This window comes from Bombus vosnesenskii, unplaced genomic scaffold, assembly GCF_011952255.1.
Source record: "Bombus vosnesenskii isolate JDL3184/JDL3185 unplaced genomic scaffold, Bvos_JDL3184-5_v1.1 scf7180000013294, whole genome shotgun sequence".
NCBI classification, from domain to species: Eukaryota; Metazoa; Arthropoda; class Insecta; order Hymenoptera; family Apidae; genus Bombus; species Bombus vosnesenskii.
Genome location: NW_022882945.1, coordinates 916,463 through 2,068,422, shown reverse-complemented (window position 1 = coordinate 2,068,422; position 1,151,960 = coordinate 916,463). Strand labels below are relative to the sequence as shown.

The window sequence follows — 1,151,960 nt, the reverse complement described above, 5'->3', positions numbered from 1 at the left end:
TTACATGGGAAAATACGAATCCGTGAATCTTTTACATGTCATATGTAGGCATTTGGAATTTTCAGTCGGTGAATTCGTAGAACTCGATCCGAATTTAGACTATTTCCGATAGAGAAGGTGCGAATCTGTAACACGAATCGGAGGTTATTTTTCCTAAACCGAATATCTTTCGACTGAATAATCGCGTGTAAGCCCTGAGACCGAGGTAATCCCTTCGTGTTTAGGCCGATTTCACTGACCAGAATCGAAAACTTGTTCCCGTATTGAAACGTCAAATGCTCGCATGATCGAGTGACAAGAATGACACGGTACCTGTTCGATTTGTTCGACAACAGTGATTTGTCAAATCCATTATATTATATATTCGCATGCAAGTGTACACAGACGACGTATAACGTGACAGAGAGAACAAAATTTTTTTTTTAGATTTCGACAAAAAGAAGATGGAAAGAATGCGACGAGTTGTGGACAAACACATTTCAAGGAACAGCTCGAGATATATTGCCTGTCATAAATTTCACGCTGACTGAACGGATACTTTATATTAAATGGGATAAATGAATTATTACGATGTATGTAAGATGAAATAAAAAAATATATGAGTACAGCTAGTTAGTTACAAGGTATGATGAAAAATAATATTTTAGCGGTGGACTCGAATAAGAATTATTATAAGATTAATTTATCATCGACCGAACAAATCAATTATATTATAATCTTTTATATCGGACAACTTGATTAAGGATCATTGTGTACACAAGATTAGTCAAGATAGCGTATCGTCGGTACATCAAACGAATTGTCCGAATGCGTTTATAAAAATAAAACTATAGTTTCTTACAAGATATCATGAAAGAAACTTTTATCGAAGATCTCGAGCGAAATTTATCGTAGTTTCAAAACCAATCCATCGGTGATTCCCTGAGAGCTTTCCCCGGTTTTCGGTAGAGGGGTGGAAACCGCAGAGAACAATAAAGCCAGAGGAATATTTCAACGATTCCGGGTGTTGAAAAACTCGGTCAAACAACACGGAATATCGATAAATCGGCAATCCATCTTTTGTAAGAAGCTGTAACAGTCGGCGACACGGAGAGAGTTCTGTTCAGATCGAATCTACGTCACCTCGCTTAGGAGCAGCTCCTCGTGCTGTTAAAGTGGAACAGATAGCATCGAATTTGTCCAAACAGTGGGGGTTGCAGTCAAAGACGCAGGGGTTGCTTAACGTACGAACAAGAAGTAAAAGAACGCGGATAAGCAGTTCCTAGGAAGAAAAGGTACGTTCCATAGGGTTTTATTGTCGAGAATGTTGTTCGTTGACGCGAGGAAATTGATCATGAGTTTGTAACAGAACGAATTTCATTGATGGAAGCCATCTGAGCTAATAATAATTTATGATCTTCAACTTGTATGACCGATGGGAAAAAATTTACGTACATTACAGGCTATAAATACAATAGAACCTTCGCTATATGAATTAACTGACGGATATAACCGTTTAAATAAGAAAATTGTAGACATAATAATACAACAAGCGAATTTCAACAAATTATAGAATTGAGGATAAATTAATGAAATCGCAAGAGGAAATTGTAAGAGAAAGGCTCCTATTGAACGAAACTAGACTTTTCGACTCTTTCTATCTACGAATACCCTAATTTTTTCGACACACACCCCAGATGGGTTGTTGAACAAAAATTCCAAGTGTACTTGCAGCGGATACTCGAGCGCAGTTTTGGGGAGTCGAGCAAAGTTATTGTAGCGGTCTGTATATTCGCATACTGGGAGGAAAGTGTGTTAAAGAGCACTTGACATCATTCGTAAGCTTGGGAAAGTCGATCGTTCTAAACGGTGAAATTCTCACCATAAACTTCCACTCTTTAAAATATCGAATAATGTGTTGCTCGATAAAAATCGGCCAAGGCAACGTGCAGCGTATGATTCGTTGTTCCAACAAAAAAAATTCCGCAAATAGACAGGTAACGCGTAAGCACATATACACGGTTCTTTGCCGAAGGTTCATGCATCGTTCAATGAAAGCGCAATAAAGGAAGCCCGGTTTGGGCATTTGCACCCGATAAACCTGGATGCGTTATACGAATAATTCACGGCAATTTGATTCATCTTTCGAGCATAATCACTTAACGACCAGTTTGCGGCTCCCTTTAAGTCCAAGAATCCTTAATAACAGACTAGCGCGCCTCTCTCCTTCTCTCTTAACACGGTCCGGGATTAAGACCTCCAGCTAGCAGAAAACGAGCAGCTCTCGTTGCACGTCAAATATTTTCTCAAGGATCTCCGTGCAAAGCGGAAAAACGAGAGAAAGGAAACGCGGCGAACAGGATGAAAGAAAATATCGAAAGATCGGATGACACGAAACAGAGAAAGGGAAAATGAGCGGGGCAGGATGACGAGGGAAAAGAGAAGAAAAAGCGGACAAGCAGGCTGAGTTCGTCGACACGAGTGCTTCAGGCAGATTCGGTAGCTATTATAATAAAGTCCGTAGAAACTGTCGCCTCGATAGTAACGCGGTCGCCACCTTCGAACGCATCCTGATCCAAAGAGGATCGATCGTCTGATTAAAGTCATGGAGGGAAGGAACACTGGCCGCGGGCGTGCCCGGTTTCTTAAGTGTAGGTCAGTTATACCAGACCGACTGGTCCGATCGGCTGCCAATTAAATGGAAACTGGCAACCTGTTATTTCCCGACACGCTTCTGATCTGTACGAAGAGAAGGTCGACGTCGTTTTCGCCTGCTCGCTTCGTACACCGCTTTTTATACCCGACCATCGCATCGAGCTTAAACTTCGATAGAGATCTCAACGAGCACGCGGTATCTTTGACATGGCGCGTCGGATTCCGCGTCTTTGCCACGCGCAGACGCTTGCTGATCCAACATTACCCACGAATCACCTCGACTTTTCGCCATCTGACCACCTAATGTTCACACGTTTTCAACGCTTTCATCGCGCAGTAAAGCAAAGAATTTATTACTATATTATTTTGTTCGTATTTTTATATTTACTTACACTTACGTTTAAATGTCTCCGAGCAACTTCAATTTGTATTAAAAATAGACACGTATTTTGACAAAATTTTTATATGTTGTTATATAACTATTGAGAGTTGATCGCGATGAAATATTCAAGTATTGAATTATTGAGAAATAGATAACTACTACAAAACAACTGTTTTTATAAGCTATCATAATTAATTTTCTGGTTTCTTGTTCGAATAAGAATCTATCGAATTGATGAAATACATACGGATAAGTCTTCGAACGAATCGACCGACAGTTTAATAGCATGATCAATTTCTTGCGGATCTTTGTTCATGGTGACAAGTACCATAAATCTGCGAATCGGTTCTGACTGAAGACGGTCGACAAATTAAAGGTATACGCAAAAAAGGAATTCACTTGAAAATTTTATGATCAGTAACAAAAACAGTAGAATCGAAGTCCTTGGATGCGGTCGTCCGTTTATGTTGCAATGCTTTTTTAAATTGCTCGATTCGTCGGCGACGATCACCGAGATAAAGTGGCGCGCTTATAAAATATCTTCGTGAATTATTTACAACGACATTGCCACGTGACACTGAATTGTGCGAATCTGATCTTAGTCCGGATGTTCAAGCTGGCAAAAAAAAATTTCTAACCTTTTTATAACTTCTTCGCCGACATTCGAACGTTTTATATTTCATAGTTCTTAAATAAACTTTTGTTGACTAATTTTCTCCAGATTTTACGTCGTGGTATTTGCATGATAGTTCCTTATTTCTATTTTATCAAGGATTTAATTGCAACGAGGGAATCGTCGATAGAAGCTAGTAAAATTTGAATTCCTCGTACAACCCGAAAATTATGCGATTCTCATAAAACACGATTTCGATGAATTACTAGTCTTCGTAAATCACGGAAATGTAAATTTTTCAAGGTATTGCATAAGATTTTCAACAAATTAAATCGCGGATGAGAAGAAAAAATCAAATGAAGACAAATGGAGAAAATTCGAGGTCGTTCGCTGTCCTTGGGCTAGGTGTATTGTCCAGTTGGTAACGGGAGAGCCGGACTCGAAAAATTTGTTCGACGTGTGTCGCGTGACAGCGGTTTGCAGCTGCTAGATTTTTTCCGCGAATTTTTCGCGATTCCGAGGCCCGAGGCGAGCAGATGCGTCCTCGACGCGAGATGCACCATTCCTCTCGCGTACTCTTTCTTCGTATTCCCTCTGTACTCCGTATTCTGCTCAGTCGAATTAAATCGCTGCCTTCCGATCGACAGATTGCGACCCCTCAGCCACGATATTTCATCGGGGCGACCTTTCACCCCGTGGGCCAGTTTGCGCGCGATTATCCTGGCACCATAATTTTTACACCTTCGCACTCGTTTCGTCCTCCTCGGTTCTGGCAAATTCGTCGACTCGCAGTAATATATACGCGGCAAATAATCGTTCGAGGTCTTGGTTGCCAATAATTATTAACATTACGAGACATTTATTTGGGAATTTTTATAGCAATTTTTATTCCACATTTGGAGATAACGAAGGATAGAAATTACACGCTTTCGCTGCTCCAGGTAATTTTACACAAAGTTTGGCGAACGCTGGAATTATTTGTATCTCGGAAGGATTAACTTCAAAATTATAAAAATAATTAAAATAATCAATCCGTAATTTTTCATACGAATTTTATAGATTTTCAAAAGTGTATTTTTAAGTGTTTGAATGATTTTCTGTAAAGTATATGGATAATAGCTTCCACAGAAATTTTATACAGTCATAATGTACTTTGGGGGATTTGATTATTTTTTTTACAAGCTTGCCCTTTCCCTTACATTGTATATCTCTTATTTTGATTTCTTTGGTACAGATGTAATACTTTACTCGTCGATATTTCTAGACCCTCTTAATAAATGATATAAAAAAATGGAAGATTTCAGAGGATCAAAGTCCTAGTAAAATGTTTGCTCGTTTAGAGGCACGTAAAGGGAGAAACAGAGATTAGGCTCTACTTAGCGACAGATAGTTTGGGGTTGCAATAATTAAGTGTCGAAGAGAACCCTTGATCGTTAAGGACGGTCTTTATCGTGACTTAAGAGGGGATTAACCGTGAAGAATGAAAAGCTATTGGCTGACCCTGAGGATCATCGGTTGTTCGATAAGAGGTGAACGGTCGCTGATAAACTTGCAAGACTTTCGGTTGCCCTTCGCGACATTACTATAATGAAACCTCAGAATCTTCGCGTGTTACAAATGCATTAAATAAGAAAGAAACCATCCAAGGACGTACACATGGTCACTTAATCATCAGATTCTACAATATGATTGCTCAATTCACAGCCTCGATGCAAGTATACTTATACGGTTCCACTATGAAACAAGTCAGTTTGTAGCAGATGGACATGAACGTTTGCAGCTTACCTTGTTTGCTACATTTTGTTTACAGAAACGCAGAATGTTCCCAACAATTCTCTACTATATCTTTTTGTAGTGTTACATTCTATATATTATACCTTCTGCTTCAACAATAAATTTAACTATACACATTAATTACGAATATTAAATATCGTTACTTTTAGTGCCTCATTTATATAATGGAATAAAATTATTCAATCTCGGGCAAACAATATAAACGGTCACCAAGCATCCCTCGACTGTTCTACAACCAGAACCTACGCTGAAAAGAAATCGAATCGCATCCGTAGGACAGCAACTCAATATAAATCAGTTCAACGAGTGTCTGTCAAATCGTAGAGGCGTGATCCTTTCTGTTTGTTGGTTTTTCAAGAGCATTCTACGGGACTTATTGTTCGTAAACATATGTTCCTGTGGGCGTGCAGGAAGAGTGGTTTCCTCGCGGAAGACAGAGAGAGAGAAAGTCGACAACGACGAAGGAAAATGGATGGACGAACAGCAGACAGTCTGGCATCACCTGGACGAGGAGCACGCGCCTTTCGCGCGCCTGCAACTCATGCAGAGAAGGACACGCGTGAATATCGATGCGCAACGACTGCATTGTATAATACACCGTCGATTGGTGATCGTTGCAATAATGCGATCGTGTAACGTCGCCACGTAACCATGGTACAATGGTCTATACCCTATGCCCTATGGTTTCACTACTTGCCATACGAGAAATCCTTTCGCAAGCAATGAAAATCCTTTTAGGGGAATCCGTTTGAATACCGAAGTCAGGGGCTAGATTTGCGGACAAAAGCTATTTTTCGAGAGTTGCGGCATTTCCGATCGCAATTAAGAATCAAGGGAACGATCTGCGGTTTGAGGGATCTGACCCGGTGACTGAGGCTTAGGTTTAGGTTTGGTCGTTGGTATTTTGATGAATTTTGGAATATGTGTTTGGTAGATTTACGTATATCCCTGTTCACAACATGTAGGATGTTTATTATATTAAATTCACAGAAAATGCAATAAGCTTGAGAAATGTACAAAATGACATTAACGACCAGAAGCAATAAAACTTCTCGTAACAAGGTTTAATTTAAACTTCAATTACAACTTCAATTCACCGGATGGGGTATTATTAAATGCAAATTATGCATAATATTTCAATATTAAGACATTTGACATGCTGTACAAAGCAATGAATAACTGACGTTAACTTGGATGGTCGCTAAAGGAATCACAAACCAAAGGTTAATAATATCAAAAACAAAGATGCGGTCATTATAAAACACTAGTTGTTGATATGAATTTAACTTGACGATTCTAAATTCACTGCCATTTGTAATAAAAATGAATATAGTAAATAGTATTTGAGAAATACTTGTAGGAAGTAACCGTCGACTGTCGATCGAGCGAGACGCGACAGTGCAGTTTCCGTGTGGTGGAAACCAAACTACGTTAATCCGATTTGAGCCACATTTATGCTCATTATCCGGATCCTCGAGGAGTAAACGTAATGAAATATAACTCGCGTCTATCTGGGGGAAATGTCCTTTCCAGCGGCCAAAAAGATATCCAAATCGGTTGAATAGTTTCTGAGATTACTTCGGATACACACATATACCTCTGTACATTATAATAATAGTATAGATTATGTTGCAGCACATGGTGTTTTACCTTTGTCGTCGAAAAATAGGAAGGCGGGGATTTTCTGGAAATCGGAAACCTGCACATTGACGCGTTATTCCGCAGTTAGAACCATCAACAAATTACGAAAGAAAATAATCACGAGTTTCTTTTTTCCACTCATAACACAAGTTTCTCCTACTCTATCGTTTTCGACAAGTGTTTGACGAGCACGCGGCTCATGTCTCGCTGAGATATTCAATTGTGGATACTCGTGACCCCATAAAAAGTCCAGGTGAAACAGCGCACAGATATTAAACTGACATTTAATTTTGCAGGGAACAATTAGACTTATGCTTGGTTTTTAAAAAACAAGTACTTCATTTTCCTCTTCTATTTTTCCTCGTTTCGTACGGTTCTTAATTATGAAAGTTATGTCCCAGGTATTGAATCATTCTGATCCGTTATAGTTAGGTATATATTTGATCCGGTAGTTATTATCTTTAACATTCATTTACATTTGACAACATTTCTTTAGAATGTTGCATTTTCATGTATTATAACAGAATACAGAAAAGAGGAGGCGGATTGTAATGGAATCCCGCGTAAGATGTGCAAAGAAACACGAACGACGAAAGAGAAGCAAAAGGATAGCATTAAATATGCGCCGGTTAGCCTTCGGAAAGTGCACAGGGTTTTTATGACATCCTTGACTATTTTTATCATACGAAACATAGCTCAGTATGCGTACGAGATCGTACATGAGGTTAATTAACCCTCAATAAAATTTTAATCCAAGGTGTTGCCAATCCGAGCGGTTGCGGATGGCATTCGATCACCTCATAATATATATTCGCCTGTAAAACTGACATCCAGCCAATTATCATCAATCGCGAAGGCGTAGAAATTACGTCGAGTGGAAGATCTCAGAGTAACCTCATTAACGGTTGTGCTTGAACTTTACGCATTCTCAGTCAAGGAAATTCTATTGTGGTAGATCTCGAATGTTGAATTCGTTCATTGCGATTGAAAAATCAAAATAGTAAATGATATGCAGTTACTCATAAAGGTATTCGCACATTTGTAGCCACCCTTTATAATTATGTTATGTATGTTGTACAGAATACTTTAAAATTTCATTAGCACTGTAACGCTAATGATCGAATGTAAGTAATGTCTTATTGCTTCTCGTTTGAAGACTGTAAAGTGCAAAGAACGCGTAAAAGATAAATAGATACGTCACGGCGAGAAGTTGCCGTCCTCGAGAATTTATGAGGGAGTTCGAAGAGAAAAGAGCGCAGAGTAATAATTACGTTAGTCGGAGGCACATTAATGAGGAATATGATCGACAGGATCGTGACAGGACGTGGCACCGTATACGTCATTATTGCACAAACAATTGTAATAATAAACGCGTTCAAGAGCACAACGAGTTAGTTTATGCGACTTGCTTCATTGTTTATTCGTACGTCAATGAAGTTTAAGATCTTATTACCAAATTCGTTTATTAGTGCAGGCTATTCGTAATAAGAATGACAATTTGAAGAATACTTAATTATATTCAGAGTTAATGTCGCTTCTATTCGAACATTTTAGCATCGAAATATTCAAATTCGTCCAAATTCGAACTGAAACTCATTCCAAAGCTACAAATTTCCAATCTGCGTCACTCTATCTCGTTCTACGAGGAAACTGGGCCAAACGAACAGTAGCACTTGTCGCGAAAGTCGTCCCGAAAACGCACCTTGCAACGAGCCTCCTCGAATAGCAGCCACCAGCAGGGACTGGTCTAGGTTCAAAGAAAGAAAAGAAATGGAGAAAAAAGGTCAAGGTGTGAGAAAACAGAATTAGAACGGATGAAAAGAAGACGGGGAAGAAGGAAAAGACCTGGCCCGAACGGTGGGCCATCCGAACCACGTAAATAAAACGTTTTGTAGCCGGTTTCGTGAGTGCGGTCGTGCTGGCCCACCTACCGAAGAAAAAGGGCTACCTGCCTTCCTTCAGCTCCCCACGCCAGACCCCACCACGAAACTTTGAGATCTTCATTCAAGCTGGATTCCTTCCTGGGACTCGTTCCTCACATCGGAGACCATTGACTTTTATCCACGCAAAGAAGAGACAGGAGGGGTAGCTCTCTCGATAAAGAAGCCAGAGACTTGTGTCGATATAGGGTACGACCGGACAATGAAGATGACGTTCGTGGCAGAGGTTCAACTCTTCGTACAGATGTAATCGCCTGGGAATCCGCGAGCTAGCGATCATTGAATCATTCTTCTGTGACTCTTTATATCGGATAGGGTGGACGGAGCCGCGACCGATGAACGACGAGGGCGCACAATAAAAAGGTCTACCACCTCCGCGTGCGTGCCAGCACCCATATTAGCGATCCATCATATGACTCCGTAAAATAGGAGGACTCTAACAAGTTCGTCGGGTCCGATCTCACATTAATCTGCCTCGGATCACGCTGGATCAGATAAGACAAGTGCATCGTATCTCGCGGACACGAATAGGGTCCAAAGTATCCAGATAACTCGTCTGTTACAGGTTATTTATGATTGATCGTTCAGTGTTAATTGCTTTGCATAATCAACACGGACATCGGTAGTACTGCCTTACCAGGCTCGGCCAGAGTTGCGCATAAGTTTTCTGTCTTTCTCTGATCGCATAAGCTTTTGCAGCTGCGATATTTTTCTAGTCACGTTAGTGTCCCCTGTCTGAGTGTTTGCGCGGTTTCAGGTACAGCGCGCACGCGTACGCTCGAGCAGACTGCGTGGATTTTTTCACTGTCGCAGAATTCACCTGGCGCTAATAATTGCGTTTGAAAACCGCAAAATAATCAAGTGGCTCGCGTCAAGGTGCGTTTCTCCTTGCTGTTTATTAATCGTTCTAGCTACGTTATAATCAAATTTTATAGAAAAATCCGGAAAATATGATCGAGAAGAAACAGGTGGAACAAGCAGTTCTATCTTACGCGATCCAGAAAATTATACGAGACAGGACACTTTAATGATTAATGGATTTTTGCGAATCATTCTCGAACATGATATTTGAGAAATTTGCAAGTGTCCCATAATTTATGAACAAGAGTATGATTAAATGGTCGCGATGCATCTGTGTTTGCTTCTCCCCGCCCCCAAAAAAAGAAAAGTTGGAAGAAAAATGTAAGTAAAACAGATACGACGATTGTAATTTTATTGAATCAGCTACTGCGAGAGAACGTAGGATCCAAAAACGGATTACGTGTATACGTGTATTCGTGTGTGAGAGAAAAATATTTCCCGAGACTCGCAAACTGTCCGAATAGGCGGACAAATTATTATCCAGAGTCACAACAGAGCGTGCCCTTTTCTTCTCGCAGCTCCACCTTCCTTTTCTTTGTCGCACCATGAGAATTTCCACCTTGCATGTTTGATTTATCGCAATCTCAACGTGTTAGTCTCTCCCGATGTCTCCACGGGACTCCCACGTGGGTCGCACTATCCTCTTTCTCCTCTTTGTCGCACCAATAGACATATTCGAGGTCCATACAGCTCTTCGTCGTCTACCTTTCCCCTTCGAATATCCTGTTTGACCTCAGTCGAATTTCTTGGTGGTCGTACGTACAAAACAGATCTATCTGAGATCGATTATTCAGAAGACTCTAGACTCTCGAGGAGACGGTTAGATCTTTTTCACTAGATTGCTTATGACAAGAAAATCCCCTTAAATATAGCCATTTCTAAGCGAGCTTCGTGTCCGAGGCAGCTCTATTAGCAGCTTCCAAAAGAGTCGTTATTGAATCCTTATAAAAATGATCGAGATGAAGGTACGTATGATCAACGACCTGGAGAATTTGATGAATTGAGAAATGATAGGTATTTTAGATGACTTTTTATGAGACTTTGCACCTCTGCCGTATAGCGATTGAACCTTAGCAATTTTAATGATGGCTACGTGGTAAACATTTACGGACGACATACGCTTGTGATTGATCGAACATGTCTAACAGGTAAAGAATATAAGTAGATACAAGTAATACAAATAAAATGTTAAACGACTAACATAACGAATATTTCTTATGAATAAGATCAGAATGCTACAATGAGAATCATACTTGAGCTTAAATCAATTAACTCTTTCCCTGACAAATAGGGATGTAGAATTAAATAGTTCGTTCGAGCGTTTTCCGCTATATAAATTATATATCGAAACTTCATGATGTAAGTGAAGTACTAACCGGTCGACTGATAGAAACGTATGAAAGAAGCAGGCACGAAGAATACTACTTTCGTAGAGAGGCAGATGTTGAAGAACTGGTAATACGTCTACAGATCGAACCGATGATTACGTATTATTTATATTTTAAGGGGTTGCGATTGGACGCTGCCAAAGAAGCCGTGGTGTCCACCCCCTGCAGATATACCTGATCAGATAGAGGAACAGACCACCTTTTGCCTTCAACCGTGTGGAACACCATGACGAATATACATTACAATGCCCGTTTCATCTATATTGTCAGACAGCCATCGATTTTCGTCCTTTCGCCCTTTTACGACCATTAAACCCTTTTTCTCACTTTCAAGCGGTTGAATCATTTGTCAATGTTTGCTTTGGACCAATTATTATCTAAAAATGCAAAAAAATTCTTTTTTATGTCACGTTTACATGCCAAGGTTTCAAAACCGAAGCACAGCATTCGCTAAAATTACATTTTAGAAAATGAAAATTCAGAAAGTGTTCTTCACGGGCAAGACATGGACGCCGTTTTCATAGCGAGGTAAAGCAGCTCGCGAGGAACGGTCGCCATCGAGAGAGAGAATAAGAGGGGGTTGCGGCACGCGACCGCCACGGACGCATGCGTCGGGACGCACGCACAGGGCCTCCCGATAAATGTGCGAAAGGAGCCGCGACGCGGGTAGGGAATGGGGCGAAACGTGCTGGTCGAGACGGAACAGCCAAAGAGAGGAAAAGGAGCAGCAAGAACGCCGGATCGAGAGGAACGAGTCTCCGCGACCTTGGGATCCCTAACCCACATCTAATTCGCGAGAGGCTGTTTCCTGTGAGCACGTGTGCGGCTCGCGAGTATCGTCACTTTTCCCTAGCCTTCGTAGCGATGGCCTCTGGAATAGCGCTATTAATTGGGATATACTGTAGCTCACAAAATTATTAGAACAATTATCATAGAGAAGTTTTATGTACACTGTGCGTGTATTTTTTATGTACATTGTATATATTGTGCGTGTTACGTAAAATATTTCGAAATTTCATTAGTACCGTAATTAGACACGATTGTCACGATAATATAGGTGAAATTTGAAACGAATTTGAAAGTTACCTATATATAGAAATTACAAGATATATATTTACTTTGGTAAAAAATTAGTATACAGCATAAATTGTGATGTTACATATATGCACATATGTATAGGAGTTAAAGATGGTCTTACTGAATATCGTGGATAAGTCCAATGACTGCAAGCAACAACAGCATTCGCTTGCCTCACATCAAATTACAGTAAATCACACTGAACTTACGGCAAGACAAGTTTCATCGTAATGTAGAATATAGATCGAGTATTCTGTGGACAGCGTAATTGGTTTCTGCCGGAGGATCGACGTACTTACATACGTGATCGCATACTCTTCGTGATTCTCACGGACAAGTCTCATTACAGATGCGTGACGCTCGATTACCAAGTTTCCAGCCGTTTCAGTGGCTTGTCGACCCGATGAAATGGATGGAATACCAATACCAATGTTTTTAAAGGAACAATCTGTCGTATTCTTCGGTTTACACGTCCATTATTTCTCGTGAAAATTGTTAAATAACATCAGTGTAGTTGCTGTTGTTACTTTCTTTCAGACGTTATTGTCGAAAACCTTAGGCTTTCATGATCTCAGTTTGTAGAGTAGTTATAATCTTAAACGCTTCCAGGCGTAAACATTTACGTTCTGACAGCAGTAGCTAGCAATTAATTTTACAGTTAATTCCTTCGTGGGATGTTCTCGCTAGTATTCGCGGAAAGTTACTTGTCTTATTTTTTTTTTTTATCTATTTCCATCCAATTTATGAACATTCTTATAAAAAATAATTCTTAGAAACATTTACACAAAAGTTCTTGCGAACACAATGTTGTAGGTATATAATAAGTATAATAAGTACTTATACAAAATATGTTTATAGGTTTCGAAAATTGTTCATGGATCTATTAGGAGCCATTTTTACGAGGAAATCGTAGAGAAGTCGTAAAATGCACCTAAGACGCTATAGGTCTGAAAGATGCAAATTTTCGATAGAATCTAAGTTACCAAACTATGGAAATCAACGTGTAATTTTTAAATTACTACATATATTTCTTCAATATACTGGATTGTGATCTTGCACGAAGCTATCCTTCGCCTCCTATCGGAGCATGGCAATGGCGGGGTCTTTACAGCGCGGTTCACCGCGAACTAGAATCGCGTTTCAGCTGTCAGAATCGTGGTGAGCCGGCGAGAGGACAGATTCTACACGATATCCCTGGCCTTTCTGTTCGTTCGTTTCAATTTTACGATCCCGATATTTTTATCGGTTCGCGAGGCTGCCAATGACAAGGTGGGCAGGTGGCAGGCCCCGTGTGGTAGTCTATTTGCGTTGTCTGCCGAGACCGTTTGTAAGTCCACGCTTACGTGACCGTCTCTGCGCGCCTATATAAAGCACTCGTGTGGCCGTTTGTGTATTTGAAACACGTCGGTAGGGTAGCGATGCGGGCTCATTACTGGCACGAGCCAAAGCGCGCGACCGTTCGCCAACCTATCGCCACCGTGACCGTTCACGGAATCGTTTCGTATGCCGTTCGATCAGCTATGTATAGTAGGTGGAAATGATACGACAAGACCGTAAAATAATGCGCTAAGTAGGTTTACCGATAGTCTACATTCTGTACGCATTTCGTACGCAAGTGGCAACATGCGTCAGTTTATTGAAATCAATTTCTATCACTATTGATTGATCAACAATGAGTCATAAAATTGGAACTTCCAGAATGTAGTGTGCCTCTGCAATCGTTGTACAACCAAGAAAGGAATCATTTCTTGACTAGTAGTTACGCTACGATTGCACGAGTTATGACCATTCCTCTTCACAAAGAAATGCAAAGGAAAAATCGATCCTGAGTTGACATCGTACGGTCCTGAACGAGACTCTAGGTCCTCGTGACGATTTAATTGTTGCGATCTTTGCAAATTTGTTCCCAAGTAAGTACGACCCTGCCGTCAAGTAGTAGAAAAGCTTCCACAGCTAAAAGTTGGATGTTGAAATCGCCGGAAACCGGATAGATCGTGGTATAAAAATTACTTCTCGAACAAGTTATCAGGGCCATTTTTAAAATATTACCATTTGTCTGCAGCTCGATATAAGCTAATGTAACCAACATGCACGACAAAAGCGTATACAGACACAGTGAACTTGTCGAAAAGGATAGAAGAAAATTTTCCATTTTTTCCTAGATACGGCAGATGCACGTCGTGTACTTGTCTGTGTACTCGCACCTGCCTTACGCCGTAACTGCATATACACACGCTTAAATATTGCGCATCGAAAGAACGTTCGACGCTCGAATGTGCACGATATTATCATGATTCTTTGACTGTTAAATTTCCTTCAAGGATATCTACATTGATAGCGAATTCGTCGATTGCTATTAGTGTTTCTATCACGCCAGGTGTGTAGTAAATCGAACGATTTAAATAATCGATTTTACGTTGCGCCATCAACGCGACCTTATTTTTCTTGTACCTCAATCAGGCATACATGATGCGACGCGCCGCGATGTCTAATTTCAAGCTGGAAATTAACTCGTAACGGTGGTCAATAAAGTTTGATGATATGCCTTGCATCCTGCTGCGCAAGGGACCATGGTATTTGCATGTTGGTTCTGGTTAAACTTGTATTTAAGGATCTTACAAACGCGCTATTAATGCTACAGAAACTGCTTGTGTCATTTACAGTGGTTAAAAAAATATATTTGCACATCACTGCTTACTCTAGCATTTACATATTAATTGATCATATAACGCTTTAGCTTTTGAATTTTATTTTCATGCTCGTTCGAAGGCATTTCATAAATTTATTTCATTAATTAAAGAGTCATTGCTATAGAACTTTTTTCCCCATATGTGTTTGTTTATTCTCATAATATCGAAGAGCTAAAACAAGAAGTTCATCGTGTACCATCGGTGGTCCACACGACAGGGGATGCGTTAAAGGATCACGGAGGACGACCTGGAAACAGGAGGGTTTAGGACTAGTCGTTCGTAGAATCGCGTGCAGGCGAAACGAAGCATGCAGGCTCGTCCCTTTTAGCGCGTATTTAGCGCTGGTATTCAGTTTCGCACAATAAAGCGCTTTGTGGGGTATCCGCTTACCCGGGGGCACGTCGTGCGCGTGCCAAAATGAAAAAACCGCAAAACGGCGCCCCGGCATACCTTTTGTACGGCCTTGGCCACCGTCCCGACGCGTTCGCGTTTTATCGTTCCGCCTCTGTTCTACGTACGCACCTCTCTCTTATCATCGCGAATTTATATTCCAACGAGATTGCTCACGAGGACACAATAAGGAAAACGCTTCGCGAGGTATTTTCTCCACATCCACTCTCCTTTCATCCTCTTTGTCGCAGTAGCCATTTCATAAATCAATCCGGGCCAACGGTGCGGACACGTTCAGAGAAACACGGAGTCGCCATTCATACTCTTCGTTCATTGAATTTTTGTACTCGTTGAATTTTGTAATAATTTGTGAATGAATTCCTTCGATAACCAAAATCGATAGAGTAATAATTATATCTTTTTTAAGAGAAGAAATTATTTCCAATATAACATATGAAAATAGAAGTATATTCTCCTTGCTCTCTTATTTTTGTACTTTTAACATTTCATTAGTGTTATTATGTGAATCGAATCTGTATTTGTGGAAATAAGAGGATGAAGAGTCCTAAGACATATAAAGTGAACAAAATTATTGAAGTGAGTAGATAATAGATGCATGTACAATAGACAAGTTGCTTTTTTAATACCCTGAACTGGTCTGGTGTTTCGAGAAAATACCTTGTCAGAGGGGCATTTAAATGAATATTTCAACTCCATAGCAGCGGGCAGCTGTCCTACTCGGGAAAAGTTATTTAAGGGGGTATTTTCGTGTCAAACGTGTCTTTTTAGAACTTTGTTATCATCTTTTTTACCTCAGTATTTTACATGTGCATTTATCCACATCTCCGTTACATTTACAAATTTTGTTAAACGACAAGTAAAAATCGTATCGAATAGAATACTTCTTAATTCTATGGAAGGTACGAAATGACGAATAAAAGATTAGAAATTTCGCATCAAGACGCTTAATAAGATTTCTCTGTAAAACATTAGTCTATAAAACATCTCAAGATACTTGAATCTCATCCTAAATTCATAAGTAATTTACGAGTAATATTGTTGAAACAATTAAACAAGTCAATGGCTCACATTCAGAAATTGAACTTTCGAGTCACGTTCATCATCCCCCAATTTGTGCACCATGAAACGAACGTAACACGAATGACACGGACCTCGTGACTTTCACAGTTAATTTCTACTATTCCCTAAATAAAATTCAATTAATCGATCCACCACCTCGGATGCGAACAGCACGGAGGTATATCGAATCATTTCAATAACATCAGGTTAATTCCATCACAGATGGCTGAGTCTGGACCAAGAATGATTCTGCAGAAGCAGAACGAATCGCATTTCGAAACATATTGCGACGGCATGCAGGTATAGCACGAGCCAAGTGCCACCCTCTAATGAAGCAGGGGGTGAATATATCGAAACAGAAGCGCTTATTACATTTACGAATGTAAATGATGCTTCGATGACGTGGTAAATGCTTCGGACAGAGGTAATCATCGTATGAAGTCATTAGTCAACGAAGTAGTCATGTGCTGCAATTGTTCAGTTCATTGAAAACATTTTCAAATATCGCTGTATGGTTAATCGTTTAGAAAAACTGAAAATTAACGCGAAAGTAATGCAATATTATTACCATTCGGTAAAATAAAAATTTTCTATTTGTATTTGTTAATTCATAACCAGAAAATTTTGCAATAGCGGAGTGTTACTGTTACAATTACCTGGAATTATGTTTTTTAAATATTACATGGTATTCTTTTTCATAGCTTAATGGAACATAAGGAACCAAAATCTACGTCATTTCATCGTCTAATTACGATAATTTTAACTTGGAAGTAAGCTTACGCCGAGTAATTTCTTACAAATTAAAAGAGCAATAAATTCGAAATCTTTTATTTTGAGAAGTTTGGTATAATTCTAATGCCAATTTGACGAACCTATATTTTGAATTTTTTACAGTAGGACTAATAAATTTTATGCTATGATCAGTAGCTAAATGTTGGCAAAGAGAAACCAAGCTTTCGTGATAATAGAGAAACTGTTTTACAATTGTATACAGTTAGGAACTGTTCGAAAGTTGTATTCTGTCGCAAATTACATCAGATTCTCCGCAAAAATCGTACGCACACGTGTTTCCTCGATAACGATAATTTATGGATAAATATTTTCCGGGACCATGAGCACGCTTATCCGACCAATAAAAGCGGTGATGTTGCTCATTACCAGGAATGACGATTGTCGAACGCGCTCACGCGTTTCTACTTTGGACGAGCAGGTGAAGCAGCAGATAGATAATGGGTGAAACAAATACAGGATGATTATAACATACGGGCTGATTATCTCTTCTTCGGACTTTCCACATCGGCTTTTACCGCTCGCGTTTCCTGTGACTTGCACGACCTATCGACGCCACTCCACCGTCGAATTCTGCCATTGAACAATAATGGCGGAGCGGCGCGCGCGCCTGATACGTGATTGCAATTTTAGCCTGACGTTTAACCCATTAAACCGCTGTGTTTCTACTCGAGGACACGCGAATGAAGGTTTTTGTCATTTCAAAGACAAAACATTCTAAAAACCGTACTTTTGGGTGGATTGACACTTTGCCTATGTAACGATAATGATGAAGAATGTAGAACGAACGACTTGGAAAATATTGCGTTATGTGGAAAATTCGTAGCAAAATTGAGATGTAACTAAAGGTAGATGGATCTTTATTGTTAATAAAAATAAATTTAATAAACTGTTTCAAAAGCGACTAAACGGAGGAAGAGTCGAGACCGGTCGCAAGACCGAACAAAGTGATTCATCGAGTGGAATTCATAGCCGCTTTCCGTGGTGATTTTTCGAGAACGGAAGAGAAGTAAGGTACGCCGTGAAAGCTATGAATCGCGTATTTGCCTATGAAAAGGATCGAAGACACTGAGGTGCCACACACAGCGACGGTAACCCAAAACCCCCAACCCCAGACTCGCAGCATCGCGACAGACATGTCTTGGCACAAAGGATCTCTCGAAGAGAGGAGGCCCTTTTCAGGCCGCGGCCTGAGATCATCTTTCTATTGATGCACTGTTCCGTGCCGCGTGTAAAATTGCGACGATAATGAAGTGCGTCTCGCGAAAATCTCTGCCGTAATTCCGATCGCGCATTATTTCTAAGCGCGGGCCATGTTACCTCGAATAGAGATAACCCTTAACATCGGCGATGAATTGATAAATAGTCATTATAATGATCATTAAATCATATGTATTGGCTCATTAGGCTTGCATAGCAGTCGCAATTCTTCTTCGCCTTATGTTATTAATATTCTGATACCCTATAGTTTCCATTTTGTTCTTGTACCTTGTATCTATTAATATAGTTTTAAGCGCATGAAATTTGCTTGCACGAAGCAGCATCTTCATATTACACAAAATTATTTGGCGCATCTTGTACAGAATACTAATGGATTAAGACATTGTAACATGAAAATTTAGAGTAAATGCCTCCCCAGACGTTTGCAGCAAGTTCTAAAACTAAGGTGACGTACGAATGTGTTTACAAATCTTCAGGGAGATGGATGCTAGTGAAGACCGGTTAGCGCACATCGAACCGTGACCAACGACGTGAAAAACAGGGATATTGTCGAAAATGGTTGGATGAATCAGGAATTTCCATACGTAATTGCAGCGATTATAGCGTTGCGCAACTGGTGTCGTCGCAGCCTGGGCCGATGGTGGTTCTACCCTTAACGCGGCGCGATCAGAAAACTACCGGCTACACATGCTAAAACTTTTTTCCTACACCGATCAAGCGATCAGGGTGTCGAGCGTTTAAAACAGCATAAATTAGAGAGGTATTTTGCGACAGATGCGGGGGTGGCACGTGTCAGGGCAATATGGTCGTCAAATTTCGCCCTCGTGTCAGATCTGATCGCGAAACTCTGTCGAACTATGTCTTTATCGGTGCAATGCAACTCTGTCAACATAATTCTAACATTTTTTAAACATATTTTTCACTTGAGTGTTCGATAGTAAATATGAGTTTATTGTTTATTTATTAGTAACACGATACTGAAATAGTAAAAACGCACTAGATAAAACAAAATAGTACAAAATGCAATAGGTATATACGATATGTAATAAATGTCTTTAGTCTCCGAAGCACTAAAGATACCAGTGTTTCACTTGGTTATAACATTAAGCAGATATATCTCTTTTGTACTTGAACAAAAAAAAAAACATCACTGGTAGAATTCTTTACATTGAAGATAATTTATTATAATCTTAAAAAGCATGCTTATATTTCTTTGAAGTCCAAATATTGCAAATTCTATTTATTCATATCATTTACTGATTATTGTCAATATTTTTTAAATAGATCACAATATTAACATTTAACTTGATTGTGTGCTAAATTTCATCTCTAATAACAATTGCATCATGAAACCAAACCTCGAGATAACCCGTGGCTTCTTCTTCGTAGCAATCCCGACCACTTGGTCGAGCGTCATCCGCGAGACGCATTAGCGACGGCAGCGTAATTGAATTCCCGAAAACGAGGCGCGGGAAGCGATTCCCGTGGCGGTGGCGTGAAAACGTTTCACGCGAGGTAAAAAAAGGCTGCAATTATACAGTCATTACTTCCACAAATTACGTCGCGAGGCGAACCTATCGCACGGAATCTACCCTTCCTGGTACTCCCCGCCACCCTCGGCGCCCATTGATCGTCAGTGCAATTATTTCAGGACTTAGGAGAGGGAGGTGAGCGAGGGAGAGGACTGAGAGAACGTGGTCCCCGTTCCTGTTAACCTATGATTCACCTCTTAATGCGGCTCGTCTTGCTCGATTATTACGGCCACGAATTAAATGAATATGTACACGAAACTCCGGCTAACTCGATTTATACTCGTTTACGACGCTGTTTCGAGTATTTTTGTCTACCGACGACTCGCAGACGATCTACAGACGTGTAACGTTTATAAGTAAATAGGTAACTCGACGCAGACACGAACGTATCCTATCGATGATTCACGAGAACCTTTTTTTTTTACAAAATGATTTAACCTTTTAATCCTATTGAAATTGATAGAAGGAAACGATCCAAGGTAATTTAAGAAAAGACGTTGGGTTACTGTAATTGTTTCTGTCACCATTGAGATCAATTAAGACTTGATTCCATTGAAGATGAAATTACCGACAAAAATCTCCGTACATCTTATAGAAAGACGATTTTTATTTCAGTGAAACATATGCGAAGCAAGAATAAAACATTTTTAGTTTTCATAGCATAAAATATTTTGCCGGGATTGGCCATATATCCCATTTCGAAAATTACGATTTTTATTCAACGGGCGAAGATTCCAAATTTTTTTCCTTCTTTTTTTACGTAGTATAAATACAGAGGAAGAAGAAACTTTGAAAAATCCATAATAGTAGAACATTGTAATCCTGAAGAGGTATACGTTCGGAAGTTACAAATTGCGTTCATCAAAAAGAGAATGCTTCGCTAGAATAGCTTAATTAAGACCGGCTGCATCGTCGCCGAGAGAAAGAGAAGCGAGCGTTCTTCGAAATTTTTGAGTGCACTCGAGACGACACGGTTAGAAAAGGGCAAGACAAAGGCTTGGTGCCAAGCATTCACCAACATTGTTTGCGGTACTCGTGCAATCCTGAAGACCGGGCAGGAAGTGGTCTTCGCGTGGCGTGAAATAATGGCTAAGACGAAGGAGAAGATTTCGATAGACGGTACCTTAAAATGGTACACGAAAGAGCGCCCGGTCATAGTGGTTAGGCAAATTAGCAAGCAGAGAACATAAATTCTTCACGGTGGTCGAGGACCGTGCCGCTTCACAGGGGGTAGATTCATCGACATATGGCGGCCGAAATTCCAAAGCTGTTGTTCTCCTTTTTTTTGCGCTGGTGCAAACCGTATTTGCGTAAATATTTATCAAACGTGTGTGTGTAGTAACGAATAAAATATGAGGGGCTAAGAACCGTAATAGCGTGAGTCAGTTCATTACTAGTTTTCAAAAGATAAAAACACTGCGAATTTTTATAAAAACTCTTTCTTTTATTGATATAGAATTAAAGAGATGGAACCTAATTAGAGATTTACAACGCTCGTAAACAATGATGTAACATACAAACACATCTAAAGAACAAAAAAGTGAGATTCCAAAGGTAGAGTAACGTAATTGATATTCAAAAAACTAGGACTAGAACTTCCAACACGATTTACTGGATTTGCTATTCTGTCTTATGAGTTCTTTGTCCAGAAAACTTCTCAGTGATATCACAGTGAATAAGTAGTAACGAATTCACGTATAGAGGGAAGACCAAGTGAAATCAAACGTTCATAAAGCATAAAACCAACGACACAATCGACATAACATCGAGTGAGCCAGGAAGAATTCCGATTCCCGCGCGTCGGCGCATCTAACAAGAGTAATAAACGAATTAAAGGAGGGTGTCCGCCACGCCACTTTACGGGCCTTGCTCCTGCTATACGGTAGTCCTTTTTAACTGGTTCAATTAAACGCCGTCCATCGCTAGGTGGGGATCTTAGGTGGATTCATGGGCGCGTATCAAATGCCACGGGAATGTTCACGAGTGTGTAGAGAAATGCTCGCTTTGTCCTGCAAGCCGCAAGATAAACATCTTGAGGCTTCCTGCGTTGCTCTCTCCCTCGAGCAACTAGCGACTTCGTGCAATTTCTGGCTGCAATCATGTCGGTGATCCAAATGCATGCAAGCTCGTACACCAACATCAAGCCTGGACACGCTTTGTGGCTTTACGTCGGACCACCGAAGACAATGGAAGGAACAACGATTCTACCTAGTCGACGAAGGCGTGTTGATGACACTCGCCAGATAAGCGGACAACCCCTCGATTATTTTGTCCTGAATGAATCCTTGATGATATGTTCGAGAGAGAAAGTTGCTTGAAATTCTGGATGAATTCATTTTAAAAAGACATTTGAGAAATTAAAATGACAAATGGTACATATTACAACTAAGTATAATACCTGCTCATTAACTATCGTTAATGTTAAAATTAAATACTATTAACCAGTCGATTCAGCAAAATATTAACCAGTTTTAAATACGATTGCTAAGGCCAATGATGAGAGTGTTTATTTGTGAAAACTTTCTCTACATTATTCATATTCATTTGTTTACCATATCAGCTTCTCATTTACAGATGAGAACTTAAATTTCGCTGAAATTAGGGTCGTTTTACAAAATAGTAAGCTTGTTCAGAATTAAATTTTAAATATTAGGGCTTATTGACGAAGTGTATAGATGAAGATACTCAGTGAAATTCGTGTATATTAGTAAGGTATCTTTTTCCTAGAATCGATAAGTAGGTGTTAGGTCAAGAAATTCCCTAGCAGAAGCAGTCACAAACAGAGCTTAACTGCTGGTGAATCTTCCCACACCAATCAAAGAGCACCCCTCGAACGCTTCCTCTTTCGCCGTTTCTCCTCTCACCCCCTCGTAATTCTCTCGGGAGTTATCTACCCCTGATGTGTGCCGGTCGCCTCTGCCTGTGTATATACGCTTCTAAAAGCCCCTTAATTCCGTTCATTTGTACCACTGGCATCCGTATCGAAGAGCAGAGGGTTTGAACTGTCGTCGTTGTACCAGTCGATGTGTTTCCTCGTGTACGTACAAACCAATCGATCACTATACTCCTTCCACATTCTTATACTTCCATTTGAATGTTGTTGACAACGTTTCATTCGAGACATCTCATTCTTCCGTATCATACTTCATTTTTAAACTAAGGTCTCCTTTCAAGGCTTCTAAGCAAACAATGATACAAAGTTTCAACGTTCGTTATTGGTAAGCTATTGCTTAGGATATCTTATTTTTTGAAAATGAAAGTCTTTTTCGTCAGAGTGCAATTGAAATGTTTACTTTCGGAGCTTTCAAAGGAACAGTGCTACAAAATTTCAACTTTTCGTTGATGATAAGCCAAACGTTGAAAAATTTTGTTTGGAAGTGCAGAAAAAGAGGAAAAGATATTTCCTTTTGAAACTGCTGGTTTCAACTGGTTTGATGCTGCAAGGTTTCAACTTCTCGAAATATTGGAAGTTGGCGAATGGCATTGTCGTTTCTCAATCGACATCAGAAAAAAGAAACTTCTGTATAGCTAGAGGCTGGTTCAACGTCCGAAAGATTAAAATTTCAATAAGGCAGGCTTTCAACGCAGGAACGCGCTGACTGTTAACAGTCTGTTAAAGCAGTAACGATTCGATTCGCGAGATACTCGAGAATCGTATTCACACGAGCGCACTCAAAGTCCGAGTAACGCGAACACGGGATGTTTATGGGGCCGTATTCGGACTGGTAGCGTATTGCTGCGCTCAGCATGGGGCATGTACGAGGAGCACCCGTACCCCCATGCTGTCAGTGAAGTGCCCCCTCGTCCAACGAATCGCTTATGTATATCCATGGGAAAAATATTGGTTTATTTGGACGCTACAAGACGCATTCGGCTAGAATATTAGACGTTTTGCGGTAAGTCAACTCTACGATCCTAATTACGTAGAAAATTTCAGAAGAAACGCCAATTACGGTTATTTCGCACCGAATTATATTCTTTGTACTTGTCAGAAAATTGTTTAATTTCGAGGGAAATCAGAAAGAATTGTTATTTATCCATCTAAATTTTGAGCTAATGATTTGCTTAATATAGTGAAAATCCCTTTGGCAGTTGAAACGAAATCGAAATAGAAAAGCAAAGAATTCGAGGATCACAGTGGAAATTATTATCAATTATTTTGTGATAACATCCTACGGATAATGATAATAGTTACGGAAAAACAGGGATGAGTGATACTATGAGTGATACTTGGACGTAAATATGCGAAAGTCACGAGTACCGTTTTCCGAGGGAATGTGCCATGGTGGACACGTGACCACCACGTTCGACACGTGGTTTCAAACGCCAGGTGGTCCTCCTAGCGTCACGCATCGCGTCGTTAAACGGCGATACCGTGATAAGAGGACACGTGGGGCTTAATGCACCCCGCGAAGAGTCGTTTTTCCGCAACCGTCTTATCACGCTCATCTATAGACCCTTCTGACCTGCTTGAACTTTTTTGACAAATGGAAAGTGTGCCATGGAAAATATGGAAGCCGGTCCATTTCTCTTCTGACTGAAGTGAAACCGCATGATGCAACTGATTTTTAGAAAATTCGATAAACTTTTAAATTTATTATTGACAGGTTCAATAAGTTGATAATTTTTGTAAATAGCTCTTAGAATATTGCAAGTGGCTACATACTGTATATAGCCATACTGCAGCAAGAGTATACATGTTGTATTGAAAATATATCTATTTTCCCAAACACAGCTTTATAAACAACCCTAAGATCGACACAAATTTATCAAACGATCCAAGGATAAGTAGACCCTTCGGTTAAGTATATTCTTACGTATACAACTCCACGAGATTTTTATTGAGAAATGTATTGAAAAGAATTGCATAATTCAGCGTGAAGCCGGACATTCAAGCGGAATCGTGGGAGGCACGAAAGAGTCAATCGCACACGGAAATGAATACCTTAATTGTATACTCGATGTGGGCGATCTGACTTGCCAGTAAGCCGTGACATGACCGATCAGTTTACTTCTCTTCCTCTCTTCAAGAGCATTATTTCCCGGTGTCGAGATTTTCGCTATCTTCCTATCTTTTCCGACGAGTTCACACGAGTCATGGCTACGTAACAAGAAGGGGGATGACGTTACATAATGGAGGATGATTGCCGTTTGACAAGCATTCATTTTCTCCTTAATTCTCTTCCACAAACGATAGGGTTTGCTCGTTTCCTCATTTCTTCGTATTAACGATCAACATTGAGCTTTGCATTATAAAGGAATTTCCTTTTGAATAAATTATTCATAAAGTACGCTCTAATACAGATGTTGTCTTCTTACTCTAACATATTTTCATTAGTCCTATCTTGTATTAAAAAAAATTATTTATTACCTTTTTACAAAATCCAAAATGAAAAATATGATTTTTGGTATCTCAAGAACTTAATAACGAATCTCTTAACGAACTTTTCTGATATTTTACATACAGTCTATACTCCCGACAATTGATCAGAAGAATGCATCAAGAAGAATTTATCCAGGTTCCTTTTAAATCATTCAGGATCACTCGGACGAGCAATAGAGAATCAGGATCAAATCCCAATGTCTGAGTCCCATTATGAACTTATTAGGATGTCTAGGTAACCACCCCATATGCTGTTCCAGAACCCGTACAGGCTCCCATATAGAATTACCAGAGAGCATCGTCTCCCTCTTCACTGTCGAATTCTCAGTCTGTCAGTGCGCCGGATAATCATTTTACTTTAATAGACTCTGATCGGTCATTGAACAGCAGAGGCGCTCTGTTTGCTTGTAGGGGCGCGTGCCAAGCAACAATCGAAAGGAAGCTCCCTCGACAGTAGTTTCCCGTGACTTCGCGAAAATCCTCGGACCATTCGCCGCGTTTTTCATCCTCGATGATGTACGAGTCGCCTCTCTAAACATTCGATCCTCGGTGACTATGGTTTCATACAAAGTGACCGCTTTCGCGCGATAGAGAATTCGAGATGGCTGACGCGTGGGTGAAACGCGTCGCTTCCGGATCGATCTTGACCGATGTCAAGAGGATTTCAAGCGTTTCGCAGAATCTTTGTGATGCCTTTTGTGGAATACAGACACGCGTGCGGATAGCAGAAAGAAGAATCGCTGATCCATCATAGGAAAGCTTGTTAGGGGCTATTGTCGTCAATCCGGAAGCTGTGCTCCATTTTTTCCGACGTTGCTGTATCTTCCTCTTTTTTTGCGGGGAATATTTAAATTCCATGGAAAATCTTATTAAATTAGAAATTGTTATTAAATCAGAATAACCAAACTGTTCCTTTGTATTTGTTGAGCTTATTAGATGTATAAACAGAAAAACGCGTGAATAAATTGTAAGGTAGAAAATATAATTTAATACAGAAGTTTAAGTACAAGTAGGAATATAATTTGAGCTGGTACAGTTCCGCACGCTAGCAGTGTTACCCTATAACTGAAATCCCCGAAGCCAACGTCTACTGTTTATAGTCTGCGTTCGTCTCAGTCTTTTGTCTATACGCTGTCGATGGCTTCAGTGCTTGAGAAAACTAAAAAGACCAGATGTAGAGTTTTCTTAGAATTGGTGACCACTTCAACAACTATTTGATATTAATTAAATTCTGCGATATTTTACATTTTTTAATCACGGTAAAAAGTGTGTGCGAACTCAACGATTTCAGAAATTTTCAAAGATGTTAAGAATTTGTACGAATTTCCTGATTGATTGTCAGTAAATTGGCAATTTTAAAACGTAACGCGTAAAGCGATTTTAAAGTTTATTATACTTGAAAAAATCATGCACCTAGTGATTAGTAAAAAATAATTTGGCCATCTAAAGAGAATTTGCTATTTACGACAATGTCGTAGTTAAACAAGTAAAATTTCTGCATATGGTCCTAATTCGACGATCAGGAGCTATTGTTATGAATTTTTCGTCAAATTGTCGTTAAAGAGACTTCAATTTCTCTCATGATTCATAAGTGAGCTTAACAAACTTTTTCTATTTTTCAGGAGTGGAATCTTATAATGTGAATTAAGAAGTCATTTCCGCAGCCATTCTCAACGGTCATAAGCGCATCAGAAGGATCCCTCGTGCCGAAAGGATTACAGGGTTGATTATTGACACAAGGGGTAAGTCTGGTCTTAGGCTGGGCCCCTTTCCACGTCTGGTGACACCCTATATGTTTGAACACATTTGTTGATAACCCCTTCACGATACCTGGCGTATTGAGTTACAGGGATTTATGGAGTACAAATAAAAGATGCGACGAAACATTTAGGGCGCGACATTGATTCCCATACCACAAGATCTCATTGAAAACCTTTATTCGCTTTAATTCGAGGAAAATTTCGGGAAATCATCATTTCACATTAAGATAAAGCGCTATCTCTAAACGCTAGCATTTCTAAACGATGGTCGATGACTAATTAAAATTCGTATTTGCATGTGTTTAGATTGATCCAATCTCCAGCGTCCGAGGGTCAACGTACGTTGAAGATAAACGAATCCATTAGAGCAGAGGGACTAGGGTCAGTTTTTAAAAATTGCAAAATTTATATCGTGCACGCGTGCCAACCATCGAAGTCAGAGGATCTTCACGACGGGATGTCGAGCGGTCTAAATGGCCAGCAAATTTAATTTATGCAGACGCCAGCGGATCATATCCTAAACGGCTACTCGCCCCTACTCGCTGCCGGTCAAAAAAATGGTCGCGTGTGTTCGAACAAAACAACGGAAGCAACGAAACTTTAATGAGAGAGAATAAATGAACGAATGTCCTTTTGTCCTGCGATGACGATATTTCTGGCCGATGGCCCTCGATGATAAAGTTTCAAAAAAAATATGAGTGACGTATATAGATAAAGGGTTAATTAATTACATGATCCTTCGGTAAATTCTATGGATATGTTATTACTGAAATTGTACTTCCGCCGTAAATTTCTTCCGATAAATTCAATTTTTAATTGCCGAGTTGATAGAAAAGCTATCAAACTCTTTCTCGAGCCCAAAGAGTTAAGGAATCTCTAAAGTCTCTTGAAACAGTCTTAACAAGAATACAACGCCCTACGTAAACCATTAAATTAAGACAAATTCCTGCTAACCCAAACTATACCGTGTATAGAAAACGATTAAATGGAAACCTCAAAAACTGTTATTTCCAAGAATTCAACAGGAGAATACAAATTCTTTCTTCATGGTCGAATCCCCGACGATCAGACACTTCCTCCATAGAAACTAATAAGCCAACAAGAAATCGTTCGATCACGTTGTCCCTAAGGTGACATCCAGAAACGTCCCGATCTACAGGCAGGACAAACGAGCCGAAAACGGGGATAAAAGGCGCAACATATAAAAAGTATGGTGGATAGATGAAAAAGAGAAAAAAAAAGGATTCAACTGGAAATGTCGATCTCGGACCGTGATAAGTCATAAATGGACGTATAGGTGCAACAACTTGTACACGCCTATCTGGTGAATTCGCAGCTGAGAGCATACGGGTGCCCTAATGGGACGCCACGAAATTCATCGAAAAAATTTATAATAGTGACACACGGAGGAGAGAAGCGAAGTCAGGTAAGGAGAGTATAAATGCTCCCGTATCGTGGAAAGATTCCACACGGCGATAGAAAGAACATATTTTTCCCCTCTCTCTTTTTGTCCATCTACTGCGGCCAAGCCAATTTAAATCAATTTAGCTGCCACCCCCCGCTTAAACGAGCTTCAATTGGCGCACAATGAAAGTTTCGGGGGTCCTTCGAGGAGGGAGGCACCCAAAGAAAGACGTGAACCACTTAAATCTTCGTGGATGGAGCAAGGATGTTTGGTCTTAAGGGACGCTCGAATCGAAAGCTAGGATATAATCAGGAGTTTAATGCACTCTGAATTGTCCCTATAATGTTTTATCAATTTATCGCATGTATGATTAATCTTATATTATAATATTCTGGTGAAATACTGCTTGATCTAATCACATTGCTTTATCTATTTCTAGAGGCAAGTATTCATTGGCGAATATGTTCGCATACATGTATTTCAAAATCTTAAAAGATACTGTACGAGATGAATGGATTTCAGAAGTTCATGGATTTATAGGGAATTTAAAGATTATACGTAATGTGCAAAAATATATAAAATATTGAAAACATAGTAAGTGAACGAAACGTATTTTCGTTCAGATTCTGCTTGTTATATATGCTTTATGTAAGTTATTATAAAATTTCTTTCGCGATTTCGCTTTTCTTTGCATCTCAGATTCAAATCAGTGTCACACGCATATTCTAAAAATACATGTCATACGTAATGAACGTGTTAAGATTTATGATAGGTGAAACATAAAGAATACAAATATTCTCGAGTTAGGGGTGTGATGGGGATGAGAAGGAAAAATTGAAGCATTTAATTCGACAGACATAGTAGATGGGTGGAAACCCCACGAAAATGATTCGACACGTGATCAGGCAGACGATATTAATCGACTACCATCGATTGTTCCCCCGTTTTCCTACCTCGTTACAAAGTTGCCTGGACGCTCTTGATGGGATGAGAGAGTCGTGTTGCTGTCGATAACAGATAAGATGCCGACTGGCAGTTTAATGAATGTGAGAGAATCGGAAAGAGCAACGCAGGTACAAACCGTGTGAACCGAAGAAAATTACCCGATTTTATTACGTGGCGATCGTAATTACGCGATTAAATCAAACTATCGATGCTGAAAATATCTTTAATAACATAAATGAAGATCCTCATTCAACGATTTATGTGAGAATCGCCGATGTATTCTTTTTATATTACGTTTTGAGGCGTCTTACACGATCGAAGTAACTTATTATTAGTGAAATTTGACAAGTTAAGCGTTATCACCTTACTTGGATATAATAGTTTCTCTATTTATGTCTATATTTAACTCTGTTTAGTTTAGAAATTCTTGGTTAACCGATATTCCTGGATTGATTGATTATACGGTATAAATAAATGATATCATTTTTGTCTAACTTCCTACTTGATTCTTTTTTCACCTCCAACCTCGAAACGATAGGCTGTTGCACTCCACGCAGAAAATCCCATCGTCATAAGCTGCCTAGAAGCATATGTCACAACACCCCAGGGATATATCTCGAAGGGTGGTTTTTTTCTGCGAGCGAACCCTTCATTTAGAGGGCGTGTTTTCTGGGGTAAATTCGGTTAAACGCGAAGTACAATGGCTTCCGCTCGCAAGAAAACAACCTGATCGATATGATCGTCAAAGGATTGACAAATGATTAACAAATTAATATTAAATAAAAATATCTAATTTCAAAGATGCGATGTTACTTTTAAAATATATAAAGATTGATAAAAGAATTTTTAAGAATTAGCATACAAAGCATTCGACAAAGATTCCAGCAGAATACAATACTCAAATGCGATGCAGTTTTTTTTTGAAGGTTGCGGTTAATGATCGTATTTCGGGAAACATCGGTGGATCATTCGAGATGTTACGATACGGAAACAAAGCGAATCTTTTGTACGTGTTTTCGTCCCTCGATAATCTGTAAGGATGACGCGACTCGCGCTGAGTGAATTACAAAGTTCACATCAGATCGAATCTCCGTTCCAGAAGGCAGAACCGCTTTGAAAAACCGGAAGCAGCCGGCACGAGCCTAGAGATGCGAGTGGGTTACCAATGTTCCAACACGCTCTTGCCTCATCTGCCTTCTATCCAGGTAAGGGTTTTCCCGATACGAAAGCTGTGTTACTGTAGATAGATATCGTATTTGCCGTTTTCATCCCGCGAAATTAAAGATCAGTTTATTCGTTTGTTGGAATTCGCTGCAAATTCGTTTAAATGAATGCATATTATGGTAAAACTTCATTTATCTAAACTCAGTCTTTCTCAAAGACAAATAGCTCATACAGTCAATTGCGAAAGTCTTCGTACAGCTTTCATTCGTTTTATTTATTTATTCGTTATGTTCGTCTATTGACATGTCCGCATAAATTGAATTCGTATAATAAGAATTCACTGAAATACAATTCAAGAAAGTATAATTCTTTAGTCGCGTAATAGTAATTCACGTTCGGATAATTGAATTTGGTCATTGGACGATTCGCTTAATCAGACGCTAACTAAAATTTCTAATAAACGCTCTAAAAACGTCTTGCCATATTCACGAACACAGAAAGTTAACTGCGGCATGAATGAACACCTAAGAGCAGTTCCATCGTATTCGAGGCTATGCACGTGGGTGACAGGTGATGGAATATTTAAGCATGATGAGCCACCACAAGCATGCTACTGTTAAAGCCACGCGACGTGCATTCTATGCAAATGTCCCTGGCAGATGCACAGATAATACAGAAAATTTCTACTCGAATGGTACAATTCCGCGTCTTGTGAACGTGGCTAGCGAAACAAATGAATTACTTCATACGTATACGTTGAAACGTAGCCTCAAAACGATCGTTCTCGCAGATTAATCCCGTACGCGGTGTTTTATCAAGTACGGATATCAGGAACAGGGTGCAAAAAATATAATCGCGAGGCAAACGGGGAATCTGGTCATAAAAATCGCGACAAAACTCGTTCATCGGGAAGTCATAAAAATACGGAACACCTCGGCCGAGACAATAGGGAACGATGAAGGGAGAAAGATTCAGAAAAAATGGGAAAAAATCGGGGCGAGAATGGGGGTAGGCGTAATTTTTTCGCAATATTTCCACAATAATTGTCGCTTAAAGCGCGGTATCGAAGTTCGCCAGTTTGGAAACGGAATGGCGACCAGCAAAGAGATAGTGTCACAGACAGAAACGTACTTCCAACCGTGCCCTGCTACCTGTGTGCAAGTACCGAGCCTGTACCGACACGGGAACAAGTACAATAGGCCAGTGTCGAGGACAATAGCCGTGGCCAACAATCAAATCAGAGCGCTATCAGCCGACCACCCACCCCATTCGCGTTTATCCTTTGATCCGCTCGCTTGCTCGCTTACTCGCTCGCTCGTGTCCCAGCAAACACTCCTGATTGCACACCCTCTGTGTTTAAACAGACCCGAACTCTGTCTTCACTACCCCACCCCAACTATTCATCCTTTTCTGCTGCACTCTGTCTTTCTTCAGCTGACTGTTTCTCTTTCAGTTTCTCCCTTTTTGCGATTCCTCCTTTTATCTTCCTTGATACGAATTCTTTTCCGCTGGTTCATAAGCAACTGGCATTTCTCAACTGCGATAATCCTGAGGAAATCGTTGTTTTGTGAATCGCGATATATACTACGTTTTATCGAATTTCTTCGAGACACGTTCAGAAATATAATATCTGCGTTAGTAGCATTACATACTTGGAATTAGAATCAGAAGTAAGGTAACAGAATCAACACAATGTATAGGTCAGCTAATGCGTTAAACGTAATCGGTTATGAGATGTTACTTTTCATGTTTTTCCTTTCACAGCAGTCTATCTACAGTTGTATGTTTTTATGTTCGATCTGTTCTGTTCGACCCTTTGACACCATCGACCCCTCTCTATGGCGGTATTTAAAGTTCTTCTGAAGAAGGGAAGGGGTGAGAGAGCCATCAGCCGGTACAACGAAGTCTCTACCCTTTGACCGACTGTTTCTTTGCCTTCTTTTGGAACTTTATTTCTCAGAAGCGTATTGATTCGACCGAGGAAGTTACCGTAGATGAAAGCGTCTCCATGTCTAATTAAAGACCGTGTTAGGTACACCTGTGAACACGTGGTAGGAAGTGGTGTTATCGCGTACACACGTGCCGACGACTCCGAATCGCACGTGCAGTTACGCTGCGGATACGCGTCGTTACGCAGAGGTGACAAGAATGTTCTTTGAATTAAAGAACGGACACTTTTGTAGATACTATCAGAATTAACGGACTAATAGTCGGTACTGAAACCAGTTACAATAATATCTGCAACTGCGAAGATTGTGAATCATATGTTCATATTAATTTCCTCTATGAAAAGAATCCTATGTCAAGTTAAAAATATAATACAAAAAGAATTACGAGCCATATACTTCTTTATATTTTACAAAGAAATTCTAATACCGAGCCATAAATATCAACAAGTCCGTACATTGAAATTACTTCATTCCTTTAACGATCCACTGACAATTTCATCAGTTTACCAAAAGTTACAAATATAGAACCAATAATATAAAAAAGCCACAATTTTCTTTTCAAATGAGTTACATACTTAATTGCAATTGGGTCGCGAAACGAGCTAGGGATTATTAAGCGATCCAACAGCGTCCTTCTGTACTTAAGGGGGAATCGCGGCAACTCTTCAATTCCGAGGACACGCTCACCTCGGCAGATATGTTTGCGTCGTGGGTTCAGGTTCGATCGAAGCGTAACGGGCCGTTGTCTTGGATGCGGGTACCTGGGGTTGGAGGCAAAGGGATGGAGAAGGTAGGAAGTAGGAGGATTCTACGAGGGACACCCCCTTAAAGCGCCGCGGAACCAGCTGATTGCGAGCTCGTTGCGACCTATGATCCCGTGCAATCACATTCTAAGCCCAGTGTCTCATCTTCTCTAGCTTGATAATTCTAGTTGTCGTATTTTACTCACAGACACATTGTCTACATTCGTTTGCAATTGGACTCCGTTTACCTGAACATATTCAGGGATTCATACTTATATAATATATATATGTTACACTTACGTAATAGATAAGTTCACCAATGCTTCTCGTTATCTATTATTTCTCGTTGACATAACAAAACTCTACGTTCAAACAAGTGGATTCAATCAACGGGAATTTGTTTAATGAAATAGCAACCAAAATTTCGTTGCAGTAAATAATATCTGGATAAACGAAATGGCACTGTAACAATAATATTTGGATAAATGACAGAATAGACTACAGAATACAGGACAGAACAGTATGTAAAACAGTATATAACAGTATGTAAAAATGGGCTATCTGTACAGTCCCTATCGAAAATTAAAATATCAAGTATTTTCAAATTTATTTCACTATCATTATATCATTATCAAATACTTTTTTTCTCCACTCTTTCGCTAGCCACACGGAAGTTGAACCGATCAATTCCATTCTTTGAAAACTCCTTAATATTAACACTAAAAAATATCAAATAATTATCCCCAATAAATTAGATCAGTTTGCTTCCTCTACGATTCGCGTGTCAGGCGACGAAAGCTGAGAAAAATCCCTTAAATGGAGCAGAAAATCGCAAGGGACCTCGTCTCAAGCTGCGCTCTGCAATTCGTTCTGATAAAATCCCGATGAAGCGGTTGACGACAAACGCGCTGGCAACCTCAAATAAAACGGCTATCGAACGATCTGTGGCCGCTTGTTCCATCGGAGTCGGGTACCGGAAAAGCTTCACAGTCCGCGTCGCGTCGAAACCATCGAGTAAAACATCAATAGCCCGAAATCGAGGGGGCCCCAATTCCGGAGCACGAGCAATAAAGCCTGTGTTACGGGCGAGAGAGTGGTGGTTGCACAGTGATCGATCCTTCGGCAGGTCGAGAGGGGTTGCTGTCTACAATTAGGCACCCTGTGGCACACGGTTAAGCCAACAGAGCCGATTGGTCGAGAATGGCCACTCCTCTAGGCGTTTCCTGATGCCGACCAGGACTAACCACGACGTGCACACCATCCACCAGCGGCAACGTGCTGACTCCAGCTAGTACGCACCCGAGTAGAGGCGCCTCAGTTCACGTAGCGACACCGTGTCGCACGCATCGACACGTACAATCTCACGCGTACCAATAAAAAATCGCCTACACCTTCTCCAAACTCGTGTATAATCATTCGACTATTATTTATATATGATCTCTCCCGTTGGAAAAATTTGCGGCTAAGGTTGCAATTGTTGGAGTATCAGTGAATCTGTTCCGATGCTCTCTGTGCATTTATCTGAATTTAGACGATGACGAAGGGACGAAGTTAGTTTCGGGTGATAGGTTGATGAGAAACCTTGGTTAGGAAAAGTGAAGTGTCCTAGACAGACGAAGATCGGGGACTGTTGTGAATATAGAAGTTCTGCCACCGGTGCGACGTCATCTAGGAAGCAGCTACGACTATGGTGGTACTGTAAGTATTTCAAGTGCTTTCTTATTCTTTTACTGTAAAGGGTAGATAGTACTAGGTAAATAAAGGGACAAGTTATTGGCTTTTGACGCCAGGCTTTCGATAGTAATGATAGAGAAAAATAGGGATGATAGAGGATCCGTGTTATCAATATTGTATTGCGAAGGATCTATCATTTTCATCGCTCAACAACAGTCTGATATTCGATGTTCCTGAAGTATAGGAGGTCTCTAAAACTTCTTCCTGTTGCAAATTGAAAGAATCTAGCGCCTAGCTGAAATTTAGGAAGGACTAACGAAAGTCAGGCTAAACTTGTAGTGATAATTCAAAAGCTCTGAGCAGGTGGCGACCATTTCAGCATCGATTTCTCTTCCTGGACGAGCAGCGAGATTTCCCTAGTATCTAATCAGTGGGCGTTCTGCGGGTTTCTCATTGGTGTGTGGGCGTTATCACGAGTTCCGATTGGCCGATGGGTATTCTAGAGTTCTCTGGCGCACATACATGCGCACTTCGTAACGCCGTAAACCGAGTCCTGAAATCGTGCAAACCTAATAACGGTTGCCATTTGCCAATATTACAATGAGCGCTATTTTGCAGTTTCATAAATATACCAGTTTAAATTTGCAACTTTCAATTTTCCACCATTTTACGAACTTATCTTTCCGATGTTTCTATCGCTTAAAATACGCAAGATACGCTCCGATATTTTGTACTACATTTAATATCCAACAGATACGTTAAGCTAAGCACATTCTTCATCCAAAATTATTTAAGTAAGACGATTACGCGATCAAATATAAAATTATTCGATCTTTGAAAGGGATGATCGAATCTTCGAACGTGTATCTTCTATTTGTGAAAGCCCGATTACAGATGCAGCTGTGGCTCGCTATTGATCACGGCCCAACACCTCGAAGACAGATTAAACGAATGTCCGCGAGTAAAACGATCTGCCTTTATCTCGAATCTGAAGAACGTCCTCTCCCTGTCCGCCGCGGTGAAGAACTCTTTGAACCCACTCCCTGTCTCCACTCTCTTCTCTCATCCACGCTCAGCCAGCATCCTTTTATACGGTGGCAACCGAATGGAAGCTGACAGTTTACCAGGTATTAATTATGCTCGTCTGTCGAGGATAACACTCTCTCTCGGGACCCCTTTTCACTTAACTCGAATTTTAAATCTAAATCACTTTTTGACTATTTTCCTCTCGGTAGCCTCGATAAGAGACTTAATTTCGATGATAAAACTTAGAAAGTAGCTTTAAAAATTCAACTTTAAGATCTTTTTAAAACAAACATTTTCAAAATAAAGAGCGTAAACATAACGCAGTATGAGCGAGAAACGTGAGTCACTAACTTAACAAGAATTACACGCACGTAGGTCGAACCTTTCGATTTTATTATATCGGAAGTATTATAGAAAGGCAAACTACGCTGTCATAATGACGGATACAAATTGCTCAGTGATTCGTGACAACTGCATCATCGTGATTTATTTTTTGCTCCATTTTTCTTTTTCTTTTTTCACTTTTATTTCTTTCACGGACAACCGCGAAGCGTCTGTCACGACGACGGGGCGCGAGAAATCGGGAAGAATGAAATAGCGGCCAGGGGGCGAAGAAAAGGAAGGTGGCTCGATAAAACTCGATGAACCTCAATGAAACGCGATAGAACCAAACAAAACCGGTCCAGCTGGATTTTTGTAAGTCAGGTTTTTTGCCGATTCCCCCGTGCTCTCTTCCAGAGTAAATCGAGAGGAAGAAGATACGAAATAAAAGGAGGAAAAGGTAGAGACGAAACGACGCGAGGGAATTCGAGCGTTTAGATACTCCAAAAGAGGAACGCGTGGGGGACTGGCATTGTGCTCCTGAAAAACTATTCCATGCCAATTATCCGACGCGTGATTAATCTCCCTTTATTTATCAATCAGCTTGCCGCCGCTTCAAATTCGGTATTCTTTTGAGAATCTTATAAAGCCTTCGTATCACGTTTTAACCGCGCTACGATGAGTCAATTAGGATAAATGAAAAGTCCAGAAGAAAAGTAATAGCGTAATCAGAAACGAGATGCTACATATTTTGAAAAATTTATACTCCGTTTGAGCTTCGTAAGAAAACATTTTTTCAGATAGATACAGTTAGTAGAACATCTTGAGAGATTGTTTCTATCGAAACAAATTAAAGTTCCAATATATAGGTATCATCCTTAAAAGATTGGAATTACAAATGTGTTTTTCAAAGAGAACACTGGAAGTGTACCATTATTTATCTCGTTATTGGCAAAAATACACTTGTGCCACTTCTCCATTGAGATCCTCAATTTCATCTACATTTTAACTTCATTCGCTGATTCTCTATTTACTCGAACTGAAACGTAGGCAAATTCTGACATAGAAGATGTAAAGAAAGGAAATTTATGAGCATACGAATTTCAAGCGTGCGGTGCAGGAGTTAAACTTTTCCCGTTAGTAACGGAATACGCGCGTAGTATGTACTTCTCTACTATGTAATAATCTGAGTAAATATTCTACGCTCTACCTACGCGATGTCTTCGCAAATGTAACTGCGCGAACTGAAGGAAAGATCGAAGCTTCTTAGGTCGTTGCCTATCGTGTCGTCTATTTTCGAACTTACAAGCAATCAGAGTTCAAAGTCCTCATAAGCTATACACATAGCGCAACGATTCATTTAAATGAATATATCTATAACATATTTAATACACATTTGATATCTTCAAATAAGTGCATACCTAACGTCAGTAAACTTTTTAAAGAAATTCGCACTCTATAATCTATCCACTTTTCTCGTAAACTACCTTACGCGTCTCGTAAACCTAAAACCACAATGAAGAAAGAAACTTCACAGTTCGCTACACGGGTTTGCGGCAAGGCCGGAATCGAAGTCGGCGAAGAAGCCGCGAGAGAATTAACTCGTTTAGACGTAATCTCGGGGGACGATCCCCAGCGAGGCGCGAGACTAGTCTCGCGGTCCATCGAGGGGAAGAGAAATCTCGGCTTTCGTCGCGGTGAGACTCGCGTGATATTTTAGTGGACTCGCGGTATCAGTCTTAATATCTGAAATTCTGAAGGCGCCCATACCGACCGGAACGAGGATATAGTCTCTTCTCTTTCTCTTCTTTCTTTTTTTTTCTTTTATTTTCTCGTCTTCTGTGGAAGAAAGAAAGAAAGGGTGAGGAGAGAAGGACCCGCGGCGGCCGCGAGTGTATGCGTCGCTGACACCAGCTCGAGGCCTCTTCGAACCGCGGGACAATCTCCTCGCAGCATCGTCCGCCGATGTATCATCTTACGCCGGTGCTAAAGGCGATGACTTTATCACCGATCCGGGCAATCATTCACCTAAGCCGGCTCACTCTTCGTTTCTCCCTCGAGCGTTCTCCTTCTCCTCTGCCTCTTGTCTCGTGTCCCTTCTCGCTTTTCTCACAGGACACGAGGCGCGTCCACGTAACGTACTGGCGAACGCTTTGCGTGCCGGGCCTGCCTTCCTCGACTTCTCTTTGCCCAAGCTTGGATAACGGATCGGCCGGTCAGGCGAAATGCTCGCGTGAAATTATCGCCTCGAATTCGCGCCCGTTCGAATCCGACGGTGCAACGAGGTAGCCGTTTGCTCCGCGAATTAAACTCTCCACTGCCGTACAGATTTTTCGTTGTTGCCTTCGATCTTTCTTGTTTTGGCGAGGAGAATCTCGCGATCGGTCGCGGTTTTACGCTTCGATGTTGTGGTCTGTCCTGGTGCCTCCGTGACCACTGCGGGGTGGTTTTTGTCGAGACAAAGCAGCATTATTTGGCGAACATATCGAGGATAGAGAGACTTTGTTGCTAGCGATGGAGTGGAATTATTATATCTGTGGTGGATCTTCGATTCGAGAGATGGAAGACGATATTGGTTCTTTTACGCCAATAGTGCGGACGTGCGAGTCGGTACATTGCAGAAATTGAACGTAAAGCAAGTACATGATTGTAGAAGTATCGTGTCAAGATTCTAGTACAGCCACTATACAGCGGATCTTTATGAATTATTGAGGAATTTAAACGTGTAAAAATATCCAGAATGTATATAATATGCAAAACACATACAAATTACGTTATAGGTAACATAATGCCCGAACAATTAGAGAATCGCTTTCGTGCTACCTTTTTAAATCTCGGTTTTTATTTTTCTACAGCTTTCTAATGGTAAGGTCAAGGATTGAAAATACTAAGAAATTGTCGACAAGATGATTTTACAGCAGAATGATTACTAAAATCGATCAGAGAAAATGTGCATGTAACGGCGAGTTTGCTGCAGTTTAAAATTGAAATTTGATCGAGATCCATCGTAGAGCTTTCACGATGCTTTGAAGCGTGGACCCACGTGAGGCGCGAGCAAACTTCGTCGAGAGTAGGTGTTCGAAGATCGTAAACGTCCGCGTACGAACTCGACTCGATAAAACCCACGGAAACTGTGTGCACGCAGCTAACGCGTAACCTGTACGCTGTACAAATATCGTAGGAGGCGTGCGAGGACCTTCTCTAGTGGCCCCTTGAACTCGATCATACGAGATCGAGAGTCGAGGAATATAGATTTTCATTACTCCATATATCTTCGAGAACTCTATAATTCAACGAGCTTTCCAGATTCCAATTGATAACTATAAGATTTACAACTACAAACCGCGACATATATGTAGTATGCATATAATGTCCATGTGAACGGTTTAGATTTTCCACATTTATCGTAGCAGGAAGTACATCATTTGGTCGCAACATATAATTTCTATGAAAGGATAAAGATTGTTCGTTGGATATTTTCCAGTATTCTTCAACCAAAGAGCTGAAATCGAGCGTGAAAATTTGGTATACGTATTGCCTCCATCGACTTCTAAGCTTTCACAAGCTTGTAAATTTAATGAATTTTCTTAACTTTTGCTGAACTGGCGCTTAGTCAATGTGAGAGACACGTTGAAGTACGTTGAAGTCACATCTCAATAAAGCGAGGCGCACCGGCTTGTTCACAGTTCCGTTTGTAACTTTAGATAGCAGGTTATCCTGGTAGAACGTAGGCGAGCAAAGCGTCTTCTATGGTTGTCTTCATGGTCAATGACACCTGACCGCCGATATTTATAACATTGTTGTACGAGCAACGCCTATTTCGCGTCAAACCGAAACCTTCTGCTTTCCCTTGAAACGCACGATAATTTACGCTCGTGCATCCCCGAACCAACCTGTGCGGATATACCACGCGATAAACCGATCGGGTCCAATAAGCGTTACCTGCGACATTCTTCGTCTTTGAAAAGGCACAAGTACGAAGACGAAGGGACACGAACGAATGCTGAAAAGAAATTCCTGAATTCCCTTGTAAATTGAATAAAAATCATCCAAAACACGTGTAAAGTGTTTAGTTGGCATCGTTCAATCGTAGAAAAGCAAATCTGCTCAAATTACGTGATTTCTGATTTTATAAATATTCTGAATATTATATGTAATACAAGTTTCGAGACACTCTGGGAATGTTAGAAATCGCTCGAGCGTAGAGAAACGCTTGAAGTATCCTTCGTAAAGAATTGATACTTTATATAACTAACTTGAAGCCAGAAAAGAGAGCACGAGGAACATAAGCTTATCGCGTGACCTATCGTGACAAGTGACGGCTTGCAGATCGTTTTCGTGCAGCTTAATGTCGAAGCAGATCATAACCGTGCACTTTAATGTCAACGAGAGAAAGGCAGAAGCTGTTGTTGCGTGACGTGACACCAGCTAATACTTATGCGAGAATTTATGCAGAAACGTTGATCGCTTTCTTCGCTAGTTAGGTTTCTACGCTAACGATTACGGAGAACGTTCCGATAGCTCTTTAATTTCGTAACAGTATCGCGAATCTAGAAAAACAATCATTCGCTGGGGAAAGTATAAAAAATGTGAAACACTATCGATTTACAAAAGATCCTCAACCTGTCTCCTATTCGACGTAATTCACTTCTCAATTCCGTTCACGATCAATCGTGATTATTCGATGCAACTAATGGCTGAACATCTTAGCCCTCAGCGATTTATCACAATTTATACAATTTTCAAAAATATGAACAAAGTATGTAAAAAAGGTGGACACGATCGTGAACGTCTGTTTAACCGAGATTCACTGATCATAAAGATGAGAGGGTTGAAGAAAATGGCTAGTTAAAGGAACGAAGAATTCGTACGTATGCGCAATGCGACGAGGATCGATCTTTTTCTTCGCGATCGAGAATCGCTCGCGACGAATATAAGGATTCCGGAAAGCCAGTGAACGTGCTCCTTGTCAAGCCACCCACGAGCTCCCATAAGTATGGCGCGAGCTACGGCCAGCTACGTGCCATAAATCGGGATTTTATCTCGAAGCTGCCGGTCTCTTGCTACGCCGGCGATTGCGTAATCCTAAATTGGAACTCGAGTTCGATGCAACGAAATTTGGGTTCCAAAGGACCTCAAGGTCGACCTCGTTTCTACGAAGGGAGATCATTTTCTCGTGCTCGAGACATCGATTCTTTCAATAGTACTATGCCAGTATCATAACTACGATAATCTATACTAATCTATGCAATATGGAATTGCATTTGTTGTGTAGGAGTCGCGTTGGGTCGCCGACGATGTCAGCGACTGTTGCCGGCAACCAGCAACAGCAACATCCTCATCAGGAGTGGGACATCAACGACTCGAATGTACCAAAGGTAACTATTTTGTATCTTTAATTATCGAAACTCATTATTCTGTTAAGGATATTTAAAAGTTTTACCACACGCAATACATTATTCATTCGGGTAATTCCCTTTCAGTGTCTCGGGAATGTCCAAAGGCTTGGGAATTTCGATGATCATATCTCTCAATTTCCCCAATTTCGTAATAAATACAGCCACTAAACGTTAGATGATATATCTGGTATACAATACGATATGGCATACAGTAGGATTCAGTCTTCCAGAGAATCGATGCAAAACAAATGAATAATTAAAACTATAAATATAAATTATAAATGTTTTTTGTTTCATATTAGTTCATTAAATTATGCACGAACGTAATAATAGAAATATAACGAAATGGATCATACCTAATTCAACAAAATAATATAAAGCAGAAATTGTTGTTCTATTATTACCTTATGAAACGAAAGAAATTTTTTGGACAACCTAATATCTTTAGCCTGTTGAAATAATATTTCGATATGTTTCGAATTAATTGCAGGTAGTAGAATACGATCCCTGGTGCGAATGGGCTGATGGTCACGTAAGAAGGGTCTATGGACCTGAATGTGAAGAAGCGAGAAGACACGCGTCTGGATGGGCGATGAGAAATACGAACAATCACAACGTGAGCATCTTGAAAAAATCCTGCCTTGGTGTTTTGATCTGTTCGCAAGAATGCATACTACCTGGCGGCGGAAGGGTTCACCTTCGACCGGCGATTTGTGACAAGGTAAGGAAACCGAAATTATTGGAAAGCAATCTTTGGAAGAGAAATATCCTTCTCCTAATGATTCACGATATATATTTCTTCCTCTTTCATTAATCGCTTAACCTGCCTAATTACTAAACCGTTAAGGAATAACTTAGAAATATTTAATATTCAGTATCAAATTCAAAATAATTTATACTCGTTCGATACTCTAGGATAAACGATTACATCGTGAAAATCATTGAGAAGATGTATTACGAAACCCTTAAAAGACCAAAACACCCGGTCAACAGATTTAATATAATTTACATTAAAGAAACAAAGTACTTAATATCATCAAGCTTAGGTTAGTTTATATTCATATGTCGGAGATTGAAAGACAGCGGGTTTCCCGTCCAGAATGTTGGGAAACCCCCCAATACACTAGTCCAGACTTTTACTATAGCCGCCCTTAAGTAATAAAAATAAGAAATAGTCTTAATGTTCCAATCTGACTTTATGACGATGGGTTTGGGCTCGAAGTGACATAGTAGGTCATCGGACGTAGCCACGGTCACGGGAGGGACATGTACCTGACAGAGGTATGAAATGATTATATGGCTCTCCTTAAAAACAAAGATTAACCCGAGAAGCGGGGACAGGAGTATATAAGGGCAGCCTCTTTTGTATGAGGAGAGTTAGAGTTAGAGTGTTAGAGTCGTTAGACGAATTGCCGATTGAGTGATCCGAATCGAGTAGTACGTTGATATTTGTCCTCCCGTGGATCGTGGATTCGTTATCGAACCTGAATTCGTTGTTACCATCATCTCGACCATCCTATTACCATTACTCATAGCCTCTTGTAGTGTCCACATTCGTACTGATAAATATTGGCTACATTCGCGACGGTAAAATAAGTAAAGGTTCATCGAACGCCCCAAAATGCCAACTTGCCTCCGACACATGCAATATTTGAGAATAAATGACTAAAATAGCGAAGATCAGTGAGAAGATTTACATATTACAAAATCCTTAAGTAACCAAGATATTTAACCAATTTTAAACTATTTTAGATTCATTTGATATTAAAGGGTGAATGCTTTACAATACGCGAAAATAAAAATAAATTTTTAGGCGAGAAAAAAGCAACAAGGAAAGCCATGCCCGAACAGACAATGCACGGGTCGGTTGGAGATACTTTCGTGCCGTGGCCATTGCGGTTATCCAGTGACGCATTTCTGGCGGCATACCGAGCACGCGATATTTTTTCAAGCCAAAGGACAACACGATCATCCGCGGCCGGAAGCGAAATCTACGTCCGAAGCGAGGCGAAGCGTGGGTGCTGGCAGAAGGGTGCGCGGTTTGGCGGTTCTTCTGGCGAACGAGGCTGCTTTAGGGTCTAAAGTATATTTACGAATAATTTATTTACCAATTCGCAAATACCATTTTATTATGAATATATTTTATGTATCAAAATTCCTCGATATTTCAAATACCGAGCCTAATCGTGACACTTAAATGAAATATTAAGTGGTATAAATAAATAGTAGAATCATTATATGCTTGAAGAAGTATAATGCTCCAATTCATGGAAACGATACTTGTCATTCCAAAAAACTTGAATTGTAAATTTGATTCGGGTCAGGGAAAACCTTTCTTTCGAATGCGCATCGACCATTGCGCAAATTTTATCGGAACAATTCACGTTGTGCAATGTACGACATAATAATAGAAAATATTCTGTGAGAATTTCTAGTAATCGAAACTTGGAAGACTTCTTGATGTTTCTAACGGATATGTAGGAAATATATAAAAGCGGTATAATGTTTCTTAAGAGTATCTCTAATTCACGTCTTAACTTTTCCCAGTCGTAATTTCTCTAATTTCCGGGACCTTTGGTCTTTCAATTACAATACCGGGTAATACCCAGACTTTGACCGGAAAGAGTTAATATTTCACACTATTCCGATCTCTATCGTATTCAAATCGACGCCATTTTTATCAACGAACGACAATCTGTACGTTAGTATACACATATACATACATATATATATATCATTGCACTAATGCAATACATTAAAATCGATGTTTTCTGCGATTCGTCACTGAATTTCATATTTTCACATAAATAAGAAGTACTTCTCTCAAATATCGTGACCATAATAAACTCTACTCGGAACATAGATACCAATATATATCGATAAAAACACGTTCGGAATATTCGAACGCTCAAACGAATGAATGGTTAGTTATATATAACAGACTTACCGAGACAGGTAGCTGGGACAAATAACAGATTAGAATAATGTAAAGATAGGCTGATCCTCTCCTTCTTTCGACTTCTTTGATGCGAGTAACGTATAAATTCTTGTGTTTTTTCAGTTAATGTCACTGCGGGGTACGAAGAGACCAAACTCGGAAGCGATCGAACCGCCAAGAACAACACAACCACCACCACTGATACCGGATAAAGGTTAACAATCGTATTATTTCAAAATACTGTTATCACACTCGTTCCGCGTTACGTTAGACACTTCGTTAATGGATTTGCGTAACTCTTTCGAGGAGATCCGATCAAAAAATTCACCTTCGAAACCAATTTCGTGAAGCAGCGTGGAACGTTTGCCGCAATCGCTTTCGCGCCAATAGTAGCTTCTTTTTCCGCTAGGCGACGCCACGTCCCATAATATTGCGCTCGTAAATTTAAATTGCAAACTCGGAAACTATTCTTTAAACATCAGGATACGTTTGTTATTTTTATAACAAGAGGAACATTTCGGATACTTTTCATTTATAAGCAGATACAATTATAATATCAATATTATTGTTCGAGGAGAGAAAGATCCATAACACGAGCATTCTCTAAATATGTTAATTATATATTTATGAAATCAGAATTATTTTTCCACTGTTCTGCTTTTTCTCAGTGAGTACAATGTATCTCTTTCTAGAAAAACATTGTTTCTCGATACGATTTCAAATATCACTACTTAACAAATAAGAATTAAAAAGTTTTGGATAATTTTATAGTTATAAGTCGCAGCGTACATTTACCATAGACCTATAAACCCTTTTTTTATTTTTAATATCTACATTTTTATTCCTGCGAAACGATAATATTCTCTTCTCTTTCAGGATATTCCTGTTCCTGTCCTCCATTTGAATGTATGTGTGGTCTACAGACCAACGCCTCGGCTTATCAACATTCTCATCATCATCAGACAACTATGTATCCTCAACAAACAGCCTCGAACGACACCCCCTACTGGCTCCAAGACACCGTGCCAGCCCAAGAGAACGCTCTCGGGTACAATCTTTCTAATCAGATACCCCAAGAAGCCACCTACCCCGACTTTCCTCCGTTTACCGGAGAACTGCTCCAACCAGAAGAGATCTTCCAGCTGGATCAGCCCCTAAGACCAGAATTCAACATGAATTCTCAAGAAGTAGCCAGATCACCACCCACTTTACTAGATCTTGGAAGTGGTACCATTAAATACGAGGTGAAACAGCATCAGGATCAAGCTTATTGGAATCAGTTTCTCAGCGAAGATTCCAGTAGTAGTCATTTGAGCATGCCTCAAGACGACAGACTTCAATTTCCTGGTTTTGAGACAGATAAAGACTCCAATGGTTTCTGCGTCAAGAGACCCGTAAACCATTTCATCTCCAACAAGGAAATGAGTCAGAATCATCACCTGAGCAATCCATTAAACTTTCAAGATTACCAACGACAGCATAATCACAAGAATTTCGTGGATGGAACGGTGAAGAACGATCAAGAGAGCAATTATTGGACTCAAAACCACCAGGATGACCGTCTCACCTTTCCTGGATTCGATCCTCAGAAAGAAGAGGATTTGTTGCCCTCTAGAAGAAACCTGAACTGTTTTCCCAAAGAAAATTGTCAACCAGGACTAATGGACAGGGGGAATTATAACGTTTACCCAAAAAAGGAAAATGGAATGGTTGATCCTGTTCGTCCTAGTCGCAGCCCCATGGAGAATAAACATTACTCTTACGATGGTTATAATCATATGTTCGAGCAATCAGATGCGAAGAATCAATTAACCAGTCGACCAAATCAAAACGCGAATCGAATGGTCCTCGATGAAAGACTGCAGAACAATTACGGTCGTGAGACGAATCCAGATTCGACTGAAAGATTATTTCCGGATTCAAATGGTATGGAGGCAGCTATGCCAACGCAAAACAGTCCAGAACCTTTCTTTTATCCCAGTAATGATCGTTGCCATTACACTTGCGAGGTACTTGACACGCGGCTACCTCAAATGACCATGAATCCCACAGTTACACAATCGAGTATAAATAACTATGGTGATGTTAGTGAATTGGATTTACCTCCCTTCGTCGATTACACGCTCGTAGGAATGCTGTGCTCTACGGAAGAAGACACGTCGAACTTACTACCTGGCTGCCCCCAGAACTCACAGAGCTACGTTCCCCATCATTAGATCCCGACCACCATCTTCATTTGTATTATAAATACGAAGTATATGATAGTTACAGCTTGAACACGCGAGTGTCGTGCAGTTTTGTTTTCCATCCCTCGTCGAGTTTTTCATCCTGTCGTATTATAAAGTTGATTTTGCGATTCTGAGAGATCAGACTCGACACAAACATTGTAACTCTAACGGACAAAGATCTTCTTACGTTGAACTAGAATTTCGAATTGTTATTTAACTGAAGGAAATAAAGAAATTTTTGTTAACAGGAGACTCTTGGTTTAGAAAAGGACACACCTTGCCGTCCCCTTTTCGATTCATCTTTCCACGTAAAGTTGTCCCATTACCGATTCTTCCGTGTTTGTTGGGACACCATGTATAATTACTAACTCTACTGTCGTTTTAAATGATTTTGAAAGGTTGTAGGGTTCAAAGCACTCGAGTCGAAGTAGCTTGGAAAAAAATCACGTGATTTATTCGTAATTTATTTTATTCGTAACAGTTACTCTCACGATCACAATTGTATGTATATTATGTAATATTATCATATACCTATTTTGCGTTACACTTTCTCGATTACATGCGCGATATTCGTTTTTCTTTTTGCTATCCACTTTTTTTTTCATCCCTTTTGAAACAAATGCTGATACCATCTGCTCGATGTTCGAATTGTCTAATCTGTTTATTTCCTATTTCGCGTTGCTTTTCCACAAGCGGCGAGCACAAGGGAGACGAGAAACGAAACGGGTGCGAATCCGGTCACGTGCATCGTCGAACGATCAACGAAATCGATCGCCTATTCTATCTTTCGTCTATCTCCCATTTCTTGTTCGTTTCACTCTCGCCGAACTTAACTATCGAAGAAAAGAGTGTTGCAGCGAGTAATCTAAACGGATCGCTTACGTTCATGTTTGTAAAGCGTACTACCGTGGCTCAGCATTGACGAAGATTTGAGAAGAAAACGCAGATAACAAACAAGAAGGCTCGTTTGATCGTTCGATCGCGAAATTCACGCTCGCGGATCTCGTTGATTGGTTCATCTGATATAGTGGTTCGGTGATCGCGCGAATTATGCCACAACTCAGATCTAAGTGATTAAACGCTACGAATGATGTGCTATTATCTCCCGGAAAAATCGCTAAATCTCGCAAGAAAGTATATTGAATCGTCAAGATGTAATTTACTTTTACAAAGAGCGTCGAATAATGGTTTACGTATCGTTCTCGCGCAAATGAAACATTTCTTCGTATATTCTAAAAAAAAAAAAAGAAAAGAAAAAAAGACAGAAGAAAGGACGATGCCGTCGAAAGAAGCAAAACCTACAACAAATCACGTCACACGACATAGTCTAAAGCTCGTCTTTCTTCGTCGTCTCTACGTGTTTCATAATTTTAGTTTTTATTTTTTTGTCCTTTCTCTTTTTTCGTATTTTTTTCATCTTTTTTTCTCGTAATCATTCCTTTTTGTACGTGAATTACGATTATCTCTCACACAGAGTGTAAAAACGTTTCTAAGCGTATAAATTTTGGTCAGTAAAAAAAAGAATATTCTATAATATCGAATTACATTTTTTCCTATACACATCACACGTAAAACAAACTCTATCGATACTACGTTTACATAATTTTTCTTATTAATTCTTTTTTTGTCGTTCTTTTTTTACTTTTTTCTCTCGCTCACACAGACACGCTCACTCATTCTTCTTTTTTAGGCGTCTAGGTAAAAAAAGGGGAGGTTGTCGTCAAACAACGTTCGTTTCGCACGTCAGAGAATCGCTAGAAAAATAAAAACGCGACTCTATCCCTCATGAGTAATCCTTTCTCTCTCCTCTCCAAATATCTGTCGACATTTTTTTCTGCTTCCAATCTACCCTCTCTCCATCCCAGTTCGACCTCTTTCTCATCGATTTAATTTTAAATCTCGCATCATTACAAAATTCTTCTGAGATGTGGCTCCAACAAGTTCTTCGCACCCATCGTGGAACGCGGTTTTGCACGCACGGGGTTCTTTAGAAAATACTTTCACGCGTTCGTTTCATCTCTTCTCGCGTCTGGATCCTCGTGCGTCCGCTCGCGAGAGACCAGATCCAGTTCCTCAGGTTTTCTCCGCCGATCTCGTCAAAATGGACAATAAAAAAGGAAAGCAAAGGCTCTCTCAAACACGAAAAACGTGAAAATTCTTGCTCTGTTCTCTACTGTGTTCGTTCGTATAATATACATTCGTAATTTTTCGATTTTTCCGCTATCGTAGAAAAACCATTTGACGAACAACACAAGTAGAACGTTGCAGGCACGTCGATTTGGTATTCGTGTAAGTGTACGTCACCCTGGTTGAACGAGCATATTGGAAAACCCGATTTATACACGAAGTTTCGATCGTGATTAGTTTTCTTGAGTTGACGAGATCTTTGAAAACCACGCGTCGAAACAACAGTTAGTGATCTCTTTAACTACTAAAAGCTGTCGTTTACGAGGTAATTACGTTTTCGAATCGTTGAGAAGCATCTGAAATTGTTCCTTGTCGTTCAATGAAAACGAAAACGAAAACTAACCGTGTCATTCGTATTTAGAATGTTCGGTTTCGATTTTTATTCGCATCTAATCGCGCAGACCAACTCTCAACGCACAAGCTGCCCGATCACCACGTAGATTCGAGCGTTTCCAAAGCAAGGAAGGAAAAGAAACACCGCTTGCCGCAATTCCAAAGTAAATCAGGGTAAAGGTTCATCCGAACAGAAAGGGATTTACGTTGTTTGATAATGTAATCCCGCAAAGAGTCTCCTATCACGATTGCTTCATCATCTTTTAGCGTGCTTTAAGATGTATGTACTAAACGACTCGAGACAAAATTCTATTCTTTTGTCTCTCAGTGATATAGAAGAAAACTTCGCGATCGTCGAATCGATAAGAAAATTAAAAATAGAAGCTGAACGATTGCAAAGTTTTCTATAATCGTCAGAGACGCCTTAATTAATTAAGAATTTTATAAAAAATGCAATTCTTTGTTACTTCCTTAAGTATATAAATCGGAGCATTCTTCGTTTCACATCTTTTTTGGTCAATAAACCAAACATCGACATCTTAAAATTAACCTTCGAGATCTGTATAAGCGCTTCATAAATACGAGTCAATCTCTAAATTCTTAATCCTCTTCCACTGTAAGTCGAGTCGCTTAATAATCCAAAATGTAGAAGCAAATCGTGAATACAATCGTCGCGTTATTCTACGATAAAAACTAACTCAAAGCATCATGTCGTGGAGCATAAGCTGGCGCGTCGCGTGACCGTCCCACAACGTTACAGCTAAATGCTCGTCTAACACTGCTCGAGCTTTCAAAGTGCAACGTGCAAGCAAACGTTACGTTTAAAGTCGATCGATTATGTGTGCTCTTTACGAGACAGTGCTTTCTCGTCGTCTTACCGTGAGTTTACCTTCGCGGAGGTGTAACGGAAACAGGGACTGTGCGGAGAGCGTGCTCTACGTGTGCTCTTTGACTTCTCTTCGAGGCTCTTCGATCGAGAAGAGAACTGGACGAATAGAAACCGTGGACATGTAAACTTTCGTGCTGCACGAGGAAAAAGAATTTCATGGTTTTTACGAATATTTTTACAAGTCTCGAATATCGTTCACTTCACAACGTATCAACTCCAATAATCTACCGTTCGCTAAAATTATTGGATCTAATTAGATAAAATTATTGAATTATTCTATCGAAGCGTTTCTCTACTACGACCTAAGCATTTACACAGAACGTCCGTTTAATCTATACATCTAGTGATCTACATTTTGATTCGAAGATTCGAAGAAATCTTGGTAACAAATTAGGAACACATGTCCCAGAATATAAGAACGACATGGAGACTTAATATCGTTTCTAGGCACAGAGTGCTAGTTATGAGAACTAGAAACCCGAGATCGCGCCAGAAATTCAAATTTTCTCGTGCACGATGTGTCTGCTCGCGAATTGATACGACAATGGAATGTCGATCGCCATGGAAGCAGGACGATCGCGCGGTTTCCGCAGAGAAAGTGTACCTACGAATAACAAAGGGAATGGAAAGAACCGGCGAGGCCAGGTTCCGTGTTGAATTCGTGCTAAATCTGTGCATGCGTGCGCGCGCGCATGTGTATGCGAATTCCTCTTTCCGTATTTCTTTTATTCTTCTCTTTTCTTTTTTGTTTTGCGTTTTCCTTGATTTTCGATCGACGAGAAGAAAGAGGAATCGTTCGAAACGAGCTACATCAGCTACACGTCAGAAGCGGGGTGCGTGGTTCTCTCGACAAGCTCGAGCTACACAACTTAACGAACGAATTTTTGTTCTACCTCGTCTTCGTTTATCTTACTTATCAGCATCGTGTGTGTCGGCGGGCCACCTCGTACGCCGGTGGCTTCGCTCGAACACGAAAAAATTAAGGCCGACGAGCGAACAAGCACGTCGCTGAATTCCGCCTGACGAATCAGGTACGCTGTGTGCATGTGTGCCTACGTATACGGTTTCTCAGTTCGTGATTTCGGCAGAGGAAAAATATACAGAAAAAGAGAGGAAGAGAGAAATGAAAATAAAAATAGATACGGAGAAACAAAAGAGAGGCGTAAAAAAGTGTACTTACATGGACCGTCTCTTTTTGTTTTTTGGAAGTGGACGACGTCGTTCGAACTTATAGTTACCGTCCGCCCCGAGGGATTTTAAGATTTCATTATCAACTATAGGTAGAAGTGTAAACGTCGAGCTTAACGATCACAGCTATTGTACGATACTATGAGTGTCTAGAAATTGTCGCGGAGGAAAAAACGATAGTATTAATATTAATAATAATAATCAATAATGATAATAATAGTAGAAGTTAGATAAACGATACACAATAGATACTTAAAGGATCCTACGAGCAATTTATCATAAGGAAGCTAAATGTCGGTTTCTCTCGTAGTACGCCCTTTTTCTCTCGATCGTAATTCGATTGAACCTCGAACTTTTGCACATTGAACAATAGAAAAAAATATATATATATACTATATATGTTTCGTGTATGTATATATGTAACGTGTATGTACGTGTTTATGCGATTCACGTATGCATATATATGCACACATATATACATATATATATATATGTATATATATGTGCGTTTAGATATATATATTTATATAATCTATAAAATTCATCCTACGAAGAGTTTTGCCTCGCACCGGTTTTATCCACGGAGCTAGAAAAAATCTAATCTTCTTTCATCGGTAAACTTCCGTCGTTACCTTCAAAGTAAAGATACATATATATCTGTGAGTATCATGTGGTTTCCACTCCTATGCTTCACACAGCGAATTTTCTGCCGCTGGTGGGAACATTTAAACTGGTGATTCGGAGAAAGATAAATCGACCACGAGGCACCTAAAACGAAATTCATTTCAGAAAGAAACGCTGTGGTCGACGAGAGGAGAGAGCCTCGCCTACAGCGTCTGCTCCGCCTCTCTCTATAATATACTTTGTTCTAAATTAAACAGACTTTCTAATATGTTAAAGACGTGTCTCGATAATTGAACGACACACGATTATTTCACTTCACAAAATCTTAGACTTCAGCTTAGGACCTACGCGCGCGCGTGTGTGTGTATGTGTATGTGTGTATTTTATGTGAGTGCGTTATACTTCTCATACACGAATATTGCACGCTTCGATACACGATAAACTGTGTACACGCGTTTATGTATATTATATATTATATATCATATATATAATATATAGTAGTTTGCATATACAAAGCATTCGTAATTTTTCGTTATACCCCCTTCTCTTGCCTCTATCTTAATTATATTTTTTTTCTTTGTTTTCGCTTGTTTCTTTGCAAAACTTATTCTACTACGACTTTTTTTGTTCACCGCCTCGTCATTTTGCTGTCACTCAGTGCAAAGATAAGAATAGTAGTAGTAGCAGTAGTAGTAGTAATAGTAGTAGTAATAGTAATAGTAGTAAGTAGCAGTAATAGTAATAGTAGTAGTGATAGTAATAATAGCTTAAATTGTTTGAATCGCAGAACGAAGAAATTTCGTTTCTACATCCAAAATTAAGAAGAAAACAATACAAGAAATTCTCTCTTTTGCACTTGCGCATATGTAACTTTTAACAGTTACACTTATCGAATTACAAGTAAAAGATCGTTTCATAGCGTTTAGTTATTCGTAATAATAATTATATATCTGCGTTTGCTCGTGATTTTCTCTTACGTTCTCTCTCTCACACATACATACACTCCCTCTCACTTCATTCTCACGCCAGGTCTCATGTGAAAAAAAGAAACGAGAGAGGAATACAATCATTACGTTTCACAGCTAACCACAGCATTCGGCAATTTGTTTCACTCGTTTAAAAATTATTTGTATCACAATGAAACGCCAGCGCATCCTTTTGTCTCTGATCCCTATTTGTAAGTGATACCCAATTCTAAGTATCCATACCCCTCTTTCGATCATCCAAACCTTTCTCCCAGCTAGTGAACTTTCAAGGATGAGTGTCGTAAAGTTCTGGCAGGTTTTGGCCTTGATCCGAGGATTTCCGGATGGTTGCGAACGTGTATACTAAGGATCCGCGTGTCGGATGAACTGCACGTGCAAGGCCACAAGTGTTCATCCCCGCGACACGGATCCGCGGTCACAGGGCTTATCAAATTGGTGAAGAATCGATGGATTCCTCTCAACTCGTCGCTCGATTACTCTTCTTGAACGCTCGCTAACATAGCTGCACTATCACCCACAGGCTTCACAGCTCTTACTCGATAGAACTTGGTGCCACGTGGAACGCGATACCGGTTATCGATCTGAAACATTGACAACATTAATCCTGGGTACACATCATCAATTATAAGATATCTTATATTTAAACAACAAACGAGAAAAATAATCTCACCTTTATAGCATGACAGTACTCCTTGGAGGCAACTTCGACGATGCTCTGAGTATTTTTCAACGACTCGTCAGGATTCCAGACCAAATCCAAGGCAGCGGTGGATTTTGGGTCGAGGAAATGAAGCGTCGTCGATTCCTGGTAAAACGTATACGTTCTGTGCGTCTCATCCCAGAACACCAATACATTATCCCCTGGATCGCAGCTGGTCACGGTGATATGGCCCAGTTCTGCCAGCTTCGCGGCGGTTGTGTCTATTTTCTTTTTAATGTGCGTGAAGCACGTGATGCAGCCACACGAACGTTGTGGTTTCGGACTGGTCGTTGCGTCCTGAGACGAGCTTGAATCGGAAACGACCGCCACAGAATCGTTCATGTCTTTCTCGCGACTTCCTGACGAAGGCAACGTATCTGGGGCAGTGAAGCTTCTAGATCGTTCCTTCACCAACTCGATCTCCAGCCGAACCTTATCTGCTTCCAAGGTCTCGACTTTCGTCTCGGCCGTCTCTTTGCTCTCACGAAGTGTCTGCAGCTCTGCGTTCATTCTCTTGTTCTCGTTTTCGAGGATCTCGAGCCTTCTGGATAGACAACTTGGATCGTCGCTCGCTTCCAACCGTACCTTTTTCGATTCAGATACTTCCACCTCGTCTTTCTCCGTTTCCAAGCTCTTCGTTTCCTCCTCTAGACTACTCTGGCTCATTTCCAGTTGTTCTTCGCTATGTTCTTTATGTAAGCCAGCCTCGATGAGAACGTTCTTGAAGCTCTCCGAATCTTTCAAACGCCTAATCGTGCTCTTGTAACGTTTGCACTCCTCCGTTAATGCAATTTCTCGTCTCCTATACATCTCCATTGTTCTATCTTTCTCCTCTATCGCTTGCGTCGCCAATCGTAGGTCGTGAACCAGCTTCACCATCCTCTCATCCTCAATACTTCGTATCGTCGCAGAATTCTCTGGCTTCATGTCTTTCGTCGATTGAGCTAACGCGTGACTAGTGAGCTCGATGAAATCTGGTCTCTGAAAAGAAAGTAACAAAATATTGTAGATTTTTGGGAATTTATGGAAAAATTTGAAATTGAATTTAAAAGTGCGAAAATGCACACAATGCGTATAAGCAAAAATATTATAGAAATATTTTTCCATAAAAATATGTATTTGCATAAACATTCACAATTTATTTAAAATCGACTACACATACCTCGATCTTCTCGAGGCTGCTATCACTCGGACTGCTTTCCATGGTTGATGCAGTCATTAGCTTGAAACGGCTTCTGATGGATTGTAGTTCGTTCTTATATTCCATTTGCAGCTTTTCGGTTGTTTCTTTCACCATCCTTTGCTGTTCGTTGCGCGCGTGTTTCAAACTTTCCTCCAGCTCTTGAATTCGTTTCTGGCTTTGCGCTACCGAATTCGTCAAGGACGCTATTTCTATAAACCTTTCATCGTTCGCCTTCTTAACGGCCGCCTCTTTGTCGGCGCGAGCCTGCTCCAAGGTTTCTTCGAGCTGTTGATGCAGATGCGTTTGCAGATTTCTCATTTCTGTTTGTTCATTCTCCAGTTTCTGACGCATGGTGGATATTAGATGCTCGTGTTCAGCCAACTCGGTTTCTTTTTCCACGAGATTTCGTTTTAACGTGCATATCTCTTCCTCCCGATTCTGCATTAGCTTCTTCACGTCTGCCATCTCGAGCTCGTGATCTACGGTGAGCTCTTGCTCGCGTTCTCGAAGACGACGATCACACTCGCGCGAATACAACGATAAAGTCTCGCGAACCTGTTCGGTCATCTTCGAGAAACCAGCTTGCTCCTCGTTAGTTCGATCCCTCAGAACAGCCAGCTCCTGGCGAACAGTCCTCAATGCCTCGTACACCACCGCCTTCATCGTCTTCAAGATCGAACTAAGCCTTTCCACTTCCTCGCGCGTGTTGCCAAGATTCTCCTGAAATGTCGACCGTCAGATACATATCGATAAGTATCGGTGAAGGATCGTTTCCTTCCGTGCTAAACTCGACTAAAGACGTCGAAAACAACTATTCATGACCAAATCGTAAAATCGCAGGCGTGATAATAGAATTAATGTTGTTAGCAGAGGAAAAAACAGAAGGGAAAAAGTAGTTTGATAAATAAGAAATCCCAAAGGTGTCGAGTATGTAACGATGATGAGAGCGACAGTAGCATGGGTATAGTCGGTCCGGTCGAAACGATCTCGAACGAAGTCGTCGGGGTGTATTCTGAAAAGCGAACTCATGACTTGAGTAACATCTCAAGGAACGTACTTCGAGGGTCATAGGATCGGGAGAATCGAGTGCGACGGCAGCTAATCCTGTAAAAAAATTAAAACACACGCACTCACACGATAACGACACGCGGCTGGCTAATAAGTACGGAAAAAGTAACATGAACACGCAAGCACTTAGAAAAGAGCAGATAGTACGACTTGTCAAAAAATGACGACAAGCAAAAAACACATACCTACACGATTTTGAAAATTACTTTGCATTATAGTCAGCGCTAATAGCTTACTGGACAGCGAATATAAAGACAATGACAACGAAAGTACCTAGAAATCACAGAAAGGGAAAAGTAAGTGGATATAAAAATTTAGATAAGCGACCAACGTCGAATAGAGGGTTCTCAAATGTACGAAAAGAGGTGTTACAGATACGAGGAGATGGCGTAGAAAATGATACACATAGACACAGAGAACCAATAAAACAAGAAACACACGAATCAGAATAGAGATACTAAATGTCGTGTATGTATATAAGCAAACAAGTATACCATATATTCATAAACTGTGGAAAAGGAAGAGGACTTGGAACGGAAAAGATACGTATTAGCGGTAATGGAACGTTTACGGCTACGACTACAAGGTCCGTTAGCGAGCTGTAAGTCGTCCAGTACCTGGAGAAGGGAAACGATAGCCTGATGCTGGCCGTCGATGGGATGCTCGCTGAGACTGCTCGGCAGAGATTCGTCCATGTAAAATTCAGTACCCATGAAGTCAGTAGCGCATACTCCAATGGAGGGGCTGCTACCACCACTACCGGATAGCTGCTGGCATTGCTGCTGCTGACCGTCGCACATCACGGACCGTGACAAGGAAGAAGGAGGATTTGGACTGAGGGAGTTCGGCTCCTCGGCCATCGTCGTCGATGGCGTTTCGTGATATTTAGGAAGACCGTTCGCAGTAGCGCAATGAAGCAGACAGCTGCTCGATTCGCCGTTCTCGGCACACTCGGTTAACGGACTCAGCTGAGCTGGACGCTCGCTGACGGACAGACTGGGAAAATGGAAGGATCCAGGCTCGCTCGAGGAAGATGACCGGTTCGTCAGGTCCGCGACTTTCGAATTAAGCGGGGATACGTTAGTTGAGGTCGAGGAAGCGGGGGACACGCTTCGCGAGGCACCAACCTCCAATTGCTTCTGACGCATTTGTTTCGCGCCATCGTACGACTCCGGCTTAGAGTCCGTGGCACCCTGGCCGATCTTCTCGAACTCCTCCGTGTCCGTCTCCGATTCGAAACCACCCCTAAAATCGTATAAATACACAGTTACTCTATAATGTTTTAAAAATTCTCTACTTTTGATAGGAATGATGGTTACCTGTCGAACAACATCGGAGCTCTCGTTCGTTCCTGTTCCTTGGTAGCTACATCGACGCGCATGGAGGTGCTGTCTTTTTCTTTGTTGCCATCGGTGCTTGCCTCGGTGAGACTCTTCGACAAGAAGAACTGCGTGATACTGTTCAGATCTGGCGACGAGATAGTGAGCGCCAGTTCGGGTAGCTGCGATCTAAGAGATTCCATATCCTCTGCTGTCAACTGCAACGCGTACAATCGTGTTAGAACTGTTTGCCTTTGCTCAATATTAAACACGAGCAATAGATATCCTAAATAAATACCTTGGGCAGTCCGTTATCAAAAACAGACGGAGCTTGCGTGGCGAAAGGTGGCGGCGTATCCTCAAGGCCAGGGAATAGGGTATTCAAGAAGTGACCATCGAATTTGCTTTGGAATTCTCTTCTACGAGCCAGTTCCTCGCTATGAACAGTCAACAACTGGCACGCCAGGTTACTAGCCCAAACAAGGAAAGCTTGCGAGAAGGTTCGTCTTCGAACTACTTCGGCCACAGCGTTCATGTACATATGTGGCGCTAGATGGATTTGCTGAAGCACCTCGAGATGCCTTCTCAAACGTTTCAGGCTTTCGTGGTACATTACCAGCTTGCCATCCACCTCCATCATCTTATTCTCCACGTACATGATCCACTTGAGCCGATGATAGATGTTCACCGACAGTTCTTCCTTCGCTTTAGTGCACCTACGCCTAATGTCGCGCAATTTGTTGTGATTTTGCAGCATCACAAGCAATTGGCGCCTGTGCGAAGTGCAGAGATCAGGAAGTACACTGGCATCCCCCAAGTTGTTCGCTCGGCTCTGATTTTGAAGAAAACCTTGAGCAAGTTCTCCCTGCTCGTGGACCAGTTTCTTGGTTTGCGCCATCAGTTGTTCCAACGCAAACAGTCTTTCGCCAAGACCCTTGATTTCCTTCATATCCTGCTTGTTCGCGTTGTCAATGGCCGCGTTCACTTCAGTCTTCAACGCCTCCATCACTCTCTCGTCGAACTGTTCCAAACCCCTCGAACACTGTTCCGCCACCTGCTCCAGACTACTTTGATTGTCTTTCGCCGAGATCCATCTAAGCAAGCTGAGAACCTCCTCTCTGCCATCTGAGTCCTTCTCCGATTGATTTGGCTGATCGTCCGGACTCAACAGACCTTCGGCCTGAGCTCTTAACGCTGGTAGGATCGGAATCTGCGCCAGTGTGCCCAGGTCAGCGTTGAAGCTGCAAGAAAAAAATTTAAGTTTGCGAAGATAAATTTATGAAGTTTAGAGAATGGACACGTTCAATGACAGCAAATGATAACTAGAATTATCGATATAAGGTATTAAAAAATGTTATACCGCGAAATTCACTTTCCTTCCTATCTGTAACAACGCGATGTTACGAGCCTAAAATCATGTATCAGTCACTGCTTTTCTTAGCCCTATTCGCCTTCTTTTACACGCAAGTTAAGTCTCTTTAAAGACTGAACGACTTTTGAATATGTAATAAATATAATAATGGCCCCTTGGCCGTTTAAAGACAGTTACAACGTGTAACGAAATAAAAGAGGTCTTTAAACTTGTCAAAAATTTATGTTTTTAGCCACTTTTGTGGTAATTTCTCCAAACTCATGATCAAAATATACGACACTAACGTTCTGATTTCGGACGAGTCCAATAATCAGATTGTTATATTTGTCTTATAACTCGGTACAACATGGTATATACGTGATTTGCAACGAGTCTCTCCATCTTTAATATGATTTGATAGTTAACGATGGAACAACTTTAATGGTTAGTAATGACCTATTAAATTCGAAGTTTGATATGTACCCATTTAATACATAGTATGCAGACGGCAAATACGAATGACCGATTTAACAATTACTTAATTGCTAGTGTTTATAGTATTGCTAGGACTGTTACGTTTCGTTGATCACGTTGACTGTTATTTTACTACCAGTATCCCAATTATGTTCGTTTCCTTGAAACTCACGTCTTCCTTAATGTCACGCGACACTACACGCTCTCCACACACGATTCCTTGGAACGTAACAATGTATCGAGCGTGTGATTAACGTCATTATAAAAAAAAAAAAAAACTAACCAACTATCACGTTTGCAATTTGAACGTGAACCATAAATATACACGTATGTGTGTGTATATATATATATATATATATACATATTTTACGGGAAGCGAAGCGAACCCGGGACCTCAACAACTTATGTCACGACGTGATTACAGTCACGACGTGATTATGCAAATTGGATGATATCGTTAACTCTAATTGAACGTTGCGCTTGATCTTAATTATTTATTGCCCCAAAACTTAAATGCTATGCACATGAAACTTCAACTTATCCATCTTTTAATAGAAAAATACTTAAATATGTATCACTTCCAAATCTTGTTGTAAATTAAGTTCTAAACTTGCTTACACCACCGTATAACCAGACATCTGCTTACTTCTTAAGATGTAATTTAATTACACAATTACAGATAAAAGAAACTGCAATGATTTTATTCTCATATTATATAGAAATATATATATAATTTATATACATATACAGGGTGGTTGGTAACTGGTGGTACAAGCGGAAAGGGGGTGATTCTACGCGAAAAAAGAAGTCGAAAATATAGAATAACAATTTTTCGTTTGAGGCTTTGTTTTCGAGAAAATCGACTTTGAATTTTCGCTCGGTACGCGTGCACTTTATCACATCTCGTTATAACGGATCTCACTGTAGATTTTTAAAAAAATTTAAAAAAAATTTTTATTCTACATTTTCGACTTCTTTTTTCGCGTAGAATCACCCCCTTTTCGCTTGTACCACCAGTTACCAACCACCCTGTATATTTCTATACAATATGAGAATAAAATTATTGCAGTTCCTTTTATCCGTAATTATATATATAGAAGTCTACGAAATATAAAAAGCATTTATGGCCGGTAATATTCATATAACCTAAACTCTCATAAAAAGAAGACTAAAAAGAAAACACCCCACTGACCACACTGAAGAAATAAAATAGACAAACTCGAAGATGGCATCCCGCTGGGGGTAGCCATCCACATGTTAATTAGCAATAAAGTTAGAAAAATTTCCGAGTGTCCAGCTGGACAAACTGTGAAATGCAAATTAAATAAAAAAAAATATATATATATGCATATATGGATAGGAATGTTTGTTTTCTGTATTACTCACTTTTGAAGTAGTTCCATGTGTTGTTGCCTCTCCGACAGATAGACGGTGAAACTCTGTTGTAAAACATCGGCCCGTGACTGGAACATTTGCGTGATGTCCTCGAGATTCGCGACCACGGCAGCCCAGCCCTGTTGCTGAAGGTGTTGATCGTGGACCAGCCTCTCGCAGATCCTGGTTTGCTCCCGCGCCAATCCACAGCATTGCTGAGCCAATTGGGCACGGGCAATGAGGGTCTGATAAGTGGCCGGCATCGCCAACGACGCATCGATTTGGTTCTGAAGATCGACATCTGCAATGCAAAGGGCGATCGATCGTATCAAGCTCTTAATCGCGGGATATTTGTCCAAATGAACTGTCCCGCTTTTATTGATCGAAATACCACCAATCGTCGAACTCTAACCAGTTAAACGGGAAAGGCGAGTTAATCCTTTCGAGAAGACTTTTTTCTTTTATCAATGGAAGAAGTAACTATTACAGAAACAATCGGTAAATTAAGAAACGAATTGTAATAATTAATAAAAACACACATATATATTTTGCATGAAGCATATTCTAGTCGTGCTTCTATATTTATGGATGAAGCCAAAATTCTGAATATCACTGCACCAATCTATGCTGCTACTTGATGCTTTTGTTTAGAACTTAGCTATATATATCGTGAAGGCTATTATACCTCCAATGGCAAGGGATTGAACGAGCGACCAACCGACACAGTGTCCGCAAGTCGCTTGTATAATTGATCGAGCTTCACCGATGTAATGTTGGCACTTTGGCACGCGACGAAAGCTCAAGGTCGCGTAACAGCTCGGATCATCTCAATACCTTGCGTCATACCCTGGATTTGTAGTGATAATTTGCACCTAATCGTCCAGGTTTCGTTCAAACCGATGGTTCGAAACAATTCTGCTAAGGATTTACATTTTTCTACTTCTACTTTGATTTGATGATAGATACGATAGAGATTATGATATCGATTCAATGCTTAACTAATTAACGAACAAATTATCTCTTCCATGTTATCGTGTTATCAATGCATAATCATTGGTTTCAGCCTTATCTGATTTGAAAATCGTTTAAAATTCAGGTGCAAGATATATTTACGAAAAGTACAATTCTTTTTACACCGATTTGTTTTTCATGAAAATTATCGTAAAGAAACGCGAAGCTTCGAACACTCGGAGCGGCTGCCTGGGTTTCGTCATTCTCGATTCGAGGAAGAGATAACAAAGTCACTCGGGAGTGCAGTAAGTTGTAAATTATGCCCTCTCCCTTGCCGTGTCACGGGGCTAGCGGTCCTCAACGGTGTCGCGACTGCGTGTCGAATAATCTTCGTAGGATCATCATCACGGAAGAATGAAACGAACTATCCACACGCGTATTCTGCGATCCCGAGCAAACGTGGGGTTTCGAATAAATCGGGACGCGTTTATATAAATAACAGATTATATCCCTTTGTATTTTACTTACATTACGACATCCAATCGAGGTCCAACCGATATTAAAGGAATGAAATTCTCTTCTAAACCTACCCAACCGTTTTCTAACTTCAAATTCTTCTAGATGTGTAACAAAATCGCGACTTATCTATTTTTACATCACAAAAAAATATGATGTTCTAGCAAACTACGTTCCCTAGCGATGATACGAGACGATGAGTGTCTCCTTACGAGTCTTGTTCAACGTTACGTGGTCAGTTTCGAGACGAGTGTCCAATGTGGCAGTTGGAAGTTGATGGAAGGGAACTGCTTACATACTGCGATACGTTCTGACAGCAAGGAAAATCGCTGCTGGCCGGAGTTAATTTTATTTAAAGTTTAGAGGCTGTTTCCACCGATTACCTCGCGTATAAACAGCACGTTAGGTTCTCTCATGAATGCTTGGTAAGATTACGTCAAGCACACTTTGAAACTCGAGGAATTTTGTCACGATGATCGTACACTTTATTACTAGCAATGTGTGTTCATAGGTTTGAGCGAGAGAGTAGAAACTGATTGATGAACGTTGCCTAATATCATTCAACGTGCTATTTTTCCTCGGCAAATATTGACCGTAACGTAGATGGTAGTCATCGAGGAAGAAATCTATCAAGACCTTTCAATCGATGAAATAACCATCCTACAAACTTCATTCTTCCGTAAGTTTTATCTGTATAAATCGATTCGTTCTTCCGTACAACAAATAATACTTCTCGTAAATGAAAGTTTCGCAAGTTGAACAAATTACGAAAATTTGAAAATTAAAAGTCGATACACGAGTCGATACAAGTCGATACAAAATAATTTCCATAGGTTCGAGTATACCTTTGTCTTCTGTTAGCTTTTCCGATGAATAGAAAAATAAGACCCGATACGATTAGGTGAATCTGTGATTCTTAGAATTTCAAATAATTGTTAGCCGATTGACCGAAATTCACGCGGCAAAAAGAGCTGCCGCATTGAAAAAGAAAGGAAAGTCCAGTAAAGATGAACCAGAAGAGTAAATCGAAGCTAAACATGTATATGTTGCACAACTGTTGGATATCGGATCGATATTATAGCGCGCTGCTGCATGGGACGCTGTCCTTTCTCTCGCTGCCCCTTGTTCCGGTGTTTCATTTTAGAAAAAAGAAAGGACGATCAGAGGGAAAATTCGTTAAAGGGTAAAAATGTCAGAAGGTGGAAATCGAACGATGAATTCATGAGGTCATAAAAATCGAAGAGCGAGGACAAAAGAACCGTAGAACGTGACTTTTCTCTTTCTCACTTTTAATTTCAATCATTAATTCAGTTATGACCGATTTCCATTCGCAACAATAGACTGCGTTGTAGACGAAGAAGAATACGAAATAAATCAGAGATCGAGACCGAGTGACCCCGACGATTTGCAAATCCAAAACCGATTTGATCGTCGTCATCAGCGAATTGAACGCAGAATGCCGTTTAAGGGGAAAATAACTGCGATGATTTGCGATGCGTGATCTCACCTGGAACTGCGACGCAGAACATGGACAATCGGTAATTAGCATCTGCGATAAAACTTCCATCACGAATGCTTATGGTCAACTTGCGTTTTGATTCGTGTTTCGAATAGCTCGATCATTGTTTAGAGTTTAAAGTGTGGATAGAAGAAAGTTTAACGCATACGTTGTTACTGACGCGCACGTTACGTCGCTTTAATTAACCTGAAACGTATAATTAGTTGCTAGAGCTTTTCTGATAACTAGCCTGCGAATTTCTAGGCATTTATGAGAATTGTAAAAATGGAAAAATGCACAGAACGCGCATAATGCGCAAAGATAAACAAAATATCCAAAAAGGAATTATTGAATAGATAAGTTTTTACCTATTTAATAGATTAATTCGCCACTAAATAGGTGAAAGTAATTTCTACTTAGAGGTTCTACTTTTTGTATAGTGAAATTCTAGGAAGAACATAGTTATGCACCTATATACAATAAAAGCTCCATCGTCTATCGAACCACTCAGGTTACACAACGACGAGGTAGAGGCAAAGCGGGCAAAAATGTTGAAGATTCGCTCGCGTTTCGTCTACCGCATATAACGACGGTAACCTCATTTTAATCGTGTAATTGCGTAAGCTTCCGGCGCAGGTTGAACCTGGCAAACAGGGGCCAAGAATTTCACGGCACGACACTGAATTCCCAGAATATCTTAACTTGGACTAATGCTCTCCTTTTCTAATTATACATACTACGCACCGCAAACACACGCCTACGCGTTCGAGAATGTAACCCTCGTTGCCAGAACAATCGCAGTACGTACGTACATTAATCTAAAAGGGAAAAAAAAACGCATTTTCTTCAATTTCCGTATTCAACCAAAATTATAAAAATTTACTTAAATCGGCATCGATCAGACTCGACAGTTAATCCCCGTCTTCTGTATTTCTACCAATCACGCTATCAACCAACTATCCGGATAATTGAATATTGGGTTATTCGTCGGAAGCGGTTAAGCAAGCCGCCACGATGAATGTCGTGCAATCTATCGTAACTTATTAAAGGGTTAATAGGTCGCGGGCCACGCTTCGCGGAGCGCCGTGCCAGACATTTGCGAACGCTGTTTCATTCGGATCAGTACTCGTACGGTTGATAGTCCAGCGGCCTGCATTAAAGCCGCTGCCAAGCATCCCGATGGGACTGCGTGGACGCATGAATGAAGAACCATAGCGGCTCGATGGGCCGCGATCTTATCTGCGGTGAAAACTCGGTCAGCCGTAGGCTATCTGGGGAAAAAGGGGGAAAGAAATCGCTGGTTTAGCGGTCGATCTATTGGTCGATCGCCAGAAACCGATTGCTGAACGAAAACGCGTTCCTCGTTGGTAAATATCACTCGATTTCTCTCTCCTTTGTTCGAATTTGATTCTTTTCCCTCCTTTTTTTTCTTTCTTTCTTTTCTTTCCATTTTCCCCTTTACATCGTTCGCGTTAGTCTATCGATGACTGCATAAACGTGGGACGTGACTATCAAGACTCCTCTTTTTCTCTTTTTATCTGGACACGATTCACTTTGTACGAACACCAGATAACATCTTCGCGTCGCGAATTAAGAATTCACGGAAAAGTCTGATTACTGATTTTTAAAAGAGAAAGGAGAGCCAGGTTTAAGGTCTGTGTTTTTACGTCGTTTAACGCTGCAGCGAATCGCATCGATTTACTTTCATTGCCATGAAAGTCACGCGACTTTCGGTGGAAATATGAAGTAACAACGAACGTACTTATGCATCGGCGCATTCAGGAGTGAAAAGAGTCGATTTGAGATTGTAAGCCGGGAATTAACGAATAGGCAACGTAGGTTTGTTTCGTTCCTCTCGTTTTTCTTTTAATATAACGGCCAGACTCAGATACGCAGATCGTTAAAGCGGTACAAATTAACCATTTTCTCTGGTTACCAGTGAAACTCCGTACTTTTACCACAAATGCGAAACATGTGTTTTCTCAATTAGAACGAATTTCTTGCAGACATGGCTCATAATCGTTGAAATCCCGCCGTTTTGCTTCAAACAAACTGCAAAACATTCCCACGCCAGCACAAATCTGATTTTTTGCTATGTAAGACGATGTTACATTACCATTTTTCTAACAGTAGTAGAAAAGAAAGGATAAAACAGTTTGGTATTAGCAAACTTGTATACTGTAATTAGTTTCTTTCATTAATTACGGAGTATGATTTTCTATCTACTGCTCTAGTAATTATATCAAAGTGGGAGAAACGTTTTAATGGAGAAACAGTTGGAAATAGCAATTTCGAACAGGCAACGAATCAAGTTTCCACGCAATCCTCAAAAGTGCACAATCCACTGCGGTTCTCGCCACCTGACACGCACTCCTTCGACGTATCCTATAGCTTTCTCTCGCTATGTATCAAGCCTCTGCTATCGGCGACGAAGCGCAAAACCAATAAAATACAAGATTTCGATATGAAGTAACCTGCGTGCGCTCGGATATATTTGCACGTTCGTTCATAAATATTAAGTCACATGCTGGTCTCGTGCAAAATCTGATAATTAATCTAGATTTTTTTTTGTTATTTGGAAGAGTTTTACAATCAATTCTCATTGAGAATTATAAGAAAATTATTCTGACGTGGTACTATAATTTGAATAATAAGTGTTTATCGTATGTTTGAGTCTAGTTGAATCTAATGTTTAAATCTAATTAATCTAGATTTGTAAAGGAATAGAAAATTGGTTAGAGTTTTGTATTCTTACAAGAATATTTCAAAATATTCAAAATATTTCAGAGAAAAGAGTCAATTATATTTTTCCATATAATTATACTATTTTAATTATTAATTATTTAATAGTTGTACTATTATTAATTATCAATTTAAATCTTCTACGTAATTGTCTCAGATTGTTCCAAAAGTTTCTTTCGTTTATATAATAATAATAATAGGTGCACAACATTTTTTGTTTTCTATTATTTTATTAAATTACGTATAATGATGTTCTATTGGAACAAAATGGATCATACATAATTCAATAAAATAAAACAAAAAATGTTATGCACCTATTATTTCCTTATATAATGATGACAACGATAATGTTCTATTGGAACAAAATGGATCATACATAATTCAATAAAATCATATAAAACAAAAAATGTTGTGCACTTATTATTTCCTTGTATGATGATGACAATGATGTTCTATTGGAAATGTAGCAGCACTCGATAGCAAATCTGTTTTTTTTATTTGGAAATAGTTTACAATCGATTCTCATTGAGAACTATAAGTAAATTACTCTGGCGTGATACTATAACGTGAATAATAAATGATTATCGTATGTTTGGTTCTAGCTGAATCGAATGTTTAAATCTAGAGACTAATGTCTTTTTAGTCTGCGGATCTGATCCGTCGTGTCAAGTAATTGAGTAACTGGCGATTGTTAATTCTTATTGGAACAGTTAGACGAAGAAGAACATACGCTCGGCAACGAAATATCCGAGCAATATGATAAGTTAGCGAATATGCGATCATCTCTTGCGACAAACATCGATCTCGAGATCGGCAAATTGCGAAGCAGGTATTGGTTGCGAGCCGACACCGATTAAACTTCCTGAAATTCATTTGCCTACTTTCGATGGCACCATCGAGAATTTTTTTTTTTTATTTATTTATTTACATTCACAATTTGTCCGATTTGGACATTTGGTAGAATTTCATCGAGAATTGGTATTCATTTTACGACGCCTTCTCGTCCATTATAGATCGTAACGAACGACTTACACCCGTGCAAAAATTTAATTATCTCCGATCAGCCGTGACTGGGAAGGCAGCGAGAAGTATCCAATCGTTAGACGGTACAGAGGCCAATTATTCTATGGCTATTGACATTCTGAAGGAGAAATTCGATTGCCACCGTAAGATCTGTATGCGCCACTGGGCATTGATCTACAACTATCTTCAGATAACGACGGAAACACCCGAAACCGTAGAAGACTTTCTCGAAACGGTCAAGATGAATCTCCGGGCGCCAGAAAAATTAGGCGAACCTGTCACATCAAATGTCGTCCACCATTCGCGACTAGCAATGCACCTTACCCAACAAAAAAATGCCCTCTTATACACATCTGATAGACTTTCTTACAACACGGGCGAACGGCGATCAAATCAATTCCACATCAAAGCAGACAAGGGGACGTTCTACCAACGTCCCCGTCGACAGCAACACGCGCTACAAGAACTTCGTGATCTATTACAATCGGATGACCACAAGAAAAAAGTAAACGCATTCCTATCCGATAAGCAAATCGAATGGCGTTTCATCAATAAACCTTTAGAAAACGATTATTCCCAATGCGAGAATTGATTGTAAATTTTAATAAATAAAAAAAAACGATTGGGTAAAGAGATGTTTGTTCGGTCTGAAGGAACTTAGCTACAAAATTCCTGAGATTTATGATAGATGCTTAAGAGTATTGACGCAATAAGGATGTGCGGACATCTGGTTGCCAGCCTGCCCGCAGTGTGTGGCCTGGTCTAGGTAAAGTGTCGCCAGACCTGACACTTATGTTATATTTATTACTGAAATTGGATATTTCTTCTTTAACTGTAGGTATCTTAAGGTCGCAATGTATTGTTTCGTTGGTAACATACCAAAGTGCATCTGTTAAGGATCTTAGAGTAACAGCAAATCTTCCAATGGTTTCTGTCTCATGGCTTGCTACACCCTATAAGACCCTATCCTTCGGACAAGATGATTTCCAGATGTCGAAACATTTTCATAGTATACTATCAATTATCCTAAGGACCCCCAGTAAGTTTTTTTTTATTTAATTAAATTTTACAATTTGTCTAGTAGGACATTTGGTAAAATATCATAGCTTAGTGGTATAATAGTATAATATATGGGTGGTTACCCCCAGCGGGGTACCATCTTCGTGTTTATTAGGTTATGTCCTTTGTGAGATCTGTTGGGTGTTTCCTTTTTAGCCTTCTTTCTATGCTTGATGTGTTGACCATTTCCGCTGCCAGTCGGTTCGGGTGCGTTGCTATTCTTTCTCTGTATCTTCTTGCACATCTGCTAATTTCCTCCTTGACCGTTGGTATTCCCAGGTCTTTCCGAATGTCCTGGTTTCTAACGTACCATGGTGCTGTTCTAAAAATTTTAGCTATACTCAGAACAATAGTAAACGCGCCATGATACGTTAGAAACGAGGACATTCGGAAAGACCTGGGAATACCAACGGTCAAGGAGGAGATTAACACAAGTGCAAGAAGGTACAAAGAAAGAATAGCAAAGCACCCAAACTGGCTGGCAGCGGAAACGGTCCACACATCAAGCATAAAAAGAAGATTAAAAAGGAAACACCCAACAGATCTCACAAAGGACATAACCTAACAAACACGATGATGGTACCCCGCTGGGGGTAGCCACCCACATGCTATATTAGTATACCGCTATAATATTTTACCAAATGTCCTACTGAACAAATTGTAAAATTTGAATAAATAAATAAAAAAAAAAAGAATTTTAGCTTGCATTGCCTCTATTTTGGTTATATGGTTCATTGCTGCTGTTCCCATTGTCACGTAATTTTTGGGTTGGTCGGTGAAAATAAAATATAGTTGAGTCGTAACACAACTATTTACTTGGTTTTAATCAACCTTTATTATGAATTCAGCAATCACAATGTATCACGCACGGAATTAACAGAAATCACAATTCACTCCAACCACGTTATGTAAGACTTAGTTACAACAATACATTAAGTACGCGACTTATAAGAGTAGAGACCGACATAGATATGTTGACTATTCTAAGGATACAGAATAAGTGCAGTTTTACTGACGATACTGTGTCTGAGGAAAGCTAGGGGTGGGTGTGTCTAAGGACACGGGACTATCGGATTTGTTGATGACAATTTTGGTTAAGGAAGTGAGGGCAGTAGACACCATCTCCGATTGGATAATAGGACGGTTGGTGGACCAGGAAGGGTTTTAGCCGCCCTCGCGAGAAAGTTGCCAACGGAACATACCAGATGTGGAGGAAACCAACTTTCTAAGCTAACACGTGGTAGACAATAAACGTAAAGGGAAATTTAAGACAGGAAATACTCGCTTGGTCCGAAGGACCTTAACTATAAAAATGCCAAGGCCCCCTGGTGGGCACTTAAGACTATTGAGGGTGCGCGCCAAGGATATGCAGACATCTGGGTGCCATCCTGTCCGTAGTGTGTGGCCTGGTCTCTGATATGAATTAACGTTACACCATAGTGGTATTCCGTACGTCCAGATTGGTTTTATGATCATCCCCGCAGTAAGTGTTAGGATTTCTCTAGCTAAGGTCCTTCAAACGAACAAATAGTTTTTGTCTTAGTATTCCCTAAATTTATTATCTACTACGAAAGATACGGGATATCTAGTTTTTCTCATGTACAATGCTTCCCGCTAGCAACTTTTTCTCGAGGACGGTTAGCACCTTTCCTCAACCACCAAACTAGAGATTAATCAACTAACAGCAACGCCCATTTCCCTTACTTTCCTAACGAAAGTTTTCATCGACGAATTCGATGATCTCGTATCCTTAGACGTAGCCCGTCATAGCTTTCCTCCGCAGCATCATTTTTTTTTTATTTGAAAGAATTTTGCCATCTATTGTCATTGAGAATTATAAGTAAATTATTCTGGCGTGGTACTTTAACTTGAATAATATGTGTTTATCGTATGTTTGATTCTAGGCGCAGCATCATCGTGACGGAAGGTCAGTTGACTAGAGTTCCTTGACGCATCTTGAGCAATCATCATCCGAATTCAATAAAACAATATAAAACAAAAAATTTTGTGCACCTATTATTTCCTTATATGATGATGACAATGATGATGTTCTACTGGAACAAAATGGATCATACATAATTCAATAAAATAATATAAAACAAAAAAAAGATCGTGTATCCATTATTTCCTTATAAAATGAAAGAAACTTTTGGGACAACCCAATACAATTGTGCTGTTCTATTCTTTATCCAATTTATCTTGTCTCTTTAAAAATATCCTAACGTTTGTGAACGAAAGTGGAGGTGAAATTCCTGACGAAAGATAAGGGTCGGAACGAAGACGACGTGAAAAGATCAGCCACGCGGAATGAAGGGATCGGATAAGGAGAACGTAGATGTGTGTATACGCGAGTGACAAGCTTCATAAATCTATCTCCGCCCTTTGGGAGTCTCCATTCTCCTCCACATCGTTCTGGCATTATGCAAGACAAATGCAGTGATTGCAGCGCGCGAGATCTGAAAAGGAAAGCCTCGCGTTACTAGAATAAACCCTCAAGGCTGGGATCTGGTCCAAGTATCTGATATATCGCGCCTATACATCACGCACTGTGTATACAATGTATCCACGGACCGCTGTCAATAAATGATCATCATAATTTACGATGCAGCTCCTGGTTCACGCGCACGAAAATCCCTCCAGCGCTCTCCACCGTCTATTTTTTCACAAATTTCAAATTAGGTAGGTGTCAAACGAACAAAGATTTGTGTTCGTGGCATAATTCGCGTGGTTACGAATTGAAAAACCGAGAAATATTGTACATTAATCTTCGCCGTAACTTATTATCTGCAAGAAATTTGTAAACGTTACAATAAATCTGTATCGTATTATGCTACACGTAGCGTATACGTATATTATGTAGCTATGTGCACATATGGCACATTATCTCGAGCGTTACAAAATGAGTGCAAAGAAAAGCGTATCGACAGCGATAAATTCGCGTGCAGTTAATTGGCCCGATAAAAGCTTGCCCCCGGTCAAATCTTAACCCGATCGAAGATAACCCTAAGCGCCCGTTGTTCTTCTCCAACTTCCGCTCAATGTTCTATTTCTCTGATCGTTGTTTTTCTTTTCTATTTTTCTTCTTTGTTTATTCTCGTTAATTTACTTGATAGATAAATCTCGAAGAAATATCTTCCTTCGCGATATATTTCTTTTATTGCAATGTTGCAGGGAATTATAAATAGACTGCCAACATTTACGTAAGTTCATATTTTTGTAAATATATTTTTAAAAAATTGAACCTAGGTAGAAAATTATTTTGTCTATTAGCTAAGTATCGTAACGAGTACTGTACTTGGAATATTTCATATATTTTCGGATATTAACTCGATATGATTTCTAACTGGAAAATCTTAGTTTTTATTTTGAGCTAAAAAGCATGTGTTTCTGCGTAGCGAAAAGGTGACGTGTTTAATTTATTTTCATTTATTTGAACCTGTAGTAGTAACTAATGCGTGGGTATTCAATATCCATGAACTTGATCCAGTCGTATCATTCAAGATCAGATACGTGTCTGATCAATGTAAGTATGAGCATGCAAGATGTTCGGGAGTAAAAATACGAAATTGTAGAAACAAACACACTGGACATTCTATAGACGTTTGAGTTTTTAAGTTTGCGATCACACCGTTTCGCGAAAGCGCCATGTGCTGTCAGCTTTACGGTGGAAAACGAAAAGAGAACGACACCGCGATAATCGTCACAGGACAGATTACTCCTTCGTAACAATGAGCATCGTTGTGTGAGGAAAAGCGAGGAGAAATGGTATCGGGGTCTAAATAAAACCCAGCCGATTGGTTATCGACAGCTAAATAAAGAATATCGGCCCGGCTCGATGCCGAGTGCCAACGTGGAGGCTTTTGTTACGTGTTCCTCATTGGCTTCCCTCGCTCTTTCACACCTACCCGATCGACACCCTCTGATTTCCTTTCGTTTTCGACTCGACTTGTTCATTCAACGAACTCGCTTTCGTCGATGCGTTTACTCCGCCACCGATTTGTCTCTTCGGTGTTCATTGATACTCGTTCGTCAAAGACGAAAACGAAGACGAAGACACGAGATTTCAATTTCCTGAAAGGTATAGAGTAAAGTAACCAGTCTCTTGCTATTGAATTAGGTGCATTCAAATTTTTTTTTCTTATTATCTAATTTGTACTTTACAATGTATCCAGCTGGGCATTCGGTAAATTTTTCTAGCTTAATTGTTAAATCGCCACGCCAGAAAAATTACTGAAAATTCTCAACGCGAGAATTGATTGTAATTTCAACAAATAAATAAAAAAAAAAAATTGTTAAATAACACGTGGATGGCTATCCTCAGCGGGATACCATCTTTGAGTTTCACTATTTTATTTCTTTAATGAAGTCAGGTCAGTGGGGTTTTCTTTTTAGTCTTCTTTCTATAAGAGTTTTGCTCGCTTTAGCAGCTAGCTGGTTTGAATGTGTTGCCATTCTTTCTTGTATTTTTCTGCATACCTGCCGATTTCTTTTTTGACCATTGGTATTTTTAAGTCTCTGCGTATATCCTCGTTTCTGATATACTATGGGGCGTTGACTATTGTCCTCAGTGTCTTCAATTGTAGCAACTCTAGGTTATTTATGGGGCTCATTGCTGCTGTCCCCCATAGTGGTATTCCGTACGCCCAACTTGGTTTTCTTATTCTTTTGTAGATTTTTAGTTTATTTTCTATGCTGAGTTTGGAGTTAGTTATTGGCCAGTATATCTGTCTTCTTTTTATCCGTACTTTGACTATAATTTATTTAGTATGTTGTTTCCATGTAAATTGTGTGTCTAAGTGGAGGAGTTCTAGATATTTAACTTACTTTGTTTGTGTTATGTGCGTGACATTCAATTGGATATTTGCTAGTTTCTGTGTTCTTATTGTAAATGTAATATGGTTGCATTTACAGGGGTTTGCTTTTATTTATCTTGTAGCCATTTTTCTATAACATTCAAATTTACGCGCGTTCTTTTATTTTTTTCTTTGCAAAATTAAATAGCGTTGTAGCGAATCCTTCATATACGCGATCATTTATAAGTATTAGCACATCTACTGTTCTCGTACAGAATACGGTAATTACCTTAGATTATTAAAGAGATAATTAATCATATAATATGCTATATTATAATAGATATATATGTCGGGTTTACATTAGAATTAGGGTTAGGGGCGTGAAACGAATCTTCGTTTGGGTTACACGTTGTCGTTATGCAATAGAGAAGACATTGACTAGTGCAAATACGATTATTATAGAACCGAACAAGTAACCGTGGTAGTTAGGTACTCGAGAAACTAATGACAATGATCCTAGGTTCAATAACGAATCCGTGGTCGACGGGATGATAGATGAACGTACTCACAAAATCTAAGTCGGGCGCGTAATATTCACTGGTCGTCAAGGGTTACTCTTTTCATCGATGAGATCGCGAGCGAGAATGACTTTCCCGTGCCGATGATGCCACAGAGGAAAACTATAATGGGGTGTGTCTAAGGATACGAGATCATCGGATTCGTCGAGAAAAGCCTTCGTTCAGAAAGTAAGGGAAATTGGCGTTGCTGCTAATTGGTCAATCTCCATATCGATGGTTAGAAAAAGATGCTAGCCGCCCTCGAGGGAAAGTTGCTAGTGGGAGACGCTGCTCGTTCAAAAATAGGTCTCCCCTATTTTCCCGTAGTTAAGACAAAGACTGTTTGTCTGTTTGAAGGACTTTAGTTGACTAAATCTTAGGATTTATAACGGGCCCTCGAGCTAGCTGAACATGTACTGCGGAGACGCATCGACATCTGGCAATCATCTTACTCGAAGAATAGGGTCTGCGTGTGGCGAGCTACGGGACAGAGACCGTTGGAATGTTTACTGTCGAGTGTTACAACTATTTCCTTTTTAAGGAGAGCTATAGAATTATTCCATGCCTTTGTTAGACAAAGCGTTCATCCCGTGACCGCGGCTACGTTCGGCGATTGACTGTCGCCTCGAGCCCAAGCTCACTATCGCAACTCTCGAACAATTACAATTGGATTGAATAACTACAATTGTTCAATTACAGCTACAGTAGACTCTAGGTTACAATGTTGCGGGATTATCAAAAATTCCAAAGGCTCCGGTGTTCTTTCATCTCCGACATATATATAAATAATAGAATTGTGCATTTGTATAACGATCCTAAATACATGGTGAGAAATTATAAAAACTATGAGCAAGAATTTTAGAGGAAAATAATAATTATATATTGGAGCGTATAAAATTCTCTACGCTACTAAATAATGATATATAAAAAACGACAAAATGGGTATCCAATATAAATATGAAAAACCATAAATTTTTGTTTATTTGGAAGAATTTCAGAATGAATTCTCATTGAGAATTATAAGTGTTGAGGTTATTCGGTGTGTAAACAGAGAAAACACGTGGATAAATTGTAAGGTAGAAAAATATGTTTAAATAGAAGTGAAATAAGTAAAATACAATTTGAGCTGGTCCAGATCCGCACGCTAGCTGTGTTACCTAATAACTGAAAAACCCCGAAGCCAACGTCGCCTGTCTACTGTTTATGGCCTGACTTCGTCGCAGTCTTTTGTCTACGCGCTGTCGATGGCTTCAGTGCTTGAGAAAACTAAAAAAGACCAGATGTAGAGTTTTCTTAGAAGTGGTAACCACTTCAACACCCTCCCTAAAACTCTACATCCCTACAAACAATTATCTCAAATTTACAAATTTTTTATTTTTTTTTTTATTTATTTGTTGAAATTACAATCAATTCTCGCGTTGAGAATTTTCAGTAATTTTTCTGGCGTGGCGCAGTGACATGGCTGTTTATTTACAATAAGTTAATACTTATTATAGATAGGTATAATTTATAAGTATTATAAGTAAGTGCATATGCTTAATTTGGATAATTAAATGAATCTAACATTTAGATCTAGCGGGTAAAATTTACAAATTATCTCTTAATATTTTCTAACTCTTGTCATAAATATCTGAAAATTAATTTGTCAATGCCTTCTCAAGTACATTTGCCAGCCTTTCTCTTTTCCATACAAATTAATTTATTACACAAAAAAACTAGAAGACTAAACAGATCATGTAGAGTTTTTCCTCTTTTCTTTTTGAGAAGTAATAATCACTTCGACACCCTCCCTAAAAACTCTACATGTTTACAAACAATTACCTCTTAATATCTTTTTTACTTTTCAAACCTAACTTTTTCCTTAAATATTCAAATCTCGGTTTTGGCAACGCCTTTGTACATATATCTGCCAATTGCTCTTCGCTTGTTACATACGTTATATCAATTTCGCCTCTATTGTATAAATCTCGCAAGAAATGATATCTTACGTCAATATGCTTACTTCTTTGATGGAATTCTGGATTCTTAATTAATTTCACGGCACTAGTATTGTCTACACATAGCATATACTTAAGGATCTCTAATTTACATTCAAGAAATATTTTCTTTAGCCACATAATTTCTTTCGCTCCTGAGGCTGCACTGACATATTCAGCTTCGGTCGTAGATAGAGCTATACATTGTTGTCGCTTACATTGCCATGTGATGGCCGCATTCGCATACTTACATACAACGCCTGATGTCGACTTTCTTGTTTCTTTGTCGCCTGCATAGTCAGCGTCGCTAAAGGTTTCGAGACTGCCTGCTTTTGTATATAAGAGTCCCATGTCTGCGGTCCCTTTTATGTAGCGCAAAATTCGTTTGACTAATTTCCATTGATACTGGTTTGGATTCTCTAAGTGTCTCGCCGCTATATTTATTGCAAAACTAATATCTGGCCTACTTACGGTTTGTAAAAACATTAAGTTCCCTACGGCTTCTCTGTATGGTGCGTTACAATCATTATCGCCTATGTTACTTTCGTTCCAATTAGTCTCGATAGGTGTAGAAACACTGTTTGCCTCATTCATATTAAATTTTTCCAATATGTTTTCGATATACCTACTCTGATGAATGAATATTGAACCATCTTCTAATCTATTAATTTCAAGTCCAAGAAAACTCTTTACTTCTTTCGAACTCGTAATTTTGAATTCTTTATTCAAATCATCGAAGAATTTATCAATTAAAGATTCGTCTGAAGCTGCTACCAGTCCATTGTCACGACCGGCATACTTCAAATCCGACGGACTGACGATAGAGATAAAGATATGGCGGCACTCGGCGACAATGTATATCGCTGAAGTGCCTAATGAACCATCAACATCCCAACGGTCCTTCCACCGAAGGTTCTAGAAGAAAGAGCACGTGGCAACGATCGCGGACGCCTAGCAAATGCATGGACGGTGGGGATATTGAGGGATGACAAAAGAAAGTAATCGGATCCGATCGAAAGTAAAATCATAAGAGTCAGTCTTAGAAAGTCACGCCTAGAGTTCGGAAGTAGATTGTAAAGTGTATTGATGTTAGAAAAAAATAAAGTTTTCTTTTTTTATTTTTTACCTCAAATTCCTTTTTTTATTTTGTTATTTTACGTGACACCATCGTCTACGTATATGGTCATCAACATTAATTTGTCGTCTTCTGTATAAATATAAAAACAAGGATCTGCGTTACTCTGATAAAATTTTAAGTTCGAGATAAATTTTGTGAAACGTTCCGTCCAACATCTTGGAGACTGCTTTAAGCCATATAAGCTTTTTAGTAATTTACAAACCCGATTTGTACCATCATCATAACCTTTAGGTTGTTTCATATAAATATCTTCTTTCAGACTTCCATATAAGAATGCGGTTTTAATGTCGAACTGTCCGAGGTGTAAATTATTTTTGGCTGCAATGCTGAGCATTAATCTAATTGTGTCAAACCGAGCAACGGGACTATATGTTTCCTTATAATCTATGCCTTCTTTCTGTGAACACCCTTTTATTACAAGTCGCGCTTTGTATCGTTCCGAGTTGTCCGGATTTAGCTTTATCGTTAAAACCCACCTATTGCTAAGTACCTTCTGATCTTTAGGTTTTTCTACAAGTATCCACGTCTTATTTTCATGGTGCGATTTCATTTCATCATTCATAGCTGTTTCCCATAACTCTTTCTTTTCGGATCTCATCGCTTCGTTAAAATCCACCGGTAATTTTTCCGCTACGTACGTTACTGGGTTACCATAAAAATCGGTTCGTTTGATCTTATCTCTATCTCTCAATTGTCTCACATTGTCGCTAGTTCCATGAGGTTGTTTTTCATGTTCACTCTCTGCACTTTCATACGTACATGCTCTATCGCTCTGCGCACTCACATCTTCGCGCTCGACAATTTTCGGTAAACTTAATTTTACGAATTTCGCATTTTCTAGTTCAGGCTTAAATATTACGTCACGGCTTAATATTACATTTTTTACTGTTGGCACGTACACTCGATACCCTCATCCGTCATCTAAATAGCCTACCAAATATCCTTTGTTAGCCTTTTTGTCAAGTTTTGTCCTTTTCTCCGCAGGTATGCGAGCAAAGCACTCAGTACCGAAAACCCTAAACTTTTCTAGATTCGGCGGTTTCCCGTACGCGCAACCTTCACAGAAAAAGTTATTATCCTCTACAACTTTCATATTTGAATTCTTTAAGAATTCTTTAACATGTCTGATGTTCTGATGACATAGCCGTTCGTGCCATAACTGCAATGTGTCCGCGTTTGACTCCGCTCTATTGCTAAAATTACAAACTGACGGTATGATAACTCGCATATCTACTTTATACAAATTTCCGATAACAGAACCTCTTGCTATTATTTTCTGATTTTGTAAAAATATGCAATTGGTCCCTTCCTTTGAAATACAAAAATCTATGCCCCTTCTTGCGACAGATCTAATCGAAAACAGATTTCTTTTCATACCTGGTACGTATAGAACATCGTTCATTGTACATGTTACCCATTTGCCGTCCACAAAAGTCTCTACTCTGATTTTTCCTTTGCCGCACGCATCCATGAACGGACCATCGCCGATCTCTATCTTCACCGTGTTATCGAATTCTTCGAAAACGCTGAACCATTCCCGTCGTCCTGTCATGTGATCCGTAGCTCCTGAGTCGATTATCCAAACATCAGCGTTTGCCGTTTGTATCGCTGAGGTACTTCCTAATAGACCAATTCTGCTGTGATCCCGATTTTGGTTTCTAGGTTCCTGGTTGTCTCTACTGTTGCTTCTTTTGTTATTTTTAAAACAGTTTTTGCTGGTGTGGCCTTTCCTTTTGCATATAAAGCATCTAAAGCAATCCTTCTTTAGATGGCCAACTTTTCCACAGTTAAAGCAACTTGGTCCTTGTTTCTCGTATTCACGTTTACTTGACTGCTTCTGCTGTTCCCTTTTATAATTATTACCTTTTGTTACCAGTGCCACCGATGTTTCCTGGTCGTCTTTCTTCCATCTAATTTCTTCCGTCATCAGCCTGGTACTAAGCCTGTCTAAGGTCTTCTTTTCTTCTTCCACGGAATCCCACGCACTGTGAAAATGATCGAATTTGTTTGGTAACACCGATAAAATGCGTGTTATCAGCATTTTCTCGCCAATTTCACTCCCAAGGACTTTCATCTTCGCCGCTATGAGTTCCAACTTTGATAGGTTGTAAGAGACATTTTCAGATTCTTCCCATTTAAAATCGAAGAACTGCTTCTGGACCATATTTAAATTCTCATCCGACTTCATGTCATATACTGTATTCAGCTTTTTCCACATTTCATGTGCTGTCGTGCAACATAAAAGAAGATCCAACGGTTTCTTTCCTACTGAGGTCACGATTAATTTTCTCGCTAATCGATCTGCTTTCAAAAATCTTCCACGAGCGATTTCTTTCTCCGCGCTGTTACCTGGATGACACAAATTCCCTTCACACACGTTGATCAGGTCGTCATCTTCCTCCAAAAGTGTACGCATAACAAAACGCCACTGGAGCCAATTTTCTTCGCCGCGTAACATCTCGACCTTCGCACTTGCTGATTCCATTTTAGCACTATCCCTTATTTTACTAAGCACAACACTTTAACAATTTTATTCACTTCACGTTGCTACCTTGCAATTTACAGCCCTGGGCCCATAACCTGTTGAGGTTATTCGGTGTGTAAACAGAGAAAACACGTGGATAAAGGTAGAAAAATATATTTAAATAGAAGTGAAATAAGTAAAATACAATTTGAGCTGGTACAGATCCGCACGCTAGCTGTGTTACCTAATAACTGAAAAACCCCGAAGCCAACGTCTCCTGTCTACTGTTTATGGCCTGACTTCGTCGCAGTCTTTTGTCTACGCGCTGTCGATGGCTTCAGTGCTTGAGAAAACTAAAAAAGACCAGATGTAGAGTTTTCTTAGAAGTGGTAACCACTTCAACAATAAGTAAATTATTCTGGCGTGGTACTATATCATGTATAATAGGTGATTATCGTATGTTTGGTTCTAGCTGAATTTAATGTTTAAATCTAGAGCGTAATGTCTTTTTAGTCTGCGGATCTGATCCGTCGTGTCAACTAATTGGGTAACTAATGGGTTTTAGTGGTTGTTAACTCTTATATTATATCTGTTTCTGAACTTTAATATTTCTTCTTTAACTGTAGGTATCTTAAGGTCGCAATGTATTGTTTCGTTGATAATATACCAAGGTGCATCTATTAAGGATCTCAAAGTTTTTGATTGGAATCGTTGAGGAACTTTTATGTTGGAATTACTCGCTGTTCCCTATAATTGGATCCCATAGGTCCAAACAGGTTTTAATATGGCTTTATATAGCATTATTTTACTCTGCACGCTTATGTTGAAACGTCTGCCAATGAGCCAGTAGAATTTTTTAAATTTTGATCCATAAATGACATTTTTTTTTTATTTATTTATTAAAATTACAATCAATTCTCGCGAAATATGAAAATTGACTAAAATACTGGTCGAAAAATATGAAAAACGAAAACCAGCGCTGTTTGAAGTTAAAGGAAACTACCGATCGAAGACTGAGGGTCTAAGAGGCCTATATTTATCCTTCATTGGACGAAGAGAAAAAATACTGTTAATGTGAGTGAGGAGCGTAATTTCGGTACGTTTGATGAAACGAACGGTCACATCGGTAGAAATCCCTCTTTTCTTTGGAGAAAACGAATGGTAGGTAAGGTTTCTTTCTGGGAAAACTAATCCGGACCATGTTCGTTAAACCAACGTTGGAGAAAAAGGGATGTTCAGGTATTCTTGACCCACCAGAAACTTATCCCTTTCGTGAAACGAGTCAAAGAAGGCAGGTATAGAAAAGAAGACCAGAAAGTGAGAGTTATGGATCTTAGGAAACGTGGAAAATATCCAGAAATTAACTAAGAAATATGAAGATGCAGGTCAATAGTACGAGACAAAGTCCCTCAGTCATCCATAAAATAATAAGTCCAAAGTCATCCATAAAAAAGCTAACAAAAAAGCAATTAAAAAGCGACCTTTATTGTTAACTTGAAGGCTTTGGGATTCATTTACATTTTTCAAGGATTTCAATCACGCAATAGAGAAAGAACGATTGAAATGAAAACTACAGGGTTTGAAAATTAGATTAGCAGTTATTTTTTATTGGCATTCTTGAATAAACTGGCGTTAATCAAAAGATTCAACAAAACAAATAATAAAAGTAGTAAAAAACTGATTTCAAGTTTTAGTTATCTATCAAATATCCAACTGGACAAATTGTAAGGTACAAATTAAATAATAATAAAAAAAAAAGTTTTAGTTGATTTCAAACTTTATCAAGATTTCCGTCATCCAATCGGAAAACGACAGACACAAAAGAGAAGCGACCTAAAAGTCGGGTAGCAGATGTTTTCCATTTTCTAAATGACCCGAGTCACTCTCGATCTCCCAGATCCAGTGAAACGCTCCCTAGCTCGAAATTAATATTCTTTCTTCGCAGCAGCGCGGACACACCTTTTCTCTTTCTCTTTTTCTCGCGGAGCATGCTTTTTTGCCGAGCATATCAGTGCCGTGAAAGTTCGCGTTTAAAGTGGATCGCGGACTTGAGATTCAGAGGTCGTGGAAAATGGCCGGCGGCCGTTCTGAACGCTGAACATCTCCCGCGGGTGTGAACGTCATCGGCGATTCGTTTTCGACCTCGTTTGCCAATGGGAAAAGGAATCGTGCCATCAAGAAATAGTAAAATGAGAACAAAACGATATGTCCATTGGCAGAAACCACATCGACAGAAAAGTTTTATATGTATTGGATTATATAGTGAACCACTCATTATCACTTCGAATCTTTTGCCAGCCTTTGAACGTCCTTTGCTGGCTCCTGCAACTCAAAATTCTGTCGAAGCGCCAGGTTGCTTTTTCATCAAGCATTTTCGACCAAGTTTTTTGACCAACGAATAGGAAGATTTAGGTTAATGTTCGAGTTTTTACGTTATACTTGCTATTCAGTAGCGACATTTGAATATACAAACAGGGAAACTAAAGATAAGTAATCTTGCTACGTTCTTTGAAAATCATCTTTGGCCCAGTCATGTTCTTGTAATGTAAAGAAATCTGTTACGTGCGACATTGCGAACAACATGTTATGTTCTTCATATTCATAAACGACAGTCGCGCTTTTCCTCGTCTTCTCTAATCTCGATTCTCATTCAATCGCGCGATGAGGTTAAGCAATAAACGGTAACAGCGCCGCACATTCCCACGTACATACACACTGCACTTTCCTTTCTGTTTTCCCAAGCAACGTCCTACTAGTTGTTACATAAAAGGACTTAACAGGCTGATGGATTGAATACAGCCGTCTATCGATATCCATTTGGATCTGGTCGAGATGTTGTGAAAGAAGTACGTTTTCAACGAAATACTCAATGTTTTCCATTTCAATTTTCACGCGTTGCAGCTTCCGACGAAGATCCAGAAAAAAATACCGAAGATTAGTCGAATCGCTGACATTTCATATTGCAATTGCGATTCAATGATTTCAGAGATTCTAAGTGGAATTAGTAAGAACTTCCTTCTTAAATTTTGGAAAAATGTCGAAAGTTGAGCAAAGTTTGGAAATAATATTCATATGAAACCTATTTACTACTAGATTGCAGATATTTATGCAAATTCATATGTTTATAAATATGGTAAAAAATGGAATCTAGATTTCAGATGGTTTGATCTACTAAACATTATAATAGCAGTCAGTACTACACTTTGCATATTTTATGCGGGGTGCTCCAAGCTTTTCTTGCCGTATACTTTTCCATATTATGCACATTCTGCGTATTATCTGTATCTTCAAGTTTTCCATAAATGCATAACAATCAACAGACCGTTTGTTATAGAATTATTATAGGAGAAAAGTATAGAACGTTAAGTGTAACGTTTAAATCGACAAAATTTAAGAAATTTTTTAGAATGAAAGTTTCAAGACTTAGACGTTAACTGTAATGATATAGTTTTCTAGAATTCCTGTAGAATGGATTCTAGAAATTGGTCGCAACTTGCGAATACAGAACGTTTCCTCGCACATTATCGACACTTAACGCTGCCTGGAACGCAAATAATTATTCAGAATTGTTCGAAGATGCTTTAGAAACGCTATTTAAACGCGTTACTGCTCGTACGTAGCTCTAATATTATGTATTCGTTGATTAGACCCGTTCGCTTATTTTATTCGCGTATATATTTTTGCATTGCATAATACAACTAACAATGTTATATAGCAACTCATGTGTCAGAGTTTATTTATGTGCTGTTCAAGTTCATTCTGGTACATCCAGATGCTGCGTAACATTGTTTCTTAAAATGCAATCATACAATCCGTGACGAATATCCTGCTGTCAAAACGTGTTTATATTTAATCTCTTAAGAGATAATAATATAAACGTATAGCATATATTATTTTAAATAAACTTGGACACGTATATAAATCCTTTATGAATGTATTGTTTGTTACGCAAAAAATGTTGTACTTTTTTCAGAAAAATAAAAACTAATAATCTTTGTCTGCAATTAATAAATTATGATGAGCTGATAAGGGGATTTATCCAAACCAAAAGTCCTATTAGTATGAGTATAATAAACCGTCAATTACGCTAACACCAAACTACACTACACTAATTTCGTGCCTGTCCAGTCAACGAAATAAAGAAGCATCTATGTCTGCAGGTGACACGGAACTCTTTGGCGTTCACAAACGCTGAAACAAAACTGCAGACATGATTCGACCTCGTTCACACGACAAGCATAATGCACGAAATAATTGCGCGGTGGGAGTGATACACGGAAAATCGCCGCCTCGCGTCGCGTTTCGAGCTGAGTAAAAAAGCCAGCTCCGTGGAGAACAATATCGCCGGCGTGTGCTCGCACTTACATCACCTTCGCCAAGGCAATTACCATCCTGTACGTGCTGCTGTACATGTATGCGTTTGTGGCTAAATACGGTATCGTTACTGCGTTTGTTGTAACGTGTCATTCATGATCTGGAACGTTGCTTCCGCGAAATATTGCTTATTACCATTATTACAGTAGACATTGTAACGGAATTCGAATAAAATGTGCATATAATAATTTCAACTTGAATTAACATCGTTGTTAATTTATCTACAAAAAGGCAGTTTCATAAATATGTATTTACTGAGGAAAATTTATGGACGACACTGCTTTCTTTGCTTATGAATGAAAATACTGTTAGCTCGTAGCTCGCAGCTTGTAACTTCCTGCTGACGCTGAAACTAGAGCATCCTGTCACTTCGTCACAATACTCGGCTGTTACTAAATTATTGTATTGATTACACTCTTGACGTTTGTCCTCTATACCATTTTCCATATTACCAGAGCGATTTTTTCCTCCCGAGAAAAATTGCTTTTTCCATAGAAAATATCTCTTCGACGTTGCAACCAACGAAATACGTAGGTCGATTCGTCTCGTTTCGAGCGACCAACGAAATGGTTCTTTTGAAGAAAAAAACATTTCTTTCGCCCGTCGATCAAACGAAACAAACGTTTCGTATGTCGCAACTAAATACATACGATGTAATCGTAGCAATTTCCATCGTGTAAAATCGTTTAATGAGCGTGGTTCGCCTTTGATTTCGATTAATGTAATTCGCATCAATTACGAGCCATTACCACGTCAACTTTCTAATCGGCACATGTAATTCGTTTCATCCTTTCTACGAGTTCTTGATCGTTCAAAGACAGGAGAAATAATATGTGAACCACTGTGTTTGTGAGTTCGGACCAATTTTCTTTATTGACGCGTATATTCAAGATGGTGGTGGTGAAAAAAAACGCGTGCAAAAAAGAAAATGAATATGATTTAGCTAGAAGGCAAGTACCTACGTTTATTAAAGCGTTGCACATCGACCACTTTTGTACATGTGTATGCATGTGTATATATATACGGAGGAAAGATCATGAAACGAGCCTCAACGATGCTAAGAAAATCGCATGACCGCGTTGCCATGTTCTGTTGCAACAGTCAGAAAATAAAAGCCGCCGGGGGAACGGAAGAATATGGACACGTGTACGTGCCGTTCCCACACATCGAAACCGCGCAAATAACACGATGAATAACGAAGCATATTGCTTATTCATTGCGGTAATGCGGAATTTTCACCGCGCTAGCAATTTCTTTTCATCATCAAAACGGTGCACTGTAGTATTTAACCTAAAAAGCTGGCCAAAAATGAAATAAAAGTTCATTTAAAAATAAAAAGTACTCTAATTTTAACTGGCTTCTTTAACCAAGTTACTCCACTGTGCGTTCTACGTATTTCGAATGTGAAATATTTTTCTTCCTCTTTCGTATATATCCGTTTGACGTCTCGTCGCAACATTTAACGACGTCTTTTGCCAAGCGACATGATTTTAACATGGATGGATGCGGAAACAGCTACTTCCACGATAAAATCGCTCTTCGAAAGTGGAAATTCGAAGAAAATTGCTTCGCGAGTAGCAGGGCTTTTTTCGAGATTGAAAGCTGCAAACGAGTTTCGAACTTGGATTGAAACTACCTACTTTTGGAATTGTCGATAGAAAGTCGTCGAGGAAAAATCGTGTTTGAAAACGTGTTAACTGTTGAATAAAAATGCTGTAACGTTATATACAGCATTGTTTATCCATTATCTAACAGTCTCGGACGACGCGGTTAAGTATTAGTAGCGTGCGAATCGGAGAAAAATAGTAGAAGTCATTCAGGTCCAAGGATATCCAACGTATCTGTAGATGAACAAGAAAATCGAGTAAAAAATCACGAAGATCATAAAGCAATAAATCGAATGAGCTCACCGAGAAAGTGGTCTCAGTGGATTTCCTAAATACGAAATAAATACTTATAGCATGATACGAAATTACGTAAATGATACGTAAAATCTATATTTATCGAAAAATCTTCGTCATGAACTTTCAGACCGTTGTAAATACACGCAACAATGTATATCGTTAATTTTTGTCATTTATCTTAAAAAAATTTGTGAAGTTGAAATATATATAAATATATTTACGAAACAACGAGACAAAAAATTATATAGTCCTTTTTATATTAAAAAACAACAACAAAATTTATCATATTGGAACGCTTTCTTAAGTTTTAGAATGTCATTTACCTCAAGTTTTCTTAGGCGGAAAAGTTCATCACTTAATACCATTTTCCATTAAGTTGTTCGATTATAAATGCGTCTCAATTTCTATTATATCAGCTGATCTGGTTGTACCGGACGATAACGTAATTGATGTAGTTATTATTTCCGCGAATTATACGGAGCAAGGAAATCTCAGAACGACAATTCGTATTTAACGACGCGAACGTCTCTCATTCTAATGATGTCGTTAGATATTAAAAACCATTAATATCTCTGGAATTCGTTAGAAGATTCAGCAGCGCGGTACTCCTTGACACAGTCTGGCTATGTCTTAAATTATTAATCGCGAGCTACAACGTCGAAAGAGGAGCGCGAGACAGATCGAAATGTACCGGGTGGCCTGTTTAGATTGAGCAATGAAAACGTCATGACTCACTACCAGGAATAGAACGAATAACGAATTAGACGTGGATTTATGAGACTCAACGTAGAGCGATCGATAGATGTCAAGGTCACTTTGAGGTTATTGTATTTCTCTCTCTTGCTTTCTCCCTCATTCTCTTTCTTCCTCTGTCTTTCTCTCTCTTTCTCTCTCTTTCTCTCTAAATACTACTTAGTTTAGTTAACGTCTTATCATTATAGAACCAGCTAAGAGATTTTTATATGTCTGGTTTATTTTTCTAAAAAAAACAATGTTTGTCGGTATAATTTTAGACACAACGCACTTCGTTCCTTATCATATTAATTACGACGTATAAAAATTGACGTTTTTTAGCTGGTTCTACGACGATAAGACATTAACCAAACAAATAGTATTCAGATAATATTCACTGGAAGAAAGAAAAACGATAAAAAATAGTTTATTCTCGTTTCGTTTCAGCTAAGATATACATCTGATTAGATAGAAATAACGCGAATTCAGAAAAACAAATTACTGTCTGATACAAAGTTGAAGAATACACGGTATACTGCATAAATAAAATGGAGCAGATGAAGTAAATCTCCAAGTCAAATTCCTTTAGCCTTATTTATAAAAATCAGAGTCTGCATAAATATCCGCGGTCCACCGATGACAAAGTTCTATAATGAAAAAAAGGAATATTTTTAGCGTTTCCTCCATCGATATTTTTCCCTCGCGTACCTCCACTATTGCTAATTCAATATACACCTCCGGGAACATATCCGTTCATTGATTGACCAGATATACCCATCGCACCATTTACGTCATTTCTGCTCAACGAAGTTCGCGTCACGCAGAACGCACGTTATACCATCTAGGAAACTTATAATCCGGTGAAAGGGCACGAGAGATAAGGTGAAATCGCAGACTTTCCTACTGTCTTTTGATTTTTCCAGGCCAAACGCAGTAATAGCGTACGTGCACGTGTAACCTGCAAAAGTGTCCGTGCGACACGTGCACTACCGGATAGTGAACGGTTACGCGGCCGACTCACGCGCGGTGCCAGCTTGTCTGCTTTAAATTAAAGTCGCGTCATTCGTCGTCACACGTCGAACCACACGTATACGTATTCCGGCCGCGCGTGCAAACGTGGTAAACATCGATGGGAGAAAGAGGATAGCTGATGGAAAATGGCCGCGACGAAATCTACGCGTACGTGATTATCGATCGGCTGCTAATCGCCTGGGAAAGTGATTTTGGGGTGAAAGTTAAGTATCTGAAAATCTTTCTCAAATATCTTGATATTTCTCATATTTTCAGCATCTCTGCTATTTTTAATATGTGTTTCTGATAGTCTTCGAGTAAAATTTATAGCATCTCTGACGTTTTTTCGGATAAAGCTTCGTCGTATCTTTTTACTTTGACTTTGAATCGAGAAAAAAATTCATTTCCAAACAAAATTTTAATACATCTATATATTTTTGCCACTTTTTGAATAAATTCTTCATCTCATCCGGGATATCATAAAAATTTCCTAATTTGGCTTCTAAATGACAAGGATAAAGATTAATTTTTAAATAAAACTTCGTGTAGTCAATTAAGGAATTCTGCATACTATACGAATGGAATATCAGGTAGAAACAGCGTGGGTCAATTGTGAACAGAGCCATATCAGAAAATTGCCGCGCTTCGCGTTGCTACAATAACGCGAACAGATTTACAGAATGGAACGACCTCGACGAGTTCAAGGGTTGAAAGTCTCAAAGGTCTACGAAGAATCGTGCTAACACGGTGAAAATAATGCTCGGACGTATGCCTGCGAATTGTAAATTGCACCGAATATTTTGCGAAGTAATATTCCTGATAACTATTACATTTTATTGCAACAAGCCATTATTTCAAGTAATCGTTCTAATTATTCGCTCGACTTTCGTCATTCTTGACGTATCGTCACAATACACAATTTACATAATTATTTTGATAATTATGATAATGATTTGCGTAAAAAATTGAATTTATCAGTTAGTTTATCACGAATATTTAAAATTGCTGGAAATAGTAAAACTTGAAACTTTTGTCTACAAAAAAAGGAGGAAATTACTGTCTACTGACAGAAATTACGACCAAACAATGTTGACTGTTATGTTTGTTATCAACTTGCTTTTCGTAAAAAAATTTTATTATAAATGCTCTGTTGCTATTTTTATCTAGGATATATCACTAATTCCGAAAATGCTGCAGGTTTTCATTATAGAGTTCAAAACAAACACAATTCCAAGCTAACAATCAGCAGTTTATATACTTATAAACGATATGCAAACTTTTATTCAAAAAATTTGTCAACTTTTAATTACGAAAAAGGGTGTATGTAACATTCTGTGAAATATTGAGTTACATAACGAGCAAATACATACTAGCCAATAAAAAGTAAAACTTTAAATATCTTCAAACAGAGAACATAATCATTTAGACCACTTTCATAATCACCGTTATAGCCACCTATATTTATGGTAGCGAGTATAAATTCACCTCGATCGTTAATCGGATTTGACGTGATAGAAAATCACGTGAAACGATCCTAAAACGATATTCCGTATTGCATGGGATACTTCATAGCCGAAAATAGCGTACGTAGCGAACCGCGTGCTAAAAGGAAACATGGTTTGCTTACAGCTGGTTTGCGTACGAAGAATCTATGAAGCACGATAAGTAGACTGTGCAAATAGTCACGGCAGCGTGGACGTAATATGTAATTGCAATTGACTTTGCTTCAGCCCAAGGACTGTAAAACAAAAACTAACACACAAGCCTGAACACGGAAACGATTTTTTGTTACGTGAGTGTAACACAACAGTTGCAACAGAAAAAAGACAACGAACAAAAGAATCTAATGAATCAATGTTCTTTTTCAAACGAATTCTCCTTGTGCTAAATTTGCAAATGAGATTTTTTCGCTTTCTAATGGACAAATTTTTCGACTTCAAAACGACATACCCTTTGTACGTGCATCGATAACCAATCGTTTCTCCAAGGAAGCTCTAACTACATGGCTGAGTGATGATTTTATGTTTATTTTATTCCAACAATCGAAGAGAGAAGACGTTCGTTATTCATATACAGGGGTTGAACCTTCTTCACATATGATGTATAAAAGATGTTTCCAAACATCTGTGTATGAACAACAGACATCTTCTCGCTTCGATTGTTAAAATAAAGTAAACAGAAAGCTACCATTTATTAGGACATGTAGTCGTAGTTTCCTTGGAAGAACGATTAGTTACCATATACATATATGATATATAAAAACTGTTTTCATAATTTTGTCCAATTCCTATACATACACCGTTACATGTTAAATAAATATAAGGAAGATTGTACTACAAAAATATTTATCAACAATATTTATAAAAGGCATTAATTAGTTGAATCACAGAATGAAATTAACGATGTATAGATATATGGGAGATAAATAAAGATAGTAGAAACTACTATCGTATTTTTATTACGTAAATCTACAGAACTTCTACACCTTTAAATAATACTTTATCTATATGCTTCCTTCGTATTACAACTTTCATATAAAATCAAAAGAATATTTAAGTACACACTTATCGCTGTCATATATGTAGATATATGTATCTTGGTTCATTTGCCACTGGGACCAATTCCGAGTAATACATGATTTCATTTAACACAGGAAAACATTTCTACGAACACATTCGTATGTAAGTAAGGACCTACTTCGAATCGTAATACATTCTCTCTTTCTCCCTTCTCATCGTACTTACGCAAGCTTCAACGAAAAGAACATAAATTCCGACGATAAAACACTGGAGTCGTTGAACGAAGAGATTTATTAAAACACCACACGAACAATCTTTTTTTATCCAAGCTTTTACGAGCAGATATCAGCTTCCTATCGTGAAGCTCGTTCCGCGAAACACGCAGATACGAAAGAAGTAATACTTCGAATAATATCTGTTTCGTGCAAATGTCCACGTACCACTGTTTACGAACTTGTACCATATTTACACGAAGGCAAGACCCATGCGTACCCGTAGATAGCTGTGCGTATACACGAACATCAGATCCATCGAAACTTCGAGTTGCATTTAAGGAAAACGACCGAATCGATCAGACGACCAATGGAGGATATACACTGCCGACCATAAATCCAATCTTTGTCAATTAAGATCACCTACTTACAAAAATTTCACTTTTCTATTAGGTTGATACATGCGAAATATCATGTCTTCAAGGTTTTAATTTGGTGGCTCAATATTACCCACTCAATTTTATCGCATCGTTAACCAACCATATTAAATTGTATTGCGTCCGTGCTTAATTTGTTCGTAGATTATACCCGACAACGTGGAACATTGCCGCACAACGACGCATTGTTGTTGGTGAAAATAGAATGAAATTAAAATAAAATTGTATCGACATTTTCATTCGGTTCGCACAATCGTTCACGGTCAAGGGGAAAATAGCTGAATAGTAGCACCGATATGCAAATCAAATCGGATTAAGGCGTCGTTGTCGGTGCTCTCGAGGAATTTCGCGATTGCCACGCGATCGAAGAGACGGGAAAGGAGTCATGGGATAATGGATTCGCATCAGTTTGAATAATGCGATCCGCGTGGACCAAACTGGGGAGGAAGAATGCACGAGTTCGTTTAGAAAAGCGAACGGTATCGAGGAAATATCGCGTGTACTTGACCGGAGTAACTGGAATACCGCAATTTCTATGGCCTTACCTTACAATGTTACCTACTCTTTGTTTCAAACGAATTGCGGACACAAAGGTAACTTCAAAGGTGAAGTTTAGGAATTAAAGTGCCATTAGAAGTAATCCTTCAAAGTAAATCAAATAACTTGACATCTTTTTTCGTCGAGTGAAGAAGTGTACGATCGTGTTTATCGATTATTATTTCTTCGACTTCAACGCTATGTATACTGAATAATAGTAATTCTTTGTGTGTTGCGGACGGTATAAGTTATTTGGAGAGATTGTAAAAGTACATCTTCGCTAATGTTTGAGAATAGTTAATAGCGTGTTTGTTATCTGTTTGTATACTGTCCGTGCACGTATTCGCGAAACATACGCTATATGATTCATTCAAAAGCCAAATTGACCAATTTCACATTTGAAGACTACACAAGAAGAAAGAATGTAATATACGACTTTAAATAAGTCTACAAGGCTAAAACACAATCAATGATCCCCCCTCCTCACTCCGAGATTTCTAATTTACGAAACTATCATATCTTTGCTTATATACCACATCATAAAAATAGAAATACTGAAATGACGCAAAAATCTTACTTCCAACGATATCTACACTTTCGTTTTATTCCACTCCAAAAACCCTTCACATCAAATATTGTTCGTCTGAAACCTATCTGACTTCTCCAAAATTTTTTCTTCTTAATCATCTCTACCTGGCCGAAGGACTCCGAAAATGTTAAGTCCCACATAGTATTTACTCAGAATGTTCAGGTCAATGACTCAGTCACGGACCTGTCCGAACAAGTATTGTTGGTATAAATTAATTCAAGGCCAGCCAGAAGAAAAAGACCAGGGGGCCGTAAATAAGGAGCGAAAACGGCCTGACTGGCTGGCTGGCTGGTTATATTCTCCCGAGCGTTATCGAGATCGAGCTAAAAACAGAGGTCAAAGGTGGCCGGTCGTCATTTCAGCCGAGACGAAATCCAATTTCGCACGCACCTCGAGGCGAACGAGAATCAGCTGACGGACACCGGTCGAGCCAATTGAATTCAATGGTTGGGAAAAGATATCGGCGATGGTGGACACAAAATCTGTCGACTGGTTGCCAGAGGAAAATCCTTGTAATGCTTTCTGCTCTACAGGAAAACGAACCTTTTTCCTTTGATTCGTCCGCTTCATGAAAAATAGCCAGCGGACGAATCGAATAGAGCCTTCGGCATCGACGTTTATTTGTATATTCCATGATGGATCTTCAGGTTGAAAATTCACGGTATAAATTATGGCATTGTAGAAATTTCCGTCGCTTTTTGCAAAAGAATCGGTGTTTGATAGTTGGATAATTTTTATAAATATCGAATAATGATAGTCGTTAGGAATGTGCATTAAATCGTATTCTGAAGAAATTATATATGGTTGGATTTCTACTTGAAAGAACATTTCCTATACAACCTAACACCCATGTATATTTTATAAGATGTATACTTGTTGAATCATCGTCGAATCTTTAAATAAAGAGGATTTGTTCCTATTTGTATAGTCGACGTTGAGAGGAGGTCTATGACTTTTTCCACGATCCTCAAACAGTTACTACCATTAAAATTTGTATTTACATAGGAATCTCTGGGGCGCGGAGCGACTGTTGGAAACTTAGATATCGAATTTGAGCATCTGTTAAAATAGTAACAGGGACGATAAGGCAGGATTAAAATATGTAAACTGGTGACTTTAATATCGAATATGATATTTCGTATTTGCATTGAGATTTGGTTAGGTTTATTAAAAGACCGACTGTCAAATATAGATACGAATAAAGGATCTCCTAAATATGCTAATTCCTCGTTTTTCGATTATTAAAAATTCAGTCGAAAAACAGTCTTCGATTTATATTACCATATACCATATGTTATAGAACGTTCGCAGAAATAAGATTTCTACTGTTAAATTCCATATTCTGTCTCAATTCGCACATCCTCGCGACTCGATTCAATCATCGCAGCTGTTCCATGTGCCGCCTACGGTCTACGGAACCGTGTTTCCGCGAACGCAATCGTAATTTTTGCCAGTCCAGTAGCAAAGATTCGAATGCCTTCTAGTATTGATACAGCGTGAGACAAGTCGTTCGTCTATTTAAACACATGTAGATTATACATACGCGTTGTGTGTTATACAGACACATAACGTAGCTGTTTCTTCTCTTAGACTACGTTCATGACGAGTTTCCTGCGTGATCTAACGCACGATGTCGATTGTCGACTGACAACGTGTATCTTTATAAATCGTAAATTTGCTTCCTGATAGAAAATGCGACTTATCGTGTCCTCCCCCTTCACTTGCGTGTGCGACGCATTTAAGCGCACTAGTTGCGTGACATGTTACGTTATTTTCTGATTACAAGAGAAATAATCACTGAAAATAATTCTGAGTAATCGAGTGGAACAAATTCATTATACATGTATATATATATATATATATATATATATATATATATATATATATATATATTCGATGTAATTAACTTTTTATTCGTTCGTCATTCTTCATACTATTAAGTTTTAATTGGCAGAATGATTGCTAAACTCGCGTCATACATAGCTGAACCAAGTATTCCACCTGTTCGTTTGTTCCGAGTATAGATTGATCTTCATGGGTTATGTAATGCACGTGCCGCGGCCTCTCCATTGAGAGTCAAACGTGAAACATTAAAATGCACTTGTTTCAACAATTCTAAGAAGCTTTTCCGGCTAATAAGACTCAATTGCTACATAATAATGATCGCGAAAAACATTAATACACTATTATATTATTACACTGTCACACTGTCGTCTATAAATATTTCAATTTCCAGAGCAATCTGATCTAAGGATATATATTTTTATTATATTTCAGTTAGTTTTGGTATGGTTGCTTAAAAGACAAGATCGTTAAAGTTAATAGAGAGCATTATTTGAGAATTCTACAGGTACCTTTTATATATTTGCAATAATGTGAAAATGTCCAAATACTTGTTAACAATAGTGAATAAAGACACGCAGGTAAAAATCGCGAGTAACAAAATGAAAAATTCGGCCCCGACTATTCGTTATCAGCTCTGTTACTCTCTCGTAACTGTTATGTCATTGCCGCTGATATTGTTATCATTCTGTTTATAATAAGCCGAGAACAATTAAAAATTCAAGGAAAAAGCACGTGTATCTTTCCGCGATTTATCACGTTCATCCGACATAGTATTATTTTATAAATAATCGCTCCTTCGAATTCATCATGCAACGAAGCGGATACCAACGTTGCACAGCACCACCGAAATCGTTCGCGTGACTCTAGTGCATTTCATTTGACTCTCGTGTTTATCCTCTGTATGCTTATCGTTCTCCAACATTCTGCAATTGCCATACTTTCTCGCGAACTTCACGTGAAAAACTCGCTCAAGTTTATAAGATACGTTAAATGTATTATAATACATATGTTGAATTATTTAAAATATGAAAAATATCGAATGAAAGATTGTGTTCGAGGACAACTACGGCTAGCTTTCGAAATATCGGCTTTAGGTTCGGAACAGTGACGTTGGAACGAAGAAAAGAAATATGGCACGCGGTCATGTCTGGTTATAGCGAACAACGAAAAACCTACGAGTTCGGGGATATCACAGGCGAGTCGACTTTTTCCCCTGCTGACTCATCGACCATATTGCGATTGACCTCTTAATGGCACCGCTCCTAGGCCATCGAAACGGCGAATGCGTATTAAAGTTTTTTCCCTGAGCCGAATGAAAGGTAAATTTGTTCCGCGTTAATGAACACAACCGCGAATAAAAACAAGGTAACAAAGAGAGAAAATTAAATTTTTATCTCGTACTATCTGCTTCTAAGATATGAAAACGAGGATGTTTTTGACAGTTTGAAAAAGTAATGCAATGCTGACTCTTTTTCTCCTATACTTACTTTTAATGCCGTTGTTAAAACTTCTAGAACAAATGCATACCAACTTTTATCTATTCTCGAGTATGACACATTAAGAATGGATTCTTATTGTGATTCAATGGATCGATTTTGTCTAGGAATCGACTATCACCGTTTCGAGGAAGACATTTAAAAACCAGTGGCGAGCTAACTCTGCTCTTCGTTGATACCTTTAATTCCCACCCTTTTTGAAAAATTCGTGCAGCTGTTAACGGATAGCCACCACCGCAACTAACGAACAGTTCTATGCATTAAACCGTCTCAATTTTATCTTATCTTTATCTCAAATCTTGCGAGTGATTGTAGATTGAGAATATAGATTATACAAAAAGAAATCGATTCTTTTAAAATTCTAAACTAAATTATCCTTTCAAATTAATTTAACTTCATCTTCGAGCTAGCAACGTTGAAGTTTAATTAATTGGCCAACTGGTACTGCAATTTTGTAACCATCGGGGTTTAGACTTCAAACTAATAGCATTGGTACGTGCAATTGAAAAAACTACCGACACATTTCGATATTTGCTTCATGTCATATTAATCAACGTAATCATTATTCACATACTGTACATATATGTAACCAACTCTACATAAAAGATACTATACCGAGCCGACCCACTTCCTTCGACTAAAAATCGACACTTTACTTGATAGTAAAGTTGATCTTGTAAGCATCTTAATCATTAGCTATTGCAAAATTTCCTATTGCAACCGACAAAATACATATTACGTAACGACGTAATACTCGATCGCGTTTGTTCAATGGGATGTTAAAAACTGGTCCTCTATCCGCTTACTTTCACTTCAACCCGACAATGATAAGATGCAATGCAGTAAAATATTAAATAAGGAAGAAATTCATCAAATCTTAACTTACACCGTTATGATTTTCAATCAGCCGCTTATGCGTCAGTGATATGTATTGACATTTGCGGTTACAGAGTAGAGAGACAAAATACGATTACAAGAAATCATTTAAACATTTACGTTGCAACAAAAAGTGAGTAAATACCAAAAAACCTAATTACCGGGAAACGTTCTTAATTTACAACCGGTATAACACGGATTTATATAACACAAAACTGCGCGTTATATACAATATGTAAAACGAGGGTCTACCGAACACGAAAGCAGAATCTCAGTTTGCCATTTGCTCGCTTTCTCTACTCTAGCTGTTGCTCTTTCGGCCGTGTTTCTGTCAGTAGCCTCCAGCTTCACGACGATTAACTAATTTTCCTCAGAAAACGATGCTCGAACACCGACCCAGTTTCGGTTTCGATTCGTCAACACGAAGACACCAATTCCGTGCTCGGTGCACGTTTGCAATGAGAGCCAACGGCAGATCGTTATCCGTTGTATAAAAGAATCAGGTCAAAGTTGCTCGCGAGGCTCATTGACACGGGTCAAAGTCTTGTTGCGTCTACAAACGAGCCATATATATTCGTTGTAAGCTAGCCAAGGCTCCCTTCTTCAGGAACAGGAAGCAAAAGGGAAGACTCGATGAGAAAAACGGGACATTACGGGATTAGCTGTAGCCTCTTTCTGGCGATCCGCTAAATTGCCGCTGGAAAAAGGGGTCTGTCTCCTCGCGGTTCATGACGCTTTACGGCCCTGTTAACGCAGCCACGGATACGATAAAACGATCTCCAAGACTAGGCAAGAAAGGCTATAAGCTTGTTCATGACTGCTGTTTAATCGTCCATCGTTGGTATAAATATTCGTACAGACGTAGATTAATTTCATCGCGTCGATAAGCGATTCTCCCAGTTTTCTTTGAGATGCTTCAAGAAGTTACTTGGAAATTGGCTATTTAGAGATTAATGGAAGAATAAATCTTAAGGCAGTTCTGACTGAAGTTGCTGGAGGTTTATAATCGCAGGAATGTTTTTTGCACTGTATTGAGATTTTAGAAGTTTGCTAAGAAATACTCGTCGAGTTTTTTGTAGAAAATAATGTAAATCCCGTACGACGAGTAAAGTTATAGTTGTAGCTCCGATATAATTTAATCTATTCTAGCTCGTGGCGCTATATTGTAATAAAATAAATTACAGCTATACTAAAGATATAATATACACGAATAAACGAATTGAAATAATTCCAAAATAATTAAATTTAATCAAGTATGTGCTATTTATTCTCCTTTTAAGTGTGCACAGATGCTAAACGTTAAAAATCCATTAAGTCAAACACATTTTTCGCCTCTAGTGAATGTGTTTTATTTATATACGTTATTTTACATATCAACTTATCAATTAATTATATTCTCATTAAATAACGACCTGAAGCATTCAAGAACTACTGAATGAATGTCAAAGCATTCGTTGGAGGAAAGGAAAAAATCGACGAGTTGAATAACGCTGAGAGGCGCATAACCGATGCGTTTCGTTGCGAAAATCGAAAGTGCGACCGATAAGAGTGAACTTGATCGTTACTTCATCAGCGACTAGTGGAAACGGTCAATGCGAGGTGCATCGGAAACGGGTACGAGTGGTTTGCGGTCGCATTACCGGTACGCGCCTCGAGGAACGTGAATTACCGCATGAAACCCGAGGCTAGCTGTATAAGACGGACAAATAGGAAAGAAGCTCCGCTGGGAAAAAATCGATTTCACAGCGCCTGAAAGAGGCAGAGATGTTAATGGACGAAATATAACCTTCCTAACCAGCTATTCTTTAACTTACGCCTACACAATATCATTTTCTTCATTCAATATTCTTTATCTTCAATTATTGGCTAATCTTAAAATGTCCAAAAGTTTGCTCATATCAAATTATCTCCTCTTTCAATGAACTACGGTAATTGTTTCATTAAGCAGAAAAATTCTTACTTTGTAATCACGATTATGAAGACTTACGAATATTTGAAGATCAAAAATTCCTATCATCCCTACATTTTTGTTTAATATATTTCGTGTCATAAATTTTGCGTGATTTATTATGTATATTGGACTTGTATAATGTGGTTTATTACGTTTGTGGAGACTTAAAGATTTCTTGTTTTTTTTAAAGACGTAGTTCGTCGATTCTTCGATCCACATCGTTGTTATTCCCCTGAATCGAGCGCGTCGATATTCTCACTAGTCGGCCGTCTAGACGCGCGACGTTCTTGGAATCGGACCACCGTTGTTTTTCTCCAGCTGGATCTCGCGTCTAGACGCCTCTGTTCCGCGTTTTCAACGCGTCGCATCGCGTTGACGCGCGTTTCAACGTCCGTTCGTTCACCAGCTAAGCGATGTGTAAGCGCTAACCGTGCAATCTCCGTACCGTTACGTCGTTAAACTCGTATCGTGCATTCGCTTCATTATTACGCCTCTGGATCGTATGTTTCGTCAATCACGAGGTCAGACTATGATTCTATTATATCTGAGTTCCCATCAAACGGATATAGCACAAAATACATTTTCTCAAAACCGACCTTCGAACGTCACGCAATCCTCTATCTGCTTTTACTACAACTCTTGGAATTGTACCACTCTCTGATAGAGTCTTTCTCCGCTAACTTTTCATGGAAAGACTTTTAGTGGTCAACCTTTCAGCGATTTGAGTATCGACTATAAAGTGTATCCTATCGGAACAGTGTTGTTCCAAAGATATCTTAAGATCGTCGAAAGTTTGCTAAGAAAGTTATTTTCTCTTTCAACTAATCTCATTGTGTTTTTTTAACCCATTAAGAATCAACATCGTATCGACCGCAACATTTTATTTTCAAATTTTTGAGTCCTCGTTTCACTTATTTCAATCGTTATTCGTTATTATAACGATATGATAAAGCTTCACACCATCGGATCCCGGTTAAACATTACCGTTCATCAGATGAGGTAGCCCTGATCAACATCCACGTTTCAATCACGCTCCGCTGCATTCGGTAAACGCTCACCATCAACGGACCGTAGTCATATCGTGGTCGTGATTAGACCGCGACTACAAGTCGAATGCATTGCTGCGATATATCAAAATACGTCCATAAGGTACAACTGTACTTACATGTAAGTACAGTTGATAGAGAAGATATAGTGAGACCAAGAATCGAAGCACTTAAGTGATACCGAGTGATCTAGCGACATCTAATTGAAAGATCATATGCGACCTGGATCTTAGATCGCACGAAGATATTTGAACGCGCAACGAAGGTGATGAAAAATAGTCAAACGAGTTACTGACGTTCTCCATTGTGTTTCTATACGGTACTGCAAGGCTGGCTCGTACAAAGAATCGAGGTTGCCTGGGTGTCGCGCGAGTATCGCTATCTTTACGCTGATATCATCTGACTCATTTTTTCTCTCTGTACTCGCGAACACTCGCCGATAAGGATCATTTATTAGCCGCGTCCTTCCGGCACGATTCTCGTTTAACGAAGCCAGCCCACTCTCTTTTTTGCCACGTTTTCTTCGTGAGACATTTCTTTTCGGTCACGCGAGTAACATTAACTTTCAGCTACGTATCAAATACTCTTAGAAGTTGAAATTTTCTCGAATTAAACGCGACAATAGTTTGTTGAAAAGTCTCTGATCACTTTGTGATGGTAATAAAATTATGAAGGTAAAGGCAAGAAAAATCTTTATCTTACAACTGGTTTGTAAAGTAAGTTTTTATCAAACGGACGGACAATTTTAGACAGGAAATGAAAAAAGCTGAGCGGATAGCGGTGAGTTAAGAAAATTCACAGGTGAAGAAGCTCGTCACTCACCGGAACCGTAGTCTATGCTTGGCGTGGGTGGATGGTGGCTCTCAATAGCGGCCTTGCTGAACAAATAGATCGGATTCGTGTCGGTTCCGGCCGAGTAGGAACACACACGCGCGTTTGGTTCCAGGCTTTCGCCTCCACTCATCAGGAGCACCTGGTGCGCAGAGACCACGCCGCATTCTCTTTCGATCGCTTCCTTCAGCTGGGAGACACTGCGCAAAAAAAAGCAGAAAAGTCAAATAATTATGGTGATTGTAGGCCTAGGAATTATAGCCTCTTTCGGGAAAGTGCAAAATAAGAACAAATAGAATTGCTGAATTCATAGCAAAATGAGATTCAGCAATTCTAGCAGAGCAAATTTTAAAATTTTAAATGGCAGAAATTTCTTATTTTAAAAATGCTAAAATTAAATAATTTGACGATCTCAATTAAAAAATTTTGAAATATCTAAGTTTTGAATATTTTCATTTTTCCAAGTTTGAAATGTACAATTTTTGAAATCTTAAAAGCTTGTGAAATTTCAATCTTTGGAAAATTGAAGTCTCAACCCTCTGGAAATTTTTAAAGTTTTAAAACATTTAATTTTCCTGACAGTTCAAATTTTAAAAAGTCAATATTCGGAAGAACCTAAAAATTCTTAATAAAAATCATCGAACTCCGGAAATATCGAAAGCTCAGAGGTTCGATAGCACAGAAATCCAAACGTTTTAATATTTAAACGATGCGTTTATACCGATATGATCAAGCATAATTCTGAGAATGCTTAAACATTTAACATCTAAAAGGTGATCTCGGTACACGATAAGTTTTATGATAAACCGGAGCAGTTGTATAGCTTCAGTGTCGTCGATGCCGTGATTAAGGTCAAGATTATCTTGTACCCGTATCAGGGAGGCGAGCTACTCTTAGGAGAGCTAACAAAAGTCAGTGTAATTGGGGAAACTTGGAAGACTTCTGCGTAGCCGAACTGATATCTAGCACGAGATCACGCCTTCGGTCTAGGAAACGTTGGAAGACACTATTAGCCTCCTGTCGGCTCTTGCACGACCTGGTTCTCGCAAGGCGTTCACACAGCGTGGTAGTAATTGCCGGATGATGCGTTTCTGTAATTCACGTGGAAAGCGACTAGAGTAAGGAGCTTGATTGAAGAAGAAAAAGAAACCAGCTCTTATGGACAGTTAATCGAGCCCCTACTTTCGATCTCAAAGATAACCACTCTCTTTGCTATCAGTTTTTATTCGAACGCAAACAACGACGAATAAACGATTAATTTGCGATGCTCAAGACGAAAGGCTCGTGCGTAATCCGATTGGCCTAAAGAGGATAAAAGTGCAAGCTACGACCGTGGCAATTATGTCAAGGCAATATTCATCGAGACAACCGATAAAATATCCAGTAGATTTTCAAACATAGAAAAAAAGGAACCAAGAACGAAATTAAAGTCACTCTATCATTATTCACGTGTGGTCATTAATTGTAAATAGCGGAGGATGAGTTCGAAGATAAAAATTTCACGAGTCCCTCGATTTAAATTCTGTATCATTTAAATATTACATGAGACCAGCTTTTATAATTAATATGACGCGATGCGCCTCACGTCGTCCCCGCCTTGGACAAAGAGTTCTCCTTATCCGTTATTTAACCTTGCCAAGGGTGTTAATGACGACTCGCCTGTGCTCACGACCACCGTTCCAATTCCTTTTACGCGCAATTTATGGCCACCGCGTGTTGTTCAAGACGAGTCAGTCGCTTGAGAATCTTTCAAGAATAGTCTGATAAAATACGCGCCGTCTACCACGACAACGTGCCTCTGTCGCGACAACGATGCAATTTCAAACCAGATAAAACGGACCTTGAACCGCGCAAATAACACAAACACGCGGGCATTACAAAGGTTACGTCGAATTTCGTAATCGTCGAATTATCGAATGCTACGTATTCCACAACCTGTCACGATCCGAAGATTCTGGATTGAATAAATGCAGCAAAGATGTAAAAATGCTTGTAAAAAATAATGTACTTATAATGTTTTGTAGAAAATTTATAAAAATTCAGCCTTGTCCATAACGCCTCAGTTCACCCACCGGGGATGAAATTAACTATAAATAAAGTTGATCGCGACACGAAAATTGAACGATAAACGTCTGGGCGACCGCGAATGAAACTAATTAAAAAGACTCGATTATCCGTCGACGAGACACGGCTGATAAATTTGTTTGCACATTCCTGGCAATCGCGGTGGCCCTAGACGCGCGATATTTATCATGGTTCCGGGGGACGGATTTTTGCCGAACCGTTTAATGATCCATCGTCTAAACCGGGAATAAATCGCAATTACGTCGCACCGTATTTACTCTTTGGGGCTTTAGCGGTACACTTTGTAATTACGCGCGGGCGAGAATAAAAGTTACGGAGCAAAGGCGCCACGCTGAATCGACACACAACGTTAATTGCCTCGACAAATGGGGTCACTGACCGCCGCAACCGCGTTATCTTATACACAAATATTAGAGGTACTTATTTGCGAGGCGGGCACCTTTTCGCGCGTTGACTCGTTAAAGCTATTCCTTTCTGTGTAACGCTAGAAGAGAGCTAGGCTGACAATGAGTTGGTCGTACGAAAGCATGTTACATATACATACATAGAATGCTATAGTTTCAACTATATGTTTCAACTTCTATTGTAAAGCGATTCGAAGGTATTTTAATTTCAATTATTTCGAACGTGATTCGACGATTTTCGTATTTACATTCTATTTACTATCTTTACTAGCGTACTAGGTACAATAAATAATATTAAAAAAAAAAAGGAATTCACTCGATTCTTGCGTATTTAGCTGTCAGATGTATCGCTATGTTACTATCCACTTTCAGAAGTAACTGTATATTCGAAACGATTAAAATGTTTCATAACGCATCACTACACATGCGGCACATATATGTATCTAGACGTATATTTGTGTGTGTCGATATGTGCGTGCACTAATTGCGAAGGGAGATCTGAAAAAGTGGTTCGAGAGCTTCGGGGAACGCACAAGTTGCGGAAGTGGGCGAGAAAGGGTTGATGGGACCGCGTATAAGCGCTGACAGAGGGTCACGATTCTGCCTGACTCACGATGTACTAAATTCCACGATATGTATTTACTATTTACTCTGTTTGAAAACCAAATAATTACAAGCAAAACATACAGACGTCTAAATGAATTCAACGATTTGCTCGATTTCTAAAAATCGATCGCTAGCGTTAAGCAATAGGTAAATAAAGGATCGCGTGCAAACTTGGAAGAGATCGGATTGAATAGTCATCTTAAGACCTGAATTCGTCGGACTTTCTTTTCACCATGGTTAGATAAAATGCGCTTAGCTTACTCATCCGAGGGTACGTGAAGCGTAACGCGGTTTAATCAAAATAATGGATGTTGTATAGGCCGTGTGTAGCATTGGAAAACTGCATGTTCCTCATCGGTGATAGGCCTGAGCGCACGCTTACCAGTTTTATTTTCCTAATTCACGTTAACCTCGTTCCGCTACCAACTTTTCCTCGATGTTCGTGCTGTTAACACTGTTTCCGTTCTAGGGAACAAACCTCCCGTTAAATCAAGTCGAAACGAAAGTTCTGCTCATTTGCCTGTTAATGTTCAGCGAGACGGATTTGTGTAAAGGAAAAGCAAGCGATCAACGATTGTAACCTCCCTATTTACGCTTCATCTCTTTCCACTCCCACATTTCGAGCTACCTCTCTGTTTATATTGTTCTCTGGTTCGTATTTTTAACTCTTTGAAACTGGATTTTTCTTCATATATACAAAGAAGCAGATGTTATTGGTTGCTGTTTTTCATTTGGATAAAAAGAGTAAGGAGTAGTAACTGAAATGTAATTTCAAAATTTAGAGAATTTATAAAATAGTTCTTGTAACATATACACCACAAACATGTAGGTTATATAACTTCCGAATCACATGATAGTATAGAGTGTTAACTGATACTCAGATCTAGCAGATTTCTACAAAAGCAAATACAGCGACTAATTAAGCGAACAAGGAACAATTAAATACTTAGATAATATATTAGATTACATTTCATACGCATTCCGTTCGTAACAATGTACTTGAATCGGTATCGCTGTTGATAAAATTACGAGTAACGTTACTCGAACAGGTCAGAACGGTCTATGATAGTATCCTACTTTTTTATCGAAAAAGGTGAGGTTCGACTCGAAACGCTTTACGGCCTAACCCAACTGTATAACGTTCATCGATAATCCTTTGCATCGTTTGGCAAATGTTTACGAGACGTTCTCGGGGAAACTCGTAATAAAATACAGATACGACATTGCTACCGAACATTGCAATTCACGTTGAAACACGCATTACATTCACCGTTCTCCCGATCGAACGGCCAATCGAATCAATGGGATTAACCCCCTTTACACTTTGTGACTGCCATATTTCAACTAGCTCTAACTTCCTGTAACCCTTATTCTCCATATTAAATCAATAAAAAAAATAATTTCGATATAACAAAAAAAAAAAAAAAAAGAAAGGAGATAATAGGTTTATAATTTGCTCTCGATCTTGTTACAGCCTTCGAATTTGTATATTTCAATTCTTTCTCGTGTCAAAATAAAAGACCAATTTGCTTCTCAAACAAAATATTAAATAGCAGTGAAAAGCAAACTTTATTCTCGACACAGTGATTTATAACTGTCGAAAATTCATAAAAGAAGCTCTCGTAACTGCTCACTAGAGATTCAGAAAAGCTGGTAGACGACACGAAGCGCAAACAACGACTGGCAAATGTTCCAAACGAAGTTTCGCAAGAGTCACAGTCGTAGCGTGGACCGCAAAAGTAGACCGAGCCTCGAGAAGCGTTTGAAGCTGATTCGTTCCAAGGGATGCACCAAGCGTTCGCATTAAAGACTTGGCCGAGTTTACCCGTGGGTCAGACTCGTGTGTGACACGAGCCAATGGTCGCCCACGCTCGACACGCCGATTTCATTACTATTTTCGTAGCCACCTGCACTTGTCCGCGCATCGCAGATCTCACGTTCCTGCTCGCTCAAGTCAAAGAAAAGCCTTTCGAGCACGGCCTCTATGTGCCCACGTTTGTCCGCGATAGACAAACGGTTTTGCAATTTGTTCACCTTCGAGGGATCCTTGACACTTCTCCATAGCGTGGCGTGGCGTGTTCGCGATACTCGCGCTTGCTACGAGTTGCTAAACGACAAACGACGAGCAATCGCGTGGACGACCATCGATAAACAAAAGGCTTGTGTTGAAACCTTTTGTTGCTGACTCTTCACGTTATTTGCTTTTTTCTTTTTATTCGATTCTTTTTTTCACGCGTAGACATTATTTAGATAAATGTCGCAATATATTAATGAAGCAAAGATATCGATCTAGAACTGATTTCGAAAAGAAGAATAGATACGTCAAATAAATAATAATATTTATTATAAATTGATACGAAAGTCTGATTGATTCATTCAGATAAAATAAAATCATAATAAACCTTCTAGAATAATGAATTTAATCTATAAAAAGATGTGAGTCTATCTCCTGAGTGCATAGATCTATTATCGGAAATGCTAAACATCTTGAAATATAGTATTAACATATTGATTATTCAGCTATTCTTGTTTTATGACGTAACAACCACTTTAAATCCATTATTATTGCGTTAATATCTCGCATTTTTGTCATAATATCTTAAAATAAGATCTGCAGTAATTTAATAAAATATTCTGACAAAGTTTAACTGGAAATGTCCTTGAACATTATATAATTTGCGTGTAGCGACTTTCGATAGGCAACTAAAGTTGAAATGGAAATTAAACTTTGTTAAAAATACGATACGACGTTTGTGATGGAAGGAAATATATAAAAGGAAAAAGGCTTCAAGTGAAGAAGACGAAGAGGCGAAAACGGAACGCTTCAACGCGTCAATGTGTATTTATTTGATATAGGAGGTAGTCAAGGAAGCAGATCCGTTTAGAAGGCAGCCGTTTATTGCAAAAACCGACTCATGTGAACCGGCCACGAAAGGATGTGGATATACAGAAGACTTTTGCGCGCGAAGAAATGAGTTTCCGCAGCATTCAAGTCAAGCCGGACTAGGCTCAATCCGATAACCATCGCCGAGAGTTTAACGAGAGAGTTTAAACTGAGAATAATATCGAACGTTCCTTTATGATACCATAAGTGATATGAATAGACACCATTCGAGAAGTGAAAGGGAAATTGAGAAACGTGAATTTGATTATTTATGGAAACAAAGAAAAAAGAACAGGGAAGGCTAGAACCTTTTTTATTCGAAAAATTCAATCAGATAAAACCTTCGAAACTCACAGATTTTTATCTTCCCCTTGAGATTCGATTGTATAAACATGAAAACGTGTTTCAGATCATGGTGATTTCCTTCCGTGAAAAATAACGACGATATCTTGACCGAGTCTTTAATTTAAATAAGCGTAACGCACAGTGTAACCGCGTTGCTTGGCCTATATTCGACGAAACTTGAAAAATAAACTCGTTGATGATTTATCGGAGCAAGTTTTAATGGTTCATCATTTTTGTTCGGCAAGAATAACCGGCTGGCAAGAACTGCTGCTATTCTTTTATATGAAAAACGAATCTACCGAGTAATTATTCGGTTTGCGTTCGATTAAGTGAAGAAAATACGAGTGGATGAAGCACTATGAAGTACAATAGAGAAATAAATGATGGAACGGTGGAATGTTTATCTCAATCTATCTTACGAAATAAATGTGATATTAAAAGATAATAGATGACTAAAATTTAAGAATCAAAGAGATAGTTACACACAAAACTGTAATAGCAAAATCAAGCATAAGCACAAAGGACATGTCTTTTTAATGGACCTCGTATTGTTGAATTAATTTGTAATGTGCTATTTCTTCATAATAACGTTGACATTGAAGAAATTACAATTAACAATCTTATTTCCAATTCCTATTTAACAAAATTACTAGTTAATCCCATAGATAAATGGCTGATGATATATTTCTAATAGTTATTTACATGTAGCAAAGAAAATATACATCGTGATTCTTGATACATTACGGGCTAAAAATCTTTAAAATTGAATTTCTAGAGATCAATGACCGTATTCCTCAAATAGAACCTCTTATACTCTACCGCGTTCCAGTGTCACGCGCCACAAGCATGAATAACACATACATATAAATTGATCGATAAATTAGCACGTTTATCTAAGTACTACAGAACATAGTAAATCGCATACCCAAATCGATTAAAACTCCTCCAAATTAAATTTCTTTTACAAATTCACCGACGAACTAGCACATATAACCATGTACGTAACCAAGTACTCTAAGTACGCGTGACGTGACTAGTAAACAAATAAGGTAGGAATCTATCGGATCCACGAAAGGCGCATGACGCAAGATTCTAACCTATTGCAAAAGTAAATAGCAACAGGGACTAAACAAACGGAAACATTAAGGGGACAAATGAATACTTACGTCTGCAACGCCAACTTGATGTCGAAGGTGATAGTAGTGCCGGTGTCCACATGGAATATGTAGAGCATTTTCGGGCCGGTCAAACTTCTTCCAGTCGGACGATAAGAGGGAAACGGCCACTAGCCCGCCTGAAAAACTCCACTGGCATTCGGTGGTGCTTGGCGTCCGATAATCGCGACGCCCGACCGACAGAAGATATGTCACCTCAGGCTGACTCCTGCAGTCAGCTTGATCGGGGCCGTACCCCTCGTTTCACAGCGCTCGCGAGTACGGCCCCCTCGGGTTTATGCCGCATCGATCACCAATCCGTTCGTCATCGTCGATTCACGCAAACTCGGAGTAGGGTTCGACCAGCTCACCGTATTTCCTTCTCGATTATTTCGCGCGTATATTGTTTCTTTGTTATTATTCTCCGTCGTGATCGGTAGGTATCGGTATCGAAGTTAAGTTGCGTTGAATGGCGCGCAAACCGACGAAAATACGAGCAACACCGAAAAAGCTCGAGAAACTCGACGATATATACCTTGCTATAGGTGTATGACGCGTATGTATGTATAAATATAACGTGTATGTATATACGTAGATTGGTTCGAAGGAAAGCAGCGATGCTGTATACCTAGGTCCGACTGCTTTCGAGTACACTCCTTCGCGAGATTCGTTGAAATACTTGGAATATAACAAAAGCAAGAGTAAAGAGAAATATATTACGAGATCATCGGTAACTAAGAAAAAAGTCCCGCACAGCCTTCAGAAGGGAAGCTATTGTTACAGTCTGTAAAATGGTCCAGCTGCAGCAAGTAAACGACAGGCGGACCGAATTAGGTACTATTCAGTTTGCAACCCACGATCGTTATTTACAGAACGGTTCTGAATGAATTTCGTTCCGACCGGGGTTCGGTGACGAGAACAAACGAAAACGTAGAGTTCCTTGGAAACCGGGAGCTTAACCAACACACGTAAAAAAGTCTTAAATATTTGACCACTTTTCAACCGTAGGATAATCACATAATAACAATTCTTGATCTTATCGTTCGTCCGCCTGTCATCGATGAAAACTATGTCTCGTATAGGTTGTGTAGGTACTGTTGCTCCTCGAAGTATCGGTCGATCGCGTCCTCCGGTTTTTGTGATGTAACGGAGCACTGTTAGTACGAGCCGACGATCCCTTTAAACACAAGTTCACGAGCCGTACGATAATTTCGTGTACGTAGACGAAAAACAAGTTAAAAATCGGTGAAAAAGAATCACCGTTGCAGCGATGGAGGACTAATCGACGCGATTAACGAGTAGCCCCGGATCAGCTGCTCGTCAAAACAAAGCACTCGCGCGTACACGAAGGGCCAGCGATTCTTACTTTGATTTGCTGTAATGCTGTCCAAGCTCAAGACTCGGCACAATACAAGCAAACGCGTATTCTATGGTTGTACGTGGATGAAAAGACTCGAAGCGAGATCAAGCAGGACGCTAGGACCTCGTCTTATATCGTGATAGGCCCGTGTACACGCCGAGAGTGACGTACCGACCACACAAACAATGCTGCGCCACTCGCACGGGAACGTATGCGCAGAGATCGGAGCACGAAACAAAGAAACTCCACTTTCGCCACGGATTTTCTCGTTTATGCTTTTATTCCCCGTATTCTCTGTTCAGGTACTGATTACTGACACTTGTGTACTTCACGTCGCTGTCGAATTTTCACCGCGAATGCGCCGAACGCTTGCCCGAGAACGACCAGTTTTATGAAGCTCTTGCACCGTGCCAGAGAGAGAGATGGTAGGGGGGCAACTAGCTTGGCGCAGTCCCGTTCGACATTTTGCTCTGACGCATCGCGTCGCCAGCTGTTTACTGCCGAGTCCAGGTCTGGTCGAGCACGGAGGACAGAACGTCTGATTGCTGTGTGCTCAGCTTACGCAGATATTCCACTCGCCACTCAGCTGTTTGTCCGCGATTAACGCGCCATCTTCGCTTTGCCAAGATGGCGTGATTGACGCGTGCGGTAGTTTGAACGATCTGATATTGAAACTTTAAAAATTACAAATTGAACGTTTCCTTCTAATCGTTCTGTATCTTCAATAATATTATTGAGGCGCGTGCAAGTACTTCCTGATAAATTCAATAAAGTACTCTGCGTGTGTTTGTGTGTATCGTGCGTGAATGTTGATACCTTGTTCTTGAGTGACCATATCGTTTGAATCGCGTCATGCGCAGCGATTCATCATCGACGAGATGGAAACCGCTGTTATTCTTTCTTGGTTGATGTATACAGCACTTGAAGCAAGCTAGTTTTTCAGGAGGCAGGCACGTGAGTGACGAACAACTTTCTTTCAATATAATTTAGGAAATGAGAAAACAAACTTGGACTTCATACCACAAAAAGCTACAGACATATGTATCATAAACATCAGCTAATATAGATATTAAAGTGATAGAAATTTGTTTCTCTGAACATCAACAATTTTTTAAATGACCGAATATACTTGTACGGTATTAATTCCGTGGAAACGTAAGTCATAAAAGTATATTTGTGTATATAGTGGTTTTAAAAGAAGTTGCAAAAGTAATAGCGCTGTCATCGACCGAGAGCATGAACGCGCATGCGCAGAGCTATAAATGGCCCACCGCCATTATCGCTTCCGTGTGGAGACTCTTTATGCTAAATCGACTGTGAAAGGGGAAAACGATGCAAATTTCGTACTGACAGAGCGTGGGGTTGCAACTGCACGTGCCGTATTTGTTTATATGCCATAACATTATCGCAGCCAGGGAACTGTTAGAAATTCAGGCTAAAGTTTCATTGCTTTGTAAACGCTTCATGAATATGTGCCTTAATTTTCGAAAAAAGTAATGAACTCTCACAGAAATAATTTAGTTGACCAAATATAACTATTGCCATTTGTAAAGCTATAAAAATTATTGCGCAGTTTACAGATAGCTGCGCATTTCCGCTTAATGCGTTGTTAGTTTATGAAATGAATATTAAATATGCTCTAGGCATTAGTGTTATTATATATGCATGATTTACAATGTCACAGAATAATATAATAAATAATCACGTAATTGCATCACCGAGTGGAAACTCAAACTCGGGTCGACTCTCCGCGAAAAAGTAATAATATTTACATCGACGGAGAATCGTTCACCTTTCGCTCGAGGCCATGAGAGCCATAAATGCGAATCGTTCCCGCCTATATTGTAAGCATTGTCTCACGCGTAATTCCAAATCGATACACGACGAAATCGCAACACAGTTAGGATAGCAACATGCTACGCGGCTTCTCGGTGAATTTTAATTCAGTCGCGGTTCATCCGACAACGGCACGGTGTCAACGAATGGCCAGGAACTTAACTACGTCGTGACTTCTGCATTACCTCACTCGAGACCGATGTAGTAGAAAGAATCTTGGTATGTATGCGGCTATATAGGTGCGTCGACACGTGGCATACGATAAAGTCATAGACACACGCTGAGCGTTCAGTATCGCGAATTAAAGGACTTATGAAGGAGAGAAGGAAACAGATACGATGACAAAAATGTAGCTTCGAGGGGGACGAAATATCGTTGTGCACACGATGTCGTTGTATCGTTGTGATAAATGAGTTTTAGCTTAGCATTTTCACACTACTATCGCCCATGAACACGTGCCGTAGTATTGTCTTACGCGTTTTCCATGTGTTTTACGCAAGGGAGGAAATTTCATTTTCACGCGCGTGTATTATTATTGAATACAATCGTTATTCTATGGCAACCGGTGATAATGATTTCCTCGATTAGTCATATGCCGCGCATTTCGCGCAATGCCCTGATGCAATAAAAGATCTATTGCATTTACTAGAAATACGTCGGTCTCTTTTATTTATTCGGCTAATCTACGTATGTTGTTATTTCAATAAATGTCATCATATTTACGAAAGATACATTGATAAACAAACTCCTAGATTAGGAGATATGTGAAAAAGATTAATATACACATAATTAATACCCTTTCATGTGCACATGCGGGATGATATCATCTCCCCTTTTGAAAGAAACCAATTGCTTTACGTAGATCGAAGTTTACTTGAAAGCAACAGAAATATGATAAGTACTTTCACTTGTCTAAATATTGATAAAGGAACTATCGATATCTAGAGAGATTAGATGAAGAAATTGCTACTCCCCAGGGACGTACCGTTTTAACCAATTCATAACCGGTAGTTCTACACGGTTAGGGATCATTAACGATCATTTTCCCCTCGTGAAAACGCGAACCTTGACGTTGTCTCGTGGTAAGTAGCCAGTCGATGCCTGATTTCTCGATTTTGCCATTGCGAAATGTTGCGCGAGTATAATGTAATCGCTGTTCGTTGGAAAGTCGAAGGCGAAACGCAATAGAACGCGCACGACTCCCTTCTCCAACTCCTTTTCTTTTCTTTTCTTTTTTTGTCACATTTCGCTTAACTTGGACGGCGTCGATCAATTATCTTTCCAACGTCGCATTAATATACAGCTACTTGCGTAAATCAAGTTTTTGTTTCACTCGTTTCCATATGTATATCAGCTGAAATGTAACAAACCGTCAATAATCATACAAATGTTTCATAGCAATGGTTGTAATTTGGTAGGTGCGTTGATAACACGTTAGAGAGAAGGTGAAACGTAAACGTTACTTCAATGATAACAAGCTATAATTTCTTCCGTTCAAAAACGGAAAAAGAACACCGGCAAGAATAAATTTCTCAATTGTACAGGTTTACAGATCTACTTTCCCCAATACACGCTCCGGCTTTTCAGTGATTACGTTCTTAGTTATCAATTACTGGCATTGCAAATGCAAGGTTCTACCATGCTTCAAATTATATATGATACGAGGAAGCAAAGTTAGGCATGTAATCTCAGTTTTTAAAAAATTATGGGAGCTTTGCCTACCTTCTCAACACTTTTGTAGTTCGATCTTGCTACGTTTTTTGGGCTGTTTTCTACACAATTATGTTTTACTATTTCTTAAAAGTTTCTCAAATTTAAGGTAAATACGAAAGAATCGTTGTTGATATACAAGATTCCTCGCTTCAATCCTATGCTAAAGTTCCTCTCTAAATATTCAAAGTTTTAAAAGTTAAAAGTGTAAAAGTTGATGTTTATAATTTTAATTATGACTCGTGCAACATTTTTTTAATTTAATAAAAATCTCATAATATTTTTCTCCTCGCTTCGAAAAATATCAAATAACATTCAAAAAAACTCTATTCCATCGCAAAAAGTAAACAAACGAACGGAACCTCGCATGGACGAATAAACATCCGGCCCAGTAATCTGATCAACCTATATTCCATTCCCTAGAAACCTAGAAGAGAGATGTAGTATTTCATGTACATGATCGTGCAACAGTTTCCCGTCATAACGAATAATAATGCAATTACTGAAAGACGAAGGATAGGAGGAGGGTGGGCCGGGGAGAGGGGATGAAAAGTGGGAAAGAAACTATTTTATAAACACGAAAAAGAAGCCGTAACACGTGAATCATTCGAAGGCGTCGAACGGACAAGCGGATCGACGGGAGAAAGGATCGAGAGTATTACTTGCGATGACCGATGGAACGATGGAGAAGTAGAAGTAGAAGTAGAAGTAGAAGGGGAAAGATGATTTTCTACATCAGCTAAAGAGAAGAGGAACGAGGCGCGCGACGAACTCGCAGATCTTTATACGTGTGCGCGACACACGCGCGGTTTTCACGTCTCTCTCGTACGAAGGTCTCTTGTTAGACTCCGTAGCACGCGAATCGCTGGAGAGCCATGCGGGAGGTGCGTGGCCAGAGCGAGGTCAGCTCACGCACGTGCACGTCGTGCGTACTTCGTATTATATGTTACATGCTACGGACGTCCCGTTCCACTAGCAAAGGCGTAACCGGCGAAGAGGGCGCAGCCCCAACCTCGTTATTAGGCTGTTGCATAATGAATATCGAATATTTTTTATCGTTCACATCTTTGTTCAACCCTTGGCAGCAGTCAACGGACTAAGAAACGTTGCACTTTCTAGATTATCTCAGAGTATTTTTTAAACAAAAGCCATATTAATCAATGGAAATGATAAGATGTAGTACAAGCGGTACGGTTTTTAAAAATATCGGTTTTAAATTATGTTTTTTTTTTTTTAATTTACCATGGTATTTATGATTGTTCACATTATGCGATAGATGAACGTATGAAAGTAATATTTGTTTTCTTCAAAAGTTCAATATATAACCACTTGAGTAATAGAGTTGAGAAAATAGAAAGTTGATCAATTCGTCTTTCGAGAGATTCGTAGGTGTAATATTTTATATGTATGATGTTCGAGGCAACGTGTCGAGGACGAAAACATTGTAGAAAAGATACGACCAGGAAGTCTATAGAACGACATAAAATGAAGTCAGCGAATCAATTGAATTGCTGAATCAGGATCCTCGTTCGAATCATTAGTTCGTTACGAGATTGGTCTCGTCAATCGAGTCGCCCTAATCGAAATTTTCTCTCTTGACCTAAAATTCCAATATGATTTCTGTTTTTACGATCTTTACGTTCTACGCGTTATTTTTTATTACGTTCATTAGCATTCGTAACCTAGAATCATGGAAAAATTGAGATCACGCGAACGTTATTAAAGTTACCCAATATTTCTGATAGTTATAACAAATTGAATAGAATCATACGCGAATTTTTGCTCTGGTTAGACCAATTAATTTGCACATTATCAATAGAGAAGAATTGTGTGAATATGTTAGTTTGTCAGGTTTGACAAATGTCTGTAATCAAAGACCAGCATGCGGTAGGTTCATGTTATCGCTCGTAGATGATTATATAAGTTCAGATTACGCGAACGAGAAATTAATATTCGCAGTTATAAGACGTATACTTTGCTAAAGAGAAGCTACGATCGAAGGATACGGTAGACGAAACAAAAATATTTAATTCAACGTTTGTCTTTAGATCCCTGATGCAACGTGACGAATGTATCATTTCGAAATTTAAATATAAATTTTTACCAACTTCGTTGATATTCTCGAGAAAGTAGAATTTGTTAAAGTAAATGATACGAATTAGCGTTTCAAGGATCTGAGGAACGTTTCCCGGATATTCATGCTGATTTCTACGCCGCTGAGTGACGGTAAGAATCGACGTTCTATTCCTCTGCTCTGGGTTATCGGCCGTTTCTTTTATCGTTTTTCGCTTCAGTGTCGACGACACGCGGACATTTCCACGGTAGCAAACATAACGAGGAAAGCGAAGATAAGAGATAAGAAGCGTGTCAAAACCGATACTGTCACGAAAAAAGAAGAAACCGGCTGGTAACTTGTTGTACATATGCTCGTGCATTTGCAACGAGTAACTTCTTTCCTATCGATCGATGTAGCGAACAGCAGAAAAGGATCCAATAGTAAACGAAAAAAATTAAATACATATATAAAATTAAATATATATATAAATAAAATTAAATATATATATATATAATAAAAAGAAAGGTATACTTATACCAGTACAAGAAGGTAAAAAAATATATTCGTTAAGAAAACGAAGCATAAGGTAGATCGTGATTCTGATAAGAATGAAAATATTTACTTTCTCGAATATCCCGCCACTGTAACCGATAAAATAAAGCGACGATTAAGACGCTGATAACGAACGTGCCGCATTCGTACTCTCGTATAATAATGCGCAATAGACTTTATCTAATCCCGTCATGAGCTACAGAGAACAACGATATACATATAGCATTCTATATTTGGGCATTCAAAATATTTTAGGCAACTCGCGCGCATGTGCATGCGACACCGCGTGCTTGATACTTCGAGGAACACGGAACCGAGGAACCTTCGTAACAAGAAAGAACATTACGAAGGAAAGCTTATCGATGGTGGACAATCGGTCGATACGTCACAGCACGTCAATGACGAATTAACCACTTGTCCGTTGAACGCGGGATTATTCATCGTTTAAAATTAGTACTTTTTTCCTCGATCGGCCGTGATTGTCTTATCGAGCGTGTAATTCAACGTGAATCGGTCATCGAGATAAGGTAAGGATGATCAGCCTCATTACACACGTGCTCCTATGTGAGTGCACAGACAAATCGACGCAATCCATACATCGCTGATCTGTCACGTTTTCAAGCGGAATAATATTTGTTATTTCTGTGTACGAGACCGAGAGATCTTCGAGACGAAACACAAAAATATTTCGAATGCATTTTCGAAGGTTAATCATTTGTTCATTATCTAGAAAGCGCCTGAATTGTCGAAACCTGTGTGATCGTCGCTATGAAACAATGAGGTTCCATCAGTATCATATTCGGTCACGTTTTATCCTAACACTTGCATGCCCGTAAGCTAGAATGACATCGATAGCGGACGATACATCATGGTGTGAGGTCAGGCGAAACACGTGACTAGACTGACGTGATGCACGCAAAAGGTTGCACGAGAGATCGCTCATTACTGTTATCTTTTTATCTCGGCGAGATGCTAGATACGATAAACGAGGCAAAAACTTCATACGGAAGCGGCTCGTTTGCGTTCTCTCAGTATCTCGCGATCGTAATCATTGAGTTTTTGAAGTAAATCGAGCAGAGAATGCATTCTGACAGAGTATGGAGAAAAGAAAAAGAACAATAACCACGTATATCTCGAGAGAACCATAAATCGACTCGGGGAACGTTAGGCTGTTTGAACTTTACCGAAACGTGTTTCTGTAGTCCCGACACACATTCGAGTACCTATCTAACGTGCGACGTGTTCGAAGTATTCAAAGGTTTTTTCAATGTGTGCCGCGTTTTAATTGCGACTTAATTATTCACGAGTCTCGCGTTACATTGTAGCCGGAAAGCGACCACAAATGCAAGGCTAGGAAGAGGGGGGTTATGTGATTACAAGCGAGGCAGGGAACCGTGAAACATGTTTCTTATTCGCGGTTTCGATGCCGCGTTGTAATTAATGCTCTATCGAGTTTTGTCATTGAACGTATAGTATACGAAAATATTAGTCTGTTGGTACGTTATGATACAAGTTTATTGAATCACTGCTTTCTCGCAAATGGACAATGACAGTGGGCCCTTGAGTTGCTTTTTTCATTTTTTTTTCTCCTTTTGAATCGCGTATGTGGTAAGGTACCAAAATTCCTTTCACGCCCGTGGCTCGTTTTCACATTTTCAATGTAGCCATTGACAGAATGGTAATCATGATGACAATAATAGTAATAATAATTCATGACAATAATTAATAATAGCGACAATAATAATAATGATAGTAATAATAATAATATACAATAATAACGAGATATGCTAACTGTCGATATATCAAGAGATAACAAGTAAAATATACATATGGTCGTTTCTTCGTAGATTTCTTCTCGATATAGCAATCAAATGACGAAAACAATTTTCATATTTTCCCGCGTTTCGTCTCGAACGATATACATCTAATTCTTACGAAATTTTGCCTTTGATTTGCGATATGGTTGCTGTGATGCAAATGATTAATGATTAACGCGCATAGGTTAGGTTCGGCTCCTACAAATATCCATCTCTTTCTCTGACAAATTTTCTCGATGATTTTCCGCTTGCGCTCTCTTTTTCTTTTACATATTCTCTTTCATACTCGTACATACACTCTCTCTTTCTCTCTCACTCTCTCACTCTCTCACTCTCAGATTCGTTTATCAAATTTTAGAGCTGCTCTCTGCGGTACTAATTAATCGAGTCATATATATGTATATAGTCGCAATATATATATATATATATACAATACATGTTTCGTGACAGCGAACAGGCCGTCGCAGCACAATAGTTTAAATTACTTATACGAACGATCTTCGTAACAAAAAACATCTTCGATCTGTTCATAATTCATAAAAATTGTATTATTTCGTTTCTAAGATGCCCGTCGATCTAGTTTCCTTTCATCGTTTCGACTTATCACCTCATTTCGAATCGATGTCTCAGATTTTTGACCCATGATTCATTCTTTAAACTAACATAATTTTCAAAAAGATTTTCTCCATCGATTTGGTCGAGAGGAGAAACAAGATGGCACGGGCATCGTGTACCTTTCGATTCGCACAAAATTCATCACGCGCATGAGCGTTTTTTCTATTTTCATCCTAACATTTGCCGTCGATTTAAGTATTCGAGATGGTACGTAAAAGTGCTAGCGTGTAGGTACAAAGAGGAAAATATATATGTATATTAATTAGCGTAGGATGAAAATAGCGAGTCTTTTCTTTTTTGGAAAAATAGCTTCGAAACGGTTTGTTAGTCGCCCGTCTAGCTTCGAACGTACAACGCGTCGAAGGGGCGCGAGCCAAGAGGATTTTAGACGATTAACTGTGACGATCGCAATCTATAATGCTCTTCTCTTTTATTTACAAATTCATCTAGATATACAAGCTATGCCTGAGGCTAGAAAAAATGCGATCACTCGAGCGCAGGGAGATTGATTCTCGATCGCGACATGAACTCGAGATTTTTAACTCGATCTCCGTGCCACCGCGTGAAAAAAGTCGACGTACGTTTACATCGCACAAAGACAATTTTTTCATCGTATCATTTATTCATTTATTTTGTTCTATTAAAGAGGATTCCAGAGGGAAACGGCTCAAAAATGTATACAAGTAATTTTCCTTGTAAAAACTCCGTTAATCTATCGAACGTTGCGAATCACCAAAACGACGTCACATTCGTTTTATCGATGAATTTATGCATATATCAATTGCATTATATTCATTGCAAAGTTGTGCACGCTCTTAAATATTCATCGGAGAAATACAAATGATGCCCAGGTTAACTTTTGAACCGTACGCACCTAGAAAAAAATTGATTATCGAAACGTTTCTCGATCATAAATAACTTCTATCTGATTCTCAACCGACTGGTGATAACAAGAGTAACGTTTATTTATTTTTCTAAATAGATCTTTTTATCCATCTAACACATCACATTACCGAATTACTTCTTTTTCCCTTTTTTTTTTTTTTTTTTTGTCATGTAAATACAGTTATACCGCATCCAAGGATAACCAACATATCATCGTGACTTCTATTGCCATGATTCGAAGTTCATATTTTTATTCCTTTCCTTGTACAATTTTCGATCGAGACAAGAGATTCCGACCGCATATCAACGATCATGTATAGACGACACGTGACTCGATTCTAACGCGTATATAAAAATCGGACAAAAGTGTTTTATATACAATTTCCACGTGAAAGGCAAGACTACACGTAAAGACTCCGCAAACGAAGTGATCTCCCGTAGGATTTTGCACGATTACAATTATATCGATATCCACATAACACCCATATAATTACATGGACACATCGATAACACATGAATACATCGTAACGTTAACCGTACAACAACGTACAACTCCGTTCGTCTATCAAATTCGTAGAAATTGTAACAATTGTATAGAAATTCTAACTCCTTCATTGCTTTTTAGTCCTCTCGCGCTCTTTTCCCTACCACCGCAAATCTACATTGTGAAACTTCCAAAGTGTCCCCACGATCGATTGGCATAACGTTTGGAAAAATATGTTCGATCGTCTGCGGGTTTCTCTTTTTCGAGAATCTCTACAGGACAAAATTGTTTCACGCTACTCTAGCTGCTCTATAGCTTCTTTGTATAAAAGTCGTTCCGGTGTCCACGCTCGAGTCGATCGTCGAGAAAGAACAGGAAAAGTGTAGAGAGATTCGTGTGTGCGCATCGTGTTTAGAGCGTGGTCGCTCGCACCATCGGGACACGACCAGCTCGTACAAATATTAATATTATTATTATTAAAATATTCGGTGTAAAAATATGTATGATACAGGCGCCAGGGTACCTCGGCGACTTTGGTACCCTGTCTAAGAAACAACGAGCGGCTCTTCTCTCTTTCATCATCCGTCGATAATCCTAGTTTCCCATGAATCCTCGCCGGAAATCCTTCCGCAAAATTGAATCGAGTCGAGAGTGATTCTGACACTACCCCAAATGCTATAGTTTCGACAGCGATTCGTCAATTTCTCTCTTCAGTCTCCTCGCAAGAACGCGTTGAGATACTTGAAAAAATTCTCATCTTGCAAGTTCCTTCTTCTTGTTACTGTTCCACGCGAATCCTCGAGGTCCAACGTTCCCTTTGTCCGACCTTACCACCGTGGGACCGAGTTGGATCGCTCGAAAGCCGTTTTCAGCGGTTTTTTTCGTGATTTTGTCTCGAGAGCACTGGGTCGCGCCCTCTTCTTTATCGTTTTAATCCTGGTAATCGGTGACGACTCGGGGCGTCGTGACACGCCCGGGTCTCAGGTCACGTCCACCACGAGCCCGTGAACCCAATCATCGGCTGGCTGCTACGTCAGCAGCTTGAAGAACATCAGGGCTAAGGATATGTTGATGAACAGCACCAGCATCACCAGCTGTTGCCGGGAGAACCAGTCCTGCAAATTTTCGTTCGAATAAAAAACCAGTTTCGTTTACGGATCTCTGAATTATTTATTAGTGATCTGTCCTTTTATGGAACTACCGCTAATAGGATTCCTAATATAAATTAGGGAATAGAATTAATGAAGCTTTATATGTTTATTCGACAGAGATAATAGGAACCACTAGTAAGTAAAAATTGATGTCAAATAAGTTACAGGACATGTAGCACAATTCTAGTCTTTCGCAAGAAAACCTTCAGAAAAGAACTGACAGAAAATTCGTAATACTCAGTAACGTAGTGTTCGAATGTAAATGATGCAAAAAGTGAATCCGAAATTTACGACTGAAACATGCAAATGTATGTAAGGAAGAGTAGTTTTGTTTCGTATGCTGTTAGAATATATTATAAGCTGCGTGACGCTCGTGATTAACAGATACAAATAAACATTTTATGAGCGAAAAGAGACTAATTTATCAAAGCAGATTGCTTTCATTATAACCGATCAAAGTATATTCATTTCAATTTATTTGGTATAAAATAGATCTTGTCGAGAAATAAATTTATTATGAAAAGATTAATATATAAGATTAAAAGGTGATTGATTGATCGTTCGTCGCACGTATGAAACTTCATGAGACAATTACAATTCAAAGGATGTTCTAGAGAAAGCGGATATTCAAAATGATTTGATTAAACATTCATATTTGCGCATCAATACTCGTGCGACCTACTCTTGGAAATACCCGATAAGAAGCGAACGTTTTTGCGTCGTCAATTCGAGCGTGAGGTTGTCTCCCCTCTTTAATTTTTTCCAAGGTCGTGTCACCCGATTGTATTATGAGTACATAATTCTATATTCTACGCGGTTCTATGCATCGTCTACGCAATCTTGTAATCGCGAGTTATCGAGAGTGCCATTTATTTCGTCGCATTTAAATATTTTAATAAGTTCGCTTTCGTTGAAAAAGACGAGAAATGTTACTTATCACGTTCCCCACCTGCGATCTTCATTTTTATCTATAACAAAAGTTTGGTTGCTGATCCTATCGATTCATTCATGAAATTTTAAAAAGCCGCGAAGGTGTAGATAAATTTGGCGCACATGGAGAAGGCAGCACGACAATGGTTTAATTAAAGCTTTGACGTTCATATTAAACTTATTATAATGCTAACCACTTAAGACGATATTATCAAACGATGCTCCGACGTAATGCGTTTACATATGTAATTGGTTTCCCATGTAATTATATATTACAATGCAAACTACGCGTAAGATTAGTATTGAATTGTATTTTTATGCCTCGTATGGAGAAAAAAGTATTGGCGTTTTATATGTTTACTAGAAACTTGAATTTTTAATTTAAAATTTATAGCCTTGATTTGAATTTAAAATTGAAAATTAAAAATTAGAAATTAAAAATTAAAATTAAGTTTTAAAAATAACAAAATTGAAAATTACAAATAAGAATTAAAAATTCAAATTTGCATTTGAATTTGGTAACAATTGAATTGTCGGAAAGAACAATAGGGATACTCACTTTAACCTGAGGACTGACCAAGTATAGCAAGGGATTGGCCCTGAGTCTTTCACTCTCGTCGATCTGCCTGCGGATCTCCTCTCTCCTCATGCTGCTCAGGACACTGACTTCCTCCCTGGATAGCGGTGCCGTTGCTGTCAACTGAATAGGTTGAGCCACATCCGGCAGTGATTTCTTTCGTTGAAGGGATACTGCCGCCGCCGCCGCGGGCATCGCCTGCACGAAAAAAGGAAACGAGAAACAAAGAGAGAGAGGTGGCTCTTGAACACGATCGATCATGTAAAGATGTAAACTTTCATTTCTATGGATGTACGTATAGCGTAAACGCGCATCATACTGATAAAAGGGCTTTTAAATAAACTGCCTTAAAGATTTGTCTGATCAGGAATTCGGCAATTAAAATCTCTGTGAAAATTCAACTGGTGTTCACGATCAGGTTTGTCGATACTTCGCGAGAATTACATGGGAAATTATATCTTTGTTGTTAGAGATATCATAAATCTGTGATCGCAAATAATCGCAATTAATGATACTCGAAGTTCTTATCTAATGTTGAAAAACGACGAAGGAATAATTTATTCTCGCGTCTGAACTGATAATAATGGTTAAGGTTAAGGTTCGTTGGTTATAACGGTTGTAAGGTCGTAGCGACCCGTTTCAGGAATGGCTTCAATTTGTTTGGCGCGTCGTCGAGCATCGGGGACGTTTACGTGTTCATTAGTTACACATTTTGAAGAAGCAGAGGATACAGGACGGCAAAGGGAGAAAGACAAAGAATTCTTGGACCAGTTCCAAAACGTGCAATGTCGCTCGTAATCGTACGTAATAACGGTGTAAAGGCCAGGAATTCTAATCCCAGTGAACGTGATGCGTTGACCTTCGGCACCGAATTTTATCTCATTTACATAAGAAAAAGAAAAAGAAAAGGAAGGCTGATAACAAAATAGTCTATTTAGTGAAAATTATCTATTTAACTGTGCTTCATAGCCTTACTTTTTTATCAATATGTTACATAAACATTTGCCTTCAAGTAATTACTGCTTTGATATTCATATAAATTTAACGCAACCCACCATAAAGAAGTGAAAAAACTCAGTTACTATCTAAATTAAAAATTCAAATCTATTTTTTTCTCAAGTTGAATTTGGAATTTAAATTAATACCCAAACGTTGTTTTATAACGGTCATAATGTTACGTGAGTCCAAGTTTTCCGCGTTTTAGCAAGCGTAAAATTAGACCGGCGCCCCTGCTTCCTTTGGCGATAATTTTCTTCGATATCATTAATTAGCCTCAATCAGAATAATTCGTCTTATTTCGTTGTCGTATCTGTCGCTACGGTTCATCGAGATCCTGTTCCGAGGGTTTAAAACTGTCTCTCGAGCGTACTATAAATTGCAACGATAGTGTCGCGTGATATCTGAGAAGAAAAGCCCGGCTTTCATTCTCGATGCACTCTCGGTCGCGACTCGTCTTTGCTATCTTTCATCCCCCGGTCTCACTATTCGCGATATCAAGCCCGGCTTATCGAACGATTTGCACCGTAGCAATCTCTATGGACAATCATTTCTTATCTATTAACACAATTCTTGCTGAATTTAAAATGTTTGATATCTTTCAAACATGAAAAACCGTATTAATCGTAAATTCTGCATCGAATTCAAATTTAAATGCAAACCATTGTAATTAAGATTATCAATGTGTAAAGCTATTTATTCATAAGTATTTTTTCTAATATCGTACTACCTCGAAAGTACCTTTTACGTATTAACGATTGAACAGCACACATTTTCATTGAAAAAGATGACATTTTTTGATTGTTGTTATGATGATTTTTGTTAATGTTTTAATTTTAATGTCACTTAGCTGCAATTAGTAAATATCTGAAGAACCAAGGATGTAAGCTTTCTAAGAATAGATAATTGAGCGAAATTTTGTAAATAACCAAAAATATATGTAATGTTATGACGATCTATAGAATTAGTTTTTAAATCGTTTATTAGGTTTTCCGCTTTTGGTTTTCAATCGTAATTACAACGATTTGAATTGAAGCTGGCCGTCGATGAATTCAATTGAAAGAGGTCAAGTTCAACTTCGATTTCGTCCTCCTAAGATAACACTAGCTTATGAGAGGGGTTCATCGTCACTGAAGACAGATTGACAGAATTTGGGACGTTTTTTTTTGCCTCTGTTCATACCTCCACTGGAGGCGCGACGATCCATGACTCGGAGGCCCTCCTGGCCATCAGAGCGGGGCTGCATAATAGCGCCTCTTCCTCCTCGTCGGGTTCCGACCACAACATCTTTGCCTCGAACTTCCTTTCTTTCCAAAGTCTCTAAAGTTCACGGTCGAGAGCCGACAGCTCGAACTCGTCCGAAGCACCGGTCAATACCGTTGTTCTACCTTCTACCGGCTCTATCTGAACATTTCGATTCAGTTTCTCACAACAAGGGATCTCGAACAAGCTTCTTTTACAGCGATCTGCCCGGACTCCGTGGCGCTTTTCTCTTTCCAGATGTTCTTGATAAGCGCTTCTTTTAGTTCACAACGATGAAAATGGAAAATTCGGACCTGCAGCCTCCTGGTGAGGAAGCCAGGCCGCAGACTGAACGGCCCTGGCTTGTTCGACCGAAATAGAGAGACGCCCCACTATTTTCACGTCGAAATAGCATCGACGAACAGCACGTCGCGACGCTCACGGCTGTGAATCGACAACGGATGCCAGAGCCTTGTCGATCCGCTGCTCGTTGATTTATGACACCCTGTCGTCGAACAGTCCTCCCCGTTAACTTTATTTTGGAGTCACACTCGGAATTGTCGCTTTTTCGCATCGTGCATCGTATCGAGCGATAGTTATTGATCGGTATTTTTAGTCGAGCTCCGTTCTGGGCCGGATGTTGATCTATCCAACGATGAAGCCAGAGGGCCGCTTCTTCGCTCCTGACCACGCAAGGAACTGTTTGCTTTTGTTTCAACATTGAACTTGGATTCTTACAATTTACGGAATCTATCATTTATTTTCGTCGAATCGATTTTTATTTGCTCTGAAAAAACTTGTGGGTGGAATTGCGGAGGTTATGTTCACCTAGATATACTGATTACTCTCGCAGAAAAATAATCGTAGTTTCGTTTCATTATTTCTGATAGTACATCCACGTTTAATTTCGTTCTTTTCAGACCCTGAACGATTGCGTATTCATTTTTGTAGAAAACGAGGAAACGGTAACAGGAAAGTTTTTCAATTTGGATTTTAAATAGAGAGAAACTGATATTAATTTGGAAGACGTCATTTGTGGCGCTTTCGCAAGTCAACTAACCACTAAATTTTTTTAAATTTTGGAGGAAATGTAGCTTTGAGCAATAAATACGGCGTTTAAAAAATATATCATTGGTCAGGTCAGGAATAAACGCTTATCATGAAACAGGAAAAATGAGAAAAAAGAAGAGGTATAACGTAGGGACGAAGAAAATTGCGTAGGGTTGTTCACGGGCGAAACACGACCGGAAATATTGTTACGCAAATAAAGTCGAACTCGCAATTCGCTGTCTGATTCATGTAGCTGGCATGCGAATAAATTCGTCGAAGGCGAAATTTTCGAGAATTCTACGCCCCGTCTTCTCACGCCAAGATGGGGCTCGGCCCACTTTATTTGCTTTCTTGTTTCCTTATTGCGTCTCGTTGTAGTCGTTTATATCATTTTATGAAACATCCAAAGATCTATATTGACTATTTGTCAAGCAAACAGAATAACAGCAATGCTGTTTAGTACACATTATTTGTCAACAACAGTTTACATAAATTAATATATTACTCTTTTTTTCTTGGAATAGTCATCATGTTTTTCCTTCCAAACAGGATGTTATTTTTTTATTTCGTTCAGAAAAATATATGATATTTTCTGAATTCAATAACATCATTACACATTCATATTGACCAAGTTATCGCGTTAGACCACTTGTTTTCCAGTCAATTCATTATGGAATTTTAATCCTGGTGGCCATGGTGCAACAATAATTAGCTTTGTTAATTGAGGCGATAACGCGCATTGCAAATGCATTTCATTGCCGTGGTCTCCTGACCAATGACGTATCAGCGTACAAGGTAATCATTGTAGCAACTCTATATTTTTCTTATTTTAAAATAGTTTCTTCTTATGACAAGCATAGTATGCAGAATTTTTTTCTTCTCCGCTTTTTTCTAGCGTGTGAAAATACAACGTTTTACGAGCAATGAATATCCGGTGGCTCGTATTCATGTTCTGATAAACAGTACGTAGATACTCTATGTAATTAACAAACAATTAATCTATCGGGATCATTGACTCAACGATTCGATAACATAGACGAAATTCAATTGAGAGGAAACTGATCGTAAAAGTGCAAACACCTAGTTTTCTAGAGGCTTTGCGGCCACGAGTTTCTGCATTGCAAATTTCTCGTTCGCGTCGTGTAATTCAGGTCGAAACACATGTTGACCTTATAAATATTTCAGGAAGCTCGTTTTACAGTTATACAGTTTACGATTTAATCCTACATTAATCGCGTTCGATGGCAAATTTAATCGATCTTTCGAGTTAATTAAGAAAATCTTTATTTCCAGTTTTGCAAACCAGTTTCGTCTTATAGAATGGTGACTCATATAGAACAGAATACAGCCTACACGGCAGATATAACGAGGCTCTGAAGATAACTTTCAAAAGTGCCTACTGCTCCTCCGAACATAGTTACGAAAATATCATCCGTTGTTTTCACGCCAATATATATTGTCTCGACGAGTGCGGACATCTTGTTGCATGTATTCGATGTACGCGTTTCTTGGCACGACTCTAAAGTCCAATTAAACCAGCATATTTCGTTATACAAAATACACGAGATTTTTCTTTTGCCGAATTCTTGAACAATTTGTATTAGCGGCATCGTGAAGCAAGATATTTCAAGGCTTTGTCATTTCGATTTAATTTCAAGGTTACTGTTTACCACGATGACGAAACGATATCGAATTTTTCCGTTCATTCTACTCGTAAATATAACGAAATTGGTATAAAGAAATCAGTGTTTTCTGCAAAATAATAAGAAACGACGATGTGCATCCGAGTTCATCGGGATATCTGTAATTCACGCAAGCAAGAGGTCAAGGAACGTTCGAGGTTTTTCAAAATTTTAAATACTAGATATCCTCCTAATCGACATGTTTTAATCTGTCGGCCAATAACAGCTTTTACATCATATACATAAATACATTCAATACATCGAACCAACATTTGTAATATCGTTGTGTAATTAGCAAGGTTTCATCCCAATATATCTCTATATCGGTAAACTCGTTCCTCGAAATGTAACCTGGAAGTACATCGTTGCGTGTGTGCATTGGCTATTCTCGCTTATCGATCTGCTTTCCTCTAAGGACTCTCCTACTACGTTGTTCTCCTCTAATACAACACTATGAATTGTCTTTATATTAAAATACGTGAAATCCCGGTTATATGCCACGGTCAGTGTCTTTAGAAATCGTATCTACCGTTTTACAGAGTAAATCACAAACGCAATTTGAACATCTTAGAATTCTTCGTGCAAATATATCAAAAAATATTTTTTAAATACTTCATATTGTTTCTTTTTGTTAAGAAATATTTACACAAATCAATTATTTTTTAAAGAAGAATATTATTATTTATTAAAGAAATAGATAACTCTTAAATAGTTTGACGTGTAACACGTCATAACACTTTGTTACGCGTACGAGAGCTTACTATGTACGAGATAATGATCAAATTTCAACGTTTGTGCTGTACCCAATAGGATTATGTTGCATCTCAGATTCTCGTGAAAAGACACTTTCGAATAACTTGGCACTTGAACAACCCCGACGTTAGCTTCACGATACACCCACGATGGTGCTCGATATTTCGCATAAAAAATAGTGTTTGAAAGGTCAAGGAACTTGGGGAGGTTCAATTCCAACCGAGCTTCGTCGTCTAGATTATTCTCGTTTTGCGCTAAGGTTCCAGGTTTCATTCGATTGTATCTCAGGTCATAATCTTTTCCTCCTTCCCCCTTTTCTCTTTTACGTTGGTTTATTTAGTTTTCGTTTCTTTAGGCACGACCATTGTTGAGGTACAATTGCAACCACGTTGAATGGAGAAATTCTCGTAAAAAAGTTTCGTTCGAAATAAGCCTTTAACGAGTTTCCATCTTTTTCCATGTAAAAAACTTGCCATTGATCTCGTTCGCGTATAGAAAGGGTTAGAAATTTTCGTAGAAATTCTTAATTACTTCGAGTGTGTACAACCTTGAGCAACGTGACGCATTTAAAATTCAATGTTTGTTATCGGTGGTTATATTTTATCGAAATAAGTAAGCTTTAAACGTCATCAAAAAGTATTGTTTTATTCTTTCGTTCGTCGTAGGCTAGCGTCGTACTTTTAAGGAATTCAACGTGGCGCACAAAAAGCGTTTCGTAATTGTACTGTGAAAAACCGTGAATAAAATAGAGAATCCTGATATATTTATTACGCGTGTGTTTGTGTTCGTGTGCGTGTATACATATACGCGTTAATGTTTTTAGGGTCGTACCTAATGCACAAAATTATACTTCCTTGCGTCGTTCTAATTCGACGAGAGGAATAGTATGTGTATTCAGAGGTACGTCGAGAATTAAATTTACGTATTCATAATGCACATTTGGTACCGACATTTGTGCCTGTTAAATAACAAAGATCAACCCGTTCGAGATATTTTAGAATAGTAACTTAAAAAGTAACTTAAAAGGAACAAATACATGGTCAATGTAAATATTAATCCTTTTAAAATTTAATAGGAGAAAGACTTTGGTATCAAATATAGTAAGTGATATAAATTTCATTCATTAAGTAATTATCGATATTGGTTAATAGTTGTTTATATTTAGTTAATTATCAATATTTATTTCCCAGGAAAAGTTGAAGTTACGTTTTTGTTTGTATTTAATACCAAAAATGCAAGAAATCTTCACGATAAAGAAATAATTCTTTTCTAAACCGTTCATTCTGAATTCTTTGTTATTTTATAATATTATACTGTCAAAGAGTTAAATCTTCAAAATATCTATCTTTCTCAGAATCTCCCATTATATCACCAAACTTGATTTTTTTAGACACAAGTTCCATTTTACATCTTAAAGAGGAAATTTAAGAACAGTTATTACACAATTTCCACTAAAATATCTCTCCTTTCGTTCGTCGGTAATCCTACGATCTCGAAAGGGTTATCATCGTCTTCCATTCGTACAGTATTTATTACCTAAATAATTATCTCACACTACATATTTTCTCTTACTTATATCTACGAAATATATATGTATATATAACATGTGTGTATATGTGTATGTATATATATATATGTGTGTATATATATCCCATCTTGTAGAACTAGTACAATATATCATAAACTTTACAGAGTGACGCTACGTCATAGAAGCATGCGTTAGAAAAATAATGTTTCTGATCAAAAAATAGGAGAAAACAAGCGGCGTGGAGGTGGAGGGTAAAAAAAGATTTTTTTCTGGTAATCGTCGCCAAGTAAACGTGAAACGTGGAACAAGGGGGACTGTAACTTCCGTCGGTAAGGGTCGGGGAATGCATTCGAGACAGTACAATTAACATCCGACAATGACGGATGAGAGACAGATCGTAGAATTCGAGGTAGAAAGTACATAGGGTCTTGTTGAGACAGAGAGGAATCGAGAAAGAGGTACGAAGCTTGTTAAAAGGAAAAGAAACGCACGGTCAAGTAGAATGAAAGAATTGTAAAAAAACCGGTCCCCGCCTCCACACCGCGCGAACCTTACCTTTCGAATTCCTTGAATTGCTTAATTAATGGACGTAACATCATACACGTTACTTTGCTTATTTAATGGACGTAACACCATGTTGAATGAGTTGGAATCATTTGCGTGCGTGTGTAAGTGCATGCTCGGTTTTCGATCGTTCGACATTCAATCGCGATCAATCGATCATTCAGTGGAAAAGTATTCGATGTTTGGATTTAATGAGAAAAAAAAAGGAAAGACGATTGAAATAGATTGAAAGAAAAAAAAGGAAGAGAATTAATTAAACGGTTGTGTTTTGAATTATCGGTCGAGTAGTTTGGCTTTCGTTCGATCACTCGAACGAAAGTGTGTGGAATTAAAACGAGTCTTTTTTCTGTTTTCCTTTTTGGAAACGTTAACGACGTAAATATCTTTGCATCCGGGTCTGTACTTCTGTACCATTGTTCGATATTGCGTTTTTCTTTTCTCTTTTTTTTTTCCGCTAGAATTTTCACGTCGGAACGAACAGTCTACTAAGCACCTCGATTTTCGACAAATTTTCATCATCTTGTTGCTCTCCCCTACAAGCTATGTAGTCGAACGAATCGCAATATCGACAAATCGAGCACAGGTCGTCTGCATCGCCTGACAGAACTCTCGCAAATATTCGTTCATCCATTCTACTACATCTATTGTGCTTCTCATAGAAAAATAACTTCTGTCTCTGACAAGAAGGCGGAAAGAACGTTGTCCGCTTCGTTCAATGCCCAAATTCGATTTAACCCTTTCAGCCTCGATAATACTATTTTACACCGAATCCATGAAGAAACCTTTTTATCTGTGCGTTCAGCTTTTGAGCTTCTTTTCACCTCTCAGAAATCTTACATCCTTTAACCGAAACCATAAAAAAACGAAAGAAAAGAAATTGTTATGTACCAGAGGTTGAAAGGGTTAAGTGGCTGTCAATCACGAATGCGAATTACCTACATAATAGCTAGTAACAATCTACGACCAGGTACGAGTTCTTTGCTAATTCACACCTTGAGAATTTCAAGATTTGCCAGTGTTAGGGTAAGGCTATGAAGAGCGACCATATAGCACGGTGATGACTTATGCGCGAAAGAAGTCATACAAATAGAATTTTTGTACAGCAAACACCTTTCAATTTGCACCAAGGTCTTTTATGACAAAGAAATACGTTCAACCCATGGCGTAGTCATCAGTGACTCACGACAACTTTGTTTTCATGATAGATTGTTTACTTCGAGTTATTCGGTAGAACAAACCGACGGTGGATTATTTTTATGTTTTGTAATTTCTTACATCAACGTTTTTCTGTGCCGACCTTTTTTATGTTTCATAACGATCCTCGTTGCATAAGGATACTTCCCGATTATATGTTATCCCCTAACAGTATTTTATCGTTCAAAGGAGAACATCCAGAATCGTTCTTGCTATAACCTTACCCTAATGCCCCTGTCTGGCACACACGCGATCGTTGAGACTAAATGGTCGGTCTGAAAATATTTTCTTTTTCGACGCATACCAAACAACGGTTCCGGTCTCTGTTCCCGTTAACACGTCGCTCAGGATGCCCGTGTAAACTGTAAGATACCCGTTCGCTAAACCATGTACAATACCACGTGCACCAAACGAGTCGAGTCCGTTCAAACATCCAACGAATGTGTTTGATCGATCAAAACGTTGACGATACGACTGAGCGAAAGCCTTAGAGTTTAGAGAAGCGGCTAGGCCATTCTCCTCTAGACCACGTTAACAAAATTCAACGATTATTCGTCCAACAACGAGCAATCGCGTGAAACACGCATTTTGGAACGTATGATACTTTGGAATGTACTTGGGTATTAATAATTATTGGTCGATGGAGGTTGGAATGTATTTAAACGTTGTTGCACTGTTGAAGCTCGAGAAATTGTTGGTTGCACGCGGTTCTTGTCGTGAATAGACCCTAGATTCTTAAGCAAAGATTCTGCAAAGTTCTTTGCCCTTGATATTAGCTTCGTTTTTCCGCGAAGAAGCATGTATTTTAGTCACACTAGCTGTTGTTATGTGGCCATAAGTTAGAACACAACGTGTTATACGCCCTACGGGTAACATTACATTCTATAACGAACACTAAACACAGTATCACACTGAACAACATACAGGCTACGAATTAATTCGTGGACCGTGTAAGGGTAATCGTAAAAACGATCCATCGGTATATCTTGATCTTAACCCTTAAATTAATTCTTCGTTACATAATCATTTGTCGCAGGCCACACTTTCTCTCCGATAGAATCGGAGGAGGCAGACCCACCCCCCTTTCCTGCCCTCGAGCAGCCCCTTCTCGCTTGTTCTCGTCAGGAATCCAGGATCTAGTCACGAACGCCGCCCCTCTTTAAACTGGTCTCGGCTCATTCGTTATAAAACGCGACGCGACTCGCGTTTGGTTCTATCGCAGTGTGTGTGTGTGTACATATTTTATTTATAATACTTATACTCATAGGGTTGCGCGGCCCTTCGACGTTGCGGCGAAGGCGGGGACCGTCCGGCCTGCGTCCTGGGATGGCATGCACAGAACACAGCACAAAATGCCACACAGTTACACAGACAAACAAATCGACAGAGAAGAAAAGGTACAGATAAAGAGACCCGTCACCTGGGCGAGGATGGACAAATCCATGGGTGTGTTATTCGGGGTTAAGGTCGTGATTAATAATCGTGAATTAATGTACTCTGACTCGAGGGAGGAAATAATCTTTAGGTGAATTATACAAAGGTGAATTATACAAAGGCGAATTAAAAAGCGTTAAGGTCGAAGAGTAAAAGCTATCGATGAACGTTAATGCTTGACGTTCGTATAAAAATGGCGACCGTTGCTTCGAACCATTTTCTCCAACTATATGTATAGAAATCGTTGTTCGGTTCGTGGTAGAGAAAGTTGATTAACGAGACGAACGAGTAGTTTGATCGTGGAGAGAAGTAAAAAAATTCGGAGTGCTTACTTCAATTACGTTCGCTAACTAATGGCTATATGTAAACTATAGAGCGGGAATTAAGATGCGAGAAAAGAAAGAAGGATACGATCATTACGGTCGCTAGAGATTGAGCAGAGAAAGATCGTACGATGCGTCTAATGAGCAGGCAGAGTGAATATATTATAATGGTATATATAAAATTGAAAAGTAAGAATCGAAAGTGCAATGGCGTTATAGAAGAGAAGTAATAAACTTTAATAAATCGGAGAACTCGATATGAAATCGTGCTACGAGGCTAGCGAAATTCTACTCTGGTTCCTTTTACTTGTTCTCGTTCTAGAGGCTCATCTAAACGATTACGTCGTCCCGAAGGTATTTCCTTTCATGAGAAAACTCTCTCTCTCTTTCTCTCTCGTTGCGAGATAGTTAGCTATAAATTCTTAATGTTCTCGCGGGAAGCGTGAATGAACGAGTAACAGCGAACGATTGTTATCTTGTTTAACATCCGGTGGTATTTTTGAACGACACTCTTGGAAAAGCGTCTCGTTGCATTTCGTCGAAAAATCGTTGCGGTCGAGCGTACTTTTAAAACGAAACCGATTTTAATACGTTGAAACTATTTCCCGAACTTTTTACAAATTTTCCTTTTTTTCCGCGTCGCGGCTTTCCCGAAAGGAACTTCCTCGAACGTTTGTCGAAGAAATATAATCCCCGGAGAATCTCGGTAGATAGACTCGTGACAAAGGCCTAAATAATGCACTAAAGGGAAAGCCTATGAAAAAAGGAGTAGCGAATCTATATGGATCTTCCTTGATTTAACATTCATGATACTCGGAAGGATGCGGACAACACGTGAAACGTATTCCGGATCATTGAATTATATATAACGAGACACTACATCCGAGAAGATATGTAAAAGGAATACTTCATATATCTTAATTTGAACAACCACGAACGAAGAAGATAACGTAATTCATATATTTAGATTAAAAATTATACAATAAAACGTTAGAATTTAATGTAAATTTACTTCGAAGAAATACAAAATTTTTTGTTTATCACGTATTCCAAATTTCAATTCGAATAACGGATTAAACAGGATATGTTACACAGAAATAAAGAAACAAAGGTATAAATTAGCGTGTGAAGTTCAGATCCAAAAAGCTCGCAGCTCCTTTTCGAGGTCTCGTGACGCAAGTGCAAGGACATCGATGTCGCGTGACAAGTAAAGAGACATAAGAATATGCGAATGTAATATCTATGTGGTGGATGGTAAGTACGAAAGAAAGAAGACTCACCTTCGACATGCCACCTCCGCCACCGCCTCCGCCACCGGATGCGGTCGAACCGCGTCCGGGAGCGACGTAGAGGCTTTCTGTACGTTTAGGCTGTCCTGGACTCGGCAGAATATCTTGTCCAAGGTTACGATTCTTCAGGAGGGCACCCTCGAATTGACCGGAAGTCGAGGCAGCGTACGTCGGCGTTGCGGCACCGCTTCCCACTACGGATCCGTTTAATGGTGTGCCCGACCGAATCGCGCTCGGTGCTCTCATAGATCTAAATTTGCAGATCGAAGCGTTAAAATTTATTCATTAATACTTTTGTTATTACTAATCCACTTTTGATTGTAAATGAGTAATTTACAATTTAATCCATAATTACAATGGTAGATTAAAATTTGTTACATTTTTTAATTAATATCGTAAAAATTGAAATATCGAATAAGTAGATAAGCGACATGAAAGATTGACGAATGAAAATGGGATTTAATATTTTGGGAATGTTAGTTTCTACTATTATTGATCAGTGTTTAATTGTAAACGTAATGGATAACAAATTGTTAAATTGTTTACTTCATTTTACTTCATTTGGCGTAAAATGAAGATAATAAATATATATATAAATAAATGAGAAGAATAAGTTTTGGGAATAAAAAACTAAAAAACAGACAAATTGCAAGGCACCTGTCGAGCATATCTAGGGATGGATTCGTGACGGATTTATCGACGGACGGCTGTCTCGATCCAGTCAATCGGGAATGCGCTCTAGCGTATCGATCTACGGAACTATCACGACTGGGCGGCCTCTTATAATGATCTAGCCTGTAAAATGATAGATCAGAACCGATATAATTAAGAAAATATCCTTTGAAATAAGAAGAATATAAAACAGATCCTTAATGCTAGAATTATCAATAATGTGTACTATCTAATTATTATTGAAATGGCATGATTACAGTAAATAGTTATATACAGGGTGTTCCAACAATCGTACTATCCGTGTATTAAAAAAATGTTAACTCCGTGAATGTGACGAGTTTGATACTTCTAGCGTTAATCGAATTTGTTGTATTAATTTACTCGCGTAAACAATGAGCTCAGAGACCTGTCGTTCAGCGTTTGCCCAATGGTATTGGGTCGATCCTGGGGAGATAAAACCCTGCTGTTTCTCCGTATACTCGTAGAACTCGGTGGTCGTTTTGCGTCGCCATCAGGCTCGTATTGTTGCGGAATTTGGGTTTGTGATTGGGGTGGTAATTGCTGCTGTTGCGATTCCCCATATATTTGCTGGGAGTTGTATTGATTCATTTGACTTAGCCCATATTGATTCGGTAACGTCTAAAAAGAAATTGAACAGGATTGATATATATGCACAAAATTATATAACCTACACAGTTTAATCGAAAAGAAGATCTAGTAATCTACTTAATGTGTTATTACCTGCTGACTAGGATAACCTTGCATATTCTGATACGCGTGTGGTCCAACTTGCTGCTGTTGTTGGTACAAATACTGATCGCCCTGAGGTGGATTCATAGGTTGATATTGAGGCTGATTATAGGGACTACCTTGAACAGGGTACTGATTCTGCGGAGCGTATTGCCCTCCCTGGAACTGACTCATTGGCTGATACTGATTCGGTATACTGTTAGGATACTGTTGAATAGGATTCTGAGCCATCGACTGAGGGTACTGCGTTTGATAAAGATTTTGACCGCTCAAGGTAGTCTGGTTCAATTGATTCAGAGGTAGCTGGTTCACCAGTTGAGCTGGGGTCACCTGATTCGCTAGCTCGCTCTGCGATAGCTGATTCTGCGGTAACTGATTTTGCGGTAGCTGATTTTGTGGCAATTGATTGCTCAACAGTTGATTTTGCGACAATTGGCTCTGCGGCTTCATGCTGGCTCTTCTGATCGACTGCATCACGTTACTTGCCGTGGTTGTCGCTGATGTAGTTGTTCCCGACGTTGTTTCCGAGGTCTGGTTCTTCATAGGCGTAGAGCTAGGTTGATCCACGCTGCCCCCCTTGTGAAGAATACTCTTCGCTGGAATACTGTCCTGAGGTGGTGGCACGTACTTCGGTATCTCCCTGTTACGTAATCTCTCGAGTCCAGGTTGTCGGAAGTCCGGCGCAAATTGCTTCGCCGTCTGCTGAGCCAGTTCCGAATCTTCTCTCGCTTGCTCGGCAGCTGCATCCGCCAACTCGGCTCTTCCTCGTGCAGTGGCTGTTCTCGAGATCGCTATATCCGCCTTCTGAAGAGCGATCTTGCTCGCCCTTTGAGCCGCATTCACCGCAGCCTCTATCCTCTCACGGAACTTGGCCGATCTGATAAGGAACAGATGCTTCTTCTTCTGGCTGGTGATCAACACGTTGTTCTTGTACTTGCCCTCTTCCTTGGTGCCATCGCGGAACGTTGTCACACCGTATCCGTACTTTCGATTATTGAACCATTCACCCTCGTATCGCAAGCCATCGCTACGCTCCGATATACCGAAGCCTGTCCTCTTGTCGTTCTTCCACTCGCCGAGGTACGTCTCGGTTACCGAGGCGTCCATTTGTTCGTCCTGAAAATGAAATATTGTTCTTATACAAGGAAAATTATATTAGAAAACTATTCAGCCGTTTCAACCTCTTTCGTACTACTATTCGCCAAAATATCACAACGAATCTCACCTCGATGACGAAGGACGCATTGCTGTCCGTATGAACAGATGCCGAAGCCTGACTCTGCGAGCTTTCTGTCGACATCCACGATGCTGAGCTAGCATTACTCCTAATACTGCCCCCAGTACCATGTTTCTCTAGATCACCTGTACTTCTTTGCTTTCGAATCTTCAGTCCCTGAAATTGCAATTATCTTTTAAACCAACCTGTCTCAAATCTCACTATCTTTCTCGAATTTTGATAGGATTAAAATTACGCCTTACCGAAAGAATGCCCTTCTTCAAGGATTTCTCCGTGAGACTCTTTCTCCTTGCTGGTGGATTGTCGCTTCTAGCTTTTAACACGAAACCACCCCTACTGTCACCAACACGACGATCCCTTCTGTCGGTCGGTTCTGGTGTTGGTGCCACTGCTCCGCCATCGTCCGCGCTCCTCAGAGACGTTAAGGAAGCCCTGACGTGCTTTGACGGTTTGTAATGACTCGCCAAACCAAACGGAGCACTCGCTCTCACGCCATAGCCGTGCCGCATGCCGTGGTACCACTGACCTTGATACGTGCCTATGAAAAGTTAGCCTATCGTTAATCACTTGGTTTTCTTAATCACTGTCTATTGAAAATTCCATTTATATCGCGTTCTCTTATCGATTACATTATACAATAAATCATTCAATTAAGTTTGCGATATTATCAATGTTTAGATTTTTTCTTTTTTTTTACCTTTCGTTTTTTATTTAATTTGTAACCACACATGGCGGAGTAAATAATAAAATTGCTTACGCTAGATTAACTACTATTTGATTTGACTTATAAACGAATTACTCGTATTCGTAAGCTTCTGTATCTTACGTTTAGTTGATAAAAGGTCTCAGTAGACTATCATAAGGGTTTCACTTACATTTTAAATATTAACGCGAGCGTAAAACCATAGGAAGAACTCAAATCTTTTCTCGCAAGCAAATTTTTCTGTTTACCATCCTTTGATAAATATACATATGCTTACATTTGCAAATTCGTTTAAAGCGTATCCCATTTCCTTTTCCTGGAATATACCAAGTCCAATCAACTACCGACAGCCGCTTTTGCCGCGGAATTTACATATTCCCACCGTAAAGACGAAACTTTGTGGTTCACCGGTTCATGTTAGAAACAGGGTCCTGGAAATCACGTTCCAGGAACGATGCTACATACGGGCGGATGTGACGAATTCCCGGGAACGCTTGCACTTGGTAATAAGGTGCATTGTTTTTGCCAAAACGTGACCGCGTTTCAAAATGTCTCGCATGAGTCACGTAGTGGCGCGCGACTGGCGAGAACAAACGTGTTACGTGTGCGACTCAGGGATGGAATTATTCCGGATAACGTGTGGGTGCATTCCTCATTCGAAGAAAATCTAAATTCCACGCCGATGAGATACCGCAGACCGCCTGCAGACCGCTGATCTAGCACCGGCTGAATGATCATCGCACGAAGGCTATCATTAACGGCCACGCGATCTTTCGTGGAAGAATTTTCAATCTTTGTCGAGTTTCCCTATTCGACGCCTCTTATACGCTTTCTTTCTCTTCTTGACGAAAGAATTTGTATATTGTAGTATTATAAGCGTTACGCGGATATTTATGTGGCCATAAGAAATTTCAATTCATTGATGAGGAAATAAATTTTCATAAAAGCCACAGACCCGTTATAACTCAAGATTTGAAAAAATTGTTCTCAGCATATATCTGTGTAACATGTATACATACATATATAAGGAAATTTTTAAGCATTCCGTGTTTCAGAAAGTTTCAAGTTGACTATGCATAGAGTCGGGAAAGTATGATCGTGAAGTTTAATGAACAGGTATATAGGTTAAACTAGAGAGAGTCAGGTAATGATATCGCGGATCTATGATATTGGAAATGTTTGAAAATAATTCAATGCATCTATGGCGCGAAACGTTTCGGTGTAATAACGTTTGAGAAACTTTTTCACGAATTTACATTACGGTCTATTTTATCTTTCGTGACCACTGTGTTAGCACGCGAATTCCGCGTGATTCACTGGAAAAGTATTTCGCTAGGAAAAGAAACAAAGAACGACGACAATGAACACTTTTCAGTAGGCCGCAATGATCAACAAAGTAGCAGCGAGCTACTCGAAAGCGTTTCCATTCTGCACCGTTCCTCGCACAGTCCTGCATTATTCGACCAACAATAATCATCAAAGTCTTCCGTCCGTATTCGTCGGGCATTAACAAAGTACCACGATTGCAACGGGAACGATGCATGTCGTTTGTCGTTCCACGATGCACGTTAGTGATGCTTCTCTCCCTTTATTCCAGTCGTGATTACAAAGCAACCTCCCGCGGATTCGATTCGTACAGTCAACAACAATGCGTTTCTCCGATAGTACGTACGTGTTTTTAGATTCTCAGTTATTGGACATCAACTTTTGGAAACTATTTTTTCAAGCACAGACATCCTCAATTAAATTTCCTGTCTTTTGAGTTTGTTTCGATCGAATTGTCTTTGTAGATCGTATGGTTACAGGATTCAATATTTTTTGTCTGCGAGAAAAATTCTTTTTTATCGATTATTAATAGCGGAAATATTTTTCGGGTGTCTTTACAAAGAACAATAGTCGAAAACATTAGAAGGTTTTTTCAATGATCAAATTAAGGATTGAGATTGAAACATAGAAATTCATGGACGAAGGGGTTAATGGAGAATAAATCAGGGATAGACAGAAACTTTGTCGAGCCTCGTTAGAACTAGCTTAATGATTATCATTCAATCGTATTTCTTACCGTTAGTTCTCAAGTTTACGGAGAGTATGAAAGAATCATTATTTATATGCGTCATTTTTTATCGTAATTTTATCTCAATAATTCCTTGGCGTTCTTTGACTTATTTCTCTCTCTTTCACTTTATTTTTTCATCAAATCGTATTTCTTTTTGGACGTTTAAGAATTTTTCAAGTTTAAGAAATGTAGCCTGGATTTTTGTTTCAATGGTATTTTAATAATCTTCCTAAAACACTAAAAGTAAGAGATTTTAGATTAGGACAAAAGCGAAATTGACGCAAAAAAACTGGCTTGTATGTATGAATCTACTGAGAGGTTCTACCGTAGAATCTGATCATTAAGACACTAGATGTCACTACTCTCATAGGAAAGTTTCTCCTGTACTTATCTCGTTTTAGGAAAAAAAATCCGCATTTGCTTACATGGAGATCTTGGGTTAATTCCAACACGAAAAAATTTAATTTCTTATAAATTCTTTGTAAATTAATTTACCTAGAGGAAACATTTCTAATTTTTTTCTAATTTTTAACATTTTGTTCTAATATAGGGCAACGCTCTAATTGCAGCAATCAACCAGAATAGTCCTAAATACAAGAAAATAATAATCAACGTTAATAATTAAACACCTCGGCTCAGTTTCAGTAGTAAGGCCGCAAATTCGTTGATCGTGCGGTGTAATCATCGTCCGTGACGATCCTCACGATCGCCAGGAGGCTGAAGACTATTAAAAAATTAACGACGCAATTTATCGCGCGATCTATCTATTTACTAAGGTCATTACGAGGAGAGGAGCTGGTCGTCCGCTGATCGATTGCAGAGCGGCAGCCAGCCTCGTTTCAGAAAAGTACCAGGGTCAGGAGAGAGGACTCGGAAAATGGAGTCTGCGGACGGCATTATTGCAGCCGACTGTACATATGGAAACGACTCTCCCTTCCCAAGCGGAATATTATTTCGCCAGCGTTTAAGCAAGTGGGTCATGCCGTGCTTCTCGACACGGTTCGGCTGCCGATGCGAGCCCGGTCCACGAAATTGCACCACCGTAAATCGCGGCTAACCGTGCCTCCTTCTTTTCTACTTTAATTAATTTCGCCCACGATTCGACCACTTGCCGTTTCGTTCTGTTCCGTCAGTGAACGAACGAAAAATCCCACCTCTCCACGGTTCAAATTCTTCTCGTGCCTCTTCGGGCCTTGTTTTTTTTTTTTTTTTTTTGTTTCTTTCTTCGTTCCATGAAACAGCGAATTTTTCAGTAAGCATCTTGAAAAATAATTAGGAGCGGAAGAATTCCTTCAAATAATCAGAGACGCGTGAATATTTGGCTATAGGTTTGATGAAAACGTGACACGGCTAGGTAAAGTACATTTTTGAGAAATCGATTTAAAATGGACAGTTCGATGAAGTTTATGGATATGGAGATTATGATTTCTATGAATTATACGATTAAGGAAATGTTATCTGTATAAAGGTTTGCATGTATTTGAACATTCGTATTTGTATTTCTATTTGTGAGGATAGACAGTCCGAAATAGGAACCTATTAATAGATGTTGTGAACGTTTATACAAATTTATATTTCTATTAATATCCTTGAAATGCACAAAGATGCTCAATCTGCTTATTAACAATTTGATTATTTAGCGATGGGAAAATTTTTGACGTTTTAAAATTTGGGCAATAATTCTTAGAGTTTCTAATAAATTATTGTTTATGTACATATATATTTCTTACTATTAAAAGAAGGTTGGAACAATTTTGGCTTATGCGATTCTTTTTGTTAAATATTACTAGGAATAATAATATTCCCATTTTAGAAAGTAGTTTATTTTTAGAAGTAATTTTTGCGGATACCTCAAAATTGCCGATTTTCTTGGTGTGTACCAGTCTTTTCGTAAATCGTTTTGTTGATACGTAAGATGACTTAGAGTTCTAGAAATTTAGAGTGTTTTCCTATCGTAACGAAGAATAGCAAAAATATATCCTGTACAATACAAATGTATAGATAAGGTTATCTATAACTGATTACTTCGTTTACACGTTCGTAATTATTTTCTATACGGTAAAAATATTTGAAGTTCCACATGTACATATAATGAGTTTCAAGCGTTTCTTTAACTTTCATATCTAATTCGTTTAACTTTTTTTTCAATAAGGCCAAGGAATTGTGAAAGCGAACATATGACTGTTAGTCTATTATTGTGCCTTTTATAGTATCAATCTCTGTTAGCATTATCAGTTACAATGGATTTTCGAAAAGTTCTAAATCATTATCTTATATAAACTCAATATTCTGACTAATTATTGATCATTCCCTTGAACCAATTTCTTATCTTATATAAAATCAAAGAAGAAGAATCTAATATTTGTATATAAGAATTTTAACACTAGTAGGAGCATATCTACGACAATTTGTCGTAAATCAATCTCGAAACTGCATGGAACAATTCATGTAATCTTATCGGAATACCGTCGCAACTACGCTATTCGAATTGTAACTTCACAGACTTTCAGAGATCGTTAAGCAACCCTAATCAAATTTCATTTATACTTCTCTGGTAAACGTACTTCGTCTCCAGCTAGTTACCCTTTGTCCCAGTTGGAAATCCAAAGAAGGTTTACTCTATCCCGAGGAACATCGTGACCATTCGTCATTTCGAATTCTAACACAATTATGGAAATTAGCTTGCCTTCTTCCGTTATATTCCTATCCTAAGCACAGGTCCTGCGAAATCCCAACGGGACCGAGATTAAAATCGCTCGTAGCAACGAGGGACGTTTCGTGGACCGTTTCAGCTATTCGGGTCAACTCTTGTTCGTCTGTTGGAAACGCCTCGGGACAAAAAGTCCCGTCAACGCTCTTCTGTCGACGATTTTTACGCGAATATTGCAATATTCACAATGCAGAAGAATTCGTCGTGGAAAAGTGATATTTTTACGGTTGAACGAGTGGAAAAACTATTATTTATCGTAGTAGTACGGTAGAGATCACAAATTTCTTTTAATTGAATTTGATTGAGTTAGTGGATCACCTACGATTCGCGAAAATGTTTGAACATACAAAACTTTTATGTACATACTTCGTGCGCTGTATAAAACATTTATTTCACTGACGCTGTTAGGAGACACGACTTTCATGACTTACATGGTGAGAAGCTTTGACCGTTAAACTGAAATATTATACAAATATACAAGTAAGTAGTAAAAATACGAAATTGTAAAGAAAAGGACAAAGTACTAATTGTTGAAGATTCTATTTAATTGGTTGGTCATTTCTAAACGACGACCTATATTAATTATTGTCGAGGTTCTAATTTCACAATGTTTCATCTACTAGCCGTCTGTATCTTTCGCAGGTGAAACAGAAAGAGAAAGAAAGATTGTTCGTTCGTTCTCTCCGTTACGGAAACTTTTACTGGTTATTGAATTTCCGTCGAGTCTGCTTTTCCCTTGCCTCTCTTCGTAACACGCTTGCTCCACTTCGTGGAACTCGAGCAGCGTCGAATTTCGTGCTTTTCCGTTATTCCACTTTGTCGTTTCGACTCGAGCTTCTCTCGTTTAAGGCATTATCCGTGTCGTTTTCTTCGATTAGGCTAAGTTTGTTTCGTTCTCGCGTGGTCTTCAAGGATAAGGTCGTCTCTTCGTCCGTAGTTCGACCTTAGTACAAGGTTTACGAATAAATATAATGTAAAAATTATAATGTAAAAAACAAGCTTTATATATATTCTTCATAAAAGAGTCATTCAAATTCTCAAAAGTATGGCATTGTAAATCTATAAAATTTCTATCAAAAATCACGAATTCAGAAGCTTTATGAAAAAAAGGGTCTCTAGGATGTACAGGGAAATAAATACTTGAATTATTATGAAATTTTTCTTTATTTTATTAATATAAGAAAATCGAAATTCCTTAAGAACCATTATAATTATCAATTCAAACGTAGCTAATATTACAAAACTAGAACTAAAGCTTTCCACGCAATTTATTCAATTTACCATTCTATCTTATGTGTCCGTTGCCCAAGAAGATGGTCAATTGGTCATTTGGATTATCCCGGTAGTCCTAATGCGAAGAAGCTTCGACGTTTATGTTTTACAAAATTTGTTCGCGATAAATACAACTTCATACACGCGATTACAGAACTTCTGATTTTATCCTTTTGGCGGTGGAATGTTATTTCTGTTACGCAAACATTACCCCATATTTCGCGATATCTATGGAAGGCAAACTGCCTGCGATCTAATTGGCGCTGAAAAGCACGTGACCGCGTAGGCGCTGTAAGGTTAAAACACACGTCCGTGTTCGCCGGTTGATTGTCCCTAAAAACGTTTACTACGGGGTCGTTCTTCTATTTATCAAACGACTTCCAACAGTTCCAACTACGAGCGTGTTCTCTATTTACTCGGTTTCCTCATGCGAGCAGGAGAGTTCCAACCTGTTCCGTATAGATTACGAGGGTGAAGACCCTTTCTGGCTTATATCCGTCGTGCATGAAGTATCGCGGCCATCGAGCCACGCAAACTTTCATTCGACACAGGCATGATAGGGAACGGCCGGGTATCTCGCGCTAAAATAATCATCGGTGAATTTCGCCGCTGAAAAATTGATCGCCAGTGGTCTGCCATTTTTCCATTCTCGAACCTCGCTCTCTTTATTTTCAACTTTAAAATTATTAAAAATTGATGACAGTTCGCCCAACAGACGAACATTATATTCGATCATGTATTGATAGCGATTTACACGATCGTGATGGATATTACGATAAAAACGAGATTCTTCGAAGAGATTTCTTTGTCTACGGGTAAACAAAAGTCGGTGTACGATCCTGTTTCGCTACATGGCACTGCCTGGCCCGCCTGAAATAGCGCGGCCACCATCTAAGATGGTGGTTGGTTGCACGTGCAATGAAAATCGCGTTTGTGCTAGTAAGAATTGGCCATGCGAGTGTATTTCGGTCCGCAGCCTCCACCAGATCGTCACTAACCACCCCACAAGCCTGTCGTTCTCATCTGTTTGTTTCTTTCGAATGATACCTGAACGCACAACGCTATAGCGCACCTAGCCCCGATTGTCAGGTCGGATTTTGTACCTGACCTCGCTTCTTCATACGTTCTCGCGGTCGTGTTTCAAGCTTTCATGGAATTCTAACGAGTCTTGACTTTCGTATCTTCGATTACTCTTTTAGTTTTACTTGCTCTCAGAAATATCAAATTGTACAATTACTTTGACGTGATGTAATTGAATGATATTTTCTATAAATAAGGTGGAAATAGCTCGTTATTAATTGTTTCTTATATCTCAATTATTTGATATTTTCGTAACGTTTATGGTTGATTCATTTTTCCTCAAATCGCTGCCATTTCTATATAATCGTTAAAATTTTTCAAAAATTCTACGTTACATTTCGCACGATGGATCAGTGGAAATAGTCCCATATGTTCTGCTTGCTCGATCGGCGCTAAATCATTCGACTCGCGTACGGCCGTATTTATTCGAAACTATTCACCGTTGGCGGTTCGTGGCCGTTAGACGATCGAGAAGCGGCCAAATAAAAGCAAAATTAGACCATCGAATCTCGGTTATTTCCATCTACCGACGTTATCGCGGTGAATCGTGTATCGGAAGGAAGGTCAGTCTATTTGAAACCTATTAATTAAGTACGACGACAGAGCGCGTGTGTAGTCGTGTGAGCTATTATGCGAGGGAGGCGGAGGCGTAAAGCGGCGGAGGAAAAAAAAATAGAAGATTGTCCGCATAAAAAGGAGCCGCGTCTAAAACTGTAACGGACATACTCTCCTCGGGTGGACGATTACTTTCGCACGGGCACGCAACAAACCGTGACGCAAGGCGTTCGAAAAACGGAAATGACGGCAGTTTACAAAGTAGGTGACGCCTGTTTTATCAACGACAGGCAATCCGCCGTTATGATGTTAAACGGGAGAGGCTTTGCACGCCGTGCGAGCATCGGAGGGTTGTGTCACGCTCACTAGAGAAAAACTACACAGAACAAAGGAAGAAAAAGCGGATACGAGCTTTCGTTATCCACGCGTGAATCGTTCCCTTCTTTGTGAACCGGGACGAGGCAGCCGAACTGTCCTCGATGAATGGCTCGACTTCGTCGCGCAAACGAGCTCCTCCTGCGACGATGGCTAATTGCATCGTGAGTCGGCTAAGTCCTCCGGGGGTTGTAACTGACGGGCGGATCCGTTGTTCTTCTGTCATCGTTTCCTCTTCGATGGATCTCGAGGGTCGTTTGGCGAGCATTGAGCTTTGCCTAACGAGGGACTATTTCTAGGTATACATCGTTGTTAGAAAGTATCGGTATACTCATTTTTTACAGGATATAGTTTAATTACAATATTACACGAGTCCACTTTTGATTGCTAAAACTATCAATCCCTAATGTATTACGGTAAATCTACTCCATATTGATAGCAATTTACCTAATGGATAATTTAAATGTATACTGTGTTAATTCCATCGGTACGTTACAATGGAAAATAGAATGATTTGTAAAAACTAGGATTTATCTAGACAAATTGAACGATCACTGTCGCATCGAACGTTACAAAATCCTGCTGAAAACTCGAATATCGCGGAACGAAACTCGAATTTCAAGGGTCAAATTCGTTATGCGAACGCGATTAACGAGCGCGGCACGGAACAATCGATTCGCAACAAGTGTTTACACCGATCGGTCGTTCGCCATTTGTCGCTGCAACATTAACGCTTCCGCGAGTATAATCGACTCTGACCAACAAACGAGCCGTTCCTATTTAAAATGCTAGAGATTTTTCTTGTCAAATATAGAACCATTTTCATATATACTTCCTAAACACCGTGCAGGGACTCCTCGTAATTTCTTCGCGCTGTTCCTCGACAGCGCTCGAACACGGGACGTTCATGACATTCTACGAATATTCGACCTGCCTTAAAGTTTTCTTGGGAGTACGTTTGAAGTCGCGACAGAAGGTCAAAGCTTGGTGAAAGTCGCGCGCGATATATTGACGGGGCGTGGTAGGTTCAAGAACTCTATTAGCAACGTGAACGTTCGTGAATTGATAGCGAGTCAACCCGGTCCTCTTCTTCTTATACGACAGAGATCGAGCATCCTGACTTTACGCATAATCTTCACACATGCACACACACGTTGTTCTAGTCCAGTTATACAAACGCGTACAATCATGGACAGCTGTGTGCGGTAGCATTGGTATTTATAAATAAATGCGTCGGCCACGTGCCACGAGAGAAATGGAATGGCGTTTGGAGAGTGCCTTAACTCGATCAAGAAGCTTAAAACGGTCAGGTCTGGGGGTAGAAGTGACCGCTGGTGGGGAGATCAAGGTGGAAGGAATATGCCAAACGCACGATCTAGCTGCTTCGCACCGAGTCGGCTAATCGTATTTTGTTTGATTTTCTTTGAAACAGCCGGAATTTTGATGGATCTCCCAGAGTTCGAAGTCTTAAACTTCGTCAGCGTTTCTTTGACCGCGAAGAGCGGACGATCGGAAACGAGAATGGTGTAAAGGAAGATATAAAAGACAAGGGAAGCTTCTGTTTAGAACTCTGTTGGCAAGCGTTGAACGACGTTTGCTGGTTATTGCTTGAGAGAATTGTTATTTCGAGCTCTCGTTTCTTCGTGAGATAGGGAATTTTGTAATAAGAGGTTACCACGGAAGCTCGGTTCGCTGGCAAACATGAGAGAGACTTGTATATAACGTTAAACTATACTGTACGTCATATGCGTAGAGGAGAGTCTATAAAATCAGCCACGCGTACATGGCCATGTCTTCTGTCACTGTAAACGTTCTATAAACGTTAGAAAATAAAACGAACGAAAATATCTCTGGTTGGCTACCATTAAGGCTTCTTCGAAACGATAAGATTTTTAAATACTTTGCGCCCGACGGCCGATCGACAGCCATGAAATACATTGTTTCTAATTTTAGCGATGGCTCCGGCGCGCGTTCATTGACGAAAGTTTGTGTTGAAAATAAAAATGAACGCTGGCTGGCAGCTTCCGATGGTTTCTCGCCGTTTCTAATCACGATTTGCAACCGGTACGGGATTCTTTAATGGGGGAATCGAGGTAAACCGTTATTAGAACGTATCGATATTATTATTAGACCGTTATACACGTCCTGATAATCTAAGGAACGCGTAAATATTTATGTAATCCTCGTGACGTAAATTTATAACATTGTTGTACGAGTACCGCGGTATCACTCGTGTTGCCAAATGACGTGCGCGTTGCGATCAGAATAACGTAGCTGGTAACTAATGCTCAACGAGGAATCCGACAGAGCCGTAGTGGATTTTTCTTTCTCGTTTAAAATCTGCCTTGCTACACGAATAAAAAAGTGTATTATTAACGCTCACAAAAAATAAACGATATATTAATTTACGACACGGTGTCCTGATCTTCTCAGAGCTATTTATTATCCATTCTACTTTTTCTAGCCTTAATCACCGTGCTACTTTACAAATTATTGCGAATGCGAATATAAATACTGTTGCAGTGCTGTTAATGAATCTTTTACGAGCCGCGAATCATGCGCTGAAATGTCGCAACATGTGAAACGTATATTTTTTTTAATATAATTGTATTTGCTATACAATTCGGAATGAACACTATTGAATTGTTTTAAGCCCAATGACATTAATAATAAGAAGGAAAGGAAAGAATCTACAAAAAGGAATGGTAATTAGAAATGTTTTCAAAACGACGAGAAATGATGAAATAAATTTCACTCGGGAGACCGGGTGTCCCATAGTGTCGTTTCATCTTCCGTGAATTCCTCGCGTCGACCGTTAATTAAGGATGGTAATTAAACACCAGCAGGCCACTGATACATTCTGGCGACGATAAATCTCCACGACGCAGTTCCTCGTGTTTCAAGGCGTCCTGATGACGCTTATCGGCCCCACAGTGGGTACGTTTATTCCGCACGACAAGCATTTTTCACGTCGACTTTTGGATCCGCCCAATTGACATAGCTATGCTAATTTGAGACTAAATACGCCACGAACGAAGTCGGTCGCAAAGGGAACGCAAATACGATGTGCGAACACTATCGTAAATGATTTTATGTTTGCTATATATGTTTTTGCCAACATAATCATGATAATTATGTTTCGTTACGGTACTAATGAAATTTCTCTTAAAATGTTTTCTATAATACACATAATACACCTATGAAAGTATTTAAATACTTTTTGTGAGTCAGTCTATATCGCTCGAGGTTCGATATGAAAATAGAAAACACTCGATAAATATTCCACGGCGGGCGCTGTTACTCGTCCAGACATCGAATAAATTAAACCTAAAAGTATCTTACTCTCGTTCGATATATATCTAGTTGTTGCTCCTCGTACTTTCCTCTTTCCTGTTCTGTTTATATCCAACAACACGAAACCGGTTTCAGAACGATCCTTCAGATCATATTTATTCGTAAAGATTTCGCTCAGCGCCAGTGGAACAAGACGTCAATGATCAGACACGATTGAACTCGTAGCTTAAAGGTATCGAAAGCCTGGAAGTTAATTGTCCGAAAGAAGCATCCAGATCAATCTTTATTTTACCAAATAATTAATAAATTATCGTAATTGTTACTGTAATTATTATATATAATTTAATGAATTATGAATAATTTAACGAATTTAATTTTTAATGAATTAACAAGTTATAGATTTCTTTAATCTATATAATATAATCTTACAATTTTCCGTCAAATAAGCTGAAAAAATTCCGCCTGAAAAATGTTACTAACAATATTATTTTGATCGTATAACAGCTCTGAAAATACTAAAAGATACTTTCGATCGAGGGGCGATAAGTAAGCGGAAAAAGAATCCCAGGTCGAACGACCCGAAATAATTTCTCGATAGGTAGATCGATTAGAACCAGACGCCGGGCTTAATTCGTTAGACGCAGAAATTCGCATTCATCACGCGAACATCACGGAAACCGAACTCTCTTACAGGAGAGACACTCGTTTCTTCGTATCTTTGACTTTCCCTCTTTCGTAACGTCGGGCAAGCATCCATTATTTAAACGAACGACGTTCTTGTTCGAGGGTGTGCAGCAGCAGTCGTTCAATATTTATGAACTACGGGAAACGAGGGAATGCTTACGAAATATTCGGCCAGGCTGTGATCATGATCCTCGCGTAATGAATCGTGTCCCTGAAGTACACGAACTTTAATTAATCGAACCTTTTCCCCCCTTATTCTTAACTAAAAGATTGTGTTCCGCGTTGTTTCGTGTGTTGGAAATCTTACTATACAGGGTGTGCAAATAATCAAGGTACAATCAAGACGAGGATGGTTCTAGAAAATGAAATTTAAAAAAATATATGGAAAATAAAGAATAAAATATTCTTACATGAGGCTTTATTTTCGAAAAGGTCGAATGTTAAGAATATTCTTTGAATATACCTGTACTTAACTGCGTCGTAGACGAATACAGATTTTGATACAGGCCACACCCTGTTTACAAGTAACGTTAATATCATACCTAATATTGATTTCTTATCAGTTTCTGTGCTATCTAAGTACACATCAGCGGTAGATATTAATTTTATGCCTCTTTAGATAAAATTTCCGTTTATTTACTGATTTTGCTTACATTTCAATTTGTGAAACGAGTTCCTCGTAAGACAGAATTTCACGATTACCGAAATATCCTGTATACTGGACTTATTTCCTTTTTAATATTTAACATCGTAACTCTGCTCTCAGATAAATTTCCAAATAGATTATTATCAATCTGGAGAAGTTAGAATTCCGTCCCGCACAAAGATTGTGTTTTCCTTATCCTAATCCTTGCCCGTTAGGTATTATGAGCGTAATGAAAGGGAGGAAAGTTTTAAGCGCCATCGTAAAATTCCTTTGTTCTGGGCTCGTTTCAGGGATACAAGCTCGATATTTTAACATCGGTGCATGCCGGTTAACCAAGTTATATTGCCGCTCAAAGATAGAAACTCGGATGTTTATCGAATCATCGATATGTATCGTTTCGCATTCCCGGTTCTGGCCGCGGAAACGTCTTGTGTTTCTCTATGCCCGACTAAGATCCTATTCTACTTCCTTCGTTTCTGCTCAACTTGTTACTTTACCGAGGAAACTCCGATGGATCTCGTTCGACCAAAGAAAGAATCACGAGCGAAAAAACTCTATTTCGTTTCCTTTAATCTTGAAAAGACAAGACGTCTCTTGTTCGCGGTGAATCGTCTGTTTCTGAAAATAAGAAACAACAAGCGCACACGAATGGCCGGGGTAGTTCATTCAAAATCGCTTTTCCAGCAGCGTAAAATCACGCCGTGCTCGCATCACCGTGTTTTCTTTACTGAAAGACTTGTAGGATCGTTCCTCTCGCCATTCTCCACTCCTAACTTCGCTGATTGCGGGATAATCTCTGTGAGAGCTCTCATGGTTTCAACGAGAGGCGATAAGAATCGTATACAAAAAAAGCAGGAAAGGTATCTCGGTAATCAGTGCGTGAAAAAATGCTCTTCTACAGTGCGCTAAGAAAAGCAGGTAACATTTATGTGGTGTGATTTCAAGACAATTCTAGATATCCATTATCATTCTATACGGCTATCGATATATTTCTAGCGTAAAATTATTAGATTGGTGGATATTAAATGTCATTTATTTCTTTATAAATTTTCTCCATTGCTTTGATATTCAAATTCACACCACATGAATATCGCTTATCTTTTTTAACACTCTGTATATGTCTGATTTTTCTGCTTTTTCTTTTTTTCGTTTCCATTACATATGCTTTTTTCTCCTTTTCGCTTATGAAATCCTACTGGCTATATCGTAATCGCTTATAAACGTTGCTCTTTCATTAATTTCCACCGTTATCATGGAGGTGGGAGAGAGAGAGAAACAGAGAGAGAGAGAGAGAGAGAGACAAAACAAATCACTGGCGTTTTATCTCGGCGAGAAATCGCCTTTTAACGCGAACCGCGCTTCTTCCGTTCATACGGTTTCCACGACTGCTGGTCCCACGTGTAAAGGGACAACAGAACCTCCTCGAATTAATTCCCTGTGCAAATTGTTATGTAAATTAGACACCCTCTAGACTTCTCCGTCTATTGAATTTTTATTCAGTGATCTTTCTTTAGTTTCGTTTTCCTTTTCTTCCATTAGAGAAGAAGAAAGAAATATTGTTGGGATCCGGTCGAGAAACGTGAAAGACCTCGTTCATTTGCTTGATCTTTTTTCTCATCACGTTCTCTTTTAACATCGTAATATCGTGCAATTATTCAATACTCGAGAAAATGATCGATAGCATTGATCAACAATCAAAAGGTTCAAACAGGAGGGTGAATCAACGCTGTCTGCATGGATTGCTTTAAAGGTGGAGCGCTATGGTAAGTATAATTATGATATTTGCACGATCTTGTCCTTCTCCACGCGGTTTGCACACACATGCGCTTCCACATTTCACACTCTATGCACGCGCCTTTACACAGCTGGTGCCTGGATACACTTCGACGTGGAATTATTTTCTTCATTCTACTTATTTTGCTTCGTGGCTTTGTAATCAATGACCTTGAAAACGTGCATTTCAAGAAATACTAATATTTAGACTGAGGATTTTTACGCATTTCCGACAAATTTGAAGGTATCCGCAGAATATTAAAAATTATATGAAACATTCAGAGTATAGTATTTTCGTTATAATATTAAATACATAGATGAAACAAAACTCTATTCATATTCCTCCTTTTTTACTTGTTTTCATATAATTATGAATTTCTATCAACGACAAACATCCACAGTAATTCGTATTAATCATTATTTTAATAATTCTTTATTCATTTATAATAAAATTATCTCCTACTTCGTCGGAATATTTGCGATCGTCTGTAAATTTGCTATATCTCGTTTAATCGGATGAAGCTACGTATAAACTGTGAAAAGGTTTGATCCGGTGCATTGTGGAAGAAAGATCCAAAAGTAGAAACAACTGCTTCTATTGTTATCGGCCGTATCAGCACGCAGAATAGAAACTTTCTGCGTATCTTCCTCTGGTAATTCAGCACCTTTCCCGAGGCCAAACTTGGCTGAGATTTTTGTGTTACACGCGCACGTGTATTTGGAATATACCGTGACGTATTTTCTCGGTGTTTGCGCGTGTTTTTGTGTTACATTGCACAGCTGCATCGCAGATTTCCATCGATCTTTTAATGATCTTTTAAGTCAGCAATCCTCGGGCGTGTAATCAATCATTCGAACGGTTCGCGGATCTAAACGTTCGAATAGTTACGAAAAGAGATGGATAGAGAAAGAGACACAGTTATTCAACCGTTAATTTGGTTTTGCGCACGAACGAGGACCAAAGCGCAGGAAAATAGCGAGCTTGTAACAGGTATGGACCTATGGAATGGTTGGCCGGTTAATTGTCTTCGGTTCGGTCGAGTAAAATTTATTCTAAATTTTCCTTGTCCAATTTTAACCTGTCTTTCTTCAATTTTCTATATTTTTCAAGCGGTTCAATCGTCAGAAACTGTAGATATGTCAATCAGCTGAATCGTCTAAAAAATTCTAGATAGAATCATTCATATTCAAATTAGATATAAATCTCAAAGATCCGCTAAAAATTGTTCCGCTGTTCTCGATTTGAAAATAACATTTCAATGCACCGAAACTGTAATGAATTCTCCTATACGCAAGAATAATCGTTGACTCAGTTGATTGTCAAAAACTATGGGCCAACCATACTGGAATTACCTAAAAATTCTAAAATTAAAGAATTATTCACACCAGATTCCTCTATTTAAAAGGGAAACTGTGTACCACTGTAACGAAGGGAAATCGTCACAAAGCTCCACCTACGCATCCATGATTCCTAATTGCCAAAAGCGGCACGCCGATCGTCAATTTCGAGAATTTCGCCTACAAACCATCGTATTCGCGACGCGACTCGAATAAGAAGCGGCCTGGCACAGTCACGTCATCTCGGACGTGCGTGCAGTACACGCGAAAATAGCACGATCATTCGGCCGGAATTGGTCGCACGATGAGTTTTCTCGGCTCGTTGATTCCGTGAGACGTCACGAGACATTGGTGCACGTGCTAATTAAACGTGTTTCGATGGAATTTAAAATGTTCACCGGGCATTTCGTATTCCGTGCAACGATCCAGCAGTTCAGTTTCCTTGGTTTACGAGCTACGTTAGCTTCAATGGCGTCGTAAACGAGACAACAGGCACAAAGTGAACACGTCCTTTTAAATCTTCCAGCTACGTTTACGTTCGTCTCGTATGTTCTTATCGTAACGACAATCGGTAATGATCTCTAGATTATTGGTTCTACCTGTATTATCCTTGGCTCATTCTCTGTTACTATGAATTTTTCTGTCTTCCTCTTGCTCTTATTTCAACAAACGAAAAGACTTGCAATGTTTCAAGAAAATTTTTGTGGACTGTGAAACTGGTCTTCTTTTAGCACGGTGTATCCTCTTTGTAAAACCATAAAAAATATGTGTTGATTTCATTATTGTTAATTAATGAAAAGTAATTTTTCCACAGACTAAAAAATATTCGGTGCCATAAGGTATAAAAGAAGAAAGATTAAAACAGTTTCTACTGATCTTTACAATGTTAGGAACATTAGCTTCTTGCTTTAAAATCTTACGGTTACAAAAGCATTTTTCCCAACATTTAGACATGTTCGCCAGTCATGCTGGAAAGATAAGTCATCAAAACTGATGGTCTTAAACTTGTTGCTAGTAACTTTGCTCCAGAAGCTGTTCCACGAAAGTCCCTTTAATCACTCGAAATACCGCGTGGCGTGTAACTGTAATGAAAATAAACAGGACAAGAAAAAAGAAAATCCAAAAGGTTCGAACGGCGCGTACAACATCGTTTAGCGTTTCTTTGACGAGCCCGGAAAACGCAGAAACGTTTTTTTTAGATCAGGCTGCTTGCGTAATATAATTTTCAAAAACGTGTCACCTTTTGCACGCCTCTTGTCGTGCATGGCTAAGAATCTTTCTTTCTTGAATGTATGAAAAGCAGAAGGTGATCTACGAGGAGAGGATCGTCCAGACGTTGAAACGCAATCACAACGTTTCTCGCGTGAATTTCATAAAAATTAGGACATTGGTTGCTCGGATAATTCTTAATTCATTAAACAGACGAAACAGCCTCCTTTTTTGCCTAATTTTGACAGGAATACAGTGACAATTTACAACATTTATAGAACATTCTAGTGTGTGTATTATTTATAAATATTATTCATAGAAAATTTGTATGAATGTATTATGTGTGTGTTTATATGTTTATACGAAACCTTTTAAAGTTTCATTCATACTATAATGATACACGACTATCATGAATACAGCGATAGAATTTGAAACCAATTTGAAATAATAATAATAAAATAAAATAAAATAATAATAGTTACAAGCCGTTTATTGCAAACGTACACTTAGCAAAAAGTAAAGATACATTATGAGTAAGTTAAAGGCTTAAATATGTATAGGTATTCCTTACTGAGATTGCATTTACACAACTTACACGCGTTATTTCACTGTTCGGCGGCTAATGGGTTAAGTAATGATTTTACAGGGCGAGCATACATCATCGTCGGCGTTTCTTCCTTGACAGGAGGGCGCCGTGAGATCAGAAAACGCGGGCAGCTGGCTCGTTTGGCTCTAAATAAAGCGCTCAAGTGCGGCAGGCGAAATGAAACGCAATAAAACTTATCCGCACCACTGGCGCGTTCCTTTCTCTCTCTCCAACTTCTGTCTCAGCTCCCTCGCCTCTTTTCTAAATCCTCATATTTTCTCGTTTCCCTTCTTTTCTCATTTTCACTCTTTCACGACTCTCGCCGTGCCTTCTTCCCTTCTTCTCTACTTTTCCCTCACGCTCCGATATTTCATCTCTTCCTTCCAAGTTGCTTCTTTCCATCGTTCCTTCCTTCTAGTTCTTGTTTTTCTTTCGAACTCGGTCTTATTGTTCTTCCCTTGCCGCGATTGTTTCCATTCTTCCGTTCTTCCGCTCACGTTCGAAGTGAAATTAATATACAGGGTGATTAAAAAGTGGAGCAACCGACTATTCTTTTTTACGATTTTCTTTACTGATAGTTACAGAAAAGTCGCGCAAGTATCGCCGATTATTCTTGTCGTTGACTTTAAACGATCAGAAAGATGACAGATCTGGGGAATTCTTAATATTTCAAGATATTTTGAAAATTGAAAAATGTTAAACAGAGCATTTCAACTAAAAAGGGCAACTAATTTAGCTCAATTGTGTAATAAGGTTCAACAGTAAGCAAAAGATATGTTTTATGGTTGAAGGTTTTTGTTATCTAAGGACTTCTATAAATTGTATGTCATATATTTCGTTATGTGTTTGTTAACGAATACGGTTCTTGCTTCGAGATTGCAATTATATCTGGTAAAAGTTGATCCAAGATTTCGCGATCGTTTCCCCATCTAATTTCGTAGTTATCTACGGGTATCATTATTTTCAGGAGTAATCCTGAACAGTATGCCGATGCTTTGTATCACTATCGATCGATTCCGGAATATTAAGCCAACAATGTAATACTCTCTAAGTAGCACAACAATTTCCTTCCAACATTCGGTTATCCGTTTTAGCAACGTTTCATCAAATCCTATCGAACAATATTATTATGAAATTCTCGTTAGAACTGAAATTAATATTTTGTCACTGAGCGAGCAATATTCACAAATAAAAGGAAAAACATAATATGGTCTGTTAAATGTTCATTCGTAATTAACTTGGTCTTGGTTTTCAAGCAATACGTAAAAACTATGCGTTTACCAAAGTTCTCAATTGAATTAATATTATTAGTAAAACCTTTCTTTTTTTGAAACTAAGTTTTCTCGATATCTCGGCGCCTTCAATGAAAAAATTCCATAAAATATTTTCGAATATTTCGTACCACGCCTTATATAATATTTTCTATGTCTCTTTTCTTTTTCTTGATATAGACGAATATTTTGTTCTCCACCACCGTGAAAATAGTTTCTATAGATGGATAAGGATTGATCGAAGGACGGGACGAAAAAACAGATGTGCCGATCGACGATATATTGGAACAGAAGATTCGATCAATCGCAATTTACTCGTTTATTTCCCGCTAGCGATCCTTCTCTTGCGACGAGGGCCGAAGGTCAGACAGTGGTACAAGAGGGTGATGGATTTTGTTGATCGAATAAAATAAAAATAACGAAGCTATCTCCGTGGAGCGATTAAAAGGAAGAAAATGATCATCGAAGGGAAGATTGTTTTCGTCGTTTCCAAGTCTGGAGATTCTAAAACGATGAAATCATTGGCACGGGGAGTTGCTTGGTGGTATCGATTTGTCCAAATCCTTTCTATAGCAGCTTTTATTCGTTCCGAACACGAGGTCGACCAAAATAATACTTAACATGGTTCTATTCTATTTCGATTGAAGTGTGGATATATTATGCGTGGTTCCTATCGATTATTTAGAACAAGTATTAAATACTTTTCTACGAAGTGTTATTTTATCGAATAAAAGTTTAATATTAAAAACAGGTTTATATAAAAAGTATAATATTGCCGATATTACCTTATAGAATACCAAATTGACAAAAATATTTCATACGTGTCTATTTAATGTCTTCAAAGTGTATAAAAATAAATTAGAGTGTCGAATTCAACGTTTTTCAAGGATAAATTTTCATCGATGTTGGGTGAATATGATTCACCGTGACTTATAATTAGACTACGGATGTTTATGTATTTATCGGAAATTTTTGGCCGCAAGAATGTACAGAAAGTACATGATACACAAAAATACACAAAATATCGATTTACAGGGTGAAACTTTTTTTTGTTATCGAAGTTACTCATAAAGCTATAAACTTGTATAAACATCTAGAGTCTATTTGTCATTTCATTTTTTAAATTTTGTACTTTGTTTAGTTACTTAATCATTTCCTTTGAACCTCTATTTTCTATTAACACAGCGAACCTAACCCGAAACTTTGTAACAACACTTCCTTATACGATACGTTATACGACCAAACGACGACTTGACATTTTATCGATACAAGGTAAAAAACGCACTATCGGCTCTCCTAGCGAGCCATATATTATACTCGAGAGGTGAACGTCCAAATTTCACGTTTCACTAACATAGGTTACATAAAATCGATGACACGCTATCCCTCTGACACTTTTTCCTTCCCATTCGCTAGCTCATATCCACATCGTCGACGACGCTCGTCTTTCCTACAGCCATAGATCGCCTGGATTTATTTCTTTTTCTTTTCTAGAGTCACGGCAGTGTTTTCCGTACGTGTGCGTACGCGAATCGGGGTCGATCCGTGGACTCGCTCGAAATGCTACAACGGCCAGGGAAAATAGTTGGAGTGTGAGTCACACGATTTTATCGCGGCCAATCTAAAAGTTGCTTTACGAGCCGTTGTGGACCACCGACCGTCACTTTGCATTTCCATGGATCGCAGAAATGCTACACGATGGATATTAAATAAACCCGACGGAAACGCGGTAAGGAACTCTGATTTTTATTTCAGCTGTGACTTCGCACCGTTTTCACGTTGCTTTCGTGTCTTTTCTCAGACATCATGCCATGCTGTTTGCTGTTTTCTCACCCTGGTTTAGGAATAAGGTTAAAATTGCCTCGGGGACACCGGAGAAATTTCGATTGACAAGTCGAGCGAATGGAAATCCCGATTTCCCCTCGAGGGATCAGAGTCGCATTGAAATTACGATTCTTTTGTGAAAAGATACTCGTATCACGAGATTAATCGACGCAATGACGTATGAAAGAAAGCATAGAGATGGAATATAAGGCTTAATCTGTTTGAAGTCGGTGACGCATTACTGATAAAAACAGCCAATAACACAGGTTTCTAAAAGAAATTTTTATTATCAGCTAGTATTAAAAACATATTTTAAAAAAGCTATCTGGGGAAATACGTTACTGAAACGAAGTAATAGACGATATTACGTAAAGATTAAAGCAAAGTTTTATGCATATGATGCATATAGTGTGCCATCACAGATTAATTTAGGAATCAATGACACATGTATTCTTTCATTCCTCGGGCAGGACAGAAATCATCTAAAATCTAAAACATGTATTTTTCATCTCCAAAACCTTGTTACTTATTTCATTTCCCTAGATAAACGGAACAAATTCGACTTCGAATGAATAGTTTGGATTAATTGTAGGTCGGGTGTTTGTTGAATTAGTGGAGGTTTATGTCCGATTTCGTTAGCACGTGACTTTAAAACATCGACTAACCGCACGACGCCCACGAAAGGAAATACCTTCAAAGGTTAGAATTATAGGATTCCAGATATATAGCTGGTAACGCGACACGCACTGTCATCGCACGCAACTCGTCGACACGCGACGTTAATTAATGCGAACGTTTACTTATTTATTTCTATCCCATGAAATTACTGTCTTTCATCAAGCATGCACAACTTCATTAAGAACTTAAATCGTTATAATAATCTTAATATCGTTGTGATTTATTTCACATTATCATCTTTTGATAAAAGAGTGACGTAATTAAGGAAAATTCCTTATTAATTAAGAAACACGTAAGATCCTTGTGTAGTGTGAGTTACATATATATAATAAATGCTATAATATTTTATTATATAATTATAACATTGCTATCCTAATACACAGTTCGATTTTTTGATATATAGAAACAACTTCTGTAAATATTTCAAAACTGACAATTTTTTAGATAAATCGCTCATCTAGCAAAAGGACGGTATAAAATATCCATAGGAAATTTGTCTTCAATCTCAAAGATTTTCTTCGCGAATTTAGATTAATAAATGAAATATCAAATTATTTGATACGAAATCGAACGAATATCTATGTTTATTGATTATTAAAGCAATGGAAAAGCTAGTCATAAAGATGGTCGTGTTGGCTATACTGCCAAATTGGCAGTGTTCCAAATTTCGTGCGAAAAAGAGACTACGTCTCTAGCAGACAGATTAGTAATTAAAGTACTTATTAATAACTACAGGATTAAACGCAAAAAATTCGAATGGCGGTTCTCATCGGTTAAGTGGGATCAAAGTTCGTCGAGGAATCGACAGCTTCGAGTCGATTAATCCGCGTCGAGATCAATCCCGGACACGTGGCTTGTCACTTGGAGTTGACACAGATTTCCACGAGTTGCTTCGACACCCAGGATACGCCGTATCCTTTGATCTGTTTCTGACAGCTTTATTTCGTTCCTATTACGCGTCAACCTTCCCTACCGCGTTCTCCAATGGTTCGTATTATTTTGCATTTCGCCTGAACTTCTTTCAAGCGGCAGGAGATTCTATTCGTATCGAGTCAGACAACGAATAATTCGCTGCCTCCTCCATGCTCGAAAAATGTACAACTTTGTACAGAAATTGTAATTAATTTTCTAGACTTTTATTTTTTTCAAATTATAATTTTCAAACTTTGCACTTGCGATGTAATGCTACTCTATTCGTTCTTCATTCCATTATTAATAATCCCATTAAAATAATGAGTCCCCCTTACATTAATTATTTATCTCTCAAATATTTATCAAGCCTTCGTTAAATTGTTTTTAAAATAGCATGCTTCGCGGCATAAAGTACCACAGAAAAATTACAATAAGAAATGATCTATATAAACAACGCATTCCATTCAGCCTTTTTTAATATACCACACTCGATATCTCCGCCCACGTACGATGCACAAAATGCACGTAAAAGGAGCGAGAAACCAGCGTTCTTTCAATATAAAAGCACGATTAAAGTAGAACTCACCGCTGTCCGCGTAGGTCTCTGAACCGTATCCATCCTGAAGTCCACTCGCCCACGTGCCCTCGTACCTCGCCGTGGACGTGGTCGATTGTCTGACACCGTATCGACCCTTGAATCCTTGAGACCATTCGCCGCGATAAATCCACCGTCCACGGGTCTCCATGCCCAGACCGTGGCGTTTCCCATTCTGCCACTGGCCTTCGTAAACCGATCCACTGAAATTCAATATTGTTGACGAGTGATAATACGATATAAGATGTTCTCAGAAAATCAGTCGCTTGCGTTTCGCCCCTTAGCCTCGATGCACCACAGTAATCAAAGACACTTTCCGGACTTGTTGCTCTTCGTGATTCAAACTGTTTTGCTAATTGGATTTGTCTCGTGTTTCTTACTGCTTTGTATTGAAAGGGAAGTTTCTTTCGGAGAGATAAGGCTCGTCGAAGGGTGAACAAGATCTCTTTAATACAATTTTGTGTCATGGAGATTGCTATTTAGAGAATTTGGAATATATAAAAATTGTTAATTTTATTGACACTAAAATTATGAGAATTACTAAAAGATTCCTAATATTTTATGGAAATTTTATAGATTCAGAACAAATGATTTCTGAAAATTTAAAAATTACTAACTCTTTTTTTTAATTATACACATTTACTAATATATATGCTTTTTTTAACGATTTGAATATATGGATAAATCTTTTTTTGTTTACATCGTATATTTTTCCGATAGTTTTCATCTGGATTATCTTGACGCATGTTCTATCCTTCGTGTTAAATGATTGATACGAAGTCACCTATTTGAAATATATGAATGTATGAACTGTTGTGTTTTTTATAGATTATAGACTGTTGGTTTGCGTATCTTTTATAAATCTGATCAATAAAAGTAACAGGAATTATATGGAACAAATCAGATTTTGCTAGTCAGCTTCCAGCATACAATCGATACGAAAGGAACTCGTTATCGAAATGCTCTTTGGTCTTTTCAGCAGCTTTTATCGCGTTCAAATTCGAATACTCGTACGCTTTTCCATACAACAAATACTCGGTGCTCAAAGACGAATATGTTTCGCACGAGTGGATCCTCCTCGACTTCTGAAGGGAAAAAGAAACAGATGCTTCGATCTGAAGGAGCGATTTTCCTTTTTATGTTTCATTCGAAGTTGCAATGAAGAATCTTTCTCTTCCTCGATATTGCGCCATGCGAAGAAAGACCAAATTCTTTGTTGGTTTTGTCGCTAACACATATACAGTTCTGTATATATAAAAAATACGTTGCAACAAATGTACTTTGTTCTTTTCACGGAAAAGATATACGTTTTTCATAAATATTTATTTGACATAGATAGCTTTTCATATAAAAAGAATCACGATTACTCATTGTTAAAAATCAGTTTCTGTTATCTTTGGTTCTTTATCCTTGATACTACGGTTGTTTATGTAAATTCTTATTTTTATAAATAAAATTAGTCGAATAAAACCTAAACTAAAATTTATTTTATTTTATTATCTTATTATTCTAGTATATTTGTTAGGTAACTTGTATATGTTTGTAACTTATATATCTTTACGTTTAGGTTTATTAACCGTTCTTTTCTTTTTTCTATAATGTGGACTTTTGGCGACATTGCTTGCTAGAGATTATTCGGAAATTACGGTTCGACATTCGCGACAATATTCACGCACCAGTGTCGCTTGCACACAGCTCCAGAGCTCATTTTAATTAACAGCGGACGAAGATTGAAAATCGTGTTGATATCGAATATCGAAGACGGCCGCTTAGGAGAAACGAAAAATGGACAAGTCGTTGATATTCGCCATATGAATGAAGTTGCAACATTTTCCTGCGAATAATTTGAATTTTTTATTTTCAAACAACTGGAACTAAAACCTCTGACGTCATTTACTTGACCCATCATTTTATCTTATTGAATCCTTTTTCAGAAATCTTGTTGAATATAGAAATATCGTAACATAAACTTAGTACAGTCATCCACCTTATCAACGAAACAATATTTCTTCTTAATTTCAAGAGTTATCCGATGACTCACAAGCATGCTATCTATTTCCACCAAAAATATAAACGAATAAAGTTTTCCACTTTATTATGACCAATGACAGAGATAATTGCCGAAAAATGGTTCCACGTCATTTGTGGTCTCGAGTTCGTCATCAACGAAAGGCAGCATCGTAATTTGTCGGGCATCCCTAGGAAAACGTGACTTGACGAAGACCTTGCTCCAATTTAGACGGAAACGAAACGACGGAATCTCTCGGCCCAGATACGTGGTCGCGAGAAACACAAGTTCCCCATCTTTGTCCCTTCTCCTTTTTTCCTCTTTCTATTTTCTTTCCACGGTATTTCCACCCTTTCAACGTCGCCAGCGACGCACTCTGATCGAGAGGAACCAACACCGAAACGTGGCGAGAGTATTAAAAGAAGAAACGACCACAGTCACGCTGGAAGATCTTTAATACCCTCTAATTGCTCATTACAATTATAGAATGACCTTGTTTGAACTGTTAAACACATGCACGATAGCCATCCGATAAGGTTTAGTCAGTGTAATTAACGATTAAAGTGGAACGATCATTTTCTATTTTAATTATTCTATGATCCTCATTATTGCGAATTGGATCTTGGAATTGATACTCTATGTATACATCTGTCACGATATTAATTTATGTAATTCGAAATTTTGAAGCGACCCTTCTTTCGTTTTTCTCTTTTTCTGTTTTATATTATTTCAATGATCATGCAAGATAATTTGGTAGTTTAAAATAAACGAAAAGACGAAGACAAAATCGATCAAGGGACGAAAACGTGTTGTTATATCTCAATTAGAAACTTGTTCGACGTGCGTGACTTTGATTCGCGATACGATCAAACCCAGACCTTTCGAATGACATTTTTCTGTTACGTGAGGTCACGGAATCCACAACGTGTTCTCGTAATTGTAACATGACTGGTTAACGTGGTTGGTTAATCGATACGCATAAAACGCACGAAAACGTCGTGCTTATCTACCACCGTTTAAGGAGGTCACGAATTCTTCGATGGGTACTCCAACTTCGCTAATATCGAAGCCAAAATTCGAAGAATTATGGTATAAGTTATCGCTGTCAAAAGTGTAGATAGAAATTTTTCATTATTAGTAAACTGCGAATATGTAACTAAAGTAAATGGAACCGACCTAATTTAAAACCGTTAGCAGGAAACCTTCGTTTCTCTCGAGGCAAAAGAAAATTTGCAATAGGATCTGTAACATGGAATTTGAATACACAGAGACGAACAGACAGTTTTGGTATCTGGATGTTTAGGATGGTTCAGATGTCCCAATAACTGACATTCGATAATATTGGTATATTCTTGGACAATCCAAGTTTCGATGCATCAACGTGACCTATTATCCGAATAGTCGAACCGTGGCTACCGAATGCTTCAAGGATCTACGAATTATTTATGGTTTTTGACAGGGTGACGAATTCAGGATTGTTCCAAGTCCCGCGAAACACTCTAAATATAGTAATTTCGAATTCGCGGCGATTCTTTTCGTTTCGGCCTAATCCCGAGTGTTCCCATTGATGAACACCGTCGTACTAAAAATACATAAAAATGTGGGTCAATTCCCCTATACGTTGAAACGTGCGTGTGTCAGCCGATGTTAATAACACTTATATTTACGAGCTCTCGTTGCACTGGACTATTTAAAGCTGCGTGACAAAATTTCTTCCGGAACGATCGACGGCTCAAATATAGTCGCGCAACTTACAACGTTACGCGGTCCCGTGGAAAAGAATCACCGAGAGAAATGTTTCCACAATTTTTATCACAGAAGCTTATTACACCGTCTTTTTTTTTATTTATTTACGAATGAGGCAAAAAAGAAAAATGCCTTTGATATAAGAACGAGCGAAATGTATCTAGTGATTATATTTCATTTCATCAAATTTTTGCCTTGTCAAAAATCAGATCTTCTCTAGAAGAATATTAGACTGTGAAAGTGATACATATGGTAGCATTGTTTGTTATTTGAGCAAACTATAGGTAAAGTTAACCGCTTTACTGACCGCAAAGATAATTATTTTTTATTTTTCTTCTCTAGGCGAAACTAGACAGAGATTTATTTTATCTTCGAAATACCAGAACGAATATATTATAGTTTTGCATATCATACACGGCTTATATATTTTGGCATTTTTATTACCATAAATGTAATCTTCATATTGCTATACGTCGTTGCAAAAATCCTTTCGATAAATACAAACGTTATATATTATTATATTCTATATACATTGATCTCATTTGAAGAAGAAATGCACTTGTACCATTGAACACAATCGAAAAATCTCTCAAGAGGCGATTGAACAGGAATACCATTGAAAAACGAAAGAAAATAAGCTTCTATGATGAACCGAGGATTATTTCCCCCCTGTCAGAGCCGTTGGCTGAAAGTCCTGGAAATTTGGCGAAACGATTGTTTGCCGCGTCCGTGAACTAGGTCCTAACCGCTCGGATCCCACTGACCCGGACTCGTTGTCCTTGCACTCGATGACCTACTTTCAGGATCGGGAGATTCCCGCCCTGCCCCAGGTATATACCGAGATACGTGTCAAGGTCTCTCGTTTATCTCGAATTCACGCCGTTAGAGACGGTTCCCAAAGATAGAGTAAAATCAGCTAAATGCCGTACGGCCAGGCTAAATGTACGAATTTATCATCTCTCTATTCGATGACGTCTGCTAGTCGAAATCGGTTCACGCTTTCTTTCCACAAAAATGCATTGATAGTGCGACTGATAAATGGAAACATCGTTATTGTGACATTTATGGTTACTATTAGGTGATTATTGTATTGTGAATACGTCATAACGTTCAGAGTTGCTTTTCCACATAACAACGAGACCAAATCCTCATCACTCAAATATCAACTCTGGTCATCTCAATTATAACGTTTCAATGTGCTCGTTAAAGATGTGCACGTTTCCTCTTTGAGCGAAAACCTTCATCCGTTTCGTGGTCGTTTATCTGGATCTGTGTCGTCTTTAGGATTCAGAAGATGAGGTTTACGGGTTCTTTCTGCTTCTAGCGATGTATGTAACCCGTGAAAGCTCTGCTTTTGCTTTTGATAGAGAAGCTTCCACTACCTAATCCTATATTACGGGCTGTCTATATTTAAGAAAACGATAGTTATATCATTCACGTACGACGAAATGGTAGATGAGTTGGATGAAATTTGATCGAATATAATCGATCGTTTCAAGTTTGGACCGTGTTTGTTCTATCGAGAGTAATTATTTTAGTCCTCTTGCGAGTCGAGGAGATTTAGCTTTCGAGACAAGAGAACCGAGTTTGAAAGCATTCGACCGCGATCGAGATATCGATGCTGTGCCGGTGTATCCCCGAAATACTCGGGCATGCACGCTCCAGCAAGAACTAACGAGCCTGAACCAGTTTCATTTACACGGATGCCTGTTTCAAGTGTTTATTATTCACCGAGAATCTTCAAAATAGAAAGACGAGTGACAGCAAGCAAATCTAATGTCTGTTTTTGTAGTTAATGGAAAGGCAATTAGAACATGAGGTAAAGATTGTTCTAGATAAATTGAAGATGAATAACGTTTTTATTAATTAAATTCATGATGCCTTTGATTTGACATCGTTCCACTAATTGAAGACGGTTTACGATCTGGATAGTAACAATGTACACGGAGATTGGTTTAACCGAGAAGATCAATTTTAATCCGTAACGAACAGAGAGGGCATTTGTGGTTTTAAATCGTTGAAGGCCAGAATTTCAAGAGTTGCGATGTCTTTGTAGTATCTTAAACGAAGTTTCCAAAAGATCCGTTTTATCGGAATTTTAATGTAATCCACATTATTAATGTTTAACTATAAACCACTAAGAAATGATTTTCACATATAAGTTGCATTTTAATGATTGTCCTTGCGTTTATTTTACATCGACGCATTTTGATAAAAAAAAAAAAAAAAAAGAAAAAGAACAGAAAGAGCCCGTATATCAACATCCTAACGGAATAACTCAGGATTCTCGAAAAAAAATAAGAAACCCGATCAAAATTCGCCGGAGAGAGTCGAGAAAAGCGGCGCTAGTAAGCGAGGCAAGGGGCGAATAGAGCAAATTGAAAGCATGCCAAAAATTAATAAGAATCCGAAGGTCTGGTCTCACCTAGGCCAGGTGTAGACACCGGAGACCTCGAAACCAAAGTGCCAGCTACCAGAGTATGCACCTTGGCCCTTGGGTCCCGTACATACGCCGTGTCCATGAGCTTTTCCATCTTCCCAACCGCCGCAGTAGGTGCCGCCATCGTCGAAATCGAATCTGCCACCGTTAACCTGGGCACGATTAGACGCCGCCGTGGCGGTACCTGTCGCTCCAGGTTGGGCAGTGCTTATGCCACCTGTTTGAGGCAATTCAGCACCACCTGCCACCCCGTTTGGCGCTGGCTGTTGCTGCATCTCTTAACACCACTTTCTAGTCTTCCACCACCTCCTCCTCCTCCACCACCAACTTGTTTCCCCACCACCCACGTCGTAATCTTTGCCTTTTTCTTTTTCTTCCTCGTCGTGATTGTGGTCGTAGTCGTAATCGTTGTGGTTGTCGTGCTCCTTATCGTCGTCTTCGTCTTCGTCGTCTTCGTTAGTGTCGTCGCGCTGATCCGTTACCAAAAATCGCACGCGCCTCGTCTCCCTGCTGAACGTTGCTCCGTCATCCTTCCTTCCTTCCACCTCCACGGTTCTTCTCGTTTTACGCGTACCACCAACGGACCTCTGCAAGATCACACGAACAACCCTTTGTTGATCACTCCAAGTCGTCGACGAGAAACACTGATCGCGTCAACTATTTTACTTAGCCACGTGAAAACTCGCGTACGCGATTATGTCCAATGTCTTCGCACGGGAGCGCGGGGTCGTCTTAAAGAACGATTCGAAGAATCGACGAGACTCGAGCGCTACTATGCTCTAACGACGAGATTAGGGTAAATTTCTCTGAACCAGCATGGTCACGCGTTATCGATCAATGATCGACCGGTTGGTTATTTGGATGTCAAGGATACGGTTTTTCTCTTCTTTGTGTACGATCTATAAATACGAAATTCAGCCCGAAGCGAGGCTAGACGAGAACGCTCTAGGATTCGACACGGGTTAATTTTAGTTGCCGTTGGTCGGACAGCAACGGACCTGAAAGGAACATCATCGCCGCAAAACCTCGAGTCTCGGCAATACGAACTACGATCACAGTTCACAAAGACGATCTCGTGACTCCCCTGCGAAACGGCTTCGACCGGCTTCCCGTGGCCTTGAAACACTTGAGGACACAAGGAGAATCGATACACCCGTACGATTTCCTTCGTAGCACCGTGCGTCGTTTTACACGTTCGATACTTTCGTCGATTTCTTATTCCTTGCACTTCCTTCTTCTCCTCATCCCTACGTTTCTCACCACTATCGATCGACAGGGTTCTGGCGATTCCGCTAATCGATCGCCGATTATCCTTCGAGCCTAACACGCGCTCGACTCGCACGCACACGCAGCCATTCGCACGCACTCGCCACCGTAAGCAGCCAGTTTAAACGCGGCTCAGATTCCCTATCGAGTCAGCAGCTGATTTCGCGCCACGCGCCACGAATCCGCGACAATCGATAAAAGGAAAGGGAGAGAGAGAGAGCGTTTTCTCTTCTGCTAATTCGCCCCAAAATCGACGATTCCGATCAACGTTCCATCTAGATCCGATCACCTGTGGTCAGTCGGCACTGCGCGAACGGCACAATCGACGATACACTTTCGAGTTTTCCCGAATATCAACGTAGTAGTATCCGTCTCCAGGCATTCGATGGGCAGTCTTAATACCAGGAGAGGATGCAGCAGGTTTTTCGTCGAACTTGTCGAAACTCGACGGCTGAACAGCAGCCGCGGTTTCGCCGTCCGTCTGACGCCGTTACGCAACGCTTCTATAAGCATCCGTGATCCGCTCGGAATGTGACCCTCTCTCACTCGCTCTCCCTCTGCTACACAGTCTATCTCTGTTCCACTCTTTCTCTCGTTGCTCTCCTCCCCTCTGCCTCTATCTCTCTTGTTCCACCTCAGCTTTAGCTCGCTCCTATCCTATGTTCTGTGTTCGTATGTCGCTCGGTCAGTTGTTAAAACGAAGGCGCGAAAGCTCGTCCGATTAGAGGAACAGTTGGAGCTTGGTTCCTCTCTAGATTAGTTGCTGGTCGCGTTAGTCTACGTGCAAGTAGTAGATGAAGAGAAGAAGAAGAAGAACAGCGGCATTCTGTACCGCCTGGTCTCCCTGGTCCTCCTACGTGCGAACACGATGGCCAGTGAATCAGCCCGCGCCGCCTCTTCCTACATGCGGCCTCTTGTCGGTCTTAAAATATTCACTAGACTTCACGACGAGCAGAGTTTCGCGAGGAGCAGTGCCGTTCGGCCAGGGAATATAGAGCGATTCCTCGTTGGACTCGACGGCCGATTCACCTCTATCCTTTCGTTTCGTGGATCCACCGAACGAAACTACGCACGCGGTACACTATAGCAGAAAACGATAGAACGCAGAAGAACGAGCGATTAGCCGGTTGAAGCACACACTCGCACCTTCTTCTCTCTCTATTTCTTCTCTATTTCTCTTTCTCTTTTTTTACGACGTACAGGACAAGCTTCTAGGGATCGAGATGATCATCGGTAACGTCACCGTTGCCTTCGTGTCCGATCGCGATTTACTTCGTGTTGTTAAGTCTTGGTAGGAGCGATAGTCGTTGATGTGATGGTAATCGCGATGGTACGCGTCAGCATGATCAACGGGGGCCCGGAAACCCGGTGTCGTCGCGACGTCGACGTTTAACCGTTCGCGACCGCTGGCTAGACACGATTCACCGCACCCGCCCAACGTCCGTCCGCTCTAGCAACACGCTAGAGCGGTGCTCGTGCTCGAGCTCTAGCCTCGAGCTTCTCGGCTAGCTGGCTAGGAGCTTCTATTTTTACCATGGGGTGGCGAATTGTTCCCCACACCGGCGGCGGCCCACGAGGCGGCAGCTCGAGCGGACCAGAGGTTCGCCAATGCGACCGGGTTCAAACCATTTATAAATAGTAGGAGTTTCTCGCGCCGCTCGCGGAAAATCGGCGACGATTTGCCGAAATACAGATTCGGGTCTGACTCGATGCTTTCGAGGACGTACAGTACTGATTCCTGGATTAACCTGTTAACCGGGTCATCCCTTAACCCTTTCACGGTCCAATACTTATTTAGCTTCCGAGGAAAATTATGTTTTAGCGATTATTGATAATAAAAACAAATTTTGTCGAATGATCTAAGAGATGTCAAATAAGGACATTCTATTGATCGAGAACGTACTAAAGTACAGATAACGTTGCGTACACGTAATATATATCGAGAGTGAAAGGGTTAACCCTGGTTCGTGAATACCAAAGAGTAGCTATAGAATATGTTAATTGAATTCGCAAGAGGAATTTACGATAGGTTTGGTTCAAGAAGAATTTATATCTTTGATGTCTGGGTGGTTTAATTCGTCGATGAGTGCGAGGCAGTCGAGCTGTTCGTATTTCCGATTAACCAGCCGCCTTGTCGAACACGTGTACCGGAGCGTGTAGATAAAAATTAATGATATTTAGAAATAGCATCGGCGAACGCGATTGATACGGTATGGGCTCTGAATCCCAGCGAGATTCACGTGTACGAAACGAATACGCTATATTGCTAATTAACGTTTGTTGATGTATCGTGTATACTTGTATACGTAGGAGCTTGCACGAGTGATTCGAAAGAAAATTTCTGAGAGCCGGTAAATAGAGGCTGTAAACGGCGGTAAAGTATCATGGCATGAGTGTTCATTCAGATTTGTATGATTACTAATTCATGGGAGAATTTACGTGTTTGATATATTTAGATGATCCAACTTTGAATGAACGCGTAACGAGAAATATCAACAATTATATCTAGCACACGTGTTTCCTATTCGTAGAACATCCTTGCATAGAGTGAAATTCGAGGAAATTTACGAGAAACTTGGAATGTTTCGTTCACTCGCCTTCTCAATGAAATCCGGAGAATATAAGTTAACGAAAATCTTAGAAAACTCAGTGATAGATTTTTTCATTCTACCAAAAGTAGAAACATTAACGATCACATTCGGCGCGCAATCATGTTCCCTCTTAAATGGAATATTCTTCTTCAGAATGAATTCAAAGAAATTTACAAGCAACTACGAAAACACTCAACAATCTGTCTTTCGATTTGATAACAGAAGAATCTTGACAACAAGTAAACGTAATAACTTGCACGTCGTTGAGTTGAAGTCGTAGTAAAAGTTACGAAATGGGGGGTGCTTTGCTTGCTACGGGAACATGCAATGAGATCTAAACGACTGGGTGAACAAAGATTTCGATCGATCGATGAAACAGCATGGACGCGTCTATAGCCGGTGCATAGGACTGCATTTTTGATGCTGCACTCATCAATGTCGGTCAGTCGCTTTCCTCCCCCTTACAGAAACTAGGCTTCCTTGAATTTATTAGAATACATTCCCCCGTGTCAACGATCCTACGAGACTCCGACTGTAACGTTGTCTATTTTTTTTATCTTCTTCTTTGTGCGTCGAAGAATGGACGAAGAGAGCTGATCGAAAGCTACGGAGTCTATGTAGAACGCGGACCGTCCAATCCTCGCTCGTGTCCTCCCGCTTTTTTATATAACAGAAATCAATTAATCGATCCCCCTTCGGTGTGCCTATTGTTGCACGCAACAACGAGAAATAATTACGCGTTCCCCGATGATGCTCTCACGCTCGCCGGCGCGGTCACGAGAAAAAGAAAAGAGAGGCCACAAAGCGCCGGTATACCCTCATTATTAAAATAACTCCTCCTAGAGGATCGTTTTTCCCTCGAAATGCTCGTTCGAGTGCCAACTTCGAGACGATCGACCGCCTTCTTCGCCCAAAAATCCATCGACTTCCACCCAGTTAATTCTTCCATTTCGGTTCGATGCGACCGCCTCGATCGGCGTTTAGTCGGCGAAAAATATTACAGGCCAAATCTAAGCGAACGTGCGACGCCCTCGTTCCACGCATGCCTCTTGCACCTGCGGACGCGTCCGACCGCACCGTGGCTGCGAATCGCATCGTCGTCGTCGTGCGTATCCGTGATCTTTGTCTCGTGTCACCCACTGATGATTATACCGATGTTCTATGTATGTATATAGTGTCACGGCTATCACGCGGTCGTTACGCGGGAACAGAAGCACCTGAGGAATCGTCGGTAACGTCCACGAGGCTTGAGGATTCCTTAGAATCTTGCGAACTTACGTTACGCGCTCTGATATTGTAAGTTTTGTTGCAGTAATAAATAATAGACGAGTAATAAATGTCCCTGGAAAGGAATAATCTGCAGGTAATCGCGCGCATCCAGAATGTTTTCTAGTAAAAACAAGAAATCATGGAAAAGAGAAGCACGCTAAAATTAATCACCGAACATTCTATAATACGCTTAATGGACGATGGATAACGAGAAATCGATAAACTCGATCTATATCGAGGTAAGAACAGATATAAATATTTCGGAGTTGAGATTATCACGCAGCAGAATTGGTAGTCCTCGAAATATCGCGTCACCGGTGACCAAGTCGAGGAAGATCCTTACATCTAGTGGTATCCTGCGAATGGACGAGTCGGGATCGATCCGTGAAAGAAGAAAACCGACGCACTCGCGACCCAAAAATACTTGGGAAAAATCATATTCGAAGCGCAGCTGCAAGCATCACTAAAGAAAACACACGGAAATAGAGCGGACACGGCTAGAACACACGGCTCGCGCGCGCGAGAGTGAGGCGCTCGTGTCACCGTGACCCATCGGGAGAAGAAAGAAGCTAAACTAGAGTCCTTTCAACGTATTCTTCTCACCAACTATCCTCATATTTTCTCGCCATAATTCACGTTGCACACGCTCCACCCAGAACACACCACCAATTTTAAAGCTCTCTCGGGTTCGCACTTCCGATCGATCGATCCGCGCGAGCGGCACGTGCAGTTTTCCGCGGACGATTCCGGCCGAGTCGTCTATCGCGCACTACGCACTGCTCCGTGGAAAAACACGTTGTGCGTTTTTCCGCACACGTGCGCCCCGGCCCGCACACGGCACTTGTCAAGCGCACTTTCGCAGCTGCGCCACACCGCATTCACGCATGCAACCCTCTGCAGCAGCACAGGCACACGCATTCAACCAGACGCACGTTTCATCGATACTATATCGCGGTATACTTGTGCACGATACTCATAGTTTAACCGTTAATACGATGCGATCGAAATAGAGAAGATCGGAAACGACGATATACCGTGCCGTGATGTGGCGTCTCGACGCTCCGGCATCGATGGGCCACCGTGGACGCGTCGATCGTTGCTTCCTCTGTTACTCTCCACCGTTGCGCACCGGTCTCTGGCTCTACTTGACCCTGGTCCTTCTTCCTTTTCGATCGTTCACTGCCTATCCTCGTCGTGGTCGTTGTACGATGATCGTGTCACGCTGGTCGTCGCTGTAAAGTTGTCTTCTCTTGTTCTCAACTCTTCTACACTTCCTGTCACTTCCGGTTCTCGCGTGTCGTTCCGCAATAAAACAGGTATACTATGCCCCGCGAGATTCGTTTTATTGCGGAGGCTCCGGCTCGGTTTTCCACCTCTGCGTCGTCGACGTACACGCACCGTGGATACGGGAACGTGCGTCAGGGTGGTGGCATGATTGCGACTATCCACCTCAACGTACATCGCCGTCGGCGCTGCCCTCGACGCCGTGCGACGCCGGCGTCGTGGCGCCTCGAGTCGGCCGCTCGAGTAGCACACATGCGCTGCTCGATACCGATGGCCGCGATTCGTCGTTCGCGCCGTCTGTCTTGAGCGGGATATCCTACGGTGAGCGAGTTTGTCCGATGAATTTTCATTATATCAATCGAATCTGGTTTTTGATTATTTTTACTAGATAAAGCTGCCACTTAGCGTTTCTCTGGTTTGATTAATTGGCCTGTGATATCAACGAATGAATTGTTTTTAAAAGATGTGAAAGATTTCGTTCGGTTATTTGAATAGAACGAGGTTTCGTCTCGTTGCGCTTAAATTTTAAATTAAAATAGTTCCACAAGTTTATATATAGTTAAATATGAGTTTCAGGCAATCTGACAGTCTTCCGATCTAAATTTCTAATCTAAACTCCTGCCATTTGTTTCGGCTTATCTTTTGAAATAGCACAATGTGGAGAGCGTCGTTCTATTTAAGCTCAAATATCATTCCCGAAATCGAGAAAATATTGTTGCCCGAATGGTCGTGGCAAACTTTTGCAATCGAACTTTCAACGAAGTTTCATGCGACAGAGCTTCGGAGTTACGGAGAGCAAATTATTTCGAAACGTTTTAAATTAGAAAGAAACGCGAACAGAACCTTCGAACATTACAGGTTTCCACAAGCTACGGAGAGGGATGTTACGATAATTCGAACGTGATCGAACTAAATTTCAGGCTCGAGCGAATTCACTTCTATCAGGTCCCGTACTCGAAAGTACATATAAACAAGAAGATGGGATAAGGAGGGATGGCAGAACACATTTACGTGCATGTCGAGCTAACTATGTAGTACATATTTCGAATGTAGGATACAATATGTGACCACTGGATGGAAAATCGAGGTGTGGCAGCGTTTACTGGAAAATCGAAGGCAATTACTTCTGTAATACGCTTCGTAAAATTCAATAGATTCGACTATCGACAAGAGAAATGGTTCATCCGTCACATTGTCGTATCTTCCGTATAACAATGCATCAGATAAATTTACGAATATATCTTTTTCGTGATCGAGCAATTTAAATATTAGACAAATTCTTGGAATCTTGATCACGTGAGCTCGTTGACCGTAGCTTATTGTTTCATTTTACGATAAAATTACATTCGCTATGAAAAGTACGAAACACTTTTATTTCTTAAATTATAAGTTTGAATTTATCAATGACATAGGATTTTTTATCCTTAAGTAAATATCTATGAATACTACGATTCTGTTTTCTTATTTATAGTGTACAGGATTCTTCAGAAACAATATCGTTTATTAATCGTTGTTAAACAAATTTTGCCGTCTGCTGGCAAGATGTCAGCACAGGGCGACTGGTAACATCGTCTGTATCGACGGACAGTTAAATATCGACATTAAATCCAAGCTCGAATAGATATCCACCGTTGTTGTGTTCGTATGCACTGCATCTCATCTGTGATTGGCGATCATGTTCTTTGGAATATCGAATTTTACCATCGAAAGTTACCCTTAGTTAAATGTGCACATGAGATACATAATAAATATTATCATACTATAAATTTTGTTACACGAACTGAAATACCGACTGTATTTCTCTCTTACTCTGTCCTTAGTTATTATCATGTTTCTTCTCATTTCTCATCCTTTTTACGCCCTCTCACTGCTTGTTTTTCTAAGATGCATAGATGACATTGTAAACTATATTAATACACTATAGAAATATATTTAATATTTTAAACATTGGTTGATCCTTATTGTCGAAAAACGCTTTCAATATTGCGTTTGTTGCGATAGTTAAGTAATTCGATCGTTGTCCAATTAATATACATATTTAGTAGTAGAATCGGTGTAAATTTTTATTTCGAATATTATATCTTACGGAAACAGTTAAAAATTTGGAGTTTATCTCGTCGTTGTTACGTATGCTAATTTACAACAGAAAATATCGTTCGAGATAACTAAAATCTACGACATTGATTATGTTTGACATTATCATAAATCGTAATGTCGCTATCGATTTGTTTCATTACGAAGTGAATCGTTCTTCTTATAAAAGGTATAATCTTTTACATATTTATCACTATTATTTTGTATTTATCACAGTGCTATGTTCTTATAATAATCATCCTAATGAAACATGGGAATTAAAATCTTATCCTCTTATGAGCGAATAAAAATCAGATTATAGATAATTAACGGAGCTGAGAAGCTAATTACATATGTATTTGTAATATAGTTAATTAGTTGTTAATAAGCATAAGAATAAAACGTTACATTCCTAAATCAGCTATCATTCATCGATATATCTACGCTTCAAAAAGCTGTATCGTAATTTATGGTGTTTCTATTTCTACCATCGCATAACCGCTAACTTGTCAGATTACACGCTATCATTGACGTAGCTAAATGTGAACCAGATTTATCTCACGAGCAAGAAGTCAGTAGCAACATATGTACATTTTAGTGACAAATCTTTGTATTCGATAAAAACGTATAAAAAAATATAATACATTTCTTGAGGATTACATAATTTCACGTGTTTCTCTAAGAAATGTGAGAATTCTCGCTGATAAAGATACTTTGATGTACTTTCTCCTGCAAAGTTGAATGCAACGGTTGACACTAAGAGAAAGTAAGAACTCAAGAATAAATTCACGTTTGTATACTCAAAAGTCGATTCCTAATACAGGTGAAAAATTTGAAATTATTTTCCCAATTGTATCCATATCGAGATTTATTTTAATTTTATTATTAATTAAAATTCCTATCGAATAATATTACAATTATCGATAGTAGTTTCCTGTATTTCGATTAATTTCAAACGAAATAATTTCATAAGAAGGAAAGAAAAACCTAAACCGATTATTTTTTTAAAATAACAAAGTAAGCGCTATCGAGCACTTTATCTTCTTTCGATAAATTTCTAACGAAATAATTTTCTAAAGTAGCAGAGCTCGAGGCAGATATTTCTTTGAAACGCTACATTTATCAATAGTCATCTCTTTTCTTTTCGTAAATCTTTTCTGAAGGAATTTTCTAATATTACTGAATTTTAAGGTGACTTTTTTTAAAATTCTTAATTTCTACGGAACTTTTGACCACTAATCCATGTTTTAAAATATTCGTAAAAATACGAAAATGGATCAGAAATTAACTTAATTAGATCAGATGGTTTGATTAAATAATTAAATTCATAATTTATCACGAACATTGAATCGCTACGCCATTGGATAGCCAAGGCAAAGTCTAGTCAGGGAACAACTAACTTGTATGCATCGGATTTCAACCGGTAATAGAATTATTTTCCCTTGCCCCCGATTGATTTCTAGGCAGTGTCCAGTACTGCGTGCAGTGTCTCATAGGTGAGAACTCGTGTAAATAGTTAAAGGGAATGGAGAAAAATCGGGAGCATGAACGAAAGTAATCACTATTGTTGATTTTTCGATCAATCGTAAATTTAATAAAAATCGATTTTCGACGATGAATCTGATAACAGTTAGATAGTAAATCTAAGTGTATCGTTTATTTTGTAGTCATAGCCATAAAAAAAGCCTCGCTAGTTTTACGACTAAATTTAAAAAATGATATTCTTCACTGCATGTGCGATATGAAATATCAAATGGAAATTACATCAAGTGAGAAAGTATCGAACGTTGAATTTATTATTTTTTAAGTGACAAGATTTATCTTCGTTTTAAAACAATTAAGCAAATTCACGAGATTATCGAGAAATGTTCTATCAGACACATTGAGTCTTCCATTTACTTCTTTCATTTTCTTCATCATAACTTTATTTTATTGATCGTAGAGAATCTCTTCGTCTTTAGGGGATTGAATTTTTTCAAATTGCATCGAATTCGTATAATTTCAAGTTATTAATTATTTCAAATTAAATACTTCAATAGAAGAAAAATATTTGTGGATCTCTTGCGAGATTTCGCTGAATTCATGAAGAAACAAACTCGATAACCTCTAACCCTACCGAAATTTATTAATGTTCATGAGTCATATACAATTAGTATCTAGTCTACCTCTGGATTCTGCCAAAGGAACACGTACGATTAATCTCGTGCAAGATTAAACGCGGTGCATTTTCTTTAAAACCGAGCCGCGTTTCAACAAAAATCTGTATTTCTTCTTATTCAAACTCTAATTTATTCGAATAAGAAATAGATGGCGATTAGAAGCAAATTAATTGAGCAAACCGGAATTTATTCTTTAAATTCTTTGTCGTCATCGCTATTTCAATTTCAATTCGAGTGTAATTAATCTGCATCCTTACGAGAGGCCTAATCGCGTCTTATTTGCCACCGCATAAACTTTCTTGTTATTGTTATTTCACAAAACTTCGCATCTGAAATACGTGAAATCTCTTCAGCTATCTAACGCTCATTTCTATTGCGATGTTGCGTCAGCCAATGATCGTGAGTTATCATTAAGTTCTCTCGAACATAACGAAGTGGTGCGAGCCATCGATCGTGTTTCTTTTTAGACGTAGCAACGCAGCGACCAAAAGCATGGATCTCCTCGGTCTAACCTTCCAGTCTCTGGATTTCAGGAACAATAAACCTCAAGAAGGCGATTTCCTTGACTTGGAAAACCAAGAATGCGAGGAGTCTTCCGAACAATCTAATAAGAAACCATGGAAAAAATCTAAGGAAGACTTGGCGTCGTGTATCAAGACCGAAAACCAACATCCAAACCAACAACTGAGGATGATTAGCTTGGACGAAGTTGCGTGGCATGACACTGCTAACAATTGTTGGATCGTGATACACGATTTTGTTTACGATTGCACAGAGTTGTTGAAGAACCATCCTGGTGGATCAGACGTGATTCTTGAATACGCTGGCAGAGACGCGACTTTGCCGTTCATTGGCACTGGACACTCTTCTATGGCGAGGCAGAGCTTAGAGAGATACCTCATTGGTGAACTTCCGCTCGAAGAAAGAATCTTTCGTGTATCCAACGGTGTCAAAGTCGCTGGACTTTAATGTATAATTACGTTTGATATTCTATTTGTTAGATGATTTTTGTTCAAAGACACGTTATAAGTATATATAGTGTTGTGTGTGTGTGTGTGTGTGAAGATCTCGAAATTGTGAAATTTGACCCAACATTAATCTTATACAGTATGAAGGTTTTGGAATTGCAAACCGCGATAATTACGCGATTAGACGTAAAGATCAAAGACCAAGGCTAATTTCAGTTTTCCCGATACTCTTAGTCTTACGACGAATTTTTCCGTGCGCTGCCGTCCTTTTATGCATTACGCCATTAAATATCTGTATTAAGTGTATCAAGTTCCTACGTTCTCTTTTTACAGTAATAGAATAAAGAAATTTTATGAAGTCGTTCCTTAAATCGACGAAAGAAACGTATCTTTAATGTTAATGTTTTATCATCTTTTGATACTTAAACTGCGAATATAAGCACAAGCACAAGCACAAGCTCATCGCTATATTTGTGAAATAGATTTATTACGAAATCAATATCGCGTCGCATAATTGTAGTGGATGATGAAATGTTTAAATGTTATAAATTCTACGAATTTCTATTCTTTCTGTTTATAACGTAGGATTTAAAAATACATTTATTATAGTTCAAAACACTCTAAATGTAGAATGACTTTCAACTTGTTATTTCAGGCATTGAACTGGATTCAGTCGAATTTAGTATAAGATAAAAATATTACCTACGTTCGATCGAAAGGAAATTCAAATATAAACTGTAAAATATAATTTATAAATAGAATATAAATTATAAAATATTGAATAAGCTATATGATATAACGTATGAAAATATAAATATTCTTTGCCTAGCAATAAATCAACAATCTCATTACTATTCTATGTTGAAAGCAATATTACGAATCACTCATTAATACCCGAAAACCATGCACACGAGATTCTAATTCATGCACTGTTTCACACGTTTGTTCTCGTTTGAAGCGGAATTCAAATAACGATGACGAATTAACTATCAGCGTGTATTATAATTTCACCGCGGCATCGCGCACCGGTTCACCGCGTTGCTAATACAGGACTATCGTGCCAAGTACAATTAATCGATGCAATAAGCAGCGAGTCACGTGAAAACGCGCAATTCATGCTTAATTATCCCCGGTGACGATCTTTATTTGTAATGTCGATATGCAAAGACGATAACGAGGCTTTAATTGTTTCTTCTCATCGAGCTGTTGCATCGGTTCGCATCATTTGACACGCGATCTCTCGTTCGTTTGATCGGCAACCGGCATATTAACGACGTAGAATAATCCGATGTCGTGTCGGAAAGTAACATTAAATGTATTAATAAAGCTCGCGTAACATCGGTCTCGGAGCGGTTAACAGAGAAAAAACGCGTGTCTACAGCTCGTCCGAACTGAAACAGAAAATTCTACACTCACGTAAAAGTTTGTAGTTCGGTGGAAATTTGTATCGTGTTGTGTGATAATTAGTAGACGGCGGATATTTATCAATTTGAAATATGTCGACGTATACAGATACATACAAAATATACAGATAACATACTAATGAAATTTCGACACATTTCGTATATTCATAATAGGTGTCTTGGAATCTACTGTCGAATAATTTCGTGAGCCTGTGTATATGTATCTCATGCAATATTTTTATTTTTTCAAAAATTATATATGCTTCTATTAATATACGTATAGACTACATAGACTGTAAAGCTTAGCTTTCATCGGGCACGATGTATTTCTCGAGTTAAAAGCAAAGGAAGCGCGTGCAAGGTCGATAAATCAGCTTTTCGGAGCATCGTCCCAATTGAGTCGGCGTATACTCACGGGAACCGTCTGGGTTATTGCAAGAGGTGTTTCATTCTTTAATTAGACACCGTGAAATTAGATACGTTCGGTGTGTCTGCGGTTGCGGGTTAAGGTATTTAAGTCACGCCTTCCTGATCATCTTACATCGTTCCATCTAGCACTCGTTTTTTCGTGCCCATTTCGCGACTGTACCTTTTGGTTTCTCCTATATGTACAAGTGAAAAGCGCGTTACGCTTACCACGACGATATCGTTCAACGTCGTGCTGCAGACGTACATCTCAGTATTAGGAATTTACACTTGTGCGAACAACGAGAAATTTCAAAAATCATTGGGATTTTCTTAAAAACTCGGGAACTATTATATTTCGTTTGAATTCTTTGGGATATAAAGAGGAATAAAAGGGGAATAAATGGTACGCTTTACATCGGTACATTATATTTCTTGGTCCTCTAAACATTCATAATATACACAACATACAATATGACATAGCGGTTCAGCTTTGTTTAATTTCTCGTTCGAACGCGGTACCGATAGAACGTTGTAATTAAGTTTCTCGTTACTTGCGAACGTTGCTTTTCCCTCCGCCACTATTTCCTCCTCCAAGTATCTATCGTGTGCCATTGTGCACAAGGGCAGGAGATAGATCAACATTCACGGAAATTAGTAGGAGATATACACAATGATGAGAAAAATATTTCTATATCGGAGTAATGCGTCTACTAAATACCATCGTAGATTCTGTTCTCTTTTTTTTTTCTTTTCGTCTTTTTCTTATTTAGTTTACAACGCTACGTCTCTTATCTCGTACTTTGTATGGAAACACTTGACCATTTTTCACTTTCGCTCATATTCTCGTTGAACGATTTCTCTCGTTTCGTCTTCGCTTACGGTTTCGGATTAAATTAGAAAATTTCGTTCAGTCAAATTCAAATTCGGAGAAACGATACGTTACGCTCACCAATCGCCTGGTTGCTTGCATTGTGCATGCTTTACTCACAAGACAATGTTCGGACGATAAGATTTCCGCGCTATTTTAGGAGAATCGTAAACAATGCAACCGAGGAAAAAGGAAACTTTTCATTTCGCAACTCGTTTCACGCAAGATTCACGTTCAAGACTAATAAACAAGATAATTAAAGATAAACGATTACTTAATAAGCGTAAGGTGTTTATAAACGCCGACAAGCGAAGAGTTTCACAATTCAAACACCGAAAAATATTCAATTTCGTACGCTCGACGAAACGATTCCATACATACGATGCAATGCGAGCTTTCTCGTTTAAACGACGGTTGAAACACGCAAATTGACACGAATTAATCTCGTGCGGGAGAACCTATGCATTTTAGAAGTTTCGCGCTCTTTGGCAGTCCTGGGTTCCATTCCCCCTGCGGTTAATTACGCTGGAAGTCAAGATGCTCCGAGAAATAAATCCCCTTCGACGCATCATTGTTACACCTTCTTTTACATTTATTATCTCTTTATCGCGTGAACGATAAACTGTGTGCGCTTAGACGTACATGTATCATCTGAAGAGACGATTTTCCTGTCGCTGTCGTTATTATAAACGCGAAGAATAATTTTAGTCCTGCTACGATCTTTCAATTTTTACGTTATAATCTCACGTTTCAATTGTAAAGATCTTAAGAGACAAATGTATATATATATATATATATATATATATCATCAAACAAAGTAGTTGTACCAGATTAATTTTTATAAAATTCGGTTATAATTTTTATAATAGAAATAATGCAAGTGATTCAATCAATTAATCCGGAGGATTATTATATATAATATATGTAATAATAATAAATAATAATAATATATATAAATAATAATAGCTAAGAACGTAATAATATTATAATTATTATGTACATATTATATATAATATTATTATATAACTATTTATGGGAAGAATAAAGGAGGCTTTTAAAGATGAAGAAACACGATTCACTCGAGAGTGATGGAAAGAACGTAGCAGGATTAATTATATATTAATTATATACCACTGAATGCAATTCTTCTCGTTCACCTCGTAACGAGTGCTTCGTCAGTTCCGCGTTTCTGTTTAGTCTTGGAAGTCAAGACTCTTGCACAGTTTGTGCTCTCAAGCCTCGTGGAAGCAACTCGAAAGGAGATTAAACTGTTTTCATGGTCGAAGAATGCTCGACAGCGCATAGGAGAATCACACGCTTGAAACTCGACGAGGTTAATGTTAGCTAACGTTAGATCGTTTGAACAGGAGAAGCACCACGAAGTACTAAATCTACGCGACTGCATTATTTTTTTTTTCTCCGCTTTTTCATTCTTTGTAACGCTAAACACCGTCTCGAGTTCGTTCGAACACGAATTCGTTCGTTTTTCTAATAAACCGAACATCATTCGTCGACTCTATGCATTGAACTCTATGCGTTGAACGTTTATTTCTATGTCCGTCAATACGGCGGAGAATTGACGACACGCTGATTTCGTTATCCTTTCGCCGTATTAATTTTACAGCGAAATTATTTGCGATTTTCGGGATTTCATATTAAGGAAATGAGTTATTAATCCCTCGAGTGCCGATGACGTTTCATTTGCGTATGCTGCGTTGCTCGAGATTACAGCGATCGATCGGGTAAACACTGTGGATCACTGAGAGATTCGTGGATTATTCGTAGCGGTATCCACATCGATCCGTGCGAAAAGTCAGAGTTCACCGTGCGCCCGTAACGTGTTGTAACACCGACTATACGTATCGTGAATTATTTATCAACTGAAATATTGATTTTTTAACGAGATGATATAACGATTGACGAAGAAGCTGTTGAATATTGTTTGGAAGCAATTCGTCGTTCGAGTAGAAAAAGGATTGACAGGTATTCGTAGCAAATGGTGATTGACAGATATTACTTTAATTCCTTATCGCATAATTCTTTCTTTTCGTTTTGTTTATCAACGATAAAATTGTTTAGTAATAAAAACAACTATTGAAAATGATACATTAAGTGATGTATTTCATTACAACAAGACAGAAATGATCTGTCACAAAAAGAAACGTGATCGGAGACATTCCCGAACTCCAATCATCGTTTACGACGCTAAATTTCAAGCACCTTTTAATCATTCGCATTTTTTCAACGTAAAATACGGATTCCGAATCGTCGAATCGCTTCGTTACTCGAGTGTACGTTAGATGCTCACGAGAGTATGGCAATAATACACTAACGAGTCACGTTTTACGTGTTCTTAGCGACTATCGTACATCCACCTCGTCCCACTAGACCTACTTACGATCCGCGGAATGCCATCGTTAAATTCTTAATAACATCTGCTTTATAATCCTCTCGTAACATTTTTGCATCTTCTTTTCCCACGAATGCATAAAAATCCACAGTCGATTATAATAACATTAGTCCAATTGTGCAAGAAGATACTGATAGTTACCTATATATACAGTAAACTTCCAAATGAAAATATGGCGAGTCATTATTCCAAAGAGACGACGTAAAAAAACAACTTTTCTAAATCTAAAAAGAGCGTCCCAATGGATGCACGACCTTCGTCAAATATTTACAATTATTTTTAGATTACCAAGGCGGAACGCTTCGTTAAGGATAACAGAATGCACGCATTCTGCGGCAATGGGAACTCCTAAACTCTATAAATCAACAGACAAGACCATTCGCTCTTCTAAATTACATCGAATATGTCGGAACGTTGTTCTAAATACGATAAACGTGCCGATGTGAAACAACGTTAATATAATACGTTGCAACATAGGCACGTCTCTTCTATCGTTTTTTTTTTCTTTTTTCCTTTTACAACACACCGACTTTAATTTATACGCTACTTTCTGCTTTGTATGTCGTTAGGACAGCCTAGGTTCGTAGGTTCGAACGCCTAGAGCGCCGTAGTTTACTTAATTACTGAGTCTTCCTATGGTCTAATGTGGTACGTCGAGTGGCTCGATAACTTTACACGATTAATTATTGTAATTATCCACGGGAATTGCGATTACCGCTAACGAAGACAATTAGTCGCGCCCAGAGCAGTACGACGATTTTTCATTTCTCGTCGAATTAAGTTACCTCTTTTCTTTGCTGATATAGAGATCGAAGGTAAGGGGGGGGGGCTGGAAGCGATTCGCATAGAAAAAATCCATGTCTCGAGTATTTAACTGAATCGTATTTAATCGATACTGTGATATTATGTATTTTCAATACATTTGATCGATGGATCTTACGAGCGCAGAGGAACGCCATTTATCTGGATATTGTTGATAGCTATCCGGAAAAGTTAGAATATGTGAGATTATGTATAAGCGTGTGTATGGGAACAGTCTAGATTTGTGATAGGTCAAGATAGTTCGACAGGAAATTCAAGAAGCATCGAATACGTCGAAGTACGTGTCAAGATATGATTGTATATAGAGCCCCTTTTTCGAATAACAAGCAATGAACGTGCAATGACAGAGTTATTAGTGCGCGTAACATATGTATTAATTACGAATAAATTTTCATTTGGTAATACAATGTCTGGATAATTGATGTTCTACGGCGTCGTTCCGTGAACATTCGTTAAAATTTCGTCAACGCATACTTCTGAACCTTACAGTGTATTTGCTGTGACGAAACACTTGAGTATTGTTACAGAATCATGTGAAACGAAATGTTTCCGATAAATTCGTATCGTTCACGTATTTAGCTTACATTGCTTGGGATTGCGTACCCGAACGAAATTCAAGGACACTATGTTTGATAATAATATCTTAACTCTTTATGTTTTACGATTAGATATGCGAATATATACAACATGACAGTAAAGATCGACACGTTTTTCTATTTCCTATAGAAATTTTTAATGTCCTTTGGTTTCTTTCGCACACCTATAGTGCCTTTAAATCGATACTATAACTGTAACGAACTAGGATAATTCGCAGATATTGAACGTTTCATTCAGGAAAAGAACGAAAACTTTGAATGAAAATCTACCAGATTGTGTAATAAGTGGACTGTGGATGTTTATACATTTGCTGAAAATTGAAATATATAAAAATATGCAGAATATAATTTGATATAGTTTGTATATATAAAAATATATGAAATATCTACGGTCAAATATTTGTTATAATATTCAGAGAGTTAAAGAAACTTGTAATGAAATTTCTTGATATTTTCATAGACATTGATAGTTTTCAGAAATATTTCTAACTATATTGCATATGTGAGCGATAATGAATGGACATACGATAAAGCCGAGAAGCAACAGGGATATATTGCTTAGTTTGTATAATTTAATGATATAAAGTCAGAACGAAAATAAGGCTGTCTTTAGTAAACAAACTATTTATAACTGAAATCACCACAGCTTCGTTAATTCTCGCAATACATGAAATATGTGTTAAGTTTCAATATACGGAAATTTTCTTAAACGGGTAATGATTAAAATTAAAAAATAAAATATTTTCGACAATTTTTTAAAGATATACGACAGTTCAAACTTATTACACAACCTAATATAATACTCGTCGCATTTTCGATCGTTGGAAACAAATCACGTGGTTGTTTTCACGATAATTTTGACGAATGGAAAGAAGGACATTTACCAAGAAACATGAAAAATGAACTTAATGTGGCGACAGTCAATGTATTTGTAGTGAACACAGTGTTTGCTTGGATAATTTGTTTATCGATAAAACAGGATCGACAGTGAACACGAATTTGAATTTCATTTCGAAACGACCATCGAGGGCCTGTTAAATTCTTTTTCGAGGTTTCATTCATTGAATCAACCGACGATTGAATCAACTTCCTCGCAATCGAGGCTCGAATCCATTGAATGCAAACTTTGTAAAATATGCTGCTTTCGTTGGTCTTTAATGTAAAATGGGTAAAATTATCGAGACTATAAATAATATAATTCCTACACTGAATCCAGCATTAATCTTTTCGTTCATCAAAAAATCCATAGCATCCATATACAGCGACGTCTAAATGCCTAATGCAAAATTATAAGCCCATTTACATAAACGATTGGATGCAACCGTGCATTACCCTATTAGCTCATCGATGATGTGGTGTCACGTTACACTCGTAATACAAACATTAGATAATCCAACAGCAGAATGACTAGTACCGTTCAAATTACGTGCAACGTTTGTATAAATCTAGGTGTACGTACTCGTAATCGCGATAGGAATCAGAACATGCACGCGTAAAAGCCATAGAAAAAATAGAACTCTCTAGCGAGATCACCGTATTAAAACAAAGAACAAACGATCTATAACGCCTGTAAAATTAGGTCTACGCGAACATTGTGCTTCCTCGATTCATTCCGAAGTCGTTGCATCTCCCTTCGTTTAATTTCTAATTAAAAATCTACGCTTTCGTTTCTAGTAACGAGTTCTACGTATTTATGAAAATTATAGAAAAATGGAAGTCAGTATGACCAAGGTTCTCTTACATGATAATCTAACAATTAATATTATTAATAAATTAATAAGTTACAAATTGTAGGTAGGTTTTCCTTTACAATTTAAAGTTTTACGTCTCGAACGAGTTCTAAATTGTAAAATTTATTCGCGGAACTTCGCTCGTTTAATTCAATTGAAGTTTTTATCTTTATAAGAGAGAATTTATACGATATATTCACGCTAAACGTATGGAGCTTGTATCAAAGAAATAAAAATGAAAGCTACTTGGAAGAATACATATTTATAATGCAAAGAGGAAAACGAGCTTTTATATTTTACAAAAAGACATTAATATCCCAAATGGGATAAATCCTTAAAATTTGAAAAATTATAAACTGATCATTCTCATTACTTTCGTAGCTCCAGCGTTAATAATATGGCATTATTAATTATATTGTTCAAATTAGATGTTAATTTAGTACTTGGAATTTGCAATTTGTGACATGTAAAATTTCACTAATAATACTAGTTCGATTGTGTAAGAGTACCCAGGTTTTAATTGCTATAAGAAGACACGAAACGAAAGGTATTCTTCCTTTTCTCCCGTTTCGTTAGGCGCACATAAGGCCTGGACTAGCCAGAAAGGACAAAGGCAATGGCGAAATATTTCGTTTTCGGTTCACAGAACGATCGATCGATTACCGAAGATGAGACGTCAAGTACTGCGAGTAAGAGCTTCATTCTAAATTATTCGTCGATTGCTTGCTCGTAGCTGAATTATCTACAAACGTTCCGTCGCACTTGTGATCCGTGAATAGCGAATGCAATTGTCATTCGTACGTACTGTGAGCTCTGGAATTTTCGATTCGTACCATCCTTTGGAATAGAATCAAGTAACACGATGTATATCGATTTGGTCGTTTCATAAGTTCTGCTCCCCGTTTATTATCAATTGTCAATGCAGTATTCTTTTCTACTTATCAAATTATATAGTTTGTTAGATAATTATTTTCGATTTTTCTAATTAGTTTAACACGCGCGTTGCTACTGCCGTATATATTGTATCGATTCAAATATTTAGCAATAGTAACAGAAAGACCACATCAAGTAGTCGAATTAAAAAAAGAAAAATAGCAACTGAGAATATAATCTACGAGACAAAAGAATATAACAGATGGTTTTTTAAGTTCCAGAGGGGAAATATTTATCAAAAGTTTCTACATACTATTTTTATCAAATAGGTGTGGTAGCTTAGGTACAGAAAAATTAAAAGTTTTCGGATCACAAAATACGATGAAAGACAGCGGCGGTACTTCATATCAAATTTCTAATAAATAGAACAGCACAACTTATGAACCAACGTATTACATACACTAGGTTATTTGCTCGAAGAAAGATTTGTGCGAAGAACACAGAATCTCATCACTTAGGGTGACTACAGTCGAGTCGACTGAGTATGTGAAATGGCAAGTAAGAAGTCGCTTTGTGTAAGTGAAAATTTAGGCTAGTTCAGTCGAAAGTCGATTAAGGATCGAGTGATGGGTAAAGTTTTCGTATACAAACACAAAAATTTAGATACGCAGGTGAGTGAAACCTACTCAACTATGGTTTTTTACCGGACGCTCGTTGCAATCGATTAAGCCAGTGGATTAAATTTGCATTTACACAAAGCGACTTACTAAAATTTCTCACTGATCGACCACTTAGTCGAGCCGTCTGAAGCCATCCTTAGCGAATAGTCTTCCCCGTTAAAGACACCAACGGGGGTTCTATGAACGTCCAGAATTTCGACGGAGAAGCGCTAGACGATGTCGTGGAGAGCAAGCTCGAAAGTTTCGAGCGTTCTCGGGATTTTTTGCGTGGATAACGTTGACAGTTTCCTCGAGATCCTCGCGGTTTCTCGGAAGTTTCCCCACGTTCCTCCAACAGATTAAGTCCAGCATGATTGGAAAAACTTGGAGGATCTCCGGCGACTTCCGGCCGTCTGGGAAGTTTCCAACTAGCTTTAAAAAAATTCCGAACGCTCGCCCAACTTTCGAAATCCCTTTCGTGCTCGTGGACGTCCATCGATTTTGTTTCTCCTCTGGATAAAGTCGAGCGAAAAAGTTACTCTTAATTATCGGTCATTTCACGATAGTCGTGCTAGTTCGAAACTTTTCACGTTTCTAATTCTACCCGGACACGATGAAAGGAATAGCAAGTTAAAAGGAGGAAAAAAGAAAAAGGAATCGAGGGGCGTGATCGATTATACCAAAGTCGATCGAGGGATTTGTCGCCGGAACCTTGACGGGCTTCGTTGCATCCACGATGAAATTCTTCTCTTCTAACGGTCGCGAATAGAGACGCCTCGATTTTTCGAATCGGGCAATTCTCTAGTTATGTTCCGTTCCGGATCGCTACGCGGATCTTCACTGTGGCTTACATCAAGCTGCACAGGGCTATCCCGTTCTCGAATGCTGATTGCAACGCGGTCGTTTCCATGCAGAACGCGCCATCCTCGTACATCGTCGCGATTCTTTGCTGCTGCACACGGCTCTCGCTTTGGGATCTGAAATCGTGCGTGAGATTAATCTTCTTGGGAATCGCGTGTCGCTCGAAAAATTGCATAATCGTGTAATCGTCTTCGAGGGGAGGAATATTCAGATTTCTTAACCCGTCCAATAGCAACGTGAGAAATAGTTGATGGAATAAAATGATATGGAATATCGTATCGAATTAAAAACAAATGTCGATTCTTGGAGGAAAAAGGAAATGAATAGTTCAGAAGAAGAATAGAATAGAATTTCAAATTGATTTCGAGTACAAAGATCTTCTATTTTCAAAATCGTAATAAAATGTAAAAAATACTATAGATGGGCATATTTTGCTCCTTAGACACGAAAGTATCAACGAAACTTAGAAAATCGCGTGATAAACGTAAATCTCCTCGCGTGAACGATTCGATTCGTGTTAAATCAGAAAAGCACTGCGTCTAGCGATTTGTACTCGTAACGCATCCACCCATTACGATAGCCCAGGGAGTTGTAAGGCACGTTGCCGTTCAGTACGAGCGTCTGAATTATTTCGTGACTTCCTTCCTCACCAGTGAAACGTATGCCCTTCTCGCGCGTCTTTGAAAACTCACCTGGGAGGCATAGCTCGTGGACGTTGTTGCGTCCTCACTTGCTCCCTCGAGACTTGCTGGTTCGAGAGGTAGCTGCTATCTCGCAGAACGGTTCCCTGATGGTGGTGGTGATGGCCAATGGATCTCTCGTTGTTCTGAGAAAGCGACAACTGCGCCAAATATTCTCTGAGTTCGGGCTGACTGGCCAACAATTCGCGACGCGTCTGAACGTTTGGTGCCGTAGGTGTCGTCGTCGCTGTCGTAGAATCTGACCATGGAGGAGGTGGTGTATGGGATCGCGATATCATGGCGTATTTATGACACAGGTATTCCTCGTAGGTGGGTGGCAATCCGGTCTGAAAAATCCAAGATTTTTTTACATGTTCCTTTTACCGACATCCTTCGTGTTTTTCGTCTTTTCGAACAGGACATTCTGCACATTATGACGCAAATAAAAATATTTTCTATCATTTAGGGTTTGTGTTGTTGTAAAAAAAATGATATCCAGCCAGATAAGGTAATGATATATCGTTTAAATTATTATTTTTCAAATATTTTACTTGAATACTGGCCAAGCTTGTTAATTTAAAAATTCTAAATTTACCTTCGCGTTGAACGAATTATAAAAATATCAGAATTATCAAGCTTTATGGAGTTTTTCTAGGTTTCAAGCATTACCCTCGGACTTTAGAAGTTTTTCAATTATTAGAATTTCATAGAGTTTCGAGCACTTTGTACGTGGAATATTTAATTCGAGAATTTCGAATTTTATAACAAACTACCATTGCTATTGTTGTTAAATATATATCCAGTAATTGGAATTAAATTTTTAACTTATAAATAACTGGCTTCATGAACAGTTCCATGGCAGTTTCAACACACTGCAAATTTATCGTGATTTCGATTTCAGAGTCTGTTTTGTTGTAATTTTGGGCTGATTGTCGAAGAAGAATTATATTCGTTAATGACGCAGTCCAGAGAGTTTGGCATTTAATTACTTGTATTGTTCGTGTGTAATCGACTAAATCTCTATCGTAAAGAGTTAAAGCCGAGATGATGGAATTGCATTAAAATACAGTTGAAATGTAATACAACCACCAACAATGGTAACACATAAATTTTGTAATTTGAAGAATAAGCGGGCGATGCGTTTCTATGAAAGGACTGTTGCAGTAAGTTCGACGGAGAATTATTATTTTGTTTCACTCCTTGCTTTACAGAAATGCTCTTCTGGTTTCTACTTCGTTAACTTTCGAGAAGAATTTCAAAGAACTACCAGGAAACTCGTAGCGAGTTTTGTCTGGATTTCTACACCCAAAAGTAGGGAATTAATTCACAACTTATTTATAAATGTTAATTCCTACATCAATTTGTCGTTTTGAAGAATACATTAACTCTTGGAATTTATTTGAAGAAAGAAAATGAAAGAAAGATTTCCTGCGATGATCGGGAATCGAACAAAGTGCAGTTACTTGAAAAGCAGAAATGCTGCTCGCATCTATTCAACCAATCTACCGTCAACTTCTTTCTTCGAATAAACTCTTTAAGTTATTTCCACGAAACACTTTCCTATGACACGATACTTTCTCTTTTACTTCTTCAATTCGGTAGACAAATGACAAAAGTCACAATTAAAGTTAAAGAAAGATAAATTACAAGTTAATTACAGTTTGTAGTTCTAAAATTATGAAATCTTTAGAAAACGATGTCGACCAGTTCCACGTGCCACACATACGATTATTATAATAATTTTTCTGTACTCGGAATACTTCGATGTAAACTCTTTATCGTAAACTGCTCGTAAGAATTTTCGTTCCAATTTCCATGTCGGATTAGTTCGCAAGTTATGAAACAGAAAAAGGGCAACGAACTGTAATCGAAGCAATCAAATCGAACACGAGCGGTGACGGTCGATAAAACGGTAGCAAGAATGGAGCGGTACAAACTCGGCAGAACTCGAGGTGTTCTGGCATCGTTACTGGGTGTTTCAAGTGGGTCGCCATCGGGGGTGGCAGTGTTTTTCGCAAAGGGTAACCGCGACGTGGCACGAAAATTTATGTGTCGCCCGGCGCCGAGAAACTACGCGGTCGAAATGGCTGGCCACAACCTGAATGGTTCTTCAGTTAAGGAGCAACTCGAAGAATTTGCCTCTTGTTCTCCTGTTTCAACCCCTGCCCATCCATTTTCTTCTTTTTTTTTCTCTCTCTTTCCGATACTGTACAAAACGTAACCGTGAGCGATCCACGATCGTTACAAGAATTTCTTTGCTCTTTTTCGACCGACTACCTCGTCCATGAAACTACGTTAGGTCTGGCCTTGTTCGGATCTGGATAGAAGGGGGCTGCAGAGAGTTGATTATTCGAATAATCGAATATTCAGCAAACAAGACTCGAGTTAGCAGAGTGGATCGAGCGTTTTGAATATTCAAGCATTAATTTTACTGTCACCGGATTACACGCACACCGACGTATACCTTATCACGAGATTAAAATTCGGCCTTTTTAAATTCATTCGTCAAGCTCATTCTCAACAGTCTCGTTCTATGGCGAATCTAAAACGTTCAAATGGTAAATTCACCCTCGCAATATCGCTCCACCTTCGAATTTTTTTTCCTATACGTAGATGAATGGTCACGAAGGGCAAACGAATCGCGAGATTATTTGGAAAAATATATCTATATATCTATATATATATTCTACTGCAATCATCGAGGAATTAGGGCGGCTTCGAGATAGCTAGAGCATCGATTTTATGGATTGCACCGGTTCTGCGGTCGTTTTAATTTCGTACACCGAACTCAGTCCATCAAAAACGATGTCCTGGTTTCCTTGAATTTGGTTAATCGTCGATTAAACGGGAAAGAATTCGTTTTGTTCCATGCCAAATGAAATTTCCTTTATCTAGTTTCCTTGTGCTTAATTAGTAGCTTGAACATGTAATTAGTGAAACGTCAATTCGTTTACAGAAGGTCTACGAATTCACTGGTCGATTACGATCCGCTATCTAACAAGTCTGACCACGAGCGTGCTCTGTTACTGCGGTCGTCCAAGAGAGAGTGCGATTCTATCTAGCGTCTGACTAGGACAGGTCATTACTACTCAATAGTTAAATCCTCATCGTCACGTTTGAGAACGGTGAATGGCTTCTAATTCCGTCGTGTGCCGTCGATACATCCATTCGCTTGGCAATTTCGTGACACACGTAACTAGCAACAAACCGTGTCCGTTCTGTTCTTTTACGGCATCACCGAACAACGCGTGTTTGTGGAGATAGAAATACTTGTCGCTGGAATGTTAACGAATGTCTAACTTTTGATCAAAGAGATTTCTGTACGAGGAAAATACCTAGATGTGCTTTTCGTAAAGCGTTGGAAAGTTATATGTGATATTTGGCAAATCCCAATTTTGCCACAATGAGTATGCGAATAAATAAATCAAATATTATTTTTATGTTTGTCGTTTGATTATCAACGAAGTCTTTTACTTATTCGCCCATTATATAAGATATACAAGAAAATTAAAAAAGTCGTTTGGAAAGCGTTGAAGAGTTGCAAGCCATGCGAGAAAGTTTGGGAAAATTGAGTCGTATTGACTGAGAGCCTATCCGGGTGGAGTATGGAAATTCCATAATTTCTACTATTTTATGACACAAATTAATTATACGAATTTCAATGACGACATATGCGAATAACTGGGAATAACAGAAAAAGGGGGAGTTTCGTTTAATTAACGCGTTTATATAAAAGAGAAGCAAGTGTTAATTATAAGGAACTTCGTTAGAAAGGCTAATTACGTCGGCCGTGTTCTCCGTTTGAAAATCTATTTCTAACTGGGGGTTAATGATAATCACTTACCTGCCACGTTTTCGAGATCGCCACGTCATAGGTGGGCGGCGGCGATACCATAGAAGGAATGGCGTAAACGGGTTGCGATCTACTTTGCGCATTTAATTGACTATTTCCGGTTTCGTTAGCGCTCGCGTTCGGCGTGTCTGGAATGGTGGCATACAGCGCCTCCGCTATAGCGTTTTCCCGAATCCCGCCGCCGAGTATGCTCGAACCAGAATCTACAAAGAAACGTCAAATAATCTGAAAAATGTTCGACATGAGCTTGGAAAGAAATTTCAAGTTTAAAAAGTATCGTATTGCTCCTGAATTGCTGGCTTTTGTGACGTGGAAAACATTTTCTTTTTTTTTTTTAAGAAATGAATCTTCATGAAATTATCTGAGAAATTCGCAATTAGAAACGAATAAAATCGATTAAGTATAGAATCTGTTTTTTTGAAAATGCATATATCGAATCTTAAATCTATCAAAATTTACGTACAATGCTCTAAAAGTTGAATAAATTATCAAGATATAACAGTTGTCGATATTGATATTACGGTAAACGCTAAATATTCTACGATTTATACTCGTAAGTAGTTCTAAGACTTGGCAATTAATATTAGGTCGCCCGAAAAGTTTCTTTCGTTTTATAAGGAAATAATGGATGCACAATATCTTTCCATTTTATATTATTTTATCGAATTACGTATGATCCATTTTGTTCTATCAAGATAAAGATTACAACGTTCGACAGATTAGGTTTCATGTTTGTATAAAGATGCGTTGTTGTAAAAGACGTGTCTGTAAAAGAAAGACACTTTTCGAACAACCTAATACAATGAATTATTCAAACGTAAAATCTGAGGTCGATATTGGTTTCCATAAATTGAACAATTAAAATTCTGTATGTCACCGACCTATATAAGTATAGTGCGACTCCGCTCTGTCTGCGCTTCGGGTTCTCCTTGAGTGATTCAACCGCTTCTCGTGTTTGCTACTTTTCGTAACTGGTCTAGCTTGTTCTGTCACCGAGCTGCAGCTTCCTGTTTCAGAACTTCTGCTCTTCCCACGAGCGTCGTCTTGTTGTTTCTTGGCAGCCCGCCCGTCCGACTTGCTACCCTTCGACTTTGATATTCTGATCGTAAGCTTCCTCGAGGACAGGGCGCCACTTCGTGATTTTGGCAGATCGACCACAACTCCGCACCCGCACACTGGCGCGTTTTCATTAGGCATTCTGCAAGAACAGAATCTTCTTAGAATACAAGTCATGAATATTCTCGATTATTATTCTCTAGAATTAGAACTAAACTACAAGTGTTAATGGAAATTCATAGCTTTACGAGCGTAAAATGTCTCACGACTGTTCTTTATTTCTGATTGCTATATCACCTGGTTTGAGGACAAAAATTGGAAATATTTATCAAAGGAGAACACTAAAATTAGAGTATACTGAAGAGAACATAAGCTGTAACGAAGGCAAAGTAATTAACGTCACTGTGTATAACATATTAGTAATTAATGAACTTCGCTATCAAAATTCTATCGCGTCTCTCAATTTGACTAAAAAGTCGAAAATTATCGAATTAGTCTAGAAACTGTAGAAGCTTAAATCGGTTGACCAGTAACGTCATAAATCTCTGAACATAGGTCCAACTACGAACGCCCTACAATTCCCTTAAAAGCTTAACAGATACCTGCGTACGCTCACTCACAGAGCTTCGATCCATTTATCGGAAAAATTTGCCAGTGTTAATCATGGAAAATAGCACGACCAACCCGCCTAAGCGTCCAAAATCCCCTTTTAAAGAGATTACCACCGGAATTAATCGAAACCACGAGTGGCAGTGAGTCGGATCTCGAATTGGCCGAACTAAACGCCATTTCTCTGGAAACGATATCATTCAACGAATACTCTGACATTGATAATCCAGGTTGGTTAATGCCGTTCGATAATAATCAGCCGGAACAACACTACGTGTTTCGCGAGATCGCGTTATCCAGCACACGGGCGCATTGCCATTAATAACAAGCACATAATGGTCCCTGATAGAAGTCATTGCGCAACGTTTGGCCCTTCACACTGGGTATACAACGTTCGATCGTCCGTGAACTCGATTAGGCGAACTCGTAGGTGGAAGGACGATTCCTTTGTGGAAAACTGCGGTTATTCCCTGAGCCGGCCAATACTCGTCTATTTTGAATTGTGTAGTATAATAAGGAGAAGAAAGGAACCTGTATAAAGAGAAACGGGGGTGGAATTTATGGTAAATGATTTTGGAATGACTTCTTTAGAATATTTTTCAAATGGCAATCAATAATGTTGTTAATGGTGTTGTGGGGCCCACTGCAGATACTCGATGAAATTATCTAAAGAAAAGTATTTTCTAACTATTCCATTTGTACAAACACTTTCTCTCGCCTAGCTGACATTGCTAAGAAATCTTGTATAGTTCGCGAGCAGATTTCGAACGAAGTATATCTTCAGTTTTAATTTATCCTACATTACCAAGGGACGGAAAACCGAATATAAAATCATATAACGAAATTTCAAGTTTTGCGACAATTGGGATGTTCATATACAACCACAAAATAGAATCTTAACCTCGGTTAAAACTTCGTCGAATTGCATAACGTCAGACTATCCTTTACTCGAGGAAAGCAGCCTCTTGCCATAAATTCGATGTTATTCGGCGTTCTCGACGGTAATCGTCTTCGAAGCCGTCCAAGTTCTCGACGAGGCAGCGTCGCAGACGATATAATGAATCGATAATCGTCCCTGCGAAGAAGTTTGCGAACGTCTGTCCTGTTCGGTTAATTATTCGACTCCCGTGAAAACTCTGCTTCTCCCTTTCTCGGCCGAGACGGGGAAACATCGATGTTCGCCAAAGAGTCGCTGCTTTGATCCAGAGAGATTTAAAGGCGTGATTTACTGGAATCCGGAAAGGAGTCGCTTTCTTTCTTTCTTCTCGCCTTTGTCCGTGCTCCCTCGCCGGAACAATGGATTCGATCCTTTTACAATGCTCCGGGCCTCCTCCCTTTTTCGTTAATTTGTCTTTGAACGGAGGATTCGTCGCCGCGTCGAAGCGTTATCGCGCGTTTTCCAGGCCTCTGTGCAACGATTCTCATCGAAAATATTCTCGCGTTCAACAGCGACGGCGGGACGAGCCAGCCAGAAATTTCGCGTCGACTACCTTCTGCCATTTTTACAGTTTTAACGAGTTCATTTTCCTGTGTGCCATACGTAACGCGCGTGATACTTTTTGCGTTATATTTATTCCTTCTTTCCACGAAACGAAACAAAATTCTATTTTCACCGACGCTTGTGAAAATTGCAACAGAATGTTACGACCATACGATTCAGCACTTTGTTGAGAATTGTGGATCTTAGTCGCCGAAATAAATGTATAGGAATACTTAGATTACAATTAGAATTGATATTAAAATAGTTTCAGATTTATTTGATATGCGATTTACAAGATATTCGTCGATACACATTTGCACGCGTCTCAGCACTCTCTTTGTCTCACCATCTTCTTTACCACACTACCAACGAAACAGTTGCATTCTTCTATTTTACGAGACGCTGTGCACGCACATACTCCCACACGCTCATACTCATATGTGTGTGTCACTACTATGCGGCTAACCCAGTGGAGCACACGAAATTACACATGTCTCAATACACTTAAAGAGTTATATTTAACAGTGTCTTAATCGAAGACCCTAACTTACTTCTGCGATATATTAAATAAATGCTTTAACGTAATATAAAAGTTAAGGTGGGAAACCACGTATCATTTAATACCTACAGCACGTATAATCGCAATCGTCGGAAACATCGTTAGATATCCTCTAAAAGTTACGAAATATTCGCTCCTTTCTCTTTTTCTCGCGTAAATTTCATTTCTCTCTCGTCTCTGGTTTACACGAGTTTCTAGCAGGCTTTCTTGTCGGTGAGAGAAACGAGCACGTCCTTCGCTAGTGACACAATCCAATTTTCGTATCGCCGTCGATTCGAAAGTATACACCTTTCTCCTGCCCCTTGTATCACATACCTTTTTTCAGCCTTGTCCCGGGAGATTAGAAGAGAGTTACACAGGCTACTCGCCCCTTGGCGTCTCCAACCCTCGTTTCTTAGCCCATTTCCGCACAAAACTGGATTTCAAACTCATCCAACGAGCACTTTCGGCTTTGAGCGTGTTATACATCTTTTGAAATATTCGACATGTTTTGTTCTTGCCTACGTATCCCCTTCTTTTTGTCTCTTGGAAAAGATTCGTAATTTCTACTGAGACACAAACGCAATAATAAATTGAACTTCCAATTCGGTTCTATTTACGATAATTTTAAAACTTTCCCTATATTTAATTACTGTTCTTTTTAATTAATAGCTTATATTTCATTTATTTCATTAGATGAATTATTTTTGTATTTTGTTAAACTAGTTGATAATTTTAACAAAGTTATATCACAAGCGTGTCAAAATTCAGCACTATGCACGCGAGTTCGGAAATGAACTGTAATTACTTTGTGTTGTCAATCAATCGCTTTATGTTTCGTGGCTCCTAAATACTGAGAAATTAGAATTATAATCGACATTACACGCTATGTTACAAGAATTATCCGAAACAATAGCCATTAGCTAACTGTATTTAGGCCAAACGTTCCTGGCTATAAAGCACGAACAACTGAAACAAACTCGAGTGTGCAACATTCAAACTTAAAACACGAGTCGATCATCAAATTAAAAACTAGAAGGAGACAGCTTTGATATGGAACTGCTTAAAAACACATCGAATTTTTGAAACTGCTTCTCTATAAAAGATAGGAACTGTGATCTTCGTGCGTACGTGGATCCAAATATATCGACAACAGATTGCGAACGTACAATCCAGAAGAATTCTAAAACGTTCATACCTTCAAACGGAGGCAGCTTTCACAGGGAATCGACGAAATTAATTTCTTATTTCGTATAAAGGAACGACGATATAATATCAGCAATTGAAGTTGCCTACTACGTTTCATGAACACGCGTACTGTCACGAGATGCATCCGGAGGGCGAGAAGAAATCGTTGCGCGAAAATTAAATTTAAATCTTAACCAGCTTCCGATCGCATGGATTCCTTCCGTCGTCTCGCAATCCTACAGCGAGTTCTCTCGAGTCTATGTATATATTTCTGGTTTTCGAGCAAAAATATATGTATATGCATATAGAAGACATCGTTGTAAGTGCTGGAGAGATTAAGTTAAATTGCTGCGCTTCTTTGTTCGAGAGTCGCTTTAACCCGTCAGGAATTTTCAGACTGAAGAAATTCTTTAAAGAAGAAATTTCTTAGAGTAGGTTTTAGCGTTTAATAGTTGCAGGTTTCTTCTTTAGCCGGATCCTTTGTTTTTGCGCAGATTAAGGATCCAGACGGCACGAGACGTGGATGCTCGTTCGTGCTCGAAGCTAAATCCGCCTCCATCATGTTGCTGAAAACGAGCTGCTATATATCCAAATTTTTCGACTGACATTAACGATCTACAATTTTCTACGGTTAATCTAAAGCATGTATCACCTTTGTAGCGTTTTGTTTCATAAAACGTAGCTTGTAAAATCCAGCTATGTAACTTAAGTTTCTTCTGCTCAAGTAGCTTCTAATTGTATCATGTTATTATCCGCGAAGAAGCTAATTAGGATCGCGTAATTAATTTCGATGCATTTAATAGATTTTAGTATGTTTCGTAGCAACTTATTTAATATTATACAGAAAATGAATACTAAATTCCAATCTCTTGCTGCGATTAATAGTCGTTCGTTAAAACTGACTCGAGAGCTTACTATTCTAGAACAAACAGCAATATTTCCTGTTGATTACAGTATACGCTTTAACTAAAGTTTTCAACAGTCATTTAATTACCATGTGTGGTTGTAACTTTACTAAGGAACGTTTCCCATTAAACCAAAGAGGAGCAAAAGTTATGAACAACAGATTATCGCGCCGCGATTCGAGTAGCTCGAGAAATTGTTACGTGCGAAGGATTAACTAGTCATATCGAGGTTAATGATAGAATTCTGTTGTCGATGTTCTCCACGAAATAATCGTTCGAAGGAGTGGTAAACAACGCCGCTGACAAGATCACGAGGAGCAATTTATTAATGGGATAAATTGTATTTCCGTCGGTCCTTTCGACATCGAAGAAACATGAAAACGCTTCCGGTGGATCGACGCGCTCCAAGCATCGAAACTCTGGGTAATTACGCGGCTAATTAACAGTCGAATTTAATTAGGAAGCGCTCGAGGCGCGTTCGTTATCATCTCGATGAATCAACGCGCTGGTTCTAAGCTTGAAGCTGTTCTTTTTTCATCCCCGCCCCTCCCCATCTCGCTCGCTCGCTCTGTGTAATTCATGAAGCACAGCGGAGCTTTATTAAACGCGAAATACCATGATTGCTCGATCCGAAAATCGACAGAGTCGTTATTCGGCCGGCTGAGATTTTGCATAAGTTAATTGCCAACGGGATTATACCTACCGCGATATCGAATATACGAAAGGAAAGTGGAGAAGTTCACTAGAGTATTAACTATGACGATAGGGCTTTTTAAACGTGAAAGTAAATGTAAATTTAAACGAAGAATTGTCTACGAGAGATACGATTTAGATTTGGAAATTACGTGATTTTGGAAATAAATTGCAATCATCGTAAAAGCGGACAGGGTTTACATTGAAATATTTCAGGTTTGAAATATGCGCAATACGTGGTACGATTAGAAAAACGTAAATTGTGTAGTTTATAGAAACGTAGCTTATCTTTTTCGAAATTTCATAATATTTTAGTTTCAATGTTGCAGAAATAATTTATTATATTAATAAAATTTAGTAATATCCCTTTGTGACTGATATAATGTAAAGCTAATTCAAATGTAATAATCGCTTCGTTCTTAACATAATCAAACACTTTTCTCATTACTTAATTACAAATGCGACTAAATGAAATTGCTTTTCTCTGTCTCTTGAAAAATAACCGTTTCACTATTGTGTCGCTGTTCTTTCGTACGATATTTTGAGGAAAAATTCGTAATAATAACAGTAGTCCATTTCTCGGTGTGTCTTCCTCTGAAATTAAATAAAACTTCTTCCTCAAGTTCCTTTCTCTCTAAGGGCGTTCCCATTTGCAGCAGCAGATAGATAAATTAGTTAGGAAAGTTAGATAGCCGCCGCGAAATCACTACAGTAGAATTGTTCAGTACGGGACTCGGTAGAATTCAGTAAAGGATGATTAGGCAAGTCAAATAGACCAGGATACAATCGTGCTGCTAGGAAGTAACCGTGCATGGTCAGACAAATAGTTACGGGTCAACGTAGAATTCAGAAAGCTAACTAGTACTACTGGAATTTTCAGGAAACATGTATTCAGCTGTACGCTTATACATATATATATAGGAAAAATCTTAAATCACTTAAATTTTCTAGGTCAGTCTTTCTTTCCCTTCTGGGTCACCTACTCTTCCCTTTTTATACCTCGAAATTAAGCCCCTTCATTTTTCCCATCGATCAAGACAAATTCCTCCTATTAATCAAACGCTATGTATTAACCAAATTGGGGACGCTTTATGTTTATATAAGAACAATTAATTTCCTATAATACGTGCGGTATATAAGTAAATAAGATCGGAGATTAAATTTAGATTAAGAAGTTTCAGTTGAGAAATATGTTTTATACAATGTGCAATAATTTTTAAATATTCAAATACCTATGGAAGGTAATATGGTGAATAAAGATCTAAATTTTAATTTCTCTCAAAAAAGGAAAAGAAGAACGATATGGATGGGTAGAGAAAATATTTTTTATTGCTAACTTAAATTCAACTACCGTTCCGCAATATAGTTCCCTTCGGTAAGCAGAAGGGGTCTTAGAGCGTGCAGCTGATGTTCCTCGTTTCCCTAAACCTCTCCTTCGAAAAATCATCCAACCACGAACGTGGCTACGTTATGCATGCTTCGGCAGTCTTGTTATTAGTATATGGAAATCTGCGTATAAAAGTGGGGCATCGGTCGTGTCGATGTATTCGCGTTTCCCACGCTTTGTTACCTGCCTTTCATTATGGATCTGGCTTCCGACCTGAGGAATAATGCGCGGCCTTTCTGCATCGCGATACGCCGCCGTCGCCACTGGCTGGATCACGTGTAATTGGTAAACCGCGATCGGCGTTCGAAAAATTGGGTCAACTAGTTCAGCATAGACAAACAGGGGATACCTCTATTTAAATTTTCAAATATTTTAATGCTCGAGTATTCAGATTTTCAAGCATTCAAATATTCAAATTTTTTAATGTTTACATTTTCAAATATATGTATGTACCTATATAACATCCTAAATGTTAGATATGAGGATAACGAAACTGTTCATGTACACACATGTTGGTTTGGTCTTATTTTTCAAGTTATAAATAATTTAATTGCGCGCTGAAACTGCCTGAACGCAGGCAACCCACCTTACTCCGCTGTATGCATTTTATTACGAAAAATAGAATATACGTAGCGTGGGATGTAGCATGTAAATTTATAGTCTGACACATTTCGACATAAATATGGCTAAAGTTATTTTAATTTTATATTGCATAAACGTCATTTATAGCCGATGATTAATAAATATGTAACGATATTCAAATAAAATCGTGGAAGAAGCGGTTAAACGTAATCGAGGTGCCTTCAATCTTGTGTTTCACGGATAGGAAGCAATATCGGTGTTCGTGCCGGCAGAATAAAAAGTTATTACAGCTCGCCGTGGTATTACACTTTACGAGCAGAGCGATATGCATCTCGATTACGTTGCCGTCCTTGCGATAAAACTCGAATTAAGTAGATTCTAAAGGAAAGCCGAGACCTCTCCCTTCTATAATCAGCGACAATTTCTTTTTTCATCGCTTTAATTCGCAGCTCCTTTCAATTTCAATTTCAGAAATATTTCCCATTCGAAATCCGTTTACATTTCCAGACACGGCTGATCTTAGATAAAATTAATAAAAGCATATCTCTTGAAATAAATTTAGTTCGCGACGTCAACAACGCAGAACATCTACTGTGCTCGCGAGCAATGTGCAGCGAAGGATTAAAGAAGCGAATCATGTTACACGGACCAACCAATTGGAATCGGGGAAGAGGAAGAATACCTACGACTTTACCGGAAGATCAAGATTTATTTCTCGAAAATCCAAGACGTGCTCCGAGGATTTTCTTTGGCAAATCCAGCGGCGCATGACTGGATTAATTATAGCGAGCTGAGATGCGCCGTAATGTTGGAGCTGTAGATGCCGACTATTGATTAAGTCGTCGATAATGTTGCTGACACGCTGACAATTCGAATTAATCGAGAGAAATAAGATTAGTAAAAGACCATTTGTTCCTCTTCTGCAATCCTGATCATGCGATACTTCGTTAAGCGAAAGATATTAAAGACGCGAAAGAAGCAAAGAATAGGTAGATTGATCGACGAACAGCATGGTTCGTTTGTGTTCGTTTATCCATTTGCTTTTTAACATATCGTATTCGTTGTAACGAAAAGAAGTAATTATTTCGAACGATAATCTTTGATTTCTACGAAACCAAAACGGATTCCTATGAGTTCTCTCGTTATTTCTGTAATATTTATCGAATTGCCGCTTTTGTAAACCACTCGATATAGTTCGAATCGAATTATTTTAACGCGAGAAAGAGAAAAACTTCAAAATGAATTACATGAATTTCGCGAAAAACGCGCGTATTAGATTTCATCTTCGTAAAGATTCCAGTCACTTTAATTCACATTTCCTAACGAACAGCTGTTCGTTGAAATCACAACGCCAGACTTTGCGGAAACTTCGCTCGATTATAGATTCCATCAATTAATTAATCTCTTCTCCGCTATCTAGCAATTAAGCTTCATCGTTTGATGTTTCACTTTTCAGTCAGTTTTTTTACTGATACGTGCATATCCACGTGATGCCGCTACATTAAACTATCAGAACAAAACAATTCATAGATGATTTCTCCACTTTTTCCTACTAATTCTCTAGTCCTTTAGAATAATTAGAAAAGTTCTTTCTTGTTGGCTTTCTGATTTACTTGGAGGCTCGACGAAGCTATTGTAATCCTATGTATGTCACTCTACCGATTGTTATTTATTTTTTTCATTTTTTGTACTGTGTAATAAGAATAACAAGAAACACATTATTTTTCTTTTTTTTTTTTTGACAGCATATTAAACTTTAAAATTATTCCCCTGTGAAAGACAAAGACACAATTTCATGTCGAAATGGTAACTTGTTTCAATTTTTCTTAGACAAGGGATTAATCGCGACTAGTTTCACTTCGCACGACATCGATTCATCTGTGCTTACAAATTTCCCGCAGAAGCTGACCGCTGAAAGCCCGCAACATTACATTGCGTCCTACATCGATTGAGCTTCCTCTTATGTTCTCATATTTTCCAGCCCGACTTTGGTCATTTATTCATAGCAGTTCCAAACTCCGTTTACCCCCTATACGTGGTTAATGCGATTAAATCGCACGAGGCAACAAAACTTTGGTCTCTTTCCTTAACTATCGCCTAACGATTGTGATAACTCAACCATAATATCAGTCGTTAATACCGATTATCGATTGCGAATAAATCACGATTGGTTCTTCAACGTAGTAAAATCACGAACCACTTTAAAGAGCTTCCATTGTTTCACACAAATCGATGAGATCTCGCGTTGTTTTATTACTGTATTCATAACGGAGATTTATCTATGAGAATCGACATTGTGTCTCGGTATAATTAATCCTTCAGGAAAATTCCAGAGGCTGTTCTAGAATTATTGCGCGGTGATATAACGAGTAACTTGAAGTACCAGTAATTTATTGTTCACCGATTCACCTTTGAATCTTAAACGACTGTTATCATTGAATAGTAATTCTTAAACTTCCATGCTGTGGTAGAATCCACCTCTGAAAAAGATTTCTCATATTTGAAAGTAACAGCTACACAATGCGAAAAAGGATTTACCTAACGACTTGCTTTTAGTCCATAAAATTAAAAATCATCAATCATCAATCTCACGCCATTGGGAACTTGAAGACAATCACTTTGATTCTTAAAAATGTAATCTAGGAAAGCTTTTATGGACAGAATCTCATTACTTCTGAAACAGACCACGTAGCTCGCAATACCTTTAAAGAAGATTCTGCAAAAACAAAATAAATGGACTAAAGAAAAAATTGCGGTAACTCGATTATCCTCGTGCTGCAATAATTTTCGATGAAAAAGCTCGCTCGCAATTACCAACCATTCGTGAACGTGACGCCTGGCGAAACGGGACCCGATGTACGTATTCTTTCGTCGGTCAAGCTCAGGTCAAGGTAGAACAGCGTGTACCGACCCAACATTTGTTCTTTCAGTTAATAGGAAACTGCGTGGCCGCGAGCTTGTCCCCACCGATCGTAATAACAACAAACAGCCGTAAGAAATTCAATTGGAAAAGCACGAGGTACCCCCGTGTCGCCTACGGCTGTATATTTGTCGACTGTTTGCCCAGGAAACGTAGCGGTGTTGACCGAGCAATTACCACGAGAACTCCAGATCGTCGACCGGAGAATTCCCCCAGTTGCGATACTCTGCGGGCAATTTCGATCCCCGATCACTTTACCTTAAACTCTCGACGAAACTAGCGTGAAATCTTTGGAATTTTGGAGATTCATGTTGAAATTTTCCTCTATCCTCGAGATCGCGTTGGAACGTTTTGTCGGTTTGATGGGAAAGTAATATCAAATATTGACCGTGCCATGGTGCATAGTGAGTCACATGACCCGCACGTTATTATTTATGATAAATTTAGATTACCATCTTGTTTTGGTTTTTACAAAATTATTTGAGCGAGAAGGATACAGGCATGTTAGAGCGAAAGTAGGTTGACCCTTTAATATATCTCGGAAGCAATCCAATTTTTAGAAATACAGAAAATCTACGGCAGAACGAATGATAAAATAAAAATTCTAGAAAGCCTAGAATCCCAAGAAATCGAACAGACCTTTGAAGTAACCCATAAATCGCATGAAACTTAATGCTTGTCAGACCCTTCTCCGACAAACCCTACATTCGTCTATTTTCTTTCCTTTAACCTCAAGTAACGTCGTGAAAATCTCTAAAACACGAAACACGCAGCAACGCTATTCCTTCGCCGCAATACGTTGTATTACCGTGGTTATTAGGTTATCAGATCCATCTCGTACGTGGATACATAACTCGATGATCAAGGAAGGAAGGAAGCAAGGGGAAAGCAATAGAAGGAGAAAGAGGAAGGACGAGGGGAGAAAGGGGTTGTTAAAGGACGAGAAAAGGGAGAGAAACGCAAGGTAGGAGAGGGTGCAGAGCAGGTGAATCCGGGTCATGCCGGGCCAGGAAGCAGTGACACCAAACTCAACCCGGCCACCCTTCTCGAACTGGGTCACCTTTCACCCTTATTCTCTTCCTTTGGTCGCGATTTCCCCGTTTCCGATCGTCTCCACGCAGAGGAGCACAGGGTTTCTCGCGTTGCTCCTTCTATCCGGAAAAGATCATTGCGATTCGCTGAGAAAACGATCAAGTCGTCAAGATACCCGAGATACGGTAGTGCGATGAAAATTCTATTAAAAGGGTGGATCCTGTTCCGAACAAGATCTTCTGTTTAATTACAATTGGCTCGAACCTCGTATTTATTCACGTGGTATTATTCAGCCTCGCCCATACCTATACATTTTTTAATCCACTCTGTATTTATTATTGATTGGGAAATTTATTGATGTAATAGAAATATATCAAGAGAGCGAATGTTTCCTCTGTGCTCACAATCGGTGGTGATCGTGATTTTTGGGAGGACTATTGTTTTTACGTTATAACTTTTTCGTTTCATTTCGGCTTTATTTGTTTCTGGTTGAAAAATTCGATCGTGAACACAATTCGTGCGAAGGAATTATTTATTGTATGAACGTATTATTATTATAGAGGAGGGGGGGGGGGGGGGAGAAAGAGGTAGTTTTGTAAGTATCGGCAGATCGAATAAATGCATCGAAACACGCACGTGCGTTTTCCACCACGGTAAGTATTTTATTATTTCATGGTGAAATTACGCAAGTGTCGGTTTCCATCAGTTTGAATGGAAATCTACCGCGGCTGTATTTTCCATGCAAATGAAATTTATGGCAGAAACCAAGTATTACTGTAATTAAACGTTCTTCCATGTTGCAATCGTTATTCGAACGTTTGCTTGTTTTTTCTCTTCCTTGAAATTCAAGGAGATACTCGTAATGGGCTTTTTATTTATTTTTTACCACGAGTGATTTTATTACCACGTGTATTTTTTATCATGGACCGAAATCACAGATATCGCTATTGGAAGTTAATAATAAATTAAACATTCGTTGCAGATAAATGAAAGCCTGAAATTGATATTCCTATATATCAACGATAATAACTTTTGTAGTAAACATTTTTGCTACGTTGCTAATCATATATTCCAAAGTATATGTATATTATGTCTATTCCTTGCTTTCACAAACTATAATTTCGTTTTATAAAATTAGCTGGCTTTTTAGTACCGCTGACCTTTTAAACTTTCCTCTGTCCGCCACTGTAATTTCATCAAACATCTTATCTCTGGGCCTACAGGGTGGTAAAAGAAGGGTTCGGAACTTTAAAAGTAGATAGAACTCGTGGAAGAAAAAAAAAAGCAATGGATGAGCGAGGTTCTACTTTTTTTCTCTAAATTTTGCCGATAAGTTACATAATCATAATTATTGAACGATTAATATAATCCTCTATGAAAATAACAGGAGGAATTCAAAGTAAACATTGATTTTGTTACTACGGAGGAAAAAAAATTGATCTACAAATACAACATTTAATCAAAACAATTCGCCGCAAATAAACTATTGAAAAAGTTTAACGAGACACCCTGTAGGTAACCGCGGAAACCAACACGACCCGGTTGGTAACAATACCGAAGCGATTGATCGAACTGGAGTTTGCTTTGCAATATCACGAAATGGGACCACTTTGAATCTAATAAGAACCACTAGGTAAGCAATTCGACCTCTTCAACGAACCTTCAATACTCAAACTAATCGAAAATTTGAAATCTAGACTGGCCTACTCGTAGTTCACGTTCAACAGAAGCTACTAGATGGCAAAAATTTCATTGTGTCATGCATCAGTAATAAACATAAAAATGTAACAGACCATCCTTACGCGTAATTACGCGACTTCGTGCGCATAGCTTTGTCCTTTTCGCTGAAACGTTTGTCCATCTTCACTTAAATCTTTCCGACGTTATTTAAAAATCAAATGGGAACGTAACATGTTAACGTAACTCTTCGAATAGTTTATGCGATGAAACAACACTTTGGAATCCAGACACAATAGAGTATCAACAAGCCTCTGCATACCTAACAACCACTAGATCTCTCGAGTTCATTCACGAGTATGAGCATCAGACAAGCCAGCTTACGAGTCAATTGACAAACACTATACACATTCCTACACAAACGTCAGACGTGCGGCGAACATGACCATGATGTAGGAATATTGGATTACAGACATGTTTATGCTCGTTGGTATATTCACTGCTATTTATACATGCGTTACGATAATTATTTAATCTCTTAGCATTTCTTGCTCAGAAACTTCCACAATTATAAGATTAAAAAATGATAAAGGAAAATTAGTTTCATCTTGCTGGAGTTTTACAAAACATACACAATATTATCTACCTTTAATAGAAGTGATACGATGTAATATAATATATAATATAATATAATAATATAATAATAAATTGTTATATTCAAAAAATCGCAGTAAATAATACGCAGCTTCGTAACTGGAACATCTTAGTTTTTGCGAATCTCGATAGAAGAACTTAGAAACATCACAGTCTTCTCTGTAAGTTTAATCTGTGTTTCTATTAGCTAAAATAAATGTTATAATAGTATATAAAAGAACAATCCATGCACTAACGTTATTATAAACGTATATACTATATATATATATATAAAAATACAGACTAATAATCCCTAAAACACTGGAAGATTATAATATTATTATTATTAATAAGAATTACTACACATTTCCGGAAACTATTTACCGCTGGAAGAGTCAAAGATTTCACACGACGCATATTCCTGCCACGTGCGTTAAAATTCCACGTGAAACCATGCATCCAATTCGTGAATAAACGTTAGCTCGATTATCGACCACTCGTTAATTCGCACAAATTCTTACGCTCTTACGTAACAGTACAAAAACGCCATATAAATGGGCGTGAGTACGTTAATTGCTGGAGCCAGCCGCGAATCCCAATTTCTTTGTGCATTATCCCAATGGAGTTGACCGAAACAGGCCGCAAAGCGCCAACATACGACTGAAAAAGCTCCCCAGAGGGTATGGGAGACCGAGGTTGGGACGTCATTAAAACTTACCGGCGAGTCGTTCACCGAGTACGCGCGGAATTCCAGCTGGTCGCGTCTCGGCCAGCTAGCTGACTGGATGTTACTCGAAAATGCCAATCCACGGTCGTTTCCCACGAAACTTTTTACTACTACTGGGGCTAGCTTATCTCGCAACCGGAATTTCAAGCGCATGAAATGTTTGAGATGAACTAATTTCGTACGGCAGGCAAGGATATCTCTTCTTCGATACTTTTTTCTTCGACGTCCTTCAGGTTGTTGCTGTAACATTTGCTCTTTACTCTTTCGCATCTATGGACGAGATATCTAGCGAAGCGGAGATATAGAAAAGAGAGGAAAAAGAGGGAAGAGTAATTTGTTATGGAAAATGTAACATGGTCTATTTTCAGCATCGTTAACCCCTTTACAACGTCATTCACGCGATGTTATGAAAAGAAAGATAAAAAGTATATGTCTTTAAAAATGTAACGTGTCATACGTTCTAGCATTACTATCATTTTTCCATACGTCTAAATATTTTCTACGAAATATATACTTAAATTTAATATTTTATTGCTTCTACGTACATACATTTTCAGATTTGTTTCAAATTTTACCAATATAATCATGTTAATCTGTTTTCATTACGATGCTAGTAAAATTTCAAATTGTTTCGTATAACACGTATAATATGTACATTCGTAGAAACTTTCTACTAGCGTTCCAATACTTTCATCAGTCCGTCTATGTATGAACTCTTTAACTACGTTGAAAAAATTGGGAAAAATGAGAAAACTTTGGCGAAAATATAAATATATATGGAAGTTAAGAGAGTGAGATCGGGGCTTTTCTGTGCTATACACGTCTTTACATCCATCACTCGCGAATCTCCCCTTACTCGTTCATACTCGAGAATTTATTCGTCCGACGTTACTGTTCAACTCAGTCGTATGCTTCTCAGTCTCTAACTTCGCAAACCTCGCAGCCACCCTTATCGCGAGAGCCCTCTTACATGCGCGATACTTACGGACAACCTTTTCTTCCTGAAACGTTCCAACTTTTCAAGTTCCACTCTTTCGTGTCCAAGCGAACAGCATATAAATAACATCGTATTTGCAAGCAATGCAAGCAACGACGAAGACACAGTTCGCCCATCTTCGAAACATCTTTCAAGCTAATCACGATTTACGAATAGAACGTATGTTTGCAATAAACATCTTATAACCTTTCTATACATTTTCGGCTAAAAATTTTCTTTCAAATTTACCAATACGATCATGATAATTGTATCACCTCATATGTCACGTAAAACGTGTATATGTTTATTATATATTATATATATATTATATAGTATATTTAAAATAAGTTGGTACAAGTGTTGAAATACTTTGGTGGGCCGATTTTATCGAGTAGTAAGTGCAGTTAACACCCGATCTATCAGATCAATCGTAGTATTAAAGTTTGATGGCTAGACTGTCTCGCTTGATCTCGCGCAATCGCTCTGAGAAATCTCAGGATACAGAGGGGATTTCAACCGCACAAGCTTTCATCGGCCATCTACGACGCGAAAAGGATAAAGATCGGGAGGAGGCCTCGCATGAGAGTTCGTGGGAACTGGAGTGCGATCGACAAAGGAAAGGAGAGTGCACCGGATGAAACCTGTATCCGAGGAAAAAGCAGCCAATGATATAACAAACTGATGGTGACCACCACTTTAATATATTGACAGGATTTACCTGTGGAAGCGACGCGCCACGCGTAAAGAGTTTCAGATACTCGAATATTGATTGGGGACAGAATACGAAGTTTAAGGGGAATTAAAAGATCGGTAAGTTTACGTTAAATTAAAATGGAATTCAAGTAACAAACAGAGCTGCAAACTGATTACGATTAAATTCTGAATGTCTAAGCAAATTCAGATTTTAGTGTGAAACCCAAGTACTGTGCAAAACAGTGGAGAGATTAAGGACAGGGAAGCAAACCTGTCAGCGGTTGGAACAATGGTTTTTTGTAATTTACATCGCACCACGCGACGGATAGGGTTTAATAACGCACCCGGAGGAATTTGTAATTTCTGCGCTTACTTAATGCAGAACAGAAGCGTCGGCGAATCCTATCAAAGTTAAATACACGTCAAAGTTACCTCATGGTTGAGAAAAGTTAATCCGGCGCTAGCTGGCGAGCTCCTCTTTTCGCGTCTTCAGTCTCACGCTCGCTTTATCTTCTCTCTTTCTCTCTCTCTCTCTCTCTTTCTCTCTCTCTTTCGCCGGCCGTCGGGCTCGCACTTTTGTTCTTGTTCCGTTCAGCGCGTCGTTTTTCGCGACCCGTGAATTCTTTATGCTCCGCGGCGAGACGTGACGCGAGGACATGCACGTTTTCAAGAGAAAACACAGCGTGATGAATTCAAAGCTGGCAACTCTACACGGGGAACGAATTGTTCGCGCTAGAATATTTAAGAACCCGGAAATTGTTTTCCTGCGATTCACTGTTATAATATATCCGCATGCCAGTGGCGACATGTTTATGAGGGTCGTCGAAAGCAATCAGGTCGACGCCATTTCGCTTTACCATGTACGACGATTCACCGGCTCAGCAATGATTATAGCTGCGAGGGTCAGAATTTATACGCGAGTGGTGGAAATTTAGTTTCCATTCCTTGATCCTGTTCATTTCCATCGTCATGCGACGCTACATAAAATCCGATCTTTATACGTTCGTACGTATCTTATACATATAAATGAATGTATGTGACAATTTTGACGAAACTTCGTACGTTCTGTTTTTATGATCGTATAAAAGAATGTAAGGCTATAAATCCAAACAATATGTCTGCGATTCGTACTCTGTCTTGTAACGAAGAATGTATTGCAATATATTGCAATATATTTCAGTTGTAGAAGTCTATTGGTTCAATCGAGTAGGAAAACAGACTTCACCCTCCTGACCGCAAAAGAAGAAATTTTGCTCTCCAGCTACTTTTATTTATCGTCGATGTTGGCACATTTCCAGCATTGGTCAACGAGATTATCTTCCAGAGGAAACGATCAATCAGGCTTATTTGTTAAAAATCGGATGACTGATGTTAGGAAATCTCTACGTGTCCCTACCGATGAAAATAATCCAAAAGTATGAATATTGTTGTCGGTGTCGCTCGAATTCAATTCAATTAGTCGTTTATTTCAAAACCTCGAAATTCGATGTATGTTGACGTGTCTGAGTAATCTGGTTATTTCTTATCAAGAAAGCTTTTTCTCCTCTTCTATAATTTCTAACGTAGACGACATTTTATGGAAGATATTAACTAAGGCGTACAGATTGAGAGATGCCCAGATACTACTAGAAGCTTCTTGTCTGATTCCACATGGTCACGTTTCACTTGTTAGATAAGCTATTGTCCCATTCGGTCGGCCTAATCACCTATCATTTGGCACTGCTTGTTTGCCTTCCTAGCGACCTATTCTACTGTTGCTTCTTCCTCGATTGTGAGAAACAGATTCCCCTTACGTTTGTCTGTACGTTCTTCTTATTGTTAGTCTCTTAATCTGACCACGTGCGGTTTTATTTTACTTAGTCGGTTACAGCGATGTCTGGCTACACATGGCCCTATTCTACTTAGGTCGAGTTGCCATCAATTCAGTTCGTTGCTCAAACGTCCGATAATGTCGTTTTCGTACAGGATAAAGAAGGGATCTTGACGCGAAATACATTGCCAATTTATCGAGCCATTAATGAGAAGACTCGTGTCCTTCAATTATCAAGAACCAATTGCTTTCAATCAAGCAAAAATCGTGCCAACGTCGTTTTCAGAGAAAAATTCGCTCATGAATCCTCTTAGATAAAGAATTTATAATTTCGTTGCAAATCCGTCTTCAGCTTTGAAATTGAATACTTAAGCTACCTGATATTGTTCGAGACGTGGCTAATTACTCGTGACATTTCAATACTAATTAATTTTGTCGGCATGATAATTCGTCGGAACGCGTATTCATTGTAACCGTAGCCTCCGACATTTCGAGGCCACGAAACAGTCGACCGTAGAGCGGAATTCGGAGAGGGAAAACGGCTAATCGAAGGGGATTGGCTTGGATTAAGAATATCCCGACGACGAAGAGGGGAAAAAGGGGAGAAGAGCACCCGCGAAAAGATGCAGACGCTCCGCAACGAAGGATCGGGGTCACGTTCTTTCACCTGAAAGAACGAATTACAAGAGAGTAGTGTACAATGAAACTCGATGCGAAAAATGAAATTTTACTAGGGGGGTGTAAGGGAGGCATAGGAAGAAGAAGAGAACAGAGAACAGGAGAATGTGCTCGTTATTCAGTGACAATCGCAGGGAATTTCAAACGATAACTGAGACTAAATGACAAATCACAACCCATCGCCGGATAAAAAAGTATTCATGATTAATGCAAATGAGCGATCCTGCAAGAGAAGCTTTGCGAAAATATCAGAAATGGACGACGTCCCTTTTCATTTGGTCATTCGAGACTCTGGTATTAGCTATAAAAAAACCTTGTAAACTCGTTCTCGGAAAACTCGTCACTCTGAGAATTTACCTTTCTACGTGTCACAAAAGTCCGACAAAATTGAGAGGAAGAAATTTAGCGATATGTTTAATGGACATTTTCATTTCTTTAACGAACAATTCAAGACCATAAATTGGTATCTTAAGTCATGAACGAGATCTAGATTGCGGCAAAGAAAATTAAGCGGGGATCATCGCCGCGATAGAAATTACCAAACGTATCGACAGATACCGGATGTGCTGCGCTCAACGCATTTTCCGCTCGGCCGGCCCGGCTGAATAAAGCAAACAGTCTTGGATTTCATTCACGGTTACGCCATTGCTATGTCGTCAAATTCAATACCAGACTTATTGTACGATTGTACAATGCGTCCAGGTTTCATGCACTCCGTCTGCAGCGTAACGAACGCTCCAAGCTCTAGACAGAGAAAAAAAAATGGAGAAACGAGGCAAGAAACGAGCAGACGAGAGGAAACGGAAAAAGAAGATGGAAAAAGAAAAGAGAAAAGGGAGAACTTGGGACGAAAATAGCCGAAATAGCTGGTTTAGCGACCAATTGACAAATCGGTTAACTTGTCGAGTCACCACGTCGATCGAGAATTATTTAACTGGCACGCGTTGCCTCGTTACAGTGGAATTGCGGCGAAACGAAATTGCGGTTCGCCGTTGTTCCGGGGAATACGCTCGATACGCTCGCGTTCCGTGGCGTGCATCGCTTCCATAGGGCGAACTTTCAGTGGAAAACAGCGATAATGGTCGGACGAGTGATTTATCGCGCTCCCGGAATATTCGTGCCTACCGGAAGTTTTCTTCACGGTAGGAAAATCATCCACGTTGCGACGCCGATGTTTTTCCGATACATTCTAACGATATACATTTACATGTATAAATAAATGACAAATACATATGTATTTGTCATTTACAATCGTGTTAGAAGAAGGATGAAAGATCGATCATATCGTATTTTAACTTTTAAATATGTAGTGTTGCTCTTTGATATCGCGTCTATCTTTTCCAATGTAACAGTCATATAACATACACCATTCATTGTACTACCAGGGATCCTTTGTATAATTTACCGACCATTAATATTAGTTTAACTGTCAAAATATAGAACTGTTTTCATATTTGTTGTAAAGTTTGTCAAAATAATGCCGAGAGTCGAGTATCATGACAGTGCAAATAAAATTTCAAATATTTCTTTCGTAACATAAACAATACATAATAATCTATTCATAAGAAGATTGTACAAGTGTTCGATTATTTTCGCGTTTCCTTGTATGTCGAAAGATATAAAAATTATGGTTGTAAGTAGAAATTTATCGCTTTGATATATTCCTCTGACGATTTCCGGAAAACGAAGGATATTGTCTCTCAATAATCTTTCGTTCCTTCGTCTGGAGATTTGTCAAATTTCTCTGTAAATTCCATTCCAAAACTACTAGAAACGTTCGAAAGCTTCTCCAGAGGTTATCCATTAGTCGTACTGAATGTTTCACACGTAAATCATAATTTTCACTGGTCCCGATGATGAAATCTCTGCATACATACCGTGTTTTCACGAAACACGCGTCGCGAAATTTGAAACACACCTGCAATTATCGTGTTCTCCCACTTCCGCGGGATCTCAGCCTTTCCCGCGACGAAAAACGTTTCACACCTCTAGGGTCATTAGTTTTAAACGGCCGCCCCGCCTTGTAAAAATTTTCCTCGTAAACGCTTTCAACGCGATCCAGACGGGCGTGAAATGCGCGAGAGGCACGATGTAATTAGCAACCGCTCGAACATGTCAACGAGTAATAGCTTAATGTAAAAAGCACGGGAAAAAATTCACTGAAAACCGTCACACCCTACCTTGTGGATAAAAATAATTAATTCGTTAAACGCTATTGCCACGAATCTTCAGAAACATTCTTCCAAAGCGACAAGATCCAATTTCACAAACGTTTCGGGGCTCGAGGCTTTCACTTGTCATATCATCGTTCATATTGTGCCGCATAAGCTCGCGACACTTAAACGTGTCCTACCCATCCACTCGTAAAAATACAAGCATTATCAATTCGTTAAAAACCCTTGCCATGAATCTTGGAAAACGTTTGAAAGCGACGAGATTCAATTTCAGAGAGATTTCGAGACTCGAAGCTGCAACTGAGCCACTCCACGCAAGTTTGTGACGTTCACAGCGAAAACCATAACTGAACTTTTCAGATTACGTGTATTTTCGTATGCTTGAATATTAATGGCAACAAAATATGATTTACACAAAATCTGGAATTTCAGATTCAGTTATACTCTTCGCTGGAAACGCATCCTATTCACTCGCGTTAAAAATACAACCGCTCTCTTCATTCCTTAATTTCGGGCATTTCGTAACGAGCAAACGGAAACTCGCTTCTTTACCTTTCGTTTGAAGCCGCTCGGGGCGTTCGCTGGCACAAGGGAATAAGCCTGGGGGAAAAAAAGGCGGAAAGAACGAAAGGATATATCGACGAAAGTATGTACACACACTTATGGGCACGTACAGCAGCAATAAAATCAACAGAACGTTAGCAGACACCTACGCGCCGGTTTCGTTTCACGAAGAACGACAGAATTAACTCTCGCTGAATTAGTAGCTTCGATATCACGCGATCATTAAGGATTACGATCGCCTACGCTTTAATACCGGACACCGATATCCGCCTAGTCGAACTTCCTCGGAGGAGAAGTCAAGGAAATGAAGCTCGCGCCCTCATCTCACTGGGAAATCGATTTAGAATTTTTCGACGCGCGGGAAACGCGAAACAGTATCGTGAATTGAGCCCCGTGGGTGTCCAATGTATCGACAAATATGAAAACGGACTTTGCATAGCGTAGGAATGGGAATTTTTGGCGATTATTTGTTGTATATGATCGGGGTTTGAATATTACAGGTACGTGGATGGACTAAGGATGCGTTAAGTTAGGGTAAAAGAAGAGATCGAACGTGTCAAGGTTTAGAATAAAGATAATGTGAATAAAGTTAATGAATAGATTGCGGATTTGCGTCAAATTTGTAAGACAGATGTAAGAATGGATAAAACGCGTACAATGTATAAAAATATATAACGTATCCTAAGTAAGGTATCATTATAATCTTTGATAAGTAAAACGAATCTTCGTTTAAGTTATATTTCTTTAGTCGTGTTCGCAAAAATATAAATTTGTAATAAGTAAAAATTTTATAAAAATTCTTAGTCTAACAAGGAAGAATATCTGAAGGGTTTGAACGCAAATGTTTAAATATATTGTGTGAAAGAAACGTATCAGAGTTTTTGAATATTAAGAAAATATAAAAAATGCATCGTTTCTATTATTTGGAAAATTACACAGTTATGTTGGCTTAGTAGATATATTACAAAAAAAAAAGAATATTAAATGTATAAATATATTGTGTGGAAGAAACGTAACAGAGTTCTTCAATATTAAGGAAATATAAAAAGTGCATAGTTTCTATTGTCTGGAAAATTACACAGTTATGTTGGCTTAGTAGATATATTACAAAAAAAAGAATATTAAATGTATAAATATATTGTGTGGAAGAAACGTAACAGAGTTCTTCAATATTAAGGAAATATAAAAAGTGCATAGTTTCTATTGTCTGGAAAATTACACAGTTATGTTGGCTTAGTAGATATATTACAAAAAAAAGAATATTAAATGTATAAATATATTGTGTGGAAGAAACGTAACAGAGTTCTTCAATATTAAGGAAATATAAAAAGTGCATAGTTTCTATTGTCTGGAAAATTACACAGTTATGTTGGCTTAGTAGATATCTTACAAAAAAAAAAAAAGAATATTAAAAGTAGAATTTCGCTTATCTAGTGCAAGAAGGCTTTGATAATTTATTGAACAGGAAGAACGATCATGTAGATATTCGTGGAAAGGATAAATGAATTAGCATGGGATCGTACGAAGGAACAAGTTGTCGGTGGAAATAAATGAAGTAAAAGTGTAGTGAAACGTGTATATTGGCAAACGTTCCATGAATTTGCATGAGTTGGCAAATTTCTGTACCCGAAAACTCTTTTTTCAGAGAGTACGTACAGCAGGGGAACTGGGGAAAGATGAAGTGGAGTGTTTTGATTGAGTTTGGGAATCAAGTTGATTTGGGGAGAAATGGAGTGTCTTTCTTATTTTGTCGTCATGAAATTCCTTTCTGGCGAAGATCACTTAAAACTCGGAGCTTTGGAACAGCCCCTAAAAATTTTCCATGCGAAACATTTTTATTTATATTAGGAGAAATCTGTACAAAATCATGCCATATTTATTTTGGTAAGCAATAAAAAAAAAAGTCCGGCGGCAATTTTTTAATTACTTTTATTTATCAAATTCCATTCTATTTTATTTTCGTTATGAAAATATTCAGTAAATTTCATTTTTACGTAATATGTTTCATAAATAGAAAAATTATGTCTTTTTATCTAAAACCTTAAGAATACAATTTTATATGTATTTCTCCTGCTTTCACAGTGTAGTTGAGAATTATTGTGTCTTTAGGTAGATATTAACTGGTTTCTATGATCAGAATATCACATTTTTAAACGCATTGAGTATCGACAAGCCTTTGAAAACGATTGTCTCGGACAACACAAAGGGACCGGTTCAATAGCAGTTGCGTCGATCAAGCCTTATCGATGAAAATATGCCTTTTAATTGTAAAATCAAAGAATCGGCGGATTCCATCGTGGAGGAAGATCTTCAAGGACAATTGGTTATGCAAGCACCAGTCAATTACATCGAGCGTGGAAGCTCAAAGTATACAAGATTTGTGGATTCCAGCTTTCTTTAGCCTATTCGATTACAAAATCAATACCTAAAGGATATTTAATATTCATTCTCAAGCTTTCAAGGAGGAATCGTTTGAAAACGTCGTCGAAACAGGACATGGATCAATTACGTCGAAAGAACGCGAAAGAATCTATCGATTGGTTATACGAGTCGAGGCGACACAAAAGAATAAGAAATAAAGTTGAATTTCCCTGAAGGTTAACAAAATGTATTACAGAATTAACCAACGTTCATCTATTCTTTCAACAACAAAGGCAGTGAAACATCGTCTCCAATGCTCTTTCCTTATCTCTCTGCTTTTTACCCGACACATGAAGAGATGTACATTTTCTTTCGTAAATATTAGATGGTGTGAATATACGAAGCGTAATAATTAATCCAGATTAATAAATGTTAAGGTTTTATCTCCACCTATTTAAGGTGGATGAATAGAAAATATATTTAAGCAAGTTTAAGTATAAGTACAATGTGTACGCTAGTCCAGATCCACACGCTAAGCAGCGTTACTTTACGAAAGAGCTTCGAAACCATGGATCTATGGGTATTTACACAATTACGAAAAACTGGCCTGTCTGTACCCCGCTGCGTCATCCGTGCAAGGCATGTTCCTAGAAAACTATGAGGCTGAGAGGTCCTTCAAATTGATTTAGTGCTAAACAATATTCAATGGTTTCGAGGACTAAGAAAACTAAACATCAGAAAAAATGTGGAGTTTTCCTTGAAATGGGATCCACTTCAATAATAAATCTAAAGTAACAATTAGCCAGAATTAATATAATAATTCTTAAAGATCTTGATAACGTTGCAATCACTCTTGGTAAGTGTCTTTGTATTTATGAACGGTTGTATACGTAACGCAATAAAGTCGAAAAAGTCAGAAGAAACTTCAGTGACAATGACATCCTTCTTATTAACTTCTTAATACAGAGAGGAGGGACACAGAGACGCGCGAATCGACCTGGAATGGCACGTATATCTCTTCCCTTCTACCGGATGAAGCTCCAAGAGAATCAGATTCTTGTATTTTCTCTGCCGTTGTCAGAAGAAAACTGCCAGCCATTTATCGTTTCTCCCGAAGATTACACCCACGCTCGTGGCCATCTCAGAACCGCGTGCAAGACGTCACGGAAAATTTAATCTTGAGCCAGAGATTACTTTTCCGCTGTGATGCGGATTATCAATCAGAAAATTATATCTGCCGGAAGAGGATCTTCCGCGAAATCGTGCGCGAAATCGGCTCGACGATGGATATTTTCGAGTTCGGCGAATTAGCTTCTGCGTCGTTTTTATTTTGAGAAAATTGTTATTAACGCATAACGATACATCATATCATTATTATTGAATACTAAGTCAAACCAATCTCTAATGTATATTTAAACATTGTATGTATGTTATACAAATAATGATAATTAAAGTGGTAGAATGAAAATGAAATTCATTAATTTTCAACCGCACCAAGTTAAACCAAAAACTTTTTATCATTTTCGAGCGCTGTGCCCAACAGCTGTCCCCGATAAAGCGGCCGATCCTGTCGCCATTGTTTCACAGCCATTTTCTCTCGGCGTAAAAAAAATCTGGCGGCCGCACTTTCCACGTTTCAATCGCAGGATTCGATAGCAGGCTGTCGATATGTCGCGTCGGCTAGTCGAGCCGACAACGAAACATACTTTTCGGTCGGTGCGGATAAACCACGGGAAGTAAAATCACAGGGGGAAAGAGGGAATGGCTGGCCTAAATTCGCCGTGACCTTAACGAAAGCGTAACGAAAGGAGAAAAATGGAGGCGCAAAGTCGGAAGCACGCTCGCGATTTGACGTGTCTCGATTTCGAGATTGTTTTCCTTTTAGCTTCGAATAAACCGGAAAATATCGACGAACGGCTTTGCCTCCTGGTCACTACGCCGGCTGTCGTTATTTCGCTTCGATCCATGGAATAGAGAGTTTATATCGGGGATATCAGGTGTGACCGTGTACAATTATACAGCAATACGTATCAGTGTGTACCATCGGACTGCAATATTCGGTAAGATTAATACGAAACGTTCGCTTCGTCTAGCATAAACTCCCGAGATGTTCGTAGTAATAGTCACGATGTGGAAAATTGTTGGGGTTTCTATCAAGCTGGTTGTAGATGAAGCTTTCGCGCGATCGAAGATTAGAAAAATGTGGGAAGGGGGTCGGAAAGTCGAATGCTTTTTGCTCGTTCCATCGACAAATGGCCAGGCTCGAGATAACGCTCGAGGTTTTATCTTCTCTATCTTTTGTCGGTCACCGTGAGAAAGAAGTCGCCGGGTTGGAGGTTTTATCGCGAGCTGTTACAGGTCGGCGAAAAAACGTTAACGAATGACCAAAAAAAAAAAAAAACAGGACTACACGTGGCTATGAAATGTTTGTCGTCGTTACGTAATTTATTTCAAGCTTGCGTTTTCGAGAAAGAAAGCACGATATTATTATTGGTAATGGCGACGCTTAATTCCAGTTCTACCGACGTAATTCGCCGATAGTCTGGAGAATTTCAACTCGTGGACGACACTCGACCGATCAACTCCATAGTTTCGTACGCGAATTTGCTATTTAAACGACGTTCATCGTTACAGAAACGTTGGCGAATTCCACTTCGAGTGGCCATTGTGCAACAATACGAACAAAAATATCAGTGTCTGTTTCGAGGTACGATCGATCGTCTGAAACTATTTTAATTAAATCATCGCGAAGCAACTCTCGGATCTGGCAGACGCCAGCTCGCAAATCACACAATAATATCTTTGGCTCCAGACCTAACCAACTTTCGCGTTCGAGCTTTCAAATCACCAAAGAAACTAGCTATTATATTAAGTCGATAGCTTCAGAGTCGAACGGGTAATCTCGATAACGGAAAACACTCGTAAAAATACCCTTGACTCCGTTTCTCTGTCTAAGAAATTGCGAGATTGAAGTGTACGGTTCACTCGTGAATAGTCTTATCGCACTCTGATTATATACGAGCAGATTCTGTTTGTCGGATTGTCACAGATTTATCCCGATATTCAACTCGTACAGATACACTCTATTTAGCGTTTCATATATTATGCTACCGTTCTACTACTTCAGAAATATATCATCCCATCCGATTCAGTCAACTGACGTATAATTCTATTCTATCTGCTTGGTCACGTACGATCCCGTTTTACTCGTTTACAAATATGAATTTCTGGCGTATCCACTGGCGTACACTGGGGATTCCTACGCTATCTAATGGACACGCAGTTACTTTGCTCGACTTATTCTCTATGGCATTACTCCGACTGACTGATGACACGCGGATATATTCTACTTGCGTAACCATTATCACCTATAATTCTAAATATCGTTCGAAACGCGATCTTAATGTCCAATACCATACTATCCTAAGAAGTTTAAATACTGGAAGAATTTATTTATACTTATTTATGGTATTTTCTACATTCTTTGTCTTCTTATTTCTTTCTCTAACACGCATGAGCTGGTATGTCCGAAGCATTTCGTTTCCACAAATTCCTCCATTGCTTGATATGCCTTCAAAATTTTCGTCTCCGATAGATAACGTAGCGTTAACGATTCTCAGAGAATTCGTTCATCGATGATATCTAAAAAAAAAAAAATCGAGGAATTCAAAAACCATAGAGAACTATAACAAGAAAACCGCAACTACCGTGGAAATAGCGCGCACGGTTAGGAAGGAGAACGCAGAGCGGTACCGATATCGACGCCAATAACAATACATAATAATAGCGTAAAGCCAATAACCCTCGTTCTTTCCGAATGACCTACATCCCGCTCAATCTCTCGACGTCGATACAACGTAAAATTTGAACGAGCTCCTTGGCCAAGGAGCCGAACGGTTCGCTGCGTTTTTCGAATGCTTTTCAGCGTACTACGTTATCCAACTTCCTCGTCGAGCAGCAACTTTCCGTCGAAACGAGCCCTCCATCCCGCTTTTCAGTCGTTTACAATGTGACATAGCCGTGGCTGGCTTCATTCACCATCGAATCGAATGTTCCGCTCGCTTTTGTTTCGGAGGACTGTGTCGAATTTCGTTTTCGTCCAATGCACGTCCACATGATAGCACAAAACGTCGCGCAAATACCATTTTCGTCGCTTAATCGCACCATTCTGCCTAGCTTTTTGCTACAAATTATCGTTGGCCCATTAAACTGTGGCTTTTATTTTCCATGCTTCTCTCAGTCAAATAGCACGTACCTTCATGAAGGAAAAATGAAAAAAGGGACGAAAAGTAAATAAGGAATTCCTTCTTTGCTAGAACGATTATCGGACGTCTGCTTCTTGGAGAGTAAATTTTGTCGTGTAAACGCGAGGATACGAGCGGTGTTCAATGTCGTTCGCTTCTTTGCAGAAGAGAAGAGAGAAAGAATTGACCGATTGGATTATCGTGGAATTGGAATTCGTATCCGGATCTTCCGCTTTGCGGATCGATTTCTTCGCTAATTAAGCCTTCTGAAGACTAAAGGAACTTTCTCTTTTTGATTTTTGTTCTTTGTGCTTTCGCAAGTAATACCGTAGATTTCCTGGAGTTAATAGCCGAAAAAATCATCCCAATTAGATTTTAATGTGTTTTACAGGCTAACAAAGGAAAGGAAAACCTCGTGTAAAATATTTCATGTGTAGTTATTAATAAATTATTTTACTGGCAGGACTTATACTTCCATGCCGATCCTTTCACAAGCCGCCATCCTCGGACTCGTTAAATACTTTTTATGCTGGAAGGAGAATGAGAAAAGTTCGGTGATATTCTCCGGTCCTTTCACAGACATCTTTTTTTCCTCTTTTAGAGTATAACACGCCTCTACTTTGCGCATAATACTTATACATAATACGCAAATCACGTACAGCGTTCTCCTCGGTCCTTTCAGCTCTCAATTCCATCGGGATTTCATAGAAACTTCTTTGAAGATGCGCAAATTATACCGACACCGACTTAGGCAAAATATTTTTCTTCCTAGTCCTCGGTAAAATATCTAAATGTACTAAGTCGTATCTTATTTAATGTAATAATGTAGTATCAACATACGTATGTACATATGTACGCTTGTCGATTCATTAATATTTATCGAGTCTCCATTAATCTATAATTCTTCCAATTGTTAACTGTAAGTTACAGCAATTATCATCTGATATTAAAAATCGAAAATGCAGAGCAACTTATGGAATGACTTGATATTGCAGACGTCTGGTATCCGCAATTTGGTCGTTGCAAGAGTCAAGATATGTTACCGAGGACAAACATGTAAGACTCTTATACATTCGTCTTAATTACGAGCCGAATATCGAGGAATCTTTGCCGAAGCATCTCCAATTAAAAACCACACCTACTTCCCTCTAACGACCTTCATCAGAAAAGCACTACTTATACCCTCGAACACTCGTTAACGACAACTTATCGTCTCGCAATCCCGCCTCTCCACCTTCTATCGAAAAGCAAGGAAACCTTTTACGAGTCGTCTCTGCTTACACCTACAAACTCCTAATGATCTCATCTACTCCACTCCATCTTCTCTACTTTAATCTGGAAAAAAAAGAAAGAAGGATCTTCGCTATGTAACCCTTATGTCAGTACTAAATCTACGTAAATCCGTAGATATATGATATATAAATGGATACGAATCGCTTCAGAGTTTCGCAATAGAAGGAACGAACAGAAAAAGTACAGAAGGAATCGAACGTCTGAAGCAACAATAACAGGCGATGTCGCATCAGTAGCTAGCAAAGAGGCCGACGAAGCGATATACTTAGCGAAGGAAATGACGAGAGGCGGAAACCAGAAATTCGGTTCGCTGGCAGCGAACTGGGTGCAGGTGGGTGGCGGAAGGTCGATCCGGGGGTTCGAAAACCAGGTCACAGCCAGGTCACTGAGCCACCCTTCCAGTGTGCCGCCTCGACGACAAATAAAACGAACAGTCCTCGGTCCGATCGCTCACAAATTAATTAGAAATATCGCCAGTCCGCTGATAGAAAGCGCAACCAACATTCTGGCTATGATTCGGGTCGAAGAAGAGAGAAATTTTGGAGAAAAAGGTATAGTAACGCACGGAAGTATTTCACAACTTGTCGTTAAAAATGTTATGTACATGTGTATTTTATACTAAACATTTTGAAATTTCATGTCATGAACACGATCGATAAAATCTGAAACTAATTTGAAATTGTGTACAGATTAAATCACGAGAAACAGAATACTTAAATATGTAACAGTTACGTTATTTTGTGGAGCATAAGTAATAGCGAGAGGAATAATTCCTCAATTTCAAGATCAACAGCATTTTTCCGTATAACGCAATAATATATTCGTGAAAAGTGTGTAAAAGTGCTAGGGAATATTTTTATGAGCTGCTGCAAGAGAAATTTATCAAAAGAGTATTTCGGGTGTTATTTGGTTTGAGATGTCGATAACGCGCGTAGTTGGCTGGTTTTTTGAGAACAAGAAAGGAAAATGGGAAAATAGCGAGCTTAAAAGAGCTGATAAGAGGTACGACATATTGCGATGTTGGACGAAAAGGGAAGATTGAAATTTTGCAAACTGTACACGTACACAGTGCATGTTTTCTATAAATTGATTTCTCTGATTGCCGGTTGCGTGTTTCGTTGGTGCGGACAAGCCAATCTTTTAACTGCATTCATGGGGATTTCCGCTACGCCACCGAGTTTGATAAAATATTAAATCTCAGCATGGGACGTTCGGAAAGAGCCTATTTGAATAAAATTTCGGAACATAGGCTACGCTCATTTCGCATTCTAACCTTTGTCATCTCGTTGTGTTTGTTCAGGATAATAAAAACCGCGTTACTACGTGGATTGAAACGATGAAAAAAAAGGTTGAAACGAAAATATCGAGACTGAATTATGATTAACTAGAACTTCATTCTCATGGACATAACGAAAGTAATTATTTGTTAAATGTTAAGAATGATTAAAAAAAAAAAAAAAAGGAAATATGTATAAAATAAAATGGCATGATCATAAATCCTTTGTTCGTCGCTATTACCTGTCACATCGCGCGTGTTGACATTTTATCGCGACTTTTTATACTACGTATTCGATCCTTTTCTTATATGACGCCTCGTTTTCATTGTAAGCTATAACACCGTCTATATATAAGGCCGTCATATAAAAAATAACACCGTCAGTATTTGCACGAGGTTTCTTCAGAAGGATTTTCTCACCTTGAACGACGTTTAACTGCGATTAATTAGCCATTTAAACACAATCAAGTGCACGTTGAGATGAAATTTCCCAGCAACCGATGTAGACGATTTTAATCATGTAGAACAACAGCTGAACCCCTGCTCCGGTCAGCGTTTGTCAACGCCGAGTCGTTCACGCCGGCCCATTTCCCATAAAATTTTCACCACTTCTCGCCAACATACATCATTTTTCTTATCGCGTTTACTCAGAGGACTTTATAAACTGTATGTAACCGTCTGGATCAAGTTGGCTAACCCGTAGGACGTTGGTTATAATAAAACGATAAAAGTGGAAAGAGCAAAAGTAAACTTTGCTTAACTTGGAAAAAAGAAGTGCGTTCTGTAGAACAAAAAATATTGACTTGGATAACTGAGAACTTTGTACTTATATAAAAAATATTATAAACTGAAAACAAATATTTTCAGATAAATAATTCACCGAGGATAAAAAAGAAGTTGCTAGATTTAATTTCTTAGATGTCCATGCTATTTCTCTCAAGTACCTATTATATATTACGATCTCAATCCTTTACTGTTCTTTCATGTCGAGTAGGTTTCGATATTCTATTTTATCCCGTTTTTGTTAGTACCAAAGGAATACTGTATACTCTATACGTACAAGCATCTTTAATTCTTTTTTAATTTAAGCATAATTCCACAAAAAGATACAATGAACATTATTATGAATAAATGTTCCTTCAAAGAATAATTAATAGACAATGGCTACATATGTATGCGTAATTACGTCTTTCAGAAAAATTTAAGGTAATAATCCTTTTCCAACTCTCATAAATACGTTTCTGAGGAGATTAAGGTATAAAACGCATTCTTTTACGTTATACATCAGAGTTTCTCCTTCCAAATAACAAAATTTTAGAATCACTTTTCTATTATCCTCCTGACCAATTTCAAAATCTTTGAATATATTTGAATATATCATATATTTAGGGGTTAAATTTTACTATCGATTTTCCTTAGCCTAGTCCAACACTACTGAACAAGTAATTTTACGTCGTGCGACAATTCCATAGCTATTCTATCCATGAAGCATCCACATGACCTTGTTAAAACGATTTCGCTACAAGTTCGCCGGATGCAGGCTCCGGTGCGACGGTCGACGAATTAGGAAGCGAGCTGGCCGCTGACCTGGCTTCCCTGCTGGCCCGTTTTTGAATAATTCGCGTGACCCGGCCAGCGTGGGTGCGATTGCACCCGTCAAAAACTAGTTCCGCCGAATTCGCCGAGTCTTCGTCGCAAGTAGTCACATTCTGTCACGCACAGGCGACGAAAAGTGGCCTCATACGCTCGTCTACGCTACGAATTAATTATAAATCGCACACGACTGTACTCGCCGGATATACTCGGGGATAAACGATTTTCCTGGAGCAAGTACATCTTCGAGGTTCGAAATTAATTTTGCTTGCCAGATCGACTTCTGGTATTGGTACTTAACGACATGTTTCAAAGAAAAGAGAATTCATTGAAATAATTTTGTAGATTAATTTTCTTCCCATTCAACTCTGGAATTACCAAATCAATGAAAATCACTGGTATCAAATTGTTTCTTATCAAAAACGCGCAAATGTCTCTGGTAATGATAAAATTATTAATTGTAATAATAACGATATTGTTTTTCGTTTTCGCTATATTGTATTAATTTTAATTAATTACGAGTAACATATATCGCTTAACGAAAGACATCAAATGATTAATATCGATGGTTGTTACGTTTTTATTCATTTGCTCGAACGTTTCTCCTAATAACGAGAATCACGACAATGGGTTCGTGAAAGAAACGACGGCAAATGATGATAATACAAATGAGCGGATGTATCGAAACGAACAGCCGGATGTTATAACGTCAATAACAGTTTTACGTTTCTTTCTCTGAATAAAGCGGCAATGGAAAGTGGCCGAGAGCTGCGAATAAAATGTAGGAAAAAGCAGCGCGATTTTATTAAAATATAACACTGGCCGGGGAGGAGGATAATTAAAAAGGCTTTCAGGAACTTACCAAGCAGCAGTTCGCGTATTTCTACCGCGAGTTTATGGATCGACCAGAAGGTTCGAATCTGTCGAAACGCAAATATCGACGACAACGAATTACCGAATAAAAGCCGAATAATTAATTATATCTTTCTTTTTGTCATGTCCAGTGGGATGTAAAATAATTAAAAAAGTGTGACAAGATATAGGAGCAATTACAAGTAAAGTGCAGAACGCGAGAGTAAATAACTTCGTTGGAGCGAAACACGGCCTCAAATCATAATTGAAACGCTTTCAACGAAACTGCCGCACCGAAATGACATTCACTTAATAAATTTTGTTAAAAAAGATTTCATTAAAAAAAGAAAGCGATTATAATTGCTAGTAGACGCCGTGCGCGGGTATCGAAAATTTGTTCACAAGCAAGGAAAATTTGTTTAGTTGCAGCTAAGAGCTGTTTCCTGGTCGTAGTTAAATCCATTATCGTTCTTCTTTTCCACGATCCTCTCTAATTTCGTTTAAACACCAGCACGGAAGCATATGTTCCGTGTTTGTTTGGCCTTTTTTCGAACGTTCCGTAAACGCATTGACTGTTTTCGATAAAGAGAAATTGTAAAAGTTGTCCGGTGTCGATGATTATCGTTGATCTTTATTGTCGTTTTATAGACATCTGTCGCGAAGCTTTGAAATTTTATCGTCGCTCTTTTATTTGTCGATGCTTGAAAAGTTCAGTATTGGAATATCGGTTATCATCTGTGTGGAATTTGTCTCATGAAACTGTTACCCTACACTACCACGTACAAAACACTGCAGTTCACGAATCGACGTTTTGTTCAATACATACATATTAACAATACATAATATGAACTAATGACAAAATGATGATTAAAAGTATAATTTGCGAAGAATTCATTTACCTTTTTACGATTCTCTTTCTTTTCAATTTAAATCGTTCTACAGGTTTGTATGTGGTTTGTATAGCATTTAACTTTAAAACATTTATGAAGTAGGAAAAATTACGAACGAAATACCATTAACGAAATATCGTTATTTATGATTAACGAGCTTCTCCATTACCGATAGCACAAGACTTTTACGCGCTACAACACAGCGCAAACATTTGTACGATAACCACGCGCGAGTTTTACACCAAACAAACTTACAAACTGTCGTGTAACAAAGGAATGACGAAGTTTGCAATAAAGGAACTCCCGATTCAATCACTGCACAACCAAACATTAATCCCGACATCTAAGACCCGAGTTCACCGCCTGCGAAAAAAAGCAATCAACGGAACCTCGTTATTTTTCTCATCAGAAGTACCATTCTCAGCATTTTCGCGGTCTCGTAGCAATTAAAAGTGCCGTAGAAACAGAAAAACAAGCGAGCCAAGAAAAAGGGGAATGTTGGCCGTTTGTGATTTAATCGAGACGAGATAACAAGCGTGCTTCGAGAATTGCAAATCGACCAAGGATTACCGATTAGGAGCAGTATTAATGGCGATTATGAGGGCTGCAGGTCCTCGGGAGGACTCTATTATCATTTCGTTCTCCTGATTTCTTGGCTCGAGAACGTTTTCTCTACTTCTCTCGCGATAACTTATTTCCAAGCTTGTGACTGTTCAGAGTTTTCTCGAGGAGCTGTACCTCTAACGAGCTCGAGAACTTTGGCCCAGCGAGTTTTTGGCCAAGCGAAAGAACAAAATCCGCAAGGACGTGATTAGCCAGGGCAACTCGTTCGAACCCACTTGGAGAGACTTCTCCAGCTCGTTCCTCGCATTAATCCCCTTCCTGCCAGTCGTCACGATAATCAGCTGCTTCTCCTCTTTTGTCATCGTTCCTTCTTCCTCTCGCGTCTTCATCTCCATTTTGTCACTCGTGTAAGAACCAGTTCTCGGTAAATTTTACGCAAATGTCTTGTCCGATAGCCCACGCGATGATACCAATCATCCAAAAGATGATAGTTTTTGTAGAATATAATTCTAGTTCGGATAACGTGAATATTAGACGAATAAAATGAATTTTGATATGGAAAGTGAAAATAATATTGACGGTGCCAAAGGATGTTCCGTTGACTCCATGGAAGAATGGATCGAAAACGATATTTCATAAAAATTAAAAAATGCCAGGCATAGGCGTTAGTTATTGCATAAACTCCAACAATCTGTTAATTTTCAATGAAGTTAGAAAACAAAAAACAACGATTCTGGAAATGCCTTGAAACACCACGGTGTAACGTAGTTTCGCCGAGCCTGATACGTGCGAAATGAATGTGTTGTGTTTGCTGCTAACACGTTCCTGATGTTACTCCTTTTGAACGTGTCTTGCAAGCATATCGTCGCTAATGCACGTTCCTGCTTGCAGATACACGTTTAGAAAGCGCGGTTCTGGGATAAAAGGCAGAAAATTATCACACGTACCAAGGCTGAAATTAGTCGAGTAATTTGAATTCAAGATTACGTTCATACAAGCCGAATCTTTTGTGCTATTTGGTCCAATTCTCAACTTCAATTAGTTCGAATGAATTTATATTACTTGGTCTTGAAATAAATGAAATTTTGTAAATCTCTGATTGGCTCCGATTTCTATAATTACTTTAGCAAAAAAAAAAAATTAATTTACCCAAACATCCACAGTATACTAATAACCTTGCTACTAGCGCGACGTCAATCTCCAAGTAAAGTGAAAACATCTCTATTTTATAGAAACTTGCAGAAATATAACGATGAGTGGTAACATCAAGATCTTTACCTCCTAACGATCTCCGACAGAAAATTGGCAGAAGAAACAGTTTCCTTTCGGAAGTTTTTCTGCGCCGTTTCCATATTTAATGGGTCGTAAAATCACAGCGTTTTACAACCTTAACCGTGGCAAACGCGCACCCGTTTTATGCACACGTAACCGCGTTCTTCAACGGATATCTGACACACTTCGAGTCCCCTGGATGTTAGCAACCCACCCAGACGTCGCGTCCGCGTATTGTCTTTATTGTGCGCGGACAATAGTCGTGATTTCCCATGTGCCGTTATCTTCGTAACCGAACTGGATACGTTCACGGTTTCTCTATTTTCTGGCTGTTCTCTGTTCTCGGGGAAAAAGAAATTTGCGAATGGATGGAGGGGACGAAGAGCGATAGGAACTGCAACGCTTTCTGCAACATTTCATCCGAGCACCGTCTCTTTGTTTGGTGAATTTGATGGAACGTCCGTTAAGCGACGATACCTTATGCTAGTAAATGCGAGTCTCAGGTTACCAATATTTCCTCGATATACAACTTTCGTAAAACGAGATCTTCATAGCTTGGGATGCTAGACGTTGCAACGTTTTAGCCTTTAGTCAGCCACCTCAGACCATAAAGCTTTTAAGAAACATTTCTTTCAACTTCTCGCAACTATTTCGACGAAATGTTTTATATTTCCTCCGGCTTTCGACGTTAGTCATTTCTTAATCTAAAAAAGCAGATCTTCCGATTTGATTTTAGAGTCTTCAATTTTCGAAACATGGAATTTATTTTTTCGTAGAAAAGGAAGTTTCGGATTTAGATTGAGCTTTTAACTTGTCATGTAGTTTTACTCGAACGGAAAAGGATACCTTCGGTTTAATCTTCGGCTTCCCCAGAAACAAATATTGTTAACCTGTCCGGAGAAAAGACCTTTGATTCGATCTTGAATCTCCACTGTTAAATATTTTAAACTTGTCGCGAAAACAGTGCTTTCAATTTGATCTCTCAAGGTTACATATTTATCTAAGCTTCTTACGAACACCGACCTTTCGGTTTGAATTTAAGCTTTCAGGATCAAATCCTTTTTTAGTCTGTCTACGAAAACAAAGCTTTCAGTTCAGTTTTGAGCTTTCAAAGTTACATTTACATCCAAGCTGTTAAATTATTCGTGAATTTGCAAGAACTTACAAATTTTAATCTTGCAAGGAACCAAACCCGAGACTAACCGCTTATTTTCGTAAAAACTTAGTATATTCACTCTCAATTACGTATTCTTGATATAATTGAGATATAAAAATTCGAGGGTCAGAGAAATTTATAGATAAACAGAAGATAGAAAATAGACTCAAAGAGTGCAGCGGAATTAATTTCTTCAAAGCGGAGTTAAGTGCTTAAGCCGAGTATCCCGTGAATTATCGTTTGAGCCTCAATATCGATCGTACGAAAAGAAATTTCAATCGTGTACAGCTGAAAATCGGCGAAGCAATACAAATGCTACTCGCGCTTTCGTAGCAGCGAACTCAATCCTCGAATTTTGAGCACACGCTTCCGTTTCTCACGGTCGTTCTCTTTTCCCTTCACATTTTTGGCCGATATTTCAAAGTGCATTTCGCGGCACCAAGTGAATTCAACCTCGCGCAAATAACTCGACGACGAGAGATAGCCACGGCCTTGGTAGCGAACCGGTGCACAGTTTTGGACAAAAGGACCTAGAGTGAGAGAGAGAGAGAAAGAGAGCTACGAGTTGCGAGCGTTTCTTTTATAGTCGAAGAATGGTTAGGTAGATGGCCGCGTAAAGAGAACCGATATCTCCGAACGTTCCCACCAAGTTTTTAATTATAAGATAGTCCCAACTGTATGAAATTATTATCAGAGTTGTTGGCGCGAGTAGACGGTTTATAAATTGCGGCTATTAAAACTTTATGAACGAGGATAGCGTATCGTTTCACTTTATTAATCACCTTGTGTTACCTCTCTCCGTATTTCTCGGCCTTTCTCTCGCGTTTCGTCGTCTTAATTCATTCTAAGCTGAGACATAACTACGCTTAAATGAGGCAGGTTTACTACCACTATACGTAAACTATGCGCTAGGTATAATTCAATTCTATAATACGTAGTATAAAACGATTCACGAAGAACAAATTTTCATGGAGTAAGAAATTTTCTAAATCTCCAAACATTTTCATCATTGGCGATCTAGAATCTAACACAACCAACCGAAAACGATCGTCGATTCGTTCTAGCCATTACTTATCAAGAATAATTGCCGATCAAGCAAGAAATTCACCGTGTCCCATCGTTCAGAAAATACGAAACCCGAAAAGTTAAATGGAACGTGGAATCCGGCTTTAAAACAGATAAACATAGAGAGACAGTTTCTGGTAGACAGAAACGATCGAACGGTTCGTTTGGTTTAATCAGCCACCTGTCCTGCGGATTTTCATGCTGCGTCTTTCGCGCTATATTCCTGGGATTTATTCAGAAGCACGACGTTCTCTATCCCTTATTTCCCTCGCATTCCACCTTCCTCTCTCGGTCTCCATGAATGCACGAAGCGTGGGGTAATTAGTAGCTACCACCGAGCCACTTCCACGACCTACTTTGTGTTTCCCGAAAAGATAAATAAATAAGAGCTTCCTGTCTTCTTTATTTTCATGCTTCTTTCTCTTTTAATAACTGGGACAGCCGCAGTAATTAACGTATCGACGGGACAGAATGCTGAATTGAGCGGTATCAATTCAAGGTGCAATGAGTTTTGCATCTCGAATACAGGAGATGTGGAAGATAAACTGATTGTAAAATATTCGGTTGTGAACGTGCGTGTCGATTAAACGATGAAACATTCGTTTCAAGGATGAAAGCTTCCTTTGTCTCATTCGAAAACTTTCAGTACAAAGAATTATCATTTATGTAGGGATTTTTATTGTATCATCTCCAAAGTGTGAGAAAACGATCAGTGTCAAATAAATCTATATTTGAATATGTTGGGAATAGTTGTAAAATATAAACTTTCGAATGATTATTTCACCGATAGATTGTCATCGAAACAGAGATGCAATATAATAAATTGCGAGCGAAAGATACGTACAATCGTTACGTATAAGAATTTTTCACTCTCGATCAATACGAAAATTCATTGTCCTTTATTAATGTCGTGGTATGCCCGACATACAGTATACGATACCTTTCATTCGTTTCAATCTATCAATTACAATCGACACTTCTCCATCCATTTCCACCATTCATCGACGCGTCCAAACATTCTTGAACATTACCATATACAACGCTCCTCAAAATGGACAAAAGCGAACGTTATTCAAATCTTAATTTTCAACTTGACAAAAGGGGAAAATTTAACAGCAAGCGAACAAAACGAACGGCACAAACAGAAGTATCGGCTTTATTCGAGCGTGACGAAAGATACAGTAAAAAAAAGTAAAGGAACGTTACAAAAAAGAGAGACAGAAACGGCAAAGGCTTGAATAAATAATTAAGCGAGCCAGGGTTCCCTTAATACCCCGAATAGAATGGTAGAGACGCGGAAGCAAGGGCGAAGGCGTCCCTAAGATATCGTTCGCGTAGATGCATTAATTAAAATTCCATCCCGACACCTACGAGCCACCCCCATACGTCAGGCGAACGATACAGTGTTCGAGCCGCTCCGGCAGATCGAATCCAATTCACTTAAAAGGACCACCCGCTGCTTTATGAGCCTTCATTCTGTCTTTTTTATGCGTCCGTCCTTGCCCTTTTATCTTACGTACGCGTCTCTCTGTTTGCTTCGAAAATATTTATGCATATTATTCGTTCCAAGTCGAACGTGTTTTCTTGTTCCACTTTAATCCGATACGTGTTGTTTAGGTAATTTATCGGACTTTTGACAATTTCCCAATGGGATTACGTTCGAGAATAACTTTTACAATAGATATTTTATTGTATCAGATCATCCTGAAAGTTCTGACAATGATAAATTTCCATCTTGGAACAACGTATAACCATATTGAAGGTATTGAAAATAAGCGATTGAGAAAATGATTATTTCTTTGTCGGCAAGTTTTTTTTTTTTATCGGATACAAGGAATATATGCTTTCAAGTTTTTATAGAAAATTACATTACGTACGGTGACATTTAAAATTATCAGGCAAAAGGCAAAGATCGTGGAAATTTCAAGGTAAATAATCCTGTTTTATAAAAATTAATTATCCAACGAGCTTTGATCCAGATGAAACGCAAACTAGATTCCATAGGATTTTCCGTGATATCAAAGATATTCTCTATTGTGATATTCGCTGGATATAGAGTTATTTAATCACAAAGTAGCCAAAAATCATTCCACATTCGTGGTACAAAAGCGTCCCAAAATTTCCAAAAGCACAGTTTATTCCATCCCGCGTTGCTTTTTATCTAATTCCACTGTTCCCCTCCCTCCTCTTTTGTTCTGCGCGCTGTTCCTAATTTCCTTTCACGCACGCCCGGCAATTTGCTACTTAATCAAACGCCTGGCTAAAAAGGCCGCCTAATTAGACAGGCAGTCGAAAGGGCCGCATTTACTTTGACACGTGTATCGAACTAGGCCAGCCAGAAGGTAGACGACGTCGGTGAAAACTTTCGAATGTAACTTTACTGCCCGCTCGGCTCTCTGATAATTAAATTCCGAACGACTTACGTGACTACGACGTGCGATGAAATTTTCAAGAATCGAACAGTCTCCCGCAGCTCGACCAATCCGGTTTTCTTCAATTTCCAATGATTTCGTCTCCTCCCAATCATCGTTTTGTTCTAACATTTCGATTTATTACGCCCTATTTATGTGCACCATTATTTTACGAGTGAAATGTCTTGGAATTTTTCTTAGCCTTCCGATATTTCGGTTTAATATCAGAATCAACGATCATCGAAATATGGAACTTGTAGCTGAAGAAACGAAAGTAAAATGTGTAGGAAAAAATACATAATGCAAGGGAAAATAACAAAGCTTTTATGTGTATAGTTTGCGAGCGTTGCTGCGATATGAATACGATAATGATTGAACTTCTGAAAACGTCGCGTTGATGCGAGGAATCATTGAATAGCGAATTGAATGCGTTTTCCTGCTTTATTTATATGTGATAACATAATACTAACACAACGTGCACATACATTACCGTTCAATTGTTACTATCCGAACAATTGTTTATTTTTAGCAAATATATTTATCTATGCATATCTTTAATCAGAAAATTACGGTTAAATCAAATTGCAATGACTTTATTCTTCAGAACTTAGAAGCAAAATATCGGTATTTTCAAATAAATTGAAGTTTTTGAACAAATGTTGCTAAGGACCAAGAAAGCGTAAATCCAGAGAAATCAAACCAAAATTCGACGGATCGATCGTTGTCCAAACGTTCCTTGTAAGCTGTCCCTTTGCTTTACACAACGGCAAACACGTGGCATCGACGTGACGTAAACACGGAGATGTGAATGCAACGTGACTATTAAGCTTCATTTCCACTGACAGAATCGTGTCGAGCCTGTGCATCATACGTTGTCACAGAACAAGAGTGTATTAATTTCTATTTAGACATCGTTTACACGTCAATTTTAATATCCCCGATATCGCTAACAGTTTCACAGTCTCAAGCCTTCCTTTAGCTTGAATCATGTGAAAATTGAGATCAAAGCAAATCCGATATCAAAGGCGAATTGAATAAGCAAATCGAAACTATACTTGATTTTCCAAAGAAACACCGACAAAGACAAATCGACATAACAATCGCAACAATATGTGCATTTTATTTTCTGCATTTACCCTTAAGAAAAAATGTAAAATGCTTGCAAAAATGTAAAGATTAACAGAGTTCAATTATATTTGTAAGATGACTATATCTACAAAGAACTTCGTAAGGCGTCTGTCCGATAGGAATCAAAGAAGAAGAAGAAAAAGTAAGAGCTTTTCTTTGGATAAACTTCAGTGTTGTGAAAGACATCTTAGGTTCGTCTCGAGTGTTGTTAAAGATGTCTGGAAATTGTTGTCCTTCTTCTTGGCAGTTTCCTTCGTCGCGAATTGCTTCTACGCTGGACTAAATTATTACAAATATTCATATCCTACTCTGTTAAATCGTAACATACGTATGAAATGCCATACGTAACAATTCATACCTCGGTGAATCTTCAAAAAATATCTGCTTATATACGTCGAGATTAAAAAACTTAAAACGAATACAGGAAGAATTTTCAATTATTCATTTGATTTCAGAACTCTCAATTCAAGAATAAAAAAGAAACGGAGAGCGAGATTTCAATCGAATCTGATCAATCTGCTCGTGATAACTCGACCAACGCTATTCAATCGCGATTCAGAATTCCATGCCAATGTCAATTTTCCAGAAGAAACGAAACATCTTACATTTGATGCGCACGAACGTGAAGCATAGAACGATAAGTGAATTTCGTTCAAGATTCTTCACGGTATACTTAAAATTTTCCCGTTGCATTCCACGAATATCGTCGTTTAAGCTACTTCCTTCTTCGTCGCTCGTTTGTTTTCGCTTTAAAGATATTTCAAACGGAACGAAATTGATTTTTTTATGTTGAAAATAAAATGAATTGGGAATATTTGCAATTTTCCAAATCGATTCTATTTCCTGCAAATATTAATTTTCCACTTTTCAAACTACGATTGCTTGAAATTTAAGAAATTTCTCTTGAACAGCGACTCCGTTTTATAATAGTCAAATAACTTTGCGATCTCCTTTTGCTCCATATAAAAAAAAATTTTTTGATAAGGTAAAGAAAATACTTGAAAAATATGTATTACAGAATAAAAAAAGACAAAGGCAGCAACCCTTAAAAAAATACTTAACGATCCCCATAGAGGTCACAATTCCACAGATTATAAACCAGAGCTCCAGACTGATTAAATTCATATCTACGCTAATGTCACTTAATTAAACATCTTAATTAAACATCTTAATTGTTATATTTTCATAAAATTATTTTAAACCAAGTCCAATTTAACTACCACGTCTAAGATAACTAAGTTCATATTTATACAAACACTACTTAATCGAAATTAAACATGAAAATTTTTATACTTTCACAAAGCCACTCTATCTAGATCATATCTAGTTTAGCTATGTACGTGCTACAAAGCTTAGTATCTACTTTAAATTATCCCGGTAAATATCGTTATATTAAATCTCGTTTCATTCTTTTTATTTTCAATTTAAAGTAGGTGAAATCCGAGTTAGACTACGTTAGACCCAAAATAGAGTAAATCGCGCGCACGAAAGCAGATATTCCTTTTCATTACGCGTCCCTCCAGCATCAGCCTATCCAGTTCCCATCGTATTTCATTGGACAAGCCGCGCTTAATGCATTCGAAAGTTTACCTCGCGGAAAAATATAACCGGCACGGTAAAATCCCCAAGAGAGTAGAATTAAGCCGAGGAAAACACACTATGCCGTGAAAATATTTCATATATTTCACGATCTATGGAAATTCCGATGCGCGAATTTCCAGGTCACTGGTTGCGGAAAATCGAAGATCCAGGGCAATCCGGAGATCGTCAATCGATATTGACCAATTTACGTATTCCCGGGATAGTGCCGTACAATTCAAAGAACTCCAATGCATCGGTGTACTTTATTCCATCTGGAATTTATTAGGTGTAAAAATGAATTTAGTCTTTTGGAAGCTAAACCGATCGACACCGCCTTCTGTTGATTTTTTTATTTCTGTACCAAATTTTCTTACCATTGGATTTCTACGGCCTTTCCACAATTTTAAAATTATCATTTATCGCAACGTTAAAACATCGAAGATATCAAAAGGTTGCTTCCTATGGCAAAGTACATTATTGCCATGTCTTTAGAGTAGTAGGTAATTTAGATTAATAGTCTGGTGATTCTAGTCATTAATTCGCCATTAATGTAGGCACCTATGTAAAATTCACATAGTGTTGTTAGAAATCAATCAAAGCATACGTATACTTATAAATGGTAATATAAATGTCAATATGTAGATGAAATTACAATTTTATATTTTTGTCTCGATGTATCGAAAGTAAATAATTTTCTGACGAAACACACACAATAAGGCAACTTCGATGGAACGTATTAATACACGTACATCCCTTTCAGATTATAACTGGCTGTCATCCGTGAAGCACTTTATGATAAAAGCCATTAAAACTACGTAGTAATGTAAATAATATATGCGCGCATATGATATAAAAGAAATCACAATTTTTTCTTCTATTCGCTCGTCTCTTGAAACTCTTGATTTTATCGCTGTACAGCGATTAACCCCGTTCGATTTCATTTCTTTTCCCTTTCGACCATTCGTTGAAATCTGCATTTTTTCGGCGTATTACGAACGCATAATGCGTCCGATTTCAATCAAATGTAAATCCCTTTCGAGACGAATCTCGACACCGTTCGCAAAATAGCAATTAAAAGTGTAAAAAATTTCACTGGCAAACAATTTCTGCAATTCGCAACATATCCCCGACAATACATGTTGCTATTTTTTAACCGACGGAACAAAAGAAGAAACAAACGCGTTTCTGTAAACTTCACCCGCCCCGGGGACCCGTCGATGTTCGCTCGTCAATCCGTCTACGTAAACCGCGCAACAAAGGTAGAAACTAATAACCAGAAATCGGTTTCCAAAACAGAACGAAGGGAAATAAATCCATCACCAGCGCGACGTAGAACAAGGCTTTCTATCGCTTAAAAAAAGCGCCGAGTGCGGTTCAGCGTTCTCGTCGACTGAAACAGCTGTCAGACCATGAAAAAGTTATGGGATACTGTTCAAGTATTAACTATTTCAGTTACTATATTTATTTTTTCACGTAGAATCCCTTTCTTACGAGACATTGCGTATAGTTCACAGATAGCCCGCAGATATGATATAATAAAGTCACTGGAACAATTAAATAACAAATGTATCGACAATACCCACTTCGAGATTAAACTACAAAGAAGGTTACGAAATGTAGCACTTGACTTTTTATAGAAACCGAAAGTATAAATCTCAAAATTATCCGCGTCGATCCATACAGTTTTACTTAAAACGGCAAATTAAACGCGTTAAAAATTTATCATTCCTGAGTGCACGTACTCGAAACTGTCATCAAATTTTTCTAATCCTCTCATTGCAAAATTCAAGTATGCATCTTCCTCTACAAAATCTGTAAGGCATATAACAATATCCTAATTGGGGATCTTTGGAAATTTCGAGATTTAAAAAAGAGAATTCGATAATAGAACACGACCAAAATTACAGTTTTCCCCCGAACAGACAGCCGCTTTCGAACACTGGGCGATGCAGTTGGTGATCGTCGCGGGCTTCCGGACGAAATTGAAATTGTTCCCGATGAAGCACGGGGGGAGCGGGATCGGGGCGGACTAGAATCGAGCCTAACTAACTTGTGCAACGAAAACGCGGAACAGACGACGCGCGAATGCACGAAGAAACGAAATGAAACAGCTGAGAGGGTGAGTGCACGCTAGAAATTGCTCTCTTCCACTGATCATCCCCCAGAGGCAACACGCGCATCCTGTTCCACCCTGTTTTTCCGACCTATCCAGCATGTCTCGAGCCGGCTCCAAGCGACGTGATTAATTACGATATCGCTTTTTAGCCGCAGTTCTCTGGCCCCGTCCGTTCGATCGCCACTTCGCTTTTTTCTATCCGTTTCAAAATCCGCGGCCCGCGTTCCACACACGTTCCCGGCTACGATTTTTTTTTTATTTCTTCTTTTTTTCATTAATCAGTCCCGACGAATTAATCCGGCACGTATCCGCGTGGCTGAACCACGCCCCGCGTTTGCGATCCTCGACGGGGTGCTTCGGATGTCTCGTGTTGTGTTAGACGCGAATGGAATTCGCTGCGGTGACTCTTTATCAGTGCGTAGACGCGGATAATTTTGAGTTTTAGCAGGGCAAATTAGTTTAGTATTTTCGTGTAAGCGTGGAATCTTAAATGTTTCAGTTTTGATGTGAAAAGGATATGAAACGCTTGTCATAAAAATATAAAACGGTATAAATTTGAAAGTAAAAATATAGCGAACTAGTTATAAGAATAAATCATAAGATAATAAATCGCGAAGTAGTTAGAAATTAATGAGTTAGTTCAATAAATCAATCAACAACCTTTGGCGAATTTTGATCATTCTTTGGAATCTTTTTTACGAATGTAATTCCAGTATGTAAGCTGTGAAACAATCTGTCATAAACCATATATTTAAAATTTCTAAAAGTTTAGTAAACTAATTATTATTAGTTTATTTTCACAGCCGTATACTTCTTCGCGCATTTTGCTTGTTTCTTCTAGAAATTTCACACACAATCCAATCTTCTATCGCTATTTTTAGCCCCGTTTCTCTATTTTCCCTTCATTCGGCCAATCAGTAGAAGATAAAATACACGAAGGCTTGCCGAAAGAAATTCGGAACTCTCAAAGGCTAAAAGTCCAAGGCTCCTGAACTTTCCCAAGAATTTTTGCATCTCGTAATATCGTAAAGTTTCCCGATCTGCCTAAAACTATTCGTATACGAATTCCTCGATCTCCTTGTCATCTGGTTCGTAGAAAACCAATAATTAAATAATCTAAAGACAAAGCGTAGTCGAAGAATGAATCGAAGCACTTGAAAACATTTTCGAACAGTTATGGTTTTCAGTAGAAACGACGGCTGGCTGGTTTCAAATGACGCGGAGCGCAAATTAAGGAAGCCTCAAAAGCGGGAAGTTATGTCGTCTGGTCTGGCGGGGAAAGTTTCTTCCACTTGGACGGCAGCTTCTCGTTCGCGAAATTTGCTCTCTCTCTCTCTCTCTCTCCCTCTCCCCCTCCCTCCCTCCCTCACTCTGTCTCTGTCTGTCTGTCTCTCTCTCTCCCTCTCTCCCTCCCTCCCTTTCGTCTTGTGGTCGTGCATCGAGTCGCACGATATTAATTCAAGTTTCCCCGTATCCTCTCAAGGATTAATTAGACTTATACAAAATGGCGGGAATCGTGGTAACACGTACCTTCTGGCACTCGGCTTGCGAAACGAGGCCAAGAGGAAATTCAACATTCTAAATTATGAATATTTAAATCTATTTCCGCGAGATACAAAGCACTCGTGTGGAAAAGCACAATTTGCGCTTATAAAAGATACAAAAAAGAACGGTCGTCGGACGTGGGGGGATTTGAAAGAAAAATTGCCTGAAGCGCGGATGAAATATTAACAAGATTCGAGCGATCTATGCTAATTATACTCTAAAAGTTAATTAAAATACCTCAAACGTTTCAAATAAAATAAATGAAATATTTGAAAATACGGAAAATCAAGTAGAAGCTCTCCTCTCATTTCCGGCGAATTATCGAACTGACAACCTTCAATGGGAATTTTGCAAATCTAATATCGTTCCAGATATCGGCAAACGGCTTTTCGATCGATTTGTTCCCAATAGAAAAATTCGTCATGGATCGCGACATCAGCTGGCAAAACGTCGATTCAAATCGACGTGGAATCAACAAAATTCACGGGTCAATTAGCAACCGTGCCGGCCGCCTCGTATAAATGATTTTTAATTGATTCCACGAAAGGAGGTAGAGAGAGAGGAAAGAACGGTCGTCGGTGATTCGAAACGCGATTCATTCGCGCGGGTCGGAAATCAATTTCCCTCCAAAACTACGACAGATCGCAATCTACGCTCTTTCATCGAGCCCGTATGAATCTAATTAAATTGGTCCCTAGTAAACGGGTCCCTCATCGACTCACTGGTAACACAAATTAAAAAAGCAGACTAATTAAAATTAATCCAACTGCTCGATAATCGAATTTCTATTACAAAAGCACCAAGAACAGGTCGCATGTCAAACAAGAACCGAATGTGATCATAAAATAAAAAGAAGTCTTTATAAAAAAAAACGGATCAGACACATCGCACTAGCACGAGCACGCGGGACCGGCCGTCAAAACAAACCATCTAACGAGCTTACGATCTAAGGATCTACCTTGCGATCGTGGCAGGCCTCTCCGAGCGGGAACATCGAACGCGTGCGATCCACTTGCCTCACTCCCTCTCTTTCTCGTTCTCCGTTTCCCTTCCCTCTTTAGGTATGTTTTTCCGCTCTTATGGACGACGAAACGACAGACGTATTGCAAGCTTGCGATGGCACGTGAACACCACGGCCGAATGGCGCGACTGAACTCGCCTGAACCGTGCCGGAGCTTGACTCAACCGAGGCTTTCGGGCCGGCGCTCTCGTTCATTTGGTGGGGGTGGCGGCGTACAGGGGTTGAGGATGTACAGCGAGGAAGGGTTAGAAGAAGGGAGAAGGGAATGTGGGAAACGTTGGATAGACGGGAAAGGGTGGAAGGGCGAGAATGAAACCGCGATCGACGGGTAGAGGGGTTAGGAATAGTGGATTGTGCGATAAAGCAAAGAAGTCCCGCTGGAGAAAGATGGTATAAGGTGGTACAAGGTGTTGCGCAGGATTGATGTACGTGTGTATGCGTGTAGGCGAAGAAATGAATGAAATGGAAGAATGTGGAAGAGAATTTGAGGAAGAAGAGGAAGAAAGTGAAACGAGCAACTGGAAGGACGAGATATTGTTTTGCGGATACGATTCGGTAGAGGAAGATAGATAGAACTTCGAAGACAGGTCGGAGGACTAGAAAGGATAAATATTAAGCGAAATAAGGGAAAATGTTGCGATAAAATTTGATAAGGAGGAAAATAATGTAAAAGAATGGACACTGAAGGGGGATGTTTTTTCAAGCGGTTGCAAAATGACAGAGTACAGGGAACGTAGAAAGGAAGGTAGCACAGTGGATAGCAAAATGCAAGGGAAACAAAAAGAAAATGGTGAAAAAACGGCACGATCGGTGGATTAGAGAAGAGAAAAGAGATGGATGAGCGAAGAATAAACAGAGACGCGAGCTGCGTGTGTACATCGATTTACCAACTATGGCACACACTGCGATTCTATCGCAACGAAGCTTGCAATGTCGGCTTATGAAGTTCGCCGACATGTCACGATGTATTCCGTGAACACGATCGTAATTACGGAAACACCTGTGCCAGTTATGAATCCATATGCTACTACGTCGCAGCCTAGTTTTTTAACGCAGCTTTTATAAATAACGCGCGACTTCTAATTTTTCCAGCTTATATTTGTCATTTCAAATTAACGATAAAAGCTACGAAAAAGAATTTCGTTATTTCCGTTTCATAGGATAAGCTAAAAGTAATTTTATGCAACTGCGGTATGACATTTATACGGAGCTTCCAGCGTTAGAACTCAGTTGCATTCGAGTCGCGGAATTAGAAACACCTTTCAGTCCTGGCAGAAGACATTTGTATTCCAATTGAGTGATGATTTTTTCCATACATACGTTCTATAGATAGATACCACGTGTAATAAGACAGGAAGCACCTATTCTTTACATTTATAGGAAAAATTAGCTGAGACTTGCGTTTTTCGCAATTCACGCGAATAAACTGACACAACAACGAATCTCGGACCATCTAATTCATTCTGAACTTTAATAAACCAGCCAATATTTTGATACTAATTGAGTTAAACATAGATAAGCCCCGTCGTTCCACTAACGTCAAATTTCAAAGATAGAACCTGGATAAAAGTTGCCATGCGTAAAGTTTGACGAGTACTTTATGTACACGTTACACGTTCGTCACTCCGAGCTCCTAAAATAACATACGAAAGAGACTGTACGAAAATGTAATAAATACTTGAGGTTGAACGAGGCCCTTCAATTGCCTAATTTCATTAGGTAAATTAAAGAGGAATATCCTGATTGGTAGAAAATCAGATACTCGTAAAAATTTCGCTAACCTGTAATAAAGAAGCCAGATTTTAACTGCCAAACATGGTGATATCAATCACGAGGCATGATATTTTTCGTCTAATCAAAAAGCACGCAGCTTGCGCCTTTAATTCGTTATATTACTCTCTACATATATTTTTCGTTCACTTGGTTGTATTAAAATGTTAGAATCGACTCGTACTGAGCACGCGATACCAATCGCATGATACAAAAAGTGTGTAAAAATGTAAGTCTAGTTCCAAAGTCAAATAAAACGATTATTCTGATGTCGTAAGATTAATTAACGATATGACTGAACTAACTTTTAAACTGTTATAACCTAATACAAACTTTAAATTAGAATCCTTAACGTCAAACTTCAGACACGGTGCAACAGTTAGAATACCGTAAGAGAAGTGTGCTAAAATCACCATCGGATCCAAATAAGCGTAGTATCCGATGGAAGTATCGTGGCAGTTTCATCCCAGTCGAAAATCCCAAAAACCGATTCCACCGAGATAAAAGCTGCAGAGAAGCTTGAGAATGACAAACTCCGGCTTTTCTGAGACTAAGAAGAAAGGGATCGCAACGCTTAAGCGGCCGATTGATTAAAGCCCCGCGAACACTCCGCCCGTGTGAATTTTTAATGAGAGAAGCGAAGTCTGAACGAGCTCTGGTCGACTTCCGAGTAGCGCGATCGGCTTTCAAGATGATACTTTCAACCCTCTACACGGGGCTAGAGGCCCGGAAGAAGCGAGAGAAGAACGCGAAGGGTGCTCAAGTGCCTTTGTTCGCGATGAATGCTCGCCCCTCGAACAGGTAGCTCGCGAACCCGTGAATCTTCCTTCGATTAGGCAGCTTCGCCATACGAACCTATTCCTCCAAAACTCGTTCTCGTCGCGTGCGTTCTTGACCCGCGAATGGGAATTTTTGAAGCTAGCAATGGCTGACACGGTTAAGAGCTCTGACAAATGGCCGTAGCTCGTTATTAAAGGAAAGGGTACAGTCGTTGTTCGCTGCGTTTAACGTCGCATAGTTCATTGAAGGGTAGACGCAAGACGGTGATTTTATTAGACTTGGTAGGGGGAATTTACGAGCACGAAAATTCATGGCTGAGAGGAATTTATATAGAAACCATAAATCTCTGACGAAATCGATGAGCGAGTGGTGATTTTCAAAGTTGTATGACTGACAAATTGTAACGAGTATCGAGTATCCATTTTTTACTTTCTTTAGGGAGAGAGAAAAAATTGTAGTCTGTCGCCAAAGAGAGCGTACGTTATAGAGCGTTACAGTTTCGATCTTTTGGCGGGAGCTAATGTTATTGCCAATCGTGTCGTCGACGAATACAAAAGGCAATCGACAAACGCGAAGATTAAACAATCGCGTGACCGATGCAACATCTGTCCATTATGACAGCATTGCGCGGCGGAAAAAATATTTTCACGTAGGCAACGATTATTCGAATGATTCATCGGCCCTAGAACTCATGCACGCGGTAGACAACGTGTTTAGAAATGAATAAGCTGTTACTGAGAGAGAGAGAGAGAGAGAGAGAGAGACGCGCGAACTAACGTCGATAATTTAGCACAATCGTGATAATTCAGCGAAATGCAATTCTCCGCCGACAATCCAGCTCTCGTCACGTTATAAATTTCCGTTTTCTGCCGATATTACCGGCCTCCGTTAAAAATCCACCGCTAATATACGATGCCCTGTCAAAAGTCCGATCCAAACTTCTTCACGCCCCCGATAAATTCAGGAAAATTCCCAACCTGTCGAAAACAAGCAACCGTTAATCACGAAACATCCTAGAATTTTTCAAAATTGCCTCGCACCGATCACCCTTCCGTTTGTCGAACAAACAAAACACAGTTTACGCATTCTTTACAACTTTTTAGTACTTGCTGAAATATACTTTGTTTTTATCGTGTAAGGTATAACGTGCGATGCGTGATTTCAATTGTATTTTTCGATAAATATGTAATGAGTTTGTTTGTATCAACCAAGTATAGTTCACCATGCAACATTTATCAAAACCCGATAATCGATGACTTCCTGGAATATATGACTCTGGAAACTTTCCGTCCATATAATGGGAGTTTACGTTCAGACAAGTGAAATCAATAGCTAAAGGCTCATTTAATCGTGCACTAACGAGAATTTCGTTCCTCTAAGTACGGATAAATGAAGTTTTACTGTATCTCCATTTATCAACTCACTCAAGCTTCGACAAGCTCACGCGTTAACACGAGACAAGTAGTCGGAAAAAGGAAACAAAAAGTAGCGGGGAAGAACCGAACGTAACTGTCGAAACTCGACTCTGTACATTTCGCATGGTGCGTGCATTTTTTTACTTTTACGCCGTCAAATTTCCCATAAGTCCATAAAAATCCGCAATCCATTAACCATTATCTGATCCATTAACCAATATCCTCGAACATCGATCTATCATTATCTCCATCTATCAACATCTTCCAACTCCAACGAACTCGCATTAACACGAAACAAGTAGACAGAGAGAAGAAACAAAAAACAAAAGGAAGAACCGAACACAGTTTCGATCGCTCTCGAAGCTCCACTCGCCGCGTTTCGCGAGCCACCTGCTCGATTACCCTCGGAATTAATGTATGAATTGGGTACACACGGGATTGTTCCATGTCCGCGCCTCACCCCTTTCCGCGTTGCCCTATATTCCCAGCCTCTCGAACATCGGCCCATTGACCTTTTCGCGGCAGGCTAGGCAACGAAGAGGGGGTTGCATCGGGGTAAATTCGCGGACCTCGCGAAACGACGAAAGAAAGTGGCTGCAGCGCGACACGATAAAGCATGCGAGTCCGAGATCGATGAGATCGTATTAATTATAACAGGCCTGAAGAGCACTCAGGACCTTCCGACCACTTCGCCGTATATCATCTCTTTCCTTCTCTCTGTCCTTTTCTCTTTCCGTGTATACACCGCGAAACGAAATTCGCCACGACGGCAGAAAAAATCTTGCAAAGGGAGGAAGTACTCGTCGTTCGAGCACACACGTCCAAGTGTCTTCCACCAGGCACACAGTCTTTCGCGTGTTCATGCGTGTGCGTGTATAAGTTGAAAAAGAGTTGACAAGCTTTCGCTGTCTGTGGTCGTAGACGACTCGATCCGACCGACGAGGCAATTATAAGCGAAATCGAGTCACGATCTTTATTTTCGCGTGGGAACTTCTGGTGTGTTGCAATTCCAAGCTTAGGAACTGTGGAGTTTGTCTTTATTATGTGACGTTGACTGATTGTTTGTTAGACACGTGAGCCGGAAAATCGGTTCGTTCATTTCTCCTTTCAGGTAGAATTGAATAGGCCTTTCAGAATTTTCACAATTTCGTATAAGGTCGCCAGCTGTTCTAATATTTATGAGCAGAGGTGTACGTATTTTATTCTAAGAATGCTGTGTTAATTTACCATTCAAAAGATACGCAGAAGAAAGTGACTAAACGAATTTTATTTCATTCTTGCAGGTTTGTTTATTTCGTTACGTGGTTTATAATAAAATTTCAAATTGATTCGAATAAACTACGTAACAACGAAATTACAAGAGCATTCGGTACTTCGACTTTTCATAAGATTATTTTATACAATCTCGTGGAGGGCAGTGAAATTTTCCAATAAAGTTACCATCGATCGAATTTAAGATTGCTCGCATCGAAGTAAAAGGTTGGCGAAAGTTGTATCGCGCTCGAGGTCATTCATGAATACTGAAAGACGTCGTGCCACGGAACAGGCTCGTGTCCGGCTATTAATTCACTCTCTGAATAAGCAACGGGGAGATTTTTTTAATTAAAACGTGCGGTCTTTCTAATTAAAAAGCGAGCATTCATCGATTCGCGGCGCCTCGTCTTAAGATTTTCTCTCGCAGCCAAAGGAATATTCTGAATGGGAAAAAAATGAAGGTAGAAGAACAGAAAAGACACAAGAAAGTAGACGCGCTCCCTTTCAAAATGCATAATTCAAACGTTTCTGAATATTCCGAAAATTTCAGCGCGAGCCGGGGTCGCGAGTCAAACACGCGATGCAAATTCACGTTTAAGTTTTAGCTTAAGTCAGCCAACTCGGAAAAGTCTTTAGTGATCTAATTCCCTTGTATAATGCACGTTACGAAGTATTATCTATGCTTCTTTAACACCGAGACACGATATAACAGTATCGCCTAAAGACACATTGAAGAAAATAATATTTCCAATAGAAACCAATCTTATAAAAATAACTTCAATCGTTTGCAAGTAACGTAAATCAATATATTGTCCGCCCTGCAACGATAGTTGTATAATATATGAAATTTGAGATCGTAGTAAAGGAAAGAAACAATAGAAAATCTCAATCTCCAATCGATAAGAACGATCATCAACGATCGGCAGTAAATTGAATCAAGAATGTTAAAAATATAATTCTTTACAGAAGAATTAAAAAGAAAATAGAGAGACAACCTGGCTATAGAATTATAGAGCACAGTATAATTAAATTTAATATGCTAGCTGCGCGTGAAAATGGAACCTTGAACACAGTCCTCTAATATATTTCCTGTCTACTTTAAATTACCAGCACAAATCATTTAAATTAGCAAGACAGAAGATCCACGTGCCATCTTAGCACTTTTTATCCTAAACAAAAAGGTAACCTGCTAGTGAACTTGGTCGTACTCTTAAGCGCGCGAGAACGGAACGCAAAAGGCACAAAAAAGGGTGGAATTGAGGGGGTGAGTTTCCTCCACGAGGGAAGGGATCGTGACTTCGTCGAGCGTCGGCTAGAGGGCGGTGAATTTCCAACAACATGGCCGTCTAACACCGACACCCCGTGCAAGTCTCCACGAAGTTGACCAGTTTCAAGAAACCAGTGAATTTCATCGTTGCGCCTGAGGACAGTCCAAACTTGTGAGTAACGACGCATTGTTCGTAATTATTTTTTTATCGGTCTTTCGGTTAATTTTTCCAAAACAACGCAAATGGTCTCGACTCGAACTGCGTGCTTTGTCCGGCAAAGGAAACGCACCCCTCTCGCGTGTATCTCACCATCCCGTGCAATGGTGTGCGTTGACATTGGCGATCAATAGAGCCAATGGTTAACGATAGACTCGATCGTCTAGAATTGTCGATCGATCGAGCGCTCGTCTTTTGACATTTCTTGATATTTAATATAGTAGGAAATTCTATAAAAGGAGAAATTGATTTCATCGAATCCGTTTATTATTGCACTTTGGTGATGTTTGTGTTGGATGAAATCTCTCCAGGAAGTTGTGATTTATATTTAAAACGATAAAGTATAGTAAAATCGAAATTATTGAAAAATAATTTGAATGAAAGATAGTTCATCCTTCCTTTTTTTTCCTTTTCTCCCTTCTTCTTTTCTTTCTTTTATTTGTTTTCGAATGCATACTTCGAGTTGCACGACTGCGTTTCATGAATGAATAGCAAGAAGGAAAGAGAAGCAAAGCAAACACCACATGTTCGCATACTATTTATACGCGTTCATATCGTTTTATCCGGACTTTTAATCCACTCCATATTTATAACTTAAACTAACTTTTCCCCGCGTATTGAAACCAAAAGCCGCCCCTATAAATTTTCTCTCGTATCACTGCGAACGTTGATCTTTTAACCGCACTCTTTAAACCAACTCTTCCGTAACCTATGCCGCTAAACCAGCAGAGAGATCAAGTTTATTGGCAATTAACAATTTCCCTCGTTTTTTCATCCACAGTCTATGAACAAAGGAAAATGTGCGTTCGATAACAATTTAACGATCCATCACCGTTAATACCAGACCTTCTGTTTGCACGACACGTGTGAGTGTTTCTGTCTGTCACCGGGACCCTCGTTTCAGTCGAACAACGCCCTGTTCGGCCGTCCGCCCCCTCCGGATTTCAGTAAATGCCATTTCTACGCTGTTCACTTTTCTTTTCTCGCTGACTCAAGAAGACAGAAGAATGGTTCGGTGATCATTTCTGCGTCCTTCACGACGTTTCTGCGTCTTCGTATTTTTTTATCACGTTTTGTTAACGTCGCGATCCTCCATCGAAACTTGTAAGAACCTTTCGTTCTAAATCCCTGTCTTTCTTTCCAACGATATATTTTTCACTGTCTCCGTAAAATAACACACAGATGCTGTAATTATTCGAACGATACCTTTTTTTATACCTTATTTCGCATTTTATATAAAAGCTAAGCAAGGATTGTTCCCTGCTATTGTCAACACAGACGATTCTTTATTACATTTAACAAACGTCATTCAACAGACCACCCAGTTCCCGCGCAATTACACACGCGATTTGTATTGCAAATATTTTTAACCCCATTATATAAAATCGAACCTGTATCGATGATGCATTGACATAGTATTAATCTTGTTGTTAATTAGATGGTACTGTTCGTTCAATTAGCAGCGTTAACCAAATTCCTCCTAATGATCCGTTTCGTTGCTCCGCCATGGGACAAAGGTTATTTTCGCGAATTAAATAGTAATTGTACCTGCTGGTGCCTCGTTGAATTTTATCAGCCAGAAATTTTCACCGACGCGACGCGGCATTGTCGATGCCATCGATCGACAACAACCTTACCTCTGTCGATGATCCTTACTTACTACGTATATCGACGTACATCACGAACGTACATCACGAATGTACACCACGAACGTACATCACGAATGTACACCACGAACGTACATCACGAACGTACATCACGAACGTACATCACGAACACTCGTCAAGCAATTTATTTACGATATGAGCGTAAAACGCGTACCGGTCGTTTCGAAATGAGAATTCGAATGAAAATTCAACGACGAAAAACGCTGTCGATTCGTGCAAGTAGTCGAGTCAACGTTTCACCAGACACGGCGGCTGACTCCAAGATATTCGTTTCACGTGCTCGTGTTTGACATTTCATGAGATCGTTCGATGCTCGTTCGAAAAGCGAAACGCTCTTTGACAAGGAACGGATCGCTTTAATTCACCGCCTCTTGCATATATCAACAGGTGCATAAAATTGCACACGGCTCAATAAACGCCTACTTGAAGTTACAACTATAATCTTTTGACACCTGGACGCGTATCATTTCGATGATTCAACTGATTATTTAACTGATTTTATAACGCTCTTGGAAAATTGGCTAGCTAAATAACTAGCAAAATTTAATGATAAATTTACGTATTATTAAACTCTTTTATTTAATCAAGAAATGAAAAGACAAGAAAAGGAGAAGGATTTTAGTAATCTTCAAAAACTTAAGAAGTATCGATTAGAGATCAAGATCTCATAGATTTATTATTAAGATTGCTAGACCGCCCTTAGGAAAAATACCAGTATTAGTGATATAACTGAGTAAGCTGAACACGCCAGCAAAAAGGGAGTGGCTAACATTCGATGCCAGTCAGAAGTTTGTTTGGTGGTTTAGGATTACTCATCGGCGCGAATTCGAGCCGAATAAAAGGAGAGAGCGAGATTGATGTCGAAGGCTTTCGAAAGCTGTTCCTTCGAAAAGGACCGACCTTACGTCCCAGAGTCTTCACTGGCTGTGAAATTCGGCTGTCTGGGCTTCTCCATCCCATTTTCACCCTCATCGAAATATCGAATATCAACGATAAACGTATCTTGGTTGGGACGTAATACCGATAGCAAGCAAGCACAAATTTTCCCTGGCAACGTTAGGCTACGCCTCACACGTGAAACAAGACCGCATGACCTAAATCGCTTCTCGAGTAATTTGTTCCCGGAACACTCTGTTCCGCTGCTTAGAGATTGCTTTTCCAATGATAGCGCAATTTATTTTAGGATAAAAGAATACCATAAAACGAGTCAAAGGGGCGTTCAATTAACGTATCGTGGACGATAAAAAAAGAACATTAGAAACGTTGAATGTAACAGGCACAAATTTAATGAAAGAAAATTATTTCTAGCGAAAAGAGAATTTCTTTCGCACTCTTTGTCATTAGTTGATAATATCCTAAAAACCGATAAAAATGACAGCGCTCGTTTTCTTCAGACAGACAGATATTCCCTAGGTGAAGATTTGATACCTATTGCCGTACATAAAAGTCTGCTTTACGGTTTCTTCGAAACACTCGATCGCCTTTATCGCTCGTTCACCGTCGCTCGTATTTATTGCGACTTCCTATATCTTCGGCTTCGTGTTTCTCGCGCGAAAATCGTGGCCATTTCTCAGCAATTTCTCATCTATTACGGGTCGTTTTTGTGCCCAGCCTGCAGCGTTTGCGCATTGGCCACCCTCGGTAGAGGGTAGAAAACCTTTACTTGGAACGATTACATTCTTCCGAGCTCGTAATGATACGTTAAAAGAAGATGTTAAATAAGAAAGGAACAGTAATTGGAAAATAAATAAAAATAGTAAGTGTTCGAATACTCTCTTGTGCCTGTGTACATCCTCTGCCAGGGATATCATTTACTCACTCTCACAGATCGGTTTCACACGGAGATACACGTATCGCGATACATACGTGTATCACGAGCTGCGTACCGTATGAATGTCGCCATTCGTTTTAATGTTTCGTCCGCTGCCTTAGTACGAAAAATATCGTTGCCAAGATGGACGAAATGAGTATCACATCCCATCTCACGAGAATCGTGATGTTAAGGCTTCCATTGGTGTACATGTATATTCAATACCTATCATATGCATATCACGATACACATATCTTCGTACGAAACCGGTCATACTATTTGACAAACTTCATCGAACAAAGGATTTCTAAATCGCGTACGAAATTTGAAAACCAAATAAAAAGTAGAAAAACGCATGCAACCAATATTGATACGAAACAAACGATCGGTGTGTATATTTAAAACGGGGAAAAACAATGCTCCAGAAAATGTTCCGGGGTGGGACGAAACGGGATGAAAATCGCTTTAAAAATTCTACTCCCTCGAACGAATACGATGTAAACTCGACGAGTCTCATTGTTCACCGTCTGAATGCGAGTTGGCGCATCGGATGCAACGCGGCCCTATTTCGCGAAAAAAAGAAAAAAAGCTTGAAATGGATTGCTTAAAAATTTCAGCTATCTCTGTTATAATATTTAACACAGCTGAGTAAAATATTCTGTAAACGGGGAAAAATATCATCGTACACATCAAGCAACGTGTAATTTCGCAAACACGTCACACGAACTGAAACAATAAAAATTGATCGTTAATTTTGTTACGACCAATCTGTTGATCATATATGTATGTTGAAAAGAAAAATAAATTATTATGTCGGTAGAATTATATATTAAAATAGTATATTAAAAGAAATCGAAATTCGAAACCGACGTAACACGAATTGTATATGCTCTGCACGTACATTATGACGAGTTAATAACAACGGTACGATATCATTCTTCCAAACAAATAATGGTAGATATGAATAATTGAACGGAAAATGAAAACCGCCAACCCACCTGCGGTTTTGATATGATTTTAACGTGCTTGTTAATCGCTTTTTCCCGGATAATTCGTTGATTTTCGTTTGCTTGAATTATTTTGCATTTCGCAACGACCCGTTGGAATTAGGCTTTATTTCGTACTTCTATTCGAAACATCGCATTTATAAAATTCTGCGTGAGAGGAATAAACAATCGGTCTTCTTAGATATGGAAATAGAAAATGGACTTCAGGTATTTCACGGGTTTTGTCGCCGTAAGACGTTAAGAGTGAAAGAAAACGGAGAGATTTAACAGTAATCACAGGGGCAACAGTTCGCGAATGAAATGAAATAATAAAAGGCAGTGGATCGTTGGAACCTCCAACGGAATCGTCTGTGAAATTGTCTCCCTCCATCGTACTCGACGGTTGATGTTTGGGCAAGGTAAACTTTTGCCGCGAAGACACCGAGATTACCACGTCACCCTGGGGGTTTAGCATCATCGCAGACGCGACCACCTTGTTCTCCAAACTTCCACGAAAAGGCACCACAATAGCGGTCGAAGTTCTTGCACGAAAGGACACGAAGCCAAGGGTGTTTGTTGTCTCCGAGACAATGCGCCTTCTTGGTCTGACTATGAAACTTCTCGAAGGGGAGAATACTCAGAAACGAAAGAAAAACGACAAGTGTCAAAGATGAATGAGAAAAAGAAGAAGATAAAACGAGAAAGAAAAGACATAGCTCGTGGTATTCTCTTGATACAAAGTGAATTGTTTCCTTAAAAAGAATGACTCGCGTATTATTTAGGGGAAAGATACGTGGGAACGTTAACGAGGCTGAAGATGTTCGCTCGAGAACTATAAAAACTATTGGCGTTTAGTCCACTAATTAAGGTTTCTCGAGCTAATTAGCTGGAAAATGAAACAGCCTGTGAAGACGCCATTCTTCGCCCGAACGTTTCCGAGGAAACTCGTAAAAAATCTATATCATAAAACTTTCAGAGAAAGCGTTAAACGCGATTTATTTCCACGTCGAAGAACATTAGAGCGTCCACAACCTCTCTCAAGACGAGACCACATCCAAATTTCCATTTTTCATTTTGCACCTATCAACGAGCTTCCATCTACCTATCCCCGTGAAAAGATATGTTCAACGCTAAAACGAAAAATCGCTCGCTTCAGCTTCGTTCGCCGTTCTGCAACTCTAAACTTCAGACAGCTGCAAGTAGAGACGGTCGTGCGTGGTCGGACACAGGCCAGATCGAAGGGAGACGAAGTGAAACGAGGATATTTGGATGCATAGACGATGGAAGAAAAGGAGTACGAGAGTGAGACGCGAAGATCTATCAGGGTAGTCGCGGAGAAAGAGAAAGACGAAGGAAGAGTTAGACAGGGAGCGTAGGGGAAGGGATGAAGCGGAACGAAAGGATGGCAGAAACGGGGGTAAGAACGGAGAAACTAGGACGAAAGGTGCGAGCCCAGGATGACGGTGCACTAGCTGGGGCCACTGACATGAGACCGTCCACTTCTATCGAGGGGTGTACGGCCATTGAATCCACTGGATTTTCACCCCTCCCCGGTGCAACCTACTTTACCAGCTACTTCGTTCGTTTGCCTCGCGCGAACCCGTCGAGTGGTCGTCTTATTTCGACGACCTGTATCCGATGCGAGTGCCGGCATTCCGGCAAGCGAGCAGTGATTCCAAATCGTAGCGAATTCTCGCTGCTCCCTCGGCACTTTTCTCCAGAGCGAGCTCCCAACGCGAGGAAACGAGCAAACGAGCGGTCCGGATTTGCACCAGACCGCGAACATTGCCCGTATTAGGCAAATTGCCTCGAGTGTCTTATTATCAAAGTTCGTTCGACGCTGCAGGAGTTTCATCGAAACGATAGAATTAATTAGATCGACGTATGTTAACGAATCTATGAAGATAATTTTTTTAATTGATGGTTTTGTACGGGGGAATTTAGTCTAGAATGATCTCAGAGGAAGGAGAAGATCGATATTTAGGAATGTGAGTCTGTATATACATTATGCATGTTTTGGATGAAAATATAGAAACACAAGGATTTCTAGTAATCCAGCTCCGCAATACGTAATTGCAACTTTTTTCTGCCTCTTCTACGTTTGCTCAGCAGATCCTTCGCTCCTCCCATGCCAAAGGCAACGATATCAGTAGTACAAGGAAGGTGAAATTTTGGTTCAGGAATAGGAAGCAAAATACAGTCGCGGTGGTCGTATCGTATACGAAGTGTGAGTGATACAATATCCGTGGTGCAATTGCCGCCAGTTCCTCTCTTTTATCTTTCTCTTTCTCCCTCTTTTTCTTTCTATTTCTCTTTTTTCGCTTCTGCCTGCTTCTCTGAAGACATTCAGATGTTCGTGCGGCCGTCCTTGCTCTAATTCAAGAGCGATGAAACTTCCTCAGATTGTAAACTTTCCGACTATTCTGTCGCGGGATTAACGTGTACGATTGCTCGCTGCTGTTACGATTGTTTGTTTCTTGAATTTCTGAACGAGCTTACAGTTGCAAGAAATTCTAATAAGGATTAAAACTCGTAAATTCTTCAATAGAAATACTAACAACACTTAGGCGATACTATTTTCGAAAATTCTTCGACGTTTTGGGATTATTGATATCTCGGAATACAAATTGTTAGCACTATCCAAACGTCTGACTCTCAGGCTGTGCTATTCTACTCGGTTTACGTAGATGGTCTTCTTGCTATGTTGTGAGATTAGTCAGGCACTATTCTACTTGAAGCTACAAACATTAACATACCAATATCACTCTTAGTAGAATGTACAACTCTGCATGTCTGCACACGAACGATCACGTTCTATTTACTCGACGACGCGTGACTTCCTTCTTACCCATTTGCCCACAGTCGACAACCTTCCGCTCGTCTGAACATGAGTAGTCGAATCTACTTGTTGTTCCACAATATTTACCCGACTGTGAATCAGTGTCATTCTATTTCTCCGATTATAACCAATAGGAAATTCCACTACTTAATTTATCCACAAATCAACCTAATTTTACGATCCAAATTTCGCTACATACAGTATCGTTCTACTGTTTCCACATCTACTTGTCACATCGAATAATTACCGAATTTGATAAACACTATGCTAACGAATCTGAATATCCCAGAATATCACCGAATAAACATTTCAATTAAAAGCAGATGAATGTCTGATTAATGGTATCTACATAAGACCGTAACCGCGAGGAAAGAAATTCTTACGAGAAGGAGAAATAGATACCCGTTGCTTCTAGCAAAGGCTGGTCTGTAGATCAGTACACGAACAATCTCGTCTTCCCACGCAATTCGTGCACCGAGCCAAAACGTTCCACCTACGCCAAGTAATTCTATCTAATTGCACATGTCCGTCGATCGCGCGAAATAAGCGCGTCCCACGTTTCAGCTCTCTTTTTCGACGATTCGAGTTAAAAGCATGACAGGCACCGCATTGTCACGGACTCGCTTCCAAGGTGATACATTTTTAACGTTCCAGCCGAGCATTTCGAGCGACACGTCGAATTAAAGCTGCCACGCTCGCAGCAGCCGTTTGACTGACGGCTTCCGGTATAAACGTTTCTACTGTCACCTAACTGAACACCTACGATAGGATAGACCGAAAGAATTTCTCATTTGGCAAGGCGATAGTGTACGTTAAGGAACAGGGTTCGCGCTTTATGCGGAATGATCCTTCGTGCGTTTAAAGGAAAGCAGGAAATTGGATCTTTCCGCGCACCTTTCGCATATAATATTGATCTCCCGACTCAGAAGCTTTAAGAGCTAAGTACGTTCTTAATTACGTTCTATATAATATTATTACGTAGTTATTACAGAATTCATATTCTTATGATTGTAATTTAAATTGTCCGATAAAATTATACTAGTATTTAACAAGAAGAATATCGCAACTTCGTTGAAGTATTTGGGACACGAAGAATATTATTTAAATTATAAAAATGGAAAACTCTACCATCTGAATTCTTAAACATTAAGGATTCAAAACGTTCAAACTCTACTATGTCTCTCTCACGAACTTTAATATCATCGATTATATATTTAAGCGACGTAATACTCTGCCACCTACTCGAAGTTCCATACAATTTTGTAAGGGAGACCTGACTAATTGATCATCCCAATGTTTCCAAAACCCACACACTCGGCCAAGCCTGATATTCCGCAATCTACACAACCTTGATTTTACATTCCATATGTCCAGAAGGTATCAAACCAATAAAGCCAGAGTTTGTTCGTACCGGAAACAATCAAGACGCCGGACGAATCGCGAGATAGGTCACGTAGCGGCTGGATCGTTCCGATATCGATCACCAGTCAGAGAATTATCCCCGTTACGTTAATTCCCGTTGGAAATCGTCGAATTCGGCAAGAACCGCGCGTAGCACAGATCGTTGCTTCGTCCGCGGAAGCTTAACTGCGCTCGTCGCTTTTTAATAGCATGTTATCAGGCCAGCAATATTAAGTTGCGATACGATATCACAGTAACATTGACATGGTATTAGCATACGTGTATCGTAAATTTCGAAATAGATGTGAACTACATTATTAGACAAATGTTTGTCATTTTACTGGCGTTCCATAAAATTTCATTTCGAGGTGATAGAAATTAAATTCAACTGCATATGACATACGTACTTTCCCTATTTATAATACTCGCCATTCTATATGGAACATAAGTGAAATAAATAAAACAATGTAATAACGAATATCAACGAACCAGTTCTCCCAATCTTTCATCATACATCACATAGAAAATAGCTAGAGGATATTTTATCAGTAAATGTAGTAACTACTTTGTTGCACCATTGCAAGCGGCTTACGATCAATATACATATGATCGTTGTCTGATCGACAAAACGTTCGTTCGTGATGCTACCGACATGACATAGAGATGTTTCGATGCTGTATTGTTATGAATAAGTGGATTTGTTTATATATTAAACTCCATATAATATCGTGAACAGGTCTGATGATGTTTATACGCTGTATAGTTAGGTGGGCGACGGCCTTAAATATCCGAAGGAGTCGACGGCTTTAAAGTCAGTCGCAACTGCGCCAGGTCGACCGATAAACGGGAAACTCGGCCACTGGGTCAACGACAGATGCAGCTGGTGCACTCGCACCGAGACACACCCCAACCCCTCGCCCCTTCATCCCCCGCTCTCTCTAGCACGCTTGTTTTTTCTATGTTTTTCTTACTTTCTTCTGGGTTCTCTGTCTGTCTGTCTATCTGTCTCTCTCTCTCTCTCTCTCTTTCTCGGTTTTGCTTTTTCCGTTGCTCTCCTTTTTTTCGTCATTCTCTACCGCTATTTTTCAAGTTGGTTTTCTCTCTGCCACTGTGCCTACTGGCTCGCGCTCGATGAATCCGTGTCGCGTAGCATGAACGAGAATCACTCGAGGATTCTGCGAGCTGTGGAGATAAGGAAGTGTGGGTAAGTGGCGATGATGGAAACAGAGTGAGGAGCTATAGTTGCCAAGAAGCTTTTTTAAGTGCGGTTTGAAAGCAGAAGAGAAAAATTACACCGCACCTATGCTATATTAAAGTCAATAGTTCTTGCATTGCGTACGACACGATTGTAAATGTAGGAATATCGATTAGAAGTTCGCACGCGTTTCGGCATTGAAAGCTGCGTTGCTATTGAGAGGGGAAAAATTCACCGACAACTTTTCTATCTTACGCGTAAAAGCTTGAATCCATTAAGGCCGGCAACGCAATATTTCGTTTGCAATTTTGTTTCAATCAATCTACGTTATCGAATTCCTTGAAATTACGAATACAACATTTTCGTTTGTTTCTCCTACCGTATTCATTCTACGATTTTAAGAAGTTTGAAGAAATTAAAGATTTATAGCACAATAATAAATTATTTTCCTGCAAATTAAAAAGCAGCGTACTTTTAAAAAATATCTATTGCAATAGATTTTTCTCAACAACATCTACAGTTCTACAGGCGTCTACATAATTCCACAATATTCCGCTGTTCATTTCTTAATGAATTAGTATAGTTCCTCGGATATTTCGATTAATTCCTATCGCCCTTTTCTCCCAGTAGCCGACTGTTCGCCGTTAACGAGCAGATTTTTTATTGCAGGCGACTAAAGAAGGAAAAAGAAATAGTCAAACTGGCACCGTTCAAGTTTCCCTTTTCAAAAATGTCCAAGTCGCGCAGCAGCGACGAGAAGGACCGTGAGAAGGACAAGGACAAAGAATTGGAATACAAAATGGAGAAAGACAAACATTACGAGAAAGAAGCGGACAAAGGCAGTGACACGGAACACGAGGACGAAGAAAATGCGCAAGAGGACGAGGAGGAAAACGCGAATGGACGAAACGTTCAACTTCCAATGAGTCAACTGCAATTGACCACCGAAACTGAATCCAATTTAAACTCGGCGATATTCGATTCCAACAGCCTGATGGTGAGGAACGAACAAGCCATACCGAGCTCCCCTCCTCCTTCTTACGAGCACGTTATCGAACAGGTGAAGATCTGAGTTGACCTAACCGAATAAAAGAGCTAACTCGCTCCGTTTCATTCGATCACCAAAATCTTTAAGATGGAAATACTTGATTCCAAATTTTTCTACGCGTACAGTAAGATCAAAGTTTCTTTTGAGAATATTCCATTGAATATTTCGTCGTTGAATGCTGGAAGTTTTTTAATTTAACTTTTTTTTTAAGTAATTTTCGAAAGATGAAAGATTTCTCATTTATTGTTTTAAGTGTTAGGCGAGAGCTTAAGCTTCGTGGTATGATACAGGTTTTTATTGAAATTTTCTATTATACTCTGATGTAATTTTAGACGCGGTTGGAGCACGCAGCCGAGGTTCAGAAGTACGAGGGTGGAAAGAACCTCGGGAACGACGCGTCTGGCGAAGATAATAGAACAAAAGCACCCAAGATCCTTCACAAGTCGAGTAAAGAGTTATACAGAGCAGTGGCGAAACAGTGGGGCATCACTTGCAAGATGAGCGACCACTGCAGATGCTTGGACTGTCAGGTAACTTGCCCTTGTACAGCACGAATATCGAATAACCCACATTTTCAAATATTCTACGAATACTTTGTTACTTCTTCAAGACAATATGTGCGTAGTAAAATCGAGAGTACATGCACAGTAGAATTATTAAAATATTTTCATTTGCCTTCAAAAACATTCTTTCAAATTAAGTTCATTTTAAGTTGTTCATACAAATTGAACAAAGTGTTCATATACTTATGAGCAGCAATATATATATATATTTCAGTAACGTACAATTGAACATGAAAACTCATAAATTGCCTTCACAGAGCTGTTATTTCGACTGCGAGTACGACAAGAATGAGAACCAGAAGACTGACGGTGGACTAGGCGCCGGCACGCCGATGTTCATTTCCGAAGTGATGCAAGGTTCCGGTTGCGTACTGTTCTAAGACAGCGGAAACGAACCTCCATGGCGACGACACGGTCTTCACCGTGTGCTTCCATAAGGAGCAAAAGTTCACGTGATTGCGCACAAATCAGGTTGACTGTTTCCTAATGGACCGACGAGCCACGAATCAATTAGTTATTGACCGTCGTCCTATGGTTATTTGGGATGAAATTGCTAATAACATAAACAGCCAGCCAATATTTAAAACTTTATAATCGAAAAAATATATGTAAGTGGATCTTCGTGAATTTTCATTTAGAAGCTCTTGGTTCAGGAAAATTGATCGGAATTACAATTAAAATGATCTCTGTGTGGGAAATATCGAACACTATGCAATGCCCTACAATTTCGAGGGTTTTTAAGAAACAATGGTCATCGAATGATATTGTTGAAAATAAAAAATTCGAATTTGAAGGAAAGCCGTTCAGATAAAAAAATTGCAAGTCGCGTATTTGTGTCCCAAATTTAATTCACGAAGAAGTTCATTCTATAGAGAAAAGCGAATTTTCGTTTTTGAGCATCACAGATGTTGATGAAATTTTTCGAGGTGGTATCTCACGAGAATTACCCTTTTCATTGAGAAGTATTTTCGATAATGTCAAGCAAACTGCAGTGTGCTTTAACAAAGAAGTTACTAGAGGAAGTATCGAAGTCAAAAAGACAGATTTCAACTTGTCAATTGTATACATATTACTCGTTGCATTTTCACTCGGTGGTAGACGATTGGTAAACGCTCGACCAATTTGTACAATAGGCGTAGAGTTAACGTTCAAACGACCTCGCTGTTGAGATTGTTTAAAAATTCATTGTCCATGTCCGACCGAAATGATACCTACTCGATTCTCAAGAATGTTAATATCGATATCTGAACCGTGTTGCTCATAGATGATGTACATTTAATCTCCCCGGGTCCTATGGATTGAACTTGATTAGCTTGATAAAACTGGACCAATTTGCGATCGTGAATTTCAATTCGAATTCTTCTATTACAAGAGAGTGTGAAATTTTATCGATAGAAGGATTTCATCTGGGGAAATTACAGGAAAAATATACATTAGCGTAAATGTTAGCCATGTTATAAACGCGGTATATAAATAATCGGCGTGTTGTCTCGAAAACTCAATACTATTGTAAATGATCACTTTTATGCTTTGTTACATCGACTTGCTGCGTATTTTCTCTAGCTCGAGGAATGAGACGAATCAATTACAATTCGAAAACAGTTACGTACATCGTTAATAAGTACATAGATTGCGGATTTTTATGCGTTTATGAAAAAATCCAAAGATGCAAAAATGCATAAAATGCAAATTGTATGCAAAAATATGTAAAATATGTAAAACATCTAAAATACTCTTAAAAATATGAGTTTCATAAATATCCGCAATCTGTTAATAAAGAATTATAAAATTCAGATAAAACGAAAGTTTCTCTGTCTTTCATAGGCTAAACACGTCTTTTTACCAACTACTTTTATTATTATACACACAATTTACATTTTTCGACAACGATAAACGGGCCTATTATTTAACCATTTCATGTGTTGCCATCTATATACACAAAATAGCATTTTTAACGAACAAACACTATTCAAAGTTTTTCTATCGTCTTCTCGACTCGACGAGTCTACTCCAATATAAATAATAAAACATATAAAACTAATTTAGGAAAGCAATATCTATATAATTTACTATGATTATTACAACTACCATCGACCAATAACTTTTAAGCAAATCTTCGAACAACTAGAAAAATGTTTATTGGATTAACATTGATTTTTCACACAACACGAAAAACCACTTACTCTGCTGAAAGCAAATATTGAGTCAAATAGTACCGGCCACTTCCGGTACCGCGTTCTTTCTCAGTCTCCGTGGAACGAACGGCGTTAAGCTGGCTATTACGCTAGAAAATTAGAAAGCATTCCCAAAGGAGCAACGGCCGCGATCTCATTCCTCGAGAAAGAAATCGAAAGCTGTCGATTCAATGGCCCCTGTCGATTCTTCCTTGCGGCAAAACGCGCGTAGCTAGATGTGTAATTAACGATTGTAATTTACACTGATTTCCCGCAATACGCGTCCGAGGAAATCGAAACTCGAAACACATGAAAGTATTATAGATCGAGCGTCGAATACGTGTATTCAATGGTGTCTCGTTTGCATCTTTGTTCGCCCTACCAACGATTCTGATTCTTTTATATTTTTAACACGTCAAGTGCCACGTTGGTCATCGATGATCGATAGGAAACTTTTCGTGCAGGCTTGAAATTCTCTTCAAATAATTACAATATGTAAGATATTATTTGAAAAATAATATTGCCTAAAAATAATATGCATAGCATATTAATTCATATGTTTAATTTGTATTTTATTAGAACTTAATTAGTATACACTTCTTTATACAATCTAGTAATTGTATTGAAGATCTTTTTGAAAAAAGAGTCTATAGATTTACGATAAATGGAAATTTTTGAAATTATCGCTGCACTCAACGCGTTAAACCTCTCTATCGCTTACGATTTTCTTGGGTAAACGATAGTCAAAATATCGCAAAAATATAGTATGAAGACATTCTTACGACTCGGTAGATTTGGTTCGTTTACTTAAACCCGGTTCGACTTTTCATTTTTTTTCCTTCCATTGTTTTAATTCAATTAATTCTGACCTATCGCGCTAACGTAGTTTACCTAGGGATACAACGATATCGATTCTTTGCTGCAACGCGAAAATTCGATTTTACTGCTGTAAAGGCAAGCCTCGGGTCTTCGAGATGAACGCGAGCATCGCAGCTATATATCGTTTTTTCGAGGACTCTATTGTAAATGTTGTACTCGTTGCAACTCATCGAGCGATTCAGCAGCGAGAAGATAAATAAAACTGAGGTAAAAATCTCAAACGACACGATCGTCCAATGGTGAACGTCGATCGGGTCAATCTGAAACATAATACAGTACCTGCCTATACACTTATCTTTTCAAAATACTGTTGTTCAAGATACGAGAGTTCTTTTGTACTTCGCGCCGAAGAAAACACGAACAATATTTCACGTGCGTGAACAGTCGATCCTTCCCGCCATTGTTAAACCTGCTTTTCTATCGGTGAGAAGCATCCTTTTGTACGAATAACGCGCGATCCGTTTACCTACGTGCGCTAAAATGGTAATTTACGTATCGAAAAAAACTTTGCTCCATTTGGAGAAAATTTAAATTTTATTTGACAAGTATAGTAAATTTATTGCTGCCTTTTATAACAAAGAGTAAAAGATATAACTTTTTTTCTCAAAAGGTATAAGAAAAAGGAAAGATATCTAATTCTTGCTTGAAGAAGATTAAAAGTTTATATCGTGTTAAAGGGTTCAAAAAACGATAGAAATATTTTTATATACGTTGAACCAAATTAATCGTTTTCTGACAAACAACCGAATCGATAATTTTCAATTTAACCTTTAATATTAAAGTTGCGTAACAAAAAGGAGCAGGGTATCTCGACGTGAACGACCAGTCGCACAAATTACATAATTTCACTATAGTCAGTGGATCATTTTCACCTGAACACCTGACATACTCTGCACACATTTCATTTACAATTAATCGATTCCTTGCGGAGCTTGTGTATGTGTGTGCGTGGAAAGGGACGAGGTAGAAATCGAAAAACATATAAGAAAAAAAAGAAAAAGAGAGAAAAGTGAGATACGTATGTATAGTATTTTTCTGGGCCGCGAATTTTTCATTAAAATGTCATTGCCTTGAATGACAAAACTTGTAACGATTATTATAATCTCTACTATATAATATATTCATGATATGAGACAGTATAATTATGATAACGATTACAACATTTAACAAAGTACTATTGTAAAACGGCCGCGAGACATGATTATCATATATTTAAGACAAAAATAGAATGTATATTACTGTTGGAAATTTTAAAGATATTAATCGAAACAAGTGAAACTATCTGACGATGAAATTCTACAGGAATCCAGCCGTATTTTGAGACTTCTCAAAAAGAAAGAACTAGTAAGCTGTAACATTTAAAATATTATAATTAGACTGTAGATTTGTATGCATTTGTGGAGAATTTAAATGTGTAAAATATATGAAACGATATAACATACAAAATGTAAAGATACTACTTAAAAGTATAAAAGATATCCAAAGTAAAGTACTCATCCTAATATTTAAAATCTAGAGAATGAAACTAATCTCTGTCTCTATCTAGTATCTAGATACTATTTCTTTAGTTACGTACATAAAAATCTGAATCTACATGAAAATCCGCAGTCTAATTATGATGAGACAGATAAAGAGTTTTTTTAAACACAAAGCTGTTGTAAAATGTCAATTCCCTCGCATCAAAATCTACTATCGTATAATCCAAATACATATTCTACAATTAGTGTATAAGTCGCAGGTTCGAAGGACAGAATTTTTATATCTCAAAATAATCTATGCATTTGTCAAGTGTCGAGTTTTGTTTCAAAAGAGGATTTGTTGATGAGGAGGAAACTATAATTTTGTTCCTTTGTGAGGGGTGAATTTAAACAAGCATGAAACTGTACCATCTCGTAGCCTAACAAGCACACACGCTAACCCGTATATGTGTGTGCTCGCGCGTGTATACATGTCGTTTATTCTGTGTATGTACGTTACATAGAGAGTAAAGTGAACGATTACCTGGTGAATCGTCGTTCCATAGAGAATATTGACTGTAAAACTCGATGTATTCTGGTAAGTTCGCACCAATAAAAAGTGGCCTAAAGTAGTAAAGTTTTCCATTCTGTCTCACCATTTCATCTCATCATTATGTCTGATGACCTATTTTTTCAGAGAGCTCCATAACCACTAAACTAACTAGGCTTTCATCTATCATTGTTTATTGGGGTATCTTTGGCATTAATTATAAAAAAAAGTGGTTCACACGTTTCACGTAATCACGTTTCCTCAAATATCTTTTATTCGAACATGTAGAGTTACAAGTTGTCGCAATGGGAACATGTTTGGCATTGGTTGCCTATACACAGGCGCTGTAGAAGCGACTTTTTATTCATATCAATTTAAATATATATGTCGGAGATGAAAGGACATCGGCGCCTTTCTTTTGGAATGTTTGGGAAGGTCCCCAATACTTTAGTCCAGACTTTTTATTATAGCTGCACTTAAATAATAAAACTGAGAAATAGTTTTTTATGATCTAATCCGAGTATGAGTGCCCAAGATTTATGACAGTGGACTTGGGCTCAAAGTGATATAACAGGTCGCTGAACGTAGCCACGATCACGGGAGGGACGTGTATCTAACAGAGGTATGGAGTAATTATAAAGCTCTCCTTAAAAACAAAGATTGACCCGAAGGGTACAGGGAGTACGGAGAGGAGTATATAAGAGCGGTTCCACTTGGACTGAGATTCAGTCTGATAAGTTCTACTTGTACAGTGGACAAGTGCGTTGAGTCACATCAGAATCGTGGATCAAATCGTATTTGTCATCCTGTTGACCGTAGATTCGTTATCGAACCTAAATTCATTATCATCGACATCTCGATTATCCAATCGCCGCTACTTGTTAAACTCTGTAATAATCACATTTGCATCAGTACAATATCATCTATAGTACATAACAACGATGGCCAATTCACGTGAAGATTCATTATGCGCCCCTAACCCCAATGATAACCCGACATATATATATACTGAGCTTGATTTAAAAGAATATCTTTTAAATAGATCTGCTCTCATAATTCAAATATAATTACCAATTAAATATCATTTAAGATATGTAGTGATTAATGTCACTGTATCTTACGTAAAGACAATGATTTAAAACACAACGCGGTGCAATTTGTTCATTAAAAAGCAGTCGAAAAATTACTTACTGTTCAAGAAATACAGTCATTAATCATTAAGTGTCAAGGATAAATTACAATCGTCGATCGCAGTCGCTTACTTGTTAATTGAAATACAGTTTGAAAGGTCTCGAAGTTCATACGTTTCGAGCAGCTGTATCAAATTTCCGACGACCAAAAATAGGTTTATTAAGTATATCCTTGTTTTACAACTCGTAGACACGCATGAAAACGCTCGGTCAGTGGGAACGCTGAATGATCGCGCAATTATAGCAGCAACCTTGCTTCTTTCCAGCAATTTGTACCGTTGTGTCTGACGTAAGCTCCCAGCAATAATTCTCGGAGAGCTCTTTATGCTACACGCTCGAATCGATTCTCTGATAGAAACCTCGACCTCGTCAGAAAATCTATGAAAAGAGTGAACTGTATAAAACCCCACGTCTGCATCTCATACTCTATACTTGCGTGATGTATAGTATTTTTTACGAGCTAACAGCTTCTTGTGTTTTTCTTTGTATAAATGTTTTTTCGTTGGAGTAATATTAATATCAACCAGCATTAAAACTCGTGCAAATAAAATAAATTGTAGAAAACTGCATTTATTTTCTATACTTTACATTTTCACGGTTTAGTCTATTTCTGGTGAATTCGCTTTACTCGACAACACATGGTAAAACACGAATGTCAGCTTTCTTATTTTTTTAAAGGCCATCCGGATTCAATCCCTCGTTTCTCTTATTTTTCGTATTGTTCAAACGTATAAACAAATCTCATAAAAATCGTTAAAGAAGTCCCTTTCCTAGAAATTCGTCACAAATAATAAAAAGTTCCTTCTGTTAGATTTGTTGTAGAAATTAATGATGTAATATGTTGTGGCAGAAAAATATGTACCACGTCGCTGACGATAACGATGGAACCAAAGTCCTGAAGGGAATCCAGAGTCTAACAGTGTAGTCGTAACGATTTCACGCAGCTAATTCATAATTTTCGCGCGTGTCCTTGCTGTAACATGCGCTGGACACGATGCATTCCGGTTTTTTCCCGATCGTAAATAACCAAGTAACGTCCGTCGGCTGGAACGAGTCCGGGATCTCGATGACGACACGGTTGTTTAACCGCGTGTGCGGAACACTTGTCGGTTGCGCGTGTTTTTCCTACTATTTTTTCCATAAACTACTCTTTCAAAACCTTGTTCTCTTCTTCCATACGACCATTTCTTTTTACTTTTTTTTACGAATCAATCTAACATCAACTATAAACGGAAATAATAATTCTTTATATCGAGTTACGTTGTACTTTTCAAAACAGTTTCCTGTGATTTTAAATTTAATTGCAATTTATTCCTTAAATGAAACGTTCTATTCAAAACGAAATTATTCCGTAAAATGAGAAAATCATGTCAATTACGTTTTCAGTTTATAGTCGTTTGTTCTTCGCGTCTACGAAACGAGAGTGAATTTTCCTCGTGTAAATCCGATAAAAAACAAACGTACATTTCATCGTGGTACATATTTTTTAAATGTACAGAAGAGTATATCGCTCGCGGTAACGAATTCCTTTCTCTGTTTACACTTTTATCGATATCGCTTATTAAACAGCCGGCAGTGTCGCTGCATAATCTGTGTGTTCCTCTTTGTTCTGCTTCCTTCACAATTTTGTCTCCGTCTCTATCGCCAACCGTGCCATTGGCGTGCCATATGTATACAATTGCATGCTTGTTTCTCTCCCACTCTCTCTCTCTTTCTCTCACTCTCTCCGTCCCTCTCTCTCTTCCAACATTGCATTCCTCTCTGTTTTCCACGCAGAGTATTCTTTCACGTGTGACAAACTGCCATATATTTTTTTGATCACGTAAATGGGTATATGCACTTGGATATCTCGGATTTTCTAACTACAGTTTTATTTACAAAGGTCTAGTTTCTGTATAAAGCAGTTGTCCATATTTCAACAGAATCGTTGTACAGCTTTTTGCTATCATCGTTGATCACTCAATTCAATCTCATTTGTCTCTCCAGTCATAGTTAATTATTTCGCGTTAAGACGATTCGTAGTATTCAGTTTATTAAGTTCTCTATATCTACAACTTCTTATTCCACGGAAAAAGAAATATGTAGTTTAAGGTCTTATTTTCTATTTTTATGTATGATTTCATTTTTATTGCAAAACAGATCATATCATATATTTATACATATATACATATACCTGCAAGGACTCGAAAGTGATCTAACTAAAATTCATTTGTCCCTATTATTGATATTTAATTTCGTAATTATAGAATTTTCTATTTAAAGAAACTATCCAGTTAACAGGTTAATAGAAGCCTTGTCTAATTATAGTGAACTACATTGTTCAGAAAATAGGCCAACAGAAAAGGAAACTCCTACACTTGCCGATCATCTAACGCTTCCTTGATCGTTTCTACTCTAATTTCCTTCTCCACGCCGTTTCCAATCGAATTACCATTCAACCCGCATAGCTCAACCCCTCCAAAGTCTCTCGAAACGCCTGTTCCCATTTCCGCTCATCAAAAATCCTCATCTTTGCTTTTCAAGTCTCCATCAAACAAACCAAAGTAAAATAGCTATACTGGCTACTAGAAAGATAATTCAAACTGAACACGAAAAATAAATTGTTCATGTACAAAATCATCCTAAAACCCACATAGACATATGACATATAATCACAACTAACTGGATCTATTCTAACATAAAAATATTACAAAGATTTCAAGATTCGAAAGCTTGACAAAATATATGCAACGCGCCATAGTATAACGCCAACGTAATACTTAAAGTTAAGTTACCTATGCCTATAGTCAAATTCGGTAAAAATTCTCTTAAAAGAACTAATCACACCAACTAAATGTACAGAACTCCCTGAGAAGATAAACTGCTTCGCCTTCCATCCGAGCCCTTCCATCGATTACCCAATCTGTCTACGATAGTCTAGTCGCGTTTATTAATCAGTCAGAATAAAACCGACTCGTGTGCTCATCCTATCTCATTAAACGACTCTGCTCCCCTCTCTTCCTCTACGTTCTCTTGTTACTCTGTCTCGTTTTGTCAAACGTTTGCTCGTTCAAACGAACGAGGAACTCCATCTTCTTCCAGACCAGGCCTGCGCTCCCTCTCTCCACGAGCTGACATTCTCCTAGCGGCGGCGCTCGTTGGCTGTGTGTCGACCGACGACGATCGGAGCCAACTTCTGTGACCATCGAGGTTTCGTCCCCTCGTGTTCCGTTTCGTGGCCGGTCAGTCAGTCAGCTCGGTATCGCATTATGCTACGGTCGCAACGACGGTCGCATCCTAACCGTGGCCGAAGCCTTCTCTACGCGACGATACCAGGAATCGGTGCAACGTGAGATCCGATGGCATGCATCCACCCGGAAAATGGGGAAAACCGCCAGCAAACTAAAGTCCCGCAGAAGCCAGAGTTAGTGTCACATTCTACATTTTGTAATTTGTTTTCCTTCTGTTCCTTTGATTTGATTTTTGCAGCAATTTTTCTATTCGAAGCAGTGCTTTGTTCTTCGGCATTGAAATTTCTTCCTTCGAATCACGTGCACGCTAGTTGCGCTATACGATGTGTAAAGTCATTCGTGTTTAGTCAATTTACTGTCCTGTTTGTTTTATTTCCTCGTTTCTTTGCGTCGAAGAGTTTTTCAAATCGAAATGTGGACATTGTTTGTACAATACAAAGCTCATGCAGGTAAAGGTACCATTTGCAAGTTATAGTGGAGGATTTTCAACGTGTTTTGAACGTGGATGAACAAATTTTTGAGTTATTAAGGAACTGTATTAGTTGTTATTGAAGTGTGTGCTTTTTCTCTCTTTTCTTTTTTTTTTTGTTTTTGTTTGAAGGATTTGAAGGAGATTGATGATAGTGTTTTATGCGTATGCGGGAGTGGTTTGTTCGATCGGTGAAAGGAGAGTGATGAGTCGCCGTGATTCAGGGAGCACGTGCTCAATGATGGACGGTCGAGACTGATATCGGTGAGAGATCTCGTGGTCAAGCGTAAAACGGCCACGTGAAGTTACGTTTGTACATATTTAACAACGTTTGTACCACTGAATTTTTAATTCTTCTTTTAACTTATAATTTAGTCGAACTTATTAATTTTATTAAAAAAATCAAGAGCCTATCGTTTCGACAATAGTCTAATTAAGGTAATGATTAAAAGATCCTCTAATCTATAGAATACAATAACCAATTAGCTAACTTTCTCCGCAGATTATCCTCAGAATATGTATACAAACTAATTCCTTATAATTTCTCACAAGGGTCTTCGTACACACTGGAAAAATGCTATTTTTAATGCAAAAATGTGTAAAAATAATATATATATATTTCTACATTATAGAAAGTAGGTATAATTCTTATACGAATATGTAGACAGAATAGGGAGACAAAAATATTTGTACATCTTAGTATTTTGAACTACAGGTTATGCTAATACTTTGTCAGAACTGTTTTTGTCCTTAAAACGAGTCTTGATCTTTTTAACATAAACACGCTAACTTTGGCGGTAAATTTTGATGTCATTTTATCTACATAAAAGTGCCCTTTTTGCGTATACAGAAACTTACATGAAAGACTATATGTACTAAAAAAATATCCTCTAATCCTGGCTAGAAGAAATGAGCACCGTGTTGCGTGATTAAAGCAACATTATTAGTGAAATTTTGCAAGTCGTAAGTTAACGGCGTTGATCAATTTTCTTGCAATTGTCAGTTCGTTAATATAATTGTGATTAACAAATTATCATGCAAGAGAATCCAGGACGCTTTTACTTCGAATATTAATTCAGTTATGCAACAGCTGGGACGAAAAATCGTTGGCCAAACAAACGAAACGAAACATCGCGATAAGTCACCTGGCATATCAGCGGTTTATCGTGAAGCTCCGCCTACGCAACGATCGCTTCGCGGGCTGTCGCGTTGTAAGTAAATACACGTGTAGAGAATCACGTTGGAGTTTTATTTGAAAATCGAAACTGGTACGAAGTATGCTAAACGTGGGATGTAGGTCGCACGGTAGTTCCTTCTTGCGCGGGCTGCGGCTGATAAACGCAGCTTGCACCGACCAAACGTCGAGATAAACGCGTGTCTCTAAGGACATTTAAGCGCGCGAAACGTGTAAACGGAGCACACGGGGGCAATCAGACGTTAAATAGTGGACTTGCTCGACATTTTTCGAGAACTCGGCCAATCAAATCGAGTCGACCAACGCACTAAATTTAAAATTATATACTTTCGTAAATTTTCTCCTACATTTTTTGGATTATGTTGCATCGAGGTTGTGGATTGGAATGTAATTTGAAATTTTGAAATCTCGCGATTTCTCTACGCGTCGATCGAAACTCTCGGCGACTCATTCGTCCCTGTCAGCTGTGTACAAACTGAGTCCGATTGTAATTCCCGTCGCGAGGTAAACGCGCATATAATTACGCAGCCACGAAGGAAACGGGGGAATCTCCACGCACGTTTTACGCACGTGAATAAAACTTGTTTTTTAACAGTACGCGCAAAGAATCAGCCGTGTCGAACGCTCAGTTTTCGATGACAAAGAAAAGCGCGCGTGTTCTTTCAACCGAGCTGATATAGCTAGCGTATAACGGAATTTATTTTAACAAAGTTCTCCAAAATTCGTCTGCATTTAAATTCAAAGACTTCCGTTTAAATGCGCAGACGAAAAATCGAAATATTCATGAAAGTTATAGAACGAGAAGCTTTCAACGATTTCGCGAGTAACTGGCTGTAAAAATGTACCACAAATGAAAAGAGAAATATTCTTGTTCATATTGTATACGGTACATTTGACGATATGCAGATTTTGCAAATTTCGAACTCTCGTCGCCAATGAAACATTTATGAAGCTGCAGCAACAGGTGAATCAGTGTCATTCAGTCAATTTGTTGATCAAGTTAAATATGATATATGTGTATTAAACTTCCGTGAAACACTTAATTTCTATAATATTCTCTCTCGATATTTTCACAGATGTAAATCCAATAAGAATAAAAAGTGACAAGTTTATCAAAATTTATTCAATCAATTGAATATAATTATCCGATAAATATCACTCAAACGCCGAACAAAAAGTAATGAATTTATTTAAATTAAATCAAATCTGAAATGTCCAGAAAAAGATTATCTTTCATCCAATGTTCGACACATCGCCAAAAATCCAAGCAAAACATAACAGATCTATTTAAATCAAGCATCAAGCATAAAATCGGCAAAAATATTCCCGTGGTTTGTTCGTTTCGTTCGTGCTCGGTAAAGCTACCTAATCGCGACTTTTTCGGTCGATAATGGTTCTCCAAACGTTGCATAGTTATCTCGATAAGCGGTTGGCTTATCAGTGTCGCCAGGTATGATGTCGGTGAGCAAGCGAGCGAGCGAATAAGCGGGCGGCGCAAAACACACCTGCATTCCAGCGGCAGTGTTTTTCGAACACGACCAGCCTCGCTCTTCTCCTTTTTTCTCGACTGTCCAGGCTCTCCTTTTTCCTCGTATGTCCTAGGCTCTTCTGGCGGCTCGAGAACTCCCATCACGGCTACCCTCCAATTTTCTTTCTCAAGCACACGGTGAAATTTTCAGGAAGACTTAAAACTTCACGGGTGGCCAGAGAAAATGTGTAGAATAGAGTAGAGTTCGTGCCAGTCGAGAGAAGAGTGAAAGCGTAAATGTAGTGTTTAGAATAGCTTTTATGGTCTTCTACGAATGTCTTCGTTCTGTAAAATCCTATGAAAAGGCTATTTTCATGCAAAGTCGTATCCTCGTGTAATATTACGTGTCGTATCTTCGTGTTCATTTATTAACGCATGAAACAATAATTATTTTATAGCAAAACGCAGTACTTTATGAGAATATTCGAAAGAAGAAAAAGATTGTGTTTGTGCAGTCCTGTTATTTCTCAGAGAGATATATAGATCATGCCAATATTTTATGAGAATTTATATTTTTAAAGCGAAGATGTTAATTGGCATAAAACACGCTAACTTTGCTGCGAAAGATGTGCAATTTTATTTAATAAAGATACTTAAGTTAGGAAATATAGTTAAAAGAAAAGGATCAAAGAGAAAAAAGATGAAGTTTGATTTTTTTTATAGCTGAAAAAGACACGAATAGTTTGTCAATAAGAGTAAAAAAAAATGGCGCGTTGAAAGATTCTCCTTTTCTTTTGTGATTGGTTTTTTGACGAATTATGGATAAGAGTACATTAAGGTCAATTATGCAGATCTACCGATTGAAAGGAAACGATAAACGTGCATATTCTTGCAATGAATGGACCATTGTCCCCGTCGGCGTTGATCTATCGCTGACATTTCGAGCCCGAAGAATTTTTAGTCACGTCTCCTCTTATCACGATCGAATGATGCATGTCTGTTACTATGAAATTTAACGATTCGTCAATTTATTTTATTATGCGAAATTCTACTATTTCGTATGCGAACATTGGAATTTTTATATTAAACGTCGGATAGTCATTTCGACAGCTCATGCATACGTAAATGAATGAACATTTGCGATGCAAACATCTGTGTTGCAAATCAGCAAAAAATGATGAAGAGATAAAAATACTTAAAAATGCTTAGTAAATGTATTTCTTCATCCTCGTTTCAAAACTCTTGGCAATAATTTCAAATGTGTACACGGTTAAAAGTTTTAACACAAAACTTCCATCTCATCAAAATTAAAGATAACATCCGTAGTCGATGGTAGGCAGTAAAAATATTTTTCAAATATACCAAATTGATGCGTATGAAAATATTGTTTGTGTGACCTTTGAATTTGGTGAACCAATATTACTCATCAAAATTTTATTCTACTTCAACAAATATGCACCAGTTTAATAACGAAAGAAGAAACTACTCGCAAAATCTTCTATATGTATCTCAATCTACTGGTCCTTCCCACGAGCGAAGGAAACTTTGTTACGTGCAGCTGGTGCTCGAACCGTGTTCCTGAAAATAGAGCGGAACGGTTGTTTGGAAATGCTCTGAAACAGGTACACTTTCGTGGCGAAGAATGCATTCCGAGTCACGCAACTGCCGTACAATTCGCTACTCAGCACTCTTTCTCTTTTTCTTTTAAATCGTCCAATGTAGCGGAAAACGAGAAAACGAAGACGAGGAGAAGCATCTTTGCTTGTCTAGAAATACCCGGCGAAAAATCGCGAAGTTTAACGGGGGAACATGGTCTCGTATCCGCGACTGGAAAGGCTCGAGAACAGGTTTATATCCGCGCGTGTGAAGGCGAGCGAAGATAAACGAATCGAAGCGAAAGTGAGCCGAACACTTCAGTTTCTGACCAACTGTTCTAAGGATCCACGTATGATCCGCTTGTCAGATGTGGGTACGAGTGAATAAAAACGTAATACCTCGCGTGTACCGCGTATAAAACGATTTTCAAATCGGAATCATTAAATCGATGATGAACAATCGAGGAAGATTCCACGACTTCGATAACGAGCGCGGTTGTTTCGTGGCTGCACCTGCGATCGCGTTCTCCGTGAACACGATGCAGTGATCCGGTCAGAATTCCAGAGAAGGACGAGCCCAGTTGTACTGAGCAACATTTTCCGAAAGTGATACTGATCCTAGCATACGTTTCATTTATGATTGAAACGGAACGACACATTTTTTGATTTTTGGGGTTAATGAACGACAGGTGGATTGATCATAGTGTAAAATGTAAAGTGAATGGTTTGATCGTTTGAGGTGGGACTGAGACCAGAGGAGGGGTAGTATAGTGAAAAGTGCATATGCAGTGGAGGATGTAGTCTATGCAAGGGAGAGATGAGACTTTGATTTCAATCATATAAAGATAGAAGGAATGGTAATACTAATTATGAGAGCAGGTGCAAGAAGCTCCTATCTCGACAAATAAAACTGAGATCAGAGTCGGGAAACTCATTAAAACATCCCAAAAGCATCTTTCGCAACAGGACTCGTTAAAGTGCTCATATTCATACATAATTTCCTATATCTTTTTGTTCTGTATCAATTACAATAAAAACTTCAATTCCACGAAGATTTAAGAAAATAGTAGTTACCTAATAAAGAAATTCCTAGATAAAATTCCTTGATAGGACGACTACGATCATAGCCTGCCTTGTTGAGAGGCGAAAGAGAAACCCCGATAAAGACATTAACTGCACCGATCGTTTGTACACGAAACCCGATGAAACCATTTGACGTAATCGCGATGGAGGGGCGTTGGCATCTCTGTTGGCGATAGCAAATCGCGAGCGAGTGGTTTTAAACGCTATCATTCGTCCAAGTGATTTGCACACTGACCACACGGCCAAAGTTATTGATTACAAATAAATAACAAACGAAAGTGAGTGACATAAACGTGAGCTGATAAGATTCGTCCACCAGTAAGTGGCACGGATAGCGATGATCGTAAGCGACAAGGATCGCGCGCGGAAAAGTACCGGCATGCGTGAGTATTAGAGACGAAGGATTCGAACTTCAGATTAACAAGTTTTTCTTAAATTACCTATGTATCGGCAAATGTATGGGCAATTTGTCGTTCGTATGATCGATGAGTTAGAAATTTCTTTGCATAGAGATCTTTACGGGTTCTCGATGAAAAACAAAGCGATTCGATTTGCTCTCTATAAGGAACGAGCTAATTTGTATTCTTGATGGAATGATAGATTATAATGAGACTAGGTACAGCAAGCAAATGAGAACGTTATGGAATATGAATCACTAAGAAATGTGTAATAGATGTTAGCGCAAGTTGGAAGTGATGTTTCTTTCGTCGAGGTTGATTGTTCCTTTTTCGAGTTACTAAGCTTTGTAAGGGAAAGTATAGCAAATGACCTTGCTCGATAATTTGACAGAATTGGTTTTCTGATAGTAATAGGATTACTGAGATGCAAGAGAAGATTCGGCGAAATAGCTTGTTCTTCATATCGAAGCTATAGTGTTCTTCTATAAAGATGTACAGTTCTATAATCTTCTTTCTTCTTGATATTGATATGTGATATATGATAATTTAATTAAAATGTGTATATATTAATAACATTTCATCTAGAATCACTTTGAAAAAATTTTAAAGAAGATTCCAATTTTTTCGGATGATTCTCGATGAAAGTTAAGAGTTTGTTTATTTCTGAAAACAACTGCATGTAATAACACACTTTTCGATAATCTTTAGGCATAGCATGGAGCTTCCGGTTTCCATCTATGGGCACCCTACAAAACCTAGGCGCCAGTGGCCGTCGTCGAAAGAGAAACGGCATATCATCTTCAACCTCTTGTAAGGAACTCCATCAGAAGCGACACACGATCCACCTACAGCCGGAAGCAATTATTCATAAGGAGCCATCATTCATTGTGACACCACCGTCGCCGGAAGATCCGACCGAGGAGAACAGAAGGTAACTCGAGTGGTGTGTTAACTAACCATAAACTAAACACTCTATTCGATAAAACGACTACTTGAAATCAATGTTATGTACATATACGCTCATATATGGCTTAATTTAAATTAAAATTCCCGGTTATTTCGTAAATTGTTCAATTTAGTTGAATTTTATGCATATATTTATATTACTTACCCAATTCTGAATTTTTAATAATCCATAATTTCGAAGAGTAATATCTTCAAGTTTATCAATCTACGTCCCCTAGATCTTTAGATTCCTTCTAATTCATAACCTTATACTGATTTGTATGTTTAACACGTTAAGTGTTACACCAGTTTCACAATGTTTGGCCGTGGCGCCACGATAATTTTTTTATTATGCAATACATATAATGTTGAAATATTACATACAGGAGATATGATACGGTGTATAATCATCATTAATAAATTTATCTCACTGAGGTCACCGATGACCCCCATGACGCTCTAGTGCAATTTCGCTCGATTTACTTATCCTCAACGATTATCAATTATCTCATATTGTTTCTTCGAATTGCTAAATAATAGTTCTATGTTGTTCGCGGGTTGTACCATAAACCTACCTAAGGTCAAGGACCTTAAATGCCATTAAACATCTTTCAAGTCGAAACGTTCCTTAGGGTTATTGTTCATTAAGATAAAACATGGAAAAAGCGGATTTTTCTCATGTTCAACGGCCACTGGTGGGGACGCACATAATAGATCTATATTTCATGTACAAATAAAACTATTTTTATATGTTTTATATTGCATTAATTTCGTCACACATTGTAGTAACGATGGTAATAATAAAAAATGTATAACTATTGACATTTGTTCAAATTATGTATTTCTAACAATCTCGGTGCGCCGGTCACCGGTGACCCCCATAGCATTCAACGTGTTAACGATAACCAACATTGAAAATGTATACTTTCAACGCAACTAATCTCCCAAGTTTCAAGTTTCACATATATACATATGTTAAAATAACATGGGTTCGAAGAACCCTAAAAAGACCCGAAGGACTTTTCAAAAGGATTCGAGTCGAAATTCTCGCGTTATAAGTTATGAATTAGTCTGTTGGAGGTACACCGAGGATACCGGTACGGGAGCATAATAGAGCCGGCAGGTCCTGAACCGGTTTTCCTCGATCTTTGCCTTTCAAAGTGATGTCCTCCCTCGGCCGGTCGGGAATCCCATAGCGGAAAGACAGCACAATGGGGGAAACTATAAACGTTCCAGCGATACTTGTAGCTGTTTCGTAATCCCTTCGGAAATCTGTGCGACAGCACATCGACCGATCCTTGTCCCGTTCATGTCGAGATTTATCTGAACATTGCATCGTTGAAAACTATAAGAACTGGCATTTCGATCGTTAATGACTTCATAGCTTGACCGATATGAATTTCAATAAGTTAAACGCAGCGTTAAATCGAGCGTGGTTAACGGAGTGTAAAGTGACGTTGGAAATTGATTCATTTTACGCTATGTTGAGCAGGGATTGAGTATGATGATGCTAATGATCGGTATAATTAAGGTACGGTAGCGCCTCCATGTTGCAGGGAAGTCGTGAAATCGGTCAAGCGACGAAGTTATGATAGAGCATGCCGATGAACGAATTGACCGAAACTTGAGTAAATTGCAAAATTTCAGCATAAATCATTATGTCATCACGTTAAATTTAGTTCAATCGTGTACTTAAGTTCATAGGTATCATCTTGTGCTCTTTACACTGACTTTTTTTCATTGCTGAAATCCTCTTCTGCGGTAACTTTGCGTTACTTCCCTTTGCTGCTACTTCTTTTTCTACGATATATCATTTTATTTCTTTTCTTATTTCTTTCTTTTTTAAATTCTTTATACTGCTTTGTCTATTACCAAGATAGAACGTTCAGATGTCAGAGAAAAGATTTTTATCCGAATAATTCCTACAGATTCACAGAAAATAATTCACTCAAACTAAGAAGTTCATCTAGTCGATTAACTTACGAAAATTACTGGTGGTTTCAATGAATGAGTACTTTCATAGATCTTCTGCAAGTTTCTATGAACATGATGGGGAGGATTATAGGTAAAACCAGGAGCAGTGTTACACAGAACGATGCGCATGCGTGCACTTTCGCGCGAATCGCTGATAACGCGAGTAAAGTTCTGTCGCGTTGACATTATAGCTAGGGACGATAAGAAACGCTGCATACTTCTGCGAAACGTATCCCTCTCGTCTACGTGTAATTCCAGTTGAAAATTGTTTTCGTCACGCAATCAGTTGCAGTTCGAAACGGTAGACTGTTAGACTCAAAATGTAACAACTGGCGCGTACGAAACAGTAGAAAGAAATAACATTCTATAAGTTATCCGAGACAAATTTTTATATATGATTCTTAATCTTCGTATTTTGACTATAATTTTTCATAAAAAATTAGATATAACATCCCGATTCATTTCAATAAGCTGTTATTTTAAAATTTAATACCTGATAACAGTAAAATTCTGTAAGGAATTTAGAAAGATAAGAAAAAAAATTGACGAAAATCATCCTAGAGTGATCGATTGACCTTGATGGCATGTATTTATGATAAAAATGACAAGATTTTTAAATAAACGCATGTGTGCTATGTTTCGCGCATGCTATGTTTATAAGTTTATACAGATGCTTCAGTCCTTATCGCGAAAAAAATAAGAAGAAAAAAGGATACTATCAAACAGTACGCTATACGCAATTTTTTCAATCGCACAATAGAATCACGCGTCAAATGATATCAGACGCGTATAAAATAAATTGTGATAATTTAATTCGAAAAAAAGATGTTAAATCATAGCTTGATACCTATGTAGGATAGTCCATAGAAATAGATCTAACAGATATAATATTTGTATTCATTCAAAAGGCGGTGTCCACATGTTGCACCACGTGTAACCAAATAATCTCGTATATTTAGAACATATTGGGGCGCTCGGTTAAATTTGTTTTTTTATTCGTAAGTAGGGTGACGTAGAAAAATATGCATCTGTCGTTGCAAGTGGAATCGTTTGTTACTGTTTACCAAGAAACATTCCCCTACTCTTAAATCAGACAGATCTATAACCCCATAAACTGATTTATATTATTGGCGTAATCATTTTAATTTACTAACAACTCTTATTCTTAATTTCATTAATTAACAGTCACACGGACTATTATCAAACGGACCTGATACTGTCGTAGACCTGAGACAGTACTCTCGCGCCCTTACATCGATCACCGAACGATGCACTGCCTTTCCAAGCTCAGTACGAACGAAACAAATGCACAGATGCGTTTTATTACACTTATCGAGCGCCCCTATTTCACGCAGGCGCGCCAGACCCCCATATGCAACACCCTGTTCCTGAACAGATCAATAACTTTCGCGTGTATCAACTAGGCCTAACGTGGTATCGCGATAACGTTGAATTTCTCCATTGAAATCAACGAAAGCCTCGAAAATCGGGAGAATATCTCGCGCTCGAGTTCATCGATCGAACGACCGGTGTCAACTCGAATGTTGAAAGGCACTCGAGAACGGAGAAAACGCAGGCGTGGGTGAGAACGCGATGAGACACCATAGGTACGCAGTAACGTACTTAGCATATTAAAAATGCAATAAAACGCACCGTTGAATCGTTTAAAACTAAACTTGGCTTCTTTGAATCATCTTCATCAATCGATCATCCTAATAAATCCTTCGATCGTCGTATACCATAATCGAGTACTATTTTTACTTTAGCTGTTTCTAAGAGATAGCTGTCTATTATTTTGAACTCTTGACAGTTTTCTAATCTGAAGAAGTCAAGATTAATTTACAGTAAATGCTATCTTTGCTCATTTTCGTAGCTGAAATATAACGTATGTAACATGAAATTAACGAAATTCTATGTATACAAGAAAATAATGAATTTTAATTTGAATAAAACAAGTTTTACAACGAATTTAATTAACGAAAATTAACGAATAATAAAAGCACAATAATAGTACGTTAATCCACGATGTTTTAATGATCGCAGAAGAAAACAAGAAAAGGATGAATTTTAATAGGTTTCCAGTCAAACGAGATCGCAGCATCTATAGGGAAGGAAGAGAAATATTTTCCTTGGCTAGAACGACGGCCGAGTCGAATTCGTCTCCATGTCGTTCTATTAATATCTCACGGGGCGCCCCTCTGATCCTCCAAAAATACGGCCCTGCTCCCGTCGTGGCTTTCCACGCACATAGTTCAGTGGGGTGCGCGCGCTCGGCCCGAGAGCCGTGTGGCCAAACCCTGTCTTTACGATTTCTCGCGGCATCAAAAGAAAATTCTTTGCGCGCGATCACGTTCGTGGAACGCACCGTGTGTTCTTTCACCTTCGACGAGAGGGAAGGTTAAAAGAAACAAGTTGAAAGGAAAAAGGGTTGGAGAGATGCACCGAGGCGAAATGTGAACGATCCACGGTGTAAAGTTGCTTTTTCGACGCAGGTCGTCGGAGGTAAAGGTCGAGGAGGCGGAGGAGGAGGTGGCGAACGGAAGGGAGGACTGCGACGCGTGCGAATCCGCTGCGAAAAGGGTTGACAACAGTAACGACTATTCCAATCTACCAATGGTAAGTGTGTCATTTATTATAGGAAACGTTTCAGATTCGAAGAATTCGGCGGAAAAGCGTGGAATCTGTGATAATAGGCGTTAATAGACGGAAAAGTTGTTGATACGCAAGACGGTTCGTTCAGTGACACCACTCCCCAGTGAGATATAGATTTGTGAAAATTTTAAAGTTTGAATAAATCATTTTTAATAATTCTCTGATACTGATGATGAGTTTTATACCTAATTTATATTTTTATACGCGAGTCGTGTTTACATAAAAGTAGTAAGTTTGTAGTATTGAACAAAATAATCACATAGTGGATATTTTATGTTGAACAGAGGTTCGTTTAGAATATTTTTAGAAATGACCAAACTAACGAAGCTCGATCTTGATCGAAGTATGACAATGAAAAGTGACAGACTCATCGAAGAAATTTGATGATTGATTCGTTGACGCTACTGACTCGATGATTCAACTTTCACGCGTGACACTCTACTCCAAACCGTTGATAAGTTGTACGCATGAACGCTAACTTCGTTGATCCCTTTATGGAGCGAGTACTCAAGGCTATTCTTGTTAAGCCAATCTTGCGGTCTCGTACCGTCCAGACATTTCTTCGTTGATTGTGGCTATATGTAGCTTATCTTATGCGAAAAGTCGTTTGATAGAAATAGTAAAAATACTCGTATGCCCACGCGGTATCAAATTAAAATACTAGTATAAGGTAAAGAAATTTAAGAATTATAAAAAGAGTAAGAAGCAAATGCTTAAGATTATATGTAGAAACGTCAAACTATATAAAAAAAATAAAATCTCCAGGTCATTAATATTGAAAAAATGCTAATTCCACGGGTCTTCTTGAATTTCTAATGCCTGAAACTCTATAGTCCTAAACTATGTTCGGGAGCCTCTCATTTAAAATTCACATTCTCGCTTATCTGATTTAGGATCCACCCGAGGAGTCGACTCGAAAACTTCTGGAGCGAGAACTTCGACTTCTGGATCCCAGAGATTTAAGATCGCACGCTTGGTATCATGGTAGTACTCTTCGAGGTGGTCGAAAGGGCGCTGAAGCGGAAGTACCGAACGATGGTGACTTCCTGGTCCGGGATTGTGCCTCCCAGCCCGGAAACTACGTCCTTACGGTCCGATGGAAAGGGCAACCCCTTCATTTCGTCATCAACAGGGTGAGTTTTTCTGAAGACTATCGCATTCTTTATGTAATCTTTGCTTTTAAGCAGTAGTTTTTAATTTTAGTTTTTGTTTTCCAAACTTCTTCCAGCAAGCGTTCTGTAATTTCCTATTAATTAGTGTTCCGATATAATCAGCCGTTTCTTTAATCAGTATTCTGATAATCAAGTTTCTACTGTATTTAAAACCAAAGATTTCTAAATTTTACTTTGAAAAGGAAAGCCCATAAATGTTTATAGACTTACAGTTTTGTATATTTACACATTAGCTTTATTCGCTTTTCCATCCTGTATCTGTGAATATAATAAGAGAACTTCACGTTTTGATAATTGAGTTTTTACTATACTTTTCTCACCATTATCAAGAAACTAAATAATCACTATCGATAAACTAAAGGCCTCTATACTAACAGGTAGTAATTCAGCCAGAGACAGTCTACGAAAGGGCCCAATACCAGTTCGAGGACGAAGCGTTTGACACGGTAGCCGATCTGATAACTTTCTACGTGGGCAGCGGCCGTCCGATAAGTCAAGCGAGTGGCGCTCGCATAATCACTCCAAAACCAAGATGCGTTCCTCTAACCTGCGTAGCAGGACCAACAAACAGCCAACACTGTTCTAGCCCTTCCTCCTCGTCCCTATCGACCGGATCTCCGCCTCGCCTACCTCGAAAACAACAACGAAGTCACTCTCTAACCGCTCAACATCATCCATCTGATCAACACGATAGTCGTCAAACATCGAATCAACAAGCAGCACCCCATGGACCGGTCCAATCGAGCACTCTACCACGAGTTCCACCTATTCAGAACCAACCACCATCGTGTTCCTTATCTCTGGGTCGTCAGAAGATCACCAGGGTGACTTCCGACCCGGCTCTCCAACAACAGCAACAGCCAACTCTTCAACCATCGAGTTTGAATCATCAAAATTCACATGGTACCGCCCCGCCAAAGCCACCAAGGCTGCCATACGCCCCTAATCACCAGCATCACGCTCATCACCATCATCATCATCACCATCACCATCATCAAGGTTACCAAGCGTCAGGAAGCGACAGCGGAAACGGATCTGGAGACAGTGAGTTCGAAACGAACAATTCAGGCGGCGCCAGTAATCCGTCTTCCTCTGCTCCTATCAAAGGAGTCGTGATTAGAAGTCATTATAACACCAGTAATGATGGTACCAATGGGAACAATGGCAACGAGTATGAATTATCCGCAGAAGAGCAGCTAGTTGTGGCTGCACCGTCTTTAGAAATCACGACAGCTTTGGATATCGAAGGATTTACGACCCTGTTATTGCCAGCTGGCGAGCATAGACCTCTAGATCCTACAGCTTTAAGAGGAGTGTCTGGAATGTTGCACGACTCGGCACCAAGAGTCTTGGCGTCTCATCTAACGAAGATCGACCTGGAATTGGCTCTTCAACCTGGATCTGGGAATAGAAATGGGCTGAGTGGTATCGAATTAGCCACTCTGCCGCATGGTCGACAAGCCAGGATGGATTTGATCGAAAGATCCGAGTGTCTGAAACTTGTGGTGGCAGTGACTGTGCTGGCTGGAGCCACTGCCATCGAAAGAGCAGCTACGATCAGCAAATGGATCAAAGTCGCCATAGATACGAAGACAGCTCTGGGGAATTTGTATGGATTCTGTGGCGTGATGCTTGGTCTGTGTCTGCCTCAGATACAGAGGTTGGCGAACACGTGGCATTTGTTGAGACAGAAACATACCGACGAAGCTTTTAATTTTGAAGCGAAGCTCAGGCCTACGCTTCGTGCTATGAACGAGTGCACGAACCCACAGGCACCGAATACTACGCTCCCACATCTGTTGCCCATCGCTTTGCTCGGTGAACGAGGTCCTGAAGATATTCTTGGTGCGTTGAATAAAGTTTCTCTTGCTTTAATGGTAGATCTTCGATTCGAATTTAACTTGACACTGAATCCTAAAAAAAATCGTTTATAAAAATTAATTTTTATTAATTTGAATTTTATTATAGGAAGAATATATTTTTGCTAGTATTGGCCATCTAAACTAAAATTTAACATCGGATGCGTAATAAAATTTGAATCGTATCGTTTTTTAGGGACCGTAGCCCCATCAGGTCTAGCAGCGGCAATTCTATCGCCTTGGGAGAATTCAGCCCCAGACTGTGGCCTATCCATCGTTTGGTCTCACTTGGAATCAGCTCGAAAAATGGCAGAGAATCTCCCATTATTCCGTAGAAACGCGGAGATCGTTCTCGAGGGCTCGAGAAGCGACGAGTTACTATCTGACGCGTTTCGAACGGAATTTCATATAAAATTCCTGTGGGGAAGCCGAGGGGCCACCGTAGCACCGGAAGAGAGGCATTTAAAATTCACGCAAGTGTTAGACGCGATGTTCGACAAGTGTTCATCGACGGAAGTGGCGGCCTAAACGCGATCAAAGGAGAATATTATAAATAGAAGTTCGATTTATCTTGACGTTACTCGACGTTTTTAAATGAACATTTTTCTCGCGAGAACGAGACAAGCATAAGAAACAAGGGACCCGAACATATTTGCGTTCGACTTGCGTTCTAGGTGTAAATTATGATTCTGTAATTATGTAATTAAGTGATTGTAGTTAATTGTACTTTCGTAGGGTTTAGTATTTTATTTAAAAAGATTCACGATTGTGTGGTCGAATGTACTGTTAGTTGACTATGCGTTAGAACTTTTTGAGATGTATGGCAAGGTAGGATTATTTGAATCGGTAGAATATTTCGATGAAATTAAACAGTTCATCTTATAACTTATTAAATTCAGTTATGAACAATTTTTTCGCGATCGACATTTTAAGATAGACTGCTTGATTCGTTGTTAGTAGCCTGATGAACAACGAAATTATATGATATACATTGACGCTCGATCATAGTTTTCGAGAAGGAATAAGTTCTACTCATCAAAAGCTAAGAGGTTTGTTTAATTAACGTTAATATTACTTAATCATAACCGTCATAGTAATTCAGTAGCGCATATATATTACTTTATTTTTGTAAATTATTTTATTATTCGTTTTATTAGTTCTTGTATAATATCTTTTCGCTGATTCAAATAATCCTAGCTTATCCTGCCATATCCGTTATCGAGCCGTTTCCTCGCGATTCTCGCAATTTTTTGAACTGTTTCTTCAAACGAGATCGCAAATCGTAATTGTAACTCGTGCAACGTGATTTTTCCATCGTGGCGAATGACATTTTTGTAAAAGAAGAAATAAAAAACAACGAAATAATAGGTGTTTTGCGATAATAATTCGCCTCGATGGTGGAATTGTATCTCTAAGGAACAAAAAAATCAAAAGCAAATAGCATTAACCTGACTTGGACGTATAGTATATCGCAGATGTAATGATAAAACGTGTCGTATTTAGCGCAATAACGATTCCCGAGAATGTTTAACGATCCTTTTATTATTAACAGGAAAACCGTATTTAACGTCTTGGAAGAAAAGTGGGCGACGAGAGATATGATAATCAAATCGAGTTGAACTTGTCGTGTACTTAACGCTCTAACCGATCCTATTATTACTCGACCGATTATACGTTGTAAATGTTGTTCACGTTTGTTCACATTTAATAATATATACGGAGAATGAAAATCAACTTCGCCTTTCAATTCACCCCCTCTCCCCTCCTGTCGATTTTTGATATATCTTCTACAAAGATATTATAATATTCATATGTGAATTGTGAAACTGATATTAAAACTTTCTCTTTATTTTGCACAAAATACGAGAGGAAAGATTATTTTTACCAAAGAATAGAGATTCAAATACACATCAGGCTTCATAAATATTCAAAAATGCTTGTAAAAAGTAAAAAATCCGTAAGTAAATATGTCCGAGGACAGTATTTTAACATGGCACTTCGTAAAAGCCGCGTCTAGTGTCATCTAGTCTTGAACTGAGAGACATCTGAACGTATCTGATATTGTGACTTCAGCGCGAAGAGATAAAACAATTTGTTGACTAAAATTCAATGACGATTTACTACAAAAAATTCGCGATTAAAATGTAATGAAATGTAAAGGTTTGTTCCAGTTTTATGTTTAGATATAATAAAGTTTGGTGAGTCTACATTAAATTCAACAGTTAACTAGGAATTTATTAAAGATAAATTAATCAAGGATTTATTCTTTAATATGGAGTAAAATAAAAAGAAAATAGTTTAACATGACCAAATTAAGAAATGGTTTCTTTAACTTTTTTAGTTTCATCTTACAATTATTATTATCTAAAAGTCAAATACATACCAAATCTGCATGCAAACTCGTCGAATTGACCACTGATTACCATGGCGTCCATAAATTCCTATTCCTTGCAAGTGATTTGTATAATCAACAAATGATCTGCATAAAAAGAAAACCAAAGATTTAAAATAATTGTATAAAACTAAAAGCAATTACATTAAAGAAAGCAGTAATCAAATTCGAAATCTATCTCGAAAGTTTGTAATATAAACCATGATCATATCGACAGGTTTCGACACTCATACTGAAAGCATAGAAAAGACCGTCTGGAATTTTGAGTCACGAAAAATCAACATAGAAGACACAAAGCTTCATATTCTACGCATGTGACATGCTATGAATATTTCAAACAAAGGCAGAGACATTCTACTCGTTCCCTTCTATCTCGTAAGAACGAAAACTTTGTTGTTTTTCATATTGACTTTTCATGACTCAATTTTCGGACGATTTCCCTAACGAATATCGAGACCTATTTATATGATCGCGATATAAATTACCAGAATCTTTAACAGTTACATACGTGACCAACAACAAAAAAAGAAAAACTACCAAAGCTAGTTCAAAACTACTTACTTTCGATACAATAAGACACTATTACATAACTATACATTAGTTAAATGAAGCTAATAGTAACCTGTAAATAAAGTAGAAATACGACGCAGTTGAAATTACACACGTCAGGGTGGTACGTCCTTACGCTACGACGCCTGACGACTTTCGACACTAGAATGACGTTATACGCAGCAGATTCCCTCGCAAATTCCTGATTGGTTGAAGCGTAGCATTTCGTTATCCAATCAAAGCCGCGCACAAAATTAAGATATTATATAACATAAAATCTTCTCGTAAAGTCATTATTTTTCCATTTTTGCTCCGATAATATTAATCATATTCAATCAATAATTAAATACAGTGAATATAGTGTTTCTTTCTGATTAAATGAAAGAAAACAAGTTTTAGTTAGAATATAAGAAAACAGAATTAATATTGGATAGCGATCGTGTTTATAAAGTATAACAAATACTGAATATAATTCAATGAATAGTACTACAACAATATTAAATAATTAATATACATAAATTGATGTTATGAATATATTATTTAGTTTTATTTTTAATATTTACATAGGTAATTCACAGTTTAATGCTTGGTTGAGTTTGTTGAAATGAGGATGTTACTGAATAGATATTTGATGTTTATTAAAATGTTATTTAGGTATTATCCTAGACAAGTTTTTATTCTGCTCAATACATGTTATGAAACTATTAATCATTTATGTTATGATTTTTATACCTTTTATTCAATAAATATATGAATAATATGATATTATATTGTTAAATAAAGCTAGTATCTAATGGTCTGGTACTTTTATTTATTTTATGGAATCTCTTTTAATCCACGTTTTAAAATATCTGCTCCATGAGAACACCTTTTAGAGAAGTTCCTAAGAGTAACATTTCTTTTCATAAAAATTCCATAGTAACAGATATTTTCCTAAATGGAATATTTTTTAGAAACGATGAATAACAGCTTATCTCGACTCCTATTAAATATATATATTTCACAGAAATTTCTGGCTATTACTCATAATCGTCAAATGCTAATGATGCCAATTCTCATTCTGACGCAATATTTCTGAAGGCAACAGTTATCAGAAAATAGTTGAACTGCAATACGAATATATAAATTTAATCCAAGGTAAAGGTATTGAAATATTTCTAAGAAGTAGATATGAAGTATTATTTTATTTTTTAACTAAATTTTCAATTAAACATACTTATATTGATTTAAAATAAAATATTTTCCTCTACTTTTTATATGATGTAGTAAGAAAAAAATAATATACTGTGCATTGTGGTGAACTAATTAAAAGTTATGTTTTCCGAGTGAAATTTAAAATTTGTACTGCGTTTTAATCAATGCTCTTCATCTGATATTTTTTGCAAAATATTGTATGTAACTATGTACTCTAAGTACTACAGAATCTATGACACTTATAAAGCAATAAAATAAAATAAGCGATAAAATTCATAATTTTATATGCTTTGCGCTATCTACTGTACTAAAGAAAAAATTTTCCCTCTCTAGTTGTACAAAGCAATAAGAATGACATAGCAACGTATTTTCAAATTAGACATGTAAGTACTTTAGCGAGTCATGACTTGGCTGATAATAATATATAAATTTATCTATATCTGGCAATAGTCACCGTTTAGAAGGTGCAGAAAACGAACCAATGTACGTATAGCTTAAACACAATTTAATTTATTTTCGACAATATTCGAGTTAATCTCATTTTCTCTTTGGGTTTACCGGCAAACTATGAAAGTTTTAACTGATTTACCGTTAGTATCAAGATTATCTTCGAGAGTCATACGAATTTTAGGATGTAACAAAGGAGTTCTGACATTACAAGGCACAAACACATATCTTGTTGGTACAGGTACTAGGTAATAAATGTCAAATTCATTGGTTAAAGAGGTTGGTGGTATATGATATCTAATGCAAATTAATATTTATCTTTTACAGACGCATATTAATAGATGCAGGTGAAGAAAAATCTTCCAATGAGTATACAAAAGTATTGCGTGAAGTCTTAGAAAAAGAGAAAGCAACTATTCAACATTTATTAATTACACATCATCACGTTGACCATTTAGGGGGAGTAAATTATGTTTTAGATATGTTAAAAGAAACTGATACCACAGGATGCACCAGTATAGTGTGGAAATTACCAAGAGCTTCTAATGACAAAAACTCCAGTAAACTTGAAACGCAAGTTCAATGGGAAAATTTAAAAGATAAGCAGATAGTGGAAGTAGAAGGAGCTAAACTTCGTGTTGAGTATACTCCAGGACATGCATCCGATCATGCTTGCTTTATGCTCGAAGACGAAAAAATACTGTTTAGTGGAGATTGTGTTCTTGGTGAAGGTACTGTCATTTTTGAGGATTTAGAAATCTACCTGGCTTCTCTGAGAAAAATGTTGGGAATGCAGGCAAAAACGATATATCCAGGTCATGGGCCTGTAATAGAAGATCCAGAAACTGTAATTAATTATTATATTAAACACAGGTTAAAACGAGAAAATGACATTTTAGGCATCCTGCAGCAAAATGCAAAAGATAATACATTATCTGAAGCAGATATTGCAAAATTTTTAAACATGGTAATAATCATTATTTCATTTTTGATACATATCTAAACATGTGATGCATAATATAAAAGTTAATATTTCTAGAATGTTTCAAAACATTTGTGGGAAGCAGTAATCTACAGCATAGAGCGTCATCTTGATAAATTAGTAAAAGAAGGTAAAGTGAAAGGCGAGAAAGGAAAGTGGCAAAGTATGTAACTAAAATGATTTTAGCAAATTATTTAATTTAAAATGTAAATTGTTAAATTATCTATAGTGTTTATAAAATGTTTGTAAATATTATACAAAAGGAGAAAATACAATGTTCTATTGTTTCATGATTTATTTATAATCTAATACTATGTCTATACCCATGTCAGTTGAGAAAATCATCGAGAAAGCGATGCTGTGAAACATTTATTCGACTTACAGGAACAAAATGATAATACATTATTTACGAATTTTGTTTTTCAATATTTAGGCTGACAATGCTAAAAATGTGCGTACAGTGTACAATAATTGTTACAAAGATTTTCACGAAGTATATGCCACATAATATAATAATCTGCTTAGTTGATTAATGCATTCATAGTCTTCTTATTTATTTTACGGGTTCATTAAAACACGTGACACGTGAATAGATGCTCGATATAAAATATATACTTTGCTACAAAGACATATCACGACAATAAACGTTTCAATATCTTCATTATAAAATCTGTTTTCTATTAGATAATATTGGCGAGTATTCATACACGCGGTATATAGCACCCCTTATTTTGAACAAAGGGGAAAACCCCGACGTAACATGATGTTACAATATAAATCTATATATACATATATATAGATTTCGTTTATATCTTTAATAAGCTCACTTCATCTAATCATCTGTTTCTCTCTTTGGGTAAACGTAAAAAATATATATATATATATATTTATATGCACTCTATATATATATATATAAATCTCAATGATATATATTTCTATGGTATTAATTATTCTTCGTATGGACATATAATATAATCTCTCTGTTGTTTTGTATTTGTCTAGTAATTATCGATAACATCATCAACGCAATCACATAATATCCTATTAATTGATATTAATCGTTAACAAAAAATTGTATTTATTAAACAACATACGAAATATATTATACTTAAAAACATATAATAGAAACGACATCAAACAACAAGATGATTCATTTGTTAGAATGAAATCAAGTCAAAGAAAGAAAGATGCTTTAATGTATTAATGAACTCCTGTAGGATTCTAATTCAAGGTACTGTGAAAAAACATAACTTTTGTTACACTCAATTCCGATGGCTCCACTTAAAGTTGAGTGGGGTCAGTACATTGTTGATTATTACAACACATATACACACGTATCGTACTTATAATGTTCCTTTTCCGCAATGAGAAAGACCAATCGCAGATACTTTACAATAGAGAAAAGGCACCTGGATGCGCAAGAGACATTTGATGGAGATAAATAAAATGAATTATCACATTCGACAACTCGTAGAAAAAGGAAGATAAAGGAAACTCTAATTGTCGCGCTCTTGTGCGCCCGTCTTACTTAAAACATTAAAAGTTTTCAATTGTTACAAAGGTGGTGCTAACTTCGTCCATTTTCATCATATAAAAACGGATTTCATATCTATCACATACAAAGTCTGAAACGACAATGTGGCACAAATATATAACTCGTACCGAGCCAAGACTATATCTCTCATACTCAACTGGTTGGAATTAATTACTCTCATTCGTTCAGTCGTTCTCTCTCTCTCTCTTTCCCTCACTCACTCACTCTCTCTCTCTCTCTCTCTCTTTCTCTCACTCACTCTCTCTCTCTCTCTCTCGCTGGCTCGCTCACACATTTCCTTTCCCTCACGCCTTCTCTCTGTATCCTAAGATACATCGAATACACAATTATATTTTAATGACAAGAATACGGCAGTACTACATAAGAAAACCGTTTTGAGGATCGAAGCAGCTCGGATTTATGTAGCTTAACAGATCATGCTCTGACATCGAGGTAAGCTCTTGAGGCAACATACCATCTTCCTGCTTTCTAACAGTTGTACCGTTTGCACTATTAGCTGCATTTGCTATAGGTGGGTTTACATTTTGACTGTTGGGTGTTTTATTCGCCACTTGTTCAACGATATTATTCTGGCCTGAAGGTGATTTAGGCAAAATACCCTCCATAGCACTGTTCATTAATTGCGCGCTTTGAGTGGCCACACTATTTAATATGTTCTTCGTTGCGATAATGGCGTGCGCGGTTGTCGTAGTAATGGGTCGATTGTTAATAATATCTTGAGTAGCGTTAGTAATTACATTATTAATCGCTTGCTCGGCATAATTAGTTAGCCTTTGTTGAGATGGTTCCTGGGCCGCTCCACTCGCTAGAGCAGAACTAGCTTCAGCAACGAAACCTGCCGGCTGATTTAACATGGAACCGATATCTTGTTGCACCGCCTGTTGCATCGCTTGAGCCGCTTGCGCTTGCTGAACCGCTTGCTGAACAGCTTGAACTTGTTGTACAACTTCCTGCGTAGCTTGCTGCACCGCTTGTTGAACTACTTCCTGCGTTGCTTGCTGGACAGCCTGCTGAACGGCCGGTACTTGAACTTGTTGTACCGCTTGCACCTGTTGTACAGCCTGCTGGACAACTTGCGCATGCTGCACCACATGTTGAACAACTTGCTGCTGCGCCTGTTGCACAGCTTGGACCGCTTGCTGCTGTGCCTGGGCGACAACCTGTTCGACTTGCTGTTGCGCTTGTGCGACAACCTGTTCCACTTGATGCGCTTGTTGAATCGCTACAACATCTTGTTGTATAAGACCCGGAATCTGCGGAATGTGCTCCGCCGCTGTCGACATACTCTCGTTCGTAACTTGTAACGGATTATGAGATGGTACACTAACGTTAGAATTCGACGTACCGGTCGCAGCCACGGACGGCTCCTGCATCGACGGTAAAAGAGCAGCGTTGATAGTAGTGAGCAAACTATCGCCGTTAGTCTGCTCCGAGACCACTGATGCGGGCGATGGAACGGACGTTGCAGCATTCCCCGGCAAAGGTGTCACGGTTTGACCCGGCAGGAAAGCTTCGAGAATCGTCTTGACGTTATTTGGTGGACTACTTCTATTTTGTTGGGGGCTCGAGATCGTTTCGTGATCAGTAACTGCGGAAACATGACTCATTATGGTATTACTATTGGGATTTACGGTACGCAGAGGGGACACCAATTGATGAGATTCAGCGCCAGAGTTAACGAGAGTATCTAACTTGACGCCTTGAGGGGAAGAAGCTAAAATATTGGAAGCTTGTCCTTGCTGAGGCTGGCGTCCTGTAGTAATAATGGAAGCTCGTTGTTGTATGGTACCTACGAATCCATTCTCTTGACCCTCAGCCTCTTTGACGTTCGACTCGATATGGTTGAGATATTTTTCTACGCTATGGGCACTCTGTGCAGGTAGCTGTCCGTTTGATGTAGCAGTAAAATTTGGTAGTGTAGCGAACTCCGACTGATGATGCTTCATGCGAAGATCAACAACACCGCCGCCCTGAAGACTTCCATTAGGGCTGCCTTCTGCCGGCAACATCGGATTAGTTTCTTTGTTGATATGATGAGGACTTAGAACTTTGACTTGAGATGTTTCGTGCATACCTCCGAAGGTGTTCTGGTGTGTCGACACCAACGACAATGGATGTGGATTTCGCATTAGATCTACCACGCCGAGGAGATTGACCGCCTCTTGCACAGGTGAACCGTTCGCCGTCACAGGAACTGACCTAATCATATTAGCCTGAGGTGCTTCCCTCGAATTCTCGCTGACGAGCTGTTGCAACGGGCTGGTACCATTCGAACTGTTCGCAGTCGGCGTCGGTATACTCTGCATGCTGTTTTCGCTAATCATACTGTTTTCGCTATTCTCGTCTAGTACCTCGGTCTTCAAATTATCTGGCAGAATTAATTGAAGATTCGAAGATGATCTGCGATTTAAAAGCGGATTCGCTACCAAAGCTGGTGGCGGCATCATCACGTCAGGCGGTGAATTTTGACAATTTGAACTTTGTGCAGCCCACATCATAACGGGTGTTACCTGAGAGGATGCCGTCACCGGTGGCGGACTTGGATCGCTCTTAAGAGCTTCCGGTGTTTGAGATGTTGGCTGTTGTGGCTGTATAGTCGTTAAGAAATTTGCTGTTCCTGCGGCTGCTTGTGTAATCAGAGCTGAAACATCATTACTTTGTATATATACGTCTAATATCTACAAATCATTTATAAACGATACTTCATTTGATTACTTCCCTTTTTGTATGTTTAATTGTCATAATCATATAATTCTTTTAAGAGAGGACAAGAGAGTTTTATTACATACAAAGATGAAAGATTCACTTACTGTTTGATGTTACACCTGTAGTTAGAGACACTGCTGCAGGAGATGTTGCTAGAGTAGTATCACCGTTAGTAGTGGATAGAGGCGAAGTTATAGACTCGATTTTGCCCACAGATGGTTCGGGTGGCGTAGATGCAGCGGTATAAAGGAAAGTATGAGGCTCGCTCGTTTTTCCAGACGATACCGCGTACAATTTTACGCTAACCGTTTCCGAGGGTGCCAGATCTTGCCGCCTGTATGCAGGTACCACACAAACCAGGTGCGTTTGTTGCAGAAACTCCTTGTCAGGTAGAACCGCGCACTCCCAATGCGGCTCCAAACTACTCGATAGATCATCGTTGTCTAGTTGAAATACTACGCGAGTATCTTTCAGAAAATTCTTTCCAAGTATAAATAATTCTAATCCTCCGGTACATGGACACGATGTGAGTGATTTCTTACAGATCTCCGGTATTCCCGGTGGTTGAGCTAAAACGATCAATTATATCAATGGAATATAATTATCACGCTTTTATTTTAGCAAAAAGATTTCTTATGTTTTAAGGAACACTTTATATTTATCAAAAATGACTTTTCCCACCTTTTTTAATCTTAAAACATTCGCTAAGGATAAAGAAGTCGATCGAATTAAAAGAACCGCGGCCAAATTAAATTTAATTAAATATAATCTGAAAAATCTTATTGCGATACGTACTGCAAACTATCGGTTGAGAACAAACTTGCAAAGTTTCCGAACTACCATCGGGATGAGTGATTCTAGTACGAAAAACCATGCGACAACGAGTTGATTTTTTCTTGCTACGTCCTTGAAGCACTCCGGCTTCCTGAGGGAATCTGTGCTCCACGTCGACGTTCCGTTCTTTCAAAATACCGACGCAGTCGCACGTGACCATCATGTCTTTCGCTGGATCCATGTCCACCTCGATCACGATGGTACCGTCGATTTTCCGTTCGATGCATGGCGTTGAATTTTTACCGCTTACACGGCAAGCTTGGTAAAACATATGGGGAGCGACACGACCAAGATCCGTGCCGATGAAAACTTGAAGGGTAGTTGGTTTATCGTAACCAACGAGACGAACAATTGGAAATCCATTTCCGGTTCGATCCTTCACTGCTCCTCTCGAACCTTCCGTCTGATAACGAGCTCTGTGCTGTTGCTCGGGTTGACAGATAATTTGCAATTGCACCTTTCCATCTGTAGAAGCAGTACCTGTAAGTTGTACAAAAATACCATATTACAATATGTTCAATCGAACCGAAGATTCGAAAATTGTTGTCTTCGAAGCTTAAGCTTCGTACGTTAAAAAACTTTGTTATCCTTCTCTGATTTAATTATCAGGATATAGAAATGATACCGAGAAAAATATGTATCGATAAATACGATTGACAGTCGTAAAAATATGCTGATTTCTCTGGTTCTAACTTGAGAAATAGAATTGTGTAACAGGCATCATTCGCAGATATCGTTCTTATAATTCCATTCTTTCCGAACGAAGAGACGAGGAGTCGACGAGGGAAAAGTGTTTTAAATTCTCATTTTAATACGAAGAGAGGAAACAACGTGTGAAAGTTATATAATTTCGTTTGACCTATATTCGATAATGCGTTTTCATATCGGTGAAACAATATCGACGATTTATTTTAACTGGATATTGAACGGTTCCTAAACAACGAAGATAACTTATCGTTACGGTAAAAAGTCTGACGGGAGGTGAAATATTTCGCCAGAAGTGGACGTATCGAACTAATGACTAGCCGAATACCAGCGACAATATGGTCGAAAAAAAAATCATGCTAGCCGAAGGTTATCGGTTTGTATTATTCTCTAAGACAAGTTACAAAAATTTGTCGTCTGTGATCTTTTTCGCTTTCCCTTTCCTTCTTTCTTCCGTCCTCCTTTCTGTTCATCATCATCCAGATACAAACAAGAGTCTTCACGCGTAAAGTTTATTTAACATATTTATCTAACGAACTCGTGCCTCCACTAAAAATGAACAATTAACACGCGCCCGACAATATAAACAGTACGCGGCGCGTACTGATCGCTTTGATAACGGCGCTGTCCTCTCAAAATTCCCATTGTAAATTATCCTCTCGAGAAATTCAAGAACATCTCTATAAGACGACGCGGCGACAGGAGGAGTATCGTTATCTCTGCCTCGTGACCTCGCGCAGACCTCGCGACTGGTATCTCCACCAAAAAACCGCAATATCAACGGCAATAAATTTTCAAAGCCGTCTGTCGAGAGAACAGTTTGCTCTCTTAACAAGATCGATAAACTCAACGGCATCGTTTCGGATGTTCGATAAAATGAAAAGGGTTAGCGACAGATCCGAACGCGACACTCGTCGAACCTCCAATGACAGAAGAGAAAGGATAAAGATGAAAAAGAAAACGAATGAGCGCGAGTAACCGCTGAAATATGCGAAGAACATGCGAGAAAAACATGACAAGTCCAACTGTATCGATTTTTTTCATATTCCATATATTTGCGTAAACGTTCGCGAACTAATTATGAAATTACAATTTTCATAATTTGATATAATATCGATCATCAGATTTTTAGATTCCTTATCATGTTCTTTTCTTATGGTCATCCCGTATTAAAAAAAAAAAAAAAGAAAAGAAAAAAAAGAAAGAAGACACATGAGAACAAACGTGTGTCCTGCACGTACACAGTTGAGAGGTGAGGGTGACAGGGCCCTGCTGAGTCCTCTTAGCAAGGACACCCAAGCCTGGACGAGATCTCGAGACTTCCACCACTCTCCCCGTGGCTCCGTTTCCTGTCCTATTTCCTGAGATCGTAGCTAATCCACCTATTCCATTGGACGAGCCTCTATTGGCCGTCTTGCTGTCAGAATTGGTCGTGTGTGTAACCTCCGGGAAGGAGAAGTTCGCGTCCTCGGACTCCAGCTTAATGTCCATCTTTCTCCTCTTTGAATCCTCCTCGCCGGCGCCGTTCCAAGCCTGTTAAGACCAACAGAATGGATTGATATAGAGAGGCGTGAGTATGCGTGCGTGCAATGTAGCTGCCTTGGTCAATTTAACGAATCAAACCGCTGATCGACCGGGTTCAACTACCGTTAGAGACCGGTCAGTGTCGCCGTCGAATCAACGACGATCCCATGGCGGCTACGAGTGATCGCATTAGATTTCGCTTACGTACACGGTAGAGAGTGGCGTAACTTTCGAAGGAGAAGCTTCACGGGCTTTGACTAAACATATCAAGCGGAGATGCTCTCTTGGGGAACGTTCTCGGGGTTGGTAGAAATAGGATGTTACAAAGAACGAGGGTCAAACGTAGTTTACCAAGCTCTCTCAGTGTTAGATCTTTTCTATTGCTAGCTTTGAAACGAGAAAGATATCTCGTTGATTTGGAAACTATGATTTTGGAACTGTGTGAGAAAGGCAGTCTAATGTACGCTATAGCAGATAACGCCTAGATGACAGATAATGAAATAGATAGATAAGAAGATAATATAAGGCCTTTTGTTATAGAACGACGCGTTAATGGTGAAAGTATCTTACTCTGTTTGTTTTATCTGACGAGATTTTGCTTCGCAAGTCTTTAACGATCGAAAGTGGCTACCGTAAGCGTTCCACTATAGTATCTGAAATCAGCCGCGATACTTTGGGCAATATCAAGTGCTTAACCAGCCTGTAATATTTACTCAATTATCACGGACTATATCGCGGTCGCGTTGTAAGCAACGCATTATTAAAACGTATGATCTGCGTGAGCCTCGTCCGCGTATAACGTACATACGTATGTACACGAACGTGGCCGAGCTTCGCGGCATTATCCATATATCGCGTTGTTACGCAACACGCAGACCGAGAATAAGTTTATCACTGCATGTATCGATATCAATCAAAGCTCGGTGGTGGCTGCGGGACACGCATGTTTGTGCAACACGATAAAAGTCAGGAGGAGTGAAAAGAAAAAGCGAAGAATAAAGAAAGGAAAAAAAAAGAATCGCGCGATTTCTTTCGAGTATCTTCACAGATACCGCTGCACGTTTCTGATAGTTTCACAATATTTCTTTTAACAGGACGTTGACTGGATCGCTGTGTGTTGCATACGTACGGGATAAAAATAATTTCGAGACAACAGACTCGCCGGTTCGAGATCTTTCACTTCCTCCACTTCCTTTGCGTGTTACGACACCGGATGAAACACGAAGATATATTTTTTTCTTCCTTTCTCAATTTTCTTACGAAGCCCGTAACAGTTAGAAAAATTCATCGGATAATACAACAATATATTATTTGATAACAGCGCAAATGTAACGCTATTTTCATGACGATAATAGTCGATAATTCCGTGCTTGTTGCTTCTGCCAGTCGCTTTTGTCACGTTCACGATAACCCGCCGCGATATACGTATAAACAAAATGCTAGTAACATCGAAGTTAGCATGCGATAAGTGAACATGTTTCTAACGTTTGAACTGTTTTAAATGACTAAGGAGATCTGCTTTGACGTAGATATATACGTAATTATCCGATTCGTACAGTATCGATGAGTTTGAACGATTTGAAATAATTCCCGGCACTCGAACGATGATCCTCTATCGATGGTTCCGAATTATTTCGATTCATCAACTTTCTAATATCAAGTAACTATCGTATAAACTCTGTGCTATCGATCGTAAGTTTGAGACTATCCCTTTGTAAAATTTTGTTACGATTTTTGACCAAATTGAAAAATCAAAGAAATAATCGTAACACGAATCTTCCATTTTTCGATATTGTCCACGTATTCTTTGACTTTGAAAATACACGTTTACAATATTTATTTCGAGATCAATTTAACAGAAAACCGTGAATGATACAACCGCTACGCTATTTACGATAATTCCACTCTCGCTTTGCACTTCGAAGCTGAACAACATATGAGAAATCTTATATACAAAATGACAAGTGAAAGAATGTCAATTCGTCTTAAACCTCCTCCTGTATCGATCAATGATTAAATCTTATTCGAACCGACAATACTACCGATCTTATTTCTGTTCTTTTATCGATAAAAATTTCACTAATTTATATAAGATCAAACAGAGTTCGATATCGACATTAAACGTTTATCAGAGTATCTTCTTACAACATCGACGATTAATACTTTTTAATAAATTGCATAACGCAATAGAACTTCGTTTATACGAACAAGTGAATACTAATACTCAGATATGTGAATTCATAGTTAGGCCTCTACTTTCCGAAATATCGAAAGTAATTTTAATTATACGAACATGTACACTCATAGTGAACATAATGCAATCGTTCGAGGGATTCATAACAAAAAGCATCTTTAATGTCTGTTCGATACATTTCAAATTTTATAAGCGAGACATTCATTACACGATTCCTATGAATCTATCTACGAATTAAGAAGAGCTGAAGAGGATAGCCAGTTGAACTTCTATCATAGAAACTATTCGAACTATCCGAACTATTTTAACAATGATTTTCGTATAAACGAGAGTTTACTGTACAGCGAAGTGGTTGGTCTCAAATTGATCGAACGATAGTGTAGTTGACTAACGTTTGCGTTCGTAAGGTGTTGTTGACGGTCCTCGAAGCCGAGGCCGGAATCGTTGGAGCTATCGCAACTGTCCTGTGCCGAGCCGCCTCTCGATCCGTGCTCATCCGAGTTTCGTAAAGATCCTAAGGATATCTTAGGCTGTTGCTGTTGCTGCGATTGTGATTGTTGTTGCTGGCGTTGCTGGTGGCTGATCCTTCTTGAGGCGGAATGCGCGCGGCTACTCGACGTGACGGTGCTTCTATGAACCGATCCTGTCACCGCTGATGATCGACCAGCTGCATTGTTACCTGAAACCATAGAATTTAATTAATAAATAGTCAAAATTTGGATACAACGATCTCATAATTGAATGCGGTTTAATCCCCTACGAAGAACTCAGAATGAATAATATTTTTCAAGGTTCCTTGCATTATAGAAACACCGAGAAAGATACCGACAGTGGTGAAGTACGTAAAGTACGACAGTACGTGTGAAAGTTGGGGATGAAAGTTTGCGATAGAAGCATAAAGCACATAGTAAAGTTTAACTTTGTTCTTTGAAACGTGTCAATTATAATCGTATGAGACTTAAATGAACGAAACACAGGTACCTACCTCTAAAGAACTTTACTATAAAATGATCGTGACTCGACAATTTTTAACAAGCCGAAACCTTGGAACATCGAGTAATTTCCCGTTACCTCACCCTACGTAACGTACAAATGACGAGAAGGAGCTTAATAAAACAGCTCGGGCCAATCGACGATCAAAAACTCGCCTTCCCATCAGTTAAACTCGACGAACTCGTCCGTGACAGAAATGAAATCGAGTCGGTCAACAATAAACCGACACCTCGCCGCGCGACAGCGAATCGGAGGGAAGCAAATAATTCAATTCGGACAATGACACGTTCCAAGTCGGAGTTCAAGACTGTCAGACAGGAGTGCAACGATACATGCGTCACCGACCAGCCGCGACATTACGATTCTTCGACCATGTCGATCTTCCTTGTCGGCGACGAAGCGTGTTACGTAATTTTTGATCCGAAGTATATTTTTGAAAAAGGACGAACGAGTAACTACGAGAATCGACAATGAGATATGTCGAGAGCATAGAAAGATTCTCGAGTCGAGTATTAGTTCTTGTCGAAGACGAGCAACGTAGTGTCGCAATCGTTGCAATGGAGACACAGTGCGATTTGACTTTTATCGAGAGATAAGATTTATATTTATGAGATTCGCGCTTATGAGATTTGTATTTCTGACGATGTACAGAGGCTCCTGACGCTTCTATTAGTCATCACTGAAAAATCGCAACGAAGTCGCGTCGTTCCTCTGAGAGGCATTATCGCGCGATTTTTAACGCGAACGCGACTCTGTTCGACGGCGGGAAAAGAAAATCCGTGGTTATATTTAAATAACCGCGTTCTGTCTGACGAACAGGCGAGAAGCGACGGTTCGACGAGCAGCTTTTAGCCTCGATGCAGCAGCGACTGGTCGTGATTTTCATTTTTCCACTATGGCCGATACAAGCGGTACAGACATCGAGCCGTACAAAGTCCGACAGAGATCGATGATTGTGTGTTAGCGCACTCGTCTCTTCGCAGTCAGAGTAAAAAGACGGGTTTATCTCACGACGATTAACCAGCCGGCGATCGACAAATGGAACGAACAATACGCCGCGTATCACGGATTGATTTTGATATTTTTTCTACGTCTCTCTGTTCCTTCACTTTTTTATTTATTTCCCTGGTGCTTTTGTATTTCCTTTTTCTCTTATCCTTCTTTAATTTCTTCTTTTCATTTCTGCGTATTCATAGAGATTCTGAATGACGTGAATATGTCGTAGGGAGCCACTTGTTGGGACTATCCAACGCTTTATTTGGGATCGTAGAGGAAGAAATGCAATATATATAGTTTTTATATAAAAGACAAAGAGTACAGTTGGCAGGTTTTAAACAGAAGTTAAGGAATTAAGAATCGAAGATTATGTTATTTTAGACTTTTATTTAAAAATCTATAGGAGGAAATATAGGAAGATTTGCTAGGAAGAATGTACGGCAAATTGGTTACAATTAGATATTAAGTTCGAGACTTAAAAATTATTTTAGGACAGATCGTTTAAACTGTAATTCTTATTAAAGATTCTACTCTTACTATTATTAGAGAATGATAAAACTGCTCCACATACAATAATGTGGCGTAGTTCACTTATCATAATATAACTACATATTCTGTATTTCGTCATAGGCCCCACTGAATCTATTTTCGCTGATAACATCCCACGATAAAATTCTGCGCGTTTCTCTGGTTTTTGCGAGTTTCAGATCTCGTAATAATTCGACTATAAATCCGCCATTCGACGTTTTCGCCCCTGTAAACCGCCATCTCGAAATTCCTTCCAGCCATTCTCGATTGTATCTTAAATATTGGACCTCGTCATTGCTGCGAAACTTTGAATTACGATGTGTATTCGATCCTTCCCTTTGCAATAACAATTTTTGCAATTTTTCCATCATTATGGAATATAATTCATCGCGACCTGGCTGACACATCATCAAACTGCGAATGTTCATACTTTTACGAAGAGAACTAAAGAACGAGGGATGCTCGAGGGATTTGTTTCAACCGCTAAAACTTAGTACCATGTCTCGAATATTTTTCCGTATTATGTTCATTCTGCGCATCTTTGCACCCTTTAAATTTCCCACAAACGCAATCTACGAACCACACAAATATAACATTTTTACACGTATTAACAAATACAACAACACAGAACCTTCACGATAAGCAAATTCCAAGGAGCAATTCCAAGTAAACGCGCGAGCGCAACAATTATCCTCGCAAATAAAACGTAAGTACAGCCGCGATACGTGTGCAAAAGAGTCAACCTCGAGCTCGCAGATAAACAGGGAAAAATGCGTCCGAACGGATTGAAGAGAGAAGCGTCGAGCGAAGAAATGAGAAAAGAAACGAGGAATATCAAGAAACTGGCAGAAAGAGAGCGAAAAACACGATGTGAAAAGAGAGAGAGAGAGAGAGAGAGAGAGAGAGAAAGAGAAAAGGAGAAATGGGGAGAGAGAAAGGGAGAAAGAGAGAGAGAGAGAGTAATATCGGTCTATCTATAGAAGCTCGACTACTGGATGGGATAATTGCGTGGGGGTGAAGTTGCAATCGCACATGCAACTGGTGGTGAGGGGATCACCCCTCTCTGCCTTGCCGCCAACAGGGGGTAGACAGGCCGACGTAATGGGCACGTGCACACACGTGTAAGGTGCATCTATGTGATCGTCGAGGAAAATCACGGGACGATGTCAACGACCTACGTTCGCGACGATCTTCGTCGTTTTCAACCTCGATGCTCGGCGTCGTGCACCGTCGCTTCGTGGCGACACTCGCTACACACCTCGTTATTTCGCTTTTACCTCGCCGGATAAATCGCGACCTGTGCGCGGAATTTAATTACGGCTGCGAGTAATTACGCCCGCGACGTAGACGCGAACGTCTGACGGGATAAGGGTACGCGTTTGTTCCTATCGGCGACGTTTATTTTCCAACCAATTTTCTACTTATTTCGAGTGAAATTCGATTAGCTGATATACGAAATACGTAAATTTGTTTACACGTAGTCTGGTTATATTTAATGGTTACTTAAGAGTGATGCAATCAAAGAATTAAAGCTATCAGATATGTATCATCCGGTAACGAGGTACTACAAACGGTGGTTCTAAATTTGTCGAATTCTGCATAAGGTTGACGCGGTGACTCCACTTCGTTTGTTACGTTCCTCGCTTCCGTTTCGAAAACTGAACGTGCCACTTAGGATAATTGAAAGAGCAGCCATTCCGCCGGCCTTGCAATACATTAAAAGCTTGCCAGAGTTGCGTAAATCATACATACAGGTGGATATATTTCCCGTTTATCGCGCAACGCGTTCCTGCGCGCCGAAAAACACGAACTCTAACCCTGTTTGAAAATCCTACGTAATTCGAGTCAATAAACAAGGACTTTAGATCTCAAGAGGAAGCTTAAAACCGCTTAACGATCGCGAAATATCTTATCGCAACCCTTCAACGATACCAGTCTGATATCAGCAAAGTTGTTGATCGTCTTTCTTTTTTTTTGTTCACGATAGGGGCTTGTTACGGTTGTGAAAGACAACCCCGAAGAGATCAACATGGGCGACGTACCAAAACCACGAAAGAAAATCCAATAATCCAATGATCGTCACCGATTACGAAGCTAACGAAGAAAATAAGGATCGCGTTGGAAGAAGAACAAAGGAAAAAGAAACGACCGCGACGACGAACAACAATTATACAACCTGTGTCAAATAAATTTCGTAGAATTCGTAGTAGAAGGTGTGCAAACTCGTTTAGCTAGCGAACGAGCATCGTTATCCTAGTGTTCGGACTATTCTCCAAAGTAGACTACCAATTTTTCCTGTTCTTACGATATTTTTTCTTCTTTCTCTTCTGTCTCGTTTTCCCGCCGCCTTTCGACTGTTTCTTTTCCTTATTAGGCCTCCCTCTGTCTCTCCTACGCCGTGTACTTACGTCTCCGCCGATTGTCCTCGAACTCGTGGAACATCCGTGCATTTGCGAGTGTACTCCCGATAACAGGATCGATAAACATCGTTACTATTACACGGCAAACAGCGCGTCGGACCGCGCGCTAACTATGACGCCTCTCGAGTCTCAAGGATATTGTTACCTGCGCCGATCGATTCTCTCTCTTTCTCGCTCTCGTGATCCTTATCGTGTACGATCCGTGGCGTTCACCATCGTGCGCGCGGAAGTAACTCGTATGCAAAAGCACCGCCTTCTTCTACTGGTTTCCCTTTTTTTTCTTTCGACCACTGTTTGTCAAAGTTTCTATAGCAGGACTACGATAATTTGAAGCGAATATCAAATAGTCGGTATCAAATAATTGGCGGCAAAAAATTTCGTCTACTGGTATAACGATTCTTCTATCGGTTTCCTCCTTTTCCTCTTTTCCCTCTTTTCTCTTTTTAATCGATATATGTATTTGTTAACATTTCTATAGACAGACTATGATAATTCTAAATAGATGTGAGACAGTTGTGACACAGTTGACGCAGAAATACCGCTCTTCTTCTACCGGTTTCTCTTACTTTTCTCCTTCGATCGTTCTCTGCCAAGACATCTGTAGCGAGACTACGCTAATTGTATTTTAAGTGGATACCACCAAGAACAATATATAATTATAATCGTTATATGTCAAAGAAATAATTAGTGGTTTTGATAATCAGCGGTTTTGAGGTCAGATTAGGCTGTGCTTTATCTTTGATGATAATGTTATAACCAACTTCTGTACGGTCATGCTTTTAAGAAATTTAGTTTAGAAAATGTTGATATCTCTCGATAAATTGGCTGATTCGTCATGCAAAATGTCACTCGATATCTTAAGGAAAACTTCAATATGGAATTGGAATGAAATATTTTATTCGCGTCAACAACACTGTTCGTTCGTCTTTTCCTCGAACTCGTGAAATATTTTTTACCTAAGAAAATCGTATAAAGAACTTGACAGAGCTAAGATTAGTAAGAACGTTGTAAAGATTGAAGATTCGCGCGGCAACTAGCAAAATCATACGAATTGTACAAGTTCGTAGTACTGTTGGTTTAATTACGCTTTGCTAGTTTAATCGCAACTTAAACAAAGTTACTGCTAGATCATTGCTCTAGGTGTAAGTGAAGATAGAGAGATAAGGTGGTGTGCTATCCGTCGATTTTTCTCAAACATTGACTAGATAAAGCATATTCTTCGTTGCTAGTATATCGACTAACATGCCGATGACACTAACATACCAATAATACGTACCAAAACTGAGGAAATGTTTATTCGTAAATTAAATCGCATCGGAAAAAACGTCTCTCTTAATTTTGTAAATTTGCTTCTGTGCATATTCTCCCTTTTATCTTTATTTTAGAAAAATATCTCTCCATTCAATCTGTCGGGTACTCTCGATTTCATTTCATGGAAGTTTCAAAATAGTATTAATGAAAAAAAATATATAAACATCCATGCTTCCAGCTTTTATTTTATAATTTTTTTTTATTTAATAAGGCTTTTGCCTATCTTTATGTTATACAACCCGTCACTGTATACTTTCGATCGTGTTATTTCCTTTTCTAGATGACGACACTCGACATTACCTTAACGGTTTTCACGATTTCTATATTTTATCTCATAGATTCCAGCACTTTCGCTGGAATTTCGGAAACCTGCGTGTAAACGATTAACCAAATGCCTCGAGCATTTTGTTATCTGCCCGAAAATCGAATGTACAGTTAGAGAACTGACGGGAAACTTTCCAACGTTTTCCTGTACCGTCCAGGGGAACCGCGTTCCACGGATTCTTGCGACAGAATTCGCGTGACACGTTGACAATCCACTACACGGTTAACGACGATACCGATAGCCTACTTAAGAAGCGGCGATAAGCTCCGTAAAATCCGCGAGGTCACGACACAGCGTGCTAAATAAACGCCACATCGCACGGATATAGCTGAAGAGGAAAGAAGGAAAAGAGTAGAAATGGAGAAGAGATAAAGGCTGTGGACGGACGCCGCTTCAAGATCGATAACGAATTTTCGTATTCTCGTCGAACCAATGAGTTTTTAATATCGTGGTTTCTCTTGTCCCTGAGAGCGATCGGTATCGAAAATTGCTGAAATTCGACAGATCGGGAAACGTCATCGACGAATGCAGCTGTGTCAATAAAAAATAGCTACGAGGATCGCGAAGAGCGGAGCAAAGTTTCTCACTCGAGTTTTACAATTCGCGGAAACCCGTTTCGATAAATTTATTATTTAACCCTCAGGCTGTGTAGTTAATTTGTACAATTACCATCGGGTAATTTTAGACGCGAATGAATTCTATTCTATTTTCAATTTTATTATATCTGGCGTCGATTACGCGACGTCCGTAAAAAATTGACGGCGCACAGACGATAACGAGGGACGACAAGAGTTTTCGAAAATAATAACCTCTGACTTTTGTACAGTTCGAGCAACATACATATATTGAAAACCAAACTCTTCATCGTCCTCGTCGTCGTTCTTCATCGTCGCGATTCCTTTAATCGGATGCGTCGTCATTCTGTTTCATTGACACTGAAAAAGAAAAAAACGCTTGATCCCTGTAACCTCGAGTTCAATCTATAGGCAAGAACAATCACAACAGAAGAATTAACATTTTAGTAAATAAATATTTAACTCTTTATCGTGGCTCGTTTGTTATCAAAGTTTGTTGTCTGCGACTCCATACAGACCGCGTTTAAAAAGGGAAGAAAGAGATACGAGTTTCGCGCATTTTATCAGTAGGTATCCTCCGTGTACAATCGAGTGAGTCAACGTACTTTTTAATCAGATCTCTTTTTCTTTCTCTCTCCCTCTCTCTCTCTTCATCTCTCGACCACTCACTCTGCACGTACATCACTACACATACAGTTTTAGAGTCGACAGGTCACGTACAGTAGTTCGCGAAAGTACATGATCACCTGCAGAAGCTTTTTTTGGATACTGTGTGTGTTATACAAAATATTTTGTATGGCACGCGATATGACGCGATTTTGGTCACGTTGATAAAGTTTGAGATAAATTCGAAAATGTATACAGAAGTTGCAAGATATTTATTGCAAACAGACACTTCATAAGGACCGCAATGTTATTTAGACAGTCGATTATTCGTTGTAACAATAAGCTTAAATATTTAATAAGATCGTGCTTAACGCTAGTAAATAATTATATGTTCTAGGTAGCTATCGTTCATATCGCACATGTAATATAATTTTTTTGCTGCGTTCTAATATATTTCCAGACTAGTTTCAAAGTCTGTCATCATAATCATGACAAACGTGTTCCTGTAATTATAGCGTTAGCGAAATTTCAAATACTTTGTGTAATACACACATAATATATTCATACAAACTTTCTGTGATAAGCGTTCGAATAATTTCACGAGTGATTGTACCTCGAGTATGTACGACGAGTCGATGTTATTTACGTAACAATGAAAAGAAATAATCAAGCCGGCCTCTCTCGCTTATCGATAATTCCGCGAGATGATTAGTCGGTTGACGGGCCACACGTTCTCCATCTCGGCGACAAGCGAAAAACAGGCCTGATAAGTATATACTTTTGTGAGAAGATCGTGCTCTTTCGTATTCCGATTACTTCTTCAGATTATATCTCGACGTGTACGTTTTTGTTGTTCTTCCGACTGTGATACGACACTTTGATAATCGCGTTGATAGTAAAATAAGCATAGTTTTCTAGTATTTTTGGACATCATAAAAGTAAGCCATGTATATAGATAGTAACAGGATTGAGATAAGTGCGCAATTATTTTGATAAAATCGTCGATTGCCCGAAGATTCAGAAACGAAAGATTTCGTCAAATCTTCTACGTTTTTCGAACGAGCACGAAGTTTGATTAAAATTATAATCCGACTATGGTAATTCGTTATAATCGTAATCTAACAAATGTAGTACATTCGTTGATAAAATTTAGTTTCATCCTTCCAAATTACGAGCAATCGTCGCTCGCCAGGCCAGTTCTTTTTCTCTCTCTCTCTCTTTCTCTCTCTCTCTCTCTCTGTATGGTTTAATCGGATTCTGGTCGCGTCGCCAGTTGTATCAAGTGTACTGTTAGACGAGCGTACGAGCGGTTCGTATATATTGCCCAAGAATGTGTACATGCGCATTATTAATGAGCGTCGCTTTGCGCGTAGACTTCGCACTCGCGCGGCCGAGCACATGTTCGAAACACGTGGATTATGTCGGCGGGGACGCCTGTAGCGCGAGATCTCATCTAGATGGATGTGCCACGTTATGAAAGAGCCCGAATACCCAACACGTGGGACGATTTCAGGCCAATCGGGTCTCGGAAGGTATTCTTACGGGTTTCGTTCGTTCGAGAATCTAGTCGAGATCCAGGCGTGATCGCGTTGAAAAAAGATTAGGGAATCCGTATAACCTTGACGAGTTTTTACGTGAGAAATGGCCAGAATATAAAGTAGAGTACTATCACCGATTCGATGTAACGAAATGAATAAATATCGCGATCTGAATATTTGATTGACGAGCGAATCTCTAAATTAATAATATTAGGTTTTTAATACTTCATCGATAATTAGAAGAAAAAAGTTCAGGAAGAAAAGCCATGTAAAGAGCGGATATTGAGTTTCGAGCATCTCACCGACGATTGCAGAAAAAGATCTATCTGGAGATCATGCGGCAAATGGATATTGTATTTTGAACGATTAAAAGAAAAAATCTATAGAGAAGCATATTTAAAGATGGAAAAAATTGCGTCACGTTTCCCTAGGGAAAATCTGTCTATTACTGAGTATCCAACGATACGAAACGTGACCCGAAATAACCTCACGAATTGCGGTTTAACAAGAAGGTTATCAAACTAATTTCTCACTGTTGCGAGTCGAGCGTGGCCAATTGAATACGTTGAAGAATTTGTACACGTTCGTAATCGTCAACGAGATTCTTCTAGGAATGAAAAACACATAGTTGAATTCTATGGATGTTGGATAATTTCGCAAAGAATGCAATCTATGCGAGCGAGGCCCATCTACTACGATTCATCGTGTTCTCCTACGTTCCCGGAAGCACTCAAGAGGCCGAGAAACGGATTAATCCCTCGAGAGTGTAATAAAATGGCAAAGAATTTGAACAAGTAATTTAGAAAATAATTGTTTCAGTGTCATCAAGATCTCCTGCATTTTTTACATCAGAATTAGAAATATACGAGAAGCCGAACGTGTTGGCAATCCGATACTCGGGACGGGTCGAGTCCTGAAAGTATCTCGTAATTCGAGATTGCCGGAATTCTTGAGAATTATAAAATTATATTATATCTATCTCGTATTTTGTTATATATTTATTACGTATATTTAAAATTCTGGAGTAGTGTTAAGGTCTCCGGGATGCTATCTCGAATTACGAGATACTTTCAGGAACCCGATCCGATCCCGAGAAAAATTCACAACCAACAATTAGGTCCCGACCCAAAGTATTCGGGTTCTCGCATACCTCTAGATATAACATAAATTATAATAGTACTTGACTTTAGTTCGGAGCAAGGTAGACTTTGATCGTATAATCAAAATTATGTGCAAAAGTTTCGCTACTATAACTACGAATTAAGATAACTAGCGTTATAACGTGAATAATAAATTATCTTCAATTCCTAGGAATTAACTTTTTTCAGCGTAATAATATAACGAAGAATCAGTGTTATTTGTCAGAAGGCACAGTGCTATTTAATTGCTTTTTTCATATGGCAATACGAATAATCACTTAAAAGAAGTAATAATTATTCAATACCTTTGAATCTCTGAAAATTAAAGACGAATTACAATCAGAGCTTCATCGTAACAAAAGATTCTGGAAAATGAGGCTGTTTTCCAGCGTTTCTTGGAAGCATTTCACGATTGTATAATTGCATGCTTGTTTAATATCGTTCAATCTATTAAGTATTTGCCCGTTTAAGCTCGTTCATGATTGTAACAAAAAAAAAAAAGAAAAAAGAGAAAAATGCTGGAAATACGAAGAAACTTTTAATTCGTAGCCGATTAAATATTAAAATCGAATCGAATACGCATGGCGATGTTTATCATTTTCCATTTACGATGGAATTTTTCTAATCACAAGATACCGAGCTGACAAAATATTTGTCGACGCTGCAATGTCCGACCTACCTAACGATCCATGAAATGTCTCATCAAGGCTCGGCCACGATCGGATATAACAAGTTTCGACATTCGACTCTGCGTTCTACGCTAATTTGTGATAATTTTAACGTCGAGTCAGCTTCATCGGCTGCGTTCAGGTAACTCGAAATTGGATAATCTCATGCGAGGACACAGATATTTACAAAGTATCTGAGAGATATAGATGTACCGAAAAATTACGCCTATTTGGCTAGCTGGATCATCTGTTCTCAGTGTACGTTAAACGATCGTTAACGAGAGAAAAAAAATCGTTCAAGTCGCTGGTAAAATATTTCGCGTTTTAATTTGTCGCAAATTCAAGAACGACAGATAGCAAGCGCGCTCGCGAGTATTTCACATCCATACGTTTCACACTTGTCTGAAGATCGCGGAACAATTTACCTCTATTTTTTTTCTTTCCTATATGTGTAGCTCGATCACATGTAATTTCATGGCCGACAATGACAAAAGAATCTGTGATACGTTTTACCAAGATCGAACAACGAGAAACAAAGGCGAAACTGTTTGGCGTTGTTCAATGGCGTCCAACTATTTTTTCTTCGATATCGCTGGCAAAGAAAAGTAACGATAGGTATATAACAATAATACGTTCGTTTAATGGAATTCGAGATTCGAATCATTGAACGAACGCAGATACGTCGAAGAAAACTGCAGAAACTTTCTCCGACTATTTAGATTCTTTTTCTCCTACTGGTATTAAATAATAATCAACGATTAGATAGAATTGCGCAATCGTGTAACCTTTATTATCGTAATAGCAGCGTGAACATGCGGACAGTTTTACTCCCGATACTTGTATCTACAGACACGAGATCCTCAGAGAAATAAATAATCCGCGCAAGCCTCATCTTACGCAATCCAGAAGGATTACTTTACAACCACGCACATTACTCATTCCTATGCTAAATTTTACTTCCCGCAACTTCATCGCTCATCAGAGAAACTGTCCCGCCAAGTGGCGCGTTTTTTTCGATCCTTTTCAAATCTACACGACTTCTTTAATTCTTCGATGCACACGATTTTTTCATATAGTATGATCCATACAATCATTTTAATTCTACGACTTTTTCAACTTATTAATTTGTTCAATCCTATGATCGACGCCAACTTACAATGTTTCTCAATTCTTCGATGTATCGATGCTCCGATAGAAACGATCTTTCCAATTTACTACGATCTTTTTCAATGCTACGACCCACGCCGTAATCGACATAATATTTTCAAAGGTGTATTATAAGAATTTCAAATGGCACGATCTTTTCAATTGCCCGATCAATAGAATTCTGTTAATTCTGCGATCGATAGGATCTTGTCGCGTGTTGTCGTACGGCCAAATTTTGTCAATCGAACGACGAAAACGGTTCTCACGACTCACCGAAGAGCGTATCGCCGAACGCAGGAAACACCCCGTTCTCGAACGGATCGACGAGACGTAACATGGAACAATAGAGATCGCAACAACTCGTGACACTATGTGGAACGGTTCTGAAAATTCTTACCACAAGCCAGAAGATCGGTAAGAAGAAGAGGAGGAGGACGACTGAGGAGCTGATCGTTCGCCACGATCGGCCGCGAACGCTCCAACGACAGAAAATCGGAGAGGAACGAACGACGAAGAAAAGCGCGGGAGACGCAAAGCGCGATTGGTCGGCGGTGGTTTCGAGGCGGATTGCCGCGGACCCGAAGCGGATTGGCTCTCCCTTCTTCCGTTTCGCCTGGCAACGACCGCGCAAAAGCGCTTTTCAGACGGGCCGCGATAACCGGAGTATCGCGATTCGCGACCGTCTCTCAGCGGCCGTAGTCTTCCTTCTCCTCCTGCGTTCTGGGACCAAACGAGTGAATCATAAGAAAGCATAACACAGATAGAGAACGTTCGCCAACGACGGCGATAGGGGTAAGAGGCGAGAGAAGCGCGTATCAAGGGCGAAGGAGAGGAAGGAGCGCGCGAGGGCAGTGATTTATTGTGAGCGTTCGAGACGCAGGAAAAGAGGAAAGGAAAGGAGATGGCGGAGGAACGGAGTGGTACGGTTCGAAGGATTCCTCGCAGAGGTTATCTCAGACCCGATACAATAGAGACGGCGTCGATTTCCCGGGTGTTAGACAGACGAAACAACGCGCAGAAATGCTTCTAACAATAATATCGAGACGGCAGATAAGCAGAGAAAAATAGCGTGGAAATGCAATCGACCCCATCCCGAGTTCCGAATGGAAATACAGAACGTAGAGGGAGACTGGAGGATTTAGAAAGAAGAGGAGTGACGAAGTATGTGTCGTATGGAATAATTGTTATTTATGAGAATTTAAGAGATGGATAGATTTACATAGTATCTGTATGAATTCGAGGTGGAAACGCATCGAATGAAGAGGGCGTGTCCCTTTATGTATGAGATACTTATGCATAAGATTTTAAGGGATGAAAGGGATACCATGCTACTTACAAAAAACTTCGTAGATCTTAAAAAAACGAAGTAAGCAAAGCTATTGCGTACTTACTACGACAAAACGATCAAGAACTGTTTTATCAATACCTGATATGTTAAAGAATAAACGTGCTAATATACGACGTTGTGTGTACATGGTTTTTTACTTAAGCGAAAACTACGTTTTTTTGTCAAATGTATGAAGACCTGCAGCGCGACTAATTTTTAACAAATTGTATTTCTCTTTATCAAAGGTCAAACGAAAACTATATATTTCACTGAATGAAAATAACGTACCGTTTCGGAGTAGAGGTCGACTCGTAAAACACGAAAAAACGGCTTGTTGTTCGTACGATGCAGACGTATTTAAGTTACACGTTAACTGAAATAAAGCGCGGAACTCGTTTAAAAAAGAGACAAATAAATTTGTGGAATTTGGAGCAGAATAATCGTACGTTTGAAAAAGAGGTAAGAAGAGGAGAGGAAAAGAAGAAAGGAAAGGAGGTATCGTGGCGTTCTCATCGACGACGGCATAAACAAGTAGAAGACTCGCCCAAGGGTACCTATTTAATAAAGAGAGAAACCGGTAGGATGAACATGCGAAACTCTTTATCGTCTTGTAGCGCTAACGGTGGCGTTAGCTCGATTAAGTTGCAGAAATCTTCGCAATTTCTCTAATTCCTCCAATTAATCATTCCGGTATATCCATAAACCAGGTTGGGAAGAAGAAACGTGGCTAAAACATTAGTAATCCAGACTTGTAAAAAAATTTTGATAAAGAAAGCCACGTGAAATTTATCTCCTCTTACGTGGATGATGCAACATACGAAACGTTGTCTCTTAAACCCAAAGAAAACTGCGTCATTCAATAGCAAGAAAAGTGAGCTCGTTTGAGTTTCTTGAACTCTATGATAGCAGCAATAACAACAAAAAAAAAGGAAATAAAACGGAATTACTGTTGCTTTGTTGCTGAAATTAAAAGCACCAATGACGTATAAAACTTGGATGAAAGAAATGAAAATAAAAAGAACACATCTTTATTCGTATATTTTACAAAACAATGATTAACATCTTAAAAAATATAAGTACCTAAATTTATAAAATATCTATCCAAAGTTACGAGTCGATTATGTTTTACTGCTTTTATAGTCCTAGAATATAGTGACGATTACGGCTAATAAAAGAAACGGGAAATTCTCTACGTCCAAATAAAATTTATATAAATATCGCATTAAGCGTGCGGTATAAATCACTCAAAGTCTCGACGTAAGTCGCAAGTGAGAGATGAAAGACAATAAAAAAAGAAAAGGAAAGAAAGAATTGAAAATACCACACACAGAAACAACTGGTTTCGACTGGAGATATCAATTACCAGGCCTATGTAGGCATGATCCAATCGTTGAATATTAAACAGTAATAATGAAGCATACACATATGGAGATGGATCAAGTTTACCGTGTCGATAAGGCTCGATCAATGCATTTCCGGTGCATCGAAGTTGCAGAAGCATTTGAAGGTGCTCGTGCCCCTGTTCCAAGGTACAACTGTTGGTCCTCCTAAGTTCTTGCCGCCTTTTCTCAAGATCGGGTGCCATGAGGTCTCCGAGGACCAGAAGGCCCGAGAAGTGATCTTCTCTGTAGTTCTCAAGCGTATATTTCACGCGTCGATCGACGATCTCCGAAGATTGAAACGATCGATCTTCGCGCTTTCACTTCGCACTGTCTCTCCACACGATTGAGCCTCGTCGTACGAGCAACTTGTTCCATATCACTCTCGAGGTGCACGTGTTCTAAGTTACCTCCGTTCGCGAATCGATCGATCGATCGATTTGGGGAATCGTTTGGTAAAAACTTGATCTTGGATCGTTTCCAAAAAAAATTGCCAGTCTCAACGTGTGTATGTAGTCTCTGGTACGATGATCGAATCGAATGGAAATTCGTGAAAAGAGGTTTCTCTCTTCCTCTTTCTTCCTTTCTGTTTACAATGCAGAATCGAGAAAAATGAAATGGATTCCGAAGAAAATGTCTATCTTTCTCTGAAATAGCAGCACTTTTTTAACCAACACAGCACCAGTTCGATGTTGTTCACACGGTAATATGAACGATCAAGCAAACACAAACGAATCGATATACCGTTCAAGGTACATCGCCTGATCGCAACGACTGTCAGACGCACACTGGCGTTTCTTGTCTCGTCGTCGATCGGCCAACCCGGCATGGTTTGAATAGCGAGTAAATAAGCCCCCACCATGAACGCTCACGCAACACGTTTATACGTTCCTGCATCCCCGACCAGCTTCGGATATATCGAGAAGGAAGGTGACCAATCAGCAGCCGCTAATTACCCCACTGTCTATCTATCGCATCTCGAAGCTACTGGCTGAAGCCCGACACATCGCACACAGTTCTTCCCGGCGAGCAGTTTTTATCCCTATAATTTCATCCCCAGTTCGTTTATTTTCGGGGGAAAACGATGTTGACGATGATCCAACACACGTTAAGGTGGACCTATAATTGCTCCGCCTGATCGACCGTTGGAAAATGTAAAAATTGCACGCTTATTGCGGGGACGTTCGATTTACGTGTCTAATTTAAACCATGGGGCTCTCAAGGGTGAAATTTCAGCTCTTGCGAATTTTATTTTAACATTATCGTCCAATAATAACACAATCAACTTTCTATTTTTTATCTGCTACTGAAGAATAAATAGACCGAGGACTGTGAGTATTTTGTAGATTCATAACTTGTTGAATACAGCTGAAAAACTTGTATCTATTAAAAGAAAATGTGCAAATGGAAAATGTACGAAACGATTTATTGTAACCACTAAATATTCAATTTCGGTCGCATACCGTGCATCTTTACATCCAGAAATTTTCTATAAATGCGGACAATACGCATCTACGTATCTACGTATTCAAGGTTTAAAAATTTCTATGTGGGAAGAGAAAAAATTTGTTTCTAGTTTTACGATGAAGCAGAAGCGGTAATGAATGGGTCGGTGGGCAAGAGAAAATTAAATCTGAATATTTTAACGTGTTTCACGTCGGAACAAAGCAACAGGTAGCCTCCAACACGCCCGCGCTCTAATTGGCAAGCTTCGAGTCAGTTTCGAATTGGTTTCGCCCCGAAACGACGAAATATAGACGGCGACTTATCTTTCGGGGATATTGTTTGCATAACGAGTAACTGTACGGCTGGAGTTAAGTTAGAACTCATTATCGTTCGAATAATTACGAACGGTACCGTATTAACCCTTCGTACGAAAAAATCGCTGAGTAACGAACCACTTTGTTCCCTCGCGGTTCTAATTGGTTATAGTGCTTGAACTTTTTACAGCAATTTTGCAGTTTACCGTTGTATAACGAGTTAATATGACGATGAACATTATGGAGAAGTCAAGGACAGGTGCTGACGACCTCGCGTGTACCCGATGGATTAATTTTTCATGAATTTTTGTTACTTTTATACTTCGATTTTGATGGATGGATCTGTTACAGAATGAAGCTTTCTGAACGAAAGTTTTCCAATTAAATTTCTACACGATCAAACAGTTGTTCGATTGGTTGTTATTCGTCGTTATTTCCTAGGATGAAATTTTCTATCATCTGATAGTCGTTTTCTTTTTTTACTATTATTTTCTCGAATTTAAAGTCACGGCTTTTGAAGGATACGTGAAAGATCGAATATCTGAAAGAACTAGATCTACTGGATGTTTAAACTGTTGACGAGGCTATAAAATGCGACGCCGTTCCCATAAAATCAGCTCATTTGATTGCAACCTAACTCTATTGTCCCCTTCTCCTTTTACTTTTCCAACTTCTCTATGGATTCTTCCCCCTTGGCAACTTTTATTCCGAATTAAATGAAACAATCCTCAGCGATGTTCGAATCCGTGATCGATCGATGAAATACGAACAGGGATAAGTGATAGAATCTAATGCAAAGAAAAGATGTTCCTTTTCTTTTTTCATCGCCGCATTCTTATCGCTGAAATAAAATTTGGTAATTATTTACAAAGCGGTCGATCTCAACATTCTGACTAACTTTCTTCTATAAATATAATCGTCACTCGGTTTTAGCCATATTTGCAAAAACATATTCGATACTATATATGGTAATTTACTATTTACAACATGTGTGTTATTGATCTGAGGTATCCTACGGTACAAACCATACAGTTGTAGACAGTAATGCAGACAGTAATGCACATACACAAACTGTAGAACGTGTCTGGCGGGAAACCAGAGCAAACACTACACGGTATGGAAATCGCAAAGGACGTTATATTGGCTATTTAGCCAAGTTTCTATTTCGACAGCGGTATGATTTGGATAGTCGAATAGTTACGTTTCTTAAAATAATGGCTGAAATATTTTTTCAATTTCGAATAAACGATAATATAATATAAAGTTTTATATAAATTCTAAATTATTTAATAGTTAAATTTATTTCATGCTACCGTTACCAAGACACTCGATAATTATGATCACTTGTCGCATCTATTTGTTTGTTTCTGGCATAGACGCAATTATTATTATTATTAGTGTATAGTATAATACCAGTACAAGTACCAAACTAATAACCAATATCAGTTCAGTAGAAAACGATCTAGGATCTAAGATGAAACCCTCTATTTTGCCTTTCCGTGAATTAATTTTGGTTGGGCTAGATAAAAATACAACCGTCTACGTTACAAACAATTCAACAAATTTAATAATTTGTTGTAATATAGATACGATAACGCGTAAACAATACCAGGACTGTGTGCGTAATGTGAACACTTCCTGTCAGAAGCAGAATATGATATAGGGTAGGATATATTTTTGCTGATATTTAGGAAATTGAAACCGAGCGGCGTATATATGTACAAGGAAAAATTGTTCAGAATGTTAACCTTGATAACATCTCTTAAGGTCATTGAAATCGTTGAGATCGTTCACTTGGTAAATAATTACTCAAAATTTTCTTATGGATAAGCAAATATATGTATTTGATAAACGTCTATTAACGGCAAGAGCAATGAAAGAAAAACAGTTTCCCGAGACGCGCGAATAACAGGAGAATTTCGTTTTGCATCTTATGGAAGTCACAGAAGGCGGACCTTAATCAAAGATACTGTAGCTCTCATTACCAGGTTGACGTTAGCGAGAACGAAGAAAAAATCGTTATATTTATTTTCAGTAATATTAACCAGTTACTAATAATCTTCGATTTGGTACACCTAACTATACCTGTGACATCTGAGACACTCGTGGAGCCTCCTGAACGTACGTAAAATCAGGATGATGAACTGGATGAATGGGCTCCGTTATATATTTAGTTTAGTGCAAACACGATTCCGCGACAACGATTAAGAAAAAAATATATAACAGGAAAAAAAGAAAAAGCGGGAAAAAACGGTGGAACTACGTTACGTAATCTGGCCAGGAAAAAAAAATCTGGACAGTACGAAGAATAATCAGTGTTAACTTTGATCGAAGATATTCAATGATACTTAACGACGAAAGCAGGAACATGAATATATTATTATTCATAAAGCAAGTTAATGAAGTTAAGTTAGGCATAAATATGAGTCATAATCAGAAAATTCAGTTGAAATTTATTAACCGCGTATATTACAAAATTTATAAGAAAAATTAAATTGTACGTTTGAAGATTTGCTTTGAAGGTTTTATTACAAGCTTGATCTTATATCATTTAATATCTTATTTTATGAGGCACGTAAGTTGCGAATGGAATAATTGATTTCGAATAAAGTAACCAGAAAATGAAGCCTGCGAAAATTATTTAGTATATAATAAATAAAATAGCGGACTTTTCAGTAGATAATACTTATGGTTGCCAGTGTACGTACCAATCCGAATATGTCGAAACGCAATTAGCTCGAGACTTAACAGATTTGTTTGTCGATTTAGACAATAGTGAAGATTTGTCTACCGATCGCAATACCGATAATCCGATTATTTAAAGACTATGTGTCTACCAATTCGATTAATTAGCATCGAAGGTTAACATTTGTTCGGTCTCCACTTGTCGGAGCTGTTTGCGGTGTATTTAACGCTCTTACATAAATTAACCATCGATAATTATTATACATACATGGTGTTTGTGTCTCAGACACGTTTGTTTTACAATGGTCAAAATGTATCGAATCCTGCGGATCGTAATTTGATTAACAGTATTCCCAAGAAAACTATAAACGTTGAAGTGTTCGTTAAGAGATCAGCCATTTCATATGCAATTTACTATATTTGATCATTATTATCATTAGTAGAATACATTATTAAAATCTATTATTATTCCTATTAATAAACAATAATAAATAGGTAAATATTTATAAGAATAAAAGAGAGACGTATCAGAAAAGATCGAGGCTAATGAAGTAATAACGATTAGAAATGAACGTTTAATAATTGGGTGGCATAACGGCAAAGCAATTTACAGCAAACTGAACACGAACGATTAAACGACGATACATCGACCAATAAAGTACCTTTTGACGTTGACACTCGATCTCCATACACGAATGAATTTAACGTTTTAATGAGCTGAATCTATAAAAAGCATTCGACGTTTACGTCGATTGAAATAGAGATTTTAAATTGCAACGAGTTACGTGAACCAATTTAGTTATCACTGTTAACGATCGAACGTTTCCAAACAAACGGCCTCGCAGAAAACTCATATGGAATTAAAGAATCTGAAAAAATCTGATCCATGGGAAGTTAATTTGTGTCCTGTACATATTATACAAAATCTGTAATATTTCGTCGATATTTCGTCAGAAATCATACTAATTTCTACTCGAATTTTTTGATATATATATATTAATTTCGAAATATATAAATATATAGTAGATTCTTCCTTATCCAATGTCACATTTCCATTCGAAAGAAGACAATTGATCAACGCAACCGAAGCGATATTTTAGCGAAACTTTGCAAGTCAAAAATTTCAAGTTATCGACACTAATAAATTCCTTTGCATAATAACGACAAGCTTGATAGGAAAACAAATGAAACCGTATATGAATATTTTGCAAATAACAAGTCAATTGATTATCCTATCTGTTAAATGTAAGATTGTAGAGAAGACAATGTATAATCTGTAAATTAAATAAATCATCAATAAGTATGAAGATACATAAAGAAACAATTAAAAAAAAATGAAAGTATCACGATTTGAATCGAAGAAACGATAGGACCAGAAACAGAACTCGATCTTTCGTAGCAACGCGATTGTTAACAGAACGGTGTAGTAAACAAATCTGAAACGATGTATATGTGAAAGCAATGATCAGGACTCGTGACTCGTGACCCTCGACATTAAAGGTCTCGCTTTAATCGAGTCAGCACACTCCGTTCGCGTTAACCAGCCGCGTATCTCCCCGTCTGTACTTATGTACAATTTTTTTCTTTCAACACCCACCAATCGTCACGAGCGCTTCCGAACCCGCCGTAGCCGGTTTCTTATCAACGTATCCAGGCTAATCTAAAGGCGGATACACACAGTCGACGCATATACGTCGAACGCGTTGTAATACGGACAATCGGTGGATCGCGAACGCGTCTCGTCGATTAAAGACTCGTTACAGTGTGTAATGAGCAACAGCGTGTATATTGTCGAAATAGTTGAACCGTCTGAGTCACCTCACGTGCGCACAGAAAAATGTGTCGCGAGCCTGTGATGGTCGTTTCGTTGTCACGAGTTACGAATCACGAGAAAATGATATGTAAACTTTCTCCGAAACGATCATATAAAACTTTCAAAGATCGTCGGAGCAACTGACCGATTTACGTAATTTCTAATATTACATACGATTCGGGGAAGAAAATGTGTAATTTTGGATTCGTCTAATTTTGAAATATGCTCTAATTATACGGTTATAATCGCTCTAATTTTGGAATTTGAAATTATTTGTTTCTAAAACGGTACACCGATTACAAGATTATTACGTTGACAGTTGCGATAAAATTTTATCGTCTTTTTTTCATCCGTTTGATTATGCTATTGAGAGAGCATCCTTGTGCTTGTATTTTCTTCTTCGAAAGAAACGCGATTATTAATATCGCAATAGTGATATACAATTGTCGATACACGATTGCTGATACACGATAGCCACGATGACAAAATGAATTTGCATTCATTTATGAAAATTCGCGTCGATGATATTCCAGAATGAATCTTCTGTTCGATCGCGAAAAAATTGCACAACAATGGGAAGGCTTTAGCTTGTATCGTATCATCTATCGGTGTCGCGTCATGGTCACTCGATTGTTATAGATCCTCCGATAGATCTGTCTTCTGTTTGAACAACAACGAGAGAAAATTAATTCGGAAAAGATAAAAAGCTGGACACGTGCGATAAATAGATTCGATGCGAAGCTCGAGTGTCCATGCGAAGGTTAAAGACTCAAATTATTAACATCGTTCAACAAGATCATCGTTCCGCGAATGAAAAAATGTTATCGACGTCGCATATATCGTTATATTTATCGATAAGGATAAAAATGAGAAATTGTATCGAACGAAAGCGTATTAGTTTCAAGTACGCTCTAATAATATTACTCGATATATTTTTATATTCAAAACATCATCGTTTCTTGCCTCTTCTTTAGACATTTCTATGTTACATAATATGAACAAAAAACTGATTTTTATTTGCATATAAGTGTGTACTACATGTATATTACAAATTCAGTTATGTATTTATGTAAACTTGGTTCATTATTATTAGTCAATTTATTATCGGAAACAGTTTAAGTTTATTAAAAATTCAAATATTTTCTTGTCTTATGATAATTTTGAAAAGAACATTATCTGTATTCGTGTAACTTTGCTTGAATTTGTTGAATAAAAAAAAAATTAATTTACGCGAGTCATAAATAAACTTCATAATTTTATTTAATAAGTCACTGATTTAATTTGTATATCTAACATTGTAATTATTATACGATTCACGATAATATTTAATAATGTCGTACATTACATATTACTTGTTTCGATATAGGCTACTTTTCCTAATCATTAATGTTCCGTTTATTGCTCTATATAATCCGGAAAAATAATTCTTTAATAGAATGGAGATATAATTCTTCCAACAACGGGTATTAGCAATAATACGCCAGCGACCAACGGCCGATTAATAGGATTTTCATTGTCAGAGATCACCGACCGCGTGTTCGTTAATTGGATCTTCTGGCTCAAATGTTGGAAGATACACCCTTTCTACCAAGTAAGCCAATATACCATCAGCTAGCTCTATACAGTGATTCTAAACCGTAAAACACGAAACAGCGTGAGCGAATCATACGATGAAAGTTAGAATTACGTGTACTATATTCGCAAATTTTTACTCGACGATGTTTGGTTACTTTCACGATTTTTGCCTCGTTATATTTACGTTTGTTCCGTATGTTTCTTGACCTTTGCTCGATAGAGGCTCGATCGTTGTTGTCAAGAGTATCGAATTAAAAGGAAAATCGGACGATAAAGCGATATGAGAATACGACACAATATACGCGAAGCGTTATACGTCTGGTATAACATATACAGACACGAGAAGCAATATGAATGAAAACCAACGACAGGACACATGCAAATTAAGATGTGAAGGAACACGTGGCGGCATGCTCCATTTCCAGATCGTCATCGGCATAATCTACAACGAGACCGGCTCGAGAGGACATTCTAATTTTACGTAACGACATCGTACCAATATCTTTTTTCCATTTCGCAACAACAATCCTCATTTACAGACCGCGATCCGTTGCAAAATCCGTCGCGACGGATCTGGCTATAAACATGGCTGCTTCAACGAGCAAGGAAACGAGATTGAAACAAGAAATACTGGTTGCCGTTTAAATTGCATCGCGAATTGATAACACTTAACGAATAACGTCGCTTGTTGTACAATAGCGACTGGCGGTGTCCTTGTTCGAATAAATCGAATCCCAGTCATTTTTCAATGTCTTTCTACTTCGTTATTATTATTGTTATTATTATTATTATTCGTAGCGTCATTATTATTCTTAGAAATGAAATTAATCGGCAATTGCGAAGATTCCCGTAAAATTCGGAACAAATAATCCTTCATAAAGAAGATAACCCAGAATAAAGATCCAAATTAATTAAATCATCACGGGAACTGAACTTCTCTTTTGCATCAGCGTTTAGCTTTGTAAATCTACTATAGCGTTATGCGTTTGAAATAAAAAAAAAACTATAACATAGAATAAGGAAATAATGTCAATTAATCTGCAGTTGTAATTTGTTTAACAATGTATGATATACGATACACTACAAAATATTCTCTAGTGGTGATTCTAGTTGCTTCAATAAAAAAAGAATTGTGGAGAATCGGTAGCCTTCAACAGGTGTTGTTTAGAGCGGAATGGATTCGCGTTCACTCGAACGAGTCATCGAGGAGTAGTGTGTATGTGCGATTGTTCAGAGGCTCGGCAAATGACAGCGCGAAGATCGCCGTCTTGCTCGAGGAAGCACGGCTGAACATGATTAGATAATCGGCAGGCTGACGCGATCAATTAGTGTGCAGACATAAACGTGGCACAATTTCTGGCATCGATCGTGACGTCAAGGAACTCGACACCCGCTGTAATACCCGCGACAAAGACAAAAACACGTAAGAACTAACAGCTGGTTACCTGTACAGGTGTAAACGATACGAAGGACGATAATAAAGTTAATATTTCTGATTAAACGATTAAATGAGTAATATTCTAATTATATTGAAATATCCCGCAACTCATATAAATTTATTGGGAACAACAGATTCATTGATTATCCTTATTTTTTATAATTTCTCAATCAAGTAATAGGTTGTCACGTGTAAATAAGTGAATTTAATCAGTCACTTAACCTTCACGCTATGTAATCAATTTTTTCAACTGCTGTTGAAAAATATCGATCAATAAAAAAATTCTTCACTCTTTACTTGTCCTCTCTCAAAAGGTATACTAATCAACTGTGTAAATTGAAAGAGAGGAAAAAGCGACAATGTTATACATATCATATTTAAAAAATGAGAGCCTTGTATATCAATTTTTTATCTTCATTTGTCAAGCTTTATAACGAAGGAGAACTTTAAATGGTATAGATTAAGGTCAAAGTCTGCAGTGAACAAGTTTACAATGGCATTCAACTACGTTGTCTAACAATAGAAAAAGGTAATAAAACAGACAGTAGCTGCAAAAAAGTGTAAAACAATGTTCTTCGTGTCATTAAATATTTATGAACGTTCTACGACTTCACACAGAGCAAAACAGCAATAAATTACAGTAGTCTGCTAGGAAAAACTAGTATTACATATCACAACACAAAACGTAGTAAACATACGAAGTCTGCAAAGGTTTATGTCAATTTGCACTAAACTGATCGTTCAAGTACATACCATTTTTCTCCATAATCGTACATTATAGTTGAATACAAATCACTAACAAATATCATGCATAGTGATGAAACTGTGAACAGGGAAATACTCGTAAATTCAATTACGTTTATTATGAAAATTTGCATTTTCTTTTTATAATATAGGATCTAAAAATATCCTTGTATTTTAAAGCGTTATAGCATAACAGCTTTCAGATTCGTTTTTGAGTAATAATTGCAAACTAAATTAAATGAAATTTAGTATATTTGCGTGCTCGCTACTATGAATGAAACTCAGATAAATGTAACTCTACTATACTACTGCATTGTCATTCCTTGGTTAGGTTGTTACTTGAAAAATCTTTAGAGCGTTGTTCTTCGAACGAAACACGACGAGTATTACGTGGCAGTTCCCGCAGCCATTATCCTGTATGCGACGATTAATCTCATAATCCGATCGTTACGAGCGATTAAAGCGATTATACCGGTGCGTAATATGCATGAGACGAGACGCGTATGCTGTGTTTACTCGCAACGATACGATTTTCAGAGTAGCCCCATATTTTTACCCACCCAAATTGCATAACGCCCATGTTGTTGTTACTCGAATATCAAACGTTTATATTAATTGAAGTCTCTTCTGTTTGTCTGTTCAGCGTTTCGCACCCGCGATTCGCGATATAAATATCGTATTTATAGCGTGAGTGGTGCATGGATACTTGGAATAGACAAACTCTATTAATAACGAGCCACAAGATAAAATATTTCCGAGTAATATTATTCGAGTGATGCTTCGTACAAAATGCTTAATCGGTGATTACTAATAAGTTGTTGTGACAAATTGGTGAAAAAAAACCGCGTCAAACGGTCAAACGATTGCATAATAACTGACCTGAACGATACTATACAATAAAATTGTTGCAAAGACAATAGTGACACAATCGTGAGACGAGCTTGCCACTTGCCACGATATTATGAATTCATTTTTTACATTAATTTTGGTATTCTTTTGTTACGATATGCCATAAACAAAGACCACCATGGGAATGATACGATAAGTCCATTTTTATTGAATTTGTTGATTTTGTTGATAGCAAGGTATTTGAGTAAATCACACATATTTAATTCCAAAATCAAAGAAAAAGGTAGGTTCGATGTGCGATTGTTTCGCTATTTATTAAATTTTTTAAGTTATTTTTCTAAAGGGCGTGAAATGCAATTTATTAGATTTTTCATCTGTGGTGATCAAATTTAACACTGTTGTTTCCTTGTAAATTTGAAAATAAAATATTAAGTCGTTCGAAAAGTCAAAGATCAATATAAATATACAAGGTGGTTGATAACTGGTGGTACAAGCGGAAAGGGGGTGATTCTACGCGAAAAAAGAAGTCGAAAATATAGAATAGAAATTTTTGTTAATTTCTTTTTTTTAATTTTTCCATCGAGACAACGATCTACAGTGAGATCCGTTATAACGAGACGTGATAAAGTGCACGCGTACCGAACGAAAATTCAAAGTCGATTTTGTCGAAAAAAAAGCCTCAAACGAAAAATTTGTATTCTATATTTTCGACTTCTTTTTTCGCGTAGAATCACCTCCTTTCCACTTGTACCGCCAGTTACCAACCATCCTATATATATATATATAAGATAAATATTACAACGTTCGACAGATCAGGTTTCATGTTTGTATAAAGATGCATTGTTGTAAAAGAAGTGTCTGTAAAAGAAAGACACTTTTCTAACAACCTAATATGTATCGCCATTTGAATCTTCTAAAGAGAATCTCTATTTTCTGTTATTCGCTGTAATTGCGATCGTATAACAAGACGCAAAGAAAAATCACGATCGGATATCCTCGTATGCAAATGAAAAAATATTAACACAATGCGCAACAGTGCAGCTATTGAAACAGATACTGACTTTGTAGATACAACGAAGTCCAACGTACATCGGACGCCGAAGCGTGTTTGTCTGTTTCTGTCGACATGTTTGAGACTTTGTCGATAATCGTAAATAATTGTTTTCAGATAGGACGTTATTTGCGGCGTAACTTTGACTTGGTGAAACCACAGTTCTTCCTATTACTGCTACCATTTCTTTGAAGCGAAAAACGTGTACAGAAGAGCTACATAAAAAACAAGCCGTTTGTCGTTTCCGTAGATTGTAAAAAGAATTTACAAGAATCTTTTTAAGTTCTCTAGAAAGGCAAGATCTATTATAACAATCATTTAGAGAGATAAAAACAGAATTTTTGCATTTTTTCTTTCACCTTTACACTCTCTTATACTCTGCAAGTAAACTAAATCCTTCATGTGCAACTTTTATTTTATTTATCTGCTGTGTTAGATTTAAAAAATTACAAAAACAATCTGGGCTGTTCATTAATACATCTACTACAATATACAATTACGATAAAAGTACAAATTCGAAAAGGAAAGAAATTCAAGAGCAATGTAAAATTGATAATCAGAATACGAAATGGCAAAGTTGTATGAAAAATAAGAAATGTCAGACGTACATAAGATTTCCGTATTTCCATCCGAAACCAACTCGATCTCGTGACAATGAAACGTGTGCACACGCGCCCACGACTTCGCATGCAAATGCTGTGTAAAAGTCGCGTGCACTCGTGTAAAAGCGTGACGCAAGCGTAAAGCACACGTGAACGTAATGATGTCGAATGAAATTGGCATATACATATACTGTCTTGTAACGAAAGCAACAGATTTGAATATAAAAGACTTCGTACTTCTAATGATTTCTTGCGACACATGCGGATTACACGTTCTCCTTTTGGAATAGAGATTAGCCGTAAATCATTAACAAGAGCCGGTAAATAGCTTAGGATTATTTGTATAAGAAAAAGATTTTAACTGACGATATTTACAAAATAATAGTCTTGTAAATATATTAGTTGCTTATGATATTTGTTCAATAAACTCCTGGTAATTCAATTCGTTTAAGAAAATAAGATGATTCACGTTTCTATTTTAAACTGTTTTATCTAAATTGATGGTAATTAAAGATGGAACGTAATAGTTAGTTAGCAATGTTTTACAACGAACTTTATAGTTTTCGAAGCAAATACGATAAAACGTTTCTGGACAGATAGAGAGTGTACACTTAGAGTGTAAGCTTTTTGGCCAGGATAAGATCGACCCCGCCCTACTGTTTGAAGGTCGGGCAAATATTGGAGAAAAGGAAGGAACCTTCAGGACCCTCCAATCGTACGAAGGAAACGGAAAATTGATCGATATAACCTCGATATCGAGTATCAACTTCAACCTACAACAATAATAGTTGAAGATTCAATCCGATAAAGGAGAGGAGCCGATTATAACGTTATAATATGAGCTCAACTTTATTAAAGTAGAGCTGAATACATGTGCGATAACAATCGTAATAATAATCGCCGATCCAAAAATTCAATTGAATAAAAGCTTTTAAATTTTGTAAATTGTATTTTCTTAAAAATCAACATATACCCGACAACTATTAATTTTCCAATCCAATTCGCCAATCCTATATTCAATCTAAAAAAAAAAAGAAACCAATTATAAGCTCGATTCTCCACAACTTCCATTCTACGAAACCAGGGAGCCCAAATTAACCAACACCATCCTATTAATCAAGAATCCTCAGAGGAATGGTCAAACGCAGAAACGAAACCCGAAAGAAACCATCGCGGAAGCGTCGAATCTAAAACGGAAGGGGTGGTGGATGCACGCGGGGTAGGAAAAGCACGTTCCCGATCCGTAACGAAGCCATAGATCCAAAAGGGGTTGCGATGACGCCAGCACGATCACAGGGACGCGCGAGATTTCGCGCGTGAGTGTGCTCGAAGAGGAACGATCGGCAGTCTCGTTCGGCTCGTTGAACATAAATCTCGTCTCCCAGTGGACGATGACCCGTCGCGCTTATTTATCATCGCTTTTCTCTCTGTTACGGCTTAACATTAATGACAACCCGATATAGTTTCCAACGCAACTTTCACTAATGGCCGGCTGTTTCCATCGACAATTAACAAAATATCATTTTTTCTATATTCCTAAAGAAACTCGATGATCTTGGATATATAAAAAGTAAGTGGATAGAAATATGTAATAAGCGATATTACAAGCTAAAAAAAACTTCGGATCAGAGAGGATTCGAATTTTTGAACGCCAATATGACATCATCAGTCGTCATAGTATTAACTATGCTTCAACGCGTTCACCATAAACGGGACTCGATGACTGTGCACGTATGACACCATCATCGTCGTTACACGAGATTAACAACAAAACAATAGTACCCTGAGCCTTTTACCGACACAGTATACCATGAACGTTATCAAAGGCGAGATCATTGACTATTGACTTTCGCATTAAGATTATGCCTAGAATTTGTCATCGACGCATCTGCGTCATTATAAACGTTCGTAGTGTATCTATATGCCTTGTGAACTGTACGAGATGATAGAATAGCCCATAAATCGGCCAAGCGAGCCTGCTTAGCCTATCAATAATCGTTATCGACACAGTGCTGCCAATAAACTGTTTTCAACCGATAAACCGTACGTATTCTTTCGAAATTTTGCTCGCCGATTCAATCGAGCTATTCGAAAACGAGCGATCAGGGCAGATCGTGAACGCTTCGACCGAAAACAGTTGATTTGAAAGCGAATTATTTTGCTATTGATATCTTGGTTTGCAACTGAATTAAACACGGAATGAAAGAGATTTCTCGTTATAACAAATTCCTTTCTTTCCTTTCTGTTCTCTGACTCTGTATGATACGATGAAAATTAATCGATTAATTAATTTGAGTACGTTACGTAATTGAATTTATTTTGTTAGATCGCAAAAGGCTAGTATAGTCTCCTTCCTTTTTTTTATAAATTTAGCGTAATTGTATATGGCAGTGATTAAGCTGATGTAACGCGAATTTTATTGGTTAATTAATTTCAGTACCTACGTTATGTGGTTGAGAATTTTTGTTATATTAAAAAGGAGCAGATTTTTCGTTCATTTCTTTAAATTTAGCACAGTTGGATGCGACAGTTATCAAAAGCGGCTCGGATTCTCGACGAATCACTGTCGAAAATCTGTCGCAAGCCCCCAGGCAGAGAAAACTGATATGCCACTCATTGTTCACCGAATATCAGTCTGAAAAGAGTTCTCGCCGCGGTTGTATAACGCCACGGTAGATAATCTCGCCACTGCTATCTTTTCGCAAATAGCAATAGCGATTACCTGAATTACAGTACGTGTGTCGCGGCGATGACTTTTATTGGGCTCTTGTATAATAGCTATAAAATATATTGAAGAAAGTAGTACAGCTTCAAACAACTTCAGGAAAGTACTCCAATTTCAAACAACTTCATGATAAAATACGCAATAACTTCAATTATTTGAATTACTTCGTTCTAATTTGCATTTTAATGAATATTTAACTATACCAATTATCTCTTAGGAAATACATTATTGATCAAGTTGTCAATAAATAACATGAACAATCAATATGTCATTTATTTACTTGACAAAGGTCTCTTAATCGATCAACCTTAGCAAGTATATTAAAATTGCCTTGTCACCTTTCCTATTTGGTAAAAACACTGTGTTCCTCGACGATTCCTGAAAAACTTTCGTACATTATAATATAATATCGTTTAAAATAAATTAAACGGATAAAGAAACAACAGTGTGCAAAGATCGCAAGTGTTCCGTGTTACGCAGTAACGAGCATTTAATTATAAAATCCTTTCAAAATAACTTTTCGATATCCGTAAGCCTGGTAAATTTTTATGACTAAAGAATTTGTTTAATACGAATTAAATAAAATAGAGAAGCAATGAATAGAATTGATAACAATAATGGAGAAAAAATGGGCAATACAAGACGGGGAGGAACGACAATAAGGAAGCACAGCAACCAGGCAAAACCCCAAAAGTTGCCATAGTTTTAGAGACAGATTATATAATGGAGTGCAATATAACAGAGTGGATAAGAGGGGGGGGGGGGGTAGATATATAAAAAAAAGAGAGATAGACAAAGAAAAGAATTTAGATACATATAAAGGAGAAGGCAATAAGGTGATAACGCCATAGGACTGATAGGATGTAAAAATCGTAATAGGTAAACGAGATGTAAAACCGAAAGCTCGTCCAAAGCCGAAAGGCCCGGACTATGTAATAATAAATAAATAAATAAATAATAGAGAGGCAATGACTTCCATATTGTTGGAAGGCGAGCGTACGTCGGCCTCTCTGTTTCGTCGACGCGGTAGCCGCGGAAACAATAAATAATCGAGGCAAAATTATTACGGGTCATTCGCTCAGGCTTCTTGATCCGTACGATCATTAAATAGTCGCGCTTTTCTCGAACTGGACTGCAGAGGATTTATCGTTAGGTGGAACGGCCTGCTATCGCTCCGCGATTCTCACACTGTCGAGCGTTCATCGAAGCTCGCGAGGTTCACTGATAACGAAAACAATAGTCCGCGGAACAGATAGTGATATTCTCTTTCTCTGTCTTTCAGACTGTATATTGGATTCTTGGCAAGTGCTAAAATTACTTCGTGTTGAATCGAAATGACCCAAAAGGTCGATCAATCGCTCGACTTCGCTCGCGCGACGCGGACTTTACTTTTCCCCTTTTCCGCGATGTTCTACTTGGCGAAGCCCTTTCTCTCTGACTTTTCCGTGCTATCTTCTTAAATTAATTTTCATGTGAAACCTCCTGCACACAGATCGATATTAAGATTGAAAAGTAACAAAAATTCAGAAATTTAAGTTACAAAATAATGAAAATAGTGAACTTTTAGAAATAAACATTACAGGTCTGCAACTGATTAATTATGAACGTTTGAAGGATCAGCAATCGTTTACAGATTTGAATCTTAGATTTCCGAAGTATATTTTCTTCGTGAACTGATCAATGATTGAACAAATCAAGACACGTGCATTTATTACATTGTGACGTTGATAAATTCACAAGTTCATCATGATCTATCGTTTTTCTAGAAAATAATTAATAAAGTGGCAAAGCAAAACATTCTGCAATCAATTAATCTTCATGTTTCCTCGAAACTCTGCAGGGATCTCACCTTTCACCTGCGATACTCGAACGCTGCGCTAACAGAGAATCCTATCGACTTTTTTCCTGTCATTTAGTCGAAGAATGTGTGTTGCCTTTTAGCAAGTCAAAGTACTCTGACTAATTACCAGAATCACATTTTACTTATTTCTACAATATCGTGTAAGCTATACGAACGATACGAGCTATGTACGTGATTTACACGCCATTAGTTGATAGCTTTTTTCTCGTAAATTATAGATACGAGAAAAAAAAAAAAAGAAAAAACATGAATGATTGAAAATGAATTATATATTCACTATAATATCCTTTTCGCAAGTGCAAAAATGCATGTGCGTTTTGCAGCTGCGTTACTTTTTTTTTAATAGAAGCCCCCTTTTTTCATACATCGAATCCTTTCGCTATTCTACGAAAAAAGGTATTATGGTAACATGGTCGAAGAACGAATAGTTTAAAAGACTTTTAACTACAATTTTGTAAGAGTACCATATGGAAAATGAGAAAAGACGTAACGCGGTACTCTTGTATTTATATTTCCTTTGTCCTACATATGATAAATTCTATAAAATTTAAGTTACAATATCTTTTAAACTAACCAGTTTTCCACCAAGTTACCCTAACACTTTTCTTTTCGTAGAATAACAAAAGTCATTGAAAGAAAAATAGCCTAGCTGCAAAACGCACATGCATTTTTGTACTTGCAAAAAAGATATTATAGTGAATTTGCAGTTCACTTTGAACCATTTGTATATTTGCACCTTCATGTATTTCTTATGCTTATCGTTTGAGAAAAACGCTGGGAACTTATATCGCGAACATCTAACTAATCCCAACATACAAGAAGAATTTTTTGTTACATTTTCCACAAATATATTCTTTTTCCTTTACTTGGGTTTTATTATGCAATAAATGGAATATACTAATATTAGCTAGTAAACGTATGTTGCACGATGGATGGCACCACAGAAATCATAAAATAAAATTAGGTTCTTTTCCAAGGGACGATAAGTATCAGGTTGTCCGGAAAGTGTCTTTCTTTCGCAAACGTGTTTTTTACAACAGTGCACCTTCATACAAACGTGAAGCCAAGTGTTTGAAATGTCGCGGTGTTTATCCCAGCAGAACAAAATAGATCGTAATTCGACAAAATAATATAAAACAAAAAACGTCGTGCGTCTATTACTTCCTCATAAAACGGAAGAAACTTTTCGGACAACCTAATAATGTGGAATAAATTACAAGCTATTGATTATTTTCTTTAAATAAGAAAGCGAAATTTATCCTACGATTCGAGTTATAATATCCAAGTAAATTACAAGCATCTAATTAAATTAAAAGCAGAAAAATAAAAAAGAACAAGACACGTAGATAACTCTCTTCGTTCGTTTCTGGCGCGTATTATTTCGTAAGCATCGGATTGTTTTCTGGTAGCGCCGGAGAAAAATTCGCAATTAAACGTGTAATCATGCCACGTTAAGTTATTTCCGCCTTGAACGCAACTTAATTGCCCGCGATAATGGATTCGACGATCGTTGTTGCAATCGTTCCAAGAAACATCATTCTGTTGCGAGATTTTCGACGCGCGCCGACGCGATTCAACCGGAAAACGACTTATCGATCGTTTTTCACTGTTTTCATTTCGAAATATTCGATTCATCGTTGCGTGTTCCGTGTGCCCAACATCTTTACGTTTGCATAAGTTATCGGCGAAACGAGACGGTGCAAATAGAGATTAACGGTCGCGAACAGAAGTCACGTGTGAGACTAGAAAAGCAGCAGTGTCGGCGTCGTTAGTATTAGTTATTATCTGCCGACCTTCTTTCGCAGAGAACGCTGTCATCCAACCACACTTCCGATCCCACTAACTGCAAACTCAAAGAGCATTTCGATGATTCTTCTTCATTTTACCAGGCTGATATCTATGCAGGAAATACATTCGATGAGAAACGAGAACTCGTTTAATTAATTGCAGATTCAAAGTACATTTTGACGATTCTTCGATGATTTGACGAAGCGACGAAGTAATAATATTCGAAGCAATAATATAAGTGGAAAAATAATAGATCGAAATATATGTGCATGTAAGTAGCTGCATGATTTTATTTCATATTTAAAGAAAGCAACAATTTTTCTATATTTAATCCACATCCATTTCTCATTTTTCCAGTTTAGTATATTAGCTCTGTAACATAATACGATATTCCATGGCTAAAATAAAGCCAGACAGACTAATTATCATGGATACTAATTTAATAACTGTACAATAATAGGTAGACTGTAAATGTTTATGGAAAACATAAAGGTGCAAAATTGTACGCAACAAGCGAGAATATAGAAAATATGCAAAGTAGAATAAGCTTAAAATAAAGTGCAGTATGTAAAATAAACTTGTTACAATATGTATAATGTATATACTTGTCCTTGTTTTAATTCCAAGATCTCGTAACCTTCTGATTTGTCTCTCCTAACTTTTTTTATCAACTCATCTGATCTTTATTGATTTTTAACACGGTGATTATAAAACGGTCCAATTAACAAGTTAATTTGATTTTCGTTACGTATATAAAATCACCGATTCATCAAGCCATTTTCGAACCGTAATTCGCTTTAGTTCCATTTAACTTGGAAAACATCGATTCTTCTATTATTCTATACGCACGATATACGGGTACATACCTGATCTATCGTCATCTAAAGGTAACATCTCGCCAGTCTATACGTACCTGAACTATCACACGACAACGATTCGCTATATGAAGTTATAAGACGGAGTGCCCACCTGCCAATCAAACGAAACACACGACACGTGATTCAAGTACCGTGTAAAGATAACAAAAAAGAAGCGAATTTTGGATAAGCACGATGCAGAGCAGATTAGCCCTAGTGTTCGGAGCAAGTGAAGCGAAATGAGATTACTTTTTCGTACGTTCAAACTCATCGAAGCAAAATTAATTAAGCAATGCGATAACATCCATTAATTCCCGACAACCTGTCGTCTGAATTCGCAAATACGTTCAGGGATCTACGTAAAGTAGATGGAACCGAAATGGAACTACCAATAAGCGTTCATAGTTCGCTAGGAACGATTTATGACAGTCTGCCAAAAGATATTTTGGCCACCATCCATGGCAAGTAATCAGCCAAGGGGTTGTTTGATAGTACGGCAACTTCGAGAATGGAGACAGTCGTGGGAATCGAAAGCACGATAGTTAATTAGATTTTGTATAAAAGATGTTGGTAGTACACCGACAGCGTGAATGCGATGTATTTATTTATTAAAATGTGATTAATTAATTTTGTAATTGTAATTTATTAGTGTATGATCCTCGATGAAGCGATTCATATGTATGAATCGTACGTACCTATTTAATAATTAGTATAATAATATTACCTATTTAATAACAATAACAATATATCTGTCAATTTTTGATAAAAATGTGTAGAAAGAATCTCGAAGCCGAGGTTTTGTCACATCGATAATGAAAACACCATCGAAAACTGATCAATGTCGAAACATCCCCTGACCGTAAATTAACAGCCAGCAATACATTTAAACGTGTTTCGTAATCATTCCCAGACCAGAAGCTCATCGCGTCGATTTGTTACGACACGTTAACGGACTTTATGTTATGTAAAATGTTAATTAATACAAGACCGGTGCACGATACACTCGTTGCTTCTTTTAACAGACCAAGACTAAAAAAAGCCACGTGTTTCTCGATGGATCAATGTTCGAGAACAAAGCTTCTCTATATTCAGAATCTATGTTTAAACGTTTGAATAACATCTCGTAGTATTTGAATACTTGACCGAAGAAATTAGACCTTTTTGATTAAAAGGGAAGGCACCTCTACCCTCTTGGTGCAAATATTTGCCAAGCAAATTTGAGAATTTTTTATTCGATTATCGAAAGTCTACAAAGTTTCTTCAACAATTTCGGAATCCAAATTTTCGATATCGATCAGAAGTAGATCCATGTTTGCCTCCAAAAATCTTTCGTTTCAGAATTGTCAATGTAGTAGACCCTTATCCGAACACCCGTTATAAACGTCTATTATTACGCGAATGTAATATATACCAAATATATTCTTTTTCTTTCGTTCGATTAAGTAAATTCTGATTACAATAATTTCTTTCTAATTATCGAGACAAAATACGACGTAATTAAAAAAACCCAAAAATGACGTAAGTGCGACAGAATTAGTAAAAACACACGATATTGGAAAAGCCATAATCGCAAATATTAGAAAACAAGAACACGATGTCAAAAATTATCTAAAGCACGTAGATTCTCTGCAGATGCTGGCAACGGTAGGAAAACCTTAAATATACCGATGTAACGAAATGGTTTCATTGCGATAAAGACGATAATAATGACGATTTTATACAAATGCAAACAGCAAACGAAAATGCTGATGGAGAAGCGCCTTGTTACGTCGAGGCGTTCGTGGCATTCGAAAAACAACTTGGATGGTTCGAAGTATGACAAGAATGTAAGTCTATGCACTTACCTATGTTGACAAAATTATATAACTTAGCGATCAAAAAGATATTGGATACGTAAATATTTAAGGAATCTGTCGATTAATCTTAGTCCGTATTTGAATAAATGAAATTTCGTATCAGAAAAATGATAGCTCTATTGTTCGAAAATTTCATTGTCCCAATAGTATTATCTAGTTTACATAAGGCGGACTCTCTATTATAATTAACGATAGAGCTGATAACGCGATGTACCTTCAATTTTCGAAAAGAATTTCTTTTGCATCGAAGCTCGACTCGAAATAAATTTTTCTACCTGGCACAGGTAGCATTTCGAGACGATATTGAAAACGACCTTGAGACCGCTTTACTCTTGTCGTTTAATGCTTCTTTCGACGTCGTACATAGGAGAGTCGGTGACCCAGGTCTATCACAGTAAGCACCGTCTAGTCAGACGTCTTATCGCAGTTGGTAGACAATTATTCTTAAGAGTGAGATATGTTAACGACCTTGACGATCGATTAGGAACGAATTTCTATTAACTACCACGCAGTTTATTGCCGTTATCGTCGTTTTCCTATTCAAAATCGTTACGATGTTACGACGTCTGTCGAATTATCGGCACGAATGTTGTTATGTTTCACGTACTCTTAATGGATCTAGTCACGCGGCTATCGAGTTGATGTCCGTTTTTTGACGAATCTAACTCCTCTTATTACTAGTAGGCTATCCTGCTAATTTCTGCAGTCTTTACTCTATCTGATTTGAAGGCCATGTATATAGCTATATAGAGTGAACCACGTAACTGGACCCGGCTGTAACTCCGATTTCGTCGAGGACAGAGGAAAGACGTACAGAGAAAAATCGAATGGCACGATAAGATGCATGTTCGCGGATTTTACTCGCTTTTTTTTAGTATGCTTCGATATACCGGAAAAGTATAATTCCATTCCTTTTTCTAAATGCAACTCTATAATTTTGTATCAACCATTCGATGCATTTTTTAATATTCTACAAAGAAGTGTTAAGGTATTTGCGTCGAAAAATATTTACCTTAAAAGATATTTTTGTGGCGGCACGGGCCACGGAACTTTTCAACGGCTCCGGATGCAAAGCGCGACGCCGCCAAAGCGCAACACCGACGTGCCCAATGTACCATCGATATCTTCACACTCTTTCCGCCGAATTCTCGGAAGAGTATACACGTGCTAGCACTGGCGGCACATCTAATGAATGCACGCTAGTGGGGGATATCGATGGGCTACGAAGGGAAGAATCTGCGCGATCCGAAACAAAAGCAGAGTCAGTCTGTCTTGCGCCATTAAATGTGTAACTTCTCGGTACTATTTGCATAGCAACGCGTCGAACGATCTCGCGGTGTCTATCGTTATTTGTTAGTTGTTACCTGTTGTCTGTTAAGTGTAATTGTTAGTTGTTAATTGTTAACTCTGATTGTTGATTAGTTCTAATAAAACTATTGTTCGTTAAAAACACCAAGAGTAGTTCCTTACGCACCTATCACCATACCTACCTCATTTTAATTGCAGTTTTGTAGAACTTAGCGTATGACAAACAAGGACAAACGTAAAGCGGAATGCTTGTGTTTATGTTTTTCTTGTCTTTTATATAATAAATTTACTGGAACTAAAATCAAATACCTTTTAAACTAGGCATTTTTCGATCCAAGTACCTTAATACCTTTTCCTAAAGAACTGAAAGATGCATCGAATGGTTAATAACAAACTATAGAGTTCCATTTAAAAAGAACAGCGCAATTGCACTTTCCCCGTGCATACTAAATCGTTGCATAAAAAAGAAAAAAAAAGAGTAGCTACGAACATAAATCTTAGCACGTCATTCAATTTTTCTCTCTACAAATTCTTTTTATTTTCAATGAAATCCGAGCTACAACCCGACCCAGTGGCGTGATTCATCCTGTATATTTCAGATATTATACAAATATACTTGGACATATATATTACATGCCATGATGTTCGTGTAAATCACGCGTCTTTTGTTAAAAATAGCAGCTAATGGATTTTCTTCTGTTCTGTAGACTTCAAAAGATCAAACGTGAAAATACAAATGCGTGGCAGACACAGTGATGCAGAAATTGTATCAGTTGCTCCTTCATATTCTCCTAATTTACAATCAAGAAAAAGATCCTTGGACGAGTTAACATTTATTAATGTTGTTAAATAGGAATACCTGTGAATCACTCTCCTTGTCCTGTCTTTTATCCTTTTCTCTCACTGCTCTCATATCCGATTATCTTCATACATATGTATAACTGTTACTACGATGACAGCGCAAAATATCTCTAAGATCAAAACGAAAGACACGTGTTGAAACTGACGTGGACATTAAATTACGGAACTATAAGAAACAACAAAAATCGACATTCGACGATTCCAAACGACGAGCTATCCAAACCAAACATGTTAACATCGAATACCAAGGCAGTCAAAAATCCTGAAAATCTACTGGGCCACTTAACTTTACAGGAATTCAGCCAGCCCATTAATTTCAGGGAACAAATGTCCCAGTGTGAGTGCTTTATAGCATACTTAAATCATCGTCTCACATTAAAAGTTAACTTTATTAGGATTTTCGATAAATACTAAATGATATATATTAAATAATTGTAATTTTCATTTACCTGTATTATTAAATATCCTGTGACATTTCTATATGTACGAATAAATGCTTTTGTGCATGTTGGCATTGATTTTATATGATTTTTGCATTCCATTTGTGATACTTTTATTGCTTCTCGGATCTCCTCGTTTTTGGTTACTTTCTAAGTTTCTCCGTGTCGGTCATAAAATTTTTTACACCAAAAGGATCGTGTACAAAGAAATATAAAAAATTGTTCAACGTACGAGAAAGACAGATATCGACTTATTACAAGAGAAAGAATTCGAAACGCGACGACAATAACGATACAAGCATCGATATTAAAACACGATATAGTCGCTCGATAGAAGCACGAATCGGCTTCGTTTATCGCAGATTAAGTCGAACGAGCACTGCGAATAATTCACTTCGCATTTATCAAGCGAAATCGTCGCTCTATTAATTAATGTCTAAGGAGAATCGAGAAAGATACGCTCTAATCGTTGCCTGCTGTCGAAGCGCCAGAAAAACTCGAGTCTTTTTAACGACTGCAATTGGCCTTATTAATCCGAGTCAAGCACATACTTTGACCACGACCCATCTTCATCTCTGTCTTGACGATCCGCTGTTGCCTTACGACGAAAATGCGTCGCGGCGAAACGTTTTGCTTCTGGCTAATCTTGTGTAACGAGTTACATGACACGGCGTAAATTTTTTATCAGTCAGCCGAACGATGGTTATGTGAAGAGCTGACAACCATAACAGTGTAGGTTGGTACACTGGTATTTTTTTAATAAAATAGCATTCCATCGCTGAATCCCGTTACGCAGAAATTAAATGAATGGCAAAAAAAGAAAAAGAAGGAATACGCAAATTATCTGGCGTATTAGTATCTTTCAAATGTCTGATTGCATAATCGCGATGCAAGCTTTTACGTTAAATTTTCTTGATGACGCGAGAAAAGAGTGTATACTGGTTAAGTCTTGATAGAAAGGTCAGTGCAATGAAGTCTAAGTTTTGGAGCAACATTTAACAGTATTATTCAGTTTGATATAATAAGAACGTAGCCATTAAGCAACGTCGTATTTCATCCTCGCTGTTCATTCTGCTTCGTTCAGAAGCGTAACCCCTAATTGCTTCAAATATGGTGTTGCAAAGTGTTATATACGTTTGTGTATGTGCATATATAATATAACATAACAATACAAATAAAATACATATTTGAAAGACTCAACTATGCAACATCGAATCCGATCATTTTGATTATTTTCGCCTTTGCATTATTTTGATATACTCGTTATTAGGTCCTCGATACTTAAAAACTGACAACTACATTTAGCATTATGACGCACAGAATGAAATTCTCTAAATTCTAGTGCGTGTTAATTACATTCAATTACTTTCCATAAATTAGAAACTCCAGTCTCTCTAACCAAGTCGGTATAATATCTAATATTTTCAATGGAAATTAAAAACAATGAAAATTATGTAGAATTTAATTCTTTAAATTTAATTAAACTAAACGACAATTTAATTAAAATAATTCTGGCTAACACTCGAATGGAACGAAAGCGGAAAGCGATCTTTCGAGGTAGTTCGGGCGAAGTCGCCGTTCGAACAACACCGGTGCCCGAGGACATTATGATATTTCATATTTTCTCTTTGCTCGAAGCATGAATTCCAAGAAGGTAGCGACAAGGTCGATTGAAACGCGCTGTACGAATACGAAAGAGGAACACGAAGGGTGAGTTGATCGTTCATGAACAACGCGAAACTGGTTTTCCCCAGTAACTACCGATTCCTCTCGGATTAAAGGGGCCACTAACGTCTTGTATTGCACGAAAGAAGTCTATTATTATCAGACTTTCCTGGTTGAAGTAGAAAAAACAAGCTGGAAACCGCAAATGAGCTAAACTTCCGCTTTATACTCGATGTATATCGTAGAAACTGATTTAGCTACATAAATATGAAGCTGAATATGCATATGACATATTTACGAATCAAACAGCAAATGTATTCCTACTTCACGACGTCCGAAATTTTGGCGAGCCCGTGAAACGCGCTTAATGTTCCGCGGCAGATTTTGAGATCCGGCCAGATGTGAAAAAGCTTAGCAAGATCCGCTCGAATTCGAGGGTTCCTATATACGTGCTATGTGTTCAGTTTATCGCGAATCGCGTTATTAATCTCACAATAAAAGTTCAAATAGATTGCGGATCCCCTTTAGCCCGCGGATCGATGCGTTATCAATGGGATTTAACCCTGTGGAAATCGTAGTTGATCTGACAGATACATAGGTAGATACATGTAAAATCTTTTTATGCTCACTTGTATTTTTAGACAAACACGTTTTAAAATTTACTGACAGAAGATAGCTCGTGATATGAGTAGACTGTTTATGTAAATGTTTATGTAAATTCATATTTTTACGAGCGCACATAGATACAGAGAGTAATAGAGCATAACCGTAGAATACAAATGAATGATAGAATAATCTAAATAAAGATTCGTGATTAGCGGGAAGTATCACATAGAGAGGTAAAGAAGTCCTATTATATCAACTATTCATCCGTATGTTTATGTAATCAGTATATATGTAATATACATATTTTGCACACATATGTATATATATACATATATTATACATATAGTTATCATACAACTATACTATATGTGTAGCTAAAAGCATCCAATGCATACAAGAAATTCCACCTTGAAATTCCCCTTGCATCGCGTACTTCGCCAGGAACCTCTCATTTGATGGGAACGAGTATAATTTAATCGTCGCGTCGATTCGTTATTATTCGTAAATATCGCATAAATAACGTCGGCGTAACATCGACTTCTTATAAAAACTCACGATAACATCGATCGACGGCCGATTGAGCGGGAAAAATATATGCATCTCGAGCAGCATTACGCATGTATAATTGCAAAAACAGGAAGAAGAAGGAAATGGATTGGTCTTGGGTATATGTAAATAAACACAAAAACCAAATCATCTCACGATCCAACGGAGCTCGCTTGTGACGCAAATCTACCCCCCTGGTGGCATTCTCGCGATGATTTCATGCACATTCGCGATTTATTCGATATATTCTATGAGCGTGGCGTGGCAGCGGAACGGCGTATCGCGAGAACCGTTCTCCTCGTTCGACCGCGATTACTGACGCATTCTTCATTCTTGCAACATTTTATGAACGAACGTGCTTTCCGTCGCGACAACGGTAGCCAGGCTCGTGCGAAAAGACGAGAGAAAGAATCGCACCGGTTTCCTGATAATCGGTTCAATGCGCTGAAAACCGAGAAAAATTCGAAACGTTACATAAGCGATCACGCTCCGTTCGCAAACATGCCCTCGCAAGTCGATCGATCTTATTGGACTGCGACATATGGAATGTCTGTTTTTTAGGTCGCGTTCAACGATAACTTTATCGGTTCTAGCGATCGTACGCTGGAATCGAAACATTTTCGTCAATGAGTCGCAAAATTACGGACTGTCTCGAGGAAATCATCGAATTTTTATATTTTACACGCTTCTGGATGTACAGTAAGTCACGAAAATACTCGAGTGCTTGTACAATCCTTTTATGAATATATTGCGTGCATTATGAATGTGTTGCGAGTTATGTGAAACTTTTTGAAACTACGTTAGCACTGTAATAATATCACGAATATGTTAGTCCAGTTTGAAAGAGATCTAGTAGAATACGTAGAAGTTATGAAACGTTAACCAGAGGAAATCAAAATAATATTATAGAAATCGCAGATATATTTTATAAATGTTCATTTTAAACTTTTAATTAGTATCGAAGGTAGTTTCATTAGAAAATAATATAGAAATATTTGAATAACCTCTGTCAAATTGGTATATATTTGTACTAATATCATGTAACTGCTATCTACATTGTTTTATTTATTTCAGACCGATATTTATACCGATATAATCGTGACAATCTATCGTTACAACGATAATGAAGTTTGAAAATGCTTTATTTAACACGCATAATATATCCGTCGTAGATCCTTATCGCAAATAATAACAAATATCGATATAATTATATCACTCGCTATATCATTCCTCTCTCCATTTTTTAACGCGTTGATCTTGAATTTTGAAAAATGAACGTTTGCATGTTTAGCATATCTTGCGAACTAACGTAGATAACGTTCACGTGTTATCACACCATGCACAAAGCATGATAAAGTAACTAACTGATGCGAATACTATAAAACCGCGTGAGAATCGCCTTTCGAGGAAAAGGTAAGTTTCTTCTGTTTGAAGCTAGAATGCTAATTATTCTCGAAAGGACACGAATCGATAGTTAGCGTTATATAACATTCTCTTGATAAATGCGTATACCAGAATCCGATGATGTTCGAAAATTGACTGGCATATAGATAGCGTATTGAAAAGCAACAGATTATTTAGATTAAGTTGCAAAAATAGATGAGAAATGAGAAGAGGCGAAAAGTTCGGATTGAAAGTCGCGCGATGCATCAGTATAATTCAAACGTTGATAATACAACGATGATATCAACACTGGTTACGTAACATTTCGCGACACTTGCGATTTAACGAGGGGAAAATCGCATTTTAAACGGACTCGATATGTTTGAATATTATAAAACAAATGATAGTATTTGTTACATTAACCGGCGAATAAGAAAAAAGGATTTTATCGAAATTCGAACGCGTTTCTCATGACGAATGTGTGATACAGATATGCCGCAGTCTATGCGTCAATTAATTCGATAGCACGATTTTCCTGCTAAATGTAACCCCTGGGATAAACCATGACGAGGGCGATAGTATCTAAAGAGGTGGCGTCGGGCGCCGCGGCGCCAGCCGTCCCTCTGTGGTCAGGCAGAAATTGTAGGCCAAATGAAATGCAGTGGACAACCAAGAGAAAAAAAATAGAGGAGTCCGATCGTACTGGTCTCTCGAGTGAATTTCCAATTGGAAACTCCAATTGGAACCTAACTCTTTTATTGTTACCTAATGAATTTTTATTTGCCTATGGGAAATTTGAAGATACAAAAATGCAAAGAATACGCTTGATATGTAAAAATATATAAAATGTCCAAAGTATAGTACTCTCTATAATATTCAGTAAATAAATAAATCTCTCTTATTTCACAGAGGGTTACAATAGTGAATATTTTTTCGACTGTATGATGTCACCTATATAAATATTTCATTATCGTTATTATTAGATACGAATGTTTCAAGACCATACCGACATCGCAATCCAAGATAGAATGTTTCTACCAAAGAAAATTGATAATACTGTAAATCTATCAATATGTATAGAGGACATAAAAAGTTGGTATATCTAAAGTAGTATAAAGTAGTAAGAAAGTACGAAGGAAGCGGTTTGGCCGAGAATTGAGAATGGGAAAGGCTGCATCGGGCGAGAAGGTGGCACCGCCATAAATTGTTAAGATCAGTGTAGATTGACGGTGATTGAGACTAGATTACAAAGACCTTGAGTCGCTTAACACCCGATGCTGGATTCATTGACCGTTATTCCTCCGAGAAATTTTGCCGAGGCTCGGCTAAAAACGCAAAACGATCCTGGCCAGGTCCTTGACAACTTTTAGGCGTATGATAATTTGCCGGCGTGTGCATTCGCATCCAAATATCCGAATTAAGCCTCTCCAACTCGTCGAACAAAAATATTGAGATACCAGACTAATAAAGTAATTCGACAAAAAAGGACATAAGTAGAAATAAAAAGATGTATAAAAAGGGAAAGAAGAAAATAAGGGAAAAAAGGATGATAATTTGCTGATCTTTAACTGTATTAGAGCGTTTCAAAGTCTTTTCGAAAGTCTTTGCTTTGTATTTCTGTGTGAGTTTTATTTCCAAAAGAAGACACAAAGACTTTTGGAATGTTCTAATAGAAATCTTTCATAGAATAGAAAGTAACAGGACGATCGTTACAGCAAGAAAAGTATGCAGCACAAGTAAACCGTTGCATCAGTACACGTCGATGAAATGATTATTATTATTATTCAAATGGGTCTGCTTCGATATTAAAACGCTCGTTTAGATTCACTGTGCTAGCCGCTGCTCGTTCGTTGCCATCAATTAAACGAGTACACTGAAGCCAATACGTTCGTAGAACTTTGGACAATTTTGATAAGGACCCAATTGATTTATTTTCCTTACGTCCAATGTTCTCTGATTAATCTTGTTGCACGGTGTATTAATAACAATATAGTATAGTAGCGCATACGTAGTGTCAATCGAGGTAAACACTCGACGATGAAGCAATCAATGTTTAGCATTGCTTATATTCAACGATATAAGCAGAATCAACTTTTTTTCGTCCGTTTCGACCAGCGTAGTATAGTATTTGTTGTAATCGACATTCATTCATTATTACCGCATATTTTACACTGTTTATCGTGCTATAAATTCACATATTAATAGTATTACTGCAACGTAATACCGTAATTGGTACTCCGTATCTTCGAAATTAAATCGACAAGGATACGTGTTTATTGAGTTCGCGAGTAATTATTCTATTCTTTATCTTGTAATATTATGATGTTCACGATATTAAGAAATAATGCTTAATCTTGCTATACTCGTATACTGTTTATCTTCCAATCTTGCTTTCGTTTTAACAAAATAAAAGACGGAAATGAAGTAATACACTAAAAATTAGAGAATCTATAAGCAAAAAAAAAATGACTAGATGCAAGAAATTGGAAATCCAAGTAAATTTGAAAATTTTCTACCGATAGGGTAATACGATTCGAAGGTTAAAATAGATACACTAGAACAGTATCGAGTATCTCTTGAAATCAAGTCCGTGAAAATGAGTTTTTTATCGGTAAATACACCGTAAAACTCATAGACAGAGAAAACTAGTTTCACTTCATTTGGCCACATGGATACCGTTACCCGATTCGAAAAATACCTGTCGACGATACGTGGACAACTACAGTGGCATATATTTGACTATTGCGAGGTACAGATTTTACGATGGACGAAGTTTATATAACTACATAAAGCTGATATCGCCGTATCACTATCATATCGGAATAAAAAGAAAAAGAAGAGGAATAAATGCTACAACTAGACCATGAAGTTGGTCAATGACCAAGAGATTTCAACGAATAAACCATCATCATTAACTGGTATTATCAAGAAATTAAGAGACTTTCAAGGACACGATATCTGGTTAAATATACTTCTAGATATTGCAGACAATCGTTGAAATTGTTATCTTGTTCGCAAAGATCTGAAACTTTCGAAATAAACCGAATTAGATAATAACCTACATTCAGAAGAATAAACAGACGATTGTAATTACTGAAAAGAAAGACATATGTATTTTAAAAAGCGTCAGGTCATGTGGCCCATCGGGCGTCGTTAACGAATGCGAATAACAATTAGAAGTCCTATCACGGGCCGAGCTCTATATGAACGGTCTTTTATTCTCGCTAAATTTAAAGACGTTCTTTCGTTTCTTCGATTTCCTTGGTGTTGTACAATAACTGTTAAAAAGAAGAAATTGTGTAATTCATAAAAAAGAGGAATAACAAATTCGTTATTTCTTCTGGTATTATGCTGGTTATTTATATCGAGGATAGGAATAAATTCATATGGGATTTGAATCATAAAATTTTCAGCACATAAATGGTTAACGTAATTAATAAGAAAAATCAATTTCGATATAAAATAGAAATTAAGTGATCGTTCCAAAATGAACGACAATTTGATGTTCGTGGTATCCACAAACTTGAAAGGATCTCGCAAACTTTCCAATTCACACGTTGTAAAAACCGCATGCCTTAAACTCGATCGATCAAGTTGTAGGTATACGATACGGTATGGAACGGAAAAGCGCAATACGAAGACAGAAATATCGCAAGGTATCGGACGCGAAATCAACTTGATGCGTTCCGCCGGGTTAAAAACATCGATCCGCGTCTTTATCGTCATGGTAACACGTGCACTTATACAATTATCCTTGTGTGAGGCTATTGGATGTATGTTTCCATATGGCATAGTGACGGTATGCATGCACACACTTGTTCACATAAGTGCGCCGATTACGTACGAACGTGTACGTACCTCTCCTCTATTTGTTATCTTACTCTATCTTCCTTGCTCTATTCTTATCACAGCATGCTAAGAATGCATTTTCACGGTTTCACTAACACGCACTTTCCGTGTGACATGCGCGAAACGAACTGGGATCTCGTTCGGAATAGTATTGAAATAATTTTATGATCGAGGATTCCGCTCAATTAAATCTATAAATATCTCGTAAAATTATCCATGTAGTTAAAAGTGTTTAGTCGTAGTACACAAGCTACATACATACTATTTTTAGAATACTATTACCGGTATATGAAGTGGCGAACACGAAAATATGATATATTTTCAAGGAAAGTGAAAGCAACTTTTGGTCGAACGCATAATAATATTGTATGAGATTAAAGCAAAACGAGACTATGTCATTAATGCGTACATATTAGTAATGCATATTGTGCGAAACAGGTTATACATACATACATATATATGTACTGGCGTGGATAACACCTAACGATTAATGTTGTGGATCTACATATATATACATATCATATATAATAATAGTTATATGGTGCACTCTTTCTAGTAAATCCACGCAATTAAATATTAATTAACGAATACTGTTGTGTAAGTGACTAACATTCTTGGAAGCTTGTTTACCTAGAAATACGAACGTAACATATACAATTCGTTTTCTACAGGAAAAATGTAATTACTTGTAAAATTAATAGCTACGCAGTTAATATGTAAAAAGGCCAATGTCTGGCAAACTCTAACGTGATAATATTCTACGAAGATATGGTGTTTCATTCGAGTGAAGAAAACAACTATTGTTAAACGATAACGACGATATTTCATCGTTAATAACAATGCATGTCAATCCAAGAGACGAAGTTCAGATCCATTGATAATAATCGTATACATATTCGATGTATAGTCAACATTCGCTCCTCATTCTTAAATTCACTTGAATTTGAAACCAAATGATGTTACTATCCTATCCCATTATTTAATTCATACCAAGGCCGAGTATTAGGGAAATAACTGAAGTAACAGAAACAACAGTGAATCATGTTTACTAACACACACCAAAACGAAATGCATTTATACATGCAAGCGTGTGAGGCATCCATATTGAAAACAGCATAACCTCACTAGCTGCTTTGTAGCATGTATTATCCTTGGAAATAATGTATAAAACCACAACATTCTATCTTAATCACGATTACTATTTAACTTAATGATTATTACTTCAACAAATTAGCCGCCATCTTAGTGGAGTAAACTACAAATACACGATTCTTAAAGTGTGCACGCTTTTGTACATAACCTTGAAACTGACACATTCCAATCACGTATTCTATGATTAAATTTCATAAACATAATACGAAAGATATTTTTTTACTCCAAGAAATACATATTTTTTAAATATATATTTATCTTGACATTTTATGGTTCAAACATTTATGCTTCTATGAATTTTTGACACGCATATAGAAGTATCGTTTACATTGAATACACTTTTGTTGGAAATTTCTCTTATATTTATTCACTACATGTAAGTTAATATCACGTAATTAATCTTCACATGTTCGGCCATGTTGTGTTGATACCATGGAAAACGATTAGAGGGACCGAGAACGCAGCAGGGCTATCTCGTCGACTGGCAGGCGAACCATTTCGCAAATTTCCTGGTATACCAATCTATCCACTTACCGGCTGTGGCTTTGGTGTTTTTCCCATGATGCCTCCGGTTCTTCTTCTCCGATAATCGGCCCTTCAGTAACATCGTACACGCACTTTATCACGATTTTTATCACTTGTCTTACACTGGCTACGCATTATTATTCACCCACACGGCAGCCATTTGCCCTCTACCTACTCAGCTATAAAGCCTGCCTCGACGTTTCGTTTAGCCTTTGGCTTTCGGCCATTCAACAGCCTATGACGTCACGTAGATCTTGGTGACGTATCTATGCTTTCCTTATATTTGAAACATTTAATTCTAAAATTATAAAGCTATGAGAAAATTGTAAGCAATTTGTTACGTGCAATATTTTATACGAAACTTGCTAACACTTAATATTAATATAAGAAGCAACATTATTATTATAAGAATGTCATATATTTTTTTCACAATAAGCGGGGCCTTGTGATTCATTACAAATTAAGCGGCACTGGCAAGATTTTGAAATAATCTGTTTTATCGATAGTCGGTTATATCTAAATCATGAGTTATAAAATCGCGGCGCCAAGATCTATGCGTTATAAAAAAATTTTTAAATTTAAGTTAAAATAAAAAAGTTTGTAAAATGAAGATATTCTAATTTATGATATATATCAAAGAGGAGCACTCAAAGGGAATTCAAAGGGAATTTGTAATAAAAACAAACAAACGTAAGTGCGTGTAGGTATGTCCGTTTACTTCACACAATCAGGTTCTCTTTCACGAACACATTTATCCGAACTAAAAATTGAACAAAGAATATCAAAGGCAATCAATATATCGTTAAGAAATTGGTTTCTCGCGATATATTTCTGATCCAATAAAAATTTATTTTGCAATAATGGTTTTGCAAGAATTGATTTGCTTCTTCGCACCACTATAAGACAATTACCAAAGCTCACAAGAAACCATACGTACATATCATAACCGTATAATATATATATATACCATATATATATATATACCATCGCGTAGAAATCTATAATATTTATATATCATAACGTAGATCGAAAAAGACAATCATAACATACATACGTCGGGCATCTATATAATAATTATACGAAATACATTTTGCAAAAGATCACAACAATTATGCAAAAATAGACGTCATTCGACACGTGTCATAACTACAAGAAAAATCAAAACTTTTCGTCCTTTTCTTGACATTGCAACACGTGCCGAATTAACCGCAACACTCAGCAATGTAGGTTACAGTTATATATTCGTCGACGTAAAAGTTCTAATGCTTCTTTTTTTCCTTTCAATCTCTGTTTTTTAATTAATTTATTTTTTCTCGCGTTAACATTTCTGCAATAGCCCTTTGTAAAAATTTTTTGTGTAGTATCAATATCTAAGACCGTAGGATATCGGTTGCAATATCACTGCGACATATTTTCTTTTTACTCCTTTTATTTTGTGACGATACCGTGACCAAAGCTAAAAGTTTCCTTCCATTTGTGGTATCCCCATTATATATATACGAGTATCTTAAAAGACCGAGGAACCATCAGCTGACTATTTCATTACGCGAAGGAAAATTTCTGTGAAAACTTTGCCCTGATACGGATTTTGTTATATTTTTAAATACTTCCAGCGATGATATATAATGCGAACGAAATTAAGGCCCCTAAGCCACGGTATCCATACAAGCATAGAGGAATCAAATGTCTTTCGCTCCTCCTTTCTCTCTCTCACACTCTCACTTAAAGACTACACATTTTGACAAATAATTAAGTCATCACAGAAGCATCATATTATCATATTCAATTAGACTACATATTTCGTAAATGTTGTTGTCCTGTTAGCGCAGTAATATTACAATGATCGAGTACAAAATGGTTTTAAAGTTTTCAAGCCTAGTATAAAGCACTATTATATATATTATAAGTGTGCTTACATGTCGGCACGAACCATACACATATACTTATCATATATGTACTGTACTGTACACACATATGGTCGCAATTACCACTTACGATCTAATTTAGCGGTAGTACTCTATGATTAATCTACGAATAAAAGCAAACTTTTTAACGAACAAAAGCAGAAATCAAAAACTATGTAAGAAAAAAATGAAGGATAAAAAAAGTCTTTATCAGGAGAAAAAATTTTTTAACGTTTAACTCCGATAATCACTATGACCTTTTTTAATTTCAAATATAAACAGAATAGTTTTTTAACGGGGTAATTAATGAAATAACAACATTGTAGGTATCAAAAGAAGGAAATGTACTGAAACAAGCATTATAAAAGTTGTAAAATATTAGACTCCAACATACACAATTGATCACAAACATATAAGATATTTTTAATGCCACCTTCTAGAAGATCCACAATCGTGTAAGTGGTAGGCACATTATAACTGAAAATATTTTACATGTCCTATCTTTCAACCGAGGTTAGGATTAGGTTAAGGTTAGGGCTTACGTCTATGTATTCGTGTACATTTAAAAAAAAGAAATGAGTGTAGTTAGATAAAGACAGTGATATTCTTTGCACGAGTAGTAAGTGGGAGAAAAATAACCAGTTAATTCTCCATAATATAAACGTTTCTTTGAATCATTTTGAATGTTTTATCTAACTGTAATAAAATAAAGCCGTTAAAATTGCAAATCTCTCCAACTACGATTAAATCGCTTGCATTAAGTTCCTTAATTTTCTTCCAGCGAACGAAAATGGCACCAAGCGTAATGGAGTCTCGTAAAGCACAGCGAGTGCAACTCCTTAGTTTTAGTTTATTTCAAAATTCAAACACGTAACTCCGACGATCTATTCAGCGAGTGACTCTGCAAGCGGTAGTCAAATCCCGCTCTCCTCTTTCCCCAATTTTATAACGATGAAAAGGTATTTTAACGAGGATAGCGATCAAGAATGACGTTATGTTTACCCAGAACTGGCAGTTTCCTTTTCAGCAGGCAGGACAGATTGCTCGGACAGAGCTGCCTTATTCTGTCTTACCATCTCGGCGCGCCTCTCCTTTAGAACAAGAAAAATAGGAATGATATTTTAAGCGTAAGTTTACGAGATTCAACTATTCTAAAATAATGTTTAAATGTATCATGCTAGAGGTGATATTAAGCTAACATCCATCAGGTATAGTAGCTCATAAATGCAGGATCATGCTGAAAAGAAAATGATAAAAAATTAGATATATAATTATACATAATATAACTGAATTCCTATGAGGAATATTTTCTGCAACATAATATGACAAAGCACGATTAAAATTCATTAAACGTTCTAATGATAACCGTATGCTACTGAAGTTCATAAAATTTCTACTGAAACTCAATCAACGAAACGGGTATAATATAAGCCAATATCTCATGGTGGTAGGAGGTGAGAGACAATAAGAATATTGAATCAACAAAAAGAGGGCGAAATTACATGCTGGCGAATAGCCTGCACACGACGTTGAATCTCTCGCTGTCGGTTCTGCTCCGCAGTAGAAACCCTCTTGTCAAATTCGAACTTTTTCACCAGAAGTTCTCTCGTGGCGCACTCATCCGCCATCTGACGCACTTTTGCTATCTTCACAGTGTTCTAAACGACCATTTCAAATTCCCTTATTGGGTAACATTGTCGACAGTGTGTAAGAAAGGATTTCCACTAAGAAAACAACCAAGTTTGGAAAACTACATTCCCGTGTACTCGTGTTTTCAAAACTTGACCAAAACAGGTGTTACTTCTACAGAAGCGAGAAATCCTTCCTGGTAGTTGCCAAAACAATCTAATAGAAAACCCATAAAACTAATACAAAAGTCTAAGTTAATGAATAATGCATACGACTTACATGAATGCGCAGCTTCTCTTTCTGTTCGCGTTCAATATTCTGACGGCGTTCGTGAGCTTGATCTAACTTGCCTTGAATCTGAGATTCAAGTTGTTGCACACGCTCGGTTAGTCCTTGGCGTACGCGGGCAACTTGCTCCTCCTAATAATAAAAAAATGAGATTAAATAATATATAAAAGGATATTTTATTTTACTAATCAATAATATCGAAGACTGACATGTTCTTTTAGACGATCCAGCATCCTCTTAATATTCTCGTCCCGTTGAGCGGCGGCAGTTTTCAGCTTTTCTTCAACGGCACAACGAACCTCCTGAGTCTGCTGTTCAAGGCTCAAGCGAGTTTTCTCTACACTTTCTAACTATAATCAAAAATAGAAAAAACATGATAACATTTATTCGATGAATATATGCAAATAAAGGAAGATCTCAACTAACGTGCTCTTTCAACTTGTTTTTCAGTTCCGCAATGTGCGCCTCTCGCTTCTCTTCTGTATTATTCATCTTAGCATCTAAAGATTCACGCGTCGCAGCAATGAAAGCAGCGCTAAGTTCATCTTTTTTGCGAGCTGCCTCTTCAATTTTGCTAAGCTTAGCAGCAAGAGCAGCAAGTTTATGAGCTTCCAAAGAAAGTCTTCTTTCCTCCGCTGCTCGAAGCTTGTCTTCAATAGCGACTTGTTGAGTCGGACTTGTCTGTGGGGGTGACGGTGCTCTCTTCTGTACTGTTGGCTCTGCTAAGATTACCTCATAGCACAATCCACCTTTGGACTTCTCTTGGCATCGAATCTCAGTTGCTATAAACGCGTTAATAAGCAAAATGTATCGGTAAATATATTGTTAATTTCAAATCCTTGGAATTAGTCAGAATTATTAATAATATTTGCTTCAATATATTAAACATACTAACTTGAGTACAATTTTACAAATTAAAAACAATTATTCAAATGTTAACATAATTGAAGAATTAATTTTCATTAAATCAACCAATTGCGTAAGTGCAAAACAAATTAATTATCGCTACTCGTAACGTAGCAAAAATCTACATACGCATAACGACGGGATGGTAAACCTTCATGATTCATTAATTATTTTACGCGTCCCCCATCGAGCGCAAGGTGCAATTAAAAACATCCAGTCCCCCAGGCCGGCGAGACACAATCCACTTTGGCGGAAGATTTCTCGATCCCATTCATCTCGGGTTCGCTTCGAAGTGCACGAGTTACGGAAGTATGACTCAGACCACAAGAAGGAAGGATCGATCAGCCCACGAGACGATTGTCTCTAGGCGCCGCGACGTCTAGCGTCGGCACACGCACCTTTCAGCGGCCACCCTACCGTACACCGCAACGGAGCGTTCTCCGACATTCGCCGCCTTCGATTTATAATTCACCGGCGACATATTGGCGACTATTCGACTCGAGTTCGTTGCACTTTGCAGCGAGCGCAATTTGCACGGAAAATCGATCAAAAGGTTGTGCAATTTTCAATCGATAAAATACCGTCTAGCAAGCAATAACATATAAAATAACAAGGATATATCGTTAAACGATAAAGCTTTCTACTTTCTTTCCACATCATCGACTTTATACGGTTCTTGAGTAAAAGTCAAGCGCTGTTAATTAAACTTAATTCAAACGCGATTAAGCGTCCGATTACGTAGGTACTGGTGCAATTCGAAAGTTAATGGATCGACGGCAAGACTCGTTAATTAAAAAACGACGTATACTCACTGATGAACTTTACTTTCTTCGGTTGCTTGGTTCGCGGTTTTCCTTTGCCGCTGGGCTTCTTGAAGGGCGCATTGCCCCTTCTGCCTCCCGCTTCGAAAATTGAGAATCAATGAGTGTCGTATTACCGTAGGGACCAGGGAAATAGGAATCGTGTTTTAATTAACGGGAAATCGATGCAACCGTCTCCTATCGGTTAACAAAGGTCAACAAAGCCAAGGGTGGCCATCTTGGGCCGCACCCCGATCGTAGCGAATTTTGTGGAAGCTTTCCTCATGGAGCACATTCGTACCGACTATTTCTTAAATCTGTATAGGTATCTGCACAAGCTCAACATAAGTCAAGATTTAAGATGGGAAATATCGATTCGATCAAATTACCGTGCTTATTGTGTTAAAGTATACGCCAAGCTTTGAAAATAATAAAACAAAAATAATATTAACACACCAAATTATGTAATATTGAGTTATATAAAAAATATAATGGAGAATAATGATGCTACCGGTGTAATAAACTTTTGATGTGGATAGTAATATCGATGATACACGAGTACACTACGAGTACCAATTGGTAGAGGGTAGAGAAATTGATCGAACTGCAGGTACCTAAGATAATACGATACCAACGTGATATCGACCACCGTAGACTGCGGTAAAAATACACCGACCATCAAGTTCAAAAAACATGTATTTAAAAGGAGAACGTTTGAGGGATGTTCGAGGAGGAAATCGTCACGTTTCTTTGTGCCTCAAAGTTATTTAAACATAACATATTCGAACCTTGTCAAAAGCAAAAGGAGTTATTGATAATTTACATTTTTTTTAATTGAAAAAATCAAGGCAGGTAAGACGAATAAAATAAACAAGGAGTTGTTACAGAATTGATTTAACGATCGCGATATCAAAGGTAGTAAGTAGCGAGAATGAATAGAGGTGAAAAAATTCCACGTAAAACTGCATGCAACGATACCATATAAAATTAGATTAAAAGAAATGTCTGGTCACGAATTTAGCGGATCACTTCGATCGTAGGAGTCATTCACCGCGATATCGACTCCTCCTCCCCTACTAGTTCTCTGCATAGCCCGCAAATGAATTACCATAGAAACAAAAAGATAAAAAATAAAAGAAGAAAATACGAAGATCGGTTGCACATCCTCCTTCCTAGCAAAGACGACAATTTTTATCAAATAAAGAACTCACCTACGATGCCCAAAGGTGCTTTGCAGCTGTGACAGAAGCACTGCAGCACTGAATCGCGCACAAGACCGATCAGCATATTTCTAGCGTTTGTTTACTCGCTGCTGCCCGCGAATCGTGGTCCGTATTTAGCGAAATTAAAGAGCTTGGCGAAAACGGCTACGAGAATGAAAAAAGGGAGCGCAGAAGAGTCGGCGAGAGGACACGTCCAACGAGCAAGAAGAAAGGCCGGAAGTGGCTGAACTCGTATCTGGGGCGGTGGCTGGAGGGCGACTGATCCGTACAGTGCGCCACGACGCCGGGCGTCGCTCAATATCCACCGACTGGCGCCTCTTGCGCCCCTAGTCGTGGCAGACCACTCCCCACTGCAGCGAGTAGCCTACCCGACGACAAGCCACCCTTCCACCTCTACTAACCTCCAACCTCCAACCTCCACCTCGAGCAACCTTAACATGCCTATATCGTGGACCCGGCTGCCGGTCGCTAGGCACGTGTGGAAGCTACGTGGAGGCGTAAAATACCATCTGTCTAACTCCAACCACCGTCAAGCTTCTTATACTTTGACTCAACCTCGTACCACCAGCCTGCTGATCAATGGACGATATCTTCTTATCACGATCTTTGCCACATTCCGCAGTTTGTCGAAGCGTAGTCCCGCGTTTAATTTTTGCTATGTTAGAATTAGTAAGAATTAAAGTTAGAATTAGATCATTATCGAAAATATTGAAATTGAATTTCGTTTAACTGTAGCTGGAATATCTATCATCGAAGATATGGTAGTTCTTACACATATAATCGATAGATTTCTTTCGAACATTTTCTTTTGTATAACTGATAGAATTGTAAGAAAATGTAGTGAAATAATATCGTAATATTGTACAGAGATGAGATTACAGTATCTAAAGATCTTTGAGTTAATCATTTTCCCGCAGCATATCGATTTGAAAGTTTGCGAATATTTTATATAACCGGCGCCCTATTTCGCAACTATAAATCAAGCCCTACCGCTCGCTAGATCCTGCCCTTGCTTGGTTGCGACACCGAGGATGCGATCTTCGAACTGACGACTTTGCAGTATGCGCCTTGAAGAGCATTTGTAGAGTGCTGAGAAACCTTGTTTCGATTGTTCCGGTATCTGTGTTAAGCACTTCTACTTGAATTTACTTGAACCCTCGGAACACACAAAAGCCTCTTAATTTCCTGACATTTGATAAAACTTCAACTTCGACTTTATTGTTATATTTCTTCGATCGACGTAGAACGTGATTTCGTTTCGCGAGGAATAATTCAGTCGTTCACCCACCCCTCATATCTAAACGATCCATCAATATTTTTTGCCCTTCTCGATAGCTCTACATTGACACTCGAAATAGATTGCTCTTTTTACGAAACTGTATCTTCTGTTTTGTCTATGGACACACCCTTCGTATCTTCGGATCCGACTGACCGTACATCGTATTCATCTTTTTTTATCCTCTGTGGTTATTTTTCGCAGTATTTTAATAATCCCACGAATTGGTAAAATCGGTCGAAACAAATGTAGAAAACAATACTAAAACAAATCGGAGCCAGAAAATGTAGGACGCAAACGATACTCGTTGTTCCGTAAACTTTTCCATTTGACAGAAACGATCGAACAATTGCAATGTCGGAACTCCGTGACGCATTACAATCGAAGGATATGCCGTAAAATGAATGAATCTCCTACACGTGGATCGATATCGTGGAATATTTTCAGAACTCGGAACGAGGGAACAGGCGATGTTAATAATGCAGTCGCCCCTTTTTCTACTGGTCACGAACCGTGGTAAATTGCGCAGAAATCGGAGTGACGTATTCTAATGGAAGTACCTCGAAACCGAATCTCGCCGTTTGCCAAGGATTCTTTTTAAATTTCAACCTTTCTGATATCTTCATTTAAATCTCACTGTACAGCTGACAGCAGATGATACTAATACTATTACATTTCCCTTGTACACCAAAGAAAATCATTTTATTCTCAAGCAAATAAATAATAAGTAACAACTGCCCGATAGCAATTCGTTAAAAAATCTATTTACCCGAAGAGGAAAAGGAGATCCATGGAATGTCTCGATCTCATACGATGTTTAATGAGTTTCACTCGCTCGTTACGTTTAATTGGATGATTTAAAGAAGCGTTAATGAAAAGAAAGACAAGAAATAGAAGTAAAAGTTGTAGTTGACCAGTCAAGAAAGGTGCATCGTTTTAAAATATGGTTTATCGTCGCATACCCTTTAAGGTAGGAAGAAATTCAACGGTGAGTTTCACCGAGGGAAATCACTTATGGACATTTCATCCGATATATCTTGCACCAGACAATCAGATTAACCTACGCACTTCGATGTTACCATGTGTACGCTGTTTAAATACTACCGAGAGTTAACCGAACTGCTCTCTTTCACGCGTGTAAGAGAAACTTGAATCTCATCCTTCGGTACGACGAGAGAAGCCGATCTGAAAAGAGCGAGGAGCGAGGCTTCAAATCGCACGCTAGCAGCTGACACAGCGTTCAATTGTGAAACAGCATTATTTATCGATACACAACACTTATGCGGGTCCCGTTACACCATGTACAGTCCGATAATGAAAGATCAATACAATCACTTTCCATATAATTATTCGCATTGCGAAATTACAGATAGCTATAGAATTGTCGCATTCAATTAATACATAAAAAAATCTTAACCCATGGAGCACGTATGTTTCGTTATATGTATCTTACATTATATTCCATTCTGTAAAAAATTTAGAACAAACCTGGAGATAGGTTGTAATGCAATGATTATTTTTTAAATTTCATATAATCCATCGTTTGATCATTTTTTAAATTTCATATAATCTTTTGATAATTTTTTAAATTGTGTTTAACTCATCATTGTATCATTTTTCTATATTTTATTTAATCGGTATTGACTATCAAAGCCTTCCAGAGGAAAAAAAATGTTCAGCTCCAATATGACAATCATAAAAAGTCACGCTCATAAATATTGACTCTACAGTTACAAGGAAACTTTAAATTACGTCTGAACTAATATATCAAGCAATCTTAAGAGCTGAAGTATATAATATAACTATAAAAAGAACAAAATGTGAAAATACAACAATTTATCATGTTTAGATAGAATAAATACTCTATTTGCACAAATATAAAAATATCGCAACAGCGATTTACTGAAGAAACACATTTTTATATATTAAAATTGCTGGTAGTTGAGAACCACTGAAAGGCGTTCAAGCACTGCAGTTGAGACAAGCTGCAGTTGCCACGGTGAAGTGCAGGCTGCACTTCTCCGAGGACGCCAATGGAGGGCTCTGACCTCTTCTCAGCAACTATCTACTTTTCGCTGCCTTAGGGTGTGTTCCTACTGCCATCTAAATTGCCTTCCTAATTAACGATCCTTTGTCGTACTGACTTTGTCATCCAAAAGTGTAAAAATCGTATTACATACAATTCACGACTACCTTTTTATTCGACACGGAATTTTGGCTCATTGCTCGTGGCGATTTACGAAACTCGACAGAACAATGACTGGAAGAAAGTCGTCGTTACAAATATATAAATATGTATATAGGTGTATCGAACTATCGTATCGTAAATAACATCGTTGACGTGTAGTACATACTGATTGTAGAAGATCGAACAATGTATACATGTATATACTTAACGTGCATGGAATGTATATTTGATAAAATATATTCATTACTTTCTTAAAATAAGCTATCAATTTGGATAAATAACAATAAGAAACGTAAACATATTATGTATTATATATAAGATGTATAATGTACATGTCACGTATATATTGTATACCTTATCGCAATTCTTTGTTAATACTCAAGATAGTATGATATAGATCACAAATATCTGGAGTTAACTGGAGAAATTGTTATAGGAAATAATCGATTAATATCTTTGTTCAAAGATTTCATCACTTACATTCGTTGTTAACAGGCGACTCAGTAGCCGTAGCCATTGCTGCCGTAGCTGTATATCACTGTAAAAGAATATCTTTCATTTTATAAACTGAGTTTGAAAAAAGCTAGATAGTATTTTTTGCGAATATTTATTTCTTGTTTCATGTAAACTACATTAACTTTCATACATGTTTTGCAATTTCTAATGTAATAATCCCATCTAGAAAGTTCATTTCAAACAAAGGAGGTATATAAGGAAACTATATGCTATTTATATTGTGGCCAAATTCCTCAAGGATCGAAAAGATTTTATTCCTGGAAGAAGTGTCTTATAATACACCTGTATACCATGAAAGGGTAATAACTTTCTAGGAAAAGACAAGGCATTATTGCGTGTTATTCTTACATAAACGAAGTAAACGGTATTTGAAATTATTCGAAGCTGTCTGTACGATGTACAGTATATAGAGTGCAATGAACCAGCCTCACGAATATATGTCAAATTTACTTTGGCTTGACGTTCAGTGACTTCACGAAAAATCGTTTTCAGTATTCTCTTCTATATTTTACGAAAAATATTATAATAAATTTATTTAAATACAATCACGGAAAGTCGAAGTTACGATTACTTCTACGCATGATCGCGTTCGAAAAAACGTACTGCAGTCACGCTGTAAATCGAATGCGGAAGATGTCGATTAGGGTTATTATACAAAAACAACAGCACTCTCTTTGTTTGGTATTGAATATTGATTAAGCATACACTAGAATAAGCGGTGTCTCTTTGTTCGTACTCGGTGGCGTCCCTTTATCACCTCGTGAGCTTACCGTCATAAATTGGAAATAAACAAATTAACTTACCTGTTTTCCCTTTAAAAGAATAAATAAGTAATTATTGAAGAGTAAAAGTAGATCCTGCGACAGGAACAATCACGCACGCACTTGACAATGCTAGGACTGCTAAGAGATCTGGACGGTCGGTGGACTTGCTGGCTTGCTGGCTGCTTTTATTGCGACATGCAAGTATCTCTGTGTATTTCAGCGATTCACACTGGTGAACGTTCGGCTACACATACGACATATACGTACATTTTGTCAAAGTGCTCGAACATTCGTGAGTTCTCATTGGTTAAACTAAGTGATCGGTTCATCGAGATTGGTTCGTTTGAATTTGAAGCGTTGGCTGAATTGTACCAGGACGTGTCACGCGGGTCTTTTACTACGCATTCGCAGTACCGTTTTCATTGTTTAAAAGATAACCATTGTAAATACAATGTACTTAAGCAAGGTAATCACAGTTTCCTTAATGTATTCTATTCATATTTACGTTATATCACATTATGTCTTATTAAGATATGTTTGTCATTATTTATCATAAATACATAATTCGATAATATTTAATTATATACTTATGAATTTAAAAGACCTAATGATTTTATTGAATTGCTTATAATTATCGCGAATCATTTTATGCAATTTCTATGATTAAAATATAATTTATAATAAATAATCTATAATAGTACAGTGGAAGCATTGTGAAAATACATGCATTTATATTTTTGACTGAAACACAGTCACACAGTTCAAAAAAGATTCATTTTGGATGAATCATATGTCTGCATCTCCAGCAACGTGCGTACCAATGTGTGGGAAGTTATGACCGACGACCGTTGTGCGACCATCAGAACGTAAAAATCCGTTCCAAATATGGTCGAGTCGTTATAACTGGTTTCGATGATTTTACGAGAAAACGCCATATATTCGTTAAGATTTTAACTAATCATTATTACTTTTATTTCTATTTATTACTGAAAAATGTGAAAATTTTGTTTTATTTTTCTTTATAGTAAGTAGCCAGTTTACATTATTAAAATCATGTCAGTCAATTATGCAAACCATTATGCAAAATATTTAATAAAATGCATGTATATGTTTCATATATATTCTGTTTTATAACTATAAAATAATCTTTAAAACAAAGGAACATGCTTTTTTTGTGTACTAAGTATGATTATTTATACATTATCAAATTTTTTAATATATATTGAAAGTATTTTTTAAATATATATTATTGTTATATACATTAAACAATTATTAAAAATCAATCAAAGTCAAAATGATGACGTTTGTAACTATGATCATTAGTTTATGAAGGGTTGGAAAGAAAGAACATTTTACTTAACACATGTTTAATGTTTCTAATCTTTTATAATAAAATATATATCAAAATTGCATGTGCCTAGATTAATACATCAATAGTAAGTCAATTATTATACAAATAAAATTTATACATATATTTTTGAATTAAGGCAGTATCTGTGTTTGAATAATTTATGGAACTAAATGGTAATATGATATATTTGAGCAAATATAGACAGATATATTGTATAGAATTGATAGTTTGGAGATGTAATATCATTGAGGTAGAATATTTCAAACATTATGTACATATAAAGAGGGAAAACAACATTTGCTTGATATGTTTTGCTAAACTGAAATATAAAATTGGCATTAAGTCAATTCTGTTAATTTCCTCCTTTTATTTATATACATTAGACACTTCTCGATCAAACATTCGTAACAAAAATCTCAGAAAAGATTCTATAAAAAGTGTATAATTTGTACTAGTAATAAATATTTGATATAGAAAACGCTTTGTGCCAATTGGCAGAAAATAGAACCATACACATTTATGGTTTACCTAACTCTTTTTCTTTTGTTAATAAAGTATACTCTATTCAGTAGAGTATTGTTTCAAATAACCAATTGTTCTAGCTACATATACATGTAAAACATATGATTACCAACTTTCATCATATAGGGGAGTACCATCTCCACTTAGAGACATACTCCGGGGACTAGAATTTGTAAATGGAGTTTCTCTAGGAGATTTATAAGACGGAGTACGAGCAGATGGGGTTCTATTGCGCGGAGTTGCTCTCCCATTTTGAGCTTCCTGATTTCGTGGTGTTTTTCTAGATTCATTGTATCTTGGAGTAGTATTACTAAAATTAGAAAATGAATATTTCATTATGATTTTGATATATTTTGATATATTATGATTTCATTGATTTTTGATATATTTTGATATAGACAACTTACAATTCTTTTGAAGATTGCTTTGATCGAGCCCATGCTTCCGCCGCTTTTGTCCAATTCGTTGCATCAGAAGTACTAGAGACAGATCTATGTGATCTTGCAGTTCTATGTGAATTTGAATTCATTGCTGGAGGAATTGGTTGTAAGAATGGTCCTTGAGAGTGATTAGGTGTTTGTGGATGATGGGGCGTGTGGTGTGGTGTATGGTAGGGGGTCATAAACGGAGTTTGGCCGGAAGGTGTATAAGGCGTACTTCCATACATTCCATAGTTATTAACACTAGCAGCTCCTGGAGTGTATGGTGGATAATGATGTGGAGTTTGATTTGCTACTTTTGAGAGTGAATGTAACAAGTGGTGTGGCATATTCTGTGCTACCCTCTGTATTGTATCTGGATTCACTCCTGAAAAAAAAAAGAAACAGACAAAAAGGAAGTTAATTTCAGTAGAATAAAAATTATCATAGGATCTAAATTCTTAGTAATATGAGACTCACCATTCAGTCCTGGAGTACCATTGTATGGTGTTCTGGAAGTCATAGTTCCATGTGGAGTACCAGGTGTAGCTTGTCCTGGTATAGGATCTCTAAAGTGTTCTTTGAACCAGCGGAACAAGTCATTTATTCTACTAAACATTTGACCTCTAAATCGAAATCCATCAGGCATTACAGTAACATATTCATGACGGCAACGAATTCGTGGTAAATACGAAAGTAAAAATTTTCCAGGATAATTCTAAAATGTATAACAAAAAATATTAATTTAATTGAAAAATAAAAATTTTGAAGTAGGAATATAAGCAAATATTAAATATTTTCGAACATACTTTAGCTGCAGACACAATATATGGTATCCCTCCAGGATTTTGCTTCTTCTGTTCCTTCAAAATTTCTTCTGCTTTATCTTTAATGCCTTCTACACTTGTTTTGTAATATTTAAAATCTAAAAGTTCCGAAGTATAAGCAGCCATCGGATTAATATGTCTAGCGATAATTTCATCCAAATCTTCGAATTCTTCATTGCCAATCCATAAACTGCGACCCAAAGAAAATGTATTTTCTTTGCCTTCTTCCCTTATATCAATATGTTGATAAATATTTTCTGTGACTTTCCATGTTACGGTCAAATGATCGGATCCCTTACTGCTAGGTCGTATTATTGCTTCCCCTTGCTTCATAGTTAACATTAACTTTTCAGCTTCTGCAAAACTTATATTATGGAAACTAGGATGAATTATAACACGTTTTACATAAGTTTGTCGTTGCTGCAATTTCTTAGCATCCTCCTCTGTTTTCGTATCTTTTTCTTCTGCCTCTGCTTCATAATAAACGTCTCGCTGAGGTCTAAAAAGAATACACGTAAAATATTAATTGAGGAACTTGTTGAAATGATTATAAATAAAGTTATTATAATTATTTGTTGATACTTTACCTCCATTCGTGATTTTTATCAATAAGATCACTCGTCTTGCTAGTACATTCGACACTAAATCGTTCTACTTCGATCTTAATTATGCGACAATGAATTACTTGTCCGACACGTACTCTTTCCTCTGGATTAGCGACATGTTTATCAGACAGATTTTTTACGTGAATATATCCAGATATTCCATTATCCAACCTTAAACGAATTCCAGTTGCTTTTCCCGGACATGCACCGGCATCAAAATGATTCCATACCTCGGACAATTCTGGAAAATCGTTTTTCAAGCAAAATGGGCATTGCCATAATCCGGTTTCATCATTTCGAACAGGATTCGCTTGATCTAATTGATCTCCTTGAGGTCTTCTATGACTTATACCAACAACTGTTGCCAAAACTAATTTACCGACATAGAAAGTTTCCGGAGTTTCTTTAGTCAAAATATCAAATAATTTTTCAGTATTTAGAGATTGGTAAGGTACACGGAGGTCTTTGTATCTACAGTTCAGTTCAGCTCTTATATCGTAAAGAGTAATGCACTTGTTTCCAAAACCCTGTCTTTCAAGCTCCTCTGCAAATGCATCCAAATCTAAATCTTTTAATCTTTCTGGTGATTCAAGAATTTCTTCTAGGGCACCAGCAGGATTTGCATCTTCATCATCATACTCTAAAGCATCTACTGCCATTTTTCTTGCCCATTCATATGTCTCTGGATGTACACGTGAGCCATCTAGTACTTCTACATATGCCTCTGTGCTATCTCCTAAACTATTTGTATCAATTTTAATAAAACCAGCACAATTAACAAATACTTTAGGTCCCATATGACATGCTGTTATAAGCTGTGTTCTATTTTCTAGTCTCTGATTAGTTTGTTTCAAAATCTTAATGAGAGCCTGTCCTTTTCTAGGTCCTAAGCCACACACAAATTGTACTAGGTTCGCTGTATAAGGCTGCTGAACTGCTTTATTTAAATCTACTCCTACTTCATTTATACGATTTATAAATTCCAAATATAAATTTTCTATAAGATCATCTTTAGGAAGTTGATCTTGCAAAGGATGATATTTAAGGCACAGAATTTCTTCATCTATGGTACACAACTGAGAGAATTCTAATAGAGGATCTTGTATTCTTCTTGCTAAAGATATAGCTTGTCTTAATACTTCTGGATAATCTCTGAACTCAGATATACCTCTGTTACTATTTGCATAAACTTTAGTAAGTTCATTGTCACATATTTCCACTGGGATTGTAGGAAATTGTTCTTCTTCTGCAAGATTAGCTATGCATTCTTTTATATCAGATACTATCATTAATGCTTCTCTAGATTCACCACTTACTACCACAACATGTGGTTTCTTTGTGGCAATAAAATTTTTGATTCCTAGTAAGTCTACCTCTTTCAATATCTTTTCATTTTCCCTAAAACTATTTTTACGTTTCAATAAATGCGGTAATCTTAGGTAATCAGTACATTCTCCTTCTGGAGAAATTATGCAAGTAAAGGCTGCTTGAGACGGATCAGGCACATATGCCAAACCCATCACACGAATTCCTTTGCTAGTATTCCAATCTTCGTCATCTTCATCAGGAAATTCACAAGTATATGGAGCAATTTTTATCCAATTGTACATTTTGCGGCAACACGCTTTCATAACGCATTCTTTTGCTTCTAACAAAAGATTGGATCTCAATTCTTTTTTCAATTGAGGTATAATAATCCGATTTAAAGCTATTTCAACACTACCGGTTCTTAATGCATTCCAATCTTGGACACTTTTACTAAATTCGTCCCTATAATATAGTTGCTTTATTTCATTGATATAATTATTGCTAGTATTTCCTTCTATCATGTCACTAAAGTAAAGTGTAATTAATTTATCTTCTTCTGCTACAATTAGTTTTAAGAATTGATCACCAACAAGATCCCGTACAGGCTTATTTTTAAGATATTTTAATCCATAAATGGCATGCCCTTCATCTATCTCCTTTATTCCTTTTTTAGTTGGTTTTACGGATACTTTTGCTCTTTCCATATACATTTCTCTAACACATTTACGAACTAATGGTTCGTGCGCCAACTGAATCGCAACCATTAATTGTGCAGCTTTAACTACTTCGTCACTTGTCGTAAATATTGCAGAACAAAATTCATTTGCTACTATTGCAGGTTCTATTGGATCTTGATCTACTTCATGACGTTGATAATTGTCTCGAAGATTTTCAGCAAAATGCTCGGGTGAGAGACCAAATCTTTTAGTAAATCCGTCTAATCCAGCTTTTCTGCAAATATAGTAAGGACCTTTTCTAACTGGCTGCTTTAATGATTCGTCTATTTCTTCTTCTTCATCCTCTGCATCAGGAATTTCAGATAGATCTCCATTTTCTTCAGCTTCTGCAAGTCGTTGCTTTCTTTTTTCCAATTTAGCTTTCCTTTGTGCTTGTTTTTCCTTCTTATGTGCAATTTCTTGCATGGATGACACATCCTGATTATAATACAACATAAAATGTTGATAAATATCATTTAATTCTTCAAAAGTATGAGCATTTTTAAGTCGTTCAATATCATTGTCCTTAATAACTCGTATGTTGTCGGGTAATGGAGCATCAGGATTTTTCATAATCTCATCTAATTGAAAATTCCTCATCTTCTCAAAGAGTTTCAATAAATTTTCTTTTCTTTGTTTCAGATAGCACCATTTTACGTCAAACTTATAAATTTTCCACAAATCGTTGATGTTTAACTCTGGCAACACATATTCTTTTCTATAAAATGCAATAAACGGAACTTCGAAGTTCTGATTACGCATAAAATCTAAGGCTTTCTTAATTTTGCCGATTGTTTGCGGACCCTTTTTAGCTCTTTCTTTGGCTTCTTCATTTAGATGAGAATCTTGTATTGAAATTGTTGGTTGACAGAATGCCTGTTTATATATCCATTTGGCTTCAAGATCTAATTCATCCGAACCTTCCACTGTAGGTATAATGGGAACAGCGCGAAGTTGCATGCGTTCAGGAATGTCTGTAGTACGAATCTAAAATAGACAAAAGTTATAATAGTATATATATATATATATAATGTTATATAAATATAATATTAAATTTAATTACAATCACTGATGATAAATTAAAATTAATTCGAATTATTACCTCATTGTCTACATCGGTGAAATGTCCGCGTATAAGTTCACTGGGTTCATATACTTCAAAAATACTTTTCCTTGTACTCTTTCTCTTAAGATGTTTTTTTGATGGCCTTGGGCGGTTTCCTATCTCGCCATGAATATATTCATCTTCGTCTTCCTCTTCAAACGCATCCTCTCCATATTTTCCAAATTCGTCATAATCAAAATCAATGCCAAAAATATCTTGGGCTTCTTGCAATGCACTATAATAAAAATATAATAAAAAAATAAATAACTATATCATAATGAAATTTTATAGTTTATTTTAAGAATAGAAACAGTACTTACGCATCTGAAAATACAGGTCTTTTCTTTTTCCTCTTTTCAGTTATGGGTATTCCATCACCATCCACAATAAAATCGTCTTCATCATCACTTTCTTCCTCACTATACCCTTCCGCTTCACCTCTATGGCTAACTTCACTTCTTTCTTCATCTTCCTATATAGCAAAATGAGAGTAGTTAATTTTTTTAAATTAGTAAATTACTAAATAATTCAAATATACATTCTATTTAAAAACTTACGTCTCCAGAACCTTGAAACAATTCGTTGGCAATAGCATCTCTTTCATCATTTATTTCTCTTTCTTCTTCCACTTCTGACTCTTCATCTTGTATTCTACGTAAACGCTTAAAACGACGTTTCTAAAAAATGATATAATATTTAAAAAATTGTATCAAATATAAATTTGAAATATTTTATATAGTTTTTTTTCAGCTATATATACCCTTTCAACTTTAACTCCTAAATTTTCTTCAAGTAGGTCATAATCGTCATCTTCTAAACGATCATCAAAATCTTCATCATCACTTTTTTTACGTTTTCTAGAATTATCACTATCCTCGCCATCATTATCATCATCGATAGAATTATCATCAATAAGTCCTGGAACTTCTCCTTCATCTTCTAAATATTAAACGTACATATAATTTAAAGGAAGATGTTTTTAAGTATTAGTAAATATTAATTTACATATTATTAATGATGTATAAATCTTGATTCTAATATTTAATGTATTCTAAAGTAATAATGTATTTTCTAGAACCTTCAAAAGCTTTGAAAGAAGCAGTAACTAAATACTTGTTTGTATCAAACATTTTCATATACCTTCATCATCATCTTCATCCTCACTGTCTTCCATCTCTTTTAATTTTTTAAGTTTTTTCTTTTCTTTAACATCAAGTTGGTCCTCCTCCTACGAAATCATGAAACATTAGATTCTATGTTTACAAATGGCCGTATTGAATCATTTTATTACTTACCTCACTTTCTTGTGCTTCAATGTCCAAATAATCTGCCATCTTCTATTAGAAATATAAGAATTTTTCGAAAAAATATATAACAATATCAATAACAAAGAGCAATAACAGACGGAAGAATCCTATTATGGTGTAGGAAGTAGTGATGACATCAGTACAGCTGTTTAATACTGCACATCTACGGATACTGTGATCGTAAACTTCCTGAAACTGCCGTGGTGGGGGTAGACGATTCTTTGTAGCATAGTTCCTTAATCCGCCGCTGCAGTACTATAAATAGCGGCTCTGCGATCGAGTTATAAGTAGTTTTATATAAACAATTATAAAAACAATTTTATAGTTAACCTTTGTATTTCGGACATTTTTTGGTGTACTCACCAGAAACTCTGGCATATTTTTATAGTGAAACTTATTGAAAAAAAAGTTTTGCTTTGAAAGAAGAAAATTACAAGTTCCTTAATCCGCCGCTGCAGTACTATAAATAGCGGCTCTGCGATCGAGTTATAAGTAGTTTTATATAAACAATTATAAAAACAATTTTATAGTTAACTTTTATATTTCGGACATTTTTTGGTGTACTCACCAGAAACTCTGGCATATTTTTATAGTGAAACTTATTGAAAAAAAAGTTTTGCTTTGAAAGAAGAAAATTACAAGTTCATATGAATCCACTCACAACTCGACTGCAGCGACTTAATTTTGGCGGAAGATACAAGAACTTCATAAAAGAGGTCTACCCCATCATGAGAGTTCTTGAACCCGTATAATGTTATCTATATAATCGCGTGTTCGCAAAGAAATACATTCGTGTCCGATGTCCAATCAGCTGACTTGCAAGCAAGATAATTCGTCAAATCTCTTTCTTTTTCTTTAACTGTATTCACATAAATGGAAGTAAACTGATAACTGTAATACTTTCTTGATTCATAATTCGTGCCTGCTGTGATTTGTAAATTCCTCAATAGCGTGGTAGTGCACATTGAAACCAAAAAAGACGAGAACATGGCGAAACAACGTATGAAATGATCAGAATACGATTTTAAAACAAATAATTATTTAATCGGGATGACAACTAATGAAGAGTCCATAAATGACGGTCTCTTAGAGAGACTCGTAAAAAATGATGAAAATAAGGTTGTAAATTGCCGAAGTAGTGCAGATAACATAGAAGGACACAAATTACGACACGGTACGGACAGTTTCCCCAATATCAATGAAAGACCGGTTGATGATATTTCGATCGAATTTTTTTATAAACCGCACAGCATTACATTGCTTCTCATCTCAATCGGTGCTGTAATATATTCCGCATTCACTAGGTAATTAAATATTCAAATTATCTTATTATACATATGTTAATTCTTGTAAATATCGGTATTAATTTAATACAGGAATACTACCAGTGTCGAGGATAACATTTGGGCTGGAATACTTTGTATTATATTTTTTTTTCTGATTATATCAATACTTACATTTCCAAATGGACCATTTACGAGACCTCATCCTGTCGTGTGGAGACTCGTATTTGGCTGTAGTGTACTATATCTAATGGGCCTATTATTTATGCTGTTTCAAGATTATGAAACAGTCAGAAAAATCTTTGTTTGGATAGATCCTCGCTTGGCGTCATTTCACATTGATATGGACAAAGAATACGGTGTTAATTGTTCGGAAATTACAGTTGAAAAGATATGGAACCATTTAGATATTTTTGCAGTAGCCCATTTTTTAGGATGGGCCTTTAAAGCAATCCTTATTCGTCATCTTGGTATTCTTTGGGCCATTAGTGTTATGTGGGAAGTAACAGAAATAGCATTTGCTCATTTACTACCAAATTTCGTGGAATGCTGGTGGGATGCTTTTATACTTGATGTTGTTGTCTGTAATGGTTTGGGTATTTGGGTTGGATTAAAAATTTGCTCTCTATTAGAAATGAGAGAATATAAATGGGTAAGCATCCTTGACATTGAGAGCACTACTGGAAAATTGAAAAGGGCAATGCTACAATTTACACCTGGTAGTTGGACTGCTATTAGATGGTTGGATCCAACTTGTACATATATGAGATTTGTTGCTCTATGTCAGTTGGTAATATTCTGGCAGGTTTCAGAACTAAATACATTTTTCTTGAAACATGTATACGAATTTCCACCCTCTCATCCATTTGTTGTGGCAAGATTGGTATTAGTTGGAGTTATAGTTGCACCTTCTGTTAGGTAGGGAAGAATTATAATAGAATAAGCTAGATATATATTAAACATAAATTTTTATTACAACAGCTATAACAATTTATTACATAAGAACCATAATATTTTAACATAATTATAGGCAATACTACATGTATGTAACAGATCCAACATGTAGTAGAGTAGGGACTCAGTGTTGGGTCTATGGTGCAATTATGGTTACAGAAGCTTTGTTATGCATAAGGCATGGTGCTGCATTATTTGAACGTACTCAAGCACTAAACATTCTTTTGTGGCTACTTTGCCAGTCCCTAATCTCAGTTCTTTGTGTCTATGGCTGTGTTCTGTGGCACCGGTACTTTGAGGTATTTAGTTTAAAAATTAAATTTGAAATTTTGTAACTAACTGTATGGTTATTTGTGTCTTTTTTTCTATGTCCTTTGCATGATTCTTGTCTTTTCAGACAGAAAAGAAAACTACTTCAAAACAGTGTATCACTCAATTAGACAACAGTCATCTGGATGTAACCCCTAGCAGTGGTATGTGTGATGTCTACTACCTTCCTCTAAATAATGTTTAAGCCGATAGTGTACTGGGCTATTGACATATAATTAACTGGCTGTTAAATATAAAGCAAGAGTGTCATATAAATCATTTGCAATCTGTTATTTGACTGAATGTTATAAAACTCAAATAAATTTTGTTATGGTTGCTTTTGTTTTTTGTTCTTGATATTGAAAAATATGAATTTTTATACCTGTTTACATAAGAATATATAGATATATACCATAATAATAAGTGTAAAAATGATTTAAGAATAATTATACATATGAATGCATGAAAATATTTTTAAATTAATATACATTTTATTATATAAATATACATTTTTTGTCACAGCTCAGTCCATCATTGGTAGATAGAATATTGGACTAATGAATGTTTGTAACAATTTATGTGTGTTCTAGGGGACATGGTTCATTCTACAAAATCTATGGGTTTGCTGGAAAAGAAGCAGTTGTAAACAAATCCACAACAAGGAACGTTCGACTTAAGGGTGAATTATTTACACTGTCAAATTTTCTAGTCGCATTATAAGATCATACAAAGCCGCAGTTTCGAATGTAATAGGCTGTTGAATACCTGAGTTCGTCTGATTTTTGCATACTGCGCCTGTTTGCGTGTGAATGTTATGAAAAATATGTTCCTGAGAATAAATGAAGAGCGTCGTTACCAATTAAAAACGCTTCCTTATAAAAAAATTGATCGTCGTATCATTTACGAATCGTAGTTTATACAATTACTGCGTCACGTTACGTTATCGTAGCTTCTTCGTTACACTGAATATACGGAAATGCACTGCATACATAACTTGGCATTATCCGTGAACCTTCTGGACAGTTCCAGGTTTCACCGAGAAGTCTATTGTTGGATGCAGAAACAAAAATATGAATTCGATTTGGTAACTGTTCGTTCTCATACAATGATATATACGATGACGTAAGTGGAGACTTTGTACAGTACATCTATAAAAACCATGATAAAAAGGTAATGGTAATAGTCATAACGATTGTTATTTTATTCAAAATGTCAATGCCATAAATCTTACTATAACAAGAGTACCTGAGCATAGATGAGGTAAAATAACTTATTGAAATCCAGTTCAAGCCATGGAAGATAAAGCCACGATTCTCTAGACATCAATTGAGCCAAAGTATCGTAGGCTAATCTGAGTCCCATCGCCTCGGACAGACGTTCATTTAGAGTCAATTGGGAAATCTAAAACGTGTTTAAACAAAAAGAGAGTTATTGCGTTTAAAAAGACGTACCTAATTAAACGTATTACTTTAAAATAATATTTTTACATCGTAACGATTTTATAGAAAGAAAAATATATGAATTCACCTTATAAAGTATGTTCTGTCCTGTAAATGATAATGTCATAGCCATAGAATTTTTATAGAGAACATTTCGCTGATAGTCAATGTAATCTTTGAAATTCATGTTTGTAGAATCATTATCGTTTAATAGAGAACTGGCATTGCGATTTCCATTCCAATAATAAATACCTAGCGATATATATTAAAAAAGTATATATAGACGATAAGATTTTTCCGAATTTTCTCGAAAGTATACTAATAAGTTACAGATCTATAACATTGGTCACTAGTATATTATAAAATTGTATATTGCTAATATACCAGTTGCGTCAAAATGATGTGCAATTTGGTGTGCTATTATGTTACCAAGTGTCGCCAGTTTTATGTAATTAAATGAAGATTCATTGTATTTCATGGACCAATCAATTACACCATAAGGTATTACAACGAGGTTTAATCCGTAAATCGCGAGCCCTTTAGATTGGTACGGTGTTGCGTAATGTGTCCATCTATATATTAATGTATATAGTTCAACAACTTTAAACTATTTCATATATATAATTTCAATTAAAAACTTACATTTGTGCAGAATACCCCGGCTTTGTAGATAATTCTGCATATATTAATTTTCGGTACCTTTGCATCAAAATCACTGAATTTTCGAAATAGTTATTTGTCAGATTTATCTAAAATTAGACTATCGTTAACATTTCATTCAATAACTTTTAGTTATTATAGTATTATTTAATCTTTTTTTGATATTATATAAACAATTATGCACATGTGCTCATTATCTCATTAGAAACCGAAATAGTTTTTCGTACCTGATTTGCTAGAATTTTTCTATAAGTTGATTCGCTATCAGTATAGTATGAAATATCAGGTACGGCAACATTAAGATTATTTATTTTTGCAATCAATGCGTTACGTTCCGCCTCTGTAATCCATGTTACATTCGTGAGTTTTAATTTTAGGGTCTCCTTAAGTGTCTCAAATAAACTATATATCTATTAAATTATATGATACTGATTAGTCACCTAGTAAACAATCTTTTCGAGTAATCAGAGTATATGAACTTACAGTTCTATTCATATACGTAAGTTGATCATTTGTAAACGAAGAGATGTATAAATTCGAAGCTTCTGGGATTAAAACGTTGGCAGCTACGCGAAGGCAGTGTTTTTTAACATCTGGATGTTTTGATATAATTAACTAGAAACAAACAAAGACAAAAATGAAATGAAGAAAAATACAATACAAAAAAAAAACCGACATAAAAGAGGACGTTAATCAGGGAATATAACTATACCTTGTGATACAGATTGTGTACATACAATCCTAATAATGCATTATGCAATGTCATCGGGTCATCTTCGAACTTTTCCAGATTTTTCAATCCTTTAGATAGGGCATCGTAAAAATAAACCTGCACTTTTACTTCCGGCTGAACCTTTTCGTTCGTTAACAAGTAAATTAGATGCGTCCAATTTATCTACAAGTATGTTACATAATATATCCATTTGATCGAACGAATTAGCTTAACTTAAACGGGTATAAACTCTCCCTTACGATTTTAAACTCGCTATCCAATTGTTTGACAGTGACGAGAGTGTAATTTTTCATAAGTTCCGCCTCGCGGATCTTGTTCTTAGACGGAAAATTCTGAAACATAAAAAAGAATCGAGGGAACGCGTTCGATTGTGAGAAGAACTCGATAAACTTACTGCGATAAATGATTGCAATATACACAGATCGATGTTAATGATTGTAAGATTAATGTTCTGAGCAATATTCGGCTCGTTGAATACTCCAAGCATCGTCAAGGCTTCGGTAATGGATTTTATTAGCTTTTTCGTATCAACCTAATAAAATAAAATAAGAAAGACACATTTGTTATAAGTTTTCATTAACAGAGCATGCTTTTTCTTGTCTCGATTGATATACATATCTATATATGTACTTTGCACGTTTTATATTCCATATATAATTCTTCTAGATTCACCGTCTCGTTCTCTCTTTCAAATTTATTTGCGTAACAGGGTTCGTTATTTTCGTCTATCTCAAGAAGATCATCGTATGTCGTTGGGCTTATTTTAAGAGTGAATGTCGGAGAATATTCGTCAAGATCCGGAACTATGTCGAACAGTAAAGTGCTAGAGAATTAGAAAAGCAAACGATAAATATGTTAAGTGAACGTGATATGTTATAATTTTGTACAGCCATTGTCTTCAATTTCTTACCTGTTTTTTAATAATAGTGTAGCGAGTAGTTCGGTAAAGTTTATATGCTTTTTAGGCCATGTTTTTTTAGTATAAAACTTGCCTACCTTGCCTAACGCCTCTCTCGCTATAAGAAAAACGTTATATTATTTCTTATACATTAAACTTGTATTCAAAGTTAGAAACTATATAATTAGATGTGTAATTTTTCCGTACCCAGCTTGATTCTTTCTGTCTGATTGATACTCTCGTATTGTATGCAACTGTTGTAATAGGCGGTGAAAATAGACGATATATTTTTCTTATTTTCTTCCTGCATTTGTCCTGATTCAAATTAAAACAATGTGTTGCATGTGAGAATCGCCACTTTTTAGATTTTTACTTCTTTTGTATACTTTTCTAAATAATGCTTCATAGAATACTTTATACAGAATTATTTAGAAAAAGGATTAGAAAAAAAGAAATATAATTTAGAAACAAAATTAAATATTTAGTACTTGATATTACATAATATTTATCAATTAAGAATTGAAAAATATTTAAAGAATAGTTTATTGACAAAATAATTTTTTTTTATATAGTAAAAAACCGAATTATACTCACCTAAAATACGTTGATAAGCTACATCTTCCAAATTCCATTCTACGATTTGAGGATTGTTCTCGAAATTACCGCAAGCGTATTCATAAAAATCTTCACATGGGTCAACCGTATGATTCATGTAAAATAATATCTTGCTGGCCAAATTTTTGCATTCACCCTCGTGACACACTGGCTTATCAATTGGAGAACTAAAAGTCGTACTTGTAGTCTCATTGTTTAATATTGAAGAATATCGTTCATTTTGTTGATCCTTAGTGGTAGATTTAATCGTGACATTTTCTTCTTTCATTGTAATAACATCTTCTGTCGACTCTTCGACCTCAAGGGGAGTTTCTTGATTAATATAGTCTGAGTCAGTAGTAGTAAAAGTTTCTGTAGTATATTGGTCTGCAGTATCTGTCTCGTGATTTTCTTTCGTCGAAATTGATGTACTATTTTCTGTAATATTAATATTAGTCGTCGAAGAATTATCGAATTCTTTAGCTGCAGTTTCCTTGTAAGTTTTCGTCTGTGAGAAATCTTCCGCAGTAGTCTCGATATTAGATTTAGATGAATCAACAATATCTAAATTTGTATCATTTATTACACGAGAGTTTTCGGTGAATACTTCAAAGTTTAATGTTGTTTCTGTTCCTACTTTTATTGAATTATCGAATTCTTCAGTTGCAGTTTCCTTGTAAGTTTTCGTCTGTGATATATCTTCCGCAGTAGTCTCGATATTAGATTTAGATGAATCAACAATATCTGAATTTGTATCATTTATTACACGAGAGTTTTCAGTGAATACTTCAAAGTTTAATGTTGTTTCTGTTCCTACTTTTATTGAATTATCGAATTCTTCAGTTGCAGTTTCCTTGTAAATTTCCGTCTGTGATATATCTTCCGCAGTAGTCTGGATATTAGATTTAGATGAATCAACAATATCTGAATTTGTATCATTTATTACACGAGAGTTTTCAGTGAATACTTCAAAGTTTAATGTTGTTTCTGTTTCTACTTCTATTGAATTCGTTTCATGCATAGAAGTTGTAGTAATTAACAATTTAATTGAATCCGTAGTGCTGGTTGTTCTTTCAGTTTCATGTTCTGTATGATGTTCGTGATAATGATGCTGTGTCGATATAATTATCTTTATCAAATTGTTTTCTGCCACAATTTTCATAATATCAAAAATAAGCTTACCTGCGTTGTTCCTGCATATTCACCTTTTTCTTCAGAATTGTAGGAGCGGTATAATTTCCATGGTAAACTGACTAGGATAAGAATCATACAGAGAAAAAAGAATATTATCAGTGATAAAACACAGCTTCTATAAGACTGGTCTCGTCTCGCTGCTTTGGCTGCTTCCATATTAGCAATTTGGTAAGAACCTCGAGAAATCATCTGTTAAAATATAATCTACTACTTATTCACAAAGACATTAGTTTTAAGATATAATACTTTTAGTAGTGCCTAAAAGCGCAGTATTTTTTCTACTGAACCAAACTCGAAACGTTAAGAAAAGAAAGGAAGTGGTAATTATAATTTTATCAACCACTTCCTTTTAAACATTATCTTAAAGTGCGCCCCAGCATCCGTAACACACGATATTATAATATCCTTTTGCTAATTTGTAAGAACGAAGAATGGAATTCTATTAGTACGCTAAAGGGGAATTGAGTAGAATGAAATACAATCACTGACACAAACATTTTTTTCTTTAATACATCCATAAATTCCAAATGGCCTAAGGAAGGCGACATTAAAAATATTTGAGATAGATAGATATAAGTTATTTATATTAATATATTTTATAATACAATTATCACAGATATGTAAACTACAAAATATTATATATACTATTATAAAATGCAATTTGCAGTTTGCCAATGATCCCATTGCACGTAGTATGACAACTTATCTACAGTCTAGACTATATTATAATATTTAAATACAATTAAAAAATATATTTAAAAACTCTATTCGCCTGTCTGTTGTACCAAATATGTATCAGTGTTGCGTTTGATTTCATTGTCCGTTGCATCAGATTTAATAAGAGCTTCGATTGTTGAACCGATCTCTTTTGATACAGAAATGTTCTCTATCTTTTTGGTACAGACATCGTCTTTATAATCATTAGACTTTAACATTTCAGAGGTGATCTGAAATAGGAATAAATATATAATAGTATAAGTTACTGTATAATAATAAGTAGTAAATAACAATAAATGTTAGTTTTTCAAATTGTATAGTTATGTAATTACTTTTCTTTGTATTTCATCAGCCTTAAATTTCTCTACTTTTTCCTTATCAGCAAGCCCAATTGCAGTCTTTGATGATGTTTGTCTCTTTGGAGTAGGTTTCCTTGGTTTAAATGAACCAGAAGCTTTCTTAGGTAACTGTGAACTCATGTGCTTCTTAGTCTCGTTCGACTGATCGCAGTTATGAGTTAGCAATTGTTCTTTAGTTTTGAATGCCTATAAAAGAATTTTTAAACATAAGTATTCTACATGTGTTATGAATTTCCGACTTATCTAATCGAATATAACACTTACGTGTGAACAAATTTCACATTTTAAACTATGTTTATTCATTTCGTGATGTTTAAGAGCTTGTGCCCGATGGAAATTACGATTACAATGACTACAACTAAATCTTTTGATATTGCTGTGCGTCAGTAAGTGACGCTTTAATTTATCAGGTCGTGAAAATTCACTCATACAACCTAAGTAAGTTCTGAAGGGACACTTTAATCTCTTTGTTAGATCATGAATCAGCATATGACGACCCAAACGATCTTTTCTCTTAAATCTAGCTGGGCAATGCTATAATAAACGAATATGTATATATGAAATTTAAAACAATTTACAAATTTTTTAATCGGCTATAGAATCACTCACTGGACATAGAAACGGTGTTTCCTCGCTATGTATTAACTTATGATTGGCTAAGTATTGCTCAGTTTTAAAGGCCTTTCCGCAATCCTCGCATGCAAATCGCGCAGATGAGGCGTGTGTTTTTAAATGACGCCGCAAAAATCGTTCGATCAAGAAACTCTTTCCACAATGTAGACAAGCATAGTCATGCGTTGTGGTTTCTGTATGATGTTGCAAAGCCTCCAAATTAGAGAAGGAGGATTTACAAACAGAGCAACAGTAATATTTCTCTGTTGTTTTTTGTTTTTGGACGGAGTGAGCGTATTGATGAAGCCCAAGATCAGACAGAGTATTAAACACTTCACCGCATACATGACAACGATATTCCGATCTCTTATGACTGCGAGTATGTTCTAAGAAATCTTCGAGTTCAGCAAACATCATACTACAACTACTTTGCACACATTTGTACACTTTCAGTGCTAAGTGAGAGACTATAAGATGGCCCTTTAGAGCTTTGTACGAATCAAATATTTCTTTGCAAAACTGACAATGATAGGTGCGATCTATGCTTCCATCTGGTGGTGCCTAGCAATGATCATGAACTATTAAAAAACGAAAAAAAATTATAAGCTTGTGCAAAAATGTTTAAAATACCTCTGGGGGTAAGGAGTGTATAGCGGTTCCTGGCCATACTTTATGTGACGACATATGTTTTTTAACGTTTGATTTCTGTGCGAATGCACGCCCACATACAACACACTGATATGGTTTTTCCCCTGTATGAGAACGTTCATGTTGTTGCCAATAAAATTTTTTTGAAAATTGTTTGCTGCAATAACCACACTTATACTGCAATAGAAAATTTTTATTGATAAATATGCAACTTTAAATAAAGACATTATTGATAATCACAATTTATCATCTCATTAAAGTACATACTTTTAAGTTTTGTGTTTGAGTAGCGGTAGTTTCAGATTCTGTTATTGAATTTTCAGTCATTGGTACGTCGACTTTATGTGTATTGTTAATGTTTTGTTCTTGAGAAATATCACTTTGGAGAACTTGAGGTACTTCGTTTGAATCATCTTTTATGGGATCGTTATCCCCTGGAATAGTAGAGTTTGCAAAAGTATCCAAACCTTCTGAACTTAATATAATTGGAACACTAAATGTGGAATCTGTTGTAAAGTAATTAGCACCTTCTTGATCCATACTATAGTAAATAAACGATACATCATTCATTGAGAAAAAAATACCTTTTCACATACATTAAACACATTCAATCATATGTATGTATATATGTATATATTTACCTAAATAGCATATCAGATTCTTCAAGTATAATTGGTTCACTAAGTTGATCATTTTGAACAAATGTTTCTTGTGGATGAAATTGTGATACATCTTCGCTATTGTCTTCTGTGTGAACAGTCTGAGTTTCATCATTCACCAAAAACTGACTCAAATCTACTGTTTGCTCTTGTGTTTTTTGATGTGTCCTTTTGTGCAGCACAAACATGTGTAATGATGTAAATTGACTTTTGCATTTTCCACATTGAAATATATCTTCCTCATCTTGATCGATTGCTAAATACAAAGCATAAAAATATCCATTATAAATTTATCTCATAGAAGCTTCTATGATATAACAATTTCAATTAATAGGTTATCAGGGTTACTTCATCAAAAACCCACCTGATTCTTCAACTTCAGTTATTAGAGTCTGAGACTCCAATAACGATTGCACAGAAGGACTGTCCAATGATACACCTATAAAGCAGACAAAATAATTATCATAAATTTTTAAAACACTATTTAAATTTTCTTTTAAAGAGAAAGATAAATAAGATACTTGTTGGTTAACCCCACCTATTTCTATGATAGAGAAATTTTACCTGTTAAAGCGTCGAAAATAGATTGCGCCATGTTTTGCAATAATATTAACGCTTCATTTTAAGCGAAATCAACGATCAGACTTTCATGAATCGTTTAATATGAAGAAAATGAACAATTTCCAAGTTGAAAACATACCGAGAATTTCTACGCCCTGCCAGCGTTGTTGCTGACCAGGCCAGCGAATGATAATCGATATGTCGACTACTGAAAACGATTCTAACCTCAAAATAGGACAAGTTGCTTGTAGCTTGCTTGTAGCGCGCTTGTAGCATGAATCTAAAGATCGGTCAAGTGGATTAGAATAGGACGCATACTGAAAGTGCGTGTGTGAATATTTTCTTAGAGTAGTTTTTTGTAAAAAGGACATATATAAGAATGGCAGCAATATTACGTGTGAAACGTAGTTATTATGATGAACCATTAAATGCTTTGGTAATTTCATGTAAACGACAAAAAATTGTGGAAGACGAAGATACCGAAGATGTACTATCAGATTCTATAACCACACTTGCTAAATTTGCCGGAACTGTAAAAGAGCAGGTTTGTGTTAAAAAGTGAAATATTTTTAGTTAACTGAACGTTATACTAAGATTAAGTCAATATTTATTTTATTATGACAGGATGAGAATGTGGAACATCTAATTCAAGGTTATGGGAAAGATGAATTACGAGCTAATTTCAAACAACATCCTATAGATACGAAACAGATTCTAAGTAAAATAAGAGAAGCAACAAAACTGGCTTCAGCAGAAAATCGTTACAAAGTAGTTAATTATTTCCGATCATTGGATAATTCTAGTGGTGAAAATTCCGAAAAAAGGGTTCCTACAGTAGTAATAGATGTGGAGGATTCAAAATCCATAGCAAGAAGGGATTCTATAGGAAAAGTAAACAATATTTTTTAAATATTTTTTTGTTATTTCAATCCATAATTACTTACATAATATAAATAATGTTTTACAGGATGATAATTATGTATATGATTTATATTATGTTCAATCTGAGAACGATATGTTCCTAGATGACGAAGTATCTGTACATGCATTCGAACAAGAACTTGTTCATGATAGTTATAGAGATTATGGTTATCCTGAATCTGAATGCGACTCAGAGGATTCTAATTCAGAGTCAAATTGGAGAAATGATTATCCTGACTCTAGTTATTCTGAAGGATCAATTGATGAAGATGACATCAGAGAGGCTGTTATGAACATAAGAATAGAGGAGGGATCTGATTTATCTGAAGAAGATGATTTTGTTTATGCTATTGATGAAACTATTGTAGAAAATTTTGGTTACAAGTATGCAAGATATAAAGCAAGGATGTTGAAAGAGTTAGAGGAAGGCAACACCGATGATGACGACGACACTGATGATGATCATGATGATTTTAGTATATGTGTGTCTGAAGATTCAGATGAGCATAATAATAATGAAGTAGATTCCGAATAGTTATTTAATTACATATAGATCTTTTTATACTGAAAGGAAATAATAATTGGTGATCAGTGACGTTAACATAATACATTTCCCAATATATAAAATAAATTCAGTTAATGAAATCGATATGTCTTTTTGTTTCTTAACTAAAATTATTTTTCAGATATAAGTCTTATGTGTTTTTCCCACTACATACAAGTAAGGGTTATAAGGATCTTAGTATTTTATTTATGTCTATATATTTATTACATATTTATATAGATATATTTTATGTGTAAAATTTATCTATCAAAATAAAAACAATAAAAAGTAAACCTAGACGTCGAAGTGACAAAGGAAGGTGTGTGTATAGGTGTTTAGAAAAAGAACCGTTTTCGACGATATGGCATATAATAATATACCAAATTTATAATGTATAACAAATTGTTGTGTGGAAGTACCAGACAGTGATTTACAAATGTTCAGCAATAAAGTAGGTTCTCCGTTATGTGTTATTAAATCTTTCGTATTTATTTCGTAATGGAATATTGTGAATCTTGCTTTTCTTTAGACAGTAATTAGCAGGAGGCCTGTAAATAACATAACAATTACTTTTATAAAAGTATTTGCGAACATTCGCGTTTTATCTGACTATACTATTCGCCGAAATATGAAAACAATTTTTGTATAACTGAGATTTTTCGGATACGTTGCTCCAACGTTCAATGTTGGACAACGTTCGGATTACAACATTCGCATATTTATTTTTTCTTTTCGCTCTCTCTTTCTCTCATTCTTTCTCTCATCATCGAACGTTCACACGCGAAGAAACTCATGCCTTTAACGAACTCGTTATGTGATATGAATAGTACGCTGCGTATACGTGTAACACTGGCCTTAATTCTAATTTTTACATTTACGCGCTCGCAACGAATCCATTACTTGTATACAAGTACAGGCAATGCTTTATTTCTTTTTTTGATTGCAATGTAATGAAGCAAATGCGTTGGTAAGAATCCAATTATACCGTATCCGAAATTCGAAGAGAAATACTAGGGACCATTAATTTATTTTTACTCTCTCGCTTGTTATACGTTCGGGACTGTTGGCAAAATGATAGGAAACGACACCGATCTTTCTTTCTTATGGCAGTCTGGATACAGTTATCAACGTATTTACTCACCGAGAATATGAGCGCGATTTATGGACAATGAAATCATCTTTTATATATATATATATATATTTATATATAATATATTAAATGTCATATTGCAACTTAGCGTTTTCACAAGCTGGAAATTGGTATCATTTAGGATTATTACTATATCGTACCGTAATACTCTACTTGGCTACTGTACAACATTTTACACTCATCGTTTACTTTTCCGTAATTCCTTAGGTATGTTTCGATTATCAGTTACAACTACGAGATTATTGAAGAGTCATGAGATTGCACACCTTTCGTATCGGTCGATCGTGACGTACGAAATCAGCTGCACTGTGAACCTAATTGCAACCACGATCCCTTTTATACGTGGACACACATCCATTTCACAGTTTCACTTTGGTATATCCTATTTTACTTTCCCCACTAATATCCAATCTTATCTTTGCCTAATTGATCCAAAGCGAACCAGCAAACACCGTCACGATCGCCTAACTTTCCTCTTACTTCTACTAACATCCTAGCTTACGTTTAACGTAGCTTCTCCTTCACGATCGTTCACGCACCGCGTATATGTACACGTCAGATAACTGAATTTATAAGTACAAACAATTCCCTGGATTAACAGAAATCACACAACTAAATCGGATAGTCGGCAATTATATTATATATATAAACTGGCAACAATTAACAGTCCCATCGGTTGTCGAGAGTCTTTTTAAAGTACCGACGCCTCGGTCCTGTTGCTGGGAGGCGTCGTCGCATGACTGCTCGAATTATTATTATTATTATTATTGTTGTTGTTGCTCGCCTCGCCGGCATGACTCGAGCAGTAGAACTTCTTGTGAGCAATGAACGTGCTCAAGTAATTGAAGCTGATGTCGCACGACCTGCAGTAACGCGGACCGCTTTTGTTGGGATCCAAACTTTCTTCGGGAGGTGGAGTGTCCTCGCGTTCTTGCTTCACCTTGTTGGTTACCGTCGGTGGTGGCGGTGGTGGCGGTGGAGGTGGCTGAGGACTCTTCCGAACTTCGGTTTTCCCATTTACTTGCACCTCGCCAGGGATTTCTTCAGGAGTCGTAGCTGGAGCCGGTTCTGGAGTCGGCAGAACCGTTTCGTCGTCGAGTACGCACGTTATGTAATTTTCTTCCTATAAATGACAAATGAACAAATATAAGCTCAAATCAAAGGATTTACCAGATGAAGATTGTTTTTGTACAATATGGAGAGATCGTTCGAGTCATAAGGACATCGATAAATCAGGGTATGGATTATATTTTCATAACGTTGATTATCTGAAAAGTGAACAAATTCGACAACAGTAAGAAGCTTTTATTATGAGCTGCACAGTTGTAAAATTTTTTACCTGTAGATCGGTTCCACGTTTCTCAAAATGCATTTTGATGTGCGTTCTCATTCCCCGTAACGTATTTCCTTTGTAACGACAGATCGTACACCTGAAAGCCTTGACACCCTGATGGGCATCCATGTGACGCTGTGCTGCTCCGGCTGTTGGACTAACCGCACCACAAACGGGACATCTCCAACCTCCAGTCGGTCCGCTGCTACAGGTATGGGTGCCTCCAGGTTCAATTATAGTCTGAAAAAAGGATATTAAATTTTCAGTCTTTAGAGAAGTATATAATATTATTAAAAATATAGTATTAATGGATATTCTTTAAATTGAAATCTAATAAGAAATTATACTACTAATTTTTTATTAGTAACGATACTAACTTTGCACTTGGAGCATCGCGAATGATGTTCCTGAGGTTCTGGCCTTTTGGGACAGTAAAACGCTTGATGAGCTACCAGATTATCCATAGATGCGAACTTGATACCACACGCGGCACAGATTAATTGCACCAAAGGAGGCGAGGGTGTTCCAGGTGGTGGAGGACTATTGCTGACCGTTGTCTCTCTTGCCTGACAATAATGCTTTTTATGTGCGACGAAGTTCTCATGCCGACAGAACACGATATTACATTCTTTGCATCTGAAAATCGAACAGTTTTCTATAATTTCCGGATCACCTGGATCCTTTTACGTATCAGTTATATACAATAAGCCGAATTACTTATCAGTTTTTTGACTGATCAATTTAAGATTAAAATACTGAAACATTTCAATTATTATTTATTATACAATCGAGAGAAAAAGAATTTATCGTTCTTTCGTTGTTTTAGTATTTTTATCTTAATCTATTTTAGTTTCGTCTATTTTATTTTCATTAACTACATGAAACAAATTGTCACATTGTGTTACGAAAACGTCAGAGTATCTTACCTCGAGACACCTTGCTTCACAAGAACCCCAGGAACAGGGGGCGGTGGAAGTTCAGCCAGTCTGAGAGCGAGTTCCGTTGGCGGAGGAGGTGCAACGGTTCCAGTAGCCGTAGGAGCAGAACCAATGGACCTTGCTCTAGGACTTCCGCTTCCTCTTGACCTAGGACTACCAGGTGGTGGAGGTAGAGAAGAGGGTGCCGGCGATACCCTGTTCTCTTTTTCATCTTGATGAGCTGGTGACTTTCTAACGCTCAAATCGAGTGGCGCTGAACCTGATGGCGACGTCGACGATGCCACGACGGACGCTGGTGTCGTTGGTTTGTTCGCTGCTCGGAGAACCGGTGAAGGTTCGACCACGGTGTTCTGCGCTGTGGTAGCCAGACCTCTTGTCATCGGTTGAAGATGACCTACAGAAGAGTGAGACTTGTCAGTTTAATTCTTGGAATTCCTTTTTGCATTTTCGTGCGTATGAGATTCATAATTTTAACTCGTATATGTATTCATAAGGCGCGAATTTAATTTCATTAAGATTTCCAATAAATGGAGTTCTTCTACCATGATACAATTCAAACTTCTCTGCTTATTTTAACGAATACAACAGTTTCTTAAATTTTAATCGCAAGCATACAAGTAATTTGGAAGATCTAAATAAACTGTTATTAAAACACGTACCATTTGGAAGAAGAAAGCACGCAGTATCAGGCGCGGGCAAAGTGGGTGCTGCCAGGACACTAGCACCTCGGAACAAAGAGTACGGTACAATCAAAATAGGATTTGTAGGTAGCGCCAGACAAGGTTGCGGAGGCGGCGATTCACCGGGACTCGCGCTCGTCGGTGGCGAAGCTTTCACCGACGAGGAAGCTACCGTAGCTGCTGGTGGCGTATCTTTGACCACGTGCCTGGTACTACAATAATGCGTCTTGTGCGCTCTATAAGTCTTCAGGGAGCTGAATCGAATATCGCAGTTTCTGCAATATCTCTCCGCCTCTTCGTTCAAGGAGCCATTCGAGGCATTTGCCGCGCCACTTCCTGGAGTAGTAGCTGTGGTCGGAGCGGTTGGTATCGTGGGTGGTGCAGGAGATGCAGCATGCATTCTCATGTGTCTGTTCAACGAGACCTTCTTGTCCGCGCTGTACGAGCAGTGAGGGCAGGCATACGCTTTTCTCACTTCGAATTTGTTGGACTTTTCCTCGTCCTCTTCGTTGGCGGTGTCTTCCTCGAGCCGGGGACGATGAGCGCAGTAGAAAGTGCGATGCGCTTCGAGGGTGCTCGCTGAGCTAAAACGGATGCCGCATGGAGGACAGAAGAGAGGTGCTGGCCTGGCTGGCTCCACAGTGATCGTCTCCTTGCCATCGGTTGGAAGTACGAACAAACGACCTGAGGCGATTGCTGCAATGTTAGTTTCTTCGAGTGAGTTGCATATTCTGTCTGTAGTTCTGTGTATTTCAAAAATAGCTGATACATTAACGGTGTTTTGTAAAGAACTAGAGGTATAGCTATCGAGAAGAAATCTTAGTATCTTTCTCATTTTAATATCTTTGGTATTTTAACATTACGACAGGCAATAGTTTAAAACTTACGAAGAGAGCAGAAAAACACACGTTTAATCTCAAGACCAAATAGAAAGACACTCGTGGTATCATGGAATTAATTCTGAAGCGATTCTTTCATTATTTTGAACAGTTCGGTTGAGAAATATGAGCAGGTTTGATATAATAGAAATAATACACAGACCAGTGTTACAGCAGATTGTTTTATTAATTAATATTACCATTTTGAAGTCCAGCCGGAAGGGGTGGCACAGGATTCGGTGGCGAGGTATTTTCCGGTTTGACGGTGAGCGCGACTACGGCGGCGGGCCGAAGAGCTGGATCCGTCGCCAGACTAGGATTGAGTCTCAGTCTTGGTGCAGCTTCATCGTCGAGTTTCAACTTTTTCTCGGTCGGTGGATCGTCCGTATTCGATCGTCTCGACGAGTCCTCCGAGTCTCGCCTGCACATGGATTCCCGTCTTCTTGTCGAGGACGACGAAGAGGACGACGATCTCGGCTGACAATCCTCTTCTTTGACCATGACCAGATTGGACTCTTCGTCCGTGTCTTTCGGACTCGATTCTCGCGTCTGATTGGATCTCGGGGTGACATGTCGATCTCTTAAGCTTCTTGCAACCTGTGCGACAAATATTTACATATTTTGTAAACGAAGTTACCGAGTGAGTAATTTTACAAGACGAACGGGGTAATTTTTATTAAGCAAGTAAAATTGTAGCCTCCTATTCGTTTTAGATATTTCTCGGGAAACGTACGAGATCTAAGCTTTACGAGGTGAGACACTATTTATCCCAAAATAACTCACAAACTTTACCATCTTATTTGTGAACCGATCGAGAGTAAGATCGTTTGTTAATTTTTACGCGAGATTGATCAAATGTTAAATATTAGGTCGTCCGAAAAGTTTCTTTCGTTTTATAAGGAAACAATGGATGCGCAACATTTTCCGTTTTATATTATTTTATCAAATTACGTATGATCCATTTTGTTCTATCAAAATAAAGATCACAACGTTCGACAGATTAGGTTTCATGTTTGTATAAAGATGCATCGTTGTAAAAGACAGGTCTGTAAAAGAAAGATACTTTTCGGACAACCTAATATTTACCTCGATATCTTCGGTAAGACTAGCCAGTCGTTTCCGAGCGTCTTCGGGGAGCACGCTGAGCCTCAATCTGATATCCTCAACGGCCGAATTCGCGATCGCAACGGACGAGGAAGGGGGATTCAGTCTCGGTGGTGGCGGTAAACTCGATTCCTCCTCGACGACCGGCGCGATCGGGCTGGAAACCGCCGATCCACCGCCTTCCACTCCGCTGCTCACCGATGGTGTCTTCTCCGAGTCGCTCCATTCCTCATCCTCCCCTGCAACCATAAAGAAACATTACTTTAATTTCTATCAATCTTCTCAAACAGAAATACCATTCCAACTAACAATTCAATATCTCCGTACAATAATCTTCCTCTACTTCAGCCAAACCAAAACTCACTAACAAATTTGTCGATCTTAATAAAAAGGAAAGATAAAATAAAATAACAGAACGATAGAAACAAGTATAACGTATCGTCCATAAATATCCTCGCGTATTTCAATATTAGATTCCTACGTTTTTTCAGGCAATTCCAACGACAGTTTATAAATTCCTCAGAAACGACCATGGCCCGTGAAGACGGATCCACGTGGAAGGAACGTCGTCTCGGCGGAGTCGGAAGTGGTGGGCGATGGAAAAAAGCGAGAAGAAAAAAAAATGCACGGCACGCACGTTAAACGACGCGTCTCTATGGCCGTTCGACTCCCTAATGGTCGTTCGCCACGCCAGCCTTTGCGTACCCTCTGTTCCCTTCTCCCTGCTATTCCTTTCACCTATCTTTCTTTATTCGTCTATCTATCCTTCTGCCAGCTACCCCACTCGCTGCACCCTTCGCACGCCTCTGCAGGTCCCCACCATTCGACGAGGCGCGTCCTCGGCGAAAGGGGCTACTCTCGCATCGAAATCTGGGATAAGTTCGACACCGTGGGGTTGTTCGGCTTATTGCTTGTCCACGGCATCCTGTGAAACGACGCGCAAGCTTTCGCAGGATCTGAAAACGCTTTTTGTACGATATAATTTGGAAAGTTTCAGGTTCGTCAGACTTGCGTCGCTGAAACGTGGAATCCGACTAAATAAAAAATTTCGATTTCGATGTATATCTTGGATTTGACTTGCGGATCGAGGAAGTTGTACCGTGAGAAGATTTCCACTGGACGGCTTGTGAGACCGAGGAATTCATAGTTTGTTTTATTAATGTGTTAATGTTGTGGGAAATGGAACGGTTACGTAAGTTCCTCGTCGTTTAACTACTTTATCTTTCAAGCTCTCTCGCTCCGCCTTCTTGCATTCTTTTTCAACGACAGAATATCTCGAGGCGAAATTAACAGACGTAAAAGTTCTTCTACCCGAAAAACCTGAATTTTCCATTCATTTTTTTCAGCCATTTCTGACAAGAGGAGCTTCAGCTTCGATCCTCAGGATCAAGTATCTTAACACGAAACAATCGAAGAAAGGAATAATCCGACAGATTCCACTTATCGCGTTTTTCGCCCGTGCTCTTCAAATATGAACGAACGTTTGGCGGACATTAAGCTGCAAAAGCCGCGATCCTCGACATCCCAAAATTCAACCCTATACACATCGAATCCGCAGAAATGCCTGTACTTCGGTAAAATCCTGTTGCCAAGCAGTAAAACGAGTCTGGACAAAGCATCGACACCTCCGATCACCGTATCTCTGTCCGTGGTTTCTCTCTTCCCCGGTGATCCTTCGCGCGGATATATGCCAGGAAGGCGGGACAAAACGGACTACACCATCCAGGTGGGTTGTCCTCGAAATCGAGACGACACGCGTATCGTCCGTCGAATTACCCGGATGCTTTAATTGCCTGCTTGGGCGAGGCTCGTCGGGACTTTCTCGTTGTACACGAGCGAGAGAAGCGAGACGAGAAGAAACGAGGTAAGAGGAGGCGAGATGCCGAGGTAGATTGGGCAAAGGGTTGCAGCGCACTTCTAGCCTATCCACGGCTCGCATCTACAGCTCGGTCGTGTTCCTTCTGCCTCTCTGTAAATAAGCGGTCATCGATGGATCGGACCGACTCTCGCCAGCACCATCGCGTTCCTCCTTCATCCTTCTTCCTTCTCGTGGCATCCTCTCCTTTTCCTAATGCTATCTTCTGCCTTCGAGGCCCTATTTCTTCCAGTTCAGCTTGTCGTCGTTGCTCGTTGCACGAGGATGCGAGGGAGAGAGCATTCTTAATTGCACGCGCGTACAAGCTACCTGGGTCCGCGGAACACGCTCGTCTCGCGTTTACGCGCGAGCTTCGTTGCGGTGAAATTGATGGAAATTGTGGAAGTATTGTATTAGTTGCTTGAATTTTCGTGTTATAGAATTACTTTCGGCGAGGCCGATTTTTCAGTTTCAGTTTTGAAGATCAGGGGGAAAGAAGCTTTTCTTACGACTCTTTCGAAATCGTCAGAGAACGTAGTACCTTGTTTCTACAATAGTATCTTTGTTACCGAAGATATGACATTTTTACGATATAATCGGTACAACGAAAGAAGTAGTTTATTATTCCAAATGATTCCAATTTACGTAATACATATTATTATTCCTGCACGTATTCCTGGTATCGTATGTATAGATGGTAATTTTTCTTGAATTTTTCCCGTGAATTTTGCCTTATATCAACGTACAAACAGCCACCATTAACAATTCTGTTAACTTTTTAAAAAGCAAATAAATTCGTGTTCAATAAACTGAATCATTTTAATATCGGGACAATTGAAATCACCGATCGGTTACAGAACACGCGATTGAATCTTCGTCGAGGACATTCTCTCTCGAAATGACTCTATCAAGCACGAACGATGTCCCACGAAGTGAACTATTAAACCCGCAAACGGTCGTCCAGTCGCCTCTATCTGCCTTTCATTCTCGTTACCGGCTTCGACCATTCTTAATTGCACGTGCATGCAAACGTTCAACGGCCGATCGAGAGGGCTGCACCTTGCTCGCCTACAACCACCTACTACAATCGCCACCAACCACCTCCGGGTTCGTTGAGGGTGTAATATATCTCGAAAAGAAGACGGTGGTGGTGGTGGTGGTGGTGGCCGACGGTGGAGGGCAGATGGGGGCACAAGGGGGGCAAACACGGCCGCCATTAACATATCCGCGGGCTGATAAGCCATTCTCAGAACCGATACCGCGCCCGTGTACACCTTCGGCCCCGCTTTATGCGAGAAACGAACAACCGCGTGAGAAACGGAGTTCGGAAGCTCTCCTGCTCTTTGCCACTTACGCCATTGTTCTCTTTGTTGAGTGGTTTTAATTGAATTTAGAAACAACCGCACCTGTTACCTGTTAGTCAATGTTTAGATGGTCTTTCTTCGCGAGTCTTTTCTTCGAGCTTGATTTCTTTCGTTTGTTTCAGAAGGATTCGTTTGGAAATTGTTCCTTTTTTGAAAAGGATTGTAATTTGATGATTTGTTATAGATCTTAAAGCCAATGGCGGAGAAGTAATAGCAGAGATTCATTTTTTAGAAGTCAAATTATCGATCAAATCTCTTTGATATATGGCAAATATTTTTGATGGTTTTCAAAGATTCTGTTTAAGCTCGTTCCTTGGTCGTTAAAAAATATATTGCGAATAAAGAGCAGAGACACGTGCTCGTCGTGTAAAAATTACATATCGTATAGCGTGTCGTAGTCGCGGCACGTGGCCCATTTTCAGCCAGGTCTTACATTATAATTTATCGCATCGTATGCATGTTGGAACGCTATACGGTACAACTCCATTTATTAGCATAAAATTTTAGTTAATGCCTAATTAACTGAACTGCTGTCGACTGAAACCATTATTAAAGTAAAAAAGAAAAAAAAAAGAAGACTGTGGATAATGGGCAGAGTTGGAAAACACCTATTGCGTAAACTGTTTATTCCTCGTTATCATCAAATAAATTAAGTTCTACTATACTTTCAGCCCATAAATCCTTTTTCCCCTTCTATTCTCCTACGATTCGCAACATCTTTTCAACTTCGCTATATGCGTTACAACGAATTTCTACCATTAAAATCTCACTAAAACAATGTACAAAAAACCTAGAATTCCATTCTGTCTCACAATTCGTACAATCAGCCCTCAGTTTCCATCGACTACGACCTCTTCCTGATTACCGTGAGCCAGCAGCGAACACGTTGAGTCTACTTCCTTCCAATTGGGTACTCGTCATCTGCTGTTGGCTGGACGCGTAGCTGGCACCCGAAGGAAGGAGGATACGATGGCAGTACACCGGTGCGGTGGCAGGAAAACGAGCGCAACGGTAGCAGCTTCATCGGCGCTATGCAAATAGGATCCTGATCGTGACGCGGGTAGGCAAACACGCGACGTACAGGTAACAGGCAGGGCTAGTGAGGCCTGAGTGAGTCCTCTTTGCTTCTTCTTCTTCTTCTTCGTCTTGTTTCTTCTTCTTGTTCCTTCTTTCCAAGCTGTATTATGGTAGTGTGCGCCCTCTTTTCACGGGGCCACGACCCATGCCAGAGGTGCATGCCACTCGTACCGATGCATCCATGAACACTTTGCTTTTCTCTTTCTGCCTTTTCTCCTCCCTCCACCATCCCCTCTTCACTGTTATTCTTTCTTCCTCTTTCCATCGGTAGTCACCGTCTTTTCCTCTCTCTACTCTACCACGCTGCATCGTGGAGATATGCTAATGTAGCCGTCCCGATCGTGACACTGCGGCTGCTAAGTGAGAGCTCAAGTCGCAACCTTCTCATCGGCTCCTACGCCGCGCGTCGAGCCTCTTCCTTGTGGCTACTCGATCTCGCTTCTGTGTTCGCTTGATCCTGTTCCTGTTCCTCTAGCTGAACGCTTCGGTTGTCGCCCGAATGCTATGGTTGACAGTCGGGCTCCGTTTCGGACGACGTTTCTGTGGTAAACTTCATAGGACACCTCGAGGACAGTTCAGACGTAGCGTAAGAGAATTAGAGTCGACGTTGATGGAGTTTGATGGAGAGAGTTGGATATCGATTGGATCGTTTTATAGTCGTGCGTAGGCACAAGGATCAGAGACAAGCGGAATTCTTCTTGTACAATAATTTATCGATGTACCAATAATATTATCGTTCTCCTTAAAACGTTCTATCTGCCATCTCGAAACATACCTGCGAGACTTTTAACATTTTCTTGCGTCGTCGATGTTTGTACGTACGATATAATTTCACCTTAAAATGGTACGAAACGACGACAAACGTTTTAAACGGTAAAAATATTTCAACGTAACTTAAAAATGAAAAAGTTGCTAGACGAGTGACTTTATAAAGTTGTACAGAAGACACTAAGGGATTCTGGCTTTCATCCCTGGGTTAAAGGACGATTTGATCTTGATTTCTTTCGAGTGCCATGTAATGAAGAAGCAACCATTTCGCTGGTTAAAACATCGATTCCTTTAGAAACGAAGGTCGCTGAGAAACATTCGATTGGATGGTACTCGAGCAATCGTGGCTAGCGGACAAGGATCGCGCCGTCCCTTGTACTACAACATTATGCACAATTTACCGGACGACGTCTCTAGAAACGAAACTGTCCATGTTCCGATTCAATTAAACACCGATGCAATCGATCAATTCAATTCGTCCCGTTACACTTAGCTCTTCAAGATTCACCAAGCATCGGTGCAAGCACACCTCATTAAAACGCAAATCTACCCGATCGATCCGATATCTTCGATCTGCCTTTATTCCGGCTTGCTCCTCGCCTCCGTCGTTTTCTTCGTCGTCTCGACGAGGGGGTGCCGGCCGGAGGGGAACGAGAGAGAGGATCTTATACGAGACCGTCCACCGTTCAGTCCATCCCTTCCAAGAAGTTCAGATCACGTCGCGGAGGACATTATTCATGCAAAGCTCTTACTACGTCCACCTCGTCTTCTATCTGCGTATCAACACGCATGGCTATACGTGGCCGTCATACGTGTAGTGACACGGCGACCAGGCGATTCGAATTGCCTGCGATCACCGTGTCTTGAGAATTTCGACGGATAATTAATCAACTATACGAAAAGAGGAAACGGAAATTTTAGGCAAATCGAAGATCCCCGTTTTGCGTATTTGCATCTTCGATCAGATCGTAAAAGACGATATAAGATCTTTACATACGATACAGACACGCAAGTTTTCAAATTTAACGTTTAGTTTCGTCGCTAAAAAAATTACTTTCGCACCTTCGGCTAGCTTACAGAGCTCTATATTATGAGTTAACGAAGTTCTAATAACAAGCTGTGTTAATTACTCCTTGCCTTGGTATCACTGATTTCCTCTTCCAATATCTCCAGGCAATTATACTCGTTCATCTCGTATCACGTGTTGTCGGTCAATTAGAAATCATAAATAACACTGTGACGCATCATGTAATGACCCAGGTCAGATTGCGAACGTGTCACACAAATTGCATCATTCCTTTCAAGAAAAACTATTTATCCGTTTAATCGACATCTAATCGAGTCGATGCATGTTGTTAAACGCTACTACAAAAATCGAACAATCTAATCTACCTATCGAACATCATTTTCTACTTCTGCGAAAGAGAACTAAAGCGAAAACTACAACTTCTTCGAATGGCTGGAGGATATAATAAATCTTTGGTTGAACGACGTTAAACAAGGATTGCTCGAGCGACCAGGCGTATCTCGTGGATCGATCCGAAAATTTAATTACACCGTAGATCGATCGGGGATCGTCCATGAAGATCGCGTATCGATGTTTTTGAACGTAACACGAGGGATCGGAGAAACGTAACACCTCGCGTGCTCACCTGTCCATGCGAGAGTATTTCACGTGACGAGCTCTCGCGTGTGCACATACGTAGGACAATAATGATAGTAATTATGCTAAAGGGCAACGATAAATCCCGGGCGTCGATATCGTGACGAGATAGCGTAACATTTCGACTTTCAGCCATTTACCACTTAATTACTCGATCAGAGCCGGACGGTCGATCGGGACGAAAATACGCGCCGATTACTAGCTGGGAATATTATTAGTTCATTGAGCCGAGTGAATAAAGCTAATGGTGTTCGTTATTAGTGCAATTATGCCGCTATATTATGTCCTAATGGCGATATTTAACGATGGATATAGCGTATGTATGAGACTCGTAATGGTTGCTCTCTCGTTGCTAGTTATACCTGTTGAAAGTTTATTACGTGCTGGCACGTTTGTTGTTCGTAGCTATGATACATTTTGATTTTATGCACGTTGATTTTATCGATCTCAGGTTATCTTAGCTCGCCTGCGTTGAGCTTCCCGAGCTCCAAAATTGTTATTATCAGACACAAATTCACGTACGATATTTTTGAAGACCTAGGTATTCTTAACACTAGAACTAGCGATAATTAACACATGCTATTTCTACCAAAACCAGTCGAAATGGTTGGTCTTTAAAAAATACGTAATAATAGAATATTTTTATATTTATCGATTTATTAATTTCTTACGGAAGGAATTCCATGTTACGTAGTACATTTTTGGTATTATTAATCCATCTGAGACTATGATCTTTAAACGAGACTTGACAAATTTATAAAATTGTAGAACCAGTCGTTTTGACTGGTGTGGTATTTCTAGTGTTAGCATCTAGCAATCTAGCGATCGATCCGGAATTTTCCTGATAACTGATATCGTCATATTGAATGATACGCAGTAAAAATTTTAAAAACGCGTGGGAAGTTGTACGAAACGAGGAAACTGGTTAATCGGGGTTCGATAAACAGATTGCAGGACCCTTTTACACTTTGACAAGTATCAGTTATTTTGACTGATATTGGTATAAGTAGCCTTGGTACAAAATTATTTTCAGTTTGAATACATAAAGAACAAAATAAAATTCATTATATTATTCTTTTAGTTATCGTTGCGAAAGTCATTACATCGTCGTGGAAAAAAGATATAACACGAAGTAGGAATTTTAAAATAAAATTGTAAAACTAATCAATTTGACTGGTAGTTCTAGTGTTAAACTAAAAAATTTAAGAAAATTTACCTTTCTTATATCTTATATATTATTGTATATTGTCTGCGTTATATGTAGTTTTGTACTTTTAAATAAAAAAGGAAGGAAACAATTTTTTAGAAAGTAAAGAGAGAGATGCGAAAGGAAGGAATAAATTTTTAATTCCTTAACTGCTCATCATCAGTTTGTGTTTTCCATCGACCGATTAACGCGTTCCTTGTCTCGGTTACAACGCGGACCCGTGTCCCGCTCATGGTCTATTTCGCCCGTAGAATAAATAGATAAACAAATGATCGCCATAAATTTCCATACGATTGTCCTACGTCGAAAGCATTCTCGTACGGGAGAACGATCTCCGATCAACGCCGGGACGCAGCTGTTTCTTCTTTTATCTCGCGACAGGAACAGGATCCGTGCAGGTCGTTTCGCTTGCTAGCAGGACCTTCGAGGGACGTTATCAGTACTCGCCATCTGTCACCGAGCTTGGTTTTCACTGCTTTTGCTGGTGATTTTTTCTGGTGCCGGTGAAAACCAGAAATCGAGCCCGCCCAGCCGTGCTGCGAGGAGCAACGTACCGCGTCTCACTCTCTTTGTCCTTTAAATCAAACTACGAATATCCTGAATATCCTGGGTATCGTTCAAGATTTTCCTGTAGAAACCCGAAAAGTGATATATTCGATTTAATTAAAAGCGAATTAGAACAAATTTGGCAGAAAGTTTGTTGAAAAAGTCCAAACGCCTAGTCCTTAACTGTTATCCTTGAGTCATATAGGTGACCAGGATAATTTACGTTACTTAATATCAAGTATTATTTTGTATGTCATTATTTTCAGCGCCTCAGATATATATACAACGTTTGATAAAATAACATATTTGAAAAATAAGCACTGCACTGTAACGATACCAGTCGTGGGTTAAACGCATTTATTCTTACAATGAATGGATTGAGAGGGAGAACATTGAAGTTTACGAATTACCATAAACCACCGTACAATCCAGAAAACGCATTTAAAGGAAACCAGATGCAACATAGACGAGCAAAAAGAATGCATCGAACTGCAGGGAGCACGCTGTTGAGGTGCGAGTACCGAGGGGAAAAAAGGTAAAGGTTTATCTGTTCGAGTGTCTCCGCTGGTGTCAACGGCTGGTATCTCTTAATGACTGCCCCATCTTTCAAGGCTTAATCGTCGACACGTATAAAGCATATCCCTGGCTCTCTGCATATTCAATGCGCATGGTCGCAACGGGCTCGTGCTGCGTACACGCGTTGAAAATTATCTGCCGCCTCCTCCTTCGATTAAAATTCCGGATTCCCGTTTTCTGGAGGCAACAAAACGTCCTGCCCACGATACCAACTTATTCACGAATCACGCCATCTCCCTTTTCTTTCTTTCTCCTCTTTTTCTCTTCCTCTCGAGCTCCTGTAACGACGTTTCTAAACCAACGAGGCTGTTACAATAGGAAGGGATTTTTCGATAATTTTAGTAGATCGACAACAACCAACTCAAGATCGAGCAAAATCAGATCACTTTTCGAACGTTGCTACAAGCTCGATAAACTTTTGCACCGTTTTAGAAAATAGAAGACGGTTGTTCGCAATCTACGCTTGTCACTCGTGAATTTATCGATAAATCGACAAGCTACAAATCATATGGTATAAATATTTTAAGAAGAAGAGCGATGGCGTGACAACCGGTGACCAATTTCCTCTCTTCGTTCTCATCGACAAAGAAGATAAAAGTACCATTGAATGCGCACGACAATGGCCGCCAACCGGAGGCCTCCACAGATTGCTTCCAAATAAAACAAATCCACGGCAATTATATTCACAAAATATTCCGGCGAGCCCGGTAGCGATACCATCGAACTGCCTTTCTTCGTTCTTTCGATACAATCAACGAAAATGGATCTGGATCGAGTCTCATTGTGGCAGACGATACTACGAAGCAGCCGAAAGATCTCCGAAGGACCAGTATATAGCAGAACTCGAGCAAGTTAGAGAGACGAGAGAAGAAAAAAAGATGATGGAAAGGAGACGGGGAAGAAAGAATGGTCGTATAAGAGGGATAGGAAAGCAGAGGAATAGCGCGAGCAAGAGAGAGAAACAAGAGGAGAGGAGGGAAGATGGCCAGAACTCGCTTCTCGTCTAGCTACAGATCTAATCTCTCGTTCCCGCGCTGCGTGCCTAATTAAAGATCGATATCTCTCGATATTATTGCACCCCCTCCTTGTACCACCTTCCAGCCACCCTATCGGCCTGCCATCCTCCCCCTCCGCCACGTAGCAGGTTATTAAATTCTCCTATCGCGAGAATCTGGACTGGCCGGTCCTACCCGCTCGTATCTGATCCGGTCAATCTTTAGTCTCGTTACCTTTCGGCCCTCTGTTCGGCCACGATCGAGTCGATTCGACTCTTTACAAATTTCCAAAGAGGACCAGAGCCCGAATCAACCATGAGAAACGGCCGACAGTATGGAGAGTAGACTCTCTTTCAGAATCGAGACTTCCTGGATCAACACAAATCCATGGACATGTTGTAGCTGTCAGAGAGATGATTCTGCGCGGGTTGTTGTGTCGTCTTGTCGTTGGGTGGTGAAAGTAGAGCAGAATGTAAGCTTTGGAATAGAAATTTGGCACGTAATTTATATCTTTCATAGTAGAAGATTCCTTCACGTCGAATGCGGATAATCGAAGACGCAGAGAATAGATATTTCAAAGTTTGCGAATGAAATTCATGTTATATCTTTGGCTAGCGGGATTCTCTTGCGTTGAACGTAGATAATTAGAGAAGCAGGAATTATTCAAAATCTTTAGAGTAACTACGATAAATGGCTAATACGATAAAATTTCAAGTCCTTCGACGAAGCAAAGTGCCTCACTTTTTTTAGAATGGAAACTTGGAGATGACATTAATTCAGCGTGAATTCCAGAATCTATCGAATTGCATTTTCATAATAAAAAAAAAAAGAAGAATGATATTATCCAAAACAGAATTCTGTCTGTCGAAAGCACGAGAATAATTCCAACTCAATCCTCGTTGATGAAGAAATTTCGCGGAGCGATCGTTTCGATCGTGAAGCGGTGAATCAATCGGAGGACACTGTGAACGCGGCTTAAAACATTGAGACGTGACCAATGCTCGTTGCCACGAAGGCAATGCCACATCGGGCAATTATCGCTCGGCAGGACCTCGACGTGCATACATTAAGGCCGACGAGCTTCCTCTCTTTCTCTTCCCCTTGCAACTTGCTCTCTGTTCTCTGCTCGCGACAGAGGTTGCCTGCGAATGACCACGAAGACGAAGACGACAACGACGACGACGACGACGACGACGACGACGGTGAACCGACACAACGAGATTTCGTATCTGACCAGGACACTTCTCGCCTACCTTCTGGACGACGTTTTAAGATCGATATCGAACCGCTCTGGAAGTCGACCGAATGAATAATTATCAAAGGGCGGGCTCGGTATATCTCGCCACCTTGCCCCCCTCGATCCTCCTCCTGTCTAGTTCTATTTCTTTGATTTTCCTCGTCGGACCACGAAAGTTTTGACTCATGACGCGTTCATCTAGCTGGAGTAGAAACCAGCAACCTGGCGGTGTACTTTTGCTGGATGCTTTCGAAATAACCGATACGGAGACTGGTTTAGTTGTTTTCTAAAGCGGCTGCGATATTTATTATTTTATTTATTTATTATTGCTTAGTCCGTGCCTTTCGGCTTTATACCTATATACCTATTTATACCTATTTTATACCTATTTCGCTTCTTATATATCTACCTCCCCTCTTATCCACTCTATTATGTTGCACTCCCTTAATTATTCTATCTCTAAAAGCTAAAAACTATAAAAACTAAAAACTAATGACTAAAGAACTATCGCAACTTTGGGCTTTTGCCTGCTTGCTGTGCTTCCTTCTTGTCGTTCCTCCCCATCTTGTATTGCCCTTCTCTTCTCTGTTATTGCTTTTAGTTCTGTTAGTCCTTCTCCAGTCTCATTTAGTGTTTTTTCTATGTCCTTTAGCCCTCCCGTTATTTCACATTCTTCTATTACATGTCTCAGGCTTTCTTCTTTCCTTTTACATAGTCTGCAGCTTATTTCTCCCTCTTCTTTCCAGTATTCCCTTGCTTTGGTCTCGTTTCCACATCTGAATCTTGCTGATATTCTTCTGTCCTTCCACTTCATCCTCCCTTCTAGCGATATTTATTAACAAAGCGTTGTAAATTTTGATAGTGTGTCCTGTGGAAATTACGCGGTTCTGGAAGAAAAGCGTTCTGGAAGACGAAGTTGAATAAAAGTGGGATTTCCTGGAATATTCTATCAGAGAAGATGATTATTATTATTATTGTCATTTCTTAACTTTTGATCTTCAAAACATACAGTTCACGTGATTATCAAAATATGTTATTTCATTTTCAGGATTTAACGAGTTCGTACTTTACGCTTTATGGAAACGATAAAATTCTTGAAGCTATATTCTCAAATGTAGATTATTAAATAAATTTGTCAATCGTCCATTGTCATAAGTATGTGAATAATCCACAGAGAGCGTTGAAGACAGCAAGCGTGAACGATGCGTGTTAAGCTGGAGTTGGTGGAATCGATGAGCAATTTTCGCAGACCAGATCGTCGTAAAGTCGCCGTTGAGGAGGTATCGAAAACTCGAAGGGGGTTATATTTACGATCGTGTCCACGAACAATCCCCCGCGTAGCGAACTCTCACGTACCTATACGTGCCCAGAGTTAAGCGTGCCGTTATATCTCAGTATAACCAGACTGCGCATTTAGTAGCCGCTAAAATGTTCTAAGAACGTTGTATACAGACCATAAATGTAGTTTTAAAGAAATGGAAAAGGAACAGCGAGGAGCAGAATCTTAGATGGACGTAAAAATATAATCATATAGAAACATAGATCGAGACGGTTGTTAAAATAATTTGATATTATGAAATTCGCAGATAAATCTATTTTCTCTCGCGATATCCATCGAATGGTCTTAGACGAGGGTAAATATACGATAAGAAAGGATTCTCCTGAAACAGTCGCTCTCGTTTTTCTCGATATCGTCTTTCTCACGTTCCTCTATCGTGTCTCCCGGTGTCAAAACAAAACACATAAATTCACTCGTTCAAGCGTCGATTTACTATATTTTACGAGGAATGACATGTTGCATGCAAACGAGCGTTCATAAAAATTACACCCGCGTGGCAAGTAGCATTATGCACACGGATACACTCGTTGGCGAAACAGCACGTACGTTCGTTTGCCATCGGGGTAGTAAAGTAGCGCACGAACGAGAAACGCAGAGGAACCCCTCGACTTCCAACCGAAGTTGCCAGTTTGCTTCGTACGGGAGGAACGCCTGGAATCGCTCAATTTCGATGATATTGGGCCGTCGTTCGGCGATGTTGCCTGCGTTCGAGAAAAGAGGAACGGGGGTGAAAGAGTCGTAAATCGACAGGAGGGAGACGGAGATACGTGGAAATGGATTTTTATCGAGTGTCTGAGGAAGTCGGCGCGAGGGAACGGCGAGAGTGGAAGTTAATTTTGTGTCGTTTATCGGTATTCCCGTGAGTTACCGGCGTACATCGCGCCTCGTGCCTCGAATTTCGCTGCCACGATTGATACTCGTATGAAATAAAATCCGGGGTACCGTTGGATTGTTTCATCTTTAACAACGAAGCTGAATTTAATTAGTAAGCAGCTATTTCATCACCACGACATAGCGCAAAATTTTAAGAGCTCCGACATTTGAGTACTTCCAGTCGTAAAATACTTATAAACAAACAGATGCGTGTATATGAAAAGCATAGTTATATTAGATGGATCCTTGCAATGCGGCAATTTAACAAATAAAATTATCAAGCGATCAATGGCGATTTTAACAAATTATCGATTGTTTACCCCTCTCGAGTTAGAGACTAGGCAGATGTAATTTTATTATTCCAACGTAAATGCAATGTAATTTTATTATTTCTAGCGTTCGTCTTATTTTGTATCGTACAGTCTCGTTGACTTTAGTCGCATGGCGAATGGAGGACCTCGTGTATCAATCTCCAAACCGGTCTAATTCTATAATATCTGAAGCATCCACGATCTTCTTCCTTTCGTCAATCATCCAACCCTCGAGGTGTTCGTGGCGCACAATAAGAGCCTCCGCTTCTCTTTCCGCGGCTCTCTTCTTCCTCACGATCTCCGTCTCTGCGAGTCGATCCAAAGTTTCGCGATAAAATCCACGATAGCGCGTCAGGGGGCGATAGACGAGAGTAAAAGCGGCAGATAGCCTTCGGTGCAACGACGGTGAGTTAGAACGAGACGGAACGCAGGGTGAGCGTGTGGGATAGGGTGGCAGAGAGATAAGCTCGATTATGATCCCCGGTGGTTAAAGCCGAAGTTTTTACGGTAGATAAGGTCGCAGGAATGGGTTGCGCGAAGATAATACCGCGTCCACCCCTTCAACCCTCTCTTTCTATCCCACCCCCTCACGGTTAGCCGTGTTGCTTTTTCTCTGATGCCGCGCCATCTTTCTTAATAAGGCGCTGCTTCCACCCTTTCACGCGGTGAAACCCAACGCTTGACCCGATTTTTCGCGTCACGACGACGATAAGCTCCATACGCCTACGAGATTACGGCGGACGTGGTTTGCTGTCTTCCGAGTGAAGCGGAAGACGAATCACAGTTTGCGTATTGAGATATTTATTCCTTTTTCCGATAGGAATCGAGAAACGTAGTCGATGTTTTATTAATGCTAGAGGGATGAAGAGCGTTAGATAAATGAAAAATAGGGCGAGGGCGGACACGGAGATATTGAAATAACTGAATTGGAAGGGCGTGAAGCTGCGAAATGTGACGTAAGTTATATCGAAGCCAAACTGATCAACTCTATCGCGATTAGTTCTTTGGAAATTCTAGAAAAATTAAATAACAATCCTATATTGTCGTGTTAAAGGTAAGACAGTTTCACAAAATGGATTTATCGTATTTGATTTCCGTTTGAGTTCAAAGAAGCAAGAAGGTAGAAACGGAAATATGGAATTAACCAGAAAATAGAAATATCTAAGATAAGGTTTGGAAAATATTCGTCGGACTCCATTGCAATAGATATACACGTAGTTTTACAGATTACCTGACAATTTAGTTATGAATACACGATTTGAGCAGGTGGCTAGGTTTCACGTAGCAATCATCTTCATTAAAACCATCCATAAATCGAAACAGTTCGTTTGATTCACGATTCTTCTTAAGCGCAGCAAACATAATACCATTTAGTCCATAATTTCTACTCAAACCGATAATTAAGATATTTTTTGAAAAAGAAGGGGCGAGAAAAATGGGGCGAGGAGACGGTGGAGATCCGATTGAAAATTTGCCGAGCACGCGACGGATTCATCCCCCTTTCACGGTGGTGGTTCGTGGGAAAAGGCAGACGGAGGGTGAGCGAGTCGACAGACGGAGAGGGAAGTCGTAAACGTAATCGTGCTTTTTCAGGCGCCGCCACTAAACCACCCCCGACCCGTGGCTGCACCGTGCCTTCGGGAGCCGCTTAAAATATTTTTACAGCGTACAGCCACTACGATGTCGCGATATTTCGTGCTTACGTACCGATGATAGCACCTCTCCACCCCCGGCGAGCCCTTCACCCGTTCCAATCCGTCTTTTTCCCTCTGCCATTCTCGTTCACCTCTCGGGAGAGATACCGGCGATTTTTAGAATTATTTATCTCGCACCACGGCCACGTAAAAATTAGTGTCTTTCCTTTGGAAAATTAGAGATTCGCCGGAGACAATTTTATTTGCAAAGACGCAGAAACGAATACTTTTCAAAATTGTAGAATAATTTGTAGGGGCGAATGATTAGGATCGTAGCTATGAACGACGGTGCAATTATTTGAAATATATTCTACTTATTAATTATTACAATGATATTCTAATTATTATTTATAAGTAAGCGTTATGTTCATTTCTAGCCAACTTCCACCCTCCCCGACCGACAATTATCATTTCGCGTCGAAAGATACCGCGATAACTCTATTAAGAACGCTTTAAATTAAAAGAAGAAGAAACCTGAAAGAAATCGAAGAAAGTAGAAAAAGACAAGGGGTTGGAAGCGATAGAAGAGAAGGTTCTGCGCGACCAGCGATCTTTCGTGCGTGCGAGCAGCGGCGAGGCAAAAATCGTCGAAGCCTTTTAGACGGTTTACGAGCCCGCGGACGAAGTATATCTCGAAGGCTGCCGAAGAGAAAGGCGGACGTTCCGAAAAGAGCAGAAGGAGGAGAACACGAAGACGAAGACGAAGAGAGAAAGAGAAAGAGAGATGAGAGCGAGGTCGGTCGGCAGATACGAAACCGTCATCATATTGAAAACCATAATTCGTGGGACTGGGGGCTCCAGGTACGCCAGGGGCGTACCGTGACCGCTATCTGTATCGCGTCACAATAAATACTAATTCCTGGAAGGTGGCCCTTGGCATTATCTTAGGACCGTGTGGCAAAGTCACTTATACTTACTTATACTCCCCTCTTTCTGCTCCCTTTCGCTCGTATCCACCCCCTTCTCTCTCTTCTTCCATCTCTTTCTCTCTCTCTTCTCTCTGAGTCGCCTCGATAGAAAGAGAATAATTATTTCCGATAGGTCGATGATAGTCTGCGCCTCGTTATTGCTTATGCTTTATGTCTTAACCCCCCCCCTCCCCTCCTCCCCTCTTTTTCCCTCTTCCAGGAGAAAGAGTAATCTTCTTGGACTCCGCTTGTCTCCTTCCTCGTCCTCTGTCTCCTTCGTTTCTTCTCTCTTCTTGCATCTTAATCTCTTTCTTTTCTACTCTTTATTCGTTCCTTTTGGTTGCCATCTCGTTGTCTCGTTTTCGCCGCGCTTCCTTGCTTTTCCTTTTTCGGCACGACGCCTTTTCTTCGCCACGAGACACTGCCCCGTTCGTTATCCAGGGAAGCCTAATCGAGGCCCATCCGTCAGTCTAATGGGGAATCGAACCGAACCAAGTCCTCTCTTCACTCCTCCGCATCGTTAATTGTTCCTTCTTGTTCCTGGTTTATGGCATCCAGAAACATGACACACGTCCGTAGCGTGCGTGTGGCTCGTGGACGAAAATTCGCGTAATTATGATTTTACGGTAATTACAGAGCAAATACGCGATATTCGTGTTGTTACGTCTCTCGGAAATGTCGCATCGATTATAATATATGTTGTATGTGTAACATAGTAACAATTTCGTTCTTCTGAAACGTCTTCTCTTTTAACGTAGACATTGTAAGAAGGAGCGATCCGACAATTCAATATACAATGGAAATGAAATTTCTCCTTTTTGAAAAGTGGATCTGTATTTTATGTTACAAGTTTGCGAGCAAGTGATACGATGTCTTCCATCTTCTCGGAAAGAAAACAAACCACAGATTGAAAAAGTTTCAGACCCATTCATCCCGATAACCGCACTAACATTCCCAAGTGGATCACAAAATTCTACTTGTCATTCTACCATCGATAAAACTCTCCAACATCCAACAAACTTCCTCCAAGTTGACCCAAAAATACCAAATCGAAAAATCAATCGTATTCTTCGAGACTGTGCTTCTTAACGAGCGTCTACGCGATCTCCAGGCGACGATGTAGTAGTCCGCGGCTATCGATGTTCGCGAAACGACCCGATCCGAGATAAATCGTATCCGTGAGTGCAACACGGAACCGTACAAATGATTCAAGGTCACGGCGCAAAAATGGAGCGATAAATCGCGCGATATCTGGCGGTTGCGTCCGTGCCAGGGAATACCGAGAAAGGACTCTAATCGTTTTCGCGCCGAGATCTCTCAGAGGACGTATATCGCGTATATATCTGGCATGAAAGCGAGAAACAGTCGTCGGTCGTCGATGAATCATCGTCGAGGAGTTCCTCCATCAGTTACCTACGATAATGTATTCCATCGAGGAATAAAGTTTTTATTTGCCCTTTTCCCACAGATATCGTAATCGCCGGCAATTGCTACCTTCTCTCGTCGAGTCGCGGATATTTCGAGATGCACCGTGAAAATTCCACGAAGCCGAGCGATTTTCTTTGTTGGGCCAGGACGGTCACGAAGCTTCGTATCGCCGTCTCCTCGTTTCCTATCGAATCGATAAGTTTTATCGCGGACGTGTCATGAACCGCGAGCAGATTCTGACTTCTATCACGCTCTTTTTCACTGATTTCTTGTCTTCCGTTTCTTTTTTCTTCTTTCCATCGCCGAGGAAGAACGATGGCGATAAGTTAGAGTTATATGCGACCTGACGAAGATGAATCAGTGACAAGGATAAGTAGAATTTTTGTAGCTGTGAGGTTCGTCGTGGTATACTACGGAAAATTTCGAATTTTTGCAATCTGTCTCGGCTATTATTATTATTATTATTATTATTATTATTATTATTATTCGCGTGTAGAATAATTTACGTTTCGTGTCTTTCTGCGGCAGTCTAATCACTTTGAAACTAAACCATGTTTTCGAAACGAGCTACGAAAATAATTTTCTTCAAGAGGAGGCAGAGAGGAGGAGGAGCATCTCGTGTTCCGTTTGCTCGAAATCTCAGACGCGAAGTGGATGCACGTGGAGACGCGCAGGGACGTATTGTGCCAAGGCTCAGATATCGGCGCGTCGCGTCACCTTATCGTTGTCGACGTCGGAGAGCAGCTCGCAGACGCGATTGCCCGCGTCTCTGCGATTCTCTCTTTTCCCCTCTGCGCTTTTCCATTGCCCTTTTCCTTCTCACGGTTGCATGTTTGACCGAAGAAGCAACTCCCGGTCCATTCCTCGCGGAAGATAAAGTCGACGATCGGACGCAACCGCGCGGCTGAAAAAGTTTCCTAATCGACAGATAAGAATTCCGCGTGACTCGCTGACTTTCTCGCGGATTATTTCAACCTGAGGAGTCTCGTACTTTAGTGAATCTTTAGAATTAAACGATATCTCATTGAAGTAGCAGTACTCGAACTTTTTTGTCTAGCAATAAACGCAAAGACATTTAATGTTCAATGTAAATCGTCGGCATAAAACTGAAATTGAAAAAATTACGCATATGAATAACAATTCTTCTGTTTTCCTGAAACTCGAGGAACTTGTTAGTAACGAAAGAATACGACTCGTCGCTAGTAACCCGAAGAACGCAGTATGATTATCATCACATTTCTTAATTCCATTCCTCTGCATACTGTACTGAAATTAAAAAATAAAAAGATTATCCAAATTCGAATAACCTTAAGAGAATACTTCTAGTGATTCTCATCGTGCTAATTCACTTTGCCACCACCACTCTCTTTCTCTTCGAACGCCGTCTGAAAATCTCGTGTCATTGAACGTTGGCTGGCGACGGAAGGGCACAGAGGAGGAATTTTCAGGGCAGCAAGTTGCAACGGCTGGTCGTGGTGTCGGACGAAGAAGAAGCCGTGAGAGGCTCGCAGGGAATTCGCGACGTCGTAGAAACACACGGAGTCAAGGAGGGAGCCTTGAGGGGCTCGGAGTGTACGTAGGACGAGAGCCTGGCCGGCTCGTTATCAGTTCAGGAGGTGTTATCAGCTGGATGCAGCTCCCTTCCAGGCGTCCCAACCCCTTTGGCAACTCGGCGAGAGAAGGAGAGACGAAGTGGCGACGAGAGGCGAGGGGAAAACGCCACAGGGTTGTGGGGGAGGGAGAGGGACGATGTTCGAAGGTGCACGCTATCTTCCACCCCTGGAGAGATGGCTATAGAGTGCATCTAGCGATAACGAGGCAAGTTAAACAATATCGAGCTATATGAGGGCCAGGACTCCAGACCGAAGATTAACCGCGTCTCTGGCAAGTAGATACTTTGGTATCTACGAAGAATCGGCTCTCCCCCAGGTCTTGGACGTATTTCGGGGAAGATGCTGGTTGGTTGGCCGTCGTTGAACCCAACGCGGAGAGAGGAAACGCGAGAGCGTGATTAAGGAGTATCGGCACTTGGGGAGAAACTTGCTGAAACTTGGCCTCCGTTTTGCCTTCCCGACCCCCATTCTTTTCTTTTCTTTCGTCTTTAGTCTCTTTTGTAGCGAAATAGCGTTACGCTTGTCACGTATCCTTGCGATTTTGAATTTCGTATTACGTATCTCGCTTCTTCCCGGCTGAATATTTTAATAACAGGGCACAAGGGCTATACATTATCTCGTAGGTTTTATATATTTCAGTGATAATTGCATTCCGAAGATGCGGAATATCGCGCACATAGTTTCAGATAAAAATCATACAAATCTACAAGGCGTCTTATCTACATGTACAAAGGGGTTAAGAAGAATTTATATTTCTGCAAGACAAACAGCCACGAAAGAAAGCAACGACCGAGAGTAGCGGTTACAAGAGAAACTCAGGTCCCTGCGCGAAACACGAGAAACAAATCGCAATTGGCCGTAATCGTATCGGAGAGCCGATCGAACGAGAACGAAGACGAATTTCGTAGCCCCGCGGAGGCGAAACCGTGAGCTACCGAGTGAGAGAGCGGCGGCCGGTCCTCCACTCGCCGCGATATCTCGATCGATCTGACGTTGGGGAAAGGATGCAAGACGCTGGAGTGGTCCGTCGATCGAATCTTCTGCCTGGAGAAGGGACAGGTCCCGCGATCCATGGTCCAAATATTGGGACACCGTATCTCTTTTCGAAGCCGAGCCAATCCGGCCAGCCTCCACGTAGACGAGAAGGATGAAATCGAAGGATTGAACGTGCAACGGAATAAGAAGACAATGAAACGTATAAAGAAAAGGTACGCCATAAGTGTGCGCCAAAGAGTCGTCGCAAATCGAAGGAGAGAACGAAAGATTGGTGAAAATAATTAAAGAGACACAGAGAAGCAAGAAAATAAAAAAGAAAGAAAACGACGAATGACATAATGAAAAAGGACATGATCGAAAATTCGTCATAAAGGAAAAAGCAAAAGATTAAGAAATAGGACAAGATCGAAGGAATACAGAGAGAAAGAGGAACGAAACAGGAGATGGATGAAGTTTCAACGATACACTTTGGTGTACGGTTAGCCGACGTACGAAAGTACTTATGTACGTATGCAGTATGTACGTACGAAACAGACATCCCCTCTCTCTGCTCGTTTGGTCGCGGTGAGAGATAGCTCTCGAACCAGGGTACCCAGGTTGCGCCGATATGGGGGCCGAGACTTTACGAGACGGTGGTCGTGGACGAGTGATTGATGAGCGGCCGAGCTAATGAGGAGCTGAGCTGCAGGACGGGGATCACGATAAAGAGGTCCCACCACCGTGTAGCCCTTCTCGCGAGAGGCATACGGAGTTGCAACACCTCCTTCTTTCTCCTCTTCCTCTTCTTCTTCTTCTTCGTATTACCCTCCTCTTCTATCGAGCCTTGTCCTTCTTCTTGTCTTCCGCGATTGGGAGGGTTTTCAGTCTTCTTCTGTTTTCTCTTACTTCCTTTTTTCCACCGGTACTGTATCTTGTTAAGTCTTTTCGCGAATCTATGCTGTTCCTACCTTTTTTGGTCTCTTTGCACGGTAGTGCAGAGTTAAGTGGTCAATTCTAGTTTCGGTGATAGCTGTACAGATTAACATAACATGTTCGCTACCACAGAGGGTTCGAACAAAGTATATGTCTTAGATTGCGTTTTATTTCTCGTACCTCGGATGTTTGTTTTTACAAGCGATACAACAGCAATACTATGAAATCAGATTCGAATAATTATCAAAAACACGGTGGATCCTTCAAACGTGATTTTAGTCTTCCTATCTAATATTAAATTCACTCGAAGAAGTCAGTTTTAACGATTGGATGATGAACAGCGAGAGACATTTAACAAAAATAAAATCTTAGTGAGTGGACGCAGCATTATCATAGATAAGTTTCTTTACGAAGGAAAATTTTCGATCTCAGAAATCCAAGAAACATCGTTCGCTTAATAATATTGACTACAACAAAGACGAAAAATTAAATTTTCCTGCAGAATTTATCCAGCGCGATGAGAATTCGCCGGGTGTCGTGGAAGAGGGCTAAAATTCACTGACATCATCATCGTTTCCGTCGGCGTGGCTGATTTAAGCGCTCGTTGAAAGCATTTGCCTACCTTATCTTGTTTTCTATATTTACAGGATTATACTCGTAATTCGAGGAGGAAGCGGTTCAAGCAAGAGAGAGAGAGAGAGAGAGAGAGAAAGAGAGATGAAGTCAAGGGAGCTTTGGCCGAAGAAGAAGGAAGAAGGGGGTGGCGAAGCTGGTGAAGGAGGAGGTTTATAATAAAGCCTGCAGGGTCCAAGATACGTGGTGGCTGGCAGCCGTTATCAAACGCGTCCAGCGTTCGAGTCTCTCTCCGCAAAACCCTCCCGCTGGAAACTCGCGGTAACCTGGTTAGTGTTCCCGTGTCCGTTGAAACGAGTCACGAATCCGTGTGCAACGAGAATCCACCCATCTCCGTTTCGCGGGATTTCCCCCTTCATAGAATCGAACGTCCGTATCTCAAAATTCTTCGTTCCTACCTTCTTTTATTTTTTAAGGAGATCAGAATATTTAACGCTTGTCGAGACCAATGCTACGATACGTCCTGAAGTAAATTTTCCAAAGACTCTTGTACATATTGTTATAATTAAAACACGAATTTTTGCGCAAATTTATAATTAAAGAAGTGAACGGAAGCTGAGATTCGTTAAATTTCATCCACTAAATATTACAGCAAGTAGCATGCTCTTTTGTATTGAAGAATGCGATTCAAGGGAATGTTTCGTATACTGATTGTTCTCTATTTTATATTATGAGACTATGAAATATGATGGAGATAAGAAAAACGATCTGCGTATCTCAATCGATAAATTTTGCATCGAAGATCGAGATTTAGGGACGTGAGTTTCAAAATCAAAAATAATGAAATATTTCGCAAGAGAGTCGGAATCATTTTCTGATACTTTTTAATCACCCAGTACAAGCCTCTTCATTTATCCCCACTGAGAAAGCCATCAGCAGGAGCAGTAGCAGAGCACCAACAGCAGCAGCACAGCAGCAGCAACAACAGCAACAACAGAGACCTGGCAGCCCGTGCTGTGTATTATAATGTAGAGTGTGAGTTATCAGACATCGGCCCGTTATCAGGGTCTGGGATCGCCTGGTCCGCTGCTAAGCTCCCACCACCCCCTATTCAACCCCTGATAACGAAAGGGTTATCACGCCACGCTCCCCAACTGCCATTCCTCGCCTCTAGGAAACCCAGCCGGCCGCCTTTCCACCGGGAGATTATTATTCTTTTTACTTGCAGCCGCTTTTTCGCGCCGCCCGATTACGATCCCTTTGACTCGGCCACTTTACTGCTCGCCCGCTACCTTCGACGACCACCTCAGACCTCTATTTCCACCCCCAACTGCTGCTTTCCGCGCAAAATACTTGTTTTTATCCCATTTTTCTAATTCTTTTTTATTTATTTTTTCTCTGTTTTTTTTTCACATTTTCGGATCTCTCTTTTTACTTGAGTTTTATCAACGCGCACAAACGCACATACACACATATAAAGGGATATTTTTATTACTTTTAACATGTAGCACAAAGTTTATGTTTTTCACTGTTCAATTCTTTCTCTATTTTTCTTCCACGTATATTCGTTTATTCGTTTATTTACTTTCATTTTTCTCTTTCTATTCTTTTTATTATCACACTTTTATTTCTTTTCGCGAACTATCCAAATTGCTAATTATTCCTAATACCGTAACCTAAATTACTTAGCCAAACAATATCTACGCGGCATTAACTCTATTTTCATCGTCTTTAGCTTTAAACGCTAAAGCCACCCTCGGTGTATCCATAAATTTCATTCAAATCCCTTCAGAAAGTTCCATTATCCTTATTCCAATCCTAACTAAATACTTCAACGTAGCAAATTTCCACACAATGTCATCGTTGCGCAGTGTATATGTACCATGCGACACGCAGAGAGCCAAGAAACCGATAAGTCCCGGTGTACACGTGAAACCGTAGCCCGAAGCCTAACCCAATCGCGAGCGGATAAAAAATGCAGATAACCGCAGTCGGTTAGAAACAAAATGTCAAGAGACTTTCCGTCTCGTTCTCGTCTTCGCGGCCAGTGACGTGGCTACGTCAAAGGGGATACCCTTTGAAGGGAATGCGTGGATGCCGATCGCGGGATCGGTGTCGACCAGGCAACGATTAGCGCGAGAAACGGGTCCGCGACGTGCGAATCGCTGGTTCCGCCGTGCTCTTCGACCGATGTCTCGGCCAACTCGACGATAAATCCAGCGCAGGGAAAACGTCTCGTTAGTCGCTGAACCACGGGGAGGAGAGAAACAGAGAGAGAAAGAAAGAGATCTTTCGGAGATCGAGCTCGATCCTCTGCTCGAGGTCATCTAGGACCTCGTAGCCAGTCAAGCGCCTTGTTCCTTTACCTTTCTTCCTTTCTTTTATTTCGTTGTTTTCTTTTCTTCTTCTCTTTTTCTTTTTCTTCAATCGTGTCCCGATTGGTCTTGCCCGGCTTTGGCCTAGGACTTCTTTGTTGCTCTTTCTACCGAGAGAGCGAAACTAAGAGAGGGATCGTTAAACGTTACTACGTTTAGTTTCTACGACGAACGATCGGCCCAAAGTGACGCATGGACGCGATTGATCTACGGGTTTCTCTGCTGGGTTATTTCTATGGTATTGCCCTCAGGGTAGTTCAAACTCGAAATTGACATTTTTTAAGTTTAGCGAATGCTAGGGTTAGGGGACCTTGGGTATGTTTTTGTGGAAAGACCGAGTACGATGTACCAATCGTTAATAATTTCTTAAGAATCTTTTGCAACGTATTAAATATTATTTTTAATCCTGTAACCATGCAATTCCGTGAATACTTGAAAGCGATTTTCAACCGAGAATGGACGAATTATTTCATTTTAATTTGAATATTAATGAACTTATGAAGGTAAGTCGCTTGTATTTTAACAACTAAATATTAACCGTACACTTACGCAATTAATTTATCAAATTAATAAAAAACAGAGTTGATCAGTTTGACTTCTGAGAGGGTCACACATGTGCGTCTTAAAAGAAATAGAGAGAAAAAAAAAAGAATTCTGTAGAAATTATTAAACAGTTCTACGAAATCCAGCAAAGGTTCGACCATTCCCACCAGGCTTCCATCGGTTCCGAAGGACGAATCGAAGCGACAAATGTCTGATCTAGCGACGCGGTCAAACGATAGCCATGCGAGCAAATTGCACGGTCTCGAACGAGGAGTAAACAGACACTTGGGACTCATTTTCGAGAGGCACTGCCCCGAGAAGACACGCGAACCGACGAGCCGCTAATTTAATATCTCCCTCGTCCTTTATTTTCGCGCGGCTAATGGCAGCAAATTTACTCTCGCAGCCTCGTTATCGTCGCGGCTCGTCTTCACCAACACAAACGAACGAAGAATGAAGAAAAGGGCCTCTCTGTTCTTTCAAGACCAGGCTACATTTAGGAGATACGTAGAAGAGATATTCGTCTTTGTTTAATGTGACGTGGGGGAGGAGAATTCGCGACACCGCGGAACTCGAAGCATCTGCCACTCTTCCCAGGATTCGGGTAATAAACTTTTGATATTTTGGTGTTTCGTTAACGTATAAAGTTTCGTGTTAAATGGTACTTTCAAGATTTTTCTGCAGCATGTACATCGGATAATTCTGGGTCACGAGAAAGGTCCATAAAACATTGGCACACGCACACTTAAAGCAAGCAATATGTGAGAGTGATCTTCCCTGTGATTAAAGATGCTCATCTATGTATCAAAAAACAAACAGGGCTTCTTAATATCTCTTAAAACATAGCGTTTGCTCGCCAATAAAACTACCATCTCGAAACTTTCAAGCGGACATTATGTTGCACGAGGCATTTAGAGACTATAAAGTATTCGGAATATTCTTTCGTAATAAGGAAACCTAAAAGCTTTATGCTTCCCTGTAAGAAAGATTGGCGCAATATCTACGTAATGGATACAAAGTATCCACCTAGTTTATCAACTAAACTTAAGAATTCGAGATCCACAAAATCCGTGTACTTCAGCTCTGCACCTCCGAAACGCATGGATAAAGCACCGGAGGAAGAAATTGCTCAACGTGGAGTATTTGTGTTACGCCAAGCGATGGCATCGCGATTCTCTCCGCGACCAAAGAGAAGAGACGACAAAAAGAGAAGAGGAGGGGGTGAAAAAAGAATGTTTTCGAGGGGGGAAAAAACGCGGAGAGAGAAGAGAAATCCACAGCGCGGTGGAACGCCGCGTTCCACCGTCGAAGAGAACAAATTGCGTACAAGATGAGGCGTGTGCACGCGTTACGGATACGATCCGGCCGGAGATCGAGGCACGCAAACGAAAAAGGGAGGACGAACGAGCAAAAATCAAGCAGCCTCGCCGGGAGGGAGAGGGTGAGACGGCTCCGTATATCGGCGCTGATCAGCCGCGTATTTCCAAACAATGCTCACGCCAAGTCGAACGATTCGCATCATCCGCTTCGTGAAGACAAGCACAGCGTACAAAGAGAGAAGTCGAGAGGGAGAAAGAAAATTCAGAGGTGGAGGGTGAGAAAGAGTACGATAAATTCATTACAGCAGGAAGAGCCACGAAACAAGCGCGAAATTTAGTGCGGTGAGAGTGGTGGATGGGTCTACGATATCCAATTATGCGTTATGATTGTGTCTGGTACGCGTATTTGCTGGAGATCAAACTTTTTGATTGCGGAAATTTTTCATTCACCGATTAACTGATCTAGCGAAACATTACATCGAAGTGTAGATTGTTTAACAAGTTTGTTACAAGTGTCAGATATACATGTATAAGATGAATTTAGATTTAATTTCAGGCTGCGAAACATAGGAATATATCATCGACGTGCAAGGTTATTGCTTATATGAAAAATGCAATGGATTATTCAATACATCGATTGAAAGTAGAAAAAACGAAGTGTAATTTGGAATAAACGTTTCAGTCCATGCACTACGATAGCGAATATATATCTACAGAAAAATTCACAAAGTGAATGGATCTTTAACAAACGTGAATATGATACGAAACATATTCTACATCGTCCAGAGTTACAAATTAAAAAATTGTCTAATTAAAACACCCAATGTTTCTCCATTGAAAGTACCAAGCTTGATCAAATAAATCAAATAAATTCAACAAAAAATCAACATTCACTTTGACAAATTTCTACGTAAAATCGACCGTTCTACGAAGATCTTGCGAGCCAATTTCAAATGTAGCGGATCAACATTCTCGCACTCGAAACGGAGTTCACCAATTCAATTCACGGCGAAACATACTCTCGCCACGCTTCCACCCCTAATCGTTTCATCGGCGATCATCAGAGCGCGGAAGAGGGTACACGAGGGGAAGAGTACGAAGCAACGAAGCAACGAGGAACATCGAGTTGAAAGATAAAAACGGAGGAAGAACAGGCGAGGAAAGAAAAGGGGGGAAAGGGGCAAAAGAAGAAAAAGGAGACGGAAGAGGAGGTGGCCCGGCTGTATCTTGATACGAAGGCGACCCAGAGAGAGGAGAGAGACCAACGAACGATTGGTCGATGTGGTACCAGAGTGGTACCAGCCTCGACCAATCGGCACCGACGACCTCCTCCGGTGCCTGGTCCCATTCATAGATCAGGCCTGGCCAAGAGGAGGCCTTCGAACCGTCGCCAGGATCGCAAGATCCTTGTCGATCCCGTTCTCTCTTCTTCTTCCTCTTCGAGCCGCGCTTCTCGCCTTCTTCTTCTCCTTCCTCTTCCTTGGCGCAACAGCCTGCATGGCGGACAACCAACCTCTTGCCAATTATCCATGCACCACCTGGACGAACCTAACTCATGTTCCGCACGGCCCGTGAAACCCCTTCGTCACTTTTGTTTCCGATGACTTCGATGTTTCCTCAGAAGTGAAGAGAGTCTGTAGCACTAAACGAGACTTGGTTTGTCACTCGATGTTCGTAAATCGAAGGTAAGATTTTTTAAAGCTCCATCTATCGATCCTCACGGTATATATTCTGTATAAATCTCAATAAAAGTCGATATTAATTTTACCAAAATTATACGCAGGGTGTTTCGTTTAAATGAAAACAGCGGTATATTCTACGAAGGATGGAAGTTATCAAAAATATGTTTTTTTTGTGAATGAAAAGTTGTTTGGCAAGCGTGGCAATGACGGAGAGTCATTAATTAATCGCACGATATTAAAGGATATAACACTCGCTCAGTTCTAGGATTCACGAACAAACGTAACTTGAACGACGATTCATAGAAAGAATTTATCCAGGTCCATTTTCCCCGTCTCTATAAATAATTCCAGGCGCTAAAATGTGGTCGACCGCGATCAACGTGATCGAGGGAGGTGCAAAATCAACTATTTATGAGCATCTTGGCTCAGCTGATATATGCTGCATCCACGTTACAGAGAGATACACCTGAAATGTGCACCCCTCTGGATGTACGCGCGCGTATATCAGAGTTCCCGCATCTGTCGCGCTTCCCGCGGAGAAAGGAAGACCGGACAAGAGTTCAGGACAGTTTCGCCTCGGCGACGGAGATCAGGATGGAACAACTTACCATGTTTGGCTGAGGAGAAGTTTGCGTTTTCCCTTCTACCATCGCCGTGCTCCTTGTGCGCGTGTATTTTTTCGCATTCCCGGCCCATTAGTTATCGACGAGTTATTACTCGACGCGAGCACGCGCCTTGCATCCTCCCGGAGGTCTCCCTGACCGGTATCGAAATAGAGAAACTAGCTAGTGGAGAATCCTGAGATTCTCTATCGTACACGATAAGCATAAGTTCTGTTGCTTTTTCTATCGCATTATAGTTTATAGATGGTTTATCGATCGAAGACGTCGTGAGAAATGCTCGAAGTAAGCGTGGAATTTTGCAATATACCGTGTGGACTGTTACTTAATTTTTTGTACATAAGAAACGCTTACACAAGAAACGTCCGTTTGAATTTTGCAAAATTTTTACCTAAGTTCTAATACTAAATACGTCATTTGCCTGCAATGTTATTTGTATAAAACGTAGATTAACGTTCTTTTGTTTTATCTTTTATTTCAGATAAAATACACACTCGAAGCGTTAGGAACTCTTCGATACTTTTGTCCCTTTTCTTTCTTTATATGCATAAAAAGGCTATCTTCTACCTTTATCATTTTGGTCATCCGATTTTCTAAACGATGATTCTCTTTTGAACTCGAATACTGTTAACTGGGTTTTCCTGATGGTCCTGGTTTCTTTTCCTTATCGAGTTGTACTTTCTCTTACACAGCTTCACTTACAATTACAATACCGCAATATAACATGCACTTTCTCCGATGTAAACGCAAAGATACTCGAATTTTGGGTCAAAATTATCGCATCTGTAAATCGAATCATCGCAATGAAATTCATCGACATTTTCTGAGATAACGTCCATCGGTAAGTTAAAACCACTCGAACAACGTCTATTAAATAATTCTTGTACAAAGAATACTTTACCCCAACAGCTCGAAACAATTTAAATCAAATGGAACACTGTCTTGCCACTTCCAACCATCGATCTGCTAAATTTCTCACGTTATCGCGAGTTCCACGCTCGGCTAGCTGCTTGCCAAGCCACCTACGAAGCTTAATAAGAAAATCTACTTTCACTGTCGCTATGATCGAAGAGGAATACGATGTAGTAACAGTGAGACGGGCAAGCAACCAAGCAGCCAGCCAACCGAAGAGGAAGGTGTAACGACGAGGCATGGACGTTTAGCAACGCGAGGCTTAACGAGCAGGTGCGGTTAGAAGACGGTCCACCATAAATCTCAATGAGCCTTACTACCCGTATTACTCGGTCTGCCTTGGCTGGCCGTCGCCCGGATGCTCTTCTAATAACACACCGGGGCCGCGAGCTCTCCAGCTCTTCGCTCCAGGGGGTGGCCACAGCCAAGAGACCAAGGGCCGGCGCGAGCCGCTTGATTACAGGATATGCCATAGATGACGTGATATTAACGTAATGAATACCGATCGGTGGTAGCTGGTCGCATGTGGAGCCGCGAGCGTGCACGCGAGGAACGCGTCGCCTCTTTTTCGCCGCGTCTGTCCTCCCTCTCTTTCTCTCTCTCTCTCTTTTTCTTTTAACTCACCGTTAAAAGGGCCCCACGAATTTATTAACGGCGGATTGTCACGGCGGAACGACGATCACGCAATCGTTCCCTTAATCGTAACGACGCGAAAGCAGAGGGTACCGAACCAAGAGATCTTGCCTCAGAGGCGCGAATAATGGATAATAATTGGACGGTGTAAGAGACACTCCGCTATGTCTCCGGAATATTTTCGCGTTAATTATAGTTGTCGTGTTTGGGAAAGTCTTCGACTGATTCGCGGTAAACGATTATTTATGAGTTAGCCCGAGGTACTGGTCTTCCGCGAAATTCACAGGTTTCGTGGAATTGACACTTGGCTCTAGGAATCCGCGGATCACAGCACGGTAAAATTAAGTCTTGTGTTGTATTACATTTTATATCTTTCTATATATCTTTTTTCTAATACGATAACACGGTATGCTTTCGTGAGCCACGTACATATGTAACGTTATATCTATATAAACGCTCATTCTTTGATGTTAATTTCGAGCAACATTAGAGATTCACTTCGTGAAACTTATTTGAGAATTGCTGGCTATATTAGTGGCCAGCTAACTTTAGTATTTAACGCGACACTTCTGTAAAATTCGAATATACTGTTCAAGAGAATGGTAAGCTGGAGTTTGTATTGTTTCCCCTTTTAATTGATAAGATTGAATGTGAAATAATTTTAACGACTCATAGGCGTGCAGCGTCGTAATTTTGTATACCGACAGCGGCAGATCGTGATTCTAAAGAGAGGTTAAGAGGGGCAGCGGTGAACCGGTGAGTTTCTAGCTCAGCTGATTGCAGCAGCAATCAGGCTCCGGTGCGTATTTCAAAAGCGAACTTAAACGAGCCAATTCCGTGCCGAGGCAACTAAGAAAGCCACATTTGTATCCTTCCATACTCCCGCGATTCCTTTGATATCCCTTTCTCATACTGTTCCTAACAGCTAACAATATAACCCAACTATTTCCGCCATTTAATCCGTTCTTATGGAAACTCTAAAAAAAAAATGTTCAATTCTAGCCTCGTATTACTAATACATATCGCTAATGAATCAATTTCTATCTGTGTTACATCGTAAATACGTATCGTCCACTTGATAGAATTTACGCAACCTTTCTTTACAATCCACGGGAAAAAAGGTATATTTTTTGAACCACTCTCCTCAATTTTGATCAGTTAAGAGATTGAATCTAAGCACTTCAGAAACTAAAAGAACGAAAAGATTAAATGACCAAGAGCAGGACAAGAAGAAGAAGAAGAAGAAGAAGAAGAAGTATTATAGAAGCAAAAGGAGCAATTGAGGGTCCATGTAATGGACACGTTCGGCAAAATGACGCGAAATTTAAAGCGGTTGCATCCGGCGCGGTTAGCGAAAAGTGGCGTTTAACTTACGCGACCCGCCCCGTTCTTCGATATTCAATTACAGATTTGCATACGCGCATGCATCTCCATTAAACGGGGCCCATGGCCGCGGTAAAACGCGCCTCCGTCGCCGCCCAACATCGAAATTTGCCTCTGTAAATTTGCTCGGTCAATAAACTACCGTGTGGTTCGTCGCGTACGGGGACAAAATATTTAAAAGAGGAACACGGGGCAAGCTCGCACGAAAACGATTAAACCGGGATCGAGTCGCGTCCGAATAAATTATCCCTTGGCTCGGCGAATAAATTAATAATTAAGACGAGAACCGCGTATTTCTTGGAAGATCGAAAGAAACCATGGAAATGGTTACAAACACGGAACTCTCTTACGGTAATTGCATGCATGTGGATAATGTTAAATTCGGTATATTTTGAGGAGTGAACGAGAGAAGAAAAGAGATAGTGCAGTAGGTTGTCATCGACACGTTCGACTGGTGGTAGCCGGGCATTAATTGCACGCTGCGGCGCGGTCGTGCACGGAATTCGCGTGAAAACGTGATGGATCGTCGTCCTGGTGGAAGTCGTCGCGACGTCGTGACCGAGCCACGGAGTCATCCGTGGAATATAATGAGCCGGCCGGCGCGGCGTCGCTGATCCCTATCGGCTTGATCCTGCCTCCTTCCTTTGTCGATGGACATCCCAAAATCGCGGAGCGTTTTGCTGGATCCTTAGTCCCTTGATCTTACGATTTGGTAGGACCTACTTGAGCGAGTTTAATGTATTCTCTTCTGAAATTCATCCTGTCGGATGCAAAATGTCGAGATATTGCACAATTAAAACATTGAACACTTATTTGAACACTTCTATTTATCAAATCTTTCGTATATTCTAAAATAAAATCTCATAAAATATTCTAAAAAAAATCTCATAACGTCAAGCGAAAGAAGGCAAAAAGATTTGCTATGCGTCTCACAGGAGCGCAAATAGAAAAGGGCAGAAACAAAGAAAGAAGAAAGATTGGCAAGAAAACGTGGGACATGGATGGAAGCGAGGAACCGTCGCTGGAACCCCTCAAAACGACTGGCCTGACGGCGTACAAAGTGGTCATTCGGCTGAAGCTAAGTAGCCGACTCGATCCCGGGGGAATCCACCCTCTCGAGGACTCGACAAATTGCCGCCAATTAAAATTCTCTTCTTCCGAGGCGCATGCCCGGATCCTTCCTTCCTGCCTTGCCGGAGCTGTTTCGCCCCCTCGAAGGGACCAGTTTCTGCGTCCAATTAAGTTGTAGCTCGGGTCCACCGCACAACCGGACAGGTCCTCTCCGTTTCCAGTCCCAAATTAATTTAAACCGAACATAGCCTGATTCTCTCTCCTGCCTTCTCATCGAATGAGACCCTTTGTTACGAGATTACGATGATGAACCGATACCGGTAACGATTGTTCCTCTTTCTTCTTCCACTTTCATCGTTCGTTCCGTTATTCGTCCATTTTCTTTGCGCGTTTTTGTTTCTGGGTTAGACCGATATATAACTTTGGATCGATATATAACTGTGGACCATTTTGTAGAATTTTAGAAATAGGTTGTCAACTTTCTTTTCAACAGTTTAACTCCTTTCGTCGTTGTAATCCAATACATCCAGTCACCGTATTAATAAAACGATAGTACTGTAGTTACTTAGCAACTTACTGTAGTTTCTAATTTCTAGTTACAGAATTTTCATCCTTATTAAAAACGTCCTTACAAATTTTGCTACTAGGAACATATCACGAAAAGAAATTTAATAACTCGAACTATTTTCTTCGTAAACTAAATCAATTTCAAACTTTTCTATCCGCACTCCAACCCCTTCATCCCTGTCACGTGTAATCCACTTACATCGAGCCACTCCATTGATAAAAATTCCACGAAGAACATCCAATAGCAACGCGATGATCGCGAAGGGTATCTGCAAATGGACCCAAAGGGGTAAGACGGAAATCCTTCGAGTGACGCTCCAATCCGCTTCCCTCCTCCCTCCGCCACCCTATATTCGATTCCGGGATCTATTTCCGCAGTCAGCTGGTCCAAGGATTCCAGCCGAAGGAATCCCCGAACGAGGGCAAATCCGGCGAATGAAAGCCATTTTCAGCTAGTGAATCCTATGCTCGGCCTAACGCGGCCTTCCCTCCCTCGCTTCTCTTCCGAATATGGAAACAAATAATCCACCAGGAGGATTCGAATGCCGGCTCGTTGGCGCGGAAAGCGGTCCTCGAAGATCCACGAGCTGCTAGGCGACAATGAGATAGAGCAACAAAGACAGAAGGGGATAGTCGACGGGGGAAAGGGGGGGGGGGTTGGAACGAAGAGAGACAGACAGAGGGAGGCTAGGAAGAGAGATGGTATCGGTGCCATATTAGAGGAAGTTATAAATCGCTGCGAATCTAAAATTGATCTTTTCTGCAGCGGTTCGAGGCCAGGGGACGAGCCAGAGGGCTCTGTGTCTGCTTCTCCACGCACACATATACATTCGTACGTGCATATATCGATGCATAGACGTACACATCGTCGAGTAAAAGATGTTCTCGCTCGCACTAGCGCGAGCAAAGAGCGAGAAAGCCCCGCGTTGGCGTTCTACGCGCGGATGTCGCCGGGGTAGTCACCTATCGAGAGGAGCCTCCGCGAGATATATCGATTGCGACGCGTCTGCGAGTTCGAGATAAGCCAGATCCGCATAGCTTCGGCTGTCGCGCCACCCCTACGCTTACCACCCTGCCACCCTCTCGCACGCGCCCCTTAGCCAACCTCCCTACTCTTACTCCTCCGTCCTGGAGACTTTGCTGTGACCAATTTTACTCTCTCTCTGAGAATCATCGTCGGAAAGATGACGATTGTAAGACGGATAGAGTCAGGCTACGGGTTAATATTTCATTTTTAGCAGCTTATCCGATGCTGGTCACTGAGTAATCTTTCTCTGCGATCGAGAGAATTAATATTTCAGAGATCTTCCTCTTGTACGTTAGATAAGTTGATTAAGATACAGGCAAAGAGTGTTTCCTTATGACAACGAAATATAACACAAGCTGACAGTAATGGAACGAAAGAGAATATTAATCCATTGATTAAAAATTTCCCTATTAGACTTGGATATCGTTGAAAGATCTTGTAAGTTTAGTAAGTTAGTTTAAAACGTAGGCAAGAGAAGATGTTACACGAATACGAATATTTTATGTGGAATATAAAATACACTTGAAAACTTTCCGCGGTGTTTGCTGGCGATATCTCACGCCCGCGACTCGTAACTCCCGAAGTTGCGTATCGCGGCCTAATTGGAGATCGGTTTATACGCAGACATGCACAATCTCCCTCTTGGATTCGCGGCTCGACTCGCGGGCGCTCACTTCACCAGCCAAGCCAGCCGAAAGCAGACTCTGGGAGGACAGAGACATTAGCATAAGGGTGGCTGATTTATAATTATAGTCGACGAAGTTCGGGATGCCGGGCACGCAACTATCGTCCAAGCCTTCGAGGATCGCTTTGCACCAGCGTGGCTGATTAACATATCTACGGCCGGACACCGAGCCAGGGATAACGTTCAACACGTTCCAGCCACGACTTTATTCCGTGTGCTTTGAGACCGTGTGTGCACGCTGCTCGTTCCATGCCGCACGTGGGTGTGCACGGAGGCTTAATCCACAGGCTCCTTTGTCGACCAAACAGATCCTGCGCGTCCGGTTTGCCAGTTTCTCCTCTCGTGACTCGGCCAACTCTCTCGCTGCTATGTATATATAAGTACAGACAACTGCGGTAACTGGATCGCGGGTGGACGATCGTCCATTGGTAATCGGAGAAGCTCTGTTTCGCGAGTTCTTTTCCCTAGCCACGGCTCGATACCGTGGATTTCTTCGCGGCGAATCGAAAAAGATAAGCAATGAAACCGCTGGAAAAGTCGAACGTTACACGCCGGATAAAACCCAGCGTCACTTTACGATCGCTATCATCGCGGGATAGCTTGCTTATCGCCCTCTGCAGTCGAGCATCACTTGCCAGATTCCTATCTCAGATTGCCGCGGACACGACCGACCGAGTTATTGAATTTTAGAGCATCGTAATGGCGGATGTTTCAAACCGTAAGCTAAAGGTTGGAAAATTGTTGGTGGAATTGGTGAGTCTGGTGGTATTTTTCTGCTATTCATCCGGCTTCGAACATGCTATTTGAACGATTTTTAGCGCTTGAGAATTTAGTCGAGTGCTTTGTAATTTTTGGTAAACCCTACCTATTGTACAGATACTTTTAATAATGGTAATTTTCTTTTCCTATATCTTTAATATTTGAAATATGTATAAGATTAGGCTATCCGTTGGTTCGAATAATCGAATCAGTCTTTTAGGGAAATAACTGACCAATTAGAATCTCGCATTTGTATAATATAACGATCTAAAATACACAATAAAAAATTATAGAAACTTCACGCAAGAATTTTAAAAGAAAATAATGGACTAACAATTATGTGAAATTAAAAGCTGCTCTACAACCGGTATCACACATTGAAGTACCTCATACATAATAACCATCAACCTGTCAAGACATAGTCTTCAATTCCCTATTAAACCTTGCTGCGCGCACGGTAAATTTCTCGAGGAAACGACGCGACGAGTTTTTCGGTGCTCGTCCCAGGCGTCGTTCGCCATAATCATTTCATTAATATTCGCTGCACCAATAATCGCGGCCGCGGTTATATGCACGTGTGCACGCACACTGTCTCGCCCGTAGATATACCTTAACGTGCATGTAACGTCGTATACGTAAACAACGAGCGAAGCTCCGCGTTATCAGCGACGCGCAGCGCCGCGTCCTCGACGGGAGCGTCGTCTTTATCTCGCGCGCCGTGGCGTCTTGATATCAGGCGGCCATTAGAATATCTAAATACCACCCCCAACGCGTCCGAATCTTTCAGCTCTCCTTGTTTCTGCCGCTATCGCGAATGGGGAGCTTCTCGGATTTTAGTTGGTATCGAGAGGGTTTTCGATAATTCACCGTGTTCTACTTTCGAACTGTGTCTGTTCGGAAATGTATTTCTTTCGGCTAAGGTAGAATAGAGGAAGCTTATGGAGGGATCTCTCCACCCCATTTTCATATTTATACTCGTCACTGCCCTCTTATCCGCCAGCTTATCAGCCGTTGGCAGCTTCTTGTCATCGAAACTTCTTTTCAATCATACGTCCCTCTATCTATCCGCGACAGAATGCACGAGAAATATATTTCTTCGATCAGCTTTGAATCGATGGTACGATTTGTTTCGATGCTGCTTATACCGTTTTTTAACACCGAGAAATCACATTAATAAACAATGAGAAAAACTCTAAATCACACAGCCTAAGAGATAGGATTATTTTAATAGATGTTTCCATTACTGTCATAGATATGTACCATAGCAATACTGCAATAGATAAATCACGGTATCTATCGGTTCTATAAATCATTTAGATCAATTCATTATTCATTTAACTTGGTCACCTATTGTGACATTCTAAAATAATCTTAACCTGGTAATCCCGATATCTCAATCATCGTTACAGTAATCAGAACGAGACGAGTATCTGTCGAGTAAAACGTGCGATAAAATTCCTTAAATTCATGAATTGCCTGATTCGCGAGTGACGAAGGGTGGAACGACATCCGCGTCAAAAGATTCGGAATGAGACAGGACTCGGGATAGCGAGGGCAGACAGGAAAGGAAGCGAGAAAGCGGGACGAGCTCGCAAAGGTAATCTCCGCGCCGTGTTGCCTTGGAAGGGTTAAGTTGTAGAACCACGGCTGGTCGCCGAAGATAAGGACAGCTGGAATCGCGCTCGCAGAGCCGCAGAATCCGCAGTACTCCTCGGGCTGCCGCCACCGATTACCCTCGAGGATCGTTGCGACGTTGACGTCTCGCGTCGGTCAGTCGTCGAAAAATCGACGAGATAAAATCCGATTGAATCGCACACCGATGCAACGCGATCGTTTGCGTTATTTGATTTATCGCAATCTCTTTTCACAAAGTTTATTTTTTAACATTTGTTCTCTCTACCTCGTTTATGACGTGTTGATTTGGATAAAAATCTGAATATTAATCAGGATATTAATCTCTGACTTACAGTTAGAGCGAGTGAAATCTCGTGGAGAAGCAAAGTTGTACAGTTGCCATTACGAAACGGTGAATTAGACTTACCTATAACAGAAAAAGAAACGCACATTAGAAATACGATTTATAATATTTAAAGATTATATTCTTCAAGAATGATAGAAAGCTTGAAACATTGAAAATCTTTTTACATGGACGAATGAAACAAAATTACAAAATTCCACAGATTTGAGTATAAACGTCCACTAAATATCCCACCATCGTAAATCTCGAGGAGGATCAAGAAGCCATCAAAATCTGGCTCGTAAACAACCTCTTCCCTTCGTTCTAACCCCTTTGCAATTCTAAACACATTGAAACCCATTGGGGAACCGGAGCAAACAGGGGTAAACGTAGCTAAATTGAATCGCCAAGACGGTTGGACCGCGACCTCGCCTCGGCCGATAATCGACACCCCCGAGTCGATATTAGATTTGCTTTGAATCGGTTGAAAACCCACCCCTTCGTCGTCAGTCGCCTCCTATCGGCCAGGCATAAATCAGGCTGGCGATCTTAATAAATGCACGAGAGGCGAACGGAGGTGGGCTCTCTGGTCTGAGCATTGGGAAGAGGGTGGAAGGTGTGTCGCGGGGGTTGAAACGCGACACGAACGAGAGAGAGGATGGGAAGGACGGATCGTATGAAACGTCGGGGCGGTTGGTAGGCAGCTAATATCCTCCTGGCCGCTATCCCTAGGCTCATCTCAATAAATTCAATATACTTGTGTAAATCGGAACCCTCGAACATCCCCGTCGAACAGCAGGTTCTCTGACTGCCTGGATGGTTGGGACGGAGATGAGTTGCTAGCCCCCCTCATGGCTGCTACCTTCCCTCTACCACCTCCTACGAGAATGCGCCGATAATGTATCGATTATTGATTACCCATAATGAGCCGGCCGCTTTGATTTTTTTTAGTTACACTCCGGTGGCGCGACGATTCTTGATGGTTTCATTTAGTAGTTTAGCGCTTGAGCTTCGTCCTCGAGTTACGAATACAGAATTCTAAGTTGAGATGCTTTTTTAAGATTTTTGTTTTTCCATTGGAAGCGTTCGATTATAAAATCTTCAAGATTACTTGGTGTTTTCATCTTCGTTTAAATGGATTACTGCATCTTGATGTCTCGTCTAATATCTTAGCGGTTCAAGCGCTGTTTTCATACGATAAATGTGCAAGCTCGGATTCATTTCTAAAATTGTTATCGTCGAAAACATTAAATCACAGGATCTCCGCCGTTTACTCGTCATATACCGATTGTCATTACCGCATTACAAAACAATTCCGATTATGAAACTCTTCTAACTTTCTTTTTAATCGTTCCAATTGTACAGCTTCGTATCAGACATTACATCTTGATAAATTCACGCAGAATTCTTCTTTTACGAACTACTCATTTCCTATAAAATAACGTTAAATCTGCAAAATTCTAACGCGACGTTTAATAGTTGAGAAAGGTGGTATACCGTGAGAGAGTTGAATAAATTCTTCTTGAACGCTGTCTAGACGCAATGACGTTGAATAAATCCAGTCTCGAAACTGAAAGTTGCGCCAGCAAGCACGAAGAATAATATATAAGAACAGAGGAAGGAATCAGTCAGAGTTCGTACGTTTCTTGGTAATTTCTTAGCGATCAAGGGACAAATTTAACCATGATTGCCAATATCTATCCAAAGGCCTATCCCGCGCGAGAAGATCCAAGTTCGGTGGAACGAGCTTTTCATCGAGTCGTTAGTTAACGGTTCCACGACTGCTTCTGCCGTAGTTATCGACGACTTATCGGCCAGTAATGCCGCGGGGATCGTATTTAACCGGCGATATTAATCGATTATTGATACCAGTCGGTGTCCCATAATTTCACGGATCTTACCACCAGCCTGACTTCCATTTCCTCACGAACGAAAATCGTTACCCCCCTTTTGTAATTCACGTCCTTCGCCACGATTTTAATGAGCGTACCTACCATAAAGGGTTATATTTCGCGCGTTATCGAGGCGTTTCTTTTCCCCCTCGTTTCCTTTCACGGACGATAGAGAAATACGTCCCGGATTCGCGACGAGCTTTTCATCGAGCAGTTAGTTAGAGCGGCCGATTGCAAGGCACGTCTGAAAGATAACCGTACGAGCCACCCCCTGCCGAATCGACGACCGTAGACGACTTATCGGCCACTTTTGCACGCCACCGTACTTTTCCCTAGCCCCGTCACCCGACGCTAATGCGAGGCGATCGCGTTTAAACGCTCGCTACCAAACGATTCCACGCGATTACAGCTTCCGCGAATCGCGCCGTATTTCCTGCCCAACTTCTTCTTTTTTTCCTCCGTTTCTTGGCTTTTCCGTTTTCGGGAATTTGGCGATGAAACGTGCAGATCGAGCAAACGGTCGTTTCCTATGCAAGATTTGTACAATCGGTAATTTGTCATGCCAGCGAAATGCATATTGGGCATAGTTAATTTTTATTAATCATATAATTTATTTTAACATATATTTTAAAATGTTACTATGGATCGTACAAGTTAAAATACTATCAGGAATTATCAACAAGAAGCTAGAGTGTTTTAGAGATACATATAATAAATGGATAATAAAGGGATATAAATATGTGCTTTAGAAGTAGCTGAGACAGAAATGAGTAAGAAAAGCAGTGATCGCATATTCGTGTGAATGTAAACCGTAATTCTCTAATATCGCGAAAATGACTAATACCGCGACAAGATATCTGCATCCATATCGTTGTTAAGTGCAACAAATGTTCAACAGATATTCTTCGTGTATTTCTAACTTGGTAAACGTTTGAAGAATACGTATATAAAATTACGAATGAAATTTGTATCTGGCAAAATGATGATAGATCTTGTGGGCAGCTTCGAATTTCATCGGGCGAAATGATTCTCCCTCGATGAGGACATCTTTCTTCGTCGTCTGCTTGCTGGTTACCCAGGCGAGGAACCGCGGTGAGATAAAAATAATAAATCATCCTGTGTACGAGAGGCGAGACGCACATGCATTGCCGAATTCTCCGGTATCGCGAGTCGATACGGAAATGGCTGTACGAGAAGAGGGCTGTGCAACCCTGGATAGAGGGTAGAAATTTCTTACTTTTGTTAACGCGTTTCATGATGCCTTTATTATTTCTGATTGTTTCCGAAAAATTTCCGAATATTTCACGAAATGGCACACATAAGTGTTCCGTGCATACAGGAGGAAATTGAAAATGTGAATATATGTATTAGGTCGTCCGAAAAGTTTCTGTCGTTTTATAAGGAAATAATGGATGTACAACATTTTACGTTTTATATTATTTTATCGAATTACGTATGATCCAAAATAAAGATCACAACGTTCGACAGATTAGGTTTCATGTTTGTATAAAGATGCATCGTTGTAAAACACGGGTCTGTAAAAGAAAGACACCTAATACAATACAATACCTAACCTACAAACCTAATACATAACCTACAAACTTAGTACAATGTATCTTAACATAGAAGTCGATAACTAATTGCTCCACCTAACAAAATTCCTCTTTTTTATTCTTATTGTCGGAATCGGTCCATAAGTTTGTACAATTTTATCGAATGCGAAAGTTTTTGTTTCATTTTTCAGATATTTAGTAAAAATTCATCTATGAAGTATTCTTCGCCATTATTTACGACTTCTTCCTAACCTATAAGATGTGCAGGACGATAGGCAATTGTTTTGAGAAAAAATACAATATAAGATGAAAACCGCGAGAAATTATGAATCAACCTATTATTTAGGAGAATCTATTTGTTTGTAAAATTACTGCTAGATAATTATTTATTCTATCAATAACTCGTTTACCTTTCTATGGTCTTGCATTGGTATCCTCAACGTAAAAAAATTGTTTAATTCTTTACTACTAAATAGTTCCAATAAAACATCAATCATGCATTATCTAACCGATTTTGTCTCGGATCAACCCCCCAGAGAAATATTCCATAATACGTACTCTACGTTTCCTTGTGTTATTATATGCGTTGCAACAGCACGTATCGGTAACACACATAAGCACGAACGCATACTCAGCAGGCTGACGAAGGTGCGCGATCCGAAGGGGCCACGGTTCGAGACACTAAGGGTGCACGGGGGTGGAGGTTGGGTTCGGTATCTCGAACAGCGCGCGCCGATTAATAACGAGCAGTCGTTACGGGAGATAAGGAAGTGCTGCGTCTCTCCCTCTCTTATTTCTCTCGTTTAGCACGGGGCCGAGAAAGAACCGGGTCGCGGCAAGACACATGTAGGTGTACCGATTCTGTATAGTTAAACGCTGCTACGAAAGTGTGTGCAGCTGGAGATGTACAGCGACGTGCGATCGACGATAAAGCGGCGTAAATTTTAAGGATCGTTCAGTAGGAAAGCATCGAGGCTTTCGCAGCCATCGAGGCTTTTCCTTTAGGTAGATGCAATTTTGCTTCTACGATACACGCTTGTTACGGATATATGTCCCAGACAACGCACGACGTCTTTAAAACGCCCGTTTTAAATCTGTCGTACACTTTGGCCCATTTTAAATGTAATCGTATTTTTGTAAGAATAAGAGAGAATTTTACGAAATGAAGGGATCTGCACGACTGACTTGTAGTTGTGCAATTTACTTAATAAAAACTGAAAAATCCACCGTTTTACTAAAACACACATCGATAGTAGAAATACGTACATTTTCAATCTGTGTTTGAATATATCGCAAATAGAAGATCGTAAATATATGATGGTGCTTCTATGTTGATAAGTGTCAGTTCTAATTTTGTCAAAAATTTCGACATATTTTCAATTTATCAATCAATCAATTATTTAAATAGAAAAGATAAAAGCAATCGTTATAACTACTCTTCTCTAATAATTTTATAATACACAGTGTCTCAATTTACGTATCATCTTCCTCGTTGACTATCAAGCCCAATAAAAGGAAGAATAACATGTCCAATCGTCAAGCGGGAATTTGGCTTTTATCTATACGTTTGAAGAAACAAATCCGGTCAATAATCAGAGAAATCGGATTCCTTTTCGAAGAACGATACGGAACACAGAGGTATACGTAACAGGGAGTGTACAATAGCGAGATAGGGTTGCCGCGCCATTACCTCGAGGACGACGACGACGAACACGACACGTAGACAACCGACGTCGCGCACTTTGTCAACTTTGTATATCAATCAACCGGGGCGGTAATGTTCCCGGGACATGCCGAACAGCCGATAAAGGACATCGATGCATGAAGCAGAGGAGCCGATGAGCCGAGTTCCGAGATAAACTCGACGGAGTCCCCGTTGCATCGCTTCCATTCTCTTCGATTTTGTTTTTTCAAATTGATACAGCAACGATTCCCATTCTCGTGTAATGGGGAATCGATACACGAAATTATTGGAGCAACGTTCACGATGGATTGCATCGAGATCGGTGGATACAAATTGCAACTATATAATTAAAAAATAGCAGATGTCTATGCATTTGTACCACATGTAAATTATAAATATGTAAACATGGAAGAGGGTGTGAAAATGGTAAAAATGCAAGCTGGACATCGATGTAACTAATTCTCGCGATTAGTTCCGCTTATCCTTTGAATACGAGCCACTGAGGGATCAAATCGAACAACTTCATCTTTTGAAAGATCCACATACGAAAAACGCTCAATCTCTGTTAATTCTACACAACAGAAGACAAATCTTGATGAGACTAAAATACATTGGAATCCTCAATTTGCCCCGGGAACTCGTTCCCAAAACTCATTTCGAACAGGTTGGAAAATCATCGCCTGACGCTGGCCAATCCGGCAAAAACCGGGCAATCATCGGACGAGGATAAAACTCGTGCCCTGTTCCACGTGCTCGCGAAACACCCGTAAAACATACTACCTAGTCCTTTCTCTCTCTTTGTACCACGAAGCACGAAATGCCATCGACCTGCTCCAACGTTTGCCCGCGTGTTCGCCCGCAAAAACCGAGCAATTATCGGGCACCGCCGATAAGACAGCCATCTCTAGGCACCCTCGTTGCCGCGACCATAAATAAACGGCCAGCAAACGAAATCCTGCGGTTCGGGGATCGTTTTAAAATTACGGCAGTTACCCCCAACCATTCTATCTGTGTAGACACCATAGACAGAAAGGAGAACTCTCGTCCAATCAGATATATCGCGAGGCCTAGCGCGCCTCGGATAAAGATAACGAATCCGCGATGAGCGGAGGAGATCGATCGACTCCGGTCGTTCGAGCTGCACCCCCGAAACTTTCTCCTCTCCAGGATGACGGGCTAACACCAGCCATGGTTCTAGGTTCGTGCTCGTTGAGGAGGGGTGGTTTGGTGCCGGTCGGAGGAGAAGCTTATCGCGAAGCGCACGCGGTCGCCACCGCCAGTCACCACAGCCGCGGAATTCCGAGGAATTCGAGGGGTTGGAGGAACCCTGCAGACAAGGCAAGGCCACGGAAAACCGCCGACAGTGTGTTATATCGTCGTTTGGCAGACGAGGCTTTTCTGATTGCCATGAATTTCTTTCGTCTGTGGGAACTCGAGCATCGTTGTTGTTTCCTGAATGGAAGGGGCGAGGGCGGGGAGTGAACGCATCGAAGGGTTGATAACTAGTGGTCGGTTTTATTTAGGTGAATTTTTCCTAGGATGGCTGAGATGGATGGTTAGAGAGGTTTGGGGCGATGATCGATCGTGGTGGTTCGTTTATGTCATGATTTTTGATTACATAGTTAATACGATTAGTATCAAAATATAATAAAACTAATATTATAAATCTTATAAAACGTCTTCATGTTATAATTCTATAATTAGAAAACTTTCCAATTAAGATTATATCTTGGCTAATAATTTAATATAATACCATTTTCTGTTATAGTTCTTTTCTTATAATTCGATTCACAATCCATTATTCAATTCCATAGGAATCCCACTTCTTCGAAGATAACCTACTTCCTTTCAGTAATAAATGAACAATCCTTACAAAATTACCACATCGATCGAAATAAACCAGATAACACGACCGACTTTGCGATGAGTAATTCAATTTCTCCGGACACAGCATACAGACTATGAAACAGGGAAGTTCACGATGACAGGTACGTCCGCATAGAAGGGAGGATGTTTCAGCTAACGACGTGTCGTAACATCGAAAGGCTCGCGCCAGCGGGTGTACAAGCTTACGAAGGGTTTTCATAATGCACCAGGACTCCGTGGCGGTGCGGCATGCAGTCCGCTTATCGGTCGTGAATCGACCGCGGATCGATCCTCGAATGGTTCACAGTGGATTTTCAGGGCGTTTCGTGGTTGTTTCACGAGGGTGGCGGTATGCACAGCGTCGATGCCGAAGATCACCGAGAGAAAGCAGAGAAGACAGGGGAGGAGCGAGAAAGCCCCGGGCAGCATCGAGATCGAGACGATGAGCACCAGGTGCATCGAGACCTGACCACGAAGCCCCGTGCACGATACAACGTAGATACCGGCCGCTGCATCCCTGGCTGCGATCCTTCCTCTCTCGTTCTTTCTCTTCGACACGAAGACCCGCCACATTCTTCTACGGTTTCCTTACTGATGGATCCGTCGATCTTTAACGATTGGTTTCCCTTTCCCTCTTCTTTCCGTTTTTGAAACGAGTGAATTGATTTAAGTTTGACTGCTGGGATCGTTTTGGGGTTAAGCAATCGAATTGTCAGTTTTGATTTCTTGGCTTGTAAGATACAATTACACGCCTGGATAGAACAGACATCAAATCACCTACTTTTAGTTAGCTTTTCAATGCTGAGAATTTTTATTTGTCTACTCCCTTCAATCTTTTACGCGAAGATTAAAGAAAGCGACAACACCCGAGAAATAAAAATTTCTAAATGGAGAATATTTCAATGAGAACATTGCAAGATACGATGTTTCATGTTTCTTAAACAAGTTTGGAATCAGCGAAACAATATTACTGCGCTATTAAAGGGAAGCTCGCCACAAAAAGTAAGAAGGTTCAAAGACCGACAAGACGAATCGATTCGTAACACTCTTTAATACACCAACGTAACAAATTCTCCAAAACTCTGTTCACATTCCAGCGGCCCATCATCTCGATGTTGCTTCGTTCCTGCTTCGAGAGGCTGGAAAAAAAATCATCAGGAAGAACGCAAAGAACAGTTGGAATCGTTGTTCGAACGGTCAAAATCTGTGGGTGAAGGGAACCGGGCCCGGTGTGTATTCCAATTTACCGTCGCTACATACACCGAGCCTCTTGCAAGGAGGAAGAAGAAGAAGAAAGAGAAGAAGAAGAAAAAGAAGAAGAAATGCACGCGGAACGATCGATAAATCGGTTTCCACGGCGCGTAGCCCGATAGCCTGTGCTCGCGATGCATGGGGGGATCCAGCTCGTACGCGGCGCAGAGCCAGGGCGCGGGCCCGATTAACACGTTGTTTGTATAGGGGAATGTATAATAACAGGTTGCGCCGTTGGCATAGGTACCCATTTGTATCTGTAGGAGGGCATCTCGGGTTCTCATCCCGCGGAAGGATAAGAGCTGGACCGAGAAACGTGGAGGAAGAAGGAGAAGGAAGATCGGTACGAGACGGAACTGTTTGGCGAGGATAGACGGTACACGCGTTCGAAGAAGTTTCGAGGGAACGTGTATGGTGGACACTGAGGAAAAGGATCGATGGCAAATTTTGTTGGAAGATGTCAAGATCAGAAGAAAGAGCGGAGAATGTTCTTTTTTTTAAATCTTGATTTGTATTTTAATCTTAACGAATATTTAATTCTGCTAAATTATTTAGGACTTATTATTTCGACTTGAGTGTATTCGTTTTCTTCTTTCATTAAAAAATTCGCTATACTTTCGGTGGTATTTTTTGCGATCCAAAAGAAATGAACGTAGGCTACACGAAAATAGAAATATTTGCAATGAGATTCGAGTGGAAATAAGGGTTTATTCTATTGAAATAAAAACAAATAGAAAATTGAAAGACATTGTTTCTAGAATAAAACTACCAAGGCAAAACTTAAGGAAGTCCCTGGTTAAGTCCCTGGTTACGTTAAGAAAAAGAGAGAAACTCGTGTATGTAGTAGTAGCGAGTCTAGATTGCGCGTTACTTTTGAGATTGCTCCATACTTTTTCGTCGAAGAGTTCTCGTACAACGTTTCTTGTGAAAGCTGGATCACGCACGCAGAATGTCCGAGATCAGATTAACAGACAGGTTCACCGAGAGAAGATCGTTCGCAAGGAGGCCTTCCACGTCGGGCTTTATGATTTGTTTACTCGGATCGCCCTCGATGCGATGCAAACCCGCCCATCGTGGCAGGCCAGCACCAAGCTCCGAACTCTGACCCCCGGCTAATTGTTGTTGGCTCTAGATCCTCGATAGTCGTTCACGAGATTCTGGTACCACCAACGACAACGATTCAATACCATTTTTCAACAGCTACGATCGGAATGCTTTCACTCAGATCTAGTTCAACAACCATTATACTATTCTTCTTATTTCCGGTACGATAATTATATATTATACATAATGCTATTCAAATGATATATAATCATATATCATTTAGATATATCATTTTTATATACCATAATTATATATTAGTCGGTTACAAACTGTTGTAGGTTCTATTTAGTTCTTTAACTATACGATCCTAAGGATCAAACTTAAGCTGTATTTCTTCGTTGTACAACTGTAAAGTAAACCATTACTCGCATGCATAAACTACATTCGTAGCAATCAAATTCGTTCTGTATATTTTCTCTTACGTAATTACGCTACCTATCGTCAGTGACAAAATTAGAGAATCGTCAGTCTTCTAACTATATAATCGCTAATGTCACATTTTAGATCTGTAAGTATCTTCGCAAAGTAAAGCGATTTTTCTATCAATAAATATCTTCAAAGCTCGAAACATCCCATCCATTTCCTCGTTCCATTTTTTCAAATCTTGTGTTGCCAAAATCCCCGCGAAGCGTCTACCCAGTGATCCACGTCACTCTGATCGAGCTACGATTCAGATTTCCTCGCGCTAGATCGCGATCGCGAAAGAAAAAAACGGGTGTTATTCTATGTATACCCACCAGGACGAAAGTAGGAGGAGAAAAGCTTTGGAATGCGGTCGTCGAGAGGAAGATAGCGAAAGAAGGGAAAAATAGATAGAAAAGAGATAGACAGTCACACACGGGCAATGGATCCACGCTATCGGCGACTTTGCCGGCCGAGAGTAGAAGAGAGAAAGAGAGAGAGAGACTTATCTAGCTAGCCTCTCCTCCACCGCCACCCCATCTGGCCGTTTCCGATATTAAAAATATCAGCCGGTAGATAGGCGGTCGGCTATCGACGCTCGAGCACTCGAAGGAACTTCCATTAAAAATAGCTATCTCTATCTGAAGCCGGTACTACAACAACACCATGGGCCCATGCCAGACGCTCTGTCTGTCCTCGTCGCACCCCGGCGATTCGCCGTGCCAGTGTCTCTCTCGCACTCGCGTCCGCTATCGTTTCAATGCGGTGGTGGCTGCTTTTGCGGAGGAACGGACACGGAGAACGTGCACGAGCATAAAAACCGGGCTTTCTCAGGAGATACGGGATCTTATCGCGGGCAAATGTTTGGAGGCGCGCTATCAGCCCGGTTTATCAGGACACCGCTCCTCTACGTCTTTCCACCTCTTCTTCCGACCACCGCTACCCTTTTCGCCGTGGGCTCGTTTCTTGGTCCTAGTTTTAATTGCCGTTACACCGGAAAGGCTGTCATCAAGAAGGTTGCCGAGTGCGATTTCGCTCAAAGGAATCTCTTTCGCTGGGACTGAATAGCTGCAGGTATGGAGAGACTTTTAGGGATGGGGTGTCAATATACGTACTAGAAATTCGAAATAAATTCATCGACCAATGGAATAAAAGGATTTGGAATTGCAAGGTGTTAAAAAGAAATCGGAAATAACAAATAAGAAGAAAAACGGCACTGGAAACGCGAAACCGCAGGCGTGTTCGATAACGCACGAAAGGGAGGACCAAGCAACAACGAGATCAACTCGATCACCGCTGTTCAAGCTGCAGAGTTTACGCACACAGCTATCGACCGGTCGCGATTGATCGCTCATTATCCTTCCGGTACGAGCTTCGTTGCACCCTATCCTCTATCCTTCTTCTTCTTTCCGTCGGCATAATTAATTTCGTGGCACAGTTGAAGAGGGAAGAACGCGCGCGATCGATTGAAGAAGGAAGGCTGACCCCTCCGCCAGGATTTCATAAATAAAGATACAAACAGCCGGATCGCAAATAAACTTACAAAGTATTGGAAGAAGCCCGTGGCTGTCGGTGCTCACCTATAATCTCGATGGCGACGAGGTACGAAGGACGAGAGAAGCGGGTAAAGAGCCGAAGAGAGGGTTGGGGCGAGGGGTACACCGAAGCATACCGTGGGGATCGATAGATCGATCCATCGATGGGTCCCATCCATCGGTAACACGCCTCTCCCGATCGCCTCGTGGCTCGTGAAGCTCATGCGAAACAGATGAACGAAGAGAGAGAGAGAGAGAGAGAGAGAGACAGTTGGATGAATCGACGTTGAAACGATACAGCCGGACTCAACTGGGACAGACAGAGCGAAGAAGAAGCAGAGGAAAGAGAGAGAGAGAGAGAGAGGGAGAAAGAAAGGGAGAGAGAGACAGAAAGAGCCCCGAGGGGCCCCTCGTTGCACAATTATCTCATTTGCCGATCGGACCCTCCCACGTGTTAATTTGCTTGTTGGTTAACCCGGCGTCCCTCTTATCGTTTATTTCGTTCTTGCCTTTCGTGGAACCCTCCGCGCCACCTCCTTCGCCTCGTTCATCTCCGTTCAACACGGTCCATCGGCCTTCTTTTTTCCTCCTCGGCCTTCCCTTGTCCTCGAAATCGCGGCACCGATCGCCTCGACTCGCGTCTGCTCTTGCTGAAAATCGACCACCGCTCCGTTTCGCGCACCAGACGATCCGCCACGAAACCCACCTTCGACCGAGCGGAAATTTGCCCGGTGAACAGGCTAAAAAGTGGCTTCGCTGGGTCCAACAATGTTTGGTGAATTTAAACTTGGTGATTCGATGAGGTGAGAGCGAGTTTTCGATTAAAATTGATTAATATTTTCAAGATTGGAGTTTAATGGGAATTTAGGCTGGAGTGATAGGATGAGAATCTTTCGATTAATCCCATAAACTAAAATAATAAGCTAAATCTAACTTCGAAGATTAAACATATAATGTTTGTAAATCGTAATGAAGAAATGATTAATATCCGTTAATCGTAAAGATATTGAAATATTATGTATGTTTTATCTTTCCCATGCGGTAATTAATCCATCAAGAAGATTAGTAATTCGATTAAGTTTGAGTAGCATTTGATTCGTTTTGATCGAGCGATAGAAAACTACTAGTAATCGTTCGAACTACACGTATCTTTAAAATAATAGTTTCGTACGAATTATAAGTTCGTTGCAATATTACGTCGAAGGAGTTGTGAAAATTGTGCTATCGCTCGGTAAATTCTGTTTCCCTTACTTCTGTCTTAAAAGTCTATAATTTATAAAGTCAATTCTTTCTCAATTCTTCCAACTTACAAATTACTCTACTATTTTCTAAAATCACACAGAGTTAAGAATTACTGTACGTAGATCGTTTTACGATCCTTTAAAATCCCACCAATTTAAAAATTACACTAGTAAACAAAATTTTAATAAAAACTACAGTTACTCTCTGTCAGAAATTCTACGTAGATATTTCAAAAAGGCACCGATTACGCGTGTAAAAACTTAGGCACGATCGACTAGATTGACCTACCTCATTTATTGTCGAAGAACCAATATCAGTTTATCGTTCAAGAAACCGAAGATTAAACGTCATCGGTAATCATCTGCGATATCGATCACAGTAATTGTATCATAAGAATATTCGTGACTATCGGAGCTGAAGTTTATAAGATAAAGGGAAATCAACAAACAGAAGATGGGACAAAGTCCAAGCGGAGATAACCGAATGTGTGGTCGCGATATCGATCAATGACCAGATCGATCGGATCCATCCCGCACTTACCGCTAACCATTGTCTAGACAATTTATCAGGCTTATCGTAGCTCCGTTATAAGATCGTTATTTCATGATCGTACGACGATTAACAAAGCCAATGATCGTACAAATGACGAGAGATTACCATCTGGATCACGCAATCTGTATCTACTTTCGACACTCGAAAACAATCCTTCCCAATATTTCTTCTTGAGAATCAATTGGAATTTGTTTGATTTGGAGTGCTGTACGAAAAAACATAATGTTCTAATAGAAGTTTACGGACGAAGAATTCTACGTATAACAAGATAGTATTATCTGGAATTAATATTTTTGTGTAAGTAGATTTGCGAAAGAGACTTTTGAAACTTTTACAGAAACTTAACCTAAGACTAAGCTTTTGAATATTCAAATCCACCGGGGACAAACTTTCTGCCTTGCCCTGCTAATTAATTAACATAATATTATAAGCAGCGATCTTTAATAAATGTTATATTATCTTGAAATTGAAAAGTGTTTTTTCTTCGAGGCTAAACGAGAAACCTTCGAGAACCAGTTTCCAATTTAATCACCGAAACCATAATCGTTGCCAATTCATCTTCGCATAATTTGAAGGTTTTTTAACAACGAACGATTACCTAAAATCCCCAGAATCACTCTTTTAATCGTATTAAAGTTTCAAGCAATAAATGGATCATATAAAAATTAAACCGATCGACTCCATCAATATAAATCGCTTCGTTTCCAAGAGGTTCATCGCTAATCGCATATTTTGCAACTAATTGTGCCACTTTAATTTTATAATTACGCCTACAATATTATATTATATTTTTCATATTACATTATTATATTTATATTATTATATTACAATATTATATAATCCTATTGATATCCAGAGATATAATCGAAAAAGTATCAAATTTTATTGTTTATTCGCGTGTTGAACGCTACGTACTTTGGATTTCTTGCGAAAAACAAGCAAAGAAAAGCAGCGAAGGGAAAACGATGCTCTAGTCGTGGAGTAACCAGAAGGAAACGGTGTGTAAGCTCGAATTCGGGGAACAAAAGAGGCGGGCAGAAAGCTGGAAGCACGGACGGAAAGAGAGGCAACGGACAACGATGCCGGCGACACAGGGAGGAAGTGACGTCACGGTAAAGTAACGAGCCTCGCTTAGCCGCGATAAGCCACTAATCGCGCGATCTTAATGAACTCCTCCCATTAACGCTCCGAGGCCGCGACCGGCAACGTTCGACGAAACTCCTTCTTTTTCTCTCCCGTTCTGCCTGTGCTTTCGATCACCCCCGTCGAATCGAATGGGAAATCGCAAGACGATCGATCGTCGAAACGGTACTAGGAACTGGATCCACATTTTTCTGTTTTGCTTTCCATTCTTTTTGGTTTTTCAACCTTTCGAGGTTGTTTTATCTTCTCGTTATAATATTCTTGGAAATAGACGAGTGTTTTGGCTGTACAGTAACATCTTTGGCTGTAGCTTTCTGAATTTAAATATCGTTGTATACCTTCGTTTTTACTTCGGGTTATTCCATTATATACTTTATGATATTGGAAGTTTGACAACGATGAATACGAACATAATTGAGTGGGAAATTTCGAAGTATACACGAGATAACGTTGTTAGGAAGATAGAGTGATAGTCAGATAGAACAACATACGAGTCGGAACTCTGCGTTTTATGGATGTGCATTTCGCATATAGAGTGTCCTAGAAATATCCAACTATATTCCTTTAACGAAATCGTAAACAATTTCTTAAATTTATGCTACTAACATACATGAATTCTCGTTTCGATTACGAGAGTAAAATTGCGATATGAAAATTCGAGGATCGCATGAAAATTAAAAATAACTTTCATACTCAAAGTACCTTAATATTAACTTGGTTTACGTTCCATACTTCGTCGAGTATTACCAACCATCGCCTCAAAACTTTCCATCTTTTATGTATTTTTTTAAACTACTTACTTGTCAGTGAAAGCGTGGTTTCCGCCCTGAGCTGACTGCCTCTGCGTTGCCTCCACAACAGTATACTCATTTCGATCGAAATTTTACTCGACCACAAGCTCACTATTCATTCTCAGATCCACCTTTTATTCTCATCAACGTAGCGCGTCGGAACAACACAGTCCAATAGCACGTTGTTGCACGAATTCACTGTCCACCACGCGAAACATTCTGTGTTTGTCGACTGTCGGTCACGCAGCGCATCCCATTCAATTTTTCCAGCTTGTTCGAGTACGATGATTTCTGTTGACTCAACTTGACGCAATTGTCGACAAGCACTTTGCGGTTTTTCAAGACGGTCCCGATCGAACGTCGATCAGATCCGATCGGTAGATCCCGTGAGATATCGCGTCACGTTATTGGCACGATGCTCGTCAGACGATTATCGCGATCGCGATCGCCATGTCCGATTGCGACTCGTTCTATCGCTATCCATCGACTACATCGCAAACATCGATCGTGTACGATCGTTACCTGTTTCTATGTGTGCTTCGAATGTTTATTCATACACACGCGATTTTCCAGTGTTCGATGTTTGATTAGGGATCGACCGAGTCCTAGCGTAGATAACAGTTTTGTCGGTAAATCGTGAAACTTTTCACGTAAATCGAGTCGAGCGTCTTCCATCGAGCGTTACCGGTATCGTAATCGATCATTGCATCGATCTGTGGATTTTAATCATCCATATACAGCTGTTCGATCTACTTTATTATCTGCACTCGACGTTCTTAACACGCGGTGTTTTATCGTTCTTCTCGACTGAAGTTCGAGTTATATTTAGAAGTAAGATCGATCGTCTTACCTTGATTTTATAAAAATCATCGTTTAGAAACATGCGAATAATAAGTCGAGAAGACAAAGTAAACAAACAAGATGTTATAAAATAATCTTTGCTTGTTCTTATCGCAATTTTTTAATACAGCAAATGTATTTAATCCACGTCTCAGATATATCATTATCGATCAAAGATGGTAATTGAGATTAATTATCCATCCAGCTTACTATGCAACATGTGCATCAAACACTTCAAATCTCTTTTCAAAATAAAAATACACTTTACACAGGACTTGACGATATCCAACGTTATTCACCAAACTCCTCGACCGATTATCCAAAGACCGAATCAATCCCTTCACAAACAATTAATCCTGCTCCCTATACATCCTGGTGTTGAACTTCGATGTAACGACAATCCGAGCAACAACGACTGTATTTCCAGACAGATAGAACGTGAGGGATAAAGAGAGAGAGAGAGGACAAGAGAAGGTCGGTAGGCCGATTGTCGTCGTTGTAACAGCGAGCACGGGAATAAACGAGCCACGCGGATAATCCGCGTATCGCGGCCTGGCCGCGCTCGCTCCGACAGCTACGGGGACCGACTCTTATCGGCCGCCCGTTGCCCGATAAGCCGGCACGATCGGCATCTTATCGATCGCGCACACGCAGAACGCGTGGCCACTGCCGTCGACACCGCCGTCGACGCCGACGCCGATTCGCTCGGAAAACCGGCGGCTAATTGCGCGCGCGACCCACGACAATTAGGAGGCACGATCGACCGGTGAAATTTTCGTCACGGCTGGCCACTAGCCCCGCGGCTGATAACGTCTGACACTTGGACCACGATAAGGGTAATTGAATGCGGACAACCGGCCAGCAGGTTCGTCGCTTTGACGCTCGAACGTGGCTCGTTTCACGCAATCCGTTTCGTGCGAGAGTTTGGAAGGTTGCAAGATGCGGAACGATTTTTGACGCGGTCGTAAGATCGAGACTGATGGGCATTGGTGATAAGTAGGTTGTGGTATTGCGGTATTCGAGGGAAATGGTTGATTTAAAATGTAGATATTTTGGCAATCGAAGTATTATTTATGATAGCTTGTATATGTTAAATGTGATTGTCTTGTGTATGCATCTATGTGTGCTTTGATGGATGAAAATTTCGCACTGTAAGATTATCGAGCGATTGAAAGACGCGCAGCTCTCTTCGATGCAGTTGTAGCGTTAAGTGTGACGAGACTAAGTAGGTTGTGGTGTTATAGAATTGGTGAGGGATGGTTAATTTAAGTACGTGGATATTTGGTAATCGGAGTATCGTATATTGCATATGATCGGTCTTTTTCCTGTATTTCCTGTAAAATATCTTTGTTTCCTGATGGGTTACATTTTTGGAGCAATAAGTTTAGCGTCCTAAGATTACAGTCCTGTTGTATGATTCCTTTTACATCAGCTGTCACTAAATATCTGCACGTCTTGATCATTCACTTTCATATACTTTTCGTATTTTCTTACAAGTTCAATATCGCAAATCCGTCTGCCATTTTCTTTGATAACTCACGTTTCATAAATGGGAGCTGCAAATTCCATCTTCAACTTATCTTTATCACGTCGGGAAAGTATATCGTTCAGGATGCAATGGTCTTCCTATACCTGTACCTCTCACGCTTCTCTCAAAGGGTACATCAACCCAACAAGCAATCCCTCAGCACAGCAGCTCCCAAATTCCAAAATTCTTCGATCCCTAAACGACGTCACCGAACCACTTCACAATTCCCTCCAAGAATACCAGAACTACCCCAAGAAAAGCTGCGCCGTTACTCTTTAACCATTACGTCCTTCCTCGAACTCTCTTCAGCGTATTACGAAATTATTCCTGCGAAAGCTGAACGTTTCAACGAACGGGACAGTCGACAGTTCTCCTAAATCCGCAGCTTCTAGCGTGGACTTAGTCGAGGCTATTGAACGTTGATTTCGCGGACAAGGCCGCTCGCGGTTTAACGCGCACGGCAGACTCTCGTCGGCGACGCGGAAAGCTACTTCCGACAGACTGTTTAAAAGCTGAGGGTAAGACGAAACCGCAGAGGAGCGAGATGCTCGCCGTTGCGGGGAAGCGCTATCACTGGTTTCCAAGCGGCACCGAGACCCATGGCAATGGCTACCTGTTATCACTCTCTTCTCTCTCTTTCTCTCGCTCCCTCTTGGCTGCTTCTGTCCCCAGCACCGGTTGCCTTCCTCTTTCTCTCTTTCACTCTCTTTCCCCGGCTCTCTCGTGTTCTGCCGCCTCACGATAATGCCGGGCAAACATACCGCTTTTCCCTCTCGCGTCTACGGCAAAAGGCTGATTTCGACCGGAACACACCGCCTCCTTCTGGGAAGGGGTGTGAATCGACGATTGTTTCCAGGACTCTGCCGGATTACGTCCCTGTCTGCCTCTATCGGCCAGCTTCTACGAAACGCTCGGCAGTTTGCGAATTTTATGGCTCGTTTTGTGCGATGTTTTTTTATTTTCTCTTTCTTTTTCTTTTGATACGGTTACGGGGCTGTGTGCGCTGGGGTTTTCCTCGATTGTTAAGAGGCGGTTACTGGGAGTCCTGTGAGAACATTAGGCGATCTCAAGGTTTGATTTTAATAAAGCGATAGAGGGAAATGATGGTACAACGAGCATTATTTTTCTAATTAACTTTGCAACTGACTATTATTTATGTTACCTCTTTGTAACGCACGAGTTTATGGAATAAATTCAGTTGAAAAAAAGGGATATTTTTTCTACAATACTTTAGTTAGATACGTAGTAGTCTGTGTTCACTTAAATGATGCATCTTTGTTTACACCTGGTGAATTATGTGGCTGGTGTGCACATCCGCTAGCAAAATTGTTAATTTGAATGTTTGTGCATATCTTTATTAAATGAAGACTAAACTCGTGCTATTTAGTCAACATTTAAATTTCACTGCTTGTGGATACATTCATTTACCTATCGAATTAGTATGCGCATACATTGACTAGTAAGTACCTATTTACCAAATTAATGCAGTATACGTTGCTGTATCTAATCACAGGTAGTAATTCCTTCGAAAACTCCTTCGAGCTGCATCTCTTCGCTTTTATATCCTTAACCCTTCCTTTCCGTCGAAAACCATTATTATCTCTATTCTACCCTAAACGAGGGCAAAATCTCTAAACCGGAAAAAACATGCTTCAATATCGCGAAGATTATGCGATTAATTCCTACTTTGAATATGCACAAAAACAACCTTCTCATATGCATCGTTACGTTCATTATAAATTTTCAGCATACAAAATGCGAATAAACAACAACGATAGATAAAAGTGAATCATTTATAAAATTAGTATAAATTATCTGCTTGTACACAATCACGAAATAAAACTATCAAAAACCCTGAATAGTCGTAAAAAATAACAGCCAATATCCCATCGATATTTCCCCGATATCCTTTTCAACATTCCAGAAATCAGACGATCATCCCACACAATCGAATTATCTCTATTCTACTCTAAACGAGGGCAAAATCTCTAAACCGGAAAAAACATGTTTCAATATCGCGAAGATTATGCGATTAATTCCTACTTTGAATATGCACGAAAACAACCTTCTCATATGCATCGTTACGTTCATTATAAATTTTCAGCATACAAAATGCGAATAAACAACGACGATAGATAAAAGTGAATCATTTATAAAATTAGTATAAATTATCTGCTTGTACACAATCACGAAATAAAACTATCAAAAACCCTGAATAGTCGTAAAAAATAACAGCCAATATCCCATCGATATTTCCCCGATATCCTTTTCAACATTCCAGAAATCAGACGATCATCCCACACAATCGAATTATCTCTATTCTACTCTAAACGAGGGCAAAATCTCTAAACCGGAAAAAACATGTTTCAATATCGCGAAGATTATGCGATTAATTCCTACTTTGAATATGCACGAAAACAACCTTCTCATATGCATCGTTACGTTCATTATAAATTTTCAGCATACAAAATGCGAATAAACAACGACGATAGATAAAAGTGAATCATTTATAAAATTAGTATAAATTATCTGCTTGTACACAATCACGAAATAAAACTATCAAAAACCCTGAATAGTCGTAAAAAATAACAGCCAATATCCCATCGATATTTCTTATCGATATCCTTTTCAACATTCCAAAGACCATACGATCATCCCCCATTATCGAAATCATACTTTACGTCGACGAACAACGATTCCATTGTGATGATCGTTCGTATCAATACACCGGTAAATACTTTAGACTGGATCTGGCGAGTAAATAAGCAAAGAAATAAGCGTACGAGTTTTATATATCGCGTCATTGGCAGACTTCAGGGCACCAGAATTACCTCTTGTCATTGGCGTCACGAGGCTTGAACTTCGCCGATAGCGCGGCCTGATAACGGATAACGATAACACCAGGCCGATACTGGTAACACGGTGCGCAATGGGCTCCGTGACTAATGGCGATAACGATAAGGAGGATCGTAAGACACGTAGGGTACGGTTGTATCTAATAACCGTACTCTTTGTCTCCGTGGATCGTGCACACCGTTCTCCTGAACGTTGCCGACGGCTCGTTTCGGCACTCGCGATTAGATTTTATTACGTCGGGATACGCGCCGTTTCGAGCGTTGTTTTACGAACCTTCCTCGACGTCGTAAAACGTGTTTCTCTGTCATTTTTTTTTCTATCCTGATGTAGATTGGTTTCGATTGTCGGAAAACGAGGGTGGGGCTAGTTGGATCGTTCGGTGGTTTGATTCTGGAGGGTGACTCGTGTTTTTAGATTGATCATCGGATGTGACGGATAGTGGTGTATTTCCTTTCGTAACGGTTAATCCATAGAACTTGTATTTTCATTTCTGGTGTAGGGAAATGATCGTGTTCAAATTTTCTACGTGAATAATTACATTGGGATATTTTTTAATCGATTTATAATAGGTTTTTAATAAATAGATAGATTATTGGTGACGTCGAGCAAGCGGCAAGATACCATAAGAATAGATTGTGATTTTCTTATCGAATATTATACGTTTCAAAAAATAAAAACTTAATAATAATAATAATAATTACTTAATTAATAATAACTTAAAAATAGATACCATAAGAATAGATTGTGATTTTCTTATCGAATATTATACGTCTCAAAAAATAGAAACTTATTTTTTGTCTTTTATTTACTTACTTTTGAAATGTATTTACTTTCTCGTTGAGATTGGAATTTGCTTAATATAGAGAATAGAAGACACGAAAGACAGTGAGTTGATTTGGAATCGAATCATTGGAATAATAAATCAAATATAACGAACGATGGATTATTCTTGCTCGTGTTAGTGAATTTTAAATTGGTAGGATTCTCATTTGCTACCTGAATACGAAAGGAGAGTTATTACGTGTGTCGGAATAAATCATAACATCTCGATTTTATTGATAAAGACTATTATCCGATATATAGCGTTATTCGAAACTGATCGAAAATAAATTCGACAAACGTTTCGATTGGCAGGTGCGTTTAATTATGCAACGATTTTTCCTTTTCAGCGGCGCTAACGATCGTGTCTTTCCCGTTCTCTTTTTCCTTCTCTATCAGCCTTTTCCGCATCGCGGCGGGCATTTATCAGTTTGGATTTTCGCTGGATCGACGAGTTACGCAACCACAGGGGCTACCACGATATTATTGCAGGCACCAGTTCACGGGGATTGCGAAATTGCGGACAATTATCGTTCGCACGATCGCTAATTACCTGCCAATAAATTATCGTCGGCCCAGGCCTTGCTTGAGTTCGACTCCGCGTTGGTGGCGGGAACCAGTCGAACTTCTACTCGAGTCTTTCTCGCGGCTTTCTTTTTAATTAGTCCCGCTGTGAATGATTTATGGCAACGCCGACTATTCTGGTCACTTTTGACTACCAGTTAATTGGCTTTTTTTAATGTTTTGCTAATAATATACGTGCGAGTCTACTCGACTAAGCTATAAGAACATTTAGAAACGGACTGAAATTTTAAACGAATGACTTGATGTAACAAAGTGTAATATTAACAATATAATAATTGGATAATTTGTAAATTAACGACTTCCTTAAATTGCTATGTAAAAGTAGTCTTCAATAGACAAACGTATGTTTTCACAAAATATAAACAGGTGGGCAGTTTATATCCAAAACTGACTCTTCCACTATTTAATTTCTTCTAATCTAGATTCTTCTAATTTCCTCGGAAAGTCTGCAGGAATTCTGGAATATACTTATCAGTAAACTGCGGATATTTAAGGTACATAGATTCATATCTTTCCTGGTACTCACATAAAGGCGATGCTTCAATAAAATAATGTGTCGTTTTCTACATATATAATTGTTGTTGTTTTGAATCATGTTGTTGTTTTGCCTCGGGGTATCAACATCTTTAGGACATACATAATGTAATAATAAATAAACTTCGGGCAAAACAATGTCGCCGTTACGTGCAATCGTCAAACACAGACGAATCTAAATTTTCAGGTACTCCCCCGACCAGTATAAATAAACGAACGCGATCGTAAGAGGACCAGTTCTTCAGTCTCAGACTCGAGCGATTCTATTAGCGTTCAATACACAGTCTTTAGCGAATCAGTTAGTAGCGAGCGTCTTAGCGACCATTCTCTGTATTTATTAATTATTTTTAAATACATTTGACGGTTTCATTATCGAGTAATCTCGTCATTTAAACCACACGGCCAACCATCCTCTACATAGTAACATGTACTTTACTCTCGATATTTTTTTTTATACATTTTTGTATACGTGCACATCCCTTGAACCAAACCAACGAATCATCATATAATACTCTCTCACACACTCAACCTGACACATATTGCAAACAAATGGGTATTGTAATATGCACCCTTTATAAATCTGACCAGGCCGTACCAGTTCATCAATGGCACTTAACACGTCTTAAAGATCGGCCCGGCGCCGATAATGTTCTCGATTCAGTGAAGCCACCGAAGAGGCTACGTCGAATTACCAGGACTAAACAGGATCGTTGAGCGCGAAAGCGTGAAAAAGCAAAGAGGGGACAAGAGATTCCGCGTAATCGGGGCTGTGAGATGTCTGAACAGGCAAGGATGGATCATCGACGTGGTGTCGGTGACCGTTGGCCTGTCCAAGTGGAGAGATGCGCACAGAGAGAGAGAAAGAGAGAAAGAGAGAGAGAGAGGAGAGGAGAACTCCCTGGCGCCGTGTTATCTTATTCGTTAAGATCCTCGAGGGCGACGAGGAGGGGAGAAACAGATTCAACAGTGGTCTCACTGTCTCGAAAGATTCTCTCTTGTTCGTCCCCTCTCCCCTAGGATGGAATATACCAAGGGTCCCGGGGGAGAAAATCCAGGAACGGCTTCTCGAGTCTAGACGACGCGAGAGATAGCTTCCTCTCTCTTCGACTTTCTCGTTTCATCTCTCGTTGCTTCTTGTTGGTGTCTTCCTCGGATCCAGACAGTTTATCTCGCTCTCTCTCTCTCCTTGATTTCTCGTATCCTTTTATCTCCAGCTTCTACTCTCGTTTGTCCGAAGAGATGGACAGGGATAGCGGAGATGACCGTCGCTCGTGTCACAGTCACGGCCATCGATTCGGGTAAGCGTGAATAATTTGGGGCGGGGTGAGCTATTGGGGGAGCTGGGTTGACTCTCCGTAGAGAAACTGGGTCATTAAGGGCGCATACGGAATTTGGCTGTTGGATTTCTTCCCTTCGATTTTTTATTTTGATCGGCAGACGCTGAAATCCGATAAGATGTAAAACACGACGGTTAAAAAGGTATCGTACAAAAGTGCTGGAATGTGAACTCGGTACCGTGTAATTGCAACGTCTGTGATTACAAATTTGCATGAAACTGCCTAATCGCCTAATCTTATGTTCTTTCTTTACGGCACAACGATACCATTCCTTCTACATTTTCGAAGCACCGATCGAAGCGATTCGTTACATTTATTACATATCACATTTGGTACAACTTATATTCAGACACAAAAGCATGACTCAAACGTCGTGATTCACCAAATCTCGAGATCCCTAGAAAATTGACAGAAAACCTGCCTCTCTAACTTTCATCCTTTCATACCTCAGCCAAGAGATATCTCTTAATCCAAAACTAATTCGTAACAAGATTGCCAATTGTCGAGCGAACGATAGAAGGATGCTTCTCCATCGGTATCGCAACATCGCGTGGTAACAGCGTTTCGGGGTCAATTACGCGGACGCATCAGTCCACTTGCACTGGGGCGAGATATATCCGGGGCGGGTTGCAACGAGCCGCTTCGTCATCGTCCGGCCGTGCCCTGCGGTGCGCGCCTCGGACGGTGAAAAAGAGCCGGACACTTTTTATCGTGGCGCGCAATTATGATTAGCTCCCGGTGGAGGCGTCGCGTTTACGGCCGCAGCGATTAGGGCAGGGAGTTCGCCTCGTCAAAACCGCCCCGCGGAACAAATGGTTCGCACGAGCCACCCCCTCGAGAGAGCTCTCGCGGAAGAGCCACCACCCTTCCTCCTTCTCTCTTTCCATGCGAAACGGGGACGAGCTGGACGAGGAGAGGGAACGAGGATGGGAGAAACGGAGGAGGGCAGCGTGAGATTACGCAAATGAGAAATGACCATCAGGCTATCGGAGAACTTCGGTGTCGGCTGCTCTCCGGGCGTTTTGCGACATCTGCGGCCGAGGATATACACGTCAGAACCACTATCGCGGAGGCTGCCGCGTTTTTAATGCGGAAACCACGCTCCCGGTACACCTGAATGCACGCAGTTTCTAGGGACTTTTCGCTAACGCTTAATGCAGATTGTGAAGATACTAGAGAAGACCGAAGATGATGCTAACTTTTTTCGTTTTCAATTGCTTTTCTCAAGCGAGAAATGTTTCTTATATATACAAGGTGTCTGAATGTTTAACAGTTAGACCTCGTAGGTAAGTGTTGTTCAAGCACAACACGTTATACAGATATAGGTCATTTAAAGCCACGTTTAAAGGTTAGAACGAAAATATGAAATAATGAAGAACTTGATGAAATAATAAAATGTGGGATATGAAAATTGCCTGACATTTTTCACTTCGTTATACGCTCGGAGTATGTATATTCACAAAGTCTAAGTTTATAAGAAGAACAATAAAAAGAATTCATTTTGGGGAGTAGACTAAATGGATAAAATTCATTTTCAAAAAATAGAATTCATTTTTCCTTATATATCAACGCATATAAGGGACGTTATTTAAAAGTAAAGAAGAAACAAACAGTCAGACTTTTTGTTACTCGGGACCACGTCTGAGTCTAAGGTCCATCGATGCTTTTTTGCGATGCAACATTAAATATAGAACCAGACGGTATTGTCACGGTCGTCGTCTTTCTACCGTTTCGTGGAGAGACTTTGACAAATCGTCGATCAACCCCCGGCAATCACGCCGCTATCTCCAGGACTCTTTGGAGTCCCGCTCAACTGGTCAGCGATCAGGATCTAGCAATCCATCCTTTCAGGACTTCTGCTTCCGCTCGTGGTCGCCTGTTTCTACCATTAATTTCGACCACGATAGGACCATCTGATAATTCCCGACGTATAAATGCTTTTTCGCGAATAATTTTTTGTGTTACGTCGATTTGTTTCTGAGGAGTAAAATTTTAACAAAGCAAGATTGTAACCTAAGTGCATATACTTGGAAGAAACAAAAGTTTGTTCTATCGCCTAATATTCTGTCTAGTAACATAATATAGATATTTTGTATGCACTTTTGAATAAATGCATAAAAATTCGTAGTCTAATAGTCAATGACCCTAACTTAGCAACAGAGGATGAACAATAACGTGGAAAAATCTACAAACTCGAAAACTTTCGACGACTTACGTCGGCTAAGTAAGAATCGTCAAACGAAAACAATTTCTCTGAATCATTTTTCCGTGTCGACGCTCGTCTGGTGATCCAGATATTCTTCGGACCTCCGCGACCTCCGGCCAGACCTCCGATCGTCGATCTTTCCCTCGGCCTTGGCATTTGCGAATAAATGGACCCACTGTCTGTCAGAGGTGGAAGGACCCCGACGAACGGCAGTAATATGGCCTCTAGAAAGAAGACGAAGAAGTCGACGCAACATCAGAAGGAAAAGAAGAAGAAGAGACCAGTCGACGCGACGGTGAAACGAGGGTTTCCACGTGATAAGATAAAACCGGCGCTGTTATCAGCGGCGTTTCGCGATATCGGTGGCTTTAGCACGAAAAGGGGTACAGAAGGAGCTTGAAAAGAGGCGTGTAATTGTCCTACGGGTATTGGTCACGCAGCATGAAATGTTGGCCTTTTTCATCGGACATCGACTCGCCATTAAGCCATTAACATGGAGCGAAACCCCTCGAAAAGCACCGATGCCTTTTACGGACAGACGGCTCGAGAAGTCGATTTGCGACCGAAACGGAAGTTGCAAAACGCGGCGACTCGCTGTGAAACGGAAGGAACATGTTTGGAATATTTAGAACATTCTTCGATTCGTTACCTTTGTATTTGAAATTCTATTATTTCCTATTATTTATTGTACTTTAAAGTTTTGTGAATTTTGTAATTCTGATATAGTCCATCGGTCATTGTCCATCCACTTTGCCTGTGAAAGGTAAATACGAAATAAGAAATTAATTCGTTAATGCGAAAACGAAGGAGTGAACGATTTGACACTGTTTTGGAATTTTAAGAATTTGAAAGAATATCGGTCTTTCATTCTTTCCACTTGTTTCGTAATTGTCACTTTCCTGCGCCAGACAATTCACAACGTTGGTAAAACAACGGGAAATCCCGTCAAGAGTGATCTAGCATCGATGGTCGATCGTGTCAGGAGGCCGACGAGGCACAGTTCATCCCTCACGTGTGTTTGTACGTGGTTTTTCACCCGATGAACACGTGTTCACCCTTTGTGACGACAGGTGAGAAGCGACCCTTTCCAAAGCCTCTCGAATTCGATGGATGGATGATTTTGAATGGTCATGCAAACGGATCGTTCCAACTTTATCGTACATGCTTCATTAGCACGGCTATTTTCATTTCTTTTTAATTATCATTTTGTTAATCCCTTTAGTTCGTTAATTATCTCTACAACGTCATTTAACGTGTATGTTATATCTGTATTTATTCTGTTTTTAATTTTATTCTATTTGCCTATCGAATAAATGTTATTCTATTTTATCAATCGTTGTATTCGTGCATTTTGTTAAAATTTTATTTTGCGATTTTTCATCACTGTTCATATCGTCCAAAGTCCTTTTGGAAGCTTGGCTATCTTTTGAAAAATCAGCTAACAGAGATAAAAAATTTAATCAAGATCTGCACTTGATTTAGTACACAAGTAAAGGAAATTTCATAGAATTTAAAAAAAAATACACAAAAATTCGGATGTGCCTAAATTAACGTGTCACTCGACTACCACAAAATCATTTAAAAGTTACTTGTAATAATTATTGTTCCCAAAATTTTAGACGAGGCAAAAAGATTGTAAGAAATTTACATTTAAAAAACCTTTTTCTCTCGTAAGGATATTAATCCGCAAACGAAATTTTAATAAGAAAAGAAGATTTCTGTGAAGGAATACTTGCTTCAACAGTTTCGCGACGAAAGTACTAGGACTAGAATTTCGTTCCCATCCCTAAGACACGTAACCACCCTACGTAACGACAGGTGAGGATCGTTTCTCTTACAACCGGTTAAGTGGCATACGCGAAGAATCCATTAAGTCCACACGTGCTGCTTCCGGTTCTCGATCAAGTGCCAAGCCGTTTCTATTTCCTTGAACAGTGTCGAAAGGATATACGACGTCTTCTGGAACACGTGGCAGGACATCTTCACTATCAACTCGAAAGCTTCCTCACACTTCTGTTATAACATAAGATATCTCGCGTATAAGATCATTCTCAAGACAAATCGAGAGAATGACGGCTAATAACTTTTCGAAAAGTATAGAGTAAGAATTTGTTTTTATTACGTTAAAGACAGTCCTCAATTTCCAAGCAAACAAAAATATATTACCAGACTGGATTTCCCTTGATATCCAAGGTTCAGCGATTTGAGACACGAAATCCAATAACGATTAAAACTTGCCACTAAAGAACCTTAAGAAATCATCTTAGAATGCCCAACCTGACAGACATAATAATTTCAAATGTCATTCCGAAGAGAAACCCGTTCATCCATCCACTTACCCCTGTCTATCATCCCTTAAGAAGTTTCATGTTTTAGTCGATCTGTCTCTCCTCGACTATGGATGAAAAAAAAGGGGTAGAAAGAAAGAAAGGAAGGGAAACGAGGTGCTTCTCCTTTAAACGAACTGTCGAACTCGTGTCGAGCCGGTGGCGCGAGGAAGAATAACAAGGGTGGGTTTAATCGCAAATTGACTCGTCGTCGCCAATAAAAATTCAATAACGGCCTGCCCGCCGCCGGTTATTGTCGAAAAGTTCGGTCCAAGCCTTTTAGCGTCCTCCACCCACGCTGATCGTTCTCTCGCCATCTCTTTTTATCCGCCCCTATTTCTCCCTTTGCACTATTTTTACTTCTCTCTCTCTCTCTCTCTCTCTGTCTGCCTGCCTCTCTTTCTCTCTACGAAATTCACTCGTTCCATCCCGTTTTCTTCTTTTTTTTTTTTTTTTTTGGACGTTTGCTAACATTCACTCGAAAAATATTCGATGTTATCTGGCACCGTGAATTGGCTGCTGACGCTCGTACCGAGACTCTGCTTCGTTTTCCCCTCCCCCTTGCACCCCTTTCAATGCTACACCATTTTTCTCTTCTTGTTGTACTTCGGGCTTCATTCTACTTGTTGGTCAAATGGATGCAAAGTGTAAGCTCGTGCGTCCGAATCGACGACATGATTTCTTTTTGCATCAGCTCACATTAGAGTATGGAGTGTGGATGTAACGACGAGGGTGACTCTGTCGATTGATTTGTATGTCCTGATCGTTGGTCGTGTGGTTGGATGGTGGGGTAATTCGCGTTTGATGATTAGGGATGGTTATGGGACGGTAGCCGCTGTAGCGAGCGGTTAATGGGAAATGAGATTTTAGCTAACAATACAATTTTATTTCGATAGGTAGAAGGAGATTTGAAATGATTATTTTCGTTGAAATAAAAAATAAGAGTAGTTATGGGGTGGTTTATTGTTATGACGAATCGATAACGGCAAGTTAAACTTCGTTGGTGAGAGAATTTTGCGTCGATGAATGTAAAGAGTTTAAGAAATACATATTTATATTAAAATAGATACCAAGCAACTCGTTACTCTTGTGAAATACAATTGCATTTTGAAAAATTATCTTTCAAACTATCTTTCTCACCATTGCGTACCACGATATCGTATAACGATATCTAAATTTTTAAACGAACAAACAAGATTAAATTTATGAATATAGTTCGATTGAAAATGATCGAGACAGTGAATTTGATAGTGAAAGAAACAAAAGGCAGATTAAATAACAACGAAAAGAATTGTTTACCAAAATTCGTTGATTTAGTCGTGGTGCAAACTGATTGAGAAATACAAAGTACAAAGATATCGAACGTTTCGCGATAATGCACGGCCGAAGTTTATAATGCTATAAAACATAGTGCGGACAGTCGGAGCGGATAACGATTCGCTGAAAGCGTCGTTAATTTGCGAACGCGTTACAAGAGACGATTTACAAGCTCTATGGTGAACGCGACATCTTGCTGGCGATGATATTTCCAACGTTTCCAACAGAATCGTAAATAGCGCGTCCTCCGCGTTTCGATACAGAATTAAAGCGGCGGTTTTAAAGAGATCAATTAAAAGTTTATCTTTCAAACCGCTTTTTAGATTCCTTTCTCATAAAGCATTTTACCGAGACACCACGGTTTCTGTGAATGAAATTCCAATCTTATTTCGACCATGGAAAAATAAATATTTTAATTAACTTACTGGAGAAAAATTTCGTCCTGAAATCTCAACTCTCTTAAAAAGCTTTTAACTCCGAAATCTTGAAACTTTTATGTCTCGATCTGGATCTTATCTTAACAAATAAAACGGTTTTTGATATTTTTGATATATTTGAGAAAAGCTTCAAGATGATAAAATTCAACTATTATAACACGTAACGATTCCCTTGTACTTTCTTCGTATTTGTGAAATTTTTTAACGATAGAAAACTACGATTCGTTGGAAAATGATTCAAAGGACGTAGAAGGATTAGACTTATATAATAAAATTGTCCGATTTATAAGGTCGTTTATCCTTTTTACGAAATTATTCTGAATATCAGCGAGTTAACCTATCGAAAGTTTCTCGACAAGGAGCGTTCGTCTGGCAATTTTTGCTCAGGATAATTTTCCCAACGATCCGGCGATGTGTGGGCCAGGATCCTTGTAAATCACTTCGCGCCAGTTGCACGGAATACCGTGTGCTCGCGCTCACCGATATTTATCTCGCAGAAACCGAGAGAAGCTTATTAGACTCAGATCCATGTACCCTTAACAGACGTTCCTTATCTCAGGTGTCGACGCCTCACGTGGAAAAGGTTAACGTCGAGACAAACGTTAACCTCCGATTTACGTTCCTGCTCTTTTCAATAGCCGCGCGCGCTGCTATTTATCGGAATAGCGAAGCCGTTTGCGATCGAACGCCTAACCGCGCTTGCAATTAGGCGAAAAGTGCACGCTTCCTTGCGAAACGAAATTCCATTTTCGATCAAAACTCCGAACTTACGGTTTTCTATCGTACATCTAGAGCAATCGACGATAATTTAAGCACACGGTTAATTGTATCGGTAATCATTACAATTTTATTATATTTAAATAAGAATTTTTATTTTTATATCCTACAGAATTTATAGACAATCTCAACCCACGTCATCTTAAGTAAGTACAAACTTCCTCAAACTTCATCCAACTTTACACAACTTCGAGAAAGCTTCGACATCCACCAAACGTACGATATAAACTTCGATATTCATTACTGAAAACCCATCCACCGAAAGAAACTACATATTCACCGCCCACTAACGATTCCATCGAATTCAGGGATCACGCTGAGAACATCGCCCACCTTTGTCATCTCGCAGTAACGATCTTCAACAAACGCGACACCCCTGCCAATTGCACGATACATTTCAATATCCGCATGTAAAAAAAAGCTACAATACACGTTACCGTCCACTGATTCCTTGGAGCATTCGGTTCACGCGGAGAACAGGAAGGCTCGCTGTGGATGGTTCGCGGAGTCGGAAGACGGGAGCGGAGCGAAAAGAAAAAGAGACCGTCTAAAAATACACGGTCGACTCTAGGTGGGAATGATTCGGTATCTCGGACGACGTCACGGGGGTCTGAAATATGAGAGATACGATGGACCTCGCCCCCATACCATCCCATTCCCTCGATGGTGCATTAGCGCTAATCTCCGCTCTTTAGTCCTCTCTTTATCTTTTCTGCTCTCGTCCTCCGCCACTTCCTCCCTTCCACCGTCACCGCCGTCGTACCTCTAGCCCCAACCCGCCCCCGCCTCGCGCTCTCTCTTTCTGTCTTCTGTCTTTTACGTTCTCTCGGGGAACGTATAAGTCAGTTAGAAGAGGAAGACGAAGACGAAGACGAAGAAGAGTGACAAGGAGAAAGAGGGCAGAGAAGAACGCGACTCGTCGTATACCTGTTCCCTTGGAGCCCACCTCAGGACACCTTTATCGGTACCATCTAATCGCTACGATCCGTTATTTGGTGGCCACGTCGTATACGTGTGCGTGTCTCGGGGGCCTGTGTGTTCCAGACACGGCCCAGGCCCGGAGTTTTGACACTCGGAATCTCATTAGCGATCGTGAAATCCCCGACCCTGAAGGGGATTACGGAGAGGGGACTTCTCGATCCGGGGTTTGGGTACGAACGTTCGAGGGGAATGGCGGAGGGTTTAGGAAAGCGTCAGAAGGGATCTCTCTCTCTTTCTCTTTCGGCGTGTCGTCCAACGAATTCCAAAGGATTTTGCCGCGGCTCGCTCCTGTGCCTCGTCGCGGTTAATTATATTATACAACTGACTGGAATGGGGCGGGCTAACTGCTTGTTCCTTGGCTGCTTGGTCGGGTTTAATGAATTGTTCCGCAGCTTTTATGCACTCCTTCTTGGGAGACCAATTTGCTTCCTTGAGGAGCGTGGATTGCTTCGTTCAGTTTGGTGGAATCTGAGCTTTCGGATAATAATCGCGTAGCTTAGTTAACTATTTCCTGCTCAGTGTCGCGTATATTGTATACATTAACAAGCTGTTATCTGAATAAACGCTATGTGTATAGTTGAGTAATTAATAATTTCTATTTCAAACTTTCCACTTTAAACCGATTTCTTTGGAAGCTTTTTTAGTTGTATCGTTCCTCTAGCTGCTAGAGCTCTGGGATATCGGCGAAATGTACGGAATGAATTAGACTGTCCAAGTTGCTAGTTGTTAATTCTTCGTGACTCTGTTACGTCGAGTTCTGGTTATTCGTTACAGTAGCCTACGCGTTAAATTTTCTTTTTTCGAAATCTGGTCTCACTCTATTTGTGGTGGAAATTGATTAGAGATTTAAATAAATCTTCCTAAGTCATCGTTCTAGTTTAAAATTCACACGATGATAATTCTATCGCAACGTGACAAGCTTTCTCAAATTCGTCTTAGCATTAAATTCAAGATCCTGCTTTAGCTATGCTTCGATCCGAAAGCAACAAACGTTATCATGCTCGAATCTTCGGTATCTGGAGCCGCGAATTACCGGCGAAGAAGGTAACGGTAACTAGCTGAAAGTAGAGTGCCGATATCACACGTCGTAGGACATCGCAATTTCATTCAAATGCTCAGATAACAGCCGCTGTAATGGCAGCAAGTTCACTGTCTCGGTCCTCCTTCCCGACGTTCCTTCTGGAATCAATGAATCCGAACGCGATAATGCCAACTTCTCCCAACAGCTTCTGCTCAAGTCGTCGCCTAATCTGCCGGCTGATATATCCAAACGATACTTCGAACGTGGTGCAACGTCTTGGATTCCTCCTCGTTTGGACTATCCCGCTGAAGAACACAGCCCTGTACAAATTTGCGATCTATACGAGAAAATATGTCTCCTGCTTGCAAAATTTGATCTATTTGTAATGATATAGTGATACGTCAAGAGCTTATTTTTGCTAATTTCTCTGTGCCATATCGTGACATTCTTATCCTTTTAGTAGTGCGACTCGAGAAAGGTAAACTGTAAAAATAGTTGAACTGTGGATGTTTATGAATTTATGAGAAATTTAAAGATGCCCACATGTACAAAATGTATATACAATAGTATAAAAGATTATATGAAATATTAAAAGTAATAAATTATACCTAAGATTTAGAGGGAGAAATTTTAATAAATAATCTGATTACTGGTATTTAATATCATTAGTATTATTTATTTTTACTTATGTTCGTAAAGTGAAATTTTTACGAAATGTTGCCGAAGAATCCACAATCGAAATATAGTACAGGTAATTCTCGTGTGACACGATGCTTACGCAATGCTGTTTCGACGTAACGATTTATTACACGAGAGTTCGCATGGTGAAAGTCAAATTACAGATAATTATATTTTCCTTCACGCGTTTTTCATTTTTCTTATCAACGTGTTGCACTTCACAGTCGATAACCTTATACTGCAACACTCGGCAGATTAATTCATAACACTTTTCTGATTAATTTATTTATCGCTTATTTATCAATCAACTAAACCGCACTGCACCAATTGACGATTCACATTTTCACTACTACTGATACATACGTTGCGGTTACATAAATTATATTGAATTAATCCTGTTGACACAAGTATTGCATGGTTGCTTTTGCGTGTATCGACAAAATCACTTCAAAAGTCAGGAAAAAGTAAGAGTACGTTACTGATGACAGGTTACCATCGTGAAAGGGTTAAACAGAGAATTTCTCGACCGAATAACGAAAAGCTTCACAGAAGTGGAACTACTGACGAAAAGAGTCCTTTGTTCGATGGGTATGACAACACCATTTGATCCTTTCAGGATATCACTGAATACTTAGGATGTTAGGGATTGAATGACCGAAACCCTCGGGATTTTAGTGTTTACCGAAGATTCTGAGTAAAGATGGTGTGATTTTCGAAGAAGATCGTCTGAACCTAACAACTGTAGTCGAGACAGCCAAACGAGAGTTTGGTCTCGATCCGCGTATGTTTCTGCATGGTTCAACTCGATACACCAAAATGCAAAGAAGCTTCTCTGTGATAACTCAGCTTCTTCTCTCGCAAAAGTGGAAATCCAACGTTCCCAATTACTCGGTCCTTATCTCGATCTCCTATCCTAGACACCAGATACACGCGTCAACTAATTCACTCTACCAAAATACAAAGAAACTGTTTCAAGATAACTCCTTTGCTTAAAAACAAAATATACCAAGTATGGAAATAGCGTGCATGAACGTACGTGTAATTGGAAACTACTCGCTCTGTCTGCCGATCTTCCACCCTCGTTCAATCCAGCAGATCCGCCCTGGTCCAAAGAAACCTTACAAAACAGCAAAAAAATCTCAGTAACCTGTCCGAGACCCGTTAGCCGAGACAGCGAGAGACCGCGGCTCGGCCCGGCCAGCCAAATAAACCAGGGAAAAAGTTCACGGAAGATAAGTGAAAGGAGAGCGGCAGGCAGAGGGGAGGCCAGAGAAACGGCGTTTGGCTTCGACGTGCGCTAGATACGCGATACGTCATTACACCTAGGTCCGCAACACCCGCGGGAGAGAGCAGCTGAGGGAACGAGGAGCGAAGCCTGGCAAGGGAAAGGAGAGAGATAGAAGGAGAAGAGGCGAGAAGCAAGGGGGTGGTGGCGCGGTTGAGCGACGGAGAGAGAGAGTTTGACAGATCTTCATAAAGGCACACACAACTGTGCCGCGGCGATAAGGGAATCGGGAGCAGGCATCTCGTCTCCCTCTCTCACGCCACCAACCCCCGCGTTTCTCCACCCACGTGGCGGGAGCCAACCCCCGCAGTCCACCCTCAGCCACCCCCGTAGGGGTTTCAAAGGGGACTGGAGGGGGAGGCAGAAGCACGGGCACTCAGTCAGTACGCTGCTATCATTTTTCCACACGAGTGGGCGGCGGCGTCGGTGGTTCCTGGGTGGTACTACGCTTCTACTCCCGTCGTGCTCTCACTCCTCTTTCGCTCTGCTTCCACTCTCGAGTTTCCCTCTGTCTCCCTTTCTTTCGTCTTGCTTCTCTTCAACCTGGACGTTTCTCACTGCACCACCTTCCTCTCGCGCTTCGGACGTGACACTCTGTCTCTCCATGGTTTCGTACGGTTAAAGCCGGAAGAAGGACCAAGGGGTTACTTGGAGAATTCACCGTGCGAAGTAGAGGAGTTTATGGGGTGCGTACGAACGATGGAGTCTTGGAGATAGCAGCTTGAGAAACCGAGTATTGCTAAATCATGCGAATAGACGATGCCGATCGTACGTTGATGCGCTAATCCCTTGAAAATTTGGAGCTTGTCTGCTGATGCTGATATACCCTTTTGATTCGTATCTCTTCTTTGTTTATGACGTTTTATGTAGTTAATATTTCTATTTCTCTTGCTTCATTTTAGATACAATCGTGCTTTTCTAATAATCTGTTTGAGGGGAACATGAATCGATTGTTCTTGATACGCATGATTTCTCACTTCGATTTCATGCTGTAATCTTTTTCAACGCGTTGAAAGTAGTTTTGTTTGGAATTGGTACGTAAAAGTTCGATAAACCTTCTTCTTTTACGAAACCCATCCCAAGCAACATCTTCGTACTTTATAAACGATATTAAAATCAGTTCGAATTTACTTATTTTTTTTCTCTTCCATATCGACATCATCGAAATCACCTTAAATAGCCATAATGAGTCGTCAGAAGTATATCGAATATTATAAATTCAGTCGATTACTTTAAATAGAAATGTTCGCTTCTAGCGAAATTATATTCTTCCAAAATCGAGCGAATCCTCGAAGCCGCGCGAACTTTCAAATTGGTTCGATGTTAGAAACTCTTAACACCAAACCAACTACGATCTCGCGGTACAAACAGGAGACGCAGGTTCGCATAGCGAAAGAAAGCCATAGATCGTGCCGGCGAATCAATTCCGCGCGCGTTCATTTTTCTATTTTCCGCCAGTTATATTTCGCTATTATTTTCATCGCGAGAAAGCCGCTGATAAATCGAACATCGTCGCCGGCAAAGTTACCCTTCCCATCGGCCATCGCACACGCTCCTCTATGGCGTTACAAATCGCTCCGACTGTCTGGTCGGTGTTCTCTTTGCCGATGATCGAGCGCGCCTGCACCAGAAGGATTCCTGCTCTATGGTGATAAGAGACCGAGCGATTTCTTAAGGCGGATTCCCTTGAAACCCGGTGAAGAACGAGCCGCTGTCCTGTCCGGGGCTTTTTCCAGCCTCGGGCCACTTCTCATTTCCACCGTGGCTGCCACCCCCATTGTTTTTTTTTCAACGGCGACCTGAATCGTGACTTATCGGTCGCGATCGTTGAACCATTGAACGTGAAATCCAATTTTTGTTAATTGACGAGTTCGAATGGTACAGGTTGTATGTGTCAAAAATTTGAAAAATGACTCCTTTCATAAAAATAGCATACATTTCTTTTTTTTATGAAATATGGAGCAGAAGGTTATTTGTTATAGGTACTAGAATAATATACAACGATGAACGAAAAAGATCTGGAACTAGCATGCACCTGCGCAAGGTAGGAATTACTTTGCGGCTTTTGTACCTTAAACCTAACCCCGATCACATATACAGGGTGGTTGGTAACTGGTGGTACAAGCGGAAAGGGGGTGATTCTACGCGAAAAAAGAAGTCGAAAATATAGAATACAAATTTTTCGTTTGAGGCTTTGTTTTCGAGAAAATCGACTTTGAATTTTCGCTCGGTACGCGTGCACTTTATCGCGTCTCGTTATAACGGATCTCACTGTAGATCGTTGTCTCGATAGAAAAATTAAAAAAAAAATTTTATTCTATATTTTCGACTTCTTTTTTCGCGTAGAATCACCTCCTTTCCGCTTGTACCACCAGTTACCAACCACCCTGTATATTCTTTATCATTTTGATAACAATCATTTGTCTTGGGATCTATTGTAATCTCGTTTTATAAAATTATTATTAGCAATGCCTTTATGCAATATATTCGTTGTTGCTATAACGCTTATATAGTCTTCCATTTCGATTGGCTAATTATTACGTTATGGAAATAGGGTACTCACTTATTTCCTCGCGAGCAAAAGCTACCCACTATGAGGGTAAACGCGACGTGGTATTGACTTACCTAAAACAGAAAAGGAAAAGATTCTGTTAGTACTGTTGGAGTAAATGATGAGAAAGATTGTGCGCATTTTCGATAACAATATAATAGGATTTGTTCTGCATGAAAAATGATAAAACCAATTAAGTGTAATGGATGAAAATATGTTAATTTATCTTCATATTGCGTTTCAACTGCCCTTAATCATGTACCCTAACCATTATACTTTTTTTTTATTTGGATGTATTTTACAATCAATTCTCATTGAGAATTATAAGTACATTTTTCTGGCGTGGTACTATGTCGTGTTTAATGAGTGTTCATCGTGTGTATAATTCTAATGCTTAAATCTAAAGGGTAACGTCTTTTTAGCCTGTGGATCTGATCCGACGTGTCAAGTAATTGAGTAACTAATGGGTTTTGGTTTTTTGGATATTTTTTCTTTGACTGAATTTGGATATTTCTTCTTTGACTGTGGGTATCTTGAGGTCGCGATGTATTGTTTCGTTGGTAACATACCAAGGTGCATCTAATAAGAATCTTAGAATTTTCAATTGAAATCGTTGAAGAATTTCTATGTTGGAATTACTTGCTATTCTCCATAGTATAGCGCTATTTTACTCTATGCGCAACATTATATTTACAATGAAATAAACACAATTTTTTAATTCCCATCGACAACATTGTACCTTCACCTGTACATTAAACCATGACTTCTAAATTGTCCATTTATCAAAAAAGAATCCTCAACAGCGATCGCCTTGAAGCAGCTCACAATAATGGTACTATAATCTCAGCAACGAAATTGCTGTAAAGGGCTCTAATTATCCGATTCCCGTGGACCACCCAACGGATGTATGGGGTATCTTTGATAAATCATGGCGTCACCCGTGTCCGGGGCTGGATAAGGGGGTTCGAATAAGAAGAAAGAGGAGGTGTACTCAAAGTTCGTAGCGCGCACGTGTCCCGCATCGTGGATTCGAGTCACGCGTCCTATCGGAAATTAGAGCCGCGTCAAGTCGAGCGAGCCGACCACCCGCCACCCCGTTCGCAATCCCCGACCGGACTCTAAAGTTACGGGCTGTTGTAGAACGACCGCCTTCATTGACGTCGAAAAGGGCGAACTTCCTTTCCAGCGAACGGTTATACGATCCAGATCGCTTTTCTCCCGCGGTCTGCATACTTTTTACAGAATTACTCCAGTGTTAACTTACGAAAAGGTTGCTTCCTTGATAGCATGTAATGTTCGTAAAAGCATTCTTCGTAAACTATACGAAAGCGCATACTATTTTTGTGACTTTCGAATAGATCGAGTGATTAAATAGTGAAAAGAAAATGAACGATAGTAAGAAAATTATTGTTGCAATAGATTTATAAATATTACCGGAATATTCGTCTACGTTTCTTACGCACCTTTAATATCTACCTGAGAAACTCTTGGCTCGAGAAGCAACTCGCAGCTTCTTCCATATCAACGACGCTTCTACACACGATTCTTTAACTAACATCTCGCCAACTCGAAACAATGAAAAACCCCTATCAGCAAAAGAAACAGCACAATCGAGCGTCTCCGTTCCACCCTCTTCTCAAGCCCCTCAATCGTAGCTAGCTTTTTCTGAAGCGACTAATTTTCGCTTAGTCTTCCATACACGGGCAGATAAATCTGTCGAGTATCCATCTCCTCGGATCCAATTCCAATTATACCCCTCCATCCTTTTATTCCCCACCGAAAGCAAGAGTCGTAGTTACGGCAGGTTCGAGAGGGATGCTCGACACAAAGTAGCCAGGCCGATAATTCTAAAAACGGCAACGAGCACGGTCGAGGGGGATGAAGAGACAGGCGTGTGTTAGCGGACGAAAGAAAAGAATGGTGGCCAAGGGGGTGGGCTTGTACATAGTCGGTGAGATCCGAGTCGTCGTCTCGCGACAGAAAAAGCTGCTGGCGTCGGCTGGATGGATTTCCAGCCGCGAATCGACAATAATTGTCTGAATCAGGCACGGTCGTCGAGCCGCCCCTTTCGTCGCGTGTTCGCGCTCGCGCCGCACACCGCTCCGCGCGTTACGAAGCCGGGCTAAAAAGAGACAAGCGAGAAGAGAGGATTGGTTTCGAGCAGAACGAAAGACAAAGGAGCATCCCGTTCGTCGAATCGCACGCTCGGGCGTCGTCGGGCATGGCGTATCTACATCCCCTGGCACTGCCTATTCAGAAACTCCCTTGCACGTTTCCCTCTGGCGTGCCACTCGAGTCACAGGCCTGACCACGATTATTGCCGATACATCCACTCTCCGGTATGTTCCTCTTCGTCGTTCTCTCTTTCTCGCCGAGCTTTTCATCCCTCAACGTTCGGATTCAAGCTCCGCTACCTCTGGCCAGAGAGATTAACTTTTCTCGTCAGTCGTGTGCTGCCGCTTCCACCAATGATCCTTTTCCTCGCGCGATCCGTAGGTCGTCTCTCTGTTTCCCTTAGCCGGAGCCGTTTCGATGGCGGCTGAAGAAGAGAACCGCGGAGGTGAAAAACACCGCAAATGATCGATCGACTCGAACAGACGAGAATTGTTTTCAGACCGGGAAGATGAATCCACGCCACTCAGCGTGGATATTCGGAGGATCAGAAATCCTGCGGAGGGATGACGAGGAACGGAAGGTTAAGAGGAATGATGGATTCAATGCGGAATAATGGGAGATATAGATTTGTCTGAGTTCTTGCAAACTAATTTTTACAATTAAATGTTACGTTTAAGAGAATATGGAAAGTTTGCCAGGTGAATTGATCGATTATATCGAAATTCTCGGTATTTTCGAAATCTCTACAATAGCTTTCTTATCGCTGGTGAAAGTTAAAACATAAATTAGTACATGTAGCCTTCTGGGATGCCAATATCATATATTTTTCAATTCCATGATTCAGATATGTGCGTAATTTACGTTGAATATTTTAAGAAGCCAAGGACTCGTTATAATAATCGCAAATTTCAAAATGTAACGTTCGTAATCGTCAGTATCCTGTGCATTTTAATTTATGCAGTCAGCCAGCGTGGTCTCTGAACGACCCGCGTATAAACGCATTTTGGTTTTTAATCTGGTAGTGGTATATAAATTATAAATAAAACGTAATATCTCCTTCAAAGATTAAGATGATCGATGAAAATAGAAAGGCCAGAGAACAACGAAAGGAGAAACAGCTTGCCTGAGAGGACTAGGAAGAGTATCCATTACGGTGGCCACCACGAGAAGCAGATTTACGATTTCACCGGGAAGGCTTTCCCTATGGTGCACACGCCACCTATCCGTTTTTGGTGGCACGCTCGATGCCCTTAAATGGTCTCACCCTGTGTGCCTATCTGTATCGTGATACGCGAGACGCACACCCACGCACGCGGCCAACAGCCTGTACGGGATCGCGCGCTCGCGGATGTTGCACTCGGCCCGGCCTTAATGTCCCACGATTGTATTCAGATCCCGCAGTTTTTTCCACGCGTCCGCTCTGTTGCAGCGCGTTGTGCCCGCTGGAGAACACCGCCGTGCGTTTCCTTGTCCCGTTTTTTGCCGGCAATGGAAATGACGGCTCGAACGGGACACTCCGAGGGAACAACCGATCGTGAGCTTCGAGTTTCTTTGCTGTGCACGAGATCGAGTCTCGTTGGGATTCGTTGTACGTTGTACAGGTTACACGATGGTATGGTTAGCTGGATCAGGATAGATGGGAAACTTTGAGTCACTTTGTCTCACATCTCCAATTTGCTGCTACAAAAATTACAAAAATCACAAAGATTGTGTCGTGTGCCTATCGATAGCTTAAGACGCAAGACTAAAGAAAACATTTATGTCGTCAAAAGGTTATTTTATTTATTACACATGTGCGTCTTGTATTTATAGATGGAATATGCAGTGGTTAATGAAGATAGGGATCTAAAAGTGCGCCAAACAGATCTAATACAGTATAATGTAACTAATGATAGATACAGATATTTCAGCATTACAGAAGAGAATGAAAATCTATTAGAAAGTTTTATATCCATTATATTCGCTAGATATTTTAAACGATTTCTTAAACGTACATGTAACTACGCATGGAAACTGTACCGAGATTAATTAAAATTTTCCATTAGCGACTGTACAGTTAGCCAGAATTTAGATGCGACGCGATAGAAGCAAAGTTTCTAATCGCGATTCGGTTTAATCCAAGCGGCATCTCCGCATAATAAAACGCGACATAACAATCTATTCTTCCACCAATTCCAATAGTGCCAGACGAAGGAACGATGGTAGATTAGAAACTCGCCTTTTTGCAAGACACGCGCCGTTGTAACTACGAGAGATCGATAATGTATTCCCAAAACAATTACAGCCGCGATCTTCCATAGAACGAACGGCTGCTATATCCTCGACTTTCGATTATTAAATTTTCCCCCGGGGCATCATCCCGGTAAATCATTGCCTCGCATTAATATCGTCGCTGTTTCGATACGAATCTGCAGAAAAGCGCGCAGCAGGAACGGGCACACGCCTGGAAACATCCTAGATCGCGGATCTAGGCGGTGCCAGCCTTCTATCGGCCATGGATTTCTCCGAGGCTCGGTGAACGAAATGCTGGTCGATCGCAGCTCTCCTCTCAGCGATCGTTCGCTTCGTCGAGCCATCGATTCATCTCGATATGCAGCTAAAGCGATAGAGGGGCGGGAGACAAGAGCGCGAGAAACAGAGATCTCATCTGGCAGTCGTGAAAGACGGAAACGGGGAAGTGTCGGGATTGAAAGAAAGACCAACGATCTGGTACTGGGTGTTCCATTTTAATCGATCTATGGGAATATCGAAGGGACTGTTCGAGATCGTGAATTGTTTCGGTGGAGGATTTATATCTTTGGATCGGTTATTCTGCTTATTATCGGTTATTAAAAGTTTTATAAGTACGTAGATATTTTATAGGGTCTTGATGAAGATAAAATTTATCATTTATTTTGCTTATGCGTTATTTTCTTTACTTGAAAGTTTAGACAGTCAAAATGACCAATGTGGACGTAAAACGGTATTTCTCTTCAACGAACAACATAGCTATTCCTCTTTGAATTTCCCAACCACACCGTTTTTCTCACTGTACGCACACCGTCCACCCTGGAAACCTAAACTTACCCCCCAAACGACACGCGATCACATAATCGTACTCACGGTTTATTCTCATTTTACACTTCTCTAATTTACTCCTCTTCGATGATGGTTCATATCGGAATTCATATATTTCGACTTGAAGAACCGAATTAATCTTTCGACGGTGTAATCAAATGTCGGAGACAAGAAATATGACTTATGCTTTTCATCCGTGGTCTTCGTACATCGACACTTAAGACGTGAAATTTATAGTATGTACCATGTTTAATAGCTTGCCCGAGCCTTTCTCTTTACTCTGTTAAGATATTAATGATATTCTAAGCATGACACCCCGTATAGTATCGAGCAACTCAGCGAGATTAGCGCGAGATCGCGAGATAAATCTCGCGTAGGAGTCGAGCGGAAAGAAGCCCGCTCCAACAGCGAAAGTTTTTCGCCTGTAATAACTTGGTTTAAATTATAATTTACAGTTAACCGGGAACCAGTCGATAACACGGAACGGTTCGTATTCATCCAGGTTCCCTTCGTGGCTTCGAATACGAAGACGACGACAAAGAGAGACGATCAGGCGGTGAATGGAGAAAGCTAAACGAGGAAACTGGCGATCGCCAGATGGATCGGTCGATTTCGCGGATCACGATTTCTCGAATGGTCGACGGGGCAACGATTTCGCGCGGCGGTGGCCCGTGAACGACTAAATTCCACCCTCTAAAAACGAGACGGCCACGCTCGATTGCTAAATGGAAATCGTCGTTGTTTTCCGCGAGGTATCGATGTTTCTATATATATATATGTATACGGTGTACGTATAGAGTGCTATAGCATAGTATAGAGTGTGGGAGGCTGGTTTTTGTTTTCGTGGAAGATACGCTTGTTTGCAGCAAACGAAAGGTCAGATCTGTGAGAGTTAATCCCTCGAACACAGAACCCGGCTGCCACCGACGAACCTGCGTGATTGTTTCGTTTCACCGAGCTCGATCGCTGCCTATTGATTCATGAGCGATTAGTCGCGAATAATGGATCTCCCGTTTTGCATAGCGTGTTGGAGCAACGACGGGTCGCGACACTCTCTGCCTGTTATTGGTTCCTCCGACTTTATGGACTTGGTAATTTGTTGCGCCAGTTCGACGAGGGGATGAAAAATACCATTTCTATGCGTAATATTTCTTACGATTTATTTCCGGCTGAATTTAACGTATAACCATTTTCTATTATACTTTGAATATTTAATAACATTCAGAATCTGTAATATACAACTGAGAGCGTGTTTCAGCGCTAAACTCAGTAGCTCGGTAACAGTGCCTACAGCGTGATTTATAATGCGTGCGTTGATGCTATCGCGATCAACTGTAAACGGCTATCGAAACGTGGCAAAGCTGGCATACGACATGCTATTCTATTAGAAGAGATAAAAAAAAGAAAAAATAGATCATTTTATCAGCTTATGATAAATTGTTCTTAAATCATTCAAGGAAAAGATATAAATCGTGGAAAAATATATATTTTACAAAAAAATATTCCGTCAAAAATTCATCAAGTTTCTACGATAAATTGGATCGGATATGAATCGGTCACTTTAATCACAAGGGTAGTTTTAGCGTCGACTAATTTTCGATTAATTGAGTAATTTCTTTTTAGATATATCTTTGTCGAAAGAAACTGTCCAATTCCAAATGTCCAATAAAGCAACAACAGTGAATGTATGAACAACATGAGACTAAAAGAACAAGTCTTCAGTAGTTGTTAGTATCTTCAACTTTAAATAAGTATAAGTCTTTTCGCATTACCACTTAACCACAGCTCAAAAATTTGACAGAAGAAGAAATTAAACGTCTTATCGTTTCCCGCGGCCCAAATTGCCTTGTTCGTCCCATGACAAAATGAAGGAGACCAGTGAGCATAGGAAGGGTGGTTAAAGCAGTCAAGAGAGAAGACACGAAATTAATCGGTCGCCGGAGAAAGAAGACTCGCGATACCTCCATAGCCTCCGCTGAGGTTCGTCCAATTTGTCATCCTTAGGAAGTTCGAAAGTATTTAAAAAGTTCAGCACCGCCTTGGGCCATGTCCTGCCGTTTAATCGAGTCTTTCTTCGTCCTTTTCGACCTCGCCCCTCCTTTTATCCACCGCTTCAGCCGTCACCCATCGCGTCACGCTTCTTAACGTTCCCTTAACTCCTTGGGGTTCCCTCATTTTTGCCCGTGTCGTAGCTTCCATGCAAAAAGTCGCGGAACCATTATTTCCAAAGAAGTCGTAGTTTGGGGGATGATGGAGGAGACTCGAGGTTCTGCTGGTAATTGGGGGAAGCGAGTGATATCTTTTTGATCCTACGATACAGTACAGGTAAGATTTATCTCTTCTCCTTATAGAATTTTTTCAGCTACGATTTGATTTCTAAAATATTAATTGGTAATTATATATTCTGGAATTGAGACGAAGAATTTTTCAAAATTCAATTTCATCGAAAGCATCGGGATGATTTTAATAATTGGAAAACTTCAAAAATCATACGAATGTGGTTTCAGCGAGCATTTGAAGATCGTAATACAATATAAAACACGATTAGGTTTGTAAAATGGAAGTTTGAAAGACAGAAACGTTGCTGCTGATCACGGCGAACAAAGTTCAGGAGAACCTTCATCGCGACCCTGTAGCAGCGTAACACACATAATCTCACGAGTCTGTTCGACCTCACCATTCAAGCTAACCTCCCTCCCAATCATCGCAATCATCAATTTTCCCATAACATTTCCGTCGAAACAGCCATTTAACTCTCGCTTATCCAACGCTGTTATCAAACGAAAAACCAGAAACACAAAGACCGCTGGAACTTCGTCAACGAACCGTAGATCGAAGATATCCGAGGCGTGGAACCAACTTCCCTGTCGCTTCATTTCGCGGATCACACAGATTCGAAAGTATACAAAGACGAGGCAAGCTGCGTATCGCGGAATAACGTTTCCAGAAGACGAGGAACCTGCATGACTAGGAGGGACGAGATTCGAACTTGGCGCAGAAATCCATTACGAAAAGGGAGATGGTGAGGGAGAATGAGATTCATTAGGGGTGATAATAATTAAATGAACGTCTGGCTGGCTTCGGTTGCAGCTCGTCGAGAATCGACCAAGCTTTTCGCTGGCCGCACCGAATTTTCTTTTCCCTCTTCTTCCTGCCACACAGTACGTGTAAGAGCTTTCGTGGCCGGTCGACCGTGACGCACGTCGAACGGAAATTGAAGCACAAAATAAAGCTGCGAGCGTCGCGTGCGTCAAAGCCTGAGGATGCGCGAGCGAGATAGTCGAATTCCAGAAAACTCGTCCTTTTTATTTTATGACAAAAAATGGAATTTTTCCGATAAAAGCATAGGATTTATTTGGAGATGATCAATCCTTTAAACGTTGGTGAAAATTACGATAAAGTAACATATAGTTTGTTATTTTGAATTTGTTATTAATAATTGATTCAATTGAATAATTGGAAAAAAAATTTGATTATAAAAATATTAACAGACTTTAGCTTTCGATGCGTCTAACGACTCAAGAATGAAAGGAATGACATATTGCTGTAAACTAAAATACCACGATCCACTAGATCTACAACAGTGTTTCTAGCTTTCCATAAGAAAAGCCATAAGAAAAGTTCTTAGTTTAAGTAAAAATATTTGTACAACACCAGCGTTAAACAGATAATCCAATGAACGTAACATATGCGTGTCTCAGTGTGATTTGAAGTACATCTGTAAAAGTAGTAAATTCTAAGTGAATAAGTTAAACACGTTACGTAAATTATATGACATACGTTAGCGTGGCTAATTCGGTAATTGAATACTGGCGAAGAATTATCGAAAAATAGATTACATTCCAATTATCCGCTAATTATGTTAACGAAGGAAGTAAAAATTGTTTTCAGGTAATTCGAATTTGACACTCCGCTGTCCTTAGTTACACTCTGTATAATAACCGACGATTCTTCGACAATAAAAAGCCACTTGTTCGTCGACTAATTTCTGCAATAAATAAATATTTATTATACTTCAGAAAACGCTTTGATAATAAAATAACACACAAATAACCTAAAGGAATACACGAACACAATAACAGAAATTCTTCTTTCTAAACAAATCTTTCTTTCTTCCTTCTTTACTATTCCTAAAAGAGTCACCCATACCCTGCGTGTTTCAATAACCCAAATTCCAAACAGTCGGACTCATTCAACAGCCATAGAAAAGTTTGCAGCGTAACGAAGCCAAACATGCCGAATCGGTGCCGGCGTTTAGCAGTTGGGAACAAGAGAACAGAACGACCCTCACCCTTCTGTCCGAAACTAGCGTTCTACGGAGATTAATCGAAGGTGTCGAACTGGAAAAAGGAATCCTTTGCTTAGCCGGTTACCAGCCAGGCGACAAGAGAGGACGGGCCACTTTTTTTCAACCCCTAGACGACCGGCAGACAATATAAATGTCGAGAGGGTGGAAGCGGCGGAGCAGTGGGATGGTGGCGAGGCGAGTGGCTTCGAGGGTGGATATCTGCTAGCGAGTTAATTCCGCCCCCAGGGTGTACGTGTGTATGTGTCGGAGAGACACAGAGCCCGAAAGGAGGAGGGTAAAAAAAAGAGGTAAAAAGGCAAAGAGAGGGGAGGAGTGGGAGGGACGCGGAGACGAGCCGCACGGGCAAGATAACACATTTTGACGGTATAAAAATGAGTGTTTTTCCCTCGCCTATCTCCATGGAGATAGCGCACCTCTGGAGAGCGAAAGAGAGAAAAGGGACGAGAGGATGAGAAAGAAAGAGAGAGAGAGAGAGAGAGCCCACGGATTTTTGTCTATCCTACACTCTGTGTGGCGGCTTGTCAGAACGATGGTGTGTAGCCAGTTGAATCGGTCAAAGAGACTGCCAGATATCGGGGAATTCGCTTTTTGGATTTGGTCCAAGGAACGTGGTCTCTTCTCTTCTTCTTATTTTTGCTCGCCGTCTTGCGAGGTTACAATAAAAACTCGTCCGAGGTCAGGATAAATTTTGGAAAGTGAAAAGGAGAAGGAACGTTGAGATACACGAATGGTCGCTGTGGAGATGAACCTTTTCGTTGATCTAATGTAGATATTCTTTGCGAGGATCCCTTTGTAAATCATTTATCTTTCACTGTGAAATTAATCCTCGGATGATACTCGTCGTAGACGGGCTGCAAAATTCAAAATGTTTAATTCGCGACGATATTTTAATGTGGCCGCTACTACAAAATACTGTCGCGATATAAAAAATTAAGTGAACTTTTTTATCACGTATGGACAAAAAGCTGTTTCGTTCAACTTTATCGCTATGAAACAAACATTCGACAAAAGCTCGTGACAAAAATTACACGGTCTTCACTGAATCGAATCGGTGAAAGATATTTTCAGAAGTAGCAATGTCAATTTCATTCCAAGGTATCGTTGCTCGTGAAATCAGCTAAGTCTTCTCCAAATCACGCGGAACCGTCAAAATCGGAGAAAATAAAATCGTCCTCTTCCAAGGAGGCAATGGCAGATGATATCGTCGGCAAGAGATACCGATGCAGCCACCCTTCAACCCTTTCGCCCTCTCAGCACTTGCATTGTTCCTGCTATCGCAATAATAATACGTGGTGCCGGCCGCTCTGCAGCTTCTACGTCGACAATGGACACTGGGGACTGCGTGTAGTCGTACACGGCGGTTGACGATGGCAATAGAAAAAAAGAGAACCGCAGAGGGAACACGGAAAAGTCGCAGAAAAGGAAAAAATAGATCGCGCAAATGGAAGAAGAAATTATCATTATCATCGATAAGATGTAAGCGAAACTCTGATCAACTCTAATTTTTAACTTCTTCGTTTCATTGCACAAATACACGGTTAATATTCAACACATTATCACATTAATAAGCAATGATAAATTCTAATAAGAAACGAGATATTCTTTTCTTCTATAGCTTCGCCATATTTCTGTACTTTTCGATGTTTCTTGACGCCTCGATTAATAGACAGTACCGCATGTACTAGCTTTCGAGAAGTTACATATTAATCAACATCGTATGAAAATGTTTCGATAACAAGGTAGTTGATAAAATGAAGAAAATAAACAGAAGAAGATCGAGATAAGAAAAACGCAAGCAAGAAAGAGGAAAGGAAAGGTCGTACTCTTAAAATCACATAAAAATGCTGTATCGACGAACGAAAACAATCGTCTTGGATGGGTTTCGAAGTTTCCAACGAACCTAGACTTTCCACGTGGACTATCGAACGTCGATCGTAAACATCAGGTGCGATTTGCATGGATGATCGCCGCGAGTTAACATTTCAAATACGAAATTATCTGCAATTCAACGCGGCGTGAAGCCAATGGTCGAGCAGTGCGAACACGAGGCGAGGAATTGTAACACCGGCCGACGTAAAAGCGTATGGAAATGTTGGTGGATCGAACGTTCTTAGAGAACGGCCGGTGGCTTTCCAGCGCCACGGCCCAGGATACGTATTGACAGCCGTATGCAACGAGCGATGGAAACAAACGTAACAGGCTGTCTCTTCTTCTGACGAATCGATGCAAGCTCGATATAGATGTCTGGATATCGATTGCCACTGTACGGCAACAGGGGATATCTAGATCCTGCAATACCTTCCTTCATCCGGCTCTATCCACCATGTAGTTTCTCTGTTACGCGTTTGCGTGAACAAAACCTGTCCGTTTTTCATTCTCTTCCCATGGGGTTCATTTTCACGTTCGATTTAAAAAACGAAATTCCTGTTGATTTTGTGTTTTACTCGCAATAATGGAAAGAACTTTTCATGATTTTATTAGACAAGAACTTTACATCGATGTGGAGACAAATATTAACGTTGCAGCTTGTAAGATAAGCAAACAATGTTTCTGTTAGAACACACTTTCTTTTTTATTATGAATGGAACAATATCTGAAATGTTTCGATATCTCGATATTAAATTGATAAGCGAAGAAAAGAAGAAAATAAATGATTTATTGTAGGAAAGACTTTCAAACGTTCTTCTATTCATTAGCGTAGGATTAGAATCGAAGATAATAGTTTTATGTTAATAAACGAGAAATTATATTTAGATGTGCGGAATCAGTTATAATTGGGAAAGACAGGAGTAGATGTAGGTTCTTCGAACGGCTTCGTAGAAGATGCATGTCGGTGGCAGCCACTGAACCGTCAAGGATTATCGGTCAGATATGTTAATTTGCATGGCGCCCAGGCCAATGTTTTTCTTTCCTCTTTTTCACCGTTACGTACATACGTGTGTCACGGATTACATTTACCACCAATGGCGTGTTTATCATTCCGATAATATTTTTGTCAACCATTTGACCCTCTTTTAAGCACTTTTATTCTGTACGAATAAAAACCAAAAAACAAAAAAAAAAAAACAAAATGTAAGAAAGATAAGCAACATACAACAAAAAAGAAACCACGAGATATCTCGAAAAAAATGTTTCAGGAAACGATAACGATCTACGGAAGAGCGATTCAGGTTCCCCTTTCTCGTGAAAGGATGCATGGTAAAAAGACGATGAAAGATCACGAGGAAGCGTTAAAACGAAGTAAAGATAGGTCTGCAGTAAAATTATCCTTGAAACATCAATTTTCAATGAAATTACTTATAACATAACCAACGAACGATGGCGTTTATCTTATAAAACGTTTTAAAGAAGATCATCGACGGATATGTCAAGTAATTCAAACGTAAAAACGCGAACGACAGGTGATCGTGGAAGAAAAAGCAAACAGAATAATAATTATTGACGCTAACCATCAATTATCTGTATCGATTTTGTCCGTTCCCGCACGAAATCCACCATTTATGAAAATAAACGCGAATAAAGCGCGTCGTGGAACTCGAGTTAAGGCACATCGTGATCTTTAATTAAACAGTGAAGGAATAAAACGGAGGGAAGAAGAGGAGAAACGACGAACAAACGAAAACGACGAAACAAAAATTATCGTTTGAACTCAACGGCGGGGGCAACTTAACATTCGCTTGAAATCGTTACAACTTCCTTCGGTTCCAAGAAGCGACCGCGTGTAACTCTCGCCGAGAGATTAGCTCTCCGTGTTAACCATAAAGGCTTCATTTTACTATCAGAACATTCCCAGAATTCTCGGTAGAGAGATCTACGACGTGATACGGGGCCCTGGGGATTAATGCTCGCCATCGAACACGAGGAAACTGTGAAAAAGCTGCCATCCAACAGCTTCCGGTCGAAGAACACAAAACGAAGATGATACTGACGGTTTCCATTGAACTTGTTCGCACATTTCGTGTATATGCCAGTAACTATGTAGCTTTTCAGTTGTAAGTTCAATGAAATATAGAATTTAAGAAATTTCAAACTGTCGAAGAATATTAATACAGATATCGAAGGATATTAATTCCTTCGCGGTGTAATAGAAATGACGAAGAATTCGAAAGGAATGACGTAGAAGACAACCATCGTTTCGGAGTAAATTATAGTAGTCTTACAGATTCTTGGCGCACTAGTTTTCATAGCCAAAAATTTTCAATAACGGCGTTACGTGTAATAAATGAAATTTCAGCAGGAACGATTTAACGAGTAATTATCTTTTGAAATTGATACTTTCGAGTAACGCGGTTAGCGATATAGAATATAGCGACGTAGACAATCCATCAAAATTCATACTTGAGCCTCTCTCTTACAAATGAAGTTCCACTTCTTCGTCTAGAAGCTAATTATACTTGTCTTGCATTCTTCTACCTACATACGCGAGGAACACAGGAGATTGATATTAGACGTGTTACACATCCTGTTGGAAGGAACTGAATTGCAGAAACGCGTTTCGCGGTATCCGTTCGTTATCGCGCGGTGTGCTAATAAAAGAAATGACATTATAACATCAACCACGCCGCATGCCACGCAGCTGTAAAAGCTTCGTAGCGCTATCAGAGACCCTCGTAACATTCATACCGACTCTCTCGATCTTCTACGCTACACCTTCCTTTTTTCTCTTACTCTCTCTCTCCCTCTCTCTCTCTCTCCTCACTTTCTCACTCCCTCTCCGTCTCTCTCTCTCTTACAGTTTGCATCCACGACGACTATTAGAGGATGAAGACGTCGCCGCGTGCACCAGGTGTTCCTCCGCCAGCTTTATAGTCGTACCTGACTCTTAACTAGATGCACCGTAAAATCTTGCGCCGCGGTTGTGTTTCTCCTGTATCTCAACCCGATCGACTCGTTTCCTTTTTGTTCCGGGCTGATATCGATCTGGTTCGGGAACGAGTTATGGGAATTCGCGGTCGAATCGGTGTTCCTCTATCAACCGAGTCGGCCAGGCCAACGGAAGAAAAGATCGGACTCGAAGACAACGAGAGAAGGAGGGGCTAGAATTCACCAAGTGACGGAGTTTTAATCGTTTACCAATTTATGGACCGATAGAACGTGCACGAGTTGCGTTTTGTAGCGTTCTGTTCATTTGACGATCGAGATTCGTATCTGGAAAAGACAGGCGCACCGACGCAGCTCGATTTTATAATCGAGCCAACGCAGCGTGGCGTTCCGGTGATCGTTAACCTGACGCGTCCTCCCGCTGTGAGAACTCGTTACGATTTTCAATGCAAATCCTTGCGAACAATTTAATAAACGTTGCCTACGAAGGAAGAGAAAAATCTGAATTGTTAATTTGGTTAAAGGTATAATCGAATACGCGGATTGATTTATACGACGCTCTAATTGTAACCAATTTCCGTCGTTCAGAAGACAGATTGATCGGATTCTACTATTTAGAAAATTCTCAATCTTTACAGTCGGAACAGATTATTAATGTTAAACTTCGCAGAAAAGAAACTTTTTATTTCCAGATTTTAATCAGTTTTCTCGTTTCTCGTTCTTTCTGATATGTACGATTTCCACTGAATCTACTTCTACTGTAAAATTCACTTCTACTGTAGAATTTCATAGATTCTACTATAAATATATAGAAATCAGAAAATTTCGCTGCTCCGTAAAATCATCGCGCAAAACTAGCCTCAGATAAACCGAGATTTAATTCCAGATAATCAAAATCGAGATAAATCGATTTTCCCTGAAGAAACGATTGTTCGAACGAAACGAAACTCCGATAGAGACGTAGGATCGGGCGCGAGATTTTCATGCGACGTTCCTGGTCTTGGTTGGCGGCCCTGCTGGGTGGGTACGTGAGATAGAATCAGTAGCTGGAGCTAGTTAGATGATAACATCGCCGAGCCGCGAACCGAGGCTACGCGAGGGTAGCGGGGATGTGAGCGAGATAGATAGAGAGACAGAGAGAGGCCGGGGAGAGGGGGAGGCGAACGGAGAGCGCGATCGCTGATAAGAGCCACCGCGCAGCCGATAACGCTCCCTTATCTCCATCCAGTGGCGCCGCAACTCTCAAGGCTTTCCAGCCTCGACACCACTCGTATATATTCCTCTCTCCTGCCTCTCTTTCTTTCTCTTTCCAGTCTCGTTTTCGCCAAATGTTCCACGATCTTTTTACCCCTTCCCATCAATTCACCCTTTCGCCCTTTTACCCCTTTGCACCATTCTATTTCCGTTTCGAGGCCTCCTGTTTTCGGAACCAACTTTGTTTCACTCTGCCCCTCTCGATGCTTTCAATTGTATCGAGGTGGTAATGACTAATTTTTGCGATTATGCGCGATTACAGGGGTTCGAAGTTTTTTGACAAAAAAAAAAAAAAAAAAAGTAGGATGATCGATGACAAAGAGGTATATAGGACTCCGTTTACTTGAAATTTCCTATCCACCATTGTCAAGCTTCGTATTTTCTTTCTCACATTTTCCTCTTTACTCGTTCAATGAAAAATATTTAGCCGTTAGTTTGTAATATCCTGTGCGATACACTTTTGCTGCAGGTATAATTCACGGAGAATTTCTATTACAGGCAGCGATATGAGTCATTCGGTAACTTCAACTTATGCAAAATTCTAGTAGCGGAACGTTAAATTAAGAAAAGATTAATATCAAAAATTGAAGTCGATTAAAATCTTAGTGCCGGAATACGTGTACGACTGGTATTCAATTTTCCAGAAGATGATTGATCGTTCTTATTGTCGATAGAGTTGACTCATTTATCTATACGTACGAGTTATGATTCTCCAATGTTCTACGAATACGTATAATCGTAATAATATATTCGAATATATGTACATAGAAACATACACATTTCTTCGTCAGAATTCAATATTATTCACAACCTTGTCCAAATTATAGATTTTACCACTGTCCACTTTCCCGGTGAACGCCTCTAATTGAAACGCGAACGATACAGTTTCGATCGTATAGATTTCGGTGCGACACGGATGAAAGAGTTTAATGGTCTAATATTTTCTTGATTGATCGAATCGAACGGCTCGACGAGGAAATGTATCCGGAGTATCCAGTTAGCTGAACGCTTTATGACCTGGCCCGATTACAATAAAGATAAACACGCTTTAATCAGCAGCGTGGAACGCGCTAGCAAGTGCGCGCGTCCCGCTGGAAAATATGTTTGGATCGACGTATCGAGCGAAGATCATCGATAGTTCCTATGCCCGTTATCTGTGTCGAAAGATCACGAACATTTTCTTATCTGCACGCGCGCAGCGGCGCTGTGTGTGAATATTCAAGCCGATGCGGCGAACGCGGTTATTTCAAGCAGGCTTGTTTGTTCAACGTGGTACCGCCGCCTTTATTTGCCCTCCATTTTCCTTCTGCCCGCCGGCCACTCTCTAAATTACACTTCATTCGCGCGTTGTAAATTGTTACCGGGCGTGAAAAAAAGCCGAGCCTTAACAGCGATCGATCGCCACGGGAAACGATCGGTTACGTAAAATCTCCTCCGTGGAAGAATTTCGAAAAATAAAAAGGACGAAGGAGGTCAAAGGAGAGAAGATGTGAGAAGGCAAGCTCGTGTCGAGGAATCTTCGCTTGCGCACAGATTCCTGGCTCGCTTTATCACGTTAGAGAGCGTGCTTTCGTGTATGGAAGTTCGAATGGAAACTGCGTGTCTCGGATGGAGCGTAATAGAGAAACGCAGCGATTAATTGCGGCCGACTGGACAGACCAGTTAAAGATAGAGTCGATAAGTAAATCAGCTTGAACAAGAAAAGACACGGCAACGGTTCACCGACTTCGTCCGTTTCACGTGGAGACATAATAAAAGACATAATATCCCTTCAAATCCTCACCTTTTCTCGCGTAATAAATGAAACACGTTTCAATTAACAAGCTCGAACCTAAAAAGATCAAACCCCAAAAAAAGAACACACTACGGCAAAAGTGATTTGTTAACTGACCACGGAACAGTTTTATTCGCGCCAGTTATCGAGAGATGTACGTTGCTGTAGAGCCCAGGAAATAAAACTACCATTTGGTACGTTGTCCAATGGCTACCCAATTGACGCGACTCAACCGTATACCACCCAACGAGTCAACCACCGTAACCTTAAAACTCTAAAAAATTCTTCGATTAAAAAGATCAGCATCAAACTGCACCAACCGGAACCATCGATCGCTGCACCCTGATTTTCTCTCATCTCCTCGGTTTTTTGCCAGCGGAACGGTTCGTCGCGATACGCCAGCGATGGCGCAGGGTCCAATCTCCGATCGAACAGAGAATTCGCCGTGTATCGGGACATCTTCGATTATATCCCGGGTATCGGTATCCTAGGATCTCCAGTCGAGACGATCGATAACCACGTTCCAAACATTTTTATCTGTCAACGGTATCGGGGGAGGCCAGAGCTCGATAGATAGCGGTAGAAAAAGGGGGTGGAAGAGAAGAACAGAGGAAGGGAGGAGGGAAAAAAGAGAGAAAGAGAGAGAGAGAGAGAGAGAGGGCCATTCGAGAAATTGCGAGCGTCTCTGTGAAGGCAACGTTAGCACCGGCAACGTGCGCGACGCTGGACTGTCAGAGAAGGGGGGAGAGGATGGCGGAGGGGGTGGTTGGAAGCGTTATCACAAGGATATCGAAGTGTGTATAAACTAGGACATAGTCAGCGCTCAGATAGGAAGGGTGAGCGAGGTAAAGGGAGGAAGAAGTGGGAGGTTGGAGGTGGAGGAGAGATTCCCTGAACGATACCGGTATAGGATGCCAGATTCCCGAGGGAGATTAGATCTCAGCCGTGGATAGAGGCTACCTCGACTGCGTACAACTCACCCATCTCTCTCTCTCTCTCTCTCTCCCTCTCTTTGCCTCTCTCTATAAGGTTAGTTCACTCGCGCTAACTCGCTAGCTACTTCTCTTTCAGTTTTCTCTCCCTCTTTCTGTCCCTTTTATCATTCACTCCTTTCTCTGTTTACCCCTCTGTCCTGCTCTCACTCTCTCACTCTCTCTCTCTTTCTCTCGCTCTCCGCAACAAATTGCCGAACGTCTCGCGAGCTGCGTCATTGTTCCCTCTTCTTTTGAAGGCTGAAGAAGATAAATAGATAGATAGAATTATTGTGCGCTCGGGCTTAGCTTCTCTGGCTGGCAGCGCAATGACGTAAATGAGAGAAGCAGGGAAACAAGCCAGAGATACGAGAAGCATTCGCGTTCTATTCGTTTAACGCGTTTAGGCGCTTATTGAGAACTTTCTACCGAACCATCCCCTGTCCCGGTATTTTCTCGTCTATATATGTTGGTTCGGATGAAGTATCGACGGATATCGAGACGAACACAATGGACGAACGTGTATCGTTCGTTCCCCTCGTGGTTTTTCCTCGTTCATTTTCGTTTCTAGAAGAGAGGAGAAAATGACTCGTGTTGCGACAGAGACTGGGAGGAGACGAGGAAGAGATCTCGAGATCGGAACGGAACGAGTTTAGACAATGACTCGACGCTATCTGTTGATCGACTGCTTCTTCTTTGGTAAATAGTGAAAGATAACGGCGGACAATACCGTCTAGGCGAACGTAAAGATAAACGGTGAGTCACCGGACCGCAAGATAAAAGTCGGTGCCTGGTACGCGAATCCCTGAACATATTTTTTGGCAAAAATTTCGCATCGATTATTAAGTTGTTCGTAAACTTCATAGCGTTACCGAGGATCGATATTAATATTCTATTAGGTCGTCTGAAAAATTTCTTTCGTTTTATAAGGAAATAATGGATGCACAACATTTGCCGTTTTATATTATTTTATCGAATTACGTATGGTCCATTTTGTTCTATCAAACTAAAAATCACAACGTTCGACAGATTAGGTTTCATGTTTGTATAAAGACGCGTTGTCGTAAAAGACGTATCTGTAAAAAGACACTTTCCGGACAACCTAATATCACACAGTGATCGAAGAAAGTATTTAAACATTTAAAGAGACCTTTTATTAACGTGTTATGTGTATTACTCGAAACCTCTTGAAATTGTTGCGAGATGTCATGGTTGCATTATTAAAATTTGGAACGAAAATTTGAAACGAAAGATCGCCAAATTATTATCATCGAACTCCTCTACGAACTTCCCGAGCAACCGAATGGAATTCCTCGAGAGATAAGGATAGAAACAATTCGAAAAAACAGATGGTATCGGGAAGAAGAATATTACAAGAAGTTCTAGCGGATAGTACTTAAAGTACTTCGTCATCGAACTGTATCAATGAATGTAGCAATTGAAAAAGATGTACGAGAACGAGTCCCGTTATCTAGCCTCGATATCACGGACTTACCCCCCGCTTGGTTCTAACACAGCGTTACAACTGGCAAAAACGAGAGAAAAGAACGGAACAGGCAGGCCGCGGTGAGAGCGTGTTGTTAACGAGACGAAATGAAATAGATTAAGGTCTAGCGACGATCGTGATGGTGGATAACGTTCGTGAAAAAACGCGGTTGGCCACGAGAACGCCGAAGAACGAACGAAAAAGGAACGAATGCACGGCGTGTTCCACGTTCGTGCACGCCGTAACCACGATGACAAAAGCGTTCATCGACGTTCTTCTATACGGCGAGTCGTAGAAATTAATTCTGTTAGTCTGTCATTTTTTTCAGGCAGTTGGAACCGGAGATGGGAAATTATTGCGATTACTGAGTTAGTAATTAAATAAATTATTAAGATACGTTGCGAAGAATACGGTTTTTCGCGTATATTAAGCGAACGTAAATAACTATTTGTTGGTAATTGATGCTTGATTAGTATAATTAAAGGGAAATATGCAATCTCTCAAATACATATGTAATCTCTTTCTTTCTCTTTCTACGAGTTATGTATTTCGACACATATGAAACTTTTGAAAGATTTCGATCGATTTCGTTCGGTCAGGACCGGCGAGGAATAGTTTTTTACGAGTCACAGAGTATGCACGTACGGTTTGCGTAGAAACGCGCGAGCGTAATACACGCGAGAGCAGGAAGAGGAAAAAAGAGGAGCGGGCGGGTGAACACACGCGCGTCCCTCGTGAACCGACGCACACGCACACGAGACACCGTGTACATGATCGAAACGGCGAGATAATCGCGGCACGTACTTTGCCTATCGCGTATGTATATACGATTTTACGGATAACGCGCTCGCGTTCTGCCGATCGCCAGCCGAAAGATGCCGATACCTAACAAAGAACCTTTTAGTAAATCCATAGAAATGGAGAATATCAGAAAAATGAAAGGTGAAATGAATTTCGCCGAACTTACAATACGAATCTGACAATAAGAATTCAAGAATATTGTAATTTGAAAAATCTTCTATTTATCGCTTAAAACATCGATTCCCACTCGAGGAGTTATGCTCATTATCAATAAACCTCGATCAAAGTATACCTTACCGAAGTACACGAGCATAACGCAGTGTAACATCATCCCATCGTCGTTCTACAGTGTGGATACTCGCAACGAAATTTGAAACGATGCAGGAATCTTTGCTACTTTGCAGTTTAGATTTTTCATTGGATGTTAGGATCGTGTGTATGCCTAATAATAGGTATCTGATATTTGACATATAAAATAATGTAGTCTGTATCTACAATCTAATCGGTGATATTAAAAAACTTGAAAAACGTACTTCAAATCAAAATCTAACTTAAACCTATCTTAAAGGCGACTCAAAAATAACTCAAGCATAAGCCAAATTTAAAATCTTAATGAGGTAGGTAAAACAGTAGAAGTATCAGTTATTTTCTTTGAACGTAATAATTAATTGGTGTCCGCTATACGTTCCACCAGAAGATAAGTTTTACAATGTGCTCCAATCTGAGAATGTAAATTAATGCAAACCCAACCCAAACCTAAACAAAAGGCATATGCACTGCGATATAATTCGTGCTCGTATAATACGTAATATAATCGATCAATGGGAATAAAATTCAAGGACAACCCGAAGGCTTGACCAATCTCTGACACAGCCTCTAACTTCAACCTCTCAAATCATACTGCAGCTCAAAACCTCAACAGACGACGTAAAACAAAATCCTTGACACTAGAACTACCACACCAGTCAAATTGACTGGTTTTACAATTTTAAAATTCCTACTTCATGTTATATCTTTTTTCCACAACGATGTAATGACTTTCGCAACGATAACTAAAAGAATAATATGACGAATTTTATTTTGTTTTTTATGTGTTCAAACTGACAATAATTTTATATCAAGGCTACTTATACCAATACCAGTCAAAATAACTGATACTTGTCAAAGTGTAAAAGGGTCCTGCAATCTGTTTATCGAACCCCGATTAACCAGTTTCCTCGTTTCGTATAACTTCCCACGCGTTTTTAAAATTTTTACTGCGTATCATTCAATATGACGATATCAGTTATCAGGAAAATTCCGGATCGATCGCTAGATCGCTAGATGCTAACGCTATAAATATCACACCAGTGAAAGTGACTGGTTCTACAATTTTATAAATTTGTCAAGCCTCGTTTAAAGATCATAGTTTCAGATGGATTAATAATACCAAAAATGTACTACGTAACATGGAATTCCTTCCGTAAGAAATTAATAAATCGATAAATATACAAATATTCTATTATTACGTATTTTCTATAGACCAGTCATTTTGACTGGTTTTGTACAAATAGCTTCGTGTTAACTATCGGTAGTTCCGGTGTTAATAATAAAAAAAAAAGTGAACATTATCCTCAAACGGGATACTCGATCGAGGACCCATATATATCCCAGCGGGAATGAAGCTCTATAATCCTTTCAACGAGCAGAAACCAAAGAGAAAACAGAGCATCGAGCGAAAAGCTGGGCGCGCGTAGATCGGCGAACGATAGACGTGGACGGGAGGTGTAACGTGCGAGCAAGCAAATCGAGCGGTCGATTTTCGGGATCTGGCCAGCGCGCAGGAAGGTTGCACGGAGACGGGAGGGAAAGAATTGAGCACCGATGTAGGACATACACCGAACGTGTCACCGCGCGAGCTCTGACACAATGAGAATGACGAGGATACGGTGACTTTATCTGACGCACTGACGCATCGTGACGAGCCATCCGCCGTGCTCGATAGTGAGTCACGTAGATTAGAGCGAGATGAACGTATCGTGACCGACGAAGATGGAGATCGTTATAAGAGAGACTGTAGAAAGGGGAGAGAGATAGAAAGAGAGAGAGAGAGGGAGAGAGAGAGAGTGAGAAAGAGTGAGAGGAGGGGGAGAGAGTGAGGGAGAGATCGTTATCGACGCTTTCCTGTGTCCTGCCACGTTCTCAGAAGAGCATTCGAGCTGTATGAGGAAACGCCGTCCATGAATTATTCATAGCCGTCGTCAAACGACTGCTAGCGCATCGCTTTATACCTGCTCACTGTGGCTTCTTTGCCCGCCGAGACTGCCCCACGCGAACTTCAAAAAATCCTGAACAACGTCGATGGAAAGGCTACTGGTAGATCGGAAAAGAGAGGGAGTCGTTGGGCGACGATGGACGTCCAGTTCTGTGGCAAATTGTATCCCGAGGATTGTACATCGAGAGATGATTGACTTCATCTGGATTGTAATCAGTAAGGTAGCAAATAGCAGGCATGTAGGTTCGTTGAAACGTTTGTTCTCAATGGCGAATAGGAGGATCATCTATTGCTTATGGGGAAATAGATCTTTGATAATCTTCCTTCGTTCTTGCCAACCGCGATGTCAAACATGGGACTGGATTTTCTCCCTGAATTAATGTAGAGATCTAATTAAACATTCAACTTTTGCATCGCCCACAGGAAAAGTGAGAGGTTGGAATCTTTGCAACCATCGAACACGATCAACAATAACGAAGAATTGGAGCGGATGTCTGGACGGTGTCTGTTTTGGAGCTGTCGTTTAATTTGGCCATCATAACGTTAACACGTCAAACTGCGGTCGTCGCAACGTTCGCCCAAGATACAAATAGCAACACAATTATGTCGCAGCTCTTAAAATGATCGAATCTAAGGAACAACAAAATTTATCTTGCCCTATGCCCAACTACGAAATTTATAGAATCGTATTTCCAAATGGTCGAAGCAATGTCCGAACGAAACAAGCTAGACACAGGTCGCTGCAGAAGAAGAAAGGAAGAAAGTCATACTCGTCATATCTCGAATATCCCTGTGACCGGAGTTTGAAACAGCGATTCCGTTTCCGAGATACACGGAGGCCGCTGCGCTTTCGACCATGTCAGAGGGCGAAGAAGAACAGAAGGAAGAAGAGGAACGGTTAAGAGAGAAAGAGAAAGAGAGAGAGAGGGAGGACGAGGACGTTAGTTATCTGGCGCACGTCAAAACGGGGCAAAGTTGTGCCGGTCGAGAGAGGCATATCTCGGTCGCAGCAGGTTATACGCTGAGACTTGGTGGCACAGATACCGGCGCCTCAATGTCAGAAGATAGCAGTCTGAGACTCCGCGAGACCCGTCACGACGTGCCACAGGAATGACTACCGTGCGCCTACCTTACAGTGTGTACAACGTCGTTGCATCTCTGCCGTGCCTGCTGCTCGTATGGACATTTGTTGGGTCATCTTGGTAACCTCGATCCCGCCTCATTGACGACACCTTCATGCTTCCTCCGCTTGCTACTGTTTCGCGGTTGCTTTATTTTTGCTTTGATTGTTTGTTTAATTGAATCGATATAGACTCATTTTTATACAAATTCTTTTTACGGACGTTTCTTTTTATATATTTGTTATTATTATTATTTCTTATATTTGTTCTATTATTAATTGGATAGATATAGATTCGTTTCTATATAGATAGCAACAAGCGGAGCGTAGTACAATTCAAAAGCTTGAAAACTGTAAATTTTTCTTTCTTAAGCGTCTTTATTACGAAGTACATTTTTCAATGGAAACTGCGGTCGCGATTGAATATCGATACGAAATGGAACACTGGATGAACTGTTCCAGCCTCGTTAGAGTACGGTATAGAGATTTTTAAAGGGGCACAAAAATTCAAGCCGAAGACAAAACGCATCTTTGTACTTTCGAACGGGAGATAATGATTAAACAGAGGCGAGACAGTTTTAATCAGCCGCCTGCTTGATCGTCCGGAGATTAAACTATTTACGAGACGACCTTTGTACGTTCGCGTGCGTCACCGCAATCGCAGAACATCCTCCGGCAGTCGTATCGCTTTTGGTGTAGGAAGATTCTCTTCCAGATTATCCTTTTAAACTCTAGAACGATCCCTTTGACTGTTCATATCGCTCTAACGTCGTCATGTCAATCTGTGATAACCATCGATCCTTCTATTCTATCGTGAAGTACATCAAGGCAAAAACGTGGAATAAAAGATTGACGTGTACTTAATCAAATTAATTTTTACACGATCCATCGCGTTTCTCTAACGACCAATTCCAAAGCTTCGTTATTCCAAGTTTATAAGACTGTCAATCCTGGAATTGAAAAATCTGTAGAGGTTCGTTAGTCGTGTTCAATCACCAATGTAAAGGACAGTATCTATCAGTTATCAATGAGTTATCAGCGATCTATTCAGCGATTCACACTGTCTTTAGCGAATCTGTTAGTACGAGCGCTTACTATCTGTACTTATCATATTTATTTAATCATTTTAAAATATACTTGACGGTTTACGACAACGAGTTATCTCGTTATTCCAATAAAACAACCATCCTCTACAAATCCTTGGTACGGCGTTATTAGATCCTTCGTTCGCAGTTTCTTTGAAGGTAATCTATGCAAACGAAAACTTATCTAGAATCTAGATGAGATAAAAGAACGTTTGTAATATTTCTCTGTAATGTCAATTTATGTTTTCAGCAAGTCTCGTAATCGCAACAAACAGTGTAACAATGTCCAGGTGAAAAGGCAACGTCGAGCCACGGACAGATGTTCGGTGGATATATACCAGAGAAAGAGTAGAAGACGATTAAGCGAAAAGTGGTCCGGACGAGTCCATAGATATTCTGATATAACCCAGCATGGAATTCGGAGGTCGGAGAAGAAGAAAGACCGACGAAGAGCAGCCAAGCTCCGAGACGAACGAGTGTCAAAACAGTTGGACTCGAAGCTCGTGTTCGGTCCCTCAGTGAGCCGCAATGACTCAGTCGATCTGTCGACAGACCAGCTCCATCGTAAACAAGTTTCTTTGTCTACATCGTGATTGAATAAAGATTCTTCGTGCTACCTAAAACGTTGATCGCGTTCCTTTCTTCTACTATTAAAGTCTTTTAGTGGAAGCACGATAGAATGCTGTTTGGTGATAATTTTTTATCACGATCGTCCAGGAGTAGACTATTTGATCCATTTGTTCGAACGAAATTCAACGCCAGGTGGATGCTACATATCTTGTCGGAAGTAAAAAATTTAACTTCGGTCCATTCTATCCGTTACTGAATTTCGTAGAAATAAATTCGAGTCGAAACCGATGACACCGCCGGCAGATCCGATATCAAAAGTCGAACTGCAAACGGTGGAATAATATGATGCTCGCGAATTATTGCTGAGCAATCGAAAAAAAAAAAAAAAAAAAACACCGCGATACGCATATGATGCGCTTTATCGCGTCCACGATAAAGAGTTTGTACATTCGTAAAACCAACCACGCAAATATAAATCTTGTAAAAGTTCCGTCAATTTTTCCAATAAAATACCAAAGCGAAACTCGAAACGTTCCGTCCAAAAATCGTTGTCTTAATACTCAAGAACGAAGGTGTTTGGAATTGGCGTTTGTAATCGATAAACTTTCCTATTAGAATTTTCTCGCATCGTTCAATTTTACTAAAAAAGTAAAAAATACTCGAGATTACGACCGATCGTAATTCGATGACCAGAATTCGCTGTACGACTCTATAAATTCCTATCATTTTATAGCTTATAATCTAAAAATCATGTAGAATGTCTAATTCGATGAACTTTCCATTATCGAGAATCGCAATAAAATCTGCAAGAATCTCAAGAACTTCATAAAATCCATTTCCAGCTACCTTTATGAAGTCATAGCGGGTTCGATCTCCCACTCGTTCCGAGAATCGCCTATTTCTCGATTCGATGAACTCCGTGGAAGATCCAAAATGCTCTAACCGAATCGATTCCGAGGCTACTCCAACAGGATTCGACGATACAAGTTTCGCAATATCCATCGAATCGTCGACGAGGGAACATCGAACTTTTTTCGAGGCGATCTGAATCGATCCGCCACTTAATCGACGGTAGTTTAGCCGTTGAATGGCGTCTGAATTTGCATATGGCGGTATAGAAATGATCTCGCGCGGACATCATTATGCAAATAGCGGCGTGAAGCTTTCTTGCAGAGAAACGCGGCAAATATCGAAAAGTTCGATGATAAACCCGAGTTCTGCTCGATGATCGAGCCTTCCTTCGCCAGCGGGCTCAGCGTTTCGCGCGTGTAATCGATACCCACGCGCGTAGCGAGCGGAAAATCGCCTACTGACGTTGCGCAAGTTTCGGACGCACCGATGTAACGATGCATCGGCAGAAGTTGTGCAATAATTTCGGACGTAAATTAAAGCGATATACGTTTTAGAATTCGCTGCAGATATTAAGGTTGCGCTCTCTAGGTTACTTTCGATCTAATCAATTTATCATGATTTAAAATCATTTTCTTATTTAAAAAAGAAACACGGAATATAAATTAAGAAATTAAATCGTTGATTTATTAAGAAATACCCTAAGCGAAATGGCGAAATTATTTAAATGCCACGATCACGGATGATCCTCGATCATTCCTCGTCAATCGTTTCGCATCGATTAACAACGTATCAATAGTTTCCTTTTCTGTAGATCGATAATCGCACGGTGAATCATTCTCTCGCGTTCTCTCTGGCCCTTCTCCGTACTATTGCCAGAGTCGATCGTTAATTAAATCGTTCCGGATCGGGCTGAAGCGAGACCGTGAAATTTCGCGTGCCTGGACACGATGCGTCACACGAGGCAAATTCTGTCGCGGCCGTAGTAATCCTGCCTTAATGTAATATTAAAAACGTTTCACCGCCGACTCGCCACCGGCCTTTATCAGCCATTTCCATTTCTTGATAACTGTTACTGCTTATCCGAGCTTCGTGCGAGTACCGAATACTTCTCTTCCCCTCTACCTTCTGCTATTTCCACATCCGCGTTCGTCGTCTCTATCGGTCTCTTTTTCTCGAACTCACTCCTCCTCTCTCTTCTTCCTTTGTTCTTTAATACGTTTTTCTCTTTTTATTCTTCCACGCAACGCCTCTATTGTAATCTCTCTTTCGAGTTTCGCGTCTTCACGTCTCTTTCCATTCTTTTAGTCTCTCTCTCTCTCTCTCTCTCTCTCCTCTTTCCTTCAATCGTAAGGGTCTGAGACTAACGTTTCTGTTTCTCTTTTTCGTCTGTTTCCATCTTTGTCCTGGCCGCTTCCTCTATCCGGTAATAACTTCAACTATCGCCTTCATCGATCTCCCTATCACTGTTTTATCTGCGAGTGCAATGGCGTCGTCGTTCGTGGACTATCTGCCGGTTCGTTTCCTGTCGGCTTAGCGGCTCGTCGGGAGAAAAAAAAAAGCGGAAGAATCGAGCACACACCCTTCCCACCCCGAGGAAATTATTCGAATCGAGAGACAGAGGAAAGGAGAGAAGAGGAGAAAAGGGAGAGAGGGAAAGACGCACGGCCGTCAGTGTGCGCGCCTTTTTTTATCGGACTGAGCTATCTGCGACCGTTGGAGGAATTTATGATAGCGCACTGGTCGATCCTGCGATATCGCTTATTATGGCAATGCTAATTCTGCCGCATTTTGCGACGCGTTGAAAAATTTACAGGCATGCCCCTCGACGCTTTCGGCACGATTCTGAAATCGTCCGATCTACAGACATTCTTTTTTTTTTATCATTTGCAGAAGATTTCCTTGTTTAATGGAAAATTGTTTGCGTTTCTTTATACGGAAGTAGATTGTGTCTTTTAAATTTCATAGAATATTCAGCTCTGCCGTGTTCACGCATTTACGATATTCGATCTTTCACGGCTAATACGTTTTTAAAATAATAGCAGTCTTTAAAAAAATCGGCAAAAACTCGTGTAACGAATAGTATTATAATTTTATACTTAAGGTACTTTAGGTTCAGAGTTTGTTATAAAAAGATTGTTGTATTCTTATTTCTAGCGTCCTACGCCGTATTAGACTTCCATATCGAGCGTATAACAAATAATCTAAATTAAGATTATCGTGAAATTTTTTAGATCTTAAACCTTCACGATGGTGAGATGTGATATTTTTGGCAAATAGTTTGTTTACATATATTGTGCAGTACATAGTACGAAGCAAAACGTATGAAATGTAGTAGATAGTGTTACTTTCAGATTAACTCAAACGCGAAAAACACATGTTTACGCAGCACAGATTAAAGATGGTTACTATCGATATTCTTTTATTTTCTTCTTTCTTCTGATTTATTTGTATTTATTTAGTTTTCCTTGCATTGCGCTGACACGCAAGATCGTTAAATCCTAAGCAGTTATTATGGAAAAGATTACCGCCATTCTTCAAACAGCGCGGACAGTCGAGCCGCGATCCCCTCGGCCCGGAGAAAACAACGACTCGTTCATTACTTTGCAAACGATATGCAACATCGGTGGCTTCAAAGCAACACGCAACTATGTTCCATATACAATCATGAAATATAAACAGATTACGCGCTTAATCCATACGAACGATTCCCTCGCAACCCTCTCGCTGCCTTATATCGTCGCTCAAACAACCCTTCTACCCCTAAATCGTGTCAGGCTTGCAAAAAATATTATCCAAACATCTTCACGTATAATTACAGGAATTTGCGTTAAACAAACAATAAAATGCAAGAAAAGTATCAAAGAATTCTGTCTTTATCGATTCACAACCTAACATGGAGTACTAATTACATTATTGACATATACATAAAATTCACAAAATAAATTATCAAACATCCTGACGTACAATTATTACAAATTACACTAACCAAACGATAAAAATTACATGTATTATAAATACATCAAGGAATTGAATCTCTGTTAGAAAAGTTAGAAATTTTTATTCACCCATTCCATAAGACAGAGTGTTCCTATGAAAAACATTTTTAGCATACATTTCGTGTACGCAAACATTTCAGCAGACAATCGCAACAAAATACACTAATCGAATAGAAAATATTATTAAAGATACCGAAGAAATCTATCTTCTTAAAAGAAGCTTTACATTGAAAGGAAGCTGCCTTAATTCACTTTCTAAGTTACGATATGAATGGAAGACTTTAATGTTCATAAACAAACGAAATAAATTATTAAGACGTTTCAGCGGATGATTGCGACAAAATGTACTAACCAGATAACAAAAGTTATTAAAGATATCAAGGAATGGATGTTTATTGGAGAAACTACCGCCGAGAGAGATCCAGTTCTCAAGTCGAGCAACTAAAGCAAGATGAACTAAAATTCGCGTTAAATTTACAAAATTATCCAGACACCTGGACGAACAATTACGCTGACAAAACGACGAAAAATAATAAAGATACGAAACAGGCTTGTATCCTTATAAGAAAAACTACCCCCGATCTACTTCCTAAATCGTAGTGTATCGATAGAAGATTCTAGCGTCCGCTAGATAAATAGCCGACTATCTTTAGCCCGATGAACGAATCGAACACAGACGAGGGAAAGAGAGAATCTGCGGCGAACCGAACGGCGATCCGATAAGTCGAACGGGGACGAGGATATGGCTAATCTTTCGGCGATCTTTCGCGAATCAGCCAAGTATCTGCGAGAGCGCGAGTGCGCTCCGACTGCCTCTCGTTCGAGGTTATGCTGATAAAGCTCGGCTACATTATTCAGCAGAGACAAGAGAAAGAAGGAGAGAAGGCGCGCGTGTACGCAACGAAGCTTCTCCAGCAGCTGGCAAGTCACGCGAAAGTCACCGCGTGAATCCGATTTCCCGGTGCTTTTATTTCTCATCTCTTTGCCCTTCGTCTCTTCACGGTGCATCTTGAGCGGACGTTTTAGCGAGATCAGAAGAATTGGAGATGAATTTTGTGTAATATTAACACCTTTACCGTGGACAATGACTGGTCAAATCGAGTCTGAACTACAGTTAAATTAACGTTAAAGCGTCACACCTATGCGACGCCGATAGTCGACGTGGAATTACGAGCTCACGCATCTCGTGTCCGGTCAAAAATTTCTAAACGTGGAGAAACTACTCGAGAAAGTCTGTTTATTCTGGATTAAAAAAAAAGTCGTACAGGAAATTCCGTGTCGCGAACCTAACTCGCGGCTTGTGCACGTTGCACGATCATCCGAGACGAAACGATACATTAATTGAATAGTAACTCGACAACCGGCCCTCGGGGGAAAAAACGAGGTTCCATCGATAACCGAGTCATCGAGCCAACCACTCGCAGCCAATTACCAGCTAAATCGCCTTCCCCTCGATATCAATTTATTAACCTGCTGTTTCTTTACCAATCAACGTTGCTCAAATCAACGACCGTGCAACCTGGATTGCTTCTCCGTGTATAATTATCAACACCATGTTTTTCATCACGAATCTAAACAATTAAAGTAAAGTAGGCTTATTCGAGACACCATTAATATTTAATACAACAGCGAGAGAATGAGAAAATGCACTTCGTGCACTTGAGGTACAACGAGAGGAAATATCAGAAACGAGAAAGTGCTGTCATTAATCTTATGCTAGGGTTATTCGAGTCGACGAGGAGATATTGTATAAGATCTGATAGAATGAAATAAGTTGCAGAAATTCATAATCTAATTGTCCATAATCGAATTTGACGAATTACAAGGCGAATTTCTTCATTTAATTCGAACATCGTAGTAACTTAAATAATTTTACCTTAAACTATAGACCCATCAATTTAAAACCAGTTCTCTCTAACATCCTCTTAAGTCTTTCAAGCTTTGAATATTCAAAATATTCATTGAATATATACGTAGGGTAAAAAAAGGAACCGAGTTGTTAATCAATTACTTATAATGTTCCACCACGTCCAATTAATCCAGGCTCCTCTACATTGTATTTAAATAACCACATAAAGCATGCTTGTAGGCACGCAGAAGAAGCGTCATCTTTATAGTCGATCTCTCGAAACCAGGGGCCGCTGCTCCTGGAAGAGTCGCAACACGCGTGCGCCGTCGATCATCGTATTCAACACGCGCAGTTTCTTTTTCTTTTTTTTTTTTTTTTTTTTTCTTGCCCGTGTATTCAATTATGGCACGCAACAGAGCCGCGGTACCGAGTGACGAACCCTCTAATTTTCCGACATTTATCTCAACGCCAGGTCGTTCCGGATTAATTTACGATTCATTTCGATTAAATCGATCCGCTGCCAAAAATCGATCGCGACGCGACGTCACGCTGCCATGTTACGCGCGATTCGCGTGCATAAGCGTTTGTAAATTTACATAACAATATTATTAGTGACAGTGGGTCTTTGCGGCATAAACGAACACGATACGACGTCTCATATACTGTATAGACATGCATATATATATATACACTCTACATATATCTATAGATACACGTACACTATGTTTCATGACTGTAATATCACGTAAAAAATGTCAATCCTTGTACGCTGTGATTAGTAAGAAGAGACGAAGTGTACTATCTTTGCAATCTTATTGAAATAGAAGGATCGATTATACTCAGTGAAAAAAAAAAAAAAGAAAACGATAAAAAACTAATTTATTCTTGTTTCACAGATATTATCGTTCGAGATATTGAGCGGGCATAATTATGCATGGAATATTTTATTACATAAAAAATGAGCTCAGGATGCGATAAAATTTCGAAAGCAGTCGGCGCTGGATCAATGACTGACCCGGCTTAATCTTTTAACCGAATCATCCCGTAAGCAGAAACGTCTATAACATGAAATATTAAAATAAATAAAAAATTATTATGTCTAAGAGATTGGCAACACGAGCGACGAGTTAACTCGTCTTACCCGATTAACGAGTTAACGCTTCGTTTTACAACCTCGTTATATCGTCGCCGTTTATTATACGACGACGATCGACGTCTTTCCCCGATCTTCTACACGTTCGCTCTCGATCGAAGAAACGACGGTGCGCACCGATGTCTAGATGCGATTTGGCCGCGTAAATGGCCGCGTTGCGCCATAGCCAGGGCCCCGTTTCCTCGTCATTATTAATATTTCACAATTATCGCGAGGTGCCGTTTCGCGATCGGCCGAGCTGATAAAAGCGTCCCGACTCGAAACGCTGCCGGGCGTCGAGGGATCGAGAATTCGAGCGACGAAGAGGGATGACAAAAGGTGGGCTAAAGAGGGATGGTGAAAAGAGAGATGGAATCGGTTTGAGAACAGAGGTGGTAAACGTTAAGGAGAGACAGATACGAATGGAAAGAGAAGAATAAAAAATGGTAAGAGGAGGTAGGACGCGGTGGTTGTTGGAGGGTAATGAAACACTGCGAGGATGGAGGGACGGAGGCATTAAGAGAGATACTCGTTAACGATAGCCGCGATATCGCATGAAAAATCGTGCAATCGTTACGAGCGATCCCGCGATCTAAGACGTAGCCATGTCAGAACATATTCGTCAGACTGGGGAATTCTAACATGTCGAAATGATGTTGACTGTACGCGCGCATGTAATTTTATCAGGCGTAATTGACTAGTCAGCGAATGTTGGAATATCAGTGTTGAATTCTGCATTACATAGAAAAACAGGCGTTATATAATACTACAATCTTGTCCTGAATATAGAAAGATTTGGAAAAATAAAGATGGAAATAGAAAACACCCCGTTAACCTTTTTATCGATTGATCTTGTGTATAAATGTTATTAATTAGGTTGAATGATTCTATTTAACCTATAGCTTGATTAAAAGATTCTATTTGCTTCCCTATCTTGCTTGTATATTTACAACTTTATTTAATTACATCTTTCTTATGGAAATATCGGAGAACGTGTATTTTGATAATTAATAATTGATAGAACCGACATTTTTTTTTTTCATGGTTTAAAAAAAGCATTCGATCCTGAAAGGATTAACCGATACCTGTGGGAATCAGATCGCCAACTGGATAAACGAATGACCGGTTAATATGAAAATCGTACGTGCAAAATTTCAATTACGGATTGAAAATAAAATAACATGCGTATAATTTGTTTATTATTGTTTTTATATGTAAGATATAAATACAGTGCGATATATCGAATAATGTGATAATCCATAAAAACAAATAACTTTATTGAAAATTTACTTAGATAAGAAATCTTCTTTCGAAGTAATTCTTATTTCTTTATTTTAGAAACTGACAAAAACATAAGATTACGATATTTCATTATAGAACTCAACATTTCCGAATTAGATTCTATTTCAACTTTTAACATTTTCCTTTCGTATTATTCTAAAATTGTACCTTTTAACGAACAGAAGGTATAAAAGGGAGACTGTTGTAGGTACTCGACAAAATATTCCAATCTGGTATCATCGTCGAAGATCGCCCAGCGGAATAATCAGCGGTGTCTGCGTCGTATAAATGAAAAAAATCGAACAAGTTCGATGTCACGCGCCAGCTGACACCAAAGAGTAATTAATGACAAATGAAAAGCATTGGAAAGAAAACGCATAAAACGAGAGAGGAATCGATTAAACGTTCTCGGTTCTTATTTATGGAAAAACAACCTGTCGAAGAGTTTGTCAGGAATCGATAGAAAACACTAGTATAGAATTATTAGTCACGGTACGATAACGATCGTTTGATTCGAGATCGCGCGTTACTGCGAGATTTTCAACTCCGATCGGAAGAAAATCGAACGATTGTGTTGCACAACGCGTCCACGTGTCGCAATGTTTTCCTCTAGATTTTTCCGCGAATTTGATCTTCGACTGGATAAACATCTTCGTTAATAGAAATGTCCTATAAGAAGTTAAAAACAAGCTAAGATAGAAACAATCGACGTACAAGCGATTATTTCATCGTTTTTCTTCTCTATTTTCCTTGTTGTTTGTGCAGTTGGATTGAATTGATATCGATATAAGAACAACGTGACGCCATCTAGTTATTACGATATCCTCGATACGGCTCGATATCGCGGAAGATACAGAAATGGCGCGTCAGTTCGCGTTCATACATCACTGGCACGAGATTTCATTTATTTTCAAAACCGGGCATTCGTCCACGCGTGTAAGAAACATTACACGTTTCCTTTCATACTTGTTTATCTTCTTCTTTTTCCGATTAAGTTACGATTTAATGGAATAGCAATTACAGAAGAAGAAGTTGTACGTAGCGAAAGATGAGCGACCATTATCGAAGCTACAACGTAATTACCAGGCCGATTGAATGGGATATTGAAACGACTGACACGATCGATTAATTATCCGGAGGAACGATTGCTTTGATCGCGCCACGAAAAGTATTTACGGTCGTATTTTGTTTCCGGTCGTCGAACGATAGAGCGCGGCGGCCGGAGCTGCGCGATACCATCGATAGAAGATATATCGGGGACGCGGCTGCCACGTCAATCGAGATGCGAAAGATAGCGGTTGTTCGATATCTCGCCAAACGGCCGGTATTAACCGGCATAAAATTAACCGGTACAATTAAAAACACAACGCAGCCGGAACGCCACGCGTATTCGTGCATACAAAATGATTAGAAAACGACAAGTTACTGGTTACAAAAATCATGATAGAGAGAAGGATATTTGAGGTCTTTTTAAAAATTAGAAATTACTCTGGCAGTTGCATATAGTAGAAGGAAGCGTTGCGATAAACAATCGAAAATGGGAAAAGTTTCTAGCTTTACGGAATAAACGTCTTTTACGTATCGATGTCTTTAATTTCCCATAAATATTCCTATTATTGTGCCAAAGAAGAAACATCTCACAACACTATGGAACACGATTATCGAATATAAATGATAACTATAAACGAACAGATGAATTATGAAGTAAATCAATCAATAAAAGACCAATTTTACGTAAGTCAAGAGCCAAAATTTCCTGCGAATCTCTCGATCATTTTATCAATAAGACACGACAATTTTCATTCTCCGCATCACACCAAAGCCTACTGTACGCTCCAGTATTCTACCACTCCATCAATATGTAAGGAACCCAATCTACCACCTAAATTCCCTCCAATTCAATCTTTCAACATCTCAGACAGAACATTGGCAGAGGGAAAGAAGCTTATTCCAGCGAGAAAAGGAAGATCCCAACAAAGAGAGAAAGCCGATGAAGGAAAAGACGGAGCAAAGGCAACTTGCCCTGGGAACAACAAAAATCGTTGGTGGATCGATTCGATCCGCTATCGAAGGAAGAGACGGAGCGTGCGCCAACAGATAATAATAACAATCATATTCCAAAAATCCGGCCAGCAAACAATCGGATCGGTTATCGGGAACGGACGCGTCTCGATCTCACCGGTCTCTCAGCCATCCTCTCTCTCTCTCTCTCTCTCTCATTCTCTCTCTGTCTCTGTCTCTCTCTCGTACGTTTCCCGCATCATCGTCGTGGATCGAAGGCTTGGGACGGGGCCTACGATCGGGTAGCCCAGGCCAGCCAACACAACGCGCAGAGAGGGCCCTGGAACAGTAACGCTTCAGGCTGTGTGCGTTGCGATCCCGTATCTCTTGTTACACTTATGCAACCCGAGATTTATTGCCGATGATTATGCGCGGATGGAAGTACGCGGCGGAGGAGGTGGGGTCTCGCCCTCGGGTGCTCGCCCGGTTCGAGATATCGAACGGTCGCTATCGATTGACGTGGCCACGCCGTCCTCGATATATCCTCTATCGATGGTAATACGGCTCTCCTGTTATCTCTTTCTCTCTGTATAGTCTGTCTCTCTTTAACTCGCGGGCTCCGAGCCCCTGACTATCTCATCGGGCGCGGGAGACAGCAATGGAATATGATTTCATATCCATTTCTCTGGCCCCGACACGTTAATCAGATCTATTGGTCACGAGGACGTTCGGTTTCTCGCCAGCTCCTACGGAGTTTTATTTAATTTTCCGCAGACGATCGTGACCGTTCTCGAGATCGGTCCCCTCGGTGTGATCTCGTTTAATCGCAGCTCCGCTTCTTGTTGTATAATCACTCGTTGCTCGGCTCGTCGGACGTTGACGCAGAGTTGGGAAAGGATCCCAGGAATGTTGGAGTAGGAGCCGGAATATGGCGAGGTTCGTAAATATGTAACACCATTTAATGTTTATGTATACACACACACATATACACAACTGAAGTTGAGTTTCAACTTGAGTTACGTTTTAGCTAAATCAGTTCTTGGTTGGCTGGTCGAATCGTGGTTTCGTGAATTGCTTCGAGAAACGAACTTCATTTAGATCTCGTTGTTTATAATTCGAATTTAGATGTTAGATCTGGCAAATTTTCCAAATGTACAAGCGACGCTTTTGATGAATCCTACTCGCCGAACATTATGTGATGTACATAGGAATCGATGAAATATCCTTGATACTCCAAAATGAAATTAGCGAATCGTCGTTAGACAAAGTTAGTCCAGCGAATAAGCGATCGCACTTTCTCTGAAAAAGTATCGCACTGGCGATCGGTCTGCCGAAGGTCGTCGAATGGAAAATCGCGTCGATTACAGCATGCGACCGCGGTGCAATTAGGAAAACGCCGCGCGTCGTACAGCGAGTCAGGATACGCACTGTTAACGGGAACGTGAATAGAAACAATCGAGCCGGCGTACAATGGGAGCGACAACGGACCCGCCACTTAGAGACGAGCGAACTGCGCTTGCATTTCAACCCGGCCACCGCTGCTCCTATCTATAAGATCGGACATATTGTGAAGCGCACAACCGACGGAGATACGCGGAAACCACCGATATCTCTAAGTATGTTATTATTACGTAATGCTGAATAACAATGCAAAATGCGGCGGTATCTTTCGCGTAGTGCAGCGATAAGATAGCTGCTAGAGAGTTTTCCGTACGGTTTTGTGAGAAAACAAATATATATCTTCCAACGGGCCATGATGTTTCCCCTGGTTATGGTCTAAACCTCGAACGTTGCTTTTGTTAATTAAAGCTACGTTGCGACCGTTTGCGATACGATATTATCGTATTAGGTTCTATGACATTTCATTATTAATATATCGTGGTTTTATATATCATCGAATGAAATGAAATCGAGCGCAGAACTTTCCAGGACAACGATTTCAGTTCTACAATTACTAACAAATATCTTTTCTTTTACGATATGGATAATAATATTTGCAGGATCTCGTTGAGAAGCAATCATTCTCTTTAATAAAGTGTTATATTTTTCTTTCTAAAAATCTTTGTCCCATTATGTAAGAATTCTCAAAAGCCAGAAAAAAAAAAACAATTCTCGGACACCTGAAAAATCTGGTAGAAACGTTGTTGCGATTGACCACGATATGTATCAGTGATCGACGTTGTGGCACGGATGGTTTATGCGTACCGAATCGACCGATATCAGCGGCCACATAAAGTTTATCACGAGGCTAACGACAAATCGTAATCTGCATGCTGACTTGGCTCGCGACAAAAGAGAAAACATCTCGTCGAAGAAAATCTCTCTTTCTCTTTCTTCGAGCAGCAAGTACCTTGTGAGCGAGCACCCGATGCACGTAAACGCACGTAGGTCGAGACGATAAGTAATGTACGCAATGTGCATATACATTATACACGTATATACGAAGCGTGCACGCCTCGATGTAACGCTACGTTAGATAGCACGTCGAAAATGCGGTCGAAGAATCGGTTGAAAAATCGCTGAGAGCTCGATAAAGTTCAATGATAAAACAACGGATAAATATGACGAAATATTTCCACGAAACCAACGCTACATAAGTATAGCATACGTACATCGATAACAGGTTCGCCGATTTCTCAAATTAATGAGACACTAATTACCCGGCCGGAAGATAATCGATAAGAACTGCAACCGACTCGTCTTGCGTTTTATCGGCCGCGAATATTTCACGATCGACGAAACGCGACGTTGAATTATCTGGCCGCGGTCGAGGGAAAGTTGCGGTTCTTTTAATCCGTCTTTATTAACCGGATTAGATAAACCTGCCGAGGCAGACACTTTCATGGCGATTGATACACAGCCGCACACATAGAGAGGAAGTCGCGGAACGATACGAATCTGGAAATTATTAATCTGCATCGTTGCTTCTTGATTTACTCGCCTTAAATGCAGGCGCGAAGTAGCTTCGTTTCGGTTTCCCGATCGAATTCGTTAATTTCGTGCATGAAAATTTTCTATCTGCTGGTGATCGATGGTATCGATTGTTCCATATTTTCGACAAATTGAATCGTGCTTCTTTCTTTCATTAAGAAATTTCTTAGAAACACATGACATAGCAGAATTAACATAAGCGGAAACAAAGAACGGAAGAGGCTCAAATTTGATTCGTCTCAGTCGACGAACGCATCCAAGATCCAAGCAAAAGATTCATCGCGCGTTTCACGCGCGAGCATCAAGGTAGTCCCGTACTATAAATTCTCTACACGATATTCTGAAGAATATCAGATCCACGCACGCTAATAAATTTGCCAACCCAATGGCCAACAATATTTTTTCCCCGTCAATCGTCAGAACCGAAGCTGAATTTTTGCCCAGTCGTTAAATTCGATTTTAAGCAAAATGATTGGAAGTAACCGGAACTATAAAAAAAGAAAAAAGCGGAAAGAAAAAAAATGACAGAGAAAGATTGGGAAAGAGACAGAGGTTGGGTTAGAGTCAGTCGTTGCCGCGATTAATAAATCCCGCGAGCGGCCCGTAACTCTCTCGCCGAGCTATAACTCGAAATAGTTGCTGCGGCTTATCCGGCGTCGATCGGCCGCCGTCACACGATGCGTCGTGACGCCGGCCCACGAACAGCGTCACCGATTACACCGTTCGTCGGATAGACTGGTGTTCTTTTTTTTCTTCTCATCCTCTTCCCGTATTTGCATCCGCTCCGCTCGCGAGATAAAGCCGCACGAATTGAATCGACGCGCGTCGCTGATGGATCCGAAAGTGTTTCTCGTTTTGGGAAGTCTGTCCGATTTATTGGCGGCCTGCTGTGAGTTGTGATGAACGAACGACGCTGTTAAGGCAAGACCTACGTGTCTATTGCGATATTTGAGACTGAAATGGAAAGATTAGAAATCATTGCGCTCGTATAAGTAATAGCTTCGTTCGAGTTTTCTTAAGAAAGTACATCAAGTATTCTTATTTTTATATAAAATCTGATTAGGAAAGTTACTTGCTTATCCCACTGCTTTATGAATATGTATTTCTCATTGAAAAATTCAAACACCTGTATCTTTACTTTCGTTAAATAATTTTTACACGATTCTTCGAAATGTATTCGCTGGTGAAAGGTAAACGAACTTATTACTTAACCCAATAAAGTTACTGAGGCATTTATACTTCATGCTGCCTGTTAACACTAGAACGGCTAACCTGTAATATGTATCTAGATATGTTATACATACATAAGTAGAATTAAAACGACATGAAAAAAATAAATGAGTGAAGCAGAGTTTTCTGATTTCAAATATTTACAGATTATTCATCTCTTCTTTTTTGTGGAAACGGAAGTTACGTTACTACTCCATTACATAAACTTCTACCAATTAAATCAACTTCAAAAGTTATTATTACACTCATTACGTTCTATTTTCTCTTTTTTAACATTTCCCTATCCTATCCTTTTTGCTATATTCATATATCCTAAATCCTTATGTGCATTGTTCTGAATATTAATTCTTTCCAGAATATTCTTTTTAAAAAATTAACTGTCTTCCTTAAAATTTGTCTACTCCGTCCTTCTCGAAAGAAAGCGCTTACTCGTACCTGGAATATTCGTATCGTCCTTCAAATTTTCCTATCATATTCGCTTTAAACTTCTCTCTATTCTCTACCAATTTTTCACCTCTTCCATCATTTTTAAAATTTTACCATCTTCTCTAAAATTTCCCAACACCAAACTACAAATGCAACAACTATACCACGAATATACCTTGTTGGGGGTTGAAATTTCGTAGGCGTCCCGACGCGAAAGGACCAATGGTGGCCGCGTCGTGTAACAGCGGCTGTTCAACACCTGTTGCCGCACGCCAACGCCGCAGCAAAGCGGCACGGAGTTTGGTACGCGGCAATCGATTATTTAGCAACAAGCCGCAGAAATTGGAAGGTTAATTTCGCCCGCTTGTTTACGCTCGTCCGCAATTTGATTACCCTACTCCAACCCTCTCGAACCTTTCCGCCCATCGCTCTCTCTCTCTTTGTCCATCCTTCCTGTTACCTTTCCTCCACAGCCTATCCTTGTCCAACGCGCTATACAAGCAGACAGCCAAGCAACCAGAGGCGATCAAACGACGACGTAGGTTCACAGGTAGCTGGTCGCGTCCTTTTGCTCGTAGATTAGCCGCGTCCGGTCGGCTGATTGATCGATTAAGCCGATTAATCGATGCCGGATCGATCAAACGACCTTAGCGTGCCAAATATTTGCATCCGTAGCAAATATCCAATCGTTTCTCGTTTACGAGTCTGTGGTGAAGTATCACTCGAAAAAGCGTATAGACATTATCCGAGATAGAATAGTGGCCATAACATTTAGTTTCATAAAATTTTATAAATCTAAACGTCACACGGTATCTGTAAAATAATATGCAATTTCTCTCTTCCACGCGCTTCGCCCATCTTTCTGTTCCTTTATTTTTTATTTCAATTTTCGTTGTTTATTTATTCATTTCGGTGTCTGATTTTGATTTTCTGTTGGTTCTGACTGGGTCGAAACGATGCTGTTGGAAGATACCGTTCTATCGATGTTCACAATATATAATCGTAGTCGTAATTTAATTGAATAACGAGCCGCGGTGCCAGAAGATACGAGCGTACGAAACGTTAATGAAGGTCGACACTTCGATTTAGATTATCGGCCGACAACCGATTGATCGATTACACGGCCGATGAAAACGAACGGGTCGACGTACGCGCCAACAGTTTCGTGTTACCTTTGATCGTGGAATGTGCGTCTGCCGCTCTATTTTCCAACGCACCATTCCATTGCTTAACGACACAAACTTAACGATCACGATGATCTAATCGATAGCAACTAACGTTTGCTTATTTGCAATAACCGGCAAGAAAAAGACGGAAACGCTATTATACAGTCGCTTCGATTATAAGTTCCGTCATAAACGTATCTCTCCTTTTTTCCCTACAATTTTATAATTTCTTTTCCCATTTAGAACTCGATTTTTCTGTCCCTAACTTTTCATAAAATCGATAGCGAATCGGCCTAATATTTCGAAACTGATTTATTCAACTCGCCGTTCAAATATCTTCGAGATAACTCTACACCATGAAAACCTGAGCGAGCCGCGAGAAACTTTCCGATCAACGCGGATCTACACAGAACCAGCGATCGAGCAACTTTTCCCGCGGCTTGGTCTGCTATCGGGATCGTTAAAAAGCAAGAAAAACGGGTCGAGCTGGCTTGAAACGGCGGGAAGAAAACTCGGCGCGATCGCGAGAGCGGTCACGATCGATATCTGTGAGTTCTCGCTGAAGCGCCCAGCCGGAAGATCGAAAGCTAATCGACACCTTCGCCGCGATTAGCCGTATCGTTCACCACGATCCTTAACCACGTTTCTTTATTTTTTATTCTTTCACCTCTGTATCTTTCTTTTCTTCCTTTCCGTTTCTTTTTTTTTTCTTTCAATTAAGCACGTTCGACTTTCGAGCCGAGGGGAACGTGCACGATTCGCTTTCTCCACTCTCGATCGATCGCCGGTATCGATCCACGGCAGTATTTCTCTTGTCTGAAGGGGTTGGGGAGGGGGACGGGCGAGACGCGGCGAGGATTCGAAGCGGATAAAAGGCGGACACAGCGAGAACGAGGGAGCGGGCGAGGAGGATGGTTCCTACGGGTTGGAAGATCCTCGCGGATCCTTCGCCCCGTACCGAAAACTGGTTCGTGCGGCATCAGATTGCGAAGATAGCCGAGTTTTATGCGAGGCCCGCGATATCAGACGGTCCCATCGCGTCGGATGACTTTCCTGCGGATTCTTTCTTTCCCATGGCTTTCCGATAGGAGGCCCTCTCCGCAGCCGCGGGGAATGTCAGGGCCGTAGCCCAGTCTTTTTCTTCTTAGTGTCTTGCCCGCGCCGCTTCCTCTCGCGGAAAAACGGAAGGACACTGCATGACATTGTTGTTTCTTTCAGATGCGGTTGAATCCTGCTTGGTAAGTTTTGTTCCCTCGGTGAGATCGAGCATCCAGTGGAAGGAATGTGCGCGCACGTTTTGAAGCGATTACGCGGTTGGACTCGAATTTTATGCCGAGATGCATTGAGTTTAACTACAAATCTGTAATATTTATAAGAAGAGTGTGAATTTTTCTTTTATTACCACTATCTAGCGGAAACGATCGCAAGCCTGGACACGTTTCCCTGAATTGTAAAAAAGAGTTTTGACGAAGAAGCGTATATTATATAGATGTTGTATGTGAATAAGTTTAATACGCCTCGTGTTATCGTATAGAAAAAATTATTGGTGAAATATTATACTTCTTTCGTTGACAAAGGTGGAACGTGAAAATATTGAAACTCCTTCTTGCAGGTAAAACTATATTGTTTAGCGCAAACGTTCGCAAGCCTGAACATACCTCCCTGAATTGTAAAAAAAGATCTTGACGAAGAAGCGCATATTACATAGGTGTTGTGTGTGAATAAGTTTAACACGCCTCGTGTTATCGTATAGAAAAAATTATTGGTGAAATATTATACTTCTTTCGTTGACAAAGGTGGAACGTGAAAATATTGAAACTCCTTGTAGATAAAATTATATCGTTTCGATAGAATCCCTTTAAATAGTTAAGTTATAATATATACAAACAGACAGAATCAAAATTTTCGCGCAAAATTAATAGCTTGAAGAATGGAAAAAAAAAGCTTCGAGATAGAAGAGTCTTGTGCTTGGAAGAAGACAAATCAGGGGAATACGTATCTACGCAAGTAGAAACGGATCGCCATTGTCAGACAGACCTAGCGTGCGATTTCACGTAGTAAGAACTTTCCGAGTATATACGAATTTAATAACGATTTTACGAAATACACCAACGTTTATTTATTTATTTATTTTTTTAAATATACCAGCGTTCACTTAACCGAAAGAAGAAAGGGCAATGAGGAAAGAGTTAGACAGAAACATCCTGTGCAACGTTACAGACACGGAGAACAAAACGATTCGATAAATAATTATTCCTTTAATCTATTTTCGTTTTCTACTTATATTCATTATATTCACTTACATGGTTACGCTTTACGACATCTATTAAAAGTGGAATCTCACTCATCGTACCATTACGTCCGATACCATTGCCTGCAATTACGGTGCAATAAAAAAGGTCTTATTCGCGTGAGATCACTCGAATGTAACAGAAACAATTCTAGTGCTTTCAAGCGGCAGAGAGAATCAGTATCGATTAATCCTAATATCGCCGATTATCCACGATTCTTTCAATGTTCTTCCAACTATTCTATAATCAACCCAATACTCTCTGCAGGATCGTTTACAACAACCTTGCACTCGTTGATAGCAGAATTTCCATTTTCTCCAAACAGTTGCCATTGAAAACGAGATTCTCTGAATGGCAGAAAATACGAACGTAGAACGAAGAAAAATAATGTGATGGTCGTCAGGCCAACCCTCCATTCAGCAACGATCTTTCCCCGATCCTCTCGCGAAACAGTTTCGGTAATTTACGGCGGCTGTTAATTGCAACGGGCGTTTATCTCGCAGAACAGAAAGCTCTGGTAATCGTCAGCAGTTGCAGAGAGCGGCTACTTTAGAAAGATAAATCCCGTGGAGTGCACGCGCGAATGCACGCGCGCGTATTGTCCACGTGTAGCAGTCTCGTAAACATCCATGCTGCAACTTTCTCGATTTATTATCGGAAATATCGGAATGGAACTATTTATACCACAATGACACTGAAGCTACCGATAAGAGACCTCGCTGGTATCGCGATCGTGTGGTTCTCGTGTAAACGATTTCGACCAACAGATAGAATCGAGAATGATGCAAATGAGGCAGAGAGCAAAACACAGAGAAAACATGACGAAACCGGCCACGATACCGTGATTTTGTTCGAGTACGGGACACAGGACCTGGTCTTTTTCCATCAGACTGACAAACAGTGATGACCGATGGACGAGGCCGATGTCGATAACATGGTTATCGAGTGATCTGGGGGCGTTCAAGTGTTATCAGGGAAGCACGATAAGCTTCGACTGAAACGATACACACGCGGCACAATCTCATCTGACCCGGGCACTCTTCCACGTCTCGCTTGTTTATCTGTATCCAAGCTCTCCTAACCACCAACAGAAACGTGTCTTCGTGCATGTCGTTTAGCTGAAGTCGAAACGACCAGAGTCGATATAAGCAATTTACCACCTATTTAGTTAGCGATGTTTATATAGCGATGCAGATCGGTTCGTGGTTTCTTTTTGGAGAAAAACGCAATCGCAAGGTTGTAACGGTAGGACGTATGAATTTGTGTTATTGGCTGGAAGAGTCGCGAATGAGATACAGCATCGATAAATATCGCTGTACGCGATTAAATAATAGCGTACTATTCAAGCAACGATTCTTCCAATCGTCTTCTTCGCTATTACAAGAAAATCGTAAGATGTTTCATGTAAATTTATGTTTGTATAAAGACGGAGCCTAAGTGGAATTTGTTTCGATCGCTAAATATATTTTTGTATATCATCTATAGATGTCTTACGCATTCTGGTATTTTCAATATTTCTATAAATGTAGAAAAATCCAATCGAATTTTGCGAATAAAGTAAAATACGAGGAAATAGACACGTCGACATAGACAAGCGATCGAGATGAAATTCTCACGGCTCGTGTATCAACACTGACAATTCCGATTACAGTAGCGCACGACTTGTAAGGAATAATAGCAGACCAGGTGTAGAATGCAATTAAAAGTAGAGGGAACTGTAAAGGATGGGAGAGAACTGTTGTAGCTGTTCGGTTCGCGGGTAATTGATTGGACTGCAATGTGGGAGGTAGCGTAAGGAATCATGCGATCATTATGACGGTAGGAAGGAAACAGGTGTTCGCTGGGAAAGCTTAGACAGCTGGTACCGTAGAAGTTAATAAAGGAAGATGTTCGAAAGAAATTATTATATGTTACGGTTTTCTATTATCCAATGCTTTGGCACCTGATACCTTTTATTTTCAACGAAAACATTTCTTTTTATCTTTTACTTTATATTTGTATAGTCCGTGTAACGTTCTTGTAACGTTAATCGTGAATCATTTTTCCGTTTAAGAATAAAAAAGATAAATATCAGAGAAACGAAGTGACAAAGAGCAAAGAATTTACGGAACGCGAAGTTATGCAAAGTTCTCATTGCGATTTATCGTTTCTAGAAAGTTAAGCATCGAGTAATCGGCAAGTCTGGCCGAGGCTCGTTGTTCGAGGCGATCGTGCCAGGGGAAAAGCGATAGAGGCGAACGTAGCTGAAACGGAGGCGGCTAGAAGAGAGAAGGAGGCGCCGTCTCGTAAAGCTTATCGGCAGCGTCGTCGCGAACGACGCATGGAAACGAGCTGTTTCGTCACGAGCGATTTTTTCCACGACGCCTTCCTACATCGTGTCACCCAGGAAGGAATCGTTTGCCCGCGATACACTAACGACGTTTCCGCGATCTACGATGTTTCACCGATACACCACCGCAGCAAACCCCATAAATATTTCGTCGCATCGCTACATTCCCGTATTTTACTACTCAGCTCGTTGTATCTTCCAATACGTATCTCCGATTCAATAAAAAATTTATGTTATTAGATATCGAACTCGAAAGATGTATAGATCTTGCACCTTGAAAGGAAAAAAATCAAGTGTTTCAATTGAAGCGTCTGTTAATTAACACGTTGGTGGCCCAGCGTGATTCGGCTAAGTTTCCTGCGGGGCCCAGATCCGACAGCCTGGACGCAGAACGTAAATAGAGCGACAAGCGGAAATTCATCGTTTACCGCCTTAGATTCATTGTAAAGAAATGATTATTTAATTCTGAAATGGAGAAAGCGATAAGCTTTCCAGCTAGAGTATTCCGAGGGATCTCATGGCAGATGTCTCAGATCTTTCATTTAGTCGAGAGGCATATTTGTGAGACGTACATCAGTGATTTTTTCATCCTGAAAATGTTCAGTAAACAGCGTGAAAATATATTTGAAAGTGAGGAGAGTAGTGATGACGAAGTCTACAACTATTGTTCGAAGCGGCCAACATCACCTCAAATGTGTTTGGAATGTTTAACGAATACCATGCGACATAGCATAATGTAATATTTTATCCAGAATATAAATGAATAAAAAGTATGGTATAATGTGTTTTTAATATTTTTATGTTGTATATTCTATATATATATTATCCTATATTTAATTAACTCGAACAAGAAGAGCGTCACCCATACTTTGAAGACGGGGCCCCTACGGAGGTATACCCGTCACATAGATATGGGTGACGTGGCGACCAACGTGTTAATATCTTCAATATAGCGTTCACTGTTACTTACGATTGTCCCTTATTTAGTCTGACGATTCATTTATTTTATTCTTGTCAAGTGTTTCATTTCTGTTAGTAAAATATCTGTTCGCAGTGTTTCCTCTTACTTTCTTCTTGCTGTGATAAATTGAAGTGGAAAGATACATATTAATCATATGATCTCCGATTACACAATTTCTCGGATAAGTAGGTTTAAAAAAAAATTCAATTGCGTTCCGCTGATGCATCATCGTTACAGAGTGAATTACGCAATAGAGTTGAAGAGAAAAGACTGTGGTGGTGCGACAAGCTCTATCTCCTCGCCATCTTGCTTTTTTTATTTGCATCTTTTCTCTCTCTCTCTCTCTCTCTCTCTTCCTCGAGCACTCGGAGTGGCATCGATCTGTTTCAGATAGAAACGTGCAATTTCATTCGATCGATGCGAGTTCGCTTCACTTCGTAAGCATATCGAGCGGGCTCCAAGGAAAGAGAAGTTAGAGGAAGATAAACCATGTCGTAACGTGTACATCTTCAACCAAATAGGAGATACGTGCTGATACAGCCATAGTTACGTGATTTGTCCTGTGTGTGGGTGATTCTTGCCCATGGATCCTCGCGGAGCAATCTTGACCTTTGCTATTCGAAGTAAAACTACTTTTCGCCATTTGCATTACTAATAGAATCTCTTAAAATTCATCGAAGCGGTAGCCAAAATTCGTGCGAAAGCGCTGAAACGGTAAAATGAAGATTTCTTTGGAGAGGCAAAATCGTGCAGAGAAATTTCTACGGTTCCGAACACGGATACTCTTGTTGCGGCCGAAGCACGGTTTGATATATTTACAAGGATCGATACACGCGTGTTATATAAGGATTTCGAGGGGCAACAAAAATCCTGCAGGGGGGAGATTAAATCGAGATTTAAGCGGGACCGCGCCGCGAAACTCGATAGGAATTGCAAAAAGGCCCCGCGATCAGAATCGAATTTCTCATCGGGCCAAAAGATTCTTTTTTATTGGGGCCCGTTGCCCGGAATCTGGCCGTGCTCCGTTTCAATGAGCTCTCTTCTTCTCTCTTTCCCTAAGGATCACCATGAACTTCTCCCTTTCTTTTTCCTTTTATATTTTCCTTTTTTCTTTTTCTTCCCTTTTTTCTTTTTTCTTTTCCTTTTTTTTTTTTTTTCTTTTCGATCGGTGCCGAGGTCCAAGCGATCCCTGCCGGCATAGCAGCGCTTTAGCGTGCATTCATGCGTGCTCGTTGCACACGTCCAAGTAACTTTTCGTTTCGCTTCGACACCGCTATCTCTCTCACTTTCACCCTTTCCTTTCCTCCGCAGCTATTTTCAACGTGGGACGAGAGTTTGACAATGTGTCGTGTCGGAATGCAATTTCGTAAGTGTGAACACGCCCAGAGGATCGAATACTTATTTTCGTTCGGAGATAAGCAGGTATCGGCCAATAAGAAAATACGCGGCACGCAGATGCCAGATAAGATCCGACGAATTCGTGACCGACAAATTATTCCATTCGTTCGCAGCTATTGCTGCTTAATCGCGTCGCGAACCAGATCCTGCACAGTTTTGTAAAACGTTCAGAAGGATTGTATTAAGGTAGCTTGTTGTTTGTAATAATAATTTGCCATGTGCAACAGCTGTTGCGTAGAGTATGGGGAGGTTAAAATGTTCAAATTGAGACACCCCATGAAGGTAAAGGACGAGGAGTTGGTTAAAGTATACTAACACGCGTGGACATTCACAGTATTCTTAACTAAAATTATGGACTCTCTTCAAATTTTTACTAATTCTCGCGTAAAACTACACAAATGTACAAGCTTTGAATTCAATTCGATTTTTCTACGGTTATTAATAATTAAATTCAATAATTTCTTGAATTCATCAGAGAAATTCTACTGACAAAATGCGACACGAACAGGCTAAAAAAGATGACGCAGTAGAGCCAGAGAAACTAACGTAAAATCGTTAAAAGTGAAACAAAAGACAATGAAAAGGAAAGTTGTAGGATTAAAAAGAAGTAGCGGAAGAATACCATTTAATTGTGCCAATAAGAAAGAAATTTCAGCAAGAAAAATGATAATGAAACAAGAATTCCAGCAATGCAAAAGATGGTTTAAGAACGTGGTATACATAGAGTTCCAGCAACAATTAAAAATAATGAGGAATAACGATAAAAGAACAGTGAAAAATGAAGCATAATAAGAAATAAAACAATATTCCATAAAAAGAACAAAAACCTGCAAATTATCGAGATATAATACAAAATTTAAAATTTCTACAGATATTCCAGGATCCCTGACAAAATATACTAGAAATTTACGCAGATCGTTAACATACAGTGAAACTACACCTATTTTCATATATAAATATATGTAAAATAATATGATGTTAATACGTCTGAACGGTGTCAAACTAGAAATTGTCAAGCTGAAATCGTTACATCGGAAACTCGGCCGTCATCGCGGACGACGGAAGAATTCTCGAGCAACATCAACCCCTTATCGGCATTCTTCTTCGATTCACGCGGCGTGTCTTGAAATCGAAATGAATCGGCCGTGGTGCGTCGTCGAGGATCGACGATTAATTCGCACGTGTGCAAAACCATGGACTACGATTAGGCTCTCGAATGTATTTGCACGCAAGCCAGACGCTGTAACGTCCACTCTCTTCCTCTTGGCCTTTTTCTTTTTCTCGTTTTCGTCGCGGCATATATTCCACGGTATTGCGGTAAACACGGTCGAGCTGGTTTTTAGACGTCAGAGCGTGGCGATCGGGCGAGCCAGTTCCCAATTAATCGATTTGCTTCGACGGCCAGCGCTGTCGAGATCCTATCTCCATACACAACCTACTACGTATACTACCAACTGCCTACACTGCACGCAGAAGCGGCACGACCTGATCGAGGATGGAGCGAGAAAGAGGAATGGAGGGATAAAGCCACGATTTTCACGTGAAATTTCCCCCCTGAATCGAGGAAGAACTGTTTTTGTTTCATTCTCATCGAACCAAGAGACAGAGACAAGATAGTGATAATAAGATTCTTTAAATTAGATAGAAATTGTTTCTTGTTCTAATTTTTTAAAAATATTGACCTTTTCGTATATCGTTTCGATTTTTGAACTTTTACATATACCTGTCTGTTTTATGATACGATGAAATATGACTCATGATTAAAAACCGGTTAAATTTAAATATTTCTTATTTATAACCGGAAAATTTAAATATTCTTCGGGTTAAATTTAAATATTTCCAAATTTATCCACGGTTCGTGAATTTCTCATTATATTATTAATACGAAGGTGACTTAAAATATCTACAACGCACCTGTCGATCGCTGTCAACGTTACAACCTTGACCGATTCGATTAAAATGAAGCCGTGAAACGACTTGATCATAGACCTCAACGCAAGTGGATATCTGCAAACAATTCTGAGAACGAAGACACGCGTTTCCCCGGAGGAAAATTCTCGTCGACTGTCGCCGATGTAGGAAAAGGCAATTTCGTTACCTCATCATGCGTGATTAATGCGTGCAGCGCAGAAATGGGTCGAATGAAATGAATATTATCGCATCGCACTTTTACACGCGCCGCTATAGCGTGAATTATATTAATATGTTAATGGGGCCGTGATTATCATAATGTAATTCACGGGCATGCAAAGGGGGAGACGGCAGCGCTTATCGTCCACTTGTTCCCTCAGATAATCGACCGTGTTTTCTCGTTATCTCGCCCAGGTGTTAATCGATCAAAGATCGGTATCGTTTATCTCGCTTCGATCTCTGCCAACCATCGCTGTTCGTTTGCGCATCTGCATTGATATCTCATCGTCCAACGACAAAATTTGCGCTGGAAACGTTAATCTGCGTACGATCACCGGTAATTTTGTGTTCGTTCGTTTCAATCGTTATTTTTAAGACGTGCAATAGAATAGAATTAGTACTTCATGAAAATGCGCATAATAATACGATTACCCCGTATTATAAAAGAGGTATTTTAATGTCGTTTTCATTGTTCACGAGCAGAAGAAGCCAGCTTATTCCCAGATGTTTTATATTTATTTATTTATCTTAGCAGAGGTTTAACACGTTTGATACACAAGGTGAGATATACTATAGAATCCATCAACAATTTATCATAGGCATCGGTATATCTTAGCATTTCCTTTAGGATCCATCTATTCTTCGGCGGTCTAATCTTGATCGTAGAGAGAATATTTAATTACGTTACAATTTCCTCGTAACAATAGTACATGCACCATCTCATTGAGTCGAGGACCCCGGGAAAAATCGCTATGAATCCCGTACAAAACGTTTGGGAACGTCTAAAAATAGCGACTACCAAATAAAATGTAACAGGTTTAATCGAATGAATAAACAATTATCGGAATAAGAATAGCGCGCAAGTCCTAAGGGGAAGAACAATCGCGCCCCGTGGAAAATTTCTCGCGCATGCAACGATCGTAATCAATGGCACAGGCGATTTATCTTACCGCGATATTCCAGAACTAAATAACATGCAAAATGATCGTATAAATCACTAGAAATTACTTCGAATTACTCGCAGATCGATCAGTTTAAATTAAAAAAATCAAACACTAGTACTAGATCGAGAAAAGCCATAAATAACGATCATTCGCAAAACGCGTCGGTATTATACACTTCACTTCTTCGATGTCCAACGCGACTTCGAATCGGTTAATATCAGCATAACAATAATCCATAAAAATTTAAGCTTGCACCTTTTACAACAAAACATCCCTTCGATCACTTCGATCTTGGTCCCTTCATCCCTTCCATCTTTGTCGTGAAAAGAAAAAACCACTAACCCAATCCAATCACTCTTTTAACAATCTGCCATACCAAAGAACGTATACTAAGCTACTTCAACAAGCTGCAGGTATTATTTATACAATTTCATATTCTTACGAAGGAAATTAAAGAAAATGGAACTTTTAGAAGATTTGTTTCAGCTTTAAAAATGTCACAATAAATATCACATAGCTCGGATATTTTATATACACTTGAACCGTGTGAGCGTCCTGTACGTTTATACATCCTTAAATTTTCCATAAACGCGTAAAAATGTGCATTTTATGTACAATATCGATGTTTCCCCAAAAAATGAAAAAAGAAGAAAAGAAAAAGATAAACCGAACACGGAACATAAACTGCGACGAATCTCGCTCGCAAGGTACAACACGAACCATAAGGAGGATTTACAGGCGGCGGATTACGCGCCAAAAGGTAAGCAGGAAAGCATAAAAGGGATTCGGCGTCTGTTCAGTGGCGAGCAGCCAACGAACGAACGACGAAGGGGTGGTTGGTTCCGGGCCGAAAAACTGGGCGGCGGAGGGTGAAAAGCTAACGCGGTGCAATGAGGCGGCAGTCGCGTGCCTCGCATCCCCTAAACCGTCGTTCGACGTGGAACAGGGCGGCGAGGGGTGAGAGCCAAGTTTATGCTCGTGGCAGTCCACCCTCCTTCGCCGACACCTCGATCTTACTTAGCCGAGCTATCGCGATCTGCGATCCCGCCAAATCACCACCGCGAATGCCGCCACGAAACCAACAAGCACACATATAACGTGGTTCCCTGTGTCAACCCTAGACCCTATAATTTTCCCATTTTGCCTCTTCTTTTATTTGTCGAAGATTAGCCAGGTTTCAACCTTTAAAGATTTTTTTCAGCTTCTTTTTTACGATTTTTGCGCTGCTCTTTTTTTATGATAATTTGTAGCGCCGAGGTGAGACTTCGGAGGTACATTTTAGTTGACTGGTGGTGTTAGCAGATGTTTATCGAGGATGTCCTATTTCTTAAAACATTTCGACATAAATTATTTTTCTTGCGCGGTTTCCTTGTCGACCAGGGAAACAAACACTCCTACCGACTGGTACACCATCCAAATAATCTAGCAAAACGATCGCTTGAAGGATCCATGCACGATCATGTACAACTCGAATGTTTGAAACTCTTGAACGATCGTAACAGATTCTAATTCCATCAGCTGTTCCATAAAGAAACGAGGAATAAAGAAACGAAATAAGCCGATGAGTACAAGGTTTACGACCATCGCTGTGCATATCCATTTAATTAAAAAGACTTGCTTATTCATTACTTATAGATTAACAGATGGCAAATAAACGTGGATGTAAAAAATCATATTTAGAGAATAAGAAGGTTAAAAATTCGTTAAAAAAAATATATATCTGTAATCAGAAAGCTTCAAATGATTCGAACTTAATAAGATACGAAGCCATGTGAAATCTTCAGAATCATAACGTGAGTGATTTAAACAGAATTTCAAAAGGGTTGAATAAAATCGAGGAATTGTCATCAATTTCTTTCGTTGATTCATTAAGGAAACAAAAGTGAAGCTATAGATTTTCTCGTGGTTTTTCTATCAAACCAACAAACCAGCAAGCACAACCAGCCGTCGATAAAATTTCGCATGGATTCTCGTTCATCCTAGCGGAGAATTTCGCATACGTGGAGTCGCTGGTTGGCGAAGGCTGCCACGCGGTAACGACGAGTCACCTCTCGCCCTCGCGACGGTCACATAATATACACGTACGGTACGTGCACGCTTATTCGTGTGAGCGGGCGTCGAGAGGGAGCACGAGAATAGAAGAGGGAAAGAGACGGCGAGAGTTTGTTATCGTTATCGCGCGACGTGGCCGCGCGGCGATCGTGATAACGGCTCGCCACCGCTCTTATCGCCGCGTCGGTTTGCTTCGCCCCGTACGTATATTCCGTCGCATCCATTCCCGCTCGTTCCACTTCGCCCGGCCGACTCGTATTTTCGCGCCACTTCACGAACTTCCCGCCAAGGACCGCATTTCCATCGCGTCATAGACCTTTGGCCTCCCTTCGGCCCAATCATATCGATAACTCGCGCCTTTAATTCTAAATCGTATGAAAAATTTCTCGATACCATGAATTTGAATAACGCGATTTTAAAGGAACTTGCTGAACCCGTAGTGCTTCGTACCACATCGATAGACCGTGCCTTTAATTGGAAACTCTAGAAAAGTGTGAGAATTTTTGGGGGATTTGTAGTTTTAGTAACAAAGAAATTACAGCGTGGTCTTATGGAAATTTGAAAATCGTTTCGCCTCGTTTTAATCGCATCGTATCGATAATTTCGTGTTCTTAATTGTAAATTCTATTATAGGAAAATGTGACACGAATGTTTGGAGTTTGATTGATAATGAGATTATAGCGCCATTTGGAGGAAATTTGCGTATGGTTGTGAGAAATCAGTGATTCATTGAATTTAATCGCGAAATGGCGCCCACGGAATTTCCGCTTCCATTTAACAACGTATCTTACATATCCGTATCTCTTAACACATATCTAATTTCGACAGTTCCACTTTTAAATTTAGCTTAGGTACTGTGTCGCACGATGCAACGAATTTAATTGATTCTAAAGCCTTATTTGTTATAATACGTGTTCGTTCTAGCGTACATTACATAATATACACAGAGATATGTGTTTAGGAATAAATAATTTCTTTCACGTCGAAAGAATTATCAAAATTATCATCTAATATACTGTACACTGTACATGTTAAACGCAGCGTAAACAATTTAATACACTGGAAAGGAATAAGCCACAATTGTTGTGGCCTCTGTTTTATCGATAGAAACTATTCCTTACAGTATATTTTACCGTATTATTAACCTTTCCAGTAGCAAAAATAGATACATACGAAGATCAATTATATCAAATTCCAACAAAGATTACGTATTACTAGCGAATCAAATGTATCATGCTTAACGGTTCAATCTGAACATTTATGTTTAATTATCCACACCGTCAGTTGCTTCTTAGATATCAAGAGATGATACATTTATTTCACAAAAGAAGATAAGCGGTACATATACATATGTACCTACTTTAAATTTATAATTTAATTGTAATGTGTGTGTAAATAGCCCATAAAAGATATTATGGAATAACAGAATCGTTTAACATCTTATCTTGTTAACCAGGTTATCCTTTAATGAGAGACTCCTACATCTAATCATGTATTTCAAAGTTAACGAAGTTACGTGAATTTCAGATAAGTTAATCTTTGTCCTTATAAAATATAAATATGATGGACGAAATTATTATATCCAAAAGATTAGCAATCTCAGTGACAAGTTATATCATCTTTCTCAGTTAACACATTCGCTGCTACTAAAATGTGTTTACTATTCTTCCCTACGAGCCGTATATCGTTAGTTTTTATTTTAATCTCGATATATTTATCGTTTCGTTTATCTTTCTAACCTTTCATGAAAATACATAAAAATAAAGTCGAATAATCGCATCGATAAATATGTTATTACCGAAGATCTGCGTAGTAACTAAAAACATCGATCCTCGACCAACGAATATTTATGCAAAAATTCTTCCCTCGTTTAGAACATTGAGAGAAATTTTTTCTTCTTAAAGTCGTTTCATCGACCAGGATCTCGTTCCGCGTAAAGCCTCTACAACTCCTCCCCCTTCAACGTTCCTTCCTGTCGCAACTCTATTCTAATTACGAAGTCCTGGAACAGCGTAACGTTTCATCGAACTGGATAACGTCTGAGATACGTATCGCGCGTATTACAGATAGTTCTCGCGCTGGAAATAAGGATAAGCGATAACAACCTGGCTGACTTTCCTTATCGTCGCGTCCATTCCCAGCTCGCTCCACTTCGCCTGACCGACTCGTATTTTCGCGCCACTTCACGACCGATCAAACGACTGCACGACAAACGTAACCGAAGAGAGAGAAGGTGAAATGTAGAGATGTAGACGGTGTAACGATAAAGCTTTCAGACTACGGTGAGACGGAAACATAAACACGTCGAATAATAAATTATTTTATTCTATCGTTGGAAATAACTTTTCGTCACATCGATATCTACCAAAGACCAACATTGCGTACTAACGTTGTTAATCGCACTCATACTTCACGTTTTACATCTTAACGATATGAAGCAAAACGTATGGCATCGAATATGTAGAATTTCGGCTTAAGACTGAGAAACATGAAATGCGAGTGATAGAAAAAAGTTTGTCAACTGATTCAGTGATAGTATATATCTATAAAATAAGATTATTTGTAACATAAAAAATAAGTTTCAAATGAAACTTTGCTTTTGACAGAATCGCTTCTACAAACACCCGCCATATATCTTGCGACCGTCTGTACAACTTCCACGCAATATGAACAAATTTACTTGAATACCATTAGAACGCGGAATCCTACTAATATCAGTTCGAGAACATTATAGTCGTACCGTGTATAGTGTGGGTCCGCGTGGATCACGCTTCTCGATAGTAAGTTCGATGAAGTAAATTATGCGAGCATATTTTCACGTACGAGCCTCCCTGTTTTGCATAGCGATTAAGACGACGGTTTCTTTATCGGTCGTCCCTACTGGAAACGGAGCACGTTAACGGGGGAGTTCGAGGGCAGCCGGCGGGGCCGAGCGCTTGTAAAACCTATCGAGATAAATAATCGCGAGCGATTAGAAATTTGTGAGATAATTATAATGACCGGCGCGGCGTGCGCAACGCCGGTATCTGAGTGAGGGAACGTTCTATTTTCAGTAATCGCGACCAAGCCGATAAAACACCGGTCAAGTCGTAAAACGACAATCGTCGGTCCCAACGTACGAGTCTATCTTCCATAATTGTCACCCGACGAACGAAATTTCTGCGCAATTGCCTAAATTTTTGGAAAATTTGAGTCATCCGTCGATAGAAAGAAGGAAACACATTCGACTCTGATCAAAGCATTGAACATCGTTTCTCGCCGATCGTTAATCATGCTCGCAGGTATCGTCGTTTCTTGTAATCTACGAGGCTCAGGAGAGAAAGCATCCATCCTAGTCGTAAGCGTTGAAACATCATCGTAGTAACATGTTCGTAGATTTTGACTAAATTAACAGAATCTAGATAGGTACATTAATATCTGGATAAATCAGCAGAATTCGAATATAGTAAAATAACGTTCGATACGCGCCGTAATACAAGGCGCTGTATCTCCTTAATCGCCAACATTAATCATAGAAATGGTTCGTTAAAACGGATCCATGTCCACAGGGTTTCTAATAGCTCTTCTTTGATAAAACGAAAAAGACGTTCGACTCTCGTTACGATATGAAATTTCGTAACCTTTCGGATCGTCAACCTTAATCATAGAAATCACCGATCGATCGCCGGTTATCCGATAAAACGAAAGAAACGATATTCAGTGCCCATTACGACATAAACTTTCTTCTCCTTCGATGATCATCCATAGAAATCGACGTTCAGCGTAGCGTAGATCGGCATCCAGGGCCATTCTAATCCATCGGACGTCGGAGAAAGCAGCCATCCTCGACGCCGTTCCACCGGCGTCGTGGCAATCTCCGTGTTGTACCTATTGAAATTTCCAGCGGATTCTGGAAGAGGGCGAGGAGAGCGTGTAGTCTCCGGAGACTGGTCGCACCATCGCAACCCCGACCTATATGCGTTTCTCTGATACAGGCACATACTCTTGTACATACCAAGCACCAACACCTGTTCTGTTGGTACATAGGTGGCTGTGCAAGGGTCCAACGAGGGGTGGAAAGAGGAGGGCGGTCGGTTGGTCCGTGGTCGGCGGCGGTGTTATCGCGTCGGCCCAGATTGAATATATTTCATATGTTTTCATAACTACCGCAGCCGGGCCGCTACGTCCCGCTATCAGCTCCACCTCCAGCTACACCTCTTGCCTGGAGTCGCCTCTACGACGCCTGGCTACAGAGGGGTGGCGTCAGGAGGGGGTGAAAGCGGAAGAACGACAGAGAGAGAGAGAGAGAGGAAGAGAGAACGCGAAAGAGTAACGCCGTGAGGCAAAAGAAGAGAGAACGAAGGGTGAAAAAGGAGAAAGGGTGTTGCAGAGGAAAAGAGACAGAGACCTAGACATAGTAGGATACCAAAGGATGAAGAAGAAGAGAGTAACCGAAGAGTAAATGAGAGAGAAAGAGGGGATGAGAGACGAAGAGAGGTAGGTTGGTTCCGCCGCGGCCACGGGAAATCAACCGTGAGGAGATACCGGTTGACTGATGTGCGCTTTTCTGTTGTAAAACGATAAAGGCGGCGTGGCATTGGTCGGGCCGAGGGTTTCCGATAGCCAACCACCCCATCTCTTTCTCTCTCCTTCGCTCTATCCTCCTATACCACCCTCTCCGACAGACCTTCGCCAAGGGGAAAGAACGCCACCGCCACCGTCCACTAGGTGTATTTTACATTGTACATCGTGGAAATAGAGGCGAGAGACCGAAGACGAAGAGGAGAGGGATAGCTTCTCTGAAACGAAGGATGCTGATCCAACGCCACCGGCTGAATATTCATCTCGCGTCGCTCGACCGCTGCATACGCCACGATAACGGCCTCGCGCCTCCTATCTACGGCTTTTTCTCCGCGACTGGGGATTGTCATCGAATCCGGTTGCACCCTATTGTTCTCTGTATTCGTTCTTCCCAGTGTGAACTATTCTGGGTTTATTTAAAATAGGTGGGTTTAGATTTGGAGAAGCTTCGATCTCATCGATCATGGTAATCCGGCGTTCAAAGGGGATGGAAGTGTTTCCATCTTAAGGAAGAATACGCCAAACGATAGATATTAAACGCAAGAGATCGAAGGAACTCGCGAAGTTCCATCGTTTTGGAGTAAATTAGCGCGAAGCTTTGAAAAAAATTGTTAATTTACGAGCGAATAATCGCACGAAGATCTTTCAGTGAGAGAAATGGCAGGTAGTTCTACGATAAACTTCAGCTTTACGCGACAATCTCGTTTCACTTGGTGGCCATGGTAGAAGAGATTACGGTAGAAGTGGGGACGTTGAAAGGAAGTCGACCTCAAGCATCGAATACACCATATCGACGAAGATATTCAGGGACACGCCAGGCGAATTTTAATGGGGCAACTTACTTCGTTTCGATTTTTCACACCCTTGATAAACCGCAGCAAAAGTGTATCACAACCGGAACGTTAATAATACGAGTTGATTGCAAGTTACGAGTCTACGTTTCTCCTCGTTCCACCTCCACCCTCGCGCGTTTCCCTCTTATCGAAATATCTCGCATCAAGAGCACCGTTGTATCGAGAGGAACGTTCCATCTGGTAAATAAATGCAAATATCAGAAAGAAACGGAGGAAAGCGTTATCTCCGCTTTGGATTTTTTCTTTTTTTTTTTTTTTTTTTTTGTTAGTCTTTTATCGTATACATCGAACGATACTACGATACTCGCGGGCGAGAAAAGGTATCGTATCAATTCCATTTTACCCATCGTGATAGACAAATTTTTACCGAGGGCGAAATTAAATTTTCTCCGTCTCGGGATATCTATGGTCGTATCGAATGTATAAATGTGGGAAGGCGTGGAAGGATTGAATGTACGTAGAAAGTGGCGTAGTAAGGTAGCACCGGGACACCAACGTCTTAAAATTCAGTCTTGGATTTTGCACAGGATAATCAAGTCTGCTGTATATTATCAGATAGTATTAGCTTCTAGTATACCTAATAACGAAAGAATGAGAAAATACGGTGTGCTTTAAATCGAGCGAGAGAAAATATCGAAAGGCAAATAATTATTCGGATAACCCTATGGTGGAATTATTTAAAATTTAATACAACGGCTATTATGCAAAAACTAATAAAATAAACGACAAAATAATAAATAAAACAATATGCACACGCCATCGAACTGTGATAATTTCAACAAAGAATATTAACATCGAACAAACTTCTTCCCTTTTGATGAGTAGAATTTATATTCTCGTAAAAAACAATGGCTGTTAAGTTGTCAATAGGCGATATATATATTTCATTATTCACCATGCCACTCGTAACGAGTCAATCTATTTTCGAATATAGATCGTTTAAAGGTTGTTTTATAATAAATAGCAAATAATAAATAATAAAAGGTAAATTACTTGGCTTCGCTCAAACATTCCTAACTTTCCTTATTTAGAAAAAAAAAAGGAAATGTTGGCAATCTGGTCGCATAATCAGTATACCTATGTGCGAGACACGTTATACGTGGTCGATGTATCGGATGCGAGATCGAGCCATAAAGCTGGCCATTCATTCGATATCAGAGCAATACCTCCGTGAGATGATAACAAGAATGGGCGAGCATAGGTGGCCCATTCTTGCCACGGCTTTTGTCCAGCGACAAACCCGGTTACGAGAGATGGACCGGTGATTTTCTATAAGGGAGCCAGGATGGCCAGCGTACATATTCACCAGCCAGATAACATCGAGCGAAAAAAAAAAGGACGAGAGAGAAATTTACGCGAGAACAGAACTGCCACGCTTTTATATCCTGCGCGCGTACACGTGGAGAAGTAATGTTCCGAGTCCTATCGAAAAGATATCGTTGATTCTTTCGTTTTATCGTTGAAAGCAAAGAGATAGAACGTCCTTCGTTGTTTAACCCTTAAGATTATCGTACAATTTTTAACGAACGATTTGTTTCATCGCGTTATATATAAATGCATAGATATAAATAATACACACTCATAATAATAATAATACACACTCATAATAATAATAATACACGCTCATAATAATGATAATACACGCTCATAATAATAATACACACTCATAATAATAATAATACACACTCATAATAATACATATAAATACATATACACTCAAGTTTTAAACAACTTTTGAAAATGGCTTATTAATTGTGAGCCATTATGATTAAACATGAAATGATTAAACATTACAACTTCATTATAGTGTTACGAGTAATATAAAAACAAGTTCGTTTTAATATCAGATGTTTGAAGCATAAAGTATACTACATATGTGATCTAATAAATTTAGCAAGAAAGAAACTCAAGAGGCTGAACTTTGTAATATTATTTCGAAGATTTTATCGTATTCCAGAATTCTCTGATTCAGTCTAGAACGATTGTACTCGTAACGGAGCACACGATTAATTCTAACACGCGAGATATCCAGGTCCGGATAATAAAATCAACCGGAGACATGTTCTCCGATCATCTGCGTTATTTTTACTCCGGTCAGCGATAAATGAGAGTTAAGTCATCAGATTGATTGCTCTTTATGGAAGACAGGAGGAACGAGGGGAGGACAGGGAACAATGCGGGCAACCTTATCGAATCTCGACCTCCGACCTCTTATCGCCTGTTTTTCGATAGTCATTTCTATCGCGATTCGAACTGGTGTCTTTTAAAGATTCTTCGGACTTCGTTTCTCTGGCTGATAGAGCAGATTAAAAATATATTCGTTTCACGTGAAAATGGATCTCTTCCATCTTCTCGGTACGAACGTCGTCTCTATTAGTCAACAGGCATCAAACGCGTGTTTACGTCCATCTTCTTCGATATCGTCATTGATTCGTAATGCTTGAACATCGAATTATTAAGTATTATACACAGTAATAAATTTTCATAGCAATTAAACTCTCAGACGTCGAGTAAAATTACCAGGAACTCACCTTTAATGGGCTACCTTTATGTTAGGTACTTTCACGGCGAATAAAGTAGACACAGTGACAGCTGACGATACAAGACGAATAAATGCAACGACACTAATAACCGCATTCGAGACGGACGATCTTTGTGAGTTAGCGTAACGACCATACAGCGAAAGAGAGAGAGAGAGAGAGAGCAACTTAACAAAACTTCCTCGAAGTTTCGCGTGTTTCCGTGAGAAGTACATAATGGTTGGTCGCCGTCTTTGGTGCAATTAATTAGCGTCATTAGTGCCATTGGCTGAGCGCCTGCCTCGTTAAACCCTCTCTCGCCTCTTCACCTGCTTCCCTCTTTTCTCCTTTTTTTCTTCCCCGTTCCCCCGGGTGAACGACCGTTTTTGCACACCGGTTTTGCAATACGTTCCACAAACCCCCTTTACTGCGCCTCCTCCTCCAGTTAAAAGTGAAAATGACAATGCAACCAAGTCTCGAACGTATTCGTCATTTCGAACAGATGTCATTCGAAGAATCTTCGATTCGATCGTTCTTACTTTCTCCGTTTCTCGTGGCCGCACGACATGCTGATGGACTGTGATTTAGAAAGGATAAATGATATTTTATTCCGCTAGAGCGATAACATGTTTCGCGATTCCAGCCACGTGCTGTACTTTTATTTAAAAATTGCAAGGATTCGCGTGTTTCAGGAAAATAGACGAATCAAACTAATATATGCGATAGATAAGAAGGTATTTAAAAAAAAGGGCAATTTCAAGAATTCTAGAAACTAGATGATCGAGGATTATACCGCAGAACAATGCGCCTCGGTTTCAAGATTTCTCAGAGTCAGTCGACCAAAGAGGTACCTGCAACACGTTATTTTCAACACGCGAAATATTTCCAACTTATTCGAGAGATCCACTTTCCAGATCCCTTTCCGACGAATCTCCGGGACGACGCGAGATTAAGAAATCTAAGATTTACAGGGCAGATAATTGTTTTAAGCGCGGAGTGGCCCGTGAAATATAAAATCCGTCCGGTTTAGGCTCGGTATCACCGTTAAATACGGTTGAAACGCATCTCGACAGAAGTTTATTTGGAGTAATCCTTTCGGATCGTCCTTTTTGCCCTACGTGGCCGCGGAGATAAAGCACCTGCATTCTCGGCCAAGAAGACGGCACTCCGAAACCCACGCTTCGTCGATAAACCAACGGTTGCATTCCTCCCCTATCGTCCTCGAACCACCTCCACCAGAACCGAGATAACTAATGCAACTCTTACACGACGGACACGCGGATGCCTCGATGGTGTGCACGCATTCTCACGCGAACGGTGTGTATCGACGTTTTCACGAGCCCGCATTTCACATGGAAAAGAAACGCTATAAAATGCGACGTACATTGGTGCGTACTCGATGTTTTTCCAGTGCCGGCCGGTACGCGAGGTGGAATTAATTATCCAACATTTCCGCGATAGATAACCGGACGATAATTTTGTTGGAGTCTGCGAGACAGACTATTCTCAACGTTTAGATTCCTGTCTCGTGATTTTTCTAACAGATACCCAGCTGATCGTTAACACGGTGTCTGATGTAAGATGCTGAAACACAGCGTATAATCTGTAATTGGAGACGGTTAGTTTGAAGAGCTAAAAACAAAGTTGGAATTCGTAAAACGCAGCAGACTTTTGTTGGTTTTCTATCTAACTATCCGCAACTACATCCAACATGTTTCTAACATCGTCGTTATCTATCTTTCAATTCATTTTCAAGTTCATCGATGATCGTTTCCTATGACATTGCATAAATTGATAAACGCATAAAAATCAGATTACTCAGAAACCTTCGACCTACGACATCCGATAGATCGAAATGCAACAAATACAAACACAAGCGACAAACGAACGATGACGCTACGCGTTTCCCTCGAACCTCTAACTGGGCTCGATAAAAAATGACCCGCCGTCGACGTTAATTTCGAAAAAAAAGCACCCTTTTCATATTTCACCGACCCGGCCGGAAATAATCGGGGAAAAATTTACAGACGAGCCCGGCGAATGCACTATTAAATTTATAATCACGCTCGTTCTATCTGTTGGTTTGCAAAGGGTGAGTGGAAGGGAGGAAGGGAACGGTCAACGTTATCAGATGGACGTAAAATTTATTCACTAACGACCGATAAACCGTCGCGCCGCATCAAGGAATTAACAAATTCCAAACGACTGGCTACCTAACTTTTTTTCGCGGGTGGAATTCTGCCCAGGGTTTCGATCGATACCCGTGGCACCGTCAATTAACGACAGCCAGTCGATTTACATAATCGTACACATAAAAAATCCCTAATTAAAATCGCGTCTGTTAATTACACACGTGGCCACAGATAGAGGCAGTGGCACCTAATAGTTGGTCACGAGAGATCGTGAACGAGAGCGTTACAGATTCGTCAGATCGGTCAGCGATAGATACGTTGGGGGATCGAGAGACAAAGAGAAAGAGTGGAAGGGTCAGGGTTCGATCAAACTTTCTCGAAGGTCACCACCGAGGGGGCAGGTCGATTCCAAGCTGACCGAGGTAAGGCCAGCTACCTAACAGGTAGATATATATATATACATATATATACACACACATACCATGGAATCACAAGGAACACTCGTTAATTCCGAGCAACCGTGAGGGATCCAGGATGGAAGAAAAATAAAGAGAAAGAGGAAAGAGTGGACAGAATTCGAGACGAGATGATCACCGATGTAATCTAACTTGTGGTACACGCGAGTACTTCACTGGTATCACAGCAATGGTATGATAACGACGAGGGAGGCAATTCTGGCCGCGTTTGGTACGCGGTTTGTTGGACTTTATGGTAAGTGGTTAAATAATCTTTAGGTCAACCGTTTCTATCTATCGTTAAAATCCATATTTTATCAGGTTGAAAGTTTCGTAGTTTTAAGCTTTTGGGAGGAAGGTCGATTATCGTAAACGAAGTTTCTGTCGATCAGTTGTTTGTATAATATTTGTCGTTACTTATCGACGTGTTTCATTTACTCTGTCGTTATAAAATTTTTCATTTTTGTTATTAAAAGTATACCTTCGATGTTTCCACAGAATGATTCCCGATATCGAGTATTCATCCCATCAATGGCAAAACAGAAATAATAAAAATATCGCGAAGAGTTGCAGAACTCTAATGCTATCGCATGCGTGTCTTCGATTCGTTTTCTACGAGAGAACTCACATTTTCACAACGTTTCTTGCGTTTTAAAAAATCCTACGTTATCGAAAAATCAGACAGTCATTGCTGTTAATCAAGACGTACATAGGAATACGACTGGCTGCATTTAACATTAATAAATACGAGGCTCAAAACGCGGACGCGCCTCAACACAGTCAAGTGTAACCGGCCTCGACGATCCAACTTGCAAGTTGGAATTCTGTGTGCGATGTAATATCGCGATAGCGATTCAGTTAGAGGGGATACTAACCCAAAAGGGTAGCAAAAGAGATTCAATAATGAGAAGCGATATCTTTTAGGTGCCCATCCCTCTCCTTAAAGTTTTATCTTGCCGAGCAACATTGTGGTTTACGCGGTAATTTTATCTTCTCGTTTCGTTACATTGACCTCGGTGAAACAGAAAAATAAACGATTATTGTACGTCGATAAAAGAAAGATTCTACTTCGTCATTTTAATTTATCGTGGTATAGATCTCGATCGGGATTATTTTATTCGGTGCAAATGATAAATCAAGTCGATCAGAGGCGGTTAGATCGGCAAAGACTCGTTCAGCCCCGTCATCCAGGTGGAAATTAATCATTTTATAGAGAAGGGTATCTCGATGTCTCGTAACACACGTACTATTGGTTATTAATCGTTTAATATTCTTTTCTTTTCGTAAGTTAGAAGCCCGAGCCATGTTAAACAAAATTAAGCTAATTTTTAAACGTATAAATTCATGACATGTCGACAACGTGACAAACATGAGATGCGCAAAAACGACTACACAGTCATTCGCTGCTCTTTTTACGATAATCATTGATATTTCAGCATCTCGGAAATCAAATAACCCTTTTTCTTTATAAGTTTCTTAGTCTCAACGTTCAAACGCACGATCGGCATCCAATTTCTCAAAAATATAAATGGCGCGATTTTACAAATATACTTGACAAAAGAATCCTTTGAAAAGAAATAGTAAATTCTAAAGAAAAATCAAAAAAAGAAAAAAGGAAAAGCTAAGATATATTACAAAATATTAATATTAAGAATAACGATCGTATACAATTTTCCTTATCACCAAAGAGAACTCAGTCATCGGTATACGTCATTACTAATTCCGAGTCGACTCTGCTGGAATACGTCACGAAATTTTCCCAGATTCAATCCTCCCGCGAACTCGTCACAGACAGAATCACGAGACGAAGAGTCCACGCCCGAGCATCAAGTTTATTTGCGCAGCACTCCGATCATCATCCCGTGTCGCATACATAGCTGAACGCGTGTTTGCGGTCGCGCGAGTTGAAGAATACACAGGAGGATCTCTGTGCAAAACGCACACAAGCACGATCGAAGCCCATGCACGAGGAGTGGGACGCTGCAATCGGTGGGAGCGCCGTGGTCGAATCTAATTAAATATAATTAGCTGCGATTTGCATAGATAGCCGATAGAGACCGGACGCGGTGATAACCGCGATAACGGGCGTGCACGGCCGATACGAGGGACGATTATTGTTGCCGGCCCGGAGTCTCGCTGCCGGAGCAGACATCGCCACGATCATCGCCAATTCTCTCTCTCTCTCTCTCTCTCTTCTCTCCGTCTCTATCTGCCTTTTTTCTCCGATCTGCCCCCTCATCCTTGCGAAATATCGAGATATTTCTACCTAGAATCGCCCACGAGTGTCATCCTGATGTTACGTTAGGTAAATTCCAGTTATGTTACGTTAGATAAATAAGATAAAGCAGATTGTCTTTTGAAAAGTGTACTTATGGAGGCTGTGGCTGTGTTCGAGAAGAAACTATTTGAAATCGAAGGAAGAAAAATAAAGATGCCGTGAGAAAATGATAAAATTCCAGTGTTATTCAGTTTCAGGTTGTGGAACAAAATGCCATCTATATGATTCAATAAATGTGTATCGAATCGAAAGGTAAATCGGAACGAACATTCAGAACGATCTTTTGAATCTTCTCAATCGCTCCAAAAATACGCGAGAATTCAGGCTATATGCATGTCAGAGCGTACGGTCCTGAAAGTGATAAGTAGTGGAAGCTATGACTATAACGGTATGAATAAGTTACTTTAATAACGGCGACTGCTTAACGATATGCATCATGTGAGTGATAAAGCTTTGAATTCGAATGAATCTGTACCACAAAACTATCATTCTTTCTCTATCTATTACTGACTCGCGGCTTATCTATTCATGACAAAGAATAATGCTTCCACGTTCGGTGATTCGATTTCTACAAATTTGAACTCCTTTTACCAAAAATTGTAATATCTGTGTTTACGTTCTTAGACACCTCACTTCAAATAACAAATAATTCGTGAGAAGATTACGATCTCTTTATCTATCACCAAATCACAGCGAATCAGTTTTAATAACCAAATAAAAACCAATTCCCTTGTATTCGATGTTCCAATTTAGGCAAATCTTCCGCTTCTTTCGCTAAAAATTCACAAATTTGAATTTATACTCTAGAATTTTCCATATTCTTGTAATAATTCGAAGATACAATATAAAAATTTGCTACTGCCAAAATGAAATGTACAGAATGTGACAAAAAAAAACGCACTTCATTGGAAAATAAGGGTATCGGCACATACTTTTCACAGCCATCGTACGTGCCCATTTCACTTTCTTCGTCGTCCACGAATACGCTTCGTATATGGTTCGACTCGTTCCGTTTTCCTCGTAGAGGAACGCGCCATAGGTTATTATTAACATCGTCACTATCCAGTGAACGCGTGACAGCTAGGCATCCCCGGGTTTTTGCAGCGTGTGTCGACCGCGTGGATCGCTAGCGTGTGCGTGCGTGCGCGTGAAATCATGCGTGCAAAGCCTGTTAAAGCAGGAATCGGAAGGAGGCGGAGGCGGAGGCGGAGGTGTAGACGGAGGTTGGTGGAGGGCCGAGGACACGATAGCGAGAGCAAGGGATCGGATATCTGTTCGCACGTCATTACCCCAGACTGCAGCAGCAGCAGGATCCAACGTAGGATCGTTCACGAAGAGAGAGAGAGAGAGAGAGAGAGAGAGAGAGAGAGAGGCACCTTCGTAGCCGCTCGATCTCCCGTGATCTATGGATCATAGCCCGTTTAATTCCGGCTCGTCGCGAAAATCTATCGCCTAACCGATGGAGGGAAGACGCGACGCGTATTAGATCAATGACGTGGCGTATCTCTACCGATCTCGGGTTATTGAAAATCGGGAATCACAGAATATGGAGAAAAATGATACATAGACCGACTGATGGAACTGAGATTTTAAAATTTTTACTGAAAGGACCTGGAATTTAGTTGGATCGATCAAATGTAGAGGAATCACAGTACGCCATATAAATAATAGAACGAGTATTCGAGGGAGAAATAGTAGCGAACGGAGCAACGCTGTAAAGAGATTTCAAGTGGCAAGTTGGAGTTTGAAGTATATGAAAGTTTCTTACTAGACTGATCGAATTATCTGCACTCAAACGATTTAACAGTGGCAATGTCGTCATCGGAATCTCGTTACTTATGATTTAAAATATCCTTCCCTATTTCCACGGTCATCCTGCTTAGTCGAACTGTTAAAACTTCTTAAAATTCCAAACGAGTTTGAGATTCTTCCAACTAGCGTTATACAACACTCGTCCCATTCGCAAATAACAGCGACCAAAACCAGGAAACCTTCCTCCGCGCTGTCAGGTCGGAACGACACCGTGTTCACCAGGCATAGCTAGGTTTCCTGTAACGCAACGAGAAGCGGCAGGACGGTAGCGGTTGATTCTCTGTCGCGCGGGACGATTATACTTCTACCGGCTGCTCCCATGGATGTCTCGATCGCGTCTGGTACTTGTACCACTCCCTGTAGGTACGTTGTAGTAGGCCTAGTAGGTAGTACCTACTTTAGTTGTAGGTCGTACAGTCGGTATACCCGTAGCCCGGCAAACGCCGTCGCTTCGTATCTGTTACATATCTAGCAACGTGTGCCATGCCTTATCTCCGCTGCCGTTCGTGGCCGTATTCGCGCACGTGCGTGTGTGCATGTATGCACGCCGCCGTGTATTTACGATACGAATCGTACGTGTGTGTACACGCGACGAGGAACGAAGTTCTGGTTAGTCGTAGAAGCGAGGATCGACGACGAGGCCGGCTGACTTCGCCATTCGAGTTTGTATTTGGCGGGCTTCGCATTGTATGGATATCAAACGATTGTGCATAGCCCGTGCGAGCGTACGACGTTTGCCGGCGTATACAAGAGATTTGCCTGGCTAAGTGACTTACCGTCGTTTCACAATTCGTTGCCTCGCGCCCTTTTTCCTTCCAACGGCTACCGCCCAGGCCATCGTTTTGAGAATCGTGGCTTTATCGCGCGACTTGTCTATTCTTGCCTACGTGTAATCGTATTGTAAATTGTGCTAAATGTAAGTTAGGGATAATTATTGCTTTCATGTTTTTTCTTTTCTCGGTTTTTACAGAGAGACAGAGAGAGAGAGAGAGAGGGGACGAATGTCTTTGACATTACAAGTCAGAGTTATCGCGAATACTAACGAGAAAGTTATTGAGAAATATACAATTGTATTGACGAAATGTACAATTATCTTTGTTAGATATGCTGAATGTTTATTACGTTGAAGTGCATACGTACGTAGAAAATTTATGCAGAAATATTGCTGATGTACTGTATATTCATAACGTTGAAATATATAAGTAGAAAATTTAAGGAAGCAGATAAATTAAGGGAAATGTATTTTTTATTTCCAATGGACGTTCTCCATTCTGGCATTTCTCTGCTACCGTGTGTATTACATTATTTGATTGTTTAATGCGTGTTTTATGTGGATAGGAAGTACGTATTATGGAGGTACTAAGTATGGGAAAAATCAAATAAAAGCTTTCCTTCATCGGTTTCTCCGTCAGATATTCCCATCGTAGCTGTGTTTACAGGTATATTGGAATGCGTTTAATTAGTAGGCGGAGACTACGTATACTCATTATCGAAAAACGATTATTTTCGAATATTTTGAATTCATATCGCCATGGGAAATATATCGTGAAAGCAAATAAGTTTCCTCGTTACAAATTTTCTCGCTGTACTTCTTTACTTTACTCAAACTCCATTAAAGTAAAAAGGGAGGAAGCCGTTTCAAAGAGACGGTTAGGTGTAAGAATATTAATTAAGGTTCTAACGTAGGTCATAATTGCTTAGGACCGGTACGACGTATCGAATTAAGATTTTTGCGTAAAAAGCCCGCATTGTTATGGCCGGCGTACAGCCACCGTTAGATTATCGTCGACAAAATCGGCTTAATATCCATACAGTGTCACGCACTTCCATACACGGCTTGGTATTAACATCGTTTCACTCCGAAATATATCGTCGATACGATAAAAAGCTACAATTCTAATCCGTAGAATTGTCACCTTCACCTACTTTTATTCTCTCTTTTCCTTCTACGCACCTTTTTATTGTTTTAATTTCAAGATCGACCAACAGTAACGCGCATTGTATTTAATAGTTGCAAAATATCGGGACTATCTGCGTTTCAAAGGGCTAAAAAAGCATATTAGGCTGATTACGGAAACAATTTTTAATGCCAACACATATTGCGTTATCACGGAAACCGAATAAAGTACGATACATACGTTAATTCTGTTACTGTGTTTATTTGCGTTTGATCATTTACATTTAATAATCGTTTACCAGCTCCAGCACGGTGGAACTAAGCAACTAATTGCTTGCTTTAAACTCCTGTAACGCTCATGTTAACAACACAAACTCGCGTTTAATTTCAAAGGCAATTATCTCCGCTTTTCACTGTACAAACGCAGCACGGGCGTACCCTAGACGCTGTCAAGTTTATTAAGCTTCATTTTGACAAACGTATTAATCGTTGCGGCATGAAATGCCACCCAAGAGAGTTGTATCTACAAGATACAGATCTGAGAACTCCGATTAAATGCAAAGCGCGTAACGACAATGGCATTTTTCAAATCCCTACGCTCCGGTATACGCTCCAGTGTTTCTCATTTACTCAATTTGTCAGTTTATTACCGAAGAGTTTCATCAAAATTTTCTACAAATATCAATAATAAGTTTCTTTACTTGGCGTTTCTAAGCGAACCATATTCGAAGCCATATGATTTCGTTTTAAATTCTATTTCCTCGATTTAAACGAAAAAATACAATCACGGATACGTCGATTCTTACGAAGCTACAGATATCGATAATAATAATTTTCTGTAATTCGTAATACGATAAAAAAAAAGATAGGAAACAACAGACACGAGTACAAACATAACACGTGTGAAAGAACAAACGCGAAAATCGCGAGCGTAAGTATAGAAAAGGCCACAGTGTCAACGTGGCGGACTAAAGGGGTGGCGTTGGTGATGGTGGTAGTGGTATTCGAGGGGTATAGATGGGGTCGAGGCTTAGGAAGGACCGTAGGTGGACGACACGGGGGGAAGGGGACGCATGTGCTAATGAACGCCATTAAAAGCAGCGTTAATTAGATTGCGCTAATCAGATTGTCCCGTCCGTATCTGCTACCCTTTTTTTCGTACGAGACCGCAACATTCGTAGCCGATGGTAGGAATGTGGGTAGGCTCGCACGAAAACCTTCGTCGCGATTATTCGCTTTTTTCCGATTCTCGACCACCCCCTCGCTCTTCCACCCCCTTTTCACCGCGTCGCCGCTCTTTTCTTTTCTTCCGTGAAATACTACGTGTTCCCTGGCTCGTCTCTAATCTGCCCCGACCGATCTAATAATATTTCTCCTCCGCCTTGTCGAGGAATCTAATTAAATTTTCAACGATCGAGTTTTGAGCCGGTACTCATAATGAAACTAACACGTGTACCGATATCGACGTATTGTATTAATTAGCATCTAAATGAATTTTAACTGAAACGACTGAACGTCCGGTTATCGTTCGAAACGACAGAGATGCCGGGTAATTGCGGCGAACAAGACTTTATTGCTGTAAAACGTGCTGTAATACGTTCCATAAAATTGATAAAGCTCTGATAGAGGATTGTAAGATATTCCGAAATTGAAGCGGCATATATGGATGAAGGAGAAGCGAGATCGCTAATGCGATCTAAAATACTTTGGATTCTCTCGAATATGTGGTGGATATGTGGTTCGATGGTTAAAATTTTTAGAAATTTCGAATCTTGACGGATCTTAAGTCCTCAAAGTCTGGACAAGCGAAATTTTAAAACATTAAACATCTTCGAATCGTTTCGAAATAAAAATCAAACATTCATCGCTACGCGTACCTTACGATATCCCAGTCGTATAGATCGAAGATTCGACGCTTCAACGAACAATACCGTCATCGTCGATGAAGGAACGGTGCGTATTTCTAAGCTTGAGTCGCGTGACTACCGATACGCGGGCTCTCGTGTACATTTTTCTTCGATTCCACGCCTATTCGGTAAATAGTACTTTAGCGAGTGGCCGCATAAATCGACGACCCAGTGGCGCGCTGCTTGCGAATCCATATTCATCGGCCCGAAGTGCATAAAATTACGATATAGACAGCCGGTGGCTTGTATGAACATATTCTGTATGCGTTTCGTTTGTGTATTCGCGAACGTTGGTATGTGTGTTACGCGGCGTGTTGCGGCCAGCTTACGTTCACGTGTCAACGTGGACGGGCTGAATTATGGGTTCCTCGATAAATCTGATAGCGATTAATACCTATGAGAAGCGACCGAAGGAGAAGATATATATATATATATTGTATATATATGTAGCCTCGCGTATATCTTAATTCACTCCAATTTAAAACTCGCGACCTCTTTCGAAAGAGCACTACGATCCTTCTGGGGAACTATCGTGCAATTTGAAGATAATTCGAAGGCGTAAACGAACTACCAATTCTCGTTCTGACATTCATCTTTTCTTCGCCTCGTACAATATACATAAATGTATTTATGTGTGTGTCCTTTGTTAAAGTTCAGATAACTTCGGCTATAACGTTAAGGAAACATCGTTTCCTTTATCGCGGCTGATTAAATATTTATTAGGATAAAAAACTATTCTTCTACTTTTACGTTGTATTAAGAAGGATTGGTGGTAAACTATCGAGGTAAATGTTAAGAATTTCATCGCGTTTTCGTATTTCGCAAATAAATTAATGTTTATAAGAGTAATCGTAAGGAGATAGAGGAGTGGAATCTAAACAGAGATTTATTTCAAATGTTATAACGAGTATGAATATTCTTGAATATTATGGGAAACATGCTCAGTCTAGTTATACGAGACAATAATGGAGAATAACAGATATAAGCTTTGAGAAAGAGTAGGCATTTATTTATGAAATACGCGTTGCGATTAAATGGAAGATTAAGCGAACGAGATAAAAGGTACGTCAGGATCGGACAAAAGCCGAAACGTGAAAAAAATTCCGCGAAAAAGTTTTACGTCCGATCGCGCATCTATGGAATGCCGAGTCGATAAAGGCAGCGATTGCAACATTATCGTCGCGTACATTACAAAATTATTTACGATCAATAATTTCTTATCTTGTACAGCGCCGGCCATTAACGGGGACCACTTACGACTTTACTGGCCGCAACGTATTACTGACTCTGGGTATAATAAGTGTTTCCCTACGTACGAACACGTGTATGTATATTTAGATCTGAAAATACACGAAATGACAATTGCCCGCGATACAAAAAATCTCTCGAGAGAGTCAACTCTGGCCATTAAACGGAATTGCCGAAGATAAGATATTCGTACACGACGATTAATCTTAACCAGCCGAAGCTAAAATAATTGGCTACCCTTTTTGGCTCGATAAAATAAGCTTAATAAAATAACATAAACTTTCTCTTCGAACAATCTTCGGTTTTTTCCCAGAGAAGATCAACTAACAATTTCCTTTAAACTGACTTGTTACATCATAGGAAAAAGATACTCGTACAGAAGATCAACTTTAATTAGCAGGAATGCCAATGTTAACCGTAATAAAATTGAATCCGAAACGGAGATAATTGTAATAATATAAAATAGAAATCATCTTTGCTTTACTCGAGAAACTAGGATCATCTCTACATTTATCTGTTACTTCATAGGAAATGACTAAAGTAGAATTTCGTTATAAAACAGTATCCACCGCTTTCTTCTATTGACGCTTAAATGGCAAATTACGCGGAACATCGTCTGTCCATCATCAATGACGAAACGAGTTTCGCACGAATGACTGTACACACGCGCAACGAAAAATGACAAGCTCGCATAAGAAAAATCTAACCACACCTTCGTCGTTGTCCGTAGATCGACGATCTTTAGCTTGAAATTCCTTACGATCTCTTAGATCGTTCAGATTCATCGTCGAGGAAACGATCATGATACTCTCGTAACGACACTAGCACGGAGAGGCCAGAAAATGGAGGCACGGTGTGCGCGAGTCGTGTGCCACGTAGAATGGCGCGTTATTGGCAAGAAGCATGCGATACCCGCAAAACATGCATAAATGCATAGCCGTCTCCCAGATGCACGGGGATACCGACTGAGATCCCCCGGTTCGACAAGACCAGCCACCCCTTTTTGCTCCCTTTGCGCAATCCCTACCCCCTCGACGCCACCAACCCCTGTATTCCTACGTCGACTTGTTCGACCACCCCCGCCTTCGCGCTGCAAAACCGATCAGTTCTCCCTCACGGGAGGAAAATAAGCGGTAGTCTTTTTTTTTCAACAACCCCCTTGATGTTGCTCCGACTGATGCAACCACGAGGAATTTGCCACGAGTTGCTCGATATTTGTGAAATGAGTCGCGATTTTGAGTATGCGTTTAAAAGGGCGGAGAAAAGTGTTTGGAAGTGAACGAGATTGAAAATAAATTTTATATTAATCGAGCGAAAGTTGACGTTACGTTAATGAACTATTTAATACTTTACTTGCGTTTTCAATATTTTATGCGTTATTTGCATCGCTTGGTCGATAATGAATTAAAATGATATTAAATTAAATGATTAAAATTAAATGATATTAAAATGAAACCAACGCCTATGTGACTCACATCCTTATTTATTCTTCTTGTTACATTTCTTACTTCTGCATTTCTACTAAGAGTAATCGGCTGTATCTTAAGATTATGATCTTTCCCCTTCGTTCTTTTACCGATAAACAATTAAGTTATCGAACGCTCGTCTGCCGTGTCGTTTGAGTGTTATTGAACCGCTGGAAACAATCAGGCGCATCAAACAATTCTTTTACCTGGCTAGACTTTTTCGAATGCCTTATTTGTACCGCGACAGCATACTTAAGACAACTACGATGCTCTAAATGCACTACACGTAGAGGTTTCGCCGCAAACGCGATCAGAAACGCGTACCTACCGTCGCAATTCTAATCGCAGATTCCTTCAACGTATCCACTAAGCAATTCGCGCAACAATTATCCTTGCAAGCAAGGACCAATGAAATCCATGGAGAATTTACTTATTGGGAATATCATTAACCCTAGACTGGTAGGATAAACTCACATGTTACGTAATTGTTCTATGAGAAACAATTTAACCTCGATATAAAAAAAAGAAGCGGGTCGACGATGCAATATACCGATTGCTGCAACTTCTTTGGAAAGCTACAATATGTTATCGAGAAATTATAATAGAAATTAAAATTGAACCGATGATGGAAGAAAATATTCGTTGCGTAAGTACAAATCGAAGATCATTGAAAATTATATAAAAATGTAAGCAAAATACTACAGATAGAAATGTAATACAACTGTAAGATCTAAAACTTGAAAAGATTGTAAAGTTTCCAAATGGTAGATCTTACGTCCAATTATATGAATTAAAACGCATCAAAAAAGAGATTATTTTCACGCCACGCTACGTAAAGACCAGAAAAACATAAAACTTCGAAAAAGTACTAAATTTCCTTTTACCAGTATCTGAATTATCGCAAGAATATCAAACGCATCTTTCTATTCCCGACGATAAACCGTTAAGTTGGTAGAGCGAGGAATCACAGCACGGACATCGAGTAATGGTAGGAGCCGGCGAAGAATCCAAAAGAAACGAAAGGAAGGCGAGAGGGAAGAAGGTGAAGGCAATTAGCACACGCTTGTTATGCCAGCCGCAAGGTAGAACATTCACGATCGCGAAATTCCTGACGCTTAGGCGCCTCCCTTGATTGGCACTTGATCCTCCGTCCAGCGGACTTTTCTCAAGGCGGTTCTCATCAAACGATCGTCGTCCCCTCTGACGGACTTGCCCGCCACGTGAAGACACTTCTTAAGATCGAGAGCTTTCAGTTCCTTGTCCTTTCTCGCGCACGCGAATTGCATTAAATTGCTCACCGTTTCTAACTGCCGCTACTGCCTCACAGAACGACGCCATGAATCTCGATGAGGCCAATTCGATTCTAATTGTCGCTTCTAATTTAGATACTGCAAATCGGAAAACCGATCTTACGTATTCCAATCGATCAGCCAACCTATGAAATGCCGCAGAATTTGCCGGAAAACAACCTATTCGAGAATTTACTGACAAAATAATCTACATATTTGAGAGTTTTAACGGAGCTCTCCATAGGCAAAGCAATCCTACATGGATAAAGCAAGAGGCAAAAGAATTTTTATTTTTATCCATAATATTTCTAAGTTATTTTTCTATTGAATGATTGTATAATATAATATAGTGGTTGATAAACATCCTTGGATATTTTCAGATTAGATTAGAAGCGGAAATGAGATTTACCTACATCGTGTTTGTCTATAAAAGATGCAAAATTCAAAAATTCAAAACCCATTAATTTATGTACTTTCAACCCTACTGACTTTAGATCCTATGATAAAATCTAATAAATACCGCCAAAAGATCAAGTTAACTTAATCCTTGGTTAATGCACCGACTACTTCTCAATTTCCAGGAAACGAAAGGTTTGAGCAAAGGAAATTGTATAAGAATCTTAATCTACGATAGATACCGGTTTTTCATGAAACATCCGACAGCTTCGCGACGATGAGTCAACTGGCGAAGCATACGTGTTCAGTGTTGGTTCGTGAACCCACCTTCGCTCTCTCCCATCGATCCAAGACTTTCTTTAAGTGGTAATGGACGAGCCATGTCTGTACTCCCTCGTTCGTCGCGTTGGTTATCGTGCTTCGATATCGATACATGATTCCTTCTACGTCTATCTGTCCGTGGACAGAGTCCACGCATTCTGTCACTAATAATATCGATAAATAATCGTCTGGTCGCTGTTTCGTTTCTCTCTTTTTTCTCTCTTTTTTTTTTTTTTTTTTTTTTTTTTTTTTTATTCAAAGACGAGAGCTAAAGACCGCTTTTGTAAACGGAACTTTTACGTCGATAATGACGAGACAACGAATAAATTGGACGTGGCAGCTTGTTTAAAATAAATTGCGTTCTCACGAACGAGGGAGTAACGCGCAACAGAAACCTTTCAATAATCCTGCAGGACGAAAGATAAGCTCGAAAAACGAGCAAGTATCAAGCGAACCGGCGGAATCCTTTTTCCTGTCCAACCGCATTGCGCTGGCCTTACTCACGCGACTCGAACGATATAAGTACGTGTATATCGAAAGAGTCGCATCGATTATCCCTTATAGGCCTTTCCTTTTCTCTTCTGACGTTTTCATGGAAAACAATTGAATTTTTGTATCACTCAAAGTATCTTTATGGCTAATACCCTTTGTGCAGAAAATAGACAATGTTTCAGATGTCTTTGTTAACTAGCTGTTGATTAGTGCTCATTAATATCTATGACGAATACGGTCAAGACAAGTAAACGTTGTATAAATGTATTTCATTCGAACAATACGACAATAACTGAAATAAAAGAACTAGCATAGAATAATTTTTCCGAATAGAAGACAGTGAAAAAAATATTGAAAATAGAGCCATTAATCGTTGAATGCACGAATGCTGTTTGTTTCATATCTCTGAGTGGGCTGTGAAAATACGTCATCGATAAACAATTCGCACAGCAGGCGTTATCTTGAAACGGGTTGGCAAACGGGGCGCAAAAAGCACAATTACCGAGGATTAATTTCTCAATTAATGAGTCCTGACGGGTCGGAGTCAGGAACGTCGCGGGTGTTCGCCACCCCATTCGTGGAGCGTATACGCACTACTCGCAAACGTTCCGCGCAACAGCACCAGGTATAGTCTCGATCGGAGATAACAGGTAAATTTAATTAAGCCGCGCCGAGAACCGCTCAATCGATTTGTGACAAGATAAACATTTCCACCGTGCGCGATTCTTGTTCCCTGTAGTCTTCGCGCGAATCTTCGTGACAACTATAACGACGTTCCGTTGCCTAGCCTCCACTCGTTTTACCTAATTGCATGTTAACGCGGAGCGTCATAATTACGATGACTCAAAAGGACTTTCTTTCCTAAGCCAAACTAACATCTTAACTCGTAATTTAGAAATGTAAACTTAAACGTTTTTTTTTTTTTTTCTAATTTTGTAATTTGATTAATTTTGGAATTTTGGAATTTATAGCTTAAATAAATGACAGATCGAACGAACTTTTTTCCACATTTTTCGTTGAAAATCGTAGATCGTTTAATAAAATACAACAGAAATGGTCGATGAAGAGATTTGGATACTTTTTTTTATAAATCTTGTCAATATTCCATATACGTGACGTATATAGCAAGTTTCTTCATCTTTAACGTGGTATTGATCCATCAAATTTAATCTTCGAATAAACGACGCTTCATACGCACCAGCCTAATAATGATTTCTATAAAAACTCATATTAAATATCCACGCTTGATAATACGAGAAAATTGAATCCAACTTGCTTTCACTGCCGAATAAAGCTGATTAAAAGGATACGTAACAATGTCTCGTTCTTGCAATATCATTTTATCGCGATTGCAGTTTATTGGCGTTCGCGGTTTCGCCTAGCGAACGACGTGCATTGTGCGTTCTCACAGCTCACCAGGATAAAAACGAAGACGAAAGGAGCCGTATACCTTTAGCAGGGACGTATCTCGCGCTGCGGGGTACCCCGATCGGTCGATTCAATTATCGTGATCTGTATCTTGTCGGTCGCGCATACACGCCAACCAGATGTACGAGACGCCACTCCTTAGCCTGAAACACCTTATAAGAACTGTCCGCCCTCTGCTCGATGACGCCGACGATCATAATGATTAATGACGTCATTCGACTGACTGAAGTAACAACCATTAACTACAAATGACGGTACAAATGTTTGGACTGGCGCTACAGCGTGTGAAATGGGGCCTCGTAAACACGACTTTGTATTTACACTCCATCTTCCTGCTTATTGAAGTTTAAGCTACTTTAATTCCATGAGATTTCTTCGTGTTTACGGACATGCTTATTTAACACTTAGCGTATCAATGTGATCAACGTTCTGTACCAAACAATGTCAGAAACCATAATAATGCTTTTATATTTATATGCTCGTAGAAAACCATAGTCATCAAGCTGTCGATGTAAGTATTATAAATACAAGATATATTATATTTCACTGTTTATCGTATGTCATTAATAACGAATCGAATAGTCTGTTTTCAAATGCAGATAGTTAACGAATTATTTGCTATCTAATTCGATGAAACTTAAATGCAAGACAAATTACTTGGCTTGACTGAAACAACCCTACTACTTTGCCTTATCTTGTTCTCTGGTGATATAAAGGAATAAATATAAGAGAATTCGCGGTGTAACACGTTGGGGCCACGTATTGGCCACGGAAAACAGAAACTAGAGAAGATTTGTGATATGTACCAGCATCTTGACTCGTGGTCTAAACAGCATCCAAGCTCGTGCTACGGACTAAACGAAGGACACGGCGGCGCACCGTAAAACAATTGGCGCGACTCTGATTCCGCGACTTCCGATACCGGCGATAAACTACGTGGTGGCGAAGAGAGGGTAGAGGGTAGCAGGGGTTGCTTGCCCCGTCTCGATATTTACGGGCTACAGCCACCCGTTTTCGCTGGCCTTATCGCTCTCCACTAGAATAGCTGCAGCTAGGTGCATCGTACACAACCCCTGCAACCCTGCGAAACGGCCGTCCGACTCGCCGCCACCCTTTCCTCCGGGAATCCCCTTCAACGACACCCACAACCTCAGCCTGTTTCTCCGATCTGTCGCCTGTTATTTTTACACGGCTATCGAAAGTCCTATTACGATATAAATTTCTTACTTAATCATTTAACGCACTTGTGCGTGTTATGTACGGATATAAATCGTACTTAGTTTAATCGATTGTTTCAATCATTTCAACAGCCTACGTAGTAAAACTCAAAGAGATTGGTTGGTGTGCATTAATATCGATCGATTATCTGGAAGTTCTGGATTTTAGAAACGAGAATCACGAAGAATCAGGATGCATAAGACGTATCAATTTATATCTATACGATGCTTAGCGGTAATTAAAATTTTTAAAAAAACTACGGCTTTTATCTCGTACGTCGTGTAGCTTTCCCTTCGTAAATTGAAACTTCGTAAACTAAAATCAACCGCGTCTCATCCTAAGTAACCTGACAAACCTTAACGCTACACGAACGTATGAAAATCAGTTTTAAATGGTCCAAAAATGCATTGTTATTTTCGCGAAACGAATATCGCTACCTTTTTCAATTGATATCTGAATAATAAGACGATCACTAGAACAGATAACGAGTACTGCAACGAATTCAAAATAAAAATCCTCGATCGAGAAGGCGATGCGTTACCATCCCGAAGGAAAGCAAGAGGGGAAGAAGGAATTTTATCGGGGGCGTATATTCGCGAGCGCACACGGTTAATAGGGGAAGCGAGAAAAAGCGTCGCGGGAACGTTAACGTTGCTCGTTTAATTGGAGAAAGGCGACGCTCCCCTATCCAACGTTATCGCGTTATCAGTCCGGCCGGAAAAAAGCCTTCAATGTCTACCTCCCGAACAATTCTTCTTCATATCGGAACGTGTGACCAGACGCGGGCCCGTGTACGTACACGGTTGCATACAAATGTCTGTGTGCACGCGGCCCGCCTCGGCCATCGTCAATCCGATAAATTCGCCCTTTCTCCGAACCGCCCTCGCACTCGTTATCGTAGCGGCAATGCTTTTCCAGACACCGGAGAAATAGTTCTCCAGATAGTAGAGGAAAGTGCGCTTTTTTCCCGTGGCCCTGCTTTCCTGATATCGCCCAACGATTTCGTATCGACCGAATGATTTCTGGCTCGAAACAAACGATGCTTACGGGTGTAAATGAACGTACGATAAGTTTCACGATTTATCAAGCTCTGAGCCGATAGCGAAATTGTACGTTTGCTTAAGAAATCTTTTGCTTCGTCTGAAATGTCTACAATAATCTTCTCCATATCGGACAATTTGTAGAAAAAGAAATTTTAGCTGATCGTTTGTTGCTAGTGATTGAACATCCAGTGCTAGAAATTCTAACTTTTCCGTAACTCAACCATCGAAACACTTTCCTATAAACGAATAAATAACACGAGTAGATCAACAAACAGTCGCGTATCTACCGGCTATATTCCGTCTCCGACAATTTCCCTAGCAAACTAGCAAGGTCAGTACACGACTGACTCTCCTCGATTACCCTTTCACCTTTTCCTCCCTGTACGTGTTCACCGATCCGTGTCCATTTCCATTTCGATGCCACATTGCGGGCACCTGAGCGAGCCGAACGCCAGTCTCTAATGGATCCGCCAATCGATCAAGCAATTCGCGTCATACTTGGTCGTCCCTTTCAGCTCGGTTGCGTTTTGCTTGCTCTATTAAGCATCTCATCGAATTGCACAACGCTCACCACCTGAAGCTACCGTCTTGCTTCTCTACGTCTACGTCCACGCTGACTACGCTAATCCCCCATACTAACGGAAGGGATACAGATCTAATTCGTTTGTCGTATAATAGGACCACTTTCTGTAACAGAATTTTAAAGATATGATACACGTATTTTGTATTGCCGGCTGAGATTTCCAGCGAATTCTGATCGATTGGCGAAAAATAAGAATTTCACGGAATTCTGATCGATTAACAGTTACCTTACAATTGATACCTTACAATTAGATTAATTCACACTTTGAAACCAGCGAGTTTCCTATTGCTTATGTGCAGCCGTGTAAGTAAAATGATCACGAACTCCGTGATACCGACGGCATAATCAAAGCTGCTTGTTGCTATCAGTAATTCATTGTAGCAAACGGTCACGTTGTTGATTACCTATGTGGCTTATTCACTCTCAATCACCTCAAGCGTCTCTATAAGGGAAGACGTGGATGACGGGAACACGTCGAGGAAGTAGCGACTGTTTCCATGGAACAATAGAGCGAACAGGGAAACGAAGCTTTCTAGTTTTGCGCCTACAGCGCGGATAAAAGCGACGAAGCTTCCGTGAAGCCAATTGAAAAACGCAACAGCATCGGAAGCCGCGTCTCCTTTTCTCTCTTCCAACTCTCTATCTGGCTGGATCCAAACGCGTCGTCTCTCACCCTCCGTTGCTTTCTCTTTTTCTCGCGCCTTTGCGGACTACCTTGATATTCATTTACGAATCAAACGGCTGCCCCTCCCCCTTCTCCACCCTCTTTCATTCTCTCCCCCCTTGTTCCTCCTGGCTCTCGCCTGGTTAGCTTCCTGGCTCGCCGTTGTTCTACCGGTCATTTTTTGCCGTTTTGTTAAATGTTACGGTAGAGCGCGAGCGAGGCTCTCTTATCGCAGGACGCAACGATGCGGCTACATTGAGGCAAGCCGCGACAAGGAAAAGCCAGCCAGACATTAACGGGGAAATTATGTTAATCGAGTCCCAGGTGAATTAAAATTTCAAGCTTCTCGCGCGGGGACGCGTATCGTGAGGTTCACCATGAAGAATTACTTCGCGGGTTTTAGTGGGAATCGTTTGGAGGCGATCGTTTTCAGCTGTCGACAGAGCTCTTTGTATATTCAGAGGAGAATGGAACGAATAAATTATGTGAGATGAATTAATTAGATTCGAGCGTAGTCGATTACAACTGCTATATGTATTCGTTCACTCGCGAATTCGATCTTAATTTACATATTGTTAATATATTTCACGCTGCCCATGTAGAAACGCGTCTTTTCGTTATCGTTCTTAAACGCTGGTTAAATAAAAGTACCTTTTTCCATCGGTGTTGCATACATTTTTAATCGAAATCGTTTTTTTTTTTCAGGAATAATTTTATACAAAACGCGCGTATATATTTTTATGTAATTGGCGATTATGTTAATTGCGAGAATCGACGCACCGCTATTAAATCTAGAAAATTCTGCATATACGACGATGCATTAAAAGGATCGTAAATAAAAAAGGAAAGGCACAAAAAGATATGCAAAATATTTTATCGGGTATCGTTAAATCAAGCGATCTTTCCGATATGTAATTGGATAAAACTGTCGCGAGAACAAATTTTATCTCGTTTACGTAGGTACGTGGTGTTTGGTGCGATAGAAGGGTTGCACTTTCGTATGCGATGTCGTGCATGTGCACGCGTACACGTAAACAGCGCGTCCAAACGATGCGGGGGAGGAAGAAAGTTGGAATATGCAGGGGCTGGACAAAAACTACAGCAGCAGAGTGGCGTGATAAGGTGCGCGCCGTGCACCTCCGGATCCACCCCTATCAAACTCTATCCCACATACCTACCCCCTAGGCCGTGTAACCGCGTCCAGGGTCGGTCATTGCGAATTCAAGCCGGAAATTTTCGCCGATGTACCGTGAACCTTCTCTTTTGAAATTCATTTTATATCTTATTACCATACGATTACGTGTTACCATAGGTGATTGCAATTTTTAAAAAATCCAAAGTACACTGAACACCGAACCATGCTGGTTGTATATGCACGCTAGTTGCCAAAAGTTTGAAATTATTTCGTGTTTCATAGAATTTATGAATTTAAAAAATGCCAGTTTAAAACTGCGTTATCTTAGGCAACTTTTGCTCTAAAATTTCACAAAAGAATTTAAGAGAAAATCGGCTTAGAATTTCCTTGCCGTAGTAACCTCGATCGTCGAAGATTTACCAAAATGGAACAACTGATTTTATATATCCAATTATATATCACTTTCGAATTAATAACAAAATCAATTAGAAAATACAGTATACTTTGGTTGATATCCAGACAAAAATGTTGTCGCTTCGTTTTGAAATAAGAAAATTTCTCAAGCGATTAAACGCAATTTAACTTGATATTATCCACCATAGAGATTCTTTTAAGGATTAACGATCAGAGCCGAGTGGAAAGTCGATAATGGACAAAGAGAAATTCGATAGAGGCTGGAGAGAATGTAAGCTGCGTCCCTGACTTCGTTACCGTATAATCACGCGCGGATAGCGCAAGTTTTTTCAAACTGGGACGGTACTACTTTTGAGGCTTTTATCTGATCACCCAACTCTCCGTCGTATCGCAGCGAATATAGGAAAGCACCCTCTCGTGATAACGTTCCTCTGCCCCCTTTTCGGGCCTGTCTCCCTTTCACCTTACTCTACCACGATCCGCTTTTGGCATCGAACCAGTTAACGTTCGCAATTAGATGCTGTAATTACGGAGTAAAATTATCGTGCCGATTGCCAGTGGAATCACGACGATGACTGAAATACGGTCACGAGTAACGTCACGTACATGTAATTGTTATTATCGTGTGCCAAACTAGCTCGATATTTTATTTTATTCGTTTTCTCCAGTTTCAATACATAAAACATGCTCCTTTTTCTTTAAATGCCAATCACTCAAGACAAAATTACAAAGTGTGATCAGAAAGATTCCATGAATGCAAAATGCGTTGTTACAAAATACGTTGTTGGAAATACGAAAGTTACATCGACATTCGATCAACAGCAACTTATTTCATACGCAAAAACAAGCCAAAAGTGTAGAATAGCACTTCTTCGTACGAAGTGCTCGAGAAAACACGTGTATAGAAACACATGTAGATCAAAGTACAGACCTTGGTGCTTTAAAAACTCGTATCACCTGATTTCGTCTCTCAGCTGTAATTTATGGATCTATCACCTTTGATTTATCCAAATCACGCCGCGATAACGATCTACCCATCCCATTTGCAACATAAAAAATCGCTTAAAAACTTGAAATAATCGAAACGCGTGACAGTACATCATGGTTAACGATGAGTCATCGGAACACACCGATGACGTGTGCATTATCACTACAAAGCCACCAAGTCAGTCAGCTCTCAGATACTAACTAATTCCAAAGTTAAACATCGGAACATGTGAAACAGATGCCCAAAGTGTGACGCGTTTCCATTACCGAGCCGAGTTGTCCTTCGCCGGTCAACGAATACTCATCAATCGTGCCATTACGTCGATTCGCCACGCACGAAATTCACGAACGTTGAGGAGCTTTCGTTGATCATTTATCTAGCATGAGAATGGCGGAGGAGAAGCGAGGGCGGTATTATCATCGACACGATACATCATCCGCGAGGCGACTTTTACCAATCTCCTTCCTCGAGGACACCGAGAGCACAGGGCGAAGCGAGAAGTCATCCTGCATGAAAGCGGCTCCGAGTACGTGCCCTGTGTCTCTGATTTCATAATTTCCGTAGGCGGGACGTGCGCCAGTCGAAGAGCACACGGAGACCGAGAGAGAGGAGCTGAATTTAATGCGGAGCATCGACGAGCTTGGAAGACGACCGGACTTGTATAAACGGGAATGAACGTTCCAGGAGATGGATGAACTTTGAATGAGATCGAAGAATATCTCGGAGAACGACGTTTGTCACTGGTGAATCGAATGAATTTTGAATCGTCAGATTTCTGAGAATAATGAAAATAATGGGGAATGAGTCGAGGAATTGACGAGGAATAAAGGGGATTGAAAGGTATTTTCGAGCGCAAGATAAATGTAACAGAATGGAAGAGTTTTGCAACAGACATTGGTTCGCTTCAATTATGTAGATAATGCTGTTGGCGCAACTGTTGCACCTTTGGTTTTACTTTTGGTTGGAAGACGAAGGAATTGAACGGAATATTGAAACAGAAGTCAGGTACATCTGGCCATATTTTTCAGCAGGGAATGTCTGAAAGAATGTTTATAGAATTACGAGATAAACGTAAACGACTGGTAACATTGGATATAAGAAATATAAAACATATAAAGGAGGTAATAAATAAGGGTTTATAAAATTACAAGATAACTGTAATTAATTGATAGAATTTGATATACGATATGTAAAATACATAAGAGAGCTGATAAGTAGGGACATAGCGGAAATTAAATTTCAGAACATAGGTGGTGAAAGGTGTTGGTAACTTTCTTCTTCGACTCCGTTTCGTAAAATCGTACCGATCGCGCTTTTAATCTCGAGAAATTAATTTCGCGAGTCCCTCGCGACCCACTTTCGACCAGGCTTTCGTACTTGCGGCCGGATACGATCAGTCCCCTATCTCCCTGTTCACGGTGCGACGTCAGCAACAAGAACAAACTATCAGCGAATTAATCAAGAAACATAATGACGTTTATGGGACAACTGGATACGCCGCGATGATCATTTAACGACTGCCGTTGAAACACAGTCGCGCCATCAATCACCCCAAACAGTCGACGCTTCTCTTAACTATCATCAAGGTATTAAGAAAGGAAGAGAAAATATAAACAGAGAAGTTATTTAAGAAAGAATTTTCCTGGAGATCGCTACAGTTATTTCTAATTAAAAATGTTTAGCACCTATTTTAATACAACTACAATGGGATTCAAAAGTTTCCAGCTAAATATATAGATGTTCGGCTTTCGCGTTCTATCGATGACGATGCAATTGATATTTGACAAATGAATGAATATACAAAGGATAAGAAGATCATAAATTATTTAGCTATTACAGAAAAAGAAAAAGGGTGACGATTCGAAAGATGCTCAAGCAACGTGGCGTTAAAAGATTCACGTATAAACTGGATTTCAACCACATCTAGCTGAAAAACCAAGTTAAACGAAATTAATAAGAACATTCATAAGCAGCGCAATTCCATTGCGGATATAAGTTCCCCCCTCCTAGGTACGAAGGTTCTCGTTCGAGGTGGAAACACGTCGGCAGAGGTCTGGCGCCATAGAACGCCACCGACACACCATCCACGCCGGGGCAGAACCGGTGGTAACGGATAAGGACAGGAGGGTGAGACGGCTGGATGCTTTTAGAGCCGCTTAAGTAATATAAATGCGAGTTAAGAGACGGTGCTCGACGAGCATAGGTAACGGATGACCGCTGTATCTCATTGTTTTCATTTCCTTCGGCATACCGGCTAGCTGTAAGACGCGGAAATGAAGTGCGCCGGCTTGCCATCTGGAAGGGAACACAGGCAAGGGAAGGGGATGGTTGACTGAGGGGGCGGACACCGTTCATCCCCCTTTTGCATCCTGCATGACAACGAACCTGGTATCCTGCCCCTTCATCTCTCTTCCCTCCTCACCGCTGCTTTCCGCATCGTCTCCCTTTCTCTCTTTTCACGTTTCGTTTGTGGTGTCAATGTATGTGAAACGTTTTCGCCTGTATGCTCGTTCGCACGCGCCTCCAAGTATCTATCCGGGTGTTTATAATGTGGATATAAGTATGCACACGTGTCCCGTTCCACTGGAATAAATGGTTTCCAGCTTCTGCACCATATCTTGGTCTCTCTTGATTTTTTTTCTTGTTTTTAAACGAAAAGATGTGGAAGGCGAAGTAAGGTAAATTTTCCTCCGGCTTCTCGATAGCGGTAGAAAGAATACGATAACCGAGAGGGGAAATAGCCCAGCGGTTTGTCTTTTTAGAATTCTCAAGCTCGCGTAACTACTTCCTTAATCCGGCCACCTCGACGCTAACAGCTCTCGCGGCTATTCGCGAGCCTTGAGGAATTACGGACTCTAATTCCATTTGCAGTTTTCCGGCCGATCTTTGTTTTCTTCTGGTAAACACGAACATTGAAACGAATATCTCGGAATTGAAACCGCTTTTATAGAGACTTCTCTCTCTCTCTCTCTCTCACTCGTTCACTCTTTCTCTCATAGCGAGAGAATTGGGAGATTTATGAAAATGTAAGCATATAACGCTTCAATAATTGACAAACTGTGCTGTCGTGCATAGTTCTTCTTAGAAAGTAAACGAATAATGAATATCTAAGTAATATATCTAGGGGAATCAACGACCAAAGAGCGTAAATAGCGATTCGAAGTGAAGAAAGAAACCTCGAACTGGCTACGTGTAACAATGAGATAACCTGTGAAACTGGTCATTGGCCCTTCGGCTTTTCCAACTGACACGTTTCGTCTTATCCTAACTGTCGATCAGCTACGGGTATATAGCAGACAGTGAGATCCCTCGGCACGTGACAACGATGCAAACGACTTATTATAGCTCGCTTCGAGGTGATAATATTATAATATTGAGGTCGACGGGCGCGGGTGTGGCACTCTGATGTCCTCGTGCCTCGCGTTTTCTGTCAGGCTATGTCGATTCTTGCGTTACGGTCGTGTTTCGCCTGAGTTCACGTTCTCACTCGCGTATTCAACGTTCTTCATCGTTTGTCAAAGACAGACAAATAGATTGGAGAACGTATGTATAAGTACATTACCTCCCATAAGTAGCAACACTTTGGTTTGCACCGATTCGCAGTAAGCGTAGTACAGATTTTATCGAATTTTATCGAATTAATGACAGATTAATAAGATTCTTCTTTTCTCCAAATCTTCTTTTCCGTAAACCTGTGATTAAATTACATCCCATTGTATTCGAACAAGCGTCAGAATACTCTTGAACGTTAGTGTACGTTGTTCTTTAACTTTCAAGTAGAGATCGGAAAGAATAGGATCGAAGTAGAGATAAGATGAAAATGTAAGAGCAATAGCGTTCCAATCCCCATCGTGGGCGAAAGTTTCCCCGTAAAAATGTCCCAGAACAATTTTCTAGACGGCATAACATTTGCCTGCGATTAACCTGTTGAGTACCACCAACGTAAAGCTCGAATCGTGGCACAGGAATCGGTCTTGGTAATCTGTCCGATCAACAGGTTACGTTTTCCGCCACCTGCGCGGATGGTGCCCCGCCTCTTCTTATAATTAACCGTTTCCTGTCAATTAACATCGTACTTCGATTACTTTCGCCGAGCGTTATAAAATTTTCCTCGAAAGGGCATGTATAAGAAAACTGGATCTAAAGAATTTTTATAATCGCGAAGGACGAACGTTTCCTTAACCAATAATTGGTGGATTCTGAGTCAATTCTGATCTTCACAGATATCTTATGTAAGTATTATACATATATTACTTTTCGCATAGATATGTTACGTTTGTTGCTTTCTACGTTAGATTTATGTTTTATTATCTCATTGATTTTTATCGATTGTAAAGATTCTATTCGTTCGACTGTTTGCTTTATTTCTATCGAATAAAATGACATTTCGACACTTGTGACAACGATGATCAGGTTCCTAAAGATGAGGATTAAATGAAAATCGACTGGGTCGAATGGCTTACGATGAGTAATCAAGTCGTCAGACTATGCTCCGTGACAAATATTAGATCGCCAGGGATGAAATCATTCCGTCCTCGGAACGGAAAGAGACCCTTCCTGCTCTTTCGAAGATTAGACCTGGCGCTTCACTCCGGATGCATTGATATGATCAGCCTTCTCCTAACGAAGTCACCCGGTATACCTGCACGTGGAACGGGGGTGGGCAATCAGCAACGATCTCGTATGTCTGTCCAGTGTACCAACTTAACGACCATATCAGATAATTTCTCATAGCTATATAGCAACACACGTACACATCCACCTTCTTCTTCTTTGTCACGGCGCTCATTGGTTACAAATACTTTTGGTGGCTTGTACATTTCTTAATCGGTGTGTTTGTAATTTAATCCTAGCGTGGACGACCAAATTTCATTTTTCATTGAAACATTTTTTTCTATACAGTATTCTGCTGAAACCTCTCTTTTAATTCACTTACACTGTTTTGCTTCTCGATTTTTTTTAAAAACCTTGTTTGAGAATAGATCTTTTCCTTTTCAAAAGAAATATGATAGAATAAATTTTCATTCATCGAGATCATGAATAATCATCATTTTTATAATTACCTATGATTATACAGAGGATACGGATAAGTCACCTAATGTACAAGCAAAACAACGTGGTACAGGCGATTTATGAAATACATCAGAGGTATATATATAACATATAATAAAATATAATCTGGTGTAGAATTGTATTTTATGCAGAATCATGATATACATATTATGTAATGATGAAATTCTTCTAACAATTAGAGACGGGTTCTTAACGTCCACGGTGCAATTGCGCTCGATTTCTCTCCATGTACGACTAACGCATGTTCTCGCGATAATTGTAGGAATCACGAGTGAATGCCTGGAAACCCAGCTTCGTGTAATAAATTTCTACGGCGCGCTCCTACGCCAAATACGACGAGCCAAAATAATTTATTGCGCCAGATATACGCGTCGGGAGTATTTCATACGCGTTTAATTATCACGCCTTATAAGAACACATCCACGGAATTCCACGGAGTTGTGTCTGTAATTGAATAAATTCGTGCAACCTTCGTTACCAAACGAGCCTTACTCTTTTACTTGACTACGCGATTAATTATTTCAACAATTTACATAAGACCATGCTTGTAATCGCAATCACGGCTAATTATCTCTCACTATCGTTCGATATTTTTTCCTTCTTTCCCTTGCAACGTCTACATCCTACTGACCAATTTGTATCATAAAACTCCGTGAACCGATCGCACGATAAACGTACAATGTACCCTATTTCATTTATAAATCGTAAATTCAACTGTATCTAAAATTCAACATAAAAATGCCGTCACGCGAAATGTTTCACACTCGCACGGACATCAGCCTAGTTTCCATTAATCGAGAGAATTTAAAGATAATTTCGGAAAGTAAAGGATTCGACGGAACAAAGAACAGATAACTTCAAAGATTAAGATATGAATTCCAATTTTAACGTTCCAGCGCCCGAAGAAAGCAACCACCAGCGGTGAAACCAATAATAACCTCAAAGAGTAAATAATTCAAAAGAATGATAGGCGACCACAAGAACCTTTTACGTTCCACTACCCAAAGAATCAACCACCAGTGATAACGCCAGTAACAGCCATAAAGAAAAAGTCAGCTGAACAATGAATAGATAACCTCAAAGATCGATATAACTATGTCAGCTTCGCGGTATTCCAGTGTCCAAAAAAGCAAGCACCCGGTAGTCATTCACAAAAAAAAAACAAAAAAAAAACAAAAGAGAGGAAGAAGAAAAAAATCAAGAGATCCCCACAACTCTGGCAACCCTGCTCGATAGCCGAAACGTGAGACCGAGAACTCAATTACTCCCTTTCACGCCCATCTTAAGTGCTGCTCTCTCCGTGCGCGTGCACAGTGCACGTATACGCACACCTTGGCACACTCGCGAAAGGCGAAGCTTGCCATCGTGGCAGCTCACGTGCGTGTGCGTGTACACGCGAGCCAAGAAGTGGGATGCTTGTACGGGACGCGGCGGTGGGGGAGGCGCGCGAGAGAATGGAGGGGGTGCACGAGTCGAATAAGTAAGGTAGGGGCGCGCAGAAGGGAATGGAGAGAGACGTGACGAATAAGGATGGGTGGGGAGAGGGAGACCAGTATTGCAGAATGGAGGGGGTGGAGGTGAACGATGAGAAGGCGGTGGGGAGGGGGTGTCGGCGGGAAGGGAGAGGCAGCGTGAATTAACACCTCTACCGCGGCATCAGATAGCGTCGGGTGACTCCCCTCACCCTCGGAGAAGCGTCAGCGGTGGCGGCGGCGGCAGCCCTCTTTCTCCGCTTCTCCGCTCTCGCACAGAGGAAACGTGTCGAGGGTGGAAGGTGGGGGCGGATTGCAGAACGCGGGGAAAGGGAGTTTATAATTGGCGGCGTGCGTATGCAAGCCGGAGGCCCTGTTCGAAGAGAAGAACTAAAGCAGAGAGGAGAGACGATGGCAAAAAGACGAGGCAACCAGGGGAGAGGCGACGAAGAGATTTGTTATCCCAGGATTCTCCTTACACGCGCGCCTCGGAGTCGTACGCGCGCATACCTAAAGGATTCTCCCTGCAGTATCCCTTTTCGCGCTATTTTCATTTTTTGCCTTTTTAGGTTAGCGCCCCCTTTCGCGCGCATGCTCGTCCTCGCTTGTTAAGTCGTTAAGTGGCCGTTACCATTACCACTAGCGTGGAGTACGACGAACGTGAATGAGCACCAAGCAACTTTGCGTTCTTTGATTTTCTTTCTACTTTTCGTTTGAACGAACACGCACCACATTTGGGATGTTCGCTATTCTGTAGGAATTTCGAGCGGCAGAGATCATTGGCTGGATCAAACGAATCGAGGTGGTAATGACGTTAGGTACGCTGCAAGGTACGTGCTTAGAGATGAGTTATCTTCCTCTACAGTCTGAATAGCGGTGTTATTAACGGTGATTGTCGATAAGCACTGGCAGAATCTCCGTTTGGGGAGCATCGACTTCCCAATGATCTAAAAACAAGCCGAAGAATTCTAATCGAAGCGGCGACCGACTCGGAAGCATCTTTCTGCAACCTGATTTTGTGGTCAACAAGATCAGGACCAATTAGGGGCGCAAGACGAATGCGGACTCCGAATTCGTATCGCGTCGATGCGAAATTTGCCCAATAGCGACATCGAGAAGCGCAACACCTCGATCGAATTCCTTATCAAACGATGTTCAAGAAACTTCCAATTCCGATTTGCCGAATACAAGATAAGCGACTGATAAATCGGTAACAACTCTCGATAAGGCGAGAGTCCGGTACAACGTGCAAGTATCTTCGCGATGAACTTAATCTTCGATACACGCAGGCTCAAATAGCTGGGTTGATCGCACTGCAGAAAAAGGAAGAAAACGGAGAAGTAAATTCGAAAGGAAGAAAAGAAGGGTAAAAGGAGACGAAGACACGACGATGGTAATTACAGGCACACATTCGCCGAGAGAGGAGAGGAAAAAGGAAGGCGGGCCCGTTTGCAGGTGCAGCCCGGTTTTAACGCAACTACGTTATCGGGCGGCGGTATCAGGAAGCGCGGAAACAGAAACGAGAAACTAGAAAGTCTTTGTCCCACGACGGTGATAGCAAGCAGCAGTGACGTTAGAGGTGGGTATAGGTAAGTGGTGCTGGTAGCTGGAAATCCAATGGTGCCGGCGTACGTGTGGGACAGGGGGCAGGGGGAGGGCCCAGGGAATAGGTAGGTACCTTTGATAAGGAGACATTAGCGACCCGTATGTGATACCACGGTGTCTGATAAGCGACACACGACTAGACGCAGTTCCGTCTCTTGTTCGTGCGTTCGCTCGTTTTTGACGACAGCATCAGGAAAGTCTCTGGACTCTCTCTCCCTATTCTGACGTGGCGCCAGAGTCACTTCTCGACATCGGAAGGAGCTTCCAAGCTTGCGGCGAGATTGTATTACGAAGATGTAATGACATAAAGCAAATTTAGAATAGAAGTTCTTTTCAATCTTGTCAATGTGTTTCTACTTTGGACGTTCGTCGATGACTTTACAAAATCTAGAATATCTATTCTGTACGTCGTGATCGCAAAACATTCGATCCTCCTAGCTTACGATAAAGAACCGAGAATACCCCAAGCTACCTGTCTGAGTGTTCGCTAAAATTATCAAAAATCTGGAATAATAAATATTAATAATATAATACTAAAAAAGAAGAGGCATGCAGTCAATTAAATTAAAACGGACTAATCGTTGTCAGATTTCCCGTACGATATTCGAACGAAGCGTTATCCTGTTTCTAACTAAGTATTTAGACGATTAAACTTTGTCACGTTTAACATTTGCCTGATGGTTTCTTTTTCGACATTGGGGAACCGAAAGGTCGTTCTTAAATGCTTGGAAAGCTTTAGGTTCTCTTACACATGACGCAGCAAGTTCACCTGTGAATTATCGTCTATCTTCGAAATTTGCATGGTGTATACGATAGGGAATAAAGAGAGGAAAGACACGCGAGTTAAACGAACGAAATTGAAATCTAAACGCGTCATCAGAGAGATACGTTGTCGAGGGCGACATTCGTAATTCAAATTCAATAAACGCCCGCACGGCGACACAACCCCTTTCGTTACGTCAAGAAGAAAAAGTGTGGCCCTGTAATCGGTTCCTGGTAAGCAGGTGCGAGAGCACCGAGAATATATATCGTTAACCGTAGACGCTATCGTATCGTTGACCACAACGGTAACGTTTCTCCTATCGCACCCCTATGTTAACTGCGAGTTCTCACCCAGGGTGGTTGACGTCCGTCTTTCGCAGGCTAGAACACGGTCCGATAATTTCTCTAATCTAGTGGAAAGAAGACAATTAAGGCTATACAGGCGAGACTGTTGGAACAATCGACTCAACGTAGGAGGACTAAGGATACGATAAAGAGGTGGAGAAAAATGAATGTATCAGTGAATATGATAATAAGCGAATAAACTATGCAATTCAATTAGATAAAAGTTTGTCGTTAGAAATGTGAAGCTGTCACATATTCCCCTAACTTCCTAATATATTCTATGAGTTTAATCTGTTCTAACAGTCTCGTTTATGTCAGTCAAGTGAAGTATCTTCAATCCAACCGAATCCAAGTAACACCATCGACTGAAACTAAAACCTAAACCCATCTCCTTAATTCTACAAATAGAAAACTTTCGATCTCTCAATTTTCTCAAACGAAGTCACGAGTTATCTAGTAACATTCGTCAAAAGAATCTCAACTTGGCTAAAAATCGGAAAAAGCACCTCGAGTTTCTGAAATAACGAGTTCATGCCCAAAGTGTTTCCGAGCATCTTAAATCCGATCGAACTGAATTCCGGAAACTCGACTAATTCGACTTTAATCAAACCTTCCTGCTCGTTCCACGACTAAAAATCTTTTATCTGAGTCACGACCAAAATCATCCAGCCTTACGCCTCTGCGATCGTAATCCACGTATTCCCTCGCAGCCGATTTCCCGATAACGCAAGCAAGCGAGACCGTAGGAAGGCCAGGACCGGTATATCCGTTGATCACCCGAAGGAGGTGCGTTTTATGCCCGCCATAAACCATATACGCCTCCGTTCCCATGATACGGACGCGAGAGGCAGCGCGTTCTTCTGCTCCTCTGGTATGCGCGCCACTTCTACCACACGTGACAACGTGTCGTCGTCGGGTAGATGTGCAGTTAGCCACCCAGAAACACGTGCGAACGCCAGCCACCAACACCCACGCGATCGTGACGTCCCTGTACGTAGTGGTCCGCGTTGGTAACGACGCGTACAGGTATCTGCCAGCCAATCGAGGCGTTCTCTCGCCTATAATGGCTAGGTGTCCATTACATCTAGTCAGCCGCGGCGAAATAATAAAACGCGTCGAATGCCGGCGCCGTCGATCGGCCTTAAGAGATGCAGACCGAGGAAGAGAGAAAGAAGGAGAGACAGAGACAGACAAAGAGAGAGAGAGAGAGAGAGAGAGAGAGAGAGAACGAGTGCGAACCCTCCGGGATATGTATCGTGTGCACGCGGAGTAGCCACGCGGCGGCGCGTAATTGAATCAATCGACGATTTACTACCGACGCGCGCTGCCCGGAGTGACGATTAATCTCGCCGCGGCTTGCGCGAGTACGCCGCGCGCACGCCCCGCAAAATATACTGTTATTTTCGTCGGTTCGTGGGTATTTATGAAGATACCGATCGGCCATCGTAATTGCGCCTGCCACGGGTTTCCGGAGTTCATTCATGGACGATGCGTTGGTTCACAGGTGATTTTATTATGCCCTTTCAAGGGCTGTTTAACCCCTCAGGGCATTGCGATTTAATTTGGTTGCACAGTAAGTTACGTTCTTTGAGAGGCGTGTAATTTAGTAATTATTGACGTTTTCAGAGGAAGAGTTATTCGTTTGTGACTTTTACGTAGGCGGATATATTTTTTGTATCGATTTGACTCGCAGGGTTAACGGAGATTATATAAAATTCAAAGAAGGGAGAACCGTCAAAGAATATACCACCTAGCCGCCTCCAACTTTAGTAAATTCCCAGCGAGCGATCCAACGGCGCATGGTGATTGCTCGTAGCGCGACGAAAGACAGGTAGTTCCATAACCGAAATCACAGAACCGAGGGACGGTCGCCATCAACCGAGCAATTTACATAAGAAAGAAACGCTGTATGACGTAACGCGGCAACCTTCGGGAAATCTATTTCCGCGACGTTGACGTGATCATTCTACATTACATTACTACATCACGTCCTAGCCGCCATACGTAAAAGAAGAGAAAAAATGTAGCAGGAGAGATCTACAAGGGTGTAAGAAAAGAAAAATCGTAGGAGAATACAGAGAGAGAGAGAGAGAGAGAGACGAAGAAAAGGACAGAGAGAGAGAGGGGGGAGAGAAAACGAAAGATTCCCTCGGAAGCTTCGATGAGCGACGTGTTATCAGACAGCTCGATAACGTTTCATCCTTTGAACAGACGTCGGGAGGCTGTAGTCGAGAGATCGGCAGTTTGGAACGACGTTTCGTCATCTCGTTTCCTCCGCTTCCCCGTGCCTGATGTCTCGTGACCGTTTATTTCACGTCCTTCTACGTTCAACCACTCTCTCGAACGCGCGATGGATCTCGACAAAATGGCGATAACAAGAGAGATCGTCAACAAATTTACTCATCCAAGAGGGGAAACAAACTTTTAATCGTTCGCTTTTTCGTGTTCCCGATGGGCGTTCGCTCTCTTATCGCATGGAGACACGTCGCATCGAAGATAAACCACGGTTTGGGCATGTATCAAGAAAGAAAATAATATATTTATTTTTCTGGGATTCTTTATTTGCTTGTTGTTTTTCGTTCCTCTTTCCTCTTTCCTTCTTTTTTGTAGTTATTACGGTAAACGTTGCGTCACGGAAATTGCACGATACTCGAAAGAATATCGTTCCTATCGGCCATTATCACTTTCGCGGTGATGTGCGAGCATTTGCAAGCAGCCTGACGCGCAGAGATCACGACTTATCGGCATGCACACGTTTCTCGACAAGCAATCTGTATAGATAAGCCGATATCTTTTTCGGTAGCTCGCACTTACGCCGTCTTTTATCCCGGAAGGTGGCCTTCGGACGCATAATTGCCGCCATTATTCCGCTTAAAAGCGAAGTTTTTCTCTCGTTTGCTTTTATTTTTCTACCGAGAACAATTACACCAAGTGCATCGGGTAAATGCATACGAAAGATATACGAAAAAAAGGCGAGCACGTGCGATAAAAGTTATTTACTCAATTTCTTGCCGATCTTCAATCCTATCTTCCTCTAAGTATTTCTTTATTTCGTGTTATCAACAAACGTAACAACCATCGTTTCACCGAATATATTTTATTTTAATCCTCCACTATTAATTTCCCGCCTTTAAATTAGAACGAAAATTCACAGAACGAAAAACCGTCATCAGCTAGTGGCGAAAATAAACGACGAAGATGGCGAAAGATGAGGAAAGAAACGAGCATCAGCGCCAATATCAGCGCGGGAGCTTTTTGTAATGGCGGGATGTGGCTCTTTTTGGCCTTTCAGCCGGTGGCTTTCAGAGCCTTCCAGCGTGGCAGATAATGAACGAGCACCCTCGCACACCACCGCTGCAAACTCTGTCTTTCTATCCTTCTCTCGCGAGTCGACTCTCCGCTACTACAACCGTAACTATCCCTCTTTGCCTCCCTGGTTCCCTACAGCCACCCTCGCTCGATTCACCTTCTCGGCCAACGATGTCAACAGGTGGGCAACGCGGATGCGACCTAACCAACGGGCCTGTGTTGGCCTCCTGTCGATTCGATCGACCACGGCCTCCTCTCCATCGGGGCTGCTGACATCCGTCGTCGACGACGACGAGTCGTGTCGTCGCTGCGTTCCACGCAACCGATAGGGAAAAAGTATGCGGCAGGAAATGGCACTCGCGTGACACACAAAAGACGATGGCGGACAATGATACCACGTCTGAAAAAGAAACTTCACGCACTGACTGGCACACAACAGCCTCGAACGACCATCCAGGTAGGCTAAGCTTGCGTCTCTGATAGTAGTTTTCCCTACCGAATTTTCCACAGTCCCGTGATTTCCATGCATACGATGGTTCTGCAATGGCGACATTTGCTTAATACAAGTTTTCTCTTCCCGGAGATTTTCCACTAGTACCTGGCTATTATTACTCTTATTAACTCATAGAACCGATTCGACGAAATCAGCCTCTGATATTGCGTACGGATAGTAAACAAATGCATATACGTTTCTCGTTAACTAACCAATTAACGAATCACTGCTATATCTAGTTGCCGACGATATTAGACTGATCGTTGGAATTCTGATTTATGGAAGGTTGCGATCTAATCGTTCGTCGTATTTATTGAAGTATCTTGAACAAAAGCAACAAGTTGAATTTACCACCGATTGGCTTGGAATATCAAGTCAGATTGCGAAGTGTTCCGCGATTTCTCGCACTAAGAATAGATTTTGAGCCACAAAGTTCATCGGTCCGTGGAACTCTGAGGTACGAAGCATGCCGATAATCTTTCGCCGTCTATACACGCCTGTAGTTCTCTCGCATCGGCCACAATAAGTCCATGTCAATAAACTTTTCAACGCTTCTTTCAGCCAGATTAGATTCCACGGCGGTGCCGCCCTCGACATTCGCCAATGGTAATCCAATAAACACACTTAAGAAGCGATATCGATCGAAGATCGAGGCATTATCGCGTGATCGGATCGCGGCAGCAAGGCACGAAGGTCTTATCGGAACACGATGGCAGAGACGGTGCAGGGACTGGTCTACCGACGCCATCGACAGGGATAACGATAAGGTGTTTTTCAGAGCGAATCAGCGTTAATGGATGTTTTCACGCGAGCTCGCGCGCGAAGCTGCATCGCGTTGTAGATAAGTTGCACATCGCGGAATATTGACAGACATCGCATCTCTCCACTTTTAATTCGCATCATCCGCGACTATACCCGTGCCCCGCAACTCGACTCACCCCCTATCTTTCTCTTGCTCTTGTCGATAGTCGCTTGGCTGCTCTGCTTTCTCTCTTATACGCTGGAAAGCTTTCACTGATGCGCTCCTTCGTCTTCCTCGCTTTCTGCAACGATATCAGGGAGTAGACCGATACCCTCGCGGTGATCTCTGGGACAAGACAACAATGCAATCTGCACTGTCCGGGCGTTCGATCGTTGGAAAACACACTCCTTATCAAATTGCGTTGCTACGAGGCCGAACGAAAACCACCGTTAATCCACGAAAAATTTCTCCGTCTCGCGAGATCTCTCGAATCGACCGTGAGGAGCCCCGATGGACCTGATCGAATGGCGTTTTACAGCCTTTAAACCAGGAAATCGATCTTAAGAAAGGCTTCAAGGTTAAGAAACACGTATACCACTTCGTTCACAGAGCAACGGAATTGTGCGGTTTGCTACTGTACGAAAAACTCTTTTTCCAATCGGCTGGTAGCCTGTTATTTTCCGTTCACCTTCGATGAAAATAGAAGAAAGTCGGAGAAGGAGAGAACATTTTTAAGTGCATGGACGAACGCCGCGGCGATTTGGTTCAAAATGGCCTACGAGCTGTTGGCCGTCGATAGGATATCAGTTGATGGTCAGCCGGACGGAGATAGCGGTAATGAGCGACGAGAGGAAAGTTCCCATCGGGCGAATAACCAGTAAAAGGAGTCGCGGGAAAGAGGGGGGGGAGAGAGAGAGAGAAAGAAGGAAAGCAAGGGAGACCGGATGATGGACTGATTACGCTCCACGGCCGAGATAGCAGCTCGATAGAAGAGAACTTCTACGAATTCCAAATTCACTTCCCGAAGCGTTCATTTCCGGTGCTCGCCAATGCTGTTTCGAGGCTTGATACCACGCTAAGGAATTCGGAGCGAAAAATTGGACTTGATGGAATAATTTACGAAAAATATGTATAAGCTTCTCTGATTGCGCTACATTACACCGATCCATTACGAATTAAATCTAACACGGTAAAGAGTGGCATTAAGGCCTCTTTCTAAATTCTTGACTAGAAATGAAAAAGTCAACGACCACACGATTCCGATAACTGTAAAAAATAAAATCATTAACGATCGATATCTGCGGTTAAATTCGAAAATTAAAACAGAATCGGACGCTAAAATTTTGAACAGAATCGGGCGCTAAAATTTTAAACAGAATCGGGCGCTAAAATCTTAACAGAATCACTGACAAGAAAATATTCAAAGGATAAGTGAAAGGAGCATTGGAAACAAAGGTTCGTGCGGCGGTGGCAAGGAGAAAAACTCGAGATGCTTCGAATTTGAGGAAAAATAAGCACATCTAAATTAATAATCAATATCGATCATCCGACACAAACAGAAGATTTAGACAGCGAAGAAAGGCGAACAACCCGGAATGAAAGCACGAAAAGCTCGTGCATTATTGCGAGATGATGTGACGCGATGCTCCGATCGCGCCCTCGTCCGACAAAGAAGCCTCAAACCGTATCAAACGAGTCGGCGGCGGTGCGGCATTGAAGTGGGCGCGCGGAAGGGTTGGGATAGGCGCGTGGACAAACGAAGGATACAACAAAGGATCCGGGCGCAGGGAGGCAGAACGATAAAGGGAGACAGAACGATCCTGCCGAAAGTTAAAAGGGAATCCATCCATAAATAAGCGCGGCTCTCTACGGGGTTTGCCTTGGCGAGCCGTGGAACGGCCACGGATCAGCGCGCGATCTCCAACGGAATAATAATGCGGGTAAAATAAAACCGGCCTCCCCCTCGAACACTCAGACAGGCTTACGCACCGAGTCTGAACACACGCATCAACGTTGGATAGCGTACGTGTAAGCTGTGTGCACACCGAGAACCCATATAATACCCCCATAGAGAGATGGGAAGATCAAACACTGAAATTACAGCATTGTGAGCATTCTTCTTGCGGCCACTCTTCTTCTTCTTCTCCTTCTTCTCCTCCTTCTTCTTCTTCTTTTTCTTCTACTCCTCCTCTGCTTCTTCTTCTTCTCCTTCTACTACTTCGAGTTTGTGCTTACCGATAACGGTCTTCCTCCTCTTTCTTTCTATCTTTCTGTCTCAGTCACACACACGGCGAACAACGTTTTACTTTCTTCTCGCTCCTCTTCGTTCTTTGCCTATCGCCCCTCGCCCTTGTTCGCATAAACACACACTTGCCGTGCCTGCATAAGGCTCCCTTTATTATCAAAACCCGGATCGCGTGCATATTGCATCGGTGCACCGAGAGAAGACCGCGCTGCTCTCGACCAAACCGACCGGCCGCTCTCTCTGTTGCATCTATCCGTGTACATCGAAGTCGTAGCTGTAGCAACGCTCGTTTACTCCTCCTCCTTCTTGTTCCTCCTCTTTTCATGGGGCGAGTCCTCCTTCTAAAGGACCTGCCTTGTCCTGGACGATCACCGCGAGATCACCAGCTATAGAACACATTTGGCAACGATAGCTCGATGAGGCGACCGTGACGCCATGGAAATTACCGTCTCCACCTATCCAACCCAGCAACATAGGAATAAATATATCATAGTTATACGAGCGCAGATTTTCTTCTTCGAATCAGATATGGGTAACAGGTGCAACCAGAAGGGACAAAGTATCGATTTCTAGAACGTGGATGGGATTTAAAATAAATATGTACTGCATTTGTCTTTGAAACTAAGAGCGTACAAAAGGACGAGAAACGTGTATCATCGGCTACATAAGCAAAGCGAGATCAACGTATCTATCTTAAGTAGCTACAAAGGAAGGACGAGAAAACGAGAACAATTCAGAGAGTGAATCGAATTTAATCCATTCCGATTTAAATCAGAATGCAACGTTGCGTTAAATGGAACATTTCGATATTTTTTCGATCGATTTACGTTATCGAAATCAAGTCTTCCGACATCGTGTCGAATGAAATATAATCCATTCCAAACCAGAGGAAAGCAAATAGACAGACTGTTTTACGTTTTTGAAACATCGAAGACGCAAGCAATGTGAAGCAGATGAAACGTAATTCGTTGGAAGCCAGAAGGCAGCAAACGAACAAAGCCGGTTAATTTCCAAACATAGAGAGAGAATAAAACTCGGGGCAGGCCGGATATCTCGAGGCATTCCTTCCCTTATCCGTGACGCCGCTGGATCCTGACGCGAGCGACCGTTTCTTTTCAGGCTCCGGTCACTTATGGCGATTTAACGGATTTAACGACCACACCTGTACCGCTGTGCTTCTCCTCCTGGTCCCTTTTCCGTGTAGCGACGCCGTCCGATAAGAATCGGGCCGAACTGTGAGAATCGACGACGACGACCAAGAGCCAGCTACAACCATTCGAGAGATCGATCGCTTCTCGTCGTACCCGACGACGACCAAGACGACGACGGCGAAGGCACACGGAGGCGCGTTTCCATCTCGCGGAATGCATTAAGCCGGACGTCGTCCTCGCGAATGGAACCAAGTGAGCGGCACGCAGACGATTTTTAACCAGATAGGATTCTGCCTCCACCTCCTCCTCATCTTCCCCACCCATTCGACCTGCTGTCCCGTCTCTTTCCTGCAACCGTCGAAGAACTCCCGCACATACGAGGAGGCGCATAAAGTGAATGCATACACGGCTGTACCAAGAGAAAGAATAAACGCGGCCCGACAGGGTCGGATCGGAAGGGAAAGAAGGTAGTCTATATTCTGAGATATCTTTCCTCCTTTGAGCCTGATTCGTTCGTTTGAATTTGCACGGTTCGAGATTTTTGGAAAAGAGAAATCGAATTTAAGACGATAGATAAATAGAGGATTTTTGCACATTTTGTTGGATTTCAAGTATCGTTAATTGATAGGTGCTGTACGAATTGAGAGTTACATAGCAAATTTATAAAATTAGTTGTACTTCTACTTTCACTTTTTTAGTTTGTAGAACACTCGCAAGCTTCACTATATACGCGTGGAGGAATATCATAAAACTGGACAAAATATTATATGCTAACGAGTTTAAAAAATATTCGCGATACGATCAATTGTTGGACGCTATAGCCGAGCCAGATTCGATTAATCCACTCCTGGTCGACAAACGACGACAGACCTACGGATATCCGTCCGTTGAACATGTGGACTGTGTCTGCCCCGAGGGGGTTGAGGCAGCGCCACTGAGGGGGTTGCCCCGTCGAAGAGAAAGAAAGAAAGAGAGAGCAACCCCAGACGATGCGGAGACTGATAAAACTACGAATGATAACGCTGTCCCCGACTCGGTTACCCTCTGCCCGCGCCCACAGTCCGTCTGTTTCTGACTATCCGCGATAATCTGGTGCTTCCGCATGCGGCGAAACAGTTTCGACCGTAAAGCTGATCCTTTCGCGCGGAAAACACTTCTGACTTTCAATCGAACCAACTTGCTACGATAAGCTGCCTGCAATTCCGAATATTCGTCCTTGTTTCTATATATTACGCAAAATTACGAGAAAACGTTATCTACGAAAAAATGTTTACGAAAATATTGTTACAAACGGAAGACGGAGCTTTTATATGACTTTTCAAAACGAATGTGTAAAATAGATTCGATTACTAAAGAAATTTTTAAAGGTTCCAATAACGGTGCTATAAAGCTGGGAAGATAATAATTTATTTATTACCAAACTCGCTACTATCATACAAGAAAATTAATAGCACCGGTAACTTATAAAAATTACAATGCCTATCTTCCTCATTTACAAATAACCAAGATTATACAAAGGTCTCAGTGATCGTTTAATCTGCTCGTTCGTTCTTAGGGAATTCTAACTATGATTACACTATTATCTAACGATCACATATATCGAGGCCTAAACTTCCTCGAGTCCCTAACCACTCGATCGCGTTGATCCTTGAACCGGGGAACCCAGCACGACCGATAAGCTAAAGTATCATCACCAGTCCCACGATATTCAGTTTCGATACGCGTTTACGCGTCAACACCAATAAACGTAGCGAAACGTCAACGAGAGAGGGGCAACAGCCAGTCCATCGATACGCGACCGATTGCCACAGCAAAAGATTTTCCCCTAGACCACGGGGCACAGGGTAGATCGTTATCGATTCCTGTGACCAAGATCGCAGCCCCGAATCAAAGCGGTTAGCAGCGGGTTACAAGCATACCGTACGCCACGAACGAAGAGAGCAACGTGTAAAGGTGCGCGATGCTCGCAGCTCGGGGGACGTGCATCTTCTTATGGCCGACGAGAAGACAGTAGTCCTTTCTCGTGAGAGATTCGCGGCCGATAACGAGCGTCCCGTTCGCTTCGTATATCGCTAGAGCTCTCTCGCTTCAAAACCCTTCGACTACCTGGTATTCGCGTTAGCGCAAACCCAACATACTCGCTGCCCTACAGAGGCAGAAAACTTTTCAAACGCGTTCGCGTGTTCGTTCGAATCAACTACTTGAAGACGTGAGACACAGTGTAACGCGTCTTTTATCGGAACAATTAGATTAGGTACATTGAGAGTATATTTGTATATACGTATATATGTATTAGATTTTTCGAAAAGTATCTTTCTTTCGCAAACGTGTTTTTTACAACAGCGCATCTTCGTACAAACCAAGTCTGTGAAATGTCGCGGTGTTTATCTCAACAGAACAAAATGCATCGTACGTAATTCGATAAAATAATATAAAACAAAAAACGTTGTGCGTCTATTATTTCCTCATAAAACGAAGGAAACTTTTCGGACAACCTAGTATATTGTAGTTCGTTAAACGTTTCATCTGTCAAAACAATGAAATAGTACGTAGAGGTGAAAAGTATAAGTCGTATTAAAGTTAAAAAATCGCAGCAAGATTATCGAAACCCTTAAAAATTATTATCTCGTGTAAAACGTTACACCATAAGCAATTACGAGGAGAATTCAAATCGTCTTATGTACAGTATTATATACAGATAATATATATACGTATATCATACGTATACATATACTCTATCTCACATTTTATTTACGCTTTAGTTAAGAACTAAAAACTTCCAAATACACGGTGTTTCGTTGCATCGAAGCAGCGATACGAGAATACCAAGAGAGAGCGCAGCCGCAACATCACAACGGCTGCTTGCCGTTGATTCTCGCGCTCTTTCTGTTAGCGTTAGGCTACGCTCTCGACACGCTTGCCGATATCAGCCGATAAGATCGAGCCTGCATGTCGATGCCGGCTGGAGAAGCGACGAGAGGCGCGGATATGCTCGCAGCAACGGATCGCGGAGCACGGGGTCTGCGAGAGAGGTGAGGCGGCCAACTAAGAAAGAAGTCCAGGTAACACGGTCGCGCGATCGACGAACGCGACGTGGGACGCGCAGCTGACACCTCTATACAAGCGCCAACGTTCCACCTAATTAACGCCGCGACCGCGTGCAACGCCGTTGTCAAAATAACACGGCGATCGGTCTTGCCGATCGACACTGACTCGTACCATTAACGCTGTTATCGGGTTAGATCAATTAGAGGGCTGGGAGCGTTCCATGCTTTCCTTCTCTTCAGGGAGGCGAACGAAAAGAAAAACGCGCCACTTGCGAAACCGATCGATGGAACGAAGAAGGAGTGCATCGAACGCCTCTCTATGTAAATAAGCCGTTTCTTTTTCCAGCTAGGATCAACGAGGTGTTGGCTGACACCTTCAGCTGCGAGTTTGCTGACGACGCTTTATTTATTTGGGTCAACGCATTTCTCGCATTGTACGCCCAAACTTTTGCTCCTTCTTTTAAGAGGTCGTAAGAGTCAAACTTCTGAGCTTAGACGCTATTAATATTAAGTCGAAGCTGAAGGTTCGATTATGTGATCTAAGCTTGGTAAATCTTGCGAGAAGTGGCGGGAAGAGTAGTCATCTCTTACACGAGCAGAAAAACGCGTTTTACTAGGCATACTTTCGATGCAACAAAAACCGCACAGTCCAAACTCTGTTGCTTGTACTGTAATTATATGATCTACTTGTTAATTCTTTCATCGATACGAGCGACTTCTCAACTATGTAGAAAATCACTATCAGTTAAGGTACCAATTTCTGGAAAATTGACATGGATCACTTACAGCTGGAGATATTGACATTTTAAACGATAACGATTTATAATATCGTGTTCCTCGTTTGTATTTACTACGTTTTGTTCAACAAATTGCGAAGATATCGCGTGAAATTAAAATGTCCAGAGACCGAACAAATTGCTTTCTTCCTTCGTCGAATCGAACAGGAGAATAGTCCTGACAACTCGTCTATCAAATCTCAACTCATCTATCTAAACAGCAAGCTGATAAATCCTCAAATCCTTTCACGTCAAATACGCGTTAAATACGCGCGAAAGTCATTCAGAGTCGTCAGAACCAGGAATCATCCTATTCTCCTGACTCGCTGGTAGCGAGCTCGCTCGACAGGCGCGGCAATTTGTCTTTTCCTCCTTCGAGGGAACCTAATATCAATTTCTCAGCAAAGACTGATTACGTTGAACCCACGCGATCGGTCTGTTCCTCGTTTCTCGACGCGACACGTCATTCGAAGCTCGTCGAACAGCGCTGTTTAAAGTGCGAACACGTGGGTGGCTACGGCGGCCAGAGTAACGAGGAAGGGAACCAGGGAAGGAGGTAAGAGAAACGAGAAAGAGGACGAGAAGGAGGAGCCTGGCGCGAGAAAGACGAACGAAGAAGGAGGACATTTAAGAAAGATTGAGGAGCGGCATCGCCTCATTCCACCTTCTTATCTATGCATCTCAAAGAGAGAATTCGTGTGCGTACGCATGTACAGTCACCCACGGAAGTCTTTATATGCTTTATAAAAGATGCATTTTTATTTAAATAAGACGTATAATGTTATCCAGAAGCGTTTGACACCTGTTAATTCCTTCAATCGTCCTTAGTTCAAACGTTATTCTTAAGTTTCCAAAGCTGGATTTACATTTCGTAATAGAAAATACCCTCTGCAATCGAATAATCGAACTTTCATTCTATCAAAAGTGAAAATAAAATTGTTGCTTACACTAAAAAGAAAAGAAGAAAAAGAAGAAACACGCACGTGGAGAAATCATGGAAAAAGAGCTGGTTTTAGATTTTATACCAGAAAACATTCACCACGATCAAATAATTGAACTCCCGTTCCATCAAAAGCGAAGATAAAATCTCCTCGTACATCCAAGTCTGCAGATTCCCGTTTCACCAAGAACAATCTACGGAACAATTTCGCCAACGACTCTATCGGAACAACACATCGACCTTAACAAGCGAATCTCGACCACACGACACGCCAGGAACACAGGAAGACGGAGAGATTCGACGCGAGATCAGAAGGGGGTTGAATTATGAGGACAAACGAAGAACAGAATCGCGTGACGACAATTATCGCGAGGCTAGCTTAGCTGTAAGACGAAGAAGCGACAATCTCTGTGGTACAACGCTGACTGACAACGAACCAGAGACTCAACTTATGTCGAGGACCTAGGTTGGAACGTGGCAAAACGAGGAGGGGACAGGGAAAGGACTGCGTTTGTACTGCGCTTAAGGTGTTTGCCGAGCAAATACGAGGCGGGCAATTAGGTCTCTTCAGACACGGCGGCGCGCGTGCCGTTGTTTGTCCGGCTAAACAAGATATTATTACGGGCGGCGTGCACTCGAGACGAGACACGAGCTCGGATCTTGTTCCCGCCAACTTTCTGGTATCGCTTCTGGAAACAAATAAGAGACCTGACCGTGTTACGATGCTCACGAGTCTCTTAAACTTTACATAGAACTTGTCGTGTCAGTGGAACGACGTGATTTCATCATGGACTATTTCTGTATGTACAAGCAGGCCTGTGTGAAACGTGCGATCTGATAGCTGTAATTATTTGGTAACTTAGTTTTTCGTTCTACGATCGCTTAAGACTCGCAGCATAACTCGATAAATTAGCGTTTTAAATATATATAGATAGGATTAGAATAAAACACGACGTCATCTTCTTGCTACAAGTTCTATTATTTTCTCTTCCATTTTAACTGCTCGTTCCGCCACCGTAAAAACCTGATACTTGACTTACAGTCAGAGTTGCACATTGATATTACAATGTTATTCGCGATACAGCCTTGTTAATGACAACCATTCCTAATAAATCGTTCGAAAAGACTTTGCAAAGACTTTCAGTATAAAACGAGAACACGTTACTCGATTATACCTAGGAAGAATCAGCGTTGCGATTTATCGGTGTTCCGTCAAAGTTTCAACGATAGTTGGACGAATCTTGAAGTCTTTGTCATTTTCACGAACGAAACCAGCGTGAAAAAGGGAGAAAAGTAAATTGTTCGCGTGCATTGTATCGAAAGAACGGAAAGAAAGAGATGGTACGGTCGCGTTTATTCGGTCGGACATCGTTCGTTCGTGGTTTAATTGCCATCGAAAGGTCGTCCTTAATTTTACGTTATCTCGATCGAGAGAATTTCGAGGCCGGTACTGCCACGAAATGACCGAGGCGCCACTCTTATCTGAAGAGGCACGGATAAGCCCGATGATTGAGGAGAAAAGGAGCACTCGAGATACCTACGGCGTCGGGAACCAAAGAGAGGGGGCCAAAATTGTTGAGAAATGACACACACACGCACCGATACACGCGCAATACAACGCACCCACGTTCAACCCTCTCTCATTAACGCGTACGACGCGTTAACAAATCGGATACGCCTCTCTAATCGCTAGATTCTCATCTGCAGGTAATCAGCCATCGATGCATACGAGTTCTCGTGTATACTGTGCATTTGATTCCGACCGATTTCACTTTGAAGCTCGACTCGAAACGAGAAACCCTTTGACACGATTCACCTAGTTATACCAACCGCGATATTCCTCTAGATACGTACATCTCGTTCGTCTACGTGGATCGGTTTAAGTGGAATTAAAAAAAAAAAATGAGAAGAAAGGAAAAAAGACGGACGTTGTCGAAGAGAAGCTATCGCGTGGAAATCGTTCGCGGAATACTCCAGTTGCGAAACCGAGACAATTATCTGATTCGGCCGTAGCGAACAACGAAACAACAACGGCCAAATCGTTCTGACCGAGATCAGATGCGATCTTCTCCGCGGTCTCTCCTCCCCCGCTTCTATATCTCGCTCTTACTATCTATCTCCTTCCGTCTGTTAAACATAAGAGTGAGAGAGAGAGAGAGAGAAAGAGAGAGACTGGGAGAAGAAGAAACTCTCGTTGTTCCGATCAGTTAACGCTAATGAGCGATATATTTGGAAGACTGGCAAAACTGGCCAGAGCGAACGTTTCATACATGCCTCTCTCGCATGCCACCAAAAACAGTATACTTTAATGCTTCTACTCGGAGCCTCTTTTGTTCGTTTAAATAGCGAACAATAATTTTAATTAAGAATACCACTCGACGTACGTACGTACGTTCGATGCAGAGGATGGTCAAGAGTACCGATGACCTAAAAATCGTTAATTGTCGAACGAGGTATTATCTTTGGAAGACTAATTACCATCTTTAAGCTTTCACCTTGAGACAAGAAAATGGACCATCGCCCGTCTTTCGACTAATTTGTCATTCGAGAGAGAAAAAATTGACAAACTGACTGTGGCAGATGGTTAGAGTCTTTGGTTAAAGACGATCCTCCGCGTTTATACTTGGCTCTGAAATGGCGGCGACGAGGAGACAGTTTTTGCAGCGGACAATTACTACGCAAATACAAGTTTCAACGAGACAAGTGTTACCCGTATTAGGTCTCGTACGTCAATGTGGACACAGACACAGAAGCGAGTGGACGAGCGTGTATCGTGATCAGAGGCGAGAGACGAGCCGGGCACCAGCTACCCTTGCTCCTGACTGTCCGCTTTATCTCAAGACTTGAGAAAACGCAGACGCTTCGTAGCGAGGCTAATCTGCCTGGTATCGGGGCCCTAAAACCGCCGCCAGGAGGCCAGAGACAACGGTAATAGGACAGGGAACCGCGTCTACTGGAATGCTACGCAAACTTTGCTATATACACGCGACGTGGAATAAAACGGAGCTCCATCTATCTCTCGCTCTCCCTTGTCCGCCGACAATAAGAAACGAAGAATTTGTGAGAGAAACGCGAGGATATTGAGAAATAGATTTGCGGCTTTCCGATAACGACATAGATCGATAGAATTATATCGTACGATATACGCGTATAATAGACACGCGATATATCTGAAATAGAATTGTGTCTTTCTGGAAATGATACGAATTACTGGAATTACATCATTCATATGTTTTATAAGTGGGTGATTTAATCTTCGAAAGTCTCGTTTCGAATTTACTGTTACTCGATTCGAGATATTCTTGATCCGCGTAACTTCTACATCTTTTCTAGCCTCCACTCTCACGCGTTACATTACACGCGAACATCGAAAGAACGCCATAGTATGGAGATGACGAATCTTGCAATAAAATCTAATAACGAGCCATCGTTCGTTACGAGTAGCATCTTAGAGAATAAAGAACACATCGAGCAACCTGCGAACTCGATAAGACCTGCGATCATCCAGCCAAGTAAATTACAAATAAAAAATCGCTATTAGCGAAATCATCGATACTTAAACGATCGCCCTATCTTCGCGATAAAAAGAACGTACACGAACTCTCGAACCAGTGAACCAGTACGCGATTGAAGGCCGAACAATGCCGGTCCCGAAAGATCCCGTAGATCGCAGGGCAACGATTCGCGTAATTAGAACGGGACCGTGGTAGATGATCAGATTTTTCAACGAGGCTACCGCGATCGCGACAAAAGAACTCGAGCGATATGGTTCGCTCGCGAACGCAAAACGACAGAGATACCACGCGGTGGGGCTTTCGTTGTATTGTTTGAAGCCGCGACCGAGATTATTCATATCCACGCGCGTACGTCGACGGCACACTGTCGATTAGTCGTCGCGATGCTTTTGATCGGCGGATCGTACGAACGTGACGATCGCCAGGTTGAAATCTCCTATCACTGGCTATCAGCTCATTACGCTAATATTCACTCGGAATGCCAGACCGATACGATATCTCGATCGTGCCTCTCGCGATTCGCAAAGGCCTTTTTGCGGCTCTCTCCCTCTCTCTCTCTCTCTCTCTCTCTTTCTCCCTGTGTACATGTAACCATTGCATACGAACACACGTTGTGCCATTTTTGGAGCTGGTTGTGTTTCACCCATTCCCAATACCGAGCACTTTCGCGAAATCATATCCGCATTTGCGATCACGTCACGGCTTATCGACTCGATTTCGTTTCGAACACGATACACGACCTCCTGCTCCGAGTAGTTTAAACGCTTTTCAAACAGATGTTCCTGCTCGTGATTCTGCCCGCTGTTTCGGTATCCCGCGTTGAGTGCGAGTTACGCCAGCCAAATTCAATTATATTGGCCGTAGTGTTGCAACCTGAATTCGTGAGATACGAGCGTATAAAGAAGAAGAAATTAAGAATCGTAAATTCCCTCGGGGATTGTTAAACGGCTGCACGTTCCGCGTTACATTCCTAATTTAACGGCTAACCCCCGAAAACAGTAGAGGAGAGAAGAAAGACAGAGAGAGGCTCGACGCGAGCTCTTCACTTAACACGAAACACATGTCGGCCGCATCAAGCATGTTCCCACCACGAATCTATTAAACCTTATCGAGGGTAGACTATCAAAAAATTCTCGGAACAAACGCGCCCGGTCACGAGGCTTGAATACAACGATGAAAAGAAGAGGGTGGGTGAGAGGGAGTGAGAAGAGGAAAGAGCGAAAGGAAGAGAAAGGCAGAACAGGGAAAACGAAAGAGAGGAAGAGATAAAGGAGAAATCAAGGCAAAAGGAAAAAGAGGCCAGTTGTGTGTGTCCAGCATCGGAAGGTACATCGCGGTTATCGGCGTAAAGCCGCGTTTACACGCGTGTAAAGCTGGTACGAAGGCTGGTTGACACCGTAGCGGAGAGGGCCAGCGAAAGGAAGGCTCGGGAAGGAGGCCTAACACACGCGGACGGGATAAGGGAGAGAAGAGGAGAACTCGCAGACACCATTCCAACGATGCCAGGGCCGTGTCGTAACAGGCTGGAGTGACACCACAATGCGGTGTAGCAATTTGTAGGCTCGCCCTTCGTCCTTCCTCCCCTGGTGTCTCTCTGGTGCCGCACAGCCTCCAGCAGCCGCCTCTTCCTCCGCTGTATTTATGAGCTGAGTCGAGAGAACGCCTGTATCGGTTCCTCTCGCGCCGCGGTTAAGGCAGGAAGGACGATGCAGGGCGCACGAAACGAGTACACACACGGCCTTCTTCCTCTTCTTCTTCTCTCCTTGCGAGCAACCGAACCCGCGCCGCGCGCCGATCGACGACGAACGTATATACCAACGAAGCAAGAAGACGAGGAGGAAGAAGGGGAGAAGAAAAGGAAGAAGAAACGCGAGTGAAAGAAGAACAGACGTAACTATAGTAAAAGGAAGATAGAACGAGGGGGAGGGAGAACGAGATAGAGAAAAGGAAAAGGGTGATGAACAGAGAAGGCGGGTTGAACGGAGGAGGATCGAGAGAAGAGAAGGGCTAACTAGACGAGATCAACGCCGCGATAGTTGTCTCTCGTGCGTTTCTTCGCAAAGAGGACACGAGGGGAGGGAGAAGGAAAAAGAAGGTGGACCGATGGCGAGGAGAGACTCGACGAGGTGGAACAAGTTGGCGAACAGGGAAAACAAGAGGGATAGAGAACACAAGGGGAGAGACATTTGCGGCGGTCGTGGATTCATGCGTTTGCGCGGAATAAGGGACCCAGGCGAGGAAGATAAGGGACGCTGATGGACCTTCCTCTTCTCTTTGCTTCTTCTTGTCTCTTTCTTCTTCCTTCTTGCTTCGTCGTTCGCCTTTTCTCGTCTTCTTCTTCTTCTTTCCCTTGCTTTCCTGCCATCCACACGTACGTACAGACAAACGTATACGTACGTGTAACACGTACAGCGTTCTTCTTGCTTCTCCGTCTTTTCGTCTTCGCCGTTTGCTTCCTCTAGTTCTTCTTCCTCTTCCCTTTCACGTCACCCGCTCATTGCACACACCAGCGGCCGATCGACACTGATAGCCGCAACGACTGTTCGCGGGTAACCGGCCACGACGGAATTTGCGACTTCGCTTTTGTGCCTTCCTTCAGGATCCGGTCAGGGAGGGAAGCGTGCCCCTTTGTAACCGATAGATTCGAGCACGAGATTTCGGGAATCTTCACCCGGCCAATTGAATTCCTTTCCTGCCCTGGCTATAACCGATTCCGAGAAACGTAATTAACCGTTCCGCGTTCGACCGCTCTCTCTCCTTTTTTCTTTCTCCTCCACACAAGCTGTCTTTATATAAATCGTACGGAACACGGTGGCAGGTGGTATCCGATCGTTACGCTCGTATCTTCTGCTTATTTCTATCTTCTCTTCAGACATTTTCAAATACTCCCACCATTTAACACTTAAGCGATGCTTTAGGGTCTTGAATCGGCTCAGATCTTACAAACTTTCTTATAATTTCGTTCTTAACGCTTCTCGTACGTAGCCTCCCTTTTTTCATTATCACTGCGCATAACTCTGTTTGTTTTAACAGTTTTTTATTTGCCAGTGAAAATTGTACAAAATAGATACAGTTGAGTTTTGTATAGAAACTACTATTTTACATGTAACATCATTTTACATGAATAACAATCTTCGACAAAGCTGAGACGAAACCTGCAAAAATACGAAACACAGTAGCAAGGCAAACTGATAAGCGGATTCAACAAATCCTAATCGCACGAAGGTACACAGACGGAAACGTCGTGTAGTCAGAAAAGGAAACGAGGCGAGGAAAACGTTAAAAGATGAATATCACCATCGAGAAGAGACAACAGCACGACCTGCTGAAAAGGATTAATAAGCGAAGGATTCGATATTTAACGCTTCGACGACGATTACAGCGGGAACTTGAAGAACGCGGCAATCGAACCGTACGAAACGATCCTCCCCCAGAATGGTTTTAACCCCCGTGTCCAGGCGAAACGAGCCGATGCTGCGCGCAGATATTACTTACGGGCAACACGATTCAATAAAACATCGTATAAAATCATTGGTTATTAATTTGACGGCTACGCTCGGCGGGGGGTGATTGCTGCCTCTCCACGGGGTGCCTTTTATCCCTGGCATCGTCGATTACCGCCGCGATACAAGCGGAGATCCAGCCTTCTCCTGTACCTTGCCACGAAGAGGATTCGGTATCTCGCGACGTTGCTTTTTCAACGAAAAATAATCGAGATATTAAGGAAGGCAGGTGATAGCGTTTCGACCTGTTCACGCCTCGCGCTGTAAAGCAGATTCAACGGAAGCGAAAGCTGAGAGTGAGAAATAATTTTCACGCTAACATTTATTACCTTTGCGCGATTCAACTCAGAATTCGATATATTTCTCGTACGACTGTCCCTTGTACTATCAACGTCTGTTTCGTTTCTCGTAGAAAAGGTATAGAATCGCGTATTTGAAAAATGTGCTCATCCCGTAATTGGTATGGTGATTGGTTTAGTCAGGTGGACAATATGTTCAGAAACTTACAGATAAGTGGAAATATAAAAGATGTGTTATTGCAGGATCTTATAATACAATTGGTTTATTTACAATAAATGGATTAAACTGATGTTGGTTAAACAGAAAACCGTGGTTTTTTAACGTGAACTAATCACAATAACGTATTATAATTAAGACAACTAGATAGCTAATTTGCAATCTCGTCACCACGGATCCAACGCTCTCTCGACAACGTTAGTGTCACGTAGGAGACACAAGAAATCACGAAACCGATAGATCGCCGGTGATCTCCTCGCGTTGCAGTTTGAACGTTCCACGAATAAGGTGAAGAAATTGAACTTTCTATATGATAATAGGATTTATTATGCAAATCCAACAGAGTGACGATACAAGGTGTTACAACAGAATGATTCAAAGTGTTACAAGAGACTGGGGCGAGCGCTTATTTTGGAGGGCTTTTATACTGAGATTTTAGTCCCTCTGGAGGGGTTGTCGTCTGGTGTATCTCAAAGACGCCTGTCCCGTTACTATTTGGTTATTGTTTCGATGCCTGTGGTATGCAGAATATCTAGCCTATCCTATTACCGTCTCTGAGCGGGTGGCCTTCTTGAGCGTGTGACACTAGCAACACTCTCTCGACAACGCAATTCTCACTCTCCAACTTCTCAACTCACAATGACTGTTAACATGTTGGTCGCCCAGCGTAATTCGGCTAAGTTTCCCGCCGGGCTCAAATCCGACTGTCGGTACGCTTTTCGGTTAGAGTATTCCGAGGGATCTCGTGGCAGATATCCCAGATCTTTCATTTAGTCGAGAAGCATACTTCTTGTGAGACGCACATCAGTGATTTTTTCATCGTCAAAATGCCCAGTAGACAGCATGAAAATATATTTGAAAGTGAGGAGAGTAATATAGAATAATGGAAAAACTGGTATCGGCAGAAGTGACCAGATGGTCTCATATGCCACTACGATATGCAAAAGCATCAGGCGGTATCGGAAATTAGCATTTACTCTTAGGAACAGTTACAGTAAATGCTCATATTGTGTACCAAACAGCCACAAACAAAAAATACGGATAAGAAAATTTCGGGAAATTCTCGTTTCCGAATGGTCCGATGTGTCCTCAGAAAATACTGTGTCCGACAACCATCGGAAAAAACGAAGAAGGTGTCCCACCATTTGGAGATTCGTAAGAATCAGCAGGGCAAGCCTATAAGAAGGATGTGCACCCTATGTTACGAGAAGAAGAGGCAAATTGTCGCACGCCAAGAAGCGAGAAAAACTATAAAAATATAAAATATATTGTTCGAAGAGTCCAAAATCACCCCAAATGTGTTTGGAATGTTTTAACGAATACCATGCGACATAGCATAATATAATATTTTATCCAGAATATAAATTAATAAAAAGTATGATATAATGTGTTTTTAATATTTTTATGTTGTATATCCTATATATAATATCCTATATTTAATTAACTCGAACAAGAAGAGCGTCACCCATATTTGGGTTACGGGGCCCCCAAGAAAGCATACCCGTCACATAGATATGGGTAACGTGTCGACCGACGTGTTAATTCGTTTTTGTCCCTTAACAACCCCTTGTCTTTTGTCTTACCCCCACCATACACATGATCTGCAACCACTTGTTTATGACTCGTCCGATATCTCTTAGGCCTTTCGTCCACGATACTACATTATCGTACGTTGCATCTACTCGTTTTATTTGAAGTTTACCAATGTACATCATCGAGTAGCTGCTAGTACGCAGGATAGCTGGCGACAAACATTTCTCCAATTAACTTTCCATCGACGGATTCCTAATTCGTACTACAATTTACCATCTAATCGTTTCGCGTTACCAATAGAAAATTCAATAACCCTTGCTCTCCATTAAAATTCCGTTAAATCTTAGTTTAATCGTATATTCCATACAGCAAATGCAAGAAAAGCAAGAAACCAACGATTCGCCGATCCCTCGGCGATCGAGGCGAATTCTTAGTTCGCAGACGGAAAGAGTTGCTGCAACCAGGAACCAGTAATAACGAGTCGGCGATGACGCACCGATATCCAAAAAGGTAAAACAATTTTCTCTATGCTGCTTGCGAGATACCCCGACGATAAAACTGACTCTTACAACGACAAATTTTTCACATGTATTCAAGGTAAAGAGGGAATTATGCGAACGAAGAAACCAAAAAGAAAAACGTTCGTACGCGCTTGCTGGATACGAAGAGATAAGAAAAATCGTCTGGTGACGTCAATTATTTTTAATCTATCGCGTTGGTTATCGAGCACGAGGACCGTGCCTCTTCCGCGAAGGACGTATCTCGCCGTATAAGCGTTTAATCGCGCGCGTCCTTTCCGAAATCGGCGAACTTTAGTTGCGCAACCGGCCGACGCGCGTATTTTAAAGTCCTCCGCGACGATAAGCGGCAGATAGGTTAATCTTTAAAGCGATCGCGTTGCACCGTCGCGAATTTCAGGCACGTACGAACGCGGCCGACGAAAAGCCAGGAAATTTGAACAATTTCGCGAAGAATCGTTCTGTAAATACGAAACTATTCAAACGCTGGTATACAAAATTATTTATTGGAAACAACGTTCGCTCTTCTTCGTAGAAATAGCGGCGGACTGACTATTCATCTAGATTGCCTGCGTTGGATCTCGTGCCGGTAATTAAGACAGTAATAAGATGCTAATCTGAAGCTCGTAAAATTTTCTAAATACCCTTATAAACGTTATAAAAGTATGAAGTTGCTTTAGAAGTACGAAACATCGATCGAAACAGTCTCAGATTAAATTAAAAATACAAACTGTCATAGAAAAATTTCTAACATCTATTGTCCCACTCGTATTCTTCGAATTCGCGTATCCATTATTAACACTTTGACTACCACGTTGGTCACATATCACCGGCCATGGTTTCTCCTGTGACGCCATGGTGGTCATTGGTAACCGGAGCGCTTCAGCTTCTTACGATCGTAAAAATTGAATGAAAATTGACAGTTGGGGCATTTTGAATATAACCGACAAATAGAAGATACTTTGAAATAAAAAGTGCCCCATTGAACAATTAGACATTTTTATTAGAACTTCGATAAAAAAAAATGAGAAGAAATCTTGCATCTAACAGTGCACTGTGTTAGAACACTTTAAACACAAATGTGGCTCATCGATACAATCTGAACAATAGGTGGTCACCTTTTTCGTCCGATTTTTAGCAATTTTTTTATCCTAACTGTTTAACCAAACCACTGTACCGTTCGAAGCTGAAGTTACCCTTAAGAACCGGCGCAGAGGCAGCGAGTGAACCAAGAAAGGCCTGCTCGTTTCACGATCGCTCGTTATTAACTCAATTACCGTTGTTCCCAATTAGCAGTCACGCGCGTGGCTCAACGTGCCACACAATAATTACAGGGACATTAACGTGCAGGTGACAAAAAAGCGGTCGAACATCTTTTAGAAACTTGCACGAAAATTACAAAAGGGGAAGAGAAGGAGAAAGAGAAGGATGCGAACGATCGGAGACGAGAGACGACGTTTTAACGCGTTGACTGCTGCGTCATCCATATTCGGATGACAATAAAGTTTCTCATAGAGCCGCGTCATCCGTATTCAGGTGACGCTTATTTGACTATTTGCGAAGAATCGTCGTAGGTATTTGAAAAGATTTTCCACAGGGAGTAGTACAACTATTGAATTGTTATAAAAGTAATACGAAAATGGTTTATTAATGAAATTATTTAGAATGTAAAACTTTAAAGCATCGTGTACAAAGCTGAGGTTAGTCGGGATAATTTGGACAATAAGTTGTCGTTTTCTTTAAATTCTCTCGCGTCTTTGATCAGTACGTTCTTTTATCTGTATAACATAGTTTGCATGCGCGTCTACTGCATTTTTCCGAACGACGATATTATGCTGACTCCGTCGAAGACAAGGATTTTTTGTATTTTCAGACAACCCTGATAATTTTCCAGCTAACAATTCTCTAAATTTTCTAATATTTACATCCTTCCTTGTTGCAATTTTTAAACCGTCAAAGCGTTTACAACAAAAATTCCCAGAAGGAGTCGAATGCCAAGTTTTCGATGCCATTTGATTCCTTTTCCAATTGTAGTGGCATAAGAAAACATTTGGTCGGAATAATCTGTACCACACTCGTGGTCTGAAGGAGATTTCACTGAAAACATTGCGCGGCAGTCAACGTGTTAAGGATAACAAACGTGGTCTCGTCGTGAAATCGCGGAAATATCGCGTAAAGCGTGTTAAAACGGTTGTCTAACTACGAAACGATCATCGAGAATACTCCGCAGACTAAGAACCCTTTGGTAATTAACTGCATGAGTTACAGTGACTCTTATCCATATCCAGGATTATTCCTGTCTGTTATTACTAGCAACGATAAACCTGCGATTGAATCACATTCTGTTCCCTTCCCGTAGAAGAGAATAGTTTTCCCGTGTAATATTCGATTGAAAGTCCTGGAGAACTTAGAAACTTTGAAAAAGACGAAAGAATAAGATAACAGGAAATGACAAGAGTTATGAATTTCCCCGCTGTGACAACCGTTTAAACACGCCAATTTACATAAAATATTGCCTCTTACAAAGGAAAAAACATGGATCGCTAAATGATGCTTTTACAGGCGATCCTTAAGTATTTAGAAACTTAGAAAGAGCAAAAGTATTAAACGATAGAAAGTAATAAGAATTATGAGTGTTCCCGGCGAGACAGCCGTTTTAACACACTGTGTGCGGCGTGGCGATGAACAGGATGGAAAGAGGAGCGGAGAGGAGAAACACCCGGTTCGACGAGTCGCGGCCACGTGAAAGTGGCCGGCGACTTTCGTGATCGCGGGGGCCACGTGATCCAGCCGCGACACAAGGGCGGCGAGGGACGAAGGATCCCGTCGGAATCGGCACCCGCGATCTCGTCTGGCCTCGATCGGTTTTACGCCGAGATCCAGAAACATATACGTATACGCCGAGATACGAATTCGTGCAGCCGAACCGATCCCCGTTTTGCCAACTCGATACCATCGACAAAGGTCCTGCGGAGTCGTGGAAGCTTTAATTGGTGGCTGTAGGTAGGTACACGAGTGTCGCGAATCCGCCTGATTGCGTAAGAGTTCGCCAAAAAGAGATATTGGGAAGCACATTGGGGATGGCGAGTGAAGAAATAGAAAATTAGAGCGTGATGGAAGAGACTGTTAATTTTTTCGAAGTATCGAATACTTCGGATGAGAATTCTTTTTCTTTTTCACGGAAAAGCGATTTGGTATGAACATCATTGAGAAAAATATTTCGTGTATTGTTTGGGATATTAATTGGATCGTTGCGTGTGTATTTAATCCGTAATTATAGAATTTTTGTTTTATTACTGATAAACGTGATAAACAAATATTAGTGAATAGTTTGAATATAGATGTACGTGTAAGGAAGTTAATGCTGTCTGTTACTGAAATGAAAATACCATCTCATAAACGCACTTGTTTTTACCATTTCGCTTGCATGGAAATGTGTCTGCATATACATACAGTGAATTTCGCTACACACGTCAGCGATCAATGTTAACATCAAACAATTATATCGTACTTTTGCTGTGTAAACTACACGAAGTGTGCTTTTTCTTCTATTGGTATGCACGCGTCTTTGATAAAAGAACTGTTAGTGTTGAATATATGAAGAAAAATGTCGTCTTCCAAAGTTAAGAATTATAGTTTATAAGAAGTTTGCTTCTTATGAAGAATGTACGGTTTGTTTCGCAATAGACGATAGTAATGTCTAGGTTTCTATGTACCGCAGAATTCCAGAAAAGCAATACAAAACCATTCTAAGTAAAGACGCAATAAGTAGAATAGGTTAATACGACCGAAAACAAATTTACCAACGATGAACTCATATATAATAGTATACATCAAAGATAATATTTGAATATCTACTTGTAACAAAATGGCGTCAAAATTAATATATAATGGCTTGTGACAGATACGTATCTACTACGTATATATGTAGATATAACAAATTTATCGAAACATATTTCCTAACTTTAATACATTCCGAGACACGTTGACACTTCAACGTATCACAGTGTTATATAATAAAATATTAATTCCAATGATCTGTAACGGTATTATATCATTTTCCCTGATTAACGTACAAATGTGAAATGCAACGATTTCTATGACATTGGCGTACGCACGCGGTTCGAGCGCTGCATGTGTGGTCAACCACGTGATCTGCGAGAGCTCGAAAGGTCAGCTGACAACAACCGACCTGTCGAATGACAACTGTTCTCTCCCAATACCAGCTAACCTAACATTCCAATCGATCGAACGAAACAGATACAAAAAAATACAGAAAAGATCGTGCACATGATTGATTCTCTACAAAAGAAAGATAATTCAATACCCCTGTAACGTTAAATCTCGATCGAATAACTTCGAAGCTATCTACGTATGTTCCCGCCAGTAAGATATCACGATACAAACGCTGATTGGCTAGACACGTTATGCAGTATCGAGCTCGTTCGAAAAGATATAACCGATAAAAAATGGCGGAAAGAACTGTTGTCTCCGAGAAAGAATTCTAACCGACGCGAATCAACCGAGACAGTTTGCATGGCACGTAAGCGCCGAGTGGAAACGTGGTCTGACAAGCAAAGACGCCCAATCACCTGTCAAGCAACGTGGTGGCCGGCTTAAAAGCACGCCGTCGAGAAACCCGTTTTTCCGGGTTGCAGACACGATTTAACATGCGTTACGTGAGAAATACGAACACGCGGAACGTAGACGAAAGAAAGCGGCAGAGTCACGGGAGAAATGAAGGAATCGCATATCGGTTACGACTCACGTTTCAGTGGTTTTGGATTGCTCTGCTTGCGGCGTGACATCCTCTGCGTTCTGCCATCACCAAATCAGCGTCGACATGCTTGACATCGTTGCAGGTACGCGCGAGAAGACGAAGGTCGGTCGTCCCAGATCGTCGTAACGTTGTTGACATATAACAAGTGACACAGCACACGAAACGAAAATTTAAGGGTAGACGAAACAGGTTGGTTTATAAGACGACAAAGCCAGGGAGACAAAGAGATAAAAAAGCAACGAACAACGAACACTTCGACAGGCACAAAAATACGATTTTTCCGATCACCGGACAATATACGTCTCTGATAAATGATACTTCCTCATCGATTCCGGATTGTTCTTTTAACCCGCTCTTGTGGTTCCTTCTTACCCCGCGTTCGCAGTCGGTTCTCGCGTTTTTCACGCACAAACGCCGATGAAAAACGTATACACGCACCACGACGTAATCGTACCGCGGCCGCTGTCAGCGAGCAACTAAACAAACGCGATACCAAACAACCCCCACTCCTGCAAATGCAGCGTGACTACGTGCTACTAAGTAGGGGAATCGGTGAGGGGGGAAGCTCCGCCCATTACTCGAGTTCAGCTTTTGAAAGCGGGAAATTTTAAAGATGTGTTTACCGGCAGAGAATGTTTGTCGAGTGTATCAGATGGCGGTAGTGCGTCGATATACATGATATCGATTATCTGAAATTCAAATTAAAGGAATCCGAAAGATCTCCGAAAAATACTGATAAAAGAAGATAAAAATTAAGATAAGCTATATCATTTTTTCAATTATAGAAGGAATTTAATGATTGATGTAAAATATTATATAAATATAAACAAAATACAATCTCAAGCGTGATGATCGATTATTGTCATTCATATTGGTGATAACTATCGTGGGTTTTATTTTAAAAAGCCTGCTTTATGAATAGCAAATAATTTTTGATGAAAAATAGTTATAACTATTGGTTGGTAACTTGGTAGAAGTTCTCTAGCGACATCTACGGCCGAGTAGTATAGTTTTAACACATAATGTAGCTATTCTCATCTGGTAATCAAACTGAAATTTTTTAAGTTGGCAACGGTAGATATCAGAGGCATCATGTGTACCGACAAGAATATATTTTGCTCTATCTGCTTATACGTTTACATGAATCTTAATGTTAGTTGGAATTAAATATAGATATGCATAAATAAAATTTGAATTTCATAATTATGATTTAAAATTGTAATATAATTTTTTCATATCAAGCTACAAATACATGTTGTTGAAAATTATTTTGTTTTAATTAATTTCTTTAATTTGTCATATTTTACTATATAATCCTATCCTAACCCTATATAAATATATTAATTCAATTTTCATTTCACAGGTAAAATATTTACAGTTTTATTTTACAGGTAAGATATCATCGTCGATGCTTATTTCCCAAGGTTGAAACTTCCACTCGAGGCATTTTTATCCTCCATATTTATTTGCTTCTTCGGCCGTGGATGAGAAGTATGTATCCTCAATCCGATCCAATTTTTACGTGGCACGGTTTCTTCGAATGTAAACAAGTCAAAGACCAATTATTCCCACTTCTATTACCGAGAAAGAAAGATACGTGCTATTTTCGGTCGTACAACGAGACTGAACTCAGACGATGTACCAAATGTATTCGCAATCGAACTTCGCGATATATCAAACACATCTCCGCCAACAATACGAACACTGTCCTCTATCGAACATACTTTTGGCCACGAGTCGCTGTGAGTATGCGTTACTTTCCATGAAGGGCTATGACCTGTTTAACAGACACGCCCCATGCTTTCAAACCCGTGGATAACATAAAGCAAAAAGTAAACCGAACGCAGTAATAGACACGTACACTATACGAACATACATAAATCGCGGATTTTTATGTATTTATGGAAAATTTAGAGGTGTAAACATTTATTGGTCAAACGTACCTATAATATTTCCTTACTTATATTTATAAAAGTATGAAATTGCATTAGTATTCGCAATCTAAACATAATACGCAGTTCTATACTTCAACTGTAACGAATACGGAAGATTTCGAAGAACGGAGAAGAAAGAATTAGAAGGTTAAGTCAGAGGCATCGCCAAAAATAGAACGACGAAATTGTCAACAATTGCATTTGTACAACAACAAACTACAAATTTAACGTATAAACGATGAGATATGTAATTGTAATTCTGTCGAAGTGCTGTCTGAAGGTCGGACAAAGGAAAAGACGCCGCAAGGCTAATGGCGAACGCAGGAAATTTAAAAAACAAAAATAGTTACAGAAAGGAACCATCGCAGCAAGACAGTCGCAAAAGTAAATGCATATTTCTAATCAATGCGTAATTCTAATTATATGAGCATAATATAGTTTTGCAATCGTATCGAGTAATAATTATTCAATAATTTAGCATACAGTGCTGCTGTAACAAAAACATTGATGAAATAGCACGCCCTTAAGTGAACTCAATCGACGGATGCGCGTGTCCGCAGGCGAGCCTTCGTGTTGACGCAAACCGAAGAAAAGCGTTACCTCTATATTTTCGAGCAGAGAATCTCGAACCTTGATAACTGGTATATAGATAAACATCGAGATTCTATGAAAACATTCTCGAGTTTACCAACTTTTCCTTACTACGTGTTACAAAACAGTCACAAAACAATTAAGTCTGATAGTGCAATTTTCTTGTTTGATAAAAATTTTCATTTTGTATACTCATAGATAGATTTCATACATATCAAATAAATTGTATACCAGTGTTATTGTGCCGCTACTATAATCCTTGATATAATCCGTGTCACAATAATCTGTGATACTACAGTAGCGATATAAAAATTTAATTTCTATTTGATATTGAAGATTAAGATTTCGAATAAAAAAAATTGTTGAAATTTAATATTTAAAAGACGAACCTTGTATCTTTAACCAGTTTCCTACTTAAGCTTTGCATTATTTCTTTTTGGCGTCTTTCTTGACACATACTAAACACTGTGGTTATTTTTGTACGTGCTTTCCTCCTTTGTTTGGTGCATGTTTAAAATGCACGTAACGTGCAACGTTCAATCACTTTAGTCATGTTATTAATTAAAATTGCGAAACAATACGACACGCTATATAATACGAAGATCGGGGAAGGTCGTGCGGTCGGCCTTGAGGCCCTCTACGGAGAAAGTAAGATAGAGGAGATACAAGTCGAATGTTTTGAACGAAATTCGTTCGATACAAGATACACTTTACGCTTGAGGACCCGATTTTTACGAACTTTCGGTTAATCATACCGGATGCTTCTCTGTCACGTTCTCTTACTGACTTAGATATTTATTTTAAAAACAATGTCAGCGATACTTTTGCAGAGTTAACACGAAGCCAGCGATAAAGCATGAACAGAAAACGCACACACGATCATCGATCACGAGTTCGTCGAATGATTCCGTTGTTGTCTATCGTAAACATTGGTAGCCATTCGTCAAATCGACGAGACGCGTGGCTGCTCACGAGAATCGATATAAGTTAATTAAAGACTGTAAAATTATTAAGAGCGACGAATAACACTTATAGTTCAGTTCACTATACGAACACTCGATAAGAGAATGATGAAATACTAACTAAATTTTTTGATAAGGGCTTTCGTTATGAAAGAAACAATTAAAGTGATTTACACTCCGTTATTCTTCTAATCTTACCGCGTATTTTCCGATCGTTCATGGGAACCGTTGTCGATTATTCACGGCGACGTAAATAAGCATGGAGCGGGACTATCGAGTGTTCTAATCGTTTTACCAATATAGAGCGCAGTCGAGAACGATAATGCACAGAGAACAGTGAAGATATCAAACGATAAAATCAAATTTACTAAAGACACAAGAACACTAAGGGAAAAGAATTTACATAGTAATATTCCATGCGATTGCTCGCTGCGTGATAAGAAGCTTGTTCAAAAAATAGCGATAAGGAACCAATGGATATACGTAGAAAGTCACATAAAACGTGGAACTGATTCACGATTCTACGCCTTCACCTGTTTCGAGCCGACAAAAATCTAAGAATTCGTCCAACGATATTGCTCGTTCCGACGTCTAGTCGACGCAGCAGGTCATTCTCTTCTTTATGAATCATTGCATTATGCATTGAATATGCATTAACAAAAATACGCAATTATGTGTGCCCTACACCCAATACGATTAAATGATAAGCTGCTATGAGAACTCTATTTTCAAAGCCGATTATGACGTACATAGATTGTTTCTTTCAACGGCTTCGACTTCGAACATAGAATAATTTGAATGTCACGAATTCCACTAAGATGACGTTAATTCGTAAAGCCTCTTAAAGAATTGCGTTAAGGGACTCGTAACCCAAGCTTGTTCATTTGTTAAAAGAAGGAAAAGATACTCGCGCGTTAAGTCTTAAAAGGAAATTCGTAATTTCGAAATCTTTCGAATTCTTTTTATTTCATTTCGTCAATTTCATTTCGTAAACATGATAGATGATCAGGATTCGACACCATTACTTTGCCAAAGTGAAATATGGTCACATTATAATTGAAATAAATGAATAATCTACGTTTAAACCTCCTTAGCGTCTCAGTAGGTCATGTTATATGAATTATATTAAAGATGATAATAGATAGATATTTTGTATGTTCATAATCTGTTTAGCCTATATTACGATTTTCTATGAGACGAAATTTGAAAATCATAAAAAATCTAAAAGAGCAAGAAGAAGATATATATTTAAAGACAGAATATAATGACTTTCGTAACACGTGGATTTCAAAAGTAGAAAGGAGCCAAATACGATATAATAGATTAATGACGCGCAATAAACATCAGTTGTCAAGTTGTTGTTTGTAAGTTAACTATTTGTTATCTTCTTACGACCCCATTTTGTTTTAGTGCGCAACCGCGATATGTGGGCCACAATATGAACATCGTCTCAGTTTACGGAGATTTCCGCATTTCCAAGAGAGACGTCGTGGAAAATCACTACGCGTTCATAGTAACAGATTTATCAAAGGACAGAAGTTTTTTTCGATACAACCATTCTATGTAAAAAACTAAAAATGCAATTTCTTGTATCTATGAATGGCATCGATTATACAGCATAGTGCTATATACGGTCTTCAAGGCGAATTCTACCACGTTTGCATTCGAAACATCATGAAAAAGAAGAACAAAAGAATATTCGCTAAATATAACATTCAGCGAACGATAAAATTATTCCATTTTCCCTATATGAGCTGTCTTTAAACGATCCGGCTTTAAATAAATACGGCTGCGAATTTCTGCCGATGCAGACATTCAATCAATCAACCAGCCGACCAATTTGTTCGGCAGAGAAGACGCTGCAGAAAAATACAACGGGATAAAGAGAATGATGGAAGAGGAGAAGGGAAAGAAGAGTCAAAGACCAGCACCCGCCCGAGCTGAATTCGAATTAACCAGTCGCAAAGTAGGCGACCGATATATTTACCGGCAGACTGCATCAGAATGCTTCCTCGTTAAAATCCGACCTCCCGACGACTTCGCTTTCCTAGATTTTTCAGTTACCCGCTCTGTTCAACCCTCTCCATATACTACGCGTGTATATACATAGGTATATTGTTCCTTTAAAACACGAAAAATACTCGAAGAATAAGTTGAGAGAAATCCAGATGCAATAAACCAATAAATGTCAGAGCGGCTGCAGATGCATTGCTGCAGACTTTAGATGCGTTGAGGGAGAGTGACATGACAAGGATGCTGAACGGTGAAAACGACATTCCTAGAATCGTAATATATTTTTCCTCGTTTATCTGTTAACAACAAAACATCTTCGAGAAGGTCAAAAATGGTAACCGGATACGGAAAAGCTATTAAAAATGAAATCATCGAAGCGTCATACGCTGTTGTTTATAAGAAGGAAATATTTATGCAGCGAGCTTAGAAACTCTCACGTTACAACGGGGCAAAGGGGGAAGGGAGGGGGAAGTAAGTGTGGCGAAAAGGCAATTCGGAGGCTCGCCGTGGCTTGCGAACGTTCGGTCGCGGCCAGACTACATCGACGAAGAATCGCAGGAAGAGAAAAGGCGAAGAGATAGAAAGAGCGAGTTAGATAACTTCGAAAGGAGGTGTAGGAGGGTTGAAGTTGCATGACGCTTGGTGAGCGCAGCGATACCATGACGTATCGACCGAGCGCGCCACGCAGACTGACGTCATGATCACGGCCTCAGTCAGACCGCGAGCACGTGAACAGCACGCTGGTGATCACGCGGTCGTCGGCTGATAGTACTCCGCTGATTGGTCAACTACGGCGAGCCCCTCCACGCCATTGGTCCGAGTGAAGCGCGCCGCATGATCACACACACAACTAGCACGGCGTGTCGAGCCAACCGACCTGAGAAAGCTTCATTGCATTACCAGACGTTCAACGGTTACGTCCCTTAACCTTTTTTCGCTCGAAATACGGTATACGTGAGACCGCGTTTTCTCATCAACGGGCGAGCCTCTTTAACGTAGAACATACTCACGCCACATTTTCTCTAAAAAATGGATGCTAATCAAACACCTCTTTCACCACCGGCCTCACCCCAATTCAAACACGTAAGTGAACGTTGAATTAAAAGTACCGCCACTGTAGACAGACTAGCTGCCCGCGAAATATGAACGCAGCTGGAAACGGCAACCTAGACCTGTTTCACGTAATTCATTTTACATCACAATGTGTCTTCATTTCTATTCTTATTTCATATCATTTCTATTAATTTTTTCTTTTCTCTCGTATTTTTCTCTGCTTCGTACATTTTTTAAAGATTTTGTAGATTTTCTGTTTATAGTTCTTTTAGTTTATATTTCTCTGATGTAGTTCTTATAATTGAATTCATTATTTAATGCTTAATTAAAGAATTATCTTTTCTTTCCAGATTGAACCAACGATTCAGTCTTCGTTCAGCGTTGCAGCACTTTTGGGAGATAAACTTCTGCAGAAAACGAAGGCTGCTGATATAAACGTGAAGAAAAACGATGACGGAAATGCACGGCCTGGTTTACCTCCAACTCCACAACCTTCTGATTCGGAAGAAGATGAACCTTTGCGAAAAAGGCGATGCGTGGAACAATGTGAATTGGCAAAAGTGAGTATTATGTTATCGATACTAGTAGCCTTCTCAGTATGCATCTTCATTGCAAAACTACCTTTTTTTGATTTTTTCTGCCCGATCGACAGACCACTCCAATGTACATAGACGCATGCGCGCATGCTTTATAGAGTTGTTTTGCAAGATGACCCCATTTATTGCGTGCATATTGCGTGCGTTCACTCGTACACCATTTTTGATGCTTATCCTTCGAGCAAATGGTTTATACCTTCTGATGGTAGTCGTTGCAAAGTAACATTTGAATCCGTATTTTCCGAAATATATAGATGTCTCTTAAACGAATGATAAAAAGCCTGAGCTTATTATATTTTCACTTCTTTTTAATTTTTTCTACATAATAACGTAGAAAATATAAATACAATATTTTGTCGATCTATCTAACAAATTTTTGTTAATCTAATTATCTAAAGAAAAGAATGAATTGTTACAAATATATATTTTTTTAAATAGTTACTCTTAGACGGTACGCCACCACCAAGTCCAGAACCAGCCCGTGTTTCGGTGATAATGCGTGCCAATCGAGATGGTACCTACAGTCCTGCCAACTTGATACCAAAGATTACCACGATATGCTCACAATCAGTTCCACATGATCCACAGCATATCTCCAGTTCACAGTCCGAATCGACTACGCGGCAAAGTACAACGGAGCCGGAGAACATACTGAAGAGTCTCAAATTCAAAATGAGTTTGCGGAAAGAAGAGATTATTGTAAATAATAAAAATACGGACCGCGAGACTGTACAACCAAAATTACATCCTCTAGCACCAAAACCTGCACCGATTATGGTAACCGGACTTTTAGGATCGCCTTTGGTTCTTCCACGAGCTCCTCTTTTATTAGTAACTGCGCCTCCAACTACAACAGCATCAAGTGTAACTGCACCAGAGTCAACTGCACGACGTCGTGTTTACGAATGTGAACATCCAGGTTGTGGCAAGAATTATTTTAAGTCATCTCATTTGAAAGCCCATACACGAACCCATACAGGAGAACGACCATTCTCGTGTCCCTACGAAGACTGTAGCAGACGATTTTCAAGAAGCGACGAACTTTCACGGCATAAGCGAACGCATACTGGAGAAAAGAAATTTGTCTGTACTGTTTGTCAGAGAAGATTTATGAGAAGCGACCATCTGGCGAAACATGTTAAACGGCATACCAGAGATAGGTCTTCATCCGCGAGCGTCTCCGGCGCTCAACCTTCTGTCACGCAAATGACATCCACACCTTTAAGAGTAAGCCTACTTCCGGTTATAGCACCACGTATAACACAATCGACTCAACAAATAATTGCACCGCAATTAACAGCTTGAAAAGTACGAGAACAGTGACCTGGTATCACTTAATATTTAAACTTGTATTTAAAGCAGTGAATCGAGCTTTAATTATCGCAGAACTAAGGACCATTCCAGCATCATGAGAATATTAAGATTGTCTTTTGATGGATAATCAAAGGCAATATTTTACGATAACAATAGATATTCTCTGCGAAAAAATTTATCCCAGGAAGATTTTCCTAAGTCCACAATCAAACAATAAAATTGTCGGGGAACATATCGACTTTGAAATGTGAACATTGCAAGAATACGAATACGCTCCTATATGTCTTTTCCGATGTGTGCCACAGTGTAATCGTGTAAATTGAATTAATAAAAGCGTACTTAAAAGGAAAGAACTTGAAGGCACGAGGAGTGGTGATAAGTCATAAAATGAGGCTTTCTTTGCCGTCCGTGAACAAAGTACCTAAGTGTGACTGTGATCTGTGATGCATAAGCGCGTTGACCGAGAAAAAATATTTATTTAAAAATGCAAAGACAGTTTTTATCAATTATATACATAACGGCTATGCAAAAGTGTTAAGGATTATGCTATTTTCATTATCTTCAACTAGTTATACATATATGTATATTAATTAAGGTCATATCTATCTATGTGTATATATGTATATACATATAACTCGTCCAGTTAAGTGATATACTAGACGAAGTAAGACTTTAATATTATGTATAAAAATAAGTTTTAAAATTTTTTCTACAGAAGCAGAAATTAATTAAACAACTTATATACTTTCATATAAAAGTGTCGTTAATATACATGAAACTTAGTACACCTTACACTATCCTTCCTGTATTCTTAGACATCTAACTATATACGTTATCGATTTACAAAAGTGTCTTAATCAATTTTATGTAATTCTTATAATTAGAGATTCTCGCTTGATCAACTAGTAAGTAAAGTGTTTTATAAATTACTTAATTAAATATAATTGCTAATTTTGACAAAAATGATCCTTATTATATTTTTTATAGATTAACATAATGAAAATACAACATTAATAAGCGAAAACTTGATAGTAAATCTTTAACTTCTCAACTTCATAAAAAAAGTAAGACCAATATACATGAATAAAAGATCATAGATCAAGATGACTAATGAAAGGAAAAAAATTGCTAGTACAGTATCTGTTGTGTTTGCACTATATGCCGTAAAGGACATGACTAATAATCATTAATTACTGCACACTATTTCGAGCCCTTAGTTATTTTTAAATTTCGAACATATAAAACTTAATCGTTAGCAACTGTTCACATCGAATTTTAAATAAATGAAGTAATAGAATGTGATATCATTAGTTGTTTAAATATTCGACCATTATTTATAGGTATTATGTGAATTCGTCCATTCAACTTTTAATCTAAAAAATATAAATACATTTCAATTATATTTTGATTAAGAATACCTCTTAAGCACGAAATATAAATTAAATAGAATGTTAGAATATTAGAATATACATACAGCAACGCATTCAGCAAATCATATCAAAGTGAAAAGTTTCCATCACGCATCATACAGAAAGCTAGGTTGTGTTCGGATGCGTGTGTATAGGATATTATCCTCGTTGGTTAAAATTCACTAAGGTTGCATTCAAATTTAAATTAGCCGATACTTTTTCAAATACCAAGATCACATGAAAAAATTGATTTTCTAACAGTACATAAATTTTATAGTTTTTAATGTACAAATAAAACTCACAAATATTTCTGTTTTTCAATAATATAATATACGAATGTGCCTTGTATATGAGTTTACTGTATGAGTATATACACACTTTATTATGTGTATTATACATACTATTTTTATTATACTCATATTATTTTTTATGTATATTATTAATAAAAAATATAATCCACGCAGAGAAAGTAGAAAAGTTCCATTGTAAGCATTATCACATTCATTATACGCGTAAAAAAATCACGTTAGCGTCAAACATAATTCGCAAGGTCATCGATTGAGATAAGATTTTTTATCAATTGTGTGTATTTGTGGAAAAACTGTATTGCCCAAAATACGTGTTTTCTAGCAAATATGAATACACTTTCGAATATTTCTGCGCTTAATGATTTCTGTATTATAAAACTACATTTTTCCAATACTATTGAATAGGCTTTGAACGAAATTACTGCAATATATGTAATAGCTTCAGTTCAGTATTACTTGACCAAATATTTATGCAGATACATATGTATGTGTGGATTAATTTTCTTTCTTTGCATATTGCTAGTAATGGTATATATTTATATTTTATTAGCGCTTTCTTTTATCATTAAAATGTTGTCATTAAAATAATCCTTAACAATGTAAGGGACTAAAGAAATATTCAAGAAAAAAATCGTAACAAATTTTTTAAGCTTTTGTTTATATTCTTGACAAACTAGCGCGAACTAAGTTATACAGGTCAATTTAAAGACATGATCCTCATTAATGGCTTCTCACGAAACGTTGTGGTTTCTTGCATCAGCCAAGGACTTGAGTTCTTTTAATATTGTAAATGTCACAAACAGGTGTGGGACCGGTAGATGACGTAAAATATCCTCTTGATTACCCTTGCTCGTTTTTATTAAAATTTCTTTTTGTTATTAAAAGCATAACACGTGTTCCTATTTTTGTATTTCTTCTTTTGTTAACTTTACTGAAATAGTAATCTAATAATTTGGAGCTGCAGATGATACACAGGCAACTTACTGAACTTTTAAACATATTGAAGCAAATATACCTCATACCTCATAGTAATCTAATAATAATAAAGAATTATTTGTATATCAAAATTTATAGACTTATTATTTTAGTAATTTTATTACAAAAGGAACAATGTTGTTACATAATAAATTGTATTCTTGTATTCTTGAAGTTCCTTTTATCAATCAGGAATATGTATGATATATGTAAATAGCAAAAGATAATTACTTTCATTAAATTTATTTTTTTGGTATAGGGTCTCAAATCTAAATGCATTACTATATTTGTTGTGCTTTCGTGAAATTATAATCATATAAAATATTTATATATAGATTTTTATTTTATTTCTAGTATATTAAAAATTTGTTTAGTTTGCTGAGGTTAAATCTATCTTAAACGTTTATATCATGAATGGAGATTCAATTTTTTTTACTCATAAATAAGAATGTATCTGAAAGTGCAATATCTTTCAAACATTGCATCAAGAACAAGAATTCCGCTTCTACACCTTTTATAATTGGAAGGAAATAAAAAATGGTAATTAGGCGATAAATTTATTCGTAAGTTCACATTTATCAGTCATTCATTATTAAACTGTTTAACATATAATGCACACTCACAACCTTTACTGGCGCTACCTTCGTAGAAGAAAATGAGTAGAAAATTTTTATATTCAAAACTTGTTATTAAAATTTCTTTTAATAAATTATATTGCACAATTTTATAAACAGTAAAAAGAGTATATTTTGTTTCAAAATAGAGCGCATATGTACATTTTGTTCGTATTACATACTGGAAAAATAAACATTATTGTTACATATTATGAAAATACTCCTGTTATAAAGTATAAAAATTTTATACTAGATACATAACTAGTTTGGATTGATGGTTTAAGGAAGTTCAAAATTAATCACTAGAACCATCTCAACATATATATTTATCAAAAAATATAGTACTCCTAAATACTATAGTAGTTTTTAGGCAAATATAAAATTTTTTAAATTTCAAGTATAGTTTTAAAGCTTTAGCATTATATAAACACTTTTCTCACAAATCTATTAAATTTCTCATTTATAAAACTTTTTGCTTCGATCAGATGCCATATCACGTAGCATTTGGCATGGCTTAAATGCGTCACCATAGTGGCTTTGAAATTCTTCCATTTTATGTACTAATTTATCAGCACTGTAAAAATCTATCCAACGGAAAGGCCCACCAGTAAATGGAGGGAACCCTAATCCAAAAACAGCACCTATATCACCCTCCAACTGTAAAAATATTTATGTTTAATAAACACAATATAATTTAATGGTTTACTAATGCGTTCGAAATTTTGTATTACCGGATTAGCCAAAATATTTTCTTCTAAACAAAGTACTGCTTCGTTAACAAATCGAGACACCATTCTTAACTGACGATCTTCGACAGATGTACTTCCTTTTGGTTCAAGTTTGTATTTCTTCAAAATGTCTAATGCCGCAAGGTTTATATTTCTGTTCTTAACATTAGATTCATATATATATATTCCCTTGCCGGACTTCCTCCCTAAAAATGACATATATTTCCCTAAATACATCTATAAAAAGAATAAAGTATATAAAACAAATAAAAAACTGAATACCTAGAAAACCAGCTTGAACCATGTCACTGAGTATATTTACATCTCCACCTCTAAAACGTTCACCTAGTGCCTTTACAAGGTGCGCACTTATATGAGCGCCAACATCGATGCCAACTTCATCTGATAAAGTAGCTGCTCCAACAGGAAAGCCGAACTTTTTACACATACTATCTAGATCTATAGGATCCACACCTTCCTGTTTTTATATTGAGCATTACATTTTTCAGTTTTCTTATACTATACAGTATAAAGTATGAAAAAAATAAAAGTATTACCTGCATTAATCTAATAGCTTCAGATAACATAGCAGACAGAATTCTTGTTGTATAAAATCCAGGACCATCCCCAACAGTAATAACTGTTTTTCCTTGTTTTAAACCTACATCAACTGCAGTTTTAATAGTTTCAGCGGACGTACCTTTATGTGTTATTATTTCTAACAATTGCATTTTATCTACTGGAGAAAAGTAATGCATTCCAATCACCTATAAATACATTTCTCTGTTACATCAGATTAGAGAAATAATATATAATACATACCTTATCTGGACGGCTACTACCAGCAGCTATTTCAGTAATAGGAATTGCTGATGTATTTGTTGCGAGTACACAATAATCTGGAGTATTTGCCTCAATTTCTTTTATAACTTTATGTTTAATTGCAATATCTTCAAATACAGCTTCAATTACAATATCTGCATTTTTAAATGAATTATAGGCTAATGTGGAATCAAGTTGAGAAAGATATTTATCTTTTTGAACGCTAAAAATTAATTTTTAAAATTAGAACAGAATTCGGAAATCAGCGGCTCTTTAAACGCGTACGAGTATGTTACATTTTTAATGAAAAGCTAAAAACTAACTTGGAATATTTCTTTCGTTTCACTGCAGTATCCAATCCCTTTTGTACTTGATTAAAACCACGGTATAAACCCGCCTCATTTGTATCTTTCATAATTACATCAAAACCTTTATCTATGCTTACTTGAACAATACCTGCTCCCATAAGACCAGCACCAACAACAGCAATTTTTCTGAAATACATATATGAGATTAGTGTTCTATAAAAGAATTAGTTATTTTTATATAAATATCAATGTAATGCATATCAAAATATCCATACTTAACAGCATTTTTGGGTGCCCCAAAACGATTTTTTTTACATGCTGTTTGTCCAAAGAATAAACTTGTAAGACCCCTGCATTGAGATGTAACTGCTAGTTCACCAAAGGCTTTAGCCTCTGCTTCATAACCAGCTTTTGGTCCCTTATCCATACCAGTACGTATTACATCTAAGATTTTAAGAGGTGCAGGATACAATCCCCCAGTCTTTTTCATTACTTCATTTTTTGCTCTGGTAAATACTTGATTTTTTACAAACTCATAGGATAAAGCAAAATTCATAACTTTATCCATCAATGTTTTAGGGCTTCGATCGATTTTTAATGTTCCATTTGCAAGATCTTTTGCAGCTCTAATAGCAGTCTCTTCTAAATATCTCATAGTACTGCAAATATATCAGTGAGATACAATTTTTCTTTATATAATGGAGATACAAATTTTATTTATTTCATACAAATGCATATGAAATTAACAACTCTTACTTTTCTTCTGGTGTTCCAATACCAGGACCAAGACGGTTTACTAAAATATCTACAAGTCCAACTTGCTTAGCTTTAATTGCTTTAAGATTTTTGCCAGTAAGAGTCATATCTAAAGCATTAGGAAGTGAAGTTAATTGAGGTAATCTTTGTGTACCACCTGCACCAGGCAAAAGACCTAACATTACTTCTGGTAAACCTAAACTAGTTTTTTGATCATTTACAGCAAGTCGATAATGACATGCCATGGCTACCTATGTAAATTAAATAAAAGTGTCTATGATTAAAACCATAGATACTGTAATATAGTAGTATATAAAAATATTAAATCATATACCTCAAGACCTCCTCCTAAACAACTGCCTTGGATTGCAGCTACAACTGGCTTTTGGCTTTTCTCTATTGTCTCTAAAACTTTCTGACCATCAGAAGATATTTTATAGCCATCTTCTGAAGTCTTAAAACGTTGTATCATAGTAATATCAGCACCAGCAATAAAACATCCTGGTTTTCCACTTATAAGAACTACTGAATTTACAGCAGAATTATGTTGTACAGTTTTTAAAACATCCACAATTTCGTCCATTATTTCTCGATTTAAGGTGTTCACCTATATTATATGAAATGCTTATTATTTTTATTGATCTTCCCTACTACTATTTTCAAACTATTAATCAGACAATATATCAATATATTAATGACAAATAATATAATTATATGTTAGATGTATGTATTTATTATATACCTTGACTCCTGGAGAATCTAAAGTAAGAACTGCTACATTATCTACAACTTTGTATCTCAAATGTTTTGTATTTACTTGGGTACTCATTGCTCTTATTGATTTGTATAACGCTAAAAATAAAATTTATGATCAAATATAAATTCTAAGGCTTCTATTTCTATCAGTCACTTCTAAGTCAATATTTGCCATTTTATAAATATTCATTTTGAAGTTTTATCTATTTTTCAATCTTTAACTTAATCATAAATAAATGTTTCCTTTGTATTTATTATGAATTTGAATATTTCATGTATTTTGAACCTTATGTGACATGTAGATTACGATAAGTTTACTTGGGAGCAAAGGTTCATAAATACGATTATATAAAAATATAACTCTTGTTTTCTTATTTATAATTACCTGTTCGTACTACAACATTTTTGTTAATATGCGAAAAACTCGCAATAGCACCTAATAATCTATATTGTGACATGTTTTTACAAAATTACATGCACACGCCCCAAAAGATAGTTTTAAGTCAGCACATGGAATCACTGTGCGAAAGTAGAAACGCCGGTAACTACGCATGCGTGTAAATGTGGATATTAATCTAACCTACTGTATTTACTATACTCTTCAAGGACTTTGACCTCAACTTACTGTATCCTGATATATATAAAAATAATTAATAAGACAAAAAAATGATTAAAATTGTTTTTAAACATGAAAAATATAATTTAATATTACAATTGATATTTTCAGAATACAAAATGTATGATGTCTATTCTTTTATGTGTCATATGTATCACATAATATAGTATCATAAGTGTATGCTTTCGCAATGTACTTATTACAGAAAAATAACATTTGCTATTAATATTTAACATTAAATATTAAAATTTGAATTTTGAATGTTCTTGTGTAAATATTTTATATATCATTAAAACTTGTACATGTTACTTGATACTAATAAGAAAATTGATTATTAAAACAATGTATCTATATATGTATACATTTATTATTTGTATCATTTAATATCAGTGAATATTGTTCCTATGAACTTAATTCCTATACTTGCCTGTATTTCAATATTTATTAATTAGCAAGTACATAGTTTTATCATATCATGCTGTTCAACAGTTGGCTATTTTATTGCACCACTACAATCAAGATCTTGTTTGTAGCGCCGCAGACAATTACATCCTCGAAGTATTATTACAAATAAATACTATCACAGTTATGAACTGCGATATACACATGTTTTTCCACTTTAGTTGATTTGATTTGAATTAGTTGATTACCTGTAGAAAATAAAGTATTGCTATGATAGTCACACGTAGTTTTAATTCCAAACATGATTAGTATTGTAATTTTATCTATCTATTAAATTGATAATTTTGTAAGTCACGTAAAAATGGTAAGGGGATTTGTGAATTCGCATATTGTGTGGCATAAAAAGACATTACTTCTTAAGAACATTTCAACATTTGAAACAGAATATATTTGTTATGCTAAATATATGATGTAAACAGTGAAAAGAATGTTCAATGTTCACTTGAAATGAAAAAACTATTTGATGTATAATATTTATCTATTCACAACTGCATTTACAGCGATTTGTAAATCATATCTTTAAAGTATTTCCAATTCTGCAAAATGCTAGATACCAGAACATTTTCATATAAGAAATATTTAACTGAAGCTGTCATAGCTTTAGCATGTGTGTTTATTTTTTGTGAATATTTACTATATTACCTTGTGCTTATTCAGGTGAGTTATATAAATAACAAAATGATTGTAAAGATTAAAAATTTCATATGTTGTATTTAACACAACAGTGTGCATGGCCAGTTTTGGAACCACATAAAACTGATACAACAATTACTGAATCCACATCAGAAGAAACTCCGGTACATGCAATGTTTATAGCAGATACTCATTTATTAGGCTCAAAAAATGGACATTGGTTTGATAAATTAAAAAGGTTTGACTTTATTATATGATAATAAACAAGTAGTAAATTCTTTATACATTTTTGAAAGTAATTTCTCCCTATTGAAATCAATATTTTCTTTATGTAGAGAATGGCAAATGTATAGAGCATTCCAAACTATGGTTACTCTTCATAAACCAGACATAATTTTTATATTAGGTATGCAATAAAATTATATTAATGATATAATATATTGAAGATAAATTGAAATAATAAATATATTATAATTACGACAGGTGATTTATTTGATGAAGGACAGTGGAGTAGTTCAGCAGAATTTGACCAATATATACAAAGATTTCATTCATTGTTTTCAGTACCTAAACACACTCATCTTTATGTTGTTGCTGGAAATCATGATATTGGATTTCATTATGGTATTGTAAAATATTTTTTTTTATAACTATGAATAGTTTTTATAACTATAAAATGAATATGATATTTTTGGCAAAAAAATATTTCTTTAGCTATTACACCATACTTAAATCAACGATTCGTAAATGGTTTGAAGTCACCAAGTGTGAAAAGAGTTAGTATTAGAGGGAATCACTTTGTCCTAATTAATAGTATGGCATTGGAAGGAGATGGGTGCTTTTTGTGTCGTCCTACAGAAATTGCATTAAATAAAATTTCCAGTAAGATTACTTTTTGTTAGAGAAGCGAATAATTATGAGAATTAAAACTTATGTATAAATAAAAATATTTTTCAGCACATTTAAAATGTGCTAAAGATATGGGAAGTAGTTGTAACAAAGATAATGCAATTTCGAGATACAGCAGACCAATTATTTTACAGGTCAGTAAATGTTTCTTAAAATAAAAACGATAATGTAATATTTAAATTATAATTATAGCATTATCCAATGTATCGTGAGTCTGATGAAATTTGCAATGAACCTGATCAAGCACCAGATGAAATAAAAGATATAAAATTTAGGGAACGATGGGAATGTTTATCAAAGGAAGCATCTGAGCAAGTACATGAAATATTTTGCAAGGATTATTACAATAAAATTGAATTTATAGATTTTTAGTTTTATAGAATTTGTAGAATTTATAGATAGATTATAGAAAATCAACTTACAGCTTTTAGATATATTGAATCCAAGACTGATCATTAACGGTCATACTCATCATGGTTGTAGAAGAATACATAGAAAAGATATATTAGAATTTACAATACCATCTTTCAGTTGGCGTAATAAGGATAATCCTTCACTTTTACTAGTAAGTTCTACACATTTGAAAAAACTATTTAATATAACTTCATAATTTTATTACCATATACATACTTATAGTACTATTCATATTTCAGGGTGTATTTACCCCCAATAATTATTCTGTATCAAAATGTTACATGCCTGTGGAATCTACAGAGATCAAAATTTATGTTATCAGTGTAGTGTGTATATTTATATATTTTATCATAAAATGTAGATTGAAACAAAATCGATATTATCTTTTAAAGTTTCATTAAAGACATGTTTCTATTTATTAGTATTAATTTAAAAAAGTGCAGTAAGTAGATTATAAATAATAATTATAAACAAACTAAAACATAAAAATATAAGGCTCAAATTATTCATATTTTTATGCGTATCTTCATATATATAAAATAAAAATATTAGTTACATATTATTTACACTATTCAAAGTATAAAATATTTATATTATTTATTCTCATTATTATATTAATCAGATCAATAGCACATCTCAACTGCATTAAATTATTGAATACTATTTCGCTTTACATACTCCAATCTTCTTTTCATTATTTTATCAAACTACTCTATTGGAAAGGAAAATGTGTATAAATACATATAACACACTATAAGAATATTAAAAATCACAAATATAATCATTGCAACATGTACAAAACTTATATCTGTCTTATATATTTAATCAGCCAATATCAAAGATCTCATATATTACTGATTTACTAAACATACTTAATACTTGAATAATTAAAAATATAGATCTTTATAATTAGTCCAAAAGTGAATTGTTACGCATAATTAATAAACATTTTATATGACATGACATTACGGAGAAATATACACCCCAGGTTATCCAAATGTAAGTGACATAATTTTACATCCTTAATGTTACATTATATGCATTCGATGCATACATGTCTAGTAACAAATGTCTACAGATATAACTTGTAAACTTGTTATTTTATTGCAATAAAAAATATAATAATTGTGAACTAATATTATTTTTGTATTTAACATTGACTATAATTAATATTACATTTATTAATATTTTTATATATTTTTTAATTTTATGTTAAAAGGAAGTAATATTAATATAGTCTATGCATTTTCTTTATACGAATATGTGTATTCTTCGCTGAATGTGAGCAGTACTCTGTTTTATAAATTATAAGTACTCTAATAATAACAAAATATTTATTTAAGATATGTAATAAACAATAAAAAGAGAAAATCATGTATTAATAATGCAATGAACTAAGTTATACATCACGTCCTTTAATCAGAACCTTTTTCTGTTCATTTGTAAGTTTTACATATTTTTCGTTATAAACAAAATAATTTTATAATATTTAAGAATATTATTTGGTAAATGTACTACTCATCTTTTTAATCAAATTAGATTAATCTAACGAAAATGAAACTATTGTACTATTTTGGTTTCATACATTTAATTTAAAGTAATTAAATATTTTTTGTAACATTGGAAATGTGTTACCTTCTTTAATCATTGATTTCATCAATGATTAATTTGACTAGTCTATTTTTACAGCAGCATATATTTTACGAATAAATGCATAAGCAGCAAAGAAACCTATTGTACCTGTTAATAACCAAAACGTTAATACCATTAATGCAGTGTAACCAAAATATAAAAGTGTTGGAATTAGTTCTGTTATTTCTAATTTTGTCATAAAATAAAAAATTGAGTAGGCTAGGACATATACAGCTGATCCTCCACTAACAATAAAGCTTCTCCACCACCATCGGTAATCCTAATAATGAATAAAATAACATAAGTATATATGCTATAAACACAATGGAAAATAATTGTTTATTACTCACTTCTCCGCATAACTGGAAATAGACCATAACTATGGATATTTGAGAACAAGAAATGACAAGTATACAGAAAACGAGGAAGAGGAATCCGAAAAGATAATAAAATTGATTTTCCCATAACGCTGTTAGGATGAAAAATAATTCTATAAAAACAGCGCCAAACGGAAGAATTCCAGCCATTAGCGTACTGTAATAATTATAATAAACATTTTGTTTATTATGAAATTAATATAATATTATCATTATAATGAAATTGATATACATATATATGTATATACATATTTCTTAACATATTAATAGATAATTCTTTAAACTTACCACAGTATTGGGTTCATGTACCATAACTGATCAGGAACTTGTCTGGGAATTTGATTTGTTCTAACAGGATGTGTGAAAGGTTGTTTTCGATATCCAAAGAAATATCCAAGGTATACAAGAGGAAGTGATATACAGAACCATAAACATAATAATGCTAACATTGTTGTAAATGGTACTGCACCAGAACTATGCTTTCCCCATATAAAGAAATTTAAAAAGAAACAAGTAGTAAACACTATTCCAGGATACAGTGTTGCCGTCTATAATAAATTATATAGTAATATAGTAAATTTTATATTATTTTTATATCTTATATTAACCCATTTTGTCCTTACTAGTAATGCTGTCCTTCTCCATTTTCGACCACGCATTGTTTTATAAAGGCGCGCAGAAAAATATCCAGCAATTACACCAGAAGACACATAAAGAAATATTGCACAGGTTCCAAGTGCACCTCTACTGGCAGGAGAAAGCATTCCCAACATAGCAAAAACTAAAGGTATATAAGAGAAGTAGTATAAAAATATTTAGTAATGTATGGTATTCTTTCATACAACAATATAGAACCTTACATATTGTGATTAAAGCCATAAAAAATATTTGAATTCCACTGCCTATCACAGCGGCAAATAATCGAGGATTTGGTGGTGGTCGAAATACATCTCCATGAACAAGTTTCCATCCAGTTTCTTCAATTGCTTCATCTAAACCTGCTAAACTGTCACTTTCACCAGCATTATAACGTGCGATATCTCTCCTTAGTGTTCGAACCATGATCATAGTTAAGATCCCTATATAATTTTATTCAAAACTTTGTATATAAACTTCAAAGCGATCAAAGGACTTAAAAGTATAGGGTATGATGTATATTTACCAGAAAGGAAAATGACTACAATCAGTGAATTGATGATTGAAAACCAATGAATTTCAACATCGCTCATTCCCAAATATATATCCCATCTACTTGCCCAACTCACATCAGATTGTCTCCACTCCACAGAATATAAGAACAGAAGCTTGGTTCCTTTGGGATTAACAAATTGAGGATTTGCCTGAGGATTTGTGGGCACTATACAAGTATTTCTATCAAACTTTAGTTGGCTTACATCAACTGAACGAGCTTCTACTTCAAATCCAACTACTCTAAATTCATTTCTATGAAAAGTAAAAAAATAATTATAGTTTGAAACATCATTTACATATCAAGTGATGCTTTTTATACTAACTCTCCATATCTATGGTTACTTAATTTTAGTTTAAGATAATTATTAATGTAATATTGGTCATTCATGATACCACCCAAACGATATCCATGATATACAATTACGTTATTTGTATCTTTATGAACCTTTTTTGTTGCTGCTGGTAAATTATCAATTAACCTAAGAACAGATAAAAGTGACTGTAACTATATATTGATATAAATTATAATGCAAATATATGCTTACAAATGCACAGTATAATCATGTTGAATGCGTTCTATAACACGTTGCGACTCTTCTTCATTCCATGTCATAAGATTAGATGGTCCATGACATAATAATTTACAGCTTACATCGTCTGCCATTGATACCTCATATGGTGTATTTACAATTCTATATAAGAATGAATCAAATTACTTTTTCAGAATATAGTGATAAATAGGAAATCTTACCTGTCACCACGTAATACTTCTCCTAAATTCTCTGATTTGTAAATAAAAGTTCCATTTTTTGGTATACAAAATGGAACAGAATAATATTCATATGGTAATTGTGTATGAGTACTGGTCATTTTCACTGCTTTAACATCAATGTTTTGATGTTTTTTAAATTCCACAGGGGCAACACCAGGCACATAGAAGCCATTTGTTTCAATTAATAATGATATTATTACAAATATTGCATTCCCTTGTTTTAATCTTCCCTGTTAACAGAAACATAATATATGTGGTACATGTTTTACTATATCTTAATTAAATAATTGATATTTTTAAAAACGACTATATGTCCAATAGGATAAACTGAAACATGATTTATTTATAAATACAAATGTGGATATGCTCACATTATTTTCTACCAGAGATACGTCTTACCAATTTCAACCATTTATGAAACTTAATGACACTAATCCTTAAAACATTTTTTGACTAATTGTGATAAAGCGTAATTAAGTTTCTGACAGGACTAATGGCATTGTACTTTACGAATACTATGAAGACAGAAAATACTATACTGAAAAAGAACCGCCACATCAATTCAATAAATACTTTTATTTTGTGGTATTCAATCTTAATAACATTTAAACACACGAAAATAATAAACGAAAAATACTTACCATTCTTTAATATTGTTTTCGTTAAAGGCGCGCCACGCCGTACCTCTTACGTTATTCTTAATCGCTACTCGTAGAGTTTCTACTGCGTTCACGTCAAAAATGAAATTTACTTCAACATGAAGTTTGTTTCGAAACATTTGTTGGTAAAGTAATACAAGAATGATTCTTTATAAAATTCCCTAGCAGGTTTATTTCCAGTTACACGTACACGCACGGTCATATACATATGTTATTTTTTATACTACGACATTTACCAATACATAGTAAATAGTAACAGTAACATTTACCAATAGAATTGTTAAACCGAGAGGAACTTAATAATTTTCATAAGCGGCTACTTATATTTGATAAAATTTAGAAAAAATACAATAGATGAATAAAAACAAAATGATTTTCCTGTGCGACAATTTTATTTTCCTCTATCTAGCTCTTACTGCTCGTATTGAAAACGATAATATTTATTTTAAATATTCTTTTATTTAAATCATTTTATCTTATGCTATTCTAATTTATGACTAATTTAGTTGTGAGAAATAATATACCTAATGTTCAGTACGATATCTAGCTTGTTAATTATTATATAGAGAGTGTTAATTAGTGTGTTTATTCTTAAAATTCCCGCAATTTTTTATCCTTGCAAATGAAAAGGAAGTGAATCTTTTATAAATGTAAAATATTACTTAATAAACAATTTAATCTATTTCGTTTCTATATCATAAATTCTTAATATATAAAAATGATTATTTATAAGTTGATAAAAGTTTAATTTTGATAGAAAATGGAAACATTTTTACTACATAATAGAAGGTGTTTTGATCAAGCTTTTCCGAGCGAAAAAATATACCCCCGAAAAGGAAAATATCGTCCCACGTGGGGACTCGTTTAATTACAAGTTACGTTATTTAGATATGCATCTGTTCGGTTAATTTTTATTTCAGAACAATGGTACAGGTGAGTAGAAACTTTTAAGTATATTACATTGATAAATTTCCATGCAGTTTGTCTAAATCAATGCATTTTTCTATCAGGTCTATTGGAAATTTTTGATTGTTTTTTTTTCCGTTGTCATCCATTAGTAAATAGGAAAGATGGCAGCAGATTATTGCGCTTTTTTCCCGTGCATTCACGGGTCCGACATTTTTCTTAAAATTAAGCCTTTCTACAAATTTCGGGTGAAACTTATATAAAAACATTGGATACACTTCAGTTTTACGAACAGAATTTAGCGCGTATTTCATTTCTTAAATAAAATGTGATTAATATTGAAATAAATAGAATACATAACGATTTTTGTATATTGAACTTGTGTCAAATACGGTGAAAGACTATATAGAAATTTTAAGTGATGTCCTTAAAGAATATTTGAATTCATGTGAAATAAAAATTTAACATTTTATGAATGAATATCCCATTGTGAATTGTTTATTTATAAACATTTTTTCTTTTTTAAACAAAATATGACAATAATGAGGGTACATAATTTTTTTTTAATGTGTATATGTGTATATCTATATAATGTGATAATGTGTATATCTAAATTGTATGTTATTTTAATAATGAAATATTTTGTTTGCAGGCAATTGATGAAATGGAACAAAGAGATCTCCCACAGGCTTTTCGCTTGCTTGGGGAGATGAATGCTAATGTTCTACAAGTTAATCAACTTGTAGACAATATGTTAGTCCGTGTCAAAAATGGGGAAATTTCTACGGACAAGGGTCTTAGTTTCCTAGAAATGAAATATCATATGTTACTTTCTTATCTGATTAATTTGACTTACGTAGTTTTGAGAAAATGTTCAGGAGAACGTATAGAAGGAGATCCATCAATCGATCGCTTAATTGAAATAAGAACTGTCCTAGAAAAAATCCGACCAATAGATCACAAACTAAAATATCAAATAGATAAACTTGTTAAGACTGCAGTAACTGGTACTATTAACAGTGATGATCCAACTAATTTTAAAGCAAATCCAGATGCATTTGATAGTAATGATGAAGAATCTGATAGTGATCAAGATGGTAAAGTAGATGGTTTTAAACCAACACAGGCAAGAAAATCTAATATTTATGTGCCACCAAAACTTGCTGCGGTACATTATGGTCAGTATTTATAAATGTATATTTGCACAGTGTAACAGCTGTAATATAATATTTTAAGGTAGAAAATTATAATACATTAAATATTTCGTATTTTTCATTTGCAGATGGAGATGAGACAGTTGCTGAAAAAATTCGCAAGTCAGGAGAAAGAGCTCGTAGGCGTGCAGTATCAGGTGCTGTTTTAAGAGAGTTAAAAGAAGAATATTTAGATGCGCCTATTGAAGATAAACACGGTTTAGGGGAAAAACAAGCTAGTCTAGGTCGAGAAAATAAACGGAAGGTAGAATATGAAGAAAATTATATGACACGCTTACCTGTTACTAAACAAGAAAAACACAGACGTCGCCAAATAACAACTCTTGGTACACTTGGAGAAGAAATTACAACTTTCGGGGAATCATCTTCTGTATCTGCTAAAAAGAGAAAAGCTCAGAAAAAGAGCAAAGCTAAAAAGAGTAAATATTTAAATTTAGTTATTTAAATTTAAAATTAAAATAAAAATTTAAATTTAGTAAATATGCTTATGTCGTACTGAAGTATTTTATTTACAATAAAATTTGTATTTTCTTATAGGTTTCAAGAAAAAACGGCATCATTAAATCGAGTTTATAAAAATTTGAAAAAGCTGAATTTCGTACAGCATTAATAATTAAGGTAAAATGCAAATTTACTTAAATTCTTCTTGACAAACGCAGATGCCATTAATACTCGTTAATAAGTTAAGCTAAATAACTCATAAACAACTAGTAATAAAAACAACAATCGTCAACGGTGAAATAAAATAGCACGATGGTAATTTATTACTACATAAGACATACTAATGGTCGTGTAATTGATAATTATAGTTAATAATGATTTTAATCTTTAATTGTTGTCTAAAATCAATTTTTATCTGTGGAGTTGAAATGTTCCATAAGTCACAAGAAACGATATTCTGACGATATTAAGTACATGAAGAATAATGTCAAGGTACATACGAGCTTAACTTATAAAAGAAAATTACGTATAATCGTGACACAATTAATCAAATAATGGATTTCGGCTCCAAGATCTAAAATTGCAAGTTAAACGTACAAGTTGAAAGCAGAAAAATTTTCTGCTTTATTTTGAGATATTCTCCAGCTATAGATGAGGAAACCAGTAACATAGCAGGAGGGATGATATTGAATTAATTGTTACAGAAGCGTAAAAATCACAAGACATTCAATGCAAAAATTAGAAAATTCAAGTTTAATAAGGGAAATGACTTTAGAAATTGCAAATATTCTGCAACTTCTAAATATTGTTCATCGTGCGATATCGCGTGTCTTAGGATTTTCTCGCTATTTTAGAGTAGTGTAGTAAATAGTTTTACTATTATATGTATGTTTCGTTTGTGTTTTCCCCTGGTAAACTGTTGAGGCTATTATATCTTGATGTGAGTCATATTTTATGTTAAGTTTAATTTTTTACAATGTGTTTATGCATTGTATTTATTGTTTTAACTTTAGATTGATTTGGTTAAGTTGTTAAACTTATATTAAAAGTAATATAAGGATAACACGAATGTGTCAAAATTCAAAATTAATATTGTCAATTTCTCGATTTCTACTTAAGTTTACTGTATTTAGTTTCTTAGAGAGGGGGTATGTGTGATATTGAAAGAAAAACTAATATACGAAGACTAGAGCGAAAATCACTTCTGCAATAGAATAAAGAGTTTGTACAATCAAATTGTAAAGAGCATCCATATCTTGTGCTTAAATAGGTTCCATTTTTTAAATATTAGGTATAACTTTGGGTATCTTTTTAAACCCAAATGTTTCCTTTTAAGATAAAGGGAGAATGATGGTAAATACATTTAATGCAGATCATAACATGGATATTTGTATCCAGTAGTCGTTCCTGCAGAAGTGATCCGCATTACCTTCAAAAGTACTAATTCGCTATATGCTAACCAAGGGCTCAACCATCCATAGATGTTATATTTTTTACAAAAGTGTTCATAGATTGAGCCAACTTGGTAATGCATGATGTTACATATGCCCTCTCTTTTTCAATCTGTGAAGACGATTAAAATGTGATAAATTATTCATCAAATAATAGTTAAAGAAACTAACAGAATAGCACAATTGCTGGGCATTATTTACAAGTGCTAGCAAGCCTAATGTCAGCAGCCTTGTCGTATTTGGTAATGAAGTTGGAATACTGAATAGCGGGAAGATTTTGATTAATGATGTCAAGGTATACTTACAAAATCTCATGCCTGTTTAATGTATGGCATGCACAAAATAATTAATGAAAAATTACAATCGGTTTCAAAATTTGCCCGACATTTAGTTTTCTCATACTTTATACATAGATGATAATTTTTGAAGCACACTTACAACTGAAATAACTGTAAGTCCAAAATACTAAATACTATACTCGTGTGTGTGCGTGTGTGTGTGTGTATATTTATATATATACATATATACATAGTGTATATTCTTCATTTCTACATTCTGAACTGTTTATAAATGCTCATTGAAAAATATCATACTGTTTGCAATAAGTAGAGAAGAAATTTCAGTTGAAAGATTTATGATTACATCTGTTTGTTAAAGATAAATTTTCCTAATATGTTTTACATATTTTGGACTTATAGTAAAAGTGTATGGGTGTGAAAAATATTCATATGAGACACATATCCACACACAACATATAGCAGCAAAGTAATAGGGTTACATTGAATACACTACCTCAAATCAATAGAAATATGGATTTACAATAATAGAACTGCGTCAGTTGCGTTTACATTGTTGTGTTATTGTTCATTTACACATTTACTGATACAATAATTTTGTTGTGAAATATAATGGAACATATTATGCCTTATGAAGAGAAGTATTTAGAGTTTGTTATCTTTGACCTGCATAGCAGGTATGAATTTTTTAGCAATGTACAAAGGAAGCACAAAATATGTAAACGTTACTGCGGGCAGGGAGTTTAAAGTAGTCCTTCAAATCCAACAACGCTGCCGAATAACAAACTAAAAAAAGGAGAAACAAAATATCTTTGCAGCAAAAACGAGTATAAAATGATTTATTGACTAATTCATAGTCTGAAGAATGTAATGTTTCATTTATTGATGAATTTTCTATAATTTATGTAATAAGACAATTCAGTGTATGTGAGAGAGCGAAAGTGAGCGCGTGCGAAAGAGAGAGAGAGATTTACCTGTATATTACAAATGGTTATTATGAATGAATTATTATTATAAATTAATATTATTATAATTATTATGATTATTCTGATTATTATTATATTATCATCATCATCATCATCATCATCATCATCATGTAGAATGCTTCTTACTGACTGAATAAAATGTTTTCAATGTCAATAATTTATTTACAAAAGGTAAGCTTACCAAAAGAAAACATCGTAAGGCGATTTTCAACCCTTTACTTCGACCAAAATGGTAATAGTTACAGAATGAATTTGAATTATCCGTTTTTATCTTATTTTCCCTATTTAACAACATACAAAAATTCTACATCATTATAAACGCGATCATGTATGTTGAAAACTTTTAGATTTTTTCGATGCGAACCTTAAGTGAAAAAAATTAAAAATGCTGAAAAATGTAGATTTCGTATAGAAGTTTTAGAACGATCACTTTCTTATCTTTATAATAGCGACATGCCAGTATGACTATTATTCTTAACCCTTCCTAGATCTTTTGGAAAGGTGTGTCGTAGTTAAAAAAATCAAAAACCAATTTCCTTGAAGATTTTCAGGTAGAAATGTGATTAATATTTTCAAATTTTGCATTCTTTTTACGCAGTGAGTATATTGTATGATTTTTAATATTTGTGTGTTCGAAAAAGTAATATACAAATAAAAGAAATTAAATTGATTTAATCAATTGAAAATGTATATGTCCCTTATCTTGTACCATACGAGTATCAGTTCCTCATTCAACGTTGAGGATAGCGGAGCGATTAAGGTATCTTATATATTCCTTTGTGGTACCGCTGTGAATTCGTGCGCGTCACAGCGATCCACTTTTTTGTTATTACATCGATTTTCTTTCTATTATTTGCTACACGACAATAAACGGAGTTCGTTAAAAAGTGTTCTAAAAGTATTTTAGGAATATTTTATCATAAAATGTCCATGCAAATAATTTTTGAACACATTTTACTCCGTCGATCCTTCAACCACGTATTGTTTTACTGTTACGGATATTCTTTAACATTTTATATATTATGTAAATGTATAAAATCAGTATTAGATCTTCTGTTTTTGAGTAAATGGATAGGGACGGTATTCATTTTTTTTGAAAATTATTATTTTCATATTTATGATCTCCTCTTTTATGTAGGGATTCTGAAGACAATACATTGGGAAAAACTATCATTCTTTTTCAAATTGAAAAGTAATTGCTTTATTAAAGAATCAGGGATTCATCCGTAAAAATGGCTTATTGTTATATGTAGCAACCCTCCATCTAGTGTTTTCGATCTTATGTTCAATTATAATTGTCATGTGAAAATATTTGGGAAAATTAAGGGATTTGCTAAATGTAAACCTTTTAGCTTAATTTTTATTCCATTCTTTCCCCTGGAAAATTCCTGTCATTATCTGAAAAATTCTTAATTGTCAATGATATTTTAAGCATCAATGCTAACTCCTACGTGGTCCATTCTTATACCTACTCAAAGTGTTGTTTCGTGATTGAAGCGTATCTTTCCACTTAGGTAAGTATAACATGTTCATCAAATAATTTTAATTTCACATAACAGTATATGTAATTTTTCTGTAATTCAAAATTTTCGTATCGTTCTTTGTTTACTTCAATATTTTAATATTCAATGGTACAAGTAAGCGTATTGATAGCCTTTTCAATAAAAAAACAATATTTTACCAGTGTCCCCTGCATTTCATTATCTTTAAATTACAACACAAGTTAAATCACATTATTTAGTTCAACTTAAGACTTTATTACTTTATTACTTTATTGTCCTGCTCCGATGTAATGTGTCTCTTCAGGTAAAAAATCAGTGATTACCTACTAAGTATGTATGGTTCACGAAAGATCGTCGGCTTGGGTTGAGTCTTAAGGTTGAGAATAATAGTCGTGCTAACATGTCGTTACCATAATAATAAAACAGTGATCGCTTTAAACTGCTATGCGAAATCTACATTTTTCAGTATTTTCTTGCACTTCGACACTAATGTGTCTATAATAATCCAGAATTTTTGCATGCCATTAAATTGGGAAAATAGGATAAAAAGAGATAATTCGAATTCACTCTGTAACTATCCTTCTGGTCAAGATAGAGCGCTGAAAATTGATTTACGATGTTTTCTTTTGGTGAGTTATCGAATGGTGCATCACAATGATGCATGATAAAAATCGGTTCAAGGACACTTTCTGTCCCTTGTATCCTGGCTATCTTCTTCTATTGTATGAAGTTGTACGTAAAAGTTTTAAAAACACAGAAACCTCCATCTGGGATCATATAAACAGGTCTCGATACTCATACTGAAAGTGAGCGAAAGCATGGCAGAAATAGTTCGAAGATTGAGTCGAGAAAAATCAATATGGAAGGCAAAATGGTTTCCGTCCTGTGCGTGTATGACATGCTATGCATGCCTCAAACAGAAACAGAGGCATTCTATGCATCTTTGTTTGTCTTGTAATAACAAGAACTTTGTTGTCTTCCATATTGATTTTTCACGATTCAAATTTTGAGCGCTTTTCTCTAGAGAGTGTCGAGACTTGTTTATGTAACCGTGCTTTCATCGAACTAAGTTCCTTCTGCTAGTGAATTTTAAATAACATGTTAGTATCACTGTTGTAAATTTAAGACACTTGAGTATACCTTCGTAACGTATGTCAACGACAGTCGACATATCTTACCGATTTCTTTTAGACGATCTGCCTGTCGTTGATCTGTGGCACGGTCGACGTGGTGGTAAGTGACTTTTTAATTACAGAAATTAAATTGTCGATACTGCTCTTTAAATATAACAATTTGGTTAATGTTAAATGTTAAGTGTTTTTTCGACGTGATGTGCCTTAGCTTTCATAATTTTGGATTTTGCAATGGTAGTTCATGTTAATGTCCTACCTTAATAGAATTCAGTATTTCGATGTATACATAAAGAATTTTCTTTATGTTATTTGTCTTGTACTTTGCAAAATTTAAATAATTCATTATATTTTTTCTCCTCCCTCCCCCCCCTCTTTATTTCTTGCTCTTCCCTTCCACTTTTCCTCCCCCACTCTTGTTTTCTCCTTTCTTTTGCTTACTATCTCTCTTTGTTCTTTGCACATTTTCCCTCTTCTTCTAACGTGCCTTACAAGATGTCGAAAGTACCAAAGGCGCTCGCATGGAGACCGCATAAATTATTTTTATCGCTACGTAGGCTACGGTAAAATAATTTACTATTGTAAAGTTACTCTACTTTCGCACCAACTCCAACAACTGTAGCAAATATTGTTAAAATTCACGTTAGTACATTAAATATTCAATTTTTTTTTCTTTGCTATTGCTTAGTATTTTCTACATAAACCACACTCTGTTCCGTAGTTATTTTTAAATCACCCGCGGCGCAGAACTACATATCGAAAATTTTGAAGAATACGCTCTACAAAACGATTAAACTTAAAATAATAAAATATCCTTCTCTTCTTTAATTTCAAAATGATATTAAGTTGCCAAAACAATGCAACATCTGTATAAATATTGATCATACAAATAATTGCTTTTATTACATTATGAAGTAGCGTCACGTTAGGAAGACTTTCAACAGTGTGTGAAAAGAAATCGGCTAGAAAATTCTATACTTATTTTTACTTTCTTAAAGGTAGTGTTTGAAAATTATGCTTTCTAATTATGTGAAAGAAATAAAGGCTATATTGGTTAATTTCATTAAATTGTGTTTAATCCTTATCTACTTAGTAGCTCTGCTTAATGTCCTTTTTCATTCTTTGTGTTTGTTTGTTTAAGATTATAGAGAATGGCCGCAACACAACTAAATCGAGCTCGAACCATCAAGAAAATCGAAAAACCTCGGCCGCTTAAACTTGCTCAACGCCACGCGACCGTCGATGGGCGGATTACGACTGGTAATATATTGCTAATTAATATACTTATATAATTTATCACTTATTGTATTACATACCTAAGACATGCGTATTAAGTTTTATTCTCTTATTCACTTCCTTTATAATGTTTTAATTATTGATTTTGGTTATTATAATTTATCAAATTAAAATATTATATTTTACAGTGGAGGACATAGTGTCCTTAATCGACAATGTTGCTATGCAACTAACTAATGGCTTCCATGATCGAACGCTGCAAATAAGTGTGATTACAATGTGTAATCATTTAAAACTTTGTGCTCCTCAGTTAGAAGCTATTTATAAAGGTATAGCTTAAAATAATATTTTTAATATAAAAAATGGAGTGAAGTCAAGATACTAATAATTTAAATTTTTTTTCTTTTAATTTATAGATCAGCTGGACAGAGCTTTTGTGGCGATCAGAAATGGAAGTCAAGACGAAAAGTTAGATTTGACGACTAGGGTTCACCTGCTGGAACTTATAGAATTAAGAGCCAAGCAATGGCGTCACACAGATTCTATGGATGTATATTATACACAGAAATTATCGCATTTAGATAATGTATGTCATCCTTATATTTTATTATATTATGTCTTATTATAAATGGAATGATTTGTAAAGAAGTCTAAATGACATTAATAGGCAGAAGCAATTCCTGACACACCTACAAATGTATTGTCATCTCCTATGGCAACAATGACTTCCCCTACTGCGGCACCTATTTTAGGACCTGGTGAAGTTATAAAAAATAGTGGCAAATTTGTTAAACCTACGCGTATCCCTGGAAAAAACTACTGTAAAGATGAAGTTGTTATACGTAACAGTGATTCTGGTAAAGGTAAGAGAAGTTTAAAATTTTTTAAAATTATATTAATCATATGTATATTGTAGATGAAATATACATACATGTAAAACATCATAATATAATGTAGAATACGGCTTACTTGTTTTAATTTCTGAATGGTTTATTTTAATTTTAAGTTACCGTTGCACTATATTTTTGGATCTGTTTATTGATATATCTTATATTTTGTATACTGTTTTTCACATCTATTGTAAGTAGTAAGTATTATGTTTCTACTTCTAAATCATTTGCACAAAAATACAGTGATGGGAATAAAAGGGCGGCGGGTTCACATGATCGAAGAGCTCAGCCAGACAATCATCTCCTTCCAGCGAGGTAAACAAATAATTTGCAGATGGCTTAATAGCATCATGTTCACGCATTACAAAAATAACTAATTATATATTTTTTAATATCTTTACATACCTAATATTTCCATTACATCAATCCACTTTATAAAGTAATAGAAATTGGAGTTTTCTGTTCTTATGATTAAATATTTTGTTAAATATTTACTATATATTCATATATAAAAAATTAGTAAAATATATTGAAAAACTTTTCGTAATAAAACGTAGAAATAAATCGGTTTTGTTCTTACAACATTGTAAAATAAATTTATGACAGCAAGTGATGTTTGTACATTCACGAATATAATTTATGTTGTAACTTACATTTACCTTTATTTGCATGAAATATTTTTTCTTTATATGTTATTATGTTAATCACTTAATGATATTGTGAAAATTCGATTGTGTGATTACTCAAAATCTTTTTTTACTGTATGACTGTCTTGATTGTTATCACATTTTATTATCATTAGTATGCATATTGTTTGCAGCTTATTAAATCACATATAAGTAAGTATAAAATGTTGAATAACATTTGATGTTATTACTACAATGTTATTCAGTGTTTTATGCATTTCATACTATTTTGTTTACTGCTTATAAATGCTTACAGTTTTAAACATATCTAAAAATTTATCTTATCTCTTTTTACAGGAAATGTTTACATAATTAATGTTATACTTTTTAATGTTTTAATGCATAAATAATTTGTTTTGGAGTGTTTGAACATTATTTATATTTAATAGATATCTATTGATATATAATTTTGCATTGACAAATTGCACATTAACCACAATGCAAATGAGACTTACATAATAAATTTTAATTGATAACAAACATTTGACATTTTATTGATATTACAAAATATGTTTGACATACTGCTTTTTTTGTAGTAAACCCTGGAGCCAAAGAACGACTTGTCCAAATCACGGGTACTTCCGAGGACAAGATACAGTGAGCTCAATTTTAATTTTAATTATTTACTATTCTATGTTAAACTTGGAATATCTAAGTTACTTTTTATCCATTATTACGTCAGTTACGCGAAGGATTTGATAAAAGATACGATTCAACGAAATGCATCGCCGGTGAGATTGGAGCAAGGTGGAGGAGAAAAAGGAGCCATGGGTGGTTCTAGCTCCTCACTAAATAGTAGTGCGTCGGACGAAAGTAATCGATTGCAACATCAGCAACAAAACTCTCGTTTACGAAGTTCGCTCCTCCACAGCTTCTCCACCAACGACGCCAGTATTGGCGAATATAAATATACAGTTACAGTTGGTAACCAGTCCTTAAAGATCACAGGATGCAATCTCGATCTTGTTAGGGTAATAATCTTTCTTTTTTGAAGGTATAAATTAAGTATCTTATTTGATGTGTTTCTAACACAATTACTTTGTATGTTAGACTGCAAAACTAGTTTTAGATGAATATTTCTTGGGAGATTCTGAAAATTTCACAAGTGGTATAGAATATTTCAATTTCGAAGAAGAGTCTCCATTTTCGATTTCGTCTTCCAGTACACAAAAAACATTGTTAACTCCAAATAATACAAACGAAGTAGCCCGAGAATTAAATATGGATAGTACTGCGACGTCAGAAAGTGAAGAAACTTATAAACCCTTTATTATACCTGAACCAAGTTCATCAACTCAGGGAGGTAATTATTTTGAGTGATTATTGAAAGCTTTCAACTACAAAAGATAATACTTTGGTAATACTTTGTTTAGTTCCAGAAATTAGAGAACTCACATACGAGTTTTTGTTGCTGTGTTCAACAGGCCCTTATGCTAAACGACCGCCTGCAGATTGGGCTCGTATTCAAAAGGAATGTCCCAACATTGTTCGCAAGGTACATCAATGTGATACCAATGCTAATCACCTGATGTACGACAGTGTTATTTACTAATTTTTCTTGCAAGATGATACAAGATTAACGCCTTGAAATTAATTTGACTATTTTGGAGTTACGTTTATTTCCCGTATTGAAATGTGCTGATGCTAAAATAACTGTTATATTTTTACTTATTCCACTTTTGGAATATTCGTCCTTAGATATTAAATCTCACTACATTATTAGAATCAGTAATAGCATAGAAGAACAGATATTTTCCATTAGTGGAAGGCAGTTTTCACGAAAGTATCATAATTCCTAAAAATTTTTAACTTTGATCAGTTAGAATTGATTCCTAAGCTCTTTTTTTCTTAGCTTATATTCTTTTCCATTGGAAATATTAAATTACAAGGCTGATATTTTAATTCATATACAATATATATATTTAAACCAAAAGTTTGGAACAAACATGATTTTTGTGATATTTAATAGCTTCAACCAAAAAAATTGTTTTGACAGTATTATGTAGATGTGATCATATGTAAAACTTGTTATATGTTACTTATAATGGTTTTTTTTATATTGAAAGCAATATAATTTGCCCTTGAGTTATAATAATATATTGATGTTTATTACTGAATATTATTGCAGTAGTATATGTTTATTTCATTAAATAAATTAAACTCATAATATATGCTATCGTTAAATAATTACATAAAGTTCTTTTTTTAATCATATTCTTCTATTTTATTACTAAAATATTTATTTTTTTAATGAATTAGGGTTTTGATTACTAATATAAATCAAAAACGAAAATATGTCGTGTTATATGTTTGTTAAACATTGTATGTAAATTTTATATTCTCTCAAGTTTCCCATATACGTCATTATTCAAATATTATGATTTGTTTAACAGTTGCATAATATGCTATGCATATTAAATTTAAGTGATTAATATTAAATGAATTTAAGAAAACGTTATTGCAATTTTTATTATTTTAATGATATTATGTGAAAAAATTATTAAATTTTACATTATATAAAAAGGCTTATATACTGAATGTTATTGTATAACACTTATGGAATTTTTAAGATAATAAATTTTTACTTTGTATTTTTTAAAATCATGTAATACGTACATTATAACAAATGTGTGATAAATTCTTGTTCAACTTCAAAATTATATTAGAAAACGTTTGTGTAACTACTCTAAAATGGCATGCATCTACATAAACCATTTAACACTTGCTTTACAATTTCAAAGCATGCTGCTTATAACATCATATCCAGGTAATGTAGAAACTACAATAGTTACTTACAATATAGTTTGTTATTAGCAATTATGCAACTAAACTTTATTTTTATTTAACAGGAACCGATTCGCTGGTTCGAACCGGAGACATATAAAGCTAAGGTAGCAGCTGCTGGTCTTGTTACAGTATTGACGATCGGAGAAGGAGAAACTGATCCAGAATGAAAGGGATTGCAAAATTGTATAATCACCATGAAATTGTATGTATTAATTTACATCGATGTTTATCTCGATGTATTGTGATAAATTTTTAAAAGTAAACTGGTATAATGTTCTGACATGAAGGAATAGGCATTATATGAGTAACATAATATGTATTGCCGAACTTAATTGTAGCAATACAAAATGACTAGTATGAATATCGAGATATCCGCTAATATTTAAAAATGTTATGCGTGTTTAAATCTAAATTGTTTTCAAAATAATTTAATATTGTAATATTTTAATAAGCATTTATGCTTTCTGATATTACATTTATATGCAGCAAATTTGTGGAATTCATTTAAAAAGAATGTTGTCTATTTCTAATTAATCGAACGTGTCTTGCAACGATATTTTTAGTTTATTTTACAATCCATGTACTGTTTTATATTTCGTAGTAGATCGAAGAAATTTCAATATCTTTATTATCATTACTACTACTGCTGCTATTGCTCCTATTATTATTACTATCACTACTACCACTACTACTATTAGTATTGGAATACTTCATATAAACACTTATGAAAGACAATAAACGATTTTTATATTTTTAGTATGACATATAGATCAAATTACGGTACTCATAAAACATAACTTATGCAATTCATAATTATTGAATATTGTCAAGTTAAAAAATAGCATTTCCATTAATAGTTTTGAATTTAAATTAACGAAGGAAAATTGTTAATTGAAAAAAAGAGAATAATATTACTAACAAATGATTGTTGATTGGAACTGTAAATAAAATTAAATTTAACATTGTAGAATGCAATTTATGTAAGCATTCAAAAAATGCTTCAATTTTTGATGCATAATATATATTTTGTTACATATAACAACTGTAACAAAATAGTGATTTAACATAGTCTAGTCTACCTTTTTAAAGTAGGAACTACTATTTTGGTAATTACTCTGCTGTGACATAATAGCCAAAAAAAAAAAGAAAAAAAAAATGATTTCATTTAATCTTAAATCAAGATTTTATATTTTATATACTAAAACCATGATACTGTGTAATATATATTATCAATTATATGGAGAGATAAAAACAAGTTTTTTGCTTCTATATCGATTTCCGTATAATTAATAATAAGGATTAATATTCAATGCTGCATAACAAATTTTGTATTATAATTAATTCAAGTTTATTTTTTATTAGATATAAAATTGTATTTCAATAAGTTATTTTTTTTTTGTTATGGTATTACTTCTCTCCTTTCAGTTAAAGATTATATTATGTATTGTAAATGTTTCATTAGCCAGAATATAAATTACAAATATATTGTTAAGTTTCTTTGATTATTTTTGAAATTACGCATTACGTATCTTTTGACATATGAATTATTTGAACATATAAAATATGTAATTTCTGTATTTTATTTTCTGGCTTGAAATATTAGGAGAATATTTAATATTTATTTGATCTGGGACTAAATTATGTTGCACGCACACGAAACGTTATGTTTGTATGTTTTTACATCTTTTAATATTTATTACAAATTTACACAATTATTTGATTTAAATTATTAATAATTTATTACTATAAACACTAACTGCAGTAATATAATAGTATATTATTGTACCTTGCTCTTTAATAATAAACCAATAAAAGTAAAGTATCGTCGGGTTATACTTTTTTTTTACTTTAAAACAAAGCACACCTATAACTGGATGCGATGTATTTTGAATCATTGGATTCTATTAATAGTAAGTATGTGAACATTTAGTTATTATGTAAATAAATCAATTTATCTTTTTGCACTATAAGTTTTATTATTCCAGTATCGTATAGAAATGATAATGTCCGAAATATACATACACCTTAATTTGTGTACACTTCATTGTACTAGATATCGATTGTATTTTTACTTCTCACTTGTAAAAGTTAAAAATGTTATATCTGATGTTATGTGCATAAAACATTTGATATTAGAGGCCTATGTACTGATTGTATTTCATTATGTCATGTTAATTAGTTACTAATTTCTATATCGTAAATGACTTTAATAAAGTAAATTAAGAGTAATGTGACATATACGCACATATATATCTTAAATTCAGTCTACTTGATCATCGTATAAGTTAATGTAGTCTGATATACTGTACTAGTTTTATCTTCAGAAATGTTTATAATCATGAATATTTGGAAAAAGACAATAATATAAAAAGATAAATATTATAAGAGTTTACTACTTTAGACAGTAAAATGTTTGAAATGAATGAAACATTCATTTTAAATTATTAATGAGATTAGAACATGACCAAACTTACTTATATATCAAAAACTAGTTTGTAGCATAACAGACGATTAAATTATGCGACTCTTCATACAATAATTGGCAGTTTTATGAGAATAGTGGCCTTTAATAACTTTACAACATTTCTTAAAACACATTAGTATACATTCTATAGTTTTAAATAAAATGAACTAACTTGTGATTGTTATTAACGTAATGTTTTAATACAAAAGTTATAAAGAACCACCATTCTAATTACATATTTGTATAATTTTATAATTGCAGCTTCCTTAAATATATATATTTATATATGAGTGTAAAAAATTGTATGTGTTCATATGCATACAACACAATGATATGGGAATATTATGTCAGTGACGAGTAATTAATATTTAATTTAGCAAGATGAATGAATATTTTTATGATGGAAATAACATATTTATTATAAAGTCTACAATCTAACTAATGTGAATATATCCTAAGCTACTGAAAAAATTACTCGTCTCTGATTCATATTCCAAGATAAATAAGCGAATAATCTATTCTAAACATGATTTACTTATAACAGATTAAAATAAGGTGTTTCACACACACATACTCTCAAATATTAATGTATAATTTGAGTCCCATGAGTCACATAAACAAAGACATTCTTCAAATTTAGAATATCTTGTACAAATGATTTACAGGTATATATTAGGAAAGGATTTTGAAAAATATTGCAATAAATTTGAGTATCTTGCTATTAAACAGTAAACAAAATTCAACTATGGCTATAAATATGATAACTAATTTGTAACATATTGAAGTATTTTTTTTTACAATATTCTATATCATGGTGATCACAAGGTTTTTATGTGTACGAATATTAAAAAAATGTTAAAGATACACTGTGTTCACATTTATTATAGACTAAACATTTCTTTTATAAAGCATAAATCGCTAAAAGCAATAATCTATTTTTTAAATACATTAATATGTTATAATTATCTTTCGAGACGCTATATTTCAATCAAATTGGCTAACCACAATTTCGATTTGATAAATTTTATACTAAAAAATTTATGTAGAGCGCGCGACTCTAACTTTAATTAACATTCCATTAATGACATTATACACTTATGAGAAAAGACAAATTAAAGGAATATAAAAATTAGCTGCTCATTCGGCAGTCACATTTTTTTTAGATCTAATACACATACCTCTTTCTTACTTGGCTGGCAAAGTTTTCATAGTCCTATGTACAATGCAGCAACCAATGTTTATTGTGCACTTCTAAATTTAGAGACTGTAAAATTCTTGTTTTACTGAAGTATCTTTGAGCTATATTCTCTAAATTTAGATCACTTGCACAAATTTTGCTTTTTTAATTCACAAATATTACAAATTTCTACCTAACACGAATTTAAATTTTCGTCAAACTATTCAATTTTAGTTTCTAATATTTATAAGATCAATTAAACGTCTATATGCAAATGCGACCGCTAAAATTTTTACGCGATGATTGCTAAGCGATCACTTCTAGATTACAAGTATGTGTTTATTACATACTGAATATAAAGTCTTTACCGAAATTTAACGTAGTGTTCTATACAAAATATGTCTTCGCATTTTCACATTTATTTTTTGTAAATATAGAAAATTATACCATTACTTTTTCCTTCAATAATTTTAACGAAAATTTCACTAAATACAATCAGTGGGAGTTATTTTTCGTAATAATCAATCTTCTATGGGGTTAAAATACATAATCTGGTCCTGCCATGTCTATTGCCCATCTGAACTTATCCCTCTGAGTCTTATTATAAATCTTCTCAATAGGGACATTATGTTTCTTACACCTAAATAATATAAAAATAAAAAGTAATATTGTGCTTATGATTATAATATTTAATATAAAATAAAAAAAGAATCAAAGTTACCATGCAACTGTAATTCTAGGATCCAAATAATTCAACTTGGAGGTGCCTAGAGCAATTTCTTTATTTTCCTCTTTGTCTGTTGCTTGAACCTCCAATTTTGTCAGTTGCTCTTTTAATCTATCAAGAGCCTTCTTCTTCTTTTCATATACGCTATAATAATAAATGCACAATAAATTACTTAATATTATTTAAACTTAATACTACTTAATTTTTAATAATTAACCAATACGTACACTTTTTCCTTAACAGATCCATGCTTTGCATCACGTTTGGCTTCCTTTACAGCATGTTCTGCTTCACTTATAGCTTGCTTCTTAGCTTCTATTTTTGCCTTAAGGTTTTCCATAGATTTTGCATGGGTTTTAGGCACTGAACGTTGATGATTACACAATATTGCAACAGCTCGATTTGCTCTATTATATGATAAAATCTTTTCTGCTTCTGTATCATCAGGATTTGTTAATTTATCTAATTGCTGTTGCAATGTCCATGAAGCATTATATGTCCTAAAGACCTTAGCAGTGAGACCTTCCATCAATTCATTTAAATGTTTATTCATAACGGTTGTATTAAGACGATCAAATAAATCATCACTTGGTGATTTATTTTCCATAAAAAGCTGTAAATTTTTAAATACCCTTTTTTCTACTGGCACTTCATTGTAATACCTTATAGAATCTTTACCTATAAATACAATAAAAACATATATACAAATATTATACTAAAAAATGTCATCTTTATCTAATTTATGAGCAAAAATTCAGCATACCTAAGAAGTCAAATACAACTACATACTCCTTTCCATCCTTTTGCTCATGTAATGTAATGTGTTCTACTCGTAAAGAACAACAACCTACAGTATCTGCTTGATCTTCATCTTTCTCGTTACCAGCTCTGAGAGCTAATTTATCTATAAAATATAATGCAACAGCTCTTTGTCTTATACGCATCTCCTTACTTTTCCAATCTTCCCTATATTCAGCACGAATTTTATCTATTAATTGTGCTAATTTTCTAGCAGTCTCATATTTCTGCCAATCTTTTTCTCCTTTAAGTTTGCTTGATGGATTGAGCATAACGTATTTCACTTGTCCTTGAATATTCTCTGTCCAAGATGCAAGCCAGGTAACGTTAGGATCGTGCCGAACTTCCTTCCATTTATGGCCTGGTGGTGGCTTTGGTATATTAGAATCTTTGGAACAATTAATAAGAATATCTTCTGGCATAACTCTTCTTTTCAGTTTGCCCATTTTAGGATGTTCACCACGACCTCTGAATAAACCAGGCGGCTCAATCTTGAAATTACCTATTTTTTCTTTATGTCCATCAATAATGCAAAAACCATATTCTTTTTGTATTTGTTCATTTGTTTCTTTTATTTTCTGCTTTTCTTCTTTTGTCATTGCTTTCCGTTCTTCGCTTTTTTGAACAAAATACGAATGCATTTCTTTAAAATTGCACTTACTCAAGTCATTTATTTTAGCCCTCTCTGATTCAGTCATCACTTCTCTCCAATCATGGAAGAAGTTATTATTAAATGCAGACTTCGTAGTATAATCGTGATCTAACATGCGTGCATAGAAAGTTGCAACTTCTTCTGCATCTTGACTTAATTTCATTTCTTTTCCACAGTAATAAAATTTTACATCAGGGGGAAGTGGCTCATATGGAGGTGCAAATACTGGTCCTTTATGTTCCAAGAATGTCCATTTTGTCCCATCATTTTTCTTCTCTTCTTCCCACCTATAACAATTTTTTCATTTAGTTTTATTTCATTGTGTGTTTTTAGTTTTGTTTCATTGTGCTTCAAAAATTTAACCTTCAAATAAATAAATACTTATGCATTTTCAATTTTGTAGAACATTTGCATCTATAAAAACAATGTAAATTTATCAAAGACGTTATTCTGATATTTGTAATAACTTTAAACATATTTTGCTTTAAAAAATATGTATATAAGTTTTACTATATTATGCTTCATCTGAAAAATTCACGCATACACACAAAATAAGGTTAGGACGATATAACCTTATTTATTTATACGCTGTAATTCCTCAAATCATAAGAAACCTTACCATTTCCAAACTTCTTGTTCTTCTTCTTGCTTCTTTTTCCTTGGGCTAGAATTTTCTCCCTTTGATGCTCTTGCACCTTTCTTCTTTGGTTTCTATAAATTTTATTTTATAGTTAATCGAATGTGAGATATATCAGATATGCATGATGTGACCCACAGCGACGTGTACAACAAAATGATACAAAAAATATATACTCCATATGATTGATACATGCTTAAGGAATTTATATTGTCTATACAAATTGAAAACCAACAAAACAATATCAATTGCAAAATTTCAACTGCAATTAATAGATCAAATTTTAAAAAAATATCAGAAAAGAACCTGTCATCCTATTACACCCGGAAAAAATCACCCATCAAGACTCAATGGAAGACATTTTCCTTCACTTTATGAAGCTATAGGAAAACATAGATCACAAAGATGTGTTGTGTGTGCGAAAAACTCTAAGAGACAAGAATCTCGTTATCAATACCAAAAATATGATGTTGGGTTGTGTGTGTTTCCATGTTTCAAAACATATATTGAATTAAATTATTAATTACTGTATATTATTCTTTCACTATTTTCAACTGCTAATCAGATTCTTTATACCTATTAAATAAGTTTATATCTTTTATGTAAAAATTATGAGTATATTGTTTTAAAGAAAAGTCCCTTTTCTTCCAAAATAAACTGTCCATCCACAATGTGTACACTTTCGATGTGAGTCCAGTTCAGTGGCGGCGCTACAGCGGACCGAACCGCCGTAGCGAAATTGTTAAGTAAGATTATAACATCATTAATACATATAAAGAATATATGTAAAGAATCACAGTACTTGTTCAATTTCGTCTTCATCTTCATCATCTTCATGTTTTCGCTTTTTCTTCTTTGCTTTTGTATCATTCTTCTTCGACTTTTTACGTGCTGAAAGTGGGACATCATCTTCTTCCTCTGAATCTAAACTTCTTTTAACACTTGTAGGAGCCATGGACCTTGCACTCTGTATAATTTTTATATTATAATATACATATCTAATTTTTAAATAATAAAAATTTAATATAAATTTGACTTACCAATGGCATGTCTTCATCTGATTCTTCCTCAGTTTTAATTGTTGTATTATGAAGATCTGAAAGTCTTGTGTCGTTTCCATCAGTTGAATCCATACTACCTTCTTCTTCATTCATAGCTTCTTCGTCATCCTCATCTTCTTTAATATATAATGGTTGTTCTCCACCGCTGTCATCATCATCTTCAGGTTCAATTTGTGATATAGGTTCCTGTAATTTATTATTTTAAATTTATTTAATTATTCGAATTCATTTGTTTCAAGTATAAGAATAAATATATTAGAAAAAGTATATATGTACTTCTTTCACTTCATGCTTCAAGGTTTGGCCAACATCAAACTGAAATACTTCATTTCCTATGTGATTAGGTTTTACATCCATTACTTCTTCTTTTACTTTAATTTCTTCCTTCTCCTTCTCTTTCTTATCTTTATCTTCTCTATGTTTTGCTATAGATTAGATAAAATAAAAATTAACAAGTTCATTCTTCGTTCATAACTTTGTTGTATACCTTATGTTATAACTTACATTTTTCTTTCTCATGACGATGTCGATCTTTTTCTTTATCATGGCGATGTTTATCTTTACTGGATAAATTATGTTTATCTTTGTCTTTTTCAGAAGAGCGATGCTTTTCTTTGTCATTTGCATGAGATGTGGAATGTCTTTCCTTGTCCTTTTCTAATGAATGTTTTCTCTCCTTTTCTTTATCCTTAGAGACATTTTTATCCTTATCTTTGTCACGAGAACTTGAACTTATACTGTGTTTGTATTTGTCCTTATCCTTACTTTTTTCTCTGTCTTTCTCTTTGCTTTCTTTATCCTTGGAACTACTGTGATGTCTGCAACATAATCTGTTGTATATGAAGATAAAACTATGTGTGATTAAGTACAAAATTATATTAAATATACCTGTCTTTATCCTTGGAACTTGAACTAGAGCTAGATCTGTGATAATGTTCTTTATCTTTGCTTTTATCCTTTTCTCTTTCTTTGCTTGAAGAACTACTACTTTTGTGTTCTTTATCCTTGCTAGATGATGAGTTACTCTTTCTATCCTTATCTTTATCTTTGTTACTACTGCTACTATCATGTTTATCTTTTTCTTTAATAGAACTAGAACTATGTTTATGTCTATCTTTTTCCTTTTCCCTGTGATCACTTTTATGATTTCTATCCTTCTCTTTGCTTCTCTCTTTGTCTTTATGATCTGATTTATGAGATCGTTCTTTATCCTTATCCCTATGTTCGGATTTGTGTTCTCTTTTTTTGTCAAATCCATTTGACATGCCATTTATATGAGCATCTAGAAATATACATATAATATATATATATATACACACACATAAATATATATAATATCAATTGTATTTCAAGATCTTTTTATTGAAAAAATAAATCATTTTGCATGTAATTATTTAAATAAAATTGCATAATTACTAAAATATAAAAAAAAATTATTTGTATTCCTCGATTAAATTTATTACGGCTATATTTCGAAATATTTAACTAAATGTGAAATGCAGAAATAATTTAGAATGTATTGTATTCATTTAGTTAAAAGAGGCAAATTAAGAAACATTCCATAATTTTTACTTTAAAAAATTGAAATTCTAAATTCTCGTAATACAGAGCGTGAACAAGTGCCAACTAAAATAATAAAACTAAGTTTGAATTGCAGGAAGTCGTAAGTAGTTCGGACGCTTCGTCAGAGTCGAAACACGTGTCAGACCGGTCGGGTCGTTGGCAGCCTTAACTCTTTGGTCGTTGCGTTGAACTTAACATTTGCTGCTATAAAGTTCTGATTTCAGCTATGTCAGATTACATACGTTAAAACTGTACGAATAAACCACTTACCATTATGATTTCCAGTCACATTGCTATTTTCCTTGATCTTTTTTTCCTGAAACAATAAAATTCACATATAAATATCATCTTAATAAGATCGTAGCACGGTATATAACTATCTACTTCTCCGTTGGACTTAACGTCTGGCAGTGTGAAGCGAGCCAGGTAGGACTTAGTCGCAGACGCCATTTTGGGACTTAGAAAAATTTTGCATCCACGACTATGCCGTACGTACAAGAGAAAAGCCGTAATATAAGACAAAATACTAAAAAACTGTACACGTAGGTAAACGCAGTGAAGCAAACAGATATTAAATAGTCACTTACTGAGTCGGAATTCGACTGCGTTGTCGGTTGCTCGAGCTCCATTTCTCGTACAAACGCACTGATAGACTTTAGCGACGCAAGGGCTAACAGAAGCGAGAGAAGAAGACTGGGGGCACACACACCACTATCCGACTATACACTTCGCGTGAGACTGCAGCCGAGCCTACGCTTAGAGAGGAGACCCAGTCAAAGTATCAAAAATATCTAACTGCGCATGCGCTTCTTTGCTCCGCCTCTTCGATCCCCAATACAATCCCTTCCACCGCAGTTCGTACCTGCCTATTCAGTCGTTCTCTTACAATAATGCTTGGTTATGAACATAACGTTAACAATTTTATAAATAAATCACATGAGAATAGTTGTTAATGTATCAACTGCGTTTTCCTATCGATGAAAATCGCTTTAATTTTGAAAAGAAATATCTAATCTTTATCCAACCGTTGCTACAAACTTCAATTTTAAGTGGAGATGTTCGTGACATATAATCGAATATATATCGAAATTCATAACATAGGAAATATATCACATTAAAAAATTATTTATTGTTAATTTCTTAAAATTTCGTCAGTAATTCAAAGGAATATACAAAGATCTAGGCTATTGTGTGATATGATTTTTATAATATTAACCTTTTATAGTTCTGTTAATTCGCATTTTATGTCTATGGCTTATGTAAGGAAAATAGCATGTACTTGTAATTAATGGCATAATATTATATAGAGGTTAACAAGGCTTATTTTATGTCCAAATTTAACGAGTTTATTTTTATAAAATGTAGCAAAATTGGTAAAAAAGTTCACACCATCTTCTTAAATCATAATACTATTCATATTAAATTTATTAATTTTATGTTTATATAAAAAACAATCAAATTCATAATTCATAATCAAGTACATAAAAGTATACTGTATACATTTATCTTGGAGTGATATATTGTTGAACACATTGGAGCAAGTTATTTAGAATATCAATTAACTACATGTATATATATTGTATTGACATACGTGTGTATTTCTATAGCAACAGACTAGTTCGTACAATATACAGTCAGTGCTTAATTTTAAATTAAAAATTTAACATCTTATGGTTCCTAATTTTTATAATTTTACATATTCTAATGTTGCTTCCAGCCAGGTTTCATTTTTTCAAAAGAAAATACTGCATATAATGCTAAAACAAAATTAATGTTATTACAATAAAATTAACAAACGTAATTAATTATCAAATTATACTGATTTTCTACTAACAAGTAACTTCCCATTCTGTTTGAGATAAAGTCCCAATCTCACAGCGAGTCGAAGTCTTTTGCGAGCAATATTCTTTAGCATGTTGATAATCTTTATCAGGGTTACCAGTAAGCTGTACCTCACGTCGAGGTGGATAAGTTTCTAAACTTTGTATTTTACTAAGTAACATTCTACCTTTATCTCCATCTTTCATGCGTTCATAAAAGTTGTCAAATCTATAATTAAGCAAAATTTTCATTATTTATAAATATGATAGATATACAGTAAGTACAGTTATTAAATTCTTTTTACCTTTCAAATAGTACTAAATTTAAATCAAACTTTGAAGCTAGTTTACGAAATACAGGTAAATAGACAAGAAATTCTGGACAATTAACAACACCTTCTAATTGAAAATGATATTTAGCACCAAAAAGAGGTGGTTTTGTTTTGTCACAAAAAAATTCTACACTATAAATGTCATTTCCAAAGCTATCACCATCGCACTTCTGCCATCTAGAACTGATTAAAACAAGCATTTAATTTTTGTATAACTTTAGCTAAAAGTTTTCTACATATTAAAAGATGAACTTACACTAGATCATATGCATTTGGGATAGTTCCAATAAAATAACCTCCTGGTTTTAAACATTCACTTGCATTTCTAAACATACATTCTGCTTGTTGTAGTGACTCAAAACAATAATGGAATGCAAATTGACAACTAACCAAGTCAAGTGATATACTAGGATCTTTAAATTTTGTTCTCAATTGAACCTGAAATCATTTTTTATCACTGATTTCTCCATTGCTAACATAAATAGTAATGATACAAATTTCAGACCAATTACATTTTGTCAATTATTTGTTCAGTATTCTTCTACAAACTCATGGAAAGGTAAAAACAAATACCTTTGTACAATCAGCTGTTATGAATTCTGCTGAGAATATAGGAAAATATCTTCTTTCTTGAGAATATCTTTTTGACATCTGTTTATATCGATCCTGACATTGTTGCATGGTTACATCAGCCAAATCGGTACAGATCAAATGTGCTGCATTCATTTTTTCCCATTTAAATAGATCTCCACCTTTACCACAGCACATATCCAGCACTTTTAAACGGGCATTAGTTGGAGTTTTATTAATAAATTCCACTGTAAATGATTTTTAATCAAAATTGTTGCACACAAAAGTATTATTTCACATATAAATTAGTATCTTACGTATAAGCATGCTTTTAATCCAATTGTTAAAATTTCTCATATACAAAATTCTGCTTTTATTTCTATCTTTATTTAGTACCGAATTATAATGTTGTACTACTAATAATGAATTTTCAATGTGTTCTTCCTTGCTTGATGATTCTTTTGTTTTCTCACTGTTACTAGTAGTTAAATCTGCTGAAGTATTATTAACCTATGATATACAGATAAAAGAAACTGATTTAACAAATAAATAAAATGTTTCAAAAATGTGTAATATAATAATTATATATACATTTTGTTCGGCATCATATCTTACTCGCTTAGGTGAATTTGCATCTGAACAATGTTCCTTAGTTTGAGAGTATTTAATTTGTGCATGACTTTTATCATTTACTTCAATCTTTTTTTTTCTTTCCCTAGAGAACGTCTGTGATTTTATTGTAGGTGTTGTTTTTTCATTGTCTTTTTCTGATAATATCTCATCTTGCTTTTCTTTGGCTTTATTCATTACTTCAGGTGCGGACATATCCAAGTAAATGAGATCTCGTCCAATTATTAAATCTTATTCTACTGTTTTCTCAATAGATATTTCCGTTTCTTAATAAATATTATATTATGTACACATGTAAATAAATCATTAGTATCAAATATGTTTAAGTAAAAACAAACCATTTGTAAAAAAAACTATATACGCATAGCACTTACAGTGCTAACAATTCTTTTACGTCTACTCTGCATCTATTTTCAGTAAAATCAGGATCGGAGTTATCAATGCTGACAACGTTATTCGTATTTCACAAAAATACCCTACAAGTTATAAAGGCCTTTATGCAGTGTTTTCTTTCTATTTCTAAATAGCTTTTTTAGCCATTTTTCAGTTCGCTCACGCATTCTATCTTTATATCCCTATGGCTTTAGAGCTCCACGATCCAAGCCTAAATTCCCCAAACAAATACGCAACATAGTAACTGAAGTAACAATGTATATTTAGTAATTTAAAATACAGAATTTATTAACAAATAGACATACATAGAATAATATGTACATATAAACAGATAAGCCTCATTTCTTTCAAAACAGAAATTATATTTTTACTCTTAAGTAATAATTTGAAAGATTTCTTTATTTTAAATTAAGCATTGAATTATACAAAGTACCTTTTTCAATTAAATAATATTAAACAATCTGTATTATTTATATCTTACATATTTGATTTTGTTTTTTTATAAATGTATGCACCTTATAAATATGTAATGTTCCTTCTTTTGTTTTGAATTATATTATGTAAAAGAATAGTAGTCAAGTAAAGAACATGTATTTATTATCCACGTATATAAATTTATATAAATTTTAATGAAATTTTATTGATAACTTTATTTACCACAGTGCTGCCAAGTATGCACTTGCTTTCACATATGCATGCCTTGCTATAGCTTCAAAGATAGCACACTTTATTTAACTCAAACAGCTATATATTAATAATACTTCAAGAAATGCGACGAATATTTCGTTGTTACGACGATATTTTGTAGTACATAAAAAGGAATTTACATATTATATCAATATAGCTACATTTTTTAAGGTTGGTGGTAGGTAGACATTGAAATTTCATTAGAGATTGTATGTATTACATTCTCTCATCTATTATCTGATCTAGATGTGTTATGTATGTAACATTCTTATCTAACAGCTTATCTGAAATTCAATAAGAAAGCAAGATAAATAATAGTATTTTGCTTCACTGTTAGTAAAAATCATGTTCCTCTATTTTTTTTTCAGATATTTAAAGAGTTATTCATGTACAATTTATATAAATTGTTGAGCTTTTTATTTAACGTACTCTTCTATTAGAATAAATTTTGCATGCATTGTAAGATCATGGATACATTTCCTACGCAAAGGTATGAAACAAAGATTGAAAGTTTTGACACATGTATGATCGATCCTGCAAATCAACAGCAAGAAATATCTGAAACAGTCAGTGATCAGACATCTTCTCAAACAATTGAAATAGAGAATCAAGAAAATCATGAAAATTCAAATTTACATCAGCAACAACATGATTCAGAAGTGCAACATCAACAAGATCAACCTAATCAAATTTCACATATACAATCCAATATTCAACAAAGCATGACTCTTACTCCAATTAGAATACCAGCTATACTCGATGGAGAATATTTTACAGTAATTAGAGTAGAAGACAGTAATATAACAGTTCAATGTGTACAATGTCAAAGACATTTAAATGGAAATTTGAGATCTACTGGAAATTTTTTAAGTCATATTAAAGTAAGATTTATTTATTTTCAGAATTCTTGCACTTTAATATAATTGTTTTGTATTCATTAATCTAAGTGTTCTACAGAGATTACATCCTTTTATGGTTGATAAAATTAAATCTAAAGCTAATCAAAGAAAACCTGCAATGATATATATTGATTTATCAGCAGCTAAATGTCAAGAAATAATAAGAACAAGAGGAGGATATAGGAAATGTTACAAAACAGTAAGCACATTGTTCACGAGCTTAATCTTATATGACAAAAAATTAAAATTAAAATTTTGCAGAAATTTAAAAAGTTATATTTATTTAGGATGTATGGCAACCAGAAAGTGAGGAAGCTTATGATCAGTCTAATGAATGGTCTGAAAGTCCAGTAATTCGTAGACGTAAGATAGATGAAGCTGAATGTTCTGATCTTTTAAAAATATCACATAATAATTCATTTGTAATGGGAGATGAGTTTGATGCAATTGGACGAAATATTGCAGCAAAACTTAGAAATATGAAATTAGACCAAAGAATTATAGCTGAAAAATTATTAAATGATATTTTATTTGAAGCACAATTAGGAAATCTTCATAAAGACTCTAATATACATGTATAGGAAAAACATGTTATAGACTAAGGAATGTGTGCAAGTAGATAATATAGTTATAAATGAATGGATGTATAAGGGAGCATATATTTTTTATCAAATTAAACTTATTAGTATTTCTTTATTAATGTTATCTTAATACGTACCACTTTGATATTAATAATCTCAAAGTGGTTTTCTGCTAAGATTTGGCAGTCAATATGAAACAATGTGTAAAAAATATTTTACACAAATATTTTTTAGTTAAAATCGCGATAATAAAGAGATAGTAATGAAATGATAAGTATTTAAATTTAATATACATCTTTAAAGATGAGAGAAACACAGAGTAAGAGATATACATATTTTAACACTTATAAGTATTCACATAAGTATCTCTATATATAAATGTGCAATGTAAATATTACTATACAGATATAAAATTCGTAGATAAGGAGAAATGCTGCTGTATCTAGTAACTATATGTAAATGTTTTTAGACGGATTTTCTTATGAATGTTTCATAAACATAGCTACCTAATTTATAATCATGTATGATAAATACATTTTTCACATTATGTAACTATCAATATCAGTCCTCAGTTTCTCAGTTTAGATTTAAACATTGTAACTATAAATTTTAATTGCATCAGCTACTCCATTGTCCTATTCGTTAATAATAGTTTTCTAGTATATCTATTTTGTAAATGATTTGTATAAATATAAAACAACCTCATGTTCAAGTAATATATAAAAATTAAAGCATTTGTGAAATCACGTTTCAATGAATATTTTACCATGAGACAATTTTATCCATTTGTCAGCTGGTATATATCCTACGTTTCTTTGGTTTAAGCAAAGCACAATAAATTATAGTTGATAAAACGCATAGTGTCATACTTCCAAGAATGACCAAAAATATATAAGAATACCAAAACCCATCCCAATCTGCATAAAAATACCAAGATAATGTTAAAAACGTATTTTGCATTAATACAAAAATATAATATGGCAATACCCACTTATCTGCATACTTAAATTTAATTCTATATTCAATTAAACTAACTATGTACACTAATCCTAGCCACAAATTAAGAAAAAAAGTAATAATGTCATAATATTGCGTATAATAAAAAAGATATATTAACATAATACCATAATGTATACCAAGCACAATGGATAAGTAAAGTGGGTAAAATTCGTAGAATATGGCAATGGTAAGTATACGTGCTAGAATGAAAAAGAACCACCATAAAAAACTCAAAAATTTTCCTACAGGATCATCTTCTTCTAAACCTTTTGCTGAATATCTTCGTTGTGGAACTTTTAAATCTTGTATGGTATTGTTCTTTCTTTCTGCAATAGATACCACCTTAGTAAATAATTGCTCAGATTCTGCATTTTTTGGAACTATACATATTGAATCTGGTCTTGGTGGGGCTGGTACATCTGGTATAGGTAAAGGTGTAACTGTAGTAATTCCACGTAAAGGAGTTGGAGGTGGTGTAATATATACATTTTTAGGTGGTAAAGGAGGTGTCACAGATACTTGACGATCTAAAGAAATGTGAGAATCACATTGCTCCTTATCTTCATGTTGAACTTTTACAGATTCTGGTTGTTCTAAGGAATTATCTATAGGATTATTTTCTTTTTTATCAGATAATTTTAAAGGTGTGCCTTCTTCAAAATCACAAAGTTCCTATAATTATATAAATTAAATAAATACTTTAAAAGGAGAAATTATTTTCCCATGTTGTAGGTAACCATGTAATTTTTAATATTAAGATACCTGAATGCAATATTTCTTTAACCACATTGCCCATGGTAGTTTCCTACCATTAATACGTTGACTTTCAAATCTTTGAAATGAGGTAGTCTGAATGGCAAGTATTACAATGGATATAGTAATAGAAAGCACCTTTACGACTGCTACAAAAATAATCTTAATTTGGTTTTATAATTTTATTTAAATTATACTGCAAATCGTAGAATAAAATACCAGATTGATGAGTCTGATGAAATGATGATTCACGAAAGAGTAAATGTGTTTGAAAGAGAGCTTGAGGAACTGCTTGAAACCATGCTTGTAAAAAGAAATATAATTCTATAGCTGCAGGAGCAGCTGCTATGTTTAAAGTCTCAGTTCTTTCTTTTCCACTTAAAATAATAGCTTCAATAGATAGTACTATAAGACCTGCATACCTAAAAAATAATTAGTTATTATATTAATATAAATGAATGGGACTATTAGTTATTTTGAGTAGAAAATATTAATACCTATAAAGAGAAAAAAAAACAAAACCTATCAGTTGACAAAGTTGGAGACAGAACCAACAAAACATTCCCTTTGTTAATTTATCATCATTTGACATCCACCAATCTGGTCTTGAAACAGTTAACATAAAGTATGCAATTGCTGGTGCATACATAAAACAAATAGTACAACAACCCCATACTAAGTTATTTTCTTTGAAATGCTGTATAGCAACTACTAAATCAGCAGAAAAATGAATTATATATACAAAACAGCTGATTAATGTTGGAATCAAGAAAATTAAATAAATCTGTTCAGTTGACTTTAAAGGAATTTGCAAGAAACGGGTGGACTTTTTTTCACAAACTGAATCTAAATTGTTTGTCATTTTTTGTGATTAGATCAATTTTTCTATTTTTTCATATTTTTCTTCCTTTAAAATAATCATATGATTATCTGAAATAAAGAATTGTATGATAAAACAAGCCATAAAATTAAAGATACCTTAAACTATTTTTAATTTATCACATAAGAATATATATAATATATGAGTTGAAATTCATGATAATTAACAATGTGCAAATAATGATACATTTTTTTAATTAAACGATTTACAATAATTGAAAATGTATATACATTACCTATATAAGTACTGTTGAAAATTAATTGCACTTTCATATGGGAGAAAGAATATTCTCTTCCATGGATTTAGTTACATAAATTTTTTACTAAAGAACCAGATGTAATGTTTTCTATTATTATAAAAATTATTTTTTATGTTATATGTTATAAATGGTATAAAAATGCCGATGATACCCGTTAGGTGGGACAGACTATTATTCTAATCGCGTTTTGTTGATACACGCGGTTTAATATTACATGTACCAACACAAAATTTATTCGCGCAAATGCGTCTATATTGTAATTATTAGTCAGCGTATGAAATAGAGCTGATAATTCGATAAGATTTCATTTTGTTGATCTGCGATAAAGCGCCTTCAGATATGGACGCTTATTGCAAATGGAGAATTGCTTCAGAAAGCATAAATAGAGCACGAAGAGCGGAATGAAAGAGGGGGAGGGAAGGGAGGATGATTGGTAGCTTATACACATACTTTTCAAAAACTATTGCATGAGAATTATGTTTTAGAATTTTATTTTACTTTTTGTATGGGATTTATTTAATAAGGATCATATCTTAGTGCATTAAAAATAACATATATCATTTAGATAATTTTTATATTTATTGCCTATACATTTCACTCTTTTTATCATCATCATTATTCTCAATTGGTTCTAAATCAGATAAAAACGTATTATATTGTTCCATAATGTCTTCGTCAGTAGAACCTCTACTTTTATCGTCATAATCAGGCCCAACTGACCACAATGTTTCTAAATCATATAATGATCTAGCAAAACTTGAAAAAATATGCAATACAATATTTCCTAAGAACAAGAGGAATATATAGTAATTCGATTATTATAAAGATATAGTAAAGATATAGTAAATCCCAACACAATAAGAAAATTACCTAAATCTAAAGCAAGCCAATCTTTTGAATCTTCTCCTTCAATTTTTGGCAAGAAATCTGTTTTGTTCTTTTTTAATTTATACACTTTCCGGATAAAATTAGCAAGTGACTGCATATGCTTCTTTGATCTACCTGTTACTATAACTACGTAATCAACATATTGTAATTCAGAGGGTACAGAAGTAACAAAGATATTTTTGGCATTACTTTTTTGTAATAATGATATAAGATCTTCTATTTCAAACACACCGTTTACGCCACCTGAAAAATGATTGTATTGATATCTTGTATTAAAGAACATTATTAATAATTGTCCTTAAATAGCAAAAAGTTTGTATAATAGTGTATAAATAAGTTTCATTACTACTCACGTTTTAAATTTATTCCTTCATAAGGATCGTGAGGTTCTTCCTCAATTCTTAAATCTTCTAAATTAATCATTTCTTGTTTTTCACTGACATCAAAAATAATTTCTGCATTTTCATCTTCAAAAACTTTATGAGTGGTACTAAGCGAACCGACTAGGTTATGTGACTCGTTTTCAATATTTTCATCGTCATTATATTGTTTTTGATTGTTATTTGGAAACATCGTAATTTGTCTTAATTGAGAATATGTTACTACATTTGTACGAGGTTTTAAATATTTATAAAATTGTATTTTTGTCCGTAATAGACTTGTTAGTACAGTTTGCATGTTGTTCTGTACATATACAGCGAGGTTAAGTTTATTCGAATAACGTAAACGCCAGTTATTCCATTTGATCGCTATCACTATTAAATCATTATAATTGTATAACATATTTTCTAATTTTATATCAACTCATATTATAATTGTATAATATATTTTTTAATTTTGCATTATGGAGGTTAAGGTTAAGAAAACAAGGTTCCAAGTAATTTAAACGATCAATTTATTAAATTGTATAAGTCACGTGCATGGTAATAAAATGAACTCTCTGCATAGGAGAAGTTAATTGTGAAAGTTGAAATCGATACAATTTTTTAAAGTTGACCTGGTTGATAATGTTACTCTTACAGCTGAAACAAAAATTTTATAAAGCTAATAAGTGCCTTTTTTTAAAGACTTGTGTTAAGATTTGTACATATAAAATTATTTTTATAAGTAGAACTTATATATTACAAACATGACCAAATGTTTGGAAAATTACTTCTTAAATTTCTTTTCAAATAAATCTTTTATATACCATATTTATCAATATATATTACTGTTTTAATATCTTTTTGTAACAAAAAAGAATGTTAAATATATATTATAATACGCTATATACTTACAGAGGTTATAGATATAAAATTTATTTAGACCTCGCACGCATTTTCCTCCTTTTACGTTTTAGCCTACGCATCCTCTTTTTTCGCCACTAAAAATGAAAAATTTCCTATTTACTTTTCTTGTATTTTTATGTTTTTTAATAACTTAACCTATTGCTTTTGTGATTCGAATGTTAGGAAACATGTCAAATAACCATGCAGTGCAGCAACAATTGAAGAAATATATATTTTAGGATTCAAAAAATATGTAATAGCAAACTTATCATCAAAAATATTGAAATTAATAAGAAATATTAATATCCTATTACCTTCGCTCTCATTTTCTGAATATGAGATTTCTAGATTAGTCTAGAATATCTCGATTGTGTTAGTCGGACCCTCAACCTCGTGCACGTTTTAATGCCAGTATGGAAGAGAATAGCTCGCTTCTTCTGATGTTCTGATCCTGGAAATTTTAGTCTCTCTAGTTCTTATGTTTACCCCTAGAGGGCTAATTAATTTTATGTACCCGTATTTTATACACATTATATTAAAACGACTTGTTTAAATCAATTTGTATAATATAAGTAATATCATATTTATTAGTGTTGATTTGTATCTGTATATTTTCTATTGTGTACTGTCTTAAAATAATATCTTATATTTTTCGGATGTTTGTTTTTACGCGGGAATTGATATTCTTCCATTTCCTTTTTACATGCCTTCGGTTTCCCGCGGAAAGTCTCGGAGTACGGTACTTATAGCGCGGCACATAGGTAATTGGAACGTGTTATTAAGGAAGTATATATAATTAATTAGAACATTTAATTTGTAAATTGAAATAACATTAATGAATGTGTAATTTTATTCAAACTTTGGGAAAATTGTTCAGTGACTTTTTGGCTTTTCCAAAAAATTGTAGGTTAAAAAGCAATAGGAAACAAATATCAAACAGTTTATATTAGACACATTATTTCTACAGAAAGAATCAAATTTTTGTGTGCGAAAATTGTGTATGTTAATTTATTAATTGTGTAATTTAATTAATAAAAAAAATGACAGGTGTTCAAATGACAATTCCATTCAAAATAACAAAGAAATGTTCATTTTATGGAACTAAAAATAATGTAATGAAAGAAGATTTTAGTAATGCAACTGCGAGAGATTCTTCTCATAAATATACACCATCTGTGAAGAAGATTATTACTTTAAGTAGTAGTGAATCAGACTCAGACTCAGATGTAGAAAATACCAAAGTCAGTGATAATGCTATAAGCGTAAAAACTCCTCAACGTATGCAGAATTCAACTGAATCTGATGGTATGTGTAATAAATGAATTTATACATTTTTAATGAATATATATTTTTTGTATAGAATGATACAAATGGTTTTATATATCTTTTTTAGAAGATCATGGTTCTACACCTCCAAAACAGAGAAGGATAGATAAATCATTTCCATTAACATCTCCAACCACACCTTCTACTCTTTTTGATAAATTAAATTTGGAACCTTCTCCAACTAAGGAGGAAAAACTGGCTCCTAAAAGATTATTTGGAACAGAAAGATATCGCAATGCTCGTAAAGCTTTGCACAGCTCAGTACCTGATACCTTACCCGGTAGAGAAAATGAATTACAAGAGCTACAAGAATTTATGGAAGAGCATTTAAAAAATGAAACTTCAGGATCCTTATATGTATCAGGACCACCTGGAACTGGAAAAACTGCATGTCTTTCAAAGCTTATATTAAAGACTGAGTTCAAATCAAAATTTAAAGTAATCTATGTTAATTGCACAACTATGAAATCTGCTGCTACAATTTATGAAAAAATTATACAGAAGTTAGGATTACCACCCATTTTAACTGAACGAAAATCTGGAAAATACAGTAAAGGAGTTATTGAAAAATATTTAGGCTCTAATCATAAAATGTTGCTATTAATTTTAGATGAAATAGATCAATTAGAAAGTAAAAAGCAATCTGTTTTATATTCTGTCTTTGAATGGCCATCAATACACAATTCGAAACTGATTTTAGTTGGAATTGCTAATGCTTTAGATTTAACAGATAGGATATTGCCTAGATTACAAGCTAGATGTGAATTGAAACCAAAGTTGATGCATTTTTCGCCATATACAAAACAAGAAATATGTAATATAATATCTGAAAGATTAAGTGAAGCAAATGTGTCTGACTTGTTTACTAAAACTGCAATACAAATGTTATCTGGAAAAGTTGCTGCCATTTCTGGTGATATTAGAAGAGCATTGGATATCAGTAGAAGAGTAATAGAACTTGCTGAATCTCATAAATTAGCACAAGTTTTACAACCTACCAATAATAATGGTATGTGTTATAGAGCAAAATAAAAGTAAGAAAAAACATTGCTATTTTCTAAATAAAATAAATTCATTCTTTTTTACAGAAATAAATATACCTAAAAAGCAACAATCTGCAGTGGACCAGCCAGTGGATCTAAAAGAAGTCATCACTGTATTAAATGGTATTTATGGTGGATCTCAAAATATTGAAAAGGAGGAAAGTACATTTCCATTACAACAAAAATTACTATTGTGTTCTTTGTTACTTATCCTAAACAAAGGACGAAACAAAGATGTGACAGTTGGGAAAGTAAGTGTACAATAAAAAAACAACTGTTTAATAAAAAATTTCAATGTATATAAATATAGTTCTGTTTTAGTTACATGAAGTGTACAAAAAGGTTTGCAAGAAACGAAATATTCATGCTGTCGATGGTTCTGAATTTTATAGTCTATGTTCATTGATAGAAACTAGAGGTATTTTAAAGTTAACAAGAAAAAAAGCAGCTCGTTTGACAAAAATAAATTTGGAATGGGATCAAGAAGAGTTAGATGCAGCTTTGCAAGACAGGAATATGATGGCAGAAATCATTAACGATATAACTTGTTTATAGATGTTATTTAAAAAAATTTTCATAATTTATTAAATTTCATATCATTTTGTAAATATTAAAAAGTATATAGCATCTTTTTAATAATTTGAGAGAACCACTTTAGAATAAGCTGTATAAATTATTTCATGTTTTATATTATTTTTTTATATCACAATGAACGCATTTAATGTTTCATATATTGTATACAAGTTGATGTGAAAGGAGAAATTTATGTGATTTTTAGTGTGTACCGTAGCGGTCTTTTTAAATTTTTGAAACCAAACAATACATATTTTTGTTTCAAATTTTATTTCTTGAGCATTTTGTTATATTTGACTTTTAATAAATATAACATATTTTTAATTGTATTTATTATTATTTTGGCCCATTTGCATATAAGAAAAAGGTAAGTTAAGTTGGTTCATACATTATTTAAGGTAAAAATAAGTTAAAAATTAACTATTTTTGTGGTTATTCCACACAAAGCTGCCATCTACTGGTAAATGGTGACATTTGTGAAATGCTTTTCGTTCATTACTGCGTCTCTTTTCACAGAGTTATAAGTTACAACTTTTGAATCATGTCTTCGGTACTTGTGCCTGAAATTCCTGCTCCTGGATTTTCTTTTGATCTTTGTCAAAGGTAATGGTAATTATTTTAAAATTAAAAACATCTTTATATGTATATCAGTACAAACAATCATAAAAGTGAAAAGTAATGTATCATGCTGCATAACCTATTACAAGTTAATATTGCTGTGTCATTTCGTAATATTATTGATTTTTCCTAATAAACTTTTCTTATGAATTTATAAAATACATAAAGAACTGTAGAATTTATTTCAGTGTATATTTTTTTCAGAAACAATTTTTTGGTAAAGAAAGGATTCCAAGCACCTAAAGCTGTTAAAACAGGAACAACAATTGCTGGTGTTGTTTATAAAGATGGAGTGGTTCTTGGTGGTGATACAAGATCAACAGAAAATACTATAGTTGCTGATAAAAATTGTAGTAAGATTCATTATCTTACTGAAAATATATAGTGAGTATTTAAAAAAAAATTAATTTCATTAGTAATTATTCAAAGCAATATAATATTAACTAATATTCTAATTTAAGAATAATTAATAGAATAATTTAATAATTATTTCTAAGTTGCTGTGGTGCTGGAACTGCTGCTGATACTGAAATGACAACTCAAATGATATCCAGTCAGTTGGAGTTACATCGTTTAAATACTAACCGCATAGTGCCAGTTTGTACTGCAAATGCTATGATTAAACAATTATTATTCCGTTATCAAGGAAATATTGGAGCAGCTTTAATATTAGGAGGTGTTGATTTGGATGGACCACACTTATATTGTATTCATCCTCATGGATCTTCAGATCGTCACATTTATACTAGTATGGGTACAGGATCATTAGCTGCAATGGCTGTATTTGAAAGTAGATGGAAACCTGATATGACGGTAAGAATTTAAATATTTTTACTTATTTTATTATATTTTGTACAATCACATATTTCATTTTTAAATTTTTGTAGGAAGAGCAGGCTAAAGAATTGGTTGCAGATGCCATTCGCGCTGGTATATTTAATGATCTAGCTTCTGGTTCTAACGTAGATTTATGTGTCATACGTAAAGGTTCTGTTGATTATTTACGCCCTTATGATGTTGCTAATGTTAAAGGACAGCGCAATATATCGTACCGATATAAACGTGGTACTACCGCTGTGCTTAACAAAACGGTTCATCCTATAATCATTGAAGGGGAAACTGTGCATAGGCTTAATACAGAGCCAATGGATACTTCATCATAAAATGTATCAAACAGTTTTACTTTACATTTGGATATATATGTGAATTTGTAATAAATAAAGCCTTAATCTCTCTTTCATAACGCTTAAATTTATAAAATTCAATATTCTTTCCAATTAATAAATTTAATTCCAAACATTAAAATATAAATATATAATATGATTTTATTTTATTTTAGTACTGTAATCACTATGGTACAAAATAGTATTATTAAAGCACAATGTTTTAAAAAAGTCCCGCCGATTGTTTTAGTCTTTGTCTTTTCCAAGCAGGAAGTTTTACAAATTCGTCTGGTTCCATTTTAAAAATCGCAATGAAATTATCGAAAGTAAGATGCATTTCTTTACGGACAACGTCAACACCGGATGGTAAATTTTCCGGATCACCTTTTAAGACAGAAAGAGGATACTTTACATAATTATCGAAGTCACTCAATGATTTCGATAACGTTTGTATTTTCGGTAGAAATTCTTTATCTTGCAGAAGTGTGCAAAATGTTTCAAACGATTTGTATTCTCTCAGTAAATTGTAATTCCAATTATCGAATAATCCAATGAACGTTGAAGGTTCCATACCTAAAAAGATGATAAAATTATTTTACTTCAAGGTCTTTTGGTATCTTTGTTTTTCGTAAATAAATAATTTACAATACCCTGTTTAATTATAGAAATCGTTGTGTTTCGATCTCGGCCAGCTGGGTGAGTGAATAAAAATATCATTGCATCATGTACACACTCCTTCAACGATTTAGGAATAGAAGACTTTCCAATCCAGATCCATATCACATTTCCTGCATCTAATAACCAAATAGCTTCTGGAAGGAGACTGTTTTGACCAAATCCAAGAACTTCTTCGCCAACAAACATTTCATTGTCCGTCAAGCATTGGTATAGATGTTTTTCAAGTTCTTCTCCGTCGTCAATAACTTCTGTGCCGTAAGTACCTTTACCTTAAAGATTAAATTTAAAGTTCACTGTTATAATCTAATGTTAAGTTCATATTATAATTCTTATTATCTTTCGTCAACCTCCGAGTTCTCTCCAAAAATCGTCATCTTCGTTATTTTCAGTTATCAGAGGTGCATTTCTGGGTGCAAGTCGTCTAGATGCTTGTCTAGCGTCACCAGTACTTCTTCCACCACACCATACTACAGGTGAATTAGAAAATAGAATAAAAACTCCACTAGAATCGAGGCTGCTGGATGATCTCAAAGGCCGTTCAACTGCTTTCGACGTGTATGGAGTAGATCCGAAAACTCTAACGAGATACTTTTCCGGAGCTACGAAACAAACATCTCATTAAGAATTTAATGAAATAAACATAATAAATAATTTATCTTACTGCTTACGAGAATCGCGATGCCTTCCAGCTAGTATTTTCAATTTTCCGTCGTAAATCTGCAACAAATGAGGTGGTTCTCTGCCTTGACATGCTTTTACTAACTGGCCAGAGGTATCTTCTGTCAAATGACAAGCTGCTTCTAAAGCGGCTTCTCGATCCGCGTTTATAGAATGGACTCCTTCCCAACAATAAATCTGTGATGTCACGTTATTTCAAATTTAATAATAATTAGTAATAGTTATTGTTAATTTAACAATCGAAATTACATTTTCAACGTACGATTGTTCTACTCCTACGTCCTTGTCCATATTTGTAGCACATTACGTAACAAGCTTCTGCGTAGTATATTCCTTTGTCATCCACTTGAATCATTCCTTCTTTATGGGTTACTCTCCAAAGAGTTCTTTGACCGGATCCATCGTCAACTAGTTGGCACCCAGTAGCCATTTTAGGTCTTTCATTCATATAGTCAGGATCAAAATTCGGTGGTAGAGTAAGCGGTCTTGTCTTCGCCGGTTCCCACCCTCTAATAAGAGCCTTCATCTCCGTTGGTTCACAAGCTTCCAGCGCTCTTTCCACTAATACACCATTACTATAATTTTTCTTTTTTACAAATCCTCGTGCGTTACGAATCGCTTCCAATTTTTCTCGGGCGTTCACATTACGCCCGACCCAAGCCCAAACACCAGCCTCACCACGATCGATTAGGTAAACGGCTTCGGATGTGAGATCAGCTCGGAGAATCGGTCCAGATTTCAGTTCAGCGACCTTATATTTACCGGATTGTTCGTTACATCTATACAGTTTGACTGGGCTTGGCATATTGACTCGGTAAAGGCGATCCGGCTTGACCACTCTTGTGGAAGGATTTAAAATACTGGCGAACAGTTGTCTATCTCCCTCCGGTAGTGTCTGTTCGTAACCATCATCGATGATGATGATACGACCATTGTTATTTTCTTTTCTCACTTCCAAGATACTGGCAGCGTGTCGTTTGTGCAATGGATCTGCTGACGATCCCAACCAAAGGAATACGATAGCCCTATGTACCATTATATTATTATTAATATATTATAACAGAATGATTAACGATTATTCAATTCAATTTCCTACGCACTGCGATAGAACGTCCACAAGAATAACGTCCCGTGAACTGAAATGATCCCAATGAACTTTTTCAAGTTCCGTCAAGACAGGGATCGCTACGCCAGTTACTCTGTGCAATTTGCATGATGGTGTTTCAAAGTGGAAATTTTCAATAACAAGATGCTGGCGGAAATAGGCTAAAAATCTAGGACTTTCTCGTCCTTGGGCCTCCCTTGATAGAATCGTGGCAGATATTTGTGAATCTAATTCGGCCGCTCGAAGGGCTGCTGCCCCAGAGATTGTTGAATCGCAAGCAGATCCAATCCAGAAATGAATTACACGAACTATAGCAGTCGACTTTATCTCCTTAACCTGTTTAAACGATATAAAGAATATAGTTTACGCATATAATTAAACTGTGGGTGTTTATATAAATTCAAATTTTTATAAACATAACTAAAAAAGGATATCTTTTAATTTTCCATAAATGCATTCGAAGTCTACATATGGTTGATCAAAAATCATAGTGGTGTAAGTGAAGACTTATTTTAACATTCAAAAGTACATAATATTTCTTTAATTCCATAGTTAATTAAGTTACAACTTTATTCTTTAAAGGAGAAAGAATTACCGGCATTCCAGGGTAAGGTAGTGGACCGTCTTTCGGTGACACCGCGTAGATAATGTATGCCAACTCCGAGAGGAAATGTCCCATATTACTTCCTGTAACGGCTGTAACTCGTAAACCCTGTTGCACGAACATTAAAGGAAAATTTAGTGCTTCACACTTTCACTCTTTGTATTTCTTAAACTCTCGAAAAGCAGCGTAGCTAACTAAAACTATGCGATACATCTAAACTACGTGCATATATCGTAATATAACGGGGAGTATAAATTATGTTGCATTTTTATTTTGTTACGGTACCTCGATTTTCCAAATGCGAAATGTACTGCTGTTCCTCGGAACATTCTTAAAGATTTCACCGTTAGAATCATCGGAACGGCAGGTTCTGTCGTCCTGAGACACATAATTGAAATTTGACTTTTAGGAAACTGTACTCTTTTTTAAGTAGGTAAATTTTGTATAAATAACTTTTATCATATGACAAAGCAATCTTTTGTTATTTGAAAAAATTTTGCAAATGAATCGTTTTATACGTGCAAAATAGTCCGGTAATAACGTTATCGCGAACTTTAATTTCAAGGATTTTATAATGGGTAATGATATCGAATTGATGTGGTCATTGGTCATATACGCGTTATCGAGCAAAAATAAGAAACAAGCGATATGGAAAATGAATCCGCGAAATTACAATTTTAGTCATTTTCGCGGTAAAATTATATTGACCTTCGTTTCTCCTGGTAGTCTGAGACATACAATAGCTCACGAAAGTATTTGAATACTTGTGCGAATTCTTTTTGGATATATTATGTGCGTTATACGAGACATTATGGGATTTTATTAGCACTGCAACGAGACACAACTATCGTGATTATATTGATAAAATTTGAAACGAATCTGAAGATGTATATAGAAGTTGCAAGATATTTATAATACATATAATATATTCATTAAAAATTCTCATGAATGTTTCACTTTCGTGAGACATTATATTCTGTTTTCTTTTATACTTTTCATAGTCCAGGTTAGTGTAATAATAATACCGGCCCGTATATTCTCCTCACGCTTTCCTTCACTCAATCGAGATCATTATTTTTACTGTATCTTTAATTACACACCGGCTCTTCGATCTTTCCCAATAGTTCTGACATTTGCCACTGTTTCTTCGTTTTCAAACACGATTTTATTTTTCGCGCTCTTATCGATCACTGACCGTCCGATCCTTTATGAATTACTTGTCTATTTGAAATTGATCGAGCACCTGTTTGATCGTTTCGGATCTCGAACTCGGAATCACGACACGAGTGTGCGCGCCTGTATTTCGCAACGGAGAAACGCGATCAGTGCTCGCACTGAACGGTTGCTGGCAGAAAACTGGGGTATGAGAACTCACGGTAGTGAAGTCCTCGGAAGGACTTAATCGCAGGTGATCCGTAATCGAGCGTATGTATGTTTGTGCACGCAACTATTATATGTAAGTCTGTTTCTCTCTATGTTTATGTTTGCGGCCATAATTGAACGGCCTAAAGAAATATAGCTGGCGAAATAATCATTATTTTTATCAAAAATTAATTGCCGTGTACTTTTCACGGCGGATGGTGTTTCTACTGGAGCAGAATATAAGCAAGAATAAGTGTTACAGAGAAGCGGATGTATATTGTTTCTGTATCCACAGAAATAACTTCCAATTAGATGCGGTGGCACAGTTTGAATGTGGAGAATATTCACATTTGATACTTAATTGGTAACGAAGAATAGATAATTTTGGACCTTCCTGAAAAAAGGATCGCGTTATTTCGATAATCCCTTAAATTGCGAAGTTATTGTCACTGGACTAAGCTAAATCCATAGTCATTCGTTTCGACACGAATAACTTTTTATGACTGATTTGTTAATCATTTCTATGCTTTCCACAGATATCTATCGTGCGTTGTCCTGGTTTTGCTACAATATATGTATTTCAATAGCGATGAGGTAACACGCTGCTACCTCCGGGTGTGCGCCGATTGCCGTTAATGCTCTAACTTGTACATAGGTGTAGGTGATACAAAGTGCAACGTTCGCACGTATACAGACACGCTATTGTCTTTGCAGATAATGCAGATGCATCTCCACGTTCATTCATGTCCACGCCCGCACACACGTACGTTACGAACGGTACGTGTGTACACTGTACACGTGTTATTCGAGCGTCGTCCGCGACGATCATTTGCGGCAGGAAGTGGTGACTGCACTTGCCGCACGCCCACCAACCTGTATATAGCCGAATCTCTCGCGAACGATCGTTTCGCGAGGAAGTAAAAATTGTTGTTGTACAAGTTGACGCTGTTTTACCAGATTTATAGTGCGGGAAAAACTCTTTTCATTTAGCAGTAATACGGTATGTAATGATATTTTTGCTGCTACTTTCTAAAATTATAAAATATTACTTTGTGTAAAAGAATTGGCAGAAATACAAAATCAAAAAACAGATAATAAGATACAACACAATTTGTTGCTGTTTAAATTGGCGCTGTTTTGCCAAATTTATCGCGCAGAAAAAGTTCTTTCCTTCGTTCCCTTTCTTTTTTTCTTTAGCAATAATACGGTATGTAATAATATTTTGCTGCTAATTTATGGAATTATAAAACATTATTTCACATGAAAGAATTGAAAAAACGCAAGACTAAAAAATATAATAAAACACGATAAAATTATGTATTTATTTATGAATGTTTAACTTTGTTCTTTTCCTTATCCCGGTTAGTTTTGCGTCTTTGGTTTCACATAGTTACGCTCCTCTGCAGACTCACCCGTCTAGAGAAATCCATCGTTCTTTCTTCTCCGTTTTTCCGTCACGTCATTTAAAGGAATGTATACGAACGAATTCGCGGCGATATGCACGAAGGAGCAGAAGAAGAGGCGTTTGCTGCGAGGTAACACCGTCTAACTGTACGTGAACACAACTGATACCATGCGTTCCTGGCTAAAAAGAAACCGTAGCGGTGCAGACTCGTCCGGAAGTCAGCCCGGAACCCCGACCGGCCAGCCGTGACCAACGGGTACTTGTTGGATATACGTTTCAACCATGCGGGCATCGCCTCTACGCCATACACATCTCGCTTCAGCGCACCTGTTCTGTACCTTTCTAACGTCATTCTGACATGTTGAAGGTCCTCTATCGTGCTCTTCTTTTTCCTCTTGGTTATCTTCGTTCGAATAACGGAGACAACGTAACGATCGTGATTATCTTGTATCGTTTTATAGAAGATGAAGAGGGTAATTGTTACACTTTCTTATTTATTACAGAGAATTAAATTAAAAAAAAAAGACGAATATTTCTTTTAACAATGAATGAAATAATATAATAGTACAGACTATAATACACACAAATTTGAAAAAGCATAGATTAATTATATATTTAAAAAATGTAATATACGTACAGTTCCACTTATAATGCGATCATGTTTCAGAAAAATTATTGCAACTCAATGGTCTTCCTAAAAATTACTTGGATACATTAAGTGTATTCAATACTATTGTAATATAATATAATTGTAATACGTAATATACATGTTGAAGTCGTGTGAATTTGAAAGCTGCTCATTTATTATGTTACTGAAGGGTGTTGTTTTTCCATGCGCGTCCAGAGATGGAATCGGCACCTGTCAGTCGATTTTAACGGATACGAGAAATTTTTGAAGTCTTTTTATATGATAATTATAATATAGCCATTTTATATGACGCGGTAAGAAGCCGATGGATTGGAGAAATGACGAATCTGACCATTCAAGCGGTTTGTGACTGTTTTGTCGCAGGTTGTGAACCCTTCGGTTTCATCAATATTAAATCGCGTCTTTTCTTTTGTGAGTAGTTGAAAATTTTGCATGGGACGAGAGAAATCTTTTGTCCAAGACTATGAGCGATATATGTTTGTCAGTGGCATTAGGATGTAATGTCTGTTCTCAAGGAGTACAGGTTTACACAATTTGTTCAATGTTGAAAAATTTCTTTATTTTCGACGTAGTATAAGTTATTACTTTTTTATAGAAATTCAAAATTTTCCAATAGGCGAATTTTGGCAATTGTAAAGAGTCAAGAAGCTTTACATCGGCACTTGAACGTTTGGAATTGGAGGCGGAAATTGAATCCAGAAATGATACGATACCGCTTCGTCGAACAAGCGATGTGCAAACTGAACCACCCGATGATATTGACCAAGAATTGTTCGGTTTAAATGCTAAAGATATGTTGCCCTATAAGAAATCTGTTCAACATTCTGATATTTTGAATTTTCAAGTATGATTTATAAATTTTGATATATAACACCAAAAAATTTATAAAATTGTGTATTTTAGGGTGTCATGCATTCACCAGAAGATATTGCTCGTTACTGGAAAAAAGACTCGCGAATGTGGCTTTGGAAATCTGTAAAGCTCATGCGAAGAAGGAACAAATTAAAATCATCTAACATATGTTCAGTAAATAAAGAAAACGAAGAAGAGCAATAATCTGAATATCATCTATAATTTTAGATGTAAAGCGCTTTGCATTTATAATGCTGTTTTATCGTTGATGCCGCTATTTAAATCAATTATACTTTTTGATAAGTGTATGTATCATTGAAGAATAACTTTGTAAATAAAATACTTTAGTTTTCATACTATATAATTTATGTCACTTTTTGATTCTATTATAGCAATTTATATGTAACAAAAAAAATATAACAATTTAAGTATTTTACTCATATCATAATAATAGATAAGCGTAAAGTTTATGCTATCTTTTAAAAACATAATCATGGTTTTTTCAAAATATGTACAGAATGTATGCAAATACATAGATCTATTAAACGAATTCCAATTGTTTTAACCGCAAGTTTCTACAGAATCCAATTCTTGTTTGTCTTCGAGTGTCTCACCCATTTCAAAGCGTATAAAGTCTAAGATTTCAATCTGCTCACTTTGCAATAACTGCTGTATAGATACACTAGGATTAAATAAGAATTCTTGATACAGCATAACAGGTTCGTCATCTACATTATCAAGGGGCTGATCTACCTTTGCATCGCCAATTTTAGTTGGGTTCATGCCTAATATTGAAAAAAATATTACTACAAACCTATACTTATATATAAAGAAATAATATAGTAGATTAACTAAAAGATAAATATAAGTACCAATAACATGCTGACAAAGTTGTGTTCCCAAAACTTCTTTCTGTTTATCAGATTGTAAAGCCACGAATGCTCCATATCGTCCAAATGATGAAGATCCTGGATTTACAGGAGTAGGATGTATGCAACCATATAGATATACACCTGGTTGTACACTCATACATAATGCACGCCTTATATTAATGTTTTCTCCTACAAGTCCAATAGTTAAAGCAGAATGATCACTTAAACTTTTACCATCATCTGCATATAATTTATTTATTGCTTCTGTACATAACGTAGTTTTCTTAATTAATGAATCCTGTTCAATTGTCATTCCATGTTTTAATACAGCAGCAAGTACGATCTCTGTTAGGTCATAGAACTTCTTATTTCTTGCAACAAAATCTGTTTCACAATTAATTTCTACAAGAGCTCCATGATTATTATTGATGATCATTGCTATTAATCCTTGAGAAGTTTCCCTGGATTTTAATTTTATTGCTTGAGACCAGCCTTGAGCCTGAGCCTGTTCTCTTAACCATTGTTCAGCCTACAATATTTTAAAAAGTAATGATGTTCTTACATAGCTTAATGCTTGACTTACTTTTACTATGTCATTGTCAGTTAGCTCTAAGGCTTTTTTACAGTTTACAAATGTATATCCAGTTTTCTTGCGTAATTTGCTTAACAATGTCTTCTTTGATGTGTAGCAAGGTACATAATTTGTATGTATTGAACGAAAAAATTGACGTAGAATCATCTGAAACATGTCACTTACGTTATTTCACATAAAAAAGGATTGAAAAAATATTACATTAATGAGACTTAACCTAAAAATATCTCAACTGTATTTTGAATCATATTCTACTTTAATATAATGACAATTGTAATCAAATGACCTTAAAATAATATTTTCATTCGAAATTTTTTATAAATTCTATACAAATCGATCAATTTCGTTGCCTAGAAACTACAGTCAATTGCAGCCATAAGAGTTGTTCCATTCGTAACTTAATGACATTAAATATACAGAAAGAGATTTTTAACGCATTATACCGTAAAGTATTATACAGTGATATTCTTTGAATTTCTAATTTCGAGAAAATATTATGTTGCAATATACTTACCGTGGACACAGCTTAGAAATAAAAATGTAGTCTAGCTACTAAAACTGAGTCCGAAAGTGGCGCCGTCTGTGCCGATGCAAAATTCAATCGCAAGGTAGCAATAGACATCAATTTTCTGAATTATATTTCATTATGTAATTTCTAATTTCGTTTTATTAAAATTTCAAGATATATATTCACTATACAGATATATCTGGAGTTGTATTTTAAGTATAGGATATCTTTGATATTTCGGTCTCTAATAACAAGTAATTTCAACATGGAATGTGACTGTGAGGAAATGACATCATGTGAGGGTATTACGCGTCCGACGGTTCAAAAAATACGCGCCAAAGATGTTCCAAAGATATTAAAAGTAGTTGAAACGAAAATTGAGCCATTATTTTCGTTGCCACCAGAATTAATGAAATGTATCAAATGTACAAGAAGAGAAGAGAAGCGAAAGCAACGTAAATTCGGTGTCACGTATACAGGGAAACGATTAAAAGTAGAAAATTTCCGCAGGTCAGCAAAACATTTGAACTTTTACTAAATTTTTTAGAATTGTAAAAGAAAATTTTATAGTAAGGAAATCGAACTAGAGCTTAAAATAACGTTTACTTATAGATACATGGTTAGTTTAATCACCAAACCTGAATTACCGAATGTAGATATAGATTTAAATAATGACGAAGACGTAAACCGATATTACAATTACATTTGCAATGGGGTTGATACTGTTCACACAGTACAAATTCAGGATGTCGTTATAGAGAAGATATTACTTTTAGTCCCGTACCATTTGAGAGATCGATTTGCTTATTACACAGAAAGCTTGCTAATCGAGATCAAAGATACTTATACAAGAAATATTAAAAAAGCAATACTGCAGTACGCGCTTCAAGTTCCTGTACAAAAGTATTTGTTGAAGGTTCAATTGAAATTTCAATTCTGTTTGTTATACTATATTTTATATATGCATTGTAATTTTCCATTTTCTAAAAATATGCATTTCTTTAGCAGAAAGACAATGATAAAAAGTCGCTTTACATGAGATATATCGTACCTGGATCGACAGTTAAGATTCGAGAATACCGCGACAATTTACAGAACAATTTATTCCTAATAAATCCATGCATGAGGATGTCCTTAGACCATTGGGTTGGCGAATTTCGGTAAAAAATCGGCCATTTATTACACTTTCATTTTGAAACACTAATTGATTATTTTCCAGAGACTTTCGATTGATTGATGTAAAGCAAATTGCACAATCTAAAGAAAGTTGGGACTTGATGCGATTTAACAAGATGATTAATAAACAAATGATTAAAGCGAGAAATATGTTGAAGAATTTTTGGTACGATGGAATACAGAATATCTTCCTTGAGGTAAAATTTCACGAATTCTTACTGTAAATTCTATTCTATTCTATTTTAACAAAATTGGCGTTCATTCGTTTATCCATAGAATAATAGAAAATCATTAGTTCCGAGTATGCTGCAACGAATACGATTCAAAAGATTCTACGAATGCGCTGCCAAGATAATGGAATCGCAGCTTTTGTCAATGTGTAAATACAGTTTGAAAGATTTTATGGACTTAATCATTCATGGCAAGGTGGATTATTTAATTCTTATCGTTAGATTATGGATGTTTATGCAAATTTATATCTCATAAACATAGCTAAAGAAATGGAATTAAAATACAAAATTGAATACTGCATCCTCGCTCTATTTGCAATAAAACGAATCACGTAATAATTATTCGTTATTTGCAGCCGATTAATTGCATGTTTAATGTGGACATAATTATCGCCTCTAAGCAGCTGGCTTTCGATCCATCCTTCGAAAAATTTAAAGAAATCCTTTGCAGTATCCTGGATGAGCTATGTGAAGCAGTTAGAAATTTCGAAAAATTAGAAACTCAGCTTTATTTAGATTGGTCTGGCGAACAAGGTTTTTTAAAAGTATAAATTTCCCTTTATAATATTTTTATGATATATCTAATGTACGTGAATACGTACATATAAATTTAAAAATGCTTTCTAGCCACATATAGAGGAATCCAGAGTGCAAAAACTGAAGCAGGAAATCATTGACTTAGTCGATCGAGAAAAGCTTATACCAGAACAGCTATTAATGGAATTAAAAATGTAATTATAAATCATCGATACTCATTGCAAATTCTAATTTTCATCTTTATTGTATATTAACTTCTGTTATATTAATATACATATAACTGTATATTAATTTCTGTTTATATAATATCTGATTATCCTGACCAATCGCTTCAATTAATCATGTGTTATTTGCTTTACTGCCTGTACCATTTATTTCTGTTTTCTATACTTGTGTACACAATGGTCACTGTCCGTTAATTTGTATTACTGTTAATAATATTTATTATTATATATTCGTATCCTTATTACAGATATGAATATTTATACAATGATGACGAGTATTATAAAGTGGAACGATTTACAAGAGACGAGAGCAAAAAATTAGAGGATTACAACGAACCAATAAAACATTACCATAATCTCATGATGAACTTTCCTGTCGAAATTGAAAGGACAGCTTTCACTGGATTGTTCAAGGTATCTCGAAAAATATTCATCGAGACAATCGTCGACAACACTTGTCGAATAAAATGTCTTCTCATCGATACGCTCGTCGAGAGGTATCAAGATATGGCCAGGAAGTGAGTCTCAAATTACTTTAACCAACAACGATGAATCTATTCGCACTTCCACGATAAAACAATGGAAAACCCGGTTTAGTGTTACAGAACGATATCAAAGTATATCTGAACGTGCCCTGAGCACGCCCGCCAACACAATCGAACTTGTAGAGCTTAAGAACTTCATTAAGGTAAACAGAGAAGTTACTTTTAAGACTTTGGAGCAGAACCTCTACCAAATAATCGAACATATTTCGTTGTTGGCCGATTATCGTCTTCTAACTGACATCGAGATAATCACAAATAACGAAGTTTTTCAATGGTACCACAAGGTACCACAAATTTTGGAAGAGAACGAAAGCATCGTTGCGATTAAGACGCTGGAGTTTCAGCACGCATTAAAAGGTGCTAATATCTTCTTCAAATTGGTCAAGTAACTTGACTAATAAGAAGAGAAAAAACGTGTTCGAGGAAATTGACAATTATTGAAATTGTTTCTTGTTTCAACAGTTAGGTATCTTAGGTTCGAGGAGGAATTGGAGTCTTACGCGAAACAGGTGGACGAGATTCAACATTGGGGTGATATAGGAGAAGTGTACAAATATCAGAGAAGGACACAGACTTTAGAGAACCGACTGATCGCCGCCATGGAGAAGATCGATAAGTTTAACGAAGAAGAAGCATCGTTTGGCTGGGACATAACGCAATATCCACGTCGTAAACAGATCGCTGATCAACTGAAGCCCTTCAAACTACTCTTTGACGCGATTTGTGACTTTTTGACGAAGCAGGATAAGTGGTTAAACTCAATGATCGGTTCTTATAATCCGGAGGACATCGATAACGACGTAGGATACGCGTTCAGGTCGATATATTTGTTATGCAATCGTTATAATATTATCTACTTGTTAGAATATTTAGTGATCGAAACAAATTGACTTTCCTTAGCCTCTGTTTCTATATTCATGTTTGTGAAAGTTCGAATAACTTATTATAATTAGAATTCAAGTTATTCTCCTATATTCCTTAAGAATTATTTAGCAATAAAGATAAAACGTATATTCTTCCGACGTGTAGTGGTTAATGAAAACTGTTTGCACGAACAGAACGATCTATAAGCTGGAGAGAAGTTTTCAAGAGCCAGCTTTGAGGCAGCTAGCAGCCAGTGTCCGGGAAAAAATCGAGGACTTCAGGGAATACATGCCGATCGTTTTTACGCTTGGTAATCCAGGATTAAAGGATCGCCATTGGGAGCAAATTTCGGAGATCATAAACATTCCGATAAAAGTCGATCCCGATTTAACATTGGCGAAGATTCTGGACATGAATTTAGGCATATACGTCAGCCAGTTCGAGAGTATCTCGGACAACGCGTCGAAGGAAGCAACCTTGGAAAGAGCCATGGATAAGATGGAGAAGGATTGGGCCGATTTATACTTTACGGTGAACCCTTTCAAGGATACTGGTACCTACGTCATCGCTGGTGTCGACGATATACAACTTCTTTTAGACGATCACATCATTAGGACAGTTACTATCAAGAATTCGCCGAACATAAAACCCTTTGAAGCAAGGATACTGTAAGAAAATTAATGAAAATCGATGCTAGAACTATTATAGTATAGTAGTATTCATGATATACAAAATATTAGATAGATCCAAGGGGGTTCTGTTGGTTTTACAAAAAGAACAAAAATGTAACAAGTGTTTTTAACATTTTCATTCACTTTTTGTGTGTCTACCTATTTCTCAACTGACTAATACCTGTTGTAAAAAGTTTTTGGCTCTTACAGCCTATGAAACATAGATCGTCAACAGTTTTTAACATCTTGTTACGGATAATTGGAGTGTAAAATATTTTTACGAGCTATTACTTTTCCAAGCGATACTAGATATTGCGAGTATGATCGGAATTTAACGACCTAACGCTACAAAACAGGAGATGGGAGTACAAACTTCATTTGCTGCAAGATATTCTGGACCAATGGCTACGCGTGCAGGCGATCTGGATGTACCTGGAGCCGATCTTCACATCGCCGGATATACAGCAACAGATGCCAGAGGAAGGAAGAAAATTTTCCGCGGTGGATAAAACTTGGCGTGACATTATGAAGACCGTCCACGCGGATCCTCGCGTTTTCGTTGTCGTCGAAATCGATAAAATGTTGGAGCGGCTAAAGAAGAGCTACGGATTACTAGAAGACATCCAAAAGGGTCTGAATGATTACCTCGAAAGAAAACGACTCTTCTTCCCGAGATTCTTTTTCCTGTCTAACGACGAGTTGCTGGAAATTCTCTCTGAAACTAAGGATCCGACTCGGTAATAAAAATTGCTATTAACTCGATTTCGAAAAATTAATCAACTATACACGATCGTGTTATTGTTGAAATAAAATATTTTGAAATATTTATAACGATTTGTTTCAGGGTTCAGCCACATCTAAAGAAATGTTTCGAGGGAATACATAGATTACATTTTAACGAGGACCTCGAAGTGGTCGCTATGGTATCGACAGAGGACGAAGAGGTTCGACTGATAGAGACGATATCCACAGCTGCTGCCAGAGGACAAGTAGAGAAATGGTTGATCGAATTGGAAACGGTTATGCGAAAAAGTATACGAAATGAGGTGCTGCTAGCGATCCAGGCGTATCCTACTAAATCGAGGAAGGTCTGGGTGCTGGAATGGCCAGGGCAAACGATTCTTTGCGTTGGTAAAACATACTGGACTCTACGTATAGAGGAATCGATGCCGTACGGTGTTCAAGGGATGAAGAGATACTTGGATCAATGTCAGGCAGAACTGAACGACATTATATCGTTAATCAGAGGCAAACTTTCGAAACAGAATCGCATCACTCTTGGTGATTATTCATAAGTTATACTTCCCAGTATAATTTTCTTAGTACAAAATATAATACATAGATTTACAATTGTAGAAGCTTTAGTTACGCTGGATGTCCATGGGAAAGACGTGCTTGCGTCGCTTCACCAGGAGGAAGTGATCAAGAACACCGATTTCAAATGGTTGTGTCACTTGCGTTACTATTGGCTGGTCAGGCTAACTTCCTACAAAATAAAGAAAGATCTTTTAATAGTAAGATTATTATTAAAAATATTTATTTCAGGAAGAAAACATGTGGGCTTACATGATAAACTCACAGCAACGTTATGGTTATGAGTACCTTGGAAATTCTTCAAGATTAGTAATCACTCCCTTAACGGATAGATGTTATCGAACTCTATTCGGCGCTTTGAGCCTTCATCTAGGCGGTGCACCAGAGGGACCCGCCGGAACTGGTAAAACAGAGACGACGAAAGATCTTGCTAAAGCAGTAGCAAAACAGTGCGTCGTCTTTAATTGTTCCGAAGGCCTCGATTATCTCGCATTAGGAAAATTCTTCAAAGGACTGGCTTCTTGTGGCGCCTGGTCTTGTTTTGACGAATTCAATCGAATCGATCTCGAAGTGTTATCAGTAGTAGCGCAACAAATTTTAACGATTCAACGAGCGATAAACAGCGGCGCTGAGAAGATCGTATTCGAAGGCACGGAGATCTTTTTAGATCCAACGTGCGCCATTTTTATCACGATGAATCCGGGTTACGCGGGGAGATCAGAGTTGCCGGACAATCTAAAGGCATTGTTCCGTCCTGTGGCCATGATGGTGCCGGATTACGCGCTGATCGCCGAGAACACGCTATACTCCTATGGCTTTTATAACGGTAGACCTCTAGCTGTAAAAATCGTCACAGCTTACAGACTTTGCTCCGAGCAGTTGAGTAGTCAGCATCATTACGATTATGGTATGAGGGCAGTGAAATCTGTCCTCGTTGCAGCTGGCAACTTAAAGCTCAGGTACGAGAATCGAATGTGACGATTACTTTTAAAACTTTTGCGAGAAATTTCATTAAGAAAAATTCCGTCATAATTGATTTCCCGTAATCAAAGAAAATTTCGATCATTTATAATGGTTATTCGTGCCCCAAAATCATTTAAGATAAGATACTAATTCTTACACTATAACTTTTCTAATTCGGATTATAATTATTATGATTCTTGATCAGGTATCCTGACGAGTCTGAAGACATCCTCATGCTAAGAAGCATATTGGATGTTAATCTGCCAAAATTTTTGGTTCACGATCTGCCTCTTTTCGAGGGCATCGCTTCAGATTTGTTTCCCGGAGTCGTTCTTCCACCGCCAGATTATACTCACCTAAACGCGTGTACGATGGATGCGTGTACCGCTGCTAATATTCAGTGTACTGATTTCTTTTTGGAGAAGATACAGCAGATCTATGAGATGATGATCGTCAGACACGGTTTCATGATCGTTGGTCTACCATTTGGAGGGAAAACCTCGGCTTATAGAATATTGGCCGATTGTCTTGGTTTGTTAGAGGAACGGAAGCTGATGGACGAACACCGGGTGGAGATAACCGTTATCAATCCAAAGGCGATCACCATGGGTCAATTATACGGTCAGTTCGACCCGGCCTCGCACGAATGGAGCGACGGCGTGCTCGCTGTCAGTTACAGAGCTTTCGCGACTTCCACCAACCTGAATAGGAAATGGTTGGTCTTCGATGGGCCGGTCGACGCCCTGTGGATCGAGAACATGAATACTGTCCTGGATGACAATAAAAAGCTCTGCCTGACCTCCGGGGAAATTATCCAGCTAGCGCCCACCACGAACTTAATTTTTGAGCCTATGGACTTGGAGGTAGCCTACTGAAATTTATCCTGTCCTCTTTACATAAAGTGTTTTATCTATTTCTTTTGTAAGCCACAATATTTATGAGCGGCAGTGTATGATATTTATAGAGCGAAACAAATTTCTATTTAGACTCTACTTTTCCTGCTTCGTTCATAAAAATTTAGATTGGAACGAAAGCTCATAGTCTAATTATTACGATCGATATAGGTCGCGTCACCTGCCACAGTGTCAAGATGCGGTATGATTTACATGGAACCAGTTAGTTTAGGTTGGAAACCAATTTTGCTCTCGTGGTTGAACACTTTACCATTGTCTTTCACGGAGCATCTTAAAAACCATTTGCACGAGATGTACATGAGGTTTTGTCCTCCACTTCTGCATCTGCTTCGTTGGGGAGTCAAGGTTCGAAAGATGTCACTTATAAATCAATTAAAGTAAACTTGCCAATTTGCTAATATTATCAATTAACAAATTATCGTGTAAGGAGGCCCTGGTATTATTCTTATTTTCACGTGTTTTTAATTTTACCTTCAGGAATTAATAACAATGCAAGACGCTAATATGGTTAGATCTGTGACATACTTATTCGATTGTTTCCTCGACGAGTACCACGACGAGAAGTACCTCCAAACTCTAACAGATCTAGATTTAAGGGCACAAGTGGAGGTACATAAATACTTACATTGTCAAGCCTTTTCTATCGAAGAAAGAGAAACTGACGAGTGTTAAGGGTGTTTCAGGGTTGCTTCTTCTTTTCTTGTATCTGGGCGTTGGGCGGCACGTTGATGGTGGACTCCCGTGAATGCTTCAGCGATCTCTTTAGAGCATTAACAGAGAGGGAATTCCCCGCCGATGTCAGGGAACGTTTCAATGTTTCCGAAGAAACCACCGATCCATCCAAACCATACGTAGTAAATTTACCAATGACAGGTTTGGTGTTCGATTATAAATACATCAAAGAAGGTAGAGGCAAATGGAGACCTTGGATGGATGATCTAAAAGACGTTCCAGTAATACCAAAAGACATACCAATGAATCAGATAATCGTCCCCACGATCGAAACCGTTCGTTACTTTCATCTGTTTAAACTGTTAATTTGTCATCAAAAACCTATCCTTTTGGTCGGTCCGACGGGTACCGGGAAGTCAGTGTACATCATGGAGTTCTTATTGAAGAAGAACGACCCAGAAATTTTCAAACCTCTTTTCGTAATATTCTCCGCGCAGACTACTGCCAATCAAACCCAAGAGATCATCATGAACAAATTGGACAGACGAAAGAAGGGACTATATGGAGCTCCGCCAGGAAAGTATTGGGTTGTATTCGTGGACGATATCTCCATGCCACAGAAGGAAGAGTACGGAGCACAGCCACCTATAGAGTTGTTGAGGCAATGGCTGGACCATTGGACGTGGTACGATTTGAAGGAAGTGACGCCTATACAACTGGTGGACGTTCAGCTGGTTTGCGCGATGGGTCCTCCATCCAGCGGATTGGACGTCACGCTACGGTTCAAGAGACACTTCTTTACCCTAGGAATTTCCGAATTCTCTGATGACGTTCTCAATACCATCTTCTCCACCATCGTGACATGGCACTTTACGAACAAGGAATTTCCGGACTATTACTTTCCTAGTGTCGACTACATCGTGAGCGGAACCTTAGATGTTTATAAAGAAACTAGAGTGTTTCTTCTACCGACACCGGCCAAATGCCATTACTTGTTCAACTTACGAGATTTTTCCAGAGTGATTCAAGGAGTGCTACTGTGTACGCCTGAAAGTGTCACTAAACCTGTAAGTATTTATTTGCAGATAAATTTCTGTTTTATTCTATGATACGTTGTAGGGTTACGAAGAACAATCTTAAGCTTTTAAATTCTTAAGCTTTTAAATGACATAATCTGTATGACTATTCATAGTCTTGCGTGTCTTCTACTGACCTTGGAAGCTCGATATTCTAATGATATTAGCATGGTTACACGTTTGCATTAGCGTTAAGATGACCCTAAAGGTCCCTGTTTTTATAACGTAAAACAAACTCAACTTTTTCAACAGCTTACAATCTTAAATGGAATTAGAGATAAATTTCTTTGTGTTTTGTTATTAACGTAATGATAACATAATGCTCCAAATAAATATATCCAATTTTGACGGTTACTATTCATAAATATGTATGAGAACTACATAATATTTCCTGACCAACATAATGTTTTAAGGCGAGTTTAAAGCGTCTCTGGGTACACGAAGTGTTGCGCGTTTATGGTGATCGGTTGGTAGACGACCATGATATTAAGTGGCTCGTCGAGCAGATACGAAGGACCATGTTAGAATATATGGATGACAATCTGGACCACCTGTTTCAAGATTTACTTACTGCTAGATCTGGCACAGTACGTTTTCTTCTAATATGCAAGGTTTTTATATATCACCGTCTCCATAATCTTCTTTAATCGTAATTAGGTGACAGAAGTAGAGCTTCGAAATCTGATTTATTGTGACTTCTACGATATATTGGCGGATAAAAAGCTATATTCCGAAGTGGAGGATTTAGACCACTTGGCAATCGTAGCTGAAGAATATCTTGCTGAATATAATTCCATTTCGAGGACACCGATGAATCTCGTTCTTTTCAGGTTTTACTCGGTTGCGTATATTTTAAGTAAAAAACGATGAAAATTGAGGAGTTTTCTGAAAAAATGGTTTATAGGTCTAGTAATATTTATCATAGAAATAGATTATCATCTATCTCGTTCACTGTTATATTTTTTAAAACTAAATAACGTTAAATCATAATTCCCTTAGTTCACCATTTTCTCTTATAGATCCTTTTTCCAGATATCTCCGCAATTTTTCTATTTTATTGTACCTTCTAGATTCGCCGTAGAACATCTATCAAAGATCTGTCGCATAATGATGCAGCCTCGAAGTCACGCGTTATTAATCGGAGTGGGCGGTTCGGGGCGCCAATCGTTAACGAAATTAGCAGCTCACATCTCAGATTACGAATTGTTTCAAGTGGAAATGTCTCAACAGTATGGTCTATACGAATGGCACGAAGACGTAAAAGACATTCTAAAAAAGAGCGCAGCCAGCGATCTGCACACAGCTTTCCTGTTTTTGGATACACAAATTAAAGAAGAGACTTTTCTGGAAGACATTAGCAATCTTTTAAATTCCGGAGAGGTTCCTAATATATTTGCACCTGATGAAATATCCGATATTTGCGAGAAGATGCGAGTTATCGATCGTCAGAGAGACAGATCCTTGCAGACAGACGGCAGCCCCGTGGCTTTGTTCAATTTCTTCGTACAAATTGTTCGCGAACATTTGCATATCGTGGTCACCATGTCGCCTATTGGTGACAATTTTCGTATCAGAATTCGAAAATTTCCGGCATTGGTGAATTGTTGCACGATAGATTGGCTGCAACCTTGGCCCGAGGACGCATTGCTCGCTGTGGCGACTAAATTCTTGGGCGAAATCGATCTAACGGAGAAGGAACGTGACGCCTGCATCGAGATGTGCCAATTCTTTCATATGTCCACGCAGGAGTTGACAAAGGAGTTCCTGAGGAAGTCAAAGAGGTACAATTACGTTACGCCTACCTCGTACCTGGAGCTCATCAACACTTTCAAGGACCTGCTCGCAAAAAAGAGGAAGGAAGCGCTCGATGGGAAAAAGAGGTACGAAGCTGGCTTGGAAAAGTTGGACAGTACTCACAGGCAAGTGGAGAAGATGCAAGAGATTTTAGTCGCGTTGCAACCGAAGCTCCTTGTCGCCGCTAAGGACGTGGAGGCCACGTTTCTCGACGTTCAAAGGGAAAGCGAGGAGGTAGCTGCCATGGAGCAAGTCGTCAAGAGGGACGAAGAGGCTGCCATGGTAAGGTGTTGCCGGCTTAAAGATCACAGTCACTCGATTTTATTTAGGAAACTTCCGCCCTGTAAAGGCCACTCCACCTTTGTTCACGGTTTCTAATTACTCCCTCTCGAATTCCTTCCGTTATGCATCTTTGCGTTATGCTGATATTAGTGAGACCTTGGGGTATGAAAGTACTAGAGAATAAAGTAAATGTGCGTCCTTACTGATAATTGCGAGTAGTTTGAAGTATGTTTGTCATTTATTCGCATATAGTTCGAGAAATCTACATATCTTTTAAATTTGAAATATTAGGACACAAATGTTAATTCCAGCGATGTTATTTAAGTAGTTTTCGCTCTGTAAAAAGGATTTCATGCTTTCTACGGTTTCTAATAACTTTTGCTGAAATTGCTTCCACAACGTATATGCCTGCGCTCTGTTAATATTAATGAGATTTTGAAATACGAAAATCGTAGAGCTCGTAACAAAAATGACTTTCGTCCGGTATGTCGGATGCATGGAACTCGGTACGTGTACGTAAATTCCTTTGTAGCATTTTTTAAAAGTAGAATATTCGAATTTCTAGGTCGTCGCGAACGAAGCGAGCGCCATTCGCGCAGAATGCGACGCCGATCTGCAAGAAGTGATGCCGATATTAAACGCGGCGAACGATGCCTTGAACACTCTGACTCCTCAGGATATTCAAATCGTGCGATCCATGAAACGACCGCCAGCCGGTGTTCGATTGGTGATGGAAGCAGTTTGCATTTTAAAGGTTCGATCTTCAACTTCAAACTAAACTCAATCTCCACAAAGATGTACTTATTCAAAGCCTGCTTATCAAAAGAATAAAAACATGATCCATACAAATTCTATCCTATTAGGACGTGAAACCGGAGAAGGTTAAGACTCCAGATGGAGTTATAGATGATTATTGGAGGCCATCTCTTCGCATATTGAGCGACATGAAATTCCTCGAATCCTTATTAACGTTCGATAAGGACAACATTCCAGAAAGGATCATGACGAAGATCCGCACCACTATCTTAACAAATCCAAACTTCGATCCAGAACGGATCAGACAAGTTTCTACCGCCTGTGAAGGTCTCTGTAGATGGGTCTTCGCTCTGTCAGAGTACGACAAGGTGGCGAAGATCGTGGCGCCGAAGAAGCAAGCGCTGGCCTTGGCGGAGGCCGACTACAATGAGGCCATGAGGCAATTGAACTTGAAGAGAAGTCAGCTCCAAGAAGTGCGTGACAGATTGGCGAAGCTGGAGGAGCTGTTGGCTGAACGAAGAGCGGAGTATCAGGCAATGACGGACGAAGTGAACGAGTGCGAGGCAAGATTAAGGAGAGCCAGGGAGTTGATTGGCGGCTTAGGGGGAGAGTACACCAGATGGTCCGATACTGCGAAGGAACTGGGCGAGCGTTATTACAAGCTGACGGGAGACATTCTCATCGGCTCCGGGATCGTGGCCTATTTAGGAGTGTTCACCACTCAGTATAGACAGCAACAAATCGACAACTGGGTGCAGATTTGCACCGATTTGGAAGTAATTTGTACGAAGGACTATCAGCTTACTCAGATTCTAGGTGATCCTGTGTTGATACGGTCCTGGAATATTTTTGGTTTGCCCAGTGATTTGTTCTCGGTAGATAACGCGATAATTGTTACGAATTCTCGACGATGGCCCCTGATGATCGATCCTCAGGGCCAGGCTAACAAATGGGTGAAGAATATGGAGAAGGAAAATAATATTCATGTTATTAGATTGTCGCAGAGTGATTATATGAGAGTGTTAGAAAATGCTATACAGTTTGGACAGCCAGTTTTGTTAGAGAATGTGGGCGAAGAACTTGATGCTGCATTGGAACCGCTCTTGATGAAACAAACATTTAAGTCTGGTGGTGCGGAATGTATCAAGGTTGGGGATTCTGTCATCGAGTACTCTGCCAATTTCCGGTACATTTCATTCGAAATAAATAACATTTATTTATTCAAAAACAATTGCGACACTGTCTGATATATTAATTCCTATACTGTTGGGTGGAATAAATTTTACTTATCTTTTTTTTTTTTTACAGATTTTACATTACAACCAAATTACGCAATCCTCACTATTTACCGGAGGTAGCAGTTAAGGTAACACTACTGAATTTCATGATCACACCGATAGGCCTTGAAGATCAGCTCCTCGGTATTGTGGTAGCCAAAGAAAGGCCAGACTTGGAGTCTGAGAAGAATCAGCTAATCGTCCAAGGAGCCGCCAACAAGAAGTACATTAACGTTTTATTACATTTCTTCAATCTTCGCCAACGACTTTGTTTCGTAGGAAACTGAAGGAGATCGAAGACGAAATTCTGGAAGTTCTGTCGACAGCAGAAGGAAATATTCTCGAGGATGAAACAGCGATTAGTGTACTTAGTTCGTCCAAGACTCTTTCTGATGAGATAGTCACGAAACAAACGGCAGCTGAGATTACGGAAAAGTCTATCGACGCTGCAAGATTGGAGTACACGCCCATAGCTGCTTACAGCACCGTTCTTTTCTTCACGATTGGTGACACACACTAAGCGTTTTACTGTATAAGTGCAATAAGGCAGATTCTATGGTTCAAAATAAGACGGAAATCGAGAAGAATAAAATTGCGTTGGAAGCTCCATTTTTGAAAAACTCGAGTTTGAACACTTTTAAAGTACAAATTTTATCACCTTCTTCACTATCAATCGTATTAAAGCGAATCGACTCGTATGATATTTTGAAGAAACCAGGTCTACTTAAAGTTTTATTTGACAAAGTATTTTACATATACCGATGTAATATTTTGACTCGTAGAATCTCCTCGACTTCGTTTGTATGGCGAATTTAAGTCCACTGAAGTGTCTTCGCAGATTCAAAAGAAAATTGAATTAATCTTAATTGAATAAAATTTTCTCTAGCTGTCCTGGCGAATATTGATCCGATGTATCAATACTCTCTGGCCTGGTTCGTGAATCTGTTCAATAGCACAATCGATAACACGGAACGGGTCGAAGACATTCAGCAACGACTGAAGGACCTCACGAAGCACTTCACCTACTCACTTTACGTGAACATATGTCGGTCGTTGTTCGAGAAGGACAAGCTTTTATTCTCGCTGCTGCTTTCGGTGAACCTGCTGAATAAGCAGGGACGACTCTCGATGCCCCAATGGATGTTTCTGTTGACCGGCGGCGTTGGCCTTGAGAATCCTTTCGCAAATCCCACGAAATGGCTACCCTCGAAATCCTGGGACGAGTTGTGTCGTTTGAATAATATTCCAGGGTTTATGGTACGATGAAACGTGGTACTGTAAGGCACCTATGTTCCAGATCTTAGTATTCCCGATTGGTCACAGTTCTAAAAAATAAATTCTTATTGTCCGAGTTATATCGAACATTTTATCATGATCGATCCCTACTTCGTAGTTCGAATTCAAAGAGTGTTCGTTATACCATTACCATTGAGTATAGTTATACATTTTCGTAACTAATTCGAGTCTCTTTCGTTTAGGGATTTAAAAACGCATTCGAGACAACGTTGAATGATTGGAAAGCCATCTTTGATCATATGGAGCCTCACACTTTAACGTTTCCCGCGCCTTACGACAAGCTCAACCCTTTCGAGAGAATGATCGTGCTGCGATGTATGCGTCCTGACAAAGTTGTGCCAGCCGTCCAGCAATTTGTAGAAGGTGAAAAATCTTCATGTAAAAATACGTCGCATGGTTGCTTACATATTTGTCAAGAAGAATTCATGCACGCGATATTTTGAATATTTCGAAAACTATAATTCACGAATATTCACAACAATCGTATTTCATTACGGCGCGAACCAAAATTCAAAAAGTTTTACATAGCGTACAACATATCCCCAAATATATAATAAATAATTCAAATATTTTCGTGACTCGCTATATATTGAAAAATAGTAATATAAATGTAGATATATTAAAATAAAGATGAAGACAGAAATAAAGAAATGGTTTGGTATTACGCTATATCGAAGCTTCGTATTAAGGCGAACGATTTTCGATTAATTCGTGGTAGAACAACTGGGACAACAGTACATCGAGCCGCCGCCCTTCGACCTGGTATCGTCGTTCGCGGATTCATATTCCTGCAGTCCCCTCATATTCGTGTTAACGCCTGGCGCCGATCCTATGGCGGTTCTACTGAAATTCGCCGACGATCAAGGTTTCGGTACAAACCGATTGTTCTCCCTCTCTTTGGGTCAAGGACAAGGAGTTATCGCCGCCCAGCTAATCGACGAGGGAGTGAAAAATGGTACCTGGGTGGTTCTGCAGAACTGTCACCTTGCCAAGAGTTTTATGCCACATTTGGAAAAGGTATTACCGAATTGTCGACAGACCATCAAGCGGCAGAATGGTATGATGGAGCAAAAAATTTGAGAGGCGAGAGAGGAAAATCTTTTTCTAGATTTGTGAAAGCTTCACACCAGGAACTGTGCATCCAGATTTCCGATTATGGCTGACAAGTTATCCAGTGGAGCATTTTCCAGTTAGCGTCCTTCAGAATGGTGTGAAAATGACCAACGAGCCACCGAAAGGACTAAGAGCAAATATAATCAGATCTTTCTTGCAGGTAATGTAAAAATAATTGTTCCGAATTTTATAAAATCTTCGGAAGCGTACAGCATTTTTAAAATCATATGTCAATACTTGATAATTCTTTCGTTCGTAAGGACCCAATATGCGATGAGGAATTTTTCGAGACCTGCAAGCAAAACGAGGCTTTCAAGAAGCTGCTTTTTTCCTTGTGCTTTTTCCACGCGATTGTTCAAGAACGCAGGAAATTTGGGCCGATCGGTTGGAATAATCAATACGAGTTCAACGAGACCGACCTACGGATCAGTGCGCTGCAATTGAGAATCTTCTTGGATCAGTACGATGACGTTCAGTTTACGGCCTTGAAATACTTAACAGGTATCGCATTAATCGTTAGACTCTGTTAAACTTGTTAGTTGAGTGGTTAAACTCTTTTTCTTTTTTTCTTTTTAAAAGAGCCCATCTAGGGCCAACATTGCACTAACGTAAAATACTATTTGAAATATTTCCTAATCAATGTTCATCAACGAATTGTATTCTTGAATATCGTGTACTGTTTTAGAAAATTCAATTCTTACTCAAAATTAATTTGTCTCGTAGGCGAATGTAATTATGGCGGTCGCGTGACAGACGAATGGGATAGGAGAACTTTAAATACGATTCTTGTGAAGTTTTATTGTATGGAAGTCATTGCACAGAAGGAATACCTATTCGATCCTAGTGGTATATACTATGTACCTGAAGTCAGTGATTATAACGAATTTCTTGAATATATTAGATCCTTTCCAATGGCCACTGCTCCTAGTGTCTTTGGGATGAACGACAATGCGGATATCATTAAGGATCAGCAGGAGACTACATCGATGTTGTCTTCCTTATTGGCAACGCAGGTGAGGTTAATATTATGAAACTTGATTTTCATATGGAAATTTGATGTCTTAATATTATATCGTGTTTCATCCTGCAGTCTATTCAGGATATTAAAGTAAGTGATATTGAAACCAAATTCATTCAATCATGTAAATAATAAATATACACTATCATTCTATTATTCATATATCTCATGCTTGCTTAGCTGAAAAAATCGAGGAGAAAGGTAATACCATTTTGTTATGCGCACTTCGAATATTCTATGAATTTTCAAAGCGAAACGTTATTAAATCTTATTAAATGTATTGATTATTAAAGCATCATTTTCTAGTATTTATCGTAAGTCTGGAGATTCGTAGTCTAGTTCATGGTGGACACGATCTGTATCAAAAATATTCGCCACTTTCGTTGCGGAAAATCTCGGTTGTTGGTATCACGGGTCGGTCGTTATCATTATCTTCGTTCATTAATTTCGAGACAATTAAGGCGTGTACGCGGTCGCCTCGGCTCGCCTCGTGTTTCACAAAATATAATAGGGTTCCTTAAATGTATTCTGCGTGACGAATCGTGCGGACGACTAACGAGACCCTGTGTTGCTCCGTCCTCCAATTAGGACACGGGAGAAACGGAAACAGACGTAGGAAAATCACCCGACGAGATCGTCTACGGTGTAGCGTCTGATATTCTGTCAAAGTTGCCCGACGACTTCGATCTGGTGGATGCACTCGAGAAATATCCGACGTTATATAATCAAAGCATGAACACGGTGCTAGTCCAGGAAATGGGAAGATTCAACAAGCTTCTGCAAACGATCAGGAATAGCCTCATAAATGTTCAGAAGGCGATCAAAGGTAAACGGCTAAGCTTGTGACGGCCAGCCGGTGTCTATCGATTTTTCACGGCTTCGTGAACTTAATCTAAGGTCTGGTGATCATGAACCCGGACCTCGAGGAGGTCTACGTATCGATAATTACTGGAAAGATATCGAAGATCTGGATGAGGAACTCTTATCCGTCGTTGAAGCCGCTAGGCAGTTATATACAGGATTTCTTGAAGAGGCTCGCTTTTCTTCAGGTATCTGCACGTATATACCGCGCGAAAGATCTTCGGCTATCTATCATAGCGATCTCATAATGGGAAATGTAATTAGGTACATATTTTTAGGAAACATTTTCACGCGATGTTCGAAATTTTATAAATCTTTGAATATTCTTTCCAAGGCACTATTTGTCTGTGCTATTTTGCTTTATAAATTGTTCCATTTGATAGATAATCTGAGATTCTATCAAAGTACTATAGAATGACTCGAGAAGATATTTGGTCACTCGCTATACTAAATTTCTTTCAATATATTACATGTGTTGTATTAAACTTCATGTAACTTTATTAGCGATGCAATGAGACATCACTTTCACCATTATGTTGTTAAAGTTTGAAACAAATCCGAAAATATATTAATATATAATATAAATATATTAATATAAATATATTAATATATATATATCCAATCTCAAAAGTTCTTTTTATAGTAAGTGCTCAAATATTTCTATACTTCTTTATGAAACTCTAGATTGAAGATATTTTAGCAAGAAGAAGTGTTCGTTTTAGGATATCAATAGTGATTCGATGGAAATAATACTTTCTATGTTATTTGTTTTTCGCTGCAGTTGTGGTACGACGAAGGACCACCGACATCCTTCTGGATCTCTGGTTTCTACTTCACACAGGCGTTTCTCACCGGCGCACAACAGAACTACGCGAGGAAATATTCAATACCGATAGATTTGCTCGTCTACGACTTTGTCCCTTTGAAGGATACTGTTTTCCCTGAACCACCAACCGATGGTGTTTACATTTACGGTCTATTCCTCGATGGAGCTCGTTTCAACACGAGCACGATGAAACTTGACGAATCACTGCCGAAAATTTTGTACGACGTCGTTCCCTACGTAAGTACGTTTTCTTACTTTTGACTTATTCATACTCGGATGTCTCTAAAATCAAACCAAAAAGAAAACAATTTTGCTTTTTCTTTGATATCTTATCGATATGCTAGTTACTATCCTATCTCCTACATTGAAAAAGTCTGCGAAAGCAAATAAAAGAAACGATTCTTTTACTTTCAGATTTTTCTATCTGTTTGTTTTTCTTCAAAATCTCATTCTCTTGTTTCCTGTATTTTCTTCGCCAAGCAAGCGTACAATCGAATTCGTCCTACAATCTGTCGCGTTCGTTCCGACAGATTTGGCTGATACCAATGAAAAAGGAGGATGTGGAGGAAAGATACACATATACCTGTCCGGTGTACAAAACCACGGAGAGAAAAGGTGTTCTGTCGACAACCGGCCACTCGACGAACTTCGTAATCGCCATATGGCTCCCGACGGACCATCCACCGGAGCATTGGATTCTGCGTGGCGTAGCCATGATCTGCCAATTGTCCGATTAAACCTATCGTCCCATTGGAATAACGATTATACTATCTTCCGTTTATGTATCACGCAGCCGTATATCTCGTCGCCCATCGTCATACTTGTCCTTATCGATGATATAATTGAATTTGGTGTTCAATTCCGACGAAGCGATCAGAGGCATCGTACGTTAATTCGATTCTCGAAGAGAGCCCGTCGATCGAGCCATTTTCCCGCTTATCGTCCTCCTTATCGCGATAAAAATAGTCGGATCGAAGGCAGAAACTTTATTCAACGCTGTTCATTTTATCGCTTTATCGATCACCGTCAGAAACAATCGGTCCACCTTTCGATATTTCGTCGTCCGGCACGTTGTTCATGGCGGAAACTAGCGGACGTTCTTAAAATCCGCAATCAAAATCCGAGCTGTTTTTCCCAGTGGAGTGTCGTTTTGGGAACATTCCGCACGTAAGCGAGGCACTACAACAGGTGGCGATACATCCGGGTCACAGGCTCTCCACTTCGCCTCTTGCCTGCCGATCAATCGACCGTTCAACATCTTTGTAAAAATCTTCAAACGAGTTTTAAAAAGTCAATCGCTTGACGCAGACCAGACGAGGGGACCTACGGTAACGTGACGTAAAAAGAGCACAGGAAAGGAGTGCAAAAAAGGGAAGAGAAAAAATCAAGCGAAGAAGGAAATCGGTCTGGACACAGGTGAAACAAGGTAGAGATATAACAAGGCTGATTTTCGATATACAGTTCGACAAACCGGCGAGAACGTATCCGCCGCAAAATCGAGATTCCTATGCAAACGGCTATCGTAAATATTGCAAGCGGTATCAAGAGCCTCGCAGAGCCAGGTGCAGGAGAGATTTCGAAGGCAGCGTACGTCCGCAGGAGATAGCAGGGTTGGTGACGGCGAGGAAAAGCAGTAGAGCCGGCTACAGGGCGGAGAAACATATAGAGAGAAACATAAAGAGACAGATAGAGAGAAAGGGAAAGAGAGAGGATGAAAAACAGTAGGATGAGGAGTAACCAGAAGGGTGGGAAGAGAGAGGCGAGCACACGGGGTATATTCAGAGAGCAACGGGAGGCAGGTCGGTTCGGGGGGTGGCTAGTGGGTGGCTTCAGGGGTTGGTGGCGGCACCCTGTCTACCCGGACTGAGATCGCCGGAGGCTCGTTGCCTAGCGACCTCGTATTGATCTCTCCCCGTATCTCGGCTTTTCCCCTTTCCCACGTGATTCTCTCCTCCCCCTTTCGCTTCTCTCTCCTATACTTCCCCTCGCCGTTTGCCTAACCCTCTCTTCGCGCGGATCCCTTCATCGCGTTCCTGTCTTCGTTTCTTTTCCTCTCTCCTTCCCTCGGCTCCTTTTTTGTCCTCTCTGTATCCCTCCGGTCTCCTTTTCCTTCCTGCTCGGGCTCAACTTTTTTCTCCTTTTTCTCCTTTCTTTCCTTCTTTCTTTTTCTCCACCGGTTTCTTCTTCGTTTCGCCTTCGTTATATAGGTTCCTTCTGTTTGCGTGTTTCGAGTGCTCTCAGTTTCTCCCTGGACCACGGAGAGAGAGAGAGAGAGAGAGAGAGAGAGAAAGAGAAACGATGTCGGTAGCATTGGTCGACGGTCGAGGTGACGACATTAGGATCGAATGATTATTCGATGAAAATCCACGGAATGGACCGTGTTACAGCCGGTGAATCGCGAAACTATAGAGGAAGTATTTGGAAACTTTTTCTCGAGGCCTGGTTTATATCTCCGTTAAAAAATTCCAACTAGCTCCCCCCACTTTTTTCACTGAACGAAACGCTTGTTTCATTTATTCATTCTTCTTTTTTCTCCTAGCGGTAAAGCGCTGACTGGTAGAATCAACTTCACGCTGGAGTAATCCGGTGAATTATAGACGAGCATATTCGGCTTATGATTTCGCGTGCTGATTTTACGGTGCACGCGTCCCTCGCGTCAGCCGGAAACGACGTCGAAATAGTCGGCCATGGAGGCGGAACGAGCACCGGGGAAACGCGGATACCGCCGATAATTTGCGTAATTTGCGGCAACGTGAAAGGACTCGGCCGAAGAAAGTTGAAGGACCCTCGAGGAGTTGGTAAACACTCCTACATAGTTGCGTTAATCATTCCCCACATTTTAGACGAGGGATTAGATTTCGAATGTTTCCAACGAAGGTGAGGGAAGAGATTGATAAATATTCATTTATCTGGATGCAACGTCGAACGAAGGCGTGGAAAGGATGTAATTAAAGCTTGCACAGCTATCGCGATGCTTCGATACCGTCCCTTGATATCGACGTCTTTCTCAACCGATGCTGATGAACCTACATTGAAATATTTAAAGCGCGTTTCATAAAAGAACCGACGTTAACTCGAAGCCGGAGTTTCGAAATATAGCAATACTTCCTTTGTACGTTTCTCTCTCTTGAAATTGTTCGTATAAGATTACTTAAAAAGGATAGTGGAAGAGGCGTCCGTATCTCTTCCGCTACGTTGCCTCGATCGAACATTTTTACACCCGGTGTAACTTTTCTCGGTGTCTAACTATCTTTGTGGGCGAATTATTTTCTCCCATCACCCTCGCCCCTCGGTCTATATACCCGTGGAACCATTTACCTCCTCTACGTAGAATAATCAACTCCTCCTTCTCTCTTTACCAATCTAACTCCAGTTTTCTACTTCAAAGTACTCGAAAAAAGTAGCATCCCGTGTAAATTGATTCAGCAGCGAGTCCACTCGAAAGGGATGGCCGTTAATCGTGCTCCATGGTCGCATAAAATCAACTAATTTGCAATCAACGCGTATCAGAGCTTGGCCTTCTCTCATCGAGGAACATATCACCTGAATGAAATTTATTCGTTGATCGAATTGCAAAGGGCGAGGGTATCGCCGTTTCTGTAGTGGCCGCGTCTTGTTTCGTTTCACGTCCACCCCCTTTCATCCCCCGTTTCGAGCTTCTTTTTATTGGCAAAGTGACCTTCATCTGAATCTCTTTGTCGCGCCTACGCCGGAGGAGATGGAGCGAGAGAATTTCGGGAGCTGGTCAGGGGTGGCGTGGCGAAAATGGCATACCTTTTACTTTTACCTTCGACCGGCCTTCACCGTGCCATGAGAACGCTTTTCGTTGATGCATGGTTTACCAGGAGGTTGCTTTCGCGCTTCGCTACCCACCTACGGAGCTCGTGTCTTCTTACGAGATAACGACCGTGCTTTTACCTTGAGAAGAAGATTTGATTGATGATCAGGACACCGATGAGGGAAACTCGTCAAGGACTTTCGGCAAGCTTCTGATAGGAATTTTCTCTCTGACGGTATTTATCATCTCTTACGAAACTTATGAATGGTGTGATGTTTTATGAGTCTTTATATCACATTATGCGAGATATGAATGATTGATCGAATTTTACGACCGTTCTTTATCTCAATAGAAATATCGAGAAATCTGTGTCCTTTATGCTGATGAGGTTTCTTAGTTTCTTTTTTTTATCTCCGCAACACGCAGGATGGAGATAATGGGAAAAAAGTAAAAGGGAGGGGAGGAACGAGAGTTAACAAGCGTTCGTTCGGGTTACACTTTATTGCGTGATGGTTCCAGCGACCATTCAGTTCGATCGGTTGTCTGCTCGACGAGGAGAGGAACGCGGAAGGGAACGATTGTAAAACTCTATGCTGGTGAAAGTCACGACGATTGTAGATAATCAGAAGCGACAGGTTAGACAACTTGGTAATTATAGGAGCGGGTTTATCATTTTGATGCGTTTTGTGGATCGCTGGAAAGAATGTGCGATGCATTGGTTACGTATGCTCGTTTATTCCAACCACATTACATCATGCAATTAAACATGTTTCTTCATACGAATGTGTTATTAGTAAATCGGTCACACACCTTGCTTTCACAAATACGTTATATATACACTCTCAAACCTTAATTACAGTTCTTGATCAATCGAAAACATTCGTTCTAATAAAATATAAGGTAAAGTAGTTCGGTCGTTCTAATATCTACGTAATCTACGTAAATCTACGTATCTAAGATGTTATTGGTTCTTGCAACGATGCCGAGGTTCGCGTCATTAATAATCGCTACTCTCGGCGAGGAGCAAAGATAGATTCGTCGATATCGGACGATGGAGGTTACTCTTGAATATCGCACGGTATTTATAAAATTATATTCTTGAAAACGCGAAACCTCGCGATATCTAAATTTAGGTTTAAAATTCTGCTGTTAATCTATATGCTTAAAGGAAAAAATACTTTATTACGATCAAGCTTTATACGACAACCGAAATTCATGATCCTTTAAAGCTCAGTTACGTCCTCCTATATTGCTATCCTCGTTACACACATTTGCAAGAAAACAGTTCGTTATAACGATCGAGTAAAATATGTTCTCCGAATTCAAAGTATTTTACGGTTCGAAATTATGGCACGTTTCTCTACGTTCGTGTCTTTATCATCCCCATTCGCGAAGAAAGAATTTTCTATGATTATAATAACAATAATCAAATAATCTAGATCTCTCAGACCTAAAACTCGATCATCTCTACACTATTTCTACACTATATTTACAAATTTAAGAACAAACTAATTCCGATAATCTATAATAACAAACGAATAATCTAAATTGCTATTTTTCTTTTTAAAAAAGCTTCTCTATAATAATCGAGTATAGAAAATATTCTCTCCACCGATCGAATAATCTACGTTATTACCAACTCGTCTCAAATCCCGAGTATAACGGCGTATCCTCCCCAACCCCCGTTGCAATCGAACCGCTTTTCCGATAACGAAAGCCTGCGTACGCTTGATTTCGCGATCGTCGTTTCTAATTCGCGTGCACAGACGTCCATTATCCGCGGCGGAGATTCTCTGCGGTGCCCCGTGGAAAGCTGGAAATAAAGAAAAAGAGAGAGGATGCTACGTCTGGCAGGTGGAGGGATGAAACCGACGAAAAGGGACAGTGGTTGAGCATCGGGCCTGAATAATGGAGGAAACTGCTGGAGTGTTGGACGGGTCTGTAGAGTGAGGACGCGTTTCCTTTAACAGGGTATACGTATAACCGGGGTAGAGGAAAATCGAGCTCTCGGTAGCCGCGTTGGTAGAAGGTGGAAGCACAGAGCATCGGCGGTTGGTATTGGTAACGTGGCATCGTTGCTGGAGCCGCGGCGGTCCAGGGGGATGCTGGCGAGAAGGGATGGGTTGCCAGGCAACGTACGTCCACCCTTAAACCTCCGTTCACCCCTTGCCACCCCCCTATGCTAGCAGTCACCCCCTCTTGCCACCGGCAGCTCGTATTTGCCCGTTCCGCGGATGAGGACTCGGTCGATACAAGCGGCCGTTTTCGTCGTACGTTCGGGAATTCCCCAATTTCCATTACGGGGGTGCTGACTTTAAGCCCTCTCTCCCACCCTTATCGCCGCTCGTGCCACGCTGGGACACTTAAAACGATTGCTAACCCTGCTCTCTATGTCTCTGCTGCTCGTTGATGCCGCTCTACGATCATCGCTGGGTTCGATCACGAGTTTGTCCTTGAGAAAGTCGAGGGATTGGGAACAAACCGTAGGAAGGGCTCCCTTCGTTGTTTTGTAGAATTGCGTGGATCGTTTTTGGTATCTTTTCAGGGTTGGAAATACGTCCAAGGAAATGTAAACGTGGTGGGAAAATAAGTCGTGATAAATTGGGAATGAATTGAGTATATGGGTGTGTAGAATATGGTAGAATGGGAAAAGTTGATGAAGCATTGTAATTTATATTATTGTGATCGTACGTGGTCACGTAATGAGGATTAGAGGATCTTCGTCGGTTTGTAATAGATTGTGAAAAATTAATTGACGTGTTGAGTAAGGTTCTTTACAGGGTGAAATTACCGAGACCGAGGCAGAGAGAGAGAGAGAGAGAGAGAGAAAGTTCAAGGTTCCTTACCTGATATGGTTAGGCACTCGATGGGAGTAGAAAAAGAAAAAGAAAGAAGTAGAGAGAATCGTGATGGAGAAATGATTGAGAGACGCAGGTATAATAGACGGGGGTAAACGATATTTCTTTTTATTGTTAAAAAGAATGCATATGTACACAGTCGAAGAGGAGCTGTTACTGTACATGATCTCACTTTACAACAAACTTAAAGTTTCACTCTGTTATCAAACTGAAATTCTACAATTCTACAAATTCTAGCAGGAAGAATAAAAAAGAAAAATGAAAAACAAAAGGATTTTCTTGAACTACTGAAGTCTCGTCTACTTGAAATCATTCAAAACTATTACTACGATCCACTTTTACGGTCTACTATTATTAAGATATAAAACTAAAAAAAAAAAAAAAATAGAAAAAGAGGGAAAATTAAAAATAAATTAATCGTCGAACGTAATGAAAATCAAAATCGCAGACATGGAAATTTCAACTCATTACTGACCTGTCGTAGCAAAAGTAACGAGCACAGTTAAATCGTCGAAATCCGTGAACTGCCAACTACGATCGACGTGTATCGCGATAGAGAACGTTGAATTTGGTCCGCTCTTGGCATTCACCGCGTGCCTTATGAATTTTGAAAAGTTGGCACATGGAAGCCCGCAGTGAACGCAAGGAGCACAGACTCACGCATCTTCGTATTTTCCACCATCTCACTTCTTCTTTCCATCTTCCTCCGCGTAAAATCCACCAACAGTGTGAAATATTCACTAGCCTCTTCAGTATCTTCCTCCTCTATCCGTCTTTACTCCGCCAACCCATCAACGACGAGTTACTGCCACAGTGAAGTCAACATCCCGATGTAAAATGATAAAACTAAACGTGATATAAGAAAGATGAAAAAGAAGATAAAAGGGATAAAAACAAAGGAATAAAACGATGTAACGTCGTAACACTATGGTCGATCAACAAATTCTCAATCACCGTTGCAACTCGAACAATGTTCAAACGTATCGCGTTCAACGGATGCGTTTCGTTATTCGATGCACGTATGTATACGTTCGATAATATCGAGAGCACGCGCGGGGGTTAGAAAAAAAGCGTAGGCGAGCACACGGCGCGATGCACGTCGCAATGCGAACTGAGCTTGATGAGCGTCGAAACTATACTATGGAACGATACCACTCGTCCTATGGACCCACGATCAGGGGTGGTTAGAGGGTGTTGGTACGCGGAGTAGGGGGGTCTACGGGGGGTTCGTCAGTCCCACCATAACTTATTGCTTATTTCGCTGAGGGTGTACGACCCCGTGATATCCAGGGCCGGGGAGCAGCTGACGTTGGGGTTCCATTGTCTGTAGATATTCGCATAATCAAGAAAGCCACCCCATTCCATACTTTTTCCTCGCGTGGAGAGGGACATATGGGATGCTCTGACTAATATTGACGCGGATCTTGATGGATGTTCGCCACGGAGTTGCCTACGTAAGAGAACATGACCGTGTCTTACGACTTACGTTACGCCCCGTTTCGACGTGGTTTTACGAATTCTCTGTGGGAAACAGAAAATTTCACGGTTTATAGATCGCTTTTCCTTTGTGAGGTATTTACGTTGTACGATAAATTTTGACGTGGAAAGATTAGTAGTCACAGAAAGAACAAGGTGGAAATTTTGTATACGATTGTTTGATTTTACCATTTCGAAAACGAATACTGCGTTATTTAATTTTTAACATATTTATCGAGGATCGTGAAGAATCAGAGATTTATGGTTTTTTAAAGGATACTCGTTCTCATTCATAAAATATTCCATTGAGACACTAACACAACTTCGACAAACAAGTACGATCGCCTACAACCTCCAAACGAGAGAATGAGCAAACTTTTACACCTTTTACCGAAACTTTTCCAATAAAAAAAAAAGTTCCTCGTTTAACAAAGTATCTCTAACGAACTCGTCTATCCCATAAAACAACGAGATACGACTATACACTAGGTCGAGCGAATTTTTTCGAAAGACGGGTATACCCCTTTTGAGACACAATAGCGGATCGTGCTGTTCGAGCCGAAAACCCATAATTTTCGTGATGGAAGAGGTGATTGGCCGAGCGTATCTCTTTGGCCGAGTGTCCTAGTAAAGGGCGAAGGGGTCCGTAGACCGAAACTCGTCCAAAAACCTTGGTGAGAAGGGTGTTGCTCGTTTTAAAGGGCGCGTGACTCGATATGGGGGGCCGTAACAGTGTTCGTATGTGTGTGTGTGTGTGTGTGTTTGTGTGAGCGCGCGACGGGGTCCAGCGCGTGCTTGAAAGCTACAATCGCCCTAAAGGCCAATTCACATCCGTCAAGCGAGGAAGAAACGGGGGTTTCCGTGGCACAATGGGGCATTCCCTCGAAGGGCTGGGACCTCGTCTGCCAGAACTGTGGGTCAGGGTTACCAGGAGGGGGGTTTCATCCATCGATTTAAACCCTCCTCGCGCTACACCCACCCCTCTCGCCTAACCTCGACAACCCCCACCCTCTCTCCCGATCTCAGCCTATTAACCCTCGCAGGAGACACCCTTGGAGACGAGGAATTTAATACGAAGTTATTTAAATGCTAGCCAACGTTGACATTTGCAATGGGATGTCGAAAGTGTCATTAATTTCTCGGGAAAAAGCGTCGTGCCTCGTGAAAGGGGCTGAATGATAAAGAAGAGTAGGGGAAGCGAATTTGGGACGATCGATCTGGATTAGATCTCGCGAAGATCTAATGCTACTTTACGGAGATAGAAACGCGGGACGCAAAAAAGAAAACGATCGTTACCTGGTTTTGGTAACTATACCACGAGAGTGGAGCTGTTTTCGAGAGTGTAGAACAGGGGTGGGTAATCGGGCGTGGCGAATACGACAGTAATTATACGAGCGATAAAATCCCAAGGACTCGAATTCCCGTCTATGGAGACTTTGACGCTCGTCTCGAGAATGTCAAAACTTGGGAATTTTGATCTGCTACTTGGATACTTGAATTTGTGCACGTTACGAATATTTTGAGTTGCAAGGCGATGTTCTTTTATGGTGCAATTGTACAATGCAAAAGAAATAGTTTAAACGGGATTATAGGACTTTAACTATGAGAATCTTATACGTTCTTGCATCTTACAAAGCTGAGAAATATATAAAAACGAACTAAAAAAGTTTCAAAGCAAATATACTACGAAAAAGATGGCGAATAAATTAACAGAAAGTATTATTATTAAAAATCGAACTACTAAAAATTCAACAAGAAGATCTAGAAATGCATATCTTTCGGGATGAGGAAGAAACGAAACTAATGGGTCTTACCGTGAAGTTGACATTAATTTACAGTTACGGTGAGAACCGGAAGTGGAGTCTTATGACCGTGGAACGAGCAGCGATACAGGATCACTGAATGACTTTACTCTCGCTCCAGTCCAGGCTATCCTTATGACGTAATCGAGCACGTGCACTCCGTTTGCGGCCTTCTCAGGTGGGGTTGAAAACGTCACGGATACCAATCCTCCCCTGAAGGCACGCCCTCTTCATCGATCCTGGCGAACCCTCCTCCATTCATGAGAACCCTGGTACCGGGCCGACGAACCGCATGGTTCTACCTGGTATCTAGAACAAACGAACAGTTTTCATGAGCGAAACAGAGAGGTAACGATAGCGGGAGAATTGGAAGATGAGGCAGCATTTGTGACAAGAGGGTGAGGAGACGTGTCTCGGCCTTGCGAGGCAGTTGAGTGGTCGTAGGTCAGCAACAGCTTTTCATTGTGTCTTCTAAATTCTTTCTCATCATGCTTTATCTATAGAATTAAAAATACCGACTGTCATTGACTTACATGTAGAATTAAAGAATTGATAAGTGCACGTTATTGGCAAGATAGAATTTTGTCGTCTACATTGGATATTTGAAGATTTGCCACGTAAAGAGAATCACGTAGTGAATAATGGTTTTAAAAGATTGGTAGAATCGTGGAGGATTGATTTTGTGCAATCGGATGGGAAGATCGTTGAAAGTTTAAATACCCTGAAGCGTTGGTAATCGAATCTTTCTAGCGTAATCGAGGCGTCGAACGTCGAACGGCGGACGACCGATCGGTTGGTTATAAATAGGAATCCGTCCTGAAACCCTCAGCCGAGTTCGTCAGCTGATCACATATTGACAGTTCGATAAGTTGTCTCGCCGGGATCGTCCAATCCTCGAGACTGTCTCTCACGCAATTAGAACGGTCGTTCGAGGACCATTAACGATAATTAAGGATCATAAATGATATAAAACTTTAGATACATCTGTAATAATTTAATAGTTTTTTATAGTACTAACAACTCTAGTCAAAGGAAATTGCATAATTTTTACTCTAAATTTTATTTAATATTTAGCAGAACAGGTAATGAATTTGAAAATATGTGTATTTAAAGAATATTGTGTATGTTTTGTTCCGAATTTTACTTACTTGATATTTAAGATCATGGGATAGACGATACATTTTTTAATAAATAGATAATAAATTTTGAAAGTGTAGTATAGATAAGTGTTGGTATCAGAACGATCGATAGATCCCTCCCAGAGGATTATCGAATTGCGGAAGTAGTCGGAATCGTGGTGGTCGATAGGTGGCGAGAGATTTTTCTCGTCACATTTTCGGGGACTTCCGGGCCGATCGTGGGCTATTTTTAAGGATGGCGACTGAAAGTCAGTTTCGTGACAGCAAATTACGAAAATGGTAATTAGACAGCTAGCGGCGACGTGCCGGCAACGGCTTATTCATACTTCGTAGCCATGGCGATCCTGCACTACTGATAAAACAACAGTACACACCATAATGTACTTACGCGGAATAGGGGAACACCTCGTCTACCGGGTGTTATAGAAGTCAGGATGTTACGTTGTCCTTACGACATCGAAGAACGTTCGTGGGATTTAAGAGGAACGTCTCATCAGTTATCATCTGCGTGTACGGAAACATTTGTGTAATCTTGTTGGAAGAAGAGAGATAACATCGATAATAGCGATTAAGTAACTCGGTTGTAATGTTTGAAGTATTTGAATAATAATATCGTAGATATACTGTAGAATTGTAACGAGTGTATCGTATTATACGATGAATTTGTATCATCATTTGAGATGTCTATCTTGGACGGATGCCTTTTTTAAAAATGATGCGTCGAGGCCAAAGAAAACGTTACCGGCATTGTAACATATGGTGATTCTCCGTAACACGGATGCTTTTCTCCTATCGACATTCGTAGCTGACCATATGTCATTAAACCGACTGTGTCGAATGATGTAACTTGACGTAACCAAAGGTCATCGCGGTACAGTCCTCACGAACTATAATTTTTCAAGTCTGTACATTTTCTAATCAAGAGTTTTATTCGATCAATACATGATATTAATACGATGGGGAAAATTCTACGTTTTATATTAACGAATTGAAAAATGGACGCAATAATAATCGTCATAAAATAATTATGTGTCGTTAATTAATAATTTTATGGAATATAAATTACGTCAAAACAACAATTACGAAAAAAACGGACCGTATCATCGATGACCCTGAAGCCTTGTAAACGTCACTTCCTGATTTATACGTAACCTTGAACTACCTCAGTCCGGGACATAAAAAAGGAAATTACGTATTGATAAAGATCATCACGGATCATCAAAATGTCGCGAAAGAGCCGCCAAAAGAAGGTCAAAAGCTTTACGATCAAAGGCACCTTAACCGGCAAGACACGATCAGGGAAAATCGGAACGAAACCTATCGGACCAAAGATTGACCTTGAGATCGTCACGGGAGAAATCCTGGTATACTTTACCTGTCAATGAATTCCGTGTTCCGTGGATCCAATGGTAGCTGATCGAATGTCTCCTGGATCCTCTTCCAGCCACGGTCACCGTATTGGAGAACCATACTCCATCGTCCATCGACAGCAGGTCCAGGAGATGAATCTCTCGGATACCTCCATGGAATCCATCGTGGAGGATCGTGTTCGACATCTTGCGTGGATGAAAGCGGCAAGAAAGCCAGGATGCGTGAGCCGACTTCGGTCGACGCCGCCGTGGCCGACTACGATGGAACAGGACGTGTCGACGAAGAAGAAGAAGCAGAAGCGGCAGAAGCGACAGAAGAAGAAGGGGGCGCAGCAGGATGCGCCGTTTTGTGTCGGGACGGTGTTGTTGGTTTGATGGTCGCGGGATCACTACGCCCTCTCCGTCTTCGCCCACCTAGCCCTGCCCCTCGATATCAACCCCCAATCCCCCTGGTAGTGCCCCAGGGATCGACTGTTCTCCCTCCCACCAAGCCACCTCTCGTTTTAGCCCTCTCTGAATCCCCCACCAACCCTCGTTGTCGGTGGCAGTGGTTTCCACCCTAGAACCGAGGATGCCGACTCTGGAGCCTCCCCCCCTCCCCTTCCGAGTCAGCCCCCTCCAGGAGCATTCTGGGGCTCGTCACGAACAGGCTGCTGATGCTGCTGCTGCTGCTGCTGTGTCGTCTCTTGCCGAAAACCGGCGGGCAGCCAGCCAGGCACAGGCTGTGTGGTATGTTCACGTCGGCCCTTTTCCACCCCTGCCGCGCATTTTCCGCGACCAAACCAGGCTTCGCGATGCTCGTGATCGCACTGATGGTGGTGCCGCTTCTCTGCCGGGTGCTCGCGTTTACCCGCCTGCCGTCGCTCTGCCCAGAACCACGTCGCTCAGGGAGAGGTGGTTCGTTGTCGTTGCTGGTGGTGGTTGGCTGATGGCGCGAGCGCGCTTTAACGCGAGTCGCGCACGCGTCACCCAGAAAATCGAGCTTCATACACCGCGCGCGCCTTTCTTCTCTTCTCTTCTCTACTACATACTCTTCTTCTCTCTTCCCTCTGTCTCTTTCCTTCACGTTTTTGCGTTTCTCGTTTCTCCGAGTCCCAGCGCACGGGACTCTAGCATTCTCTTCGTTCCCGAGGCATTCGTCTCTGTCCAAAGGGATGCACGTCGTACGCTCCTGTTGCCCGTCTTCGTTCAAGGGCGTACAACCTCCTCTTCCACGAGCAACCTTCAGGGGAGAGTCGGATCACAGAGAGACTATATCTTTCTCGCGTGGTCTCGTTCGTTCGTTACTTCCTTCCTTCCTTGCTTCCTAATTCTTTTTCCCTCTTTGACTGGCAACCTAGCACGCCCCTACCTCCACCTACTATGGACCTGTAATGTGTTTCAATTCCTCTGTTCCCGCGCGCGTCGCTCTCGTTTTGCCTCGCGATCTCACCCGTCATCCCTCTTTCATCCACGAGTCACCCAGAAACGAGGGAGATTCGCCTCGCTTCGGTGTTTTCGTTAGGTCCCCCACGGACTTTGGATTCTGGCCGCGTAAAGGGGGTGGGAATTTCGGGTGCAAGGTCTCACGACGGTTCTTTGCTCACGTTCCCGCATCGTATCATCCAGGACTCGTCTCTTGGGAGAGGACCTGTGCACCAACGTTCGAGAAACGGACGAGACAAACGAGAATGTTTTTTTCATTGAAATGAGGTATACCGAACGTGCCTGGCGATGGACGTAAAAATCTAATTACGTTTCGTACGTGTTTGCGTTTTACTCGTTACAGAGCTTATCGTGGTATAAACGTTAGCAGAATCTGGCCGTTTTGTACTTTAAACGTCATTATTTCGTCTTGCGTTTGGTCTCGCAGTCGTAACAAAGAAACGTACGTTAATCTACCAGTCGTAGTCCGGGAATACACAAAAGAAAGCCTGTTTCTCGCATGATAGGAGGCTGCGTGCTATGTTCGAGTTTTTGTTTTATGCGACCAGTCTCGCGTTTCGAATCAAAGTATCGAGGAAAAAAAGCCCTTTTACCAGATTATTTCTCGTTGCAGGTGAAACAAAAAAGAAAAGAGGAAAAGAGAAAGAACTTGACTTTGATCTCACCTCCACTGTTACTTTATCCGCGGAAGAGCGGAACGACTCGTTTACGTCGCGCCATTTCCGTTTCTTGCTCTCAGCGACGGTGCTCTCGGCTGGCTCGCTAATAATACGCTCGCGCCGAGTCTTTTTCCTTCTGAAATTCAACCGGGCCGCGCGAAGAAAGCAGGAAACGAAGGAAAATTAGAATCCGTTTCCTTAGTTCCCATTGCAAGAAAACACACGGTCGCGCAACGATCGCAACGTTCGCTAGGGGAAGACTCGGTTATTCTTTGAAGAAGAATCTTCCGTGAGCTTGCTCGAGGGTAGGGAAGCAATTAAAAACGCGGACCGATTTTCATCGAGAGCAAACGCGAGAGAACCGCCTCGAAGTTTACCGTCCACTACATTTTTAACGACTTGTTCCGCCCTACTTCCTTCTTTTCTCAACTTCCTAATATCAATTAAAGCTCGCACACCGGCGAGCCGCGTTTCTCTACCAAAATAAAACGAGAGGAGGGTTGATCGGCGAAGAAAATCCAAGTTTCATCCCCGTCTAGGCGGTTCGTTTTCTCGCGCGGATGGTATCGTCGATTACCCAGTCCTTCGTTCTTCTAATAATCACCTTCAATCCCTCCACGCCGTAGTTCCGCCATCTTTCGAGTTCGAAAGTTCTTTTCCTGTTCGAGATGATGTTGTCGAGAAGGAAAAAAAGTGGTCCTTGTTTTCTTCCTCTTTTTTTCTTTTTCTTTTTTTCACCGGATCGTTCTTGTCGCTTGGATACGAGGAGGAAATAACATGGCCTCGAAACATCCTACGTGGCTATTCCTCCCCGTAAATACGTTTGGTACGGTTGGATTCGTTCGACGAGCTTCTTTTTTCCTTCTGCAAGCCGCAACAACGCCGCGGAAATTGGAAAATTGATCGGCAATTAGCGGAGACGAAACGACTGACAACTCGGTAATTCCAATCGAACGTTTTAATGAAATTAACGTTGTGCTCGATGTTATGGGATACGGGTGGTATTTTCGAGAAAGCTGGTTCAAGGGTTATCAGAGGTGGAAGGCTTTTTTAACGATATCAAATATTTACGTTATCTATCATCGAAAGCTTCGACGTTCGAGGAGGATGTTTACCGAAAAATTTATTAGAACATTATTATAGCTGGAATATATATAGTATCTTTGTCCGTTTTACTATATCGAGGCGGTATTAATCAGTAGTACGCGGAAAATTACACTGCATGGCGGCACATGGATGGAAATACACTGTACTGTTACCTGTATTGACGAGCCGCGTCACGAATTTGCGGGCATATTAGTCCAGCACTACAGCGTACGACTAACACGTAATTAACATGGTCGGTGTGTAAACCAAAGACGCGTATCTGTATCGATACGCGTGTAAAGGGGTTAGCCACTGGTTTAATTTTCAGGCGGAATATATTTCAGGTTAAAAGCATTTGGTTATATGTAAAAAACGATATTACGTTGGTCAGGTTTTTTAAACTTCTTTGCAGCCATATCAGTTTTCAAGATGAAAAATAGAGTGAACTTGTTAAGATCCTATAAAATTCTGAACAGTATTTTCTTGAAATTAGCATCACGAACGTCGTATTTCGTTAGCAATAATACTTGCGTTAATCCTTTTAAAGGTAATAAGACAATGTATCCCGAGTTAACTTTTACTATGGAAGAACGTAACAGAATTAAAAGAAAAATTCGCCTCGAAAGGGTTAATAAACTAATTCGGATAAAAATCAAAAGCACGTTTGTCTCGATTAAAGAAAAACGAACATTTCATGCCTTCATACTCACATCCTTTTACGAGCACGTCGGAAAGTTGTTGTAACGTTTCGTCGATTTGCTTCTGCATTTTATAATTGATAATTATGCTTATCTGAGAAATCAGTTTTGCGAGAATATTGCGCGAGCTTGATGGCGATTAATTATTTTTAATAGCACGATTTAACCGGCGTACCAATTGAACCGAATCGTTGCGCTGATATCGAAAGTGAGCATTAATTTCTTTTGTACTCGTTCTTGTTAAAAGTATAATGAGAATCATTAATCCTACAACGTTGCATAAAATGCTGCGCATAATATCCCTTTTTTTTTCCTTCGTCTACGTGCATTGGCTGAGAGGGTTTTGATTAAAGACCGTGCGCCCTGTTTGAGAACGTAAGTAGTATTAGACACTTGTTGGTCAGACACTGGTTTGGCTTTTGCCATCAGAACTATTTCTAGTGTTCAGACATTTTTAAGTATCTTCCATGTTCACTAATAGATTCATATTAATAAAACAGCTATCAATTAACAATGAAATAAATGTAGATGCAAGAAAAATGTAGCTTGAGAGTGAAAAAATATATGAAAGACATAAATTAAGAATATTGTTGAATTTACCTAATCTAGAAATATATAGTTATTTATTATGAATCAAGATACGTAATTCACATGTACAAATGTTTGGAGTGCAGTGGAGTTTCGTTTAATATTCCATTTTTTAATGTCTTTTATGTGTATTACGAGATTAATGTTAACGTAACAAATATCAATTAAAAATTGATAGTAAGTGTAAATGTAAGGACTCTGGTAGGATTAAGAGATGAATAATCTCCGAGCACGTAAATCAGGGAAATTTCTGAATTCTCTAAAAACACGTAGTCATTTGTTTTATCAATCAAGATATACGATTTCGCATATATAAACGTCAAAAACACATGATAGCACTACGCACCCTATTAAAAATGGGGGAACAAAAAAAAAACGGTGCGTTTGACGTAGTAAAATAGCTCTCTAATAAACGAACGACTATCAATTCGAAAAAATATACTGGCTACTGGAAGTGTATAAACGACACGGTCGGCGGGACATGGAGCGAACGTAAAAGTGTTACCAGTGGCGCGGTGCAATAAACAACTCACTTTACCTTTCTCGGGACGGAGTGAATCACGATCACCGGGATTATCTCGATCTTGCATGGTTGTCGGTGTCGATTGGAGAAAATCGAATCGCGGGTGGAAGGACTACGGAGACCGTAAAACTGGAGGCCACCGGTGACCGTGTCCGTCTAATAGCCACCTGCTGTTAGAAGAGCGGAATCCTTGTGACTCCTGCGGAGAGCCAACGAGATTTGTGTGCTGCAAGAGTAAGGGACGCGTCCCTGTCAACAAACATGTAAACGTCAATGTTGCCTGCGTCTCTGAAAAGATCGATTGTCACCAGTAGAATATCAAACTAATCGAATGGGAACTAATAAAAGTCAGGAGACGGAGTGCAATTTGCAATACAAGGTAGTGAATATTGTATCTGTGGGAAAATTAATTTTTTGTGTGAAAAATGTTTGCAAAAGCTACAGAAAGCATTGGCATCCCACTGTATTTATTATAGCATTTATATACTAATTAATTGGTTCCGAGTATATTAGATTTCGTATTATTCCATATTTTTATATAACTTTGTTTATTTACTTTTATTATTAATTATGTATGTGATATTAAGTATTTAGTGCAAATATTTGATACTATGAAAGTGAAATACGAATGAAAGGTTGCTACGGTGGATAATAAGGGGATGTGCCAATACCTTTTCTAGCCATTGTATGTGTACACAATACTGGACAAAAGAACGTTTAAAATTGAAGACTACGGGAAAAGAATATGATAAGTCACATTTCTTATTTTTACAGGAAAGTATTCTTAAGATTCGCTATGTTGTCGTCGATGGAACTCATAGCTAATCTAAACGCGAATATATTGAAATTTCAATTGTGATCGGAGTTTAACGACGAATCTTCTTAGAGAAGATTGGATATAATACCAAATAATATTATGTTAATGTTTTACATCTACCTTCGCTCATATCGTGTCGTACGGTCTTTTATAAGAAACATTTGCAAATTTACATTCAATTTTGCAGACCATGGTCCACCATTCTATATTACAAACTACGATGTTGAAGATCGACGATCGTTCTCTTTTGATACGCGTGTTTTCCACGATGAACATAGGGAAATGCCAAAACGAGATGTGGAAAGAGAAAACAAATTTTTGTCGAAGATCTCGCGGAGAATGGAGATTGGCCATAGAGCTAGCCTCTCCGTGACCGCTGGCTCCGTTCCAGCCGACCTCCACCTATCATCAAAGGGATTATTTTTTATGTTTGAATTAAATTGCCCGAGGCAACGAGCGTTATCGACGTTGCTAGAGGTGATGATTGCAATTCTAAAAAGGGAATTGGCTGACGTTTCGACCAATTTCGAACTTCGATGGCTTTTACCGTCGTGTTTTGTTTCTACTCTGCGATATTCTTTATTTTTTTTTTTTTTTTTGTTTGTTCCGTTATTTCCTATTGCTTTCCTTGTTCACATTCTATTTTTTATACTTCCTTTTCAGACTTACCATTTCAATTACCGCCCGGTACAATATCGAATACTCTCCGGGTATGGTACAACGTTAAAATTACCGTTTGACAAAACAGCCATTACGGACTAACATCGAGTGCCGCGATTTATTATTAAAAGGGATAGCGTATTTCATGCATGCGTGAACGAATAAAATTTCATTCGCGTCCCAATGAAATATGAATTGAATCCGCTTTATCCGGGTCCCTGGTTTCTGTAATTTTCACGGAATTGGAAAACACTGGCTTGTTCATGGTAGTCAATCGCCTAGTACACTGCCTAGTGAATCAGCAGTAACCTGTAGCGTAATTTAAGAAATCCTCATTATACAATGGTTACAAAATATAATTCCACGCCAATGTATTAATTATATAATTTATATGCTAACGAATTCAAGTGTATTAAAATTATAATGTAGTGAACGATACGGCTACAAAAAAAAAAGACTTGATACTACAAAAATGAAATGTAGAATCTGACAAAAAAAAATTTGATTGAAAAACGAGGCTATAAATATTTGAATACTTTTTGCATCTACCGCATCTTTCCATTTTTCCTAAAAAAATTTGCGTACAAATGAATAAAAGAATTTTAACCAACGGGACTCATCTCATTGAACCACCCTGCATTGCCATCGTTTCCAATCGACTCGATTCCGACAATTCGTCGCTCGCAGTTCGCCGCGCCGCATCGGATCGTAAAAAAAATCGACGACAGCCGGGTGTTCCTCGGGTGCAACCCCGGCGGAAGCCGGCCAGCGTCGCAAAAACAAAAACACGTGCCGGTCTTCTGTGTGCGTACGCAATCTCTTAACCGGATCTTTTGGGCGGGTGAATGAAGCTGAAGGCTGTTGATAGTAGGTACACACCGTGGGTCGATAGAATTCGGGCCACGGCCTCCTTGCGAGAGCAGCAGGGCTAGTTCCTCGTGCGGGAGCAAGGGGAATCCCTCGAGTAGAGGAGAAGGAAGGGAATCTACGTGGAGAAACGAGGAACGAGCGACAAGGACGAAAGAAAAGGGGTTGAAGTAGGACGAAACTGTAGGGCAAGTGGATGAAAGAGGAAAGAGTATCTACTCCGGGTTCTGGCGTAGAATGAAAAGACACGGAAAACCAACGAGGAAGCTGGCACTCGTCGGAAGGAAGGAGAACGAGTGAGAAAAAAGGAGAAGATGGAAAAATGGTCCCAGGACCGTGGAGTGAGAACAGGCAAGAGGTGGACGATCGTCCAGGGAGGGGAAAGGGAAACACAGAGAAACGAAGAGAGTAACAGAGAGACGGGGATGAGCAGAAGGGTGGGAATGAGCCTACGGAAGAGTACTACGGAGCGTCGAATGGAAAAGAGATCAGGGAGAAAAAGAAACAACGGAGGAAAAAAAGGGGGTGTACGCGGTAACGGCGTTGGTGGTGGTGGAAAACAGCGTAACGGAGAGTGGAAGAAAGAGGAAGAGCGTATTGGTATTTCCAGAGACGGACAGAAGCGAACGGGAAGAAACTAGAGGGCGGAGAAAGACGGACGAAGGTTCGGAGAGAGCTGGTATTCTACGGTTGGGGCGACCCAAGTTGAGAGAGACGGCAAGGGGATGAAAGAGTGGAGGGGACAGGGGAGAGAGGCAGCACGAGCCAGTAAATAGGAGGATAGGTAGGGAAAGAGAGGCACACGGGCTACCAAACGGAAGAAAGAGAGCTGGATGCTGGGGTCGCTAGGCAACCCCCATGAGCCGAGGTGCACCCTCGGTACACCCTTATTGCCTTTCCAATTTTGGTGGTTCCCATGCACCTATCCCTACCCCTCTCTCGTGTTACACGGACAGCCGATACCGACTGTCAAGGCTGCATTTCGTATCGGTCGTTTTTCGGGAATCGATAAAACTCTGCCTAGGAAAATCTTCCTTTCCTTTCAAATGGAAACTTGTTCGGTCTAATTTACAATGAGAACCTTGGATAATGTGAGGCGTATGTGTCGAGTGCTGCCACAAATACTTTTGCACATACAGACTCATATACCTCTATGAAACTATATTTGAGAAAACATCAAAGATCCTATGTTGACAAGTTACTAATTGCTTGACATAATTGTTAACGATGTAAGAAAGGAAACAGAAGGAAAAAATTAGGAGAGCAAATGGAAATATCGAGATAGCGTGTTTCTGACTGATCGTTTCCTCGGACGTGGTGAGGTTCTCGGTCACCGTGCGTCGTCGTTAACAGCGATCCCGCAGCGAAGAGAGCAGAGCGAGCGAAGAGAGAAAAGGAACGCAGCGGAGAGAAGAGGGTTCCGCGCAGTCGGGTTCGTTCCGAGGGTGAAAATCCGTCGGGACTACTGGCGTCACACCGTCTAGCTCGATCGTGTGCGGGACACCGACCTCCTGATTGGTCACGGGGGGAGATAAAATTTGGGATCAGCTGTAGCTTGCCGGAGGCCAGCAACCCCCATAGCCGGGAAAGGCAGAAATGGCCTGCGTATCGTTGCGGTCTGTGTGGCAAAGAAAAACACTCGAGGAAATGACGTTTCGCGGTGTTTCCTTTCCTCCCTAGCCGCGCGTAAACGGCGCAACCCGATGTCCGTCAGGTACTCTCGATTGGCTTGCCTCCTGTTCGGCAAACTGCTCCCGTTCCGACTTTTTTTTGTTTTTCCAGGAACAGATTATATTTGTGATAATTAAAGTATTAAGATTGGCGAGGAATTTGAATAAATAATAAATAAATAATTTTGGAAGTATAATATTTGTAATAAAACTCTAAACTGATTCTCTGTCGTTCATTAAACTATTTCCATTTTAATTCTTATTTTTAAATTGACGAAAAATTTCAGTATGATGTTCGTAATAAAATGTTACCTATTACGATTAAAATTTCAAAATTGCTGGAAAATCTTAATTTACATTGGATATAAAGCTTTGTCCGGGATACAATATTGCATTACAATATTTGCAACGTTAGATAAATGTTTTACGGTACCGCGATAATCGCGATCAAAGCTATTTCTGAAGATACCGCAGCGAGTTTCAGATCCTTTATCTGACCTACCAAGAACAATGTGGAGATGAACGATAAAAGAATGATGTAAATAGTATTTTCTTGCAAGGCAAAAAAGTAACACGGCAAAGAAAGGAGAAGGCGGAGCTATTTATTGCGTGTTTCGTCGTTGAATCCCGCGGGATCGAGGCATAAGAGACGGCGAAAAAATAGAAGCGAGAGAAAGGAGGCGGTCCGTGCTCCATATAAATTGCGCTCTTAACCGTGGATTCGATTAACGGGCTATAAGCGGTGCTGAAATGACGGAGAAAGATGCAACGCGAGTTTTAATGAAATTAAAGAGGAAGAGGAACGCGCCGCGCGTCGGTTTACAATTAGAAGAATCAACCGCATGCAGAGAGGCAGAGGTCCCGGTTAATTTATTAGATTCTCAGGTCTAGAGTAGATCCTCCTCTTAATGAGAAAGCAGAACAATTAACGAGAAGATAGATCAAAGAGAGGAAGATCGAGAAAAGAAGAGAAATTCATTTAACTGTCTTATTGCCAATATCGTTGCCATCAATTTTCATTTTTCATCGTGTTTAGCGTCGAGATAATTTAATTCGTCGTTCGGGAACATCCTCCGTGTGTTCCGTGCATCCTTTTTTCACGCGAAGCTCGTATCGTCATCAACGTGTAAAAGCGCGAGCGCACTAATACGGATCAGTGGCAGCCTTTTTTCACCGTGACTCGAATTTAATTATACTACTAGGATCATGGAAAGGAGGAAATAACGGGATACCTTACATAAGAATACATAAGGCAAAAAAGAAAGTATATAGAAGTTGTGGAAAAAAGAACGGAAAGAAGAAGAGTCATCGATGATGTATTAAAGTAAAGGAAAAGTGTAAGAGAACAGGAGGGGTCCACAGAGGGGGACGTCGTTCGCCGTTGCCCCGTTCGCACCCATCCATCGATCGATAATGCGATCCGGCGAAGGGTGCACCGGACGAATCGCAGAAATAAGGGCTGCCTTCTCTTTCTCATTCTCTCTGTCGGTTCTTCCTCTCTCCGTCTCGCTCGTCGCTGCTCTCTGTACTCGCGTTCATCTTTGCGACTCCACCCTCACCTGCTAGCTCGGAACGAAGGTAGACTCGAAAGGTGTACACCAGCCAGCCAGGCAACCGGCAAGGTTACTCACTTTCCCTATGCGTACTACCGTGCCACGGCTGCGTGAGTATCCGGCTGCTGCACGGGCTGCTCCTACGTCTACGTGCACAAACGTACACATGGCCAACATCTCTGTATGTGCACCCTCATCCACGTACCATTACGCGGTCCAGGGGATTGTGGACGTACGACGAAGAGAGTGTAAAGAGGCGCACACGGATACAAACGTACAGAGAAGATCGGCCGATGTCGTCGGTGTTGGTGATGGTATCGGAGGTGGTGGTGGTGGTGGTGGTGGGTAAAGCGACTATAGTGGTGGCGATATCCATAGAGGGGTTGCAGATCGATGGAGCAGTGACGTCGCGGGGTGCGGGAAGCTGCGTCTCCATGGTGACCGCCAACGGACCCGGCAGCTCTCTGTGTACGGTCCGACCAGCGCGCTTGAAATTTTATTAAATTTCATTTGTGCCTTTCTTCCTGTTCCTTTGCTTCTCTTGCACTCAACCGCCTGTCCTTCTCCGATCATTGCTTTTGTCCTTGTTCTACCCGAACGTCCATCTCCCCTTCCCCTTCACCCTTCCACCCTTTTACCTAGCTTTTCTTTTTATTTTCGACACTTCTCGCCCGCTTTTACGCGACCAACGAAGAAAACGACGGATTTCGTCCTCCCTTGTAAAAAGACCCGGAAGAAGTGACACATCGTTGGCCGTTGAAAGGACGAGAAATTGGTTTTCACCCGTGAAGGGCTCCGACAATTTTTTAGAGCAACTCTGGGCAGCAGAATAGATAGGGGAAAAGTCGATGGTTTCGCGTAGTTCGCCAGATTTCATCGAGAATCGTTATAATATCAAACGAAGTCGCGATACCGGGTCCCGGGGATTAAAGTCGACGGCGATTCGTCTGGTTTTCGTTCTCCAATCGTTCGCCGTCGCTCCATGGCGTACGTTTCATCCCTCCGCCTTCTCTTCCTCTCTACATTTCTACTTTGCTCGTTTGAAACACCTTTTCACCGACGAGTCACGGGACGATACAAGGGATTCCGATTAGCCTTTGATCCCGCGACGGTGGCCATTATTTTTCCCGATGACACGTTGCTCGGGGCGAGAGACAGTCGTGCCTCTGTGCACGTAAGTAAAGGACGAAAAGTACGCTCTGGAGGAAGCGTCAGTTAATCTTCCTCCTCTTCGTTAATCTTCGAGCCGAGCGAGAGAAGTTCTTTTTTGGCATCCAGACACGGAGTCCTCTTTCACTCCTCTTATCCCGTTGAATTTACGAGCAAAATGATGGAGAGGGTGTCTCCTTGTGTTTTCCATGGCAAACTCGCGGAGAACTTCTGCCCGATTACCGGCTTTCTCCAAGTTTATCATTTTTCCACCCTTTGCCCCGTGTGCCGCTGGGCTCGAGGTCGTTGATCATAATCAACCACCAGTTTCCACGGGCATTCCTTTTTTAATCGACCACTGAATTTCGTATATCGTTATCGTAGATCGTCTTCTTATCTCTCTGAACGAACTATCTACGAAGCTTGCTCGTCTCGATCACGTAGTTATGGTCTAAATTACCTCTTCGAGTTATCGCGTATACGAGACGAGATACGATGTTCATTGACTATATATTGGTAAAAACGCGAATTAATTTAAGTTCTCTCGTGTGCTCTACTACGAGATGCAGGCTTCGATTTCACGCGTTTATGATCTTGGCTAAGTTCGCGTGGGAAAGCAGGGCTGCACATCGTGTACAACATTGCTGTAGTTTCGACGAGAAATCGTCAATTAAGCTGCTCCACACCCACCATGATTTTTTCATTCTCCTCTGATGGCGAACTTTTCCATCTTTGTCGTTGCATAAATCGATGTCACGTATTATATTTGTATCTTTATTACGAATAAGTTATTTTCCTTTTAGTAATTCAAGATATAATTACTTTCGAAATAAAACGAACAAACGTAAAGCTATACTACAGTAGTGGAGAAATCATGTAAAAAAGAAAGTGAAACTATATCTTCTTGCAGCCGTCGCTCGGAGCCCATCTCGTTCCAACACTCTCCTCTTATATTTTTTCAGCGTGTCGACAATTTAATTTAGTTCAAAATTCCGCGATTCCAATTCCGCTCGACGGAAAAAGAACGTCAGAAGAAGTTGGCGAATCGATGAGCGCGCCCGTCGTCAAAACTACCTACGTTCTCTTTTACCATTTCCCTCTATTTCTTTAATTCTCCGTGACAAGGTAGAGCAGTTCACCGATGACTCAGAGAGATAAAACGCGAGAAAATGGAGCGGTGAACGGCTGCTACGAGTGATTTACATCCCCTACGAGTTTTGCTTCGGTATAAAACCGAAACGATCAGAGTCCGATTGAATTTGTTGATCCATCCGTGTCCTCGACCCTCGAACGTCACGCCATCAGCCAAGAAGCGCATTACGAAGAACGAAACGATCCATCCGAATCGGTGCGCTGCAATTTATATGATTCGACGTTTACGAGAATGCACCTAGCAGCGTGTGAAGAGAGAGAGAGAGAGAGAGAGAGAGAGGGAGAGAGAGAGAGTGCGATTCCGTGGGTTGTTGAAACAAATTTGAGTAGTCGACGAGTGCTTTCCGGGCTAGTTGTAATTATTCCTCGTCTCTGAACGAGCGTTTTTCGGATAATAATGAAACTCGACGAGCAACGCCGACTCGACGATGACTGGGGAGTGCATTGATCGTCGAATTGCAGATGACGCTTTACATCGATCGTTTAAATTTGGGTGTGTGTGTCCGGAGTTGCTTCCATCTCGAACGCTGGCATTCGAAAATCGTGGTCAGGAATTTCGTTTCGATTACTAGGTGAGCGATTTAGGTGCATCCACTTGTACATCGATGCTACGAGAAAAGACATCCTCTGAAATGGCTAGGATTGGGAAGTTGTTAGATGTCGATGATATTCGTTGAAATTCGGGCTGGGTTTTCAGATGAAACTACATTGACCGTGCCAACTGCGGGAAAAGAATAATCTACGTGCTCGTTGTAGAGGGATCTCTTCGGATATTCTATAACTGTTGAAAGAAACGCTAACTAGATTCACGAGGGAAACTAAACGAAGAAACTGTTCGAACGTGATATGAGCATCATCTTGTTCTAATATAAAAATATGCATGAAATGAATTGGAGTATTAACATTCGCTCAAGGAAAGATCAATGTGACGGGGGCAGTGAATGAAGCTAGCTAAGGTCAGGTATTTATAACCCTCGCCACTGGAGTATCGAGAAAAATGATAAAAAAGAAACAAAAATCTATATCGTTCCCGTAGGAAGATCCCATAGAAAAATAATGCGACGATAGAAAAAGTTCATCCAAGACCGCAACTTGTTCCTTCTGTCAGTAAATCTCTAATTAACCGCGTCTCGTCGTTCGCATGGCTCTCGATTGTTTTCGTGGATGACCTACCGAAAACGGCGCGATAATTTTTGCGATCACTGCACCGAGAGCCCACGGCCGGACACAGGCAGCTTGGCTGGTGGACGAGAGAGACGACTAAATAGATACGGATAGAATGAAACAAGGAGAGAACGAGAGGAGAGCGAGTCACGAGCCCCGGAAGGGAGAGGCGCGTACATTCAGCAAATAAAAGAGAAGGAAAGAGGAAAAGGAGCGGAGCTGGGGATAAGTTGAACGAGGAACGAGCAGACGGTGAAACAGAGATGAAAAGAGCCAGAGGGTAATCGAGAAACGAAGCGAGAGAGAAGGAGAAAAATTGTTGGTAAAAGAGAGAAAATCGAGGGAGCAGAGTGGTATGAGACGAAGATGGAAGAAGGGAGAGTAGATAGTGGGAGGGGCGGGTGTCGAGGGGGTGTGTTTGGTCCGGGAACTCACGGTGATGCTGTATTGATCCGAGTGCACGAGCAGAGCTAAAGTAAGCCGAGGCTGGCAGAGCGTTGCCTTGGCAACCTCCTCCCTCATCCCTCAGGACTTTCCATCGGTCGGACCAGCCCCTCGTACACCGAAAACCACCCCCGAACAGAGAACCGTTGCTGCGCCTCTCTCTTGCTCTCTCATCTCCATCGTCCCTCTGCTTTCCAACTTCTCTGTCTCTTCCCTCGCCCTCTCTCTGTCCTCACCAAGTCGATCTATAGGTGTTAAACGAACGCCCGCTTTCTCGTCGTGTCCTCGTATACGCTGGATCCCGCTAGATGTGGATGGAGGTTTGTACCGTTCTACATGGGCGTACGCGAAAGATCCTTTTTCCAGTCGCGCGCACGTAGAATCGCTCCTTCCGGGGTCTTCGACACGTATCTTTTCTTTTGCCATCGCGGAAATAATCTCGTCTATTTGCCGATACTAGCCATTTCTGGTCGCTTCGTTCGCTGCAGGCTTATTCATGTTGTTTCTTACTGTTGTTGTTTCCGCGAGAACGAGGAATGAGCGAACTCGGTAATGACAATATTAGCATATTCCTGTCGCTTGTTTATCGTAGGTTTACATGTATCACGTAGTATCGATATTATAGTGCGATTGAAACAGTTTATGATGCGGAATAATGAATTTCTATTTTATTGATATCGATGAGAGTATTAAGTTGTTTAAAATCTCACGGTAAGATAAATGTCGTCAGCCACATTCCAACTGGCTCGAAATTCGAGAGGCTCCTCCATCGAACAAGCCGTTTACGACGGAGGGTGCTCGACCTAGAAAGATTCTGTATTTATTTTCCCACAAATAGGAAATTTACCGCGTTCAATTTATCGGATGCAATCGCCTAGAAGTAAATTCGATTTCGTTCTACGTAATTTAACAATTTAATCTATTTCACACAAACGCACAAAAAAGAAAAAAGAAAAGAATCTTCGTTTTCCTATATGTATCCATTCATATTGAGATGCGAAGTATGATGGTATAATTTGGTGAATTTGAAGTACAATACAACCCTCTTGAACAGAGAAGTTCGATGAGGGAGCGACACTCGCTAGCTCCTTAAACAATTCCAGCCTGCTATAGATATGTATTACAGCCCTCATTTCTGTGCCAAAGATTTGACCACCTCGAGAACTCAGCAGGGGTTGAGAGACTGCAACATTATGCCGAATTGCGTATAGTAAACATTTCGAATAGAAGTGAAACTAACCCATACACCCAACCACTATTTCGGTCAGGAGGGATGGATATATCGTGTGATTCAGACTCGAGGGTATTATCGATGTTCGAAATTCTAGGAGTGGAAGACGCTTCCAAGAAAGTTGGTGTAAATCAAGCTTTCTGTTCCGAAGCTATAGGGCATGTACTTCTGTTCAAAAGTTTCTGGATAATTTCTAGATAAATACTTTACCTATAATTGGAGAAAATGATGGATAAATTATGTTGTAATCGTTCATTTATCTTGATACTTTGTTATAAAGAAAGTATATTAACAATTTTACTTATTTTTGTAGTTATGTTTATAAATATCTACAGTTTAATTATCAATAAAAATTGGCAGAAAAATAGCTTCCTACATAACTGAGGAATCTTCTGCTGTGAAAGAGTTAATAGAGAAAGTTTGAGGTAATAGCATTTATAATAAATTCATAAAGTAAGATAGTTGAAGTTGCACGGCTCAAGATATTTGTGACAAGTTGGAAGCTTCAAACATGATGAATGTACGGTTCGAAAACGTCTTGGAAATTGTATAAATCTCATCCACGCAAAATGTTTCCGGGTTTCATGGATCTATTTTACATGTGGTCCCGAGCCAAGTATGACGTAGTTGGATTCTCTCGACACTTTGAAATTCTGGTTGCATTCGCGTAAAACAAATTTCCTTTTCTCCTGGCACGGACAAACGTGGAGCTAGATGGTATTTTTATTAGGTACGTCTTCGCAATATTCTACCGTGCATAAATCTATTTTAATCTTTCCCCAAGACGACAGCTTCACCGGAAGACATCTTTTTCAATGAAAAACGCAATTTGTCAGTTTCCCTTTTTTCCTTTACTCCAACGTTCGCAATTCGCTATGAAGATTATAACGAAAAATAGAGCACTGCAAAATTGAAACTCTATTTTTCAATAGTTTCCACGATTACAAAAAGGATAAAAAGAAGGATGCTTCAAAAAGACAATAGAAAACAACTCTGTCGATTTTCAGTATAATTTCAAACGTGAATGTTCATCGCAAGTTATACATAAAAACTGACGAAAATCCTTTCTGCGCCCATTTTTGTGCGGCTTGCCTTGTTTCCCGGAGTATTAATTAAAACGGGAAACAAATGAAAAAAAGAGAGAGAGAGAGAGAGAGGGGGAAAGGACCGACAAAGAAGAAAAAACGGAGAGGAGACAAAAACATTTACGCCACGGTGAAAAATTCCCATTGTACCTGGGCAAAGGCGAGTCGAACGCCGGCGATACAGAGTTTTCGTCGAACGTGTTCGTTGCGAATGACAACCCCCTGTGTCGTGCACACGACAGATGCAGCGAACAATATGGCTCGACGTGTGTGCGAGTAGTCGGTTTTGATTTCGGCGTTATTATGCCCACGGTCAGGTATAACGCACGGTAGAGAACGTGTCAGCCGTCGATCCGTCGTTATTTCGTACTCCACAGAGAGAAAGAGAGAGAGAGAGAGAGAGACCCTATTCGTTGTTCGCAAAATTGATCTGCAACGTTACATGCAAGACCGTACGAATCGTGATACACTCTACGTTGCATTTCCGCTGCTCACCCCTACCATTTATGAAATTTTCAGCGCCCTTTTTTCTCCCGCCCTCCTTCGTTTTCATTTTTTCATTGATTTCCATGTTCCTGAATTTCCCTTTGTTCGGGAATGAATAACAGATCAAATGAATTTTAACGGTATGTGCGATTAGAAAAATGCACGGTGGATTTCATATTTCGAGAAGTTTATCCGTTCGAACGTTGATTCTTGTTGTCATTCGTGAGAGGAAATATACCGCGAGAAGGCGAGATGAGAAGAGTATATTAAAGAGGAAGGATTAGAATAGCAGAAAGTTGGAGAGTAAATTTATCCATTCAGGAGAAATTAGGTTTCAAAGTTACGATCGTTTCTGTAATACGCCCTGTATTACTCCATGATTACCTTTTCCAAAATATAAGAATAAAAAACAAGACGAGACAAAAGGGTAGACTGAAAAGGAAGGATTAAAATAATATTGTCTATTAATATAAAAATGAAATTATCTATAAAAATTATCAAAAGAACTTGAGTTTCAAAGTTACGACCACTTTCTTTTTATATACACTCTTTATTATCCTATCCTTTGTAGTTATGGAAATTCTAAATAAGAAACAAAGATTGTTTTGCTGTGGTTGATACTGAAAGTAAGTCACCCCTTGAAGTAGGGAAAGCATCCAAGTCACGAAAGAGCAAAAAACGATGTTGCACCCCCCTGAACGATGGGCCTTTCCATCTGGGCATCGACCTATCCAGATGGTAAGAAGCGGGTGCATCATCTCGTGAAACTTGTTCGGATATTCACCAGGGTTCGCCAGGCGTTGGTCCAGGCCAGCATCCACCAGTCGACGGTCACTCGTCCTGTCGGAGGAGGCTCGAACTACCTTTAGGGTTACAGGCAGTTCACCCTCTGCGCAGGGCGTCTGCAAATAATAGACGCGTGCGTGGTCCGTGTGTGTGAACGATTTCTCGTCTGTGGGCGATAATTTTATTAAGTACAAATGTATCGACTCTAGTGATGGAAAAAAAGAAACGCCGATAGGCGATAGGAAAACACGTGTGTTTTAATGACAATTAAATAATAAAGACAGAGGAGTGAATGATAGAACGTTACCTCTTGAGAGGTAGGCAAATAGCTTGCGCTGCAAAAGTTTCGCGTAACATGGCTGAGATCAGCGTCGCCTTGAATCGTAAACAGTGACATATTTTTATCATATTAAATTTATTATAAACGGCAGAAAGAAAGGACAAACGATATATTGCAATTAAATCGTGTGGATCGCGGTTTCGGATTGTACCACGATCAAAGAAGGATTTATATCGGAGAGATGGCCGGCTACGCGGTCGTGCGCAAAAAATTTTGCTGATCCTCGCTGCATTCGGAGGATCCTGCGCTGTGCATGACCATCAGCGGAAAGAAATTTGTCGGTAAGTGTTGCGGTTACTATTGATTATATTATGCTTGTCGATGATACCATTCGCTCGATACTTCGCGTCACTCACGCGTGAACAATGATAACCGATCAACCGACGTTTTCATGTTCGCGAAGAAGCCGCCTCTGGTGATTCGCGGAAGCACTGGACGGAAGTGAGAGAAGAAATACGTTTGAAACGAATACCATAGTCGTTTGAGAAATGAGATCGTACGACGGCGAGAGCAGTTCCACTGAGGACGACGATAGAAGAGAGGGCCTTCCTGAGGCGCATCTGCAGCAAGGTTCCTGGCAACGTTCGGCCTCGCATCCTACATGGGCTTGGGAACATCGTGCCGCTGTGTGTATCAATCGTTATGGTTATACATCTTTCCAAATTTGGTCTTTATTAAGCGATTAAAATATCTGGATAGTTACCATTCAGAAATTGGAAGGATGTTTGTCCTTAAGAATTCCTACATTAGCAAAGAAATTAAATTACATTGCTCAAAACAAATACTATGACAAATGATCTTTGATATATTGAGAGCCTGTTGAATTTAAAAATTGTTTCTCATGTTATTTCTATGGTTTTCATATGTAGCGGCACAAGAGTTAGAATTCGATTCAAATCATGTTGTTTTGCTTCGGAGTATCAAGACCGTTAGGTCACAGGTATCGTAAGGAGTAATGAACTCTGAGCAAAACAATGCCGCCGCTACATGTAATCGCAAAACAAGACAAGACTGGCAGTCTCATTGTTCGATCTCCTACACATACAACACTGTAATAATTGTAAAATGTACAAAAAAGAAATAGATGTACATACAAGTAACGAGTATAAAGGTCAAAGTGAAACAAAAGACGGTCCTTCAACTTACTTTAAAAGGTACTTTAACTTCGATTAGTGTATACTATTCAATATTGTCTGCTATTACAGCATCCATTACCACCACAATCAACAGCATCGCTCGAGTCTATGTATTCAGTACCGGGAGCATCTCACGCTAGTGTTTCCGCTCCTCCAGCTAGTTACTCGTCGGAGCACCCTCAGAGTGCACCTGGTAGAAGGACTCCCTTGGGTGCCGTCGGCCTCGGTGGTTTCTATTTTCAGCAGCAGCCCCAACCGCATGCTTCATCGAGTGCTCTTTCCGATGAAAATAGACCAGATCAAGAAAGGTATCAGAAAGCCTATAATAAAAATCAATGTAACCCATTTAAACAATATATTTATTAATCCTAACGTTTATAGACCCGGGGCATCGAGATTGAACTGCCCGCCAAAATCAAAAACTACTCGTCAGGGGAAAAGCATGCGATTGAACATTAACGCCAGAGAACGCAGAAGAATGCACGATTTGAACGATGCACTTGACGAACTTCGATCCGTGATTCCTTACGCCCATAGTCCGTCCGTAAGAAAATTGTCCAAGATTGCAACCCTCCTCTTGGCGAAAAATTATATTCTCATGCAAGGTACTTTATACAAAAATACAAGAAATAAAACATGATCTCAGCATGTTATCGATGAATGTATTAATTTGAATCGTGTTTATAAAATTATTGCTTACCAAATCATGCAGGAAACGCTTTGGAGGAACTGAGAAGAGTAATAGCGGTTTTACAGTCGCCACACGCTCACACTACTGCTTTACCACCCACACCTGTTTCCTACGATTTGTTGCATGGGTTCCCAGGTAAATTGTTCCAAGGTGTGCAGGATATGCAAGGACTTCCTACGACAGACCCCCAAAGCGTCACAGCAGGTGGACCTCCAACAGATGGTACTGTAGCCAGTGGAGAATCGAATTAAAGATTTCCAGCCTTTGTTTCTTCGACTAGATGTAGAATCGAATCAAACGTTAAAAGATGTGACGAGCGTTGGGAGAAGCATCAGAAGTATTAAAGGATTTCTTACTATACGATTTACAAAATAAAGGAAGAATAGGTAGACGGTATTACCTTTAGTGTGGATACCGATTTTTATGAATATATTGCGGGAATATTTAATGACACGCAACACGATTAATCTTCCAGAGGACAGAATCTGATAGATTCGATTTTAACATTAAGTCTATAGTACATTTCTAGTCTGTAAGTTTCGAACGCGAGACTACTTGTTGATATACAATGAAAGTATTAGAAGGAGAAGTATTAAGGGGGCGACGTACACTGTTACGAGTTCGATAAACACTGAAGTCAATACTAGTACTTACGGTTGATGCTCCTAAGATGAAAGTTTATGAAAGTACTAGCAATTAATAATTAAAAGTAATTACTTTACGGGCTACGATTATACTAACATGAGCAATAAATGACAGCATATTTCTGTCTCTGGTGAAGCGGAAATCGATTTATAACGAGAAAAATAAATAACAATCTTAGATGATTTTTTCTTATATACTTTCTTTTTCATTTTTGAAATATCAGATATTAACTGCCAGAGAGAGAAATGATGTAAGGATGAGGAATACAATTTCCAAATCCCGTCCGGTAACGCGATAGTCAATATAGCATGTGATACATGTCGAGATATTATAAATATATATATTATATTCTAGTCATACACGCGTACAGATCTTAAATATTCATATACATATTATATATATAGATATATATATATATATATATTTAATAATTCGAATTGAGCCATCGATTGTATAACTTATTTATATACATAATGCGTTTATTAAGAGTTTACTACGATGTGCCAAGAATATATCCATCTTTTTGCGGGAATAATCGAACGCGGGGTTCTATACGAAGAACGGAAGTATTCCTAATTAATAGCAATGATCCCTCAAATTATTGAACCTTATCTCTGGAAGCTTCCGTCCTTCGATAGGTTCAGATAGAATGTTGTAAAAAAATTTAATAATGCCGTTAAATGGCAAGCAATAACGACTATTATTATATTATTCCTGATATGATATATGGAATTCCTGATGACATTGGTCGTTAAATTAACAATAAAAGTGTGCAAACGCAACGCTAACGACGAAAACAGACAAAGATGTTTGTTGTAGAGTGTAGATATAACTGTTTAGTGCTCGAATAAAATCTATTTAAGAAAGTTATGGATCGGACAGATGCTCTAAGAGAAATTCGTCAGACATCAATAGAAAAAAAGATTATAAATATTATCTTGGTAGATTGTTATCATGCATGAGATAAGAAATTCAAATGGATAACGATTGACATTCTTTCAGGGCAACTGTACTATACAATATTGATTGCAAAATACATTGAAACAAATTAATACATTGATAACGCTCTTTTAACATAAAAGTGGTTGTGTACACCACAGGGTGTAACCAATTATTTTTCAAATATGCATTTGGAGCCTATTTTTGAACGAGACTCGTGTTTCTCAGTGAATCAGTATTACTCGATCTAATTCTTTGCAAAGATATTAGAAATATGTGAGTCGTTTAATGAAAATCGATCAACCCTTGCAATGTTGAAAATATACCGTATCTTCGCACTACTGCTATAATTAACGAAATGAAGGATAAGAGCTATTGATAGATCAAGACAAAATATTGAATATCTACTTCGAAATGGTGAATCATAGTTTCAATTATAAAACAATTACTTACTTATTCTTAATCTTTAGAGACAACTACATACTAGGAGAAATAGATAATTTCTATCAGTCATCGCACACGCGCTCAGTTAGTGGCGCCATCACGGTGACTGCATGACGAACTGCTAATTTGATTCAATTCGAACATTTTTTCGAAACCAAATGCAGTATCGCCATGAAACATAATTTCTACTTCCTTCAACTGTAAAAAAAGCAAGTCACGTATTACGGCGTGTATCATATTCAACAAAACGAATTAACTTTCAAATTGTAGGATGAATTTCGTTGAAGCTTAAAAGGTTCGATAAGTGGCGCCATCATGGCCGCCACTTTATGGAGCATTCACTTGATCGTCTTCCGTCCTTCTGGGAGGACCTTACACCGTATGTGCCTGATTCCACTGGGCTTATTGTGTGCGTGTCTCATCGGTGGCTTCAAGATGGCCTGCAGCCTACTGTTGCGCGCCATGGTGTGATCATTTGATTTACGGTGTTTCTGTTTCCGTAAATGATTCGTGAATAAGTTAGTTAGTGTCAGAACCACGACGTGACTCGACCGGCTGGTAACTTGGGGCAACATAAAAATGTGACGATCGTCTGTAAATCGGTAAGTCAGAACGAATACGATATTCTTTTCTACTTTGTAATAACTAAATCGTTGGTTTTATTCTTACTACAAACTTAATGACGTAGTCATTTCTATGGAAAAAAACTGAAGCGGTTAAAAGAACAAACAGGAAGGAGTTTAAAGGGATGGACTAAATAAACAGATATACCAGACGGTAACAAACTTTCTTTCCTCTGTATTCCGAAAGAGTATGGAGTAGAGTAGTACGATAAAACGATGATTTCAAGACACAATTGTTTTTAAGATGAGACGGTTGATAGGTTATGATGTCTTAATCGCGGCTAGTTCGTGCAATCTCTTTGTCCTCGTTGCTCGGTTGTTATCACGTATTTTTACGTTCATTAACCTTGTCTTTCTTGTGTTTCTTGGTGAATTAAAACGGAAACAATCTACGGTCAACATTGCTTCAAAAGAAACTAACAATCGTAGTGATATATCAAAAAGATTGATACAGTGTAATTCACGATATTCCGTTGTACATTTATACATACGTAGAGCAATATTTTCCATCGCGAGTGGAAGAACTAACCTTACCTTTCGATTGGGCGAAAGACGCAGGACAGAGTCGCTATTGGTAGTCTTTTTTACATATCTGACACGTAAAACTTATTTTCTTAGTGAGGTTAAACTTGGAGACTTTTGCCAAGGTTTACCATCTCCTTTTTTATTTAATTCTTAAAAAATGCGGTACGTTATTGTTTAGTATTTTTTTTTTTTGTGAAAGATGTACGAAAACACAGTTACCAAATCATTAATGTTACAAAATGTATACCAATTTAATTCATCACTTTGAAACAAATTTAGACATACTTAACGTTGTAATCGTAGAATTTAACTACATTGTACTCTGTTTATTAAATGATATCTGGTTGAGGTCTCAACAGGGAAACACAGAAATATCTGTTTTCATGAACGACTAATACCACATTTCGCAGTTACTTGTGAACAGACCATTGGCCAGCCTGTGCTTATTTGCCGTTGACGTCAATTAAGGTTGAAATACCTTGAAACAGTTGATTCGTTGCCTCATGATGCTCTTCGACGAAGGATTAACGCGTTCACGAATGATCGTATAGGACTGGACTAATACATACCATAGGATATCAGTATTCTGGTTCTTGCTAATGTAAGGTAAATAACAGCAAAATATTTAAATTGTTCGTCATCCTCGAGCTTGACATCGTGACACACTGGCTCCTGTGCCTACTTCCGGCCTACTACGTTTATGCCTTATTTTCCAAATTTATAATAGAATAACTATACTTTCTTTCAATGAATCATATTCTCGTACAGTATGTACACTTATTTACACGACTTTAATTAATGGGGTACAATAACAAAAAATGGTACTAATCTTTCTCTATGATAGTAATTTGTAACAATTTTGTTAATTTTTTTTAGAGCGAAGTTTGAGAGAGAGAACATTTTTATTCTATGACCTTTATCTATTTCTATAATTTAAACGAAATTTTTAGAGATTCTAGCAATTGAGTATTCCCAATTCTAAAAATCCTAAAAAACAGATGTATATTAATAGATAAAGGAGTTATATTAGACTACTTTTTGTAACACAATGATAAGATAATAAATAATATGAGAAGTGACGTTTGCGGTAATGACAAAAATATACATAGTTCGTAGGTTCAAAAAAGATCTATTCTAAATTCAAAAAGGTGTATTCCTAGATTTCCTTTTTAATATGATAACGATGGTATGTAACATATGGCGAAAAATTGGTAAAACTGGTTTGATAGAAAAGAATCCAGGTTCGATCGCCGAACACGGAAAGAAATTTCCATCCGTATCTGTCGAACTAAACAAAAGAAGTTACTCGTGACGCACTTCCGGCGAAACTTATCTCAGATGTATAAAAAGTACGTTAACAATTGGTACGCGTGACGTGTGGTATTAACGATAAAAGCCAATCTCACCAACGACGTTACAGCAACGTGAATTTTCGGATAAGCATCGCGAATGCGTTTTATAATACGAGCAACAAGTTTGTGGCATACATTAATTTTTACGAGTGCGCATATCTCCGATTGTCGAGGTGTACGCGCATCATGGCGACATTACGCAAACATACTGCGTGATCAGGAAATCGTTTCATATAATCAAGTTCGTTCGATACAGTGAAGTACGATGAAAGTAATGTTAGGTTGGTTTATATGAAATTTCATTTTTTCAAAGAATACTGTAAACATATGTAATATCTTTATGTAATCATGTATCTCTGTACTTTATCATGATGCGCCAACATTGGTTTTTGAAATATTTTATGAACTTTATGAAACTTTATAGAAGTTTCATATGCACTAACCTAATATTCATTAACGTACATGATATTATGTTTTTATATTTATATCTGAGTCAGATAACAAATTACTTAGAATTCATTTTCTTGTCTCAATTTTGATTATTCGAAGTACTATTCCAAGTATTTACATGATATCAATATCGAGTCCTTCGCTGAACGATAATATTATTCACGTGGGTAGTTTTCTAATTATTGTTATCAATGTATCAATAAGTGATTATCCTCAATTTGTTTGATAGGAAACGAACAAAGAATAGAATATCGATTATTGTGTCAAACATTACAAACCTGCCTATAATATACTCAATATAAATTCGAAATGTAAAGAAATCCTAGATTCTGCACTTTGTAGAAAAATAATAAATTATATCATGTTTTCTGCGGTTTTTAAAAATATCACACAGTCATCAAGCCACAGCATACAAGTACGTAACTGACTGGAGTATAGCGTCTGTTTCATGACGAATACTTGATGAACCAAAATTGTCGTTGGGTCAAGGATTAGCGTCTGATTGAATTATCTTAGCTCACTTTTTTTTTTATACGAGGGATAATAATAATTGAAGCGTACGAATGCAAAGCTGCGATTCCAACCAATGATAGAAAGTTTTCTGATATTTTGCTTATTTTAATGATATTGTAATAAATTCTAGTCGTAATATTGTTGTTTATCAACACGAAACCGAAAGTGATTTCTGACGAACCGTTCCGTTATCGGTATCGCAGCAACAGTTCTCTCTGTTTATACATAAGACTTGTCAACCTTCGTTTTTACGATTTACTCAGAAATATCCCATACTTGACGTCAACAGAAATCTATAAAAGATATCAAAAAGTTATTCATTAAATGTATTATTAACAATTTTAAAAATAACCTGACACATGATATGAAAAAAATTGAACTGTATTCACAGATAAATTAAATTGAAGAAAACATAATATATTCTAATTAGTTGCAATGTTACAATTTCATCGTGATATTCTTATTCGTAGAGTTTGTTGTACTTGGTTGATTAATGTTTGACCTTTGGTGTTATTAAAATTCTTATCCAATCAATGCATATCATTTTATTGCTAAAGTTTATTTTATAAGAATCTATTAGCTTTTGTAGTATGTACCATTTATACATTATATTTTTAATAATTATTAACATTTATATTTTTTATTGGAAATGCACAAAGAGTTACAGTTGCAAGAAACTAACGCATTCTTTTTTATATCATGCGATATTTTCAATTTAATTAAATAAAGTACTCATTTCCATCAAATGTAAATATCGCTAAATCAAAATGAAATGATTTTTAAATTTTGAGCTTTTAATCCTTTTTCTTAATTACACAAGCAGTACACTAGTCGGTCGAGTGCACGTGAGAGGATAGAATTGAAAATATCAGTAAACTATGCTAGAAAGTTCTTTGCGAATGTGTAGTCATGTTAGCTGTCTAACCATGAAAGAATTTGTGTTACGATATCTCGCGTGATAACGATATATCTACCATCCATTGCTGCATATCAGACACCCCTTTTCTGTTTTCTTATCCCATAGCGTGTTCCGTATCGGAATTCACGTAAATTCTGTATTTATTCCCATAGCTTTGCAAATTTACGTGCTCTCACAATCGTCTCATCCAATATTACACTTTGGTCGACTTTCATTATTCGTTCAAGTATGATTTTTTCACTTAATTTTTATTTAAAAAATCAATCAACTAATAGTTTTATCTATCAAATTTGTAACTTGAAGTAGTAAATTCAAGGACGCGCTGCATGCGTGCTGGTGATTACGAAAGCTTCTAAAAAAAAAAATTGAACTTCCCAATTAAATTTCTCCTTTATATTTACAACCAAACAACATTTACCGAAAGAACCAATCGTATACATTTCACTAAAAAAAAAAAAAAAAGATTTATGTGAGAATGTAAACGTAAGGTGAACTGGAATTCATTGCTTTAGCAACGTCGTTCCGTGTCGTTCTCTTTTCTTCTTTTTCTCCCAATAGTTTTGGATTTATTATTTTTCATTAACGAACAACCAGAGGACCAGGGGTGGGTGGGTGAGAGCGTCGAGTGAAAAATGATGAAATGAGAGAGCAGACAAGAGAGAGAGGATCGTGGTAGCAGGGGGAAAGAAACCGGAACGAGAGAGAGATGAAAACAAAGCGGACACAGCCGCCAGGGCAACAATGGCGCATCGACCCGCCAAAACTCGCGCTGATGCGCAGAAACGCGCGCGTCGCGTCTGCTCTGACCGAACAGCATTGCAACTAATCCTTTATATATCTCGTAGCACGATTATTTTGTCAGCTAGAACGATTTTCCGATAGGACAGATAAATCGAGATAAATCATCTTTGCGAACGAACGGAATACTACGCCGGACGAACGCAGTTGAAAAAAAGAAGCAAACGTCTATTCACCCGATGCGCAAAAGCATGCGCAGTGGGGCTCATGGAAACGACCGACTCTTGACTAACGTAGTAGCTTCTTTGCAGCTGAATTCCTTTCAAACTGATCGTTTTTTACCTTTTTTTTCTTTTAATTAAGTTCTTTTTTATGGCAGAGATTAGTTAATTTTGTTAATTAGAGAAAGATAGGAATCTATGGTAGATATACGTTTTAATAAGGACGGATATATTAGTCCGGCTTTAGACGTTATGTTGCAATAGTTGTTGGTAGGAATAGGAGAAAGTTATTGCAGTACTGCTGTTTTCGGAATAACATATTAACTGTACTGCTTGGTTTGCAGAATCTAATACGCAGTCTTAAGCGATTCTACAGGAAACGTGCTAGCTTCTTTGCTATCTTACGTTCTCCTTTATTGCTGACTGTTCATATGCTGAACTTCCCAGTTGTAGCATAAAACATTCGAATAATTATCACTGGAAGATGCATGTTGGAGTCATATCAAACGAAAAATATGAATATCGTATAAGATCCAGACATTATTGAATCTACATAAAAATATAAATAGATTCAAGACATATATACAACATTTATATGACTTTTTAAAATAAATTTTTGTAAGTTTGTAAGATACTGTGTTACTCCTGTAACTTGGTTTCTATCGTCATCAACATTCAAAACAGAATGTACATAAGGTCTAAATTGGAAAGTTCAATTGGATAAGGTTGACGTCCTGCGTTCCCCCGTTTAGGTTTCAATCTGGACACGATATAACCTTTGGAAATCAGTCCAGGTATCCTAGAGGACACTTCGTCCCAGTTCGTTCTCGTGAACGGGGCAGGACTGAGAAGTATGGTCCAGGATGGATGAAGATCAGGTGCCGTGGTTGCCCTGGCAACCGGCATTGATCCCTCCCCTCTTGTTCTACCGTCCTTTTCGTCTCTCCTCCACCACACATTATTTCTCTCTCTCTCTCTCTCTCTCTCTACTCCCCGCCCCTCCCCCACCTATCTCTATCTCTTTACCATTTCTCTCTTTTCAGTGTCGAACACAGAGATACAGATGCATACATAGATTTGAGAAACACAGAAGAGAAAAATCTCTTTTCTTACTCGGTTCTGGCTTGCTACACTGCTTTCGCTTCTCCTTTCTTTCTTGACCCCCTCCCCCCTCTCACTTCATCCCTATTCAACGAATCTCTTCTCTCTGTTTTTTGATTCTTGTTATCTTTGAATCCAGCGTCGATCATTCGTCATCTTGTTTGAAGCTACGAAAAAGACTAAGAGTGGCTTTAGGGGTTGAAATGAAGAGGTGAGCTCGAAGAAAGAGGGAAAAAGCGTGTGTGGTTTGCCAGAGAGCTATTTAATACGTGATAGTTACAGAATATGTAGTGAGATCGAAGAAATGGTAGGCGATACAGGTATGGTAAAGTAAAAAATCTCGATCTCTTAAATAGAGCGTTGTCAAGCAACCGATATTATTTCCATTGCTGTAGCTACGACAGAAATATTATACTTAAAGTAGTGGCCATGAAACCTCTCCTTCTTTTTCTTACTTTCTTTTTTATTTACCTGTTTGCGGAGGTGCCAAAAATTATCACTATAAATCCTGTCCATAGGTTTTATCTAATTGTAGATAAAATGTCCTTATTATTACATTTTCTTATGATACATATAGCTAAGAAGTATTAGTTTCATTTTTTAATCATGGCATCCATTTCCTATTCTAAGTATACTAAATGTCCTGTGACTTATGCATGATGTTATAAATCGAGGTCTTTCCCTCTTCCTTAACCTATTAAGGACCAAAAAGTAAAATAATTTTAATGCGAATAAGGTTATCGATCATCCTAAAATGGCGAATGTTATATCAAACATCTCTAAAATCGTTTAGACGTGTCTAGTGTTGCAACTTATTCGGACGATTCAGACATTCCACGAGTGTTTCTACCACGTTGCAGATTCTTCGGTGAAATATCTTCCCCCATTCTAGTTGAAAGCTATTCATTTTACTTGACCGCTACTCCATTCTTCCAGCGGAGTTTTCCTGGTTTTCTTGTTAACACCAAGTGGCGTCCGGAAGAGGACCACGAGTTTGTTTACCGTCATTTGTCCGTTCGGTCCCTTCGGGGTGTAAACGGACGCTGGCCAGTGCTGACCTCGTGGTCACGGGTTAACCTCCCCGCGGTAAAGACAGATTAGGATAGGTTAGGGTTATGAACCATTGGTTAGCCAACAGACGTGAAGGGCTCTTGATAACATGACTCCCCTTGATCCGACTTTTTCGATTCCAAGATGTTTATTCGACCAGTCGCGGAGAGACGCGATCGCGAGGAAGCGCGTCAACGGAAATCGTAAATTCCCGTTACGATCAATGAGTATAACACTGAGTTTAACAGATTATAATATTATATATTTTCAACAACTTTGTAGAGAAGATAGTTACGCTGGTGCGTAGATATAAGTGAGTAGGTGAATGATTGAAGGGTGTAAATCCGGTAAAGAGATGTTGACTGTTCTAAAGTCGGTGAATTAGTCTAGAGATATCGATAGAGAGATCTGTAGTCGTAGATCCCGTGAAGTCCGGTGACGATACTGTTGTAAAGAAAATCACTTGTTCAGTGGTGAACGCCCCACCACACGTCACTTGGTTGGAATCCCGGGAAACATGAGAAAACCCAAGTTTCCCCAATTTTTACCTAATGGAGCAATAACCATAAGGAACCTCATGACCCGAGCATATGTTATGGCGCTTAACGGTCTTAACGGTAAATGAAAAAGTTTTATGACAGTTCCTTAGGATTATTGTGATCCAACCAATTGTGTTGACGTGGCGAGGGCCGCCGAGGGATAGGTTCCGGGCTACGCAAGGATTCACCCGACGAAACAGATGGATTGACTGAGGTTGAGCCATGGATTTGTGAACCGTCGCGTTTATCGCGCGATTGCCTTCAATCCATGCACTTGTTACTAGACAGTTCAATATTACCTCATAAAACGGTACTTTTGTTCCTGAATGTTCCTCTCATCTCTTCTTGTGATACGTTTCCCACCGATTTAACCCTTTGTTGCTGTTTCAAAAATGTCGAATGTACCTCAAATATTATATGGATTTGTTAGTAGTTAGAATGAATTTTCATTGAACAAATTCTAATAATATAATCAAACGAAATGGTCGAAAAATCAAAATGAAATATTACTTATTTAATATAATGTCGTTGTGTATGCTCAAAGCGTATTGACTAATTGTAAGTACAACGTACAATCAGAAACGCTTCGTTTTAGCAGATGGAATCAGAGGGTTAACACTCATTTTTTATGAATTTTTATTGACATTTAGATGAGTTTTATAAATTTTCAATAAATTCAGCATCTATATTAATATATAACTTTTATTTCTATAGTATTACTTTAATTAGTTGAGCTAATAGGACGTTAGCGAAGACTCAAAACGTTGAACTTGTCGAATTAACCAACGTTCCTCTAGCGCTTGAGCAAACAAGCAGAACAAGCGATGGTCATTAGCGAATTCCACAAATGCAGTTTAATCGTTTATTCTTCAAATCGATCGGATCGAACGGTGGCTTTCGTCCCTTTTTGCGCTCCGTGGAAACCGAAAATGGGGAAAGTGAAGTCTAGCGGAGATTAACCGCGATCCACGGTAAAACTGTGGAATTAGGAATGGTCAGTTCCAGGGGAAATCGAGAGGCCACCTATTACGTTGATTCGTCGTTCAACGCGTTATCACGAACACCAATGGATGTGCTATTGATGCGCGGCGTCCGGACGCCTCGTGAATCCTCAGTTTCTACTCCATCCCGTCGTTTCTGGCGCTCTTCCATCCAACACGAATTATAGGTTTCCGTACACCTCGAGGTAAACATTGAGAGAAAGGGATAATACTGTGAGAGTGACCAATTCAGAAGTTTTAATTTCCAAGAACATCGTGTATTTTTGATTTGTAATCAACAACCATACGGTGAAGCACGATAAAAATCACTTTTGTTGATTTTTTAATTTCGATGGCTACTTGACGGCTAGAAGAGAGTATCTTAATATACTTATATGGTTGAGAAACTTGTAAAATCTTAAGATACAAGCCTATTAGAGATGATTGAAAAATTTATGATATTACGCAACAAACCAATAACATAATATTATGACAACCAATTGACTTAAATTGTACTCGTTATTAAAAATTGCGTATCTTAACGTATGACACGTTCCTCGATTCTGAAATGGTAAAATGCAGTAGGAAGAACATGATTGGTAAGGTGGAGCCGATTTGACTTGATCGAGAGTAGGTGGAGAAGGAGTTTACATAATAGCACGCATGGCTATATTTATCGTAAAGACCGACTTGTTGTAGAAATGCAAAATGTAATCTAAATAACAAGAAATTGTAACGTAATAAAACCTTCGAATTTATCTCGTAACTGTAGTAACTGACTCCAGCAATTTTTAATCCGTATAAATTCTATAAAGGAAACGCTCGTATCTACGAAACAATTTACAAAGTCCCAAGTGGATTGAAGTTGTAGGGTCAAAGACTTAACGTACAATCAAAATATCCGGAACGAATGCTATCGAAAAGATTGCATAAAGTCGTCCACCGGTTCTTTTGATCCAGCTTACACTGGTAAGTGCACGGACACGAAGAACGGCAGCAAAGTTTTCGTAAGTTCTTAGGCGAAGTTTCTATTGGCGTCCCATTCCAATGGAACGTATAGATCCGTTTTTAGTTTCCACCCTCCGCTTTGTCCTTCGTGCGACACAATGCTCGTACGCGTCGCCAGTCTATATGGAAATCCGTTATCGTGTTTCACTTCATGAATTCGAATGTTATGAGAGGCAATGAATTTAACGCTGGAGGACACTTGCCACAGAGGGTGGACTTGTCTTCTGTTTTATGTTATCCTGCCACGATATCGTCTGTTTTGATACTCGTTTCAATTTACAAGTGACTAAATTATACTTTCTAGTTTTGTCTGAGTATACGCTGGACCATACTACTTGTAGCTTAGTGACTTTGGGCTTTTTCTGATATCACTTCAAATTAATAAATGGTAAATTATTGTTCTGTTTTAGTAAATGTTACTTCCAATAATTAATAGACTATGGATGTTTATGTATTCATTAGAAACTTAAATATGTTAAAACGTATATGATGTACGTAATATATAAGAATATATAAAATATCTACATTAGAGTACTCGTATTACGATATTTACAGACGGCACTATAAGACTTAGGATCTAGTCTTTTACGAACATGACAACGAACAATCGCAAAATGTTAAAAAATGGCAACAAATATCGAGCCACCGTTCTGTTAACTCTGACGATATTTCCAAATTTTATCAAGGCCGTTTCGAAGGTCGGTACAGCGAGACGCAGGTGAGGTTACCTCGGAACTGCTGTCTTCCATTTCGTCCCCGTTTCCTCTAAAATTGATGCGGTTTCGACATCGTTCTATCTAACAATGGCCGTTGTGAAACTCTTGCAATGCTCGGCCAGCCAGTCGGACCTAGCAATCTCAGGATGATTTTGCAACAGGCCGCGCTCGTGCGTTCGTTCTACTTGCATTCTACCTTACCGGTCGTCTAGGATACTTTCACGTCCGGCAAAAACCTATCGTTCATCGTTTAATTAGCTATTAATAATTCAATTTCCAGCTAGAAAAATCGACGTAATTAAATCCTCGAATTAACGTTGGAATTTAACCATTAAATTATCGAGTTTCCGCTGTTGAAATATCACATTTACAGCGCTATCTGCACGTTATAGATCATTTATTTATTGATCTCAGAATGACAACTAATCGTATTTTCAAGAAATATCTCCGTGTGAAGATCATCAGGACGTTCGCATTTTCTTTTATCTTATGATAGAGTAATTTCAAAGTTCCATAGAATTCTACTCACAAAAAATCTTCAATTTATCAACGGCTAAAGACTAATGTCTTCTAAATGAAAAAACTGCCTTTCCATCCTAAGATTCCAGCACCGTCGCTAATTGTATTGTCATTAATTCTCCTCATGCCGCGTCTATTTTTGATCAAGCACACGATTCCATACACTTGGTTGCACGTTTTTATCGTTGGTGCACGTGGCACGCGTAAGAAGGTGATCGCGAAGGGGGAAGAAAAGAAGGGACATGGGAAAGTCAGTGGATTTAAGATCGCAGGAGACGGCAGAAGGACGAGTTATTGCAAGTTCCTTCATACGGAGGTAACCGCAATCGCGAAAACTGGGTCAGGCCTGTTTTCTCCTTTGATCACCAAAGTGGTTCGATCACTTTTTTTTTAGTGCATTTTTTTCTCGCTCATCTAGATCAAATTGCATTTTCGCCGATTGACAACGACATCGGAGATGACCGGTATTATCGGTATCGGGGACGAAGTTTAATTAGATTTCCCCTTTTATCGCGAATTATCCAACGATCGGAACCCACCCAGGTGGTGGCCTTCCATAGCGGCGGAAAAGTTACGGCCGGATCCACTTGTAGCGTTTTATTGCGTAGAAATTACTTTCCCAACTCTATCTGCAGTAAATTCGGGGCCGGTGCGGATATTCTACGAAAGTTTTCTAAGAGAAATACACTTTCCAATGACTGTACCGAACAAAGTATGCCCTACATTGTCCTGGCTTATTTTCGATCTGTACGACGCTCATAGTGATTTATGTACATAGTCGATATAAAAAGCGAACGATAATTGTTGGTATATAACAGTTGATATAAATGCGACCGGTTGTCACCTAATGTATATTAAGTTGACCCAACGTTCAGAACGCAATCTTTGAAACCTGTATCTCAGTTAATGCGTGATCCTTGTTCTGCATAAAAAAGGAGTATATTAAGCAACGCGGCAAACAATGGGGGGGAGCTGGCAAACCGCGAAGGTTCATCTGGTTTGTTTTGGCGGCGAATCCGCGGGGTTTTTGCTCGGAGAATGTGCATCCAGTGCGCGTGCCCCGCGAGAATGACGTCATTCTCGTGAAACATTACGAATACCTCACGCTCGCACGTCGCGACGCTAACGAGTTGCAACGACACGTACCTACTGGGTGCTCGGCAAGATATTACCTGATTTTAATCGTTATAAATTTCAATCTAAAATCACGTAGAAGCGACGAATCAAACCATGTTGTAATATTCAGTACAATTAAGAACTTTTCTTCTCGAAGTAACAGGATTAAACGAGAGTTGGAATAGAAACTTGAAAGAATCTTTCCAATCAAGAGACCAGAGCATGTCCTTTGATGAAGGAGTTTCATATTATTTGAATTGATGCGAACGAGCTTTAAGAATGTCGGGCACAATGAATCATGCTTTTTGTATAGGTATCAAAATGAAGCAATCTGTTCTTATCTTAGGATTATTATGTATTATTATTAATCAGTATCCTGCTAACCACCCTATACATGCACATGTATGCGCGTGCGTTGCACGAATTGTGAATGCGCGCGCGTCGACATATGCATGTGCATGTGGCGTGTGTAACGCGAGCTTGACGAGCAGCCACGATATTTTCATTCTTCGTCATCCAGGCCGTGTGTCGTTGGTCCTACTACGTCTACATTCTACATGACGTCAGACCCGACGCTATTCTGGTCCATGAAGAGATGGTCCTACGCCCATCTTGCGATCGCTCGATGAAACGTAGGTCGATCGATCGTGGATGCGTTTCAGAGGCAGCGTTTTCGCTTGGAAAATAGCAGAGTTTTGAAGTATACCGGACGATTCCAGAATCTGGGACGATCTGTATAGGATGCCGCAATTCCGAAGTGAGATACGGGGAAAGCAGTCCTAGATGTCTAACGATATCTTTACTGTAAGTAAGATGCTTGTGTTTTTGCTATATCGTGGGGTCGATTGTGGCAAATTGGCAGTGCGAATTGGGCAGAGAAGAAAGTTTAAAATAAGACGGTATAAATGTTACCTCGAGTTAGATGTTTGCAACACGTTGTATTTCGTCGATTCTCTGTCGTCTCTATTCTTTCTACGGACCAATTTAACGCTTCAACTATTACATCTATCGATATGACGAGACTTAGATCTTTTGTTTCTGCAATTATTAAAAGCGCGTGACTATTTTTAACACTATCGACTACTTTTAACACTATTTTTATCGAGACTGAAAGGCGATTATTATATATTTATCTCTTTTGCACCTGCTTCAAAATTAGAAATTAATCACACATAAAATTAAGAAACATTCAGAAAATGAAGTTAATGGATCGAGTCTCTGAATAATTTAATCCTCCTTTTAATCGCAGTTCTCTTGTTAAACTTTCTCAAGCTCCTGAACGACTTTCTCGAAATAGAAACTTTCCCGAACAACTTTCTTGTATCAAGAAAAATGCAAATTTTACATTTTTCCAAAGGGAAGATCATTTTTGGCTAACAGAATCGAGCAAACTATATTGAATACTTGTAGCAATCGAATCACGGGATTAGAACGGGGCAGTGTTGCTAAATTTGCAAGCAGGTAATTTACTTAGCGATCGATCCGCTGCACTTGACGCTTATCGATCCGGCGAATCACGACAGTCGAAAATTTTCCTCGTGTAAATGTGTATATACAACAGGGGAACAACTTTCATTAGGGGTTGGCCTACGGGTTGAGAGTGTTCTCTTAAGTACTGATATAAATCAGGGGTGGACTTAACGAACTTCTCTCTGATATCGACCAATGTATTTACGTTCCATACTTCAAACGCAGCCTCCTATTGAAGATGAAAATTGCAGTTCCTTGGAAAATTCTTCGACAAAATGGTACGAGACATGGCACGAGGAGAATATTCTAGATCATTTATCTTATTCCGCAGAAAGCTCCTCGCATATTTTCTATCATCGTATCGTTGTTTACCCGCGAATGAAAACATTGAATATTAAAAGAATAATTGAAATAATTGTTTCAAGCAACGGAAGAATGAATTCTTTTTTTCTGTATACCGTAAACATCCATAAATGACAATATTATTCAGAAGAAACCAAGAATTAGGTCCAATAATTTTGTGTTGTTCATCTTTGTGTTGGACGTTATTAGTTTCATTGCGATATCTTCGTGAGCTATCGTAGTACATTTTCTCACAGTGTTGTTAATAATCTCGTATTTGATGCAAGATTAAGTTCCAATAGGCAAGCCTAAGATAAATAAATGAAGGAGATCGACACTAGTACAGTCGTTGATCTATTCACTAATATTATTGTCTAGCGAGTGTATTGTACTTAATATAAATAAAATAGAGACAAGCTAGTGGCGATGGTCCAGTTCGAATGGCAATCTAATTAAGCAAGAAGGCGGTCGCATACTTCAGACGAAGGTGAAGTTTTTATCGAATAACAGAAGCTTGACGTCTTTCCCCGGCTGTTTTGTTCGATTTTATGTAAGCCTGACGGATATCGGAAATCTTGCAAGCGGCTTCAACCCCGAAGAAGACCCTCGAGGGGCGATCGACACGGGTAAAGCAGTGACGAGCAAGTGGATATGGAAAATAGTTATTCCTGTGTACGAGAAATACGACTATACTGCGCGTGTTTTCTCACAGAAAAGAAATAGAGATTTGTTAGAAAGAGACATTACTAATTAACAAAACTAACTAGAGAGATAGAACTTTAAATAATAATTATACAGTGTAGCTCTTGGTTAAAATGATTCTAAGAAGTAAATTATTTCTAACTTAAATTTTCTAGTTCGAGCATCTGGAACTCAATTTGCCAAACGATCGATGCCAAGATACTTGTAATCATTGGAAGTCTGAAAAGGCACAGAGACAACGGCAAATTGCGACAGATAAGTAGAAAGAACAGAGTCTATTTAAGAAGGGAAGGAGGAAAACGAGGGACGTCTGCGATCGAGGAGGTAAAGACACAGAGCTGGCCTCGCCAGTATGATCCCGTTAACCAGGAGTTCATTTCATGGACTGACTCTTTCGTCGAGGGATGTTGCTTCTTCTTTTTCTTCTTCTTCTTCTTCTTCTTCTTTCACCCCGAGCCTGATGATAAAGGAATAAAAAGATTATACGAACGAATTTTATTATTCCTTAAACATCCTGGTTGGTTTCATAACAAGCGATGTTCAGATCATCGCGATCGATGGTCGATGTTATTTTTAACGTTCAATGCTGCTAATACGTATTTCCCTTGCTCGTTTTTCTTGGACGATACATTTCTCGCGGAGCTATTAAAGTTAACCAATTACAATGAACCACTTTCTCGAACTAAACGATCATCGTTAAGTTAGGATTTTGTTTCATGCTACTGTCGAAGAGCTCGAAACAAAAATTACCGTGAAATTTTTCGACACTTCAGATAATGACGTTTTCAAAATTTATTTCCGTATCGTGATTCTCTTTTAGGTGGCTGATCTCCTGCACTTGAATACAGAAATATGTTGCGTGAATACGATCTTAAAACAACTACAAGCCATTCCTGAAAGTTTTTTATATCCTTAGAATAGACTTTAGGTCTATACTTCCTATAAAAAGTCGCGGCTTTTTCAAATAACTTCAGTTAGCCCCTCTGCTTGCTTTGCACAGCTGGCTCGAGCTTCTGGTGACAGTGGTGACACGAAATTTCACTCAAACCGTGCCACATCTTGCGAGATAAACGCTGACACTTAACTCTTTAGAAACAATATGAAGATACTTTACACTGTGTGGTTTCCGTTAGGAACGATAAAAATTCTACTTTGTGTGCAACAAATGAGTACTAATTACGCAATAATTAGAGGAAGCCGTTGCAACAGTCACTTCAAAACGGTCGTCTACCGGCAAGTGCGGCAAAACAATCGGTCGTAACGGGTTGAATGAATCTTTCCTCCGTGAACAGGTTAACGAATAAAGTAAGTTTTTTCCTGTCCATGTCTTCCGGTCACTGTGGCCGTCTCTCTTGGGTCTGTCTCAGTCTGTCGAGCATTTGCATGCCTACGTCAATCGACGATGCATGTGTCCGCCGCCCACGATCCACGCTCACATACACGCGCATATGGCGATGCATCCAGAGTGCATCGGTCGATGGATGATTCGATCACCTTGCAATATCTGCCTGTGATACATGGTTCAGTGGTTTCTGCTTTAGCCTTTTTTTCCTCCCCTTTTTTTTGTGAATTGGCCACGATAGGTCTTTCTGTGAGTTATTGTTTTTGGCATCGAAGTTTAGAGTTGTTAAGCGGCTGAAAGGGACTTGTCACGAGAAAAGTTTTAATTGTATCATTTTTTCACAAACCCGTTCAATCGATGTCAAAATGTATATTGGTTAAATTGATATTTAATTTCTCATATAATACTAAAATTCTTTGTGTGTATTTCCGTCTGCAAAACTTTGCAAGAAATTTTGATTGAATTGATAGTAAAAACGTTTTAAAATGTTATCTTAAACAACGATATCTGTTAGGTTTCCATTAAAATATAGTAAATTGCAAATTGCATCGCAGTTAAATGTGACTGAAGGGTCCCATATAAGCCCTAATACTCTGATACGTGAACACGCACGCCGATATGTATATACACACGCATGTGTAACGCATACATCGGTGGTACGAGAAACCTATAGTCTCGTCTATTGAACCGAGTACAATGAGCGACGGGTATGGCCGCTATACCGGCTAACATAGTGCCAGCTTCGTGTTTAGCTCGTGTTAACGTTCCGTATAATCCGTACCGAGAGCATGGCTTTACAGGAAAATATGGACGTGAGAATGTAATTAGGGAACACTTGTGCGTGAACTTGAATCATAACTGGCCATTAACTCTTTATTTATACAAGACACCGGGACCTTATCGCATGAAGTGTTCTAAGCGTTCATAAACCTTGATTTACTTCTTTGTCGTCTCATTATCAGAAACGGGTCGTCAACGTAACACATTCCTCCTTTTAAAAACTTCATCTTCTCGCGTTGAAACGTGGCTCTCCTTGCTTTTTTTCGTTAACGAGAAACAAGGACAGTCTCTGTGTGTTTTTTTTATGTTGTGGAATCGTTCTGTGGGAAAGAAACGTTGTTGTTGTTGACCGTCGAAATCCGGCTACTTTCTCTCTTGGTTCCTTTCAAATTTTCACGATTCCGTACCCCCGACAAATTGTTGGGTACAACCCGTGCAACCTGCACTCTACATAGCAGAATGTGTATGTCGATTGTGTACCACGACATACGTAATAATACTCCATGCCCGTTATCTTCCCACACCTCCTCTCCTCCCTTTCCTCCATCCTCATCCCTCCTCCACCTACGCGTTCGATTTGCAGCACCCATATACGCGCATTCTGTGACTGCAGTCATCGGCTGAGCGCGAGTAGTACGTACTACGAATTGAATGAACGTGTCAGTAATCCTCGTACAGGATGTCCAATCAGCGCACGAGGATATACCATAGCGTTGCGTTTATCGATTTATAATAACCTGCCCGTAGTTCTTGGTTTTCGCGTTAACCGATAGTCCCACTTATCGTGTAGTTCAACCTGCTCGAAACATAAAAATTGATACATAAATTCAACAGGAGCGTTCTGAATATTGTTCTACTGTTTACTTTTGAATAGTATAGAATACTATAGTTGTATCACTAACAAATTTTATTTAGTCTTTTATATTACAAGACACGTACGATGCAAAGGAAATAACAAATTTATAATAACAACTATCGTGGATTTATTATTAATGGATAATATTATTTCGATTGTACGGAATGTGTTAATGCTTATGATCGGTAGTGTAAGTTACGATGCTGACATAAATTTGGAACGTTTCAATGAGTTGCCAATAATGTGAGATATGGTGGTGTATACAAAATTTTGAAAAACGGAAGCGATCAGGCGGAATTCACGATGGTCCCGGAACGGAATCATCTTTGCCGGGAGCAGATAATAGAGATTTAGTATCCTTTGATGCTGGTTCGCGAATCCATCAACGTCCACAGGGCTATGTTTCATTCGCTTGAGCGGTGCTTGGTCCAGAACCTGACGTTGTACGTCTCACATCGCGGAACGTCACCCACACGGAATCGGTAAAAGTTCACGACCACCGCCGCATCGTGCCCGTTGAAACAGTGTCAACGTATTAATCACGATCATTAAAAAAAAGTTTCATTCAGCATCCAGAATTCCTGTTCCGGTTGCACTCGGTCGAACGCGCACTGGCGCAGCTGCGTCGGTTTGTTACGGTGTAGTGCAACGAGTGTGGAGAGTATACGAGAGAAAATACGAGGGTGAAGGAACGAACGGGGTAGAGAACGAGGGAAGAAGGAGAACTAAATAGCGAGAGAGAGAGAGAGAGAGAGAGAGTGAGAGAGAGAAATCCATGGTATGTATGCACGTGGACTGCTATAGTGCTACACTGCGGTGGGATCGATTCGGCTGGAGGTGGAACCTCCCACCCCCATTTACAAGTCCCAATATACACCCCCGCAGCTCACCCTCCATCTCTTTCGCACCCTCGCAAAATATCCATAGGTTCGTTCGTCTATTCGCTACCACCACCCGCCCTCTCTTTTTCCACTCTTGTCCTTTAACATCGTCGTGGTCGTGTTGCTTCTTGTCAGATTTTTTCCTCCCCTTCTTCCTTCTCTTTCTCTGCCTTGTTTCTTCTTTTTTCTCGGAAAACGAAGGAAGAAATACATATACACACATTTGCTGATGGTAACAGCTATAGGTACGCATGAATGTTTGTTTGCGATGTAACGATTATTCGACGTTATTAATCGTGCATGCTTTTAAGAGTATATTTTTCTGATTTTTAATTAAAAATATTAGACGAAAAACGATGATCTTAACGAGCATCGTGGTTCGTCATTCGTTGTTCACTGAATATATTCTTTAGTGCGATCGTGTTACTGCTCCTCAGATAAAACCGATCGACACGTTCTACCGATAAAAATTATGGCACTAAAGTTTAGATGCTGAAAAGACTATCGACGAAGATGCGAAGCAATCCGCGAGACAATGTATCCGGAGCACGCAACAATGGCCGATACGTTACAGTTTATATGGGCACGCGCCCGCACGAATGGCGCATGTTGTCGTGTGCGACGAATCAGAGTTCCACTTATCAACAAGATGCGAAATGAATGACCGAGCGTGCAACTCACAGTTATTGTGAAGTTCTCGATGCCGTTGGCGAATAGCTCGCTCGAGTAATTGACGGAATTGAGTCTGGACGAAGTGTCGATATGTAATCATGATTGATTAGCGTGTCACGATTGGTAAAATTAATTTTTGTCCATTGATATTGGCCGTAACACCTTTAATATTCAAATGTGCATCTGACTAAGAATAGAAAAGAAGAAAATTCCTATAATTAGAAGATTAGAGAGAGTGAATCAGGGGACGAAAATAGCCTATTAAAAATAATTTCAACCCCCGTGTAACGACCTATAAAACTCCAGTTAGTTAGTATCACAGAGTAACGTCTCGTACTGATTCGAGATTTTTAGTATTAATAGTCCGACGAAGTGTTTACAACGACCAACGCCGCACGACTCTTCTCTCCGTTGTATAGAATGGGAGGGCAGGGTGGGTGGTACATTCCACAGCTTCCAGGGAGGCCACTGAGCGCAGGAGGTTGCATTATATTCCGCTCCCTCGCTCTTATTATGCCAAAGCAACCTACACTACCGCGCGTTTACGTTGTGTAAGAGGCACGCACACATCGACACATAGCGTGTGTCTCCGTAGCACGACGTGTTCTTCAATCGTGTAGGATGCTAACCCTCTTCACGCACACATCGATTTCGCGATGGTACAATGGGTATATATTTCCGTGAACACCCGTTTATGCTGATACACGTAGAAAGCAGCGGTATACGTTACTTCGCTATGTTTCTGAAATATGCGAACGAATATGTATATATTTGCCTCGATTTGTGATTCTCTTTTGCAAAAAGGGGCCATGAGCAAAACGAATTAGCAACTGGTATACTCGAGCGGGTGGTTTGGTTGCTACGTTCCCCGCGAGTGTTGCGCGTCAGTAGTGCAACACGACACATAGATCGGCGAAGGGAGACGAGAAAAAGAAATACATTTTCGACCCTTGAAAAATTCGCTCGATGTGTGTTACGTTCCGCATCAAGGTTCACTTACTTGATTAATGAATACCCACGATATTATTTACTCTGTCGAGCTATCATAATGGTGGTACGTAGACCATTGGCGTCGGTCGTGTGAAACTGTTTTCGTATCCTCCGTTCGCCGCGAGTGGTACGGCCTTGTCTTTCGTTGCCGCGTTGCGCCGTACTACTATACGTCGTATAGTTGCGTGCAGTGTAGTCGGGCCCGCACTATATCTTCCTATAGTGATGCGCCATAGTGGCGCGCGCAGAGAGAATATGAGAAAACGGTACCGGCGAAGCTGGGTAGAAATGGAGATAGAGCAGGAGATGCGATTGAAGAGAGAGAACGAAATGTGGATAGAGATAGATACTACCAGCCTTCGCTATAGAAAGAGACAGATGGTAAAGACTGGCGTGGGTGTAAGCGAGTGAGGGTTAGATGGGGGTAACTGAAAGATCGAGCGAGACACGGATATAAAAGCGTGGAATTTGTGTGAGTATCTTGCGAGAGAGAAGGATAGGTGGTGTTGATAGATCAGGGGAATAGGGGGGAAGAAAGAGGGAGAAATACTACTGATGAGAATGGGGTAGTGAGGAAGAGAGGAAGAAAGGAAAGAGAGATAGAGGTATAGATATGAGAGTGTGTACGAAGTACTGGTAGAAAGAGGTAGTGTTCGTGTAGGTCGTGTTCAAAGTTGTGCAGACGTGTAGGTGAAAGAGAGACGGGGTGTAGCGGGGAGAGAATGGAGGGTAGGGGAAAGAGAAAATGAGAGAGTGGGGAGAGAGAGAGAGAGAGAGCTTCGGACCTTTCCCAGAAAGCAGAAAGCACGACGGAGCAATATCGCAGCGTCTGCCGGTGTTGTAAAACTGCTTTGGTCTCGCGTTTCGCTCGCCCCCACGCCGTTTTAATATGCCTCGTCTCGGTCCCTCGTTCTGCCCCCACCTTGGTTCTTTGCCGCTGTAGAGTTTAGAAAAGCCGGCGGTACCTGGGGCCAAGCCGCGTTTTCGGTTCTTTTTCATGAAAATTCGTAACAAGGCCCGATCAAACTGTCTCTTTTGAATGTCTTCACTTGCTGAAAATCTGCATCGTCTCCGACGCGGGGACAAGGGCCACTGACGTTAGGCAATTTTCTACATGTTGGCTTCCAGCGAAGAGAGTTAATCGAACTCCTGACAGACGGCTTCAAAGAAACTGATGTTTTGTTTAAAACAGCTAAAGAGTCGCGATTCTAAGTACTTAAGAAAAACAATTCAAATATAAGGAAGAAGCGTTGCGTATCTCGTATGGTAGTTCATAGTTTTTCTACTTGGTGACTAAACGGCAGATTGGAGAACGTTCCTTCTTTGTCACATTGCACTTACGTACCTATGCTCAGCGTAAAACTGAGATTTCGTACATTGGGCGTCCCACTTCTGAAACTACATTCTGTGCTGTGTACCAGATAAGAGAATACGAGATCGGATATAGTGTATTTATTCCTCGATGCTAGTTTACACGAAGTACAACTAAATAGAAAATAGCTTAGCAAGTTGTACGGGAGAAACTCAAATTGTGAATCAGCGGACTGTCCCCAGAAATTCAAAATCTAATCCGATCTCCAGTGTAAATTCTGGTAGATATATGTATATATGATACCGTAGGAAAGGGGACGGGTATTGATAATCAACTTGGACGAACTCTGCCCTCTGCACTTTAGTCAGATGTTGCTTATAGAAAGCGTCAGAAAACCTTACGGAAACAAATGGACTTAGCGTATACATAGAGTTGGATAGGTAAAGCGTAGTTTGATAAACTGGTTGGTCATTCAACAAAACTGTCTTCCCAGATCTCATTAACAATGCAGCTTACGCACCTCCGTGGTACCAAGCGAATTATTTAGTCATTAGAGGAAACTTCAACGATGAAACGGGAATAAAAATAACGAAGATTAGATGTTCGATCAGGAAAGCGCTATGATTGCAGCGTCAATCTTTATAACTCGTATATGTACGTTTATGGTTTGCCACGCACCTGTTCGTCGCGCGTACGCTTACGAGTCGCGACGTATGCACACTCTAGTGTGCATGAGGATGGGTAAACATCGTTCAGGAGACGTGCAGAATTTCGCGATGTGGCTCAAGAACGCGACCTTGATATTCAATCCAAACGACAACAGAGCACACGGGTGGAAAAGAAATCGAACACGGGCTAACTTCAGCGCTGCTCAATTATGTGCTTACGTAACAAATCGTTCGGTCGTTTGTCGCGATACGTTGAAACGTTTAGCGTCGCGCAACGTGACGTAAAATTTCAATGAAGTTTAATTGAAAGCATACCGGATCGTGTTTCGTCTTTTTGGAATAGCGCTGTTCGCGATCGCGTGTAATTAAAGGATTATCCGAGTGACCTTTTCAGTAAATCAGGGCTGTCCTCATATAGTTAGGTTACTCTTCAACGCTTGATTCATTTCCATTCTATCTCATTCAATATCAACAACGTCGCAGTCTGTGCGTTCTATAATTTAGGGAGGAGATAAATATAAACGTGTTTCATCTTAAATATTACAACGAGTACCTTGTTTTGGATATTTTGTATATTTGCGCACTGAAATTTTTCATAAATGCATAAACATTCGCAATCTAATTATAGCAAAAGCATTAAGAAAATGTTTTGACGTAACATTTATTACGGCATCTGGAAAGTGACGAGTATTGAAGTACTGTGGTAACCGGTCGACTCTCCGGGTTCCTTTTCTGTAGGTTAATGCAGAGGTGAAAAATTCGTGTGGAAGCCATCGAGAGGAAGAACATATAACGCGAGTGTTAGGCCGCGTAGGGTCGCGAGATCTCTTTCGGTCGTTTTTTGATATTTTGTCGCGGCATGAATGTACCATTACTTTCTTGCTGAAAAAAGGAAAAATGAAGAAGAAGGAATAAGAAAAAAAGGAGAGATCGGGGGAGGAAAAAACAGAGAGAAAGACTAAAAGGAGACGAGCACAGGGTTGTCGCTGTACGCCTTCTACTTTCGCAGCGTAGCGACAATTACGGCAGTCGTGCAGCCCCGCGCAAGCGCCACGCTCTCTCGTTCGTTGAACCTCATCCGTGAGAGAAACTCGTCTCTCTGTGTGCGTGTGACAAAGAGAAAGAAAAATATAAATGTGAGAAACGAAGAAAGGCAAGTGAAGCGGAGAAAGAAGGAGTGAGGGCGAGGGAGAGAGCACGAAGAGAGGAAAAAGGAGAAAGACACCGCGAAAGAGAGAGCTGGAGTACTCGTAGACAATACCGCGCCAATTCTGCGACCAGCGCCACCTATGCAGGACTTCCACTTTTAAAATGCATTACGTTGGAGCAAGAATCGGAGGATCGTGTTACGCGTATGAATTTTCAAACATCCGGATGGTTGCGCGAATATTTAGATGACGATAAACTGGGGTCCTGTTTAACCTTTGTAAAATTTGGTTTGAATAGTAGATTTTTAGTATACGAACCGGTTCGTTGCGCTATTAGAATCGACGCCAGGTCGATGATAAGTAAGCACTTAACCTCGTGCATGACTTTGTTTTCTGGATCGTCGAGTGCACTTTGGCGAATCTGATGGAAAAAGTAGTATGCAAGGGTAATGATAAGAATGATATAGTCACTTGGTGTACACTCACTTATGTAACGATGGAAACCTGTTTGGTATACCGTGAATATATCTTCTATATCAGTGGTTTTCATGATTGTCGTTTTTGTAAATCGATCTCGACTATTTCACGATTTAAAAACGATCAGTTGTTGTGGTTCTAAACGTGTCGAGACATTATATTACGAGCTATATTGTAGTCCTTCGGACAAACACGGGCATTACCTTGGATGTTTCACGGAGGCTGGTCAATCGTTCGGATCGATAATACGCGGCGATTCTTCGCAGTTACACGCGGCCAGATCTTCCTATTTCCTGTTTATAAGCAAGGACTTTTGTATCGAAGGTTTAGAAGAGATATACAGTGGGCTAGAGTTCTCTATAGCTAGGCTCGGAAATGTCGCCGCATACAATGTTACACATGCAAGGGAACTGTAGCCAAGCTTTTCACCGATGATACTCGATAATCGACGACTGTCCGCCAGCAAGTGTAACGAGGTTAATTTAAATAACTGCATCGTCTAACAGTTGAATCGGAACGTGTCTACGACGCACGTTCTCGTGAATTATTTTTCTAATTTTTACTCATGCGTTTCATAATGAATGTAACATATATACTTCGTTCTTCGTTGAAATACTCGATCGACTACTTCGATCGTATTCGAAAGCCTACTCGGTAGCTGAACTATTCCACTTTTTATCGTGAACTATGGTTGATGTCCGCTTCTTTACCCGTTTAAATTAAAAAAAGAAAAAAGAAGAAGGCTAAAGGCAGTATGTATTTAATCTAGAAAAGTTAATAATACCGATCGTTAATTTTACACGCGTGTGTACGCGTAGGCGTAACCTATGGCTGTGTGTCTCGGCTAGTGGCGTGTAAGAGTGTGCAGAAAATAGAATTACTCTAGAAAGGCCACGGAATTTCACCGATGTAATCAATGAGCGGTCTCGTTCGAAAAACTCTATCACTCTCCCCACTTGAATCCATTGTTCCGTCGACACGTAGGTTTTCCTTTAACTACCGTTAGGGATAAATATTGGCGTGCATGTTTCGAACATTTACAACCACCACGGGAGAATTTTTGGAAAAAGACCGAAAATAGAGGCGAAGATTGATCGCTTGGAGAGTTGAATTGCGTTCGATCGGCCCGTTGAGAACCACGGCGTTTCGTAGCACCATACACTGTATTACACATTCACAAACACGCATACTCCTACGTATAAAGTACGCGTGTACCCTTCACCAGTGCGGAGGAGAGAACCGAGGCGTCCCGAAGGTGACCGAGTAGCGGCGCCGAACGGAATCGTCATCGACGCAGCGTCGAGCCAGCTCCGCTCACTCTGCTCCGAGCTGTCGAACGCGACGCACGCGCCTCCGCTTCGCTTCTTCCTTCTCTACGAGTATACTCTCCGCACTTAGAGGCATATTTCCCTCGCTTTCTCGCCACCGAGTACTATCATCATCATCAAATGAGAGAGGAGACCGGCTCTCTCTCTCTCTCTATCGAATTCGTTCCTGGGAATATTCAGTCAGTCTGTTCGTGAACGTCCACCTAGTTTTCGCAACACCAGAGAACATATTATTCCTGTTTGTTTTGCTCTCGCGCGTTTGCTTTGAATCTCTCATCGAGAAAGCCGCTTCTCCGCTCAGCTCTTCTTTCGTCTCGCACAGCCGCTTTTGCTCTTCGGATCCGTGCTGTTGCACTACACCGAGTTACGATGTCTTGCTGCTAAAACGTTCCATGTTTAATCTCGTTCGTACCAGCCACGATCATCGTCATATATCTTTTGGTGCTCGTAATCGAAGAACACGTATCCAGTTCCACGATCTCCTACTCGTATTTTTTGCAACCATCGCTCCTGGAAAAATCTTTGTCTCGAATTATCGAACACCATTCAACGCAACGATATCAAATCTTCAGCATCCGTCTGCGTGATTTGCCGTGGCACGTTCTTCCAGTAAATGTTTCTCGAATTTGAAAATTTTCCAAGAATTATTGTAATATCACCGATAAGATTGGCCGTTTCTCTGAAAAAGGCCATTTGCGTGCAGGCCCCGTGGGCAGTCGGACATTGTTGAATGCTCTGCTCCTGCTCAAGGCCCATACGGTTGTCCTCCATGGAGGGCGCCGATCGCTCGGATCTCAGGGACGGCAGACGAGTTCGCGGACAGAATGGAGACAGTTGGAGTTGCGAAACGACTTAAAGGCTTTGCCGTGATAACGGATTGTCGAGGTCGAGCCTCGTGTTTGGAGGTTCGGTTTTCGCGAAAGGACAGAGTGGTGCGGAAGGTTCGTGGAGGGGGCAGAAGATCGTGCGGCTCGAAGGTAAAAATAGAATACAAGAAACGAAAGTAAATCAAACCGAACAGGATTAAGAAAAAAATACAGATACAAATAGACAAAAAAAAAAAAAAAAAGAGACGAAAGAGGGAGAGATAACGGAAGAAAAGAACCCTTCTACACCTAGTTTAGTCGCGGAGTTTTCTGGTATATAAGGGGTACAAGGTGCGCATGGTAACCGAAGGCAGACAGAAACCTCCCCCTCCTTCCCCATTCCACCCCTCTTTTCCTGCCAGCTTTGAATCAATAATCTCCGGCCAGGATTATATGCAGAGTCCCTTTTATATTTGGTGCCGTGATAAGAAAGATATCGACAGATTAAAGAGCACGCGGATTTGGGGATAACCGCGTAGCATTCGCAAACGTGTCTGGATACGCGATGCGACAAAATCACGGAGAACCTTTATGATTGATTTATTTCCTCTTTTTCGTTGGCGTCACGTCGTGTCTTTCTCCGTTTGCCGGTGCGCGGTATCGGCGCGCGGATTATTGATCCCTCCATCCTCCTCTTCGTCCTTTTGCTTATGATATTTTGAGAAAAAGAGCCAACGCGGAAAATATGATTACCTTGAAATGACTAGGAACGAGAATAGTTCGCTTCACGGAATGATATAGCAATGAATTGATCCCGGTGGTGTGACGTCCATCGTTAGAGGATCTTCTCTACTTCTGTGAAAATTCGTTTTTCGATCCAGTCGAATCTACTTTCTCGTATTCATCAGCAACGAATATGAAGTTCAGAGAATAAGATAGGTTTCCTAACTTGTGGTCTTTCTTCGAACATTTGCAAATATTGTTTACTATTAATGATCACACGTGGTATAAGTTTAATGAATTTCTGTGTTTCTTGTTTACCGCAGGTTGAACGCTCCAAATGGAATTGCCTTCGGCTCCAGATCGTCGTTTAGAAGCTCAAGAAGGTTCTACCTCGGCTGATTTAGCGGAAACGGTTAGTGGTGGTGCATTGACTATAGAATCAGCGAAAACGATTGGTGCGTCGACGACAGTGTCGTCGTCAACTACATCGGAAAACGGATCAACGAAGCGCGACAATGATGCCGATTCTTCGATGGCTACCGAAGAAATACGCGATGCTACTCGTCGATCCGTCGACAACCAAGTGTTCATCAATCTAGAATTATGTAAGGCTCCGGTCGAGACCTCGAACAACTTTTCACACGGCGAAGGTCAATTAGACATCTCCGGTATGGGTCTGAAACTTGGAAAAGATAAGACGCAACCTGAAGATGCGGGTATCGATGTAGAAGTGAAATCGAACGAATCCGTGGATGAACAAGATTGTTCGATGTCGACGCCGACGCCGACGCCGACGCCGACGCTGACGTTGACGCCGACGCTAACTCCGACGCTGACGCCGACGCTGACGCCGACGCCGACACCGACGCCGACGCCAACGTCGATGTCGTTGTCGGTTCAGTGTACCGAGAAAGGGACAGACGATTCTAAAGTGGATGATAGTTACGGTGCAGGATTCACCACCTCATCGCCGTTGTGTAGAAAAAGACCGGCCAGCGATTTTTTGCCGATCAATGCGGAGATCAAGCGGATCGGCGTTGAAATTTCGGAGAATGAATCGAATCAAGTAAGAAGCGAAGTGAGGAGGATCTCACCGGTGTTGGTGAGCCTCCGAGAGCGTACCCTGGGTGAGATATCCCTGTCGTCGAACTCGTGCCTGTTCGACGACGATGTCAACAGTCGATGCATCTCAAGGAACAATAGGATTATCGATGATTTATTAACGAGTGGTTGTAGGTTATCAACGAATGTAACCGTGGACGGTTCTTTTCAAACGAATCACGGTTCCGAGGAGATAAGCTGTACCGAGTCGGAGCATAGGGTCTGCAGAGTAACGACGTCGTCGGAAGGTGAATGTACCAACGGCAGCGTCGAGGAGGCGCTGGTAGAGCCCTGTAAAAAGCTCGAATACTCGGACTCGTTTATTGATGAGGATTCTTGTTGTTCGCTGTCGCGCGACAGCCCCGAGAGAAATCTCAGCAAGTGCCAGGAACCGAAACAGTGCGAGGAGCCCATCGAGGAGTGCTCGTGTAGCGACACTATGCCTGCGAATAGTGCTTGCACAGCACCGGTTATAAACAACAAGCAGTTGATTGAAATGATGAAAAGTTCTTTACCCCAATTAGTGGTTAAGATAGATCAGATTAATGTGTCGCAGTACTTCTCACCGGAACAGAAAGATGCGAAGTGTATGACCGTCACCTCGAAGAAGAAGCAGAAGAAGAACACCACGTGCAAGGCTGATGATAGCAACGTAGATGTAAGGATTGATCCCAAAGATAAGTCGAAGAATGTATGTTCCGTTGAAAGGCGAAATTGCGAGATCAGTGTCCAAAAGACTGAGTCACAGGACCATAAGGAGAAGAAGGACGATTCTCCTGCAGTATTCGATCTGCTACAGACCAAATTGATAAAATCAACTCCCATTAAAGAATGCAAGGTGATCTTGCAAAGGATAACATTGCCGAAAACGGTAAAAGCGACGACGGAAGAGAAACCGGAACAAGATGAAACGCCAGCCACATCGGTAATAGAGAAATTAGCAGAGGATGAAGAAGTCGTGTTTTCCTTGCCTTTACCCTCCACGGAGGATTTACAGCCGTTGAACAATTTGGATTCGTCTGAAACGACACCAAGTTCACCGGAGATGTTGGAACCTACCACGGATGTCCCAGAAGCTATTGACACAGAGACGGAAACCGAAACCGGGTCCGATAGCTCCGAAATGTCAACCACGACCAATGTACGTGGATGTGAGGATGATACCGCTTCTGATCAAATATCGTGTCAGGAGAACGAGTCCATGTGCTGCGTTGATATTAATCCGGAGATCATATCGAGGTTGGAGCCAGAGAGGCCGGAAGCTTTTACAGAAGATTCAGCGGAAAGTCTAGCGCTTGCCACTGGTGCGCGGGACGAAGTTAGATCGGATGGAAGCGATTCTGGTTTAGGAAGCGAGATACCCGGTGATCCTGGGCCTGCACCGGTTCCCGAAAGCGATTCCGAAACTTCTTTCTTGGATAGGATACCCGATGATATTCTCTCCGATAAAGAAAAAGGTAATTAAACGCATCGTTCTTTGGTGTAGCTCCTTCTTTTTTCCATTTGAAAATGAATAAAATATATTTTATAAATATGTCGGAGATGGAAGGACAGCGGGATTTCCCGCCCCTAATGTTGGAAAAACCCCCAATACCATAGCCTAGACTTTTACTATAGCCGCCCTTAAGTAATAAAAATAAGAAATAGTCTTAATGTTCCTACTTAATTTTATGACGATGGGTTCGGGCTCGAAATGACATAGCGGGTCACTAGACATAGCCACGGACACGGAAGGGACATGTACCTGACAGAGGTATGAAATGATTATATGGCTCTCCTTAAAAACAAAGATTGACCCGAGAAGTGGGGACAGGAGTATATAAGGGCAGCTTCTTTTGGATTAAGGGAGAGTTAGTTTGTTAGTTAGTCGTTGGACGAACCGCCGATTGAGTTATCGAGAAGTTACCCGAATCGAGTAGTACGTTGATACTTGTCCTCCCGTGGACCGTGGATTCGTTCATAGCCTCTTATAGTGTCCACATTCGTATTGATAAATATTAGCTACATTCGCGACGGTAAAGTAAGTAAAGGTTCATCGAACGCCCCAAAATGTCAACCTGACTCCGACAAATACTTATGTAAAAGAATTTTTTTGACAAATTAATTTTAATAATTGTGATATTGGGTTATAAAAGATATGTCAGTGTATTTCTGAATATGCGAGAATATGATAGGAAAATACAAAGTACGATATTCTTTTTCAGTTGTGAATCAATTGGACAGTTTTGTACCGAATGTGGGTGTACCGGGAACACCACAACCACCATTGACGAATTTTCGGAGTCCTCCAAAGAGTAATTTAAAACGAAGATTGATAGATTGCATGGATGGGGCTCCTAGTCCGAAGAGAAGCAATACGGAAGAAACCATGAAAAAGAAACGCAATATTCAATTCGACGCTGTCACCGTGTATTATTTTCCCAGGGCACAGGGTTTCACTTGTGTACCTTCTCAGGTACATATTTTATACAATACAGATTTTATTTCGTCATAAATATTACGAAGAATATATTAGTGTTGTAGTATTAATGACATATAGTATGTATGAATATAACGTGGTAAATCGATTTATTTTTCTTAGGGTGGCAGCACCCTTGGCATGAGTGCGACGCATACTCATGCAGAACGGTTCTCGTTATCGGAGCATGCTGCTGAACAGAGGCGAATTCATCGTGCTAGACTAGCTCAATTGCGCTCCGAGCGTGCTGCAAATTGCGTATCGGAAGCAGCCTCTAGCTCCGAGGATCCCAGCGATGATACGGACGAGGAACAAAGTGATAACGAAGAACTGGATATCGATAGTTATTATTTCCTGCAGCCAGTACCTACGTGGCAGAGACGAGCTTTACTTAGGGCGGCTGGAGTACGTAGAATAGATGCTGTCGAAAAGGACGAGTGCCGTGACATTAGAGCTAGCAGAGAACATTGCGGTTGCGGGTGCAAAGGATATTGCGATCCAGAGAGTTGTCCTTGTAGTCGAGCTAATGTAAAGTGCCAGGTTGGTAGATCTATACTAAATACTATACGATAGAGTCACAGATTTTTCTAAGAAACAATTAAATCATACGACTGTGATATATGTTAATAGGTTGATAGAGCGGGTTTTCCTTGTGGATGTACCCGAGATGGTTGTGCGAATAGTTCAGGCAGGATTGAGTTCAATCCAGTACGAGTGCGAACGCATTTCATTCACACTCTCATGCGGCTGGAGTTAGAAAAAAAGCAACGAGAAGAAGAGAGTACGGATCACGACGCTTCCGACAATCAAAACGGCAGAAGTCCGTTAAGAGAAATCAATTTGGGATCCGTGATGGAGAATAGGACCACAGAATCGTGTCTGAACGGTGGTGGATTTACGACGCTTCATTACGAAAATCACGACGCTAGGGACGGCGGGACGAATTGTCAGCCAGAAGTACCTGGTACTAGAGAGGATAGTCTGGATCTTTACGCAATTAGAGACGATTGCTATCCTAACGAAGACACTGTTGATGGTACGCAGGGACCTCAAAGGAAACTTCATCCTGAGTTTAGTCAAGCTTTTCAAACGTTCTCAGGCCAAACAAGTACCGGAGTAAACTTTCAACAGCCTACTTATCAGGACTATCAACCTTACGCTAACCTTCCTTCTACATCTAGGGTGCAATTTCAGCCGCAATTTCAAACGGTGCCAGGAAATCCAGGGTTCTCACACTATGCGCCTTATGGGCAAGACGCCGGATCAATTCAGGGAAACTGCCAGGTCCATCCCGGACAACACTCATCCAGTTACGAAACTAGCTTTGCCCAGGACGAAACAACCGGATCACAATACACGAATTTAAATTCGGTGCAGCCGATGAATACAGTGGTTCAACAAATAGGTAAACTAGAACCATTTTCAGAACTTTTGTCTGGTAGATATTCGTACTATGGTGAAATGGAGCCCGCGGCGCATGGTACTTATCACGGGAATGGAACCAAGGTCGAGGTAGAAAAGAACCAAGGTAACGAACAACAATCGGAAAGTACGGAAGAGTGTGACGAAAACTTTGGGGAAATTATTAAAAAGTCAATGGTTGAGACTGTATCCGCCTAGGTTAAACTGTAGATACGAAGAATTGTCTATCTGCGAATCCGTCAAATCGTTTTTGACCCATAGTGATTTATAACGAAAAATAGAATTTAACTTTCGTCATTGGAAACCTTGCGAATGAAAAAATAAGAAAAGAAGGATAACGAAGAAATATCTCGATAAGAAGGTGCTGGCAATTTGACCAGATAGACTTCCATGCGTTAGATAAATCCGAGTAAATTGTTTATGTGGTTTTCGAATAGAACAAAGGTTCGTTTCGAGAATCACTCGCGTTCAACTATGATGAGTCCCGTGGATGTCGTTAGAAAAATTATACGTGTGCGTCCGCCCGGGATGGAAGCTTGAGACATTGTCCTTGTTCCTTTATTATAAGATTGTCGATTGTATAATTGATCGAATGGATAAGACGATGTTCTCAATAAACGTGAAGAGAATCCGGGGCCGCCAGTTCGGTGAAGGATTTTCGGGGGAAGGTCTTCGTCGAAAATCTCCATGAACAGTCTCCTTGACACGAAGTTGCAGAAGATATTCAACGAGGTTGTGACCAAGAAACAACATATGGGATCAGTTTAGATTGCAGTTTATAATACTTAACTTTAATATTACGATCGCGGGCCTTGTGTCTTTGTAAAAAAGAACAGAAAAAAAAGGTTTTTTCGGATCCGTGTGACAGCTGCGATGGCGAACAACTTAGTATTTATAGCGAATTCGAAAGATGTTCGCGTTGCTGATTAGAAAGGAAGATAGGCACATGATTGTACACACAAAACACATATATATGTGACCACGAAATGTGAACGATTGTGATACTTGTGCATATGAAAATGCAGTTTGCCAGGATCGTAGGTTAAGAAAATAAATTATGGGACTTTTTTATGCCAGTTAGTAAGGGATCGAGTTTGAATGGTTTTTCAATCAACAGACGATGATAAATGACGATAGAGAATAGATTTTCCGTCGTATTGTAATAAATTCAGAAGCATCGCGGTTACTTACATGTTTCCAATGTTAGAGGAACCATGATTGGTTGGCATACCAAGCGCACGCTGTCTACAGAACATATAACGTTTAAGGTCTCATATATTTTTTTCATTCTTTCATATGGCACCTTGAAATTGCAGGTCCTTTTTTAATATCACGCACATTGTGCGAGGAATAGCAAAATGTGAAAACTTTTTGACGAAAATGTATAAGTTATCGATTATTGAGGATTCTCGAACCCAAATGATCAACGGCTCAATTTTGTTGTCTGTCTATATTCGCAATTTCAAGGTAAGAGTTAACACGAACAAAGTAAAGAAAAGATACCCGCGCGAGGTTTTCTCATTTTTTGAAAAACATTGCGGTAAACAAAGTCTGATGGCAAATATTATCTCGTTCGGATGTTGTTTTGCACACCCATTGTTATTCACCTTGTAGATTTTCAGACATAGACCTCTTTAGCATCCCGGGACGTTGATCGCTATACCCACGATTGATTAAAATATGAAACGTAAGAAAACAATGATAAGACGATAGTATTAAATTTATACATACTTATTGGATGTGTCAGCTCCCAAGCACTTTTGACGATCTTCTATTTCCGTATTTTACACTGTGTTCATCGTCGCTGATTGGTGCCTAAAATCGTTACGTTTGTTGTCAGTGTACAGTGATAACGAAATCTCACTATCGAAAATAGAAGAAACGAAAGGAACATAGATTTAACGCGTTGAAACATTGCGAGGGATGTGACACCTCCGTATGACATAAATATACATATAAACTACACGTATGTAAGTAACTTTTAGAGTATTTGAGTAAAAAAAGGCATACCTAGTTGATAGCGTTTTATTAAATGTTGTGAAAAAGTCTCTTGTCTACCGTGTAATGTGTTGTCTTATTATGTGTGCGTCGTTTCGTTTTTTGTTATTTCGTCTTTTTACATTCACGATACCATTCCCCAAGATCCTTTGTTTATTTTATCGTTATTATGTTGAAAGCAGTTCATGAAAAATCATATTTTTTATGTGATTTTTTTCAATATATTGTTCATGATTCTGTCTTATTAATTACTTTAGTTGCATAGGTATATCCGGCTGTGCAAGTAACGCAGTGTAAAAATACTTTTCCTACCTTTATTATATCCTATTTGTCCTTATTTAATGTTGCCATAACATGCAATTACAGGGCACTAACATACTTTTATTACCATTCACATGAACGAAGCAGGAAATCTTACAAAACATCGTAAATTAGTATTAGCGATTTGTCCGCGTAAGCTAAAATTAACACCTCTTTACAATGACAATTTAAACATACCGCTAAATTACTCTTCAAATTTCCTGCCTTGGAGCGTAGCTGCGCGCGCACCACCAACATGGCGTCCGTAGCGGGAATCCTGTACATATAGTGGTGACGTTTATTCGCGATATTATTCAAATTACAAATTACTTCCGAAATAGTGACTGATACGGGCGACTAGTCTTCAAAAAGATAACACAAACGACTTGTTCTGTATGACGATATACTCCAATTTCAAACCAATCGTTTCTACCTGCCGTTCGTATGTGATTTGGGGTGGGAGGTGACGTGATGGAAGGGAAAGCATTAGCAAGTTGTTGAGTTGAGTGTCGCTGGAAGTTAGCGCCTGCCCGTGAGCCTGTACGGAGGTTAGTTTAGTTGGTGCGGTAAAATTTCATATTCGGGCTTTCTTCCTTCTTGCTCGGTCAATGAAACACGAAAATCGCAGATTAAATCGAATGGAAGTGGCGTGTGGTGCGAGACGCGTGTCGATGGCGTAATTAAAAAAAAATTTGCTTTTGTTTCGAACGGTGAATACAACGGCGTGCTAGTGTCGTTGACGTTTCATGTGTCAGTGTCCTCTCTCTCTCTCTCTCTCTCTTTCTCTCCCTGTTTTCCTCTCTTACGACTGCCCTTTCCCGTCTCCGATCCTTTTCTATCTCGTCCCTTTCTATATACGTTATAACCATCGCACCAACAAGCCGCGTTCGTTGTTGCAATGCCAGATGACAGGTGCGAGGCGCTACCATTGGTGTTTATTAACGAGTCCTTCGAGTGTCCTGCGAATTTAGGATACGCCGCAGAATGACGAGCGTAAGGTTGTTCTACCGGAAGGGCGGAGAAGAGGACCGAAGACGACGACCACGACGACGATCTCGAATTCCCTCGCGCTAGCGGTGGGCTATGAGCGCTGACAATGGGGACGACTCCTTGGTAATTATCATACCTTTCTCTTTTTTATTGCTCCCTCTTGTTCCGTCTCTCTGTCGCGTCTGGTTCCGTGTCCGTGTATCGTGGCCAGCGAAATACACAGGTTGACAGAGAGCAACGCGCGGCTTTGCCGTGCGGAAATAATCGTGGATTTGAAAGCTCTTTCTGTCTCTTTCTATCTTTCCTTCTTTCATCTCTGTCTAACGTAAACGCGGTCACCGAGGAAATATTCCTGCTGGCGGGAATATTCGTAGGAAACATATGTATGTATGTATTTCAGTTTAGCGTATTGGGAATGGTGTATTATAAAACAGTCGGTCGCGAGTTAAAAATATTATGAAACGACTGACACAAGGAACGTTGCCTTATCGTAATTTTTTTACGTAATCAACGAAACAGGAAGTATACGATACAATATTTAAACAGGAGAATCGTAAAATTGCAGGGTTATTGTCATCAATGTCGTCAGCGTGAGTTAATTTCGATTTACCTTGTAACGAGCTTCGACCTTTTGACAATTACAAACTACGCTGACTAATCAACTCGTATGGGATTCTAGCCGGGAACTGACGTATTCATGTCGTTAAAATTCGGTAGTTACGAAGAATAAAATTTAACGAGTTTTACGAACGTTTGTCGTCATTTTGCCTGATTTTATATACAGAGTGCTATCACTACCGATAATTTTCGTACATAATGAAATAGTATGTTTAGATCTGGAAAAGAAGAAAGGTCATAGATCGTATCTCTGTTCCATCGTGTACAGTGTTAATTGCTAATAACTCAGATGTTGTCACGTGTTTTTCATCCACGTGATCCGAGTGGACAGATGAGTCTGTACCGAGTAAAAGTAATTTCTTGCGGCTAGTGATATTTCTTGCTCGATAGCCGGAGTTGTGAAACTCGCTTTACGTTTCGTAAGTTCGCCACCGGTTAGCCACAAGACAAAATGGAACGAGAGTAGAATACGATTTTCGACTAAGACGTGGTTTTAACCTTAATGCGTTCTTTCGGCCATTTTAGATCGTATCGTATTCTTCCAAAATTACAAAAATATTTCAAGCTCTTAACCATTATCCAAGAGGTTGGATCAGTGTTGTTATGTGCGTTGAATATTTTATTTCATAACGATTGAAGAGGCCTGTGCTCCTATGTGATAATTTTTACGTTAGAGATATCGAAGAAGATTGAAACATAAAATTTCGAGGGTCGCAGCAAAGTAAAATAAGTTTGCTACATTCACTTAAGGATTACTTAAAGATCACATGTTCTTGTTTGTCTTCTTTATGATGATTTTATTCAAATTTTATTCTAATTTTATTCGCGATATAAGATGTTCCTTGTTCGAGTATGTTTCGTTGACCTTTCCTCTTTTGCCTCGTGGACAAAATCGTAATGCAGCGGACAGCTTGTAGTTCGATGGAACACGTTCAATAACTCGAGAGTCAATGAAACTTGCGCACGCCTCGCGCACGCGAAGGTATGCTTACTATCGAGGGATGCCGTTCTGTTTATGTTAGAAATTAATCGGTCGACCATATCATTCTCGTGTGTTACATACCCTCGTTGCTTCACGGCTTGTAATTGGAACGTTGGAATATTATTCTTATTCCCGTTGTTTACAACTGGAACTGTATTTGACCGATATTGGATGACAAATATTTCACGTAATAGATGTTTATCGATTCACCGCATAACCAACGTTCAAACAATAAGAATTTACGTTTATATAACTAGGTCCCATTGGCAAGAGCAAAAGAAATTATTAACATTTCTATGTACCATATTGTAGATTATATGTAGAAAAAGATATAAATTCATTTAACTTTTCTTATTCTCAGACTCGAGTATTTTCTCAAGTATCTTAATAAAAAATTCCGCTATACCGAGCGAAATTAATGAATAATTCAAAATTTGATTGCTCTTATGTTCTTTGAAAATTTTATAGTTTCAAAGTGCAGAAGTCCTTAATCTCCTTGTTTTTGTAGACTCTAGCACCTTCTACTAGTCGGTAGTGGAAACGTTGTCCGGATAGTTTCCTTCTCGATCGCGTTGACCGTCTATGAGCACTCGTAGCTGCCGATTCCTTGGCCATCTCGTACGCTCTGCCTGGCGCTATGAGAAAGGCAGGGCGGCATAACGCTTATGAGAATGCAAAGTAATACGTGTCAAGTCTAACGAGGCGCGTCGCGGAATGCAGGAGGCGAGAAAGAAGTGCGGGCATCGCGAACGCGTACGTAAAGAACGGCTAGAACTCTTCAATACAGGATGTTTCAAAAAGTATTGTAAATTTAATTGCATGAAAACTGATTTCTCGTTTAGTTAAGTTCCTGCTATTCTTTAATAAATTATCAACCTATAAAAATACATTGATCATGATTTAGGGTTAAACGACAAAATCTTAGTGAAAACCTTATTCATCGTACGATAACTAGATTGATTATACGGAGAAATATTTTTGCTCGTTAAATAATTCATAAATGAGAAGGTTAATATATATAGTAACGTGGTAAAAATTCAATCGGCAATGGACGTGTTTTAACTATAGATACGCCAATTATAATATACATATTATTCAACCATCACAACGTTTGATTCTTCTTTCAAGCGTTCAGCATAGAAAAAAACATGGAAGAGAAAGTTACGCTCGTTTTTTATACGCAATATGTAGCATAGTACAGTTTGCCCGCGTTCTCGCCAAACGAAGATACTTTCGATTCACTTTTTGGAACACCCTGTATCTGTATACTTTGATTTCCGTGTTGGGTCACGCTTTCATCGAAAAGGAAAGGGAGCACGTTCGTGGCTCGAGCAAACTGTGACGATTCAATGGTGATATGTAAATCCGAATATTTGCCTGACGTATCGCACGTCCCGTGATTCAAGATGCAGTTACACAAAGAGGTCTATTTCGTAGTTGGAAGTTGCTCCATTGTTGGTTCGAAGACCTGAGAGATAGGCTCCGGGACACTCCTTCGGGAAATACGTCTTCGGTCAGATGCTCCTCGATAGAACAAACAAGGAATTTGTGCAAGAAACTCGAACGATAAACTAGTCGATCCGGCGCGTTCGATAGATGCTGGACGTGCCAATACCACGGGTACTGTTACTTCTAGTTATTCGACTCAAGGTGAAGAGAAAATCTACCTTCGTAGAAAAAAGTCGACCAGATGAGTTCTTCCAATTTCTTGCGATCTTTTCTACATTTTTTTCTTACACTGATTCGTATCGCCGTATAGACACAGATTAATCTATTGTTTCACGATTTTCCTTCCGGGCATATACACGTTGGAGCCTTAATTATTTTGATATTTTAAAAGCACAGTAAAATTTCATTTATTTGGACTATCGAGGGACAAACATTTCAATAAAATCAGAGTTCAACGCTTCTCTTTGCTAGCTGTAATTTTTCATTCATATATTTTCGTGAGTCATTGTACGTACAAATTCGCTTTTATACAATACGATATAAAAATATTTCTTGAAAAAATGATTCTAGTGGCAATTACGAGATATGGCTTGAGACTTTTGCACGCTTTTCTTATAGTACGATGGAAAAGACGCGAGATGCTCCAATTCTCCGGTACGCGCTTCGCACGAATCAATCTTCTCACGAGCGTGGTTCGATCGTGAGAAAGGCGGATATTCATTCAGAATTCAGTACGAAACGAGAGGAATCCTTTCTTTCTTTCTCTTTCTCTCTCTCTCTCTCTCTCTTTTTCTTCGCATCTGTCGCTTTCCTCCCCTCCTTCTTTGTCTACGTTTCCCGCGGTGATCTCTGTTCCTCGTCGACGTCGACCGAACGGAAACGTGAAAGTAACCTGGACCACTGGATACGTTGCACGCGGCCACGCATTTCTCCAACCTGAAATCGATACGACTGGACTATGCGAGAGTCCATCTCACGAGTAAAACACCCATGTGAGAAAAGGACAGGGAATCGACCTACTGAATCGATACGGATCCTTGAACGCGTGAATCCTGTGGCGACTGGATCGCGAATGAGACAAATTTTAACATGTTAATCATCTATAAGTTATAATTTATTGCTAGACTCTCGGTAACAGGTATTCATGCAAGATTTTCTTTGTTTTTATGAGCTTATAGAAGGATAAATAGAATTTTAAGTAGGTAAGGACATATAGTATATATTTGTTACGTCCGGTAATCTAGAATCGTAAACCAGAATCCATTTCTTGATCGAGGCGGTCAAACATAATTAGCCGGGCCGCAATAATTCTAAGGAACTGTTACAAAACTAAGCGTTTATATTTTACCGTTAGGTCTCTTAATTGTTATAAAATATATTCAAATCGAGACGTTCCTTATGGTTATCGATCTATCAGGTAAAAAATGGGAAGATCGGGTTTTTTCCCCAGTTCAACAGTCATTTCGACCCTCAAGCGGCCGGTGTTGGGGCGACTAACCCCCAGCAATAATTTTCCTCTGCGACAGTATCGTCAGCGAACCTCTGGTTTGTCATCCTTAGATCAGTCGACGTCTGTTGACTGATTTTTCATCTTTGCCTCAGTCAACATCTCTAGAATGGTTTTCCACCCTTAGATCAGTCATCTTTTTAACTTATATCTATACACACCGAGCGTAACTGCCTATGTCTAGAAAGTTGTATGAATAAAATGTATATTGTAACCTGTTACTTGATTGTTATAATCAATTCAACCATCTTTATTATTCTAAACGAAATAGGGGATCGATCATTTCGTGGCGTCGATTATCTGATCGTAACGGAAATTTACGACTCCTGTTGACGCGCTTCCTCGAGATCGCGTCTCTCCGCGAACGATGGAACAATATTATTGAAATATTTGGATATTGAGGTACTAGGACTGATACTGGAATTGACCTCAAATGTAATTGGAAGGATATTTATTCTGTTATAAAATTAGAGAGTCGCTTGACAAAAATGGAATAAACTTCAGTATCTGAGGAAGATTCACCGTGGAAATTAATAAGCATCGTGTGTATGGGAATACAAGCCTTGCCAATTGTTTTGTAATCGCGTGTCTCACGGAGAATTTAACTCGTGCCTTGTTTAAGATATTAGATCTACTTAAAGCCTTTAACGTGATTTTCTGTGTCGATGAAGAACAACGTCTCCCTTAACGAGACGAAGGTTATAATATTCAAGGCATGTGCGTGATCCTAAATGAAAATCACAGAAACAAAACAGAATACATAAATATTATAAATGTTATCTAAAAATGTACTTGTCGATTTTTTGTAGTGTTCAAATGGCGTTCGAATCATACAACGATTCTCGATGATAAAATTACATTATGCGTTTTCTTCTCGCAGATTTAGACGATTAGATCGAACGGAATTACAAAGTCACGAACGAATGTCGATCGCATTCCTTTCTGCTACTTTTATCGCTGTTTTAAGATGATACGTAATGCAAGAAATATAAAACTGAAGGAAAAGTGATTCGTCATGATGTTAAAAAGAGAAATATAAAAATATCGACGTCTTGGTTTACATTTAAGAGGTTTGAAACCGCAAGGAGGCCAGACCTGCGGACGTCAATCATGGAAGTGTATCGTGGTTCGAGCAGTTTCTTATTGGCGTTGTGAAACTGCTATCGGCTACGAAAGTCGAACGTTTGTACAAATGGCCGGATTACGATTAGAGAGATTAAAACATCCGCTTTTACTTTTGCGGAACTCTATACACCGTCTCGGTGGACGAATATTGGTTGTTACTTAATAAAGTATATAACTTGCTGTTGCAATTTGAAGGGAAAATTGCTGTGTAACGATTCGAGGATATGAATGACTTTCTTTTTTCTATTCAGTTGCAATATTGCCTATGGTATCAATATCTTTTATTACATATTTAACCAACAGTCTTAGCTTCAAAGATACTTTCTATTCGATAGTTCCATATTTTTTGTGAATTGTATTCTTCTTTTAAAATAATCAAATAGTCCGTGACTTCTGTCTCTCGTATTTGCATGAAAAATCTTTGTATAAAAGAACTTTCATTACTTTTATATTCAACGTTCTTCTTTCTTTTTTATTCTAAAATTTTTATTTTCTTTTATAGTAAAGTAAACGACTATCGAATTAAAAACAGACACGTTTGTCTCCAGTGAGTTACTACAATGCGTTAAGATCGAAGTTTACCGTCAGGGACTTGACCGACTTGAACCGTCCAACTCTTTCGACAGATTCGACCTTGATCGGAATATCATTTCCGCGAACATCGGTATCATTAAGACTACAAGTCGTAACACTCTGTCGCACGATCGGAACAAAAATACATCACTCTTTATCGATGCTTATCGATATCAAAAATATCGTTTGAACACCTGGCAGGTTAAGGAGACCACCATCGAAGCGATTGGTTTTCGTGCAAACGTAAAAACGTGATTCGTGGGTCGCGCGTGGGACACGCACGCGTCTCCTCTGTGACTCACAACACCTACATACGTGAGTCTGAAATCGCTCAAGGTTTCAGCGTGGTGCAATTCGGCCAAGCAATTTCGCGCGTTCCACGATCGACAGAGACGATAATTGTAAAATAAAAGGAGATTGTATATTTGAATGGTACTGGCCAGACGAATCAAATCGATCACAGGCGAAAAATGTGACAAGTCACATCAGTTATCTTTTAAAAAAGGGTGTAATTTCAAAATTCATTATATCGTCAATCGATCCTCAACGCTATTTTTTCGTTTGATCTTTTAGGATTAAATATCGTGTTTTGTCAACCTCTGGAACATTTACAAGATATTAATAACATTATTTATTGTATATGTGGACCAATATTGATTAAGTCAAGCTATGCCACTAACTTAAGGGGATGCCCTGAATTAGAATGTTCTAAAACAGCGTTTTTTTGTGATTTTTTTTTAGAAGGGAAAGAAAGAAATGAAGTTATCGAATTTTGAGGTATGGTTTTATATATATTTAACGAATACAAAAAAATTTTTTTTAAAGTAAAGAAAGAATTATAACAGATTTCTAGACCTATTTCATGGGCTGCAGTTTTCAATCGGCGTGAGAGATCCACCTCGTAATTCTTGACCGCAACAAAAAACCAAAAAAGGATTAAATTATTGTATACGTTTCTTCTCGATGAACTAAAAAAGTTCGTCAAAAAGTTTATTTAAATAATTGTTATAGCACCTTGAAGTTTATTTTTTCTTTTTATAAAACACATCTTTTCTTTAAACCTGCCAAAATTTTTAATGTCACACTATTTCCTGCCTTTTTTTTTAGTTCATCGAGAAGAAAAATATATAATAATTTAATCCTTTTTTGGTTTTTTGTTTCGGTCAAAAATTACGAGATGAATCTTTCACGCCGATTGAAAACTGCAGCCCATGAAATAGGCTTAGAAATCTGTTATAATGTTTTTTTTACTTTAAAAAAAATTTTTTTGTATTCGTTAAATATATATAAAACCATACCTCAAAATTCAATAACTTCATTTCTTTCTTTCCCTTCTAAGAAAAATCACAAAAAGACGCTGTTTTGGAGCATTCCAATTCAGGGCACTGCCTTAAGTCACTAACAACTAAACTAATATTATTCGTTTCTTATGAAACACGACAAGGAAAGAAAAAATAAGTGAAAAATCAATTAAACGAGAGGGAAATGAATTTATAGCGTGGTAACAGCGACTTTGTTGCACATATGATGATTAAATCACTAGGGCACTGCTGCTAATTGGATTCTCGATAGCTGTGTGCACAAAGAAACGGGTTTTGTTTGCTCTAATGGCTGGGAACCCAGACAGTTGACTACCACTGCTGGCAAACACGTGTTTTATATGGTTCGTTCTCGTGTGAAAGTGGAGAAAAGCTTTCGCGACCAAAGAACGTCCGATAACGATCGTATCGTCCTTAGCTCCTGGCTATTTTACTCAAAGACCTTGATTTTCCTTGAAATTTTGATTTATTCCGATCAAGTTTAAAAAATTATTTAGCATAAATTATTTTGATGAATTGCATTTGCCTGAGAGTGTTCCGCGAATTTCCTATTGAGCGAAGCTCACTCCGCCTACGATTAGAAATTTATTCACTGTAACTACATACGTGCTTCTTGTTTACGTATTTTGTAACTAGTACGTTCGATTTTTTCGCATCGGAAATTCCGTTTTATCGGCATTCACGGTTTAGTTAGCGTAATTACTTCACATAATTATGAATTCTGGCGCAATTTTCTCACTGAAATTCTCGTTTGTTAGTCTCTTACAATGCTTTATTATTTAAGAATTATACACACACACATATATGTATGATTTTTAAATTTTATTTCATTCGCTTATATAACTCTTTATCATTTGCAATTTCTTATTTCTCCTATCTTTTCCTCTTTTTTTCTCGTAAATCTGCAAAATTCTGCTCATACGTTAGGGTTGGCACCTAATATTCCTCTCGAGCAAACGTCTGTGATTCCGTACCATACTGATTATAACTGTTTCGTTCAATCGTAAATCTCATCAACGATATTTCCTCTTCCCATCAGCAATATTTCCTCAACCAGTAATCCTATCATCTTCCATCTATCAAGCATCTAACGATTACGTCCTTAGTCGCTATTTTTCAAAATAATCGTAGCCGGCGATCCCATCGTTCGGTTTATCGGCTTGTACCAGCATCGATACATCGTTTTATGTTTAAACGTGTTCCGTTAGTTGATTTCTTCCGTATCAAGGCACACGTCGAACTCGCAGGACGTCCAGGAGATTCATCAGGCAGAGTTCTACCGAAGAAGAAACCGGCGTCCACGGATGATTTCACGAGAGAGTAACGGGGTTAATGAACATCGTCTCGCCTAGGGCGAACGTTTTATCGACTCTGTTTGGCTTTCTAGGAGTTATTTCGCTTGTACACGCGAACAGATGCTCGACAGCCTAGTCGCTACGAAAGTAAACGACCTTAAGACTGACACAGCACAGGCTGGATCGTAATTACTACCGGTAGTCTGCCGGTCCAAAAGCGAGAGGCTATGAATAACGAGGTTCCAATAGGCGCGAATCTCTTCACCGTTAAATTTTTCATTATACATTTTCATGGTTTTTCGGGAATAGAGGAAGCGTTTGCAAGCACTTTCTGCGAAGAATTTGTACTTTTTAGTGCACTGGTTTGTTGCAAGTGATGGCGATTGGACGATCAATTTGTCTACTTTGGAACGTCGCGTTATTGGAAAGATTTAGTTTTTAGGATAAGAGTTGGATCTCGGTAAATTTTTAAGCGTATTTCTGACGATTTATACTTGTCCGTACGTAATGATTTATTTAAAGGATGTCTGGCGAATTGCTAGGAATAAAATGTGATAATCAAATTAAATTTAGGATACTGCGTTATTAGATTCATTTCTTGTGATCTAATATTTAGGTACATTTAGTTAGATTTGTATTTCTTTCGATGACATGCATATTTTTAGATACAGAGACAGGTCAACGAGCTTTTTGCCTTCGTTGGAAAATTATTCTCTGTAACATTTACTCATGCGCCATGTCGTGCATACTTTTCGCTATGACTGGATCCGCTTTTTGTTCGTTTAATCAACGAACAATCAGGGCAAACGGTGTCCAAACACAGGAAAATGGAACGAGGATATCTCCAGATTGGTCCCTAGCGTAACACAAGGGGGTTCGTTTCCCGCCAATTCTAGGGGTGAGAGAAACTCGGTATCGATTTTACGTCCTGAACCATACTCTTGTGCAGACTGACACGAGTGGTCCGTTGGAGTACGCGTTCAAGCTAACAAGATTTACTGTTCGGTGAATTACAGGCAGGGTAAGAACAGAGCGAGATGAGGTGAAACAAAACGAATCGAAACGTGCCAGCGAGCGAAATGCACCAAGTCACGTATATGATCTCGCACGCCGCGGGTATAAACGTACCGCGAAATCCGCGAAAACGTAAATTTCACGTCTTGATGTCAACTTCCCAGAAGTTGAAATATAGACAGGCATCCGTTGGGAATGACTTCGCGGAAAGAGGAAAATTTAAATTAAATTAATTCTAGACAGGACGTGATGCAAATTTCTGTTTCTAAACGATTTGATAATCTTTTAGTCGTTTCGACGAATATTTCATTATTAATTCTCTAAATTATTCGAACTATATGCTGTAATATTTCATAAACGATAATATTACATACACGATAAAATAATTCCAGCGAATTAGGACCACGTGTAATAACAAATTCATGAGTAACAAATATATAGATAATTATATGCACGCGGCGTTGTTTATACTATCTTATACTTTTTACGACAATTAAAACTAAAGATATCGTATCACGGAGCATAATTTGCTACTTAGTTCTTTCGAATTACTAACTTGTATGTGTGCTGCTGTTGATAAACTTCGATTCTATATAAAATTCCGATACATCTTACAATTCTATTAAAAGAATAAGAATATTAAAAACGTCGAGTGTTTGTAATTCAATGACCAAATGCTGTGAATGACTTACACGCGTCTTTTTTTTTCTTATTAAATGCCTTCAAATTTCCTTTCAAACTAGATGTTAAATTTCAGCTGTTATATTTAGACTATTGTTCACATTTTTCCGCGCCATAAATCATTTTGAATTACGGCCTACGGCCTCGTATAATCAGTTTGCAACACGATGACGTAGTAGATGGGTTACGTCACACTCGCTACGTCACGGTTGCATTTATCACGTGAAGGTTGGCGATTCCAGTAGCGCGTAGATGATAACGAGTGAAATATAGTTGGTCACCAGTGACTGCAATTGTTTATCGATCCACGTGCCCGTTCCAGATCGTACCACCTCACCACCCCCGCAGAACTCGACATTGTCTAGGGTGGCTTTCAGACGGCTTTGTGCCTCGCAAAGATCTCTTTCAATTTAAAGAAGCGGTCGATTCTTTAAGAATTTTGCACTTCAGTGTGCAACGTGAAAAAGTAGCTTGCTAAGTAGCGAGAACAATATTCGCAAAGAAATATTTAAAAGAATAAATCAACAAGACAGAAATATTACTAATTCTGCGAATGTTTATGTAACTATTTTTGACAAATGTAAAGCTGCAACAAAATGTACATCAAAAATTATGTAATCAGTTAAAATTGCGAAAAACAAAGTGTAATACTTGCTATGATATTTAATTGGAGAAACGTACTTCTGCTTTGGTAGGTTTTGCTCTTTTGGTTATATTTATAATAATCTGAATTCGAAATATTCATAGTTAAGTATTATTAAGAATAATTATTCATAGTTTAAGTATTATTAAGAATAATTATTCGTAGATTAAGTATTACATAACAGAAAATATATAAAAGAAGGCGAACAAAAAATACGTGATATACTTAAATAATCAGCAATCTGATTCGTTTCACTGTATTTCCATCCATTTTTAAAAAGATCGTGAATAAATGGTTTTCTGGCGACACGGTTGAAGCGAAGGGTATTCTTTCAATTGGACAAAAGTGGCGTCGTAAACGAAAGTGGCACTATCTATTTGCATGATCGTTCTTGTAATAATATAATCCGTTAAAAAATCAGCACAACCGAAGATAGTTTCACGGTCTCGTAGCATAAAGCCCGGAATGTTGTACTCAGCCACCCTAGCGCAGCTCTCTGTCACCCTCGAGCACGGTGTAGGGTGAATTTGATGACTCAGGTCGCTTTATATGGGGAATGAAATTACGCTTCGTCTCTCTACACTCTACCACCATTGTGGCAGAGAGGAGACGGGCAAACATCTTGATGCTGAAGTAGCTGCTTTGCTTCAGGGAGTTTTTGCAAAGTGGAATCGTCTCCGCTGCCATTTCAACAGTATTTCAAAAGTTACAAGTTCATTTTACATTTTAAAAGCTATGATTTTATCGTATCTCGTGACGCGCTTTAAATCGTTTCGACAGATTCGTTCGGTGGATTGGAAGAAATTTAGGATAATTCGATGAAGTTTAATGGATGACTTGAATCATAGAAGATTAGGCAGCTTCGATTATATTATATATATTGTTACGTCGCGTGATTGGAACCGTGCGACGTCCTTCGGTATTGGGTCGTTAAGGGTCCGCGGATCGTTATGTACACCCTCAACAAACCTAAGGCCCCGCCATAAACTGAATCTTATTAGCTTGCAGAAACCATTCATCCTGCAAGTATTTTCGGTTTATAGCCGGTACTTAAAAGGTCCTTAGGTTTTTTATTGTTCGCTCTAAGAATTCATAACGAAAAGTGTGAACAACGAATCAGCTTCCTTCGTTCAATACTTACTCACATACCGAGCTTTCCTCCGTAAGTATATAAGAGCGGACAGTTCGAATCCTAAAACAGTACGAATACAGTTCAGTTCCAGCCCAGTACAGTAACAGTACGAGGACGAGTACGAGTTAGAATAGAGTACGAGATCAACTAAGTCATAGTTCAGTTCAGCTCGAGTACGCTCAACGCTCAAGACTTCTTCGAAGACTACATAACTACCCGTATTCAATCTCGGTCAGACTACATATCTACCCGGATTCTCTAATATCAGAGCAATCCATTTCTTCGTCACCTGTATCTTAAGCGGCGGAATTACTACCTTGTGTTATTGTACAAAGCTGTTGGAAATATATATTTTATAACACTGTTAATCGCAGCGTTATACCACAACAACCACCCCTATTATCTTAACGGAAATCAGGGGATCGATTGACTCGCGGTGTCGATTCTTAGAATCGTAACGGGAATTTACGACTGCCGTTGACGCGCTTCCTCGCGATCGCGTCTCCCCACGATCGATCGAAAATACATATATGTATCTTTCCATGAAATTCTATTAGAAAACACACACTTTATTCTCAAGGGATCTTATTCCAAATTTTCAATAATATACCATAATGTATATGTCGGAGAAGAGTCAGGAACAGGGTTGTGGGCGTTTGATAGACCTCCCTTGGAGTTGGCTATCGTTGTGTGATAACGAAGACGCGGCCTGATGCTACGAGTAGGGACACTACTGACTCGACAATCAACAGCGGTGATGGGGCACTTGCGATGTGAGCGACGGTGGCCTTAGGTCCGGTAACGAATCCGCGGTCAACGGGAGGAGAGATAGACTGACACTGACTCGAACGTGTACTACTCGCGGATCAAGCGGTGTTGGTCCCTTCCTCGATGAGATCTCCCGAAGGAAAGAATGTTCGTCCCAACGTCACCACCGAGACAGCCTCTGGTAGTGTATCTAGGTACGCCAGCTCCTCCGATCGGCGTCGCTGTCGATTGGTCGATTTGGGACAAAAGCTGCCTGTCCGTTTGCAAAAATCTTAATTGCCGAAAACCCAGGTTTTATAGCGGGTCTCCAGGTTGGCTGGGCTTGTGCTGTGTACGTGTCTCCACATCTGGTATTCATTGTCCGAAGGGACCGTTGGAATGTTTTACTGTCAAGTACCTCTATGGGTGTTTCTTTTAATGAGGTTCATACTGTAACTCCGCGCCTTTGTTGGACGGAACGCCCGTCCCGTTGACCGCGGCTACGTTCGGCGACTGGTGGTCGCCTTAAGCCCAAGTTTATTATCACAAATCGGAAACAAGTACAATTGGGCAGGATGACGACAAATTGTTTAATTACGACTGTAAACTTTAATTGCAATTTTACGAATTTTCCCGAAGTTCCAGAGGGACGGCTCCGGCGTCCTTTCGTCTCCGACATATATAAAATTAAGCCTGAACAAAATTTATCGACTCGTCTTATCATACGACACTTCCTAATTCCGATTTGCCAAAGGAAATTTTCACTTCATATACGCGTTTAGCCGATACCTAGATAACGCAGTGATTACGCGTTATCGTGGGAGACAATGTCGAGTTTCCAGGATTCATGTAGAAAGCGTGACCGAAACAAAATTCAGCGATTCGAAGGGGAGCGCGCGTACGTGCTCGCGTGGAGACGCGGAGACACGCATAAATTCCTCTATGCTCACGGTAACAGTCTGTTTGATTATGGTATTATTGGCACGCGATGCGCATCACGGAAAAATGTATCAAAGCAATACTCGTGCGTCTGATTACTCTACGCTCCAAATAATTGGCCTAATGTCTGCTACTATTTTCACTTTATACGTGTACATTCGTTGGAGAAGTACTATGTTCAACGTGCGAGGTACAGCAATGTTTCTTTTCCTATAGAAGTTTAGTCGCCGTTTCTGTCGATGTAATTTGCGACGCATCAGACGTGAAATTCGTGTCGATTCTGAAGGCCTGGGAAAGGAATTATGCTAGTTGGTCATTGTGGGATAAATTTAATGCTTCAAATGCTGTAATATTCTTGGCGTGTTATTTCATACCTATTCTTTATCGAATCTCAACTCGTAATCTTTCTTTTCCTTCGTAATATAACATACGGTTTGAAAGTTTAAAAACAATATTTAATAAAATTGACGCACGATCTTGTTACGTGGCATGAATCAAAGTACGTCATTCAATCATATTGCAGCTGTGACATGTTCGAATATATTTTTTTCATAACTGTAACGTAAGCTTGTTTATTAATCGTTTTACTCGATGCGTTCATAGTATTTTCCAAATGCTCGTGTTCCTATTATTTCTCCAGATAACTGTATTGTAAAATGATATATGGGAATGTTGGTTCGTCACGAGTTCGTATGGATGATAAAATCTAGCGGAACCGAATCGAAGAATTTATCGATCGAGAGTTGCCGAGTCCTCCGATGGTAATGTCATGCATCGACTTTATCCATAGCATGTGACAGATAGCAGTACTGTATCATAGACGATTAGTGATCGTATATAGTTAAACGAAAACTGGAATTTACAAGAGCTGCAAGTCGACATCCTAAGACAAATAAAAGTCATTTCAATCTTTTTTATTTAAGTAACACAACTATTTTTATTTTTGTTATCTAGATATCGATTTGAAACTATATTTTCATTTCGTTCTTTAAATCTCTTTTGAAGATTTTGAAACTCAAAGATTCATCAGAAATGATCATTTCTCATATCGCATTACAATATTGTCAATCGCACACCAAACACGAATTAACTTCAAAATAAGTTCCATAAACTTCCTTGCTGCATCCTGTACCCCGTGCGTCTTACGATCTTATTGAAATTAATTGCACTTGTTAAAATATACAAACTTTTAATTTAGAAATTTCTACAAATCTTCCAATTCCAAAACTTTAATCGCGTCCCTTCGTTAATCGATATTAATCGCTTTATTATTCTATTGCCTGCTATATCAAAACAAGAAATGAAAAATGAATTCCATACCATTTATTTGCATGAATGTACATCCTGCGTGTCTCGCAAATATCCTGGCGCTTGAAACCTAACCATCATCGTCGCTAGTGTCTTCCAACTACGGGCGACGAAGATTTACGTCAATGCACGACCCACAGTGATAATGGAGACGAGTGGCCGACGTAAGAGCGTGGTCAGTCCGATTGCATTGAGCCGGTTCGGCCGAATTACGTGTTCGCGTCGTTCAGAGTCAGTCGTTGTCGGGACGGCGAGCCGCGCGGTTCGGTCACGTACTTTGCTGTTGCCGGTGTGAAACGGTCGCGTGACTGTTTCTCCTTTCTCTCCCTTGGTCGTGTTCCATCAACGACCACCTGTGCTTCGTTCACGGCGTTCCAGCGTCCAACAATTTTCGGCTACGATAGGCGTCTACGTTGCCTCTGCATGCGCGTGTGCGTGCGTATACCTGAAACAGAAGTTAGGCCAACGGGAGAGAAAGGTACGAGGGCAGGTGTTGAGGTATACGAAGTTTACCGGAGTTTGAGTCGTGTTTCTTGGGGATTTCGGGTCCAGTTCTTCGCTTCTTTGTTCGAACGCACGATTTTCTTCTCGTGGAAGAGACTGTGGTGAGTGATGGTTGTATCGTTGGAACTTTGAGGTGGATTTAGAGGCACTAGCGTGCTACACAGAATTAACACACGTTCGTAAAGTTATTTTAGGCGTTTTATTCTTCCAAAGTTTAAAATGAAATTTGCAATTTAAATATTGAGGTGTAATTAATACATACAGTGAAAGTCAAATATTATGATCTGATGTAAATTTTGTCTCGCAAATGTGTGTTAATTCAGCAAATGTGTAGTGTCATTTACTAGGCAATGTACATGCGTTTCATAAGACAATATATTCGCGAGTAACGCAATTTAACCCTGCAACGTCCTTTCGATTATTTCATTCGATCAAATCATACTTCTCTATCGTTAAAAAAAATTCTTAAGCGTGAGAAAAATATGAAAGAATACGCAATTTCTCATGTCAATTGTATACTAATGACTCTCTTAAAACATCAAAAGCCGTTTCCTCGGTTAAAAGAAAAAGAAGGTTGAAACGTAAAATATTCATTCGCTTGCAACAAGATTCGACGTCTACTAGAACAAGCGTACAGCATTGTCCAGTAAATGAATACACTTATTAGAAATAATAAACGTTTTCATCCTGATCGATATTTTTGTTAAAACGTCGTATAAATGAGTACATTGTATACATTCGTTAAATTCTACATCTTCATTGCAACAAAAGTACGGAATTGTATAGAGATGATATGAATTTTATTTACAATTAAAAGAGAAGAAAACGGTATATGTAATTAAGTAATATTTGAAAATCGAAAGTTTGAAACTGCGTTCGTGGAGATCGAGCTGCTCCGTTTACAAGCTATCGTACATTCCTGTTTTTAAGGGTAAACAACGATCGAACGATGAGAATAATAGGTTTGCAAGGTTGCGGTCGTGAGTACTGTTTGTGGCCATGAGATCTCGTAAAGATATCGAGCCGCTCTGTTTTTCGTTTCATTAGAAATTCTACGATGTACTAACGGGACATTGTTTCCACTGATTGATCGATATTTTTCTAGACTCTAAGTACATTAATGTCAGTACGTATAGATTTGTACGTGTACTGTATTTCAAACCAACTATAGAACAACATATAATAAAACGTACACGCTAGGTATGACAAGATAGAAAACTTCTTGTTACATGATACTTGAATATTTTTAATAAAAGATTCAACGAAAGGAATAATCACTCATTCGACTATATTATTTCATTGAACGTACGTCTAAGCTTCATCATGGAAATGTTTGCTGCGAATGCAAAGAGCGATGCCAATTCGTTCGTTTAAAAGATTCAATTTGTTCTCACGCCTATTGACACGACGCCTTGTAATTGTGTCTTTATCGCCTCTATTTGATACCTATCAGAGCGTATGGTATTATCGTCATGTTGTCAAACTCAACAATAAGCATGTCAGATAAAATCGTCAAGCTTAAAAACTTTAATAATTTTCTCAATTGATCGTTCGAACTTTCAAATCGGACGATGAAATAAACGAATAAGAAACATCGTTATATGAGCGAATATTTCATAATGTTTTATTATATTTTCAAATTTTTTCGTTTCGATGAAAAGATTTAAGGAGTGAAACAAGATAACGAACGGTATGTTCGTATCAAAATATGTAATAATATTATTATGTGACAATATGAAGATATAAAAATATTTCTGAGCAAAAGCTATAAGAGATAGCTACACAATGAACGCGTTATAAGTTATAAAGGAACCCCTTCAAAAAGGGTTGCAAAGTATATCAGTCGATTGGTATTTTTCTATTAGTTCTTTCTATCAATTAGTCCACATTTCTCGTATTTACGATATTTCGTCAAAATACGCACTTCTACGCACACAGCTTGGTCAAATCTTATCAGAGCAAGCAGACTCGCCTCTTAAGAGTATATCAACATAGCGAGGAGGTTTATGGGTTCTAGCAACACTTCGGAAAATCGAACGCCTTGTCACAAGTTACACATGTTGTACACGCCTAGTGTTGGACGTAAACGATCGCGTACCTATGTATTAACGGCGTATGACTAAGCTATCTGTTATGTGCCACGTTCCTATAATCCGCTTATTCTCCGTTGTCTTAATTGTAATTATTGGCGTGATCGCCTCGTGAAAAATTGAACAGTATATCGCAACGGGTAAAAATAGACGATTACTCGGTCGGAATTTTTTGCCAGCTGGTTTTCCGATTTCGGATTACGTTCTTAAAATGTTTCAAATTTTTTTAATCTCCCGCCAGTATTTCCTTCAACGTTAAAGGTCCAAAAAATTGATCATAATAATGATTAGTTTTATCGTGAGTTCTTATATTTTATTCGTACATAATAATTCAGTTCATAATTATTCAGTAATCAAAGAACGTGTTCGTTACTGAATGCAAAATATCCCTTGCGGCGATTAAACTCTGCATTGAAACACCAACGCCCTATTCTTCGTGCTAAATTAATTTCATTATTATAATTGCTATTTGCTAAATCTCAGATCAAGGAAAAAAGATGACAGTTTTAGTTACAGAAGATTAATATTTACCGTATCTCTTCATTCCAGAAACAAAAGAAAAAAGAATACCTCGATGAAAATACTTTCGCTCTATTGGCTTTGTAGATTGGGTTAAATCCACCCTGTCCCTCCCGGTTTATTTTAACAAAGTCTATTCCGATTGAATAGCTAAAAATTCTACGTTAGCTCTAAAGTGCACACGAGATATCAACCAGAATACAGCAAATGGATGGCAAACAACTAGGGTTTCGAGGACACGGTTGAATGAATCGCGCGTATCGTTGTGAACACGCGGTTCATAGCACGTGCATCATTGTAGCGTGTCAAGTAACGTAGAAACGAAGTAATTTGGTCGAACGTTTGGTACGAATTCCGAAACGAACGTTTACGAGTCGGCATTAAAAACACGGCTGTTATCACACGGGCTCCGTTCGAAATTTCGCCTTGGATAATCGCGAAAGAACAGCTGCCTGAGCGAATCTCTCTCTTTTTTTTCTTATCCTCTTCATTTTGCTTTCTTTTTTATCTGTTTGATTGGCGAGAAGGGAACAGCGAAGAGTCAAGGTTGATTCGCGTTTTCGAAACCGGATCGAGTATGCTAATGTAACAGTGACATCCGCGTCAGATTCGACCTCTTCCCTTCCTTTCCTTTTTATCACTGGCGAGTCTTATCTCTCGTCGCGGTCATATTTAATTATAGCAAAGTTTATTTCATTTATGAATGCTACAGTCAGTGGAAGGGCAGATGTCTTTAATTTATTTCTGTCTCGTGGATAATGGATTGAGAAACTTTCGAATTTTTTGAAGATTAAAATTCTTCTCTTACGTAAAGTGCGTTTATGGTTGAAGTAACAGCGGTCCTTTATATCTTAATGATGCTCCTTAAGATAGCGAGTAAAATACTAAAGGAAATTGTCCTCCTTATAAGATTTAATTTTTCTCGGTTTTCCGATTATTATTTCACTTGATATTCAAATACTAGGTATTTTAAGGATTAAAAAATAGGTATTAAATATATAAAGTTTCGAAAAGTTCAATGACGACCATTAATGCTAATTATGACAATCTGCATTTCCAGAATATTTAAGAGGATAGCAAAAATACATATTTAATTCTAAAACTGAATAAAAACGCGGTCTTTGTATAGTATGGGATCATTTGCCGGCATTCGTCGGATTTTTAAATTGCCTGTATAAAATCTGTAAATATTTATTTTCGTATACTTCCATGGCCTTTATTCTTGATATGACTCAGGGCCTTCTCTCAATCGACCATAAGAATAATTCGCGGTTATATATCATTGCCATACACGTTCGCTTCTTTGTCGGCGGCATTCGTCGAAAAGACGTCTGACTTTACGATATTCAACGTGATTCGCAGAATGATAATTGATAGTTTCCTACTCGTGGCTCGAGCAAGCTCAATTTCCCTCTTGCTCGAGATTACGAACGCTAGAAAATTGTTCTCGGGTGCTCGAGTTTCTTCAGTTCCCTGAAAACGATTTGTTACGTCCCGTTATCTGATACGGGCTGAATTCTGTCCCTCGGTCGGGACGGCCACTAGGTTTGCAAACATCATAGGTCGGACCGCAGTAATCCTAAGGCACAGTTATCATCGTCAGGGAGGATAACGTGCCCTCAATGCAGTGGCCTTTAGGCCGAGTCATCAAGCTTTATCTAGACGTCGATGATATAACGTCAATTCACATCAGAGATCAGGCCACACACCACGGACAGGATGGCACCCAGATATCTGCATATCCTTGGCGCGCACCCTCAATAGTCTTAAGTGCCCACCAGGGGCCTTGGCATTTTCATAGTTAAGGTCCTTCGGACCAAGCGAGTATTTCCTGTCTTAGATTTCCCTTTACGTTTATTGTCTACCACGTGTTAGCTTAGAAAGTTGGTTTTCTCCACATCTGATATGTTCCGTTGGCAACTTTCTCGCGAGGGCGGCTAAAACCCTTCCTGGTCCACCAACCGTCTTATTATCCAATCGGAGACGGTGTCTACTGCCCTCACTTCCTTAACCAAAATTGTCATCAACAAATCCGATAGTCCCGTGTCCTTAGACACACCCACCCCTAGCTTTCCTCAGACACAGTATCGTCAGTAAAACTTCACTTATTCTGTATCCTTAGAATAGTCAACATATCTATATCGGTCTCTACCCTTATAAGTCGCGTACTTAATCTATTGTTGTAACAAAGTCTTACATAACGTGGTTGGAGTGAATTGTGATTTATGCTAATTCAGTGCGTGTTATATTGTGATTGGTGAATTCACAATAAAGGTTGATTAAAACAAAGTTAATTGTTGTGTTACGACTCAACTATATTTTATTTTCACCAACCAACCCTAAAAATTACGTGACAACGACATCATCCGGACGGCCACGGTTAAGACAGCAACCAGCATCTTGGATCGAGGTGTCAAACATCTCGTTCCCAAACCAACCCGTTCCAGTAGAATCAATCGAGAGGGAGTTTAATGGAAGATCTAATTAACTCTATATTCACAATATCTTGGTCCGTACCCTCTCAACGGGGGGAGGATGTTACGTCCCGTTATCTGGTAAGAGTTGAATTCCATCCCTCGGTCGGGACAGCCACTAGCGATGCAAACATCGTAAGTCCGACCGCAATAATCCTAATTCACACGGTCATAAACTAAATATCGTTTTTTACTTTAACTTCAGGGCCCCCAATTGCTGCAACATAGAAGTCAAATCGAGAAATTCCTTAGGGTTATTGTTGTCCGATCTATGATGTTTGCACCGCTAGTGGCTGTCCCGGCCGAGGGATGGAATTCAGCTCCTACCAGATGACGGGACGTAACACGATTTTACCTGGCAGTTTCGTAGGGGGTTGTGGTCGTTCGAAATTAGCCGATGGAATTGCTCTCATGCTACGTGGCCAAATTCAGAATGTGATTATGGCTAAAGTGCACTATGGTTGAAAGAGTATCTATGGTAGAACATATTTTAGATGGAATACTCCTAACGAATTTATTTCGTATTTGTAGCAAATATATTAGGAAGTTGGTATTATTAGTTAAAAATAGTGTGTCAAATATATTTACATATATCGTTATTATTCGGAGGAATTAGGAAATAGTCTTTTTTCTAACAGTTTCACGTCCAGTGACATGGACGTGTTGTTAGCTGCAGGCCAAGTGTTTAGTGTCCGGTGACACGACGTTGGTGTTAGTGTTGGTGTGATCCTTTACGTGAAACCTACGAACTTGAAATATTTTACCAAAAAACGTCGGTTACTGGTTAGAGCTGCTAGTAAATTTATGCGGATGAGAAAATGTTGAACAACTCAGAATATTTGAATGGTGTTGAAAGATAATGATTTACAGTTGTTTAATTTTCGATAAAAAATGTTACAAGCGTATTTTTCTTAATAATGAACCAAGTAGATGAAACAATATATAAAATTCGTATTTATCTAGAAGATTTTCCGAGTTCCAAGTTCTTGTGATATAATAGTGCAGTAATCTATAATAATGTGTTCTAATGTTCAAGAATAACAATTCTCTCAAGCGGTTTGTTATCTGTAACAATAAACCTTCTTCCAAAATTCTTAATTGCGGAATAAATTATTTTCCGGAATAATTCTATTTTATTCACGAGCATAGAGAACTCTCTAACCTTCTACATTCGTTAAACGCCTGACTGACGAACTTGTGTACAAACAGTTCTGTTAATGCTTACATCTTGCGGTGAGTAACATGACGTATTAACATCCATGACCTTATATTACGTATTTATCGAGCGAGATTGGCTACGAGTCTTCGTAGGGAGTCTCCGTTAGAACCAATGCAATCTGCGGATTTAATTTGCTGATTCTAGACGCGCAATCGATTCTTCGTAGTTATCTATCAAAGGAATCGTTTCATTAGGCGAATCTTTTTTGTAAATGGCCTTACGTAAAAAAAAAATATCACAAAAGAACTTGCTTTAAAAATTAGAATATTCTGACTCACAGACGGATTTACATTTTCGTTGTTTATTTTAATTTGTAATAATAAATTGTGACATGTAAAGTATCTGATAATTTTTTAGGAAGTTAAAAATAAGTATTGCAAATATATTTTTATTATCAGAGCAGAATAAAGTTATTTTATAAATTATTTCAATGAAATGGTATGTACATTTAAGAACACAGTATTCGGCTCAAAGTTTTCGAATGATTCGTAAGGCATTCATTGTCCTACGCGTTAAATAAGAAAATAACGTAACAGCCGAGTCATTTGAGCCGCCAAATGATTCATGCTCGCACGAAACGCACTGCAACTTAAAACACACTTCCTGCTACGGAGCGGTCCACCAGCTCCCTTTATGGACTATAGCCACATTGCATAATGCAATCTGAGTGCCTGATCTTTGAGCAGCCATTGCTCGATATTCCAGATAAAATAACGTATATAACGCGTACAGGCGTATATGTACAATTTCTAATCGACAGAACGATCTGCGATAATAATTTATATCAAATTTTCAATTTCCATAAATCTGTCAAGAATCGATAAATCTTTCCGATCAGTTTCTTTCTATCATGAGGATAGACGATCAATTTATCACGTTGACATTACAAATAATCCGAAGTATATATTTTTTAGACATCTGAAATGTTTTTCTAATTATGAAAGTTCGAATGTGTAGGTATAAATCGTAAATATTAATGTCAATATTTACTGTACTTATAACAATGGAAGTTAATTAAGAATTTGCGTAGAACAAAGATTCAGCTTCGCCTTAATATAGAATCGATAATCGCAAAGCCAAACATAACGACGTGTTCTCATATTTTCCACTCCTTCAGAAATAAAATTGTAGCTTACGGATCTAGGGATATGTATTTTATCATAGAAACAAAAATATTATTTACGTGAAAGTTAATGAGCACATATTTAATGAAATTATCGAATTACAGTAGGAAAATGTTAGAAACATTTATAAGTACCATATATAAAGTATTATATTTTTTCCATGAAAAATAGATACATATTAAATTATTGAATTATAATAAAAAAAATTCCATAGTCACGTCGACTTAAAAAAAAGACAAGTTAATGTAACAGACACGCGACACTCATCAGGCAGAATCCTCGTAGCTCTTTGTTAATTCCTCCCAATTGAGTGCAGAATGCTTGTAAAACTGCTGTTTCCGCAGAGTCCATGTTTTTCAACTTATGAATCACACAGATATCGTTATACAAGTTTCTTTAGTCACGTTTCGATTCGAAGCCTGGTTCAAAGTTCGGACGGACACGAAGCTTTTTCCATCCGCACAGAGTACTTTTTTTTTTCGAATCGCGGCTGGTCGAGGACAAGTGGTTAATTCAGCGTGCAAGCACGGTGCGCGAAAAATAACGAGGAGCAAGGGGGTTTAAGATTGTGACAGACAACCATACGTTTTTCGTGGCAAGCGGCGACGGGGCGTTTGTTTTATCGAAACGAGGCGTCGCCGCGACGGTTGACGGGCATCGACACTTTTATCGAGCCACGAGGATTTCGCTCAATCGTTTCCACATTTTAGAGACGTCCTATTGAATCACCTTTCTAGGTTCTATTCTTTTTATTGTTCCCCGATCTATGTGTCTCTCTCATGTTCGACAATTGTAGATAACGACGATGTCCTCGTTTTTCTTTCGATTCTTTTTTCCAAGTGAATCTTTTCGTTCTTTATTACCGACCCTGATTTTTCTTTTCTTTTTTTTGCTAAAAATCGTCCTTCTTTCTGTGAATCATAAAAAGAAAATCCCTCGTGTCTTTTGCATGATTTCTAGGAGACTTCTTTTCCTTTGTTAATGTCCGCAATTTTTATTGTGCTTGTATGTATTGTTTTATCGTTCGCGTTACGATATTGTGTTACTGCTGCGTAACGAATCGGCACGTGGGAAGTTCTAGACACATAGAATGGACTTTGGCGGTCATACATCGTAGATTAGTTTGATAAAATGGGAAAAAATATCGTTCTCAGGCTGTTTTTACGCACGAGAAAAATACGTCTTCTGTCGGCCCTGAACACCAACTTTATCGAGATATTTTAAAATCTCCTCTGTGTTCCAATACCTGATTTATTCCTGTATTACATATATTCACTTTTATGTTACATTAATCTTCTGTAAACAAAATGCTTTCTAATTCTGACAAAATCGATCGCAATATATTGATTGCAACTTTTTCATCTCCAATATCAATACTAATTCAAGTCCAAGGGGGCAAATAATCGTTATAAATAGATTGGATGATATCAGAAGGACATAATACTAATAAGATATAATGTTAAATGGATAAAATAAAATTTTGCAAGATACTATAGAAGGTTGAGTAATAATAACGCTGCAAATAGCAATTCGTATTAATGCAACGGCATAAAAACAGTTGTGTAAACAATCAGAGGATGTGCAACGAATTTTTTTCCTCGTTCGTCGGTTAATACGGTATTTAAAATGTAAAAAGTCACGAAGTTGGCGAGTGTTTAGAAAATACGTGCGATTTTCAGCAACAGGAAGCGTAATTTCGCCCACGCGGCAGCAACATCCTCTTTAACGAAAATGTTTTCCATCGTTTACTCCTTCGACCTTTAAACATCCAGTAGCCAACTATCATAGGATCGATCATGTTCATGAAAGCTTCTGTTTGATCATTTCCTTCGAAAGCCAATCGATGTGCGTAGGCAAAATGATTGTTGACGTAGTTCAAGAAAGATTTTTAATAAACACGAGCCGCGTGCTGGATACGTTTGGCTGATTAAAATAAGCGAAAATGGAATTTCTGTTTTAAAATAGACTACATTTCGAACAAATTTTTCAAAATATACGTAATATTTGTATTAACATTAACGTTACCAGGCCAGGCCAAATGATCGGTTTCAAAATTTAATTTAAGATTGTACATTCCTCGTTATTTCTTTTGTTCATCTAACTTTATTATATATCATTTTTATATTCTCTGATTAATTGGTTTTTCAATTTTTGTTAATATAAAAATTTACATAAAGTTAGATGAACAAAAGAAATAACAATGAATGTAGAATTCTAAATTAAATTTTGAAAGCGTCCATTTGAACGAGGCTGGTAAGGTCAGTGTTAATAACTTTTTTACCTAAATTTCATTCTGATGTTTCAACAATTTTCGATAGATCTCTCTATATTTTCTAATAGTAATAGTTCCTCGATGAGATAAAAAAATAATAGAAGTTTAAAATATAAGTTTAAAGATTAGAAAATTCGTAAATTGAAGCTCATTGAATTTATCGTTGAAGTATATTCATAAATAATAGGTGAACCTCGAGTTTGTAATTTGGAGGTTTGAGTCTGGGTTATAGTTTTGTGTTAGATTATTTTCTATTTCGATTTGCGTTTCGGTAATACGATTGCCCATAAAATTTGTTGGTAAGATACATATGAAGTAGAAGTCGAGAAATATTATGACATCGATTTGGTTTCTCAAAACATTTATAATCTCCCATTCTAAAGAAATATTTTTAAAAATATCTTAAATAAATATCTTTGTAAGGAATCAAAGTCTTCTGTTGCAGTAAATATTGTTATAGCGATTCTCATATCGTTTCTAGATTATTTATTGCCAAAAAGAATATTTACAAAACGTTCTACGTCGATTATTACGTGCATTATACAATACCCAGTTGAAACTTTACAATTGTTTAATAATAATGAATTACGATATATTTAAACTTTGGCCTGGAAAGTTATTCCGCAAGAATATCGAACAAGGAAATGTTTACAGAGTTACACAGGATTTTAGGAAAAAATCTTGTCTGTGTCAATATTTTTGTTCATTATCTTATGTATTTCTATTATACAATAGCCAATCATCCTTTGCATCGTCGACTAAGAATCAAAGAACTATTTGAATTTTCTTGTATTACTTTTGATACATTGCTTTATTGCTCGATAACGAGAATCTCGAGAACGGAGCAGCTCGATCGAACTAGACGCAATTTCACATGGAAAATTCACGAACTGTGGAAGTAGATAAAAGAGGCCTTCTTTATTCTTCTATCGATGATCGCAAGTTGCACTTTTAACATTTCAATTCGATTTCGATAATAGAGCGTCAAGCGACGCACGTTCTTGTTGTGGCGTCATTCACGTCGTTGGTGGGAATCGAAGCAGTTGCTCATCGGCAGTTGTTGCGTCGTGACTCGCGACCGTAGTTCGAGCCCGTATCGCGATTGACTATCGATCAGTTTTCAAACGACAACGAACCAGGAAAGACTTGTTGTGAATTGTGTTCGAACGCGAATTCTCAGGATACACGGTATATATATATATCTCCTTGTGCTTGTTTCTTCAATTTATCGTTCTTCGAATGAAATTTTGTCGTTTCAAAGAAGATTCAGTAGAGAAACAACAGAAGAAACAAAAGCGAGCAAATTCGAGACAAGCTGTACTTTAAAGATCGATTTCTTCAAGTTCGAAAATTTGCTGTTGAATTGGAATAAATGACACGATCTTAAATAATCAAGGAATGTGCTCCAGTCACGTATAATATATGGAATACGTAAAATATATAATATTTTTTGAACATTCAGAATTCGAAAAACGCTTGAAACAACAAAGAAAAGTGCTACTTGCGTTTCATCCGTGGTCATTTTTTTAAAAACTCAAATCCTGGAGACACATAAGAAAAAAGACAAATCTTCGAGGTTCTCGTGTAATTCGATCCAAAGAATCGAGAGAAGCTCGGTAGACGTGAGAGTAGTCAGATGAATCACGAGACGAATTGCACAGGCAGAATCGAAGTGACGGAAGAAGGGGAAGTTCCGCGGACATTCACACGTGGATGCTGTGGCCCGTGTTGGGGGATGACGGGCTAAGCCCAACGTCGCCCCCGGCGACGGCCAGCGTCAAGGGGGTGAACAAACTGGCGCCCTTGCTGCTCTGCGCGCCCTGCAAGCCCAGCAGCCACAGGAAGAACCAGAATTCCACGCAGTGGTACGTGCAGCAGGTAAACACAGACTGGCAACAAATTCATCATTCGTTTGTTTCCTCGTTCAAGCTTCTTTTCTTTCTTCATATTCTCTTTTATTATCATTTTTCCCTTCTATAGTAGTATTTTTGTATTGTTTTTCTTCTCTTTAGTTGTTCGTTGTTCGTTGTTGTTCGTTATGTTTCTTTGCGCTGCTGTCTGGTTATGATGATTCCCTTGTTTCATTCTATTTCACGTGTAAACATTTCAGATGTTTAAAGGTAATCGAGTAGCGTTAATTTTCAACCGTAGTTCGACCATGCTACGTGACTTCCCGCGTATACACAAGAAAATCCTCTGGTTATGAGTGTTATACGAGCATTGTAGAGATCTAGTTTCAGCGAGGAATTTCGCGTGGTGTGCTCGAACGTGTTTTCAGCTCGCGCTTGATTATTGTAGAAGAGTTGCTTGCAAGAAGTTAGAGAGCCAATGTTAAGATTATGAGTTTTAGAATAGAAATCAAGATTCATTTTTTCGAAAGCATTTGCACGTTTTTACTTTTAGAAATAAAAAAAAAATGGTGCTTGTCGTTGTGACAAGTTAAAATAAGAGACAAGAGATTGATAAAATTAATTATTTATATTCGTGCTTCGATTTCGGTGAAGATCGATGTTGATTTTATTAAAATTACTTACGTGCATTTATTATTAATTGCAAAAGCAACAAATTCTCAAATCTGTCGTTCTGACGTATTTTAGTAGCGTTAAAATCGTTTCTAGGTAAAATTATACGTTTGATGCGCTTCGAATAATTCGATGAAACTCCGCGTCATTCAATCACCAGAAATATCGAATGTTTACGTGTCGAACTTACGGCTGAAAATCTGATTCTATTTCGTTAGAAAATGTCGAAACTTCACAGCCTGTTCGTTTACCTTAGTAATGCGATTCCGTTGTTCCATTGTTAAATGACTTAGATAATTTTCGCTCGTGTCCGATAAATCATGCGAAAGTTTGCTCGAACGGATTCCTCGAGTTCCGATTTCGTTTCTTCGATAAATTCGGAAAATTTTAGTATTCCGATTGATCATTCGATTTCAGTTATTCGTGTTATCGCAGTTATGGCTATTAAGCCAGAATGTATTGCATTATACGTGTGTTTAATATATAATATAATATAGAATATAATATCTAATATAGAATATTCGCGAGTATAGTAAATTTAAAAAAAGAATACCTATTCACGATAAGGAATTCTATTTTTGGAAGTATATTTGATGCTTTTAGCAGTCTTGTATAAATACCGCATAATCTGAAATGTCATTGCAACACGATTACGATATAATGATAAGCTATCGGAAGAAATTGCTTTCGCACGTAGAATTTGTTTGGTATTTCTGTGATTCGTAAGTGTGTCACCTACGTTTATTGTGCATGCCTAAACGTTTGTTGTATATATAGTACTGACCTCCTCGTGCATGAGAACGAGAAAAAAGCATCGTGTATCGTTGCTGTTTCACCATAATGAATTGTCAAATGAATACGTCAAATGAATTTAATGAATCAGGTGTTGCATCATAAATGTTTCAACTAGATTGGTATACCACACAAGGAAATTCCCATCTTTTTATATCGATTTTCCTCGGATAAGTTTATCGATATATTTTAATGTGACTTAATCATGGGATCGCCCCAATGAGACTACTTTTTTTATTCGTACTAATATATCATTAATATACAATACAAATGATGATGCCAAAGCCTAGTGAGGCTTTGAAACTCACAAAAATGTTACAGTTCGATCAATTCTTTATTTGGAAACATTTGAAAGGAACAGGTAACGTTGCAAGAATTCACTTTTCAAAGCGAGAAACTTACACAGTTACAGCTATTGTGTGTAGAAAAAGGTTATTCAAGAAAAAAGGGCAAGACGGAGAAAGTGTGGTTCACAAAAGGCAAACTTACAATGTTAGAATTAACCTGAAGACGAGAACCATTGTACTGCGTATTCAGCCAGGTATATAAAACACTAAATTACTTCGTTTACATTCGCTGTAAATTCTTCAAGGAAAAGAATAATTTTTCCATTGTTTGCCTTTATCCAATGACAATAACTTTTCCATTACTTTATAACGCTCTTGTTATCAAACTTTTTTCTCTCACATATCAATCGAATATTGTTTTTACGTCGTTCAGTACATTTACCACGCACTGTATATATTCTAGACTGAAACGATTCCAAGTAAAATATTTTCCCTGTATGGGAGTCGAAGAAACAAACGAGGCCGTACAAGTGCAACTAACATCAGAAAAATGTCGTAATTAATCATAATTTTTTTCCTGAGATATATACAGAGGGACATTTTTTTCGTAGTACGCGGTGTTTTCCCATGTATTAATGATTTAGTTTCTCTATTCGCGGGAGTTTTATTTAAATACTCGCATGCTTGTTGATAAATGTGCATACGTGGAAGTGGTTAAATCGGATAATCAGGGTCAGAATGTCATCGGAACTGTATCGTTGTCGTTAATGACCAGGATGTACGGCATGCAAATAAAGACGATAACGTATGGTTACATTGACCTAATCAACGATGAATAAACCGACGAGGATCTCTTTTCATCCACGTACATATCATTCAGGGGAGGATAATTGGACGATAATTAAAAGCAAATAATGAGTTGTCCATCAGGGAAATTGGTTTTCGTTCGTGCAACCAGCTGTAGAAATTATTAAAATGGCCATTTCATTTGGCACGTGATGCGGCACGTTTCGTAGATATGGTCAATTTTTCCCTTCCTAATATCACCTAGTTTTTTTTACGTCAATCGATCGACTTTTAACCGGTTTAATGAACGGTACTTTCCTATTTTACGTCAATTCTTCGTTATTTTTTAGTTCGCACGTGCCGTGCGTTGAATTATGTATGCGAGAAACAACAAATGTTTCGTTTGCATGATTTAAGAGTTTTCATTTCGTCTTACACTGGATAAGCTTCGATTAGTTTTCTGTATGCTTTTACGGTTATGGAATAGGAAAATGTCGATACGTTGGGTTGACATTTTTTTTATCTGCGGTTGACTCATAGATAGAGCCGACGATTTGAGTAGTCGACGATAGAATTATGTCATGATCAAACAGACGATACGAGACTTTAATATCAATGTGTGTGTATATGTATATATATATATGCTAGAGTAAACTAATGTTACAGCAAATATATAATATACACATATCGAATATTTAGGAGTAATCGGAATTATTGCATAGTCACTGGATTTAAATAGGGAACTTTGAGAAATGCTAACGTAAAGTCATTCGTTGTACTACTTTAACTGTAGTTTTGCTATCTGTTTTCTTTAAACGTAGTGATCTTCGTCTGTCGTAGAAATTGGGTTACGTAAGTAAGTATATGTATGTACAAAGAGAACGGGAACGCGAAGTGATTAAAGGTACTTTGACACCTTATTTACCGGTACATGAGTCATCCTCGCTGCTCGTTTAATTGCTTATCTGGGATCGTACCTTACGTACCGACCTACGGAGCCGTGTAATTATGCGTTGCCTGACCGGAAACCGGCAGCAGTTTGTACTTAATCGAATTCCCTTGAGAAGCAAAAAAATTTTCTTTGTTTATGAAACCTTCTGAGCAACGTGTTCGCCAGACACGCGTTACACTTTCGATCTGTTCGCAGTTGTGGCTCATTACGTAGCTTATTCATGATCTTTGTCGTGTCTGACACAAGAACTTATCGTAAAATGATCTTTTATAATGAAATAACCATAATCTGCAATTTCGCAATGTTTATCTATTTTTGTGTCTATCGTCTTGAAGAATCTAAACTGTCTTTGGTAAATTCTCTGATCGTGGGCCACGTGAAACTATAACAAAATTCTGCGATCGACACTGTTATTGCACTTTGTACAAAGAACATTTTTCTTTTTTTATAGTAAAGTTTTATATAATACGAACTTTGTATAATTTGTCGTAAGTGTTCTAATACTTCCAATACAAAAGGGAGCTACGATCGGCTTTAAAAGTAGTCGATTTGACTAGTCAATTCTCTCATTTAATCTTAACAAATTACAATTCATATAGATACAATCATAATTCCTTACCATCGAGTAGCTAACTCTCCTAACTCTCGATCAAAGAAATCCAGCGAGTTATCAACAGTTAACATGTCTGTGTATGTGTCCTTCGAATTTAATGAAGAAAGAATAGGCTCAGAGACTGGAATCGTCGACCCTGATCTCCCTTTGGAGAAGTTTCGGCACTGTTAACACGTTTGAGTGCATTGTGTTCTTTATTGAGGTGTTTCAGAGTACACACGCTGAGCGTACGTGAGTGGCTTTTGTGGCGGGCATCAACAAAGCTCCGCTTTATCAACGCTCGTTCTTTGAACTTCCGGCACGTCTTGGTACCCACGCGACATTTTTCTCACTCGACGCAACCCCTTCTTCTTTCTCTTCGATCACTCGTATTGTCTCTTAGTCAAAAGTCTCCTCGACGGTGAATCATTCATTTTAAAATAGCGTGTTGAAAACGTGGAAGACACCTCGCTAGGTTATTGTTACCAAACGGAAATCCGTGAATTATAGAGGATTTCTGATTAGTCAGTAGCTACGCTTGGTAGAGAAACCAATGGAGGAAATCGAATGTTTACATCGGATCGAAAATAAAATTGGGTCAGTCAGGTTATTTTAATCGTGTGGTGCAAGTACGATACGACGTAAAAGTGTTAGGATTAATATAAAACTATTCGCGACTTGCAGACTTAGAATTTATCGAAATAAAAGTATCTGAGATCTTTTGCGGAATAAATTACTGATTAATAATTACACTGCGAGTTTTTATGCAAATTTATACTCCTGCTATAAGCGCAATTAGAGAAGTGGAATCTAGGTAGAGATTAGTCCCACCTTCTGAATATTACAGTGAGTAAAAAATTATAGCAAGCGAATTGTCAAGATGATTTATTATCACACATGCGATACAGACACAACAGTTTTTTATACCGAGTGTTAAAAAATATTCCTGAACCAGATCTGGACTTTAAATAGCGTTAAATTGTGTTCTACCGCAATACCACCTAAAACGTATGATTGTTTTCATCATTATGGAATCACTATCGTATGTTTTTGTCGGAAGACTTTTGCGGAGTACTGTATACGAAGTCAAAAATAAAGTAACCGCGGGCGAAAGTAAAAATGTACGGAATGCTCAGCCCACGGGATGATTCGTGACGATAGTGCAGGGTGTAACGTGCACGCAGAAACTCCGGAGGATTAGATCATCGCGTGAATTTATCTAACAGGCTTTGGAAAATTGTTGCTCGAAGCGTTGCGAAACCGTTTAGCAGAATGACTGTTATCTGCTCCTTGGCGGCCACGGCTGTCTCTCTCTCTCTCTCTCTCTCGATCCGTTCCTTTTATTGCCTCGCAGGTTTCTAATACTCGTACCCAATAATTATAGATCTTATTTATAGCGTTAGAACGTTCCTTCGTAATTCTTTCAGATCGCAGATTACGTTTATTGCCTGCCTGCCTCCAAACTAAATCGGATCCTGCCCCTTTATGTACAGATATCCTCTGCTCTCCCTTTCTTCGTTATTTCTTATGGTTTTTCGAGCGTTAAATTTTACATTCACTCATGGCGATTATAAGATAACGAGATAAGAATTATATCCTCATTTTGATGATTATTGCCTAGGAATAACACAGGTTTGTGATAGACAAAGTGTTTCTAGTTTCTGTTTCATATCTTCGTAAACGTTTATGATTTATCGAATAAAAATATAATGAAGGCATGTAATACGATACAGGTCTCTAATAAATCAAAAACTCTAAGATCCTTAATAGATGCACCTTAGTAGGTTACCAACGGAACAATACATCACGACCTTAAGATAGCTACAGTTAAAGAAGAAATATCCAAATTCAGTAATAGATATAACATAAGAATTAACAACCATTAAAACCCACTAGTTGCTCAATTATTTGACACGACGGATCAGATCCGCAGGTAAAAAGACATTACTCTCTAGATTTAAACATTAGATTCAGCTAGAATTAAACATACGATAATCATTTATTATTATTCACGTTGTAGTACCACGCTAGAATAATTTACTTATAATTCTCAATGAAAATTGATTGTAAACTACTTCCAAATAAAAAAAAAGAGAAAGGTCTGTAATAGATAATTTCTTCGTTATTTCCTATATCTTCGTAAATTTGTACAATTTACTGGCTAGAAATAATATAGATTGAAAATACACCAATCTTTTTGACCTTCCTTTCACGTCTTCATAAATTTTGTTCTAAAAATCCATAATTAAAGATCGTTCCATTAATCGGTATTCTAATAATCGAAATTTTATTGTACGTAGAAGTCTGAACAAACTCATATCTGACATCTAGATCTTCGCGTATGTTCAAATTTGCACAAGCATTCGCAATCAGTTAATAACTATGAAGCAATTTGCACGAGAAATCCTTGCTTCAAATAGAGCGACGTGCCATTTCACAGAATCTAATTTGACAGATCGATGGCAAAACCGTCACTGCTGTGCACGGCGACCCTGTCTGATTCACGGTTGGAATATTCCAACGGGTTTCTCGAATCGTGACTTTAACATCGATGTTCGCGCGGGTTGGAAAGGTGGAGGCGGAGGTTAGCATCGCGATAGTCGGGGTGGATTTCCATGTATCGATCGCACCACAAACCATTCCTCTTCTCGTGGTAATCCGATGTTAAGCTTTTTATAGGCCGACGCTGGAATAATAGAGGAGGTTGTGGTGGTTTGTACACACGTCGCTTTTGGTACCGTCTTAGCACTGATGGTTCACTTTGCCACGTACACGGCTCCAACAACGTCTTTTGTGATGGAAGCTTCTGCGAAATCAAAGGGGAGGAGTTGAACGAACGAAGAAGGCGGTCGAATTATTTGGAACGTTAACGAGGAGGATGTTTCAGGCTTAATAGGGTTCGTTCGATTGACACGTTCATCTCACAGAGGTTGCTTGTACGAGTAACTACGTTGTAGATATAAAAAGACGTGCAACTTTTTTCTTTCTTCGATATCTCTCACTGTTCTCTGTACAATATCTGTTTTCGAGATGATACACGAGAAAGAGAAGTTCGCATCTTTTCATCAGGGAAGCCAAGGTTCGATAACTTCAAACCACAAGAAAGCAAAAATCAGGCGCAATCTCCTACGGTTGTTTAGCTGCGGTTACACCGAAATTGTAGAAATCTTCGGAGTAGACGCAGACAGATTTCTATTCGGCAGAATTTTCTGACGAACAATGGACAGTTGACGTGTTCCAAGGAGGCGTCTCCAAGGACGAAGAGAGGGAGGGGGGCTGTATAAGGACCTTAAGTCACGCTCGGGTTCTCCCTGTAGGCCTCTAATTGCCGGTTCGTTCCGGAACGTAAGCCACATTTTTTCAACAGAGTTTTACTTGCATCTAGACTCCGCTGTTCCAGAACTCGTCATAATCGAGAAACGTAGCCAGTTTTCTTCGGGACCGTAGCCAGTTTCAGGTCATCTTTTTTGTCGTCATCCTTACCTATACCTTGTTGTTTACCTTTTATTATCTAACTGGATTCTCGTGCCTTGGAAAACATTTTTATCGAAATTTTTTGACCGTCACTAACAGAACAATCGACTCTCTAATTCATAGATCTAAATGCTATAATCTGTGGTTTAGATCGTTCAATTGAGAGAAAATTAATTTATTTTCTTTGAAATGTAAGAATATAGAAATAGAAAAAGTAAGAAATAAAAAAGAAAAGAACTACTGAACTGTTCACTAGGCTATGCTTAAATCTTCTTCTTGAAATCCTCTGCTCTTTTGATCGTCCATCGAATCGTCAACAATAAAAGCTTCCGCGTACGATTAGCAATCAATAGATAGGAGTAGTGCAGCACTACTTCCATTCTTCACGTAGAAACGCTTTCCTTTTGTAGTTCCATCGATCCAATGGCTGTACATTGTATGCATATGTCGGCGGTCCCTATCGGTGCAGTTAGTAAATGTTGCATATTAGAGGCATAAATGGCAATGACACGGTTTGTTTCTTTCTGTGGCGATTCTATACGCGATTTCAAGAGGGAAGAGAGACATAGAAGACACGCAGAAGATATAGAGAGAAAGGGAAACGAGATCTTATACGGGTTCTCCGTATATTCCTCGCGAGGGGATATTACGATTTTCTTGTTGGTTTGCAGGTAAGTTATCCGACGGAGGGACCGGATAACTTTGGTGACGTTTTTAGCGTTGCAAATAAAACAGCAAACGCGTGTGCAGCGTGTTCAAACGAGAATCCTATTTTTAGTGGTCCCTGTTCCTTTGAAGGCCCCTTAACTTATTCCCTTGCAGCAGTTTCCGAGGATGTAATTGGCTGTGAATTCCAAGATCTTAGTTCCTTTGCTAAGAAATTAGTCTGTTGTTGAGTCTGTCGAGTCTGTTGTACTCCCTGTCTAGGTGTCTACGTGATTCGAAGAGAAAATTACGTATATTGTAATAAATGTCATGGTTAGCATAGTCATCAGTATCAGATATATAATATCAGTTATCGATAAATAGCATACAGTTAAATACCACGTCTATTTTGGGAGAATTTTACATTTCCCGAGATTAGAATATTTTAATATTTGAAGAAACATCGTCTGATCGTTGTATAAGTACTTCTTGCCTTTCTTATCGATACGACGTGTAAATTGATATGGAAAATGTACTTCGGTACCAGAGTTTGGAAAGTACTCGTGTTTTAAATTTTGTTATGTTGGCAAGTGAGTTATTGGTCTTTTTTATAAAACGAATAATATCGATAAATTCCATAAGATATATTTCTAAAATATACGTTTATTTATCGAGTCGTTATGATTAAAATGGAAACAAACCTAAGATATAGAAGAAGGATAAGGGAATTAAAAAATTGGTATAATATTATGCGTCGATTTATCAGCGATAAATTAATTATTCATCGACGAAGATACTAGCTTAGACATGTCTTTCGTGGTTAGTTCTTCGAACGTTCGAAATTCTCGCGGTCCCATAGGACTTGGGACATTTCCAAGTTCGTAAAATCTCTGAATTCGAGCAATGCGATGGAAAACTTAGGGCATGGAGGGTCGTAAAGCTCGAATGCTTCGAAGTCCTAGCGTTCTCGATGATCAAGTGGTGCTATCGAGTATAGAGTTCTGGAAATTCTGACTCTCGAAGACTCGTGTGACTTCTTCAAAAATCACGATTACAGATAAAAATATGGGGACAGAAGTACGTCAATAGCAATCGTATTCCTAGTACGATATTCCAAATCGCTTCATACAAATATAAATTTTACGGCGCAGCACGAGAATATTGCTATGATTGTTACATTTTAAGTACTCTTACAGGATCGTGAGTGTTCATGCGATTCCTTCGCGTTACTTTGCAAATTTTCTATATTCTTCCATCGTTTTGCTGTATTTAAATTTCTCGAAATGTATAAACACTTCTGATCTAAATATGATCTTCTCAAAAAGCAAACTCTGTAACAAGTTCATGAAATATTAAAGTTCTCCTTCGTCGTAAATAAATTGTCTTGACTTATGAAAATTACTTAACTCGCGGGCAGACACGCGCCATAATTAAAGCTTAAATACCAATTAAGAATTTAAAATCGGCTGTTATTCCCCTGCAGTTTACGGTACTGAATCACAAAGAAAACACTTGGATAAAGATCTCACCCTAGCTTCCTATCGTTCCGTGTTTATCGTACCGCGATGATATTACGAATTACGATGGTGTCCGGAAGTGACTCGCGCAGACTGAACATGGCGTGTTTATTTCTCGATTCGTGTTTGCATGAGGCTGCTGCCTGTAGTCGTGTTTCTGTTGGTCTCCTTTTGTTCGTCGGGTCTCCACGCGTCGGGGGAGAGGAAACGAGGGTTCCGCCTGGTTTTCCAGCTTGCACGATTGTTAAAAACCAGACTCAGCGGAGCCGCTCGTTTATAATCTTCTGTAATTGCCATCCACGGCTTGCGTTTTGGAATACCGGGCTGAAAATAGATGAAGGATCGTGTGATGAAATAAATTTGCGCCTGGGCTGGTTATTTAATAGTAGAAATACCAGAGTTTCTTTTCTCAGCTATTTCTCTTAAGTATATTTTTGGTATTAGAAAGAAATCGTGCGATGAAACAAACGTGTGCTTAAGCACAATATTTATTTCTAGAGATACAAGAGTATCGTTTCTCCGATATTTCGCTTAACTATGCTTTTGTTCCGGACGACTAAATATCGTGGTTCAAGTTATACTATTATTACTATTATTTATTTTATTTCAAGTCGCATCGATTACTATGACCATTAGCGACTATTTTTATATTCGGTGGCTTATTAGATTTTATTCGATACTTTAGCTTCTTTACAAAAGTTGATAATCTTTTGTTAGAACGGAATCGATCTGAGGATGTCCTCAAGTCTATTGTCGACATAATGTAATTCACGTCGTAGCTAAATCGGTTTCGTAAATTCTTGTAAAAATGAGAAACAGTTAGAATTCTTGTGACTTGAAACAATGAGGTTGTAAGAGAGGAAGAAAGAGAGAGGAGAGACGGTAGATCGCGAGGATAAAGCGTTTCATCCGGTTAATCACGATCCAAGTTGTAAAATGGGCGAACGAGGTCAATTCGAAGCTGGAAGTCAATTATTTCAATAAATCTGCCGAGTGCACGACGTTCATTGATTAGCTTGTCCCCGTTAGAAAGATGGTTGTGCATGACAGGGGGTAGCTAGTGAAATTAATGGCGTAAATCATCCCCTGGTGGCGTGCTTTTGCCTGTGTAGCTCATTGTATACGTCGCCGTCACCGCCTACCTATACCCTCGACGGATGTCTGCCTTTTTCTTGTCGTAACTTTCGCCATTTGCTTCTACTTTGCAGCCCACGTGGCGTTTATGGGGCGAGGAAAGGGGCGATGGCGTCATATACACGGTGTACCTGAAGAAGGTTCGATATCACAGGCCTACCAGGAGTCTCTCTGCATCGGTGAGTAATTTATATCGAATCTCTTCCAAACCTTCGAATACCTGATTTTCTTAGTTTCCAAATTTCCAAACCTCTGCATTTCTGATTATGAAATTCTTTAATTATACAATTTCCATACCTTTGAGTACCTTCTCAGTCTCTGAATTTTCCGAAACTCTCAATTTCCGTACGTTTAAATTTTTTCGTTAAAAATCTTGCCAGTATATAAATATTCAAAATCTGACAGATCTGCAAATTTGAAAAATGTTCAACCTCTGCAATTTTCAGGCGTTCCGACTTAACGATTTTGAAATACCCTTTCCACAGGATTCAGACGACGAGATTTCGCATTTAGAATGGGAGACGGTGAGAGTGCGTTTCCTGAAAGCCGGAACGGTGCAGCGGCTGGTAGAGAGTCTGGCGAACGACGACGGGGAACTCGAGTCGACATACATCAATGTCTTCTTGGCGACATATCGTGCATTCACTACGCCGCGAGAAGTGCTGGAGCTATTGTTGGCGAGGTACGACGCCCTCGACGAAGGATCCGGTGCCCTGACAGGTGAACAGCATCGAAAGACCCTAGTTCAGGCTCTTCACGTTTGGCTGGATGCCTATCCTGGTGACTGGAAGTCGCCGCCGAATCATCCATTGCTCAGTAGACTCCTGGACTTCACGCATCGACGACTTCCTGGCTCGGAACTCGAGCTCAAGGCAAGGCATCGCTTGCACAGGTTTCAGCGTGAAGATCAGATGGGTAAGGAAACTTTTATAACGCTATATCCTGCGTGATTAATTGATTAATCGTATACTATACGTAGTGGATTCTGTAGAACACCGGAAATTAAACATATAAATATTTATTTCTAGAGTTAGTTATATTGCAAGTAAATTATTGTTTTATAAATATTCATTGCTTAATTCTTCGGTCTGGAATGACAATTTAGTCGTGATAATTTAATACAGCAAGAAATTCCAGTCTTTACATATTATACTAACACACGTCAATCGATACATATTATCACACATCTCATTTTGTTCGTCGATTCTGTAACGCTACACGTCAACCGGAAGTTTATCACACCGCATATGACGTATTTAGTGTTATTTTAGATAAATACAGGAACTTACTACGTACAACTCATCCATTTGATTCACCGATTCAAAGAATACATATTTTCTATCTACGCAGAAAAATATTATCGTCCTAAATCATTATTTTCTTCTAGATTCTTGTATGGTGTACGATAATGGTCGACTACCACGTGGTTCCCCGGATCCGATCGTGGATCACTGGACGAATTACAGTTTCCCCGAAGTTCCACACCGGCATTTCGCCGAACAGTTAACCCGAATGGACGCCGAAGTGTTCAAAAAGCTCGTAGCCCATCAGTGCCTAGGTGCTGTCTGGTCCAGGAGAGATCGTTCGAGAAGTCACGACGCGGCCACGGTGTTGGCGACCGTGAATCAATTCAACGCTGTGTCGCTTCGAGTCATATCCACGATACTGATGGACCCGACGACGAAGCCTCAGGAACGAGCGAGAATCCTCGAGACGTGGATTGACATTGCTCAAGAACTACGCGTGTTGAAGAATTTTAGTAGCCTGAAGGCTATCGTGTCCGGTTTACAGAGTAATCCTGTGTATAGGTTGGAGAAATGTTGGCAGTCTATGCCCAGAGAGAAGCACGAGCTGTTCAGGGAACTGGAGAGAATCTTCTCAGAAGAGAATAACGCGTGGACGCAGCGAGAGCTTTTAATCAAGGAAGGTACCGCAAAGTTTGCTGACACTGCCGGCAGGAGCGATAGGCACTTGCAAAAGTTATTTCAGAAGCAGAATACTCACGCGGGAGTAAGTATAATTTCTAATTTACACATGTGCGTAAGTATTTTGGACACTTGGTGCAGTTTGATCAAAATTCGATTCAATTCCTCTATTATCCCAACATTGAACAACGCGTAAAGTCACTTAATTCAGGCGTCTCTTACTGTTTTGTTGTACTGTTATTAATTAATATCGAGTATTGTTCTTATCTATATCCACTGATTGTACTTATATGATCGTCTGAGATAAAATCAGATGCCACGATTAGATTAAGGAGCTTCATTTGTACTATTTTATATATTTACAATAATTTGAAAGTGTACCAAATACTTATGTATTCCTTGATTCATTGATTGCAATGTTGGATACAACGACTAACGAACTTTCTCTGTTTAGAATATCAGCTATGGCACGATACCGTACCTAGGAACTTTCCTAACGGATCTCACTATGATAGACACCGCGATACCAGATACGATAGCGGAAGGATTAATCAACTTTGATAAAAGACGGAAGGAGTTCGAGGTCCTCGCTAGGATAAGATTGCTCCAAGGTGCAGCGAACGCGTACAATTTCAGCACGGATCCATTGTTCGATCGTTGGTTTCATTCCGTGGTGGTGCTTGATGATCGGGAAGCATACAAACTGAGCTGTCAGATCGAGCCGCCGCCTCCTGGAAACACTCTGAATAATCGTGGCAAGAAGAAGCAGGTCAGCATGCTCTCCCTGATCTCGTTAATACGAACCCGTTCCCGATCACCTGTTCCTCGCGAGAAGCCTGAGCCCAGACTTATCTTGCAGAGTCATCAGGGTCATCGCAAAAACGACTCGATAGCCTCTACGTCGAGTTCGAGTAGCTCCCAGTTTTATTGCGACCTAGATTCTCTGCCGAGCTCGCCGCACAACTCTCTCGATCGACGCACCTCGCCGTCCCAGATGTCTAGTTCTTCCTCCAGCTCGTCTTTGCCATCATTGGACGTGTCCCTAAGCTCCGGCGGAGGAAGCGGAGCGACGAATCAGCACAACCGACTAGCACCGCCGACTCCCATCACCGCCAATGGAAACAGCACCAATGTCATTGGCCTGTCCAGTCCCAGTCATTCGCACAAGAGCTCGCCAGATTTTTACATAATTAAAGTCACCATGGAGACCGATAACGTTGAGACTGAGGGCGTGGTGCTGTACAAGTCTATCATGCTCTCGAACAACGAAAGGACCCCGCAAGTGATACGAAACGCGATGCTTAAGTTAGGAATAGAGGGCAGCTCCGACCAGTATACGCTAGCCCAGGTTCTTCCTGATCGTGAGATGGTTCTGCCAAACTCAGCGAACGTTTATTACGCCGTAAATACCGCGCACAATCTGAACTTCATTCTACGACCTAGAAGAGAGCCTAACGATAGCGTCACAGAAAGTCCTAAGAGCAAGACGAGTCACAAGCGGTAGTGTTGAATGTCGAGAGAATAGGCTATTTCGTAATTAATATTTTGCTATGTTGCATCGGATAGAATATTGAGAGCGATAATCATGTCAACCGAAATATTTAGGAGAAATTTATTTATTCTTCGTGCGCCCTTTCATAAGGAGCATTTTGAAGAACGTTCTAGTTGAGAATCCGAAAGAATCTCATTAAGTTTGCGATGGTGCGTTCACATCGTCTCTTCTTTCACATTTTACCCATGACAGTACCAATGTTTGATATGTCGCGAAATTTTTTTATAGTGATAATCGTGAACGACGCGTTGACAGTGACATATTACATTTGGACATCATACGACGTTCAGTGTCTTTAGTATCAATTTTTGTTTCTTTCATCGTCACTCGCTCATCGCATAATTGTGTTAACACGACATTACCCGCCTACACGGTACTCGAATATAACATTAGCGTCATTTGTGCGGATCGCGGACTAATGTAGTTTTAGATTATATTTAGTGTAAGTCATTTAGGTCTCTTATCGACGCACACGCGAAACGAACAAAGACAAACGATGTAGTAGGTAGCTTGCGAGGTGCGCGAATGTAGCAGTTGTGTGTAGTCATGTGTAATTTATACAAGAAATCCTTGAGGATTGTAAGAGATTACGGCGATGAAGATTGTGACGGGCAAATAATGAGTATTCGCGAGAGAAACATTGTGATTTTGTACATAACTTTAGTGTCGTAGTGTGGCTTCGAGCGTAGTCGATCGGCCGCGAGAATCAAGTGGACCCAATGAAACAATTGTCAATTACTTTTTTCCGCGTTGCAATTGAGAGAAAAAAAAAGTAGAAAAAAAGAACGAGGTCCAAAATTGTTCAAACAGCCATTCGTCCATTCCGTGATTCATTTTTCTTGTCCCGCATCTATGACAGCGATGCGAGGAACAGAGAGATTCGATTCTGTGATATTGGAATTTCTCATTTCGGCTTTGAATTTAATCGCGAAATGAAAAGAAAGAAAAACCGAAATCGAGTATATGCATACGTTTGATGCGAGTGAATATCAAATACTCGTTCCGATATCGAAGCTAAAAAACACATTAGAACGTGTGTGAACGTACGTTGATATATTTTTACAAAGACCTGCATGCATTTCGTATTAGAGCAAGTGAGAAGCATAGAAAAAAAAAAAAACAATCGCAAGATCCAAGCACGTTGGATTCGTGAAATACTACGCCGACGTGTCTGGATCCTTGATGTATCGTTTAGCTTAGGCAATTTTGTACTTACTTCTTATCGACCTTAATTTTCCAAGAAACGTCTTTAACTAGCTGTATCTGTTCGTGTACGCGTCAATTATTTACTGAAATTCGCGGAAGTTATATGTAATACGAGTCGATAAAGGCGAGAATAGATGGACCTACAATTTTACTAAGCTTTTTCATCCTAGGTATAGTATTCTTTACCCAATTCTCTTCCTTATTATTTATTTTTAACCATTCTAATTTCTTATTTTATTATCCTACAGAAACGAGAATAGATGGATCTACAGTTTTACTCATCCCTTTAACCCTAGGTATAACACTCTTTATCCTAATTCTATTTTATATTATTTATCTTTGATCCCTATCTTCAACGAACCATTTCATTCAAATTTCTTCTTTTATTATCCTATAGAAGTTCCTAGTAAATCCATATCTGTTCCTCGTGTCATCGATGCTTATCCAGATTGCGTTTATCCAGTCGAGAACTAACTTTTACGACCGTTCATTTCAAACATGAAGAGAGGATGGTCAGATCGTTACCGTACGAGACCGTGGAAAACCACGTCGTGTGGCCTCGTTGATGACTTCCGGTATGCCAACACATCCGGCACGCGAACCTGTTGATCACCTACCGCGAGGGTGCAAGTACCCCGATACTGCGGTAAAACGTGCAGGTAGGTGTTCCCCGGTCGCATTTAACAAAGGAAACAAACGGCAGGGGGTGGAATCGATGCTAATGGTTTCGACAAACGGCATACGATCATTTAACGAAACAGGAAGGGCGATCTATATCCCTCGTTTCTGTCCTCCCCGGTACGATCGATGCGATAAGGGTGAGCTTCCTCGAGCTGTTAGACACGCGTACCTAATATCGCGCTTCGAGTCTGCCGAACTGGTTCAAGGTCATCGGTTTACGTCAGAAATGCCGAACCAGAGGAATTCGAACGTGCATGCCGATAAAGTTCTTAATTGATCCTTAGTATCAGTTTCTTGCCACGTATGCCGTGTTGTGGTTAATACGATTATGAGCGAACCACTTGGAACGTCATGGGGAAAGGGATGGGGGTTCGCATGTAGCCTATGTAAATCAGAAATTTATGGTTGAAGGGTTTGTTGTACTTAGAGATTTTGTGACGCTGAGAGCTCTCTTTATCGGAGATTCTTTTTCTTCAGCTGACGATTGTTGGAAATAATAGAAACGCTAGTTTATAAATAACTAAATATTTTGGAAATAATCGAATCATCGATAGGTATAATTAAAAAAATTTTTTTGGAATTAATGTACCATATCGTAATATTATTTTGTCTTTCAAAGTTGTAGTTACGACTCTGTTTCAATAACTTTGAATTTATGGAAGTTACAGTATTATTATGAGTCACGCGTGACTTTATGCATTTGATATGCAAGAAAGTGCATTTTTTGTTGAGTATCAAGAATGGTATTTCGATCACGAAAGTATTGTTTACTCGTGTGCTTTCTTGTTTTCCGTATCGCGTCATAGCTTTAATTTAGAGAGTTAATGCTGGCATCGCGTGTCTAGCTGTGATCGACAGCTGCTACTGCGTCGCTGAATTAACAGTGACTGCGTACAAATGGGCATTCCGGTTGGGAATCCATTAAACAAAGATATATTTCTGTTCATAGGAACAAAGATATATTTCTGCTGGTAGATACAAAGATGCATTTCTGCTTCGTTTCCTCCTTTGTTTTTCTTTCAAGCATTTTAAATCACAAATAGACATTTTGTTTCCTATTTATGTGGAAAAAATGTAAAAGAATTCTTTCTGTCCTATCATGATATCCGTATGACACTGTTTAAATAAGGCTAATTAATTGACTCCTTTCGTTTTTATTATTTCGAGTCTATGTTAAAATTAAACATATACATTATTATAGTTAATCAATTATATCTACATATATGCTATGGTAGCTCTAAAAAGTTCCTAGCCAAAGGTCATACTTCTATTTCGATTTAATTCATATATTAACAAAATTCTCCTTATAAGAAGTTTAACAACATAGTATGTACCATAATTTTATTTACTTTAACGAATACATATTACGTTAACGTAATAGACGTCTTCTTCCGGGAATATTCTAAGACTATACTACAGCCAGAAACTTTCCAACAGCCATTACATCACGTGTATAAAATTCCTAAAGTGCACGTGCACCCGTACTCTCCCTAGACGACCCCTTGAAGAGAACCAAACTATCGTCGTATAACATCCAACATATACGTATTTACACGAAGCCAAGGAGAAAATTTTGCAACGGAAAGTGCTCTTGTAATATGTGAAATGCTCCCGGTACGAATCCACTTTACACATCCATGTCGCTTGAAATGTTCGTGACACCCTGTCGGCTGCGCTGGTGGCGAACGGCGGAGCTTGCGCCCTGGCGAATCATTACGTTCCCTTGGTAGCCTCTAGACGGCAGTGGTGTGTCGGGTTAACATTGTACCCCTGGCCCCTCCGAGGCCACCCCCAGCCACCGATTGAACCGGTGAACCGGAGTCGAAGCAACCCCCAGCTAAGCCCTCGAGAGGCAGTCGTGAGCTTGGTGCCGAGCTGGGGCGATGCTCGTCGCTCGCGTGTGCTTCGCGATTGCACCGAGTGCTCGCCATTCCGTGTCGTTACGCGCGTCGTTCGTCCCGTATCGACATCGTCGCGGTCGATCGTCATCGTCGCCGCCCTCGACCTCATCTTCGTATCCATCCTGCTCGTCGTCGTTGTCACGGTTCACGTCGTTGTTCCCGAGGCTGCTGCCGCAACGAGGTCCGACGGTGCAACGACCGTGCGACCATCGGACAGCCGCACGTGAGCACGGCCCTGGATTCAACGCGAGATGAGAAGAAACGTGAGTCTCGAGAATCGACCCCGTGAGCACGTTCCCTCGGAACCCACAAATTCAAGGACAGGAAGCTGCTTCTCGCGAAGCGCGCCCCGCCGTGGCGCGAGATGGCAGAGGTCCCCGCGAAATTCCCATTCGAACGTCTTCGTCCCTTCTATGAAGGTTTATGTCAGGATAGTGGTTGAAGTTCGATTTCCGTCGGCGGATCGTAAAGATTCTTGTCGAAACTGCAAGCACTCTGAGATACGTTCCTTTTAAGGTTCTTTGGTCTGTAACAATATACTGGTTCTCGAGTCTGAGTCCTCTAAGTGTTTCATGCATAAATTGGTCTCGTATAAGTATACGTATAATCCTGTTATCTTTGATCCGGAGGATGAGTATTTTGAAGTAAGTTAAGTTTTGAAAATTTCTTTCTTGATACGGGTTTACCTGAATTAGAGATTCTCGAAGGATCCTGTATAATTACGTACATGTAATTTCCCATTATGTTGGACTTGAAGGACGCGCGTTCCGGAGTAAGTTGGTAGGTTCTGAAGATTTTTCTGTTAGTCGGCATTGAATATTCAGTTTGCTAGATTCCATAATTACTAGATTACATAGTTTTGTACGAGTCTGTAGAAATGTTTCTTTACTCTTTGAAAATTTTCAAGTAATTTTTCCATCAGCTGTTCCATTCTTCGCACCAGGTTTCAAACTTTTCATTCATTGGAACGTTCGAACTGTATTTTTGTACACCTGTATCCCTTATAAAGACGTTTCTTCTTTAAGAATACTAGTTTTAAGCACCTTGATCAATCGACGAGCCCTAATCATTATCGTCGAAGTTCAACCGCAAGCTTAAAAATTCCATTTTGCAAGCAACGTTTGCCTGAAAGCACACGCTATGCAAAAACTTGCATCACGCTGCAGGGTGAGATCGATAAGCTGACTGCTCCTTTGAAAATATTTAATATATAATGCAGTCACGGTGTTTTTGTTCACGTTTCACATATAAATCTACAAATGTTCGGCAAAAACTACGATTGCAACCAACCCGTGTAATTCTGGAAGGGAAAAAATGGGGTGGAAGGAAGCCGCGTTTATCGGCGCGATTCCTTTGCTAGGGAAAAAAGAAAGATTCCACTTGTAACGATCACGTGCGTTCCATCGAGCACAGATTCCACTTGGCTGCACGCCTGATTCCGTAAAATCGGCACGAGACCAGTTTCAACCCTTAAAAAACCACTCTGATGGTTCTTGCGACACGTAACATTGCTATCTCCAGCGAAATCTTCGCATTTTGCTATCCTTATCCTGCGTGTTTCTTTGAGGCCGCAGTTTATCTTCGTTTAGGCTGCTTCCGTCTGGCCACGAGAAACTCTAAAGTCAAGTGGCAGATATTCTCTCGTTCTCAGCCATTTCTCGTTTTCACCGGATTTTCCACATTTTACGTGTTCGTCACGTACTATCTCCATAACTTCCACTTGTTTCCCGCTTACACTTTTATATCTCTCTTCTCGTCACTCGCCTTTGTGTCCTTTATATTTTGTTCTTTTCTACGGACACGCTTCAGGTCCGGTTTTGGCCCCGTTTTTGGTTTTATCTTCGGGGATGTTTCGCTTTTGACCGTGGTTGATGGCATGTCTGGCGGTTATATGGTTTGCTTCGTATAATTTGTAATATGCAAGAGGAATTTTAAAACGACATGTTCTGTATTTGGAAATTTTTATTTCTATTAGATTGCTGGAAAGGTTTTCGATAACCTTTCTGTAAGTAAGTTCTGTTTCGTATTTGGCTGTAATAAAACAAATATCGTTTTAATATATATATATATGAGATATATAAACATAAAATAATTTCATTTAAATCGTCAGAAGTGTTTCTATCGGTTTCCATTCTCGTTTCTATAGATCCGAAGAAAACAACAGGGTTATTATTATTATTTCACTTAAAGTTCTCTTATATTCTGTAACTTATGAACAAGAATATATCTTGGAAACTGTCTCCGTCAGCCTTTGTTTCCATCAATTTTCCATCCGTATCACTGTCCCGGTTTTATCACTGTCTCCTATCGTTCTTCTCTTCCCCTGTCCTGCTGACGCGTTTCCAACGCGTACAGCAAACATTCCTTTGCTTTTATTATTAGCCATCAACGCCTCCACCTCCACTAGCAACCGCTTTGCACGCCCCCGTTTCTCTGGTCTCCTACCCACGGACTCGCATCCCGTATCGCATTCCTCTCGATGTGGTATAGCGCGATCGATCTATCGCGTTCGAACGACCTCGCGTTACACTTGTGCAGGACGACTCGTCGAATTTCAATTTTGACCCTTCAGGTGCAACGCACGTTTCGATGTTCTCTTTCCATATGGCGGTGCATACTGCTTAGAGAGAAGGACATAGTTATAAAAGAGTATAACACGGATTTCTTTGTAGTCTTGCATAGATGTGGATATTTTACAAGAGCTGACATTATATATATTTGTTATATTTAAGTACACTTTTTATAATCAAAATTTAAATATATATATATATATATATATATATATATATATATATATATATATACATATGGAAAAGGTTTTCTGAAAGATAACAAAATTTTGGGAAGATGAGGTAAAGAATAGATAATGCAATAGAAAGTTGACTTTTTTTCAAACCTTAGAATCTCTGGGACACATTGGCAGAAATAGAATATCGCATAAAATATTCCGCCTTATTACGCTAATTACGAACGCTAAGTGACTTGATGATTTCGAATGGAATTCCACGGCTGTGGAGTACTAATACAGAAAGATACGTATCATACAACATTTTCTACGATGTACCAGCTCCTACCGCTATCTGCAAGAGTACAATTCATACAGAATCACCAAACAGGCTACCGTTCATTGCAAAATGAACCTAGACTGAATTTTCCAAAGCGAGGATTTTGAAGAAGACCTCGAACACACGCTGCTGTGTTAATTAAGGCCAGTTGTCGAGTTTCTCCTCGTTTGACAGATCTGTCAATGAAGGTTTTTCGTTTGGCCGTTGTATATTTGCTCGCGATTATCCGCCTGTCCCTGGGACATATCGGCTATGCTGTCGATTCGATGGTAGTTCCAGCTGCGAGATATTACTCGAACGTCTGCGTCTGATGGGAAATGGGCGAGTTAATCGAACTTTCTGTTCGATGGCTAGCAATAGGGTTGGGGTAGCTTTTTGTACATAGATTCAGTGGAAAACTGTTTCTTCTTTTTCTTCATGGTAATCCGTTGAAGTGGATCGTAGGATGGAATGTTGAAAGAATAACGAAAAAGCTTAGGCGAGAGAAGTAGCGGTTTATGGAAAATTCCAGACAGTTACCCTTTCCTTTCTTCGAGCTTCGAAATAGACGTTCTTTACGTAACGAGAATTTTTTTTTTTTTTTAAGTATTCTGATCTTTCACTCGTTCTTTCTTAGAATCTCGTCCAAAGGTCGATCTTTTATATTTTGCTTTATCCAAGCGGAGAGAGATGCTTTTTATATGAGAAATGATTTTCAACATCTGTCACTGTGTTGCTCATCTATTTTTGACTAGTAGTTCACTGCATAAGATTCGACGATAAAGCTGAATGTAAAGGACTAGGAAAGTTCAACCAATTTGGAATCGAATTAGAAATAATTTATTAACTCGTTTCGAATCTTTTAGTTACTCTTTCTTAATTAGAATCTGATTCTAAGAGACAACAAGTAATTCGGTATTTTCACACAAAGCGGAATTTTTTACAAACTGTATTAACGGCGAGGACGACAATGGCAAACAGGAAATTTAGCACGAGAAAGCAGGGCCGCGAAGAAAGCTTACATAACGAAGCAACTTCTAATTGCTGAAAACTCGATTGATAAGTTCGTCGAGCAGCAGCAACTCTGGCGAAACATCGACTGTCACGGTGAATTAATTTTCTGCCAACTTGAGCCATCAAGTTACAACAACCTCTACAACGATCTTATCATCGTACTATTAACAATCGTCAGTGACTTTTTCATCAACTTTTCGGCAAACTAATTTTATCTTAATCGTATATATAACGCATTTAGCTATATTATTATATACATATATTAAAAGCCAATAATTTTAACGTTAATAAATAGTTCATTTCTAGAATCAATTTCTTTGTAGATTCGAGATATGTCAATCTTCTAAGAAACCAACGATTTAGGAATCTAACTGATACCCGTAATTCCGATGATTCTTTAATATCCTAACGCTATTAAAAGCAATAAACTCGTAGTTTAAGTACACAGCGGGTGTTCCCAAGCAGTTTCTTCATTTATCAAACGGGGATCAATTTCGAATTATTCATTCGTGGACGGGGGTACATGTAAATAGGACGATTCACGGCTGATTTCCATTGCAAATCAGGCTCTCAGCCGGAAAACAGGATTTTCGGAGTTCGTTTTGGACCCTCGATGAGAATTCCCAATACCGTCGATGCTCGTCCCGCGATTTTCTTCTTCCTCTTTCCCCTTCCTCTTCGTCGTTCGCCTTGATCCTTTCGCGGCCGACCGATAAAAATTACTCGAAATTACTTTGGACGTTGATCGCGTCGCGATTACGTATTCATGACAGCCACCGTACCACCAGTTATCTTTGCAGACGTTTTACGACATCGCGTAACCTCTCAAGCTCGATATATCTATATATACAACGTCGTGTTCATAAATTCTTCACGCCGGCGATGTACTAATAACAATTTCGAAGATAATGAGAAAGGTAAAATTATTTACGTGGAAGATTAGTCTACTACGCTTTTGTGGTTCTTTGATGATACCGTCGTACGAAGGCCGCAGGCGAATAATATGAGAAGTTACATTTTTCGCCTTTTACGGAACGATTTTATGACTCGACTATGTTGTCGATCCGTTCTATATCCAAATCGTCTTTCTATTTGATTTTGGAATTAAATACGTATATATTCTCGGAATATTCGTACATTGGAATTTTTCGATGAAAGAACAAACATTTTGAATTGTTTAATTCATTAGGAAAGAACAGTAAAACGTTACATCCATCGTTCATTAAACAGATCTTGCGCAGAAGCAATGTTTTTTGATGCTTTTTTAAAGAAATTACGAACGAATTTATTATAAAACCTAATATAATACTGACGATAGATTATGGTGATAGATTGTGATAGTGATTCATGGACGGTATCTAGATTTTCATTTGGTCTTTCTGAATGACAGAAGTCCGAATGATATACCGTGGGAATGATAAAATGGCTTGCGACGATGCTGACGCTGAGGAATTTATGGTTGACTAACTTTTTAGTACGATAAATGAAAGTTAAACTATGTACAGCGTATCATGTTTCATTCAACTCTTCTGTATTCTGTGCATCATTTTCGACGTAATTCTATTTTTCTATTGTTATGGGATTTCTTAAGATTAAGGAAACATGAAATTAAAAAATATTTATCGGTGTTTCTCTTAACGAATAAATCAATATGGTGATACATTTGTTAAGGAAATTCGAGGATTTGGGAATACAAATTATTGACTATATTTCCCACACAACAGTTATACATCTATATTACTCTCTGAAGAACGTCTTGCACGCACGCTGGTCGCCAACCGACTATCCTAGATTCTTCTAACATCTGGCAACAGTCTTTTGTCTCCACTAAGTCCTTGACGCCCTCTAACCCTTACACACACACTCTCATGTACAGTGTAAATGTATCACTTCCCTAACAACATTTTATGCAATAAAAATTATAAATCTCTTAAGAAAAAAAAGCATGTTCAAACGTATCTAGTGAAACATAGAAAATATGCCAACACAGCTAATCTACATATTCTCGACGCGAAGCAGTAGTATTTTCATGCTTTTCCTGTTCGTAGAATCGAGTTATATTGGAGTTCATTCTTCGTTACCAATTCAGTCTTTTTCAAATCGATCGTAATACGTCGTCATAACTCCTCGACGAACAAAGTCGATTTTCTCATTCTTCCATTACGATCACGTTCGAGGATCGTTTCGTTTGAAACTTTTCTCTTCCCCGGCGAATCAAGGCTATTCAATTTGATAAAAATTCTTGCCGAAAACCCTGGAACGTTGTAGCGACGTTGCACAATGCGAGGGAAAGCTTTGCATTTTAAAAAGTACGCGTAGAAGAATCGATTAATCGAACGTGCTTGTCGAAAGCACTTAGCGTTCGACGTTTCGCCGATTTATCTCCGTTTCGTGCAATCGATCACGTTGAGAAAAAAGGGCGAAACGAATGGCCAGAGTGCGTATTAATTTTGAAGCTGCGATTGGAACTTTTTGCGCTTCAAAATTGCGTTAATCTCTTCACAACGTCATGTAACTTGAAAATGAGAAATTGCGATTAATTATAATTTTTAATCTCGTAAACAAAGAAAACTTCGGTTGCGCAGGGTTAAAGCGATCTTCCGATTCTCTACGCTTATTCGAAGAAAGTTCCAATGTTAACTCGTACAAGGTTGCTGCTATCTTTTTTTCTTTCTCCATCCTTTCTCAAACGGCGCGAGTTAATTCGAACAAGTTGCTTGGATCAAGGATTCGTTCTTCTTCGGGGCACCTTTTCAGACTCTTGAAGCTCCTTTGAGCTTTGCGTTCACTTAATTCGTGGAAGTTGGTTTGTTTTTTTTTCAGGACTAATTAATCGTGATGTTAGCTTTTAACGGCTCGTTTTATATCGATAATTTCGAAGAAGGTTGAGCAACTTTCTTCAACAGTATCGCACAATTAGATTAACTTGCAGAATTTTTCATTGATAGTCGTGAAAAACGTAATTTCCATCGATAGATATTGATTACTATAGATTGGTATAGATGGATAAATTAATTATACAATTAAAGATCGAATAATGAAGTGGAATTTTATAAAGTTGTCGGTGTTAAAAATTTGACACGAACATATACGCCAACTATACGCGACCGGTGATGTGTATATTCAAATCAAGAGGCTCCTCGATTTGAAACGTTATCGCTTACGAAATCTTTCTCCCGAAGTAAATTAGGTTAGAGGTGTTTGCATGCTCGTGTAACCGCGTGTTCACGATATTTCAGGGCTTAATTGGTGTCACCGTAGGCAAGCAGCCTACCGACGCTGAATCGTTCTGTTTTTCTTTCGCCGAGGACGAGGGTGCTTCCAGCGTGCTCTGTTCTTTTCTTCTCGAATCCTACACACGTGTAGTTAACGAACTTGTGCCCCCGTACTAATTCGAACACGTTTTCTCAACGTGTTCGATCGTGTTCCCCATTAATTTGTCGGATGATCCAATGCCAGCGAAGATATTCCTCCAACGAATTATTTGTCCACATTACTCTGTGTTTTTGTTTTATTTCGTAAGTGAATTCATTACATTACTGCGATACTCGCAAAGGATAGTTTCGAGTTTCAAGGATTAATACCAGAGCCATCGACGATTGAAGTATAAAACTTGTATAGGAATTAGAAATAACAGAAAGTAACAAGTTTTCGGTAAGCCTCTAGCTTACTGAATTTTTGTCTGTTAAAAAAGTATTGCAAGGGCTGAAACAAGTGACGATCAAAGTGTTACGTCTGGTCCCCGTTAAGGTCTAATAATTCTTGTTTGATCCATGCCGACATTTCTGCACAAACCACTTAGAATTACGCGATTTAAAAGTTACGCACCGATTCATGTAAATTCTTTATATAGTCACTTTACTGCAGTTTTCTTTTCAATATTTTATCACTGACACCATTTTTTTCTTCGTATTACTTAGTTACGATGTTTTATATCGTGTAAGTTTCGATATAAAATTGGACAATTCACACATTTCTCGTGTTTCCAATTCGTTCTTCGCAAAACGATATCGAGTACACGGATTGTTATTGAAATAAAGATCGAGCAATTTCAATTTCACACGGATTTAAGGTGTCATTTTTGGGTCACCAAGTATCGAAACTGGGTGTCACTGATTTTTTGGATGACGTGGCGTTCAGCGTGTGAAGGATGGTCGATCGGTGTCACGGTACACGGGTTTCTAGTTCGCTAGTTAAGATAAATTCTATTTCTCCTTTCTCCCACAGCGAATATTATTCAGGCTACCATCTGATTATTATTATTTATTTTATTTATTTATTCTTAGTCCGCGCCTTTCGGCTTTGGACGACTTCCGGATTACATCTCTTATAATTCCTTTACTTATATCTAACGTTTATCCTTTTTTGGCTTTTGCTTCCTTGCTGTGCTCCCTCCCTGTCGCCATCTGATTATTCTTCAGTTTGAAAATTATAGGAAACAGTACCAGGACCAAATTTCAACAAGGGAGGATACATCTCAAGAAAACAGTTTCTGGTTTAAATTATCGAGAAAAATTTGGACGATGTCCTTTGGAAAATTAGGGAGAGAAAAAGGATAATTATTTGTCGGGCCGATTACTTTACACGATGCCATTAGTTTTTTCCTCGACGACTCGAAATAGTTAAAAGACGGTGGCATCAGGCGATGACCGAGACTTTCAACGTCGATTCGCTGTGAAGTGGACTAATTGCTAGCTTCGTAGACTCGGTTCTTCGCTTTCCAACGAAAGATTTGCAATCGAGGCAAATCGAGTCTGTTTGCTTTTCTTAATTGGAAACCGGCGACGTCGCCTGTTTGATTAGAACCCGTAATCGGTTAAATCTCTCGCCAGACGCTTGTAAAGTCTTCAAAGAACGTTCGTGTAAATTTATTACGGGCTTCTCAGTTGCTAACTTATAAGAAGATGAACTTTTGCTTGCCATTTATGTATATTTAATACTAGAATAACCAGCTCCTCGCGTGTATATAAATGCAGTGTACATGAATATTTATAATTAGAGGATGATAAAAATCTTGTTTCCATTTCAATAAAAGTGTCTTCGTTTAAATTTGTCAAAAACTTCCACATGTTTTTGCTAATTGTAAAAAGAAACTGAAATCCATCATTTTCATTAATACAATAAGAAATGTAGTTCTTCAAAAAGTAATAGAAAGGGAAAGTACAATTATTTATTTTATGTGCAAAGCAATATTATATCAGCGCAATAATCATTTAATGATAACTATAGATGTTGTCATTATGACGTTTTCGTAACATATAACATTTGCTCCATTTTCTATGAATGTCTTACTCTCTGAATGTTCTACACCTTTGACATTTTTCATAATAGAGTAAAAAAAAAATATATTATTTCTCAAGTACTCATCCTTGAAAAAAATTTCATCGCCACAAAAGGAACCAGCCCTCTAAAACCTGGTACTTTCTCCCTACTCCACCGAACAAGAACAAGACCCTAGTTCTCTGTGACATTCATTTTAATTTTCACTTCCGCGAGCCCCTTTCAAACTCTCCTTCGACAATAGGGACTACATCCTCTTGCATTTTCCAACGTTCCAATGTTTCCGTTCCCCGTCCAGTTCCTAATCTTCCTCAACGTTCACTCGATTGTTCCCGATACAGAGATCCCACCTTCGTCTCTGACATTAGTAGAATTCTCTCTCTTTTTGTCTTTCTCCTTTTTTTCTCTTTCTAATCATCCTGCACCAGTATGGTTGCTGGAAATGATACAGCAAGGTTGTTAAACGAAGCTTCAAGCGGTCATATCGATTAATCTAACCGCACTTTGGCGCCGAAATCATTTTCCGTACGTATTTCGAGGATAGAATTTGAACGTGGTTAATCAAGAATTCGTTTGAAAAATTCCTAAATTCGATTTTCCCCAAAACGAGGCCCTGAACGAAGAATATTCACTCTATGTTTCCAACTTATCTATTGATTATACTCGCGTCAAACTGTCATTAGACAAATTTCTGTATATTTGGAAAGTTTGTAAATTCGATTTTCTCGAATATAAAGTGTCCAACGTAATTTTCTTATTCTTAGATCTTTATCATCTTATTTTGAACTATAGAATCTCCCTGGCCTCGATTGTACGATGAATTAAATTCATAGTCCTAAACCATAGTGCATGAAGCAATAATCTGTGGAACACAGTAGTGTCCGAACGCTATTAATAAAAATCGCTGTATTTACTAGAGTAGGCGGGAACAGTTTCCACGTTCGGTTCTCCATTTCCGTGGCCTCGTAACCTTTCACCATCCCCACGTTGGACATGCACGAAGGGTAGAATTTTTCTAAGAACCAGGAGCCTTTGGTGGCTAATAAGCGACGCGAGTAGCCCGAGCCTCTGGCGTTGAATCAGCTCGTTTCCTCTGGCTGGCGGAAGACTGGGCCGCCTCTCTCTCCTTTCTCCTCTCGTAACACTTTCCAGCCCTCGACCTCGTGGCCGAGGATCGATGCCTGTGACGTGGTGCGTGAGCACGCCTTCCGTGGAAAAAAGGGAAGTGGGGGGCGAACACGTTAATAACTAATAGCAATGCTCGTCCGCATTTTACTGTCCAGTGATATACACTTCAATCGTTGTACGGACCGAGGTGAGTCAGTCGGTTGCAACATTAATCCATTTGCGAGATCAACTTCTGACGATGATTCGATCCAAGGAATGATCATAGGGATTTAACGCAATGATTAGCCCGTGAAATTATTCAAAGATGCATGAGATAATAGTGTTCGTGAAATGATTAGGGGCGATTTATTCCGAGGGCTAGCTTTCAAGCGAAAAACACGGTATTTGATTGAGCTCGATCTGTTTTTAGCGGCAATGGAAAGAATTATTTCACGATGGAGATTACGTCTTAAACGGACAAGATATCGAGATAAGAGTTATCCTTTTCAACGCATTCGTTGCTTTAATGGGCAATGGTAAAATGTCTGATATATTTCACGTTTTGTTTCTTTTATTCTTGTACAATATATTCGATACAATTTTTTGTAAATCTAGCACGTAGCTTAGGAATATTAATTTATTTCGTATCTGAAAATTAAATCTAAATTCGTTTTAAAGTGTTTACTATAACGTTTATATACGCATGACACTAGTGGACAACGTGTCGAAAATATCATTGCCAATTTTTACTTAATTTCCGTTCCTAAATCACGCATATTAATACGTACATAATCGTTCAGGTGATATATATCGCATGCATGATAAACATCCAACGCAAGCCACAATTTCCTCTTTCGAGTCATCCAATAAGGGTGCGTTCACCCGCGAAATATTGGACACGCTCGCAAAGACCCACACGCTCGGTCATTCGTTACTGTTCGTTACACTTTCAGTCGCAACATGAAAAACCATTGATACAATTTTATCTCACACGTTTCACGTGTGAATAGCAAACTGATACATCGAGTTAGCGGACCAGCTACGACGAAAGTATTGTTCCTCTCGTATAGTTTTCACGCTATGTTCATTCCCTCTGTTTCCCTGAACGTGACCCTCTTTACAAACTACGTCTCTTTTGTTCCCTCTTGTAGCTATTAGTATTATTTTTTCCTTGCATTCGGTGTCGATAGACCGATCAGTTCTCGTATAATGAAACGTTTGCATAGAAAAGGTACAAGCCTCGTTTCAATGCCTTTTTCCAGCAGATTCGCTTTCGTCCGCCGTACCAGACACTTTTGCGAGCAACCGGTGTGTCCATCGTGGATCTGGGAAACAATCTGAATATTTATTCGCGATCTTTTAACATAAATCTCGGTTTACCACCTACACTATAATACCTTGTCACACTCGTACGAATTATGTGTTATGATTCAATAAGAGTAGATTTTATTCGTAACAAAGTTTCATTTCAACTCTGTCTTTAGCTATTGATCTATGGACATGTTCTGTGAACATTTCTGAACATTTCTGTATAGAAATTTTGTATAGAGCGAGATGTAAATGGTAGTATAATCGGGAAAGAGATGACTTTACCGATTTGTAATTAGCCAAAGACAGTAATCTTTAAGCACCATACTAAATTGAATCAATATTAACACATAAAATGTTTAATATCAAAAATAAATCACACGATAAAGGAAATATTATTTCCTCAAATTCTCCTTTTTCCCAATTTCTTCAAATTAAAAATCGTCAAAAAAAGATATAATAATACAATTAATTATTGATTATCGATAAAGATTGATATTTGAGCTAAATATGTCAATCTCGGACTACCCTGAGAAATCGCCAACTGAAGGAAAGCCAGGTTCAAAGTAGTAAGGTGCGATGCATATTTTTACATTGCTCCTTTCGGCTCGCGTACTTTTATTAGAGGCAAAACCAGCTTGTGATTAAAGGAGGTTGGTTTTTTACGCTCCAAGCCAACCCCTGCTCGTTACGTTACGAGTTTATCGCTGCATGGTGTTCTCGAGCTCGTGAGTTACGCGTAATCGGTCACAAAGTCGATACACTCGAGGTTCTAATGGTAATTACCTTGGTAAGTCGTGTTGCGGCTTATGCAGGGATTCCCTTTCCTTGCCTCTGGTCTTTTTTTCTTCTGTCGCGTGGAAGGATAACATCTACCGCGGTCTAATCGCGTTTTTAATTTCATAAATGTTCAACTATACAACCAAACTGGCCGACTAAATGATGTATACGAAGCTATAAGCAAGCTCGACTTAAATTTTTTAATAATATAATGCACCAGTTTTTCAAATATATAATAATTATAAACGAATGGAACAAAAGTTTCAATGATATTTTCATTATTCTTCTCTTCTGTTAATTTCCCTGCGCGCAGTCTGAAGACCTCTCAGATTTTTATTCTTCATCATTTATTAGAATTTTTAAGTCCTCTTTTTTTGTTTTCTGCCTTTTAATAGTTTTTTTTATATTCTTTTAATTTACAGATCTTTTATAACTTAAGTACTTCCTTCTGCAAATTTTGGTTGTTGTTTAATTGTTTATTAAAATATTCAAGTCTTCCTTTTTGTTTCTTCCATTTTCAGATAAACCTTATTAAGCAGGAATTACATATTACATATCAGAGATCGAAAATACAATATTTGTTTTGTAATCTCGAAACATCAATATTCATTACATCGCGTCATACTTGCTAAAATACAATAATTTAATATTTGTATAATATATCCATTCGATTTACATCACATTATCCTCACTAATAAAGCGCTATTAGCCTTCAAATGATATCGTTGAATTATATCTGAATGTAGCTTGAACATAAATTAACGTTGTTGTAGGATATTTAACCCTTTGTTAGCACGCGAAATTTTATCCATGAATTTCTTTCCTGAGAAGGATTTTCATTTTTATTAAAAAAAATATTTGAAACGTTTGGCTTAACGAATAATTGTATAATATATCCAGATGACGCTGGTAAGCGTTTAGAAGTTTTTCTAGGTTTTTTGAAAGCCTAGAATGATAAAAAACATCAACTTTATATATCAGTGTCGCAATTTGTTTGCATAATATGAAAGAATTTGTTAGCTTATGGATAATTTTAATTTTTATATATGTTCTATAATTTACACGTTAAAACAAAGGCTCTAAAATTAAATAATTCAGCCCAATCGTTTCTTTGGTGTTTACAGACCAATGACATCGCTGATGGTTAAATTATTACCAATGTATCAAAAATTCACGAGACCATGCAATATACAGAGATAAGACGCCAGCTTGATCAATAGATGCAACGAATTTTTAAAAACAACGATCGAATAACTCTCCGCGATGTTTTATTATTTCAAATAGAAATCCTATGGTAACAATAGGTACATCTCATTGTCGTGTCAGAATGATTCTAATACGCATTAGGGGAATTGGATGAAGAGAAACGGCGCGTTAACAGACGCGCGTTAATTTCGATGAAACTCGGCAACGTCCTATTGTAACCCTAACCCAGATTCGATACCGAACTTGGCCATTTGCATGTTTCTATACCGACATCACGTTTTTTAAAGCATCCATGGAGATTCGTCTAAACTTCTCCGTGAAATCTAGAGCGTCGGATAAAAAAAAGCACACTCAGGATGAAAAACAAAATACACGCGAATGCTTAAAAAGCACAGTTTGGAGCGAAACTGGCCGAGAGAAAGTAGGATAAAAAAAAGCGGATAGAGAGAGAGAGAGAGAGAGAGGAAAATCACACAGCGAGAATAGGGAGAGATAATCGAAAAGAGGGCAAAGCTGGAGCGCAAAATTAACCCTATCTGGCATCAAGGTTCATGCAACAGGCTGCCCCCACGGTCTCGAATTGTTTACTTGGAAAAGGACTCGTGTGTGAACCTGCGTGCAACAAGAGAAAAAAGGGGAAAAATAGAGGTGAAGGGTTGTCAGGGCACTTTTCGAAATGTCGTTTACAGTAATTTAAGATAATGTCGGATAATTTCCTTTTAGATAACTATCGTTGTTCAATCTTGCGTCAACTGGCCCATCGTATGCTCTCTCGATCCCCAGAGATCACGCGTTCTAGTTCCTCTCTAACATTTTTGTCCCATCATTCGCTTTGTTTCTTCTTTTCCTCCCTTTTCTTTTCTTTTAGCTTTCAGTCGCTTTATGCTTTAGTTAGTGATAGAAAGAAGTTCAGTTTTCACGATGAAATGCCAGTGGGTAAATGCTACCAGGACAGTTCGGAACTGTCCCATTGATCCGCGCACATGCTAACCTCCCGACCACACGCGAAGCCGTCACGCTAACCATCACGAGAAAATGGATTCGATCTTTCTATTTCGTTAAAAGATCGGCTGACCCCGGACAATGCGACTGAATACTTGCATCGTCACACATTATCTTTTTGTTATCGCGATGCGTGTTCTCGATGGTACGATTTTTACGTAGTCGTGGTCAATGAAAAGTCAAAACAGGTTTGCTTCTTTATAACACAGTTCACCAATACGATATTATAAGGTTTGGACACTTATTTATAATTTATTAGCGAACGATATGAGGCAATTATATTATAGTTTTATAATTAACTAGATAAGTCACGGGATATCTAATATACTTAGAATAGCCAGAAATAAATATTGCAGCAAGGGAAACTAGATTATGCTAATAGTAAGTTTACAAAATTTTACTACAGACCTATTTTATTAAAGTTTACGTTTAAAGTCAATAAGTGGCCGATGCTTATGAATAGGAGTATATGTACCTATTTCGTGTATACTTTACTCGTCATTATTCTCTCTCTCTCTTTCTCTCTCTCTCTCTCTCTTTCTCATTCACTCTCACGTTGTCTACACAAACAGAACGAATACGAACGACGAGTAAAGCTATTTCGAGAAGCAGGATAATCGTTTCCTTCGAAACCACTCGGCCATCGTGAACGACGTCTGTTACCATAAATTTCCACTCTGGTACATTAAAATTCCACGATTAGAGGAAACACTTCTGGCGGTACTCGAGACTGCTGAGGCTAGTCCGGCGCGGCGGCGCGTTCTCCGCATTGCACGCGTCGACGCGTTTATTCTCGCGAGCTCGAGGGCTCATTTTTCCCCGTTGCGCATTCGGCGCACGTGGCGTGTGCAGCTTTCCGCATATGCAACATTCGCGAGTGCGACACGAGTATCGCCACGCAATGCAGTGGCAACCCTGTTGTAGTCACGTAAACGTGGCTTCTTAATGTGACTGCGCACGAATCCAGACAAGCTGCACAAAATATGAAAAGAAGAAAATAGAAAAAAAATAGCAGGGTAGTAAAAAGAAGGGAGGAGAACGATGGAAATGGAACGAAAAGAATAAAGTAGAAAAATAAGGAAAAAGCCCAAGGAAAGTACCGCGTTGAATTTTCAACTCGAATATCCTCCCGCTTTAACCACCCTGAACGTTCTCCGTTTCCCTTCCGTGGAGTTTCTCTCGGTTTATTTTAGAATTTTTTGCGAATTACCACGGAGATATTAATTCCAAACGACCATCACCGTAACGCGGAACTGCTTCTTAACGCGAAACATCGCACGGGAAACTCACGAACGTCGAAACGTTTTTCCATATATCAGCTGATTATGTAATTTTGTCTCTTATTCTGATCGTTTTACGTTGGAAATAAAATCAGTCAATAACTGGGAACATTTATAATTAGCAGTTAAACGGCTTACAGATTAATCAGCCGAGAAAAATTCTCTCTTTTCCTCTTGTTATAACAAGCAATCACACACAGGGAAAGATAATCCTACATAAAATAAAGTTTCAGGAGCATATTAACACACTTACAGGATTCAATCCGTGAAAAATGTGAACGATCTAACATTTTCTATCATAACCCGCATCTTACTCATTTCGTCGCCAACACGCTTAATTTTTTTCATAGATTCAATTGTCGCTCCACGAGCGCTCGTCTGGAAACGTCACGATAAGCTAATCGATGCGACTTCGACGTCCATTATGATTTTCCGCTTCGTTATACCGGTTAACGATTTCGATTTGAAAAATTGGACCAGCCACAAAATATCATGGACGTATCTGTTGATTTATCATTTTCTAGTGGCTTGCTATAATCGACGGTTTAGAGCCTTGTGGTAATTAAGATGGTTGAAGGTTGTTAGCCGTTCCGCCGAGGTAGTTAGCCAGTGGCGAAAGATTAATCTTGGTTAAGTGTTAAATTGGCGAATTGTGCTCGTCGGTTCTAACGACAGCGCGATTTGTGTAACGAGGCTGGTAACGTAATCGCGGTGCCGCGTTGCGCAATATTTCTTCGATGTTATCGCCAAGTCGGTTTCCTTTTTAAAACGTTCACGGGAAACGTCTACTTTTATTAATTAATTGCTGCGTTAAATCGTAATAATTCACCATTAGCGGTAGTGTGATCCGCGTTTCCGTCATTATCGTCTCGAGAATTTCGAACGCGCCGCTGATTTCTTGTCCCCCGCGGAATTAATTTCCCTCGTAATCTCCGATCAATCTTTTTCATATCTTTGTTACCTTCTAGGGAAAGGAACATATGAGAAACAATAGAATTGAAAAGAATCTGCATTGAATTTTATTCTCGTACTCGGTTCACTGTTACGTCACGCGCTGTTTTAATTGCTTCTCATATGTAGATTTACTTTTTATAATATTTTACTTATTTTACTGGAACGTATAAAACTGTCACGAGAGAAGGATTGAAAGATTGAAATGATAAACGTTGTACGTATTAAGTGATTTGAAATGAAGGTGCTTAGTATGCATAAAAATGTCTTTGTAGATTCACAGGGAAAATATATAGCGAAAACGTCATAACGAGCTATTTAAATTAAGTCTGCAGATATTATCATCTTCTTCAGTCGCAATAATTAATACAATTTCTACAATTGTTGCTAATAACCAAGAAACGATAATAATATAAGTTTCGTTTCATCGTTCTCGTCGATTTCTTATCAAAGATAAATCATAGTTATTCTTTTTACTATTCGTTATTTATAAGAATTCATATCAATTATCACTTATAAGAAATGAATTTCGAGTAAACGATAAGGTATCGTGGAAAATAAGAAGGTTCATTCCGTGTTCGTGGAGTCGTGGCAGCGATCAGGTTCGATAGAACGTCCCTCGGTGTATTTATAGTGAGCCGTGTGGAATGGCTGCACGAGTCGAGCAATGTGCACACTGTCCGTAGGAATCGCGGCGCGGAGGAGGGCGTGCGATCGCATGCTTTGACAGAGACACGGCAGGTGAGCCGTGAAAATGGAGCTTTCAATCACATTACCAATACCGAGGTTTCACCCGTTCAGTTCCGTTGGCTTGTCACGTTAATTAGCATCGAACATTGCGATAACATGATGTTACAGAGACCTAAATCAATCGAACACGTCATACTTCCCAAGAAATGTTCAACTTGTTCTTTCAACTTTTAACATAAACTTCTAATAAGCTGTCGATGTATGTCTCCTTTGTGTTTATTGATGGTTGGCGGTAATATTATTAATTTCAAAATTATAATAAAAATTTATTATTATTATATTCGAAATTCAATGATGAACGATATTGCTCAATCACTCGGCTCTTAGTATTCTAAAAATTAAATCCTTTATACGATTCTTCGCCGATTTCCCCAAAGATTCCACATCCCGCTCTAAGGGAAATATTTCCCTTGGAAATTTCTTGGTCACGTGGCTCCCCTTATCCATGAAATTTGAAATTCCATCGAGAGAAGGAAAACGACGCATTGTAACGCGGGACGCGTACGAAGTTACAGCACGTTCGAGTTGAAAGTGCACCGCTGGGTACGTGGGATTTATGTTGGACAAAGCTGTGCACGTTTCGATCTGCGAAAACGTTTCCCATCGTTTTTAAACGTCGCACGGTATGTGAAAATGTCTGTTTAATCGTACAAATGTTATGGATCGCTGTACAGACTAGTATCGCTTAAAGTTACTATATTTATTTTACCACGTAGCATTATTCTCATACAAGGATCTTTAAGGATTTAAACTGTTTAAAAAAGACACAAAATTAGGTCATGGATGACGATGAAAATCATGATCTTTTCTCGATCTAACAGTCGTTCTCAAACGTTATGTGCATGGAAAATGCTGTAAGGGGAAGTTTTAACATAATCCGCGATAGAAGAGCGCGCCTGATCGAGTCAGCGTCTTCAGACAGTGACACCGGAAGCGTGGTAGGACGAGCGTGCACTGGCCGGAGGCGAAGTCGGCCTAGATGCATCGGTTCCGAGTGAAACGGCACGTGAAACGGGAAGTGCGTCTCGATGTGGTGGCGGGGGCAGCTTGCATCGATAAAACGGAACTGAGGGTCCCTCGGTGCGGCCTCGGTGCACGTGCTCGCGAGATGCACCGGATACACGCCACCAGCAATTCTTTTCAGCTCGACGGAGGTGTTTAATTTGGGAATTCGACGGACCGTGCTTGATCAATCGACGAATTTATTATCCACCGTGTGTTGTTCGCCATCAAACGAAACCTTGCTTCGGGTAATCGCTGCGCTTGACATTTGAAATCAGCTTTGAGCTTGGGGAGAGTTTAGAGAAACGATTTATTCACTTGTTTATCCTCTCTTGTGTGATTAACACTTGGCAATTAGGTGGTCTTTGAAGGAGAAATTTCTTTGGTGTACAAATTTTCGTAATGCCGAATTGATTTATTTTTTACACTCTCTCTTGAGATATTACCCGTCGGTGACATTTCTTAATCTTTCTTTGACTTTATTGCCCTGAATTCTACAAGCTAACGTTTACGTGTCGGAACATTTATATAAATTTTCTTTAAGTGCCACCTATACAGAAATTCCGCGAATATCCCAATAGCTAATTCATGACATCAAATATAAAACTTCTACCAATTTTCTTATACCGCTTCTTAACACAGTCACCGCACATATAACGTTGTTTTCCTTTCATGCAATTTCTTAACAACTAAACTTTGAACTAAATTCAACACCTGGATCCTCGCTTACAATTGTATTTCTTGCTCAACTGCCTCCACAAAAGTCTGAATTTCCATAGACACCCGCGATTTATTAATCCCACTATGTATCCCTAATTTGTCTTCCATTCCTGTCACCATCGCCAGCACATCCCTTATACGTTCATACTCTGCCCATAATCAGCATACAAAGTGTTTCTTTGCAGAAGCGCATCTCCGTAGCAGCCGCAGCATCCATTTTAATCCTGCGAAGCAGGTAGAGCCCAACATCGGCTTCGGTGTAGTTAGGTCTCGTTCAATATTTACAAACGGCAGCTTTATTCGTCTCCGGCGTGGGCGCGCGGGTGCTCACGGGACACCTGAGCCGTGTCGTTTCCACCTACGGTGCACAGACCGTGCATGTCGTATACGTTGGCGCACCTGAGTACACCAAGAGGTCAGGCATGCCCCTTTCCGCGGACTCGCCCGGTGAAATATCACCACTGCAGTCGCCGCAGCGACTGTGTTGTTCTTCGTTCTCGAAGGGCCGCGTGTCCTATTGCCAGTAGCCAAGGAAAACTCGCGTACATCGCGCCAGAGGGATGCTTGACCATCGACCGGATGCTAACCAACGCTTTACGACCCTCTTTGCGCGCTTTACTGCGTGCCCTTTCGCCTGACCCTTTTTCTTTTTTCTTCTCGCTCGCTCATACGCTTCTTTCTTTGTGGCTTCGTTGTTGTGTATAGGACGTTAGAAAAATTGCTGATGCTTGTGAATCGTGATGCTAGATTTGTCGTTAAAACAATGAAGAAGTTTATGTGAATATATGAAAGTTAAAATGGATGGTAAATTTTTTAATGAAAAATAAAACGAGCAGGCATAAAACTAACGGAATAATCAATAATTAAAAAAAAAACTTAATATTAGATAGTTAGCAGAAGCGTATGTTGATCTCTAGATTAAATGAAAAACGAGTATCAGGAGAGCAAAGAGTAAGTGAAAATTGATTAGAAGAGGAGACAATTTGAAAATTTTCGAATGACTTTCTTTGTAAAAGATAAGAAACTGTGACTTATCGCGTTTTTTCCGTAATTTCGTTCTCGTATCTGTAATCTCCGTAATCTGTCTCGGCATGAGATGTATGAAGAATGAGCAAGTTACAAAGAAAGTGAGCTGGTTCGTAACACGAAAAATAGGCCTCAAACGACATTTTGTTGTCACAGAAACTTCCTTCGTTATCTTAATGTCTAGAATAACATCTTATAAATATTTATCAAACACCTAGCTGTATCAAATACCTTGTACTTTTTCTAGCTTTTCCTTTTAAGGAATGCTACATGTTCTCGACGATTGTTTGTTTCCCCTGGAAAGAAGGATACGTTTTTCTTAAAACGGCCTGACTTTTATCGCGCCTAGTGTTATCCTAATTTAACCAATTGGATGCGTCCTGCTTTTTATTATTTCGTCATGCCGCAGCTCGTTTCGAACAGGGAAGACTGTGTTTAATTATAAATCGATTTTGGAGAATTTGCTGGATCACGCTAGGTCTGATTACTTCTGGCAATGAGTTCAGAGTGGTCCTGGGTTTAATGGACGCAGCTGCAAAATGATCGTAGACGAGTCGGGTTTAGATAGGTTGATATAAAGTTTTTACGATGTTCTTATTTCTGGAGGGTTATAAAAACGAAGCTAGGAATGGTTGCTGCAATATCGTTTAAAAATCGCGAAGGAATTTTACCTGTTCGGTATTCTCAGTATTTCTGACTTTTATGGAAAACAATGGGATTGTACGTGTAAGATAGATATATAAGAAGAATTGAAAGTAACGTATCAGTATGATTCTGCCAAAGGAGGTTTTGCAGCTTTAAATTTTCTGTAAACGTATAAGTGTCTAATAATAGTATGATAACGTAGCAATTGCAGCAATACGTCAACAGAAATGAAGAAAAGACCAACGCGTAGCGATGCAGTAGAATACACGCGTCCTAGTCAGCCACCCTTCGCGAGAACTCCACATAATATACATTTTACGGCATCGCGATACATTCGACCGACAATTTCAGAACTTTCAATGCAAACAAGTCAGGAAATTTCTTCGAAAGAAACAAAGTTACGAATATTTGTAAGTTTATGTATACACCAGGCTTCTTGTGTTTTCCATATTTTATCGTCGGAAACTGTAGAAGAAGTAACTTGTACATTAACAATATCGCTTTAATAGCGCCAATAAAACACAGATGGTTAAAATTATTTATCGAGCAACGACGAAAGAAATATTACAAGGAATTCATTCATCAACGAGGCTCGTTAATAAAGAGGCCCATGATCGATGATGACGTATTTGTTGCGAAAGGATGACCGTAAAGGCCCTGGTTGTGTCGCGCGGCTGTGAACGAAGAATTATATTTAAAACGTTCGATAGAATCACCATGCCGGCAGGGTAATCGTTAAATGATGCGCGAAAATTCAACGATGCTTCGTCCCGATCGTCGTCGACGCGAGCCGATCCTTCTCGCCGACTGGGTTTCATAATACTAGACGCGATTCGTGGCGTGCCGCGTAATCCTCTAAGATAATTTGCATCGTGCTCGCCTCAAAAGATTTCACTTTCTTCCGTGGATCGTTGAAAACGACACGCTCTCATTAGCGCGCCTGATAGAAAAATATTCATCAGAGAATTTCACTCGTGGTATTCGATCGTTTTCTGCTCCATTTTCTCATTTTAATCATTCTATTAAGCGTTCAAAGGAACACGGATTACTCCATACGAAATTGAGTTTCCTTTATACCATTACTATATATCGTAATTCTTTTAGTTTTCAATTGCTTCACATGGAGATCGATATCAAAGATTATTATCAGTTGCATAGAAGCTTTTTACGATAAACGTTCATATACTGTTACGAACCACTGTACTTAATCAAAAATATTTTTTGTTCGATGATAAGTCAAGATATAAATTACATTTCGTAGTATCCATTTCATCGTGCTATGTCTGAGTCCTGATTACTACAATACATTACTACTACTACAATGCATTACTTAAAAAGCCAAAAAATTCGACAACGGTCGCTTTTGTTACGAGCCACTTGCTTCGTTTGTCGATTCGTAAATAAAATATGAGTTTAATTCTTGGCAATCAGTCTCCCTTTCCTATTCTCGTTCTATGTGTATCCAAGTGACAAATCGTTTCCTTCATTGGATGATTCAATTTGTTCCTGACGTGATTGATTGAAGACGGCTTTGAAAAATGAGCCAGGCCTAGTGCCACTCTAAACATCATACGAAAACAAGTGCTTCGACCGATCGATACAAGATCCATTCATTCACTGGTAGCGTAACCTATAATCAGCTTAACAAAAAAAAAAAAAGAAAAAAGAAGGAAAAACAAACCAGGAAAGAACGAAGAAAAAACTTAAAAATATTCTTCGTACACAATATTTGCTATTAATCTTCATCAAAGCTTAGCTTAAAAAGTCTAAACAGGAGAATGATGAATGGCAAAAATTCTCAAGTGATACGGAAATCGATAAAAATCAAAGCGTGTCGTTTTCCCGCGAATTTCTTTCATCCTTTTAACGCGATTAAATGGAAAAGGAGCGATTATCTCGAAACAATCGTGCCGTTTGCCCCTTGCGCTCTTAGAGCAGCAGTATAGTCGGCTATAGTAGCGACGTTAGAGCGGCTCGAAGTCACGAGAATCGGTGGAAAGAGAGCTGCTGAATGAAGCCGGCTTCAGGGGGTGTTCCTGCAGTATTGATCGCCCCACCCTCGCACCACGGGGTACATGGTATCCCTCCTTTCGTTTTCCTCAGCCCCCGCTACTGTCACCCACTCCATCGCCCACTATGACTTTATCTTTCTCTCTTTCGCTCTTAATCTACTCTTCTTCGTTTTTCCTGTATCGTTTACTCTTTCTCCTTTCAACATACTGTATCCTACGTAGTCTTCTTCTCTGTCGCGTTTTCACAGTGTCTTCTCTCTTCTTCTCTAACCCTTCCCGCGCTACCATTTCCTCCACCTGGCTGTTTCATCGTTTTGTCGCTCCCTCCTTCGTTTCTCCCCTCCTCAGCCTTCTTCCACCGTTTCACAGATACCTTCCGTACTCTCAGCCCTCTCTATCCCTCCGCTTACAACCCCTAGGAACGTCCAGAGGTAACTTGCACCGCGGCCAACCCCCGCCGGCAAACAAGCTACCCCTTCAGCTCAGTGTCAAGGTTGGGTCAAGCTTGACTAGCTGACGAGGGTAGAAACTGGTTTGATTGCTGTCTCGGCATGAATAACCGAGCGTCGACGAGCTTATTTGGGAAATTGCTCGGTTTCCTGGGTATTATGGTGGCCGGTATGTGAAGGGGGTGGAGCGATCGGGTGGCTGTGGCCTGTTAGGTAGGACACAGGTGTAGGTTGTGTGAGCTGTTGGAATTGTAACACCGCCGGCTGAACAATGTTGCGGTCGGTTGGCCGGTATTCGGTAATTGCCGGTTTTCATTGAAATCGACCTACCCTGCGGGATTATTCGTGGAGTCGGGTGTACAGGTCAGAGGTTAAAATTTGCTCTGGGAAAGGGGAGAACGTCGATATTTCCGTTCCTCTTGCAGAGGAGAGATAACGTCGAGTTACGATGATGGATCGCATAAAATCGAGTCGAGTGTTGTGAGTTCTTATGAGATATGAAAATAGGCAAATATTGTTTGGGATTGGAACGATGTAACTTTTGGCTACAGATGTGTTCGATTTCAGTTCGATCATTAGTTATATATTTTATGAAAAATTATTGCTTCAATTTAATAGATGCTTCGTTATTCACGTTTAAATTCGTTGCTTTTAAAAATGAAACATTGAACGAAAAAGTGTAACTCTACGTGTTTCATTTATTTTCGCATGTAGAAATGGTCGTACGTAGAATGATCTTTTGTAGAGCTTCGCTCGTATTCAGTTCATTCGCTTCAAACTTGAACGTGTTTATAGTCTATACTATCATATTATCGTGTACATTCTTGAAAGAAAGCCGTTTAAAATCGAATGTGAAATATTGAGGCAATAAAATGCTATTGTAACTATGAGTGTCAAGATGGCAGGCTATTTCTTTCCAGTTTTATTCACAAATTTACATCAGAGAAGTTATTTCCGGCGAGCAAAAGCAAATTCTCCGAAAGGAACGATTTTTCAAACTGAAAAAACATATGCTCCATAATATTTCTTTCATCCTCCCTCGAGACCGACTTTAATAACAGAGCTAATCAAATAACTATAGCTCCGATTTATCAAGCGCCACACAGTAGATTTAAACAGCCAAGTTTCCACCGTTCCATTTTCGAGCTGGTGAGAATTCGTGTAATTCGCGCGAGCAAGTGGTAAAAGGGGCGGTAGCGGAGAATCGTTGTCTCTTGAGGATGATTTCTTCCGGATAACATCGTGGTCCTCCTGTAACAACGAGAAAACGTACATTTAACGATGGAAGTATCTACTAAACGCGACAAAATGATAAATTTCGGACTTTTTATTTTCGTAAATGTTAGTATATTACCGTATTTTGCTAATATATTATTTCCTTGATAAACGAATTATTATTCATGATAATATTAGATTGTCCGAAAAGTTTCTTTCCTTTCATAAGGTGATAATAGATGAACAACAATTTCTGTTTTATATCATTTTATTGAATTAGGTATGATCCATCTCGTTCTATTTCTATTACTATGTTCGTGCATAATTCAATAAACTAATATAAAGCAAAAAACATCGTGCGTCTATTATTTCCTTATAAAACGAAAGAAACATTTTGGACAACCTAATATACAGGGTGGTTGGTAACTGGTGGTACAAGCGGAAAGGGGGTGATTCTACGCGATAAAAGGAGTCGAAGATATAGAATAAAAATTTTTCGTTTGAGGCTTTGTTTTCGAGAAAACCGACTTTGAATTTTCGCTCGGTACGCGTGCACTTTATCACGTCTCGTTATAACGAATCTCACTGTAGATTTTTTTAAAAAATTTAAAAAAAGAGAAAAAAATTTTCATTCTATATTTTCGACTTCTTTTTTCGCGTAGAATCTTTCCCCTTGTACCACCAGTTACCAACCACCCTGTATATCCATTGATTATTTTACATAGCAATAATGTCTCTAGTTAGTCATTAGCTGTTAGGCTTCAGAATTTACTAATTCTTTACTAATTACATATCTAATAATCTGTAACTTGTGAATTGCAAAAAATTTCACTAACAATTTTAGCTGAATAATTGTGTAAGGAAGTCTTCATAGCATAAACGCTAAATGTCTTCGACTTAATGGAACGGTAACGGAATCGTTCCGTGTCCGAGCGGTTAATATAAACCAACCTTAATGCGAATCGATCGTTGCCGGTCGGTGGTATGAATTAAACACCGCGGCCAGTCGATTCTCTCGCTCGTTGGCCAACGATCGATCCGCGACGAAGCACCGGCTTTGCATAGGTATGCATTTACCGCGAACCGGATGACTCCGAAATTTCTTCCGCCGGTAACAGGAGGCTTCCTAACGCTATTAGAACGTTAGCCGCGCGCTGGTAATGCCGCGGTTGTTCTAGAAAATCGACTTGTCACGGGGTGTCGAAGCTCTCCACCACCTCTTTCCTCCCTAGATTAATATTCTACGTGGAACGCTTCGAATTTCTGTTCAATTTCGTTGATCCCTCTATCTAATCTGTCATTTATGCCAGAAACCTTGGCAAGTTTCCTCGATACTTTTATCTTTTCCTTTGCGACTCTCGCCTTTCATACTGATCTAGATATTAAAACGTTGTACTCTTATATTAAGTATAATTTCTTCTAAATTATATTTTCTTATAATTGGAATTAAACATTTATACTATGTCAATATGCATATGGATAATTATTAAAGATAAAAATGAAAAAGAATTCTTTCGTTCAGATTATATATTGTTTAAAGCATATAATCGAATTATTATCACAATTATAACTTATGTTACAATTCATGATGATATAGTTCATGAGACTTGATCCTGCGTGTATCTGTGTATTACGAGCATTTTTGTACATAACAAAGGAAACAAATGGTAAAAGAACAATAGTCTTGCAAATATTTCGAAAAATTGTATATCCTTCAAAATTAACCGATCATGTTCTAACCATTACAAACTAGGGAAGATATCGTAAAGTTTGCCGTATTAGTCTTCCTTTGATTCTAAGAAACGTTTGAAATGGTGGATAGAAAATGCGATGTGTTATAAGACGACGTGAAGAACATGGTACTCGTACATGAGAAAAATAGAACGAGAAATACGTGCACGTGAACAGTAAAGAGCACTACGTCGAAGGAATACATGAAAAATTGGAACAGTTTTGTCGCGGAAAAATGATTTCGAGTTCGAGTCGTGAGATAAAATTGTAACGTCGTTCGATTATGATTTAGTACAAGTGTAATTTAATTACACTTTCGATTCTATTAGTATCTCGCTATTAAATATCGTGTTTAATTTTTTCTCGATTTTCATTTACAAAGTTTCAATTTGTCTATGAGTTTCCTTACAATTTTGAAGAACCTACTTTGAACATCGATTTGCTAGGAATCGATCGAGTAAATAATTCTTTGATATTTCAACTTCAATCCAGTGGACATCGATGTATAGCAAATATTGGCGATTCGTTAGTTATATATAGATGTACATGGTTGCACGAGGCATGCAAGTTCTTAACATTGTGAACTTCTTATTTGATTTGACCCTTTAAGCAGCCGAAGGCGGAATTACCTCGTATTCTTTTTCCACTTATCTTCATTGGCAAGCACCAGGTGAAGTTGGAGATTTCGTTCGTTTCGTAATAAAGACCAGTTATTATAGACAGGTCATGGACACAATCGCTCTTTCGTACGATTTTATTTTTAATTCCGCTATAGAGATAAAGAGGACATTATTTAGGTCAAGTTATCTTTTATTATTTTTTTACAATATAGAAAAACACTTATTTATATATATATATATATATGAAGGAAAGACGAAACCTAGGAAAGAGAAGAATAGAGGAGTGTGGAGAAAATGATGAGAAAGAAGAGAAGCAGAAGAGGAAGATTTAGAAACATGAGAACGAAGGAAGAGTGGAAGGAAAGAAAGCGTAGAAAAGGGAGAAATTGATACTGCAGCACAGATTAAAGTCACTGTAACCTCATACTTAAAGTAGTTCGCGCCATTAAGTCGTCCTTTTTTGACGTTTACCATAAATTTATCCTGTTAGCGTTCCAGGAATAAAAGAAGAGCTCTAAGTATAGAGTATATAGTTCAACTTCGAATAACATGGATTTGGGTTAGCATGGCTGTTTAAAATAAAATTAATATACCTAAATGCAACAAAGTTACTAATACTTCAGGCTATTCCGAAAGTTATATTTAGCTTAACTTTCTTATGTTCTAATCTTGTATTATCGTATATCCTAAACAGCGATGAATATATAATTAAACAACGTTAAAGGATTATAAAATTATTCGAGAATTAAACGAGGTGTTCACCATGGTTTCGTTATATCGTTTGCGAATATCTCGATTGTCCTCTCGGAATTATTTAATATCAATTTTATGTTTTCACGAAATAACCGCGAAGAGTTATTCGATGCAGAAAAACATTAATTCAATATTCGGTCGAGCGTCATACGTCAAGAGTTTTGATATTCTCCGTAATGTATGCCGTCATAAAATATGAAACCTAATGGAAATACGACGATATCTTATAAAGCATAAAACGACATAACTCCGCATAAAATATTCAAATAGGAACGTTTAATAGATCATTATAAAATATTATTCCATATTAGGGACACCGTTCTACTGTACTCGAAAGCATCGATACTACGATTCAACCAATATGGTTCGATACTTGCCCCGAAACGTTGTTTCGAAATTCGATATCCGTCATTACGTATTCCGCCATAAAACGTGAAACGTAATAGAAATAAGGCAATACGTTGTAAAAGATGAAATGTTAGATAAAACGAAAACGTGACTCTCGGCGGGCAAATTTTTATATTATATTCTTTTTCTACCCTATCATGAACTACGTATTTTGTACGAACGTACGAAGCATTGTTCTACATGTTCCATGATATCGGTTAATATGGTTTTAAAATATATGATACTGCTGCAATGCTGAGGCACTTGAATAACAAAATCTTTTAATAGAAAATTACAAAATATTGGATTTTATATTAAATGAAAATACGGATTTCATGCAACGTTGCTTGTTAATGGCATTTGATATTCCATGCACAATAAAAAGAACGTAACGATCTCGTTTTTGTTTCTTTTTTTCATGGAAAGAAACGAAAGAAAGAGAATATTGGGAGAAATCAGATTTTCTTGGAAAATATTGCCTCAAATAGATTGAACGAAGAACCGTGTCCTTTACGAATTTACAAAGAACTTTACAAATTTACGAGAAAGACTCAACAATTTTTGACTAGGGTAGATTTACGTTAGTAACATTCTTCGCCGCTGTAACATATTTAGCTGCGAAATACAAAATACGAACAATACGAACAATAAGAGAAAACGGCAATATTTCACGAAAGTTGAAACGGTGTCGCGGAAGTTGTTCTCCGATTGTGGAAACGCCGCCAAGAAGGACGATCGGTCACGAGGGAGAAATTTCAACAGGGGCGTGCAAATCGCTAGCGACGAGTGGGCGACTTTGCATGAGGCGTAACACCACGAACAAGGGGGAACTTTCAAATTTCTTCCTGCGATAATGGCTGGTTTCCTGTCGGGATTATGACATCGCCACGCTATGGAAAATTCGACCCCCCGTTGCCCTCGCATCACGTGCAGATTTTATCGGTTTAACCGACAGCGATAAGGGTATTTCTCCCGCCATGAATTCCGTTGTTTCATTAGTCACGCATTAATAGCAATCGGTGTAAGGTCGTCTCATGGTCGCTCGATAGTAACTCGTTCTACGTCGAAGCAGACATCGATGATTTTCTCAAATTAATTTTCTAAAAACGATTCTTCTCCTATACGATCGAACCTCGGTAACTCGAATCTCAGGCGAAGGAAAGAATTAGAATTTTTCGAATTATAGACGTTATCGAATTTTCCGAGAGAAGTTTAACGAATGGAAACGACATAAAGAGGGTAAAGAGGAAAATTACTTTTTGCAAGGGTTGACGTTTTCTGAATTCAGGAGATCCAAAGAAGAATAGATCGTTTGGTTTTCTGGAGCGTCATGTTTGGTACGAAGCACTTTGTAAAATTGGAATTTTGAAATTGTGAATTGGGATTTGTGAGACCACTATAGTACGTATAAGGTTTGGAGAGAAGGTAATTTGGAAATTGAATACTGAATGATATTTCTTTTGTATAGAAATTCCAAAATTCTATACAATTCCTTACCGTGATAAATTACTTTAATAAATTTCATACAAATAATCAATCTCAGAATTTATTTTCACTTATTCTCCTTTTTGCGAATGTTCCAAAAGCTGTCAGTTTAGTTATACGCTACGATACTTTATCTCAGAAGGTTTTAGATCAAAGGGCGAGATCGATTTAGTTTGATATTTGAATGGCACACGGGGTGAATATTAGAACGAGAACTTCTTCACGATCTCCTGAGAGGCACGATTCTCGATTAATTTACGACATTCTAGATCGATGCAGTGCTATCTGGGAAATTCAGGTCGCGGCCCTCTTTATCTTCCATCGAGTCGCTTTGGTTATTAGCAATCTTCCCCTAACGAGACACTTGCTAATTGTATTTTCATAATCTTAAAAGTTACTGCTTTGACACCAAGGGATTTTAACGAATCGAGTGGTTCGTTTGGGTCTTTGCTCGATCTTTGCGTTTTGTAATTAATTGATCCACTCATTCTTTAAAGAATCCAAATTTAAGAGAAAACTTTTATTTCTTTATGTTATAGCATATCTTTATCTTATCAATTCGCATAATGGAGGAAACTAGATTTTAGCGATACGTGGACTAACGTTAAATTTAGCAATGGATGTGTTTCGTATACAGTGGCTTTCGAGTTATAGTCAAATGCCACAACCTAAAGGTTAAAATGTATAATCGAATAGAATACGAGTACATGTTAGAAAATTTAAATCAGCATTACCTATCGGTCAATATATTCTGCTCGTACGTTAGATCTTAAAACAGAAAATACATAGTTGTCCACATAGCTACGAAAGATACAGATACGTCATTGTATTTATTATATCAGATCGTCCGAAAAGTTTCTTTCGTTTTATAAGGAAATAATGGATGCACAACATTTTCCGTTTTATATTATTTTATCGAATTACGTATGATCCATTTTGTTCTATCAAGATAAATATCACAACGTTTGATAGATTAGGTTTCATGTTTGTATAAAGATTCATCGTTGTAAAAGACGTGTCTGTGAAAGAAAGACACTTTCCGGACAACCTAATAGCATTTACGTTAGCGTTACGTAGCATTAACTAATTAGATCCAAATACATTAAACTTCGTATCATATAGTAATAATTTATAATAAGTACGAAGATGAAATGCAAAACCCGATGAGAGAAGATCTTCATTGGAGGATAAGTGTATATGCTAATGCCTTTTGTAGTTACTATCATCGTAACATTTGTCAGTTTTAACAATTTCTATTTTTCGATGTGTCCATTTCGGGTTGAAAAGTGAGAGAGCTCGAGTACTTGAAAACTTTTCTCTTTATGTTTCAAACTCGACCATCGTTTGCCTTGTTTTGTGTCCAGGTCTGACAAAACGGATCGCAAAGGCATGGCCAGCAGTACGGAGGATTACGGGTCGGAATTACAGGAGCTGCAGTGGGGTGGTGGTAGCGGGTCGCACTTCCTGCGCAGCGGCACTCACTTCCTGAGAAGCGGCACCGGTGGTTGCTACGAAGCTGAGGATTTAGAGTCCACCAGCAGGCATCATGGTGGTCAACACAGGGGATATTATAGCCCCCCGGGTACGAGTTACACGATCGTCGAGAGACCACCGAGTGCTCCTCATCACCATTCCTCGCACACCACACCGTATAGGCACAGGGGACACGCCACTGGAGGCTCTGGTGCTATTTCGCCGGAACAGGTGCTTAGGTAGGTTCTCCAATGCCCATTTTTAGACTTCTTATAACTGATTTGTCTATTAACCTGTTAACCAAGTCTCTTATGCAGAAAGTTCGAAATTAAGCTAACAGAATGACAATTTGATAGAGATATATTCATCTCGACTACGTTGCTATCAGTTCTTGCAAATGTGAGTGTAGTAAAGCATTATAGGAATTTCGTTCTGTTATCCAGGGTTCAGAACATAAAAAGTTGGGATTAATGTATTTTATATTGTTTTTAAACAACAAAATGGTTATTTAACGACGGAAAGATTGGGTTATAAATAGCTTTTACAATGATTTATGTTGATTTGAACAAATGGGATTATTACTAGGAAGTTGCAATGTGGCTATTTTTATTCACTAGATTAGAGGATAGGGTATCGATAGAATATTCTATTATGCGATTAGGAAAGACAACAAAGTTTCTGAATTAATCAGGTAGTCTGCAGACCTTCAGTCCTAGATCACGTTTAATTTAAAATGATGCAATGAACGCTATAGATCGAGTCTTCTTTTTATCTAGTCCACTCACCAGATAGAAAATTATATTGTTAAAGTTAGTGGTTACCAATAAAATTACGATTGTATTATCACAGAACGGTGTCATTAAGCCAGAATTAACGATATATTACTAAATTAAATTTAAAAAATTCAGATGAAATTTCACTCAAGATAACCTTTAAAGGTCCCAATTAATTATAAAAAAGTAATATTGAAATTTCATCGCAGACTTTTTGGAAATGGTGTGTCCGAGCGTCGACAGGGCGATAGGAGAACGCCGGCGTCTTCGCCGGCGAGTGTCGCCGCTGTTCGAAGCACGCCATCGTCAACGTCCCAGCAGCAACAGCAATCGCAGCAGTCGCAACAATCGCAGCCGAATCCCGCGAATCCTCCGACATCACCGAGCTCTCAGCCATTAAGTTTACAGGAGCTCACCGTAAGGACAATCACCATGACGAGAGATCCACCGGACTCTCACCATGGCTTTGGGATCTGCGTGAAGGGTGGCAAGGACGCAGGTGAGATCCGAAGTACCTTCAGGCTACCTCCATCGCCGTACTTCGCGCCTCAAGATCGAGGTATCTTCCGACAACTGTGACTTTCATTGCCGCTCGTGTCTTGCTATACGCGCGTCGTGGTGCTCGATGATTTTGAATTGCGATTCATAGCGAAATTTTGTTTTAAATGAAATTCACAAGAAAGTTGTGCGATAGATATTTCTTTTGATGCTTCCTTAGCAATATTTTATTTATAAAATGTTAAAAGTAACATTGAATTTCATAATGAAATTTAAATTCATAACGAAATAGCGAAATATTTTTTGTTTCTTTGCACTGTTTGATTTGCTTCTTTGTACTGTTTAATATGTTTCTTTGACATTTTTTTTTTTTTTTGCTTATATTTTGATCATAATATGTAAATGGATACATCTCTAGATAAAAGTTTTAGAAATAACTGAGAAATGTTAAGCAATTGTTAGAGGAATATCATTGGAATTGACATTTTATGCGACAACAGAAGTAGCCAATGCATAAGTTCTATGTATATATTGTAACGTATATGTAGTAAGTATGTATGTTAATACATTAGTAGGTTTGCTATAAAGTGTATAAAGTTTCGCGATAAGATTATTTAGAAACGATTGGTCGATACAAAATCGCAATTTATGTCTTCGCACCACGACGGTCATTGTCGATTTTCTCTATCGTATTTCTAAGCAGACTTAGCCCTGCTTCGTTGGTAATCGACGTATCATCGACACTCTGTGCTTCCTGTGCTTCAGCACAGCTGTCACGTGTCTTTCATTTTCACCGTTGTCGTTCTCGTGACGAATCTTCCGTTAAGCGAATGAAACAATTTCGTCCATAGCAGCGATGAAAGTAATAAAGCAACTCACTTCTTTTACGATGTCCTTAAACTCAGTTTTCATTGCGCAATTTGAAGTTTAGACTTCAAACTATATTCCTATCTGAACAAACGTATAAAATGAATGTTCTTCGGGAACAGTAACTTGTCCTATTACTTTTATTAATAAAGTTTTTTTATATACGTAATGGACACATTTCCGGTCAGATATATATTTATTAAATTTATATAACAACAATACGTATGTATTTATATAATAAATATGCGTATTATATACGTATATTTTAAGTATAATTTACGTACTTTTAATACATATTCATTATTTTTATTATATAAATTTATTTATTATATGCACGGTTATATGTTTATTATGTAAATCTCCTGTATTTTAATTCAAAATTAATTTTTCACAAAAATTCCTATAACTGAAAAAATATTCAATATTAACTTATTGTGGTTCAACGGTCAAGCGATAGCATAAAAAAGGCATATTTTTGTATTATGTGACAGTCGTGAAATGTGTTACCAGGATGAAAAGGAATTTAAAAATTAATTTTCTATTCTGTTAACTTCCACAATGGAATGTATTAAAATGTAAATGTAGACAAGTAAATGTGGACAAAACTGTCGTTTGAGAATTATTAAATGAAGTGGCTGTTGGCGATAATGTTCGATTTCAATTCAATTGAAAGACGATCGTCACGGGAACGAGAATCGGAAAACAGGGAATGGCGAGGGAGAGAAAACATGTTTTCGATCATTAAGCGTCATTTCCATTCCAGCTACGGTCTCTGGGGGAAACGAAAGAATGTATTACATTCGGATCGCGTTTCGCCTCGATTTTCTCCCCTCTTCGTGTTATCGTTATTTTCTTTTTTTTATTGCGCGGAAAGAAAGTCACCATTCGTTTTCGTCGACCGATGGACAGTACGATGTTGAAAAGGAAAAGAAAAAATAATTGAAACCGACATGGTTCTCTTATTTTCGTCGACGTTGATTGGCCTATGCTGGAGTTCTCTGGAAAACATAAAAATATTGATTTAGGAAGTAAAATCAGATAATTATTAATTATATCTATTTGAGAGTCGAGTTCGATTTGAAATACGTTTAATTATATGGCAAAGAATTAATAGAATTTTCTTCACGACATATAACTTCATTACTTCGTTAATTTTCATTGTTAAAATATATAAAATTAGCAATGGCTGTTCTTTCGAATTAAATGAATATACCAGCAATTATTACTACAATATTTATACTAACGCTACAGTGATTACCACCTGTATAATAACTATAAAATATAGAAGATATTACAACAAATTAAATAAAAATTGTATTTCAAGGGTGACGATCAAATAACCTGAGAATTCTTTCACCGATTAGCAGAAAGCATAATTAGTATACGATAGCAGGCGACCTTAGGGGATCTTAAGGCGCGAATGCGCCTTCCCCGTTTCAAAGTATTTACAACGGGACGACCGTTCGACGGGGTAATTAGCGATACCAGCTAATTGACCAACGATACTGCGAGCGTTTAATGACGCGGCTCTAATTGCCGGCGGTCATCGCGTATTTTTCTTCCGCGTTCGCCAGTGAAACGGATTAACCGGATGTATAATTGCACGTAGTGTATCCGGCGGTGTAATCAGTTCAGGGAATCGTATCGTTCGTTTCTGTTGAGGAGCACGCGAGGATTGTAAAAGAACGAGAGGAAATCCAAGTCTCACCTTGGCCTCCTCGATTTTATTTAAGCCGACGCATTGAATAATATGCGAGCGTACGCGCGTTTTAAATAGTTGTCGAGAGGAGGTAAGCTACACGCTACCGATACTCGTTAAATATTAATTACACCACGGAATGTTTAGTAATTTAGAGCAAAGGGGGTGGGAGACGGGATAACAGGGATGGAATTCGGCTGGTTTACTTATCGTCTTTTATATCGGACGCTTGTTTATCGAGCCTGGTAAACAACCGTCTGGTAAATTTCCCGAGGAATTTGTTGCACGGATGAAGAGGGTGGTTTATTTCGTCGGCTCGATATCTGAGGGTCAGTAGGGGAGCACAAAATAAGCGTAACATGTTGGTTTTTATAGCAAATGAAAAAGCAACAGAGACTTTCTGAATAGGTAATACGAACCTTTTTCGACCCGAGTTATTTCTGTCAAGGGAAAAAATATTTCTTTGCGTATACTCGTTATTCCTCGGGACTTAAAAAACAAGAAGATTTCAATGTTGTTGAGAAAAGATAATTCAGAAATAGATATTTCTAATGTTTCCATTCACAATCATTGATATTTACATGGGATCTGAACTCTTTCCGATCTCGATCGTTTCTTTCAAAGGAAAAAAAGATATTTCTCTAAAATCTCAATATGGGAGAATCTTTCCACTAAAAATTCAGTATGCTGTCAATCAATTCCACGATGAAACGATTTTTACGTTTGATCTTGATTAAATATATTCTACCTGTAATCTAAGAAAATCAAATTCTCTTGGACGTAGAACAGAAAAGAGAGAAAGAACAGTCATTACGAAAGATAATAAACGATAAAACAGGATCAGCGAACGAACTGGAATTCGAAGTTCGATAGAGATAACGGAGAATGGAAGAGGTTGGTATGGTTCTCCAGAGAAGTTCCTCGCGTACGCCAAAGATAAATAGAAATGTCCCCGTCCGGGATCCACGTTCCGCGGATGCCAGGAGCATCCCCGACATCGCGCTCTACGCTTTACGTCGTCGGGGTCCGGTTTCACGGTTTCGAGTCTCGTAAACTTCACGCTTGATCACGGCGTATCGCACATGCACCGTAAACGATCGCTTCATGCTTGGTCCTCGTCGAGATCTCGGGCGTGAAACCTTTTCTTCTTTTTTTTTTCTATTCTTTTTACATTTCTTCTTTTTTGGTTCGAAACGCAAAAACGTGTCGTGTGAGCCTGTGAATCGTCGTGGATCCCACGGGGGCTAGAAACGACATCTGGGTGTATCGTCAGCTTCTTCGAAAATTTTGTTCAGTTAATTAGAAAGTCGAGAAATGTTCTCGCAAAAGAAGACCATTTAACTGTGATCCAACATTTTAATCGCGAAATTTATGGCTGAAATTCTAAAATTTCTCACAATTTGTTTGTTCACGCGTAGAATTCTATGCGAAGGAAATTAATTTCGAAAATTATTTTGATTAAGAAATTAATAAATTTGGAAGTAGATTTACTTCGGTGGATTTACATTTTTAGATATAAAATCTATAGTTGTATTAATCAGAAAACTACTGAATATGAAAGACATTTAAATTCAAATGTCCGATTAGGAAATTTATAGTTAAAATCGTCGAATTTCGCTTGATTTGTTTATCCATAAGAATTCTCTTCGCGTGATTTATTTGAAATATTTTTGTAATAATATCGAGTTGGAAATTTCTCGCCGAAGCGTGAATCAGTATTCATGGAATTATTTATAGGACTATTACCTGTTCAGTGGAATCGAAGAATGCATTAAATTAAAATACCACAGGCAGACAGATCGAAAGTTTTTTCAGCGCTGTCCGCGAGTAGGCTCGCTAGAGCATGGACGAGCGATAAAAAAGTAGGACGCGTCGAATGATCGATTAGTGGTAATTTTTCGAAGAAACAATTGCGAAACCTTGGCGTCGTTTCGCTCCGGTCGAAATCGAAATAAGCCAACTGGCGGTGTGTCTTTCTTGTTTTCTGTTTCGCTGTACCAGAAGCGCAGTCAGGTAACTCATCAACCATACGAACCAAAAGGCAGAGAGAATGTAAGGAAAAAAGAACCAAAACGAACGAGATACTGTGTGAAAGAGATTGAAAGGAGGAGAGAAAGAGAGAGAAAGAGGAACATTAGCATTATACAAAGCAAAAAGCAACAAGATCACTGGGAGATTGAGACGAATGGCTCGAAATTTCAAACGGACAATGACCTTCATTTTCTAATCTTTAATTTCCATTGCGATATTCGATATTAATAAATTCATAAAATAATTTCAACGAAATCGACCAAATTTCTTGCACGATGTAACGATTCTAATTGACGACCGCAAGGTAGATAAGTTTCATTTTTTACAGAGAAAGAGTTCGGTATATTGCTGATTAAAGGGCCAGTAGCAAAACTGATTCTTATCAAATTTTTCAAATTTTTCCACCTGTACAATAACGCGTTTCAGTAATCAGAAGCAGGACTTGATAAATGATAAAATTGATGTTATAAAAATTGATCTATGATATATGCTTAAAGTAAGAAAATTAAAAAAGATATACTTATCACACTATTCTCTTGTAATCTTCAATTTAATACCAGGAAAAACGTAACTTTTGCTATATTAAACTTGTACAGCAGATAACGCAGATGGCCGGTGCCGGTGAATATTGTAGAGAGGCTTTATCGTTTCCAGGGACGTCGTTAACGCGAGAAAAAGACGATACGTAGGCAGTGGGAAAAAATTCTGAAACACCGATATAAATTACGTTAAGCGTGATTAAAGGCACGAACTTGTGCCTTTATCCAGTGATCCGTAATTTTTTACAGACTGCACGCGAACGATTTATATCCTCATCGGCCGACGATCGTTAATCGATATGATTTATATCCTTGTGGTAGTCCCGCTCGATTAGTAACACACGAGAGCTCCATTGGACGACCGTGATTCGTTGCGATTTGCGGTCGCTATTCGAGACAGGTTCGCTTAATCGAGCCTCGTACTTCCAACGGTTTATCGTTTATCCGGATCGAACGATTTGTTAAGCTTCCTCTGATCTTCGTTTTTAGGCGTCTTCAACCTTTTGCCTTATCAATCAAACGAACGGGTACTTAAGTCTTGAATTATTGTTTTTAATGGCTTGATTGGCCAAGAGCGAAAGGTTAAACGCGAATAGAAATATCGTTTTCTTGTTACTTTTTCGCTCATGTATTGTGTGCATGAAATATGACGCGTTGCTTGTAGGCATTCTTTTAAATAAAAGAATAGATGCGATTTACTGGCTACCATGATATAAAACGACGTGTAATCTCGTGATAAAGTATATCATCCTATTCCTTGCACCTTTCTCCGCGGTCTGTATATTTCAAAATGGTAGAGACGTTGTGGAAATACCATTGGAAAATAGAACGTTCGAGGATATTCGTACAAAAGTTCCTGTTTCATTTTGAAAGTTCTCTTTTTTAAAACGTTATCACCTTCGTTATAATATTCGGGATGATACTGTTTCTTTCATGGACTTTGTTTACGTAGAATCTGTATTTTTTGAACTTTGGTAGAAAAGTTTCTCGTGCAAGGGATACATGACATTTTCTTCACCTCGCTTCTTTATCGTGCTTGTTACCTCGTTTCGAAAAGGCAAGAGGCTGATAGGTGACAAGAGGTTAATAATGTCAGCTGTCCGCGTTTATCGATTTAATCGAAGTTTCATATCCTTTGTCGTAAAAGAGGCGCCACGAATTTTTCGCGAAAGGAAAACATTTCATACATAAATTCCAAATTCCTGTCCTAACCAGAAACAATTTTCTCATTTTAGTACTTTGTTGTCTTTTAACGTGTTATTCGCGATAGAAATCGCGCGGCTCCACAGAATGAAATTATTTCGTTTTCGAGCGTTATGTAATTAAATGTCGAATTTCTGTCATTAACAGAGATATTTCTTCAAATTAATTTACAATTTTATTTTAATGCGTCGTATTTTTCATTATAGAATTTTCATATTTTTTATAAGTCTTTGTTGTAAAAATGGGGTCGTAATTTTTTGAGCAGCAAGAATAATTCGTTATCGAACGTTACGTAACTAAATTTCGAGCCTCTATCGTCACGTTGAAGTGTTTCAAATTAAAAAAATTTAATTTCCTTATCAACTCAAACGGCAAATCGGTAGATTAAATTTTTAATTTGCTCTATGCAATCATATATACATATATGAACGAGTGATCATAAACGTCTGAATGATTCAGTCGATAGAATCGATCCATCATCGTGCTGCACAGGTCGTTTCAAAGACACTCGACAGGTTACGAAGGCCATTACAAGCGTAGTTTCCTGTATCGTTGCGAATTTCGTGGCCGTTCCAATCTCCCCGTGGTTTTCGAGTATTCATACTCGCGTATTCACGTCCATGTACACATAGATACATGCATACACACATTGAATAACGATCGATGTCGCATGAAAGTGTAATGCGCAGATCGGCCGGGCTTGGGACTAGAGGGCGACCAGTGGCACAAGAGAAAGGAAGCTAATGATAAAACAGAAAGACAGAGGAGAATTTTTGTTCGACGAAAGATACTCTTTCTATAGAGACTCGTTCACTGTCGATTTTAGATTGTACAAAAGTAACGACCCACATTACGGTGCTTGTATATAGAGACGGAAATTTTCCAGTGATTAGGAACGTGGTTGCGCGGTATGCGGGTAAAGGCTGGAGAAGGTAATTGCGCTTCCAACAATTTTTTCCCCGTTTGAGAAATTTGTACGAAGTTGGTTTAACGAGGTTGATTCAGTTCCCTTAAAATAGATATATTCGTCGTTTTTTTCTATGTAATTAGAGGAATTGAATTTTTGGACGATGATAATAAAATGAGGAACCTAGGAATATATAAAACCAGTCCTAATTTCTCGAGTTTCCGAATAATTTACATAAAATAGAGAGCGAGCATCAAATGGCGAATCGAAGATTATAAACGTGAAAGTCAAGGTTTCGAGAATTCGAATCAATTTGTAATTCATCAAGTTATAGCTCTATCTTCTCTGCTACGACATGTTTTTATAACTTGAAACGCTATATTGGATATTTCATAGTAATAAATGTAGAACGTAATTTTGTGAAAGCTAGCAGTGCATTGAGTTACACCGCTATGATCCTCGGACCTCCGAATTAAATTATCAAATATTTATGTAAAGTGCTCGTGACAATAAATCGAGTCACTGGCTTGATCGAGTCGAAGAGTCGTTAAAAGTAGGAACAGGTGGCTGAGTTGACCTCGCGACCAATTCCCACCGGAGAAGATCAGAATGCAGGTTCGATTGTCGTCCTCGTTTTCGACGCGTTTCGATCGGCGATTTCTCCGTGGTTGGCGCACGAGCTCGCTCGTTTTGGTATTATCGAGAGTTCTTTTGCCGAGCGAGCACGCGTGATAAGGACAGATTAGCCTGGAAACGTCGTCTAAATTCCTTTCGACTAAGCTAAGTCGAGGAGACTCGATCTCGAGAGATGATAAAAGATCGAAGTAAGGAAGACGAGTAGTTTCAGCCTTTAAACATGCGCTACATATGTACTTACTTCTTTTATTCCTCTCTTCACTGTTGGCACAGTCGGGCATTCGTCACATGGTTTAGTTTTTTACACATCGAATTTGTTTTTCTGTTAACACCTCAGCTATCGATGACGCATATATCGGTATCACGTGTGTAACATATGTGGACATTATTTTGTAATATGTAGTACATATGTATACATAGCAGTTACTCAAGAGATATATCATTTTGGGCGATATAATTTTTGAGTAATTATATCACTCAAAATGGTATATCTTTTGAAAATTTCTTAATTCTATCTATTTTAGCTTGTTTATTATTTTCTATGAAGTTTCTTAATTACGATAACGAACGTGTTAACGTTTGGATTTACAAGAAAGTGAACAATCGGAGGCAAGTGTGGGAGTTAAGAAACGCCGAGCGGTAACGTGGAGGACATAGCAAGTTTCCGGCCGATGTTTATTAGCTTAAGTTGCGTGCGATGAGTTATGCAACTAGGGCGAGTGGTACGTTTTGTTTAGTCGGAAGCAAGGGGAAAAAGGTGGCGGTGCAAAAAGTCGAATGTTATAACAGAGTTTATCTTCTTATGACCTCGTTTTTGTCACTGGAACTACGGCACGTTACCGCGAAATTTTCTCGTCGTTTCCTTCTTTCTTTGCGTAAGGGATTTTAGATACAGTCTCTTCAAAGAGCATCAAGGAAAAATAGAGAAATAACAAAGAAGAATTAAACATGAAATACTAAATATTCGTTGTAGCAGTTTATAAATTACTTGCTTATTATTTTCTAAAAACAAATTATATATACATTTTTTATCGTACATTTGATCAAAAACTTCGTTTAAAATAAGGAAAAATGAAATTGTTCGTTTAACTGGACCATTTCTTTATAATAAAATACGCGAAAGTTTGCGTGGAATGTTCATAAAGACAGAATCCTTTCTCTGGTCTGCTCCGTTCTTCCGACGATTTATCGTTGGGACTTCGCAATTATAATAACCGAGAATACCTCTAGGCTTAGCACGCCGGCGTTTCGTTGCATGACAGTGTATGATGCATATGCGCATAGTTTATGAATTCATAGAAGAAAACGTGCACACACAGACGCACATGTATACCTACACACACGCGCATCTCTCTTATATATTTATCCAAGTAATTTCCATTACATTCTTGCGGACAGGCACGAATGCGAAATTTTTTAGCATTATACGAAGCCCATTTAAGGTAACGTGTTGAGTTATAAACGAAGCAAACTAATTGAAAAGCGAAGAAAGAAACTATAGAAATATCGAACCGATAAATACGCGGATTCAAGGTAAATTGAGAAATTAAAATGACGAATGATACATCTAATTACAAGTGTCAGAAGTGACAATTTTTGATACAACGAAATAATAGTTCATAATTGGCAATTACGAATTTATATTGATTATTTCGAAGTATTCCGAACGTCTCTACTCATCTCGTACAAAAAAGAAAACAAATTAAAGAAAAGAAAAGAAAAGAAAGAGACTCGGAGGAAGAATGAAATCGGAATGACACTGTTGAAACAAAGCTAGAAAATTACAAAGCTAAAACAAAGGTACAAAAAGAAGGAAAATTAATATGTCGGTATTTATACAGGCAGAGCACCGGCATATTACGCGTCCATATTTCATCATCGACGTCTTTGAAAGAAAATAGAAAGAGGGCGTTCTCAAGGCGAAAATCAAGTTCTTAAATGGGCTTGAGACACGCGGCGAAGTTTTATTAAGCCGTGGCGACGACGACACAAGTTCGGCAGGGACAACACGAGCCTCGCGTAACGAGCTCATTGTTCCTTCTTATCTCTTTTATCAACCGGATTAATCTTTGCTTCCTCAGCTTACTGGCATGGAAAGAGATTAATCACCAGCGGAACAAGATTCCCATGGCTTCAAACAGACCAAGTTTATTCGACGTCCATCTGGTCCGAACGCCAGATTTCGTTCCTTTTTCTTTATTTCTTTTTTGTATGTATAGAATACAATAATTTCGTCCTTGTTTGCGCGAATAACTGGCCATCGATTGTATCTAGTCTTGCTGAATAATGCGACCGGGTTTTATTCTCTGTCCAGGACAAATATCTGGGGAATTAAGTATTCATGATGCTTCGTGCTTTGCAAGTATAATCCCGTGTCCTTTGCCGAGCTATATTTTTAATATTTTATTCTTTCTCTTGGCAATATGATGCGCTAGATACCTAGATTCTAGATCGAATTTACATTGGTTTCTATAATTCCGGGAATTGAGGATTATACTCGTGTCCCGAAAGTTTCGTGATTAACGTTTGAACGATGGGCCTTTTGTGAAGAGCGATTTAAACAATTATTTAAGATATTGATACGAAAGCTTAAGAATATATTAAAAAAGCTTTGGTTATTGTTATATCTACGTATGTTATATATTTAATATTTATATTTAATATTAACTTAATATATTTAATATCTAATATACGTCATTTACGTTGTTTCATCTAATAGAAATTACAACGAGTCGTATACTTTGAATATTTTATATATTGTTGAATAGATACATAATATATAAACGTTTGCAATTCAGTAATTATTTAACATAGAACATATGTTGGCGCGATACGTACGTTAAGGTGTAAATCTATTTAATTTCCCTTTTTATTTGTTTTTATTTCAGTAAATGACCGAGGAAAGTTTTGTGCGCGTTGCTTCATATAACAGAGAGTGGAGTCAGATTTATGACGCGCTTCGCAATTTTAGATACCGGTTAATGAGCTAATTAACACGGTCTTGCGCGGCATTCAATTAAAATGATACAAAAGATAGCGTAAACGCCTGGCTCAGTTTGATCGCTATTAAGTTGCAGCTAATTTGTGTAATGTATAATGCATCGAAACATACGTGGCGTAGAATCTCATCAACCACGGTACCGTTACTTGGAACTTTTGCCTAATTAGTTCAGGCACGAACGAGAATCTATACTATTCTTCTATGTACGTGTTCTTCCTTGGAATAAAGGGAAACTGTATTTTGAATTAATTATTCCTATCATCTCTGATCATTACAATTTTATCATCAACATGTTCTTTATTTAATACTCTTTCAATATTTTTTAAAAAATATATTCACTTCAATACAGCGATCAAACGAAGTTCGAACAAACAAACGTTTTCGTTTCCTTATTGTGACTAGTACGTGCTTCGTTTAAAAGAACTGAAAACGCTACAAGAAGAAAAGGCTCATCGAACAATTTGTGCGAGCAAGGAACCGTTCGAACGAATTGGACGTTCAAAGATTTTGTTCGCCATAAATTTGCCAGCAAGAAAAGTATACAACAATTGTCAATACTCTATCAGGGAAAAAGTTATTTTTAAAAGACATTTTATCGTATAAAAACATACATCTAAATAATACGCCATTGAATTCTCGTTGCACGAGCTCGAAAAGTATCATACCACAAATATATTCAATGTATTCGCCAGCCCAACCATAAATATAGTGCGTCGTAATATTCCCTTCTTTCTGCGGAAATAACAAAGACGATCAATTTAACCATAATATTCTGGGATTTCCATACATCACTACAAAAGCACACAACCAGGAAATGGAATATTTCCCAGCAAGTAGGTAAATAATGAAAAAGAGAGAAAAGTCGAGAAGAAGGAATACGTAATCTCTTTTCTCATTTCCTTATTTCCTTGTGGTTAGAGTTCTAGATCAGAGGCAATCCTTATCGCAACGTATTTCCGCAGAAAAATCGTTTTGCATGGCCCTTCTATTACGTTGCTCGCGAGACACAAGAGAACACGCACCGGCACAAAATCGTAATCTCTGTTTTACAAGCAGTTTCACTGTTCTGCATCCGCACTCTACTGCTCCTTCTCGTGCTCCCACTCGTTTTCTTCTCACCTATTTTCCTTTCATTCCCATTGTTAAGTTTCTCTGTGACATTCCTTATTTCTATCTTCGATTTTACTTTGTCCTCCTTAGATAAAATACGGTACCCGTTATTTCGAAATTGAAGAAAACCAAAGTTTTATCATTCTTCTCTTGTGTTGTCTTCGCCTTTTTTCGTTCAAATAAAGACATTTAGCGAAGATAAGTCGAGACCTAATTTTCATCTTTCAGAATGTATTGAAATATCTGAAGTTTAGAATATAAAAGTGCTAGATAAAACATTTTAACTAAGGAGAACAGCAACCAAACTTCCCTTTACGTTATTTATGTTATTTCACTTAACAACACAAGAAGCTAACCCGATTTTCTGCCCACGGCGCGTTTTCATCGGAGACTCGCAGGAGATGTAACACGTTGGCGGTGGCTGCGATCAAAAATGGGAGTTTTACCTCGTCATGTTACACGAACGGCCCACCCTCTTGCATTCTAATGGATCAATTTCCCTGGCCGCGATTTATGGAGCCTCAAAAGCGGCTCATGATACAGTCTTGGCTCGAGGAGATTATGGCTACGTCTCTGTGCTCGAGATTCAAATGTTTCGAGGACTACACTATCGTTACTTCTTTCCTTCTTTCCTTCTTTTTTTCTTCTTTTTCGATTTTCATCGTGTCGTTTCTGCAGTGTTTCGCTTGCTATTTACGGGAATTTTTGTGCCTTTACTCGCAATTTGAAGATCGAAAAATTCGAAACCTTCCTCGTACGATTTTAAAACGATTTTACAGAAATAATGCACTAATCTTCTAACAGTGTAATAAAATAGCGAAGCATTTGGAATTAACGATTTAGAAATAATTGTTCCTTTATCGTTAGAGTTTCTCGTATTTCTGGTATCGGATGTGAAAAATAAGAATTTTCAATTTCTTTTTTGATAGGAAATAAGTATTAATAATTGCATTATGTATGTGATGGCTTTTGTTTTGTCATTTAATAATGATATGAAATTTATAGTATAATTGACAGTTCGGGCGAATTTTTCTTGGTTTATACTGGGTTGAGAGAGTCGATCGAGAAGCATAAGAGAAAGAAAGTACAAGCGAGGAAATCTTTAGCATGATAAAGTTAAACATTGCGCGTTAAAGCACATCAGAATAGAAAACACTTGTACCACTTTTCAATTGAATTCCTCAACCGTATTACGGGAAAAGTTTCCACGTTCGACGTTAAACTGTTTAATAGATTGCGACCTAGTTGGAGATAATTTATTTTGTTGCGAATTTCCTAGAGATTCGTTCCATGTGGTTGATTATGTGCAAGGATTAGCGCGATTAATTAGTAATTGTGTTAAATATTCAATTTAAACTCATGCAAATGGTTCGCTATTATTACAAACGTTAGGTCGGACCTAAGTACAATTCATTCAATATATCCTATCTGTCATAATAACTATTATGTCCAACATTTCTATCCTATATAAAAAAAGACGAATAAAAATGGAAAAAGGAGGAAAAAGAGATTGGATAGATCAATAATTTCCGCGCCACTCTTCTTTCCATTCACTTTTCGAGCGATATCGAAGAATAATTTATTTAAGTGCTCCCGTTTTTAAATGCCGCCACGTGTCTATCAAATTTCTCTCAATCGCGAGTGCATTTTCAGTACGATCGTACGGAAAAAAGTTGGAAAGAACGCGCCCTGGATGGAAGGTTATAGCGTGCACTGGTCGTGGACCAGTCGCCAGACAGCTTCCGGTCTGATGGAAAGTCTGTGAATTGTTCTCAGGGGTGGGTGTCTACATTTCGAGGGTGGAGGAGGGTTCGGTGGCCGAACGTGCTGGACTCAGGCCAGGAGACACCATCTTGGAGGTAAACGGCACACCCTTCCGGGCGGTGACCCACGAGGAGGCCCTCAAAGTGAGTTTCTACTTTCATTTTCCAAACCAGAAACATAATATCACCCGGTTTACGTAACGATAAATCACACACATATACACGCGTTGGCGCGTGTTACCAGCTCATTCTATTGCATGCGCCGATCGTATCACAGTAGATGTTGTATTTTATCATTGTGTCATCTCATGTTTTATATTCTATGACAAACATAAGGAAATTTTTGTCGCACAGAGATTTCGATTTTTATATTTAGGCGTCGATCTTTATAAAAGCGACAAGGGTTGGATCAATGATCGATGATACGCTTTGATAAAAATTTGCTTATGTCGATATGTGTGCGATAGAAATTCTATTTCTTTAGATTGTAGGCGTTGATTTGACAATCGTTACGGACTCTGTGTAGAGTGACTACCACATACAAACCGATACCGTACCGAAGTCTTCGAATTTTGGAACGTTTCCCTAAACACGATTCGTTGGCTACGTGCCTGATCACGAGCAAAAATCAGTGTTAAATCATTCTAACCATTGGTGCGCAATCGATTGTGAGTGTTTTGTATTTATGAGTGACCTTAAGAGCCATCCCATCGATCGCAAATACCAGCCTGGCTCTCAGCTAAATTATGTGGGCTGGGGCAGACGATTTCCTTCGATAAGTGTTATCTGACGAACGGAACGGTTCGAGCGTTTTTCTAGAATATAAATATCCTTCGTCTCATTTTCATCTTCCAATAAATTTCAATCACAATTGATAAAAGAAGGAAGGCTAGAAAAAGATATTGCAGCCTTGAAATAGATCAAAATTTGAAGATTATACGCTTTAAAATGCATAAACATAACGAGATAGTAGAAATATCCAGAAAGTAACAGACAAAAGTAGGAAACGCTTTCTTCTTCAAAAGTTCGTTTTGTCTGAATCGGTTTCGATTGATGCCAAAGAGTGCTTCCGGCGGTGTAGTACGGCAGATATCTTTGATCTTTGTTCTCAATTATTCCAAGTGTTCTTCGTCACTTATCATCTATAAGCTCCGCGCTTCTATACCATCTCTTTCCAGCCTGACTTGCATAATTTCAAATTTCGTATCAAGAATACGTACAGTACTTCCAACTTTGCGAATCGTTGCTTTAAATCGAACTCCAACTTCCAACTTCCAACTTCGACGTTCAATTCTACCCAATCCTAAAATAAACGCTTGTCAGTTCGGACTTTATCGAAGGAGCAAAAATTGCGCAAGATACCCAGCGCGTTATTTAATTTAACTTGGAAGCTCGTCCGAGATCACGAAGGATTATAGTGAAACTTTCAACTATATTACCGTGTTTTATAAACGAGGTTAGCCCGCCTCCAACGTTAGCTCGAAATATCGCTTAAACATTTTACATTGTAATTTTCGAGGAACTCTTCTTATAAGAAACGCCGACACAGCGAGCGTCCGAAACGATGGTAAACATTTCTTGGAGCTCGATCGCTGTTTCATCTATGAAATTATTAGATCGAGGTTGGCAATACTCTGTAGGTTTTCTTTTAAGATGAAAGAAGTAGAATGCTTCGCCTGCAACTTCTATTAACCAATTTATCTGAAAATTCGTTACTGCTGCATTTTTCATTTTGTTTATTAACATGAGCGAATAGGTTCCTCCTAAATTTTTCTACATGATATCTATCTCGACTAAGCAGAATCAAAATTCGTGGTCTTTTGTACGAAACGAAAACTTTCTCGATGCAGAATGTACCCAAATCATAAGAAACATAAAAAGAAATGACACTGCCACCACACCTTGAAGATAACAATGTAAATCCTGTGTAAGAGAAATGTCTAAAACCTTGAATACCTTGAAAATAAATTACTCATTGATATATAAAAAGCAGAGAGAAAAAAAAACAGAGAGTAAAAGGAGACAATTTTATTGAACGACTCAATAGAAGCGCCTGTGCAAGGTTCGAGCGCTTGCTTGATAATCGAAGCTCCCTGACGATCCTCTGAAAAAAATGTATCCAAAAGGAGAGACGGGTTCGATCAATGACTTTGTTCGATGGACCGCCAGGTCTCTCTTTCTCTCTCTCTCTCTTTCTTTGTCCATCGTCGAGGTCTGAAATTCCGCGGTGTCGAGCATGAAAAAATGAGAGAAAAGGGCGAAAGGGAGGGTGAGTACTATCGACTGGCCGGATGGAAAAGAAGCGTTGCTCGGAGCCACGCCACGAGTAATCTCTGGTGTAAACGCTTCTGATGGGTATCTCTGGATCCGGTAGCTCATCATACTCTCGTAGTAGCTCCAGAGTTTCTAGACAAAAGCCCGTCGACAATGGCCCATCAGGGTATCAGACTGGTTCGGTGAAGAGGCACATACCTCGGTGAAAACCGCCTCGGAATTTCGAATACATGGCCCAAGTTCTCCTATCCTCTATCGATGCTACTTTAGACACGGGCTATCTCGCTGTTTGGGAACAATAAAAATAATATATTCGACCCTGTTTCAGGGTTACATGTATCTTCACCCTCGAGAGTGACTTAGCTAGAAGGGGAGAATTATGTGTTCGGATTACTTGGTAGCCTCGGTTCGTCGATATTTCTTTGACATAGCTGTAACGAGTATAGAATATTGTTTGGTTTAAAGAAGATTGTGCTGATTTAATGGTTCAGAGCAGTGGATGGTTAATTATTTTGCTGTTGTAGGGTGGAAAGTTGTTAGGAAGGAAATATATTTACGTAGCATACGGTGATGGGCAAAAGATAGTTTAGATTTTTTAGATAAAATTATATTTGATAAGAGTAGTGGATATGTATGTGAAAAATACGAACGTGTACATGCGTACGTATAATTTTTCTACGTTTGTTACGTAGCAGTTAAAAACTGGTTCAACTTGTACAAAGAGTTATTGTTAATACCGTAGTAAACACTATTTGTTACATAACAACTCAACAGAAAATAAGACAAAGACGTAAATGTTCAGTTGCCGAAAAGCTACCCGTTTAAGTCGTCAATTGAACGCGGCTCGAAACAAGAGAACTATCGCCTGTTACTTCTCTGCTTTTCACAGATACTTATTCCATCGCCTGTGCGCAAATTCACTCCGGCTCCCAGAGAAGATATCGGTGTCCTTCTTTCCTCCCTCTGTTAAGAAGTTATTGTATTTCTGAAAAGTTTGTGAAAACCAATCTCGAGAGAGATACGGATCGGTGATTCTACTAGTTCGCGGCCTTGAAACTTACGCTCCTCGTTCTATTGAAACGCGTAAAAAAAGAAATCTAGTAGAATAAACAAGATCCCAGTTACAGAAAAGTATCCGTAGAAGTAAACTGCACTGCCTGAGGGTGCTCTTTGCAATTTAACATCTCCAAAATCACAAACAAGCAGGATCTCTCTCTTTCTTCGGTCAATTTTTCTCGGGTTGTTCAAAAAATTCGTAGAGTTTTCGACAGTCTATTTATTCTATCTTCTTCTATATATTACATATTTGATAAGATTTGAAGAAAGTTATTCATTACGTATTTTTAGAAATTACTGTCTAATTAGTGAAAAGATGGCGCAGCCTTGACCCAGATGACTTGAGGAAATTGGAAGAGCCGCGATTCCTGAATGATTACGATAGGTCAAATGGTTGACCCAGTTCGACAATCCACGGATTAAGTTTCCGGTGTGTTCGCACTGCTTGTACTGGATAACAGTGTCGCATATTCGTTCTCGTAATCAAAACGAAGTTTCGTTGATTCAAGGTCCACCTATCGAGCTCCAATTTCCGCCCCGGACTTTGTACCGTCCTATTGCTCAAATTCCAGTGTCGGCTTGCATACAAACGTTCTATCTAGGATTGGAATACGTTTGTGGTTTTTCCTCACGTTCGTTTGCGATTGTTACTACGAATGTTTATATTTATTAAGGAACTCAATCTTACTCTGGTACATGTCAAGCACTTTAAGCGAATATCAAAATAATTGTGCATTATACAGAATGGTTGGTAACTGGTGGTACAAGCGGAAAGGGGGGTGATTCTACGCGAAAAAAGAAGTCGAAAATATAGAATGAAAATTTTTCGTTTGAGGCTTTGTTTTCGAGAAAATCGACTTTGAATTTTCGCTCGGTACGCGTGCGGTACGTTATAACGGATCTCACTGTAGATCGTTGTCTCGATGGAAAAATTAAAAAAAAAAAGAAAAAAATTAAAAAAAGAAAATTTTATTCTATATTTTGTACCACCAGTTACCAACCACCCTGTATACGTACGTTAACAAATGATTACTCAATATTTAAAAAGTGAAAAGGATATTCAGGTGTTGGAAATACGAAATGTCCAAAGTGCAACACTTGTAATATTTAGTAAGTAAAATCTCTATTTAGAATCTATTTTTATTCTTCTTTTCATCTTCGGTAAAAATCCATAAAAAATTCCAAAAAAAAAAGAAAAGAAAGAAAAGACCTAATGAGTGTTGTCGTAAAATAAATCGATCAAACTAGTATTTTAAGGAGATCTTCCTGAAAAGGATTTCTCGATAAAACTCGTCGTGATATGAACGGTGTTCCGGAATTGTTTGCTATTTCGAAAGGCTGTCTCCCGGAGACCGACATCCGGCTCCGGTCTGCTTCTTGTCTGACATCGATCGAATATAAACGCTCGGACGAGCTACGGATTAAATTGCAGTGGCTCGTCGTAAACCGTAACGGTGGCCGTGGCTTGTTATTTCGTAATGGTCGATAGGCGCGGCAAGAGCAAGAAGCGTGGACAGCGCGCGAAAAGTTTGCCAGATTTATGGCGCGTTTTTCCACAGAGTTCATTAGGGCGACGTGGAATTTCGAACCGCGAGATGGAACTTCTGAACTGTACTACGGATGTAATAGACTTTTTGGGGAATTACCGTGCCATTAAATGAAGCCGCTCTAATGCTGTTCAGACACGGTTGCTTCAAATTTCGTCGACGGACAGAGCTCGTGACGTGATAGCGCGGTTATAAATAGCTGATGTTGATTGGGAAGTTTCTCAGAGGAAATATTAAACATTTCATTTTTACATAAACACTACATAAATTGTACATAGATGACTATAACTACAATACTCAAATAAATTACGCATAAATAATTATAATCAAAATTATGGAATAGAAATAAACGGGTATCTATTGTAATTATATTTTTATTTCTATAAAAGCACGTGTGCATACTTTCCAGTAGTTTAAAATAAATATAATGGGAGTAAGAATACCGGAAAAGTATCAGAATTATAATATTTGATACTGCGTTCAAAGATTCTGACATTTGGTTATAAAAAAAAAAAAATATGCCAATATAAAGTAAAAACATGTTATCAATTTGGATAGTATTAGCTTGAAATGTCACACTTAATCTCGCTTTATTGTCTCGAGGCCTTTTCTCGCTTACAAGACTACGGCGCCAGTAGAAAAGTCTGTCAAAGGTCAGACAGTAGCTGTGCCACCACGCAATCCAGGCTTTTAAGGGATAAAGTCTATTTGATTTTGCCATCACTTAGTGAAATCTGCTATGAATGAAAGCTGAGGATTATTTTAATAAGAGTAATTTGAAGTACGCTTCCTACACAGATATACCAATTATATTAAATCTTAACGGCTATACAGTAATTTTTAAGGCTAACAGAATAACGCTACAGTAGTGTTCAATTTTTCAAAAAACGAGTGATTTATTTCTATAAATTGATTTATTATAATAAGCACAAATAATCATAAATTCCAATGTAAATTTAAGATGTTTGTATTTTCTGAATAGAGTTGTTCAGTTCACGGAAACAATCTTATCGACATATTACGATTTACAACTTCTTTAGCTTTTCGCAATGAGTGTCTCAATTATTCAAGAATTGAGCCACAAAAGCCGAAGAAAAATGGTCGAAAAGAAAAAATGACAATTCACGCTTTCCACTCACGAACGCCTGAAATCACCATTACCCCTCAGCCCGCGCGCCGTCCGATTTTTTTCTCCTAACGTCTCTGTCTCGACTTCTCGGTCGTCGTCTCGGCGCCAGGCGCCCTGGCGCCCTCCGGCAAGAATCCCCGTCATTTATTTTCTCCCTACATAATTCACGAGGCTACCGCGGAAGCTGCCTCAGAATCCCGTCGTTGCCGGAATTCTGGTAAGAAAAGGCGTACTCGTTTCATCGAGTGTACGTTTATGGGGATACTCGCACACGAATAGCGATAGATCGATGTGAAATTGCTCCCCGCTCCATATCTCTTCGGGTTCTTGTTATCATCGCCACTGTGTATCAAACCTGTCCTTTTCTATTTCCGGAAAAAGCCGACTCCTTTTTGACTCCGCCGTATCCACGCCGGATCGATAATTATTTTCAGATCCTGCTCCAGACGATTGGGTTTATACTTTAACGGAATTTTTTTTATAGCCCACTTTTTTCACCGTTTGATAAGTATATTGTTATTTTTATTTTTTCTTGATGTCTCTTTCTCAGTGCTTGATATTTCCTCTAACGCGAAGAAGGATTTATTTTGGGGAATTTTTTAATATTTAAGCGCTTTCATATTATTATCTTTTTTCTGAAACATACACGTAAATACACAGAGCATGCAGAAGTGTTAATACTAATTTACTTATTAAATCACATGTTTGTTCTTTATCCAACAGATATTGCAAAGTGTATCACAAGTGACAAATAACAATTTAAAATTGCGTAGTACTCCAAAATAACAGGATATGCTGAGAAGTTTTGAGATTAAAGGAAAGATAAATGGCTATTCTAAAAATATTAGAATTATTATATACGTTAGTTTCTAGAATTCCTTTAGCGCAATTTTATTTCCCAATCCTTATTGCTTTTTTTCGTTTTCCTGTACTCTTATCTCTAACTTACATTTCTGTGAACACTATCGCACTTGATAATCGTGGGTTTTCTACGACAGTAAAAGTAGCGATGGAAGTAAAAACCAGCCTAAGTAGTTTGAGTTTTAATGCGTGACATTTAGATTATCTATAAGGCAAGCATAAATAACCGAGAACTACTTTTATCTGAAATTGTCGGAAAAAGGTTGAGCAAACATGAATTTTCATCGCCAGGAGAAACTGTGAATACACAACCATAAATTCGTCTTCCTTTATACCTATTGCAGGAAATACTTGACCCAGAAAGATCGCTTGAGAATTCGCGAAAGTGATCGAATCTTTTATCTGTGCCTAGCTAAATGCCGATTGTCATGGAAATGTGCGTTACGAGCCGATTTTGTTGCTGAGGATCGGCGTCATTTCCGCCGCGAGCTTCCACCAACCCATTATTCCACACGTACATCGCCGTTCTTCCATATTTTTACGCTGATTGCAAGTCGTAAAAAATATCTTGTCATCGGCGAAGAGTAATACAGCTAGCTGTTTAAGGAACTCTTAACCCAGAAAGCGGAAGTTAAATCGCGAGAGCGCTTGGAGCAACGCCGACAAGAATGAGCTTTCATAATATCGAGAATACATACTTATCGATCCTTCCGAGTAAAATAAAGTTACCATACGAGCATCGTGAGTTCTGTGTAAATTTTTATAGCGTATATTGACAAAATGTGTGAATAACGGTTCAAAATTCACGGACAGAGCTTCGTTACATGGTGTGTTGCGTTTTCTGTTCGCGCGTGAATGTACGTGATAGTACTGCAATACTTTCGAAGAATTCCCTTGATCCACGTGCCTCGAAGCCGCGATAAAGTAACACTTTCCGGCTCCAATGGCGCGGTAACTCAATTCCTTCGTAACGACTTAACTTACGAGCGTTCGGGTGAAGATCGTCGAAATGTGAAAAATTCGACTTCAGCGTGGCTATTAAACTTCATGTACGAAAGAACGTTTAGCCGAAAAGTATTGGAATAACGCGATGATATCGATCCTCTCTACTATTGAATTAACTTTGTCCTAATACAATTCCTTGCAGTAACAAGAGTAATTGAGATGTTGACCAAGATAAACAAAACACTCTGTATAATGAAAAGACTTCCATTGATTAGATTGATTAGACAATCAGCAATGTAGGTGTTATACCGAAAATCTATCCAATGCCTAAACAGGGAACAGGGAAGCAGAAATCAATCGTCGATGGTGTCCACCCAATAGACGTGGCCAAACTTGTTTACTCGTCTGTAGTCCATCCCCTACGTCGACCGAGGTCGCTTATCTCGAGCGAAATTGATCGAGAAGTATCGCCGGGAATCACGAAAGTGACCAGACCGATAGTCGGTCCCACGACTATCAGAACAACTTCCCGATTTGTCGACGGAACTCGAGTAGCGTCCTCACGAGGATGAAATATACGTAAATTTTAATATTAATTTCGTTCATTACTATTAATACATCTACCAGTTTCATACGAAGCAATTAACCTAAAGTACCAAGAAAGCGATTGATCGATGAGAATTTTATATTTACACAAGATTACGATCGAAGATTGTTGAACGTACTTGATAGAATCATAGTAATACATCAAATTCTAGTAATTATGTTTTGTTCTTTATAGAATTCTAATCTAAATATTAATGAAAGATTTGAAAGTAAATTAGATAAACAGCTATATATATCATAACATAGCAATATAATTAGAAAGTCGAACGTGTATCGATTCAGTAGAATATACACGTCCTAGTCAGCCATTACAAAGTCTATTCAAAATCTAAATTTGTACCGTAAAATTATCTACAACACGTATGGAGTTAAATAACAAGTAATAATATGAATATAAAAATAATCGAAATGGTGATGGAAAGACACATACGTGGACAAGAAGAGAATTAATTTTGTTATATCGAACTGTTGTGATTGTTATTATAATGTTCAATATACTTCGAATGAAATAACTTATTTAGAAGCTTTAATAATTTCCTGCTGATCCTTCGGATTTACTTAAGTCTTCATAAGTTTCCTAATATTTATGAACAGGGATGTGCACGTGATACTTGGTCGAAAAGGATTATATGACGTATATGACGTCGTCGAAAGGAAATAGCCCTGGCCAGGACGCGATAAAGAGTTTCAGCCGACTTGGTTGGACGATTTCCCGCTTGCTCTTCGACCTCATGAATTATTTATTTAATTGGCCCTCGTCCCAGAAGACGGACGACGACCATGAAATTTGCTTGGCAATACGCGGGCTGTAAACCTTCGCGGAAGCTTCTGAATGACCTCGTAATTTACGCGTAGCTATGTGGTCTCATTTTCCGACGAATCTTGGCGTGTTTAACGCCAATGAAAGTGAAATAATTAGTGTTGCATAGCTGGCTAGTTGTACGTTTGATTTATTGCGCTGCTAAAGACTGTGGATCGTTGATAGCCTAAAGGAAATTTTAAATAAAAAATGGAAAAAGATGGTGTTTGTTTAAAAATGTAAAAAGAAGAAAAATAATATTCTTTATCAGGTATCATTAAGAAATTCAGTGTAATAATAGTGCATAGGAAAACCTGTATATGTTGAACACACGCGATAATCATACAATAAGATACCGCCCAATTGTTGAATTCATATTATTAAAAATAAAAACCTCGTGGACTCGTTGCATTAACTTTGCGATGTATCAAAGACATCAGTCTTTGAAAATGTTAAAATTTTGATAATTTTGAAACTAAACTAATATGAGGTCTAATAATATAATAACGTTCAATTAGTTAATAATGCTTCATTAAAAAAGTTATTTTCCTCTGTGTATCAGACATACATGTATATGATAAATTCTAAAAGTCGCTTGGATTGTTCACTAATCATTTTTTGTTATTACATATGCAAAATATATGTTATATTATATTTTATATATATTTTATTATATGTTATATTATATGACATGTTGAAAATCTAAAACAGCGACTTTTTTCTAAAGTGGTGCTGATGCAAGAATTAAAATTTCAGCTTTTTAGCTGTTCGGGAAGTAAGTGAAATTTCGTTTAGAAAAATCCACCCAGACAGAGAAAAAAGTAAGCTAAGTAAAAACCATTATGCAAAATATGTGTATATTCTGTAATGTTTTTACGAAGGAGGGCTGACCAGGACGCGTATATTCTACTGAATCGTTGCATGCTCGGCGTTCTGATTACACATTGCTATATTATTTATGTTAGACTTCGAATATTTATGCAAATTCGCATTTCTATAAAATTAATTAAACAAATGGAATTTCAACAGAAATTTATTTCATCCATGGAATATTACAATAAGTACTGTATAATAAATACGATATGCAATAATCGTTATGTTGTGATTATAGTCCAGATACGATTAGTTACAGATATGGTCTATTTAATATCCATTTTGTTATGCATCGATTATTGCAACGGATGAATCAGCAGTTCCTCGTTTCCCATATAGCAATTCTATAAATATGTCTATCGTGCGTTTTGTAAAAAACGCAAACAGTAGTTGTGTACTTTCAGCCAATATCACGTACGAAAGTTCCACCAGGTTTATTAAGGATAAGAATCTGTGAGGCTTTTTAATCGTTCATGCACACGCGAAACACGATTTCCGTTCTGCTTTTATCGCAACAGAGTCATGGACCGTTGCACGATTTTACGAGGAAATAGCTAGAATAATAGCATTGTTTTGGAAGTTAAAAAAATTTCTCTCTTTTGTAGCCTCTGTCTTCTTTGTAGTCAAACCACATTTCATCTGTAGCTTTCTAGTGAAAATCTCTCACTTCAATTGTGACAGCGAACTAGTCATCGATTTACAGTTTTCGGATGAATTGTTGGATTGCTCGATCTATTCTGTCGCCAGATTTCACTTATAGGCATTTATAAAACTTGAAGACTTCCAAAAATTCTCTTTATTTGTAAATTTTCATAAAATTGAAATCTATGTATATTTTACACAAATACTATTGTTTGTTAGGTAAATTATTGCGGAACAGTCCAGGAAGCTTAAATGGAAGCTTTTGTCTAAAGTCCATCGATATTGTTACTTTTCTTCAACGACAAACGTTTCACGTTCTCAACCAAATATTTTGCTTTGCGAAAAGCATGCCATTAGCTTAATTTTCGTGGCGTGATGAATCGCGTTGTAATTCCAACAACTTGGACAGAGTAATTTATGCGGCCTCATCGGAAAAGTTCCACGCGTTCTCGATGGGTCCTCTGTGATGAAGGAGGCGGAAGAACATTGACGCAAGTACATGCCTTGCATAGATACGACAAAATTGCATCTTCGTGGGCCAGAAGCATGGAATCCTAAGGACGTGATTCGGGCTGGGTCAAGGATAGGCAGGATGTGACGTCACGGAGTGCCAGGAGATCGATATCCTAGCTACCAAGTGGCGTCACCGTCGAACGCACCGTCTACTTCTTCATGACCTTACACGTGCCAATTTTCTTCGGACGCGTGTTTCCCTCGACAAATGCTTGTCGAATTGTTCCTTCTATCCTTTTCTGACATGAGAATAGGCCTATAATCTATAGCCTAAACCCAGAGCAAAGAAACGTATAGCGAGGTCGTAAACTGAATTGTAGGCAAGCGATAACGATTGATGTTTTGAGCTCCATACGTACTTACAAGAAGTACTATCCAATCGATGGTGGAATCGCACAGATTTTTCCATATAATTCGGAGTGGTGCATTACGAAACTCACAGAAATATTTTTAAAGATGCCACTAACAATTAATTTAAAGTGACTCTTTTAAGGAATAATCGACAAGCTTCAAATGGAAATCTCCGTGATTTCACGTATTAAAATATTTTTAAATCGATACAAAAAGCTACTCTCTCCATCCAAAAATAAGTTTAACGTGGATTATATGAACCGCACAGGAACCACGTTGACCAACATGTTTTCTCAACATAATATTATAATATACTTATCCTTTTTCATCATACCATTTCGACTAGAATCGTATATTTAGGTACAATTATAGGTTTCTATTTTTACTGTTAATCAAACAACTCAAGCACCATTTCGTATTCGGCAAAAATTCTGGTTGAAGATCGACCGGATCTTGTTAATACGCGAAGCGTATATCTTTCTGTGAGGAATTCTCTCTCTTCAGTTTGATTTAATTCGCGCCAAGGTTGTAGACTCCGGTGAAGATCTGAATTTGCTCCAACCTTATTCCTTTTACATGTTCTTCTTCGACTTTAATTCTATCATCCGTTTCGAAACTCTTGTTTGATCCCTCATAAATTCGTTCTCTCTACAAATTCTCCTCTTTTCAAAATTTTTTACTCTTTTCTATCTCTTCGCTACGTAACATAGTAATGTTACTTTCCCTTTTACTATTTTTCTTTCTATTCTCCATAGTATGAGAGATTTTAACCAGAATATATCCTTTAGATCATTTCCGACCCAATGTTATTTTTCTATTCTGAATCAATTATTGTAGTTTGAGAAAAATATGAAAGAATTGTTGTCCATAAAGATTGTCTTCAAACATTAAAATAAGAATAATATTAACCTTACTGGGATCTTAGTTTTAATGTCTGTTTCGATTTCGTTGTTAATGTTGAAGAAAATTTTTAGTATAAAAATAAAACGAGCAATCGCGCATATTAATAACAGATTTTACATACCTTCCTTCTCTTTTTTCAAAACTAAAAAATTTTCTGCAAAATTTTTCACAGGAAAATAAATTCTGATTGAAAACAGGCCAAAAAAAAAAGAAAAAGAAAAACGCAGAGAGATGAAAATATAAAAATTTGAAGATCACAGGAAGATTAAACATAGCAAAATCAGTTCTTTTTTGGAAGCTTCCAACGGCTGACAAAAACGCGATCGAGAACACTCGATCTCTTTGTTACACGTATGCGTAGCCTACGCGATCTTTCGGAAATTCTACAAAGGATCGTATGCCAACGATAGTGTCGTAGCTTTTATCCTCGCTGGAGAACGGGATAGAAATCGTTTGTTTCTCTTTGACGCGGTACACACGCCGATTGTTGGCTGTTTCACTTGTCAAGGTAACCTCGGAAGAAACCCTTGACGAACAATGATTTCTTTCAGTTCGTTGAGGCACAACACGTATAAGCGATCTATTCTAAGATCGTCAGCGAGGAATCTTCTTCTGCTTGTGCGTGTCCGTAGGCTCTTTTGCATAACAGTGCCGTCACGAAGCTTGAATAATGACCAAAGGATGGTCTAAGTTCTCCGATGTTTCTATTTATTCGATCAAGTGCAATAACCTCGTTTAAACAATACGTCTGTTAGGTATGGAATTTCATTTTGCATGTTAAGCGTGCCGCGTATGTTAATATATACATTTGAACGATATACAGTGGTCTGTAAAACTATTTCAAAATTGATTCTCTTACTATATCTATATTACTATATTACAAAGGAAAAAGTAGTTCTCAGTTGATACCTGAACGATGCTTCGAAATTCTTATGGTCCTCAGTACGTGTCTAATTAGTTGTTACGGTCATGGAAAATTGCAAATTTGAATCAGTGACCGATTTTACTCTGTCACTTTCTTCAGCTATACGTTTATACCTACACAACGCGAGAGAGTCTTTGTCAGCTGCAAGATAAATGCAGCTCGGTAGCCGGGGGTCAATAAGAACTCAATAAAGTGGCCAATAATAGAGGTTAATTATCCTTGATGGCATTACGTTTTATGGAGGAATTAATAACCTGCCTCAATTTTCCATTTAATTCGAAGCTAGCGTATAGCAGGCTCGTAAACGACGCTTTCGTACATCAGTTTAAATAAGGTTTCTCAGTTAGAGGGAACAAATTCATATATGGATGTGGTTAAATAAATTCATTGAACTTACTTACTTATTTTAACTTTACTTTTCTACCTTACTTCTTCTGATACGCCTTTATTTAATTTTTGTATTCCTTTTTAGATCCGCCGCTCTCTTTTCCGTTTTGGGATTTTTATATTTCTGCTCTTAGTTATTTAAAAGCTCACATCTCTTATCTGTGGAATTTTTCTTCTTCTTTTATCCCCGAAGAATTTCCTTCGTGGGCATTTTCGACTTTTTCTACTGTTACGATTATTCCTTTTCACCTTTCTGTACCTCTTTTACACTGCAAGGACTGCATATTTTATCTTTTATGTTTCTTGTCCCTTATACTCTACATACATATTTTATAATTTTTCGTCTCTTCGTTTTCAATTTTGGGACTTTCTCCTGTTTCGATTTCTTCAACTTTCAAATTCCATGAAAATATTAATTTCCGAAAATCTCAAGTTCGATCTTCTTGTCATTTGCAAGCTCGCCATTTCTTCCAGCACCACTTTAAGCCCATCCGCACCACACGTTAACCCATTTTCCACCGATTTTCAAAACGTTCCCACACTCTTTGTGAATACTCTTCCGCGGAACCTGTCACACCCAGATAATCTAACAGCCATCTTCGTTCACGATAATTTTTACATTTAGCTACATGTTTTGTGCACTAAAATTTACAATGAAATTTGCTCAAATATACGGAAATTAAAATGAAATTAATATAATAGAAATTTATATAGTGTTCTATCAAAATTTAACAAACTCGCAATTTTAATTTCAGATGCTGAAATCATGCAGGACCTTGAGTATGACAGTGCGGGGACCAGCGTTGGATCCCCGATGTAGAGGTGGGCATCCGGTGTGGTCTTCTTCCGGTCGCCAGCAGTCCTGCAGCTGGATAGACCGTCAAGGTCGTCCAACATCACCACCTCCACTTTATCCACCTCGAGACTCGAGGTACGGTCCAAGGACGAGGAAGGTCGAGCTCTGCATCGAACCCGGTCAGTCCCTTGGTTTGATGATCAGGGGTGGCCTTGAGTACGGCCTTGGGATTTATGTGACCGGGGTCGACAAGGACAGCGTAGCTGACCGAGCTGGACTCTTGGTAAGAGTATCTCAGATTTTATTTCTTCCTTCGATGCCATGGATTCGATGTATTTTTATTAGACTTGGTTTTTCGATGTGTCAGCGGACCATTTTCTCGGTGATAAAATTGAAAAGTTTTCTATTCCCTCCCGTGCTGATACTGCGAATGAAGTAACAGAGTTGGAATTTTTTAGAGTAGGTAGTTTAAAAGATTGTTAAGGTATTTGGAAATGAGACAGGGCAAAGTTACTTAAAAGTTATACGTTTCTAAAGTAGAAAGAAAGATTTTTATAATAATTAATACAATGGAAACAGGATAAAATAAGTTAAAAATTTAATACTTAGTATTTGCTGAATTATAGGTTTAGCAAGGATCCTTTAACATTGTTACGATAATTATAATTAGCGCGACAAGTGAAAAATCAAGAGAAGGTTCGATGAAATAACTTGAAACTCGCAAGTCTTCAGAATAGTTGTGTTTAATTAATTAGCAGAAGAAAGCACACGGTAATTTTTTATATCGATAATTCCTATAGATGAATACGTAATTCGTTTGCTATCGATATTGAGACAATCAGTCCGTAGAAAAGCGGTTACGATTAAATACGATAGACGTAACAGGACGTGCACGAATAACGAGCGGTATCAATTAGTTCGTTACGTAATTCAATGTCAGGAAGAATTAATTAGTTCGTTGAGTTAGAATGGCGCGACACCGGCAAGCACTTCGATGACGAAAGTGGATCGAAATGATGCTTCATCGAGCGAACGCTAACGATCGCGAAGATTTGATGGCGTTCGAAAAGGCAAGCACTTAAGGGCGTTTCCGAATTTCGTTCGCGGTCTATCGTGATTCGATGAATTTCGACAGGAAAATCAATTATCCATCGTGTGTCTATATAGGAAAAAAATATAAGAAAACTGTTAATTAATTATTAAATAATAGATCTGGACTACGATTCTATGATGGAACGTTATAATTAAAATTCAGGACAAGTCACAAATTGTAACTTATAGGCTTCTCTTTTGCAAAATTCCATAAAATTAACCATTTTAGTCTCCAAAATGTATTTACAAAATTCTATTGATTTGATTAAAAAATTTGTTACGGTTACGGAAGAGAATTTATTAGTAGTAACAGCTTGTAATTTGTCAAATTTCTCTTACTTTAATAGTATGAAAGGTGTGTTAATTTATTAATTTATTATATTTCTATTTTCTGAAGTACATGCCGCAATGATATAAAAATAGGGATAAGGAATGGGATATAACGTTGTATTTTCTTGCTTTCCAGGTAGGTGACCAAATTATCGAAGTAAATGGACAAAACTTCGAGGAAGCAACACACGACGAGGCAGTGGAAATTCTGAAGACGAACAAAAGAATGACTCTGTTGATTCGCGATGTCGGAAAAGTGCCACATTCTTGCACCACGAGTCAACCCATCGTTATGCCAACCTCTAGGTATCCCGAACACGACCCTCTGCTCTTAGAAAGTCCAGGAAATCATCGACCACCGAGTCCTACGTAAGAAATACCTATTCTACTTAAAGCAAACTATAGAGTGCAAACTTCGTTTATATATATATATATATATATATATATATATATATATATAGCACCAATATAGCATCCATTCCCTTATTTTACAGTTATCTCCATAAATATTTAAATTGACATGGAAATTTACAATTTAAATATCCCCGCCTATTGTCCTTTGAAAGTAAATCGATCGAAACTTCGTAGTAAATGCTATTTTGGGGCGAAAAATGGAGATTGAACGATATCGTTAATATTTTCTTTAGCATTGCGAGTGATTGGAGGCACAGAGGCGGTATGCACACGGTTTCTGCCGCGACAGCAGCGATGGTGGAAGAAAAGGCGAGGGTGGTCCTCGCGAGAAGCGAGAGGGCTGCACTTTCTCAGCTGCTGGCTGATTATAGGACGCGTCGAATGACGATCGAGGAGCTGGTTGTCAGTTTAGGTGACCTGCTGAACACCCATGAGAAACTAACTCTTCTAACCGAGCTGAGGGAACTCGTCGACAGTAAAGACAGAGCTGCTTTCGACGATTTGGTTTACAGGCCTCGGGTAGCCATGGCAAGGGTATGCTTTGAGTTACGATAGCATCGATCTGGTCAGATCGAAATGAACTCTTTCATGATCGAACGATTATGGTTTTTCAGCTGTTTAAAACAAATTTTACCAATCACCGATAATAAAAGTATATTTTTCCTAGCTTGTTGTAAGAAAGACATAATGCATTAAAAACAGTACCAGTTTTATTAAAAGTGAACACATCTACATTGACGAATACATCATCGTTTAATTAGTCGCCAGCATTTTTAAATTGTTCATACGCACCATCAAAATGACATGTTCACTTCCCATGGTTAATAATTTGAAACTCGTATGAAATTGAGAAATTACGATTAAACCATTGTTCATTATTTTCAGAGAAAAGGTGACCGTGCCCACTCGGATTTAATAGTGACGCCATCGCTACACGATCTTCCGGTAAGTGAACAAAATAATTTTCGTTTCACCGTATACAATAACACGAATGAAGGGACAAACACACAAAACACAACGACTGTTACCTTACACGATTATTCTCTCTCTATCTTTCTCTTTCTACTTGTCTTTTTTCTATCTCTATTCCGGGAAATGTATAGAAACTATCTGTCTCTGTCTTTTTCACTCTCTGTTCTGCGTTGTCCACTGTAACTGTTAGATTTTAACTGGTGACTGTTCTCTCCTTTCGTCTCTCTTTTTACCTATCTCTGTCGCCAAGTCTCGCAAGCGACCTAACCCTACGATATTCTCCTTTTCGAATATAAAATATGTTTGTTCGAAAAGGATCTCGAGCCGGTTCTCTCGCGATGGAAGTATATGCTCGAACGCTTCGTTGAATGTGTTGAATTTTAATAGAATCGTAAAAGAGTCTAAATATCCCGAGAGAGCACGTAAAAACACGAGAGAAAACATTTTAACACGTTCACTGTCAAATTTTTATCTGGAAGGCTACCAAATTTATATTTCCAGCAATAATTGCATTAAATTAAATTGAATTTGCGGCATACAAATTTTCTATTTAAACATATACTACTATACATTGAGTCGCACAAAAACCGAGCTTTTTTCCTCCATCAAAACAAATCATTCAATTTTTAGGAAATTAAACACCAATCATATAAAATTTCAATATTAAAATTTAAAAATTTGTAGAGAATAAAAATTGTATCGATTTAATCGTTGAACCTCTCACATAATTTAAAGACTATGTATCGGCATAAATCCATGTCGAGCACAGTGAACGTGTTAGAAGAGTCGATCTCGATTCAGACAAAAGTAAGTGAAAGAATATTAACGAACGAAGGAAACAAACGAAAATAAGAAAGTAAAAAGGGACGAAGAAAGATGAAAGAGAAGAGATAGGAAAAGCTCATTGTCGATTGGAGAGGTGCGAGAAGATAACGGAGGGGAACTGTCTCGAAGAAAAGAAGACTAGAGAACAAAATGGCAGACGAAGAACCAACTGGAGAACGTCCAAAGGGAATCATCGAGTTACCAGACACGTCTCGCGACCACTTCGATGGAACGTCGATGGGAGAGATGAACTTTCTGTTTTTAGCTTAATTGCTCTCGGCTATCTCGGTGACCGGTGAAGCATGACTCGAAAATTTTCCTGCAACCCCTTCTGCTTCTTCTTCATCTATACAAAACTCTATACAGAATGGTCCAGCTAAATATCTGCCTTATTTATCATATTATGAAGAAACATAATGACACGAAGAAAATCTCTCCGCCGTTACACGCGTCTCTTGAAATGGCGTACAGTAGAGCGTATAAAAAGGGTCTCTTGAAATATCGGCTTAAATATTTCGACCTACTTAAATTTTTCCTTATTTCAAAATTTTTATTATAAAGAACACATAATATGAGTGAAAGAGATTCATAAAATGAAGAACATAACTAAAATATGAAAGTAGCAGAAAATGTTCCATTTGTATTAAACAATTACCTGAATACGTATGATCAACGGTGTAACTTTGTCGTGAGAAGTTTTCTCATAAAACAATTAAACAAGGCACATATTTAGGTGATCCGATTTAGCTGGCCGATCTTGTACACTTTCTTTTTCCGTTTCTCGTAGAGGAGCGTCTCTTTCGTTTCAATCTTTTTCATACTTCTTCCGCTCTTCTTCTATTTCCACTCGAATACTGCATCATTCTCTTTTGTCTTGTTCCTACTTTCTTCTGTCTATCTGTGTTTTTATGAATTCCGCTTAGTGTTAGTGCGCTTCTCCTGGCAGGCAGTGTCGCCTCGTTTCCGGTCTGCGCTCGTCAACGTCCCGCGTTCTCTTTAGGAGACTGTGCAGTCGAGATTGTTTGCGTAGTGCTTCAGCCGTGCCATTGCGTGAATATTCGAAGCCCGTGGATTGAATGTCGTTGCAATTAAGGTCTCGACAGTGTAAACGATTTCTCAACGAGAGCCGAGAGAGTATTCGGTTTCACCGTTTGAAATAACGAGGAGAAAAATCTTGGACTGAGGAAAAGATTCGTTCGATCGGAACGGTGGCTTCGAGTATTCTTCGTTCTGAATGCGAATCTAGATGCGATAGGTCTTAGATACGCTTGCAGAGTAGGTATTGCAGAGTGGAATGCAGCTGCTGGATGCGAATGAATCTATTTCACCTGACTTCGTTTTGTTTTCTTTCTTTTTTTTTCTTTTTTTTTATTTCTTTTCACGCTAACCACATCAGGGGAGACAGTACAGAAATGCGAACGAGTTCGCCTGAGCTTTGCTGGATTTTCTGTTCAGTTCTATCTTGCTTGATCGAGTGCTCGATCAGACAGGTATTGGTAGGAAATACGTAATAATTAAAAGAGAGGCAAAACGTTGTATTTATTACTGAGCATAAAGATATGAATTGACGTCGAAATTTTGGTCATTCAAGACCATTTCCCCCAGTGTTTTTATATTTCATGGACGTATACGAATAGTTAGTATTTTCCATCATAGATACTCTTACTAGATAGTTTTTATTGATACAATATTTTAACAATATTATCAAATTGATGAAAAATACAAATTTAAATAATATATACAATTTGGACTTCAAGTACAGGAAAAATGATATTACTTTGAGAAAATTCAGGCATATTTGGTTTAAAAGAAATTGTTCCTTTCCTGCCAAGTAAAATTTTTCTCAAGAACCATCGAAGTTCTTTTTGAGTTAGATGAATCGCGACTGATCACGCACTGGATCACGAGATGCCAAGAGTAGTTCGTTGGAGATCAGCCTAGTCGCATCTCGTGCGTCACAATTCAGGAGCTGGAAGGTTTCCTGAAAGCTTTACTGAGCTCTCGTCGCTACGGTGCTTTTCCATTTCGTAACAATTCCTGCATACGAGATCGCCCAATTATAAAAGGAAAACAGAAAGAGAAAAAATAGAAAGATCCTGCCAGCTTTGTTCAAAGCTCGGGCTAGCTCGCTGATGGCCGGTTTCGTAGCCAACGAGTTGAAAACGAGCGACACGTTTAATCTCCTCCGCCGAATCGTTTGTGAACGAAACGATTTCTGTTTCGACGAAAGCATCCTCTTCGTTCTAAGCTTCCGTTCTCGCTTTGTTCTCTGACTTTCGTGTCCTTAGCGTTTTAGCTTTCCACACGGCTCTTTTTTTCTTTCTTTTACATCGATCCCTAAACCTTTGTGTTTCGCTTATCTAAGTTCTATGGAGTATTAGTGAAAACCGCTTACATGAAACTTTTGTCAATTTTATCAGAGAATCTCGAAACGGTTACGATGTTAGGGAAAGCTTTAATTGCTCTAATGGGAAGCCCTTTAGTCGCGAGTGACGATTGGCAGAAAACAGTGGAATGCCTAATGAGGATGGGATAATTCCACGTTGATGCCTCATTAATCAAAGAGAATGTTCAAGCGAAGTTCGAAGTAGATTGAAACAAAAACAGTATTTACAGTCGAGAAGTTTTTCCATTTAGTTGTAACAGATGAAATGTCCGTTTGAATATTTTAAATTCCCCAGAATTCCCTAGAATGTGTCAAGGGAAATATTGTTCATCAGTACGAAGAGTATATTCAGTCTCTAGAGTGTCATAGCGAAAGAATTAATAATAAATAAACATTGATGAAAAGAAAAAACATACTTATTTTAGCAGAAAAGAAAACAGACATTTCATATATTATCATCTAGTACTTAATAAAATTTTTATGAATATTGTAACGTAGAGCAAGGTATTAATACCCGGGAACTAGTTGCATTAATTGGCAAAAAGTTATTCATTGCGGGTTAATTGATTCGAAAAGAGTGTTTTCATCGTGGCTAATCGACAAATCGATAATCGACAAAACAGGATGATGTTTGATTAATGACGAACGGCTGGCATGCAGTTTCACGGTTCACGGGGCAGATTTCGTGATCTTTGAACGGAAGAGAGCCACCGGAAGTCATCGTAAATCAAGTGTCAACTGTACAGCGACAAACTTCAGCCACGACACGCGGTACAGATCGATAATAGATCGTTGCTAAATTGGCAGATGGATCGACGCTTTTGTGACTAATTAATTGGTGACTCTCAGAGAAGGTATTGGCACGAATAGAACAATCGATTCGCTGATTTACGTAGGAAACGAAATTCATTGATTTCCCAATGGACCAAGCTACTGCTTCCTCATATTTTTCATTTGCTTCTCTCTCAGATATTTATTATTTCTTTCTCTGAGTTCAACTACGCTTCATTCTTTACGGTAACTCGCTGAAGTATTCGAACACTTACAGAAACTTGTTACGAATATATGAGTCTGCTTGAAGTCAAACTAGTCAACTCCAGTTGACTAGTTATTTATAAGTTTCTCAATTTCCGTATCTGGATACGGGATTAAATATCTTGTAACTTCTATATACATTTTCAGACTGATTTCGAATTTCACTAGTGTAATAGAATATTTTATGTAACACATACACGTACGTACAAGTTTCGTGTGACAAGTGTTCAATTGCCTCCGTAAGTCACAGTAGGTACATTTACATTTATTTTCTATTAAATTGTTCTGAAACCATCAAAATTCACTGGAAAATTCTCCATAATTCGTTGAATTTCCAAATGCAAAGATAATCGAGTAAGATCAATTATCGAAAAAATATTCGATTAAGAGATGGACAAGTTACTTTTGAAAGAAAAAAATGTTGAAAATCGACGAAACGAATTGAATGGAGGGGAAAAGAAAGTGAAAAGTGCTCGTTGGCCATCGAAACCGGGTTGAAAATGGCGATGGATTGGCGAACGGCATGACTGGATCTGATGATTTCTCGCAGAGGGGTGTACCCAGTGGTTGTTGCCGTCCAGGACGACTGGTGGACGTCGAGGGAGATCCTCTAGGAGTAACAGGACCTCTTCTGCCGCGGGATAACCAGGAATATAGATCGCCCAGCGAGGACAGCGGTCTCGGGGCCGACATGCCCAGGACCAGGTCAAGAAGATTCCAATAAAACGAGAATCTTTTGACATTTTTCAACGATACCCTTGAATCTTTCTTGATTTTCTAGAAGATCCTCCACTCTAGATCTAAATATCTCTTATTCTTCTCAATTTGTTCTTTTTATCTTTGAAAATTCGAAGGAAATTTGTTAAAAACATTGTAAATTGATAATTGCTTCATAATAATGCGGAAGAATATTTACTTACCTAAAATGAAAATAAATTAGCGACGAGAAAAAGTTGCATCGAAAATAAATTGGATAAAATCTATAGTGGATCGAAGTTGAAGAAAATTTAAGTTTAGATTTCTCGTCCAGAGTAATCGGCAAGTTTGCAATTAAACTTGAAGTAACTCAGTATCGAATACCGCGGTGATTGGTTCGAATCGTTTCGTTGCGTGCATATTGCGAACCGATTTCTCGAATGTGGGACTGTAGTAATAATCCAGTTCGAGTAATAATACAAACCAATTTTTCAAACTGTTCGTGACCTAAGTATCGCTAAGCCTGAAATTACACTGGCCCTCGAACATAATTAATTCTTCGAGAGAAAAACAGTATTAACCCCACGTAGTTCCAAGAATAATAGAAAACCTCATACATTTCAAAAATAATTTCCCGCAAATTTCTATCGCAAAGAGTTCTCTGACATAGACCTGAAAACAAACGCATTTTACTCTCACTATTAGCCCTTTCGTTAGGATTAGCAGATCTCCAACCCTTTGTCTTCCCTATAAGTCACAGCCTTAATCGCTAACCAAACACCCTAACCCAATTTCAAGCTCAACTTCCACCCAAAAAGAAGAACCTGCGATCGATAATCGATCGTTCTCTCACGGTTTGAAATCCAACTTCCAAACCAAGAAAAAAAAAGAAGAAAGAAGATAAAATAAAAGAAATGAAAAAGATATGAGAGGGAGGGTGCGATTCCCAGTAAACAGGGATAGCTGTAATGGCGTTTCTATGTCGGATGTACGAGATACATCGATATTTCATTTCCTACCAGGCTCGATCTGGCTTTAGTACGTATCCCGCATTCAGCCACCCCCTTCGACGCCACCTGACTGGTAGCAGGTATGTACAAGGATAAGCAGACACGAGGATCGAAGAAGGGGGAGGGTAAATAGCGGCCAATACAGTGGTGTGCAAAAGTTTTTAGCCAGATAGACCTTAAGGTAGGATTACTTAAGTCAGGAGGATAATTGAATCAAGCTAAGTAATTTGCCTTGTAATTCACCACATTTCGTTCTGAACAATTTTTAAGCGATCTATACTTGGAAACAAACTGCTTAACTTGTTATTAATGGCGCGATAAACAATAAAGTATAGGCGTACTTACATTGGCAGCTTAATGGTTATAGCTTTACCTGTGTAATCTTCATATGAAATTACACAAACGTTCAATGATCTATTAATTAATTACTAATTTACATGCTAATCCAAGTATATTAAATTTCGTATAAGTATATTAAATTATGGACAGTAGCACTTTCATGGAACTGAAAAAGTTGGCCAAAAAATTGATACTTTAAAAATGAAATGCTAGATGAAAGAAAGTGCTTAATTGGTAAATAATGATTGGTAAATAAGGGTATGTGCAAATACTTTTTGTAGCCACTGTACGTGTGTGTTGTTTCTGTATCTTTGCGTGGGCGCTGGTTGAACACGTGTGGATATGTACAGGGTGTATCGGTGGTCAGCTCTGTGAATCGTTCGATTAATTCGCCGGAGCCCTCGACGGGATTTTATGTACGGTCAAGGGAGCACGTCGTAAGTGGAGATCGATGGGACGGGGTGTTGCTTTTTCTAAAAAAAGATACTAGCTTTTTACGTCCTGCTCTTGGAGATAGAATGTTGGCTCGATTTGATTTCGATGAAAACATTTGCGAAGGTGATCGATCGACTTTTTGAAGGTAGACTGAAATATTTTAATAGAGGAATGGTGGGATTGAAGTTGAATTTTAATAGAAAGTGAGACTGAAAATAGCATGTAAATGAAAATTTTCTTTCATTTACCTGGCAATATTAATTCAAGGTAACTTTTAAATATTTATATTTGTCGAGCATGAAGATAGAAAAAGAATCCTGCTACGTCTATTCAATTTCCTTAATTTTATGAGTCAATCCCAATGTTTCAACAAAAAATAGACTCATAGTAGTCCCAAGAAGATTTTATCATAAAATTAAAACGAGGGAGCATTCATATCAATAATAACCTTTACATATTCTCTTTACAAATTTAAAAATTTTTTAACAGTTGAAGAAGAAAATTGAATTGGAAATAAATCAAAGATCGCAACAGGGTTAAAAAAGTTTTGTCACTTGTCAGAACGAAGATAATATAACATAATACGTTATGTAAAAATGGAGCCAGATTATGCAAAAATAAATTGACATAAAAGTATATAAATTGATACATAAAGTATAGAGATTGATACAAATTTAAAGACCGTAACAAGTTTAAAAAAGAAATACTTCAGGGAGGAAATATACCACCTATAAAGGTTCCATCTTGTGGAAAATTTCTCTGGTCCCGTGCCAGTTTCTCTAACGTGTTCGAGGGAATGGTCAGGTCGATTAATTCGGTGCACACCCTGTACGTGAATCGTAGCACAAAGTGATGGATAGACTAGGGACGTTCCGTGTGTACATATACGTGTCTTTCTACGGAATTGGGCGTAAGTAAATTCCGTTGAATCGATATCTCTCGCCGGTATGGCACGAGGGAAATGTACATATAAAGCGTTCCATGACCGTGTGAATCGAAAACAGAGGGAAAAATAGGATTTGCATATCTCACCGGAGTGATATTGGTTTTCAGTGGTATCCGATTATTGCTCGTGGCATCAGGCGATGAATGTTCTCGCTTCTACCAGAATGTTTTAACGAGATTTCAATCTTACTGTTTGGTCGATCCTTTGTCCTTATAGCGTTCATTTCGTTTATATTTCATTACGAACCTGTATTTACATTGACAGTGATTGAAAACGCGTGAATTATTTCGATCTTATATCCAATTTGTTCATAATCTGTTTCGGTAAATGTTGATCTTTGTTTAAGAAGCGCGTTTGTATCGATCCTCGTGCTGACTTTACTCGAATTTAATTTGGCATATGATAGTTTAATATTCCTTATTTATTTGATATGACTTTAATTAACCCTTTGTACGTGGAAGACATTATGATATTTGTTCATCATCTTGACAATTAAAAATATAATGGTATTTATAAAGAAGGATTTGTGATGACCTATTTTCGATTCGTTTACATTTCGTTTTCAACTTTCGTTTATACATCAAGAGATTTTAAAAACGTGTAAGTCGTTCAAGGAAAAATCATCCTTCTAACGTTAAATATTACCGATCATTTCTCTAAATTAATTAATATGTTATTTAATTAATAATCGATAATTGGTGAAGCGTAATCTGAGTAAATTAATACATCATTTGGTTAGCAATCCATAATCAAGCACGTTATCCGCTAGGAATAAAGAATTTTTCGGTCGTAAAATTGATGATATTATTAATCGGTTGGTGGTTTAAGGGTTAACAGAGAAAATAACATAAATTACGGTATACCGCGACGCATTACCGAAGCGATTCTCAAAATCCTTGTACCGCAGTCCGATAATGGAGCTGATGCGGCAGTAGCGTACACATGTACGTATTGATATGGCCCTTGAAAATTTCGTTCTATGGTCGGCCAAAGGTCTAACACTAGGTCGTATCCCGGGTAACAGAATGAAACAAATGAGCTTCGAGAGAGTTAGCAGTACCGTAATAGCTACGCGAACGAAACGTTCGTGGGGAAAAAGTGTCTGTGTCCATGCCAGGGGCAGAGTTCTGTCTTTCTTCGTTCCACTTTCTCAACGTCAAAAACAAATAAGTAGCGAAAGATTTAGTGAAAGAATTTTGCATCAGAAATCTTTTTACGTGACCAGTGTCATGAATAATCTTCGGATAAATAATATCAATTTCAAGTGGTACATTTTAAAGTGAACTCTAAATCAATTTTCTACAGATGATATTTATGGAAGTTTTTTAATCGAATACGTATCTATCTATCTCAAATATTACCAGAATAGTTTGAAAAATTAATTCTTTAGAAGTATACAGACGCTTGATGTAATTCGATCAAATTTGCGCCTTTATTATATTAACTCTTTACTTCCTGCCATGGCTGGAGCCAAGTGATCTGCTAAATTTAATCTGAAGCAAGAAATGTACTTGACTGCATCAGTCAAGTTCTACGTTTAATAATTAAATGACTTCATACAATCTATATAAATGTTTAGAACGTAGCTGGGAACAAATATTTAAAAAGTTCTAAGATTCTATCATTGAGCACACTCGAAACCAGCTTAGCTCCGATGTCTGCAGAAACAATTTTCATTCATCTTCAGTTGTTCGCTCTTTTATCGCTGTCATTGTATTCGCGTGATGATTAAGTGGTATCTAAATATTTGTAGACGATTGTATAATTTACAAAAAATTCTAAAAATTGGTCTTTGATGTTTAATACCATCCTGATTAACCATTAGCGTGATATCGATCGATCGGTAGCACCTGGAGCTGTTGAAAGTTCGACGAAGGACGAGCCAGCAAACGGAAATAGATTTGGCATGCGATATCCACGGGAGGGTTCGTTGGTGGTCGACTACTGTGCGATACTCATTAAATAATCGATAGCACACATATAAATAAACCGCATTGCTGTCGTCGCTCATATGTGCTCCATTCTTCTGTCTAACTTCACCGGGTGAGAATAGAAAGTTCTATTTTCGTTCCGATCGAAACGGTCTCGTGGCACGATATCCAGAAGTTTCGAGTCGTCTGTAAGATTATCAATCGCAGAATTATCAGTCGTCACGAACGTAGACTTTGTCTTGCTAGAACGATAATCACGAATTTTAACCGAAGAATAAGTACAAGATCGTGTAAACTTAAATTCAGATTGTACTTGTCTTTACTACTTACTCTCACATTCGATAAATCGATTTACTTTGATAAAATAACCGACGAATCGTTTCATATATTCAATTGGCACGTGGCCGATGGGTGATCACTATAGACTAAAAGAGAAACTTTCAAGAAAAAGTAAAAAGATCAAAATCAGAAAATGAGAAAAGAGAATTTCATGTAAGAAACGAGGTTAAACGGAAGATAATATTTATATAAAATAAAATTAAGTAGATGCTTCAAGTAATGGAGGAAACAGAATGCAATTGCACGATCCGTAGATCTAGAAAGGGAAAATTGATTGAGAGACAGTGGAAGTCTCGACAGGGTGGGTGGTCTCAAATCGCAATTTTGGCCATTACAGAGTGGGCTGTAGAAGGACGCAGCAGCACCAAGTGACGACCTCCGATCTCGCCCTCTCCAACGACGACGAGTGCGACAACCAGGTACAGAAAATTGTTCGAGAAAAAGCAATATCGTCGGTGCTCGGCCCTCTTAGACGAAGCGTTTGTCCATTCCAGAGAATGTTCCCGATCGCTGTCGATGAACGCGATAAAAGGGATGTTTGTCGGTTTCTTTTGCAGGACTACGAGGACGAGCTGGAGAACGGACGTGGACGAAGGCACAGCTCGCCTGGTGGATCACGAGGCAACCCTAGGGATTACGGCCATCATCATCTTCATCCGGATAATTTGGTGAGTCGATAGTTTACCTTAATCCCGCGGGACCATCTCTGTGACGGTTACACCCTTGTTTCTTCGCGAATTACTCGTTCACGCTCGTACTCATTTCCTGTTGGGATTAAACTTTGTCGAGGCTGTTTTCTCGCGAGAGAACAGCAATTACCTGGAAACGGTATAGCGTATAAAGAATCTTTTAATGTACTTGTACATAACATTCGTGAGCGAGAAGTATTTACACGATACGATGCTTCCCTGGCTAAATCTTGATATCTAATGTTCGTTTATCCGATTAACGTACAAAATGATGGTAGACGAGCTTTACACGATACGAAGATCGTTTGGAAGTTGTTCAGTTATGCAACGCGAGTAGAAGACAGTAATTAATTAGTTTTAATAATTGGAAGGAATATAGAGGATGTAATAAACATCAAATGATGGTGTAAGGTAAATTGTAGAAACTCTTCCGGGTACGATACATTAAGTAATAATTAATACATTAAATAATATACGAGCACAAAACGGATACTTGGGAAACACAACAGATACTGATGGTTTAACACAGATACATTAATAAATTGTAGAGACTGATTGAGGAACATTCCAATTAACGTGAGTTTTCCTCTGGAAATTATTATATCAGAAAATACCAAGAAACGTCTGAATATGTATTATGAGTGTCGGGTATGAATGAAATTTCATCGCGCTCATTCTGATCTTTTGTTCTCTAAGATAAGAAATATTTCCCTCGGAATTAATATGTTTCTACGTTTAGTAATTTCGTTGGTAGAATATGTACGTGTATATCAGACGTATTAACAATGTTAATACTATTCAGTAACCATACAGAATTCGTCCAAATAGCGAGAGTAGACTTGCAGGGTTATGAATTGCCTTGTGGTATTATGGCGGAATTGTCTTGCGCTAATGGCTGACAGTATTTTGCCTGTGATAATGTCAAGAAAAGGAGGGTACAGGATGCACATGCGATGCGCATGAGAGCAGAACAAATGGATAATTGAGACAGCGGTGAAATTTCTCGCGCGAGTATTCAAAGCTAATGATCGACGGTTTTAATAAAAACAATAGAGAAGTCCGAAACAGATGTAACTCGATAATATACATACACAAATATATCTCAGGAAATTCCAGAGCAATGTTCTGATTAGATATGTTTCATACTTTTTAAATTTTTCACTCGGTTTTCTCTACATAAAATAGTAGATATTTCTTAAAATAAGAAACTTTACTTTTTAATCTTTTAACTCTTTATATTTATATTTTACATGAAATAATAAATGAAAATAATAATTTGCTACTCGGATATCTATCTTCAAATTAATCAAATTAATCGCGTAAATTATAAACTCAGCCCTTACAATAATTGTATCGATCGCGTCTAGACGTGTAGCTACAACTGAAATTTAATATTTTCAATTGACGCTGCGAATTCCTTCGTCGAACTAAATTTCATTACCGATCGTATGGCGTCGATTAACAGAAGTCAATGAACTATGGCATTTATATGAACAAGAAACCGTTAACTCGATTGTCGTCGTGCAAGAATCGACCAATTAAGGAACTGCTACGTGTAACGAGCCACCCTAATTAGTCATCAGGTCGTGGCTGCATCGAAACACAACCCGCGTACCTCGATTAGAAGCGTTTAGTTCCACTCTCGTCCTATATACCGTCTACACCGCTCACATCGCTTAAAAGCGTCTGTAATAAAGAAAATTGTTTCTTTACAAATAAGCAGCAATAGATAATTTACACCAACCTTAACATAAAATGTATCATCGATTTATCATAAACAATCAACCTATTAATCATAGATTGTTAAACGAACGTTGAAAATTAAAAATGAAATGCACAGTGACTCGATGGTTTGCCTCATCGTGTAACATAATAACAATTTACATTACGATCCTTTCGAAAGTTATATGATGTTTTTCGGCAACGTCATCTTGCTATTCTGGCTTTTTGCTCTCTGCCAATTTGACATTTCGCGAGACGAAACGATAAATCCATGGAGTGGAAGAGTCGTCTCACGTATCGACCGGTCTAGCAGGCTCGTAAACTGCCTCAGGTACTAGGTAAATTAAATCGAACTTACTATTTGCTTTCGACTAAGCAGAGGATCGACGCCTACCAATCTATCCATTCATCTTGGAATGCTCTTAACGACACAATTTTTATTTTCACACGAAAGCATAAAGATGCTAATCTTCTTAAACCTACCAACATGACTCGATATTTTAAGCCTTTCCTTATCTTTTTCTTACTTTTAATCATTTCACCACAATACCATGATTATATTATATTACCTTATAACAGCTTGATCTCACGATTGCTTATTATATTACTTTTATAGTCCTTTCAATACGATATCGAGATTATATATGTACTAACTAGTTTATTACTTTATGTTTTACTCGTATACCCAATGGCTTAGTATTTTAATATCTTAACCATGAGCGTTTACTACTTTAATACCTTAACCCATAACCGATATCTTAACTTACTTCTTTTTTATAGTTATTTCCTTAAAAATACCTTTTATCGTATACGTATCGTATACTGAACAATTCCTCGCTACTTTAATACCCTAACTGTGATTGCTTACTATACTACTCTAATCAGTAGAATAGCCTGACCAATTTACTTTTACAATCGTCTCTTCACAATACCTTAATTACATATATACCAACCGTTTACCAACTGCAATTTGCTTAAAAGAAAAAATCTGAAGCAAACTGAAATCCATTAACATCGTCTTATTACTCTCTCGATCTTATCTCATTTTTCGCGTGGTCAATACAAAATCATACGTTCATGGAGTCTGGTTACCATGCTGGACAGGTGATCCAACGCGATCGAGGGTATCTTCTCACGGGTCCATTTGGAAACAAGTTCGATTTATGGACGTTGATCACGCCAGGTCGATCGATGTTCACCATGGCCCGTATATCCGCTCGACGAGATCCCGTAGCCAGTCGAAGGAGGTGTTCCAAGTCTGAATTAATTATCCAGGCCCGATCGATCATGGTGTACAGATAGCATGGCCCGAACCAGCCGCGAAATGTCTCTATTTCGCGGCGGTTAACGTTGATGGACTTTTGCTGGCCTTGGGACGAGAGATCGTCGACCGAGCGCAAACGAGCTGCTTGATATCCTTGAAGAGGAGCCCGAGATCGAGAAAAGAATCTCTTTTTTACCTTTACGACGCAACGAAGTCGTAAATGTGTCATTTAAATACTTCTTTTAATACTTTATCGCCGATGTAGCTATTTTCTTTTTTCATATTTTTTTCATCTTTATCGTTTATTTACCAGCAGTATGTATTGACAATTATAGTTTAATTAATGTACTTTTTAATTTAGTTTTTATTCGATTCCTTAGTTTAATTAAATTCTAGTCTTTTTAAGGGGGAAATGGCGCAAGAGAATGAAATAATCGACACGTACTTTACGGTTTCAACAGGTTTTTATCTTTCAGTCTCTTTTTAACATTGAAAGAAGAAACAAACGTCGCGTGCATAAATTACAAAAGGTTCGAAGGAAGCATGGTTTTGATATGGAAATCGTAACAGAAAGCGACTACTGGCAAACTGTACATAGCCTCGCCGAATGTAGTTTCACAGAGAACAAATATGATTCCTAATACTGACTCGTATTCACACACGTTTCAGACGATAGACCACACGCAATAGAACGCTAGTTATTCGCACATTACCGTCTCCTAACAATATAAATGAGTAGTTTCATTCAATGCTCCTATTCAAGTTTGAATTCTTTATATCGGTCCTTCTATCTGCTTGTAAAAACACGAATTTGCATGAGCGTTCGCTCTGAAAATTATTTCCAAGCTTACGAATATTTCTATTAAATTCTCATTGAAAAATCCGAGCAACCACCGTTCTATTACACTGTCATCCACATTCACGTTTCGACAATATTCAGCATCCACCTTCACAGACGTACCAAACGCTCCGTTTCCCCCATTCGCGACTTTTCTCGAGCACAGTTCATCATCATCACTCGGCGAAATCCGGAAGTCCGACAACATTCATCCTCGAGCGTCGAGTTCTATTGTCCTTTTCGCAAGAATGGCTTTGCCGCGAGTCTGGAACGGAACATGTCACGAAATAACACGAAACAACGATTCGTCCTCTGGTTATGGCGGAAGAAAGTGGACAGGCGACAAAGCGACGGCCTGGTACAGAATCTTATACAACGATGACTCTCGAACTCGAATGTGTTTTGCTCGATCAATTCTTGCTGGTCCCTTATCGATGATCGGCCAGTCAAAGCTTGTCTTGGAGAGCCTGTCGTAACTCTTCTGTGGCCTTAGCCACGTCCTGGGTCTGCCGCGAGAGCACTTCCGGTCGCACGTGCTGTACCGTGGAATTCGACCGTCTCACCGAGTTCCCGCTACCGAATTTCGGCCGTGGAATTCGTACGCGCTGCACGTCGCTCAACCAGGATTCCATGATCTCTTTTTCTTAGTCCCTGTGGCTTTTTTAGATTCTCTGAAACAAATGCAGACAGTTTTTGCTGATCAAGTTGCAATTGTACAGTTTGCGTGGTGAACGATTTAGGTCCTTGTTCGTTAGTTATCCGAGTATTAGGACACTTATGAAAAGTTAAGCCATTAAGGATCAGGTAATAGGTAAATTTGTTATAATCTTTCAAATATTTGAATTTTTATTAATTTAATTGAGGATCTAGGATAACGACAAAAAGAATGTCGAGCGAATTTTTCGGATTTCATTTCTTAGATACGAATTTAAAAAGCAGAATTCGATAATGTAAATTGATCGATAGAAGATTGCAAATTAAACGTTGCGTTAACGCAACGTTGGTCCTTAATGGATTAAGTAAATCCAAAAATCATTAGGAAATTATCAAAACCACAGTGATAAGTACGATTAATAGACACGTGCTCCCTTTTCATTCTTTGCTCATCACAATTAATCATTTTCCATTTCAATTCCTTAATCGTCATAGCATTTGGTATATCGTGAAAGTTTATTTACTCCTTTCGGTTATTTTTTTTTATTTTGATTAGAATGTAAAGGATGTGAATGCATTTAGAGAAATCTATAAATAGTTTATTAACATCACGTGTCTAATTTGGATACTTAGTCAGATTTTCGCGAGGAGAAAGTCTTGGAACATTTAACATCTGTGTCATGTGATTTTTATCTCAAACGAGGGAAATGTACGCTAGTGTATTAACACCGTGCTCCAAAAAAGATCATCCATTAATGATGGAATTTCTTTAGTGAAAGTACCAAGCTAATTGATGTTGCCAGTCATTAAAGTGTTGATATTTACCGAACAGAATTTTCAAAGACTTCGTGATGCTAATGAAAATGTCGTGCTGCTAAATAACCTGATTCGTTTCGACGTCAAATTTGTACGGTGATTTCCTGAGAACCGCGTGAAAATGACTCGTGACATTTTCTGCCGCGGTGGCATCACAGTCCAACGCGATAAAAAGCAAACGAGAACATCGTGGTCATTGCCAGTCGAGGGCAATGGGTCATGCAAGCTACGTGACAAAGAAAAGAAGAATGTCACTGGGCCACGCCGGCTGGACACTCCACCGGCATGATCTGAATCGTAATCAGACACAGAAAACGAAGCATCCTATGCCATTCATTCGTTATTAACTAACTTCGTCAATTTTTTCATAATGATCCACATACGTTCTTCAACCTTATGTCTCTAACTTTTATTATGTTGATTAGAATTTTTCTATCTATCGAAGAATCTCAATTTCACAGTCAAATATATTTTTCTTGAAAGCATCGTCTTAAGAACAGACAGATCGAAAGGAATATCAAAGGAAGTTACAGAATTTTCACAGAATACGTCTTAATCCAATTTTCTCCTCACAAAGAATAATAGCAAATTAGTGAACAACCAATCATATAATCATCGCAAGAAATTAAACAATTTCGCGAGAAAGATCGATCTTTTATATTTCTCCTGTATTCGTACACTTCCGTGGATGAAATTTAATTTGGTGAAGCGACGAACCTCAAGGAGAGGGTCACACGCAATTAACTATTCCCCGAGATTAAAGCTTGGAAGAAGGAGCAGGTCGCATTCGTGTTCGTGGAACGAACCGATCCACGCGAGTTTTACGATCTTGTTTATCCCGGATCTCTCAAGGATCAGCGGTCGGAGCGAAGGAACGCGAATTATACGTCGATATTATCGTGGCTTTGGGCCACGGGAAGCTCGGGATTTCTAGATCCTGTCGCGGAAATGACAATTTTAATGTAATATTCCCGCGGAATCGGCGCACGATCGTAAAAGTGGATCCTCGAGGGGTGAAACGACAAATGTCGTAACGTCGAGACCGCTATATAACGTTGCAGCATTATTCGGCTTTAAACGTCCGTATTTATATAGCTTAGTGATTTTGTGAGATATCAGTGAATCTTGCGAAATCATTTGTACGTTTTGTAAACGGTAAAAGAAGTTTAAAGTGCCGCCTCGTAAAACTGAAAAACGAATTCTACAAGACACCTGATGAAATGAGGAGAATTTTAATTTCGTTTTTATATCTTTGAATGAGCTCGATTCATTCGATATTTAAAACTGTTTATGCGTGATAAAGTAGCGAAGAATTCAGGATGAAGAATTTAGAGAATAATTATTCTTTTATTGGCAACAGTTCTTGCAATTACCGGACTAGATGTTAATACTACGTTTTCCCTGCATCTTTTGCTCTATAAATTCTAATAATTATAATATAGTAGCATTAAAGATGTACAATTTATGATACTACTTTTGGCCGTTTGCCTCAACTCTCGTTCATACTACTCTGTAAATTAATGGTAATAAAACTACTACGACTTGGAAACCAAAGAACGGAACACTATATGCATAGCAGTGCACGCAATTCAACGACCCCGAATTTGGCACGCAACAAAATGGACCATAAAACTGGAAGAAGTCTTTCTCCTTAATTTTGTTTTTACATTTCTTAAACTTAATTATACCATCGATTTATTCGGTACTTCAAGTACGACTGAATGGCAATGCAACGAGTTAATAAATATTCACGGTTAATTTGTTCTCCTTCGACTTCAAAACCAAGGGACGAAACGTCGAATGGTGCTTACGGTGCACGCAATTCGACCCTGGATTCGGCTCGAATTTCACGGTGGCAGTTTCGTTAAACGGTGAAAGGAACATTTCGAGGGACGATAGGAAACGATCAAACCGGTTAAAAATATGAATTCCCACACTGACTGCTCGGATACCGTATAGAATAAACAGTTAGATGTTGTCGACGGGGCAACCTTGCTGAACCGGCCAGAGACGTTACCGAGGTCTCCTGCAACTTTTCGATCATCGAATATCGCAATTTGAGAATATTCCAGTTTTGCAGAATTTTTTAACGAAATTTCATTGGTAACCTACTTAAAAAATTTTTTACTGTTAAGACAAAAAAATTGTGTTGGGAACTTATATGTTTTTTAATTTATTCGAGAATGTCCAATATACGTTTATGGTGAGAAGAAAAAATTGTTTGAAATATCAGGAAAGACAAGAATGAGTTCCATCATCGATATTTGACACGCGGAATGATTGTTTTAACTGGTACAATCACCGGTTATAAATCATTACAAACACTTTCTATACACACCACTTTTTGTATCCACTATCATGCACATTGCGACGGTTGCACAATAATAAAACATCGACGCTGAAAGTAAAAGTTTCTCGAACACATTTGCGGACTTTCTTGTCGCTTTCGAACTCGTGGGTCTACGATCTAACGAACTTCGATGTCATTTCTTAATCATTAACGCACGACGAGACAGCATAGCCAATTACATATTCAGCCTCGAATGAATCAATCCTAGAAATGAAGAACCGCAGAAAGAAACAGGCAATCGAGTTAATACTGGATCTACCAACAATTTAAATTATTTTCGTTCTTCTAGCAAAGACCTGATGAAAATTAACAGAGACGATCAGGCTATCTTAATAGAAGTCAATTAATCTTGCTAAACAATACATATACATATTTTTACTAGTATTAGCAAAAGCAATAAATCTGCGTCTTGTCATTTTGATGAATCTCTTTCTGACTTTGTAATTTTCAAGTTGAAACACGTTAAATATTGGAAACTTTATAAAAATAAATAGGTACATGTCCAGGTCTCACTAACAATAACAAATAATAAAGTACTTAAATTATCTAAAGCATCAAAGTTATCAATAATATTTATATACTTATGGACATTACTCTCGTCAAAAGAATATTAGCATACCTGTAGCAATTGCAAGAACAATAAACCTAAAAGCCCGTCATTTAATTAAAATACGTCAAGTATTAGAAACTCCACTCTTGCGACAACCTTTTAAACGCGCAACTGTACAAAGTAATAGAAATCGTTATGTACACTAAAGAAGAGTGTGAAAACGTGTTGAAAGTAACGAATACCGAGAATTCCAACGTTACTTGGAATATCTTTTTCTTCTCTGCTCGTCCATTTTCCAACATCAACCCACGGAGAGATATGTAGAAATTGCAGAGCGCGACCGGAAACTCGTTTTAATCGCGTTAAAGACGGCGACAGATACGATGTACGTTATCGCGGTCTCCATTCTCCAACTTCTGCGTGTTTCGTTATTGTTCTAGCGAGCAAGTGCAATCGCGACCTCGTCGATTTCGCAACGATCCGCACTCGAGAGCCGCCGGTTTTTGTTGTCCCGCGTTTCTCCCGCCGTTTTTTCGCGCTCGCGTTACCTTGAGCGACACCGAACGAAACCGTAGAAAAAGATCGAGAGACCGGATCGGTGTTATACTGGCAGATCCGTATTTTTCGATGGTGAGCGCAATTAAATTGAAATTATCAATCCATTTCGTACAAATCTCGGACCATCTATCCAGATGTCTGACCCATGCACGCTATTGTTGCATTGTTGCAACGATTATTTCGGATTTTTCTCTCAGCTTTCCAATATATCGTGTAATCCACTAGTTGCAGCGTCGATAAAATTTATCGCAAGTATGATAGTAATGTGTGTTCTTACACGTGTAATGTTTTAAAACCTTTCTTGGATATTAATAAAATGAAAGAGATTGAAATGTAACGTGGATGCCATTATTTGAGAAATAATAAAGAAATAAAAAGTACATAAAAAAATAGATTTTCTTCAAATTCTTAACTGTTGCTTCTTAACTTTTTGGACAAACTAATATTTTCTTACTCGACAAACTCTTTCTTCTCAGATTTTTAAATTGGACTACGAGCTGGATTAAGAAGGTTCTTCTAAAATGATATTTAAATAATAAATGTATGTATATAGTGGTACAATATATTATTGTCTAATTTTCACGAAGTAATTTAGTATTATAGTTTGGCGATTCCATAAAATGATAAAGTGTTATTTCCAACTAATAATTCATCACTAATTAATGTAATTGGTATACCTCGTTCAAAATGACCGCATAACGATATGTATAGATATATTATTATTATATATTGATAGAGCTACAACGCTCCATTTGAATTTAACCCATTTTGATTTGGTCAGCAGCTTCGACTGATAATCAAACATTTGCATTCGAAGTTACGATAACAGACTAACGTTTAAATAAGAGAAATGGAAATAAAAGTAATAGACAAACTAGTCGTTGCACGTGCACCTGCACGCGCATAATGCACGCACCTGGAACGATTGCGAGCGGCTTAATGATTTCTCCATGGCTGCGTCGAGATTTCATCAGGCAGACCGTGGTTTCTTAATCGAAGCGCCGCAAACCCAGATCGCGTGTTTTTTTTTTTTTGGCAGTAGAAAGAAGTCATCGATAGGCTTGAAAAAACCAACGAGAACGTTGCTGGCGCCCGTTTAGATAGAGAAAGAGTTTCAGATAAGATAATCGATGCATTTTTGCAGTGGATAATCATTCTACTTGATCTTCGACAGCTTTTATCTGGTTATTTATTTAACGATAGTTTAGATAGAGAATGATTTGCAGATAAGATGAAAACAGCATTAAAGTATGTATATCTTCGAACCTAACAGCACGTTGCATTTCTTGTTTTCCTATTTTTAGTCAAAATGAAAAAATTACCGGAAGCGTACTTATTATACTTTTATCCTGTAATCTTGATATTATAATTGTGCTTCTCTGTGGATAATTTGTATACGTTAACGTACAATGTACGTTGTATATTATATGTATAATTATAGTATATAATATATATATCGTATATTATCATATGTATCGTATACTATATACTCTTTTATATATTCGAATATCCCATAAGTACGTAAAGATCCATTCATCGACCATCATTTTTCTGGTTTAGAAACGGACAGTTTGCCCAGTTTCCACATCCTCGTTCGAGAAATCGAAGAAATCTTTTTCCACTCCGGTGTTCACCAATTAAAACCGTCAGAGCAGGAGGAAAAATCGCGTCGAAAGTAGCCGAGCGATTCTTGCTGCGCAAAAGCGAACACACAACCGCATAGCGTTCCTCGTATGAAAAGAATCGATTTACCATGATCGCTGTGAAAGATGTATTAGCCACGCTAATTAACCATCGTTCGAAATTCTCGATGATCATCGACGCGTGTACGCGTTATGTAATCGATTGGTCGTCGATTCACAAGAACCGGACCGATGATAATGATCGTACCTACACGTTATCTCGTCGATTACGAGGCTTAAACAGATTTTCTTCATTTTTGTACACACATCACTTGCGTTTGGAGTAAAGCTTCGTTTTATTGGTTAGATATATTTCTCACGCGATATTTCCGATTAAGATATTTTTTATTTCCGGGAAAGTTTCGTCGAAGAAGGAGAGGTTGAGAAAATTGTATGAAAGGTGTGAAGATAAGAGGTTGAACATTCTTATGTTAAAATGTTCGAATGTTAATAAATATTTGTATATTAGGGAACTATTCAACTTTTCAACTTCTACAGATTCAGATTTACTTTTATTCCTAAAGATTTTTAAACCAATTCAAACCATTACAACAATTGTTGGGCAGAAATTAAAATGTCCCTCTTGCTTTATAAGACCATGTCACGCACATGGTACAAATTATTTTTACCACTCGACAGAAACAGACTGTATTTTGTAACAAGCTTAGACTTCTAGACTGACACAAGTTTAGTTTCCTTTAGACGTCTTTAAGATCTATGATCACACATAAATATCTTGTAAATATCTTGTATCAGACATAATGTTCTAACTGTCGATAACTAACAATCACTTGAATAACCAACTAATTAGGAACTGACTAGAAACTTAAACCGAGAGACTATTATCTATTACATTCTACGAATCAAAACTTCCAAAACTCTGAAGAAACTCACCTCAGAATCCCTCAGCCGATTTCTCAAGCTCAGCAAAGCCGTACTTCCTATGTCACGAACCAAATCCCAGAGATCCCGTCGTCTTTAAACTTCCAAACTCGCTCGAAATCGTCACGAATCGAAACTACGTCGTACTTACTCGCGATAGGCGATCGATCGATCGAAGAAAGGTGGAAGCAGCACGCGTCTCGACGGCGTTGCCTCGACTGATTCAAGAACCGAGCGTGAAGTGACGGTACACCAGGCCTGGGTTTACGTTTACCTGATTGTCCGCGGGCAACGACGAACGAAGAGGAACAGATTTTTCGTGCAGGCGAAACAGAGACAATCATAGGTGTTCGTACGGTGGGGACGTTGGACAGGTAACAGGTGAGAGAGGGGAAGGTAGAAGAATGGGTTTTACAACGTTGCCAGGTTGTCTGGCCAGGCTTCGAATACGGGTTACGTGTACGACGATGTGTGGAAGCGTCGATCTCGTCGAAGGAAGCACGAGGATGATGATAACACAGGAGCGGCGGCAAACAAAGGGGATGATGAGGTGGATGACTGCCACACCGCACGTTCATCGCGCATTTCGTTTCAAAACGGCTGCGTGGTGGCAAGAAAATTATAATTTTCGCGGTTTTATGTTACGTGTTTAGTTTTCGGTTCCTTACAGTTTCTGAATGTTTCTGAGGATTCTGAGATTTCTTAATTAGCATGTATTATATACATTGTATCTGTAAACATCGTTCAATACAATTGTTATGATTGACGTAAATGTTATTATATGTTGCTATGATAAATAATTAGTAACCTACTGATGTTTATGCAAATTCAAATTTTTACGAGCAATGCTAAAGGAAAGGAAGCCCATCGAAGATTTGCTTCTTCCGCTAAATGCATTATATGTATTACATATAACAATTAGTGCATTTCGGATTTTCTATATCTGTATATTATGTGCATTCCTATATCTTTTAATTTTCAATAAATTCATAAATATCTATAGTGCGATAATCAGTAAAAAATACCAAAGAAAGATAGAGTCAGTCTTTTATCTGAAAAAGAGTTTCGATGATCGCGATAGTAAGGAATCAGACAACTAATCATGTTATATCATGAAATACACTTGCTCGGATCTCTGGCAAAACGGTTTCGAAGGATCGAAAATTAGAATCGTTAATTAGAGTACAGGATACCGCGAATAAACACGAGTTTCAAATTGTCCTGTCTATTCTAACGATTCACCAAATTAGTCTTCTGTAGAAGGCTCCTTAATTGCTACTCAAAATCCGTAGAGAGCCATTAGAGCGGCTCTTCTCGCAATAAAAATTCGCTAATTAGGACAGGGCCAAGCGAAACGGTCTCTACCGCGAATCCTCTCCTCAATTAGCAAACAAACACTATGGAAAGAAATCCTAAGCCGTTTCTCCATCCTTCCGCGATAAACCTTTCTATGAATTCGGCCAAGCAAAACGACAACAATCCCAAAAATGAGTTCGTAGATAATTATAATAATACAGCTTTTTGCAGGAGGAAAAGTTCTTTACAATATTGCAATATCAGAGTTCTACTACATGCGTTCTTATCCTAGAAAAACCACTTCACGTATTATTCTATGAAACTTCGAGTCTCAGGGATTCCAATATTCCTTTCTCCGAATTTTTATCATAAAATATATAAGCTCTTTCTGTTCGACCGTTCGCGGAGAGACACTTTCGCGGTAGATCGCATCAACGAGAGTAGTAAATTCTCGTTACGATTAGGTAATCGATGCCACGGATTGGTCGATCCCCTATTTCGATTAGGATAATAGAGGTGGTTGACTGATTATAACACCGAAGTAGCAGGTTATAATATATACTTTATTCCAACAACTTTGTAGATATAAATAGCTACGCGTCATGGGTATAGACGTATTCTCAGAGACGTGTAAATAGTAAGTTACAACTGATGACTGATCAATGAACGAACAACCAGTCAAGACATTGACCGGTCAACGGATGAAAAACCAGTCAAGAAATGTTGACTGATCTAAGGCTGATAAACCAGTGAAGTTCGATGACGATGCTGTCACAGGGGAAAATTATTGCTGGGGTTGGTCGCTCCACCACCGGTCGTTTGCGGGTGGAAATGGCCGTTGAACATGAGAAAAACCCGACCTTCCTTTTCACCTGATTTTTTTTTTTTTTTTTTTTTACCTGATTGAACAATAACCATAAGGAATTTCTCGACTTGAAGATCTTTTATAACAATTGAGGATTGGGTTCCTTAGGTTCCTTAGGATTATTGAGGTCCGACTAATTACATTTGTACAGCTTATGGTCGTCTTGATTGAGGGATGCTTTCTGGTTTATGTTAAGAGTCACCGGACGTAACACTTTCTTCCTCTGCCTTTTGTTTCTCTGAACTTTCTATTTATAAATTCTGTCGTGTACCTAGAACCTATAGAGACGATTCGACACAGTTCTCCAATGAAACGTCACCTACTGTACTCAGGCAAGTTTACATTCTCACGGAAGAGTCGTCGTCTCGAATGTTAATGAGCAGTCGAATATGTCAAACAAGAGAATTACGTAGAACATAGAATCGGTCATCTTCTGTTAGAGAAACCACCATTTTTTATTTACACCATATTCTGCCAACTAGCAAATCTTCCAAGTGACTTTCCTCTGTGCAAATCATCCCGACCGGTCAATTAGGATTACTCAGAATTGACGGGCCAACCGAACGGTACTTCTTTTCGACGAAAGAAGAACCGACCTTCCTGGGAAACTTCACGGCTGGATCTTAATCGGATATTCCGTTAATTGCTACTCTTGCTGTCTTTCTCTCTCACTAGCTTCTCACTTAGAGCTGCTCATTCAGGTGGAAATTTACCTTGAGATTTAGTTGGAGAAAGGAAGGAAAAGTTTGAAAAAGATTTGTTGCCCAATAAATGTTTATTCCATAATAAATAAATCGCTAAATGTTTGTTGAATAATAAATAAATGTTTATTCAGATTCCATTTCCTTCTCATTTCTTTAATCGTTTGTTCAATTTTCATAAAAATATAAATTTGGAAAGACGCATCTATGTATATTGTTATGCATTAGGTCGTCCGAAAAGTTTCTTTCGTTTTATAAGGAAATAATGGATACACAACATTTTTCGTTTTATATTATTTTATCGAATCACGTATCACGTAATCACGTAAAGATCACAACGTTCGACAGATTAAATTTCATGTTTGTATAAAGATTCATCGTTGTAAAAGACGTGTCTGTAAAAGAAAGACACTTTTCGGACAACTTAATACTACGTAGCTTGTACAACAACATACATAATCCATCTTAAATTCCCTTCGAACAGATCCAAGCGAATCGTCATTGTAATAGAATCGAAGAAATAACTCGAACTCCATAGAGTTTTTCCAGAGGTTTGAGAAAAGGATGATCCTCGGTGTCGCATTTATGACATAAGTGGCGAGGAATTTATTACCTCGGTCGGATGGCAATTGTCAGTGATCGTGGCTCAAAAGAAGAGACGAGAAAAAGCAACGGCAGAGTCCGAGCCCGTTTCCGTGGCCGCGATGAAAATTGGAACGGGCTCGTTTCTTGATCAATTTCTCGTGTGACGAGTCTCCTCTTGGTTATCTTCCTTATCTCCGAACCGGTTCGATCCACGGATCATCCTCTTATCGTGGTTACTTTTGTACGCGGCTCTGGCCTCTCTGATGACTCACTGTATATGCAGAACCGCGATTAATAACGAGCCACTACTCGCGTGGGTCAGCGGCCACGTGAAAAACGAACGATAGAAGCTTCGAAGCAAGGGATTTTACTCGAGATACTTATGCGCATTATTAGCCGAGCAGAATTTACATATGTTCTACAGATTGTATTCCGTTTCTTTATCACAAAAAATAGGTTATATTTCCGTTTACTCGAAGTTTTCTTTTTAATTTCTCTATGCGTTTTTCTGCTTGTTTAGTACTTGGGTATAACGCTAAACTTGGAATGAAATTTTGTAGCATTCTATTTTTATAAAAACTGTAGTTATCGACAAATATTCTGCAATATACATAAACGAAGAATGTAATTGTGCACGGTAGTAAAATTTTTGTCAATTTTATTGATTTTGAGTCGAACCCCGCAGGTGTTACACATCATCCGATGAGAGACTACTTTAATCTCTGGTCAAGCAAGGTGCAAGACGAATCGATTTAATTGCGAAACCGGCATACTCTTTGTGGATTAATTATACTTTGCCCGGTGCGTTTCGAGTTTAATCGAGTGGAGAAGTTTAATAGATTCGGTGGGGTGGAACGGTGGAAATACGAGTTTAAACGATTAGTTACTTGTGGTGAATTGAACTTTTCTATCGAATGCCAATGTTAACATAAAGAACTAATACAAAGTTGCAGAAATGAATCAATGAAATAAATATAACACCACCATATTGGTTACATTAATAAAATGATCTTCAATGCAACAACTCCTTTTTAAGCTTTCAATTTATCCATTCTAATATATTTCTCGTACCTTGATAAAACAATAACTCATACTCTGTACTTTGTTAATGATATTACTGCATTTTTTAGCGCTTTGACGCTTAAACATGTATAAGTTAATTCACTTACTTCAAAGTAAGCTATAAATAACCCCAGCAGTAAAAATTTAATACATTAATTAAACTTCTGTAATGCATAACAGTCGTGTAAGTAATTGTATATTTTGGATATCTGCGTGACATATACACGGAATTGCGTGATAGTTGCGTAACTACCGTCATTTACATAATTGTCTCTGCAACGAAATGAGACACGCGTTTCTTGAGGAAAATATTCTTACGATAAAATTATTTGACTTTCTCGATCAAGAAACTCCTCACAAGAATTTTATTTGCACTTTTCGATATCGGATTCTTACGGAATTATCTCCGACTTTAAATTCACCGAGTCGAGGCATTACGCAAAGACTTTCGAGAGCAGTTTTCAAATGACACCTACGCGCAAAATCCACTGTGATCTGGTGAAATCGTGGAATTGATACCTCGTTCTAGATGAGGTCGACATCCATACCAAATAACATTGCAACATGCACACGCGCACGCTCACACAAACACACACATTGTTTCTTATCTATGGTAAATAATTAAATAATCAAATAAAATTTCTGTCAAAAATTATCATTCGGTTGGTTCATAAAATACTCGTAAATTATGCACCAATCATAAGTTCTGATATTATGGTAGCTACACAGATATTATAAATGGTGCATAACCTGCAGTATTACTTATAGAAAAAAAAAAGAATTCCTCATATCTATACCAAACATCGGAACATTTATACCGTTTTTAATGATACCAACATAAACACTGTTTAAGTGATTCAAAATCTCACAAGAAATTAAAAGAGATCTGCGTGTAACTCAGTCTTAGCAAGGCGATATTATCCGCAATAAGAAGATTTCCACGAAGATATCGTTCCAGTCTGAAAAACCTGAGTCTCGTTCAACGTGACACTCGGCTCGTAATTCAACAAACCGCGGTTACCCACTAACCTTAACCGACTGCGCGAAACAACGATGATAATGGCAGGCCGATAATAGGTCAGCGTCGGAGAAAGTTTTCGGCGAGTCGTTCCGTTATATACCAGGAAGACGAAGCGGGCCGAAAAGCGGCTCCTCTGCAATCGGTGACGCCCATAACGATCTGGGTCAATTAACGACATGTATCTAGTTGAATTTCGGTGCTCGATCACTCGCCAACGAACGTTTGAATTTTACTCTGTAATATCATGTGACTTGGAATAGTAGATATTACGAAGTATAGAATGTTCTCTTTTGATCTTTTGTATTTAATTAAACTGGTTGAAGGTACCATTGATTTTTAATAGTAATCGATAAGTGATGGTTTATGAAGTGGAAGAAGGTAGATATAATGTCTATGAAATTCTATAATTTTTTAACGTAATAATTTTACCATTATTCTCATTTAGGGATTTTATTCGTTAATGTGAATAAAAAATTATATCTATACATAAATAACAATGTAAATAAATATATCAAAAATAGTTAAATAAGTCGATATACAATCCATAGTAAAATAACTATATTATTTGCCAAAATATAAAACAATTCGCATCTTTAATATAACTTGAAATTCATCATCAATCGGTTGGTGTAAATATTTTATTCGTACGAAATTTCTATTCCCACAATCAACTCTTATTTTTCATCTCCTCTATACATACAATTAATGTACTAAAATCACGCTTAATATCAACTTAACGAAACTCTCTTAACTTAACGGCCATAACGAATATCTAGAATCAATTTTCGATTATTTAATTATACAGAAGAATAATGCTAAATATTATTTATATAATATATATAATATTATATATAATAACTACTACTAAGTGATCTTCCAACATTCCACCACACATCTATTTGTTTCTCTATTCTCTATTACCGTCACTCCGTCTGTTAACCATAGTAATTAAGGTTGTTCCATCAATCTACACAACGATAATATGCTACGAATTACTTAACACGATTACCTCACGACGACGAATTACTCTTAGAGTATCCCGTTATATTCAGTTAGATAGTCGATCGGTCGCGACGTTCCATATAATGATACGTGGAAACGGTCACCAGGGCGATCTTCGTCCCTTAATTACGATTAATTGGCGGTTGGTAATTGCACGCTTCCACGGTCGCTAAGGAGATATTCCGCGAAATACGACGCCGGTTTCGCGACCCTTTCGCGCTCCAAAGACTTCTCCACGCCGCTAATTGCGGACACCTGTTCTAATTGCTGCAAACAATCGAACGCTACTCTGGGAGAAGTGTTTCAGTAACAATCGGAATTCTACCGCGACGCGATGCTCCTTTCGTTGTTTGCACGCTTGTGGTTATATATTGGCACAGCCAGCCGATCCTATTATAGAATAATACATATTGTGTCCTGATGGATTGCGTGGCATGAGATAATATGAATCAAATGACGATTCTGTGGATCTGTGGTCTTAGAGAATGAAAGACAGATGATGCTTTGGAATTATATTTAGTATCGGATAGAGTTCTTTAGAGGTGGACTGGATCAAGTGAAACGTTGTACGAACAGCTGAGAATATGTTACAAATACATAGGGAACTGATATATAAAATTAGATATTAAATTACAACGAAATAGATAAAAATTCCTATATTATATATTAGATGTATATATTTTTTAACATAGAGAATATAATTAATTGAGTATCGTAAACCAAGAAATCAATCGTTATTAATCTTAATGAAAGGCCAAGTATCCCATAATACAGAAAATTCTAGAGGAACTATTTTCAGCGAGAAACGAGGAAAGCTCACGAATCGGAAATGAACTGAAGAACGCCAGAAAATAACATAGATAAAATCGCAACTTTTTCGATTCCTCGAGAAGCTATGATCATCGTACCTGTCTGATTATAGCTGGAACATTCTACTGAATTTTCGAATAAAAACCTTCAGATTGAAAGTTTCCTTTAAACGATCCTCATAGCTTCTATCCATCGCTAAACATCATACAAACCATTTTTACTATGTAAGATAGTAAAAAAGAGGGATAAAAAGAAGAAGAAGAAGAAAGAGGAAGCGCGATCCGTGCAATCAAAAGTTATCTACGGTCCCGACTGAGAAACCTTGAAATCACTTATGACTGTGATCGCGCCGATTTCCCTGTAATCTCAGGTTTATCGGAGGCCTACACGGAACGAGAATTTTCCTTCGTTCTCGTTGTACGCATTCTATCTCGGTTGTATACGATGGGAAAGGCTCGGTTCGGATTACGCGATCCTGACGCGATAATGATGATTACCGCGCGCGTCACGCTCGTCCAGGGACCATGGGGCCATTTTTCTCGCCTCGCCGTGAAATCGTACACCAGCGCGAGCGATTACGATATAAATCGATCGCCTTCGTGCCGTGGATTAATAGCGGATAACGGAATCGCGGAATAGTTGCGTGCACGTTACCATTGCCCGGGATGGAACTTAACGAGACGATTGAACAGTCACTGACTGCTTGCGAAAATTGAGAACGGAATCCCTCTTGATGGTCCTAATGGCTGTAGATTGTGCACGGATCACTGAAAGAATGTGTTCGTACGAAATCGATGAGTTTTATAGAAGATCTTTAGTGTATTTTTTGTATATATTTGAAAGTGTTCAATTTACGAGAAATTAAAAATGGATATTGCTCACTTGCAGCTATACTATAGCATTTTATAGATTTTCATCTGATAGCTTTATTTACCTCTGCTGACTCGTTAAATAGAGCGTAGTTTGATACTAGAAAAATGATCCGCCACGTGAAGATTTATGGGAAAATTCTTCTACGCTGCGGATGATTCTAACTTACATGTAAAATAATAGTACCACCTACGTAATTCTAGATCGTTATTTCGTAAGCTATGTAATAAAATACGTAGCTAAGCCATGTACTAAAATAAAGTAGTAGTCACAAGGATAATTCCCTAAATCCCTACAGCTCGTATCTGAAGATCTTAACCACAACGTTAACTCAAACTCACCATTAACATTATCCACCCTATATATTACACCAATAATACTGCTAATCCCTATCTACATAACTCTATAATAAAACAACCAACAGCTACCGTCCTTCTCCCTCCCCCCAAAAAAAACTCTCTGTAATTCCAAAACACAAAATAAACACAGTGAGACGAAAGGAAGGAAGGCTTGACAATGGAAAAAATAAACTTACGTTGACGAAACTGTTACACTATAATGTAACGTTGTATCGGCTGACGGGGCTAACACGTGGCTTTCGATGTTTTTCTCCCGGCGTCGCGACGCAGGAGAGCGACGGTGGTTGCGATGGTAGCGACGCCGAGATGATCGGTAATGGGAGACGCGGAGGCGGAACGGAAAGGGATCGCGATATGGAGGAGGATGAGGACGAAGGAAGGGAGGAAAGGAGCTCAGAGGGTGGAGGTGGTGGAGGTTTCGGTGGTTGGAGGTCCCACTTGCTCGGTGGGCTGACGCAACGTGTCAAATCCTGGTACTGGGGCGCCAGGCCCCTCGTAAGTTTAAATTTAAACGAACCACCAACACACAAAAGTCTACCACGCACAGATACTTCTTTTTTTCTCTTTCGTTCCTCTCTCTGTCTATCGATTTTTCTCTTGATTTTCCTCTTTCCTTTCTTTCTTTTTTTATTTCACTTTTAAAGCCTCTCTTGTTTTACTGTACTTTAAAATTTCAATTTTTTTTTTCTTTCTTTGTTCTCCCATGTCATTCGCGAAGCGTTTCGAGTCGCGTCAAACGTTTCGAGTCGCGACGTACGACCGTGGAATTCTCGACGAGTTTTCTTGAAACTTGAACGGCCTGACTGTCTTAATCTGATCTCGAGTATCTTAAAAGCTCCCTAGTGTTAAAATCGTCTGGAGTAATGCAAATTTGCAAATTTCCATCCGCGAGTCCTGTACATCGCTAGGCTGAAATTTCCAGGCTTTTAACGCTCTTCGATTTTTTACGCGAGTCGGGATGGACGAACTCTTCAAGGTACTTTTCGAGATCTTCGCATCGGTTGCGACTCGAGGCTTCGTATCCTCGAACTGCTTGTAAATCGAAGAGGTAAATAATCGATCGCCAATCACAATTTTCTGATATCTATATAGAAGCAGGAAGAATGCGATGGATACTTTTCTTCTATTTATTTTTTGAATTTTATTTTATCTTATTAACTAATCGATTCATCCAAGAAGGTCTAATTAATCAAGGAATTCCTATCGTTCTTTTGTTTCTCTTGAACTGAAGACAATTGTGATTACTTATAAATAGACCGAAAAATAATTTTATATCGGGTGTAAAATTTAGCCAAATTTTGGGATCGGGAATGTTCCAGAAAATGAACAAAAAAATGTATTCATCAGTAGTATCGTTTCATCGAATCCTACATTAGATCAATAGACAAACTAGTGACAAATTCTAACGTAATATTCATGAGATATTTAGTAAAGTAACTAATAGATACGATTGTAAAACGTAGTGACAATAGTTAGACAATATATTACAAACTAGTCGGTAAACCTGTTTAACAAAAATTTAATTTTTTAACAGATAGTAGGATAATGTCCGATAGCATTATGGTCTCAGAACTTTCCTACTTTCTTAAGTACAAGTTCACCATGGTGAAACAAAACTTTTGCACTATTTTACACGAAGCTTGTGTTATAAATTGAAGAAAATATGCAAACTTTAAACGTGCGGTTATTCCGTTACGCATATATTAAAGAGAATGAAAATTTCTGGTTTTTACAAAATCGGTAATTTTTATAATTTCAAAGTATAGAATTCTTTAATTTTTAATGGAAACAATGAAGAAGAAAATATTTATTTTTAAACGGTTTACGTGATGGTTAAATAAAATAAAATCATGATCGATAATCATTCAAAATTAAAAGTTATTTTAATTTAATTGTCTAATATCAAGCCATCGGAAATGATCATCCCTTTTGGCATGAAATTCTCCCAATTAGATCTCTGTCTTTCTTTTACTATATGTTACATTACATATATATTTCTCTATCTGTCTGTCTCTTACTTCTTTCTCTATCCCTGTTTCTTTTTACCAAGATCAATTTTTCTTTTTCTGCTCTTAGAGTTAGCGAATTTAGTCGAAATAGCGTTAGGTGTGTACGTGTTTTTTCTTAGATGTCTTGCACATGCTACTTTCGATTTATCCTTAACTATATATTCAACGCACGACTACTATAATATCTATGCAATGTATATATAATTATAAGAACGTTCGAACACGAGCATAAATATATAATTATATATACACCGTCTGAACATATGTCAAAGTGTATTTTTACATTATATTTAGATGTCTTGGCATGCACGATCACTTTACTCACATCGAAATACAGTGTAGCTGTATAGGTTGTATAGTCAGGTACAGTAGCGTATGCAAATGTTTTTGGTTGGATAAATTTTTCATTTTATATTCCAGAAGCGGTGTCTAAACGAATTTTAATTGATACTGACTATGAAAGAATAGCAAGCAAAAGAAAGCAATAAAACGAATACATACTATTACATTGTCGTATAGTATTAGTAGACTGCACATATTTATGCAAATACACATTTTTATATATATATATATAAACACAGATAAAGAAATCAAATCTAAGAAAAAATTTGATACACTTACTAATTATTATAACAATCTACCCTACTTTAGGTATTTTTATATTCTTGCATCTTGCCTGTATTTTATCCATTTTTGAGCCTTTAAATATTCCATAAATGCATAAAAATGAGCAGTCTAAATTATTTAAATTCTTTACTAAATTAGTTAAAATTCCTTTAGATATCGTTTTTGGAACATAAAATGAAGAACCTTTCTGACTGGGAACTTTTCCACATCATTGTATATTCGCGACTTTAAAATCGATAAACGGAGTGTAAAATCGAAACGTAGATGCTAGTATAGTTCGTTTCATGTTATTCAATTATTATACTATAGAGACCGCCGTTAGAGATTAGAAACGTGCAATCGGATCCTGAACGTACGTAGACAATCGATAGAACGATGCTGTAGAGTTCGTAAGATAGGATCTTTGTAGGAAGAAAGTCTCGATCAGTAATGGGACGCCATCGATGACGATAAATCAGTAGAGAAAGCGTAGACAAAAGTTTTCACCGAACAAGGAGACTCGAAGGGAACCGGAAAATCCGCGAGGAAATGGCTCCCTGACGAGTTTCAGTTCGACGACCATCGTTCACGCGTCATTTGGATTATTGTCGTTGTATCAGATTGATTTTCAACCTCTACAGCGTCATGTAATTTACAAGTTACGTACATTTTATGTAATGGTTTAAATCTTTCATTTCGTATATTGTTTTTTAATGAGAATTTTAATTGAAAACTACAGAAGAGAAATATAATGAAGCATAGCTTTAATCGTCTTGTAACAGAGAAATTTTCCAATTTATTTTAATCATTCGCTACAATTTTCAAAATTTCAATTGTTATAATATTGTTATTATAAAGCTCTACGTATCTATCATTTATTTTTAGCAAACTTAAAAGATTGTCCTTTTTTCAATATATTGATGATTTATAAACGACGACAACATTTTGAGTTGAATTTCAGTTATGCGATCTAATTTTGGACTGCTTAATTTTCAGTTGATTTCAAAGAAAATCTTTAGATCTAAGCTTTTCTCCTAAACTGTTATTTTTTCCATTCTTGCTTCGCCGTAAAATATAAAGAATTATTGAAGAATCGTTTCCATTTTCGTTATTTTTTTAATTATTTCGCAATTACGAGTTGACACATAGATACGCGTAGGAAGAGAAATTCACGGGGCGAATAAACGCGCGTGCGTTCGCGTGTTCTCGTCACACAAACCGCGTTCGCTTGCGAAACACTTTCACCGCTCGCGATTCGCGTTTCTCTATGCAAGGAGGAGGCCGGCCGCGAAACTTGGTCCGCGAATTCGCTCGATTTCCATGCCCGTCGACCGTGACCTACGGATCCGGCTACATCTGTGTCGGTGGAAATTTGACGCACGCGATAGAAGTCGAGCGAATTTCGACACGATCCGGAATCTACGTTGTGGAATTTCATTTTTCGCAAAACGAAACCGAGAATTCTGTATAAATCAAAACGTTTGACACTAGAACTAAACAACAACTAAAATATTATACAGAATTTTTATCAAAAGAATCAAAATGACAGCGACATGTAGAAATATACAATTTGAGGAGAGAAATATTTTCCAATAAAAATATAAAAATCTTGAGTCATATATTTTACAAAAAATTACTCAAATCTATATAAATTTATAGGATCTGTAAAAATGACAAAAATTTGACGATTCTAGAAAGTGTAGAAAGTAGAGAAAATTTCGAAGGCCCGTCAAATGTTAAAAATCTATAAAATCTGACAAAAATCCATAAATCTGTAAGTCTATAAGATTCTCATGGAAAATTACGAATCAGTAATTTTGTCGTCTCTGGTAGTTCTAATGTTAACGAACGCGTCAGAATTCGCTCGGGGGACTCGCGAGTTGACTCAACAACTGAAGTTAAACACTAGTTAGGAATTCCTCAAGCGACGTAACAGAAAAAATACCGAGTTTGCTTTGGAAATTGAACGAAGAGCAAGGAGTTTCGTGAGAATTTCGAAATTCGTGAAACTCGACCAGTTTGACGAGGAAAGATACGTGACTAGTCTAGGAAAGATACTCGTTTAAAAGGTTTGATCAAGGATTCACGTGCCACGATCATTTCTATCATCGTCTCATGATCTCTCGTCTTTTTCTGCACGTTAAAAAATTGAAATTGAAGAGCCAATTTCGTTAAATGCCGTGCGTTAAGACAGTTGATCGTGCAATCGCAATTTCGATGAGAATAAAAGAAATGAAATATAATTCGATCGTAAAATAATTGCACGACAAAACACCACCACTACCACCACCACCACTCTGTCCGAGCACCACCAACACCCAATTGCTACCAGCCTATCAGCAAGCATGAAACTTAATTTTTTAATATACTCTTATGATACCTATATCGATATGTATATATATATATATATATATATTTATTTATATGTACGTAAATATAAATATATTACACGATATATTTATATTTATTGCTGTACATATTTATATATGTATATTTTTTTTATTCATATTCACGTTTTTTCTACACGATGTTGCGTACGATGACTGTGATTGCATATAGGTAACAAGAAGAGATGTGCATCGTTGTGGAGAAGCGAAGCCCGGTAGACAATGCAAGTTGGCTGTGGAGTAACTACAAAGGCGAACTTGGTGAAACCCATTGATCGACGATGTTTGGTTATTTTTTAAAAGATAATACCGCTCCTTAAAACACTACGACGAAGATACTATTTGAAATGAAATTTCTCGAAATTAAAAATTATAAATATTGATATGCAAGATATCTCTTGTATCTTAAACTTCTTGATCTTTTCACAGTGTAACTTGAGAGAAACTTGTACAAGCAGTCAAACGTGATATACTATGCATTTTATATTTTAAATGTCATCATGATTAACGTAATTATTGATATTTATTTTTTCGTAAAAGCTAAACGTCTGATACCAGAGATGCAAAAAATCTTGTCCATGAAGAAATAGTTATTTTCCAGACAATAATTTATATTAATTTTATTCATATTCGTCTTAGCACTTTGCACAGGTTTCACAGAATGTTATGAAACGCGAAGTGTTAGAAATTCTTTCGTATCGTTTTCGCGTAACCAACTTTACAGACTACCAGGATTCCCTTCGACTACAGCGTGCACACGAACTTGTCAGCATCAGCCTCCTTAGCTCTTGTGTGCTGTCATCATGCGTTTTCGAGGTGGCTTTTACGGACTGCGTGACAGTGACCGAAACTCTTTTCGCGTTAAATCTTGTATTTTCAACTTGAAAAATGTTTGCTCTGTTTTCAATCGGTGAATATTTCAAACTTCCTTTCGAGAGAAAGCGAGACAACTAAAACTAGAAGCATATAATTTTGGTTCTATTGTAAAATAATGAGAACTTTCAACGTAGAAAGTTCAAATCAGAATTTTCAAACGATGGAAAATTGAAACAAAATATTCAAATAGCATCGAAAGAAGCCAAGAAACTAAAAAGAAGCGACAACATCTTGAAAATACATCCAAAAAGGAATATAAATCAATTTTTCTACTAAGTGAACAAACGGTGGCTGTCACAAGGTCAACCGGAAGCCGGCTGGCTCAACTTCCACCGATGAAACGTAGCTGTGCCCGTTTCAGGAACTCGCGCACAAGCTCTCACGGAGCTTCGACATGCAAGAAGCTCAGCTCCTCGAAGAAGGTGGTTCTGGTGCAGCTACTGCCGGGGCTGGAGGTGCCGGTGGTCCACCACGAAGGCATCATAGTGCCCAAAGGTTGACTAGAAGCGAAATGTCGGAGAGAAGAGAAGAAGATGGCGCCCTTGTGGTTCCTGATCATCAGGGTAACCTGAGGATCACTGTTAAGAAAACCAAGTCGATTTTAGGTATTGCCATCGAGGGCGGTGCCAATACCAAACATCCGCTGCCCAGAATCATCAATATACATGTAAGGAAATTTGTATTCACAATAATTGTATTAACATTATTTAGAAAATAATATTTAATTGATTGGAATACGAAGATACTAGAAAATATCAGAATTTAGGAAATTTTCAAGTATTGCGTATATTTGTACATCTTAAAAAAATTTGAAAGTAAAATTTAGTATTCTGTGATTAATGAAATATCGATGACTGATTATATTTCAAGAATAACGTTTGATCGATGAAAAGATATCGAAAACACATCCTGAAATGATCAGTTTAATTACAATCGTCTATACATATAGCTATAGAACACTTAAATATACATTACAGACTTGTAGTTCTGTTGTTAAGTAAAAAAATTACCGATACTCGGAACACTAATTAGTTTACACTTTCACAGGATAATGGAGCAGCGTACGAGGCCGGTGGTCTCGAGGTCGGTCAGCTAATCCTAGAAGTCGACGGTCACAAGGTCGAAGGTAATTTCATCTTCCAAATCTTTCTTTTCTCGTTAATCCAGCTACAAGCACGAAATGACAGAAGTCTAACATTCGTCTGTGTTTTGTTTGAACAGGTCTCCATCATCAGGAGGTAGCAAGGCTGATCGCAGAGTCGTTCGCGAGACGAGACCGCAACGAGATCGAGTTCCTGGTAGTCGAGGCAAAGAAGAGCAATCTGGAGCCGAAACCGACGGCTCTGATATTCCTGGAGGCGTAGCAGGAATCTCCCACCTCCGAGCCGGAACCACCGTAGCCCAACGTGACCAGAGCTCGGCCCGCGACATACTTGGAGCGTCGTAGACGCTGAACCGTCTGTTGAAGCTGAAGAGACCGATGGAACGAGGAAATCGATCATGAAGCTCGTCGATAGACAAACGTAACGAAGACAAATCGACGAAGAGAGAAAAGAAGACGAGCTTGCCTCTTCATCTTCATCGAACGCTCTCGATTCGACGGTCGAGCTCTCAGTCAGGTGCTAACTGAACCTGGCCCTGGTGGTGGGAATTTTTCAAGAAGAAAATACAAAGAGTAAAAGGAAGGAAAGATAAAGAAGCGCCACAGATAGAGGAGGGGTTAGGCGGAGAGTGAAACTCGATTAGCGAGTCAATGGGATGATAATTACACGATCGTCGACACTATCGTGGCTGCCCTCGTTGCTGACGAGCCAGGCTATCGGAAGCTTCTAATCCTTCGGCTTTCCAATTTTTTCGATTCAAGAAGCCGTTTGATAAGAACAAATATTGTCAAAGTTTGCGACGAGGAGTAAACGTACGGACGATCCGGTGACAAAACACAGGAGTACAAAAGAGATATGGTTTGAAGAGACTATTTAAGAGAGACACTTTGAGTGTGAGGATGATGTTAAATGAGAGAAGGAAGGTTGACTGTGCCAAACTATTAGGGATTGTTTCGTGTATACTAATTATGATACTCTTAATCGTAACGAGATTCAATCAGAGACTCTGCCAACACAAGAGATTCACGAATATGTGAGTAGCAAAATCGAGCGATCCTGAGTGACGAACTTGTGCTTAACGGACACGATCACGAAAGCTGTTCACGTGCATGGATCGAACGTATCAAGAGTACGAGGCAGTGAGATTATGCGAGACATGTGATGATTCAGTAAAATGCGTTTTTCAGGATCCTGGCCGATGTCATCGATCAGGATTTTCGTTGATGCAGTTCCTCAAGGGCTTATTTAGTGGTACCGTGATGACAATCCGTTTAACTGTCTTTTGAACGTCTGAGAAAGATACTTTTTCCAGCTACCACGCAATTGTTTCAAGTTTTAAATGTCTAATTTCAAAGTTCAAATTTTTTATTTCATATTTTGAATAATTATGAAAATGATTGTCATATATTTCCAAATCTATCGAATCACAGCCTGTTAAAAACCTTCGACTACGGATCCACAAAACTCTATTTTTGCATAAAATCTAGATAATCGTATAAGCAAGTAATTCGTACTTAAGAGAACACAACAGGCGGCGAGGAAAAGGTGACGAGGAACAAAATCGACGAAAGTCCTAACCGAGTGGAGCCTGAGATTAACATAGACTTATTATGGGAATTGTTGAGGCTTAACAAGATATGTTATATATACATATATATTATATGATAATATTATTATTGACTATCGTAGTGGAATTGCAAACTTGTACCTACCCGATCACACCTCAAGCGCGCACGGACTTCCGGTTGCTGGTGCGCGCTGAGGCGGCACCGAGGAGCGCGCAGAAGGGAAAACTGAGAAGATTCTATAAGAATATGCGAAATATTTTCAACAAGTTTAAATAAATATAGATACCGCGTACTTAGCAATGGGCCTGATCGTTCGAATTTTTCGAGAGATCGCGGACGATCGTGCATAGAAAAAAAAAAAACAAATTTCTTAAAAAATCTGAAAATTTTCGTGATCGAAGACGAATGAAGAAGAGGAGAAAGGAAGACAAATTCTGCACTTTCTGGAAAATTTGGAGAAAGCGTGAAACGAACAACACGCGATCACGAGATCATAAACGTTTGTTTGCATAGTGGATCACGTGGAAATTATTTTAGAATCACGTTCGCGTGAGCGACGATTCCTTCAACTCGTACGCGCGCCACGCTTGGAAAACTCGAGGCTGTATTTTTCATACAGAGATTTCATGCTTTTTCACCTCACCTTGTTCACGTGGATCACGTGGTTTAGGCATTTTTTACGATGAATCATAGACACGATGACGAGAAGAATTTTCTAAATGATACATTTGTATCGCCTTATTGTAATTGATGTCTCGAACTTTTCGATCGTTGTGCACGATCACGTTGATTTTCGTCGCTGTGTAATTTGGAAAAAGAGAGAAGCAACTTGTTGTATGTACGCGAGTTAGAACAGCGGTTCCTATTAATTTCGTTGAAAGATCTTTGAATCTTTCTTGGGCAAAATCTTTTTTAGGTAAATAACTCGTTCGTACAATTTAGAGAGTTTTGTTTAATTCATTTTATTAAGTAAGGAGAAAGTAGAATTCGTACGTGTTTCAGTTCTTCCGGATCGTTTTACAAAGCACAAGGAATTAAATTTCAAATTAAGTAGAAAGTTCGATTTTCTTTCGTGAGTTGAAAGAATATTTACTTTGTGGAACTGCTTCGTTAGTGTCGACAAACCGTTTTTCGCTAACTATTTATAACGTAATTGTTACCGCAATAATTACATTTAAACGAGTAGTAGTTACTAATTATCAATTCGTGAGTATAAACGTAGCGACTGTTGTTGTAAAAGTAAATGGTTATCGATACGTCTTGTTTAATATCTCTACCTGTTACCAAGTTAAACGTAATTTTACGAGTAGTAGTGTGTATACGTTGAATGTCGACGAGTCCACAAGTCGTTCTATCGAATGCCGATGATCGTCCGCGATCTTGCTCGCTTTAACAAAAATGATAAAAAAAGATAAAAAGATGCAAAAAAAAAAAAAATAAAACGTGAAAAAAATACCGCGCAAGCTTAAGTAGTAAATTATCGCGTATATGTAACGAAACAGCCGAATCGGGACGCAGGCCAATGAGAGAAAGCGAGAAACGATTCGACGAAAGCCACTGACGGTTCAAAGATTCGCGTTTAATCAAATTCCAATGGAGCTTTTCGATAATGTCGTGTCACGAATATAAACGTATTGTCGGAGTTTATGTCATAGAATTACTGTTTTATAATAACATCTAGTCAAATAAGGTAATATATCGTTTAAATGATAATTCTTGAAATATTTCATTCAAATAATACGTAAGCCCTTTTATCTAATTTAATTCTTTGCATTACTCAATCTAGAAGGCTACTTTTCGATAAAAATTCTCAATAAAGTATTTAGATAATATTACTTTTATCTGAAACGATCAAGCTATACTATTACGGTATAAACACTTTTGCATTTGCATTAATTTTTAAACATTAAAAAGGGAGAGAACGAATGGAATTTTTTGATCGTCAGTGCGCTAACCAAGAAAGCACGTTTCAAAACAGTAATGTACCTGGACGCGTGTACGACGTATTCCGGTAAATGTGCCAAAGAGAAGAAAAAGCTATACGGAGAGGAAGAAAGAAAAGGAAGAGAAAAGGAGGAGCGCGGAAAGCGGGAAAGTTGTGCATACAATTACAAGTGCAAAATGCAAAACAAGACGGAAACTATTACGAGTGGACGATCGAGAGAAGAAAAGAAACCGCAAAGAAAAAACAAAGAGGATGGTTTTTCGTAGCTGGTGTGCACTCGAGTTATTTTCTTCGTTGTTGCTTTGTAACGCAAGGATGCAATTGCACCGCTTGTCGCGAACAAGCCACGGGATTAAGAAACACGAGAAATAGAAACGAAAAAGAGAATAAGATGGGAAATGAAAGAACGAAGATGGAAACGATAGATAAAACGCGGCTAGTTGCTATTCGGCTAAGCAAACAGACAAAACTAAAAAATACCTCGTGTGTTAGTGTTTCTTCCTGTTTTCGAAGCGAATTTTTCTAACGAAGCATCCAAAATAAATTCGACGTCCCGAATAAAGAACAAGGAATAAAAGAGGAAGAGGAACGAACGATGAAAAAACAAAGCATGGAAGGAAAAATCACTATGGAAAGTGGGACAAGAAATGAAAAGAAACGAAAGAAAGGAGGAGATGATATTTTTGTAAAAGCCTTCGATGTATAACGCAATCACCGGAGCGATTCGAAGATCTCAGCTGACATATCCGACAATGCCTTACCGCTTTGATGAAAGAAACAAGAAAAAAAAACGAATGGGTTCGTGAAAGCGACGCGAACCGATCACGATCGAGGAAAATGTTCGTTGGAACTTCCCATTGATCAGCGTCAGTGGATACAGTACGGTGCGAAGCAATTGGCACACACAGCATTGGCTTTTCGATCTTTCGATTTTGCTTAACGATCGGACACAGAGCGGAGCGACGCTGATAATCTTTCTGGTTGAAGAGTTATGTAAAGCAGAAAAGTGGGAAAAACTGGTTCTATCGGGCTCGGTTCGAAACGGAGAGCGTTGTTTATAAATGTACGCTGGAATCGGTATTCCTATTTTTTAAACTCGTGCAAGTAATCTTAAAAAAATGAAAGAAACGTTTACTCGATATTTGGAATATACGAAGGAAAAGATTTGTCAGAGTTTAAACGTATTTTTTGCTTCACGCGAGAATAAAATAAATGGTATTCGATTTGGAAATGAATTATCCAGGTTTCTTAATTAATTGTTCGGAGAGGAACCTGTAAATCTAGACGTAAGAAAATTTACAAGAGTCTTTTCTCTTTTCGTTTCATTTAAATACATTCAACTGAAAAAGTTATCAGTAAGTTTCTCCATCATCCAATTGCAACAAAAATATATCAAAACTATGATACAATAGGAATGAAAGGAAATATCTATCGTTTAAAGACTGCCAAACTGTTGCAATTAACCACGTAATTACATTAACAGCTTCATTATCTTGCACGATGTATGCTTCACGGTCGCTGATCCTCCGATCCCATCGAGACAAGAAGAGAAAACAGATTCGTCGCTAGCTATTTTTCCACACACAAGTTCCCTTTATTCCACAGCAGACGAAGGTTTCGAACGTTTCAAGAAAAATACTGTCGCTCTCGGTCGATCGCTTTTCAATTTCTCGAAAAATATCAGCTACTGCAAACAGAGAGACAGAGAGAAAAAGAGAGAGAGAGAGAGAGAGGCAATCTATCGTATCAATGAGCCATCGTGATTCCCCTTCGATCAATGATATTCGCTGATATAATATATCGATTGTCGATGATACGTTTGGTTCGATTAAAAATTCATTTCGAGGGATGGAAGTTTCGTGCGTTGAAATAAATTTTAATGAACACGATTTCTATATGAAAATCACATTAATCGCGAGACGATTGGCCACCTTTCTCCAATGAAAACTGTTTTCTCTGAGAAAATCGGAAACCGATTTTCTTTACCACGAGCTCGAGCGTTCGCGTTTAGTCTGGCGTTAAAGTCTCCGCGTTATTTACGTTTCTCTCGCCGCTTTCATCGTTTCTTTCTTTGATAAAAAAATTCAATAATTTGTTAATTCTCGTTAGTTAATATTGGTAATTAGAAACAGCATTACGATATTGATTTCTTCGAATTTGAGGAATAGAAGAGAGATTAAATAGTTGAAAATTATTGTATTGAAGTTAAGCGATCGGAAAGACAGTAATTATTTGTTTGAAGAAATTGCTTAAGCGAGTAACCAGAACTAGGTGCCTTAACGAAATAATTCTTTCCATTTTTTTCTTCTAATTTCGCAAAACAATTATATTCTACTTAAGATTTATAAAGCCACATTTATACATTTAAAATTGCCTCAGGCGAAAGAGAATGAATTCAAAAAATTCAAGCGATGTCCTACGATCGACAAACATACGACGAGACGATTAGTCTAGGATCGATGTCAATTAATTAACCCTTTGTACTTCAATGGCCACGTTTCTTATATACCTTTCATCGACACAAAACGAAAATGAGCAGAAAGCTACTGTACAAATAAATTTACCTTTTATTTCGATAAACTTCACTGTAAAAAATGCGCCCAAGTTGTGTGTCGATCGAATTAAAAAAATATTCGAAGTGCAAAGGGTTAAAGTTCGAAGGGGAAGCGACAAAACGATCGAGCAATCAGTCGCGATAGAAAAGAATAATTAGACGAGGACGAACAGGTTGCGTCCACTAAACCTGAGATTATCTTAAATAATAGCGTTAGCTCTCACAGGACACAAAAAGCATGCTGCGAAGTCAGAAAAGAAAGAGCGTAATCTAGCAGAGAGCGATTTATTTTTTCAACGACAAAAGAGAAAAGAGAATCAAACCTGAGAGACAAACACGGACTCGTACCACGTTAAAACCTGTCCAGCTTTCGCACGTTCACCATCCGCAAACTTGCTTTTTCTCGATCGACCGTGGAACCGTGGGTGCGAGCGGGCATTGAAATCGATCCTCTGGTCGGTGATCGAGATCGATCGTACGTACGATGAAAGGCGAACCGGGGATTTCGAACGTTTCGAAGAGGAAGCACGTGACTTCGCTCCAGGAAATACTACTTCCATTTCTTGCGAACGATGGTGATTGAAAGGAGGAAAAATCGATTGAGAAATTGGATTAGATATAAAAATTCAAGAATTGGATTCAGCTTTAATTCCGTTAGAAAACGTGTTTGAATCGAAGTTGAAGAAATAAGAATTTTCTTACTATCGAAGATTCTTACTATCGAACGATTTCTGGTATTCAAAATTTGATCGAGGCAGTGTATAGAAAATTTTTAATTGTCGAGTATTTGGGATGTTTTCTCTGTCGGATATTACAGGAAAATTCTTCGAGACAAAAATTTCGCATCCGCGATTAACGATCTTAAATACGATCGATTCTGAATGTTAAGAAATTCTTAATGTCATAAACTTTATCAAACGTTACAAAAGTCTGTCTTGCAACGAAATACTTTAAGAGAAAAAGCTAGCATCCACGATACCACGTCGCCTCAGTCTCGAGAGTCGATCGACAAACGTAATTCGCGTGAAATCTTTAGCTTAAGCTTCGTACACATCGTCGTAATCGAACGTCAAGATAAACGAGCGAGAAGATTGAAAAAAGAAGAGGGTCCACAGGGGACGATTCGCTTGACGAGTGAAGAATAAAATCGAAACATTATGCAAAAGCGAGTCGACTATAGTCGTCGGCGGATAAAAGGGCTAATCGAATTGTAAAGCAGATGTAACTGTACTCGTAACGTTTCAAGGAACACTCTGTACATAAGCAAACCGCTCGTTCATACCGCATTTCATAGATCATCCTTTTTGCAGCCGATTTCGTACACCTTTAGAGACACATACACACGTACGTTCTACACTTACAGAGACCAAACAAATTTACACGACTGTCTAACACATAACAACAACACGAAGAATCGTTCCAAAGGATGAAAACGACGAGGCTCGTCGCGTTAATTAACGACCCGTCGATTAATACGCTCATCGTCGTGGAACGGAGATAGAAGAGATCGCACGTATGAAATTGTTACACCAGTAACATGTATACAATGATACGTTGCGCGTATACAGGGTGTAAAAGAAATATGTGCCACGATCTTATCGTATTCGGCTCGTTGTGCAACCATATCGTGGAAAATAATTAGATTTCTAGGTCTGTTTTCTTTTTCCTATTTTTAGAATATAGTATAGAAAATTTGTAACTTTGACAGTAGATGCGTTTCGCTTTGGAATCGATGGAATTTCTTATTTATTATAAGCTCGTATCAAGTAATAAATTGCTACGTTTGAACAAACACTAGTTGCATGGCATTACATACAATTAGTCGATAAAAAGTTAATAAATTGATCGAAAGATTGATAAGAATGGTTTCGTTCTTTAATGAGACGATACTGGAGTTTTGTGTGTCGCTGAACGACACGCAGCAAATTCTTGAATTTTGCAGTTAGTTGGAATTTCTAGATCTATTAGCAAAATTCTTTAAATCTGCGCTTTTTTATTTGGTTTAAATAGTATCAAACGATTCTTTTACGCCCTGCGTATACGAATACACAACTACACGATACATTCACGGACACGCGTAGAATAAATGTAAAGGGACAAAAGGAAATTCATCGTTTCTCCGAGTGTAACGCGCGCGACCATATTGTTTGATTATTGTTAAAAATCGCAGACGCTTTAATTGTTTGTTCGAATTGTTGTTGTTCATTATTGTTACCGTTGTCATTATTATCGTCGTTGGATGTCGCGTAACGTGATTACGATCACCATTCAGCCTGTCGATTTGTCCTTTTTTGCGTGCCGTTATTATTATTATAGTCATTACGTTATGATTACGACCGTGAATATTATTATTATTATTATTATTATTAACATCATCACCGCGACGATGACGATTATTATTGTAATTGAATAAAACGTTCACCACGAGAGGTATGAATATTTATCGAATCTTTCATTTCGCTTCCTACTATTATTTATTTTACTCTTCCAATCTTTTAATTCCCCATTTCCTCATATACTTGAATATTTTGATATAATTGTCTGTTAAAAGAGATTGCTGAATAATAAATTACGAATTAGTCGTACAACATATTCGTTGAAATCTTAATCGAATATTATAAACAGATTACATATGCTACTGTAGTCTAATAATGTAATAAATGCTTTATACGCTAAATAAGAATAGTTTTCGCCTGTGCTCTTCATTTGCAGAGGATAATAGAATAAAATGATATATGTATATATCGTTGGTTAGATAGATCTCACGTAATCCAACTTATTACAGAACGTAATATCTAATATTTGAGAATTACAAAAATTAATTAAGTTAAAAATTAAACAGATGTATTAATGTGCGCCAGCGATCGAAATTTACCACAGATTCCTTGCTTATCACGGCACAGTAAAAGTGTGATCGGTAAAACAGACGAAACGGGAGAGTTAACGGCCGCAGTTAATTCAGAAATCTGTTTTCGAAGCTCGCTGCGTTTGCTCGTAATTACGTAATTACACATCATTCTCGCCAATTAAGCTCGAATTATCGATTTCAAACTGATTACCAGCTAATTGCCTCCTGTTTGGAGGACCACTAGGATGACCACAGCTTATAAAACAATCGGTGATGTAATTTCGAGTTAAACGATGATAATTACGTAACTTCGAGGCCGCGTGAGTTCTTATTGATAGTTGTTAACTGCTGGTTGCAAGCCTTCTGTTGTAGTAAGTGAAATGAATTTATCTCCTTTATATAAAAAAAAAAAGAAAATATCACTTTATATAAGTAGAACACCAAACCAAATCCGACTAGCATTGTTATGGCTAACTTGAGTTAACTGTAACTCGAATTTTAACTAGATCTGCACAAAATTTACCCCAGGACCCAATAAGTTGCCATTTAATAAAATCAGTGAGTTGACAAAGGGTCAAGGGTTATAGGTTAAATTTCTCTTTTATAATCTCACAATTGTTCATCAAATAGGATAATGTTAATACAATTTTAGCTTGTAATATTTATTTATTTATTTCTTATAAATTTGTTTATTATTGTTTGCAATGGTATAGAATGAAATTCCCAAGGGAACGGAATAGAGCGACAAATTGTGTTGCACATGAACTGTCTGTTTAGCTTTCGCTGCTATCTAAATAAAGAAGAACGATACAATCTAAAACGAGCTTCAAGTTGAACAATTGCCTTGCTTGATTCTACGAAATAGCGGCGGTGTGCTACAAATAAACGAAGCGTCTCGTTGGATTTAGAAATAATTGAATTCTCACGATAATGTTCGAGCCAAACGACAACTAGAAGGAACAGAGAACATGTCGAGATCAGATATCACACGACTAAAAAAAATACGAAGGAAACAAGTAGAAAACACGATATATAATGCATTTTTCACAGACATTCTCTTTTGGTAAAAAGAAATGTAACGATAAAAAAGGAAAGAAAAAGGAGAAGAATGAGAGAAATTCTGTTGGAACCAAACATTTTTCCATTTTGTTTCAATCTTTGCTTAAATTGGATCTCAAAGCTACCTCAAAATTCGATTCGATTTCGATTGAAATTCAAATAGAAAGATCTGTCGCATATATTTTTATCTCAATTCGGATATAAATATAAAATATTTCAAAGTCGTTTCGATTTCGATTCAAAGTCAAATTAAAGATTATTCTAAAACTATTTCAATTTCAATGAAATTTTACTGAACGATATTTCAAAGTTCCCTCGATTTAATTCAAATCTATCTATGTGAAAAGAATATTTCAAATATAACGTAAACCCATTTCGATTCTTTGAAAAAGAATGCTATAATTTAGAACTTATCCGCGCCGAGCCAAGAATAAGAGTTCGTCTTTGCTAAACGGTAGGCATAAGATAAACAAGAGTTGGCGGAATGTCAAAATATCACGACGCCCACCGAGATTTTTTTTTTCGACATACATTGTCGTGATACGTATCAGCGGATGTACCAAGCTGGTCGATTGCGGGGTTGGCTTACGCAACACGGTACCTAGGGTAGACATAATGCATAATCTCGTTAGGAATCTCCAAGGGGGTTGCTGTCTAAGCTTTGTCGTAAAGCTCTGCTAAATCACTCGATCGCGTTGTGGCATAAGATATTCCGTGAAAATACGTTGTTTACCTAGAACTGGTATGTTACGTTAGTGGATAAAGTTAGGATCGATGACGACGTAGGGTGGCGGTTGTCGATACCGATGCCATTGGATGGCTGCTCGTTGTTTATTGCAAATAACACGTAAGCGAATTATTCGAGCGGATATTACATTATCACTGAGATATATTGCTCGAAGAAAGTATATTTATTAAAACTGATGGTTACAGAGGAACACCGTTTATCTAAAGTCATCAGGAAACAAATAGTTGACATAACTGGAACTCGTACGTATCGCAGGGATGAAATTGTTCCACCAGCAACATATATATACAGGGTGGTTGGTAACTGATGCTACAAGCGGAAAGGGGGTGATTCTACGCGAAAAAAGAAGTCGAAAATATAGAATAAAAAATTTTTTTAATTTTTTTAAAATCTACAATCAGATCCGTTATAACGAGACGTGATAAAGTGCACGCGTACCGAGCGAAAATTCAAAGTCGATTTTCTCGAAAACAAAGCCTCGAACGAAAAATTTTTATTCCATATTTTCGACTTCTTTTTTCGCGTAGAATCATCCCCTTTCCGCTTGTACCACCAGTTACCAACCACCCTGTATAATGATACGTAAGAAGTATACAAGATGGAAGGAAACAATACGCGACGATTTTATCGAATCCGATACACTCGTTGTGTAACGATGTGGAAATAATCAGATTTCTAGGTCCCCTTCCTTTCCTTTATTTTCAGATAAAATATGTATTGATATTTCTGGAAGGTTTGTAGTGGTTTCGTTAGTCGGCATTCCAATGGAAAAGAGTTTATCACGAACGTGGCTCAAAGTAAACGATTTTTTTCTCAAAGGAGATTGCCAATCCTCGTAAAATTCCATTAAATCGGTCAAGCACCTATACTATAGACCATAAAGAATATTTTTATCTCAAAGAATATTGCACTCAAAGCGGTGGATCAATGTTGAAAGCCGCTTTCAGGTTCGAGGCATCCTTAAGACATACAAAACGTAATTTCTTTCGTTCTGCTTGGTACTATCCTTTCTGCGGGTATTTTAGTGCATTTTACCCGACAGTACAAATTGCCTGAAGATTGTGACACACTTTACTATATTCATGGTTCTGCGTTTCGTAATGAATGTTCATAGCATATTGTGAGGTCGTAGGATTATAATGTTGCGAGAGTCCTTGATGAGGTAGCAAAAATTAAATCGGTTTGAAATACGCGAATTCTCAACGAATGAAATTAAATCAGAGGAAATTTGAATAACTTGATCAGGCATGCAAATCTTTCTTGTATCTGTTTACGTCAACAAGTTCACTGCGCGGTTCATTATCTATGATAATTCTTATCTTCTTTTATCAGTCGGTGAAAGGATTTAGTGTTTTCAGATGGAATATTAATTTTATGTTAGTAGTAGTTCCATTTTAAGTTAGAAATATATTTAAATATCTTAAATTTTCGTTCATCTACTCTATACGTTGAAAAATAAAGAAAACTATGAACAGGAAGACGTTACTTTTAAAAATTTATGAAAAATCCAATTCAGCAACTTGCTGCCTGAAAGTCTCGTTTAACATTTTATTGAAACCTATTAATCCTGTAAGCAATTAGCAACTGTTTCTTTTTTTATGGTTCGATCCCCTATCGTTACGGAAACGATATAGGTTTCGCTTCGATTACTATAACAATACCATATAGTGCATCGCGTTAAAAACCGAAGGAATAAAATAGGTGAGTTAAAGATCCAATTTTACTGAACTTCTCGAGAATTTGCGTATCAAACGAGCCGTGACTAGTCGCACATGTCGCTATATTTTAACAGTGCGTGCCCTAAGGGCTCTATGCCCCATTCAAGGGGTGGATCGGGGTGGAAAAGACCGCAGGGTTGCACGTGACTGCACGGCAGACCGGATGCGATTTTTTTCGTTTCACTAGGAAATTGCCCAGGAGACCGTGTGTCTAATTCGCCACGTTAATGTTACGCGATGATTGCTGCGAACCGTATGTGGAAATCGAGGCGAACACAGTAATAATATAAAAAGATATATATATAACATAAGACGATGTAGATAAGACAAGGTATAAAGGTATAAAATAATTAAAAGTTAAAAAGAATCATATCCTGATAGCAGTACCCGAGAATATGATGTCTCTTGGCACAATCATTTAAATTAACTACGTAAACAAATATATTTTGCTTTACCTTGGACTTTTAACAAGTAAATCACACGTTCCGAGACGGTCGTTTAAAGGATCTAAATATTCCATCGAAAATTTCAATATTCAATTCAAGATTTAAATATTACCAGCAAAGATAAATATTCTCAACCCGGAATTTAAATATTTATCTAAAATACTACAAAAAAGAAAAAAATCTCGCCAAATCTTCAACCCACTGAATCCTTCATATCTCAATCCTTAACCCTATTTACCACTCAACATCCAACCACATAGTCAGCGTCTACGAAATCATTTAGCCTAATAAAACAAGCAGACTTTGGCATTCACCATCAGTAAAACCTTCAACAAATAAATCACACGTTACGAGGCTATCGCTTCCAGTTTAACACATTCCTGTCAAATCTAACGTTGGCCGTCTTCACGTGGCGGCAGATGCTCGATATACTCGCTTCCTGGTTTTCATAGACGTCTAGAACCTCCTCCAGCTTGATTTACGAACAACAGGGGGGATCGATGACAACCGGTGTACATCCGTGGAAAAGAAGCTTCCTGGCACGGCGCAGATGCACGTTACGAGAACGCACGTGCCACGGACAATAGACCAATCGCATGCAGAAGAGACGCTCGACACTTTTGCTCGCTTCTTCGACAATGAGAGCAAGGACACCCTACATGTTACCTGTGAGGTAAGACAGTCGAAGAGGTACGTCTGGACGATGTTCAGATAACGGATGTTCCTCAGACGATATGGACATTAGAGGGACGAGAAAGGGTGAAGATTGTATAATTTGAATTTAATGTACGAGAATTTGAGACATGGATTTATTCAGGTTTCAGTTTAATACTGTATTATAAAATAGAGTGTACCATGCTTTGTCGTTAAACTAGAATCACATGCAGAAATTTCTTGTCCTACGGAAGTAATTTGAACATTTAGAATGAATAATCTTTGGCGCTTATATTGTATGCGTTACATAAAACATTTTGAGTCTAAAACAGTTTGACTGTCATGATTATACGATATATACGCTTACACCAAATATTTTGTAATTTCTATACATACTTTTAGATTTGACAAGCTTTTCACAAGCTTGTTACGCTTTCTTCGCGCCGTATCGGGCAGTTCGTTTTACTGGGAAATATTTTTACTCTTCACCCTAGCGTTCTCTGTTTATTCTTTCGAGGAATTCGGCTCTTCGCTTAATATAGCCATCAATTGTCGATATTCTCGTGTCATTGAAATAAAAAGAACTTTCCTTGACTCGTTAATTCTGGAACTACCAAACTCAGATTTCTTGTTTCTGTAATTCCTAGAACAATACTAACGCTTTGGTAAAATGAACATTGCACTTTTATCGAAACAAGGGTAATTTTAATTTAAATTTAGGGAAAGACTGGTAAGAATTAGTAAGATAAAATCGAGATCGCAAGTGAATCTTTATTAACATCGATCAATTATATACGGTCGTCGATACATATGGATCAGTTTACGACAAATGTCGCCTGTGGATTGGATGGAAAAATGGGATGTTGAAGGACAATGGGAACAGCTGGATCACAGATCGATCTATGCAATTGTTTAAGAATAGAAACGAGGGATTAAATGTGGGAATGGGGCCGAGGAAAATGTGGAAATTGTGATTTCGGGATAAGCTCGATGCATTGTTGCTATTCTAACACTGAATGCATTCTGCTCCAAGTATTGGGTGACGACCAGTGATTAGTCTGAACATGTGGTATAGTAGAACAAGCAGGACATTTGCGGATCAGCGTAATTTTCAGATTACATACGATATACATTGTCAAAGAAGTTGAAGAAAACATGAAGGCTACTATGAAAATTTTCTAGATCTTTCTAAATAAATTTTATACTTTTCTACGACAGAAAAATTCGAAAGAAACATAGGATAAATAACAAAAATCTTTGATTAAATTAGGAAACGGAAATTAAGTTACGTTCCTATATATTTCTCTATATCTAACACCATACGTTCTTCAACATGTAAAACATTCTCAACAATCTCTGTTCTGTAAAATTCTTCTTTGAAAATTCAATTTACATTCCCCAGTGTAATCCCAATCCAACAATTTCGCCCGCGAAAAGAAGAAGCAATCCGACACATGCCAAGAAAGCCCTTACAGAGGAAAACAAAGAAATTCTTTGACATCCGAGGACGTTTGCCCCATCCGTTTCAAGGAATCGAAACGAGAGGAATTGTCGCGACGCGAATCGAAAGGAGCAGCTGTCGAAATCACAAACCGATATTCCATGGAGGAAAGCAAGCTAGAGATTAAAGGGGAGGATCTGAAGAAGGGAAAGCCACCCCGGTACACTGGCGTGCCCTTCACGCGGCCGAAAAACGTGCACGTGCTGTTATAGGGTGGCCCCCTAGATCAGGGATCTCCAACCACTCGGTGCTTTCCAACCACTCGCAGAACTTTCAAATTAATTCACGTTTCCCTAATCAGGCAATTAAGAAAGAGCAAACTCATCGATGAGGAAGCACAAAGTTTCTGTTCGCCTCCATATTTACTTTCGTTGGGGGATGATTTATATAAGGAGTATATTTAAGCAACAATCCTTGCTACAATAGGTTACATTAAGTTTTGAAAGTTGGAGATCGCTGTACAATCGAAGGTTAGACTGCTAAGGGTAGAAGTAGAGGGCGGGTTGTTCGTGTGATTCGCAGCTTGCATTATTAATTTCGAATACTTTAATTTACTCCTTTGCTGAGTATTTGTAGACGTTGTGGTTATTATTATATTTACTGTCACAAACTAATATACTTTACCTCAATAAAATTTTCGATCGGAAACTTTCCTAAGATTGCAAAATTCTCATATGAACTCTTCCATGCAACACGTAATCTGCCCATCTTGCTTAAAATAGTTTGTTTTTATCTTTTAGTCATCTTCGTTTTTCTTCGATCTAAAGCACGCAATCGTTATTTCATACTATTTTTATATGATCACTTAGAACCGTATTTAAAAGATTAAAGAAAACACGGAAGATTTCAAATACTTGGGCATATCTTAAAAATGAGAAATACTAGACAAGACGTCTTATCCAAGAAGTAGAGTAACAGTTCCAAACATTTGCTCTTAATATATAATATAATATATATAATACAATATATATGAGATATATTTATTTAAACAGCCTGATGATAAATTTGTATAAAATAATTCAACCGTCCGCCGACGTTACATCGCTTGAAACTTTTTGAATTCTCGTTAAGTTCTTCATCTTTAAACTTTTAATCATTTTCAACCCGAAGGCACTTACTAACAGCTTCGAGTGGCAAGCTGGCGGGGGACGCCGGCTTCCGGGGGTAGCATGGACGCCAATGGCTCATAGGATTCGCAGTTTAGGCTGTCAATGTTAGAGAACGGACTGACAGTACACGCTGCTTCGTAGCACACGACGACGAATGGTCGGCAGGAGCGGGCCTCTTCGGTGCGTGTGTTTCTTCAGTGTCGGGCAAGACGCCAAACACCGCGTTCGTTTTATTCGTTTACACGCGGCCATCCAAGTTTTTTCCCTCGATCGACGACAAATCGAAAGCACGGCGGACTTCGATTATCCATAGAAACACGAAAACATCTCGTTCATTACGACAAACACCATCAACTTATTTCAACTTTTTATTTCTTCCTTTTTTTCACCTCAACCGACCCTGCGATTTATGTGTAAAATTAAACTCGGTCTTTTACTGGATTTTTCTCATTGCAGAGGATAACTAAAGTATGAAAATAAAGAATGTGTGTAATGGAAAATACATGTGTAAAATGTAATATATAAAATAAAATATTTAAAATAAACATATAAAATGTGGAAAATACAAAATAAGCGGAAGTTGAAGAGTTCTAAGTGTCGTAGCGTTCGTTCGAACTTTTCACCCCTTTTTCAGACCCAGTTTTTACATTCGGTAAGACGAGTCGTTTATCATCTGTGATCTTTGAGTGAAAAAAACGAACTGTGAGAAGAGTGTTCATGAATCAGATGCTGTTGCTTTATCTCTCGCGAGTTTCGAGGATACGTAAGGTGATTTTTTGAATTTCTTTGGTGTGGCGCGAAGGCAGACTATCATGTGGACTGCGAGGCAGAGATAGCGAAAGAGCGTACTGGGATTTTGATGAATGGCTCCAGCAGCTTTTCGCACTGATTTATCGCGACGAAACGTGCCGACAGAGCTTTGGAAACTTCTTCTGCCTGTTGCAAAGCTAGATAGTATTGCGTAGTGAAAATTTATGCCACTCGAAGGAACTCCAATATCGGCGAGATGATTAGGATAAAAGGAAGGATGATTTAACATTATCAGGAACTATAATTCGCCATGTGGTTCATTGATATTAAGAGAGAAATTGTTGGCAATAGGTGAATGCAGAATGTATTTGTTTAAGATGGAAAGACTGCTGGTGATAGCGAAAAAAGAACAGCGAATGTTGGTCGACAGCGGCTGATAAATCGAAAGTAGAAAAACGAGATCGATGCCAGTCTTTGATTGATCGATCTGCGCCTTTGGACGATTGTTCATTGAAAAATTGTATGTAGGAAATTTTTAAATAATTAACAAGTTGGTTGTGATTCTATAAAAATCAATTGGCAAAAATAATTCGTTCAAAAAGAACTAAAAAAAAAAAAAAAAAGAAAGAAAGAAAAAAGAAATTGGAGAATTGGATATCGTATTTTTGAGAGGAATTTATAGAATATATGAAAGCAAATTACTAATATATTTTCTTACAAAAAATATACGGAACAAAGAAAATATTTAACGAATAAAATATCTGTCGGTGTATTTTTGTAAAGCAACTCCCAAAGGATTTGAATAAATATCGTAAGTAAGATTTCTTTCGTTGCCGTCAATATCTGACAGACTGATAATGCACATCGGAGTATAAAATCTAAGAATTTACCACGGGAATTCCTGAATGTTTACGAACTACTTCGAAGAAGATTTAAGAGCTTAGAGTGATATCGAGTAGTACCAATTCAAAAATAGTCGAGCATTCGGTTCGGTCTTCCAGAACCATTCTAACATCATCAGCACGTTCCCGAAATAAAACAGAAACAACGTCATTCACTTCGAAACTGACCAACAGCATAAATATAACAATCTTCAATTATCCAGATCTTCGCTATTCAAAATATTTCGCTGAATCACACAAACAGCTTTTCAAATACACAGAGTGCCATCTGAAGAATAGTCAAACTTCTCGAAAATCTCTTAATTGAGCAGAATTTTCTATTTTATCCCTAAATGACTAATTTCCATGTTAGAATTAAAAAAAAACATTTGCTCTAAACTAGAATTTTCTATTTTACCGCAAGAGGGAAATTTTCTATTTTACATTAATCAGAAGAAAATTCTCTAAGAGAATTCTAAAATTTAAAGAAAAGAAGCAAAAGATAATCCTAGAAAAATAGACGAAATATACGTATACTAAATATTTAGCGATCGATCGATATCAAACAAAACGTACAAGAATTTATGACTGAAAATCGAACGCGTTTTCCCGATACTATCCTAATCCGTGTCCTTGGACGATGAGCATACAGCGTTGTGTAGAAACCTAGTACTTGGCCATGGCCGATTAATCGTGCACCAGGGTGTGCGTCTTCGTTGTGGCAACAAACCTGGAGATACCAGGAGGCGAGCACGGGGGCCGAAAATAAAAGAGAGCTACGATCTTCATCGAGAAATAATCGTACCTCTTCAGTCTTCCCAGACTTATCCGACTTACTGGCCGCATTCCCACGAGAATCCTTTGAAAATTTATCGGCTTCGATGAACAGGAGACAGAATAACAGCTCTAGACGTTACTAGTAAGTTCTACTTGTAAATCAATCTTACTTTTACGATAGGAGTAGTGAGGATTGTAGATAGAGCAGTGTGTAGCTTATGGAGATTAATGTATAGCTTGTGGATAAGATTTAGAAGATTAGAAAGAACTTTTTTTTATGTGATACAGAATTGGACATGTTTGTACAGATGGTAGATGCGAGTAGGTTAATTAATTTAACGTAGCCGGGAACGGATTTATTAAAGTCAAAGAAAGATCATTATCTCTCATTTTGTTGAAAAAAAGAGAAACAATGAGCAGAATATATACCATTACTCAAAAATATATAGACATTAACTTGTTTATGACGGATAAAATTTGCTTTTGAGAGTGAATTACGACTGATAAACGATCGTCCTAGCTTTTTCTATTTGTAATTTTGTAACTAATTTACATTCTGTCGCAAACGACTACGAGAAAAGATGTCATTTAATTCTGGGATACCCTGTACAGTGTCAAAAGAGGTTCACAGAATTTGCAAAGCGGAATAAGAATTTCTCAGGGTAAAAAAACTACTTGCTACTATTTATCTCTGCACCACTTCTATGTAACATTCTCTAGAGCCTCGTTCCACCAGAATTCAGCCTACATTCCGCCCTAAAGCTTCTTCCCACACCCTTCACACTTTGTTCTATGTTTCTCACAGGCTCGACGGAAAGAAAACAGAAAAGAGTGTCGTTGACCCGAGCCATAAAGTGGTCCTCGAGTGTCCGAGCGCGGTTTCGAGGAGCAAAAGAGCCGCTAGCTGGTCATATCAGAGGCAGAAACAAGAAACAGAAGGAAATTGGTCCACGTTATCGACGCACTTGATTCCTTCGCCGTCTCGAGGAGGCTAATTTTAAGATCATCTCGAGAGTGAAGGAGGACTACTTCGACCTCTGTGATGATCAACGACCATGGCGCCAGGAGCAACGACCCTGACGAGTCTTCTGTTGCTGTTGATGACGGTGACGAGATGCTCGTTGACGAAAAGTTTACTCGCGAGCACACACACGCCATTCGCCAAGACTCTGACAGGCGTCAGGTTAGCGGGTGGTTACATGGAAGTAGTCCAGGAAGATTATTGCTCGCATGGTGCTGTTCGACTGACCTGCAGGTCTCTCAAGGCGTTCATCTTCGTCCTGGAAGCGGAGTATCTGTCGAATCTTACGCACGCTTGCGGATACGATGTGCAGAAGTTGATGGAGAAGAAAGTGTACAGGACTCGAGGTAGCAGTATGTCGTTCAAGAAGAAAGAGCTGAAGGGAAATTATATCGATGATATTGAGGATGAACAATTCAGGGTGGTAGATATTAGGCAGTCATTGAACAGGAGGTATGTCATGTAGTTTGTTATGTGTAAATTAACTTTTGCTCTGTATATATTTTTGTGATACCCTTATTTACGTATTTACACGGTTTTCTAATGGACGAAAGTATTCAAAAAGATCCGAAAGAATTCGTATTGCATCTTTGAACATTTTGAATTATGACTATTTCTTTCGCTATATCCGTAAGGATATAAATTTATTTACACAACGTAGTTTAATTATGAGGAAATAAAGTAAACGAGTGAAGGTGGAGGGGAAATAAATTCCTGATTTCTCGGTATCAACATTGATCGATGTAGCTCGAGATCGTGTATTCTGAAGTTTTGTGGGTTCACTACAAGCCACTGCTTTCGCTTTTCATCGCATTTCCATACAATATAACCGTCTCCGGTAATACGAGTCACCCACTAGGCATCCGCAAAGAAAGGAAGGAGCAAAGAATATTCGGTTTGGGTTAGGTTACTGGACTGTAAACCACAGAACTAGCAAGTCATTCCTGCCACGTAAATACAGAGTAGCTATAGAAACAATTTTTCTCCAGGTAGAAGTATAAATTCAATTCATATGATTGAGAGAAGTAGGTATTTTCGTATGCAAAGACCCGCCAGAAGTAACAGCAGACTTAGACAGGTCTCCACTCTACTTTTGCAAGAAACAGTTTTTTTTCTTCCTCTGCTCCCTCTCTCTCTCCTTGAAATTTTCTTCTTTGTAATCGTATGTGCCACGAGGGAAGCGTGTTTTCAAGGGTGGAACGAAATCTCGGCACGCAAAATTGCCGTTTGATGTGCGCCAGCAAAGCGTACGTGAAGTTTTAATTGCCTTTTGAGCGACGTTCGATGCCCGACGAAGGAGAAATCGTTTCCAGGAGAGTACATCGCGCGTCAGGAGCACAGCTCGATGAACTTTGTAAATAAGGGGTTGCAGCCACGAACTAGAGGGAGCATACTACCCTCTCTTCCTCTTTAGGTTCGAGTTTCCGGCGTCTTCTCGTTCGCCAACTGATTTTGTCACTGCTTATTTCATTGCAGAAGTTTGAACGAATATGTAAACATTTCAAATAATTTAAAGAACGTTCTTTTACAATTAGAGAAACTCCCAGTATGGGACCATTCATCGGACACTTAAAAAACGCTTGAATACACAGTCACAAATTTCTCTGCTATTTTCATGAAAAATCTGTCAAGCATCGCACTATAAAACGTTTTACTTTAGAATGAAATATCACTCATTTCGAGTGAACGCGCTTCAAACTCATTTTGATATCGAAAACGTGACGATGAAAGAGTCGCGAGCCGAAAAGGTTAGCAACGCTGAAAAATTCAAAGGGATTCCTCGCGTGGGTGGCGCATGAAACGTTATTTCCCTTTTATTTCCGGCAAAGGGGAGCGAAGCGATAAAATCGACAAAAAGAGAGGGTAAATCACCTCCAAGGGTAAAAGGGGTGAGAATCGACCCTATATGGCCATTGTTTTATGCAGCCAGGCCGCTTTCGATCCCCTGCGCAACAATCATCTCGATCTGAAAACAATCGCGATTTCTCCTTTGTCCGGTCAAACGCAGGCTGCTCGCGCTTTTGACACCCGGTACACACCCCCTAATGACCGACGTCGCTTATTTAATAGACGACACTGCACCGAGAAATCGATACAATCTGCGCTGCGCCGTTTGCAGTACGGATATTTATTGGCATGCGTGTTTGAAATTGCGAAATTGAACTTCCTGATCCGTTGATCCGCGACAACATTTGATAAATTCGGTGCATTTCTCCGGATATTATTACAGCAAGAAAATACTACAAGAAGAAAAGAGAAATTTTAATATAGAATTTGGGATTTGAATATTTCTAAAGTTGAAATAAGGAATACAAATTTGAGAATTTGAAAAAAATTTTAATTTGAAATTTCAGATCTTGAATTCGTAATCCGAAGAGTTCAGACATGAACGTATGCTTAGACGAAATATATTTTTTAACGAACGATTTTTGTTTTCATACTTTAGATGTTCCGGACAAAAACATTGTCGTTACAACCTCACCACCGAACAACCAGGTGCTGTTTACTGGAATCCTGCCACTTTGCAGTTAAAGTACGCGTGCATTCCTGGTAAGTACTTCCAAAAATTAAATTAACACATACATAGGCATGAACAAAGCAATAATCCTTTCAAAGTAATATGTAATATCTCCACGCTCTGAATAGCTCTATAGAACTTATCGCACGAGAAGCAGGAAGCACCTGCATTCCGGTTTCTGTTTCTCACGTGTATATTACCTTCCTGCTCATAGAACATAGACAATCGATTGTCAGTCACGTTCAATCGATAATCTTCAATCTTGATAATCCAGAAAAATATACCATCTTTAGATGGAAGCTAAAGAATGAATGCTATGTCACGTACGATACGTTCATTTTTTTGTATCTTTCAAAACCATTTGTTATCCACGAACTTCGTGAAAATTAATTTCTAAGTCATTTATAATAAGAAAATATTCTGCTTATCCGAGTAAAACTTTCTCAATTTTCTCATTTTTGTATGATGTAATTTCTCACCAAAAGTTACGTATGTAAACAAATTTTCCTTTTCTTCAAGGTCACATAAAACTTGTCAATAAATAAAATTCGTGCATTTGTGCTAAAATAAATTTCCCTTTTATTTCTTTTCAACGTCGCATACCGTTTCCTATAATTTTCTAAAACATTCCGAGACTTATACAGAACACGTGATGCATTCAATGCAATTCCAACCTTCGACTTCAAAAGATTAAAACTTTCGCCCAAAAGTTTCATAATAGCCAACAATCCGCTTGGAACATGACAACGTCTCATAATGAATGGTATGTGGCGCGCGACAAAAGGTAGAAATTCCTGAAGGACACGCTAATCCCACGTTTCTATGCAACTGCGCGTACCCTGAGTTCGTAATATACGCGAAAAATGATCATTGAGTACAGAACGAAGGTCCTTGTATCCCTCGCGAATTACAGTCGTTGAGCACCCTTTCAATCGTACCAGCTTTCTACTTCAACTTTATAACGATCCTTCCACGATTAGCTACAATAGTATTATATACGGTAAAAGCATCAACAGTTATTAAAAATGAAAAACTAGAATTTTTTATATCAGAATCAAATACACCTGGAAACGTAGCCTTTAGTTATGGGGTAAATTAAATATTCTTTGCATTACTTATGTACTGTTGCATATATCGTCAAAATTACTGTGAACCATTTTATCCTACACTGCAACAAATTCTCCACTATTACTCTTAATACGATAAAGAAGTTATAAACAAACTACTATAAATAAACTATTTTCAACCGTCAACGAATTTCTAATGACCTATTATAGCAGCTGATGCAGATGTGGACGATCACTTGCAAGAGAAAAAATTGGAAGATAAATAAGCTGCACATTGACTGTGTTACAAAAGAATCTATGGTTTCATGATCGAAAGATAAAGTTACACGGTCGTGTTTCTGCGTCATAAATTATTCCTAACACACAAAGAATAATATACGCGCTTCGTCTCTATTACTACACTAACACTACTACAGTACAACAGTAAAAAAATTACTGCTTATAAAATCACAATTCACGACAGAAACGCTCATTATAAAAACTAAACCCCATGTCAAAAATACATGTCACGTAATTCACATCTTCAACGCGAAGACGTGAAACTTCTAGTTCGATAAAACAGCAATTTTACCCTTTCGAAAGAATAAAAGCTCGAAAAGAACGAAATTACGAGACAACGAGCACCTTCTTCACGGTGGGAAAGGTGGGAAGGGCCAGGCCACCCCTTCGACGCCCTACAACCGGTATCAACCCCCTCCAGGTGTAGATATTCTCCGGTCGGTTCGCCCCTCCGTTGAAAAGTGGGGCAAGGACACCCTCGGTCAGACCGAACGTCGCACAATGGTGGCCAGAGTCACACTCAAAATCGACAAATGGACCGAAACGAATGCAGATGTTGATCCGCGTCCTTCTGCCGGTAAAAGTGTCGTCATTTCGTGTCTCTATAACTAACAATGCTCCCAGAAACTCGATGGTTAGTGGCTGGCAATTCAATTGAGTCGAATCGAATGGGAGAAAGTAGGGTTTCCTCGTGTTAAAGCTTTCCTTCCTCGTTCATATATTAGGGAAGAAACTTAATTTTCTTTCCACCCTCGGTGAAACTTTTTCGTAAAAAAGGAATATATATGGTTGTACATACATCGACAGTATGTTGTTCAGTTTTTCTTTTATTCTTTAGATATATCAGCTTGAATTTATACGATTTTTGGCGGTTGTTTCAGAGGCTGCCGTGAAGAAATATTGCAACGAGGAGCTGAAGGTGGTCCCTGGCGAGGGTGGTTTCATAAATTCACCGGGTTATCCGCTTTACTACCTCGGTGAAAATACGTGCGGCTGGACCTTCAGGTCGGCTCCTGGGCACAGGATAGTCCTGACGCTTCACGACCTGAATATCCGGGGTGAGTATCGATCCCAATGAGCTTCCCTCGCTACTCTTCTGACCCTCCGATTAACTCATATGGATCTTGTATGGAATTGATTACGAAATCACGAGCTGTGACGATATATTTTGCCAAGGGAAATAAACGAGCTTCGAGAACGCATTAGTATTTAATCGGCATTTAAGAAGATCAAAATACGTGCTTGAGATATAAGCTTTATATCTGTGAAATTTAATCTTTTAATCTTCTTTTCTGTTTTATTTGGGATTCGTATGAAGAAGCTAAATTTCAAATTTAGATTAGGGATTGAAATTGAAAGAAGAACTGTGAAAAAATTATTTCCGTTAAATTATTATGTATTGTACTGCACAATGTTATTGCAATATTTTTTATAATATGAATAACGAAAGAAGATAATTAAAAATATAAGCTTGTATTTGGATAAAGGATGGTGAAAAATATGAGCAATAAAATGTTCTAACTGTTTCAGAGCCTGAATCGGATGGAAGTTGCGTAGACATTCTAAGGGTGCGGGAAAAAGGAAAAACGTTGTTCGAGAATTGCGGTACCGCGGCTGGCGTCAAGGTCATCTCAAATTCGAATGTAGTTACCCTCGACCTTGTCGCCACGAAGAAGCTATACACGGCACGAGGATTCTTCTTGCAATATCAAGGTCGGTCTAACCTTATGAGCACAACGGTAATGTGCTTTTTTTATCTATTTTCTTTTTGCTTGAAATCAAACCTCTCTGAGAAGGATGGAACGCGATACGCATAAACGTTCACAATTACGCAAGGAATCTCTCATCCAGAAATAATATTGACGAGTCTACTTGTTAACACGCGTCTGGCTACCTTCGCGTTTTGCTTGACTAATCTTTGTTCTTCATTAAGTACTATATTTTAATATGATTTATATTATCATACATATTATCGAGATTCTAAATACAGAGTCCTTCATTAAAATGTATTATTTACTGTCTGTAAATATTTACTTGCATCGTATAATTTTACGCTCATCCGTTGTCAATTACTATAGCAATCTTGTATAGAGTATAATCTCCATGTTTGCTTTCAGCTACATAAATAATATAAATACAATAACAGTACATGATTAAAATCATAAAACATAGTCGTCAAGATGTTAACATATCAATTAATTATCATTTGACACGATGACTAGAGACAGCAACTCTATAGATTGGTGATAATAAATGTTTTAGTGCTAGCCTGTCCAGATGTCTCAGCACCCAACGGAAGTTACGTATTGAATGGTACTTTGACTACGAAAACCTTTTTGTGCAAATTCGGCACCGTATTCCCTGACAGCAAAGAAAGAACAAGGATACTGGAGTGCAAGAACGGCAAGTGGAATGAGAGTGTCATCAACATGCCGAGTTGCATAGGTAACCGCGATTCCCTTTTTATCAACGTATCTTTGCTTGCATGTAGCATACCGTTAACTTAGGAAATTAATGCGATACATCTAGCTAACTATATGCAAATAATTTCTATATATTGCATAATTTAAGAGTTTAATATTATATGTGGTTCATGGAAGTTGAATCATCCCCTAGTAACACATCTTAATTAATATCAGAATTTAATCAGGACGTCGACCTAAAAAGCCACTAGAGAATTATTTACAAATTTCTCATAATTATATATATATATATATATATATATATATGTTACAACTAATTCCACTAAATTATTAGTTAAAAGAAAAACATGTAGGATAAGATCGACAACAATTTTGTGTGTACTTTTCATAACAGTTTAAGCTATGTAAACTGTAAACCAATTCCAACATAACTCTGAGAAAATATCGAATCACCTTCCATTTACCAATATCCACTATTGACCAAACAGTAAGCCGATGTTAATGCCTTCGTAAAAAAAAATATGAACAATTTATGGCGGTCATGGCGCTCGAATCGCTAGCTACGTCCCTCACGGGCCTCCCGGGAACCCATGGCTGCCCATTGCTTTCGAAAGGTGAAGCTTGTGGTGGGGGATATCGTGGTGAACGGCGGGGACATAGGAAGAGGGGTTGACGGTGCGCGGGAGACGGGGCGAGAAGAAAGAAAAAGACGGAGGGAAAGAATCTTAGGGCGGAGAAGTATTCGTGAAGGCACCATACATCGGTAGCGTCGCGCACGTAACGACGCCAGTCGTCTCGACGCCACGTGTCTCCTCGAAAAAATCGCTTGAAAACCAATTTCCTGTGCGAACAAACTCGATCGTGTTTTTCGGTCGAATTATATTTTCACTCAATTCATCGTTGCTCGATTGACCAGTGATATCGATCTGGAAACACTGATATTTGCGAAACGACAACGAAGAAGAGAGTAACACGCATTCAACCATTTTTACGTCATTTCAACACTAGCAGGTAATTTTTTAGTAAACTTTTATAGAATAGATACCTTTTATCGTGTTTTTTTTAACTTTGTTTAATGGCGTATTTTGTGGAAATTATTTATCGTTTCCCGGAAACCGCGAGTTACGAACGAAAAACATAAACCCAATGATAAAGCACACTCCGACATAATAAATCAACGTCCAAAGACCTATCCGTATTTCTTTGCTATCGTTTTTATTTTCCTATTTTCATTTCTCGCGATTGACAGCAAACCAAAATTTCGCGTTCGAGTGAATAAAAGATGCTATATGTATACGCGGGATCAGATCCATCTTCCGCTCGAACTTTCGTAGCCGAGCGGAAATGTGAATTAATTAACGGCACCCCAGGTCTTTCTTCACGCTGCCAACCGGGTCTTTAAAACGTGATGCGTTCAGCGGATTATTAATTATTACCCCCATGTTCTCTCGCTGACGGGACACCTCCTTATTCTCGAGTAAACCTCTTCAAATTTACACTTCTGCTGACGTCGTCATAAATTTGAGAATCGTATTACACATACTTGTAGAAATATGGAATTCTCTATTAAATAATTATGTATGTTCATCCATTCTTCGTTTTATGGATAAAATAACGAGTTGAAAATCACAGTGATGTATTTATATCAATTTATCTAAACTTAGTTAAAAATAAAATTTGATTTTATACTAGTTCCTAAATTCTCAGAATTTCAGATCTAAAATTCTAGATTTTCATTTTTACTAATTATCCAAATTGTCTAAACCCTAAATTTCTCGGATTTAAATATTTTATTCCTGACATAACTTTTTACAAAACGAAAAAGGACTTCAATCTGATCTAGCCTTTTATCATCAACACTAACGGTTGTATAAACATTGATATTTACCTTCTATCTGAAACTTTTCGTAATCGCGTGATTGGCGCACGCGTTATCGACCCGACACGGCTTCCTCCCGAAAATCGACCGATCTCAGTGACGATACACTACCGTTAATTCGGCTGGTCGCCGCTGAATGAGAACAAGTTCGCTGTTGAACAGCTGCGAGCCAAAAGAAAAGTTCTGCGTGTAAAAAAAGATTGCCTGAACCTTTTCGGTAGCTTTTCACGGCTCTCGAACAAAGGAGATTGGGAAGAATGTGTCTGTCCAATGTTCTTTTGTGCGGCCCTCCATTCACGTCGATAATAACTTCGTCGGGCCCGGAAGGAGTTTCCTCTCGTGAGAATATCGAAAAATTTTCGCGCGCAGGCTTTTACCAACCGTAAGAAAATGCCAGCGAGATTATTACCTTTCTTATACGAGAAACTTGGAATTTAAAAGCAATAGAACGAGGCCAAGTGGCTTGTATACCGTAACGGTGATTGAATTTCCAAGGAGAAGATTGTTAGCAGTAGAATCGATCTCCTTTTTTTTGTTAGAACAGTGAAAGCATTCATGGAAGGCCATTAATGAGGATTCTATAGATCGGAGAAAAGAAATGGAAGGATAATAGCTAAGTAGTTTAGTATCGCGTACGTTTGTATTTGAAACTCGCTCGAGGCGAGTTGCTGGGATAGAAATTAAAATGCCTACTGTTTTTGGTAGAATTTGAAAGAAAAAACCTTCTAGTCGAAAGACAATGAGTGTATTGTCTATAGATTTGCTTCTCCGGGTCATATGCTGATGAGTACGTTCTCTTTCCATTTTGGCAGTGAATTCCAGAAATATATATTCTAACTCAGAGGTAGAACGGAAAGATATATTGATATTAGTATTTCATTTACGAAATAATCGAGTATTTTAATTAGGTTCTAAAAATCAATTCAAATTATCGGTATATTCCCGCGCAAACAGTCAGCGTGTCAATTTTCCGCTGCCTATATCGTTCCGGCAAGAGAAAGAACTTTCGAAATTTCCTGCGATACAGCTATACGGACACACGTTCACGTGTATCACATCTGCATACATTCCAAACGAATGCATAATTTAAGGTATATGCAATTTTGGTTAGTAGTGTGGTTACACGAACGTGAAACGTGAAAAGGTGGCAGTTCGTACTCGTCGTGCTGGTGGGGAAGAACGAAGAGTAGGGGAAGACAGCGATGAAAGTGGAAGGGGTGATCACCCCTATCGCCTCCCCACTACCTCTGTCTCCTTCCACGCGGAGATAATTTTAGAATCGACAAAATAAAACATTGGGTTGCACATGTTCACTCAGCAGCTGAGACTAAATTGAACTTCGAAAAAGCGAATTGGAAGATCTATTAATTCAGTTTATGCAACTTTAGATCCTTAATTGTAATCAATGGTTTGTTTGGATCCAAAATAAAATACATTTGATGATTTAGAAAATAAAGAGAAAGATTATGTAATGAAAAATATCTCAGTTGTTTTGTAATCGATATGTAATTATAAATATTTTTTATTTATAACTATTAATAGTAGTAAAGAGCATTACAAAATTAATAACGAATGGAAATATGATATGCTTTCAGGCGATCTAGAATTTTGAACAGACATTAACGTAATTAATATGGATGAGGCGTCAACTAACGCTTGATACCACGCTAGTATAATACATACAAATTATTTTCTACAGTTCGCGTTTCAAAGTTTAACCAGCTGACTTAACGAGCGCGCAATAAATTATAAATAGAATCTCATTTATATTTTCCGATATATGCATTTTGTCAGAAATGATTTAACAGCAATATTTACATAAATTCTAGGAAAGACTTACAAAAAAATAACTTAATAATCCAAAACAAAATTTTCTGAAAATCCAATAGAAATCCCCAATATAGAAATACTAAGAAATGTATATGTACAAATAAAGGAATTATTGAACAGAAAAGAAACGCCAGGTTATGCAGCTCAATCATAAAAAAGAAGTAATATCGAAGGAACGTCATGCAATGGTCGTGATAGGAAAGGTGATCGAATTGAAAGAGGACAGCTTGTTTCATCCTGAACAGAATTCGCGTGGGTGGTGGTAGGAAAGGAATATCGTAGTGGGGATAACGGTTGCCCCTGTTTATTCCCCCACCAGGCTCACTAGTGTTTCTATCTCTATCTCTCTACCCTCACCACGATGAGGTTTCTCTGAAGTAGGGAAGGTTCGTGTCCAGTCGTCGTCGGAGTTTCTGATAGTAGAACCACGCGACTCTTGCCGTCTTATCGCCTCTTGCTTTTTATCAATGGAGAGCTCGTGTCACCGTCTTTCACGTTTACGTACGCACGCCTCGCGATTACGCTCAACGACGCACGCGCGATATCGTGAGGAAAAAAGAAACAGACGCTCTGGACGTCCGATTCCAAGGGAGATCAGCACGGAATCCTGCCCGTCGCGTTTCTGGACGACGGAGAGTTTCTCGCAATTCGAAGGGAAGTCGATGGAATAAAACAAGCCGGTTCAAAGGCCCACGGTGTGTGTGTCACTCCGATTGGTTATATAGCTTCGTTCGAAGCCTGGCTTCGGTTTCTTCTATTCGATATATCGAATATATTGCATCTCGGATCGAACGCGCCAAGAAAAGAGAATTCACTTGGAGGGCTTGATACACTGTATAGGAAAAGAGGAGCGACGTGATCTTTGCTATCTAATTTATCGGTGAAAGAGTATTCAAGCCCAGGTCAAGCGGAGGAAAGGAAAAGAACCGTTTGAGAAACCGAATCGCGGCTTGTACGGTCTACTCAGCTAGTTTAGGCTGGCTTTACTCTGATGGAGTTGGACAGCCTGCCTCGACCGAGAAGAATATCGTTTATGGCACGAATTTAATCCGCTTCGATCTCTATCGCTCTTTTGACGCTCTCGTTTCGTTACCGAAAAGAGAAAAGAAAAGAAACCAGTTGTGGGGAAAGTCAAGTAATATTTTGATTGATACTGAAACGTTCTACCAAGCTTGGTATCGTTTCAGGAAATTGCCTGTACTTTCATTCAGCCCGTTTAAGAATCGATAAAAAATATTCGTAAAAATATTGTATCGAAACTAAATGCAAGTTATATTTACTAGAAAAATAAATATAAAGAGGAATTCAATGATTAAAAGGAGTTTTCAAGGGATTCTTAAATTATAGAAACAGAACTAACTAAAGATAAATCAGATTCCAATCGAAACCACGAACAATAATTTGCTCGAATCTAGTAATATATTTCGAGAGAAGGTATTTTTGAGGGCGTATTTTTGAAGATGATCGTCAAGCAGAGCCAGAGAGTCTACCGAGAGTAAATTAAGGCTGAACAGAGTTCAATCGAAAATCAGTCCTTGAATTTGATGCGTGGTACGAAAATAGTTTAAATAGGAGAAAGGTGCGCCTGTTAAAGAACGCGTTTACTTTTGAGGACGCCATAATTACGTTCCATGCTTTCAGTATCTGGAAAAACATTGGATATATTTACTTTGTTCGGTGCAAATTAAACATCGGAAATCTGATCCAGAATAACAACAGACAGGATTCGATCTAAATCTGTACTTTACGGAAGAATCCGTGACCAAGAGAAATTTAAAGGGAAAGATCAATAAAATAGGACAACTTTAATCGGACGATCTACCATAAAAACGGCACACAAGTACACATTAAAAGCAGGTATTGCAAATTTTCTTATGACGACACAGAATGCCTTCTGCTCGTGCACATTGTATGCTATATATACGTTACAAGGTTACGAGGAAAAAGAAACACGCTGCACAGTAAACGTAAAAAGACAACGTAAAAACACCGTGTATTATACATAACAGAGAGGAGAGGTTCGTGCAACGGAATCGAAGGAAAACTTGCACCGTTGTGCACGGCTCATCTCTCCTTTTTACTCGACTTTTAATAACTGTCTCTCTCTTTTTCTCTGTAACCACGATCTTTCTCTTCCTTCGAATTTCCCGAGCAGACGAGCCAATTGACGCAACGTATTTATCGCGGAACAAGGTCGCTTTTTAAACACGGCAAACATACGTTCCGCAAAAATCGCACAAAATTTATCGTCGTACAAAAAAGTAATTGCACTAATATTACGAATTAATTTCACGATTAAAATAGAAACGTTTCTTGACATTATTGTAGGTAATAGATAATTTTATAGGAAGAATTTAAAAGAAAAATTGTTTTAAGAAATTGATTTTGATAGAAATTATTAGATTTTTAGGGAACAGAGTGTAAAAGAATTCCAAAGAAAATTGGAGTTTTCTTGACGAGAAAAGAGTATGTATACGGTAGATGTATCCAAAAACAGTTCTCGTGTATACAAAGATTGACGAATGTGTATTCCAGGAAAGAGGGGATAAGGATAGGCCATGTGGCGTCGTTAACTCAGGATCGTGTATATCGTTCCTGATGCCCTGTACGAGTTACATATTTATAATTTTTTAGTCAATTATGTTATGTTATTTTATAATTGATTAATTCAAACAATGTGCTTGGATGAGCTTCTTTAAACATATTTTTGATTGGATCTTAATTGATATTCCTAAGGTTTTATAAAAACATAATCAAATGCCTTTAACATTATCAGTTTTATTTTTTCTTTTTTGAAGTTATTAAAAACATATAGATTCCATTAGCGTAACTAATATTAACTTGTTTGAAACTCTAACTAAATCTGAAATGTGATTATATACATCTGTTTTATTTTCATCATATACCTTTAATCATAATTATTTATGTACAGTACGTTTAAATACGTTAGAAACTGTTTGTTCTACGATTAATATTATTATATAAATATAATTCCCCGATCAAACCATAGGATTGAAAAACTATCAGAATTCCTGGACCTTGTAGGAGGTCGCGCATTTCGTACGCTCTAAAATGGTTCCAAAATGGTGGGAGGTGTAGCGTCAGATGGTGGGGTGCTGAATACAAAGAAAAATGCATTGGTTCACGAAGACAAGTGATAAGGCATAACAAGTACAATTTTCTTCGTTCATTTTTTTTCCAATGTATATCCGCTTCTTTTTCTACTCGCAGCTCGACCCGGGGTCAAAGAGCATCGTAGTTGTGAACGAATGAAGGCATCGCACCGCACCGTCCCGTCACGCCACGCGTTTCTCGCTGATGATAAAACCGATGGAATAGCGGCGATCTTGCTCAGTTTGTCCCTACTGCTCCGTGCGTCTTCTACAAGCCGCTTATCGGGACTATGGCGAGAAACGATTGTGTCTTTTCTCTACGACTCACGTTGTTTTCCAACTTCTGGAAAACTAATCGCAAATAACAGCTAATCTCCGATATTGGTATCTTAACTTTCATTAGCTTCCATTAAAAATAATCAACAAGTCGTGTTATAAAGAGAAGTGTTATAACCGGTGTTGTTACTCATTCGTATATAAGGAAAAGAACAAACTAAAGTAAATACACCGCCTCCTCGAAGTATGTAATTCATTCAACGGAGAAGTTACATCTCGAATTATTTATCTTATTTGAGAAGTCTCGAGTGTCGCCGTGCGTGGCGCGGGCGGAATGAAACTTGGCCTCCTGAGCGACTAACTGTTCCGAAGGAATCGATCTTCGATATCGACTAGGTTCGTTGCTTACCTATGAATTTCCTGTTTACCCAGTCGACTTAAAATGACTTGATCGATTGGGAACACCGGAAGTCTTCCGTTCAGACTCCTTGAAACATTCGTAAATTCGTGATTTTACATAGAGTGAACAGTAAAATAATTGAATGATAAACGGCAATTTACTACCGATTGTGATCGTGTTCCGAGTGTGATAAAAATAAAAATAATTTAATAGACAGTCGTTTGACACGGCCCATCATTTTTTAAGAGCGATAGGAAACTGTGATATATATAAAATAGAAATAAATATATAGCGACAAGAAGGAAAAATAGGGGAAAAATATAGAGAAAGAGAGAGATCGTGAAATAAAAGACAGAGACAAGAGAGAGGGGAGGCTTTGGGGAAAGACTCCAAGCCAGAGTGGTTTAAACACGAGCTCACTGATACTATAGTAGTACAGTTCGAAGAGTGAGCAGGAGCTATCCGTTTAACCAAAGTGTCGTACAGGAACGCGTTATGGTGGTGTCTAGCAGCTGACAGCGCGCGGCCATACACGAATTCGGGTATAAGAGGGGATCGACGAACGAGCTTCTTGCCGATTGCTTCACCATGATACGAATATTCGCAGACACCTTCAGGAATTTAATAAGTGAGTGTCCTGGAGATACTGTGCGTTAAATCTCATTTATAACTGCGACCATTCGTCGAAAGTAACAACATTGCTAGCTTTTAATAGGTTAACCGGGAAAAACCAGTTATCTGATTACTAGGATTTTTAATTTTTTGAATATAATAATAATGATTCCTTTATTCATAGAAACTTTTCAGCGTATTATTATATTTCTGTATAAACTAAATTACGTCGTATGTATATTTAGAAGAAATCGATCTATCTGAAACTGATTTGTTTCTATTAACCTTAAATTTCGTAATTATAGGATTTTCTGATTAAAGAATGGCCCGGTTAATAGATGTATATCATCAATTATATCAATTTATATCATCATCATATAGATTTATATCTTCAAACGAACGATGACGAGGTATCTAATTTTATTTTGTGATTTGTCAGTACAGTGCACAACGTTATTCATTAACAATTTAATTGAAAAATTGGTCTACCAACCGTATTGTTCGAAAAATCAACTGAGAATCTCATTCTTTATCTGTTAGTTACATAACGGTTTGTTTTTCCATTGATTGATAGTAGATTATTGTAGATATAATCAGAGACATATACAAATCATTCTTACACTCATCTAGAATAATCTTCTTTTTAAGTAACACGGGAAAGACAAATTATTGGAACACCTTGAATCGAATAACTGGTTTTAACTTGTTGAGATTGATATCAAAAAATCAAGCGAGATAGACGGAGAAATAGTTGGTAAAATCAAATAATCTGACGGAGAACAGTCATTTCTTTCAGCGATCATCGCTTGCAAGTAACGAAAATGAGAAATGTTGCATCAGTTTGTTTCGCTTCATTAAGCCGCTGAACGCCGCTTTCGAAGTTGACATGCTCGCACGTTAACAAAGTCCATGTAGCGGTCATATTAATCACATTATTTATACCGTATACAAGATCTGCGATGAACATTATCACACAGAATTACGTGAACGTGTTTGTATTCGGACAAAACATGATCGTATCTGTAATGATGTTGATTACGTCATTATCCTACGTATACTCAAACATCAAAAAAGAAAGCTAACAGGGATATTTAAGAGAAAAAAAACAATATTTTAAGTGAAACATATTTCTGTATGATAATTGAACGAGGCTCGACTTTACGTTAGCCGCTGTTAGGAAGATCTAATCATTCTGTCCTGAATAATTTTCAGCTGACATTGCACATAATCTATAGAAATTTCGTTTGACCGTCTCCAATAATTTTACTTGACTCAACAGAAAAATTGTCTGTCTTTATGTTATATAATTTCACGATGTATAGCGAATGGCCAATTATTCGTTAAGATCGTCACTCTATTTCGACTTCTATTCTCTACAATAGAGTCTACGCAACTTTATCTCATATTGCATTCAGTTATTGACGAGCGAAAAAAGAAGAACGAAGCTAAGTTCACGAGTTCACCTTGTGCTCGTCTTATCGACCAGAAAGGAAGCTTTTCCTCCGACATTGTTTCTCGGCACGCCTTTTATCGACGATTTCCATCAGTCTCTTACGCGCACATGATCAATTGCTGCCTTTTTCTTTCAGTATTCTCCAACCTTCTCCTACGGCACGTAGTATACGTGACTGATGCAACGTATCGAGACTCGTTCTAAATTCTCCGCTCTTCCGCACCGTCTGAATTTGTACACATATTCTGCAGACAGCTTTTCATGGCCTTTGTACTCAGGTCTAAAATTAGGCGAATAATATGACGCAGTATCAAACTTCCGATCATAAATTCGTCTATTCTCGTATAGTTCAATTGACGTGCCCCCTCCCCCTCCCCTTATTGTGATCAGAACGATTCTTCTTCGTTTTACGTCACGAGTGACGATCGATTCGGCTCGATTCTCACCGTTGAGGGTTGTAGAAAAAAAGTGGAGAAAATTTTCAGCTGGCAAGAGGCTGAGGTACGTCAATGGATTGCAATTTGAATCTTCATTCCCGGGAGAGGTACGGGATATAATTCTAGAGAATTATAGATAGAATTGAGGATGACGTAAGCTTTTTCTTCCAAGAGATGCAACTCGAATAATAACGGATTGAAAATCACGGTGATATAGATCAAGGTACTAAGAATTTGGATTTCGTCTCGTATTTCATGTCAGTCGCGAAAACTTCACTTTGGTCACATTTTGTAATTAATCGAGTTATACAATTTATTCCGCGTGATAAATTTTCGTGATTTGGAAAAATGTAACGAATTCCTTATAATAGTAAACACGGAATATTTTACAAACATAACACTTGATTGCATCTTCCATTTGTTATGGATGATATATTCGAGCAATTTGATCAAACTGTTTTCTCCATCGTGAAAGCGAAGTCGCTTAATTGAACAATCCACGCACGTGTGCGGCTAGAATCACCGAAAGTTGAGCTGTAAGACGTCAAAATGGCGAAGAACAACATTCGTGTGACCAGCACGAGAGCTATTAATTTTTCGCGTCAACTAGGAAGTATGCGAAACTAGGTTGCTAACTTCAGGTACAAGCGATTAAACTTTAAAGTCATCTAAACTTTTTAACTATTGCTGGAATCTCTACGAAAGCTCTGATATCAATTGTTATCGTTCTTCTCCATTTTGTTCAACATTCGTCGATATTAATTTCATATTCCATTTCATTTTCATGTTATTCAATTTTTACGCAAGATTTGTTACGCAAGATACAGTTTCGCACGAGATAACTATAAAACGAGGAGCCAAGTTTCAGAAACTTCCTTTGTAAGTTGATAAATATATAAGCGCGGAACCACAAGCGTTTCCTTTCCAACGTTATAAACACATTCTGCCCGTTACAAAGTTTGGCAAGAATGTTTCACAGGAACAAAAAGATTCGATTCTTACTTTCGAAAGAAAGTATCTTGCCATAACTTACTTTGTCAATAACTCTCGTGGGCTCGTTTTTCCCTATTAACCCTTGTGACATTCGAATTTTCATATTTCAATCTTACATATTTCTACCGTGAATAGTAGTCGAATTTTTAATACAATCTATACAAACTATAATAATATAATAATACAATATAATAATTACATAAGTAGATAGTGAATTTTGTTGAATTAATTCTATATTTATATCAGAGTCTTTTGTGATTACTTCCATTATAACATAATCTCTCAAGTTTATTTCTTTATCCAGTATGACGTGTAGGCTTCCTGTTAATTGATCCTTGAAGATTTGTCCATAAGAGGAGCTGGTCACGATCGTGCTGTTCTCTGAAACGATTTTGCGTCTCACTCGAGGAAACATTCGGGTCCATAAGTGCATCTCGTCCGGTCGGTCGCTCTCAAGGATTAACTAAGTTAGAGGGTTAGCGACAATTGTGGCTCATTGTACGACCACTGAAGAGACCCTTCATTGGAGTACTTGAAACGCACCCGTTTCAGTCCGTTCCAGTGCCTCGAAGAACCTAGTCAATGGATGAAAATTTACTGAAACTCGTGTTTCCAACTATCTCCGAATCGCTTTAATCGGTCCTATTGAAAGTTTCAATCGGTAGTCAGTGACAAGAATCAATTTGCCTTTTCATGGAATGTATCCGCTGATTGAACAGGTATAATTTGCAAGACGTATTGTGAAATTTTATTAAACACACTGGTTTATCTTCTGATTCAAAGTACTGTAAGGAATTCCATTTTTTTGGACCCTGTTTATTGAATGGAAATTTTGATTCATTCGTTAAAGACTAACGTTAATGCAACATTTCATTTGCAATTTTTTTTTATATTTGTATTTATTAAATTCTGTTTTTTTAAATATTGCGGCTATAAAAAGGAATTCCAACGACTCGGTTGATATCCTCCCTACCAGTAGTGTTGTTCACTGTTTGAGGAATTATTGAAAATTAGTCGATTTGACGAACTATGTATTTTGAAACAGAAAGTCAGTAGTACATCATATGGTCCACTTGTGAGAGATTCAATTAGTTTATCTCATTTATGTCAAACACAAAGGATTAATTGCACTTCCTATTCATTCCTTTGATCATATTTATTAATTTATCTAGTAAAATTTAGCCAAATTTAATGTAATGAAATAAAAGGAGAAGCGGTAATAATTTCGTAGAATATCAAGAAGGACGCTCAGTTTTTCTGGATTAAGTTTTTCTTACATTTTTAATTCAAGGTAATCAGTTAAATTTTCTAAGCAATTGTTGTGTACTGTTATATATTTCACTTTAACGTGAGAACAGTATATTGTTTTATAAAAATATTTGCACCTAATCTTGCTTGTCATCATTCAGTAATAGGAAATCAAAACTTCGTTTCACCGTTCTTATTTTATATACCTTTCATACGCCATTACGCTATCAATCTTCGTAACATGGATATTATTCACGGTTGCCTTTCATCTCAGCCGCTCAAAAATAAAATCTGATATCGCACGAAACATCAAAGCAATATAAATACTTATATAATATTGTTAATAATTACTACAATTATCTGTTTGTAATTGCATAAATATAGAATTCGATTGGAAGAGAAAAAAAAATAAATGCTGAAGGGATTTACGACAGTTCAGATTATCGGAATATTTACTGTAAATAATATTAATATTGGAATATTAATTATTTCGCTATTTGAAAATCCTCTTGTGACTAATCATTTACTGATTTAAAGGATATGACAATACAGACGTATGTATACAGGGTGGTTGGTAACTGGTGGTACAAGCGGAAAGGGGGTGATTCTACGCGAAAAAAGAAGTCGAAAATATAGAATAAAAATTTTTCGTTTGAGGCTTTGTTTTCGAGAAAATCGACTTTGAATTTTCGCTCGGTACGCGTGCGGTACGTTATAACGGATCTCACTGTAGATTGTTGTCTCGATGGAAAAATTAAAAAAAAAATTTTTATTCTATATTTTCGACTTCTTTTTTCGCGTAAAATCACCCCCTTTCCGCTTCCAGTTACCCTGTATATCGGCATTTTCTTATAAAAGTATCAGAATGAACTGAGATTTGATAAATAAGTTACTTAATCGACTTGCGGAGATAATATAACAAACTAATGCATACATCTTATTACTTAATAATTTTATAAATTTACAATATGATGCACTGAAAGTCTCGCGACAAACATTCCATTTAACGATGTTACGACCGTTCGCGGAGAGACGCGGTCGCGAGGAAAACGCGTCAGCGAGAGGCGTAAATCCTCGCTACGATTCGGTTAATCGACGCCACGAATTAGTCGTTCCCCTGTTTCGGTTAAGATAACAGAGGTGGTTGAATGAATATGACACAGTATAGTAAGTTATATTTCACCGTTTATTCCAACAACTTATAACGAAGGCAATTACGCTGGTGCGTATGTATGAGATGAAAGAGTGACTGATCTACGGGTGTGTATACCCGGTTAAAGGATGTTGACCGTTCGAAGGATGTGAAATCAGTACTGTCTTGGGAGACGATGCTGTCTCGGAGGAAAGCTAAGGATGGGTATGTCTAGCGCACGGGACCATCGGATTTGTTGGTGACGATTTTAGTTAAGAGAGTGAGGGAAATAGGCTTCGTTGTTAATTGGTTAAACGAAGGGTCTTAACCGCCCTCGAGAGAAAGTGGTTAGTGGGAGGAAAGTTGCATCATACGTGAGAAAAACTAACTTTCCCTTGTCAAGCTGTAGTAGACAATAGTCTTTAGGAAATAGTCTTTAGTCTTTAGTCTGCTTCGGAAACAAACGTTTGTTTGGTTTGAAGGACCTCTACTAGGAAATTCCTGAGATTTGTGGAAGATACTTGAGACTATTGAGGGTACGCAGTGAGTATCCGAAGACATCTGGTTGCCATCTTGCACGCGGTGTGTGGCCTGGGCTAGGTAGAGTGTTACGCGACGTAACAAACGATTTTCCGCGATTGCTCTCGCACTTCCTCGTTTGAGAAACGGGAACGTGAACGACGCGTGGTTCCGTCGTGGATCGAAAAAATAAAACGATTACTGTGAAACGAAGCGCCGATAACCCATGTCAGATCATCGTTTCATCAGAGTCTTCGCGTATTGAACTGCGATAAACGGATCGTTCGATTCTCATGCAATCGCGTCCATTTCTTTTTTCATGCAGTATCAATAATCGACAGAGGGCACAAGGCAAAACAAGATGACAGAATTTGGTGATCTGATGCCACGATCTTGTCAATAACTCGTCGATGATCTTGTATTGACACGAATGTACCCAATTGCTTGTTGAGAAATGATTCTGATCGGCTTTCGATAAAATGTGATATAGAAATTTTCGAAATTGATAAAGTTAAGTACAATATCAAAGAGTATATCGTTTGAAAGACAACAATCGATAGTTGACTGTAAGATAAAAACGAGTTCGTTTCACCTTTACAATAATAAATCATTTCATTTGATGATATATACAGATTATTTTAAATGATATAAATTTTAAACACACGACTGTTTTAATGTTGGTACGTATAATGTCTTAATTAACTGCGGATAAATACGATGACCATAACACGATCGATAATAGCGGTAGCATAAAATCAATGTAATTGGGTCAATCGATGTTCGAGCGGAGAAGTTCGATCATCGACAAATTACCCCGGATAAGGACGCATTCATATCTTTTAATTAAGAATTGTTGCGATACCGTTCGAATTAAATGTGATATCATGTTGAAGCTCTCCATTACCTAATTTCCATATCCCTTTCGATTTCAACGAGAAGAACATTAAATATCTTTAATGAAAATATTTTCTAGATCGCAACAGTGTATGAATAAAAAGAAAGATTTTGATATGACATAATTGAAAACTAAAAAATCTACTAGATTCAAAAGTAGCTGATAAATTGAGGGAATTTTATGAAAGCCAAATATGTAATTATTAATACTTTGATGTTTGTAATATTTCAATATTACGACGAGTAATATTTTCAAAATCTTGACAAGTAGGAAAAAACACAGGTTTAATTCCAAGATTAAATAAAAAGGCAATGTTCGTGGCATTGAAATTGTTGACAACATACTGAGTTGTAAGAATACTTCACTCACAACAAAAAAAGATAATTATTTGTTTAGTCATTTATTTCGATATGTAAGGTTCTTATATTCTATTCCATGTATGAGTTCATAGTTCTAATAGAAACTAATTATTTAAATGCGGATATAGTACGGATTTAATCATTCTCCTGCTGTTACTTCCTCGCTTTTTGTTGATCGTGACTATGCCTCCAAGTGGACTTTGCAATCCACGGCTTTACATTCTCTTATTTCGTTGAATCATTAAATCATAAGACGTCGCGGAACTCAAACGAGTTTGCGATCACATAACAGTTCAATAAACCGAATTCCTTTGAACTACAACAATATATTGTTTTTACTTTCCGAGAATCACGTGAAATATGAAAATTTATTTCCATAGTCACTTAGAATAGAAATGCGACTCGCGCAGCCTCGTGTATTTAAAGAGAAAAAGCAGACAAAACATTCTAAAGATTACTTAATAGTCCAGAAATTTTGTTAATTGAGTTATTCATTTGAAAGTAAAATATAAAAGTATTTTAGATACACATTTTTGCAAATGTCACCTCAGACTATCCTTGCAAATTTCTATTTGATTTGCATATCTACGACATGCTTTCGTCAATAATTCAAACATTATTCATTGCGCACATGTGTTCGCACAGATTCTGTATCTTACAATTTCATGACACTAAATTTGTAAAAATTAAATCTTACGATTCTATCAACCGATGTTAAATCACGCGAATAGACATTTTTATTCGCAATTCTTCTCGCTTCGCTCCTTTGCTTGGAAAATATTCCATTTTAGCAACGGTTATACTATACTATACTACTATTGTAACTCCAGATTTCGTTAGAGCTATCGTTAAAAAATGATATTCATTTTATAAATTCTGGATTTAATCGATACCTGAATCTAATATCGAGAAGAAGATCAGTTCATATCATTGTACGAAACAATATAACTGATAAATCTAAAGAAATTGAAACGAGGAATACCAAATTTTAATGTTATGTACATATACCTCTCGTATTTTTCCATGCCATCTGTTGCAGATATTATCTCAACAGTAAAGTTCGAAATTATCGACAGTTTCATAGCCAATACGGAACTTTCGAAAAAGAGTAAGGTCACCGTTGAACGTGGCTGAATCATTCATTGGTCGTTCAGTCTGTAATCGGCATCAGTGCCTCTCGAAATATTGTTCAATTCATTTGGATAAAACAATATAATAATTGCTTATCGTGCTTCTGCTCGTGCTCGTAAATTCGCGTTTTCGTTACGGTTCGATAAGGACGAATGTTTCGTGCAAACGTATAAACGTTATTTATAGTGAACATTGAATTTACTCTCTGGAACAACGAAGCGAGCGAAAGACGGGGAAAGTATTGCGTGAAACTGTGGCTGTTTTGCCAATCTGGTCAGCTATTTCTCCAGAATACCATCGGATAATTCTCGATTGTTCGCGTTTCACTGTGTACATACACTGAAAGTGTTCCTTGCGTGACCTTTAACAATTTCAAGGACTTCTTGCTATTCAGAGTTTGCTGATCAACTATGCTATATTAGGTGTTTGAAGTTCGGCGATCAACTATTCTAAATTAGGATTCTCTACTACTCCAAGGTGATCGATTATTTTCGATTAATTCGAAGGTGAAATATGTACCACATACTATGTTTGCTACTTTGAAACTTCCTGCTTTGTGGAAAAATATCGAATTACGTGAAGTCTTTATAGAATGTTGGTTGCGAGGATATTAGCTTTAACCTGGTAGCAGAGATTTCTAGTTCTCGTTGATCGTGTTTCTTTCCTGCAACATATGGTAAAACGTGCAATTTGCGTTTCACCAACGAGATATAAATCCCAGGCCGCGGATGCTAATTCTTCGTGGCCGAAAGCATCCATGAGCGTGTGTTTCTAGAGGAAAGAAACGGTGATCGACTGGATCGTAAACGTGTTTTACAAGGCTTGGCCATTCTAACGTGGCTTCGATATTATCGGGGGAGCGTACTCGAGGGCGCGGTTCTCTCCGCCTCTAAAAACAGAAGCCGTTTTCGAAAGCTGGCCGTTTGTCTTTCGCGGCGAACCTTCCAACGAATCGCCATCATAAAACGTACACCCTTCAGGAGAAAAAGAATTTATTCGTACATAATTGCACCATCTCGGACGAAGCGTGTTATTACTGTACTGCGATATACACGTAGAAACATTGGAAATTTTTCAGAGCATTCTTTTTTGTTGGAAATGAATATACGTTGCGTTTCTCTTTTCCTTTTTCTGCAAAAACAACGGAAAGAGACCGGCGATTTATACATTTTTTTTTTTTTACGAAAAATCTTTATATATAAAATCGAAACGAGATATCATACGTACGTTATAACTGTGATGGTTCGTTAAAAAATAGAAAAATACAAAACAATTGAAGAAAAAATGATTCAAGGAACGTAATAGGATTAGAAAGGAATAAAAAATGTATGCAAATTTGCAAATGTATGCAGTACGAAATAGAACGAAGACGAACTATAGATAGAGCTGTAATTAAGTGATTTGTTGCTCTGCTACCAATATATAAAAGTTTGATTGGTTTCGATCAGAAAGTTTGTTCTAATAATTCTCAGTGAGTTGTATATCGTGTACAGCAAAAAAGTTGATCTTTTAGTTTTTACTTGATTCCCTTCCTCGAATAGAAGAGTCGATGATTGAGAAAGTTTCTGAAATATTTTGTTGTACGGAGTTTGACAAATAGGAAACTCTAAACTGTCAACGAAGTTCTGAGACCCTCGTGACATCCTCGTGTTTCAAGTTTCATTATTAATCACTTGTTTATTAATCACTTTTCTGTGCCCGTGTCAACATCTCTGCGATAATTCCGTATCATTTTTATCTTTATGTTTGCTTAAACTGTGTGTCGCGTACCCTTAAAAGATTTATATCTACGCCGTTTGTATAAGATATTTGCACATTTATTTTCGCTGGTCAAATGTTACGTACTGCGAAGGTTATTTGATAAGATATTGAAAACAAAAATGATGTTACATTCAGAAAGATCTTAGCCCGTTGAATACATAGATAAGAAAATATGTAGAATTTTAGCAACTTCTTAGTACCGGTATCTCTAACTTGATAAAGCGATAACAAATATTTTAATGTATATTCACGATTTCTCCATAAATTCTCTTTTCCAAAAAATGAAAAACGCGACTCTTCGTGTTCTTTCCCATCAATTTTCAATTTGTTTATAAACCATCTCCAAAATTCTCACATATGGTCTATGTACGTTGCACATGTGAGTATGTGAAATAATAGTAAAAAGTTACGAGAAGCCATACCATGTAAGGTCATCAAACTTAGGTTCACTTCAGGTAGTCGACCATCGATTAGACCATTTCTCGTTCAACGAAATCATTTCTTTTATTTCGTGTTTTTACAGCCACGTCGGCGGTGATCCTGAAGACAGAGCACGACCATAATCGGTTATCCAGTCTTTCGGGGGATAATATCCTTGGCACTGGAGTTAGGATTGGTCGGGGCGAGGACGCAGTCGCAGGTATCAACGGCAACATTATGGATTCGGCGCAATCAGCCATGATGAAGCAAACAGACTACGTCGTAGGTCAGTAAAAGAAGCTCTAACATTTTCTTTTCAATACGTTAAACATACTCGTTAATTAAATTCTATCATCTCGTCAGATTGTTTCGGTGATTCGTAAAGTTACTCGAATTCGTTGAAATTTTCTTTCGTGTTTCGAAATTTTGCCGAGAAGAGTGATCGTTACAGGGCAACAATTAACAGCGTAAGCTGTTCGAAGAGGAAATATCAACCGTGTATTTATTCGATGTTTTATAACGAACGATAATTTTTCTTACTGTTATCGTTACGAACGAATTGTGACGCTGTGATTGAATATGATGTAAGAATAAAGACAGAAACGAAGAATAGTGAAACAGAGATCACGTTTCGTCGGTGATCCCGTCGTTTTTCCGATAACATGTCACGTGCAACCGGCAATTCTTCACCACCGGTATTGAAACGTTCGAAAATCATTCTTAACAGCGTAATTGCTATATAATCCGTGAACTGTGTCCAAAATTGTTATTTATATGCGTATATAACGATATGCGTAATCTCGATGAAACACGCAAATGTTTAAAACTGTTGTTATTCTCTTCGTATTTTATTTTCCTTCTTTTATCGTAGATGACACGATCGTTTTATATTTACAAATATCTTTGAACCAATTATAACGTATAATTCCATTTTGTATAAAGAACTCTTATAATTATTTTTCCGAGCAATCGCCTGGATTCTTTTGATGTTCATCATCAAGCAACGTAGTTTGCTCGATTCTCAGAATTACGGAATAATTGACGGGAATATTACAGCCCATTGATCTTGTTCCTCTTTGTTGAAATTAACGTTCAGAGCATCGTGACAACGGACAAGCCTATTAGTACGATTGTGAAAATTTCGCAGTTCGTTATCACCGTTCACATTCGCCGCGTTTGCGTCTCTCGTTTCCTCTGGTAAATTTCATTCTGTTAAAATCGTCCGATATCGGCCACGAAACAAACTGTTTCCAGATCACAGTGCGTCTTATCGAAATTGAAAATATATGAAGATTTTGAAAGGGTGAATTGTATTTGATTGGAACTTGTAAATTTTGTATTTGACAATTGGATTAAAAAATGAAATTTGAATTGGAATTAAAATGTAGAAAATTGTTTATATTTAATTATACAAGAGTCTTGAAGAAATTGTGACTATGATAAATTCTAAAGATTATCAGGCTTTCACAGCAGATTATAAAAAAGAACTGGTTTCTCTCTTTCTGTCTGTCTGTCTCTCTCTCTCTCTCTGTTTTGTAAGTCGTAGTAAACTTCGTTTGTTGATTAATGATTATCGATTTCACATTAAGTGCCGACCTACAATGTTATGATTGCAAAATAGAGAACAAAACAATGTTATTGTATTATTGTCCATTTAAATACTATCGGTAATCGAAATCAATAGAACCGAATTAAATGTTCAGTGTCATTCAAAGTGATTATGTATATTTATTCCGATCTTACTTTCCAACACATTCTTTTCATATCTTTTTTATATATTCTATTAATCATAAGCAATCCATAAGTAAGAGGTAATTTGTATTATCCGCATATTTCTTCATTGTTTTTGCATCTCCATTGGAATATATTGGCTTTTTGGAATACATTAAATTCTGAATATAGTACTTTCGTTATTGATCCTTTAAAAAGAAATAAGTTAACTAGCATCATGCTTGTCACAATTAAAAGTCATCCTTTTCTATTGTTACAAATGAAAAAAAAAAACAGTTATTCAGAAAGATATATCTTCAGAATTGTCAATAAAAAAGAAACTGATTTTCTAGAGATTTTCATATTTGTATTTTCATATTTACATCAACATGTAAATGAAGATGACTCTTACAAAAAACGCAGTTTTTTCGTCAATTACCATTATAACTCGATCGATTAAATAACAATCAGAACGCAAAAACGTTGACACTCGAATAACAAACTTCGACCGATTAGACAATCCGCATAAGTACGAAGTTCACTGTGCCACACGCTTCTCAAGTGGGAGGGAAGAGTGAGTCGCGGAATGACGAATTGTAGAAGCGGAAGACGAAAATCCGCACGATGTACCTACTAATCTATGTTTTTTTAACCTTTGCAGATATTGTCTTGCCAACTGTTCTAATTGCTCTGCTATTCGTTGGCAACGCCATCATCGTCTACATTATCTTTCAGTATAGAAAGAGGTGAGTAAAGGTCGTGCAGCCGTGCTATTTGTTCGCTCCAAAGTTCCTTTCCCTTTGATTTTAATTGTTTCTACATACAACGCAACCTGTTTGATTATACATGGCGAATTCATGATTTGAAAATATCGCAATGGCATGTTAAATGATCGTTGCTTGCTATCATTCTGGTCAATTTTCAAGGAATCTCGAGTAATTTCACTCTCCTGAGTAAATCTCTTCATTGAGATATATATATCTGACACATTAGTATATTTTCAATATGTGACGTTAGAAATTCAGTCTACGAATTCAGTTCCAAGAACTGGTAGGGATAGCGATGGTCAGTTAACAAGGCAAAATCCTGGTTAGTGTATTGTAGTATATTCATGATTATTTTGAACATTTTATTTTTTGCTGACCAATTTTTAAAAATATTCTTAAATCAATAATTAAGTAAATATAATAAAATTCACGTATGAACATTCTGGCTTATTTTGATTCGTCTTTGGTGTCCTTGAACAGTCCAATATCCAATGATTGCAGTTCACAACAAATATTCTTGCAATGCAGAAAGTGAAGCTTAAATTTCGTTTGCAGGAAAGTTTCATCAATAGAGCAGGGCGAGGAAATGTCTCTACGTAACGCAGCCGAGGTGCCACAGGTGTGATTCCTGTTAGAATCAACGATAACATTTACGGTGCCAGCCCAAAAAGCGTCAGCGAGAAGGCCTACGTTGCATTTTTCTACGAGGATGATCTCCAAACGAAAATGGATCTCTAAAAAGAGGATCGTCGAGGAGTATCGAACATTATCTTTTTTTCTTTCTTCTCCACTTTTAGAAAGAAGAATAATCGTCGAGTCTGCAGATGGATCCTCGAAACTCGTGTTCATTCGATTTTGATAGTTATATGTTCTTTGGTTGGGACACATGACTGGAAAATGTCTTTTTTACATGCGCGAAATTCAGAGACGCTCTCGAAGAAAAGACTATAATGCGCTCGTCGCCACTCGTAATAAGAACCGCTGTCAATATTTAGGAATCCAGGCGCCTAATTAGTGCTGCCATGGTCTTCTACCTACATGTTCATGCATACAGACACACATACGTACACGTAAACTTACGATAATGTATTATAATGTAAGGAAATAATATATTCTATATTTCGTCCAAATTGTGACTTAAGTTAAGAATAAACAGATGTTTTCATAATACATTTGCCTTTCCGAATACTTCATTAAATTCTATTTTCAGAAGGATAATATTTATATATACATAATTTTTATGAAATCTAATTGGAAATTTATTTAAAAAATTAAACTAGAATTAAATTAGAAATATTTTTGTAAGGGCTCGCCTAAAATCTCCTCCAAGGTGCGTACTGCATTTTGAGCACACTTCTCCGTAGTTTCGTCTTCGTCTTCCAACATTTCTGCCAAGAAGGGTATAGTTTCTGGCAAGAGTGGCATGAAATCTTCGCCAAGCTTCCTTACAATTTCAACCTATATTCATGTGAAATAAAATATTAAATTACTAGCATTTTATGAACTTAATCGAATTGTACTTCTGATGCGTAATCTGATGTATAATCGTTCAGTAACGATATCATTACAATATTATTTATAACCAATTATGAATTAATATTAATCACCTAATAATAATTAATACATTTAACTTGACAAAATATAAACTTTCACTCACCAACGCATTCAGTGCAGCGGTTCTAACATATGGTTTCGTATGTCTTGTCTTCAGCAATGTCTGGTACACTAATTGCTTGTGCAAAGAGTCATCAGGAATGGCACTAGCAAAGGCAGCAATACAAGGCACCACTAATTCACTTGCTCTTTTCTCATAGCCCTCTGTGGAGCCCAAAGTATTCTCCAACTGATCCACAATTGGTTGAGCCAGTATTTCGAATCTCTCTTGACTCACGAAATTATGAGCGTCGTAACTGAAGACTCGATATAGAGTCAATAAAATGGCTTCTACTAACTCGATTTTGCTAGACTCTTCAGGCAGAGTCATCTCCTGCGGTTCCTCCATGATCGCTGGATTATTACTACTTAACAATATTGCTGCATGCTTGATGAAGTGACCAGCAAACAGAACGAAAAGTGATTTTAGACACTCTGCTATGTTGGCTGAAAGTCTGCAACAGATGATAAAAATTTATATATTTTTATCCATGATTAGGTAACCATAAGTAAACTTTAACACACAAAAATGCAAAAAATTACAAAATAAAATAAAACTCAGATAAAATAATTTAATCAACCTGTAGAAAGTGATATTTCGTTCCTTGTACTGTGGATTTCTAGCAGCCCAGTCGTAAAGTTTATAATAAAGTGGTCTAAAGGTAGTCTCGCTTAGTTTCAGTACTAAAGCAACCAATGCTTTACTGGCGCTTTCCTCTATGACCACCACATCCTTCAACGTTAATTCCAATTCGTCTACTTCCATGTCATCTGGCGAGTTTGAAATATCTTCGCGAAACTGTAAAACCTTCAAGAAGAATGTGCCTAAATCCGGTATAACTGCGTTTATATCGTTAGGCTGAGCACTATTGAATGATTCTACTAGGACATTCATCAGCGCTGGGATACGTTGGTACAATTTCTTTGCAAGTAACGTCATATATGTCCTGTTGACTGCTGGTAACAGCACTCGCGAAGGTATGCACGTGGAGAGTTTCTGGGTTGTTGCATTTAATCGTGATATTACGATGCCAATCTATGAAAATGATAAACAAGGAAAATCTTCAAAAATATTGATTATCGTTTAATTGTATAATGTAGTCTCAAATATTGATAAAATCATATCAGATAGTTAAAAACTATATGTAAAAAATCTCCAAAAATATAGTAAACAATAGGGAATGAATAGAAAAGGTGAAAACACTTTGAGAAACCTACGAAATGTGGCTAAAAGATAGTGAACAGTTAGTATACGATTGTTTATAAAATACATTTATCGCGGCAACAGAAGTATTTAATAAAGTAGTAAATCATACCTTTTGATGTTCCGTATCAGTGTACAGAGAGTTTAATCTCGCCAGTTCAAACAGTAACTGATCCAAATACAAAGATAAGAAGTTCCCTACAGATTCGACGATCTTTTGCAACGCGCTTACGATACTGACGACTATTACATCCGGCACACCTTGATGGCAGTGATCTTCTAACAAATGCAGGATGGCCGGTACAAATTTGTTCAATGAATGTATCGCGTGAATACGCATAGAACTGCATAATTCCGCGACACAAAGAGCAGCGCTGGCTAGTACTGGTCCTTCCCTTGAACCTAACAGCTCAGTGGTCATCTCCAGAATCTATAATAAAAATAGTAATAATAATAATAAAAATTCGTATCTATTAATTTATTTAATTGTCTATCAGTAATGGATTTTTTTCGCAAAAATATATAAGATATTCAAAATACGGTCTTAATTATAATATTGTAGTTGCCAAATACAACAACTCTCCATTTAAGATTTATTTTTTCAGTTATGTTTACAAAAATATGAAATTGCATAAACATCCGCAATCTATTAATGACCAACTGGTCAACCAATAATTTTCTATTTCTGTTAAATAATATATTGACTTACCGGTTTGAACAGTATGGGATGATCGCTAGCCAACAATTTCGCCAACAATTTTATAGTAATCAAGACAGTTTGCTGTACAATCTCCTGTTCCTGCGTTTCAGACTTTACTTCCACTGATACTGTCTTCGATAAAGCTTCAATCAACTGTAACAAATCTTCATGATCCTCTTCATTAAACTTTCTTTGTTGAAGACGCGTGTTAAGAAGCTCCAAGGCTTTTCTCTTCACTGTCAGTAAATTATGTTCTATCAGACGCTTGATACTGACCAAGAATATTCCATTTGGCAATAAATTATTCACCAAATCTAACACGTCATATAAATGATGCAAAAGAACCTTCCAATATTTCGCAATTGGCTTTCCTTGATGTTTATCAGCATTCTTCGAGGTACATTGGATTAGTATGATTAATTCAACAATCAGTTGATCATAATATTGTCTCACATTATTCACTTCGGTAGAATCGAACTCGGCGACTTTATTAATAAGATCAGGTGACGATAACAGATTACTTAAAAACTGGACCAGAGTATATTTATAATGTCTTAAGTGTTTAGGACTACTAGTACTAACATCAAAGATGTGTTTATATTTAAACGAAATCGCAGCTCTCCTGCCTTCTTCGTCTTCTACGTCTACAGGCAATTCCTTCAGAAACTGAGTCAATTTCACGCAAACCTGAATAAGTCTCGTGGGTGGAAATTCTTGAGATACCTGTAGAGCAAATTCTAATCTCTGTCCAGGTGTCTTTTGATTCGTAATACGCATAGTACTCGACATAACGTGGCTTTCGAAACTCAATAAGTAATACAAATGAAAATGATTATCCAATAATTGTAATAACTTTACAAATAATGGAGTTCGTCTATGTTCTGGAATATCGGGTAACGAAACGATAAATGTTCTTAGAACCTCACAAGCGTGAGTTTCATTCTCAGCCGCATTTATTATAGGAACCACAGTCTCGATGGTCTTGGATATTATTTGAATAGAATAAGCATCGTCCTGACGGACCACAGAACTTCCCATGAAAGTGAAAATAGGCATTATAGTATATAGAGCACATCTCACATCGACGATTTTTAATAACTCTACTAGAACTAATAGAGCATGATGATGAGTTTGGGGATTCCTTGAAGTTCTAATACATTGCGTGATTAAGTCTATTTGTAAATGAGCATCATGAATAGGCAATTTCTTCACTGTCAATCGATGAATAGTGGATAGTAATAATTGGTTCGTATATTCTATAGGACTTTGTTCCTCGAAACTGAGGCATGTCTTCAGCAAATTAAACAGGATCGGGTAGAGTAATTCCTCATGTTCGATATTGTCAGCTTGTTGAACGAACTCTAAGAGAGTCACGCCACGTTTCCATTCTCTTCTGTTGATTATGGTTGGGTCAGGAGCACGAATGAGACTGATCCGTCTTCTATTTTTCATTTTACTATCGTTTAATTCAGCATTCTTGAGATCCTTCATGATCTGTAGCTCGTCAACTACGAGCTGTGCATTCACTCGAATTTTTCTCATTGCTCTATTGGTTGAAGAAATAATGTTTCCTATTTCACAATCAGTGGCTACATCTACTAATTTAGCTAGAATTTTCTTCTGAAGAACATTGGACGCTTCTTCAGCTTTTTGGAAGAAGGTACTTCCTATTTGTTTTAGAAGAATCACACTTGGTGGATGTTGATTTCCGGATTCTGTTATTACTTTGATCTTGTGCTCCTCTATGCTAGCTTCGAATAACTTCCAAACTTGTTCAACAGTGAGTGCCTTTACTGTTGCACTGTTGAATCTCTGAAGTATGTTTTTCAACAAATTTCCTGCAGATTTATTTTTAGGATCAGCCTGAAGCATTTCTAAAAGGTGTAATCCAAGAGGAACTAATCGTTGAAGTATTGTGGGCCCATTCACGTAAACTAGAATATCAAGCAGCTGTGATTTAATATGTAAAGGAGTTTGCTGATCCATGACTATCTCAAATAACATTTGTTGCGCTTGTTGTAGCCTCTTTCGAAGATCCGTCTTCAATTGTTTACATACATCTGGATCAGGTGATAATAGAATGTAAAGAGATAAAGATAATTGATCAGGATCTAAAGATATTTCTGGGCTTCTGATGACAAGTTCTTGCAGTAAGGATGGAAAAGGATTCACCATTGTGCAACGATTAAGCACTTGAGCACTTGAGCACTTGCTTATGAGCTTCTCGAGTACTTTTAATGACGCTATTCGACATTCATTGTTCTCTCTGGCTAACGAAAGTAACAAATTTGTAACAAAGACTTTATCCTCAAACGCCCATTCAGTAGATTTGCATTGATTCAGCAGGACTTGAGTTATCTTCAAGCAATGAAAGGACGTTTGCACCTTCACAGGCTTTATGTACAGTTGAGAGAGAAAGCGGATAAGATCCTGAATCGTGGAGAAATGTCTTTGAAAAAATATTTGTAGACAACGAGAATAATGCTTGCACCAATATACATTATCTATTCCCTCGAAGAACATCTCAAGAAGTCTCAAAATCAAATTACTACGATGTTGATTGTTCTCAAAATCAATCGCCGGATTTGACTTCAAATCGAGACGTCTGTGAACCATTTCCAGAACGTAGGTACCAACTTGCAATGGGAGAACACCTTGAGAAGTTAATTCTATGGCCATTTGTATATTATCTCCTGTAATATTATTGCAATTTTGTAATAACTTTACTTGCGGGTATTTTTTAATCATCTCCGTAGCCATTTCGATTACCTCTCGAGCTATTTGCGGTTCCAGAGATCCAACAGGGACTCTACATACGGATCCGAGTAAAATTAGGTTGAAAAACATGGAAGCTGCATCACCATGAGCGATCTGTTGCTTCATTGCGCTTAATATGCTATCTGTTGGCGGCAGCAATTCCCAGTTTAATATATTATGAAAAGATGCCGATGAAACAGCCTCTGCGTTCGGTAATTTTCCTAGATCCTTCTGCACGTGTTGCATATAAATATTGTTCCTAGCAAAGTTTGATTCTAATACTTCCATCGCGATATCCACGTCTGCGTCGTCATTTGGGAATAAATAAGGTAATGATGTAATGAATACGCTAGTATCATCTCCGACTTTACAGAGTTCTAATAGGATTTTCAATGCTGGTTTTGCTAGTATTTTCCTACGGCTGGTGTGACAAGTCGATAGTAATATTTTCAACTCATCAATCAATATATCTGCAGATAGAAGACTTGTTAGGCGTTTCGTAGAAATAGAGAGCAAAGCTTTGATTACGTCTACTTCTGTGTCACTAAATCTGGATTGTATCGTGGTTGTCATCATCTCCTGGAAACTTTCAGGAATATTCACATCAGAATCTGCCAACATTTCCAACGCTACAATTCTCTGTACAGGATTGATATGAATCAATTTGTCAAGTATACCAACAGCTTCTTGCGTGTCCTTGGCTCCAAAATGCCAAGATGTGACAAATTCCAATGCCAGTTTGGAATCTTTGTCTGTTTCGCTGCGTTTCATCAATCCTTTCAAGTAATCATCGAATCTTTCAGGATACGTTCTTTCAAGAGTGTGATACAATCTTATTAGAAATTCTCTAGCTTCGTTTTTCATGTCAGTTGAAAGAAACTCCTTCTGTAATACATTCCACAAAATGGTGTCCACTCCAATATCATCGAGCTTTATTCGTGACAATATTTCATTCACCATATTCTGTATTCGAACTGTTTCTGATGGACTGTCCAAAATCATGCGACAACTTGTTTGTAGTAATGATACAATGAATTTTAATATATTCACATTAGAGGATTGAAGCTTGATTGCGAGCTCGATGAACCAGGACAATTCTGATAGTCGAGTAGCAAGACTTTTTGGAACTGTAGTAAGTTGATGAATTGGTATATTGTACAAGAAGAATAACAGGTGCAATGCTTCCTCTTTTAGATGCGTTTTCTTGAATATCTTCAGAAGTAATTTTTCCATAGTTATATCATTCAATTTCTCTTTGAACGCCAGTTTTGCTAAGATCATGTAACTACTGGCTACAAAATCGGAGATGGAACTTTCTAAACCTTTTAAAATAGCTGGTAACATATGACCCATTTGTACTTCGGAAATTCCAGATGATTGATCGATAATTCCTAATATTGAAGTTGTGTAAAATGCATACAGAGTACTTAAAGAAGACGCTCGCTCTGAATATGTGTTAGTAGCGGTAATTACGTGATTGCAAATTAGTTTTAGTAAAGCATTATCAGAACTAAGACGATTGACTAATGTTATTGTAGCTAAGGGAACACCTGGCTTTTGGAGGGGTTCTAACCAGTGCCAGTTATCAGCATCATCAGATAGATTTAATAGTTGTAATGCTCTTGCAAACATCCGAGTTTCGTGATAAGGTAATATTAAAAGCAAAAATTGATCTCTATTAAATTCTTCTATGTGAAACCTACATATTAACCATTCAAGAGTTTTATGAGCATTATTGAGCAAGAAGTAAGGAGATAGAAGGATAAGAAACTTTTCAATCTGTCTATCTAACTTCTTGTTAACTTTAACATCTTGCACAGCACGTTCAAGATTCAGTGAACTTTGTGCAAAAAGAGTATGTTCAAATTCTAAAAATACGTCTGATAGCTTAGTCAACTCTTGCAATCCATTTTGACCTGGGGAAGAAATAAACATCAATTATTGCTTCAATAAAAAATATGTAGAGGTAGAAACATAAAATAAAGTGTGTTACCTATGCTTAAAACTGTCTCTCTGTCTAAATTAGCAGCTTCCCTGGGATCAAATAACAAGCTTGTATGTTTTTTATCTCGACGCAGTATTGTTGTTTGAGGGGTTCTTAGTTGTTTTAATTGTCTCGCAAGAGATGTAGCCATCTTGAAACTGTAATTAAAATTATTTGTAATTCAAAACATAAAAAAGATATAGATATATAAAACATGCACATAACCTTATGCTGTACATAACCTCACCTTTTTTTTATTCGTTAGAAATAGATGGAGTCAAATCTTCCTTAATATAGTACAAAGGTTTTTTACAAATATCACAAAATATTTTCAGTATTTATGATATATTAAATTACCGAAATAAAGATATACATTTGTGAGTATGTGCATTTGATATATGTAATATTGTAAGTCGTAACCCCTAATCAACTAAAATGCGCATGCACAGGCAGATCTTTGAAGAACGTGGTCGCTACGAATTGTACGGTGTTATGCTTTTTTTCTCTTTTCACCAACGGTAGTACTACGCGTAAAAAAAAACCAATCACAACATTGGGTTGTATACGATCCTTAGAATTTTATCATTCATTTGAATTAAAGGGATCCTTAAATATTGTATTAATCTCCGATATAAATTTTACGTTACTTTCTGTGCTCGGATTAAACAGCTTCGATTAATATATATATATATATACACATACATACTTCTGAATAAAACGGAAAAATAATTTTACGACGTTTACATAACGGTGTAAAATTTTCATTTCTTTAACGAAGAAAATGGAGGATTCCTTTGAAAATATTAATCCCAAATTATACAAAAAAATAGATGAAAGAGAAATTACTGCGGAAGATGAAGATGAAGATATTGTAGATGAATTTGATGCACGTGAAATTTTCGGTATGTATTTATTAATATCATAATGTTTTCTGAATTTTTATGTCGTATACAATAATTTTTTCTAACATATGATTTACAGATTTGATTAGAAACATCAATGATCCTGAACATCCTTTGACATTGGAAGAATTGAATGTGGTAGAACAAAGTCTCATCGAAGTAACACACAAACATGATATAAAAAGATTATAGTATACGTTATTAACCATATTATCAAAGAAAGTAATGTTTTCTTTCAGATTGATAATAAAGCAAGCACAGTTCACGTAAAATTTACTCCAACGATACCACATTGCAGTATGGCAACATTAATTGGTTTATCAATTAGAGTACAATTACTGCGAGTTCTACCTTCAAGATTTAAAGTTAGTGTTGAAATTACACCAGGTACTCATATGTCAGAGGCAGCAGTAAATAAGCAATTAGCTGATAAAGAAAGAATAGCAGCAGCTCTTGAAAATAATCATCTACTTGAAGTGATTAATCAATGTATTGGCATAAAATGTTAATATTATCTAAAAGGTATGAAATTCAACATATGTCATTTATAATTGTATATAATTTATTAGAGATATCTTATCATTATTTTCCAGTTTATTGACATAAATTTCAAATTACTACAATTAGATCTTCATAACTAAATATATAAAGAAATTTCATATACATAAAATCTCATTTTTTCATTGTTGTCATTGATGTTGCTGATGTTGCTTTTGATAAATTTTTTACTGGGTTGTATTTATATGTCATTGGGAGTGGACCTTTAGCTGCATTATTAAATTGTTTTATATCTGCACGTGCATAAGCTGCTAGCTTATTAGATAGTTTCATGTTAATCCAAGCTGAAAAAAAATTGTTCATGTAATAAATCTAAAACTGTATTATACTGCAAATATTTATTTGAAAGTACCATCAGAGAATGATTCCTTGAAGCCTTTGTCTTTCTTTATTTCTATATTTGTGATCATCATAGGAGGGATATTAAAATATGCTTTTACTTTCTCTAAACACAGTAATTGATTTTCTATTACGGTTAGAATATTTGAAACAGCCCAATGACACAAAATGGCCTGAAACAAATTTTTTGTAATATTTACAATACAAAGTAAAGATAAATAAGAGCTATGTATCTTACTCCCGGAAACTTCACTGCAAATATAAATGAAATAACTGGTATTGCTTTGAACATATTTCGTACTACTGGAGACAAATTTTTTGAATTCCTCAATGTATATGAAGTAACAGCATATAATGTTACACTAGTACCCAGTGGCAACAGATAATATGGATCAGTACTATTTAAATCCGTAAACCACCACAATCCACCTTCCTTTAAACTTTCTACAGGTTTACTAGTCATTTCTCGTAGAGCAAAAAATATTGGTAGATGTGTTCCAATCTATTTAGTATATAGGAATAAATTTTAATATTTAAATTATCACAGATGTACTTAAGTACATAATATACCCATTCAATTGCATACCTTCAAAAGATTCGAAACAGGAAATATCTTAACATTATTTTTCTTCATCAGCTGTTGTAATTCAAAAGCATATACAGTAGCTAAAAGACAAAAATAAAATTTATTTGTTTAGATAAATATATACTAGTACATACTTTATAATATGCTGGATAAATATGTTAGTACACACCATCTTGTGAATTTCCACATCTTCTTGCGTCAGTCATATTTTCCTGTAATTTTATCATTTGTGACAGAATTCTGTTCATATTGCTAGTATTTTTGTGTACAGATATCGAAAGTGGAAATGTTGCAACTTTGATAAGTACTGAAATTAGTACAATTGTTGCCCACCATGGTAGATTACAATTAACATGAACTAATTCATAAAGTGTTTGAATAATTCCCACAGGACCATATCCACCTAATCCTAAGCTTTCAAAGGTAGGTTCCCCATTTGCATGTAGTTTAATAACCTCTGCAGGCAATGGTATTTGTGGAAGAGGTGGATCTGTAAAAAATACAAAATATTATACAACTTCTAATTAACTTAAAAGTAAAAAATATATTACCTGGTATTTGATTTAATAGATCTTTCTCTGGTACTGAATTATTTAGATCTGTTATTTGTGTTTGTGGCACAGGTGAATCTAAAAAACATGGTAGACTATATTTTTTATTATTACATAATATTTATTATACATTTTCGAAAACATATATAAAATTAGAGATTTTTCACACCTGGTGGCGTATTTGATGCATTTTCTTTTATTGTTGTATTAGCTGTGCTTTCATACCGAGCGAAATAAATCTTATGAATTCTCGAAAGTTTATGAACGTTTAATACACAATCCCGTTTCAAAGGACCGTTTGTTATATTATATGCGAGACCGCTAAAGTGATATTCTGTTGTTTTCTGAATATATACATATTTTTATCATTAAAATATTTTAATATATATATATATATATATATATATATAAGTGTGACATAACCTAACGAGAAACAAGAGTTTAACTTACGTGAAATCCTGTATTTGTATTTAACAGTTTTTTACTAACACGTACACATAATCGTGTCAACATGATTTTGTTTATATACTAGTAATATTTAATCTTATATTATGATAAGGTATTGTAAATTAAAGAGATTTTCATATCACGTGTAGAACTACAATCCACTATTAAGTTACAAGTTGTCACACTATACTTCAGATGGCATCCTGAGTTCAATTTGAGAATATGTTCAGATTTAAGTTACATTTGAGGTACTAATGAAATTTTTAAGTATATTCATAAGAATTTCCTATCGAGCTACTGTATATAAATATTTGCAAAATTTGAATTTTTAGCTTTCAAACACGAATATGCTTTTCAATATCGAACATTTTCTAAGTCGCAAAATGTTCCAATTAATGAAACGAAGGAAAATATACAAATTCGAACAAACTTCCTTTTTGACGTATACCCGCAATTCTTCATAGTACTGATCCTGATTCGAATTAATTATAAAGTTGCATACAGTGGCGCCGTGTGCCGTTTTGATATCGGAGGATTCCCCCGGTTCTTTCACGAATTTGAGAGGCCAAGCTGCGCCATTGACACGACACTAGAATTAAGCTGTCAGTGCCGACTCACGTGATCGAATCTACTGCAATGACATTCAGTTTGCGTCTCGGGACCAAGGTTATTAAAGACAGACCTACTATTTAAGTTTCTCTCGTGCCGTCTTTCGTTTTCGGGACCTGCTTTCCCCCTTTTGCCTACCTTGATCCACGTAGCTGCTTTTGAACCAGGTTCTGCTACTCGTCACAGGGTCTGTTGGTTTAAGACGATAATACATAGCTGTGTGAGATTTCACGTGAACAAAAACAGATTAAAGAAAGAAGAAGAAAAAGATCGTGAAACGGAGAGGAATGGCAGAAGACGGCACGGTTCTAATTACAGATCCACATTGTCAGCGAAGGTCTCTAACCACCATGCTTTGGCACCGACTGTCAATTTCTCCACAAAATAATTCGGTAACAACTCCGCTTTTTCGATGGCGCAACTACCGCTTCGTTGTTATCTTTTCTTCCTTTTATGAATTCGTGCCGTAACGTTCAATTAGATTCGAGTCAAAGTATTTATCCGGTCAGGTTTCACCCCTGGAGCGATTTACGAAATTATTTTTGACATCGTTGTTATACAAAATTGAAATTATATTAACCACCTGGTGCTAGGATTTCTTGTTTTTTGTTATTGTAGATTAATGTCGTTGAACACATTTGCGAGTACATAGAATGAATTAAATAAAGTTTGTATTTTTTGACATTTTATAGTTATCTGAAGAACTAAAATTCATATCTACGAGAAAGTCATCACGTAACACCAACCGTTGTGACAAAATAACGAATCGAACCTTCGAAACCTCCCAAGAACCTGGTATTCATCGCGTAGAGTGTAGAAGATTGAAGATCGCTTCTTGGACAGGATTACCCACTTTACGCCCGGGTAGCAGGTCAACCAGGGCGAAAGATAATGGGATTGAGCGTTCTTCGAAAAGAACAAGATAGTGAAGCTGTCACAGGAGAGGAACTACACCAAGTTCAGCCTTGTGTCAACGTCGTATCGGGATCCCTTTGATCGTGCCGATAAAACCTGGTTAGTACAGAATTTTCGTGAAGACGAACACCTAGTTAGATGAAGTCATTTTTGCTGAGAAAGCTGACCGTCCATTACGTATCAGTGTTCCATTAATTACAAATCGTAATAATTATTTTGGTTAGGATCTATAACCTTGTCTGAGATTATATTATGTGACGATTCATTTTGATCAATACAATGATCTGATTTGTAGTCCATAAGACTTCGTGTTTACGTAAGTTTAAATTTCTGAATGAGTTCTGTTCGTTTTCTGAAATGACTACGCACTTTATATAGTGGACAAAGGAAAGTGTAAAATTGGTAATTGGACATACGAAAATTAACAACTTTTGTACTAGACTTTTTTAAGATATCATCCATTCTTTCATCTATATATTATATCTATTCATTGTCAATTATATCATAATTTCGTTTTATAAAATTATAGTGCTTTTCACGCCATTCATTTTTAATTTGCCAACGACTGAAGTATAGAATTAGAAGTAAAGGAATTAATGTGAAAAGCATATGGAAAAATATGTAATTCAGAGAAAATAAATTTTCATTCGTATGCTTTACAAAAAATCATTCAGATCCCTAAAAGTGTCATTATATATAAATCTATAAAATTTCTATGACGAATTATAAGTTGGTATTTTATATTATGTAATACGCGAAACAGTTCTCTATTTAGATTGCGTTTCTTTATCTTTCTAAAAATATGAATCTGAATAAGCAACTGTACTCTACAAATAAACCTCAAAGATAGTGTGTATTCAAATAAAGGAAACAGACACGTGACATTGACAAATTTCCTTTAAGACAAACAAGCCTAATGGATTTTCCTTACACAATATCAATTTTGCACGAACACGTTCCTAACCGATCTCAGCCTGTAAGAAATAACCAAAGATAATGTGTAACCGATTAAGCGGATCGATCGTGAATTCGAAGATCGAAATCATAGGTAATTAGATCATAAACATGACAGCCGATTTCGTAGAGGCGCGTCTCGATCACGCATCCTCGATGAGATTCTTGTCTATGACAAATTGCGCTCTGGGCGATCCATCGAGGCCTGATCGATTCGCTCGTTGCGATTCCATCGTGATATTAGCGGCGTGCGAGCGACACGTTCGCCAATTATCGCGAAATTTGCACGCTGCCACCGGCTGCCGTTTTTCTTCTCACGCGCGTGCGCATGAGCGTTGTTAATGACGAACCGACACGGCGGCTGTTGTAAATCAATTTTTAATTGCGATTCCGGTTCGATCAGCCACGTTGCGAAAGTGTTGTTAATATCGTGAATGAAATTTGGTGGGTAATGCATACTTATGACGGGTAACGGTCCTTCGTTCGCTTTTAATAGTCATCTGTCGAGTTGTGTCTCGCACAGGGACGAGTTTAATGGTATAATGAAACGTTTAAGCTTGAAAATATTGTTGCAAATGAGAGGAATGCTTTTACCTTTACGTCTCTTCCTTTAGGAAATTATAACGTACAGGGTGTTTTATCTTAACCATTTAAAGATTAACGTTTCGTTAACCTCACGATTTATTTGCTAACATTGATGATTTTCTGTAAAGAATTTTCCATTCGTATGTTTTTAACAAAATTCACGAAACGTGGAATCGATCATCGATTAGATACAATCTTGTAAATTTGAACAAAACAAACTTCATTTTTTAATCATACGTTGAACAACTCGATTAGATGAAAGTTTGGCTTTAATTGATACGTTGAACGAATTTATGCCAGCAACCTTTTACTTACTCATGAAAGCACGATGTTGTATAATACAATATGATGAAGTTCCGACAGAATTATTCGTCGCGTATAACCGAACAAAACAAAGAAAATATAATATCAAACTTCGTAAAACCGGTCGAGTTATAAGAAATCACCCTGCACACGTAATCAAACGAATTTCTATGAACGGTCTATTCATCGTCGCCAGTTTTTGAATGGTCGGCGTCTGGCGACGTTGAAGGATCGACGAAGGTGTGTTTCGGTGGTAAAGGAGATGGTCGTGTCCCGTCTCTCTCCTTTAGGCCACTTTTAAACGTCTTTATGAGTTTCGGCTGTTAACACGACTGTGGAAACAGGTACGGCCTTTTTTTCTTTCGATGCCTACTCTCCTAGTATCTGTGGGATCTCAGGTGACTAGCGCCTGGTACGCATTCGTCAGGGAGAGATAAAGTCGTGATTGGACAGGAAGTACGGCACCGTGTCGGCGAAAGAGCTGACCACTGTGTTTCTCTTCTTCTTTCAAAGATTATACCGGGACTGGTTCCCAGTTTGAATCGCTCGATAAAGGTCGTATTTACTGGTTTAGCTAGCCGAAAGTCAAAGTAAGATATTGTTTATCTCCTGTGACATCTATCGAGCGAAGGATTGATTCATTCTCTTTTTAATTCTTTATTTATTATACGCCACATTGCACTTGACACAAGTTATGAACTAACTAAAAGATTAATGTATTTGTTTCGCTTGATAAAATTCATCTTGAACTTTAGTGCGCTATGTTTTCGTCATGGAAATATCAGAAGATATATTTCCATTATTAATAATCAGTATCTATAAAAGAATAGATATAGCCTGGTGTATATTCCAAATGAACTTACTAAATGTACGCACTTCGATATTTGAAGTATGAATCTTCATATGCTGAAGTGTAAGTCAAGCGAAAACGAAGTTTGCTTAACGAGATGTTATTTGGGCGCAGATGTGTCTAACGACTTCCTCGAAAGTCGAGGAGCCATCAGAATCGTTAGAATCAAAGATCGAGCGATTAAAGTTACACAAAAGGGGAACAATGGTCCACTTTTATCAAATCATATTAAAAGAAAAGAAGCAGAAAAAGAATAAGAAAATGGGAAGATAATGCTACGTTGTTCAGTAATAGGAGCAATCTGTTTGTTTCGTTCATGTATATCGGCGTCATCAGCCGCAATTTTTCCTGATCGTTGCCTGTTCTCTCGTTGCTTTCTTGTTCATGGGGCTCGCGTGTCGAGGTAATGGTATGTACAGAAGGATAATCTACTAGATAGTCGTCGTAGGTGCAGCATTGTGTGGGATCATAACGTGCAAAAGGAAATCGCCTCGCTTTAAGGTAAATGGTCGAGGAGGCAGAGCGACGTGCGTGCCCGGACGCGTGTGAACCACCACCGGTTTCCTTTCATTCACTAAGTTTCTTCATCGCGAATGTCGCACGATTGCTACGCCCGATTATCGTTGTGCGAGCATCATCTCCGTGGAAAAAAGGAATTCTTTCGCGGAACCGATCCATTCGTGGTTAACGGGACCGTGTCTGCAAATTTCTGCGCGAAACAAAAATTCAATACCTTTTATTCTACGTTTCTTATTGAGAGGATACGTTCCGGCTGCAGTTTTGGTTAAGAAATTTGTTTATTTTTTGTAAGATCTTCTTGCGGAAATATTATGCAATCTACGAAATTTTAAGCAGAAAGAGTTTTGATGTATTCTATCTTTTATTTTCATTGAGAGAATATACCTTCTCTAGATAACTGTGATTGGTTAAAATATTAGTTTATAGTTTTTTTTGGTTAAAAATTTAGTTTATGTCTCAGAAGGATTTTTTATGAAATATTTTATGAGGACGGGGTTACAATTATTATTTAAAAAATAAATGTAGAAGTAGTGTTTCTAACATCGAGTGGCGCTCAATGGAGATTACAAATCGACTATTTTTATACGACATGAAATTCGAAACGCGACTAACGTGCGAAAGACCGGACGACTTGAAGCGGATTCTGCGATTAATCACAGAATCGGCATTGTCGGTGTGGGAGAAATTATTTTCGATTAGCTTTATGAGCGCGCCCCCGTTGTTGCGTTTTATTGTTTGCAAAGCGCGAAATGTAGTTCAGGAGATCGGCCGTGTGCCCGATTGAAACACGAACAATCACAGTCTCGGAAATTCGTTGCGATTCGCTGCTTGTCTTTCACTCGCTCGTCGAATTTATCTTACGGTGTAACAATGTTTCGAGTCTGTGCAACGTTGCATCATATGAAAAAAGAAAAAAAAAGAGAACAAAATCTCAAACGAATTTTCTCATCGCTTATTTGTTACGATCGAAGTGAAAACGATAAAACGCAAATAATTGAATAAAACGTGATCACGCAATTGGAAAGATGATGGAAAACAATGGGTTTAGCCAACATTTAAAATATCACGCATGATATGTAACGAATTGTATTAAAAATGTAGCATGTTCGTTTTGGTGAACGAAATTCGATGAAATGTATTCCGAAGGGTCTTTAGTAAAAATTTAAATATCGGATGAATAGATAAAAGCAGTTAATCTCGAAATTATATCCAGCGATGCATTCAACAGTCAACATTCAGATTCAATAATCGTAAAAAATCGCATTGACGATTTCATACCGCTCGTCCGTTCAGTTTCAGAATTATTTTCAATTCGAGCACGATAATCTCTTTAATGGGAAAATATCTACTAAAAATGTTTTCCATATTTAAAAAAATACATTGTACACATACTTCAATGTGTTGTGAAATTGAATCTTTTTCAAGCTGATTCGAATCTTCTTCAAACTGATGCAAAGTGACGGAACCGGTGATATTCACCTAGAAAAATCCCTAGAATCTGACAGACAGTGGTAGAATACATAACTAGGGGTTCGCGTGACGGGTCCATTGAAATTCGCGCGCGTGAGACAATGGAGGTCGCGAATTGGCTCGCGAACACGCCACTTATCATAATGCTTACTTAATGCTCGTCGCGAGGACGTACTCTCGCGTGTAACCACCGCGTAGAGAAGCGCCCGTGGGACCAACCAGGTTTCCCTCTCGCGATTCGTCGACGAGGATGTGCGAGCGTATCGTGAACATTCCCACAAATTCGCAGTCTGGTCTGTTCGAATCGAGAGGGGAACGAAAAAATGTGAAAAAAAAGGAAAAGAAAAATAAAATACAGAAAATAACGACGATAATACGAAGAGAGTCAGGATACGTTTGTTAGCTTTGCTGTTCGGCCGGAAAACGCCGTGGGATTCCGGGATCCGCCAAGGGGTGGTGACAGAGCGACTATCGTTATTTCCGCTTACGCGATGCTTCCTCTTTGATCAAATTAGTTGATGTTTCCTCATTTTTTTTGCGCTCCTTTGGTCGTTCGTTTTTACTGTACCTTGTTTGTTGCTTGTTAAACCTCGTCCGGATTAATCGAGTTACATACCTACTTGGATTTAAGCGATCTTGTTAAGGACAAAAGTTGTGTTATCATTAAAGAATTCTAACAAATTATACTTTATTTACATTTTTTTTACATTATAATACATATGGCACGGATGAAGTAACAGATTTATAACAAAATAACTAAAAAATACAAGCAGTGAGAAGCATTTGATTTATACAAAATATTTGTAGGTATCATAATATCGGGTATATAATATATAATATAACATACAATTTGATTCTACGATGATCACTCAAATTCCACGATAAAACAAATTTTCGACTTTTGCCAATTCCTGTTCGTTTCATCGATCATTCTTCTATCACGCAATCATGTATTCCGGTTGTCCAAGATGCCGGCTACTGAATTTATCGGCGAACTTGGCATTTTGCGAGGATATTAAGTTTTCAAAAAGAAGCTAGTCCTTTTGACGTGGCTAATTAGTTTACTGACGGCCAATAAATCGGATTGGCTTATTAATTGGCGTCTGGTGGAAATGAAGTAATCTCATTTAAGAGGCAATTATCATCTAGTATGTGAAATGAGAGAGAGAGATTTGATCCTTAAATTGAAAATGGCTTTCTCAATGATCTTGCTATTGAGAGAACGATTTTGATATTGGATTCCATTTTGTTCAGAACAATGTTGAATGCTAAAGGATGTGGGCGATATTTGTGGCGGAATATTAACAGAACGACCGCAGTTCTTCATTTTAGACGCGCACATAGGTAGGCAATCGGTTACACGGCAAATCGAGTATGACGATTACGTGTGGCAAAATTGATATTTTGCCAGTGCGATTAGATGCTGCGGCATCGTGTATAAATAGCGTCTCGTTATATTTCCGTGCCCCTTGCGAGTCGTACTTTCATTTTCACGAAGTATGAACATCAATATGATCCAAAATAAACTTCAGAAGATTCTTACTCTAACGGATTCTTACTTCAGTATTTACAAAATACTCATTGCCGGAAAATCAAGTAACATTTTGGTTACGCAGAGTTAAAAGGGGATTGGAAATTCTCCAAAATATACCAATTCTAAAATCTCAACTTTCATTCTGTGCTGAATATAATATCATGATTTTCGTTGTAACCAAAAATTCTCACACTACTGTAGAGAAGAAAGGAAGGAAGAGAGAGAAGAAAAGAGAAAAATCTTGTTCCCAAGAGCGTACTGTAACTGCGAAGAATTTTGCATAAAAAGGAAGGAGATTCCCTAAGTTAATCGTTGAAGGAACGTTGATCCGCTCGAGACTGAACGCAATCGCGACGCTTTCGTCTTTGAGGAGGTGCATACTCGTTATACACGATAGCCAGGAGCATATAACTACTTATATACAACGGGTGAGCACACGTTATCGCTCACGTGCCTCGAGAGATGTCTGTTATGAATGCTCGTTCGCGACGATGCGGATGAGCATTATTATTATTATTATTATCATCGCGCAAGGCATCATGCAGCAGGTGAGGCGAGGAGGCGTGGCGCCGGATGTGTATATATCATAGAAACGTATGCATTTCCGGTGGACAGATCTAGATCGATCAGCGAGCCGGTTTTTCGGTTTCCTCTTTGCCCGACCGAAATTATGGCCACGACTTTTATGCACATAGTCGGATTTCGAGTTAGAATCGTAGAGATTTTTTTGTCTTTTAACGTTCTCGACGTACGAATTTTATCAGAGAATTAGTTTATTGAGGAGGCGTTAGTATCCCTCGTGTGTCTGTTCTGTCCAGGAAGAAGTTAACTTAAAAATTAAGAAAGAGAGCTTTTAAGGGTAGGTTTCGTAAAAAAAGGAAATTATTAGATTAAAAAAACTAGCAGGGCAATTAACAGGAACAACCATGAAAAAAGATCTCGTAAATCTGTTAAGAAAGAATTTTGCTAAAGAGTTCTGAGATTCAGCAGTTATATAACGGAGAGGTTTAACGAATAAATATTACACAAAATCCGGGAACGACGTAGAATTAATTAACAAATAATCGGTCGGGGATGACGAGGAATAATTAATCAGGGAGGGGTGTGTGTTACAGACACGTGTTAAACGGTCAGTTTGAAAGGACAGTTAAAGTCAAGGATGCTCATTTTCACCAACGGACGATTTTATCAACCCTCTGCGAGCTGTAAATTAATGACGAACTACCTGACCTTGCCTCCGACGATCCTTGCGCACGGCGTTTTATCATCGTCCGTCGATCGATCCATCGTGTCACGCATAAATTATCTTATGTTATGCTATTAATTAATTTGCAGATACGCCGCCATGGGTACGCATTGTATCGTAATACGTATTATAATATAATCAATAGGATGCTAAACTGAACAAAAGGAAATTCATTAACCGTTATCAATGGTTAATTGAATCGAAATCGGCGCGCGAATTCATTTCACGTCGAAAGAGCTTCCGGATCTCAAACGTTTTGGTAATTGATACGGATGAATAATTTTTCATGCTCGCTACGATAAATACATTACTTGTTACATAAATTAAAATCGTTATGAAAAATTAATCGAACTGTGCAAATGTGTCGGCGGAATAAATCGATTCGTTGAAACGAATAAAGCGCGAAGTGGTAAATTTTTCGACGGTAAATAATGACCGATGGCACTGAAGCTAGCAATTAAGATCTTTATTTCTGTTCGAAATATCGAAATAATTAATTTAAACCGTGCCGTTCCATTTCGTTTCAAAGAGTTTATTAATTACATATCCTTTCGAGTAATTATTACAAAAACGGTGTTCTTCGATCGAAATTGAAATACGATGTTCTACATCATACTTACATCCAGTTAAATGCTTCAATTATTTTAATCGATTTCTACTAACGATCAATTACCTTCAATTTTATCTCGACACCTTGTATACAAATTACACAATCTTACAAAAACACTCTTAATTCTTATTCCTTTTAAACCGTACGTGTAACCAGAAATATCGAAATATAAAGTTAGCAGGACAACGTGAAGGGCCAAATAGAAACTAGCGCCTTCCGCGATGTTCGCCCCTTTCGCCATGCAATCCCATCGCATTTCGCCACATCGATCCCCCGTGAGATAAACAGCAGTTTGCCCAGCCACCGAGACGATCGACGTTAATCGAAGCCGGGTAACCGCACGTTTACAGCTAAGCGACATGCAACTAGTGTCCGCTGCGGTCGCGACCCCGAAACGACGAAAAAGAAGAAGAAGAAGGAGCAGAAGGAATAGGCAGAAGAAGAGTTCGATTATGTCTGGACGAGCCAGGCCAAGATCCGATCAGTAACTGGAGAGATTCATGCCTACGCGTCTCTGGGAAATAATTCTTGTACGTAGACATGGTAATAAGAGTAGAATACATTCGTGTGCATATTTCCAGTAGTTCTGCCCAGGGTAGATTTCATTGTCGGAATTAAAATGAACGCGAAAGAGAGAAAGTTTGATATTGATCGAGGGATTGTTGGGGATGAAATGAAGATGTATTTAAGGGATGAGATTAACGTGATGTCTTTGTGTTCCTTGTCGAATCTTCCATCTACTAAGAACATTCTAATTATTCTTGTCTATCTCTCACTATACAGATTCTCCATATGAAACATTTCTAATCAAACCTATCAAGTAAAAAGGTATACATCTTAGTACTGATAATTTGCACTTGTTATTAGTATTTTCCTTCATCAAAGTTTTATTTAACTTAGACTAATACTCCATAATACATGAAATATTCCAAACGAAATGCATCAGGTGCAAACGAGCATCTCGTACATGTAACAGTCTGGTCCCAGAACTGGAAGAAACGAGGAGTCGTAAGAAAAGTGGTACCGTGGCGTGGCGCGCAGTACAAAGGTGAGCAAAGTCGGACGTGCTGTCTCGTAAATTTCGCATGCACTCGTGTCGTTGGATGCGGTAAGCCGTGTAATGCTTGGTCGCTGGCTACAAGGGGACGTATCGCGCGCATAAAAATGAGTGAACTCGGTGCATTAAGCCGAGTAATAGGCGCCTTTGGGAGGAAGCACCACCATAGGCGCCGCAGCTTAGGTGTAATACGCCATGACAAAGTGGCGCGTCTGGCCAGTCGCGACGAGAGGATATAGCTCGACTCAGGGTCTTGGGTATCCTTGACCATCGTGACCGGCTGGGTTCTATGGCGTGGCAGCACGCGTTGTAAGAAAGCATATCGCCGCGCGTCTCGTGCTGGCTGAACTTGGCGGAATAATTAATTCGATCGATTCGAGCTGCTTCGGCAATTAAGACGGTGTCAGTGTGCACAGATAAGTAAACACCTCAGACGGGCTGGTCTGATATTACATAAATAATTCATACGATTATAGACAGCATCGCTCGGTGAAACACAGTAATTTAATGTAATCGCCAGTCGAATTTAACTATGATTGGATTGTCAAGTACAGGACTGTACTGGTAAATGTAACATAACATAGATGAGTTTACGACTACAAACTTGATAATTCACGTTGCAACGATGACTTCTCTACATGGTGACGAACAAAAACTTTTAATCCTCATCTAACGAAGATTAAATTATTGTTGTCAGAAGTGTCGCACATTATATTTTACAACGATAAAAGAAAGAGCCGGATGAAAAAGTTTTTCATCTTTCTGATAACTAAATTTATTTCAAAAATATAATCGTTCATATAATTCGGGAAAATAATTATACGTAAGTATAACTTGAAATAAATGTGAAATATTTTCATAAATCAGGATGCAGCTTCGCCAGTTTTTATCGCCTAAGGTTAAATAAAAAGACGTGAAACATTATAAATTTCTGGTCACATATTTTCTGTGACGACAAATCATGTTTCGCCACGAGGGACGGGAGTCATGAATCTTTGCTGGTCCACAATCTTTAACTCGTTGCAATTTGTATTACATTTACGATATGTCAGAACAAACTACTTATACATGGAGGAATCATGTCTGTCTGCATCTTCAAGCTTGTAACCTTCGTTACGATACACCGTGACTACGCGATAATCTCGCGAATTTTCTGAGACAGGCTCACGATCGAATTAACGATTATGTAGCTCGTTAATAAGGACACGATGAGGTCGGGGCAACGTTTTGATGGTGTGAACAATGCTGGTGTTATTATGGTTTACGACGCCCCTATTCAACCAGGGCGGAAGGCATTTTGTTGGATCGTCGCAATAAGCATCCGCGCGTACACGGTGTACGACTCGACAAAAAGCGCGCCTTGCCTAAGCGCATCTCCCTTGTACGGTTAGAAACCACTGAGCCCCACCACTGCGCACGCGACTGCGCCTGCGTCGTTGCCGTGCACCGCGCTCATTGGCGCCAATCGACGGGGTTCCACTTTGGGCGCGCTTTTTTTATGCGGTTGTTTGCGGAAGAACGGCGTACACTACTGTTCAAAAGTATATTGTGAAATTTGTTCCTTTCTAAGAAATGTATTTTGATCATAAAGTTAAATAAGAATACGGATAAATCAAACTGCAAGAATTAAAGAATGAAGTGGAACTTGCACAACGTCACAAAATGTATATTTTACATTTTATAATGTATAATTTGTGCTCATCCTTGTGCATTTTTCACATATAAATGTGTCATAAGTGCATAAACATTTGCAATCTAGGAATAATTGTCCTAAGATTTTTGGAGCGGAGGTGTTTTAATTCTTCTTCTCTTTTTAATTTTTATCATTAATCTTTTATTCTGACTGCTTATTTTTTGAATATAGGCCTAAATAAATTTAGAGACCTGATGTTGTTTATAAGCAGATACTGCCTTCTTGAAATTGTATGTATGCATTTATAATTTTATTAAAAATTTGTTCCAGTTTTCAGGCCAACTATCCTAAGGTTTTTGTACGGGCATGTATGACCCATAGTGTAGGTTGGAACACCGTAAGTTCTTACGGAAGTTTTTGCCACGACAATGAAAGCGGCGTACGATCGTTTTTGTATGGGATCCTTTCCTCTTCCGATAGTATTCCTGCGAAAAGCTGCTCGTGTGAATCGCGTTTTGCCCGCTTTTCGCCGAGGGAGCACCCGCGGTTGCAGTGGTTCAACAGGCAGCACGCGGATAGAGTGGAATTAATTGTTTTCTTTGTAGCTTGAAGGAAGCACCATAGGCGCCACAACTCCACATTTGGAACGAATTAATTAACAATAAGTCTGTTACCGTAAGTGGACTCGACGGGTTTAATTAGCCCCTCGAGGGTTCTTGTCGGAGTCAATCCTGCTGACGGGAAAATCAACATGGCGGAAGTTATTCGCCACTACGTTTATGAAGAATTGTACGAGAATCCCAGCTAGTTTCGATGTAAACGGTACTTTTTGTTTAAGACAATGTACGTTCTGCCCATAAAACGGAACGCTTCTGGACTTTTAGATTTTTGCTTTCAAGAGATATCATCTAGATACTTTGTTTATTTCGTTACTCAGAAATCTCTGTTTTTATTTGTTTTTTTATGATTTTATTCTTTTACTTGTTTACCGAACAAGTACGCTTTATAGCCGCTGTATAATACTTTCAGTATTAAGCGTATCAATCTTAATACTGGTAACACAAACATGTCTTCCATAAAATTTTCATCTCCATAAAGTGTTTACCTTCGTCTTATGAGCGGTAACATTTTTTTCGATTATCCATGAAGCATCAAAACTCGTCGAAAGATGATTATTATTTTCCTTTATACCTTTGTTACATCGCTCAGGCTGAATCTACTTAGAAAAGAGCGCAATATGCACTTTGTCCAAGTTGATTGCACGCGCGCGCGCCTGTCCAGCGGTGTTGCAATGTTATTGAATTCAGCGACGATTACCGGTTTTATCGGCGATAAATAACCGCGACACCGAGTTGTAATCTTTTGAAATATAAACGGGGCCCCGAGTGAAATAGTAATTATAAATTTTTCCGGCGTTGTAAACGTTGACGCCGGTCAACGGAGATGCCGCTTTTGTGTCATTATATATTACACGGGGCCATTTGCACTTCTCGGCTGGACCGTAATCTCCGCGACACGGGCATGGAAAGCGTCTGCACGTATAGTAACGGCCAATCCCGTTGCGCGCTTCTTACATAAATTAGAATATACTCCCGCGGCTGAACGCGTCTAAGAAATCGCATTTTCTCGGCGAGATATTGAAAGCGTTGTAAAAAAAAATATTCACGCGCGCGGGCGCACGATTGCTCATGAATATTTATTCGCGGCAATAACTTTTCTGTCGGCGTGTCTCTGCGACTGCCATGAAATTGCGACGTGATCTTCGTCTCTCTGTGAAATACTATTTATAATGTTGTTGTTGCTGATACAGGTGTTGATATTTTGTGGTTCGATGTTGTAGAATGTTCGTTGCAATTTCTGAGTGAAAATTCTTGTCCGTGTTTCTTAAACCATGTTTTATCAGTTTTTCCTACACTGGAACATTTTATCGATACTAAATAGTTTATTCGGAATAGTTAATAGTTTTTAAATTTCAAATTAATCTTTTCTGAATTGAACATTTTGGGGCTATGGAAATGTTTGTCCTAGAAAAATTAATCCGAAATATTAAAATTACAAAATAAATTTGATATACTTCCCTTCCAGGTCTTCTTCATCTATGGATAATATTCACGAAGAAGCATTTGAACGAAGGTTGGTGCACGATGCGCGACATTTCTTACTCTCGTCCCCTTGGTGCACTTTAGAATGTAGTACCATTGACGGAGGACTCCCTTGCATCTGCTCGTCTCTTTCCTTTTCTCGACTCGTGAATCCTTCCCTCACGACACCGCCAGACGACGGAGCGCGTGTGCACGAGCGTTCGAGCGGATAGTCGAAAAGTAAAAGGAAAAGAGTAAAGATTGCGCTCGTTATTCAGCGTATCCTGGAGGGCCGTGTAGATGATTTCACGCCGTGACACGGCTGCTCGACGAAAGGTGCGTTAAGTGTTGCATTCGACGCAGTCGCAGTCGCGGCTCGCTTTCGAGCTCCCTTCCTCGTGACGGTGCACGGTTCGAAAGGAAGTTCCTTAACCGCGAGTGTTGGGGTGCTACGCTCATCGTCGAAGAAAAGGGTGAAAATGTTTTCACGGAACGATGAAACCTCTCCTATCGCCTCGCCAGCATTATTTATTACGCGAGAAAGGAAAATAACGCAAAAGAAAAAATGCTCGTTACTCATGACTCGCGAGTACGAGATATTTAGATAGCTATATTTACTTTTAAAGGATAATTATTGTAAAAAAGACAAAGAAGGAGAAGTCTTGGAGATAGCACAGTTATAATACTTAAGTTGAACGAAAGGTTCCCGTATCTATAGAAAGCAGATTTCAAGATGAATCGTAACATCGATCACGAATTTACAGTTTTCAGATATCGATGTAACCCTCTCCAAGTGAACAAACGAAGAAACGATCTTTGGTGCAGCGAAATTACAATATTCAAATCACAAAACACTTCTGTGCCAGACAGATTATCGAATAAATCATGAAATCAATAAACCTGAGCTTTATCTCCCGGTTTATGTCCCCAAGATCATCTACACCTACATCTCATCAAACAATTTCCTTGAATCTAAAAAATTCTTACTGATCATTTGAAAAAGCATCAGAAATATCAAACCAAGCGTACCAAAAGCCAGCTCGAACTTACCTTCACGAGCGTGCACCACGTCGTAAGCTAAATCGCGGTACCCGCGGGTCTTTGGTCCAGGAATAGCCGGTGTCACGGGCAAATTTAACTAGCCACATATCAATAGGCGGCGAGAGCGGAATCGCCGCGGGAGCGTGATCGAGAGAGCCGGTGTTCGAAAAAAGGAAAACGTTAGGTCTGTGGCGTTGCAGTCTCTGCCACCGTCGTCGCTGCGGTGCGGTTGGGGTGCGCCGACGAACGAAAGGGGGAAGTGTGACGGTAGCCAAGTCCTCATTAGCGCATTCCGCTGCGACGCCCGCGACTCAAAGCGTCGTAAAAACGGCTGAGATGTAGCGAGACAGAGGGACGAAGAGGAAAGATTGCTAGACGAAGAGAAGAGGAAGAAGAGAGAGATAGAGAGAGGATCGTAGGTACGGAATCGAGCAGCTCAAACGCATCTGCCCCGCACCTCCTGATAGAAAGGGGAGGATGGCGCAAGTTTCTCCTTTGCTCGAACTCGTTACTCCGTTTCTCTGCCGTTTCGTCGCGTCTATTCCGAGATGACGCTTCTCTGTCTCTGGTCGGAGCTCTGCACGTTCGTCGATTCTCGGAGAACGTGCGATTATTCTGTGGGTGGTTTATCGAGAGGGTTTTGCTTTCAGTCTGTTGGGATGTTTGGAAGCGATGAGCCTTGGATCGATGTATTTCGTCGTGATTTGGTATATCTAGGTGTGGTACAGAGGACGCGAGGATTAATCTCATGACGGATCTTGTAGGTTTTCGTGATTGAATATTATATCGCTGTATCGGAAATATACACTCAAAGCAGCTCAAAAGTCTTAGGACGTCTATTTTTGTTAGAACTTTGGTATTTGGTGCGACATATAAATTATAAATTACACTCATGTTTCAATAGAATCGTTAATACATTATCAGTGTATAATTTCTTTATCGCGTAAGTGCTGTTTCTCGATGCTTTTATCGCGTATACTATTTCTTCCAATTTTCAAGTTAAAAATCACCCAACTTATTCGTATGATTAAGGAGGAACGAATGAAAAAGGAAAAGGCGAAAATAGTGGGGAATAGAGAAAGAATTAATTAACCGTGGATTAGTCCGCGAATATACGGTGTTCTCACGGATAAAAAGTTTCACGGCGTCTGAGACTTCCTGGATCGTGGCAGCGAAGGATCCAAGTTGGAAGATCTCGTAACCAAGACGAGCCGAAGAGAAATCTGGGTGATTTATGGGGGGAGAGAAAGGGAGACGACGCGTCGCGTCGCGGCTGGTAGAAAAGAGCTCTCTCGCGCCCCGACGCGAAACAGAGAGACTACCGCGCTTCGTCAGCCTGTGTTCTTTCGCGGTGGCTTAAATTCATGTAGCGTGAGAGTGTTTATAAATACGGGAAGCCGGGCGGATTTGTCAAGTCGCGCGCTCGTTTCACTCGCCGGACCGAGGAACGGAGACGAGGGACACGTGTTACAAGCGACGAAGGAGAAAGTATCGCAATTCCCGTTGCTTTCGATCGTATCAGACTTACGACCCTCTTTGATCTTACCTTTCCTTCCTCCTTTTTCTTATTCTTTTTGTCGTTGGTTATTCAGTTTCATTCAATGTAATATAAACATATATTTTCTATATTAAAATTGTGTAATTTATTTTAGTTGTTTTAGAATTATAGGATGGGAATTATGGGAACAATAGAATGTATGGAATTATTATTTGAGCCAGAAGGATTTGAATCGAACTAAATAATTTGTTTTGTTTGGCAAATTTTGTTATGAACAAGTTTTAAGCGTTATTAGTGGCGTGATAAACAGTGTAGTATATCGCGTGCATTGGCAGCTCGAGGGCAATAGTACAAGAATATAACTTGCCAGAAGGAAAAAAAGTTTGTTCACTTAATGTTAAAATCCTCAGTTACAAGGGTAGTTGAGAGATTATCTTGTAGCGATTACGGTTTAATGATGGTAATAATTTCCTAATAATTCTGCAGGTTTACTTCATTTTCCATATGATCTGATAGTACGCAAGAAAATATTATTATGTCGATGATTTGACCTGTTAGACCAGTTGAGATTAGTGAGGTTTTATAAAGAGCATTAATCGAGTAAAAAGTGAGCGAGTTAATAAAAAAGCGTGTTTTATTTACATTGCACGTGATATTTTACTCAGTTTGCCGTAAATGAGTACAAAATATCAAGCATCTAGGCGCACGGTAACCGTGAATAACGTTAGACGCGCTAATTATATTTTTTATTGCTTTCTTGCCGAGATATTTTTATTGCTGATTTACCTGGTTGATAAGCGGTGACAAGTCGTGTTAAAGGCACAGAAAGGCGGAACATTTCTGCGACAAGACGCGTCATCGTCGGTATCCGCCCAGCGTGGATCAATCTTGTTAAATCATCAACGACTCTTTGCGCCGTCACAACAACGTATTCCCGACTAACACATTTTATTTTTCGTACTAAAATAATTTACCTGTCTTTGTTCACTTAACAAATAAATTCAGAAGAAATTTTCAGAAGACTTGAGAATTATATTATAATATATTATAGTGGAACTAATATAACGAACGATATAATTTTATGTTCATTTCGAGTCTAACTGTCTCGAGACGTAATCGTGGATATTTTCAAAGCATCAAGGTATAAGACTTTGGACTTCGTTATGAGTTTCCAATTAACTCTATTGTGATCTTCGCTGAATCTTCTTACTTTCGTTTTGACAAACAATTAATACTTTTAACGTTGTTGAGGATACTTATAATTACACTTCTGTATTAAAATATATTTTCTACCTTACAATTTATCCACGAGTTTCTCTGTTTTTACATCAAACAATCTCAACAAACGTTTTAAGAAAACGTTCAACGTTAAATCGAACCGAGAAATCATGTATACCAACGAGAATCTTTACATGTTTTATTCAAACTTGAAATACTTCTAACGTTAGAGAAAAACGATTAGTAATATAATTATTATTAGTTAATATTATTATTATTATTTAGTTCAAAAAGCTTCTCCTAACGTAACATTTCCGGTTCTTAGATCCTCGAGTAATTTTAATTATTATTCCATTATCAGTAATATGAAAAATCTGTCGTCCTGGTAAATTAGCGACAAATCATCGTTACTCCGTCGTCGTCTATTTAACGTTATCCAAACCCTAGTGTATCTAAAAAAAGACGCGTTTAATCCACCCTAGAAGCGTTTCAACGCTTGCGTGGAAGCAGAAGGCCGAGTACACAAAAATCAAACGTAACGAGCACCTTTAGTGAAGATTATCGCTACCCCGCTCGGCCAGAGAGAATTATTTGGGCCTCCCTCGTCCACGGGGTCGGCCGTATAATCATGCCGTATTATTCAGTTACCCCTGTACCTAGCATACCGGTATCCAGCGGGATCGAAGCAACCGAGCATCAAACTGGCTTACGTTTCCAACCGGAGGCTACGAGCAAACACGACCGCAAAACGTTTGTGTGCACAGCGCTAACTTCGTCCCTAAAATAAACGATGTTAGGGTGGAGAGAAGGGTAAAGAGGGAGAAATATAGAGAAATGGAGACAAAGGGTGGTAGAAGGATTGCCTCGAGAGGGCGGTCATGAATGTAACACCACGTCACGCACCGGTGAGATTGAAATTTGTAATCTTCGGTACACACCACTGGTCGCTGGGTAAACCGAGGAAAGTGAACGGCAAGGACAAGTGGAAAACGTGGGGATGAAAAGAGGGAATCGAATTAATCGGTTACGGGGCTGATATGGGTTAGCCCTTGGTCCTGGTTTGTTCGTTTATTTGTTTATTCGCGATTTCTCGGAGGTTCTGTTTGACAAAATTAAGGGATGGATCGTTCTCTGATTCGTAATGGTATTATTGTAAGGGTAACGGTAATACGTTTACTCCTATTGAATGTAATTTCCAAATTCTCGAATTTCTGAATTTTCAAATCTTTTAATTCTTCTCTAATCTTTAATTTTCGAGTTTTTAAACCTTACGAACATCTAAATGTCATCAAGTACAGATGTAGAAAATTTTAGCGCTTACCCTATAAGTACTCACTCTTCAATCCATATATGCCATATCCTACTTCTCCTTAAGAAAATGCCCATTATACGAGAAACCTAACCACAACATTAGATTCCTCTTACTCGTTATCACATCAAAACCCCTACGTACATATAAGTACATACGTGTAATTACGCGACACCTAGCCGCAAGACGGTCACGTTCCAGAACGGCGTGCGTAATGATATTAGTTACGCAAACGCGTTAATACGCTTTTCTTTAGAGTATCATCGCGCTCGTCTCGTACCAAGGATATCGTCGGTTTCGAGGAGCCATTATTTCAACAAGAATGCCATAACGACCGAAGAAAAGTCGGTCCGGGCTCGTAAATTAATTTAGGTAGCATCTAACAACCGTTGGTTGTTCCGTTTCTTGAGCCGCGTCGCACCGACGGATGTGTTAAGCCTGCAATAACTTATAAATTCCGCTTCCTTGTTTTACGCGGTCGTGTCTGAGTCACTTTGTTAGGCGAGCATTGTCACCAGGTCCGAAAAGAACCAAATCATTGCTGCATCTGCTCGAACAATATGTCGAGAGTTTTACCGCTTTATTCGTTTATTGCACCCCACCCGATCGAATCGAAGAAGGCTCGTTTCACTTCTTTCGATAGAGACGGATCTTTGGACGTTCATCCAAAGTATTCGTTGTAAAGTCTGGTTATATGGCTTGGATTTTTGGGTGAAATTGGACGTGAACGTGAGAAAGAATTTACGAGCTGTTTCTATGGTCGTAACTTCGGTACTTTATTTGCGGTTCGAGGTTTTTATGAGATTTCTTGGATTTCTGTTAACGGCACTGATTAGTTTCTAGCAGTTTGCAATCGTAAGTGATTAAGTTGTTGAATAATTGTATAATAATAGGCGATTATATTTAATACGTTTTGAAAATAAAGCAACGTTGTTTTCCGAATATGAGTCTCTTAGACACGCAACTGATTAACTATTTTTTTATTAATTTTCTAACTTCATGATTCAGGTACCTTGTTAATAATTGATCTGTCAGAGAAGAAATGATTAATTTTTGCAAGTTTGCTTATCGCAGGGAGATGATATAAATATTTATAAATTCTAATATAAATTTCAAAAACTACAAGTTATGACATCTCATCGGTTTTCTCTACTTTTTAATTTACGAAGTTGTAGTATCAACATACGTACACACAGTGTTGAATTTCTTGAAATCAAAGCAACATTAATGCAGTTGACCCATTCGTCATCTTGCTCCACTTTACAGTTTGCAGAATGGTAGAATACTAGAATTCATACATTTTAAATATTTTGTACTGCGACAGTACGTATTTCATTTCTCAGACGTAAAATGTGATCTCATTCGAAAGTACGATGGCAACAAACCGCGGCGTTATAAACAGGGAGCAGGTTAGTGAAAGGGAAAAAAGGAAAAAAAAAATAATCCACGAGACTTCAAACAAACAAACAAATCAAAAAAAAATAAAAAAAAAGAAAGGAACCGATTCTGATCTTCGAGTCCGCTCGAATACTAATTACCGCATTAGCGGCACGGCCATTCCCAATTTGTCTTTCGCGAAACGAACATTTTCCTTTGCGCGTTCCACTCCGTTTAAATAGTTATAAATAAGCCCTACTGAATGGTGGACGATTGCGGCTCGCTTACACACGTTTGCCGGGCTTTATACAGGGAGAGCTTTTACCTGCGCGAGCCTAACCGTAAACCTCGTCCGCTGATATACGATTTCGCGCGATATTAATTGCGCTGCTAACAGCATCCGCCTTTTTACCACGAACAACAACAGCCTACAGGCACACCGACAAGGAGAGTTGCGATGCATGCCCGGTGCCCGTGTAAAAGCGGAGAATTATTGCCACAGGAAATTCAATCAGACTTGCCCGACGGCTTGTGATATTCGCCTTGATTTTCCAGCTTGTAAGCAGCACCGTACACTCGCCCCCTTCTTACCGCCCCTTCACGTTCAAACCATGTGATCAACCGATATCTTCCTTAAAGCTAACGCTGTATTACATATTTTGTCGCCCTCTTTCATTTTGCAACTGTTCTGTTTAATTTAGCGGAATAAAAATCTTGAAATTTTGAATTTCAGACAGTGGGCGTTAAAATGTAAGGCAAGAGCTTCTCGAATCTAAAAAGATTCGATAAGAGCAGAATATTCGTCGTTTGAATCTAGGTCTTGATAGTAAAGAAGAATTATAGGCTCCTTTTGCATAAACTAAAATAATTTCTAGCATAGTGGATTCTTATAAAGTCAAAGTAATTTAATATTGACGCTTGTATGTTTATTTGTTTCTGCTGTTTGATTATTGGGGATAGTCTGTATAAGCCCATTCTCACCGCCCCGTCATATTCAATCCACGTGAGCCACCGATATCTTCGTTAAGGCCAACGCTGTACTACGCGCTCTCTTCCTCTCCCTTTAGCATCGTGTGCATCGGTTGGGTTGTACAATGGCACTCGCGGGCCCTCTGTATGCCCAACACGCGTAATTACGCGCGAAACTGATAAGATCGATCCGGTGCCTATCATCCCGATCACCCTTCGATTTCATGCCGTATCGATTCATCGGGAAGCGAGCATACGCTGGTATATACGGTATGCACTTTCGTTCCATTCAATCGGGGTGAGAATATCGGGCTTGTGAAAGGATTGGCCGGTTCGTTAGCGGACGGAGAATTTTCGAGGTGGGACGAGGCCAATCGGAACGGAAGATCTTGTGGAAAAGTCTCGATCGTGATTGTCGCGCCGAGTACCACGAGGACACTCCAAACCTCCACTCGATGTTGGCCTTTCTGTGGGAATGTCTTCAGTCGGTTTGAATGAGGCTCGAGCTGGTAAATTATTAACTACGCGGGTTGGAGGAATAATTAAGGATTTCCGGATTTGGAGTTGAATATTAGATGTTTTGATTGTAAAACAAATCGTGAAACAAAGTAGCAAAAATTGAGCGGAATATGCATAAAACATACGATGTAAGTATTCCCTTCCCAAGCGTTTCTAAGTGTTTCTTTCCCAACACATCCAAACACCATGTCATCGTTAACCCGTGCAAATTATGTAATTAGTTACAGGTTAATAGAGCAATTGTAGTAAAAACTGAACAGAACGACTTGTATAATACATTCGAATTAAACGTTCTCTATCTTCTTCCCAGGACATCCAAATATTTCGCCGTCGTCGATATAGCACCATTATAAATGAAATAAAGGTTAATAGATAAATTATGGTAGAAATTGGTTAACCACGGATACGTTTAAACGTATCATCGTCAAAGTAGCACTGATATAAATTACATTTGTGCGTGAACTCGCAATGTCGCGAGGAATCTGTTGTAGAGGGGGAACAAGAAAAACGCACGACTCCCGTAACGTTGCCGGCTTTTCCCACAGTTAATAAAGCTATTAACTTTATCTCGGGGACCGAAACTCATCCGGATAGGTACCCGGCCGCACCGGCTGAATATAATTCACGTTGTCGTCTTATCCGACGGACATCTACGGGCCAGTGCGAACTATGGGCTTTTAGGTCGACAGGGACTGTTTGGCCCCGTGGTCGCGTGGCATTTTACCTATGGCCACGCACACAGACCTCGCTTTAACATTGTCAGGCCCGCCGCTAGATCCCCGTACTACGACGAGTGCTACGGTTTAAATGCTATCTGATGAGCCGTCCACCCCAATAAGCCTCTGTCTTTGTGGAACGTAGCTGGATAATACCGAGCAAGTACTTCTTGTCAGGTAGACGAAACGCCAGGAACATGACTCGCCTTGCTAGGAGAAACTGGACCTACGAAATAGATTGTCGAGTCGTCGAGACTCGTTCTTCGAGAGACATGATTTCTTTTCTGGTTTATCAAGCGCTGCAACGCATTTTCACTTGACGCTTCTCTTTTCCTTTTGACAACACTTGAAATTCAACTGCAAAATGTTTGTTGGAGAAGTAGAATTTTTTACTATTTAAATTTCGATATTTATAACTAGAACGTTTAAAAATTGAGATTTGAATATCCGAAGATCGAGTTATTGTGAAACCTTAAGTTTGCTTATTTGAAATTTGGATTCTTATAAATTCAAATTTTAATTCTTCAACGTTTAAATTTGATGATCTATAATTTCACATCCCTAAAATTTAAGTTGATTTCTCCAGTATTGTAAATCTCTTTACGTTTCTCCAACTTTCACTACGCCCAAACCTCTTTCACTTACTCGGACATTTGCTTCCAATTTGTACGTTACTACCTAATTGGCGAGTATCGATGGAAAATCTCGTAGCTCATGTCCAAAAGGTTTCTCCTTGTGGCAATGGAACGAGGCTCAAGGTTTCTCTAACAACCCAATAAACCTTATACTAGCGTGTACAAACTAAAGGCTGAACAATCCATGTTCGATCCTCGTCACCTGGTAGCTTTGTTATTTGACAAGACTTTCCGCGAAAGGGCGTAGAAAGGATAACGCATGCTTCTACTCTTTAACCACTTCTCCACCGAAGCTTATCCGTGGTACAATGGTGGCTGAGTGAAAAAGGCTGTCCTCACGGCCGGCTAGCGGTAATAATATTTAAGAAGGACACATTTTCACGGCTGAACTTGTAAATGACCGGATTACCGGATTCAGAACGAGTGCCGTTTCCTACTTCTCGCCATTGCTCCAACGGAACTCGATAATCGTCAAAGGCGACCGCTTCCGACGCTTGGAAACGCCCGATTTTCGAAGAGATCCAAGGAAGGATCCTTTCCAAGGAATCCAAGGAATTGCGAGACAAGATCCCTTATAAAGTGGTCGTTGAAAGATATTTTAATTTGGAGGCTTAATAACTGTGTTCAGTTATGTTTAATTTGGTGGAATTTAATTTTAATATTTTTGCATAAATGTAATGCTGAAACGTTAGCGCGACAAAATTCCTAAAGATTGCGAACGTTCGTCCTTTATTCAGTTATTGTAAGTGAATAAATAGGTCGATTTAGGAAGGGGTAAGACATCGAATCACTGAAGCATCGCGAACGCGTCTACCAGTTTCGGTACTTAGCACGGCCACTTCTCGCCGTTGTTCCAAATATTACACGTAAGCCGGTCATTATCGTTCGAGCATTAAAGCAGTATCACGTTGTTGCCGCCTAGTAAATATATGCAGCGATCACAACACGATATCATTACCGAAAACGTCTCACAGGGCCAGAAAGGGTATGTCAAGAAGCTTCACGATTGTTGACAATCATCCTCTCCTCTTCTCTCTCTTTTAAACTCTTCCCTTTTTTGCACAACACAGCTCTTCCTTTATACAACGACGGAAGCAAGCCGCATAATACATCTTTACGCTTTCCTGGCGTGGCGAGCGCTGCTCTTTCCGACGTATCCGGTGCACAAACTATTTCCCCATCGCTCCTCCCGTTGCCGAATATAATTATATCAGAGCCGCTGACTAAGCTTGTCTAGATAAAAGAGATTCGTCGGTTACAGCGTTAAAGAAAAGGGACGCTCTTATACGGTTCGAAAGCAGTGCGACGCTAGTGCGAAAGTGGTCGATGGGCTTGCGTTCCTCTCTCCTCTCCACTCCTCTTTTCCCCTTTTCTGGAGTCGCTTCTCCCGGCGAACCGGCCGGCGAAAAATTTCTTCTTTTACGAATTAATGGAATAGTTTGTTTGGCTTTAACCAGACGATCTTATCGGGACCGGTAGACCATTTTTTTTCTGCTTGAGATCACACGTGAAGCGCGGCTGGTTGGTCGGCAGGCAGCGGCGCGGTTGCGCGATCTGCGCCGTGGTATATTCCGGCGCGCTGGCGACTGCGCATGCGCGCTAGATCCACGCCGATCTTCACGCAGGAGAAGAGCGCGCGGGGACGACCGGTCGATCGAGACCGGGAGGAAGTGGAGAACCGTTAAAATGTAAACGGAAGGAGCAAGAGAGCGGCCAAGAGATAGGCCGCTCGCCATGAAATAATTAAGCCGACAGTTTGACATTATTAAGTAATAAATTCGCGGATCGTATTCGCACTCTGAGAATGTCGACGACCACCTGTAATTTGATTCGGAACGAGACTGTTTGCGAAATAATTTCGAATAGAGAGTTCATTATAATTGGGGGTGAGTTTAACCCTTTTATGCACGATTCAGTTACAATGTTTCGTGCTAAAATAGCAAACTACAATATTTTATGCTAATACGTATAATCTCGCAGTAGATGTATCACACCTATTCTCATTATGTGTTTAACTACGTTTTATTATGAAGGAATTTATTCGTTTTCGACGAATAAACTGAAGAATTTATGCGTTAACGAGTGAATGGAGGTCATTCGTTGATAGTTTGTCTCATATGAATACGAAGTGTTTTCAAGTCACTAGCGGATTTCCTTAGATCTTATCGTTTGGTAAGCATCTTTCTCTCTTCGATGATGACTTCATTTACAATGCAACGCGTCACGACCTTTTAACACGTTTTTACCACGTTTTAGCACCTTCGTAGCGCCTGCAGGCAATCGAATAACTTTAGTGACTTAAGTATAGTGTGAACGGAGACGTGTCAACTTGACAAGTGTAACATTAGCTGGTTAGTTTAACAAATGAGGGTTCAAAGGATAAGCGGTACAAATGAGGAGATCTTACATCTTCAAGAGTTAAACAAAGTCACTTTAAAATTTGTACCATTGGTAGAACATGTAGTTACATAAATAATATTAAAGAATACAATAGATCCTCTTTACCCCGAACCACCAGCTTGGTATAACAATCAAACAGACATGAAAAAAACATTTGACTGTTCTAAGTAGCTAATTTTCATCATACCTTCAAAGTTTATAGTAAGAGGAGAAGATAATATATATAACTTCCTTGTAATTAACCGATAAAGCGTATTTACCCCATCTGAATCGTTTCCCTGCGCATGTCATTCATTCCGCAACGTAATAACAACAACGACGATTCACAATGGCGATGAGAGGAAAAATTCCTCGAAGGCGCGCGCGTAAATCATCGCCTTGGTTCGCGGCGGATCCCATCGTGCCCGCTTGGGGGGCTGGCTAATCTGACCCTGATGAATCCATAACGCGCAAAAGGTTCGCGATTTAGAAGCCGCGTACGCTCATCAACCGGCGATCGTCTGAACTTGATGATGATCATCGATTCGCCGCGAAGATACCGGCGCATACATAATCGCGGCATTATTTCGTCGTTCTCAGGACGGAACGCCGCGAGTCCCGAGTTCCTCGTTCCCAGCTACCGATGTGCCAACTGTATTAATTAAAAAATCTGGGATCTCGTTAAGTTCCCGTGGCACCGATCCGGTAAACCATGTCGAACCTGCGTTTCCTCGAATCCTAATAATTGAAGCGCACACGGGCATATCGTTACGCGAGCCTGTTGCATTAAAAAATCGTTCATCTCGCTGTCGCGAGCGAACGTTTCTGTTTCCTGTTTCAACTGCTTTTGAATTAAACGAGAACCATTATTTCCAGCGAGAAAACGTTAGACGAATTCCTACACTCGGCGTAATGTAATTGTGATTTCTTTTGTTCTTTGAAGCTTGGGCAATTTATTCCCGCGGCGATTAATCTGCCATTATCCGAGGAATTCGTAAAGAGGCTACTTTATGTTCGACGTCGTTACTCGAGATGATTGCTCGTGGCGATTAATTTTCTTTTACTTTGAAATGGTAGTGTTTATTATTAATATCAAAATTATGAAAATGTTGAATATTAATAATTTGTAATCTCTCATAGATAATTCATAAGCTCGTGGTAATGCATTTTTGGAAATTCGATTTATTTTTTGTAAAACATATGGATGAAAGTTGATATTTCTTCTTACACCATAATATATTCTTTCCTATACTTTTTTTCCTGATGATGTCTTAACTGAATTATCGTTGATTTTGATCTTTCTTTCGAAGAACGGGTAGAAAGTATATATAAAGCACATTGATCGATAGCCGATATTTACGGAGCGTCGAATTTTGATTTCGAAACGCTTGATAGACTTAGCGTTCGATACGGTTTTCGTACGTTGAAGTTCATAATTATTCATCTATGGCACAGGTTCCGGTCACTGAGCGGAGATGTTTATCCTATATGACTGGCAACCACCTGCCAAAACCGATATGCAATTAATGCTAAATGTTCAAGCAGCATGCGATCTTTACATACGGCCCATCCCTCTCGGAGAGAACAGGCGCCGCGTCACCTTCTACAGCTTGTCCGTTTGTCCTGCTTTTGCGGCAACGTTTTGTTATAATAATGTTGCGCATGTAAGATCGTGAATAGATACAAACGAATACAACAGCGAAAAAGGTAAAAACCAAATGTATTGTTATATATGATGTCCCTTTCGCCATACTGATTATCATTAGCTAAGTGAACATGAAAGTACCGCAACGAGATGGAAGATTCTTAAAATAATTAAAAAATATGATAATGCATTTTTTTCTGAAACAACACACGCCCCCAGCTCGATTCCCATGAACCTCCCTAAATATGTGGCATAGTTTATATTCCCTTACAACCGAGTAATACATTTTCGCCATTGGAATACTTCGAGAACGATAAGTTTCGTCGAACGTGTATTTCGCACAACATACTAACAGTAGCGCTTTTTCTCTTGGGGTCACGCGATCTTGTCATCGATCTATGTTTAATAAACAAGGGAGGAAAAGGCGAGCGTATCGCCTCAGGCGTATATCGATAAGCTCGGTACACATTACACGACACAGATATCCGTTAAAAACATAATTCTCCCTCCTCGGATAAAAATTAAAAAGGGTAAAAGTGGAAGAAAAAGTAGCGAAAGGAAGAGACAAGGAGTAGCAGGAATCGAAGAGTGCGGGATATCGTAAGCTGCCGTATTTTACATATATTTTTGACGCATGGGACGCTTCGATCAAATGAAGCATACCCATTAAAGTGAAATTGCCCATACAAAGTGGCCATCAAGCCAGAGCCTCCTATTAAGGAGACTTCGTCGATGGCTCGTTGACCGAGCTCCGAGCACGATGTTGCTTAGCGTAGCGCATCGCGAAGCACCTGCCGCGCCGTGACGCGCCACGCCTGCCTCGTACATGCTACGTACACGCGTATTACGTAGCCATGCAATTTCCTAAAGTCACGGGATTCTACATCGGGAAGCAGATGCGAACACTTCGTAACCGGCCGCCGATGTCCCTGTGATCATTGGCGATCGATTTAGGAGCAGACCGTTGCGCACCTTGGCGATCGACAGCCACTTCTTGAATCTGATTTCGGCCCCTACTTTTGTGAAAACAAAACGCTATTTCACGATGAGAACACGCTACGCTGGATCTACTGCTTAACTCGTGTAGGATTATATGAACTATTCAGAAAACGCATCGATCAATCCGATAAATTCAAAATCATAGTAACGTAATCATAGTAGACGATGTTGGAATACGATAGGTTTTACTTGAAATTTACTTAAGAATTTACTATCAGCTGTCACATTTTTTTTACGATGAATGAAGCTATGAAAGTAAAAATTTGTTTCTTCAGAATTGATCATTAATCGTCTATTTACGTAATAAAATTAAGAAATTAATGAAAAGTAGAGTTGATCAGTTTGATCAGTGGCTCGCGTTAGACAATGAATTTAAATTTATGAATACGGATAGGGTAGAATGAAAACGAAGGTAACAACAAATATTAAAAATTTTAGAGTATTTCTTTGTCTTCCTGAAAATAGAACATGGTAAGGATATTGTAAGTAATACCGAATCAGCTCGATTAAAGGAATTAATTCAGTGACGATGATGGAAGCTGCTATTTTCCGTCGAAAAGACAGTCGTGACGGTGTCTGGGTCTCGTACTGTACGAGGTGAGCTCACGCATACGACAATGGGGCATATCTTTCGGATCTTGCATTGATCACACGGCTGTGACCTCTGTAAATGTTCAACTCGGTAGAGAAAGTAACGCGTAAGAGTCGTGTTTACGCATGTACGTTTATCAGATCAATTGCACTGAGGCCAGGTCTACTAGTGGAAAAAATGGTCAGCCAAAGGAATGATTCGTTCTCCGGTTTAGACGATGCGCGCATACGATGTATTAATTAAGATGTGATTAGGCCAGTCCATGCCCTTGCCTCTGTACCGTCTAAATGCCAGAAAAGGAATAGTAATTGCGCGGAAAACAAGTCTACATAATGATCATGAACAAGTCTTGGACTTTTTCTCCTCTCGTTTTCTCCCCTTTTCTTTATACTGTTGTCCGTTTAGCTCAACGCGATGCAAAACAATTGAAATTCAAAACGCGTGACCGTGACGCGTAAACACATCGTTTGTAATTGTAGTCAATTTACTTCCTTGTCAACAGTCAATAACAGGAAAGTATATAAATGCACGACTTATGTATGAACCCATCCTATGTCATAATCCAAATCACACTTTTTATTTTATATTACTCAGCAATTTCCATAAGCTGTCTTATTTTTTCTTCATTGGTTCAGAATTTATCGTTGCGATTGATTTCACGCAGAAAACAACGATGTTTGTAATTCTTTGTTATGAAACATCATAGCAGCTAATGTTCCTGAATGGTCGAACCGATGCCCTGCACATTCGCGAGCGTAGGATCGTATCACATACCATATACAGAAAGATACGTCGAAGAAATGGCAAGGAATAGGAAATAGAGAAATAAGATAAAAGGAAAGATAGTCGGCATGGGATCAACGAGAGCGTTGCGAATGCTGACGAGGATCGGTGGCTCTCAAAACGGATATCGGGGCTGAAATAGTTGGAAGCCGCGCGTCGCCGTGAAATTTATGTGCCTAAAGTTGGTAGCGTGTTGCTGGGGCATAGTTTTCGAGAGATTACTTCCAAACGTGCATCAACCTTTTGCTGGAGCGTGTAATTAAACTATCTACAATGCGCGATGTTGCTTCATGGACTAAACAGACGTAACGTTTCCACATACGGAAGATGGATTTTCTTGTCGAAATGCGATTATCGCGCTACGATCTCGTTCTTAGTGTAACATTATAATTTTCTTCTTTTTTTTTTTCGTCCCATACATCTTGATCCCTTTTCTGTCCTTCTTATCTATTTCAGTCGTTTCGCTTTTCTCGAGCTTTCCTCTTTCGAACGAAACAAGACGTGCTTACGCTTGCATAAAACAACCGGGCGTGCACTTCTGTCCGCGGCGTTGTATTATCTAGGCGCGAATCGGAAGCGGAGGTGACGGCGAAGGAGATGTACAAAACGACGCTTGAATCGGTCCCGGGGAGGAAGAAATGCTATCCCGAGCTTTACGCTCGAGTCATTTTACTGTATTTGACACCAGTATTGACACCAGGAATTGTTTTGCAGGTGTATAACATGCGATAAAGGTTCGTCTCGGATAGATGATCGTGCGTGCAACCGAGAACAATATCTCTTCTTCGTTTTACATTCATATACATCGTCATATACTGTATGTAATATTACATTCCTTATCTTAATTAGTTGTAGTCAGTAGCATAATTTATTTTTATACTTCAAGAAACTCTATGATATTTGAATCTATATCGCGTCCATTCATTGAATATCGCGTATGTGCATAATGCAGATACGTAAAATGAATGACAGACTGTATCAGGATTACTACCAACGTGTAAAACTTGTCAAAAATCTCAGATCAGTTGTCTTGTACGACAAAATACCACGTAATAATAAATTTGGTGAATCGACAGTTACAAGCTGTGGATTATAAATTTCTTCTTATGCAAACATTATGTCGATCGAGACAATTTTTATTACATTAATTAATCTTTTTATAATCATTAAAGAGTCATATTTTCTGACAAACAAAAGAGTTAATAAACATTCTAAATATAGACTAACAAGGCTTCCCTAGAAACGGTTAATTTTGCTATCAAACTACCGTAACGACTCAAGAATCCCCGTTACCAATTTCCCTTTCAACAGGCCAGGAACCAAATGGCCACCGACCGATCGTCGATGTTTGCAACGCGTATCGTTAACGCGTTATGCACCCGTTTCGCCGTGGCGAGTTCCACGCAAGCTCGCTGAAGCCGTTTATTATCGGCACGGATCGCGGATCGTCGGTCTCGTCGACTGGAGAGCAGAACGCAGGAACCGCTAATGGAATCATTGGAGCGGAGACTGGAGATCGGTGGAATTAGGAGCAAAATGCATCGAGAACGCACGATTCGCAGTCCTAGGATTTGAATTCTTCCTCGCACCGCTCATAATCTCGCGTATTTATATTGATCGCCACGAATAAAATTCTTACGTTATGTCCTGGCATTCCCACGTGTGCACGCGCGATCACTTGTTCCGAGAGGAGACGGAGGAAAAGAGAGAAAGAGAAGGCGAGAGGTGATTTTTGTCATTGCTCGCTCGCAACGAGTTTCTTCCTTCCTTTTTCTTACGGAGAAATGGGGACACAGAGTTTTTTGTTGATTCTTACGGTGCTTCGTATTTGTGAACAACGATTATGGATTGAAAGAAATGATTCTACTTCTTTCAGTTATATAGGTCTTCTTATTATTTATTATTATTTATTATACTATATAGAAAGTATCTACTAATAGGTATATGATATAACAATTTCATTAGAATATGCAGTTTAAAATCCATAAACTATAGTAAAGCTTTATACCTTATAGACGTTTCAAGATTTTTTAGCGGAAGTAAATTTTGAAGAACTTTCCAATAAAATCTTCGTCTTAAATAAAGAACTAGAAAGTCAAGTTAAATTATCAAATTAATACTAGCTCTAATGCTTCTTTTCGTTTCAGAATTCCTATGTTGCACATAAAAATACAACTTCATCGTCATTATCATCGACAAATTATTCCATTTATTACTGCTATCACAAAACTGACTCCCCATTCAATTCTACTGGAAGAAACCGGAGTAAAATCGTCTCGACGCGAGGGAATTCCCACAAGAGGGCAAAGCCATCGAAAGGCAAGGGTTAAAAGCGGAGTCGTCGAGTCGCGGAGTTCTCACCCCGTGAAGAAGGCGCGTCCTTGCGTTTACCACGGTCAGCCGGAGGACTGGTGCGTGTCCCAGGGCAATTCACCGGCGAGATTCGCGATTCGCTCAGGGATTTAATGTGGAAGGAAGCGGGCATAGTAGTATCTGCGGTCTGTGATACACCGACGCGCCTCCCGACGATGGTTTCCCCCCTCGATAGAAAATCATATGCGTTTGTATATGTGTGTACCCTCTCTCGGTCTCGTTCATGTTTCTGGGAGCGAGCGTACGTGTTCGAGTGTACGTTCTGCTTTCTGCCTACCCGCGCTACGTATCGGGTGATCTGTATGCGTATAATAATTCACAGCGATATGCACATGGTTGCGCGTGGGAAAACGTTATACGCATGTGTCGAATCGTGGATTGCTCCTCTTCACCCGTGCGGACTCGCGATCCTTCATGTTCGACTATGTACGTTTATCGACTGTGGGATGTTTTGTTCGGGAAAGTATTCTTGTGGAAATCGAATTTTTTTTACGTAGAAAAATTCGTATATATTTCTGAAGGTGTATCTCTTTCTTCGCATAGGTGTAATTTGTTTGGATCGATGGACTGATTGATTGTTTCCTGAAGCAATTTGAAGAAGTTTGGCCGTTGTTACAGTTTAACGCGATCGTTAAGTTTGTAAAGTAAATTGCAGTTTGTTTGGAGTTTTTTAAGTGGAAGAATTCTTATACTTCGAGAAGCAATTCTTCTTCTTCTGTGTAGATCGAAGAGATGAAGATGTCTATAGTTTGTTGAACTAGTTGGACATATTTTGAAGCAGTTTGATGTCATTGCGAGACGTAGTATAAAGATATAAGATATAAAGACGTGGCAGTAAAAGGTGATTTTCAATGTGTAAATATTAAAATTGGATAGACTTTTACTTCGAATAGATAAATCGAGCCCAAAAGCGACAACAGTGAGGAATATTTTCAGCAGCAAGAAATATCTCTAGTAGTAAGCCAGAGGCCGAAAACGTAGAAAAGGGAGCACGACGTTGGCGATGGCTAATTGTGAACAGGGGAAAACAAGAGAAGGCAAGCGCGCATGAAACTCGCTCGTTTCGCCGACAAATAAACGTACATTAGCTGTTATCGCAGCGACGTCCAGCACATAAGCAATAACAATTAGGAGGTATCGCTAATTTTATGCGCGAGCCATCGCTCATGTCCGCGATGAGTAATAAATACGCGCGGGTAGTTGAGTCGCCGTTACAAGAACTAGTCCGTGCTTTCTCATTAAACCACAGCCGCGAAACTGTGTCCCTTATGGCTATCTTGCATGTTCCTGGACGCGCAGAAACCCTAACGAGGACTTTGTTCTTCCTGAAATGTGTTGTTCAACACCGTTCACCGTCACGGGGGTTACACTGCGAACGACATCGTATCTTTCGCGGTCAGGCCACTGTCGGAAATATCCAACCTGTGTATATGCGTCTAGGATTAATTTCTTTTCCTCCTTTCCTTTATCTTTTAATTAGAAAATGGAACTAGATCGAACACAGGTGGAAGTTTCATTTAATTTCATTGTAATAGATTCCAATAAATGTGTTTTTCAAGGAGTTAAAGAAATATTCAAATATTCCCTGTAGAACGTTGGTTAGGGCAGATTATTTATCGAATTTGTGTTTCGTTTTTGTTTGCTGAGTTTCTACAGACATGTAGAATTGAATTAAAATTTGTCTGTAAAAGATAAGAGATACGATAGTTTAATCTATCGATTGGTAAATGGCAATTAACTGTTGGCGATCAGGGACAAAGTTGTATTATTATACAAAATGAGTTGAGTCATTACAGTCTTTAACCTTGTTTGTTTTTAGTTAGTATATCTATGTATAATCTGCGATATTCATATTTGTGTAACATTGGGACAAATAATTTTTAATTTGTATTTAAGTTAGACGGATAATACTTAGCTCTTTATGTGTTCATTAAAATGGTCAGAAGCTGAATATAACGACTCAAAATCAATGTTTTCCGTATGATAACATTAAATGACATTGATTTTACCGACAACTTTGGCGAGTTTCAATTCACTGAATAACTCCACGCAATGACTTCTTTTCCTTGCGTCATTTAATTAGATGCAACGGTTCATAGCTCACGCGTGAAATTTAACGATACCGAAAATTACCGCATCGAATGCGAAAGACGGACGGAATCCAAGTAACTAAGCCCTGCCGACAAAGGTTTGCAAATGCAGTTCCATGGAATTTTTCCGCTCGTATTCCACGTTGCATTAACCACGCTTTCGATCGTATCGATGAACATAGGTTTGCCGCGTTTGCTGGAAAAACTCGAACGTTAGAAACGGTGATTTTCATTTTCGCGGAGCTGTAAAAGCGCCGGAAATTATTTTAGGAAGAGAAAAGAGAACGACAATGTGTCTCGATTCGATTCGTTCAACGAGACCCTTGATCGTCGTCGTTCAACGTCTCCACGATCCTCGTAATCGTTTCCGACATGTTCCGCCATTTATCTCCAATGGTGGCACCATTTGCAAAACGAAAGTTAATCGCTTGTTTCCAGCAAAAGAAGAAAAAAGGAGAAGACGAATTAACCACGCTCTGCCATGGGTAAGTTAGCATGAACAGATACACGATATAACTCAGTCCAGAAAGCAATTACCTTGCATAAGCAGGCAAATCGTGTTATTTCATCGCACTCGTTCCCGTCTTTTGTTGTTTTACGCGAAAGTCGAGCTGGCGATCTTCCTCTGTTTAATTCATCCATTTTTCCACGATTTTTCCTCTCTCGTGTTAGGTGTTAATAGCATGATTAAGGCTTCCAACGTTCTTGACACGTAGCTAGATAAAACTCGCGCACGAGATAGGATAATACTCTATGTATTATCATTTTGAAAGAAAGATAAGGGGAAAAATTTGCTATAACGTTTCCTAGATATTATACACAGAACAAAATGAATGATCTATCGAAATGTATCGATAATAACGTTGTATTTAACCTTGTCATCTTTTTGCATTTGAAGGGAACGATTTATTCAAACGTAGCTGTATTAAAAGGTTAACAACATATGTCCACGATTCATGCAACTGGGATTCGATCGTGGCAACACGGAGGAACAAAGGTGGAAGACGGTAATTTCATTCCTCGAAGGAGAACGGGAAGCAGGTCCGCGGCGATTACCACTGGGGATACCGTGTTCCTGTCATCGACGGATCGAGATCTGTTATCTGATGTTGATTACGCTTGCGCGCGCACCTGTGTACACAAACACGGGCTCACATCACGCCACACGTTAGTGCACAATGCATAATAACAAGGAGGCATCGTATCTCAGCTCGACTGTAACAAATATACTTTAACGCGTACATAGGTATACGTGTTACGATGCATTCGACCGGCTATATTACGCATAAATACCGCGTACCAAGTTCCGGCCTAAGGGAAGTTCTCCTGTAAGGAATCAACCACGCGATCCCTGGCATCTCTGATTGATAATTAAACGCATGATATCCGACCGCCGTTTTATCGAGTTTACTATTCGCGTCTTCCTCGAGAATTCATCGTTCGGGATAATTAGTTGTTAAAATAGCATTTCGAGCACAGAGCTCGAAGCTGAAATTCCGATTCAAGTTGTAAAAGCGTTGGAACTCTCCAAGTTCTAATTTAATCGGTTAAATCGTTATTTACACTCATGTACGTAAAGAAGATTTGGTAATTTTTAACACAAACTTTTATAAAACGGGTGTAAATTTCGTTCGAAAAATTCAGCTGTGAAGATTGAACATCAGAGCTTTGAAGATTCAAGTTTTATGCGCGCGCTATCATACTTACATGACCTGGGTGTTTATCGCAACATGGTTTATCAAGATTTCAATGGGAGCAGAGGGGTGCGTGGAGGGGATAAAGTGAATGAAACATCGATGCAATTGAGTGGGAAGGGAAAATTCTGGTCTTCAGCGATTGGAGAACGCATGAATGAAAGTCGGTAATAGGAACGTCGATGGGAGATCTCGTAGGTGTGAAATAGAGTAGAGTAATGTTTTAAGCAGAGAAAGAAGAATAAGGATTTGGGTTATAGTTCAAGTAACTTGACTTGTACGAAGATAAACTTGAAATCGTTTCACTTGACACTAAGTTTCTACATATTCGTAGTAACCAATGAAATCATTTACATCCGACCAATATAAGAAAAATAGCAAAACTAAATAACGTTATATTGTGTTATCTACGGACTTAAATTCAAAGAATTCATTGGTTAGTCTGAACGAGGCTTTAGATTTCAGTTGAAAATTTCGTGAAGACCACACCGTAGGATTAGAACGGAGGAAGAGTGACGCAATCCGTTAGGATTCACGAGCGCAGCCTAGCCTAATTAATATTTGCAGTTAAATCTGCGATCTAGATCTGAACGAACCGCTAGCTATCCAGCCAGCCAGGGTGTACCGGCTCCCTGATTCCGTTGTCCGACGTCAGGCTCTTTTCCTCGTCGGAGCATCCGAAGAGATAGCGTTCGTGTGAGTGTTCACTGACCTGACGAGAACCGGGCTGCTCACGATTACGAAACAATGTGCCGCGTAAATCTTCCGGAAGAGCATGCCAGCCAGCCGGAAGCGGCTGGGAAAAGTCTTAAATAATCTGGATCTGATTTCAACTCGACTCCTTTGACCCCGTCCTTTTTCACGGATCGAGGGACAATTTCGTCGTTGATCGATCCATTTCCAGACTAGCGTAATTATCTCGTTCACTGCGATATCAATGGCCCTCATTTTTCGTCGTGTTAAGATAGTTTGTGTATATAGGTCGCTCTCAAGCCTTTAGATATAATATCTACTTGTAATAGAATGTTGAAAACGGATGATGTTAAGTACCATTAATGTTAGCGTTTTTATAGGCCTGCTTATCAAAGCTTTTCTGCATGCATAATAAACTTATCGATATATCGTGCTGTGATGTTACGCGCGTCCGTAGTTGTTCGTACGGATTTACAACGTCGTAAAAAGATTCAAAACGAGTTACTTAAGACCTGTCGTTCTAACGAATCGTGGTAAATGGTGCCAAAACTACTTTATGCCTCTCATGCCGGCTACCCGAAAACCATATTCTCTTTTATAAAATACATTTCTATGACACTTTTAAACGTACTAAATCTCTAATGACAGTTATAGAATTCGTTTCTCAATGCTATGCTCGGATGACATCCGCTATACTCGAGTGACTCATTGTCAAAAGGCCATCCGGCTAAATCCGTTTTTTTCTAGTGGGGATTTTTATAATATAAAACAATTAAGTTGATAGTTCGTTTATGTTATATATAGATAGTTGTCAGCACAAATGGTTTGAAACTGAATAATCAATCTCGTTGGAATTCGACAATTTAGCTTCTCTACATCTAATTTAGTTTACCAGAGCTTTCAAGCTTGCCCTAAAAACAGTCGTCAGTTGGAATCATAAATGGGTTCGAGTACGTTCGTTTCGGTAGCAGTAAACAAATTATTCCGGTGTTCGCGTAGTAAAACGCGTTGTAACGATGATGCCGGAACATCAACCCTTATCAGAGGGCCTCGTTACAGGAGGCGATGGCGTGGCGGCATACAAGGACATCGTCCTCGGAACGACGGGGCTCTCGTAGCCGGCATCCAGGTCGATTTGTTGAAAATAGTCGTGTGCGCACGATACGTGCCGCGTTATATATTGCCGGTGGTATGTCGCATAGCCAGGATTGGAGCTCGCCGGTTACAAGCGGCATCGCGCTGTACCCGCTGCGCTAGCAGCACGTCAGTGTGCCGCCACGAAATACGGCACACTCATGCAGCGCTTCTCAAACTTTCGTTTTTGCCATGATATTCGTATCTAATTCGATATCGACGACTCGATCACTGTAGACGTTTATGGAAATTCATATTTTTCATAGATTCGTTCAGGGAAATAAAATCTCAATGGAGACTCGTCTCTTCTTCTAATTATTGTAACAGAGACTGTACTTTGTATATTTTGTATATTCTTGCACATTATGTGTCTATTCTATATATTTTTGTATCTTTTAACTTCCCATAAATTCATAAATATTCGCACTCTACTAACAACTAACAGAAATATCGAATACAATACGATCCTTGTTGCAAGATTAGAACTACAATTATAAGATGGTAACAATCCGAATTTCGATCTTCATCCCTTAGAAACAGAAATCAATCGTAACGTCAAATTCGATAAGACTTTTCAACAAGGAACAACCAAAGCTCGTGTTTTATTCGCTTGCCAAAATCTCATACTCGTTGCCTAAATTTGAGTGTTATATCCGCTACTATCGTTTCCATCGTAATCATAATCACTGTGACAGTTTGAAGAGCATATTCCCTATCCATCTAAAAGGATCGGAAAGCAATGGAAGGGCCAGGTTTGAGTATCACTGGACGATTGGGACCGCATTCCCGGCTGGAAACCGCAGCAACGTTTGAAGACTGCATTTGGAGCGGCCACGTAATGCAAAGAGATAACCTATATGAAGAGCTGTCGGCCCGGCTGGCGGCAGTTATGCCGAATAAAATCGCTGATTTGTTGAACTGCCACCGATTCCGATTCTCTTGCGCGGCATGATGACCAACATTCCGTGGCGCGTTTATAGGCCTTCCACCGTCGATCACCGATCGCTCGAGCATCGGCCAAGCCGATTCCCGACGGTCCTTAAAGGACGGCGAAAGTTTCGCACCGGCGACGGGAAAACGTGCGGCTGCACTTTATAGGATACTTAATAAGGGGCCTTATCGGCCGGCGGTGAAGTTAGATACACAGGGAACGAGGTATCCACGTCGATATTGGTCGAGATATATCGTGTATTAGCCTGGCTGTTTAACCTCTCTCGAGTGCTGTCTTCGACTGTTACGCGACGAACGTTCGCGGAATACCGATCCGAATAGAAAGTGCTGAAGTAACCATGGCTTCTCTTTATTTCTTCAGGAGTTTTTTTATTTTTCTTTCGTCATCAACCAAAGAGTCCTTACTGTCGGCGTTTGATCGCCGCGTCATTGATCGTCAATCGTCGTGTCAGCTTCTTCGTATGTACGCACTTGTGGTGATAAAGAGCAAGGCAGTGTATAGTAACGTGACCTAACGCGATCCTTCTTACTTATCTGCATGTTTTGTATCTTTTTCTTTCCTTTTCTTCCTTATGGCTGTTAATTCTGCCGTTTGATCGTTTTAAACTTCCACGCGTACTTGGCGGTGACAGGCAACAAGGAATCATCGCATTGTGACTCGATCTAAGAGGGGAGATCCATTTAGGGGCAAACGAACGGTGTCGGTCGCTACGGATCGTAAAACTATCGTGTCGTAAAAAGACATTTTAGGATGGAATTTTGATGGAGAGATCAACGTGGCACCGGGTGGAATGACACATGCCACGGATTTACTATTTCTCGACATTCGATACTAAGAATACTATCTCCGTTTGGACAATTCAGGTATAACGAAACAAACTTTACTAATTGTGTCGAGAAAGTTATTTTTTTCAATTTCTATCCTTATCTCAATTGCAATCTATCTTATCAGGGGTCTTCTTCAAATTTCTCATTAATCAACGCTTCGATAACTGATCGTTTCGTTAATCGATATTCCAATAATCGAGATGCTACCATATGTGTAATCACTTTACTGGCTATTATCAAATCATCCAGTCGCATACGTCTTATTCTAATGGAAAATAGAAAATAGAAAACCTGAGGTTGATAGAAGCAGAGGGCGACTCGAGGATTTTATAACGGTTCGACTGACGTACAGTCGTTCCTCATCGCGATAGTTCCGTGGAACTAGCCGGAGCTGCGACACGAGTGAAAAAGCTGGGTCGCGTGTGCTTTCATAGAAATAAGAAAAACGGGAAGGCAACAGATTCTCGGAGGATCGTAGATGAACGACGACGATAAAGGGGGGAAACGAACCGCGCGACGCGTTACGACCATAGATTATCGTAATCGAGAAACGTTACGCTACGTTGTGCAACAAACAACTGAGGAGAGAAGGTGTTTCTCGGTGAAACTACGAAACAACGTTTATTCGTCGGGATCGCTGGCTTCGTTCGCGCGTGATACAGTCAGAATCAGATATACGATCCCATAAAATGACGCAAATGAACGTATAACGTAGCAGCGGGTAATTTATGCGACAAAATCCGTCGCGTTGGATTTTGCTCTGCTCGTAGCATTCGGAAATGAAACTTTATGTCGACGCTTGGAATATACGCATTGAAAGCCTGTTGACGTTAAGTTGAAACTGTTTCGTGGATACTTCGCCTCTATAAAATCTACTCTTTTTGGGCCGTTCCCCGTTCATGTTAAATACTTTGGGAATATTAAATATTTCTAAAAGAAGCTGAAACAAATATAAGTATGAGAAGTTGCAAGATCTCAGTATGGTATTCTATATATCAAAGTATAAATACTCTATTTATGTTCTACTTTGCTTACTTGATAATTTCGATATCCCCAATATTCGATGGATAAAAAATAATGAATGCTGATAAAGTAGAAAAATAATTAAAGTTAGGCGAAAAATAAGCGGAAAACGTGTGTAACGATATGTATATCCTAGACTCTTTAATTAGAATGTTCCAGGGTTAAGACTTTCTCCCATCGTTATCGATTAAATTAATACATACACGAAACCTAATTAGTCACTAAAATTCCACTGTCTCACGGAACACCTTCCTCACGCCCATTGCTAAAAAGAAACACCTTTCACACATTATAGAAGCGAAACAACTCCTCGTAAAACCTCCCCATCTCAGACACAAGCGAGCGTTATACAATTCTCGGTCCACGCGATTTATTCGTGGCGATGATCACAAAGCTCCCATCGTTACATCTAGAACGATTTTTTACTGCCCTAACAAGAATTGCTATTCGAAAAGAATCGAGAAAATATTCGTAAGTATGTGAACGATCTTTACGAGGTGGATCAATTGATCTTACATTTACTTCGAGGAAATGCATACAGTTCCTTTTGGAAGATACGAATCCACAAGTCCTTCAGGTTGAAGGGGAATGAAAAATGCTTGAGGACACGTAGCGCGGCATTGTGTCGCCAGTAACGTGAAACCTTACGAAGCTTATGCTCGCGAGCATAACACGGAGAGTCCTTCGCGTGTAACGCATGGCACGAGTCTCGGGAACGAGCGTGATAAACATGTCAGCGTGACTGGACCCCCTGTAGAGGGCCAGAGAAGAGAACCAAGCGAGTTTGATGCCCCGTTTTACCTGTTCCCTCGAGCTACCCCGCGGACCAGGCGATATCGGACTTACTTTCCAGAGAATTTTCGCTCTCTTCTTAACCGGACTGTTTGCCGAATCCTTTTTTACACCTGTCCGCTCGCTCGTTCACACAGGCTTCGTTCTCACGGTAGATACGCGTGTAGTTATTTTGAATGGTCGTTAGACGATTTGTTTCTTTTGTTTTTGGCTTTTACTGAGAGATATCGAGTCTTTGGAGTTTTTGATAATTTTCTCTAGATTTTTATCGTAAAAGTAGGAGTTTTGGATGGATAATGACTGACAAGAATCGAGCGAACGATCACGCTCAGGTACCGTTAGTGAGTGAATACAGTGTATAGGTTGTGATCTTTAGAATTTTGAAAAACTTTTTAGAAATTTTTATTGAGGAGTGAGAATTCACATGGTAGAACCCCTTCTTTAATATCCCTTTCTTTATGAATATTTGATGATACATTCTTGAGATAATCGTGTGCGTCATAGTGTTTTGACTTCGGTATTTGTCATGGAAGAGTTAATTGTTGTGAAGAGGAGGGCTGACGGGTCGAAGGACGACAGATGGTAACCGTGTCAGTTGTTGCGCCATATTCGCCAAAAATCACCGAATCATTTCCGGCGTCGAGGCGGCTAAAATATCCGACACTCGTCTCGCCTATCATTCTTTCCCAAGTTAACGACTTTAATCGGTCGTTGAAGAGCAGTCAGGCGCCTGGACCTCTCGTAAATTGCAGCTCAGCCGCATTGCGACGGTAACATTTGATCAAGAGCAATTTCAATTGCGCTGGATGAAGTAGTTCCGTCGGCTGAATGCATTTGGTATCAGTCATCAATAATGTAACTGATTTGGAAATACTGTCAATGTTAATAATAATTCATATATAATACAATTATTTACAAAAATCACGTGTGATATTTCTACAAATTTTCTATAGTTCATCCAAATATTTTTGTGTGCCACTATATCTTCTATACGAGGCATCGAAAAATAATAAAAATAGTAAAATTATATAACAATAGTATATAGAGGCTACCATGATTTAAATAGTAGAATTTCGTAACACGATGACGCTCGATTCATTCTAGCTACCATTTTCTCTCTTTCTCTCCGGTTTTAAGCGCCACGTCGCAAGATAGATGCTTCCGGGAAACGGAGTAGAGTCAGAATTCAGTCAAAGCACGACTATCTGTATGGTCCAGATGTTCGAGAGTCTTTCAGTCAATGGCCCGTAAACCGGGAGACGACGGAGATAAGCCTTAACAGTGATTCGCTTCCGAGATAACCACTGCTCGCTTCTAATCCCTCGTGAATACCGAGTTAATATTGCTATCTTCATGGATCCATCGTAAATTCTGCAAATGAAAGGGCTCGAATTATTGTTGCGTCTTAGCGACATTGTAATAATTTCATTCTTTAATATATAGTGGCCATTTCCATGATTTAATATATAGTGGCTCGCGGAAATATATAATTTTGCAAAAATCTTTTATATTCCACGTACAATACATCATTTTAACGACTATATTACGCGTGTTATAGGAGACATTTAAAAATTTCATTAGCTTTATTGACCCATTATAGCTCTTCGATGTAAGAGTTTAAATAATAATTATCGCGATTCAACATGACTGCGCTTGCAAATTCCTTTCTAATATCACGAATCTCAAAATATATATGGAATTTTGTTCGATTATCTCTCCTTTCTGCTCTGTTTCGCGAATCTTAACATTTGTTGAATATTAATCGTTACGTTGAAACGTCCGGACGAACGTAGAAATTCTAATGAAAAATGATATTTGCATCGTATGAAAAAGCGTAACGACCGATCTCATTAAATATTGTTTTTGTTATTACGAAGTTGTTTCTCAGCCCCTGGACGCACCTCGGCTGCGGATCGGCCATTTTTCAACGGGAGAACTCATTTCGTGCTTATGCACGTGAAATGGAATTAAAACCGTAACAGATCGTAGAATATTAATTGTAAAATATCACGTATACGTATATATTGTCAGTTTATGCGTGATATCGTGGCAGAATTTGAAGTAAATTTAATTAAATTCTAGTTGCCGTGGTAATAACACGTTTTCAACGAAAATGTCATCGATCGACTAGCCTTTCACGCTGCAAAGAGAAAAGGGAAAACCGTTTTTTACCTGAAAGAACGAATCGTTAGATTGGTACATTTTGCGGCTTGTAGAAGCTGGCAAGTCGAAAGGCAAAGGATAATTTGATGTTTACTCGGTCATTGTCTCCATTACCGTGATTCGAGTAGGGCTTGTCGAACAAGGCGTCATGGCCTAAGAAAATATTTAGACGGCGCCTGACTCGACCACGATTCGGCCTACTAATTTCTGCCGTGAAAAAGAAAGGTGCCAAGTGGATGACGATGCAGTCCCGATTCACGGAAAAATTCTCCGTTTCCCACCTGTTTTTCTAAGATCTCAAGGTAAATTGCGACAAGGCATCGTCTTTGTTGATCTTCAAAAGCTCACTTTGCAGTTTCCATTTACTTTGTCGCCTTGGTGTAGTGGTACTTCAGTTGTCTGTATTCGTCACGGAATCACAGGAATTAGACGGAAACTAATTTTTAAAGAAATTTCATTTATAAAATTTGTCAAGAATCGAGTGTATCTGGAACGATAAAGAGAGAAAATGGTTGTTCAGGAATCGTTGTACGAGAATAACGTTGATTAAGTATCAGAATAAGAATTGATAAGAATTTATTGACTCTATTTCCCAAAAAGAAATTTCCTTTACAAAATTGGTCATAAGTGTGTCCAGAATAAAATGAGAAAACGAACACGATGTCGCCGCGATAACCTCGGATTTTTTACCACTTTTCAAGGATCCGAATCCACGCCGGTCCATCGTGCTTTCTCCACGCTTAATTTACTGGATCGTAAACTTCGCGGAGCGAAGAAACGCGGTGTACGTACACGAGGAGCATGGCTTCCCTCGTTCGGAGATTTTTCGAAAGGCAAAAAAGTAACCCAATGCCTATCACACTGACACAATTTTCTCATCGTTCAGAGGCACACCGGCACCACGCACACGACATCGCGACGCGTGAGTTATTTACTGCGCGTAAATGAAGATATATCGTAGGGAAATCCTTTTTAACGACCGTCTTTCTTCTGGCTGTTTTGACTCCCCTGAAAACCATTAAACACAGTACGCGCGCGGTGGTTCCACGAGGATGCGGTACACAAGGTCCACGTGGATGAAATTGTCAGTGGCGATTTAAATCCTATAGCTGGATGACTCAATTTTACAATCGAGACTCGATTAGTGAGCAAGCTTGCATGAGGCGCCATTGATGATGGATGTCACCATTGTGATTGTCACCATCTCGCAACTTTAATAATTAAGTAAAAAAGAAAGGAATCTGAAAACAAAGTTGTTTATCGACAAATAAAAAGTTTAAACGTGAACAATGTTTAAGCTATATCCTTTTTACAAAGAAATAAAAGGAAAATTAAAATAAAACAGAGTTATAGCTTATCATTTAATTCTTTATGATTTGCATTATACGATTCACATCTTTTATTGGTACAATTTTATTCTAGATACTTCGAGACTGTTCAAATAATTTGTACGCTAAGAGTAAACATTTTTTAGGGCAACATTTGTATATAAAAATCTAGCAACTGTATAATAATTAATATCAGGCCCCAATCATATTTGTTTCATGGCAACATTTTTATGAAGTATATAGTACTTTAAACTATTCTCAATATACAAAGGATTAACATCGCGAAACTTCATTCATTGTTGAAAGAAAGGGAACAAGAAAGAGAAGAAAATGAGAAGTGTAAAACATTCAATTATCCTGTTACAAATCAACGAGCACTTGTCACACGGGACGCGTTCCCCGATGTAATAAAAGCAACGGCGCGAAACAACACGGTCTAAAACGACCACGAGGAATCACGGCCACCACTCTGGTCAGAAGCGTTCCAAGATCGAGTTCCAATCGTCCCCGTATCAATGGTACAAAACCACGTTGAGAGGGAGAGACGTGACTCCCGCTTCCCTCTCGATCGATCATATCGAGTCGGTCGACAACGAAGAATTTCCGTGGTATCACCGGCTGGCCGACTGTTAGCGAAGATCTCCAAGGGGCCGCCGAAAGGAGAGATGATCAGGACAAGCCGTCGTCGCAGCTGTGCTCGCGATGCAGTCGCATAATTTATAGCATCGGCTGGCCCGTGATGCCACAGAGAAACGCGCGTATACACGAAAAACACACAGCCATGATCACGTATATAAACGACGTATACAGAGTGTTTTAAAAAGTTGGGGTCTTTGGAGGAACAACGCTGATCAAAATAAATAAAAGAGTCTTAACAAACACGGATACAAATATCATTAGCTTCGGAGTTATAGGACGTTTCCACAAGTGAAGCATTATTAGATCGTTCCATACGACAAAACATTAATTGCACGTAGTTGTTTTCAAAATCTCGTAGTAATTTTTTCTTGAAATGATTTTCAAATCCTTTGGTATACTTTTTCAACGATTATCGTAATTTCTTCATTTACAGATCTCATTAAAATAATTATGCATTAAGTAATTGCTTAGTTGGTATAGGAAATATCCTGTCCCCTCTTCAGATTCTAAATTTATGTTTCCTAAACTCCTCACTGCTATGTTTGATCTAACGAATTACTCGATAAGGATACAGGTAGCTCACAGGTGAAAATTATAATCTTATAACTCCGAACCTAGCGATATTTGTACCGACGTTTATTAAGACTCTTTTGCTGATTTGTACGAACTAAATGCTACCAGTTGATGCCACTAAATGCTCCCTCAAGTTTGAGTCCAACTTTTTGAAGTAACCTGTATGAACACGCACGTGTTTCACGGAGGAAGAGAGAAGAGAGAACGTGGTGTTCCTCTGTGTGTGCCGATGAGACACGAAGAAACAGAGAGACGAGAAAGAGAATGGACGAGAAAACGGAGAGGGGGAGGGAAAGGGGAGAGAGAGAGGAACATTAAGATACCGACACTAGCTGGCAGCAGTGATGGGGGAAAGGCGCGGCCTTTCGAAGAGAGGGACACGAGGGACAAGCATTCTTTATGTGTCTTATCGGCCTTATCAAACGGCCGGTAGTGATGTGACTCTGGCCTACTCCCTCCCTCACCGTGCTTCCAGGCATATTCCTTTCCCCTTTCGCCCCGTTGCTCGTTCCGTCGACCGTGTTATTTACGAGCATCACCGACGAGAAGGGCACGGGGGGTCTGGTCCAGCCGGGAAACCATCGTTTTCTTTTTTCTTCTTCTCAGGTCTAGCTAGATCGGTTCGAACAACTTGATCATCTTCCTGAGTCTTTTGATTAATCTATCGACTTCAATTTTTATATACGATATATCCTGGATATTAAAATTGCCGTATAGCTTAGAGGGTTGATAAGAATCGTTTCACATCACGTAATAGGAATTTAGTACTTGATAAAATTCTATAAGTGCTTGTCCCGGATCGATATTGACAGAAAGAAGAGGTTTTCACTGCTACAACACTAGAAACCAACAATTTACCAAACAATGGCTACTTTATTGAAATTCAATCTCCTTTAGACGCTCGTTTCGCGGTTCATGGGCCATCAAGACGAGTACGGGTCTCGCTGTTCGTCGTCCGAAAAAGGCACCTCCGCTTCATTCCTCCCGTAGAAACACGATCCATAAATCAACGGGGAGAGAGTGCGTATCGGTGTCCGGACAACGCGGTTTATTCGCCGCGGGTCTAGATTATTTATCACTTTTGCATCGATGCAGCCCTCTCTGGCACGTCACCGTTAATGCAACCGTCCATACGTTTACATTGTCGAGAGTGTGGCAAAAGCGTCGTCACTCCTACGTGACGTTGTATGTATGTACCTATACTATCAGGAGAAGAGAAGAAGAAAAGACGAGAAGAGTCGCGACCTAACCCTCTTCACTCTCGAGGGGCTGTAGCCGAAGCTGGCATCTGATTGATATACGGACTGTTAAGTGTTTGCAATAACCGACGTTTATATCCACCTCTAATACATCCAGCCATAAATAACCGGCCACTTCGAAGCCTGCACGCGGCACGAACCCGCGACCATCTCCGTCCAGGAGGCTGAAAAGGGAACGAGCTGATTCGCGAGCTGCCTCGAGGTGAGACGTTGACCAGAAGTCCGCTTTTTGGAGGTATGACGGTGTTTGAGATGTCGATAACCTGTCCTGAATTTCGACTGCTAACTGCGAGTTTCGATACATAATTTTTGATTTTTCCTTAGAAATCCGCCATTATCGCCAAAAAGAAGAATTCTCTTCAGTAAGATTACGAATATCGCTAGTATTATCAAAATCATCGTCATAAATCTTCTACAAGATAAGAACATACCCGATACATCAGTTTTCCATTTCAATATCCACGAACTTCTATTAAGCCAAGAAGAAGAACTCTGTCGAGGAAGATACTGATCGAAATCATCGCCATAAATCTTCCACCAAACAAGAAGAAACTTCAAACAACTATTCTTCGTTTCAATATCCGCAAACAACCATTATATCCAAATACCAAAATGACCAAATAATTTAGAACACGCAAATGGTAAACTAGCTGACAAATCAGGAGCAATACAGTGAGCACATTTTGGTTACTTTGTGTGAAACCAGCCGCTTATCCATTACACGCCTGGTATGCCGTCACGCCCTTTTGTGCCCTTCGTGCCATTTAATCCATCTCTAAGAGATCCTCTGCGGAGGGAACACCTGCAATTTTACGATCCAGGTGTCGTCCACGGCTTAAACTCTTCGAAATTTGCTAAATCCTGCCCCTTAAGCGCCCTCATCGACGCGTCGAATACGTCGTTTTGTCGCCGAAACAGCATTCCTCCGACATGGTTCGACACAATGCCGCGTCATTAGCAACTAATAGACGGCGTTAAATAGGATTTAGGGAAAAGGAACGACCATCCAAATATTTTTTCCTTACAATTTGTCATCTGTAACTTGTATCGTTTATTCGTGATTCTTCAGTTGCCCTTAAACGTTCCGAGAATGGAGGCAAATTGGGAATTTGCCCTTTAAATTCTCAGTATTATTTGATGGAAAATTTTCACCTATATTCTAAATAAACCAAGTATAAATTCTCTGTTCCTTTAAAGGTCAAGTTTGCAGAGTGCGATTTATTTAATTTTTTTTTATATTTATAACAACATTAAGGTTTTGCAAATTGGTGGAAAATAGGGGAATGTTTAGAAAATATGGGCAAATTTTAGGTATATTCTAAACGAAGTATGAACACTATGTTCCTTGCACTTTCGAAAATTACCATTCCCAAGTACCAGCCCGAAATCGTCATCGGATTTTCCTAGAGCATTTTGACGTTTTATCAATCACGAGCTGCCAGAGCTGTCACTTTCATTAGGCCGCAAGTTGCACGGCTTTTTCTGGCTTGATGGATGAATTCTGGAAGTCTGTAACACGAGACCGTGGCTCGGGGGGTGGGAATACCGCGCGTCACTCCGCGCATGAGGGCTGATCGCGTTGTTTATGAGATTTTTATGGAGACGACACGCTCTACACGCACATATGTATGAAAAAACGTGCACCCTCCCGCGATAAAGCGGATAATAAAATGTCGAGCAATCAGCAACCCCCGATTTTTTCCATCCTCCCCCTCTTTCTCTTTTTCTCTCGGGTATTCGTAATTAGAGAATCGCGAATTTTCTTTCTCTCCCCTCGAGAAAGATCCTCGATGATCGATCATTTTTCCTACAAACCTGTTGAATTCGTTCCAATCATATACGTGTTTTAGTATACCACAGTTAGATAGTTAGGTTGTTAATCGTTAGCCTTATCAGAGGTTTAGCTCGTTTTCTTAATTTATAGCTGCAAGAAATTAAGGGGGCGATAAAATGATTCCCAAGGATTAATTGTATAATAGCTTTTCGCGAATTGATCAATCGTATTAGATACACGCGATAGTATTTCATGTTTTAATTGAGAATTCTCGTACGTTTATGAACCGCTTTGATAGCATCGTGTCTGATACTCTTGGAGACCATTTGTAATTAGGAGCAATATTTATGACGTCTATTAAGAAACATGACTAGTCGAACATTTAAGATAGTATCTTATATTAAACGATTAAAGATTTATTAACATAGCTATTTTCTAATGGATGACAATTGTTTCTTTATATGGTACATCGAACGATTATTTCAAGAAGTATTGATTGGAAAATAATGTATTGCTCCTAACGTTGCCATTTTTATTATTTTCACATGATAATGATCCCTCATATTTCTATTCTCTCGTATGGCAAATTGCTATTCGTTTTTCTTTTTTTTTTTTTGGGAAGAAGTAAGAGAAATGGCGTAATCAGGGTAATGGCTAGTATGCTTTGGAAGCGGTTCCCACAATAAAAGGCACACGTGAGCTCGTTGTGGGGTATGGGACGTAGCTTTTTTTACGGGGTATCCCTTACACGTCGGATCGACTCTCGTCAACGTCTCGTATTGCTTAGCACGGAGGATTAAACCGTCAAGCTGTTGAACGCGCGACTTCGAACAGACATGCTTCGTCAAATTTTCGACGTTACGTCCCCTTCATTTCGTAAAAAGAGTTCGGGATTAGTATGATTAAACTCTCATACGAAGGATAATACAGGGATATACCGTCAATTAGCAGGATTAAATATTTTGTTTTGATAGTTTATCCGATGTTTCAACAAGAATGTTACAATTATTTAAAAAATCTATTTATCTAACCAAGTTACGATGCCTACAAGAAAATCGTAGAATGACCTTACAGTTGCAAATTAAAATTAAAAAATCTATAATCTATGATCAACCGATTACAAATAGCTATCTATCAAACTCCACTCCTACTATATATCGATGCAACAAGAATTCACAGGAATCAACTAAACACAATTAGGACCAACAAAAAATTCTAGAACAGTTCTAGAGAACCAAATTCAAAACTCGTGATCGATGAATAAAAAGCGATCGATTCCAAATGACTATTCTCCAGAGAGTCGGCATCTACAAAGACTGACAGGATCAGCCAAATACAATGAAAGACTAACAAAAAAATACAACGACAGTTCTAAAGATTGAAATTTAAAAATGCCCATTTACCCACCAAATCCAAAGATTCAAGAAGGGAAATCTTTATAGCCCTCGAAAGCACGATTAATAAGGTAAAAAAGAAATCAATTCCAAATCACTATTCTCCAAAGTCCACTTCAACGAGGACTCGCAGGAAGCAGTCAAATAATCCCCCGTGCCGAATTTCAAAGCCTATAGGTACTCTCTCTCTCTCTCTCTCTCTCTATCTGACTATATAGCATCGCGCAAGTGGAGACTCGAAAAATCTGACGTGTCCCGAATCTCGCTTAATTAATAGCCTTATAGGAGCGTGAGGGGCGCCGTGTTGCCCGAAGGACCCTCTGCGCGTTGCTCGCAGGACTGGTCTGCAAATGGGGGCACGTGCAGGCCACGTGTCGGTAAGAGGATATCCGTCCGTGCTACCCTAAGCGACCGCCTTCAAGGGAAAAAGACGGAACGAGGGGGCACTGGCTTCGTTCGTTCGCTGGTCTCAGGTGCTCTCTGCCTCCTTCTTCGTCTTCGGTTTGCGGCGTTCCTCTTCTTCAACGTGCGCGCACCGTGTAATCCCGGACAGGGGGAGAATGGGCCGAAAATAAAAGAAGAGAGCCACTCGTGTTGCCGCCGCTTCGATGCTCTCGCGCATGTACGCGGCACCGACGATCCTCCGTCGAGTCCGATTTTTAGAGCTTGATTGATTTTTTGAGATGTCCTGGCGATGCTTGGTTGATGATGGCTACGATGATTATAATAGAGTATTCGAGAGATTATAGCTGCAAATGGGTCGTTAGAACGAATTGTATTGCGGTTGATGTCCTGTTTCCAGCTTTCGAGTGATTGCAATTAAAGGTAGTTGGTAATTTGGAAAAATTCGAGTGTTATTAATTAAATTTGTTCATAGTGTATTATAAGAGTAACATCGACAAATACAGAGTGTCGCAGGATTTAACAGCTAAATTTTGTCAGTATATTCTACAGGCATAATCCAGGAAAAAATTTGATTCAAAGTTAATAGAAAGTTTTATTAAAAAGTTACGATAAAAATACAGCAGAGAACAATGAATGGTTCAGAAACTTCAAATCGAAAATCATCGATATTTAGAATTCTAAACTCCAACATCGTAAATTTACCAATGATTCCTCTGTTTGTTTATCTACACAGATTGAGCCTAACTCGCAAACTTCGACACTCCACGCACGCCTACAACTATTCAAATTTCGTGTCCAGCGATTCAATATACCCAACCGACAACTGGAAAACCTCCAGGGAACAAAGGATACTTTCTACTTTTCAAAGAGAGACTGACCACTTTGGGAAACCGACGAAAAATCCTGTAATCCCTGCGGTGTCCATTGATCAGCACGCGTTTCCTATCCACCTCTATGCTCATAGAACGACGTGGATTTCCGCCAAGGCACAATGACGGCGAAACATTTTTCAGCAGGCCCAGAAGAGACCGACGAACTAAGAAATAGGCCCTTCTTTCATTGTAACGTGGTTGTCGAACGTGCATGTGTAACCAGTCCGGTTTTGGTCATTCATCGTTCTCTGGTGACTCTGTGCTAGGCTTGGACGCGTGCTTGTGGGCGAGACACGATCCACGACAATGCGCACAATGAGCACGGGGTGGACCGTTTAGGGCTGCATCCCCTCGAGCTTTGTGAAAAACGACCGCCCCCGATCGGAATTGCCGCATTTCTCGGACCTTGCTCTCCTTTATGATCTCTCTATCCTGGTGCACCCCGGGTCACCCTCTCTTGTGTCGTTTCCTTGTCGCCGACTGAGTCTCGTGCTGAGATCAGACGGTCTCGTTAGCGCGATTTAACTCTCGTTTTCTGACCATTTGATCTCTGTTTGGCTTTCGTCTACAAACTGAAGTACATAAATGGATCTATAAGGTTATTAGGTAGTTTTAAGTTCTATTTGTAGAAATTGTAATTTGGCTTTGTGAAATTGGAAATGTTGTCAGTTTGTCGTGAAACACACAGAGAGGCCTGGTGTGTCTAATTTTTCGTAGGTAATTGTCTTCTTTCATTTCGTAGGTCAATTAAATCGTTTATACGGAAGCCTGATCTTTCTGGTGTTATGTATAATGCGTAAAAGGAGGGATTTTCTATACTACTTTTCGTTGATTTATGTATTAAAAATTTATTTCAATAAAAGCAATACTAACGACATACAACAATATGTACAACGTTCGGTGTACGCAAAGTTAAACATTCGAAATATTCTCCAGTAGAAATAAAAATTTGGTGGAAAGAAATTCAAGGATGAAATTCTAGTTGTCTACGAACAACTGATTTGTGACTCTTTTATTCAGACACTAATTATTAATTTTTTTTGGACCACCGATATCCATCACGCAATCTCGCGTCTATTTCCTATTTCGTCTCTCCCGTCATTTCCTCTTAGAATTCGAAACAAGAATGCGAAAAGCGCGTCAGCGAACGACACAATGCTATTCGCTCTTGCGAGCACGCTTAGAATTGGAAAAAAGACTGAGGGTCTGAAGGGGCTTGGTTTCAGCTCAGTCGCGGTCTTTGACTCTACTCGGTATATGCATATACCCAGAAGAAAATGTCGACGCGGCAGAAGAGGAAGCGGAAGGGTTGCGCGGCGTCGTCCGCCAGCTGGAAACGCGGATTCCGGGTCAAAGAGTGGAAAGCTTTCCTATTTCGTTCGCGTGCCAACGTTGCACGTTGTTTTCACTGAAAAATCCACTTTCACGAACGCGAGTTGAAGGAAACGCTTGGGCTGTTCGTTTCGAGCACTGCCTTTTCTTTCTCTTTTTTCATTTCTTTCTTGATCCCTCTTGCTTGCTTTTATTCTACGCGGGCTGTTCGCCGTTTCTTCAACGGCGGCCTCCCCGAGCACACGAACCTCTGTCCATGGAAACAGAAGTCGCGAAACGGATTTTCACGGCGAGAGATCGCGTTGCGCCTCGCTCGTTTCCCACCGATTATGCTACTCACGAGCTTTCGTGCTCGTTGAATATTTCGACGTGAATCACCGTCGAAACAGTTTCTAACTCAGAGAACGAAAACAGACGTCACCACAAGCAAAAGTTGGTCAAGGTTCGCCGTTCGTCTTTGATTCTCTTCTGTTTCTACCTGCCGTTGCAACGAACAATGAAACGCTTGTATAATGCTGCACTGTTTTCGCTACTTTGCCTTTGAGACGTTTTTCTATGAAAGAGAACTGAATCATGCGACATTTGCAAGGTTCCTTTTTATATTCTTTGGATATAGAAGCTTAATCCTGCGAATAGTGCCCCTGCACGAGTGAGTAATATCATGTTAAATTCATGTTTCAATATTTATCAAAATCTTTTGTCCGGAAGATGATCATTATACATGCATACGTATGTAACAACAATGCTACAATTCTAATTATAAATCTGTATGTAAATACATAAATTTATAATGGACATTATATGTTATGAATATTCTAAATTTGTATACCAACGACAGAATTAAAAGGAATAACAAAGATTGAAGACCACGAAATATAGCGATCATTATTAAGATTTACCAGCCCCAACCTTCGTCATCCCTTCTTTTTCTAAACAAGTCGTTACAACGTTCATTGCAGAATATCAATAACACCATTACGTCTTAACATGAGCCACCATGGTGATCGGTCAATTTATTCGCAAGCGTAACAAATAAACCAGTAGGGGATTTCCCGGGACGCGTTCTAACGCTCCATAGAGACGTGGTATTGTGAACCTATCAATGAACGAACACAAATTTTAACAGTTCATCCGGTTACGTTGATCCCGAAGGTATAAGCGGTTTCACGGTACGACCCCCGAAATGCAAGGTTTTCTTGAGCTTCTATAGGGCTTTCATGGGTCTCGTCGAGTCCCACTCATGGGGGGTTCTCAACGGGCGGGGCCCCATTCTCCGCGGGGCGCCGCTCTTTATTGTACCGTCACTGCGTGTTTAGTACTCACGCGTCAAGTTAACAGCACCCCACCCCTTCTCACCTTTCTTTCTTTTCTTTTGTCTCTTTCGTTTCTATATTTTTTCGACGATCTCTTTCCCTGTATTCCGCGTTTCAACTACCGCGGCTACTCTATTGCGATTAAGAATTTCTCAGAGCCTTCCAATAATCGCCAACTGTTTCTTTATACTGTTAAGTATGGTCTCGGGTTTGTATGTTTTTGTTATATGTTACTTGGACTGACTGAGAAAGAGCCTGAGAAGGTTAAAGGGATTTTTACAAGATTTTTGTTATAGGGGTAGTTTAGAAGAGGGTTAGTTTCGGTTAATCAGTCTAGTTCTTTGATATTGAGATTATGCGAGATTCTTGAAAGAGAGACAGATCGATGCTTTTAGTTCTAAGACACTTCTACATTTGATTATCCTTTACCTATAATTTAATGACTAGTGCTTAATTACTTAAGAATAACCGTAAATTACACAGTAAATTTTAGAAGGTAGTACATGCAGTGTATTAGTGTCGCCTGTTTTTCAATCTGTGAAGTTGAGTTGGTGAAAGCTAGGAGTAGAAACGTGAATTTTCACGATTCACTGCTTTGCAAGACTTGATGGGTTGTTTAAAGAACACTTTTGTCTTAAGCTGAATGCTGACCACTCGTTTTTGTGAAAAGCGTCTCGTTAGTCGGTTCTATTAAAATTTAACAGACACGATTCTTCTGTAATTAAAGCTTAGAGTTGATCGTTACAGTACAGATTCGTTTTACTACTTAACTAGCATATTGACATATCTATCATAACATGAAATCCTATAAATTCTGGCATATTTCAATTTCTCATTAGCGCGTTTACATCTTTATTCATAAGTAACGATAGAAATCAGAAGCAGTTAAATCTAACGAATAAGATAGATGTGGCAATAAATTATATTTTAATTCGTTGATTTTTGCTATGAAAAGAATATTTTTATAAAGGAGTGTTTTATTTTGGTGAAAGATTAATCTTAGTCCTCTGTGTCGTAGTTGTTCACATGAATAACGAAAATCGTTCATAAACTGCCACTGGATTAAGTTATAAATTGATCGTTTCGATTATGTTGATAGTTCTAGTGTTAAATGAACGATCCTAATAGCACGGTCATTCTCACACAATTATGGAACAGTCAGACGACATGCCGGACGAACGGACCATCGGCGACGTATTCGCGAATTCCATCACTCGACGACGTTATCTGCGGCAACAGCAGCGGTTTCCGTCTACGTTGCAGACGAAACCGGTTCCTTTTTATGACGGAATATCGGACGGACGGTCGTCGTTCGGTTTCAGCTGGTCGCTCGTCCTGTCTCTTCTCTCTTTCTCTCTCTTTCTTTTCTCCTATCTGACCACGTCTGTGTTAGCCTGTTCCATCGCTGAAACCTGTCGTTTTTTCAGAGAGACGCAACACCGCGAACAGGAGGAAGGAGGCGTTGAGCTCGAGCCGAAGGAAATACGATGAAAACCAAACGGTTTTTCTTGTATTTTTCGTTTGAGGTTGACCCTCTCCGAAGAATCCGGGTTAAGAGTCTTGTAACATGAATCGATAATGTTGCGTCGAATGGAGGATGCGATGGAAATTAGGCGAAATATATTACTAGAAGGTTTAAGTTTCATATTAGTGAAGGAAACTTCAAATAGTTTCATATTTGGCTACACACATATACCGGGTCGGTAGTTCTCGTATTAAGGAGACAACAATAAAAATGTTTCTTCTGTAATTATACTGTCACGTAGATACACGTACTTCCGGTTCGTGGTCAAAGGTGAGGTCTGTAACACTCGTATAGTCACAAAACTTTCACACTTCTAGTTTTTTCCGCTTTCTACTAAGACATTATGCTTAATCTATGTAAAAGATCACGAAGAATACTACTAAATTCACTTTTTTTTTGAAACACCAAATATGAGTCATACATAGCTTAAAAAAGATGATACTCTCACTATGAAAAGTTTTATTTGAAGTAACTATTTATTTGAATGCACTTGCTGTTTTGTTTCTTATCCTAAAGCTTTCTGTTAAAAGATACAAACTTGAAAATACGATAGTTGCTTACGATAACGTCATTTAAAATCTAAACAGAATAATTGAATCGATGAGTCATATATGTCAGTGAAAGTGTTACACACTAAAAGGGTTGACGTATCAAATGAAAAAACAAAGGACACAATGTATCTACCGTGGACACCAGTTCGACACAAGACGATTGTTGCGTAGCGACAGGAAAATCCCGATCAAAAAGTTCCAGGTGACGAATATAATGACGAACAATACTGTGTAGAAAAAGCATCGACGCGGGGCAAAAAGACGAAGGCCGCCAGTGTCCCGTCGAATCGACTTTCCAAAGAGCGAAATAAAAAAAGAGAACCGAGACCTTCTGAAGATTGCGGAAAGCCGGATGCAATCGGTCGCTCGATTTGACTTGTGAATTCCTCTCGAATTTTTCGATGGAATCGCGCTGTACGTTTTTCAAAACGCGCTCTTTTGTGGCGACGCATTCGTGATGAAAAAATTGTAGTTAAACGACAATCGCGGTTAAAGGCGTCGCGTGAGGAGAGGCAACGTGTAAATTGGTTGTTCATGCAAATGCCAGATGGTTGAGCGGATCGTTGGGAGAACAATTACGACATCTTTTTTCGTCTCGAAATATACTCAAAACGAGGGTAATGGCCCAGTGTGGACAGCCAACTTTCAATTTTGACATGAAAACGAGGTGTCTAGGGTTTTCAGGCGTTTAAAGTACTTCTAACGCTTTGATCTTGGCCACTTCCGCTCGGATAATGGACTCCTTGACAGCAGAAACTTACTTTTTACATCTTACTTTGATTCAATACAGCAGCGGAATAAGTTATTAGAAACCAGTAAATTAGCGAAATATTTACACGAAGTTATCATTCTTCACGATCCAACATTATTATCTCTTTCACGGGAACAATCATTCGATCGACAACGAACGTTCACCATTTCCATTCCTACATCCCCGATACATTCATTTCCGCGGTGACATAACAAAACGGCAAAGAACTCAGCCGTCCGAGGCACCAATTTAAAGCGTCTATTCTACGAAACCACATATACGTAGAAGGCTACGCCACTGTGTACCGCAGCGGAGCCGCTGTTCTCTCGTGCAGACGGTTCTCTGGAGCAGGAGCGCGGCGTGGAGCAAAGTAGTCGTGGTGCTCGAGACAAGGTCTGACCAGACAGAATTGCAGAACAGACAAGGAAAGACAGTATCGGGTTTCGTGTAGGGGTGTGGCCTGTCGTTCCACTGTCGACCTGGGAGGGGGTGCCAGTGGGCGGTTCTTCGTGGAACCGTGTCCGCCCCACCTTGTGACGCGGTGGTTTTCACGGTTCCACCGCGATGCGGCGCTGCCTCTGGCTGGAACCAGTTGCAGCTGTGCCGGTTCCCTCACTCCGCATCGCGGCTTCGGCTCGGTAGACGGGTCTGTATTTACCGTGGCGCAGCGTGCTCGCGCGAATCTCGTTTTCTGGCGTCGTTCCTCTCGACGTGTCGTCGCCGTGGCCGTGGTCGTGGTCGTTGGATCTCGTCGTTCCTTTGTACCACACGGGGCACATGCGCCATGAAACGTGTCTGACGCGTGTCCGGTCGTCCACTCGAAGGAGCACGAACTGAGATCGATCACCAAACTGTCGATGCTCCAAGGACACCAGGACGGTGGTAGTATTCGAGTGCAGGTGCGCGGACTAGCCGGGTGTTATTTCGTCGCGCGTTTCTCCGACTACCCTAGTGCTTGTGAACCATTTGGTTCGATATGGAACCAGGAATTCCGCGACAAGGTTCTAGGACTGCGTCCCGTCGCCCCAACTCGTCGCGTCGATAAACGACTGTCCGTTGCGTCCATAGTGATTGTGTATCAGTGAGGGGTGTACTTTCTTCTCTGGGGTAACGTGACTGTCTGCTCGGTGTTTCCGTACTGTTACACCGTGTCTTCGCTTTTAATAGAGCAGAATTAGCTGCTGGATTCTCGGAGTGATTCTTTTTCAGCGAAATGTGCCCGCGAGGGCGCGCGTTACCCACTCACCAGACAACGATTATCAGTTCTCTCCTGGACTTTTCTTTCATATTCGATATATACAAATATTGATACAAGTCCGGGGAAAGGAGCAGCGCGGAGGTGCCAGTGACGTTTTTGAGTGCGGAAAAAATTGCCGAACCAAGGAAAGTAGAGGGTGAAGCGAGCTTGACGGTGGCGGAGAAAGAAGAAGAGGAGGCAAAAGAAGGGAACCTGCGCAGCGGACGCCATCTCCGCGTTATCGGCAAGCGGATCCCCCGGGACTCCCCCCCAAGCAGCTTCGGCGTCGCGCACCCTCGGCGGGAACTACCCCGCGACAGCAGCCACCCTGATGGGAGTGTATGAGGAGCGCGCCCCTCCTACCACCGGCATGCACTGGGTGAGTGTCATCCCTCTATTCCCTCGGTTCTTTGCTTATTGGCCGTGTACGCACCACGAAACCGTCGAGAGGGGCTCCCGGTCCTTTGTCACGCAGGCCTCGATGATCTGTGGATGATGATCCTTACCTCGACCCTTTGATCTCCACCGAGTTTGCAACTCTTGCAACTTGACACTTGCACCTGGAGCAGAGCTTTTTTTAAAATGTTACAAGAGGGGAGAGGGTCGCAATTTGGTTCTGTGGTTACTTTCGAGCGACCTACATTCTCAAATTATTACATTTTCGGGAGTTGTAACAGACATTTTTCCATAATTCTTATTAGGTTTATCAGGTTTCTGTTAAGTAGGTTTCTTTCGACTGGCTGAAATTCTGGAATTACAGTCGTATTTTCTGCGAGTTGGAATGGGTGCTTTTAAATAGTCGTATTCCACAAACTTGAAAATTCTAGATTTCTGTCAACGTGCCTCGGTACGACGATCTTTTTCTTCAAAATATCATAGTCTACTTCCTAAGTATCTGTCAACTCCAGTATGACAGATTTTTTACGAAAAACACATTAATCCACGTCCTAGGATCGCTCGAAACGTCCAATCTCCAAGATTCTAAATTCTCGGGCTCGACAAACTAATTAAAACCTCTCGTTGCGAGGGATAAGGGAGCCGCTCGATGGCGGCTGTCGGTGTCCGGTTGTAGCTGTTAATGGAAACAAATCCTAGCTGGATAATTCGATCCAACGATTTTATTGCCGGCGATTCCGTAATTGGAATATTGCTGGGCGAACGAGTCGCCGACGAGCCCCGACGCTTATCGGCGACGCAACGGTTGATATATTCGCCGGCCGTGGCGCGGAACGGGTTTCAGGGATTCGCGACGACGTTGTAGATCGCCGCCGACAGAAAAAACCCCGTCTCGACGACAGACCTGCGTGCGTACATGAACCACGGGTTTGACGGATCGCCACGAAGCTTGTGAATTTTTCGGGTGTCACCGGTGTAATGGATCGCGACACGCGAACCCGAGTCGCGCCCCCGATTTGTTAATTGATTCCCCTGGCTGAAAGGGGTTGGAGATTTCGATCGGTTAAAAGGTATACATTTTTCTTTCTCCTTGTCATTGTTCGAGAAGGGTTGATATTGCGTGAACTCTTTAGACAGAGATTTTTCTTTGGTTCATTGTTGAAAGCGATTACTATTTTTAGTAGATCGAAGCGAAATGTTAAACACTGATCTCGTTTCTTTATACTTTTTATACGATATTATTTAATCCTGTTGTGTTCTTTGGATTATTCTCGTTTTATTAATTTTTCTTATTTTCCGTGGATTTTCATTGAATTTTTTCATAAAAGGAGATTCTTACATTCGTTTACGTTCATTTCGTCTCGTTTGACATAGTTATTCCTTGGTTGGCCATGCTTTTCGAGAAAATCCTGTACGTATACTGGTGTTTTAGCAACGCAAGTTAATTTTCGAAAGAGAAATCGAAATTCCTCTGCTTCGTGATATTTACTACGAACATTTCGCGAAACCGTTTTGGTCATAAAGGAAATCATGTCGGATTAAACGGCGGAACGTGGATGCTCGTGATTTTTAGCGGCGACGTTCGTTTTCCATTGCACGATGGTTCGAACGGTGTCGAGCAATGTACGATCAGCGAAACCGGCGTTCATCTTCAAGGAATGTTAATTCCGTTTTAAACGACTGTTGAATGGCTGTGCCGTTAACGGGTACACCTTGTAAACAAACGTAATTGATTGTTCGGTGTCACCACGATGGCCGCTAATTGAACCGATGCATTAACTCGTGGCTACGCCGACGAAACGAGCTGGATGTAAAACGCATGCCATCGCTTACCAATCCTTCTCTTTTCCCTTTATTTTCGCTGATTCCACCGAAATTGAGTGTTAATCGATATAAACCGTTTCAAACGAGAGTTCGATCGACTTTCATTATTTTCTTTCTCTTTCGTTCGATTAACTTGTGTTCGCGGAAACTTTTCTCAGAATTAATTTCTGATCTTTTTAAGTTACTTTGTTGTATCGTTTCAATGTATATACATATTTGGAAATATTTTAGTAATACAAGTAAGAAAGTAATACATATCGTAGAAATTGAATATAAATTATTTTTAGTGTAGATCGATAATGTATAGTCGAGGAAAAAGATTGACTTCCATTTTTTATCAAATTATATTAACGCTGTATTATACGTTATATTAAGATTTATTTGCTTTTTTGTTTGTCTCGTGATAAACATTATGTTAATTATATATACCTTATGTTAATTTTATATTCTTACTTTGTTCAGACTCCGTATAAATACTCGGAAATTCTTATTACATCAAAATGCGAATTTTTTTAATTATACGTATCGTTCCTCCTTTTCACGCCCCTATATCTACTTACAAAAAGCTACTATAAAAATCCACCAAAAATTCCATGAGAATTTTCTCAAACAAAACTATCTCTCCATTGTTCACGGAATTATTCACGACGAAGTATATTTCATTATCTTCCTGATCATTCCTGTAAACCATATTTCATGGCGCCGTGTGCTGTTTTTTTTTTTTTTAAAGAACATACAAATTTTCAAATCATGAGATGCGTCATTCACAATTATTCTGTAATTTTTATTCATTTAATTTGACGGCTATTCTTCGAAATTTTTACAACGAAAACCATTGAAAGGAACACGACGTAAATAATTTGTTTACCAAAGAATCAGCGGTTGATTAAAGCGTATCGTATAAGAGGCGCCGTGCGTTAAATGTCCCAGTCTCCTTATAGCGACGCGATTATTTTATCGCACGAAACGCAAAACGGGGCGCGGGAATGGCGCGCCGTTTTCGTGCCGGCGACGAGTAGCCAGCGCAATTGAATCACACAAGAGTCAAACTGATCGTCTTAACCGAGGTTAATCGTTTAGCTTTTGCTGAGTTGACGCGTTTATCGTACATCGATTACATATTTTTGCGTATTTATGAAAAATTTAATCGTATATTCCATTACCTGTCAAAATAAAACATTGTTACGGAAAACAGAGTCGATCAGTTTGGCTTTCAACCGGCTTAATTTTCTCTGTTTCTTCGTTGCGCAACCCGAGATTTTCCTACGCTCCTTTGTGACCGCGTGCACGATCGAATAATTCATCTCGCGACAGGGGCCGCGACTGCGGCGAAAATAAATAACAATTTCCGCGACAACTGCGTGAATTACGAGTTCGGGTATGCGACGGATTTTTCAGACGTTTCGTATGCTTGACGGGAGTTATTCGTCGGGTTGAGCAGACATTCTTGCCACTGGAACAATGTTGACTTCGTGGTTAGAGGTTGTTTTAAGACAGAGTTGCATTATAACGTGATTGAATGATAGTTGAGCCGAAACTTGCAAGTTACAGAACCGTTTTCTTTCATACCACGATTAATGTTACGCTCTTTGGTAATCTTTGACACAAATTTTCCTACTATTAAAATATTTCTTAAATTCAAGGAGAACACGAAAGAATCGTTAATATGTCAAAGTTTCTTTTGAAACATTTAAAAGTCCTTGTATGTTGTTGAAATGTAGGTGGTGATATAAGAATCTAAAATCTGAAGCAATGTTAAGATAATTAAGATCGGAGGAATTAAAGGGGGAGCTTAATACTTTCGAATATTTCGAAGATTGCAGATTTTAAGAGTGAAATTTACATCTTCTTCCCTATCGAACTCAGTTTCTCGATGTTACCCTTCCACCTATATATTTCCTCCTACTGGCGTAATTCGACAGGAATCTTCTTCCAAAAGCTCAGAAGATATTGACGTTAATTTATTCTACGTCTGCTCTGAAATTTTCTGAAAGTAACCTGCGCTTAAACTGTTCCACATTCTCTTTCTCGGCTTCGATGCCTTTCGAACCCACTCAGACCTTCTTAAATTATTCCAAACCTTCGTTCAAATCATCGAGACAACTATGTACGTATATAATCATTAAACTATTGTTCGAAGAATGATGTTCAAAGCAAAATAATCATTATGATATGCACATTGTGATATGACATAAATAGTCATTACGATAATATGATTAGTATTGTTATCAAAATATGAATATACATAAACATCCGTGGCGTACAAGTGGTGATTCAACAAACAAGCTTTCATCGATTCTGACCTGTAGTCGGTCGATTGAAATTCATTCGTTGAAACTGATATTGGTGGAACGCATCTAATCAGCGTCACACGGATTTGGCGTCGTTTAGTCTCTGGACGTTTTCGATTTTTTTCTATGCATGCAGCCGGACGCGTGCGTCAGCATGGAGCCGGCCGAAGAGAGTGTGATTATTGTAACTTCGATGAGATAAGCGCGACGTGGCACGAACGTGTCTGTCCGTGATAGTGGTCCGTTTGTGTCGAGCGTAATTTATTGGCCGGGCCTGTTGAGATATATCCGCCACGAAGCGGCGGCGGTCATCGCGGGACGAACGTTTAATAAATCCGCGCCGTGCTCCATCTTTTGTCATTTATTTAGGTACGGGCTGGAGGCGATATGCTCTTGCCTATCGTGGCTCGCGAAACTGTCCTCCAGAGTGACACGTTCGTCTCTTGGCAAAAATTTGTCAGTTCTTCCGCGTTTCTTTAACTTTTCGGCGAAATTTGAGGAAACGGAATTGCTCGTAATTCTGTTTCGTGATTGTGCTTTAAACACGAACACTTAATACTTTCCAAATATTTTGTTTAGAATTGATTATATAGAAAAACGTTATAAAGGAATATGAGTTTTTTAGTGAAATTTAGTGGAACGGAATTCCCCTTCTTCTTTTTGATTCTTATTCATACGTAAGAAATGTAACGAAATGAATTTCCTATCACACGTTAGAAGATAAAGATTTTTATTCGTCATGCGTTTGAATTTCGGTGAATCATCGAATAAGGGATCACCAAGTAAAAGAACGAATAAATAGACATTTATGAAGTAGAGCTTGGTTCTAGGTGGCTAATTTATTGCACAGGAACTTGTTAATATCCTAACAGCCTGTTCACTGGCGGTTCTCGGAATAAAAAACACGTTGGGTAGAATAGATCTTTTAATCGCGATTCCTAAATTAATTCGTTCCACTATGCTCTTTCCGTCGTAAGAACGCATGATTTATATTCGACGAACAGGAAATTCGTTTCCCACTGGCAGTTTTACAGCTTCTAGGAAAATTTCTCTTTGTTTTCACTTTTTGTCTATCGTCAAACGTTCCGATTTTCACTCTTGCTGACAACTCGGAAACATAGTTGTCTCATTGATTGTTCCATTTTCTTTAAATACTCGACGAGACCCTTTCAAAATTCCCGAATACATCAAAGTCACGAATAGTCGCAAGAAGATTGAATCTGTCCGTTTGTGTTTCTTCGAATGCATCATCTGTCGGTCGGACGTTTCGCAAAATTTTCAAACGGTCCTCGTTGCGGCACGTCGAAACGTTTACTCATGCTTTCAGCGGGCCGATCACGGTTTTGCACGTGATTAATAGCGGTCGAATCGGGCGTCGCGTCGTTGGCAGACGAAGACGCGATCTGAATTTTCCCGGAACGCGAAGTGGCCACAGAGGGAGGGAAAGCGGTATCTCGGGGTCGGGTCGCGATTCTTGGCCTGCTCGGCGTGCTGCCGTTCTGTGTCCCCGGTATCTCGTCTCGTTTTAGTATTTAAATAACTGTTTTCTCATCTCTTACTTCAAGTACTCTTACACCTCTTTGCTTTGTCAGGCAGTTGCGAGATTCATTTTCTTTCACATCCCTTTTTTTTTCTTAGAGTAATATACAAAGAAAAATTGTCTATGTGAATAAAGCTTCGTTTGGTTAATTGTAAATAACATTGAAAATATACAGAGATTATACGATTGACGAAGAATTTTAGTATACTTTTATTTATACAGTAGCGTTCTCTCTTTTATTTTGTCTCAGTGGAAACGATACAAAAAAAAAGCAATTTTCATCTGGTCAATTTTGCGTAGTAGCACCAATGAAATACAAAGATTAAGACTTTCTAAAAGATAGGAGTTAATTGTCTTTATTTTCTACCCATGCGTAAATGATGTGAAAAAAGAAACTTCTTTGATTGTTAGTAGTTATTAATCACGTTCATTTGGATTGACATCGAGCAAGGAAGAAATCTAGCGGAACTTTTGTTCTAAATACACACGTCGCAGGAAACATAAGATCATTGTAGACGTAACATTGAAACGAGCGATGAAATTATGCGAGCGTCGTTAAATCAAAATCTTCTCCGCAAACATCGTACCAGAAGAAGAAAACAAAACTGAACACGTAGTATGATAATACGATATTTCTACGCAGTAGAGATCACCGATTTCCTGGAACAATCGTCCAAATTCATAATTTCTCAATTATCGTTACGTATTCTTTGCCTCACTGCAAACGAGTCGCTTCCCTCGGATCTCGATAGTCCTGGCGATTGTGCAATGACGCACCGGATGTGACGCAAGGACGATAATATTCGTCTCCATATTTTTCCATTTTTTCAATCTCTTTTTTTATTTCCACAGAATATCGTAGTATCGTTCGATCAAGTAGATTTCTCGCTCTCGATCTTTTATCACTTTGATTCGGTTTTGATTCTTCGTCATTTTTGTCATTAAGGAATCGTTTAATCGCGTGGAAAGCGTCGATAGCGAGAATTGGTCGGGAAAATTCGAGGTCGACAATATGCGATTTCGTTCGGTGTCGTGATTCATAAAATTTGCAAAGCGCAGGTTTCGCAATCACACGCAAAAACGCGATACGTTTAATATTCATGGCGATCAAGTCGTGCTAGAAATTCGTGAAAATTCGAGCGGATTGATAGTCGAACTCGTTTCATAATATGTACAGATTAAAAATAATTAGAAATGATAATTTCTTCTTGTTGAATGAAAACAGTGTTTCTGTACGATAACGTGGGAGGTCGAAGATTGAAGTTGGGTCGGTAAAGTTTCTCGAGCGGAAGAATTTACATGACATTTTATCGAACTTGAAATTAGAATTTTTTATATTTACATATACATGACACGCGACGTAATTGAAAGAAGCGAAACAATAATTTCAACATCGAGTCGAGAACAACCATCTCGATTTCACAAAAAAATACGTATCTTATACCAAGCAAAAAACATTAGTTTTTTTGCGTCATTTTTAATATAATTAATCCTTACATTCGCAAGTAATCTGTCATCCATTACCAACAGTTTAATAATAAAATTAAAAATTCCACATGAAATTAAAAGTTAAAAGCAAAATAGGAATAAGAAAATAGAAAATAAACACTGAATAGTGGTAAAAGTACCATCGACGATTATGTACCATTTTCGATCATTCACCTTCAAAATCCTGCTCTCATCAAATCCTCGTAAAATACACCGATACTGTTTAAGACCAGTCTCTGATCCAAAGGGGTTGAATCTATATTTAGAGCTCGACTGGTGGCTTCTTCCTTCGAAAACACCTTCCTTCTTTATTCCTTTTTCTCGTTTTTTGTTTCTCTCGGTTGGCTGTCGTCGTAGCAGCCGAATAACCGAGGTGGCACAGTAGCACACGAACAGCCACGATCCAATATTTTTGTTCGGTCGCGAGTAGCTCGAGGTCCGGCCGGTTGGTAGCCGGTCGCCGCGGAGAAGTGCAGATAGCGAGCAGTTTATCGGTTCTCTGCGGTGTTAAGCGTCGCCCACGCGTTTTAAGAGAAACCACAAGCTGCAGCCCGTCCGCCGAGTGGACGAGGCTGTTTATTGTTATCACTATCATGGCTGGCCAAGGGAAGCTGATACGCGGCCAACACGGGACGCGCGTGTTTATAGAATCGACAGAGCGAGAGAGAAATGGGACAAAGAGAGATGCCAGATTCGGACTGCGAGCGAATTTCCTGGTTTGATTTTTTTGTGGTCTCGCTTTTAGTATCGACGATAGGACATGTTGAGAATTCTTGGCATTGGAGCTTGAGGATTTCGGAAATTTGCAAGTTGAAAAAATTGAGAGGATATGTTACAAGATTTATAGTTGCGATATTGGTGACAGTTTTCTGAAGATGTTGGTAATCAGTAATTTATTGCTTTTAATACTATTTCTAGTAATTAATAACTTATTATGGTTTTTAATGTAATGTAAATATGGATAATAGGAGATAAAAATTGTGGACCTTAAAAATTTGAATCGTGGGTTGGAAGTATATACATTCCAGATTCGTCATTGAGTATCTCTTTTAGCACATTCGTGGCTGATAAATTTGTAGAAATAAAACTATTGTCCTTTCTACAGAGTCTAAAATTGATACGTTAACTGTTCTATTTGATCATACCTTATGTATACGCTAATGTATTGATAAAAGTAAATTGGTCTATTTATAACACTTATAATATCTCAAAATCAACAAGATCAAGGATCATGCTCTTTCTTCTACACGTCTTTACTCAGTTTTTACTCAGGCCAAATGCATTGTCCATGTTCGTCGTTCAAATCGTTTTTCCGTTATCCGTCGTTAATCGTTATCCGTTGTTCCTAAGCTTTTCGTAATGACTCGCAAGAGTGATAAAGAAATGGTTAATTTCGCGTTTCTTTTTGTCCCGAAAAATGATTAAGCACCGGAGCCGTCATGGAGGCGACGCAGCGAGAGATCGTCCCCAATAAATTTTACCAGCTCTCCTATTCCTGCCGTATTCGGACCGTATGGTCCTTGGAACTTTTCCCGCGCGAAACCGACTCGTTTCTCATCCTCCTTATAGAACGACTGCAGACTCCATTCGATTTGAGATCCATTTTCCCATGGTTAAGTCTCCAGTCTCCAGTTAACTTCTCCGTCTGGAAACAGGCGGCTCGGCGTTTTCCAAACGAGGGGGAACGATCGTAGAAAAATTCTCGGCTCGAGTCGTGTCTGATTCATACTGATGACTTCTCGTAAATCATACGAGATCGTGTCGCGCTACAAAAAGAATCACGCTCCAATTACCCCATTCCTTGTTCGCGAACAGACGGAGGAAACAGCCTCTGGGAAGAAAGTGTTTGGGAAGAAAGATTTTATAGGTTCCACGAGAACGTGGTTGTTCAATAAAAATTTCCAACTCGACCTCGTATTTTCTATCTAATGGACCAGCGTATCTCTGTTTTGATAACTCGTTAACGTCTCGACGCAAGTTACCCCGACGCGAAACAGATGAATCATCGATTACTTATCAATTTGAAAGTCACGGCGCGAACTTAATACATCGTGTTATCTTGGTGTGCACGCGGTCCACGCGTCTGTTTGCCCTAGAAAAATTAATGAAACAGAAGGGAAAAGAAAAAAGATACGGAAAGAGGAAAAGTAAAGTAACAGACGAAAGAAAAAAATACAAAAGTAGATGTACATGGCGACCAATGTAATCGACAGTCGATATCTCGGCAGTAGTTCGGAGAGGCTGTCGCACAATCGAACGACCGTCGAGCGGCATTTCTGGCGGCATTCTACTGGCTTTTCGTGCCGGCATCCCGACGGATTCCGCGCTCGTTATTTACTTCACGTTTCGTGAAAATGAAAAAGGCGGAGTCTTGTGCAAGTTAGAGCTACGGTGAAAGTCTGTTTTACAGTCCGAGCACCCGGCCGCCTGTGGCAGGTCCACTCTCGAGATGGATAAGGATCTCGCGAAGCCGAGTGAAGATCGATCGACCGGTCGTGCCGTTTCGTGGGAAATTTATAGGATGCCCGTATCGATCTCTCGTCTGTTCGCGCGAGCTACTCGCCGGTTGTCGCGTTCGCTCTTACGAAATCGACCATCGGGCAAATTCTGGAAATGGAACTCGTTCAGCTTCTATAACCAACCGGAATGCATTTGGCGTCGTTGAAATTTTCCAATACGAAATTTTTCAGTGAAGCATCGCTGATTGATCTCACGGCGAAAGGAGGAAAATGAAGTTATTGATCTGATATTTAGGATAACCGTGAAATTTCATGAAAGCAGAGTTCTGCGATTGGAATTGAAAAATCTCTGGTACGTGGTTTATAGTGATAACCGATAATAATGGAATTCATTGGTTGATAGGAATTTTCCAATGAAATACGGATGATTGACCTTTTCCATGGTGAAGGCAACGAAACGAGGATGCTCCTTTTGCATTTAGAATAATCAATGGAGTTTCTGAGAACAGAGTCTAGGATTGGGATTAGTAGACTGGCAAAGGACTAAATCTACGATACATCACGATCTGCGGTGTTAATTCTCAATTAACTCTCATGAATGGTTGCTATTAGTGTTAATCATATACTATATATCCATTCTTTGTTCCTATTCTTTATATCACACTGTGTCGAGTTCACACAATCGTTAACATACTTCATAAATCTTGCGATTGTACACTGCTTTGAAGAATGAGAGCGTTGTTCTTCCTGTTCACCTACTCTTCCTATAATCCTCAATATATAATCAATCCTTTCTTATTGTCGAAACTGACGAAAGATCCGTATATTATTTATAATTCTAACTGTTGCAACGGTGGAAACGGTTCGAAATTTAGGTTAGGTTACGATCCGAGAAGATATTCTAGTATGATCGCATACCAAAACGGGATTCGGCGAAAATGTTCGTGAGAAACGCGTGTTCAGATGGAAAAACAGAGATTTCCAGCCGCATTCTCTCGAGGAAATATCTCTATTTGCATTCGTTGTTGGCGCTTGTTTCGCCGCGATGCCCGATACGAGGGGAAGGTTGGGAAATCTCATTGAGGCACGTCAAAAGAAAAGCGGCGACCTATGTTGATACCAAAGAACATCTTCGCTCGCGGCTCGAGGAGTGCGACCTGGCACAATGGAGTGTTAAGAAATGCGCCTACATTGTTAAAAAAGCTGTGCATTGTTCGAGCGGAGGTTAATAATGACATTAAGCGTGGAACAGTGTATGAAAACCTGGTTGATTTCTTGCATGATGCGCCGGTGTTATCGGCGAACGTAACAAACGTTGTTGAACCAATAAAGGCAAGACTGAAGGTCTTGATGATCCGTTGTTATGGATGTAACATTTAAAAGAACGTTTCATTGTGATTGCCTGATATACATATACATGTAACAGATGTACAGGATGTCTTTATATGTGTATCTATGAATATGGTAGAAATATTTGAATCCATTAAATTTCAACATGTTAGTTTTTAATATAATAATAAATAATGGGGAAAAGAACGATTCTTTGTGAAAAAATATATTGAAAGTAGAGGTTTCTTTTCCGAGAAACGTAGTTTTCTATTTGTATATATAAATCGATATTTCAGTGTATGTACATACGTGTTTTAATTAAATACTGAATGAAAGAAACTGCATTTACAAACTGACATTGAGTAGACACGATGCTATCAATGACAGGAAGTGCATGACGACATTGTCCACTTTTATAAATAAAAAACAGGAATAGGAGCGGAAGCCCGTTAAATTAAAACTTACAATTATTGAGAAATTCTTAGTAATCTTTACAAATCTTTATAAATAAGTAAAATTAAGACCTTTGTCAAATCAATAACTTTGTGTAAGAAATAATAGAAAAGATAGAGGAAGAAAGAAGTATATTAGTTAAATCTATCAAGGGAATTAATAAAAAAGAGCAAAATTATAATTAACTTCATCTTCTTCCACGATATTCGGATAACGTTTGCGGTGAGCGACTCGAATCGTTTTGCTAAAAACCAGCATATTCCCTCGGAGAATCGAGTTCACCACCGCGGGGTGTCGTTGTTACTGTTAGCGGCAAGAAAGTCGCCCAATCAAAGTTCCAATCGAAGCTTAATCAATGATCTTCGAAGGAAACGAGCCACGACTCGCGATAGGTTGCACGCCAGAAGCACCAGAGAGACACGTCGAAATGCGCGTTCCACGGATTCTTTCCGCGACCCGGTTTATTACATAAGAAACAACGGCCGCCGCGTAATCGTTACGTTGCACAGTGAAAATCCGCCGTAACAAACGAACCTGGTAATTTCTATTAGTTTTCCCTCGTCGTGAAACACGCGGCGCCGCGCATGCGCGCTTTATCCGATCGATCTCTTTTGTGCCATTTCTAGGACCATTATCGTTCGATGAATCAGTTAATGGAAAAAAAGAAATAGAACAGAAAAAGATAGAAGTCGCTAGCCAACTTAGAGAATCAGAATCTATGTCGCAACTGGAACGCGAATTTAATAAGAAGATCGTCGTAGAGATATCTTTTTTCCTTTAGTATTATCCACAGATTGCTAAATCATGTTTATTTAATGAAAAAGAAAAAATATACTTGTTTATTGAAGATTTTGCTTTCGTTGAAATACACTTCGTTTACTTTTATCTAGGTAAATTAAAAAGTCGATTAACCTATTAGGGACAAGTGTTACGTTACATTTGCAATTGTTTTTCAATTAATTTACATTATTGAACGTTGTGTCACACAGTGGTTACGAAAGGGAATTTCAAGGATTCGTCTGATATATTTTTCAACTTTAAGTTCCAACAGAAGTTTTCATAATTTACCTGAGAGAAGATTTAAAGCAACGTTTCCTCTTAATAACTTAATGCTCAGAGTAAAGATTTTCGACAAAAGAAAAATTCCTTGACGCATGACTATTATCCACCGAAGGTACTAACTGCAAGTGCCATCAACTTTAGCATCGATCGTTGGAATACGAGCTTAAATTCGTCACAGTGGGGCATCACAGCTCAGAGTAGCGATCTTTACGACGTTCTATGCGCACAAGTTAACCGCCCTTCGGGCTCGATCGCAAACGTGCCGCTTCAACGGAGATGCAGTAAATACCGGTATCTGGTGTCGTAAAGTGCGGCATTGGTTTTCCACCCGAGAGAGAGCCTAAGGAAGCGTAGGGTCTCTATGACCTGAGTGAGAAGGAAATGGGGAAGAAAGGGTTCCCGGGTAAAGAAGAAAGGAAGGAGAAGTTGAAAGGTATTAGAAAGAGCGAGAAAGAGGGGTAGAGGAAAAAAGGGAGGCGGAAAGAGAGAGGGACAAGAAGGAGAGGACCAGGGCAGCTCGCCACGTAATTTATGTCTGGAGCGCACCGCGGTACGCCGCAACCGCGTTGACAGTTGAAACACGGCGGCGACTCGGATTGGTCGGCTCCGGGCGCCTTATAGGGTCGCGCGCATGCGCACACCGCCTTACGACATCCATCAGAGGCGACCGGCTACTGCCGTCAGCATGCCACTCTTTATCTTTCTCCTTTTCTCTAGACCCCTTGCCCTTTGCCGATGTCAACCGAGCCGTAATCCGCTGTCACTTTGGATACTGTCCCCGTCGCCGTCTTGCTCTTCGTGCCTGTTAGGTTGTTGTCCTATTTCGCCTATTCCAGTTGTCGGTCCGACAACGACGACCAGGAGTACCTATCCTACGCGGTTGCAACGTCTTCCGACCATGTCCTTTACGGTGCCTCCTCTTTGACTTCGGTGGAAAGTGTCTTCTCCATCTTCGGCTCTGCCTCAGATCGGTTACTTTTACCGGCGAGCTTTTTTCCTCCCTTCGTCGTTGCGAATTATATAGGTTTTTGAGCTGAGACTGGTCTACGACGCGTCCACGTTGACGCGGCGTTTTTCGACGTCCCTTGTCCCTTTGACTTAGAATCGATTCGATTCTATCCGAACTATTAATGAAAGCAAGCCTCCTTTCGTTACTTTCACCCTATCTCTATCCTTCCTCTGTTCTTCTCTGGTTGGTGATTTCTCGCGATCGACTTTTTGTTTATGGTGACACTGTTTGTAACGACTTTTGTGAACACTGCACAATGTAGGTGTGAGAATTTCGCTCGAGCAAATCGACTATGCTTTGTTTCGACGCAATTGCGGTTAGATCGGAAGGATTAGGTTCTTTCCACTCGGTTTTTCGATGCGACTACTGAACCGTGAACGGTGAAATACCGTCGATGCTCGTTCGGGTGTCGCGTGAGACCGCGTTGCAAAATACAGGCGCGTAAAACAATCGTTTAACACCGCAACATTACAGTTCAATTAACGTATTAGGCTCCATTCGCGTGGAGAAATTTGCATTCCCGTTGTCATCGAGCCTTTTAGCCATTCCTATCGTACAATAAGATTAAAGCCATCGAACTAATGTTATTTTCCTGTCTTATGATCTTTTTAATTGCTACTTAAGCTAGCGTTAGTTAATCGCTGTTTTTACACCGTGTCAGCCGCGAAATATGGACATATTATTCGTAATTTGTAACTATGTAATTCTCTAGCAGTAAACTAAAGTTATACTCTGTTACAATCTGCTTTTGTTAAAAATATCGGATCGTAGAGAAATAAATAAAAAATACATTTTTCACTCTTTAGCCGTGAGCTCTCCATTTCCAATAGATAAAACAAATTTATGTTTAGCTCCTATATCTTTGATCGCGATCACAGGTATATAAATTTTGTATAAATATTCTTAATTCAGACATACGTAAATATTATAAGATATTGATTGTAAATTTTGAAAATTTCTAAAGTGTATGATTGTATGTTTGTTCCAGCAGCCGGCCAGCTCGCAGGAGCGTGGCAGCGGCTTGGCTGTGGGGCGTCAAGGGGGGCCCGGCAGTGCGGGGGGGCCCGGAGCAGTGGACCAGGCGAGGGACCTAAGTCCCTGCCTCCCTGCGTCTATGGGCGACGCTGCACGACCTACCACCTTACCGTGCAGTCCTCCTGCCGCCCACCATCACGGGCCCCATCATACACCCCTGCATCAGACCCACTGTGGAACAAACAACAACTGCTACGACGGACCTACCACCCCCTACGACTCTAGGGATTATGATTCTCCCGGAGGTACGTGTTTGTATTATCTTTAGCAATATTTAATTCTTTATCACATCGAAATATTTCGAGTATTTCCAACTTTCTTTCATATCGTACAATTTTAAAGTATTTAATGCGAAAATTAATTCGATGCATTTAGATTTACTTGTTTCTAACAAGCATCTTAAACTGAAATATTTTAATGTTTCACGACAATTTAAAAACAACCTCACGCGTGTTCGTATTGGCAACTTCGCGTGAATTGATCGAATAAGGAAAATTATTTTATTTGGTAATCGAATTTACATTGCACGTACCACGAACAAACCGGTAATTTTGTATAAAGACACATCGGACTAATTTACACCCGTAATAACATTTAGCGATTCAAGTAAAAATTGTTTTCGATGATTCTTAATTTTCTTTCATTTTTAAATCGACAATCTTAATTTGTAAATTAAACGTCATAATTCATTACCCATTGAAACGCTTGTCAGGTGGCCAAGAATACAGGAATAGCAACAGTAATTTCGAGAACCCCAGCGACTTGACCATGCCTCCGCATACGACGCACCATCATCACCATCATCACCATTCGCATCTGCACCCGCAGACTCACTCGCAGGAGCAACAAACCACGGACCACTTGCACGCTATCCCAAAGCTGGAGCCACCACCCACTCCTCCCGCACAGTCTGAGGATGTTCCGGGGGTGGTTTGCGCCGGATGCGGTCTACGGATATCCGACAGGTTTTACTTGCAGGCGGTGGACAGGCGGTGGCACGCGGCCTGCCTTCAATGCTCTCACTGCCGTCAAGGACTCGATGGCGAAGTCACTTGCTTCAGCAGAGACGGAAACATTTACTGCAAGAAGGATTACTATCGGTGAGTCGATGCAGACATTTGTTACGGTGATTAACCCTCGACTGGTGGCCCGACGAGGAACGTTACGTAAGCGGTCGAGGTCGATTTGACGGAGTTTTCTTATAAGAGATTGTAATAGGCAGACTGTAGACATTTATGCAAATCCATATTTTTGTGAATAGCTCTTATCTTTTCGTTAATCATGTGTGATCATGTTGATCATACTTACCAGTCTTGGCTTGGGATTTACCAATCTTTAAGATTTATCAATCAGATATTAATACGAGCTATGCGTTGTTCGTTGTCAGTGATTAAAAGCTTTAAATTGCTGACAATAACCGATTATAAAATAATATACAAAGAATTTTATATTATAAAGGCTCGTTTTAGAAATTGCTCGTTTAAAACTTTATGCTCGTAGATGGAAAACGAGTTTAAAAAAAAAACGCAATTAAAATAGGGATCTATATTAGTAAGCAGTTGGCTTTTTATCATGAAGATAAAGTCACTACCTCTCATTAAAGATTCGTAACGATCGCCAATAAGTATCGTCGAGGCGAGTCATAAAAGCGAAGTTTCGAACGTTTGTAGACCTTCCCGTTAACGAGTTTTCTAATGATTTTGTCTAGTGAAACGTCTTGGGATTGTACGCATTAAATAAATTAGGTACATGTCCTATATCGATCCATTCCTCTCATGCACCCATTCTAATAGCTTCGGCCATGGTTTACAACTATATTTATATCTGCACGAATCTTCATGCGGTCGACTGCTAATCTTCCCCGCTAAGCAATTAAAATGAAACCACAAAGTATAGTGTCTTTGGTTTTTATCGACAATGTTGCCCGAGGAAATCCGTAGTGGTCGACTTCCTATCGTTACAGTGAAACAACGATATTCGCGTAGCTATAGCCAAATTTTGTGTTCCACAGATCTCAGTCATTCGTAATTATTCGCTACAAGTAATATGAATGAAAGATTAGTAATGTATCGATATCTTAAATTCTACTCTTTATTCCTTCAAGATTAAAATCATTTTAATGAACATAATTAAGAAGCTCAAAGGCAGTTTTTATTGAAGAAAATATAAAATATAATGTATCACAGAAAATACACTTGTGTCATTGTTCCACTGACATTTAATTAATCAATTACACTCAATCACATAATTTCAATCAATACTTAAAATTTTTCTAACATATTAAATTTTCGATGTTGTAAAAAATTAAGTTCGCTCGATTCTCCTATATTTTTACGTTATATTTTCGTTTTGAATTTTTCTTCACGTCAATAGGGCATGTTATACGGTGCAAAGAAAATGCTAGGTCGCTCGTCACTAGAGCAAGTCAACCGCAAAGCGGTAATTTCTGTAATTTCAGAGACCATTCGAGGAGACCATCCGCGATTTCAGAGAGCGCGTGTGATTTCAAAGTAGGCGAACGCGTTTGCGCAACGAAGGCCTCGAATCTCCTCGGTCACGATGATAAGGGCTCGTTTTATCGACGTGCACGCGATTGACAGTGAATTACCATTGCACCGAGTAGCTAGCCATCGAGGCGAATCACGCATGGAATAACAAAAAATTATCGTTACAGAGAGCGACTCGCGGAAAACAATAAGATACCATGCGTTTATATAAGTCGACTTGCTTTTCCTCTGAAATGCACGTTATTCCGAGAACGTGCATTCTCTTCCAAGAAAAACTTTGTATTTCGTGTTGAAATTTTACAAAAAACACGATCAGGCATCATCGATGTACAGTGGTTACGAAAAGTATCTGCATATCGTTGTACCTGTGGTAGCATTTGCATACTAATTAATTAGATTCAAGTATATTAAATTTCGTATCATATAATAGTACTTTCATACTATTATAAAAATTTCATACTATGGAAATTAAATCTAAAACCTCATAAGAAAACGTTTCGTTGGAAAATGAAGGTATGTGGAAATTATTTCTAGCCTCTTTTTAGTGTAGCTTTCTAATTTTTATATTCTGAATTTTTCTATTCTTGTATTTTATATTCCGATACGATAAAATCATATTAACCATAACATATAAGAATTGAAAAGTTTTTGATAGTTTTACAGCTATTTGACAGCATGTGTTGACTACGTATTATTTAACGACTTGACATTACATTCATCCATTAATTTTTGGTTATGTAAAGTGAAGTGATTTGAAAGAAGATCGATTCCGTATAAAGCGATTTAGAATTTTATTAGAAACTATTAGAAGATGAAAGGATAAAATTTATTACTTTGGAAGTAAAAATGATAATTTCTATTCACGACAACGTTCATAGACTATTCATACACGACTATTCATAGAAAATTGATCCATTAAGCAATACACGAGCGTAAGAGCTTCACGTAGCATAAGGATATTAAAGTGCACAAGCGTATTCGTCTTACCTAATCTACCTAATACTCCGAAACAACGTTAGAACCAGGAAAAAAAGCTTATCGATGCGATCGTCCTCTTTTGCAGATGTGCGAGACCTTTCCCCAGATTTCTACTCAAGCGGTTCCTCAATTAGTCAACTTTCCCTATCGGGATTATAAACGATAAACGCAAATCCGTAATAAGTTACGCAATCCGTGGTGATTTCCGTATTGTTAGGGATACGACGACAAGCGTATCACCTTAAAAATTACGTGATTTTTATGAGAAACACAATGAAATTCTCATAATCATAAAGTCATAATAAGAAAGACGAATCTGATGGATAATTTCCAGAAACATAGAATTTGTCCCTATTTATATATTATTTAACTATTTTGAAAGTTAATACTTCAATACCTAACACTCTGATTAATGAACTATTTTTTCTGCAATCTGTAATTTTCTAAATCTATGACAAGCATAAAAGATATTTTCATAGATAGCTATGAAAATAAGTAGATAAAATTGTAAGTTTTAGTTTATGCTATCGCTGTTGTTACTAATAAAATGGATCATTTTAACAAAAATTACATTGTTTTATTAAATCGTTTCATTAAACTTGTTGAAAGCTTTCTATTATAGTTTGCAAATTATAGCGTAGAAAATTATTCTTTCAGTTCTTATCAGTAGTTGATTTCCGACAAAATTTTATAGAAACGGATTTAAAGATGCAGCGGCACTGATGCGCTGTGTGCTTGTCAAATAAATTTTCGCAATACTTGGTCCATCTCTACCTAAAGTATCCTAGACCGTTATTCGTGTTGCGCCAAAAGCGAACTTGGCACAGCTCCGTAAGAATTCCCTTACGTTTAGCCGGCACTGGTGATTCCCATTCCGAGAAACAATTGCGCCCTCGACGTTCGCGCTCCAGTACACGGAAATCACCTGTCTTGCCATATTTCGTGCCCCGGTTTCAGACACTAATCCTTGTCTAGCAGGGAGTCAGAAGTCAATCGTTCCTCCTGGTGAACGATCTTTTAGAATGAAAATCGTTCGCGAGTCTTTTCGAATGCTTTCGGGTGAAACTTTCGCGCCGTGTTTGCGATTCGTTTGGAGAAATGTCGATTTCCCGATGTCAAGATTTTGTAGGGAGATAGAAGAGTAAAAAATGTTTTGCTTCGATCAAGAACTTCATATATTGTCAGATTCTTTATCGTAAAAGTTATGATTCGAAGTAATATTGGCCAATTCTGTCAAGGAATAGCGTCAAATTGTATTTCTGTTGTTCTTTCATCAATTTTATTCAATTTCATCCAATTTCAAGGAAAATTGAACCTATGATTTCCGGCTATTTAAATTTACCTAACTCGCCAAAGTTATTCTGAAGTATCCAATACAACTATTCAAATCAACAACCACTAAACTAGCCCCATATAACCACCAATTCAACCACGTATCAACAAATCCATAAATCTTCCTTTGCAACCCACATCAGAAATGAAAATATCAAAGTTGCCCACTCGTATCGCGATGCCTCATTCCACATGCTCCGATCGTTCTTGTTCGATCGACGAGCGAAATAATTTAAAGGTTCATGAGAGAATATCGTTGCGGGCACCATGGTCGAGAGGGACAGGGAACATCGTGTTGGGCCGTGGAGTAGGCCTCACACGGCGCGGATATTAGCGTACTCCCTCGCTCTGCTCGATTCGCACACACGGCTGTTCGCCGTACGTACGGACTGGCCAGTCCATCGACTAATGGTCACGACTCGACCATTTACCTCCGGCGAAGCGTCGATTCTTGATAAGTAAATCACCGTCGATCTACATTTCACGAGCGACGGACGATATACACGTGCACCGGGCTGCACGTCATCGCGGATGGTGCACCAGCGCCGTCAACCCCCGGATGTCCCTTCGATGCACTTGCCTTTCTCTATTTTTTTCCTTTCATTCTCAGTCTCCTTGACTCTTGAATCGACCTTCGACCTTTCGTACTTTGTTTCCCACTCGAATTTTAATATTTCTTTTCTCTGTTATCGTTCGCTTTCTTAATTGAATGACGGATGAGAGTTGTTGGAGGAAGTTTAAGTAGGCTGCTTGGTATTCACGAATTTTTAAAGAGGCTTTTATTAGCGGTTGAATTGTATTCTAGGCTCTCCTATACAGTGACTTACTAATTAATAAAATTAGCGGATAGGTAAATAAGTTGCCGTTTACAGATTCATGTTGCTCAATTTTATTATTTCACATCGAAGAGGACAATCGATGATTTATTTGTTTGATTACCAAATTTGTTACTGGTACGTAAGAAAACTTCGTAGCGTTGGTTTTCGAATGTTAATTTAAAATCAAATTTCAGCCACTGTCGGAGAAAAGTGGAATCGCGCTTGGTCGGATTGGTTAAATATTCTAAAACGTTCAAGCGTTCCATGCATATAGTAATTTTACAGTTATTTGTGATTCAACATATGGTCACGGAGATCGTAGATAGCCGTGATTCATTATTACATAAATCATTAAACGCGTGACAGAAGCTGAAGTCGCTCGACTCGAAGCCGCGTTGCAATTTCGGTAGCCAGACACCCAACAGAGGTTCCTTTTGCTCGTCTTCCGTCCTCCGCTTCGTCTGCACGCTTTCTGCTCGCTCGTGGACGCGGTGGTATGCCTCGAAAATCACGCCAGCCGATCTCAGAGGCCACGGTCGAGATCCCCCTGGATAAGGAGCTGGTTTTATCGCGCAAAGCAGGACGCGCGAGTGAAGACACCCTGTGACAGCGACGAGATTAGAACTCGCGAAGGGAGAATGTCGTTTAGACGTTCTTGCACACGCGTTTCGGCGATCCCTGTGTCGTGTGAGATTCTACAGATTAAAATTAACGGAATATTGCATTGGTCTAGTCGATTAATTTTTAGATTAAATTTGAGATTGAATGGAATCAATCAAAATTTGGGATTTTCACAATTGAGCAATTATGATGATCGTCGTGGATTGGTTAACGTTTGCCTTTTTATCGTTGTTGATTTACACAAATATTTCTTTCGCTGAATCAAATGGAAAGCACCCAAGATGATTTTTTTTAGATGAATAATTTACAAAAATGTGGGGAGCAACTTTGCTGGATAATCGGGATATTTGAGGTATAAAGATGAAATTAACAGAACTGAAAATCGTCGTAATAAATTTATAACATCGTCCTATTCGCACCAGCGTGATACCGCGACTGTCTGACTTCGTATTCCGCCGGCTCATACTACTGTGCTCGCTTCAAACAGGTATATGTGCATAAAACTAAACAAAATAGAGTTGAAAATGCCTCGAAAGATTCAGTAAGGCTAATAGTAATATGATACCTTTAATATCTATATAAAATTCATGTTTTTTTTAATCAATTATATCGAAGAATCTAAATAAAAGTGAAAATATCTCGATGAAAATATCACGGACGAAAATTCATCTTGTGCAATGATACTTTGATCAAAGTAGAAAATGGCATAGTGTCTAGTCAGGTTTTCGGGATTTCCGGCAGGAAAGTTGGACGCGTTTCCTATTGTCGCCCAGGTAGAGGAACTTTATTCGTGGCCGGATAGTGTGTCGGCGTTACGCGATATCTACTAGGAAAAGGAATAAATTTGTCGCTGCTGCGATGCGCGCTGCGATTCCTCGTGATTTACTCGTGCGGCACTCGTAAATTAAGCCTTGAAATTTGAGAACGTAGATTTCCCGTTGATGCGATTGTGTAAGACGAGCCCCCCCGGTTTTTTGCACGCGCGCGGATCACGTGGATTCGTCGTTCCGTGCCTGAGATGCAAATGCCGTGGTCGCCGATTACGCGAGTACTCGCGACTTGTTCTCTCTGTCTCTTTGTTTGAACCAGTGTGGGAGGATCGACGAACCTTCTGATAACGTTCGTTTACCAGATAGCGGGCTTTTTTTCAGTCGACGGGGCCTTTGAGATCAGCGACTCTTCCTCAGAACGAGTAAAGAAAACACGATGATGAAATACAAGGAAGACATGGAAACTTTCGGAGCGATATATATTTTACATTTGGGAATCGTAAGAATTTAGAAAAGAAGAATTACGATATTTCGTTACAAATGACAATGTGTTCCTCTAAATAATCTTCCATGTAACGTACCTATTCGATGTATCGAAACTGGTGTTCCAGATTATGTATTTCGATACTACTGTACGCAACTTCTATTCTTTAATTCGCAATTCAGTAATTTGAAATTCACATCAAGGCTAAAATTCTGATATAATCGCCATCTGCCTTTAGTCCATAACACATACAGCGAATTTGACTCGATATGACAATCCAGAGTCCACACCACACCCTCTAACGAAGCAACATACACCGAAACCGTCCAACAACTCGACTCGTTCTCAGTTAACCGTTTAAAATTCAGAGAGCAAGTCGTCGAAACCAGTGACAACGGTGACCAAGAGTGTCGAAGCAGAAGGTGTGGCGGGGCCGTGTTCTCGCTGCAAGCGGCCCTTGCACGCGAGCGGACAACTTTGGACGCGTTTCCTCGTGGTGTGTCCTCGCGAACCGGTACACTGTACACGCGTGTACACGGTTGCATACACAGTTGCTTACCGCGTCATACAAGAGTGACAGCCAAGATGGAATAGCGCAGACATCCCGTCACGACACGGCTTTGGGCCCGAAACTCTTATCTCGGTGGCTCGCATGTGCGATCTGTGCCGTCGTTGCCGCATAGCCAGCGTGTCGTTGGCTGCTGGCTGTCGCCGCGACCGGTGTTATTAGGCGACGCGCGTTCGCGTGTCCGTCCAGTGAACTCGGTTTTACGCGCGTGACACCCTTTCGTAACTCCCGCGTCGCGGCTCTAGATCGGAAGGAATTATTTCCAGCAGCGGGCCCGAACTCGTTCGTCTAGCTCGCGGACCCAACGATCGATTGATCTAACGCGACCAACCGTACACGTGGCTATGAGGTTTGTAGGATCGAGTTACGCGGATGGACTCTTGGATGGATGGTCGATTTCTGGGTTTGAGGCGTTGACGTTAAACGAAGATGATGGCGAGAAGCGGAAGAATTACTTTAGGGAATTTAGGACAATTTGGTGTATATTATTATAATATTGGGTAGCGTTCGAGTAGTGGCTGTGTACTATTTGCTTGTTAGGATAGGTTAGGTCATCTTTGGTAAGTTAAAGTAGATCTTAGGTTTCTTGGGAGTTTTAACACGTTAGATGCTTATGACATATGTGTTAAATAATGATTAAATAATGCTGTTGTGTTGGAGAATGTGTTGGAGACGTTTGATGGAATGTTGAATAGTGTTCGGGTAGTGGATATTTGGATGTTAAGACAGCTTAGGATTTTCTAATATTTTGATATATATTAGATGATACTGAAGACGTAGATTCGTGTATTTCGGACGCAAACGAACTATGTAGCGAACATGTATGTTGGAATATGATATTTCAGGGATGAATAGCCATATTTTTAATAGCATCAAATACACAAACTCAATTTGCTTCTTGTGTAATATTTTTCCAGGCCAAATAACCGTATTTCGAATCGATGTAATCATTGGTACACAGTCTCGCTTTCTCAGTAATCTCTTCTTATCACACGCCTTCAGAAAGAACTCGGCCGAGCACGAGAAGTTACAAAGAGCGCGCCTTATCCAGTGGCTAACCAGATCTTGATATTTTGACATCGAACAGGATGCAATTAGCGAAAAAGAAAGACGAAGCGAAAGAGTAGCTACAATTTAGCGATGGATCGCCACAGGTGCTTTTCGAGTTATCCGGCTCATCCATTTCGTTTTCGGACGAGAATGTCAAGCAGCTTTGAATGTTTTAACGAGCCACTTTCCAAGCGAAATATGAACGTCTGGCTGGCAGACGGTAGAACGTCGAAAGTGGCTGGTCACCTCGCGTGTTAGCTCGGCCCGGCCCGGTGGCTTCGTCGTAAAAATTGCTTGCGCGTAAAGAGATCGTTGCTCGCCGTGCTCTAAGAGCTTCCTGGATCGTTCAAGTTTTTTTCTTCTCTTCTTTCCTCCTCTTTTCCTCCGGAATCGCCTCTGTGTGTTCCTCGGGCTGAAATTACTTCGCGGTGCTAGCCCGTTGGTCTTCGGCCTCCGTCTTTGTCAGACGCGTTTGTTCGAGCTTTAGTATCGCCGTTAATATGAGCAGCGTCGGCAATCGAAGCGTGTCCAGCCCCCTGATCGCTGATAAATTGCTCTAATGCGACTAATGAACTACCCGCTACAAGAGTTAGCCGTGCGCACGTTCGCGGATGTTTTCGAGGCGAGCATGCTCGATGATGCCTCCTTCGCGCGCGCAAGTATTCAGTATTCACACACGGCCAAGTTCAATGCCGGCTGGTAATTAATTCGGGGCTCCGTCTCGCTTCGGGGACCGTTTGGAATTTCTTGCCCACACCGCGCCACGGCAAATTCGTCCGCGAACCATGCAGATTCGTTACGTGGGCGATGGAAGAAACCGGATGCCCGGATTAAGGGTGCAAAATGAATGGAACGAGGATCGTTTAGGTCTTTCTCGGAAATTCTTCGTGAATACTGGAACAAGGTCTTTGAAACTAAGGGGCTTTCTGAAAAGAAGGGCTTTTAGGTATGTGATAAATATATAGATGCTTTTTTTTTAATGAAATAATTTTATAAAATATCATTTTACGAAATGTTAATTTATTTGGTAAATATAGAAAAATAGTGTTTTTTGAGGACTATTAGAATTTTAAATTGGGACCTTAGGTCGCATTGAAAAACTAGAACTAGACCTTCCGATGTAATTTACATACTTGACTCTTATCTTCTGAGCTCTTTTTTCAGAAAACTTTCCAATTCGTTTCTTTTTTTTTTTTCTTTAATTGTGGATATTGACGTAAATGGAGGTCATAGGATAGTAACTTCGCGATGCCTGGTTTCTTGGCTAAATCCGATTAGGAAGTAAACTGCTGATTCAGCGACACAAATTAGTAGAAACTTGGAATATTTTAATCTATTCAATTCTGTTGATTTTCAATCATTCGATGATCAAAGCCATTGGTGAAACTCACTGTTCCATTCTCTTCCACTTTTGATGAATTTTTCTAAAATATAAAGCGGTGTTAGATAAGATGTCCGCACCGAGCTACTCATTATTTATCGAGTAAACCCGCAGCACTGCCACGTGGGACGCTGGACACGCATAATTTATCACCAACGTTTTTGCATACAGCGAAATGTATGAACTTCGACGAGCAACCACGCGAACGTGTTTCGTGAATTGGATGTTTTCGAGGTTCGTTGAAATTGCTCGACAATCGTGGAACGTGATTTATAAAAACGCATGTTAATATTCACTCGAGAATTTTGAAATTTATAATAATTTGTTTCGGGAAGGTGAGGTCAAGTGGTTCATTAATTATAAACTCGCATGTTTACTGAAATACAATATTTGTGGTTTACCACGAAGAATTCGATGAACGTGTTTCGTAGATGAGTTAGTAAGTCACGTTCGATGACCGATTCGAAGATTTTTCTGTTATTAATAAACCAATATTTATATTACGATGTTCATTAAAATGTTTGATGCGTCGTTATATTTTCACGATGGAAGATACACGAGCGCATAAAATTCACTTATTCCTTGTGCAACCAGAGATACGTTTGAACCGGTTCGCCGGAATATCCTGCGACCGCTTGGTAGCCGATGGCTCTGTTTCCTCAGGACTCGAACGACTTAATGTCGCTACCTCTTAGCCTTCATTTTATCTTCTTCGGATTCCGGTTACCTTCGAGTCTTACAAACCCTATAATTTCAATCTTCCGCTTAAAACGCCCCTGTTTCTATATTTTAATATTTCAATTTTCTGCTCTTCATATTGTTAATTTCCTGTATAAAAGAGTAGCATCTACAGAATCGTTAACTGCAAGACATTAAGCGGCATATATTTTCTTAAATGTCGGAGTGTCGTTATCTTACCTGATAAAATTACATTACATATTCATATTACTTCTATTTAATGCCAAACCACATAAGCAATATTTTATTCGAAAAAGAATATAAAACAAGACAAAAACTTCCTTTCTCTACGAATCTTCTATATACATCCAAGATCATCTAAAATTCGTGCAAAATCGTATATCTTTTAAACGACGTTATTCGAGATTGGCGCGGATAACGAGCGTGTAGGAGGACGTTCTTAATTACGTATGAAAAAGAAGGGATCGGAGGAAAGAAGAGAGAAGAGAGAGAACACTAAGGAAATGATCGTGGATCGGGCTTGGTGAGCTCGACTTCCTGGATTTTCTGGAGGCTGGCTCTCTGGCTGGTGGCAGCGGTCATGCATCGTGGCCACGACTTGCATGTACGTCAGGATTCACGTTCGCGCGATTCACCGGCGTTCAAAGCGCATCTCCTCGCGCGGCCCGTGCGTGTCTCGTTGCGCACGGGTATATTAGCGGCAAAGCGTGCGTGTTCATAAACCACGGGGTCGCGTGCGTACCACCACCTGCTGAATTTTGTCTTCACGATACTGTCCTCGCGTATATACTGTCTCTCTTCAGAGGACTAATTAGAAGACAGAAATTTCCTCGGCTTACTTTTTCCTTTCTGGATCATTCAGCTTTTTTCTTCGTACAACCAGAAGATGGTGGGAATGCGTTTGAAAAATGAATTTTGCGGCTCTTTCAATTTGTTCAAGGTTTAGATGTGAAGATCACTAGAAATCCTCTGAGGATGCTGGGATGGAAATTATGCATGTAATTTTGCTAAAACGATCGATAGTTTTTTGAAATAAGAATATTTGGCGTATCGTATGGCGGGTTGTATTGGAACGTAATGACTGGAATTTTATTATATAGCATTCATTTTTTGTAACATATATTGAAATATATCAATATACGTATGAATACGTACGACATGTACGAAAATTTAGGAAAACTTGTAAGTGAAGTCATTAGGAAATTATTAAAACCTTCTAGAATTATATATTAGATATCTCATTTGAAATCTTATATAGTTATAAAGAATTTATATATTTGACATTGCAATAACTTCATAAATTATATATAATTAAATGAAATTTAATTTCCATTATATACACATGTATAATACGTCTCACGATGGGCAAAGACAAGATCGCAGGGTATAGATTACGATACTAGGAAGACGGTGCGTGCAGCTCGACACCGAGCAACTATGTTTTACGATTTCCTCTCGATGAGACTACCGAAGTGGTCTGACTGCAATTAGCCCTTATCTGATCGCATTAAATTTTGATTAGGATCTCACATTTAACGTCTCAATCCTCCAATGATGCGCTCGCGTGAAGTCGCCGTTGCAATTTGGCTGTTGCACTCGAAAAAGCAACGATTATCCCTTTCTCCATTCCATCCACTCGTCTCACGTAACGTTGTATATTGTTAATAATCGCTTAGCCAATGTCGCTAAATTTCATTCCAAGAATAGAATAGAATGGAACATAATATCAGACACGCTCACAACGATTACGTTTTTGATCGAGTTTCCATTTGCGAAGACATAGATTCATGCACTGATTAATTAGATTTATTAATAACATGCATTCACATTTCAGATTTTTTTCCATCCACGATTTTTTCAGATCAATATTTCATCCAATTAATAGTTTATGAATCTTTCATTGAATTTTACAAACTTTTTTTTATAGAAAACAGGTGAAACGAGGATACTGGCGTTCTTTTCGATACTTCAGCTCCATCGAATGGGAGATAATATTTATACGTAATTTGTTTATGATATATGTACGTGTTTGTTATGGCTCTTTTATGTTATCTAAATTATATGATATGAGTAAAAAAATCCAAGTTCATTGTTTAACGCTGAACGATTTAAAAATGCTTGAAAAGTGAAACATTGAGGCGTCAGGAATGAAATCGAGATGACCAAGGACCTCATATCGAGAACGCTCAAGCGATGGTCTGCCGTTGAAAAGCGACAAGAGTATTTCTCGTGGTTTCAACTGGTCGAAACGATCGCGGAGGATGTCCTTTCGGGCGCAGGAAGTGGTCGCCTTAAATCAACGGCTTGCAAAGGAAATAGCCAGTGGTAATTGAGCCATAACCCTCGGCCGGCGAACACACAAATATTTCAGCGCCGGGAGCTCGCTCATAATTTAGCCCTCATAATTAAGATGCGCCGCGCAGACTCCGGACCCGCTGGAACCCCCTGCTCGCGTCGTACGCGCGAGAATCCTTGCTCGAAAAAGAACGAGCACGAGGCCACAACCAGTCGTCCCGAAACATCCTCACGAAAACAGATACGACTCAGTCCGGAACGAATTCTTCCGAATCACTTTCACAAACCGACACGATACTTTGACAGGAATCGTTTATCTCTACGCGATGATGGTTTCTCATATGTATTACTTTGTTCTTCTTGCTTTGCAAATCCGAACTTTCATGGATATAACGAAAACGATACGTAGAACCTAAATAGGAATTTCCTTCATCTTCTAAATATTTTAAAGAGTATACTGTACTTTAGACCGTACTGTACTTTATATATTATATATATATGTCTATCTTGTCTATTTAAATTTTTCCTAAAAGCACAGGCATTCGCAATCCATTCATCAATCACCTATTTCGATATATAATCATAAATAAATAATTAAATAAATACCTCGTGTAGAATTGAGAAGCATTCATTGAATTCCAAACAAGAATATCGATTGCCTAGATATTTAACCTTCCAGTCTAAACACTTTCAACGCCCGAAAATTGCACTTACCCTCGTGAAATAACCGTAAACGCTATTCCTTGTGTCTCAGCGAACCGATCTAAACCACCGTAACACTCTTCCCGCCTAGTTACGTGTAGCATAGCAGCAACAAGCGGAAGAGGAACCTGGTTTCGCGAAGTGATGGCAAAAAGTGTTGCATTAATCAGGACGCAGGCTAGCACGTAGGGGGCGGCGTGGTGGCCGGAGCCACGGTGCAACGATAACGAGGCACGGGGACATAACTCGGTGCGTCCACCGTGTTACGATCTAAGAAAGGGGCCGAGAAATACTGCGACACCGGGACGGCTACCGATGATGCATGTCCCAGAAGTGGCCGAGAGAGGCTGTGCACGCGTATTATGTTACCCGGTGCGACGCACCACCACTCCGTACCGTACGTGCGTCCCGACACACCAGGTCGTGACTCTATCATATTTATGTCCCTGGTCGGCCGTTTTCTCCAGAGGGAACGTCGAAATTCCGGGGGAACGCGGTTTAGATGCGGGACCAGATAAGGGGAGGATCTTCGATGGACGTTCGGTTATCTCCGCCACGGTGTCTAATCAGTCCTCAGTATGTAGGAAAACGAACGGAGGAGAGCGATATTAGGGAGAGAAAGGAACAAGTCGCCGTTCCGATGTACTTTAAGGGCCGATTTCGAAGATACCCTCGCATTCCAACAGTGTAATAGCAGCTGGCCGACTCTACTCGCTGGGTTATCGCCCCGGTTGCCTCGTTAAGCGTCGCTTTTTTTTCTGGTAGCCGGGGGAAAGGATCGTCGCGCGATCGATTTTCAGCTACTTGAAGAGGAGAAGATCGTAGAACGATCGATGGGAGAGGATTGATGCTCCTGGAGGTCTTTGTACGACCTCTATTCATGCGTCCACCGTGTACACGGGTGCTGCTGGAACGAGTGCTTGTTGCCGATGGCTGGTTTAATGACAACGAAAAGAGTGACAGATTGAATGACGCTCATTAGAGGTATTATTCGCGCCTCTGATGGCGGAGGAGCAAGTATTCGCGGGATAGAACGGTGTGAAGAGTATGGTGACGATCGAACGTTGAGTCACGGTGGGAGTGTTAATCCTCTTGAATGATCTCTTAAGATTTACAGTGTAATTCTTCTCGTAAATATTAAAATACTTGACGGAATTGTATAAAATGATAATCGATTCGAATCAATCGTTATCGATCGTAAAAAAATACACGAAAAGTTTGTAAAAGTTAGAATTATAGGAAAATAACAAATGGAATAAAATAAACTATGAAAGATAAAAGTATTTACCTGTTAGTTGGCATTTTATCTAGTAAACGAAACGGATCCAGATAACGATAACGATTCAATGATACGCAAAACGAAGTGAGCATACGTATGGTACAAATAGTTTATTCGTTCGTTCGGAGGTTGAAAAAAAGAGACCGCCAGGATATCTCGATGTCGTAGATCCTATGTGAGATACCACGACCAGCCCGTATTTGTCTCGCGACACCTGCACGTAGGACACTTCATGTATCAGCCGCAGGATGCGAACGGACGCAGCGAGAACACGAATGATAGCTCCTCCGAGCGGCGATATACCTTCTCGCCATTATCAGATTCGCCAGCAATGGCGCCCCGCTAAGAGTCACTTGTCCGTTTGCGTTACAACTACCGTCACATCGACTTTTTTCACCTGTTGGTGTTGGTCGCTATTAATTTTTAATAATCCTCGAACTGCGATGACGATCATTTTCCATGTCCCCTTTAAATTTGCCCGCGTAGTCTCGTAATATTCTTCAATAATACTTTTTCTCCTTTATTACAACATATCTCTTATCTTTTTACCAGATTATTTTTCATTTACTTTCAAATTTTTATTTGTTAAGATATCTATTGAAGATTAAAATTTAATTAATGCGTCGAGATATCAAAAGCACTCGTGATACTTGATAAATACAAAATTATATATAGTTACACTTGATAAATATCACAAAAAGGAGCAATAGTGGCAAAGGAAAATATTAATTGGATTCACTTGCAAGCTCTCGGTGTACAAATATGCCAAAAATGATTTTCAAGAATCCGACAGGAAATTTTCACCGAAAGGTTTAGATCAAAATTAATTAGCAATAAAAAGCCAGAAACAACATGTTGATGATTGTATTCATTATGCAAACATTTCGTCCCAGAAAGAGAACGACAAAACTTATGAAACAGCCGCACAATCTTATATTCTTTTTGTGAATCCTCCATCATCGTCACGAATTTCACTCAACATTTCATCAAGTATTCTCCGTTATCAAACTCTACCAACGTTACAGTGTGCAATTTCAGAGACAGTCGAAACGGTTGAAAGGGTCCCCTGTTCGATACCCTGAGGCGGCAGTCGAAGCTCAGTGGTCCTTAATTCGTACGCATGCCAGAGACGCGTTCGCGTGTGTAAACCTGGTTCTGCATATGCCTCGTATTCGTACGGAGTTTTTACGAGTGGCTCGGCTGTTGGTCATCGTTACTTCATAAGAGGATTCGGCGTAGCCCGGCAGGGGGTCCATCTTGGAGGGACCCGCAAGGTCACGATGAGTCGTGTGTCTACCACAGAATTGCGAGTGTCACCACATAAACCATCCCCGCAAAAGTATCGGGTTACTGCGATTCTCGACCCTCGACTACCCTCCTTCTTCTTCCTGTTCTCCGTGTGCCGTCTCCAGCGATCCTTGGACATGTGCAGATGAACGACTAGATAGATTGTCTCTCTGCGCTTGCTCGTCGAGGTGTTCTTCCACCAGTAACGATTCAGCGTTTCTGTTTTGGTATACGGAGAGTTTGTTGGTGGTTTAGAGGTTTGGGTAGGTTTCGAGGTTTTAAATGGAATTCTCGTCTCTTTAAAGGGAATCATGGGAGGAATGTTAGAAGTTTGAGTATTATGAGCTAAATTATTCAGATCAATGAGGATTTTGGTAGAAGTTTTGACAAATATTTTGTGTCTTTATTGTTATTATTGGGCTAGTAGAATTTTGGATATTAGATTATCGAAAGACTTCTATTATTTCTAATTTAGAATTCAGAGCCTAATCCAGCTTGGATAGGCTTGCATAGGTTTACATGGAATTCCTAATGATTGATAATTTTGGATCCAATCACGATATTTCTCTTACGAATGATTTTATACAAAACAACTTCTAATCTCGATCTATGCTTAGACGATACCGTATGAATCTTAAATCATTCGACCTCATGTAAATACTAATCCAAGCAATACGAATAAAGAGGTATCGAGGGACCAAGAAATGGAACCAAATTGCAGTGGAAGATTATATTTTGAGTGTCTTAGTGCCTGAAGATTCGATACAACTAGGAATGGTCGAATCAAGTTCGTCGTAAATTGCTGAGCGCATTGCTAGGCGCAGCGGAGGCGCGGCTGAGTTACAGCCGCGTAACATTGTAATCGTACGTATTTATTGCACCGGCGGAGATGAGCTACGTACCCTCTGGCTAGATACCCCACATATCACAGGACGCAGCGTGTCTTCCCGGCGAGTTTATATTTCCTCAGGCCCGCCTCTTTTTTCCCTTTTTCCTACGTTCTTCGTAGATCAATATTCAGATTAGACTGTTCGGGAGATAAGCACCGGTTCGCGAGGTAATCCCGTGATTATTACTATATATCGTGGGGAAGAAAGGGTTTTATGACCGATGGTTAGGGCTTGGGCGAGTTACTATTTGAGAAAGAGGAGAAAAAATAATCCGAGTCCTATTGGACTGAATTTTTTAATGGGATACGATTTTTCTGGGATTGGTACCTCATGGATAACCAGTGAATATTATTGTTTTCTTTGTGTATTTTCTTTTGAAATTTGTAAAATGTAAAATATTTCTGCTTTGAACTTGAAAATTATTATAATTTCAAGTTAAGTAGTGTATTTTTTATACAACGGTTATTTCGTTGATATTTTTCAGTCGTTAATCAGATTTTAGCAGTCTTAATTTGACAATTGTATTATTCATACTCTAATAATTCGTCACAATAACGTGTTATGATACTTCAATCATTTTATTAAAATGGATTGTCTATCGTGAATGCTTGCGAAGACTCGTGATTTCTTTCGTTTTATTCTGTGCAGTGATCTTGTTAATAGGTTAACATTGATACGATTCATCTCCCTACTTTCAGTTGCAAAAGAATCATCAATCTATAGTCAAACGTCCACACCAAAAACAAACGATAACCGGAAATCGGCTTCGAGGGCCACTAGATAAATCATTTCTCTAGCTTCCCTTTCGCAACCCGAACAAACACGACCGTGATCCAACGCGTGTCCATTCGATGATGGATGTCAGGACGTTAATCGAGGCTGCTTGCTTCAAAGACTAATCGTTCGGTCGGAAAATCAAGCGTAGCCCTCGCGCCAAACTGCGAAGCTAATAATTCCTAAAGCGAAAAGAAACCGGGGACATAAATTTTCCCCATCTGGCGAGTGGGTGCTCGTAAATGGATATCTCTGGCCATTTTCAGGCCGGATCAATTCGTAATCCGCTCTTGTTCCACTTGTACCCTTAGAGACCAATAGTCGTGTATCGAGTCGGTTCTCGCGTTCGATTCTCGTTCGTTAACCGAATAAAATGAAACGGTAGCCGCGAAAGGCTGCGAAACGACAATCCGGATACAAATTCTGCATCGATAAAGACTGTCCCCTTCTTCCTCGCTGTCTCTTTCGTCGTACTCGACACGATGATATTGTAATCATTTAGCTGCGCAATCAAACACAGTGATAATTATATAGATCGTGATACACAGTAAACGACAAAAACAATATCGAATAAGATCTGTCAAATAAATATTTTGTCTTTACAGATAAATATAAATATACTTCAGATTATTTTAAGTCTGTCGACACGTATTAATCCGACCGTGTCGTTTCGATTACTTTTAACGTGATTGTTTTTCTATCGCTACAAATTCTTTTAAAACTTGAAATTGAAACATCGAAGTTGACACCTGAACTTGTTTTGTCCTCTCCATAGCAAAAGTTTTCCCGCTAATTTTTCAACAAACTCAATTCTTACCATTTACTTACCATTTACATAACTAAAATATCTAAAGATTTCCAGGTAATTCTGTATGGAAATGTTTCTTAAAAATATGATTGTTACTATTAAGAGAGGGCCAAGACTTTTGCACGGCACTGTATATTATATTACGCAACCATCGACGCAACTGCGCACCGTTTTCTCAACGATTGTTCCATGGCACCGTAGGTGCTTGATTAACGTTGCCAACGCGTTTTATCGATACATCAGCCGCGAAGTTTTCACGGTATGCGATTCCAGAGACGTTTCCCTTTTTGGTTTCTTTGTTGCCCGCTGGCTGCCCCCGTGGGGAGGCGATCGGAAGCAGCGATATCGTGGCGACTTGTTCGCTTTGCAACGTTATTGGCGTTGATATCGCCGGTATGACATGTTTATGTCTAATCCAGCCGGGGGATCTTCACCATCGCGACACGTTTGCCCTTGGAGATACTTCTTCCATGTTGGAAATTTTCGTTTCCAAGAGCTTGGTTCCGCTACGCAACCGATGCTAACTTTACCTGGATAGTCTACGTGTTTCCTGTAACCAGAAGGTCGACCAAGCTCTTTTATCTACCGAGAACATTGCGTGTTTCCTCGTTCTCACAATATCATGCTCTGGATTTCCATATGTACCTCTGCAACATTGTTCTTCGTATGCTTCTCGACTCAGGGAATCTCCAGTTACTAAGAGTCTCACTGATTCGATCTCAACACTCTTAGTTTTCCACGATTGAGAATTAGAATATGTATCTCTCGAGGTACTGTGATTTTGTTCTTAATTATTGGGTGTCGTTGGATGATGAATTATAAGTTTGTCTAAAAGACGCAATGAGAGTTACGTAATGAAGTGTTGTAACAGAGGTTGACTGAGATCATTTGGTGGAATTTGAACTGCAGATTCGTCGATAGTATCATTCTGTTATAATTACTGAAAGAAAGCGCGTGTGTATAATTTTAAAATATCAACTCTAGAAAATTTCATTCATTCAACTATCATTCTTTAATCTATAACCCATTTATCAACGTTCCAACATTCGATGACCATTCATGATTTAATCTCCAACCTTTACCAATCACAAATCTCAATACGCATAATTCATCTTCGACAAATCTGTAAAAAAAAAGCGAAATTTCATTTTAGAAAGTGCCTCGTCAGCGGAAGTTCGACAGTGTATATCATTTTATTACAGACGGCCCGCGAGCGGAAGTAACGGCTAGGTTTACTGAATGATTCGCTGAATAATCTTTTCGTAACAGCGGCTGGGCTTGTCTCGGCCCGCTGCATTTTCTTGTTGATTTTCTCGCGTCGTCTGCGCGCAGACTAACCAATGGTTGCGCGTTTTATTTTATGAATAATGTAGCTACAGGCTACCGGGCGGATACGCCGCGGATCTCCCCCGACGGCGGAGGACACGCACACGCGTGGGTCGCCGGCGGCGACGCGGCGCGGTGTTCGAGCATTAATCTGGATCACGGTATTCTTGCATTATCGTTCATCTTCCTTGATGGTTGGATACCGGACAGGCCTATCCCGACAAGATTTTCACCGCGTTCCTGTCACCGCGACTTTCATTGCCGCGCGTCTCGCTTCACTTGCTGCCACTCCGGTCTGTAACGATCTCTATTTGAGTAGAAATGAAGCGTAGAATGGTATATATGGAAAATGGTAAATGTATGGTGTGATGGGGAACTGGTTCTGCTATTCGAAGGGTGGTTTTGTTTTTATGTAAGGAGCTAGAGAGCTGTAGGATACAGTAAGATACGATATCTATTGGTACAAAATTTTAATAGAATAATCGCAATAGCTTTGGTTAAGTTATTTATCGTAAGGGTACGTCGCGCATTCGATAAACAAATAAAAACCATTATGAAGAAGTATCAGTTTGTAATATGAATATATTCGTCCTGTTTTCTCTATTTATACAGGGTGGTTGGTAACTGGTGGTACAAGCGGAAAGGGGGTGATTCTACGCGAAAAAAGAAGTCGAAAATATGCAATAAAAATTTTTCGTTCGAGGCTTTGTTTTCGAGAAAATCGACTTTGAATTTTCGCTCGGTACTGCACTTTATCACGTCTCGTTATAACGGATCTCACTGTAAATCGTTGTCTCGATTGACGTTATTTTTTTGATTTTTAAACTTTTTTAATTTTTAAATTTTTATTCTATATTCTCGACTTCTTTTTTCGCCCCCTTTCCGCTTGTACCACCAGTTACCAACCACCCTATATAATAAATATAGAAACAAGGCGAACTTATGTTACTAAATTACCCAGTACTAGATTAGATACATTAATTAAAATTACAGTGTAAGAAATATCGAAGTAAGTTGCGTTTCGTACCTGGCGTGTCTCAAAATCTTCCTTTCTGCTACTTTTCTCTTTCAACAACCCAGTCACGTTTCCAATGAGGACGGTAGCCACGATCGTCGAATCTTGTCGATTAGATTCGCGGCCGTAGGAAGGACAGAAGCAGATCGTTTATCGGTGGATGCATTAATTACACCCGGGATTCCAGTCGAGGTGGACATGCCTTTATCGTGAAAATAATAATTTACAGCATCGTGAGGCCTGTCCTCTTAATCCCTGCGCGGCTTGTCAACGGCCTCCGCTTTAACATACGATGCTGCTGAACGAATAGAAGCGGGACTGGATCTTTTTGAATGTCCGCACGCGGCCTGACAAATGCCACGAGAACACGACACAATATCGAAGAAAACGTCTTCCACGATTCCGAAAAATTTTACACGAGAACATACTCTTTTCGAGAAGTCAACATTTCAATGATAACGTCACATTGATATTTGTTTAGAAATATTCTTGCCACATTTTATCCATTTCTTAAGTATTTTACGAGTCATTATTCTTATCGTATTTAGGTTTTTCAAACCAACGTAAAGCATATGGTAATAATATAGGACACTTATTTTGTTTCTTGATATAGAAAGTTTCATGATAGTTAAAAAAGGAAAAATGCAGAAAAGTTGACATCGTATGAAAAGTAATCTGATTCTGATTGCGATGTGTAAAGTTGGACGTGAATTCTAGTAATACAATTTGGGGAAAATGATCACTCTTTCCATCTTCTACTTCCGATGACAGGTCATTGTTCATAGCGAAATTATTCTTTCGATAAAACGTCGATTACTTTCACGACTTACCATTTCGTTTTAACATTTCTGCAAGAGTCTTAACGATGTGGTTATGAGAATTCAGCAAGAGCGGCTGGCTAGAATTTGTGAATACATTACAAAGAAATTACTGGAATGTTTAATCGAGCGAAGGACTTTGAATTTCTTACAATTTTTGGATTGCAGGTTGCATCTTGTGAAATCTTAACGACGTTCGGCTTGCACGCTTCTTCGTTTAATGGCGAATCTTCATTAGAGATATGTTAAGTGTTTCGTACAGTAGTTTGGAATGTTTCTACTCGTATCACAAGTGTAAGCGATGCAATTGCCTGTAGGCAAAATTTACATAATACAAAACGCTTAAAAAGTTTTAACATAACAACCAAGTACAGAAAAAACTGTTTAAGAGTAAAAACCTGGACAAGATCATAACTTTTACGAACTACTTCTTTAGAGAAATATTAAGATAATGGTTAATATAATCCAAATAAGCTACAATCCTATGAAAACTATTCAAGCTTAACTCCATTTCTACTAAATCTCTATCAAAAGTTATTTGGCAAAGTAATCATAATCAAACCTTCAGAAACATCTCTCCAACTGTACCAAACTCAACACGATCTCCTCCTTATGCCTACCAACAATCGTACAAAGAGAAACAGGAACCAAAATGAAAAAAAAGAAAAAAGAGAAAATACCCAACATTGTATAGTGTATAAAAAAATCACCCTCAGAAGCGTGCGAGAAGAACGAGAACCGCGGGGTGCAAAGGTCGAAGGATGAAGACGTGTGGAGTCTTACATCTTTCTCGAGACGGCACGTGAGAAATCGCGGCCTCTGCGGGGCTCGTGTCCTCGCGGGCATCTCTCGAGGGCCAAAGAAAGCGAACCGAAAAGAAAGCGGTCGCAACGAGGCTACGAACCAAAAGAAGCTGGACGAGGAGGGAAGAAAGAAAGAGAGAAAGAAAGAAAGAAAAGGAAATGGAAACGGAGGGAGAGAATATCCACGTGGTCGACGGATGCAACGAGTGTGCGAACGCGCGGCAAGTGGTCCCAGCGCCGCGCGAGTAGTTCGCGTATTATAAAAGATTTCCGACTCTTTGTGGCGGACTGGGTACGATCCGTTTAGGAGCCGGGCGAAAAAGCGAGGCTCTGGCCGCGCTTAGAATACCGCGGCAACTCGCATTGTATAATAATGTATCGCATATGGCGCATCTTGTAAAACTCTGCGGGCGTCCCCCCACCGTGCCTTGTGGAACCAGGATGAGCGTGGAAGGACGGATGGAAGCGCGTGAATGAGGTTATTCCCGGTCGTGGAGCTCGTTCATTCATCCATCGGCGGGACAGCCCTCGTGGGGAGGCTGAAGACAGTGTCGACCAACGGCAAGGAATAGCCAAAACCAACTCTACCCTACTTACCTTCACGGATTTTTCTCTTTGCTGTAAATACCTTGCGGTTTTCTGACGGTTTCGTGAGGTGTTTGGGCTTGAAGAGGATGTACGAGGAAGACTGATGGATTAATGAAGTGGAAAGTTGGGGTTTCTGATCAGTTGGAGAGATTGATGGCAAGACAGAATCATTCGAGTTCATAATAATTGAGTAATTGATAAATATTTACTTATAATACGCGTCATTTGCAATTTCCATCAATATATTATCGATGGAAATTTTCTATAAGTGCTGTAACAATTTCTATAATTTCTCTATGTCAAATCAAACTACTCCTCAACCCCTACGGAATACCATCAACATCAAACTACACCGCACTTTAAACTAAATTAATCCTCTTCCTCAATTTCACATTCAACTGAACAGGCTCCTCCAATCGAGTTAGAAAAATATTCGGTCCCCAAGCGAGTCCGACAAGTAGACTCGATTCAAAGTTCCATTCAAGCGTCGACGGGAGTTAGCGTCAAGCCGTGTCAACACCTCTTCACAGGGACACGGCCAAAACGACTTGAACGCCAGCGATGAAAGTAGCCAGTCATTCGGCACCCTGCCTTCAACGATGGGTGCCAAAGATTTCGACGAATAACGTTGCACAGTAGAACATAGTCTTCGAGTCGAAGGGATTTAACCTGGTCCCTGGTAAAACCTAAACCTAATCTAATGGATTAGGCGCGGCGAATCTACTAGTCGTCGAGGGTCTCTTGACTCGAGACACATTGTTATCGTTGTTCTGATCCTATTGACAGCCCCAATCCTGCTACACATATAGAATACAATGGCTGCGGTAGTCTGGTTTGCGCTCAGCAGGATAACTCCGCGTATTTTTGCCTAATCGGATCCATTCGAGCATGTTGGGTAACCAATTGGCCCTCTTTCGAGTTATACAATAACAGTTTCATCTTTGCTATTCTTCTTCTGAGGATTGTTGAAGGTGTTTGTTAGGGGGAAAAAAGCTTTTGTTATCGCTCGTTGCTTTTCTGCAAAATTTAGGTATGTAATAAAACAAATATGTTAGAATCTTTATTAACTCATTTAGAATTATACAGCGAGATAACGTGTAGAGGTTGCGTACATGCAACGTTATGACAATTAGATTACATTCTTCCTCCTTTTCCTTCTTTTTCTTTTTCGTTTTATTTTGGATGTAAATATCTGTTTCGGGAAAATTGAATATATAATATTAAGTAATTTGATTTGTTGTTCATTTATTGTTATTAATAGAATGTAACGTATATTAATTAAAAAGAAACTTTATTTGTTAAATTGCTTGGTAGAGTAAAGACAGTTTAAACAAGCTTTATGTAGATTTAATGCACTATACAGACCGTGTTAATGGAGATACTAGATGAATGGGTTTTTTAAATCTTGTTTGCATTTCATTGTGTTATCGAACAGGGTATGCATCGAACGTGTTCCCTTTTCGAGACGAGAATACCGAGCAAACCGAGTCGTTGTTCCATCGAGAAACAACGAAACTCGTTACGCAGAGTCTGGCTTGCTTTTCCGTTACGCGATATCTGATCGTTATTCCCCATTTTCTCGTTTTCCAATTGCTGAGATCGTTGCTCTGCAGTGCGTGCACGATTTCTCGTGGCCACATCCTCCTTTTGTTTTCCCGCATTTCCCTATTCATTCCATCAATATCGCGTCGATCTCAGAAAAATCATTGTCTGGCTACGCGTGTTGACATGATTCCAGGGAGATCAAAAGAAAAACCGTCTCTTCTTTAAAATAGTCTCTACTTCAACCTCACGCTTTTACACAATTCACCTTTCTTTGAATCATAGTTTAAAACATATTGTAAGAAAATTTAGTAATCTGTAACGTTACCTAAATTTATTTGCATATACTCGATTTTCTCTGCGATATTTTTCAAAGCGATGCACTGTTCCCTTTATTTAGGTCCCAAGTAATAGAGAGGCGTTTCTCTTTATTTCAGATACAAATAAAAATATCTATACGATATACACGAACAATAATTTCAGCGACAGTTGTTTATAACATTACGACCAAGCCATTTTTCTCATTATCCTTCAAACATTCGTCTCACTAAACACCTCAAAGACTAACCAATGACCCAGGTTCGAGAATCGTTCTACATACGTCTGAAACACCATGATTATGCCTACCATATATTTCTATATGGTGCGGAGCAACTTAACGGAGACTGGATCCGACGTGGCATCAGGGTTATAAGATCGGGCACGTCTCTATCTAGGTTCTTTAGTACGGCTGCGAGGCGACGTAATATATTTGGGAGGAGGTGGAGAGTGAGATAGGTGGTTAGGTAGGTAGCCGTGGTGGATGTCGGGTAGATAGTCGACCGGCTTCGGTAATGGAGACTGCAGGGTGCCGCTAATGCAGTAGCGATGTCACGGTGCCCGTTGCATCGGCATATTCCTTCCCTTTCCGCCCTTTTGCTTCACCGCGGTTTACCATACGTGTCCCTTCCCTACCTTCGCGATATCACTGAGTTTCTATGTGTCGCCTCTGTCTCTGTTCCACTTCGATCCACGTTCGTGCCACGGACACTTCTCTGGCGGTGGCTGTTTATCTGCTTGCTGGTTGCCTTTTTCCTTTTTTTCATTTTTTTCTCCTTTTTTTCTCTCTCGATTTAACGGAACCCTATCTGTGGGACACGGTGGATATCTCGGACGATGAGAAACATTCCCCATGCGGATGTGTTTGTATCGTTTAAAGTGAATGGAAAAATGGGCGCCGCCTGCATCCCGCAGTTACGATAATTTCTTGGTTATTTTTGTCATGGCCGCCGGTTCGATCTGTTTGTATGTATCCCGGTGTCGGCGGGCGTTGTACCAACGTCGCCCGATTTCTTGCCCTGTTAATTGGCCGGTTTAGTTCCAAAGATATGCCCCGCGGACCAAAAGCGGCGTAACTTTGCTAGAACGTTTAGTTACCCTGGCTTTTTAACCGGGCTGTGTGATCGTCTTGCAAATTGGGAGCTTAAAGATCGGGCTACTTTAGGCCAAGTTATTGCCCGTTGAAACATCATATTATTTTAGAGATATATTATATGTATGTAAAACAACATTTATGTCGTTATTATCATATATATTTAAAACTGTCACTTACGTTACAGGGATTATTCGATAATTACAAAAGAATTCTTTTAAACCATCCCAATATGTATATGAATGAGATATTTTATTGCACAGTCGTTCATATGGCGCTTTCAACAAGATACTTCAAATCTACCTCAATATGTTATCCATAGCTAATTAGAGCTAAAGCAACACAATAAAAATAAGCAAATATATAGGGTATAATCACGATTTTGTCTTAATAAAAGAACACGTTGATATTGCTGAAAAATATGAACGTTTTTATGATAGTGATTGAAGAAAAAAGAAACGAACTTAAAATTACCTACATTTTAAGGAATGAAATGTCTCATTCATAAATTCAAGTATAAAAATCAATTAAAATACCTCACTTTTAAGTACCAGAAAATTAATCTTCCTTGTTTAATGATTATTCTCAAAAGAAAATACATTGTCTCCACATATATAACTTTAAATCTAAATTTTTTTCAGAATGTTTGGCAGTATGAAACGATGTGCCCGATGCCACGCAGCGATCCTGGCCTCGGAGCTGGTGATGCGAGCCAGAGACTTGGTGTTCCATGTCCGTTGCTTCTCATGTGCCGCCTGCGCGGTTCCGCTGACCAAGGGCGATCACTTCGGGATGAGGGATGGTGCAGTGCTCTGTCGATTGCATTACGAGATGGGCGCGGAGCTGCACCCGTCCCAGAGTCCTCCAGTTCCGGTTTATCCACCCGGTCCGCACTATCCCGGACAACCGTTCCCCTCGCCGGAATTCCTTCACCACCATCATCATCATCCCTCCCATCCGTCTCATCCGCATCACTCGATGCATCCTCAGCATCCCCACAGCCACGTAAGCCCGGTACCGCTTCAGCCTTCGACGCCATCCATACCCGACGCAGGCTCACCACCCAAGGTACCGTACTTCAATGGCGCCGCCGTCGTGCCGCCGCCAAGACAGAAGGGTAGGCCTAGGAAGAGGAAACCCAAGGATCTCGAAGCTATGACCGCCAACATAGGTGAGTGTCGTTACCCGTATCTGATCAAAAGTTTTGGAGGAAAACGAAGATGTGTTTCATGGAAGAAACGAACTACAGAGTAATTTGTTTTATCGTAAAGCCGTAGTTTTTTGAATCCTTAATTTCTAAGTCATAATTCTCGTATAGGCTCGTGTTTAAGCGCTACGCTTAATCTCCTATTAATTTTATGATTAATTTCTTTAAATTTTTGGCTAAACAATCTTTCGAGGTAATTCTAAATTAACTGATTCTTTATATTTTTAGCTTCCATGTAACACGTAGCAGCAAAATATATTTATACAGTGATAGCTATATTTCTCGATCACTTGTCACTTCCATCGAGTTATGTGACTTAGAAAGAAGAATTTGTGTCTGCGAATTATCTGGATCGTTTCTTCCATCGAGCATAATCCAGTGTTTTAGAATATTCGAAGGGAACTTGGTCGCATTGTTTTTCGTTATTCTTCCGAAGCGTATTATTTTGTTTTGTATCGCATGCTGTTGGACGATTTTGCGGGCATCCTAACAGCTGCAAAGTGATTCATCGCTTTCTCGGTTGCACCACGTACCAGATTTATAAAAAGCTTTGCACATTGTCCCTCGAGGAATGCAAAAGTTATTTTAGAGAAATTCTTCACGCGCGAATTAACATTCTGGCAGCGAATAGTATACGTATGTGTAGACACGTTTCAGAGATTCGATCGCAAATGAAGGTGAAACGTACCCGATAGAACAGATGCAAATTGGAATAGAAACACGTTGTACGAGCATTGTGCTGGAATGTATCACGCAATAATCATGGTTTGCAATTAGAAAGCACGAGACGTGTAACTCCGCAAAATTGCTGTACGATTTTTTGGACCGTGAAGTGGTCGAATGTTTGCTTAACAAGAAAATATCGCAAACCGCGTCAGTAGCTTTGAAAAACGAGGCGCTCAGTGTTGTTGAACTTCTCATCTTGAAAAATTAATAGCACGAAAACTGCGTGCCTATCGCAATTCAATTAAGCTGTGCTAAAACATTGTAATTCGTCAATGAGTCATTATTTTTGCTCCATTAAATTAACGTTTATTACTTTTAACGTTGTTATACCGAAACACACGCCAGAAAATTCTCTCTATCGTTGTGTTAACCTTTGAACCACTTTTATCTATACAAATTAGGCAATCTAACTTTATTAACAATCAATAACGCTAATCTTATTTATCAAAATTTGAGTCGTCCCTGATATAAGATCAATTAATATTCATATATTCTCTGTATTTAATTAATCTAAGATAAGAAAGAACGCGTTCCGTTTAACCGCAGCACAAAACGAGTTATTAATGATGAATATGGAAAGCTATAGCTCGATAAGACAATGACACAATTGCTGTATTACGAACAAGTAATGATATTTAAAAGATATATCTCGAGTTTTAATATTACCAACGATCTTCTTAATTATCAGAAGGTTGCCTCACATATTATATTCGACTTAACTTAATGACTTTAATCAAATCAACGTGGAAGACTCCGCCTGCAATAAAGTAGATATCACATAAAATTACGAGCAACTCCTATTTCTTCATTCCAAACAATCAATGTTACCTAAGACTTAGAAGATACTTCATCTTAATTTCATCGACGTTCTTCTTAACTACGTAGCAATCCAAATTGTCCACATAACCGTTTCGAATCGCCATATAGAGACTTCATGCCAACTCGCATTTAACCATTCCTCTGCATCGATGTTTTAAGAACAGTTCCAAAGTGTACCTAGATCAGGTCCGAGGATTTTCAATCGTCGGTGTCGGGGCACGATCGCGATCGCGTGCACGAAAATTCTTACACGAGCTGCAGGGTCCCGGATCGGTGGACGTTGGTACGAGGGCCTCGGCCACGCGGTCAGAGATCGCGCGGTACGCGCACGTAACACGACGAATCCCCGAGAGGTGTGTGCTCCGCCGGTGATTTACGGGCGCGCGTGGGCGCGTGGTGTTTGCCACCGAACCCTGATAAAATTTGTCGCCGCGACATAAATTCACGAATCCAATCCCAACAAAGCGTGTACGTGTCGCGCGTGGGCAGCGCGCCGCGGCAGCTTCCTTCTCCGCCTTCGAGAACTTAATTTCGATTGTTGACCGACCGTGGGAACAGAGGAGGGACCAGAGACGAGTCGCCTCGACGAACCACCGGCCGTGCGCCGTTCTCTACCCCGGGACCAGTTCCTCTGCTTTTCTTTTTGTTCCTTCATTTTCTTCCTCTTTCTTTCTTCTCTGGGTCCTTTTCTTTTGGCTGTTTCCTGTGAAAAAGATCTCGTGGTTCGTGTCCGCGAACGATGATGTCTCGACACGGGACCCACGGATGACTGGAAATTATTTGTTCTGTTTGCTGGTTGGATAGCCTCGCGCGAGAATTTATCGTTTGAAATAAAATAATTTGATAGGGGGGGCCTTCGTCGATTGGACCTTTTTCGCTGGCAAGGTCGTCGGGCCTCTTCGACTAGAATTTCTTCCAGTTTTTCCTTTTGTCTCGAGGTGTGCTTGGTTTTAGAACGTGTGGCGGTCGTTTGACAATGTTTCAGATCGAGAAGACGAGGTTGTGTTGAATTTTTTTGCGAGATATTTCCAACTCGTCTAACCTTGCAATTAATACAATTTCTAAGATATGCTAGCTCTTCCTACTTCAGCTATTTATACTTTTTACTACCTGATACGATTGATGGTTTGATACGATGATTTAAAAGATTGAATCTATTCAGTAACAAATTTGATTTTATCAGAAGTGATTGTTACAATAATGAAAATATGTTGTTCAACAATCTGAACTCCATTTTTTCATAAAATACATCATGAAGCATGATTGTATAGTATAGAGTCGTAAAATGCTTTAATAGTATAAAAATAGGATAGAGAATATCGATACTCTCTCACGGTTCCAAATAATCGTCTAACGCGGTAATTAGAGATTCTCATAAGATCTCCGTGAGATCTAGAAGTTCATCAACTGAGCGGCAGAAGTTCGCAGGATGCAGTTCAGATAGCGAACGGTAGCGAATGAACGGGTAAAGAGAAAAAAGGGAAAAAATATGTAAGAACGGTCGTTCATCGTGAACGAGTCAGCGGTTTCGTAGATTTCCACGCGATAGAAGATCGATCTCGATCTTATCGATCCGCCATCTGGCTGGACGGCTGTCGGAGCGTCGCTTTATTCTCTGGTGGACTGGCGAAGTCTCGGGGACAGGATAGATATACCGGAATGAGGTATCGTGCCTGCAAACTATTTGCTGCATAGAGTTGTAATTGGCCGTGTATCCACTGGTCTTTCGCATACGCTATCACCCTTCTTGTTTGCACTCGAGGAGCTAATGAGCTGTGATACACATCAAACAGCGCTAGAGTCGCGACCAGCCGCATTGCCGCTTCCGACGGTTCTTCGCATTGCCTCGAGAGCCCGCAATTGTTGCCACGATAACTTTATTTCCGATCGAGATGCGTGATCGTCGGTTACCAACGTCGCCCCCTTATCGCTTTTGATTTTCGATGAGATTTTTCGGTAGCGTGTTTGCTGTGAAGCAGTGAAATTGATAGGTTTGGATTGAATTTGGGAGGGAAAACATGTTCCAGTTTCCTTGAATTTCTTAATGGAAGGAAGTTTCATTCCATGCGTATTTATTTTTAACATTATATTATTTATAAGCATTGCAACTAATAACTTTTCACCTGATATTGAATGCACTAATAAAAAGATTCCATTCGTTCGATTTTATTGATTTCTAAAAACAATAGAACAAATGACAGAATCGGTTCAAAAGGATTGCCAAATACTGTACAGTATATCTAGAAAATCCACGACTGACAAACTTCCAAATAATCCAACCGAAAGAAAATATAACCGAGTAAACACAAATCTTCCCTATCAAACCTCCATATCATTAACCCTTTCATTTAAACAATTAGTCGGTAAACGATAAACGACGGTAAATAAAGTCGCGGCGATATTGACGTTCCGTGGTATCGGCGAGACGAACTGCGTGGAAGGCGAGACATAAATCCAAAGCCGGGTCCAACCCTTAGCGCGCGAAGAGAGGTTCGGTCCACCGCCGCCGGGAAAAGATCCCCCTAACTGATACAGGCGATACGGGCGGCTTCAAAAATAGCCCGCGACACCGGTGTTTAATTAAGACGCATAATCCGGATGTTGGGAATTTATGTTGCAGATTTGAACGCGGACTACATAGATATGCCCTTCGGTAGAGGAGGACCGGCGACTCCCGGCATACCTGGTGCCAATAGCAGAACAAAACGAATGAGAACGAGTTTCAAGCATCACCAGTTAAGGACGATGAAGAGTTACTTCGCGATCAATCACAATCCGGACGCGAAGGATCTCAAGCAACTTTCCCAGAAAACTGGCTTGCCAAAAAGGGTGTTACAGGTAAGCTTTCGATCTGGTGACGAAGCCATAGCCATAATCTTCGTTTCGTGCTACATTTACTCGAGTTTAATCGTGGAATCGAGTTTTGCGACGTTTGATGATTCGCGGGATATGTCATCGTTACTTGCACGTGTGTCCGGTTTTGTCTTGGGAAGATTTGTTATTGATTGACAGTGCTCTGGATGGAGGTTCGATGCACATTGATATTGTGGAATATATAATCGGTTTCTTGGTCTAAGAGTAGCTTTCTTCGGAGTTAATTAATTGGAACTATGCTCTTCCTGAAACGTATAGACGTATTGGCGAGACATTGGATACTTCTTAATTTCATAATACAATATGATTTTTAACGACTCGGGTTTAAAATTAGATTTTTGAAAATTAATATAATTTGGTTGCCCTTATATTATTCGTTATAATATATACCGCGTTCCTTATAGCAATTAATAATTATCAACTTCGTTATTTGAATTGAACCATAGAAAAACTTACCATAGGAAGATGATAGTAAGTGCTACTTTTAATTACCAATTCATCATGAGTTTGTACGTTTAATCAAACTCCATGTGTTCTTCGTTACTATAAATTGATCAGAATTATACGAAGATTGAATTCATTTGAACAAAAACAGTCCCCTTATAGAACATACAAAAATTCTTACGAACGACTGTACTTATGTATAAAGCACATCATCTTCTGTCAAATTCAATCTTCTGAATCGTCTACACATTGAACGTACCATCGTATTTCCACGCTAGACAAAATATTTAGAGGCGTGGAATCGTCTTGATGCGCAATTAAAAGGAAATTTACAGGGTCGGTTCGCGGGAAAAGTATTCGCGTCGGGCGTGCACCGGCCTCCTCCAATTAGTGCACGCCGTCAATGACGCATGACGCCCTTCATAGGCCAGCTAAAACTGTCCCCGGGACCTTTTCGGCTACGTCGTTTCGGACAGATTGTATCGTTGCGTTCCCTCTTCGTGTTGTTCGATCCAGCCGCGGTGTCTTTGGAATTTATGCGACCGTGTTACGTTTATTTCGGCGGCACTTGAAAACGTGGAACACGCGGCGGTAGGTTAAAGATAGAAGAGATTGTTAGTACGCGAAAAGAGAAGGTCCCGGGGAAAATCGTCGCCCTACCGTTTCCCTGAGATCCTACGTTTCGATCTAGGCCAGACGGTGATTCATTTTTGCGTGAAAGATAAATAGGCTGATTGTTTTCTCAGTATCGATCATCCTCCTACTTTGGTGAAATGTCTGTAGCTTTCTCCATTTATCTTCGTTTGGACCTGCATAAGTTCATTAATCAAAAGAAGGTTGAACATATTTTTGAGCATTTAATACGCTCGACAATTTACTAGATTCTTGATAAATTCGTACTCTCTTCATTCTTGTAAAATAATTCCTCTCATACGTTGATGACGATTTTATTTAATTATCGATTAGTATCGTTGGATCATAGGCAAGCAGCGATTACATATTATATAAGAATTGAAAAATGAAATAATCCAAATTCTATTATGATCCTAAAATGATTCAAAGAACACAGCAGTATTAGGAGTCGAAAGTCGACTAAGAAACTTTCACTTTTCAATTCCCCCATTTCCAATACAAACTCTTCTTTCCCTTAATATTATCTTCTTAAAAAACGAAGCAGCGCGAGCAAAACGAAAAAACGGAGTAAAAAAATCGTCGCGACGGAAAGACGTTGTTTCGAATAGATAACTATCGGTGTCCGTAGACGAGGAGGGAAGAGGCCGGGCCTACGGTTTCGAGAGGGTCGCGGAGGTTTCCAGAGGCGGGTAAAAAAGGTGCAGACAAAAATCGCGGTTGGAAGATGGATAGCCGGTGGTTCGATCGTTTTTCCTCTTTTTTCACCGTCTCTCCCTGCACCCCTTGTGCGTGGCGTTCGGTCGTCGCCACGCTTGCCAGGGACTCCTATAAAAATATTCACGTGGCGGGTGAACCGCGCGCGGTGGAGACGTACGCGCGCGCTTCTCCCAATTAGTGCGTGCTGCCGGCGGCGCGTTGAGGTAAAAGAACCGCATGGGCCACGGTGATATTTCCGTCGACGAGCCTCTGTGGCCTTTCCCCGTAATTATGGCCCTCCGTCAATCCGCCGCTACTCAAAATCTCCGGCCGGGCAAGTTTTGTCGTAACGAGCGCCGCGCTCTGCCCTCGTTAACCCACTACTGTTAAATTACACGGGCCAGGAATCTATTTCGTGAATCGGGACGGGTGTAACGTGTGAACACACACGTCTCAGCGCGTTAAGACCAACCTCCGAAACTTCGGTCGATCGATCCGCCGAATCAAAGATCGTCGTGAACGAGCATTTGTCTGAGCGTAAATCGTTGCCACCGGGCCGATTAGACCCGACTGACTTCTGTACATTCGAACCTAAACGTGTGATTATGGGCGAAATCATTTCCGGTTATTTTGTGGTTACTTCGCAGTTTTTATGGCGAATTAATCGGATTCGTTTTCAGGTTAAGAGGCTCTTAAGAAGGATGGTTTATGGAGCTTGGTATTGTTCCAGGAAGATTTGAAGGGTTTATGGGTTTTGGTGGTATGGAGACATTTTTATTGCGATAGGATTTTGAAATTAGCTGGTTCTTTATTCGTAGAAAATTCGTATATCTCGACCCTTTTGAATTATAACCGACAAATCGAATCGTCAAATGTCGGAGCCATAGATTGCACACGAATTGGACAATGAATTGATTTCCTTAATATTGATCTTTGCTTCATTTATGATCTTATTACTGCAACACGATGTAATTTATCACACGTCACGTTCCGTTGAAGATTATTTTCCTTCGTTACAAAGAAAGGAATCGATCGCCAAAACGTGAATGACATCGTCAATGCAGAAAGAAGTTGAAGATTAAAGAACTCCTTACATCCCTTAAAATTAGCGCTCTTCGAAAACAATCAGAGAAATCAGCATGAAAGTTCAAACTACTTTTACATAGTCCATAAAATTTGCATTATAATCGCTTTCAATCTACGACAAAAACGATTTCCAGTTCCCCTTAGAAACATTCCTCTGCACGCACCAAAACCATGTCCCACCCCACCATCCCCGATCTTCACCCAATAAAGTTAACCCGTTTCTGCGGAAACGACTCCTTCTATTCTAGCGAAAGAACGAGATCCTCGAAATCCTTGTGCGGCTCTGTGCACCCGTGAAGCACAGCCTCTTCACGTGGATCCAGGCAGACATAGAGAAGCGCGCGGTGACTCGATGGCGCCAGCAGCAACCGGCAGAAGATCTAGAGAAAGAGAAAAGGCTTGGGGGTCGCCGGGTTGGCCAGGGGAGGAGGCGCGAGAGCCGGCCTATTGTATTCGGTGCGGCGTAGGGTTCTTGGTCGCCATCTTGCTTGATATTGATCGCGAAACGCACGAATACTCGCTCATTCGCCGCGGCTGCGTTCGTCGCCGCTCTCCTCTCGTCTCTCTACGTACTTCGTTCTATGTATACATGTGCGAATACACGAGAACCCGCGTACCTAACCCACCGACACTTTCAAACTCCGTACAAACATACATACATATGTACAAACGTGCACACAACCTACACAGTGGTAACCACGTTATAGGTATGTATAATACAAACATGCGCGCGCGAGAGAGTTTGCGAGTTCGCCACAGGGAGAAACACTCGTACACGCTTCGACCACGAAGGGGAGACCCAGGTTGTGTCGGTTGGAAGTCTCTGCTGGTTTTCAGTTAGCGGGGGAGGAGACTCTCTTGAAAATGGCGACGCCGGATCCGTGTATCGAGGCCGTCTTTTATCTATCGGGAACAGAGGGTAGAGTGGCGAAAGGGAGAGGCTCGAGGCTGTGTATCGTGGCATTATATATTGTTGCATTGTATGGACGATGTAGCTATCCTAGCCAGGGCCTGGCCCGTTGACGTGCCACTGCGCGTGTGGTTGCATTTAAATTGCACGCTCTTTCTCCCTCTGTATTCCAAGTGCGCCCCCTCGATGAAGATATATTGGTGGCGCGCGAGCTTTTTGGTCCTCCTCGACCATTCTCTTCACTGCGACTGTCCTCCACCTCCTTTTGTCCCGCGTTTCTTTTCGTCGTCAGGTGCAACGAGACGTGGTAAAGGCACGGGAGAAATTGGGGTGTGCTTCTTTTTAAGCGATGTTCTTTCGAGGATGGTGAACTTACGCATCCAGAGGAAAATGGAGGTGGTTTTAAAGTGTAGAGGGTCAAAAACACGCCTTCCAACTTTACAATTTGCAAATCTAAATACATGCGGTAAATGACGGAAGCAATCACTAATCCGGCGTTAATGTCCGATTTTTAAACAGACATATTCGATTAAATCCCCAAAAAGAAGCGTTTTCTGTCAGCTGAAATCTGAAAAGCTACGACTATACATGAAAAGAGGAATTCTTACATTTCAATGAATCTAAGAAAACTAATGTACAGAGAGTAAAAATATTTCCTAAGAACTGAAATCGTTGTTAAATTGATACTCCAAAACCAAACACTCCATGCTACAGTCTAATACACCTAAAATATGCGAGTTGCAAGCTCTCCATAATCTATTATATCATTTCATCGACTTTCTAACGAGGCTCGGAGCAAACACTCGAAAGTATCCGCGTACAAATATATCAACAACACTAGAAAAATGCACTCGAAAGCATAGAAGAATAGTAACATTCATCGGGTATCCGGTGCACGAGTCTCTCCGCGCACTCTCTCTTCGATCAGCATTCGCGGCTGAAGCATCGAATACGCGAAGGTACGCGATACGTATATACATTCAACGGTGTGGTTTCGATGTGTTCGCAGGTCTGGTTCCAGAACGCCCGCGCAAAATGGCGGCGCATGGTGCTGAAGCAGGAGGGGAAGTCGGACAAATGCGACGGCAGCGTGGACGGCGGTTCCCTTGGCGACCTTGAGCTTTATGGGAACAGCACCGGAAGCGGTGGACCGCCGATGAGTCCTCCATTCATGCTGGGCGGACCGCACAGTCCAGCGTCCTTGGCGTCCTTGGACTGCGCGTGATCTCCGAAATTCCATTTCCGGGACAGGCCAGCCGAACGATTCGTAAAACGTCCGTCGTTAACGTGGTCGAGAATTCGCGGGTTCGACGCCACGCAACGAAACGAGGAACTGTTTTATTCTATTACGTGAATCCACGTCTCTCTTTGTCCTTAAGAACGCGCGAACAACGACACTGTGAATAATTTATTCGTCGAAACGAGTGGTATCTCGCGTTTTAAGGGTTCGGTAGGAAGCTGTGTAAAGAAAAAGAAGTTGTTTCGTTTTTGACGAATCATTTCTTACGAGATTTTCCCGTAACCACGTGGATCTATTGATCCAATACAATGTAGCTCGCTACGCCTACACGGAACACGGTAACAATAATAAGAAACGTGAGACGAGTGAAAGGGTGAAAATAAGATTTTCCTAGCAAGGATGTTCTCCATGTGGACCGAGCGGCATTCGATCTGGGGGAGAATGGAGGTTGTACAATAAAGAAGAATCGATTAGTTAAACGGTATAGAAGGTGTATTTATTGTAAGCGAGGCATAAGCGAAGAGAGCTTGATCTACTACAGTTTTCTGTCACATTACGGTGAATTTCGCGACACATGTGCACGAACGATTACACGGAAATACGTACACACGAAGGGTGCACGTTTCGATGGGACACGTCGATGTAGTACACCCGGTTCGGAAGCGTTTGTAATTAGTTGTCGATGTCTATTTATTGGTTATAAGCGTTTTGAGGTAAGCCTAGTTAAAGGTAACAAACCTTACCAGTGCTGTGTGAAAATCCAACGTTTCCATGGGGTTAGTAGAAGAAGGATGAACGTAATACTTTCCTATTGGTATTACGTGTTTAAATAAACGAATGCATTAAACGATTATATGTACGTACACAATAATATTTCGTAATCGTTATCGTTATGCGAATCAAGATGATGAAGGGTTGCGATTGAGGGATTCCGTATCGTTACGATTAACTTGATCCAACGCGTCTCGAACCATTGACTCATGTGTTGAAACGCGTGAACGAAGAGTTATCGAAATTGATAATTAAACAGAGAACTCCAGTGTGTTTCGTGTCGCGCGAAACGTTGGGTTTTAACGTCGAGTATATATAAATACGAATATATAAATATATAAATATATATATTATTTATAAATAAATTCGGGCGCGTCGAGCGTGAATTTAACCAGTGTGACTGTAATTATTGCTCAAGTAAAGAATGAGAAGAGGAAGGAATAAATCGAAGAAGAATGAGGAATAGAATGAATTGCCGCTCACGTCGCGCCCGATCGCGAATCCTTGGCGTAAATTTCACGATAATTGTTGTAAATAAAGGACGTTCCTCGAGTTTCTTAAGGCACCGCTATAGGTTGTAGGGATTCTAATTGCATTCGGTAGCGGTTCTGTTAGGCAAGGTAATAATGATGACGTCGATTATTATTATTATCACTCCTATTATTAATACCCTTGTAACGAATGGAACGATTGTCTAATTTTACAAGATGATTTTTTCATTGAATATATTTTGACAATATACTCGCTGCCTCTCTCGACTTTTTCTTTGTAAACCCTCTGCCACCGTTTCACATCCCTTGCCTTGTCTATCCTTAACATCGAATTCACAGTTTTTAATACGATTACGTATTAAAATACCAACTCTCAGATTTTTAGAGAAACAAAGAAACTAAAATATTAAATTGATTCCTTCGCAAAGAGATAAGAAAATATATCTCTGTGACTGACAAGATAGCTGACAAAAAAATTTCTTTACGTATCTCAAGAAAGGGCGAAAGCGTTAAGATCTAAATACTTAGATAATAACTAAAGGAAATATTTATTTAAAAAAATTATTTATTTAGCCGGCAAATGTAAGGTCTGTAAAAACAAAAATTTCGCTCGATGGAAAGTAACTTCTTCGTAAAATCTTATCTACAAAACTGATCTCTATAAAAGAAAAAACGAAGCATATTTAAAAAGTACACGATTTCACGAAACGTTCGTGCGGAATATATGCATATGCGCATATGGAGGGAAACGAGGGAAAAGTAGGAAACATTCGAATCAACGGCACAGGCGTTTTCTGCGCTTGAAATTTACTGGCGGGGCGAGGGCGAGGTTTTATAAGGCTGGCAACCGATTTAACGACCCTGTTACGCGTAACTAGAGGAGCAGTGCGCATCCCGTGAGTGGCGAACATTAAAATTAAAATTACACGTTGCACGTCAATCCGAATTACGCAAGGCTGATTCCGTGCAAATTATCTTCGACTCTTGTACGCGCGGGAAAAGAAATTTCTCGTTAACTTTGCCTGCGTCGAGGGCCGCCTCTTTTTACCATTTTTTTTCCACATCTTCAACGCCGCAATCTTTCTAATGGGGCTTAATAGCATCCGCGCTACTCGCTCGCGATATTCGAAACGACGATACGGTGCGGCCTGAACGTGCGCGTCGTCGTTTTGCTTGTTCCAATTTGATAACGAGGCGTGTCAAACGGCGTGTTCGTTTGAAATGGATGAATTCGTGAGATTCGTTGGTTTTTTGAAACGTTTTTAGCACTCTTCAAAGAAGCTTGAGAATAAAAGATTAACGTGCTACCATTTTGGGGATTTTTATTTGACTACAAGAAGCGTGGAGTAAAGTATTTGTTCGTAATGAATAATTTTTTACTCTGAATAATGCTTCTGTCGAGGGTGGAAGAAATTAATATCGAGGTCTATGTCAAAGGCTGGTAATTCTATATAATTTAACTTTCCAGTTGCTCATGACAATGACGACGATTGATTTTTGAAACGTTCTTAGGAAAAATTAGTGAATTCTGGAATCGATTCTGGAGCGAATTCGTGGATTAAGATCACGGAGACTCCGTTTTAGGATCTTGATTGTTCGTTGACTATGTTCTGCTATAAAGTTATATACATTATGTCAAATACATCAGATTACTCGCGAGAGATGATTACGAAACGATAAATCAGGCAGTGAAACGGAATAAAAACGAATCGAATTATATTAATTGAGTCATCCAGATCGTCGTTGTCTGATATTAGAAATGGCTACAGTCTACGCCATTGTTATTAAAATCTCTATAGGTACGTCAAACAAATCGATTCTATAAATAACAGACGTTCATGTACCTACTTAAGAAAATATTTCTACGTAGATTATGAATTAATAAAAATCTATAAAAATATTCTCCGCCATAAATCAATGTTTAATTTCCCGAGAGTAGTAACGTTTAGATGTGGGTTTAGAGCTTAACAGCTTTGGCGTACATGCTTGATAGGTGTATAATTTAGTTTTTCGACACTGGGAGAATATTAACTGTTTGCGGTAGGAAGCTGCAACACAGAGAAGGATAACGGAAATGCAAAAAACTAACATGCAAGATAGGAAGGTGCATACAATATGCATTCAGTTGCATTATAGTTGCTGAGTAAGCGGCTGACGCACGGACCTGTGCGATTTCGAAAGGAGATTATTCATTGCAGGTATTTCTGATTGGATAAAAATCGTGGACCAACGAGAAACAAAAGAATCGAAAGCAGAATTCAAATCAACGTCAACCGAAACTTGGAAATATTTTTGTGAAACTTTTTCAACAACTAATCCTTTAATTACTACGGTGAAAAGAAAATATCTCATTTGAAATTCATCGTCCACATGCATAATTAATGTTCAATTTCTTAAAAAAAGATTAAGTAACTTGTTTCTATGAATTTATTCATAGCAAAAAGATACAATTGGGCTGTTCCAGAATCCCAAAAGTACTAGTTAAGGATTAACGAAATTTCCCTCAAAGATATTCAAGATTCTCCATCAAACAGATCCAGTCCTGCCATATTCCAGAACCGCCTATCAGACATCAAAATTCCAGAAGAACATCAATTCCCCGTCCACCGAAAATACTCGTCAGTGGGGATGGGAAGGTTTCGAGAATATCCAAAAATACCGGAAAGCGAGTGCTCGTTTAACAAACGATCCACAGAGTCGAGGACACGTTGGACGTTTGCCCGGCGTGACGTGTACGAACGAAGAAGACAGTTCGGTGGAGGACGGGGGATCGGCTGCACGAAGAAGTCGTGATGCGTTTAACGAAGTAAATGAGACGTAGCCTAGGATCGACACCGGTGGAACACTGTCAATGGGCGTACAGTCGTTTCCTCGGTGTCGTTGGTTACCTGGCATCGATCATTCGCGTTATCGACATCTCGATCCTTCGAACCGGTCAGAGGACACGGTAGACGCCAGGCACGGACATCGGGCCGGAGGATCTAGGAATCTCTCGTTCGTCCCTCGATCATGCCTGATCGAACAGGAGAATGAACGGTCCCCGAATGCGAACGGAATGGCGCACGTTCGTCGTTGTTGCGTGTGTTTTCGTTTTATCGTCCGATGAAACCACCACGGTTCCACGAGCATTGTTTCCAACGTGAGAAGAAAATGTGAGAACCCTTGCTCCTCCTCGGGTGCCACGCCGCCTCTCCGCCTCCATTCGCTGCTTAACCTTGGCCCATCAATGGGTCGCGCTGCAACGAACGTCGGAGCCTTGTAATTCCGACGTCGGCCATTTCGATGGTTTTTAATTAATACAGCCGCGAGGATGGTTAAGTTGGGAACGTTCTGACGGTTACACGACTCGTTTCTGATGTTTGTCGCCGATGACGGTGGTTTACTGTATGTCGCGAAATAAGCGATCGTGCTGGGTGTTATAGTATGAAAAATAATTGTTGGAATAAGAGCGAACAGCCAAGAAGAGTATACATTCAAGACAGAAGTACATACTTGATACATACATACATACTTGAGAAGTACATACATTGATAGTTTTCTATTTCAAACATTTTGTCTCAAGCTGCTTCATTGAGAAATCTACTCTTTGTTAGTTGTAGTTATTGTCTTTTGTGGCAGAAGAAACAATGTTATAATAAACAATCTTTTATAACCTAGTATGTTGCACTTTCTTTGAACATACTTCACGGTTAGTGAAATATTCACTAATGTACAACAATGATGATTTTTTATTCGATCGAGGATTTCGTTTCGCTTTCCAATCAATTTGTTGAAAGTAGAAGTTAGAGCAGGTTTCCATTTGAAAAAAGGATGAAGATTGTTTTTACGATTTCGGAAAATATGAGTTCAACCCAGGAATTTATGGAAACGTTCAAGAAAAAACGTGTTATATCGATAGGGTGATAATGGGACAAAAATTAAATGACAGATATTTACGTTCTCCGTGCTGTCACATTTTCGTGATCGGTTCGAGTCGCTTGATTATCCCTGATTGGATTTAAATTTTTCTCGATGTGCCCTCGAAATAATATGCCAATGACTTGACCGATATATGAGTTTCTAAACGTATAGATCCACGATCGACGTGTCAGCAGAATTCATTAAAATAATGGAAGAAAAATATGAACAGTGCTTTATTAACTCCAATGTTGCCTGATTTAAACATACGTATATAAGATTATAACGTAAATTGTTTTCATCGATGCTTGGAATATTACATGCAATTTGATTGGGACAGTGAGAAGTAATTGAAACTAACAACTTGTGCATGTTTAGATCTAAATTATGTATAATTACAAATTAATAGACTATAATGAGTGTAAACATGTGAAATAACAAGTTCGATACGTGGAAAGATAACAAATTTGCATGTTATAAGTTGTTACACGAATTATCTGCTAATGTTTCAAACAGTTTTGACGTCGAACTTTTTTCTGCTCGATCATTCGACTTTGATCTTTCCGTGTGCGTCTAATTTATCAAAGATGAGTTAACCGAAGAGTTTTCTAAAGAAGAGGCTACATTATTATCTAACAGTGTTTTTATCGGATTCTGCAAATTCATTTTCATATTATCGAATTTTTGTACTCGTATGAAAACACAAATAAATAATACGAAGTTTGATATACTTTAGTTTAATTAATTAGCATCTACGTAAATGATAATTAATACAATGACGCACCAATTTTTTTCACGTTAATCACAGTAATTATTATAAAGAAAAATCTAGGGAAATGAAAGATCTTGGAATAGCTCGACAGTTCTGTCTACATTGAAGGAAAGTACTCTTTTACCAGGCCGAGGCAACATCCACATCGAAACAGGGAAACCGCGACACCCGAAAGAGCCAGCCAACGTAAACTATCGACGATTCCCATTTCGAGGCGCGGTTGGACGAGTGTGCACGATGGGTTGAAGATCGGGAAGGAGCCTCTCGACGACGGCAATTCCAACTGTGGGTGCTCTCTCTATTTCCAGTTGCGCCGGTGCGAAACGTAACGAAACATGGAGAGTTTGCGAGCTCCACTGGAGCGTCGCTCCCAATTTATCGAGGCCGCATTTATTTTCACCGGAAACGAAAATATGAAGCGCGACAACGCGAGTGCTCCGCGCGTCGATTTTTACCCCTCCGTTCTCCTCCGCCGCCAACCCGCCCCCTTTTCGCCATCGTCTCGTCGTTTCTTCTTTTTGTATATAAACCTCGTCACGTTATTATTTCTCGCCGCTACCCGCTCATTAAACTCCTCTCCTTGATTTTTTTAGTGCCTACGCGGTTCTCCGGAGGCTCGTTGTCCACGCCCCGATGCATATCCCTTCCTCTCTGTCCTCTCCAACGTCTCTTGCTCTCGTTGAATCTCGACTGAACATATACACGAGACTTCGGGTCGGAACTCACTTGTCGTCGTCGTCTCACGTTTGTGTGCCGGCTCCTCTCCGAGAAACGCTTCCTCTGAACGCGGCCGAGCACCGCAACCCTTTGCCGAAGGACTTTTGACGCCCCGCGATACGCTTGAATACCGTTCGACAAGAGGATTCGGGAGGCGACGAAGGTTTTTTTCCCTCGCTTCTTCTTCTACTCTCCCGCTTTTTCTTCTCTTTTTCCTCGTTCGGTTCGTCACGCTCTCTTCGCCCCCGTTCGCTTCTTCCCTTCTGCGGTTCGTTCCCGTTTTCTTTTTTTATTTCTCTTTTCCATTTTTGCTCTCGCGACGAGAAGTCGCTTTGGAAGATCGTACGCCCCGGAAGCGAAGGAGTCGCGTCGAGATCAAGTCATTCGATGATACATATATAGAGACATATAGAAACTCCAAAGAATATACGTATGTAACAATTTTATCTATATAAAATTTATAATGTATCTAAGAAAGAATTTCTGTGACAATTTTATTTAAACTTTGAGTGTAATTTAATTCTCAATTTTTTAAATTGCAATTCAATTTCAAGGTAATTAAAAATTCATCTATATTTGAAGTTAATTTTCAACTTGATATTTTACTTAAAATTATACCTCAAGATTTTTGTTTTGTCTAAAAGTTTTGTTTCCTCGTACACAAACGAGATTTCAATGGAATCGATGACATATTTATCACATTTACAATTTAGATCAAAGTGTTCGCAATGGTAAAAATAGCCGGCAAGTTACACAACTAATAAACCTGACGTCGTAGCTTGAACAATTTCCAAGAGTCTACCGTGGAATCTCTTCTGAGGACGCGAAACCATCCGTAGACTTCGCGTTAAAGTCTACTCAGGCACCGGGTTCTCTTTGCCACTGAGCACTTTCGACGGCCTGTATCACGCTCGGATACCATTCGACAAGCGGCGCCGCTCTTCGTGGCCAATAATTCAAACTTCAAGGCGCGGGCGTGAAGATCACCCTGACGGAATATCAAAAGCCACGCGGACCAGCGTTTCCCGTTTTCTCCTTGCCTCTTTCGTTCCTCCACGCTCAAAGAGGTCGTTCTTCGCCCTTCAGAGGAACCCGGCCGCACTAAGAATTTTCCGTGGAACTCGTTACTACGAAAACCGGAAGAACGTTTCGTGTTCTTTATACGTAGAAGTAGTGTTTTTTAATTTACGAAAATTTGTGAATTCCAAGTAGAAGTTAATGATATAATCAATGATGATTATTGGTATATAAAACGTGTAAGCGAAATTGAAACGTATTTTCATCTATATACTTCATAAAAATCATCGAGTTGTTCAAAAGTGCATTGTCGTAGATCAATAAAATTTCTATGACAAATTCAGAATTGGTGGTTCTAGTATCAAGAATCTTTCAAATAATCCACGTTTTACTGCAACTAAGGTTTCTATGAAAAATTATGAATTATGATTTAGACGCAAAGGTACTTGCGTAAGTGTGAAAATATTGAGATGTACTGTAAAAGTTGGACGCGGTATACATCGAAATAAAGAATAATCTAGAAATCTAGATCATAAATCAATGAAAATTCGATTCGATGAAATAATAATTCTACAAATAATAGAATAATATTCTAATAATCATCTGAATAAAATGATAATTCCAGTAAAGCGAAAATAATAACGTCAAAGAACCAGACTGAGACAAAGTACCTACCGAAGCATCGAGCAACAATACAAAGCATCTGATCAAGCATCGTCTGATACTAACCCGGCTCTCGAAATCTCAAGTACACAACAACATCCTTGCTAGTCGTATTCATTACATCAACTGCGGTTGAACGCATGGCCAAAAATCGCCGACGACAGAGATCGTTCCTCGTCTCGGAAGTTCGCGCGAGGCGAAGCTCCGGCGAAAGCCTCCGTCTAATGGAAGCAAAAGAAACGCGACAAGAAAGAAAGGAGAAGAGAGAAGGCAGATGGTAGAATGTAGACGGAAGGCGAGAGAAAGGGTGGAAGTTTCCTGCACGGGTTGGCGCGGGTGACAAACAACTGCACGGATTCCACGGATCCACGCGGCGCGCAAAGTCCGCGCTAATTAGCGGTTCACGAGCGTGCCGAAAAAGAGACGACGCGCGACGAACGGTGTACTCTGAGAGGACAGAGGATAAGGAGGAGACTGGAAAGAAAGGAATAGAAAGTAAAATTCGAATAAGAAGACGTCCGTATGGCGCGTTGAGCGTACGAGCGGAGAGAAAAAAAAGAAGAAGCGGGACAAGATGGCAGGCTGAGCGGGCTATTTGAATATATCGGCGGGGGACAGTGAGCGATGTTGCACCTGCCGTCGCGAGTCAGAGTAATAGCTGCGAGATGTCACGCCATGGTACATGTGCGAGCAAAATTCGTGGCTGCACACCATCGTGGATCTGTGTTCTTTTTGGTTCGACGAGCGGCGTCGGGGAACGCGCCGCGCCGGATGGACGATTAGTTGGATGAGTTGAGTCGCGACGTAGGGTGGATGGACCGGCAGGGATGTCTTCTTCAAAACGGGATTTGCATCGGTTTGAGTGATCTGTGGACGGTGGTTACGGTGACGGAAACACGTCGGAGAGTATTAAGGGCATTTCGAATTTCAATTTGTGGAATGAAGTTTCAATGGTTGTCAGTGTCGTTGCGAAGATTCGTATGGAGTGGTTCAGAGTTATCACATGGTTCGAAGTGAAAGTTACGTATATTAACCATCAGTTGGTATCACTGGATCATGGGTGGTCACATTTGTTAAGATTAGATGTGATTCAGATTATATAATTTTGGGACATTTTATTTTAACTTATCTTTTACATTTTATTGGATAAGTGTTATTAATAGCCATTTTCGTGTAGCTTACAGATGTACCGATGTTTTGGATGTAGGGGGATGTACGCATCGTTGCCATACAAAGTTAGTAGGCGGAGTTTGGATGTTCTAGTGACACTTGTTCCATCCTCCGCGTATTTGTCAACTACGTAGCTATGCGAATATTTTTACAAACGAATGTAGTGAATCTTAGTATTTCTATCTAATTGATCCACTGTTTTCTGTTCAAAGGAAGCTTTTAGTGACATTTATTCCTGCGAATAGGGAAAAGAAAGCACATCTATTAGTAGAAGCTTTACTTCTACGCGCTGAAACATGTTGCTCCCAGTAAGAAGTGCAAGTACGTTTCCGGATATGGTATAATTGTAATTTACTTTAACAGAGTATTGCCTCGTTTGTATCGTACAGAAGATTTAAACGCATCGTTCCTTGAATTACTCCTCTGAGTGCATTTTTCTTTCCAAAATAAAATCACGACTAAATTTCTTCTACCTACTTCCTATATTCCACTTCTTATTAGCGGAAAAAATAAACAGCAATAAGGAAATTCAGATACTTAATCCAAGTGCCTAGAGCAACATATAAAGTAAACTATAAATTACTCGACAGATTGTGTTTGTAGCGTACAAAAAAGATGTAAGCCTTCCTTTCCACTTAAAAGTCGTATTTCCGAGTAAAAGTTTTCTTGTCCGCGTAAAAACACGAATAAAATTTCACTTACCGTTAAGGAAAAACAGATACAGAAGAGAAACTATAATATCGTTGACATTATCTATTCAACCAAAAAAAAAAAAAAATCGAAAATAAAAGAACGAATAAAATTCTTACACCCTCAAACTTCCCAATAAAAAATTAAAGAATGTTAAGAAAACCAACATACCATTGATAAAATCGGTTCAACGAGAAAAGCGAAGAAAAATCGATGTCTATTAAAAGCTACTCGCCGACGTTTAACAACCACGTCTTGCATAAATCCGGGTGTCTCCTCGAAGGAGAGAGAAAGATAGAACCCCCTCTGAGTGCACCACTGTTTAAACGATATCTTATCGAGCCGCTTTGTACCGGTTTAATTAACGATTAATAATATTCGCTGGACGTTACGTAAATACAGCGTTTTACGAGTGGTCGCGGTCCTTGATAAGCCTGGGGCAATAGAAACGTATGAAAATCGAAATGGATTCGTCGAGAAACCGGTCGCTGGGATACCCGAGATACCGTAACAGGGATTATAACAGGAACACGAGCGGGGCGGTCGCTTCTCGTTCGCTTCTCCTTTATCACGGGCTGGAGTTCAGCACGCCTCTGCCAGTCAAATTAACGTGTTAATTGCGGCAAAGGGAGAAAATGAAGTGGCCGGCAACGCGCGGCGAAACCGCTTTTGAGACTGTTTACTTATGAATTATACCAACGGATATTCAATATCCCTGTTTGTTTGTCGTAGCAACGAAACTGTGATACTTAGATATCGAACGTTGCGATATTTTCAGATTTTAGTAACATTAATAAAGCAGTAAATTGTATATGATTTCAATAACCGAATTACATATTAGGGCAAGCTTGTCAAACTGCTACTTGAAGTATTTCGATGCTGGGAAAGACTGAATATTTAAATACACATTAGGGGTTCGTCGTTTTTAATGTTAAATATTTTGATATCAGTCAGGTAGTCTCGCACTAAAACGATTAAAGATATTCGTACATTCGTTTGGATATTATTGGACATTGGAATTTAGGTGAATCATAAACTGTAAAAATTGGAATTATATAATTTACAAGAGTGGGTATCGTTTGTAGAACACCTTGCACCGCTATTTCAGTAAAATGTAAAAAAGCTTCATTAAATATATATGATCTCTAAAAAATTGAAATTAAGGAGTGTGCTTTTCAGGGGGAGAAAATCTGTAGTTTAAATGCTTTTCCATTATTCGATAAAATTTGTCAGCGTAAAATTCGTACGTCAAACGTTTCAATTATCGTATGGACATGCAAGTAACAGTATTTAAAGTAACGGTATCCTGTCAAGTATCTGGTACGGAAACGGTCGAACGCGTTCGCCTTTCCGATCCGGGACCAGCGAAGATTGATGCATGCGACGCAATCGAGCGCCACCAACGCCGCGGCCATTTATCTTTAACGAGGCGGCTTATTAGCTAATTAATTGAAATGCATTATTGCGAGGATCTTGGCCGACTGTCGCCGGTAAGGCGAGACCGTTCTTTTCATTCGTTCGTGCGTGACCACGACAACGGTGACCTCCCGATAATTCCGACGACGTAACCGGTTAAATATTCCATCTCGTTTCACGATGTACGCGGGGAGGAATCGTGGGCGAGGAGAATGGCGGATGGCTGTTTTGTACCGGATGATTGATGGGTGGTAAAGTTGGGAAATAAACGGTGTCTTTAGTACCGGCGTTCCTTTCGATACTTTAACTCTTTCATATAGGGGATGATTCTCATACTTTGTTCGTAGTTATGGTCCTTTTATGCTATGCAAATTGTACGACTGAAGCATTATGTGTTCGAACTTTTTCAAAAGTTAAGGCTTCTTTTCTATCTTTAGTTCTATTCTTGGCTGTCAGAAACTTTATGTGTTTGGTATATTTATTTAAAAAATGTATCTAATATTGCGTGTGCGAGGCATCTAATACAGGGAACTAAATGTTCTTGCTTAACTCTTCCTTTGTCGGGTCACACTTTAACTTTAATTCGTGATGGACACTACTTCGGTAATTTAAATTTGAGACATACAATTTCTAATGGATAATACGATCAAACCAGTATCTGCTGTTCCAGTAGAACTTCTCGAATCATACGTGATGTATCGTTTGAGTAATTATCAATAGTGCTGTGTATCACAGCTAATATTCAGTGGAGAGTAAAACGATAACAAAACGACCGTGGAATTCTCTCTAACGAGAGCCATCGGTATCGTCGACTCGAGCTCTCCCTCGCATGTTCGCCCTCCAAACAACCACCTGCACGAACATCGAACAATCTAAGCAGCGAACGATACTCATCGATGAGACACGAATGCATCTAAATGCATGGCCACCTGCGATTGTCCTTCGATCGACAGTAGGGTAGAACACGACGTAGACGTGGACACAGGCTTTGAAGAGGGTGGATGAATCGACAGGGGAGCAGAATGTAAATTAATTGATAGCCAATCTGGTCCGCGACTCATAGCCTGTTAATTGGCAGCTTATAGATGAGCGAGGCTCGTTAGCGACGCGTAGTAACGCGGGTGCACGCGGATCGTATGCGTGCGCGGCCGCACGTGTTTTCGGATGTGTTATTTCAGTCGACCGGGTCCGGGCACACGATGCAACAAAGCGGGGATAACAACGGCGACACAGGTGCAACAACCAGAGGCTGTCACGCGTTGTACACACAAGCTGCTCGATCCTGGATGACAGTTCGGTGAACCGTGACCGCTTTAATGACATAATCCCACCCTCTCGTCTCGTCGCTCCTTTTCTATCGCGTATCGCCACCTTTTCCATTCGACGCGATTCTAGCGATGGTGATCGTAATGAAGAGATTATGAATCAGGTGATTTTCTTTCGACCAGTGACCAGTGGTGATTTCAGCGGAATGGCATAGTTGATGGATGTGGATGGCGAGGAATGTATAATTGGTGTACTACGTATGTATTGGATTGCAACAGAAATTCATCTTGTACAATATATGTATTAGGTTATCCGAAAAGTTTCTTTCGTTTTATGAGGAAATAATAGACGCACAACGTTTTTTGTTTTATATTATTTTGCCGAATTACGTACGATCCATTTTTTTCTGTTGAGATATACACCGCGACATTTCACGGACTTGGTTTCACGTTTCTATGAAGGTTGTAAAACACTGTTGTAAAAGACACGTTTGCGAAAGAAAGACAACGAAATATAAAAGCAATATTTATAATGTGTGTATAAGAAAAGGAGGAATTTATGTCGTAACTCAACATACATATATACAGGGTGGTTGGTAACTGGTACAAGCGGAAAGGGGTGATTCTACGGGAAAAAAGAAGTCGAAAATATAGAATAAAAATTTTTCGTTTGAAGCTTTGTTTTCGAGAAAATCGACTTTGAATTTTCGCTCGGTACGCGTGCGGTACGTTATAACGGATCTCACTGTAGATCGTTGTTTCGATGGGAAAATTAAAGAAAAAAAAATAAAAAAAAAATTTTTATTCTATATTTTCTATATTTTTTCGCTTGTACCACCAGTTACCAACCACCCTGTATATGGTAGAAATATGAAATTGGTGTAGGCACGGGGTAGTTACGGATTTTGTTACCTCTTTGCATTGTGTTCGATTCAGATGTAATTTGTGTTTATATCTGTACATTTATAAGTTTATGCTTTTGATAGGAGAAAATATTGTATAAAATCGTACATATTTCTTCACGCTTCAGTTGAAGTCAACAAATGCACCCTAAAAAAAGTATCGACAATCGTGAAGCACTGTCTGGCTTAGTGTCACAAAAATGAGTCGAGAGTTAAAAGAAAAATAATTTGATATTTGGTAATTATATTGGTATTATGTCGCATTATTACAGATCCGAATGGTGCTTGATAATCATTGAGCTGTATATATTCTTGGAGTTGTCAAACCCTTTGGGTTTCTTCATCTGCAACTATTTGATGACGAGTATATACCAATTGAATACATCTGATACAGAGAAGAACTTGTGAATCGTGTACAAATAATAACAAAGTAAGGATTTTTGTAGAAAAATGCAGAAGGAATGCAGGAAATAGAAGAAATTCTTGCTTTTTAAATCTTTTACTTCTTACGAAACAAATATATCGTAAAATAAAAGAAAATGTTGAAATATTTATTTTTTAATAAAATAAAAGAGATAAGAACGTTTGCAAGATGTCTATTCAATGCGAAAAGCCTTCATGATGTGTAAAATGATCCTGCGGCTCTAAAATATCCACTTTTGTAGAATAAGAAAATAAAAGATAAAATTTATAAAATAAAAAATAATTTTGCATCTCTGTTTGTTTAATATCTATTTCTCGCAAAATAAAACAATGGAAATCTTTGCTCAATGCCTCTACGAAGGGAAACTCTTAAGATTAGTTGTTTTATATAATCGAAATCTCTTCAACCGCCAATACACGTCGATCTCGTCAACTTGTAACGAAAAGATTTAGATTCCGTGTTCGGCAGAGTCACGCATATCGAGACTGTTTAATTTAAGAAACGAAGCGTGTCGAGGGTGTTCAGCTCGGCCGTAGCGCCGCGGAATCGGAGTGCAAATCCAATTGCCTTCTCGCTCGTTCGCCGGCTATCTTCTTCGTGTTCCGGCAATAAATTCAGCGGAATGGTAAACACAACGGACCGGCGAGTGCATCGAAACTCGAAACCTTAAATCACAGCGTAGATCTGTGCAAGGTTAAAAAAAAATGGTTAGAGAACGAAGCAAGGGATTCTATAAAGGTAGAAAGAGAAGAAGAGCCGAACCCACCACGCTAGTGATCTTCTCCGCAGAGTGTTTGACTAAATAAACAAATACAGATTAGTTCCACGGGACCATGGGGACGTAAATCATCGCGAAACTCGTTACACACTGCATACATATACATATGAAAACGGTCAGCCGCGATTTGTTGCCCGAGAAACCGACCGAAGATCCTGAAAATCGAACAAAATAAACGAAATTATTACCTCTCCGGCTCGCGTTTATTGTTTCGTTCTGAACTGACAGTGTTAACCTTTTCCCTTTGGAGGTATCCTTTGACCTCGTTTCTTTTTTTCTTCGTTCGCGCGACGATTGTTTTCTTTCAGGGATAGAATTGTTGCGATAGATATAGGATTTGGTACTTTTGCATTTTGGAATTGAAAATGTTGTAATATCTTTTATTGTTTATAAGATATTCCACTTATTGAACAATATACGTATACATATATTGTTCCTCGTATTAAACAGATGACACAATTTTTTATACAATTTGAAATTGAAATTTGATATTTGAATTTGAAGATTCTCACAGGAAAATTTGTATGAAATCCGTCTCCTCATAATTATCTGATAATTATTTTATTTTATAAAACGACACCCAAAATTATATTCTTCAATTTTTTATATTCTCAACACCCTGTAACAAAATCTATATTATATTTCCCTCTCGTAACCCATTCAACCTTTTTAGCACCTAATATAAGACAGACACCCAAAAACATTAATTAGAAAGCTAAGCGATCCGAAGCAGTGAGTGAACAAGAATCAGTTTATCGTCCAGACTGAATGACGAGCGACCGAATCTGGCCCGGTGCTCTCGTTCCAGGAAGCCGACCGGATCATTAATTCTCGAGGTACATTAATTTCCCGTAAGCACGAGCAACGTCAGTGACGGCGAAGCTGGTGACCAGATGGCAACGGGTTTGTTGCTCATTAGGTCGTCACCGGACCTTCGCACTTCGCTGTTAGACGTGGTCGCGCCCACATCCGAAATCCGACGATCCCCGAAAACGCGACATGCTCCGCTACGTAAGGAGCCGCTCCATTGAGGAAGTTACAGGAATACTCGCGTTCCGGCGACCACCCAGTTTGAATAGGGAGACGATGTTCCGACTGATCGCGTTGGGAGTCTGATAATCAGGCTGAGAGGGCGGATAATATATGATAGACCTTCATTTATCTTCTATTCACTTATTGGAACGAAATACTTCCAAATGACAGTAATGAGGAAATTTGGTGTTACAGCATTTGATGTCACGATAATAATGTTGCAAATAGTATTAGTAATGTATTCCGGTATCACTTATTTATCTTTAGTATATTGGTCATATGTGGTGTATTATTACATATTGCTTCTGAAAGATTGAGTTGCTACACAGGCTGTATGCTTGTCATTCGAGACACCATACACTTTCCTTGCAGGGAAAATACAATTGATTTGTGAAAGATTCCTGGAAACGTGTTTGTGGATATAATTAGAATATTAGGTTGTCCGAAAAGTTTCTTTCGTTTCATAAGATGATAATAGATGAACAACAATTTCTGTTTTGTATTATTTTATTGAATTAGATATGATCCATTTCGTTATATTTCTACTATTATGTTCGTGCATAATTCGATAAACTAATATAAAACAAAAAACATTGTGCGTCTATTATTTCCTTATAAACCGAAAGAAACTTTTCGGACAACTTAATACATTCATAGAGTAAAGATACTAAACAGCTGCTGAAAGAGTAAAATCGTGATAACCTGCTACTTAATTTTTATACTTGTCGCTCTCATTTTAAGAAATAAACTTGATATGAAAAACTTTGGTATAAAATTGAAACAAGCATTGACACACGTTAAGAACGATTTTTCCATATTTCCTTCGAGAAATTTTTAATAATAAAAAAGCATGACTGTGTCAAAAAGGATCCAAGACTCGCAGAATTAAAGGATCTCTCCAAATATAATATATTAATAAAACAAAAAACATACAAAAAGAAACCAAAATAAACTTTAAACTATCATTTACGATCGATTCCCTCATTAAAAAACAAGTCTGATAATTTTGGAAACATTCGAAGAATTAGTTATTTATTATAGATATCGTCGAAGAATCGAGCCACCAACATTGCGAAAGACAGGCAAGCGTTCGATCACGGGGAAGGTTCCTCGTCATCGAGAGCCGTGGAGAGCACTGGAAACCGTCTATGGGGATCATTATGGCGCGACTCGGCCGATTCTTCTTCGTCTCGGTTTAATTAATTGGCCATAACTCAGGAAAATCGTAAATCTCCGATCTCGCGCATGCGGGCCCGCCGCGGAAGAATGGTCTCGTAGGTGGCGATTGTCTCGGGGCCCACGCTGCACGTCGTGTGGGTGTGCAGAAATGGCCCGGCACCTCTTCGCGTTCCTCAGGGGTACCAACGACTTTTGAAGCTCGACTTCGCGTTTGCCCTTGCCGGAATCTACGTCGATCGCATGATCTGTCGGTCATCCTGAACAAGAATTGACGTGAGGGTGCGTTTCGATTGTTCGTCTCCTGACAGGCTTCACGTACATTGCGAAACGTTGAAATTAGAAAGCTGACATTTAGACGCTATTATCCTCGACTAAATGTATTTTTTGTAAGAGTTCGTCAGGCAAGAAGTCAGGTCTTGTGCGCTATATTTAGCATAAGGATTATGGTGGAAGGTTTGAGAAGTCTTTTTTTTCATTGAATGTATGCTGCACAGGACGTATGACTTATGTTTGAGGTTTCGATTATAATTGGCTTAAGAGGCAAAACGTGTATTAGCAGTTTTGAGATAAAAGAAACGAAGAAGGATAACTTCGTGATGTAGGAAATTTAGTTAGACATTTGGAAGCCACATTCTCAACTTCTATTCCAAAATTGCAAAGTAAAAAAAATGGAAATGTTGGAAAAATTATTCAATAACACTCACTTGAGATTTACTATTGCAAACAAATAATTAAATATTTCCTATATTAATCTCCGTGTTTTATATTCTTTTTTTTTCAATATTTTTACCTCATTCCTCTCTCACGTCGTCAGATTATTTGAAAAATATCACAACTTTGTAAATCCCCTTGTCAAAAATAGTCAACGAGAGGCCATCCAATTACAAGTCCACGTCAAATTCTTTTTCGCGACTCTGCCACCCACTCGAAGCTCAGACACGATAAACGAGGGTCTCGTAGGAAGCACGGGGAGTGATAAGAAGCAGATCGAGTACGATAGTGCTTTGTGTCGCCGGAAAGCGACGGTAGATCATCGATCACGGGCCGGCGAATATGAATGGCCGTCGCGTACTACTCGGCATGGCGCTACTCTCCTACGGAGAAATTTGCAAGAAAGAGACGAGAGCGACGTCGCCAAGGGACCACACACAACCCGAGTATTCTCGATTCGACCAGACTCGCTGTGTTCCGGGTTTGAAGGAAGCCAAAAGGACTAAAACTTGTACAAATATAACTTTAGAACTCGTGTGTTTTCAGAAGGCCTTGGCTCTCTGTGTGCTATAATTTTGGTTGCGCGGACTACTGAAAATATTAATGGTTTGGAATTTTTTATGTATTTTATGAAACACAGGCAATTTTCGAAATAATGACTTTTGGATTAAAATTTTCGTCAAAAGAAGAAATTATAAATTTTCAATTATTAGAGTTAGGATTTACAGAATTTTTTAATTATTCTTTCGGGGGGAGAAAATTTCAAACTTTTGCGAGAGTTACAGTTAGCCTTTTTATAGATCGTATGGCATATTGGTCGCTCCAGTAGGATATGATATACATCCAAAAGATTCGGTTTTAGGAACTGCGTGCTAATTGGATCGTGGAAGAGCCTGAAATTGTTATAATATAATTTATAAATTGATGTAGATATTACGATACATGTGCAGTTCCTCGAAAGAGAATATGTTTCTTCACTAACGGAACATCCCGATATGTTTCACGTTTTAGTTAAATGACTAGATCAATCAGCAATTTTGCTCCCCAAATTGGAGTCATTCTAAAACCAATTAATTCCATACAAAGTTTCAAATAAAAAATACTTAATTCATTTAAAGAGACAGCCCATTTCAGCTATAACCTTCTACACATTGAACCACTGTTCCACCTACCACGACTTCCTTCGCACATTAAACCATCCCTTTATTTTAAAAAGAGGACACCGCAAAGCACTTCGTTTCGTATAAGTAGTCTCTGATGTGTTCGACTATAATGCGCGAAATAAATCGGCAGGAATAGGGTCCCAACAAAGTTTCAGACGAGGCGCGAGCCCACATCGATGGCAAACCGATCTCACACAGGGAGGGCTTAGCCACGCCACGGGGTTCTTGCTACCCGCCAACGTTACAAACCTCTTTACAGATCGTTATTCGTCTGATCGGGGCCACACATAAATCGGGGCCCGGAATAAGTCCGAGGAGAAGATGCGAGGCCACGGATAGCGGGCGTGCGTGCCGTGACCGAGGAATATATCGCTCGGCTGCACCGGAAAACTTATTCCGATCGGCTTAGCCGAGGTCAAAGGGTGTCGTAAAATCGGCTTGGAACACCTGCTGTGCCCTCCTCGATCGGTGACCCCTCAGAGTGCCCTCTGTCCGTTCTACTGATTTTCACGATAGTTTTCGAACAGCTATGTATGCGAACAGCCATCGCGGATTTTGAATGAATTACGAGTGTTTCTTCTGTGGGGACTCGTGGCTATCTGGGTATGATGTGGTTCTTTCGCTGTTTGTCAGGAGGGATCGTTGTTAGTCACGAAAGTACTTATTCATCATAGAAAATCAGATATACAATATTTTCTAAGGTAACCGCAATGAAAGTTTCTTTGCGTTAAAGAACAACTGCATGAAGTATCACGCGTATCATGCTAGAATACTTCTTTTCATTTACCAAATAGCACTCAAACTGAGAAAATGAACAAAATTAGACATGTCCCGTTCTTTCTGCGATCTTCGTACGAAATGCTTCTTATTCCATAGGAATTTAATTGTTCAATTGCGGAAGAAATGTCCCGTTACATTAAAGAAGAAATCGAACACCATTTCAATTAAACATATCGTCAGAATTGCGAGTATTAAATTCAAATACTAAAACTTTCTTTGACAATTAATCGAATAGCGTATCTACTGCTATTAATAACACCACAAAGTTATTTCAATCGCATATAAAATAGTCATACTATCGATAGAAAAAAAAAACGTTTTTATATAAGCTCTATCAACCGAACAGGAAGTAAATGAATTATGCAAGTACTCCATAGAAGAGTAACACGCAGCCACGTAAAAAATCATTGGAGAAAAATGACAAAATTCTTCGAAACTTACTTATGATGGTGCAAGGGCAGCGAGGAAGCGAAAGAAAAGGACGGGGTCGACGGGTTGGTAGACGTAGGAAGAAAACGCAGTAAACGGCACGGAGGTATCCAGCATTTTATGAATAATGGTCGCAAGAAATGTTTCTCGGCGCAAGCCGAGTACGGTGGGCGTTTCTTCGTTTTTTATGTTTCGCTTTTACGATCCATTCGCTGCTGGCCAGGCCTATAGGCACCGTACGTCTGCCGAGTATCAAGCGAACCGACACGACATCGATCCGTATCCGGGTTCTAATGATTTCCTACGATGAAATATTTATTCTAATACCAACGATACGATGCATGCACTCTTTCATTAGCACGGTATCCTTCCTCGATCGATGCAGGTGACGTTTAAGCAATTACAATTTTAGGCGATGAGGTTGTTACTGGTATAGTAGGGTAGGGTGATTTGAATCATCTAGCCATAAACTTCAGTATCTTAAAATTTAATCTTGAATTTTGCACAGAATAATCAAACGTCTTGTGTATTATGAGACACCATTGGCCTTAATCTTCATAATAATAGTATACTAATATTCTCATGTATTTTCTTCCATTTTCTTGTATTATGCTATATTAAGTCTCTGCGAATCTATGTAACCACACATATTTTTGTATGATTTTAACATAAAGGAGGTTTCCCATTTATCTTAATACAGTGAATTAAATTAAATAGCGGAAAAATGAAAGGACGTCGTGTACTACAAGTCTAGCAATAGAGAGATTCGAATAACCCGATTTCAGCCAGCAGGGAGCCGTTAAATAAAGTAAAATAAACAATGAAATAACTTCCAGGATTAAAATAAACACTTGAAGTGAAAGTAGCTAATGTATAAAAGTGCTAATGTATTAAACATTTCACCAATAGTTCACAATTAATATTCATAATTAACGTGAAAGTTTTATTACAAATAGAAGGCACGAACCTAAACAATTTAAAACAATCTAATCAATCGGCACAACAAAAAAGAAATCTAGATGCAAAAATGAATATTTTTCATCTTTAAAATAACTGTCGGATCAACGTCAAACGTTCACATTGCCACAGGAACGAAGTAAGCCTAATCTATGAGAAATGGAAAGTAAGTCCCAGAACAAAGCGTGAAAGTAACGAAACCACAAACATCGATGGACCCATTCGTCAGAGTAAGTCGACTCTGAGCGAGATCCCGTTTCACAGGCGACAGTAACACCGAAACCCGCGTTCTTGCAGCTTTTTTCCACAGCTTGTCGTCTCGTCTGCCGACGACACGCCCGGCGTCTTGGCTTTGGTAACAATGAAAGTCGACGCCGCGCCGGTCGCGTTGCTCGTCGATCGAGGGAGCCGAAGGAGCTCCGAAACGGGTCGAAGGAGCACGTGTGCGATCGTTCCGCGCGTTGGCTGCGTAGGGTTTCACAGAGAGTCGATGATTTTTGCGGTCGGGACCTCAAAGGTCCCCGAAAAAGGGAGCCGCGTAGAACGGGATGAGCCTTGGCGCCACGTCGTTGCGTGGCTGACACGTGATCCGTCTGCAGGGGTGTGAACCACGTAAGCTCAAACACGAGGTCCCCCATCGGCCCTTTTTTTCCCTCTTTCGTCTACTTCGTCCTCTCTCGTTTTCTTATTCTTCTTTGCCACTGTTGGTCTCCATCGTCATCGCAGCGCTGCTAATGACGCGTGCAAGGAAGGAAGACCCGGTCATCCGTTGCGGAATTCGAGCTATTTTCAAAAGCACTTGTACCACTGGACGATCGACGCTGGTCTTGTAAATGGAACACCCCCGCAACCTGTGATTCTTGGAAGGTTTATGAGACTTACAGTGGCTCAGGAAACTATTCAAACATTTACCATAGACAATTTTTTAAAACATCATTAATACTATAACGAGACATGACTCGATTATATTGGTAAAATTTGAGATTAATCTGGAAATGTATGTGGAAGTTACATGATACTGATTGCAAACATGTACTTAGTACAGAATTAGTGTAGAGGATACACAGTGGTGATCTCACTAAATATTATGGCTTGCTAATATGTATAATGAATAACTGATCATTTAAATACTTTGATGATCTCTATGAAATATTCACTTGCATGAAATATCCTATTTTAGCTATTTTTGTATTTTTAAGTATCTTTAGTGGATCGTTGATTTTATTGGATTTTGGGACATGAATATTGGCATTAGTTAGAATATAGAAAATAATGAGTGTCATGGTCGAGCAGGAAAGGAGGAGCAACTGGTGAGTCGATATAACTCGGCGGGTAGGAAACGATTATCACCCCCTAAGGGCTCGTTACTTCACCCCAGCATGCGAGAGAAGCATCGCGTAGCAAATCTCCGTGCGGCAGATTTGACAAGGTACCTTCCGTCGGACAATGCCGCCGTGATCCCTTTCGATATACAATTGATCTTCTATCAATGAACTGCATTCATCTTGTCGAGGAACAGATAATAATTCTTTCTCTGGTACACGATACCCCAGGTGTATCGAATACGAGGGATGCAAGTTCATAGATGTTTATTTCGCTATAATTCACCGTGTATTCGCGAAATGTGTCATGATGTCTACAATAACGAGTGGATACTTAGGAATTTTTGTAATCTTCGCTTTGAGAAAATTTAGGATCATTTCAGGAGAGAATCGACAGTATATATGTTCTGTACCAGATACTAGAAATACGAGAAACTTTCACGATAAGAAGATAATCATTTTTTAAATTATTCGTTCCGAATCTTCCGTTGTGTTATGCTATTAAAGGATTAAAATATTCAAATAAACGTACATGTACTCGCAAACTATAATCTCCAACTATTCTTTCAGCTTCGTTATTTCTACAATCATCGTTCATTCTCGCAAGAATCCACGTTAGAACAAAACCCTAGCACAAAGAGCGGAGCAAAGCAGGGAGGGTAAGAATCATGGATAAAAAAGAAACGAGAAGGTAGCGAAAGAAAACTGCGGAGACACCACGCGAGTGACCATAAATCCCGAGTGTCACGTGGCGTTGAGTTGCGGGTCTCTGAAGGAGCCATTACTTTCGTAGCATCCCCGAGGAGCTCGGCCCCGCGGAGAGAAAAGGGGGTGGGAAAAATGGCGCAATAAAATCGTGCCTCTGACGTGTACACAGCCATGTACACATAGAAGGTACCGGGTGTCCTACTACGTGTTGGTGCAGTATATACCGTGCCGGTAGTATGTACATAGCGTTTCTCTCGGCTCTGGAAGGAGCTACCGGTTGTAGAGAGGCGGTGAGTCAAGGGTAAGAGAGGAAGGAAGACAGAAAGTGGGAGGGTGAGACCGAAGGACGGAAAGAGAAGAGTAGGAATCGGGTTCGGGGGTTGGGGCGAACGGAGTTTCGCGTAACGAAGGTAATTTCATTCTTCGTAAGGAAGGTTAGCCTCTATGGAGCGAAGGGTGAGAACTGCTGGTGCCAAGGGGGCGGTAAGGGGTGTAGAAGCGGGGCAGAAATCTACACAGGAAAAAGGGGTGAGTGGATCTGAAGAGGTAGCGAGGCAGAGGGTGAAACGAGAAAGCGACAAGGCGAGAGAGTAGACCGGAACAGCAAAGAAGAGAGAGGTGGAGCGACGACGAGGGGCGATTGAAAGACAGCGGGGTTAAAAAGAGAGGGAGGACGGCGCGATGGGGTGGCAAGGAGGAGAAAAGAGGTTACTCGAAGGGGCGGGGTGCAGCGAGGGGTGCCAGGCTGGCAGGCTGTGTCGAGTTTCTACGGCTAAAAAGCGACTTTCAGAATAACAAACTGCGAGAAAAATGGAAGGGAAAAGCCTTGAGGGGGTGAGGGCGTACGCGGGGCCGGCAACTTCGGTCGTCGACGAGTCGCGAAGGTTTTGCGGGTGGCTTGGCTGGATTATCGGCCGTGGAAAGAATAGATATACGCCTTATTATGTCCCAGCGGGACACCTAACCGCAGGATTTCAAAGGATACGGCCTCTGCGCGCGCAGCGTGGCGCAGGGAAGCGCGTGAGAAACAAACGCCCGTGAATTAACATTTTAGAGGAGAGTTTGAAGAGAAAAAAGGAGGATGAGGTGAAAGAATGAGAATAGAGCTGATCCTTTGGGAGGGTTCGAAGGTGTTCGGAGTTGTAGATCCGATGTTTCAGCATGAGGTATTCTATGGAGATTACCTAAGAAGACGAATACTCACCTATTACTTCTATTTAACACTAGAATGATCAAAATAATAGATATTAGATTTGTCTTTTTTTACAATTACGAAAAATACGTAGATGCCTTCGTAAAATTGTTGTCGGCTGTTATTCATTGCTACACATAAAACAATTAAGTATTCCTATCATTGTAATTATAATATAACTTTAATTTTTTCATTATACTATTGTAATTATAATCATTCACAAATCAAATACAAAGGTACACATCACAGATTGGACATTCTATTCTCAAGGATGCATAAATAGTAGTATAAGTCAATCATTGAATAAAGATGGACTCGTACCGATTTTCAAGAATTCCACTCACTCTTTACCAAACGAAAATTTTCCTACCGAAAAAGTAATACGCTGAGCAATACTTTCAACTTCGGAGATACGCCTTGTCCGAAAAATCTCTCATTGTAAAACAAAACGAATCTTTTAAAAATCAACCGCACAGAAAATGTTCCTCGTTCGAACGTAATTACATCCCAATAGGTAATAAGTACGTCATTCATCTGCCTTTCGATCTCAAACGATACATAAATGAAAAAGAAGTGTAAAAAAAGGAGGCAGAGAAGCAGCGACTCATCCTTATTCAAAGATCGTCGCGGTTCGTTTGCTGCGCGGTTTCAAAGCCGTACAAAAAAATCAGTCACCGTTATTCGCGAGGTTTATTTAACATAAATGGCGGAAGCGATCGCATTAGGTCCACGTGTTAACCGCTGCAAATCCACGCTCCCCAGGACCAGACGACGAGACGGGTCCAGGATTCAGGTATTACACTGGTTTTGTGTAGCGGGCTATTCACAAAAGGTGTACCGTCGGTTAACGCGGGCCGACGTGTGTTTATAAATAGGCGGTCGAATTCGCCAGAGGGGTCGTGAGAGCGTATTCCGTCATCCGTGACGATTTGCGCCCCGAATCGCTCGCAATTATTGCTCGGTCATCGAGCCGACAGCCGAGTATAAACACGTTGACGTTTCACGAAAACGATGAACTTCCGGTGATGAACGATTCCGATGGCTTTATGGATTTTTTCTTTAGACGATGATTTTGAGAAAAATTGAAGCTTCGAGGATGGTGTTGATTAATGGAGGAATGATCCTTTATTGAAATTTTATATTACGGGATATGAAATATATTTTTATTATATTGTAGATTAATAAATATAAATAAAAATATATTAGATTATATTGTATGTTTTATATATTTTATTTCGATTTGATTATTAAATTAGATTACTCAAATGTATCTTAATGATTCTAATACAAATCGAAAAGTTCGATCTGATTAAGCTTTTCCTTGATACTGATGATTTCAAGATACTGGCAAATTGAAATAAACAGTGAAGATATTCAAGATATTATTTGATGGTGAAGAACGAAACGTTAAAAATACTTATAGGACTTGTTATTAATTTTCAGTCAATACGAAGTTATTTAAACCTCGTATAAAGTCTCAAAAGACATATTTCTTTCTCTGATTATGGTATATTTCTAAATGTTAGTAAATTTTCTCATTTACGTCGTGAAACTATTTCGCAACAGTTCGGTTGAAGGATCGCGTGGTTTCCAGCGGCAACAGTATCTAAAGTGTTTGCACGATGCTCGAGGTAGCGGTGAAGCGAATCGTATGAGGGGTTGTTTATTCGATTGATCGCAAGGGGGGTGGCCAGTCAGCGGTAAACTAATGCACGCCGGTGATGTTCGTTGCCCGCGCTAATTGATTGATTACGCGGCCAAATATTATGCTCATTTTCGTAACGGTTGGCTTAGCTGGCCGTGCAAACATTTCACTGCAAAGCGTAAATCGCTAGCGACTTTGTGCAGCCGCTTTGCAGCTTCCGGTGTCAATAAAAAATCACCGTTTTTTAGACTACCAATAGCCATGGTTATTTTATTTTTCCTTATAGACGAGATGCGCTAATACGATTGCAAACAAGTAGCTCGTTCTGGTGAAGTCGATAACGAACCTTCGTTCTCTTTAGCTGGGATTTTTCGCAGGTTTTCCTAAAAATATATATGTTTATATTTATAATATTTAGTATATAGATATATGTAATGGAAGGAGAACAACAAACTTTTGTTTATACATTTTACAACAAACATTCAAATCCTCAAAAAAAATCCATCGTGGTACATCTGCAGATCTAAAATTTCTATGGAAATGTACGAATCGATCATTTTACTCCACTGGTAATAATATTAAGTAGAATATGATCAAGGTGTTCAGACAAATCTCCTCTCACGAAGACTAACAATTTTCCCCATCACAAATTTCCCAAATATCCTCGAAACATGATAGTGTCCAGCAATCGCAAAGGAAGGCTTACATCGCGGTATTCATCGGCATAACTGTTCCCCTCGTGACTGCCTTTGTTACCGGGTCGGTACGTCGCGTCCCAAATACTCGGTCCCAATTGAAGAGCGAAACGCGAACCAGGAAGTCAGTTCGATCCTCGAGCAAATCTTGGAAACAAGCGTTCCATCCTGGCGCAGATCGAAGTGGTTCTTCCGCAACCAGGAGACGCGGATGGTAGAATTGAAAATCCCGTTCACCGAGCCGCGCAATCGGTCACGAAGAAGAGGGTCTGGGCTGTTGAAGAGGACGCCAGCTCTGATTTTATCCCAGGGTAGCAGCCGTCGTCGTCGTCGACGACGTCGTAGTTCCACCCCAATTAGGGAGGAACTTCGCCGACGTTCCCTTCTCTCTTCTTCTCACCCTCTTTCCACCCTTCTCGCCCACGTTTCTCTCTCTCTCTTTCTCCTTCCCCTCTCACGGCATCCTCTGTCCCCGTGTTTCCCTGGATCCTTGTTCCTCCAACGAGACGTTTCTCTCTTTCCGTTTCGAGCGACCGTGACGTAGACGCTCTCGATTTCACCCAAAGCCGACGCTAACGAGCACATGGAAGTCACGTGGAAATACGACATGGATGTAGCCGGAGGGAAAACGGGGGCGAAACGGTTGTATGCCGCTCCTCGCCCGTTGTGAAAAAGTCGTGACGGTCACGTGGATCTGACAGGTGAGCGCCACCGACTTCCATTCCGAGCTTTGTACGTGTACACGTTTCCGGGCTAATAAAGCTCCTCCCAACTGACAATCGATTGCCTGTTTCTTTCTGGAAGATTCTACTTTCGATAGATGTTTCTTGAACTTGGCGCTCGGAGGATTGAGAGATTGAAATTGGCGTACGAAGAGAGTTACAAGATTTGATGGTTCAGACGAGAATATTTGGTGACGTTTACAAAGATTTTTCAATTTATTTTCAGCAATTCCGAGTAGAATTATAAAGTGGGAAGCTGTTTAATCCTATCTTGATGTTTATAATAATTATGAATTATAAGCTACCGTAGCTAATATTTGTAAATAAACTTCAGAAAAGGAACAAAATTAGTAGTGGTTTAATTTTAATGAAGTTTCTAATGACTCAAGGATTCTTCTATTTTCTTCCACGATGTTCCAAGTAGATCTAAGTAGAATTATGGATCAGGCAACAGTGAGAAGTAACGTTTTCTGTTCCTATTACTATTTCTTACAGAGAAGCCTCAGAAAACGAACTGTATTAGTGATATAAAAATTTGGAGAAATTTATAATAATTCACAGATTCTGATTCTTAGTAGGACTATAAATTAGAAAGTAGCAGGCGGTAGTCGCACAATTTTCTTACTTCTATTGCCACTTCATACAAACAATTCGTAGGAAAGAAATATACTTACCAAAGCTTAGAAATTATTCCTGCCAGCGGAACAAATCCTTTCACGCGATTGAGCGTGAAACCGAGCCTTACAATAGACGATAATTGGCGAAGTCAAGGAGCACGACGCGCGACAGACGGCGCGGTAAAGTCACGCGGGTGAGAAAAAACAGGCAGGGTGGCCGGGTGACAATTGATTGCGGTATACATAAATTCCCTTGATGTCTTCATATGTTGGCGATCAGGAAGGGTTGGGGCACGATAAATTGCTAGGGGTGACGCTGCTGAATTCGAGATTCCACGAATCGATATAGAAATATAAACAAACCTTCTGTCGTGATCCTTCGTGAATTTCCTCGTTGAAAAAGTTTATCGATAACGTTCGTGATCCTGAGATACGAGATTTCTGGATTTGTTAGCGAACTTTTGAATTTACAGAATCGTCGAGTGTTCAGTGAAAATAACGATCTCTGGAAACGAGTTATTCAAAGCGTTCTTCAATTCAGGGAAGAGTCGACTTTTATCCCTAATTCGTCTTTAGAAGAAACGATTCTTTAATCGAAATTTCTTAATAATTATTTAAATCTGTACTGTTATCATATTAATTAAACCAACGTTTTCAAGAGTTAAGGAGAATCCGAAATAATTCTAAACCGAGAAAACGACCAACCCATCAATCCGTCTTTCGCGATACAAATTTCCGCCATCCTTCAAATCCATGGAATTCAGCCAAATCTGTCGAGAGTCCCCACGGAATCCGAGTGGAAATCTCGAAAACCCTTGACACCGTTTGCTGCTCACTTGGTCTCCCTACTCGACGCGGAACAGATTTCGACCGTTCGGGGCACGGGACTCGCAACCTTTATTTATCTATTACACAAGGCTCGACATCGAGATCAGGATGAGGATTAGAGCATACACGGGCATAATCGTGGACGGAGAACAGGGAGAAACGAGGATAGCCCCGATCGAGGGTAGCATATGTTAGGGGTTTTCTCGTGGCCCCTGCTTAGGGTTGCGGGTAGAGTGGGCTACCCCCCCAATTACCAGCTCCCCTCTGGCCTCTTCTTCGACTCTGTTGGGCGGAATCGACCCTCCTGAAAGTACTTCATTACGCAGACAGCCGTGTTGACTTGTATTGTGCTGGTGCTCCGAAACGAGAAGAGAGAAAGAAAAAAAGAAAGACACAGCCCCTTCAAATAATATCTGTGACGAATCGCTTGCGCCTCTGCACCCCAACTATAGCGCTCTGCTCCCTTCGACTTGTTTTTACGCCACTATCATTGCGGAGACCTGGAGTTCTCCTTGGAAGCACACTTTTTCTATACGCGTTTTCCCCGGAGAGATTCCATTCGCGAGCTGCTTCTCTTTTTCCGTGCCGCTCGCCTGAAAGGTGTCGTTTCCTCCAGCTTGGAACGAGGACGATTCGGATACACGACAGGGAACACCTGCTGCGAAGCGTCATGTCGGGTCGTCGTTAACGACCAACGCCGACGGAGTGTTGATTTGAGGAATAACAAGACTTTTCGACGATGGAAGGCATCTTGGGAAGAACGGCAGCTGATATTTCTTGAAACGTAAATTTTATACTTCTCTGTGTTTATAAGGCCTATTTAATTCAATGTGACACAGAAGATTTTGTAATGATTATTCGGAAGATAAGATATTGTATTTTAGAAATATTTAAATGGTTTAAGAAGCTACTACGAGAAACTTTCGTAAAGTAAGCACACGTAGAAAAAATTTCAGTTAAATGCATAGACTAAAATGGCCGTTATTCCGGAAACTAAGATTTAAAAACTATCTTTTAAAAAATAAATCATCTATGCTTATGAACAAAATAACGAGTACCCTAAGTATGTGAACGTAAGCTTCAGAGTTAAATAAATTTCGGCGATTTGACTCTTGCATTTCTCTTTGTCGCGTCGGCGAATTAAATTAAACGCGATTCACAAAGCGGAACACAACCGATGCAGTTTACGATTTCTCATTGATAAATCGGACCATGGGGAACGAGATCGACGAGCGATATACGCGTGCTACAAGCATGGAAAACAACTCTACGACTACTCGGGCGCGACTAAGTATTTGGCCAAACACATTTTAATCCGTACTGCAAACACGCTACGTAGAAGGGTGGCTTGTTTAAGAAGCGGACGCGAGTAATCGAGATAATCGTCGGAACGGGAGCAGTCGACCGATGCTGGCAAGGTGTCGACCACGTCGAGTTATAACGCTCGCGATACTTAACGCACAGGTTGCGATCAGGTGTGCTCGATAGTTAGCTGCTACGTGCACGGGTACGATCTAAGCGGTGGTTGCCGTGTTAATTATTGTCGATCACACTTCCTGCCAACAGAATCCAATCCGAGTTATGTGAATGATGTGTTCATTTAAACATTCGATAGTTGCCGAGAAGTTTAAGTGTTTAGATAATAATTAGATGAGATTGGTTTTAATGGAAATTGGGTGTTCAATTCGTTGCTGTCTTACATTGACTTAGATTTGTTACGTTATTTCATTAGATTCTTTCCAACATTAACGTATATAAAATTTCTTCTTTTACAAATTAATTTAATAAAAATATGTCAACGTTGACGGAGTAAATGTGCAAATTTCGTATCTCATATTAGACAGATCTCATATCACATATCAGTATCTCAAAGATGGAAGGAGAAAAATGACTACCTATATATATCTAGTTGATTTGTTTGCGTTAATCGAGATTATTTCATAATTCTTGAAAATTCTACAATCTTCCAAGAGAAGTTTATCGAAATATGAAAATATAAAACGGCATAGGTTTTGAAAGTAGCTTGCTAAGTATGACTCACGTACTTAATGCCACATACCACGCGTCTAATATTTAACCCACTTTATTTCACTATCAACTTGCAAAAAAGCTTCTATGCAAAATTCTTGGCGATCCTCGTGCGACGGATCCGTAACGAAAAATGGCGCAACTGTATCGTGCAGTGGGCCGTTTCGACAGCGGCAGGGTCCAGCGTGCAGGTGAGGAAGCGAAAGACGAGAGCAACCCCGCTGATTAATGATGCGCAATCAAAGTCAGCGTCAGAGGATCAGCAGCGGGTCATAAAGGCAGCGTTTAACATCGCGCAATGCCTCATCATTCCTTTGCTATAAATCAGTCTAAGCGGATCTCAGCTAGAGAGAGGAACGATTTCTTTTCCATCGGTACGCGGCTACCTTGCTCCACGTCCATCCTATGGCTTTCATACCGGCCGAACCTTTTTCGGATTACGTCACGCCCTTCTCACGTAGTTGAATAATAATATTGTTGTTATGGCCGAGTCGTCGCGTTCATGAACGGCTAATTAACGATTCCGTCGCCGTTGTGTCTCGAGGCGACCGATCGTTACCCGTCAATTGCCCAATTTCCACTCGTTATACCGTTTCAACGTTTATGCTCGCCGGTGTCGATATTCTGAAACCGTTGATAATGTAATGTAATTTATTACAGTGACAATCGCGTTAACGCTTACGGTGAAATAATGAGCTGGCACGAACGATAATAAATCGTCGAGTTATCATACAGAACTAGCGAGGGTCTATATGTTTGATGCATGGGATAGGTTTAACGAGGCTTTACGATTTTATGAATTCGTCAGTTGGTCGATTGAAATCGAAAGACAGACGTACGTATGTAGAGATGGACAGGTGGACAAAGGAATCGATAGACGGATATAGATGGAGTAGATAAATAGCATTGGGTATAAGGGGTTGCAGGCAGAGAGGATGGAGGATACGTTAATCGTTTGATCAAGCAGGAAAACTGTATTCCCCCTTTGATAAATCCAACCATTCTTTTGGAATAATTCCTAAAACAGAGTACAAAGGGACAAGAGTTACGGAAAGAATATACCGGATTCCTATGACATTCAAAGAAAGCTCGCTCCGTTTCTTTTCTTTGCTTGCGTTAAAGAGGAATCCTCCCTTTCATCATTCTTACTTTCGTAATTCTTTCATACACTTGAGATTTCGTATTCTCTTTTAAGAAACTTTGCTACAGGCACGTTAAACATTCTGGTCAAAGAACCTCGACAACCTTAATTTTCCGATAGTAGCTCATATTTTCCTGGAATGTTTCAGATGGCTTTCATTCAGAGATACGGAAACCTTATTTCGAACCAAAAAACCTTTGCGACGAGAACACCTCAAAAATTTATTTGTCAGCAAACTAACATTTGCATGTTTAATCTGGAACAGGAATAAATTTCCTTCGATATTAGGAAATAGCTGCATATACAATTCTTAATTATTTCGTCCCACCCCGCTGACTACTATTGTACCATCGAAACGAACAGAAGATGCACGTTGATTTTCTTCGTGTCAAGCTGCGTTCGTCCCGTTGCGCCTCCTTTGTAATTCCTTTCTCTTCTGGGTCCGATATCGACTGGTGAAAACAACTCACACCGTCTGTACGATCTGTTGTACGCACCACCTGCTGGTTCACGTTGCGCAATCGACCGCGATGAACTTCGTAGAACCGATTCGCCGCGATAATAACGGACAGCAGCGTGTGTTCAACTCGCGCGAGCTAGTCTCTTCTTCGCACCGCGTAATCACACAGCATTGAGGGGTACGCGATCGCACAATGGCGGCTGCCTCCGCGCCGGAAGAATCGTCGGCGTCCCGAAATGATTAATGTTACTGCGGCGGATCCGCTCACGTCTTAATTCCGCGACATAATGGCCTTAACGATTCCGTGCCACGAGTACACGGTATACCATGGTACACAGTGTTGGTTCCAGCAAGCTAAGGAAGCGGAGGCGTGTCGTTCGTTAGACACCTTTTGTCGATCAGGTCCAAGGGTTGCGCTGGATTTCGGCGCTGTTGCTTTGCTGTTCACCGACTACCGTTGCACTCTCTTGCTTCTTATTTTGCTCATGGCTCGGGCTTCGATTGTGCGTCTGCTTGGCCAAGATTCGGTCTCGAACAGCATGATTGCACGTTCGTTGAATTCATCCAATTTTATTCCAGCTGTTCCTTTTTAGGGATGGAATCAGTTGTTACATTGTGCGAGATTATCTTTAATTTCTTCAAGGTTTTGTACAACGTATCTAACAGAATTATAGGTACTCCACATTATACGACACATTCATTACATTCATACACGTTATATTCACTACATTCTCATTTCATCAAATTCAAATACTACGATGAGTAAATATTCTTGCAGAAGCAAATTCTTAAAATACCACGACAAAGGGACAGTTTTGCAAAGGAGGATGATTATTCTCTAAACCTAAAACGTATCTCCATGCAACACACAATTACATTCAGTTGATCTATTTCAATGCAGAGACGGAATGGTTGGAATCAACGATTCTCGAACAATCGTGCAATACCGACATTCTACTCGCGGCGTGGAAACTCAGCGTTTTCTCTGCAGTAAACGTTTCGAGGCAGTATATTCCACTCGTCAGCCATGTTCTCGCGCGTGACAGCGTCACGTACTCGTCCCTATAAGCGTCTAGTGACCGCTCTAAATACCGTGCAATTTCACAGGAGCGACAAAAGAACGGAAAAAGGGAACGAGCCTCTCCTGACGCGCGCAATTTCGAATGAATCAGCGCGGCTCTAAGGAAACTAGACCACCGAGAAATCACGATAATCACGATGCGTGGAGCGAACGCGAACGGCATCCGTGATCGATCGTCGGGGGCCAATATCCGGTGGTCGAGCAGCGATAGGACGACGCGACAAGCTCGATCGAATCGCGTACAGAGCGGTGGTGCTCCGTTTGAAAGGTAATCACATTGTTGGACGGTGAGAGGAACGCGACCCGATTTGCCGCTCCATGGACCCGATCAGCCTTTAACGAGGATTGTGTCGCGCGATGTCACTTTCGTCTTGCCTGGCTGTACGCTTTCGGTGCACGATGATTACTCACCGAATATGGACCATGACGTTTCAGTGGCGTTTGTTGGTAATCGCCGACTGTCACGTTGAAAATAAAACGGAGCCTCCAGAGGCTGCAATAGGAGTTAGATCGGAGGTTAGACTTCGGACTCCTTTGGGGAAGGAAGTTTCTTTATTGGATGTGGCGTGCGATTTTTAAGAATGGAAATCGTATAGAGCAAGTGATGTATAAGTAGGAGACGAAAGAATATAATTTCCTGATCCGATATATTGTTAATCCGTTTGGGTACAAATTTGTTAGCATATAACAGAAGGAATTAGTTAGCTTTCTTTTTGAAATAATTAATTTCTAAAATACGCTTAGGAATGAAAAGATAGCAGAGATATGAATCATTTCCGCAATTTTACTGATTCGCTAATTCTAAGCTGCCTTCTACCTTGAGTTCTATGCAACATGTAGTGATCGAATATCAAAGTCAACATTGTACCCTTTGAAATTCTGTTTAAATTAAAAACATCATACTGTACGCTGAACTTACACTTAGATTTAGCACCATGAAGTATCTAATGATTGAATGAAACCGAGACTCGTATGTATAAAAATTAAACTGAAGTAGAGATTCCAACTGTTAAATCATCGCCTTAAAACCACTTAGACCCATTTCCAGGTTCCTTTCGACTCAAACCTAACCCACAATTACGACGAATAGAAATACAAAGGAACAAGATTTATCCTAGACAGTCTGAAAGATCGTGATCGCTGTTTGTCTTCTCTGTGTTCGATCAGAAAGCTGTTCACGGTGGTCGCAACAAAGAACAATGGCGCACGGTGGCCAGCATGGATAGTCCGTCATTGTACCGTGGCAGGGGGTTCGTTCCAGGTCCACCCAGGACGTTTTGACCCCGCAGCGAGATAAGAACGGTCGGCTTCCTTTGATTTCACCATGGAGAAAGGGGTACTCGATGTGGATCATTGGACAGAGGGGCCGAAGACGATCCGGCCGAGTTACAAATGGACCTTTCGATTCGGTCATTTACCGGCGCATGGACACTCACTTGCTGGCACTGAGATCGATTTAAATTGGCGATAGTTGGTTCTTCAAGTCGAGCCGAATCTTTCATATCTCTTGGATCTTCTTACGATATACTAAAGTAATAGTTTTACTATGACTCTTCATCGTTACAAGTATGTTCGATTTCACTGCAAAATAATGGATTTCGGTGAGAATTCATAGAAATGACAGGCGAATTTTGTGTTAACTTAAAATGAAGGAAGAAAAGAGTAATTGTAATTTTGGAGTGTATTTATAAAGAAATAAATTGTTAGATTATTAAGTAATTATACTCTTGTATACCTATATGTTTTTCACCTTAAGTATAGGCATATAATTCAATAATTAACAATTAACAATTGTAATTAACAATTCGTCCAACGATTTTTAATCTTACTCTCCAAATACCCAGACGTATTCATAAAACATACTCTTCGAGCTTCAACTTAATCCAAGCATACATCGTCACGCGGCGCAGCATCACCAAGGAACCGTTCAAAAAGAAAGGATCGCGATGTGGGGGGAATCCAGAAAAGCATTTATCCCATCACCGGGCAAACATAAATTATTACCCTACCCTCGTTCGACCGTGGCCAAAGAGTCGTCGCGTCCAACGAAAAGGAAGAAACGAGGCGAGACGAAAAGGCTCGACCTTCGATAAGACCCTCGCTTCAAATCTCTGCTCTCTGGAGCGGCCAAAAATCGGCAATCGGTGCTTCCGTACGTAGGATTCCACTCTCACGACGCGTTTTGCCTGGCTGGAATCGACGTAGTCATCGTACGGGTCCCGGCTGCGGCCACGGGAGTGACTAGCATATCCTGCGAGGATGTCAACGAGTACCGTACAGGTCCTCCTCCTCTTCTCTTCGTTTCTGTTGCGTCCCCGTGTTGGACGTCTCTCTCCACGATGATAAAAGAACGAATATCCACGCCGATGGCAGAAGCGTCATGAGTCATCTTCCAGTCATTCTTAAACTGCCTTTTAATATCTCCACTCGAATCCGTGGTGACACGAAAGGAGGTGAGAGGGCACACACGGCGATTGTGGCCGCGACTACCTGCTCGGTTGGCGCTTCGTGGCAACGACATGGTCCTCTCCATCGCCATGGGTTCCTGTTCGTGTGTGAAAGAAAAGGACGAAGCTGTGGTGGTTGGGGGGACAGGGCGGTCGGAGAAAAGTCGACGGTAACCGGGCAGTTTAATAGTCGGAGGCTCGAAGCTATTACTCGGCAAATTCCTTCCTCTGGCCGCAGGTTCCTAGCCGCGGACCGGCAATCGGTCACCAGTCATCGGTATGTCCTACCGTCCTGCCACCGTCGTGGCTACTCTGACGAAATCCTTCGTTGACATTCGGTATTCGACGATGCTATTCGTGTTATTAAAATTTTCAGACTCGATTCGTTAGAAGGGGATATGGAAAGCTGATCGATTTGTGGTTGATGATCGATACTAATCAATCTTTAATAAAATTAATAAAAGCTTATATAGAAAATTGACAGTTAGATTATGGATGTTGATTCACGCTCTTGTGAATGCAAGTACAGCAATGGAATGCAAATAAAGATTTGCCTTATTCTCTAGATGTTGCAACGAATACTTTAGATATTTTGTTTTTGTATATCACAGTGTCGTAAATGCATAAATTTCTTGTAGTCTATAATTTCAAACACGGTAACCACCTTGACCCTTTCGATATTGAATATATATTCCAAGACAAAAGATACTCAGTGCTGAATAAATCTTACAAGCAATTGATTATACGCTACGCGAAATCCGTAAATTTACGGGTTCAGCACATCGAGCGCGCATTTTACAGAATGAAGGGATTGCCATTTATATTTTACACGCTTCTAATCGCCTCGGTAAATAAGTATCGAAGACTTCTCTATTCACTGGAATTCAATTTGAACTTCATTCAGAGTCCTAGGAACTTCACGTAGAAAGACCAGGAGTCTAGAAATCACGCGTTTCAAGATCGTGCAACGCGCATAGGTATACCACAGCGACACATTAGACGCGCACACGCGATGCACCGCACTGTAATTGAACGTATCGGCGTGTATCATTATCGGGCGACTGCTTTTTCCCCCTTCTCCGTTACCACGGCGCCCCGTCAATTATCAATCGCGTATTCTGGGAAACTGCATGGCGACCTGGAGGAACAGACCTACAGCCGGCAAAGGATTTTCGGGAAACAGGGCCACCATTTTGTTTCAGAAGCACGCAACGACGATTTTCGAGCGAGACACGGCTTGCTTCGGGGGCTCTGCACCGCTACGATAGATAAACAAACCAACATGAGACGTAGGATGGTTGATGCTTCGAGGATATTTTTTCGAGGCGAAATAAGTCACGTAGAGAAGCAGATTGTAACAATGTCGGCGGGATAACAATAGGGTGCGGCTGTGAAATTGACGACACTGAATTGCCATCATTGTCCAAGTCCTTTGTAGGCCTCTGGCTGGGCATTTTGTAATATGGGTCATGGTTTCTCTTGTCGTTTAAAAATGCCTCCTTCGCTTCTCGGATCGAGCGTTTCCGGAATTCGCGTGATTCGTGACTCGCGACATGGGTTTGTTAACATGATTAGTATAATATCGGCGGGATTTTGTCATGTCACCACAAATCTTGAAGCATTTAAATGCGTTTCAAATATCTTAGTATATCATTAAATCGTTCGATTAGTTCGTGTTATGTCGATTTTTGGGAATGATCAAAATCTCGTTCTTATACATCTTCCAAAAAATTCACGAAATGAGAATACATTTTGGATCCACATACATATGGATCCACTGGATACTTCCAAATACTTGGAGCATTTATTTGATAAAGAATAAATGAATATTCGCGAACGTAACCCTGCGATAAGTTACTTCACTTTTTTAGGTACATTTTTAATTCATTCACATGTAACCTAAGAATTAGACGGATTTCCACGTTACGGTCCGATCGACAGACGCTACTCTGGTAGCCGCGACAAGCTCGGAGCAACGTCGTAGCCGCCGCACGAAATCCCGATCAGAATTACCACCGGGAACATAAATAATCGCCTACGAGGCCCAACAGGTTATTTACCATGCCGATTCTTCTCTGGATCGTTTAACCGTGCCCGTTCCCGCGTCCCGCCATCAATATTAACCGTCGAACACTCGAAGCTAGTCCGTACATTCGTACCGTTTCTATACGACTATTCCCCGCGAACCAAAAGGGCTACACACGTATACCGGTACATTGCTATCGTGTGCACAGAGTAGAAACGGTGTGCACGTAGCCGCGTACACGCTCAACCCCTGTCAGCATCATCGCGAGCAGGAATATTTAGTGATAGTCGCCCGGAGCAAAAGCAACGGACGTTAACTAATACACGAAGCCGACTGTGGGACATAGTGACGTATGGGCCTCGGTAAATAAACTATTAATATTATGGTAACGTCACGCATTCCTATCCATATTGGCTGGCTCGCCCTGCTTGCTCGTTGGCGCCTCCAACCCTGCTGGCGAACCAGGAGGACAGAAGGAACGGGATTGGAACGAAGAAGGGGAAACGGCCGTGAGTCAAGAGGTAGAAGAAGATTTACAAGCCGAAGAACAAATACGTAAATTACGGGCCGGGGCTAATGGCCACGAGTACTGAACCGCCCGATCCAGTTAAACGCGCCGCACCGGCGAATGGGCAAATGCAGCCCAAGGAATCGAACACAGAAAAGAGTTCTTGACGAACGAACCTGATCGTGGTTACAGGTGTCTTCTACTTTACAATCGTTATGTTCGTTCGTTCGTTGATTCTGGCTATAGTCGCTTGCGAATCGCGGTCAGATTTCAATTTGCAACCGGTGATTCCCCTGGGTTCTGGTTTGGCTATGCATGGGTTAGACTCCACGGAGCAACATGCTTGGATCACGTCGATGCGCTAATTTATGGAATGAGCTCATTTGCAAAGGCTCAATGATCGTATTATCCTTTTGTGTGTTAAGGGATTCCGTGGCTTTTACGCATAAGAGGTGGTTGATTTTTAAGGATGGGAAAGATCATGTCTGTAATTTTTATAGTGATTTGATGGAAATCGAGTTAGCCAGAATGTGTTTGTACAAAATGCAAATCCGCTACAGAATGTGCTTGTACGAAAGTATAGTTAGACAAGTACATTCGAGAATTAAATTTCCAATACTCAATAGTAACCGACACTAAATTCTGTCGTACGTTAAAAACCTTAACCCCGTAAACGCTTCTTTTTCGAGATCTTAGTGGGCAACTCGTGGCCGACATCGTCGTAAAAGTAGCACTGGGACGACTAAATAGGAATCGTCGGGGCAACGTGGAAGTTTCGAACGTGATGAGATGCGAGGCAATCAATGCGCCATCAACTCGCCTCGATTTACGGCTACATCGTCGCGAGGTCTATTCGGAGCCGGAGCTACGGAATCGTTTTCCTCTGTGGAGAGAGTGAGCTGGCTCAACACGTTCGCCAGCCAAGCCGGACCGATTCCACTTCGCCTGGCCGACGGCTATTCTCTTCGGCCGAGAATTATTTCAATTTACTATCCTACCCCGTGTCCCGGCGGCCCTCTTGGTCCCACTACATCTGGGTCCTCCTTTTTCCTCCTTTTTCATCCGTTTTCGGACCCGTCGAAAGGGAGAGACGCCCGTGATTTATGAAGATGCGTCTATTACCACAGCTCCGCGCGATACATCGTGCTGAATGCTTTATCGTCCGCCTTTCGATGCTTCGCTATCGCGACTGTCACTCCAGTCGCGCGCGACCAATCTCTTTTGAACGAGACTGAAGCGATACGCTGGAGTTTGGGATTCTGGTTGACTCTTTTCTGATCTTTGATTGCCAAGTAAAGTAGAAGCGCGTATTTCAGTTATTAGTAGACTGCGGATTTTTATGCAAATCAATATTTTTTTAAATACCAAATATAGTATTACAACAAACACTGTATTTTGGATATTTTATATATTTTTTCATATTAAGTGTATTTCGTACAATTTTGTACTTTCCTTGTGAACGTATAAGAAATCCGCTGTGAAGATATATAAAAAGATATTTCTCTACATTCAGTGAGTTTGATTGACTTTCTCCGGCGCTGCTAAGCTGTTGGCTCCTAAGCAAGATAACGTTACGTGCTTGAATCGTTAGTAGATTGTGAGTGTCCCAAAAATTTAAGCGCAACTTCGTTTTCTTTTTAACAAAACTCCACTTCCGTTCCTCATAATCAAACCATACAATTAAAACAACAACCTCTTCCAACACCTTCAATACTTCATAAATTACAGCAAAAAGAAAAACACCGTACACTCGTTGACAAGAAGCGACGAGAATTCACTGAACTCAAAAAACAACCCCTGCTATGAAACAAAAGGTGTAACGATCAGGAAGATTCCAACTGGTCGGTAAGAGTTGTCGGTGCTTTCTCGCGGCGTGAAGACAGAGGATAAGGGTTGAACGAGAGACAAGGACCGCTTAGAAATTCGTAGCCACACATTAGAGACGTACGGTCTGGTTCGAATAACTTGTAGCGGTGGCGCCTTGACGCATGAATAACTAACCTCTGGCCCTTCCACTCGCGGTGTGGGTGGCGTTGAGATTTTTTTACATGACTGCTCGACGGCATCGGGCCTGGAAACTGTGAGCCCAGTAGTAATTATTGCTCTGCCCCTCCTCTTCCTTCTACTCTTTTTTCCTTCCGCTGCCTCTCCTTCCTCGCGCCTCGCCACCCCCTTCACCGCCTCCCCCTTTCTGTCTTCCTGCTTCTTTTCTATTTTCTTTCCTTTCTTTTTATCTTCTTTCTTCTTTTCTTTCTTTCTTTTATGCGCCGCTATAGCGCCCTCTTTCTTCCCCTCGCGGGCTCGGGTCGTTTAATTAAAGGGCGAGAACTCGCTAGGGAAACGCGACTGCATCAGCCGCTGATTTCTCTCTTTCTCTTTTTTTCTTCTTCTACGTGAGAGAGCTGGAGAATCGATTTCTCGATGACACTGCGAACTGGATCTTTACGATTGATTTGTGATTTGGTCTGAGTTCATTGATCGTACTTTTAACCCAGATATACATTTTTCGCCATGTTTCTCGTAATAACGTTATATTTTCTTTATTTCGATTATATTATCGCCGTAGTCCTTCTCCTGCTAAACTGTGAAAGAGTTAAGCAAATTGCAACTCGAATAAGTACTGTTTTGAGAGTGCTTCAGAAGATCGATATGCGAGTATATTATCAATATTTCAGACTTCTCAACATTATTGTACGCGTATTAACAATATATTTATACTGATCGTCTGACAATCCCTTTACACGTACGATACCGTTGACAACAGAAATATTGACGATATAGAAGTATCGATCGTCCGAGGGCTTCTTTATAAATCATATTAATCATCGACAAATCAATTACACAATGATATAACAACCTTAGTACGCGTACAAGAATGGGAAACTATGAATTCGGAAAAAGAAAAAGAAAATACATACATATGATACATCGCGTGATCGATTGAACGAGGAAGCACGATTCTCACGAAATTTCCACGTGAAAAACGCTTCCCACGAACCTCGTTTCTCTTCCTCTCTACATCTCTGTCCCTCTCGAGGGGAACAGCTTTTTAATAAGCTGTCGTTTCTATCGGGAACACCTGACAAGCTCTCCCGAGGGCGGATGCTGGCGGATACTTAATTCACCGTGCACGTAGCCTTTGGAAAGTCTGCTGCATGGCTGCCGCTGTCAAATAAAAATGCTCGTCCCGAACCTGCGTTCGAGAAACGAGATGATTTATCGTATCGTCGAGACGCATCCGTAAGAAATCGACGAGAGGCCGCGACGAGAGTTCCGCAGAGTGGGGCCAGGGAAAAAAGACGACTCGCCGAACGAGATTATCGACGCTGCACTTCTCTGCGTTATTGGAAATCTGTCCAGGCCAACCGGCCAAGTATTTCGCTAAACTTTTATTTCTACGTGGAACGAATTATCCTCGGCGTTTAACTAGAAATCGTCCGGTTCTACGACGGACATATGTACGTCGATCCGCGTCGTTAAAGAATTTCAAATATCTATGACTCGAACTACGATCCTGGCTTATCCATTGGGGACATTTTTTTGTTCGTAGAATTATAATTGTATTTTACGGTATACGAGCGTTCTACGTTGGTAGAAAACAGAAGGGATTACGGAAAGATAAGCATTGTTATGCCACGCAACCCTTTTTCCCGCCACGCTTCCCAATTAGGTGGGAAATACGAGACGCTTCTGTTATGCGGTTTATCCGGTTTCCTGCAGCTCCTCCGGACTTTTCTGTCACATTGCCCTCCTCCTCGAAGGGTTTCTTTGTACGAGGTATCGATCGTTTGATATCCAGGGATGTAGGAATTTTGCCAATTCTTCCCTACGTGGTTTTTCCAACGTTTAAAAAATAGAAAAGATAATTTTGTCTCTCGATGTTACTACAAGAATCGCCAACTTGATCGTTCATTGTTTTATAAGAAAAACATATTATATAGAAAAAGACACGATGCAAGAGAAAAGGCGAACTTTACCTATATCCTTTACTAAAAGCTAAGATCTTCGAATTTATCGTCTTGTTCATCAACCATTTACAAATTCCGCAAATTCTTAGCACCAGAAGAATAAACCAAAGCTTTCACTATCTTTCAAAGAGCATCGTATCCCCACGTTAGAAACGAATACTCGACAGAATCGTCGACAGCGTTGATATCCGCCAGCCAGAATTCGCCAGCCAGACGAGCCTAAATCGATGGAACGGAAAGGGAGAATTAAATAAGCAATAAATTGTATCGTAAAGTCTGGGGATACAGTAGCAAAAAATCGGTCGCGCACGCACGTCGTTAAGGCTTTATAACTCGGCTGAATGCATTTTAATTATTGGCCTCGACGAAACGGCCAACCCTCTTGGAAGCTTTACTGCGCGCACACACGGTTCCACGCGCGCCTGTAGTCCAACTTTAACTTGCTTTCGAAACGATCACGCTTCTCGCCAACCAACATGGATGCATCCACCCCTTTTTGCACGCTACTAGCTACCACTTTTCGTCCTCAATGCGTGTCGAGTCGAGTGACGGTCAAGCTTTGAAAAAAAAAAAAAAAAAAAAGAAGGAAAGGATTTGCAGATGCGCGTTTCAATTTCGCGGATGAAACGAGCGGAAAAGGAAGCCGCTGGGTTTCTCTTTCTTCGTTCCTGCCTCTTTGTCGCTGCTCCATCGGTGAGTTATACGAATTTTTCAGTCGTTTCAACTTTCCAGCCACCTTTTTCCGTGGCGCTTTTGAAACTCGTCTCTACGCGGCATCAAACGGTGCAGCGAAACATGTTGCTTTCAACGCGGACACACGGCAAGTGCACTATTTCTGTTCGCCGCGTTTTGTTTTCTGATACTCCAGTCGACGATGAGTAAGAGCGATTGAGAAAAAACGCGAAATATGCTCCGTTCTATTTTTTAGTTTCTTCTGCTCTTTTTTTTTTATTAGGTTGACAATCGGTGAAAATTGACTTTTTGAAGCATTTGGAGTTGTAATCCGGTTACAAAAGGATCGCCTTTCAATGGAGAGTATTCGAGAAAACTTCGAATCCGTGTTACTGATTCGGATTTTTTAACGTTTTTTCGGTTCAAGACCGCGCCAAAAAAGGTATGTCTCCCGTTCCTCGTAGAAAAACGGTTTTGAACTCCAAATTTATAAAATTCTTATGAAAAATTCTAAATTGATCACTTTCTCCACTTATTTTATCAGATGATTCAAATATCAGAAAATTAAAACAGGAATCAAAGAAAAATCAGAAAACCCACGAAGTCGACTTATTTTATCTCTGCGCTCTTCAATTACAATAAAAATTTGATATTTGCCTGAATACACAAAATAAATTACTAAATAAACTATATAGTAATACAATAACTATTCAAACAGTAATTGAAATATTTATTAAATTGTTAGGACGATTATAGAATTTTTATAACTATTTCGAATAAAACCAACCAGTATGATTTAATTTGATATACTCCCAAGAGTAATATAAAACGTGGAGCAGTAGAGAATCAGACAAAATAGGAATTTAACTCCGTCGAAAGAGGATCTGCAGGGAATGTAAATTCTGCCTGTGCAACAGACTCCTGTGAGTCTGGAATCCCGTGTAAGTATAACGGCGAGGACAACGCCACATATGGTTTCGTATGTGGCATGAATGGGTCGTGGCGCTAGCGAGCTTTTTGCGAACACGAAAGAAGTAGAGCTATTTATCAGTGGCCCCGCCTCGAGCATACTAAGCGGCCTTTTAATCAGCCCTGTGATTTTTCCCGTTCCATACAAAGGAAGGAAAAGGAAAAGCAGTCCTGAACCTGGTACGTCAACGGGGTCCGGGGCTAGAACGCAAGAAATCATCGTATTATCGTTTAAACGTCTTCATTGAAAATCCATTCGTTGAAGTTACTTTTGTGCATCGAATTACATGCATAGGCTTGTGTAGAAGCATTAAAAATATTACAACAAAGGAGAACAAAACGCAATGAAAGTTTAACTTTGCGATCAACAGGTTTCTGACAAACTGTAGATGAGAACGTAATTTGACGATGAAAGCATGTGTAACGACTGAAGTTTGGAGAATATTTCTCCAAGAAATATTAAGAAACTTAATAAACATAAAAGCAAGGTATCTCGACTCATCTCAAGAGAGACGCAATCTCTTACTTAAATTCCATCTAAAATTTATAAACCTTCTTAATCTTCCACTCATCATAGCAGAAATTAAAAATTATAGTTGATGATCTATAATCTGTGATTTAAAGATACGTACGCTTAAACAGAATCTCAGAATTCTAGAATAATTAACCCTAGTATGGATATCTGAATAACCTGCTACTTGTTGCTATTTCCTCCAAGCATTATTTCAATTTTTTAATTAAAATATTACAAAATCCTCGAATGCTGATTCTTTGCATATTTCGTCGAAATTCATGCAAGATTAGTATCTCACTTGTTGAATAAACGCAATACTCTTGTTATCTATATAGATAAAGAATTAAAGATGCATTATTTCTTTCTCAAAAATCTTTTAGCCAATAAAAAAAGAAAGAAAAAATTATTCAACTTATCAATTCGAATCAATCCTAGACGCTTCGACAATCTGTCTGACGTTAGGCAAACAGTGAACGTCACTAACGAATTGCGTTCGCGCAAAAACGCTAAAAATCTTCTATTGTTTCCCTGTTTTGTTGAGGAAAATGGAAATGCAGACAACAAAAGTGGCGTACTTTAATCTTGTTTGCGCTTATCTCCTTAGCTTGCCCCATCGCTAGGAGACTCGGAGGTTAGAACCCGAAAGGGTCGACATCCCGCGGCGACGCCATAACGACGATGATAAAGATGAAGTTGATACTCGCGGTTAGAGCAGGAATCAAGACGATGAACGCTAGGAACGCGGACTTTCCGGCGTTATGTATAACCGGGCAAGATCTTATCTGTTACAGCCCCGGCCACAGTCAGGACCTTGTGAGAAATTCGGTAAATCCTCGTGTATCTGTCGTGTGAAAATGCTGCAACCGAAACTTTCGAGCTTCTTTCATTAGTGAAGTTGTAATCCGAATGCTACCTTGTAGAGTTTGGAATTTTTTACGGCATATTGATGTCCAGGTGATAACATTACTTTAACGTCGTAAATTTTGAGAAAATCATTCATGAATTTTATCTTAACATACGTCGCACCAGTCGAGTAAAAATATGTTTCTTCTATGTTACCGTGTAATTGTCAATTACTCCTATTTCCTGGCTACATCTGATAGCCATGATTTTTTAAATTACAAGAATAGGCCACACTACATTATGACGTAAGTGGATGATTTTAGAAATTCGTTTAATTCAATTGTAGACATGTTTGACAAATTTATTATCGCACGCTTTGACATATTTGAAAATCATATTCAGCAGCCAACATATCGATACTTAGCACATCATCCTCGAACGATCGACACTAAATCCAGACGATTTAGAGAAGGTTCGATTGAAAAGAATAAAAATTCAAGAAGCTGGAAAATATCTGTCGCTCGTATCTTTCGAAACAACTAAAAGTTCCACGTTCGATGTTTTATACGATGATTCCAGAGTTAAGAGGGACATTACTGGTCGGTCAGAGAATCATCTGGCAGCTCTTGGCCGATCGTGATAAGAAAAAAATCATCGAGCCGGTTCGGGGAGAAAATTCGAAGCTGACGCGGCCTGCCATGGCAATACAGAGACAGGGACATTACCATAAAGCCGAGAATTTTACGAGAATTATGTCCGACGTCCGAATCGCGGGTAGCGCCGCGGGATACCCCGTGGCGTTCCCTGTCGTTATCAAAATTCCGTCACAATGGCCACACATCAACTCCCAGCACGCCGCGTTTTCTCTGTGGTCTACGCCTCTCGCGCGCAGGACCCTTCTGTTGTCTCTCTATAGGGTGTACTGCCGTCGTCTTCAGGTTCCTCCTCCGATACGCGCGTCGAATCGCGATTAAGGTTTCCCTTTACTGGAGAAGAGCATTCGTGGACGATTGGAAATCGAATTAGTCTCTGTTTCGTTCTTTGGTTCTTTCACCGAAAGTTTGTGAATTTAAAAATTGAAAGGAAATTTAAACTAACGTATAAGGTTGTTCAGAAAATTCTTAGACAAATTTAAGTAAAATTTGAGGAAGGTATATTTCGTCGAATAAAATATAGGAATATCGTTTCTTTGAAATAAGAGCAGAATTCTACCAAATTTGACCGAGGAAGAAGGAGAAAAGAGTTGGTTATTTGATAAAATTAATATTAAGCTACCCTCTTTCAATCTTACAAAAATTTCCTTTTCCTCCTCTTAGAAAATTTAAACCGCTCTGCATAACAAATATAAAAGGAACAATAAAAAGGAAAAAGAACAACAAAAAGATCGTGATACAAAAATATTAACGAGTGATTTTATGAAATATTTTATGCCTAAAGGTAAGTGGTGCGCTGGGAGAGATTTAAATACTGTAATAAATGTGTCCGTAATCGAAGATAAGTTTAAAACGAACGCACAAGGCAAGGAGAATTAATGAGGATAAACACGATGAATGTAGTACCTAGATATTTCACGCTGCGTTAATTATTTGTACAAATTTTTATTCGCCTTATAGAGATACTAAAAATGTATTTAAAGGCACGCAGAAGTATCGTGAAACTAAATCGCAAAATAACAGTATGTGCTGGTACCATAATATCGGGTTCAGTAAGAGAGAGGAAACGATTGGATCATTGGATAGGCGGAGGACTTCGTTTTAGGAATGAGAAACGGCGAAGTTCGGCTTGATTCATGGCTACACCTGACGGTGAAGTTCACAGTTTATTTCTGAAATGTTTCTCCGCTATTTCTGCGCTACGTTAACAGTCAGTTCACGCAATCAAGGAGGGATTCCATGGAAAGCCTCTGGATACAGCAAATTCCCTTACAGTAACCATCTCTATCTTTAGCGAAATAACAAATGGATTAGCCCAAAGAGGAATTTGTCCGCTAATGCAGTTCAAAAATAAGAGTACTATGAAGTATAATTACTATAAATTTACCACATTAACTGAATAAATTAGAGACATACTATTTTAAGAAAGCAGTAAAAAAATATTGTTTAAAAAGAAATCTATCTACTTTACATTGTACAGTAATGTCTTCTTTAGGCAAACATCAGGAAAGATAAGGTTCTATTATTAACGATAAAATAAAAAAAGAAATTTTGTTGCATTCGATTCTAAAGATTAACTGAACAAGGAAGAAAAAACAAGCCGAGTAATATCGAGAAAGTTATCGACACGAACAAACAAAATTAACTAAACGAACACAAACAGAATTCAATAAACCGAAAGTTCTGTACCACGTCAAATCTGATTTTTCAAATAGTAAAACACCAAAATTGAAAAATTCTTGAAGTGGCAGAACTGAACATGAATTGTTGTCGAAAAATGAAAAACGAAGCGAATTACTTCTTACTTTAAAATGTCAAATATTTCAATTCACAACGCGTCACCCGTTAGATGAAAGAAAGCTCTCGCTGGGAGCAAGCGTTCAGGTAGCAAAACCGGCGTGGCTGCTGCGTTTTGTCGTCCTTCGTGAGTCGTCCTCGTTCTCCTCCTCGTCATCGTCTTCCTCCGCCTCCCTGTTCCTCTTCCTTCCAGCCCCGTTGTCTTCCACAAAGTGAACCCGTCAGCGAATCGTACGTCGAATAACCATAAAGTCGTCGCTTTATGCTGGAATCGTATTCCCAGCGTTCCCGTGGACACTCGTCCGGGATTAAAGTCGTCGGTTCTTTAATCGTGCCGAAGGATATGACGCTCCGGAACCATTCTGCGGTCACGATTATGTACGAGGACCCAGCCAACCGATACACACAAAGGTAAAACCTTGGATTTGCGACCGCGAAACGGTCAAGCCATCGATGATGCGATGCACCAGTGATAAACGTGAATGGGATGAAGGCTGTTCGCCATTGGTAATGTGGAATGTTTCCCTGGAATAATATTTGAATATTTGAAGCATATGAAAATTGTTAGAAGAGCATAAATAAGGCTAGTCGTTATGCAAAATTTATGATAAACGTTCGTATCTATAAACAGTAGAATTTTGATTTTTACTAGGAATTAATAGAAAGAATATACGTTCGATTTAAATGCCAAATAGAGTATGACGTTGTGTCGAAGAATATCATAAAAGAAATTCCCAAATATTTGAGTTAATCAAACGAATATCGGTGTTTTGGTACTAATTAAATATTTCTAAATATAATTTTCGTGACATTTGCCGAGTAATTAATTACAACATTGTTATCATCAGTCACTTATCGCATTATCTTTGAGATTTTAGGTTTACTTGAACAACGAAGAATTGAAATGAATAGAAAGGTTGGTTGGTAATTAAATACACTGTTTAATATTATTATTATAAACTTATCAAGTCCTCTTACACTAGAAGAACAAATGAAGTTCATGAAAGTGTATCAGACGCCGGGAAACGTTGAATCATCAGAGCTGAAGCTTACGGTCCGCCTGTGACAGTAGATTCGTCGAGACGCGCGTAATTTCTCATTAGAATAAATTACGACAGATGCAAAACTGACGTTTAAAACGAATTGCATAAACTCTTTCGCGAAAGTTTAATAAAATCATTACGTACGTAAATGGTTACTTTTTAATTGCACTTCAGCCCTTATCGCAAACCCTTGCAATTAAACCTTAATTGCAAGACAATCGCCAGGGAAGTAGCACCAATAGAGGAAGCCGCGGAACGATTTCCCCCTCGTCGCAAAAATAACACGAACCCCGATTGGAACAACCAAAAATACAAGCGACGATATTGTTTGGCTAGAGACATCAGAGGGAAGCCGCTTCTCGCGCTGGCTCGCGTCAACTTTCAGCCATACGACATTCTCGTTTGTCCTCTTTGACAACCCGCCGAATGGGGCAGCCGTCGACTTGTTTATCCAAGCCTTCTTCGTCGATTCCTGTCGTTGAGAAACATTCGATCCATCCGTTTCACGCCGTTAACGACGGTTATCGCTCGGCTTACACCGGAGCCAGACCAGGTGAACTAAACAGCGGCCAGGAACGACGAGGGCCGATAGAGGATGTCGCTGATAGCTTCCGACACCGATGGAATTATTTATGCGAACGCTTTAATAAGATAATAATGCAAAAGAGGTGGAATGGTTGTAAGCAGTGTGTAAATACAAGCTTGAAATTGATCCACTTTGATTTGGGTTGGTATGAAGCTCCCGGAGAATGGGGTTTTTACAAAAGAATTTATATTTTTGTGTAAAGAAAGACTAGAGCAGAAAGGTTACATTTAAATTGCTAATTGGGAATTACATACTGTATTACAAATTCTTTTCTTATCATTGAAACGTTTTCAAAATACTATTGTACGTGCGTGTTCTCGAAACACTTTGTTACTTTAAATCAAGCCTGATACGGTATATCAAATTATTTAACTTGGGCTTGCTGTATTTATACAATATAATTATGCGAAAGAAGTAGTCAAATGATATAACCAAAGACTGAAAGTAATTTCTAACATGTACTGAAGTCTAAACGCCAAAGTGTATGAGCAGCCGTGAAAGTGTTAATAAACAATTTAGCTTGCCGCAAAATCAACGAGTCACTATCAACTATTGGAAAGTTTCGTGGAGGAGGTATCGTATGGTTTGTAAATCACACCTATAAGACAATTCTATTCTCCTTCTTCCAACTAGGACGAGCCAAAGAAACACGAATTACGTATGGCGGGGCGATAACAGAACGGCGTTCCCATTTCAGGGTAGTCGGTTACATTTTCGCGGGACGAGCTTACATAAATAACGAAGGCGCGGGTGCAGCAAGCCAGAAACACTGTTACAATCACAGTTCGCGGAATGGCTCGATTCCCCGCGAGTACCATAACTCACTTTATCATCGAGCCTCTTAATGAGTCTTCGCGTTTATTCTCTTTTCGTTTTTTCTCTTCCTCTCTCCCTCTCTCTCCCTCTCTCACCCTGTGCCTATTTCTCCCTACTCTTCCTCGCGTTCATCCAACATTTGCCAGCGGTTTTCGCGCGCAATATAATAGGATATGGGATCCACGAGCGAAGGAAGCCAGCCAACGCGAAGTGGTTATGGTCTATATCCTCTTTCACCCGTGGTGATCCTGGCCAACGATAAAGACGGAAGCTCAAATAAATCGCGCCGCCGCCGGATGCTAGACACCGAACGTACCGGCCGCGAAGAATAACGAGGATTTCATTCCTTCGGGGTTACCCCGCCTAGCTGCTGGATCGCGTCGTTTCACCGTCATAAATATGGCGGAAAGCTGCCGGATGGAAAAAGAACTAGGAAGAACGCGTATTTATGGCCGATGGAAAGCTTTACGTGTCACTTCGTTCGTATTTCTTCTTTGACTCTCTTCTATCTTTTTATTCGTCTTTGTCTCCATTTCTATGGAATAATGTTGTGGAACACTGGCATTTGGATGTGTTGAGTTCCGATTGAGTTTCATTCTCATCTTCGTCTTCGTCCCTTTTATTTTCTTCGCCGTCCAGTTCCTGTATTTCCACATTTGTTATTGGGGGAAAACGTTCGTTTGGGTGGGGCAGGGAGCGAGAAAGAAAGAGACAAAGAGAGAAAAAGAAAAAACGCAAGAGCGAGGGTTGGTCGATTTCCTTACACGGGGCAGTAGGAAATGCGTATCGTGTTGCCCGTGATAAATGGCCGCCAGTTAACGGCATAGAAACATTGTTATATCCCAGGGAAAAAACATCACGCCTCTTATGGAACTTTTATAATTTCATTTGCCGGTCTACTTCCGGTTTGACGACGGTTCCGCCGTTGTTACGACGCCACAGTGTTATCCAATGATTTTGCGTTTCTCTTCCCTTCCTGTGGAGGGGAGTAATTGGAGTGGACCTTTGCGATCAGATGCTCGATTTGATAGCGCTGTACATCGGTCGATGGGGGATTTATTCGTTTCTCCAGTCGCCACGATGGGATTGAAAATTTCATGATTATTTCCAATAAGTATTGTATATTTTAAATCGAGCAAGGTCCATTTCAAAATGGCAGATTTGGCCAGCTTAATTGATCGCGAGAGAGAAATATTAGATCATTAGATGCTTCAGCGAGTGGAATTTTCGCGGAATTAATTGTACACGTTCGATTTTGCAGCGTGATCATTAATCTACCGAAATTTCCTGGAATTTCTATCGTGAATAACGAGCGACGAAGAAATCAGGGCCAAATACTGCGCCGGTATTTTCGAAAATTTCAATAAAATAACTATTTATCAAGGTAGTAAGCTTGGAAGGATTTTGATGAAAATGTTTTACGCATAAATGTTTCAAACAAATTATTCGATGTTTCAAATAAATCGCTATTTTGACAACTAGAGATAAGGAGAGATACTTCTTTATTCATGGCAAACCTATAGATCCAAATAACGATATGAAATATTGGAAATATCATATATAATCGTATATCGTATATCATATATATCGTATAAGACAAGTTATTCGATATACATGTATTATACGTGCGATGTTAATGATTCCTGTAACCAGAGACAGCCACTATTTCGTCTCATTTTTCCGCTTATCGTTTAAATTTATTTTTCACGTGTACTCTTTTCTTCTCTCCCCTTGGAACGCCTCATTTTTGCTCCAACTCAACATGCTCACGAACTGTAACTCTGGTATCGGTCGAGAATAATCCATATTTATGCGATAGGAGAACGCGGCTCGTTCGAAGCGCGGATTTATGTATCTAGAATCTAGATATTCCATTTCTCTGATGTGCATGCGTGTTCTTTAAAACCTTCCTTAGATTCTCTGATGCATTGTTGCTTTTAATTTCAAATTTGCTGTGCTAGGATATGACTCGAGAATAATATATTTATCTACTTTTTCACTGTTGGTTACCTATCAAAATATTATTTTTTATTGCATTAATTTGGCTAGAATCCGTAAGAAGACCAATTAATGTACACAAAATGCAACATCTAATTTAAAGTTTAACCGAACAAATTCATTTTCTGAACATTTCCTGATTCTAGTACACAATGTGTCGGAATATTTGATTAACTTTTAATTGCTCAACATTTAGATAATTAAGATATCTACCGTGTCTACACAAAATCTAACACCTATTTCATACAAGTCGAATATTTTTTAGTGCTATTAACACTTAACAATTATATTGCAAATCTATTCACCGATATCGCAAAGCATTAAATACAAATTAAAATTTTTCGATGTCTACATATATTGCAAATATGCGTCCGAATATTCGTAATTGACAATAGTTAACATAATACGTTAAGATCATAAAAAAAGACGGCGAAATATAGATCGAAATAATCCGGAGGAAGATCCGGCGCATCGATGCTGGATTCTTAAACGCGTCCAAGCAGGTGGGACGATGCTAACCGAGATATCGCCGGCGCGAACACGCAGCTCGCTCTCGCCACGAGGGGAACTATGCTTTTCTTATAGAGTGTGAGATGCATTTTTTCAGCTTCCATTTGCAGACAATCGACGCGGTAATCACGGGTTGGGCGCCGGAAGCCGAGAAGATATTCGCGCGCTCGCGATCAGATAACCCTCTACTGCCTTTGCCTGACCTGCCTTGCTTTCTTATTCCTCCTACCCGTCCTCCACCTCCTGTTTCGCCGTCATCCACTACCTTTTCCCTCCCTTCCTTCTCTGTCTATGTGGGTTCGTTGCCAAGCATTCGGCCTCCGTTTCGCCTGACAGGCCGGCCAGAACAATGAGACGAACTTAACAGGATTCGTAAAAGCGGGAGAAACCGAACGCGAAACGCTACGCGAATGATCGTTATCTTCGCCAGATCTGATTCACCGCCCACGCAAGCTTGCACGCGGGCTTGATCGTGTTTATGAAGTGGCTGGCCGTTGCCTGAATGGCGGACGGATTAATTAGATTTCGAACGCCGCCACGGTGAAAGCTTCCCGCGTTTCTGCCTCGACCCGTGTCGAGTTGAATGAAACTCGAGCTACTCCCAGCTCCAGGCTTCTTCTTGTGTCGGTCTTAACGGTGTGCGTTGTGGCACGCATCGAAACGCGCTTCCCTGCGTTCCTGGCTTCTCATTGTAACTTAAGGTTTGGCTCTATGTGAAGGAACACAGGCAAAATGCAGGATAAGTAGATTTTTATCGATTTCTCTTTTTAAGGAAAAAAGAAATATTTTAATATAAAATAATTTAATCTAAATATAAGAAGACTCTGATAAGTACAAAGATACTGTCGATGAAATTTTGTAGAAGTTAAAAGCATAGCTGTTAGGATAACAATATTTTAATATTATGGGAAATAATATTGTAAAATCGATGGAAGAATATTATTCGTACGTTGCTACATGGAAGATGATCAGAAACACCACTATGATATCAGGACTCGATCTTCCACGAACTTTTAGACACTATCGTTAAGTCGTTCCGTTATTAACAATTCAATCTGAGCATCGAGAGAACCTCCCAGCGACGACCAGGCGGTACCAGCGTGATTGTCGAAGGTTGGTGACATTCACGGTGGCAATCGAGGGGCTGTGACGACGAGCATCGAGGCGGTGCGCTTCCTGGAGTTTCCGTGGCACTCCGATCGGCCGTTGTACGGCGAGTCCAGGGCCCGGAAGATCACCGGGTATACGTCTCCCGCGGGGAAACATACCATTTATCCACGTCAACCTCATTCACCAACACCGGCATGTCCCAGGCCGCAATCTACGATCCTTCCCCACGTGACGGTGCCGCACATAAATATACTTGATGCACGCGCACACGCACCGAGACCGTTTGCCCTCTTCCCTCCCGTGTCCTCGTTCCGAACACCACCACCACCAACGCCGCCGCCCCCTTTTTCCTTCTCTGTCTGCTCTTCTCAGCTCGTGTCCGCGCGTTCTGGCTGCAACGTCCTCGTTCAACGCGAGATGCAAGCCCGAGCAACGTAGCGAGCGCACGGTAACACGCGAGACCGCGTGGAACACACGTTCCGTGATCAGAGAGACCCAAAGGTGGACAGGTGTGCATGTACACCGTGAATATTGTAGGCTCTACAACGTAGAGAATGTCCGTGTGTAAAGGTATGGCTATTGTGCGTGTCTGGCCGTGTGCGAGCGTTAAGGTAGACACACGTGGAACAGGCGACCGCGGCAGATTCACACTGAAAAGAGTCGGCATCCTGCTGCTTGGGCGGCTCGCTGTGGATAGACGTCGCGATAAAACGCGGTTAACACGGAAATTAACCGTTATATCTTTGCACTTATTTACTCTTACACCAGCCAGATAACGTAGCGAGCGAAACACCGTATTTTACATAATGCAATCGGCCCCCGAGCTTAGACGATGCACCGCTGCCTGAATCAAGGGCCCGAACCGAGCATCCCGGATCCGTTACCGATTTTACCGATTCTTTGCCTCTTCAAGCTCACCTTAAGATACCGTGAAGCATGAAACGTCTCAAGATATGCTGAATTTAGAGTAGACTGGTTATATTACTTGGATAGATTCTTTATTGTCATGTTGGAAAGAGTGGAAGATCAGATCTTCAAGATTTATCGGTTGTTCATTTTTGATAGTTTTTGATAGGTGTAGAGATTACAAATTGCTGTAATGTATGACAGATAATATCAACCAAACATTTGCAACCGTTTCTTTACTTGTACATGTACTGGATGTTCTACTAATTTCGGTAATTTTCTTTGTCTCGATGGATTTTTGACTACAGAATTTACCAAGATAAAAGAACCGCAAGTCGGAGAGAAAAATTATACTTTTTTACATTTCTGCTATAATTCCAAACTTTCGGCAGATAACATGTGTATGTAATGAATCGAAGAACAGCAGAGGTTCGATGTGGCTTTGCTTTTAATCATTTGCAATTTTCAAAAAACTGTAGTTAGATATTTAGATTAAAAAATCATTTAATTGTAGTTAGACGAAGAATAAAGTATTTTATTAAATATCTAGAAATTTCTTTGCTATTAATATTTTACTGTTATTATGTTTCTTCAAAGATACGTTTAATCTTCAAAGCTAACGGATGAAGTAAATCTTCGTTAATCTTAGATTACCTTGAAATTGGATGATACGATGTTGGGAAGTGGATAAGGATTGCTAATAACTCTGCAGTTACTTATGCACGACGTCGAGATACATGTATTTCGAGATTAGCATAAAGAAAGTGTTAACGAAGCCTTCAAATTACACTCGGGTTCAATTACGCTAATTAATTTCTCTTTCTCACGATTGATGGAACCAGTCGGGACACGAGTTTTGGAACGACTCAAATCTAGCTTGAAATATTGCCAATTTACAAAATTTAGAATACGTCTCTACCGCAATATCAGGATGTCGATGTCCCTTACTCGAGAATCTGTCATCACTTGAACCGCGCTATTTCCCTTGAATTTTCAGAAGCAAACCTAATTAAAGAAACAGATGACAATCTCAAAGCAAATATATCAAACTATTACTCCTCGACTCTTCACCAATATTTCCATTTGCTCCAACACAATCGTTATAATCTGTTTTAGAAAAATCGAGAGATTTTAATCAGTAAACGGTGAAAGTAGCGAAAACAAAAGAATGCTGAATGCAAACTTAATCGTTGTATGCGCTAATGTTAAAATAAAAGATAAGATAAAACTCGAATTATAAATATTACATTTAAAACGATATTTCTTATTTATTATAAAAATTCTTGCTTATAGCACTTCAACTTCGCGATTATCTTAAACACATTAAAAAATGACGAATTTAAAAAAGGAATAATCAGGGACTCGTTATGCCTCGTCAAACTACTTTGTCTATACTAACTGCAAGTTAAGACAATTTTTCACCCCTAAAGAACCCAAATTTCGATACTCGACCCAATTCGATGCTCTAGGACACTCTAGGTCCGTTCGCTCGAACCCCGTGGCAATTTCCTTGGAATCCTCGTGGAGACGTAAGTAGAATCAGCCGTCGAAAACGGCCTCCAGCGGCATTCGCCAGATGACTCTCGTTCTCGGCACGGAGAATCCCCAGGTCCGTGGATGCTGGTGGGACCAGTTCCATCTCCACGCGGCTCGGTGGCTCGCCCGTTTCCCATCAGCACGGTGTCAGTCTGAATAGCACGTCGACCAATCGGACGACTGCTTTATCTTCGTACGTTCCTCCCATTGGCTGGAACCGGTCGGGTTTCTATCGAGCGGGCGTCAGAAGGCCGCGCCTAGCAGAGAGAGGTTGCTGCTTCGGATCTGGGGTTAGTGTACCTTCGTTTTCCCCTCCAGCAGATCGGACAAGGACACCAGAGTACGGGCAAGAGAGAATGAGAGAGAAGAGAGAGGGAGAGGGAGAGAAAGAGAAGAAGTGGTTGTAGAGGGGTGGAAGAGGAGATAGACCTAGTGCTCGTCTTCTTCTTCGTTAATATTGCTTTCAGCCTTCCCTCTGCTAGGCCGTTCCGAAAGTCCCTGATCGATATGACGTCGCATCCCCGGAGTCTTGGAGCGGGACAGACCTCGTGCACCCTTCCTTCGCGTCATGGGGGTTACTTCAAGCCGTCTTACGTTTCTCTCTGTGCTCGTAATCTCCAAAGATTGCGAGACGGAGAAGCTTCCGTTGATTGAGAGTACTCGGATCGGTGGGACTTTTCCTTTCCTTCTTTTTTTGCTCTCTTTCGTAGATGCTCATTGGAGGGAAACGGGGTTGCGACCTCTGTCGCGTCTTCTCGTTCGAGTGGATTGAATTTTCGAGTCGACTCGGGACATCTGGGATGAGGGTGGCTGCGATCGCGACTCGAGAGCGCCGTGTTTCCAAAGTAGGTTGATATCTCGTCTCGTTCTCTGGCGAACGAATTTTAGGGCGAATCTGATCGTTAACGATATTTATTCCATGTACCAATTCCGTACGAGGTTAACCTATGAATCTCGTTAAGTACGATCCACTCTCTTTCTCTTCGGCATAGACATACACGATATTAGTGGAGGATCGAAAGTGGCGTCGGTCAGCAATCAATCACAGTAGAAACAGCCGTCGATCAGACTCGTGTCGTTGGTTCTCTATTGTTCCGCCTTCCGTAAACGGACTGCGCGACGAATTCGAGGAAAGTCATGGAACGTAATTGCCGTGAAACGCGGCTCAAAAACTCGAAACGCGAGAAGAAGCTGTCGATCGGTGGTAACGGCGCATAAAATCGGCGAGGCTCGATTCGTGGGGACCGTGTACGATTGTGCCTCGGTTAACGAACTTAATGGGATATATGTGCTTGGCGAAGGAGAGAGAAGGGGAGGAAAGAGGGGAAGAGAAAAAGAGAGCATACGGCACTCTAGAGACACGATTCCGTCGCGCACGGTGAGCGATGAATTTCCGTCGTGTTCAGTCGAATACGCGTGCGGCCACCGGTTTCGTGGCCAAATATAGTCAGCCGTTTTCAGGCCAACGAATCCAGAACTGGCCGCCGAGGACAATACGTCTAACTGTCACCGTGATTCGATTACAATTAAACCGTGTAAGAGAAAATCTAGCGTTGACGAAACAGGTGCACGCGCTCACGTCTCGTGCAACATTACCCGTTCGCACTTTCCATTCGTTTCGTCCTATTTAGCGCAATTGTTTGACTTTCTTGCGATTCGAAGTTACGAAGTACGACTTTTTCTAATTCGATTTTATGAAGTATGAAGTTTCTATGAGATTGTTTCAAACAGAATCTTGAAGATCGTGGGCTGAGTGGAAAGAAGTGAAGAAGGGTTCGAGGATAAGCTCCGTCTTTCTTGCGTTGTCATTGTTTGTAACCTTCCCCAATCGTCGGATCTCATTTAGAATCGTTAACTGTCGTATTGTAATAAAATATCTGAAGTTTCTCACTCGAAGAAATTTCACAATTCTAATATCAATTATTTTCTCTCGCGGAAATAAGTTAATGACCATTTTCGTCAAAACTCAAAAAGCTTTAACACCGTGTTTCGACATTCGTCGCGATTAATCTCGCGAGGACGCGCGCGTGGCTGGTCGGTCGATTTAACATTCGGAAAATCCCTTGGCTTTAGCGGGATTATCGTACGAAATCCGCGTGTTGGGCAGCGCGTTTCTAAGCGGGTTCTGCGGCGGGCCGGCACGGCATTCATTATTCATGATTAGCGCCTCTAGCTCCCGTCGACGTCGTTTTCAAAGCGTTTACCGGTGCGTTCGCGTTTCACTCTCAATTAATTTGTAATCGTGCCAGGTGGGGGCGAGAGGTTAGGAGGAGCAGAGGGTGCAGGAGGAGGTGGGACCGCATTGAATGGGAAGAGCGCGGTTCCACTACTATCAAAGAGAAATGACATGACACGCGAATGGTTAGTCACGCGTCACTCACGCATACAGCTACAAATTGCGTATGCTCCGAACGGGCCAGCAGCAATGTTCCAGTTCGCCGCGGCCGGACGAAAAACGTGTTCCCGCGACGATTTTAATATCGCTGACCGTTTGTCACGCGGCCTGCGACGAGATACTCTGGAACGTACGCGCGCCGGTCTCGTGTGCCTGCCGGTCGCTCGCTCGCTCGCTCGCTCGAGTACTCCGCCGCCTCTCGTCGTTCGATGTTCTTCTCGTCACCGACTATTTGTTTTCTCATCCGTATTTTAAACTTGAACTTCGTTTTTCATTTATCTGTAGGAAATGGAATATCGATATCGTATTTACGGAATTAAATGGGATTCTACTTTATTTGGCGGATCAAAATACTTTCAGAGGGAAGATGGAATGTACTATTTATTAAAATTCTGGGATTTGAAGGTTCTTTTCACATACACGTAAATATATTTGAAAGGCTGAGAATACATTTCACGTAGAATTAAAGACATTCGAAAGGCAAAAGATGGTTTTAAAGATTTCCAATATCGTTTCCAGAATTGGATCAAGGAGACTAAATTCCTTGAAAGTCACTTTGATTCTCCAAAATCTACAAAAACTCAGTTCGATTACTTTTGACTCAGAAGCTCACGTATTACACCTATCCGATACAGAAACTGCAATACCATCCTCCATTCTTTTTCCGCACTGGGATGTGCACAGTGAAACTCTTCCGAACCTACCGTTCCAAAACCCAATGCATCCATCCTTCTCAGCCACCCAAAGCAAAGCACCCAAGAACCTTCGACATCCCACAAACCCGATGACATAATTGACGCCCGCGAAGCGAGTTGTTCGAAGTGATTCTTGTCATCCGGCACGGAGGTCGACTAGATGCCGGCTACGTCGACGCGTCGTGGACGAGGACGCCATACATGGTCGGATGTAACGTAAACGAAGACAGAGAGAGATCGCGGAACGCGCAAACGCCAGGCGTCCCGACGCCTCTACCCCGTCGGGGTAGCCACCGAAAACCCCACCCCGTGGCTGCGACATCGGTGCACGCGGGGGCCAGCCCCTCTATTCTGCCATGCCGACGTCCGCCCCTGGCCCTGGCTGGCCAGCCCCAGGATCGTACTATTACGCCGACGGGGAACAGCTTCCCTCGCGGCCAACTCGACTGCCGACCTTATCCGCGACGCGCACGATTTTCCCTCGCCGGGCAAAAAGAGGAGCGGCGTCTCTCGGTCGGACGGGAAAGTGGCGTTTTCCGGCTCGGTTCCGTCGCCGAAACGAAACGGCGAGACACGCGAGAACGTGGCTGCGACACGAGTCCCGACCCCTGGTGATGATCTGCGGGCAAAGGTGATAGAGCAAGTTCTCGAGTGCGAGAGGAGAGGATCGACGAGAGGAACGAGACTGAATACGGGGAAGCAGGTAGAGGAATCCAAGGGTTGAGGTGGTTGATGGTGGTTGAGCACCGGGGAAATTGGACGATTGAAGCAAGATCAGAAATATTGGATGTTGCATGGAATTATAGTGATCCTTGTGAAGTTGTTCGTGGATTTGTTCGTGGAATCGTGTGGATGTTAGGATAGTTTCGTGGACGCGTTGGGTATAGGTAGTGACATCACAACGTGAGTGATGTCTTGGATGATGTGCGAAGTTTAAACGTATCATGTTTGATAAATGATTTTGGTAAATTTTTAAATGCTTTGGTACTAACGTAACAAGCTGGGCTTTTAGCGCCCTTTACTGACATAACAATTTAGTTTAGTTCTATCGCTAGAACCTAGGGAATTGTTCGATAGATTCTAATTTGATTTTAATAGATTCCATTTCTATGAATTCCGATGCGATTGCCATTTTTGAAGCAGGAAAATTAAATAATAAGTAATTAGTCGATTCGAAAGAATTGCATGACACCTATTTCACGCTATTCGACTTTCCAACGCAGCATTTTCAATCGTCCAACGCTCTGCCTCGACTTTCTCACCTCACGACTGCCGCGACCGCTTCCGACGGATCTCGAAAACGTCGACATTCGACTCTCGATCATCGACACTGAACCTGAAAAACCTTCCTACTCGTGATTCAAGGTCGACGCTGCCATTCAGATGGAAATAGCCAGGTTCGTGGAATAAATTCAGCGTTGTGGGAACGTTGGGACAGGAAGCGACGGCAGACAACGAGCAGACAGAGGAAGCGTCAAAGACGTCGGTAGCGTCGGTGAAATTCGCCGTCGTGTTTACAGCTGGTTAAACTAACAATCATGTAAGTATGGATTCAAGATGAATTGGAGCATAGAAACAGAATTTCAAGCGAGGTTAGAACGAAGGCTGGTGTTGATTTAATGACTGAGATTGGCAGGATAATTGAGATGATCTTTATTGCAATTTAAGACCTTTGCATCTACTTGACGGTAATATAGGGATCATATTTAGATAATTGGTTTCACTGTGTGTTAAATTAGTGTTACTGTGTAGATGTACAATGATTGAACAAAACAGATGAGATTATGTCTTTAATATAAGAATATTGTTGTTAAGTACTTTTCATTCGTATTAAAGCTTTTTAACCCTTTTTAATATAGATCTTTTTTTTGCTACAGGAAAAGATTTTTCTTTCATCAATTATTAATACTAGAAGCATATTTTCTTTAGTGAAACATATTCCTCTTTATAACGAAGATATAATGTATTGAAATTGGAACTACTTTAATGGAAAATAAATTCCAATGCCGTTCAGCGCTGATTAGTAACTTATTAAAGCATAACCTTGCGTATATGCATCATCAAACGAGAATTTTTCTAAGAATATATCTAGAAAGTGTACTTCATTCTATCTTATCATCAACCAAAATTACCCAACCTACTTCCCCAACACCCATAATATACATGTACGATCATCCTGCAATCAAATGAAACACCTGAACTCCACGACAAATAATAAAGCAAAATCCGAATCGGAATATGAAAATCAAAGAAGCAGAGACACAGTTAAAGGAAAGAACAAAAGAACAAGAGGAGCGCGAGTAGAACAGTTGTAAATCAAGGAGCACACGTTCGGTCTAATACGTCGGTGACAAGCGGCAGCAAAACGGCGTCACCTTGTGTAGGAACGAGGTGTACGGTGATTCCAGGCGACGTCACCTTCCATTTAACTTACGGAAATCACGTGCGGCCCGCGCTCGTAAAGGACGTTGAGTTATTGTGGCGATCCGCAAGCTTCTACTAATTAGCTCGCGGCCGATTCGAAACCGAGAGAGCCACTGCCCCGGGAGTCATTCATTAACGGGACAGCAGTCACGAATTGTTTTCATTCATCGGTTCTTGCGTGCGCCGCCGCCGAGAAGTGTCCTGAATGAATGCGGGGCCGCCTCTCCATCTTCCTCCTCCGCCTGCCTCCTCCTCCTCCTCCACCGCCGCCTCCAAGAGGAGGAGGAGGAGGCTCCGAGTCCTTCGACCACGGTGCTCTTTCTCGTCATCGTGATGACGACGTGGAAAAAAGTTCCGGTTCGTGTCGCCTGTGAATTTTCACCCGCGTGAAATCGAGGACGAGTGGCTCGACCAGCCTCGAGTGTCAGCCCGCCAAATACAATTGCGGCGGCAGAAGCTACCAGAGGAAAATTCATGGGCCAATGGCCGGTACGCGATTAAAGTGTAAACGTTTTTATTTATCGATGTTCCATTGTACCGCTGTTCATTTTATGACGGCTGAAAATTGTATGTGGAGTTTGCGTGAAAATTGGAAATCGTTTTGAAGGTTGTTTTATGGATGGTGGGGAAACGAGGGTTGAAAATAGAATCTGTAACTAGTGGTAATTTCATACGAGTATATGATATCCTCAAATGTGAATTTTCTAAGCAATTTAATAATATTAACCAACAGTAGAGAATATGTATGTACATTGTTATGATATCGAAAGTGTTACCTGGAGAGCTCCTTAGATAACACGTAATTTATATGAAGAGTAATGAAATCAAAGAAGAATTTTGTTATTAAACTGTTAAATGATCGTGATAATTAGGTCAGGTATCGACAGTATAAAAAATAATACCATAACATTATTCGACAATAGTAGTAAAGCATTAGTACAAACTGATGAATCATTCATCTCAAGAAGCTTTTCGATGCATATATACACACACACACACAAGTATTATTATGTATAAGTATTATGTATAATATAAAAGTATTATTTAAAGTATTATATCGAGTATCATAAAAGTAAGAAAATTATATAAATAGATTCAGTCTACTTAAGATCAACCTTAAGAACAAAGATCAAGAATTTTACTTATCGATATACCTGAAATTGCAATAATTCCATGCTCCGAACTGAAGAAGCAACTACGCTTGTCCCAGAATGCGCCGGTGGTCGCGGCGATTCTCCTCGAGATGCTGAAGGAAGTGGGCTGTGGGAGCAGCACACCCCCGCCAGGGGATGGTGCCATCAGCAATCGGCAGATCGGTACCGGTGAGAACAACAACACCGATGGTGGCCTCGGTTGCGGGGGTTGCGGCAGGGAGATAGCCGAACGATGGTACCTAAAGGCTGCGGATCGCGCGTGGCACTGCGGCTGCCTTCGTTGCTGCCATTGCCGTGTGCCTCTCGCCGCCGAGTTGACGTGCTTCGCCAGGGACGGCAACATCTACTGCAAAGAGGATTATTATAGGTTGGTAGAAGTAGTTGTAAGAGGATTAGGGTCGGGCGACGCTGAAGGGAATCTTAGAACGTGATCCGGTCCGCGAAACTGCGCCAGCTACCCCCATCCTAGGGAATTTTATTTGTGGATTACACCACTCAGTTGTTTCAAACATTGTCCAAGCTGGTTCTTTTATGACTGGCGTTTTCATTAGTTTAGTGGACAAGGTGGCCTGTATTTGTATCGAGTGCATTGAGTTTGAAATATTCTAATTTTGTAAGATATTGGAAATATTGGACACTATGATAGACAACATCCTTTAATGTGTAGATATTTGAATATCATACTTGTATTTAAATAAGTATGGTACGATAACAGTAAAGATTATCATATTTCAATCTCGATAAAAGGATAAACTCTCGATAAACAATCCCTTATTGTTGCAAGTTCTTCAATTTTTTGATTATTAGATACGATTCAAGATTCTACAAGATATCTACAAGATTAGCTTGAATTACCTACCTTCTATTTCCACCGATTTTGTATCATGTGGAATTGCTTTTGCCTTTAAAATTTATTAATCTCTTATTATTTGTAGAATTATTTCTTCAAAAATGAATGGAAATTAGTTTGTTGTATTCTTTCGTTAAATCGAAGTAATAATTGAAAATGTTCTTCGTGTTCGGTTCTCTCCTTTTTCGATATTTCACCATACGTTTTACGACACAAAGCGGATCCAACCATTCATCGTGGTATTTTACGTCGAATTACCGGGATGACGCGCGAAATTAATGCAAGATCCCCGAGCGTCGGTTGCCCGGGGCCGGCTTCCCGTTTCAGTATTTATTGGGGTATTCGCGAATTTGCATAGGAGCGTCCACCCCGCTCAAAACTTCGCCAGGACCACACAAAATGTCTACTAATGGCCAGCTCTAAACCGTGCTTGTCCTAGGTAGGCCTAACCTGGTCCTGAAATTCCGTTGTTGTGATACGTTCACCGTGATAAAAACACGCGGTCACGATTTCCAGCGAACAACCTCTTTCCGCCATCGAATGACACTTCGTTTTTCTTCGCGTGGGTACGCCACTGTGCAGTTTCGATCGATCAAACGCATGCTGAATTATTGGTTTTGGTCTTTTGAACGAGTACCGCACACACATACACATCCCTTCGTTTTCTACTTTCTAAATTCTGGCACAAGAATTCAGAAATTTATAAATTTGTTGATTTTATCTTTTAATTTTCATAGAAATTTTATTAATTTTATAGAAAGCTCCTCTATGGAAACCGTAACGTTGCTCATAAAGACGATTAGTAAATCCTATATTTGGTAATTTTTAGTAGCTCGTTAAGCAGATATATATATATATATATTTATTTATTTTATTAGGTATATTATTTATATTTATTATATTTATATATATGATGTAATATTTTATTCTAAACTTAAATGCGTATTACCTTGCGCTCCGATTAATAATATAAAAATTTCAATAGCATGTTCCATTGTTCTGTAAACACGCATTTGAACGCAGAAGCTCGTCAGGGCGGTGCAGATTAAGATATTAAAATGCAAAGTCTCGATGAATGAAATTAATTACATTAAACGTGGTTATTGTGAAGATGGTAATTAGATGTTGGGAATCTGTTATTGTGTTTTTGCCTATGAAAACGGGTGTTCTCGTTGAATTTCCGAGTGCAGTTAACGGACGGCGACGGAGAAGCACGCGTTGCATAATTCCTGTAGTTCTGGAAAGCGTGAGAATCGTTTCTTCTCTTTTTCGTTTCGGGGTTTTCCCCTTCCTCATCCACTGTTCGTTCTTTCCTTTTGGCGTTAAGCGGATTGAAACTGTTAAATTGACGAGAGCTTCGACGAGAAACCAGCGTTAAATATTCAATCCCCTATGAATTATTCACTGCTAAAGTATTCTTGACCAACGAATAATATCAGTGGAACTTCTCCAATACTTCGTTCTATGCATGAATTAATTAACAAAGCTAAAGATTGCTCTTAGAAAAGAATAAAGAATTTACATGATTTCCCAATATGTATCTTTTTTTCAGCGATCTTAGAGGCGAGGGAGAAGTATCGTTGAGTGAACGAAAAAAAAATTCTGTGGAGAATCACAGAATCCAATGTTCTTTTCTATACTGTCTTATGTATGAATAAATTAATGAACAAAGCTATAAGTTTGTGGTTAGAAAAATAAAATATTTATTTCTATTAATTGATATTAAGGAAAATGGAGGCGGAAATATTGTGAAAAGAACGAAACATAAGAATCATAAGATTCAATGATATTTTCTATATTATTATCTTCAAGCATCGTTTCCTTGTTATTTTTGTAATGAGAGGAAAGGGTGATTATGTTACAAGCTTCCCCATTTCGGTCCTGTAATCATTGTCTAATCAGTGATACGTAGGCCGCACGAGCCCCGGTGAAACGGAATAATTAAAGGGAACAAAACGAGTTCAGGTCTGACGAGGAAGATTTTTCAACGAACACGTTGTTACAGCCAGAAAACTGAAACGTTTCTTTGCCGAGCTAAAGACAGTCGGAATAACGAATGCAACATTTCGCTGCGGCTTTAGCCGTAAGCTTCTCTTTACGAGGCTTTTTCCAGTGAAATATGATATTCCGCAAGCAAAACGACTCGTCAAAGAATCCATCCTCTTTCGGAGATGAGAATCGTATTTTTAAAGAACCTCTCTAGATATTAGAGTATTGGCAAATCAGTCATGATGTATACTATAAAAAAGATATGAAGTTATTTAACGTATTATGAATGGATGACGAAATATCTCGCGTTTCATATTTGTAATATTAGCATGAGAATAATGTCATTAGATAAATATTAATATTTAATTCTCAATAACGATAAATTCTTAGCTAAATTTAAAAAACAGTGTTAGCTCAAAACTATTGCAATTTAAAATAATTACAATCGATTATAACCGATAACCATTACATGCTAGACATATTTTATTCAAAGTAATACAACCTGATTTATAATCATACATCTAATCAGCAATGTCTCAAAATATCACACGTTGGAAGAAAAATACTCAAGCGAACTGTTAAAACGCAATTCCTCGTATAACCTGCTCACACCCATAAGCCACATCCTTTATCCTTGCCATCACAGCGATCCTCGAGTTTCAGAGATTCCAGACGAGGGTGGAACACGCCGTAGGCCGGTGTTCCTGCAGGCTGGAACTCCATGCTGCCGGTTCGTTAGAGAAGAATACAGCCGGCTCCCATGCAATATGCAACGATCCATATCCAGGCCAACCCCTTTGTCTCTATTTGGTTTTCGCGCTTCGAAAACTGTAACTTCGCCTCGATCGTCGACAACCGATATGAGAGCCTTGGCGAGGAAACCCCCACCTCCCTACTCTGTCTTCACTCCACCCTCTCTAACTCCCCTCTGGCCGCCTCCCTTCGCGGACGTTATGGTGTATTAGTGGAAGAAAAACGTAACCAGAGGGGGAACTGCATTGTTCTCCGATTTTGGTTCGAGCCGATAGTCACGAACAACGGGAGGTCACGTGCGCGCGCGAACGGGGAACAGTGGCAAGGATCGATGAATTCGAGCGACGATCGGGATCGTTGATTTTGTAATTAGGGGATTCTACGAAGAACGCGTGATCGAGAGCTCGAGGCTGTTCGAAGGAACCCGGAACGACGCTCTTAGAAAGCCGGTTGCTACCGGTGAATCGAAACGGTTCCGTTGTATTAAGAGGGTTGATTGGTAGACAGATACCGATAGGATATAGTTGAGTCATTGTATTCATGGCTGGATATGGGATAGGTAAGGGGATCTTGCAGGATTTTCATCGCAGAGGAATATTCTTGTAGCTTCTACTCGTGTCTGTATGACAGCGTTTTTGTGGATTTATTAAAAATGAAATAGAGGTTTTGTCGAATAAATATAGAGTTTAGTTAATATCCAATGGATAATTAGCCTATGTAGCTTGTACACTCTTGCACTCAAGAATTAGTTGAGTTTTCAGATGAAACGCAACTTTGGAAAATTTAATGTATACAAAATTTGCTTACGAAAATATTTGGCTTGTACAAATCTTCTGTCAATAATGATAATCGTATCGTTGCAGTGTTATAAACTTCCAGAAAGTTTCGTATAACGTACATAATACAGACATATAATCGTAAACAATTTCTATGGTAAGTATACGGATATTTTCAGTGACACTGTGATTGAAATTTAAAAATAATGATGAATTATTTGTGTATTATTGCACAACAATTAATAGTATTGACGTAGCACATGTAACGCTTAAACTTATCGCAACAATATTCACGAGCAGACATTCTTGAGATAATATCGACTAGCGGCTGACCAGGCACGGGCATTACTCTACTTCGATGCGGATGAAAATGTAATCCACGTTAGAATTTCTCCGATCGAACAAAACGGAAAATGTTGCAATCGTAAATTGCATTAACTATACTTTATTGTACTGGAACTCGTTCAATTATAAAAATTTGTAGTCAGCGCGGCGTGCTCAATGGCCTGATTTATTTGTTTGTACATTTACAGTGGATTACATTCGTTGCCTACGAAAATGACGCGATATCGATAGCAACATCGAAGCCAGATACAGTAAGACACAGTACATGTTATACTTGGATGGTAGATCTTTTATTTTCAAAAACACTTTATCCCAACAAAATAACAAAATTAAATTTTGGTCGGAAACTTCTTGCAGCCACTGTAGTAGTTAACGGCAATCACGTTGTACTCCGTTTCCTCATTACTTTCTCTATGAAGCAGTATAAAACGAGGATGATACCCATTATTAGAAAGTGGATGTTGGTCGAATCGCATATTTTTATAAACTCAACTAAAGAAGCGTAACATAGGTAGAATTAATTCAACAGTATTTTTATATCACCACTATTTACCATACTTCACTTTGAATATTTTACATATTTTCATATCTTACACGTATCCTATATCCTTCTGCTCCTTCAAAAAAAAATTGTCTTCGAAGTCAGGTGGCACCACCATGGCGGTGGCAAATATTTATTGCTTCGACTATTGTCAAATTAATAATGCTACCAAAAAGATATGCCGAGCGCGAAGGTTTAGGTTGTATGCAAATTCATAAACGTCTGATCGTTATAATAATAATTATCTATAAAAGAATACGTCAATCGAAAAGATTTGTAATTTTAATCCGTAGGTTGTTCGCCGTTTCGAGATGTTCGCGATGTCGGGCGGGCATCTTCGCGACGGAGCTGGTGATGCGCGCGAGGGACTTGGTCTACCACGTGGCCTGTTTTACATGCGCCTCGTGCGGCACCCCGCTGAACAAGGGCGATCATTTCGGGCAGAGGGATGGCCTGGTCTACTGTAGGTGAGAAATACGAGCCCGAATTACCATCCTCCAAAGGCCGTCTCTTTGTTATCAACGAGTTTGATGACGAGAGTGACAGAAACACGAGGCGCGTCGACGTAGGACACTTATTATCGTTCGCTGCTCGCCTAATGACAGCCCTCCGGCGCGGGTGAATCCGGTTTTTTCTATTCTCAGAAACAGGATCGAAAGAGAGAAATAAACGGAGAGAGACAGAGAGTCGAGCTCGACGCGCGCTCTCGTAAAGAGAAAGACGTCGCGGTGCCGCTTGCCGCTCCGCGAGATCGATTCGACCGCCACTCTCGTCGGCTTATCAACGCTGCTCGTGCGTATTGCGTATCGATCCGCGTTCAGGATCCATCGGCAAGGATTTCACGCGAATAATCGTCAATAGGAAGCTGGAAGTCAGTAGGAGAAGTTTATTACAGGGCCTCTGATTGACAGAGTGATCTCTCAAGATGCTTATGTTTATGTCTAAGACTGTTTATGTCTAAGGAAAGAGATATCGAGTAGATGTAACGCGCAACGCGCAAACAGTGAGGCTGGAAGAGGAATTGGGAAATTTAGAAACGAGCTTTGTTGTCAAGAAACTTAAAGTTCCATACAAAAAAGATTTTGACGCGAGAGTCAATAGCATGTACATTTTATTTACCTGAAAGTTGTTTTACTTTATGTCTGTGGAAAGCGCTAAATGGGGATGTATTTACATATTTCTCGTGCGAAGGGTAGGAATGAAAGAGCGGTTAAAAACTATAGAAGTAGATAATTTCCTCTGGTACGAAGTTTGAAAAATTTCGAAACAAAAGTTCCTCTTCGAAAAAACAAAAAAAAAACGGCGTAAGCTTGAAAATCGCGCGATCTATTTAAACAAAATTAAGGATTAACGGAATGGAGGGTTGCAAAAGGATCTATGATAAAACGCTGGATTCGCCGATCCATCGATTCGATTGTGGGCGGGAAGCGGTCTTGCCGTTCGTCTATCTCCTCTCGCGAGCGTGATCGCGTTCGCGCGTTCATCGAACTCGGAGGATAACGCAGGGTCGCCACTGAAATACTCGACAGCAAGGTTCACGAATGACGAGCTGGTCGGTCCCAAGACCTCACTACGAGTTGCTGTGCTGCGCGGGGGATTACGGGAGCGCAGCCAGCAATATCGAGGACATCGGCTCGCCGGGAGTGTCGCCGCTTCCGGCTTATTACAGCGCCGCGGAGCAGAGCCCGATCACCTCATCCGGTACCGTGCAGAAAGGTCGCCCCAGAAAGAGGAAGTTGTCGGAAGTCACCGGATCCGAGTTACCTGTCACGATGAGGCTGGCCGCTGGAGCCCTTGGTGAGTCACATTTTACTTTTCTTTTCAATTTTTTATCATTTTCCGATTATTGTTTTTCTGTTATATATTTTCCTTTCGTCGAATTTTTGAAGATTGTTTAACTGACTCTCAATTGACGTTGTGTGGACCAAATCGACGATAAGAATATTTTTACAATGTAAGACCAGGCGTTAGGCAAGATTTTTAATGCAAAGTATTCTTGCGATTATAATTAACGAAATACGGAGAATTTAAATACAGACTCGTTTTGTTCCTGTGTTCTGTGCCTATATTTTCGCATGTTACATGCAGCCTGTATATTATCACACATTAAGATTCCCTATAAATTCATAAATATTCGCAGTGTATTTGTTGTTTATTTATCACTGCGCCACATCAGCTGAGCATTTATTCAATATATGAATTTATTTAACGACAGTAACATTTTCTCCTTAGATAAAAATGATTTAATTAAACGTAAGAACGGCAGAGGAATATTACTTGATCTGGAGAACGAGTTGCAAAAAACATAGTTTCATCGTTGAGAAAGCAATGGGAAATTCCTGAGAAATATCGATCCCTGGGTTCGATCGGAAGGACGCGACGTCTGCGCCATCGTACCGCGGATCGATTAATCGCGCGGGCGACAGAGGGCAAAGAGAAATAGGCAAGGGACGAAGAAAAACGTCGGCCCCGGGGCCCTTTGTTCCTCCCGTCGTATAGTCGAAACAATAAAGAATTCACAAGAATCCAGTCTCGGCTGGGCTGGCGGCCTGAGGACGCAAATACGTGTAATTGGCAGTGGTGAAACAACGCGAGAACGTAAAAGAGGGATGGAAGGGGTTGCCAGAGGGATAATTGGGCCGGATGGTAAACGGGGGTGTGCTTTCAAACGTAGGTCTTAAAACCATGGGAACACGTGGTACTCTCGTTCGTGATCTCGTTTTCTTTCATCTCTCTTTTTCTCTCCGTTCAATATGTGTACGCGCGAAACTCTTTTCCTCTTTCTCTCTTTCGAAACCACCTAGTAGTACCAGCTTTCTGTTTCTCTGCTCTCCATCCCTCGAATCGAGCAAGTGAGTCGGGGGAGTTGCATTATTTGCCGAGCAATGAGTATAATGGCTGGTTCCTTCGGTGTGCAAACATTTGCCCGAGCTTTCGAGGATCGCGGGCCGCGAATCGGCCGGAGATTGTTCTCGCTCGCCTCGTTAGGCGTTCTCTCATCGACATACAAGCGGAATTCTTCGACGGAATTTCCACCGGCTGTCTAATTGATCCATGATCCAAGTGTGCGAGTGCACGAGACACGACACGGCCGAAGCGCACTCTTTGTTTCGCGTGTCGGACATGTGCCAGCCGGTCGAACGGTTTTCCTTTTCGAGAACCAATCGAACAAACGGCCAGCCACTCGTTCGCCAATGTGTCCACGCATTTGGTCGTCGCGGCTGCTTCCAATTGGACTCGATGCTTAAATTGGCCTGCTCGATACGCCGGAAAACGTTTCGCTGGCCCCTTTACCGATGAGAACGAAGAAACGAAGAATCGAAAAAAAGGTGAAGAAGTAGACCGTTTGTGAAGATTTGTGGATGTTAAACGGCTGTTCTCATTTTATGTCATTCTGACATTTATTACGAGTAACGTAATAAATCCTTAAATTCGTATGCAGGCTGTTTCTGATAACAAGAAGCTAAGCATATCACAGCAATCTCGCTTGGTTTCAAAAATAAATTTCAAGTCTCAAACATTATTATACACAAGGTAATTAAAATTTATTGTCCGTGAACAAATAAGTTCGAAGAAATACGAGTACGTGTTCGCCGCGTTTGATATTAAAAGTGCAATAAATTTTGACGACAAAGAAACAATTATTCTCTAAACCTTTCATTTTGAATTCTTCTCCGCTTTATTGTGCCATGCAAGGGTTAATTCACCGAGACATTTACTACCCCCGGAAGCAAGATCGCACGGCGCGATCCCCCAAAAATCACCACCGCGGTAAATTCGTTTAATGCCCTCGTGGAACAGGCTCGTTTGTCGGTGCGACAACGTTTTCGTTCGCGATATCCCCGCGTCTCGTTTGTTTCACGATGTTTACGACGTTTCGAGGCCTCGCTCGCCATCGTCCCCGGTTATTTTATAATCGACGCGCGATCACAGAGAATCACTTTCGGGCTACCGGGGTCGGAATTTACGATCAACAGCCATAAAATCGGCCATGAAGAGTCCAGTTTGAGCGACGCGCAGCCTTGGACGGGGTGGGAACCGACCGACTGGTTCGCGTTTTATTGTCTTTATATATAATTGGGACACTTTTTGCCGGGCGATCCACCGGATCCCTCGAACTATTCCGTCTGGACGTCGGCAGGCGCGTTCGATGAATCGCTGGAATTGCGACCACGATAAGGCCGTCGTTTCTCCGCCACCGAAAATACCTTTGTCCACCGCGGTTACGGTTCTTGCGGCGCTGAAAAATTAGCTCCCTTCAGAGACTTCGTTTCTGTTTGTCCAACAGGCAGAGCGGTCATTTCGCGAAGTATATTTTCTACAGGATCCGTGCGTTTTTGTTGGAAGATTGTCCTTAAGAGGTTTATTTAAAGCGATTTAGTAATCGTTTTAGAGAAAGTTGAAGGAGTAATGTTCGTGTTGTACGTAAACTGTGAACGTTTGCCCATTTATGGGGAATTTAAGTGTACGGAATATACATAACACGCGAGAAAATATGAGATACCCACAGTTTCAATAGAACGATGTAATAGAAGATAAAAAAAGATAATAAACGGTATATCCAAGTTTCTTACAAAGAAATGTGTGTAATAATAATAAATAGCTCTCTTTTTTTACTAACAACACTGTTAATTTAATTTTTTATTTTTCATCTCAAATGACGTACAATATCTAATGATACAACACGGTTCAAATCGATTGTTATGATTCCTCCCGGATATCATCCTCCGATAATACCTTTTTCCATCAAAATAACCATAAAGGGACTCTCAGACGTCTCTGAAAATTTCCCCAAATACCGGAAGAAGAGTTAACACGGGCGTTGGTACGGCCGATTTCACCGTTCGTCGGGGGATTCGAACTCGAGGCACGCCGGTCGCGCGAACGGAGAAAAGGCTAGGCTCCGCGGACAGTGACAGATGGGTATCGGTGGCGAGATGCATCGATTGGCCGATCTGGCAGGAAAAGAATGCTGCCGTGGCCAATACGTGGCCGCAGCCAGCAGAATGGCCGGCGGAACACTATAATGCCGCCTGCGTGAGTTTCTTGCCGACTCGAAGACGGCCCTCGTCGTCGACCATCCGTGCCATCCGCGTGATTTCGGCCTCTAGCCCGGACCTGACAAATTGTAATCTCATTCTTGAACCACGAAAACCGTCCTCGACACCCCATATCCTCTATTCCCCTACCTCTAACTCCCGTTTACCCCTCGTCCTCCCGCCACGCAGGGAGACTCGGCTTGGGAACCAGGCCAGTTCGATGAAAAAACTTGCGTATTCCTTTTGCAGGGCCGTTCGCTCGAGTTTATTGATAGAGTTGGTTCTAGGGAAAGCGATCCATTTGGGAATTGAACGGAGTCACCGAGAACCACAATTTTCTTTAACCTTTTTTGTGGATAATGGAACGAAAGATTGGAGGAAAACTGGGTTTTTTGGGCTGGATGTGATTCAACGTAACGAGTCAGAGTGTAGGATATTTCATTAAGTTTAGCGTGAAATTGTTGAGAAATAAGCGATGCTTCCATAGATTGCAATGATAGTTTGTTGCGTCATGTCATTTTTTGAAATGATGTTTGTTATTATCGTCCCATCTCATCTCTGCAAATCATGTCAAGCATAGACATATCAAGTCAATTAAAAATAAACCTATATAGATCAAAAACACAAAGAATCGTTACTTCATGTTCGTTCAACCCATAGAAAATTCACCAATAAGAAAGTATTTCATCAACATCAACCCTTAGCATGTACTATTCCAGTTTCTTGCAATACTCCAGTAAACTACCTCTATATCTTCCTAGCGAATCAAGCCTATTTCTCGAATAACACTAAAAAGCCATGCCATACGAAGAACGAAAGAAATTATTGCTTCATCAGCAACCAATACCGCATACTACCCTCAACAAAATCAACTTTATAATCAATCCATCGGCACTCAGTTACGGATTCTCAACCTCTCCCTAACAAGAAATTCCCCAAAGTATTATACAATCCCTATCGAATCACGACTTTTCCAAACACGATGCCAACTTATATAGAAACAAAAATCGATGTCGTTCACCCCGGCGAACAAAATAAATTCCACTGGCGGTGTGGCCGTCCGCGAGAGCGGTTCTTCTCTTTTCTGGATCGCGAGCCAGAACGCGGAGAACAGCTCGTCGCGTCCGTAGGGAATGGAAGTTCGGGACAATAAACAGTAATGGCGGATACGTGCTCGGGGATTTACTTCTGGTCGGGTGTTCCCCCCCGTCGCCCCATCCCCCTTGCGCGCGCTCGCTTGTCCACGAACGTCGCCTGGAACCCGTTCTTTCTCTCCGATTGAATTCAATGGTTACCCTCGTCGTCTTATTTATTGGATGCGTTCCTTCGCTCCGCCGGCGCGCAACAACTGCAACTTGCAACGGCACTGAACGGTTGCACACCGATGTCGTCCCTCTTTCGATGCTCTCGCGCTGCTTTTATCCACGGGCACGACGACGCTGCTGTTGCCCGAGCTGCAACAGCGCTTACGTGCGCGGAAATTCGTTTCGCGTGCACACAGATGTACCGCCGGCTTTCCGTGGACAGGGGTTGGAGGAAGAGAAGAGAACGAAGATCGATCGGTCGATCTTGTGGAAAGATTTAGATGGTTCGCGTACATGCTGACGCTGAAGAATCGGTGGCCAGAGTTTTGGCTAGCTTTGAGATAAGACGAGCGGGGGTTGGATTATAGATGGAACGAGTAAAGTTGGGATTTGGTCTTGAGCGATTGTTCTTGATATGTCCGGTTCGCTTTCTTCGTGGCAAAATGTCGTATATAGGGTCGATAAGATGGAGAACTTCGAAATAAACGATCTTTGAATAACATTAAATTGCATGTGAAATATCTTGTTGTATCATCAGGATTGAAAGAAATAACTAGATGGTCATCTTTAGATAATTCTGTTTAACAGCGTGTAATTTTTTTTCCTAATTGTAGGGCAAAATTCAGTCGAGATTTTCTCTGTTTTTAACGAATCATTTTAGTTTGAGGAAAATATAAAAGAATTATTTAAACAAGCCGAAGAAACGGGATTCCTTGTAATTCGTAAGAAAAATGATAGAGATATTATTTAAAAGAATTATTCTTGATACAACGTTATTTCTCGTTTCAATCTGATATATAAAGATTTAATTAGAAGGTTAAAAGTGCGTTTTGTAAAAAATCAAGAATTTCAAAAAGAGATAAAGATAAGATGAATCGTATCTAATTTGTTGATCTGTTTCTAAACTTTCTTCGTCAATAGTGATCAACCATCTTTTATCGTCCTGGAAAAAAATATGACCTTTTTTGCAGATCGCTGTTTGACGATTGTCGCCAAACAGAAGAACAAATCGTTCGATAGATAGGTCAGATAGTCGCCTAGTACCGATTGATGGATCACGAGCGTTCTGTAACGATCAGACTGGAATCTTCTCATTTAGCATCGGCCGTTCTGTGTCGTTCGATCGTCGTCTGCTTTTTTCTCCAGCTTTGCTGTCCAATCTTTTTACATCAAACATGACTGAACTTCTTTCGCGTATCCGATAAGCCGACAGGACTAAAAAATCTTTGTAACAGATGCTCGACACTCTTGAACTCTATACTCGTGTGTACGGCCATTTAGTTTCGTTTGATGATTTATTAGCGCAGTATACTCATCGGTCGTTAATTTTCTTGAAAAAGTTAAAATTCAACCATTGTTTATTTCGCATTAAATTTCTTCAATGCACCAAGCATTACATATGATACATAAACTTTTATCTTGACTCTATAGCTATTGCATAAATATAAAAAGAGATGGAAAAGTTAGAATTCAAGCGTCTTTTATCCCACGTTAGATCTCTTCTATACTATAAAAAATGATCTTCACATCGAATATGCTCTTTAGATCTTCATATTGGTATTTTAATCATCGCACGAATACAGAGAAAAACATTTGAACCGAGAGTGAGACTTTTTGTTGGTTTGTTAAGCTCTTAAATAGATCATGGCCAGTACTACTTTCATTTTATCTTATATTCTACTTTTGCTTATATTCTGCTTTTTCATATGCAGCAGTGAATCGAATAAATCAAGCTTTCGAAGAAATATCAAGGAATTTAATATTCCCTAAATTCCAAGCCGTCCAATTAAATATCCAACAGTATAAACCGGAGGAAGGGATTGAAATATCGAATAAAGGAAGGTAATTTGGTTGCAGAGCTGCTTCACCCAACCGAACTGTCCTCGTCCATGGAATCTTTGGCGGCGTACGAAGCGTCTGTCGGTTCTCCCGGGCCGGTGCATCAGAGCCAGCGAACGAAGCGGATGAGAACGAGCTTCAAGCACCATCAGTTGCGGACGATGAAGAATTATTTTGCTATAAATCAGAACCCCGACGCGAAGGACCTCAAGCAACTGGCGCAGAAGACGGGGCTCTCGAAGAGGGTGCTTCAGGTAGGAAATAAATTTCAGCCTTGGTTTCCTTCGTCTCGAATCCAATTTTAAATCGATGTCATGTTGAAACTCCTATGCGAAAAATAATTAGCGATATGATATCCTTTTTCGTTTTATTAGATGCATATAATTCTAGAGAGCATCGCTTATATATTTAATAAGATGTTAACAGGTTGAGCATCTTTTCGTAACGTATAATAGAAATGAGTTTGATAATTAATTTAAAATTTAATTTTTCTTCGTTAGCTATATTTATATACAGTCATTTTTAATTATATTTAAGTATATTCAAAAGAAATACAATATCATGGAGGAAAACTTGAGATAATCGGCACGACACAGCAAAGAAATTAGCACAGTAACTTTAATTGTATAATATATGCAATAATTGAATTTTTATTCGATATTATATATTCCCATTGCCTATATTCGCGTAGGATCATTCCTAATTTCAAAAAATCGACACATATTTTCCAAACTTAAATTACTATCATACAATATCCATTAGCTACTTCTATCATTTTTGTTACCATTCTTTTTCATCATACCACATTCAATAGAAAAACTGTCTAAGAATGTGCTCGAAGCGAAGGAATAACGAGTCCTGAGTAAGATTCTCGGTTCGTGCAGGTTTGGTTCCAAAATGCCCGCGCGAAATGGCGACGGAACATGATGAGGCAGGAGGGCAACACGACGACGAGCAACGTGGGGTGTCCAGGTACGCCTGTGCCGTCGAACACGGCCGGCTCGCCGAACGTAGGACCGGCAGCCAGCATCCTAGGGGACAGCAACAGCATGCCGTCGACCTCGATGGAGGAGCTCCACGCTCTTCATCACCTACATTCCGGCGTTTCCTCTCAGGTCTCGTTCTCCGATCTTTACTGACGACGGCTTGAGATGGAGGAAGACAGCTACAGCAGCCTTTCCAGCCATCTTGGATGAAGGATCGCCGCGTCTTTCTTTTGGGATCGATTTTCGCCGCGTTCAATTTCAGAGGAAAAACGTGCTCCTCCGGAATCGATTCGATTTTCATCTCCATTTCTGCTCGAGATTTTCGACGTTGATCGTTGACCAACGGATGAACCACATTCTGGTTCCATAAAGATGCATAGAAGGATGCATTTCTGTTAACGTTTCACGCGATTCCTCCTCTGAATAGCGGACGAATCGAATTCTGGGCGATGAGATTTATCGCTGAACCTTTGACGAATTTCCTGGTGAGTAATAAATCCCAATGTTTTCCAGTTGGTAGGCTTAGATTTATTTGTATACTAAAGATACTGATCTGTTTAACGATCCCGATTAAACTTGTTTGTTAGAAAGCCAACGTTTCTTAATTAATAAGCGACACGTGGTGAATGAAGACGTTTACAATCGCTAATGGGTTGCGAACAGTTTCTGCCTACGAGCTTGTCAAATCCCCGCAATTATCGCATTCGTTCAAGCAAAACCGACTATTAAACGCCTTTCAATGATTATACTTGAACAATCTGCAAATGTCAATTACACGTAACAAACGGTCGTTCATCGATCACCAACCTGAATTTACGTGGCGAGCCACGCGCTAAAAACGATCTATCGATTCATCAACTGCCCATAGATCGCTTCATAAACGAATCGAATCAAACAATTTTTGGATCTATCTAAAAACATACAATCGGTTCACCACTGCTCACCAAGAAATGGTCAGGGTTCGCGATAGAAGGCAGATAAAGTTACGCCAACAGCGTTTTAGCTGAAACGGATTATGTTTAAGTAATCAGTGATAATAATCATAGTTCCATGCACATCCGAATTACCAAAGGTACTAGGCGATAGTTTGTCTCGCTAGCGAAAGCGTGAATCGGGTTTGGGTGCTGAAGGTTGAGGTACCATCGAAGGATTCGTCGAAATAGGGGGAAGAAACGGCCTTGTTCCACAGCGATAAAACTGTCCCATGGCGTTCTTTGAATCGAAAGGCTAAGGAGGGTTCCGACAGAATGGGCGTAGCTCTCCTCCAGCGTGTAATTATATTATACCGCAGGATTATTTCATTTGTTCCAACTGGTCCGGCTTTGAGTCTTTAAATGGCTATTTCGTGCAATTGATTCTTGGAGCGGTTTCACACTAACGATTTCTATTTTATTTAATTGTTATTTCGCCGCGCGGTATATCGGTGTAAAGAAACGGCGACATATCTGGCATTTCTTATCTTTAATTTGTTATTACTTTGCAGAATGCATTGATTAATTAAATCGTGAAAAAAAAATCTTGCTCATACAGCATCTTGCGTTTTAATTTTGTGCTCGATGGTTTGAAAATGTGAAATGATCGTGACGGATCGATATAGCTCAAAATTGTATCGATATCTCGATAGTGTTCCTCTTCTGTGGCATCCTGATCCGACTTTGCGCGCTGCTTCACTCCTCCTTTTTAGCCAAAAACCGTGTCACGAAGACACTTTTTGATAACGGCGATTTACGGGCTAGAGAATCGCGAACGACAGGTGTGGTAAAACGGCGTTCCTCTCCTCGTGCCAAAAACGTACGTACATACGAGTAGCTAAGATACGAGTTCTTTTTGTACGGTGTCAAGCGAATCCAAGGTAATTGCAAGATTTTTCAAATAAAATTATTATTTTTCTTTTCCAATTAATCTCGAATAAGCGTGATATCTTCGTATTTTACAATTGATCGCTTATCATTGCGAAAAATGAAGAAGTTAAGAAAAGAAGGAAGGATCGTAGAAACGAAGGGATTCTTCATCTAGTCAAATGGATCTACGATCTTTGGATTCGATCGACACGAAATACACTCATTCGACCACTGACGACACGGTATGTATATTATAGATAATGAAAATTAGCGAACAGATCGCAAAGTCTTTAGCCAGGCGTAAGCAACATAGTAAAACGCTTGGGATTATCGAGTATCCTAAGTGCGATCATCAACGTGTAGCAAAGTGATGGACGTTGAGAACCGAGAAAGAAGAGAACCAGAGTAAAAAGAAAAAAAAAGAGAGAAACGAATTATCGATGCGGACTTTCATCGCGTGACACACGCGTGCGTCACATTTTCGACATGACGTTAAAAAAGGACAGAAAAGAAAAAAAAGATAGAAACGAGGATTCCTATGATGAGAAGAAGAAATTTATTTGTAACAATCGAGAACTTATAATTTTTTATATATATACGTCGTAATTAGAAAATGATATTTATCGACTGCAAGCGACAAGACGTTTCGATGATAAATGATCGTTCTGATGGAATTCTAAATCCCGTGATTCCTTTTACCGAAATGAAAATTTCCTTCCTTGCCCCGCGGATAACATCTCGTCAATTATCGCGATGGACCGCCGACCACAGCGGTTTTTCTAACATCTTTCCACATTTTGCCACACAACACCCGTCGAGTCGGGAATAGTCTGCATAGTCGGCAAAGTGGCGGCAGTCGCATGTTAGGCATGTGTAGCATAGCGATGATTTAATGTACGTCAGCGTCTTAAAATCGAAACAAGAAAAATAAAACAGACACACACACACATACGCATATGGGTGAACCAATTATGTAAAACTGTATAGATGAAATTAATGTGCAGCATTCGAGTGCGACTATTATCGTATAATAAATAGTTACGTACATCTGGACTTTAAAAATGCTGTTGCTCATTTCCTGTTTTATATTATCCATAATTTCCTCCGCTTTCCTCAATTTATTATATTTTCTTTATCCCGTTGAGCTGATCGGAAAGTAATGTTAATTTTGTGAATGCGAAATCGATTATTGTTCCTACTTCTATTTTTAATTTCCTCTTTCAGCCTATTTGTCTTACATTTAAAAGATGGTAATTCAAAAACTCTCTATCTTCGCATAGACAAGAATCATTTTCCCACTAGTTATTTTCCCACTAATTCAAGACAAAGTAAATAAAAGAAACCATCAGAAATTCGAGAAAGAAGAACCCGGGCGAAAAACGAAGTTACCAAAATCACCCCCAATCGGAGGAGCAAAGGATCCCACGAGTCTCGTTCCGTTCTTAATTGAATAGCAAATTAAGCCCCTATCCCTGGCCAAAAAGAGACATCGACGTCCGAAGCTGGAGACGCGGCCTCCAAAAAGTTACTCTTCGAACGTACGGATAATATCCAGACACGGTATCATGAAACGTGAATTTTATTCATCTTACGCTATGCATCTTCCGTGTCTCGGCCCTCGGCCAAAAGGATCCCGCTTAAATTCCCAGTCTTGATAATCATGTTCCTGCGTAATATCAATAACCACTTTGCGAGATATTCTCCATGACCCGTCTTCATATGGTTTGTCTGTCCGTATTTCCGCCACACGCGATCCGGTCGTGGCGAGATCTGGCCGTGGAGAACAAGTGCGAGTTCTAATTAGCATCAAATTAGGTATTTAAGGATTTCACGTTCGTGCGTGAACGAATTACGGAGAGGGGTAGAGTGTGTAAGTAGTGGGAGAAGGTTGAAAGCGGAGGAGAAAAGGGATTCGACGTTCAAAGAAGAAGAAGGAGATGAAGAAGAAGAAGGAGATGAAGAAGAAGAAGAAGAAGAAGAAGGTGAAGAAGGAGAAGCAGAAGAAGTAGAAGACGAGGAAGAGGAATGGTAGAGGAGAAAGAGGAGGAAGGTCGAGAGGCGGAAGAAAAAGAAGACGAAGGTCTCCTACTTAGGGGTTATACCAACATAGGGACCTCTCGTGTAAATTGTAGGCCCCAGAGTCGTATAAGTGCAGCGCGTTGTACGGCGTATACATATATTTCGTCGGCGCTCATATAAGTTAATTTTCAATCTATATGCGGGTTCTCGGATGGCACGCGGCGACTCATCAACGAAATGAAGAAATTGAGACTCTCGTTAATATTTAATGAGCGCGAGGAGGATACAATGGCCAGACCCATCCGCGGGGACTTGGAAATATCACCTTCGCGAGCGAACGCAGAGCGCGCACGATGCCGCGTGTTTACGGGCGTGTTAACGCGACTAAGATCCTGAATGGACCAAGAATCTTTTTATTCAAACATGTAGAAATATGATTTTGCGGATAATATCGAAATTATTCCAAGTTATTTATGTACTTTTATTGGTTTCGTTCTTATTATTAAATTCGGAGCAATTTTTGAGTAAAATTCAAACGAGTTAAAGAATTCATCTCGTTGGTACCAAGAGAAATATATTTCAATATGTTTGAACGCATGTAAGGCTTGTGTTCAAATGCATTTTCTATATGTCACTTAATTTATGATACCTATCTATATAATCTCCGTACACATTGTATCATAATATACGTTTTCCGTATAATTTTCGTATCATTTAATCAGACACATTTACATACATATGACACAAAATTTTCATTTCGTTAAATATGCCAGATTCGTACATTTCTGCCACTAAAAGTGCTAGGTTCGAGCCTAAAGTGTTTCGATATTAAGAAAAACTGCTTCGGTCTGTACAGCAAAAGTATAATTCTTCCAATTTCGTGGATGTTACAGAGAAACATTGTTTCAAGGATTTAACAAAATCAACCATTCCGTTCCAACCATTAACAGTGTTCGTTCTGTTTACCGTTCGAAAGATCAAACGATGATCGCACCTTTCAAAAGGATCCAATTTGTGGCCCTTTTGTTGGCTGGCCTATTTACAACTAATTTACGAGCCGGTCCATCGACAGGGGAGGCATATGTATAAACTTTTAACGAGAAGGGACACGTCGATGCAAGAAGCCTTGGAAACATCGGAGATACGTGCGCATCCATGAATTCCATGTATTTTCTGGGTTGTCGAAAAGCAGTCGTCGTTGCTCGCTACCTTTTACAGCGGCGACAGCTGCGTCCAAAATCTGGTCGTCCCCTTTTATTGGCGATCGCGAATCGTGACCGTCTGCCTTGTGCCCTTTATCTCCCGCGACACGCTGTTCAAATACGGCCGCTCAATACGTTTCGATCTGTGCCTCTTTTTCGCTGATTAACCTGATTCTCTGGGCACGAGACGCGACAAAGTGCTTCTCTGTCGGATCGGGACCGAAAAGAAATGTCTCTGAATCGCCAACAGCGATGTTTCCGAATGTCGCCCATAAGCGTCTCAAATGTGTTCGATGTACATTTTCTGTACGTTTTAAACATCTTTCTGGCGATTCATTATTGAATTTATGGTAATTTTGATTATGTAATGTACTCTGACAAGATTAAAATAAATAAATTTCGATTTCAATAAAAATCAACATTAATTCTGTTGGAAGCACTTGCATGTTCTTAGTAATTTCTGAAACTTGTCATTTTGAGTTTTGGTTGAAGGAACACGCGAATGTATGGGATATATATAATATACAATGATAATATAATATGAATGATATATAAAACACTCGAAATGAAATATTAGTTATAATATTTACTAAATGAAATCAATTTCTGTTCATAGCCATATTTGAACGCAACGAATACTCTAAACCATCTCTTTCAAGCTTCATTTCATTACAGTATTATAACGATTGCGTTAAAAAGAAAACCTTTTGTTGAAAGATTTAAGAATAATTTGTCCTTCTCACGCATCCTGTGTTCACCTGTTCCGTCTCATCGTATCTCTTTGGCTAAATGTTCTTACTTCTATTCATTAAACGTCCTATCAAGAGTAAAAAAGATTGCCGCTAATTAGGTCAGGCTCCCTTAATACTCTCGCATTATCTTCGCATAATTTTTCCGTATCGCGTAATTACACAGTATGTTACAACCACACGATTATCGGCAATCTGCACGAAACGGAAGCTCGCAAATTACTTCAACGAGATCGATTTACAACTCGTAATAACAAGACGGTTCGGCTCCTCGTTGCCGCAAGTGTCATACGCTCGCGAAATCGCTTGCACACCTTCCTCTTTTTATCGCGATCCCACGGCCCACCCGTTCGACCGCCTTTGAAAATCGGCCACCAATGCCACACGAGGAAAATTTATGTTTCCGTACGCGTGGACTTGTTTGCAAGGTGATCGGACGGTGGGCGACGATGAGTCGCGGGAACAGCGGAGGGTCGTGCACGATTAATTTACAGATTGCATAATCTGTTGGGCTCCAATGTTAATGAGTAACACGACATCACTGTGTTGTTGAAACGGTAATGCTGCGCATTTCTACTTTAATCTACGTAGAAAAGTATCGAAGTAAAATAATCCCAAAGTGGTTACTTCACGAGATATTTTAATTCTCCGGCCGCCGGCGATTTCCATATTTTTCTGTACAAAATCGCGGACGATTTTCATATCTTTCTGTACAAAATCACGAACGATATTCGTATTTTCTGTACAAAATCACGGACAAAGTTTATATCCTGCATAGATTTATCATAAGGAGACTTTTAATGAGATATAAAACGTAAGTATACTTATTAACAGAGTAAGTAGCGGTGATTTCAACGTTACCCGCGGTTGGACAGTTAAACGAATATCTTTATTGTAGAAGATGTTGAAACACTCATCCGTTACATTCTATCGTTACATTTCATATAATACTTTTTAAATACAATAAACGAACAAGCAGCAGATTTAACGTAGATACAACTGAGAAAGTAATTCCAACTTTTTATACAATGTACGTACACAATTGTCACACATCTGGTGACAAGCGATATTTCGTCTCTACATATGCATTACCTGCTGCCTGTTCGGCAACGGTGCGAAAACGCGCGAGAAAGAATCGCTCGTCTGCATCGAGCCTTACAGGTGTTTACACGGTTGAGCCAACTTCATTTGTCCGTGGAAATCGGCCGACCTTTAACACCACGCTCTCACACGATTGAATAGAGCTGTGATATTCGTCTCTTTAACGCGGAGGAACGAGATGGAACGAGGTAACAGGTTGCCCGTGTTCACACATAAGTAGACACTGGCAGCTGGGTGTGTGTAAAGGTGTGACGGGGAGAAAGCAAGAGGGAATGGATCCCCGTGTCCCATGACCGATCGAATTTTACGTTAATTAGTTAAGCATCGTTAAGCTGCACGCGAGGGCGTCCGGGTGTCGCGAGTAACGAAGGAGCTGGTATAATGGAAATTCTCTATGCGTGTGGAATGAATCGTATTTCTGTATTGGCTATTGAAGAGTATTCGTGAAACGTCCTTTTGGCTTTGGTTGAAAAGATTATTTATTAGTTAGGGCTGCGTCAACTGATCATTGATATTCCTACCAGTTGTTGAAACTAACTGTATGGTGCGAGTCTCTGATGTTACATACACGTCAATTCGTAAGCTTTACAGTACTCTTGTTTTATTATACGAGATATATTGGACCAACTTCATGAATTGAAATATAGAGAAAAATGACGATCATTGATATTGTTTTTAAAGAATCTTTCTTCTACAACATATTGTATATTGATTATACACCCGAGCAATAAAATTGAGAACTGCATAAAAAGTGGAGACGAAAAGAAATTGGTCCAGAGAACAGAATAATCTGCTCATTTATACCTAATATACCGTACAGCGAACCAGAAACACTAAAGTCGCTCCCCTATGATTAATTCTCAATCACCCAGTTTCCTACACGTTCTTAGAACTTGGACCGATTTTTTCCACACCCTGTACGAAGAAACCACTAACCAAAACAGCAGACCTAGAAGAGGCACGGTCCTCCAATTAGTCCCTGCGCAACCTGTATTCCTCTACATTTCAATTGGCCGACGATCATCGAAATGATTCGGCAAAAGGTAAAAAGCGTGAGCACAAGTCCTCCATCGGGAGAAAGAGAGCAAACTGTCTGAAAATCGTCGCATTCTCGGATCGGTAGTCGAGTCGCAACAAGAACGAAAGGACGCCTGTCAAGGAACGGTACAGGCGAGGGATCGTTGGAAAAGATCGACCCGGGGAGATGTCTTGAAGCCTTCGGTAGCTGGTCGGTATCCGGTCGGTGTCGAAGCGGCTGACCAGCTTAAAAAGTGGACCAATTTTCAGTAATTTGTACGCGTTGGAGCCGCGAACGCGCACGTATCCGTTCGTGCTGGCAGCAAGATCGTGGTCTCCTCCTTCGATCCATTCGCGAATACCGTATACTCTCGGCGGAAGACGGTAGCGCACGTACGTACGTGCATGTATGTAAGTACATACGTCCATCTGGAAAGAAGGTGTAAAAGGCAAGATGAAGGACAACGCTTGAGAAGGGGCAGAATAACAGGAGAGTGGGACGGAGAATGGAGTTCCCCAAGAAGGGTGGCTAGCAGAAGGATATTTTCGAGGGAAGAGGAAGCCTTCCCCGGTGTTCACGAGTTCGGTCGATAGTCTTTTGTTCTGTCAAACGTCGAAACGTGGACCGCGCCCGGTCCCTCCGGCGAGGGAGAACGAAACAGGAGAGGCGGGGAGCCGAGGTAAGGTAGAACAGAAGCCTCTCTTCCCCTGACTTCTTCCCTTGGTTTCCCTTCTCTCTTGGTCGTAGCTGGCTCTTTCACCCGAAGGACAAGGAGAACGTAGCAGAGGAGACAACGAGAGAGGGCCTCGAGAAGCGGAGTTTTTATTGGGGCGGCTGCTCTTGCAGCTAGGGTCCGGCAATCGTCTCTTGCCAACTCGATATATACACGACTGTCTCTTCTCTGTGGCGGGTAGAGAAGTTCGCGAACGTGTGGTGTATAAGTAGTACTTATACATACACAGGAACGTTTCACGACTACATACAGGGATGGATTACATTGGTTGGGCGCAAGAGAGGAGGCCGCGACTCGTTTTCTGACTGCAAGAAGGGCAGCCAGAGAGCCAGCTGCTACCGCCAGCATCTACCGCCATTGCATTGGATGTTACGCTTCCGCCGATAGCCGAGGGGACCCGTCGTCCACCTCGCGTCCTCTCCTCGCTCTCTGTATATCTCTCTGTGTTTCTTCTCTTTCGTTCTTTGCCCGTTCTTCTCCGTGTCCGCGAGTCGCGATAAGCTCCGCTGCCGATTCGATTGCCTTGCCTCCGCTTCGCCGCGCCTCGCTTCGCCGGAAGCTGCCCGGGACACAGCAGATGGCTGCCGACAGGGTGACAGAGGCACGCGTTACCAGTGTATATTGGCCCCGCAAGAAAACCAGTATTCCGGACTGTTCTTCGTTTGCCGATGTCGAGAGATGGACCTACCTGCTGCGGGAGCTTAACCTCCCCCTCCTCGAGTTTCAACCGTTCCATCCGTTTTATCCTTTCCTCCCCTTCTTCCTCCCCCCATTCTATCATGGAAATGATAAAAACCAAACGGAGGGGCGGAGGCCACTGTGGAAGACCTTCTTTGATATCGTCGCGCGACGCGTTCCCCACGTGGTCGTATGAGAAATTGCGTTTTAATTAGGAGGAACGAATTACAAAGGGGAAAGAGAAGGAACGCCCGTTGTTGACCAGGTAATTACGGCGAATCATACAAAACGCGACCGACGTTGAGCTTTCACCAGAAGGGCAAAAACATTCCGGGTGGAAGGATGGCGAAACACCTGCTGACGAAACGTTACGACCGTCTCACCGAAGGATAGATCGTCTATAAGATCTGTAATACAGAATATACAAGACAGGAAGCATCATCCGTGTTGCACCCATGTCCTAGCTAACCATAGAGCATGCGTTGAATCGGAATAAGCCAACGAAACTCGTTCGGTTGTTTCAGCTTTCCAGTGTATGTCGTGCACACGATACATAAAAAACTCGCAACTTTGTTTTAAGTGTATCGTCAAACGTCGAAGACTCACATATATTTATGCGTCGAGTCAAAGCTACCATAGCAAATCTTAGAAAGACACGGGCAAAGGTAGGAGAAAGAATCTCAGACGATCGGAGTAGAGCATTTCCATAGATTCAGAGAATCGGGAGGGTGGTTGCGTAAGTTGCAGCAAATGAGTACCTCCAAAGTTGGCAGAAGCCGGTCGATTCTATGGGAAACTGACGTTCGGGTCTCCCGATATATTTCACGGTTGGCTACGATGTCAGGCTGCGAGTTTATGATAATGATAGCGAATCGCAAGCTCTGTTGGCGCTATTTTCAGGTGAAACCAGGAGTAGTAGACGAGCCAACGAAAACGGCACGGGACGAAGAGAGGAGATGAGAGAGGAGAGAACAGAGAACGGTAGGTCGGTTGTTCCCTTTTCTCCGTCGCGGTGAAGAGGAGCCGATGGGATGGCCGGAGCAACAGCAGATGCTGTTGCATATGGAGAACAGAAAAGGAACGAAAGATGGCCGCGGGTACCCCAGCATTGTCTACCAAAGACTCCGTTGTAAATAATGTCTCTCCATGGCGGCGAACCAGAAGGTTGGAGAGTTGGCAAACTATACAGCCTGGTTGGGCCCTGGCTCTCTTCCTCTATCTTCTTCTTCCACCTCCATCCCCCGCCCACCCTACCCTCCCTCGTTCCTCCCCCTTTCTCCCGGTTTCGGCTTCTTTTTCTCTCTTTCCAGAACCTGTCGCGCATAAACTGATTCGGTCCCGATGTCCCCTCGCACGGGACTCCCATTGGCCACCGCAGTCACGCCGTTTGCTTTGTTTCCTTTGTCGTCTCTGTCCCGATCCCCCTCGCCGTCTACGGCCGCCACTGTTTTCGACCACCCTCTCCATCAGTACGTCGCCGAAAATTTCGCAAAAGTTACTGGGCCATCGCCAGGGCGAGCCATGGTTTATCAGCCACGTAAATCGTGTGGCCAACACGCGATTGCACACGAGGGTGGACCACGAGACGATGAGTAACTTTTCTCTTCCCCCGAGTAACGAGTCATTTGTACGCTCTGTCGTCATTCTAATTTGCTGCGCTTTCGAGTCTCTGTTGGGCTTTCCAGCTTTCCAACTTTTGAAGTGTTCCTCATCATTACCCGACTGTGAGCCAACCCCTGTTTTTACCAGTCGAATGGCGACCACGATTTTTGTTAGACGCGATTCGATAGAAGGATCGCAGAAACAACAACGTGGAACTGGACGTTATGTACGACATATAGGAGATGTATGAAGTATAGAGTATTAAGGGAGAAAAGAAGGTTGAATGTCTCGTCAATGTCTTGTTTCGCTCAAGAATTGTTCTTGCCTCTTACTTTAAGATTTTTTCAATAACCATTTAAGCGAACATTAGATATTTCTTCAAGTAAAAAGAAGAAGGTACAATGTTTCGTAATAATAATAAATAATAATAATAATAATAAGTATAATGAACCGATGTCCCTAATATTGACCCCTCGTTCAATGGAGATATTTCCTGCTATGTACACAAGATACTGGAATAGTCCATATCATTTATATGTAGAAATATCCGATCTAAAATACAGATACAAAATTCAGAGCTGGTAACGAACTTCGTTACAAAATGTACTTCCACCGAACTGAAACTATAATATCCAATTCGAAATTGCAAGACTAAGGTTACAAACCTTAATGCTACAAACTACCCTTAAACCTTACCAGTCACGGAAACATTCTAATCCATAATATTGATTTCTCTATGAACGAACCCTAATATTAAGATCGCTAATTGCAATACGAAGAATACTTGCAGCTTTCTCCTCTATTACAAACTTGAAGGAAAGAGTGACCAGTTCGAGGAAACAAGATGGCCGGCGAGTTTCCAAAAACGCGATACACTTGGATTCACCCTGTACATGTGCACATAAGTCGGTATCGGGACGATCGAAGGGGGCGAGGTGGAGGAGGCGGCGGTATAAGAGGTGGAGGGAAGAAGGGGAGAAGGGGTTGGTTGGTGCAGCACAGTGCGAGTTCACGTTTCGCGGTCTTTTTTCTCGGATTATCCAAGCGGCGCATCGCTTATTCGTGTATCGACCTTTTTCGCCTTTTTGCCCTTTTTCTCCTGGGGGTGCAGGGAGGATTCTTTGTTTGCGACGGTTTCTCCAGGAAGAAGCGGAGAGCCGAGGGAGAAGATAGTGGCCATTGTGGCACGATCCGGACAAAGGTCGCTATAGCGACGGAATTCAAAGGAGCTGAAGAATGGCGGCCGATGCAAATTGAAGGTTTTTTCTCGTACGTGGCTACCGTGGCCACGGGCTTTTCACGGATAATAGATACAGCATCTAACGAAATTAGATTACATGTCGATGAAAACGTTAACCGAATCCTTGTAATAACATCTCTGATATCTCATTTATCCTTTTCTTCTTCGATACTGTATAACTGTCATTGCTCGTGAGGAAAGAAATTCTAGTCGAACATAGTTTTTCGTTTCTCTAGTAGTAAAGACTGGTAATATTATGAATAAATTACTTCGTACCAGTATGGTGTATAATGGTGTAATAACGCGGCAAAATAATATCTCATACAACTAGATGGAGATTTAGAAACTATAAGTACTTACGATGGCGAGCGTATAAGTAGGGGAAATGCTTACTCGTACATTCAACTAATTATATTATTTTCATTTTCTTCATAATATAGGACCTAAAAGTACATTTCATGTACTTTGAAGCATCATACAGAAAAGCTTTCAAATTTCTATTCCGCGCAATAATTATAAATTATATTATATCGAATTTGCCATAAAGATTATTCCTATCTATACGTATGTTTGCCGCTGAAATTACGTACTGTAATTTCACGTATTGTCGCAATGTAATTGATTGGAAAAAAAGCTTCATACAGCGAATACTCAATTTCAATTTTATCCCAACTAACTTCCTCTTCATCGAACTCCTAATTCGTTTTGTTAACCCATCACCATCTTCAGCGTTTAACACGCATCCCTCCATCTCAACAAGAGATCCGATAGAAGCTCCATCAAAGCGACACGATCATCTACTTCATCCAGGGCAGAGATCTTCGACTCGTCAAACGCACACCTACAAAATTAATCATTCGATCGATGAAGTAAGAAGGAGCAAGAGCCATCGATGGAGAGAACCGAGTATGCGAGCAAAGTCCCGCCTTCGCTGGCCGGTTATCAAGATCATTGATCCCGCACAAGGAGCGAAGCGCAGCTTTTTTGCAGATGGGTGCAGAGGTCGAAAAAACGATCGGCAAAAGGATTTTTCCAAGAAGTAGGTGCATTTTTTTCTTATCGGGGACCGTGGCACGCCGGCGAGAAATTTCGTGAATGGAATCTCGTCCTAGGAGGCACCATTTATTCCGGCAGTTAATTCACTATCGTGCCCTGTCGAACGCTCCCTGACAGTGGTCGAGAGATTTACTTCTGATCGGTTGATAACCCGCCAGTGGCCATGTCCGCTGTGTCTACAGTGTGTTTTTCAAGCAAACTTGTATCTGGACTCGAAGCTCGCCGGCCACGAGTGTGCCTCTAGGCCACTTGTGCGTCTCTCTCTCTCTTTTATTTTCTTTCCCTCTCTCCCATGCTTCCAGACGAGCTTGATAAATCTTTCTCATTTTTTAATCGGCCGTTTATTGCCGCGAGAAACGCGAAATAAATCACGGGGGTGTCATTAAACTATACGGCTACGTGACGCCGGATATCTTCCAGCTCATTCTCTGGCCGCCGCTCGAAAATCAGATATCCTCCGCTGCTAGAATTCCCGTCCTGCATAACGCGAAACTCTTACTCTCTTTTCCTTTTTTTCTTTTTTTCGGAGCAGACCGCTTGGAACCGATCGAGAACGTGAAAAGAAATCACGTCACGAAATATGCCACGAGAACATGAATGGCTCTTTCAAAGGAGATTCGGAGCAAAGTTCGCGTGCTTGGCGAACTTTCATTCATGCCGCTTTACGCTTCCTCGATGATCGGTTTGATCGAAATACGCATCGATGTCCAAACGCTTCTCGAATGTCACGGAGGTTTTGTTGCAGTTCATTTTGTTAAGCTTGTCTTTTCAGATAAATCCTGTATTTATAAACGTGATTTTACTGCGTTTATACATGAGTCTCTAAATATGTATCAATAATGTGCTAAAGAAGCACGCATGTGCATAACGTACTTTATATAATAAAATTGACAACTTAAATGACATTTATCGATAACGATCTTCTCCTATTTTTCTTAAACTTCAAAACGTTGTCTGACGATAAAAAAATACGACAGTCGAAAATAATTCAACGAACGCAGAAAGGTTGACAAAAATTTCGTTGATCTGTATATCAAAAATATCTTTAGTTCCAATAGTATCCTATCAACATAATGAAACAACATTCTGGAGAATAATACAGCGATAGCCTCTCACAGACATTTTAACCAGTTGCTGTTGAAACGAGCCATGTATGGCGGCAGGTCATCAACGAGCAGCTAGCTATTCATCGCTAATTTCATCTCGCCTTCATCGGCTCCTTTCGTGGCACGGTCGAAATTCGTTCAGAACTCGATGCTTCGAGCTCAGGCTTGGGCCTTTTTAACGCGCTATAACTCAATCAACCGATGAGCTACGGGCTACGCCCACGTATCGGCTCTCTTTTCCAACGACTTTCGAACTTTCCACGAAGGACGTGTCGGGCCTGGATCATTGAACCTCAGAAACAGGTCGTAAACGAGACCGAACAGAGTCGAACGTCGATTAACATTCAAATTGCTTGCGCTGGTCGCGGTTTGGGACAAAGTGGCGCGTCCCGTTCCAATCTTAATCGTTTTCGATTATTCCATCCTTTTTCTGATAATACGAAATAACGCTGGCTGGTCCGGAGGTCGGTGAATGCTGAGGAATTAATTTCGTTCGCAGGAGGATTCTATTACGCGCGGAGAACCAACTTGGAAGCCGACACACAGCTCGAGGAAGTAATTTATTGGCCGTGGATACCGTTCACTTCTGATTCGGGCTCAGTCTCTTAGATACGGGATATTAGATACCAAACTTAATTTAGTGGGGCTATGGGAAATCGAAGAAAAATTATTCTTTCATGGGCGTGCGTGCGTATTTGTAATTTCTTTTTAATTTTGTCATCACTGAAAAAAGAATTTTGATGTCTTCCATTAACTCATGGATAACTATTGCGAGAGAAAATTTATCTTCCGAGCTTAGAGGTACCTTGGTAGAATACTACGAAGTGCCACTATTATTAACGAAACGAATTAAAGTTTCAGAATATAGTTCCTGAATATATCACTTTGAAATAATTGAGATTAAAAATGTATGTCTTTCAGATTGCTTTGATTCTTGTACTTCACGGATTACTAAAAAGAAAATAAAATCACACATCTCCAATTTGTTTCTAATTAATTAGTACTTAATTTATCGTTTATCTTTTCGGCTTGTTCACTTTCCCAGTCTATTCACTTGCATTTTTAGCCTGGGCTTTTAGTATTTTGTTTGATTTTCTTTCTGTTTACATTTTTAGTTTGTCAATTCAATTCGTCTTCTACAAAAGAAAGTCAACACGACAATTATTATCTAGTTTGTCATTTACCTTTCCGTCTGTTTATTTACACTTCAACCTTTTCCATTTCCATTTCCATTGTGTTTGTTTATCGCTCTACTTTATCCTTCTACATCCATACATTTATTTACTTTCTCGTCCTCGTTATTTTCAATCCCACTTATCATCAACGACTGTACAACGAACATGCTGCATAATTAAAGAAATTATTCAAAATTCTAATCTCGCCACAAACCCGCAAAATACTTCGAACCCTGTCAAACACCGAGTTTCGACTCATCGCTCAAAGAAAGAACTATAAAAAGTGCTACGACCAACAGACCTGCTCGAGCGAACCTTTCGATTCGATCGTGCACGGAGCTCGCAAGAACGGCGAAAAAGAGGTAAAAGAGCCTGGTGGAGGAAGGGCGCGTAAAAAGATCGCGCGGTCTAATCGGCCGTGGGAAGCGAGACGGAGAAGGCTGTGTGCACGCGCGCTCGCGCGTCGCTCGTCGACGAGAGAGACAGGGGACGGGGTCGCCGATGGAGACTCTGTCGACTTTTTCCATCGGCGCCGAGAGGTTTCGCGCGAGGTCACAGAGTTTACGCCGTGGTCCGTGATATATACCCGTCGCTCGGGCTACGAGGCGGAGGGGGTGGCAACGTCGGAGCCCGAAGAAGGGCAAAAAGGGCGTGCAGTCCAGCTCGCACGCGGGCGTAGGTTTGTTTTAACAAGGCATTTAAAGCGTACTCGGTAAACATTCGACGAGAAATATTGGTTGTTTATGGCGCGGTGATTTATCACCTCGCGCGCCTCCGCCAGGCCCGCTAGCGAAACGGCCGGGTCGGACACGAACGGAGAAAGATGGTGGAGAGAACAGTGACGAGAGGAGAAGGAAGGAGGGTAAAGAAGAAAAGGAAACGAGAAGAGGGGTAATGGGATGGGTCCGGTGGAAATAAGTTCAGCTATGGTTCATCTGGCGCGCGCGCGCGGAGGAGAGCAAGGGCAGACCCTTGGGGCAACAGCGGAGCTGAGGATACGTCGGGTTTTAGCGCCGCTTAGAAGGACGAAGCCAGGCCCCCGTCGGTGATGGCGCATTTACTTCGCGATAACCGCGAATAAATTCCACCATGGGTGTAATTATTGCGCTGGGATTAGCCGAGGTACCTTGCCCCGCGACCACTTATCCGTAGCTCGTTCCTCAGTGAGGAGTAAGTAATGTCTCGTCAGCGTCCAAGACCGTTGTTCCTTCGGGATAGGATTCTGCGATCTGGCCGACGAAGCCTACCCGCTCGAGCTTGAATTATCGACGTTTTTTAATTGGACCCTTTGCGTGGGCGATGGAGAGAAATTGGCTCGCTCGCTCTCCGTCGACGTATTACGCGGGCCCTTTCACTTTTCCCGTGCGTTCACGCGCGAACGTCCACGCGACCAGCATGCAAAATTATTGCAGATAATTCGAGGCGTATAAGAGAGGATTCCGTGGGTGTGAATGGGTATATAACGGATTTGACAGGCATCTAGATAGCTTGGTGACAGGAACGTGTGTAATAAACGTATGATTTACTATCGCGGTCGATGCTAGTATAGTATAATATTTATACTTATAGCAGATTCGAAATTTGTATTCTAAGTACGACGCTGGCCTTTTTCTTCGTTTCACATTTTTAGCGTCCTACTTTCCGTGAAGTTTCGTTCCGTTCGATCTCGGTAAAATTTTGAAACGAAGGGAGACGTAAGAATAATACAGTGGCCGCGTCGTTGAAACGCAGCCAATCGCGAATATGTAGAATCTCGTGGTGTAAGGATGCTGCGCGTCGTATAAACAGGCTGGATAATGATGCGATTCTATATAGCCCTCCTTGACGAACGTCGACAAGCATGCTTCTTCGTGTATACGTATATTTATATGTAATCGGGCCTGGCCTCGATAATCCATTGCCTTTCCGCCGCTGATTGGCTCTTTACCATTGAATTGCAAGGGACGCCTGTGCTCCAGGTCCTTGCTGTGCTGCGTGCATTTCGCTTGTCACCGAATTCGCTGTGTCTTGAGAAGAAAGAAGAAAAGTGGAGAACCTCTAACT

At 39.1% G+C, this 1,151,960-nt stretch overlaps 45 protein-coding genes, 5 long non-coding RNA genes and 1 pseudogene across 100 annotated transcripts; 26 read left to right on the top strand and 25 right to left on the bottom strand.

The window, feature by feature from the left end:
* The first annotated feature begins 41,654 nt into the window (after positions 1-41,654).
* On the top strand, positions 41,655-47,210 carry LOC117233082. Its single transcript, XM_033493019.1, has 5 exons — positions 41,655-41,780; positions 42,292-42,522; positions 43,615-43,884; positions 44,863-44,953; positions 45,616-47,210. The coding sequence occupies exons 1-5, from the start codon at positions 41,655-41,657 to the stop codon at positions 46,953-46,955; spliced, it is 2,058 nt and encodes a 685-aa protein (XP_033348910.1). The 3' UTR covers positions 46,956-47,210.
* Positions 47,211-47,395: 185 nt separating this feature from the next.
* LOC117232951 (RB1-inducible coiled-coil protein 1) lies at positions 47,396-109,050 on the bottom strand. 2 transcript variants are annotated; one of them, XM_033492765.1, is made up of 9 exons: positions 107,211-109,050; positions 99,712-99,920; positions 60,656-60,944; positions 57,743-58,685; positions 57,445-57,662; positions 56,743-57,370; positions 55,037-55,777; positions 53,845-54,855; positions 47,396-53,755 (listed from the first exon to the last, which is right to left on the bottom strand). In XM_033492765.1, exons 1-9 carry the CDS (start codon positions 107,276-107,278, stop codon positions 53,648-53,650), a joined length of 4,215 nt encoding a protein of 1,404 aa, XP_033348656.1. In that variant the 5' UTR covers positions 107,279-109,050; the 3' UTR covers positions 47,396-53,647. The 2 variants fall into 2 exon arrangements, with proteins under 2 accessions (XP_033348656.1, XP_033348657.1); XM_033492766.1 differs by having other exon boundaries at positions 57,253-57,370; positions 107,211-109,046.
* A 293-nt stretch (positions 109,051-109,343) lies between these two features.
* Positions 109,344-177,918, top strand: LOC117232954 (cytochrome b5-like). The gene is made up of 2 exons (XM_033492767.1): positions 109,344-109,508; positions 176,750-177,918. Exon 2 carries the CDS (start codon positions 176,775-176,777, stop codon positions 177,249-177,251), a length of 477 nt encoding a protein of 158 aa, XP_033348658.1. The 5' UTR covers positions 109,344-109,508; positions 176,750-176,774; the 3' UTR covers positions 177,252-177,918.
* On the bottom strand, positions 116,210-124,252 carry LOC117232955. The gene is made up of 3 exons (XM_033492768.1): positions 123,350-124,252; positions 121,154-121,369; positions 116,210-119,628 (listed from the first exon to the last, which is right to left on the bottom strand). Exons 1-3 carry the CDS (start codon positions 123,452-123,454, stop codon positions 119,542-119,544), a joined length of 408 nt encoding a protein of 135 aa, XP_033348659.1. The 5' UTR covers positions 123,455-124,252; the 3' UTR covers positions 116,210-119,541.
* LOC117232953 lies at positions 126,325-172,233 on the bottom strand (annotated as a pseudogene).
* LOC117232956 lies at positions 149,229-153,652 on the bottom strand. Its single transcript, XR_004493230.1, has 2 exons — positions 153,612-153,652; positions 149,229-153,453 (listed from the first exon to the last, which is right to left on the bottom strand). It is a non-coding gene; the product is annotated as an uncharacterized LOC117232956 (long non-coding RNA).
* A 9,397-nt stretch (positions 177,919-187,315) lies between the features above and the next one.
* On the bottom strand, positions 187,316-241,262 carry LOC117232984. Its single transcript, XM_033492813.1, has 5 exons — positions 241,041-241,262; positions 193,295-193,611; positions 192,405-192,616; positions 188,573-188,907; positions 187,316-187,996 (listed from the first exon to the last, which is right to left on the bottom strand). The coding sequence occupies exons 2-5, from the start codon at positions 193,608-193,610 to the stop codon at positions 187,867-187,869; spliced, it is 993 nt and encodes a 330-aa protein (XP_033348704.1). The 5' UTR covers position 193,611; positions 241,041-241,262; the 3' UTR covers positions 187,316-187,866.
* Positions 241,263-247,622: 6,360 nt separating this feature from the next.
* Positions 247,623-264,462, top strand: LOC117232990 (splicing regulatory glutamine/lysine-rich protein 1-like). 2 transcript variants are annotated; one of them, XM_033492818.1, is made up of 4 exons: positions 247,623-247,761; positions 258,374-258,764; positions 259,085-259,282; positions 259,573-264,462. In XM_033492818.1, the coding sequence occupies exons 2-4, from the start codon at positions 258,435-258,437 to the stop codon at positions 259,693-259,695; spliced, it is 651 nt and encodes a 216-aa protein (XP_033348709.1). In that variant the 5' UTR covers positions 247,623-247,761; positions 258,374-258,434; the 3' UTR covers positions 259,696-264,462. The 2 variants fall into 2 exon arrangements, with proteins under 2 accessions (XP_033348709.1, XP_033348708.1); XM_033492817.1 differs by lacking the exon at positions 247,623-247,761 and adding an exon at positions 257,571-257,713.
* A 4,236-nt stretch (positions 264,463-268,698) lies between these two features.
* LOC117232976 (breast cancer anti-estrogen resistance protein 3) lies at positions 268,699-285,339 on the top strand. 3 transcript variants are annotated; one of them, XM_033492798.1, is made up of 6 exons: positions 268,699-268,968; positions 275,712-275,934; positions 280,415-280,538; positions 281,468-281,707; positions 282,124-283,591; positions 283,802-285,339. In XM_033492798.1, the coding sequence occupies exons 1-6, from the start codon at positions 268,926-268,928 to the stop codon at positions 284,131-284,133; spliced, it is 2,430 nt and encodes an 809-aa protein (XP_033348689.1). In that variant the 5' UTR covers positions 268,699-268,925; the 3' UTR covers positions 284,134-285,339. The 3 variants fall into 3 exon arrangements, with proteins under 3 accessions (XP_033348689.1, XP_033348688.1, XP_033348690.1); XM_033492797.1 differs by lacking the exon at positions 268,699-268,968 and adding an exon at positions 274,844-274,988; XM_033492799.1 differs by lacking the exons at positions 268,699-268,968; positions 275,712-275,934 and adding an exon at positions 279,360-279,529.
* LOC117232977 lies at positions 276,767-286,745 on the bottom strand. 4 transcript variants are annotated; one of them, XR_004493235.1, is made up of 3 exons: positions 286,559-286,736; positions 285,989-286,084; positions 276,767-277,293 (listed from the first exon to the last, which is right to left on the bottom strand). XR_004493235.1 is itself a non-coding variant. In XM_033492800.1 (2 exons), exons 1-2 carry the CDS (start codon positions 278,136-278,138, stop codon positions 277,015-277,017), a joined length of 486 nt encoding a protein of 161 aa, XP_033348691.1. In that variant the 5' UTR covers positions 278,139-278,283; the 3' UTR covers positions 276,767-277,014. The 4 variants fall into 4 exon arrangements, 1 of the variants encoding a protein (XP_033348691.1); XR_004493236.1 differs by lacking the exon at positions 276,767-277,293 and adding an exon at positions 283,579-283,660 and having other exon boundaries at positions 286,559-286,745; XR_004493237.1 differs by lacking the exons at positions 285,989-286,084; positions 286,559-286,736 and adding an exon at positions 279,133-279,264.
* A 1,316-nt stretch (positions 286,746-288,061) lies between these two features.
* Positions 288,062-289,462, top strand: LOC117232934 (endoribonuclease LACTB2). The gene is made up of 3 exons (XM_033492727.1): positions 288,062-288,435; positions 288,515-289,154; positions 289,227-289,462. The coding sequence occupies exons 1-3, from the start codon at positions 288,308-288,310 to the stop codon at positions 289,338-289,340; spliced, it is 882 nt and encodes a 293-aa protein (XP_033348618.1). The 5' UTR covers positions 288,062-288,307; the 3' UTR covers positions 289,341-289,462.
* Positions 289,463-289,523: 61 nt separating this feature from the next.
* Positions 289,524-348,155, bottom strand: LOC117232933 (nuclear factor of activated T-cells 5). 8 transcript variants are annotated; one of them, XM_033492724.1, is made up of 7 exons: positions 313,706-314,435; positions 299,080-299,366; positions 296,211-296,502; positions 294,226-294,744; positions 293,535-293,999; positions 292,514-293,365; positions 289,524-292,312 (listed from the first exon to the last, which is right to left on the bottom strand). In XM_033492724.1, exons 1-7 carry the CDS (start codon positions 313,842-313,844, stop codon positions 291,081-291,083), a joined length of 3,786 nt encoding a protein of 1,261 aa, XP_033348615.1. In that variant the 5' UTR covers positions 313,845-314,435; the 3' UTR covers positions 289,524-291,080. The 8 variants fall into 8 exon arrangements, with proteins under 8 accessions (XP_033348615.1, XP_033348611.1, XP_033348613.1 ...); XM_033492720.1 differs by having other exon boundaries at positions 289,524-291,997; positions 292,070-293,365; positions 313,706-314,434; XM_033492722.1 differs by having other exon boundaries at positions 289,524-292,720; positions 292,799-293,365; positions 313,706-314,434.
* Positions 348,156-348,268: 113 nt separating this feature from the next.
* Positions 348,269-359,303, bottom strand: LOC117233024 (stress response protein NST1). Of its 3 annotated transcripts, none has more exons than XM_033492874.1 (7): positions 359,111-359,303; positions 358,272-358,329; positions 351,825-352,180; positions 351,608-351,748; positions 351,390-351,530; positions 350,984-351,139; positions 348,269-350,572 (listed from the first exon to the last, which is right to left on the bottom strand). In XM_033492874.1, the coding sequence occupies exons 2-7, from the start codon at positions 358,306-358,308 to the stop codon at positions 350,480-350,482; spliced, it is 924 nt and encodes a 307-aa protein (XP_033348765.1). In that variant the 5' UTR covers positions 358,309-358,329; positions 359,111-359,303; the 3' UTR covers positions 348,269-350,479. The 3 variants fall into 3 exon arrangements, with proteins under 3 accessions (XP_033348765.1, XP_033348764.1, XP_033348766.1); XM_033492873.1 differs by lacking the exons at positions 358,272-358,329; positions 359,111-359,303 and adding exons at positions 353,117-353,206; positions 354,316-354,639; XM_033492875.1 differs by lacking the exons at positions 350,984-351,139; positions 358,272-358,329; positions 359,111-359,303 and adding exons at positions 353,117-353,206; positions 354,316-354,640.
* A 1,462-nt stretch (positions 359,304-360,765) lies between these two features.
* On the bottom strand, positions 360,766-367,741 carry LOC117233020 (transcription elongation factor SPT6-like). 2 transcript variants are annotated; one of them, XM_033492862.1, is made up of 11 exons: positions 367,220-367,741; positions 367,065-367,152; positions 366,685-366,863; positions 366,482-366,601; positions 366,245-366,396; positions 365,922-366,159; positions 362,778-365,806; positions 362,173-362,689; positions 361,844-362,081; positions 361,352-361,751; positions 360,766-361,254 (listed from the first exon to the last, which is right to left on the bottom strand). In XM_033492862.1, the coding sequence occupies exons 1-11, from the start codon at positions 367,256-367,258 to the stop codon at positions 361,050-361,052; spliced, it is 5,205 nt and encodes a 1,734-aa protein (XP_033348753.1). In that variant the 5' UTR covers positions 367,259-367,741; the 3' UTR covers positions 360,766-361,049. The 2 variants fall into 2 exon arrangements, with proteins under 2 accessions (XP_033348753.1, XP_033348755.1); XM_033492864.1 differs by having other exon boundaries at positions 366,685-366,860.
* Positions 367,742-368,060: 319 nt separating this feature from the next.
* LOC117233023 (phosphatidylserine synthase 1) lies at positions 368,061-372,514 on the top strand. Of its 2 annotated transcripts, XM_033492870.1 has the most exons (5): positions 368,064-368,535; positions 368,608-369,432; positions 369,545-369,767; positions 369,866-369,941; positions 370,368-372,514. In XM_033492870.1, the coding sequence occupies exons 1-5, from the start codon at positions 368,282-368,284 to the stop codon at positions 370,421-370,423; spliced, it is 1,434 nt and encodes a 477-aa protein (XP_033348761.1). In that variant the 5' UTR covers positions 368,064-368,281; the 3' UTR covers positions 370,424-372,514. The 2 variants fall into 2 exon arrangements, with proteins under 2 accessions (XP_033348762.1, XP_033348761.1); XM_033492871.1 differs by lacking the exon at positions 369,866-369,941 and having other exon boundaries at positions 368,061-368,535.
* Positions 370,247-375,561, bottom strand: LOC117233026 (neprilysin-1-like). The gene is made up of 15 exons (XM_033492877.1): positions 375,284-375,561; positions 374,102-375,212; positions 373,715-373,822; positions 373,520-373,625; positions 373,240-373,432; positions 373,004-373,141; positions 372,849-372,941; positions 372,589-372,771; positions 372,360-372,491; positions 372,104-372,286; positions 371,859-371,965; positions 371,601-371,788; positions 371,305-371,468; positions 371,023-371,178; positions 370,247-370,925 (listed from the first exon to the last, which is right to left on the bottom strand). Exons 1-15 carry the CDS (start codon positions 375,482-375,484, stop codon positions 370,713-370,715), a joined length of 3,276 nt encoding a protein of 1,091 aa, XP_033348768.1. The 5' UTR covers positions 375,485-375,561; the 3' UTR covers positions 370,247-370,712.
* Positions 375,562-375,780: 219 nt separating this feature from the next.
* LOC117233022 (zinc finger protein 341-like) lies at positions 375,781-379,089 on the bottom strand. Of its 2 annotated transcripts, none has more exons than XM_033492868.1 (9): positions 378,855-379,089; positions 378,655-378,729; positions 378,273-378,546; positions 377,899-378,172; positions 377,614-377,808; positions 376,981-377,544; positions 376,636-376,905; positions 376,345-376,557; positions 375,781-376,242 (listed from the first exon to the last, which is right to left on the bottom strand). In XM_033492868.1, the coding sequence occupies exons 1-9, from the start codon at positions 378,883-378,885 to the stop codon at positions 376,060-376,062; spliced, it is 2,079 nt and encodes a 692-aa protein (XP_033348759.1). In that variant the 5' UTR covers positions 378,886-379,089; the 3' UTR covers positions 375,781-376,059. The 2 variants fall into 2 exon arrangements, with proteins under 2 accessions (XP_033348759.1, XP_033348760.1); XM_033492869.1 differs by lacking the exon at positions 378,855-379,089 and adding an exon at positions 378,812-378,830.
* Positions 379,090-379,126: 37 nt separating this feature from the next.
* On the top strand, positions 379,127-380,782 carry LOC117233025 (probable RNA polymerase II nuclear localization protein SLC7A6OS). Its single transcript, XM_033492876.1, has 3 exons — positions 379,127-379,395; positions 379,476-379,742; positions 379,819-380,782. The coding sequence occupies exons 1-3, from the start codon at positions 379,231-379,233 to the stop codon at positions 380,305-380,307; spliced, it is 921 nt and encodes a 306-aa protein (XP_033348767.1). The 5' UTR covers positions 379,127-379,230; the 3' UTR covers positions 380,308-380,782.
* Positions 380,667-582,465, bottom strand: LOC117233021 (zinc finger protein ush). 3 transcript variants are annotated; one of them, XM_033492867.1, is made up of 8 exons: positions 581,960-582,465; positions 386,382-386,638; positions 385,496-385,892; positions 384,397-385,113; positions 383,726-384,131; positions 383,177-383,435; positions 382,806-383,039; positions 380,667-382,589 (listed from the first exon to the last, which is right to left on the bottom strand). In XM_033492867.1, the coding sequence occupies exons 1-8, from the start codon at positions 581,997-581,999 to the stop codon at positions 382,158-382,160; spliced, it is 2,742 nt and encodes a 913-aa protein (XP_033348758.1). In that variant the 5' UTR covers positions 582,000-582,465; the 3' UTR covers positions 380,667-382,157. The 3 variants fall into 3 exon arrangements, with proteins under 3 accessions (XP_033348758.1, XP_033348756.1, XP_033348757.1); XM_033492865.1 differs by lacking the exon at positions 581,960-582,465 and adding an exon at positions 438,892-438,994; XM_033492866.1 differs by lacking the exon at positions 581,960-582,465 and adding an exon at positions 438,892-438,994 and having other exon boundaries at positions 384,397-385,101.
* A 5,871-nt stretch (positions 582,466-588,336) lies between these two features.
* Positions 588,337-591,338, top strand: LOC117232988 (Krueppel-like factor 10). Its single transcript, XM_033492816.1, has 3 exons — positions 588,337-588,554; positions 588,875-589,084; positions 589,559-591,338. Exons 1-3 carry the CDS (start codon positions 588,501-588,503, stop codon positions 590,423-590,425), a joined length of 1,131 nt encoding a protein of 376 aa, XP_033348707.1. The 5' UTR covers positions 588,337-588,500; the 3' UTR covers positions 590,426-591,338.
* Positions 591,339-593,903: 2,565 nt separating this feature from the next.
* LOC117232959 (trifunctional enzyme subunit alpha, mitochondrial) lies at positions 593,904-598,294 on the bottom strand. Of its 2 annotated transcripts, none has more exons than XM_033492774.1 (11): positions 598,154-598,294; positions 597,097-597,206; positions 596,689-596,961; positions 596,355-596,605; positions 595,874-596,257; positions 595,614-595,784; positions 595,291-595,513; positions 595,026-595,235; positions 594,751-594,946; positions 594,472-594,674; positions 593,904-594,397 (listed from the first exon to the last, which is right to left on the bottom strand). In XM_033492774.1, the coding sequence occupies exons 2-11, from the start codon at positions 597,181-597,183 to the stop codon at positions 594,197-594,199; spliced, it is 2,199 nt and encodes a 732-aa protein (XP_033348665.1). In that variant the 5' UTR covers positions 597,184-597,206; positions 598,154-598,294; the 3' UTR covers positions 593,904-594,196. The 2 variants fall into 2 exon arrangements, with proteins under 2 accessions (XP_033348665.1, XP_033348664.1); XM_033492773.1 differs by lacking the exon at positions 598,154-598,294 and adding an exon at positions 597,496-597,687.
* A 68-nt stretch (positions 598,295-598,362) lies between these two features.
* Positions 598,363-610,223, top strand: LOC117232972 (metallophosphoesterase 1-like). Its single transcript, XM_033492796.1, is given in 12 exon segments — positions 598,363-598,845; positions 598,914-599,059; positions 599,157-599,227; positions 599,305-599,445; positions 599,536-599,703; positions 599,779-599,864; positions 599,923-600,045; positions 600,155-600,295; positions 606,334-606,859; positions 606,964-607,314; positions 607,441-607,486; positions 607,488-610,223. Coding segments are annotated over 12 exon segments (1,938 nt in total). The 5' UTR covers positions 598,363-598,731; the 3' UTR covers positions 607,513-610,223.
* LOC117232961 (transmembrane 9 superfamily member 4) lies at positions 600,899-604,903 on the bottom strand. The gene is made up of 10 exons (XM_033492775.1): positions 604,758-604,903; positions 604,096-604,346; positions 603,890-604,036; positions 603,668-603,823; positions 603,316-603,596; positions 603,014-603,232; positions 602,777-602,934; positions 602,442-602,701; positions 602,127-602,310; positions 600,899-602,056 (listed from the first exon to the last, which is right to left on the bottom strand). Exons 1-10 carry the CDS (start codon positions 604,758-604,760, stop codon positions 601,817-601,819), a joined length of 1,899 nt encoding a protein of 632 aa, XP_033348666.1. The 5' UTR covers positions 604,761-604,903; the 3' UTR covers positions 600,899-601,816.
* Positions 610,224-612,651: 2,428 nt separating the features above from the next.
* LOC117232964 (eukaryotic translation initiation factor 4E-binding protein Mextli) lies at positions 612,652-620,012 on the top strand. Of its 6 annotated transcripts, XM_033492785.1 has the most exons (12): positions 612,652-612,804; positions 613,843-613,961; positions 614,126-614,266; positions 614,354-614,523; positions 614,605-614,800; positions 615,071-615,142; positions 616,050-616,110; positions 616,196-616,484; positions 616,564-616,816; positions 616,887-617,008; positions 618,255-618,280; positions 618,363-620,012. In XM_033492785.1, exons 2-12 carry the CDS (start codon positions 613,853-613,855, stop codon positions 618,406-618,408), a joined length of 1,485 nt encoding a protein of 494 aa, XP_033348676.1. In that variant the 5' UTR covers positions 612,652-612,804; positions 613,843-613,852; the 3' UTR covers positions 618,409-620,012. The 6 variants fall into 6 exon arrangements, with proteins under 6 accessions (XP_033348676.1, XP_033348672.1, XP_033348677.1 ...); XM_033492781.1 differs by lacking the exon at positions 618,255-618,280 and having other exon boundaries at positions 618,363-619,948; XM_033492783.1 differs by lacking the exons at positions 612,652-612,804; positions 618,255-618,280 and adding an exon at positions 613,156-613,264 and having other exon boundaries at positions 618,363-618,467.
* Positions 620,013-620,379: 367 nt separating this feature from the next.
* Positions 620,380-628,134, bottom strand: LOC117232957 (DNA topoisomerase I, mitochondrial). The gene is made up of 12 exons (XM_033492769.1): positions 627,967-628,134; positions 627,650-627,695; positions 626,705-627,098; positions 626,321-626,634; positions 626,093-626,241; positions 625,796-626,002; positions 625,558-625,722; positions 624,738-624,829; positions 623,432-624,405; positions 622,896-623,346; positions 622,663-622,812; positions 620,380-622,581 (listed from the first exon to the last, which is right to left on the bottom strand). Exons 1-12 carry the CDS (start codon positions 628,006-628,008, stop codon positions 622,479-622,481), a joined length of 3,087 nt encoding a protein of 1,028 aa, XP_033348660.1. The 5' UTR covers positions 628,009-628,134; the 3' UTR covers positions 620,380-622,478.
* On the top strand, positions 627,702-628,119 carry LOC117232973. Its single transcript, XR_004493231.1, has 2 exons — positions 627,702-627,867; positions 627,926-628,119. It is a non-coding gene; the product is annotated as an uncharacterized LOC117232973 (long non-coding RNA).
* An 803-nt stretch (positions 628,135-628,937) lies between the features above and the next one.
* LOC117232966 (mRNA cap guanine-N7 methyltransferase) lies at positions 628,938-631,152 on the bottom strand. Its single transcript, XM_033492787.1, has 8 exons — positions 631,106-631,152; positions 630,693-630,997; positions 630,419-630,611; positions 630,105-630,349; positions 629,788-629,969; positions 629,505-629,714; positions 629,214-629,428; positions 628,938-629,136 (listed from the first exon to the last, which is right to left on the bottom strand). The coding sequence occupies exons 2-8, from the start codon at positions 630,924-630,926 to the stop codon at positions 629,081-629,083; spliced, it is 1,335 nt and encodes a 444-aa protein (XP_033348678.1). The 5' UTR covers positions 630,927-630,997; positions 631,106-631,152; the 3' UTR covers positions 628,938-629,080.
* A 471-nt stretch (positions 631,153-631,623) lies between these two features.
* Positions 631,624-634,037, top strand: LOC117232969. Of its 3 annotated transcripts, none has more exons than XM_033492793.1 (4): positions 631,624-631,982; positions 632,252-632,692; positions 632,769-632,909; positions 632,998-634,037. In XM_033492793.1, the coding sequence occupies exons 2-4, from the start codon at positions 632,264-632,266 to the stop codon at positions 633,289-633,291; spliced, it is 864 nt and encodes a 287-aa protein (XP_033348684.1). In that variant the 5' UTR covers positions 631,624-631,982; positions 632,252-632,263; the 3' UTR covers positions 633,292-634,037. The 3 variants fall into 3 exon arrangements, with proteins under 3 accessions (XP_033348684.1, XP_033348683.1, XP_033348682.1); XM_033492792.1 differs by having other exon boundaries at positions 632,180-632,692; XM_033492791.1 differs by having other exon boundaries at positions 631,624-631,989; positions 632,180-632,692.
* LOC117232963 lies at positions 633,384-636,563 on the bottom strand. Of its 2 annotated transcripts, XM_033492780.1 has the most exons (6): positions 636,334-636,563; positions 636,159-636,245; positions 635,541-635,973; positions 635,263-635,465; positions 635,053-635,192; positions 633,384-634,962 (listed from the first exon to the last, which is right to left on the bottom strand). In XM_033492780.1, exons 3-6 carry the CDS (start codon positions 635,903-635,905, stop codon positions 634,081-634,083), a joined length of 1,590 nt encoding a protein of 529 aa, XP_033348671.1. In that variant the 5' UTR covers positions 635,906-635,973; positions 636,159-636,245; positions 636,334-636,563; the 3' UTR covers positions 633,384-634,080. The 2 variants fall into 2 exon arrangements, with proteins under 2 accessions (XP_033348671.1, XP_033348670.1); XM_033492779.1 differs by having other exon boundaries at positions 636,159-636,563.
* Positions 636,564-636,739: 176 nt separating this feature from the next.
* LOC117232968 (mitochondrial assembly of ribosomal large subunit protein 1) lies at positions 636,740-637,827 on the bottom strand. Its single transcript, XM_033492790.1, has 3 exons — positions 637,424-637,827; positions 637,053-637,313; positions 636,740-636,966 (listed from the first exon to the last, which is right to left on the bottom strand). Exons 1-3 carry the CDS (start codon positions 637,746-637,748, stop codon positions 636,761-636,763), a joined length of 792 nt encoding a protein of 263 aa, XP_033348681.1. The 5' UTR covers positions 637,749-637,827; the 3' UTR covers positions 636,740-636,760.
* A 1,219-nt stretch (positions 637,828-639,046) lies between these two features.
* On the top strand, positions 639,047-641,589 carry LOC117232962 (cell division control protein 6 homolog). Of its 2 annotated transcripts, none has more exons than XM_033492778.1 (4): positions 639,047-639,643; positions 639,735-640,673; positions 640,753-640,958; positions 641,029-641,589. In XM_033492778.1, the coding sequence occupies exons 1-4, from the start codon at positions 639,379-639,381 to the stop codon at positions 641,260-641,262; spliced, it is 1,644 nt and encodes a 547-aa protein (XP_033348669.1). In that variant the 5' UTR covers positions 639,047-639,378; the 3' UTR covers positions 641,263-641,589. The 2 variants fall into 2 exon arrangements, with proteins under 2 accessions (XP_033348669.1, XP_033348667.1); XM_033492776.1 differs by having other exon boundaries at positions 639,051-639,643; positions 639,732-640,673; positions 641,029-641,567.
* A 134-nt stretch (positions 641,590-641,723) lies between these two features.
* On the top strand, positions 641,724-643,149 carry LOC117232970 (proteasome subunit beta type-7). The gene is made up of 4 exons (XM_033492794.1): positions 641,724-641,883; positions 642,103-642,282; positions 642,396-642,711; positions 642,786-643,149. The coding sequence occupies exons 1-4, from the start codon at positions 641,822-641,824 to the stop codon at positions 643,059-643,061; spliced, it is 834 nt and encodes a 277-aa protein (XP_033348685.1). The 5' UTR covers positions 641,724-641,821; the 3' UTR covers positions 643,062-643,149.
* A 47-nt stretch (positions 643,150-643,196) lies between these two features.
* LOC117232958 (villin-1) lies at positions 643,197-649,943 on the bottom strand. 2 transcript variants are annotated; one of them, XM_033492771.1, is made up of 9 exons: positions 648,901-649,943; positions 646,412-646,504; positions 646,118-646,234; positions 645,518-645,858; positions 644,680-645,442; positions 644,408-644,594; positions 644,087-644,338; positions 643,712-644,008; positions 643,197-643,634 (listed from the first exon to the last, which is right to left on the bottom strand). In XM_033492771.1, the coding sequence occupies exons 1-9, from the start codon at positions 648,916-648,918 to the stop codon at positions 643,285-643,287; spliced, it is 2,418 nt and encodes an 805-aa protein (XP_033348662.1). In that variant the 5' UTR covers positions 648,919-649,943; the 3' UTR covers positions 643,197-643,284. The 2 variants fall into 2 exon arrangements, with proteins under 2 accessions (XP_033348662.1, XP_033348661.1); XM_033492770.1 differs by lacking the exon at positions 648,901-649,943 and adding an exon at positions 647,227-648,533.
* Positions 649,860-650,392, top strand: LOC117233081. Its single transcript, XM_033493018.1, has 3 exons — positions 649,860-649,883; positions 649,958-650,065; positions 650,159-650,392. The coding sequence occupies exons 1-3, from the start codon at positions 649,860-649,862 to the stop codon at positions 650,390-650,392; spliced, it is 366 nt and encodes a 121-aa protein (XP_033348909.1).
* Positions 650,393-650,595: 203 nt separating this feature from the next.
* Positions 650,596-652,626, bottom strand: LOC117232967 (elongation factor Ts, mitochondrial). 2 transcript variants are annotated; one of them, XM_033492789.1, is made up of 4 exons: positions 652,145-652,305; positions 651,850-652,005; positions 651,267-651,795; positions 650,596-651,179 (listed from the first exon to the last, which is right to left on the bottom strand). In XM_033492789.1, exons 2-4 carry the CDS (start codon positions 652,003-652,005, stop codon positions 650,956-650,958), a joined length of 909 nt encoding a protein of 302 aa, XP_033348680.1. In that variant the 5' UTR covers positions 652,145-652,305; the 3' UTR covers positions 650,596-650,955. The 2 variants fall into 2 exon arrangements, with proteins under 2 accessions (XP_033348680.1, XP_033348679.1); XM_033492788.1 differs by lacking the exon at positions 652,145-652,305 and adding an exon at positions 652,373-652,626 and having other exon boundaries at positions 650,738-651,179.
* A 5-nt stretch (positions 652,627-652,631) lies between these two features.
* On the top strand, positions 652,632-655,467 carry LOC117233080 (dynein heavy chain 7, axonemal-like). Its single transcript, XM_033493017.1, has 9 exons — positions 652,632-652,876; positions 652,979-653,282; positions 653,372-653,526; positions 653,586-653,739; positions 653,819-653,968; positions 654,129-654,317; positions 654,400-654,503; positions 654,782-655,051; positions 655,131-655,467. The coding sequence occupies exons 1-9, from the start codon at positions 652,632-652,634 to the stop codon at positions 655,465-655,467; spliced, it is 1,908 nt and encodes a 635-aa protein (XP_033348908.1).
* Positions 655,468-655,540: 73 nt separating this feature from the next.
* LOC117232971 (dynein heavy chain 7, axonemal) lies at positions 655,541-671,701 on the top strand. The gene is made up of 29 exons (XM_033492795.1): positions 655,541-655,895; positions 656,137-656,610; positions 656,970-657,350; positions 657,458-657,894; positions 657,970-658,085; positions 658,159-658,886; positions 659,096-659,753; positions 659,955-660,149; positions 660,282-660,413; positions 660,488-661,543; positions 661,966-662,143; positions 662,217-662,382; positions 662,623-663,628; positions 664,194-664,382; positions 664,492-665,570; positions 665,693-665,884; positions 665,941-666,167; positions 666,548-666,918; positions 667,140-667,320; positions 667,676-667,974; positions 668,066-668,230; positions 668,331-668,571; positions 668,794-669,083; positions 669,161-669,178; positions 669,269-669,289; positions 669,677-669,914; positions 669,986-670,137; positions 670,731-671,012; positions 671,306-671,701. Exons 1-29 carry the CDS (start codon positions 655,678-655,680, stop codon positions 671,510-671,512), a joined length of 9,897 nt encoding a protein of 3,298 aa, XP_033348686.1. The 5' UTR covers positions 655,541-655,677; the 3' UTR covers positions 671,513-671,701.
* Positions 671,702-674,505: 2,804 nt separating this feature from the next.
* On the bottom strand, positions 674,506-683,305 carry LOC117232974. 2 transcript variants are annotated; one of them, XR_004493233.1, is made up of 4 exons: positions 683,204-683,305; positions 680,702-680,998; positions 677,887-678,216; positions 674,506-676,366 (listed from the first exon to the last, which is right to left on the bottom strand). It is a non-coding gene; the product is annotated as an uncharacterized LOC117232974 (long non-coding RNA). The 2 variants fall into 2 exon arrangements; XR_004493232.1 differs by lacking the exon at positions 674,506-676,366 and having other exon boundaries at positions 677,794-678,216.
* An 18,215-nt stretch (positions 683,306-701,520) lies between these two features.
* On the top strand, positions 701,521-704,923 carry LOC117233045 (class E basic helix-loop-helix protein 23). Its single transcript, XM_033492947.1, has 5 exons — positions 701,521-701,862; positions 701,985-702,207; positions 702,787-703,025; positions 703,099-703,322; positions 703,430-704,923. Exons 2-5 carry the CDS (start codon positions 702,070-702,072, stop codon positions 703,657-703,659), a joined length of 831 nt encoding a protein of 276 aa, XP_033348838.1. The 5' UTR covers positions 701,521-701,862; positions 701,985-702,069; the 3' UTR covers positions 703,660-704,923.
* Positions 704,924-705,763: 840 nt separating this feature from the next.
* On the top strand, positions 705,764-737,616 carry LOC117233043. 4 transcript variants are annotated; one of them, XM_033492936.1, is made up of 6 exons: positions 705,764-706,038; positions 706,995-707,190; positions 732,627-734,861; positions 735,609-735,859; positions 735,986-736,402; positions 736,493-737,616. In XM_033492936.1, the coding sequence occupies exons 3-6, from the start codon at positions 732,641-732,643 to the stop codon at positions 737,480-737,482; spliced, it is 3,879 nt and encodes a 1,292-aa protein (XP_033348827.1). In that variant the 5' UTR covers positions 705,764-706,038; positions 706,995-707,190; positions 732,627-732,640; the 3' UTR covers positions 737,483-737,616. The 4 variants fall into 4 exon arrangements, with proteins under 4 accessions (XP_033348827.1, XP_033348828.1, XP_033348830.1 ...); XM_033492937.1 differs by lacking the exon at positions 706,995-707,190; XM_033492939.1 differs by lacking the exons at positions 705,764-706,038; positions 706,995-707,190 and adding an exon at positions 731,420-731,751.
* Positions 737,617-740,094: 2,478 nt separating this feature from the next.
* On the top strand, positions 740,095-783,641 carry LOC117233044 (ral guanine nucleotide dissociation stimulator). 6 transcript variants are annotated; one of them, XM_033492942.1, is made up of 7 exons: positions 740,095-740,695; positions 767,772-767,984; positions 778,882-778,986; positions 779,293-779,722; positions 780,195-780,817; positions 781,187-781,501; positions 781,592-783,641. In XM_033492942.1, exons 1-7 carry the CDS (start codon positions 740,666-740,668, stop codon positions 782,234-782,236), a joined length of 2,361 nt encoding a protein of 786 aa, XP_033348833.1. In that variant the 5' UTR covers positions 740,095-740,665; the 3' UTR covers positions 782,237-783,641. The 6 variants fall into 6 exon arrangements, with proteins under 6 accessions (XP_033348833.1, XP_033348835.1, XP_033348837.1 ...); XM_033492944.1 differs by having other exon boundaries at positions 740,096-740,695; positions 767,768-767,984; XM_033492941.1 differs by lacking the exon at positions 740,095-740,695 and adding an exon at positions 756,070-756,509 and having other exon boundaries at positions 767,768-767,984.
* Positions 783,642-785,464: 1,823 nt separating this feature from the next.
* LOC117233001 (whirlin) lies at positions 785,465-891,328 on the top strand. Of its 7 annotated transcripts, none has more exons than XM_033492834.1 (16): positions 785,469-786,335; positions 817,204-817,551; positions 818,295-818,644; positions 823,151-823,162; positions 832,353-832,483; positions 846,906-847,229; positions 848,505-848,737; positions 849,016-849,316; positions 849,668-849,727; positions 854,551-854,705; positions 860,034-860,115; positions 860,254-860,364; positions 880,543-880,767; positions 886,512-886,817; positions 887,198-887,276; positions 887,372-891,328. In XM_033492834.1, exons 2-16 carry the CDS (start codon positions 817,229-817,231, stop codon positions 887,512-887,514), a joined length of 2,835 nt encoding a protein of 944 aa, XP_033348725.1. In that variant the 5' UTR covers positions 785,469-786,335; positions 817,204-817,228; the 3' UTR covers positions 887,515-891,328. The 7 variants fall into 7 exon arrangements, with proteins under 7 accessions (XP_033348724.1, XP_033348725.1, XP_033348727.1 ...); XM_033492835.1 differs by having other exon boundaries at positions 785,471-786,335; positions 818,295-818,584; XM_033492836.1 differs by lacking the exon at positions 823,151-823,162 and having other exon boundaries at positions 785,470-786,335; positions 818,295-818,584.
* On the bottom strand, positions 863,817-872,310 carry LOC117233007. The gene is made up of 2 exons (XR_004493246.1): positions 871,714-872,310; positions 863,817-864,880 (listed from the first exon to the last, which is right to left on the bottom strand). It is a non-coding gene; the product is annotated as an uncharacterized LOC117233007 (long non-coding RNA).
* Positions 891,329-893,906: 2,578 nt separating the features above from the next.
* Positions 893,907-911,245, bottom strand: LOC117233008. Its single transcript, XR_004493247.1, has 3 exons — positions 911,236-911,245; positions 908,230-908,234; positions 893,907-894,017 (listed from the first exon to the last, which is right to left on the bottom strand). It is a non-coding gene; the product is annotated as an uncharacterized LOC117233008 (long non-coding RNA).
* On the top strand, positions 905,480-935,224 carry LOC117233002. Of its 2 annotated transcripts, XM_033492840.1 has the most exons (9): positions 905,533-905,953; positions 906,617-907,285; positions 909,279-909,382; positions 911,578-911,754; positions 912,227-912,409; positions 912,959-913,141; positions 931,681-931,863; positions 933,949-934,033; positions 934,610-935,224. In XM_033492840.1, exons 2-9 carry the CDS (start codon positions 906,867-906,869, stop codon positions 934,677-934,679), a joined length of 1,404 nt encoding a protein of 467 aa, XP_033348731.1. In that variant the 5' UTR covers positions 905,533-905,953; positions 906,617-906,866; the 3' UTR covers positions 934,680-935,224. The 2 variants fall into 2 exon arrangements, 1 of the variants encoding a protein (XP_033348731.1); XR_004493245.1 differs by lacking the exons at positions 933,949-934,033; positions 934,610-935,224 and adding an exon at positions 913,680-914,130 and having other exon boundaries at positions 905,480-905,953; positions 931,681-931,848.
* Positions 934,968-942,719, bottom strand: LOC117233000 (HEAT repeat-containing protein 1). The gene is made up of 7 exons (XM_033492831.1): positions 942,600-942,719; positions 942,362-942,510; positions 937,621-942,284; positions 937,024-937,341; positions 936,289-936,743; positions 935,712-936,162; positions 934,968-935,512 (listed from the first exon to the last, which is right to left on the bottom strand). Exons 2-7 carry the CDS (start codon positions 942,501-942,503, stop codon positions 935,342-935,344), a joined length of 6,201 nt encoding a protein of 2,066 aa, XP_033348722.1. The 5' UTR covers positions 942,504-942,510; positions 942,600-942,719; the 3' UTR covers positions 934,968-935,341.
* Positions 942,720-943,083: 364 nt separating this feature from the next.
* On the top strand, positions 943,084-943,911 carry LOC117233005 (MIP18 family protein galla-2). The gene is made up of 3 exons (XM_033492842.1): positions 943,084-943,254; positions 943,334-943,413; positions 943,494-943,911. Exons 1-3 carry the CDS (start codon positions 943,134-943,136, stop codon positions 943,761-943,763), a joined length of 471 nt encoding a protein of 156 aa, XP_033348733.1. The 5' UTR covers positions 943,084-943,133; the 3' UTR covers positions 943,764-943,911.
* Positions 943,639-947,751, top strand: LOC117233006. The gene is made up of 3 exons (XM_033492843.1): positions 943,639-943,776; positions 946,531-946,736; positions 947,037-947,751. Exons 2-3 carry the CDS (start codon positions 946,632-946,634, stop codon positions 947,268-947,270), a joined length of 339 nt encoding a protein of 112 aa, XP_033348734.1. The 5' UTR covers positions 943,639-943,776; positions 946,531-946,631; the 3' UTR covers positions 947,271-947,751.
* LOC117233003 (mitochondrial inner membrane protein OXA1L) lies at positions 943,895-946,301 on the bottom strand. The gene is made up of 8 exons (XM_033492841.1): positions 945,739-946,301; positions 945,458-945,632; positions 945,289-945,366; positions 944,907-945,227; positions 944,738-944,817; positions 944,390-944,653; positions 944,165-944,324; positions 943,895-944,096 (listed from the first exon to the last, which is right to left on the bottom strand). Exons 1-8 carry the CDS (start codon positions 945,799-945,801, stop codon positions 943,927-943,929), a joined length of 1,311 nt encoding a protein of 436 aa, XP_033348732.1. The 5' UTR covers positions 945,802-946,301; the 3' UTR covers positions 943,895-943,926.
* Positions 947,752-1,003,826: 56,075 nt separating the features above from the next.
* LOC117232995 (protein apterous-like) lies at positions 1,003,827-1,058,263 on the top strand. 2 transcript variants are annotated; one of them, XM_033492825.1, is made up of 6 exons: positions 1,003,827-1,004,854; positions 1,019,318-1,019,606; positions 1,020,074-1,020,461; positions 1,046,749-1,047,278; positions 1,051,480-1,051,697; positions 1,056,512-1,056,727. In XM_033492825.1, exons 1-6 carry the CDS (start codon positions 1,004,807-1,004,809, stop codon positions 1,056,725-1,056,727), a joined length of 1,689 nt encoding a protein of 562 aa, XP_033348716.1. In that variant the 5' UTR covers positions 1,003,827-1,004,806. The 2 variants fall into 2 exon arrangements, with proteins under 2 accessions (XP_033348716.1, XP_033348715.1); XM_033492824.1 differs by having other exon boundaries at positions 1,004,807-1,004,854; positions 1,019,315-1,019,606; positions 1,056,512-1,058,263.
* A 58,545-nt stretch (positions 1,058,264-1,116,808) lies between these two features.
* On the top strand, positions 1,116,809-1,137,300 carry LOC117232991 (LIM/homeobox protein Lhx9-like). The gene is made up of 7 exons (XM_033492819.1): positions 1,116,809-1,117,100; positions 1,117,763-1,117,937; positions 1,120,032-1,120,342; positions 1,125,523-1,125,696; positions 1,126,794-1,127,026; positions 1,133,430-1,133,665; positions 1,134,296-1,137,300. The coding sequence occupies exons 3-7, from the start codon at positions 1,120,065-1,120,067 to the stop codon at positions 1,134,548-1,134,550; spliced, it is 1,176 nt and encodes a 391-aa protein (XP_033348710.1). The 5' UTR covers positions 1,116,809-1,117,100; positions 1,117,763-1,117,937; positions 1,120,032-1,120,064; the 3' UTR covers positions 1,134,551-1,137,300.
* The last annotated feature ends 14,660 nt before the right edge of the window (positions 1,137,301-1,151,960 follow it).

What these genes read in the sequence shown, in the direction of transcription:
- LOC117233082 (XM_033493019.1), top strand. Translation starts at nt 41,655, where the DNA reads ATGGAATTGCATTTGTTGTGTAGGAGTCGCGTTGGGTCGCCGACGATG. An exon ending in ACGACTCGAATGTACCAAAG is followed by an intron (nt 41,781 to 42,291) that starts GTAACTATTTTG and finishes AATTAATTGCAG; the next exon opens with GTAGTAGAATACGATCCCTG. An exon ending in GACCGGCGATTTGTGACAAG is followed by an intron (nt 42,523 to 43,614) that starts GTAAGGAAACCG and finishes ATAAATTTTTAG; the next exon opens with GCGAGAAAAAAGCAACAAGG.
- LOC117232951 (XM_033492765.1), bottom strand. Translation starts at nt 107,278, where the DNA reads ATGCTCTACATATTCCATGTGGACACCGGCACTACTATCACCTTCGAC. An exon ending in GCTCCGATGTTGTTCGACAG is followed by an intron (nt 57,371 to 57,444) that starts GTAACCATCATT and finishes ATACGATTTTAG; the next exon opens with GGGTGGTTTCGAATCGGAGA. An exon ending in AGTACTGTCATGCTATAAAG is followed by an intron (nt 53,756 to 53,844) that starts GTGAGATTATTT and finishes TCAATGTTTCAG; the next exon opens with ATCGATAACCGGTATCGCGT.
- LOC117232955 (XM_033492768.1), bottom strand. Translation starts at nt 123,454, where the DNA reads ATGTTGTGGTCGGAACCCGACGAGGAGGAAGAGGCGCTATTATGCAGC. An exon ending in TCGTCGCGCCTCCAGTGGAG is followed by an intron (nt 121,370 to 123,349) that starts GTATGAACAGAG and finishes TTTTTCGTGCAG; the next exon opens with GCGATGCCCGCGGCGGCGGC. An exon ending in TGGTCAGTCCTCAGGTTAAA is followed by an intron (nt 119,629 to 121,153) that starts GTGAGTATCCCT and finishes GAAAATTTGCAG; the next exon opens with GACTGGTTCTCCCGGCAACA.
- LOC117232954 (XM_033492767.1), top strand. Translation starts at nt 176,775, where the DNA reads ATGGATCTCCTCGGTCTAACCTTCCAGTCTCTGGATTTCAGGAACAAT.
- LOC117232984 (XM_033492813.1), bottom strand. Translation starts at nt 193,610, where the DNA reads ATGCCTAATGAAAACGCGCCAGTGTGCGGGTGCGGAGTTGTGGTCGAT. An exon ending in CGATCTCGAAAACGTGGCAG is followed by an intron (nt 188,908 to 192,404) that starts GTAAGTGATTAT and finishes TGGATTTTTCAG; the next exon opens with ACCGGATTGCCACCCACCTA. An exon ending in CCACGAGCTATGCCTCCCAG is followed by an intron (nt 187,997 to 188,572) that starts GTGAGTTTTCAA and finishes GCACGATTTCAG; the next exon opens with ATCCCAAAGCGAGAGCCGTG.
- LOC117232990 (XM_033492817.1), top strand. Translation starts at nt 257,661, where the DNA reads ATGAACGAGAATCACTCGAGGATTCTGCGAGCTGTGGAGATAAGGAAG. An exon ending in ACGAGCACGTTATCGAACAG is followed by an intron (nt 258,765 to 259,084) that starts GTGAAGATCTGA and finishes ATGTAATTTTAG; the next exon opens with ACGCGGTTGGAGCACGCAGC. An exon ending in GCAGATGCTTGGACTGTCAG is followed by an intron (nt 259,283 to 259,572) that starts GTAACTTGCCCT and finishes TTGCCTTCACAG; the next exon opens with AGCTGTTATTTCGACTGCGA.
- LOC117232976 (XM_033492797.1), top strand. Translation starts at nt 274,943, where the DNA reads ATGATCGTAAGCGACAAGGATCGCGCGCGGAAAAGTACCGGCATGC. An exon ending in CCGACCGAGGAGAACAGAAG is followed by an intron (nt 275,935 to 280,414) that starts GTAACTCGAGTG and finishes TTTTCGACGCAG; the next exon opens with GTCGTCGGAGGTAAAGGTCG. An exon ending in ACTATTCCAATCTACCAATG is followed by an intron (nt 280,539 to 281,467) that starts GTAAGTGTGTCA and finishes TATCTGATTTAG; the next exon opens with GATCCACCCGAGGAGTCGAC.
- LOC117232977 (XM_033492800.1), bottom strand. Translation starts at nt 278,138, where the DNA reads ATGCAGCGTTTCTTATCGTCCCTAGCTATAATGTCAACGCGACAGAAC. An exon ending in TGAAACCACCAGTAATTTTC is followed by an intron (nt 277,294 to 277,931) that starts GTAAGTTAATCG and finishes CAGTTCTTATAG; the next exon opens with TTTTCAACGATGCAATGTTC.
- LOC117232934 (XM_033492727.1), top strand. Translation starts at nt 288,308, where the DNA reads ATGAAAGTTTTAACTGATTTACCGTTAGTATCAAGATTATCTTCGAGA. An exon ending in CTTGTTGGTACAGGTACTAG is followed by an intron (nt 288,436 to 288,514) that starts GTAATAAATGTC and finishes TATCTTTTACAG; the next exon opens with ACGCATATTAATAGATGCAG. An exon ending in TTGCAAAATTTTTAAACATG is followed by an intron (nt 289,155 to 289,226) that starts GTAATAATCATT and finishes TAATATTTCTAG; the next exon opens with AATGTTTCAAAACATTTGTG.
- LOC117232933 (XM_033492718.1), bottom strand. Translation starts at nt 313,844, where the DNA reads ATGGCACCCGATCTTGAGAAAAGGCGGCAAGAACTTAGGAGGACCAAC. An exon ending in AACACCTTACGAACGCAAAC is followed by an intron (nt 296,503 to 299,079) that starts GTTAGTCAACTA and finishes TGGTCTTAACAG; the next exon opens with GCTTGGAACGGCGCCGGCGA. An exon ending in TACAGGTGTAACATCAAACA is followed by an intron (nt 293,366 to 293,534) that starts GTAAGTGAATCT and finishes ATGATGTTTCAG; the next exon opens with CTCTGATTACACAAGCAGCC.
- LOC117233024 (XM_033492873.1), bottom strand. Translation starts at nt 354,391, where the DNA reads ATGCTGATCGGTCTTGTGCGCGATTCAGTGCTGCAGTGCTTCTGTCAC. An exon ending in GAAGAAAGTAAAGTTCATCA is followed by an intron (nt 352,181 to 353,116) that starts GTGAGTATACGT and finishes ACGCGTTTATAG; the next exon opens with CAACTGAGATTCGATGCCAA. An exon ending in AAGAGAAGCTGCGCATTCAT is followed by an intron (nt 351,140 to 351,389) that starts GTAAGTCGTATG and finishes ATGGTCGTTTAG; the next exon opens with AACACTGTGAAGATAGCAAA.
- LOC117233020 (XM_033492862.1), bottom strand. Translation starts at nt 367,258, where the DNA reads ATGGCAGATTATTTGGACATTGAAGCACAAGAAAGTGAG. An exon ending in TTGAAGCACAAGAAAGTGAG is followed by an intron (nt 367,153 to 367,219) that starts GTAAGTAATAAA and finishes ATGATTTCGTAG; the next exon opens with GAGGAGGACCAACTTGATGT. An exon ending in GGATGAAGATGATGATGAAG is followed by an intron (nt 366,864 to 367,064) that starts GTATATGAAAAT and finishes TTTAATATTTAG; the next exon opens with AAGATGAAGGAGAAGTTCCA.
- LOC117233023 (XM_033492870.1), top strand. Translation starts at nt 368,282, where the DNA reads ATGACAACTAATGAAGAGTCCATAAATGACGGTCTCTTAGAGAGACTC. An exon ending in ATAGTTGCACCTTCTGTTAG is followed by an intron (nt 369,433 to 369,544) that starts GTAGGGAAGAAT and finishes ACATAATTATAG; the next exon opens with GCAATACTACATGTATGTAA. An exon ending in GGATGTAACCCCTAGCAGTG is followed by an intron (nt 369,942 to 370,367) that starts GTATGTGTGATG and finishes TGTGTGTTCTAG; the next exon opens with GGGACATGGTTCATTCTACA.
- LOC117233026 (XM_033492877.1), bottom strand. Translation starts at nt 375,484, where the DNA reads ATGATTTCTCGAGGTTCTTACCAAATTGCTAATATGGAAGCAGCCAAA. An exon ending in CCGGGGTATTCTGCACAAAT is followed by an intron (nt 371,789 to 371,858) that starts GTAAGTTTTTAA and finishes ATTAATATATAG; the next exon opens with ATGGACACATTACGCAACAC. An exon ending in GACAGAACATACTTTATAAG is followed by an intron (nt 371,179 to 371,304) that starts GTGAATTCATAT and finishes AACACGTTTTAG; the next exon opens with ATTTCCCAATTGACTCTAAA.
- LOC117233022 (XM_033492868.1), bottom strand. Translation starts at nt 378,885, where the DNA reads ATGGCGCAATCTATTTTCGACGCTTTAACAG. An exon ending in TATTTTCGACGCTTTAACAG is followed by an intron (nt 378,730 to 378,854) that starts GTAAAATTTCTC and finishes TCTGCTTTATAG; the next exon opens with GTGTATCATTGGACAGTCCT. An exon ending in GAATCTGATATGCTATTTAG is followed by an intron (nt 378,173 to 378,272) that starts GTAAATATATAC and finishes TATTTACTATAG; the next exon opens with TATGGATCAAGAAGGTGCTA.
- LOC117233025 (XM_033492876.1), top strand. Translation starts at nt 379,231, where the DNA reads ATGGCAGCAATATTACGTGTGAAACGTAGTTATTATGATGAACCATTA. An exon ending in CCGGAACTGTAAAAGAGCAG is followed by an intron (nt 379,396 to 379,475) that starts GTTTGTGTTAAA and finishes TTATTATGACAG; the next exon opens with GATGAGAATGTGGAACATCT. An exon ending in GAAGGGATTCTATAGGAAAA is followed by an intron (nt 379,743 to 379,818) that starts GTAAACAATATT and finishes AATGTTTTACAG; the next exon opens with GATGATAATTATGTATATGA.
- LOC117233021 (XM_033492865.1), bottom strand. Translation starts at nt 438,961, where the DNA reads ATGAGTATACTGTTGTGGAGGCAACGCAGAGGCAGTCAGCTCAGGGCG. An exon ending in AACCACGCTTTCACTGACAA is followed by an intron (nt 386,639 to 438,891) that starts GTAAGTAGTTTA and finishes TTATGGTTGCAG; the next exon opens with GGGAGGATGAGGAATGGAGC. An exon ending in GTGCTTTCTTCTTCCAAATG is followed by an intron (nt 384,132 to 384,396) that starts GTACGTGTTTTA and finishes ACTCTTCTGTAG; the next exon opens with GTCATCTTCAACCGATGACA.
- LOC117232988 (XM_033492816.1), top strand. Translation starts at nt 588,501, where the DNA reads ATGGATGCTAATCAAACACCTCTTTCACCACCGGCCTCACCCCAATTC. An exon ending in CCTCACCCCAATTCAAACAC is followed by an intron (nt 588,555 to 588,874) that starts GTAAGTGAACGT and finishes TTTTCTTTCCAG; the next exon opens with ATTGAACCAACGATTCAGTC. An exon ending in AACAATGTGAATTGGCAAAA is followed by an intron (nt 589,085 to 589,558) that starts GTGAGTATTATG and finishes TTTTTTAAATAG; the next exon opens with TTACTCTTAGACGGTACGCC.
- LOC117232959 (XM_033492773.1), bottom strand. Translation starts at nt 597,568, where the DNA reads ATGTCACAATATAGATTATTAGGTGCTATTGCGAGTTTTTCGCATATT. An exon ending in GCACCCAAAAATGCTGTTAA is followed by an intron (nt 595,785 to 595,873) that starts GTATGGATATTT and finishes TATGTATTTCAG; the next exon opens with AAAAATTGCTGTTGTTGGTG. An exon ending in AAGCTATTAGATTAATGCAG is followed by an intron (nt 594,947 to 595,025) that starts GTAATACTTTTA and finishes ATATAAAAACAG; the next exon opens with GAAGGTGTGGATCCTATAGA.
- LOC117232961 (XM_033492775.1), bottom strand. An exon ending in CATGATTATACTGTGCATTT is followed by an intron (nt 603,824 to 603,889) that starts GTAAGCATATAT and finishes ATCTGTTCTTAG; the next exon opens with GTTAATTGATAATTTACCAG. An exon ending in TGTAGTCATTTTCCTTTCTG is followed by an intron (nt 603,233 to 603,315) that starts GTAAATATACAT and finishes AAAATTATATAG; the next exon opens with GGATCTTAACTATGATCATG.
- LOC117232964 (XM_033492781.1), top strand. Translation starts at nt 613,853, where the DNA reads ATGGCCGCAACACAACTAAATCGAGCTCGAACCATCAAGAAAATCGAA. An exon ending in GCAATCTCGATCTTGTTAGG is followed by an intron (nt 616,485 to 616,563) that starts GTAATAATCTTT and finishes TTTGTATGTTAG; the next exon opens with ACTGCAAAACTAGTTTTAGA. An exon ending in GTCCCAACATTGTTCGCAAG is followed by an intron (nt 617,009 to 618,362) that starts GTACATCAATGT and finishes TTTATTTAACAG; the next exon opens with GAACCGATTCGCTGGTTCGA.
- LOC117232957 (XM_033492769.1), bottom strand. Translation starts at nt 628,008, where the DNA reads ATGGAGCTCGAGCAACCGACAACGCAGTCGAATTCCGACTCA. An exon ending in AGTTCCAAGGATAAAGACAG is followed by an intron (nt 626,635 to 626,704) that starts GTATATTTAATA and finishes ATTATGTTGCAG; the next exon opens with ACATCACAGTAGTTCCAAGG. An exon ending in GGATCTGTTAAGGAAAAAGT is followed by an intron (nt 622,813 to 622,895) that starts GTACGTATTGGT and finishes TTATTATTATAG; the next exon opens with CGTATATGAAAAGAAGAAGA.
- LOC117232966 (XM_033492787.1), bottom strand. Translation starts at nt 630,926, where the DNA reads ATGTCCGCACCTGAAGTAATGAATAAAGCCAAAGAAAAGCAAGATGAG. An exon ending in GATTAAAAGCATGCTTATAC is followed by an intron (nt 630,350 to 630,418) that starts GTAAGATACTAA and finishes AATCATTTACAG; the next exon opens with TGGAATTTATTAATAAAACT. An exon ending in CCAAATGCATATGATCTAGT is followed by an intron (nt 629,715 to 629,787) that starts GTAAGTTCATCT and finishes TGTTTTAATCAG; the next exon opens with TTCTAGATGGCAGAAGTGCG.
- LOC117232969 (XM_033492793.1), top strand. Translation starts at nt 632,264, where the DNA reads ATGCATTGTAAGATCATGGATACATTTCCTACGCAAAGGTATGAAACA. An exon ending in ATTTTTTAAGTCATATTAAA is followed by an intron (nt 632,693 to 632,768) that starts GTAAGATTTATT and finishes AGTGTTCTACAG; the next exon opens with AGATTACATCCTTTTATGGT. An exon ending in ATAGGAAATGTTACAAAACA is followed by an intron (nt 632,910 to 632,997) that starts GTAAGCACATTG and finishes ATATTTATTTAG; the next exon opens with GATGTATGGCAACCAGAAAG.
- LOC117232963 (XM_033492779.1), bottom strand. Translation starts at nt 635,905, where the DNA reads ATGACAAACAATTTAGATTCAGTTTGTGAAAAAAAGTCCACCCGTTTC. An exon ending in TCATCAGACTCATCAATCTG is followed by an intron (nt 635,193 to 635,262) that starts GTATTTTATTCT and finishes TTATTTTTGTAG; the next exon opens with CAGTCGTAAAGGTGCTTTCT. An exon ending in TAAAGAAATATTGCATTCAG is followed by an intron (nt 634,963 to 635,052) that starts GTATCTTAATAT and finishes ATATAATTATAG; the next exon opens with GAACTTTGTGATTTTGAAGA.
- LOC117232968 (XM_033492790.1), bottom strand. Translation starts at nt 637,748, where the DNA reads ATGCAAACTGTACTAACAAGTCTATTACGGACAAAAATACAATTTTAT. An exon ending in TGAAGGAATAAATTTAAAAC is followed by an intron (nt 637,314 to 637,423) that starts GTGAGTAGTAAT and finishes ATCATTTTTCAG; the next exon opens with GTGGCGTAAACGGTGTGTTT. An exon ending in TTGGCTTGCTTTAGATTTAG is followed by an intron (nt 636,967 to 637,052) that starts GTAATTTTCTTA and finishes TCTTGTTCTTAG; the next exon opens with GAAATATTGTATTGCATATT.
- LOC117232962 (XM_033492776.1), top strand. Translation starts at nt 639,379, where the DNA reads ATGACAGGTGTTCAAATGACAATTCCATTCAAAATAACAAAGAAATGT. An exon ending in GAATTCAACTGAATCTGATG is followed by an intron (nt 639,644 to 639,731) that starts GTATGTGTAATA and finishes TATCTTTTTTAG; the next exon opens with AAGATCATGGTTCTACACCT. An exon ending in AAGATGTGACAGTTGGGAAA is followed by an intron (nt 640,959 to 641,028) that starts GTAAGTGTACAA and finishes GTTCTGTTTTAG; the next exon opens with TTACATGAAGTGTACAAAAA.
- LOC117232970 (XM_033492794.1), top strand. Translation starts at nt 641,822, where the DNA reads ATGTCTTCGGTACTTGTGCCTGAAATTCCTGCTCCTGGATTTTCTTTT. An exon ending in TATCTTACTGAAAATATATA is followed by an intron (nt 642,283 to 642,395) that starts GTGAGTATTTAA and finishes ATTATTTCTAAG; the next exon opens with TTGCTGTGGTGCTGGAACTG. An exon ending in GATGGAAACCTGATATGACG is followed by an intron (nt 642,712 to 642,785) that starts GTAAGAATTTAA and finishes AAATTTTTGTAG; the next exon opens with GAAGAGCAGGCTAAAGAATT.
- LOC117232958 (XM_033492770.1), bottom strand. Translation starts at nt 647,259, where the DNA reads ATGTCAGAACTATTGGGAAAGATCGAAGAGCCG. An exon ending in GACGTAGGAGTAGAACAATC is followed by an intron (nt 644,595 to 644,679) that starts GTACGTTGAAAA and finishes GTGACATCACAG; the next exon opens with ATTTATTGTTGGGAAGGAGT. An exon ending in GATTTCTATAATTAAACAGG is followed by an intron (nt 643,635 to 643,711) that starts GTATTGTAAATT and finishes TCATCTTTTTAG; the next exon opens with GTATGGAACCTTCAACGTTC.
- LOC117233081 (XM_033493018.1), top strand. Translation starts at nt 649,860, where the DNA reads ATGACGAATCTGACCATTCAAGCG. An exon ending in CGAATCTGACCATTCAAGCG is followed by an intron (nt 649,884 to 649,957) that starts GTTTGTGACTGT and finishes TTTCTTTTGTGA; the next exon opens with GTAGTTGAAAATTTTGCATG. An exon ending in TCTGTTCTCAAGGAGTACAG is followed by an intron (nt 650,066 to 650,158) that starts GTTTACACAATT and finishes ATTTTCCAATAG; the next exon opens with GCGAATTTTGGCAATTGTAA.
- LOC117232967 (XM_033492788.1), bottom strand. Translation starts at nt 652,005, where the DNA reads ATGATTCTACGTCAATTTTTTCGTTCAATACATACAAATTATGTACCT. An exon ending in CTGACAATGACATAGTAAAA is followed by an intron (nt 651,796 to 651,849) that starts GTAAGTCAAGCA and finishes AAAATATTGTAG; the next exon opens with GCTGAACAATGGTTAAGAGA. An exon ending in ACTTTGTCAGCATGTTATTG is followed by an intron (nt 651,180 to 651,266) that starts GTACTTATATTT and finishes TTTCAATATTAG; the next exon opens with GCATGAACCCAACTAAAATT.
- LOC117233080 (XM_033493017.1), top strand. Translation starts at nt 652,632, where the DNA reads ATGGAATGTGACTGTGAGGAAATGACATCATGTGAGGGTATTACGCGT. An exon ending in TACAAAAGTATTTGTTGAAG is followed by an intron (nt 653,283 to 653,371) that starts GTTCAATTGAAA and finishes GCATTTCTTTAG; the next exon opens with CAGAAAGACAATGATAAAAA. An exon ending in TACAGAATATCTTCCTTGAG is followed by an intron (nt 653,740 to 653,818) that starts GTAAAATTTCAC and finishes GTTTATCCATAG; the next exon opens with AATAATAGAAAATCATTAGT.
- LOC117232971 (XM_033492795.1), top strand. Translation starts at nt 655,678, where the DNA reads ATGGAGAAGATCGATAAGTTTAACGAAGAAGAAGCATCGTTTGGCTGG. An exon ending in GACGTAGGATACGCGTTCAG is followed by an intron (nt 655,896 to 656,136) that starts GTCGATATATTT and finishes TTGCACGAACAG; the next exon opens with AACGATCTATAAGCTGGAGA. An exon ending in AAGCAGTTTGCATTTTAAAG is followed by an intron (nt 664,383 to 664,491) that starts GTTCGATCTTCA and finishes CTATCCTATTAG; the next exon opens with GACGTGAAACCGGAGAAGGT.
- LOC117233045 (XM_033492947.1), top strand. Translation starts at nt 702,070, where the DNA reads ATGAGATCGTACGACGGCGAGAGCAGTTCCACTGAGGACGACGATAGA. An exon ending in AATAGACCAGATCAAGAAAG is followed by an intron (nt 703,026 to 703,098) that starts GTATCAGAAAGC and finishes TAACGTTTATAG; the next exon opens with ACCCGGGGCATCGAGATTGA. An exon ending in AAATTATATTCTCATGCAAG is followed by an intron (nt 703,323 to 703,429) that starts GTACTTTATACA and finishes CAAATCATGCAG; the next exon opens with GAAACGCTTTGGAGGAACTG.
- LOC117233043 (XM_033492937.1), top strand. Translation starts at nt 732,641, where the DNA reads ATGGAATTGCCTTCGGCTCCAGATCGTCGTTTAGAAGCTCAAGAAGGT. An exon ending in TCACTTGTGTACCTTCTCAG is followed by an intron (nt 735,860 to 735,985) that starts GTACATATTTTA and finishes TATTTTTCTTAG; the next exon opens with GGTGGCAGCACCCTTGGCAT. An exon ending in GAGCTAATGTAAAGTGCCAG is followed by an intron (nt 736,403 to 736,492) that starts GTTGGTAGATCT and finishes ATATGTTAATAG; the next exon opens with GTTGATAGAGCGGGTTTTCC.
- LOC117233044 (XM_033492940.1), top strand. Translation starts at nt 756,328, where the DNA reads ATGCGCGTGTGCGTGCGTATACCTGAAACAGAAGTTAGGCCAACGGGA. An exon ending in CCAGGAGTCTCTCTGCATCG is followed by an intron (nt 778,987 to 779,292) that starts GTGAGTAATTTA and finishes CCCTTTCCACAG; the next exon opens with GATTCAGACGACGAGATTTC. An exon ending in TCAGCGTGAAGATCAGATGG is followed by an intron (nt 779,723 to 780,194) that starts GTAAGGAAACTT and finishes ATTTTCTTCTAG; the next exon opens with ATTCTTGTATGGTGTACGAT.
- LOC117233001 (XM_033492833.1), top strand. Translation starts at nt 817,229, where the DNA reads ATGGCCAGCAGTACGGAGGATTACGGGTCGGAATTACAGGAGCTGCAG. An exon ending in ACTGGGGCGCCAGGCCCCTC is followed by an intron (nt 880,768 to 886,511) that starts GTAAGTTTAAAT and finishes TGCCCGTTTCAG; the next exon opens with GAACTCGCGCACAAGCTCTC. An exon ending in CGACGGTCACAAGGTCGAAG is followed by an intron (nt 887,277 to 887,371) that starts GTAATTTCATCT and finishes TTGTTTGAACAG; the next exon opens with GTCTCCATCATCAGGAGGTA.
- LOC117233002 (XM_033492840.1), top strand. Translation starts at nt 906,867, where the DNA reads ATGGCGCCAGGAGCAACGACCCTGACGAGTCTTCTGTTGCTGTTGATG. An exon ending in CAACATGCCGAGTTGCATAG is followed by an intron (nt 913,142 to 931,680) that starts GTAACCGCGATT and finishes GTGTTTTTACAG; the next exon opens with CCACGTCGGCGGTGATCCTG. An exon ending in ATCTTTCAGTATAGAAAGAG is followed by an intron (nt 934,034 to 934,609) that starts GTGAGTAAAGGT and finishes TTTCGTTTGCAG; the next exon opens with GAAAGTTTCATCAATAGAGC.
- LOC117233000 (XM_033492831.1), bottom strand. Translation starts at nt 942,503, where the DNA reads ATGGCTACATCTCTTGCGAGACAATTAAAACAACTAAGAACCCCTCAA. An exon ending in ATCCCATACTGTTCAAACCG is followed by an intron (nt 937,342 to 937,620) that starts GTAAGTCAATAT and finishes TTTTTATTATAG; the next exon opens with ATTCTGGAGATGACCACTGA. An exon ending in CTGATACGGAACATCAAAAG is followed by an intron (nt 936,744 to 937,023) that starts GTATGATTTACT and finishes TCATTTTCATAG; the next exon opens with ATTGGCATCGTAATATCACG.
- LOC117233005 (XM_033492842.1), top strand. Translation starts at nt 943,134, where the DNA reads ATGGAGGATTCCTTTGAAAATATTAATCCCAAATTATACAAAAAAATA. An exon ending in TGATGCACGTGAAATTTTCG is followed by an intron (nt 943,255 to 943,333) that starts GTATGTATTTAT and finishes TATGATTTACAG; the next exon opens with ATTTGATTAGAAACATCAAT. An exon ending in TAGAACAAAGTCTCATCGAA is followed by an intron (nt 943,414 to 943,493) that starts GTAACACACAAA and finishes GTTTTCTTTCAG; the next exon opens with ATTGATAATAAAGCAAGCAC.
- LOC117233003 (XM_033492841.1), bottom strand. Translation starts at nt 945,801, where the DNA reads ATGTTGACACGATTATGTGTACGTGTTAGTAAAAAACTGTTAAATACA. An exon ending in ATGTGGAAATTCACAAGATG is followed by an intron (nt 944,818 to 944,906) that starts GTGTGTACTAAC and finishes TTTGTCTTTTAG; the next exon opens with CTACTGTATATGCTTTTGAA. An exon ending in TTGCAGTGAAGTTTCCGGGA is followed by an intron (nt 944,325 to 944,389) that starts GTAAGATACATA and finishes AATTTGTTTCAG; the next exon opens with GCCATTTTGTGTCATTGGGC.
- LOC117233006 (XM_033492843.1), top strand. Translation starts at nt 946,632, where the DNA reads ATGGCAGAAGACGGCACGGTTCTAATTACAGATCCACATTGTCAGCGA. An exon ending in TTTCTCCACAAAATAATTCG is followed by an intron (nt 946,737 to 947,036) that starts GTAACAACTCCG and finishes GACATTTTATAG; the next exon opens with TTATCTGAAGAACTAAAATT.
- LOC117232995 (XM_033492824.1), top strand. Translation starts at nt 1,004,807, where the DNA reads ATGGGAGTGTATGAGGAGCGCGCCCCTCCTACCACCGGCATGCACTGG. An exon ending in CTACCACCGGCATGCACTGG is followed by an intron (nt 1,004,855 to 1,019,314) that starts GTGAGTGTCATC and finishes TGTTTGTTCCAG; the next exon opens with CAGCCGGCCAGCTCGCAGGA. An exon ending in TGCCAAAAAGGGTGTTACAG is followed by an intron (nt 1,051,698 to 1,056,511) that starts GTAAGCTTTCGA and finishes ATGTGTTCGCAG; the next exon opens with GTCTGGTTCCAGAACGCCCG.
- LOC117232991 (XM_033492819.1), top strand. Translation starts at nt 1,120,065, where the DNA reads ATGCTGAAGGAAGTGGGCTGTGGGAGCAGCACACCCCCGCCAGGGGAT. An exon ending in GATGGCCTGGTCTACTGTAG is followed by an intron (nt 1,125,697 to 1,126,793) that starts GTGAGAAATACG and finishes GTCGGTCCCAAG; the next exon opens with ACCTCACTACGAGTTGCTGT. An exon ending in TCTCGAAGAGGGTGCTTCAG is followed by an intron (nt 1,133,666 to 1,134,295) that starts GTAGGAAATAAA and finishes CGGTTCGTGCAG; the next exon opens with GTTTGGTTCCAAAATGCCCG.